Source organism: Giraffa tippelskirchi, chromosome 2 (assembly GCF_054371585.1).
Source record: "Giraffa tippelskirchi isolate mGirTip1 chromosome 2, T2T-mGirTip1v1.2.pri, whole genome shotgun sequence".
Taxonomy (NCBI): Eukaryota; Metazoa; Chordata; class Mammalia; order Artiodactyla; family Giraffidae; genus Giraffa; species Giraffa tippelskirchi.
Window position 1 is genome coordinate 90,201,709 of NC_137276.1, and position 1,153,433 is coordinate 91,355,141.

Sequence of the window (1,153,433 nt, forward strand, 5' to 3'; positions counted from 1 at the left end):
GTCACACTTTAGAAATAATGGCTATGGTGGTCATTCCACTTATAGTAAATGGAACAGAAACTGATCCCAGGAAGTCTTTTTTTAAAAAAAAAAAAAAAAAAAATTAATTCCTCTGCTCTCAATTCCTTCATTTTTAAATAGTGGGAAGTAGATCCAAATAACCCCTCTCCTTAAGTAAGCTTAAACTACAAAGAACAGTAGGATAGAAAAATTATTAGTCTGCCAGGAAGCAGTGAGTAGATGGTGAAATTCAATCAGGTATAATTGAAAGCAACTCTGCTTTAGGTTGTAATGTAATCTCTCTTCCATAGATGAGAAGTATTTTCCTGAAAAATATTATCCTAAAAAAAACAAAACCTGTTTGCATAGATACAAATAAAAACTTGCTGAATTACAAATGGTGTTCTGAATTCTTCAAGAATCTTAAGAACTGTCGTTTGAAAAGGAGCACTCCAAATACATTTACCATATAAAATGTCTATTTCTAAATGAATACAGTTAAAAAGTATAAAACATATTGATTCTAAAGTAGACTATTTGATCAAATATAACAGTTTATTTTTTAACCAGAAAGACGGGGTGACACTGAAAAATCTGTGTATGAAATTTTAAAAATACGCTAAATAATTTTAATTTGTTTACTAGAAGTGTCTAACACTCAAAATAAAAACAGCTATCTTTGGTCTAGTAAAGACCAGCAACAAGTACCAATAATTGATACCAGGACTGAGTCTGAGGCCAGTCTTTGAAAGTAAATAAAAAGAGAGGAAGGAGGTAAGAAAGGATGTCAGTTTAGAATCTGGAAATGTAAAGACTTCAGTTCTAGAAAATTGGGGAAGAGGTGACCTCATTAATTCCCTCTACTTTAATTTCATAGTTTATCTTACTTTCATTTCCAAAACACTCATTGCAAGTTTGAGGTGGTTTTGTTGGTGCTGTTGCTGCAAAACCCCTGTTAGGAAAAATATAGAAATAAGACAAAAGGATTAGTGTATGCCCTTTCATTGTCATACTGGAACATTATCTAATAAGAGGCAGTCAACTAGGGGAGTATTCTTTTGTTTGACTCACTATCTACCAATGATTAAAGTTCAGATGCTGTAAAGTTAGCAGTTAACTTGTGGAATAGAGATAAATTGCAAATGATTTTGATTTGATAGAGATGTAAATAATGTCTACCCTACAGAAAATACAACCCAAAGATTAAAGCTTTATTGTCCTGTTTTGCACCTAATTTACTGCTCTTATTTCAGTATTCTTTATTGAATATTCCTTTGGTCCAGGGTGCCACCCTGCTGGTTTCCTCTTTAATGGAGTTGAATATATCTTTGATTCATTCTATATTTATATAGCCATTATGTTTTTAACTATCAACCTACTATACTTTGACATCTTTAAATCTCAGTACAGTTGAGTTCAGTTGCTCAGTCATGTCCAATTCTTTGCGATCCCATAAACCGCAGCACACCAGGCCTCCCTGTCCATCACCAACTCCCAGAGTCCACCCAAACCCATGTCCATTGAGTCAGTGATGCCATCCAACCATCTCATCCTCTGTCGTACCCTTCTCCTCCTGCCCTCAATCTTTCCCAGCATCAGTCTTTTCCAATGAGTCAGCTCTTTGTGTCAGGTGGCCAAATATTGGAGTTTCAGCTTCAACATCAGTCCTTCCAATGAACACCCAGGACTGATCTCCTTTAGGACGGACTGGTTGGATCTCCTTTTCAATCCAAGGGACTCTCAACAGTCTTCTCCAACACCACAGTTCAAAAGCATCAATTCTTCGGTGCTCAGCTTTCTTTATAGTCCAACTCTCACATCCATACATGACTACTGGAAAAACCATAGCCTTGACTAGACGGACCTTTGTTGGCAAAGTAATGTCTCTGCTTTTTAATATACTGTCTAGGTTGGTCATAACTTTCCTTCCAAGGAGTAAGCATCTATTAATTTCATGGCTGCAGTCACCATCTGCAGTGATTTTGGAGCCCAAAAAAATAAAGTCTGACAGTGTTTCCACTGTTTCCCCATCTATCTGCCATGAAGTGTTGGGACCGGATGCCATGATCTTAGTTTTCTGAATGTTGAGCTTTAAGCCAACTTTTTCACTCTCCTCTTTCACTTTCATCAAGAGGCTCTTTAGTTCTTCTTTGCTTTCTGCCATAAGGGTGGTGTCATCTGCATATCTGAGGTTATTGATATTTCTCCTGGCAATCTTGATTCCAGCTTGTGTTTCATCCAGCCCAGTGTTTCTCATGATGTACTCTGCATATAAGTTAAATAAGTAGGGTTACAATATACAGCCTTGACATACTCCTTTTCCTATTTGGAACCAGTCTGTTGTTAAATCTAAAACCATAATTTTATTTTAAAAATTGAATAAACAAAATGAAATTTCTAGTGTACATGAATTGCAAGGAATATAATTTTATATTGCACCCCTCACTACAAGAGCAATTATTATGAGATATGAAGTGAGAAATCTTGGGCATAGCATATTTGTTTCCATTCAAGAATTTGAATTTCTGTGCTAAAACTGAAGAGCTAACATTTTATGTAAAATATGACATTTCTTTCATTTGAAATGAAGTGCAGTTGAAGTGTGTTATAATTCTAAACCTGGGTATACTTTACAAATACAATTCTAACAAGAGCCTGAGATAATGTGAAATTTATATGAATCCATGGAAAAGTTTCCACTTGAATATTTTGAGTATAAAATCTTTCACATTTTCCAGTTATTTTTTGAATCAGTTGCATTTTATTTGGATATACTGTTGATAGATTTATAACATTCTTCATTGGGTTTTTGCAGTCTGAATTCATAAATCCTAAGACATTATCCATCAGTGCTTATCCAAGGATTTCTAAAAAAACAGAATTTTTTTTAGAATTGTATTAGAATTGTTTTATTAGAATTTTATTAGAATCATTATTAAACTAAGGATATCATTAATGTATATGAAGTAAGTATTTTTGACTTTTTATTCCAGAAAAAGCCTGAAAAGTCTATTTATCCATGTTTTGCTTTTTGATAATTACATGAGTTTTAATATATGAGGTGTTGCCTTGATATCCCCGAAACAAGATGGAACACTTTGATGGTATTGGGTCAATATGATCCTAACTGGGAGATTTGGATTTGTATGTTGTAAACTTGGTATTACAATGTAAATCATGAGACGTTGATTCCTTAGGATGTTATATTGTAAAATTAAAAAAAAAAAAAGAATCTGTAGCTCAGAAAAGGAAGCAAAATAAATTTAAATGTTTAAAAATTAGGAGATGATTTAGCAGATTTTAAAATATATGTAAGAGCTTCCTAGATGGCTCAGTGGTAAAGATCTTATCTGCCAATGTGGAGATGCGGGTGATTTGGGTTGGTTCAATCCCTGGGTTGGGAAGATCCCCTGGAGAAGAAAATGGCAATCAACTCCAGTATTCTTGCCTGAAAAAATCCCATGAACAGAGGAGCCTGGTGGGCAGAGCATGCATGCAAAATATATATAACTAAATATTATACAAAAAATACATAGATTTTGATATTCTAGAAATTTAAGAATATTGAAAGAAAATGAAAGTCGCTCAGTCATGTCTGACTCTTTGGGATCCCATGGACTATACAGTCCTTGGAATTCTCCAGGCCAGAATACTGGAGTGAGTAGCCTTTCCCTTCTCCAGGGGATCTGCCTAGCCTAGGGATCAAACCCAGGTATTCCTCATTGCAGGCAGATTCTTTACCAGCTGAGCCACAAGGGAAGCCCAAGAATACAGGAGTGGGTAGCCTATCCCTTCTCCAGTGAATCTGCCTGACCCAGGAATCAACCCAGGGTCTCCTGCATTGCTGGCAGATTCTTTACAAACTGAGCTATCAGGGCAATATTTTAAATATACTTTTATGTTTTTATTAGGGATGTGATGTTATGGACAATGTACAGAATTTTGAAAACTGAGCTATTTACATTTTATTTTGTCTCAAGTGGAGCAGATCTTTCTCTCTCCTAGTTGACAATAGCCTCCAAGGAAAGACTAGCAGCTAAAATCCTCCTGTTTTAAGAATTTATATAATCAGCTAATAATATGCCAAGACCCTCAAAATGAAAGCTAATGGAAACAGTTGAACTGAATTATCCATCACATTATAATTATACAGCTACACAAAAGCTGCATAATTTCTAGAGCATAGCAATTTAACTGCAAATCCTTAGGGTAATGCAGTTTAAAAACAAAAGGAAATACATAGATATGTTTGGACTTTAGTAATTTTACTATGTGTATTAATGTTGTATATTTATCTTGAAGCTATGGTACTGTTAATATAGTAAGTAGCTATGTTGATTGTGTTAGGAATCTATTGATAGACTCCTACAAGACATGAATAACATACTATGTATTGTACAGTAGTATAAAAGAAAGAAGGAAATATTTTTAAATCAAGGGTTAAATTAGGAATACTCTGTTGATAGAATGGGATTGGAAATTTCTCATGGGAAATATGCCCATTAGGCAAGACTGCCTCATTTCTTCACAGAATTTAAAAAACAACTCCCCTCCCCTAAATAAACCTTTCCTAATTCTGCAATGTCACTTCTGAAATGTACCCTAGCACCAGGTTCTATGACCACCAATACCGCTTTTCCCAGATTTCTTAGAAATCACAAGGCAAGTGAAAATCATCTTATTGGACAAAAAGTAAGGAAGCTTATAAGGTTGTACCAAAATTACACCAATTAAAATGGGGCTCCCATTGCCCAAAGCAGTGATTATCTGAGCATCAAAAGGAGAAAACTGGCTGAAATTGACTCATACTTAAAATCTGTAAAGCCATAAATCCATAATAATACATGGGGGTGGGGGAGGCTAATGTAAAATAACCTGAGAAAAAAGAGCTGAAAAAATATTTCTATTGCTTTGTACTCAATCAAGATGGTCTTACTGAATCGTCTATTATGTCAATGAAGAATACAGATGCAAATAAATGTAAAAACATCAGTTAAAAGGTATTTTCTGATTCATGGAAAATATTAATAGAAAGACTTAATAAGGTATAACCTGGGTATAGAGAAAGCCACAGAAAAGGTACACATCCAACTAAAACCATGTTAAATATTTTTAAGACTTATATGATCTGAAGAATATAAAAGAACATGAAGTTTCACCAGATCCCAAGACTAAATTTCTCAGGATCCCCAAGTGAGGAGATTGACTTGGGTGGGAACTGCAGAGTTCTATGGTTAAACAGAAGAATCAGGCAATAGGAAGAAATGGAATTCAGGGGAACCGGCTAAAGGATCACCACACTCCTGAAGATAGAGGATAACTGACATAAAAGCCACAAGTGGGGGAATTTCATTGGTGGTCCAGTGGCTAAGACTCTGTGCTCCCAATGCAGGGGGCTGGAGCTGGATCCCTGCTTAGGGAACTAGATCCCACGTGCTGCAACTAAGACCTGGTGCAGCCAAATAAATAAATAAACAAATAAAAGTGGGACTCAGCGTATTCCTGAAAAGACCACCTGGGACTGGTCCATAGGGTACCCAGATATCTGGTTTAAACATTATTTCTGGATATGTGGGGAGAGGGGGAAGAGATATTTCTAGAAGAGATTAACATTTGAAATGGTGGACTGAGTTAAGCAGACGCTCCTCCTCAGTGCTGGTGGGCATCATGCGATTGGTGGAGAACCTGAATAGAACGGAAAGGGGAGGAAGGGGGAATTTTCTCTCTCTGTCTAATTGCTTGAGCAGACATTGGTCTTCTGCCTTCACACTGGCATTTACACCATTGGGCCCTCTGGTTTTCAAGTCTTGCACTTGGACTAGAAGCTACACTACTGATCGTGGTTGTCAGACCTTTGGAGTCAAAGTGGAACCACACCATTGACTTTCCTGGGTCCCCCACTTATTCATAGCAGACTGTGGAACTTGTCAGCCTTCATAATTGTTTGAGCCAAGTCCTTAAAATAAATCTCTTTATATTGACTCTTTCTCTGCAGCTCCTTGAACAATACCTTGGTACAAGGAAGCCTGAAAGACCTGCATGGAGACACAGAACAAGTAACCTCAGGACTGCACTATAAATTTGAAAAGCCATTCATTCCTTCTTTATCTCACTTTTGCCGCTCTATATAAGACATTTTCCTTCTAACCCATTTCTCACAGGTTCACCTTTCCCAAGCATCTCTCACAGTGAATAATGACAGTGCTTAAAAAGGCAGAGTTAACAGAGTCAATTAAAAAAAAAAGGTAGTTACAGGGACTTCCCTGGTGATCCAGTGGCTAAGACCCTGCACTCTCAATGTAGGGGACCCAGGTTCTATTCCTGGTCAAGGAACTAGATCCCACATGCTGCAACTAGAGATCCTGCATACCTCAATAAGTATTGAAGATCCAACATGCCACAACTAAGGCCTGGCACAGCCAAAGAAATAAAATAATAAATAAAATAAATAGTAATAACATGTAGGTATAAATATGTGGATTTTTATATCCAGAGAAGAGAGAAAATGATGACAAAAATCAGAACCCCTATAATCAACAGAAATTTATAACAAATGTTCTAAAATCTTAAATTTCAATTCATTTTTAAAATCCTTAATTTTTTCTCTCTGGAAGCAATTTCATGAACCCTTCAATATCACATTGCTCTTTGCTCTTCCAAAGTAATAACTTGACTCTCATTCTTTTCAGTGGATATCTGAATTTCTCTTCAGATCTATATTTACTTCATTTCCAATGTCTCCCTTGTTTCCAGGCTTCCTTGGTGGCTCAGACGGTAAAGAATCTGCCTGCATTGTGGAAGACCTGGCTTCAATCCCTGGCTTGGGAAGATCCCCTGGAGGAGGGCACGGCAACCCCCTCAGTATTCTTGCCCGGAGAATCCCCATGGACATAGGAGCTTAGTGGGCTACATACAGTCCATGGGGTTGCAAAGACTTGGATACAATTGAGTGACTAAGCACAGCATCCTTGTGTCAAATGTATATTTCATTTTTTTTAATTCACATTTTATTTAATTTACTGTTAATATTCTCATTTTCAAAATATATACTTGAGTCACTTTTAATTCCCAGGAATTGAAGTGTCTGACTTCTGACTGATAGATGCTCCCTTGTTCTTCCTGCATGCAAACTTTATACAAATAGCAAATGCCTCAGTTTCAAAAGCCTTTGATACTCTTTCCTCCCATCGGCTTAGTTGCCCCTCAGCATGAACTTTCTAGACCAGGGATCGAACCCATGTCCCCTGCATCGGCAGGCAGATTCTTAGCAAGTGGACCACCAGGGAAGTCATCCCATAGACATTTTGGACTTCCCTGATGGCTCAGATGATAAAGAGACTGCCTGCCAAGCAGGAGACCAGGGTTTGATCCCTGAGTCAGGAAGATCCCCTGGAGAAGGAAATGGCAACCCACTCCAGTATTCTTACCTAGAAAATCGCATGGATGGAGGAGCCTGGTGGGCTCCATCCCATGGGGTCGCGAAGAATCAGACACAACTGAGCAACTAACACACACTCTTTCCATCCATGGCAGAGCCTGGGGATAAAACCTAGTATCTCATTAATAAAGTGTCTGATGACTTGGAGTAGGATATTTAATTAAGATAGGTTCTATGACATCATTTGCTAATAAGTAACGGCTTGCTTCACAGAATTTGGCCAAAATCTTACTTTAATTCTAATATACCCCTCGGATAGGGTGATGGGAGACAGATGGCCTAAAAGATCTAGAATTATCAGAAGCTCCCGATATTTACCAGAAGAACTTGGCAATTACTGAACAGCTCTAGTCATGGCACAAGGCTATTTCACTATATTAAACATTAATATTCTTTTTTATTGAAATATAGTTGGTTTACAATGTGATGTTCTTTTTTTCTGTACAGCAAAGTGATTCAGTATATATATATATATGTATATATATATATATATATATATCTCTGTTAACCTCAAACTCCCAATCCATCTCTCTCCCACCCTGCTCCCATCTTGGCAACCACCAGTCTGTTCTCTATAAACATTAACATTCTTACTGACTAGGTCAAAATTAATCAATAATGACAACTCAGACTTTGTATTTTGTAGATAAAGTTGACACAATAATTTTTTTAAACTACCTTTGTAGACATTTTAAAAACAAACAGGCTAAAGCTTGTCATTTTATCAATAAAATATTTTTAAATTAAACACATATTGATTTCTAATCATGCAGTCCAAGTTTTTAAAAATGCAGATGCCCTCGGAAAGTCAAAAGACTTGAGTTGCTCCTCTCCACACTGTTAATTATCTGTGGGCAAGTCGCTCAGACGTTAATACTTTTATCTATTGTTCCTTTTCCCCCCAGTATTGTAGTTAAGATCAATCTAGAAAATATACTTGACCGTGCCTCCAAAAGTTAAAAACAAAAAAGGCTACCGTTCTCACTGTTCCTTTTTCAACTGTGAAATACAATTTTTATTTTACAGCAAGACAAAAAAATAAGCATTAAAGATTTTTCTCTGCCTTTTGGCTTCCTCTCTCTCCTCTACTGTGCCTTGTGTATCTGCATTATACATCTGCCAAACATCCCCCATCAGCAGAAATACTGGTTCAACCATACAAAGCATTCTTCTGGCATTATTCTCCTAGCATCAACAAGACAACTCCTTAAAAGATAACATTCCTTTTTGATCTTGGATCTAGATTGTGCAAGCTGTCATTTAATGTACAGCCCTCTGTCTCAAAAAAGTTAAATAACTATGCAGAACAGTCCTCAGAGCTTTCTGAGATGCTATTCCTAGATTATAATCCTCAATTTGACTCTAATAAAATTTTCTATTTCTTAGATCAACTGATTAATTTTTGTCAACACTACCAGAGAATAAATGATAGAAGGGAAGGGGTTCACATACACCATCCACTCTTATGGGAACATTTATATATTTTACGAACATTCACACAACACTTCCTGTGTTTCAGGCACCCTTCTAAACTATTTAGAAATTACAGCTCATTGAATGCACAACTCCCTATGAAGTACATGTCCTTATCATGTCTGCTTTACAGATGAGGGAAACTGAGGCACAAAGAGTTCATACAACTTTCCCAGGGTCACACAGGAAGTTGAATTGCAGAATTAAAATATAAACCTACCCCACTTCTTAACCACCACAGGAAGCTGTCACTAAGAGAAATAAAGTGAATCACATGTAGTTTCAGCTTGATGTTTGGTTTTGAATTTTCAGCAGTTATACAAAGAAACATGAAAGATAAAGTCAGCTATTTGAAGACTCTAAATTGCAATTTTACATAAAAAAATTAAAAAATAAACCTTTTTTTTTAAAAAAAATCTCAATTTTTTAAAGTCAACTTTTCTCTTCCCTCCTTGGATAATAATAATAAGACAACCACTTGAGAAGCACATGATAGAGAGGAATGTTTCTGGAGTTAGACTTCAGAACAGGTTAGTGCTCATATTCTTGAAGGGTCTTGTAATTGCTGTTCATGAGTATTTAAGGTCAAAGAACAATATTTGTGCTTTTTCTCATTCAAGATCTGCTGCTGAATCATCTCCCACAGATCAGGACCCCAGAGTCTCTCTTTTGTCTAGTCTACATGGAAGAGGAAAAAAATGGGCAGGAAGCAGAAAGATGCTACTCAGATAACACAAATTGCTGTGCTTTCTTTGCTAATCAGAAAGTGTAACTTACAAAAAAAAAAAGCTATTCATTTATTTTTGGCTGTGCAGGGTCTTTGTCGCTGCATAGGCTTTTCTCTAATTGCAGCAAGCGAGGGCAACTCTCTAGTTGTGGTGCACAGGCTTCTCCCTGCACTGGCTTTTCTTGTAGAGCATGGGCTCTAGGCATATGAGCTTCAGTAGTTGAAGCTCCCAGGCTCTAGAGCACAGGCCTAGTAGTTGTGGTGCAAAGGCTTAGTTGCTCTGTGGCATGTGGGATCTTCCCAGACAAGGGATCGAACCCATGTTTCCTGTATTGGCAGGTGGATTCTTTACCACTGAGCCACCAGGCAAGCCCCATAAAGTGCAACTTTGTGCCTGCATTGGTAGCACATCTACTAAAATTGGAATAATACAGAGATTAGCATGACCCCTGTGCAAGGATGACATGCAAATTTGTGAAGTAGTCCGTATTTTTGAAATATGGTACAGATGATCTTATTTGCAAACAGAAATAGAGACATAGACACAAGTAACAAATATATGATACAAAGAAGAAGGAGGGGAGGGTGGGATGAATGGGGAGATTAAAATTGACATATATACACTATTGATAGTATTTATAAAATAGATAACTACTGAGAACCTACGGTATAGCTCAAGGAATTCTACTCCAACCTCTGAGGTGACCTAAGTGGGAAGGAAATCCAAAATAGAGGGGATATATGTATACATAAAGCTGATTCACTTTACTGTACAGTAGAAACTAACGCCACATTGTAAAGCAACTATACTCCAATAAAAATATTTTTAAGTGTAATTTTTACTCATAAAAAATAAAAGGAGGCCCTTCTTCCCAAGCAGAAGTTCTAGTGATTGCTGCAGGTAAGGTATTTAGTGAAGCTTAGTAACAGTGGATTTCCTTTTTGGCTAGAGTTGCCATTGGCAGCAATTCTGGTTTTATACATATGTCAGCAAGGTAATATTTCAAAAATGATGCCTCAATATGTTGTATCCTTAACAGGAACAAAAAGTTTTAAACACTGTGGCAGAAAGAATAATTTCACAGTTGTTATTACTGTACAGCAAACACTCCAGGTAGAAAGTGCCTACTATGCAGCAAGTCCATCCTGTGCTCAGCAGGGGAGACCAACATAAGTCATGGAACACTTGACTGTGTCCTATAAAAAGGTCCCACAGCAGAGGCAGAAGCTGTCAGAGAGTAATAATGACAGAACAATGTGACTCGTGGTCTGACACAGGCATATAAAATATTGTGGAAGCACTGCAGGTGAACAGCTCCATCATGCTAGGCAAGCACTGATGAGGTGACCTTTAGTTTTGCCTTGAAGGGCAACAGAATTTTAACCGGTGGAGAAGGGAGGCAGAAGGTGTCCATATTTCAAGAAGGAGGAGCAGCCTGACACAGGGCATAGAGGGATGAGAGGAGATAATTTGTTTGTGGGACTGATGATAATTCTTAGTGGCTGGAGGACAGCACCCATGGGAGAAGGCTGGTGGGAACTGAGGCTGGAGAGGAGTAGGGGATGATTCGTCAAGGGCATTTTAAGGAGTTTATATTTTATCCCATAGACAAAAAACATTTTTTTTTTAGTTTAAAAGCAAGTCAGAGGCTTTCCTGGTGGTCTAGTGGCCTGGAAAATCCCATGGACAGAGGAGCCTGGTGGGCTGCGGTTCACAGGGTTGCAAAGAGTCAGACACAACTGAAGTGACTTAGCATGCATGCATTTATGTATTTTCCCTCACACGGTGGGTATATATGATGTTGTGAGAGAATTTTTCTTTCATTGTGCACAAATATCCATTATGCCTGAGATAATAGTTGAATCATGGAGCTTAAATCACATTGCTCAAATTGGTAGATTTCCCTGAACTGCACCACATACAAGTTGAGAATTAGTGGGCCAATCAGAACTTGTTAGGTACGATTATTTTCAGCCCCAGTTTCTCCCTTATTCCCTGAATCTCACATTAATATTGTTTTAAATGCTTTCAAATTTATACTTTCCTCATGATACTCTAAACTACCACATTCTCAAAAGTCCAAGTCTTTTTTTTTCCTTTTTGCCCAAATAATATACTTTCCTTCTACTTCATATTTCAGGTATCAAATTAATTCTTTTAGCAAGTAGCAATTCCAAAGATCTACAAATCTACTAATGTAAACATTTATTGTGCTTCTATTGGGCTTAAGATACTGTGCTGAGTACTACAGGAAATAAAAAGATGAACAACATGGCAATTCTGCCTCTACATATAATCTTTTGTGACATTTTATATACATATATATAACCTTTTGTGATATTATACATAATATATATTGTGTGAGATTTCATATATATATGTATACACACACACACACACACACACACACTTATATGTATCTCTTTTTTGTGAGAATTAAGATAGAGATACAAGCAACTGCAAACATAAGGCAAGGGCTTTCCTATTAGGGATTAGAATCCACCTTCCAGTGCAGGGAATGTGGGTTCAATCCCTGGTCAGGGAACTGAGATCTCACATGCTGTGGAGCAAGTAAGTCCACGTGCGGCAACTACTGAGCCCGTGAACCACAACTAGAGAGCCCAAGTACTGCAACTAAGACTCAACATAGCCAAATAAATAAATGTAGGGTTTTTTTTTTAAAAAAAAAGGCAAGTGGAGTGCAATAAAATAGAGATATTAAAATACAGTGGGGAAAATAAAGGAAGAACAGATTTCTTCTATAAGATGCTCTTGGAATCTTCATGGAGTTGGTGACATTTGACCTAGGTCTTCAAAGGTGGGTGACATATAGCAAATGAAAATGCATAGAGGGATATTTCTTCCATTGTCTAGGAAAAATACTCCTGTATTTTCCTTTATTCTCACAATACTTCTGACACAAGATGTGGGGGTTTTCCACACATCAAGCAACTCTCCACAACACCAGCTGGGTCTTCATAATTCAAATCTGAAATTCTTAGGGGAAGCACATTGACTAAAGTTGCCCACTCTGACCAGGCACTATCGCAACCATTTGTGTGAGTTCTTTTATGACAGGAGGTCCTGGTAGGGAACACAGAGCTAATAAGCCACCACCACCCAGAAGAGTTTGGGAAAGGTCTAAAGGAGACACCACGTGTCCGACCACCTCCCAGAATCCTTCTTGCTGGCACCCATCTTGGCTGAGCAATGAGTGTGCCACTAGGAAGGACTTGGAGTCAGAATGATTGGCCAAAGACAACTCAAAAACTAATCCCATCACCATAAAACTCAAGACTATGTGAGTCACGTGACTGAGCAGTTCTGGGTTCCCTTACCCTACTGCTCTCTGCCCAGGTGCCCTTTCCCAACAAAGCCTCTTGCTTTGTCAGCTCATGTGTCTCCTCAGACAATTTATTTCCGAGTGTTAGACAAGAGCCCACTCTCGGGCCCTGGAAGGGGTCTCCCTTCCTGCAACAACACTGTATACCTGAAGTGAGTATCAGATCCCACAAATTAAGGGCTCAGTCCCACCAGACTGATCCCACTTTAGACAGCAATTGCAAATCTCTGATCATCACCTGAACTTCTGACCCACTGTCTATATGGGTCAGGGTTCCCACCACCCCACTTTGGGTTCCATAATTTGTTAGAATAACTTATGGAAGTCATGGAAACACTCACTTAGCATACACTGGTTTATTGCAAGGGATACAACAAAGGATAAGAATGAAGAGCCAGAGGAAGAAACATAAATGGTGAGGTTCAGAAGGGTCCCCAGTACAGGAGCTTCTGTCCCTGTGGATGTGGGATATGCCACTCTCTTGACATGCAGATGTGTTCACAAACCCCAAAGCTCTTCAAATCCTGTAGTACTGGGATTTATATGGAGGCTTCATCATGAAGGTATGATGGAACATTAACTTAATATCTAGCCCCTGTCTCCTTCCTTAAGGAATGGTGGTGGGACTGAAAGTTCCAATCTTCTAATCACAGCTTGGTCTTTCTCATAGCCAGCCCCCATGCAGGAGTCCACCAAGAGTCATCTCATTAGAACAAAAGATACTTCTATCATCCAGGAAATTCCAAGGAATTTAGGAGTTTTGTATTAGGAACCTGGGTCAAAGATCCACTATAAGAACAAAAGATGCCCCTAGCACTTTTCTCACTTAGGAAATTACAAGTGTTTTAGGAGCTCTGTGCCAGGAACTAGGGGCAAAGTTTTCTGTTTTTGTTGTTGTTTTGTTTTTTTTAAGAGAGATTTATATTTTTATTAATTTTTTAAATTTTATTTCACACTCGCTGATGAAGGGAAAGGACAAAAAGAAGCAGTTCAGTGGCACATAGCATATAAGAACCTTAAGTGAGAGATGAATCTGGAGAAATCAATTAGGGTCAAATCATACAGGCAGCCTTAGATATCATATTGAGATTTCTATCAGTTTACAAAAATGAAGCCAAAGAACTTAATTTTACTCAGGTGTAATTTTATTGGTGTCACAATGCTCCCTAAATGTAATTGTCTAGTCAATGACTATAATCAATACTATGGAAAATTTTACTCAAACGGGCCCCCAAGAATCCTTGGGATTCTATGCCCTGGCTGAATCAACTTACTTTTCCACTGACACTGTAATTGTGGATAAAACTCTGAAGAGTGTCTACATATTTAAGAAGTGGGTAAAATGAGAGAAAATGTGGAGTAATTAAAGGAATATTCCCCAAATTTCCTTCAAGGTTGTTGCTAAAAAAAAAAAAAAAAAAAGAACAAACTTCTGGGACTTCTCTGGCAGTCCAGTGGTTAAGAATTTACCTTCCAGTGCAGGGGACTCAGGTTCGATCCTTGGTCAGGGAACTAATATCCCACATGCCACAGGGCAACTAAGCTCTTGCTCTGCAACTAGAGGGAAGCCCACAACCACAGCTAAGATCCTGCCTGCTGTAACTAAGACCTGATACAGCCAAAAGTAAATAAATAATTAATATTTTAAAAAGAGAAAGAAGTTGGCAAGCCTGGGATCTTAAAAAACAAAAAGAAAAAAATTCTGTCGCCATCACATGTGTTCTTCCTGGTCTTACACTTGGTTTTCCTTGACCTTCAGGTTCACATTCCTGTGTGTACACTGGGATCTGTACCATCACTGGGCACAGAAGGCCATGCCTGACTCTGAGCACACCATATTCTTACATGCTTCAAAATTAAGTCTTTGTCTCTAAGCTCATATGAGAAAGAAGTACTCTCCCTCTCAGGACATTATTTTTATACCATCAATGCCCCTGACAAATATTAAGTTAGTAAAATCCCGTTACCATACATCCCTATGGATAGAAGCAAAAGCATCTTCGTACGTGATCCTATCCTGGGTAGACTGAAGGAATGCTCTCGGCTCAGTCTGACTACATTCATCGCTCCCCAGCAAATAAAACTTGGGGCAGAACAGAAAAGCCCCAAGTGCTAACTTTATGATCAACAGGTTTCAAGAACAAGCAATTTTACAAAGCACCCTTAGGCAGCAGTATACACAACTGTGTATAAAAACAATGGGCAGTTTTAAAATAAAATCCAAATGCCAGGCATAAAAATGCATTTTTCTTACTTTACTCTGAAAGAATCCACCAGGGAGAAATTCAGCAAATAAAACCTGCTGAAAATATGAGCATTCCTGCAGGCTTATTTCCAGTGGGACATTAACACAGGCTTGCAGTAATACCTCTATTAATGAAGAGAATGTGTTTCAATGACACACTTTATTCATCAACTATTTCATAAGCAAGACAGAAAAAAAAGTCAAAATATCTAGGTGTTAGCTTCAGACCTTCAAGTGGGAAGGTAAAAATATGACATACAATATAGAAATATGACAAAACACTAAAGAAAATATCATCAAATCTGCTGAAAAACATAAAATAGTCCTCCTACAAGTCAGTGTTGAAGTAAATGATGAGAAATCATGTTAAAGGAGTTTAGGAAAGAAATCTAGTATTAATCTTGTAGTTAAAAGCAGACGGTTTGGGGAAAAGCTGATTGGAAAAGATTCACCAGCTGATGTGTTAAAGGGCGAGACAGCCCAGGTTTCAGTAAGACCCTGTAGCAAAGGACACAGCTTCATCCAGCTCCAGCCATCCCAGTAAGTGCCAGTGCTGACCCAGAGGAACAGAGGGAGGGGGACAGACAGGGAAGAGTAGTCTAGGGAAAACAATGAAGCATCATTCTTCCCCCTTCATTTGAATTTTTTAAATTTTTTTCTGAGTTTTATTCAGATATAATTGACATACAGCACTATATACGTTTAAGGGTGCCCCAGGTGGTGCAGTGGTAAAGAATCCACCTGCCAATGTAAGAGACGTGGGTTTGATCCCTGGGTCGGGACGATCCCCTGGAGAAGGACATGACAACCCACTCCAGTATTCTTGCCTGGAACATCCCATGGACAGAGGAGCCTGGCAGGCTACAGTCCATGAGGTCACAAAGAGTTGGACATGATTGAGCATATTACTATGACAACTATAGTTGTCATACATTTAAAGTGCCCAGTTGTACATTTAAGGTGCCCAGCATAATGATTTGAATTACACGAATCATTAAAGAACTGTCATAATAAGTTTAGTGAGGATCCATCATCTCATATAGATACAAAATTAAAGAAACAGAAAAAAAACTTTTTCTGTGATGAGATCTACTAGTATTTGTAAGAGTTAATAACTTTCATATGTAACATTTAGCAGTTTTAATTTGTCATGTTGTAGATCATATCCCTAGTTCCTATCTATCTATAACTGGAAGTTTGTACCTTTTGACTACCTTCATCCAATTCCCCTTCCTCCAACTCCTTCATTTCGGATAACAACAAATCTGATCTCTGTTTCTATGGCTTTGTTTGTTTTTGAAGTATAATTGACCTTCTAGACTATGTTAGCTCCTGTTACACAACATGAAAGTGAAAGCCAAAGTCACTCAGTCGTGTCCGACTCTTTGCAACCCCGTGGACTCGGTGGTCCATGGAATTCTCCAGGCCAGAATACTGGAATGGGTAGCCTTAAGAAGATCACCTTCTCCAGGGCATCTTCCCAACCCAGGGAAAGAACCCAGGTCTCCCACATTGCAGGTGGATTCTTTACCAGCTGAGCCACAAGGGAAGCCTGTTACACAATACAGTGATTCAATATTTCTACACAATATGTCTAGTTGACATGTGTGACATGTCACACAAAGTTATTACATACTTACCGACTACAGTCCGCACACGGTACACTTCATACCCAAAACTTGTTTATTTTGCGAATGGAAGTTTGTACCTTTTAATCTCCTTCATCTATTTCTTTCCTCCACCCACACCCACCATCCTATCTTTAATAGGAGTGACAACTTTACTTTCATGGTCTAGAGACCATATGACTTGAGTCTCTTACATACCTGCTCCCCAAGGTCAAATACTCTTTTAAGAGGAAACCAAATATTCGCCTTCATAATTTGAATGTTTAGGTATAAAACTTAAGTTTGTGAAACATAAAGTGCTATTGAGGGTAGGCATGCGTGAGTGCGTGCTCCGTCATGTCCGACTCTTTGCGACCCCATGGACTGTAGCTGGCCGGGCTCCTCTGTCCATGGCATTTCCCAGGCAAGAATACTGAAGTGGATTGCCATTTCCTACTCCAGGGTATTTTTCCCAACCCAGGGATTGAATCTGTGTTTCCTGCCTTGGCAAGTAGATTCTTCACCACTGCATCACCTGGGAATTCTGTTGAGGGTAAAATAGTCATGAAATACAAGAATCAAAACAAATGTCCAGGGACTTCTCTGGTGGTCCAGTGGTTAAGAATCTGTGTTGCAATGCAGGAGATGTGAGTTCAATCCTTGGCCAGGGAACTAAGATCCCACGTGCCACAGAGCAACCAAGGCAATGCACAGCAACTAGAGGAAGATCCTGCATTTGCAGTGAAGCTCTCGTGGGCCACAATTAAGACCTGACACAGTCAAGTAAATGAACAAAACATACACAAACATAAAACAAAAACATAAAAATCAAAATGTCCACAAGGGCAAGCAGGGGACATAAATGAGTGAAGCAACTGAGGAGGGGGAATGATGAGTTTCCCATAAAGGGCACACTCCATCTGCAGAGGCCAGACACCCCCCAGCTTCAAGTTTGGGTGGTCAGGGGAAAGTCTGCATGGTTACAAATGTTGCAAAAGCTTCTGGTATTTCAAGACAGATGCTGACCCCTACTTTAATGTAAAATGTTTGTATTTTCAGAACATTGACAACTAATTCACTCCCGCAAACAAAACAAAATACTCTGGGGCAAACAAAAGTTTCATGCCAAACTCAGGATATAGACTGCCATTTTATAATTTGCTCATCAAGAGCCATTCAGTCAACAAGGAAAGCTAGTGGAAGTGAAAGTTATGAGGCCTTCTTCTTCTGGGAAAGTTGAGAGTAAAGAGCATAGGAGGGCATTGGTTTCACAGGGTGAGGCATATTTTGACAGCCTCAACATTTTGTTCCTTGTAGCCTTAGCCTCCTGTATTTAGATGGGACAAGTGGAAGCAGTGTGGTGCCATTTGTCAAGCCGGTTAACCACATACAAACTTTTACTTCCCACAGTTTTAATACTGCCAGTTTCATCATAAAGGAGACCAGTTCCCAGAGTTTTCACTAATCAAGGTATCACATTATGTTTTTTGGCACAAAGAGTATTTATGAATCACATGAGTTCCATCTAAACGGATGATTTTTTCCAAGATGTAGCAGACTGAGTATGGTTTTGGATCCTACAGCCCAAACATCAATGAGTCTTTTTTTTTTAACGAATTAAACTGTAATCTGCAATGCAGCAATAATTCACTACAGAGCTTTGGGCAAGAAGCCTGCCACAAATCGTCAGTCTGAAATGTTATTAACACATCAGCTACTAAGGTCACTGAAAGACCCTATAGAAGTTTCTTTTACAGTTCTTAGGTGGTGAAATATATAAATCACTTAACTGGGGCACAGAACTTGCTTTAAACAAATGAATTCAACATTTGCTATTAATCAATTTCCGGGAAAGCAGCAATCTGATAAATAGTTCTTAGGATAGTAAGAATCCTAGAGCTTAAGTTATACAGCAAGAGTCATCCACAATGATACCACAAGGTACTCATGCACCGCTGAGTAAAGTGAATATATACATATATATATATATATACACACACACACACACACACACACACAGGCTTCCTTGATGGTTCAGATGGTAAAGAATCTGCCTGCAATGTGGGTGACCTGGGTTCGATCCCTGGGTTGGGAAAATCCCCTGGAGAAAGGAATGGCTACCCACTGCAATATTATACATGGGATTCTCCATGGACAGAGGAGCCTGGTGGGCTACAGTCCACGGGGTTGCAAAGAGTTGGACAGAACTGAGCAACTAACACACACACACACACACACACACACACACATGAACTCGAGGCAGCTAAATTATGTGTGTGGAGAAACGGTTCTCTTGAAAAACTTAGAAACGTTCATACGGTCTCACTATGAATTTTTTAAAGCAGGTACTGCTTGCTTACACGCTTTTTGCACTCTGTTGTAAATTTATTTTATATATAAATAAATATTTTCTCATTACCAACCATCTCCATTAGGATCTAGCAGACCATGAAATAGGCTCTGCAAGATCAAGCAATGCACTTAGGCCCAAAAAAACATTGTTTTGGCTTCTAGCTTAGAAACTCATGGAGAAATAAAACTTTACATAATAGCTTGAAGAACATATACTACATAATCCTTTCCAGTCAAAGGCATTTCTAAAATGGAAAACAGATTATTTATAACTATGAAAAAATGAATATTTCTATTTCTATCTACTTCTTCATCTACCTTTCTCGTATTTCTAACTTACATTTTTTTCCAACAATCCATATTTAAAGGAGTGTTTTTTTTCTGTAATCTAAAAATAACCCGAGGACAAAGCATCTTGAGATTTAAATCTGCTAGATTAAAGACCAAGTTAGTAATCAATTCATTCCTCCACTTGTTTTGAGCACATAACTTCCAAAGATAATGTCACTAAAAATATTATGAAATGCAAGAGCAAGTTTGTGGCCACATTCTAGACACCATTCTGAAATGTCGCTAAAATGTCAATAAATCAAGTGTATATTCCATTAATTAGGTAAATGATGCCCTATAATAACCACAGCAAATATACACAGTCGATTATGGTTATAGGCATTCATTTAAATTTTTATTTAAATTGCATAAATATTTAGCACCTTTCACACAGGGCATGTGCAGAGCGGCCAAAGTTCAAAAGGAGTGTTTAAGCACTCTCCCAAAGAAACACTGGAGAGTTATATTTTTGCCTAGAATTTAAAGTGAGAGGTAAATGAAGTAACACAAACTTTTGCAGCACAAGTTCTCATGCCAAGTTTAGAAACTGGCAAAAGCCCAGGGACCGATGTGAGAGGTTGGCACAGTGGGAACAGTCAGTTTTGATTGGCAGAAGGCGTGCCTTGGGAGGCACAGCAAAGCACACACAAGGACACTTGTGTTCTGGCTCCTGTGAGCCCCAGAAAAGAGGCAGCGTAAGGGCCCTGGGATGCCTACACAGCAGAAGCCACGAGTTCTGCAGCGTGCATGACACATATCGATATTTTCATTTAGCACAACGTGAAAGAGAGTTTTAAAAGAACTGAGCTAACTCTTGAAGAAAAATGAATTAACCCACTAAGTCATTTGGTTTAATACAGTATTTATATTTGGAAGACCATATTTCAGAGTCAAAGATATTTTTCACATACTCCAAGACATTTCTAAAATTTAAGTGTATTTAAATGTTAACTACTTAATTTAACTAGAGTATTTCATTTTCAGAAAACTAATAAATCTTAAATTGATGCTGAGGCATCACTGGAGAGACTTGGCTGGAGGAGAGGAATGTGGCTTTAGGGGTAAATATCTGGCTGGGGCCTCTTGGACTCAGGGATTAGTCTCAGCACAATGGTGGAAGAGAGATGGATGCATGAGGAACTAGGTGACATTACTAATAAAATATTTGTGTCAAAATGTACTTGAATGGAACTACTCCTAAAGATCAAACTTCTGGTTTATAGAAAAACAGGAGCTGGAAGAACAAGTTAAAGCAGCATCACCAGGAAGCAATTAAACAAATTCAAAAAGCAGGGGTTTTTACAAGGCAACTAGCTCATCCACAAGTTAACACCATGGAGAGGGAAGGAAGGAAGGGAGGGAAGGAGAAAAACATGGATGTTGTAAATAAAAACAAACAAGAAGCATCACAACCAATACACTGTGTGTCCCTGGTTAGGATCTTGGGTTCAGTAACAAGCTATAAAAGACATGTTAGAGACAAGACAGAAAATTGGAATATTGGCTCAGTACAAGGTAGCATAAGGCAATCATTATTCTATTTTTAGTTGTGATAATAGAATTGAAATTACATAGAAAACTGCCATCATTTTCTAATAAATTCATTCTGAACTATTTAGGGATAAAATGTTAGGATGCTTATAATTTATTTTATAAGATTTCATATAAAATAGAAATACAGCAAAAGTTTTAATAATTGTAAAATCCCAGTAGGAGATAAACAGGTGTTTGTATATAGAGTTCTCTATACTTTTCAGTATGTTTTAAATTTTTAATAATAAAAAATATAAATAAAACAAAAATTAGTTTTAAAGTAACTTCTTTTACTTTCTTAATTTTAGAAATTCAAAGCAAAATAGTTACTATATTGCATTTAACTATCTTTGTGTCCTGTGAGTCCTAATAAATAATTTTTGATCTTCTATTTATTCATACTCTTAATGTTTTTCAAGAAATGCAGCATGTAACTGGACTTTACCTGCTTAAACAGTATCTTTTATAGACTACTTGAACTATGTATTATTGTACTTCTCTGAAATACAAGTTTATAAAATAAAGTATTTTAAAAGATAGCAAGTCATTCAATACCATCATCCAAAATGACCACTGCTAATAATATTCCAGTTTTTTTTAGAGTACATAAATTTTGACATACTAAGATAAAAATATATCCAATTTTTTATTCTGCTTTTTTACATATATTGGTACAAGTCCAATCATTAGGGTTTTCTTCCCCTAAATATTATTTTAAATCATTTTAAAGCATTCTCCCAACACTGGGTAGATTTATAACTGCAGTGTACCTATGCATAAGGAAAGAATTTTTAAAGTCAACATTTAATTATCTTTTCCATTGGAGAAATTCCCATTAAGGAAGCCACAAAGAGGAAAACCACAGTTAGCAGACAACCACCAAGCTATATTATGACAGGAATCATGGCTCCAGGGCTTGTCATTCCCTACATCCAGCCAGAAATGGGAGCAGAGGCTTGGCTGCATGTGTGTGCATGCTGAGTTGATTCAGTCATGAATGACTCTATGTGACCATATGGACTCTAGCCTGCCAGGCTCTTTGTTCAGTGAGATTCTCCAGGCAAGAATACTGGAGTGGGCTGCCATGCCCTCCTCTTAGGGATCTTCCCAACCCAGGGATTGAATCCATGTCTCTTATGTCTTCTACATTGGCAAGTGGGGTCCTTCACCACTAGCGCCACCTGGGAGGCCTCCATTCAAAGTTGCATAGTACTGACATCCAATTTTATAACTTTAAACAACTTGAGGCAATTTAGTCTTGGGGATATGCTCCTTCAGGATGGAGTAACTGAACTGAGATAGTCACAAATATTTCTCAGGTGGCTCAACAGTAAAGAATCCACCTGCCAATGCAGGAGACACAGGTTCAAACCCTGGGTCAGGAAGATCCCCCGCCCCGGAGAAGGAAATGGCAATCCACTCCAATATTCTTGCCTGGAGAATCCTACGGACAGAGGAATGTGGTGGCCTACAGCCCCTGGGATCACAAAGGGTCAGATATGATTTAGCAACTGAGCACATCACACACACTTAATAGAAGTAAATTTAGCTCGGCTTGAAGAAAGCATGGCATGGATATTTGAATTGAGAGTCAGGTGTGAAGGCAAAAAAGCAAGGGAAGGGATTGAATTGGATAAGGATTTGAAAATGTGCATTTCTGGCAGAAACAACATAAGCAAAGTTGTGGGGTTGTGCCAAGTTTGTACCAGAAACCAAACTATAGCAGAGAGTTTAGTCTAAGGAGATTTAAAAGGCAGTTTCTATCAGTAATATTAGAATGATAATAAAAGACCTTGAACAACAGTCAAGTTCAATTGGATTTCAAACTTCAAATCACATACAGTTGCTGTGAGTTCTCAAGACAAAGAGAGCTACAATGAAAGCAATGTTTTAGTTAGATTAATCTGGCCAAAATGTGTGGTGTGGTTTGACTTGGAGGTAAATAGAGGCTAGGAAAGAGTGACATGCCTATAACGAGTCAGTGGAGGGCTGTAGCCATGGGACTCGGAAGAAAGGGACATTCCAAAGGAAGAGTAAACAAGACTCCATGGCTAATTAAATAACAGAGATAATGGAGAGAAAAAAGTGAATAGTGCCTTGTGGATGTATCCCTTAGTGACTGGGAGAGAGGCAAGTCACCAACTGAAAAGAGAGGTGGGGAGATGAGAAGAAGATCCAGATAAGATATGAAAGTTTGAGCTGATAGTGGAACATGCATATGAAAATGTTCTATAGGCATCTGGAAAGATGAACCTGGATCTAGAACAAAAAAGTAATATCTAACAATAAAGCAATGTGAAGAGTTTCATGAGTGGTTTGTAGCATCCAGCATTTAACTATATAGGATTATTCTACAAGCCATGTGCTTAAGTGGTAACTAAAACAAAAGTGAAAAAGTCTTCATTCATTGATTGATTTAACAAATACACATTTATTTTCATCATGAAGGACATACTACATTTACTCTTCATCAATGACATTCTAATTCCATTCCCATTAAGAAGATTTACAAGTGAAATGCAAAGTATATGACAGTCAATCCAAGATAAGTAGGGAAAATGTGCTGTCCTCCTATATGTTGCTAATTACTTGTATATTGAAAAATCAAGACAAGTTATTTTCATATCATAGAAAGCATCAGAGTGATTCTATCTCCACAATCTGATAACATTCATCCTTTAGACCTGTTAGCGAACCTAGTCTTAAAAGGCTATTACATCTGAAGTTACAGTTATATTAAATCCAGTTACAAAAAAATCCCCTGCCATCATCTTTGCTATAACTGTCAGTATTACTCAGCTTCCATTATCCACAATATGATTAAGTCCCATGAATCTATTCCAATTCTGTTACACAGATATTCATGGTGTTTCTGCTGTCTGTAACCCAGATAGATATGAGGTCATATAATTTACAAAATTGTCAAAAAAAGTGAATCAAAAAGACATTAGCATAAGGGCCTAATCATTCAAAAGTGAGTAGTGTGGTAGCTCCAGATAGTCAAATCAAATGCCTTTTCAGAACTCTTTTCCTGGGGTATCAAATTCCTGATTTTCTTTATTCTCTGTGTGTGTGTGTGTGTGTGTGTGTGTGTGTGTGTGTGTATGCTCTGTCATGTCAGACTCTTGCACCTCCATGGACTGTAGTCTGCCAGGCTTCTCTGTCCATGGGGATTTTCCAAACAAGAATACTGGAGTGGGTTGTCATTTCCTACTCCAGGGGATCTTCCCAACCCAGGGATGGAACCCAGGTCTCCTGACTTGCAGGTGAATTCTTACCACTGTGCCACCTGGGAAACTCTTCTTTATCCTATGCCTTGACCTAAAAGTCTTACCATATCTTTGTTAACATTTTTGTGTACAATGTTAATAAAAACCAACACTTCAGAAATAACCATTTCTAATAGTTCATTAGTCAGCAGATATTAGCTGAGATGCTTTCAGCTGCAAATTAAACTATGATTTAAGCTATCTCAGATAACGATATGTATAGGTTCATATCCAGAATTCCAGAGGAAGGCATAGTGTAGGTCTGGAACAAGCCAGTAACTCCAGTCCTATTTCTCTGTAATTCACTAAGTCCTCCACTATGAATTAATTTCATCCTTAGATTACCTTCTGCATGATGGAAAAAGAGCTGTGGCAGTTCTGAGCTTTTTATCTGCACCTCTGTGATGACCAGAGAAAGGGAGAATAACCCTTTTGAGCGGCTCTTTCTTAAGAGCAAGAAAATGTCTTTCCCTGAAGCACTTAGCAAACCTTTCTTTACATCTCATTGGCACAAACTGGGCCACATCACATGCTCATTTCTGCAGCAATCACTGACAAAGAAGAGGGATTATGAGTAGTCAGTGATCCCAATCCCTAGAACCAGGGAAAGTTTTCTTACCTGAAGCCCATGGGCTTCAGGGGGACAAAGGGGAGATACTAACAAAAAGGAGGGGCAGGGGATTGTTAGGAAGAAAAAAGGAAGGAATGGATGCTGTGGCAGACAAACAGGTCTGCCATCAGACATAATTTTGTTTTCTTAAGTGAGCATTTTTGGTGTGGGGTAAAAGAGAAAATGAAAAAGAAGCTATCTGACAGTTGTCATAGTTACCTGCTCCTCCCAATTCCCTTCATTTCTCCTTTTTGTATTTTTCAAAATATTTGCCCTTTCTTTACTCCCCATTTATCGGCCCAACTGCAAGTTTAATTTCTCAATAAGATTACTGACTAGGATATAATATACTGTTACTACTTCTTCCTAGCAATTTTTTTCAGGTATGTATTTTCCTTTCTTCTATTTTTAGAAATGGGGCTTCCCTGGTGGTTCAGTGGTAAAAAATTCGACTGCCGTTGCAGGAGAGTTGGGTTCAATACCTGGGTCTAGAAGATGCCGTGGAGAAGGAAATGGCAACCCTCTCCAGCATTACTGCCTGGGAAATCCCATGGGCAGAGGAGCCCGTTGGGTACAGTTGATGGGGTCGCAAAGAGTCAGACACGACTGAGCGACTAAACAACAATAATTTTTTAGAAATATTAGTCATTTCTAATATTTGGAGGGCAAATTCATCAAGAAATAATGACTTTCTATGCACCGTTTCCAGTACTAGATCATTTGAACACCTTTTCTAGTGGGAGTATGCATAATATTTTTTAAGATACAAACAATTTATCAAAAGAGATCTCATATTATCACTGCTAGAGTAAAAAGGGAAAAAAATTTAAACACAATACATTTGAGCCTCGTCAAATGTAATATTTTCTCTGTCTCCTATAAATTGCTTCTGAAAGGGTGTAGTTTTATCTATTGCCTTTCTTGTTCTCCCACTGGTATGAAGGATGAGTACCCCCTGGCCCCAAATCTGAAATATATTATATTACAAATGATAGCTACTATTTATTGAGCATGTAGAGAGTTGTCTAAGCTCCTCCTCATATAAATTCTACATGGTAAATATTATTCACTTAACTTATTTTCAAGAAAACTGGGTCCTAGAGAAGTTAAACTTCACCAAGTTTTCAAACTAATGATCATAAAATTTCAAATAATGCTTGTCAGATTCAAGGCCCTTCATGTTATTTTCATTGCATCAAATGGAATCTCAGTTCCAAATGCCCACCAACAATTTTTTTAATTAAAAGTTTGCTTTTTTTAAAAAAAAAAAAAGAACAATTTTAGATTCACAGTGAAACTGAATAGAAACTGAACTAAAAGTACAGAGTTCTTGTATACCCTCTGTCCCTTCATATGCATAGCCTCCCCCAGTATCAATATTCCCCATCAGAGCAGTATGTTTCTTTCTATCGATCACTCTTTTTTTTAAATTATTTATTTATTGGTTTTGGCCGCACTGAGTCTTTCCTGATGCACACAGACTTTCTCTACTTGCAGCAAGCAGGGCTACTCTTCATTGCAATACACAGGCTTCTCATTGTGGTGGCTTCTCTTGTTTCAAAGCCTGGGCTCTAGGTGTGCAGGCTCAGGATTTGTGGCACAGAGGCTTAATTGATCCCTCCCGGACCAGGGATCAAACCTTCATCCGCTGCATTGACTGGTGGCTTTTTAACCGTTGGACCACCAGGGAAGTCTTTCTTGATTCACTCTTGATGGTATATATTTCATGTGTTTTGATATACATGCAGTTCAAGCACGGGGCTCTCCAGGTGGCGCTAGTGGTAAAGAACCTGCCTGCCAATGAGGGAGACTAAGAGAGGAGGGTTCCATCGCTGGGTCCAGAAGATCCCCTGGAGGAGAGCACAGCAACCCACTCCAGTATTCTTGCCTGGAGAATCTCATGGACAGAGGAGCCTGGTGGGCTACGGTCCATAGGGTCACCAAGAGTTGGACTGACTGAAGGGACTTTGCACACATGCACACATGCAATTCAAGTACACACCACTGTAGTATACAGAATAGTTTCACTGCCCTAGAAATCCTCTGTGCTTTACCTATTATTCATTACTGCCACCCTTGTACCCATGGCAACCACTGTTATTTTTACTGTCTCCAAATAGTTTTGCCTTTTCCAAAGTGTCATATAGTTGGGATCATACAGTATGTAGCCTTTTCAGATTGTCTTCCTTCACTTAGTAATATGCATTTAAGTTTATCCCATTTTTTAATGGCTTGATAGTTCATTTCTTTTTAGCACTAAATAATATTCCATTGTCTGGTGGTACCACAGTTTATTCATTCATTCACCTACTGAAGGACATCTTAGTTGCTTCCAAGCTTTGGCAGATATGAATAAAGATGCTATAAACATCTGTATGCAGCTTTTCATGTGACATGATTTCAATCCCACTAACAATCTTCAGTCACTCCCAACCCCAACAAATCCGTTTAAATTATACCAATTGTCCCCAAAATTACCTGCAGACTTGTTCTCTGAGTGGAGTTTCTCAGGGACATAAAGAATTCTCTAAATCCAAAAGAAAATATTTCAGAAACATAGATGAGCAGTTAAGGATATTTTATGAGAGTTTATATTAAAATTATACAAATGCTTAATATGTACTTAACACAAATGACACTCCTGAAATATTGTAAAAATGCAATTTGAAGAATATTATTAATAAAGATTAGTTTTTACTGTCCTCCAGTCGGTAGAAATGAAAGTCACAATGCCAAAGGAAAAAGACAAACAGGAATTATTTTCCAGGAATTACTATTCCGTCCCTCCTTGGCACATATTTTTGAGTGAACATATAAAGAAAAAAGAGAAGGCTATGCAAGCAAACACAAGAACCTTGTCCTCAGAGGCTTTATATCTTGTGCTTCCATGGGAAAGCCAAATCATGTGATGTCTGTAGCACTAGAGGGCAATATAATTAATTCCGAATCATAAATCTCATTGAGGGTTAATGTCCAACATAGGCCAAAAAAATCATCTTAAAACAAGGACACATAAAATAAATGCCATTTTCAGGACAATTTTAGAAGTTTAATATGAATCTGACTAATCATGTTTAACACATATAAATTTTCATTGATAGCGTTCACATTACTTTAAATAATTATTTCTTTAAATTATACAGACACATCTCAAAGATATTGTGAGTTTTGTTGCAGACCACTACAATAAAGTGAATATTGTAATAACAAGTCACATGAATTTTTTGGTTTCCCAGTGCATATAAAACTATGTTTACACTATAGTTTAGTCTAGTAAGTGTCCAATAACATGTCTAAAAAAAATGTACATACCTTAATTGAGAAATAACACTGTTGGAAAAATGGCACAGAGAAACTTGCTCACAACATAGGGGTGACACAAACTTTCAAAAGTGGGAGTGGGCAGGCTAAACAAGGGAGCCAGCCTTGTGAGGCTGTAATGCGATGCCTCAAACCCTCTGTGTGACAGTGTCAAAGAAAGTGGGAAGCAAAAACCTCCATACCAATGTGTACATCCTTGTCTTGCATCATTTCTGATAAATCTGTTGTCAATATTACCTTTATTCATCTATAGTGGTTTTTTTTTTCTTTTCTCCTTTAGCTGTTTTTCAAATTTCCTTTTCATCACTCCTTCTAAATAATTCAATCTTGATATGACAGTATAGTTTCTTAATGTTTCTTGTGAATGGGATTCATTGAGCTCTAGGATCTGTGGGTTTAAAATTTCAACAACTGTGAAAACTATTCAGTCATTATTTATTTAAATATTTTTCTACGCCCCACTCCCTTTCTCCAGAAACTCCAAAGACAATCATATTAGGCTGCCTGAAGTTGTCCCAAAGCTCACTAATGCACTTTTCTTTTACGTCCTTTTGCCTCTCAATGGTTCCTTTTAGATACATTTTATTGTTATATCTCCAGTATACTAATCTTTTTCTTTCCTGTAATGTCTTATCTGTTGTTTATTCTATTCTTCATATTTAAAAATCTCAGTCTTTGTGGCTTTCATCTCCAGAAGTTTTAGTCTTTTAAAGACATTCTATTTAGCTTTTTGAATATAGTTTAATGAATATAGTTTAATGTCCTTATCTTAATCCAGTTCTGGGTCAGCTTCAACTGACGGATTTTTCACATCATAATGGGTCATGTATCTCTGCCTCATTAAGTGCCTGATAATCTTTGATTGGATGCCACAAATTGCGATTTTTATATCATTGAAGGCTGCATGTTTTTTGTATGTTCTCGAATTTTCTTCTTCAATGCAGTTATTTGGGGAAATTTTGATCTTTTTAGACTTTGCTTTTAAGATTTGTTAAATAGAACTAGAGTAACATTTAGTTTAGGGCCGATTAACTACTCTCCATTATTGAGAATTTCTGAGCACTCAGTGCCCCGAATTGTGAGGTTTTATCCAGTGTGGCTAGTAAAATCAGGCCCTCTTCTTAGTAATGTGTGAATACCAGGATCTATCACCTCTAACCTTTTTTTTAAATAGTTCTTTCCTTGAACTTCTTGGATGGCTTAGTGGTAAAAGATGTGGGTTTGATCCCTGGATTAGAAAGATACCCTTGAGCAGGAAATGGCAATCCACTTCAATATTCTTCCCTGGGAAATTCTATGGACAGTGCAGCCTGGTGGGCTACAGTTCACGAAGTTGAAAGGAGCTGGACATGACTGAACACAGCACACACATTTGCTCCTTGACCTTAATATGTGTTGATTACTGCTGTCGAATAAAAGAGAATAACTGCCGATTTCCGAGACTCTCCCTCTATGCAGTTCTCTCCTTTCAATACTGTGAACTCTTCCTGTTAACCCTACCTACCATAATCTCTCTGGACTCTGGACAGCATCTCCTTAACTCAAAGAGTCCGCTGTTCTCTGCCTCAGTTTCCTTTTTCTTCACCAAGGCCTAGAAACTCTCTCAGGGAATAAAAGTGCAGTTATGGCTAACTTCACATGCTTCACATTTTTCAAAGGTCTTTGCTTATCAGTCTTTGCTTATGTCAGTGTCTTGAAAACTATTTTTCATATACTTTTGTCTTGTTTTCTTGTTTGTTTAAAGCAGGAGATTAAATTCAATCTCTGTATTCTCTCTTGGCTAGAAGCAGAAGTCTGGTGAAAAGACCTTGAAAGAAACTAGATTTGGAAATTGTACAGACAGAAGAGAAAAGAACCTATATCTGTCTACCAAAGTCTCCCCTTAAGCAGGATTTGGCATTCTGATAGTCACCATTAACTAAATTTTCTTGTCTCCCTGGACCTCACCTTCACTAGTTAGTTCTCAGAATACCTCAGCCTAAGGGAAATGTGCTCTTAGGAAAGGTGCATATACTGAACCTAGGTCCTACTCCTCTGTATAGGAGCTGGGTTTTTCTGAAAAGCCAATGGAGATTCACTCAGCAGTTTCAACAGAACTTGGAACAGAGGATGCAGACTTAAGATTAGGACATGGCATTTAACCTATGAAGGCCTGAACTTCTTGAATGTGTTTTCACACCAACCCTGAGAAGCACAGATGATCTAAAGGTGCAAATTTCTCTAAAGGGATAATTCAGGAGAGATTAAGCTAAAATATCCTTTTTTCTAACACATTCTAGAATAAGCAACTTTTAACTGTGTTATTTAATTTCCTCCAGAAAGAATATAAATCAGAGATTCATAAATATAGGGAGAAGAGACTGTGGTAAAAGCCACGAGTTACTAAAGTTAGACTCATTTGTTTAGTCTGAGATTGCTGAAACTGACATTCAGAGAACATAGTTTCCTGGTGGTGCAAAAACAAATTTATTCTTAGAGAAAAACAAAGTGACCAGTATATAAAAAAGATTTTTTAAATAGATTTTCAGGCTATAATATAGGCAAACTTGCAACATATTTTCAATGCAATGTTACCAAAATATGCCATTTGAGTTGAAGTTCTAGTGAAAAAGTTAATCCTTGACACTGACCAACTTCCCTACCTTCCTCCAAATTTCACTCCAAAGTCCCTCTCAGAGAAACTCCTCTTCTTTAAATGGACATACATCTTATCCTTTCATGAAATGCATTCCTCAGAAAGACAATCCAAAGGAAGACTAAAGGAAGAAAACTGTACAATTATGTTACCTTGTTTGAGTCCTATGATATTAAAGACATTGATAAACTTTATGAGGAAAATCATGGTATCCTAACACCAAAATTCAAGCTTACCTGCAGATATCCTACCTTTTCATAGACTCTAATTCAAGTATTTCCAATGTATAGATATGACTTAAAATAAATTCTTGTTTCATTAACACCCTCCAAGGTCTCTATTAGAAATTCAGTGTAATAGCCCCAAGCACTTCTTTCTTTCTCCAAACCAGCATTTCTCTTTCTTTGAATCTTGGAGATAGAGCACAGAGGTGTCTGATGTGCATGAGGCCCCTTTACACTCTGAGCACATAATGTCCTCTCCTACACTATGACTGAGCCCCAACTCAGCTGATAAGTCTTGATTTCCCAACCATGCTAAAGCAGAAGTATAATAAATAAGTACTTTAAGGCCCCAATAACGTGCAAGGGCAGATCCTCCTCTGATTGGACCAGAGAAATCTTCACTCTGCTGCAGAATCAAGATACTCTACATCCCCAGCTCCTAGTACCACATACTACTCCTAGCTCCAATTCTAGAACAGCAAATATGCTCCTAGTCATTCATGCAACAGATATCTATTGTGCACCTGTTATGTGCTAGGCATCATGCTAGACGATAGAGATACAAAGGAGAGCAACTCAGAAAAGGCCTCAGACGTCACGAAGAGAGGAAGAAGGTGAGAACAGATAAAAGATGAGTAAACAAATATGACAAATTCAAAAAAAATAAAGCTTCAAAGGAGAAGAAACCCAGTAATTATGGAAGAGTATCATAAATGTGGTATAGGGGTTTCATTAAATAGAATGGACAGGGAAGGCCTCTCTGAGTAGGTGAGGTTTGTACTGAGGCAGAAGGAGGCAAGCCATGCGAGAAGTCCAGGGAAGAATCTTCTCTCAATTAAAAGGACAGGAAGGACAAGCCAAGCCCCTGGTCCTTTTCTACAGCCTCCACCTCCCAAATATAAGATCTCATGAACATTTACTTTGTAATCTTCCCTACTATGACACACTAGTTTTTTTTTTTTTCCTAGCATTTTTAACATTTATTTATTTGTAATTGAAGGATAATTGCTTTCCAATATTGTTTTGGTTTCTGCCATACATCAAAATGAATTACCATAGGTATACATATCTCCCCTACCTCTTGAACCTCCCTCCCACCTCCCACCCCATCCCACCCCTTTAGGATGTCACAGAGCACCAGTTTGAGCTCCCTGAGTAATATAGCAAATTCCCGCTGGCTATCTCTTTTACATATGGTAGTGTACATGTTTCCATAATACTCTCTCCATTTGCCCCACCCCCCCTTCCCCCAAACCCCTGTGTCCACAAGTGTGTTTTCTATGGAAGAAGACATAAAGACATTTGACGCTAAGAGGTCTATTAAGTATTGCTGCTTTACAGTAGCCAACCATTCATCTTTCTAATTAGATGTAACATCACTGCGTCACTTTCTCATTGTACACCTCCCAATGCAAAAGAAGATCTGAACGTGAAAAATTTCTCTTTTTTAAAGGATCTTGAGAAATTTTGAAATAAATAGGAACTCATACCTAAGTGTAGATAATTAATATAATTTTTTAATATATCCTTAATCTGACCTTGGGAAAAATGCATGGTTCTTGGAGCTCTACCTTAGTGAATTCTATTGTAGCAAAAGATGATGATTAAATATTTAGTGTTGCTACATTTTAAAGCAGTATTCAGTTCAGTTCAGTCATTCAGTCATGTCCAACTCTTTGTGACCCCATGGACTGCAGCACATCAGGCCTCCCTGTCCATCACCAACTCCCGGAGCTTACTCAGACTCATGTCCATTGAGTTAGTGATGCCATCCAAACATCTCATCTTCTGCTGTCCCCTTCTCCTCCTGCCTTCAATCTTTCCCAGCATCAGGGTCATTTCAAATGAGTCAGCTCTTCACATCGGGTGGCCAAAGTATTGGAGTTTCAGTTTCATATCAGTCCTTCCTTCCAATGAACATTCAGGACTGACTTCTTTTAGGATGGACTGGTTGGATCTCCTTGCAGTCCAAGGGACTCTCAAGAGTCTTCTCCAACACCACAGACACACTAGTTCTAACCCCAGGTTCCCTTCACGTTGATCATAAGCCTGAAGGATTCTCAAATTTATTGGAAGAGTCACCATCCCAGGTCCAACCTTCTGCTCGTGATCAACACTACAAGAACCACGTTAGCCTTATCCTATCAGTTTATGTATACACAGTCTTTGAATATCCTCCTAGCCAGGAGTTAGATCTGCACTCAAAGCACACTTACAGGAAGAAGGAGAGACAAGAAATGGGGAGAAACTGATGTTTCCCAGTTCCTGGAGTTACTCCCTTTCTGAAGCCTAGCCACAGTCATGCCGTCAGCAAATGAGCCACTTGTAATCAATACTTTAAACACACACACACACACACACACACACAAGCTAGCTTGAATTACTTACAATCAAAGGATATTAACCATAATATTCCCTCCACTTTTCCCTCTGGCAGGCAAGAATTTCTATTTAATGCCAGTTCTGAACTCTGCACCTAGTGATTTAACATAATGATGTGTGACCACACTTTCTCATTCATGTATTTTCTTCCTGATGGTAGAGAAGTTTCACTAGACAGTCTGTCATTTCTTAGATGCGGGTGGTTTGTACTATTTTCCAAATATAATACTGGAAGCATTTAGCCTTCAAATTGCCCAGCTGCTATTTATTTCATATCTTTCATCTGATGGCTATGCACTTTGACAATAATGTGTCGTTTTCCTGATTCTGTCATGTTTACATGTTTTTCTTAATGTTCATTTTGACATTAGAGTCATTTTTTCCTATAAATATTTTAACAAATCTTATAATGTTTGCCTTGAAGGCATTGAAAGTTTTGAAATGGGTTCTATTGGAGCAAAATACCAATGCTCTATTCTTCAATCAGTAATTACGTGTAAAAGAAATGGCACATTTTCCTTCTCACTTTTTAATTTAGTTCTGTGTATCAGGGATCTAAGGGCTTCCTTGGTGGCTTAGATGGTAAAGAATCTGCCCGCAATGCAGGAGACCTGGGTTCAATCCCTGGGTTGGAAAGATCCCCTGGAGGAGGGCATGGCAACCCACTCAGTATTCTTGCCTGGAGAATCCCCATGGACAGAGGAGCCTGACAGGCGACAGTCCATGGGGTCACAAAGAGTCGAACATGACTGAGCACAGAGATGGTATCAATTTTAATCTCACATAGACCCTGGTTCGATTCCTGGGTTGGGAAGATCCTCTGGAGAAGGAATAGGCTACCCACTTCAGTATTCTTGGGCTTCCCTGGTGGCTCAGATGATAAAGAATCCGCCTGCAGTGCAGGAGATCTGGGTTTGATACCTGAGTTCGGAAGATCCCCTGGAGGAGGGCATGGTAATCCACTCCAATATTCTTGCCTGGAGATTCCCCATGGACAGAGGAGCCTGACAGGCTACAGTCCACGGGGTCACCAAGAGCCGGACAAGACTGAGCTAATAAGCACAGCACAGCACAAATACATAATAAAAGCAAAATCAGGAATAGATGCTAAACTTTACAGGAAAAGAAGCACTAGAAGCTATTTCAAAAATAACAATAATAATAATAATAACTTGGAATTTGTTCCTAATAAGACCAAGTTTTCCTGATAATACAAATTCTGCTTTTTAGTAGCCATCACCACTTTTACTTACAAGGAATAATTTCAATAGAAGAATTGTTGGAAACAATTATTGGAAAGATTCAGACATTTAAGTCACTTTCTTAGTATAAACAAATGATCCTTAGGTACTATTTCTAAGATGATTTTAGTAATCCATCTACAGTTTATTTAATTATGCCAATAAATATTTTAATTAAAAGATAAATCACATTTAGATAAGTGATGTTTAATGGAAACTCTAAAAGGAGATATTGGAGATGTAATGTATTCATATTTTGGTATTCAAAGCCCATAGATGGTGTGTAATAGAATAGTCTAGTAAATAGGCAATTTCATCCAGATATACGTATTTTCAAAGCATCAGACCAGCCCATTTACCCCATTCTCTTTGAGATGCCCCCTGACACACTGGGCTGAGATGCTGGCAGCCAGTTTTGCAAGTGAAAATAAGAAAATAAGCAACAAAAATGTATACTACTTATATGATAAAAAGTGTCATGGAGAAAAATAAACCAAGGAAGCAGCTCAGTCATATTTAATGCATCTTTTCCACAGGGGAACATTCATGTTCTATTTTAAATATGAGTATGATTTTATTTTATAAATATTTGAGAGAAATCTGATGAGACTTTTAATATTTAGGATCTAATAGAACACATAGCTATTTAGAGACTTAAAAAATGTGTAAAGGAAACACAATGTTATAATGCTTTAGAAACAGTTCCTGTATGGGACAAATTGAGAGAGTATCACTGATATGATCACATATACTACTATGTGTAAAATAGATAGCTAGTGGGAAGTTGCTGTATAGCCCAGGGACCTCAGCTTGATGCTCTGCAATGTCCTAGAGGTGTGGGATGGGAAGTGGGTGGGAGGAAGACTCAAGAAGGGAGGGGATATATGTATATTCACAGATGATTCATGCTGTTGTACAGCAGAAACCACCACAACATTATAATGCAATTATCTTCCAATTAAAAAAAATAAAAATAAAAAAACAGTTCCTATAAATAAAAAAGCTTTACCAAATTATAGGGAATAGCATTTATTTAGCAACAAGATCATCCACATTCATCTCCATCAACACCACACCTCCTCCAACAAAGCACACATCACACACACATGAATGTCTATGAAAGCAAATATATTTCATTAAATTAGTAAAATTACTCACAGGAAAACATGGAAAATTAGATTTGAGAAGAACTTTATCCCTCTTTCTTATCTTTCTGCACCAACCTGTTTCTCACACGAAGTCTGCTATGACCCACTACAGTTTACAAACACATCTAATTCTCCAGGAAGCTTTTAATACAACCCATTTTGCCTCACACTCTAGTTATGCATGTTTACTTCCCATCATGCTGAAAGACTTCCAGTTCCTTAAAGGTGTAATGTTTATCAAAAGAGTATTTTTAAATATTTAACAATCTTTTAGTAACTTGTTCAATATGACTTATCCAATGGTATAGTAGATATTATTTCAGAACACAGAGTAGTTATTATGTTTAAAACAGGACTTTTAGAGAATTCTTAAGATATGATGCTTAAGTGTATCATAAAGACCACAGTCAACTCATAAGAACTTGAAATTATAAAAAACTGCAGCTGAAAATATCCTTAGGAATAATTTAATCCTATTTCCTTGTAAGAGGAAAAAGATGAAAATCAATGAGAAGAAGTGATTTCCTCATGATTATTCAGCTCAGTAGTGGTAAAGAGAGGCCTCACTCATAAATATTCAGGCATCTAAATCTTTCTCAAAAGCTTGGCAAATGCTCTCAATTTTAAAATTTAATATTCTGAACTATTACAATTCAGCAGACAAACTGCATTTTTTAAAGAATTGGATAAACTATCCTTAAAATGCTTAAGTATGCTCTGAGAATGTATATCCTTAAATTTACCCATAGACATCACTAGCTTTGTCATAGCTAAACAGCAGCATTCAAATCTTCTCTGCCAAATGATATTTAACAGAAATAAAAACAGCCTTCACCCTGAGGTTGCAGCCATCCTAATCTTGGTGCCCCACTGTCTAAGACAAAGACATTCAGGTAGACATTATAGTAGCTCTCAGCAAAGAACTATTCTCAAACCCAAAGAGCTAATTTATCCTTAAGGATGAGGCATTTTGTTATGTCATCCTCCAGGTCTGACCTAACCTCAGAGATGAAGAGATTATTCATGGTGACTCAGCTCTGGAGTGACAGCAAAAAAAAAACTAAAAAGTGGGTACAGATGGAATTCAAATCTGGAACATTATAAGACAGAGTTCTTTTAGGGTCACAGCTTCCCTATGGAAATTAGATCGGAGGTTTTGTCAAGGACTGCCTCCTGGCATTGTACAGAGTAAAGCACACAATTGAATTTTGTTTTTCTTCAGTAGAGATCAAAGAAAATGTCCTAAACATTCTCTTTCCTTCCACCAACATCACTGTTGGCCAGGCATGTGCCTATATATATACAAGCCAGCTGCTCAGAGGGAAAAGGGGAAACTCAGCATTTTCCAAAAATCTTAACTTACAGTAAACTAAGGTGTGTGTGTGAGCTCAATTGTGTCCGACTCTTTGTGACTCCATGGACTATAGCCCACTATGCTCCTCTGTCCATTTTATTTTCCAGGCAAGAATACTGGAGCAGGTTTCCATTTTCTGTCCTGCTCCAAGGGATCTTCCCGACCCAGAGAAGATGGAACTTGCATCTCTTGCGTCTCTGCATTAGTAGGCAGGTGCTATACCACTGTGCCACCTGGGAAACCCAGTAAACTAAGGTACTAATGGTTTACTATGATGAGACAGCCCATTCTGATGTCCCTTTAAATCACTTGAAAGTGGTAAAGATGAATTTGCTCTTCTGAAGATTTCAAATGTAAACAGACAGAAAAAAATTAATGAATGTGTCCTACTTCTTCAGATTAAGCTTTTTCTGCCTTTAAGAGTGATTTTTCAACAGCCTTCTGTTTGGAAACAGGCTGAAAACTGTTCCAGCATTTCTTCCTGGTATTGTTGAAGACAGGTGGGGGGTAGGTGAAGGATGAGTTCCTTGGTCCACAACTTTTCTTTTTCCCACTTTCTCATATATGTAACTCTCTACACATTCATCCACAAATAGAAATGCCCTCCAAAGAAAGGACAACCTCTTAAAATGTAGCAATACGTATAAGCATATATTTTGTTGAGCTCAAGGCCTGGTACAAACTAACTTTTTAGTGTCAAAATATAAAATGGTGCAAGGCAAGTATTGAAGATCACATCACAGACATGTATTTTTAAAGGCATCAAGTTGTCAAAAACTTGCCAAGAGGAAACAAATATCACACACAGAAAAAAATGTTGCCAAAAACTTGAACAAAGTTGAAAGATCTTCAGACCCATAAAATCGTTTGCCAGTAGCACTAAATATAATCTGAGGTGGCATGTAAACTCAAAAGCTAATCTCAACTGATGGGTTATTTCCTAACATGTGACTTGAGAGTATTTTAAAAGGAAACACAAAACAGATATGAACATTACTTTGTAGCAGTGGCCAAAACTCAGAATTTTTATTAAAACCAGGCAGGAAGGGGAAATGAAAAACGAATGTCTTGAATTCATAGTTCTTTTAATCACTCTTTATCCCTCTATAACACACCAAAGAGACAGTAAATAAATGCTTCTTAATTAGTAAAAACACTTATGGGGAAAGAATTGCTAGGGATTTCTAAAGGGACCCAAAATACTATACTGTATTCTTAAGGAATTTACTCATCCAAAAGTATGACATAAATACATTTTTCTGCAGGGACTGAATCACATAGATATGTTTTTGACAGTCTGGACAGCTTGTCAGATAACAAAAGTATTGCTAAAGATCTAGAGAGATTAACTATTTTCCCCATGATTGCCAAGATTCAGCTAGATTTTAGAGACGGTAACAGCATACTTAAAATTGAAAACTTAGCTTTATGAATTCAGTTAAGAGTGAACAGATCATTTTCTCAAAATCAGACTGAAATACTTGTACTTGAAAAAGTATATGTCACAAGAAAAAAATTAAAATTGAGAGAGAAATTTAACGATGCTTCTATAACTTTTTACCTTAAATTTTTACTGTGGTTACCGTTGAAAATGAGATAAATCTCTTTTAAAAAACATTACCTCATGCCTTTATTTTATTTTCTACTCCTTTTTAATATTCATCATCCTAGCACTACGTGCATCAAAAGCACATCCATTTTAAACATATCATAACAGAATAACATGAGTAAGAGACCCTCAAATATTGGTGATGTGGACTTAAGTTATGCAAGTTTATTGAGTGGGAGCAGATCAAATGAGAAGTAAGATATGAATTGCAGGGGCCAAGGTGCTTAGTCACTCAGTTGTGTCCGACTCTTTACGACCACATGGACTGTGACCCTCCAGGCTCCTCCATCCATGGAATTTCCCAGGCAAGAATACTGGAGTGGGTTGCATTTCCTCCTCTATCCTCCTCCAAAGGATCTTTCCAACCCAAGGATCAAACTGACATCTCCTGCGTCTCCTACATCAGCAGGCAGTCTTTACCACTGAGCCACTGGAAAGCCAAGGCCTATGTCATGAAAGAAGACCCAAACCAAGGCAGTGTTGCTGGGAAGAGACAATTCTGACTCCATGTTGGATCTGTGGCTTTTACTTTAACCTTTCCTTCCTGCTGCTTTTGTTCATGAAAAGCATACTGTCCATACATAATGACCTGCCTCGGGGAACCCTGCCCCTCTGTCTGAATATTAAACCAAAATGTCTTTGTTCAGGACCCTGTCCACCTGTGGATGGCAGGAAGAATGAAATTAACACATCTTCTCCCAAAGGCTGGGCTTCCCAGGTGGTGCTAGTGATAAAGAACCTGACTGCCAATGCAGGAGATGTAAGAGATGCAAGTTTGATCCCTGGGTTGGCAAGATCCCCTGGAGGAGGGCACGACAACCCACTCCAGTATTCTTGCCTGGGAAATCTCATGGACAGAGAAGCCTGGCAGGCTATAGTCCATCGGGGTCACAAAAAGATGGATATGACTTAGAAACTAAACAACAACAACACATGTATGTTAATAAACATACATACATTTCCTAGCTCTGTGCACTGAAAAGGCTTAGAAGCAATGACACTCCAGTAGCAACAGTCACACCGAGGGCCCACATGTTGCTTTCTGTATCATTCTCCAATTAAGGAACCAGTGGTCTTTGGAAAAATGGCTGATGCTAGGGCTGGGGCAGGGAATACAAGAGATGAACCTGGAGGGCTTTGTAGTGCCAGCAAGTAAGGATGTGCTGAAAAAACAAATGATCCAATCATGTCAAAAAGACACAGGAGCCTGTCTGAAGAGCTCTCAATGGCCAAAGCTAAAACAATTTAAACAATACAATGAATAATATAGTATTGGGTTGTCACTAAAATATAAAATAAATACCCAGAAGTCTGTTCAGTTCAGTTCAGTTCAGTTCAGTCGCTCAGTCATGTCTGACTCTTTGCGACCCCATGATTCACAGCACGCCAGGCCTCCCTGACTGAAATAAATAAATGATTAAATAAATAAATAAATGGGGGAGAAGAGACAAATCTCTCATATGATAGAATTCCAAATAATTTATGAAGATACTTCTCCTCTAAAAGATACAGCTTAACTCCCTACCACTCCAGCACAGTCTGTACTTAGTGACCTGCTTCTAAAGAATAGACTAGAAAAGGGAAAAAAAGTAACTTTACAGTGGAAAATCCTGGTAAAAACTACCTAAAACAGGTGATCAAGGTTGACATTCATTAGTGATAAGTCACGCTGGTAACATGAACTCTTGGTATGAACATAAACCTTAAACGCAACAAGAATGGCACTACACCTGTGTGGTCATTCTCCTCAAATTCCATAACCCTAGTCTAACCATGAGGAAAACATCAGACAGTACCCTTCAAAATTGCCAAGGACATTAAAATCAAGGGAAGTTTGAGAAATTGTCATAGACAAGAGGAAGTTGGGGAGATGAGGACTAAAAGTAACGTGACATTCTGGAACAGAAATGGGACATTAAGCAAAAACTAGTGAAATCTAAACAAAGTATGGAACCAAGTTAACAATATACCAACATTGGGTCCTTGGACTTCCCAGAGATGGCTCAGTGGTAAATAATTCGCCTGCCAATGCAGGAGACATGGTTTCGATTCCTGGGTCAGGAAGATTCCCTGAAGAAGGGATGGAAACCCACTCCAGTATTCTTGCCTAGAAAATTCCATGGACAGAGGAGCTTGGCAGGCTACGGTCCATGGGGTTGCAAAGAGCTGGACATGACTGAGTACCTAGCACCCAGTGGGCATCTATTGGGTCTTTAGTTCTGACAAAATTACCACTGAAATGAAAAATGTTGATGATAGGAGAAAGCAGATGAGAGTTATACAGGAACTGTCTTGTACTATCTTTGTAACTTTTCTATAACTCTAGAAAGCTTAATAAAGCTTACTTATGTTTTGCATAAACCATACAATTCTGTAAAGCAATTATCCTTCAATTTAAAAATAAATAAATAAAAACATACCTGGCAACCAACTCTTGGAGAATTCCTCTGGCTCCTACTTTCTGGCTTAAACCTTACTTACATCTGCTTTCCCAACATTGTATCCTACAGTCTAGGACCTGGAATCTCTTAATTTGCCTAGCCCTTTGGACTAAAGAAGTCTGGATGACTCATGGTCTTCAAATGAAAAACAATACACTATATTTGTTTTGTTTTTGTTTGTTTGTTTTGGCCACACCATACAGCAAGTGGGGTCTTTGTTCCCCAACCAGGAATCAAACCCAGGACCCTTGCAGTGGAAGCAGAGTTTTAACCACTGGACAGCCAGGGAATTCCTATATATATATATACATATATATATGCATATATATCACATATACATTTGAAATACACACATATATGTATATGCATATACAATCACATTACAAGTATGCAAAATGAAAATATACTAAAAGTAAAAATACAACAGATAATGACTGCTAGCAACCCTCTACATTGCCAATTAGGCTTTTCTGAAATAAGAATAAAGTTTCACATGCTGTTCAGAAACGTTTTTTTTAAGCCCCACAAAAGCATAGACCCCTTTTACAGGTATCTGAATCTATCCTCTTAAAGAAATTCTGTAAACTTCAGGCCCCACATATCTGGGTTCACCCACTTCCGTGTGAATAAATGTATCTCTGCATTGTCATTTTAAATGCCAGAAGGTATCAGTATTTGACTGCATAGACGGACCATCCTTTTTTCAATTAATCCCTTAAAGAGATATCTAGCTTTTCTAAATTCTTTACAATATCACCCAGTACTAGCGCTTAGGTGTTGAGTTAGGACCTCTAATCAGCTTCCTCTGTGCCCTGAAGCCCCGCACTAAATTAAGGTTCCTAGCTAGGACCCCTGCTCTTGGTGCTCCTGGCCCCTATAGGCCTTGAGGAGAGAACTTGGAGGAAATTTTGGAAAACAGAAAATAGGTGCAAATTCTTGAGGAGGAGTCCCTGGTGGCTTAGATGGTAAAGAATCTGCCTGCCAATGCAGGAGATACGGGTTTGATCCCTGAGTCGGAAAGATCCCCTGGAGAAGGAAATGGCAACCCACTCCAGTATTCTTGCCTGGAGAATCCCATGGACAGAGAGCCTGGTGGGCTACAGTCCATAGGGTGGCAAAAGCAGGACATGACTTAGTGACTAAATCACTTGAGGAGGAAGTCAGTGGGAGGAAGTTGTATTTTGGAGAATATTATAATGACAATCATTTAATCACCAAATTAGTATAGCATGTGTGTGCTTTGTAAACGTAATACTCAGAGTAACAGGGAAAAGGAACTATGACAAATCCAAGACCCCCTGAAGTGGCAGTTATAATCTCAGAGACATAGGATCCCTTAAATGGCTCTTAGGAGGGACAGTCTTTGAAATATAAATAAACATATAGGAAATAGAGGGTCTCCTGAGAGGGAAGGGATAGAATATGAGGGTAGGTACACTTTAGAAGGGTAGTGCATAAACTATCTTATTTTTTCTCCTGTGAAAATAGGTGGCCCCTATGCACAAAAGTCGACAGAGGAAGTTAAAATAAAGCAAATTCATACCAGCAGCACAGGGCATGGTTTACGAGTTTAGAAATGAAGCTTTGTATGGTCACTAACCAGACACCAGGGACTTCCCTGGTGGCTACTCAGTGGTAAAGAATCCTCCTGCCAATGCAGGAGACGTGGGTTTGATCCTTGGGTCGGAAAGATCCCCTGGAGTAGGTAATGGCAACCTACTCCAGTATTCTTGCCTGGAAAATTCCACGGACAGAGGAGCTTGGCAGGCTACAGACCATGGAGTCACAGAGAGTCGGACACAACTGAGCAAACACACAGCACACAACCAGACCCTAGATACAGTGAAGGAGTCACACAGCTCCAGGCAGGATCACAACAGAACAGCGGCGAGTCCCAGGAAGGGCAAGGCAAGGAAAAGAGGCCCTGTTCTCTCTGACAACGGTAGGCAGGAAAGAGTGGTTGTGAAAGAAAGACTCTCAAATATGGAACTTATAGGGCCAGAGTGGCAGAGTGAAAAGGGCTCAGGGAGAAGGACAAATCCCATTTTTGCAGTTTACTAGCTCTGTGGCCTTGGGCAGGCACTTAACTTCTAAGGCCATAGTTTCCAGTATGTAAAAAGGAAACAGCCTACCTGTCTTGCCTTAAAGATTTGATTTAAAGCATTAAACACAAATCCTATCACTTAGTATGTGCTCTGGGGAGCCGCATTTAACATGATGTCAACAGACTTAAATCAATTGTTTCTTCTCTCTCCGTGTTTCCTTCTGCTAGCTTCTCTCCCCAAGCTCCAGGTCATCTCTGTGGTTTCTAAATCTCTCTCTTTTCTTAGGCAGAGCCATTTAGTTCTTTTCACCTGCTGCTCCAAATTTTCAAAAGATGAATTGTTCAGTAACTCTGAGTATAGGCTTATTAGATTTATTTACAATGGCTAATCCCTTTGTTTCTAAAGATACAATTAAGGAACCTCTGGGCACTCTTGCTCTTAGTAAGACATACACCTGCGTGGACACTGTTGACGTTGCTCCGGGTTTCCTCATAGCCATTGTTGCACCGTTACCAACTCTGGGACAACGATGAACAACTTTCTACTCATCTCCTTAGTGCCAACCAGATATTAGAATTAAAAGATGTGTGACAGTTTGGAGATCTCTGAGCAAGTTAAAAATAAAAATTCCACGTTACCCAGCAATTCTACTCCTGTATATAACCTCCAAAATTAAAAACAGGGACTCAATCAGTCACCTGTAGGTCAATGTTCCATTCAGTATTATTTACAAAAGCCAAGAGATGGAAATTATCCAAGCATTCATCAAGATATATAGACGATGTTGTAGAGACACACAATAGAATGTTATTCATTCATAATAAGGAATAAAATTCTGCTATATACTACAACACAAGTGAGCCTTAAAAATATTATGCCAAGCAAAGGAAGCCAGACACAAAACGACAAATGTTGTATGACTCCACTTACATGAAATATCTAGAATAGACAAATTCAGAGAGATAGAAAGTAAATTAGAAGCCTGGGGTTGGGGAAAGGGATAATGTGCAGCTGTTGCTTAATTATGTACAGAGTTTTGCTTGAGGTGATGCAACATTTTTGAAATTTTGGTGATGGCTGCACAATATTGTGAATGTAATTAATAGCCACTGAATTGCACACTTAAAATACTTAAATGACAAATGTTTTATATATTTTACCATAGAAAGAAAAAAAAAAAAGTCATGACACATTGGAAAAAAGCACTCTAATTCACCAGTTAGAACACAAGCATGTCTTTAAATTTTAATATATCTGAATCAACATCTGTTTTACCATCTCTGTGTCTTACATTTGCTGTCTACCAGGCTGTGGTTGTGAAGTGGAGCCACTGCCTGCACATGTTCAAGCGTGGTTGATACTCTCCTCATCATTGAAAAGGCACAATCTCTTAACACTTTGGTTGACACACTATTCAAGAACCATTTAAGGAGAAAAATATGAGTGTTTTTCTTTTTTGTCTGAAATCCTGTTACTTCTATTGGTAAGCTCAAGAAAGTTCCAGTATCAAACTTAAAGAATTGGTGGCTATAACTTGGAAAAAAATTCTGGACACAGCACCAAAGCACTCTGGAGAAATGTGGCTGTACCAACATACTTGATGACACAAAGGATGACATATGGTGTGGAAAACACATACAGTGAGGGTACTGTAGAGAAAAGTAAGTCAAGACAGTAGATGAACTTTGACTATAAAATGTTTTGCAAATCCCTTAGCCAATCTATTTTGTTTATATTTTCCCTTCTAAGTACACACTCAAAACGTCTAAACAAGCTCTTTCAGTACACAGAAACCAAAAATTCTCAGTGATAATATTCACTGTGACATAGCTTCATCAGCAATCTTTTTTTTTAACCTCCCTCCCCTTAGGAATATATAAAATAAAGGTATCTTACAAGCAATGGCAGCTTAAATTTGATAAATGCAGTCATTGTGGCTAATGGCCAAAGATTAATATCCTTAATAAGATGAGGCACTCCTATAAATCAATAGAAAAATATGAACCAGCTTTTAAAAATGGTCAAAGGATAACCGCAAGCAGTTCACAAAACAATTACACGGCCATCAAAAATACTGGGAAGATGGTCGACCTCACAAGGGCTAGAGCTATAGTGTTGGAGCAAGACATTGACTGACTCATTTCCAAGTGGAAGGACTGACTGAGAGGGACACTCCTGGCCTGTCTTCTCCCCTTCCCCAGTGACTCATCTAACTGGTGAGTTAGGAAAGGGAACTGGATATGTGTGGTTCACACACTTTCTCTTTCTCCTTCCTTATGGGCTATGACTATCTTATGAATCGCAAACTTGCTGAGATGTTTTCCTAGGAGAGACTACCAATGGCAGAAGGTCTGTCATTTTCCAACTCTGCTAAAAGTGGGGAAGATTCATTATAGGATATAGCATTCAGAAAGCTATTGTTACGAGGGATATAGGTCATGCTGTCCAACAGCTTTCTCAATAGCATAGGCAATATTATCTATCTTTCTGACTGTAGCATCTGTCTCTCAATTTACTCTAAATCAGGTAGGAAGGTAAAAGGGTATTATTAGCTCTCTCAAGCTTCATCAGCTAAGTAGCTGCAGTAAGGGAAATAGTATTTTGCACATAATACTCATAAAAATAAAAATAAACCATTATCCTCCTTTGAAAAGTGAAAGTGTTATTCATTCAGTTGTGTCCCACTCTGCGATCCCATAAACTGTAGCCCATCAGGCTCTTCTGTCAATGGAATTCTCTAGGCAAGAATACTGGAGTGGGTAGCCTTTCTTTTCTCCAGGGAATCTTCCTGACCCAGTGATCAAACCCGTGTCTCCTGCCTCACAGGCAGATTCTTTGCCATCTGAGCCACAAAGTGGGGCTCTCCAACCTCGAAGGCACAGAGGTAAACTACGACGTTATTTTGGCCCATCACTCCTTACAGCATTTACAACAGTGTTTTATGAAATGGAATATAGTGACATAAACACAATTTCTTTTTTTTTTTTTCAGAGGAGAATAAAGAGTGCTGGACAATAAACTTGGTACATTATACTTACAAATTACTCCTGGGTTTTATGAGATCAGGTCCTGCTCTTGGACCCATGATACATTTTTTTTCTTCCTTAAATTCAACTTATTTTCATGGATATGTATAGTCACAAATAATTTAGAATACGTCAGATAAAAGTAATAATGTTGAGGGCTAGGATGATAATTTTAAACAGTGGACTCTAGGAATTTCCTGGCAATTCAATAGATAGGACTCAGCACTTTCACAGCTGGGGTCCGGGTCTAATCTCTGGTTGGGGAGCTAAGATACTGCAAGCTGTGTGGTACAGCCAAAAATATACATAAATATAAAAGTAAGAATCAGTGTTGGAAGGCAGTATGAAGCCCATTCTCATACAGTTTTGGGGAGTGTAAGTTGGTAAGTCTTTGGAGAGTTTGGAAGCTATGTTTTCATATTTAAATACAAATATCTTTGGGCTGGCATTCACTTTCTACAGAAGTACTTAAATATGTACAGTGTTATTTGTACAAAGATATTCAAAACAATTGTGTTTAATAGTGAAAAACTGGATATGATTTCAGAAGTAAAGAATGGTTATTTTTAGCAGAAATACTACATAACAATTTAGAACAGAGGTTGGAAAACTGCTCCCATGGGCCAAACTTGGCCTGTTTTTGCAAATAAAGCTTTATTGAACACAACCATCATGAGTTTTTGTATTGTCTACAGCTGCTTTTGTGCTATAGGACAGAGTTCAGGAATTGCAACAAAGACCACATGGCCTTCAAAGTATCAAAGAAAATGTTTGCCAACATTTAGAAAAATGAAGTAGACTAGAAAAATGATTTAGAAAAATGAAGTAGATTTAGATGGATAGGTTCTGATTCACACACACACACACACACACACACAATCCAGTTGAAGACTAGTATAATGGCTATTGCATAGTTAGTATGATCATCCGTATGTAAAAATCTGTATGTATGGTTATATCAACGCAATTCAACACAGGTAGCATAAACAGCAGTTACTTATTTGAAGGAGAGAAGAGCTGAGGTAGGGGTAGGGGGTGATTTCAATGGGCATATATTCTTGTATTACTTTTGGAAATTCTTACATAGGCATCCAAAAGGGTAAAGAAAATGTCTGGATCTATCAAGCAATTTCTCTTTGCCTTCTAGCATCCCTATCCCGTTACTAAATCCTTGCTCTAGACTCATGTTGTGCCAAGCCAAGTAGAAAAATTCCTCATCTGATTCTGTCCCATTTTTACTGGTACTATAGGGATGAAGTGTCCATTATTTATTAGTAGTAAATTTGCATATTTTTTCATATCAGCACCACTGTATTTCTTTTGAAAACTGTAAGGCTCAAGTTATATATACTATACTGGTTTCATTTAATTTTGATCGGATAAAGAAAATTCTAAGTAAAACCATGAGCTGAAAACAAGTGGCTATACCTTAAGTATCATTTTTTCCTATAACTGAGATTTATTTAAGTAACTGACATTTTTAAGTAACTGACATTTTTCTTACTTTAGATATTTCAAGGAAAGATGCAAAAAGTAAGCTTCAAAAGTGATAATTTAACAAATAGTCTCGAAACAATTCCCCTCCCCCAAGAAAGTTGCTGATTTTTCTTTCCCTTGTTGATTATAATTATCCTATGACGCACAAGACGGCTTCCCAGGTGGATCAGTAGTGAAGAATCCACTTGCCAATGCAAGAGATTCAAGTTTGATCCCTGCTTTGGGAAGATCCCCTGGAGGAGGAAATGGCAACCCACTCCAGGATCCTTCCCTAAAAAATCCCATGGACGGAGGAGCCTGACAGACTACGGTCCATAGGGTCGTGAAGAGTTGGACATGACTGAGTGACCAAGGACACACACACATGAAGCCTAAGAACCTGGAAATTTAAAATTCTCATGCTGAATCATAACTTTGGCAATTTCATCTAAAAAACCACAGGATGTTTTCTAAAAATATCTGCCTCCTCTCCTCCTGCTAAAACTAGTTTAGAGCCTTACGTTATAAAGAGGTAAAACTCATGGGTGCTTGTGCATTGCCAGCTAGCAAGAAGCCAATTATTTAATCCTTGAATGAAGCCTCTTTTTTCTCTCTGGGCAAACCATCAATGTTTGTTATTACCATGTACTTGTATAGAACTTTACAAAGTGTTTTCCCATACATTACTGCATCTAGCTAGTAAACTTGTAGAAAGAGTCGGAGAGGACAGTCTGTGTTTCTTTAATGTGAACATTATCTCGTAGATGTTAAATAATCTGTCCAGGAGATCAACTGGCAAAGTGTCAAGGAAGATATTCAAACTCTCTGAGAAACATCTAAGTATACATTTTTAGCAGTTCAAAGATGCCTATCTCTCTTTTTCATGGCCTTTTCTCAGATGACATCAGAGAAATTATTTTTCCACAGGGGACATGTGTTACATGTTTGAGATTTCTATTTGTGGCTTTAGCAACAGCAAATGACTTTTTAAATGAGAATATTAGTTTCAGAGGAAGACAAGAAAGAATTATACTCAAAACTTCATTATGTCTAAGAGTACACCCATATTGTTAACTAAAACAAAACTCTGCCTGTAACTTCTCCTAATTGCTACCTTGTTCTACTTCCCCAATATCTGAAAATAATTTGTCTGAAAAATATTATATAAAAGGAACAAATAATATATTTTCCCAGTAATAGTAGAAAAAAATCAAAGTGACTCAAAAATATTGGCATTGATTTAAAAAAATTCTAGAAGATTGACTTTTAGAATTGTTGATGAGACAATTGAAAACACACCTTTAAAAGTAAGTCTCAGAAAATAATTTGGAGTGGGTGTGTTTTTCTCACCATTCCCTCCTAATCAACACAATATTACCAAGTGATTATTTAAAAAAATGTAAATAACCTACATGGGAAGTCCTTAGAAGACCTTAGAGTATAATTAAGTCATCTGGGTAGCTAAAAAAAGGAAAAAAAAATACATTTTACAAAAAACTAAAACCAATAATCAATGTCTTTAAGTATAAAAATTAAAAAATGTAAAAACAGTGAGACCACTCAATGTCATTGGAGAGCCACCGACTTTTTTCCAGGATTAAAGTGAAATAAGCAGAATATTGCTTCTGCTTGTTCTATCTTCATCTAAAAGCCTATAGGTGACCCCTCAGGATTTTGTTACCTAAATACCTGAGATAAACATCTAAAAGGAAAGCCAAAATTAACTCCCAGGAGGCCTGACTGCATAACGTTGAGCTTACTTTAATGGTTTGTCACCTTACAAGGCAGACCTTATGTATTCTTAGAACCTGGAGTATAAGACATGATGTAGTTTCAAGTTATCTATAGGATAAATAAAAGTAAAAAAAAAAAAAAATAATAACCTTGAAAGGCTGAGGTAGGTCCCGGAGGCAGAATGTTGTCAGCTTAAAAAAAAAAAAGCACAACAAGAGAGTTGCAAGTTGTTTTATTTGGGGTAACAGAGACTATAGGCCAGGAGACTGCATTTCAGATAGCTCTGAGAAACTGCTCCAAAGAGGCAGGGGGAAGGTCAGTATATATGATGACTTGCTGAAGGGGAAATACATCAATAGAGTACATATTTTTTTGCAGGTTTCTGCTAGTCATGATGGACAACTGTCATGACAATCATGAAGGACTTCAGTGCTTTTCTAGATATGAGGTGATTTAAGAATTAGGCTCATAAAATGGGCTCCTGAAAATATCTGAAGACCTATCCTGACAGTTTTCTCCCCAGCACAGAGTGCCTCATTTCTGCTCTCCACTCTGAACTCCTTTCAGGGGTTGTTGAAAATCAGCAGTTGCAGAAGCACATGATTTAATCCTTGTAGAGGTAGATGGCAAGAACCAGTTTATAGTTGACAATATATTAGTAAACTCTTGTTGGCAAGAGTAATCTAAGTAATCTATATAGATCTATGAGAGGTCTAACATTTCAAGGTCAAAGCAAAAAAGATCTTACCCTTCTATTTCTCTTTCTACTCTTCTAAGTCTCTCTCCTAACCCTTCCTTTTTTTTTTTTAACCTTGCATCTTAACTTGGATTTCTGTACTTCTCCTTGCTCTCACAAAACTTTCCCTCCACTAATTTATTAAAAATTGAGAATGCATGTAAATATTTTATGCAATTATATTTATATAGTCATCTTCAACTATACACTTCTGGTTCTTAAAAGTTGCAACATGGTATAGAAGGGCTTCCCAGGTGGCTCAGTGGTAAAGAATCTACCTGCCAATGAAAAGAGACGCCAGAGATGCGGGTTTGATCCCTGAGTCAGGGATATCCCGTGGAGGAGAATATAGCCCACTAACAGTTTGCCTAGATTTCCCTGGTAGCTCAGCTGGTAAAAGAATCTGCCTGCAATGCAGGAGACCCCCGTTTGATTCCTGAGTTGAGAAGATCCCCTGGAGAAGGGATAGGCTACCCACTCCAGTATTCATGGGCTTCCCTGGTAGCTCATATGGTAAAGAATCCACCTGCAATGCTGGAGACCTGGGTTCAATCCCTGGGTTAGGAAGATCCCCTAGGGAAGGACATAGCAATCCACTTCAGTATTCTTGCCTGGAGAATCCCCATGGACAGAGGAGCCCAGCAGGCTACGGTCCATAGAGTCGCAAAGTCAGACATGACTGAGAAACCAAGCACAGCAACAGTTTGCCTGGAAAATTCCATAAGCAGAGGAGCCTGGTGGGCTGTGGTCCACGGGTCACAAAGAGTCAGGCACAACTAAGCAAATGAGCACACACACTGCAGAGAGAATGCTGAAGTCAACCAGAAAATCAACAGTGAGCCCTAGGTCTGCCACTATTTTTGTGACCGGGGGCAAATAACTTCAAAAGAAAGAGGACTAAAATGTCTTTATTCAAAATTTAGATATATAGCTCACTTAGCATAGTTTCATGGTTTTTCCACATAATAAAGCAAGCACAAAATTAAGTGGATGAGATTACTCAAGACATCTACCTTATTGTTCAGTTGTTCAAATTTATGTTTCCACTTGGTTTTAAAGATTTGTTCAAATCAGGATACAAAGATGCTATCTGCATTTACTTTCGTCACTTAAGTCTCTTTTAACTTAAAGGGTCCCCCTCCCTTTTCTTGCAATTTGTTAACAAGGCCAAGACATTTGTCCTGTAGAATTATCCCATTCTGGATTTTGTTGATTGTATTCCTATGGTGTTCTGTAACATGTCCCTTTGTGCTATGTATTTCCTATTAATGGACAGATCTAGAGGCTTGATCAGATTCAGGCTTTTCTTCCCCCCTGTTAAGACACTTCATAGATGGTGCTGGGCACTTTTAATTAAATTGTACTGTAAGGCACATCATGAAGATTAACCAATGAGTTCATCAGGTGCTGCCATTTCATCCAAAGTTCCTCATCAGCTTTTCAATTAATAGCCACTGATAAGCACTGCCTAGCTCTTGTCAATTTATTAGGAATTTTAAAAAGGTGATGTTCTAACACTTATTCTCCATATAACTACAATAATTCTATAAATTCTTCCCTTCCATTATTTGATTATCCTGAGATAAGGCAGGATAAATTCTTCTTTCTCTTCAGATTTCCAGTTTTCAGAATAATTCCTCAACATCTTTCCAAAGGTAACTGAGTTGGTTTGTTTTGTTTTTGCCCTCTTTTTATCATTTTGAATGCATAAGTTACATATTTAATGCATTTCATTTCATTTTTTCTTAATGAACATCAAAGTACTCCACATATATCACCAGTTGTTTGGAATCCCTCGTTGGATCTTGGGCTTCTGAGAAAACATCTTCAAGTTTCTGAAAGCTCTCTTGCTTTGGCAATACTTAAGTATTAATTTTTCAGATGTGAAATTTTTGTTGGGAGGAGAAAATGCCTAACGTGCACATATGAATCTAATGATCTCTCTCAAAATATGCTGGGGCAAGCAGGCTGGGGTATAGATAAAACAAGTTTGGCCACCCATTGCTAACTTCTGAAATTAGTAGAAGCACAGTTTATTATTGTTCCTTGTATCATTCTCTTGTATACATTTGAAAAATTCCATAATGAAGCTTTTAATTTCATTTCAGTAGTAAAATTGTAAAAAGTCACCAACTACTACAGAAAAACAGAAGACAAACATACCTTAAATCTAGCTCACACCCAGCCAGATAGTTTCTCAAAATTATATCAAAGTACATGCAGGAGAAAGAAAAAACTTATCTATATTATCTCACTTTACATTCAAGAAAAAGTTGTATATTTGAAGTTAAGAGATAGTCTGAAAAGTGATTCTTAAAGTATTCTTTATTAAGATTATTAAAAGTTGTAGAAACAACTTTATATTATAAAGGCACAGGGAGACAGTTCTGATAAAATATTCAAATTAAACAGTAACTTACAGTACAAAAGACAATTTTAATGCACATACAAACCCCAAATGTCTGATTCAAAAATATTTTACTGTGTCTATTAATGGGCAATGATTAAAAATATAAATTGCTACTGTATAATAAATATCTGATAGTGAACATCTTGATAGCAAAGTGAACAAAATATTTATTGCTTTTCACATACATATTTTTCCCTGTAATTTAAAATTCCTAATTCTTTTATTATCTTCTTCTCAACTTTTCCAAAGATAAAAGAAATTCCACATAATCTCATGGGGGAAGTGGTAGTTATCAAAAACTACCTCAAGTAGCAATCACTGCTGGCAGTGTTTTCTCACTTCCTGTTCTGCAATCACAGTCGCCCTTCCAAAAAATAAGATAAATGTTTGCTAAACAGTAAGACAACTGCTCTAATGACTGGCATTCTAAGGTTTGTAATGAATACTTATAAGGTGCTCCATTTTGAAATATGTATTTTATTCAGAGTTTTGGGCAAGAGGCGAATGTCTACAAGCAATGTTACCTACTCCCCTCAAAAGTTTTCCAAAGCTGTAAAAAGTCAGCTTAGTAAAATTTCCAGCACTTGAATATTTCAAGGAGGGTTAGTTGGCATATGTAATGTACTGATGCATAAAAATTAACATAATGCAATATATTTTATAATGAAGAGATCTTACCCTTCTTCCAGTTTTTAAACTGGGATTAACTTTATTGATTTCCTCCTGCTCTTTCTTTAGCAACCGTTATAGATAGTACAGGTAGAACTTCCATCACAACAATAAAAAAACATGAAAGCAACATCCTAATGAATGCTATTTCAACTTAAGAAATATCCACATTAAAGTCTTTGATAATCATTGTAAAGTTACTTAACCATATGTCATGTTCAGACAGTGTGTAGCAGCTAGTAATGCACCTGGCACAGAGCTGATGCTCAATAAATAGTTGCTGAATGAATGAAAAAGAAAAACTTGGCTTTGGTTGTGCATACTTTAATCACGTTCTGATTAGAATAAGATCAGTCTAGAACTAAATACTGCACACTACATCAAACTTTGCTGTAAACAAAAGTTACGATTTCAAACAGAAAAATACCACCTACGTTAGCTTTAGCCAATTTATATATACATATATTTTAACTTGAAAAAACAGCCGAGAGAAATTTCACACATTTGTTAATTTTTATCCACATACTTAAATTTGATGTTTTTGATGGTTAACAATTGGGTAATGAAGACCAAGTTGGACAGACTGGCTAAACCTGTCTGCTTTATAGTTAGAATTACTAGTCCAACAATAAATTAAAAAGTTATGATGCCAGATTAAACTCAAACAATGACTACCACGCTGATTTTTGCAAAACTACCACGCTGAAGTTACAAAAATGTAACTTAAAGGACACCTTTAAGTTACATATGTTTGGAAGCAGTAGTACAATTTTTCAACATTAAAGAATAACCAGGAAAATACGAATTTAATCATGACAGACTCAAAGTATTGGAAGTAGGATAGTAAGAATAAGTAGGTGACCAATTTTAAAATCTAGGACTAGGTCTAATATTTCTTTGGCATATGCATTACTATCCTGGACAAGTTAGCGTTTAAAAAATACTGTTTTATTTTTTTTTTTCCTCTCAATTAAATTAACATCAAGGTATAGATTGATAGTATACTCTTAAAGCATTTTAAGGGACAAAAATGACATTTTGCAACATATGCCAAAGTTCATATTTAGTGTACAGTTATAATTTATTGGCATAGAGGGATGTAACTGTTAAATAACCTTAAATGATGTCATGCAATGGTCAAACCACAGAAAATGGGAAGAAATATAAGTATTTACACAATAAAATATTCAGTTTTCTGAAAACTGAATTCTGTTTCTTCGGAAAAAACACAGTAAACCTGGGAATCCTAATGGTAAATATGTACCGCATAGCACTGAATGAAAACTAGCCCAACTGTAAGTGAACACCTATAGTAACCTGAATGTGTCAAATTTAATAAAAAACATAAAAATGGAAGAGAAAAAAAAAAACCCCTACACATCAGAAGGAAAAAGTAGCCTATAAAACAGGCCAATCTAATTTGATATTCAAAGTAAATAAAAAGAGATTCACAAAATCATGACAGTAATGCAAACTAAGTCAAGTACCAAGTACCCTTTGATACACAAGCCAATGTAACTATCAGACTCATTTCCAATAGCTTAACAATACTCATTAATCCAGTCAGGCATTCAGGGGCTGAAGCAGTCAACGAGAGCTCAAGCCTCCAAAGTTTAAGAACAAACTTATCTGCAGAAGCATCGTGTGATTTTTGAAATCATGTCTTATTTTGATGGATGTTAACATAAGATCTGTCAGTGCAAGTTTATCCTCCTCTGGATGTATGACTGCCAAATTTCATTTTTCCGGATAGTTTTTGGTAGTTTTCGTTTTAGCCAGTGCTATTTGAATGAAGAAGACGCAAAGACAAGTTCACCGTAGACTACCTCACGTTGTTACTTAATTGTGCTAGATATTCGCGCAGTTCTTTCGCAGCCTGGAATCTGCCATAGCGCTTCTTCGGGTTGGCGCACTCATCCAGCAAGGCCTCGAGGCGGCCATCTTTGGCAATTTCACTTGGTGGATCATGGAGGAGTCCTCCGGAAGTGCCACGCCACGAGGCGTGTCTGGATAAGAGGTTCTGACAAACAGCATAGTAATTGTGGTCCACAGTGGCGCGAGCACAAAGAATTTCTTTTGAAAATGATAAGCAAGCCTCCTTATCACAGTCATCAAATTTGCTTTCATACCATACATCCCAATTTTCAGGCTTATCTGTGAAAAGGGAAAGGAGGAGAAAGAGAAAAATACGTTTTAGAAGACTTTTCATTGTTTCCCAAAATGTAACATTTGACTAATGAACACAGTAATGTTTGTTCTTAAAACTATATTACATTAAACATTTAAATATATTAATTTCTACACAAACATTTATGAGGAGTCCACCAAGGCAGGGGAGAAGGATCAGACAAGGTCCTTACATACTAAAGGCCAAATGGTTCAGCTTAGAGTGAAACTCCATGACTTGCCACACGCAAGTCTGACATAGTGCTACATGAGTACAGAAGAAGCAGTACCTGTGCCTGGGACTGCAGAAAGCTGCAGAGAACAACTGATTTAGGTTTTGAAAGATAAACAAGTCTGAAAAGAGGGAAAACAGCATGCTAGGCCCAGGGTACAGTATGTACAAAGGCATGGATCTAAGGGGCTGGCCCAGCTGGTACAGGAAATAATAAATTCACTGTGGCTAGAGCATGCGACAGGTGACTGGAGATGAGGCACAGACAATGCTAGAGAAGTAGGTTGCATCTCCTGTGGTCATGACCATGATCTGTCTAGTAGAAATGTAACTCGGGGCTAAAGACTGGAGGTGCTAGGATGATGACAACTAAAGAAGGTCCAGGAAAAAAAAGTCAGATCGTAGAAACACTTCACACAAAAAATAACAGTAAAGTCTGAGGTTCTAACTGGATGACAAAGTACACACTATTAACATAATATTAATATTTTATATATACAGAGTAATATAAAGTAGCTGTGAGGTATTCAGTAGAAAGGTTCATTCAAGAAACTAAAAGACCACTGTAGCTGAAGCATTAAGGGCACTGGAGTTATGTTAAAAATGAAGCAGAACAGGGCCAAGTCATGGATTATTCTCTGGTAAAGTGTACGAATTTTACTCGACAAACCACTGGAAGTCATTACAAGCATTAAGGAAGGGAGTGCTAAGATCAGGTTTATGTTTTGAAAAAGGAACTACCTGAGTAGAAGGAAACCAAAGGAGGATATAATTTCAGAAAGCTGTTACTAATCAGTCACTTCACAAATTTGCCAATTGGGTGACTGCAAATAGTAACGTGATCTTCTAAGTCAGGTTTAATGGACTGAGAAATGAATGGAGGCTGAGGAAGTAGAGAAAGGCAGTAAGCAACTTTTAAAAATAGAGGGAAAGCAGGAAAGAATCTTATGCATACTTGTTTATGGGAAAGTAAGAAAAACTAGATTTTAAGAAGGAGGGTGGGGAAGTTGAAGAAACTGATGCAACAAGTTCTCAACGAAGGATCTATTTTGTCTGAAAAAAATACATGTGTATCGCTTTTACTAGTTTAGATGATAAAGGGAAGGACATTAAGGGAGTTGCCACAACAAAACCACAATTTCCCTGTAAAGGTCATTTACTAGAAAGAGTTCAGAAAAGAGGGTGAATAAATAAATACAACCTTTTCCAAAGTGTCTATTTAGCCAGCTCTACCATGAGACATTTGAAAAGAATTAGCCAGAGCTAAAAAAGCACTGGAGCAATGCTCACTGTATGAAGTGCAAAAATACAGAAACTGTATTTCATTCATCCAAGGTCAGGAATTAGTTGGTACAAAATTGTAACATGTATTCCAGGAATGTCCACATTAAAAAAAAAAAAAATTACAAAAAAATAATTTTTACAAATACTGGAATAATAATGTTTTAGAGTTTAGGCAAGTTGCACAACTCTGTGAATATATATATTTAAAAAAAAAAAACTGAACACTTAAAAAAAAAAAAAAAAGCACAGTTTAAACTGCTGTAACTTCCACAAATGTATCAAGAGGTGAAGCGGGGAATGATGTACTCCAGAGCAGGGCATCACTCCCTGTGGAAGGATCTGCATGGCAGATAAGAAAGAATCAGAAAGCAGTTTTGTGAGTCTAGAATAAGAACAAGGTATTGAGAAAAATCAAGTATTTAACCAGGTAAGCCGAAATAATGTAAAATGTGTCAACCTAATACATTGCTGTTACATTCACTGCATTCCACAGGTGCCACAAACTTTTGGTCTCTTCATCAACAGACCCACATGACAGGAGGGGATTAAAAATACAAGGCTTTTACCATGGAACAACAACCCTTCAGTCTCTTTTACTAAGTACATTAGTTAAAGAACCACAGGCTTTGTCGTTGAAACTAAAATTCCTATGACACTTAATTTTCAAAACACTTTAGATATTTTGCCCACCTATCCAGTGAAGAGCTCATAAATAAATGAAAGCAAAGTTTAATGTCAAACCAAAGTTAGAGATCTGCAGTGCTAGGAATCATCTACATGGTTAAATGGAAAAAAAGAATCACTGGAGGGACCTCACAGGAGAATGACACAGAATACCACTGTAAGAGAATCCATAGAAAAACAGACTCCACAAAAGCAGTATAGTCTCTCTGGTAGCCTTTAACTACATATTAAAACTTAATTCTGCATTACAGTTCTAAACCACAGCACATAGCAGACAGTATGGAAAAGACGTGTACACACACACACCCCCCACGCAGTACATCTGGGTCCATTTGAACCTGAAGTATATTTTACTATATATGCACCAACTGTGACTAAGAGTACAACTCTAATAAATCAGTATTTGTTTACTGGTCAAATAAAACAAAGAAAGATGCAAGGTTGTTTTCTAAGGAGGAAGTTTTAAAAATCTGCATCATATAAATGTAAACACTTGACATAGAAAAAAAAATCTACAAGTTATATACTTACTTTGTCTGATTAACCTTTTGTCAGCAACCAAAACATTTTCAGCGTCCACAATGATTACCTTCCCATCTCTAGGACCAACTGCAAAATTGTCAAAGCTGACGTCCAGGAGGTAGAGCGCAAATTCAAAGTCATTGTTTGTGAGCTGCTCTGCTATTTCCATTAATTGCCAAGCGAGGTCAACTCGTTTCTCCCATGGTGCATTAAAGTAACTCCACAGTTCTTCTCCAACATAATTTACAGCCACCATTCTTCCACAAGCTCCAAGATATTTTGCAAATGGCCAACCTTCATCAGACGGAAAACTCTACGAAAGAATTATCTTTATTACAAGACATTCTGATGAGGATATCCTAGGTCTATCCCCATATCCTCGCAGTAGAGATTTCTGCTAGGCATGAGCTTTGATTTTCTTGTTATATTCAATAGTTCAAAAGAGATAAACTTTTTTTTTAAATTGAGGTATAATTAATTTAAAATGTGATGTTAATTTCTGTTATACAGCAAAGTCATTCAGTTATATGTATATATACATTCTTTTTAAAAAATATTCTTTTCCATTATGGTTTATCTCAGGATATTGATATACAGTTCCCTGTGCTACACAGTAGGATCTTGTTATTTATCCAATTCTATATGTAATAGTTTGCATCTGCTAACTCCAAGTTCACCCGTCTCTCACTCCTCCCTTTCCCTTTGGCAAACACAAGTCTGTTCTCTAGGTCTGTGAGTAACTTTATTTCTTTTTTTAACTCCTACCATTACTACGGACTTGAAATTTTTTAATAGATTACCTCACATTATAAAGCTAAAATAAGTCTTGCTTATCAGAATCTCACAATCAAACTGATCAACGAAACACAAGACAACTTCTTTATTATCAGATCTAAAAGTACAGATGTTTTCCTTTATCTTTTTGACTCATGTACGTACAATCAACCAAAACTTTCTTTTGAATGAACAGGACTGCACACCTCTTAGCCAACAAGTGTTACCAGGCATCAGGCACTCTTATGCTGGCAGTAAGAGTGAACTACACAGTCTCTAAAATAAAAATTTTAGAAGACAAATACCAAACAAGTAACTATGAGTATAATTAAGTATTAGTTACTAAAAAATGGTTCCAGTCCTACGAGAGTCTTTAATAGGAACTCATCTAGTCCAGAAGCAGGCAGGAGAGGAATGCAGAGAAAGATTCTTGGGAAATGTCTTCTAATCTGTACCCACAAATTGGTAAACAGCAGTCTGATAACCTACAATGCAATCTCCACTCCAAGTATCTCTGATGCCAAGTTAGCCTTGCTTCCCTTTCCAATGTCACCACATTGTCTATTCACCTTAAATCCAACTTCAAAATTATTTATTCTCCTGATCTTGCCAAGATTTTCTAATGGATTTTTTAACTACTAGGAAGATTAACATCCTAAAACAAAAGTCTTCCAGGATTATGAACAAGTTATTCTCAACCTAAGTAAAATGGCAGGCTTATTCTAAAGTATTCTGCGGTACTGTAACAAGTTGAGCAAAGACCAAAAGGGTGGGAAGTAATGCTTTAAACAACTTTTGGAAGATCACGTGACCAGAGGTGTTTTTAAAGAGCTATTTTTCAGAATAGTGAAGTGAAAGTCACTCAGTCATGTCCAATTCTTTGTGACCCCATGGACTATACAAGTCCATGGAATTCTCCAGGCCAGAACACTGGAGTGGGCAGCCGTTTCCTTTTCCAGGGGATCTTCCCAACCCAGGGATCGAACCCAGGTCTCCCACATTGCAGGCATATTCTTTACCAGCTGAGGCACTAGGGAAGCCCTTTCAGTATAGTCCCTTTCCTTAAATTAGAGGAAGAAATCATGCAGATGATATTTACACAAACTGCAGGGAAAACAAAGCAAAACACCACAGAATATAAATATAGCCTACTTCTATTGCTAAAAATTGAACAATCTACATAAGAGCCACAGATGAGGCTCTTCTGGGAACTCAATCAAGAAAGTAGGTGGTGATATTAATTTTACTCTGAGCTTTTATAAACTTGACAAAACTCAGTAACACTCTTACTCTAAAACTTTTATCAACTTTAAAACAAAAGATTTATCGAGTCACACTTCATCCATAATTGCCTATTTTCATTTGTGCTTCCTTTTAACTCTGCCAAATGTACAATAACTGTATTTGTTCTTTGTATATATACCTTCGCCATTTAAATTTCAATATCTGCAGTTTTGTGATATAATACTAATTATGTAAATTAAAAATTTAGATATGTTAGTATGAATCTTTTTGTTCACACGTATGTAAAAATGTACAAAAGTACATTTTTAATCTTATCTGAGATCTTAAAACCTTCTTGTGGGCACTGGGGAAAGTGACAGATTGTTCATTTCCAATGTGGCATGCAAAAACTCCTAACCACACATTATTTTCAGCTTTTCCTCCCAACTTAAAATACCTCCATAATCTTGAAAATTTATAGGCGAAATGATTACACAAGATTTAACTATTTCTCAGGAGTATTCATATATAAAATCTGATATATAAAACAAAAGCACTGAAAATAACTAAGTATGTGAGATTATATAGTTTTGCAGTGCAAAAAATAAAGAACTCCTCCTCCTCCACATACACTATTGGTATATTATTCACATGCCATATTGTCAAACAGATACAAACACATCTTTGTGAAACTAAAATGGTCTTTGACAACAGGAGAAAAGGGAACCCTGCCAACATCTGCACATGTACAAATGCCTCCTTGTTTTTGGAACCTTTCCAAGTGAACGACAGTCAAATATATACCTCGTTACTCAAGTCCCTCATGGAAGAGAATAAAATATATGAACAAATGTCATATTGAGCAACTTTATATTCATACAGCAATTTCTGACAATGTTAGCTGAAATCATGCTATGCCTCATTTTAAGAAGAGCACAACAATTCTTTCATATAATTTGCTACTAAATCTCTTGGAAGAACTTTAACAAATGAATTCACATCACTTGCTCATATGAAAAGAATTTTTCATTGAATAATCAAAAGTCATACTTCATTAATAACAGAATTCTACTGAGCATTCTACTGAAAATGCTCCAAGGAAGCCAAAATACTTATAGATTGTATTTAAAACAATTCTGGCTTAGAATCAAATGTACCATGATCAAGCAGAGTTTGAGAGACAAAAATTTTAAGATGTTACCACTTGGATTTATTAAATATATCAAGCAACAAGAAACAAAACATCTTACTTCCTGATTACCAAACTCCCAACAGTGCATAAAACACAGTATCTAGGATAAGAAGTATACTGCTGAGGTCCACATTTTTTTTTTCTTTAAACAAAATCTTAAAAATCTGCCCATTGTGCTAGGCAGATTTTCAAACTGCCTAACACAACAGGCACACAATTTCAAGTAACTTGAAATAAAATGTGTGTTTCATTTTCTACTTCTATTTTTACTTTCCTTTTTATTGATGTATAGATGATTTACAGTATTATGTTAGTTGCTATTGTACAGCACAGAGATTGAATCGGTAGAGAATCTGCCTGCAATGCAGGAGACCGAGGTTCGATCCCTGGGTCAGGAAAATACCCTGGAGAAAGGAATGGCAACCCACTCTAGTGTTCTTGTCTGGAGAATTCCATAGACAGAAGAGCCTGATGGGCTAGAGCCCATGAAGTCTCAAAGAATCAGACGTTACTGAGCAACTAACAAGTTTACTTTCTATCATGGCAACTCTATTTTTAGCTTTTTAAGGAACCTCCATACTGTCCTGCATAGTGGCTGCACCAATTTATACTCCCAGCAACAGTGTAGGAGGTCTTCTCAGACTCTCCAGCATTTATTATTTGTGGACTAGTTGATGACAGTCATTCTGACCAGTGTGAGGTGGTAAGTCATTACAGTTGTGATTTGATTTTTCTAGTAGTGGTGCTGAGCATCTTTTCATGTGCCTTTTGGCCATCTGTATGTCTTTGGAGAAATGTCTGCTTAGATCTTCTGTCGATTTTTTGATGGGGTTGTTTGTTTTTTGATCTTGAGCTGTCTGAGAAAATGTGTGTATTTTACAGGATTATTTACTAGTGAAAAAATGCATACAAATACTTTTCATCTGAAAGAGAGTCTTTAAACCTGGAATGGTTTAAACTCTAACTGGATTGGATGCACTCCAATTAATTGTTCAGGGTTTTTCATCAGGTTTGAATATGTCATACAGTATGCAAAGTTATAACTAAGTATTAGTTTAAGATTACACAAAGACACAAAATGGTTAAAAAATATATTTTATTACTCTCTTACTGCTTTTTTTTAAACATTAAGTGGGTGACCACCCAAAGAAAACTGAGTATCACTACCAATGTAATAATTAAAAATGGAAATTTAAGTATCAAGCCAAAAATGCTTAACTCTAAGATTTAAAGCAACATTAAATGTTTTCACTGATAACTGACATAGTATTTTGAATATGAAACCTAAGATATATCATAATGTCTAGGTATCTTTTAGCTTAAAGTCAAGGTTTCAGAAACTACTAGGATCATCTTCATTTTATGAGAAAATAAAATATATACAATCAATATAGTAAAGAGACAATTCAGATATTTTATATTCTTTAAGACACATAATATTTTATAAAATTTCTATATTTAAAGGGTAAAACGGTGTATAAGCAGAACGATGGACTTGAAATCACTAGCCTAGCTTCTAAGTTCCAGCTTTACTTCTGCATCTCACTAGCTCTGTGATGGTGGCAAAGTCAAAACTTTTTAGCGCTTTAGTCTCTTCTCTGTAAAACTGGAATAATACTTGCCCCGTATTCATCAGGGCCATCAAAGGGAAAATAATATGAAATGCTAAACTGTAAAAAGGCTCAGTGCTATGAGAGATGTATAGTGCATCTACAAGCACTAAATACACAGAAGATTTAAAATTTGGCAATACGTATATACATAAACACAGCATTGTAATTTGATTTTCATTTATAATAGGTAAGTACCACAAAGTAAATTCTAAACGCTGACATATCTATCACATCTATTGATCAAAACCAAACATCACAACGCTTTGTGGACTGTTCATGTGACCAAATGGGATGTGCAATCTACAAATTCTAGAGTTGGAGGGTACTCAAGTTTTAAATACAGTTCAACTTTATCAGCATATACCTTAAGTGAGTTGCCTTAAGTCACAAAGGTAATAAGGCTTCCCTAGTGGCTCAGGGGTAAAGAATTCTCCTACCAATCCAGGAGCCACAAAACACATGGGGAGCCGCGAGTTTGATCCTGGGTCGGGAAGATCCCCCGGAGGAGGAAATGGTAACCCACTCCAGGATTCTTGCTGGGATAATCCCATGGACAGAGAAGCCTGGCAGGCTACAATCTATGAGGTCACAAAGAGTTGGACATGACTGAGCATGCATACATACACACACGCAAGTATTCAGAGGTGAAGTCAGGCTAATATAATCCCTCGATCCCAACATCCCTGTTTCAGAAGTTTTCACATTTTGGAAAGGTGACAGTACGTATGCTTCACACTCATATTATGCAATGCTTCAAGGACTCTGGGATAGCATCTCACAAGAAAACATTTCGCTGCAAAAATACCATAAGCTTATTCATCCCAAGTTGGATAAAGCACATAAATTACCTCATGTGTTTTCACATTTGTTTTTTAACTTGACAAGGCCTATTTTTCTTCACGTTTTAAATATGGAATTGCAGATAAGGTCAAGTCACATTTCACTGACTACTACAAGAAGCTGGAGTAAAAGGCAATGAGAGTTACTGTGGAATGAAAATCTTGAATTACAAAAATCCTATATCAAGCCTAACTCCATCAGAAATGCTAAGTAAAGAGTTGCAAACAAAACATAATCCTGTTCTTAGCAAGGCTTTTTAGCCTGAGTTGGGAAGATGATTATAAACATATATAAATGATAAAATCTGGAATTTGTTACAAATCACAGAAAAGTACAGAAGATGTTGAGAAAGAACAGGGACCTATTTTTAATTGTGTAGCAAAAGACAGCCTCTCTAAGGAAGTGCTACTTAAGGATAACTCTAAATGCTGAGCATAATATTACATAGATTGGGGATGAGGCAGTAAGAATGTTGGAAGAATATGTTAGAGCCAGAAACTGTCTTCTCAGAACTGAAAGAAAAAAAAAAAGGCCAAAGAAGCTGCAGTGAAATGAGGAGGGAATGGCTTAAGGTAATGGGATCTGGAGAGGGAGGTAGAGATCAGATCACGTTGGGAATTACAGAATAAAACACAAACTCCCCAACACAGTCTACATGCCATGAAAAAACCAAACATGTCAAATCTTTAACATTCAGAAACATTTTACTTACTGGAGTTAATCAATATCCTGTGGTATATAACGTTATTCTGAAAAACAAGTTTTTACAATATCATCCTTTAATCAACACCCACTGTCCTACCATATTAATTAGATCATTTTATTCTATTATATCCAAATACAGTCCTGAAAAAAGGAGACACGGGATGTGTAAGTAAAACTGATTAAAAAAAAAAAAGTCAACTCTAAAATATTCATGTTCTATTATCTTTTACTCTCTTTACATGACCAAAAGGAGGGTTTGCATACTAAGTTTAAAAGATCATAGTTGCTCTAATACAAAAAATATAAAATATTTTATAGTCATTTATTATCTCACAACATGCCATTAAAAAGAACATAACTTTGCAGTTTGCCTAAAAAGGAAATCTGTTACACGGCTGCAAGATTGATAATTTTTAAAGGAGAAAATTCCTAGTAAGAAGACAATGACTTGAAAAAAAGCTCACAAATAATCAAACATATAGTCTAAAAATCTAGTTACAGGTTTTCTAAAGAATTGGCATTTCTACTCATACACACAATTTAAACTTGAGATCATTTCTAGAGAGTAAATTATCAAAAGCATAGGAAATGCTTAGAGGTTCAATCTGAGCTTCAAAATTATTTTTAAAAGCCAAAATTTGAACAAAATCCCATTGTAGTAACGCATGTTATAACAGCTGTTCATAGAGATTAGTCAAATGTTCTGGTGACAGACTAATGTGTTCACAGTTTTGTGAACTGTCTAGAGGGGGAATACAGTAAAATTACTGGAATGATTTAATGGTTACCTAATTTTTGCTAAAATTTCCTTAAGACCTCAGCTTCTTAATTCATACTGCCAAATAGGAGCCAAAATCCATTGCAAAGACTGTAGAATCTTAATAATCTCAAGATTTTCAAGTCACAGGCTATGTTCCATTTATTTCACTAAATAATTTTCTGAATGCCATTTCCACCCACCTAGAATTCCAACAATATTAAGCAATGTCTTGAAAATAGCAAGGTTGTGTTATTTCACTGAATATCGTGTCCAACAGCTAGCTGTATCTAAAATCGGAAACTAATGTCAAAACATAATAACAAAAAAATCTACCAAGTTTAACAGAAACAACTCATCTTTTAGAATAAATATCTTAAGAAATGTTCTTCCATACCACAAAAAAAAAAAAGAAAGAAAGAAACCAAAATTGCTTGGCCACAAATGTTAAATATATATTTATTTACTAGTCTCAACTGACCTCATGAGAACTAGCAACTGTGATCCATGTTTTTAAGTTGAAAGATTTACCTAGAAACACTATACTCAAATATTTATTTCTAATAAACTGTCAAATGATGGGGGGGAAAAAAGGTATAAGCAGCTTCTTTTGGACCTAATAACCCAAGAATGCTACTTTATACTTTCTTTAGTCAAGATCTGACTTCTTTAAATAATGTCAATAGAATAGTACTAACTTCCCCTCTTCCCTTTAAAACACAAAACTGAATTAATACAGCCCTTCAGAAGTGTAACACAGTATCTGCTAGGAGCATAGTATCTCTCTGCATTAAATACCCGGTGCCTGGTTTTGAATGGGTATTCCTTCGTCTTAAATTTAATATGATCAAAACAAAACTCTTGGTTCTCCCCCAAAGCCATTCTCTCTGGGCGTCCTCAGCAGTAGTTGCTTAGACCAAAAACTCTGGTGATATCCTTTATGTTTCTTTATCTCATACAGTAACCCATTCCCATCATCAAGTCCTATCAGGTATTTCTCCAAAACATACTGTGTCTAACCACTTTTCATAACCTCCACTGCAACCACCTTAATACATACCAAGCTTTTTCCTGCAAACCAGGGCAAAAGCCTTTGATTCCTTAAACCATTCTCCACAAAGCACACCCTGCTAAAAACACATTTATTGTTTCCCATTGCTCTGAAAACAAAATTCTAAACTCATTAAGCATGTTTACAAGGTCACACAGAATATGAACCTTGCCTACCTCTATGAGCCTGTGTTCTACCAGGCTTTTCTACTCCCATGCTTGACCATGCTTTGGAACCTCTGAATTTGCCCTCAGAATTCTGTACCACTGGCTTTTTCTCATCATTCACACCTCAGCTAAAATGTCACTCTTAAATTCTGACCACTGAATTTAAAATTGTATCCCCAATCCAATTCTCCATTATAGGAATCTGCTTTGTTCTTTTTATAGTATGTAAAATCTAAGATTACCCTGCTCTTTGTTTGCTGCCTATATCTAATGCCCCAGAAAGCAGAGAATCCACAACTGTCCCCTGGCCTGTCATCTTTACTATACCCTAAGGGCATAGAGGTCAGTTCCTAGAACTACTTGTCAATGCCACACAATTCCTGTCAGATCCCCCTCAGATAATACATCTTTTAAGATTCCGTCTCAGAGTCTAAGAATGCCAAGAAAAACCTTGACTTAACTTCTATTTTTAAAATTATTATTTACTAATGTACTAAACAGAATTATTAACATTATGACTTACAGAGAAAAGTTAAACTATTTGGTTTATATTACTGAATCCCTATGAAAACTATGTTTATACAATAGTCATCATCATATGGGACAAATCCTTAACGCCCTTTTAATTACTATTGCAAAAAAACTACAGCCTGAAGCAGCAGCTACATAGGTATTTATGATGTATGTATGTATATGTAAAGACAGTGACATTTAAACATTTGCCATGGGACGAGTAAAATTTATATATTTCTAAGATAGATGTCACGGTGTACTAAGCAACTTTATTCTTGTCTAAAAATGAAATAAGCTGATTTGTAAAGTAATAATATACTGTAAAAAACTTTACAATTAAGGATATTTTACATATATTATCTGAATAATCCTCTCCTTTAAAACAACTCATTGGATAAGTATTAACATTCCCATTTTACCCATTTAAAAACTCAGGGTCTGAACCATCAAGTGACTTGCTCATTGCCACCCTACAACTTTGTGGTGGTCTAGAATGCTATTTCAATACTGCTGTCACCACACCTCCTGGTCCCTGTGGGCATAACCCCATTTATCCTCAGAACTCAATTCCTCTGTGAAATGCTCCCTGGTATCAACTCCGATGAAGGTACACTTAGATGTCCCTCCCTAAATGAGTCATCTGACAGGGTGCACAGTATCTTTTTTGGTAGGGCTAATCATGCTATACTGATTGTAATTAGTCATTTATATACCTGCCTCCTACACACGCAGCTAAGCTACTTGCTGCCTAGAAAGGCCTTTTCAATCCAAATGCCTTCTAACAGACTATTTACCAAACAAGCAAACAAAATTCAGTTCTTCTGACTCTAAAGTCCAGGGCTATAAGTCCAAAGAGCTTCCAGCTGCTTCACAGACAAACTCCTATAATCTATAAAAAAAGACATAAAACGTAGGTAAATTTGATTACATAATTTAAAATCTTTCAAAGTCTATGACCAGGGTGAATAACTATCCTAATTTTATGCCAAGAATTTACTGTTTTAAGACAGTTTACAATCATTTACTAAAGTTCATTATGTATAGGAAAAATGCAGGGCTTATATTCTAAGGACATATTAGTTTTAGTGTGAAAAATAAAGAAAGAAAACATGCCAGCATTCTGTGAAGAATAAGCAGCAATAACAGCAATACAGGAAGGAACCAGAGGCCAAAAAATCAGAATAAAAACCAGTCTGATGATTCCCTGAGAAACTGGTAAAATCTAAGATTACCCAGAAAGGGCAATCTTAGACTCCCTATTAACGTATGAGAGGAATGTATGCTGACCCATGCAATGAAAATACGAGAGAAAACAGTTCAAATATTAGACAAAAAAAATATTTCTGCACTTTCAGAACTAATAATGGCCAAAAGATATGAATATAAACAGAAAATAGGCCAGGGTATCAAATGATTTTGCTCCATTGATCTGGAAGTGGTGTTTTCCTATGCATGATCATCTGTTTCTACACTCTTTCCAAAATAAAAGTCTCCTTTTTGAGACATGGGTTACACACAGATGTTATTTTTTGTTTGCTCTGTCATTAAGCACAATCAAGTGTCAATAAAACCTCTGTTGAAAAGAAGAAAAACAGAAGAAAAAAAAAACCCTCTAGATATAAGCTTATTCATTTATTAGATTAAAAAGTACTCTACTCAGTACTACCTAGTCAAAAACATCTCTGAAGCCTAAATCTAAGAGGGTGGTTACCACAGCAGCAATCACTGGTAGAGAAGGAGGTGACCCCTTAAACTCCGGCTTGAAAAGAAACTCCTGAGACAAAGTCTGGAACATCCTTTCTAGGTGCCACTGCCCCACAAGACCCTTAGCTACCCTTAGCTCCAGACTATTTTCCTTTAAAGGCAGTCTCGAATTTTGATTTGTTTTAGCCTGACTTCATCTGTGTAAAAATTGGGGCTAGGAAGACAAGCTTGAAACAGGGCTAGCTAACCTGGCCTCTTGACCCATATACGCTAGCAGGAATCAAGTACTAAACCTCTGACTCCCTTCTAGAAGAGCTTAAACCCACCAGTTAAACTCAAGCTCAGAAGCAGGGTGACAACTTCAGGTTGAGAGTGTAAGAGTTACAGGGTGTTGAGGCTGAAAAGGAAAGGATCTAATCCAATAGTCTCATTTTACAGTTAAATAAAGGGAGTCCCACAAAAAGTTTACCAACAGTCCAAAGTAAAAAAATTAGCTAAATGGTCTTAACATGTTTACATCAAAAAGCACATCTTAGTACATCTTAAAGATATATTCCTCACCTACAGAAATTATTTCTAAGGGCAGACACAACATTCACTCCAAGTTTAACTGTAAAAATTCATCTTGTAATGTAGGAATGGACTAAATTACTGAAGTAAAAGTATGGTTGATATTCAAAAACATAACTATTTTTAAGGTGGCCCATATTCCAGACAAGCTTCAAAACTGTTAACCAAATGCATTAGATAATTAAGTTACTTTTACTTATTTAGTATCTAAACACTTTCTAATTATTGAGTGCTTACTATGCATCAAGCACTATATAAAATGCTTTCCATGTATTATGTCATTTACAAGAACTGAAAGTTTAAAATCTATAGCTTAAACAATGATAGGTACATACTGTAAAAATTAAAGAAATCCTATTAAAAACATGATTTAGAAAATTTAAGACAAAATTCTGCAAATAAGACAAATTCCCACATCCTTGCCCTTAAACAACAAAGAGCTTTCTTATTTCTATAAATAAGACCATCTTCACTATCTCTGAGTTATAAAGTCAGAGATAACATTTTGGGCTTCAAGAAATCCAGACAGTATTTTTCTCCCTCACACACACACACACGATTTTTATAAATTCAAGAAGAGGTTAAGTACAAATACTGGTAAAAATTTTATCAATAACAGAAAACATCTTGCTATCTTGTGAAATACTTCAACCTCTCATTTTTAACTATTCCAAGAATGCTGCTATACACTGTATTACAAAGTCCCTCTCTGCATTTTTCCCCATAAGATTATGGCATACTTGTTACAAAAATATACCTCTTGGTAAAGTAAAACTGTGAAGAGGAAAAGAAGGTATCACAGTAGAAGATAAAGGTTCTAGCATTATCCTGTTGATGCTTATAATTTTTCCTTAGAGCTAGATTAGCTGCTGTAAGCTAGTAAAACTATCCAACAATGGGAAAAGAGTTACACTTCCGTATCATTTCACATTGGGAAGTTTATACTACAAATCCGTACAGCCTTACACAGATAAGTTAGGTCCATAACATATCATGCAGACATTTAATACCATTCATGTCTCTTTTCAAGGCATAATAGAAACTTAGATTTTTTACTGTTTCTTAAAATCTGAAGAGACAAATTGAATGGGCTAAATTCACATACTTTTCAGTTCTTTAGTATCTTATCAAAAGAGATTTTTAAATGTTTATTTTTGGAAGCATGTTTATTACATGGAAACGCTTGTTAAGAACAGCGTGATGAATTCAGTTTAAAATACTTTTTCTCCCAAGTAGTTAATTTGGGGGCAATATAAAAAAAAATCTAGTTTCTCACCAACTGTCCAAAAATTCAATAAGTAGCTCCCTCTTCTGGAAAGAGAAAAAAAAAGGGAGGAGGGAGTTCCTCTTTAAGCTGTAAAACACACACTTGTACTTTTAAAAATATTTTTAAAAAACACATGAACCCCAAAATACATATAGTCAAAAAAATAAATATTCCAATGATTGGTACTAAAGACCTCAAATCTGTATTTCACACAGCATGTAACTAGCTATAAAACTAAATTAACATTTCAATTTACAAACAGCCATCAATAATGTCGATACATGTAATTTCCTCATATGCTAAAAACAAATTCTTATCCTATAATCCACCTAGCCACATGGTCAAGTGATTGTGTCAGTAAGTTTAAATTATAAAAATATAACTGATTTTTTTTTCAAGTTGTCTATCACTAAAGATGAAAAGAGAAGAAAAAGTTTAACGGAAGAGTTAATCAGAAAATATATTTGACAATCTCAACTGTCAAGTAAATTGAAAACAGCAAGACAACTTCAAGCTTCAAAACATGTGTTTCCTAAATAAAGCATTTATCTCAGTGCAAATCAAATGTCAATATTTCTCATATTAAAATGACATACGTTTATAGAACTTCATGTACAACATTCCGAAAGTGTTGGTTCTAACATTAACAGAATCATCTGATAACAACCTTTTAATATGCAGCTATTACTATAGGTGCAGAAAATGTGTATTACTAAGGTAGATCTTTACATTTTTGAATCCCAGAGAATTTGACAGACTACTCAGCAAACTATGTTGCTAGAGCTGTCTCCAGAGACCAAACTTGCTAACATAAACATCTATTTCTCAAAGAGAGAAGGCAGCTTAAATGGGGGAAAAAAAAAAGTTTTAAATCAAAATGTATGCATTAAGTATGGACTTAAGCTTTAGAGGCTGACTAATTTTGTAACTACCAAATAAAGTAATTTCTTCGAGAAGTTTAACCAGTTTTATATCCTATTCACTGATAAGAGAGCAACATTTAATATACAATCTGTACTTTAAATGACCCATTACATACATCCTATGACTCCTTAAAATTTACTACAGTTTTGTTTGAGGCAAAATACTTAGTGTTAACATTATTTGGCTACACTAATCAAACGATGCTGGTTTCTTTTGGTTAAGTTGGGCAGCGAAGAACTTAAGAAAAGCAAGCCATATAAATGAATACTGGACATTCCTATACATGTACTTTAAATTTTAAAAAAATGCAACCCTGTACAAACCTCCTAGCCATTGATGACATTCTTAGCAGCGCAGACAGGGCGTGAAGTATATCAAAACTACTTGGGATCAGTTTTCTGTCATGCCCCCCCCCCCCATTTGTATCTGAAATACAGCACAACTGGTATGGGGAAGGAGCAAGGTAACTTTCCCTGCGGTTATCAGGGGAGATCACACCCTCACAGTTGCAACCACTGTCCAAGGACACCGCACTAAAGGCGAATGGGAATGTGTATAAACTCAATAACTTTCCCCAAGGTAAACACAGTTTTGAGGAATTCTGTTTTCTTTTTTGGCTGTCACCGCCAGTAAAAAGATCACAGCCTATTCCCTAAGTCACGAGAGAGCCAATACGTCCACTAGGAGAGGGGTGACTCTTTTTCCCTGTTTCTTGCCCTGGCCTAACATTCATCTTCTCCCTGAGGCCAAATTAGCAAACGAACAGAGAAGGTCACAAGATCAGCATGAAAATCTCCGTCCTTACACCCTCGCAGCCTCAACTCCAACGTGCCTTATTTTTCCTCTTCCTAATCCCACCCAAAGAACACGACTCAAGGATGAACCCCACCCCGACCACGGTCCCCATTTTCCAACCTCATCCTCCCAGTCTGGCTGCCCTGATGATGTGCCAGGTGAATGAGCTAAGGAATAAAACAAAGACAGACTTCGGGGCCGAAGTTAGGGCAGCCAGCGCGGGGTACTAAAGAGAAGAGCAAGAACCACTTGAGAAGAGAACCAAGAAAAAGGTCCAAAGGCTCGTGAGCAGACTGCGCCGCGGAAGCGCAAGGCCGGGCGGATCAAAGCAGAAAGGCAGGGAGGGAGGAGAGTCCCAGGAAACTCGCCGAAGAGACATTTTGGGAGCGAACGAGAGACGCGCTCCCTCTGGCGTTGAAGGATCCGCAGTCGGATCGGAGATGCGCCCGCGTCCAGCTGACCAGAGCCGACTCACCCTTCTGCGGGTCGCCCTTCGCGACCCCGCACTGCGCCCGGGGTCCCCCTGCGCCCCCGCCTTCCCACGCCCGCCGCCGCGCCGCGCCGCGCCGGGTCCAGACAGGGCGACCGGCGCGGGCGGGGCCGCTTCTCTCGACTCCTGTTCCCCGGGCGGCCCTGCCGGCAGGACGCTCCCAACCGGAACCCTGCGCCTACCTGTAGCACCAGCGGCTCGGGGTTGAAGGCCAGGGTCAGCAGCAGCTGCATGCGCTCCGAGTCCTTGAGGTTGCGGAGCAGGAAGCTGCCCGAATCCTTGGTCTCGGCGTAGCGGCGCACCAGGCGGTCGAGCAGGCGCTGCGAGGGGCAGTGCACTAGGTCGGACCAGCCCTCCACCGCCTCCGGCGTGAGCAGCCGCACGTCGCCGTTGAGGCGCGCGAACTCGGTGCGGGGCATGGCCTGGAGCAGGTCGCAGCGGGGCCGGCCGGTAGCCCGCTTGCAAATGCTCTGGTCGAGCTGCGCCAGCTCGCGCTGCGAGCCGAGGCGCTTGAGCACCACTCGGCGGCGGCCGCCCTCGCGGGGCTCGCCGTACTGCGCGAAGTAGACGTTCTTCACGTTGAGGAAGTCCAGCAGGCGCAGGCGACCCCACGCCTCGAACACCACCTGCCCGTTGAGGAAGCGGCGGCACCAGCTAGTTCCGAAACACGCCGGGCACTTATTGAGCTGCAGGAAGCGCCGGTCGGCCAGCTCGTTGCGCTGCCAGGAGGCGAGCAGCGACGGCGAGTGCAGCACCATCAGCACCAACAGGCTGCCCAGCGCCGCCAGCTTCAGCGAGCGGGACAGGCGGCCCAGCTTCGGGGGCACCAGGCGCCACATCCCGCCCGCCGCCCGTCCGCCAGCACCCGGAGGGCGAGGGCACCCCCGGGGCGCCCCCGCCGCGCCGAAACCCGGAGAGCGACCGGCAGGGGCCCCCGGGCAAGAGAAGGAGCAAGGCGCGCGGGCTGGGGCGGGAAGCGGAGTAGGTGTGTAAGAGAGAGACGGAGAGCGGGAAGCAGCCGACCCGAGCAGGCAGCGACTTCTCCCAGTCACTAGTCTCCACAACTCTCGAGCTCCCTCCTCCGCGCTCCCCGCCCTGCGACTCCGGCGGCGCCTCCTCCAGGCCAGTCAAGTTATACAGCAGCGAGAGGAGGGAGGGAGCGCGGCGACTCGACGGCCGCGCGCCCGCGTCCGCCGTGCGCGCACGCGCACTGCTCGCAGGGGGGCGCGAGAGCTGCGGCGGCGGCGCCGCTGGCCGCCTGCGGAACGAGCGGGGTCTCTGAGAAGAGGAAAGGAGGGACTCACGCAAGGGGAAGAGAAGCTGGAATGACTCACACCGAAAAGTAGCAACAGTGTAGGAAGGTGGGAAGGATGAGGTGCCCGCGCGTCCCTGACGCCTCACGCCCCAGTTCGTGCGCGCTGGCTCTCTTGAGGGAGGGCGAGGGGGCGGGGGGGCGGGGCTGGCGGGGCGGGGCTAGCGCGCCGCCGAGAGAGCGTCAGCGTGGGCTCCCGGGGGCGGCTTTGGGGTGGGGGGAGGGTTGCTCCCCGGGGCGGAGCTCGAGCTTTTGGGGGCGGGGTAAACTCGCGAGCTCCTGTAGTGAAATTATTTAATACTTTTACTAACAGTTACTCTTTTCTGATTGTTGCTTTTTATTGGGACTTGTTTTTTGCCACTGTGGAAACAGCCACCTAAGGGGGAAAAAATAAAGGAGCCGCAGAAGCCTATTGCAAGCCCCTGCCCTCCGCTCGGCGCGCAGCGGGTGGAGGCCGAATAAGCGGGGCGGCCTGCTCTCCGGACCTAATACGGGTGGGGGCGCGCGCCCGGGGGCGGGGCGAGGCGAGGCCGCAGCCGGAGCTCGCCTCCCCCCGGTCCCGAGCGCCGCTCACTCCGGGGGCCGGCCTGCGAAGAAAACGTGGGAGACGGCGTGAGTTGTGGCGGGACTGTTCAGGGGCTTCACCTTCGGCATCTGTCACGTCTGTGAAGGCATCTTAAATGAAAGCTGAGTGGGCACCAGAGAAGAGAAGTCTGCGAGGCATCGTGATAAAGAAAGGCAAAGTAGGATGAAGAGAGGACAGACGCGGCCTGGCGTCGCCGGGAAATCTGCCCCAGCCACTGCGAAGGAGCAGGGACTAGCAGCTAGTTTGCTCCCCAGCAGCTTTCCCAGCCGGTTTCCTTCAACTGAAGGCGTTTTCTTCAACTCCGGGGAGTCTGTCCCAGGGCCTCCCCTGAGGGTCCTTGAGGCGCGGGCGGGCCCTCACTTCCCCTCTCGGACTCGGGCCTGCCCCAAGAGCCGCGACGCGTTGCTGTGACAGTAGCCATGGGGACCCGGGCTGCCTGGTGCTCCACACCTGCACCTTGGCTCAGCTTCACTCCACGACTGCAAAAATAACTCGGGAATCTGTAGCTCCAGCGCCTTATTTTGGTAGAAGTTTAAGGGAACCCAGACTACAGTAGCTGAAATATGCACTTATAATGCTTTTCACTTTTAGCGCTAAAGTAATTAAAATGAGTAGTTTTTCTGACGGACAAGTGATTCCTCATGTTAAAATATCTGAGTTTTAACCGAGTTAATGATGGAGATTGGACAATGATGTTTAGGAGACCCATTCACTGGCATGTAGAAATCAACTGTAGAAGGGCTTAATGAGAAAAGTCTCTACTGGTTTCTGTGTGGTGTTCTCAACATTGTTTACTTGTAAAAGGAAGAGCTAAACTCTAGAAGTACTGTTGAAGTCAGTGTTTTGACCTTCGTGATATAAGAATTCAAACTTCGAGGGAGAAAAAACATACTTGTGCAATTAATAGATACATTCAGCATAGAAGTGACTTTTAAATGATGTTACATTGGCTACAGACAAATTGGGCGATTTTAGTTCTTCCAGTTTGTACAAAGTGACTGCTGAAGAAGTTTGATAAAGCTAAGGATTTTTTGAAGCCTTTGGCAGTAACTTGATTTAACTTACTTTCAAAGTATCCCATAACTTCATAAAATGTAGAATTATGAACAATATCTCCAGTGAGGAGTTCATTGAGAGTTTGGTGTGATTGGTGTGATTTGTCTGGAGATGTCAGCTCTGCTGCTGGCTCTGCTGATTTGTAAACTAGGTAAGTTACTACTAAACTGCAAAATTCTTATCCCTAACATCCTTTCTTCCTGTCGTTTAGATACGTTCAATTAATACTAGATGATTTATATGGAATTGCTTTAAAACAATAAAAGCACTACCTACATTTTTATATTTTTATTTAGAATGAATGATTCCATTGGAATTTTTGCCAGTGATTAGGCAGAGAGAATTGAGGTATAATGCAAGACTATTCCTGGAGGAGGGCATGGAAACCCACGCCAGTATTCTTGCATGGAGAAGCCCATGGACAGAGGAGCCTAGTGCAGTACAGTCCACAGGGTCGCAGAGAGTCAGACATGACTGAAGCGACTGAGCAGGCACCCAAGACTATGTAGGGGATTACTAACAGGATTAAGGAAACACTGCTTCTATGTATAGAAAAGATCTTTGGAGTTCTTAGACCATTCTCAGCCTACATGTCTTTGGAAATTGTGTAGGCATCATTTGTAGAGTGGAAGTAAAAAATTGTTCCTAGGCTGTATATGTTGAATTTTGAAAAATACTTGCTTTGTATTAAATATTTTGCATTTGTTTAAAAACCCTGATACTCTTTTCAGTTACGTTTTCTAGAGTTTTACAAAGAAAGAAAGTCTTCTAGAACTTAATACATTTCTCAAGGGGGAAGAAAAAAGGCTTTTTTTATAGAGCTATATGAGATAAACTCCGAGTGTTCTGAAGTTCCATGTTAAGGTTTGGGAAAAAATCAGTAAATGAATGTTAATGTGATGGACAGGGAAGCCTGGCATACCACAGCCTGTGGGGTCACAGAGTCAGACACAACTGAGCGACTGAACTGAATGTACATTACCCACCTAGCCTAAACTGAATGTTTTTGGCTAATGAATTGTGAGCTAACCTCCAAAGTTCTACCCCATAAGTTTAAGTAGTAAAAAGGAATGTAATTTCCAGTACACTATAAATGTAATTTTACAATACCTCACTCTATTAAATGTATGCAGTGGGTTTAAACATCATAGTATTTTGATACCCATGTTCAGTTCAGTTCAGTTGCTCAGTCGTGTCCAACTCTTTACAGTCCCATGGACAGCAGTGCACCAGGCTTCTCTGTCTATCACCAACTCCTGAAGCTTACTCAAACTCATGTCCATCGAATTGGTGATGCCATCCAACAATCTCATCCTCTGTCGTCCTCTTCCGCTGCCTTCAATCTTTCCGAGCATCAGGGTCTTTTCAGATGAATCAGTTCTTTGCATCAGGTGTCCAGAGTGTTGGAGTTTCAGCTTCAACATCAGTCCTTCCAAAGAATATTCAGGACTGATTTCCTTGAACATTTACTGGTTTGATCTCCTTGCTGTCCAAGGGACTCTCAAGAGTCTTTTCCAACACCACAGTTCAAAAGCATCAATGCTTCGGCACTCAGCTTTCTGTACAGTACAACTCTCACATCCATACACAACTACTGGAAAAACCATAGCTTTGACTAGATGGACATTTGTTGGCAAAGTAATGTGTCTGCTTTTTAATATTACTGTCCAGTTTGATCATAGCTTTTTCAAGGAGCAAGCATCTTTTAATTTCATGGCTGCAGTCACCATCTACAGTAATTTTGGAGTCCAAAAAAATAAAAGGCTCTCACTGTTGCTAGTGTTTCCCCATCTATTTGCCATGAGATGATGAGAGCAGATGCCATAATCTTCATTATTTAAATGTTGAATTTTTAGCCTACTTTTTCACTCTCCTCTTTCACTTTCATCAAGAGGCTCTTTAGTTCTTCTTTACTTTCTGCCATAAGGGTAGTGTCATCTGCATATCTGAGGTTATTGATATTTCTCCCAGAAATCTTGATTCTAGCTTGTGCTTCATCCAGCCTGGAATCTCGCATGATGTACTCTGCATATAAATTAAATAAGCATGGTAACAATATACAGCCTTGACCTACTCTTTTCCTAATTTGGAACCAGTCTGTTGTTCCACGTCCAGTTCCAACTGTTGCTTCTTGACCTGAATACAGATTTCTCAGGAGGCGGGTAAAGTGGTCTGGTATTCCAATCTCTTAAAGAATTTTCCACAATTTGTTGTAATCTACATGGTCAAAGGCTTTGGCATAATCAATAAAGCAGAAGTAGATGTTTTTTCTGGAACTCTCTTGCTTTTTCGATGATCCAGCTGATGTTGGCAATTTGATCTCTGGTTTCTCTGCCTTTTCTAAATCCAGCTTGAACATCTGGAAGATCATAGTTCACGTACTACTGAAGCCTGGCTTGGAGAATTTTGAGCATTACTTTCCTAGCGTGTGAGATGAGTGCAATTGTGTGGTAGTTTGAACATTCTTTGGCATTGCCCTTCTTTGTGTTTGGAATGAAAACTGATCTTTTCCAGTCCTGTGGTCACTGCTGAGTTGTACAAATTTGTTGGGATATTGAGTGCAGCACTTTCACAGCATCATCTTTTAGGATTTGAAACAGCTCAACCGGATTCCCATCACTTCCACTAGCTTTGTTCGTAGTGATGCTTCCTAAGGCCCATTTGACTTCACATTCCAGGACATCTGGCTCTAGGTGAGTGATCATACCATTGTAGTTGTCTGGGTCATGAAGATCTTTTTTGTACAGTTCTTCTGTGTTCTTGCCCCCTCTTCTTAATATATTCTGCTTCTGTTAGGTCCATACCATTTCTGTCATTTATGGTTCCCATCTTTGCATGAAATGTTCCCTTGGTATCTCTCATTTTCTTGAAGAGATCTCTAGTCTTTCCCATTCTATTTTCTGTTGTTTTGAAGAGAAGCTTAAGGCAAAGGAGAAAAGGAAAGATACACCCATTTGAATGTGGAGTTCCAAAGAACAGCAGGAAGAGATAAGAAAGCCTTCCTCAGTGATCAATGTAAAGAAATAGAGGAAAACAATAGAATGGAATACCCATCATACATTTTTTAAAAATGAACTTGCTCTTAGATAATTAAAGTTTTACATTACATCATTATTATATCCCCTATGGCTTTTGTTGTAGTTTTTCAGTCATTAAGTTGTGGCTGACTCTGCGACCTCGTGGACTGCAGCACACCAGGTTCCTCTATCTTCCACTGTCTCCTGGAAGTGAAAGTCAAAAGTTTCTCTGTCGTGTCTGACTCTTTGCAACCCCATGGACTATACAGTCCATGGAGTTCTCCAGGCCAGAATACTGGAGTGGGTAGCCTTCCCTTCTTCAGGGGATCGTCCCAACCCAAGGATCGAACCCAGGTCTCCCACATTGCAGGCAGATTCTTTACCAGCTGAGCCACAAGGGAAACCCACTATCTTGCACTTTGCTCAAATTATGTCCATTGAGTACCTAACATTCCAGGTTCCTACGCAATATTGTTCTTTATAGCATCGGCCTTTAACCAGACACATCCACAACTGAGTATCATTTCTGCTTTGGCCCAACCTCTTCATGCTTTCTGGAGCTATTAGTAATTGCCCTCCACTCTTCCCCAATAGCATATTGTAAACCTTCTGACCTGGGGACTCATTTTTCAGTTTCATATCTTTTTGCCTTTTCATACTGTTCATGGGGTTCTCATGGCAAGAATACTGGAGTGGGTTGCAGTTCCCTCCCCTAGTGACCATGTTTTGTCAGAACTCTTCACTATGACCCATCTATTTTGGGTGGCCCTGCGCAATGGCTCATAGCTTCATTGAGTTACTCAAGCTCCTTCACCATGACAAGGCTGTGATCCATCAATGGGTCCCCTGCAGCAGTGGTACTCAATTAAGGAATATTGCCTCTTGATGGGGAGAGGGCACATTGGACAATCTCTGGGAATATTTTTGGTATCATAACCAAGGAGTAGGGACTGGCATCTAGTGGGAAGAGGCCAGGAATATTTCAAAACATCCTACACTGTACAAGGCAATTCCCAACAACAAAGAATTAACCAACCCAAAATGTCAATAGTGATGTGCTATTGAGAAATTCTGACCTACAAAATTCTGCTGTTAGGTAGTAAGGTTTCAGATATGAAAGTTTTATTGTCTAGCATTCTTTTCTGCAGCATAAAAAGTGTGTGTGTTTACACTTATTGCATATCTTATAATGTTATGAACATTGTCAATTCAAGGAAACTTTGTATCATTACAGCTGTTATTAGTATCAGTTCAGTTCAGTTCAGTCACTCAGTCATGTCTGACTCTGTCATGTCCAACTCTTTGCGACCCCATGAACCATAGCATGCCAGACCTCCCTGTCCATCACCAACTGCCAGAGTCTACCCAAACCCATGTCCATTGAGTTAGTGATGCCATCCAACCATCTCATCCTCTTTTGTCCCCTCTCCTCCTGCCCTCAATCTTTCCCAGCATCAGGGTCTTTTCAAATGAGTCAGCTCTTTGCATGAGGTGGCCAAAGTATTGGAGTTTCAGCTTCAACATCAGTCCTTCTGATCTCCTTTAATGTGGACTGGTTGGATCTCCTTGCAGTCCAAGGGGCTCTCAAGAGTCTTCTCCAACACCACAGTTCAAAACCATCAATTCTTCAGCGCTCAGCTTTCTTCACCATCCAACTCTCACATCCATACATGACTACTGGAAAAACCATAGCCTTGACTAGATGGACCTTTGTTGACAAAGTAATGTCTCTGCTTTTTAATATGCTGTCTAGGTTGGTCATAACTTTCCTTCCAAACAGTAAGCGTCTTTTAATTTCATGGCTGCAATCACCATCTGCAGTGAATTTGGAGCCCCCAAAATAAAGTCAGCCACTGTTTCCACTGTTTCCCCATCTATTTGCCATGAAGTGATGGGACCGAATGCCATGATCTTAGTTTTCTGAATGTTGAGCTTTAAGTTATTAGCATACATCTGCTCAAAGTATAAATGTCACAATTTTGAGTATTATAAAAATAATGCTTTATTGAAATACATTTCTTAAGAGATTGGATTTTTTAATCATCTAGGTAAAGTTTTCATGGATGAGTGTTATTTAATGCTGTAATCTCATGGGGTTCAACATAATTCTTTTTCTCTTCTTCAACTTAAGAGATGTAAAGGCCAAAATGTCTTGTTTATTTGAGAGGATTTAAAAAATGTTATGCAGTAATGTCCTTTAATAATTTTTATTCCTTCAATGTTGTATGCCAAAAATCATTACTTACAGTGGTTTATCGTAATATTTTTAATGACATCAATTAGGTTTTCCAGTTTAGAAGCAAAGCACTGGAATCTTGATTTAGAAAATGATTCCTTACTGAGTCACTGATTTTCTCATTATTGACTGTTTAGTCCCTGATTGTTATGTCCTGAAACAATGTATCATAATAAATCTAGGATGGGTAAGAGGCATTCCTTTTTGAAAGGTCAAAGAGACAATTCTGTGTACTTAAGTACCTAAAATACTGTCTGATTTAAGTGATTGTTTATTAGTAGTTGTTGTATAGGTGGATGGACGAACAATTGAAGTAATGAACACTTTAGGATTAAATACTATTGTAATAGTCCAAAGCTGGAAATGACAGCTGATAGCAAAGAAGCCAGGTTCCATGTGGCTCAGACAAGTCTGCCTGCAATGCAGGAGACCCAGGTTAAACCTGATGAGAATATTCTGGATATATTCCAAAGACAGATCTAACAGAATTTACTCAAGGTTTGGAAGAGAGTAGGAACAGCATCAGTTATCAATACATAGTTTTTGTCCTAAACTACTAGAAGAGTTACCATTTACTGAGGTGAAGAAGGTTGAGAAGAAAAGAATGAGAAAGATATTGCATTGGCCAAAAAGTTTGTTTGGGTTTTTCTGTAACATCTTGTGGAAAAACCTGGATGTCCTCCGGTTAAAAATAAATACAAAAAGAAAAACCTGAGCAAGCTTTTTGGCCAACCCAATACAAGTAAAATTTTTCATGTCCATTTACTTCAGTGCCACGTTTGTGTTTCTAAGCTTAATTTAGCTATTGAAACATGTAGTTATCTATCAATGTATGAATAATTATTACCTTTAATCTAATTGAAAGACCTGTGTCATCCCAAAATGATGGGGTCTTTTCCCTATTTTCAATTCTGATACCTAAAATTCAAATGCTTGACAATGTTAACTATAACTCTTCCACTAACTAATGTTAATTACCTTATTTATGTATATTAGATGTACCTTAAGGACAGGTTTTATAGTTAAAAGCTGTTCAGTGTTTCAATAACATTTTAATCTCATTTTACCATATTTTAAATCAATGACATTATACACAGGTATTTTTTAGGATGGGTTTAATATCAAACAGTTGGCTCTGTTGGATAAAAATAGACATCTCAAATTCGTAAACATCAAAACCATGATTTTGCCTGAGAACATTGAATCATAGTTTTTCTGACATGGTCAGAATAATTCAAATTAGCTTAAGTGCAACTGAAATGTATAATTCTTGATTTATATTAATTCTGATTAACATGCAATATTACGTAAGTTTTTTCTACCTTGACTAAACTAATCCAGAGAGGCACATTTTCTCTTAGTAAATTTTTATTACTTTTGGTTTTTTTTCCCCCAGTTTGTTTCAGCAGAGAAAGTAAGATACGCAAAGACAAAAAAAATTTACAGCATTTCAATGAGAGATCACTTACTACCCTGTATTAAGATCTATTGAAAAGCTAAACCAAAACCTATGTAAATTAATATTATTTTCTATTTTTATAAGTTGGCATGCATACTGGAAGTGCCCCTTATCTAATTTCACCAAATACAAGATTCTGAGGTTTTGGGTTCTTAGAGTCCTGTGAAGAGACAGGTACATACATATTAACTTTATTAACATGTTTGTGAGAAATGTGATGTAAGCAAATATTAAAGGATCATAAACAAGAAATTCCTATAGCTATAGCTATAGACACTATCTTTGCATTGATAGCACTCCTTTTAAGAGAGTTCACTATATAATTTTGCTTCTTTTTTCCTTCATAATCTGTTTTCCTCATAAGCCTCACATTCTGTTGTCTCCTACCTCCCTGAATCTACTGATGATGTTCCTGCTTTCTCTGCTGAATGATAACAACTGCAGCCCAATGCTTGCTCTTAAGCAAATAAGCCAAAAAGCTAGGAGAACCACAGCTGCCCTTTTCAGAGCAACAGCATCTTCTGGGTAGCTAATGCTTAGACTTCTAAGTAAAGATCCCTTCATGGAAACCACACGTATAGGTAAAATATCTGAGTAGTCTCCAGCCTAATTGCTGTGCCCGTTATATAAAGATCAGCCACAGCTGAGGAAGCCTATTTATGTCTTGTGTTTGAGTATCATAGTGTGTATTTAGTATTCAAAATTATGTGGTTGATACATGTTTTTGTTTTTTTCCTTATAAAAGGGTTTATAAACCCTTTAGACAAATAATGAAGAATTCTCATTTTGGAGACCTGAAGATTCTGTCACTAATTCCTGTGTGTGGGGTGTATGTATGTGGGAGGGTATTCCCCACATCAGCAATTCTCTGATCATTTGGGTGTCCTACAATTTGACTCGATTCTGACATTATATATCTGGAGACAGGATTAGATTCCACAGGTTAAGGACTCAATCCCACAAGACCGCCCTATAGTTCAGAAGAAAATTGTGAGCCCAGGTTGTTACCTGTGCTTCTGATGACAAATCAGAGGTTCCTAGGACCCATTCCTTGGGTTATAGGTTAAGGAGTCAGTCCTACAAGACTCCCACTCCCACTTCAGAAGCCAGTTGTAAGTCTAGGTTATCACCTATGCTTCTCACCATATGCCGTCCTTGGATTTGGTTAATTTGCTAAAGTGGCCCAAAAAACTCAAAGAGAAGCATTTTATGTACTAGATTACTGTTTTATTATAAAATAATATTACTCAGGAACTGCAAAATAAAAGAGATGCATAGGGCAAGGTATCAGAAAAGGACTCAAATTTTCCATGCCCTCTCCGAGTGTGCCACTGTCCCGAGTCTCTACCTGTTCACCGATCCAGGAGTTCTCTGACCCATCCTTTTAAACTTTTGTGGAGACTTCATCACATAGGCACAGTTGATTAAACTTTTGGTCAGCCATAGGTGATTGATTCAACCTCCAGTCCCTTTCTTCTTTCCTCTCCCCTAGGACAGAGTGGGACTGAAAGTTCGAATTCTCTGTTTGAATTGGTTCCCCTGGCAACCAGCAGCATCCTAGGTGCTCTCCAAAAGTCACCTCATTAACATAGAACCAGCTATAGGAGATTGGGGCATGTTATGAATAAGATATCTTCACCTTGATGGCTCTGGAGTGATTTAAGGAACTGAGGACAAGAGATCAAGTATTATAACAAAAGGTGCTTACATTGCTGTCTGCTCAGGAAATTCCAAGTGTTTAGAACTTTGGCCAAGGAACCAACGGCCAAATATGTATTACTTATTATGTCCTATGACATCTATTATATGTGGAATCTAAAAAGAAATGACACAAATGAACTTATTTATTTAACAGAAACAGACTCAAACTTACAGTTGCCCAGGGGAAGGATGGGGGACGGGGATAGTTACAGAGTTTGGGATGGACATGTATACACTGCTATATTTAAAATGGATAACCAACAGGACCTACTGTCCTACAGGGAACTCTGCTCAATGTTATGTGGCAGCCTGGATGGGAAGGGAGTGGGTGAGAATGAATGCATATATCTATATGGCTGAGTCCCTTTGCTGTCCACCTGAAACTATCACAACATTCTTAATTGGCTGTACTTCCATATAAAATAAAAAAAAAGAAAAACCCTCTATATCACAGAAACTAACTGAAGAGATGTCTTATCATCCGGTATAATCTAATTGTAGAGTATGGCCAGTAGAACTGTAAGTTCAGAATAGAAATATAACTGATTCACCTGTCTATCCAATTTGACAGATTGAGGGCTTTTTTCTTTTTCTTCTAGGAAATAGTAAAGCTCTAGTTATTTTTTGAGAAGTTGTTACTGAACTGAATTTGGGTCCACTTGCCTGCCTTGTAGCAAAGCCAACCTAGTGGCACTAGGTTGTGCTAAAGGAAAGTACAGTGTTTATTTGCAGGGCCCCAAGCCAGGAGAAAAGCAGAGACATTACTTTGCCAACAAAGGTCCATCTAGTCAAGGCTATGGTTTTTCCAGTGGTCATGTATGGATGTGAGAGTTGGACAGTGAAGAAAGCTGAGCGCTAAAGAATTGATGCTTTTGAACTGTGGTGTTGGAGAAGACTCTTGAGAGCCCCTTGGACTGCAAGGAGATCCAACCAGTCCATCCTAAAGGAGATCAGTCCTGGGTGTTCATTGGAAGGACTGATGTTGAAGCTGAAACTCCAATACTTTGGCCACCTCATGCGAAGAGTTGACTCACTGGAAAAGACCCTGAAGCTGGGAAGGATTGTGGGCAGGAGGAAAAGGGGACGACAGAGGATGAGATGGCTGGATGGCATCACCGACTCGATGGACATGAGTTTGGGTAAACTCTGGGAGTTGGTGATGGACAGGGAGGCCTGGCGTGCTGCGGTTCAGTTCAGTTGAGTTCAGTCGCTCAGTCATGTCTGACTCTTTGCGACCCCATGAATCATGGGACAAGGAGAAGGGCTCCCCTGATGGCTCAGCAGGTAAAGAATCCTCCTCCAATGCAGGAGACACAGGAGACATGGGTTTAATCCCTGTGTTGGGAAAGATCCCCTGGAGGAGGAATATGGCAACCCACTCCAGTACTCTTGCCTGAAAAATCCTGTGGACAGAGGAGCCTGGCAGGCTACAGTTCATGGGATCGCAAAGAGTGGAACATGACTGAGCAAGCGACTGACACAAGCAAGGAAAAAGAGCTGTTTGTGTTCAAGACCCAACCCCCCAGTGGCTTTCATGGAAGGGTTTTTAAAGGCAACATTTGGGATGAGGGTTTCAACTCGTGAACTTTCTTCTAATTGGTTAGTGGTGAGGTGACAGCATGACCTCTCAGGAATCTCACCCATCAGCTTTCTGGTTCCAACCAGTCAGGGGTCTATGTGTTTGTGGTCAGCATATAGTCACCTTCTTCCATTTGGATAGGAGGATCTTAGTTTCTAGAGAACAACAGGGAGATATGCATCAGATTTGTTAGGTGTATCCCTTGAGGAAAAACTAGGTCTCTTTTTTTCCCACTGTCATTACTTTTCTTGCTTTAGTGCTTTTCCTTTGTTTCTGTTTTCTTTCACTTCCCTAATTAGTAACTGTTTGACCCTACTCTGTGGAACTCAGGGAGGGCCTAGGAGATTAAAGCCTTTTTCTGCAAACAAGAAACAGGAGACATGGAGGGGCTTTTGTACCCTGGAGGACCCAGCAGGATCCTGTTCAATTTCAAAGTCAGGAATTAAAATTTTAAATCACATCAAAGGGATTAGAAATATTACGTATTCCTTTATTATAAATAAGCTTCCTTGAAGTTTTGCCTGCTTCTTAGAAAATAGAAGTTTAATAATTGTAGATAAGTAAAATATATTGTAAAAAAAGTGTGATCTAATTAATGATAACAGGATTGCTAGAACTTATTGACCAACTAAAAACAGCAACTTACTGGATTAAACTGAAATGTCAAAATAATGTATGTTTTTATTAGTGTCACATTATTCTAACATAAGTGAAAATGAAAGTCTCTCAATCATGTCCGACCCTTTGCAACTCCATAGACTGTAGCCTGCCGGGCTCCTCTGTCCATGGAATTTTCCAGGCAAGAATACTGGAGTGGATAGCCATTCCCTTTTCTGGGGAATCTTCCCAACCCAGGAATCAAACCCAGGACTCCCACATAGCAGGCGGATTCTTTACCATCTGAGCCACCACGGAAGCCCATTCTAACATACGGTAGCACTTAATTACAGCTATCAGTTTGCAGACCTAGTGCTAAATACAGTAATTTAAGTTCTAGAATTTATTTTAAAAAAAGCTTTAAACTCTACGTAAGGGCAGATTTGATTTGATTTGATTTTTGGTTGTGCCTCATGGCTTACAGGATCTTAGTTCCCACATCAGGGATCAAACAGACCATGGGAGTGAAAGCCTTCAATCTAACCAGTCTAATTTCCAGCCAGGAAATTGCAAAGGGCAGATTTTAAGTCTTTTTTGGTAAGATTTTGATTCCTAAGTCTTTAAGACACTAGCACTTAGTATGGAACTGTAGATAATGAAAAATAATTTAGAAAACAGTAATCTCCAATATTAGGAGAGAAAAACTAGCTCACTGTCAGTCTTAAAGCAATGACCAATAGTAAATAGTAAACATTTTCTTGTAAAAATCACTAAATCATAACATGAATAATCATTTATTAATTGTTGGGAATATTTGTTTCTTCCAAAATGACTACCAATGAGTTGCAATTGTTTTTACATTGTTTTCTCTTAAAACTTGAAGTAATTGCAAAGGAAATTTCAGAGAAAATACTAAGAAAAAAGTTATTTTAAAAATTACTTTCAAATTCCACAGATGTTTTTAAAAGTCACAGTTTAATATGCAGGTTAATCCTCAGGAAGACTGTAGGTCAGCTTTCTAGAGATCTCTGAAGTGCTTTTTATTCATTAGTATTTCTCCTCAGCATCATTATATCTTGCAGATTATAGAATATTTGACATCCTTAAATTCCAAACTCTGTTTCCTCACTTAGAGTGACTGCTAATTTCTGTTTGGGTACCCTTTCATATGATGTAGCCTGGAAACTCCAGAAATAAGCTTGGGCAAAATAGGGATTATCTTCCATATTTTCTTTTTAACAGGAACATTGGTCATTGTCCTGTGCTGACATTGTCCAGAATCTGAAACAATTGTTCATATATTTTGTCCAGTTTTCTATTCGTTATGCATGCATGTGCTCAGTTGCTCAGTCATGTCTGATTCTGTGACTCCATGGAGTGTAGCCCGCCAGGCTTCTCTGCCCATGGGATTATCTTGGCAAGAATACTGGAGTGGGTTGCCATTTTCTCCTCCAGAGGATCTTCCCAATTGGGGATCAAACCCGCATTTCCTGCATTAGCAGATGGATTCTTTATCACTGAGCCACCTGGGAAGCCCTATTTTTTACGGCAGGAGGTTAAAATCTGGTTCCTCTTATTCCACCATAGCTGGAAACTAAACTTCAGAGTGTTAAAAAAAATTGTTTTTGAAATTACATTCCTGAAGAAGGCACAAACTTTCCAGCTTTACTACTAAATTATTTACCACTAAATACAGTTTTAGAATGAACAGTTTCACACACATTTATGTCACTTGCTTGGTCCCTAAAGTTGCCTGAGTTTGCACTGATTTTTAGTGTCACCTTTCCAGTCAGCTTTCTATTCTTAGACTTTTTCCTTTTACAACACGAGAGTTCCTACAACTGTTCAAAAAAAAAAAGGGCAAAATTAATACAGAGGGCAATCCAAATCCAAACAGCAAAGGACATTTTCCCCAAAGAAGCCAAAAACCTGTAGAAACCTGATGCCTAGATACATGTGCTTCACAAAACAAAACTGAGCTGCTCTAAGATATTTACACTCAAGGTTCTTGAGGTTTTCCCAGGAACAATAGATTGATGACTTGATTTACACTTACTTTACAGGCCACTTTGTGGCTTTCTTAGAGCAAAGAAATAATCTAAAGGTAAATTTAACCTCTTAAAAGGTGAAGTGAAGTGAAGTCGCTCAGTCGTGTCCGACTCTTTGCGACCCCATGGACTGTAGCCTACAAGGCTCCTCTGTCCATGGAATTTCCCAGGCAAGAGTACTGGAGTGGGTTGCCATTTCCTTCTCTAGGGGATCTTCCCAACCCAGGGATCGAATCTAGGTCTCCCGCATTGCAGACAAACACTTTACCGTCTGAGCCACCAGGGAAGCAGACATACTATAATATTTAGATAGCATTTTCCCCAGTTTGTATTTATCAGTGATTCAGAAGCATCTTGTAGTCCAGTTTGTCACCTTTTTGCATAAATGTAGTGAAATAGACAAATATTTGGTCTTTCTCTCTAGTTCCTCACACAAAACTAAAATTTCTGGAACTTCCTTAGTGATAAGCAGGCCTTTAGATCACTTCAGTATGGGGTCTGATCACCAGAAAGCCCAGTCCGTTGTCAAGGGAGTATGTAATTTCCTTGGTTCTGTCTCACATCAGCAAAGATTTGAAATGACAGACCAGTATTACAGCTTGGTTACAGCTCAGTTTTATTTGGCAAGCAAAGGATAGTACACTCTTGAGGCATGAAAGTGGGCCGACCCAAAAGGAGAGGCTTCAATCTGTCTTGGCTTCCTCTTTTTATGTTTTGTCTCCTCCCCCCTGAGCCTGCCCTGTGCAAATTGGGCTAGCCAAGAAGGGGCATGTTTGTTTGACCTGAAGTTCTCACTCAGGTCCGTGGATTTTCTTTTGTTCCATTTTCGCGGACTTTCCCCTTTCTTTGTTTTTTAGCCCCTGCTATTTTGGATTCCTTTTTCCTATTCTAACACCATGATTAGAACCTTGGAAGTTTTGTTGCCTGGAAACTGCATAGGTTTGCCTCTTAGTGAGTGCAAAAGACATAACCAAGCCAAAGAGCAGAGGAAGGATTTATTCCTTGCAGCAAGTGAGGAGAACAACAGGGATTTCTCCCAAAGCATTCTCTCCCCAAACAGCAAAATTGAGGAAGTTTTAACCTAAGAGTACATTCATATTCATGAAAGGGCTTGAGCAATGTATGCATATTCCTGAAGGGGCTTAAGCAGAGGAGAATTTCACAGTGTACTGGAGCAGAGGTTTACCAGGTCCAGGCTTTAGATGATTAAAAGTCACAAAGATCAGAAAAGGTCAGCATCCTCTTTCCTTAGGTTCCACTACTCTGACGTCTCAGCATGTAGGTAGTTAACTGTCCTTCACCTGAATGGATAGTTACTGTGGAACTCAAAGATATGTATCAGAGTGTTATGTATAGCCCTTGAGGAGGAGCTAGGAATCTGCTTTATCACTGAACTATTGTTCCTTGATTGCTTTTTGCTTTGTTCCTACATTTCCTCACTTCTTTTAAGATTATTAATTACTGAGACCTGTTAGCAGAAACACACTGACCGAAACTGTCCACCCTGGCCAGGCACCATAGTAACCATTTGCAAGGGTTGTTTTATGACTGGAGGTCCTGGTAAGGAACAGGAACTAATAAGCCACCACCAAGTGGAAGAGTCCAGGAAAAGTCAAAAGGAGACACCATGTGTCTGACCACCTCCGAGAATCCTCCTCACTGGCATCCATCTTGGCTGAGCAATGCGTGTACCACCAGGAAGGACTCTTGAGTCAAAACTATTGGTCAGAGACAATCTGGAAGCTAATACTATTACCATAAAACCCTGGACTGGGACACATGACAGAGCAGTTCTCCTGGGTTCCCTTACCCTACTGCTCTTTGCCCAGGGTCCCCTTCCCAATAAACTCTCTTGCTTTGACAGCACATTTATCTCCTCAGATGATTCATTTCCAAGTATTAGACAAGAACCCCCTTTGGGACCTGGAAAGGGTCTCCCTTCCTGCAACAGACCTTGTCAAGGGCAAGTATTATGGCCAGGCTAGATCACAAAATGACTTAGGACAAAAATGGCTTCTCATATATTTACAAAGCCATGCCTCGTTCTCTTTCTCTGTGACCCCTTACCCTATCTGCTTACACTTTCAGTCCTACCATCCAACCTTCAGAAAGAGTGGAGGGGCTGGTGTTTGGGCATTTACAAGTTTTCAGTAACTTAATCAATCATGCCCATAGAATGATACCTCCTTAAAAACCCCTAATGTTTGGAATCTGGAGAGTTTTTCATTTGATAAACTCATTGAGGTGCTGGGGTTAATGCATCCAGAAAAGGCACTGAAGTTTCACATCACTGCTGCCATACGTTGCCCTACATACTTCTTCCATTCGACTGTTGCTGAATTATATCTTCTATAATAAACCAGTAGTCATAAGTAAATGCTTTTTTTTTTTTTTTTTTGATTCTGTGAGTTGTTCTGGTGAGCTACCAAACCTATGGAGAGGATTGAGGGAACCCTTGATATTTAGTCTGCTGAGCAGAGATATGAGTCGATTTTGCACCCCATTTTTGGCCAGAATTTCAAGAGGGGGTGTCTCTTGTGAAACTGAGACACTTGCAGAGCCTGATGCTGACTCTGGGAGTTGGTGTCAGAATTGAATTATTGGAAACCTTAGGTGATACGAGAGTTAGTTGATATGAATAAACAACAAATATCTACTTTTACAATGATAGTTGTTATGGGCTGAATTGTGTTTCCCAGAAGTTTATATGTTGAAATCCTAATCTCCAGTACCTCAAAGTATAATCATAGTTGGAAATAAGGTCTTTAAAGCAATAATTAACTTAAAATGAGGCATTAGCATGGTCCTAAGCTAATCTGACTGGTGTTCTGGGAGTGGTTCTGACAAAGTGAAGAAGAAATTCAGACACAAAAACTGACACCGGGGAGTGTGCACACAGAGACAAGACCATGGGAGGAGGCAGTGAGAGTGCTGCCGTCTGCAAACCAAGGGACAGGCCTCAGAGGAAATCAGTACTGCTGGCACCTTGATCTTAAACATCCAGCCTCCAGAACTTTCAGAAAATAAATGTCTGTTGTTTAAGCCACCCAGTCTGTGGTATTTTGTTATGGCACTCCCAGAAAACTAACACAGTTTATTATTCCTTCTGCATTTCTACTGACTTTATATGCTCAGCCAGAAAATTGTAGGAGCACATTAACTAGTATCCCTGTCTCACTGTATTGCAGTGTAAAGATTTGAATTGTGATTTTCAAACTTTAAAGCTCAGTACATAAAAAAGACAAACAACAACAACAACAAAAAACTCAACACGTAAAGCATCTATCAGAATTAGTAGTATAAAATGTCAAATGGAGGAAAATTGAGCACAGAACAAAAATACAAGTGGATAGAAAGTGTAAAAGACAAGATCAGAAAACTGAAAGACAAAGAAGACCCAACAGTGAGTCATGGGAGTTCCAAAGGGAGGAAGCAAAAAGATGGAGTAGTACTTCATATAAAAAAAAATTTTGTATAGAAAATAAAGTTTCTGAACTAGAGAAATATATGCAGAATAAAAGGTCCCACTCAGCCATGATTGATGAAGGAAGACATTGTAGAAAATAAGACTATAGACTTAAAATTTTAAATAAGACTTGGTATTTACTAAGAATGACATTGCAGAAAAGGAAAGGAGTTCCCATCAGCTATAGCAAAGCAATCATAGCTAATTTCTTAATACATAAAATTATCATGGTTTACTTTACACAGTAGCACAATGAAAACCAATTCCAAGAATTGCATTACAGGCAAAAGGGAAGAAAGGACTTCGCTGACCATGAGAAAGGAAATATTGGCAGTTACAAGTTAGCAAACAAAATGTCTCCCTGAAAAATGTGCCAATATCGTACAATTAGGAAGGATCGTAGAATCTACTCATTAGTATCTTAAGGATCTATCATTTTGTTGAAGTTTCAACTTTCTTTACATTCTGACTTTTAGTAGTATCTTGTTGTGGACATATTAGAAATAATCTAGTTAAATTTCTAAGTTCCAAGGATAAAGAAAAAAGTCTGCCTTCTTTGGAAAAAGAATAAATCTTGAAGGCAAAAGAATCAGATCACCTTTTACTTATACCATTAGAAGCAAGAGGAAAATTAAGTATCATTTATGTGGAGAAAAAGGACTATGATCAAATAACTAATGAAGATATCATTTAATTGTCAATTTCAAAGAAAGTTGTTTGGAAATACATGAAGACTGATAGAATATATCAGTAGTACAATTAAAGAAATAGTAAAGGAAAGGACTGTAATCAAGCAACAAACAAATAAATAAATATAGATCTCAGGACAGGAAGATGGACTAAATGAAAGAGTGATGAGCTCTGACATGTCTATTACCTGAAGAGAACTCTAAAAAGAAATGCAGGCTGGGTATGTATAATATGAGTCCTAATGGTCAGTTCTTGAAACAGACGTGGCATACTGCAAGACTACACTGATAATAGACTGAAAGTGAAAATTGAAAGTGTTAGTCGCTCAGTCATGTCCAACTCTTTGCAACCCCATGCACTGTAGCCTGCCAGGTTCCTCTGAGGAATTCTCCAGGCAAGAATACTGGAATAGGTAGCCATTCCCTTCTCCAGAGGATCTTCCTGACCCAAGGACTGAACCCGGGCCTCCTGCATTGCAGGCGGATTCTTTACTGTCTGAGCCAGGGAAGATAAGACTCTAACTAAAGGTTATTAAAATAGGGCAATAAATCCTATGAGTTTGGACGTGAGGAGAGGAAAAATAAAAGTGTTTTAAATGGCTCACCCAGTGAAGGAACTGAGCACCTAAAAAGGGAATTAATTGTTTTTTTTTTATTTTCATAAAGCCCTTAATTTCATATGGATTTCATTTTGAGTAAATGAAAATTGTAATCACTAGTTGAATGGAAATGTATAGTAAAATTTCCAAATTAAAAAAAGGAAAAAGATAAGTAATGGTAATGATCAGACAGGAAAACTAATGAGGGAAATAAATATTTAGAAGGAAATAAAAAGGTTAAAAATGCAAACAAGGTAAGGTGAAAGCAATAAATAACACAAATGATTAAATTCCCCAGTGTATAAAACAGAATCTCAGATTGAGTTGATAAAAACAAATCTACCCATGTATTCCTAAACACATACACACACACACTTAAGCAAAGCAATGAAGAAATGTTTGAAATAAGGAAGAGGATAAGAGAAAAGCAACTGAATACAAAAAAAAATGGAGGAAAGGCAACATTAATATCAGATAAAATAAAAATTTAAAGTATTAAGATAAAGATTACACAATGATAAAAAGCTCAGTTTACAAAGAGAATAATATAATTATGAACCAGTTTTTAAGATACTATCTCTCAGCTTCATATTTACCCCTGTATATTTTGTTTTGTGACTGTTTGTTAGAACTAGAGCTCTGGAAATTGCATTTCTGATTTGTCAGCTTGCTACCTGTTAAGCTCTGGCAATAGGGGAAATAAAGGGTGATCACAAGACAAAGGAGGAGAAAAGAAACTCTTCTTTCTCATACCATTTGCTTCTTGTTCCTATTAGCATCACCTTAATAAAGCTTCAGGGCTTCTCTGGAAGCTCAGCTGGTAAAGAATCCACCTGCAATGTAGGAAACCCCAGTTCGATTCCTGGGTTGGGAAGATCCACTGGAGAAGGGATAGGCTACTCACTCCAGTATTCATAGGCTTCCTTGGTGTCTCAGATGGTAAAGAATCCACCTGCAATACGGGAGACCTTGATTTGATGCCTGGGTTGGGAAGATCCGCTGGAGGAGGGCATGGCAACCCACTCCAGTATTCCTGCCTGGAGAATCCTCATGGACAGAGGAGCATGGTGGGCTACAGTCCATGGAGTGGTAGAGTCGGACATGACTGATCGAGTAAGCAGAAGCACAATAAAGCTTCACTTGGTAGTAACATTTCCTCATCACAGCGGCAGTTGACTGTAGTTTCGTAGTCTTTCAAATACCATGCTAAATACGCACACTCAGGGAAACCAACACCACTGTAGCTCTGGCTTCTCTCAGGGCTGGGATTCCAACTCCATGAGTCCCTTCATTTGAACTCAGAAATGCCAGCACCAGCCAAGTAGTAAACACTTTTTTAGTTTCCCAGATCTAGGTATGGTAGTCACTTCCTACAGTTTCTAACCCTATAATAGTCAAGACTTTTTCTTATGCCTTTTGGTACTTTAATATCTAATGAACTTTTTATATTAAGGAATCTCACTTAAATAACTGTGTAGGACTCTGAGAAAATGGTAGTGGAGACATAACATGTTTGAGATCTTTTGAATTCCCACATTAAAAGACACTGCAGCTAGACTAACAAAGCTAAAAACAATATTTGCAAAAAAGACAACAGACTATCCTCACAAACCTGATAATACAAGCAGGTGAGAAAAGCCATTAATACCACAAGACCTGTGTCTGATCAGTGTCTATGTAGGGGTAGGCAGTGTGAAGCCATGGGGCATCTGAAGGACATGAGGAGAAAAACTCCACATAAACTAAAACTTATTCACTGGGAATCATGGCAGTTCAATTTGAGAACAGCAGCTAAAACTGGGAGAGGTCTAGCATGTTCCAGTAATCAGAACTAAGTCTTAGAGCTGGCCCATTTTCATAAATTCTCATAATTGACACTAGGGTTCCCTTCAAGTACATGTCTCATACTGAAGAGAAACTGCTGAACTGAAAAAAAATTGTTCAGCATAGGAACAACTAGGACAAAGGAAAAAAAAAAGATCCAGATAAAATAGAGAAGGAAACAGAGCTGCTAACTACACCAGGAAAGCAATTATAGTTTTACTACTATAGAAAAGCATAGAAAAGGGAGCTTGTGAGAAGTTAGAAAAACTATCTGGACCAAATCCAAGAAGTCATGCAAATTAAATCCATGTAAAAATGAGCATTGGAAAGCTATTGATGTCAAATAACATACAAGTAGCTATAAGATGACAGTAAGAAAAAGAATAACCCTGCAGTCAAAGAAAACACTAGAAAGACATGCTCACCTTGTACGCAGATTTAAATGTTACATTTCAAAATGAGTTGAGACAATGTTGTGTAGTGAAAAGACACAAGATATGATAAAAACAGTAAAAATTAGAAAAACTCAGAAATTAGCAAATAGAACTCAAAAAAGAAAAGAAAAAATATTTCAGAACTGAAGAATAAATTAGAAGAAAAAATGCATAACACATGCACACACACAAAACCAAATACAACAAATCATGCCTTACAGGAAACAGATCCAAGGGAGGAAATCTTTAAAAACAAAATGAAGAAATAAAAAGGATTTGAGGGATAATGACAAATATTAAAGTTATAAAAAGAAGATATATCATACAGTTATAGGAATACCTTAAAAAAGAAAGAAAAAATAAGATCTAGGGAATAGAACAAAGATTAAAAGCTTGATGAAAAATATTACTGTTAAATATACATTAAAAGAACACCCTGTTACCTGAGAATATCAACCCAAAGCAACTAGACCAAGAAGTATTCTAGTAAAGGTATTGAACTTAAACAAACAAACAAACAAAAATCATTGGGAATCTAACCAAAAGAACATGTATTTCATAAGGGCATTAAAATTATCATCAGATTTTTTAACAGCAATGTTTTATGCAGGAAGACATGGAACATCATATATAAGATGTGGGATAAAATAAGTAGGATAAAACAAATGAACAATTATGATATATTCTAAATCTATCATTACTTGTGACCTTGAGAATGAAGATTCTCAGTGTGGAAAGATGTTAAATATAAAAGATTAAGTAAAAACACTGTAGTCCTGACTTTGAAAAATCCCAGGAGAAAAGAAATCACCAGTGCAAATAGCAACCCTAGCTTCCAGACTATTCTTTAGAAATACTATTTTCTTTTAAAGGAAATCATAAAACTTTTTCAAGATATGACTGATTCCAGGTCTACAGTAGAAAGTATACTAGAATATCTTGAAGTATTTATAACAGAGAAACAATAAAAAAAACTACAAGAGTCATGTCACAAGGATTCAGAAATCAAATTGAGGCTCTAATTGGCCACAGTTTGTAGAAAAATTACAATGAATTAAAGCCAATCAAGTATGTTTAAACTTACAAGTTCATAATAACATTAAATAACATTTTTTAAAGATTTCATTGTCAGTGTGGTAAACCTCCAAAGGTATACAGTTTTTAGCTGTATGTGGAAAAAGGGTCTTTGTAGATGTAACTAAGAATAGTGGCATGGTGAGATTATCCTCAGTTATCCAGGTGGGTCTTAAACTTATCATAAGTATTCTCTTGTGGAAGGCAGAGGAAGATTTGACTACAGATAGAAATAAGAAAGCCATGTGATGGAAACATTGTCAAAGAGAGAAGATGGAGATAGCACCTGGACATGGGATTCTCACCTAGAGCCTTTGAAGTGAATGTGAAACCCTACTGAAACCTTGATTTTAGTCCCCTAAGACTCATTTCAGCCTTCTGGCCTCCAGCATTGAAACGGAATAAATATGTGTCATTTTAAAGTATCAGGTTTGTGGTAATTTGTTATAGCAGCCATAGGAAATTATTATAGTCCCAAATCACTGTCTTAAAAACAGATGAAAGGAAAGCAGCATTCATGTCACCCTGTTTAAATGAACCATACCACTTGGTAAATAGTAATGAGATTGTGTCTTGTTGTAAACTTATTTCAGTTAATAAAAACATTAGGATATCACTATTTTGCAAACGCAAATGAATTAGTGAATTCAGACGTCGGATGTGAATGGCTGCCAATATCAAAATTGAATGAAAACAACTATAAGGGTCTTCAGATTAAAATTATAGTCTTACCAAAGGAATAAAAAGATAGTTTTATCAACTTCTGGATCCTGAAGAGAATTTTCAAGAGATAGAAAAAATAGAACATTTGAATTACACCATGAACACATAATCAGCAAAATTCAGTCACTGAGAAACTGGACAGGACAAACAGCTCGGTTCTCCAGCAGGTAAGTAGTAAAGAAAAGAAAGCAATGAATGAAATGCCTGTATATAAAAAGAGACTTATAAGACAATTCAAGTTAACAAAAATGGGGGAGTATTTACGGGTGCCCACTTTGGTGACTGAAAAACTATAATAACTCCAAGGATACAAATATTATAAAAGTTGGGGTACTAGATACGAGTGGGAAGGGGCTGTGAGAGGGAAAGCACACACAGAGAGACTTGAGAATGGCTAGCCGATTTCTGTTTCTTGGCCAGGGTGGTGGTTACAAAAGTATTGTCTTAGCCTGTTTGGTCTGCTGTAACATAATACCACAACTGGGTAGCTTATAAACAATAGAACTTTATTTTTCACCGTACTGGAGGCTCAAGTCCATGATCACAGTGCTGACATAGCTGGGTGAGGGCCTTCTCCCAGGTCACAAACTTTCCCTTGTATTCTCAGTAGGCAGAAAGGGCTAGGGAGCTCTCTGTTGCCTCCTTTATAAGGCACTAATCAAATCCATTTGTGAGGGTTCCACCCTGCTGACTGAAGTACCTCTCAAAGACACTACTTACTTACCATCACCTTTGGGGGTTAGAATTTCAACATATGAATTTTGGTAGGTACACAAAACTTAAAACCATAGCAGTTGTTTAACCTTATAGTATTATAATTCATAAGCTTCATTTTTTTTTTTCTGTAACTTTATTTTATTTTACAACAAAAAGACAAAAAAGAAATAAAGCAAGTTTTATTTCAGACTGGCACACCATAAACAATTAAAAAATTGGAGAATATATAGGAACAATTATTTTCAGACTTTGGCAACACGAAGCTGTGATCCTAAACAGCAGGGAAAGCACTTAAGTGAGTCTTGCAATCATTCTACCTTTCTACCTGGAGGCATTTTTCAGAATGAAAAGCAAGAAGGGAGAGCATGGATAGGCCTGGGATATATTTGAGATCAGACCAGCCAAAGGTAGAAACATTAGTAAACAGTCAAGGCATTCAGCAGAGACCCCAAAAGGATGCTACCTTAGTAACAGGCTAAATTATGTCCATATTAAGGCTACTCTGTGCTGTGCTGTGCTCAGTCACGTCTGACTCGTTGCAACCTATAGACTGTAGACTGCCAGACTCCTCTGTCCATGGGATTCTCCAGGTGAGGATAGTAGAGTGGGTTGCCATGCCCTCCTCCAGGGGATCTTCCAGACCCAGGAATTGAACCCGTATCTCTGGCATCTCCTACATTGTAAGCAGCCTGTTTACCACTGAGCCACCTGGGAAGCCCTAGGCTAGACTAGTATCTCATAAACAAAACTACTTAAACTCAAATGGATGAATAATTGTGCCACACCAAAAAGCCAGCATTCTTTAGAGGAAAACTAAAACCCCCAATAACATGAAAATAAAATAAATTACTAGGAATGCAATTAATTAATAGAAATAAACCCATGAAATAGGTAATAATACTAGCAGACACATTCTTTAAAATAGCAATTAGAAAAAGGAATTTTCATAAGAGGAAAGAAAGATACAAAAGAAGAACTAAAAGGAACATCTAGACCTGAAAAATATGTCCAAAATGAAAAAATAAAAGAACTTAATGGGAGATTGTACATTTTAAAATAAAGGATCAGTGAACTTAAAGATATAGCAACTAACAATTGTTCAAGCTAAAATATAGAAAGCAAAAGGTCTGAGTATAAATGAAAATATTCACTCTGTGAGCGATGAGACAATATCAAGTGATCCAACTTAAGTATAAATGGTGTTTCAAAGAAGGGGAGCAGAAATATTTTTGATAAAATAATGGTCAAATATTTTTCAAACTTCAAGGAAATTATAAACTTACAACCTCACGAAACTCAGTAAGTCCCAAGTAGAGCAAGCTCAAGAAAACCATACCAAGGGACATAAAATCAAACTGTTGAAAATCAGTGATAAAGAGAAAAATTTAAATTAAACAAAGGGGGAGAAAAAGGTATGTTATATGCTTTGGAATTAATGAGATGAGTTAGAATTGGTTTCTCTTTAAAAACACTGTCAGCTTGAGGGTGATGGAAACACATCTTCAAAGGACTGAAAGAAAAAAAAAAGGAAACTGTTAATCAAATTCCATATCTAGTTAAAATATCCTTCAAATATAAAGGCACAATAAATACATTTTCAGACAAAACTAAGAAAATATGTCATTAACAGTGAAGCACTACAATGATAAAGGAAATTATTTTTGGCTATATAGCAATAATGCTGCTGTTCTGTTCAGTAGCTAAGTTGTGTCTGACTCTTTGCAACCCTATGGACTGTAGCCCATCAGGCTCCTCTGTTCATTGGATTTTCCAGGCAAGAATACTAGAGTGAGTTGCCATTTCCTTCCCCGGGGAGATCTTCCTGACCAGGAATTGAACCCAAGTCTCCTGTGTATTCTGCATCAGTAGTTGGATTCTTTTCCACTGAGCCACCCAGAAAGCTCCCCCCACCAAAAATAATACCAGGTGGAAATCTGAATCTACACAAATATTCTAACAATCCATCAAAATGTAGAGATTTTCAGACTGGATAAAAAAGCAAGGCCAAACTTTATAGTTTCCTCAATAACCATTTAAATATAAAGATAATGATAGATCTTTAGTCATAAAAAAGATAAAATGGCTGTATTAATAAAGGACAAAATAAACTTCAGGTCAAACAATATTACTGAAGTAAATGATGCCATCTCAAAATAATTAAAGAATCATTTAATTAAGAGAACATAATTTTAAATATGTATGTACCTAATAACAGAGCTTCAAAAGGTAGAAAGCAGAAACTAAGAGAACTGAAAGGAAAAATAAATTAATCCATAAATGTTGCTGAAGATTTCAACAGTTTACTAATTGATAAAATAATTTGACAGAAAATTTCTCTAAGATTATAGAAGACACAAATAACAATATCACCCTGATTGTCGTAACTAAAATTATAGAAAACTATGCCCAACACAAGATAAATCGTATTTTTGAATGCACAAGAAATGTTCCTCAAGATAGGTCATATGTTGAGTCACAAAAGAAGTTCAAATAAATGTAAAATAATCAGTCATATGGTATGTAATTTATGGCCACAATTAAATTAACTTAGAAAGCAGACAAAATGTATCTGGAAATATATTCCTAAATATTTGAGAATTAAATTACATCATTCTACATAAACCATGATCTGATAAATGAATAACATGGTAAATTAGAAAAAAATGTTGAGCTGAATGAAATGAAATTATCTTTGAACTATAAAAAAAAATAACACACTGAAATTTGTAGGGTGCACCTAAAATAACATACAGGGAAATCTGTACCTTTAAGTGCTAATGTTAGAAAAGAGGAAACATTTAAAAACCAATAATCTAAGCTTCTATTTTAGAAAGTTAAAGAAATTAAACCCAACATAAGTAGGAGGAATGAAATAAGGACTAGAATAATAAATAGGAAATAAACAATAGAGAAAATCCATTGAACAAAGAACTGGTTCTTTGACAAGGTCAATAAAATTGATAAACTTCTTTCCAGACTTATCAGAAAAAATGAAGGAAAACAAAAATTGCCAAAGACAGGAATGAAAAAGGACAAAACTCTATGGGGCTTACATACATTAAAAGACATGTTTTGTTGAAAGCTATGACTATTTATATAAAATATCAATAGAAAACTCCTGAAAGGCCAAATTAACAAGATGAGCACAGGGAAAAAAATGTCAGTCTCCCATTTAAAAAACATGAATTGATTATGTTAAACTTTACACAAAGAAAATACCAGTCCCATGGACTGGTATATCCAAACGAATATTAAAAGGAGAACATCACTAATCGTATACAGACTTCTGCAGAAAATAGTGGTAATAAACACTTCCAATTCATTTTATGATGCCAACACTATCCTAATACCCAAAACCCAGATAGAAACATTATAAGTAAATAGAACTACAGACCAATATTCCTTAGAACACAGATGCAAAAATTTTCATCAAATCCAGCAATATACAAAAATAATACGTCATTACTAAGTGGAATTTATTCTAGAAATACAAAATTGATTTAATTTTCAAAAACTATAGATATTTAATTTTAAATGGGTCATTGATCTAACATAACAGTTAAAACATCACAGAACTTCTGGAAAAAAACCTAGGAGAAAATCTCCATAGAGTTGGAGTAGAAAAAAGTTTTTGAGCTAAAACAACAGAAGTTCTCACCATAGTATCAAATTAAAAAAATTGATAAATTTGGGGAATTCCCTAGTAGTCCAGTTGTTAGGACTGGGAGCTTTCACTGCTGTGGCCCTGGGTTCAATCCCTAGTCAGGGAACTAAGCTCTCTCATGCCGTGTGGCCAAAAAGGGGAAAAGAAAGATTATTTTATCAAAATTAACTTTTTTTCTTTTAAAAATGCTTTTATTATAAATTTTATAGTTTAATAAATTATTTAATAAAATATAAAAAAGTATTTGATGAGTTAAGCAATTACAGAAACTGGGGAACTGGATACAAAGGTTACTTAAAGTGGGCATGTGGGTTCTGAAGTATAATTTTTTGAAGATAAATTGCAGGCATGAATGAGGAGAACATCCTGACTCCATTAACAGCTTGAAGTAATGCTCAATGCCAGGAAATTACTGCAGCTTTTAAAACTCTACTTGGCAGGGTAAGACCACACTTCATCCCAAGGTAGAATATGAGAGGAAGTTATATGTTTCAAACTACTTTGAAATCTACTAATTTTTTTTACATTTATTTTCTGATTCTGAGTTTCCTACTCATTTTCTCTTTTCCAGTTTCTTCTTAATTACTAGCTGTTGGTTCACAATGCTCACCCAGTTTATCCTTACTTAGTTGTTTTTCCTTGCTTGATGTTTTTTTCTTGCTTGAAGCAGCTGTAGAGGTTCTCAAAAATCTTATGGTGACAACTTCCCATCTTCTTTTCTTCTGAGCTTCCCACTCAGAATTGTTTGATTATCCATTTCTAGTGTAAACCTGTATTACAATGTTTTTTATGATGACACAGTCACAGTCTTGGTTTCTTTTGGAGTGGTTTTAATAAATGAGTTATTGCTGTTTTTAAGTTTTGTAAGTGTATCTTTTTTCCAGTTTATTAATATATAATTGACATAGAGCACTGTATAAGTTTAAGTTTAATGTTTTACTTAATGTTTGTGAAATGATTATAATAATGAATTTAGTTAACATTCATCAACTTGTATAGATACAAAAAAGGAAAAAAATTGTGCGTGTTTGTGTGATGAGAATTCTTAGGATTTACTCTTCAACAACCTTCAAATGTGCCATATAGCAATGTTAACAACAGTCATCATATTGCATATTACGTCCCTTGTTTGGTCTCCCAGTCGTGTCCAACTCTTTTGCCACCCCACGGACTGAAGCACGCCAGGGCTCTCTGTCCCTCAGCATCTCCCGAAGTTTGTCCAGATTCATGTCCATTGCATCAGTGATGCCATCCAGCCATCTCATCCTCTGACGCCCTCTTCTCCTTCTGCCCTCAATCTTTTCCAGCATCAGAGACTTTTCACATCAGATGACCAAAATACTGGAGCTTCAGCTTCAGCATCAGTCCTTCCAATGAGTATTCAGGGTTGATTTCCCTTAAGATTGACTGGTTTGATCTTCTCGCTGTGCCAAGGACTTTCAGGAGTCTTCTCCAGCACAACAGTTCGAAGGCATCGATTCTTTGGCATTCTACCTTCTTTACGGTCCAGCTCTCACAATCATACGTGACCACTGGGAAGACCATAGCCTTGACTATGCAAACCTTTGTTGGCAGAGTAATGTCTCTTTCTCAACACACTGTCTACGTTTGTCATAGCTTTCCTACCGAAAAGTAATCGTCTTTTGATTTCATGGCTGCAGTCACCACCCGCAGTGATCTTAGAGCCCAAAAGAGGAAATCTGTCACTATTTCCACCTTTTCCCCCTCTATTTGCCATGAAGTAATGGGGCTGCATGCCGTGATCTTTTTTTTTTTTTTATATTGAGTTTTAAGCCGGCTCTTTCACTCTCCTCCTTCACCCTCATCAAGAGACTCTTCAGTTCTTCTTTGCTTTCTGCCCTTAGAATAGTATCATCCACGTTGTTGATGTTTCTCCCGCCTATCTTGATTCCAGCTTGTAACTCATCCTGCCTGGCATTTCTCATGATGTGCTCCACATATAGGTTAAACAAACAGGGTGTGAGCAGACAGCCCTGTTGTACTCCTCTCTCAATCTTGAGCCAGTCAGTTGTTCCATATAGGGTTCTAACTGTTGCTTCTTGACCCACATACAAGTTTTTCAGGAGACAGGTGAGATGGTCTGGTATGCCCATTTCTTTAAGAGCTTTACACAGTTTATTATGATCCACACAGTCAAAGGCTTTAGTGTAGTCAATGAAATAGAGGTAGATGTTTTTCTGAAATTTCCTTGTTTTCTCTATGATCCAGTGAATGTTGGCAATTTGATCTCTGGTTCATCTTCCTTTTCTAAACATAGCTTGCTTGGATATCTGGAAGTTCTTGGTTCATATAATGCTGAACCCAAGCACGTAAGATTTTAAGCATGACCATACTAGCGTGGAAAATGAGTGTAATTGTCCTAAGTATTACGTCCCTAGTACTTATCTATCTTATAACTGAAAGTTTGTATCTTGACCACTAACATCCAATTACCCCCACCACACACTCCTTAGGTAACCACAGATTTGATCTCTTTTACTGTGAATTTGGTTTTTGTTTTTGGTTCTACATATAAATGAGATCATACAGAATTTGTCTTTCTCTGTCTGACTTATTTTACTTAGCATAAATGCTCTCAAGGTCCATCCATATTGCTTCAAATAGCAGGATTTCCTTTTCTTATGGGTGAATAAATATTCCATCATGCACATAAATACATATGCTATAAATATATATATGTATACATATGCTGCTGCTGCTGCTGAGTCGCTTCAGTCGTGTCCGACTCTGTGCGACCCCATAGATGGTAGCCCACCACGCTCCGCCGTCCCTGGGATTCTCCAGGCAAGAATACTGGAGTGGATTGCCATTTCCTTCTCCAGTGCATGAAAGTGAAAAGTGAAAGTGAAGTCGCTCCGTCATGTCTGACTCTTAGCGACCCCATGGACTGTAGCCTACCAGGCTCCTCCATCCATGGGATTTTCCAGGCAAGAGTACTGGAGTGGGGTGCCATTGCCTTCTCCGATGTATACATATATATATATATATATATAAAACTTCCTAACTTCTTTATCCATTTATCTGTCAGTGGACACTTCAGTTGTTATCATGTCTGACTCTTTGTGACCCCATGGACTGTAGCTTGCCAGGATCCTCTGTCCCTGGAACTCTCCAAGCAAGAATATTGGTATAGGTAGCCATTCACCTCTCCAAGGGATCTTCTTGACCCAGGGATCAAAACTATGTCTTTCACATTGCAGGCAGATTTCTTAACATCTGAGCCGCCAGGGAAACCCCTATCATGTCTTAGCTATTGTAAATAATGTTTCTCTGAACATCAGAGTGCATATATGTTTTAGAATTAACATTTTCATTTCCTTTGGCTATATTTCCAAAAGTGGAATCACCAGATCATATGATAGTGCTATACTATTTTTAATTTTTGAAGGAACCTCTATACTGTTTTCCATAGTGGCTGTACCAGTTTACAGTCCATCCAGTAGTGCACATAGGTTTCTTTTTCTCTGCATCCTAACCAGCATTTGTTATCTTTTTTGATGATAGTCCTTCTAACAGGCCTGAGGTATTATCTCATTTTTGGTTTTCATTTGCATTTCCCTAATAATTAGTGATGTTGAGTACCTTTACATGTACCTGTTGACCACTTGTAAATCTTCTTTGGAAAAATGTCTATTCTGGTCTGTTGACCATTTTTTGTTGGATTATTTGCTTTTTTTTATTGAATTGTATGAGTTCTTTAAATATTTTGGATATGGGCCCCTTATCAAATATCCAGTTTGCAAATACTTTTCCCCATTCTATAGGCTGTCCTTGCACTTTGTTGATCATTTCTTTTACCACACAGAAGCTTTTTAGTGAGGTACCCTGTCATTTATCTTTGATTTTGTTGCTTGTGCTTTAGATACTTCTCAGGTAGTGCAGTGGTAAAGAATCTACCTGCTAATGCAGAAGACGCAGGAGACACAGATTCAATCCCTGGAGTGGGAAGATCCCCTAGAGTAGGAAACGGCAACCCATTCTAATATTATTGCCTGAAAAATTCCATGGACAGAGGAGCCTTGTGGGATGCGGTCCACGGGATCGCCAAGGGTCGGACATGACTGAGCACACATGAGCAGGCTTTACATGTCACATCCAAAAAATTATTGCCAAGGATCTATGTCAAGAATGTTTTTTATGTTTTTTTCTAGAAGTTATGTGGATTCTGGTCTTATATTGAAGCCTTTGGTCCATTTTGAGTTAATTTTTGTGAGCTGTAAGAGAGGGGTCTAACTTAATTCTTTCTACTTGTGAACATCCAATATTCCTCTGATTTCGGTGTCGACCATCTGGTGATGTCCATGTGTAAAGTCTTCTCTTGTGTTGTTGGAAGAGAGCGTTTGCTATGACCAGTGCGTTCTCTTGGCAAAACTCTATTAGACTTGGCCCTGCTTCATTCTCTACTCCAGGGCCAAATTTGCCAGTTACGCCAGGTGTTTCTTGACTTCCTACTTTTGCATTCCAGTCCCCTATAATGAAAAGGACATCTTTTTTTGAGTGTTAGTTCTAGAAAGTCTTGTAGGTCTTCATAGAACTGTTCAACTTCAGCTTCATCGGTGTTACTGGTCAGGGCATAGACTTGAATTACCATGATATTGAATGATTTGCCTTGGAAACGAGCAGAGATCATTCTGTCATTTTTGAGATTGCATCCAAGTACTGCATTTCAGATTCTTTTTTTTACTATGATGGCTAATCCATTTCTTCTAAGGGATTCCTGCCCACAGTAGTAGATATAATTGTCATTCGAGTTAAATTCACCCATTCCAGTCCATCTTAGTTCGCTGATTCCTAGAATGTCAATGTTCACTCTTGTCATTTCTTGTTTGACCACTTCCAACTTGCCCTGATTCATGGACCTAACATTCCAGGTTCCTATGCAATACTGCTCTTTCCAACATCGAATCTTACTTCTATCACCAGTCCCATTCACAACTGGGTGTTGTTTTTGCTTTGGCTCCATCCCTTCATTCTTTCTGGAGTTATTTCTCCACTGATCTCCAGTAGCATATTGGGCACCTACTAACCTGGAGAGTTCATCTTTCAGTGTCCTATCTTTTTGCTTTTTCATACTGTTCATGGGGTTCTCAAGGCAAGAATACTGAAGTGGTTTGCCATTCCCTCCTCCAGTGGACCACATTGTGTCAGACCTCTCCACCATGACCTGTCCGTCTTCGGTGGCCCCACACGACATGGCTTAGTTTCACTGAGTTAGAAAAGGCTGTGGTCCATGTGATCAGATTGGCTAGTTGTCCGTGGCTGTAGTTTCAGCCTGTCTGCCCCCTGATCCCCTCTCTCAGTGCCTACCATCTTACCCGAGTTTCTCTTACCTTGGATGCAGGATCTCTCTTCACAGCTGCTCCAACAAAGCTCAGCCAGCGCCCCTTACCTCAGACGCTCGGTAGCTCCTCTAGGCCGCTGCCCCTGACCTCCAGCGGGGGGGTAGCTCCTCTTGGCTGCGCTCAGTGCGCCCTTGCTGTCGCCGCCGCATGTTCAAGCTGGGTTTAGAAAAGGCAGAGGAACCAGAGATCAAATTGCCAACATCCGCTGGATCATCGAAAAAGCAAGAGAGTACCAGAAAAACATATTTCTGCTTTATTGACTATGCCAAAGACTTTGACTGTGTGGATCACAATAAACTGTGGAAAATTCTGAATGAGATGGGCATACCAGGCCATCTGACCTGTCTCTTGAGAAACCTGTATGCAGGTCAGGAAGCAACAGTTAGAACTGGACATTGAACAACACACTGTTTCCAAATAGGAAAAGGAGTACGTCAAGGCTGTATATTGTCACCCTGCTTATTTAACTTATATGCAGAGTACATCATGAGAAACACTGGGCTGGAGGAAGCAAAGCTGGAATCAAGATTGCAGGGAGAAATATCAATAACTTCAGATATGCAGATGACACCACCCTTTTGGCAGAAAGTGAAGAAGAATAAAAGATCCTCTTGATGAAAGTGAAAGTGGAGAGTGAAAAAGGTGGCTTAAAGCTCAACATTCAGAAAACTAAGATCATGGCATCCGGTCCCATCACTTCATGGCAGATAGATGGGGAAACAGTGGAAACAGAGGCTGACTTTATTTTTCTGAGCTCCAAAATCACTGCAGATGGTGATTGCAGCCATGAAATTAAAAGACGCTTACTCCTTGGAAAGAAAGTTATGACCAACCGAGATAGCATATTAAAAAGCAGAGACATTACTTTGCCAACAAAGGTCCATCTAGTCAAGGCTATGGTTTTTCCAGTAGTCATATATGGATGTGAGAATTGGATTATAAAGAAAGCTGAGCACTGAAGAATTGATGCTTTTGAACTGTGGTGTTGGAGAAGACTCTTGAGAGTCCCTTGGACTGCAAGGAGATCCAATCAATCCATCCTAAAAGAGATCAATCCTGGGTGTTCATTGGAAGGTCTGATGTTGAAGCTGAAACTCCAATACTTCGGCCATCTGATGCAAAGGGTTGACTCATTGGAAAAGACCCTAATGCTGGGTAGGATTGAGTGCGGGAAGAGAAGAGGACAATAGAGGATGAGATGGTTGGATGGCATCACTGACTCGATGGACATGGGTTTGGGTAGACTCCGGGAGTTGGTGATGGACAGAGAGGGCTGGCGTGCTGCAATTCATGGGGTCCCAAAGAGTCGGACACGACTGAGCGACTGAGCTGAACTGAACTGATTAGGAAAATGAAAAGGCAAGCCATACATTGGGAGAAAATGTTATTAAATTTCATATGTATATATGTGTGTGTGTGCATATAATTATACATGTATAAGACACATAATATATTTATATTATAAATATATTTTATATAAAACTATATGTATATACACAATATGTAAAATATGAGTAGTCATTAAACATATGAAAGAATGTTCAGTATCAAAAGTTGTCAGAAAAATACAAACTGAAATGCATGAGTTACTACTACACGTTTTCATATGTTTAAGATTAAAATAACTAGAAATTTAAAAAATTTTAAAAAATAATAAAAAATAAAATAAAATAACTAGAAATAACAAGAGTTGCTATGGATGTGAAGCAACAGAAACTCATACATTGCTATAGATTGTGACACATTACAAACTTTAGAAAAGTATTTAGCAGTTTAAACAACATCTTGTTGTAGAACACATTTTTGCAAACAAGACAATATCAATAAACAGCCTAAAAATTTATCTTATTCCAAAAATAAAGAAACGTTATATAGAAATTCATCCCGGTTACAATCAGTGCTAGAAGACAATGCAATATTATTTACCTTTTTCTCAGGAAAAGAAAGAACATCAGAAGAATTTAATACAAAATCAAATTATTATATATATTTAAAGCCAACAGATAGTTTTCAAGCCTGTAAAAATCAGAGGATAAATTATATTGACATTAGAAAGAAAGCCATGAAATCATTAGGAAGAAAATTAGCTCAAAACTAAACCAAAGACAAAACAAAACCTTAAAGTAAATAGTAAAATGTTAAAATAAGAAAACAAAACAATTTGACAAAACAAAGAACAAACATATGTATCAGATCAATAAATTTAGATCGAATAAACTCACTTATTGAAAGAGGAATCTCTTATATCAAATCATAGAGCTAAACCCACATATAAACTGTAGATTCCAGAGATTCGTCTAAAATCAGTCTAATCCAGAAAGGCTGAAAATTAATAGCTGGGCACAGACATACCTGTAGATACCAATACAACAAAAATAGGTGATATTTGTGCATGTTTGTATGTGTTAGTTTTATTTTTTGTAGAAATTGTTAGGTGCTAATTAATCCCACTTCTCTTTCCACATAGGAAGACTAAATTTCCTGGCCCAAACTACAATATGAGTATGGTCTTGTAACTGGGTTCTAGACAATGTAGTGTGATAGATGAGATACATCCTCTTCCAGGGTTGACAGTAAAATGTTTCATGTGGTCTCCTCACTTTTTCTCATGGCTGGCTAAAAGCGAAATATCCAACATAAAATTCTGAGAGATTCATAGAAGATGGCCTGAATTAATTTACTATTTTCTAAATATAAGTATTTATAGAAGATAGTTTATACTTACTCCTCTGGAAAACACGGTCTTCCACACCAGAAGATAGCATCTTTGGAGGTGATTTCCTAGTTCTGGGGCCTTGATCTGCTCAAATTCCAACTATCAGACATCCTTAAGCTTCAGGGGAAAGTAACATTGAAATATTGCTCAGTAGTGTAATATAAAAACCATTTTTTGTGTTTTTTTTTAATGGAAGTATAGTTGATTTACAATGTTTCAGGTATATGATGAAGTGAGTCAGTTATACATATATATGTATACATATTACATATACATATATAATTGGAGAAGGAAATGGCAACCCACTCCAGTATTCTTGCCTGGAGAATCCCATGGACAGAGCAGCCTGGTGGGCTACAGTCCAGGGGGTCGCAAAGAGTCAGACATGACTGAACGACTAACACACACACATACATATATAATATATATATACTTTTTTCAGATTCTTTTCCATTATATGTTACTACTAAATACTGAATATAGATCCCTGTGACACAGTAGACCATTGTTTATCTATTTTATATGTAGTCGTGTGCATCTCTTAATCCCAAATTCCCAATGCATCCCTTCCCCCTGCCCTTTCCCCATATGTATAAAAAGCATTTTACTCACCTGTTTTCCACCATGTAAAGGTTCTGAATCATCAAAGCCTTCTCCAGCTATTAATATTTTCAAGGCAGCTCAACACTATCATGAGAATGATCTAATCCCCAGCATGTCCCTTTGTCTAATTTCTTTTTTAATGTTGTGTACTTACTCTTGACATTTGGTTATGATTTTTGGTTCTTCCTGCAGCTTATTTCTGCCTAATTATGATCTTTTTCACTAAAAATTAGTTGCTAACTTCTGGTTACCACTTTTGTTACTGAATATATCTTTCTTGTTACTATCTCCTGGAACCACTTTTCAAATCTTTTAACCAGACACCATGATTTTCTTTTCACAAAATGGAATTTCCTGTTTTTTCCTCTTAAAGTTCTAAAGAATTTCTAACTATGACATTTATAGATTTTTTGGTAGATTTTCTGGTGGTTGTAACTAGTGATAAAGTATTGAATTATATCAATACATTAAATGTGTTTTGAGCAATAAAATAACACCACATTTTAGATTTCAAAGTCCTATTGAACTGTTCTAAATTCTCAGCCTTAACCAAATCACTGTTGACAAAATGATGGATGTTATACTCCTTTAAAAGTTTCCTTATGGTATTATTTAAAGTTTCCCTGTCCTCCTCCCCCCATCTCTCTGAAGTGTCTGTTCTTGGGCCCAAATCAAATATTGCTCTAGGAGTTTGGGCAGCATAAATGACCTCTCCTGTCTTTTGACCCTTGGCTCGCATAAAGTTTAAAAGTACATCATCGGATGTTAAATCATCCTCTGTTACTTATAAAGCTGGCTCATATTCTCCAAGTCTACTTGCCAGTGTTGTTACATAGCTAGAATCTCCTAATGTTGTCTTAAAGTGAAAAACACAAAGCATGCTTTATTGTGGAGAGCATAAACATCTTTTTTTTCCACTTTAAGTGTTGTACTACCTGATTCAATTTACCTTCTCGTTCCTTAACTGCTTCTGAAAGATAGGAGACACAACCCCTTAGCCAATAGTTCCTAGAAAATAGTAAATCTCTCTAAACAAGTGCTGTGCCTTGTTAAATCTAGAAGATTTATTAAAAGTGGCTGTCTCACTTTTCTAAGGCTGCCATAATAAAGAACCACAAACTAGGTGGCTTAAAAAAATTACCCAAAAATCTATCGGATCACAGTTCTAGAGGCTAGAAGCCCAAAATCAAGATGTCTGCAGGGCTGTACTCTCTCTGAAACATACAGGGGGATCCCCCCTTGCCTCCTCCTAGCTTCCGGTAGTTTGCAGCAGTTTTTGGCATTCTTTGGCTTGTGGATGTGTTACTCCTGTTCTCTGTCTTCATGTAGTGTTCTAACTGTGTCTACTTGGAAGCATTCCTCCGTTTGAAACTCAGACCTGTAGATTAGAAGATAAGGTTGTAGGTACAGGGAGCAAAAATTTTGCTGGTGGGTCACTAGGAGTAATAATAAATGGTGCCACTTCCATGTTTTTCAGGAGACTGTTTATGTCTAAATCAGCATCCAATATACGGTATTGTTTCTTCCATAGCCAGTATTCATAGGTCCAGGTATCTGGGGTATAAATGGGAATTAATCCTATTGCTATTTAATACAACTATTTCCATACTCTAAAAGCTGAACAATAATAGTTTTTTGATGATGAATTAAAATTAACTTTCTTTAAAAAGCTTTTACTAATATATTTCAGAAAAACATCTATTTCTGCTTCACTGGCTATACTAAAGCCTTTGACTGTCGTGAATCACAGCAAATTGTGGAAAACTGTTAAAGTGATGGGAGTACCAGACCACCTTACCTGTCTCCTGAGAAACCTGTATGCGAGCCAAGAAGCAACAGTTAGAACCGAACATGGAACAATGGACTGGTTCAAAATTGGGAAAGGTGTACGTCAAGGCTGTATATTTTCACCCTGCTTATTTAACTTCTGTGCAGAGTACATCATGAGAAATGCCAGGCTGGATAAATCACAAGCTGGGATCAAGATTGGTGGGAGAAATAGCGACAACTGCAAATATGCTGATGATACCACTCCAGTGGCAAAAAGTGAAGAGGAACTAAAGAGACTCTTGATGAGGTTGAAAGAGGAGAATGAAAACCTGGCTTGAAACTCAACATTCAAAAAACAAAGACCATGGTGCCCAGTCCCATCACTTCATGGCAAATAAAGTGGAAGCAGTGACAGATTTTATTTTCCTGGGCTCCAAAACCACTGCAGATGGTGACTGCAGCCATGATATTAAAAGACACTTGCTCCTTGAAAGGAAAGCTATGACAAACCTAGACAGCGTATTAAAAAGCAGAGACATCACTTTGCCAGTAAAGGTCCGTAGAGTCAAAGCTGTGGTTGTCCCAGTAGTCGTGTATGGATGTGAGATAAAGAAGGCTGAGCACCGAATAATTGATGCTTTTGAACTGCAGTGCCAGAGAAGACTCTTGAGAGTCCCTTGAACTGCAAGGAGATCAAACCAGTCACTCCTAAAGGAAATCAACCCTAGATATTCATTGGTAAGGACTGTTGCTAGAGCTGAAGCTTCAATAGTTGCCACCTAATGTGAAGAGCTGATTCATTGGAAAAGATCCTGAAGACAAGAAAGTTCAGTTCAGTTCAGTTCAGTCACTCAGTCAGGTCCGACTCTTTGCAACCCCATGAACCACAGCACGCCAGGCCTCCCTGTCCATCACCAACTCCCTGAGTCCACCCAGACCCATGTCCATCGAGTTGATGATGCCATCCAGCCATCTCAACCTCTGTCGTCCCCTTCTCCTCCTTCCCTCAATCTTTCCCAACATCAGGGTCTTTTCCACTGAGTCAGCTCTTTGCATCAAGTGGCCAAAGTATTGGAGTTTCAGCTTCAACATCAGTCCTTCCAATGAACACCCAGGACTGATCCCCTTTAGGATGGACTGGTTGGATCTCCTTGCAGTCCAAAGGACTCTCAAGAGTCTTCTCCAACACCACAGTTCAAAAGCATCAATTCTTCGGTGCTCAGCTTTCTTTATAGTCCAACTCTCACATCCATACATGACTACTGGAAAAATGGACCTTTGTTGACAAAGTAGTGTCTCTGCTTTTTAATATGCTGTCTAGGTTGGTCATAACTTTCCTTCCAAGGAGTAACCGTCTTTTAATTTCATGGCTGCAATCACCATCTCCAGTGATTTTGGAGCCCAGAAAAATAAAGTCAGCCACTGTTTCCACTGTTTCCCCATCTATTTGCCATGAAGTGATGGGACCGGATGCCACGATCTTTGTTTTCTGAATGTTGAGCTTTAAGCCAACTTTTTCACTCTCCACTTTCACTTTCATCAAGAGGATCTTTTATTTTTCTTCACTTTCTGCCATAAGGGTGGTGTCATCTGCATATCTGAAGTTACTGATATTTCTCCCAGCAATCTTGATTCCAGCTTGTGCTTCATCCAGCCCAGTGTTTCTCATGATGTACTCTGCATATAAGTTAAATAAGCAGGGTGACAATATACAGCCTTGATGTACTCGTTTTCCTATTAGGAAACAGTGTGTTGTTCCATGTCCAGTTCTGACTGTTGCTTGCTGACCTGCATACAGGTTTCTCAGGAGGCAGGTCAGGTGGTCTGGATTTCCATCACTTTCACAATTTTCCACAGTTTATTGTGATCCACACAGTCAAAGGCTTTGGCATAGTCAATAAAGCAGAAATAGATGTTTTTTCTGGTACTCTCTTGCTTTTCCGATGATCCAGCAGATGTTGGCAATTTGATCTCTGGTTCCTCTGCCTTTTCTAAAACCAGCTTGAACATCTGGAAGTTCACAGTTCAAGTATTGCTGAAGCCTGGCTTGGAGAATTTTAAGCATTACTTTACTAGCATGTGAGATGAGTGCAGTTGTATGGTAGTTTGAGCATTCTTTGGCATTGCCTTTCTTTGGGATTGGAATGAAAACTGACCTTTTCCAGTCCTGTGGCCACTGCTGAGTTTTCCAGATTTGCTAGCATATTCAGTGCAGTACTTTCAGGATTTGAAATAGCTCAACTGGAATTTCATCACCTCCACTAGCTTTGTTCATAGTGATGCTTCCTAAGGCCCACTTGACTTCACATTTCAGGATGTCTGGCTCTAGGTGAGTGATCACACCATCGTGATTATCTGGGTCGTGAAGAACTTTTTTGTACAATTCTTCTGTGTATTCTTGCCACCTCTTCTTAATATCTTCTGCTTGTGTTAGGTCCTGACCATTTCTGTCCTCTATCGAGCCCATCTTTGCATGAAATGTTCCCTTGGTATCTCTAATTTGCTTGAAAAGATCTCTAGTCTTTATCATTCTATTATTTTCCCCTATTTCTTTGCATTGATCACTGAGGAAGGCTTTCTTATCTCTTCTTGGTATTGTTTGGAACTTTGCATTCAAATGGGTATATCTTTCCTTTTCTCCTTTGCTTTTTGCTTCTCTTCTTTTCCCAGCTCTTTGTAAGGCCTCTTCAGACAGCCATTTTGCTTTTTTGCATTTCTTTTTCTTGGGGATGGTCTTGATTCTTGTCTTCTGTACGATGTCACGAACCTCCATCCATAGTTCATCAGGTATTCTGTCTATCAGATCTAGTCCTTTAAATTTATTTCTCACTTCTACTGTATAGTCATAAGGGATTTGATGTAGGTCATACCTGAATGATCTAGTGGTTTTCTCCACTTTCTTCAATTTCAGTCTGATTTTGGCAATAGGAAGTTCATGATCTGACCCACAGTCAGCTCCCGGTCTTGTTTTTGCTGACTGTATAGAGTTTCTCCATCTTTGGCTGCAAAGACTATAATCAATCTGATTTCAGTGTTCACCATCTGGTGATGTCCATGTGTAGAGTCTTCTCTTGTGTTGTTGGAAGAGGTTGTTTGCTATGACCAGTGCATTCTCTGGGCAGAACTCTATTAGCCTTTTCCCTGCTTCATTCTGGACTCCAAGGCCAAATTTGCCTGTTGCTCCAGGTGTTTCTTGACTTCCTACTTTTGCATTCCAGTCCCCTATAATGAAAAGGACATCTTTTTTGGGTGTTAGTTCTAGAAGGTCTTGTAGGTCTTCATAGAACTGTTCAACTTCAGCTTCTTTGGTGTTACTGGTTGGGGCATAGACTTGAATTACCGTGATATTGAATGGTTTGTCTTGGAAACGAGCAGAGATGATTCTGTTGTTTTTGAGACTGCATCCAAGTACTGCATTTCGGACTCTTTTGTTGACTATGATGGCTACTCCATTTCTTCTAAGGGATTCCTGCCCACAGTAGTAGATATAATGGTCATCTGAGTTAAATTCACCCATTCCAGCCCATCTTAGTTCACTGATTCCTAGAATGTCTATGTTCACTCCTCTCGACCGCACTCAGTGCGCTGCCACAGCCGCGGTGCTGGATGACAGGAAAGATTGAAGACAAAAGGAGAAAAGGGCAGCGGAGGATCAGATGAATAGATAGCATCACTGACTCAATGGACATGAGTATGAGCAAGTCCGGGAGGTAGTGGAGGACAAAGGAACCTGTCATACTACAGTCCACAGGGTCGCAAAGAGTCAGACACTATGTAGCAATTCAACAACAATAATCACTAATGTAAACACATACTTACATAGTACTTACACTGTAAATTTTGAAGGAGAGCTGAGTTGCAGTTTATTGTGTGCCTTATCTGAATTCTTTATAGTTCTTTTCTTTCCCCATCTATCAGTGGTTATGCCTTAATCTCACCATCACAAATACCTCATTTATCCTTATCAAAGACAGAGGGGGAAAAAGATAAACTCAGTCACCTTAACAACTGAAGGAAAAGAAATAAGTTAATACCATCAGAGAAGCAATTTTAAAAAAATTAAAAATTTCAGACTTTTAATTTTTGAGTTTAAAATACCTTGTGACTAACTTATCATAACAGGGTTATCATCATTGTCATCTGCCTTGACTTAAGTACTAGATATATATGATACTTACTAATAGACAAGAAAGTGGACAACAGTCCATGATTTATTTATAATGTCTTTCATGTACAATTTTATATTTATAAAATATTTTTACATACACTATTTCATTTAATCAAAAGACCTTAGAAATAGATTTAGAACTAGGCTTCTTCAAATGTGAAAACAAAGTTCCCAGGTAGCTAAACAACTTGTATTCAGTCATATAACTAGTTTATTTGGCAAATATGAAGCTCATAATCCTTTCTTTTCTAATATAACTCAGCTTTCTAATAACTTAGCTAACTGAACATTCCCTAGTAAATATTATAATAAAGATTAGTTGATCTATTACAATTCTCCTTTTAGCCTATCAAAAAATAATGCTACTTATATGAAATTCTTTCTGAAATATATAATTGCATAAAACATCTAATTTTTGTTTATAATTTACTTACTATTTAAAGATACTTCTGGATTGCTTGAATATTAAAATATGTGAAAAAACAATTTTAAGAAAAAAGGCAGTTACAGCTGAAAATTATCACTTCATAGTCATCAGAAAGTTTTTTTAGTCATACTCTAAAATGGCCTCATGCATCATCCAATATAATTTGCACAATTACCTCTTGTGTTCATCCCAGGAAAATTTAAAATGTTGCAGGGGCAACGTTTCCTTTTATACACATTTTCTGTAGTAAAAGATTACAAATCATCAGGTGCCAGTGTAGTTGAGGTCAAGGTATAACTCCTAGAGAAAGTAGGAAATGAAATGATCAAACCACTTTGTTTAAAAATAGTTAAACTTGAGGGAAAAAAAAGTACACTCCATGTACTAGTGTTGATCTCATTATTGTCTGCAGCCTTGATTGTTCTTCTAAGCTCCAGATACACATATATGCCATTATTACCTATCCTTTGGGATGACCATTAGGTACCTTAAACTTAACCTGGCCCTCACAGAACTCTTGTGTTAGTCTTTTAGCCCCATCTTAGTAGATGGCTAAAATCTCAGACATTCTTATTTCCTCTTTCCTTTACTCCTTACATCCAACCTATCTGCAAGAGCTGTTTGACTACTTTCAAAATACATACTGAATTCAACTATGTCTTGAAATCTCTACAGCTACCACCCTGGTCTAAGTCACCATCATAGTCTCCTAAATGTCTGCCTATTTCTACCAGACCATTATCCTACCATCCAGTCTCTACAGGGAAGCCGGGGTGATATTGTTTCAACGTAAATTAGACTGTGTATGTTGCCCCACAGCCCAGAATATGGCCCAATATCTTTGCTTTGGCCTAAGGACCTACATACCCTTGTCTAGTCTCATCTTACATCACTCACCCCCTACCATTGCTCCAGCCACGCTCTCCTTCCAACTCTTCCTAAAAATACACCAAACTTGCTCTGGCTTCAGGGCCTTCCTACATGCTGTTTCTTTTACCAGTCACTGGATATCTTTGGAGATTCAGTCCTTCATCTCATCAAATGTCCCCAGGGAAGGTTTTCATGATCTATAATGCTATCTTTTGCCACTACTTAATATTTTTTTGATTCTTTATCTCTTTTTCTTCATAGAAAGTATTTATTTTTTGTTTTCATATTGTCTGTCCTCCTGCAAGAAAAGCTTTGTCTTTTTCATGACTCCATCCCCAGTGCCTTGTACAATGCCCTATGCTCAGACAGAAATAAGTATTTCTGAATGAATGCATAGATGTATTTATTTAAATATCCATAGTTTTATAATTGAGGCAAATAGTCTAATAGAAAAACGCATAATGCTTTCTTTAAAAATTATCTTGCTTTGGAAAAATCTCAATTAGTTAAAATTGAATGCAGTTTGCATCTATGAAGAGAATTGATATGCTGAGTGAATCAAGCATTAATGGGCACACCTGGTGGCAGATGTAGGTGTTGCAAAAATGAAGATTAAGAAAACAATTTATCTCCATCTATGGTTGATTCTCAACCTTGGCCATACATTAGAATGACCTGGGGAGGTGACAAAAGTTTAATATCCGGGTCATACCCCAGAACAAGTAATTCAGAATCTTAGAGGGTTGTATCCAGGGCTTTATTAACATATTTGAAAAAGCTCTCCAGCTGATTACAATGACAACTATGAATGAGAACCACTGATGTATAAGTTAGGGGATGTTTGCGAAACTATTCCTTGTGTTGACAATGGTATAGGAAGTACTCAAATATTTATTAAATGAATTGATGAGTGAGTGAACGAATGAATGGGTAAACGTAAAGGGTGTTGATAGTCAACTGAATTCTTGAAAATCATTCAAAGCTAGATTTAGCGAATAAAAGTACAGGATTCCCATTTCATTATAAGATTTAAATAAACAGAAGCTTTTTTCAGTAATCCATGTCCCAAATATTGTAGGGAACATACTTATACTAAAAAATGTATTTATTATATGCCTGAAACTTATTATATGCCTGAAATTTAACTGGCATCCTGTATTTTATGTTGCAACCTATCTACTGATTAGGGAACAGTTAAGGTTCTCTTGTAAAAATCAGCATGTTATTAAAATATTTAAAACAATTCACTGTTAAAGTGGTAATTTAATCTCTTCTATCATCAGCTATAAAAAGCTACCATAAAACAGTCTATTATCCTTAAGAATAAATTTAATTTTGCATTTTAAGCTATTAGTAATCATAAAAATTAGGTGAGTTATTGTGCATTATAGATTTTCCAAATGAACTTAGAATTTAAACTCTTCAGTATCTATTTTTAAGCTATCAAATCTTGTACCAAGAGTAAGAAAAGAAAAATTCAAACTGTTTTTAAGGCCTATGAAGTACATTCTCAGCTTGACCTCTGAATAAGTGGCTACATTATGGTGCTGTGTCTTGAGTTCTAGGTCCCTAAAGTGGAGAAAGACAGAAATCCTTCAGACTCTAGACCTTTATTTCTCTCTAGCTATTTTCTGCTATGGGGCCACAGAGAATGAGATGGTTGTATGGCTGTACCAGCTTAATGGAAAGGAGTTTGAGCAAACTCCGGGAGATAGTGAAGGACAGGGAAGCCTGGCGTGTTGCAGTCCATGGGGTCTCAAAGAGTCGGACACAACTGAACAATTTTCTGCTCATTATACTGACCAGCTGAGCGACTTTACTTTCACTCTTCACTTTCATGCATTGGAGAAGGAAATGGCAACCCACTCCAGTGTTCTTGCCTGGAGAATCCCAGGGACGGAGGAGCCTGGTGGGCTGCCGTCTATGGGGTCGCACAGAGTCGGACACGACTGAAGCGACTTCGCAGCAGCAGCAGCATACTGACCAGCTAAAACTAAGATTAAATAATAGTAGGGAACAATACTTGACTTTATTTCTGATTGAAACAAATCAGTTGAATAATTGGTCATGCAAGCAGAAGTATCAAAGACACTGCCTTTTTCTTAAAGGATCCAGGAAAGTTCCAATTCTTTGTAAATGGCTGATAAACACCTTTCACCACCAGGTGGCATACTCATTTGTTCAGAAATTCTCCAATGAGTGAGTAACCCAAAGAAGGATCGATTACAAGGTTAAACATCAACGGAAAAAATGGAATGATGAAAAGACAAAACTGAAGAAGCTGTTCACATTTCTAGCGTTTTCTGTCCCCAGCTGAAGTGCAGAGTATGGAACGGTTTTTATGCAGAATTTTCAGGAAATAGCTTGTTGCGAGTTGGTAGTCAAAAATTTTGATTTTATTGAAACACTATCTTTTACTGTTTGAAGACATCTTCAAAACTTGTCCAAATGTTGTAATAAAAACCAAACTTTTGCTGCAGTTTTTCTTTTTTAGTTATATGCCATTTCTTTTCAGAAATGCAAACCATCCCTAAATCTGATGATGGATTGAAAACAAACAAACAAAAAAAGCAGGAAGGGAAAATGTTTATTCAGATAGAAGTTTTAATCCATTTATCCCTTAAGTCTGAGACTGTTTCGGCAAGGGCAAAGCCAGGCAAGCTACATATTTTCTGCACGTTGCTCTGACTGACAGTCGGAAGTGAGGATACAAAAACACAGGAACTCAAACTGATTTTTCTGGCATGGAGTGCATATGTCACTATGCTATTTCACAGCAACACACATTATTTAAGATACTAATGCAGATGTGAATGCAACTTTGGAATACAAAATATCAGATTCTGTTCTGTAGAAGGATTGCTGTGGGAAAGTAGATTCAGGTGTCGAGTGCTTGGCTCTACTTTGACTTTTAGAAGTTGTCCTCATATTTACTTTGCAATTCAGTACAAAGGTAGATGCTCTCAATTCAAAAGGTTATATGTGAAACTGTTAGATTCCCTAATTACATTTGTCAAGTTTCTAACATATGGATATTTTTAGTGCATTGATTTTATGTTTATTTTCTTAAACTAATGTCTATGGTGATGATACTAACAATAGCTACTTTTTGCTGAGGTAGTATAGTAAAGGTTAAAGTCAGTGGCCTGGGCAGTAGTGGGGGTTCTTCCTAGTCTCTGACCCCAGCTCTGCCTCTTATTAGGTGTGTAACCCTGGCAAACCATTTAACCTGGCCCGCCAGGCTTCTCTGTTCATTGGATTCTTTAGGCAAGAGTGCTGGAGTGGGTTGCCAGGCCCTCCCCCAGGGGATCTTCCCCACCCAGCAATTGAATTCAGGTCTCCTGCACTCCAGGCAGATTCTTTACCTCTGAGCCACTAGGTAAGCCCCTCTGAACCTTAAGAGAAGACAGATGTCAAGTCTCCAGGCAGTAAATGGTTGATAACTACTCTTCTAAGGGTAGAATTTGAAAATTAGAAGTCAATACTCCAGTTAACTCATCTCTGAATGACAGATAATAACAGTACTTACTTTTATGGCATTTGTGAGGATTACATGATGTAAAGTATATGACATATTGAGTTGAGTGACCTGCACATAGTAAGTCAATAAATGGGAGCCATTGTTTTATTGTTATTATTCTTTTTCAGGCACCATATATACTATTTCATCAATAAAATTTTTATCCTCATTTTTTTAAGTAGAAACTTAGGCCCAAACAGCCTAAAAGGAATTTGAGCCAGCAATAAAACCCCAGTCTGGCTCCAAAGCCCCAGACCCTTTAATGACAATCTATTTGGCTCTACCCAGTAGACACTCTGACATCAAAAGAGCTCACAGTGAGCAACCAAGGAATAAGTTTTATTTCAGTTTAATTGTTCAGAGAAGGGAAATTTCTCATATCACTTTGCTGATACTCTACTACATAGTTACTGAAAAATACATTGTTTAAGTTTTGAAGCCTTTTAAAAAACATCATGATGATATCTTCTATCATTCAGACAATGAGTTATAGAGATTCCATGATTGAATAAAAAAAGACAATATCATATTCTTTAAATACTCCAAAGTCTCTGTCAGATTTATAGACATCGTACTTCTTGGTGCATTTTAAGAAAACAAGAAAGCCGATATGAAGTATTTTGTACAAAAATGTTACATGAAATTATTATTTTTACCTCAAATGCTTAATTTTTGCTGTTAGTGTTTACAAAATGCACCTGGCTAAATATAAATGAGCCAATCAGTTGGTGTTCCAGATGTCTTGGGAAATATCCAGATGTTTTGATCTTAAAAAAGGATATTTTCAAAACAAACATTTTATTTCCCCACTTTTCAGCTTCATGTGCTAGCCTAGCTATTACACAGACTTAACCATAATTTGCTTTTTAGTATAAAATAACCTGAATCTTTTCATGGAGAAAATCTGATTTTAAGAATATAAACTTAAAGTCACTTTGGAAATGTTTTTGAAAATTTGAAAAGTAAAAGGACTGTCTATTGGCAAACTTTTTCTATCAAAGGCCAGATAGTAAATATTTTAGGCTTTCCAAGCCTGAAGTCCCTCCTGAAAATACTTAAGCTGCCTTTATAGAGTTGGTATGCATGGTTGGATTACAATAAAGTTTTATTTGCCAAAGCAGGCAACAGTGTGCCGCATTTGTTTGGCCTAGGTCTACACACTCTGAAGATACCAGATGTATTCTGTTTTGGGTAATACATAAACATCAGTCAACATAAATTAGGGAGAAGAAATTTCAAAGTGGTAGCATCTGTCACTGTTTAGTTGGCCTTGAAGTTGTGCTAATTATTCTTTGTGTGCCCTCACTTCCTTGTTCTCCATTCTCTGTCCCCTGGGAGTCTGACCTTAACAGACTACATCATCACTGGACATTTGGGTAACACCAGTAAGGAGATGAGAAGCTAGAAGGAGGAAGAAATTCTTCCAACTCTGAAGTGTCTCACACAGACACCGATAAGTCCCTGCCTACCAAACCTGGACTGCTCTGTTCTGAGGGAAACCCAAACTGTGCACAGATCTTTCCCCTCTTCTCCAAACACAAGTGTCTTGCTTCTATATATATTTTCTCAGGGCAACTTCCTGCTGATTCTCACTGAGAAAACAGCCGATACATCTGCTTTCGGTTGAGTAACCCTGGGGATGGGTGGGTGGTGGACTTCTCTTTATTAGAGGACTCCAAGTGGCTTTCCTGGTGACTTGGTCGGTAAAGAGTCCACCGGCAACGCGGGAGACCTGGGTTTGATCCCTGGGTCGGGAAGATCCCCTGGAGAAGGAAATGGCAACCCACTCCAGTATTCTTGCCTGGAGAATTCCATGAACAGAGAATCCTGGTGGGCTATAGTCCATGGGGTCACAAAGAGTTGGACACGACTAAGTGACTAACTTTCACTTTCAAGAAATGCCTTAAAAAGTAAATAAGGAAGGAATTTATAAAAATGATACCAAAAGCTGACCCATGGAAAACGAAAGTAAAAGAATCATTATGGAAATTCCTACCATAGAAAAAATTCATTATTCATAAGTTCAGCCTTGATACTGGCAATGAATCAAGATTCAGAGGCACAGGTTTGTTATATTACCTCACTAAATGCCATTAGGGCTTAACAAGTGGTGTTGCATTTATTCATGCTTGATACCACATTTACTACTATTATAGAAATATTTTAAATTACTCTCAGTTGTCAGGTGTTATACTACCCATGATATAATTGTGAGATGGTGAAGTAGAACTAAAGCAGTGATTTTTTTCATGCCATCTTAATGACAATTAGAGATATCACTAGCTTGAATAGCTGTGTGTCTACAAAGAATCTGTTGTTGAACAAAAATCCTTTTAAAACTCTTTTAATGTGTCATTTGTACTTTTATAAACCCCTAAGTCCAGTTCTTGGAACACTAATCATGTGAATCTCAGTAAAAGAGTCATATTATGTGTGTGGGGGTTCTTCCCTGGTGGTTCAGGTGATAAAGAATCTACCTGCAATGCAGGAGATCTGAATTCAACCCCTGGGTTGGGAAGATCCCCTGGAGAAAGGAGTTATATTTTAACCTGCTCCCAACATTCAGAAAACTAAGATCATGGCATCTCGTCCCATCAGCTCATGTCAAATAGATGGGGAGACAGTGGAAACAGTGGCTGACTTTATTTTTCTGGGCTCCAAAATCACTGCAGATGGTGGTTGCAGCCATGAAATTAAAAGATGCTTACTCCTTGGAAGGAAAGTTAAGACTAACCTAGAGAGCATATTAAAAAGCAGAGACATTACTTTGCCAACAAAGGTCCGTCTAGTCAAGGCTATGTTTTTTCCAGTGGTCATGTATGAATGTGAGAGTTAGACTATAAAGAAAGCTGAGTGCTGAAGAATTGATGCTTTTGAACTGTGGTGTTGGAGAAGACTCTTGAGGGTCCCTTGGACTGCAAGGAGATCCAACCAGTCCATCCTAAAGGAGATCAGTCCTGGGTGTTCATTGGAAGGACTGATGTTGAAGCTGAAACTCCAATACTTTGGCCACCTGATTCGAAGAGCTGACTCATTTGAAAAGACCCTGATGCTAGGAAAGATTGAGGGCAGGAGGAGAAGGGGATGACAGAGGATGAGATGGTTGGATGGCGTCACTGACCCAATGCTCCCTGGGTTTGGGTGCACTCAGGGAGCTGGTGATGGACAGGGAGTCCTGGCGTGCTGCAGTTCATGGGGTTACAAAGGGTTGGACATGATTGAGCCACTGAACTGAAGTGAACTGAAAGGATCACTGTGCATAGAAGCAGATTAAAGCCACTGGAAGTACTGCAGTAACTAACCAGCTTAACTTCCTGCATTAAATTTTTCCCAAGTTTACTTAATCATGAAATTTTATTTTGAACATGATTTATTAACACTCCATGGAACTTACTTTAGGAAATGCTGGTAAAAGTATTAAAATATTTGGTTTTAATCACTAGGAAAATTGCTACTATCAAGTGAACTTGATTATTTTTGGCATCTGTTGATTTGAATATTTCTTTCAAATTCTTACCTTTGGGCAGATTTATAAGGGAAAATTAAAAAGGCCTTTCCCCCAAAAATCTGGTAAATAACTTTTGCCCACCTCGAAATGTTGGACCTGCTGAAGTCAGGTCACCAGTAGTGCTTGAAAATAAGTATTTCCTGCCTAAAATCAACATTTGTGTCAAGTATTACCTCTCCTTGGAAGCATTTCTGGCCCATGATCCAACTGTTTGCTCCCTCCTTTACATTTCCCTTACCATAATATTTAATCATTGTATGTGTTTATAGTCAGTGGTTTACTTATGTAACTCCATTCCCATGGATTATAAAATCCTTGAGAGCAGAGACTATAATTAAGTCATCTTTGTTCCTAATATCTAACGCAGTACTTGATTTTTAGTAGATATTTAGTAAAGTGAATTTCTTTGACAATTCTATAAGGTCTCAAGCTTCTACAGAAATAATTTGCATTCTCACTAGATACTGAAGCAGTCATGTGCCAGAATTGGTGTATACCAATTCATGACAGCAGATGGTCAAAATTGGAGGAATTTTGCCAGCCAGTTGATTTCACATTAGTACCTTGATATCAGGCCATGGTGAGAATATTTACAGCATAGAAATTGGCAAAAGCTGCAAATGAAGGCTTTTTTTATTTTCCTGGACAGCCAGTTGTTAAACGTTTACCAGCACACCACTATATATGATATTTTTTATCATTTTTTGTTAAATGGTAATTCAATAATGAAATAAATTGTAAATGTTTTTTGATAGTAATAATTTTTAGATGAGCTGTTCTATCTCCTCATTTAGATTGCAAATTCTCTGGGGAAAGTGCCATTACTTTCTTTTCCTTTATTGCCCCGGTGCCTAGGAACTTACTAGCACTGAATAAATAACTGTATGTGGAGGGGTTGATGTCCTAAGAAGATTTTGTGTCTTGAGTAAATTTGGTGGGGGGTGGGGGGCTGGGGTGGGTATCAAGAGTGAATGAAAAAAAAAAAATGAAATAATGTTTTGAGTTGATCCTAACACTGAATGTTGTGTTTAAAATTTGGGGTGTAGCATATATTATTTTTCTCTTCTAATTTTAGATTTAGTTTCAAAATCTAAGTATATTGAAAGTGTTATATTAAAACCAGTGACATAATCATATCCAGAAGATTATAATCTTAGGGATGTAGGACTTTATGGTGGCTGGACTGCAGACAAAAACGTATTTTAACTGCCACAAAACTGCAGCAAAATTAGCTGGAGCTGCAGAATTTCCTTAGTTTCCATTAAAAAGAAAAAAACCTACCTTAAAAGACTATTACTTTTCAGGGATATTAATCAACCTCATGAATTAATTTACTGTGTAGAATGTGATGAGAATTTCAATGTAAGTTTTTGACTGTGTGTGAAGAAAATGCTGTAGTACTCATGCTTATGCTGTTACAAATAAAATAAATTTTTGAAACCAAAAGCATCTACATCTAGGATCTCACCTAAGCAAAATATGTATTTTTAAAATATTTTAAATTAAGATATTTTTACATGCAGTAAAATACACAAATCTTAAAGGGAAAGCTTGATGAACTTTAACAAACGTATAAACCTCTGTAACCACCACCAGATCAAGATATAGACATTTCTACCCTGCCAGAAATTTCTCTTCTGCTCCTTTCCTGTTGTTACGCATCCTTCTTATATTATTATTCTGATTTCTACCATCCATAGATTAATTTTGCCTGTTAAAGACATTTTTATGTCTATTTTTGTTGTTGTTAACAAATATATAAAATGGAATGATTATTGTTTGGGGACTAGTTTGAGGCAAAGGAATATAAAACAGACTAGTGATTATATATTTAATAATAATAATCGTGAATAAATATCACTTTCAGGCATCTAGCAATGATTTCTTAAAGTTATTTTAAAAATATCTTCCAACAGTTTAGGAACACCTCAGGATTTGTGAGTTAGTTATTATGATATTATTTACTCTTTGCCTAGAGTCCATGCAGAACAGCATAGCTGTTCTGCATGAAAAACTTTTCAATAAAAAGAAACTTTATATTCTCTGAGTTCATTGTTAGAGGACCAAGAGACCAAATTAGACAGATACGTTTGTCAAGATATTTAGAATCTAATGTCTGTAGAACTTACACACCATTCACCATTCACAAGTGTTTGCTTTATTAGGCTTTCTCTCCTAAGTAGCATGTTTAAGGCCAGCCTAGGACTGAATCTGGATCTCCACTATACTTCCGCTATGGTTAGCTCAGTCTAGTCAAAAGAAAATGAATGATGTTTCCTTTGACGGTGGGCCACAAGGCTGTAACCACCAAGCTACGTGCTCTTGCTCAAGTGGAACACTGAATTCCCTGAACAGATGGTTTCTGGGAAAAGCCTGAAGGGTGTGATTTTCTGTAATGTGACTGCACAGGCAAGATGGACTTCAGAGTCTGGAAAGATAATAATTATACTTTGTATGGTCTAGGGTTTTCTTGCTTTCCAAGTTGCTTTTGAGAAGGGACAGAATGTGAATGGAATAAGTTCCTCAAGACAGCATTCTGATGGAGCTGCTTTCCTGGCCTGCTCTCCAACTCTGAAAACCACAATTCTGTCTGTAATTGTCATCTGGGGTCTGGGCTAGAGGTGGACTATACCCTCTGTAACTTTAATCCCTTCATCAAATATTCCATACTGCCTATTGCTGTTGGCAATCAGCATCCCACCCAACCATTCCCCTAGTAGAGTGTAACAAAAGCCTCATGAAAGAAAGAAATGATAATAATATCTGTTTCTTCCCTCTATTTTTAATTATTAATGTATCCAAGAGACTCCTGTTTTCCTTCAAAGATATTTGATTTAGCCTAGTCCCCCAATATCCAAAACATAAAACTGAAGCTAAAAAATTTAACCTGAAATTTTGCCTAAATATGATTTCCCTTTTCTCCTAATTATTCTTTTCAAACTTAATTTAAATGAATTCAATTAAGCAAATTCTTCTTGGGTTCTACTGTGTTTCTGGCACTATCCTAAATCCTGGGGTCCTGGGGAAGTCACAACAGATAAGAAGTTCACAATCTATTAGGCAGAGGTTCTCAGAGGGGCAGGGGTTACAGAGAAGGGGCAGACCTGGGGATATTTTTCTTTTCTTTTTTTAAATTCCCAGTGAATGAGAATTTTGAGAATCACATGTAATGAATATAGTGGTGTGACTTTCTCTCCAGCTTGCATTTTTCTTTTCTTAAAAACCTACATGAATCTTTATTTTGGTAGACACAACTGCAATACCTCATACACCCCTGGCTCTAACGAGAGACATGAAGTTTGAATTCAAAGTAGATTTTATCTTCCCTTGCTTGGATTTCAGTGATTGGTTGATGATTGTATCACCATGGGAAAACCAGACTCAATATGAGGCTAGTGCATAGAAGATAGCAACCTAGAAAGGAATGACTCCTTGATCAAACCAATCTTGAAGCCCACATTAATAAATAAATCCCTTTTATTTTTAAATTTGTTCAGTCTTAGAGTAAAGCCACTATAATAAAGAGACCAAAAAAACCCACAAAAATTTGGTGCTAAAATAGGATGGTAGTTTATTTCTTTCTTGAGTTGTATTTTGATTTCACCACCTAAGGCTGACAAAGCAGTTCTGTTCCATGAGGCTATTTAAGGACCAAGAAAGAACTCCCCATTTATTCCTTTGCTATCACTAGGGTTACATTATTTTTGGGGGGATAGTTGAAGCTGGGTTACTGCCATGTCTATACCCCACCCTATATGAAGAGGTGAAAGAGAAGCTGGAGAAACATATCCCCAGCGTTTTTAAGGCCAAAGCCTAGAAATGGCAAACATTATTTCTATTTACATATCATTGGTCTAAATTTAATCACATGGCCCTACCAAACTTTAAAGCAGACTGGGCAATGTAGTCTCTAGCTGCCTGCCTAGCTAGAACTTGATAACTAACAAAGAAGAGGGAAATAGATTTAGGAGACACCTAGCAGTATGTCTGGAGAAGGCAATGGCACCCCACTCCAGTACTCTTGCCTGGAAAATCCCATGGACGGAAGAGCCTGGTAGGCTACAGTCTATGGGGTTGCTAAGAGTCAGACACGACTGAAGCAACTTAGCAGCAGCAGCAGCCGCAGTATATCACACAATTTACCTTTAATTTTCTGTCATTACATCAAAAGTTCTGAGATATCATGGACTTCCCTGGTAGTACAGTGGATAGGAATCCGCTTGCCAATGCACATGGGTTCAATCCCTGATCTGGGAAGATCCCACATGTCATGGGGTCACTAAGCCTGTGCCACAACCACTGAGCCCTCGCAGTAGAGCCCACAAGCCACAGCTACTGAAGCCTGTGTGTCTAGAGCCCGTGCTCCACGACAAGTGAGGTCACCACAGTGAGAAACCCACACGCTGCAGTGAAGAAGAGCTCCTGCTCACCACACTGAAGTCCACGTGTAACAATAAAGATTCAGTGGAGCCAAAAATACATACATTAATTTTTGAAAAGTTCTGAGACATCATTGTCATAGCATGAAAAATTCATGTTGATGTTTTTATGTAACGAGGTAAATATTATAAAAACATAAAAGGCAAAGCATTTTCCCCTCTTCGATCTTGCCTTAAGGATAAAAATTACAATTTTATGAAACTATTTTTAGGGCACACTTAAGCTATTAGAAGGTTCTTGGGGATGTCCAATAATTCTTATTTGATCCATTGTCTCACAATTTCCTCTAACCTGGTCCATTATCTGCTTTTCATTCAGTCTTTTGCTTTATTGCAAAGTACAGAATTCAAAATGGTCTTTTATTGAATATTTTGAATTGTCTTGCTGAGCACATACAACACCAAAATTTTTTTACATTAATCATTGCTTTTATTTGTTCAAATAAGGGTACAGGAAAAGTTAATGGCATTTATAGAAAGGTGCGTCAACCAACCAAAACTTGTCAATATATTTTACACTCTGGGCTATCTATGTGTAAGCGGCTTATTTTAGTCATGTAATTTAATTTTAAAATTTCAATAGCGGAATGTTTAAGTTAAAACCTGAGGGAACAATATTATAATTTTACTCGTAAAAAATTTAATTCCTTTTAAAAAATGGCAGCATCCAAGAGCTTACAAAGTTTTAAAGTGGACTTTATTTTTTAAGATCATATATATTTTTAGAGTACTTATAGATTTACAGCAAATTTGAGAGGAAAGTACAGAGTTCCCGTATACTCCTTACTCTCACATGTGCATAGCCTCCCTCTTTGTCAATATCCCCCACCAAAGTGGTATATTTGTTACAGTTGATTAATCTGCATTTGACACATCATAGGCACCCAAAGTCCATAGTTTATATTAGGATTCACTCTTGGTGTTGTACATTCTGTGGGTTTCAACATATGTGTAATGATAAGTATCTACTATTACAGTATCATACAGAATAGTTCCACTGCACTAAAAATCCTTTAAGCTCCTCCTGTTCATCTCTGCCAACCTCCTGCTACTGGCAGCCAGTGATCTTTTTACTGTCTACATAACTTTGCCTTTTCCAGAATATCCTATAACTGGCATCATACAGTATGTAACCCTTTTAGAACTTCTTTCACGTAGTAATGTGAATTTCAGTTTCCTTGAGATCAGGAGTTCTCAAATATAGCATCCTTCTTCTTCAACAGTCCAGCTAAAAGTTTTCACATTAAGTAACTTTCTTTTTCCATTTAAAATATTCTGATTCCACATTAGATCTAAAGTGAGACTGTTAAAATCTTTGGTTATTGATGACTGAGGTTTCCCAAGTAGCCTGTTTTTACCCTATTGACTTCCAATATTTTGTTTTCATAACTAATATAAAAAATTTACTTTACTACTAAGGGGATTTCTCATGTAGCATCACTTCTTTCCCTTTTCAAATCCTATGATTTGTAGATACAAACATACACATGTATTTATTTACAAATACATATATGTTTTGAAATTTTAAGATTTTAGTATATATAAAAGTGACAAGATGTTTTCCTTTACCCAACACCTCTTTAACAATTAGTTCTATGGATATTACCCTTTTTTGTCATCTTCTGAAAAGTTCTTTTTAAAAAGAATTATTAGTGTACCAATAAGATGAATTATGGCAATAAGCAATACCTACATTATTTGTTAAAGAAAAATTTAATAAAGAATCATAATCATTAATCAATCTTTTATTTGTTTAGAACATGCCATTTAATGATTGTATTGTATATTGTACTGATATATCACTAAATTTAATTCATATTGATTAATATAAAGGTAAAGAAGTAGAACTATAAAATAAAGTATTTATATTCTTTGTCTGAAAGTGAAGAAGAACTAAAGAGCCTCTTGATGAAAGTGAAAGAGGAGAGTGAAAAAGTTGGCTTAAAGCTCAACATTCAGAAAACTAAGATCATGGCATCCGGTCCCATCACTTCATGGAAGATAGATGGGGAAACAGTGGAAACAGTGGCTGACTTTATTTTTCTGGGCTTCAAAATCACTGCAGATGGTGACTGCAGCCATGAAATTAAAAGACGCCTACTCCTTGGAAGGAAAGTTATAACCAACCTAGACAGCATATTAAAAAGCAGAGACATTACTTTGCCAACAAAGGTCCTTCTAGTCAAGGCTATGGTTTTTCCAGTGGTCATGTATGGATGTGAGAGTTGGACCATAAAGAAAGCTGAGTGCTGAAAAATTGATGCTTTTGAACTGTGGTGTTGGAGAAGACTCTTGAGAGTCCCTTGGACTGCAAGGAGATCCAACCAGTCCATCCTAAAGGGGATCAGTCCTGGGTGTTCATTGGAAGGACTGAGGTTGAAGCTGAAACTCCAATACTTTGGCCACCTGATGCAAAGAGCTGACTCATTGGAAAAGACCCTGATGCTGGGAAAGATTGAGGGCAGGACGAGAAGAGGACGACAGAGGATGAGATGGCTGGATGGCATCATTGACTCGATGGACATGAGTTTGGGTGGACTCAGGGAGTTGGTGATGGACAGGGAGGCCTGGTGTGCTGTGGTTCATGGGATCACAAAGAATCGGACATGACTGAGTGACTGAAATGAACTGAACTGAACTGATTCTTTGTCTGAATTCCAAGTTGAGACACTCATTGCATGCCATATATTATTTAAGTTTCCAATCTAAAATCATAACATAATTTTATGTCTGGGAAACTGCAGAGGTTTGAAGAAAAATGTATTTCTTTTTCAGTTGTTTTCCTACATTGACATGTGATTCTTAAATTCTTATTAAATTTTGAAAGAGATTTATTCATCTGTAAAATGGTTCAAAAACTACACTTGCACTTTACAAATTCGCTACTGCAATATCAGTGACAGATACACTAAACACGGGTCAACAGGTTCAGTGGTCTTCAGAGTAGGGCACCTCCACAACTTAATCACTATGCAAATTGACTCAGTGGTGTGAAGGAAGAAAATGTTAGAACATACATTCTTGTTAACTTTTGAAAATCTGATCTGTTTAAAATGGCTATTTTTATGAATTATTATATCCAATATTTGTACAGGAACACATGTATGTCATTTATAAATAAATAATAGATGTAGCACTTCTTTTTTTCCTAATAGTATTGCCCACCTTAAAAATTTTGTAGATACTGACTCTAGATATAAACATTATTGTTCTCTTTTGTATGGCTCATACCTCATATAGTGCTTGACACAGAGTAGAGATGCTCAGTAAACATTTGTAAATGAATAATTAATCAGAATGGGTAGAGAAGAGCTCCATGCATTATTTAAATCTGGGAATACCATGGAAACAGGTTCAATATATAAATAGGCAGCGTAAATGTTTTCCAGACTTTTTTTTAGGACACACAGACTTAGTGGTTGCTGTGATACTGGATTGTTCCAGGAAGCACAGAGCCTTCTGAAATACATTTCTCCCATTTTTTTAACTTTCTGTAGAATTAGAACAAAAGCAAATAAATAAACATAGGCTAGAATTCCATTTGAACTTAATGAAGAGGGGATTAGGGAAGAATTTACTATTGACTCTAAAAATATGGAATGGGAGCAAAATGAGGTACTGACACAGACACTTACAGAGCCATAACTTCTGCTAATGTTCAAAGCCTAAACTTTAAGAAGGAATATAATTTAAATTTTTTATGTCTTTATATCTTTAAGTTTGTATAGGTTTCTTAGAGCCTTTAAAATCAAGTATTAAGGAGAAACAGAAATTGAGGAGAGGATTCTTTTTAAAAAGGAATGAGTGCTTAGCTTCTCATACAGAAATGTTAGCCCTATTGTTTAGGAGGCAATGGTAGTATTTTCTCAGGCACCTGCAGCATGGGCCTCAGCAAGGTGTAGGAAAGGAAGAAAATAAGACTGCTTTTGTACAGTTGAACTTGGCGATCAAAGCAGACTATGTATGCAAAGTAACTAGAAAGATAGGAGTCTTGGCTGCATGAATTACCATGTCCAAAGGAAGACTTGCCAATAAGATGAGGGATACTCAGTCAACGAGCACCTGCTTACCTAGCAGTTGGACTTTATAGTATTTGATCTCCAGGGAGTCTTGGTGTAGTTATGGATGCAGGGAATGATATCAGTGAAATTTGAATTTTTTTTTGCTTTTATTTTTTTAAAGCAAGACCATCTCCCTTCTTAAGTTCAATTTAGTGTTTCTGCTTGATCTGATTTCATCCCAACAAGGGGCCTTCTGAACAAGAGGCCTTTTTCTGATTTGGCTGCTTACAAGGGCTCACCTACAAGGAGAAAGATATACTGATGATATGAATTTGAGTTTTTCCTGATTCTTATGGCAGTGGTTTCTTAAAGTGAACTAATTAAGTGGTTTCTGATGATGTTTGGGGTCCAAGCTGAGAAGGTGACCATGCTGAAGAGGCTGGCACTTCAATCTATGAGAGTTCTTATTATGCATGAACTGGTGTTTTCTTCTAGTTCAAATTCACCTTAGGAACCATGAACCTTGCCCAGGTCTTATCATTCTTGAATGAGGATAAAAGTGAAGTAATTGGCATTGCAAAATGGCCTGAATCATTGGCAGTCCAATGAACTAGCCTTTGCTTAAAGAACTTAGTTTGGCTACTTCTTCTATGTTCTCTCTCCTGTACCCAAAAAGGAATTTGAACACAAAGCACAAAGTCTTTCACTTCTGTGTAAGAGAACAAAGAAACTACAAAAACAGAATTATTGAATAACTTGGATATTTTTTATGAATTTTCTTAAAAGGGCTGCACGGTAAGTTTTCACTATTCATCATACAACAAACAACCCTCCCTACCCCCCAACATCCCTCCCCCACACACAAAGACACATATATTAGCAGCTCTTCTTCTCCAGGCTTTCACTGTTGAGCAGCTATTTAAAAATGAGTCTCTTTCCCCATAACTTCTCTTTGCAAGTAGTTCTCTTTATCACCCACATACCCTGCACTTAACAGTCCTCAGTCTAGACCCCTCCAAAATCCTACTTGACATCTGGTTTGCCCTCCCCAAGAAATAAGGGATGATTTCTTATTTTAGCATAGGCACAGATTATTTAAAAATATGAAAATAGCATATTGAGAGAAAATGATTACTCAGACCTTAGGTAGTAAATGACCTTATAGCTATAAAAGAAAGGGCTTTGAAAAGAATTCCAAGGAATATTTGAAAGTATCTACTAATGAAGAAATAAAAGAAATGCATTTATTTTTAATATTACAGAGCAATTCTAGCAATTGCTAGAAAAACCTTCCTCCTAATTCCAAACTATGATCCAGGTTACTGTATTTTTTTAAAAATAAATTGGTGGTCTTTTATTTTTCTGTTATTATAACCATACTATAAATTCATTGTACACATTTCTTTTTTCCCCAGCTTTATTGAGATATGATTGACATCTATATTGATTTGATACATGTATATATTGCAAAATTATTATCCCATAGCATTAGCTAACACCATCACATTACATAATTACTACTTCCTTTTTGTGGTGAGAATATTTGAGATTTACTCCCTTGAAAGAAAAGTGAAAGCATTAATCACTCAATTGTGTCCAACCTTTAGTGAACCCACAGACTGTAGCCCGCCAGGCTTCTCTGTCCATGGAATTCTCTAGGCAAGAATATTGAGATGGGTAGCTATTCTCTTCTCCAGGGGATCTTCCCGACTCAGAAACTGAATTCAGGTCTCCCGCATTGCGGGCAGATTCTTAAAGGTCCTTGTATGTTGTTTTTATCATATTTTAAGGAAAACCACTTGGCTAGACTTGGCCCTATGTCAAGCCATGTGATGTTACTTTTCTTTGAACTTCAGTTTCTTCATCTGTAATGTAGAATTAATATTTGCCCTGCTACAAGATTAAATTATATTATAAATATCTGTGTAATAAGGAAAATTTTAACAACTGGCACCACGGTCCTTCTGAGGGAGAAAGTTAGGGGACAATTGTCTATATGCTAGAACGTAAGGTGAGAGAGTTTGGATTTTTTTGCCTTTGAGATTATTTATCCCTCCCGTAGAGATAGCAACCTTAAATTCTAATCTCATGAGACATTATTTCAGAAGTTTCATGTTGAACGACTAAGAATTGTTTGGGGAAGACCTGCCTGAAACTGCTCAATTAATGTTAATTTTAGTTGTTTATAAAGGTCACTCAAGAGACTCAGTTATAAAAAAGAAGGCAAAGAAAGTTAACCCAGCTGTAATCATTATTCCCCAGTACAATCTCTCAATTGCAAGTGTTGAATGTCATTGTGAATAAGACTTAAAGGTCACTTTAAAAAGCAATAAATTAAGTGGTTACATTATGGAGAACACAAATAACAGGTTGATTATTATGGTTTGGGATAAAATTTCAGTGCAACCAGGCTGACTGGGTTAAATATGGTGTGTGTGTGTTGGCTGCTCAATTGTGTCCGGCTCTTTGCACCCTGTGTCCTTCAAATTAGTTAGAAAGAAATGAACTTAATGAGTTTTAGAAAGCTGTGTTAGGTGACTCAACAATGGCTCTATTGGTGGCAAAGACACCATGTCAAATATGAAGAATTTGTCTCCCAGAGTCCTGTGGAGCTCCTGTACTTAAGTCCCATGGGCCTTCAAAGCCAACTGCTTTGGGGATTCCTCCTCCTGATGCTAGACCTTCAGGTTGGGGAACCTGACAGGCTCAGAACTCTCACTTTGGTGGGAGAAACTCGGCAATCTGTTCAATAAGTGGTGCCAGGAAAACTGTACAGCTACAAGTAAAAGGATGAAATTAGAACACCCCCTAACACCATACACAAAAATATACTTGAAATGGATCAAAGACCTAAATGTAAGGTTGGGTACTATAAACCTTAGCGGAAAACATAAGTAGAACAGTCTTCGACATAAATCCTAGCAACATCTTTTTGGATCTACCTCCTAGAGTAATAAAAATAAAAGCAAAAATAAATAAGTGGAACCTAATTAAACTTAAAAGCTCCTGCACAGCAAAGGAAGCCATAAACAAAATGAAAAGACAGCATACAGGATGGGAGAAAATATGTGCCAATGAAGCAAATGACACGGAATTAATCTCCAAAATATAGAAACAGCTCATGCAGATCTATGTCAAAAAAACAAGAAAGGACAATCAAAAAATGGGCAGAAGATCTAAATAGGTATTTCTCCAAAGAGGACATACAGATAGCCATAAAGCACATTAAAAGATGCCCAACATCACTAATTATCAGAGAATGCAAATCAAAGTTGCAAAGACATATCACCTTACACTGGTCAGAATGGTCATCAAAAAGTCTACAAACAACAAATGCCGGAGAAGATATGGAGAAAAAAGAGAACCCTCCTATGCGATTGGAGCAAATGTTAATTGGTTCAACCACAATGGAGAACTGTATGGAGGTTCCTAAAAAAACAAAAATAGAACTACCATATGATCTAGCTGGGCATATATCCAGAGAGAACCATGCTTTGAAAAGATACATGCATCCCGATGTTCATTGCAGCGTTACTTACAATAACCAGGACATGGAAGCAATGTAAATGTCCATTGACAGATGAATGGATGAAGAAGATGTGGAACATATATGCTATGGAATATTACTCAGCCATAAAAAGAATAAAATAATGTCATTTGCAGCAACATGGATAGACCTAAAAATTATCATACTTAGTGAAGTAAGTTAGAGAAAGACAAATATTGTGTTATTACTTATATGTAGAATCTAATTTCAGAGAAGGCAATGGCACCCCACTCCAGTACTCTTGCCTGGAAAATGCCATGGATGGAGGAGCCTGGTAGGCTGCAGTCCATGGGGTCGCTGAGAGTCAGACGCGACTGAGCGACTTCACTTTAACTTTTCCCATTCATGCACTGGAGAAGGAAATGGCAGCCCACTCCAGTGTTCTTGCCTGGAGAATCCCAGGGATGGCAGAGCCTGGTGGGCTGCCATCTGTGGGGTGGCACTGAGTCGGACACGACTGAAGCGACTTAGCAGAAGCAGCAGCAGACTCTAATTTAAAAAAACAAGCTTATTTACAAAACAGAAATAGATTTGCATATATCAAAAACAAACTTATGGTTATGAAAGGGGAAACACTGGTGGGAGGGCTAAATCAGAAGCTTGGAATGAACACATACATGCTACTGTATATAAGATAGACAACCAACAAGGACCAACTATGTAGCACAGGGGATTCTACTAAATATTATGTGATAAGCTATAGGAGAAAATAGTCTGAAAAAGAACGAATATATGTACATGTATAACTGAATCACTTTGCTATACACCTGAAACTAACACAACACTGTAAATCAACTATACTCCAATTTTAAAAAGCAATATAGGTCCTCTATAATGGATTCTTTTAAGTATGATTGTGTGATTAAATTGATAAGCTCAATACTGTAAGTAGACATTTGACTATTTATTCTATATCAATAATTTATACACATGTTTAAGTTGGCTAAAACTTCTTAAAGAGGATCTTCTCTTTTGGAAAATACATTCTTGGGTCTCCTATATTCAGGCATATTTAGTATATTGATGAGCATCTTGTTGGAGAACTTGTGACTGTGGAGATGGAGAGACAAATTTGTTTACCCCTGAGGCAGGTAGAGAGAGGGAGGCAGGAAGATAGAACCTTCTGAAAGTATGGGGCAAGAATCTCCATGGGGAGAAGGGCCAGAGTACATTCCCCATGATGGAGAGACTGAAGGATAGGGAAAAAGCAGAGAGGCATATGTTCATCTGAAATTACCTGTGTGCTGAAACAAAAGCCCTTCCAAATCTTCCATCAGACATAATCTTCAGAAAATTCTGTACACTTTCACAAGCTTTGGGAGAGCAGAATTTTCTGGGGAACTCGAGAAGGGGGATGTTTTGCATCTGAGTTAACACTGGAACTAAGTCAGAAGGAGCCTGGTGGCCATACTGACCTTAAGAATACAGAATATTCTCTGTCCTCTCATCTTGTACCTGTGTAAAACTTGAGGAAAGCTCAGATATTTCACCAAGCTGAAGTCAGGTCAGTCTCTCTCAGACTCCATGGGAAGGGGACCCAGATGATATGTGGGCCACGAGCATGAGAGTTGGCAGCACTAATTCACTTCGTAAAGTTAAGAGCATATTATTATCTAATTTAATTACTATTGCCTTCTACCTAGTAACTTGTAATTACTCAGCCATAAAAAAGGGAAAATTTGAGTCAGTTGAAATGAAGTGGGTGAACCTAGAACTTATTATACAGAATGAAGTAAGAATGAGAAAAATAAATATCGTATATTAACACTATTAACAGATTATTAATCTGTTAATATAAACAGATTCCATATATCTGGAATCTAGAGAAATGGTACTGATGAACCTATTGGTAGGGCAGAAATAAGACACAGATGTGCAAGAAACTCTTGTGAACACAGCAAGGGAAGGAGAGGGTGGGATGAATCGAGAGAGTAGCACTGACATATATATAACATCATGTGTAAAATAGATAGCTAATGGGAACTTGCTATATAACAGAAGGAGCCCTGTGCTCTGTGAAGTGCTAGAGGGGTGTAATGGGGTAGAGGAGGGAGGGAGGCTCAAGAGGGAGGAGATATATATATATGGCTTATTTGCATTGTTCTATAGCAGAAACCAACACAGCAGTGCAAAGCAATTATTCTGCAATTTAAAAAAAATTAACTATGTCTGATACAAATATAGTGCAATGTTAAATGTCCTACTCTGACTTAAAAAAAATGTTTCAGAGCTTTGTGTAATTTTATAACTCATATTAATTTTATCTTATCTCATTTGAGCCCTATTTTTAAAAAAGAATATTTGAGTAATTATTAATTTGAAAATAAGTACTTTATGAAATAAATTATGGACTTAACAGAGCAAAAGATATTAAGAAGAGGTGGCAAAATAAACAGAAGAACTATACAAAAAAGATCTTCATGACCCAGAAAACCATGATGGTGTGATCACTCATCTAAAGCCAGACATTCTGGAATGCAAAGTCAAGTGGGCCTTAGGAAGCATCACTATGAACAAAGCTAGTGGAGGTGATGGAATTCCAGTTGAGCTATTTCAAATCCTAAAAGATGATGCTGTGAAAGTGCTACACTTAATATTCAAGCAAATTTGGAAGACTCAGCAGTGGCCACAGGACTGGAAAAGGTCAGTTTTCATTCCAGTGCCAAAGAATGTTCAAACTACCACACAGTTGCACTTATCTCACATGCTAGCAAAGTAATGCTCAAAATTCTTCAAGCCAGACTTCAACAGTACATGAGCCATGAACTTCGAGATGTTCAAGCTGGATTTAAAAAAAGCAGAGGAACCAGAGATCAAATAGTCAACATCTGTTGAATCATCAAAAAAGCAAGAGAATTCCAGAAAATCATCTGTTTTATTGACTACACCAAAGCCTTTGACTGTGTGGATCACAACAAACTGTGGAAAATTCTTCAAGAGATGGGAATACCAGACCACCTTACCTGCCTCCTGAGAAATCTGTATGCAGGTTAAGGAGCAACAGTTAGAACTGGACATGGAACAACAGCCTCGTTCCAAATCAATAAAGGAGTATGTTAAGACTGTATACTGTCACCCTGCTTATTTAACTTATATGCAGAGTATACCACGTGAAAAGCCCAGCTGGATGAAACACAAGCTGGAATCAAGTTTGCCAGCAGAAATATCGATAAACTCAGATATGCAGATGATACCACCCTTATGGCAGAAAGCAAAGAAGAACTAAAAGCCTCTTGATGAAAGTGAAAGAGGAGAATGAAAAACTTGGCTTAAAACTCAACATTTGGAAAACTAAGATCATGGCAACTGTCCCACCACTTCATGGCAAATAGTTGGAGATGCAATGGAAACAGTGAGAGACTTTATTTGGGGGGCTCCAAAATCACTGCAGATGGTGACTGCAGCCATGAAATTTTCTTCTCCTTGGAAGAAAACCTATGGCCAACTTAGACAGAATATTAAAAAGCAGAGATATTACTTTGCCAACAAAGGTCGATCTAGTCAAAGCTATGGTTTTTCCAGTAGTTATGTATGGATGTGAGAGTTGGACCATAAAGAAAGCTGAGCGCCAAAGAATTGATGCTTTTGAAATGTGGTGTTTGAGAAGACTCTTATGAATCCCTTGGACTGCAAGGAGATCCAACCAGTCAATCCTGAAGGAAATCAGTCCTTAATATTCATTGGAAGGATTGATGCTGAAGCTGAAACTCCAATGCGTTGGCCACCTGATTTGAAGAACTGACTCATTTGAAAAGACCCTGATGCTGGGAAAGATTGAAGGCAGGATGAGAAGGGGATGACAGAGGATGACGAGATGTTTGGATGGCATCACCAACTCAATGGACATGAGTTTGAGTAAGCTCTGGGAGTTGGTGATGGACAGGGAGGCCTGACGTGCTACAGTCCATGGGGTCACAAAGAGTTGGAAATGACTGAGTGACTGAACTGAACTGAATGAGGCAACTTTATTCAAAACCTTGATTGATGACTGTCTGTTGGTATTTCAGACTTTTTATCTATTGCTATTAAAAAGAGTTTATTATTTGAGGCCTTGGCCCAGAGAAGGGACTCTTCCCTAATCTTTAGCCAAACATCGCCTTAAGAGATTCTAGAGGAAAGAGAAGAATTTGGGACAGAGAAGGAAAGTGGAGAAAGAGAATAGAAAGAAGAAGAGGGGACAGAGAAGAGGAAGGGTGGGGAATAAAAAAGGAGGGAAATTTTCCAGCTCTTTGGGACTAATGGACTAAACTGCTTCAGTTGCCTGTTAGAGATGTGTGGTCTGCTTGACTGCAATTGTACTTATACAATGTCCATTGTGCTTTGTTAATGGAAGCCCTACCCAACTAAGACAAAAAAGGGCAAAACATATGCCTGTTTCACAGTTTTCCAAAGAAAACATAAAAATAACATTGACTTCCATGAACATATTGTCAGACATTTTGCAAAGGTCATCACAACCAGTATTAAATTAGATCCTAACTGCAGACTTAACTGGTACATTACAATATTCATTTTTAGAAAACGGGAAAGCAGAAAGAAGAAGGAAGGTGATTTGTGCAGTGTGACACAGGGGGTGATTGTGTGTGTGTGTGTGTGTGTGGTTTAACACAACAAAAATTAATTTCTTGTTCCTGCAAAGTCCATTATAGGTTGGGGGACTCTCCAGAACAGATACCTCTCCCAAGTGTGGGGGCTTGACATTCCAGACTGTTCTGATTTGTGGCTCCTCTCTCTGTATGTGTAAGTTCAGATGTTTGAACCTGAACCCAGACCACTGTTCCTTGTACAACCCTAAACTTCTCTCATAACAGCCAGTCTTCACACCATGATGTCATCTGAAAATCTAATAAGAAGGTTTTTTAATATCTTCATGCAAAAATCAATAAAAGTGTTTAAAGGACAATTGTTGGATATATCTTCTAAACTAAAGATGACATATGGATTTCATCTTGTAAGCCAGCTATGACTATTTGGGAGGAGCTGCCAATCTTGTGTATTAACGAGGATTCTGAGGTCATATTAGGAAAGAAAACCAAAATTAACAATGCCAGCTACAGGCACAGAAAGTGGGGTGTGCAACACATGAACTCAGGATGACAAATGCTACTCCAACACTGAGAACAATATGGGGTCCTCTTGGTTGAACAAAAGAGTTTTCCAGTGGGAAGAACGAAAATATAAACAAGGTTAGCCAAAGACATTTTTAGAAATTCTCCTTTGAGTTGCTTCTCTCTGGTTTCCTCTCTCTGACCTCTTATTCTCTGTCAGTATGGAAAGTTGGAACCTCAAAACTAAATTCTAAAATACATTCCTCACATGAAGCTTTATGTATATGGAAGATAATGAGTGTCTGAAGGATAAGGTCTTCAAGATTTTATAGTAAATGCAAGAAGGATTGATAAGGAGAAGCAAAACTGGTTCTCAAGAACATTCCTAGCAACTGTTTCATGGTTGGTAGAACAACTGGATATATAATCAGGGAGTATACAACTTTGATTATAGTGGATTACACCAAGAGACATAATAATGATGCTATAATTACATATCAGCAGTTAGGCCTCAAATTCTTTTTTTAGAAAACAGCTAGGAGTTTTGTAAAGCTACAAGTTTTACAGAAATAGATCCAAGATAACAAGAAACAAAAGGATCAGAGTAAAAATCTTTTGTGGCTAAAAATGTGGCATACTGTCCCTCCCTACTCCTCCATCTTAAACCTCCTAAAAAATAAGCCCTTACTACACAGGACAGTAAACAGCAAAGCATATTTAGTTTTTAACTTAATTTTTTTTTTCAAGCATAAGATAGATGTCTGCTTTCAAAACAGATACATGCTTAAAATGATTTAAGAAGTTAAATAGCTCAAAAGAGACTGACCAGTTTAGCAATATTTACTAACAGAAGTAACTTCATATAACTGCTTTCCTTATAGAAGCTCATAAAATGCCACTTTCATTTATAAGAATGATGAAAGTTTTTCACTGCTATGGAAATAATAAACATATAAAGATCACTTTAGAATAAAATTAGAATATGTTTTATTATTGACTTTTAAAAAGCTATGATTCTTAAAGCTAAAGTTTTTTCCATTAATTTTTAAAAGTGATTTACTAAAGGTCTTATCTGAGCTATGGGCAAGATGTTAGCTTCTTCTAGTATTTATGTTTCTTAGAAAACCTCTCTGGTAACATAAATAATAAAATCAACCTCTAACATGGTTCTTTGTAAAATAAAATTAATAACTAAATTATAAAATTATATACAGAAAAATTGAGCAACAATGTGACTCTAGCAAAAGCAGTCACATTTCATGTAAAAATGAATCAAGGAGGATTCAGACTCACTCAGTGACAGGCCTGACTCACTAAAAACATGGAACTTTCCTTTTTTCACAAAGTTTGGTTCAGTTTAATCATTCAGTCATGTCCGACTCTTTGAGACCCCGTGGACTGCAGCCTGCTAGGCCTCCCTGTCCATCATCAACTCCTGGAACTTACTCAAACTCACATCCATTGAGTTGGTGATGCCATTCAAGCATCTCATCCTCTGTCGTCCCTGTCTCCTCCTGCCTTCAATCTTTCCCAGCATCAGGGTCTTTTCAAATAAGTCAGTTATTCGAATCAGGTGGCCAAAGTATTGGAGTTTCAGCTTCAGCATCAGTCCTTCCAATGAATATTCAGGACTGATTTCCTTTAGGATGGACTGGTTGGATCTCCTTGCTGTCCAAGGAACTCTCAAGAGTCTTCTCCAACACCACATTTCAAAAGCATCAATTCTTCGGCTCTCAGCTTTCTTCACCGTCCACCTCTCACATCCATACATGACTACTGGAAAAACCATAGCTTTGACTAGAGGGACCTTTGTTGGCAAAATAATGTCTCTGCTTTTTAATATGCTGTCCACGTTGATTACAACTTTTCTTCCAAGGAGCAAGCGTCTTTAAATTACATGGCTACAGTCACCATCTGCAGTGATTTTGGAGCCCAAAAGAATAAAGTCTGTCACTGTTTCCACATCTATTTGCCATGAAGTGATGGGACCAGATGCCATGATCTTAGTTTTCTGAATGTTGAGCTTTAAGCCAACTTTTTCACTCTCTTCTTTCACTTTCATCAAGAGGCTCTTTAGTGTCTCTTTCTTTGATTTCTGCCATAAGTGTGGTGTCATCTGAATATTTGAGGTTACTGATATTTATCTACTGAAAAAAAAAAGTGAGATAAAAGATGTTACTTGCGTTGGTTTAAATGCAAAGTCCCCCACTCCAAAGCTAGTGCCAGTTCTGGCCACAGAAATTTATTAGTACTAACACTCAAAAACTATCTACTGTCAGTTAAGAGTCACCTTAGCTTTCCAGCCTGTATTAGGTCAGGCTAATCTGCATATATCCACTAATACCAAGAGTGTGAAGAGCAATAATCCTGGGTGAAATAGTCATAGAACAGGAGCACTTCACTACAGAGAGCAGAACCCCAGGCTTCCACGGGTGGATGGCCTTGCTCCCACAGCAGGGAGCCATTGCTCTCTTTTCTCCACACTTAAAAGTTGAGGCTCTAGCCAGAGATTTGGATCCTACTTGACTCTCACAATGCTATTTTCTCCCTAACAGCAGCCCAGGAAGTTTCCTGGAAGAGAGGAAGCTTTCATACCTACAAGGCAACCAATGGACCAATGCTAGAGACCTCACCCATCAGGAATGTATGTGTGAGGGAGGAAGTTGCATGTATTAATGGAAATGGCTCTACAGTTGTAATTCTGTAACAACTGTGAGAGAATTATATTCCATTTAGTACATCAAGGTCATGGATGTTATACTGTCTCTCTATCTGACCCACCAGGAGCTTTTAGTCAGTAGTTTCAACTTTCCTGGTGGCTCAGACGGTGAAGTGTCTGCCTACAATGTGAGAAGCCTGGATTCAATCCCTGGGTTGGGAAGATCCCCTAGAGAAGGAAATGGCAACCCACTCCAGTACCCTTGCCTGGAAAATCTCATGGACAGAGGAGCCTGGTAGGCTACAGTCCATGGAGTCACAAAGAGTTTGGACAAGACTGAATGACTTCACTTTTCACTTTCAATCTCTCAGTGCTTTGGAGTTCTTTTCCAGAAAGTCCCCCACTCCAAGGTTAGACTCTTCTGGAAATGAGAAGATCCCCAGTGATTATATTAACCATGGCAAGTCCTGCTCACCCCAAGACCCAATCCTGTGAGGCAAACAGGCCCGCACTGATGGATCTGGGGAGACCCACTCTGGCTGATTCTGACAACTGTAAGACTGAACAGGGGCATTAGGAACTTTCATCTTGCCTGTGGTGGGTGGAGTGGGAATAGGCATAGTTTTCAGTTCAGTATTCAGCAAGCCTTGGGTCTCCATGTATTGAAAACTCTGGTCTTCCATGCTTATCAGTCCCTGCAGTGAGGGTCTGGTCAGTCAATTTTCTGTCCAGCATTCCAATTCTCTAAAGAATTATTTACTCTAGTACAGCCCTTAAACCTGAGCAGAAAGGGCCCCCGTCCTGAGCCTTGAACTTTGGATAGCCTGTGTATCAGAAATATCAAATTGCAAAGATTATGAGAATGTTATTTTGGATGCTTGGTGATGATAGAACAAATGGGAATTATAAGAGAGGAATTTATGAACTGAACTGGGCATTCATCCAGCCCAGAAGATGCAGGGCTGAGAACCCTCATTTGTGAATGTAATGGTGAGAGTGGAAAGGGGTGGGTAGAATAAGATCACAGCCTCTGCCCTGGGGAAGCAGGGAGAGGGAGTAGTTGCTTTTATTTGAAGCTGGCCACTATTTATTCAAAGTGACACCTATGCAAACTGGATTCCAAAGATAACTGTACCTCCTCCTTCTTTTTTGGGAAACGTTAAAAATTCTATGAAGGAAAAAATTCATTTGGGGAGGAGAACTTACTCCCTTCAATATTCTGGGGATCTTTTTCGTATCATTGGGCTAGGCCCAGTTTCTGCCCTGCCCTGCCTCACCCCAACTAATCTGTGCTTGACCAGGAGACAGGCTTTATCCTTTAGCCATCAAGGCTTAAGGCATTACCTGGGATACCAGTGGGAGAAGAGGTGCCTTGGAAAAGAATATGGGCCATACACTACACTTTTGCCAGGCCCTTGTGCTGGGTAACATGATGGAGATTGAATTCTGCTTCTGAGAATCAGGTCATGGTCTGGAGTCTGACTCAATAAACTGACTACCTAGAAGAACAATGCTAGTGCCTGGTCTTCTGGGTTTGAGTTGTTGCTGCCTAGGGACTTCTGTTGCTATGCCCTTCCTCCCTAGAAAACTCATCATTTCAACATCAGCAGCACAACTATCTTGGATAACTTAGCCTGAGCTAATCCCCAGTTTGCCTTGGGATGTTGGATATTAAGCAAAATCAATTCTCCCTTAATTCTATTTCCTCCTAGGCCTGATTCCCTGGTTAAAAAAAAGATTTCAGGCCATGTGAAAAAAGATTTTGAAAACTGTGGGTTAGTCACTGTGGTTCATTTTCTAGGGCTGCCATAGCAAAATACCATAGACTGGGTAGCTTAAAAAAGAGAAATTTATGTTCTCACAATTTTGGAGGCTAATAGTTCAAGTTAAAGGAATTGGCAAGGTTGATTTTTTTCCTGAGCCCTCTCTCCTTGACTTGCAGCTGACTATCTTCTCACAATGTCTTTCCTCTGTGGGCACACATACCTGGTAGCTCTCTTCTCTTACAAAGACAACAGTCATATTGGATTAGCATCCACCCTAATGATTTAATTTTCACTTAATTACTTCTTTAAATTACTCCCTTTTTTCTGCCTCACTGTTTCAGCTGGGACATCTCATTTCATCTCTTGCCCTCAGATTGAGATTTATACCATTGGCTTCCCTGCTTCTTAAACCTTCAGACTCAGACTAAACTATACTGCCAGCTTAGGTCTCTAGCTTTCAAGAAGCAGATTGTGGGATTTCTCATCCTCTATAATCACATGAGCCAATTCCTCTTAATAAATCTCTGTGTGTGTATATATATGAAATATATATTGGTATATATATTGGAAATTGATGCTGTGAAATCAGAGTGTTACAAATACCCAAAAGCGTGGAAGCAGCTTTGGAACTGCATAGTGGGTACAGGCTGAAAGAGTTTTGAAGTTCATGTTAGGTAATGGCTACATTTTGAATGGATCATTAAAGGTGATTTGGGTGAGAGCTTAAAAAGGAAAGAATAGAGCTATAAAGAAAGCTTCAGTCATCTTAGAGAAATGCTTAACAAAATATTGGAAGAGACATGGATGGTAAAGACCATTCTGATGAGATATCAGATGGACGTGAAGAACATGTTATTGGAAACTGGAGAAAAGATGATCCTTATTACATAATGGCAAAGAACTTGACTGATTTGTATTCATGTTGTAGTTTTATAGAAGATAGAACTTGTGAACAGTGAAATTTGATATTTTGCTGAGGAGATCTCTAAGGAAAATGTCGAAGGTTCTTTCTGTCTGCTTACAGTAAGATGTGACGAGATAAATCTTTTATTTAAAAAATAGAATTGTTAAGCAAAAAAGAACTGGAACTTAAAGACTTAGAAAACTCGCAACCTATCAATACTGCAAAAATGAGAACGTGCATTCTAAAGAGGACATTAAGGGCAAAGCCAAGAGATAATTTGATAAGCGGATTAATGTGGATATGAATCAGGGACCTAAAGGGCCATCTCAGCAGAACCAGACACTATTGTCCAAGACAGGGGAAAAATGGTACCCTGTCTTCCCAAAGTGATGCAGAGATCATCAGGATTGTCACTTCCACCACAGACCCAGAGTGAAAGGGGCTGTGGGACAGAATGATTTCAAAAGGTGAGGCTGACTCTCCAGTTCAGATGGTCTAGAATGTCCTTGCCCAGAGCCTCAGTGATAGGGCCCCAGCAGAGTTGCAGCAGGGGCAGGGCCACTGCAGACAGCATGGCATGAACAGCACCCCACTGAGTCATGGGGTGATATTGTTACAACAGTGGGACCAGAGGGCAGAACCTTGAGCCAAAGAGGATTATTCCTGAGCCTCCAGGCTTAATGTTATTGCCAGATTAGGTTTCAGATTTGAAATCACTAGTCCTTAAGTTCCATGTAGTCAAAGCTATGGTTTTTCCAGTAGTCATGTACAAATGTGAAAGTTGGACCATAAAGAAGACTGAGTGTCAAATAATTGATGTTTTCAAACTGTGATGCTTGAGAAGACTCTTGAGAGTCCCTTGGACAGCAGAGAGATCAAACCAGTCAATCGTATTGAGGAAGTCAATCCTGAATATTCATTGGAAGGACTGATGCTGTAGCTGAAACTTTAACACTTTGGCCACCTGCGAACAGCTGACTCATTGGAAAAGACCCTGATGCTGGGAAAGATTGAAGGCAGGAGGAGAAGGGGATGTCAGAGGATGAGATGGTTAGATGGCATAACCAACTCAATGGACATGAGTTTGAGCAAAATCTGGGAGATAGTGAAGAACAGGAAAGCCTGGCTTGCTGCAGTCCATGGGGTTACAAAGAGTCAGACACAACTTAGCAACTGAACAACAAAAAGTCCATTTTTCTTTCTTACTTCTCCCTTTTGGAATGACAATGTATAGGCCTTTGTTCACCCTACCATTGTATTTTGGAAGCACACAACTTGATTTGAGAGGTTTAAAGTTATACAGGAATTTGCTTCAGGATAAATCTTACCTGATTTAGATGATATTTAGATAAGACTTTGGATTTAGACTTCAGTGTTGATCCTGCAACAAATTAAGACATTTGGGATTTTGGGGATGAAATACATGTATTTTTCACATAAGAAGAACATGAATTTGGGGAGCTCAGGAAGGGAAAGCTACCTACTGAATATTTGTGTTTCCTCAAAACTCATATGTTAAATCTTAATTCCTAACATGATGGTATTCAAGGTGGGGGCTTTGGAAGGTTATTAGGCTCATAACATTAGTGCCTTTACAAATGAGAACTCAGAGAGCTCTGCTGACCTTTCTTACTGTGTATGGACTTAGCAAAAAGACAGTCATCTATGAACCAGGTGGCAGACTCTCACCAGACAATAAATCTACTGGTGCCGTGACCTTGGTCTTTCTCTAGAATTGTTAGAAATAAATGCTTGTTTGTTAAAGCCACACAGTTTATGATAATCTTGATATAGGAGCCAAAACTGACCTTTGTCACATTGATTTGGGGGGCAGTGTATTACCCTATGACCTCACTGCTGTGATAGATCGAGTCATTGATTTTTCAAGTTCTTAATTTCATTAGAAAAGAGTGATGACTTCTAGGATCCTTTCATACTGGGCTGGATACCAGAAGTTCCTGCTGAAATTATTTTTCAGAAACATATTTTTGATTAGGGCTGAGAAGCAAGATTCAAGATTATATTACCAGGTTAGTATCAGATTAGTAGTATCCAGAGCACTAAGTATTTATTCAACATGTATTTATTTAGTCCCCACTAAGTTGTGTATTAAGGCTCTAAAATTGTACTAGCTACTGGGAATAAAACAGGAACCAGATACAATTATCATCCTCAAAAAGTTAGAGGGAAGCAAGATAGGAAAAACATGTAATCACATTTCAAAAAAGAAAAGAATTGTTCCAAACCTGATCTAAAAAAGAACATGCTTTGAGTGATATACATCATATTGTCTTTTGGGGAGAAATTATTACTTCTGATTAACTTTTGAATAATTTCTCTACAAATTTTAATAGCTAAAATGTTACTCTGAGGAATCAAGTAACCCACCATCCAGATGACTCTCAGTTGAAAGTCTTATGAACTTCTACCAAATATTCTTTCCTTCTTGCTCTGATTCAACAATAACTGTCTAATCATTCTTTTGACTATACAATCTCTCACCAAGAAAGAATCTTTAACTAACATACTCATAGGCCTTTTCCTCACAGCAAAGTTGTAACAAAACTTTGACACACGTCCACAACTAAATTCGCTGAAAAGCAGCACCAAGTGGCCATCAACAGATAACTGGATAAAGATGTGGTGTACATGCACAATGAAATATTACCCAGACATAAAAAAGAGTGAAATATTGCCCTTTGCAGCAATGTGGATGAACCTGGAGAATACTGTGCTTGGTAAACGAGTTCGAGAAAAATAAATACTATAATACAAATGAGATAGATGTACAAAATGGAAACAGACTCACAGATATAGAAAACAAACTTGTGGACTTCCCTGGTGGGACTGTGGATAGGAATCCACCTGCCAATGCAGGGGGCAAGGGTTAGATCACTGGTTCGGAAAGATTCTACATACTGTGGAGCAACATGCACCGTAACTGCTGAGCCCACGCCCTAGAGCCTACAAGCCACAACTACTGGGCCTGTGTGCTGAAACTACGGAAGCCCGAGAACTTAGAGCCTGTGCTCCACAAGAGAAGCCACCATAATGTGAAGCCCACGCACTGCAACTAGAGAAAGCCCATGTGCCGTAACAAAGACTGACTGCAACCGAAAATGAAATTAATTAATTAATAAAAAAATCTTTAAAAGAAAAAAAACAAAACCTAGGGTTACAAAAGGAGAGAGAGACATATTAGAGGTATGGTACTAACAGATCCAAACTACTATGTATAAAATAGATAAGCAACAAGGATACACTATATAGCACAGGAAATTATAGCCATTATCTTATAATAACCTATAACAGAATATAATCTACAAAAATACTGAATCATTATGCTGTATATCTGAAACTAACACAATATTGTAAATCAGCTATACTTCAGTTAAAAAAAATAGAAAGAGAGAAAATTACTAAGCATTATAGTAAAAGCACACAGATAGGGGAAGCATTTGAATTTTGGTTGTAAGAGTGGGTGAGGTTGAGGGTGGGGAAAATTTCTCCAGAAGTGACATCTAAATTAAATACTACAGAGTGAATAGAACAAAGGGCCGTGGGGAGATAAAGAGGAGTCTAAGAGTAGTAAAGACAAGAAACCTACAAGAGGGAAAACATTATCTGTATAGTAGGCCTGTCACTGCCCTATCTATGTCCCTTGGCTTGAAAATGTCCTTGTTCCCAGGGCACTTCCACCTGTCTATACCTGCATCTCCACCTGAGACTTTTCCCCCAGGGCAGCAGAAGGCCATTCTTCCTTCTTTTGGGAAATGCTGGTAAAAAAAACTTGAGAGGACTGACATCTCCAGTAGCAGCCCTGAACCAATGACAGAGTGGTGAAGTTAATATGAAAACACACTAGTTCCTTCTCCTCCTATCTCCTTCAAGTGGGATAATTCTGAGTGTGTTTTAAGTTTCCCAGAATTTCCCCAGGGATTTAGCTCCAATCCCCCACTGTGGGCTCTGGCTTCCTTTTCCTATGCTGTTTCTTAGCTCCCTACCAATGTTTTCCCTACTTTTCAAAATGCTTTCCCTCCAGTCCTTGTCACATGGTCTGCTCTGGGGAATCCAGACTATGAAGCCTTATTGAGTGAGTTGCAAGCAGCTGGACAACAGAAAAAATTTGTAATATCCAAGGAGGTTTAAGCAAGGTTTGGCCAGAGTATACAGGGCCCTAATTTGCCAGTTTAGCATATAAAACCACAAAATGCTTGGGTAAGCTTTAATTTCAGATAAATACCAAGTAACATTATAGTATAAGTATATCCCAAGAATTGAAAAACTACTTATTGTGTATCTGAAATTTAACTAGGCATCCTGTATTTTATCTGGCATTGCTACACGATCTAGAAAGGATTTGGAGCACTATCTATAGGACACTTTGATTGCAGCTTGAAACATGGATTTGGGAAAGGCTGGGGAGACCAGTGAGGAGGCCTGGGCCTGGAACTGTCAGGGAGATGGGAAGAGTGAATAGAAAGCATAAGCGCATTTAGAAAGCTATCTGCACATCTCAGACTAGCTGCCAGGGCAACAGAACTTTCTCGCTGGATAGAATGGGAAAAGACTTCCAAAAAATGAGTTCAAGATGTCTGAAAATGCCCCCTGGCTGTTTAGACAAAAGATATCAAAGTAGCAGTAGAGGCCTCCTTCCAGGCCTCCTCCCCCTGCCTCACCTATGTGCTTATGCCCATACAGTGAAGCACTCTTCCTTGGACCCAAACACCTAGCCCTCTAAATGAGGCTGCAGGGACACTTTGGGCCTAGACCACTTCTTCTAAGCTATTCTGAAGACCTGCATTAGAATGGACTCGGCTCAGCCTTGTCCCCAGACAAGCCTCTGACCAGATCTTCTGGGAATTACCGGATGTGCATGCCAAAGGACACTAAGGAAAAGCAAATTCTCTTGTTGGTCATTTTCTCTTTGTTATTGTGGCTTTACCTTGAGATGGACCTTGCCCTATATAATTCCAGCCATGATGCCCACATGTCTCAGTGATGTCACTGAAAATTCAACCTCATTAATGGAGATGAATGGAAAGCATATTTTGCTTTATCATACGGCTTTCTCTGTATAAAGAACTCTTCAGTTTCATTTCAACTTTCATGAAGGAAATTCTACTCCTGTGGGAATCTACTTCAAAAACAATATATTAAAAAAGAAGAAAAATGAAACCCATTTTACCAATGGTAGATTCTTTCTTCTGTTTCATTCTGTTTCTTCAATTTGTAAAATGCATACCAAAGACCATTAGGGAACATAATCTGATTTTCTTTATAGCAAAGTTAAAGTGTCAAAAGATCTAAAATAGAAAAAAACTGCATCAAAATGAAAACAGGCCTTTCTTCCTTTTCTAACACCTGAATTTAATTATAACTTTCATTTCTGGAATTGCATAAGGCTATTTCTTCAAACTAAATTATGAATACTTGTGTCAGACATTAGAAAGGCATATGCATGAATGGTTATCTAGAAGTCATTGCTGCCCACATTCACATACACACAGACACCACTGTATGAGTGATTTGAGCTAGCGTGTAACTGGGAAGGGTTAATTTTGATGCCATATTGGATCTGTTTCTGTAACTTTAACCCTTGTTTTGCTGCTTTTGTAATTATAGCAAACATAATGATCTACCTCAGGGAACTCTGCCCCCCTCTGCCTGACCCTTAAACTAAAGTGCCTTTATTTAGCTCACAGGGAAATAATCTGACACTGTCCACCTGTGAAGGACTGTGACATTCAGGCGTGGCTCAGAAATTCACATTTGGGGGACCAGAATCACAGATAGCTGTGGCATCATTATTTATTACTATGGCAGGAGATATTCCATTTCACACCACCTATGAACTGGCTATCTGGAAGTGAAACTAGCACATTCCCCTACCTGAGTCTTGCCATTTTAGGAGATATTTGCAAGAATTAAATGATCTTTTTACTTTGTTTCACCTCCCCTCATCTCTGATCCATAAAAGAACCTGACATCCAGGCCCAAACAAGATGGTTATTTTGAGATGTTAGTCTGCTGTCTTCTTGGTCAGCCAGCTTTTCAAATAAAATCACATTCCTTGCCTCAACAACTCATCTCTCAGATCTATTGGCCTATCATGGGATGAGCAGCATGAGCTTGGACTCAGTAACAAGCAGAGCTGTTAATCACATTCAGCCACCGCACAGTAATCAAGCTAGTACCCTAGGGTCTCTGATCTACTCTGTGCCAAGGATCATTTTTATTATTTACATATAGTATATGTTTAATTCTCATAATAATTTCTCTCAAAAAGCTTCCTCTACTTTATAGCTGTAGAAACTGAGACTTAGAAAGATTGAATAATTGTCCCAAGGTCACACAGTCAATAAATGACAGTTGTGTGCTGAATTTTGTCCCCTCCAAAATTTATGTATATTTAGGTCCTAACCTCTAATATGTCAGAATATAACTGTACTCCTTCCTCTGCCTTTTATTCTATTCAGGCTTTCACTGGGTTGGATGATGCCCACCAACATTGGAGAAGGCAATCTACTTTACTAAACCCACTGATTCAAGTGCTAATCTCATTCAGAAACTCTGTCAAAGATACCCGGAAATAATATTTATTCATTCATCAGGTACTCTATCGCTAGACAAGTTGATACATAAATGTAACCATCTCAATTGGAGAGATAGATAGAAACAGAGAATCAAAACTAGCTAGATCAGCAACCCATGAGAGCCTGTGCCAAGGTTGGAAAATTTAAGCTATAACTGGCGAATTGTTAGAGGCTTAGTGTGAACAAATTTGAGAATTAAAAACTCCAAAGAGACCCAATCATAGAAAGGACCCACAGTATTGTGAGATTCACCTCCAGGAGTTTCTACCAGGTCCTCATAGTGAATATCAGAGACAAATCTTATACTTCCAACAGTGGGAGCAGGAAAAGGATCTTTCTGTATTTTCAAATACACAAGAGCACTCTGTTCTTTTTTTATTTTAATTTTTATTGGAGTATAGTTGATTTCCAATGTCGCATTAGTTTCTGCTGCATTAGTTTCTACAGCAAAGTGAATCAGTTATAATGAAAGTGAAAGTGAAAGTGAAGTCGCTCAGTCCTGTCCGACTCTTTGTGACCCCATGGACTGTAGTCTACCAGGCTCCTCCATCCATGGAATTTTCCAGGCAAGAATACTGGAGTGGGTTGCCATTTCCTTCTCCAGGAAATCTTCCCAACCCAGGGATTGAACCCAGGTCTCCCGCATTGTAGGCAGACGGTTTACCGTCTGAGCCACCATCAGTTATACATATATATATATCCATTCTTTTTAAGATTCTATTCCCATACAGGTCATTACAGAGTATTGGGTAGACTTCCCTGTGCTATACAGTAGGTTCTTATTAGTCATCCATTTTATATATAGTTGTGTATATCTGTTAATTCCAATCTCCCAATTTACCCCTCCCTCCCACATTTCCCCTTGGATAGCATTCTGTTCCTAATGAATTTTGCCCTCAGGAGTAATTATTTTACCAAAACCTAAGTTTCTGGGATTTTGTCAGAGCTTAACCTACTTGAAGGAAGGGAAATAACTAAATCCTACTGACTTAGCCTTCCATGTGGGGGAAACAGCAACATATGACTTCCCAGGTAAACTTCACCAAATATTTAAAGAAGAGTTGATACCTATTCTTCTCAAATATTCTGAAAAATTCAAGGTTAAAGAACACTTCCAAGCTTATTCTGTGAGGCTGGTGTTACCATGATACCAAAACCCAACAAAACACTCCAAAAAGAACAAAAACTTATAGGTCAATATCTCTGATAAACATAGATGCAAAAACTCCCAAAATATTAGCAAACCAAATTCAACAATACATTAAAAATATCATATGCCATGATCATGTGGAATATATTTCAAGGATGTAAGGATGCTTCAGTACCTCCAAATCAATCAACCGGATACACAACATTAATGAAATGAAGGATGGAACTCACATGGTAACTTCCATAGATGCTTAAAAAGCATTTGACAAAATCCAACATCCATTTACAACAAAAACTCTTAACAAAGTGTGTATAGAGGAAACATCTCAACATAGCAACAGTCACATACAACAAACCCACAGCTAACATTATACTCAATGATGAAAAGCTGAAAGCTTTTCCTCTAAGAGCAGTAATAGGACAAGAATGTGATCTCACTGAGACAGGAAGATCAATGTTGGAAGTCCTAGCTACAGCAATAAGCAAGGAAAAGAAATAAGAGCATCCAAATTGGAAGGGAAGAAGTTTCACTGTAGAAATAAAACTATTTGCAGACAACATGATATGATATATAGAATATCATAAAGATATCAAAAAACTATTAGAACTAATAAACGAATTCAGTAAATTTGCAAGATAAAATTAATATATAGAAATTGGTTAAAAAAAAGAAAAAAAAAAAGAAATTTGTGCATTCTATACACTCATAACAAGGTATCAGAAAAATAAATTAAGAAAACAATCCCATTTACAATTTTACTAAAAAGAGTGAAGTACCTAGGAACAAATTTAACTGAGAAGGTGAAAGACCTGTACCCTGAAAACTGTTAAGACATTGATGAAAGAAACTGATAATGACACAAATAAATGGAAGAATATACCATGCTCATGGATTGGGAGAACTAATATTGTTAAAAATGTCCATACTACCAAAAGCAATCTACAGATTCAATGCAATTATTAAAATAATATCTTTCACAAAACTATAACAAATAATTCAAAAATTGGTATGGAACCGCAAAAGACCCCAAATATTCAAAGCAAACTTAAGAACAAAGATGGAGGTATCACATTCCTTGATTTCAAACTATACTACAAAATTATAGTAATCAAAGCATAATCAAAGCATAATGGTACTGGCACAAAAACAGACACAAAAGTCAGTGGAACAGAATAGAGAGCCAGAAATAAACCCACACCTATATGACTAATTAATCCATGACAAAAGAGGCAAGAATATGCAATTAAGGGAAAAATTAAGCTCTTGAATAAATAGTGCTGGGAAAATTACATGTAAAAGAATCAAATCAGACTATCTTCTCACACTATACACAAAAATAAACTCAAAATCAATTAACATTTTAAATTTAAGACCCGCAACCATAAAACTTCTGTAAGAAAACATAAGCAGTATGCTCTTTGACATTAGTTTTAGCAATAGTTTTGAGGGCTTTTTCCAAAGGCAAGCGAAACAAAAGGTTGGGACTACATCAAACTAAAAAGTCTTTGCATAACAAAAGAAACTATCAAGAAAACGAGAAAGCAGCCTTCTGAATGGAAGAAGATATTTGCAAATAGCATATCTGATAAGGGATTATACAATCCCTTTGTAATATGCAAAATATACAAAGAACTCATATAATGCAATATCCAAAACAAAACCTGATTAAAAAATAGGCAAAGGATCTGAATAGATATCTTTCCAAAAAACAAACACAGATGGCCAACAGACACATGAAAAGATGCTGAACATTGCTAATCATGAGAGAAATGCAAATCAAAACCACAATGAGGTATCACCACACCTGTCAGAATAGTTATTATCAAAAATATAATCAATTACAAGTGTTGGTGAGGATATAGAGAAAAGAAAACCCACATGCACTGTAGATAGAAATGTAAATTGGTACAACCACTATGGAAAACAATACATAGATTTTTCAAAATATTAAAATTAAAAATATCATACAATCCAGCAGTTCTACTCCTGGGTATTTTTCTGAAAGAAAACAAACCACTAACTTGAAAAGATATATGCACTCTTATGTTCACTGCAGCATTCTTTACAAAAGTTAAGATATGGATATGGCCTAAGTGTCCATAAATTGTTGAATAGATACAGAAGATATGGTGTATATATCTATAATGGAATATTACTCAGCATAAAAAAAAGAATGAAATCTTACAATCAGCAACAATCTGGATGAACCTAGAGGGTATTATGCTATGTGAAATGTGACTTATATATGAAATCTAACAAAACAAATGAACAAACACACACACAAAACAAATACACACACCGATAAAGAAAATTAACTAGTTGTTGTCAGAGGGCAGGGAAGTGGGATAAATGAGCAAAACAGGTGAAAGGGATTAAGAAGTACAACTTCTAGTTATAGAATAAAAAGTCATGAGGATGTAATGTGCAGCACAAAAAATAGTATTGTGACAGCTTTTACAGTGACAGATGGGCACTATACTCATAATGGTGATTACTTCATAATATATAAAAGTGTTGAATTACTAGTACAACTGAAACTAATATTACATTGTAAGTCAACTATACTCCAATAAAAATTGAAATAATAGTTGTGAGATTTAAAAGGAAAAAGAAAAACCAGAGCTGAATAGCCAAGAACTGTGAGACAACTACAAAATGTAACATCTAGAAAGATTAGGAAGAGATAAAGAAACAGAAAAGAATATTGAAGCAGTCATGGCCGAGAATTCCCCAAATTATTGTCAGACACCAAACCAGATTCAATAAACATAAAGAATGAAATAGAATAAATATCAAAAATACCTACACTCAGACATAGCATACTCAAGTTTCAGAAAATGAAAGAGCAAGTAAAATCTTGAGAGAAGCCAGAAGGAAAAAACACCTTACCTTTAGGGGATCAAAGAAGCCATGCAAGGAAGAAGAGCATGGAACAAAACACATGAAGTCTAGAGACAAAAACAAACTGAAAGAACTACCCAGAATTCCGTACACTGAAAAACTAGCCTTCAAATAAAGGAGAAATACTTTCTCACACAAACAAAATGGAAGGAATTTGTTTCCAGTAGACCTACCTTGCATGAAATATTACAAGAAGTTCTTTAGAGAGAAGGAAAATGATATAGATCAGAAACTCAGATCTGCATAAAGGAAGACCATTAAAGAATGAATTTGTAAAGATAAAATAAAATAATTTCACTTTTATTTTTAATCTAACCATTTGTTCAAAATAATAAAAGCAACAATGTATTCAATTATAAATGCTTACATACAGATTTTATGAATTATAGCAATGACACAATGAATTGGAAGGAGAAATTAGAAATATTTTATTATTATAAGATCATACACTACCTGTGAATTGCTACAGTGTTATTTGAAAATGGATTTGGACTAATTGTTAATGTATCTTCATCAAAGAAGATATACAGATGACAATAAGCATATAGAATGATGTTCCACATCATGTCACCAGGAAATTGCAAATTAAAGCAATGTGAGATATCCCTACAGACTTATTATAAAGGCCAGAATTTAAAACACTGACACCACCAACTGCCTGTGAGAATGTGGAGTAAGAGGAACTCTCACTCATTGTTGGTGGGAATGCAAAATGGCACAACAACTTTGGAAGACAGTATGGTAGTTTCTTATAAAACTAAACATACTCTTACCATATAAGCCAGCAATCATACTCCTTGGAATTTATTGAAAACATTTTTGCTGTTTACTTGGTAAGTTGTGTCCAAGTTTTCTGCAACGCTATGGACTGTAGCTTATGTCCACACAAAAGCCTGCTTATAGATGTTTAAAACAGCTTTAGTCATAATTGCCAAGACTTGCAAGAAACTAGGATATCCTTCAATAAGTGAATGGATAAATAAACTATGGTACATCTAGACATCACAATATTATTCAGTGCTAAAAAGAAATAAGCTACTAAGCCACAGAAAGACATGGAAAAACCTTAAATACATATTAGTAAATGAAAGAAGGCAAACCGAAAGCTATATACTACGTGATTCCAACAGTATGACACTCTGAATAAGGCAAAACTATGGAAACAGGAAAAGATCAGTGATTGCCAGGGATTGGTGGTAGTGGGGTGGGATGAATAGGCAGAGCCCAGAGAATTTTTAGGATACAGCAATGATTCTGTGTGATACCACCATGGTGGATAGATGTTATACATTTGTCAAAACTCATAGACTATACACCACCACAAATGAAACAATGTAAACTATAGACTTTGAGTGACAATCCCTGGTGGCTCAACGGTAAAGAATTTCCCTGCAATGAAGGACCTGCGGGAGATGCTGGTTTGATCCGTGGGTTGGGAGGTTCCCCTGGAGAAGGAAATGGCTACCCACTCCAGTATTCTTGCCTGGAAAATCTCATGGATAGAGGAGACTGGTGGGCTACAGTTCATGGGGTTGCAAAGAGTCAGAGGTGATTGAGTATGCATGCATGCATATGTCAGTATAGGTTCATCGTTTGTAAATAATGTACCTCTCTAGTGAGAGAGGTTCATAATGGATGTGGTTGTACATGTGTTAGGACAGGAGGTATATGAGAGCTCTCTGTACTTTCCATTCAATTTTGCTATGAATCGAAAATTGCTCTAAAAAAGGAGTTTATTAATTAAAAAATTTATTTGTACAGAGATTTTCTTGTTTCCCCCCTTTGTTTGCATCAGCCTCATCAGATCCAATCATTTCCCAAGGTGAGAATAATGGAGAAGGCCTTTTAGTAAAGCTGACTACAAGAGCTGCTAAAAAGATCTTAACCAGATAGTGTTTACCTTGCAGTTACCGCCTAATACAGGATTAGAATCTCTTTCTGTCCCTAGCTCTGTCTAGCTAGGAACAATCTAACTCAAGAGGTTAAACCAAAGTAGGAGAGAGTGGACTCTGTGAAAGAAAGTGAAGAAAACATTGCATGATACCATGTGTGTGCAATGTCCAGAATAGGCAAATCTATAGAGACAAAAAATAGATTAGTGGTAGTCAGGGTCTGTGGGAAAAGGGCCATAGCTAAGGAGTGTGGGTTTTTGGAGGGAGTGATGAATATGTCCTAAAATTGATTTTTGTTATGGTTACACAAATCTGTGAATATACTAAAAACCATAGAAGTATATTATATGGTTTATAATTTATATTTCAATAAAATTGTTTTTGAAAAAGGAAGGCAAGGCAAACCAAGAGCTAAAATGACCAAGGGGTGGGAAAAAGGAGAGGGACAGGAAAGAGAAAATCTAAAGGGGGAAAGTTTCCTGGTCATTCTGCAATGTCCAGCCTCAGAGGAATGACCACATGGGTATGCCTTGGCAGTTTAAATTTTGGGCTTCAAGTTTTTAAGGAAATACAGACAAGAGTGAAGAAGTCAACTCTGAATCTCAGTCCTTCTGTGAGCCATGTAGAGATTGCAATAATCAACTTGAACCCAAGAGACAGTTTTGCACATGCTTCTGGACTCTCTCTGTGTGCCTGTCTATCTAACATACCAATACAGGAGACAGGGGTTTGATCCATGGGTTGGGAAAATCCTCTGGAGAAGGAAATGGCAACTCATTCCAGTATTCTTGCCTGGGAAATCCCATAGACAGAGGAACCTGGCGGGCTACAGTCCATGGGGTCACAAAAGAATTGGAAACGACTTAGCAACTAAACAGCAACAACAGATATACTGCAATAACTTCTAATCTATTACTCATAAAATGACAACGACAAATTGCAAATTACAAAATGCAACAACAACAAACATGATTCTTTCTTGAGTGAGACTGCTTCCATCCTGGTTCACTTATTCATTTTTTTCTCTCTACACACACACTTGCACACACAAACAGAGCGATTCAGTCACTCAAAACTGCAGCAGTTTGGAGATAAAAGTCTCTACATTTTCAGGTTTGAAGTTCTCTTGGATAATTAAAACTAGTGTGCAATCACTTAAATTTTCATAAATTTCACTTGCTTTTTTCAAGACACATTTATCTGGTTCATCAAGATGGAGTGGTAAGGAAATTGCTTGGGATTAATATTCAAATATTCAAATATTAATATTAATATTCAAATAGTCCTAAAAATAAACCAACAAATTGAATTAAAGGTGATATGCATTTGTAGCAATTGTTCAACTAATTTGATTCAGTTTTTGTGATTCCAGAATTTATGCAACTGAATATAGGGCCCACCTTACATTTGTGGTAAGCTCCTTGGATTGATAATGTTTTGGACTGTGTTGTCAGTTTAAATTCTTGAGCCTTAAAGGGAAATAATGAGAATGTGACCAAGTTAGACAAGTTACCTTACTTCTCAGAACCTGTTCCCCATCTGTTAGTTTCTCATCTTTCAAGTTTGTAGTAAGAAATAGAGATCATCAATGTGAATCACTAAGTATAGTGACTGGCATATTAGAGAAAGCTATTGTTATTGTTATTAATGATACTAACACAGAGACTTTTGCTCAACCATGACAATAAAAAAATCAACTGGTTTTATAGCACAACTAGAACAATTTTAAATAGAAATTACTTTTCATATCATTCTACAAGCCGTACCTCTATTTTCCTTGAAATCTCTAAGAATCCTCAAATAGTTCCTGAGTATTTACACTCCAAAATTTTCTGTAAAATTATGTATTGATAATATAGCATGTTGACACAGCTTTTTTCAACATAATAGTGCCTCATTTCTGCGCAAATGAAGTAATGTTATATTGACTGACACCTTTTGTAGAAGCAAATGTAGGAGCCAATGAATAAGCTGATCCATAACCTCTTTATTAGTAAAATTTCTGCTTTTATGTCCTTTACTTTAACATATTTTGCAATGTGCCAAAATTTTCTTCTTCCTTTCAGGTTGTGTATGGTCATTTTTTGATATTCTTCTGATATTTTTTGTACTAGAACACCTGTCACTAGAAAGATATTTTTTTAATAGACCTTTTTTTTTTTTTTAAAGCAGTTTTAGATCTTTTGACATCAGTCCTGAGGAAGCTTTGATGCTATAGTTGCTTCCTTACTCCACATGAATTGGCACAGATGAGAAGATCACTGTGGTTGGTTGTAAGCTGCTTAGTTTTACAGCCAATGAAGGTGACACAACCACAAAAACCAAAATAAAAGAAATATTTCTTCCAGGTTCTCATGAGTGGGTTGTAGTATGTATAAAGATAATTACACATTTTTAAATATTTTGTTGAGAATAAAAGAGCTGCAACAATAACAAAAATATCACAAAAATGGCAGTCAATGTTATTATCTTTTTCTTCTGGTTCATCTAGTATTCAAAAATAAAATACTGATAATGCATATTGTGATATTCTATAACTTCTTATTAGGATGTATTTCCAGAAATTGATATCTCTAAAATCAAAAGCTTTTAACAAGATCTAAAACATGAATATTGAAGTATTGTACTAGTTCTGACTGCTGTAACAAATACCAGAGACTGGGTGGCTTAAACAACAGAAATTAATTTTCCACATTCTGGAGGTTGGGAAGTCCAAAAACGAGGTGCAGGTAAAGTCAATCCCTGATTATGACTTCCTGGATTGCAGGCAGCTGCCTTCTTACTGTGCCCTCACATGGTAGAGAGACAGACAGAGAAGGATCTATCTTCCTCTTCTTATAGGACTACCAATCCTATTGGATTAGAAGCTCAGTCCTACAACCTCATTTAATCTTAGTTACCTCCTAAAATCTCTATCTCCAAGTACAGTCACATTGCTGATTAACGCTCAATTCTATGAATTCTGTGGGAACACAATTCAATCCATAGCAAGTATGTTCCCTGGTAGCTCAGCTGGTAAAGAATCCACCTGCAATGCAGGAGACCCCAGTTCGACTCCTGGGTCGGGAAGATCCCCTGGAGAAGGGATAGGCTACCCACTCCAGCACTCTGTCCTGGAGAATTCCATGGACTGTATAGTCCATGAGGTTGCAAAGAGTCAGACATGACTGAGCGACTTACACTTATACTTTCATAAATACAATAGGAAGGGAGGGCAAAAAAAGGGAAGGGAGAGAAATTTTTCAGGATGTGAAGATACAAACGTTGGTGTCTTGGTCTTTTTAGTTCCTGAATGAGCTGCCCTTAAGTTTATGGCCTTAAGTTTTACTGCTACAAGCAGCCATTAGCTGTAAGAAACATTTCCTGGCAGTCTGTCCCACACAAAGGTGTAAGCTAGCATCCTTCTAGCAAGGTTCCACAGAATTCTCTGTTAACTGGCATTGTTATAGCAACCGGAGTGCCAATGGAGGCAGTCATGGTCTTCATCATCAAGTATCACCATGGCAACAGGAGTCTCTGGAAAGTAAAAGTTAAAAAAAAAAAAAAAAAAAAAACCCAAAACCTTAAACTGTCAACTGGAATCAAAGAGGTTTGTGAAGGAAAAAAGGTGGAGGCTGAAATGAACATGAGGCTGGAGCAAGGGGCAGAGCAGAGAGAAATTATTGTACAGAAGCTGAACAAACAAGAGAGAAAGGGAACAATAAGCGAAACAGAGGGCAGAGACGTGGCTCACATAAGAAATAAGGCGGCAGGAAAAAACACATTAACATAAAGGGAAAAGTGTTCCCCAGTGAAGGATTTGTAATATTTATTGATTTGAACAGCTCAAAAATACGTAAGGTCTATGTTGTTGGAACTATCCAGTATGTTACTATTACTACTTTTTTTAATGCATTTATTTTTTCATTGAAGGATCATTGTTTTACAGAATTTTGTTATTTTCTGTCAAACATCAGCATGTCACTATTACTATTAAAGAAATATTTAGAATGAAGCCACAAGATAGTAAGAAAGGATAAACCAATTTATGGAGTACTTTTGGCATAGCATCCTGCTGACTAGGAATTCTTGTAATACTTGGTGTTCAGAGGCACCACACTTAAATGTGTTTCTTTCTTTATTGGACAATGTGATTGCTTCAGACAAGGGCATGTTGCCATTTGGTCCATTACAAATATATATTTCCTTCATTAGAGGATCTAAATGGATGTTGTTTTCCAAGAGAGAATTAAGTTAATTACTCTAATACTATTAAAAAGTAAGTGGTAATGTCATTGGGAATAAAACATTTTTCACTTAATATTTTCTATTTTATTAGTGCTCAGACAGCTTGAAGTTTTTCATGGACCATATTAATTTTTGTAAAGGGAAAAAGATCTACTTTATGAAAATGTGTCACTAAATGTTGATACTTTTTTTTTTTAGAATTAAGAGATGATTTTGAGAAATGAGAGATTAAAGAAAATGAAAATAGAGACAGGAAAAGATGTGAGATGGTGCAATCATAAAGAAATAAAGCAAAAGAAAAATAACAAAAGCTTGAGATTAAGACATGGAAAACAATCAGCACTCTTGGTGCTTTGCAGAACTCTGTTCTCAAGAATTTTTGTTGTTGTTGTTCAGTTGCTGAGCCATGTCTGACTCTTTGTGACCTGTGGACTGCAGCATGCCAGGCTTCTCTGTCCTTCACCATCTCCTGGAGTCTGCTCAGATTCATGTCCATTGAGTCAGTGATACTTTCTAACTAAAAACTTTAATAGGATTTTATTTTTTTTCTGATTTTTACTTTAATGACAACTATTTCTTTCACGTGACAACTGTATTTCACGTGTCATTTGCTAACTTGACAAGGGTGGTTTGTGGCCATTTCTCTTCTGCTCAGAAAAATGTCGGCTGCTTAACACCAGAGAGGAGCAAACCTCACGAGGAAGGCCCACATTTTAGCAGCCATCGGCCCCTATTGACCTGTTCCCACTGGAAGCACAGACCAAGCCCCTGAGCAGATCACAGGAGAGATACCCATTTGGTCTCTCAGATCCTTCCCCAAAGCTTGGATGACAACAATGATAATGCCTTTTTGTCAAAGTTCATGATTAGAAAACCAATGCAAAATTTTTACTGGATGATACACACTTTCAAACAAAGTTTATTTTTCTTTTGAATATTACAGCTATGTTTTAACTTTTCCTTATTTTTCTAACAACACATACACCAAGCATCATCATTTATAGAAAATGTATAAAGTTTTATGAAATGCACAAATAAAATAGCCAATTTTTAATATTCCAGATACTTAAGAAATGAAACAAAAGTGAGATAGTATGCAAACAGAAGTCAAATTATGGATTATAACTTAAAAAAAGAAACCTTTTTTGTGAAGCATAATATATAAGCACAAACTACCTAAAAATCATAAATGCATTATTTGATGAATTATCACATAGTGAACATACCTGTTTAATCACCCAAATCATGTTGTGGAACATTATGCTTTTCCAATGGTTTTCTGATTGTGTCAGAAAAGAATTTTGACATATTTTAAAACCACATCCATTTACATTATAACATGGATAAGCAAAATGAAAATATTCTATTCCATCTTCTAAGAATTTATTGTACCATGTGCAGAGAGAGACCCCTGCTGGAACAATTTTTTTAAAGACAATGTCTGAACCAACCTAAAGAAATTATGTGGGGAAAAAAAAAAAGTTCTGCCACTAGTTCTTATAGCACCCTTGTAAAAGTTAGAAGAAGGTGCCCATTTTTCAGTACCCCTTGCTTATCTGCCAGGAGATTGATTTACTATACTTATGTTAGCAAATTATCATTTGTTAAGAGCAGCCCGGAGTGCTGAACGGTGAGCCACAGTTCAAGAGAAACTGAAATAGAGAAGTTACTGTTCACAAGTCCTGGGGAAAATGCCCAGTACATCTCAACGGGCCACATACAAGGGTCAAGTCAGAGAGAGAGAGAGGCAAGATCTTGGCACATACCTTGATTAAGCACTGGTGAAGTGCTTTGGGATTTCCAAACAAGGGCTAGATTGACCAATTCAAACCAAAAGAGCTGGGTTTTGGTAGGTCCCATGGAGAAGGCAATGGCACCCCACTCCAGTACTCTTGCCTGGAAAATCCCATGAACGGAGGAGCCTGGCGGGCTGCAGTCCATGGGGTCACTGAGTCGGACACGACTGAGCGACTCCACTTTCACTTTTCACTTTCATGCCCTGGAGAAGGAAATGGCAACCCACTCCAGTACTCCTGCCTGGAGAATCCCAGGGACGGGGGAGCCTGGTGGGCTGCCGTCTATGGGGTCGTACAGAGTCGGACACGACTGACACGACTTAGCAGCAGCAGCAGCAGCATGAGGCTAACAGGCTCTGGGAGGCAGGGGAAACTTGATCACAAGGGCTGTTGGGGAAGTCACGTGAGGAACTGTCTTTTGCTTCTGATTCTATTGTCTGCTGTCTGGGGCAAATACTCGTATGGCAGATCTAGTGTCCATTTAAAGTTACTGCGGGCTTCTTGGGTGAACAAAATGGATGCGGAAGCAACAATACTATAGAGTAGCTTAGCTAAGCTCTCAATACCTTAGTTTGTTGAAACAAAACACATTTCTTCTATCTGCCAGAAAAAAGGGTTGCTATAACTCTAGGATGTCTGCAGTGGGAATGATGCCCCTTTATATGTGGTTCCCCTAAGGATTGCAGACCTGCATAATGGTATATAGGATCTATGGTCATGAGAGGAAGATGTAATATGTTAGCGTGCCTTGGAAATCCCCAGAAGTATTTGAGTGTGAAAACCTGCTAATGAAAGTAAGTTAAGACTGGCTAAAGAGAACATTACTACTTTTGTTTGCATGCATGAATGATGTTTTTAAACAGTCACACAGAGAGTACATTTTCACCACACTAGGCATTAATATAGATGACTACATAGACGCTATAGTCCAGTGCTTCTACAGTCATCAGAAAGTCCCCTGTGAAAACAGTCTAAGACTTTTCCCCAGACACTTCTCTAAAAAAGAAAGACCGAGATGTCTGGTCACCTTGTTCAAATCCAAAGAACTGGATCCTTGCTGACTCTGGCTTAATCTTCCTCTGTCCTAAAATATGTAAGATGTCTAGCATTTTCTATTTATTCCTGAAATCATCTATTCTTACTTTTTAGGCAGCAAAGAATTGGAATGCTAACTGAGACACACGACCAATGCCAGGGCTAGATGTGAGAGCTGGCTGGTTGGCCTGTGGACTCTGAAATGCAAAGAGAAATGAATTCTGCTTTGGCGAATGGGGGTAGCTAGTAAGAATGGGTTGATATGGAATATTTGGTCTCATGGGGAAAATGGGAACAACAAGCATATGAGAAGCAGAGAGTCTAGAACAGATGAAAACTGATTTGGCAGGGTCAGGAGGTGAAAGTGGAGAAGATACCTTGGGTTGATGTTGCAAGAGAAGACAACCCACATGGAGAAACCCAAGGGAGAAGAGGGAAGTACTACTAAGGTCAAGCTGGTTCAGAGAGGAAATTTGTCAGATTGTTCAGAATACAAATAGCACTTTAAAAAATTCATTTGGCTGCTCCACATCTTAACTGTGGCACATGGGATCTAGTCCCCTGATCAGGGATTGAACCCTGGCCCCCTGCACTGGAAGCAAAGAGTCTTAACCACCGGACCACCAGGGAAGTCCCCAGAATCCAAACACTTTTTCTAGCTAAGGTTAATTCCAAAGAGATGAGAGTCAGGACTCCTCCTCTCACCAGAGGATCATAAATGAGGCAGTGGCGCTCTTTTCCAGCTTACTAACGTGGGACATGAGCATTGCAGCCCAATATCAACCATCTGACTGCTCCAGCCTGGAAATGTGAAAGTTAAGGGTGTGCCACTGACATAGCACTGGTTCCCTAGACAAAAGGGCCTAGAAGAAAATCTTAGATGCCAAGTTTTTTTTCCTTTAATTTGCCAGGGAAACAAGAGTGAGGAGAAAAGAAGAAGTGGAGTAGAGCAAGAGGAAAGAAAATACAAACTAATGCATTACAGATCTGGCCACAGCTTCTCAAGGAGACACCATTGATAGCTCTGAGACACAACCTTGGTATGTGCCCAGAGGTCAGTCTCAGAACAGCCCAGAAGGGGCAGCGAAGAGGAAGAATTACCTGCCAGCCTCTTCCTATCTTCATCTCTCGTGGATCAAAGTCCTCTTCATTAGGGTATTAACTCTCCTGCACTTTAGGCTGTGTTAACCTGCTTTCGGGAGCAACTCTGGGAAAAGCTCAGTATTTGTAGACAGATTGGACCAGCCCTGGAGCTGCTTGGCCATGCAAAACCTAACCCCATCTCCGGAGAGACTGATAAAGTAGATGGTAGTAAAGAGATGTGATGACATTTGCAACAAAGTGTTTAGCACCACAGAAAGAGCATGAACCATCTTTGGAGCTGTCTAGCAAGCCAGGCAAGTGGCTCAGGCCTGAGGGCATGAGGGCTCAGCAGCCCTGGGGTGGGACCAGGAGTCAAGGAAACCAATGAAGATTATTTAAGGACACATCTAGTGTCTCAAGATGGCTATACCAATAGTGATATGGAAACAATTGTCCCCATGACTATGGAAAAATGTAAATGAGCAATCATTGTTTAGTTTTCTGTGGATGCTTTAGCTACTAGATTTCATTCCAATAAATCAGCTGTCAGCATGAATAACCAAAGTGGAGCTTTCTTGCTTACATCAGAATCCCCAGGTATCCATCATAGCCATTTATCCTTTGGTTTGCTAAATACACTACTCTCTACTTGTTCTGGATGGAGCGTGTATGTGAACATAAGCATATTTGTTGGGCTTGAGACAGGCAAACCTTTTATGGCTCTAGAAAAAAATCACCAATGAAATATTTTGGAAATTATTTCAAGTTTGTGAGATACTATATTACAGAGTATGAAGAAAGGAATTAGCATTTGCTGGGGCTCATTCAATTCACCATATACATTATGTATGTTATTTTATTTAAGTATCAGAACAACTTTTGTGATAGGCATAAACCGAGATCCCACAGAAAGTTTCAACATAGCCAGAGTGGCTCAGGCAGTCCTTAATTGCCATTTCTTAGAAATGTAAATCTCTGTTTTATATAACAATTTCCTCCTTAGATATCTTTATTAATGTTTCTGCTGATATATTTGAATTCTTTGCAATGCTTCTAACATAGTAGACCTTCAAAACGTTCAGCAAATGGAGTTGGACTTTATGCCATATACTAACAAAAACTGCCTTTACAGAGTACATAAAAAGCTACTTTGTAGTCACTCTGCATATTGTAGCAATGGATTTACATTTTCTTATGGACCATGATCAGCATAGCAATTGATGTCTCATCAAACTAGTTAAAAGAAGAATTTACCTATCTGTAGATGTCTGTGCATGTATAAATCTTTTGTTTTGGAAAATGACAGTGACTGTGATTACTACCTGCAAATCACTTAAATGACTGCTGTATAATTAGCAATCATTTCTACATTGTACACACACAGAGTCTCATTTTATTTTAACCCATTGTTGCTATTTGTGTGCTGTTTGCTCTTCTGTTTATAGATTGCAAGCCACTACTTAGATTTACTTTCAGGCAGAATATTTTATGAGACAGACAGGCATCTCTTGTCCCAACAGCTCCTGATGGCGCCACATTTGTTCATTTAGTGACTATTTATGAAGCAGCTGCTGTGAGGGCTTTGGTACTATTGGCTCAAATGGGTTCTAAACATTAACTTGATTTTTCACGGGAGTCCTTGATTTTTCTAGTATAAATTGCTATAACAAGGAGTTCAATAAGCCAGAGGATTAAGGAAGATTATTTCTCTCATCCGGTAACGGTCCAGGGTGGGTTGGTGAGTTGCTGTGCTCACACGGTTATTCAGGGACCCAGCTTCCTTCTCTCTAGCTTCCATTGGAGGTTGTCACCCTCATTCGTGTGGTCAGAGGTGGGTCACAAGCACCAACCTGTTCCATTTCACAGAAGGGAAAAGTGGGAAGGCGGCTATGTGGAAAACCTCAGGCCTGGAGTGATGCACATCACTTCTGTTCACACGGCATGGTCACATCTGGATGCAGAGAGGCCTGGCACATAGTAGTCCCTAGCTAAGTGACCACATATGTAGGTACAACTGTGCTCACGTGCAGAAAGGGAAAGTGGAAATTTGTCTGTCACAGACACAGGACATTTGGGGCTTCTTATGTTTTAAAGCTGTTTTTTTGAACAGTGTCAGTCACTCCCTTTTTATAATCACCACTACAGAGCCAATCTGAGGCCTCGCTTTTGGAAATAAAGGTTTTGATGGCCAGCTTCTCTAGAATTTTATGCTGGTACAGGAAAACGACATTTTTCTTCTGGGTTTTGAGGCAGCACCTTCCCTTCATCCATTGTCTCACTTTCCTAGATTCATTCCTGAGCCCAGATCACCCCACCTCTACCACATCTCATTGTTCATGGAACTTGCTTGCTCAGAAATCTGTTATTGTTAAAGTTAATTCTTGTGGCCAGGTAATTTATTAAAATACCTACTGAGATATTAATTGGTGTCTTTGTTTTCTGTTTTCAGAAAAATCAGAGAGATGCTTATGTTTTTTTATTTTCTAAATATTTATTGAGCCCCTATTTATTTATTTAATTGAGATATAATTGATATATATTATTATTTTAGTTTTAGATGTATGGCACCATTCAATATTTGTGGGTATTCTGAAATGATCACCATAATTAGTCTAGTTAACTTTCTTTACCATACATTGTTACAGAAGTTTTTTTACCTTGTGATGAGAACTTTTGATTTACTCTCTTAGTAACTTTCAAATATGTGAAAGTGAAGTGAAGTCGCTCAGTCGTGTCCAACTCTTTGTGACCCCATGGACTGTATCCTACCAGGCTCCTCCATCCATGGGATTTTCCAGGCAAGAGTATTGGAGTGGGTTGCCATTTCCTTCTCCAGGGGATCTTCCCGACCCAGGGATTGAACCCAGGTCTCCCACATTGCAGGCAGACGCTTTACCTTCTGAGCCACCAGGGAAGCTCGAGTTACCATATTTGATGTTACATAGCCATGACTTTTTAATTTTATAACTGGAAGCTCATACCTTTTAACTCCCTTCACCAATTTTGCCCACTTCCCTTCCCCTACCTCTGGTAACCATCAATCTGAAACCTGTAGGTATGTGCTCATTGTTTCTTTTTTTAAAGATTCCACATATAAGTGAGATCATACAGTATTTGTCTTTGTCTGACTTATTTCACTTAATATAATGCCCTCAGGGTAAGATTTTATTCTTTTCTATGCTTGAATACTATTCTCGTTTATATATACCACATTTTTTTTTATCCATTCACCCACTGATGGATGAACAGTTTACTTTTATATCTTGGCTACTATATATAATGCACAATGAATGAGGGGGGTTGCATATATTTCTCTGAGTTAATATTTTCAATTTTTTTAGATAAATAGCCAGAAGTGGAATTGCTGGATCATATGGTAGTTCTATTTTTAATTTTTTGAGAGACCTCCATACTGTTTCCCATAGTGGCTGCATTAGTTTACATTCCTACCAACAGTGCACAAAGATTCCCTGTTTTCCACATCCTTGCCAACACTTGTTACCTTTTGCCTTTTTAGTCATAGTCAATTTAATAAGAGTGAGGTGAAATCTTACTGTGGCTTTGATTTGTGTTCCCTGATGATTTGTGATGTTGAGCGTCTTTTCATGTGTCTGTTGGCCATCTGTATGCCTTCTTTGGAAAAATGTTTGTTCAGATCCTTTGCTGTGTAAGATGCTTATGTGTTGTGTTAAGCGTTTATTTTTTTTTATTACATCCAGACCTCTTCCTTCCTTGGCCTCAAGTTGGGGTGGAGTGCTATTTTTGAAGGCTAAAAACAGAAATTACCTAAGTTCTTGCTTTCAAAACTTTGAGTTAATTGAATGCATTGTGCTAGGTCAGTCATTCTTAAAATGTAGCCTAGAATCAGAGTCATGTGGAGGATTTGTTAAAACACTGCTTTCTGGGCCTCCTACATCAAGACTCTAATAATTTACATTTCTAACAATCTGCCCCTAGTACTGCTGCTGCTGATCGTAAGATCACAGAGAACCCGGCAAGAGAGGTAAGGTGGGGAGGAGAGTGTCCCAAGAGTACTTCAGAAACAGCATAAGAAAGGAAAGCAGTTCAGGCTGAGAAGGGGTCAGAGGTCCCAGGGACCTGAGGCCTATAGGTGTCCTGGGGAGATCCTTCTCCCAAAGAGAAACAATGCCCCTGACTTCAAAGGAAATGTTGGCTTTACTAATGTGCATAATGAAGAAGGACTGAACTTCTGGCTGCTTCTCATCTTTTGCAATGTTCTTTGCCGTGCAAGATCACCGGGACTTTCCCGTGCAAGATCACCGGGACTTTCCCATGACTCTGGTGAGTGGGCCTAATAATCCTGTCACTGAATTTCCCAGCAGCTCTGATCCATCAAGACTGAGATTGAATTTCAATAAATAAAATGCCATTCTTGCACATCTGGGGCTATAGGGTAAAATTCCTACGTGCTTCATTGACTAAGTTGCTATTGGCTTAAGGGACTAACCTTTCTCTTTGTCCCTGTACATCTTTTCAAGGCCACAGGGAGAATACTTCAGAAGGTCACTTATAAGCCTTGTGACTTAGCTCTGGAAGAGGAAGGGGCAAGAGAAAACTTCCCAAGCTCATGCCCATGATCATGATCCTCTGTCCAGCCAGCACAGCCAGCACAAATGTTCTAAGGTTATGAGGGAGGAGACCTGGTACCGCAGGTCAGTTGACCTTCATTTTACCTAAACTTCAGGGCTACAGTCTACTGCTACACTTCTATAAACACTTTCTCATTAAAGCAACACTGGAAACGTTTTGCAAAAATTATTATGGTTCTCCAGTTATCCCAAACAAAAGGCCATTTTTTATACACCAAGATATTTAAACATTTGTCTTAATGTTCTAAATCAGAAATGTTTACTATCCAGACATTATAAACAAAGGAACTTTTTTTTTCATACACTTACCCAAAGTGTTCACTGAGACCAAGTTTCTTCTGAGCTTCTAATCAGGGAAATCTTCAAAGTATCTGGCATATTTCTTATAATGCTTTTCTCTGTCCACTCAAAATTATCCTTCATTTTAACTTTGGCCTGTTCTTTATTGACTGAAGTTCTAAGAATAGCCAAGAATAATATTTGTTTTCTGAATTATTTTCTGGCCATTTTCACAGAAACATGGAAGGAGATTGTCATTATAGTCAAAGGACCTGACAGTAGAAAAAGAAGGTGACATAAATAAGGCTTAAATACTTATCAGGTATTGACAGTGAGATAAACCACCATGAAAGAAAGCAGAAAATGTCCCTATTATAAAAGCATGATGTTCACACTGGATCATTAATTCATATCCTGCTCTGTACAGATCACACAACTATTTGACACAGAACTTGCCAAGTTTAGTCTCAAAGACTTTTGGGACTTGAGTATGGCTCAATGGTTCATACAGTAAAGAATCTGCCTGCAATGTAGGAGACCTGGGTTTGATCTCTGGGTCAGGAAGATCCCCTAGAGGAGGGCATGGCAACCCTCTCCAGTATTCTCGCCTGGAGAACCCCATGGGCAGAGAAGCTTAGCTGGCAACAATCCATGGAGTTGCAAAGAGTCAGACACAACTGAGTGACTAACACTTTCATTTTTCACTTTCAAGCTCTATATTGTTTGTGCAGAGGCCCTAACTCCTCACTTTCTGCACAAAGATGAACTCTGTCAAGTCATATAATATATGGCTCTATTTAGTATTCTATTGGTGGAGAAGGAAATGGCAACCCACTCCAGTGTTGTTGCCTGGAGAATCCCAGGGACGGAGGAGCCTGGTGGGCTGCCGTCTGTGGGGTCGCACAAAGTCGGACACGACTGAAGTGACTTAGCAGCAGTACTCTATTGGATGTGGCATAAATGGAATACAACATGCAGCACCCCTTCAAAAAGGCAACAATGGATTATTATTTATATATTGTTATAGATTGGGCCTGATATGTTTTTGGTAGCTGCAGAAAATGGTAACTATAAAAATAAACAAATTGCACATTGGGACCTGTATTGCTTCACAGTTCTAATTTCAAAGTAGATTAGTAAAAAATATCAGCTTCTGCTACCATAAATGCATCATTGGATCCAAAACAGGAAAGAGATACTGTGTATAGAGGCAGTTCCAAGTCAACCTCTATCCACTGTCATTTCAAGTTCTCTTTTTTGGTTAAAATGTAGAGAGCTCTTATATTTGCCATTTGAATAAGATACAGAAAATTCTTAGATACCATGTTAGGAAATGTGCATATATTTCTCATTTAATCCTTACAATAACTCTGTGAGGTTGACACTTGTTTTAACTCAGACTGCCATAACAAAATACAATAAATAGACTGGGTGCCTTAAACAGCAAGAAAATATTTCTCACAATTCTAGATGCTCGAAGTGCAGACTCAAGGGGCTATCAGGGTTGCTGTCTGATGAGAGCTCTCTCGTTGGGTTGCAGGCAGCCACCTTCTCCCCCTGTCCTCACTTCACCTTTCTTTGGTACCTTTGGATAGGGAGGACAAGCAAGTTCTCTGGCATCTCTTCTTTAAGGGCACTAATCCTACCATGAGTGCCTCATCCTTATGACATCATCTAAACCTAAGTATCTCCTAAAGGCCTTATCTTTTAATACAGTCACTTTGGGCATGATGATTTCAACATATACCTTTCGGAGGACACAATTCAGCTCATAGCAGTACTATCGTTATTTCCATTTTATACATGGAGAAATCAAGCACTGAGAGGCTCGGTCAATCAGTGGAGGAGCCAGGAATTATACCCATTGTGTCTCCAAATTCTGATCCCTGGAAGACCATGCGACCTTCATAGAGCCATCCCTGGGATCTAATCTCCCAGGCCTTAGCAACTTGTTTCTATAAATGAAATTGCAGTTCCAACTGGACCTCTTCTTTCCAGCTTATTCAGGAGCTCATCCCTTTTCAGATTGCAGCCCTCCTGTCTTTTCAGGAAATGACAGTCAGATATCTCCTGCGGGCAATAATAATTAGCTTCAGTAAGACTGTCTCTCCACAGGTACCTGTACTCTTCATCCGCAAATACTATGCTCCACCTCAGGCTGAGATCCTGGAAACTTCAAACTTCAGACTTCCTACTGGAAATGTTTATTGAATGTCTTCTGTGTTCTTGGCACTGTGCTTCATTTACCACCATGGGTGAAACAGTATATAACTAGCAAAGTATTATATATATAACTACAAATTTTGATACATGTTTGAAGGTTTCAAACACGTGTTTTTCAAGGGGAAAAGTACATCTTTCGCTCTTTTTATGAATGTATTAAAAAAATCTAAAACTTAGAAATAAAGGCAAAAACATAACTGTGTGCTCTTTCAAAATCATACTAGATTAGTGATTCTTAACCATGGCAATTTTGTCCCCAAGTGTCATTTGGCAATATCTGGAAACACTTTTAATTTTAGACGAACTAAAGAGCCTCTTGATGAAAGTGAAAGAGGAGAGTGAAAAAATTGGCTTAAAACTCAGCATTCCGAAAACTAAGATCGTGGCATCTGGTCCCATCTCTTCATGGCAAATAGATGTGGAAACAGTGGAAACAGTGACAGACTTTACTTTTTTGGCCTCCAAAATTACTGAAGATGGTGACTTTAACCATGAAATTAAAAGATGCTTGCTCCTTGGAAGAAAAGCTATGACCAACCTAGACAGCATATTAAAAAGTAGAGACATTACTTTGCCAACAAAGGTCCGTCTAGTCAAAGGTATGGCTTTTCCAATAATCATGTATGGATGTGAGAGTTGGACTATAAAGACCACTGAGCACCAAAGAATTGATGCTTTTGAACTGTGGTGTTCGAGAAGACTCTTGAGAGTCCCTTGGACAGCAAGGAGATCCAACCAGTACATCCTAAAGGAAATCAGTCCTGAATATTCATTGGAAGGACTGATGCTGAAGCTGGAACTCCAATACTTTGGTCACCTGATGCGAAGAACTGACTCATTTGAAAAGACTCTGATGCTGGGAAAGATTGAAGGCAGGAGGAGAAGGGGACGACAGAGGATGAGATGGTTGGATGGCATCACCAACTCAATGGTCGTGAGCTTAAGTAAACTCCAGGAGTTGGTGATGGACAGGGAAGCATGGCATGCTGCAGTCCATGAGGTTGCAGAGTCGGGCATTACTGAGAGACTGAACTGAACTGATGATTGGGAAGGAAGGTGCTATTGGTTTCCAGAGAGTAGAGGCAAAATTTCTGCAGAACATCATACACCCCATGGAATAACCCCCCACAACAGTTATCCAAATTTTCTGGCCCAATGTGTCAACTGTGCTGAGACTAAGAAACCCTGTACTCTAGAATATTGTCTACCAAGCCAGATTAAGAGTCACCTGGTGCTCCAGGGACTACAACTTTGACTTTCTTTTTACTATTGATTAAGTCTTAGATAATATAAAGTTGGATGTTAACGTATAGAAGATTGATAAACTGCCAATGATTTCTGTCTAGTAGAAAAGTTTTATTGCCCTAGTAGTCATTGACCAGTTTTTTAAATCTAACTTTGCAGTTTATTCCAGCATTCTTTTTCTCTGAGTATATATACAGTTTATGCTCATTGTTTGTGGTAGTTATATTCTGTAAAGTCACTGTGAATTCTGAAGTAGTGAATACTGAACCATTGCTCCTAGAGGAAATATAGGGTTAGGTTCCTTCAAGCTTCTGGTCACATTTAATCAATTAATCAATATTTAATCTTGATATGTATCACAGTGTTTCTGTTTAAAGGCAATTTATTTAATGTATGCTTTTGATTCTTTAGCATTGAACTCAACTCAACAGCACGAAAACTCATGCCCTATCAAAACTTATGTAACAAACAAAATTTCTCTGTGAGGTGTATCACAGCTTTCTTGAGCTTAGAAGTAATAGATAGAATCCCAACAATATATGCAGGACTTATTCTGAACAATAAAATTACCAAGAAAAATACAAAAATGCCAAAAATGTGGCAATAAATAGACCTCAAAAAAGGCATTTTTTTACAATATGAGAACTGAAGCAAGAAGGCGGAGCATGTATTTGTTTGACCCTGACTGGGAACTTATGTGTTGGGAGACTGGAATTTTTTGCCTCTCCTAACATGACCTCTGCATGTCTTTGAACACTCTGCAAATGATGACAAAAGTGGTGCAAGGACTGATTTTGGGATTACAAATAAATTTTAATGAGCAGACAAATTTGCAACTATGGAATCTGTGAGTAGTGAAGATCTACTATATTAGTCTCTAATGTTCTATTTTGAAACAGCTTTTCAAAATGGATGCTAGTTCCTTCATAATTGAATTAAAAATTTGACACATGCTCATTATATTGGCATGAGTTATGTTTCTAGCTTTTTGAAAATTAAAGTAGAAAATCTGACCCTTTTCAAGTGTCACAGTTTATTATTTAGATACACAAATGCCCAATGTTTTATGATGATTTAGGGCAGTAGCTCTTCCAGGTGTATTTTTGGGACATAAGTCAAGTGGGGACTGGACTCAGAAACAAATGTACATGGCAGACAACTTGCTGTGTTCACAATCTTCTGTCCCTTCAGGTGTTCCTGGCTAAGCCCCCTGTGTCTGGCACCTATTTTCCTCAGTGTGAGTTCTCACTCAGGAGGCTCTTAACCCTCGGGGAAACAGATTGCTACTGAGCCCACTGGATGCTTTCCAGAAATGCCAGGCTAAATTCAATCTGGGACTTTTAGGGAGAGGTGGTAAGCTAGTCTTTGAGGTCACAGCAAGGGTAAAGTCCAGAGGCTAAAGTCATGAAAGTTTCAACAAGGTTAAACCAAAAATAATTATGAGGAAAAAAGCTCTCCAGAGTGAATTTTCACTGAAGGGACCAAGGAAATTCTCTTTCATCATAGAACTTTCTGGAACCTAAAGAAATAAGGCCCAGGGCTTATAGCAAAATAAACGTGTAGCATCTTCAGCATGCAATTGAAAGTTTATCAGACGATTAACTTGCAAATAGTCTTTTCCAGTAGGAAATGCTACATTATATGATATAATGGGGCTGCTAAAGGAAGGCTGATATCTTGGGAACCAAAAGTAGCTTTACTATCCATGCATACCTAGAATCCATATGAGTTGTATTTTTAAATACTATTATACATTTTTTTCGCTTGAGAAGTTTTAAAATTAAAAATAGTATTGAGGGCTTCCCTGGTGGCTCAGTGCTAAAGAATCTACCTGCCAATGCATGTAGATCAAAACATGGGTTTGATCCCTGGTCCAGGGAGATACCACATGCTGAGGAGCAAATAAGAGTGTGTGCCACAACTGTCAAGCCTGTGCTCTAGAGCTTGGGACCCACAGCTATTGAGCCCATGCTCCACAACTGCTGAAGCCCATGCATTGCAGAAACTGTGTTCCAAACAAGAGAAGCCTTGCAAAGAGAAGCCTGGGCACCACAACTAGAGAGTTGCCCCAACTCGATGCAACCAGAGAAAAGCCAGCACAACAACAAAGACCCAACTCAGCCAAAAATAAATAAATACATAAAATTATTTTTAAAATAGTATTTAAAAAGCTCAGCAAGGGATAAAGTAACATCTTCCTTTTTCTTCCCTTCCCTTCCTCTTTCTTGTCATTTCACAACCTTCCTTTAAGGCTAGTGATGATTACTGGGTTGGTGTTTTCATCATTTAAAGCAGTGGTTCTGTTACTGACCTGTCTGGGTCTGCACTGGTCCCCAACAAGGGTTCTTTTGCCCAGTGTCAATCGAGAAAATAGAAAGAGACCAAGCTCCCTTCAGAAGCAAAGGAAAGCTATGTCTGATTCATGTTGATATTTGGCAGAAAACAACAAAATTCTGTAAAGCAATTATCCTCCAATTAAAAAAAAAGAATGGAGAGGTACGAACTTGGCTCTGGAGTACACTCTGTCCCTTACTGGATTTTGGAGGGGCTTCTACATAGGATTCTCCACTACAAAGGGAGGTTCTCCACTATGGATGGAGTGCTTATGGGTCCTTGTAGTTGTGTTGGCCACAGTGCTTCAAACTGAAGTGCTGAGCATAGCTTCTCTGCACACAGTGTGCTATTGCCATCTTGAATTGCAGTGCTGCGGGCAACACGTCTGCACACAAGCTGTCAAGTTGGGGTGTGGTGGTTCTGTGCTGGGAGCTCTAACCCACGAGGTAGGTGCAAGACTTTATCACCTGGATTCCATCTTATTCCCTTCACCCCAGTCCCCAGTGAGATTTGCCCATGACAGTTTTCAACCAGGAAGGATTTTTGCCCCTCAGTGGACATTTGATGAGGTCTAGAGATGTTTTTTGATAAAGGATTGGAAGGGTGGTTAGGGAGTGGTTCAAATATCAATAGTGGCAAGGTTTTGAAACTAGTCTAATCAGGGGTCAGAAAACTGTTTCTGTCAAGGACCAAATAATAAGCATTTTAGACCATACTCTGTTGTAAAAACTCAACTCTGGTTGTAATTTGAAACTAGCCATGGCCAAGGTGTAAATAAATGGGCAACTGTGTTCCAATAAAATTGTATTTATGGACACTGTTAAATTAATTAAGCAAGGAGACCATTAGGCTGAGGTAGGTCTAATGCTGGGACTGCCTACATAAGCAAAGCAAAATCTAAGCCTATAAATGCCACAAACATAGGAAATTGAAACCTAAAGCCAACCAACCACAAACAGCCAACTAGCCTTCAAGCTATACCAATCAATAATTTCCTTTCTTTGCTTCCTCATTGCTCTATAAAAGTCTCTCCTGAGTTCCTGTCAGCAGAGCTGTCCTAACCACTTCTGGTTTGGCACTGCCCCATTTAAATCAATTTTCACTCCCAAATAAACTCTTAGAATTTTTAATATGAATCAGTTTATCTTTTAATAACATCAAAATTTGAATTTCATATAATTTTCACTTGTCATAAAATATGATTCCTCATTTGATTTTTTCTTTTTCAACAATTAGAAAATATAAATGGAAAACCAATTCTAGCCTGCAATCAATGCAACAAGAGGTTGTGGGCCTGATTTGGTCACAATGATCCCAATGAATAGACAGACTTTTCCTTCTGTTTTAAAGGAAGCACAGTATTTTCATTCAACAAAACCATTTATTTATTTATTTTTGCTTCCAGCATTTTAATGTATGATTTGTGTTGTGTGATTCAGTGATTCAGCTAAGAAGAGCTGTGGATGAAGAATAGCCCTTTTTATGTAAGCAGTTCTGTTGTGTTCTGGTCATTAAGAACTGAATTTTTAACAGGCTCATAGACTGAGGAAACTTATTCTTTTTCTTAAGTGTTTATGATTTGCTTATTTAATCTTTGTCCCCTTTTCAGTTTTCTTGGCTTCTTTTGGCTCAGTACTGGATATTCCGAGTGAAGCAGACTTAATTTTCTGTGGGTCTGAAATTTCACCAGGGGTAAGTTCATTCAGATTCAAGGTCATTTACATTTCAAGTCTGCAATTTGATCTGATTATCACTGGCTGAAAAGAAACACCAAGGGCCTTTTAATGTGGGCTGAACTGGATAGCCCATTCCAAGGGCTGGGTAAGACACAGAGAAACTAGGGAGTTTGGAGGGTACTTGCTTTTTATTTCTCAGCAGGGGAATATCATGAGAGAGTCTTATAAACACTAATTTCCACAGAACAACTGAGAAAAACTTGAAATTTTGGTGAAGAACCAGGGAGAGAGAAATGCTTCCTGCCAGGTTGAAAAAGAAGAATGGGAAAGGAACAAAAAGGGGTTATTGTGGAACAGGCTGAAATGTGCCTGAGGGTGAAGGGTATAGTTATCATACTACCAGTACTTTCTCTTTTCCTAAGTGATGTAAAGAGTACCTGAAAAAACTTCTAGAACTGATAAGAGTTTGTGGAAGTGCCCAGATATCGTATAAAATATACAAAATTCACTAATTTCTCTAAGTTTACCTATTAGAAGACAGGATATGGAAAACAAAGGATCCCATTCTCAGTGTCAACAAAAGACATACAATAGCTAAGAATAAGCCTACCAATAAGTGTGGAAAGCATACATAATGAAAACTATAATATTTTACTGAGAGGTATTAAAAAAAAATTGAATAAATGGAGAGAGATTTTACCAGTTGGTTTTCTGGCAATGAGGCAGAACCATTACGAGTAATGAGAGTAAGGGATTTTTTTTCAAAGACTAGACCTTACATGGCTGTGGCAACCAGTTGAGAAATCAGTGTAGAATAGTTGGCCTTCTGCATCTGGTGCTGACCTCATGTCAGCAGAGTTGTCAAATGCGAAAGAAAGATAGTCTAAGGTGGGGAGAGCAGGGAAAGCCTGGAAATTGCTTTTTTTTTGCTTTTTCTTATCACCTCCAGCCTCAGTGACATGGGTGATCTGGAGGGTAACTAGGACCCTTCACCATGGTGAACCTGGCACATGAAGCTGATTCTGAGAGCTGGAGGAGGAGATCCAGCGTTAACTGGTGGAACTTAGGTCCGGATGCTGCTTCATTTCTTCCCTTCAGGTATTTCTCTTGGTCAGTCCTAAGAGAATCAAAGTGCTGTGCTAAGTCACTTCAGTGGTGTCCGACTCTTTGCAATCCTATGGACTGTAGCCCGCCAGGCTCCTCTGTCCATGAGATTCTCCAGGCAAGAATACTAGAGTGGGTTGCCATGCCCTCCTCCAGGGGATCTTCACAACCTAGGGATCAAACCCACGTCTCTTGTGTCTCCTGCATTGCAGGCAGATTCTTTACCCACTGAGTCACTTGGGAAGCCCATATAGGGGAGGAAAATAAAGCATAGTTCCAGCTTAGCTAAGCTAACACTGCATAAAGCAACCATACATACTTTGTCTCTTTATGATGGTGATGATGATGATACAACAAATATGACATTAACTACATCTTACACACTTTTCTAAGTTTTTTACATTTATTAACTCATTTTAACTCTCACCACAACTCTCTGAGGTAGGGATGATTAGTAGCCTTATTTTGTAAATGAGGAAACTGAGCCTTGAGCAGTTAACGGCCTGCTGATGGCCACATAACTTACAAGTGGCAAAGTCATCATTCAAACCCAGACAGTCTGGAAAGACTGCACTTCTTAAAATGTCAAATCTCCTCAGGTTAATGTATTTTGATACAATCTGTTAAAATCCCAATGGGCTGGGTATTGAGAATTTGTAAGATTTTTCTAAAGCGTTTCTTAAAGCCTAAACATGTGAATACATACAATAAAACTCCAGTAACTGAAACAGCATATTTCCATAGAAATCAGCATAGAATCGAAGATAGCTCTAAACAGAGCTTAGCATGCAAACCTAGAAAAGAAGAGCTGCTGCTGCTGCTAAGTCGCTGCAGTCGTGTCTGACTCTGTGTGACCCCATAGACATCAGCCTACCAGGCTCCCTTGTCCCTGGGATTCTCCAGGCAAGAACACTGGAGTGGGTTGCCATTTCCTTCTCCAATAGAAAAGAAGAGCTAGAACGTGACAAATGCACCCTTGAACAACCGGCTCCTGGAGAAGAATGCAATGAGACCCTCCTCTCCCTGTGACTCACTGTGACTGTGACATCACAAGAGGGAAGGCAACATCACTTTCATACTTTCTCATGCCATCCTGGCAAACCTGCACATAAGCCCCATTTCTTTTTTTTCCTGTGCATCTGAGAACCATCCTGGGCAGATAGGTCTTACCATTTTTCAACCATATTTAGGTAATAAGTCTCTCTAATCACATCAGTCATAATAGTAGGAGTGAAAAGGGGCAGAAACTTTTGACAGGCAGAGGTCCTCTGCTATTCACTCCCCCTGGGCTGTTGAATATGTTTAAAGTTGGCCCCTTATTATGCAAAAGTTTTCCGGAGGTGAGAAGGGGTTTACCCTAAAATACTTCTACAGGATCGCTTTCACAGCAGATCCCAGGAGAGGCAGAGTGTCTCCTTACCTGGTTCTTGTCTTCTACCTTAGCCTCTTCTGAGGCTGTTCTGCCCCTTTTTTCATAACTTCTTGAGCAATGTGCAAGGTGATCAACCACCCTGGTTAGGCTGGGACTAAGGAGTTTCCCAGGATATGAGACTTTCAGACCAAAATGTCAACAGTCCTGAACAAACCAGGAGGACTGGTCACTGTCAAAGTTCCCTTTTGAATACCTCTGCACAGCCGTGCCTGTCTACCACTGGCTCCTGAGAAATAAAAACTTCTGTTCCACTATTACATCCTACATACAGTTTTCTGAGTCCATGGATCACTACTCGTAAGAGACTTGCGTCTTACTCTGGTCCTTGTGTCCCCAAATACCAGGCAACTATACATCAAGCTCTCAGAGTGGCTTTCTAGAAGCCTCTAACAGGGCTTGAGGTGAAAGGAAAGACAGCTACCAATTCCTGCCTTCAGAGTATGTATGGGACCTGCACAGACGACTCTCTCTAAAGAAAGCCGCCCTCCCTTGGCTTTTTTCATTGTCAGTCCTTGTAGGGGCTTTCTCTACTGTTGGCTCAGGGCCACACACTGGTGTTTGTTGTTCCTTTGCAGTTCTGTTGAGGCCGTGAAGTTTAGCCATCCCACTTTAGCATGTGGGAGCACCTGCCATGCACTTTTTGGTCACGAGATATTTAAGCCTCAGAAAAAAACTGTGACAAAATGGGTTAGAGTTTAAATATCATGTTTCATAACCCTTTTTTTTTAAAAAAAAAAAAAAAAAGAAAGAAAAGGAAGGAAAATTTCAGGGCAAGAGAGGATAATGAAGTGTGAAAATAATTGACTTGATACATAGAATTGTTAAGTATCTGTACATCAAAAATTGTATACAAATTTAAAAGCTAAATGACAACCAGGAATGTATCTCCAACAAAGTAACAAATAAGAAGCTAATATACATAATTATGTAAACAAAACACTCTTACAAGTAATAGAGTCCACATCTCACCACCTGTATCCCCACTTCCCCTTCCCAAATCACTCCTGTATCTTGCCCTAAAAGCATAGAGATTTAGGATAATGGATACCTCTCTTGTCTCCTTATGTTCTATTCAGTACCAATAGTCCGAATAATCTTTTAAAATTGTAAATAAGATCCTGTCATAGCTCTATCTAAATTTTCTTTATGGCTTTTCTTACATTTAAAAATGAAATCCAAAGTCCTTACACGCCATAGTCCAGAAGGCCTCATGCCATCTGGTGCTGGCTACATCTCTGACCTTATTCATACCCTAGCCCTCTGTGAGAGCAAGAACTTTGTTTATCAATTATCTCTTTGTCCAATATCACAAAATACTATCATTCAGAACAGCACTTAGTACAGGGCAGAGCACGACTAAATATCTTTTGAATGAATAAATTCATGGATGGATGACTGCAAGAAAAAAGATCAATGAACTATGAAGAGTTTTCTAAAAGAAAGAATACCATACATCATTGGTTAAGAGCACAAGCTGGAATCAAGATTGCCGGGAGAAATATCAACAATCTCAGATATGCAGATGACATCACCCTTATGGCAGAAAGCGAAGAACCTCTTGATGAAAATGAAAGAGGAGAGTGAATAAAGCTGGCTTAAAACTCAACATTCAAAAAATGAAGATCATGATATGTAGTCCCATCACTTCACAAATAGACGGGAAAACAATGGAAACAGTGACATACTTTATTTTCTTGGGCTCCAAAATCACTGCAGATGGTTACTGCAGCTGTGAAATTAAAAGACACTTGCTCCTTGAAAGAAAAGCTATGACTAACCTGGACAGCATATTAAAAAGCAGACATTGCTTTGCTGACAAAGGTCCATCTAGTCAAAGCTATGGTTTTTCCAGTAGTCATGTATGGATGTGAAAGTTGGACTATAAAGAAAGCTGAGTGCTGAAGAACTGATGCTTTTGAACTATGGTGTTGGAGAAGACTCTTGAGAGTCCCTTGGACTGCAAGGAGATCAAACCAGTCAGTCCTAAACGAAATCAATCCTGAATACTCATTGGAAGGACTGATGCTAAAGCTGAAGCTCCAATACTTTGGTCACCTGATGTGAAGAACTGTCTCTTTAGAAAAGACCCCAGTGTTGGAAAAGATTGAAGGCAGGCGGAGAAGGGTATATCAGAGGATGAGACGGTTGGATGGTATCACTGACTCGATGGACATGAGTTTGAGCAAGCTCCAGGAGTTGGTGATGAACAGGAAAGCTTGGCATGCTGCAGTCCTTGGGGTTGCAAAGAGTAGGACATGACTGAATGACTGAACTGACATATACTGCTTGAGGACACATATTTGTAGACAATTGGGGGGGGGGAAATTTTGGAAATAAGAATGTAAAGTATATGAAGTTCATATAATTTTAAGACTTAGAAATTTCAATCCTAGAAATTCAGAATATGCACACCTATTGATTTCGGTAAAAGAAGCTTATTATAGCATTGTTAGTCATAATAACAAATTGGGAACAATCTAAATGCCCAGCAATAGCAGAAAAGTTTAATACATGTGTGCTTATTCACATGATGGAAAGTTGTATAGGTATTACCATGATTTCCAAACAAATTTTGCTTCAGGGTAGTTGCTAAGTAAAAGAACAAAATTTAATATATCATATGATTATAATTAAAATACATATGTATAAGTTAAAAATTTGAGCAAACAATTAACATTATTCCCATTGATTAATTTAGTCGGTGGGATAAGTAGTGATTTAAATTTTCTTCATTATATTTTGTTTAAATTTCAAATTTTGTTATGGTTAGAATCAGAAAAGCCTACAAAATTTATTTTTAAAATAATTATAATTGATAGAGAAACTACTGATCAATGAATGTTTGCAGTCTTTAATATTTCCACAGACAGATGTGGGCCAGTGACTTGATTGTGAATCAAATGTGCATAAAATTAAATTAATTTCCAACAAAACAAGGCCAGAGAACCTTATAAGAAGATTTCAGTTCATGCCTATGGCTCAGATATGCATAAAAAGGAACTTCCTTAATTTTTTTAATAACTGGTTCCATTTTATTTTATGTTTTTCCATGCTTATTGTAGAAATTACTCGATTTGTCAGGTGAAGTTGTCTCCATCTCATACAATTTGAAATGGTAATTACTCCTTGCTATTCCATCTCTTCCTTCTCTGGTTGATGTAAATTTGGGGGTCATGGCTTATGGGTTTGCTCTAGAGATGTGTCATTTCATCCTTGCTGGACCTGGTTACAGTATTTCACTTCATTTGACCACTTGCCACATCTACCTCAGTGTCTCTTGACCCCTCAGTGATTGGGGTCCTATTCCATCAATTGTGAGAGGGAGGATGGTCTCATCTGGTGTTCGGGTCAGTGTTTGTAACTGATGCTTATAATAACTAAGTTTTATTGAACACATGTCATGTGCAAGATCATGTGTTCTAACAACTTGAGGGGCACTAGCTTATGCAATTCTCATAGCAGCTCTGTGAGATAGATACAGCTAAGGAAACTGGCTCAGAAAGGGTAGGTACTTTGCCCATAGTCTATCACGTGTCAAAGTCAGAATGTCCATGGACCTTGTTAAGGCCCCTAGTTGTCAGGTCTCCTCATACTGTGTCCTTCTCATTTGACCCTGGGTCTCCTTGGGACCCTTTCTTTAAAGTTCCAGGAACCCTTGACTGCTTCTCCACAGGAGAAGTTGGATGCTATGAGATTGTGCTCATACTTTGGTACAGGTGTGTACCTGTTTCCCAAGCACTGCTGCATTACCTTGCCTTGCCCAGGTTGTGTTGGAGTCTGTAATGACAGGCTGGCAATTTTCCCAGGATTCTCTCAGGGAAAGTAAGGAATTTGTCTTGCTGTCTTCAGTTTTCCAGAACTTGCCTTCCCAAGAACTTCCCAGAGACTCACTTTCTCCCCAGTCTGTTTTTCTAGTTTCTGGACAAGTTTTCTCCTTTGTGAGCTTTCTCCTTTTTCTTCCTTGTCTGATCTTCAAACTTTAGAACTTGATGAGTGAAACCCAGGTGTGGGATATGTGATAAAATCATTAAAAAGTCAGCTTATTAGTATGAAAAAAAGTCTTATAGAAAAAGAGTTCAAACAAGTCTTCCTACCTGTAGTTTGTTGCTTTTCTGGCTTTGTCGTTGTGATGAAGAGTTGAAGAGGAAAAAAAAAAAATCTGAATTACACAAGAAAGGACATGGGTGATATTTGAAAACATTATCTTCAGCCCTGAAGGTCCATGCTATCCTGTCTGCCCCTATCGGGAAGCACTTCTTCCTGTTTTGGTCAGTGGTCTTGCCTTTCCCATCCTGCCACTGCACACTCAGTAGCTATTAATATCTACATTCTGCCACTCACGATAACGTTTGGAAGGCTCTTGGGTTTCAAAGGACACTTATTTGAACTCCACACTGGTGAAAGTAAAATCTTAAGCATCAAAAGCTCACATCTTAGCTACAACTCACTTACGTGTTATGAGCGAGAGTGAGAAAAATTTCAGAGAGCGAGCCCATAGAGGGCCAGTGAGAGCATCAGCATGTTGCCCAGAAGACCCTCTTCTTTCTAGTGTGAATGCTCTCATTGCACAGAGGGAGCACTGTGCTACCTGTGCAGAAATATTTGTTGCTGTTCAGTTGCTCAGTCTTACCCGACTCTTTACCATCCCATGGACTACAGCACTAGCTCACTTTGGTGCTCAGCCTTCTTAATGGTGCAACTCTCACATCCATACATGACTACTTGAAAAAGCATAGCTTTGACTCTAAGCACCTTTGTTGGCAAAGTAATGTCTCTGCTTTTTAATACACTGTCTAGATTTGTCATAGCTTTTCTTCCAAGGAGCATGAGTCTTTTAATTTCATGGCTGCAGTCACTATCTGCAGTGATTTTGGAGCCCAAGAATATAGCTGTTACTGTTTCCATTGTTTCTCCATCTATTTGACATGAAGTGATGGGACCAGAAATGGCAACCCACTCCAGTTTTCTTGCTTGGAGAATCCCACGGGCGGAGGAGCCTGGTGGGCTGCCGTCTATAGGGTCGCACAGAGTCAGACACGACTGAAGCGACTTAGCAGCAGCAGATGGGACTGGATATCATGATCTTTGTTTTTTGAATGTTGAGTTTTAAGCTAGCTTTTTCACTCTCCTCTTTCACCTTCATCAAGAGGCTCTTTAGTTCCACTTCACCTTCTGCCATAAGGGTGGTGTCATCTGCATATCTGAGATTATTGATATTTCTCCTGGCAGCCTTGATTCCAACTTGTGCTTCATCCACCTTGGAATTTCAAATGATGTACTCTGCATGTAAATTGAATAAGCAGGTGACAATGTACAGCCTTGGCATACTCCTTTCCCAATTTTGAACCAGTCCCTTGTTCCATGTCCTGTTCTAACTGTTGCTTCTTGAACTGCACTCAGGTTTCGCAGGAGGCAGGTAACATGGTCTGGAATTGTCCACAGTTTGTCATGATCCACACAGTCAAAGGCTTTAGTGTAATCAATGAAGCAGAAATAGATGTTTTTCTGGAATTCTCTTGCTTTTTCTATGATCCAACATGTGTTGACAATTTGATCTCTGGTTTCTCTGCCTTTTCTAAATCCAGCTTGAACATCTGGGAGTTCTCAATTCACATACTGTTGAAACCTAGCTTGGAGGATTTTGAGGATTACTTTGCTAGCAGGTGGGGCTTCCCTGGTGGCTCAGCTGGTAAAGAATCCACCTGCAATGCAGGAGACCTGGGTTCAATCCCTGGGTTGGGAAGATCCCCTGGAGAAGGGAAGCTACCCACTCCAGCATTCTGGCCTAGAGAGTCCTATGGACTGTATAGCCCAGGGGGTTGCAAAGAGTTAGACACCACTGAGTGACTTTCACTTGCAAGCATGTGAAATGAGTGCAATTGTATGGTAGTCTGAACATTCTTTGGCATTGTCTTTCTTTGGGATTGAAATGAAAGCTGACATTTTCCAGTCCTATGGCCACGGCTGATTTTTCCAAATTTGCTGGCATATTGAGTTCAGAGATACAGTTGCAGTTTAATGCATCTGTTTAATACTAACAAGTCTTAGTTATCTTTCATTTTGTCCATATATCCAGGTTCCTGGTTATATTTTACTCATGCAGGAGAAATAATCAATATTCTCTTTTCATATCAAAGTGTTTAGACTCACATTATAAACTTTGTTCAAATATATTCTATATTTAGATATATATTTTCCAGCTTGGAAACTTTCTAAGGTGAATAAAAGTGAACAAACAGGTAAGTAAAACCCATAGACTATGTTTACAGTAGAAGAAAATAACCAGAAGAATCACTTTTCACAATTCTTAGATAATGTTACAAAACCGAACTTGGGTCCTGTTATCCCCCACCCAGCAAAGCCAGTCTACCGACACCTCTTTGTGGTGAGAGAAAGTACAGTGTTTATTGCAGGTGCCACTCAAGGATTACACAGGTGGCTCATGTTCAAAAGACCCAAACTTCTCAATGGTTTTCAGGGAAGCGTATTTAAAGGTAAAATTTTGGGAGAGGGATGCTGCAGGGTATGTGACTTTCTTCTCATCTGTTGGTGGAAAGGTAACAGGTGGTATTCCAGGAATCTCAATCCTCAGCCTTCTGTTTGTAACCAGTCTGGGTCCGTGCTGATACTCAGCCTGAGTAAACATTCTCCACTGGTGTGGGGACTTTAATTCCTGTGGAAGAACTCAAAGATATGCACCCGATTGTTATGTGTACCCCCTGAGGAGGACCAGGACATTGCTTTATTGCTGCACAATTGTTTATTGACTGCTTTTCCTTTGTGAATTCTCTTACTTCCCTAATCAGTGACTGTATCTGCCATTAGGAACTCAGGGAAGGTCTAGGAGGCTGAAGGCTTTTTCTTGCCAACAACAAACAGGGACACAGAAAGGCTTTTATAGGCAGAAGGAACTGACCTCAGGGCCCTGCTTGCTTTCAATACCTTTACTGTAATAATTTTAATCAAAACAGTTTTGCCTCAAAGTTGAGTCAACAGACAGTCCACACTCCTGTGAAATTTGTTCTTTCCTGCTTTGAAGGGCTCAACTAAGCAGAGGAACTACTACTCTTCAAGAAATCTCATCCCGCCCTAGAGACAAGTTCTAAGTTAGCATTTAAGTTTTCCTCTTTCTTCATTCTTTAAATATTGCCATGTACATGATTACTTAAGTTACTAAAAATAAAGAAAGCTCCCCTCTTATCATTGGTTAGCTTAGAGGCATTTTAAAGTTTGAATTATGAAATTTTTTAAAAAGCAAACACATCAAGAAGACATTTCTTCTCTGATGTTCATTATTATAAGGTTCCTGCCTTATAGGAAAGAACTGTCTCTGTCTCTGTCTGTACCTCTGACCTCCGCACTGGGAGAGGCTTTGAAAGCAGTGGTTGCCAGTGGGTGAGAGCTGGTTCATTGCAAAGAAACAAGATAATAATAATGATGATGATGATGATGAAGTTTTTGCTTCACTCTTTGGAGGACCAAGAGTCTGAGCAGACAGTTCAAAGGAAAGGAAATGTGATTGCACAGAGGCTTAGCACCATTCATAATGAGAGAAATGCTTATTACTCAGATATACCAGTTTTCACCCACTGGATTGACAAAGATCAGCAAGTCTGATAACATGCTCAGTTAGAGAACGTTTTGGAAAACAGAACCAATACTCTCAAAATTGGTGCTGAGATTTGGCAAAATCTAGCAAAATTGCCAAAACATATAGTCATTGACCCATAAGCTTCATTCCAGTAGATTTACCCTATAGATACATTCACACACATGCAAAGTGATATAAGAGTTTACTGTAGTGTTGTTTTTAAACTTCTTTATTTGAAACAATCTTAAATGTGTCAACTACAAATTGGCACTTGCCAAGAGCATTGCCAGCAATTGAACAAGAACAACAAGGGCATTTGCCATCTGCCTCTGTGGAGACCGAACCCTGTGCTGCAGCTGCTGACCTTCAACACCCTCTGAGGGGAATTCAGGGTGGAGAGGGAGGCACTTGTGCTCCAGGGAAACTGGTGGAATAGGTCTTTGCTGCTAAGTCGCTTCAGTCGTGTCCGACTCTGTGCGACCCCATAGACGGCAGCCCACCAGGCTCCCCCATCCCTGGGATTCTCCAGGCAAGAATACTGGAGTGGGTTGCCATTTCCTTCTCCGGAATAGGTCTTTAGATAGATATTTTCAAGAATCGATTTTAAGATCCCAATCCTTGCATCTCTCTTACCTAAAAAATCACTAAATCCCTATATGGTGACATCAGCTCCTCCTGACTAGTGGAAAACCTTTTGTAAAGTAAGAGTTTGATTTCATTGAACTCCTCCTTCACCAAAATTTTATATATTGACCATCCTCCACTGCCTCTTTGGAGCAGTCTCTCAGAGCTATCTGAGGTGCTGTCTCCCAGGCTGCAGTCCTCATTTTGCCTGAAATAAAACTTAGCTTGCAGCTCTCACCTTGTTCATCCTCTTAGTCAACAAATGTTTAATAGGTCACAGGTTGGATACTACATCCTTACATTGGACTAAGCAGCTTTAAAAAGACTGAGAAAAATACATAGATACATAATGATCTCTAAATATAAGTTAAAGAGCAGAGTACTGAAACAGGGGATACCATTTGTATCAAATAGTTGAAGGGGAGCTCTTTGTATATGTGCATTTTCTTATAGTGGCAAGAAATAGCTCAGGAAACTGATGTCACATGTCCCCTCAGAGCGAACCCAAAGGTCTCAGGAGTGGAAAGGGAGTGACATTTTCCACTATATTTCTACCTATCTATATAGATACAAACAAAAACACATTATTTGTGTTTGAATTTGGACCACACAAATACATTATCTATCTAAAACTTACACACACTTTTCTGTATAAGTAGCAAACACTTTTACTTTTTAAGTAACTGTGAGCTGTTTCTTGTCAAGCCTGTATATTGTCACCCTGCTTATTTAACTTATATGCAGAGTACATCATGAGAAATGCTGGGCAGAGGAAGCACAAGCTGGAATCAAGATTGCTAGGAGGAATATCAATAACCTCAGATATGCAGATGACACCACCCTCATGGCAGAAAGTGAAGAAGAACTAAAGATGAAAGTGAAAGAGGAGAGTGAAAAAGTTGGCTTAAAGTTCAACATTCAGAAAACTAAGATCATGACATCCGGTCCCATCACTTCATGGCTGATAGATGGGGAAACAGCGGAAACAGCGGCAGATTTTATTTTTTTGGCCTCCAAAATCACTGCAGATGGTGACCGCAGCCATGAAATTGAAAGATGCTTACTCCTTGGAAGGAAAGTTATGACCAACCTAGACAGTATATTAAAAAGCAGAGACATTACTTTGCCAACAAAGGTCCATCTAGTCAAGGCTATGGTTTTTCCAGTAGTCATACGTGGATGTGAGAGTTGGACTATAAAGAATGCTGAGCACTGGAGAATTGATGCTTTTGAACTGTGGTGTTGGAGAAGACTCTTGAAACTCCCTTGGACAGCAAGCAGATCCAACCAGTTGATCCTAAGGAAATCAGTCCTGAATATTCATTGGAAGGACTGATGCTGAAGCTGAAACTCGAATACTTTGCCCCCCTGATGCGAAGAACTGACTCTTTAAAAAGACCCTGATGCTGGGAAAGATTGAAAGCGGGAGGAGAATGGGTCAACAGAGGATGAGATGGTTGGATGGCATCTCCAACTCAATGGACATGAGTTTGAGTAAATTCCAGGAGTTGGTGATGGACAGGGAGGCCTGGTGTGCTGCAGTCCATGAGGTTGCAAAGAGTCGGACATGACCGAGCAACTGAACTGAACTGAACTGAGCTGTTTCTACTCATAACACTTCTGACATAAAATGCATGGTTTTTCCAGCATCAACAAATTCTCCAACTGTTCAACCATCAACTGGGTGTTCTACAATTTAATTTAATTCTAACACTAACTACCTAGAGTTAGCACAAAACCCATAGGCTAAGGGTTCATTTCCAGGTAGTACTGACCTTACCTCAAATATCGATTGCAGGTCCCAGACCACCCTACTTCTGATCAACCAGTTATAAAGTGGGTGTTCCCATGATTCCTTCCTCAGGTTGATAATCTGCTAGTATAGCTCAGAAAACTCAAGAAACACTTTACTTATGAATACTAGTTTATAAATGGGCTTCTCAGGTTGTGCTAGTGGTAAAGAACCCACCTGTCAATGCAAGAGACATTAGAGACTCAGGTTCGATCCCTTGGTCAGGAAAATCCTCTGGAGAAGAGAATGGCTATGCTCTCCAGTATTCTTGCCTGGAGAATCCCATGGAGAGGGAAGCCTGGCAGGATACATACAGTTCATAGGATCACAGAGATGGACATGATTGAAATGACTGAGTGTGCATGCACACACTGGTTTATTATAAAGGGTACAACTCAGGAATTAACTCAAGGGCTTCTGTTCCCTTCCTGTAGCTTAGGCAGTGGTGCCGAAAGTTCTAACCCTCCAGTAATGCCTTGGTCTTTTTGCAACCAGCCCCCATCCTGAAGCTACCTAAGGGCCCTCAGTCAGCAGTCATCTCATTAGCATACAAGAAACACTCTATGGCTCCAGAGTCGAAAGGTTTTAGGAGTTGTATGTGGAACCACATACAAAGACAAAACATATATTTGTTGTATCAGTTCAGTTCAGTTCAGTTCAGTCTCTCAGTCGTGTCCAACTCTTTGCGACCCCATGAACCGCAGCACACCAGGCATCCCTGTCCATCACCAACTCCCGGAGTCCACCCAAACCCATATCCATCGAGTTGGTGATGCCATCCAACCATCTCATCCTCTGTCGTCCACTTCTCCCCCTGCCTGCAATCTTTCCCAGCATCAGGGTCTTTTCCAATGAGTCAGCTCTTCGCACCAGGTGGCCAAAGTACTGGAGTTTCAGCCTCAACATCAGTCCTTCCAATGAACACCCAGGACTGATCTCCTTTAGGATGGACCGGTTGGATCTCCTTGCAGTCCAAGGGGCTCTCAAGAGTCTTCTCCAACACCACAGTTCAAAAGCATCAATTCTTCGGTGCTCAGCTTTCTTTATAGTCCAACTCTCACATCCATACATGACCCCTGGAAAAACAGATCTTTGTTGGCAAAGTAATGTCTCTGCTTTTTAATATACTGTCTAGGTTGGTCAAAACTTTCCTTCCAAGGAGTAAGCATCTTTTAATTTCATTGCTGCAATCACTATCTGCAGTGATTTTGGAGCCCAGAAAAATAAAGTCAGCCACTGTTTCCACTGTTTCCCCATCTATCTTCCATGAAGTGATGGGACCGTATGCCATGATCTTAGTTTTCTGAATGTTGAGCTTTAAGGCAACTTTTTCAGTCTCCTCTTTCACTTTCATCAAGAGGCTCTTTAGTTCTTCTTCACTTTCTGCCGTGAGGGTGGTGTCATCTGCATATCTGAGGTTATCGATATTTCTCCCGGCAATCTTGATTCCAGCTTGTGTTTCTTCCAGCCCAGCGTTTCTCATGATGTACTCTGCATAGAAGTTAAATAAGCAGGGTGACAATATACAGCCTTGACGTACTCCTTTTCCTATTTGGAACCAGTCTGTTGTTCCATGTCCAGTTCTAACTGTTGCTTCCTGACCTGCATACAGGTTTCTCAAGAGACAGGTCAGGTGGTCTGGTATGCCCATCTCTTGAAGAATTTTCTACAGTTTATTGTGATCCACACAGTCAAAGGTTTTGGCATAGTCAATAAAGCAGAAATAGATGTTTTTCTGGAACTCTCTTGCTTTTTCGATGATCCAGCAGATGTTGGCAATTTGATCTCTGGTTCCTCTGCCTTTTCTAAAACCAGCTTGAACATCTGGAAGTTCACAGTTTACGTATTGCTGAAGCCGGGCTTGGAGAATTTTGAGCATTACTCTACTAGCGTGTGAGATGAGTGCAATTGTGCGGTAGTTTCAGCATTCTTTGGCATTGCCTTTCTTTGGGATTGGAATGAAAACTGACCTTTTCCAGTCCTGTGGCCACTGCTGAATTTTCCAGATTTGCTGGCATATTGAGTGCAGCACTTTCACAGCATCATCTTTCAGGATTTGAAATGGCTCAACTGGAATTCCATCACCTCCACTAGCTTTGTTCGTAGTGATGCTTCCTAAGGCCCACTTGACTTCACATTCCAGGATGTCTGGCTCTAGGTGAGTGATCACACCATCCTGATTATCTGGGTCATGAAGATCTTTTTTGTATAGTTCTTCTGTGTATTCTTGCCACCTCTTCTTAATATTTTCTGCTTCTGTTAGGTCCCTACCATTTCTGTCCTTTATTGAGCCCATCCTTGCATGAAATGTTCCTTTGGTATCCTTAATTTTCTTGAAGAGATCTCTAGTCTTTCCCATTCTATTTTTGTCCTCTATTTCTTTTCATTGATCGCTGAGGAAGTTTTTCTTATCTCTCCTTGCTATTCTTTGGAACTCTGCATTCAAATGGGTATATCTTTCATTTTCTCCTTTGCTTTTCACCTCCCTTCTTTTCACAGTTATTTGTAAGGCCTCCTCAAACAGCCATTTTGCTTTTTTGCATTTACAATATCCCTTTACAGAGGATGTGGCAAATTATATTTTCCAAAGGTAGCTACATCAATGTATCACACCTCACAAAGTCTTCTTATAATATGATGCTGACACTCCCCTTGAATCTGGGTGGGCCTGGAACCACGTGGAAGTGACTATTTGACCTTCAAGGTGAGGTCATAAAAAATGAAATAGCCCCAGACTCTTCCTCTCTAGCAATGTTTGCTCCTGGAATCTAGCTACACTATTGTGAGGAAGTCAAGTAGCCCTTTAGAAAAATTTTGTGAAGGTGTTTCCACCCCAGCCCCAACTGAGGTCCAGATGGCAGCCATTATCAACTGCCAGACTTGGGGTTAAGAGAGCCAGCCCCCAGCCTTCAAACCATCTCAACTGGTGCTGACTAGAGCAGAGACCAACTGTCCCCTCCCAGCTCTGCCCAAACTGCAGACTTATAAGCAAAATAGATGATACATTGTTTTAGACTACTAAATTTTGGATGGTTTACTGTTACACAGCAATGAATGAATAACTAGAACAGAAGATAAGTTGCTGGAAGGCTTTGAGTAGCCCTCTGGAGCACTTTCATGAAATAAAGGAATGGTGCAGCTTGATGTTGCGCACAGCTAGAATCGGATTGGTCACTTCCATGATTTGCCCTCTCTCTATCAGTTTCTTTCCATCTGTTGGTCACTGCTGCTTCTCTTTTCCTGCATATTATTTTCTTAGGTCATTTGGTTTAATGGCACACTTTCCCAATCTCCAATTCCCAACTTGGCCCTTCAAGAAGAACTAAACCTCTTTTCCTCATTACAGGTTTCAATATGCTATAAACAACTTTGGACCAATGAAATGTGCATATAGGGAAAGTCCTATAACATTTGGCCTAGGGGTTTGCTGGAGAGTTGGTGCTATTTTCTGAGAAGAGAAAATTGCAAAATGAGTAGCCCTCACTTTTGACTTTGGGCAATTTTTTAGGGAAATAATAAATTGCTTTCTGTGTGAGTTTAAACCCCAGAGTCTCAAGCAAAATGGAACTCTAATTTTATGATAGAAATCAGTGGCACATAAGATTAGCTGAACAGGAATTCTTCTAATGGTACCATCTTGGATACTTCTATAAAATCATCAAGATCAACTAATTAGGGAGCCTTCAGGATGTTAATGATAAATGTAAAGGGAGGTTGAGAAGGGAAATTTATCCAGTATGGCTTTATGTGTTAACTAATTTTATGCAGCAGCAATACATTATAGTTGTTAGAGACCTGGGTTCTGGAGCCAGGTGGCTGCACTCAATGTGGCTCCAACACTGATTGTCTTTATGACATTTAGCAAGCAATCTGTGTGCCTCAATTTTCTCATCTGAACATTGGCTCTAATAACATTCCTGCCATACAGCATTATTATGGGCTTTAATAAATTATATGCTAAGCATTAATACTACTGTTTGGCACAAAAATGAGTCCTCAATAAATAATGACTCTTGCTTTTACATTCCAGACATCAGATATGATATCTGTATAATTTATCATTAATTGTCTTTGTCACTAGAACTTATAATCAAGTTAAATTCATAAAGTGTGAGCAAGTCCCAGCCAAAACTTAGTTGCTAATGGGAAATTGCTTTCTATTGTCCTTTGGTCCCTTTCTCTGTCCATATTTGGGAGTGGAGGGGTGTTATAGACATGGTAGATTGCCCCTCAGCATCAGTTCCAGCCTCCTCCACACATGTTTAGAGTCTTGCAGATACTGACGTTCTAAAATCTATTTTCCTAAACTTCCACATAGCTGGTGTTCTGGGTACTGATTACACTCTTTAGTCAGATGCATATATGCAAAGCCTTTAAAGTGGATATGAGATGGGTGCCATCTTCCTGTTGCTTTGAATCCTTCTACTGGCAAACATGATTGTGAGGGTCTTGAGTTTTTCTGGAGAAGTCCAAAGTCCCTCACTATCTCTGTGTGTACTGAGAGGCAGCTGTGAGGGGAGGCCAGTGGCTGCAGTTCCCTGATTCCAGGGCACAGTAGGTGGCAATGGGTTTTGAGGTCAACCAACACAAACGTACTCAGCCGGTACAGAATCAGCCAGCAATGCAGGAGACTCCAGTTGGATTCCTGGGCAGGAAGATCCCCTGGAGGAGGGCATGGCAACCCGCTGGAGTATTCTTGCCTGGAGAATCCCCATGGACAGAGGAGCCTGGCGGGCTGCAGTCCATGGGGTCACAAGGAGTCGGACATGACTGAGTGACTAAGCACAGCACAGCACAACCCAGACATAATCTCCTAAAGCCCCACATTTCTGAACATATCAGAAGTAACAGTTCTTTTGGCTAGCCTGTTATATGATGTTGTCTGGGAGTAATTTCTCCAGCCCCTACAACACTTATATAAGCACCCAATTTCTAACCCAGTTTCTCCTTTTCTTGCAGCCAAACTGACTGATTCAGACAGGGAGCCACAGAGGCTGTCTTCCCTTGGCTGTCCTCTGTCAAGTGGCTAATTTTTCTAACTTATTCCATGTGACTTTGCCAAGCTTCTCTATAAAATGGAGGTGAACAGGAAAAGGAGGGTGTGGGCTGAGGAGCTGGATTGCTGATAAAGGATGATGCCTCAAAAAATAAACAAGTTTATCACGTGCACAATGGGGAAAGCCACTTCTCTGCTGCAGCACTGTTATGGCAGCACAATGGAGTCATGCAGTGAAAGTACCTGGAGTAGTCCCCAATGTGATCACCTCCAAAAGAATTTCAGTCGATTTTACAAGTTACTGTAGGATCTTTCCACTTGAGCAGAGTGATTCGGATCTGTTTTAACCTCAACTGTGCCACCTTGAAAAACTTATTTTTTTTTTTAAAGAAAGTTATATTTATGACTATTGGGTGATACAGCCTTCTATAACAATATATAAAATGCAAAACCCAGAAAAGGAATATTATTAATAATAAATTTTACAATAAAGACATCATAAAGTAAGTATGATTGATAGGTTGAGAGAAAATATAAAAATATATGTAATATCTATAATGAGACAAAAAAATTTTAAATGTTATGTGCTACTATGAAGTTAATGCCTATCCTTTTTCATCAACACTAGTACTGGGTTCCCCAAATATATGTAATATCTACATGGAGACAAAAAAATATATGTATTATATGTAATATATGGGTTCCCCAAATGTTCCCAGCTGCTTTCTTCCTTGCCCTTACCTCCACAGAGCATAGAAAGTTGTATACTACTGCCCTCTCTTCTCTCGCCCTAGCAGGAGTCATATGATCCAATTCTAGTGGAACTGTCCCTGGAGTAGTTTCTAGAAAAGTTTTTGTTTTCCTTTTAAAAGAAAAAATGGTTGTCAAGAGTTTCCTCCTCTCTTCTCTCCTAACTTAAAAAAATAAATATAGTATCTGGAGTCATAGCAGCCATTTTGTGAACATGAGGTGACAAGCCAATTTACCAGAGATGATAGAGGGGAAAAAAACAGAAGGAATTAAGACCGTTGATGACACCACAGAGTTTCTACATTTGCCATGAATTTCTTACTCCCTAGGCTTTTCGTTAAGTAAGAATAATAAATTTCTATTTGTTTAAACAAGTATTTGTAGGGTATTCTATTCCTTGTAGTCTCATTTCTATATATTTGTTATTTATACCTCTTAGGGATTTTGTGGGATCTAGCAAGATAACTGGTATGAGAGTACTTTGAAAATCTATAAAAAGAGAACTAATTTTAAAGTCCTATTTTAAAGGGAATCAAATGTTTTCTGAGTAGCTCAAAGTAGAGGAAGTTTCAGTGAAATGATAAATGATTGAAATAAATATGGCACATATTTCTTTCAACAACTCAGATGAAGGCTTGCTTCTTTCTTAAATTATTAATAACCCCATTTAGTACTTTCAAAGTGCTTTGCTATGGTTTGATATTTAATCCTCAGAATTTCCCTAGCAGATTGCAAAATCTCATTTTACGAGGGTAAAAGTGAAAGCAAGGTTTTTCAAAGACTTTCTCAGAGGCACACATGCCTGTGGCAGACACAGAATTAAAAATCAAAGAATCTAACAGTCCGGTGTGTAATTGGCTTCCTTATATAAGTTTGATATGCAGGACATTACACAGCCTAAGGAAGCCCTAAGGCCAAAGCATTTAAAGTTTCAAAGTATATGTATATTCAAGCTAAGGTCCAGCTAACCACATACTTTATACTCTTTATCCTTGTGAATAAAATGTCTTTATGAACAACATTAGAAGAGGGCAAGGAAATAACAGCCTCCACCAGTAGTGAACTTAAGTCTGTTTACACGCTGCTCTATACATGTAATAGTTATGTGTGCCCCTCCCTGCTCCAACTCATATGTTGAACCTAACCCTTGTGTGATGTGGAGCATTTGGGAGATGATTAGGTCGTGATGGTGAAGCCTTCATGGATGGGATTAATACCCTATAAAAGAGACCCCAGGGGGCTCTTTAGTCCCTTCTATCATGTGAATACCGAAAGATGGCAGTTTTTGAAACAAAAAGTGGTCTTCTTAAATATTGAATCTGCTGGTGCCTTGACCTTAGGCTTTCTAGCCTCCAGAACTCTGAGAAATAAATTTCTATTGTTCATAAATCACCCAGTCTATAATTTGTTTTGGCTGCCCAAACTAAGGCACACACTGAAAGCATCATCCTACTGTGGCATAAGAGATTAGATCATATTACTTTAATATTTTCTGAATGTACATTGTTATAAGCAGTAAGAAGGTGATTCCTTTGACACTATTTTGCCCCTATTTAAATGGGCAAAATAAGGAGAAATATCTTACTGCCTAAATAGGAAGTGGATTCATACTTTTAAAAGCAAGTGAAGAAAAATCATCAGTGATCAAAACTTCTTTCAGGATTGTGCTGCTGAGAATGTCCTTCCACCTTCAACCCAAGAAAATGTTCTGGTAATTTTAATCATGTTTTGTTCGATGAAAGGAAACTTGGTCTTTAATTAATGGTGGTAATTTCAAGAACAAATTTATACATTTCAAATTCTTTTATCCTAATTCTGACTTAGTGAGATTTACATGATATGAGATCAAAGAGAGGAACAGGAAAAAAGAGTTCAAAAAGAAATACAAAAAGGCCTTAATTAAGTCTATATTATTACGATCTTTATTTTCACATCCAGAGATGCATGATATACGGGTTTCCTGTCCCAATTCTACTACTTCCTAGCCGTGGGACTTCAGGCAAGTGACTCCCTCCGTGTTTAATTTCCTCAAGTAGTAAATAGGCATAATGATAGTACCTACTTCACTAGGGTGGTTAAGAGGATTGTATGAAATGGTATTGTAACAGTAATGTTAGCTATTACTGTTGTCTGTAAAAACCAGGAAACAATAGGCACAACAAGTCAGGGACACCTACAACACATACTACAAAGCTGCAGGACCTATGTCAAGCAAATTTTGTAAAATACTAAAGGGTAGATTGTTGAGAGATGACAAAGAGCACTCTTAGATCCAGCTCTGCTATTTCCAAGGGCAACAATGGTCACTGGATTGAAGAGGACACAGTTGAATTTGAGGAATCAAAAAGGTGGTGCTCAGCAAGAAACAGGGATGTTCCCGAGCAAAAATCCGCTGTAAATGGAGAAAATTACCAAAAATTATAAAGGGATATTATTGGTCACAATAAAGAGCAGATGGCTTCCCAGAAATGTGCTTCCAGAAAGCCTGAATAGTAGAGCTATGATTAGCCCTCTGGATTCTTGTTGAAGCTCATGAATTTATGGGGGAATAGCACATACCCTGGGAGAGTGAGAATTTTGTTAAGATGTTTAAATCCTTGTGCCTGGTGTTTTAAAGGCTGCCGTATATGCACATTTTATATTAACTGCTTCTTGTTTTTTTTTTTTTAACAAATTAGGTTTTAAATTTTTTGTTGTTGTTTTATTTTTGTAATTATTATTATTTATTTGGCCACACTGTGAGGCATGTAAGATCGTAGTTCCCTGACTGTAGATCTTGCTGTGGAAGCGCAGAGTCCTACCGACAGGACTACCAGGGAAGTCCCTGTAAACAACCTCTTCTGCAGCAGTCTCATAATAATTAGAATAGAGGAGTGAAGTATCTTGCCTGTTTCATATAACAGATATGTTTAGGATGGAGTATAATTGCATTGGGGGAGAGAGAGGAAAATGCAGCCAGAGAAGGCAAGTGCTTGAAACTTGTAGAATGAAACTGGGTAAACTCCAGGAAAATAAATGTGCCTACCATAAATGTCAGGCCAATCTTGGCTTCTAAGTTTCGTTACTTCCAGGAGCGCCCCGCACAGGACAAGACCCTTCACCAAGTGTCTGCAAGGTCCCAAGAGCACCTCTAGTGTTTCCTGTCTGCCTCCCATGTAGCTCAGTCTCTCCCAAGTAAGTGGACTGAGAGGGGAAATAAGATGAAAGAAGGATGAGGAAGAAGAGACAAACAAGGAAAAAGAGGGAACCAATGAAGAATACAGAGGAGTGAGAGAACATTAAGAAGAAGGGAAAGAGAAAGGAAAAGAAAGGAGAAACTGAGATAAAATATGGGGAAGAAAGAGAAGAAAGCACGCGGCTGGGACAAGCACGGAATCACAAAGATGTCACCAGGAAGCTTGGACTGCAGTGTGGAGCTAGCACTGGATACAGGGCGGGAGGGAGGAGACACTGTGTCAGGAGGGGCTTCCTGAGAGCAGAAGAGGTAGGATAAAAGGAAGTCAGAGGAATAAAAAGCACACTACTTGGTATCCCAGATGTCTGCATCAATAATAATCTTTAAATCCGTTGTGTCAAAGCTCTTAGTGACATTGTGGGCAGAACCACATCCGATACTGTTTCAAAATAATGATGCCTTTTGGTGAGGCAGAGTGTACAAAAGGGAAGAGAAACTGGATCAATGATGAAGGAAGAGATAGGAAGCCAGTACTGTGAGACACCACAGGGAGATGCTGAGGTTGAACCCTTGGGAATGAAAGTGATGCAATGCCTGTGAAAATGAGCAGGATGTTTACTATCTTTCTGCACAGTGTAAGAACAGGGAAAAATCATAGCACTGGCTACACACACCTCTTTCTTAAAGAAGAACGTATTGGCATCTGTTTTATCTAAGACTGAGTTGCCACCTTGAGTATTTGGCATATGTGGTTTTATTTACATGTGATGTTGCATACTAATTATTTATTGTTTTTTAAATCAGGTTTTGGCTCCTCGGTATATTTGTTCCTTTTATTTTATGATATGAGTCATTTACTGCTCTATCCATACATTTATCAAGTTATTTATCTCTTGGACCAGTTGTTCTCAAATTTTAATGAGCATCAGAACCTTCTGGAAGGCTAGTTAAACACAGATTTCTGGGCTCTACCTCATCAGTATTTCTTGTGTATGCAGTGGTCTGGAGTGGAAGAGTTTTCATTTCTAACACGTTTCCAGGCCATGCTGATGCTGCTGGTCCAGACCTTGCTTTGAGAACCACAGTATTTAACAAATGATAGTGTTCCTACTGGAGAAGGAAATAGCAACCCACTCCAGTATTCTTACCTGGGGAATCCCAGGGACGGAGGAGCCTGGTGGGCTGCTGTCTATGGGGTTGCCCAGAGTCGGACACAACTGAAGCAACTTAGCAGCAGCAGCAGTGGCAGTGTTCCTACTGGATGCAAATTCTGTTACTGCAGAGGTATTAAAACACAAGATTGTATTTCCAAGGATGGAATTCTTAGAGTTTAGAAAACATTAGAAGCATTACTACACCAAATTATCAATTTGCTATTATATCAATAGTAAAAACCAAAGAGTTTTATGAATTTTTTCAGGAAACTTCTGAATTTGTGAGTTTCTCTGATTACATGACTCATTTGAAGTTCTGGCCTTACCACTGTAGTTTCCTCAATTTTAAAACCTCAAACTTAAGAGTTGTGAAGGAAATATACCTGAAACTAACACAACACTGTAAATAAACTATACTTCAATTAAAAAAAAGTTCCAAATAAAAATTTCCCCTCTCCTTCACATGATTGTATCTTGGCCCAGAGAGAAGACACATTCACCAATAACTCTGTCCTCAGAATAGTCCCAATGAGGAAGCTTGCTCTCTCACATCCATCTGAGCTGGACGGAGTGTGATACTCACTGGCCCATGTCTCTGTGTGAGGACTGTGCCCATAAAAAGAGGAGGGGGCCACCTTAGTCTCTGTGACTCCCTGAACTCTCAGGTGCGAACAGGCTTACCTGCACTTCTGTAGCCAAGCAGTAAGCCCACCTGGGCAGCACTCTTCCATAGGCATCAGTCTGTACAAATGCAGACTTGTGCTGCAGTTGACTGGGTAAGTGGATGAAGAGTCCTTCTGCAAACTGGCCACAGCCCCAGTGTGAATGTGCAGATCTTAGATCTGAGATAACTTCAGGTCTAAGCTGCACATTCCAACATGCTTTACCAGAAGCCCTGCTAAACCTTTAGTACAACTGACTGTCTGTTCTGTAAGTGTTTGCTTTATCAGTCAACTCTCTGAAGGGGAGCAGAATAGAAGTTTAGAACTAAAAGGCTTTTAAAATATAGGCTGGGAAACAAGGATACACATAAGATGGGCATGTGGGCAATAAAAGGCAACCTAGGGAGATCAAATATCTCAATGTAGGACTCAGTGGTGAGGTTTGGCAGGGCAGCTCACAGTGGTTTATAATACAGCCATAGCTGCTACATCAGGCATGGGATGCTCAAAAGCAGGATTCTGATTAAGTGCCTCCTCAAAATATGTGGTCTTCACTTGTGAGGCTTTTTTAGACATTTGTGGAAAGCATGAGTGTTACTTTTATAGTATATTTTTCTCCATATAGTGCTTGGGGGCACAGGACACTAATGTGTTCATTCTGACCTCCAGTTTGTTAGGATCAGGCCTGAGTAACAGCTCTAGATCAGCTCCAAATCTGACTTCTTTACCTTATTTTAAATTACATCAAAAGCCAAATGGTCTTTTGGACTCATGAGACTCCATTATAGGATTCTGGAAATACACAATATCTACCTCTGGGTTGCAAATTAGCTCTGAAATGGGTATGCTAGAAATTCTTCTCATGGGTGTGGATTTATCCCAGCTGTAGCATCAACCATAGAAGGGTAGTACAATGGGCAAAGAGGAATACGGAATTTCTCCAAGGGAGCTATGTCACATTTCTAAGCTGGAGTAGAGTTCAGAAGAAAACCATCCTCACTATGAGCCAATGGCTAGGAGGATCAATTTCAAGGTTTCCTTCCAGGACACTCTGTCATTTGGAATTTGGCTTCCCAAGTAACATACTGAAGAGAGAAAACTGGAAAGAGGTTTGATCTTGCAATCAAAACATCACTGAGAAAAAGTAAAAACAAAAATGAAGGCACATGCATTGAGAGGGTCAGTAGAATAGAGACTGAACTTTTATCTTTGACGAAAGATTGAATTCTTGAAAATAGATATTACTAGGGAAAAAGGAAATATTTTAGTTGTTCTTCAGTCAGGGAGTTTGGGCAGCTCACAAATTCAAATAAAGGAAATGAGATTGAGAGAGCTAACAGGATTAATTCTCCCAGTAAGAGTCCTGATAGAGAACACTGTTGACTTAAATATTTATTGGAGTATAGTTGATTAAAAATATTGTGTTAGTTTTATTCTGTATAGCAAAGTGAATTGGTTATACATATACATGTATGTTGTATATTGTCACCCTGCTTATGTAACTTTTATGCAAAGTACATCATGAGAAACACTGGGCTGGAGGAAGTACAAGCTGGAATCAATAACCTCAGATATGCAGAGGACACCACCCTTATGGCAGAAAGCAAAGAAGAACTAAAGAGCCTCTTGATGAAAGTGAAAGAGCAGAGTGGAAAAGTTGGCTTAAAGCTCAACATTCAGAAAACTAAGATCATGGCATACGGTCCCATCACTTCATGGCAGATAGATGGGGAAACAGTGGAAACAGTGGCTGACTTTATTTTTCTGGGCTCCCAAATCACTACAGATGGTGATTGCAGCCATGAAATTAAAAGATGCTTACTCCTTGGAAGAAAAGTTATGACCAACCTAGATAGCATATTAAAAAGCAGAGACATTACTTTGCCAACAAAGGTTCCATCTAGTCAAGGGTATGGTTTTTCCAGTAGTCATGTATGGATGTGAGAGTTGGACTATAAAGAAAGCTGAGCACCGAAGAATTGATGCTTTTGAACTGTGGTGTTGGAGAAGACTCTTGAGAGTCCGTTGGACTGCAAGGAGATCCAACCAGTCCATCCTAAAGGAGATCAGTCTTGGGTGTTCACTGGAAGGACTGATGTTAAGGCTGAAACTCCAATACTCTGGCCACCTGATGCAAAGAGCTGACTCATTTGAAAAGACCCTGATGTTGGGAAAGATTGAGGGCAGGAGGAGAAGGGGATGACAGAGGATGAGATGGTTGGATGGCATCACTGACACAATGGACATGGGTTTGGGTGGACTCCGGGAGTTGGTGATGGGCAGGGAGGACTGGTGTGCTATGGTTCATGGGGTCGCAAAGAGTTGGACATGACTGAGCGACTGAACTAAACTGAACTGATACATGTATGTGTGTGTGTGTGTGTTTTAGTGCCTCAGTCATGTCTGACTCTTTGTGACCTCATGGATTATAACCCACCAAACTCCTTTGTCCATGGAATTCTCCAGGCAAGAATACTGCAGTGGGTTGCCATTTCCTTCTTCAGGAGATTTTCCCCATCCAGTGATCGAACTTGGGTCTCCTGCATTGCAGGCAGATTCTTTGCCATCTGAGACTCCAGGGAAGTCCCATGCATATACATATATCCACTTTTTTTCAGGTTCTTTTAGGACTTTCCTCATGGCTCAGACGGTAAAGTGTCTGCCTGCAATGCGGGAGATCTGGATTCAATTCCTGGGTTGGGAAGATCCCCTGGAGAAGGAAATGGCAACCCACTCTAGTACTCTTGCCTGGAAAATGTCCATGGACTGAGGAGCCTGGTAGGCTACAGTCCACCGGGTCACAAAGAATCAGACATGACTGAGAGACTTCACTTTCACTTTTTCCCATATAGGTCATTACAGAGTATTAAGTAGGGTTCCCCATGCCATACAGGTTCTTATTGGTTATCTATTTTATATATAGTAGTGAGTACATGTCAATCCCAATCTCCCAATTAACACACTCTTCACCCCCAGGTAACTATAAATTTGTTTTCTACATCTGTGATTCTACTTCTATTTTGTAAATAAGTTCATTTGCACCCTTCTTTTTTAGATTCCACATATAAGTGATGTCGTATATCTGTGTCTCTGTCTGACTTACTTCACTCAGTATGACAATCTTTAGGTCCATTCATGTTGCTACAGATGGCATTATTTTGCTCTTTTTTATGACCGAGTAATATTCCTCTGTGTATGTACCATATCTTCTTTATCCATTCACCTGTAAATGGACATTTTTGAGAGAGAAACTTTCCCTTCCTTTTCCTCTTCTCTCTTCTCTCCTATCCTCCCTATCCCTTCCCTTCTCTTCCTTTCTTTTTCCTTCCCTTTCTTTTCTCCTCCTTTTTCTTGTTTTTAAAAATATTTTAACTACAGCAATCTTCTAGCATACACAAAAGAGTGAATGCATTCCATTCTCCTCAGTGTGTTCATCTTTTGGCTCTACCAATTATCAACATATGGTCCTTCTCATTTCATCCACACCTCTCCATTCCCCCCTCAGCCTCTCATTACCTGCTGGATTATTTTAAAGTTAATTTCAGAAACCAAATGATTTCACCTGTATTGTCTTAAAGAAATAAAGATTTTTAAAAAAATTTCAGCTGCACTGCACAGCATGTGGGACCTTAGTTCCTCAACCAGGGATCGAACCCACATCCTTATTGGAAGGCAGAGTCTTAACCACTGGACCACTGGGGAAATCCTGAAATAAGGATTTTAAAAAGCAAAATTTAGCTGCAAGGTCTTTTCACATCTAAAAATATTAATAATGACTCTAGGAATTAATAAGCTATTATACCAAAGTTCCAGTATACAATGTTAACATACGAAAGTCACTTGGTATCCTACTCACAAACAATAAGCAAGTGGAATCTGAAATAAAAAATGCAGTATCATTGGGAATTCCCTGGTAGGGTCCAGTGGTTAAGACTCCCTGCTTCCACTGCAGGGGTGCATGGTCTATCCCTAGTTGGGGAACTAACATCCTACATGCTGCATGATGTGGTGGGGGAAAAGAAAAGCAATATCATTAACATTGACAGACTCACCTCAAAGAGCTACTTAGCTATAAATCTAAAATATATATATATATATATATATATATATATATATGTACAAGATCTATGAAGAAAACCTTAAAATTCTGGCGAATGAAATCAAAGAACTAAATAAATGTATACATATATTCCATCTTCATGAATGAGAAGACTCAATATTGTCAAGATAGTTCTCCCCAACTTGATCTGTGGATTTAATCAAAATTCCAGCAAGTTATTTAAGGAATAAGTTAACATACTCTAACGTTAATGTGGAGAGGACAAAAGACGCAGAACAGCCCAAAGAGTATTGAAGGAGAGGAACAAAGTTGGAGAACTGAAACTACTCAACTTGAACACTAACTGTAAAGCTACAGAAATCAAATGTTTGGTATTGTACAACATGGGGAATAGAGCCAATATTTTATAATAACTATAAATGGAGTGTAACCTTTAATATTTGTGAATCACTATATTGTAAAATTTCCAGTGTGGTGAAACAATTTTTGTAGCCATTGTTTGGGAGATGTTCAGGAAATCATAGTGTTAGGACTCTGAGCAAAGATTTAGGGAAGATGAGGTACAGCGAAGGGGAGCCCTGGAGATTTAAAAGAGGTCAATTCCGGACCGCGGTCAGGTGCTGGGCTGATGGAAGGCACTTATGGGTAGAATTATCAAGCTTGGGACAGTGAGGGTGACTGGATATGTTTGAACAGTGAACACATTTGGCTGAGCCAGAACTCATTGATTTCATGCAAGGGATCCCAGAACAACTGTCTGTTTTGAAAAAAAAATGAGATCAGGAACTCTGATCTAACAATAAGTGTTACCCAGGAGGAAAGAAAATTCAAAGCTTTGCTGAGCCTGCAGAATTCATGGAAGAAAAGGAAATGGAACAACAAGGGATATCAAACTGCTGTTAAGAAAAGAGGTAGCTAGAGGAATAGCTCTACTACTAATGATGTGGGAAAAAAGATGTTCAGGGTCTGAAAAGTCCAAAAGCCAAGGAAAGGCAAGGTTTTGGGGGAAAGCATGTGAAAAAGAACACAGTGATCCTCACCTAGAACTATCCACAACTAGGGGTTTACTGAGGATCATTCTTTATTATTATTATTTTTTTTAGTTTGAGGATTATTCTTTAAATGAGTTCATCAGGGTGGTAAGAGGGAACTGCATCTGTAATAAATGGCTCCTTAGTTTAAGATTAGAGGAATTCCAGCACCAAGTCTTTTCCAATACAGGCTAAAACTCCCGAGTTTCTACTGTGGATGGAGAAATAGAGGAGGAAAAGGCATTATATAGAATGGAGGTCATGAGTGTACTTAGAAGGGGATGAAGGCTATATCACTAGGCAGAGTTCAAGCTCTGAGAAGAACTGGATACTCCAAAAGCAGCAATAAAGAAGGAAATAAAAACATAGTTAAAAATTTTATCATAGAAACTTTGAATTACACATAAAAATAGAATAATAAATCATTCCCATCATGCAGCCCCAACAGTCATAAAATTGTCATCATTCTTATTTTGACTATCCCTTCACGTGATTTTATGGTGGAGTATGTTAAAGGTCCAAATGTTTATCATTTAATTAATAAATAATTAGGAGGGTTTCAACATATAGGACAGATACAGAGCAGACTAATGAAGCCTTAGGTTAATGCAGAGGAGTGGACTAGAGATATCACCCTTGCACATTTCAAAGTTATAGAAGAAGATAGTATTTCATTTTTAAATGTTTTAATACAACTGTAGTTGATTTACAATACTGTATTAGTTTCAGGTGTACAGCAAAGTACTTCAGATATACCTATCTATCTATCTATCTATATATATACACATACATACATATGTGTATATATATATTTTTTCAAATACATTTCCATTATAGGTTATTCCCAGATATTAGTTCCCTATTCTATATAAGAAATCATTATTGATTATCCATTAATATTTATATATAATAGTGTATATCTGTTATTGCCAAATTCTCAATTTATCCCTAGCTACTCTTTCCCCTTTAGTAACCATAAGTTTGTTTTCTATGTCTGTGAGTCTGTTTCTGTTTTGTAAATAAGTTAATTTGTATTATTTTTTTAGATGCCACATACAAGTGATATCTGACTTACTTCACTTAGTATAATAATCTCTAGGTACATCCACGTTGCTGCAAATGACAATATGTCATTCTTTTTATGGGCAACACATATTCCATTACATATATTGTTGTTGTTGTTCAGTTGCTCAGTTGTGTCTGACTCTTTGAGACCCTATGGACTGGAGCATGCCAAGCTTTCTTGTATAAAGATATAGATAGATATAGATATATCACAGGTGACCCAGTGGTAAAGAATTCACCTGTCAATGAAGGAGATGCAGGTTTGTTCCCTGGGTTGGGAAGATTCCCTGGAGTAGAAAATGGCAACTCACTCCAGAATACCTGCCTGGAAAATCCCATGGACAGAGGAACCTGACGGGTTACAGCCCATGGGGTCACAAAGTGTTGTGTACAACTGAACACACACACACACACATTATATATATATCACATTTTCTTTATTCATTCTTCTCCTGATGGGCCCTCAGTTTGCTTCCATGTCTTGAGTGCTGTGAACAGTTCTGTTATGAACATTGGGGAGCATGTATCTTTTCGAATTAGAGTTTTCATCATTTCTGGATATATATTTAGGGCTGGTATTGCTGGATCATATGGAAACTCTAGCTTTAGTTTTTCAAAGGTTCCTCGATACTGTTTTCCATAGTAGCTGGACCATTTACATTCCCACCAACAGTCTAGGAGGGTTCCCTTTTCTGTTCATCCTCTCCAACATTTATTATTTGTAGACTTTTTTGAAGATGGCCATTCTGACTGGTAGGAGGTGATACCTCATTGTAGTTTTGATTTTCTACTTCTTTAATAATTGGTAATTTTGAGCATCTTTTCATGTGTCTGTTGGCCATCTATATGCCTTCTTTAAAGAAATGACTAGGCCTTCTGCTCAGTTTTTGATTGGATTGCTTGGTTTGTTTTTTTTTTTTTGATATTGAGTTGTGTGAACTGTATGCATGTTTTGGAAATTAAGCCAAATTAAGCCAAATTACATTGTTTGCAAGTATTTTCTCCCAGTTGTCCTCTTCTTTTGTTGGTTTATGGTTTCCTTTGCTGTGCAAAACATTGTAAGTTTGATTAGGTCCCATTTGTTTATGTTTACTTTCATTTCTTTTGCCTTGGGAGACTAATCTAAGAAAATATTGCTATGATTTATGTCAGAAAACATTTTGTCTACGTTTTCTTCTAAGAGTATTATGGTGTCATGTCTTATATAAGTTTTTAATCCATTTTGAGCTTATTTTTGTGTATGTGTGAGGGAGTGTTCTAACTACATTGATTTACATGAGGCTATCCAGCTTTCCCAGCACCACTTGCTGAAGAGACCGTGTTTCCTCCACTGTATAGTCTTGCCTCTTTTGTTGAAGATTAATTGACCATAGGTGTGAAGGTTTATTTCTGGGCTCTCTATTCTATTTCATTGATCTATATGTCTGTTTTTATACCAATGTCCATGCTGTTTTGATTACTTTAGCTTTGAAGTATTGTCTGAAGTCAGGGAAGGTTATGTCTCCAGCTTTGTTTTTTCCTCAGGATTGCTTTGGGAATTCTGGGTCTTTTGCAGATTCATATGAGTTGTAGGGTTATTTGTTCTAGTTCTAGGAAAAATGTCATTGGGTAGATTGTAGGGATTGCATTCAATCTGTAGATTGCTTTGGATAAAACTGCCATTTTAACAATATTAATATTAATCCTTCCAATCCAAGAGCATAGGGTATCTTTTCATTTGTTTGAGTCATCTTTGGTTTCTTTTATCATGTTTATAGTTCTCGTCATATAGGTCTTTCACCTCCTTGGTTAGGTTTACTCCTAGGTATTTTTTTTTACCAAATTTTAAACAGGATTGTCTTTTACTTTCTCTTTCTGATATTTCATTGTTGGTGTAAAGAAATGCAACAGATTTCTATATATTAATCTTGTATCCTGGTACCCTGCTGAATTCATTTATTAGTTCTAATGGTTTTTGTGTGAGTTCTTTAGGGTTTTCTATATAAAGTATCATGCCATCTATATATAATTTTTTTTCTTCTCTTCCAATTTGAATACTTCTTATTAATATTGTCTGATTGCTGTGGCTAGGACTTTGAATTCGAATAGTAGTGGTAAGAGTGGGTATCCTTGGCTTGTTTCAGAGTTTAGTGGGAAGGCTTTCAGTTTTCCACCGTTGGCTATTATATTGGCTGTGGATTTGTCATAAATGACTTTTATTGAGATATGTTCCCTCTATACCCACTGTGGTAAAAGTTTTTATCATAAATGGATGTTGATTTTATCAAATTCTTTTTCTATAAGGAGATAGCATTTTCAATGCTTCTCTCTAATGGTGAAGTGAATTTCCAAATGCATTTCCCCATTGTTGCAGGAAATGTGGTATAACCATTAATGGGCAATTTCTCCCATGTGGGTTTAAATTTGCTGAAAAGGACTTCTTGACCACACACCCAGATTGATGTCCATGTTGGTTAGCCTGAAAACAAAATATTTTATCTGTAATTGTGCTTTCTTCATGTGCCTGTCTTTCCCTAGGATAAAACTCAGTAATGCTCCTGCAGAAAATAAAGATATAGACCTAGACTGTACAGTTTACGAAACTGGAAACAAATAATTTTGCTTGGGAGAAGGCTCGAATGGCACAGGAATTGCTAGCTTGTATGTTGTAAAGTTTGTTATAATAAGTTTGGTGCAGTGATTCTCAGGCACTGCAGAATGCATGAGTAATTTGTAATTGGGTAAATTCAACTTTGTAGCTGCTGAAGAAGCTATAATTATTCTAGTGCTTCAAAGATGGCACAAAACACTGCAGCTGCTAAAAGAAATCTGGCCCCATCACAGTTAGATAAATCCATTAAAGCCAGAAAGAGATAGAAAAAATGTTGAATTTAGTTTACAAGGGGAAGGGGAATTTGATTTAAAATATTAGCAGTCTCTTACTTTAACAATCAATAAATATTCAAATTTGGGGTTTTGAATGTTGTTTGTACGATGTGTTTTTTGAGTAGTTTTATGCTGGCATGTGGAGCTTGTATACATTTTTGAGCTGTGATTTGCACAATGTGGATCAAAACAACTTACTAAAAAAAGAATTGAATAAGAATGAGTTTCTATCCTTTGGTGTGGGGTGGAATTAAGGCAAATTTAAAGAGTTCTGATCCTTCCTCTAGGTTTCAGGGGCAACAGTTAGACCACTCAACACAATGTCCCAGGAGGATGCAAAAGAAACATCCTCATGAACACAGGAGTAGCATTGCTCAGACAAAATGCTGATTTCCATTCTGAAGAGGGTTGATCTGCTCTGGTTGACCGCAAGCCTGGAAGCAAAGCCCAACAAACACCTGGGAAGAGTTCATGGGGGACATTCTGTTCCTATCCTCACATTCTTACACTGGTTCATACAGGAGGAAATGTCCACCTATGCTTCTGAACTTTCGCAAGTGCCATGAAGGAGCTTCTGCCTCACTCTTGATCCCTCGGGACAAGAATGTTCAGTGGATGATCCAGACATCACGTTGGTTGGGTCACATCTTAGAGGAGTTTCCTGGGCTCAGGAGCAGAGAAGTATGAACTGTTCCTTTCTTTGATTTATACTGTCAAAGTGAGGTTAAGGGGTGATTGAAGCTCCAACATTCTTTCTTTCTTTTTCCTGCTATGTTGCTGCTGGAGACCTCCCTTCTTAAAACAGGCTGAGTACATGGATGTGAATTCTGCTTTGTAGGAAAGGTCTTACATCAGCAGGTGTGTCTTTGAGTGTTCTCTCCACAGCCTCTTTGTAGATTTGGGATGAGGTGAGAGGCCTGAGGTCTAAGTCACTTGTTCAAACATAGTTCACCAAAAATCTCACGTTTTGTATGTGACTATGTTGTTCAGCTGTTTGTTTTGCCTGTATTATCTTTTGGTTAAGGTGGTGGAAAGGAGGAGCTCCAACAGAACAGTTCCGTTTTTCACATGGAGATGAATCTAGCTATTATAGTAGGTTTTGGTGGAATCCAATACTGTTTCAATCTTACAAGCAATTGACTCTGCTTTTTCCAAATTCAATATTTCTTAATTATAGTGCCTTAACAGATAAGGTTTATATAAGTTCAAAGTAGAGTTAGAAAGACTTTTTCGCTTAAAAAAAAAATTCTTCATTTAACATTTCAAAACAAATAGTTTATAGTTCCTCAGTTTTGAAGTTCATATGTGCTGAAGAAAATTTCTTCTTTTAGCAGGATACTAAGAGTGAGTAAATATTCAAAATTATCCCTTTTTTTTTTTTTTTTAGTAATTTTGTTGAGGAACCTGGCAATCTGGAAGAGCTGCTATAACACAATATTCTCTGCTAAGCTTTAATTGAGCTTTATAATCCCTGATAATGTTTTGAGGAACAGTTCTTTCCCCCACCTAAGGTCTTAGTCTATCTGGGCTGCTATCACAAAAATGCCATATACTAGGTGGCTTACACAGCATTTATTTTTCACAATTCTGGAGGTTGGGAACTGCACAATCAAGGTGCCAGCAGATGTGGTGTCTGGTGAAGACCCACTTCGGGGTTTGCAGATGGCAGCTGTCTTCTAGCTGGGTCTTCACACAGTGGAGGGGGCAAGGGAACACTCTAAGGTCTCTTTTGTAAGGGCACTAATCCTCCCATTTGTGAGAGCTCTGCTTCCATGACCCAACCATCTCCCAAGGTCCCACCTCCAAATATCATCAGAATGGGGACAGGTTTAAACAAATGAATTTGGGAGGGGGGAGAATACAAACATCCAGCTAGAGCTTAGAGATGAAAATGGATGATTTAGGTATTTGGATCTTACTGAGGAATATAATTGTTATTATTTATGTATCCATACTTCTCCCAGGTAACAAATATTCTTGCATCTACATATGATGTAACAGCAAAATTACGATTGTAAGCTCTATCATTCTTTGTGAATTTTTATTCTTTTTCCACAGCAATGCAGGTTATTTTTACAGAAATAAAATCACATGGCCCTATGACATTTCTTAAAACTGCTAGACTGGATTAAACTGAATATGTAAGCACCTATTGTTCATTTAAAATTTATTTGGAGGAAAACCATGATAGAGTTTCAGTAAAGTGCATTTTAGTATGTGCCTATGCCAAATTACATAGCCTTCAATGAGTCTCAGAGTAGTTTTAAAATTTTAGTTTAAAGTTTAAACTTTAGATATGACATATTCACCACAAAATGACATTTCAAAGCAAAATGAATTTCTTCTCCACAGGTGATATGAGACTTTAATTCTGCCAGCCATTGGGCATGATTTGCCTTCTTATCTAAGGGACCTATTTTGTTTGTCATGGAATTTATCAAGTCATTTTGTTGCTTTCAGTTCAGTTCAGTTCAGTTGCCCAGTTGCGTCAGACTCTTTGTGACTCCATGAATAGCAGCATACCAGGCCTCCCTATCCATAACCAACTCCCGGAGTTTACCCAAACTCATGTCCATCGAGTCGGTGATGCCATCCAGCCATCTCATCCTCTGTCATCCCCTTCCCCTCCTGCCCCCAATCCTTCCCAGCATTAGGGTCTTTCCCAATGAGTCAACTCTTTGCATGAGGTGACCAAAGTATTGGAGTTTCAGCTTCAACATCAGTCTTTCCAATGAACACCCAGGACAGATCTCTTTTAGGATGGACCGGTTGGATCTCCTTGCAGTCCAAGGGACTCTCAAGAGTCTTCTCCAACACCACAGTTCAAAAGCATCAATTCTTCGGCTCTCAGCTTTCTTCACCGTCCACCTCTCACATCCATACGTGACTACTGGAAAAACCATAGCCTTGACTAGACGGACCTTTGTCGGCAAAGCAATGTCTCTGCTTTTTAATATGCTGTCTAGGTTGGTCATAACTTTCCTTCCAAGGAGTAAGCGTCTTTTAATTTCATGGCTGCAATCACCATCTGCAGTGATGTTGGAGCCCAAAAAAATTAAGTCTGACACTGTTTCCACTGTTTCCCCATCTATTTGCCATGAAGTGATGGGACCAGATGCCATGAGCTTAGCTTTCTGAATGTTGAGCTTTAAGCCAATTTTTTCATTCTCCTCTTTCACTTTCATCAAGAGGCTCTTTAGTTCCTCTTCAGTTTCTGCCATAAGGATGGTATCCTTTGCATATCTGAGGTTATTGATATTTTTCCTGGCAATCTTGATTCCAGCTTGTGTTTCTTCCAGCCCAGCGTTTCTCATGATGTACTCTCTGCATATAAGTTAAATAAGCAGCGTGACAATATACAGCCTTGACATACTCCTTTTCCTATTTGGAACCAGTCTGTTGTTCCATGTATTTCTAACTGTTGTTTCCTGACCTGCATACAGGTTTCTCAAGAGACAGGTCAGGTGGTCTGGTATTCCCATCTCTTTCAGAATTTTCCACAGTTTATTGTGATCCACACAGTCAAAGGCTTTGGCACAGTCAACAAAGCAGAAATATATGTGTTTTCTGGAACTCTCTTGCTTTTTCGATGATCCAGTGGATGTTGGCAATTTGGTCTCTGGTTCCTCTGACTTTTCTAAAACTGGCTTGAACATCTGGAAGTTCACGGTTCACGTATTGCTGAAGCCTGGCTTGGAAAATTTTGAGCATTACTTTACTATCGTGTGAGATGAGTGCAATTGTGCGGTAGTTTGAGCATTCTTTGGCATTGCCTTTCTTTGGTATTGGAATGAAAACTGACCTTTTCCAGTCCTGTGGCCACTGCTGAGTGTTCCAAATTTGCTTAGGTGCTGCTTATGTGATGCTTTGACCATACTCATAAGTTGAGGTTTCCCAGGTGACTTAGTGGTAAAGAATGCACTTGCCAATGCAGGAGATGTGGTTTTGATCTCTGGGTTAGGAAGCTCCCTTGGAGAAAGAATGGTAACCTACTCCATCATTCTTGCCTGGAAAATTCCTGGGCACAGGAGTCTGGCAAGCTATACTCCATGGAGTTTCAGGAAAGTTGGACATGACTTAGCAACTAAATAGCAGCAGCAGCATAAGTTATGGTATTAAAGTTTCAAAGTGCATAGACCCTATGAAGATATGGATGAAATGGGGAAAGGATTAGGTTACAATGAGGCTTAAAATTTTATTTCTGAAAAATGGTATTTCCTAGTCTTTGTGCAATCTTCCTCAGTTGGGATTTTTTGAGACCATCTCCTGACTAAGTCATCTGCACCCGAATCCTTGTCTCAGGCTTTACTTTTTTTTAGGGAACCCATATTGAGATGTCCTCCAACAAAGGCTGTTTTAAAGACTGGTTTTTAAATTAGATTTAGGAGGGGCTAAAAGACATTTCTGTCAAAATCTGCTTGGCATTTATGTACTTCATTTCAGAAAAATATTTCCAAGCTTACACAACATCACCTTGTTGGGAACTCTGTCTTCTCTGTACCTTTCACTGGAGAAATATGTAGAGGTAGGGAAAGGTGAGGGGCATGGTGTCTTCCTTTGTTAGTTCATATAAAATTTTTGTAATTTAATAAAGAAATGATAGGGCAAACTATCTTTTAGCAAATGAGGTCAGAGTTATTAATTTGTAAGACACAGAATAGAAGTTACTTCCTAAGAAGATTGTGAATTTATCATGTGGATGCTTAGGAGATCAAAGAAATGAATTTTTCAGGTCTTTGATTGCAGGAAGTTTGCATTAAAACAAGCTGCAGCTTGGCGTGTCTGTTCTCCATCTTGCTCTCCCGTCCTTGGCTTCAGACCTCATACTTCTTCCCAACTCTGAAGCCTCCATCCTGGGTTGTAGGGGAGGTTTTAGCCCCTGTGGCTGGCCTGCATTTACCCTGCCTTGTGGAGAGCTGACATAAACTGAACAAAATAAAAAGCCAATGGATGATTGCTTTTATTTCCCACAACTGACCCATCAATATGTTCAAGAACAGAAGTGGGGACCGATGGACTGCAACATTTCTTTTTTAAAAAACATTTTAAAAACTAAGATATAATTAGCATGTAACCTTTATCATTTCTTAAAAAATGTTCTCTCTACAAAAGAAAAGGGGATGATATCTCATGGCTAGACATCCAGGGACAAAGGAAGAGGAGAGACAGAAAGAGAAATCAAGGGATATTCAGGTGGGACCCTTCCCTGAGGCTTTAGCTGTGAGGCCATGGCCCTTGGATGACACAGAGATGATGCTGCTACATCACAGGCAAAATGCAAGACTTGCCTCCCTGCAGCTCTATACAGCTTTGAGACTCTCTGATAAAACAATATCCTGGAATGTGAAGTCAAGTGGGCCTTAGAAAGCATCACTACAAACAAAGATAGTGGAGGTGATGGAATTCCAGTTGAGTCATTTCAAATCCTGAAAGATGATGCTGTGAAAGTGCTGCACTCAATATGCCAGCAAATCTGGAAAACTCAGCAGTGGCCACAGGACTGGAAAAGGTCAGTTTTCATTCCAATCCCAAAGAAAGGCAATGCCAAAGAATGCTCAAACTATCGCACAATTGCACTCATCTCACACGCTACTAAAGTAATGCTCAAAATTCTCCAAGCCAGGCTTCAGCAATACGTGAACCGTGAACTTCCAGATGTTCAAGCCAGTTTTAGAAAAGTCAGAGGAACCAGAGATCAAATTGTCAACATCTGCTGGATCATCAAAAAAGCAAGAGAGTTCCAGAAAAACATCTATTTCTGCTTTATTGACTATGCCAAAGCCTTTGACTGTGTGTTCACAATAAACTGTGGAAAATTCTGAAAGAGATGGGAATACCAGATCACCTGACCTGTCTCTTGAGAAACCTGTATGCAGGTCAGCAAGCAACAGTTAGAACTGGACATGGAACAACAGACTGGTTCCAAATAGGAAAAGGAGTATGTCAAGGCTGTATATTGTCACCCTGCTTATTTAACTTCCATGCAGAGTACATCATGAGAAACGCTGGGCTGGAAGAAACACAAGCTGGAATCAAGATTGCCGGGAGAAATATCAATAACCTCAGATATGCAGATGACACCACCCTTATGGCAGAAAGCGAAGAAGAACTAAAGAGCCTCTTGATGAAAGTGAAAGAGGAGAGTGAAAAAGTTGGCTTAAAGCTCAACATTCAGAAAGCTAAGCTCATGGCATCTGGTCCCATCACTTCATGGCAAATAGATGGGGAAACAGTGGAAGCAGTGTCAGACTTAATTTTTTTGGGCTCCAACATCACTGCAGATGGTGATTGCAGCCATGAAATTAAAAGACTCTTACTCCTTGGAAGGAAGGTTATGACCAACCTAGATAGAATATTTAAAAGCAGAGACATTACTTTGCTGACAAAGGTCCGTCTAGTCAAGGCTATGGTTTTTCCAGTAGTCATGTATGGATGTGAGAGGTGGACGGTGAAGAAAGCTGAGAGCTGAAGAATTGATGCTTTTGAACTGTGGTGTTGGAGAAGACTCTTGAGAGTCCCTTGGACTGCAAGGAGATCCAACCAGTCCATCCTAAAGGAGATCTGTCCTGGGTGTTCATTGGAAAGACTGATGTTGAAGCTGAAACTCCAATACTTTGGCCACCTGATGTGAAGAGCTGACTCATTGGAAAAGACCCTCATGCTGGGTAGGATTGGGGGCAGGAGGAGAAGGGGATGACAGAGGATGAGATGGCTGGATGGCATCACCAACTCGATGGACATGGGTTTGGGTAAACTCCAGGAGTTGGTGATGGACAGGGAGGCCTGGCATGCTGTGGTTCATGGGGTTGCAAAGAGTTGGACACGACTGCACGACTGACCTGACCTGAACTGAAACAACACGCGGGACCCAGTGTGCATTTGCTGGCCCGAAGCCAACACGTGCGTCTAGTGCCAGTGCAAGGGGACCCCCCTCTTCTCTAGTCATCACTGGTTTGGGGACCTCATTATGTACTGACACACATCTAGGATGAAAAATCCAGCAGTAAGGCCTCACCTGGGAAAGCAGTAAAGTCTGTACCCCAGAGAATAGCTGGAACCTGATAGGGTAGAAGAAGGAAGAGATCTTCATTCATACATATATTTCTATACATGAGTTGTTTCATATAATTATAGAAGTCCTCTCATTTTCACTTGTTTTCAGTGTTCTTTCTTTCATCTTGCCACCAGCATGCAGAGCAGTGGAAAGAATATGCATTTGGGAGTTATGTCCTAGGTTCATAGTTCTTAGCCCCATAGATTTGGACTCTTCAGAGTCTGAAGAGCAAAACCAGGTATTAGTGAATTTCTTTGTGGTTTACTATTGTTCAAGCATTTATCATGGAATTTAACTTTCTGTGAAATTTTTGAACCTTCATTTCTCTGCAGAAATCTGTTGATGGGAGTGGTTCATATTGTTCAAATTAGTGGCATTCTTATGCTAACATGTGACTTCTAGAGAGTAGGGAAAGCTAAGATGTGGTAAAAGATAAACTAAGGCACGTTAAAATTTTCAAGAGTGTATCTGTGCATACATCCATTTAAACTTGGGCAGCACCAAACTGACAATGATTAGGAACATTCCACCAATGGAAGCTTAGAGGGAAGTTTTTATAGAAAACACAGGGAAACAAGCAAGGACATTATTTGATTTGCTATAGATTACATGGTTGCCTTGTTTGGGAAATCTCTGTTGGCCATTTGTGATTGATTGTTTCTAAATTCTTCAGATTTGAGCTCATTGACTCTGGCTTAGGTTTGGTTTGCATGCATAGGTAACCAAGACATTAGAGTTACCCGGGTCTAATAGTGCCTCATTTAATCACTTTAAGTCTTCCCAGGTGTGCTAGTGGTAAAGAAACTGCCTGCCAATGCAGGAGACATAAGAGATGCAGGTTTGATCCCTGGGTCAGGAAGATCCATCCTCTGGAGGAGGAAATGGCAATCCACTCCTGTATTCTTCCCTGGAGAATCCCATGGACAGAAGAGCCTGGAGGGCTAAAGTCCATAGAGTCTTACAGAGGTGGACATGACTGAAGCAACTTAGCATTGCAAAATCACTTCAACAGATGGATTCGTGGCAAGTTTGAAAACAGAATGGGGGTGAATCTTTGGTTGGGTGCATTGTGTGGCTTACTAGTCAACTTAATTACAGTCCTGTCCTAGTCTATTTTATAACCTTTGGGGGCAAGATATGAAACTCCCCTCACTGGGCCCAGAGAGGGTTAAGTTTCAGGGAAAAGGACAAGAGAGTGAGGAAATGCGATTTTCCTCTAAACAGGGCCTGGGTTGACTTGAGTATTTTCTGTTAAGCCCAGTGGTTGAGAGGGCACTAAGAATGGGCAGGTAGGGCTCTAGGGAGGAGGGAAGAGGAACTCTCAGCAGCGCTTACACTAGGAAAGCTTCCCTTCTTGATCCTCTGAGCCCACAATCTCCATTGTCCTCTCCAAGCAAAGGAACCCTCAAGTGATTGGTTAGATTGTAGAACAGTCTCTGGGTTCTAACTGATCAGATTCACTAATAGGTGAGGTTACTCTGCTACACAAGGTTATTGGCTTGGAGGCCTCTTCAAGTTTCTCCTTCTGCGGGACTGGATGGACAAGCTGAGGTATGGCATATTCACTGCATAAACTGGACCATCCTGCTTTTCTCTTTACTTTCTTCCTCTTACCAGCATGTTGCATCTTGCAGCAAGAACCTCTGACTCAGTGGCCAACAGGTGTTAAGCTATGAATTAAGAGACAATCAACAATTCCTGTTGGAGCCTTATGTTTAAGTTTTGAGTTCCATCCCAACTTCATTAGAGACCTAGCACTAAGGTTTATGTCACCAGCTAATAAAATTTATGTCACCAGCTAATTAGTGCCTTAATTTTTAACTGATTTTTTTTTTTTTTTGGTGAATATCTCCCTCAGGAATCTCATAAAAAACAGTCATTTTTGATGGTACAGGATTTGTAAATTTGGGGAATCTTAGCTATAAGGGTGACCTATTGCCCTGGTTTGCCTGTGTCTGAGGAGTTTTCTGGGATGCAGCACTTCCAGTACTAAAACCAAGAAAGTTTCTGACAAGCTAAGAAGCATTGATCACTCTAGCTGAAATTCCATCTTTTTTCCCAAAACTTTATTAGAACTTTACTTCAGGAGAGCAAGATGTAAATGAAGGAAAAGTGCTTATTAAATAGTCAATTATCAACTAGGAGGCTATGCATAATAACAACACAAAATATCTTATATTATCTAATATATAATTCTTTTATATATGTTATAACAGGAAAAAATAAAAAGCACAAAAATTTGAACATAAATGTTTAGCTCTAACACATCAACATTTGTTTGTTTGTTTGTTTGTTTGTTTTGGTCTCAAGCAAGATTTCCTCGAATTTTACAGCAAGTTTTCCTCACTCTCTTGAGTCATGGCTTTGGATTACAGCTGTGAATGCCATTTTAATGCCATTAAACTCTACCTGTATATTTAATTCCTACGGGCTGTGAAAACTTGGATATATTACCAACCCTCTCTGAGCCTTAAGCACTTCACATATAGGTTTTTTATAAATATTATATTAAACTAAATTAAATTTCCCAGCATATTTCCTGATTCATGTGTGCCTGCATGCCAAGTTGTTTCAGTCATGTCCGACTCTTTGCAACCCTATGGACGGTAGCCCACCAGCCTCCTCTGTCCACGGGATTCTCCAGGCAAGAATACTGGAATACGTTGCCAGGCTCGCCTCAAGGGGATCTTCTCAACCCAGGGATTGAACCTGCATCTCTTACATCTCCTGCATTGGCAGGACGGTTCTTTACCACTAGCATCACCTGGGAAGCTCTTCCTGGTTCATGAATATGTGTGTGAAAGTCGCTTAGCCATATGGACTCTTTGCGACCCCATGGACTATAACCTGCCAAGCTCCTCTGTCCATGGAATTCTCCAGGCAAGAACTGGAGTGGGTAGCCGTTCCCTTCTCCAGGAGATCTTCCCAACCCAGGGTACAAACCCAGGTCTCCCGCATTGCAGGCGGATTCTTTTCAGTCTGAGCCACCAGGGAAGCCAGGTTCATAGTAGATACCAAATTAATATGTGCTCCTATTTCATTTTCTTACTTTCCTTGGCACAGAAGAATATTAAATGATATTCTGTGAGGAAAATACAACATAGGAGGAATTGAAATATTTTTCTGAATTGAAGAATTGGAAAAGATTCCTAAGTCCACTTTTCAGTTTAATGAAAAGAAATTTTCCTAATGTTAAATAGTATCAGGATTAGACAATGGAATAGTGAATGCATTCCATTCCTGGAATAAACCAGGGGCCACGTATTCAAGTGACTGTGGGGGCCATGCAGGGAACATAAAAAGGAGTGAAATAGGATGAATGGGACTGTGGCAAACAGGCACCCCTCGGCCCAGATTGTGGCCACATGAGGAGGGTCCAGTGTAACAGATCCTACCAGTTTTTTCTAGAGAAACTATGTGTTTGACTTTTTTTTTACGTGAAACATACCTTTTTTCATATGTTGACATCAAGTTTAGGATTTTCTAAAACAGTGCGTTAGCCAATCAAAACATTCCATAAGCCTTTCATCTTCTCACTGAGTTGCTTCCTTGAGTAAGAGAGTGAAACTAGATGTTGTAATAAGACAACCAAAGAAAGTTAATTCTGCCCAGATGGAATAATCATCATTATTAAAAGTAACCAAAGCAATTATATGATGACAGAAAAGAAAAAAAAGTTACAAAATTGTCAAGTTTTGAATTTAGGTTATCTTGTAAATCTAACAACTCCGGGTTAACTCTGTGGGTCTGCAAAATTGTAAAGGTTGAACCTGCTAGCAAAGCTTGGTAAAATGCTTGCAAGCATTATCTGACAGATTTCAAAACAGTTTGAATATTAGTCATCACGGATATGTCTGCCAAAAAGGGTAGTGTAAAACATCTGCAGCCCACATAAATACCCCCTGCTGAGTTAAACTCAGGAAATCAGCTTCAAAAGTTGCAGGAGGCAAAGAAGCTGAAACAGCAGAATTTTCTACTAAGTGGTTGATGGACTTTCTCTGTGAGTAAAACTGTTGGGGAGGAACCACTGAGCTTTCAATATATCCTGTGTTTGACCTTTGGCTTTTGGTGACAAGATATTCTTCTGAAGCTCTACTTGGACTTACCCTACTCAGTGAATGACTTACACGGTATAAACTGAATACTAATTCTGTTGAGTCAGGGGATGTTAGATGACTATTAAATCCCTGAGTTACAATAATTTTGTGAAATGAGGAAAAATGTCACTTAATCACATTTAATTGTACCGTAGAACCAATAAGGCAAACATATCATCACAATTATTAAGAAAACAGCAGAGCCTAGAGTCTTGAACTTTTTCAAAAAGCATAAAATTTCAATTCAAACAAAACTAACCTGCCAAATGCAAGATGATCTGAAGAATCATCACTGTCTGTGTCCTGGAATTCTAGAAACTTCAGTGTTAGTGGCAGACTATTCCTCAGTGGGCCACATTGTTGTGCCATAAGACAGAGGAGGTTTGTGATCTGTGGCGGATTCTGTGAGTCCTGAATGTCTGGATCAGGCATTTTATAAAGAGAAATCCACTAATGCGGCATTACTGGGAATGGCTGCATGGTTTCTTCCTTCAAAGATATGTTTCTTTTCTTTTTTTGACTGAATACATAAAAACAGCACAGCTGTAGAGAGGAGGACAAAATTCTTTTTGTTTTATGTTTTCATTTATTCTTGTTAAAAGAAAAACAACTGATTCAGAGTTTAAATACTGTTCTTGTGACTACCAATTATGTAAAACCAAACAGACAGAGAGAGAGAGAGTCATATAAAAAATTATTTTCTTCTTCTCAATTCAAAAAAAAATCCTTGTGAAATCATTTTCAATCAGTCCCCATTACGTTGCTAAGCTTTGGTTGTAAAGGAAAAATCTTGCACGTGAATGAGGTTATGATTCAGGAATTGGCTTTTTGAACTTAGAAAATGTTACTGATGTGAGATGATCTGTTTTATTATTAATCTACAATTTACCAGTTATGCAGCTTAAGAAGACTTATTCTAAATGATAAGATCATGATTCAAGATCTCAGAACGACTGCTAACAGGTTTGTCCAATATGAAAGTTAATTTCATGGAATGAATCATTTAAAGACAGTAAGAGTCGACGATGAAACCACTCTCTGGAGTTTGAAAAGAGACGGGGCTGCTTTAAGAGAGAAACAGGAAGTTGTAACTAGAAGCCATCTGAATACTAAGCCAAGGCAGAATGCTCACGAAGTAGCAACTTAAGTGGCAGTGTTTATCCTGAAATCCTCAGGCAGCCAGACCGTCTTAGGCAAATCTTGATAAAATAGTCCTTGTCCAGGTTTTTATCGAAGGAATCCTGAGAAGACTGAAGAATGGAGAGAAAGCAAAGGTTCATGTCAGGGAAGGATGAGTATCAGTTTCAACATCAGGGAGCGGTGGAGCTGCTTGTCTTTAATTTTTTGCTCATCCTTACCATTTTGACAATCTGGCTATTTAAAAATCATCGATTTCGCTTCTTGCATGAAACTGGGGGAGCAATGGTGTACGGTGAGTGCAGAAATTGTAGGATTGATGTGAAACTTGTTGCTTGGGCGTAATTAGAGACGTGCTCAGACGGCAAAGGACCAAAACTGGAGAAAATGTGCTGATTGAAATGTCATTAGCGTGATGAAAGGTGCTGCAGCATAATGAATACTCATCTCTTTCCAGATGAGCTGCTGAAATTTGCCTTGTCACAAAAGTAAATGCCACAGTCATGTTCTCACGAGGCACATAATTCGAGTCTGTTGACAGATGCGGGTCCATTGTCATGTGGGAAGTCAAACCGGGCTAGTTGTTTGTTTTTGTAATGATAGATATTGGGAAGTGATGGCTCTGCAGTCACAAAGAGCAAGCAGCCTTCTCTCTCTGGAGGGGCTGATGAGCATTATAAAGTTCTAGAAATAACATCACTTAAACATGTATCGAGAAAATCTTATAGCACCAAGTTTCAAGAAGAAAACTTGCAGAAATGTATGTATACCTGCCCTCCTATTGAAGCAATTTTGTTCAAATCTACTTAAATTATTTGAGTGTGTTTTATTTTCTTATTATACCAAGAGTTTCTTTATGCAGTGCTCTTCATTTCTTAGCCTTATTTCATACTTTCTAATTAACAATTATTAGTATTATTTGCTAAGTATCTTCTTTTTTGGAGGTACGGACAAGGTGTGGAAAAACATTTAACCTTTAAACTCCCGAGGTATTACGCTTTCTGTGCAATTTACCATATCATTCCTTTCAGAAAGTTTATTAAAACGTGACAGAGATTATCCAGTCTATATTCTCGTCTTTTAAAGTAAAGTGTAAGACACTGGTAGTTTTAAAACTGATTTGGTTTATGAAATAGTTTTCTGTACCACTCTTATCTCTGCCTGATAATGGATAGGAAATTTGAACACAATGGAAATGGCTGAGGTATTGTTATAATTCATAAAAGAATATACTTTTATACTTCACTTCCCTTATTTTGGAAGTTCTGAAGCCTTTTACACGCCTGAGTTTCAGGGAACAGGATCAGTGCACATTTTATATGCTAACCATGTGATGTCCTGATAATAACAATATACAGTCATGATTTGAGACCATGAGAAACCCTATGCCTTAACTGGATCCAACTGTGAGATATTTGAGCTAAGTAGTTTTAGGCTAAGCAGAGAAATTTCTTTCAGGAGACTGATGTGCTGGTCCATTCAGGGAACAGTTAAGTTCTTTCCATCGAGGGTCTTAAAGCACACAACAAACTCTCATTTGAGGAGCAAAAACTCACAATCAGGTTTAAGAGAAATAGTCAAAGAAAGTGATACCACCAGATGTAAAGCCCTGGGTGCCAGTCACTGCCCTCCTCCATCATCACTGGACCAGGCTTTCTCCTGACTTGTCTAATAAATAATCAATGAGGATGTGGGATGTAATCTGAGAAGTTAGAAACAATGTAATTCCTAGCATTAAATTATAGTTTAGAAAAACAGCACCGGTTTTAAAATAACAAACCTTTATTAGAGGGAAGGATTTCTTCACAGCCCTGAATTTGATTGAACATGACTCATTTACCAATTAAAGTTTATCTATGATGGAGATACTGTTTTGTAAAAGTTTTGATTAAATTTTGGTGACCTATTAAAATTTAACATACTTTGTACTCACAACACATAAATGTAACTTTTACTTTGAAACATGAAAATTCCCAGGTTAACTTTAATACTTAAACAGCTCCATGAAGTACTTTTAAGTTATGGTTAAAGTCATAAAATATTAGCACATTTACTGTGTAGCACAGGGAGCTGTGTTCAATATCTTTTAATATGCTATCCTGGAAAAGAATTGAAAAAAAGAGTATATGTACAAATCACTTTGCTGTACACCTGAAACTACCAATATTTCAAACCAGATGTAGTTTAATAAAAAGAAAAATAATTAACACATTGAACATTAGCTGAGATAGCATTTCTCTTAATTGCTATTCCTAAGGCAGTTTAAGCTTAAGGTTTGTGTGGGATTAAGTTGAGCTGTCTGATTTCTGTCCTTTCATAAAATTTTTTATACAAAAGTTATTGAAAGCAAGTTCTGAAACAGTGCAATGTATAAGGATTATAAAAATTATGGAGACATGCACATATATGTATAATTATCCCATTACTAGAAATTTTAGTATCCTTGAGTTGTCATGAACTGTATAAATCAATGAAAAGACTTATTTTAGTGTTGCTTAATTTTTTTGTTGTTGACATAGAATTATAATTGTTGGAATTTAAGGAGATCTTAGAGATTATTTTCTCTAGCCACCTCATTATACAGAGGAAGAAACTAAATCTCAAAGAAGTGAACTTCCCCCAAACTGAATAACCCCTCATAACAGCATCCTTGTACTTTTATTTACTCAAAAGAGCTTTTTTTTTTTTTTCCTTTCACTGATAATCCCTGGATATAGTCCATATGGATAGCACTGGTGATATCTCAGTGTTCTTTTTCAGGGATGATATAAATGTTATATGTAAAATAATTCATAGGCAGTTTCTCTCAATGATGTAATAAAATCATTTGAATTTACAACAGAGAAACAAGATGGGACATTCTGATAAACTTTTTTAAATGGTAAGGGGAAAGGAGATACCAGGTGAATGAATCTCCCAGTAGCTACAAATGAATTTGAGATTCATTTATTGGGAAGAAATCAGAGATTGTAAGTTCAGTATCTTTATCTCATAGATAAGGAAATGAAGACTTAGAGATGTGAAAGTCATGAAACTAGCCAATACACCTGTAGTTGTAACCAATCTATGACTTGGTTACATATTCATGTAACTGAGCTGATAGACCTCTATCTCTTTTAAGAGATGCTGAAGATGCTTTAACATAAATTCTTTCAACGATAGTCCTGGAGAGAGGATGTATCTGTGGGATCCAGATGCATCCTTATATTGTTTATGCTTTCAACATTAGTCAGAGAGATTCTATTTTCCAGGAAGTCCAAAAGAATGAAATTTCAGAATAAGACCATATAAGCCCTTCATCATCAGAGGATAGAGACCATGGTTCTTGCTAGAGTCCTGTCAGAGGCATGGTGATAATCAATGTGGGAGAAAAGAAACAAAACTATTGTTGAAATCAACTTTGAACTTTTTTTCTGTCTATTCTGGGTCTTGGGGCTCTTGTTGCATGCAGGCTTTCTCCAGTTGCAGCAAAGCAGGGGCCACTCTAGTTGCAGTACGAGGGCTTCTCATTGTGGCGGCTTCTCTTGTTGCAGAGCACAGACTCTAGAGTGTATGAGTTTCAGCAGTTGTGGCACACAGGGTTAGTTGTCCCACAGCATATGGGGATTGGCCTGGACCAGGGATCGAATCTGTGTCCTTTGCATTGGCAAGCAGACTCTTAACTACTGGACCACCAGGGAAGTCCCCACATTGAACTTTTAAAGGTTTTTTTGTTTTAGATGAATACTTGAGAGTAAACTGTACTTTAGTCATCTCCATCTTTCAGACAGATATACTTGTAATGAAACACCTAAGATTGCTTGGTCCTGTATCTGATGCTTATCAATGAATTTGACCAGTAGTTCCCCTACTGGACTGAATAGTGCTCATACTCTCATCAACTATCTGTATAATGTGCCATTTTCCTCTGTGTTAAGAATCATAAAGGCACTGGATTTCCTAAGGCACTGGATTTCCTATAATACTTTAGCCCAGCCAGCATTTTACCTTTCTGCTGGTATTCCACCAATATGTGTCTGTTATTTTTAGAAAACACAATAGATGTTGATTCATTTTATCTGTATATTGTTGTTGTTTGGTTGCTCAGTTGTGTCTGACTCTTTGTAACCCCATGGACTGCAGCACGCCAGGCTTGCTTATCCTTCACTATCTCCTGGAGTTTGCTAAAAGTCAAGTCCATTGAGTTGGTGATGCCATCCAACCATCTCATCCTCTGTCTTCCCCTTCTCCTCCTGCCCTCAGTCTTCCTGAGCATCAGGAAATAACTCAGCTCTTTGCATAAGGTGGCCAAAGTGTTGGAGTTTGAACTTCAGCATCAGTCCTCCCAGTGAATATTCAGGACTGATTTCCTTTAGGATGGACTGGTTGGATCTCCTTGCAGTCCAAGGGACTCTCAAGAGTCTTCTCCAACACCACAGTTCAAAAGCATCAATTCTTTGGTGCTCAGTTTTCTTCATAGTCCAACTCTCACATCCGTACATGACTACTGGAAAAACCATAGCCTTGACTAGACGGACCTTTGTTGGTGAAGTAATGTCCCTGCTTTTTAATATGTTAGGTAGGTCATAACTTTTCTTCCAAAGAGTAAGCATCTTTAAATTTCATGGCTGCAATCACCATCAGCAGTGATTTTGGAGCCCCCAAAAATAAAGTCAGCCACTGTTTCCCCATCTATTTGCCATGAAGTGATGGGACCAGATGCTGTGATCTTTGTTTTCTGAATGCTTAGCTTTAAGCCAACTTTTTCACTTTCCTCTTTCACTTTCATCAAGAGGGTCTTTAGTTCTTTTTTACTTTCTGCCATAAGGGTGGTGTCATCTGCAAATCTGAGGTTATTGATATGTCTCCCAGCAATCTTGATTCCAGCTTGTGTTTCCTCCAGCCCAGCGTTTCTCATGATGTACTCTGCATATAAGTTAAATAAGCAGGGTGATAATATACAACCTTGACATACTCCTTTTCCTATTTGGAACCAGTCTGTTGTTCCATGCCCAGTTCTAACTATTCAGGGGTCCTAGGATGCTTTTAAAAATTAGTGGTAACATTTTAACAATATTTTTACTTCACTGATAACAGTGGTTGGTAATTGTGTCTTATGACATTCTATAATTCTCATTATTTCAAAATTGAAGGATTAAAATCCATAACTGGTTTAAAGTATAAGCCATGATGATATTCGTTTAAATTGGACTAAAAGCTTAGAAGACTATTAATGGTCACATATTGATTGGCAGCAGATGGTGCACTTAGCGCTGCTCACTTAGGGCCCTGTATCCCCTGCTCATTGTTCATAAAAGAAAAATTGCTTCTTGTTCTCTGATAGCATTAACAATTCCATTATACATCACTGGTGGCTCCCTTAACTTTGTCGGACATTCCTAATGCCATGCATTTGAGGGGTGGGATCTGAACTTAGGAACAAAATAGTTTAAACCTCTTAGAATTCTGCCTTTGATTTCATGGCCTTACAATATAAGAAACAGTTTCTAAATGCACATGGAAATCTTGTTTAGTGGGCTGAAGGGAAAAATTAAGCTACCAAATTTAGATTTTGAATTCATTAAAGAATATTAAACTATTGGGCTTCTCAGGTGGCTCAGTGGTAAAGAACCCATCTGTGAAACAAGAGACACAGGGCCCACCCCTGAGTTGGGAAGATCTCCTGGAGAGGGAAATGGCAGCCCACTCCAGTATTCTTGCCTGGAGAGTCCCATGGACAGAGGAGCCTAGCGGGCTACAATCCATGGGGTCACAAAGAGTTGGACACGACTGAGTGACTAAACAACAGCAACACATTAAACTAGTGACCTATGTTCCTCTAAAAAGATATTTAGCAGTTTAATAGGTCCCATTGAGTTCACTCAACATCCTATTTTTCAAGATTTAAAGAAAATGTAGTTCAGTCCATCACTAAGATTTTTAAAACTATCTGTCTTCAAAAATCCTGGCACTGCTTGGAGGTTCCTCAGGATAAGACTGGGTTGTTGGACATGGTGTGGCTGTCCCCTATTGATCCATTTTACTCTGCTCCAGTCCAGCTCTGCCTCCTTGACCTCCAGGCCCATAGGAGATGTTGACAGCCACTTCATACCCTTCTCGCTGCCTGGAAGCCCTGTCTCAGGCTTTTTCTTTATTCAAATGTGACATGCTTTATGGATAAAGCATGGGATGCTCTCTTGCGGATTTGAGTTTTTAAATCCTTATGATTTTCCTTCTTTCTTTTTTTTTTTTCAGTAGCTAAATGCATTACTTTGGGCAAGTGACTTAATTTCTAGCCTTACTTTTCCCATCTATAAAATGAGGAAGAAGTGAAATAGATGATCACTAACCTTCATTCCAGCTGCAAATGTCCTTCGAGGTTCAGGTCAAGGCTGACTTTTGCCATCAGGCATCTCAGTTACTCCAACTCAAACTAACACCTTTCTTCCCAGAACCAGCCCATAGTGACATCCAGGTCCTTCTCCCAGACAGAATTTTAGTTAGTATTACATTGCCATTCTTAGTTCTTCCAATCCCACTCTGATTTTGTATTGTGTGCTCAGTAAATCCTGTTGAATTCCTGTTAGAAAGTTAAAGAGAGAAAGTTATCCTGTCAGAACAGTGAGGGCTGGTTGTGGATTTGGGGGTCTGTGGATGCATGTCCGTCCTATGAAAGTCAGAGTGGCTCTGGTTTAATCTGAAGGGTCTGCAGGAAAGGAAATTAGGGTTAAGCCTAAGGAAGTAAACTTGCTTTCCCCTTTGGTAAAAAAAAAAAAAAAAAAAGTTGGTTTTAAGGATGCCAGAGATCATTTTAAGGATGCTGTAAAGTGTTAGCCAGAGAAAGTTGGAAAAAGTGGAAAAAATCAAAGGCAAATTGCTCTATGTAGGTTTCTGAAAGTTGATTTTAAGAAAATAACCTCCTATGTATTCTGCTGTGCTCCTGAATCACCAGGGAGCTAAAGGAAGCCCTGAGAGCAAACGACTGTGTTGCCTCAAAGGATCTTGTCTCAGGTTCCAAAGGCTAATGAGCGAGCACATCAAGAAAATGAATCTATGATTTAAACTGTTTATGGAGATATTATATGTAGTCTAAATTGAATTAAAATTATATGGTTAGGCAAGTGGGGACATGAAGAGCAAACATTTGTTAGGGTTTTTTTTTTATAAAATAACATATAGTAAAAAACAATACAACAAATGACAATAATAGCTATTGCAAATGGCATTTACAGTGTGAACTATGCTCTCATAAGTACTTATACATATATTAACTCATTTAACCCTCACAATCACCATTTTTTAGATGGGGAAACTGAGGTACCCCAAATTAAGTAACTTGCCTAATGTCACACATCTGCTAGATGCCACAGATGGGACTCAAGCCTTGGTAGTTTGGCTCCATGAGGCCACAAGGTATCACAAACATGGGTCTATTTGTGTGTGTGTGTGTGTGTGTGTGTGTGTGTGTTACAGGGAGAGATATTATCATTTTTGTAAGTTACAGATGCTGAAACCAACATTCGGAGACATTCTGTGACTTGCTGGGAACCACCAGGGCTGAACTTCAAACCTAGGACCATAAAACCCATGTTCTTTTTCTTATATCATACATTTAGTCCTAGGAGGGTTGCTGTTATTCAGTTAAATGTCTATTCTGTGCCAGGTAATAGGACCTTAGAAAGTTTATAGAAGTAAGACAGAGAATGAGAGATCTAACTTTATACTAACCCTCATAGCTAGTCATCACTGTATCCATTCAGAATAGGCCTGAGGACCTTCAGTTTGTATGTTAGGAAACAGAAACTCAAAAAATTTACAACTATGGCCAAGGTTTCCCACAATAATTGGCAAGAACACCATTTTTGGAAGCTAGTGCTCTCAATTCTGGCCACTCATCGAAGTCTTCTGCTGATATTTAACTCTGCCATGAAGTCAAGAGTGGGGAGAAGTAGAGGAAGGAAGGTATTAAGTTTGCTTTTTTACCTTGAGGCCTCGGAAACAGTATACTGTCCATAGCAAAAAGCCCAGGATGGGAAACAGGTCATAAACCACTTCAGTCATGTCTGACTCTTTGTCACCCTATGGACTATAGCCCACCAGGCTCCTCTGTCTGTGGGATTCTCCAGGCAAGAGTACTGGAGTGGGTTGCCATGCCCTCCTTCAGGGGATCAGCCCAGGGATTTAACCCATGTCTCTTATTTCTCCTGCGTTGGGAGTTGAGTTCTTTACCATTAGTGTGGGAAAGACAGTGGGAGCAACATGGTGAAAGTGCATTACGCCAAGTAGCTGGGTTGCAGTGTCCCAGGGGGGGTGATAAGGCTGACCGAGAAACACCTGCCCCAGCATCAGGGTAGGTAGTGTTGCAAGTCCACAGTCATTCTGGTTTTAAATGCCTGTGGTTGTTGGAATGGGTGGGTCTGCTGCTGCTGCTGCTGCTGCTGCTAAGTTGCTTCAGTTGTGTCCGACTCTGTGTGACCCCATAGACGGCAGCCCACTAGGCTCCCCCGTCCCTGGGATTCTCCAGGCAAGAACACTGGAGTGGGTTGCCATTTCCTTCTCCAGTGCCTGAGACTGAAAAGTGAAAGTGAAGTCACTTAGTCGTGTCCGACTCTTCGCAACCCCATGGACTGCAGCCTACCAGGCTCCTCCGTCCATGGGATTTTCCAGGCAAGAGTACTGGAGTGGGGTGCCATTGCCTTCTCCGACGGGTGGGGAAGGTCCTGTAAATGCCTTATTTATGTGGAACGTGCAAACTAGGCTTTCATAATATGTTAAGTTAATTGAGTTAAATTTTTGGAAGAGACTGAGGATAAAATTGATACACCTCTGGGCTCTCCAAGCTTGATGAAACCTGTGTGTGTGAACCTGAGGTGGCATGGATATCGATAGAGTTCTATGACTGTGATATCAATCATACTGGTAGAAACTGTTGTCTTACAGGTCAGTGCTTCTCACAGTAAGGTCCCAGAACCAGCAGCATCAGCATTATCTGAAAATTCACTTGAAATGCTTATATGTGGGCCCCAGGCCAGACTTATTAGGTCAAAAATTAGGGGCAGAATACAGCAAAACAGTTTTTCAACAGACCTTCTAGAGGGTTCTGATGCACCAGAGTATAAGTACTTCACTAGGGCAATGAAATTGAACATGTAGCTCCTAGTTTTGTCTCTTTTGCTTTCTTTTCTATTTTTTCCTTTCTCACTTCATTACCCTACTGTGGCAAAAAGGGGAGTTTGGGAGACAATCTCCATGTATTGGAGAGTCCTTTCCTCTTTCACTATCTATAATACTTTGTGAAATTTCCAATTGTGGTCTGAGAAAAAAAGAGACTATTTTGTGTAAACATTATAAAGTAAGAAATTATTTTGTGTTAGTATGCATCTAGTTTGATATCTCTATTTTCATATTTCTTCTGCAAACTTGCTAAGCTGATTTCATGGAAGCATGTTAGCTCTGTATAAGCTGGTGTCTGAGATAGTTTCTAGAGAAAAGTTACCTATAGTGCTATGTTAGGAATCCAGAGTGCTGTGAAATGTGTTACGTGTTTGTGTGTTTGCATGTGTGTGCTTGTGTATGTTGTGTGCATGAGTGTGTGCGATATACACCAAGGATGGAAGGGCATGTTGGACAGCCTACCGTGGTAGAAGATCTCATGGTTGGGGCTCTGTCATTTCCCATATGACTCTCACCTGTGAGGAGATAGAACTTTGAATGGATGAGGCATCCCAAGGTGGAACAGCTTCATGGAGACCACTTTCCCACCTTGGGATGTCATGGGATACTGTTGCTGGCAGATGCCCCAGACAGACCTGTTCTGAAATCCTATGGGATGCTTTTCCTCAGAAAAACAAGTTGATAATGAGCCGGCACAAAACAATAAATTATGTTCCTTTTAGCAACACCCACACTTTATTTTAGTCCTTTGAATTTAGGAGGTTGGTGGGAGGGCATGGAGAGTACAAAAGTCCTAAATAACAGAAGGCATTGTGTATTTTTACTTTTGGTCCTATCCCTGACTAATCTTAGTGTAAAATTAAATTGCTGAAGGAAAATGTTAGGGAATGCATTTAGCATTTGAAACTCAAACCCACATCATCTCGCTAAATTAGTGTTCTGACAAAGACTTTGATAAGATGGTAGAGGTGGATAAATACTAAATAAACAGTTAAAAATTGTGGAGATGCCATGTAATGTCTAATATTTGTGAATGGTATCTTATAGTTAAATGGTATCCACTGATTTGACTGCCTAGAATGTTGATTACATCCTTTCCTTCTTCATCTCCACATTTGGATCCCTAGTTCATACATATTTGTTTTAATCTAAGTGACTGAAATAACATCTTACATTCTCTGCCTTAAAGAGTTTCCTACTGTAAAAAGTCTTAAGATTGGTAAAGAACACTCTTCTTTGGGCTTTATTTTATTCCTGTCATCTTGAAATTCCTCTACTCAAATTCCTTTGCTCAATTCTTTTTCACATAAATATACACGAACTCTGATGTTAACTTTCTCTGCAATTGCCCACTGTATCTCATTTCTCTTTTCTCTCTTCAGATAATTGTCTCCAAATGCTCTTTCCTCTGCTCCAAAACAGAGCAAATCTGCCTCCCCAAAAGGGGCTTACCCTGTCCTTCCTCAGGATCTTCTTGGCAACCATCTCTCCTTCTTGAACAACCTCTGTTTCTCAGCTGTGCTGGGGCCCTTGGTCTCAGGTGCCTTAGTGGGCCACCCCAACTGCTCCAGGGTCCTGATTAGGACCCTGCTCATTGATTTCCATGGGCTTCTCCCTTAAAAAAGTCCACACCCTCTTCTCTACCTGACAAACCCTATGCATCCTTAAGAACCTTCTCTGTAAGGCCTTCCTTAATGCTTTCGTGGGGCAGAGTTAGGGTTCCTGGGAACTTTTATATTCACTTAAAAAATTATGTCTGTTAGCATGTATTCAGCTGTATGGTCACAGAAATCCTGACACACTTAAGCAGTGTGGTCATTTATTATCCCACATAGCTATAAGTCTAGAGAAAAGTAATCTTCAGGGCTGGTTGACTCAGCAGCCTGCTGTTGTTTTCAAGGACCCGGGTTCTTTCCTTTACTCTGCTATTCCTAGTGCTGACTTTGATGTCAGACTGAGGATGAGGTGGCCATGGCAGTTTCTACTGTCCTAACCAGTCCCAATAATAGTCTGAGGAAGAAGATAACTCATCTTTCTTCTGCCTCTCTCTTAGGATAACAAAGCTTTTCTAGGAAGCCTCCTAGCAAGCTTCCCTCCACATCTTACTGACTGGAATAGAGTCACATGCCTTCTAGTACCAGTGGCTCAGATGGACAAGCATCCTGCTGCAATGCGGCGATCTCCAGGTTTAATCCCTGGGTCAGGAAGATCCCCTAGAGAAGGAAATGGCCACCCACTCCAGTATTCTTGCCTGGAGAATACCATAGACAGAGGAGCCTGGGGGGATCGTCCTTGGGATCACAAAGAGTCAGACATAACTGAGCTACTAACACAGCTTCCATGGTGGCTCAGCAGTAAAGAATCTGCCTGCAGTGCAGGAGATGTAGGTCCAATCCCTGGGTTGGAAAGATCCCCCAGAGGAGGAAATGGCAATTCACTCCAGTATTCTTGCTGGGAAAATTCCACGGCCAGAGGAATCTGGCAGGCTACAATCCATACAGTCACAAAGACTTGGACACAAGTGAGCAACTGAACACATATTGAACAGAAACACCCAAGGAACTGAGAGAGAGGTCACCTTACCCTGAGCACGTGTGGGGAGGAATGGTTAGCTGAACAAATCAGAGTTTTATTGGGATAAAGGGGAGATTGATATGAGTTGTCAGTCAACAATATCTGATACCCTTATCAAGTTGAAATATCATATTATACACCTTAAGGATTCATCTTTTTTTGTAGGGGACAATACTTCATTTATCTAGATTATTCTTAGAAGCCACTCAGTGCATAGAGTGAAAGAAATATAAAACTCGATTCTTCTTCAGCCTTCATTAGCTGCGTTTTCTTTAGGCTCCTAAATTCTCTCCAATATCTTGTGGCATTTAAATATACCTGTGTAGTCATCTGATTGTCAGATGCATGTGTATAGTTGGGCTTGTTGCTTTATGTGACTCCAGAGAAGTACCACCCCTACAGAACAAGAATCTGAAGGAAGCCTGCTGTGTGTGCCATGCGGGTGGCAGTGTGTGTGACAGTGTGTGAACACAACCGTTGGTCTGAACATAGCCAAAGAGGTTTTAACGTGGTGTTTTCAAAACCATTCTGTAATCCATTTGATTATATATAAATATAGCCATTATATGTCAAAGTAAATCCCCATCCATATTTCTCTTAGAAAACACCCTTTAGGAGGACATTTCTGCATCATGTAGAATGACTGTCAGTAAGATGCAGGGGAACTGGTTATGAAATGCAGGCTTAATATAAGAAGACACTTAGGAAACACCTGTTGTACCTTCTTCTTACAAGAAATTAGGATCACAGGACTAGGCAGAAGGTAAGATTAAAATATTTTAATGTTGTATGATCAGGGCCATATTTTGTTCAGTTTTATAACTCCTACAAGTCCTAGAGCAATGCCTGTCATGTCTATAGCATGAAAGCAGAAGAAGAAGGGAGTGGGGTTTTCTCATATTTTCACTGTGAAGAGTGGAGAGTCAGTTCAGAGAGATGAGTTTCATGTGTCTAAATGCTTCTCATTCTGAGTGCTCGTGAGGCTCTTTATTCTCCTTCCCTCCTTTCTTCTCCCACAAACATCACCATGTCCACCGTATGTCAGGCATCTGGTGTGAGAATTATACCACAAGCAAGCCCTGTAAGGATGGGAATATCACAGCATTTGGTGTGATGCTCCTCACATGTGACATTTTAAAATGCTGGTCCCTGACTGACTACATAAACTCAGAGGATCCTTTTCTTCTTGAATCCAAGGGAGTTTGTGAACTTGGAGAAGGTTGGGTTGTAACTGCCTAAATAAAGTGTTTGGCATTTTGAGAGGAAAAAAAAAGAGGTGAGAAATAGCACAGCTTCTGCCCTAAACTGTCTCCTTGTCTAGTGGTGACAAAGCCAAAGTCTGCATAGCAATGCTGAACAATATATGTCTTTATATAAAATTGGGCCCCAAAGGGTGTGGTTCAAACTGTAAGTATTCAAAGATTAAGGAACTTAGTACAGGCCGCATCAGAGCCCAGGCCTCCCCACTGGGAATTGGGATGTTCTTTGTAGGACTGTGAGTACTTTAGGGATGAGGACTGTTGTCCAGCTCTGACTTGGGGGTTTGTATGCTGCTGGAGCGAGGCCAGGGCTCACTTGAGAACAGGTTCCCACCACTGTCACTATAGTCACCCAGAAGCTCAGACTTGTAGACCCAGGGGATACATTTGGACTAGAGTTTCTGCTTGAAGAAGGTAATGCCGCCAGCCGGCCGGGTGACAGAGCTCAGCAAAGTGTCATACTTGTGAGGATAAACCTGGGACCAGGGCTGTGTGCACATGTGTTGGTGATATTGCTTTGCTGGGAGAGACTGCCTTCTTTTCTCCCTGGGCAGGTAGAGTCAGCTTCATGACTTACCAAAGAGAGTGCTGGTTTGTATCTATAAGTCATGGTAGATAGTCCCCTCTTTCCTTCTTCTGCATACAAGTGGCTGATACCTTCTTTATCCTGTATCTCTGTGAGGGTGTAAAAACGATCCCTTTTCATTAGCACTTTCTTCCTATTAGCAATCTTTCTTTATCTGTCACCTTCTCTCTTATAATACTGGGCAGGAGTGCATTCACTCAAGACTCCACATTTGTGTCAGCATACAGCTAAAGCTGTGAGTGGCTGTCAAAAACATTCTGAAGCTCTGTGAGTAGGTAGTCTGGCCTCCAACATTAAGGATTTTCTAGTTGCTGCTACTGCACACAGATGGGTGGATGTGTTTGTTAACCAAGCTCATAGTGAAGCTGCAGCTCCACCACTGATCCTTATCCTAGGCTAGGATGACTCCCCTCAACCCTTGGGGTCAGGGAGAAGGAGGGCCAGGGTCTTTTGTCTAGTGTGTTAATTTGAGTCTTCCAAGAAGATGCTGGAGAGAGATTAGCTGTGCAAAAGATTTATTAGGGGAAATTACTTTGAGGAAAAATGGGGAGGGAGACTGAGGATGCTGGGCCAGCTGTCAGGCCTTGGTGCAGCCCCAACCAACTCCTGTGGAGAGAGGGAAGGACAGGAGGCTGGGGAAGAAAGGTTTAAGCTGCAGTGCAGTTTTAAAAAAGGTTTGACAAGGCAGTTACAGAGTCTTTGAGCCATGGTGGCCCTTCAGAGGCCTGCTTAGTGCCCCTGATGTGATCAGTCATTGGCTGATTTCTTAAGTTCCTCCAGTGTGCCTCTTCTCAAAGGCTGGAACCAGTGATGGCACAGAGGGCCAGGCACGGCCATTTAAGTTTTGATTCACTGTATGAACTTAACCACAGAAACCCAGGTACTGAGCACTTGCTATTATGACAAATACTTGTTTCCCCTGCTTAGGAGAGAATGATGGACACTTCATGTTTAGTCCCTGTTATTGCACCGACAGCACATTGCAAAAATAAAACGACCCTCACCCTTTGGGAATTTCAGACCTTATCAACAATATAGTTTCTCTCTATTCAGGTGCACATAGAATGTTGTTTCCCTTCTATATATTCCACTAAGCAGAAAGCTTAAGAGGTCATAGTATCATTCATGGTACTTGCCAAGTAACATTTAGAGAATAAATTCTCCCTAAGATTTCACTAGAGTGTTGGAAAAGTGATATTCTTACGCAGGCATCCTAAACCACGTGCAGTGTATGTGGCGTCTTCCCTTCTCCTTTCTGACTAGTTCTATTACAGTCACTTGACGCTGCACGTGGAAGGCTGCCCACTGCTCTGTGATGGGTCAAGTGCTCATGGTGGTTATGAATGCATCACTTATTTTTTTTCTTTCTAACAAAACTGAGCATTAAATATTTCTCACTACTATGGGGGAGTGGACCAAATAATGAAGCAGGAATAAGTAAGATAAAAATATTCTTGACAGAAATCTGCTTTCCTTCTCACCTCTCACTCTAGTTTTCTGCATTATCGCCAGAGTGATGGCTCTTACGTGAAAATCTGACTGTTTTACTGTCCTGCCTAAAATCTTAAAACAGTTTCACATTACCATTGGGTTAGAAATAAGAACTCCTTAGCAGGACAGAGGAGCCTCTTTATCACCTGGCCCCTATAGTCTAGTTTCTCTCTCTTTTTCTCTCTTTCTCCCTCTCTTTCCACTTATTCTCTTCTTACTCCACTGCTGATTTCCTAAATCCATCAGATTTCTTAAGTTCCTTTGTATTTATTGGTATATTGTTATGTTATCCTAGTGACTGTTAACACAGAAGCACTCACATTTCAGTGAGGACACAGAGAAATTAACTTTTCACTCACATAATGGTCCAGTGCAGGTTCCCCACCTGGTGTCTCAGGGACTCAGGCTTCTTCAGTGTCGTGACTCTGTCTACCTATAGTACTGTTTTTTCCCCTCCACGTCCATCTGATAGATGGCGAAAGAGAAGGGAGAAAGCTCACCTACTTCTTCAACACTGTGGCACACATCACTTTTGCTTATAATCCATCAGTGAGAACCCATCCAAACTCAAGACAGCCAGAAACACAATCTCTGGGTGAGCAACCACTTTCTGACAACTATTCTACGCACTGGTGAATCAAAATCCTAGGGAACATTCAGTTGTCTCAGCTGTTACTCACATGCTGCTACCCACATGTGTAGCCTGGATCCCAACTCATTCCCTGATTCAGCTCATCTGGACAAATCTTATGTGACCTTTTAAGATTCATCTAAAGCTTTGCATCATTCAAAGGGCTTTGGAGTGTCTCCTCTCTATACTCATATAGCACAGAATCCTTACCAGCTGTCATAGCACATGTCATGTTGTATTATAATTGTTTGCTTATGGATCTTCATTTCACAAACTTCAGCTCCTGTAGGACTGGGAACTGTATTTTTATTTTAAATCTATAAATGTCTGACACAAAATATGCACCCAAATATTTACATTCATTTATTTAATGTGTTATTAAATAAATGTAAGGCAATTAGATGACTTGATTCACAGAAGAATGGCAAAACCTCCAGCATTTGATTTTTTTAAAGAGTAAACTGTGGATTTACCCTAAAACAGATACATCAGTTCTAATTTTAAACTGAGGAATGTGTACACCTCTAAAGTTTCTTTGCTATTTGTTAATAAATCCAAAATATTAGGAGAATTCACATTTATCAGATTACCGTGAGCATCCTAACAGTTTGTAAACTTAAAAGTCAAAGATTGTCACTTGAGTCCAACTCTTTGCTAAAGGAATATTGTGTCTTTAGAATGTGTTTGGTTGCAGGTAAGGATAAACTTGATTTTAAATTGTTTGAAAAAATTAGAAAATGTATTATGTCCCATAATAAGAAGTCTAGAATTAGGGTAGGGCTTCCCAAGTGGCACAATGATAAAGAATCCTCCAGCCAATGCAGGAGACACGGGTTCAATCCCTGGGTGGGGAAGATCCCTGGAGTAGGAAATGGCAACCCACTCTAGTATTCTTGCCTGGGAAATCCCATGAACAGAGGAGCCTGGTGAGCTACAGTCCATGGGCTCGCAAACAATTGGACATGACTGAGCACCTGAACACACACTCAGATTAGGCTCCAGGATAGGTTGATGAGGGCTCAGTGAAGTTATCCAGGACCTAGGTTCTGTCTATATCTCAGCCCTACCATCCTGAGTGTACTGACTGTGTCCTTGGACTGTATCCCTTCAAGGTGACAAGATACCTGCCAGCAAAATGTGAAGAAATGTATTGCCTTGATCATGTCCTGAGGGAGAGAGAGAATAAGAAGACTTGTCCTCTAACCATAGTACATGCTGCTGCTGCTAAGGCATTTCAGTCGTGTCCGACTCTGTGCGACCCCATAGATGGCAGCCCACCAGGCTCCCCCATACCTGGGATTCTCCAGGCAAAAACACTGGAGTGGGTTGCCATTTCCTTTGCCAATGCATGTAAGTGAAAAGTGAAAGTGAAGTCGCTCAGTCGTGTCCGACTCCTGCGACCCCATGGACTGCAGCCTACCAGGCTCCTCCATCCATGGGATTTTCTAGGCAAGAGTACTGGAGTGGGTTGCCATTGCCTTCTGCGACCATAGTACATAAGTGCTGCCTATTAGTCTGATGGGGCTCTTTCAGATATGTGCTGATCTGTGGACCAGAAAATTTCTCCAGGGGAATTCCATCTCCTGACTGATTAGATTACTCAGTATCTGTCACAGAGCCAAGGTTTTCTTGAAGCAGTTGGATGGAAAAAAGAGGTGGGTAGCCCTTCTCTCCAAAATCTGTGGGTCCATTAGGAAGGAAAAAAGGAGAGGTACTAAGTGTCCATTGCAAATATTGTAAGAATACAATCTTATCAACTCACAAAGAGTCAGACATGACTTAGTGAATGAACAACAAAAATCTATTGAATTGGTGCCAATGGAAGGGTAAACAATTTTCTAAGCCAGGCAATGATCCTTTCTCCTGCCTCATGCATGTATAAGTTCCAAATCATATATTTGAAAGCATGGAGTAATAAACATTTTAGATTACTTTCCTCCAGTACAGTTATTTATTCTTTATTTTAGGCCTCGTAATGGGATTAATTTTACGATATGCTACAGCACCAACTGATATTGAAAGTGGAACTGTGTATGATTGTGGAAAACTGGTCTTCAGCCCATCAACTCTTCTGATTAATATCACTGATCAAGTTTATGAATACAAATACAAGAGAGAAATAAGCCAACACAACATCAATCCTCACCAAGGCAATGCTATACTTGAAAAGGTAAGGACCTTTTCTATCTGGTCACATATTTTTGTTTTCCAGTGTAAATTGTGTCATATATAAGCCACCATAGAGAGTGCATTCACACACATACATATGCCCCCTTAAACACCATACTCATGGGGCAATATCATTTATTAAGTGGTTAATGTCTTGATATGCTCTTATTGTAAGCTCGGTTGTCTGTATATTTCTTCTAGAAGTTGAGAAAGAGTGCTCCTGTTTTGGAAACCACAGTTACATTATGGAAAAAGATAATAATAATAATTCAGCTGACTCTACCTTTAATGATACTTGATTCAAGTTTTCACATGTGTGTTTTAAGTGCCATTGCATATATATATTGTGGTTGTTGTATATGTTACCAGCTGGCTACTAAGTTTAAATCCCCCTTAAGCCAAAGGGAAAATGAAGGAGAATGAAGAAATCTGCACTTGCAAACCTTGATCTAAAATGGCAGACTTTTAGCTGCCAACATGAAACACTGGCCCCTTGGCTGTTTAGAAAGGCACTGACACACAGTCCCTCTCAAGAGATCTTGACTCCATCTGTTTCGTTAGAGAATCTTAGATTGGAAAAAGAAAAACTGTGAAGTTATTCACCTTCTAAAAATGGTTTTATTATTGCAAATGTGTGAACTGCTTCGGTTATTGGAAGAGAAAATGTCTTTTGCTCTCAGGACTCTGGGTTAGAAAACGGGTGAGGTTACCTTTTTGGTGCTTTGTGTGTGGATTAGTCTTTGTAATAAGTGAACTTGTGTTTAACAACATAAGTGCATGCTAAGAATCAGGATCCTGTGTGACTTATTCTAGCTCCTTTGTGTCAGAGCTGAGAACTTCCTTGAAATTATGGAAGTGCGTTTTATCACTTTAATTCCATACAGATTTAGTTTTCTTTTAAAATACACCTTTTTTTTTCCCCCCTCCATTTTGAGAGATCTGGGGCCGGAGGGGAGATACATGACCTGCCATTTTTCCTCATTCAAGAGGAGTAATTTTTAGTATTTTTTTCACATTGTCTCCCAACTAGCAAATTTCTAGATTAACTTCCTCCTAGCACTTGGTAAGGGCTCTGGAAAGTCAAACTGATTATAATACTAGCCTAAATCATGCTTAGGGAAGTAAAGCGAAGCACAAGAAAGAAAATTAAATAATATGTTTCTGAAGTAAACAGGAGCAACTTCTAGATCTTTGACTTTCTTGAGCAATCTCTTCCGTGAGATTCTTTCTATTCTCATGAATAATGGAAAATAATCTATCTTGAAATAAATAATTTTTTAAAGTGACCTTGTTAGCAGTATAGGATTTAAACACCCTTGTCTGTTTTACTTTTCTTAGTACCAGAACATAACTTATTTCCCTTCTCACTCTCTCATCTGTTTTTATCTGCATTTCTAAGCAGTACTATTTGTTCAAACAGGTTTGAGTCCCACCCCCCACAAAGGTGCTGATAATTATCTCTGTCATTATAGCAATTTGTTTTCTAACAGGACTGCCTGTGAGCATCTGATCAGAAATTCTGTTATGGTGTTACTGACATATTGATTTTTATCAACAGCCAGTTACAGTGTTTGCTTTCAAAAAATTAAGCAAGAGATGGAGAAAAATATGGAGACTTCTTGTTTTTTTCCATTGGTTGGATTTTGAGTTCTCACATGAAATTTTGAGTTGACTTTGAATGGTTCAAGTGTTTTATAGACTAACTTCTAAAGCATGTGACTTATTGAATCACAATTAGCATTTGTTCCTCTGGGCATTTCAGGCTGGCCATGGGCAGCTCAGTACCCAGGGTAAATCCCCAAGTTCCTTGCTGGTGGAACAAGGAACATCTACTGGTACACTTACCTTATTAGACAACTTTAAGTAGAAAGGATGTTTTTAATAAGTGGCCAGAGTATATTTTAGCCCACATTTGTTGCTTATATGCTAATGTTGGGGAACCCTACTTAATCTGTGAAAATGAAATGCCTGTAGTCTGTCTTCCTTACTGAGAATACCCCACTGCATGCAATTATTCAGATGAATCAAGCAATTGCTCAGTCTATGTCAGATGCAAAAGAATTCCAAAATGAGTCCAGTTTTTGAAAGGTTTAACATGCAGTTATGGAGGTAACATGGAATAATGGGAAAAAAATTCAGGACCAGAAAGACCTGTCATCTATCTTTAGTAAGTTCTTTGAACTTCCTAAGCTCCAACTTTCTTTTTTTTTTTTTATTTGTTTATTTATCTATTTTTTTTACTTTACAATATTGTGTTGGTTTTGCCATGCATTGACTTTCTTATTTGTAAGGTGGGTAGATTAGAACTGTTTTGTAGGTTGTTTCAATGTTTAAGTGAGAAGATGTATAGAAAGTGCCTGACTGCCATAGGCCTTTTATACTGCATGGCTGTCACTGCCTTGTTACTGCTTCCACTGCCACTTCTAATACCACCACCAATACCATCACCACTGCATGAACTTTAAGACCAGTGCTACCATTGCTACTACCAGATAATATTTGAATGCTTAATGTATGCCAGGGATTAATGGAATATATGGTTTTCTCCTCATTTATTTAATATCTTTGGGGGAGATAAGACCTGTTAGTATATGATTCAGTTCTAAATCATATAGACTATGAGTTTCGTAAAACTTTACAGATTAGTTGTCATAGATATTTGAGCTTGTTAGGGAGGCTTCCTGGAGGAGGTGGCACTTGAAAGGGCTTTCAAAGGTGGGTATGGCTTGGATAGGCAGCAGGATTGAGTTCAGAAAGATCTGGGCAGGATTGGAGGATGAGGTTGCAGGAAGTGGTTAACTAGGTGAGAAGGAAGAGGGCCTCGTGGATTCTTTGAGTCAATAGAACCTGCTTGATTTATAGGAACCGTGTGAAGAGAAGAATCTAAAATTCCAGGGTTTCAGGCCTGGCTGGGAGAATATGAGGGTCCCAGGTTAGTGGGAAGGGAGAGAAAGATTTGTGGGAGAGGGTGGGTGAAAATGACCTATGCATCTGCAATTAGAGATCATCTAATTCAGAGCAAGAAAAAGACCTGACTTCATTATGTTGAACTCCATCATTTTATAGATGAGTAAACGAATTTGAGCACTAAAATTGATTTAGTGCTTTATTCAGTGATTTTCAAATTTGTCTGAACTTTGGAATCACTTGAAGCTTCAAAAAATTCTGGTGCTTGTATTCTATCCCTAGAGTTGGTGGTTTACTGGTTTGGGGTGTAGCCTGAGCACTGGAAATTTTAGAAGATCACCAGATGAGTCTAATGCACAGGCAGGTTTTGGAACCACTTATTTAGGTTCTATGTTATGTTTGGTGAATATAGCGAGGAAATAAGTGCCATGTTTCTGCAGCTTCTCACTTCCGCTGCTGCGGATCTAACAGCCCCCTTTACACATAAAGCACTTTTCTCACTTCAGGACCTCTACACATGTTGTTCTTAACATAAGTTGTCTAAAATGGTCTTACTTCTGCTCTTTGGATGTCAGACTACTTCCTATTCCTGGAATCTTGAAATGCCATCTCTTCAGAGAGGGCTTGTCCTGTAATTTTCTCACATTGCATCCCCCCTCTCTCTTTTGCCCTCCCTTTTGTTTCAAAGTACTTTTAGCACCATATGAAATTTTATATGTATTTTCTTGCTTATTAATTATAATTCTTACATTATTTGATGTCCACTAGACTGTACACTTCACAAAGCAGGGTCCATGCCTTTTTTTATTGACCAATGTGTCCCCAAAGCCTGCCATAGAGCCCAGTGCATACTGCTGCTAAATAAATAGTTTGTGAATAAATGAATGAATGGAGGAATCTGAGTGCTTGGTGGAGTATATACAGCTGGAATATTTGGAAGATATCATCTTGGAGTTGGTAGGAGAATGTCCTAGATACTTAATGGTTGAAGACTAAGATATTATATAATCTTAGTTGTGTTCATATAGATATAAATTCATATACAGAGAAATTACATGGTGGGCCCAGGGTCCCAGTAATTATATTACTGGTCAGAGGCAGAAATGAGGCCCATAGCACTTTACTCCCTCTACTGAGTAGTTTATCAAATTTCACACCACTGGACAGGCTCTGGAGTGGCCTTGTGGACAGAGAAGGGCTGAGGCCTGAACAATCTGACACTGAGATGTGTGGGGAGAGATGAGGACCAGTACTGGAAAGAGAAGATTTACAGAATTGCAGAAAAAGGTCTAGCACCAGGGTGTCACAGAAGCCATTGGTGTGGCTCCACTGGGTCCTTTTTCTTTGTGGTACAGATTAAACGGAGTACTTGGCCTTTGTTTCTAAAAGTTATAGGATGAGGAAATGAGTTTTACTCTCAGAATGCAGTTTAGGGGCTTGGATGAGATTTCTGACTTCAGGATTTGAAGAGGCTGGAATAAATTCTTGTGCTATATAATCATCTCTTGGAATACCAATAAAAGCACATGTATTTCTGGGATGGTTAGGCCTTGACGTGCTTGGAAACAGCACTGGGCTTGATGGCTCCCTGGGTTTCTTCCAATAATATGGTATAAAACTGGAAAATAGGAGAGCTGTTGGCATCTATATAAGCAGCAGTGTACTGTGCTTTCATACCACATTGTAAACATATAAAATTTTTAAGAATTACCATATGCCAAGCTTCTTTTGTTCATGCTCAATACAGATAAAAGTGTAGAGAAGAAAAAATATTTTCACTCAAAGATGTGTGAGAACAGTATTTTGCTGTATATTACAAGCAGCTGATGATCTCAAAACAATCTTCTGAGAGATTAAAACTAGAATTATGTTGATTTATATCTATTCAGTTGACACTTTCAGAATTATTTGTCAAATTGTTCTGTGGATCCACTATATCCTTTAATAATTTTAACTGAGTGGGACCTATATTCTATTACATAATATCTTTACATACATTAATTTGTTATAAAATATTTAGGAATACAGAAATGTCTACTAAGCATTTTCTGAATTTAATCAATAGGAAGTTAAAACTTGTTTTTGAAAAAAGAACTTTCTCTGTCATTCATCCTTTCATTCATTCCTTCAACACAAATGAACTGATTTCCATCAGTTTTGATTCTAAATAGGAATTATCTCAAGGAGTTTATTAGTAAATCTGGGGGAAATGCAACGTATGAATAAGTGAATAAATATACCACAAGACAGCTATTAAAGGAGTGGGTCAAATACCATAGACGTTCAGAGGGGGTGATATTTCTTCTTAGGGTGATAGGCTAAGCACCGAAGAATTGATACTTTTGAACTGTGGTGTTGGAGAAGACTCTTGAGAGTCCCTTGGAGACTCAAGAGGAGATCAACCCAGTCAATCCTAAAGGAAATTAACCCTGAATATTCATTGGAAAGACTGATGCTGACACTGAAGCTCTAATACTTTGGCCACCTGATGCAAAGAGCTGACTCATTAGAAAAGACCCTGATGCTGGAAAAGATTGAAGACGGGAAGAGAAGGGGATGACAGAGGATGAGATGGTTGGATGACATCACCGACGCAATGGACATGAGTTTGAGCAAGCTCCGGGAGATGGTGGAGGACAGGGAAGCCTGGTGTGCTGCAGTCCATGGGGTCTCAAAGAGTCAGACATGGCTGAGCGACTGAACAACAACAAAGGGTGATAGGAAAGATTTTGAGGGAGGATAGCTGATTGGCTCTGGTAGTGATAGATGTAGTGTTTGGAGGTTGGAGAGTCACTCCAAGCATGGGTAGAAAAAGGGGTAGAGAATATTCCAAGAAAGAAAGTCATTTCTAAGTTGTTGAAGTATGGAAGATCAATGAAACATAGGGTGGGGATAAGGGCAGAGTCTGGCTACAGAATCACTTAAATTCTAGGCTGAGTAATGTCCACTGTATTTGCAGTCAGTGGAAGAGTGCAGTGTTGACAAAAGCAAAGAAATAGTTAGGCTGCTGTGTACAAGGTAGAGAGTGAAAGCAGAGGGACAGCTAAGTTTTAAGACTGAATGATAGCCGAGGGGCAGATAGAAGAGCAACAAGGAAGGAAGACACTGTAAAGTTGAGATCAGCTGGGCACGAGGAGGAAGGATGAAGAGCTAATTCTGCTGCTGTGTCTTGTGGGTTCATAGAAAGTAGCAGGACAGAAGTGGGCACCTTAGAAGTTAAAGGAAGGGGCCGTTGTATAGTGAAAAAAATCACAAATATAGTTTAAAACTATGATGAATGAATCAATCAATCTCATTTATTTATTTTTCATTGATTTAACATATTATGTTTTTCTACATTGAGTTGGAAAGATCAACAGACCATTTGGCTAGAAAAGTCTTGCAGACCTAGTAGTTTTTCAAAAGGTTGTCAGCTCAGTTAAATTTATACTTCCTATAATTTATAAATCAGTTGACTGTAGTGTGAAAAGTCAAAGGAAACCCCAGTGAAAAGTTTGCCAAGCCTTCACTTCCTGTATGACAAATGACACTATCATTTGGTAAAGAAAGTTATTTTAGGGCAAGTTAAACTACTAAGCAATCTGTCTTGTCTATTGTTTCAATAAAGAGAATTGTCAGGCAGATAGGTCACACTGAAGCTATTATCAATTGTGTTGATAGTACTGTGTATTTTTGAGATATTTTAAGGAAGTCCTTATAGCAACAGTAATTATATGACTTTAAAAAATAACTTTGTATGTGCAGTATTAAAACATCAATGTCTGATTTTTTCTCACTGTCCAACTTTTCCTGAAGACAATTTTGACTGTTTGTGGCTCAGAGTCTTAATTCTCACATACTTATTTGTAAACTATTTCTGTTCTTTCCAGTCTTTCTGTTTACTTAATTATTCTGGCTGCAGAGTCCAGAAGGCAAAACTCTTCTGGTAACAGGAAAAACTTGATCAGAAAGAGTCATTAGACCATGAGATAAATATGTGCACTTACTGCTGGGACACTTTGGGGGAGGATAAAGAAAAGACAGGAAAGAAATGTCTAAAACTGTTCTAGCCACAATGAGAGAAGTAAGTGTCACGGTAAATCAGCCCTTGGGGTTTGGAGAAACCCTTATAGAATTCTATCAATTATTTCTCCATTCTGTAGAGATCAGGGATTCATGATTTATGTTTCTCTATCATGACCAGTCTCGATTCTTACACGTGAAATGGTCTCAGGGAATCTCAAACTTGGCAGTGCGTGGGATGAGTTTCTTTGGATAGACTTAGATACTTTTATCATAAAACTTCCTTAAGAGATCTATTGTTAATAAAGAAACCTAATATTTTTAATTCATTTTGTCTATTTTCTTCCACCTTTGTTCAACTTTCTTTGTAGAATTTTGGCCTGATACATGATTTCAGAAATGTCTCAAGACTCAGTATTCCGTTAAACTTTTTCCAGTTCTATTGAGATAAATTAACATATAAGATTATGTTAGTTTAAGCTGTACAACATAATGATTTTATATAGCTACATAGATATCTGTAGGGCTTCCTAGGTGGCACTAGTGGTAAAGAACTCCTCTGCCAATGCAGGAGATCTAAGAGATAGGAGTTCAATCCCCTGGAGGAGGAAATGGCAACCCATTCCAATATGCTTGCCTGGGAAATCCCATGGACAGAGGAGCCTGGTGGGTTACAGTCCACAGGGTCACAAAGAGTTGGACACAACTGGAGGGACTTAGCATGCACGCACACATGCATATATATCTATGTATGTATCAAATGCAAAATGATTATCACAGTAAATTTAGTTAACCTTCATCAGTTCACATAGTTACAAGTTTTTTGTCGTGAGAACTTTTAAGTTCTTAGCAACTTTTGAATATACAATACAATGTTATCAACTATAGTCACCATGCTGTACATTATATCCTTAGGATTTATTTATTTTATAACTGGGAGTTTGTATCTTTTGACCACCTTCAACCATTTTTCCATCCCTCTTCTCTCACCTCTGGCAACAATCAATCTGTTCTCTCTTTTTATAGTTCTTTTTAGACTCCAAGTAAGTGAGATGATAGAGTTTTGCCTTTCTCTATCTTATTTCACTTAGCATAATGTTCTCAAGTTCCATCCGTGTTGTTGCACACGGCAGAGTTTCCTGCTTTTGCATGGCCGAATAATTCTATTGCATATTAATCCAATTATCCATCAATGGACGCTTAGGTTATTTCCATGTCTTTGTTATAGTAAATAATGAGACAGTGAACATAGAAGTGCAGCTATTTCTACAAGATTATAATTTCAGTTTGGTGGGAAATATTCTCAGAAGTGGGATTGCCGGATCATAATGTAGTCGTATTTTTCATTTTTTTGAGAAACCTCCATACTATTTTCCTTGCTGGCCGCACCAATTTACTTTCCCATAAACAATGTGCAACTGTTCCTTTTTCTATTCCACATCCTGTGGAATAGAAAGGTAACACTTGTTACCTTTTGTCTTTTCTATGATAGGCATTTTAACAAGTGTAAGGTGATATCTCCTATTTCTTTGTGCTTCTGACTTGTATCTCCCTGATGATTAGTTCCATTTGGTTTTAATTTAGTCATTGAACAACATAAATTGTCTGTATTCATTTAGTCATTCAACAACTATTTATTGGGCACTATTCATATGCTAAGTACTCGTTTTAAGTGATGCAGATACAGTAGTGAGCAAAACAAAACCCTCACTCTCATGGAGCTTAGATCCTAAAGGGGAGCTAGACAAGGTATAGTTCAGTATAAGTATTTATAATCTAATGTCAGGAGAAGACATGCGCTATGAAGCCAGGTTAACAAAATTAGAAGATGGCAAGAGAAGGGTATTTAGATATGCTTTGCAGGGAAGCCCTCATTGAAAAGGTGAAGTTGGAGCCTAGATCTGAATGCTGCTGCTGCTGCGAAGTCGCTTCAGTCATGTCTGACTCTGTGCGATCCCATAGACGGCAGCCCACCAGGCTCCCCCATCCCTGGGATTCTCCAGGCAAGAACACTGGAGTGGGTTGCCATTTCCTTCTCCAATGCATGAAAGTGAAAAGTGAAAGTGAAGTCGCTCAGTTGTGTCCGACTCTTCGCGACCCCATGGACTGCAGCCTACCAGGCTCCTCCATCCATGGGATTTTCTAGGCAAGAGTACTGGAGTGGGGTGCCATCACCTTCTCCGAGATCTGAATGAATTTGGGAGTAAGCTACACAGAGATCTGGAAGAAGAGAACAAAACTAAATAATAGAAGATGTCTTTACCTTCTTGAGGTCAGTTTTTCCCTTTGCCAGTTCTTTACTGTATTTTTCATGAATATCCAAGATCATTTTGTCTATAACAGAAGTTCTGGAAAAATCCTATTCATTGTGATTGAGAAGGTGGAGGAGAAGAAGAGAGATGTCAGCTTGGAATGGGCAGTGAAAATACAGAAAATGCAGAAATAACAAGAACGTCATGCCCCAAAGGCTGGCAATCTTGACCTAGCATCCAGGCCACTTTTGCGGTCTTTCCTTCAGAATGCATAGTCCAGATATGAAGGAGTTGTTTTGTGATAGTTTAGTTATAACTTGGAGCACTCCAAATGCGAGATTAGTAATTACCCTTGTTGTTGTTTAGTTGCTAAGTCGAGTCTGACTCTTTTGTGACCCCATGGACTATAGCCCACCAGGCTCCTCTGTCCATGGGATTTCCCAAGCAAGAATACCAGAGTGGGTTGCCATTTCCTTCTCCAGGGGATCTTCCTGACCCAGTAACTGAACCCATGTCTCCTGCATTAGCAGGCGAGTTCTTTACCATTGAGCCACCAGGAAAGCCCAAGAATAACCCTAGACAGCTCTATTAGACAGAGTTTGGATTAAGTCCTTGCCACCTGGAATGCAGCTTGGCTTTTTCACACAGTGGTATGGACGCAGCACTCAAAAATCCTTCTGACTTCCTTTCTTCTTCTTCACAGATCATCACACATCATCACTCAGTGTTCTAAGGAAGCTGACTACTGGGACATTTATTTGTGGCAGGATTGAATTCCAACCAGATGTCCAATTTTATTTCTTAACAAAAAACCTAGCTGTTCAAAATAATGTAAAAGCTGCTGGTGGCAATGATCTCTTGGATGTCATGTGATTAGAGCACAGATTGTACTGATGTCTCTCACACTCACTCTTGGTTGCCAAAGGAAAGGAGTCATGTGAAAGTGTATGAGTAGGATGAACACTGGCATTGGTGTACTTCCTAATGTGACAAAACTTGATAAGAGGAGAGCGGCTATGGAGTAAAGGGAAAGCGTCTCAGGTTCTGGATTTCGAGCCCGAGAAAGTATCCCTGACTACCATGGGGAGAGACAACTGATATGCCTACCCATCTCCCAATCACTCCTTCCTCCCGACTGATGACTGGTTTTGGACCATCTCAGGTCATCCATTTGCCTAGTTCCAGAAAGGACTTAGTGGCATCACAGACACAGTTTTAGGAACTACAGGAGCCAGCATGGCAGACCACAACATGGACTAGCATGTTGGGATGCTGAGTAGCCATCCACTTAGATATCAAAGTTCCCTGGTAGCTGAGATGGTAAAGAATCTGCCTGTAGTGCAGGAGACTAGATTTGATCCCTGGGTCAGGAGGATCCCCTGAAGAAGGAAATGGCTACCCTTTCAATGGATAGGTTTTCAAAGCTATTTTAGGGGGTTGTAGGTGACTGGGGACTCTAAAGCTATTCTGTCTACTTCCCTGTCCTACTCAGTTCAAGATCATGGTGAAACATGATTTGTGAGAGGCAATCTTTAAAAACTGACTTAAAACTTGTTATTGATAGTATTTTCTGTATTTACTAATGTCTTATATTTATTGTGTGTTATCTCAGAACAAAATATTCCTCGTAAGTGACCTTTCCAAAAAACCCCAAAATATTATTCTTTTCAATATCAACACACACATGATAGGAACTGGCATGTATGAGACAGCATAATATGGTAAGAGCCCCATTCTGCAATCAAAATACTTGGGATTAAACCTCTGGTCTACCTTTAACCTGCTGGGTGATCTTCAGCATCTGACTTAATCCTTAATGTTTTTGTTTTGTCAAATGAGGCGATACTAGTACCAACCTCAAAAGGTTATTATGATAACTATATGAAATAATTCATATAACCAGCTAATGTGCTTTTGCATTAATAAATCCTCAGTAAATATTACTTGTCATTATTGAGCATCAGGTGGTTGCCAAGTAATTTAAAACACTGATTTCCAAACTTTGATATGTGCATCAGTTAAACTATTGAGTATGTGTACCTTATATTTGCCCATTTATTTGTAAATGACATGCAAGTGCTATTGTACAATGTATTGTGTATATTATAAAGTGCAAGTGTTAGTCACTCAGTCATGTCTGACTCTTTACGACTCCATGGTCTGTGGCCCACTAGGCTCCTCTGTCCGTGGAATTCTCCAGGCAAGCATACTGGAGTGGGTAGCCATTTCCTTCTCCAGGCAATCTTCCCAACTCAGGGAGTGAACCCCGTCTCCTGCATTTCAGTCAGATTCTTTACCACTAGTGCCACCTAGGAAGCTCAAACTAGAATTTTTCAAAGGATGAAAAAAATATAAAAAGTTTTTTGCACACTTAAGTGGATCATCTTGTCCACTTCATAACATATGCACACCTCAACTTAAAGAGCAATAAACAGGTCATATTTTATTAAAATTTTATTTTTACTTTATTTTCGATATTTTTCTTGAAAATAATTTTCTTGAAAAGTTTTGCTCTTTTCTGAAATCTCACTGAATTCTGAGTCTCAGCAGCACCGATATGCGCATGGGCTCTAGGCCTGAGGCAGGAATGCTTTTAGGGGTTGTTAGCTTTGTGGAAACATTCAGTCCCACCCCAGGAGACCCCACATTACTATACTTTAGTATCTAGTTCTATCATCTTAAGGCTCCAGCTGATGTTCTCCCACTATATCTTAGCTCAGATGTAAATTAATATTTATGTCTATGATGCTGGGTTAATGTCTATCTTCTCACTAGACTCCAGGAGGGCAGGGACCAGCTCTGTCCATGGTCCATTGTATTCCCAGCTCACAGCAGGGTGCCTGGCACCTGGTTGATACTCTGTGGACCCTGGCAAGTGAGTGCATGATATAATGAAATATCCTTTTCTGCTTGTCAGTTGCTACTTCTCACTGCCACTCTTTCCTGTCTTCGCTGTTGGCCATTTTATTCCCAAGCATCTATCACAGTTTCTCCTCAGTGAAATACCAGGGCTCTGTGATGGTTTTTTTGCTACTCAGACGGTTGAATAGTTGGCAGTCTTTTTTTTTTTTTGGTGGTGGTTTATTTATTTATTATTGCGGTATAATTGCTTAACAATATTGTGTTGGTTTCTGCTGTACAGTGAAGTGAATCAGCTATATGTATACATATAGTCACCTCGCTCTTGAGCCTCCCTTATCTCCTCCCCCACATCACCCTTCTAGGTCACCACAGGGCACTGAGCTGAGCTCCCTGTGCTATTCAGCAGGATCCCACTAGCTATCTGTTTTACACACAATATTGTATATGTGTCAATCCCAATCTCTCAGTTTATACCCCAGTCCCAACCCTCCATGTCCACTCATCTGTTCTCTGCATCTGTGTCCCTTTTGCTGCCCTGCAAATGGGTTCCTCTGTACCATTTTTGTCTAGATTCCATATATATGTGTTAATATATGATATTTTTTTCTTTCTGACTTATATCACTCTGTATGACAGACTCTAGGTCCATCATGTCTCTACAAATGACCCAACTTCATTCCTTTTAGATGGTGGCCTTATCTCCAAATAATTGATCAAGGATAGAGGGAGAGGGAGACAAGTAGCTGGGCCCAGGAGAAACAAACAGAGAAGGAGGGACAAAGGGAAGGAGAAAAAGAGATTTCTCGTGAAGACTTATAGTATGAGTACATACAACTTAAAATGGATCTTTCAATTCCTTTCCTGTTTGCTTTATTCCTTCTAAAACATTAAACTTAGGCAAGACTGCGCATTTATCATTGCTGGTCTCCAGCGAGTAATTATATAAGTTTCCAGCCAACTGTGTTTCCTGGTTCTTCTCTAAGGTCATTAAGAAGCTCCTTGTTAGTAGCTTACAAAGCCCGAAGCCAGGGTAAACATAAGTGGCATAGAGGGGTGAGAACAATCAGAAGGAGTGAGGACCTTAAATGCCGGAGTCCAGCTCCAGCAGGTCCAGGGGTTCCCTCAGGATGGATGGCGTCGGCGATGCGAATGAGAAGACACAGCGAGTCTCGGTGTTTCCAAGTGTCTCCCAAGTGTCTTCCAACTTTATTATTTTTAAGACAGCTTTTATATTTTTTGTAGTATATAGAAACAAATGTAAAGCATAGAGTCATACCAATTCAGCTTAGTGGGCATACTAATTTAGCTTAATGGGCATATGAATTCAGCTTAATGGGCCTATCAATTCAGCTTAATAGGCCAGCAGTTTTGACCTTCATCGAAACCGTTTGCATGTTTTTAGTTATCAAAAGCCTCATTTTGTTTACATCATCTTCTGGCCTGGGGGCCTGCTAACATCTTGTGACTCTCCATTGGTAAGGGTTGACCAGTCAGAACACTTTTGTATCAGGCACAACAGGAAAGAATTCATCAACAGAAAGTTTCAAGGTAAAACCTGTTTTCGGTAATTTACTCTATGCATTGAGCTTAACAGAAAAGAATGCAGTTCCATAAAGTCAAAGAACAGTAAGCTGAAGGTCAGCTCCAAGTAAGAATCATCAGTTAAATCAACAATTGTCTTATTATTTGTATTAAAGCTAAACTTTTATTTATATAAATTTTTAACTATTATGCTTTCATTATATAGGCTAAATACGTTAAGAGTAAAAACATAGTGAGTAAATATAGACTAAGTAACAGTTTCATAAAGCAATATTTCTTATATTTCCTAACAAGCCTTTTTTCCTGTGAAGGGTTTTGTGTCCATAAGGGCTTTCTGTGTGGAGGCTCTCAATGTTATTTTATTATTAAGGAGCAGTCATGTATATTAGCTCCAAAGGCACAGGTACATTTATTAAATAAACCAATATGTTAGCAAAAGGAATTTAGATCAGCATACTCTATATCCCAGATAATTTTATTTAGGGTGCTACCGTTCAGGGGCCTTGTTGATTTGAGGTTTCAGAATGATCTATTTTAGAAGGAAATCGGGAAAGGCCTTTTGCTTAAGTCATAGAAAATAAGAAGAGGTTTTTTATAGTAAACATCAGAAAGACAGATATCTTTAAGGTGAGCGCTGAGGCAGCCTTCCGAGAATCCCTGAGGCCTGAGAAGCCGTGCTCAATCATTCCTCTTTCCCATGACTCTGTCATGGGTGGGATCTCGTGGGCTGGCTCCCGGCACTTAAAGAAGCTGTGCATTTAACTGGCTTGTCTCCTGATGCTATTTAAGCCCGTCTTGTGTTAGGGGTCTCCCAGCTGCTCCTCTCAGATCCATTTTTAGTTACACTAAGTCTCCTACATACAATCCTACAAGTTGTGAGCTTTCAAAGATGTGTATGCGCGTTTGTGTGTCCAATCATGTAAGTTAGTTCATGTGTCTGGTGTACATTGTCACGTGTGTACATCCTCTGCCAGAGATTGTGCTTTTGTATACTTTATGGTACTGTAGAGAGTATAGTAGTACAGTATCTTTATGTCAAGCCCAGGATGTCTGTAAGCAAGTGTAAAAACAGCAGTGATGTATCTGATACTACTGTGCTTTTCAGGGTACTGTACTGTAAGAGTAAAAATGTTTGATTTTTTGTGCTCGTTTGTTTATGTATTATTTGGGTTTATGTATTATTTGGACCTACATTACGTAGGTCATGTGCTCAAGAAGAGTACCCAAATGATGAGTTAACACACAGCTGAAGTAAAAGAACGCAGTGGAGTACTAGAACAGGCTTGTCTGTTCTCTGAGAGCTGATTATTTCTTTAATATCCGGAATTTTATAGGCCAGTTGATCAAACATTGGCAGCTTGAAAAGGGTCATGGTGGGAGTATTTAGAAACCGTCAACTGTTGCAAATCCAGGCTTGTAGGCTTTTTCCTACAAAAAATGTGGTATGATTTACTAGCATACCACTGAATATATGCCTACTCTTTGCATTTTTAGAAGAACTGGAAATATCCACGTGTGTACATCCTCTGCCAGAGATTGTGCTTTTGTATACTTTATGGTACTGTAGAGAGTATAGTAGTACAGTATCTTTATGTCAAGCCCAGGATGTCTGTAAGCAAGTGTAAAAACAGCAGTGATGTATCTGATACTACTGTGCTTTTCAGGGTACTGTACTGTAAGAGTAAAAATGTTTGATTTTTTGTGCTCATTTGTTTATGTATTATTTGGGTGAAAAGTATTATAAATCTATTACGGTACAGTACTATACAGCTGGCTGTGGTAGTTGGGCATGTATGTGCTGTGTGCTCAGTTATGTCTGACTCTTTGCAATCTCATGGACCATAGCCCACCAGGCTCCTCTGTCCATCGGATTCTTCAGGCAAGAATACTGGAGTGGGTTTCCATTTCCTTCTCCAGGTAGTTGGGTACCTAGACTAACTTTGTGTACTTATGAACATACTCTCAAAACAGAACTCAATTATATGTAGGTGACTTACTGTTTAAGGCTAACTGGACATGGTCTGATTTACAGAGTTCTGCCTCAGGTGGAGGTGTGTTGAGTGAGGATGTCTTACAAATTCAGTTTCTTTTACTGTTGTTGTTGTTTGTTTGTGTGACACGGCATACAGGGTCTGAGCTCCCCAGACAGGGACCAAAGCTGCACCCCCTGCAGTGGAAGTACGGTCCTAATCACTGGACCCCTAGGGAACTCCCCTCTACACCATTCATTCTGGCTATTGAGTTCCTAGAGGACTCAGAGGTAGAGTTTAGTGAGCAGGATGGCTATGTGAGCTTGAGCTCAAAATCTTATGAATGGAAGAGGAAGGAAAGCTGAGAAGGCCAAGGGAGAAGTTAAGCTATGATGCAGGCCTGACAATTTGGTCTGACTCCTTGGCAAGTTCTAAAGTCAGAATGGCTCTTCAGAGTCCTCTGCCGTCGGGCTGAGATGACCTGGACTCTAAAACACCAAATCCTTTTGTCTTTGGATGTGGGCCCCTCTGGAAAGGGCATGACTTTGTGTGAGGCAGTTCTTTTCAGTCTTACCAATCTCTGAAGGGACTGACATTCTAAGCAGCAGAGGTGACAAGGCCTTCATTGGAGGAAAAGCCCACTAGCTAACATATTGTAACCCTAATAGGGGAGGAAAATCTTTCGTTCTACCTGTCTAGGTTTTTGCCTTAGGGCCCTTGTAACAAAAGACAGATTAACAAGAGAACACACAGTTGTTTATTTCATATATGTCTGAGAGAAATCTAGAGAATGAGTAATCCAAAGAGATGGCTTAGAATTCAGGCTTCAATAGCATCCTCAGCTAAGATAAAGAAAAGTGTATAGGGGAGGCAAGTTTTAGCAAGGTGACCTGGAAATGTCTGGTAAACAAGGGTAAAACTGTTGTGCAGATTTAAGTCTAGGCCTTTTTTATTGATAAATTTCAGATGATTTAGACTTATCTTTCTCTTCCTGGTATCAAGAAGGAGACACCCTTACAAATGGAGATTCCCTTTATGTTAATTTCCCTTGCTTTTGTTGTTGTCCAGTTGCCCAGTTGTATCTGACTGTTTGCGACCCCATGGACTGCAGCATGCCAGGCCTCCCTGTCCTTCACCATCTCCCAGAGTTTGCCCAAGTTCATGTTCATTGCATCGGTGATGCTGTCCAGCCATCTCATCCTCTGACGCCCTCTTCTCCTTCTGCCCTTGATCTTCTCCAGCATCAGGGTCTCATCCAATGAGCTATCTGTTTGCATCAGATGACCAAAATCCTGGAGCTTCAGCTTCAGCATCAGTCCTTCTAGTGAATATTCAGGGTTAATTTCCTTTACAATTGACTGATTTGGTCTCCTTGCAGTCCAGGGGACTTGGGAGTCTTCCTGTGCACCACAGTTCCAAGGCATCAATTCTTGGGCGTTCTGCTTCTTTACAGTCCAGCTCTCACCAGCGTACGTGACCACTGGGAAGACCATAGCCTTGATTCTACCGACCTTTGTCAGCGGGGTAATGTCTCTGCTTTTCAACACACTGTCCGAGTTTGTCATCGCTTTCCTTGCAAGAAGCAATCATCTTCTGATTTCATGGTTGCAGTCACCGTCCACAGTGATTTTGGAGCCCAAAAAGAGGAAATCTGTCACTATTCCACCTTTTCCCCTTCTATTTGCCATGCAATAATGGGGCTAGATGCCATGATCTTAGTTTTAATATTTAGTCTTAAGCCGGCTCTTTCACTTTCCTCCTTTACCTTATAAAAGGGTAATTTCTAGTCTGTTTTCAGAGCATCTCCTTTGTCTGCTCTTTCTCAAAATAATCAGTTCAAAATAATTCTGTGTGTAAAGGGCAAGTTTTTTTTTGGGGGGGGTATGTAATAGATTCTGGTCTCCTATACCTTCCATAGTGTGAGAAGATTTAAATATTTACGTAGGTCATGTGCTCAAGAAGAGTACCCAAATGATGAGTTAACACACAGCTGAAGTAAAAGAATGCAGTGGAGTACTAGAACAGGCTTGTCTGTTCTCTGAGAGCTGATTATTTCTTTAATATCCAGAATTTTACAGGCCAGTTGATCAAACATTGGCAGCTTGAAAAGGGTCATGGTGGGAGTATTTAGAAACTGTCAACTGCTGCAAATCCAGGCTTGTAGGCTTTTTTCTACAAAAAAAAGTGGTATGATTTACTAGCATACCACTGAATATATGCCTACTCTTTGCATTTTTAGAAGAACTGGAAATATCCACACACCTCATGTTTCATCTCACAAAAAAAGTTTTTTCTCACATGAGGCTTGTCTTTAAATTCCACTGTTAGAGATACCTATCTTCAGCTTGAACTAACTGCTTCTAGGGTGATACGGAGAAAAGCATAAGGATTTTGTTTTAGTCCTTTTTGTCACCTAGAACAAAAATACCGTATCCTGGGTGACTTAAACAACAAACATTTATTTCTCACAGTTTTAGAAGCTGGACAGTTCAAGATCAAGTCATCAGCATATTCAGAGTCTGGTGGGAGCTAATTTCCTGATTCATAGATGGCTGTCTTCCTGCTGTGTCCTTATGTGGCAGAAAGAATGAGAGCCCTCTCAGTTTTCTTTTATAAGGACATTAATCCCCTGTATGAGAGTTCTATCCTTATGACCTAATCACCTCCCAAAGGCCCCACCTCCTAAGACCATCATCTTAGGGGTTAGATCTCAACATATGAATTTTGAGGAGACACAAATATTCAGTCCATTGCAGTTTTGCAATTACACCTTGGGCTGAATCCTATCTCTGCCACTTCTAGCACTGAGACCTTGGAGAAGTTAACCTCTCATATTTTTCTGTATAAAACAGGGATTGGTCATGCCTACTTTACAAAATGAATGAGAAAAAGTTGTTAGAAGTGCTGTAAACATTACTCTGCTTCCTTAACATCTGCCCTTGGCAAGCATGGATTTCCCCCTTGGGACAAAGTTGAAGTAGTTATGTTGAAGGAAGTTTGGTATTGTTTTTTAATGCATCATTTTTAAGGTGAATGCACTGTTTGAAAAACACATCATTTTAATTTTAAATCAAGTTGTTTGGCATCTATTTTCTGCTGATTTCAGCTCATCCCCTCTTCTTCCCCCAAATCCCCTCAAGCATGCCTGGTCCTTGCTGATTCAGCCCTTCCCTGTCCAGCTGCCCCAAGCCAGTTGCTCCCTGCTGAGGCCTTATGATGGGGAAGCTGCATGTACAGTTCAAAGCTAAGGACTGAAAAAGACAATGGAAACTCAGAAAATTATAAGGCAAAGAGAAACTCTGTGGGACTGTGATAGTCCTATAAATAATGAGGGTCAGAAAGCAGTTTCTTTTGCTTTATACTATTAAGATTGGCCAAGATGAAGATCAATTCCAGATGGAGAAGGAATCATGATGCACAGCCTTATCTTTCCTTTTGCAATCCTCACCCAGGTATTGAGGAAAGAATACTCTTGGTGAGATGAAGGACCAAGCCCTTCTCACATCCACCTGTTATTTTCTCTTCCCCTGCTGATATGAAGCCTGGAAGTCCCCTTGTCATGTTAATACCACTGCTAGTGGGGGTGATGGGAGCTAGGCAATTCACACAGCAAAGGGCAGGCCTATAGTAGCTATGTATAAGGAAATAAAGGCCAGGAGTCTGAGTGTCTAGAGTTAGGAATAGAAAACCATATCATTTGATTTTCAAGCTAGAACTCTTGCGTGTGAGTGAGGGGCATGAGTATTAATTAAATCAGGACAACAGCTACTACCTGGGACTGTTCTGGTTAAGCTGGAAGGTATAGTTACCTTAGTGAAGGGTCACAAAGGTAACAGAGGTAAGTTCATGTGTCAAGAATCTTGTTCCGAAACATAGGAGACTCTCTGGCCATTGGTGTCTAGATGCTGTAGCAATGATTTGGAAAATGTAGGTGGTCTTGATGTATTTGCAGCTAATGAGGGCACATCCAGTAGTGGAGTGGGTAACCTGAACACATAGGTGGATGGAAAATGGAATATTTTAGTTAAGAAGGTAGTCCCTGGAGCCATATTACTTGGTTCAGGTGCTACTTACCAGCTAAGTGATATTGGGTAAGATGATTGGCTTCTCTATACTTCAATTACTCGTTTGTAAAATGGGATATTCCTAACTACTTGGTAGGATAATTGTGAGTTGCAAATGAGAAATACTTGTAAAGCACTTAGAATAGTGCCTGGCTCATAGTAAGTGTTCAAAGTATACTAACTGTTAGTTTTGTTATCGTTATTGTTATCAACAAAACAATGGACTCACAATTAGAAGCTAAGATATGAGTACAAGTCTTGATGCTTACGAGGTTTGTAACTGTAAAAGTCATGTAACTCTGAGCCTTGATTCCACCTCTGTAAAAGTGGGATGTTCACAGTACTTAAACTGTTGCTGCTAAGAAAATATAAGAGTCTGTGTATGAAGGTGCTTTTAAAAAAAAATTATTACTTACTGTTATGATTAATTGACAGGTGGTAATAGCAGTCTATTAGTGAGGAAGACAGACCCTGAACTTCAGCCCTGCTTAAATGACAATAAATATGCATTCCCTTTTCAAAGATTGTTGTTATTTCCATTTTAGTCTCACCATTTTTCCATGAGGTGAACAGGTATCACCCCATGTTTCAGAAACTGAGGCTCTGAAAACTTATGTGACTTGGTCATGATTGATCTGTGGTAGAACTGGTCTTAGGACAAGGTCTTCTGACTCTGAGTTCAGTGTGCTTTCCACGATTCCATACTGCCAAGCCAAATATTTAGAATTATATAAATGTTTTATTCTAGATTCTCCACTTAAGTTTGCCTGGGTTTGTAGACAGTACCTGGGCTTCCCAGGTGGCGCTAGTAGTGAAGAATCCACCTGCCATGAGAGATACGGGTTCGATCCCTGGGTTGGGAAGATCCCCTGGCAGCCCGCTCCAGTATTCTTGCCTGGAAAATCCAATGAACAGAGAAACCTGGTGGGCTACAGTCCATAGGGTCACACAGAGTTGAACAGGACTGAAGCGACTTAGCATGCATGCACACACATAGACATTACCTACCTCCAATGAAACACCAATGCTTATATCTGTCATTTTTGCATGTATAAATTTCACAATAGTGTATTTCTAACTTCTGGAATTTCAACTACTTGAAAAGTCATCATGGTTTTGTGATATGATAGTCTCAAAATTTCTCAGTGATATTAATAATTCATGATTATCATTACAAGGAAAAATATTTGCATTCATTTTACGTTTTTTTTCTATGTGATTTAAATCAGGTGGTCTCTAAAACTTTGTAACTTGCTTTATTTATATTCAAACCCTAACCTTTCCTCAGGCTTTTTAAAATTTAGGGTAAACAGCCAATTATAAAACTTTAGGAGAAAATATATTTATGACATCAGGACAAGGAATAACTTTTTAAAGAAGTTGCCAAGAGCTGAATCAAAGTAAAAAATGGAATAAATTTTACTACATTAAAATGAAAAAAATTTGCATGAAAAAGACACCAGTGACAAAGTTTAAAAAAATGTTAAAAGGTTAAAGGAGGTAAGAGAATAGAAGAATATGTTTGAAATGTAAATAACCAAAACTGAATAGTAACCATATTGTGTGAAGAATTAATAAACAAGAAAAAGTCATACTGGGTAAAAGATATGATCCAAAAATTCATTAGAGAGATGTCACAAAAGACCAAAAAACACACAAAATATACTTATTTCATTAGTAATGGGAAATGCAAAGAAAACAGTAATATTATAGCAGCCCTGATTGGTAAAAATGGGAAATTTGTCAACACTAAGCTTTGGTTAGAATGTGGGAAAATGCTCCTATACTCTTCTATAGAGTGTAAATTGGTATGACCACTTTAAAGTAACTTCAGTCTAGTAAAGTTGAAGATTCAGCATCCAGCAATTCTACCTCTAGTATTTTCCACTTGTAGAGAACTTCACACATATATGCAAAAGCTTCAGTGCAAGAATATCTACTGCATTATTTCTAGTCATAGTGAAAAATAGAAAACAACCTAATTGCCCTAATTCTCTTGTTAGAGAAGGAAAAAAACAAGCATGATATATTTATCCTATAGAAGGCTATACTGCAGTTTAAGCAAATGGACAAGATCCACTTGTATTAATATAGATAAGTTGTAAAAAAAATTCTAAATGTAAAAAGCAGGATATAAAAAGTTGGTGTTGTGTGTTTAGTCACTTTAAGTCATGTCCAACTCTTTTGTGACCCCATGGAGTGTAGCCCACTAGGCTCCCCTGTCCATGGGATTTCCCAGGCAAGAATACTGGAGTGGGATGCCCATTTCCTTCTCCAGGGATCTTCCTGACCCAGGGATACAACCTGCGCTTCCTGCATTGCAGGCAGATTCTTTACCATTGAACCACCAAAGAATCCCATATAAAAGGCTATTTATAGCTAAATTTCTGTAAAACTTAAAGATGCACAAATAGTAATAATAATAGTATAATAATAGTAATAGTATAATAGTATAATAGTATAATAATAGTAATCATTGCTATGGAAACCTGTATATGAAGTATAAGAACACAGTCATGGAAGAAAAGAACACTCTCTAACTTCAGGGGAAGGGGGAAAGAAGGGTCTTTAACTCTGAAACATCATTTAAAACTTGTTTAAAGCAAAGTTAAATACTACATACTATACAAAAGCTACATACTATAGTATGAGTATAGTATAGAGCTCTGGTCTAGAATTTTTAAGTTCAGTGGTGCCTCTGAGTGACACTGTGACATTTCATGTGTTCCTTGAACTTTCTAGGGGACAGTATTAGGTTAGGGCTTCAAATGAAGCAGAGGAATGCTTCATTCAAAGAAAATCTGAAAACCCTTCTCAATGTGTAAAACAGGTGAAATCAAAACTGCTCAGACAGAACCTGGAGGGCAGAGCCAGAGTGGAGACCAGCACTCTTGTTCCCACGTCCCATCACCACCACTCCCTCCGCAGAGCCCAGGAATTGACAGAGATCAGTTTGCAGACCCCTAAGACAGGTGACCTCTCAGGCAGCTTCTCCCTTTGACTGCCTGTGGCACTATGTATTTCTTAACAAGAGCCTGCATGAGGTAAAGCCTGTTTCACTGAGGAGTCCCTGCCACATATAAAGGCCCAGTAGGAAACCATCTGGAGGAACGGAAGAATGCTTTTCACTGTGAATAACTATCTCCTAACTTGAAACTCCAATACTTTGGCCACCTCACACGAAGAGTTGACTCATTGGAAAAGACCCTAATGCTGGGTAGGATTGGGGGCAGGAGGAGAAGGGGACAACAGAGGGTGAGATGGTTGGATGGCATCACTGACTCGATGGACATGGGTTTGGGTAGACTCCGGGAGTTGGTGATGGACAGGGAGGCCTGGCATGCTGCAATTCATGGGGTCTCAAAGAGTCGAACATGACTGAGCGACTGAACTGAACTAAACTTGGCTGCTCCACAATTTGAAGTTTGAGAGAAAGATTTCTCCCCATTTTTTTTTTAATTAATTCATTATCTTTTTGCTGCTTACATTGCTTCCTTGGGGCTTCCCTGGTTGCTCAAACTCCTGCAGTGCAGGAGACTCAGTTCAATCCCTGGGTTGGGAAGATCCCCTGAAGAAGGGAATGGCTACCCACTAGTATTCTTGTCTGGAGAATTTCATGGACAGAGGAGTCTGTTCAGGCTACAATTCATAGGGTCTCAAAGAGTCAGATACAACTGAGTGACTAGCGCACACACACACACACACACACACACACACACACACCACTTCCTTACCTCCCTAAACTTAAGCCTTCACAATTCTTTGTCCTGATCTGCTCCCCTGCTTCCTTCTTTCTTAGCCTTTATCCTTTTGTTTTTACTTCATCCCATCTTAGAGCCAGTTATTGGACTCCTGAAAGTGCTTGACACTCAACCTCCCAAATGAAGATTCTAAACCTACTGCTTCTATATTCCCATCACTCACTTTTTCCTTTACTCCCTGTATCCATTTCTTGATTGGAATCAACTGAAAAGGATTGACAACTACTTCCTAATTATGAAATTCAAAGGATCCTCCTCGTTCCTTGAAGTTCTTTTCTTAGTCATTGATATTGGGCTGAAGAGTCAGCTGCTCCTTGGTTATTCATCCCCTCAGTCAACCAGATGCAAAAACACAGGTTCACTTTTGGCTTTCTATTTTTTGTGGTTGTTCAATTGATCAGTTGTGTCGGACTCTTTTGCCACCTCATGGACTGTGGCCCTTCAGGCTCCTCTGTCCATGGGATTTTCCAGGCAGGAATACTGAAGTGGGTTGCCATTTCCTTCTCCAGGGGATCTTCCTGACCTAGGGATTGAACCCACATCTCCTGCATTGTAGGCAGATTCTTTACTGCTGAACCACCAGGGAAGACCCTTTCTATTTTTGCTTCTCTATTTATTGAGTTTCAGGTAAGTAACAAATAATTGAGCAAAGCATATCCCAAATACAGTGCTAAGAAACTGTTTTGAAAAATTATTGCTTATCTGAAGTTCCCATTGAACTGGGTGTATTTTTACTTGCTAAATCCGACAGTCTTGTATAGGGAACAGCACTTCCTTCTTACACCACACTTCTCCTTGGTTTTCTGTGGCCCTGACCCTCATTCTGCTTGTCTCATGATTGCTCACTCACTGTCCTTCGCCATGATAGTACCACCTCTTCCCATCCCAGGGTCTGTTCTTGATCCTCTTCTCTTTCCTATAGTACTTACTCCTTCAAAGATCCCGCCTATACTCGACAAATCCTTTCCTCTATGCTGATGATTTTGAATCATTTCTCCTTGGCTCACCAGTCCCCAAGCATGTATTTCTAAGTGTTTCACAGACACCTCAGACTCAGGGAACCAAGACCTCAATTAGTCCTGAGCTTTTTTGACCCCTCTTACCTCTGCCAAGTCAGCTTCTCTTCAATAATTCTTTATTCAGCCATACTCCTAGGTGCAAAAATATGGGTTCCTTTTGGGTTTTTTATTTTTGCCTCTATATTTTACCTGCAAGCTCTGCTGAATCTCCTTGCCGTATGCCTGGCTTATTCTCAGTAAATATTGTTGAATGAATGGATGTTTCCTGGGTTTGTTTCTTTCTTTCCATTCTGTGATAACCACCTTCATTCACATTGTTGTTACCTTGTGCTCATTCTGCCAACTGTGGCTTAATAATGGTTTCCATTCAACCAGGCCAATACTGAGGGCCCTTCAAACTAATCTACCTGAGACATCTTTTTTGGGGGAATTACTTCAATTTATTTTTTGAGTAGGTAATGCATTCGTGTGGCTCACATTCAAAAAGTACAAAAGGGTATGCTGAAATCTTAAAGAAGTTATTCAGTATCATCTCTTTTGCCCATCTGAGTTTTTAGTTGATTGTATTTATTAAAACGTTTGTTGTTGCTGAGGTAGAGTTGCCCATCTGATTTTATAACTAGTTGAGACATAGATACAGCAATGAGAAAGATGGAGAGCAAAAGCTAGGTAAAATAGTGAGGCTCAGTTTGTAAGTTGGTTTGCTCATCTTTAGCCCCAGAATTAAAAAGACTTATCAAACCAGCCACAGATCCAGCTGGACAGGAAGCCTTCCCTATGTTTGGGAGGAGCTGGGGCATCCACTTTGAGCAAACAGGCTGATTTCAACATGGAGAGAGAGGAGGCTGAGACGCACACTCTCAATTTCTTTTCTCCAACTTAGATTGGTCACTTTCTGTTTCCTGGGGAGGGTGAGTGAAAGGTGAGATGAGGGCCAGGAGTGTTGAATCCTGTCCAGTGTTCCCCAGCTGATGTGCTAATGGATTACAGCTGCTCCACAGGTTTTAAATCCCTTCATCCTGGGCTGAGGATGGTCAGAGTCCAAGTCTCATCCTTTTAGCCCTGAATTGTCTTACCAGCACCCTAATTTCCCCACAGTTTCCTCCACTGACCAAATATAATCACTTTATGTGTATATGTCATGATGACAAAAATCCTGGATGCACTGCGCTAAGCAGCAGTCATCTCTGTATCTATAGATAAAAGCCAGGGTGAAAAGAGTCATCCTTCACTAAGTAAATACAGAAAAGCCTTCTCCAAGCCACCACCCTTCCTGCCACCAAGTTCTCCTCCCTGGTCTCCCCATAGACAACTGATTGTGTGTGTATATATATATATATATGTATATACATACATATATATGTATATATATATAAAACATGGTAACAGTGGTGGTTTAGTCACTAAGTTGTGTTCAACCCTTGTGACCCCATGCACTATAGCCCAACAGGCTCCTGTGTCTGTGGAATTCTCCAGGCAAATATACTAGAGTGGGTTGCCATTTCCTTCTCTGGGGGATCTTTCCAATCCAGGGATCAAACCCAGGTCTCCTGCGTTGCCCGTGAATTCTTTACCATCTGAGTCACCAGGGAAGCCCCATATATAACATATATGATAGTATATATACAATTTACAATAGTATGTGTATGCACACACACACATATATATATAACATGCAGGTAAATATTCTACAGTTCCTCCTTTTCCACACAAATCTTGGAACAGGCCAAATACTTTAACAGGCTACCCCCAGATCTCAATGTGAGGTGAAGTGAAAGTCACTCAATCATGTCTGACTCTATGCAACCCCATGGACTATACAGTCCATGGAATTCTCCAGGCTAGACTACTGGAGTAGGTAGCCTTTCCCTTCTCCAGGGGATCGTCTTAACCCAGGGATCAAACCCAGGTCTCCTGCATTGCAGGCAGATTCTTTACCAACTGGACTATCGGGGAAGCCCAAATCTCAACAACTTAGTACAATAAAGTTTATTTATTTCTTATGTTCCAAGCCACTGTGGCCTTTGCAGTCTTCTCCAGGGGCCAGTAATCATTCCCGGCTTCCTTTAACCTAGTGGCTCTGCCACTCCCTAGTATTTGGGACCTCTGCCAGATGTTCTATGGGAACTAACAATGGCAGAAAGACAGAGAACATAGGAGATCTAGGGGATTTTAGAGACCAGGGTTGGAAATTACTTATATTACTGTTATCCATACTCAACTGGTCAGATCTTTGTCATATGTCACATGTGATGACAAGGAAATGTAGTCTACGTATCTGACCAGGACAGAAAAGAAAGGGAGTGTGGTGATGGTGCTGCTGCTGCTGCTAAGTCGCTTAAGTGTCTGACTCTGTGCGACCCCAGAGACGGCAGCCCACCAGGCTTCCCCATCCCTGGGATTCTCCAGGCAAGAACACTGCAGTGGGTTGCCATTTCCGTCTCCAACACATGAAAGTGAAAAGTGAAAGTGAAGTTGCTCAGTTATGTACAACTCTTAGAGACCCCAAGGATTGCAGCCTACCAGGCTCCTCTGTCCATGGGATTTTCCAGGCAAGAATACTGAAGTCGGGTGCCATTGCCTTCTCCTGAGTGTGGTGAGGACATAGCAAGTTTTACACATGCCAGATGGACTGTTTTACACCTTGCTGTTTTAGCTTCACAACAAATTTTAGAAAGCAGCCATATCAGTTCCTAGACAGTTTCCTCAGCCTTTCTAACAGATGCATAGTATTCAGTTTTACAGATTGTAGTTGACCCTTGAAAACATAAGTTTGAACTGTGTGGGTCTACTTATGTGCAGATTTTTTCCAATAGCAAATACCACAGTCCTACCTGATCCACAGTTGGTGGAATCTGCAGAGGCAGAACCATAGATAAGTAGAAATTGCAGAAACAGAAGAAGCTCGTATACAGAGGGCCAACTGTGAGTTATACCCAGATTTTCGAGCATGAGGAGTCGGCACTCCCCTACCTTGATCAAGGGTCAGCTGTATACTGTGATTTATTTAACCAGTCTGTGGCTCAGTAATCCTCAATGTTTTCTTTCTTTCCCATTCATTCATCTGCAATGAATACTCTTGTCTTTATGTCATTCCACACATGTGCAAGCATATCTGCAGGATAAATTCTCAGATTAGGTGTTGCTGAATCAAATAGTATGGATATTTGACATTTTGATAGCTGTTGCTAAATTACCCTACTAAAAAGTTATACAAATTTATACTCCCAATAGCCATTTTATTGTTTAATCTTGCTGGGTAAAACATTTCTACTTTTCTCCATGTTTGAATGAATATTTCTGTGCCTAGTGCCTCCAATCCTCAATCCATTGCGTCAACAGTTTCTTTCATTTCAATTCAGGTGCAGTGACCATTTCTTGAGAAACAGTCAGTGTTGGGTACCACGTAGACCCCTTTACATCTCTTATTACATCTAATCATGAAAAGCAAGTCAAGGAAGTAGGCAAATTACAAATGAGGAGATGAGGCTCAGAGAGATTAAGTAGACTAAGCTCATCTAATTTGTAGGTGGTATATTTTCATTATATATTCAGAAATTATTCATCTTTTCCCCCCTCTGGTACTTCTCACACCAAAGCATAACCTAGGGCAGAGGAAAGGAAATGCTTATTCTTGTGTTGTCTAGAGCTGCCTTCCCTGAGCAAGCCAAAATTTCTTTGAAGTCTTCTATATATATTAAAAATGCATGCAAGTTTTGATTTTCACTTTTAAATATATCTGCATGCTTAAAATATTCAAAATATTTCAAACTTCTTGCTCTTAAGTATGACTGAAACTTCAGGAAGCTGCCAGTTTCCCCTTTGGCTTGGTGAACCCTGGCCCAATGCTCCCAGGGCAGACAAAGGAGCACGGTTTTGTATGTTGGTGCCCCATGGAGAGGCTTCTATTCATCCTTCAAAACCCAGCTCATGTGCTGCTCCAAGGTCAAGGCTCCCTGCAGGATCAGCAAGCCCAGATTGCTATCTGTCTTCTAGAGAACTCTGGATTGCAGCAGAGAAGGGGCTCACTCGATTTCTAATGAACAAATCATTGCAGATAAGTGAACACATTATTGTGTTAACTACTTTTATTTTTCCAAAGGAGTTGGGAACTGCCAAAATAATGAAGCCTATTTCTGAGTGCCAACCTCTCTTAAACACTCCTAAATTTTGGTTTAAGCAGTTATGTAGCCCGGTTCTCAACTGAAAAGCACACATTTAGTTTGCCCCTGCGTACACACCCAGTTCCCAGTGATATCCCTGTCACATTGATTGACACCGGGCATGCCTTTCATTTCTTCTCCTGTCTCTGGAAAAGGGACATAATTGTATCTGCCAGCTACCGTGCAGGAATGCTGTCAGAGTTGATGAAACAATGTTTTTAAAAGGCCTCTTTGGAAGTAATTTGCCACATAAATCACAGTCCCCCATTAAAGTGGTTATTTTAATGCTTATTTAGTTAGTAGTTGCATAGAACACATACTTTTTCCCAGATAATTCATATTGAGCCACTAGATGCCTTAATACTTAGGCCCAAACAGAATTTTGTATCTATAACCTTCTGATGAACTTGAGAGTTGAGCTTGGTACCTTTCCTTTCTACTCTTGGAAGTTTTCAAGTTGATTATCTCTATGAATGTATGTCTGGGCCATTCCTAGCCAAACACTAGTGCATATTTGGGATAATAGATAAAACTGCTGCATCCTTGTAGTAGTTGAACATATTGGTATTTTTCTGTCTCATACTATCGGGTATTTTAAGAATTGCATCCCAATATTTTAAAATCTCAGTTTTCATGAAGCATTCATAATTCTAACATTTGAGTTGCAGGTCTGTTGCTCCAAATTAATCATGCCTTATATAGGGTGATAAACCATCTAAAAACTGAATAGTCTGAAGTTTTAAATTCTAGTAACTGTCTATAAATGTACTGTCCCATAGTTACTAACCACAGAAAAATAAACAATTTCAGTCCCTCCGTTCCAGTAGTCTCCAGTTCAATTGCTCAATACATCATATGACCCATGGCTACTCTATTGGGCAGGACAGTAATAGAATACTCCACCATCACAGAAAGTTCTGTTGGATGGTGCTGGTCTCTAAAACTTGTATTTTAAGACTAGTGTATTTAGCTGAAAGATTTTTAACTTTCTGTCCTTCCATTTTACACCTGTCTTGGATTTTTTCCCCCTCATACTATAATGAAAAATTTTAATTGTTTGGGCTTTTAAACCAGTCTCACCTCCAAGGCCATGATTTGAACACAAAGTCTGAGGAAAATGACATGTGGAACCGCCATCTGGAGGCTGGTGCAGTGGCAGATCCAGCCATTTCTGAGAAATTATCTGGGTTTGGAGTTACTCCCAGAACTCTGATTTAGCAGTTCCTAAGCTTATAGCAAGTCTGAAAGGAACACAAATCTGTTTTGTATATACAAATAAATCCTCGTACTCTGCATGCCATTCTCAGCCTGCCAGTTTCATCTGGCTGCTCTAGAAAATATAATTCAATAGCATATTAGTTAACCTGCATTCAGGGAATGGGGCACTCTGATTATTGAAATGTTCTGGTTGAGTGATTATCCTGATTTTTTGCAGAAAAACTGCAGAGGCGAGGGATTTTCTGCCCAAGATGTTGTGCCACTGTAATCCTCTCGTCCAGATGATCCCAGATCACAGCTATATGGCTTCAACTCCTCCAGAACACAGAAATACATCTCTTTGCAAAAGCTTTCAAATATGCAATTGATAGACTCTTGAAGAGACCTCAGAAATAGATCAATAATGGTGTTTTAGATAATCTCAGAAAAAACAGTAAACTTAGAAGGAGAAGTAATCTCTTTGCCCAAATATTGCATAGTTGTAACACTTAAGAGTTCCTGACAATGGGGCAGTTTCTTCAAATCATATAACTTTACAATATTAATTCAGATATTTCATTTTCTTTAGTAAAGAATGCTTAAAAGTGCTTACTAGATGTTAGGCAATGCTGCAAGAGCTTTACAAGTATTAATTCACTTAATTTTTACAACCACCTTAGAAATTAGGTATAAAATTATTGTTTTCATCTTAAAGATGAAGAAACATGAGAGACACAAGAAAGCTATGGATGGGCCAACTGATCTACCTGAATGCTCACTGGGCCAAGAGGTTGTGGCATCAGTGAGAGAATAACCAGGCTTAGAAGTGGGCACCCAACTGAGTTACATGGCTCCTACCTTCCCAGCCTACCCCTTCCCAAATATTAGATGAGTAGAGTCAAGGGCCAGTGTGGGGAAGGGAGAAGAGGGACTCTGGCAATGCTCAATTAGGCCCAAAGTAAATAGTGGAGTTAAGAAAAACTTTTCTTAATTTTTACTTAAGTAATTCTTACCTGTGATATGTAGGGTTTTTAGGGATATAGACTTCCCTGGTGGCTCAGACGGTAAAGCATCTGCCTACAATGCTGGAGACCCAGGTTCAATCCCTGGGTCGGGAAGAGCTCCTGGAGAAGGCAATGGCAACCCACTCCAGTACTCTTGCCTGGAAAATCTCATGGACGGAGGAGCCTGGTGGGCTATAGTCCACGGGGTTGCAAAGAGTCGGACGTGACTGAGTGACTTCACTATCAATATGTATATATATATATATATATATATATATATACATACATATATAAAATTAATTACCTGGTGGCTCAGATGGTAAAGAATCTGCTTGCAATGTGGGAGACCCGGGTTTGATCTGTAGGTGGGGAAGATCCCCTGGAGAAGGGAATGGCAACCAGTGTTCTTGCCTGGAGAATTCCATGGGTAGAGGAGCCTGGTAGGCTACAGTCCATGGGGTCGCAAGAGTCAGACACAACTGAGCGACTAACATTTTCACTTTTTCATAATTCACTCCATTTTAATACATTTGACTTTCAAAGGCAATTATTTTTTTTTTTTCCCAATTTAGAAAAATATATCGAGCAATAAGCTAGCCCTGGGAGGGATGAAAGCAACACAGAATTGACCAAGGCATCATTGTGATCCTTGATGGGTTCCCAGTTTAATGGAGAAAACAGTCAAACAGAAACTGATAAACTATGTTATGAAACATATGCTACAAGGGAGGGAACAAAGTGCTGAAAGAGCACAGAAGAAAGAACAGTCGGTTTTGACTGGGGAAATCAGAGCGTGTTTCAGAGAGAAGTAGTTTTTGAGAATCAGCTTGAGAGATGAGTAAGAATTTGGGCAAAAAAGTATAGAAAGTGTAGTTGTGAGACCTGTACGTCTAAAAGATTTTGATGAGTGTTGTAATGGTAAGAAGGCCTTAGTAGAGAAATAATGAATAGCAGTGTATGTGTGTGCATGTGTGCACGTGTGTGTGTGTGTATGAGAGTGAGAGATGGAGTGTGAGAGAAGTAGAGAAGAAGAGGATGAATCTAAGAAAGGTTTTAAAGATTAAATTAGTTTTCATTTGTAGACTACTCAGCACAGAGCATGTATTGGATTCAAGAATTTCTACATCTCATTTCATCATACTTCACACTAAGGAATTTTTGCCAAGTTTATTTTAGCATTTAAGTAAAAGCCAATAAACAAATACTAGAAAAATCCTGTTTCTCTTTCAAATGTGTTTTTCCAGAGTCTGGAAAATATTTTGAACTTTGGAATAGGGTAAAGTAGGGAAAACTAAGACTAAATTTCTAAAAACGTTTTATTTGGGAAAACTTTAAATAAATCCTGTCAGAAGCTAAAATGTTTGGACACTAACAATCCCCTCAACCATAAAAAAAATAAAATAGAATAAAAGCATTTAAAATATGAAGAATAAATAACTAATCAAAATAAAAACAAAAAATTTTCTTTGCCTAGAAAGGTTTCATTCAGATTTTATGTTGTTCATATTAGCTACAGAATGGAACATAAGTTTTACATTTAAAATATTACTTTATAGTCAATCATAAATTTCTAAGTTTGCATTTTCTCTTATTTTCATCTCTGCTAATTTAATCACATTTTAATATGTCTCATACAATTTTAGCAAAGGCAACTATAACTTTTTTTAAAATTTATTTTTATTAGCCCAAAAGAGCATATTCCTAACTACACATTTGTCTTTTTTGGCAGATGACATTTGATCCAGAAATCTTCTTCAATGTTTTACTGCCACCAATTATATTTCATGCTGGATATAGTCTAAAGAAGGTAAATATACAGTGATTGTTTTCTTCTTTTATTGTTAAATAGAGAATCTTGCCAGCACTAATGAAAAAAAAAGCATCATTTTATTTTACGTGTTTACCTATTTGGTAAAAATATCATTATCTTAGATTATGTGATACAGATTCAAATCTGACATGCTTAGAATTCTTCTAAACTTGCTCTGTCCAGTATACTGATTGATAGTCATGTGTACCTATTAAGCCCTTGAAACTTGACTAGTCTGAATGAAGGTGTGCTTTAAGTGTACAATATGCACTGGATTTTACAGGCTCAGTATAAAAAAAGAATAAAATATTTCAACAATGTTTTATGTTTATTCCATCTAGAAATGATAATTTTTGAATACATTATAGTATCAACATTCATTTTACTTTTTAAAAACTTATTTTAGTATGACTACTACTAAAGTACATATGTCATTTTATTTTTTTTTAACATATGTCATTTTAAATGACATATATGGTTTACATTATATTTCTATAGGGCAATATTATTCTAGATGATTATAACCAAAGAGTTTGCTGTTAATTAACATTGAGTTTATAGAGAGAAAGTTCAGTCTCACATTTTTTTGCACTTGCAAAACATTACTTATGTGCAACCTGAACATGTACATTTCCTAAATTAGTAATTCACACCAAAGTCTACATGCTAGCCTCCCCAGGGCCACAGATGGAGGCTCCAGCCTGAATGAGTTTTGAGACACAGAGTTAATATGATTTTTTTCCTGCTGCCCACCCCTGACTCCAGAGATTCCTAGGGCTCTCCTCCCTTTGGCCTGTGGGCTTCAGCAGCCTTTACTTGTTCAGTACAGACTTAATTTTCTTGTGTACTTTGGGCTCCCTCTTGCTGTCAGTTCTGGATACTTAGCTACCACTTACAGAACTGGAAGAGAGTTTTTCCAAGCAAGCATTTGAAAAGATTTAGAAAGCTGGATTTATTCCACTCATCCTTATGCATCCCAGCCCCAAGACTAAGCATTGTTTTGTGTGATTCATTAAAATAAACTGTTGTAGGTGATTAAGGTTCCGTTTCATCACTTTCAGAAAAACAGTAAATCAGAGATCCAATAAAAGTCAAATGGCAACTTAAATCTTTTAGAACAGTATATTTAAAGTGCTAAAGGGGTTTCAGTGACAACAAAACTTCTTAAAAACTCTGTCTTCCTTTAATCATTCCAGAGTCCTGCATGACCATTGCCCTAACCCCTTCCTCCTCTCTCAGGGCCAGCCAGTTCTGGCCTGTCACTTTTCAGACGTATTTTTTCCCTATTTGTTGGAAACCTCTGTCCTTTGCAGTGTAAATCAGTTAAGTTTTCTTTGTACAACAAGGCCGGCAGCTGAGGCTCCAAAAACAAAATTGGCACCTTAACAGTGAGTAACGGGAGAGGCTGTGAAAACACATGCATTTGTTTTTATTTCTTGTTATGCTAAGAAGAAAAAATCTGATTACTATATGAAATCTGTCTTTATCTTCCCAGAGACACTTTTTTCAAAATTTGGGATCTATTTTAACATATGCCTTCTTGGGAACGGCCATCTCCTGCATCGTCATAGGGTAAGTGACATTTGGAGCTTAAGTTCCAGAAGGCTGTGGGGCCAATCTCATGTTTCCTGGCCTCACTCACACTATCTGGGTGAATTGTTGTGGGTTTTTTTTTTTTTTTTTTCCATATATCACATCTTGGCACGTTTTTCTGACTCAATTCCAAGGCTTGCATGTCTTCTGAGAAACATAAGGCTTCAAATCAAAGCAAACTAGAATTAGTTTGTTGGATTTTCTCTGTGAGTTTTGAACTTCTGACTTAGACGATGTGGCTAATTTGGTTTGAGTTATGTGAAGCACATTGCCTTTTTTGGCTTAAATAATGCATATAAGCACATTGTATTCTTTTTCCATCTTCTTTGCAGGATCTTACCTGTATTTGACAGGAGTGCAATAGTAATATATGTCAGGGGTTTTCTTTCTAAGGGAAAGTTAACAAGAGAGCAGTCTGAGACAGACATTTCTAAATATCAGCAGAGTTGTTTAATGCTGGGATGGCTTTTTGGTCAATACACTGTAGAATGCAGACTTGGTTTTTTCTCATTATATTTTATTGGTTATGCTGTGAGCCCCAGACTCTGGCTTGCAACTCATCATAAAGCAGAATGTGGTACAAAATGGTGAAGCCAATCCAATTCACTTATAATTCTATCCAATACATTAAATCTCCACTGTAGAAAACATATCCAGCTGCTCTGACTGTGATGCTGTGGATGTCTTAAATTGTCTAATACAGCCAGTTCTACCCGGAAATTTTACTGCATACAGCTGTTATATCCCTAAAACAAGAAACTGAGGCTAAAAACACACATTAGTCACTCACCCAGCCCTTCCCTTATGAAGTGTTTAGTGTGTGTCACTGGAAGGCTAAGGAGCTATCATTACTTGGACCTGAAAATGGAGAGTAGGGGGGATTATGTTGAATTCGCTCTTAAATTTTTATAGGTTCAAGCCTAGAACAACTCAGGCTACATTATATGAAAATGTCCAGCATGGTTAAGTTAGTGAGGAAGCTGAAGATTTTAACAACTGAAGCTGGAGGCTTTCAGAGATGTAGACTGGGGAGCCTCATAAAGTCTGCACAACTAAGAGGTCTATCAGCTGTTTGTGATTGAGAGTCACAGTGGATTGGATCCTTTCGGAAGCTTGTTCAAGGGAGGGCTTTTCTGTTCTGTGGGTATGCCATAGCTAAATATTCAAACTTCAAAGTTGGCAAGGGCCTCAGAGATCTGTGTGATTAAACTCTTCCTTCTGAAGATGAGAAATGTAACATCTTGAAAGGATAATTAATTGTTTCAGTCTCACCATCTGTAAGAAGTAGGACCTTGGTCAGGACAAAATTAAACACTGCTGCTCTTGATCCAGCAGCTCTTGCTATCACTCTCTCTTTATTTAACAATTTATCTTTAATTCCTACACATCCCTAATCATTGTTCCCATACATTGACTCAAGACTCTGAGATGTGTGAACTTTCAACAGATACTTACCAGTTTATAGCAAAGATTGATCTTTAGCAGTTCTATAATATGGAAATCTTAAATTTATAATAGATCTACATTCTAAACTTGTAGACAATATTATCAAATTATGGCATAATCAGTTTCATTATTACTCTGTTTCCTTGCATAACTGATTTCAAGTATACTTGTTTGTGCATTTACATAACATGCTTCTGCTATTATTAAAACTCTATGCATCTGTTCTTTAAAGCACAATATATAGTATGTGTGTGTGTATACTAGCATGCATGCATTGTATGTAATTGACTTGTTCTTAAAAACTTCAGTTCAAGAGATCCAGTAATATGTATTTATTGGAGCTGAGAAACTCTTCTAATTGATTTTTAAGGCTGCAGTTAAACATTTATAATGGAAAGTGATTTGAATAAGATGTGCAGCCCTGGCAAAACCTTTAGAACCATGTTCTTTGCTTGAACAACAAAAACTTATAGGGTGCCTTCCTAATGTGGATCATTAGATTAAAATGCGGAAGGGATAGGTAAGTGAAAGATTTTAGGATCTTATGCAGCAAGGTAAGGGAAACCCTTAAAAAGCTTTAGCTCTAGAGTGACAAGGTCAGATTTACACTTTAGGAAGGTCATTCTGGTGGCCATGTGAAGTGGGAAAAAGGCAGCAAGGGGACTATTTCTTGAGGCAATTTCCAAGCTAGGTTGGAAATGATGAGGGCTTAGTATCGGGCAGTGGCAGTAAAGGTGGATATCAAGTCATCAATTTGTTGAAATCCTGAGAGAATGAGGTCATGCAGAGCAAGTATGTGGAGTGAGAAAGGTAGGTATCTGGGCAACAGCACTATCTGAAGAAGGGGAGAGGTGCCCACAAAAGACTAAGAAGTACTGGGCCAAATAAACAGGAAGCAAACCAGCAGGCAGTGTGTCTAGAAAACAAAGAAAAAGGTAGATGGAGGGTGGACGATGTCTAACACAAGAGTAGTCATGTGGGACAGACGTAGATATCCACTGGATTCAATCCCTGGGAAATGATGGGCGACTCCACACTTATGCTATGGGCAGAAATAGAGGAAGAGCATTGGTAGGTTCAATTGTTTGGGGTACTGTATGATGAAAAACAATCATTGTTTTATGCTGCTCTCCAGATACAATTGCAAAAATTTTGGAGTGAAGTTAGTGGTGGTTTAGTCACTAAGTTATATCCAACTCTTGCGACCATATGGACTGTAGCCCACCAGGCTCCTCTGTCCATGGGGTTATCTAGGCAAGAATACTGGAGTGGGTTGCCATTTCCTTCTCCAGGGGAACTTCCTGACCCAGGGATCAAACTCACGTCTCCTACATTTGCAAGCACCTTCTTTAAAACTGAGCCACCTGGCAAGCCCCAGCTTAATTTATAGGTATGCTCAAAACATTCCATAAGCAGCACCTAAGATAAATTTTATTTATGCTTAAAGCAACTAAATTACATAATAAATCCCATGACAAACAATATGAGTCTCTTAGATAAGGAAATCCATTTCCTCCTTCAGGGGATCTTCTCAACCCAAGTCTACTGTATTACAGGTGGTCTCCTGCATTGCAGGCGCATTCTTTACTGACTGAGCCACCAGGGAAGTCCACTGAAAGAAAGGCACACACTTAAATTCAGACCAAAATGATACTTTCATAATTTGGTAACTCCCATTTTGTGAATCACTCAAATTTAAACTTAAATCTTAGAAAACAACCAGTTCTATTCTTCTGATAAATTAATAGTGATAAGAACAATACAACAAACATTTATTGAAAGCTTGATATGTACCGTGCCCCCTTTTAAAAAATGCTTTACATGGATTATTTCATTTAATCCTCCAAATAATCCTATTAAGTAGATACTATTATTACTCTCATTTAACAGTTGAGACAGCTGAGGTTCAGAGAGAATAACACAGTGTAAGTAGTAGGGCTAGTAGTAGTAACCAAATAGTTTGGCTCCTGAGTCATATTCTTCATGCTAAAAAATTGCTTTACTACTATTTTTATTAGCACTAGAAACATTTAAAATATTAAACTAAAAAATAAAATGGTAGAATAAATATTTACTAACATACCACATGTTTCTTTACTTATCCCCTTAAAAGTTCTCATAGACATGAGAGATTTTTATCAGGAATCCTATCTAAAAAGAAATCCACATTTTTAAGGGGAAGAAGGAATGCCTGAGTTTATGCAGATATATTTATATTTGGATAAAATAGGCAAGAGGAGGGATTGAGGACAATCAGTTAGAATGGAGTCTGAGAATAATTTTAAAAAGTGGGTAGATCCTGGGTAGTGATTTAGTGAAGAGGGATGAAGAAGTTGGATTTTACATACTATCAAGTGTGTTAGTCCTGGTGGGTATTAGGAATATTGTGCAATTTTCCATGTTGGAGTGTCAGTCTCACAGAGCGATGTAAGAGAACGTGGGAACTGGCGTCTGGAGAGTCAGCTGACAGATGCCCATGAATCTCAGGATCAGAAATGTATGAGAATGTGAAGGTCATGAAGAGTGATCGTGGAATATGCATGAAAACTCAGCTTGTGGGCCATGATCTTCTGCTGGTAAACCCTGTAATCAAATTTCAGGCTTGTGCTGGAGCTGGACTCAGATATTCTATAGGATTTCAGATTGTTGGGTCCATTTAAATGAAAGGGTTCTTAAGTTTTATTAACTTCATTTCATTTAAAAAATTAGATGTAAATCATCTTGCAATTTACATGGGAAAGTTTAACAATATCCCCCTGGAAATAAAGTCGAAGAAACCTTTAAACATTTTTTTAAGGTTAAATTGTTCTTAATTGAACCATCTTGTCTAGTTGTTCCCCCCATTTTATCACTTAAGAAATATTTAAAATACGTCTCTGCTTTTAAATAAAATCCATGTATTTGAATTATTTTGCTATTCATCTCCTCCATCTTTGAGAGCTATTCCTTTATTGTTGACTCAATGTCTCCACTCTCATGGTCACATAGGTGTATCATCACAATGCCAGCCTACCCAATGCTTACTGTCATCATGTACATTTTTGTCCTAAGAACTGATCAGTGTCTGTGAAACACTTCTTTAAGAGAATTGAAAGTGATATCCTTTTTCTCTGTTAAGGACAAATTAAATACCACAGTTTAAAAAAATATTTTGAAAAAGGGAGTATGGATCTAAATGATAAAGAATGAGGTGTTAATTTTAAGAAAAGTTCACTTTTTAAATTGTATTCCATGTGCCAGACACTGACCTATGCTTTTTACAAGTATTATCTCATCTTATTCTCATAGTGCCCATATGAGACAGGTACTATTATCATCTTTCTTTTACATGCAAGGATGCTGAAGTTGAGACTTGTTCAAGGTTACACAGTAAGTAAATGGTAATAAATGGCACAGCCTGTCTGACTTGAGAACAATACTCTTAGAGTCTTTTTGTCTTCCTTCTAAGATGATACATTATATTTCCTATAGTGTTTTGCAATTAATAATTATATATGCAAGACAAACCAAGCCCTCAGTAATTTCATATTTTCACATTTATCATTGTTGCTGTTCAGTCACTCAGTCATATCTGACTCTTTGCGACCCAATGAACTGCAGCATACCAGGCTTCTCTGTCCTTCACTATCTCCCAGAGTTACTCAACTCATGTCCATGAGGCAGTGATGCCATCCAACCATCTCATCCTAGCAATTATGAAAAATCTGAATGTTTGATAATGAGCTAAGAATATAACTGCAATGTAGAAATTGAACCTGTCCTTTCTTACTGGAGATAGTTGGAGGGATGCTATGACTTCATTTTACTTCCTTAGAATTGCTGGATTTGGTGTAACTCACTGGAAAACCTGGATTCAGGTGTGAGGTTGTTTATATTATTCATATCAACATTCTTCAGGAATGTTGTTTTACCTGCTGGACTCTCTAATACACCACAGAAGCATGCCTGACGCTACCCTCTTGTGTGATCATACCTGCTGAGCTGGGGCCTGTAGGCCTGAGCATCCATGGAGCTAGTTCTGGAATCAGTATTTCTCTTTCCTTGAAAGGGACAAGGTTTGTTGAGGTTCAGCAGTCTCAAAAGGCTGATCCTAAACCTGGAAGAAGGAACAAGGGTCTAGAATCAAAACCTGAAGACGTATAGTTCATGGATGGAGGCCAATCTGTCAGTGCCTTAAGCTCTAACACTGTAAAGAGAATGATTTAGAGTAGTTCTTAGTTCCTAATCCAGTTCTTAATCCAGGAAACACAGACCATTAGATGCGCATAGAAGGACTTCAGCAAGACAGTCAACCCCCTTAAATCATCTATGAATTTTTTATGAGAAAGAGTCTATATAGATTTCACTGTTTCATCAGCTTTGCTAGGGAGGTGCAGTTCCCAAAGAACATGTTTTTCAAGAGCCTAAGTGAAGAGAGAGCTGGGAAAGGAAGGATTTTACACATCTCCGTATTTAATTAGAACTGAAGAATTCTCTAGACTGCATTCAGGGTAGCTCTAAAGTCTGAAAATAAGCATGCTATTATTTTATCTGTTCTATAGAGTAATAGCAATAAACCAACTATTAGGTATTTGCCTGTGTTCCCAGACTGGGTGGCCATTCTGCATCCATGCCTAAGAGTGGAAGTGCCGGCGGTAAGGTCTACAAAATGATATTCGTTTTTACAAATGAAAAATCATCTCCAAAGCAATTGTTCCTTGTAATTTTTGGCAATTTAATAGGAATGATATGAAATTCTACTGTAGTCTTTATTTTTCTTTCCCTGATTGTGAATGAAATAGATTATATTTTCATATGATACCTGACCAAACTTTTTATCCATTTTTCTAATGAGTTGTTTTACCATGCTTTTATTATTGTTGTTTTATCATATTTTCATTATTTTGCCTGGTTTCTTTATATATTCCACATGGTAATCTATATTTAGTTACAGATGCCACAAATATTTTCTTCCAGTTTGTGTCTTATGCTTTTACTTTTTTCATGATTCTCTTAATGAACAAAATTTTTAAAATTTAATGTAGTTAAATTTATAATTTTTTTCTTTTATGGCTAACATTGTAAAATTTTATTTACTAAATCCTTCTTTGCCCCAAAATCAGAAAGACATTTTCTTCTAAAGTGTATTAAAGTTTTGCCTTTTGCAGTAAGTCCATTTTCTGAAATAGATTTTTGTGTATAATATGAAGTAGACATCTAATTAAATTTTTTCTTTCTCAAAGTGACAGCTAATTATTCTAACATCATTTATTGTCCTGTCTCACTTTCCCCCAAGATCTACAGTGCCTCCTGTACTGTGTGTTGTGGTTTCTGTTTTGGGCCATTAATTCTTTCTAATTGATCTCTAATCTATCCCTGCACCAGTACCACACTGTCCTAATTATGATGGCTTAATAATTAGTCTTTATATCTTAAACGGATACCCTTCTTCATGAGTACCTTGTCTATTATTATTTCTTTACTCTAGAATATAAATTTATTTCAATGTTTACATTTATAAGTAGATAATTTTAAAATTTATAAATACATTCTTACATACTTTGTACATATTTGTATATCTTATATTTCTGAGTGTTTTCCTTAGGGACTCTCTTGCACACATGCACCATGTATAAAAATGTTTGTATCAACATTATTCATATTAGCAAACACTTGTGGACAACTCATATTTCATGAAAAAAAGGCAAATAAATGTATATAATATTATACAGCACTGAAAACAATGAAATAGATAAAATTGCTGATGCCAATGTAGGTGAACCTTGGAAACAATGTAAGATCAATAAATCAGTCCCATGTAACCTTTTTATAAAGTTTATAAATGGCCAAGATTAAACAATATTGTGTAAGCATACATGCATATAGGTGAGAATGCATATATGTACATGTGTAGCAATAGGGAATTAAGATCACAAAATTCAGCAAAGTGGTGATTTCTGGGGAAGAGGGAAAAGAATGGGATGGAAAGAAACACACAGAGGAAATAAGTTATTGGCAACATTCTGTCTCATGGTTTGAAGTGGGTTTCCCGGTAGTCAGTATACTATTATAATTTATAATTTGCATATATCTTCTATATATCCTCCTGCATGTGTCAGTTGTATTAAAAAGAAAATAAAAGGAAAAATAAGTTGAAGGGGCTAATAGGTTTATGTATATAAGCAGCTTGATTACGCTGCTCACTTCATTTATGGGAAACTCTGATTCTTCTATTGTTTCTCTGTGTGTGTGTTTTAATAAGAAGAACTCTGGTTGGCAGGCAATAGCAGAGATGCAAAGGTGCCAAGAGTGTATTTGCCAGTATCCCCTGGTTAATTCTTATCAACTACAAAGCTCTCTATTCTCCCTCTCTCTTATCCATCTATCTCCACCTTCTCTCGTTTCTGCCCGTTCTCTGCCCCTCCTTCCCAACCATGTTTTTCTCACTGTCCCCTGAGACTCGGGGCTGCTGCTCTCTGAGACTCCATTTCCAGTAGGCTGCAGCCCAGCAGAGCTCAGGAGGCTGTGGTGAGTCTGACTAGAAGGCCCCATGCCTCTTCAGTGCATTCATTTACTCTCTGGATTTGGAGCTGGCACAGTAATAGCTGTCACTGCTGTCAGAGAGAAAAATAAATAACGCTGCTGCCCTGACACAGCCAAAAAAGAAAAAAATAATCTCTAATCTGTCAAATACAGCCTGAGCTGCTTAGCAGTGTGGTTTCTCATATCCGTATCACAGCAGGCACGGGCTGTTTTTCTGGAAGCAAAGAGAAGAGTGAAGTTTATTACGAAAAGAAACACAAGGCAGGATAAAGGGGACTGTGGAGAAATCAGAGATGTAGTTTGGAGGTATAGAAGGTGATGTCTTATAGCCATATGCATTAGTCCATTTAGTCCTTCTGTCACAAACCTGAAGTTGTGGGCAATAAGGATGACAGCACAGGACAGAGAAAATAAACAGATTCTGAAAGATTCAAAAAGGAAAGCAAATAAAACCTAACTCCAAATTAGGAAGAGAAATGTTGGAAGTCATGCAGAAGGAACAGAAGGATATGTGAGACTGTTGACATGAAAGAAGAGAAATGTCTTATAATAAGAAAGTATAAAAATAATTCAAACATACTCTATTCTGGAGAAGAATTTACCTGAAAAGTCTCATTATTAAATAACTCATTCTAAAGATTCTAACTATGGGATTCCTTTTAAATGAAATACTTAATTCGTTGAATTATCTAGTTTACTTTCATCTCCAGGACCCTTGGGTACAAAGTCAAACATTTATTTTTTTCAATTTGACCAAAATCTGATGGAGGAGCTACAGTAAATGTGGCGCACACATACATACCCCACATCACATGCAGAGAAAGGCTAAAAAAAAAAAAGCTAAGGGAACTGCATCAGTTATCTATTGCTTATATAACAAACCACTCTCCAAACTTAGTGGCTTAAGACAGCAACTGTCCTCTGTATGTGTGCTCAGTCACTTCAGTTGTGTCCAGCTCTTTGTGATGTCATGGACCATATCCCACCAGGCTCCTCTGTCCATGGATTTTCCAGACAAGAACGCTGGAGTGCGTTGCCATTTCCTCCTCCACAGAATCTTCCCAACCCAGGGATTGAACCTGCATCTCCTGCATTGCAGGTGGATTCTTTTACCAATGAGCCACTGGGGAAGCCCATTAGTTCACAGTTATGTGGCTCAGCCATTTAGGTTGGAATTGGTTGGGCAGTTCTCAGATTCTCATCTGAGGTCATTCATGTGACCAGTCATCTGGGATTTGACAGGGAAAGAGTGATCTAATATGTGCCTCCCAGTAGGCTACCATGGCTTTTTCCCATGGTGGTCTCAGGGCAGTATTCCAAGATGGTGGGAACTGAAGTGTAAGACTCTTAAGGCTCAAGATCAGAAGTCCTGCAGTATCATTTTCACTGCATTGTCTTGGTCAAATTATCACAAAAGCAGCCAAGATTCAAAGCAAGGGGAAGTAGGCTCTTGATGCAATATATGATAAAGTCACATTACAAAGGGATATGTACACAGGGATGGGAAAATTATTGTGGTCATTTTTGTGAATAATCTACCACAGGAAAGAGCTATAAAATATCTTCAAGATAAGAGCTTGCATTAAAAAATGGGACTCAACCCATTGCTATTCACCTGAAACTATCACTTTGTTAACTGGCTATAACCCAATAGAAAATTTAAAAAGTTAAAAAAAAATGGGACTCAAAACTTGGTATGAAACCTATGGCTATGAAATGAAAACGTGGTGAATCAAGTCGAACTTACAAGAGTTGACTCACTGGCCTCCTCTGTTAGACTTCCTGATATCCTGAAACCAGTAACAATAAATATGTACCCTGATGATTTAAGTGACTTACAAAGAAGTATCTTATAACCTTTTTTGTTTGTATGTAAAATGTCTATGGAAAAATATACATAAAGTTCAAAGAAAATAAAGCAGAGAACATGGCTCACTAAGATTTTATGCTACCAGAGAAAACGGCATTCATGGAAAATTGACCCTACTCAGCTAGAGTGGGGAAGTATGGAAAAAATTTATTTAACTTGAGAATTTCAATTTCTCCTTTTCCCACAAGTGATACAGAAAATGTGGAGACAAAGGTGTGGCCATGTTATCTGCAAAGGCAACAGTCTCTGTGAAGGAGGTTTCTCTCATGACTGCACATTCCTTGTGAAAAGCTGTCATGTCAAGCATGGTTTGTATCCTTGTTTGTCTGGCTGGTCATGGTGCTTTGGGAAAGGGTGGAGCTTTGGGGATGACTAAAGCTCAATCTTGGCAGCTTATTCATTTTTCTTGAACAGCTTAAGAGAAAATAGGTTAAGGAGTTATGCCACATGGCCTTTATTGCACTTTCTCAAGGCCTTGAAGATTACCTTAAAATGAAAACCCATGAATTCTTCACTGACTATAAGCTCCATTGCCAAAACTGTCCAACTTTCCTATGTGCTCCTCCCCATGGTCCTTTCCCCCCATCCCCACAGGTAAATCTTATGCTGAATTTTTATTTACAGTTTTTCTATATGCTTTCAAAAACTTTATGAGAACTGCATCAAACTTTATGTCATCAAACCACTTTTTCTTTTTTTTGCCCACTCATGACTTTTCTAAGATTCATCCATTTTATGATTTTCAGCTGTAGTTCATTCACTGTCTTTGGTAATTTGCAAAAGTGAGAATATTTCATGCTTTACTTATTCTCTTGTTGATGGAGTTGCTTCTATCTATGAATGTTCTTTTACAAGTCACCTGGGGCCCTTGTAAAAGATTCTTTAAACACGAACTTGGAGTGATATGTGCAATACCAAATTCCTTTTCCAAAGTAGTATTCCTACTACAGCTGGTCCCATTACTTCATGGCAAATTGTTGGGGAAACAATGGAAACAGTGAGAGACTTTATTTTCTTGTGCTCAAAAATCTCTGCAGATGGTGACTGCAGCCATGAAATTAAAAGACATTTGGAAGAAAAGCTATGAACAACCTAGACAGCATATTAAAAAGCAGAGACATTTCTTTGCCAACAAAGGTCCGTCTAGTCAAAGCTATGTTTTTTCCAGTAGTCATGTATGGCTGTGAGAGTTGGACTATAAAGAAAGCTGAGCACCAAAGAATTGATGCTTTTGAACTGTGGTGTTGGAGAAGACTGTTGAGAGTCCCTTGGACTGCAAGGAGATCCAACCAGTCCCTCCTAAAGGAAATCAGTCCTGAATATTCACTGGAAGGACTGATGCTGAAGCTGAAACTCCAATACTTTGGCCACCTGATGCGAAGAACTGACTCATTTGAAAAGACCCTGATGCTGGGAAAGATTGAAGGTGGGAGGAGAAGAGGATGACAGAGGATGAGATGGTTGGATGGCATCACCGACTCGATGGACATGAATTTGAGTAAGCTGCGGGAGTTGGTGATGGACAGGGAAACCTGGCGTGCTGCACTCCATGGGGTCGCAAATGGTCGGACATGACTGAGCGACTGAACTGAACTGAACTGATTCCTACCAGATGGTATAAATGTTTTCATTGCACAGCACCCTCACCAAAGCTTAGTACTGTCAGAGTTCATGATCAATTTGTTCATCCCTGTGACAATATCACACTATTTTAATTATCACTGCCTTCTACTAATTAACTCTTGATATTTAATAGGAATAATCTGCCCCCCTCCCCACTACACACACCCTGCAATATTCTTCCTCGGTGTTGTGATAGCTATTTGGATCTTTTTTTACTGTAAACATTTTAGAACCATCTCATCAAATTCTTTGACTCACTGTATCAATATTTTGATTAGAATTACATCAAATCTACAGGTCAGTTTAGGGAAAATTGATGTATTTATTATATTGTTTCTCTATTCTTAAAATTTGATAACTCTTTTTACTTAGGTTTTCTTTTTAACTCTTCCAGAAGAGTGTTGCATAAATTTTACAAAATTTATTCCTAGGAATAGTGTATCATATTATAAATTGTTTCATTTTCAACATTTTACTTTCTTAGTATTATAATTTAGCAGTCTTGATGAGCAAGAAAATGGCCCAGTCCCAGCTGGCCTGGAGCTAACAGTCTATAAGGGAGGCAGACATTCATGAGGGAGTCACACACATACAGAAAAGCACAACTGCCATGTGTGTGAGCAAGGAGAAGTGAATGGTGCAAAGAGGTCAGAGACTTGGAGGACCTGCTTGAGGGTTGGGTCAGGAGTGATATGACTGTGATGGGAGAGGTAGAGAGAGCTGTGGGAGCACGGTGAGGGGACCAAGAGAGGCTTTGGTAAAATGGCCTATAACCTGAAATCTTACATTTATTTCAGAGGGAACCAGGAAAAGATCTGGGAGAAGGCATGCCAGGCAAAGAGTATATTATGTGGGAGGCCAGAGTATGGACAGGAAGCAGTAGGAGATAAACAGGGAATTTGTCCCGGGGACTTGAGACCTTGTTCTGGAGGTTGGACATAATTCTGTAGGCTGTAGAGAACCACAGGAGATATGCCCTTTTAAATTTTTACTCAAATTGGAATATGAAAATGAGTGAAAGAAGGTCAAGGTGGGAAGAGGAGAACAGTTAGGAGGTGATGATACTTTAAACCTGGAAACTACTTGGTTGGATTTGAGAGCTGCTTGGGAGATGGAATTGATAGTACAGGGCTATTGCCAGATTTAGAGACATAAAGGCCATCATGGTAACTGTCAATTTTCTGGCTTCAACCATAAGCTCACTCTGAACTTGTCTGTCAAACCTAGCACAATTTGGACCTCATGTCCAAATGAGTGCTATCCCCTTCCGTCCTTATTTTATGTTCCCTAGTAGAATTAACTTCGTGGTTATTATGCCCTTACTTTTAGTAAAAGTCAATAACTATATTGCCAAGAGAATTAATGAAAATATTTGAAAAATGTATATCCTTTGGCTGACAAAGGGGTCATAGAAATGACAAAAGTTAAAACAAAAGCTAGCTTTTGGTGCATTTTTTTTGTTCCTGACCTTGAACTGACCATTCTGCATTTATTATCTCATTTAATCTTCACAGCAGAGATGGGTAATTTCTATTGTTCCCTTCCTGTAAGTGAGAAGCTTGCAGCTCACATAGCTTAAGTAACTGTTCCAAGGTATGACTGACTCCAGTGCTTGTATGCTAAACTCATCCTTGTAACTTAAGTTGCATCTTTGAACCTGCAGTAGCACCTGGAGCTTGTTAGAAATGCAGAGTCTTGGGCCTCATGCCAGACTTCCTGAATCATAATCTATAGCTTGGGCTTCCCTGGTGGCTCAGACAGTAAAGAATATGCTTGCAATGCTGGAGATACAGGTTTGATCCCTGGGTTGGGGAGATCCCCTAGAGAAGGGAATGGCAACCCACTCCAGTATTCTTGCTTGGAAAATCCTATGGATAGAGGAACCCGGCAGGCTACAGTCCATGGGCTTGCAAAGAGTCAGAGATGACTGAGCAATGAACACTTTCAATCTATATGTATATTAATGAAGTGAAGTGAAATTTGCTCAGTTGTGTCCAACTCTTTGTGACCCCATGGACTATACAGTCCATGGAATTCTCCAGGCCAGAGTACTGGAATAGCCATTCCCTTCTCCAGGGAATCTTCCCAACCCAGGGATCGAACCCAGGTCTCCTACATTGCAGGCGGATTCTTTAGCAGTTGAGCCACCAGGGAAGCCCAATATTAATGACAGCGCTGAGTAAATTTGCTATACCTCACTTCCAAACCAGTAGTGAGATTTAATATCTTACTTAGGGATTTAGTAAGAACAGGCTATAGGAATCAAGATGATTTTAACTTGTGTTTAATCCATATTACCCAGGTGTCATTGAAACTAAACCAAATCAATTTTAATTTCATAATTTATGTCCTCAAGATTTATGTAGCTACCTATGTCGGTGCACATGTTCAGGCCAAATATTGTATGTGTGGTATGTAGAGTATAATTGGTAGATTACTGTTAGTTGGGCACACCGAGCCGTCTCAGCGAGAAATGCTCAATGTTCTGGTCTAAGAGTTTCAGTGTGGGAAGTGCTCAAGCTGATTTAGCAATCACGCTCTGATGTCGTTAAAATCAAATGGCTCCAATAAAAGGAATAGAAGTCAATCTTAACTACAGTTCTGAGATGCTATATTGCTCTGTCTCATCCTTACTTACTAATTCTCACTGTATGAGAGGTAGCTATAAAGGTTTCCAATAGGCAAGCTACATTATCAACAGAATCATGAATATGAATGATGACATCATTGTTTTAGCTTCAGTGAGCTATTTTAAACTTGAAGGTCACTGCTACTGGATGATAGGTACCTATGATTTATTTTTACACAATTCTTGACTATTTGCCCTGTGGTTGCACCACCTTCTTCCATGTGATTTCAACATCTTTATGAATTTGACCTGCTTTTGACTGGATTTTTCTTGAAACCTCTGTTCTAGTGTTTGGTGAAGTGGATTACCCAATCTTTTCTTTTAATTTCTCCAGGATACCAATCATTTGGTCCCCTTCTTTGAATAAGGTTTACAAGTATGCGAACTATCAACTGTAATGATGATAACTGCTTGCATTGAAGCGAGTTCTGTCTCTGGGTTGGGAAGATCCCCTGGAGGAGTGCATTGCAACCCATTCCAGTACTTTTGCCTGGAGAATCCCCATGGACAGAAGAGGCTGGTGGGTTATAGCACATGGAGTCAAAGAGAGTCAGATACGACTGAGCATGAGCACCTCACTGAGTATTTACTTTGCGCCAGTTACTGAAATGCACTCTATACACATTAAACTTATTCATTACCCCAATCTCCCATTTAAAGATTTTTCTCACCACACGAATATGTATTTGTTTTTATATTCTTTATTAAAACAATTTTAATTTTTCCTTAGAATGTTAAGAAGTTTAGCATAATACTTTTATAAATATTCTAATTTATAGAATAGACTTTTGCTGAACTTTTCTAATAAGTAGTAGAAACTTAGGGTTCTTAAGGAAGAAAGTCCTCAAGGACGAAAAGAATGAAGCCTATTATAGACTATACACTTAAATAAGAATGCATCAATATTGACATAGTACTGGAAAGTGAAGGAGAGTTAAGAGATATATGGGCACATATTTTGAGATTTTTTAGTACTTTTTACTCAATCACTTTGTAAACCACTCAAAAAATAGAGCCTATTAATTTTTAAAACATCTACATCATTAATTTCTTATACAATCTCTTTCTTTGATAACACATACAATATACCAGATATTTCCCAAGGCCCCAGTGGTTTGATGTTGGATGAAAACTAGAGGTTCTTATCCTACTCTAAACCTAGGACTCTAACTCTTTTTGGCTCCTGGACTCTAAAGGCCCACTCAGCCTGTTTTAATGATAGCATCTTGGTTTACCAGTTTGGCAGTGGCCCTACTACGCTTCATCTCTATTACAGTATCAGGGGTCCTAAGAATAGCACTGGAAACTGAGCTCTTTATGGCTACTGGGAAACTTTCCCTCGATAAGTCTCCATTATATGGTGGCCGCCTTCCCAGCCCCTTAGAATAGTACTATGAGGATGATGCTTTCTTAATTGCCCAACTTAAATCATATTTCTTCTATTATTTTTGTTTTATTTTTTACATTTTTGAATTATTTTTTAATTGGAAGATAATTGCTTTACAATGTTGTGTTGGTTTCTGCTCTACAACAATGTAAATCAGCAATAAATATACATACATCCCCTCCCTCTTGAGCATCGCTCTCCCAACCCGCTTCTCTGGATGATCACAGAGCACTGAGCTGAGCTTCTTGTGATATACAGCAGCCTCCCACTAGCTATTTATTTTACACATGATAGTGTATATGTCGGAGAAGGCAATGGCAACCCACTCCAGTACTCTTGCCTGGAGAATCCAATGGACAGAGGAGCCTGGTAGGCTGCAGTCCATGGGGTCGCTAGGAGTCGGACACTACTGAGTGACTTCACTTTCACTTTTCACTTTCATGCTTTGGAGAAGGCAATGGCAACCCACTCCAGTGTTCTTGCCTGGAGAATCCCAGGGACGAGGGAGCCTGGTGAGCTGTCATCTGTGGGGTCACACAGAGTCGGACACAACTGAAGTGCCTTAGCAGCAGCAGCAGCAGCAGCAGCAGCAGCAGTGTATATATGTCAGTGCTACTTTCTCAGTTTGTCCACCCTCTCCTCCCCACTCTGTGTCCACAACTCCGTCTCTTCTTACTTCTTTTCTTTAAGTGTCCAAACTACACTACTGACAAAGTCATTATTGAATACAAGCTTTTCATGGGAGTGATCATAATGTATCATCAATCCCTGATTGACTGTGATTCACTAATACCATTTCTCAAGATCATTTTCTCCATGACTATGATCATAATATGTTCCTTATGTTTTTTGGTTGCATGTAATGTGCCAATGTTTTCTTCCCTTCAAAATATTAACCGTAATTTAATCATCTGTTGCTAATTGATTCTCTGTCTCTCTGCATAATGTGTGCTTTCTGTTTCAAAGTTTACTTATGTATTTAGTTTTTCCTGTTGATTTTGTACCGCTTGGCTTCTGTTATTAGGCTGTCCTCTATTCAGGTAAACTAAGACTTCTAACATATGTAGATAAATCCCTTACATGATTGTGAAGGCATTGCTTTTAATTTGCAGCAAAAATATATCTATACTAGGTTGTGAATTTAAGACTTTTATTGGAATCAATAACGTGATTATTGATAACTTATCTACTGTGCTTCACAGGGCTAAATACAATTACAGCCTTATTCCAGCAGAGAGAAATTAAGAGTGTAGGAAAAGGTGAACAGTATCCTCTAAGAGTGGAAAGTAAATGGAGACTAATTTGGAAGAATGTTAGTGGTTATTGTGGATGGCACATGCTTTAGGAAAGAATTTTACTTTAAAATGACCTGTTTTTGTAGGACTGATATGTTAAAAATATGGACAAAATTTACTATTTTCATAATTTCCTCCTCACAAAATGTATTCATTTGCATTTTATAACAACCACACCACACAGGCAGGGGCAGAAATTATCTTACTTATGGATAAGAAAATTGAATATTACTGAAAAACTACTTTCTAAAATACATTTGTCAAAACTGGTAATGATACCTATGTTTTGTAATTCCTAGATCTCTTCAAATGCTCTTCATCCTTGGTTAAGGTCTATCCCAATCTTGAAACCTACTCTCTTGTTGATCATTCAATACAACAAGGAAAGTTTGAGATTTAGAACCGACATGATAAATAATAATAGTATATTACATATACTCTATGTATATATATATATGCATATATATCAGTCCTGGGTGTTCATTGGAAGGACTGATGTTGAAGCTGAAACTCCAATACTTTGGCCACCGCATGCGAAGAGTTGACTCATTGGAAAAGACTCTAATGCTGGGAAGGATTGGGGGCAGGAGGAGAAGGGGACGACAGAGGATGAGATGGTTGGATGGCATCACCGACTCAATGCACATGGGTTTGGGTAGACTCTGGGAGTTGGTGATGGACAGGGAGGCCTGGCATGCTGCGATTCATGGGGTCGCAAAGAATTGGACATGATTGAGCGACTGAACTGAACTGATATACATATACATACTTATTCACACATACACACAGACACACACATATACACACCATGCTCAAGTTTTAATTAATTATTTTTTTAACATCCCATCAAGCCAGCTGGAATGTAAGATTTCCCCCCAAAGACATCCCTGAGCCAGATCCAGAAATGAATATAAATCCAGTGAAATTGTTTAGGACATTGGAGGTGTAATTTCATGTCATTGCAAGAGTCCTACATTAGAAATAGTGCTGTGTTCACAGAGGTTTGGAGAACTGTATTTAGTTAATCTCTGAAGGAAATTACATACACAGAGCGTGCAAGTCAACCAGCATTAACTCACCCAATTGCTGCCCAAATTATACTTTTTAGGAGCTGTGCCTCTAATCTTTACTTAGACTCAACTGTTCTATTATATCCACTGATGTGCAGTTTAGCTTGGCTACTTCTAATGAATAACTCTTTGTAAGCAAATTGATTTTCCTGTTGGAAAAAAGTACAGAAGTTTCCCCAAAGGTTTTTCTCTTTTTCCTTCTAAATTTAACTAACTTTCCATAAATCAGATTAGGAAAATACAGCTTTTTTTAAAGATATTTTCTTACATAGTTGCCAGATGATTTCCAGCCCTCCTTTTTCTCTTCCTCCCTGCCTCCCAGATGGATATGTTTACAAGGGACATACTTAGTTAGGCACTGATGCTCAGTTCCAAAAGCTGTTCTCTCGCTCCATTCCTCCCATATTGAAGAATTTCAGCCTTCAGCAAGTTATGGGGTTTTTCTTTTAAAGTTTACAAGATGAAATGGACTTTATTTAAACCTTGAGTCATCCATAGCTATTTAGATACTCTGAAAGATATTTTGAGCAGTGTTAGTACTCTTCAAACAATGTAGTTATGAGAACATATCAATTTTTTTACAACCTTGCTATAAGAAGAAAGACCATGAGCAAAATTCTACTGAAAGTGCTGTCTGCAGACCCATACTAATCTGTGGGCTGAGTGCTACTGGATTGGGAGTAATAATTGCAAAAACTGAGAATTAGCATGTAGGAACATTCACAGTCATTTGATATCTGTTGAATTTAATAATAAAATATCTGGACTTGCACTTTGTACAATGTAAAAATACAATTTATGGAGCATTTAATTTTTATTGCATCCTATAAAATCAGTGGCAATAACTTAGAAATAAGACTAATAAGCTAATTAATTAATACTCATTTACCACAGAGAGTTTAAGAAGTGGTGCTCAGGAAGGTCAATTCAAAGATGTCCTTATGTTAGGGGTATTTCATATAGGAAAAGAAAGTGGTTAGAAAATGATTTCTAGGTTATGGTTAAAAAGAAGTTTGGTTAAAGTTCACTGGGCTTCCCTGGTAGCTCAATCAGTAAAGAATCTGCCTGTAGTGCAGGAGACCTGAGTTCAATCCCTGCGTCAGGAGGATCCCTTGGAGAAGGAAATAGCAACCCACTCAGTGTTCTTACCTGGAAAATCCTATGGACAGAGGAGCCCAATAGGCTACAATCCATGGGGTGGCAATAGTTGGACATGACTTGGTGACTAAACCACCACCAAAATTCACTAGGTGGGTAACTAGTTTCTCAGAACAAATCTTAATTCTATTAAAGTTTATCAGAAGATTACTTACGCATTTTTAAGAGAGGGCATTTATCTTTTAGAGGAGATTTTTAATTATATATATATATATATATATATATATATATATATATATAATTAAGGTAAACTTTACTTCAAATTTTCTTTTATCAGAGTCAGGGAGGAAGGAGGTCAGTTTTGCTGGATACTTGAAATCTAACTTGAGCATATTTCCTCCTGACATAAGCTTTCCATATTGAGTAAGTTTCTTTGAGGCAACTGGGCTTGCTTCACGTAATTCTGGCTATCCAGTTTTTTACTGAAAATGGATGCTTTTCAGGAAAGGCCCAGTAGAACTGAGCTCTAGACACGATCTCTGATGTGTACACAAACAACAGTCTAGATTTTTAAGAAAGACAGAATGGGGCCAAGGAAGAAGTGACAAAAATGCCCTTTAGGGACTTATCTGCTGGTCCATTGGTTAAGATTCTGTGCTCCCAGTGCAGGGGGCCAGAGATGGATCCCTGGTCAGGAAACTAGGATCCCACATGCTTCAACTAAGCACATGTGCCACAGGGAAGACTCACTGCAACCTAAATAAGGAAATAAACAAAATAAAATTCTTTTTTAAAATGCTCGTTAGTAACCTCCTTGGTATCCCAAAGAACTAAACGAATACACCATTCACCAGGTAGATATTCGGTTCCTGAATGTTGTGAATTGCTTCCCCCAAAGAAAAACTTTATATTGAGAATATATCTTAGCTCTCTCTTAAGTGAATTTACAAAATTCTTATGATGAGAAGTGTTCAAAAGTTTCAATCTTTCTAAAATGACAAACATACTCAGGGATAGTTTTTACTCAGTAGAACCAACAATCTTACCAAGGTGTGAAATTCATTCATATTGAAGGGGAAATAAAATATTGCTTTAGAACATTACTTATAATTAAAAAAAAATCTGATCTAGAAAATTATTCCCCTCTCAATTTTTTATATTTCAACATCTAATGATATTTATGAGACTTTTTGTTTTACTACTATGAATTTTAGTCTTTTTTCTTCAAAGTCTCTAGAATAAGTTATAATTATGGGAAATAGCTTTTACTTTAACTGGCATATCCCTACTCTGTCCTTTTGAGAAAGAGAGGAGAAAACTATACAAATTTCACTCCTTAGAATGGAAGAGTTGATTTTATAATTCTTTATAATTTATTTTCATCACCAGCCTGACTGTTCACATTGTTTCAGATGTTCAGATGTTTTCTTACTAGTTTACAGCTTCACTGGATAAGTCCATTAAATCACTTTGAAAAACATCTCAATACTAGGGTAAACTCCAGGATTTGGTGATGGACAGGGAGGCCTGGTGCGCTGCAGTCCATGGGGTTGCAAAGAGTAGGACACGACTAAGCAACTGAACTGAACTGACTAGGGGAAAAACCTTTTAACAAAATTTGATTTGGAGAGATGGAAGAAATTATACAATTGGCATAAAGATATACATAAAAGATCTAATGATAATCTTTATACCTGTTCCTTTTGAAGGATAAAATTAATACACAGCTTATTATTATATGTGTTAAAATCCTTTCAAACTATATTAAATATACACATGTTTTGAGAAAGCATAAAATTAGTTTTTTTAAATTATGATGTTTTAGATTTAAAGAACATACATTTGAATTTTGAAGGTTAGATTTTATTTAAAACATCATAAGGATGTGTATTTTTTCAGTGTCCTAAGGATTTGCAAATAAACTAGATTCACAGCACAAAACAAATTGATAAAGCTTCATCCTTTGCTTTTTAACCAAATACCCACGCAGAGTTGAAGCCAGATTTTAGCAGTGTTTAAAGGCAACGGCACCCCACTCCAGTACTCTTGCCTGGAAAATCCCATGAACGGAGGAGCCTGGCGGGCTACAGTCCATGGGGTCACTGAGTCGGACACGACTGAGCGACTCCACTTTCACTTTTCCCTTTCATGCCCTGGAGAAGGAAATGGCAACCCACTCCAGTACTCCTGCCTGGAGAATCCCAGGGACGGGGGAGCCAGGTGGGCTGCCGTCTATGGGGTCGCACAGAGTCGGACACGACTGACGCGACTTAGCAGCAGCAAAGGCAACACAGTGTGTTATTGTAAGTTTAAATTTCAAATTCATCTCAAAGTTACAATCTTTTGCCTATTGGAAAGAAGAATTGGAACTTTAAAAAGGTCTGTTTCAATAAGCAGATGTGAAAAGTCGCTTTGGTAAATTTATTTGTGGATTTCAGACTCAGGCAAACCTTAAACATGTGAAGAATGGAGTGTGGATTATATTAGAATGGATGTTAAACAGGAGGGGGCAACTATTACCACCTAGGAAGCTGAAACTCCATTCCAAAATCAACAGAATGAAATAATTATATATGGTAAATGACACACCAGCTGGAGCTCCACAGTCATTGGCTTTTATATTGTGCCCTCTGGTGGGAAAATGTATAAATCACAATTTTAACAGTTACGAACTGAGAAAACATGTTTATTGTTTCTTATTTCTGAGCTTTATATATAATCAAACTTTAGCCTAAGGGATACTACATGATGATTTTTTTTGTTTGTTTTTTGAGGCAGAGTTGCCTTAGGTATCAACTAATTCAATCTCTCAGTTTTACCTGGAGATAATAAATAATTTAATCGGGCTTAAAAAAAAAAAAGAACTATTTATTATTTAGGTCTCCTGTGTCCCAGGAAAGTATTAATTATTGAATACCTTTTAAGTGCCAGACACTATATAAGCATCATTTTGTTTAACTTCATTAATGCTGAACTTAGCCCAATATATTTCCTTATTACCTTGAGATATTCTCTGTGCTAAAACATCACCTCCAGACTATTCATATTTGCAATACAAGTTTTAAATGTTGTTTCCTTTCGCTTTCCAGAGAGGGACCAAGGAGGGGCAAGACCAGCAGAGCAGGAATGGGTCCCAGGAGTTGTACTCTTTTCAGCTAATGAGACTAGAAGCCTGAGACCTGGGGTCCTTCACACAAATTAGCAGTGGGACTGGGAAATCCAACTCCAGTCACCTATCCTAGGCCAGGTATGGACAGAAGTCCATGGCAGTGACCCACAATGAGGCTTGTGAGCTGAAAAAGCTGAGCAGGCAGGTGAGAGGAGGCTGATAGTGTCCAGGGGTCAGGGTCGGGGTCACGGGAACACAGTGAGGCATTTTCACCCATCCCTGGGCTTGTCCACATGTGCTAGGTCAATTTGGAAGGCTCAGAATTGGCCAATGTGTATATACTTTGAACAATTTTAGAACTAGAAAATGTTGCAACAATATGTAGTTCAACTTTAAGATTTTTAAAAATTGTCTTTTTTTTTCTGTATAACATGATACATGTATGATACACATAATAATAATATAATAGCTAACCTTATAGGCCATCTTTTGTGCATGTATTTTATTCCAAGTCTTTCATATATCTTAACCCATTCAGTCCTCATATACATCTCACAGAGTGGATGGCACTGTCATCCTCAGTTTGCCAATGAATAGACCATAGCCCAGCTCATGATGGACATCACGTGGACAGTACTTGTGAAGAGCTAAGGTTCAGACTCAGGCCAGCTGGCTTCAAGCTATGCTCCTAAGCAACATGCCATGCCTACATGAAATTATGAAGCATAATAACAAGTCACCTATAACCCTTGGCTCAACTTTAAAAATAGAAGGCATCACTGGTAGCAGGGGAGGCCCCAACCAGTGAAGATGCTTTTCTCAGAATGGCTAAGTGACTGTCCCACAACTGGCTATTATATCTTACTGAGTTTAAAACTCACCTGTTGAGTTTATATGGATGCTACATAGTAGCAAAAGTAGAAGTTTACTAGTTGATTTATTATTTACAGAAGCCAAGAAAACAGAATTTTTGTCTTATATGCCTTTCTGCCTGGAGAAGGGAATGGCAAACCACTTCAGTATTCTTGCCTTGAGAACCCCATGAACAGAATGAAAAGGCAAAAAGATAGGAAATTAAAAGATGAATTCCCCAGGTCGGTAGGTGCCTAAAATGCTACTAGACATCAGTGGAGAAATAACTCGAGAAAGAATGAAGAGATGGAGCCAAAGCAAAAACAACATCCAATTGTGGATGAAACTGGTGATGGAAGCAAGGTCTGATGCTGTAAAGAGTAATATTGCATAGGAACCTGGAATGTTAGGTCCATAAATCAAGGCAAATTGGAAGTGGTCAAACAGGAGATGGCAAGAATGAACATTGACATTTTAGGAATCAGCAAACTAAAATGAACTGGAATGGGTGAATTTAACTCAGATGACCATTATATCTACTACTGTGGGCAAGAATCCCTTAGAAGAAATAGAGCAGCCATCAGAGTCAACAAAAGAGTCTGAAATGCAGTACTTGGATGCAATCTCAAAAACGACAGAATGATCTCTGTCCGTTTCAAAGGAAAACCATTCAATATCATGGTAATCCAAGTCTATGTCCTGACCAGTAATGCTGAAAAAGCTGAGGTTGAACAGTTCTATGAAGACCTACAAGACCTTCTAGAACTAACACCCAAAAAAGATGTCCTTTTCATTATAGGGGACTGGAATGCAAAAGTAGGAAGTCAAGAAACACCTGGAGTAACAGGCAAATTTGGCCTTGGAGTACAGAATGAAGCAGGGCAAAGGCTAATAGAGTTTTGCCAAGAGAACGCACTGGTCATAGCCAACACCCTCTTCCAACAACACAAGAGAAGACTTTACACATGGACATCACCAGATGGTCAACATCAAAATCATATTGGTTTTCTTCTTTGTAGCCAAAGATGGAGAAGCGCTATACAGTCAGCAAAAATAAGACTGGGAGCTGACTGTGGCTCAGATCATGAATTCCTTATTGCCAAATTCAGACTTAAATTGAAGAAAGTGGGGCAAACCACTAGACCATTCAGGTATGACCTAAATCAAATCCTTTATGATTATACAGTGGAAGTGAGAAATAGATTTAAGGGACTAGATCTGATAGATAGACAGACTGCCTGATGAACTATGGACAGAGGTTTATTACATTGTACAGGAGACAGGGAGCAAGACCATACCCAGGAAAAAGAAATGCAAAAAAGCAAAATGGCTGTCTGAGGAGGCCTTACAAATAGCTGTGAAAAGCAAAGGAGAAAAGGAACGATAGACCCATTTAAATGCAGAGTTCCAAAGAATAACAAGGAGAGAGAAGAAAGCCTTCCTCAGGGACCAGTGCAAAGAAATAGGGCAAAACAATAGAATGGGAAAGAAAATTGGAGATACCAAGGGAATATTTCATGCAAAGATGGATGGGCACAATAAAGGACAGAAATGGTATGGACCTAACAGAAGCAGAAGATATTAAGAAGAAGGGGCAAGAATACGCAGAAGAACTGTACAAAAAATATCTCCACGTCCCACATAATCACGACGATGTGATCACTCACCTAGAGCATCCTGTAATGCGAAGTCAAGTGGGCCTTAGGATGCATCACTATGAACAAAGCTAATGGAAGTGATGGAATTCCAGTTGAGCTATTTCAAATCCTAAAAGATGATGCTGTGAAAGTGCTGCACTCAATATGCCAGCAAATTTGGGCAACTCAGCAGTGGCCACAGGACTGGAAATGTCAGTTTTCGTTCCAATCCCAAAGAAAGGCAATGCCAAAGAATGCTCAAACTACCACACAATTGCACTCATCTCACATGCTAGTAAAGTATTGCTCAAAATTCTCCAAGGAAGGCTTCAACAGTATGTGAACCATGAACTTCTAGATGTTCAAGCTGGATTTAGAAAACTCAGAGGAACCAGAGATCAAATGGCCAACATCTGTTGGATCATCAAAAAAGCAAGAAAATTACAGAAAAACATCTACTTCTGCTTTATTGACTATGCCAAATCCTTTTACCGTGTAGATCACCAAAAACTGTGGAAAATTCTCCAAGAGAGGGGAATACCAGACTACCTGACCTGCCTTTTGAGAAATCTGTATGCAGGTCAGGAAGCAACAGTTAGAGCTGGACATGGAACAATAGACTGGTTCCAAATAGGAAAAGGAGTATGTCAAGACTGTATATTGTCACCCTGTTTATTTAACTTATAGGCAGAGTACATTATGAGAAACGCTGGGCTGGATGAAGCACAAGCTGGGATCAAGATTGCTGGGAGAAATATCAATAACCTCAGATATGCAGATGACACCACCCTTATGGCAGAAAGTGAAGAAGAACTAAAGGGCCTCTTGATGAAAGTGAAAGAGGAGAGTGAAAGTGAAAGATGAAAATGAAAGAGTTTAAGAGGTTTAAAGCTCAACATTCAGAATACTAAGATCATGGCATCTGGTCCCATCACTTCATGGCAAATAGATGGCAAACAGTGGAAACAGTGGCAGACATTATTTTTCTGTGCTCCAAAATCACTGCTAATGGTGATTGCAGCCATAAATTAAAAGACGTTTATTCCTTGGAAGAAAAGTTATGACCAGCCTAGACAGCATATTAAAAAGAGACATTACTTTGCCAACAAAGGTCCATCTAGTCAAGGCTATGGTTTTTCCAGTAGTCATGTATGGATGTGAAAGTTGGACTATAAAAAAGCTGAGTGCCGAAGAATTGATGCTTTTGAACTGTGGTGCTAGAGAAGACTCTTGAGAATCCCTTGGACTGCAAGGAGATGCAACCAGTCCATCCTTTAAAAAATCAGTCCTGAATATTCATTGGAAGGACTGATTTTGAAGCTGAAACTCCAATACTTTGGCCACCTGATGTGAAGGACTGACTCATTTGAAAAGATTCTGATGCTGGGAAAAACTGAAGGAGGGAGGAGAAGAGGACAATAGAGGATGCAATGGTTGGATGGCATCACCGACTCAATGGATATGAGTTTGAGTAAACTGTGGGAGTTGATGATGGACAGAGAGACCTGGCATGATGCAGTCCATAGGGTCGCAAAGAGTCAGACAGGATTGAGTGACTGAACTGAACTGAACTGAACTGAACTGCCTTATATGTGGGGGTCATCCCATCCACTCCTTACTTGATTTTAAACAGACCTGAATATGATTGCATTTGCATTTGGAAGACTTCTAGACTCAGATATTTACTCACTAACTAATGAACTAGTTAATTCACCAAGCATATGTATAACAGCTACTAGGTGGCCATCACCATGCAAAGGACAGGGCAACAATTAGGAGCACACTGAAGTGGCTTGTACTGGTTCCCAAAAGCCAACTGTTAATAATTCAATACTTTCATCAGTCAGTTGTCAAGTATATATCCATTATCAAAATTAAATTATATGAATGTACAAATATATAAATTATAATAAAACAAAGTTAATAAATGGAAAAACTTATCAGTTTCTAGTCTTTTGCTACATTTTTATTATGCATGCTCTTGAGGTTATTTAGAATTGTATGGTGGAAAGAGTGTGTAGCAATTGTGCATTTTTTCCCTACTCTACTTCAGAGACTTCACATTGGTAGCTTGAAATTCACCATTGTGTGTTTATGTCATAGAAATCATCAAATGCTGTAAACCAGGGCTTTTCTTCTCAAAGAGCTACTTTTGCCACTTTTAGCAGCAGACCATCAAGTATAGTGAAGATTAATATACGACCTCTACTAAAAAAAAGTAGAGCTCTACTATAACTAGCTATTTGAGCAATGTTAATGTTAGTCGCTCAGTCGTGTTCAACTCTTTGCCACCCCATGGACTGTAACCCACCAGGCTCCTCTGTCCATGGGGATTCTCCAGGCAAGAATAGTGGAGTGAGTAGCCATTCCATTCTCCAGGGGATCTTCCCCACCCAGGCATCAAACCCACGTCTCCTGCATTGAAGGCAGAACTTTACCACCTGAGCCACTTACACACACTCAATATTAAAAAAAAAAAAAGGAAAGTAGCTGAACAAATTTAACACCAAAATCCACCATGGTCTCCAACAATGATAATTTTACAGTGTTACATTTTAACATAGTTAAGATCAACTTCATTTCCATATTTCTCTGGAATTTAAAGTTGGAAATACAGAACTGATGCCGTACTTCCAAAATTGAAATCTGTTGGGAAGGACCTCTGAAGGGCAGTGGTGCCTCTGTAAATGTTTCTAGTCACAGCTCCAGTCACAGTTTTCCACAAACTGGACTTTGGGGCAACCAAGAGCTTACTAATTAGCACTTCACAACAGTGGTCACAACTCTTGCTTTGAAGTGAAAAGACTTTCTGAAGTATTTAACTTAAAACAATAGAGGTTAAGTGCTACAGTTCCTTCCAGAACTTGTTTTCCCTTCAGGTTACACCTGGCAGAGAGAACGATCGGAAACATCCACACAATCCGTGAGCTTACTCCGACTGTGTGTCTGAGGATAAACTGCTCGTGACCAATCTGGAATTTGAGGCCCTTCTAACTAGAACTTTCCTTCTTGAATATCTATATTCAGTTATACAGACTGTCCTTTAATCCACAAGTTTGAATGTACCAGAAAGAAACTTTTTTTTCATGGAGTTTGGTTGCTTTACTTTTGGCCCTAATTTTTCTCTGTTGTGTGTGGGGTTTGTTTTTTTTTTCTTCCATTGGAGGATAATTGCTTTACAGTCTTCTGGTGATCTCTGCCATACATCAACACAAATCAATCATAATTATAAATATATGCCCTCCCTCTTGAGTCTCCCTCTGGCTTCATTCCACACCTTTAAGGTACTCACAGAACACCCGGCTTGCCTCCCTGTGTTATACAGCAGGTTGTATGTCAATGCTACTTTCTCAATTTGTCTTACCCTCTCCTTCCCCTGCTGTGTCCACCAGACCGTTCTCTACATCTGTGTCTTCATTTCTTCTCTGTAAATATGTTCATCAGTACTATTTTTCTAGATTCCATGTATATGCATTAATATGTGATATTTGCTTTTCTCTTTCTGACTTACTTCACTCTGTATAACAGGCTCTAGGATCATACACCTCATTAGAACTGACTCAAATTCAATTTGTATGGCTGAGTAGTATTCCATTATGTATATATATATACCAAAACTTCTTTATCCATTCATCTGTTGATGAACATCTAGGTTGTTTCCATGTCCTGGCTATTATAAGCAGTGCTGTAATGAACATTGGGGTGTATGTGTCTTTCTGAAAGTAGTTATCTCAGGGTATATGCCCAGTGATGGGATAGTGGGTCATATGGTAATTTTATTCCTAGTTTGTTAAGGAACCTCCATACTATCCTCCATAGTGGCTGTACCAATTTACATTCCCACCAACGTGCAGTAGTAGTCCCTTTTCTCCACATCCTCTTAAGCATTTATTGTTTATATATTTTTTATAACGGCCATTCTTTTTTTGTAATAATTCTTTTAAATTTTTTATATTAAGTTATGAAAGTATGATAACACATTTACAGGAGACTTGGAAAAAACAGAAAAAAGTTACATTTAATTCCACTATATATTACAGTTATTTTTAAGTGGATAAATCAAGATTTTTAGTTGGAGTTTCAATATCAAGCTCTCTATTAATTCTAGAATGAATAGACAGAAAAGCAGAAGGATATAGTATACCTGAAAAGCTCTATGAACCAATTCAACACAATCTTAAGATTTATACAATTTTCACACAACAGCAGAATACAAATTCTATTCAAGTTCCCATAGACTATAAGCCAGGGGACACTGGAACATATCCAGGGGCGTAAAACAAGGGCAAAAATTCCATGATATCTAAATCATATGGAGTCTACTCTCTTATCAGTCCGGAATTATGTTAGGAATCAACAGGTGATGGCCATTCTGATTGGTGTGAGGTATTCCCTCGCTGTAGTTTTGATTTGCATTTCTCTAATAATGAGTGATGTTGAGTATTTTTTCATGTGCTTATTGGCCATCTGTTTGTCTTCTTTAGAAAAATTTCTGTTTAGATCTTCTGCCCAGTTTTTTTTTTTTTTTTGATTAGACTGTTTTTCTGATATCAAGCTGTATAATCTGCTTTTATATTTTGGAGATTAATCCTTTGTCAGTTGCTTCATTTGCAATTATTTTCTCTCATTCAGAGGGTTGTCTTTTAATCTTGTTTATTGTTCCCTTTGCTGTGTACATGTTTTTAAATTTAATTATGTCCCATTTGTTTATTTTTGTTTTTATTTCCATTACCCTAAAGATGCTACCAGAAAATTACTAGAGCTCTTCATATAGTTAAGACACAGGATATAAAATTAATACACAGAAATCACTTGCATTCCCATACACTAACAATGAAAAATTGGAAAGAGAAATTAAGGAAACAATCCCATTCACCATCACAACAAAAAGAATAAGATACCTAGGAATAAATACCTTCCCGGGTGGGTCAGACAGTAAAGAATCTGCATGCAGTGTGGGAGACTTGGGTTCAATCCCTGGGTCTGGAAGATCCCCTGGAGAAGGGAATGGCTACCCACTCAAGTATTCTTGCCTGGAGAATTCCGTGGATAGAGGAGCCTTGTGATCTAAAGTCCATGGGTTTGCAAAGAGTCAGACACAACTCAATGACTAACAGCAGCAACAAAAAGACAAAAGACCTGTATTCAGAAACTATAAGACACTAATAAAAGAAATCAAGGATGACACAAACGGATGGAGAGATATATCAACCTCTTGGATTGGAAGAATCAATATGGTGAAAATGACTATACTTCCGAAAGCAATCTACAGATTCAATGCAATCCCTATCAAACTACCAGTGGTATTTTTTACAGAACTAGAACAAAAAATTTCAGTTTGTGTGGAAACACAAAAGACCCTGAAACCCTGAATAACCAAAGCAATCTTGAGAAAGAAAAACAGAGCTGGAGGAATCAGCTCTGACTTCCTGACTTCAGACTGTACTGCAAAGCTACAGTCATCAAAAGAGCATGGTACCAGCACAAAAACAAAAATATACACCAATGGAACAAATTAGAAAGCCCAGGGATAAACCCACCTATGAGTGCCTTATCTTTGACAAAGGAGGCAAGAATAACAACAGAGAAATGCCAGCTGCTTCAATAAGTGGTGCTAGGAAAACCAGGCAGCTGCAAGTAAAAGAATGAAACTATAACACTTCCTAACACCATACACAAAAATAAACTCAAAATGGATTAAAGACTTAAGTGTAAGGCCAGAAACTATAAAGCTCTTATTGGAGAACGTAGGCAGTACACTCTTTGACATAAATCACAGCAAGATCCTCTTTGACCCATCTCCAAGAAATTTTCTTTACTTTTTCCCTATAACTAAAATTAGTTTCTATTTTGAGGTTTTACTATCCTGTCTGGATGGCTGAAACTAAATCTCTTCCCTATGATCATGTCCAATACTAGGAGACTTTGGAGCCCTAAGGTATCATGGCTGGGAGGGCATCCTCTAGGCATACTAGCTTTCACAGAGACACCATAGTCTGGACTTCAGGCATTGGTCTACACATTTCACTTGTATACTCTTCCTTGTCCTAGCAACAAAGTCTCACCAAGGCTGTCTGCAATCTGAGTCATGTGTGTGCCACCCTGGCACCCATGAAAAACATTCTGCTGCCCCCACCCCCAACACACACACACACACATTTTAGGGCTCTTCTGAGGCTGCCTTGCACCCATATGACCAGGTTGGAAGACTAGCTGTGGTTTAGCAGACCATCTGGCCATCCACTAGCACTTCCTCTTCCATTTCTGCTGCCCAGAATGGAGGGTAGTCTGAAAAGGAAGCTGCTTCTTCCTCTCTGTCGATTCAGGAAAAAATGTGGTCAATTCTCCAAGTGATGACAAGAGGCAAAAAGAGTCTGAGTAGTTTCCACTACTTTCACAGCTAAAAACATGACAAGGAATGGCAACAAGAGTAGAGAGAAAATCATAATGTCTTATTAACTGAGTCTACTCCAATGTCAGTAAAATTCCTCAATTATAACTGAGGAGTTTCCTGGGTTTTCAATGACAACGTTAGCCTGAAATGGGACAGTTCAGTGAGGAGGATAAATTTCCATTCAGTCTCGTTATTCTCGAGCTTGAGATCTCAGCCTTTCCCCCATGGCACCTACTGTCTGCAAGGTCAAGATGTCTGTCTATGTGTATGTGTGTGTGACTAATAACAGCAGTATTTGTCTTAAAAAACAACAACAACAACAAAAAACAAGCTTTATTCAGTCTAGTCACTCCATCACTTCCCTTCTTTGGTACACACCATGTACTACGTGCAGTTGAATCAGAATCCCCCCCAACATGTCATAAGAAGAAAATATATATCATAAAGAATATCTCCTCCTTAACCTGACTGACATTCAGTGAACATTGGTTCTATATAGAAAAATACTCCTTTTCCAGTTCCCTACAGATGCTCTCATCAGCCATTACAGTTCAGGCCTCTTATGAGATCTCTTTGCATTTTTGCATTGTTGTGTTGTATGAACAGAGTATTTGCGTCCCCCTCCTAAAATTGACATATTGAAACCCTAATGCCCCAAAGTGATGGAATTTGGAGGTGGGGTCTCTGGGAGGTAATTAAATTTAGATGAGGGCATAAAGGTAGGATCCAATGATGCAATTCATGGTTTTATAAGAAGAAGAAGAGAGATTAGAGCTTTCTCTGGCTCTCTGCCAATGTGAGGAGAGTGAGAAAGCAACTGTCTGCAAGCCTGGAAGAGGTCTCTCACTGGGAATGGAATCTGCCAGCACCCTGATTGTGGACTTCCAACCTCCAGAACTATGAGAAATAAATGTCTATTGCCTAAGCCACCTAGTGTATGGTATTATGTTATAGCAGCCAAGCTAGAAGATTATATAATGTGTGCTTGGAATCAGGTCTGCAAGTGAAACATAATAGGGGAAGCATTTTCCCTCTATAAACCTTTTGATCTGATCGTTGACATTTTGATAGGTGAAAAATAATAACTTGTAGTTTTCATTTATATCTCTTACTGTAAGTAAGGCTGAGTGTTTTTACATTTGTTTAAGAATCGTTTATATTTCCTTTCAGTGAACCGTCTTCATAATTTTTATCAATTTTGTCTTTTATTAAGTTGTAGGAGTTCTTTATGGGCTTCCCTGGTAGCTCAGATGGCAAAGAGTCTGCTTGCAATGCAAGAGATCCGAGTTTGATCCCTGGGTCAGGAAGATCTCCTGGAGAAGGGAATGGCTACCCACTCCAGTATTCTTGCCTGGAGAATTCCATGCACAGAGGAGCCTGAGGTGGGCTACAATCCATGCGGTCGCAAAGAGTCAGACACAACTGAGTGCCTAACATTTTCAGGAGCTCTTTATACAACAACAAGACTATCTTCAGTGATGTGAGCAGCAAATAATTTTTCCAGCTTGTCGTTTGTTTGCAATAGGGCTTTCTTTTCCAGGAAAATCTTTTTTTTTAATGTGATTAATACTTTATTTTGCAGGTTTAGGTTATTCTCACAAAGGCCTTTCCCAGTCTACATTTTATTTCATTTCTTTCTTTGTTTTCTTTAAGTGCTTTCATGTCTATTTATTTGTATTTGTAGTAATTATTTGGCCTATCTTCAATTTCTGGAATAAAATTTGTGATGTAAGGCTCCAACTTTATCCACCCTCTATCCAACTCCCCGCCAAACACACACACAATATAGTTACTCATTTATTTCTATAGCATTTGTTGAACAACTCATCTTTTGCCCATTCATTTTAAATACTATTTTTATTAGATACCAAACTTGCACATTTATTTGGGTTTAATCCTCAATAGTATACTGTTTTATTTGTTGTTTTTTCCCTAAGAACCATTACCTCACTATCTTAATTATTATGGCTGTAAAATATGTTTTAATATATGATAGGGTTAATGTCTTTTCCTATTTTTCCCCAAATTTTTCTGAATATTCTTGTTTGCTTATTTTCAATATTAACTTGTGAATCACCTGTATGATCTTGAACCAAATTCATCTAGAATTCCACCTGTTCTTAGTGGGATTGCATTAAATTGATAAATTAACTTGTGAAAAATTTACATATAAGGTCTAGTCCTCCTCTTCAAGAAATATGATATATTGCAAGTATCAATAATTTATTATGAATAGTAAAGTATCAATAAGAGGAAATAATTTACATCTTTATGTAGTTAGAATGAATTTCAGGCTACCCACAAGCACTCATGCTTACTTGCATGCCGATACATCTTTTCTTGAGTTGGGGAAAAAGAGACCACTTTGCAGCTAGTTCCCTAGGAGTTCTACACACCTCTGATATCTCTTATCTCTGTACACAAGAGTGTGTATTCTGCATGTAAGCATCATCCATCCTTGTGTCACAGTGGGGAGAAAAAGGTTCTGAATTTTAGCCAGAGCATATGCTCCGACTTATCTAACACAGATTGCTGTGCTTTCTTGACCTTTTCCTAGAGTACTACCTTTTTCAGATCAGCATTGTCCTAACTAGCCACTATATTTTTATGATTTTGCATGTTTGCACTTTTTATTTATTAGCTCACATGGAATTTCAAGTTAGCATAGCTTCTTGGAAATTTGGCAGCTACAAGGATACTTTTAGAAAATAGCAAAAGACAACATTTTTAATCATGTGGAAAAGAAATGGTTCTCATAGTTCCTAGTGTTTTTGCCCAATTTTGCTTTTGTTTTAGAGGAATACTTTAGGGAATGAAGAATAAAACATTAAATAGACTAGGCTAGTATCAGCAACTGAATTCAATATGGGCTTGTTTTCACTAACGTTAACATGGATAAGGATGGTATAAATGCACTGAAGGGAATACAGAGAAGTTTTTGTTTCTGGGCATAGGATAAGCATAATACAGAGCAGGGTCCAAAGCAAGTTCACATAACAGTAAGAGCTGAAGAAGCTATTCTCTATTTTTAAGATTATAAATACAATTTTATTTTCATTAACTTTTACAGCTCCTTGGTTCACCTTCAATTACTAGTAGTAACAATATTCCCTATCTACGATGTGTCAGTTGTAAGTAAGCATTTTACTTACATTTTCTCCTTTAATCTGATAACTCTATCATGTTGTTTCTTCCCACTCTGTAGATAAGGAAATCTAGGCTTGAAAAAGTTAAGTAATTTGGTCAAAGTCACACAGACAGTAAATGGGAAAACCTGAGTGAATACTTGAACTCTTAACCACTAATCCATGCTTAACCTTTTATAACAGAATAAAACACCTTTTTAATTTAAACTATTTATATTTTCATTTGAAATATTTACACAAAGTGACAAAAAATAAACATTTATACTAAATGTTTCATAGAGGTATATAATCTCATTTTAAATAGCATTAGTACTTTGGAATTGGAAACTTTACCAAGACATCCCATTTCCCTTTATTTCCCTTATTTTACTGAATGAAGACATTCATGGAGCATTAAAATGCAATGCCATTTATTCAGCAGTTACTTTTAAAGCATGTATATAGGTCGTCCCTGGTGTTTCAAACAGTAAACAATCTGCCTGCAGTGCAGGAGACCTGGGTTTGATCCCTGGTTGGGAAGGATCCTCTAGAGAAGGGAATGGCTACCCACTCCAATATTCTTGCCTGGAAAATTCTATGGACAGAGAAGCCTGGTGGGCTACAGTCCTTTGGGTCTCAAAGAGTCAGACACCATGGAGTGACTTACACTTTCACTTTTTTTTCATCATGTATATAGCACTGAATATCTCAGGAGCCTCACTGTAATGAATCTGTGTCTTTGCAAATGCACGTATGTGTGTGTGCTCAGTCGTGTCTGACTCTTTGCAACCCGATGGACTGTAGCCTTCCAGGTTCCTCTGGTCATGAAATTTTCCCAGCAAGAATACTGGAGTGGGTTGTCATTTCCTTCTCCACTCGTATGCATGAGTAGGAGTTATTCCCCATGAAATTGCCCTTTGGTATCTGAAATACAGTTCCTCCTGTGTTTTGTTAGATCCACTTTCAATACCTCATTAAGTAGTGTTCTGTTACTAAATTCATATGCTCAGAGGAATGTGGTGCATCTGATTCCAGGAGAGCAATGCTTCATCCTCTTAAAAAAATGGAACAAATTTTCTTCAACATCTCTAACTTGGGGACAAAATACAGGGTAGTTTGTTGTCAAGATTAAATGAACTAGTATATATGTAGTTCTTAGAACGATGTGAGACACATTTTGTCCCCTCAGAAAGTGGTGTTCTGACTGCTTATTAACATGGCCATCACTGTTATTTATAAGTAGAAATGTTTATCTGTTTTTTTTCCTCCTGACTGAGAGTCATTGAGAGAGAGCAGCCCTTCAGGTGTGTAACCTTAGTGTCTAGCAGTTAATGGGTGAATGTTGTATGAATGCAAGAAGAGAGCATGGTGTGAAGAATAAGAAGGGGAAGGAAAAGGTAAGAAATGTGGAAAAGTCCAGCTGGAGGAGGGGTAGCAAGCAGGATGGTTAGAGAGAGGATCTGTACAGCTGCTATCTATTTACCTTTAATTGCCTGCCAGAAACTTTGCAACAGAGCAAGCATGAGAATTTATACCAGCTTCTTCAAGAGAATATATATTGGTCATTAAAAAATTCTGAGGGAGTGAGAGGCTTGAAAGATATAATTACTGTCTGTGTAGTTAATTTTCAATCATTAAGCTTCCCGTTTATAATCATTTAGTTATAAGATAGAGAGGTGTCACAGAAATGCATGAAGTGATAAAGATGATTGGGAAACCAGCCATCTAAATGGCCGTTTCATTAAGGAAATAGGCTGTTATTTTTAAACAGTCAATGAAATTTTTTTTAAATCATGCTGTGAAAGGTGAAGCAAGGTTCATACTTACTGTTGAAAAAATTCTAAACCCTTCATGGCTATAAAAACAAGGCTGCACTAAAAGTCCCCTGCTATGAAAGAATAGAAACAGTGGAACATATTTGTTGAGAGTCCATGATGTTCATTCCAATGGGCTCAAATGCTACAGGTATTTAAGAGTTAAGATGAGTTCCTGGCCATAGGGAGCTTTTTTTTTAATCAATTTATTTTTTGTTGAAGGATAATTGCTTTACAGAATTTTGCTGTTTTCTGTCAAACCTCAGCATGAATCAGCCATAGATATACATATATCCCCTCCTTTTTGAAACTCCCTCCCATCTCCCTCCCCATCCTACCCCTCTAGGTTGATACAGAGCCCCTGTTTGAGTTTCCTGAGCCATACAGGAAATTCCTATTGGCTATCTATTTTACATATGGTAATGTAAGTTTCTGTGTTACTCTTTCCATACAACAAATTTAAAAAAATGAACTTCCCAGAGTTGCTTGCTGCACAATCGAGTCTGTGCTCCTGCCGCAGCCCATGAAGCTGCCACCTCCTATGAGAACTACTGCTGCCCTGCCCTGACTCCGCAGCCTGTATCATTCATCTAAGGACTGATGCTGAAGCTAAAGCTCCAATACTTTTTTCACCTGATGCAAACAGTCGACTCACTGGAAAAGACCCTGATGCTGGGAATGATGGAGGGCAGGAGGAGAAGGGGATGACAGAGGATGAGATGGTTGGATGGCATCACTGACTCAATGAACATGAGTTTGAGCAAACTTTCAATAATGGTTTTATTGATTCTCGTCTTGTGGCCTGATACTATATCCTTTTCAACTTTCTTAAGTGTCAGCTTAGCTTCAGCGTGGAGGATTTCCTCACTTTTGTTCCCTCTAGTTCTTGTTTTTCAAAATTGCCAGCTACAGTTCTTCTTTGCCCTCAGGAGACAATTTCTCAATAAGAACTTCCTCTGGTTAACCCCTAAACCATCTCAAAACTTAGTGTGCATCCTCTATCAGTTATCTATTGCCTCATTAATGCTGTGTAATGAACTACTGCAAAAACCAGTGGCTTAAGGTACTAGTAGTTCAAGAAACTGTAGGTCAGTGATTCAGGCTTTGTTCTGTGGCTGGTTCTTCTTGTATCACTTGGTCTCAAACGTATATCTGATATCCAGCTACGGTGACATGAGTGATTGGGCCACTTACCTCTCATCTTTTAGCAGGCTTGCCTGAAATATCTTTTCATGGAGATGGCCATGATGTGAGAGAGCAGAATTGTGCAAGTATCTTGTCAGGCTTCTGTTTGAGCCAAGTCTGCTAACATTCTATTGGCAAACAAGTCACAGGGCTGAGGCTATAGGCAGACTGGAGAGCCCTACAAAGTGACATGGCAAACAGACGGGAGGGTGAGGAAGTGAGGCCAGTAAAGTAACCATTACATCATAATATGACAGGAAGGTAATATTGAATTTGGCTACATAGAGCTCAGGGTGACTATGAAGCACAGATTTATGTCAATGATTTATATCAGCAATCACAGACTTATATCTTTCATAGATAGCAGTCTTTTTACCAACTGAAAACTAATGCTTTTTGGTTTTGGAGTTAAAAAACTATTATTATATGAACTGAATACCAATTAATTTAATAAGCATTTATTTACCAAATATGATGTGTTGGTCATGAATAAACAGCTAGTTTATTGAACAACAGGCTTAAAATAAGATCCCTTCTGAACCCCAAATGGATAGTGTGACAGACTCATAGGATCTAAACTCAAGGCGTTAAAAAAGAGGGAGCCCTCTTGGTTCAGTGAACTCTCAGGGATCATTGGTAATGAACACAAGTTCCAGAAATGAAATACCAGACATGAAGAAGAGAAAATGGGAAATTCAATCAAGGAAATCTTAGTCTTTCCATATCACTGGGGTGGCCACATGAGGCGGTAGACTGTACACCTAAAGATTTTCCAAAATTACTCTCAAGGCAGAATTTAGCTCTGCTTGTAGAAGTGTAATTTGCTTTGCATATGTTTTACCTTTAAAGGGAAAAAAGATCGGAAGTGGTCTATCTTTCCATTTCCATTTATCTGGAAAATAACATGCTATCATTGAAATTTCTTCAGTTGGCTGCACAGAAACAGTCTGTCTTCATCCTGAGAAGTAGATGAGAGCCCCATGATTTATTATGTCTCCTTAATCTATCTGAGAGTACTCACATCACCTCTTAGATACCATATTAGCAAATTTCTCCATCAAATTTTTGATGAGAATTAATGACTAGGAGAAAAATGACCTTTCCTGAGCAACGGTCCCCTTCTCTTTCCCTAACCATTCAAAGTGGATTTTTTTTTAAAGCAGTGTCTTCTAATATAAACTTGGCAAAAGGAAGAAAGAACCCAAGTATCTTGCTTAATCTATGACAAAGAATGGTTTTCAGAAGTTAGAGATCTTAGTAGAAAAAGATCTCTTAATAGTAACCTGGGAAATGCGAACTCTCCCAGTTAAAAAGAAGCAATATTGACTTATCATATCAGACTCTCAATAAATATATTCTGTGTAGAAAAAAAAAAATCACTCATCTGATTTGATGGCCCTATTTTCTCAAGTTTCTTCTGTTTTAGATCTTTTACAACAGAGTTATCATCTTAAAGATTCCACTAGGTGGAGATCCTGAGCCATATTCCATGCTTTATGACAAAAATGAAGAAACATGAAAAATATTTTATTTTGCTTTTTACTTCATTTTTCATGGCTTTTTTCCTTTTGAAAGATTGCAGAGTACAACTATTTATTGGTTGCTATATTAAAGAAAAGCTGGCATGTACAAACAAGCTCTCCAAAGATTTTTAGTAACACCTATCACACTAGGCTGAATTGATACCAGAAACTAGAAGTATAAAATACCATGATGGTATTTTTTTGTGAAAAAGAAGACAGGTGTTTGTTCTTTGTTTTGGAACCACAGTGACTGAATCACACACCTACTATTTGAACTTATCTGTTTATAAAGACATTTACCTTAAATCAGATTAAGGGATTTTTTTTTTTTAACCCAAAATTTCTCTGACCAGAGTCTAGTTAGATGAAGTCAAGATGAAAAAAAAGTAGATGGGTGTAAATTTCCAAAACTTGTGAACTAAAGCCTCACTTTGGTAACTGACACAGCTATCTGAATGTCATTGTGGGTTGTATCTCATCACATTATCCAGGTTCTGAAGGAAGGGGGTGGGGAACTCGCATGGCTCACAAGAAGAGAAAATGAATTTCCATTTCCTCCCACTGTATAGGAAGCCAGCAGAGAAGCTGCCACGGAGAGCCCCAGTGAAAGGCTAGCTAGGTCTTCTAGAGGCATCTGTGCTGTGTTGTTCTAAATCACTTCAGTAGTGTCCAACTCTTTGTGACTCTATGGACTGTAGCCTGCGAGGCTCCTCTTTCCATGGGATTCTCCAGGCAAGAATACTGGGCTGGATTGCCATGCCCTCCTCCAGGGGATCTTCCTGACCCAGGGATCGAACCTGCGTCTCTTACGTCTCCTGCATTGGCAGGTGGGTTCTTCACCACTAGCGCCACCTGGGAAGCCCAGAGCCATCTGAGGACTCTCCAAAATATCACAAAACCTTTAGGACTACTTTTATCTCCTTTCGTTGTTTTCAAATGGAACCCCAAAACACAGCTCTGTAAATGGCCATTCTCCTGGCTGCTTCTCATGTGAATTGATCTCAGTTTCTCAACCATAGGTTACCTCTTAATGTTATGAAACTTGTAAAAGCCACAAAGCCTCTTCAAAGAAGTGAAATGTAAAGAGCTTTAAATCAGGAATGTCAGCTAACTAAGGATCTAGTGCTAACCATGCCCCTAATTGTGTGACCTTGCTCTTTAGGCCTCAGCATCCTCATCTGCAAAATGAGGATGATGGGGAGAAAGTCTCTTTGTTCTATCTGTGTTTATCCACAGGTATATTAATTGCTCGGGCAAGTTCAGGTCAATTTGAGAAAATAACCAGTGTCAGTATCCTTGCTTCCATCTCCCTCATAACAACATAGTTCATGTGGGAAAGTTGCCTTGGAGATCATCACACTATTTAAGCAAACCATTGCAGTTTTATTTGGGGGTATAAAAGTCAAGCTTGTATCTGGCTGTTTTAATTATTTATCAAGGATTGCAGTAGAATTCCATTTTAATGAAACTGGTAGACTATCAAAATAGCCCAAATACCACTAAAATTAAAGTCCACTCTACAAATAAGAAGGGTATTTATATTAGATGTGATGGTGGTGGTGGCTATTGTTGTCATTTTAAAAGCCATTTCCATAAGCAAATGTGTACTGTACACCCTGTTCCCAGTCTTTCTAGTAGGAGGTGGAAGTCTGCTAGTGTCTGTGATATTATTGTCCTAAGACTAAATCTCAGAGGGATTTAGGAAAGTGTTCCTCATCTGAAAGAAGACAGAAAATGTTGATGAAAGGGATAAATGCTTAAGGCAGTAAAATACATAAGAGGAGATCGAAACTACAGACTGGAGGTCTCTATGTTGTTTTAGTTATATCTCTTTAGTTGTAAGTGACAGAAACCAATTCAGGGCAGGTTTAGCAAAAAGTCGGTGCTTATTATGAGAACAGAAGGTATCTCATCGAATCAATGGCAGAAAGGAGCTGGTCTGGAAAAGGGGACTGGACACATACTAAGGACTTAGGAAATGCTCCCTTTCTATCTCTTTTCTGTGTTCTTCCAGTCATTCCCTATCTTCTGCCTCTAAGTAGACCTGAAGGGAAGAAGGCAGACACCTGGTAGTCCCTGCATTGCCATTTTCTCAGCATAAAAGACTGATCCAAACTGACTGGTTATTTCTATCCGAATTCCGAATGATTGGGGTGGGGGAAGAATGAATGGATAACTTGGGGCCAGGGGCCCACCTTGATTTGAACAGTTCTGTCCTGGGGAGGGGCTAGTTGTGCACAAGGCTTCTAGGGTGTCCACTCTTGGTGGGGGATTGGGATAATTCTCAAGGAGTCTGTCATCCTGGGAGTAACAGAGAGTGTCAGATGTGAAATGAGACAGTGTCACTTGACGATTAAAAGCAGGAATTTAGAACCAGCTGCCCGCCTTCAGATTCCCATTCATACCCATGTGACTGAGTTGAACAAGCTATTTAACCTTCTCCACCTTAGTTTCTTCAGCTGTCAAATGAGGATACCTGTAGTGTTGAGATGAAGAAAACTAATTCATCTATTCATGATATAACATTGCCTACAGCATAACTAACGAATATTAGTTGTTGATATTATCATAATTATTAAAAGGTACAGATGTCTTAAAAAACATATCCAGAGTTATTTTGAATCAGTTCCGAAGCTGTTAGTGACCTCCTATTTTGCAATCCTCCCTTCTTTGTCAATAAGCAAGGACATTACATTTAAAAGCCCATCTTTATAACAAGGCTTAGAGGGTTCCTTCCTTCCCCCTCTACCACCCCTCTCTCACATCCCTTCTCTCCTTTGCAATGCATATCCGGCCTACTAGTCGTTGCTTCTCTGCTAGAACCAAGCTTAGTGTCAGTTATACCTCCTGACTTTTCATTGTCCTAGTTCTTCCATCTGGCTTTACCTATATCTGACACTCCTCTATTTTGAACTTTTGAAATTGTCTGACACCTATATTCCCACCCCTGCCTCGGTTCATTTTCTATTCTAATAATTTTATTCCAAACGTCTTCAAATCTGCATATCCCTGAGACCCCTCTTTTTTAACCTTTTTTAAAGATATGAGTTTCTCTGGTGGCTCAGATGGTAAAGAATCCACCTGCAATGAGGAAGACCTGGGTTCAGTCCCTGGGTTGGGAAGATCCCCTGGAGAAGGCAATGGCTACCCACTCCAGTATTCTGGCCTGGAGAATTCCATGGGCAGAGGAGCCTGGCAGGCTAAAGTCCATGGGCTTGCAAAGAGTCGGACATGACTGAGCAACTTTCACTTCATTCCACTTCAAAGTATGAAGGTCATTACTCCAACAGGGAGACTCTCAACAGTCATTAAGTCCCTATAGGCTACAACATTCTCCACTCAGAGAAAACAAAAAACTGTACTTTGAGAATTGATGCCAGATTCACACAGGATATTATAACATGCGATCATCCAAAAGTAATTTCTATTTCTGAATGAAACACTATATCAATAGATGTGTTAACTAGGTTGACTGGTAAATGAACAATGATTTGGGAATACAAAACTCTGTCTTACATGAGTTTTTCATTTAAGGAAGCTAATTATATCCATAACAGCAACCTTGGGTTACTGTGGGTTGTTGACCATGAGTTGGCAATGGCCTCATTATGTAGAACTGGATGTTATAAATGGTAGTCATTAAGACAGGATTCTAACTTAGTTTAGGGACCAAAGATATGAATGCATAGTTTCTCAAATTGGGCATTCTGGGAAAGTTCCAAGGTGATGGAAGAGGATGAAAGAGAGCAGCTTTGAAAAACTGTGCGGTGGTAGCAATAATAAAAATCACTAGTCCAGCCTCCCTCCCCACATACTTTCCCTGCTGTTTCCTTTGCCTAGTGACTGCATTGACTTGTCCTTTGATCAGTTTCTCCTCCTCCTCATCTCATTATCTTCATATTTCCTGCCAACCCCTTTATAGGACCCTTTCTAATCTGATGTAAGACAAAGGAAATGATCCGCTATTATTATACTTTTCTCCTTAAATCCTGAAAATCATGTTGTTAATAAGGAAAAATATGAAGTGAGATATAAAGATATAGAGAGGCAGAATAGTTTAGCCATGGAACCAGACCCTGGTGCTCACTTTTGTGGTGGGGTGGGAAATGCATGTTTGAAATTTGGAGTGTTGAGGGGAACACTTTCATTTGCCTGAATGCTGCTATAGCTTTTGATTCCTGGGAGGCCTGGATGTCCATAGACTTGCAACACACAGCAAAATCCTACACAGTGAAAACTTATTCCACTCCAAGTGCCAGCAGTTCCACTGTTGAGCAACTTTAGTAGAGTGAAATAAGTTGATTATTTAGACCAGGGGTCACAACATAGCCGTTGAGCCAACAACTGTGGTCAACAGGTATGTTTTGTCTGCCTTGAGGCTTGTTTTATAAAAAATTTAAATGTGAATGGTGGGAAGGCATATTCTTCATTTCCCCATAAGACATACCCTCTACCCCCATCCCCTGTGGTTTTTTACCACTTTGTTAGTAGCACCCACTTACAACTTGAATTTGCTTGGTGATTTTGGTTTAGGTGTCACAAATCTGTATTTTTAAAAAGAAAGGAGAACCCCAAGTTCTCCCAGTTACTGTCTTGATTTTCCTCCTCCAACATTATAAACTAACTGTTTGGCCCTGTGGACCTGACATTGTTCCTGGAGACAATTTTTGGGATATCACAGGAGCCTTTATTCTCTTGTTTGTCCTGTGCCCTGATATGGATCTCTTGGTTCATCCTGCATCTTACCTAAATCCCTGTAGAAAGCATTTGTGTTTTATTACATTTGCTTATACATTATTTATATCTTTTAAAAAAGACTTCGAGTCAGCTTACAGTAACAAGACAAAAACAGAAACAGGACTATTTAAGAGATCAATTAAAAGGAGTAGAACTACTAGGATTAATTTGTTACTTGAGTCGGACATTTAATTTAACTCTGTGCTTTGCATTAATTAAAGAATAGATTATAGCATTCTCTTGCCCAATTAAGGGAAGCACGTACCTTTGTTTGGAGAGACAGACCTCTTGAGCTGATATTGAAGTCTGCAAATATGTTATTGCACAAATTCTTATAATGTGGTAATTCCTATGAATATTTTCAGCCTGTCTCTATTTATTATTACAAAAACAGATTATCCATTCAATAAACCAACACTCTCCCCAGACTGCCTTGGTTTCTTATATTCGAAGGTGTGGAGGACCAATGAATGGTTTTGAAAGTAAGTACTTTTAAAAATCTTTGCCTGCTTAACATACATAGGGTAATGATTATAAGGTAAATGGATGTTTGTTCTAAAATTTGTTAGGCAACTGAAGCATAGATATTTTTAAGAAAGAACACTAAATACATGGTACTAGAATGAGATAGTGTATGAGAATGACAGCTGTAAATCTCTTCATCCTAAAGCCCTTGCCTGGTGAGTCAATGGCTTTAACTGGTTTATTCCAAGGATTTATAAAACCAGGATACTGCCACTGTTCTGTGAAGAAGAGCTCTCCTTTCCTGAATACTGAGATCTAATTATGGGATTGTGGCCTTCATGTTTTGTAACCATAGGTCCAGAAAGGCCTGTATATATTTTCTCTTTATGAGACAGTGTGATGGATAGAAAGTGATTTGTTTGACTTTGGGTGCAGAGATTAGGAAGAGGCCCCGATTGGTAACAAATGGTGATTTAGAGACTTGGTTCCTGGAGTCACCACTGCATCACCAAAGACGTGCCACTAAGCAGGTTTCTCAGTTTCCCCAACAGTTTCTTTTTTCTCCCCCACCCATTTTCTTTTTCTTGCAAAGAGAAATTTACAGCCAAATTACTTTAACTTACATCTTAATACCCAACACAATTCTCTCCTGCTCATTCTTTGATACATTTTAAAAATTACATACACATACATGCATTCATGCATATTTGTACATATATAATAGATATATTTGGCATAATATAGATTTGACATTATATTCTAAGTGACTTCAAACTATTTTTGGATGTCAGAAGAGTATATATTATAAATACATTAGATACATAATAAATCATGATTTTTTAGTATGTTTTAGAGATCCTGCCATATTTCTGTCTCCCGCCTGACTATTTAACAGGACTGTTTAACATGTGGCCACCTAGGAGGCTCGCAATAAATACGTCTTGAATTTCTTGAACCCTACTTCTTCTAATAGGACTCTAACACAGTTTCAAAACAGGTCTTATAAATTTTACTTTTTTTTTTTTTAGTTCTACCAGTTTATTGCTACCAACCCATCTCCCTCCACCCTCATGCATGCATGCTCAGTCATGTAACCCCGTGGACTGCAGCCCACCAGGCTCCTCTGTCCATGGACTTTTCCAGGCAAGAATCTTGGAGTGGGTTGCCATTTCCTTCTCCAAAATTTTACTATTAAATTACCATGACCTAGGTTGCATACTGATTTAGGTAGTCCCTCTTTCCCTGTGTCCTTGACCAATATGTAAAGCTCCTCCTTGCTCCGAGATGCCCGTGAATATGTTAAATGCTTGGGAACACACTTGTAGTCATTTCAAGGAGTATTCTTTTGGAAGAATCAACAAACCTCATAGATGTGTATACTAATGTGGATATAAATGTGTTCACCTTGAGAAGCCAATGCAGTGAGCCTTGGCAACCTACGGAGAGGGGAAGTGTCTTCAGTTCATTCAAGGGTGGCCTGGGGGCAGCTGGAAAAAGCCCATAGGCTCCCTGAGAAGGGTTGGAAGCTCCTAAATCACCCATTGTACAAACACCTACTCACTGGCAAGATGCAGTTATAAGATTCTATGTCCACAGCAAGGTTTTGATGGTGTTGTAAACCACTCAAGCTCAGCTCTTGTAATTTATAGAAACATCAGTTCCCCTCAAGGGAATTACAGGCTGATAATTACCATTTGTCCAGGTGCCATAAACGTCAAAAGACCCTGGTTTCTCCATGGCAGAACTAAATATCATCCTATGTTGTAATGATAGTGTGTGTGTGGGGGGGGGTGGCGGGGAGAAAGCTTTTATGAAAACTAAACAGCCTAACAGATAAGAACTGTGCTGTCCAGATGAGGTTCTTTTGCTACACATATTCCCTCACCTTTCCTCTTTCCACCCTCGTCTTAATCCCTGAAAATTCCTTTTTTTGGAGGAGCTTCTGTGATAACCAGCTCTCCTTTGAACATCTCAAGAAGCTTTTGTGTTCATCACAGGCTTTGTCTCAGGACTTCTGGCTCAGTTTCCACCCTTCTGTTTTCCCCTTGTCACTTTGCTCTCCGGCACCTGCCTCTGTCTGACTTGTCCTTTTCAGTGGCTCAGCCTTTTCAGTCACTCGACCACATGGGGAAAAATCTATTCTGCTCAGGGACCCACTGAGGCTTCCACATCAATAAGGCAAATTGATGGCAGGTTTAACACATTTCCCAATTATTGTCTGCACATGCTTTTCAGAACAAACAATCCCCAAAACCCTTTGCACACAAGAAAACACTCCCCTGGCAAAATGATCTTGTTGGAAGCTTGAAAAGGAAAATCCTGACAAAGGAAGAATAGAAAATATTCATTGGCAGGAGTTTCCTGGCCATAGACCTTACTCCTGTTCAGAGGGATAAGAGCAGGAAAACACCCCAAAGCATCACAGCCTGACACTGGGGTTGCCATATTGGAATTAGCTTTTAATGAGAGAGGGTGGCTGCAAGCACACTTTATTTCATCAGCTCAGTGGCTATGTTTTTCTGTATTTTCTATTTCCTTGGTCTCACTTTTCCACTATTGTGGATTCAGGTGACTAATCCTGACAACTGGTCATCCCTTTTCCATACTTTTGTCTTGAGTCTTGCAGACATGATTTCTGAAAGGCCTATCCAAAACTGTGGAGGATGGTTGGGCTTCAAGCCCTTCCCGTGGCTCCTAGGAAGAGAAAGAGAGATCCTGAGATATCCAGACATGTTTGATTACAGGGGAATATTCAGCACTTGTGTTGGTCTGTTCCCTGTTGGCAGGCAAGGTCTTGTGAGTTATTTGCTTTTTCTCTTTATCAAAAATCAGTAACCCTTTTTCCTTCCTCACTCTCTATAAAGAATCAGAGCATATACTTAGACAAAACTGAATTCAAAAAGATGCATGCATCCCTATGTTCATAGCAACACTATTCACAACATCTAAGACGTGGAAACAAACTAAATATCTATTGACAGAACAATGGATAAAGAAGATGTTGTACATATACATAATGGAATACTACTCAGCCATAAGAAAGAAAGAATGTCATTGGCAGCAACATCGATGGACCTAGAGATGCTCATACTAAGTGAAATAAGTCAGAAAGAGAAATACAAATACCATACGAATTTACTAATATGTGAAATCTAAAATACCAAACAAATTGACATACTTGTGAAACAAAAACAGACTCACTGATATAGAGAACAGACTTGTGGTTGCCAAGGGGGAGGTGGGTTAAGGGAGGGAAAGAGTGGGAGTTTGGGAGAGCAGAGGCAAAAGATTATATATAGGATGAATAAACAAGGTTCTACTGTATAGCACAGGGTCCTATATTCAATATCCTGTGATAAACCATAATGGAAAAGAATATGAGAAAGAATATATACATATAAGTGAGTCACTTTACAGAAGAAATTAACACAGCATTGTAAATCAACTATACTTCAATGAAATTTTAAAAAAAGATCAACTCCTAAAAGAAAAAAAAATTGTTTCATGATCTTTTCTTCTATCTTTTATTATTACACACCTTTCTGGGAAGCACTGGTATACAGGCAATCCCAGCAAGCCTGAGGATCAACAAGACTGAAGGCCTGAGAAGACTGAGTCCCCTCCCCACTCAGCGGTGCCCATGTGCAGCGAGCGGCCACCGGGGTTTGAAAAGGTCTAGGGGTAGCCGCAGTGGAGTGTCATTCCTGGAGATCCTCTAATGTTGCTGTGGGTGGTTGCTGTTCTGAAACTCAACTGTAATAACCTGTTAGGGTCCTAAAGTGAACCAGGAAAGAACAAAGACCAGTGCTGCCCCCGCCCCAGGGGATAGCCTCCATCAGCTTCCTCTCTTTTCCTCTCTTGGAGGAAAAATTCCACCTTATTTTCCCACCCACCCAAAGAAGGGACTGGAGCTCTGTATGGTTACAATTAACAGAAAACGGTATGTGTGTTGGGGGTGTGGGGAAAGTAAAATTTTCAATCAATGTTTGGTATCTCTGCAAAGTTCCACAGTCTGTTACTTCCTAACTTGCATGCATGTGGAGTCAGTAAAGTAAAAGATCCATGTTTTTTTTCCCCCCACATAGACCAAATCCTAATTTCAAGGAGACAGAAAAACCTTCCAAATATGGCAAAATACAAAGCCAAACTACAACCTAGGGGCGGATGTGAGCTTTCTAAAAGCAGAGCAAAACTTCTTGGAGCCATTCTGCTCAAGGGAGTGGGGAAAGAGAAGGAATGAAGGCCTGAACTTCAAAGAAATGTAAATAAAACATTCCTCCTGCTCTGATTTTAATCTCTTTGTTGGCTGCTTTCTGTGAGGGGGTGCCTAAGTGACTGGATTTGCCTACCCCTTCAACAAATCAAAGCTTTTCAGAACAGGATCATCAGTGGGGACTCCTTACCCCAGGCAACTGTAATAGGAGGTAAATATTAATTTCAGAGGAAGGCCTTTGAGCCTACGAAGTGCAGCAACAATGTGCCTCCAAGGAGCCACTTCTTTTCTTTTCCATATCCATTGGAAGCAAGTTGTGGGAGCAAAGCTTATCTCCCATTTTTATCCATTTTAACAATGCTCTGCCTACTGCTAGTTAAACTGAGCTGCCTAAAGCTCAATACAAAAAGCTCTTTTCAGAGCATCTAACAGATAACTTGAAAAAAAAAAAAAGGAATCTTTTCACACAGCCTTCCTGGTGCCCTTTCAAGAGATATGGCTGTGTGCAGACAGCAGGCCTGAGGTGGCTTTTGGGACAAAGGCAACACCAAGAATTAAGTCTACGCTTATTCTTCTTTAAAGTTGTCACCATCTTCTTGTCTCTACCTTCTGCTTTTCCTCCAGTGCCCACCCTCACTCCTCACAAGTGGGTAGGCCCATGCTGGCAGATTTGATGATGATTTTTCTTTGCACATTGGTCAATCAAGCCTGGTGAGGTGAGGATCTCCTGTTTTAAATCACGTCTCACCTTCAAGTTGAAGTGAAAGTGAGTCGCTCAGTCATGTCTGACTCCTTGCGACCCCATGGACTGTAACCTGCCAGGCTCCTCAGTCCATGGGATTCTTCAAGTAATGGTGTATAAAACCCGCAGAGTCATCTGGAGACCCACTAGACCACCTGTGGTGAAGGTGATAAAAAGGGGAATTCATAACAGGCAGGGTGGTGGCCGGATTCTGCTCGAGTTCTGTGATCACTTTGTTTCCGTACCAGTCTTGCTGAACATGGATTTCTGTTCTCTCTGCTAATGAGACAGACCACTGGACTGCCATTTCCCTTCTCAGGTAAGGGCAGGAGAGGCGCCCACTCTGCTGCTGCTGATGAGGAGATTTCTGAGAACTCCGGAGTTTATTTTAAAATCTCTGAACATCACTTTGAAGTAAGGCTTCTTTGAAGTCACTCTGAAGCTGTTTCTGAAGAGTTTGATGAGTGTCTGAGAGGTGATTAAAAAGACTGTGGATGGAGGACTAGCCTTTCCTCCCAACCCTAGTTGTCCTTTCCTCTCAACAGCAGGCCATGTTGGCGAGAACAGACTTTTCAATAGTCAGACTCATTGAGGATGCCCCTGGCTCTGGTCCAGAATCCACCTGACTCAACTCAGTTTGAAGGGAGAGGAAAACATCGCCTACTTCATTTTGGTCTTCAGTGTAGCCTCCTTCTCCCCCATATTTCCAACTACTTTCTCTCATATCCATTCAACATTTGCTTATTGATGCCATGCCCACCTCGTTAATCTGCCTTTGATCGGTGTCATGCCATTTACTTCTTCTGGAAAGGAACTTTTCTATCATCTCTGTCACAGGCCAGTTCCTCAGGGAGCCAGCTCTGCAGAAGAGGTTAGTGTTCTTCTGATGCAGGCCTGTGGAAGGAGATAGGATGGGGTGGAGGGAAAAGTTGAGCTATAGCACAGTTCCAAGAAAGGTCTCAGCTTACCTTAGGGGATGGGAGACCCTGGAGCCAGGATGACCCTTCAGAGTTGTCCTAAACTGACTCAAGGAGGCCAGGCCTTTATCCTCTTCATATCATTAAGTGCAAGCTGCCCCTGGAAGGAAGTATGCCCTTGCAAAAGTGGGTCTTTTCAACCAAAGCAATCCCTGTAGGGGCCTGACAGCAGCAAGAAAATAAGTCCTGCGTTCCTGAAGGGATGTGAGCCCATGCCTCATATCTACTATAGTCTCCATGTTAAACCAATAAGTGGGCCTGCCAGAAACATCCTACTAGTGATTCAAAGGTGATAGGTACTTAAAAAGGAGGATGCCCTCCAATAGCATGCATCCTCCTGTTCGTATAGTGGGAACCTGATTGAGCAGTGGCAAGAAGGGCAACCTCGATGCCTCCTGCAGTGTCACACTGGGGTCCCAGCTAGCCTGGCTTCAAACACAGAATTGTCCATAATGATGACTTCCTGTTTTATCAAAGTAGCATCTGCTGTGCATCTCCTCCAGCAGCCCTGGAAACCGGTTCTGCCAGCTGCAGAGGAGAGAGCCAACAGCTAGATTCAACAGGAAGCTTGGATTTCAACACAGAGAAAAAAATATAAATATTTATCTAATCACATAATTAAAGAAAATCCACTGTTCCTGTACAGTTGCTATCTAAACGGCCCACTTCATTAAAATGCAAAAGTTTTGTGAATTACTTTAAAATATTTCCTGAAAATGCTCTTCCCTTCATGGGTTTATTTTTTTAAAAGAGGAAACAAACCAATATATTTAAAAGAATATATTTTTCATTTAAGCATATATTTTGTGTGCCATATATATATGTATACATATATGACTACATTTTGTTTTACTCTGTACCCTCTTCCCATTTTGCTATAGAATGGTTATCAGTTATTGGCACATAACAAAGATGTTACCAAACAGTATTATCAAACATTTTCTTCTCTGCTATCATTACAGGGTAGTGGGTAGATTCGTCTACACAGGTGGGGGAAGTGGAGAGCTGAATTATTCAATGACTTTGATTAATGTTTATGTCAGAGCAGGAACTAATGTATCAGTAATGGGGAAGTTCAATTAGTGCTTTAATTAATTAGATTCCTGTTTTTAGCTCTATTGTGAAGGATAATTATTTGTTAGATTTGCTTAGGACCTGGGTGAAGGCCTTGATTACAGGTATCACAAAAAATATGGCACTGAGTTTGGGGCTCTTTGAAGAAATGTGAAGCTTGTGAAAATAGAAAATGTCAGTGAAAATTCAAACACATTGTCATTTGCTAAGCCATTAAAGGCTCAATTGAAAATTAGAACAAAGTTCAAAATAAATGGATTTAACTGAAGATAGGATTATAAGCAAGACCTCTTAGATACATTAATTGTCTTCTATTTGAATTTAGGGCCACTTTTGACTACAATATCAAGACAATACAGTATTATACGCTTAACCAAGAAGCTGACTTGAGACTCTCTCTCTCCCTCTTTCTGTTGGCTAAGAACTTTTATCCTTACAATGATAAATGTACTAACAAATATCAAGATCACAGAGGCGTAGTCTTACCAAAAAATGGAGTAACCCCTGCAGAGGAATCTGCATGATTTACATTTCTCCTGGTTCTCACTGCTAGGATTTAATCATATCTGAAGGGCAGAGTAATTTAAATGCCTAAGCATCTGCATAGATTTTCCTTTGTTCCTTATTTTAGTCTGACCAGTATTTCTGAAACTTTAATGGTATGCTTAAAGATTACAGAAGTATGTTCTTGAAACTAGGATAGTTGTACCTCATGGACCAATTAACGGGCTTTCAAGGGCAATTTTGGCTGAGAATTATAATAAGAAGCACATCAACGATTTAGCCACTTGGGCCTTAAGGTGAACTAAAGATCAAAAATGTCCCAACTAACTAGCTATTCTCCTCAACTCTAGCTTTCAGATGTAACACAAATATTAGGCTGCTGATAAAGTATTGAGCCTTATGAATGATTTGCTTTTTACTTTTGAATGAAGTAGAGAACATTAAACACTAGACCCATAAAGTAGCATGCTTAATCTCTGGCATCTAAGAATGTTTCCCTAAGTGGGAGAAAAGGAATTCCAGCTAAGTCTCCAGAAGTAGAATTCGTAGCCTAGTTGTTTAATGCTGTGGGTTGTCTTTGAAAGTACTGTAGTGTTTCTGAAATGTGATTTTGCAGTTAATTTTCTTCTTAACTCTAACTATAGATACATTTTTCTAAAAGGAAGAAACAAAGAACAGAGGAAGAAAACATCTTGATTGTGTGTGATAAAGAATGACACCATAGCTATCTGTTTTTAACATCTAAACAGTTTCAGTTCTTCTAAAACAGGGCAAAGAGATTTATGTAGCATTTATTAATATCAATTTAAAATAACAAGCAAATACATGAAACCATGTGTTTACAATATTTACAGTAATAAATGCTTTAAATTTTTAAATAGTCTATACTTGTCTATGAGAACTGCATGAAAGTCTAGAAGGAAACCAAAATTTAAAAAATTAAGTTCAGTTAGAAAATACATATGCCATATTTAACTTTTTTATAAAAATGACACTTCTGTTATTTACTTGCTTGTGTAATTCTACTAGGCACATCTTTATGTGTATGTTTATGTTTATAAACATAAACATCTTTATGTTTGGGTTTTTTTGCTCTCCAATTTTAGTTTCATTCCTGTCTTCAGTTAGTACCGTCCTTTTTTAAATATCTTCTTTTACTGCTCTTTCAACTATTTTATATAGTTGAAATAAATCTCTCAGATTTTACATTACCCCTTTAAGACTTCTGAAAACTTTTTATGAAGAAAGTGTGTATATGTTTGTGTGCATGTGGGTATGTTTGGGATGGAGGATAGTGGAACCAAGCAAGCAAGTAGATAAACAAAGACACCTTAAAATATTTTCGTTATTTTTTAGTTGCTAAGGCGTGTCTGACTCTTTGCAACACCTTGGACTTCAGCATACCAGGCTTCCTTGTCCTTCACTATCTCTCAGAGCTTGCACAAACTCATGTCCATTGAGTCAGTGATGCCATCTAACCATCTTATCCTCTTGTTGCCCACTTCTCCTCCTGCCCTCAATCTTTCCTAGCATCAGAATCTTTCCCTAAACACACACACACACATATATATGTATCTTTTCTATGTTCATATATATATATATGTATATACACATATATATATGTATGTGTACATACATATGTATATATATATGTATATATATGTATGTATATATATATGTATATATACATATATATATGTATACATGGCCTTGCATCTCTTACACAGCTATACTTTGATAAACAAACAATGCAATCAAGAAGAAAGGCTGTTCTTAGATTTTGTATGTATTCAGTTCAGTTCAGTCGCTCAGTCATGTCCAACTCTTTGCGACCCCATGAACCGAAGCACGCCAGGCCTCCCTGTCCATCACCAACTCCCAGAGTCCACCCAAACCCATGTCCATTGAGTCGGTGATGCCATCCAACCATCTCATTCGCTGTTGTCCCCTTCTCCTCCTGCCCTCAATCTTTCCCAGCATCAGGGTCTTTTCCAATGAGTCAGCTCTTCACATCAGGTGGCCAAAGTATTGGAGTTTCAGCTTCAACATCAGTCCTTCCAGTGAACACCCAGGACTGATCTCCTTTAGGATGGACTGGTTGGATCTCCTTGCAGTCCAAGGGACTCTCATGAGTCTTCTCCAACACCACAGTTCAAAAGCATCAATTTTTCAGCACTCAGCTTTCTTCATAGTCCAACTCTCACATCCATACACGACCACTGGAAAAACCATAGCATTGACTAGATGGACCTTTGTTGGCAAAGTAATGTCTCTGCTTTTTAATATGCTTTCTAGGTTGGTCATAACTTTCCTTCCAAGGAGTAAGTGTGTTTTAATTTCATGGCTGCAGTCACCATCTGCAGTGATTTTGGAGTCCAGAAAAATAAAGTCAGCCACTGTTTCCACTGTTTCCCCATCTATCTGCCATGAAGTGATGGGACCAGATGCCATGATCTTAGTTTTCTGAATGTTGAGCTTTAAGCCAGCTTTTTCACTCTCTTCTTTCACTTTCATCAAGAAGCCCTTTAGTTCTTTTTCACTTTCTGCCATAAGGGTGATATCATCTGCATATCTGAGGTTATTGATATTTCTCCCAGCAATCTTGATTCCAGCTTGTGCTTCCTCCAGCCCAGCATTTCTCATGATGTACTCTGCATATAAGTTAAATATGCACGGTGACAATATACAGCCTTGACATACCCCTTTTCCTGTTTGGAACCAGTCTGTTGTTCCATGTCCAGTTCTAACTGTTGCTTCTTGACCTGCATACGGATTTCTCAGGAGGCAGATCAGGTGGTCTGGTATTCCCATCTCTTGAAGAATTTTCCACAGTTTATTGTGTTCCACACAGTCAAAGGTTTTGGCATAGTCAATAAAGCAGAAATAGATGTTTTCCTGGAACTCTCTTGCTTTTTCGATGATCCAGTGGATGTTGGCAATTTGATCTCTGGTTCCTCTGCCTTTTCTAAAACCACGTTGGACATCTGGAAGTTCAAGGTTCACGTATTGCTAAAGCCTGGCTTGGAGAATTTTAAGCATTACTTTACTAGTGTGTGAGATGAGTACAATTGTGCGGTAGTTTGAGCATTCTTTGGCATTGCCTTTCTATGAAAAGTGACCTTTTCCAGTCCTGTGGCCACTTCTGAGTTTTCCAAATTCGCTGACATATTGAGTGCAGCACTTTCACAGCATCATCTTTCAGGATTTGAAATGGCTCTACTGGAATTCCATCACCTCCACTAGCTTTGTTCGTAGTGATGCTTCCTAAGGCCCCCTTGACTTCACGTTCCAGGATGTCTGGCTCTAGGTGAGTAATCACACCATCGTGATTATCTGGGTTGTGGAGATCTTTTTTGTACAGTTCCGTATATTTTTGCCACCTCTTCTTAATATCTTCTGCTTCTGTTAGCTCCCTACCATTTCTGCCCTTTATTGAGCCCATCTTTGCATGAAATGTTCCCTTGGTATCTCTAATTTTCTTGAAGAGATCTCTAGTCTTCTCCATTCTATTGTTTTCCTCTATTTCTTTGCATTGATCGCTGAGGAAGGCTTTCTTATTTCTCCTTGCTATTCATTGTATTCTCATATATATTACATGTATGTAATTAACATACAAATTCTTGGGGTTATTGGGTGTGCTTCTCACTAACAGGAAAATAATGATGATAAGATGTGACACTTGCCTTCAGGCAGCTCATGGAAAAGACAGAATAGTATACAGCTATCACTGTTCCATGAGATAGTGAAAGTCACTCAGTCGTGTCCGACTCTTTGTGACCCCATGAACTGTATAGTCTCTGGAATTCTCCAGGACAGAATACTGGAGTGGGTAGCCTTTCCCTTCTCCAGGGCATCTTCCCAACCCAGGGATTGAACCCAGGTCTCCCACATTGCAGGTGGATTCTTTATCAGCTGAGCCACAAGGGAAGCCCTCCAATGAGATAAGTTCTGGAAATACTCATGCTTAGGCCTGAAGGAAGAATAGGAATTCCCCATTAGAAAGATCCTCTCTGTTACCAAGGCAGCAAAATCCAAAGCAGCAAAAGTATAATAATCAAGTCTCAGAGGTCCATTGGAGGAATAGGTTCTTTATGTTTATGGTGGGAAAGAGAAGCACCAGGGTACCAGTTAAGGCATGAACATTCCTGAAGCAAGGAAGAGGTAATGAGCCCAGAGAGTCACCAGTCACATATCCTGTCAAAGGGACGAGGGTAAAGAAGACTGGCATTTATTAAAAATCTCATGTGAGATGATTGACAGGCTCATTGAGCCCTCAGAGCAAGCCCATGATAAGTGTTCATTCAGGATATAGTTGTGAGCACAACGCTATACTAGGCACTGAGAATACAGCTGGGAAACAGCAAATCCCTGCCCGCATAGGGCTTCTACTTCATTAGGAGAAACAGTCAATAAGGAAACCAACTAGTGAACATGTGATAGGATGAACCTGGGAGGGACACTCAGGAAGTGATACTTGAGCTGGGAAGTGCTTGAAAGAAGGGGTCTAGGCCTGAGGCAATGTGAAGGAAGAACATTCTATGCAAATACAAAGGCCCCCAAAATGGAAATGAACAGAGAGTCTTCAAGGAACAAAGGAAGGAAGCTGGGTCTAGAGTAGAGACTCTGAGGTCACTGCAGTGGGGAGGTGATAGACAGGTGAGGCTTCATGAACTTACAGGATGTGCCACCAGTGGTGGAGCACAGATTTGATGCCAAGTCTGACTCCAAAGCCCTGATTCTTTCTTATTGGATCCACTCCCCTGTTGGTTGTAGTAATATGCCAGAAACTTGTACAAGAACTCTGATCAAGGAGTTCAAGAACATAGAATGCTCTTTAAACTGGCTATCCAACACTAGGACTTGTGCAAGCCAGAGGAAATCCCAGACCTATTCCTGGGTCTCTAACATTTGTGGGGCCCAGGACAAGAACATAAAGAGACACTCACATATCATGTGCTTAAATATTTAAAGTTAAAAGGCAGGGAAATTCCCTGGGGTCCAGTGATTAGGACTCCATGCTTTCACTGCCAAGGGTGAGGATTCAATCCCTGGTCAAAGAACTAAGATCCTGGAAGCTGTGCAGTGTAGTAGGAAAAAAAAAAGGAATGGTTAAAAATACATGTTCACACTTAAACCTTGACAAATACACCTTTATAATGACCTGGAAGGTCTGTTCCAATTTGCAGTTCTCAAGAAGCCAAGTTCAGTGCCAGAATGTAGGGGCAGTGAGAGTGTAAGTCTCTGACCTTTGACTCCCAGCCTACTTTAGGTCCATCTCAGACTCAGGAAAAGGACCCACAGAATCCCAGGGGCTGGCTTGGCACCATTACTGGCAGGGGATCCTGGAGTCAGAACCAGTGTGTACCCTAGGGGGTTATGTGTTCAGGGTGGTCACATCTCCTTGGCCTGTGAGCCTTTCACCATGTGGAGAAGAGACGAGGTCAATAGCTGGGGCTCTAGAATACAAGACCTTCCTTGGCCAGAGGATCATTTCACCAGATCTGAGAGCAGTGCTGCCTGCCCAGAGAGCCTAGAGGTGAAGTGGGAAGCTACAGAAGACAGAAAGCAGACTAAATCCCCAAAGAGAACTCTTTAAAAATGTAACTCAAAGTATGCTGCTGCTGCTAAGTCATCTCATTCATGTCCAACTCTTTGCAACCCTGTGGACTGTAGCCCACCAGGCTCCTCTGTCCATGGGATTCCCCAGGCAAGAATACCAGAGTGGGTTGCCATGCCCTCCTCCAGCGGATCTTCCCAACCCAGGGATAGAACCCAGGTCTCTTGTGTCTCCTGCATTTGCAGGTGGGTTCTTTACCACTAGCAGCACCTGGGAAGCCCTAACTCAAAGCACAACATTTCTGTATTATTTTTCTGATGACTGCTATATGAATTTCTACAAACTTGGAAGCATAAAATAACAGAAATGTATTCTCTCACAGTTCTGGAGGCCAAATCTGGAAATCAGTTTCCCTGAGCTAAAATCAAGGACTCAGTGGGCCTGCTTTTCTGCTAAGAGTTCTAATGGGGAATCAATCCTTTCCTTCCTCCAGTTTCTGGTTGTGGTAGCTGCTGGCATTCCAGCTTCCTGTGGCTGCATCACTCTGATAGTCAAGGCTAGCATCTTCAAATCTCTCTTCTCCATTTTCACATCTCCTTCTCTTTGTGTGTTCACATCTCTCTTCCTCTGGCTTATAAGGATATATGTAATTGCATTTAAGACCCATATGAATAATGTAGAATGATCTCCCTACTTTGATATTTTTAACTTAATCATAACTGCAAAGTTCCTGTGTCCATATAAGGTAAAGTTTCCAGATTCTGGTCATTAGGACCTGATCTAGGCCCATGTTTCAGCCTACCACAGCATTGTCTTTGTCCAATGGTTCAAGTTATAATATCAGTCAAAAAGAATTAAAAAATATTACTTTTGAGGTAAAAAGCAATTATATTTGTCACATAATTTAATGTTGTGTTAGTTGCTCAACCATGTCTGATTCTTTGCGATCCTGTGGACTATAGCCCACCAGACTCCTCTGTCCATGGAATTCTCCAGGAAAGAATACTGGAGTGGATAGATATTCTCTTCTCCAGGGGATTTAATATAGAGAGATAAATATTTTCATTTTGAATATTGTCAAGATGGTCACCAGAGAAGACAAAAATTTTCTATTTGGTCATCTTTTTCCATGGTTAGGGATGATAACTGATAGCAGATGACCAAGAAAGCAGATTTCTAGCCAGTTGTTTTCCAATTTTTTTGTATTAATCAGCACGATTTTTATTTGGAATAGGCAGATGACAAACCTGCCTATTTCCACCACACTGGAAAGAAATTATTCAAACACTTTAAAAAATGGTGAATGTACTCAAATAGGTAGGGCTTGATGGCAAGCTTTTTCCCTGAGAATTTGAGATAGGAGTCTTGAATTCCATTCAACATTTTAATTAAACCAAAAACATTTGAGACACCACTAAATGCCAGGCGCTGGGCTTTGGAAAGAGGAAGATAAGTTATATCCCATACGTGTCCTCTAAGAGCTCACAATTTTAGTGTGTGTGAGAGGTACAGAAACAAACAATTAAGAAAATGAAAATACAATGTGTTATGTGCAGTGAGAGGGATGATTGAAGTGCAGAGGCTAAAGGCTCAAGAGGAGAAACAAGAGAACCCAGGAAACTATCGGATATACAAGGAGCACTCAATAAATATCTGAATGATTGGGCCACTGCTATCCCTTTCCTAACACCTCCTCCACCACCTCTGAGTTTAAGCTACCATCATCTCTTGCCTGAACCACTCTAATGCCTTCCAAACTAGTCCACCAGATCTATTCTCCATGCCAGAAATCCGTGGCTTCTCTGCCTAAAACCCTCTAATTTTTTCTCACCAATTTGAGAAGGAGATTCCATCTATTTGCCATGATCTGAGTGACATAGTTTAGCCCTGCCTACCTTCTGATTGTTGCTTCTGTTCACCTTTCTCCAGCCACACCAGCCTTCTTTCTCTTCCTGGAAACTCTTAACTTACTCCTGCCTTAGAGCCTTCACTTCTTGAGATTTTCTCTGTTCTTTCTTGGCTTCTGTTTAACCAGTTTCTGCTCAGGTATTCTCTATTCCCTGATAGAGGAATTTGTCTGATCACCCATAGTATCGATTTCCAAAGTGATTTCCTGTGTTTATTTATTTTCTTTCTTCTCTTTTCAATTGAAATGCAATTTCCATGAGGCAAGATCTTGTTAATCTTATGCAACATTTTTCCCCATTGTTTGTCACAAGATAGATGTAAACTTTGACCCCTGCCATGATATGAAAACTGTAAATCTATACTGCCCAAAATCAAGGCCTTAATGACAAGAATTTCCAGAAAAATATACAGCAAACTCCAGTGTTCTAGGTATTGGTGACATTATTATCCTGATCCTTTAAGTAGGCTTAAGAGTTAATCCCATAAAGGCTGCATTGCACAGCTGTAAAGTTTTCATGAAAGATGATTTTCGTTTTCTTCCCAGACTTCTAGGCTAGTCATTGGGCTAGAATTATGACACAAAAGTAAAAATTGACTTAAAAAAATACAGGATCACTTTAAAATGAGAATAGTCCAGGAGATAAAATTGTGACAATTTGAATTCATTATTTGAAAATCTCCTTGTTTTCTTTCTCTGGAGGCTTTTTTCTGCAACAATAAAAATATCTGTAAATGCTTTGCAATCAGAGAAGCTTATTATAAAAACATATCTTGGTTACTTGAAAATGCTCACTGGTCAGTACTTTACATTTATCAGTCTCTATGCCGTGCTTTGTCTGAAAGCTCCATCTGTCTCTCCTCTGAGTTATTGCCTGAGCATCAAACTAGTATATTTTGTATGCCAGTTACATTAAATTGAAGGTTAAACTGAAAAAGCTCCTTTGTGTAAAGGTCAAGCTCTCTTTAAAAAGCTCTGGCATTCAAAGCTAAAGCATAAACAACAAAAGAGGATGGCAAAGTTGAACAAATGGGGCTTAATTGGCTGTTAGACTTGGACTGATTTAAAAAAAAAACAAATGCCTAACTCTGCATTCTGAGTATCCAACCCTAAGGTAGTTCCCCTTAGCGGGCTCACTTCAGATAAATATCATCTAATTCCTCTCCCATTAAAAACTTCCTCTGGATATTGGCACAGTAAATACCTGGTATAAAAAGCTACCCCTGGCTCATACCCCTTTCCTCTGCTTCTCCACTTAATCAGACTTAATCATTATTCATTTGCCTAATTCAGGAAACATTTAAAACTGTTTTTCTCTTAATCATTTTGACTAAAAAAGCTACAAGACCGGTGAAGATTTTTTTTTTTTGTTTAAGCCCGTTAAAGCCTTTAGAAAATAAAGTGGTGAATTCTAATTATTATCTAATAAGACAGGGGAAAGAAAGAAACAGGAAGTTCTTTTTAATGGCAGAGAAACACATGTAGGGCCTGGGCAAGCTGGGGAGTGAGTGGGGTCCTGGGGAGAGAGGAGCCACTTTCTATTCTTGTGGCTGAGCTCTGAAGGGGTTTTGAGTTAGGGACACCTGTGTGGAAAATGACCATGTACAGGTAACTGTCATTTTTGATTAGCACAGCCTGGAGTCCTGCGATGAGGGAGACACATTCAGGGCCTGTAAGAGTCGGTCTCCCCAGGCAATAGGTGCCACGAGGGAAGTCTTTGACAGGTGTGAAGTAGCCATTGCCAACGTTCCTAAAGAGGATGGGGCAGCAGCAGGTTTCCACCAGCCGAGCGGACGTCTGGGAACACCAGAGCCTAGAGCACAACTGGGACTCTGGGATGCTCTGAAGCAAAATTGAGAACTGCATTAACTTGGAGGCATGAAAGACTCTGAACTTGTCAAAAATTACCTTGAATTCTATATTGCTGGTGCTTGGGACTTGGGTAAGTGTTTAATTGATGTTGCTGCTATTATTACTATTAATCATATTAGCTACTCACCACCTGCATCCACAGAATCAGAAAGCCTAGACGGTCAGCTGGTCCATCAAACCTCTGCCTTTAGGGGCTTAAAAGTGTCAGAATATATTACAGTTAAACTTCTCACTTGCATTCATGTCTAAAGAATTATACAGCAGAAAAAAAAATATTCTCCTCACCCTCATGCTTTCTGTCTTGAAACAGTTAGGAATGCCACAGGAAACTAACCCAGGAACTAGCACGTACGAATGCCTTTATACAAATTAAACAGAGCTGACCCCTGTGAAGGGGTGCAGCCTCTTACCTTGGCCATGGACTGTGTAGGCAGAGTGGAAGTTGGGTTTCAGCCTTGACTCACCCTCCAAAACTGGTATAAATTGGAATGAGATGAAGAAAACCTCCCGGGAACAGGCAGCAGGCTCTCTTAGAGAGCTGTGATATATTTATTTTCATTTTTTAAATAATAGGCTATATTTTAGAACAGTTGCAGAGTTAACAGAAAAATTGAGAGACAGTACAGAGTGTTCCCATTATGTCTCCTGCTATCCTCCCCACTTCGCAGTTTCCCTTATAATTAACATCCTAGCATTAGTTTTCTTAAATAACAACAATTCAACTGAGTAAATTTTAAAGATCTGATTGACTTTATTGAAGGAGTCATGAGTCAGGCAGCAACCCCTCTAGCAAATAGAAAGGACTCTGAGGAGCTGTACAAAATGGAAGGCTTTTCTAGGCAGAAGGTGAGGAGGAGGAGATTTCAGGCTTAGGTACCTACCTGTGCGGGATGGAAGGGGACATGTGGCACATCACTTCATTGGTTCTGACTAGAAAATTCCAGACTGATTGGTTGAGACTACATTTCTGGGAAAGTTTGTAGCTGCAATTAAGGTAGATATTAAGTCTTGATTCACTGGTGTGAGGCTTGCCACAAGTGACTTCATTTGGGGCCAGTTGTTTCCTTTTTAACAATTTGGTACATTTGTTACAGGCTTCCCAGGTGGCACAGTGGTAAAGGATCCACCTGTCAGTGCAGGAGACACAAGAGACATGGGTTTTATCTCTGCGTTGCGAAGATCCTCTGGAGAGGAAATGGCAACCCACTCCAGTATTCTTGCCTGGAAAATTCCATGGACAGAGGAGCTTGGTGGGCTCCAGTTCATGGGGTCGCAGAGAGTTGGACATGACTTAGCAACTGAACAACAACAAGAATGAACCAACACAACAATATTGATATATTACTATTAACTAATTTTCTCTCCAAAAGGGAGAACCATTTGCTTAATTTATTCCAAAATGTGTATAGCAGTATCAGAGTTTTTAATTCATGTGTCCACGAAAACAATTCTGTCAGCCAGAGTAAAGTATTTATGTACAGTTCCTTTTGCCTTTAATTTTAGATCAGCCTTTTCCCCCTTCTTTTTTGAGTGACTTGTTTCATATGTTTGTGATACAGCTAGATACTCTTGTCTCAGTCTGCATTTTTTTCCTGGGATTCTTTAATGAAGAGATGTGATGATTTAACAAATTAATTAATCTCATGTTTACCAAGCATATCACTAGTGGTATGCAAGATGATTTTTAAATGGACCTCTTTATTTTAACAGATATGCATTTATTTTAATTTGTACTAGAAAAAAGTATTTAGCCTACCAAAGCTATAATTTCACAACTGTTATTGATTAGAACAAAGGTAAATGTATTTAATTTTCAGACTGGGTCATATTAATGAAAAATGGCAGTGACAGGGAAAGGCCTAAGTTGGGGAAAAACTGAAGTAATTTATGCACCAGGCCCATCTCTATCATACCTATAGCTACATTTAATGCATAGCCAATTAAGAATTCTACTTCAGCTTCAGATTCTCAACCTATAACAACCTATAACATTCTCAACAGTTCGAAACAATAATCTGGTGTACAGATAATAATGATCGGTTACACATTCTATATCTTTCTCTTTTGTCTCAAGTAGTGATGTTGCTCTCTCTGATCTAGTCTCATATAATTTTATGACACATGAGGCAGCTCTCAATTCATAATTCTGGCCAACTTCTCACTAAGTTCACAACTTCTTCAAATGGTATAACCTAGAGAACTCCAGGATATTGAAGTGGAAGAAGCTGGATATCATCTGACTCTTAAAGAAGACAGTCCTGATTGACAACACTAGCTCTCTAACTCACCTTGTGGAAATCCACCTGAGAGAAATAGCACCTCATTGGAGCATCGATAGGACCAAGATACCTTGACATGAATAGGGGTAGATGTGAAAACTAGGCAAAAAAGTCTTTGAGGATTTATTAAACACAGATTTCTAGGTCCCACTCCAGAGTTTCTAATTCAGTAGGTATAAGTGGGCCCCAAGAATTTGCATTTTTAACAAATTTCCAGGAGATACTGAAGTTTGGGTTACAGGAACCACGCTGTGAGAACCATTGGTTCAGGTATTCAAGCAGTGGCTTAATGGAAGCAAAAGAACAGATTAGCCCTTTATATGTTATGTGCTAAGTTGCTTCAGTCATATCTGACTCCTTGCAACCCCATGGACTGTGTAGCCTGCCAGGTTCCTCTGTCCATGGGATTCTCCAGGCATGAATACTGGAGTGGGTTGCTATTTCCTTCTCTTCTATGTTATTGTAGAAAATATAACTGCTTGAAGGCAAATATAATTTTAAGTATATAAATGAAATTAAACTTGAATTTGGAATTTCCTTAATTTTATTGTGGCCATTGACCACAAGACCAGGTAAGGTTAGTAAGGAAATATTAACCTATAAATTTAATAAATGTGACAGTTATCAACATCATCATCTTTGCTTCCTTTCGTGCAGATTTTAAGTAAATATTGGATAGTTATTCTATTTGGGTTTGACCTTTTTAAAATTAGGGATATTTTATTGTATTTTTCAAGAGGGTTGGTTAATAAGAGCAAGTGGTTTGGGCAATAAGAAATTTTTTTCAACTTTTTTAAAATTTTGTTTAGTTTGAAAACATACTTCAAATTTGCTTCATTTTTCATTTTCTCATTTGAAGACTTTTTTTAATATAAGTTAAATGTCAAAGAAATTTATTGCCTGAGATATAGTAACCTAATTTTTAGGAATCTCTCTTTATGGTACAATACAAAATGCAGATAAAGTTTGGGAGCATTATTTAAGAGTAAAAAATGGAATTTGTCTCAATGTCCAATATTAAAGGAATGTTTAAATATGTTAAGTAAAATGAAATGTCCTGTGATTCTTATAAGTTAAGGTATAAATAAAGAAAATCATGTACTATATGAAAAATAGCAATTTGCAACATTTTGTAAATAGTATGAGTCACAAAGGGGCTATCCAGGTAGCGCTAGTGGTAAAGAACCCACCTGCCAGTGCAGGAGATGTAAGAGCTTCCGGTTCAGTCCCTGGGTGAGGAAGATCCACTGGAGAAGGAAATGGCAACCCACTCCAGTATTCCTGTCTGGAGAATCCCATAGACAGAGGAGCCTGGTGGTCTACAATACATGGGGTGACAGAATCAGACATGACTGAATCAATTTGGCACAGCATGATGACACATGGGTCACAAATGGGTTAAAATACATAAAAATTAGATTGGTATAAAATGTACTAAAGTTATATACAATTTTCTTAGGGCTTAAAGTGCTGCCTCTGGATGCAGACTGTATGAGCATAAACCTCAGCTCTAACACTTTCTAGCCATGTGGCCTTGAATGGGTTTGTTAGTCATTTTGTTCTCCACCATGAAATGGTACAATGGGAAATATATATTTGATCTTTGTCCTGGGTTTCTGGAACATGGCTTCTAAAACCTTTAGAAATTTTAGAGTGATAGGCATGCCTTTCATTATTTATAATAAGCTCATTTCAACTGTACCTGTATTTATGCTTATGAGGTAACTTGCAGTCCTCTAGATAGTTTCAGGATGAGGGTTGATTGACAGAAAGATCAAGGCATGATTAGAAGCCTGGACTTTCAGCTCTGCCTCACAACCTCCAGGGAAGCGAGAAGGGCTAGAAATAAAGTCAGCCACCAAAGGCCAAAAATTTAATCAACAAAGTCTTTGTAATAGAACCTCCTTACAACCCCTAAATGATGGGTTTCAAATATATGTTCCAGGTTGGTGAACACATCAAGGTGCTGGCAGGGTGCTGTGCCTGGAGACGGCTGGAAACTGCATGTCTTTTCACCCCAGCCCCTATCCTCTGCCACTCCATTGCCACTATACCCCACTGCCGCTATACCTTGCCTTGTACATCTCCTCCATTTGGCAGTTCCCAAGTTGTATCTTTTATAATAAATCAGTATTAGTAAGTAAAAAGTTTTTAGTGTGTTCTCTGAGCTCTTCTAGCATGTTATTAAACTGAGAGAGGGGCTGTGGAAACTCGCCAGGTATAGCTGGTGGGTCAGAACTAAAAGTGGCTCAGGACTTGTGACTGGTATTTGAATTGAGGAGTGTCTTGTGGAACTGAGCCCTTTAACTTGTGGAATTTGATGCTAACTCCAGGTTGATAGTGTTAGAATTGAATTGAGTTGTTGGCCATCCAATTGGTGGCCAGATAATTGGAGAACTGGTTATTGGCCTTGTAAAATACCCCAGGAGTCATATTATCATTTAGCTATAACACTAACAGTTCATTTAAGAAAACAGATCCACTCTAGATATTTCAAGCAGAAGAGATGTAATAATATTTGGGGTTTACGAAACTGTTGGAAAGGCCAGAGAAGGAAGTCAAGAGGGTGGCCACTAGATTTTACAACTGTGTCCCAGAGATCCCATCCAGTGGTGACGGACTGTAGGAAACCTTGCTATTATCCAGTTATGCATATGTCCTATGGCATGTGACTGAAAGGGGATTCAGAAGCCATTGAAAGATCAATTTCTTCTAAGGCTCACATATCTGCCACTGAAGGAGGAAGAAGAATGAATTCTGACTCCCTCTTATCTCCCAAATCTAGTGCTAGAGTATTTCACTAAATTGCAAAATGTGAATTACATGTAGAACCCAAGTGATAATAGAGTCTAGGACATGTAGTTCTTGGTCTTCCAACCCCTCTGATAAAGGGATAAGCACAAAGATCCACAGGAATATTATAAGCTAATCACTTAAAATAGTTTTAAAAATCCAGCATATTATCTCAAAGGGTTTTTTGGAGACTAAATTTAGAGAAATTCACGTAAAGTATTAGCATGAAGAGCATGTGAGCACATTTTAAGTATTAAGTTAGTGTAAACATTCTTGATAATGATAGTGATTAGGAGCTGAGGGAGATGATGGATAATTTCTTTCTCTATACTTTTCCCATACTTTACATTTTCTATAGTAAAAACTTACTATATATTTAGAAGAAAACTAAATAAAACCAGCATAAATGCTATGAAATTATATTTTCTGTAGGTATATATAAAATATAAGGTACCATATTAGAAGAAATTATATATAAATTCATAAGCAATGTATGTTTTCTACACAAACCAAATACATTGACCTTCACTCCTGCACGTATTTGAAACTTGAGATTGAAACATGCCATCAGCATAATCTTTACTAGCTTTGTCATTCATGGGAGTTTTAAAACTCTCTTTAGTAGGGTTCTTACTTTAGGTATTAAGTGAACTCTGAATCAGACCTTTATTTCTGTGATTCAAACTTAATTATTCTATCTGCTGTCTTCCAAAAATAAAAGTGCATCCAATTCCTGTGAGAACATCTTGGTAAAAATTGGAAAAGGCAAATGACTAACAGGAAGAACATCAAATGTACCTAGAACATAAAGAGTAATAGGAACATGAAAAAAGCTAATTTTTCAGTGAACCCAGGGAGACAATTCCAGTTAAAGGATTAAGTAAAATACTGGGGCAGAAAATGTTGTTTTCATGATGAAATGATGTAAAGACTTAGAAAGAATGGTGCTTCCAGGTCAAATCTTAAATATGACATTCTGCCTTGACATTTTTAATGTGGTGTGAAGTCTACTGAGTTATTATTACAATAAATCTTTAATAATATAAAATATTATAACCTGGCATTTTAATCAAAGAGTATTATTAGAATGACTCAATATCTGAGTTTTGCTCTACTTAGTGCATTAAAATAATTCTTTCAAACACACCAATTATGATTGTCAGAGTAAGTGGAAAATAATTTATTTAGGAAGTAACTGCATTCTAATGTTCCCTATCCACTGACTCAGAGCTGATTAATACTTTACAAACCAGATGTGATTAGCTGGCAGCCAGGCTTGGAAGAGTCATCTCATTACTGGCCCATTATCCTGTTAGCCCTTTGCTCAAAAACTGATTAGTGAGCCAATTAACTACCCTCTCCTTAGTGTACAGGAGCATACATTGTGGTGTGTTCATCTTTTACAGATGTCACCTACCATCATCATTTATTTTGCATGTCATGAGAACTAAGAACAAAGAGGAGAGAGATATCTCAATCTTAGACCTTCTTGCTATCAGTTAAAACAAAACCCTAGAAATTTAGATAAAACTTGAAACAGGGAGTAGTTACTTCCACAGAGCCCCCTGTCTAGGGTATGCTCTGTGTCTGTTCAACATCTATTGAATATCCACTTCCACTAGAACATCGCTTCTAAGAGGGTAGGGTTTTATCCTGATTACCTTGGAATCCACATGCTGAGAATTTTGCCTGCCATATACTAGATGCTCAATAAACATCTGTTGAATGAGTAAGTTAACACTTGACATGATGCTAGTGTATAATGGCAAAGAGAATTAGAAGAAAAACACATGAATTTTTTCAAATATAAGGTAGTAGATGACAAATTATAATAAGACAGGTGCAAGGAAAACTGTGAGTCAGTTCAGTTCAGTTCAGTCGCTCAGTCGTGTCCGACTCTTTGCGACCCCATGTACTGCAGTACACCAGGCTTCCCTGTCCATCACCATTTCCCAGAGATTGCTCAAATTCATGTCCATCAAGTTGGTGATGCCATCCAACCATCTTATCCTCCGTCATCCCCTTCTCCTCCCACCTTCAATCTTTCCCAGTATCAGGGTCTTTTCCAGTGAGTCAGTTCTTCCCATCAAGTGGCCAAAGTATTGGAGTTTCAGCTTCAGCATCAGTCCTTCCAATGAATATTCAAGATTGATTTCCTTTAGGATTGAGCAGTTGGATCTCCTTGCAGTCCAAGGGAGTCTCAGGAGTCTTCTCCAACACCATGGTTCAAAAGCATCAGTTCTTTGGCACTCAGCTTTCTTTATGGTCCAACTCTCACATCCATACATGGCTATTGGAAAAACCATAGCTTTGACTAGATGGAACTTTGTTGGAAAAATGATATCTCTACTTTTTAACAGGATGTCTAAGTTGGTCATAGCTTTTCTTCCAAGAAGCAAGCGTCTTTTAATTTCATGGAGGCAGTCACCATCTGCAGTGATTTTGGAGCCCCCCAAAATAAAGTCTCTCACTGTTTGCATTGTTTCCCCATCCATTTGCCAGGAAGTGATGGGACCAGATGTCATGATCTTAGTTTTCCAAATGTTAAGTTTTAAGCCAACTCTTTCACTCTCCTCTTTCACTTGCATCAAGAGGCTCTTTAGTTCTTTGCTTTCTGCCATAAAGGTGGTATCATCTGCATATATGAGGTTATTGATATTTTTCCTGGCAATCTTGATTCCAGCTTGTGCTTCATCCAGCCTGGCATTTCTCATGATGTACTCTGCATATAAGGTAAATAAGCAGGGTGCCAACATACAGCCTTGATATAGTCCTTTCCCTATTTGGAACCAGTCTGTTGTTCCATGTCCAGTTCTAACTGTTGCTCCTTGATCTGCATACAGATTTTTCAAAAGGCAGGTCAGGTGGTCTGGTATTCCCATCTCTTTCAGAATTTTCCACAGTTTATTGTGGTCCATGCAATCAAAGGCTTTGGTGTAGTTAATAAAGCAGAAGTAGATGTTTTTCTGGCTCTCTCTTGCTTTCTTGATGATCCAATGGATGTTGACAATTTGATCTCTGGTTCATCTGCCTCTTCTAAATCTAGCTTGGACATCTGGAAGTTCACGGTTCACGTACTGTTGAAGCCTGGCTTGGAAAATTTTAAGCATTACTTTGCTAGTGTATGAGATGAGTGCAGTCGTGTGATAGTTTGAATTTGCTTTGGCATTGCCTTTCAATGGGATTGGAATGAAAACTGACCTTTTCCAGTCCTGTGACCATTGCTGAGTTTTCCAGATTTGCTGCCATATTGAGTGCAGCACTTTCACAGCATCATCTTTCAGGATTTGAAATAGCTCAGCTGGAATTCCATCACCCCCACTAGCTTTGTTCGTAGTGATGCTTCCTAAGGCCCACTTGACTTCTCATTCCAGGATGTCTGCCTCAAGGTGAGTGATCACACCATCATGGTTATCTGTTTCATGAAGATCTTTTTTGTGTAGTTCTTCTGTGTATTCTTGCCATCTCTTCTTAATATTTTCTGCTTCTGTTAGATACATACCATTTCTGTCCTTTACTGTGCCTCTCTTTGCATGAAATATTCCCTTGGTATCTGATTTTCTTGATGAGATCTCTAGTCTTTCCCATCCTATTATTTTCCTCTGTTTCTTTGGATTGATCACTGAGGAAGGCTTTCTTATCTCTCCTTGCTATTCTTTGGAACTCTGCATTCAAATAGGTATATCTTTCCTTTTCTCCTTTGCCTTTCACTTGTCTTTTCTCAGCTATTTATAAGACCTCCCCAGACAACCATTTTGCCTTCTTTTCCTAGAGATGGCCTTGATCACTGCCTCCTGTACAATGTCATGAACTTCTGTCCATAGTTCTTCAGGCATTTTCTCTATCAGATCTAATGCCTTGAATCTGTTTGTCCCTTCCACTGTATAATTATAAGGAAGGTGATTTAGGTCATACCTGAATGATCTAGTGGTTTTCCCTACTGTCTTCAATTTAAGTCTGAATTTGGCAATAAGGAGTTCATGATCTGAGCTGCAGTCAGTTCCCAGCCTTGTTTTTGCTGACTGTATAGAGCTTCTTCATCTTTGGCTGCAAAGAATATGATCAATCTGATTTTGGTATTGACCATCTGGGGATGTCCATGTGTAGAGTCTTCTCTTGTGTTGTTGGAAGAGGATTTTTTCTATGACCAGTGTGTTCTCTTAGCAAAGCTCTGTTAGCCTTTGCCCTGCTTCATTTTGTACTCCAAGGCCCAACCTGCCTGTTACTCGAGGTATCTCTTGACTTCCTACTTTTGCATTCAAGGCCCTTATGATGAAAAAGACATCTTTGTTTGGTGTTCTAGAAGGTCTTGTAGGTCTTCATAGAACCATTCAACTTCAGCTTCTTCAGCCTTACTGGTTGGGGCGTAGACTTGGATTACTGTGATATTGAATGGTTTTCCTTGGAAACGAACAGAGATCATTCTGTCCTTTTTGAGATTGCATTCAAGTACTGCATTTCAGACTCTTTTGTTGACTATGAGGGCTACTCATAGTCCTGTGAGTCAGGGAGAGACTAAATTTGGTGTCAGGAGGAGGTGTTTGGGGTAGAGGAAGAGCAAACTTTCCAGAGATGAAGATGCATAGATTTTAAATAATTGTTAAAAAGTCCACAAGCCAAATGGAAGTTTCCAGGGAAAGAACACAACATATATAAAGGTATGGTTTCCTGCCAGAGAATCATCTATTAGAAATATCTCAAGGGAAAATTATCAGTATCAGTTCAGTTCAGTCGCTCAGTCGTGTCTGACTCTTTGCGACCCCATGAATCGCAGCACACCAGGCCTCCCTGTCCATCAGCAACTCCCAGAGTTTACCCAAACCCATGTCCATCGAGTCGGTGATGCCATCCAACCATCTCATCCTCTGTCGTCCCCTTCTCCTCCTGTCCCCAATCTTTCCCAGCATTAGGGTCTTTTCCAATGAGTCAACTCTTTTTTTTTTCTAAAGGAAGCCTACTGTTTGAATGTTTTCTAGAATCCTACTTTCACATTAGCTTTCCACAGGTTCATTGCTTCATTCTTTAGGTCAGCAGTCCCTAGCTCATATATGCCAGATGCTTGTTGAACACTTACTCATAACACTCCTTGTCCTGGACTTTGTGCGACAGACAATGAGAAGAGTCTTAATTTCCAACTTTACTTTATCAGGCTCACTGGAGTGTTAATGCAAATCTAATATGGCAGATAGCATATCTTTTAAATCTAAAATTCCAAGGTTGAACGAAATATAAATTGAGTAATTCTTGGAGTTCCCCAAAGGGCAGGTTCTTTTATTTGAGGCCTTTGGGGTCTAATGTCTACTTTGCTGCTTCACATTATTGATTGCAGAAGCTTTAATCATTATTAAGGTTTTCATTTAGGTAGCTGGTCCTCAAAAGTCATTCCAGTGATTGCTTTCTCACTGAGGAATGGGGAGAAAGAAGAAAGCTTATTTTCATTCTTATATTACCAGCAGGGCAAGAGACATGGCTCTCAAATGCATTAATGTTAATTTTGTCAGGAATTGCATTCTGTATCCTAGCAAATAGGCTCTTTCTTCTACACAAAACAACTGTGTGACTCTGAGTACACTAATTATTGTCATTTGTTAAATGGATCTGATTGAGCTATAGCCAGATTAAATTGATGCATCTTTACCAAAGTGCAGGTAACAATGCAATTTGCAATGATCATCTTTATTATGATTTAGCCACAGATATTTTACCTGGGATTTTCTTTAGCTATTTAGAGAGGGAAAGTAGAGCAGAGTATGGTCATGTTATTCCACCTTAGTGTATCTCCTAACTCTGTCACCTCTGTGTCCTTGAAATGTTATTGAATCTCTCCATGATCCTGTCTGCTCACTCACAAACCTCCCAGCAGAGTATTTATGAAGATTAGAGACAGTGCCTGCATGTAAAGTAACCAGAACATAATCAGTAGTTCAGTTCAGTTCAGTTCAGTTGCTCAGACGTGTCTGACTCTTTGCAACACCATGAATTGCAGCACACCAGGCCTCCCTGTCCATCACCAACTCCCAGAGTTTTCCCAAACCAGTCCATCGAGTCGGTGATGCCATCGAACCTTCTCATCCTCTGTCGTCCCCTTCTCCTCCTTCCCCCAATCCTTCCCAGCATTAGGGTCTTTTCCAATGAGTAAACTCTTAGCATGAGGTGGCCAAAGTATTGGAGTTTCAACTTCAACATCAGTCCTTCCAATGAACACCCAGGACTGATCTCCTTTAAGATGGACTGGTTGGATCTTCTTGCAGTCCAAGGGGCTCTCAAGAGTCTTCTCCAACACCACAGTTCAAAAGCATCAATTCTTCAGCACTCAGCTTTCTTCACCGTCCAACTCTCACATCCCTACGTGACCACTGGAAAAACCACAGCCTTGACTAGACGGACCTTTGTTGGCAAAGTAATGTCTCTGCTTTTAAATATGCTATCTAGGTTGGTCATAACCTTCCTTTCAAGGAGTAAGTGTCTTTTAAATTTCATGGCTGCAATCACCATCAGCAGTGATTTTGGAGCCCCCCAAAATAAAGTCTGACATTGTTTCCACTGTTTCCCCATCTATTTCCCATGAAGTGATGGGACCAGATGTCATGATCTTGGTTTTCTGAACGTTGAGCTTTAAGCCAACTTTTTCACTCTCCTCTTTCACTTTCATCAAGAGGCTCTTTAGTTCTTCTTCACTTTCTGCCATAAGGGTGGTGTCATCTGCATATCTGAGGTTATTGATATTTCTCCCGGCAATCTTGATTCCAGCTTGTGTTTCTTCCAGCCCAGCGTTTCTCATGATGTACTCTGAATGTAAGTTAAATAAGCAGGGTGACAATATACAGCCTTGACGTACTCCTTCTCCTATTTGGAACCAGTCTGTTGTTCCAAGTCCAGTTCTAACTATTGCTTCCTGACCTGCATACAGGTTTCTCAAGAGACAGGTCAGATGGTCTGGTATTCTCATCTCTTTCAGAATTTTCCATAGTTTATTGCGATCCACACAAAGGCTTTGGCATAGTCAATAAAGCAGAAATAGATGTTTTTCTGGAACTCTCTTGCTTTTTCGATGATCCAGCGGATGTTGGCAATTTGATCTCTGGCTCCTCTGCCTTTTCTAAAACCAGCTTGAACATCTGGAAGTTCACGGTTCACGTATTGCTGAAAGTGAGTGGTAAGTGCTGATCTTATTATCTGGGAACTCATTAGGGTGGTAGCACATATACATGGGAAAACATGAGAACATTGAAAAAAGGTTAGAGAAGGATCACAAGATAATTTGAAGGTTGAAGAATGAGCTTTGGAATAGAAGACTAGGGAGACTGAGGTTTGTGATGTTATAGACAAGAAGAAGAAAGATAATTCATTTTCTTTGAGGTGTTGAACCATATAAAGTGTTATTATCCTAAAGACAGCTATCAGCTGTTTGCTATTTAAATGAATACAGAGTGGGAAAATTGGAGTCTACAGTAGAGAATGGGGACTAGAGGTCAAGTGAACTGTTCCCACAATGTTTGCATACACTAGACTCTTGATACATTAATTGAATGAAAACTTACATGAACTACTGAGCAAATTTAGAATAATTTCCTAGCACTTATGTTTCTTGGACATAGATTATTACTGAAAGGGGTTAAGGAACTCTTCTATCTGGTGAAATAAAGAGATTGGAGATGTGATTAAAGAGAGGCCATCAATTGTCTTAAAACATTATTTGAGCTGTGTGCATATGTATTCACTATAATTGTATATTGATTTATTCATTATTTTTAATATGTTAAATATTGCATAATAAATTTAGAAATAAAATATTATTATAGATTCAGGTGTCTCACTCTCTAATACTTTGGCCACCTGATGTGAAGAGCTGACTTGTTGGAAAAGACCCTGATGCTGGGAAATATTGAGGGCAGGAGGAGAAGGGGACAACAGAGGGTGAGATGGTTGGTTGGCATCATTGACTCAATGGACATGAATTTGAGCAAGCTCTGGGAGATAGTGAAGGACAAAGAAGCCTGGCATGCTGTAGTTCATGTGGTCACAAAAAGTCGGACATGACTGGGTGACTGAACAACAAGAACACAGGATAGAGTCTTTTGGCAATGAGGCTTAGTAATGAGAAGGAATAACACGAGAAAAGAATACCAAAGTGCTCCTTTTGACAGCACTTGTGGAATATTCTGATCCAGCTGTCCAGGATTCAGCATGCGGGGGCTGGGCCACAGATATACATTGTTCCACTGCTCTTGTGGTCTCTGCCCCAGGATGGAGACTGCTGTAAAGCAGAAAGCAAAAGCATTCTGCTGGAGACAGCTCACAACTCCCGAAGTGTTTCCCAGGAGAAGCCAGGCTAGCTCTGAGCACATAACATGAGGGGATGTGACCTCATGCTCTCCTCTTGGCATCTCATTGGTCTGCAGTGGTGACAACTATCATCAGGATTCTATGTGTTTTTCTATCAAATTAGGGAAAATTTAAACTAGTGCTCAGAAGTAGTTAAGTGTCAAGTGAACGAAAATAGGGCATCTTACCAAATGCTAAAAATAAAATTGTAGAGAAATATGATCAATTAACAGTTGTGAGTATTATTGGCTCAAGTAAACAGACTTTCCTCCTTTTGTTTCCACTGGGCAGTTGCTTACAGCTTTGGCTCCAATTTGGTCTTTCTCCCAGAGTACCTTTTGGAATAGTCTGTTCAGTGATCAAAATGCCTGTAAGTTACAAGCAGTTATTGTGTATCCTGGACCCTTACAAATGGAGGACCAAAAGGAGATGAGTTATCCCTGTTCTTCCTTCCTCTGAATTGTGAACCCCTAACTTGTGACCATTAGTTTGCTCTTCTTTCTCCCCTGATGCCTATCAACATCCTCTTTGTGGCTATCCTGAGTATAAGACCCATGAGTGGTAGGCAGTAGGGACAATGTTCTTTCATTTTTTTCAAATTGTAAAAACATATATATGTAACATAAAACCTGTCATTTATTGCATGTCCAATGTTGTACAACCATGATCACTATTTATTTTCAAAACTTTTTCAAAATACCAAATAGAAACTTCTTAATCATGAAGTAATGACTCCATTCTCCCCATCTCAAGCATCTGATAACCTCTAATCTATTTTCTGTGTCTATGAACTTCAGTTCAGTCGCTCAGTAACATCCTCCTCTTGGCGACCCCATGGACTGCAGCACGCTAGGCTTCCCTGTCCGTTACCAACTCCTGGAGACTACTCAAACTCATGTTTATCGAGTCAGTGATGTCATCCAACCATCTCATCCTCTGTCATCCTCTTCCCCACCTGCCTTCAATCTTTCCAAGCATCAGGGTCTCTAGGAATTTACCTGTTCTATGCTAGATATTTCATGTAAGTGGAATCGCACCATATTTGTTCTTTGGTGCCTGGCTTATTTCATTTAGTGTAATGCTGTCAGGGCTTATCCATATGGTAGTGCATGTTAAATGGAGAAGAAGGTGGCAACCCACTCCAATATTCTTGTCTGGGAAACCCCATAGACAGAGGAGCCTGGTGGACTACAGTCCATAGATTTGCAAACAGTAGGACACAACTTAGTGACTAAACCACCAACTGACACATGTTAGAACTTCACTCCTTTTTGTGGCTCAATAATTTTTTTAAGCACCAACAGTTTTATAGCCCTGAATCAGCCATACAAAATTAATAAACAACACATAGTCTCTATTCTCAAGATGGTCATGATGCAGTGCATGATGAGGGAAGGACTCATGCAAAGTGGACAAGTAAAACAGTTGTTATTGATTGTACCATGTACTAAGTATGTACACCATGTAGCAGTGCTACAAGTAAAACCTAACAAGCAAGAATACAGAGCAGGAATAAAGACATAGAGGTAGAGAATAGACATGTGGACATGGAGGTGGGGAGGAAAGGGGGATAAATTGGGAGATTGAGATTGACATGCCAGGCTCCTCTGTCCATGGAATTCTCCAGGCAAGAATACTGGAGTGAGTAGCCCTTCCTTTCTCCAGGGGATCTTCCTGACCCTGGGATTGAACCCAGGTCTCCTGCATTGCAGGCAGATTCTTTACCATCTGAGTCACTAGGAAAGCCCCCCATACATACACTACCATATGTAAAATTGATAGCTAGTGGGAAGCTGCTATATAGCACAAAGAGTTCAGCTCGGTGCTCTGTGATAACTGAGAGGGATAGAATGGGGTAGTGGGAGGGAGGATCAAGAGGGAGAAGATATATGTATACATATAGCTGATTCACTTTGTTGTATAGCAGAAACTAACACAATATTATAAATCAACTATTTTGCTGTTCAATCACTAAGTCATGTCTGACTCTTTGCAACCCCATGTACTGAAGCCTGCCAGGCTCTACTCTTCTCTACTATCTCTCAGCTTTACAGCATTGGACTTTATTTTCACCATTAGGCATATCCACAACTGAGCAACATTTCCCCGTTGGCGCAGCCATTTTATTCTTTCTGGAGTTATTAGTAACTGTTCTCCACTGTTCCCCAGTAGCATTATTGGACATCTTCCAACCTGAGGGGGTCATCTTCTGGTATCATATCTTTTTGCCTTTTCATACTGTTCATGGGGTTCTCCAGGCAAGAATACTGGACTGGGTTGCCATTTCGTCCTCCATTGGACCACGTTTTATCAGAACTCTTCACTACGACCTGTCCATCTTGGGTGACCCTACACAACATGGCTCATAGCTTCATTGAATTATGCAAGCCTCTTCGCCATGACAAGGCTGTGATTTGTGAAGGGAAAATTAAGTATTCTGCAATTAAAAAAAAGTTCAAAATGCCTGAACAGTAAGTGGATTTACTCTCTCAAATAACCAGACATCTGGAGTTCTCACAGTTGATTAACTGAGCAACTTAAATCCAGGCCAGCTTCCTCCCATCTTTTTGCTCTGCCATCTCCAGTCTCTTCCCACCAAGCTAACTCCCTTTGCCTCACAATAGCTGTGAGGTTGGACAACAGCTGAAACAGTCCATGCAGTTACTCCTCACACACAGATATCCAGAAGCTGAAAGAGGGACTACCCCATCGTGAGTCTCTTTTTAGGAGCTAAGGGAAATTTTCCACAATACTCACCCACCCCCAGCAGATTTCCCCTCATGTTTCATTGGCTTAGATTGGCCGGCTTGACCCCTGGGCGTGGCATGGCGTCTCTCACCCTGAGTGTACTGAGAGAGGTGACCGGAACAAACTCAGGGTTCTGCTGGCAAGAAGATGGAAAGGAAAGAGCCTCAGGTGAGCAACCACATCCTGCTACATCCTGGGACAGAGTGCTCATGGGGTCTCTAAACAGCTTGCAGAGTGGGAAAGGCTTAGGTAGAACTTCTCTTAGTGATGTTTCATTTCTCTGAAGCTCACAAATGGGTTACTTACACCAAATTCCTCTTTCTTTTGTAATTAATGGTTTTATTTCCATACTGAAGTCCACATGCCTCTTGAAAAATGTTTAAAATAAAACATAAAGAAGAAATAAAAATAAGACATAATTCTGCTATCCCGGGGTTTATGTTGTATATTTCTTTTCTTTTTGCATCATGTATATGTATATATACATGTTGCTGTTCATGGTTCATTGGCTAAGTCGTGTCTGACTCTTTGCCACCCCATGGGCTGCAGCACCCCGGGCTTCCCTGTCATTCACTATCTCCTGGAGCTTGCTCAAACTCATGTCCATTGAGTTAGTGATGCCATCCAACCATCTCATCCTCTGTCACCCCTTTCTCTTCTTACCCTTAATCTTTCCCAGCATCAGGGTCTTTTCCAATGAGTTAGTTCTTCACAGCAGGTGGCCGAGGTGGCCAAAGTATTAGAACTTCGTCTTCAGCATCAGTCCTTACAAAGAATATTCAAGATTGATTCCCTTTAGGATTGACTAGTTTGATCTCCTTGCTGTCAAAGTTACTCTCTAGAGTCTTCTCCAGCACCACATTTTGAAAGCATCAATTCTTCAGAGCTCAGCCTTCTGTGTGGTCCAACTCTCACATCCATAGAAGACTACTGGAAAAACCATAGCTTTGACTATACAGGCCTTTGTTGGCAAAGTGATGTCTCTGCTTTTTAATACACTGTCTAGATTTGTCATAGCTTTTCTTCCAAGGAACATGTGTCTTTTAATTTCATGGCTGCAGTTACGATCCATATTGATTTTGGAGCCCAACAAAAATGAAATTTTGCACCATTTACACTTTTTCCCCTCCTATATACCATGAAATGATAGGACTGGAAGCCATGATCTTAGTTTTTTTTGAATGACCAGTTTAAAGCCAAGTTTTTCACTCTCTTCTTTCACCTTCGTCAAAAGGCTCTTTAGTTCCTCTTCATTTTCTGCTATTAAACTGGTGCACTCAGTTGCTCAGTCATGTCTAACTCTCTGTGATCCCAAGGCTGTAGCCTGCAAGGCTCCTCTGTGCATGAAATTCTCCAGGCAAGAATACTGGAGTGGATTGCCATTTCCTACTCCAGGGATTAAAGTAGTATCATCTGAATATTTGAGGTTGTTAATATTTTTTCCAGCAATCTTGATTCCAGCTTGTGAGTCCTCCATCCCAGGATTTCGTATGATGTACTTTGGATATAAGTTAAATAATTAGGGTGACAATATACAGCGTTGATGCACTTCTTTCCCAATTTTGAACCAGTCCATTGCCCATGTTAAGTTCTAACTGTTGCTTCTTGTCCTGAATACAGGTTTCTCAGAAGGCAGGTAAGGTAGTCTGGTATTCCTATACATTCACATGTATACATATATATGTATTATATATACATATAATCTGTCCAAAAACTCATGTATAAAAGCTATGTAACTTTCTTTTCCATAATTTAAATCAACACTAAACCTGGGGGCAAAAACAGAATCTTGACTAGTTACATTAATCTCAACTAATACAAGGTTTCAACTAGTCAATCCAAGTTCAGTTCAGTCAATTCAAGATGTTCTCTCTCTGTTTTCTTGATGATTCTCTAAATTCCAGGAGTCATGGTGTTGGACTCCTGGAATTTAGGAGAGAAATGGAAAGTCAAGTCATGGTTATTTCATTGTTTTCTGTCCACAGTCCATGGCTAGGTCTGAATACTGGGTAGTTTCTCATCTTTGGTTCAAATAGATGACCACTATGTCTTCATCGTTTGTACACTAAGACCTCTTGGTCTGTTGGTGATCTGCCTGTCTGTTTACCAAGAATCACACCAGGGTACGTAGCAAAAGTTGCCTTAGATAGGTACCTCATGCTCCTATTTCTACCTGACAGCTCTCAAGGCAGGTTCCACCAACGACCACAGTGAGGTGGGTGCCTTCACTAGGGCCTAGCTAGAAAACAGTCCATACAGCCTGTGCTCTCAGATTGCCCCAAGTCTATCTGAAGAGTGGCATCTCTCTTCCCATCCTTACTCCGACCCTGCAGCCAGGGACAAACCCAGGTGTAAAATCTTTTCTTCACCCTCCTCCCATTCCCATCTCTTCTCTCCTTCCCATCTCTGTCTCTGATCTGGATTTGGTGCTGGGGTAGAAGGACTAGAAAAAACCTGGCTGTGGCTGAGATGGTATCCTCCCACAACTATTCATTATGACTGAATCCTTCAAGGACTTGCTCTGGTCATTCAAAACCTCAGCTTTTGAGAAAAACTCAAAAGCCGTTTTCTCCCCAGCTTTTGTATATTTTAAAGCTCAAAATCTGAGAATTATAAAGCCAAAAACTGAGCCAACGTGAGACCAAAAACAAGTAATAATAGTTCATGGGACAGACTATTTGGGAAAAAAAAATCAAATATCCAGTTGATGTAGAAAATAAGACAAAGTGTAGTTTTTACTTACTCGTGGGTCAGCTGATGGTTGTAACAACTTTTAATCCTTGTTTCACAATTCCAGGTACTAGTTACCACTCAGTATATTCAGTCTAAGACAGCCATGTGTTCTGAGTTTGTTCTAGGGATAGTCATGCCATATTTTACCACTTTTCTTATCTCTGATCCAAATTTCATTTCTTTGAAGTTCATAAACTGGTCATTGTTATTTTCTATGAATAAGAAAAGCTCCTTTAGAAAAGATAGCTCAGCAGTGCCTTGAATTCCCAGGAGGTGTGGCCAGGGAGGAGGTTAATGAAGTATTTAGATGGATTCTATTGAAGCATGGATTTATCTATTGTAAAACTGGACATTAAACATTTAAGGAAGGCTTTGTTAATGAGAAGTTAAAGTCAAAGTTGTCAGAGGCTGTCCTCAAATCCCATTCACAATTCCCATGGGTCTCTCTGAGACATTCACATATGCAGCTGAAGGCAGTGTTGCATAAAGCTCTTTCTTTAAGGCTAACATGATAAACATATGCTTTCATTTATGAGAAAAGGATTATTAATGGTATGTGTGGGGTATCAGTCACATAAGGAGAGAAGGATGAAGAACTGCCCCACTTTTCTTTGTAAACTCTCTACATTGTCCATGATTAGACAACAGATTAGACACAAATTAAGACACTTACAGATAAAATACAAAATAGGATTTAGAAGGCCAAAGTAAGGGGCTTATGGATTTCTCACAGAGAGGCATAAACTGCCACCAAGTTTCAGACAAAGTGAAACATTTTAAATTCATAGCACAGCAGGCTTATCTTTTGAAGTGTGAGATCTGGGCCTTCTGTTGTCATCAAGTTCATCCTCTGAATCAGTGACACATGCTCCAATAAACATCAAGTGACAGCTCCTAGTCACTAACCAACACAGGGTTCCTGGAGCGAATCCAATCCTCAAGAACAGAAGCCATGTAAATAAAACTCTGTTGGGCAGGTCATGCACTGAGAGCGAACCAGACTAAGACATCAAGGAAATTCCTGGACAGATTGCGATAGCTGAACAGATGGCAGGCAAAGAGGAGTGCTTAAAAGAGCCACTGGAGCACAATTTCAAGTGATGTCTCACATCCTTTGATGGCTGTAGAGTGATAGAAGCAAGCAGATCATGGGGATATATTATCACTTGGAAAGGAATGATTTCGTTCAAAGATGACCTGGGCAAAAGACACAGTAGATCTCCTCAGAAAAGGGCAATGGGTATGGAGAGGTGACTGCAACTTGGACACCAAGGATCTATCCTGGGTCAGAAGTATAGCAAGGGTGACTTTTTCACATCTCAAGAGTCTCATGTTTATTGTGGGGCTCTGCATCCCAAATCATCTTAACTGTAAGAATATTTGATATTATTGGAGGACAAGTATATTCAAGCACTTCCTGGCTCAGAAGTATGGTTGAGAACATGTTGTGAGGTCGAGCCTGCTGGTGGGAGGATGAGTGAGGACAAATTGTGGAGCAGGAGAACCAAGACACAGAGGGAAGATAGTGAAGGCTGATGAAAGCAGGAGCACTGTCCTCATCCTTTTATAGACACTGCATAGGCCCGGGTAGGAGCAGTGGAACTGGGGGTGCATATTGTATAAGGGAGTCAGTTGGGAATTACGACTGCCCAGCATCCTCTCTTCCTCCCCCTACTACCAGAACCTCTATTCTGTTTAGGCAGCTACCCATTACCCACATGGTTCTGAGGATGGTGATCTCCTCCCAAGTTCAAGAGTAAATCTCTGTAGATGTGACTAGACCCCTTGCCAGAGACTGGTTGGGCATGTGAACTAGTTCTAGCTGGTGAGACTTATGGGGAAAATCTCTGAGGGGCTTCTTTGGAAAGGTTTCCTCTCTCCTAAGGGGAGATAGCCCTTTCATCTATATTTAAGGGTTGGAGGGGCTTTCCAAGTGGTGCTAGTGATAAAGAACCTGCCTGCTAATGCAGGAGGCATAAGAGATGTGGGTTCGATCCTTGTGTTGGGAAGATCCCCTGCATGAGAGCATAGCAACCTACTCCAGCATTATTGCCTGAAGAATCCCATGGACAGAGGAGCCTGGAAGACTATGGTCCATAGGGTCGCAAAGAGTTGGACACAACTGAAGCGACTTAGCACCTTGTTTCAAAACATCTTGTGACCACAAAGGAACCATCACATGTTGATCAAGTGAAAATGGCTGAGCTGGAAAATTACCATTATGAGTCAAGGGATTTTTGGTCGCTACACCTATAGCATCTTAATTTGTAGATTTTTTTTTAAGTCAGGTTAAGTTTTCTGAAAGTTTAGTAGAAGTCTAGGGGAGGGAAGCTGGCTTTGTTTGAAAGGCTCTATCTTCTGCTCTGCTCATCCATCCATCCATCTATCATTTATATGTGCTTGCAATATGCCAGACATTTAGATGATTATTGAAGATATGAAGATAAATTGGAAATAGCCCCGCCCTTGCAGTGTACATAGTCCTTTATTATCAGATGGTATGATGTGTCTTATAAGATAGGAATGTATAAAATGTCTTGGTAGTCCAGAGTGGGGAGTGATGAGCTCTAGTCTCCAGATTAGATGTAGAGTAGGACAGAGATTGATTAGAACTTGCCCAGCAGAAAGTATGTTTCAGGGCATAGAAACTGAAGAAGTGAATAGAGGTAGTAAGGAAAGCCCAATCACTTCACTCCTAGATGTAAATCTACGCAGAAAGGCAGGCCACATAGAAGTGGACTGTCTGCATCATAAGGGAAGCCCAGAAAATGGTAAACAAAATAGTTTACTTATTTAGATGCTGCAAGAGGAAGAAGGTAGGTTTGAGAAAGGATGAGGGATGTTTTATAAGACTAATCTTTGCTCTTTAGTTACACAGTCATACCAAAGTCCCCAAATACCCCCCTTTCAAAGGTGGTCCAATAAGTGAATATGCTTCATGAAGCCTTTGTGACCTCCTTTCTGCTTCTAATTGTCAGAATTATATAAGGCCACTCCCTTTGGCCTTAACATGTACACTTCAGTTCCAAAAGCATTTATGTAGTCAACTACTTGCTATATGTGATATAATTTGAAGATACAGAGATAAATACCAGGATTTGTATCCAAGGAACTCACAGGATTGAAAAGAAAACACACATATAACACACACCTATCATAAAATAGAAAGCAGTTATAATAAAAGTGTGTGGATAGGTGAGATCCTTGAGGGATACAATGGAGAGAGATTGACCAGGTACAGAGAATAAATTATATTTCTGTTGATCCTGAATGATAAGTAATGGTAGGAGTTTATAAGTTGGGAAGGGAGTTTCAGATAAAAAGATCAACAAAAACAAGGATACCCATAAGAAGAGGACATTTAAAGTGAGAAGATAATCTTCTAGGGGACAAGAAGTTACAGTGAGGTGAACTGGATGGAGTTAGTACAGAGGAGTGGATGAGAGAGGTGACAAGATGAGAAAGAGCTTACAGACCAGAGAAGATACTGTATATGCTTTTGAGGAGTCTTCATTTCATTGATTTTATATGTGTCAGGTGTCTCCCACATGCCCAGGAATTTTAGGATCCACAGATACAAAGACAAGTCTTTGTCCATACTCTCAAGGAGACCTGGACCAATGGAGGAGACAGACATATAGATAGCAGTAAGGGGAGTCAATGTTTGAAGAGCCTTGACCTTGTGCCACACTCTACCTCAGTTATATGATATTTACCTCACAATGTACCATGAAGTAGGTACTATTATTCTGGGTTTACGGACAAGGAACTGAGGTAAAGAGTGGTCAAATAAATTTTCCAAGACCTCACAACTGAAACAACAGGGAGTCTAGATTCAGACTCAGGTCTGCTGGATTCCAGGGTCAACACAATGATGTATAAGCCCATGGGGTCGCAAAGAGTCGGACATGATTGAGCAACTTTCACTTTCACTTTTGGAAGCTCAATAGAGTGGGACTTAACTCAGGCTGAGAATCAAAAGAAGGCTTCCTTAAGGAGAGGATGTGTAAGCTAAGTTTTAAAAATTAGAAGCAGCTGACTAGGTGATGAAGGGAGGACATTCCAGGCAGAGGGAAGAACATAGGCAAGGATGTGAAGGTGTGAAGGTAGGGAACTATCTGGTGTTAGAACGAATTAAGTGTTGGTATCACATATATTATGAAGCAAGAGGGAAAGGAGATGAGTTTAAATATGTAAGCAGCAGCCAGATTATGGATGACCTGTATATTTTAAGGAGAGGATGTTGTCTATTCTAACATGAGTGAAAAACATTTCTTTTTCAACCATTTCACCATCATTGGCTTCCTGCAAAATATCTCCACCATACTAGTTATTGAAACCATTATGTACCCGGTTGTTAAAACTACACTTTGATAGTCATCCTTGATTTTTCCATACCCCAACCCCCTTATCTAATGAATCAAGAATTAAGTGAGATCATTTCTTCCTTCTAAATATATTTCTAATCTTCTTCCCACTCCATCCTCACTGCCACTTCCCAAGTCCAAGCAAATCAGTCTTCCCCTGGATACAGTGAGAGCCTCCTTTGTGACCTTGAACTTCTGTTCAGCAACCATAGCAATTTTCTAAAAATATAACTCAGACCACCTACCTCCCCATCCCTGCTTGAAATCCTTCTGTGGCTTCTCGTATTTCACATGAAACCCAAATACCTTACTATGACTGGCAAAGCTCTGCTTTCCTTTCCAAGCTTACCTCACCCCTCTGTCTCTTTCATCCATTTTGCTCTACTTCCCTAAAGAATTTAGAATACGCTCTACCCCTTGTCTTGAGGCCTTTGTCCATGCTGGACTTCCTGCCTGCAAGGATCACCTTCCAGATCTTTACCTGACTTCCTCCTTTCCATCCTTCAGATTCCAGCTTAAACAATGCTTTAGTTGATGCATCCTTCCATTCTCCTCCATCCTATTTTGATTTCTTCTCCATTATTGAATATTGTGATTATCTTAGCATTCCCACCACAAGCAGTCACCATACATTTTTCTTATTAAATGTCTGTCTCTTCTGTTGCTCTCTAAACTTGCAAAATGACAGAAGTTTGTTATTTTGTTCATTCTACCCTGAATGCTTAGCCCAGAATAGTCACAGTCCTTAGAAGTATGGCTGTCTTCCATTGTTTAATAACAGCTTCACCAACTAACAACTGGAGACTTAAAACAACCTTAAAGAACAGTATGAGATACAGAAGAATATGGAGAAGAAATAAAATTTGTGTAGGAAATATAGGGAAGCATGATGATAAATTCAATTTAGCAGATATGGGGAGAGTGACTCCTCTGGAGAGTGCCTGGCACAAAACAGCCATCAATAAATATTTGTTAAATCAATTAATGTTAGTTAAATGATTGAATCTATTGACATAGATGAATAATCCAGTTCTAACAGACCTCATAGTGACAAGTAAAAGTAATAGCCCAAGTTGTGCATGCATGCGTGCTCAGTCACTTCAGTCATATCTGACTCTATGACCCTGTGGACTATATATAGCCCACCAGGCTCTCTGTCCATGGGATTTTCCAGGTGAGAATACTGGAGTGGGTTGCTGTGTCCTCCTCTAGCCTAAGGTGAGTCACTGTCAAAAGCATTTTCTTCATCTGTGACGGGAAAGTACTCAGTGAATTAATGTTTTATTTTCTCAGCAGTCTTTTTTTTTTTTCAATATACAAATCTGAAGCCAAGATAAAATTTGTTACGCAAGTTGAGCCCTGCTGGCCATATCATTTTGGCAGGAGAGAGACAGAAGTCTTTTCCCTTCGTAGTAAATAGAATACAGTTCACTAAGAGTAATCTAATACAGTGAGAGAAACAAGTGTCAAGCCTAAAGAGTGTCCAGAGAATCTTTGGTTCTTGTAGGCTAATGCATGGATGGGGATATATTTTAATTCGAAATTTTATAATTCAAACAGCACAACACACCAGGTCACTCGAGTTGGATTTGAAAACAGTAGCGATGGTTCCCTTGATGCCCCAAGTAGGACTTACAGAGAAAGTGTTTAATAATGCAGATTTTCTTTACTCTTCTCCTTTGATATTTGGATGTGCGGTCTCTGTTTGAGCTGCCTTGGTTAGAAACAAAGATAAGATTTTAAACAGTTGTATCCTCTTCTCACAGTGCTCAGAAAAATTTTTTTATCCCTGCTTACCAGACAATAAGTATTTATTGAATACCTGCTATGTGCCAGACAGTGTTAATTAAAATTTGTTTCTCCTTTGTCATGTTAAAAATCTAGGCCTTTGTCATTGTTTGCCCTATAATTAGAAAGGTGATTTCTTTTCTTACTATTCATGGTTTTGTTTTTGTTTTTACAATTACTCAGGGCTTTTTGTAGGGGTATGGGGCCTCATGTTTAAAATCTTCTAGGATTCATTCAAAACTCAAGTGATTACTAAAGAGTCTCACAGATGGAGGAAGTCCAGTCTTAAAGCACTGGGATGAGACCTTTATACTTTCTGCTGGAATGATGGATTCCTTGAGAATTAAGTAAAGATAAGTACTATCTTCACTATTGTATTTCCAGTCAACCACATTCTCCCAGAGAATTTCCCTCAAGCATTTCAGAAAGGAGGTATGTTTTTTTTTCTCAGTCTTTGAAGACATTATTTAATCTGGCTCGATATTTTTTTAAAACTCTGACTACAAAAATATACATTCACCTCTCCCTGCCTCCTTCTGAACATACTTGTAGCTTATTCATGGACAAGTAGCTTATCCACTGAAGAGACACATCAAAGACTATATTCAGTCAGGGGCAAACACAAATCTCATAATGATGAGACAGAAAATTAACAATATATGTGATAATCTTTTCTTTTACCTTTTAAAATGAACTTTATCAGGTATAATCTTCATACAATAAAAGGCACTCATTTTATGTGTACAGTCAAATGAGTTTTAACAAATGTATGCCCATTTAAACAACATCTCAATCAATATGAAGAAATTTCCATCATCCCAAAAGTTCCCTTGGTGTCCCTCTGTAGTCAGCCACCCTCAACCTTGCCATAGGCAACATTGATTCCAGCTGTATTTCTAACTTTATTCTAGTCACTGGGCAGAATAAAGGAGGAGACACATCTCCTCTACATTTGTGTCTCTATCTGCTCTGGAAATATGTTCATTCATACCATTTTTCCAGATTCCTATGTGTTAATATTCGATATTTGTTTTTCTTTTCCTGACTTCATTCTGTGTGACAGATTCTAGGTCCATCTACAGCTTGAAGCTCTGTGATGACCTACATGGGTGGAATGGTGTGGGAGGAGAGGTCCAAGAGGGAGGGGGTAGATGTGTACATGCAGCTGATTCACTTCATTTTATAGCAGAAACTAACACAACATTGTAAAGAAATTGTGAAAGTGAAAGTTGCTCAGTCGTGTCCGACATTTTGCAACCCCATGGACTATACAGTCCATGGAATTCTCCAGGCCAGAATACTGGAGTGGGTAGCCTTTCCCTTCTCCAGGGGATCTTCCCCACCTAGGGATCAAACCCAGGTCTCCCGCATTGCAGGCAGATTCTTTACCAGCTGAGACACAAAGGAAGCCCAAGAATACTGGAGTGGGTAGCCTATCCCTTCTCCAGCAGATCTTCCCGACTCAGGAATCGAACCAGAGTCTAGTGCATTGCAGGTGGATTCTTTACCAACTGAGCTATCAGGGAAGCCATGAAAAGCAACTATCTCCAATTAAAAAAAGAGAGAGAGAGAGAGAAAAGAAACATCTCCTGCCTTATAAGTCTTATAGAACAATGGAAATAATGGACACCAAAGAAATTCAATAGCAAGATAGTAATATACTCAAGAATCACGGGGGTCGGGAGCAGGCAGAGCTGGGCTGGGAGGAGGCCTAGACTAAGCAATATAAGGCTTCGGTTCTTTCTTGTACAAACTCTGTTTCTAACCTCCTGTCTTGGTTTTCTACTTATAACCTGAGAAACTTGAACTACCTGACCTCTAAAGGCCCTTCTAGTGTCCCACCTTCATATTTTACTTATGAGGAGTGAATGCTCGAGTCCCTGGGACTGCCACTGGTGTGGGAGTCTGTAATTACTCTGTGACAGGTAAAAAAGTCTGACTTCACTTGCCAAATACATTTTCATAAAAGTTAATTCTTTTAATGTTTAGTATATTAGGCTCTTCTCATCAGAAGCAATCAATGGAGTTTTATTTCAGTCTATTTACATAATTTGAAATAATTGAAGGAGGAACTTTTTGACTCAGTTTGAGAAATATGTTAATTGATGTTTCCTAGCCGGTATATTGACTTGCCTTATAGCTCAGTTGGTAAAGAATCCGCCTGCAATGCAGGAGATCCTGGTTTGATTCCTGGGTCGGGAAGATCCACTGGTGAAGAGATAGGCTACCCACTCTAGTATTCTCGGGCTTCCCTTATGGCTCAGCTGGCAAAGAATCCGTCTGCAATGCAGGAGACCTAGGTTCGATCCCTGGATTGGGAAGATCCCCTGGAGAAGGGAAAGGTTACCCACTCTAGTATTCTGGCCTGGAGAATTGCATGGACTGTATAGTCCATGGGGTCGCAAAAAGTCAGACATGACTGAGTGACTTTCACTTTCATTTTCAGCCAGGATATAGCTGCAAGAGACGTCCTTAATTCTCCATCATCTCCCCTGCTGGCCTGTCTCCTTTACTCAAAGGTGGCTTTCCACAAAGTTAAATCTCCACAAGTTACAACTAGATTGGAAATGAGATAGGGAGTGAAGGAAGAGGCAAAGAGATCTCCACAGTGGTCTTCAATTCTAGCAAGGGTAAAAGTTCCATCCCCAAAAGTGAATAAATAATTGGGCAATTATTTAAACATTGTTATAGCTTCTCTGACTGTTAGGGGTGTTTTATTTTTCTTCAATAGGCTTCTCAAACTTTCACGAGTTAAACTTCTCAAATTCTAATCACCTGGGAATCTTGTTAAAATGCATGTTCCAAGTCAGCAAGTCTGGGGAGGGGTCTGAGACGCTGCATCTCTAGCACACTTCTGGGTGGTGTGGATGCTCCTGGATCAAGGACTTGGACAGGTGACTGGAGTGGTGAGATGTCAGATGGATCACCTTTTCTGGATAACTGATCTACTGAGTCCAAGTTATAACTCCAAGTTACATATGTTATTCAAGGTGCATAGTTTGGAAATGTCAAATTATTCAGGAAACGTGCTTCCTAGAAGTTGAGTCTACTATAGAGTCAGCCCTCTGAAAATGTCATTGAAATATACATTTTTCCATTGGGCAGCCAACCCACTAGTCTAACCTTTTGGTCAGAAAGTGTTTCATTCTTTGGATTAACATGAAAAATAGGAAAATTCTCTCCTGCCCTAAAACTTGTATTCAGGAAATAGAGGCCTCATCCATTACCATCCTGGCTTTCTGATGGACTTAAACTTGAGGCAATGGCATGTTTGGATCCCACTACCCAGGATACTTGTTTTTAGAGTTTAGCTTCTAACTCTCTGTGTGCAGGAGTATGATCAAATTTTTGTCCTGACTGTGGTTTTCAAGAACACAAGTGTTTTTTTTCTTTTTTTTCTGTTTATTGGTTTGTTGATTTCTAAAAGCAATCTTTGTTCCATCAATCATTTACCAGGGAGACATATTATCTTTATTATCTAAAGAAGGCAGATATTGCAACTCAGAGCAGATTTATATGTTGTTGGATTTATTTATCTGTAGGGGTATCAGAACTCAATCAGCCTGTGACTAGTGAGGAGTGAAGTGGACAGTAATCATCAAACTATAGTCAGGAGGCCAGGTAAACATTTAGGAGACAGCCATGTTCTTGGTGTCCTAAGCCCTGTTTGTACTCAGCAAATATTAAAATACCAATTTTCAAAAATAATTGGTCCTTAGGTTTTTCTAAGTTATTCCTAAGGTATTCCTAAGAAAATGAGTAAATAGACAGAAAACAGTCTTGGAAAACATAATACAAATTACTGGCCACTGAAGACAAAATTGACCAAAATGAAAAGGACATTGGGAAGGAGTTGGGGAGTGAAAAGAAAATGTCCTTTTCCCAAGGAAGCCAACAAAAGGAAAACAAAATTAAGGCCAGAGAACTTTGAATCAGGCAGAGAGGGAAGCCTACATTCTGTGTGATTCTACAGTTTGTACGGGACTTCAGGAAGCCAGACCTTTGGTACATTGGCTTGGCCCTAGGGTGTGCCATCAATTTTATTGATGACTACGACTCATTTTAACCTGCAGAAAACTGATCAATTTAGGAGGAAGGAGAGTGTTACCAGATTTGCATCTGACACAACTTCACTTTATTTCCCATCTTAACCCATTAAATTCTTTAAAACTTAACACAATACTGCCTTCCTTCATTCACTTAAAAAAATTGTTTTGGCTTACAAAAATCTTTGTAAAGGCCATGTTTTCAGTAATACTTTTGTTTTAGACACTGACTAGTCAGAATGCTGAGATGAAAAGCAAATCTTCTGCTGAAAAATTGATGTCCTAGACTCTTCTTCATATGTCTTTGTCTGACGTCCATCCAACCCTTGGCGTTAAAGGTCACCTCAGAAATGGCTCGCAACTTTCTCTCCTTGAACTGGGCTGCTACTGTGTGGGGATTTCTCTCCCTCCTCCCCTCTCCTCTGTCTCCACCACTGCTGAGCCTTACAACCACAACCATCAGTGATTCAGTGCCTCACTTTTGCCCAAGGTTGGTGTGAGGGACTCTATACAGTTACTGGGGAAAAGTTAAGGGGATGGGGTTAGAGGGGAGTTACCCACCTCAGAGCCACTGTAACAGAGCCTCTCCCCAGAACCTAGGATGGATTACTGAGGCAGCTCTTCCCCTCCACTCTCTTTATTAACCACCTCCTTCTCCAGAGACTCCCTTCCTACACCTTCACAGGCATCCTCAGATTCAGAGAGTGGAAACTCACCACTTCTAAGTGTTTCTTTATACCATTACATTAAAAAGATACATCATTGGAAGTTGCTAGCGTTTCTCCTCCCTTTATCTGCCAGCACGAGGGGTTCTGACTTGGTCAACTCCTGTAGCTCCCTCCCACAAGCTCTGAGGGTGTAGCATGTGGTGGTGGCAGATGGGAGATATAAGGGAGAATTTTTAACAGGTATTGTTGGGACTTTTGAAGGTACAAAAATTATACCTGATGACTTGATTGTACTTTTTAGGTACAAAAATTATATTTTATAACAAAGATAAAGCTTAAGGAAAATACTTAAGGACTGAAATGTACATGGGTTATAGTGGTAAAATATTAAATCAGCCCTCCCTGTACCTAAACAGCTAACATGTTCATTTCCCCATTCTTCTGCCTGCCTAGACTGAACCTAGAAAAGAGACTTGAACATAAAAACCTAAGAAAGCACTTTTCAACACTCTGCCCATTTTCCTGTTGAAGGCTCAGGGACAGGTGGGTGGGGGTGGAAAGGAGGGAGGAGATGAGACTGCTGGAAGCAACAGAAGGTGGAGGTGGAACAGGGTAGTTATGAAGGGTGTGACAGGACACTCGTGGGCCCAGGAGACATTTTGAGGAGGCGTCCTGACATCTCTGTGTGTCTGGGTTGAATTAAAAAAAAAAAAAAGTAAAACTCTGCACCTGCTCATTTGTTCTTTCCTCAGAAAGTGAGGCCCGAGGCATTGGCAGCCAAATCCATCCTCCTCAGGTGGCCTCCAGTCTCATAGTAAGTCCTGACTTCAATTGCCAGGCAAAGAATAGCAAAGAAAAACTCTAGGTCTGGGTAGAAATCTCTCTTGCTTTTTTCAAACTATTTATCATGTGTATAGCTATATGGATAGAGCCTTTGGAATATCTGACTTGTACTTCCAGTAGAGCAGCCATACCCAACCTTTTTGACACAACGGAATCAACTTTATGGAAGACAGTTTTTTCAGATTGAAATGGAGGTGGTTTTGAGATGATTCAAGCTCATTACATGTATTGTTCACTTTATTTCTATTATTATGACATCAGCTTCACCTCAGATCATCAGGCATTAGATCCTGAAGGTTGTGGACCCTTGCAGTAGAGAACCCAAGTGTGGCATATTTGTGTGTGTGTATACCTGCATATCAGAATGTTTACAGTTATCAATTGAGTTTAATTTAGAACACTTATTTGGAAACCTTTTAAAAGACTGCCAGATATTTAGGGTTAGGAATTACAGGCAAGCATGAGAAAAAAATAGATTAACTGTTTAGTCATATAATTATTCGGAGAAGGCAATGGCAACCCACTCCAGTACTCCTGCCTGGAAAATCCCATGGACGGAGGAGCCTGGTAGGCTGCATGCAGTCCACGGAGTCGCTAAGAGTGGGACACGACTGGGCAACTTCACTTTCACTTTTCTCTTTCATGCATTGGAGAAGGAAATGGCAACCCACTCCAGTGTTCTTGCCTGGAGAATCCCAGGGACGGGGGAGCCTGGTGGGCTGCCATCTATGGGGTCTCACAGAGTCGGACACGACTGAAGCGACTTAGCAGCAGCAGCAGCAGCATATAATTATTGGGCATCTGCACAGTAGTAGGAACAATAGTCCAAGCAGTTTTTCAAGTTGAAACTTCGAGGAGTTTCCATGCAAGAGGATCTCTGATTCTCTGATTGAAAGTATTACCATTTTTTACCTGCATACATGTGAGTGGATGAGTGAAAAATGATATCCCAGAATGATAAGAGGGCATACACAGAACTAGGATTGGAGAGAGTTCAATACTGCTACCAGAGTATGGCTTTTTTTCATATTTTTTTTTTCAAGCAGTGCTTTATTGGGGCCCCTCTACAACAGTAGGGAGCAAAAACAAACTATTTACCTGTTCTCTAAGGGGGATGGTGAGCTGGTTCCTTCTATGGGGTGAGGGTAGGGTTGTGGCCAGGGGTCAGGCTGGAGGGGTGGCTTAGGCATTTTGCCCACCCCTTAGGTAGTGTCACTTGCAGGGGGCATGTGCAGTACCCTGCTTTTGCTCCTGACCCCCTTATCACAAATGTTTTCAACAAGCGATTATTCAGCACCTCTTAAGTGCCAGGAACTGTGCTAGGTATGAAAATAAGAGAAGAATTAAATATGGTGCCTGCCAAGGGCATCTACAGCCTAGTTACAGCAAGTAAACAAATGTTACAAAACAACGAGATAAGCTACATCTACCAGGGGTCACAAAGATTTTGACAGGACTGAGTGACTGAACACACACCAGGGAATCATGGATGGGAAAAGAAAGGAGAGAACACTACTTTAAAAGACCCAGTGTGAATGGTGGTTAAGTCCAGATGGCTTCCCAAAGATAGTGGCCCCTGAATTGAAACTTACAGAATGAGCACCAAAGAACTGATGCTTTCGAACTGTAGTGTTAGAGCAGACTCTTGAGAGTCCCTTGGACAGCAAACAGATCACACCAGTCAATGCTAAAGGAAATCAACCCTGAATATTCATTGAAAGGACTGATTGCTGAAGCTCCTATACTTTGGCCACCTGCTGCAAAGAGCCGAGTCTTTGGAAAAGACCCCAGTGCTGGGAAAGATTGAAGGCAATAGGAGAAGAGGATGGCAGAGGATGAGATAGCTTGATAGCATCACTGACTCAATGGAAATGAATTTGAGTAAACTCTTGGAAATAATGAAGGACAAGAAAGCCTGGCATGCTGCAGTCCATAGGGTTGCAAAGAGTCAGACATGCTTTACCGACTGAACAATAACAACAAAGATTATTTCAAGGGCTGTTCAAGGGTGGGAGTGGTGGAGGTGGAAGGTATTCCATGTGAAGGAAACAGCAAGTACCAAGGTGCTATTTTATCGGCCCTACATGTTGTTCATCAAGGAACATCGCATACATACTTGAAAATATTTTATTTTCAAGTAAAATATGGACCCTTGTATTTCTCTAGTACCACCACCTTCCACATTGTTAAGACTCTTACCATTTCCCTATTAGGAAAAATAAGCAAATACTCAAATAAAATATTAACCAGATTAATTAAGGCAAAGTTAATTAAAAGCTGAAGATCCAAAAACTCTGTCTTTTAAATGAATTTCTTCCATTCCTGCAAGGGCTTATTTGAAAGCTAAAGAATATATTTTGGTTGCTTGTATTTTTATTAAAGACACAAAAAGAGACTTTTTCCCAAGTAAAATCAGACTGTAAATTCACAATGGACTTTATCATCATCCAGCATCATGCCTGTGCATTTGGTGCCCCTGGGCTGCAGCAGCCCACATGTCTCCCCATAGAAATGGAGGTGCCTGAGGGAGCTGTGAGTCCTGCCCAGAGATCTTATAAAATAGAAGATGGCAAGTCACCTGTCTGCAGGAGGAAAATCTGAGCCCTTTATCTGCTCAGATTTGTATTCATGGAATACAAATTCCCACAGTTAGAACCTCTCAGTAGTGTGCATTATGTTCTATAAAGAAGCAAACATGAATTGAAAGAACACATTAAGAAATTAATGTCCAATTCAAATGTATTTTTTTTAATGGCTGAGTAATATTCCATTGTGTATATGTACCACAGCTTCCTTATCCATTCGTCTGCTGATGGACATCTAGGTTGCTTCCATGTCCTGGCTATTGTAAACAGTGCTGCGATGAACATTGGGGTACCCGCGTCTCTTTCAATTCTGGTTTCCTCGGTGTATATGCCCAGCAGTGGGATTGCTGGGTCATATGGCAGTTCTATTCCCAGTTTTTTAAGGAATCTCCACACTGTTCTCCATAGTGGCTGTACTAGTTTGCATTCCCACCAACAGTGTAAGAGGGTTCCCTTTTCTCCACACCCTCTCCAGCATTTATTGCTTGTAGACTTTTGGATAGCAGCCATTCTGACTGGTGTGAAATGATACCTCATTGTGGTTTTGATTTGCATTTCTCTAATAATGAGTGATGTTGAGCATCGGTTCTACTGAGATGGATGAAACTGGAGCCCATTATACAGAGTGAAGTAAGCCAGAAAGAAAAACAACAATACAGTATACTAATGCATATATATGGAATTTGAAAGATGGTAACGATAACCCTATATGCGAGACAGAATAAGAGACACAGATGCATGGAACAATTTTATGGACTCTGAGGGAGAAGGTGAGGGTGGGACGTTCTGGGAGAATAGCATTGAAACATGTATATTATCATATGTGAAACAGAACACCATTCCATGTTCGATGCATGAGACAAGGGCTCAGGGCCGGGGCAATGGGATGATCCAGAAGGATGGGATGGGGAGGGAGGTGGGTGGGGGGTCCAGGAGGGGGAACACATGTAAACCCATGGCTGATTCATGTCAATGTATGGCAAAAACTATTGCAATGTTGTGAAGTGATTGGCCCCCAACTAAAATAAATAAATTTATAAAAAAAAAATAAATAAAATAAAAAAAAAACAAAAAAAAACAAAAAACAATACTATAAAAAAAAAAAAAAAGAAATTAATGTCCAGAGCACATTAGCATAGATTTTTAAAAATCTGTTTAAGATTCAACAGCCGTTTGTTTGGCTACCTACTGTGTAACAACCTCCCAGGTTGGTTTTGTTATCCTCATCTTACAGAGAAGGAGACTGACTTTCTGAGAGGCCAAACTGTCCTCATTCAAGCAGCTACTAAATAGCAGTGTTTGGAGTTGAACCCAGTTTCTGACTATAGGTCAACTATTCTTCCCCTATATTCAGTTCTCTCCTTGAAACTCAGAAAGCAAGGTCCTCAGGAATGGAATTCATGATTAAATAATTTTTATAGGAGAAACGATAAGGAAATTTTCAATGCATGAGATACCACCTGGGTGGGCTGACCCAGGTGAGCTGCTGCAGGGCTGGGCCACTTGTAGGAGAGCTATGAAGGGTCAAACTGGCAGTTGCTCAGTTGTGTCCGACTCTTTGCAACCCCATGGACTGTGGCCTGCCAGGCTCCTCTGTCCATGGGATTCTCCAGGCAGGAGTACTGGAGTGGATAGCCATTCTCTTCTCCAGGAGATCTTCCCCACCCAGGGACTGAACCTGGGTCTCCTGCATTGCAGGCAGATTCTTCATTATCTGAGTCACCACGTAAGCTCATGAAGGGTCAAGGGCAATAGCAGAACCTGCCTGTCCAGGCAGTAGGTGGGAATGGGCTGAGAAGGCCTGGAGCCCAGGCATTTCACCCTGGGAGGGGTTCAGCTCCAGGTGAGATGTGCTGGTACAGCAGGGGCATGACTGAGCCTGCTCCAGTCTCACTCACACTTTGCTGCCTGAAAACTCGTAATTCCATAGCAAGGGCAGAAATGTTCATTCTGCAGGAACTCTGCTGGATACCGCTTCAACAGAAACAAGAAAGAATTAAAGGAAAACATTTTCCCCTGAGTTTCTTCTCAAAATTGTATGTGTGGGGGAGAGAAATATGTAAGACGAACAGAAAAATGTAAGTAAACAGTGCAAATCAAACCAGTAGGCGAGCTAGCACAGCTAGCACATCCCAAGATTGCAAAGAGGAAAAAGGAGTTATTTCATCCTTATGTTGTTCTCTCTGAATGTTTCTTTTTTGTTCTTGATGTTTTCAAGTCAGAGGCTTGTAAACTTGCCAATTTCTCAGAAATGGCTTCGGTGGGATACGCTATCTTTTTTCCTCTTCTTGGCTTCAGTCTCTCTTTCTCCCCTGTTAACTCCCCATAACCTATTTGATCTTCAGCTTCTGTGGCTTGAATTTCCTTTACCATCAGGATCTTTCAGTTGTCATTGAACTTGATTAGCTGCTTGATTCTTACCCCTTGAGAATGTTACATCCACATTGTGATGTGTGAACCTACTAACCCCGCCACTGTTTATTCAACTAATTATTTTTTCTCTCTTTTTCTGCAAAAGGATAAAGCCACTTTGCCAGAGAAAATGTGCTGTTTCTGGACTTGCTTGCATCCTTTATAACAGTGACATAGCTTTCTAAAATGGAAAATTGTGTTGATAACGAAAAAGACTTTCTGAAAGCAAAATTGTCTTTCAAAACGAGAATGTATCTCAGTTCCAACTAGCATATCTGAATTTAGACACAAATGCAGAGGGGGATTAGGCAGGGGATGTAACAATGGAAGCTACCTAGATGTAAAAGTAGTTCAGACTATGGCAAGATAGGGAAGCAGGAAGCCACCGTTCAGTTCCAATGGGCTGCTTCCATGAGGGAACAATGGTCCAACATTGCTGGATCTTATTTTCCAAAAGAAGCTCGTAGTCTGATTTTTTTTTTAATTTATTTATTTTTAATTGAAGGATAATTGTTTTATTGTATTGTGTTGGTTTCTACCAAACATCAACATAAATCAGTCATAGGTTCACCCATGTACCCTCCTACTTGAACATCCCTCCCACCTCCTTTCCCATCCCACCCCTCTAGGTTGTTACCGAGCTCCGGTTTGAGTCCCCTGAGTCATACAACAATTTCCCATTGGCTGTCTATTTTACATATGGTAATGTATATTTCCATGTTACTCTCCATACATCCCACCCTCTCCTCCCCTACCTCCCCCAGCCGTGTCCTTGTAGTCTGAATTTTTATGTGTGGTCTTTTACTGTTAGCCACTAATCCTAGCAATTTTCAAGGCATTCAACTGCCACTCAACAGCCAGCTTAAAGTCTCTGTGGTAGATGAGAAATGAAATAGACATGCCATGCTGGGGTGGTGCCATTCACTGAAAAATACTGACCTTGTGTATAGTTTGGGTTCTTGCTCCTTGTAGTGTGGTCCATTGACCAGCAGTATTCATATCACTTGTATTCAAATCTGAATGTATCAGAATTCAGAATTTCAGACCCCATTCCCACACCTACTGAACCAGAGTCTACATTATAACAAGGTCTCTAAGTGTTTGGTCTGCACATTAGAGTTTGAGAAGCATAGATATCTGTGTAAGATGATGATTAGTATAATGACAACTTTGATGTTGTAGAAGTGGTCTTCACCTTGTTCGCCCATCCTGGGAGGCATCAAGGAGGCTTGGTTAAGTTCTAGGAGCTACAGACTGTAAAGCAGCTAAAGGCTGTTATTCATTTGCAATTCTCTCTCCCTCACCTCTTGCCCATCCTCCTTTGCCCCACCCCCAGTCTCACCAGTTGTGGTTGGAGAAAACATTTTTGTTGCTCCTTGTAGATGTCCCACAGGGCTTCCCAGGTGGCGCTAGTGGTAAAGAACCTGACTGCCAGTGCAGGAGACATAAGAGATGCTGGTGTGATCCCTGGGTTGGTAAGATCCCTTGGAGAAGAGCATGGCAACCTACTCCAGTATTCTTGCCTGGAGAATCCCAGGGACAGAGGAGCCTGATGGGCTACAGTTGATAGGGTCACAAAGAATCAAAGAGGACTGAAGTGACTTAGCATGCATAGATGTCCCAGACATCCAAGTCAACAGGAAAAGAGCCACTCAATAGGCTTTAGCAATCTCCTCTACTTTCACTCTATAATTATCTCTCCCTTTTTCCCTTTGTCTGCTGTACATTCCCTTACTTACCACTTCCCCCTTGGCCATCCATCATCTTGCTTATTTTTTGTTTGGTTGTTTGATTTTATTTTGTTTTGTATCAACCTTTGATACATCAGCATTTGAAATGACAACCCCATGCTGCACTGATTTTCTAAACTTGACCTTGTATTCCCGTGGGGGTATTTGTGTGTCCTTCCTCCTCTCACATAGCAGGAGAGACATGCCTGAGTTCAGCATAGGGTTAATGGTGACCACTCTTCTCTATTTGTCAGGAGTCTGGAATGAAGCACTTTGATTAATTTGTTCTTTGATGTGAACTGATAATTAACTGGTAATGCTTAATAAGAAATTAAGCATGTGTTTTTTTCTGAGAAATATGAAATTTGAAGAAAAAAACTCCATTTCTCTTTTGAAAATAACTCAAAGTAACACCTATGTCAAATCCAGCCAATTTTCTTGTTGTGGCTTGGTGTGCAGTGACAGAAAATGACTTACTCTTTGGGGTATAAACCTCATATTTTTAAAATCCATGTAATTGAAGATATTCTCTTCAAATGACAAATAATCTATTTGTGAAAAGTATCTTACCAAAGATTGTTGTTGTTGTTGTTGTTGTTTTAATGTCATATCTCCCCCAACTTATCTATGACAGTGAGAGGACAATCTATGGTTTGTGATGGTTCTAATCACTCTGACTGGGGCTCTTTCACTCCTGCCTTGGCCTTTCTCTCTACCTCCCCTTCTAGCCCACTCTCACCAACCCTCTTATTTGATAAATAATTATTGAGCACCTGTGTGTAAGCCTGGTGTTACAGACAATAAAGAATCTGCCTACAATGGGGGAGACCTGGGTACAGTTCCTGGGTTGGGAAGATCCCCTGGAGAAGGAAATGACAATCCACTTCAGTCTTCTTGCCTGGAAAATCCCATGGAGGAAGGAACCTGGCAGGCTACAATCAATGGGATCACAAAGAGTTGGACACAACTGAGTGGCTAACACATATGTGTAAGTGTTCCAGGGATTGGGAAGTGGCTAATACAGGGATGGTTCCTATCCTCATCCTAGCAGGAAAGACAGATATTAGACAGTCTGTTACCCAATTAACCATTTAGTTCTATGGTGAGTGCTTTGAAGAAGTATAGCATTACAAAATCTTCTAAAGAGATGGGAATACCAGACCATCTGACCTGTCTCTTGAGAAACCTGTATGCAGGTCAGGAAGCAACAGTTAGAACTGGACATGGAACAACAGACTGGTTCCAAATAGGAAAAGGAGTACGTCAAGGCTGTATATTGTCACCCTGCTTACTTAACTTATATGCAGAGTACATCATGAGAAATGCTGGGCTGGAAGAAACATAAGCTGGAATCAAGATTGCTGGGAGAAATATCAATAACCTCAGATATGCGGATGACACCACCCTTATGGCAGAAAGTGAAGAAGAACTAACGAGCCTCTTGATGAAAGTGCAAGGGGAGAGTGAAAAAGTTGGCTTAAAGCTCAACGTTCAGAAAACTAAGATCATGGCATCTGGTCCCATCACTTCATGGCAAATAGATGGGGAAACAGTGGAAACAGTGTCAGACTTTATTTTTTTGGGCTCCAGAATCACTGCTGATGGTGATTGCAGCCATGAAATTAAAAGACGCTTACTCCTTGGAAGGAAGGTTATGGCCAACCTAGATAGCATGTTTAAAAGCAGAGGCATTACTTTGCCAACAAAAGTCCATCTAGTCAAGGCTATGGTTTTTCCAGTGGTCATGTATGGATGTGAGAATTGGATGGTGAAGAAAGCTGAGCACCGCAGAATTGATGCTTTTGAACCATGAGGTTGGAGAAGACTCTTGAGAGTCCCTTGTACTGCAAGGAGATCCAATCAATCCATCCTAAAAGAGATCAATCCTGGGTGTTCATTGGAAGGACTGATGTTGAAGCTGAAACTCCAATACTTTGGCCACCTCATGCAAAGAGTTGACTCATTGGAAAAGACCCTAATGCTGGGTAGGATTGGGGGCAGGAGGAGAAGGTGACGACAGAGGATGAGATGGTTGGATGGCATCACCAGCTCGATGGACATGGGTTTGGGTAGACTCCGGGCGTTGGTGATGGACAGAGAGGCCTGGCGTGCAGCAATTCATGGGGTCGCAAAGAGTCGGACACGACTGAGTGACTGAACTGAACTGAACTGACCTTGCAGAAGGGTCCAGAAGAGTTTCCATGAAAGAGTGATGTTTGAGGACGGTTTAAAGGATGTGTGGAGGGCAAAGAAAAACTGTAAAGTGTAAACCAGTTTCCCAGGGCTAGTAATAAGGGGGCACCATTGTCTGAGGAGGAAAGTGATAAAACCAACTGGAGCCTGACCAGATATGTGTAGACAAGACCAACTGAATGGAGATGTGACCTTTTTTGAAGGACAAAGAGTACATGCAGACCCTGAAGGGAGAGAATTGAAAGAGTAAAGAATAAATATCCCAATCTTACTCTTGTCTCCCTCTCTGGTCTCCTGCCTGTGTCCCTCTACCCCTTTGACCTGTTGGTCAAATCTAAACAAAATCCAGAGACTAAGAGGAGCCCATTGATGGAACCCATACGTATCAACCTCTTGGGATACAGAACAGGGTGGAAAGGCTGAAGAATGGACCTGGAAAGGAATAACCACCACAAGTATTTTGGCCTTTAATCTGCGAGCAATGGGAACTAATGAAAATGATTTGAACATAGACATACATGGTCAGATTTGTGTTTTACAGTGATTCTGGCTACATATTGGTGGGAAGTGAGGGGATAAAGGGAGACAATTTCAGCAGCCATAGAGATAGCTGGAGGAGATGTGGTCTAGGCTACACAATGGATGCATCAGAAACCAATTCAAGAGGTAAACAACAGTTTAGCAATGGATTTGCCTGTGGGCAGGAGCACGGAGAGGAGGGAGCTAGATATGTGTCTAAGATGACCTCCAGTCTTCTGGGTAGGAGTTGCTGCCTTTGCTGAAAAAAAAAGGAGACACTGTAATAACCCCAGTGTTCTGGATAAGATCCTAGTTCAGACTCAAAGCTAGTGAGTTTGAGGTGCCCACAGGTCCTCCTAGGATCCAGAACAGGAGCCTAGGTATTAGATAAGGTAGAGAAACTGCTAGACATCCTGTTCAGAGTCATCTAGGAAAGAAAAATGAGTGGTTCCCCAGACTTGAGGAATTAAATGACTTTTGTGGATGTCTCCTCCCATCTACTGGGAGGGCTGAGGCGTTTGACACAGACAAGGATAACTTCATCTGTTTTCATTCTAATCCCAAACTAAACATTTGTGAAAGAGCTACTGTCAGGTTAGGAAAAGAGTACTGGTTAATCAAATCAGTTTCTGGTGCCAGATTTTAGGTCCCATCAAACATGTCTTTATATGTACTTTGATAACTGACTAAATGCTAGAAAATATTGTCAACTACAAAGTTTCCCATCTTCCTCTCTTGGTCTTTGCTTTCATTTTTTTTCTTGAGATTGTTATAAAATCATTAAGTTCTCGAGTTAGAAATTATCTTAAAATTCATTTAGTTCCACCTCCTAAATTCACTCCCTTAAGTACACCTGTATCCTTTTTATATGATAGACTAATATCATTTCTGCATAGAATACTTAAGCGATGCTAAAGCTCCTCCAGGGAAGGAAACTCCTTCCCTCCCGCAGTACTGCATTCCTACCACACTTTGGACAGTTTTTCTATAGGTTGATCTGACTCTTTGTAATGTCCACCTCTCTCCCTCCCTGATTTCCCTCTAGTTTTCTGGAGGAACACAGGTTAGATTCTCTCTCTCTCTTATGACCACCCTCCCACTGCAAAGGCATTTTAGCTTAAGAGGCATTTTCTAATAGGGTATTTTGAATAATAAAATATTTTAGCTGAGATTTGACTAATATTGAATACAGTGGAATTAGTATGTATCAAGGTCTGCACAAATATACCTCCATTGATATAGATATCTTTTCCCTCAACTACTTTTGCCATAGATCTGCCTTCTCTTCTCTTATCATATCACTAGGCTTTGGGAATTTTGTGATATTTGTTTGAATATCTTCATTATGTGGGTGACTAAACCTTATTAATCTATTTGTGACCTCCTGGCAAGCTGCTCTTCACCTTTTTAAGCTTGGCGACTTGCTTATTTTCTTCAAGGGGAAACAAAATTGGATGTGATGGGGCCAGGAGAGGTGGTCTTTCTGATGCATGCTGTGACAATGAGTCTAGATCCAGTTTAAGAATCATTTAAAGAAGTAGTATCTTTGCCAGCGAGGTCTTGGCAAATTCCTATGGTGAAATGAGATGAGAACTTATGTTGCTATGTTGAAAACAATCTATTAAAGGCTTTTTTTGATAGCTCCAAATCTGAGTCTTTCTCAATTTGCTGATTCTCAGAGGGAGATGTTAATGCTAAATGGCCTTTTGTGTTTCTGGACAAAAGTAATAGCTGGCAGAACTAAATAAACCCTTGGGTCATTCAGCAGTGGTTCTCTGGTAATAGTACAAAAGGATGAATTTTTATACCTATTTTATGGATAAGGAAATTGAGGAAAAGTTGAGATAAGTAAATTGCCTAGTGTCAGAGCCTGAAAGTGGCAGAGACATTTACCTAATAGATATTAACAATCTGTTTATTTCTCTACAGACCCAAGTAGATTGCTCATTATCTTTTATTTTTCTTTCCATTTTATGCTCAGCACCTAGCAGGGTTCTGGGTATATAGTTGTTGTTTTTCAGTTGCTCTGTCATGCCCGACTCTTTGCAACCCCATGGACTGCAGCATGCCAGGCTTCCCAGTCCATCACCAACTCCCAGAGCTTGCTCAAACTCATGTCCATCAAGTTGGTGATGCCATACATACATTTCATCCTCTGTCATCCCCTTCTCCTCCTGCCTTCAATGTTTCCCAACATCGGGGTCTTTTCCAATGAGTTGGCTCTTTGCATCAGGTGGCCAAAGTACTGAAGCTTCAGCTTCAGCATCAGCCCTTGCAATGAATATTTAGAGTTAATTTCCTTTAGGATTGACTGGTTTGATCTCCTTGCAGTTCCAAAGGACTCTCAAGAGTCTTCTCCAACATCACAATTCAAATGTATGTGGGTATATAGTCGGCACTCAATTAAAAATGTATTGTATGGCTTGAAATTTAAATTTGATCCTTACCTCTCCCTCTGAGCCTCATTTTTATAAAGAAGATGCTTATTCCATCTATATTATATTTTTAAAGATTAAATTATGTTTACTAATATCAGGTGCAATTCCTCTCAAGAGGAATGGAGTTATTAAGAAATCAAATCATGAGCTTTTGGCCATTTACTTGGGTGAGTCACCTCCATATGGATCCTATCATGTCTGTCTTACAGCAGAATTAAATGCTCATTCAATTCCAGTCACATGGGAACATGCCCAACTGTCTACATCTCAGTTTAATGCCTGGGAGAGTAAAGCCAGTCCATATATCAGGTGGATGGGGGTTAGTAAACAGTGGGTAGGGGCATAGGTGAAGAGTAAGTTATATCCAAATTCGTCGTTACCAGGGAGAAGGATGGGTAGAAGGGATAGTTAGGGAGTTGGGGATGAACATGTGCACACTACTATATTTAAAATGGATAACCAACAAGGACCTCTTACATAACACAGGGAACTCTGCTCAATGTTTTGTGTCAAGCTGGATGGAAGGGGAGTTTGGAGGAGAATGAATACTTTATATGTATGCACGAGTCTCTTTTCTGTCAACTTTAAATTATCACAACATTATGTTGTTCAGTTGCTCGGTCATGTCTGACTCTTTACAACCCCATGGACTGCAGCAAGCCAGGCTTTCCTGTCCTCCATTATCTCTCAGGGTTTGCTCAAACTCATGTCCATTGAGTCACTGATGCCATCCAACCATCTCATCCTCTGTTGTCCCCTTCTCCTCTTGATCTCAGTCTTTCCCCGTATCATGGTCTTTTCCAATAAGTTGGCTCTTCGCACTGGGTGGCCAAAGTATTGAAGCTTCAGCTTCAGCATCAGTCCTTCCAATGAATATTCAGAGTTGATTTCCTTTAGGATTGACTGGTTTGAGCTCCTTGTTGCCCAACAGACTCTCGAGAGTCTTCCGTAGTACCACAGAAGCATTAATTCTTCAGCTCTCAGCCTTCTGTATAGTCCAGCTCTCACATCTGTACATGACTACTGAAGAAACCATAGCTTTGACTATATGGACCTTTGTCAGCAATATTAAATTTAAAAAAATTTGTTTTTTAAAAAAGTGAATTATATCAGTTGTCTGGTGCTCTGTAGTGGTGGATAATTGTCAGAAATGTTCCCATAGATTGGTCAGACTGGCCCTGTGTACATCTAGCCGTGGAGTCTGGTCATTTAATATTACAACAGAGAAACTTGGGAGTAACAGGATTTAGCAAACCAAATGGCCTTCTTTAGAAAATGTGTGTGTTGCTGGGGTGATGGGGAGCAGTGGCAGTGATCCAAGCTCAAGATAGATAAGGGAATACATAATTTCCTTATGGATCTAAATATTTTATCATTTTCTAAATGTTTTCTAAATCATTTTGGTGATTTCTTCTATGTTTGATTAGTTGGTAAACTCTGTTATTAGTAGAGAAGCCCATGAGGACAACCTGTCTCTAGGCTCCAAAAAATGATTTGAAATATTGCAAAAGAAATACACTTTACAACTATGAAGGGATTTCAAGTAAAAGCTCGTATTACATGCATCATAAGCAAAACAGGCTATCTGAAATTCTCCATTCTAGATAAAAAAGTTTTTAAAAATATATTGAGGTGGTTGAAAAAGAAGAATCAGGGCAAGAAACGAGTGTTTGATTTTCATCACTCACAAGATAAATTGTTCATTCTATCTTGTTACCAATAATGATAATATATTTTAAAACCATCAAACAGTAAATAGTGTAACATCTTACTTTGTGCCAAATATGTTTTAAAAATCTACATTATTTATGAACTTGCTACTTGCTATAAAATTGATCTGATTGGGGAAAATCCAGAGAGTTGCATTTTCTTGTTATTTACCTTCTGTTGCCACCAGCAGTTGGCTTTAGGGTTCCAAATGGTACATCTGAAGAACATAAATACGCTTTAGGGAATATGAGAAGGGATGGAAAGTTTTTTAGGAATAATAGATTAGGCAAGTTATATTCAGATCACAGATTCTAATCCCTTTGCTGAAATCCTAAGCAGCAGAGCATCTGTGGAAACTGCCAGTCCTGGTAAAAATCTCTTTAGGAAAAAACTGGGCATCCGGTTCTGGCTCCTCTATCAACTGAGTTCAGTGTGACTTTGACCAAGACATTAGCCTAGGTGGGTCAGGTTTTATATCTTTAAATAGAGATTCTGAATTGATTTTTTTTTTTCTGGATCTAAATAACTGTTCCAAAGTATTTCACTTTCAAACCCGAAGAAAGTGGTAGAATAAAGACTGTGAAGTGGCGAATAGGTTGCTCAGGTCCTTGTGACAGTTACTTCCTTTGTGAAAGTAAGATAATGGAGCTTGACTACACCCACCTCCCAGGGAGAGCAAGAAGGGCAAGAGCAAGTGAGGCAGCAGTTATGCATGTGTTTTTCCTTTCAATAGTTTTATTTATTTACTTAACTGTTCTGGGTCTTAGTTGTGGCATATGGGAATGGGATCTAGTTCCCCAAGCAGGGGTCAAACCTGGGTCCCCTGTACTGGGATTATGCAGGCTTAGTCACTGGACCACCAAGAAATCCCTGTGCATGTGTTTTTAATGATGAAGAGTAATGGTCAAGGGCCCAACTGTACAGGTTAGCAGGCTTCTCTTTTGCTGCTTTAGGCAGGATGAATTTCATAGTTGTAGATAGGCTGTACAAGTTTCAGTTCAGTTCAGTTGCTCAGTCATGTCTGACTCTTTGCAGCCCCATGGACTGCAGCATGCCAGGCCTCCCTATCCATCACCAGCTCCTGGAGCTTGCTCAAACTCATATCCATTGAGTTGGTGATGCTATTGAACCATCTTATCCTCTGTTGTCCCTTTCTCCTCCTGCTTTCAATCTTTCCCAGCATCAGGGTCTTTTCCAATAAGTCAGCTCTTCCCATCAGGTGGCCAAAGTACTTGAGCTTCAGCTTCAGCATCAGTCCTTCCAATGAATATTCAGGACTGATTTCCTTTAGGATGGACTGGTTGGATCTCCTTGCGGCCCAAGGGACTCTCAAGAGTCTTCTCCAACACCAGGGTTCAAAAGCATCAATTCTTTGGTGCTCAGCTTTCTTTATAATCCACCTCTCACATCTGTACATGACTACTGGACAAACCATAACTTCGACTAGATGGACCTTTGTTGGCAAAGTAATGTCTCTGCTTTTTACAAGTTTACTTGCTGTAATCAAAAATTATACATATATATGTGTATATACATACACATATTTGTACTACCATCAGAGCTTCTTAGTTGAAGCTGAAAGCAAAGAAAGAAGTTTCAAAGAAACCAGTTGCTTTTTTTTAAATAGGCATAGTATTCCTTTAATGGGCTTCCCTGGTGGCTCAGATGGTAAAGAATCTGCCTGCAATGCAGAAGATCTGGGTTTGATCCCTGGGTCAAGAAGATCCCCTAGAAGGAAATGGCTCCTCACTCCAATATTCTTGCCTGCAGAATTCCATGGACAACATGCAAATTTCTGCTAGAATTAAAAAAAAAAAAAAAGTTAAAAGAAAAATTTGAAGATTCCCTTGACCACTTTTGAAAATGGTAGAACATTGCAGTGACCAGCCTCAGATGTGATGAGACCAAAGCAGTCATCCTGTGTCAGTGAAGGGCAGGTCTTTGTACTTAGGACAGAAGTGTCCGTGGACCTATAGATCAAAGGCATAGCAGCAGTCTGTTAACTTGTACATTTTACTGGGGGAGACATTCTTTCACTCCCTCTTCCCCTCCCCTTTTCATTTTCTTCCACAAAGAGCTCCAGATTGGAACTGAGATGTAACAGTACCTTGGATCCTAATACACTATTCAATAATTCTCATCACTCATCCACAAATCAGCAGGGAGACCAAGTCACCATGCAGTGGGTGTTAGGTGCTTATCTGTATGTGATCCTGTATTAACTGCGTCTCGGGCAGGCTCCATTTGTGACTACAAAGTGCTTCCTCCTTAAAGAGTACACAGCTAGATCCAGAATGTACACAAGTGGCTGAGTGATTTTGCTTAGTTAGTGGCATCCTCATTTATAGTCTCTGACTCAAAGTGTGGCATGAGACAAACAGCATCAGCACCTGCAAGATATTAGAAAGGCAGGATTTCAGGCCCTGCTCCACCGGCTCATCCCTTAGCTCATTGGTCTGGATACTAGAGACATGATGTGTTGATTTAAAACAGTAGTTCTCAAACTTTTTGGCATCAGGGACTAATTTCACGGAAGACAATTTTTCCATGGACCCTGGGTGAGGGGATGGTTTGGGGATGATTCAAGTGCGTTACATTCATTGTGCACTTTATTTTATAATCTAATGCTGCCACTGATCTGACAGGAGGTACTGATCTGTGGCCTGGAGGTTGGAGACCACTGATTTAGAAGATTTGTTCTAGATCTGGCTGCATAGTGAAGCAATGTTAAGAACTTTAAAAAATGCTGATGACTGGGTCCCACCTACAGAGATTCTAACATGCTTGGTCTGGAATGTAGCCTGGGCATCATGATTTTTCAAAACTCCCTATATGATTCTAATATCCTATGTATGCACCAAAATTTGAGAGCCATTGAATTAGACTATATAGTAATTCACAGTGGAAGAATCTATTGGGTACTCACCTTGAATTATCCAACTTTCATTGTCCACACTTGATGTGTTGACACCCACTGCTTTGGGGGCCCATGTTAACTTTTACATAGTGACCACCCCTTTCCATGACCACAATTCATGTCTGACTCTATCAGTCCTTCAAGAAATATACATCTCCAATGCTTTCTTCCCCCAGACCATAGTTCTCCTTTCCTCCCCTGAACCCTTTATCACTTTAGCTTTCTTACCAAACTTGTTATTTTTCACTTAGTAGTCCAATTGTTTACACACGTAGTTTGTCCCTTTTCCCAAGCTGTCAGCTCCCAGAGGGCAGAAGCTGTATCAGATTCATCTTTGTAACCCTTAGTGTCTAGAAAGCTGGGTAATGTGTGAATAGAATGAAGATGGGAAGAGAGAAAGCAGAAGGCAGAATAGAACAGATGCGCTGATTCTCTTCAAATTAGTCAAGTAAGCTAGGTACACAAAGGACACAAGAGTGGAATATAGAATCTGAATGAAAGAAGAGAGATTTGTTAACCACATAAAAGGACAGATGATGCAGATACAAGTTGAAAGAAGGATGGCAGCAAGAGAGAATGATGACATCCAGTAAGCATTAGGTGTGTTTCTCTGAAAGGACAAGGCAGGAGGCCCAGGTTGTAGAGGGAGGTGAAGAGTTGAGGTTCCTCAGAGCACTTTAAGAGCCAGGCCACCCCAGGTCCTGACACAGGCTGACCAGCTCTGCAAGGGAGGTTGTAATTTAGGGTCCATGATGCCTTTAGTGTGACTGCGTCCCACTCTGCCTTCATCATTCCTCTCAGTCTTCTCAGAAGCAATCTTCTTTCAGGCCCAAATGAGCCAGCATGCTCCCAGAAAGTGGATATGTGTAGACATACAGTCAGGATGCCTGGTCAAGTTCTCACCTGTGTGTAGTTCACCTTTCAGTAGATCTCAGCTTCTTATGCATTTCAGCATTGTGGCTTACACCCAATCCATATGCATGCTTGAAATTTATATCATATTTCCTCCAAGAACTGTGAAACACTTAATAGGAAGGAAGTTTGTTTCCCTGCAGGCAACTATGTAGATTGCTGTTGGACCTCCAGGGAAGACCCAAGAAAGTGACAAGTTGACAGGCAAGTGGGCAGAAAAGTATGGAAAAATAGACTCACTTAACTCTGTTCCAAGGATCTCAAGGTCCCAAAGCCTTATACCTCAGCTATGGTTAAAGACACGTGTATTTCATCACAACTGCCTCTCTGCAGTCTTTCCATTCTTGCAAATCATAGTGACCATGTTTTTTTCTAGGCCCATAGGAAGCGTGATATAAAACTGACTTAAAGGAAAATCGTGAAAGGCCTGGTGCTTTCCATATCTTCTTACAGTCAAATTTGATGCTGAAAAGCAAGGTCTTCTAGGCCATTCCTAACTCTTAAAAAGCTGGTCCCATTGTGTATCATGTCAAAAACTTTCTACAAAAATAGTACAGTCGTACAATAGGGATTGGCAGTATCTCACATGACTGCATATGAATGTAACTTTTCACTCAATAATCCTATTTATATTAATTTACTTTGAAGATTCATCTTCAAAAATATGAAACAAAATATGCACAAGTTTATACATTGTAGTATTATTTATAATAGCAAAATATTGAGAACAATCTACATGCATATATGCAGAGCAGATTGATAGAATAAGTCACTATATGTCCATGCAATGGAATAATATGCAGCTATAAAAATGAGAAATATCTTTATAAATTGATATGAAGTGATTTTCAAAGTATTTTAAGTAGAAGACACAGGTAATATGCTATATTTTTGTAAGAAAGTATGTGAAATAAGAATACATAACCATTTTTGCAAGAGAAACATAGGAAGGATAAATCAAAAGTGAGTGAAACTGATCATCTGAAGGGGATGAGTTAAAATAAAGAAGAAATGCCAACAAAGAGACAGAGATGTCTCCAAATGTATTGTTTTTATAGTTTTGATTTTTTGACCCACGTAAATATTTTACCATACAAAAAATAAAATTAAATCATCAAATATGGGAAAAGATCCTAAAACTGAATATAAACAGAAATAAACCCATCCACATAGTAAACTGGTAAGATAACTATATACAGAAGGAAAAAAATCTAATACAAATAATTTTTGGTCATAATAATTGGGCTATACTTCTCAATGAGGCATATTCTAAAAATAACTATGAAGAAATTTGAAACTTTCTAACAATAGTTTTTTGGTATTGACATGAATATAATAATTTCAAAATCATTTGCATGTATTATAGCAATGAGCAAAGGAGTAAATACATTGGTATCATTGAGAACCAGGGAGGTTGAGAACTTGTTGGAGAAAATCATTGTGGAGGAATGCGGTACAAACAAAGAATGGGAAAAAGGGAGGAAAAATCTGTAGTATTGGATTGGAATTATAGGTGTTAATAGGCTTCCCTGGTGGCTCAGATGGTAAACAATCTGCCTACAATGTAAAAGACCTGGGCTGGATTCCTGGGTTGGGAAGATGCCTTGGAGAAGAGAACTGGCTACCCACTCCAGTATTCTTGCCTGGAGAATTCCATAGTCAGAGGAGCCTGGCGGGCTACAGTCCATGGGGCTGTAAAGAGTTGGACATGACTGAGCAACTAACACTTTCACTATTCACACAATAAAGATAACAAATATTTTCATCATTAAAAAAATTTCTACCAGAAACAAAGAATATAGTAATTGACTTTTTGAATTTGAGAAGTCAAGGCAAAGATATCTTCAATTTTCTACATAATACTAAATGCTAAATAGTAGTACTAAATACTAAAAAGTAGAAAGGGACATATGTTTAAGTCTCATTTATACCCTTTGCTGGCTTTTCTTGTCTGTAATATCTGTAATCTAAGATTCATGATGGCTGCTCATCTGGTGTGTATTTGTGTGAGAAAGAAAGGATATAAAAAATAGAAACTACACTAACATGGTAGCTCTACAGAGTAAGAACTCAACAAATGCTCATATGTTCACTCTCTTCTTCCTTCACCCATTTTTATTTCTATTATTTTCATTCCTTCTTAAAATCTCAGGGCCAGAGAGCCACCTACCCAATGACAGATAGGTGCCTTAAGAAGAACTAAAGTTTGAAACCCCATGAACTGTAGCCTTCCAGGTTCCTCTGTCCATGGAATTCTCTAGGCAGGAATACTGGAGTGGGTTGCCATTCCCTTCTCCAGGGAATCTTCCTGACCCAGGGTTCAAACCTGGGTCTCCCACATTGGCAGGCAGATTCTTTACCATCTGAGCTGCCAGGGAAGCCAAGAAGAGAGTAGGGGAGTAGAAGCCATGGACAGAAATGTGGGATTAAAGTTGTCTTGATGACAACTATTGCAAACATTTTTGTTTGGTCAAATGTCCTGGCATAGAATTTCCCAACCTCAGTACACACTTCTGCTGCTGACAATGAACCCTCCCCTCATCCCACCTCTTCCTCCTACCCCGATCCCATTCCCTTATCAGCCTCCTCTTTCCACATATGGACAGAAAAGTTGAATGCAACCTTTCCCTTCATCTCAAACCTGTCTCCCTCTATCCCTTTCCTCTGAAAGGGCAGGCAGTCTTCAGTCTTCCTAGTTCCTTGTGCAAGGTATCTAAGAACTGAACAGAGGCTCACTTGTCACCATGGCAAAGCTGAGTGGTGCTACTTGATCCCCCATTTTCTTTTAAGTTGCCCACAAGCCACCCAGTTGACTCCTTCATCCTCTTCTTCTCCCCAGTTTTCAATAAAACAGAAGGAGAAACAAAGTCTTGGGACTGGTGGGAAAAGTAGAATGGGCCAAAGAGGTCATCTAGTTTGTGAGACCTTAGTACTTGATTTAGCTACAGTAGGGCCCACATACTTCATGGGCTTCTTGGGGTAGAGCAATCCATTCTGGTTGCTGAGGTAAATGCCATAAATAGAACCACAAAGGACATAGGATAAGTCTTTCCCCATCATCTCTGCAGTGGGCGATAGATGGCAGATGGTTCTCCAGATTGCTAAAGCAGAGATTTCATTTCTTTGTCCGTTGGATTGTGTACTGATCCAAAAAGAAACTACCTTTAGTAGGAAAGGGATTCCCTGGTGGTTCTGATGGTAAAGAGTCTGCTTACAATGTGGGAGACCCAAGTTTGATCCCTGGATCAGGAAGATCCCCTGGAGAAGAAAATTGCAACCCACTCCAGTATTCTTGCTTGGAAAATCCTGTAGACAGAGGAGCCTGGCTGGCTATAGTCCATAGGGTCGCAAAGAGTCAGACATGACCAAGCGACTTCACTTTCACTTTTCTTAGTAGGAAAGGTTTTACATTCTAAGGGAAAAAAATCAGTAGTTTCGGCATCTCATATATAGGTAGGACATTGCGGGCCGTCTCCTTACTTGAACGTGTATTTCAGATTCAGCAAATATGCTACCTTCTTCTCAAAGTCTTTCCTGTGTCCCCAAGGGAGTTGCTTCTCCTCTGGGAATTGAATGCCCTTAATGTGCACCTCTCCTACAACACTTAGCACTTTCTGTCATGTACTCTGCTTTTGTAGGTGACTTGTCTCTCCCTCCTGGGGATGGAAGTCATGGCTGGCTTATTTTTGCATTTCTCATAGGCTTTAGTAAAGACTTTTATGACAGGAAATACTGTATATGTACCTATGTATGTATACACACATATGTATATAGAGAGAGCATTTGCTATCATATATATATACACATGCATACATACACAGTGAGGAACAATGACAAAAAGGAGAATCATCTCTTTGACACCTGTAGGAGTCGTCCGTGGTCCTATTAAGGTCCATATAAGTAAGTAAGTGTTAGTCGCTCAGTTGTGCCCAACTCTTTGCGACCCCATGGACTTCAGCCCTCCAGGCTCCTCTGTTCATGAGATTTTCCAGGCAAGGATACTGGAGTGGGTTGCCATTTCCTTCTCCAGGGGATCTTCCCAACCCAGGGATCGAACCCGGGTCTCCTCCACTGCAGACAGATTCTTTACCAACTAAGCTACAAGGGAAGCCCTTTTAGGGATATTAAGGTCCATATAATTTCACCCAAATTCAGACTCACCACTTTGTGCCACTGATCTTGACAATGCAGAATTCTTATTTTGTAACTCTTTTTTTGTGTAACATATGTTTGTGAGCATCTGTGAGACGTGAACCTCTTCACAACTTCTTCCTCGTATCTTTATATCAACTCAAGTCTCATCCCAATCTTCCTAGTGGAGAAAGACCTGACTCCCCTCAAAACCAAACTCCCCAAAGGATGGATGTGTTGCCTGTCTCCATTTCCTCATTTTCTAATCTCACTTTAGTTCCCACATTCCAAATGACCCTAAATAAAAGGGCCGTCTTCTCAACACTCAGCTCTATGCATCACTCCTCCTTGAAACCCTCTTCTCCTGACTCCTGTGACACTCTACCAGATTTCCACTCATGTCTCTGTTGACTGATTCTTGATATCCTTTGCTCCTCATCATCTCTACCTCATCTTCAGATGCTGGAGTTCCCAGGCCCCAGTCATGGGCCCTCATCCACTTTATGTTCTCTTCACACTTTCATCCACACCCAAGGCTGCAATAATACATACCACACAGTTCTCTCAAATTTGCTTTTAAGAAAATCTTGATTCAGTCCAACTCTGAATGCCCTACAGGCTAGAAGACCTTGGCAACCCCACCCATCCCAGTATTGATTAATTATGAATTCTCTCATAGAAAGAGAACAGATTGATAGTTGCAGGAGCAGAGGGCAAGGGGGAGGTGGGAGAAGTGAATGAAGATGGTGTGAGATGCAACCTTCCAGTTGTAAAATGAATAAGATCTGGGGATGTAATATATATATGGTAACTATAGTTAATAACACTTTCTTGTATATTTGAAAGTTGCTAAGAGAGTAAATCATAAAAATTCTTCAAAGTTCTCACCACATAAAAAAAATACTATAACTGTGAAGTGATGGATATGTTTATCAACCCTATTGTAATCATTTTGCTATATATATATATATATATATATATATCTCAAATCATCATACTATACACCTTAACCTGACATAATGTTATATGTGAATTATATCTCAATGAAGCTGTAAAGAAAAAGAATTTCTGATTTTTCCAGTGGGATATTGCACTTGAATGTGTGCCAGAAAAAAATAAACTGTGAGATTGAAACTATCTAAAATGTGAACAGAGAAAAAACTTATCCAGAGGAAATGTTTTGAGTGTAGAAATAAGAAATCTAGGTGCAGATTATAATCTTTGTATTGCTTTCAGAGCCTGTTGGTGCTGTGCTTTCCCACTGCAGAGTGAGGTCCATGTAATGGTCTGTTTCACGTACCTTCATGCGTCTCTTCTGACAGTTAACAGGCTTGGTCCACACAGCTGTCTCCAAACTAACAGCAAGTCCCCTTGCTTATCTCTAGCAATTCAAAAAACTGCCTTTTCCAGTGGTTCTATTCATAGCTTGATCAAGATTGTTTTTTAAAAAGAACATGTATTCTCAAAAAAAAAAAAAAAATTCCTGAGAGAGACTGAGATGGCACACTTAAAACTCATCCAAGAAATTGAGCCTTCTGGAACTTTTTGTTTTGAAACATTTTTGCAGCATGCCTTTAGGTGTGGAGCTTTAATAGTGTGAAACAAGCTCATGGAATTTAAAATCAGTACATGTGTCACAAACACTCAAGTATCTGGAGCTTTGTGTAGAGCATTTCCCCAAATTCTCTTTTACCCAATGCCTTCTGTTGGCATAGGTGACATGACTGCCATCCTGTGATACTCTGCTCTTTGAAGGCAGGTCATGGATTTTCACCTTTGTATCCTCCATAGCATAAGCACTGTGCTTTTTAAAGAATAACGCTAAGTGGCTATTTGTTGAAATCAGTGTTATCAGCAATTTTGCTTTGTATATGGAAGTTCTGCTTATGCCCTTCTCTGTGACCTGTGAAAGTCACTCAGTCATGTTTGACTTTTTGTGACTCCATGGACTATATAGTCCATGGAATTCTCCAGGCCTGGAATGGGTAGCCATTTCTTTCTCCAGGGGATCTTCCAAACCCAGGGGTTGAACCCAGGTCTCCCACATTGCAGGCAGATTCTTAACCAGCTGAGCCACCAGAGAAGCCCTCTCTGTGACCTGGGATGTCCCCCACAGACTGACCCCAGAAGGATATCTCACTTGGTTTCATCTACCATCTTCACAGCATTGCATACACTGGACTTCACTGGCTCCCCTCCCCCCATAAGACCACATCTTTCCTGTATCCTGAGCCATCTGAGATGCTTTCTGTGAAGTGTTGATAGAACACGCTGCTCTATGAGAATGTGGTGGTTGCTAATGGGTTCACTTTTTAATTCTCCCAGTTAATATAGTTATAACCAGTTAGTTACAACAATGTAGCAACAATACCAATAATTACCATTTATTTAAAAAGTGCCTGGCACATAACATACACACTAATTATTAACATTGTAATCACCAGTGACAATGACCATTGTTATTAATAATAACAAAATGATCATATTGAGCTCATACTGCACTGGGCTATTTTTCTCTTTCCTATCTCAAAGAAGATATTGGAATTATAGTTATTTTGTGTCCGGGAGTTGATTTGGAGTGACAAGTCACTTAGTTTCTTTTTAAAAGCAAACAAACTGTGTATACAAGTGTGTGTGTGTGTGTGTGTGTGTATGTGTGTGTGTGTGTACATGCACGTGTTTCTCTTCATTTCAAAGCTATTCCAAAGCTTTGCAGAATGGCAGTTACGTGTGCAGGTTTTGGCATCTAGCTGTGCTCGTGCTTAGTCACTCAGTCGTGTCTGACTCTTTGCGACCCCTGGACTGGAGCCTCCCCAGGCTCCTCTATCCATGGGGATTCTCCAGGCAAGAATCCTGGAGGGGTTGCCATGCCCTCCTCCAGGGCCTGGGTTCAAATCCAGCTTTGTCACAAGCCAACTTCTGGGATCTTTGGCAACTTAATTAATCTCTCTTTTTAAAGAATAGCACTTTCACCTTTGTAAAAAGGAATAATTATAGTATCTAGTTCACAGTATTGTGAAGATTCAATGACATAATGAGTGTCTATTGGGTGATACAATACCACTCACTAGTGTACATTGCTCTTCTTTTTGTTATTACTGTTATTTTAAAAGAACTGGAAAATACAAAAAAGGAAAAAAGAAAATAGCCACATATAATTCCATTTTTTTTAAAATAAATTTATTTATTTTAGTTGGGAGCTAATTACTTTACAATATTGTAGTAGTTTTTGCCATACATTGACATGAATCAGCCATGGGTTTACATGTGTTCCCCTTCCTGGACCCCCCTCCCACTTCCCTCCCCATCCCATCCCTCTGGGTCATCCCATTGCCCCGGCCCTGAGCCCTTGTCTCATGCATCGAACCTGGAATGGTGTTCTGTTTCACATATGATAATATACATGTTTCAATGCTATTGTCCCAGAACGTCCCACCCTCACCTTCTCCCTCAGAGTCCATAAGACTGTTCTATGCATCTGTGTCTCTTATTCTGTCTTGCATATAGGGTTATCGTTGCCATTTTTCAAATTCCATATTTATAACCATTAGTAACGTCCCAGATGCGTCAGATCTTTTTCTGTTTATAGATATGCCTATGTTCAATTTTTGTAAAATTATAAATTATTATATATCACCACTTTATCAGTTTACTTTTCTGTGCCTAATATACACCCTTGTATGTTGTATTGAGTTGCATATTTGTTCGTTATATGTGTGTTCTGTAATTTATTCACTGGACATTTAGATTGCTTTGAATTTGTCACTCATGAATACCAGTAATGTGAAATAATCTAATTACCTTTTGGGTTGTATTCAGATTAATTTCTTGTCAATTTATAGAAAATCATTTAATAAGCTACAGATATAAAGCATTTAATACTTTTAAATAAATTGGCAAATTGGCTTTTATAAAAACTTTAATTTTATTTTCATTGATAGTATATGAGGTTTCTAGTTTCCATGTAACCTTGCCAAGCCTGCATGATATCAGTCAGTTCACTTCAGTCGCTCAGTCATGTCCGACTCTTTGCAACCCCATGAATCGCAGCACACTGGGCCTCCGTGTCCATCACCAACTCCCGGAGTTTACTCAAGCTCATGTCCATCGAGTCGGTGATGCCATCCAGCCATCTCACCCTCTGTTGTCTCCTTCTCCTCCTGCCCCTAATCGTTGCCAGCATCAGACTCTTCTCCAGTGAGTCAACTCTTCGCACAAGGTGGCCAAAGTACTGGAGTTTCAGCTTCAACATCAGTCCTTTCCAATGAACACCCAGGATTGATCTCCTTTAGGATGGACTGGTTGGATCTTCTTGCAGTCCAAGGGACTCTCAAGAGTCTTCTCCAACACCACGATTCAAAAGCATTAATTCTTCGGCGCTCAGCTTTCTTCACAGTCCAACTCTCACATCCATACATGACCACTGGTAAAACCATATCCTTGACTAGACGAACCTTTGTTGGCAAAGTAATGTCTCTGCTTTTTAATATGCTGTCTAGGTTGGTCATAACTTTCCTTCCAAGGAGTAAGCGTCTTTTAATTTCATGGCTGCAATCACCATCTGCAGTGATCTTGGAGCCCCCCAAAATAAAATCTGACACTGTTTCCCCATCTATTTGCCATGAAGTGATGGGACCAGATGCCATGATCTTAGTTTTCTGAATGTTGAGCTTTAAGCCAACTTTTCACTCTCCTCTTTCACTTTCATCAAGAGGCTTTTTAGTTCCTCCTCACTTTCTGCCATAAGGGTGGTGTCATCTGCATATCTGAGGTTATTGACATTTCTCCCAGCAATTTGATTCCAGCTTGTGCTTCTTCCAGCCCAGCATTTCTCATGATGTACTCTGCATATAAGTTAAATAAGCAGGGTGACAATATACAGCCTTGACGTACTCCTTTTCCTATTTGGAACCAGTCTGTTGTTCCATGTCCAGTTCTAACTGTTGCTTCCTGACCTGCACACAGGTTTCTCAAGAGGCAGGTCAGGTGGTCTGTTATGCCCATCTCTTTCAGAATTTTCCAGTTTATTGTGATCCACACAGTCAAAGGCTTTGGCATAGTCAATAAGGCAGAAACAGATGTTTTTCTGGAACTCTCTTGCTTTTTCAATGATCCAGCAGAGGCTGGCAATTTGATCTCTGGTTCCTCTGCCTTTTCTAAAACCAGCTTGAACATCTGGAAGTTCACGGTTCATGTATTGCTGAAGCCTGGCTTGGAGAATTTTGAGCATAATTTTACTAGTGTGTGAGATGAGTGCAATTGTGTGGTAGTTTGAGCATTCTTTGGCATTGCCTTTCTTTGGGATTGGAGAAGGAAATGGCAACCCACTCCAGTGTTCTTGCCTGGAGAATCCCATGGATGGAGCAGCCTGGTAGGCTACAGTCCACGGGGTCGCAAAGAGTCGGACATGACTGAGCGACTTCACTTTCACTTTCACTTCTTTGGGATTGGAAGGAAAACTGACCTTTTCCAGTCCTGTGGCCACTGAAGAATTTTCCAAATTCGCTTGCATAAGGAGTACAGCACTTTCACAGCATCATCTTTCAGGATTTGAAATAGCTCAACTGGAATTCCATCACCTCCACTAGCTTTGTTTGTAGTGATGCTTTCTAAGGCCCACTTGACTTTGTATTCCAGGATGTCTGGCTCTAGGTGAGTGATCACAGCATCGTGAATATCCGGGTCATGAAGGTCGTTTTTTGTACAATTCTTCTGTGTATTCTTGCCACCTCTTCTTAATATCTTCTGCTTCTGTTAGATCCATACCATTTCTGTCCTTTATCGAAACCATCTTTGCATGAAATGTTCCCTTGGTATCTATTATTTTCTTGAAAAGATCTCTAGTCTTTCCCATTCTTTTTTCCTCTATTTCTTTGCATTGATCTCTGAGGAAGGCTTTCTTATCTCTCCTTGCTATTCTTTGGAACTCTGCATTCAAATGGGAATATCTTTCCTTTTCTCCTTTTTCTTTTGGCTTCTTTTCCTTTCACAGCTATTTGTAAGGCCTCCTCAGACAGCCATTTCGCTTTTTTGCATTTCTTTTCCATGGGGATGTTGTTAATCCCTGTCTCTTGTACAATGTCACGAACCTCCGTCCATAGTTCATCAGGCACTCTGTCTATCAGATCTAGTCCCTTAAATCTATTTGTCACTTCCACTGTATAATCATAAGGGATTTGATTTAGGTCATACCTGAATGGTCTAGTGGTTTTCCCTACTTTCTTCAATTTAAGTCTGAATTGGCAATAAGGAGTTCATGATCTGAGCCACAGTGAGCTCCTGGTCTTGTTTTTGCTGACTGTATAGAGCTTCTCCATGTGTGCATATATTTTATCTTATCCAATCTAATAACTTCTATTGGGTAATATGGGGCAAGTTGTTTTAATTCTGAGCCTCAGATTCTTAACCTATAAAATTAACTAATGAGAATAGAATTCAGAAATACAGTCACAGGTTTTAAAGTTGATATTGATTCCAGAGCATCTCCATGCTCCATATTGGAAGTGTAGTTCAAACAAGAAAAACTGTAGTGGAGTCAGGTTAGCACCAGATGAGGTTGAGGGGATTACTGTTAGTGAGCATTTCCCTGGTGCTGTCATGACTGCTCAGAATGTCTCAGTGTTTATCAATGTTCATCAGACATGCATATTCTAATTCAGAGGGTGATGTGCCTAACATATATAATTAGAATCTATTTTATTTTATTGCCATCTGCTTTGCTTTACAATGCATGCTCCATAAAGGACTGAGATCTTGGTCTTATTTATTGATGTATTTTAAACACCCCACACAGAGCCTGACACATAGTAAAGTTTCAGTAATAAATATCTATTGAATAACAAATAAACTGAGTGAAGCTACCCTATACCTTTCCAGAGGCTTCACCCCCTGGTAACCAGCAGAATGCCCTCCCCAAGATAACTGTAGATGGGGCGTCTTTCCAGAAACCATTGCTATGTCCATGACACAGTCTTTCTCAGATATGTTAATACTGGCAGACTGGTTAAGATCCAGCCTCTCTTTCTAGAATCCACATACTTCACAGAAATATTGGTTCTTTCTGCTTGAACTCATGTTGGTTGTGTTAACAGTTCAACTCAAGAGGAGTATTATTTCCAAGTTCTTAGGAAGACTTTCATTGATGCCCCTTAGTACTATGTAGAACTACCACTTCATGGACTAGTTGAGAGAATATTATATGATATAACATATAATATGAAATATATAACTGTTCATCTAGGCAATATGCTGTGGTGGTTAAAAACCCAGGACCCAGAGTCAAATTTCCTCGGTTCAAACCTGGACTCCACAATTTAATCATTGTGTCAACTTCAGCAAGTTACGTGATCACACAGTGCTCAGTTTTCTCATCTGTAAAATGCAGATAGTACCTACATTATAGAATCAATTTGTGGGTGAAATGAGTTAAAACATATGAAGAAGTAGAAATAGTAAGTGAATATTATTACTATTATCTGTAATAATTGCACTGAGAATTTACTATATGTCCAAACACAAATTTATATTACTTCAGGTAGTCTTTAAAACAACTCTGTAGACTGACCATTATTGTTATTCATAACTCAAGAATAAGGGTATTGAGGTTCAGAAGGTTTTCGTAATGCTCTAAAATCACATAGCTAGTGAGTGGTGGAAACTGAATTTAAATGCAGATGTGTATGAAATATTCTCTCACGGAGAAATTTTTCTTAAGACAATTAAAATATCTACATTCTCACTGACATTACAATTTCTAATGTCTGATTTCTAGTATTTTTAGTCATGTTCACAACCCTAGAACATTTTTCAAGAAACTAGCTTTAAATGAATGTGAATATCTGAGCAACCATCTATGGTTCTGAGGGTCTGTAGTTTCTAAAGACTCTTACAGTCACTTTTAGTGATTCAACTGTGGTCCAGTTTACCTGTCTCTGTATTTCCTTTCTAGGACTTAGAAAAACTCAGTCAATTAAATAGTTAAATACAATTTAAAAGCTACAAGGTGACAAAAGATGACCCCAAACAGATAATTTGCATTCCATGGTGCTGGTTTGGTAAACATGTTATAATCTCATGAAAAGAACAGCTTTCCTTGAAGATCAAAATATAATGATTTCAGGATTCATTTTCAGCAGTGTGTTGAAGTTACAGGCACTCTTACCCAACAGTGATTCTGTGGGTGTGGAAGTGCCTGACACCAGCAGTTGTAGAGACTCATCCATTGTAAAGTAACTGGTTGACCAAGTGCCCTGTGAGTGGCCAATATCCTTCTCATCACAGTAAAAGACTTGAAATTTGAACCCTTTTCAGATGTCCCAGCAGACAAAACAATAAAACTAAAAAGTAATCCATTTAAAATGTCTGTGTACCTCTGTATTTGTGGGCATGATTTGCTATGCCATGTTTCACGGATAATTTTTTATACCCTTGAGATACTTGTTTTTGTTGAACCATGCTATAAAACATTGTGCTATCTTTTGCCAGGGGAATGAGTTGTGATATTTGGTAGACAGTGTCCTGAGAACTAGCATGGCTACAAATAAGCAGAATAGCGGTAATTTGTGCATCGTGCTTATTCAGGAAGCCCATTAGAATGTTAAATCTAATGGCATGGGTTTACACAGGATTCAACTTGATGTTTGAAGATCCTATTTTTCTCTTCAACAGGTTAATTATGTATGGCTTTGTGAAGGCTATGGTATATGCTGACCAGCTGAAAAATGGAGACTTTCATTTCACTGACTGTTTGTTTTTTGGTTCACTGATGTCTGCTACAGATCCAGGTAATTGCCCAAATAATATATTTTCTTCTTTCTAAGGGTCAAACATTTAAATTGAATTTTTCTCTAAAGAGCATCACCCAAGTCAACATAATAATTCCTTATTCCTTTTTACTTGCAGCTGACATATCTGTTAGTGATTTTAAAAAGCAGGTGAATATTCTAACAGCTCTCAAAAAATAGTTCTCAAAGCAACTTAAAGTAATGGGAAAGACGCTTTAAAATTCTCCATTGTTTGTTTCCCTAGAACATGTAGCCATCTTGACTTATGGTTCTTAATTCTTCTCTTTTTAACTTGTCTTCTTTCAAAAATGCTCCATTGCAGTGGTCCCCAACCTTTTTGGTACCAGGGACCAGTTTTGTAGAAGACAATTTATCTGTGTACCAGCAGATTGGGAGTGGGGGTGGTGAATAGTTTGGGGTTGATTCAAGCATATTACATCTTTTAATGCCACCACTGATTGAAACAGGAAGTAGAGCTCAGGTGGTAATTCAAGCAATGGGGAGAGGCTGCAAATACAGATGAAGCGTCATTCATTCAACCACTGCTCACCTCCTCCTGTGTGGGCCAGTGCCTAATGGGCCATGGACTGGTACTGGTCATATACCAGAATTGTCATATACCCTTCATATTAGCAAATTATGATCATAATAAAATTTGGCCAAAGTGTTTTATCGATATCCTCCTACATTCCTTCTCACTATGACTGAATTATATTAAAACAAGTCTCAGACATCATATCATTTTATTTGCAAATGTTTTAAAAAATGACGGTTGTCATTATGAAACCTAAAAATATTAACAATCTTTTTTAATATTATCAAAGTGCTCTCCTCTGTTTAAAAAGGCAGAATTTTCTTTTTGTCATTATCGTTATTAGTTCATGTAATAGTTTGTACAAATTAGAACCCAAATAAGGGCCACACATTACAATTGATGGATATGGCATCTAGTATTATTTTTTAATCTATATGTTACCCTTCCATCTTCTATTTTTCTTGTCGTTTATTTATTGGAAAAGAAAGGCAAGTTGTCTTGTGGTTGAATTAAATATGATTTAATGTTCCCCTAGCCTCAGTATTTCTTGTAAACTGATGGTTAAATCTAGAAATTGAATCAGATCAGGGTTCATTTTTTTGGCAAGATTACTTGCTTGCTCTGAGTCTCTACAGAGTCACATCAGGAAGCACAGAGTGTTTGGTGACCCAGCTGTCAGTCTGATCCATCACATTGCTGCATTACTGCTCCAGCAAAGACCACCAGAACACACCTGTAGTTGAATAAGTCATGTTTATTACATGTTATAATGAAGAAACTACTCACCAGAGGAACACTGGGACCTCTCAGAAGGTGTTAGAAAGGACTTGTTATGGATGTGGGCTAATGCTTGGTGATTTTAGGAAGGGCTTAAGGAATCAAGGCTTTGCTCTGGATTAGATGCTCTCAGAAAGCATGAGTGATTGGACATTTTAGTAAATCTTCTCTAGCAGGAGGAAAGACTGAATAGAGCCTAAGCCTACAATTGGTAAAGATACAGCATCACTCATAATAGCCAGAATAGGGATGCTGTGGTTTGGATAGTGTTCATTATTTGTGTTTAAATGTGATTACCTAGTAGTCTTACTTTTGTCTTGATTCTTTATGGTCACAGAGTGAACTTGTCTGATGTTTTATGTGAAATTGTTTACACTCAACAAGAGAACAACAAGGCCCAGCTGATAGTAACAGGCCAGCTCCCATATACCAGGGGCTGCTCTTCTTTTTTTTAGAATAGCCCAGCAGCATTGGCATCATGTGGCACCTTGTTTTAAATACAGCACCAGAGCTGCTGAATCAGCTTCTAAAATTTAACAATATCCTCAAGTGGTTTATGAGTGCATGCATGCTTGCCTGCTCAGTCACTTCAGTTGTGTACAACTCTTTGCAACCCTATGAACTGCTGCCCATCAGGCTCCTCTGTCCATGGGATTCTCCAGGCAAGAATACTGGAGTGGGTTGTCATGCCTCCCTCCAGGGGATTTTGCCAACCCAGGGTTCAAACTCACATCTCTTGCATCACCTCCATTGCGAGTGGATTCTTTACACACTGAGCCACCTGGGAAGCCCCAAGTGGTTAATATGCACACTAAATTTTGAAAAGCTCTACATTTTAGACTTCCTCATTTTAGCTAGCCAAATCAAATGCCAGTCATGGGGAAGTACTGTAATCAAATCTCAATGAACTTCAGCCAGACCAATTTACCTGCCTCCTGAGAAATCTGTATGCAGGTCAAGAAGCAACAGTTAGAACTGGACATGGAACAATGGGCTGGTTCAAAATCAGGAAAGGAGTACACCAAGGTTGTATATCGTCACCCAACTTATTTAACTCATATACAGAGTACATCATGCGAGAGGCTCAAGCTGGAATCAAGATTGCCAGGAGAAATATCAATAACCTCAGATAGGTAGATGTTCAGTTCAGTCACTCAGTCGTGTCCGACTCTTTGCGACCCCATGAATTGCAGCATGCCAGGCCTCTCTGTCCATCACCAACTCCCGGAGTCTACCCAAACCCATGTCCATTGAGTCGGTGATGCCATTCAACCATCTCATCCTCTGTCGTCCCCTTCTCCTCCTGCGCCCAATCCTACCCAGCATTAGGGTCTTTTATACCACCCTTATGGCAGAAAGCAAAGAGGAACTGAAGAGCCTCTTGATGAAATGAAAGAAGAGAGTTAAAAAGTTCGCTTAAAACTCAACATTCAAAACACTGAGATCATGGCATCTGGTCCTATCAGTTCAGTTCAGTCACTTAGTCGTGTCCGACTCTGCGACCCCATGAACCGCAGCACACCAGGATTCCCTGTCCATCACCAACTCCCGGAGTCTACCCAAACCCATGTCCATCGAGTCGGTGATGCCATCCAACCATCTCATCCTCTGTCGTCCCCTTCTCCTCCTGCCCCCAATCCTTCCCAGCATCAGGGTCTTTTCAAATGAGTCAGCTCTTCTCATCAGGTGGCCAAAGTATTGGAGTTTGAGCTTCAACATCAGTCCTTCCAATGAGGTCCCATCACTTCATGGCAAATAGATAGGGAAACAATGGAAGCAGTGAGAGACTTTATTTTCTTGGTCTCCAAAATCACTTCAGATAGTGACTGCAGCCATGAAATTAAAAGACACTTGCTCCTTGGAAGAAAAGCTATGAAAAATCTAGACATCATATTAAAAAGCAGAGACATCACTTTGCCGACAAAGATCCATATAGTCAAAGCTATGGTTTTTCCAGTAGTCACGTACAGATGTGAGAATTGGACCATAAAGAAGACTCAGTGTCCAAGAATTATGCTTTTGAATTGTGATGTTGGAGAAGACTCTTGAGAGCCCCTTGGACTTCAAGGAGATCAAACCAGTCAATCCTAAAGGAAATCAACTCTGAATATTCATTGGAAGGACTGATACTGAACCTGAAGCTCCAATACTTTGGCCACTAATGCAAAGAGTTGACTCATTGAAAAAGACCCTGATGTTGGGAAAGATTGAAAGCAGGAGGAGAAGGGGATGAGAGGTTGAGATTGTTGGATGGTATCATTGACTCTATGGACATGAGTGTGAGTAAGCTCCAGGAGTTGGTGATGGACAGGGAAGCCTGGCGTGCTGCAGTCCATGGGGTCACAAAGAGTCGGACAGCACTGAGTGAGTGAACAACAACAAATTTTAGCTAATGACCTTAGTACCTATCAATGGTTATGCTTAGTCTAGTATGTATTAGGGGTTACAAACTAGTGCTGTGTTAATTCTTTTTTTTTTTTTTTTCCTGTGTTAATTCTATCCTACCTTTTTGCATGTATTAGCTGGTACTCTCCCAAAAGTAGTTTTCCAGGTCAACTATTTGAGTGCCTGTGATATTATTTAAACAAAAAAATCAGGATAAATTATTGAGCTTTGTATTTACTAGTTTTCAAAATAATGAATTGTTTCTCTAGCATCTCCCACATATGATCAAAGAGGTATATTTTTTTCTTTTCTTACTTTTTTTTTGCTTTTCTTTTTTTAAAATTAATTTATTTATTTTAATTGGAAGCTAATAACTTTACAATATTGTAATGGTTTTTGCCATACATTGACATGAATCAGCCATGGGCACACATGTGTCCCCCATCCTGAAGCCCCCTCCAACCTCCCTCCCAATCCCATCTCTCAGGGTCGTCCCAGTGCACTGGCCCTGAGTGCCCTGTCTCATTAGACTAACGATCTATTTCACATATGGTAATATACATGTTTCAATGTTAAAGTATCAAATCAATACATGGATTTAAATATAGTTGATATGTTCCCATCTACTACAGTAATTACGCTTTTTGATGATCAAAATACTCCATTTTTGACAACTAGAGGACTCTTCAGATTTCTCCTACATCCTTTTGCCATAAACCCTAGTCTTTCAGAGATTTCTTATTTTGGAACAGGACTAGACCTTTGAACCTTATCTTGTATGTTTCCTGTACCCTGACATGGAAACAAACATTTCTCTAAGAAATCTTGGTTCTTTATAAGAGGGAAATTTATTTAGAGCTTAAAATGTGGGCACTAAGTGTCTTCATTGATACTGGATTGGTCATTGTTTCTAGATATTTTTATTTGTTTTGAAAGAGAAATAATATCACAAATTCATATGAATTGTTAGTTTCAATTTATGTTTATTTAACTGCCTTGAATTTATTTTGTATTTAAATTTTTTTGTGCTACTTTTCTTCTTTCTATTACATTAATATAATTTCTTATGTCCTTTAAATATATTTTTTCAAGGTTCCAATACACATTATCACTAAAAATATGATTATTGAAAACTGCTTAGATTTCATTGCAGTTCTTTTTAAACTTTATATATATTCCTCTAGGATGAATAGCTAAAAATTACTCTGTTTTAAGAATTCTTAAAGTAATCCTCTATGTAGTTCAGCCACAAGTCAAATATACAATAATATTCATTTGTTTCACTTTGTTTTTAATTTCTGTTTTAAAATTAGATTAAATATCTACAGAATTCCAAAGTGAAAACCATAGAAAAGAAGAGAAATCTAGCTTTTATCCCTGTCCTCTCTACTCTGATTTTTTTCAACCAATTTGGCTGGTTTTTAGTTTACTCTTCTGCTTTAAATCTAAGCAAAAAAGCATGAATACACCCAACCATGCACACATGGTTCATCACCTTGCTGCTCTTTAATTAGCAGTGTTTTGAAGAGTAATCCATAGCAACATATAAAGAGCTTTTTCATTTTCTTTTATAGCTGCAGAGCACTCCGTAGTTTATTCAACCAGTTGTCTGTTGATGGAAATTTGGGGGTTTTTTTGTCTTTTGTAATTATTAATGGTGTTACAATTAATAACTTTAATAGCTTTTCACATTTTGCCACTGTTTCTTTGGGACAGATTTCTAGAAATAGGTTAAAAAGTATTTGTAATTTTCCTGGATGCCAAATTCCTCCCCATAAAGTTTGTACTATTTTGCATTCAAACCAGCAATGTATGACATGTGTTCTGCACAGCCTTGCCACAGCAGAATTCTGTTACAATTTTGAATTTTTACCCACTCAATAGGTGAGAATTTTTATTTATCTGTGGTTTGACTTATTGCTTTTCTTATTATGAGTAAGATTGAACATTTGCTCATATGTTTAGGGTACATATGCATTTTTCTTACCTCAAACCAAATGCTTTTAAGTTGCCTTTTTCCTGGTAGAGTTGTTGGTATTTTATTTTTCATGTTTCAGAAGCTCTTAATATATTAACCTCTTGTCTATAATTTAAGTTACAAATACTTTTTGCAGTTTTTTTAATGTGTTATTTTGTTTATGGGATGTAGGAATAAAAAGCACGATGTTGACCTGTTTTCTGTAAGAAGATGAAATGAAAGTATGTCTTAGGTTTGGAACCCAGGGTATTGATTAGAGGATCATAGCTGCAGAGTAGAGTATGGGGACAGATCACTTCATCTCCAGGCCTGGAGACAACTGGCCATGAAGTCATTGCTGGAACATTTCTGGCTACTGTCTCCCAGTGCCAGAGAAATGTAGAAGTCCTTTGGCATCCGTGGAAGCAAGGCTTGCAGATAAAGTATTTTGAACCCATCAGTGACTTCTAGTTCGTTAGGGTTGTTGGATACTTTGTTTTTCATGGTCAAGTCCCACTTTAGGTCACCTTTGAACAAATCTGCATGTTGAAAAGCATTGTATCCATTGTTTCTTAGTTCCAGTGCTCATGGCCAAGTTGTTGCAGTCTATGGAATAACTCAGCTAGCTCCAAGCACAAGCTTTGTTCCTCCTGTGACTAGTGATCATTCCTGAGCTTATATTTACAAGACACAGGAAAAGTGATTGAAATAGAAAAAAAAATATCTAGCTCAGTAAGATGGCTATTTATCTGCATTGTATCAAACAACTGAGCTGACTGACTTTTTTAAAATACAGAATTGACTCACAGCCATAAAGAGAATCTTGGGAACCAAGCCCACTTTTCAAGCCTGGCACAGACCAGCTGTGCAACTTTGGGCACCACTTTACCTCTCTAGATTTTATGGGTTCCTGGAAGTGGAAGATATTCAATCTCATCTTTTCCAACTGCTTCATTTTACAGATGAAGAAACTAACTTTTCATCTGTAAAATGAAAAGTTTTGACTAGAGCCCTTTGCAGCTCTAACATTTTGTGATTCTTAAGAATTTCTGTGAGATTTTTTTTTTAATTTTAAAACAAGTTTATTTTAGTAGTTCAAAGTGAAGCTAAAGCCCTTCACCCAGACATTTTGAGGTTCTAACCCCAACTCACCAAATGTCAGAGAAGATCTCACATAGTAGAGACCCACAGGTGAACAGAAATACTTAGGCTCCCTTCTATTCTGGGAATTAATTGTTATATTAAAACACACTGAATATAATCTCTGCTAAATTGGTACAATTTAAGATCTTCAACAACCTTTAAACACCTAGTTAATCTTATCCCACAATTACACATTTATTGCCTAAATTATTGTGACTCACTAATGAGAACCTATGCTTGCTCTCCAGGTCTGATTTTTCTTGGCCTTCTTTAAATTAATTCTTTCCCATTTAGCCTTAGTTAAATCTTATGTAGGTGTTATTAACTATCCATATTTTTCTTTTATAGATACATATTTAGACTTAAATCTAATTCTTCCTCCATGTTTCAGACTCTCTTCAGCAAATTTTCGGTTTACCTCCAGTTAGGATGATTTGGCTGTTATTTGATTGACTTAACTTCCGCCTTTCCTCTCTGATGAAGGCCTTGCTAATGATGTAAAGATCATCAGCATCCCTTAACAGAGAGAATGGATAAGTAAAGGCAGAGGCCCCAAAGAGACTGTGTATAAGAAGTTTCAGGGTAGAGGAAGAGAGAAATACTTAGAGGGCTTGGTCAATGAAGTAGCTCATATTCAGATGTGTTCCATATGTCTGTGCTCAGTTGCTCAGTGTCTGACTCTTTGTCACCCCATGGACTATAGTCCGCCAGGCTCCTCTGTCCATGGAATTTCCCAGGCAAGAATACTGGAGTGGGTTACCATTTCCTCCTACAGGGGATTTTCCCCATCCAGGGATCAAACTTGTATCTCCTGTGTCTCTTGCACTGGCAGGTGAATTCTTCACCACCGAGCCACCTGGGAAGCCCCAGGCTTATTTAGACAATAATAATAGGAGGATGGGGAAGGGGAGAGAAACAACTGGTAACATGGCAATACTGTAGAGTAAAATTCTCAGCAACTGGAAATAGATGCCATAGTTAATATCCGTTACTTTACAAATGGTCAAAGCCTATCAGGAAACCCTCTGGCCTAATATTATCCTCCTGTCTCTTTCATCATTGACTTGGGTTCCAGTTTGGTAAATTTAGATTATCCAAGATAATGATTTTTATTATTAAGTTTGAAAAATCCCTTTATATGGAGTGAGTGAGACAGAGAACTCATCAATGTATGTAAAGACACTTGGGAATCACAATGTACCTGTGTGCTATTCTTTGAACATGTCAATCTTATTTTTTATTAGTGAATAGTCAATTTACAATATTATCTTAGTTCCAGGTGTACAACAAAGTGATTTAATATTTTATATATTACACTCCATTTAAAGTTATTGCAAAATAGCAATTATATTTCCCTGTGCTGTACAATATATCCTTGTTGTTATTTTATACATATTAGTTTGTATCTCTTAATACCATACTTATATCTTGCCCTTCTTCCCTTTTTCCTCACTTGTAAATACTAGTTTGGTCTCTGTATCTGTGAGTTTTTTCTGTTTTGTTATATATATTCACCTGTTTTATTTTTTTAGACTCTACACATAAGTGATAACATGGGCTTCCCCGGTGGCTCAGACAGTAAAGAATCTGCCTGCAATGCAGGAGACCTGAGTTTGGTCCCTGGGTTGGGACAATCCTCTGTAGGAGGGCATGGCAACCCACTCCAGTAATATGACCTGGAGAATCCCCATGGACAGAGGAGCCTGACCAGCTATAGTCCATGGGGTCGGAAAGAGTCAGACACGACTGAGCAACTAATCACATAGGGGATAGCATAGTGTATTTGTCTTTCTCTGACTTATTTCACTAAGCAGGATACCCTGTAGCTCCATCCACATTGCTGTAAGTGGCAGAACATTTTTGATGGCCAAGTAATAATCCATTGTGTCTATAACTATTTGTCCATAGTTGGACACAGGTTGCTTCCATAACTTGGCTATTGTGAATAATTGTGTTATAGATATTGAGGTACATGTATCTTTTGGAATTAGTGTTTTCATTTTCTTTGGATATATACCCAGCAGTGGGATTGCTGGATCATATATAGTTCTACTTTTAGTTTTGGAGTAATCTTCTGCACTGTTTTCCATAGTGGCTGCAACAATTTACAATTCCACCAGCAGGATACTAGAGTTCCCTTTTCACCACATCCTTTCCAACATTTGTTATTTGCAGAATTTTTGGTGATAGCCATTTTGGTAGGTGTGAGATGATATCTCATTGTAATTTTGATTTGCATTTCTCTGGTGATTAGAATTGTTGAGCATTTTTTCATGTACCTATTGGCCATCTGTATATCTTGGAAAAAAATGTCTAATCAGGTCTTCTGCTCATTTTTTTAATCAGGTTGTTTGCTTTTTGATATTGAGTTGTATGAACTGTTTATTTATTTTAAATATTAACCCCTTATTGGTCATATTATTTGCAAATATTTTCTCCCATTCAGTAGATGTTTTTCTTTTTGTCAAAGTTTACTGTTGCTGTGCAAAAGCTGTTAAGTTTAATTAGGTCCCACTTGTTGATTTTTGCTTTTATTTGTTCTGCTTAGAATACAGATCAAAAAAATTTTGCTAAGATTTATGTCAAAGAGTGTTCTACCTATATTCTTTTCTAGAATTTTTATGGTTTACATCCTTATATTTAAATCTTTAATTCACTTCGAGTTTGTTTTTGAATGTGGTCTGAGGAAATGTTCTAATCTCATTGCCTTCCTTGTACTGTCCAGTTTTTCCAGTACCACTTACTGAAGACACTATCTTTGCCCCATTGTATACTTTTGCCTCCTTTGAATTGAAGTCACTCAGAAGTGTCTGACTCTCTTTGAACTCATAGACTGTAGCCTACAGGGCTCCTCTGTCCACTGGATTTTCCAGGCAACAGGAGTGGAGTGGGTTGCCATTTCCTTCTCCAGGGAATCTTCCCAACCCAGGGATTGAACACAGGTCTCCTGCATTGCAGGCAGACACTTTACCATCTGAGCCACCAAGGTGCCTCCTTTATCATAAATTAATTGGCTCTAAGTGTATGGGTTTATTTCTGGACTCTCTATTCTATTCCATTGATCTATGAGTTTATGTGCCAGTACTATGCTGTTTTGATTACTGTAGTTTTTATGCAGTCTGAAGTCAGAGAGTGTGATACCTCTAGCTTTGTTCTTTTTTCTCAAGATTGCTTTGACAATTCTGGATCTTTGTGGTTCCATATAAACTTTACAATTGATTGTTCTAGTAAAAATGCCATGGGTTTGTTAATAGAGATTGCATTAAATCACTGCTTCAGGTAGTATGGCTATTTTAACAATATTTAAAAGCAGAGACATTACTTTGCCAACAAAGGTCCGTCTAGTCAAGGCTATGGTTTTTCCAGTAGTCATGTATGGATGTGAGAGTTGGACGGTGAAGAAAGCTGAGAGCCACAGAATTGATGCTTTTGAACTGTGGTGTTGGAGAAGACTCTTGAGAGTCCCTTGGCCTGCAAGGAGATCCAACCAGTCCATCCTAAAGGAGATCAGTCCTGGGTGTTCATTGGAAGGATTGATGTTGAAGCTGAAACTCTAATACTTTGGCCACCTGATGCGAAGAGTTGACTCATTGGAAAAGACCCTAATGCTGGGAAGGATTGGGGGCAGGAGGAGAAGGTGACGACAGAGGATGAGATGGTTGGATGGCATCACCGACTCGATGGACATGGGTTTGGGTAGACTCCGGGAGTTGGTGATGGACAGGGAGGCCTGGCGTGCTGCGATTCACGGGATCACAAAGAGTCGGACATGACTGAGTGACTGAACTGAACTGAACAATATTAGTTCTTCTAATCCAAGAGTATGAGATATCTTTTCATTTACTTGTATTATTTTCAAATTCTTTCATCAGTGTTTTATAGTTTACAGGGTATAGATCTTTTACCACCTTGGTTTAGTTTATTCCTAGATGTTTTATTCTTTTTGAAGTGATTTTAAACAGTATTATTTTCTTGTCTTCTCTTTTTGATAATTCATTATTGATGTATAGAAAAGCAACATATTTCTGTATATTAATCTTGTAACTCTACTAAATTCATATTAGTTCTAATAGTTTGGAGGCTTTAGGATTTTCTGATAGAGTAAGATTTCTCATGATAGAATAACATATCATCTGCAAATAGTGATGATTATACTCTTTCCTTTCCAGTTTGGATAACTTTATTTATTTTTCTTGTCTGGTTACTACAGCTAGGACTTTCAATACTGTGTTAAATAAAAGTGGTGAGAATGGACATCCTTGTCTTTTTCCTGATGTTAAAGGAAAGACTTTAAGCTTTTCACCTTTGAGTACAATGTTAGCTGGGACACCCCAGAGGCAGAGTCTTGCTGCTGCCTCTGGGCATTTGCATTTGTTGTCTCTTTCTCAAGTTCTTTTGGTCTTTGGTCAAGTATCACCTCAATGACATCTTCTCTAACCATCCTATCAAAAATCACACCCTTCATCCCCCTCAACGTAGTTCACCCCAAATCATTGTGTTTCCCCACATTTTCCTTGAGTTATCTTCTTATACAGCATTAATCACTAGATCCACTATTTATTTTATTTCCTTATTTTCCCTTATTTTTTGTCCCCTTTGAAAGAGAAGCTTTTTTCTATTTTTTTCTGTTATTTTCACTCTTCTATTTCTAGTATTTAGAATAGTAGGTTTTCAATAAATGCTTATTAAATTGATGAATTAATAAATTTGTGGAAGAAACTGCTAAAGTGCGGAGCTTGAAAGGGTATCTCTTCTCAAATATGAAATGTGAAGCAGTTGAATATCCCAAGTCACTGTTGGAGATAGAGTCTCATGGCCCCAGGAGGGACAGTGACTCAAGATGAAGGTGGAACTCCTAGCACATAACTGAACTTTAGGCACAAGTTGGATGGACATATTTGTTTCTGTCCTCCAAAAAAAAAAAAAAAAGATATATTCAACTAAAACAACAATATGTGTCTTTATTCTTGTTCAACCATACAGCCAGTATTTATTTCCCCTTTTTCATTGTTGGTCAGTGGTTTAACACTTTCCAAAAAGCACCAAGCCATAGGTTGTAGACTTGCAGAAGCATTTACAATAGTGTGGATTTTTTTTTCAGTCAGAAGATGTCCAAAATAGGAGCTTCCTTTAGAAAAAGGAAGAACTCAGCACAATACCTTAAATATTAATCAGCCAGAAGATGCCAGAAACTCATCCTGGTATTTACAGGACTAACATTTCTTCCAAGGTCTCCAGGAAGCCATTCATTCAGGCACACATGTGCTGTGCATTTTTTCACTTCATCAATTTTCCTGTTCCCCATTTGGATTAAAATGTCTTCATTTTATATGATGCAGCTGCATTGAGATTCAAATACAGCTGTGCTATTCTGAACTCCAGAAGTATTAGTCCAGTATTTAAAACTAGAAAAGAATTCTTACTTTGTAGAGTAGTCCTATTTTCTCTCAATAAAATTAATCAAGGTTGTCCTGATTTAGGTAACCTCAGACAGGGCTTCCTCGAGTGTTCCTGTGTCCAACATGGTGGCCAGAAGCCACCTCTGGCTACTTGAAATGATACTGGTCAAAACTGACAGGCTGTATATATACAATACACCCTAGATTTCATAATGTGAAAAAAGTAAAATATGTCACTGATTATTTTTATAGTGATTATATTTTGAAATTATAACATTAATTGAATATTGAGTTAAATAACATATACTATTAGAATTCAGTTCAGTTCATTTGCTCAGTGGTGTCTGACTCTTTGCAACCCCATGGACTACAGCACGCCAGGCTTCCCTGTCCATCACCAACTCCCAGAGCTTGTCCAAACTCATATCCATAGAGTTGGTGATACCATCCAACATCTCATCCTCTGTTGGCCCCTTCTCCTGCCTTCTATCTTTCCCAGCATCAGGGTCTTTTCCAATGAGTCAGTTCTTCGCATCAGTGGCCAAAGTATTGGAGTTTCAGCTTCAGCATCAGTCCGTCCAATGAATATTTAGGACTGATTTCCTTTAGGATGGACTAGTTGGATCTCCTTGCTGTCCAAGGAACTCTCAAGAGTCTTCTCCAACACCATAGTTTAAAAGCATCAGTTCTTCGGTGCTCAGCTTTCTTTAGAGTCCAACTCTCACATCCATACATGGCTACTGGAAGAAGCCTAGCTTTGACTGTATGGACCTTTGTTGGCAAAGTAATGTCTGTGCTTTTTAATATGCTGTCTAGGTTGGTCATAGCTTTTCTTCCAAGGAACAAGCGTCTTTTAATTTCATGGTAGCAGACATCATCTGCAGTGATTTTGGAGCCCCCCAAAATAGTCTGTCACTGTCTCCACTCTTTCCCCATCTATTTGCCATGAAGTGATGGGACCAGATGCTATGATCTTAGTTTTCTGAGTGTTGAGCTTTAAGCCAACTTTTTCACTCTCCTCTTTCACTTTCATCAAGAGGCTCTTTAGTTCTCCTTTGCTTTCTGCCATAAGGGTGGTGTTATCTGCATATCTGAGGTTATTGATATTTCTCCTGGCAATCTGGATTCCAGGTTGTGCTATTAGAATTAATTGTGCCCATTTCTTTTTACTTTTTAAGGTGGTCACTAGATAATTTTGAATTACATATGTGGTTTACATTATATTTTTATCAAACAGCACTGCTATATAGCAATATAGATAGGGAACTGTTTTAAGACAAAAATATGTTTTTTCCAAGGTTTGTTGAGATATCATTGACATATAACTTATGTACATTTAAAGTGTACAGGATGATGATTTGATATTCATATGTGTCATAAAATTATTACCACAATATGGTTAGTTAACACCTCTATCCCCTCACATAATTACCTTAAGTGTGTGTGTGTGTGTGTGTGTGTGTGTGTGTGTGGTATCATTCAAGATCTACTTTCTTAACGATACTCAAGAGTATAATACAGTATTGTTAACTATATTCACTGTGTTGTATCTTAGATCCCCAGAACGTATTCATCTTATCATTGAATATTTATACCTCGTCTCCCCATTTCCAGACCCTGGCAACCACCATTCTACTCTCTGTTTCTATGAGTTCAACTTTTTTCCATTTCACACAAAATGTGTTCCTTAATAGAAATTCCACAATTTAAAATTGAGCAGAAAAATTAAGCACGTGTAAACAGACTGCACAAACCATGACTTTTGGTGAAATACAGGCACTTTATTTTTATAAGATTTTTACTTTTTAAAATAAATTTTATAATAATTTTATAAATTATTAATTATAAAATTAATTGTTATAATTATTAATTATTATAAAATTAATGATTTCGTAAATTATTTTTATAAATTTTATTTATATTTACTTCATTTTTCATTTTACTTTATTTTATAAGATTGAACTAATATGTCTGAAGTTTTCTTTCTAAAGTCTATTTTCTTGGTCTTATTTTTCGTCTCCAACACATAATAACCCATAAAGTAGTTCACACCCATGTTTCAGGAGCAAAGCAAAAAGAAACAAGAGCAAATATCTGTCTGATTTAAATATCATGTATATGCCATTCAAAACTATAAATACAACAACTTCTGACTTGAGAGAAGCAGATTAAATAAATTCCTGTCCAAATGCCTCAATTGTGTTCCTTTCCCTTAGTAGGACATAAATAATAAGTTCTCAAAGTCTGACAACCTGAGTTGTTTTTTTAATGCCCATTACTATTTTGCTTTATGTAGCTTGTCAGAAACTCAAGAAACTTAACATTTATTTTGTTAGCTCTGTTTCAAAGTAAGTTGATGCATTTAACATGCTTAAATTGGCTGGGCTCAATATCAGGAATAAATATTTATCCCAAAGTAATAAAGAGGCTACCTGTGTAGCCAGTTGGCAAAATACAGTCATTATTCTTTTTATTAAGTTTAAGAATCTAGTTGATGTAAATTGTTAGTTCAATACTCTAATTAAAGTCAAAGTAAACATAGTGCTTTAATAGAATCCATTTGTTTTTCTTTTTTTGCTGGTTTGTTTTGTTTTGGCCATGCCATGTGGCTTGTGGGATTGTAGTTTCCCAAACCAAGGATGAAGCCTGGGCCCCTACAGTAGAAACACGGAGTCCTAACCACTGGACTATCAGGGAGTACCTGAGAATCCATTTCTTTATCGACTTTCCTAGTGGCTCAGATGGCAAAGAGTCCACTTGCAATACAGGAGACTCGGGTTCAATCCCTGAGTTAGGAAGATTCCCTGGAGAAGGGAATGGCAACCTATTCCAGTATTCTTGCTAGAGAATTCCATGGACAGAGAGTCTGACAGGCTACCACCCATAGGGTCTCATAGAGTCAGACAATACTGAGTGACTTTCACTTTCATTTATTTTTAAATAATCTTTAATGACTAGAACTAAAAAGCATCTACAGATGTCTCAAAGTACAGAAGGTCTGCAGAGTTTTGCATGGTGTACAATAAATATTTATTGAATAAATGCAATGGTCATTGAATATTGGTTAGAAACACTGTCCATGGCATGTTTAAATCCCCATTCTGTCTGACCCATTTGAGCCCCAGTTAATGATGATAATAACTTATTTTAAAGGTTCTTTATAAGAATTAAATGAGATGACAATTTTAAAGTCGTTAAACTGTTGTTTTTATGCTATACTAAGATAAGGCTGCTTTTTTAGCATCAGCAAACAAAACATGCATATTTTTGCTTATTTTCCTGGTAATAGTAATGGATTTCCATAAATCTACATACTTAGTTACTTCCCTTGACTGACTCATTTGTTCATGAGTTGGGAGTGTAATATATATAATATGGCTATTTTGCTTTGGATAAAACACAAATATGGGCACAAAAAAGGACAAAAATGTATGGATCTAACAGAAGCAGAAGATATTAAGAAGAGGTGGCAAGAATACACAGAAGAACTGTACAAAAAAGATCTTCATGACCCAGATAACCACGATGATGTCATCACTGGAGTAGAGCCAGACATCCTGGAATACTAAGCAAGTAGGCCTTAGAAAGCACCATTACAAACAAACTAGTGGAGGTGATGGAATTCCAGTTGAGCTATTTCAAATCCTAAAAGATGATGCTGTGAAAGTGCTGCACTCAATATGCTAGCAAATTTGGAAAACTCAGCAGTGGCCATGAGACTGGAAAAGATCAGTTTTCACTCCAGTCCCAAAGAAAGGCAATGCTGAAAAATGTTCAAACTACTGCACAGCATTCATATCACATGCTAGCAAAGTAATGTTCAAAATTCTCCAAGTGAGGCTTCAACAGTATGTGAACCGTGAACTTCCAGATGTTCAAGCAGGATTAAGAAAAGGCAGAGGAACCAGAGATCAAATTGCCAACATCCGTTGGATCATCGAAAAAGCAAGAGAGTTCCAGAAAAACATCTACTCTGCTTTATTGACTACACCAAAGGCTTTGACTGTGTGGATCACAATAAACTGTGGAAAATTCTGAAAGAGATGGGAATACCAGACCACCTTACGTGCCTCCTGAGAAATCTGTATGCAGGTCAGGAAGCAACAGTTAGAACTGAACATGGAACAACAGACTGGTTCCAAATAGGGAAAGGAGTACATCAAGGCTGTATATTGACACCCTGCTTATTTAACTTTTATGCAGAGTTAAGTACATCATGAGAAATGCCAGGCTGGATGAAGCACAAGCTGGAATCAAGATTGCTAGGAGAAATATCAATAAACTCAGATATGTAGATGACACTACCCTTATGGCAGAAAGCGAAGAAGAACTAAAGAGCCTCTTTATGAAAGTGAAAGAGGAGAGCAAAAAAGCTGGCTTAAAACTCAACATTCAGAAAATAAAGATCATGGCATCTGGTCCCATCACTTCATGGCAAATAGATGGGTAACAATGGAAACAGTGACAAACTTTATTTTGGAGGGGCTCCAAAATCACTGCAGGTGGTGACTATAACCATGAAATTAAAAGACGCTTGCTCCTTGGAAGAAAAGCTATGACCAACCTAGACAGCAGATTAAAAGGCAAAGACATTACTTTGCTGACAAAGGTCCATATGGTCAAGGCTATGGTTTTTCCAGTGATCATGTATGGATCTGTGAGTTGGACTCTAAAGAAAGCTGAGTACCAAAGAATTGATGCTTTTAAACTGTGGTGTTGGAGAAGACTCTTGAGAGTCTCTTGGACAGCAGGAGATCAGGACAACAGGAGGTCCAACCAGTCCATCCTAAAGGAAATCAGTCCTGAATATTCATTGGAAGGACTGATGCTGAAGCTGAAACTCCAATAATTTGACCGCCTGATGCAAAGATCTGACTCATTGGAAAAGACCCTGATGCTGGGAAAAATAGAAGGCAGGAGAAGAAGGGGATGACAGAGGATGAGATGGTTGGATGGCATCACCAATTTTATAGACATGAGTTTGAGCAAGTTCAGGGAGTTGGTGATGGACAGGGAAGCCAGGCATGCTGCAGTGCATGGGGTCGCAAAGAGTTGGACAAGACTGAGTGACTGAACTGAACTGAAAACACAAATATATTTTTATATTTATATTTCACAGGTAGAAGATAGAAACATGTGAAAGCAAATCCCAGTGCTTGTTATTTATCCCCATGTATATTGGGAATATACATGGGGATAAATACAGAGATGGGTATGCATCTCTGTAATTATGAACATTATTTTCACATGACCATGAAGTGATTATCAAACCTGCAAAATTTCCCATAATCCATTGACATCATCTAATACCCAGTCCATATTCAATTTCTCTATTTTTTTTCCTTTTACTTTAATCAGAGCTTCACTTTTGACTTCTAGGTATTATATCTCTGCATTCTCTTTTAGTCCAGGACAGTGTTTCCCTCTTTCACACCACCACTTTTTGTACTATTGAGTTATTGAGGATATTGGTCAGCCATATAGGATGTCCCACAATCTAGATTTGTATGTTACCTTACCACAAGTGTCATTTAATTTTTCCTGTATTTCTGTTTTGAGATTTAGTTCAAAAAATCTTGATTAGATTCAGGTTCACCAGTTTTTCCAAAAATACTACATAAGGGGTTCTGTATAGCGTATGTTGCATCACATCAGAAGTTATACATCCTCTGGGTGTTGACTTTTAGTGAACAGTTGTGTTCAAGTGGTCATAACCTGTGATTAAAGACTTGCAGTGTGGATATTACCCTGAATTATCTGGGTTGCCTCAAGCTTCTTACCTGCAAGCATGCTCACGCTTGCCTGACTCTTTGCAGCTCTATGGACAGCAGGCCGCCAGGCCCCTCTGTCCATAGAATTTTCCAGGCAACAATACCAGAGTGGATTGTTATTTCCTCATCCAAGGGATCTTCCTGACCTTCCTGATTGAACCCTTGCCTTCTGCATCTCCTGCATTGGCAGGAGGATTCTTCTGCCACTGAGCCACTTGGGAAGCCCCATCACATGGGTCTCTAAAAGCTAGAGAACCTTTCCTGGTTATGATCAGGGATAGATGTGCCTATGGAAGAAAGCACATAGAGTGAATAATTTTCTGGTTTTGAAGATAAAGAAAAGGGGCTATTGACCAAGGAATATGGAGGGTGGTCTCTAGAAGCCAAAAAGGACAAGGAAACCAATTCTTCTTCAGAACCTCCAGAAAGTCCTGCTGACACCTTAACTTTATCCCATGGAGACTCATGTCAGACTTCTGACCTCCAGAACCATGAGAGAATCCATTTATGTTGTTTTAAGCCACTGAGTTTGTGACAGTTTGTTACAGCAACAATAGAAAACTAATTTTTAAGTGCTATGAAATATATATAGCTAGATTTAAATATCTTGAATTATCTCATAAAACTTTTTATAGCTTCTCTCTTAGACCAAGTATCAAGACAATATCTCCACATTCCTTTTAGATGATATAAGTAATTCCTTTTAGATGACATAATGAATAATTTGAAATAATAAAATTGTAGGATATTTTTGCAGAAAGAGGCTTTAGAAATCATTTAATGTAGCACTCTTACTTTACAAAAGACCGAACTAAGATTTAGAGGTGAATGATTTGATCCTAAGACAGTCGTGTCAAAACAACATTATAATCACTCCAAAAAATTTATGAAAGTCTGCAGTGAGTTCTGGGAAAGTGATGACCTTAACTTGACTTCTTTGCTTTAGTTACACACACCAGCCTACATGATTTTGCTAAAATCAAATAGATGCCTATGTGCAACCGAAGGTTGGTGAAGCAGTGAGCTCACCACAGGTGGGATAATAAGCCCTGAACTTTCTCTACCATGAGGAGCATGAGCATCTGGATGCCACCTTCACAGATATTTAAGATGGTGACTGGAAAGCTATGAATACTCACCAAAGTTTCGTGCTTGCAGAGATCTGTGGGTCTTGCTGATGAAAAAGGAGGAATAGGTTGAGCAGCTCGATCCTGTGTGAGTGAACTTGGTCTCCTCGATTGCTGGGCAAGGGGGGAGCCTCCTCACAAGTGCCTGAGGGTAGCCCACCTGCTTCTACACCACTGGCCTACTTTCTGCCGCTTGTGCTGTGCTTAGTTGCTCAGTCATGTCCGACTCTTTTCAATCCCATGGACTGTAGCCTGCCAGGCTCCTCTGTCCATGAGGATTCTCCAGGCAAGAATACTGGAGTGGGTTACCATGCCCTCCTCCAGAGGATCTTCCCAACTCAGGGATCGAATACAGGTCTCCCACATTGCAGGCAGATTCTTTACCATCTGAGCCGCCAGGGAAGCCCACTTTCTACCGCTTACAGGACTGCTATTTGTAGGTTAGTCCAACAGTCTTAAGCTCCAATAACCCAACAAAGAAAAATAAAAACACAACATGGCTTTTTAGTAGCCTGAGGGTGGAAGATCGGTGAAAACAACCAGAGCACACTAAATTCCTGAAGTAGTCAGAAGACAATTTGAAAAACAGTCTTATGAGAAAAGTTAAGAGGATTGAGGGGCTAGGGGGAGCAGATAAAATTCATGATTTTTCAGAGTAAACAATTGAATAGATAAATTAAAGGATGATACAGTTAAGACTTTCCCTTCACAACAGACAATTATCTGGCTCCAAATGTCAATAGTTCGAAAACTGAGAAACCCACGTTAGCTAATTTTTTGGGTCAGGGTTTAGACCCTTGGGGAGAGACAGCACTGGTAATCTGTCAGCTTCAGGATTTGTATGCAAAGAGAACACCTAAAATTCTCCTAACTCATCACTTCAGGAGATCTTTTGTACTGGTCTGATATTACTGTCATGAACACCTGTCCTAGTGTTTAGCTAATTGTGTATGCTTTGTGTGGCGAGGACCTGGGCAATAATTACTCCATGAAAAGCAAATGAGCCAAAAGGGTGGGGCTTATATATATATTTTTTTTCCTAACTTGTCTTTTCACTGCTGTGTCTACCTGACTTTTCTGGAGTCTGATGGACCCCTCCCACCTCCCTTCTACAAGCAACAGTTCAAAACCAACTTCTTTCTTCCTGAGCACTTCTCATGGTTTTTGTTGGTATTATTATTATTACTATTATTTGTTTGTTCCAATTCCATTTTCTTTGTATAATTTCTCCATCAGTGATTTAGGGGAGGAAGCCAATAGATTACACTAGCTTATCGTCCTGGTGATAGGAAGAATGTATGATAAAAAATGCCATTTTTACCTAAAATAATATCAAAATTTAATGCAATTCTCATGAAAATCTAACATTTTAAAAATTGGAACTGGATAAAATTATCTCAAAGTTTATAAATTAGAATAAAAGCACAAGGGCAACTGCCTAACCAGATGTAAGAATATACTACAAAGCTATTACAATAAAATTAATATGGTGCTGGCCTAGGAATAGGGAGACCAGTGGGAAAAAAAATAGACAATCTAGAAACAAGTCTTGGTATAAATGAGAATTTGAGGAATTGTATTTTAGTTCAGTGGGGAAAGGATTGTATATTTAACAAATGGTACTTGCACAAATGGTTGGCTACCCATTTAGAAGATGTTAAAATTGGATGCTTATCTAACCATTCGCAAAAATATACCCAGCAGAATTAAAATGTAAATGAAAAAATAAAGGAAATGAACTCCTGAAATAAAATCTGTACGTTTATATTTGCAGATTGTTGATAAGGAATTTCTACTTAACAAAGAATGAAAATCCAGAATCTATAAATAAAGAATAGACATATTTGACTTCATAAAATTGTTTTAAATGACAAAAGATACCATAAACAAAGACAGTAGACAGGCAATAGCTTGGGGAAGAAAGCATTTAAATATAGAGGACAGAGTATTCTTATGTCTATTATATTAAAGCACTTAAAAAGTGACAGTCTGGCAGTAAGTAAAAGAAAAATGGGCAAAGACAATAAAGAAGCAATTCATAGAAGTGGAAATCCACTTGGGCCACAAATGTGAAAAGTTATTCAAACTCATCAGAAATCATGGAAATGTAAAATAAAGTAACAGCATATCATTTTACCCTTAGCAGTTTGGCAACAATTATAAGGCCAAGTAACAGTCATTGCTGGCAGGGAGGCAGAAAAAAGTGCACTCTTATACATTTCCAGTGGAAATTTAAATCATGAACAGACTTCTGGAAAGCAATTTGGCAACAGCTATTAGAATTTAAAATACATAGCCTCTTCTCCCAGTGATCTGACTCCTGGGAGCCTGCCCCACACAAGTAAAAGGACTAGTTCTTAAGGATATATGGACAGGGATGTTTATTGCAACTTTTTTTTAAGTGGAGAGTGGGCTAAAAAAAGAAGTGTAATGAATCCTGTCAATAAGGTGATCTACCCAATGTTGTGTAGCCATTAAAAAGATAAGTTAGTGCTCTTCAAGCTAACTTGAGAGTTTTCCAGGAGACATTGTTGACTATGTCGAGCAAAATGTGGAAAAAGTATATATTATTTATGATTCAAAATTTTTTAAACAACAATCATCCCCATATATTTATGTATAGATAACTAACCTCTAGGACTGCAAGGAGATGCAATCAATCCATCCTAAAAGAGATCAATCCTGAGTGTTCATTGGAAGGACTGATGTTGAAGCTGAAACTTCAATACTTTGGCCACCTCATGCAAAGGGTTGACTCATTGGAAAAGACCCTAATGCTGGGTAGGATTGGGGGCGGAAGGAGAAGGGGACGACAGAGGATGAGATGGTTGGATGGCATCACCGACTCGATGGACATGGGTTTGGGTGGACTCCGGGAGTTAGTGATGGACAGAGAGGCCTGGCGTGCTGCAATTCATGGGGTCGCAGAGAGTCGGACACGACTGAGCAACCGAACTGATGCCTGTATTAGTATTTACATATATATATATTTATGTATACTTGAAAATGCATTTACATACATTTATAAATATGTAAATACATATTTACATACACACACACACACACACACATACATACAGCAGGACTCAGGAGGTATAACCATAGAAACTGCTTTTTTTTTCCCGTTGCTCCTTTAAAAGTATTCTTTTAAAGGGCTACTCCTTTCCTACCTGCTCAAACAACTTTTGGCTTTTAAGTTGCAATCAGAATGTTAATTCACCAATGAACATGTCCAATATCATGTAATGTTACAAATTTTCTATTTAATTTAAGACTTTGCCCTACCTTTCCTAGCCCATTGAAACCAGATATGGTCGGGATCTTCTTTCTCACATACCTCACCTACCCCTTGCTAGATGCTGTCCTGACTTCTACAAGATGTGAGTAGAGATGAGATAAGGAAATCTTTTATTTGATTAATGATAAGCCACCACTGGGCTTCCCAGGTGGCGCTTAGTGGCAAAGAACCTGCCTGTCACTGCAGGAGATATAAGAGGCACAGATTCGACCTCTGGGTTGGGAAGATCTTCTGAGGAGGGCACAGAGGCCCATTCCAGTATTCTTGCCTGGAGAATCTCACTGACAGAGAAGCCTGGTGGGCTAGCTTCCATGGGGTCCCAAAGAGTCAGACACGACTGAAATGACAGCACGTACACGTACAGCACATGCAAGCCTCCATTAGAGCAACTGGACAGCCACATCCCATTAGATTTCTCAGGTGAGAGTCAACCAATATTCCACTGTATTCTCCAACCCCAGGGGTCACATCTTAAGCTGTCTGATTGTCGAGACAAAGACACTTTTCATTGGATCAAGATAAGGTCAAACACCCCCAGCTCTCCTCTTAGTGGAGTGTGAGATTCACAATTCACAAGTGGCAGAACACTCTTCACAAATCTTTAGCCTGCTAGGCTAAAGTCTAGAGACTTTCACCTTCTTAAGGTAGGTGAGAAGTTTAAAGGAGTCATGTAACTGGTTTTTGGATAAGTACTTTAAAATTGTGCATCTCACTATGGAAAATGTCAAAATATGTTTTCTTTGCTTTCAGTTTAAACTTCTGATTTAATCCGTTATAAATGTGTATGTGTGTGAGTATTATAAACAGACTTCTCATATGAAGAGATATTGTTGGGACATATACTAGATTGTAGAGTTGGATTATTTGGAAAGGAAAGGAAGAGATGGGGAAAGGGAGTCATGCCAAAACAGAAAAAAAAAAGCTACTAAAGCAAACAGGGCTTCCCTGGTGGGGTGAAGAATTCCCCTGCCAATGCAGGAGACAAGGGTTTGATATCTGGTCTGGGAAAATCCCACATGCCTCAGAGCAACCAAGCCCATGTACCACAACTATTGAGTCTGTGCTCTAGACCCCGGGAGTCACAACAAGAGGAGCCACCGCAATGAGCGGCTGGAGCAACTCAAGTAGAGAGAAGCCCCTACTCAAAAAAAGTATCCACCACTGGAGAAAAAGCCTGTGCAGTGACAAAGATCCAGAGCAATCAAAAATAAAATGAGGAAATAAAAATTTTGAAACTCAAAGCAAACAAATAAAAAAGAATATTTACAACGTGACATTTACATATTTATGCACCCGTATGGAAGCACATCTATGTATGTAAACAAGAAGATTTCAAAATTTCATAGAAATGGGAAGATTAAAGGCTTTTTAATATCTTGTTAGTAAATTACTGCAATGTATACTGAGAAGATTTTAAAGGCATATCTTCAAACTCAGTATATTATGCATTCCATGAAGTAAAAAAAAGTTCAATGACTGCATACATATTATGTAAGCCACATACCTTGACTTGCTCCAGCAACTAAAGTGTGCTAAGAATCCCAGGTGCTTGATGAAGCCCTTAGCACTGGTGTTCGTTTTCACAAGGAGATTGCTGGCTCATGTTAATTGAATTTACAATATTCATTCTGGCATTATCCTGTCTGAAGCCCAAATTAAATGCATGGATGATAATTCATTTATTGAAATTAGAAGCCAGGAGGAATATAGATACCAAGTCTCTGCTTTACTAATATCAAGCCCAACTAGCTCCTACTTGATAAGTGTTGCAGCACCATGTTATTTATATTGTGGGGCACTGGGAGATCTAAGATCTAGTTCAGATCCTGCTACTAACTTACAGGGCAAATTCAGGTGGCCACTTAACCTTTCTGGGCTTAGTTTCTTCATCTATTCTGAGAGGAATTAGAAGATAGCTAGGGTCACTCACTTTCTGTTTTCCATTAGTGATCCTCCAACTTGAGCATAGATAAAACTCCTATGTAAAATGCAGGTTGCTGGGCTCTGCTTCCAGAGATTCTAATTCAGTAGGTCCAGCTGGGATCCAGAACTACAATTCTAACAAATGTCCAGTGATACTGATAATCCTAGTCCAGAAGCCTATGAATATCAGAATTGATGAATGAAATATTTGCATTTCTGAGGATACCTTGGTGAATCAGAGACAGTGAAGTAGGCTCAGTACTGATGATTTTCAATTCAGTTCAGTCACTCAGTTGTGTCTGACTCCTTGCAGCCCCATGGACTGCAGCATGCCAGGCTTCCCTGTCCTTCACCATCTCCCGGAGTTTGCTCAAACTTATGTCCATTGAGTCAGTGATGCCATCCAACCATCTTGTCTTCCTCTTCTCCTCCTGCCTTCAGTCTTTCCCAACATCAGGGTCTTTTCCAATGAGTCAGCTCTTCATATCAGGTGGCCAGAGTATTGGAGCTTCAGCTTCAGCATTAGTCCTTCTAATGAATATTCAGGATTGATTTCCTTTAGGATTGACTGGTTTGATCTTGCAATCCAAGGGACTCTTAAGAGTCTTCTCGGACACCACAGTTCAAAAGCATCAATTCTTCAGTGTTCAGCCTTCTTTATGGTCCAACTCTCCATACATGACTACTGGAAAAACCATAGCTTTGACTAGGTGGACCTTTGTTGGCAAAGTAATATCTGTTTTTTAATATGCTGTCTTGGTTTGTCATAACTTTTCTTCCAAAGAGCAAGCATCTTTTAATTTCATGGCTGCAGTCACCATCCACAGTGATTTTGGAGCCCACAAAAATAAAGTCTGTTACTGTTTCCATTGTTTCGCCATCTACTTGCTGAGAAGTGATGGGACTGGGTGCCATGATCTTAGTTTTTAAATGCTGAGGTTTAAGCAAGTTTTTTTCACTCTCTTTCACCTTTATCAAGAGACCCTTTAGTTCCTCTTTGCTTTCTGCCAGAAGGGTGGTGTCATCTGTATATCTGAGGTTATTGATATTTCTCCTGGCAATCTTGATTCCAGCTTGTGCTTCATCCAACCTGGCATTTCTCATGATATACACTGCAAAGAAGTTAAATAAGCAGGGTGACAATATACAGCCCTGGCAAACTCCTTTCCCAATTTGGAACCAGTCCATTGTTCAATGTCTGGTTCTGACTGTTGCTTCTTGACCTGCATACAGATTTCTCAGTAGGCGAGTGAGGTGGTCTGGTATTCCCATCTCTTTAAGAATTTTCCAGTTTGTTGTGATCCACACAGTCAAAGTCTTTAGCATAGTCAATGAAATAGAAGTAGGTATTTTTTTTTAAATTCTCTTGCTTTTTCTATGATCCAGTGGATGTTGGCAGTTTGATCTCTGTTTCCTCGGCCTTCTCTAAACCCAGATGGTATAGGAGAGTTATCTAAAAATGAGGTCAGTATAGGGCCTTCCAGTGGCTTGATTATCATGGATATTGCAAGCATCTGTTCACTAAGGCAGGATCAGTGTCATGGATTAATGGAGCATCACACTTTAGTGATTTACCTTCTTTGAACTTCATTTTCCATGTCCTTAAAATAGATACTGCAACAATAAAACATCAAGTACCTTCAATTTCTTCACATAATTCTTGTGAGATCAAATGAAATATTACCTGTAAATTGTTCAGTTCAGTTCAGTTCAGTCGCTCAGTCGTGTCCAACTCTCTGCGACCCCATGAATTGCAGCACGCCAGGCCTCTCTGTCCATCACCAACTCCCGGAGTCTACCCAAACCCATGTTCATCAAGTCGGTGATGCCATCCAACCATCTCATCCTCTGTCGTCCTCTTCTCCTCCTGCCCCCAATCCTACCCAGCATTAGGGTCTTTTCCAATGAGTCAACCCTTCGCATGAGGTGGCCAAAGTATTGGAGCTTCAGCTTCAACATCAGACCTTCCAATGAACACCCAGGATTGATCTCTTTTAGGATGGATTGATTGGATCTCCTTGCAGTCCAAGGGACTCTCAAGAGTCTTCTCCAACACTACAGTTCAAAAGCATCAATTCTTCGGCGCTCAGCTTTCTTCACCGTCCAACTCTCACATCCATACATGACCACTGGAAAAACCATAGCCTTGACTAGACGGACTTTTGTTGGCAAAGTAATGTCTCTGCTTTGAAACATGCTATCTAGGTTGGCCATAACCTTCCTTCCAAGGAGTAAGCGTCTTTTAATTTCATGGCTGCAGTCACCATCAGCAGTGATTCTGGAGCCCAAAAAAGTAAAGTCTGACACTGTTTCCACTGTTTCCCCATCTATTTCCCATGGAGTGATGGGACCAGATGCCATGATCTTAGTTTTCTGAACGTTGAGCTTTAAGCCAACTTTTTCACTCTCCTCTTTCACTTTCATCAAGAGGCTCTTTAGTTCTTCTTCACTTTCTGCCATAAGGGTGGTGTCATCCGCATATCTGAGGTTATTGATATTTCTCCCGGCAATCTTGATTCAGCTTGTGTTTCTTCCAGCCCAGCGTTTCTCATGATGTACTCTGCATAGAAGTTAAATAAGCAGGGTGACAATATACAGCCTAGACGTACTCCTTTTCCTATTTGGAACCAGTCTGTTGTTCCATGTCCAGTTCTAACTGTTGCTTCCTGACCTGCATACAGGTTTCTCAAGAGACAGGTCAGATGGTCTGGTATTCCCATCTCTTTCAGAATTTTCCACAGTTTATTGTGATCCACACAGTCAAAGGCTTTGGCATAGTCAATAAAGCAGAAATAGATGTTTTTCTGGAACTCTCTTGCTTTTTCGATGATCCAGCGGATATTGGCAATTTGATCTCTGGTTCCTCTGCCTTTTCTAAAACCAGCTTGAACATCTGGAAGTTCACGGTTCACGTATTGCTGAAGCCTGGCTTGGAGAATTTTGAGCATTACTTTACTAGCATGTGAGATGAGTGCAATTGTGTGGTGTAAATTGTTAGGTGTTATTAAACAAATTTTTACTAACAATGAGTTGTTCCGAGTCACTTTATTGACCATTTATTTAGATGACACTGTCATAGCATTCTTATTTGTTTACAATTGAACATGAAATCACCAGATATCCATTCTTTTCTTAAATAACCATGATGAAGCAATTGTTTTCTTGTGATATTCCATTACTCCTCCACCCACTTTCATGGTAAATGCTAAATATAAAAAGTTAAAAAGGAACAATTAAATTGTACATATCTTTGTGTGACTTCTGGAGTGGATAGCCTATCCTTTCTCCAGCGGATCTTCCCAACCCAGTAATTGAACCAGGGTCTCCTGCATTGCTGGCGGATTCTTTACCAACTGAGCTATGAGGGAAGCCCTAATAGCATCTAGTGTACCTTATTTATTTATTTTTATTGAAGAATAATAGATTTACAATGTTGTATTAATTACTGCTGTACAACAAACTGATTCAGTTTTACATATATATAAATATATATATAGCGACCCCATGGACAGTAGCCTGCTCCTCTGTCCATGGGATTTTCTAGGCATGAGTACTGGAGTGGGTTGCCATTTCCTTCTCCAGGGAATCTTCCCAACCCATGGATTGAACCCAGGTCTCCCACATTGTCAGTTCAGTTCAGTCGCTCAGTCGTGTCCGACTCTCTGCGACCCCATGTATTGCAGCACACCAGGCCTCTCTGTCCATCACCAACTCCCGGAGTCTACCCAAACCCATGTCCATTGAGTCAGTGATGCCATCCAACCATCTCATCCTCTGTCGTCCCCTTCTCCTCCTGCCCCCAATCCTACCCAGCATTAGGGACTTTTCCAATGAGTCAACTCTTCGCATGAGGTGGCCAAAGTATTGGAGTTTCAGCTTCAACATCAATCCTTCCAGTGAACACTCAGGATTGATCTCCTTTAGGATGGATTGATTGGACAGACACTTTACTGTCTGAGCCACCAGGGAAGTCATATATATATAGATATAGATATAGATATAAAATCCTTTCTAAATGTTCTTTTCCATTATGATTTATCAAAGAATATTGAAAATAGTTCTCTGTGCTATAGAGTAGGACCTTGTTGTTCATCCATTCTGTTTGTAGAATCTTACATCTGCTCACCCCAACCTCCCACTACATCCTTTCCTCAAACCCTTCCCCCTTGGCAAACATCAGTCTGTTCTCTCTGTTCATGATTCTATTTCATAATAATGTCATATGGTATTTGTCTTTCTCTTTCTGAATTACTTCACTTAGTATGATAATCTCTAGTTGCACCCATGTTGCTGCGAACGGCATGATTTCTTTCTTTTTATGGCTGAGTAGTACTGCATTGTATGTATGTACCACATCCTTTTTATCCAGTCATCTGTCAATGGATATTTAGTTTGTTTCCATATCTTGGTTATTGTAAATATTATTGATATGAACATAAAGATGCATGTATCTCTTTGAATTATAGTTTTGTCCAGATAGATGCCCAGGAGTGGAATTGCTGGATCATATAGTAATTCTATTTTTAGTTTTCTGAAACACCTCCATACAGCTTTCCATAGTGGCTGCACCAACTTATATTCCCATCAACATCTAGGAGGGTTACCTTTTCTCCACAATGGTTCCAGCACTTATTATTTGTAGATTTTTTGATGATTGCCATTTTGACTTGTGTGAGGTGATACCTCATTGTAGTTTTGGTTTGTTTGTTGTTTAGTTACTGAGTTATGTCTGACTCTTTGCAATCCTGTGGACTGTAGCCTGCCAGGCTCCTCGTTCCATAGGATTTTCCAGGCAAGAATACTGGAGTGGGTTGCCATTTCCTTCTCAGGGGATCTTCCCAACCCAGGGATCAAACCCATGTCTGCTACATTGGCAGGCAGATTCTTTACCACTGAGTCAACTGAGAAGCCCAAGGTTTGGTTTGCATTTCTCTAATAATTAGTGATGTTGAGTATCTTCTTCATGTGCCTATTGGCCATCTATATTTTGTCTTTGGAGGAATGTCTATTTAGGTCTTCTATACATTTTGGGTTAAGTTGTTTGTTTTCTTGTTGCTGAGTTGTATGAGATGTTTGTATATTTTGGAAATTAAGCCCTCGTGTTGGTCACATCATTTGCAAATATTTTCTCCTATTCTGTAGGTTGTGTTTTTATTCTGTTGTTGGTTTCCTAGTGTATATTATTTAAATATTTAAAATTCAGAGTAGTTTCCCTATGCTTCCAAATGCTGCTCCTGGAGTCATATCAAGCATTCCAAAATATAGTATAAAGGCTTGAATACTAGCCTCTGTTTTGGAGTATATAGATCATGGAATAATTGAGTACAAGTGCTCTAGCTTTTTATTACCTACTCACCCACCCCTCTTCAACACATTCTAGGCCTATCATGAATTATAAAGCCAAATTCAGATCTGTGTTTGGATTGGTGCTTCCCTGCTTTTTCAAGCCAGTTCTAATTCTCTAATTAAAGGCTTCTTTTCTTTGTAATTTGACTCAGGGCCACACCTTGAGTTACTGACTATAGCTCATCCCATGTAATGTATATCTACAATCACCATTGACCATAGCTACCCTCTGAATTCATAGGCACAAAATATTACTTCTCATCCTACAGGGTACCCAAGGGTATGGTTTTCCCTTTAACAGATTCTCCAACTTGGAAAAATGATTGTTATTGTCTCCAGCATAATCAGAAGCACTGGACAAATGAGCAGCACTGAGTTTTCACCTTTTCTATTATTAACACTTTGGCAAAATAAGAATCTTCCAATATGAAAGGCATTTTTGTACACCATACTTGCAAGTCACTATTTTCATTTAACATTTAAGTTGTAGGGGGAAAAAGGCCAACTTTATTCTTTAAAGTTTGCTACAGTGTAACTATTCCAGAGGCACGTGAACTAGCTTACCTTTGATCGTGTTGATAATCGAAAGACCCTTTCCATTTGGGGTTACTATGGTTACGGCTGCATGGGTGATGTGTGAGCTACACTGCTGTTTTGATAAAAATAGGTATTAACTACCAGTCATAGTGCTTCTCATTTCACAGTAGTTCTTGCAGAAGAACAGCATATTAATAAAAAGGGCGGGAGGAAAAGAAAGAAAAAAAGCCTGACCAGAGAAGCATGAAGGAAACTCTGCATAAATAATGGTGATTGGTCATGTGCATAAAAATATTTTTAATTAAATTCTTTTTAATTAAACAGGGCATTTTGCTGAATCCGTCTCTGTTATTTGCACCAAGCTTAGCCTTGAGGAAGATGGCTGATTAATAGACCCAAGAACCTATAATTAAAAACAGAACTGTTATTTTTAGAGAAAAGCCTCTCCAATGAGGGTGACTTAATTGGGCTGTCTCTCATATTTTTCACTTGTCATTGAACTCTTTGGTTAAAATTTTGATTTTTTTTATATATGGGAGGAACAATTATTAACATTGTTATAATCAGGAGTCTTTTCATTGTTTAGTTTTGTTTTTCTTAGATCCCTTTGACCACACACTCCCTTCACTGTTGTTTTTCAATATTTAATTGTGGTCTTCATTTATTTCTTTCGTTATGTTATATATTCTTTTTACAATCATATATTGTTCTTTTTCTTCTCTGGCCCTCTCTGTCTCTGCATTTCAGAGTTTCAGGATACACCAAGTTTGTGGTTTCTCATCATTGGCATTATCAGCATTCCGCATAGAAATTCAAGAGAAAGCTGAATAACTTTCTCTCCTCAGACAAAAAAAATAAGATGTAATTTACAAAGCAGTCCCTTCAGCACCAGGGCTGGCTTTGAGAACAAAGGCAACATTCATTTAATATCTGCTAAGCAGCATAGAAAGAGATTGAGATGGTTTCATGCCTGTATTATCAAAAAAAAAAAAAAAATACTCACATAGAGTATACGGTTCATGTCCCTAAATCATTTGCTTAGTTATTGGTAGAGAAACTTGTGTGAGTCTACTTTTATTATTTAATATTTGGTAGAGAAGTATTGTATTCATATTGCTGTGGAAGAAGGCTAGCAGTGAGATATCATTTGAGGTCTTTTCATATGCTTTCATTATATTCCAAGGGGAAAAAATTACACCTCTGAGGATATCTGAGGTTATTAGATGAGCATTCTTCCCATTGAAGGCAGCAGTCTTTCAGAGACTGCAGACAGACTAGCCATTTTTACCAGGCAATCTTTGCTTCAAACCTGCATACAGTGTAATTTAGTAGTATTTGGCTACATTTTCTGTATCTGTCCAATTCTGTGTTATGCACACTGGGAAAGCATCAGTATAAAAAGTCTCTGTATAAACCTAGGTCTATAAAATGTCATCATATAAACCTAGATTATATTCTTGAGCAAATTTACCCAGAAGTAAAAAGAGCAGCTTGAATTTATATTACACATCTCTTTCAACAAACTCAAATAGCTTTCACATGCAGTGTTTCAATTACTTTCACATAGCTTTCTCCGGTAGAGAGGATCCATTTCTTAGGTGAAATAATTGAGGCACAGAGAAATGTTGGGTTTTTCTTAAGATTTTATAGTAAGTCAATGAAAGATTGACACAAAAGCCAGGACTTCTATTTTCTTAGATGACCACTGCTGCTGCTAAGTCGCTTCAGTCGTGTCCGACTCTGTGCGACCCCGTAGACGGCAGCCCACCAGGCTCTGCCGTCCCTGGGATTCTCCAGGCAAGAATACTGGAGTGGGCTGCCATTTCCTTCTCCAGTGCATAAAAGTGAAAAGTGAAAGTGAAGTCGCTCAGTCGTGTCCAACTCCTAGTGACCCCATGGACTGCAGCCTAGCAGGCTCCTCCGTCCATGGGATTTTCCAGGCAAGAGTACTGGAGTGCCTTCTCCATCTTAGATGACTAGACTATGTTTTTTGTAAGACACTAACATCTGTTTGATCAAAATAAATTATTGACATCAGCTAACATGCGGCCAGCTCTAAAATCAGTAATGGCCTTATAACTATTAAAGCACCTGTGCACTTGAGTCAATATTTAGAATCCAAAGCTACCAAATGGTAACAAATGAAAAACTCTATCTGAATGTTTCTACCTGGAGAGTTTATCAGTTAGTGATAACCATTAAGAGTGTACACATATATCATCTAATTTGATCATCTCCACAGCCAGTCAATTATCTACATTTTAAGAAACTTCAGATTCTAAGTACTAGGCCCATAAGTGGCAGAGATGGGAGATAAAGTATATTCAATATTCTTTGTCCGTGCATGCATGCTAAGTCTCTTCAGTCATGTTCGACACTTTGCAACCCTGTGGCCTATAGTCCATCAGGCTTCTCTGTCCATGGGATTCTCCAGGCAAGAATACTGGAATGGGTTGCCATGCCCTCCTCCAGGGGATCTTCCCCACCCAGGGATCCAACCCACATCTCTTATGTCTCCAGCATTGGCAGGTATGTTCTTTACCACTAGCATCACCTGGGAAGCCCATTCTTTGTCTTATACCACTGTTATTTCTCAAAATAAAAAAGTAATGTGACAGTCAATCTTAGCACAAAATGAAACCCAGTAGTCAAGATCTCACTTCTTATTGATTTCATTTAACAAACATTTATTCAGCAGCTACTATGCACTAGATACTGTAGGAGTGACTGGGGAAGGGAGAAGCAAAACACAGATCCTGCCTTCGAGAAACTCCTGTCTAGAGGCAGATGTAGATGCAATAACTGGCAGTGAGTTTAAAAGATAAGACAGAGGTAGTCAGGCAGGTTTTTAAGCTCGGAGGAAGGACTCCATGAACTCCTGCATCACTCTGCAGGGGGCGGGGAGAGAGTTCTGGGAAGACCTTAGGGTCTCCTTCATTTCAAAATAATATTTAGCTTGATTGAAAAAGATGACATGTTAGTCAGAGGAACCACAACACGTATTTCCCTCCTATAAGAGATGGCTCTGTGAGTAGGGTTTTTTAAATTCCAATTCAGGCCACAGATGACATGATTTACTGAATATTAGCAAAATCTTCCTAAACTTAGACTCCCTTTGGGGGTGTCCTGGCTTCACAGTCCTGGAGATCAGGGTCAAATAGAGAGCTGCTGCTGCTGCTGCTGCTGTTAAGTCGCTTCAGTCGTGTCCGACTCTGTGCGACCCCATAGACGGTAGCCCACCAGGCTCCCCTGTCCCTGGGATTCTCCAGGCAAGAACACTGGAGTGGGTTGCCATTTCCTTCTCACACCATTGCTATTATAGCAGCTCTCTCCTCCCTTATGCAGAAGAGTCAAACACATGATCATCTGTCCTTGACACTATTCTGCACCTGTTGCTCTGCAGTGCTGTACCCAGTGTTGTACCCAGGTTCCAGCATAATTAGCAAAATAGACACTCTCCACCACTGGAATCTACAGTTTGGAGTTTAGGTCTGAGAGCCATAGAATTTTATCTTTGGAAGGACCTTAAAGACAACCTCTCTCATTTGGAAATCTCATTTTTGGACAGGGATCTTGAGACTCAGGGAGAAGTCAATGGCAACCCACTCCAGTACTCTTGCCTGGAAAATCCCATGGACGAAGGAGCCTGCTAGGCTGCAGTCCATGGGGTCGCGAAGAGTTGGACATGACTGAGTGACTTCACTTTCACTTTTCCCTTTCATGCATTGGAGAAGGAAATGGCAACCCACTCCAGTGTTCTTGCCTGGAGAATCCCAGGGACGGCAGAGCCTGGTGGGCTGCCGTCTATGGGGTCGCACAGAGTCGGACACGACTGAAGCGACTTGGCAGCAGCTTGAGACTCAGAAAGGTAAAATGGGGACTTCTGTGGAGGTCCAGTGGTTAAGTCTTCACCTTCCAAAGCACAGGGTGCAGAATCGATCCCTGGTCAGAGAGCTAAGGTCCCACATGCCTTATGGCCAAAATACCAAAACATAAAACAAAAGCAACATTGTAACAGCTTCAATAAAGACTTTAAAAATGGTCCGCATCAAAAAAGAAAAAAATTTTTTGAAAAGAAAGGGAGAGTAAATGTAGGAGTAGGTGTTCTTTCCAAATGCAGAGATTCAAGCAGTAATTTGGGAGAAAGGGAGGGAGGCAGAGAAGAGTGTTCATGACTTCTCTGCTTGATAGTATCTATTTATCTCTCTTAAAGGCATTTTTGAATATCAAAGGGGAAACACACAAGTAGAAGGTGTCATTCCATTTTATAATGGACAAACCTTCTTGATGGTTTTGATGACATGAGAAATAGCGTTAATAGTAACCACCATTAATTGAGCTACAATATACCAGACACTTTACATAAATTATCTCACTTAATCATTCTCCAAAAACCTATGAGGGAGAGAATATTTTTATCTCCTTTTTGCCAATGATGCTTCCTGAAAGCTTAGTGAGGTTAAGTAACTGGCTCAAGATCACCAAGTTCATTTGCATTGCAGATGGGATCTGAACACAGGTTGGTTTGACATTAGAGTCAAGTTCCCAACCATTATCTCTACTTCTACTTCAGGACAGAGTTGTGAATAGCAAGGTCTTGGCACAAAGGTCTTGCTTCAGAAATTGAAAGCCTAGTTATTTCCAGAACAGAATTAGAGAAGATAATCGGTGACAACCAACTATATACATGCCTTGGGATATTGAAAGTGGATAAAGCAAGACTCCAGGTGTTCTGAGGATGGGATTTCAAGAACACACTGAAAAACCGTTTGAAGCAATTCAGCAGCTCCGTGGACAGCTGGGAAACAGCTGTGGCTGACAGATCTCTCTGGCTCGCTGCTTTAGGGGACAGAATTGCTCTGTTTACATGAAAGCAGCTCATTCTCTGCAGTGCTCAAAGACAGACCTGTAGAACAGAAGTTTGGAAAGTCAGTGTCCACCCCAAACTTTCCATTTATGTGTTAAAGAAGACATTGCATATTGTGGTGAATAGGATTTAGAAAGTTTTAAGACTGTTTCCTTGGAGGTAGGCTGTCTGGCTCCCTTTAGGTCTCGGTTTGGCTGAATGAGGTCAGACTCATGGGGCAGTGAGGCAACTGGTGAGTCATTGAAGGCAGCACTCAGTCTCAGAGTCAGATAAGTGCAGAGTCAGAACCTCCACAAACTAAAAGTGGGCACATCCTGAGGGTAAGATGCCCAGGGAGCCAGAAGAGCACCATAAACAGGGCTGAGTTCCCTTGCTCTATAAAGCTTCTCAGGGGCCCCAGGGGTTAGGACTCCTTGAAAAGTGATTTCCCTCCTAGAACACAGCCAAGAAGTGATAGGGACTGACCTTTTACCTGGGTTTTATAAATAAGAAACATTGTAGTGTTCAATGTATTATTTTGAGCTGAAATGGACACAGCTTTTCATAACAAGCGCTATCAGGTCAGTGAGTGGTCGAAGAAGTCACTGATCACAGTGGGAGAACACGAGAGGCGGGAGCTGGTCTGATCCTCAAGGAGTCAGACACGTGGCACACGACCTTCAGTTTTCATTCATTCACTTATTCAATCAACAGAACTGCCTGCTGCTTGCCAGAAACTATTGAAGACACCAATGAATATATAGATAAACAACCAATATCAGTGATGAACAACTTTTTATCCAAGAAGACCAATTCAAAGAAAAGCTAAAGTGCTTGCAGTCTATTTTTGGGGAGTTTTTTTTTTTTTTTTAAATACTGCTTTCACATAAGGAAAAGCGTTTGTCTGCAACTGAACTTCTGCATTTTTATTATTTTCCAGTCCAGAATGGATTTCTGTAGAGGGCTAAAATTTCAGACATGACAAAGCCAGTTCATAGTGCAGTATCTAATGTAGTAGATCACCACTGGAACTGGTTTCCTTTTCTTTCCTTGACTGACTTTGTAGACTAAATTCCTAAGTGTGGCTTGTCTCTTCAAATTATACCCTGTAATGCCAGAGAGTTTTCCATTGTAAATAAGTTACATTTTTTAGGATACACTTTATTTAAACATATATATTTCTAATTTTTACAATGTTGTATTCGTTTCTACCATATAACAACACAAATCAGCCACAATCATACATACACTCTCTCTCTCCCTCCCTCCCTCCCGCCCCATCCCATCCCTCCAAGTCATCACAGAGCACCAGGCTGGGCTCCCTGTGCTACACAGCAACTTCTAAACAGCTATTCATTTTACACTTGAGAGTGTCTATAAGTTGATGCTAAGATAAGTTACATTTGTTTTTCAACACAAACATAAGTTTCTGGCTAGGTGATGATGCCATTTCTTGAATTTGGTAATTCAAGAGCAAAAGCAACAGATTGATGAAGGCTGGTTAGGCAACAGGGAATCTATAGCACCTCCATACCCAGGGCCAGGCACACAATGATGCTTAATAAATATTTGTTCCAGTAGAAGAACTCCAGGTGGAATTGTCTTGCCAGTGGCTAGATATGGGAGTCTGTAGTCGAGGAGAAGAAGGGATGGGCTGGAGACTGAGATAAGTGAATGTGGATGAGATTGCTCATAGACACTTGGTAGAATGAGGAGGGAACTGAGGAATTCTTGGGCAGCATTTGTATCAAAGGGGTGGGTTTGCCATGGAGAGAGAGGAGGGCTGGAGGGGTCAAAGAGAAACTAGAAGTTAGTCTCCCCAACACAAAAGAGAGCGCTTGGAGAGATAAGAAGGGTCCACAGCGTCATGTCACATAGAGGGCTCTACAGTCTGGAAGCCCAGGGAGGAAGGGAGGGGGAGAGGAGTGCTCACATATGGCACCCTGGGCCGTGGGAAGAGACTCTGAGTTCCATGGTTTATCTCTTTATTAAGTTTGGCCAACTTTCAAGATGGCTTTTAATCCTTTCTTATTCATGCTTATTGTAGAAAAATTATAAAATACAAAAAAAACTAAAAGTTCAGAGAAGAAGAATAAAAATGGCCACTGCTTGCTTTTCTCACAAGAGTGGCTTTATGACTTTTGGCTTGCTCTTCTCAGTCTTGGCTGACCCGACTGTTCTAACGTTCCACCCTGGTTTGGGCTTCATCATTCCCACCTCAACACCAGTTCTTCACAGTGTAGCTCAGATAAAATAAACACCGGAAAATAAAGTGATTTGATGAGCTATAAAATAATACATTCTGAGTAAATGATTGCACCAAGGGAGACACACATAGATAATTAATCAGCACAGAGGGCCTCGTGGCACAAACATTTGCAAATCCACAGCCTTCTCATCGGTTCAGGTTTTTTCCTTGCTAGAGCATGAGCTAAAAGATGGATTTGTCTATGTGACTTCTTGTCTACTGGTAGGGGGTAGGGGAAGGGAAGACTGAAGGGCCCTCTACTCAGTAACTCATATGTTGAAAAGTCAAACGCCTGGGAGTTTAGGCTGCCCACCATTTGTAGTTCCTCTGGTGAGAGGGGAGCAGAGTGCATTCGTTTGTGAGGGCTGCTGTAGCAAATTACCAGAAATGTTGCAGCTTAAAGCAACACAAATTTATTATTGTACAGTTTTATAGGTTGGCTGGTTGACCTAGGTTGGCTCAGCTAGGATCCCTACTCCACCCTCGCAAGGCCAAAATCAAGGTGCTGACTAGTGGGGCTCTCATGGTGAAGATCTGGGTTCATTCCGTTTGTTGACCGAATCCATTTCCTTGTAGTTATAAGACTAAGGTCCCTGTTTTCTTATCTTGGCTTAAAGATGTTTCTCTCTGACCCTTGCAAGTGAGCCCCTGCAGCTCAGAGTTAATAATGGCATGTGGACTACTTCTCAAACTTGGAATCGTCATGGCTGCTGCCCCCTCCCCACCCGCCACCCTTTTTTAGTCTCTCTTCTGCCTTCTCTTCAGCTGCATCTCTGACTCCAGGGGAAAAAAACGCCTCTGCTTTTAAGAGCTTGAGTAATTAGGTTGGACCCACCCAAATAATCCAGCATAATTTGCTCATTTTAAGTGGACTTTAATTACATCTGCAAAGTCCCTTTTGCCGTGTGAAGTTATACATGCACAGCCTCTGGGGATTAGTGCATGCCTTTCCGGGGGAGGTGAGGGAGGGGTTGTTGTTCAGTCGCTCAGTCCTTTCTGACTCTTTGCAACCCCATGGACTGCAGCACACCAGGCTTCCCTGTCCATCATCTCCCGGAGCTTGTTCAAACTCATATCCATCAAGTCAGTGATGCCATCAAACCATCTCGTCCTCTGTCATCCCCTTCTCCTCCTTCCTTCAATCTTTCCCTGCATCAGGGTCTTTTCTAATGAGTCGGCTCTTCTCATCAGGTGGCCAAAGTATTAGCACTTCAACTTCAGCATCAGTCCTTCCAATGAATATTCAGCATTGATTTCCTTTAGGATTGACTGGTTTGATCTCTTTGCAGTCCAAGGGATTCTAAAAAGTCTTCTCCAACAACACAGTTCAAAAGCATCAATTCTCCTTTATGATCCAACTCTTACATCCATACATGACTACTGGAAAAACCATAGCTTCGACTATATAGACCTTTGTCAACAAAGTAATGTCTCTGCAGGGGTGGGAGGGGGCATTATTCAGCCTACCTCACAGAATGATGACAGGGATGATTGGACTCATGATATGATCCCTCTCCTCCTATCTTCCCCACCCTGCTGTGTCACACAGACCCAGTGTAGCCTCTTAATATTACTCATGTTCACCCTTAGCAGCTTTCCTAATGTGCTTAGAAAGCAGAAATAGGCACCCTCTACTTTGAAATCTTTCTGTAATGTCTCTTGGGGTCATTATCCACCTGCTTGTTTCATGTCTTTTTGTAGCAAGAGAAAAATTTAGCTGTGAAACCCACTTATGTAAATGTGTACCATGATCATGACTAATATTATCACATTTTTTCCTACAATTTTTGTTGTGTGTAATGGGTCACAGTGATATTTTTACCTCCCATTGTTGACCCATTCAGGCTTTGTCTGCTTTATGGCTCCACTGAGCTTTTCTCTGAATTTACTTCATGATTTGTAGGCAAACCCTTGCTTACCACATTCATTTTTTAAATGGCAAAATGTTTAAGTCATAATCCTGACTGGAGAACGCTTGTACGACAGGGTGAGTCATCTTCACTCAGATATTGAACAGACTGCAAAGATTTCGCATTAAACTGCACCATGGCTCATTAAACCCCATTGGTGAGAAAATTGGGTCTTTGTTAAATGTTTATGTTCTGTGCTAATGTTAAATTTAGAATATTTCTGTTGTAGGTACCTTTGGGAAAAATTCTAAAGCACCAGCGAAAGTGCCAAAAGATATTAGCCCATACTTCCCAAATAGAGGATCCGGAAAATATCTCCCCACCCTTGTGTTTGTTCTCAGGTTTCTATCTTGCTAATCTGTATATTTCTTATTTGTTTTTCTTTTCTTAATACCAAACCTTGTGATATTCTGATTACTTTTTTATATTCTCAGTAACTGATAAGGACTGTACTTCAGGTTTTAAAGCAAAAGAGGGAGTAGATTATCTGGAACTATGTTCGACCATGTTTGAAATCAAGGAAAGGACATGTGATTGTCAGTGTTTTTATTATGCATCCATATGTTGAAGAAATAATCTCTGTCCACAAAGCACTTACATTCCAAAACGGACTTAAACAAATACAAATACTGTTTTAATAAATCTGAAAAGAATAGTTTCCCCTCACATAATAGCTATGAGAAATCGTCTACATATATTCCAAAGAATCAGTTGGTTATTGTGTGGCAAAAGTTATTTAGAGCTAGGGAGCCTTTCTCAACAGGAATCCAACAAGAGAGTTAAATCCCACTGAAAATGATTTGAGGAACTATTTTCTCATTTTTCTCAGAGACGATGCTTCATAAGTATCATTCTGGCTGCACAGGATGTAAATTAATTCATTACATACAATAAATGTCTTTGGACAATGGTTCTCAAGCTTTTTGGTGTCACAACCCTTTTAAAATTCTTCAGAATTAGGAAGGACTTCAAGGAATCTTTTGTTTGTGGGTGGTATATCTGTCAACACTTACCATGTTGCTGCTGCTGCTGCTGCTAAGTCGCTTCAGTTGTGTCCGACTCTGTGCGACCCTATAGACGGCAGTCCACCAGGCTCCGCCATCCCTAGGATTCTCCAGGCAAGAATACTGGAGTGGGTTGCCATTTCCTTCTCCAATGCATGAAAGGGAAAAGTGAAAGTGAAGTCGCTCAGTCGTGTCCGACTCTTAGCTACCCCATGGACTGTAGCCTACCAGGCTCCTCCGTCCATGGGATTTTCCAGGCAAGAGTACTGGAGTGGGGTGCCATTGCCTGCTCCACTTACCATGTTAGAATTTTAAAATTTTAACATAATTTCATTGATCTATTTAAAATAATAATCATGAACAATTTACATGCTAAATGACATTTTTTATAAAAATCTAAATTTATTTCCAAAACAAAACATTTGCTGGGGAGAGTGACACATCTTTGCAAGTCCCCCTTAATATGTGGTGTGGCAGAAGACACCTGGATTCTCACATTGGTTTCTGAATTCAGCTGCAGTAACACACATCATATAACCTCTAAGTGCCACTGTACACAGATGAAATAACAAGAATGAAAAATGCAAGTAACACTGTCATAGTATTCTGAGATAGTTTTGACTTTGGGAATCTTCCTGAATAAGTCCCTGGACCATACTTTGAAACTATTGCCCTGGGCCACTGGGGCTTGTTTCTCCCAAGTAGGGAAAAGGGCTATAATGATGTGCTAACATGTGGTATTTTCTCCACCACCAACCCAGTACCAAAATAACATATCACATTGATGGCCAAAATAAAATTGAAATGTTTTAGGGCTAAATCATTCATGGTGGTCAGTGTAACTTCTAATTTACAACGTTGTTATTTAGTTGCTAAGTCATGTCCAACTCTTTTGCGACACCATGGGCCTGTAGCCCACCAGGCTCCTCTGTCCATGGGATTTCCCAGGCAAGAATACTGGATTGGGTTGCCATTTCCTTCTCCAAGGGATCGTCCCGACCCAGGGATTGAACCCTCGCTCCTGCACTTCAGGCAGATTCTTTTCCCGAAGAGCCAAATGACCTCAATGACATAACATCTAGTGGTTAACTTTCTAGATGTGGCATTGTTTCTCTGATCTATTTCAGAAGGGTTAGGATTTCTAGTTGTATTTCTAGGATATGACTGGCAAAGCTTGATTGACAAAACCAGTACACTGATTCTGCTGCCAAGTCTTCACTGAGAAGATTGAGGCTCAAACTAATTTCAGTATTCCAGCCTACTAGAATACCTCTGCTATTTTAGAGCCTCTCCTTGTAATCTCACTATGTACAATATTTCAGACAAGTGGGAAGAGTTACAGGAGAATTTCTTGTATACAAATTATAGGAGGGAAAAAAACCCCACATTTTCCCAGTAATCACTTTTGGAAATAGAAATTGCTGCCTTGTTTATGAGGCTACCAGGGTTCTCCACCTGTCAGCCTGACAAGGTTCCACTGCACAAGCCAGAGACGTTTTTGATTCTCCGTGTGTCAGGGACAAGTGTCAAACATACTGATTTGCACGGAAAACCACAGAGAGCACTCTCCAGGGAGAGCCAGCATTTGACAAGGCTGAGTGATGACTTAGAGCAACAGGGGTAGGAACTATTGTGTGATGCTGTCCATAGACCCAGGCAGAGCTTGTGCAGGTTGCTGAGAGTTCCTGTATTAAAATAGCATTTGAAACTTAAATTCCTTGTAAAACACCAAGAAAATATGGGTCAGAGAGCTGTTAATGGAGATCTAGTGAAGGGACTGTCACTAAATCACCCTGAAGACTTAGGAGTGACTGAAAGAGCATTAGGAAAGAGGTTAGTTCAAAAGATAGTAATAAAAAAAAGTAAGATATCATTTAAGTCAATACATTGAGGTACCAAGTGGGGTAAGGTAGTCATTATCTGAATTTTTATCTCTAGTTATGATTATTGCATTTGAGATGAGAAAATATGAGTTCTGATGCTGTAATAGGGTTCTCTTCTTTTTCCTTTGTTTTCAACTTTTCTTTCTGCTTATTCTGTTCAATCTGTATTAAATTAGAAATTGAAGAGAAAGCCTCGATTGGCTTTCTATTCCATAAGCTACCCTTTATCACCAGCTTCTCAGAAGTGCCATCCACATGACTGCCTCATTCATTCTCCCAAGACCCATCACTGTTTGACTACTGAAACTATAACATATTCTTAGAAAATAGTTGAATCATTATTGTCATTCATTGAACCACTATCACCTCCAGTGATTCAATGGTGTGTCTCAACCATCCACTGCTCTTACATGGGAGTAGGTATGTGTGTGTGTGTGTTTGTGCATATTTGAACATAAGGTTATATATGCTTGCATTCCTTACTACCAATTTGGGAGACAAAACAGATTTTTCTCTAGCTAGAAACTCAAGTATGGGGAAAGAACCCTAAACCCCAAGCTGAGCGTTGAAACTCACCACTTAGTGATGAGAACTAAAGTATGACAAAGGCAAGCATGACACAATTCCCTGGTAAAATCAGAGGTTAAAGAAATCAGATTGTGTCTTCTCCTCTTCCTCTCCACATGGTGTCTGGAATGTTCTCCTCAGACTATCCCAAGCAGTCTGATCAAACTACGCATGGCTCTTCAGCCCAGCCTCGGACCTGGGTTGTCCTTACAAACCCACCAAGGTGTGAGCAGAGCCAGTGTGAGCATGTCCACAGCTGTTCCAAGAGGTTCTCTCTTGGGAAGAGATGCCATGAGAGTCTTGGACATTGTGTGTGAGACTGAGCCCTGCCAGCGAGCTAATTACATGCATTTTTCAAAGCTCTCGGCTCAGCAGTGAGAGTGGGTGGCTAATTCCTGACTCACCTATTCAACTCATTTGTGGTCCCAGCAAATATTCCCTCTTGTAGGACACACTGCCTTGTTTTATTTCAAAGCTGTTCCATTTCTTCACAGGGTAGATAGGAATGCCCAAAGTAATAGCTTTCTCTTTGTGTGGGACAGCATTTATGCAGTAGAGTTCAGTTCTTTGTGCAAAAGGAATTGTGGAAATGTCAGAACAGTTTTGAACAAAACTGGATATTCAATTTAAAGCCTGTCCCTCCAAAGGCCCAAAGCTCTCACTGGAAACAATCAGAGTCCATCATGGCATAGGGTAGACTTCATAAGTGGGGAAGTGGGGAAAGAAACCCAGGACTTTACCTCCCTATTTGTGAGCCTAGGAAACTCATGTGCCTGGGAGTGCAGACAAGCTGCAAGTCATCTTTAAAGCTTGGAAATACAAATAAGCAACTACAGAGACTAAATTCCATATTAGTAGAGCTTCCATGATAGAATTTTCTAACTTAAGAATAACTTTCCACCAACAGTGTAAGAAGTTTCCCTTCTCTCTGTACCTTCTCCAGCACTTACTGTTTGTAGATTTTTTGATGATTGCCATTCTGACCAGTATGAGGTGATACCTCATTGTAGTTTTGATTAGCATTTCTCTAATAATGATGTTGAGCATCTTTTCATGTATCTGTTGGCCATCTGTATGTCTTTTCTGGATAAATGTTTATTTAGGTCTTTTGCTCATTCTTTTTATTGGGTTGTTGGGTTTTTTTTTTTTATATTAAGCTCCATGTGCTGTTTGTATATTTTGGAGATTAATTGATACAGCCACTGTGGAGATCAGTGCGAAGGTTCCTTTAAAAACTAAACAGGTAACAATCCCTATCAAGCTACCAATGGTATTTTTCACAGAACTAGAACAAATCATCTCACAATTTGTATGGAAATATAAGAAACCTCGAATAGCCAAAGCAATCTTGAGGAAGAAGAATGGAACTGGAGGAATCAACCTGCCTGACTTCAGGCTCTACTACAAAGCCACAGTCATCAAGACAGTATGGTACTGGCACAAAGATAGAAATATAGATCAATGGAACAAAATAGAAAGCCCAGAGATAAACCCACGCACATATGGACACCTTATCTTCGACAAAGGAGGCAAGAATATACGATGGAGAAAAGACAATCTCTTTAACAAGTGGTGCTGGGAAAACTGGTCAACCACTTGTAAAAGAATGAAACTAGAACACTTCCTAACACCGTACACAAAAATAAACTCAAAATGGATTAAAGATCTAAACGTAAGACCAGAAACTATAAAACTCCTAGAGGAAAACATAGGCAAAACACTCTCCGACATAAATCACAGCAGGATCCTCCATGACCCACCTCCCAGAATATTGGAAATAAAAGCAAAAATAAACAAATGGGACCTAATTAAAATTAAAAGCTTTTGCACAACAAAGGAAACTATAAACAAGGTGAAAAGACAGCCTTCAGAATGGGAGAAAATAGTAGCAAATGAAGCAACAGACAAACAATTAATCTCAAAAATATACAAGCAACTTCTGCAGCTGAATTCCAGAAAAATAAACGACCCAATCAAAAAATGGGCCAAAGAACTAAACAGACATTTCTCCAAAGAAGACATACAGATGGCTAACAAACACATGAAAAGATGCTCAACATCACTCATTATTAGAGAAATGCAAATCAAAACCACAATGAGGTATCATTTCACACCAGTCAGAATGGCTGCTATCCAAAAGTCTACAAGCAATAAATGCTGGAGAGGGTGTGGAGAAAAGGGAACCCTCTTACACTGTTGGTGGGAATGCAAACTAATACAGCCACTATGGAGAACAGTGTGGAGATTCCTTAAAAAACTGGGAATAGAACTGCCATATGACCCAGCAATCCCACTGCTGGGCATATACACCGAGGAAACCAGAATTGAAAGAGACACGTGTACCCCAATGTTCATCGCAGCACTGTTTACAATAGCCAGGACATGGAAGCAACATAGATGTCCATCAGCAGACGAATGGATAAGGAAGCTGTGGTACATATACACAATGGAATATTACTCAGCCATTAAAAAAAATACATTTGAATCGGTTCTACTGAGATGGATGAAACTGGAGCCCATTATACAGAGTGAAGTAAGCCAGAAAGAAAAACAACAATACATGCATATATATGGAATTTGAAGGATGGTAACGATAACCCTATATGCGAGACAGAATAAGAGACACAGATGCATGGAACAATTTTATGGACTCTGAGGGAGAAGGTGAGGGTGGGACGTTCTGGGAGAATAGCATTGAAACATGTATATTATCATATGTGAAACAGAACACCATTCCATGTTCAATGCATGAGACAAGGGCTCAGGGCCGGGGCAATGGGATGACCCAGAGGGATGGGATGGGGAGGGAGGTGGGTGGGGGGTCCAGGAAGGGGAACACATGTAAACCCATGGCTGATTCATGTCAATGTATGGCAAAAACTATTACAGTATTGTAAAGTAATGAGCCCCCAACTAAAATAAATAAATTTATAAAAAATAAATAAATAAATAAATAAATAAATAAAAACTAAACAGGTAACAACAACAACAACAAAAAACTAAACATGGAACTACCATATGACCCAGCAATCATACTACTGGGCATATACCCTGAGAGAACCGTAACTCAAAAGACACACATACTCCAAAGTTCATTGCAGCATTATTTACAATAGTCAGGACGTGGAAGCAACTTAGATACCTGTCAACAGATGGATAAAGAAGATGTGGTAACTATATACAATGGCATATTACTCAGCCATAAAAAGGAATGAAATTGAGTCAATTGTAGTGTGTGGATGAACCTAGAGCCTGTGATACAGAGTGAAGCTAAGCTCGGAGCTGGGGCACTGGGATGACCTGGAGGGATGGGATGGGGAGGGAGGTGGAAGGAGGGTTCTGGAAGGGGAAAACATGTACACCCATAGTGGATTCATGTCAATGTATAGCAAAACAAATGCAATATTGTAAAGTTAAAAAATAGAAAATAAACTAATTAAAAAGAAACAGAAAAACAAATTTCATATGTTAACACATATATATGGAATCTAGAAAAATGGTACTGATGAATCTATTTGCAGGTCAGAAATAGAGATGCAGACGTAGAGAAGAGACTTGTGGACACAACAGGGGAAGGAGAGGGTGGGACGAATTGAGATAGTAACATTGACATATATACACTACCATGTATAAAATAGACAGTTAGTGGGAAGCTGCTCTATAGCACAGGGAGCTCAGCTCAGTGCTCTGTGATGACTTGAGGAGTAGGACCAGGGTGGGGGCCAGAGGGAAGCTCACGAGGAAGGGGATATATGTATACATATGGCTGATTTATGTTGTTGTTCAGCAGAAACTAACCCAACATTTTAAAGCAATTATATTCCAATAAAAATTATAATTTTACTTTTATTCCACACAAAATTCTAGTAAAAGGAAAATGTTGGTAATTCAAATTCCCAATTGTGGACTTCCCTGGTGGTCCAGTGTTTACGACCTTTTACTTCCAAGGCAGGGGGCACAGTTCAATCCCTTGTCAGGAAACTAAGATCCCACATGCCTATGGTACACCAAAAAAACAGAAAAATAAAACTCCCAACTGAAGCCTTTTTGTTTTGATTCTGTTCAGATCTTGACTCTATCCTAGCAGGAGAAAGAGGTTACTTAGCAGAGATAATCGTCAGCCCCCTCCCACCACCACCTGAAAAAGCTCAGAGGTGGTACAAATGTGAACAGCTACACACTAGTAGAGGGTACATCTCTGCCATGATTAAGGATCTATTCATATAGAATAATGAAATTGACCCTATGCCTAGTAAAACGGAATCTGGCTAACTGTCATGCTGATTCATGGCATTCTGTATTTGTCTCTTTACCCCAAAGCTAGTTGTTGAGTTCAATACTCCTTTCCCTAGGATAATCTTTAGTAAATAAAAATCTATTCATGATGGATATAGTTTTCAGTCAACTTGCTCATGCTTAGGATTAGGTTTTGCAAATATCTCACATGTGTATTTCATGTTTCTTTTTCTCCATGTATCCCTTATCTGTGGATATCGCCCAAGGATCTCTCATGAACTCTCTTCTCTTTTTTATATACTTTACCCAGGCAATCTCAGCCACTCCTGTGGCTTTATGTTCTACCTACATGCTTATTACCCTTAAATTCTTTCTTCTGCTTTAACTCTATATAGTTACAACCTTTTAAAATTTTTTTAAATATATTTTTTGTTGTGCTGGGTCTTCATTGCTATGCAGGTTACTCTCTCTCTTGTTGTGGTGCGAATGCTTCTCACTTTCGTGACTTCTCTTGTGGAGCACAGGCTCTAGGACACTTCGGCTTTAGGAGTTGTGACTCCCACACTCTAGAGTGCAAGCTCAGTAACTGTGGCACAGGGGCAAAGTTGCTTCGGGGCATGTGGGAGCTTCCCAGACCAGGGATGAAACCCACGTCCCCTCCACTGGCATGTGGGTTCTTTACCACTGAGCTACCAGGGAAGCCTCTAGCTATAGCCTTTTACTTCTAGCTTTCTTATTGAAATTTCCATTTGAAATTCCACCTGCCTATTTAAGTCAACATATCAAAAACCAAACTTGCAAAGTTCCCCTGTCTACAAATTTCTCTTATGCAGCCCATTTACTGCCTGCCCAGGGTTGAAACCCAAATCTTGCTGTCTCTCAAGCACTGAGACCTACCAATTCTTCATCCCAAATATATTGTGGGTATTATCACCTCTGCCCTATCCTCCCTGACATTATCTTTTCACTCATTAAAGCTTACCATAGTCTAGCAACATGCTAGAGGTTAGTGACCCAGAGGGAAGGTGAGAACCAATGAGTAAGTAAAATGCAAAGCACTGTGGTCACTGACCTATGAGAGCCCAGGGTGGTGGATGTTCAGGGAAGAACAGGATGTACAAGAGTTGAGGAGCCTGAATCTAGGACTCTTCCAGTCTTGGTACAACTCATCTCTTGCCAGAACATTCGGGAAAGCTTCCAGCCGCATGTCTCTTCTGTCCTCTACCCTGCTGCCTAAACTTTATTTCCAAGTTTTAAATCAAATTGTGTCACTGTCACTGAAACCCTCCCATTATGGCAGGACAAGTGCCAAACTTATTGACCCTACTTACAAAACAGTCCAACTGAGCTTTTTTTTCTCCCCAGCCCTTTTTTAGACAACACAGTTATTAACCTCACAGTCCATGAAATAGGAAAGGAAAGAACAGAAATGAAAATGCCCATTCTGCCTTAAAAATTTACCGTCAGTATCATTTTCAACCACCCTCTTTTCCCCTTTGGCAATCAACTCAGTGGATCATTCTCCTAATGATAGCTGTTCACACTTTGCATGACTGTTTCAAATATCAAGACACTGAATACTTTTGATGAACACAGTTAATCAGTGTGTGATTATTCACTGCCCAGGTATGTGCCCAGAGGCTCTGTACAACTATACGGTATACAGGAGCCATGAAGCAGACTGCCAAAAATGAATCCTTAGGCCCCGTTCTTAGGAACACGGGGTCCATCTGTATAGATGAGTGTGATCTTGAGAGAATGAGAGCCAGGTTCCGACCACCTCTCCCTTCACAGGAATAAGCCACTGCAACAACCTTCATTCATGCACTCACGCAGTTATTCACACATCAAACACTTATTGAGCATGTGCCAAGAGCTCACAGTCTTTTCTGTGATATGTTCTGTGATCCCAAATTCTGGGATCAAAAAGGAGTGACCCAGGTCTTTACTGAGGGATCAGAGGGCTGGGGGAAAACAAGAGGCTTTTAAAGATTGAATAAAGTTTGGGGGTTTTTTTGTGGCAAGAAGTGTGTGTGTGTGTGTGTGTGTGTGTGTGTGTGTGTGTGTGTGTGTGTGTGTGTTTATGTATTTAAGGAAGGAGGGGAATGGTAGCATCTGGATGAGAAACAGATAGCTGCCCTGCTAGAGTGAACCCAAATGCCAAGGTAATTAGAAAATGATACACTGTGTTCCGGAAATTCTGACAAGTTCAGTGTGGCTAGAGGGAGGCAAGAGAGGGCAGACAGGGAGTGCAGACAGAGATGCTGGAAGGCAAACAGTGCACAGATTATAGAACACTTGTACCAAGGAGCTCAAGCTTTCTCTGTAAGTAGTGGGAAGCCCAGAGAAATCTTTTAAACAGAGGAGTGACTGATGAGGTTGATTTTGGTTAAAGGTTCAGTGTGTGTATATCGATGGATTTGAGAAGATGAACATTTAATGAGTGCTTTATACAGGTGACCACAGCCAAGGACAAGTCTATGGCCACATCCCAGCTAACTCTGCATATTTGTGTGTGTCTCCCCTAGTGACGGTGTTGGCCATTTTCCATGAACTGCATGTCGACCCTGACCTGTACACACTCTTGTTTGGGGAGAGTGTGTTGAACGATGCAGTCGCCATAGTCCTTACATAGTAAGTACCAGAATTTGGCCTGTGCTTCTCTGACCAAGTGAAAGATGCTTCGAATATGATGATAATTCCTAGGGGCTTTAATAGTATCTTTTCTCTTATATCATAGAGATAAAGGCAATTTCTAGCTTTTAAGGAATAATTACCACTGAAGAGCTCCAATAATGTGTACATTTCATTGTGCATTTAATTTCTAACACTATTAATAAGTTTCATGTTCCCAGTCTATGATAAGAAACTACTCAGAGGGTAACACTTTTGTTTCTCAGTGTATATATTTAGCTGATTCACTTAAGGTTCCTAAAATGGGCATAAATAAGCTTTCTTCATTTTAAATCAGTATCATTTAATTTTTTCAAGTCATTTCCCAGATAATAGACTAATAGAAGCTATTGTATTTATAGGAATTTTGGCAAATCAGAGATAGAAGTTGAGAGTCATAATACTCTATTTATCAATGCAAATGTCACGTATTATAGGAATACACACATTCTAAAATCATCCATGTAACAAGTAAAACTGATGAAGCTTCTGCTAAGAGGTAATGTGATTTCCCTTTCATACTGGAGGAATTTTCATTTCACAATGAGAATTCGTGCTGTCTTCTCACCTCCCCTTCAGGCACTCACCATTTATATTTAATAAATGCCATTTTGGTGGCTTTCACTATGTCAGAGGTCTCTTCTTGGTTTTAGATTAAGGCTAACATTTTGGGCAACTGTCAAATACCCTAAAGGAAAGTAGCCATCTAATAATTGAATGTGACAACAAGATTCAATTCAGGATGCTAATTACTTCGAGTGCATTTGAAAATGTATTGCAAACTAACAAAAGATTTTTAAAAGTCAGATCTCACAGAGCAGTGTAGGAAACAACAGAACGGCACTTCTCTTTTTTTCTGCCAGCTGACATTTCTCAAGGCTGCCACCCCAAAGTTATCACTGCATTCAGCAACTTCCAAGAAAGAGTCCAAAAAAACCTTATATTTCACCTGGCTACCAAGAAGTGCCTTTCCTGCTTTTAAGGAAAATATCAGTGAGTCCAAATTAAGAGCAAAAGCCATGGCACATTCACAAATGCCAAAGGATGCTTTTAAAGAAACACCAAGAACAGTTCATTAAAACATCAGGAATCTCTGTTCAAGAAATACTAGTATTAAGGGAACATTTGGAGTAAAACTTGTTTTAAAATCTGCTGAGTCTCTCATCTTCACTTCCCAAACTGCCAAGTTGTAAAAGGCCAAGCAAAGCGAAATCACTAAAGCACAAATGAGCTTGGGAAAGAATCCTGCAGCTACAACCAAGGAAAGGTTTGGCCTTTCTGCTTTCAGCACTACCATTCACAGTAGTTTTCCATTAAAAATGCAGACTCCAAGGATGAATGTTGATGCTGCTGAGCACAAGCCTGGGGGATATTTGAAACAATCCATTTAATATCTCCTTGGGTCAATAGGTGGTTATTAACTGGCAGTGCATTTTCTATTCCCCTACCTGTGCATTGCATGTCATAATAAAATGTGTTTCTCACCATAGCAGGATCCCTTCCTTTCTAGGCACCGGACACTTGCCATTCTAACCAAAATCTTATGCTTCCTGGCTTTGACATTTCAGGTATTGTACAGAAGGACCCCAGTGAATTTTAACTTTAAAATAAAGGTAATTCTAAATGAAGAGTTCTTGACATGGACACTGCCACACATTGAAATCTGCAGGCTTTTTCTTCCATCCAGTGCATGCGGACTCCATCAGCCCCTCGCAGGAGCTCTGCTGAGCATTAATGCACAGCTGTCCCTCTCATCCACAAGGGACTGGTTCCAGGCCACCTGTGGATACCAAAATCCACGGGTGCTCAAGTCCCTTATATGAAATGGCATAATACAGCCAACCTTCTCCACCTGCCAGCTCCCTGTCTGCAGAGTCAGCTAACTAACCTCAGATTGTTCCATGAGGACCCTGCTAATTCAGCAGGCCACTTGTACGTAGGTTACGCTGGGTCTGGACTCTGTCCACCTCTGCTATCTATTAACTACTTCTTCTCTCACCTTGCACAATTCACCATGTGTTTCACTCTTCACTTTTCTCACATGCTTCTTAAACTTAGTTTACAGCCCATATGACAATCTCATTTTATATATCTACTTACACACACATTCCCTCTCCTTTTAATGCTGCACTCCCACCCTCTTGCTTCCAACTATCTTCTATTTACCTTGGAAGAGCTCTATTAAAAAGTTTTCCATGACCTTCAGACCAGAAGTTCAAACACCTGTCTCTCCATTTTTCTCTTCCTTCACTCTAAACTTCACGCAGTGCCCAGACAAGTCTCTGGCTTGTAACCTATGCTTTTCTTTACCTGCACAAAGCTCTCTCTTCACAGCTCCTGTTTTTGGCTCATCAAGTCTTTTACCACATACCTCAGACTCCTCCTGTGGGAACTACTAGCCCACATGCTAAGACCCTACTCTTCCTCTCTATGTGCCTCTAATTCTCTGCCAGCTCAGCAGTGCAGTCTTGGGTTTATACGAATATTTGCTTCTCTAGATAGTAACTTCTGAAGATGGAGTCTTTGCACTTGAAACATACATTAAAAGAGAAAATGAAAATCTCTTTTGTATTTTCCCTTTCTCAGTTTCATCTTTATGTGGTTTTGAAGTTTAAGAATAGAGATAGAGTTTTTTATTGTATCATGGAAAAGAAAAGACACATTTTGATGTGAAATCAAGTACAATAAAGGACCTAAATCATCAACCACTATGGCCTTTGCAGTGACTCTGGAGCCTCTTTGGAATGGTCATACACTTTCATTGACCTTCTCATCTTCCAACAGCAAATCTCCTTTTTTAAGTACCATCCTCTTAATATTTAAAAAAGTTTTATTGTTAGTTTTGTGACAATACTCTGTTCTAGTATTTCTCATTCAAATACAGAGTAATTTAACTATATTCGAATTTAAATTGGGCTTCCCTGGTGACTCAGTGGTAAAGAATCCACCTGCAAGGCAGGAGACACAGGAGACAGGTTCAATCCCTGGGTCGGGAAGTTCTCCTGGACAAGAAAATGGGAACCCATTCCAGTATTCTTTCCTGAAAAATCCGATGGAAAGAGGAGCCTGGTGGGCTACATAGGGTCGCAAAGAGTTGGACACAACTGAGCATGCGTGCACACCATAACACCATAGTTTAAATTAGCTTTTCTGTGCTAATCTAAGTAACCAGTTATAATACTTTTTCTTAGGCTAACTGTGCTCTGAATTTCAAACAACTACTGTAATGTATAATTGAATTTGATGACCACAATTCCTGAACATAGCAGTGCATGGTGGATGGTGTCCCTAAGGCTTAAAATGATCCAGAGGTACCCTAAGATAAAAGTAACTTTATTTAACAAAAAGTTTTGGAATTAGCTTTTCTCTGATCCATACAATTGTTCCAAGTATGTAGGGAATGTCATGCCCAAACATGTATTTGTAATGGCTCATGAATGAATTCCACATGATGGATTTACATTTTTAAGAATGCGTAATAGACTATGAAGGAAGGTAAAAGATATAATGAAGACATCTTAAAAGGTGTGTGTTTTTGAATCCTGAACAAAGAGGCAACATGGTAGGGTAGAAAGAGCCTTAGATTTAAGTCAAAAAGTTGGTGACAGGATTGTCACAAATTAACTGTGCAATTATTACAGTTGACATGGAATCAATCCCAAATTGGAGTAAACACAAGGGGAATCTGTGTGAGCTGAGTTAACTGAACACCAGGAAGTAGACATGGCTCAGGAAAGGGCCCAGTGAAACAAACACAACTGTCTCCTCACTCAGCTTCTTCAGGGTTATCTCACACACCTGGTCATGAGATGGCTGCCAGCATCTCCCAGGGCTGTATCTTTAGTCAGGAGAGTAGGGCCAGAATCTCTGTCCCATTATTTCCAGAAATAATCTTGGTGCATCTTATAGATTCTGATGCCATTTCAGACCCACTTGTGCAGGGAGATGTGCTGAATTTACTGTCTCGGGTCTAAGTCACATTGTTCATGAACTTAAGGCAGTAATTGGTTTTAACTGGAAGCACATGACCTGAGACTGGGCCAAGGTGGGATTATTGCTCAGAGTAATACTGCCACAAAAAAGGAAGAGTGAGGGCTTCCCTGGTTTTCCGGTGGTTAAGAATTCACATTGCAATGCAGAGGACATGGGTTCTATCCCTGGTCGAAGAACTGAGATCCCTCATGCCGAAGGATAACTGAGTTCATGCTGCTATAGCTAGAGGGTCTGCGCGCTACAACAAAGATACCATGCAGCCAAAAAGTTATTTTAATTAAATTAAATTTAAAAAGACAAGTGTATGTTTGTTGCTGTGTGTGGCAACTAAGACCCCGTGCAGCCAAAATTTTTCAAAAAATAAAATTAAAAAAGAAGAGTGGAGGCTGGTCAGAAACAAAATAAAACCGAAAAAACCATGATGGTGACTTTATATGACCATAAACTCTTCATGCTTGTTTCCTTACCTATATTATGTAAGAATAGTTGTTCTGTATATATTACAAAATTATTCTGGGCAACAAATAAAGCAATATAGTTGCAAAGGCTCTATAATCTATATAATCTACATAATCTGTGCTTATAAGTATATATATACTTATTATAATTTATATAGTCACTTGTATCACTATCTTTCATTCTACTTATACATGTCTCTGGTTTCAGTGAAATGACTAAAGAAAGACCTGCTTCTAGTGAAGCATTCCTTCATAAATATGACATTTTATGTACCAAGGAATAGAGAGAATAGCCATTTTTACATGTGATTTCCCCCATTGGGAATGAATGACTTAGTTAAAGCACACAGTCTAAAGTTGATAAATCAAGAACTAGAAGTTGAAGTATATTATTTAATATTATATAGGTTCTCACAACCAAAGTTGATATTACTTGTGAAAGCTGATTGGAGGAGGAGAGAGAAAAGCAGGGCTGTGTTACCTGAAATGCCATGTCTCTTACAGTAAGAAATCAATTTTTACATATGGAGTTGATAAATCAAGAAATGAAAGTGCATATATATATACACATATTATTTAAAAATCTGAGTTGCAGTGCAAGGGCCACAGATTCAATCCCTGGTTGGGGAACTAAGATCCTACATGCTATGGAGCAACTAAGACCTGACACAGCCAAATCAATAAATATTGGGCTTCCCAGGTGGCTCAGTGGTAAAGAATCCTGCCAATGCAGGAACTGTAGGAGACGCAAGTTCCCTGGGTCGGGAGGATCCCTTGGAGAAGTTAATGGCAACCTACTCCAGTATTCTTGCCTGCAGAAGCCCATGGACAGAGGAGGTTGGTAGGCTACAGTCTATGGGATCAAAAAGAGTCAGACATGCGTGCAGAGTCACAGGGCAGCCATCCAAAGAAATAAAGACATAAATGGTTAAAAAGAGATACTTTGGCTATGTACAACAATGATAAAAGTGAAAAGATAATTTAACACTATTTTGTATCCTTTCATACTATCTGAATGTTTGTATGCATTTGAATTAGTATATTTAAACTATTCTTTGGGTGATAAAATAAAAGAAAAGCCAATTTATTTGATGAGAATAGAGTCAATCAATCCTAGCAGGCAAAAGTCACTACAAACAAAATTAAATGATGAAAGATAGACCAGGGAAAGTAGTTTCAACATACATATTGATAGTCTTTCAAGTATGTATTATGATTGTCAATCTTTTTAGTATACCAAGTGTACTAGTTATGTTACCTGAGGTAAATTACTTAATCTCTTTGCACCAGATGTGTCCTTTATAAAAGATGGTGATATTAATAGCACTTACCTCACTGTAGGATTAAACAAAAAACACCTTGAATAGGGCCTGACTTATAACACTCAGTAAACACTAGATATTAGCTTCCGATACTACTCCTGTTATAAAAGACCAATAAAGAAAAGGTAAACATGATAGAAAAATGGACAAAAGATGTAAGTAGATAATGAACAAGAGAAGAAACGTAAATGGCCAATATTCTACTAAATAAGATCAGCTTCACTAGTAATGAAACAAATTAAATATCATTTTTTGCCTAGCAAATCTTCAAATTTTCAGAACTGAAGAGAAAACAGTCATACTTGGGATAAATCAGAGTTTGGGGAAATGGGAACCCTCCCACATTACAAGAGAAAAGGAATAGAACTTTTATAAAGGCAGTTTGGCAATATTTATAGTCATTAGAATTTGTGAATGCTTTCACCCATTTACTTCATTTCTAGAAATTTGTCCTAAGCAATTAAGGGTATGTGTAAAAATTTCTTCACAAAGATGAGTGCATTGCTTTGAACAAAAAGTTGTACTTAAATTACTAGTTGGTTGAGTAAATTATATTAAAATCATGAAATCCTATGCAGACATTTGAAAAATGATAGAAAAATTACTGATATTAAAAGATATCCACAATATATTTTTAGGTAAAATAGGAAAATGTCACTTTTATATATGTTTTTAGATATTTATTTTTATTCATTTGTTTGGCTGTATCAGGTTTTAGTTGCCACATATGGGTTCTTGCTTGAGGCATGTGGAATCTACTTCCCTGACGAGGGATTGAACCCAGGCTCCCTGCATTGAGAGCATGAAGTCTCAATAGCTGGACCACCAGGGAAGTCCTGAAAAAGTTTTAAATGGTGTATACTATAATATACATTGGTTAATATTTTTTGGTTAAAAAAAACCACAGCCAAATTTATGTGTGTATAATTATAATACATTATAATGTATATACAAAAATCAAAGTGTTAGGTGGGATCACAGGTGATTTTTATATTCTTCTTTTTTGCTTGGATATAAATGTATACAATGATCAGCTTTGATCCAATGAATTCCTCATTAACATATTTGATAATTGGCAATCTTCATTTAAATGTAGATTCTAGAGAGCTTTAAGTCTGACATTTTTCTACCCATGAGAGAGAAGAAAGAGGACGATGGGTGTTCTCAGTCATTTATCTGCAAAACTGAAGTACTGCCAGTATTGTACTGAAATATCTTCTTGTGAAATAATTGCACAGTGTACAAATGCTTCCAGATTTTCTCAGAGATAAAATCAGAACCTCATTAAGCAGCTGGCTGTTGGATGATAATAAATACATGCTAGGTTCCTTCATTTTCTGGTAAGCAAATGCTTACAAGGAAATTCAATGTAGATTATTAAAAGAGGGTGGGAAATGGAGCACCATTTTGTTTTTTTAAATAAGAGTGTTACGCTGCTTAGAGGTTCTTACTAGAAAATGTCATTTAAAGTGTGATTCTGGTGAATGCTTGGCACTTAGCGTGAGTGACATTTTGAAAGAGCACATTTCTTATAGCGCATGCATCTTAAGAGAAATTTAAAATGGAAATTAATGGGATGGCTGTGAGACTCCAAGTACCATGCAACTAACAGGAACCTTGAGATGTCACCCAGTCTTTCAGCAAAAATGTACTGAGGACCTATAAGCGCCAGACATTGTGCTGAGCCCTGGTGATATAGTAGGATGGGCACAGCCACCTGTCCCTGCTCTCAACTTAACTCCTCAATGAGGCGAATGATAGCCAACACAGGATTTAATATGTGTAACAAAAACTTGCTCTAAAATTTATCCCAGAAAATAGCTCTGTAGAGATGGGTTCTGAACATACAGTGCTAAGGAAATCTATTCTTCCTCTTAGTACCAGCATCTCTACGTAGATTACAAGCTCCTTGAAGGCAAACAGATGGTTCTCCATCACCCACGACATGAAGCTAATTATCTGGAAGTTTCTCAACCTTTCAAATACGGATGGGGACATTTTACTAATTATTAAAATTAGAATTCATTCCAGAGGATGGATGTTTAATATTCTTCATATTGCTTCTTCTAAATATATGAAAAACCTTATTTGTTATCCTCGTTAGCGCTACTTCTCCCATTTGACCCACAGCTGTAAACAAAGTGGTGATAAGAAGATGTCTCCTTTTGATGAGCATGAACCAAAACTGTTATTCCAGCCAGAAAGTACAATATTTCTCATAAATCTGTTTAACTTAAAAACAAATTTCTTATATCTTGACATACCTTTCTGAGGATAAGTCACTTTGATATTTGCCTTGGAAACTGATAATCAGCATGAAATGCATTTATTTTGATGCCTGTCTGGATGCTGCTGGTATACATAATTGAAAAAAAGAAAAGTTATGGTCCTCTTGGCTTAAGGCTCCTTGTCCTGGCAGTCAGTTCCATGCCAACTTCATCTTTTGGACACCAGGTGGCGGCACCTAGCAGGAATGGAAAGGCATCCTGGAATCTTTAAGAAGCAACTGGGAGGCCAAGCTCAGCTGACCTCCAGCTTCAGTCAGAAAGCCCAGTGTTTGCTGCCACACCCCTGCCTGCTGCTGCAGGCTTGTTTGTTTTTTCTCATTCCTGATCCCTGTTTCCTGACTATGACTCTGGAACCTCCCCTACCCTGCCTCTTAATGTCCCTGTCCAGATGACAGGAACTGACCTTGGCTTTATCCTGGGACTCCATCCCTTGTCTCTTAGATTAGATCTGACATTTGCTCACTATTTCTCTGAAACTCAGAACTGGCTTTGCTTCATGTCAAACCATGCACTACAAACTGACCTACCAATAATAAATAAATAAAAGAAATCCATGTTGATGGTTTCTTATTTCAATCCCACTATACGTTAATTTATTGGCATGTTAAGTCAGATGTAAGTGACAGAAACCCAATTCAAATTAGCTTAAGCAGAAGAATTTACTGGCCTATTTAACAGGAGTTGGGCTGACTCTGGACATACCAGGATTTAGGGGTTCAAATATGATTGTCTTCCTTCTTGGCTCTGATTCCCTCTGAGTGCTAGCATCATTCTTTCCTACTGCAGATAAACTGCACAGATATATATGTATATATCTATGCACAATAAAAATTTGTATATATATATATATATGTACAGACTATCTATCTGCAGAAAAGGATAACTAATGCTATCTCCAGGCTTATATTGTTCTAGCTCAAAATAACACTTAATTCTCCCAATATTTGCATATCAGCCACAGGGAAGGACTCCTATTGGCTCTGCTTGTATCAGAAGATCACCTCTAGACCAATCACATAGCACTCCATGGAAATTAAACATGGTGACTGGCCAGATATGAATGATATCCTCATCCTTGTGGCCCGTGGCATGGAATCTACTGTTAGAAGAAAGTGATTGAAAGACAAGTTTCATCCCAGAATAACAGCTACCAATTTTACAATAATGGAATGTTCAGGACATAATGAACTGAAATGAAGCAGATAGGCCCCATGCCTTTACAAACTTTAAAAAAAATGCTTTATCTAAAAGGGGAAAAAGAATCTCTTCTAAATGTAGAATTGATTTGAAGAAGAGGAAAGGAAATTCCCTAAGCGTAGGAAACAAGAGAGAAAGCAAGGCAGCACAGGGAAGCTGCCACTGTGAGTAGCCACATGATTTTGTGTGGGATATAGACCCAGAGGTTTGGGAGCTGGAGTCCTATTTCCCTGTGGAAACCAGAGCCCTGTCTTATAAGCTCATTCATGATAATATACTTGTGCAAAGCTCTTTGAATAAAGCCTGAGGTCTCAAAGTGCTCTCTCCATCACAGACTCTGTCCATCAGCCTTAAGAAATGGTGAGGACACTTGCCTTTTGGATTTTGCATCAAAATCCCTGATCCAGGAAGTTGTATACAGGAAATACAAGCCAATGAATTAAGATTAAAAGTTTTTAGGACTATTGAAACACCTGCCCCTGCCTTATTTTCCTTCCCTTATTTCTAAATAGGCTAAACTTCTCTGAAGTGATACTATCTCAACTCAGAAACATGGAAATCCCGCAGTAAAAAACAACGCTTCCTGAAAATAAATTCACAGTAAAAATTTACAAGCCATGGAAGGAAATGACTCCACTATGAAGAAAAGCCAGGAGATAACCAAAAGTAAATCAGAACAAGCACTCTAAGGAACTAAACAAAAAATATAAAATATTAAGATATATTACAAAAAATGAGCATTTTAAAGTGACTAAAGAGATAAGTGGAGGAGCAGAAAATAAGTTAGGAAAGAATAATAAAAGAAGAAGCAAAAGATTGTTCCAAAATGAAAAATGCGTATATTGACATTAAAAACTAAACAGATGAGATAAATCTCCTATTAAATGCAGATGGTTAATCAAAAGATAAAATTTGCAAAAGAACCAGGATGCAGAGCAGAGTTAATTTGTGGCACTATTTGAAGAAATAATGGATGGTAATTTTCCAGAATTGAAGAGAAAAATTAAGACATCACATTAAGTCCAGAATTGGATAAATTAAAATTATCTCACGTCCAAATATATTATAGTGAAGTGTGAGATCATCAAAGACAAAGTGGAAATCTGAAAAGCAACCAGAGAGGAAAGATGAATTGCTGACAGTGGAAAACAATTTAGAAGGCAGCAGTTTTCTTATCAGCATTAATAGTTGCCTGAGGACGGTAGAATAAAACGTACAAAGTACTGAGGGAAAATAATCTATAAGCAGGGTTCTAAATAGAATAGGTTACCATTCTAGAGAAAGAATGAAATAAAGACATTTACAGGTTAAAAAGAGTTTACTACTCATGGACAATCAGTGATAGAAATAAGAAACTGAACTAAATAGGAGTGGGAGACAGGAGTGGTGAGCAAAGAAATTGGTGAAATAATCATAAATCTAATAAGGAACTACCGTGGCAATAATAATGATGATTAGTGGAGTAAATTACGTGAGAAATAGCACTCTATTTATTCACTACAATATTCAGAGATGGTGGACATTGAATGTGATTGGACTGAGAGATGATGCTGAGTTCAGAAAGTGGAAAGACAGCAAAAGAGCTGTTTTAAAGCAGTCCAATTTTCACTCAAGTAGCCATGTTCATCAAAATATTTGTCAAAATGGCCGAAGAGTATGACAACAGATAATCCTTTTCAGTTTGGTTTAGAAATGCTGAAATCAGTTTAAATGTGCTATGAAACTTTAGATAGTCTTTAATAATTTCAAACTATATGAAATATTTCTTCAAGTTGGAAAGCTGGTAAAGTATCTTTCTGGGGAGCCTTTCATTTTTCTGTTCAAGATTATAGGCTCTCTCCTTTGTACATTAATGTATCAAGTGTGGGACTCATCAGGTTTTCTCTGGGTGCTGTCCTTCATCTTTCTCATTGTCTTCCTAGTTTTCTTCATTCTCGGTTCTGATTGCCTCACGTTCCTTATTGTCAGATTTTATGATCCACATTAGGAATTCATCTATTCAGTTCTTACCAAGTCCTGGGAAGAGGTTACCTGCATGGGTGGAGAGCAGGGATGTTTTCTGCCACGTCAGTTCTTGATACGCTGTGTGATGGAGATTCTTTAAAATATTGTCATTTATATACTCAAGTAACTTTGGGCTAATGTTCCAGGCAACAAACCAGTTTTGAGAAAACATTGGAAGGAATAGTTCTGTCTTCTGATGTACATTGTGCACTAAATCACAATGAACAATGTATGTAGCTCCTTATTTATTTTTGCCTCTGTTTGAAATGTTGGCTCTCTCTACATAAAAGAACCTGGTGATCTCTAGTCTGGGCCTGGGATGACCAGCCACGTACTTAGATAATGATTTGTGCTAAGCAAAGTATGTATGAGGCAGAGGTGGACAGCAGGGCGCTGATATAAAATAAGCACCAAGAAATTACTGATCCATGGCCCAGACTATCCATATTAGCTTGATCAGTTCATTTTCTTTCTATAGTCATGTTATGTAGGAAGCTGAATCATAATCAGCATCCAGTTTATTATTTACCACAGGAAATTACTGTCACTAGGATTTCAAGTACCCCAAAGATCTTATGACAAAAGCAGTCTTCCTGTAGGCTGACCTCCATAAAAAGATAAATAGTATCTAGAGGGTTGTATGATCAGCATGGGGACAGATGAAGAAGAGAAGATTGATGAATCATTTGTTTATCTGCATCTTTCACACAATAGGTACTTTTTTCCCCCAACCAGAAGTAGTAGTAGGCAACCACTCCCCAAATCTACTACCAACATTTAGGATAATTTAAAACCATTCAGAGTATGTTAGCATAACTAAACCTTACTCTCACCCCACTACATAAAGCTGGGACTGTCACTCACAGAGTTTACGTGATTCTTCTCGATTCTTCTGTGACTAATCAGTCCTTCTTCAGATTGATAAGTTGCATATTTGTCACTACATATGAATGCCTTATCTCTGTTTAATGTCTTTGAATACCTGATGGGGGAATTGATAGAGATTCTCTCTCCTCTATGTTGTAACTTGTGACGTACATTCACAAGACAGTGGACTAATGATGGGGGACAGTTCATCACTAGATATCTGGGACATCTATGAGAAGAACCAACCATGACTTTGGCTACACGTGAAGTAAAATTTCCAGCATTGTCAAACTGGCTTCTGTTCATAACATGGTCTAAAACACTACCAATTCAACTTTTGGGGAAGGGGTTACAAAGTCTTTTAGAATCTGAAGAAAGCTATGGTTGTCATCTCAGAGAAGGGGGCATGTATCTGAACTTCAGGACAGCATATTAAAACCTCCGTGGTTAAGATGTTTTTGTCCTAAGGCATATTTTATTTCCAGTGTGTTTTAAGCTTGAATTCTCATTCTGAACAACCAAGAAAATGCCTTTTATTTTAGGTGATCAATTCTGAATATTTTTTTCCAAGAGAAACATTTCCAGGGAACAAGGGGTCAAATCAGTATGCAGTCATAATTTTGGTCTAAATTAAAAGCTCTCTCTCAGCCCAGAGAATATAATCTGTTCATATTACTTGGGCTCCATAATGAATTTACATAGCAGGCTTATTGCAGGTTTTATGTGGGCTCTGCCTTGCTGGGGCATGTGATGCTCAGGGAATCTGATTAAAATTTGGAGAAGGAGCAGCTGTTCAACCATAGAGGGTGAACTCAGGGCCCATTTTTCAGAGCATGACTATAACGCCTGACACCCTTGCCAGCTATTGGATGATAAATGAACTGTCTTTAATGCCCAGCTCCTGTGTTAATAGCTTTAAAAGATCAGTTGTTTATGGGAAAGAAGTCTGGGAGCTCTTATCAATTTTCCTGTTCCAAGGGTCCTCAAATACATCATTTTTTTTCATTGCTAGAATGGCAGGCAGTGTTTAAGGGAAAAGGAAGACATTCTTCCAGCATTTAGTTCACTCTTCATTGGTTAATGACAAGAAGTTTCTCATTTCACAAGATAGTGGAATGAGTGCCCAGTGAATTCTTACATAAAACGAAACACATAAAACTCAGACCATGTGATTGCTGGCACTATCCTATAGTATCAGAATCATGATGCAATTTCATCTGATTTTTCTGAAGAAACTTAATTCAACTGAACATGTGAAAGTCAAATTCTGAAGGCTGTGTTGTTATTGTTCAGTTGCTCAGTTGTGTCCGACTCTTTGCGGCCCTGTGGACTGCATCACACCAGGCTTCCCTGTCCTTCACTATCTCCCTGAGTTTGTTTAAACTCATGTCCATTGAGCCTTTTAATTTTATGGCTGCAGTCATTGTCCACAGTGCTTTTGGAGCCAAGAATATAAAGTCTGTCACTGTTTTCATTGTTTCCTCATCTATTTGCCATGAAGTGATATGACCAGATGCCATATTCTTCATTTTTTGAATGTTGAGTTTTAAGCCAACTTTATCACTCTTCTCTTTCACTTTCATCAAGAGGCTCTTTAATTCCTCTTAGCTTTTTGCCATTAAGGTAGTATCATCTGCATATCTGAGGTTATTGATATTTTTCCCAGCAATCTTGATTCCAGCTTGCTGCTGCTGCTGCTGCTAAGTCGCTTCAGTCGTGTCCAACTCAGTGCGACCCCATAGACGGCAGCCCACCAGGCTCCCCTGTCCCTGGGATTCTCCAGGCAAGAACACTGGAGTGGGTTGCCATTTCCTTCTCTAGTGCGTGAAAGTGAAATCGCTCAGTCGTGTCCGATTCTTAGTGACCCCATGGACTGCAGCCCACCAGGCTCCTCCGTCCATGGGATTTTTTAGGCAAGAGTACTGGAGTGGGGTGCCATTGCCTTTTCCGGATTCCAGCTTGAGCTTCATCCAAACCGGCAGTTCGCATGACATACTCTGCATATAAGTTAAATAAGCAGATTGACAATATACAGCCTTGATGTGCTGCTTTCCCAATTTTGAACCAGTTAGTTGTTGCATGTCTGCTTCTAACTCTTGCTTTCTGACCTGCATACAGGTTTCTCAGAGGCAGGTAAGGTGGTCTGGTATTCCCATCTCTTTAAGAATTTTCCACAGTTTGTTGTGATCCACCTTGAAGCCTGTGCCATGTTGCTTATTTTCAGAATGGTCGTTAAATGGTTAAATCTGATCTAATACCATTGATGTGAGCATGCTATACCTGATCCCACTAAATTAAAGTGAACGTGAAAGTTAGTCTCTCAGTCACGTTGGACTCTTTGCTACTCCATGGACTGCAGCCCATCAGGCTCCTCTGTCCATGGAATTCTCCAGGCAAGAGTACTGAAGTGGGTAGCCATTCCCTTCTCCAGGGGATCTTCCCCACCCAGGGCTAGAACCCAGGTTTTCCTACACTGCAGGCAGACTCTTTACCATCTGAGCCACCAGGAAAGCCCCATTAAATTAAATCCTAACCCTAATACACTGGGGGTTTATCCTTTTTTTTATCTTTTACCACATGCCTACCCTCATCTGCCTACTTTGTTTTTATGGACATCAGAATATCTTCTAAGTTAAATCAATTTTTAATTATGTGACTGTTGAACATGCAGATTTTCAGACATTGCTTATTATTCTAATAGCAGAGTCTGCTTTTAGCCTTTTCATTAGCATGTTTATAAGGACAAGTTATAAAAAGTAAAAAATATATACATGTAGGCATTCAATTTTATCTGGAGTTCTGATAAAAGTTTTGGTGGAAGAATTTTAACCTTAGAACATGCTTCATATGTGGATCATGTGTTTTGCTTTCTCCATGAAAAAGTGAAGGCTGATCTGAGAGTCTGGATTATGACTCTATCATTTACTAGCCTTATTCCACTAAGCAAGACGGTCAGCCTCTTCAAGTCTGCTTATTAATGTCATCAAGGTGTACACATCAGTACACACATCCATTCCAATTTAAAATATAAAAATCTATTGGGATTTTAGAAGTAAAATTGAGGACATAGATTATAAAAGCAGATAGGATCAACACCATGGGAAAACAAAATTAGAGAAAACAAAAGCCCAAAACATAACTATTTACTAAGATAGGAGAAAAGACTATATATATCCTAAAGATAAAGGTAATTTGAGATTTTAAAGTAAAATTAAAGAAATTTGAAATGTAAATGTCAAAATAAGTTACTTAATAGATAAGCTGATAAGACTGTCTACTTAAGAATTCAAGAGACTCAAGTGGAAAAATTTAGAGAGCTCAAAAGTCTAGCTGGACAGAAAACTGACACACAAAAATCAATAGATTTTTCAGACTTCAGTAACAACTGATGATAAAATGCCATGGGAAAATTATTTTGTTCACAATAGCATTTTAAAATCTAAAATAATTAGAATAGCTCTAAATAATAAACCTGCAAGATATATAAGAAGAAAAATCTTAACTTTAGTGAAGGACAAAAGAAGACAACCTCAATAAATCAGGAACCTTACTATGAAATAGGTTGGGAAGATTCAATATTGTAAAATAGTCATCTCTCCCCGCAAGTAATCTGTGCCTTCAGAATAATCTCCCTCCTCAAATGCCAACAGACTTTTTTAAGTTAATTCTAAAGTTCATGTGGGGTTTCTGCTTAAGACAGCAGAATAAAATATTTTATTCTACTTGGCCCTCTCAAAACAAACTAACACTATGAAAAACATTGAAAAATAGAGAGGGAATTTTCATAACACATGAAACAGAGAAATAGTCACAACTCTAAACCACAAGCTATGAAATATTTACATATGAAGTATTGCTGCCAAATAATATGAAAACTTGAATAAGAGATGGAAAGTTACTGAGCCAAGTCAGTTCCTCTCAGACCTGACAGCACATCACATCACTGAAAAAACAAGTAAATATTCCATTGTTGAGAACACAGATAAGATCAGGTTGGATGGGCCAAGGGAGAAATGGCGGAGGGGGGGGGATAATCTGACCCTTCAAAATGCAACATGAGTAAAAATCATGCTGACCTACATTCTAGTTTCTCAGCCAAGGCATTGCAGGAGGCTATTTGCATAGAGGGAGGGAGGCAACAATATTCAAACCAAAACATAGTTTTTCTGCTACCCTTGAATTGGATCCTCCAACTTCTTTAGAGCTTCCCTAACTGATACCACTGAACCTGCTATGTATGCGATGCATGCTCAGTCGCTGAGTAGTGTCCAGCTCTTTGTGACCCCATGGACTGTAGTCCACAAGGCTCCTCTGTCCATGGGATTTCATAGACAAGAATACTGGAGCAGGTTGTCTTTCATTTCTCCAGGGGATTTTCCTGACCCAGGTATCCAACCCACGTCTCTTGCATCTCCTGGATTGGCAGTCAGATTCTTTACCACTAGTGCCACCTGGGAAGTCCCTGAATCTGCTGAGCTCTGCCCAGTCTGCAGATCTGTAAACCAAGCAACTGACTGTTGTTTTAAACCACTAAGTTCTAGGGTGGTTTTTTGTGCAACAATAGATAAGCAGAACAAACCCAAATTAACACTGTAATTGGCTTCTTCTTACTCAACTCTATTCTACGCAGTCCCCCATAACCCTGAACTACAATTTTCTTTAATAAATGGCCAGTCTCTTTTAAAATAAGTAATGATCAAAAAGGAGAAGTGGGACATTTTCATCAAAACTGCAAAATTTTTAAAACTTTAAGTCAGGAAAAACCCTTGCATGCGTGATAAGTCATTTCAGACTCTTTCGACTCTATGGACTGTAGCCTGCCAGGCTCCTCTGTCTATGGGATTCTCCAGGCAAGAATACTGGAGTAGGTTGCCATGCTGTCCTCCAGGGGATCTTCCTGATCCAGGGATCCAACCTGTGTTTCTCATGTCTCTTGCACTGGCAGGGAGTTTCTTCATATTATTGCCACCTGGGAAGCCCAAAAGAAGAGCCCACAACCGCCCCTCTCCCCAGTTAAATTTACCAAAATATTACAGAAAATTTTAGACAAAACTTTCTCCATTATTATGAAAGACAACATCAACTTTTCCTCTCTAGATGTAGATATACATATACAATTCAAAGTTTCATAGAAGAGACATAAAATAACCAAAGGAGATTAAAAGTGGACTGGCAGGCCTCAGGAGGAACCTAGAGTGATAAATACAATTACTTAAAAGATTAAAAAACACTTTGGAAGCAGCAAAAAGACAATGAACTTCTCTGAAAACACTGTCAGGGACATAGAAGATGGGTCTGAGGAAATAATAAAAAGCAAAGTAGAAAAGAACCTAGGTATGACAGTGACTATAGGAAATATAGTAGAAATGGATGGTAGGTAGTTGAGTGATTTTGAAGAAGAAAACATATGGAAATTAGTTAAAAACTCAATAAAACAATATTCTTCAATACTCTACAATACAATGATGTAGTAAGTGGATTGAAAGACTTGCAGGACCCACTGAATGCCAGGAAAATTTCATTTGGAATCATCATGATGATGAGATAATCTGGCAAAGTTATTGAATTTCAAGTTTAAAGAAAGAATTATGGGGACATCTAGGCAGACAATTCAAGTCACTTACAAAAGCAAAAATAATCAGGTTGGCCTTGGACTTGACTACAGTGACATTCAATTTCAGAAGATGGAAAGGCCGCACATTTTCACTTCTGAGGGACAGAATGTGAAACTCAAGCTAAATTGTTCTTCCAATATAAATGCAACAGATTAGGTTTTTTAATAAATAGTGTGGGCCAATGAGCTATTCCTTTGGGAGAAAAAGTTAAACACCTAATTCAGATCATTCCTAAAAAGTAATTCTACAATTACAGGAAAAAAACTATTAAAAATTCCAACATATGGAGGCTAAACAACACGCTTCTGAATAACCAACAAATCACAGAAGAAATCAAAAAAGAAATAAAATTATGCATAGAAACGAATGAAAATGAAAACACAACAACCCAAAACCTATGGGACACTGTAAAAGCAATACTAAGGGGAAGGTTCATAGCAATACAGGCGTACCTCAAGAAACAAGAAAAAAATCAAATAAATCAACTAACTCTACACCTAAAGCAACTAGAGAAGGAAGAAATGAAAAACCCCAGGGTCAGTAGAAGGAAAGAAATCTTAAAAATTAGGGCAGAAATAAATGCAAAAGAAACAAAAGAGACCATAGCAAAAATCAACAAAACTAAAAGCTGGTTTTTCGAGAAGATAAACAAAATTGACAAGCCATTAGCCAGACTCATCAAGAAACAAAGGGAGAAGAATCAGATCAACAAAATTAGAAATGAAAATGGAGAGATCACAACAGACTCCACAGAAATACAAAGGATCATAAGAGACTACTACCAATAGCTATATGCCAATAAAATGGACAACTTGGAAGAAATGGACAAATTCTTAGAAAAGTATAACTTTCCAAAACTGAACCAGGAAGAAATAGAAGATCTTAACAGACCCATCACAAGCACGGAAATCGAAACTGTAATCAGACATCTTCCAGTAAACAAAAGCCCAGGACCAGACGGCTTCACAGTGTAATTCTACCAAAAATTTAGAGAAGAGCTAACACCTATCCTACTCAAACTCTTCCAGAAAATTGCAGAAGATGGTAAACTTCCAAACTCATTCTATGAGGCCACCATCACCCTAATTCCAAAACCAAAGATGTCACAAAAAAGGAAAACTACAGGCCAATATCACTGATGAACATAGATGCAAAAATCCTTAATAAAATTCTAGCAAACAGAATCCAACATCACATTAAAAAGATCATACATCATGACCAAGTGGGCTTTATCCCAGGAATGCAAGGTTTTTTTAACATCCGCAAATCAATCAATGTAATACACCACATTAACAAATTGAAAGAAAAAAACCATATGGTTATCTCAATAGATGCAGAAAAAGCCTTTGACAAAATTCAGCATCCATTTATGATAAAAACCCTCCAGAAAGCAGGAATAGAAGGAACATATCTCAACATAATAAAAGCTATATATGACAAACCCACAGCAAACATTATCCTCAATGGTGAAAAATTGAAAGCATTTCCCCTAAAGTCAGGAACAAGGCAAGGAAGCCCACTCTCACCACTACTATTCAACATAGTTTTGGAAGTTTTGGCCACAGCAATCAGAGCTGAAAAAGAAATAAAAGGAATACAGATAGGAAAAGAAGAAGTAAAACTCTCACTGTTTGCAGATGACATGATCCTCTACATAGAAAACCCTAAAGACTCTACTAGAAAATTACTAGAGTTGATCAATGAATATAGTAAAGTTGCAGGATATAAAATTAACACACAGAAATCCCTTGCATTCCTATACTCCAATAATGAGAAAACAGAAAGAGAAATTAAGGAAACAATACCATTCACCATTGCAACAAAAAGAATAAAATACTTAGGAATATATCTACCTAAAGAAACAAAAGACTTATATATAGAAAACTATAAAACACTGATGAAAGAAATCAAAGAGGACACAAACAGATGGAGAAATATACCGTGTTCATGGATTGGAAGAATTAATATAGTGAAAATGAGTATACTACCCAAAGCAATCTATAGATTCAATGCAATCCCTATCAAGCTACCAATGGTATTTTTCACAGAACTAGAACAAATCATCTCACAATTTGTATGGAAATATAAGAAACCTCGAATAGCCAAAGCAATCTTGAGGAAGAAGAATGGAACTGGAGGAATCAACCTGCCTGACTTCAGGCTCTACTACAAAGCCACAGTCATCAAGACAGTATGGTACTGGCACAAAGATAGAAATATAGATCAATGGAACAAAATAGAAAGCCCAGAGATAAACCCACGCACATATGGACACCTTATCTTCGACAAAGGAGGCAAGAATATACAATGGAGAAAAGACAATCTCTTTAACAAGTGGTGCTGGGAAAACTGGTCAACCACTTGTAAAAGAATGAAACTAGAACACTTCCTAACACCGTACACAAAAATAAACTCAAAATGGATTAAAGATCTAAACGTAAGACCAGAAACTATAAAACTCCTAGAGGAAAACATAGGCAAAACACTCTCCGACATAAATCACAGCAGGATCCTCCATGACCCACCTCCCAGAATATTGGAAATAAAAGCAAAAATAAACAAATGGGACCTAATTAAAATTAAAAGGTTTTGCACAACAAAGGAAACTATAAGCAAGGTGAAAAGACAGCCTTCAGAATGGGAGAAAATAATAGCAAATGAAGCAACAGACAAACAATTAATCTCAAAAATATACAAGCAACTTCTGCAGCTGAATTCCAGAAAAATAAACGACCCAATCAAAAAATGGGCCAAAGAACTAAACAGACATTTCTCCAAAGAAGACATACAGATGGCTAACAAACACATGAAAAGATGCTCAACATCACTCATTATTAGAGAAATGCAAATCAAAACCACAATGAGGTATCATTTCACACCAGTCAGAATGGCTGCTATCCAAAAGTCTACAAGCAATAAATGCTGGAGAGGGTGTGGAGAAAAGGGAATCCTCTTACTCTGTTGGTGGGAATGCAAACTAGTACAGCCACTATGGAGAACAGTGTGGAGATTCCTTAAAAAACTGGGAATAGAACTGCCATATGACCCAGCAATCCCACTGCTGGGCATATACACTGAGGAAACCAGAATTGAAAGAGACACGTGTACCCCAATGTTCATCGCAGCACTGTTTACAATAGCCAGGACATGGAAGCAACCTAGATGTCCATCAGCAGACGAATGGATAAGGAAGCTGTGGTACATATACACAATGGAATATTACTCAGCCATTAAAAAAAATACATTTGAATCGGTTCTACTGAGATGGATGAAACTGGAGCCCATTATACAGAGTGAAGTAAGCCAGAAAGAAAAACACCAATACAGTATACTAATGCATATATATGGAATTTGAAAGATGGTAACGATAACCCTATATGCGAGTCAGAATAAGAGACACAGATGCATGGAACAATTTTATGGACTCTGAGGGAGAAGGTGAGGGTGGGACGTTCTGGGAGAATAACATTGAAACATGTATATTATCATATGTGAAACAGAACACCATTCCATGTTCGATGCATGAGACAAGGGCTCAGGGCCGGGGCAATGGGATGACCCAGAGGGATGGGATGGGGAGGGAGGTGGGTGGGGGGTCCAGGAAGGGGAACACATGTAAACCCATGGCTGATTCATGTCAATGTATGGCAAAAACTATTACAATATTGTAAAGTAATTAGCCCCCAACTAAAATAAATAAATTTATAAAAAAAATAAATAAATAAAAAATAAAGTGCATAGAAAGCCAAAAAAAAAAAAAAAAAGTAATTCTAGAGGAGTACAGAGCAGAATGTTAAGAAAAAAGTATGAAAATACTAGGAGGTTAATTCTATAATTTTGAAATGTTGATAAACATTTGAGTCTTTATAAATAAGACTCAAAACTTAAAAACAGTAAAATAAAAAATCAACTGACTTGATACACAAATTTTAAAAAGTAAATAACAGCATAGATGGAAGACAATTGACAGACTAGAAGAAAATATTTACAACATCTTGACAGTCTTAATATTTTTAATGCCCAAAGAACACCTACAAATTAATGTGGAAAAGGTAATACAATATAAAGTTGAATAAAAAATACAAACAAATAATTTGCAAATCTCTCTCTATATGTGTGTATATACATATATTAATACATATACTTATAGTCAAGTAAAATGTGTATTTATAAATGGAGAAAATACAAATTCAAATGAGATATTTTACATCCATCCAACTTGCAAGAATTAAAAAGTTTTTTTCATGTTTACTTCAGTGTTGTCAAGAATGAAGAGAATCAGGTGTTGTTATATACTTTTGCCAGTATGACCCAACATTTTAAATGCACCCAGTAAAACTACCTCCAGTAATATAACTCAAGAAATATTTTCTTATGCAGACAAAGATACCTTTATAGTCATCAGTGTAATGACAACAAAGATGTAAACAGTCAATAATGTCTTTTCATAAGGAAGAAATTAAGTATTTTGTGCTACATACAAACTAGGAAACATGTTAGAACCTCTAAAAAGTAGATGACAGAAAAATCTCTAAGACATTTTTAGTTACAAAATTACATTTGTGAAAAATACATATTTATGATAGCATTTATGCAAAAGTGACATTTGTATGTGCGTGTATGCTAAGTCGCTTAAGTCATGTCCAACTCTTGGTGACCCTATGGACTCTAGCCTGCCAGGCTCCTCTATCCATAGGATTCTCCAGGCAAGAACAGTGGAGTGGGTTGCCATGCCCTCCTCCAGGGTACCTTCCAGACCCAGGGATCAAATCCATGTCTCTTATGTCTCCTGCATTGGCAGGCGGGCTCTTTACCACTAGCACTGCCTGGGAAGCCTGACGTTTGCGTGCAAGTGCGTACGAGAGAAATGTAAGAGAAGGGCTTTCACATGTTACTCTATACACTTTTGCATTCCCTTAATCTTTAATACAGAGAGTATATGTCTGTTTCATTCTCACCTGTTGCCTAGCAGAGGTTTTAAGTTGTGTTCGCTGCTGCATTCAGAGCACCTAACAACTGGCATAATAGTTGGCCATCTGTTGTTAGTAGGCCTCTGTTTAATGAATGAGTGAACAGGGATTTGATGTCAATCCGATGGGAGGGTGGTTGTAAAAGGCTTGTATAAGCACAGGTATTTGTGTGACAGAAAAATTGATTGTACTTTAAAAAAGTGAAACCCTAGAAATGTGTGGCTCTGATTCCAGAACAGTTGATTGAAAATTGAAATCTTTGGCCAATCCATTTAGATCATTTTTGAAGTTCCAAATCCCTAACCACATAAAAATGTTTAAGGTGTATTGGATGTATCCATCATGAACTTGACCCATGAGTATATATTTACATAAAATCAATTTTTTTCCTTCATATTAGTGATAATGCATTTCTAAGTAGTTTGTGAACAAAGCAGGTAATATCAAGATGGTCTAGGGCACAAGACAACAAAAAGTGGTAGTGGGGCCAGTGATTCAGTGGAAGGTACATGCTTCCAAAATTACTTGAGATTCAATTTTAATTCTAAACTTGGTGATAACCAAGCATTACTGGAGGTGAGCAGTTTGAGATCCTGGGTTTAATTGACAAAAAGCATCTGCTTCTATTAGAATCTTCTCATTGTCACCTCCATTCAGGTCATCCTCATTTCTACCTTAATTCTTTTGCACCTGTCCTTTTATCAATTAGGAATTCCCTTCCAATGTTCTGTCTCCAAACTGTTACTGTTTTTCAAAGCTTAGGTCACATCTTCCATCTCCAACAAACATTATCAAGAACCATCAGCCCTAGATTCCTTTCTCTGAACCCCCAGGGAAAGCTTTATTTGGAAGCACAGCCTCTCAGAGTGAAACAGGTCATTAAAGGTCAATCAATCCAGTCTCAGGTAAGACTGCCTTCCAACACGACCAGCTGGAGGTCATGACACCCAGAGCTGGTGATGGAGGGAAAGCAGGGCAACTCTGAGGAACAACTCATCTCCTGCCTGATTCCCTGTACCTTCAAATTCTTTCCTGGGGTCCTGGCCTCACCCCTGGAAATCCTAGAGTAACCAGCAGCCTGGTTTTGTCGGACTTTCCCAGTGTTGACTGTCAAAGTGTGTGTGTTTGGATGTGAATTTATTGCCCAGGTTTAAAAATCAAGAGAATTAGCATAAAAACCCAGATTTCTGACTACTTTTAAAAAAGCTATTAGCTGTACCGAGACAGCATAGATAATATTTCCCCTGACAAAAATTAGCTGACATGAGGAAACTGCCACCCCTTCCCTTTAACCCAGCACAACACTTCAGTTAGTCACAGTTCCCAGCACCCCATATGGCCCCTAAATTGAGCCCAAGAATCATCTGCCATGGGCTAGTGAGTAAGCACAGTAGCTTTGTACAGGAGAGATAAGAGGAAAGACATTATTTCTTGTGTTTCTGTCTCTATCAAAGGAGGAAAAGAAAGATAAGTCTGTCCGCCCTCATTCATATTACCTGCCCAAACTGTGGAACTTTGAATTTGCCACCTTAGTACTGAACACCTTCTCTTTCATATGAAAGCTATTTATATATATATTGTGTTAGTCACTTAGTGAGTCTGACTCTTTGTGACCCCATGGACTGTAGCCACCAGGCCCCTCTTTCCATAGGATTCTCCAGGAAAGAATACTGGAGTGGATTGCCATTTCCTTCTCCAGGGGATCTTCCTGACCCAGGGATCAAACCTAGATCTCCTGCATTGCAGACAGATTCTTTACCATCTGAGCTATAAGGAAGTCCACATTTATATATTAGGAAAAGTAAAACTATCAAAAAGAATTCATTGTTTTCTCCTCTGCAAATCCCTATTTCTGTTCAACATAAAACACAGTTCTGATTTCATTCATCATCCTAGTGCTGTACTGTGAATGAGTTTGCTGCTATGTTTTCAACAGTGCATTAGAATTGTTGACCCAAATGCAAGGATTTATTTTTAATCCCTACTGAATTTTGTTTGGATTTATGCAAGGTGCTTGGCCTCTCATCAGAAACTCATGGAATAATATGGAGAAGTTAGAGTTAGTAAGAAGGAAAATTAAGTAATTGGGTATTGATTTAAGTAGCAATAAAAGTCAATATTTCTAGTAGCTTGGCAGAGAGCTCTATTTAGGGGCTTTTTCTGTTCAATAATTTTCTCAGTGACTGAGATGGAGGGACAGATTGTAGGCTTGTCACATTTGCAATTGATATTAATCTAAGAGGTATAGCAAATATACAGGGTGCTATGTTGAGATTACAGGAGATAATAACAGGCTGGAGAAACAGACTACCACGTGTACTTAAGATTATTAATAGCTTGACATAATTAGTCTCTGGATTATTAATTATCATATCATAATCATCCTATCTCATCCATCTCATCCTCTGTCATCCCCTTCTCCTCCTGCCTTTAATCTTTCCCAGCATCAGGGTCTTTTCCAATGAGTCAGTTCTTCCCATCATGTGGCCAAAGTATTGGAGTTTCAGCTTCAGCATCAGTCCTTCCAGTGAATATTTCTTTAGGAGTATTCCTTTAGGATTTCCTTTAGGATTGACTGGGTGGGTCTCCTTGGAGGATAAGATAGTTAGACGGCATCACCAACTCGACAGACATGAGTTTGAATAAACTCCAGGGTTTGGTGATAGACAGGGAAGCCATGCTGCAGTCCATGGGGTCGCAAAGAGTTGGACACAACTGAGCAACTGAACTGAACTGCATCATCCTATCAGATTGCTTTGTTTTCAGCTATTAATTGATGAAAAACCAAGGTAAGAGCATTTCTAAAGAAACATACTTTAGCAAAGTCCATAATATTCAGAAAGTACATTTGGGTATGAATTTATTTTTTATTTGTTCAAATAAGCAAATTAAAAATTGAGCTTTAAATCAGAATTCCATTTCCTCCCCTTAGATTTTCACATAATGAACTCAGCTCTTGGCCTGAAAACTAATCTCTGATCATTTTCCCCATGAACTGCATTACCATTAATACAGTAGACATTATTTAAAAAATCTCAGATAATTGTCAAAGTAGAAAGAATTTACCTTGGCTTCTATGATGAGAAGAATGATTCTGTGCTCTTATCACAAGAGTCGCTTCTTTCCTCCAAATGAACTGATCCTCAGAGCAAAAGGACAGTTCGCTTGAGTATGAGGTATTTGAGGTTATCTTGGAACTTCCCAGATGACTGCATTTCTAGAATTTACCCTTTGGGAGGGAGTCCTTCCTCTCAACTAGAGTATCTCTGCTATTCTTGAGATGCACTGGATTAAACAAGTGGTTGTTTTGTGTTTGTGTCTTTGGGCCTTTTCCCCCCACTTGTGTTAATTGGTTTAGGGAGTTATTTAAACACATCTGAATTTTCTCTAGAGAATTCATTTTACTTCCCATTGATTTTGAGGCATGTTATTGATGAGTAACACAAAGAGAGTTACTGTAAAGGATAACAAAAGGTTGTCTGTCAATTTTTTTTCTTTTTTTCCCCTGGACAAGTTGAGGATAAATGGTTGTTTATTCAACGACAATATATATTTTTGTTTTTTTGTTGAGACTTATATTACCATTAAGGGAATAAAAATGGTATACTTGAATTATCTTCCATCTCTTGCTAAGTATGATTTCACTGATGCTATGCCCTGTCGTCCTCAATTGGTTCTTTAGATTGGTTGGTCCATGAGAGTAGAGAATGCTTCGGTCCTACTCACCATTGTATCCCCAGTGCCTGACTCATAATAGACACTCAGTGAATGCTTGCTGACTGGATGAACATCTTACGGTCTTTGAACATGCTATTCTTTCTGTTTGGAATACTTTACCCCGCCCACACCTACAACAACATCCCATCATGCCACCCTCTTCCTTTCCTGGATTGCTCCTTTTTTCTGTCCATCTCAAATTAAATACAATGTCTAGAGTGAGCTTTGCTTGACTATCCAACCTAGTATATCTCTCCTCTGACTCACACACACACACACACACACACACACACACACACACACACATTTATTTCTTACACTGGTAGAATTGCCAGATTTAACAAATAAAAATGTAAGACCCCAGTGAAATTTGAACTTCAGCTAAATAATGACAGCTTTTAATATATGTAAGTTTAATACTGACAATCCTAAATATGGTGCCCTGATCATAACACTTTTCATGATTTACAATTATATATTCATTTACTCATTTATTGGCTATTATCAACTATCTCCTACTATGTTGTAAATTCCATGAGAGCAGAGACCATGTCTATTTTCCTTACCAACATGTCATTATCACTCAATACGGTTCTTTGCACTGGTAGATGTTCAAAACATATTTGTTGAGTGAGTAGATTGGAGATCAGGTGAGCGATCAAGCTTAATAAATGATTTTTCTGATTGATGTGTTGAGCGGAAAAACAATTTATTGCTCAGTGCTTCCTCCCAGCACAGGTGACTGATTGCAGTCAGTTACATTTAAAGAATATTACCTTTCTCCTTTGAGGACATCACCAAAAAGGTGACCTCTCTAAGCGCAGATGACCCAGAGGAAACAGAAATGGTCATGGATTTACCCCAAAGAAATTTTGATTAGTATACCATTGACATTGCAGCTCCACTAATGATGGTATTTATGTCTGTTTTAATCTTTTTAGCAAAAGAAAAATACTTAACTAAGCTACATTTAAATTTTCTATTTTATTTTTAATTATTTTGCACAAGAAGAAATTTCAAATGCATTGATCTTGGAGAAAATAGGATGGTTTACCAACAACATTTCAAAGATACATTTGAACATACACTTTAGGCCTGATTTACATCATCTATAAAATGAGTGTTGATTAAATGCCTCTTATTTTAAGTAGTGAAACTCTGATATCCCACAAATAGATCTCTATATTCCATCTTACTAATCAGGAATATTAAAGGGTGAGCTATTATGTTACTCTCTCTATCCATTTACCCTTCCATTCCTCCATCCTAATGATTTATCCCTCAGAGAATTAGCTTCAGCTCCCTAGGCTCTCATATTCTAAACAAAAGGATGTTCCTTCTTAAGAAGTGAGAATGTATTGTTTTCCTAAGAGTGTGTAGAAGGGATTAACATATGCTGAGGGAGAGCCCCAGGGTAGAACGTGGACTACATTAAATTAAATAAATAAAACACACTAAATACAGATACATTAAATCAGTGATGACCTGTCTTCCTGACAGCTCACAGGTTGGAGAGGGAGGCATCTCCCTCCTGCCTCAGAACCACTGAAAGAAAAAGTTCTCCCAGTCTTTCTTATGTTCCTTGGCCAAGGCACAGACGGACACCCCAAAGATTGCCTGGGTTGAATCCCCACCTCTACTACTTCCTAATGATCCTAAAAATGTTACGCAACCTATACGACCTGCATTGCTATCATCAACAAAATATAGCTGCAACTTTTACAGAAACTTAGTCAGCCTGGCTCTTTGTTAAGTCTAAACCACCATGAAAATGGTATTTATTATTTGGCTTCTTCTTTGAATGGGGTCCAGAAGTTGTTGAGATCCTGGGAAAGAAAAGGCCATTCTTAGAAGTGCTTCACCTCAGTTCTTCCCCAAATCTCTGGCCATGTGGGTGGCCCTCCAGAGTCAGCTGGGGGATAGTGGAGATTAAGGAGGACTACTTTATCCTCTTACCCAAAGCTATTGTCCTGGTAAAATGAGGATTTGTATGCCTTTCCTCAGGATTGATGCAGCATGACAGTACGAGATGAATTTTTATCTGGGGCAATGCAAAATGTTGCACACATGCATTCTACTAAATAAAAGGTTCTGTAAAGATTTGAATATTTGAATGCTATGCATGGAAAATATGGGTACATTAGGTATAAAATGCAAGTTTTTGCAAATTTGAAAATCCCATTTTTATTAGACAAGCATAATGGTTCTGGTTTGCTTCAAGTAAGCTTCCTTTCTAAATATTAGTTACTGTTTGGAAATGTTTTCTTTCTTTTTCCTCCATACACAAACAAAATTACTCTGCTTAGAGCAGTTATCACAAGTTCTGTCAAACAGCATTGTCTGAGGTTTTGCTTCAGAAACCGTAATCTTTACAGTGACAGCATTTTCTAGGTTTCCCTTTTAACCTCTTTGCTTTTCCCTGTCTTCTAGTTACTCCCTGTGGACTTTCTTCCACATATCTCTGTAATATTGATCAAGTATAGGGCTTAGAAATTTGCCTCAGTTACTCTTCTAAATGAGTTTGATACAGGTGTGTGGGTTGTTGAGGAAAAATCCTTTCTCTGTAAGATTCAGTTCACTATCATGATGAACTTGATTGGGGAAGATACCACAACTTTCAAAATTCAGGATGCTGTGGTTGATTCTTTTGATGTGATACTTCATGGAAACTGCCATTTCTTCTTTTCTCAAAGAAATGACCTAAATGCTCTGTGTCTTTCATTCTCCATTTGGTCAAAATTTTCAGAAAATACTATTGATTACTTGTTTGATTGTCGTTGTTGTTGTTGTTTTCTTCAAATGAATAACTATTTTGAGATTATCTCTCCATGCTACAAGTGAAAGTAGAATTTCAATCCTCCTTACTATTTAGGTTGGTGCAAAATAATTGTGGTTTTGCATTGTTGAACTTTGCTGTTTGATATTGGAATGCATTCTTAAATAAATATGGTTATGGTATATTTCATTTTAACGTGCATTTCTCACTTTTGCTTATGGCTTTTTGCTTGCTATTTATTTTATATTTATTTTAAACTATGGAAATTATGTTAAACAAAAAGCAAATTTGAGCAATTTTCTTATTCAAATTCAAAATGGATCATAAAGCAGTGGAGAAAACTTGCAATATCAGCAATGCCTTTGGCTCAGAAACTGCTAATGAACATACAGGACAGTGGTAGTTCAAGAAGTTTTGCAAAGGAGATGAGAGCCTTGAAGATGAGGAGTGCAATGGCCGGCCATCAAAAGTTGACAAGGATCAACTGAGAGGATCATCAAAACTGATCCTCTTACAGCTACACAAGAAGTTGTAGAAGAACTCAATGTGGACCACTCTATGGTCATTCGGCATTTAGAGCAAATCGGAAAGGTGAAAAAGCTCAACAAGTAGGAGCCTCATGAGCCAACGACAAATCAAAAAGGTCAGTGTTTTAAAGTGTCATCTTCTGTTATTCTGTGTAACAACAGTGAACCATTTTTCAATCAGATTGTGACATGCAATGAGAAGTGGATTTTATAGGACAAGCTGCAAAGACCAGCTCAGTGGTTGGATGGAGAAGAACCTCCAAAGCACTTCCCAAAGCCAAACTTGCACCAAAAAAAAAAAAAAAAGGACATGTTTGGAGATTTGCTGCTGGTCTGACCCACTACAGCTTTCTGAATTCCAGCAAAACCATTACATCTGAGAAGTCTGTTCAGCAAATCAATGAGATGCACCAAAAAGTGCAACTCTTACAGCCAGCATTGGTCAACTGAAAGGACCCAATTCTTTTCCATGACAATACCCAACTGCACATTGCACACCAACGCTTCAAAAGATGAATGAATTGGGCTATGAAGTTTTGCCTCATCTGTCATATTCACCTGACCTCTTGCCAACTGACTAGCACTTCTTCAAGCATTTTGACAACTTTTTGCAGGGAAGATACTTCCACAACTAACAGGAGACAGAAAATGCTTTCCAGGAGTTCATCAAATCCCAAAGCATGGATTTTTTTTACTCTACAGGAATAAACAAACATATTTCTCATTGGCAAAACTGTGTTGATTGTAATGGTTCCAATTTGATTAATTAAGATGCGTTTGAGTCTAGTTATAATAATTTAAGAGTAACAGTCCAAAACCACAATTACTTTTTCACCAACCTAAATATTAGGTAGGAGTAGATCCTTATTGGAAAGCTCATGAGGGTCTTTCCACCAGCAGGCAAGAAGTGACTTGTTTCTTATGCATCTAAGGAGGCTGAGAAGAATGATGTGTTAGTCGCTGAGTCATTTTCAACTCTTTGCAACCCTATGTACTGTAGCCTGCCAGGCCCTTCTGTCCATGGATTCTCCAGGCCATTATACCGGACAGGGCTGCCATTCCCTTCTCTGGGGGATCTTCCCAACCCAGGGATGGAACCCAGGTCTCCTGCATTGCAGGCAGATTCTTTACCATCTGAGCCACTATGGAAGCCCTAGTAGAGAAGAATGGTGAGCTCCGTTTATAGCCCTAGCTTGGTCCTGAGGCAGGCACTCTCCCACCATCAGAAACCACCTTTGGTTTCTGATGACAGAATTAAGAAACAGGTACATGGATTCGGTACTATCTCTGAGCCCTTGTAAGGTCTCTATATCTATCTATATCCACCAGACTTCCCAAATCTGGGATTGTACATTGGACCCCAAGACTCCAGCAACTCCATTTCTCCCTTTGACTACACTCATGTTCTACCCCTACCTGTAATGGAAGGCCACTGACCCCAGATAATTTTTATAGTCTCTTCCAAAGGGCTTCTCTGTCCCACCTCAACACCTGACATGCCCAACACTCCTGATGCATTAGCTGTCTTGACCCAAGGCTGCTCAATCAACCACACAAAGCAAGTTCTATGCTTTATTGATTTTACGAATCTTGAGAATCCCCAAGTGGGATTTCAAAAAACTGGTCAGTGTTAACACTCTTCCCTACACCATTCTAGTGGTTAACTTTTGTCAGTCCAGTACCTAATCCCTCTGAGATGTTTCCCTCATCTATGGAATGGGGCTAATTTTACATCAGTCAACTGAGTTGCTCAGTCATGTCTGGCTATTTGCGACCCTATGGACTGCAGTATGCTAGGCTTTCCTGTCCATCACCAACTCCTGGAGTTTGCTCAAACTCATGTCCATTGAGTCAGTGATGTCATCCAACCATCTCACCCTCTGTCATCTCCTTCTCCTCCTGCCTTCAACCTTTCCCAGCATCAGGGTCTTTTCCAGTGAGTCAGTTCCTCACATCAGGTAGTCAAAGTATTGGAGCTTCAGCTTCAGCATCAATTCTTCCAATAAATATTCAGGATTGATTTCCTTTAGGATTGACTGGTTGGATCTCCTTGCAGTCCAAGGGACTCTCAAGAGTCTTCTCCAATGCCATAGTTCAAAAGCATCAATTCTTCAGCGCTCAGCTTTCTTTATGGTCCAACTCTCACATGCATATGTGACTACTGGAAAAACAATAGCTTTGACTATATGGACTTTTGTCAGCAAAGTAATGTCTCTGCTTTTTAATATGCTATCTAGGTTGGTCATAGCTTTTCTTCCAAGGAGCAAGTGTCTTTTAATTCCATGGCTGCAGTCACCATCTGCAGTAATTTTGGAGCCCAAGAAAATAAAGTCTGTCACATTTTCCCATCTATTTGCCATGAAGTGATGGGACCAGATGCCATGATCTTCGTTTTTTGAATGTTGAGTTTTAAGCTAGCTTTTTCACTCTTCTCTTTCACTTTCATCAAGAGGCTCTTCAGTTCCTCTTCGCTTCCTGCCATAAGTGTGGTGTCATCTGCATATCTGAAGTTATTGATATTTCTCCAGGCAATCTTGATTCCAGCTTGTGCTTCATCCAGCCCGACATTTCACATGATGTACTCTGCATATAAGTTAAATAAGCAGGGTGACAATATATAGCCTTGACGTACTCCTTTCCCAATTTGGAACCAGTCCATCGTTCCATGTCCGGTTCTAACTGTTGCTTCTTGACCTGCATACAGATTTCTCAGGAGGCAGGCAAGGAGACCTGGTATTCCTATCTCTTTAAGAATTTTCCATAATTTGTTGTGATCCACACAGTTAAAAGCTTTAGTGTATTCTATGAAGCAGAAATAGATGTTTCTCTGGAATTCTCTTGCTTTCTCTATGTTCCAACACATGTTGGAAATTTGATCTCTGATTCCTCTGCCTTTTCTAATTCCAGCTTAAACATCTGGAGGTTCTTGGTTCATGTACTGTGGAAGCCCAGCTTGGAGAATTTTGAGCATTACTTTGCTAGCGTGTGAGATAAGTGCAGTAATGCTGTAGTTTTAACATTCTTTGGCATTGCGTTTTTTTGGGACTGGAATGATTGAATAAATGCAAGTTGGGATGTATGCAAATACAAGATTCCTTTTCCAATCTTGTGGCCACTGCTGAGTTTCTGAAATTTTCTGGCACACTGAGTGTAGCACTTTAACAGCATCATCTTTTAGGATTTGAAATAGCTCAGCTGGAATTCCATCACCTCCACTAGCTTTGTTCATAGTGATGCTTCCTAAGGCCCCCTTGACTTCAAACTCCAGGATGTCTGGCTCTAGGTGAGTGATCACACCATTGTGGTTATCTGGTTAATTAAGATCATTTTTTGTATAGTTTTACATATGTCATGCAATTGTTGTAATGACAATGATGATAAATTATTTATAGCATCCAATGTATAATAAAAACTCAACAAATACTGCCTGCTGCATTTATTTTACCACTACTATTGGCTCTGACCTACTTCCTGTGATTGTTTTAATACTGATACATGACCTTAAGCTTTCATAGCCTTTTTTTTATTATTACTTCAGATATCTATGTTCACAGATGCCTTTTGAAAACCTTAGACTGTCATAAAATTAGATAGTATCTGAGAGCACAACAAGTACCCCACCTGACATATAAAAGAATCCCATAAATGTGGAATCTGAATTGATAGTTCTACCACCTATTATGAGAGTGAAACATTTCCAATGTCCTAACTATGGTTTTTATTTTTCCTATACTAATAAAGAGACCAAAAAAGAGAAAACCACCTTAAATCATCCTGGATCTCTATTGAATGCCATGTGAGCAAAGACATGATCCAATCATCACACATTCAGAGAGCAATTTCTCCTGATTTTATTAGACAGTTAGTAAGATGTACCCTATTGTCTGTTGGAGGACTGTGAATTAAAGTGCCTGGAATCAGAAGAGAGTTCTGCATAGTCTGTTTTCTCCTAAGCTAGAGGATTTCTGAATACGCTTTGTGGTTCATTAGAAAGGAGAGTTAGAAATGATTGAGAGCCAGAAAGACTGATCAAAGAAATAAACATACAGCTTACCAAATGATGTGCAGCAAGAGTGTTGGTTGGGTGGAAGGGGATCAGAAATTGATATAAGCTTACCACAAGTAAAGACTTGTTTAGACAGAAACTGAGCCTAGGAAACACTAGGCTTAAGGCTCAGAGATGTGTACTCATCACATGGCTCATTGAAGACTCCCCCAAAGGAAACAACCCAGACTCATTCAAACTATTGGATGCTGCCCTACAGCCGATGGGCAATGGAAAACACAAGCAGAGGTAGTGCTCAGAAACTATAGAGGAGAATTATAAAATCTGAAGAGGGGAGAGATACACTATCACATAGGAAAATCCATTATTAAAAATGTTAATTCTCCCCAAATTAAATTTAAAATGTAATGCAATTCTCAAAAGTAATCTTTTTCTAAAATTGTATAAAATTTAAATTTTGTACAGGAGAATAAATGAGTTACAATAATATCTAAAGCAATCCTGAAAAATAAAGCATAATGAAATGGTACAATTATAATTATTGCAGTATGATACCAGTACAGGAATAGATAGGTCAAATAGACAAAATAGAACACCCAGAAATAAACAGGTGTATCTGTGGACATGCATGCACGTGTGTCATATGTTTAAAGTAATAATAATTCAGTGAAAAATGAAGAATATGATGAAGTTGGGACATTTTGCTGGCTAATTATAAAAAGACAGGAAGAAAATATTGTAACTCTACTATCATACCTTACACAAAAACAAATTCCAGATGACATTGTAAAAAAATGTACATAAAATCACAAGAAATACTGAGTTTACTACAACTTAATACTACCTAGCTGCTGCCGCTGCTGCTAAGTCACTTCAGTCTTGTCCGACTTTGTGCGACCCTATAGACGGCAGCCCACCAGGCTCCACCGTCCCTAGGATTCTCCAGGCAAGAACACTGGAGTGGGTTGCCATTTCCTTCTCCAGCGCATGAAAGGGAAAAGTTAAAGTGAAGTCGCTCAGTCATGTTCGACTCTTAGCGACCCCATGGACTATAGCCTACCAGGCTCCTCCGTCCATGGGATTTTCCAGGCAAGAGTACTGGAGTGGGGTGCCATTGCCTTCTCAATACTACCTAGCAGCACTTAATAAATATTTGTGGTAGATCTTGTGGTCATAAGATTTAATTGCAAAATTTGAGAGGTTTCAATATACTCTGAAGACTGGTCGCCAAGGCTTCAAACATATTAAAATTACAGTAAGTTTCATAAATTCTTTATGATTCTATATTTAATTTTCTTGTTAGTAGCTTATTATCCATAACTGCCAGAAAATTAATCATTGCTATTGATATTTGGAATTCCTTTTACACACTTTTCAGTTTGAAGGTGCATTTTGAAAAGAAGAAGAGAAAAAAGAAAGACAGGCATAACTCAGGGCCCTGGCCCCTCTGCCTTCTTAGACATTAATCCTGTGACTAACCACAGCAGAGCTTACAGAAGGAAAGGTAATTGATCACAGTAAAAGCACCTTGCCATAAGAAAATGTTTTGTATCTTTTCAGTACTTCCTGGAGTCAAGGAATCAAACTGAGAAGAAAATACAAGCAGTATATTATTGGGAGACTATTGCAATCAGCACAGCTGCTTCCAAATTGTTTGTCACATATTTCAGCCCCTGCTGAGTTATTTTCTTTTTTTTTTCTACACTAGGGAGAAAAAAGTCCATACTGGTCTGATTTAGCTTTCTTAAAGTGCTTTAGGTTTCTAAGGCAGTTCTTTAAGTAAGTTGCTATTAAGGAAACTCCTTTTGTTTACATATAATATTCAAATTGAAATCACAGTCTTCCTCTCTAAGTGGCAGGCTGGAATATTTCAGTGAGAAGTGTCATGGAGTTTGCCCTCAGGCATGTATGAAACTATAACTAGGTGCAAATTAGCTGGAGATTCTTGTGCATGTCATTTAAAATCTGCTCAGACTAGTTGCAGGGATTTTGGTCTGTTTTTCTATAAACAAAAGGATACTATGAAATGGAGGTTTGATAAACAGACAGTTCTGTTGGAGAACCTTGAAATAGCCTCAAAGAAACAATTATTTACCTCTGTTTTCAATTCTGCTTCTGTACTGGCAATCTGGCATCCTAACCCCGGGGTTCCTCTTGCACACCTGTCAGAGTACAAGGGCTCCACCCTGAAGGTCAGTGTGATTGCAAGCCAGGCCAGATCCTTGCTCATTTATATAAGATTAGCCCATGAGTGAGAGAGGCTGTCTGAGGGCAATAGGATTGCGTAGGATTTGCTTCTACTTTGCAGACAATATTCTGTCTAACTGGGCTGCACTCATGCATATTCACAAAGGTTCAGGGTTTGAGAATTTGAAATAGGCTGAAAATGCAAAGTTTAACTGCTATGCTGCTATACACAGTGCTACCCACCTCTCTTCAAGCTTGTGCTGCCAGGGGCCATCACTGTCTGTGCCTGGAGAGAGTGCCAGTGGAACTCTGCAGTGATGCACCCCACGTGGGGCAGGCTGGGATGCTGTTTGGGGTGGAGTCCAGCATTCATTACCTGTCTTTTAGATACTTCTAACATTGATGGGCTTCCCAGGTGGTGCTAGTGGTAGAGAACCCGACTGCCAATGCAGGAGACAGACTAAGGTTCAATCCCTGGGTCAAAAAGATCCCCTGGAGGAGGGCACAGCAACCACTCCAGTATTTTTGCCGGAGAATCCCATAGACAGAGGAGCCTGGCGGGCTACAGTCCATAGGATCGCAGAGAGCAGAACAGGACTAGCAACTTAGCCGGCACGCAACACTAATGATTGACCAGAAGCTTTGACTTAAAAGTATTCCCTGCTTATCTCCAATTGGTTCATGTCGACCTCTGTAATATTGTTGTCCTTAACCTCTTGCTTTTTCCAACCCAGATCCACTCGGAAACAACCCAGTCAGTATTTTTCACTCATGCTCCCAGGCCCTAGGACACTTCCTTGTCATCTTGCAAGACAGAATCCAATTTAAAACTACTTTAAAGACCAACTGGCTACAAATATGCTGATCTTTTGAATACAATAATATTTTTCCATAAATGAATATTCCAATTTTGTTTTTTTTTTTCATGTAGCAGCTTGATTTTTGAAGTGCCCTAGATCAGATTTATAGTCCTTTGTTCTCCTCTGATTATTTCTTTTTGTTTTCTGCTGTTTCTCCCACCCTTCTTCATTCCCACACCACCCCATCTCCCAGAATACAGGGGAACTAAATGTTAAAAAATATATATTACATTGAAAAAGAACCTAAAAACTAAATAGTTTGGGGTTATGCCTGCTATAATTGTTTGAAAAAGTTTTTAATGGATTGAGGGTAAAAAAAGAAAAAAGAATGTTTCCCTTTAGTCTACTATGACTTTATAGCTTTTTGTATAAAAGGCATGAGGCAGTATATAAGGAGACCACCAAACAGGCCTCACTGCTGAGTTCAGTTCAGCTCAGTCCCTCAGTCATGTCCGACTCTTTGCGACCCCATGAACCATGGCACGCCAGGCCTCCCTGTCCATCACCAACTCCCGGAGTCCACCCAAACCCATGTCCATCGAGTCGATGATGCCATCCAGCCATCTCATCCTCTGTCGTCCCCTTCTCCTCCTGCCCTCAGTCTTTCCCAGCATCAGGGTCTTTTCCAATGAGTCAGTTCTTAGCATCAGGTGGCCAAAGTATTGGAGTTCCATCTTCAACATCAGTCCTTCCAGTGAACACCCAGGACTGATTTCCTTTAGGATGGACTGGTTGGAACCCCTTGCAGTCCCAGGGACTCTCAATAGTCTTCTCCAACACCACAGTTCAAAAGCCTCAATTCTTTGGCGCTCAGCTTTCTTTATAGTCCAACTCTCACATCCACACATGACTACTGGGAAAACCATAGTCTTGACTAGACGGACCTTTGTTGACAAAGTAATGTCTCTGCTTTCCAATATGCTACCTAGGTTGGTCATAACTTTCCTTCCAAGGAGTAAGCGTCTTTTAGTAAACACACTTGATGAAGAATTAACTCCAATTTTATAAATTAAAGGGAAGTATCTATAAGGCCAAGTCTGAAAGATTTTAGTACTTTTCCTTTTTTGTGTTTTTATTTCTTTTCATCTATAAATAAAAATAATTTAAATACCTTAGACACAAATCATAAACTGCAGAGAAACAAAAAGATATACATCAGAACCCCCAGCATGATCCAACCTACTTAGAGACAACCACTACTATAAATATACCATTTCTTTGCTCATACATATGCAAAACATATACATATATAGCTTATTCAGAAATGATATTATATCATACTTAGTGTTTGAGAATGTTTAACCAGTCATCTATTGTTGGATATTAGTTTTATTTGTGAGTGTGAGTGTGTTTTGATAAATTTTTCTATTACAAATAGGTACAATAATGATAAAAATAGATATTGAAAACTTAAGGAAAAAGAAAAAAGATTCTGGAAATTGACAAAAATATTTAAAAACAAAAGATGATAAAATGAGCTGAAGGAGCACCCAAGTTACCTATTTGTGGGTAAAAACATGTTTTTGACTATTATTTTCAGCAATTTATTCTTTTGACTAAATTATCTTATTTAACAAATTTCTTGTGAACTATGTCCAGTCACCAAGCTCCTTTATTGGGTCCCATTAAAGTTTTGCTGCAAGTGTCTGTCTCTCATGAGGATTCAGAGAGTGATTCATCCCGAGACCCAAGTGTTCTGCCATTTAACATGTTGCAGATCTATTTTATGCTCCTTAAGTCTCTGATTCTTTCCCCGTCCTTCTGAATTTCTTCAGGCATTGATGTATAGTAATACCCAAGTCATTGCTTATAAATTGACTTTTACACAATCAACCAGACTTTAACATATCATCTTTCCTAACTTTATCTTCTTTTTTATTTTTTTTCTGCTTTTTGAAATTGGCGATATCTTTTCTTTTTAATTTTTTGGAGTATAGTTGCTTTACAATGTTGGGTTTGTTTCTGCTGTACAGCAAAGTGAATCAGCTATACATATACATGTGTGTGTTCTCAGTCATGTTCCACTCTTTGCAACCCCATGGACTGTAGCCTGCCAGGCTCCTCTGTCCTTGGGATTTTCCAGGCAAGGATCCTGGAGAGGGTTGCCATGTCCTCCTCTAGGGGATCTTCCCGACCCAGGGATCTAACCAGCGTCTCTTCTGTCTCCTTCATTGGCACACAGATTCTTTACCACTGCACCACCTGGGAAGCCTTATATATATATATACATTCATCCCCTCTTTTTTGGATTGTCTTCCCATTTAGGTCACCAGAGAGCACTGAGTAGAGTTCCCTGTGCTATACAGTAGGTTCCCATTAGTTATCCATTTTATACACAGTATCAATAGTGTATGTATGTCAATCCCAAAGTCTTCTTAATCTTTTCGTTAGTGTCAGATAAATGACCCTTCCTGTTAGAGTGACTGTCTTCACTTGGAGTCTCATCCCTTTGTGTCCATTTTAAGACTTTATCTCTAAGCTCATATCTTCCTCTATTTTGTTTATCACTTGTTCTGTATCATCTCCTTTATTGTTTTCTTTAAGCTATGCCCTTATTTCCCCCTCCTTAAATAGTAGTTTTGCTTGTCTCTATGTACTTTTACTATGAATCTATTTTTCTTCTTCCTTGCATCACCAACACGAGTACATGAATTGTACTACTCTACTTTCTCAAAGCCCTCCTTGACCCCTACAAACTGACTTCCATCCCATTGACTCAACAAGCCTGCCTCGCCTTTCTTTTTGGTTCTATCCAAGCTGTGCTTTACAAGAATTTGGCCTTCTTTTCTGAAGCATCAAAAACTGTTTAAGCACCTACTTTTTTAGGATTCTCCCCACTTGCATTTATTCAGGGAGATTTGCTCAACTTTATGTTCCAATTTTGAAATTTTCATTTTGGCTCTTATATTTTTCTTTCTAAAGCCCTTTCTTTTTTTTTGAGTGTTTCTTTTTCTAGGGGCCTATTCTTGTTTCATGAAGGTAATATTTTCACTTGCCTCAGAAAACTAATAATAGGTTTTGGAAGATTAAGGCCCAGGATATGGGCTAGGAGCAAGTCTGGACTGTCAACTGGTGAGTCTTATTGTAGGGTAATTGGGGAATCTGGCCTTTCTTTGGGGGCAGCTCCAAATCTAAGTACCTGTGAATTAGTGAGCATCTACAAATAGTCCCTCTAATCAGAGGTGTAAGTAGATTACTATCATGCTGGGAGTACCACATGGTAAAGGATCTAACGGCTCTCACAGTTTATCGTATGGGCTTCTATTTACCCCACCTCTATTCAGTTCTGTATCCCACTCTTCCTCCTCTGTGCCTGCTGTCCTCAGTCCAGAACCTCCCTGCCTCAGTTTCCTCAGTAAATCCTCTGCAGGTGGAGTGTGTGATAATGGCTGACTGCTCAGAGAAACAGACTGGATATTTTAAACTCAGTAAAATGATGCTAAAACTTATCTGGAAAAATAAACATTCAAGGAAAATTCTGAAAGTCCTGGGTGACACTCAGGTATAAGATCTACCAGATACTAAATGTATTCTGAGACTCTAGCTATCAACGTTTGGTGTTGTGAAGGAAAAGGATGGCAGCTTTATGGAAGACTAGAGTCAGAAAAAATCCACACAAACATTTGTGGGAATTTTGGATATGATAAAAGTGGCATTTCATATCTGTAGGGAAAAGAGGATACTTATTACAACATTATTTGTAAAAACAAATAATTAAAAAGACCTCAATGTCTACCAATATAGAATTGGTTTAATAGATGTGATAACTTCATAGCATATTTGCCACTGTCCAAAAGAATGAGATAGTTATATATGAGCTCATTTGGTAGGTATTCAATATATTTCTTTAAGTTAAAAAGCAATTTACTGAATAATACTTATGATATTATTTCATATTTATTCTAAAAAACGAGAGGTATATATTTGCTAATCCATGCATAAAAGTTCTAGAAGCAGAAGAAATATTGATAGTACTCTGGGAGTGGGAATTAGAGCCTGAATAGGGAGGAAAAGAGTCTTTCACTTTTCATTTTATACCCTCTGCACTCTGAATTTTTTTTTCATTTTTTTTCCCTATGAGAATACATATTTCATACAGCCAAAATTTTGTTAAAAATTAATAACTACAACACTGCTAACTTGCTGTCCAAATGCTAGATTGTGAAACAGTGTTTAAATGTAATTGAAAAAATATTGATTCTAAGCTGGCTTGCCCTATAGCAAATTGGCCCATGATCTGAGATTTCTTCAGGCTTGTCATTATCCTATATTTTTGCTTACACCGACTCCAGCTGCCAGTCATCATGCTTTCTTATTTCTTGGAACACTCTCCACAATTTTTATTTACTCAGTCTGTTGCAGCATAAAAGTTTCCCAGATATCTGTTCTCTTAGGTCATTTGCTACAGTTATAGCAGATCTGAACCTGAACAGACTGATTGAAAATAGGCTTATCTTCATCCCTACTTTAACTCACTGGAGTGTGGAAATAGGTTGAATAAGGAAGTTATAGAACACCACATACAACAGACATAACAAAACATGTTCCATCATAGGTTACTAGAAAATTGACATGATTTCACATTTGTTTTAGAGAAAAATATTTAAAGTGATTCAACTATGTAGATGTATATAGAAAAAAAAGTACCCATTACTCAGATTTTTTTCCAAAAGGTTGATTTTACCTTAAGACTCTTTTTAAAGGAATGAAAAATATAGCTACTATTTAGTCCTGTTCCTTCCAATTCTCTTCCTTCCCCATTTCCCTTCTCCCCGAAGGTAGCTATTACCCTAAAGTCATTGCTTGTCCTTCTCAACCATTTTTTAATTATGTCCTATGTCTGTATGTATCTGTATACATTATATAACACTTTTCTGTACATTTTATGTAAAAGTTTACAAAAATAGTATTTTACTGTACTTATTTATTTCAATTAGGTTGTGTTCAGCAGCAAGTAACAGAAAAATACGCTATAGAATACTAAATAATTGAGTGTTATTTGTCTCACAAAAGAAGAAGTCTAAGGAAAAGTGGTCCTGTTCTGATCCAGTGGCTCAGTGATGTCATCAGAGAGGATAGTGATGTTATGTGTCATACTCTGCACCGTCCCTGGGTAACTTTTCACCTGCTGGCTAGTTGTCTATGAAACGTGAGTTCATATTCCAGGGAGGACAAAGAGGAAAGGCACAATCAAAACCTTTTTCTTTCTAACTTTTGTCATTTTATTTAGGAAAGAAAAAACACCCAGAGAGAATTTCATTCATCTCATTTGCTAGAACTGATATGCCTTTTGCTGCAAGAGAGGGCAAGGTATCAAATATTTTAGCTTTTCAACTTCCTTAGAAAAAGTCACTGGGAAAAAGGGAGACTGTTAACTCTTGAGTGGCTAGTCATGATGTCTGCTATGGTATTCTTTTAAAACTTACTTTTTCCACTTGCCATCATCTTTTTTTTTATGATTTATCCATATTGGTAATTCTAGGTATAATCCACTCATGTTAACTACTGAATAATAGTTCAGGATTTAAATATATTAAAATTTGTGTATTTTCCTATCAATGAGGCTTTAAGCTGTTGCCATCTTTTCGCCACTACAAAATTAAAATCTGTGTGTGTGTGTGTGTGTGTAGATCTTTGTACTCATGTGAGAATTTTATGTATAATATTAATACAATATATAACACATATATTATACATTATATGATATACAGTTTACTATATATTATTACATATAAAATATATATATCTAAATAGTGAAATAGGCTAATAGAGCATGTCATTTTCATCTCTGCACACACACATGCATGCACACATATACCTTACTTTGTGCTTTTGATGTAAATACTTTTCGATGCTTCCTATTTTCTCCTTTTCTACTTTCATTTGGATTATTGAATGATCTATGTCTCTTTTATATTTTTGTTCTACAGTGTGGAGTGACTCATTTCAGTTTCTTTTGTTACCTTTGTCGTTATCCTTAAATTTTAAATACATAATTCACATAACATCTGTAATTAACAAAGTCCAAAATAAATAAATATCTCTAGCATCATCCTGGATAACACCAAAAAATGAAAATGCTTTAACTCTTCTTACTCCTTCCATCATTCATGTGGTTAATTATTTATTATTTTAATTCCACCTCATTTTTAACCAAATAATTATCATTGTTACAATTAATGCTTATTTTGGTTTATCTTACATTTAATAGTTTCTTTAATTAACATTGCTTCATAAACCTGCTCTTTCTTCTGTGTCCAGCTTTCTTTTTTCTAAAACTTTTCCTGTAATGATTATTTTACTAAAGGCGTGAGATTTTTGGCAAATTATCTCAGTAGTAGTAATTTACCAGTAAATTATTAGTCTTTGAATTAAAATTTTCTTTATTTTGTCCTCACTTTTGAAGTATAGTTTATCTAGTCATAAAATTTGAAGTTGACAAATATTTTCCCTCAGAACTTTGGACATATTAGAAAATTATATTTTGAACTTTGTTGCTATTGATTAAAAATATACTCTGTAACAATTATCATTTTAAAAGCTAATCTGTCTTTTCTCTCTGGTTGATCTTGGTTTTCTTTTTACATATTGTAATTGTGCAGTTTCACTACAGCATTTCTAAGTGTGCATTCAGCTCAGTTCAGTCACTCGGTCGTGTCTGACTCTTTGCGACCCCATGGACTGCAGCACGCCAAGCTTCCCTGTCCATCACCAATGCCCAGAGCTTGCTAAAACTCATGTCCACTGAGTCGGTGATGCCATCCAACCATCTCATCCTCTGTTGTCCCCTTCTCCTCCTGCCTTCAATCTTTCCCAGCATCAGGGTCTTTTCCAATGAGTCAGTTCTTCCCATCATGTGGCCAAAGTATTGGAGTTTCAGCTTCAGCATCAGTCCTTCCAATGAATATCAGGATCGATTTCCTTTAGGATTGACTGGTTGGATCTCCTTGCAGTCCAAGGGACTCTCGAGTCTTCTCCAACACCACAGTTCAAAAGCATTAGTTCTTCGGCCCTCAGCTTTCTTTATAGTCAAACTCTCACATCCATACATGACTACGGGAAAAATCATAGCTTTGACTATGAAAAATCATAGCTTCGCCACTTTGTTGGCGAAGCAATGTCTCTGCTATTTAATATGCTATCTAGGTTGGTCATAGCTTTTCTTCCAAGGAGCAAGTGTCTTTAAATTTCATGCCTGCAATCAGCATCTGCAGTGATTTTGGAGCCCGAGAAAATAAGATCTCTCACTGTGTCCATTGTTTCCCCATCTATTTGCCATGAAGTGATGGGACCAGATGCCATGATCTTAGTTTTCTGAATGTGTGCATTAATTTTAGTTTATTCCACTCAGAACTTAATATGATTATCCAATTATATAAAAATTCTCCTAGCATGTAGTCTCTCCCTTGTCTCTTTTCTTTCTTTTAAAACTGTTATTAGATATATGTTGGATCTTTTCAATTTATTCTGCATGTGTCTTATCATTTTATTTTTTTCCTCTCTTTGTATTATTTGAATGACTGACTCAGATCCTGTTCTCTAATTCTCTTTTGAACTGTGTCAGCTGAGTTTTAGGGGCTTCCCTAGTGGCTCAGACAGTATAGAATCTACCTGCAATGGGGGAGACCTGGGTTCAGTCCCTGGGTCAGGAAGATCCTCTGGAGAAGGAAATGGCAACCCACTCCAGTATTCTTGCCTGGGAAATCCCATGGACAGAGGAGTCTGGTGGGTTACAGTCAGTGGTGTCACAAAGAGTTGGAAATGACTGAGCAGTTAGCATTTACTTTGTAGATTTTGGTTTGTTTCCTTTTAAAATTGGCTATGTATTTTCATTATGATATATATATTTATGTATTATTAATTATTTTAAATGTAACTGTTTAAGAAGGTATTTCAGACTGTGCTGCTGTTTCTGTTTCTTTTGGCTCTAGTTCTCCCTTTTTAATTTTTTTTCCTGCTTCTCTTTCACAGTGGTTTCTCTTTCTAAACTACGTATTTATTTTTAAATCTTTTTATTAAACAAAGTTAGAATGAAATGTGAAGGATATTGATTTGCATTATCTCTCAGGTCAGTTAAAGAAAGCACACAGATTTGTCTTTGGTGAGGGTTTTGCTTTGTTTTTTTTGTTTGTTTTTTTAGTAGCATCATGTGGGTCTTATTCTTGCTTTCAGTTTTCCTTTTGTTTCTTACTCTTGGGAATTTCCATGTCTTTGTTTTGCATTCAGCCATGAGTTCAAGAAGCTGTTATAATTTGCATATAAACTTACATGCACTAATACAGGAAGGGACTCTATATTAGTTTCATTCTGCTGGATGCATGAACCACCTATTAACAACTTTCTGAGGACACTTAACTTCCTTAACACTGCTCTGTCCTCCTGTCAGCACTAGGCGATGTCATAAAGTCATTGAAAACAAATGCACATCTTAAAATTGGTTTCTGAACAATTTCTTAATATGTGCCAAAGATAACATCTGCGAATATGATTGCCTAAAGCTGAAGTTACAAACATACATTCTACTGGTCATAACCCATCTGCAGACACATTTTGTTCAGTCCACACAGTGTTCAAAATTTTGTTTTCATTTCTAACATTTAAAACTTAGCCAATTTTACATAATGGTTAAGATTTTCAGTGTCTCTCACAGACAAATAAAAATAACCAGAAAAGCATGCCTGTGCCACAACTGAAAACAGGGAGTTCTCATCCCTGGCCCTCATTTCCATAGACAGCTAGTTCCTTTATGTTATAGGTGTGGCCTTGCTGGCACCTGAGTTTGTAGCTTCTGGTCTAAAGAAGTACAAAAATTTGTGAAGTGCCATCAAATAACTTACCATTCAGCTCCTAATAAATATGCAAAGGGCTGATTAATCTGGTTAGTTGCTGAATGCTTTAGCGTTTCGGCACTTTAACTCACTAAGGTCAGAATGACAATCTGCTCTTTTGACACAGTCTAAGGGAAGCATATTTATTTGGGGGAGTAATCCGAGGTCTTGTAAAGAAAACATACTACTAATAGTATGTAAAGAAAACATAACTACTAGTTGTAATAAATGTAAACATGGTGGGTTCCATTGTGGTTTAGACCAACAGAAAAGAGTAGAAAAGGCTTTCCTTTTTGCTTTATATTGGTGCATTTGTATCTTTGTGAGGTTTCGTGGTTTTTCTGGAAGCAGGGCCTCCAGAATTCTCTCTAACTCTTGTTTCAACCAGTGGGGCCCTTTTTGGAAACTTGACAGAATCTGTGGATAATTAATAAGAATTGGACATGTTTCTAATTTTAAATTATTCTTTCTTTGTAGTTGTGCAAGAATTCAGCAGTATCACAGCTGAGTGGGAGTGCTGTAAACTGTTATTAAATAGCTTTATTATTCCCTTGTAGGTTAGCTATTTATTAATTCGATCAGTACTCATGTGGAAAAAATGGCCTTTATTGTATTGCCATCTCTTCCCTGTAAACTGTGTTCCCGGGTAGTCAGAAGCACATTACTTGTTTTCACTTGTACCCCATATACTTCCACCTCCATTTCACCCCCACTTGAGCCACACTAAGCTTCTCACCATAATCAAGATGACTCTTTTTTAAATAATTGTTTCATTTATTTATTTACTTTTGGCTGCACTGGGTCTTCACTGCTGTGCACAGGCTTTGTCTAGTTGTGATGAGCAGGGGTTACTCTCTAGTTGTGGTGCGTGGGCTTTTCAAAGCAGTGATTTCTCTTGTTATGGAGCTCGGGCTAAAGGGCCTGGGCTCAGTGATTGCAGCTCAGAGCTTGAGTGGCCCCCTCGGCATGTGGAATCTCCCAGACCAAGGATCAAACTCATGCCCCGTGCATTGGCCACTGGCCCACCAGGGAAATCCTAGATGATTCTTATTTTCCCTGAGTTGTAATGCCAGCCTCTCCCTCTTAATTGGGTCCAGCTTTGGTATTGTCCCAAGTCAGGAATCATTTTTCTCTCCCAACATTTTCATCCTGCTTTATTCACCCTGTGATGAACAGGACTGTCAGCTGGTTTTATGATTGGCTCTCCGTGTAATTGTTAAATACTAGATTTTTAGCTCCTTAAAAGGAAGCCTGACTTCTTGTCTTATTCATCTTTGTATTTCTAGGGCCTGCTACCCTGCTTTGCACCTAATGGTTACTCAACAAACTCATAGTATCTTGAATTAGCCTTAATTACATCCACAAAGGACTTGAGTTAGTTTATGGGACTAAGGAACATTTATTTTCAAAAAGGGTAATAAGTAAAAGATAAGACATCTCTTAAACAAGAAAATGAGTATCTGGCACCAATTAGATACTTAGTGCATGCATGCTTAGTCATGTCTGACTTTTTGAGACCCCAAGGACTGTAGCCCACCAGGCTCCTCTGTCCATGGGATTGCCCAGGCAAGAATACTGGAGTGGGTTGCCATTCCCTTCTCCTACCCAGGGATCAAACCTGCATCTCCTGCATTGGCAGGAGGATTCTTTACCACTGCACCACCTGGAGAGCCCATAATTAGATAATTTGGCACTAAACTTTGTTCAGAGCCTCCTGGCAACAAAGTGAAAATGGAAGTATGTCAATTTACATAGTTCTCCAAGCCAGCTAAAGAAAATACACAAATTATCTGCCAGTGTTGTTATTGAAATGTGAAAAGTAGAGCATAGGGTGACATAACAGACAATGTTCTTGATTGTAGTCTTATGAAAGACACAAAGTTATCCTTCAAATTGACCTTTTAAAATCTGCCAACTACAAAAGCTAAAAGTAAAGCAGTAATCCCTAACTACATAAAGCCACTGCTATTATATAATAGTTCTTTAAAGTTGTTTCCTGGTGATCTGATGTGAAATCAAGTTTCACATCAGTAACTATCAATTAAGTTACTGACCTTAAGTAACTATCAATTATCCATTGCTGGGTAGCAAATTACCACACAACTTTGTTGTTTGATTTGGCAAACATTCATCTCACTGTCCCTGAGGGTCCATTGAGACCCTCTGGTTCAGGATCTCTCGTGACTTTGCAGTTAAGCTATTGGCCAGCACTGCAGTCTCTGAGGACTCAACTAGGACTGAAGGACCCATTTAAAGCTCACTCACATAGCTATTTAACTTCCACGCCACATGTTCTCCTCCACAGGGCTGGTCATGACTGAACTTCCCCTTCAGAGAGCAATCTGAGAGAAAGACTGAAAGATTATGACATAATGCATGTGAGAGAAAGAAACAGCAACCAAAATGGAGGCCATGGTAACTGTTTAAATCTAATCTCAGACAGGATGTACTATCACTTCTGTTGATCACACAGACCAGCCTTGGTACAGCGTGAGAGGGGACTACACAAGGGTGTCGATACCAAGGGTCAAGAATCATAGTGGGCTATCTCAAAGGATGGCTGCCATGGCAACCAAGGATGCTTGGTTCTCACGTACTTTAGATGGTCCTTCTCGCATCTCAGATGTGATCACTTGTAAGTAGTATATGAAGACCATTCAAAGTTGACTTCTGTGGTTGCAAGTCGATATTTATGTGTTGATTAATGAGAGGCAAATAGACTTCTTTGGGCTTCTCAGGTGGCTCAGTGGTGAAGAATTTGCCCGCCAAAGCAGGAGACACAGGTTTTATGCCTGGGTTGGGAAGATCCCCTGGAGATGGGAATGGAAGCCCACTCCAGTATTCTTGTCTGTAAAATCCCATCGACAGAGGAGCCTGGCAGGCTACAGTCCATGGGGTCACAAAGAGTAGGACACAACTGAGCACGTGCATATGTATATACCTCCAGTCCCAGAATGCACCTTGTACGGTGTAAAAATATATAGACCCGATGTGAGTATTTCTTTCCCACCCTTGCAGTGATAAGACCAACAGTTTCCTTGAAAGATATCTGATTATGTTTAATTACTTAAAAGAGCTGCACATAGGTTTCTGCTCATAAAATATGAAAGAAAACTCTTGGCTTTAAAACCCTTAAGCTCATGTGCGGTCACAGGTATTCTCAGCCTCAAGTCTTAGAAATGCTATTTCACATGCTTGATTTTTAGTAGGACTGCATCTTAAATGGTCCTTGGGGATAAAGCTAAAGAAGGGAACCATCTTAAACTGTGGAAGGGACTTCTTTGGAGAAAGCCAGGTACTCTTATCATCCCCATTATACAGAAGGATTAAGTAATTTATGCAATATTATAGAGCCAAGCATTGGTTATATTCAGCCAGGAAAAAAGAGATTAGGCTCTCTTACTTTAGACTACATGCAGAATTGTCCCACCTGTGCCTATATTTCCTTTAGCCTTTTAAAAGGATTTATTAAGCCATTAAAATGAATGAAATATTAATTAAAAGGCACACAAATGCTAGTATTAAATAGAGTTAAAGTTAATGTACTTAAGTATTAAGAATTTCTAAAGGGTAAAAAAATTACTTAAATTCCCTTTAAAGGGAGCTAATGAATGTTTGGAACAACTGACCTGGTACAGCTGGCTTTCGTCACCAAGAAGAACTTTTCAAGGGGCAGACTGTAGCTAAGATCTCACCGTTTGTGATCTTGAGAGATGTTGACCTAGAGTCCTTGGGTCTGAGCCAGAGCCTCTAGCAGGGTCAAGAGCACACACAGGAAGGAGGCCTGTGGCTGTGGGGCCGGCTACGTGCTGCTGGTCTCATAATGAGTAAAGCAGTGAGTTTTCAAAGCAAACTGGTCCAACAGGCCTCCACAACTCTCAGCCACTTTGAAACATTAAATAATACAACAGCAAAGTTAATTTTTTATATGATAGCATTAAGGACAAATAAAACCTGCAGGAGTAATAAGTTTTTAAAAATGGAAGAAAGGCATTGTGGAAAAGTTTTAAATAAATAGGAAAGAGAACATGGGAAGACTGTTTTATATGGGTTGGAAATGGAATACAGGAGAAGTTCTCCAGAAAATTTCCCCAGCAGGGCCTCAAGTCTTAGTCAGGGCAGGGTGAGGGATCAGAGGGATGGTGATAGAGGTTCTGGGATGCTGGGAGTGGGGATGAATGTGGGAGCAGTGGGGGTGGGGGAGGAGGGTAAGAGGGTCTTGAATCCAGTGAGGATTCTGCCAGAAGAATCTGCAGATCCCCCAGAAGAGTCTGCAGGGGGAACAGTGCTTTTGTGCAAACACATGGACACTTTTCATCGAGTTCAGGCACTTCTCAAAATATGTAGAACTGGGTCTTCCTTCTGGATGACTTTAAATGACAGCTAGATAACAGGTTCAATAAAGAACCCCTAAAATGTGTGCTTCGCAGGCCTTTGGGCTTGAGAACCTGGGAATTAGAACACCTGGTCTGTTAGCTGGAGTTTTGCTCACACCATGGCACTGGCTCCAAATTTCAGCAGAACACCTAGGTCCTCTTGAGTGGAAATAATGAGAAGCCTAGTCTAGCCACATGTCATCCATCAGACAGCTGATTTAGAGGATTCTTTTTGTGATAATTACACTTCACCATTCACGAAGTCTTCCTACATCTATTGTACAATATGATTCTTATGACAACCCTGAGATCAGTAAGGTAAACTAATGTAATTATCATTCCTTTTTTTTTTACAAATGAGGCGACAGAGGCAAAGAAAAGTATCAGTGACTCCCCAGGGTGTCATATGTAATCATCGTGTTGTGTGTGCCACGCATGACCTCTTATCCCCACCCCCACCTGCCATCCCCAGCAAATTCACTGTAAGACACTAGTCCTGTAGGCTATTGTACTCAGTTAAATCACTGCCTCCAGGGTGGCAAAAGTTACTCTCAAACCCAGAGGGTCTGGCACTAACCCCGCTATCTCTTCACAGTGAAATTCGAAAGCAGTGGTTAATCCACCATGCTGTAAATTAGCAGTACAGAGTGGAAAGGTTAAATACGTGACTTTGGAGAACTGTCGATGGCTCAGTTGGTAAAGAACCCGCCTGCAATGCAGGAGACCCAGTTCAATTCCTGGGTCAGGAAAATTCCTGGAGAAAGGCTAGGCTACCCACTCCAGTATTCCTGGGCTTCCCTTGTGGTTCAGCTGGTGAAGAATCCTCCTGCAATGTGAGAGACCTGGTTCGATCCCTGTGTTGGGAAGATACCCTGGAGAAGGGAAAGGCTACCCACTCCAGTATTCTGGCCTGGAGGATTCTGGCCTGTACAGTCCATGGGGTCGCAAAGAGTCAGAAACAACTCAGTGACTTTCACTTTCACTTTGGAAACCGTATAGTTCATTTCAGTTCAGTTCAGTTCAGTTGCTCAGTCATGCCCGACTCTTTGCCAGCCCATGGACGGCAGCACGCCAGGCTGTACATAGGTACACAAAATGTTAAATTAATCCTGGAGTGGCATGATACAGCAAAAGAGCAGAAGTTTTAAAGAAAGATGTTCTGAATTTATTTTGTTTATTTATTTTTTGGTGCCTGGGTAGGGCCATGAACCCTGGGCCCTCAGATTAAAAGTCTGATGCTCTACCAGCTGAGCTACCTAGGCTGTTAAGAAGATGTTCGGAATCTAAACCCTGGCTTCCCTGATCACTCTTTTTGTTTGTTTATTTGTTGTTTGATCATTTTATTTATTTATTTAAAATTTTTATGTTATACCGGAGCATAGTTGACTAACAGCGTTGTGTTAGTTTCAGGTGTACAGCAAAGTGATTCAGCTATGCATATACATGTATCTATTCTTTGTCAATTCTTTCCCTGTTTGTTGTTGTTTAGTCACTAAGTCGTGTCTGCCTCTTTACAACCTCATGGACTGCACTACACCATCCTTCCCTCTCCTTCATCATCTCTCAAGCTTGCTCAAACTCATGTCCATCGAGTCAGTGATGTCATCCAACCATCTCATCCTTTGTCACCCCCTTATCCTTTTGCCTTCAATTTTTCCCAGGATCAGGATCTTTTCCAAAGAGTTGGCCCTTCACATCAGGTGGCCAAAGTTTTGGAGCTTCAGCTTCAGCATCAGTCCTTAATTTCCTTTAGGATTTACTGGTTTGATCTCCTTACAGTCTTAGGGACTCTCAAGAGTTTTATCCAGCAGCATGATTCAAAAGTATCAATTCTTCAGCACTCAGCCTTCTTTATGGTCCAACTCTCACATTCGTACATGACTACTGAAAAAACCATAGCTTTAACTACAGGGACCTTTGCAGGCAAAGTGATGTCTCTGCTTTTTCATATGCTGTCTAGGTTTGTCATTTTCCCATTTAGGTCACTTCAAAATACTGAGATCCTTTTTGGTAATCTCTTTTTAATATAGTGGTATGTACATGCCAATCCCAGGCTTCCAGCCTATCCTTGCCCCCACCTCCCACCCCTATCCCCATCCCCAGCAATATTCACCGTTTAAAAGAATTTGGCTGAGTCACTTAACTTGGCTTAATTTCAACCCCTGAATCTACAAAATGGAGCTTTCATGACAAAACATTTCATTGGAATACGATGAAACTCAGATAAGATATTGTCTCTGAGGTCACTTTATAATTTTAAATCCTAAATTATTTCAAATCTGTGTGGGGAGGGTCACAGATCATTTCCCATCTCAAAAGATTGATTATTGGTTTTCATATTTACTGTCTCTTTGCCTCCCCACCCCCACTTATATTCACCTACATATCACCATCATCTACAATAGTGCCAGGCACTTAGTAGGCACTCAGCAAATATTTGCTGAATGAATAAGCATGAAAACCAATAGAAATGATCATATTGGAATTTAATTAAAGAGAAGAAATTTTGAAAGATAACCTTCCTACTATAATTATTTAGACTGTCTTCCTCTAGCTTCCCAGGTCTAAGGGAAAGGAAATTTGTGGTTAAATACACTTGCCTCATTTCCACTTACATCTCCAGTCATCACTTTCTTATACCCAGTTAAAATAAATCACACAGAGCTTCCTCCCCATATTGTTTTCTGATCTTCAGCAAGCCCTGCCAAGAGCTAGAGAGACAGCCCAGTGGGTCTCTTCTCTCAGCCCTGGGAACAGTTAAAAAAGAGGATTTGAAGTAGTTGAAAGCATTTGTAAAAAATATATATATATATTTCACCCTTCTGGTCTATTTAACATTCTGTGTCACCCATATTTCATTACCTTAGATCCTCGCAATGACTATGAAATAATTTCCCAATTCTTTCCTTTTCCATGGTTGCTGGGCAACATGAGTGATTTCATACTGATCAGTTTTTCTGATTTACCGAGAACTGAGTTTCGGGGCAGTCCTCTCAAATCCACTGAGGAACAAGAATGTCACCAACCTCTGTACCTCATTAATATTAAAAAGCTAATAACATTTATTAGCATTAAGGATTGACTTACCAATGTTAATATTTAAATCTGATAAATTAATGAGTTCTACTTTTGTTTATTTTTTGCATGCTTAAAGAATTCTAATCTGTCTAGAGGAAACTTCTCTGTTTTTGTTACTTTTCAGAGCAGCAAAATATCTGCAGGCAGCACTAGGCATATAGAGAAGAAGCCAAGAAAACCATAGTTGGAACAGTTATTGATTACTTGCTTAACTCTGGATGTGTGACTTCATTCTCTGTATTTCCTTTGATTTCTGAGTTTTTTTTTTAAAAAGTAAAAATGAAGAGAGCCACTGATTTCCTACTTTGCAACATTATGAGAAGATAAATGAAATATTTTGATTTCTTACAGGTCTCAAGGAACCATAGTAGTTTGTTTTATTTCCATTTTATTATATATTTTATTATGGATGACATTGAATATTTCAGGGCACTGTGAAGTAACTTGGATTCCTTTTGCCTCCAAGCCTAGTCTGTCATTTGCATTGCAATAGCACAAAGGAAAGAAGTGGTATTTTGCTAGGTCACAGAGAGTGTCAGTGCCAAGTCAGGACCAAACATGGGCAATTGTTTAGCTCATAAAGCCCCTCAGCTTTCCGTAGATTATTTGTGGGTCACATCTCAACCTTATGTTTAATAACCACTACCACCACAAAGATCGCTGATTACTCAGCTGTTAAGCACAGCCATTATTTCTTTGCAAATAAAGGCTCTCCTCACAGAATAAAAAGACCACTTGTGCTTTCCAAGTAAAATCCTTTTATTATTAGATTCTGGGCGTTTGGTGACTTATACCGTATAATGTATACTTATAATTCAATGATCTTAATAATAACAAAATAGCTGTAACTGATTGTTTGATAAAATACAGAGAATTCCAGAAACATAACTGTTTTTATGAGATAAATCATAGTATGAGACTGGGAATATAATTTCTTTTCAAACCCTTTTCCCATGAGGCATATGGTAGACTTTCTTTTCCCACTTTGCTGCTCAATCCCACTCTTGTCTTGTGTGACAGCAAGAATTATCCCTTCAGGTTAACAAAGGGAAAACTAGTTAGAAGTTTGCTTAGAATGAGGGATTGAGGCTGCCAACATTTTTTAAATGTATTTATTTATTCGGCTGTGTTGGATCTTAGTTGCATCCTTCAGGATCTTTTGTTGCAAAGCACAGACTCTCTAGTTGTGGCTCATTGGCTCAGTAGTTGTGACACGCAGGCTTAGTTGTTCGGGGGCATGTGGGATCTTAGTTAACCTGACCAGGGATCGCACCCACATCCCTTGCATTGCAAGAAGGATTTTTACCACTGGAACCAGGGAAGTCCCAAGGCCACCAACATATTGAAGCTACTCACATCATTCCCTGGTGGCTCAGTTAGTAAAGAATCAGCCTGCAGTGTGGGAGAACTGGGTTCAATCCCTGGGTTGGAAAGATCCCATGGAGGAGGAAATGGCAACTCACTCCAGTATTCTTCCCTGGAGAATCCCCATGGACAGAGGAGTCTGATGGGCTACTGTCCATGGCATCACAAAGAATCAGACATGACTGAGCGACTAAGCACAGCCCATCATTCTCAGCATCTGGTTTGCCATGCAAATCAAGGCAGCAAAACAACAAACAAAAGTGTCCTGCTCCCTGAGAACCATAATGTCATTGTTAAAGGAAATGGCAACTCCCCAGGTATCAAATCTTTTTTATATTTGTCTTCATCGATGCCTACTGCACCCCACACTGAGAAAACCGAACTTTTTTCCCTTTTAAAAGACCAGGACAGCAACAGGCAGCACTGTCTCCCCAAATGGAAATTGGGGAATGATTTAAAACACATTGCATTGACTCCCTTGCAGCATTTTAATAACACATAGGTGTGGTCCATGGAACTTCAGATAAATAAGTCCTGAACGAGTGCTGTCAGTAGAGCTTGCTTCTGGAATGTTCTGGGAGTAGCATTGAGATTTGCGGGATGAGGATGTCTTTTTTAAGGCAGCTACTGGAGAAATTTATTTTAATAACAATGACCTGGTGCTAAGTATCTACCTGGGAAAACTGGGGGTAAGTTGAACTCTCACAGCTCTAAGTCACTCTCCAATAAACCCTTATGGGGGCACAGCCATAGCCCCATCTTTAGTTCTGCTTGGACTTATATACATGTCCCTCTCATTCTGGCAAAAGGCAGTAGCATCATTCCATCTGGGAGTGTTTTAGGATGCCTCCTGGAAACAGCTGTGTTGCCTGTCTTTGTGAGGATACAGTATTTTTAAAAATGAAAATCGCCATGGCAACAGCTGCAGTCACTTATTACAGAGCAGTGGAAGTGATGCTGGTATTTGTGAGGAAATCTATGCTCTCAGAATAATGTGCCTCTTACAATGGAGTGGATTTTTCCTGCTAACATTACCTTTTTAAAAAAAATAAAAAAGTGTAAGAGTGTGTGCAAAAGGAATTTACCAGGGAACTGGAGAGTTCAGGGAATTGGTAAGCAAGAATGGAGCCTTTTATCTGTGGCCCCTGAGTTAAAATCAAACCATTTGCTATTAGCTCTCAACACTGGGGTTCTGGGGAGAGCAGTGCTTATTATTTGTTTTTGACTCCCTGGTACCTAATATGGCACTCTAAATAGAATGGCTTAATGATGGTAATGATTAGAATTAATTGAAGCAGTTTTCTGGTGCTTTTAGCACCACACCTTCCTAAAGCATTGAGGAATCTCTAAATTGGGGACTGTAGGAACCAATGTGCTCTCATCTCAGCCAATAAGTTTAAAATAGTTTAAGTTTGGTTTTCTTTCAACTCAGTTCTGAAATTAATAACATCTTTCATAGGCTCATGCTTAATGTTCTGGCATTTTCTGTTTGCTAAGCATTAAGAGAAGGAAATGGCAACCCACTCCAGTATTCTTGCCTGGAGAATCCTAGGGACGGCGGAGTCTGGTGGACTGCCGTCTATAGGGTCGCACAGAGTCGGACACGACTGAAGCGACTTAGCAGCAAGCATTAAGAAGGAGAGTGAAGAGGAAGCTAACAAAGAAAGATATGCCTCAACATATGTTCAAGACTCTATTTATTATGGGGGAGCATCTGTGTGCTGAGTTTTGAATGAGTTTTTCATATTCCTTAAGTGTGATGTCACATCATTTAGTGATTAAGAACATAGACCGTGCTCTTGATGGAAGCAGTCAGATAATTCAACAGGAAGTATTTATCTATAAGGAAAGAGAAGAGTGATACCAACTGTGGGTAACTTATAGAAATAATAAAACCTCAAATGCTGAGGTCTCTAAGACTACAGACAAAGGAGCTTTGGGCATAGCACAAACATCCTTCAAAACCAAAATCCTTCACTCACTCCAAAAAACTCTAACATCTGATGAGATGTTTCCGGTGTGCAAGTAGGATGGGTGGGCAGGAGTGTATGGTTACTTACGTCTCTGAGTGTGCATATGTGTTGAAAAGAGAATATTACTTATATTATCTGCTTTATCTCTCATAATGTTCAAACCCCTTAAATAAAAGTTATTCCATATATTTTTTGGCTGTTGGGCCCTAAAGTTTTAGAGTGTATATTTCACGAACAAAATTATATTTCATCTAAACTTGGTTAAACTATGTTGTGCAATGGTTTGTTTTCTCCCATCACTCAGAAGAAGCAGAAGAACCCCAAAGAGAAAGTTTTTTGCCCTGGGCTATTGGAAACATATTGCAAAAAGGCTCCATCTCATCATATTCCTGGAAATGACTGCAAAACAAAAACCTTTCCCCCTTTAAGCCCAGTCACAAGGGATTGTTTCATTTTTATTAGAAGACAAGGAAGCACATTAGAATCTACTGAGCAGCAAACAGTATTTCCATCTCTCTCCTTTCTGCTGCCAACTTTGTTTCCCATTCAAGTCAACCAAGCAACTGTTACACAAAATAAGCCAGAATTTGGGATTAGAAAATGATTGGATGGAATCTCTCCAGAAAAATCTTTAGTGCTTATGATTTACACCCCCCTCTTATTTCTACATCCACAACTGGGTGTTGTTTTTGCTTTGGCTCCATCTCTTCATTCTTTCTGGAGTTATTTCTCCACTATCTCTAGTAGCATATTGGGCACCTACTGACCTGGGGAATTCATCTTTCAGTGTCCTATCTTTTGGGGGTTCTCAAGGCAAGAATACTGAAGTGGTTTGCCATTCCCTTCTCCAGTGGCCCACGTTTTGTCATAACTCTCCACCATGACCTGTCCATCTTCGGTGGCCCTACACGAAGTGGCTCATGGTTTCACTGAGTTAGACAAGGCTGTGGTCCGTGTGATCAGATTGGTTAGTTTTCTGTGATTGTGGTTTTCAGTCTGTCTGCCCTCTGATGGAGAAGGATAAGAGGCTTATGGGAGCTTCCTGATGGGAGAGACTGACCGAGGGGGAAACTGGGTCTTATTCTGATGGGCAGGGGCTTTAGTCCAATTTTCTGTCAATGGGCAGGGCTGTGTTCCCTCCCTGTTATTTGACCTGAGGCCAAACTATGGTGGGGGCAATGAAGATAATGGCAACCTCCTTCAAAAGGTCCCATGCACACACTGCTGCACTCAGTGCCCCCAACCCTGCAGCAGGCCACCACTGAGCCACACCTCCACCGGAGACTCCTGGACACTCACAGGCAAGTCTGGGTCAGTCTCTTGTGGGGGTCACTGCTCTTTTCTCTGGGGTCCTGGTGCACACAAGTTTCTGTTTGTGCCCTCCAGAGTCTGTTTCCCCTGTTCTGGCAGCTCTCTGGTCAGGTTAATGGCAACCTCCTCCAAGAGGGCTAATGCCATACCCAAGCCTACTGTACCCAGAGCCCCTGCCCCTGCAGCAGTCCACTGCTGACCCATACCTCCTTAGGAGACACTCAAACACAGTTGTCTCAGTCTCTGTGGGGTTTCTGGGTCCTGATTTCGCCCCTCCTACCATCTTGATGGGGCTTCTCTGCCCTTGGATGTGGGGTATCTCCTCACAATCGCTCCAGCACCATGCAACCGCCGCTCCAGCACCACACAGCCACAGCACCAATCTGTGAATCAAGACAAATTGGAAGTGGTCAAATAGGAGATGGCAAGAGTGAACATCGATGTTTTAGGAATCAGCAAACTAAAATGGACTGGAATTGGTGAATTTAACTCAGATGGCCGTTATATCTACTACTATGGGCAAGAATCCCTTAGAAGAAAGGGAGTAGCCATCATAGTCAACAAAAGAGTCTGAAATGCAATGCTGCTGCTGCTGCTAAGTCACTTCAGTCATGTCCAACTCTGTGTGACCCCATAGACGGCAGCCCACCAGGCTCCGCTGACCCTGGGATTCTCCAGGCAAGAATACAGGAGTGGATTGCCATTTCCTTCTCCAGTGCATGAAAGGGAAAAGTGAAAGCGAAGTCGCTCAGTCGTGTCCGACTCCTAGCGACCCCATGGACTGTAGCCTACCAGGCTCCTCTGTCCATGGGATTTTCCAGGCAAGAGTGCTGGAGTGGGGTGCCATTGCCTTCTCCGTGAAATGCAGTACTTGGATGCAATCTCAAAAACTACAGAATGATCTCTGTTCATTTCCAAGCCAAACCATTCAATATCACAGTAATGTAAGTCTATCCCCTGACCAGTAATGCTAAAGAAGCTGAAGTTGAACGGTTCTATGAAGACCTACAAGATCTTATAGAACTAATACTCAAAAAAAAGATGTCCTTTTCATTACAGAGGACTGGAATGCAAAAGTAGGAAGTCAAGAGATACCTCGAGTAACAGGCAAATTTGGCCTTGGAGTACAGAATGAAGCAGGGCAAAGGCTAATTACATTTTGGCAAGAGATCCCACTGGTCATAGCAAACACCGTCTTCCAACAATACAAGAGAAGACTCTACACATGAACATCACCAGATGGTCAATGTAAAAATCAGATTTATTATATTCTTTGCAACCAAAGATGGAGAAGCTCTATACAGTCAGCAAAAATAAGACTGGAAGCTGACTGTGGCTCAGATCATGAACCTCTTATTGCCAAATTCAGACTTAAATTGAAGAAAGTAAGGAAAACCACTAAACCATTCAGGTATGACCTAAATCAAATCCCTTACAGTTATACAGTGGAAGTAACAAGTAGATTCAAGGGATTGTATCTGATAGACAGAGTGCCTGAAGAACTATGGACAGAGGTTATGATCATTGTACAGGAGACAATGATCAAGACTATCCTCAAAAAAAGGAATGGAAAAAGGCAAAATGGTTGTCTGAGGAGGCCTTACAAATAGCTGTGAAAAGAAGAGAAGCAGAGAGCAAAGGAGAAAAGGAAGGATATACCCATTTGAATGCAGAGTTCCAAAGAATAGCAAAAACAGATAGGGAAGCCTTCTTCAGTGATCAGTGCAAAGAAATAGAGGAAAACAACAGAATGGGAAAGATTAGAGATCTCTTCGAGAATATTAGAGATACCAAGGGAACATTTCATGCAAAGATGGGCACACAATAAAGGACAAAAATGGTATGGACCTAACAGAAGCAGAAGATATTAAGAAGAGGGGGCAAGAATACACAGAAGAATTGTACCAAAAAGATCTTCACGACCCAGATAATCATGATAGTGTGATCACCAACTAGAGCCAGACATCCTGGAATGTGAAGTCAAGTGGGCCTTAGGAAACATCATTACAAACAAAGCTAGTGGAAGTGATGGAATTCCAGTTGGGCTATTTCAAATCCTAAATGATAATGCCGTGAAAGTGCTGCACTCAATATGCCAGCAAAATGAAAACTCAGCAGTGGCCACAGGACTCATTTTTCATTCCAATTCCAAAGAAAGGCAATGCCAAAGCATGTTCAAACTACCATACAATTGCACTCATCTCACATGCTAGCAAAGTAGTGCTCAAAATTCTTCAAGCCAGGCTTCAATAGTACATGAACCATGAACTTCTATTTGTTCAAGCTGGATTTAGGAAAGGCAGAGGAACCAGAGATCAAATTGCCAACATCCACTGGATCATCAAAAAAGCAAGAGAGTTCCAGAAAAACATCTACTTCTGCTTTATTGACTATGCCAAAGCCTTTCACTGTGTAGATCACAACAAACTGTGGAAAATTCTTCAAGAGATGGGAATACCAGACCACCTGACCTGCCTCCTGAGAAATCCGTATGCAGGTCAAGAAGCAACAGTTAGAACTAGACATGGAACAACAGACTGGTTCCAAATTGGGAAAGGAGTATGTTAACACTATATATTGTCACCCTGCTTATTTAACTTATATGCAAAGTACATCATGTAAAATGCTGGGCTGGATGAAGCACAAGCTGGAATCAAGGTTGCTGGGAGAAATATCAATAACCTCAGATATGCAGATGACACCACACTTATGGCAGAAAGCAAAAAAGAACTAAAGAGCCTCTTGATGAACGTGAAAGAGGAGAGTGAAAAAGTTGGCTTAAAGCTCAACATTCAGAAAACTAAGATCATGGCATCAAGTCCCATCACTTCATGGCAAATAAGATGGGGAAACAATGGAGAGAGTGACAGACTTTATTTTCTTGGGCTCCAAAATCACTGCAGGTGGTGATTGCAGCCATGAAATTAAAAGACACTTGCTCCTTGGAAGAAAACCTATGACCAACCTAGACAGCACATTAAAAAGCAAAGACGTTACTTTGCCAACAAACGTCAGTCTAGTCAAAGCTATAGTTTTTCCAGTAGATACGTATGGATGTGAGAGTTGGACTCTAAAGAAAGCTGAGCACCGAAGAATTGATGCTTTTGAACTGTGGTGTTGGAGAAGACTCTTGAGAGTCCCTTGGACTGCAAGGAGATCAAACCAGTAAATCCTAAAGGAAATCAAGGACTGAAGCTAAAGCTCCAAAACTTTGGCCACTTGATGCAAAGAACTGATTCATTTGAAAAGACCCTGATGCTGGGAAAGATTGAAGGCAGGAGGAGAAGGGGATGACAGAGGATGAGATGGTTGGATGGCATCACCGACTCGATGGGCATGAGTTTGAGCAAGCTCTGGGAGTTGGTGATGGACAGGGATGCCTGGCATGCTGCAGTCCATGGGGTCGCAAAGAGTTGGACACGACTGAGCAACTGAACTGACTGACATCTCTACACTTCATCTAAACCAACCTAATCAGTTTATTCATGGCATTGCATCATATCTTACTTGAGAGTCTCAAGAGAAAAGTAACTCTAACAACTTAATTTTCATTAAACTAGGCAAAAAGGAAGGATGTGCTGATTTAAATCCTGATGCAGGAATGGAAACTTATAAAGAATGCAGCAATAAAGAAGGGAGATAACCATTTTCTTCACAAGAAGTCAGTACTTCTTCCTGGATTTGGTAGCCTCAGGCAGATAATTTGATAACAGTTGTCAGTGGAGAAGGAATCACCGTTTGGCATGAAATGTATCTGAGTATAATTAATTTCTCATTAATAAATGTATTGAATTTTGTTGAACCACCTCTGAAGCCAAAGATGTGATTCTATTGGGAGACTCTTGGGTCTGCAAATGGATCAGGTCTACCTTTTTCTGTGTGCTTAGGTTACAAGAAACCACTGCCCCCAATTCTTGTGTGTTTTAAAGCACAAGTCATGTTTTCAAAGAGAACTCATCAAGGCTCACATTTCTGAGTGACATCTGTTTTCAAGTTTGCTTGGGTAGGTAGACTTCCTTCATTTTGCACCCAGAAGAGTCTCCATTTGGTATGACATTCCATTCCGATAGAAAAATAATGTTTTGATTATCCACAAAATTTAGTAGCAGCCAAGGACAGATATGCTACTTCCTGCCAGATAACAGGCAAAACATTCTACCTTTCAAACACAAACATTTTCTTAAACCTTTGGAAAGGACTGGAGGACAGTTGACTGTGTTCAATGTAAGTTCTTCAGTTTCAATATCACTTTGGGCTTTTTTTTTTTTTTTTTGCTGGTTTGCTATTAAATAGACGTACAAAGAAAGAATTAAAGAAATATACAGAAAGATGCTTTAAAGATCTCACTTCACCTGTAAAGATTACTTAAGGGAAGAACTTACCTATTGGGATCACCACATAAAACTAACCTTTTAGTGATGCACAAATTTGCCTACACTTTACCGGGAGGGGTCAGGGAGAGAGGGGGCAACCCAGGAGGTTTAGAAACAGGTTCTAATGCAGGTCCTACCACTTACTAGCCATGTGTAAGGCCATGTAGCTTAACCTTCCTTAATGTCCTCAATTTCTCCTTGTAATATGTAGATAACATTATCTCTCCTGTGGGGCCATTGTTGTTGTCGGTCCTAAGTCATGTCAGACTCTTTGCAACCTCATGGACTGCAGCACGCCAGGCTTCCCTGTCCTTCACTATCTCCCCAAGTTTGCTCAAACTCGTGGGGCTATTGTAATGATTACAAATAACATATACAAAATGCTGATCACAGTTCTGGCTTGCAAGAGGCCTTCAATAAATGGCAGCTATTAGCCTTGCAATGTGGAAAGCACAAAGTCCAAGAGAATTTTAACACGGAACATTTTGCAAGAGCAGACCATCTATGCTTTCTAAACTCAGTATTTAAGACTCTAAAATTATGTTGGCTTTGCACGGGCTGATCACTCAACTGACCAACAAACTGTCTTTGTGTATCTTGCTGGTTTCTTTTATTATGGTTGGAAAAGAAAGAAATTATTATTTTTTCCTCTGCCATCATTTTGGTAATTTATTGAGTTCTTTTTTTAAATCCAGAAGTTTGAAGGAAGGATGTTTTAAAAGTAAATAATTTAATAGAAGCACTGTTCTCTTTCCTGTCCACTGTCACCTACACAGACTGGTTGGTGCCAGGGCCTAAACTGTCAGGCAATTCTAGAGCAGAAGGTGGCAGAGGCACTTATCCAGTTCCCTGAGACTTTCAATTTCATTACAGTCCCCAAATTCTGGCATTAGGCCTGTGGGGATTATCATACTTTTCCTGTGATGAAGCTACCTGGGGCCTCACTATCACATCCCGTATGCATGATGGTGCTATAATCTCTAATTATGCAATGACCTCCTCCCGATAATGTTTCATTAGCATTAAGTGATAAAGCAGGTTTTTCACATACAAAAGCATGGATTTTGCTATTTCTCAGAATAAGATTTTTAAAAGTCTCTCTCTCTGTAACACACACGCACACACACACACAATGGATATGACAGCAGCACAGTCCTCTATTGTTTTCATCTCAATGGCATTCTCCTCTCCTATCACTCGCTCATTTCTGTTTCCATTTGGATGCTTTCTAATAATGGCCCTGAAACATTTTTTTTTAATTGGATTTTCCAAGAAGGTCAGGATAGGTTTGAATAAAAATCTAATGAATAGATTTAATCCAGAGGAGACAGTGAGGTATAATTCTGCCCTTTTCCCAAAGACTTTGTGATTTCGATATCCCCTTAGTTCCACTTAAGTAAAGTTCAACATTAGCTGGTAGCATACTCAGTCAGTGGTGGGTAGAATGATAATGCAAGAGACCTGACCAAAGAAACAGACCACCATCACCATCAACAACAACAACAAAAAAAGCTGCAGAGAGAGACAGACAGAGAAAGAAAGAGCTCCCTACCATAAAAGGAGCAAGTGGGAATTATCCAAAAGCAGCCTTCACCATCTGCCACTTGCCCTTCAAATTAAGAGGAGCCCTACCTCCTGCATCTTGTACCAGCTCCTCCTGGCTACCAGTTTCTCCCCTTACAAACAGCACGAACAATTCACTAGTTTTTAACCCATCTCAGAAACAGACATCTGCAACCCAAATACATTTGGTTACCAACATGTTACTTATTTCACAACTAAGCCATCAAGGAACATTTCTCTCTCAATTCCCCATTTCTGCTGTGTGTTCTCATGACATGTCTCATTGAGACATCAGGCCTTTTGGAGATCTTGCCACGGGTGCGGTAAACAAATCCTGGGAGCTGTTGTGTCTCACACATTCTGATAGACCTGTGGAGAGTCAAGCCCTGGTGGTGGTGGTGATAGTAAGCTCAGGCAAGTGACTTTGGATGTTTTGAATCAATGAAGTTGACATAAGCTAAACTATGAACAGAGAGGATGGATTCAAGCCACGGTTAATTTATGCTTTACAGTGTTGTCTGCTATACTTCTCTGTCATTTATTCCCTTGTAAATAGAACTCTCAAAACCTCACCTCTCTCTGCAGAGATACTTAGATGTCATTATTTACTCATGTTCTCCCATTGCCTGCTAGCCCACAGCAGCCATGTAAGATCCCTACCAGGGCAGAGAGTGTGCAAAAGACCATGGCTTAAACACAGAGTTTCCCCCATGATCCCACTTCTATTCCCTGTACCTTGCTCTGGTTAGCTGATTCTCTTATCTTACTGGGTCACGTGTCTGGGCCACGTGACCCGGAACATGAGTCTGGGTCACGTGTCTGGACCACGTGACCCAGAATATGAGTCTGGGTCACGTGTCTAGGCCAGTTTTTTGGGTCACGTGTCTGGGCCATGGTGACCCGGAATATGAGTCAGGGTCACGTGTCTGGGCTACCTGACCCGGAATATGAGTCTGCGTCACATGTCTAGGCCAGTTTTTTGGGTCACGTGTCTGGGTCACGTGTCTGGGCCACGTGTCTGGTCACGTGTCTGGGCCCCGTGACCCGGAATATGAGTCACGTTCACGTGGCCTACTTACCTTCTGCAGTTACTGTTGGCCTCAGTTTCTGACCACTCCTTCCTTGTTCTGCCATCAGTATTTGTGTATCCCTACTGCAGTGATGTTTAACCTTTTTGAGGTCATGGACTAAATGGAGAAGATGTATGAAAGTTAAGAACTCTCCTTCCAGAAAAGTACAAGCGTGCATTTATGTGGCTTCACAACCATCCCTGGACTCCTTCAAGCATTAATTCCCTGGCTGCCTTGATTGTTGTTTATATATTCACTGTGGCTTGCTCACCTGGTTCTAACTTGAAGCATTGCACTGACCTGTCTCCACCCAAATCCTCAACTGAGTCTTCCAGCCTACATTTCCCTCAGCTTCTGAGCTTTTGTCTGCTTGAAGTGAAAGTAAAAGTGTAAGTTGCTCAGTCATGTCTGACTCTTTGTGACCCCATGGACTGTAACCTGCCATGTTCCTCTGTCCATGGAATTCTCCAGATAAGAATACTGGTGTGGGTTGCCATTTCCTTGTCCAGGGGATCTTCCCAACCCAGCAATCAAACCCAAGTCTCCCGCACTGCAGGCTTATTCTTCACTGTCCGAGCCACCAGGGAAGCCCCAATTGTCTTCCGACATGTGCAAAACCATCTTCTTGAATCTTCAGACTGTTTCAGGGCCCAAGGTCCTAGCCCTAGGAGCTTCACAGCTGATCAATGACCTTGGTAAATGAAGTGTTCAACCTGGTGCTTAGCTCTGACTCCAAGTCTTAGTAACTACCTTTATTACATGGGTGGGATAGACCTATTAATTACTTGAGTTAGAAATCTCTCAATTTGTACAAGTTGTATTGGCTTAGAGATTCAAACATACTGTAAAGTCTACATTCTTCTCCCAGACAAAGCTGTGTCCTGAAGATGCAGTATCAGAGATGACTCTACTGTGGAACATTGCATTCTGCAATATATACTTTACAGCAACTGCTACACACATAAAATGTAATTTAAAGGCATTATGTGAAAGGAAAACCCTCTTTGGTAAGATTTGTTGGTCCACAGCTCCCATGCCTCAAACACAAAATCAAAATCTGTAGAGGAGAGGCAACCGCTTTGGTAAAATGCATTAGTTTAAGAAGATAACTGTGTGCTTTGCCCCCAAAGATGAACTTGTGCTGAAGTGAAATTATCTGCAACTCTAAAAAGATGGATGCAGATTCTCAATTAAGTTGTGATTTGGGATGCAGATGCTCACTTAATTGCTAATAAATAGAAGAATAGGAGAAGGATCTGGGGATATGAGTTGATCAGTGCAAATATTTTTTAGGAGCTGGCTTGTCACTGGGAGAAACTCCATCAGACTCTCTCAGAAAGCTCTTTATAATCTAAGTGAATTTTGTTTAACACAGGAATGAAAGGTGCCCAGATTAGGAAAGCTTTTCATAGGCCCTTATCTATGAAAAGCCCTTTGATCCAACCAGAGGCAGCTAGCATTTCATTCAGCCCCTCATCTCTGTCCTCAGCACATAACATTTATGAAGCACTGCAGGCTCTGATGCAAGCAAGTGCCTGTTTTCGAATTCTTTTCATCTCTATGTGGCTTGCAGTGAGCTGTGGATTGGTGATTGCCATGAAAGCAAATGCCATAGGTTTCATGACTTTTCCTTGATTGTTGCTGATCAGCAATTCTACACAACTTTATTAGATACTTTCTATTCGTGGTTTGTTTGTTTGTTTGGTTATTTTTTTGCTTTAGATATAGCAATGAGGTAAAGAATCTGCCTTCAATACAGGAAACACAGGTTCAATCCCTGGGTTAGGAAGATCCCCTGGAGAAGGAAATGGCAATCCACTCAGGTTTTCTTGCCTGGAAAATTCCATGGACAGAGGAGCCTGGTGGGCTACAGTCCATGGATCACAAAGAGTCGGACACGACTGAGTAACTATCAGACTTAGCAATGAGATTTCTGTGGTATGTCTACCTTGGTGTCCCCTACTCCAGCAAGGTTACTAGAAGCTCGGCTCTGTTGAATTTGCAAGGCAACCATGGATCTTTTGGTCTTAACTATTGTTAGCAATTTACATGCATCTCCTTCTTTGATACTATCCCAGAAATCTTCTGCTTTACAAGCCTCATTAAGAAAAAGATGAATTCAGCATTTGATCTAACTCTAAATGTATTACTCATTCCACCTCAAAAGATTCTTGAAATGTTCTGACACATTAATTGGAATTCTAAATGCCCTATATTTTTAGAAATAAAGTTCAGTTTTTATTGACTTCTTTTGAGAAAATGGTGAAAAACAGAGTAATCACTCTAACAATAATATTAATACAAATAACAGTAACAATGGTTAATAACGCTATCATTTATGGAGTGCTTGCTATGTTCCAAGTAGAAGGACTGTACGTATATTAACCCAATGAATCTCCACGCTATGAAGGAGGCACAATTGTTATCACCACTTTTTAGATGAAGACACTGTAACACAGATAATTACTATAAAGAGATAGTAGTCACACATTTCCTACAGAACAACTGTAGGAGATGATGAGAAACTTGAGCTCGTGCTGGCATGGACACCAAAAGACACAAAGTGTATGTAGTTTCATAACAAGCTCATTTCCATATGCAGAAGAGGCCTCTATGAAGAAGTCCTGGCCTATAAGCAGCATTGGCAGTCAGCAAAACCTCTCATATCAAAATAATTATGTTCACTAATGCAATTTTTTTTATTACAAATTAGCACCATGCCGTGTGTGCATGCATGCTCAGTTGTGTCCTACTCTTTGTGACCCCATGGACTGTAGCAGGCAAGAATACTGGAGTGGGTTGCCATATCCTCCTCCAAGGGATTTTGCCGACCCCGGGATCAAACCCGTGTGTCTTGCATCTTCTGCATTGGCAGGTGGGTTCTTTACCAGCTGAGCCACCAGGGAAGCACTAGAAGTCCTAAAATCTTCAAAGAGTAGTCCTTGCCTCCATCCTATGAAGGTGAAATGTTTGTTGAGTTATTTATCTGTGCACACACTCAGGCAATGAATCCAAGCGCTCCCACTTTCTATTGTATTGTAAATGGGCTTTTACTAGTGAGACCTGAGTTGAGTGCCTACCATTCCAGTAAGAGTTACTTGGGGCAGATAATTTACCATCCCTGCGTCTGTTTATGTCCAAAATGCAAATACATGCTTCATTAGATTGTTAGAAGGATTCAATGAGGTGAAATATACAGTTACTTAATTTCTTTAAGGGGCTTCCCTTGTAACTCAATTGGTAAAGTATCTGCCTACAGTGCAGGAGACCCGGATTCAATCCCTGGGTCAGGAAGATCCCCTGGAGAAGGTCATGGCAACCCACTCCAGTATTCTTGCCTGGAGAATCCCATGGACAGAGGAGCCTGGCAGGCTACAGTCCATGGGGTTGCAAGAGTCAGACATGACTTAGTGACTAAACCACCACCATAATTTCTCTAAGCCATAGTTTCCTCATCTATAAAATGCAAATCACAATAGCACCAACTTCAGGGGGTCACAGTGAGTGTTAAATGAGATAATGTTTACTAAAATGTTTAACCTAGCACTTGACATGTAGTGAGTGCTCCATAGTGGGAAAAAAAAATACAGGGAATAATAAACATTTTGAGTGCTCAGTCAATGTTGGAACACCTGACCCCCTTCTCCATTTCAGTGTTGGGGATTAATATTTAGTCTTTCCTGTGCATATTAATGATTATATTTTAATTTTAGCTAGCTTTCCAACTTTAGTGACTATTAACCTACTTTTCCATCTTTTCTATATATTATGACTAAAAGTTTCACACATCACAGTACTCTTTGGAGCTAAGATTTCATTAGCGAGGATTAAAGGAACTAAAAGTTGGAGAACAGGTTGAAGTTCACACCAGATCATGAGAATTAGTCCCTCTCTCTCTCTCTTTTAAACAGGCTCACAGTAGTGGGATTCAAATTCTTGTTTCTGCTTTAGTAAAGGAAGAAAGAAAATGAAATAAGGAGAGTATTTGCAAGTGACTTTTATCTTTAAGACTATCTCAAATTCACTTTCCTCCCAATATTAGGTATAAGAAAAAATTTCTCAAAGCCTGCAGACTAATTCAATTCTGACAAGACTTTTCAGGCTAAATTGCAAAGTAATTTAAGATCTCCTTTCAAAGAAAATGCACATATAATTCATAACAAACCTCCTTTAACTCTTCTTCCCTTTTAACCAATTTTAAGCTCAGAGCTCTCTTTGTCACTTTAGAGTTGGAACTTAATGGACCAGAGCCACTTAGGAATCTGTCGAAGACTTTATTCCCTGCTGAAATCTGTAACTGTTCTTGATGTCATGATCAACCTGGCTCCAACCTAAATCATTGGCGCCTTCATTGCATCTCCACTGAAGTACTGCCCCTTGCTTGCTGAATGCTCAGCCATTTCCAGTGGCAGGATCTGGCTAGCACAGAAAACCAAGTCTCCTATCCCTCACCTGAGAGTTCTGGAAAATGCTGAAAATAGAGAGTCGGTGATTCTGGGGTCGGGAGGTTCCTCAAGGCCATGTTACCCAACTGCCAAGTGCATGAATAGTCTCCATAGCCCCCTGACAGGTAATGCTTTCATTCTGTGTTTAAGCATCTCCAGTGACAGAGAACTTCCCTTTTAAAGATCCCATTTCAGTTTCCATCAGATCTAAGAGTTAGGAAATTTCTGAAATAGAATATAAAGTTGAAATCCTTCTCCCTCTGATGTTTTACTTGTGGACTTTATCTTTCCTTCTGGAAACATAAAGAATGAGGCCAGCTCACTGTACCTGTTTCTGCTAAATTCATCCATCATTTAAACTCTCCTCCTTCCTTGCATCTTCTTCCCCACCATCCTCCTCTTTCTCCTGTGATCTGCTGTGGTTTTTCAGGTTTCATTCAGATGGTGGTATCCAGTCCCATGAAGATAGGCGTGGTCTACTGCAGCCGTGGGAGAGTGCAACGAGATCATGCCGACTCCTGTCCAGCTTCCTCTACTCTTACTAACGCAGCCTTCAGCTGGAATGTTCTATATCATGTTCCCCTACCCCGAACCCTCCATTAGATGCCCTTCCACCCTTAGAGGAAAATCTAAGTCCTAACAATGTCATGGAAGCTTCCACAAGACCTGGCCCCAGCCCCATCTCCAGCCTGTCTGCTACCATTCTTCTCTTGCCCACTAGCCACACTGCCTCTGCTTCAGAGACTAGAAAACCCTCCCCATTGTTTTCATATAGGGCTCAATTCAATCACGTTTTTCAGAGAAGACTTTCCTGACCAACCTAACTAAAACAGCACCCTCATCACTGTCTCTTCTATGCCCTCACGCTGCTTCTTTCTCTTTTCTGTCTCTGTCCTTAAATCAAATATCTATTTGCTTAGCTATTTATTACGTTGTTTTCTTCCCTTGAATGTCAGGAACATGAGGTCAGAAGTTTTGCTGTGTTTCCTGCTGTATCTTCAGTGTCTAGAACAAAATCTGCACGTTGTAGGTGCTCAAGAATTATTTGTTGGTGGGAGGAACCTGCTAATTCAGTCTGAGATTGTATTATTCTGAGGGCAGCCATGATATACTAACTCATACTTCCCACAGAATTCTCTTTGTCTTTTTTTTCTGTTGTGCCAGATATCAAAATGGTATTTGTCAAGGATTTGGAAAATCCCTCTTTGGAGTGAATTTGGATTCTTAGGCAGCAGTCATTAACCAAACAATCCCTTAGGAGCTGAAAGAGTTAATTAATGTGCCTCCCAAACACAGCTCTTTGCCCTACAGGGTCTTTAGCCCTGGGGAAGGTAAAACCCTAGTTCTAACTCAAGCTCCGCACACTTCTGGCCAGAACCTCTTATTATTAAGAGGCAGCTCTTCTAACCTCCCAGGGTGCCTGGAATGCCCCCAATTCCTGAAGTCATTATGTTTTACAGCAGGTTTTCTTGACAGAGCTTCAGTGGCCTTTGGCAGAACATAAGCCAGAATAATGGGCGAGCAGATGCCAGGATGAATTCCGATGTGTACACACAATTCTTGGCCCCATAAAAATCAATTCCTTATTCATAATTAAGCAACTTCTTGAGAAAGGGCAGGTTGGTACAGTTATTAAAAGATAAATAATAGATAAGGATCCACTTGTTTCTTTTTAGGGGGGAGATAAAAATTTTAAACACAAAATAGCTCTGTAATTAGTTTTTCTTCTACTTTGTTTCTTACCTGTGACACTCAGGGCCACCAAACAGAGCCGTTTTTACAAATTTCCTTCACCCCTCTGTGTTGTATCTCTCCTTAAAATGTACCCTTCAGAGCATAATAACAAGGCAACTCTAGATAGCTGGGGAGAAAAGAAACTAGAAGCGTCTGGAATAAAGGTCACAAAATGTGTCAGCCTATGGGCTTTCTCCTGTTTTCCAAATTGGATGTAGGGAGCAGAACTGAAAACAAAAGTAGCTAAATGCATCCATAGTAAAAGGAGCAGCAGAGCTCCCCAGCAGGAAGAAACACATACCTCTCAACAGGCTTCACTGGCAAAAGAATTGGCCTTGTTTCCTCCAATTCCTACTGCATCTTCTTGGTCTCAAATAACTGTATGAAAGGGGGCCTCCTTGGAGAGAGGGCAGTGTTTGAGGTGTGAAGCTGTTAGCCCTCCCCATGAGGGAGCCTCCTCTCCCCTAAGTCAAGTGGAAGGAACCCCATTAGAATCACCCAAACAGACAAGGGCTGCCTGCAAGAAGAAGGCTTCCAGCTTATCCCCCGCGGAGGAAGCTGCAGAGGGCCTGAGGCCCCCTCAAAACAGAGCAGGGAAGGGAGTTCCTGGGTGTGGCTTCTTGGAGTGGGGATGCGGAACACAGGGACTGGCCTACAGATTGCTGAAGGAATCAGCTGGAACTCCCTGTGTCAGCACGGCTCCCTGGTTTGGTGTGTCTGGGGAGTGGGCAAGGTGAGCCCACCCAGAGCAGTGGTCCATGGTCCATGGAGGGAGTTCAGTGCTGCCCCAAATAAGAGGACTAGGGATCAAGAGAAAGGTGAGAGCCACTGATCTGCCCAAGTGGCCCCTAGTCCAAGCCATAGAAAAGGGCTGGGAATGTGTATAGCTGGCAGGGCAGAAGAAAAATTGAGGGGACCCTGGTGGGGGAAGGATTCTTAATAAAATGGAAGTGTCACCATGAGAGCAGGGACCTCCAAGAAAGGGACCAAGCAGGAACAAGACTGAGATCAGGGACCCTGTCCATGGTGGCCAAGCAAAAGGTGGACAGCTTGGCTCCGCGTCCTTCCTCCATGTCTCTGACACCAGGGGGCGCTGGTGCCCAAGAGGGAGTAAAGGGACACCTCCGTCTCTCTTCCCTTTCAAATCATCCTGCTCTCTGCTTTAGAATATTCTGCAGGGAGAAGAATCGTGCTTTGAAGATTTAGGTTTTAAGCTAGACAGCACTAAGTTTTGATAACTGAAAGGAATTGAATAATGGAATTTGACCAAGACATCATTAATAGAACTATATATCCAGCACAAAGAAGGATTCGATATAGTACAATTTGAAGCAGTGATTAGAAGAAAAAAAAATTTCCTATATATGTCCCAACTAATCAAGAACTCTGTAATAAACTTGGGCCAGTGGTTTAAACATTTTCTGTTAGGGATTAAAGATTTGGCAGAGAAAATGGAAGTGCCTTTGGTACATCTTTGGTTATGGTAATCATCTTCCCATTTTTTTCTTGATGACATTCATAGAAATTCTAAAAAGAATGCAATCTATTTGCTTAAAACTTTCTTTTTAAAATTTTAAAGTGGCATTGATTCATGTTAATAGGAAAAGTGAGACTGAACTGGGAGACACAGAAGTAGATTGTTCCAATCAGGCACTCAGGACAGTGAGTGGACTGTGGGAGCTGGGAGGACCAATCAGAGGGAGAGCGTCTTTATAAAAGAACGGCTGCGCGGGAGCTTGAGGTTATTGAGTAGTGTCTGTGAGTAATTATGGGGAAAATGATTTAGGAGTAGCAGTAAAGAGTAAGAGGAGGGAGTGGTGATGGAGACTGGGTGGTCTTGAAAAGATTGTAAGAATCGGAAGACATGACTCAGTAGGGTCTAGAGTGGGGAGATGCACAGCATTTTGGAAGGGGTCATTAGCAGCAGGGATGGTGGTTCCATTTACAGACTGCTTTCCATACATGATCTCATCGTCACTCTCAGCATGATTGCAACACTTTTCCCCCTGCTTCCTCTTCTTTCTTCTCCTCCTCACCTCTTTCTCCTTCTTCCTCATCATTGGCATTTATTGAGAACATGCACCACACTCCATTATATACAATACAATTGGTAAGATCAAATGATACCTGATACACAGGGACTAGTCAGTGTGAGACAGTTAATGACATCTCAGTTCTACTTTGCTTGAGGTAATACTGATTGGACATCTATTTTGGGATACTTCTTTTAGAACTAAACCAATCTCTCAGTTCAATAGGAAGAGACAGAGGGAAAGAACAGACAATGAAGAAGGACAAGAAGCAGCAGAAGGAGGAAGAGGGTGCAGAGCAAGAAGAGGGTGAAGTAGAGGGAGGAGGAGGAGCGGTTATTTGAAGAAGGATGATTTACTGAAGAAATGGTTATCTAGTTTTGCCTTTGTGCCAAGTACCATTTCAAATGCTTTATAAACATTAATTCATTGAATTATCATAGCAACCTTATGTGATAGGTATATTTATTATTACCATCATTTTATTATCATTTTTAATCATCATCATAGGGAACTAAAGGGCGTATAGTCTAAGTAATTTGGTCAAGGTCACACAGCCAGTAAGTGGCAGGGTTGAGATTCGCACCCAGATCTCAGATTCAGGTATTATGCTCTTAACGCTACCTAAGCTGCCAGGGGTTTCCCTGTAGGAACTTCGGAAAGATGAAAAGATGGGTTGTTGAGAACACTGGAGTTTCTGTCATGTCTGTGAACCTTAAATGATACAGTGAGCACTGTGATCCTTATTCATGTTGCTCTCTTCAAAGGAATGTAGGCTATTTCATCCATTTCAAAACTTTTGAATAAAAGATACGCACATTTATTTCTGAGACTGGATGCAATACACGATCATCAAACTAGTTTTTGCTGAATAATCTGTTCCTGAACAGAATGAATCAATAACCTGGCCTTATTTCCAATTTATAAGATGAATTTTTAAACACCACTGTGTAGTTCTGGTCATGTTATTTTCAAGGATATTTGTTCTATCCAACTCAAATATCCTTTTCCAAAATCTGCAGATCACAGATCTACCTTCACCAGATTATGCTATAAACAGTGCATCTTCAGAGTGGTGTCCCATAGAGCAAGCACCACAAAGTCCAGTTCTTCTTCCTCACCTCTTGCCAGTCTGGTATTTGCATCCACTAATGGTTTAAACGGCTCCCTTGGTGCATGAGAGGAGGGATTTACTTTTTAAGCCCCAAGTGCTGAAACCAGCAGTAGGGCTGGCTGGAACGTCATCGTCCTTCCTTTGTCAGGTTGAAGTTGGAAAACTACACATGCTACCCAAACCCTTGGTTGTTTCTGAAAACACTCTCTGTAGCTGCTGCTCCATAATCTAGAGGCTTCATGTTGCAGCTGAAAACTGGAGCCCAGAAAGATGCCTCCTTTGCCAGGGCGTCGAGTCTGGAGGAATAATTTCCTAAAACCCTGGCAGTCAGAAGAAATTCAACATCCCTGGGCTATAAGGCCCCTTCTTTCTTGGCCTCACCCCTCACCAGAAGCCAGAGGGCTTTGCCTGCAGAATGTCCCCTGTGAAACCTGGGGAGATGTGACTCAAGCTCGGTGTCCTGGCCTGTCCTTGACCTGGAGCACATCGTTGTCCAGGCTGCTGAGGATGCTCCTTTTCTCCTTCATCCATGGAGCCAAGAGCTCCACACAAAACCAACTAGCATCACTTCTATGGCCATTTCCTCCCTCGAGACCCTTCTGCTCCCATCCGGAAAAGACTAGTTCCTCTGCAGCACAGTGTGCTGGGAGGGGAGCCACACTCCATCAGCCCATACCTGGAACCGAGGCCTGGTTCAGCCTCCGCACTCTGCTGTCTGTCATTGTGAGCCTGTGGACAGTCTTAGCACAATGATGATGCAGTTATGGCGCTGGTGATGATGATAGGCAATGTTCTTTGAGAGTCTTATTTTTTGTGCACATTATCAGCACTCAATGAATAGCCCTACAACCTACAAGATAAATATATAGGAGTTTTTGGGGGGGTTTTTTTTCATCTTCTTTTTTTTTTGGTCTGGTATCATGTGGGATCTTAGTTGCCTGACCAGAGATCGAACCTGTGCCCCCTGCAGTGGAAATGCAGAGTCCTACCCACTGGACACCCTAGTAAAGTCCATATATGTGTGTGTGTGTGTGTGTTTGTGTGTTTAAATATACCTCATATCCTTGCACATTTCTGGGGCATAAGTACTACTATGTCCATTTTATAGACTTTGACACAGAACCTAAGTGATGAAGTAACTCACCCAAGGACATATAGCCAAGAAGGATCAGATCTTTGAAGCTCAAGTAAAGAATCTCAAGTGTCCCCTTCAGGCTTGAATTGATGACGTTAAAAGTAACCACACAGGACAATATATTGTTGCTGTTCAGTCACTCGGTCATGTCCGACTCTTTGCAACCCCATGGACTGCAGCATGCCAGGCTTCCCTGTCCTTCATTATTTTCATTATATCTATATATCGTCAATGCCTAATAAAAATCTATAGATGATGGTTTATTTTAAAGATGACTTGTTTTGGCAAGACTCCTCCCTTCCTGCATTTCTTCCTTTTTCCCCTCTGACTTCCAGTCAGCCTGCCTTCATTTCCTCAGACTTTATATAGTCTGCCATAGGCCAGGCACCAGGCTGTGTCCTGGGCATACAAAGAAGAACAAGACCCAGGCCAGACCCCACAAAGCTTAAGTGCTGGAGCAGAAGCCAGACATGAAAGCAAGTTGCCAGGAGAAGCCCTGTCTCTTGCTTGCTCGTAGGATGGGACAGAGGGTGCTGTTGCCCCACACAACACACAACATGTTCTGCACTCTGTCTGCATTTGTGAGGGCGCTTCTCGTGTTCCATCCAGGCATGAAATGTAAAGTTCTGGTACCTGAACTCCAATTGCCCTTACATCACAGCCACACTCACTCAACTATGCTGATGCGGGTTTAGGTTTTCCTCCTAACAAATCACTTTTTCAAGGGAGAAATAAATCTACATTTGGAACTTAGTGACTATAGATCTTTATTTCCCTGACTCTTAGTTTCTGTATTTTATTTTTAAAAAGGCAAGGGGAGGAAAGATAAACATACGCGCCCTAATTACCTGGCAGAGATGTTACCGGATCAAGCCCAGTTATAAGGCAGGCATAAGAGGACTAAGCATTATGTAGATGTGAGGGCTTTTTGTATATTCTTAACGTGGGGTTTAAAGTTTTGAGTGATGCCATCTACCTGCCTTTACCCTCCACCAGTGCTCATACACGTGCTCCCAGGCTCCTGCCATAACTCTATGCTTCTACCTTTCTTGTTGTTTAGCCACTTTTTGTTTCTTTTGCAACCGCATGTACTGTGGAGCCCACAAGGCTCCTCTGTCCATGTGATTTCCCAGGCAAGAATCCTGGAGTGGGCTGCGATTTCCTCCTCCAGGGGATCTTCCAGACCCAGGGATCGACCCTGCATTTTCTGTATTGATGGGCAGATTCTGTACCATCTGAGCCACCTCAATTCTCTGCCTCCTTGTCTTTGCTACCACTCCAGTGGAAATGGCACTGGGAATGGCAACCCACTCCAGTATTCTTGCCTGGGAAACCCCACGGGCAGAGCAGCGTGACAGGCTATAATCCGTGGGGCTGCAAAAGTCAGACACGACTGAGCAACTAACACTTCAGTCTTGTATTTGAATAAAAATGAGTTAGTTTAAAAACAAACATTACATAAATAATCATCCAGAATATGGCCAAAAGATGTGATGGTGCTACTTCAAGCTGGGGAAGCATCAGGACAGACAAAACACTTCTGGGGAGTGTGAAGGTGAAGATGGGGGTGAAGAGATGCTTGTTCTAAGGATCAGATCTGCTGGGAGCAACCTTAGGAATTAACAGAATTATTTACAAAAGAGTGTGACTGTGCAAAAACCCGTGTTTCAAAGGCAGACTGCAACTGAAATGTTTTCTCGTCACTATTATTTCTTCAAATGAAGAAATATGTTCATATCAACTCACACACACACAGCTGTAGACACTGAATTTCAGAATGGCCATGGGTTTTACACCCTTTCCCAGGACTGTCAGCCACAAAGGACCCAAATGTGGGTTTGCATTTCCTTTTTTCCTGCAAAGCACAACACTTTACAAAACGAAAAACACTTCAAAGGCAATCCCTTTCTTGCATACATTTCAGGGCTCCATTTGAGATCCACATTTATCTTCCTTATCCAATTACGTGATCAAAGCAGAAGTGTTTGGCCTACTTTGGGGGTTTAAAGACATCCAGGGAAAAACTAGAAACATTTAAAACTACCTTTTTTTATGCCACACATTTTCCTGGAGGAGAATTGGAATCCACTCTCCCTGCTTTCTCTTAACTCTTAGTCTCCAGACACAAAAAGTCAGGTCAGAGAGTTAAGGTACTTTAATCGTCCAAGCCATAAAAGATTCAGTTACATCTCGTAAACACCTATCTAATCTCAAGTCAGTGTGTCTAGTATCCTCTTTGCTCTCTACAGGGCTACAAAGTTCCTTCCAGAAGCCACTGAGAAACTCTTGATTTTGTCTGATTAGTTTTAAAGACTTTGCATTAAAATAAAAACTGTAAAAAACAAACAAACAAAGAAAACCTGAAAAGGGACTTTATTAGTCTCCCCAACACTACTGGTGCTAGCACATCTGTCATGTTAATGCTACAAGATGGAGCTCATGTTTCCTAAAATAGGTCACACCTTGTCCTTTACATCAACACTGTAGGATTTGAGGCCCTGGCTGAAAAAAACAGCAAGTACGACATCTTCAAAAATATTTCAGTGAACAAACCACCTATTGGTGGATTGATTTTTCTCTGTGGATATAAATCTGTTGGCAGCCCCCAGAATCGGGGCATAAAAGATGACCTCAGGCAGCTGCTGCCATTTGTTTCGGTCGGAAAATGAGGGTTTTGTCTCTCCCCAGAGGTTAATCCTGTGATGCTCTGAATGTCGTCTGGGCTCTGTTTCTGAAGGGTTACACTGGAGAGCAGCAATGCTTTGTGGTTTATGACAAGATCACGGCAGAATATTTTGTGCACGCTGTGATTTGTATCGCCCATTTGTGCACAGGCCATAAAAGTGCACTTTTTATCAGGAACATTTGTGAATATATAACAGCACCAAAGACATATGGCCACTAAATAATTCACAGTTATCTATCTCCTTAGCAGATTCCATATATACCTACCATGTTTTAATGCCTAGTTTGCTCAGAAACAATATTCTTTATGACCCTTCCAATATAAAAATGTTTACTGACTGGCAACAATATATGGATACCAGGAGATTGGGCTGTAAGGAAGGGGAAAGCTTTCTGCCTTCTCTGCCTCTCCTTGTCCTCATCCATTTCCACTGAATGCTTCCAACCAGCACCTAACCTCCTGGAGAAGGTGTCTTTCCCAAAATTGGGTGCTAAATTCTGACTTCTGGTGTTTGGACCATGAGATAGGAGTCCCTGACTAACCTTCACCCTCTTCTCTTTTCAGCTCTATATCCATTTACAGTCCCAAGGAGAATCCAAACACATTTGATGCCGCAGCATTTTTCCAGTCCGTGGGGAATTTCCTGGGGATCTTCGCCGGCTCATTTGCCATGGGGTCTGCATATGCTGTTGTCACGGCACTGATATCCTTTGTCTGTGTGTGGGAAGCTGGGGACTGTTAAGAGCAGGCAACATCCTTGGGATGTTTCTGAGGACTAACAAACTCCAGACCAGGAAACGGCTAGATAGTCTTGTTCAAGTGTAGTACAGCACCACTGGGGCCATCTTGATTCTGAAGCATAGGCTGGTACCAGTGGAAGAGGGGCCCAGGCTCTTTTCCTGCCAAAGGCCAATTCTAGCACTGCTCATACTGTCTGATCCCAGGATATCAACAGTCTTTAAAAATTCCCACCTAAGAATATAGGTGGCCAGGGGGATATCAGGCTTGGCTATATTAAGATCAAGAGGAAGAAGTGAATATCCAATGTCAAGAATAAAACAGGATTGACTCAAGAGTGACATACTAAGTATTCTCTGAATCCTTTTTAAACTCATATCAATCACTCGCTCAGAGAGTTGGCTAAGTCAAGAATCATGGTGGGTTTAAACGAGCATCCATAGCTGTTTTATGGAAGAAGAATGGCAAGCAACTTAGAAATGATGCTTGCCAGATCCAGGCAATTGTGTCATCCTACTCCCTCTTTTTCAGTAGAGAGGTGGGAGGATGGGTAGAGTTCCTAGAGAACTTGAGTCAGGGAAAGAAGCTCATCTGGTGGTCTCCTCACTCACAGCAGTTATATAGGGCAAAAATGTCAGATTCTAGGAGGAACCAGATGGCTAATGTCAAGTATGCGGGCTTAACAGAGTCCAGAGAGAGGGGTCACGACAAAGGATTAGAGATCTTGGGGGCAAAGGGAAGGACTAAAGGAGAATGGTGGAAGAGGGGTCAGGGATCAAGGCAAAAAAGCAAAATGTTGGACTCTTCTTCCATGAGGACTGACCCAACAGTTCACTGAGCAACTGCTAAAAGGCTAGGTTCTACTAAAGCTTTCTCAGATAAATCAGAAGATGAATAAAACATGGACCCTGCCTCCAACTAATGACAGGCTTGGAAAGACAAGCTCTACAGAAAGAGTTGGATAGAAAGAGAGTGCTAAAGCTGCAGCCACCTTATTAAGGTTACAAAAATATAAGGATGAGGCCACCATGTCTGGAAAAGTCCAACAGACTCTTGGCCAATCTGATGATTCTGGAAAATAACCTGAAAAGCAGTATTTACACACAGGGTGGGACTTAGGCTTGACCTGAAAGATAGGTAAGATGCAGGCAAAGACCACATAGGTGATTCACGAGAAGATCAGCATTCATGAAGGTCAGGAGTGGGGGGTGGGGGGCACTGACATGGCCTATAGCAGTTGTCCCAGAGAGGACCTTAGAGCCCAGGCTGGTGAGCAGTGCAAAATGAGCAGACACAAGTGTGAAGGAGGCAGCTTGTGGAGTACCTTGGAGTGCCACTCAAAGGAGCCCGAGCATCTCTCTATAGTCCACAATATGCGACTGAAGATTTCTCCAAGGATCATGACACACTGAAGGTCTTGTGTTTAAAACATAAATGAGGAACTGGTACGAAGGATGAATGAGAAGAGGCAGATTGAAATCAAAGAAAACTGTGATAATGACCTGTAGGAGAAAGTCAGAAAGGAGGTCAATGTAGAAGACCCTCTAGGACTCAGTGATTGGCTGGTTCTATGAGCTAAACGAGAGGAGAAAGTCAAAAGACCACCCCAAAGTTGTGTCCTGGAAACCCTGGAGAATGTCAACTCCATTGACAAAACTAAGTCAGAATAGGTAGGGTTGACTTCCAACCAAAAATTAATGATTAACAATCTACCCAGTACTGGTGATAGGTCAGGCCCCTCCTACTTGTTTTACCTGTAAAAGCCCAAGGTCATGCAACTAGGAAGTGGAGCCAAGGTCAAACCCAGGAAATGAACCCAAGAGACGGACCATGCCCAGACCACACTCTTAATCACTACTCCCCTTCTTTTTTTTTTTTTTTGCCTCTGAATTATTACGGGGAATTACAATGGAGGTCACATGTCATTTGGAGTAGAGAAATAGTAATGATGATAGTAATAATAATGAGGAACTAAAGAGCCTCTTGATGAAAGTGAAAGAGGAGAGTGAAAAAGCTGGCTTAAAACTCAATATTCAAAAAACGAAGATCGTGGCATCCAGTCCCATCACTTCATGGCAAATAGATGGGAAAACAATGGAAAGAGTGACAGACTTTATTTTCGGGGGCTCCAAAATCACTGCAGATGGTGACTGCAGCCATGAAATTAAAAGATGCTTGCTCTTTGGAAGAAAAGCTATGACCAACATAAACAACAAAAAAGCAGACATTACTTCGCCAACAAAGATCCGTCTAGTCAAAGCTATGGTTTTTCCAGTAGTCATGTATCGATGTGAGAGCTGGACCATAAAGTAGGCTGAGTGCCAAAGAACTTATGCTTTTGAACTGTGGTGTTGGAGAAGACTGTTAAGAGTCCCTTGGACTGCAAGGAGATCAAACCAGTCAATCCTAAAGGAAATCAGTCCTGAATATTCATTGGAAGAACTGATGCTGAAGTTGAAGCTCCAGTACTTTGGCCACCTGATGAAAAGAACCGACTCCTTGGAAAAGACCCTGATGCTGGGAAAGATTGAAGGCAGGAGAAGAAAGGGATGAAAGGATGAGATGGTTGGATGGCATCACTGACTTGATGCACATGAGTTTGAGCAAGCTTTGGGTGTTGGTGATGGACAGGGAAGCCTGGTGTGCTGCAGTCCATGAGGTTGAAAAGGGTCGGACATGACTGAGCGGCTGAATTGAACTGAATGATAGTGAGATAGTCAGGTAGCATCACCAGCTCAATGGATATGAGTCTGAGCAAACTTCAGGAGATAGTAAAGGACAGGGAAGCTTGGCATGCTGCAGTCCATGGACTTGCAGGGAGTGAGACAAAACTTAGCGACTGAACAATAGTAATGATCACAACATTTTGTGAATGTCTAGCATGTGTCTTTATATATATATCTGCTCATTTGAATTAACCCTATAAGACAGATTATTATCATTCCTGCTTTATACATGAGGAGATTAAGTATTCATAGCTCATTCTGAGTCACATGTCAGTCATAATGGGCATGATATTAATATCATCTTATATATGTTGAGAACCTTACCAAGTGCCACCCATTATCTTTTACATTTTGCATAGATTATCTCAGAGAGTTTTTATAAGAATCCTGGCAAGGAGATACTATTATTCTCTCAATTTTCAGCTGAAGAAACTGACACATAATTTTAGACAACTTGTCCAAGGCTAGGACATTTTAGGGCCAGGACTTAAACCCAGGCTTTCATCCCCGGGGATGGCACAAAGTAGAAGAGCTGAGATTGGAACTCTTCTCTGCCTGATGTGCAGGAAATGCATGAACACATAAGTGAACAGATTTTGATAAGAGAAGGGCAAAAATTCCTGGAGACTGGAAGTCTGCCCTGACATTGGATCAGATCTGGGGAAAGGGGTGCTCCTCCTGATAAAGAATTGCTTCCACATCCTTACTGAATCTCTTTACAGAAAAGAGGTTTCACAAAACAGATTCACTTAAATTACACTAAATGACAAACTTACACATCCCTTGTCACATGCCAGGCACTCTTCTATATACCTAGAAGGTAGGTTGCACTGTTTATGCCCATTTTCAGACATGGGAACCAAAGCACAGCGTGGCCAAGGTACACATCTAAGCTGATACAGTGAATACGAGCCCAGGTAGAGTTGCCTTCTAGAGGTCACACTCCCAACCATGATATAATCCTTGGTATTGTGTGCTTTCTAAGACTTTACAAAACATTTTTAATATTGTCATCTCATGTTACTCTTCACACTGTGGGGATAGGTATTATTCTTATGCCAGTTCACCTTGGATACAAATAAGGCTCAGAGAGGTTAACATACTGCTCAGAAATCACACAGTCAATGACTGGCAAAGCCAAGCCTCAAACCCAGATCTTGCACTCCAGAGGTCATGCTTTTGCTTCCCTGTCTGGCTGCTAAACATCTCTAAAGGTGGAATCTCCCTTAGATTTTTTTTCCAGAAACATGAAATTGCAATGTAACATTTCCTTGCCTGTCAGGGCATTTTCTGCCTAATAGGGAATACAACTGCAGTTGTAGCCCTTTCCCATCCATCACATACTCCTAATCATCTCCCCATAGCCCATTCTCTGCAAGGCTCAAATCACTGTGCCTCTGTTCTATTTGCAATTTATAGACGATTGGCCAAGTGTTATCTTGGACAAAATGAAAAATTGCCCGCCAAAGGGCATCTTGCTTGACTTAGAAATAATACACATTTTCCTCTATCCTACTTATGCAAAGAGAGCCTGGGCAGCTTCCCCATCACTGAACAAAAATGCTCCTCCTTATCCAGTTTCCATCCCTAAGAGAAAATTCCCTGGGGAGCAGTGGCCTGGGAGGCCACTCCTGGGAGTGTGGATCGATTGGCAGCATCTCCACCAGACACACTCTCCTTGACTTTATTTTCCCAGATCTGCCTGTCTCCTGAAGGGCACACCCAAAGAGTTGAGGCCAAACTTAAGGGGTTTTGTGTCTCCACTTAGCTGACTCCATCCTCTTAGTAAGACATCTTTGTTAATCTCAAGACCACTTTGCGTTTTTACAGCCGGGTTCAGCCCCCAATGAAGCATGACTCATGCCGTCTTTCAAAGGGAGTCTCAGTGAGTGAAACAGTCAGGTTTGAGAATCGGTTCTCTCCTCTAAAACTATCACCACCAGAGGAGTTTTTCTCAGCCAAGAGGGAGATTTATTCATAAAAGCAGTTGTTGTTTCCCTTAACGCCTCTTTGTCACTTGACCAAATTTACCAAACTGTGCGAGTTCCCTATGCTGGAAACGGGCCTGTTTTTCCTCCTGTCTTGGAGCGCCTTTCTGTCTGCCGAGGCCGCTGGCCTAACAGGTCAGTGCTTCCTCCTGCGTAGCCACCGGATGTGTGAATACCTGTGTTTCCCGCCCCTCACCAAGTCCCCCTCCCTAACCCTGCAGGAGGTTAAATGGATTGTGTCAGAATCAGCCTCTCCTGGGTACCCTGGAGAAAAAAAAAATGCATCCATTATATGACAGCTCAATCGGAAGTCTCCAAAGTGCCGATTCCTCTTCTCTCCTTGCTGGTCAGGAAGGGGACGTTGAAATCTACGAATGACTGATGTACGGATGGATGGCTTTACACCTAGGAGTCTCCGCTCAGAGTGTGAAGGGATGCAAGGCTGCTTTGCGGGAATGAGTGCTGGCTTTCCATTGGCTGTTAACAGCGACGCCCACGAAGGCGGTCTGTCCGGGTGTGCGCCTCACCACACCCAACGGTGTTAAAAATCTTTGCCTACGTTCCGTGGCACACCAGAAAACAAGGAGCTAACGCGGTGGTTTCGGTTCAGTGTCTCTTACCGTAGAAGGTCTATATGTAGAGTCCTCTGAGATGGAACGGTTGATGGAGAAAGAGGCAGTCCCTAAGGTCCCCCGGAGGGAGGGGAGGCCTGTGGGCGGGGGCCCGTAGCTTGCATGCTGTATCTGAGTTCTGCAATTAGATTGCCTTTCTGAAATAGCGGGGGTTTATGCTTGGCTAGCTGCAACGATTGGGTGCTTTTCCATGTAGAAGAATCACCGTGGCTCTGAGCAAAATGTCAGAGCTATTTCTTTCCTTTGGCCTAGTTCCCTCCTTCTCCCCGGTTTGAGTCCTGGATCCCTTGCTGTTCGCTACATCTTAGTTGAATTTCAGGTGGTGAGACCCCACCCCCCCGAAAATGCTAACTGGGAATAAGGTATGCCTCCAGAGATACTCGCATTTTAATAGGTGGTACTTTAAGTGTAAATAATAATAAAGGTTGATATAGAGAAAGCTTACAATGAGCCAAGTGCTGGCTAACTGCTTTTCCTGCATGTTGGCATTAATTTACAGAAAGACCCAACATTAGGGACTATAACCAGTTTACTTGGCCAACAGCCAGTGGAGGAGCTGGGATTTCAGACTAAAAGATCTAATTCCAGAGCCGGGGCTCATGGGCACCAAGCACTGCTACCTTGAATGAAATTCTATCTTTGGAATATGAGGCAGGCCTCCAAGAGTAGGAAGATATTTGGGGTCCCAGGGGCCTGTCTGGTCCCCTGGCATCTAGGCTGGTTTGGGCTGTGCTGTGAAAGCCACGGCAGATCTTTTTTTTGTAATGATAATCTGTTGCTCCAGGCATCTGACCCATCTTACTTCATAGCCACAGGAACCAGGCTGTTTCCACAGGCTTGAGAGTGTCTGTTGCTGATACAAACAGCCACCTGCGAGCTTTTATGACACTATAATCAAGACTACATTACCAGAGTCCACCCAACCAGGTCCTGTATCATTCCAAACCATTCTAACACAACATCCATTGTATTGGAGCCTTGCCTTGTTATTAGAAAGGTTGCTACAGAGCTTATGCATTGCAAAGAAAATGGATACTTAGTGTCTCTTAAATGAAATAATGGAGGAAAAAGTTTACATAGGTCATTGGAAAAGTTGTTGTTCCCTTTCCTCCACATTCTCTGCCCTTTTCAGCACCTAACATGGTGTAAAATAACTTAAACAATGTTAACAATAAGAATACATATTTGACTTTCTGAAAAGGTAAAGTATCTTAACTCACCTGATATGTCACATTCTCTGCCCTTTTCAGCACCTAACATGGTGTAAAATAACTTAAACAATGTTAACAATAAGAATACATATTTGACTTTCTGAAAAGGTAAAGTATCTTAACTCACCTGATATGTTTTAGTCTACAGTTTAACATTGTAACAGAACACACAAACATATACACACATATCCCAATGCCTAAGATCCTTTCTGTGTGTGAAAATTATCTTACTATTTGCTGATCCAATTCAGCAAGATCATGTTTTCTTAACTCATTTTAAGGTTATGGTCCATGTATAAATTATTGGTTTATCTGCGCCTTGCTCTTTTGCTACACTTTGGACCTGATATCCTTATTGGATACCATGCAGACCTCATCTAAAGAGCCAGTGTCATGGGTTGAGTGGATGCATGTGTGGGCTTTAGTAGCAGAAAGACCCAAATGCCCACAGCTATACCCAGGGGAGCACTTAACCAGAACAGAACTTCAGGTTAAGCAACAAGTTGGACAGATGTTTGATAGAAATCAAACTTTAAGTGTGAGCATTTTGTACTGCTAAAGACCAAGCCTGCTTAGTCTATATTACTTATGTGTTTGTTTATTATTTGATCCCTGCCTATTTCTAAATTGGCTTTGAGGCAACTCATAACACGAGCCATGCATATCATGGGACCATTTAGTTGAGGCTGGGCACTCAAGTGCTTTGGGATAGAGTCGTTCTGCAAAATGAGACAGCTGTTCATTGCTGTGGTTTGGCAATAAATATGGCTCTGAGCTTTCTGGCAGCCAAAGCCAAAAGAGAAACATGAGTTGTGCAGGAATAACACAGTATTATAAAAGGAAGTCACAATTATTTATAAAAATGGGTACGCCTTTTTTTTCTAAAATTGTAGGTGAATTTATCACATACATCTTTATATAAAGGCCTTTGAGCACCATAACGGACAATGTATTGTTTTAGGAAAGATGGAGATCCGTTCTTTATGTAGTCATTTCTCATATCAGCCTTCAATAAAATCTGACAGTGTGGTATTAAATTACAATTTCCTGGGGATATTTCATGTAATAAGAAAACCCTTTCAGTTCTAATCCACAAGTAAACTAATATAATACAAAGCTAAAAATATAGAAAATTTTTCAAAAAGTGCTTAATGAATAAACATATGATGATGAATATAGTGGATGAAATGAAATAAGGTATAAAGAGTTTATGAGTAACTGCAGTATTAACCAACCATCCTGGGGCTGTGTACGGGTTCCCTAAGAATACCTCATGTATGTCCTTGAAATGGTGCTTACACACAATACTTTCTCAGCAGAATTCCCCCAGCCCTGACATTGCTAGGTGGGGGCTAGAGGATGCCTCCCAAGAGAGCACCCCCACTTCACCCCTTTTATTGGTTCCACAGATTGAGTTTTCATCTAAGATTTCATTTGGGGAGAAAAAGGATTTCTGTTGCTTTAAACAGAATAATATTTTTTAAAATTTTTTCTTACTGCCAAGGTAAGGCATTTTCCTTGTAGAAAATTTAGAAAATGTGGATTTACTGAAGGAAATAAAATAAGAGTTACCTGTATTCTCACTGCCTATTAATAACTATTGTCAGTATCTGTCTGAATTCATCTAATTATATGCAAATATTAGTATATATACATAATTAAATATATGCAAGGGCTTCCCTGGTGGCTCAGTGGTAAAGAATCCACCTGCCAATGCAGGAGACATGGGTTCCATCCCTGGGTCAGGAAGAGCGCTTGGAGAAGGAAATAGCAATCCACTCCAGTATTCTTACCTGGGAAATCCCATGGACAGAGGAGCCTAGTGGGCTACAGTTGCTGGAGTCACAAAGACTTGGACACAAATGAGCATGCACACAATATGTGTTTGTAACTATATTTTTATTTTTAAATAATGATTTTTTTCACTTGACAATTTATAGTGAATATTTTCATGATATTAAATATTCTTCTATATTATTTTTTATGGCTCCCTAGTATTATACTGAAAGTGTTAGTCACTCAGTTGTGTCTGACTCTTTACGACCCCATGCACTGTACCCCGTCAGGCTCCTCAGTCCATGGAATTCTCCAGACAAAAATACTGGAGTGGGTAGCCATTCTTTTTTCCAGGGGATCTTCCCAAACTTAAACCTGGGTCTCCTGCATTGCAGGCAGGTTTTTTACCTTCTGACCCACCATGGAAGCCCCACTATAACATATTAACTTGCTATAATTTATTATATCAACCTTTTGATCATTTATAGTTTTCAACATTATTGATATGATTGCTGTGATAATCCTTTTAGCTTGATATATAAACTTCTATTTATATAACTACCTAAAAATAAAATTCCTGGGTTAATGAAAATGCTAAAATTTTAATGTCTTGGAAAAATACATCCAAGTTATCCTCCAGAAAATTTGTATTCCTTTATACTTCCACCAACAGTGTAAGAGAGAGATCATTCACTCACAGCTTCACCCCCTGAACTCATATTCCCTCCTGCTAGTTTGATAATCAACCTCCATTTCATTCTGATTTAAATTTATATATTTTTACTAAGGAAAGGATTTTAATTATATGTCATCATTGGCAATTTATATTCCTCTCTTGGTGAACTACCTGTTTATGCCCTTTGTCCTTTTTTTCCTACTGAAGTGTTTCTCTTTGTCACATTAAATTTTAGAAGCTCTTTATTGATTCAAAAATATTAACTGTTGACTATCTTGTAGACTACAGATGCTCTCCATTCATGATTTTGTCTTCTAAATATATTGTATTTTGTTTGTTTACATAAGGGAAAAGTTTGGTTTAGACATTTTCAAGGTTCATTTGGTTAATTTTTTCTTTCCTTAGAAAGTTCCAAGTTTTATTAATTTCTGTTCTTTGTTGTTGTTTAGTTGCTAAGCTGTGTCCAACTCTTTTGCAACCCCATAGGCTGTAGCCCTCCAGGCTCCTCTGTCCATGAAATTCTCCAGGCAAGAATACTGGAGTGGGTTGGCATTTACTTCTCCAGGGGATCTTCCTGACCCAAGGATTGAACCTGCATCTCCTACACTGGCAGGCAAATTCTGTACCACTGAGCCACCAGGGAAGTAATTTCTGCTTAATAAGCCCAATATCATTAATAATAATTTTTACTTTATTTTAATATGTGACTGTTTTTTGTTCACATTAGAATCCAAACTGGAATTTGTTTTGATGTGAGGGATATGAGGTGTGAGATATAGGAAGGATTTGATTTTCTTCCTAGATTGTTATTCACTCGTCCTAATATGGCACCCCACTCCAGTACTCTTGCCTAGAAGATCCCATGGATGGAGGAGCCTGGTAGGCTGCAGTCCATGGGGTCGCTAAGAGTCGGATACGACTGAACGACTTCACTTTCACTTTTCACTTTCATGCATTGGAGAAGGAAATGGCAACCCACTCCAGTGTCCTTGCCTGGAGAATCCCAGGGATAGGGGAGCCTGGTAGGCTGCCATCTATGGGGTCACACAGAGTTGGACACAACTGAAGCGACTTAGTAGTAGCAGCAGCAGCAGCATCCTAATACCTTTCAACCTTAACCTATGAATTTTTAACATAATGTCCATGTATGTAGGTACACATATGTGTATATATGTTCTGGCTTTCTGTTGTTCCACTGAGCTCTTAGTCTTCACTGCTTTCATCATCTCAGCTCCATCGTTCATTTTAATGGCTAATAGATCCATTTCTCATTCCCCTCCCCCATTTTTAAGAGCTTCTTTGCTACACTCACATGTTTATATTCCAGAATCACTTGAAAATAACATTATGTTTCAAGCAGGAAATAACTGTAGGACTATGGTTAGGGTTGTATTAAATTTTTAGTTTAATTTGAGGAGGAGTGATGTTTTTACAATGTTGAGTCTTCCCACAGAGGAATACATTATGTCTCTCCATTTATTCAAGTCATCTTTTATGGCCCTTAGTAAATTTTTATAGTTGTCTTTGCATTAGACCTACAAATTTCTTGTTAAGTACTTTTTAAGCTATTTTATATTTTGTCATACTATGATGAATGGAAACTTTTTCCATGATAGTTTCTTCATGGCTATCATTTGTTTATGTGCATCTAGATCTTACTATGCTATTTGATTTACTATCTGCAGTTCTGAAATATAGAACCAGAGCTGATGTGTAGAATTAGGATTGATGGGCCAAAGTTGTATTAGACTATCAGGTTCATGAGAGCTATATCAGCACCAGCAGTGTGGCTGAAGCATTCTAGGTAGTCAATATCTTTTGAGCAATGGAATGAATGATTTTAGCTCAACAAAAGGAAAAATTTCTAAAATATGAATAACAAACTGTGTCTAAGTTAGTGACTGCCTTATCCCTGATAATAGTCTTTTCTTTTTATATATTATAATTGCACTGGGTGTTCATTGCTGCACACAGCTTTCTCTAGTTGTGGTGAGCAAGGGTTTCTCTTTGTTGCAGTGCACAGGTTTTTCATTTCTCTAGGTGCATGAGCTTCAATAGTTTTGGCCCATGGGATCTAGAGCACAGCTCAGTAGTTGTAGCACATGGGCCTAGCTGCTTCATAACATCTGGAATCTTCCCCGACCAGGGATCGAACTCATGTTCACTACATTGGCAGGCGGATTCTTATCCACTCTACAACCAGGGAAGTCCCTGATAACATTCTCATAGATTCTTTATGGACCACTGGTCAAAGTATTTCAGAGCAGTTTCATACATCAACTAAAATGTGTATCATAAATTACATTAAGCTGCAATTTCATTTCTCTAACTCTTAACTGAAAATGGAGACGTGTAGACCCAGGGAAACAAGAGCCTAGTCTACAAGAATATGGTGGGCATATGTTGGCTTTGGCTGCCCAGCACCCATTCTTACTTTCACTGGTAGTAGCATCCTGATGTTACTGAGGGAACTACCCTTCTTCCATCAGATACCATCTTGTTAACCAAGGTACCCCATCCTCACCTGCCAAAGAGAAAAGGGGCATCCGAAGCTAGGTCAACCAAACACTCCTTCCTGGGGGCATGGACCTTTAGGAGGAAGTTAGAAGGATGTGTAACTGTTGGCACCCAGACTTTCCAACAGCAAAACCCTGTTGGGAACCTCTATTCCTGCCACAGATCCCTGGAGCTGCCTTTATGCCTCTCCCCTCCAGTAAATTCCCTGCTGATCACAGTTGCCAGAATTAGTTTTCACTGCTTGCAAACAGAGAAATCTAAATAGTACAAGGGAAGGAATAATCCATGAGGGTATTTCAACAAAAGAAGCTGTGTAACCTGGTGACAGTTCAGAAGGGAAAAGAGGTTCAAGGACAGCACAGCCTCTAGGCTTAGATGCTTGGACTGTCTTATGCCAGGTGCATGCTAATACACAAACAAAAGGAATCAAGCTCACAAAAAAGACAGTTTTCACAGTGTTCATTATTCTTTTTGAATTCATCTCCTTGTAAGATTCATTATGAACACTTCAGTGTGTGTATGTGTGTGGGGGGGCTCACTCATTACTACAATTTTCTGCTTTCACTTTCAGTTGTTACTAATTTGATGATGATCATTTGATTTATTTTGATCATCTTTTGCTTCAAGGGCCACATTTGAAGCCACCTCATCTCAGTCTCTTGGAAATTGCACTGCATATGTTCAGTCGTCACATAGAAGAACTTAGTTTTACGGAAACAAGTGGCTTTTAGATACGCAAATGAAAGTTGGCATTTCTATTACCCAGAGGTCTGATACTCTGCTATTGGAAATATACAAGCACAATCTGAGAAAAGTTCTATGTAGGAAGACTGGGCAGAATGTCAAATGCTAGTGAGAAGTCTTTCTGGAAGATGAGGGTGTGTAGATAGAAATGGAATTTAAGGAGTTCTCACAAGCCACAAGCCAGGACAGCAGAGAAGGAAGAGAACGTATGTACAAGTGTCTGCTCTGATTACAAAATCAGCCACTGAGGGGTCTCAGATTTCTAACTCTTCTGTTAATTTGCTAAGGGATTAGAATAAGTTACCCTATTAATTGGTATCTCAGTTTTCTTTGTTGCTGAGGTAAAAGGATTTTATCATTTTGTAGTGGAAGGACATTGCACACATACACACAGAATGTGGCTTTTGAGTAAATACAGGACCCAAGGTACCCTGTCTATGAGGTACCTGGTACATATGCATACCTAAATTCTGATCAAGTAGAATTTTTCTTGGCTAAGTTTTTAAAAGTCGTTAGGTTACTGAGTCATTATTTTAAATTGAATATTGGAAATAATTCAGCAGTATTATTTATAGCATAATCTCCGGTGGAATTGAATCCTGTCACAGAAGCCACTTTTCAGTTTATAAAGATAACCAAAAAGCACAGCTGGACAGGTTGTTTGAAAATTCATTTTTATAGTCTGTTTCCCAGCTGACACTTTTGGGGGTCAGGTTTTTGCCAGAAGCAAACTTTCAGGGACTGTCATTAAACACTCGAAGAGTAAGATTTCTAATGGCAACATTGACACTGCGTCTAATGATTTCTCTGCTTCCAGGCACTGCTGTAATAAAGGCAGCTTCCATTTTTAGGTTCCTGGGGCATATTTTATGTCCGCTGGAAGTGAAGAGGGAGGAGGGAGGCCGTTGGCATTCCTCACTTTCTCATATAGAAAGTTAAACAGTGTAACCCATTATTTACTCAGTTTAGGATGGTTTCCATCTAAGAAAATAAACATATAAAAATCTGAAAGAAAGAAAATACAGCCTTGATTATTAACCAATGCTACTGGGCTTTACAGTCTTGTTCTAGAGAGTAAAAGACTCTGAAAAAAATTTTTGAACGTAGAAGGGTAAAAACAAGTGACACCCTGGCCCATTCACTGAGGAGCTGACCAAGATGTCCGAAAGAGAGAACGCAGCACACACAAGCATCAGGGACAACAGAAAAAGTTAATTCGTTTCAATCCCATCACCGAGGTTTGTTCTCCCATTGGTTTCAAATGACAAGGGCCTAATTACATTGTCGTGATAAGGAAAAGCTGACACTTGAAAGCTCAGGTTCTGCTTATCTGTCAGGTCAGCTCTTGAAAGGCTTTTGTATAGTAAGTAGTCAGGAAAAGCCAGAGAAGGCAATGGCACCCCACTCCAGTACTCTTGCCTGGAAAATCCCATGGATAGAGGAGCCTGGTGGACTGCAGTCCATGGGGTCACGAGAGTCGGACACGACTGAGCGACTTCACTTTCACTTTTCACTTTCATGCGTTGGAGAAGGAAATGGAAACCCACTCCAGTGTTCTTGCCTGGAGAATCCCAGGGACGGCGGAGCCTGGTGGGCTGCTGTCTATGGGGTCGCACAGAGTCGGACACGACTGAAGCGACTTAGCAGCAGCAGCAGCAGTCAGGAAAAGCGGAACCTGGGAAAGTCTTTTTTTTTTTTTTCGTAATAGACAAGGAAGGAAGATTTCCAAATGAAATGACTATTATGGGCATGTTGCAACTTTACTTGATCTGAGTAAGTAAGCTGGCTCATTACTTCTCATCTCCATCATCTCTCAGCTTGGCAAAAACTTGTCTGAAACTCTTAAGAAGGCTTCTAGTTCAGAGGTGAATGTGTTCCATTTGTCCTGCCACTGAACATATTGCATGACTGGATGGGAAATACATTTCTAGATCTCAGTAAATAAATCACTGGGAGATGACTTGGTTTGCCTTGTTTCTCAAATCAAGTCTGGCCAGTTTTAGCTTCTAAATACATGTCATTGGCTGACACTTCAGCTTCAAACTGTTCTTGCTTTCGTATTGACAGGACCATGTGAGTCCAACTTATTAGCCAGCAATTTAACAATAAATGAGGTGCATTGAGCGTTTCCCAAGCCAAAAAATAAAGCCAGAGGCTCAAACTATTAGGCATTCAAGTTGCAGCAGTAGACACCCAAAATTCTCAAGGGGGTTTGTTAACCAGCTGGCTGAACACTCAATGACACCATCTCAATAAACACAGGTGTGAAGTATATCTCCTCGCAAAATAACTCATTAACTCACACCTGCACTTTCTTGAACCAAATAGCTTCTGGTTTCAATATGCAAACGACCTTGCACATGTACCTTGAATAGTGAACAAATTTACTTCTGTTTTCTTCACTGTAAATATTTTCTGTCATTATTTAACATCTCCTCATGGTGCCAGCAAGCATAGGGAAAAGAGAAAGCTCTTTCTCTGTTGCCCATGTTCTGCCCAAGCATGTAGAAATTTGTCAGAAGATAGATGGCACGAACAATCAACATACAGGTGAAGGAGAAAGAGGAGTTGAGGATATTGGGAATTATATCAAATGGATCAATGGCTCATTTCAGCAAAATGGGGTATATAAGTGAATGAATACATGTCGTAGAGCGAGACACAAAAATTAGTTCATTCAAAAATCTGGACTCTATGCAAGTGTGGAACCTCCACATGTAAAGGCCATTGAGTGTAGACACCTGGAACAAGGCTGCTGACTAGACACTTAGGTGACACTGGTATGTACATGTATTAGCTGCCTCCAAGGAAATGAAAACCGAAAAGGAGTAAGCCTGACAACACCAACATTTAAGATGGAAAGTCGGGGCTCTGCATAAAAGGGTGTTTTTCTTCACTCTGGACCTCAAATTAATTTGCCTAAGTACTCACTACTACACTGTTGAAGGAATTTTTGTTTGTTTTAAATGGAAATTTATAAACCTTGCAACATGGACAGAAAGTAATCTTGAATGCATTGGAGGATCTACAAATAAGAACATAGATTTGTGCTGTTTTCTATATTGATATTCTCATATCCCACAGACTCATATTTCATCTGCCAACTGTAGCATTGCCCAATATGGTGAATTAAACCATAATTGTACTCTTGGCAAACTTGGAATCCTTCATATTCCCTAAAGGAGATTTCCATTTTGTTAAATCTTTGACTTTTCAGTTCCAAGTTTATGTTCAGCAGTGGTGTAAGAAAACTGTCAGAAATGTCTCTTTTTACTAGATCAAAAATAAATAAAAATGTGGCATGGAAAAATAGCCCATCAACCTTAAAACCCCTCAGAGTGCTGTCTGAGAGCAAGTCAGAGTTTTTTCTTTCTCACTTGTTCTCTTTCTGTGTTCTGATGATATAATCAATATTTCCTTCCAAAAGCACAATATTCTCCAGCCTTAGAAACCCCTCAAGTCTTCATTTAACGTCAAAGAAAATCATACTCCATGTGACAGATGTTTATTTTTCAGCTTCTGTATCTGAAGGCTTCATCAACTTTTAATGAGAAAAGAACTACTGAATAATATTATCAGTAGCAGAGACTATATAGAGGTGACAATAGTCTTGAATAAGAAGATTTAAATCTTAGAAGAAAATAGACTCTGCCACTAATAAATCCAGATAAATGTCTATTTGTATGTGAGGATCAAAAATAATTTCTCCTGCTTTCTCTTTTTAGAGCAGATAAATATTTCTTGAAATAGAGATTTATTCCTTTGACAGACCTGCCTTTGAGTGTCTGATGTCTGCTGGGTACTGTTATGGGGTTGGGGGCAATACAAAGAGGGACATGATAGACCCAGCCTTTGAGAAGGTCTAGGTCAAGAAGGGACACTGGTAATTTAGTTGTCAGGAAGTCCATCGGAAGCTGTGGTGGCCCCAGGAATTCTTCAATTCCATATACAGTAAGTCCCCTACATACAGACCTTCATGTTTCAAGCTTTCAAAGATGCAAATGTGTTCATATGTCCAATCATGTAAGTTAGTTCAGGTATCTGGCATGCATGGTCACATGTATGCATCCTTTGTGCTTTTATGTACTTTACTGTCTAGTACTATACAGGGTACAATAGTACCATATCTTTATTTCAAGCCCACGATGTCCAGAAGCAAGTATAAAAGCAGCAATGATGTAGCTGCTACTACTGTGCTTTTCAGGGTACTGTACTGTAAGATTAAAAATGTTTGTTTTAGTTTTTGTGTTTGCTTATGTATTATTTGTGTGGAAAGTATTAGAAACTTATTACAGTACAGTATTATATACTCAGTTGTATTAGTTGGGTACTTAGGCTAACTTCGTTGGACTTATGAACAAATTGGACTTATGAATGCACTCTTGCAAGGGAACTGATTTGTGTTTAGGGGAATTTCAGTATGTAGTCCTTGAAGCAAATGTAAAAACATTAATTCAGGTCATAGACATTTAAGATGGGAAAGTGCTTAGAGATCATCTAGAACAGTATTTGCCAGAATTTCTTGATCCTACCCACTCCAGTATTCTGGCCTGGAGAATTCCATGGTCACAAAGAGTCGGACACAAATGAGTGACTTTCACTTTCATTTACTTTCTTGATCCTTATTGAAGAAAAAAAAATAGTTTTATCACATACTTACCTGCACACAAGTGTATTTTTGCCCACAAGGGTACTTATATACTTTTAAATACACAGACATGGGAGGAGGGTTCAGGATGGGGAACACATGTACACCCATGGCTGATTCATGTCAATGTATGGCAAAAACCACCACAATATTGTAAAGTAATTAGCCTCCAATTAAAATTAATAAATTAATTTAAAAAAATAAAATAAAATACACAGACGTTCTAATTAGTAATTATGAAGTTATATTTTCTTCTACCCTTCTGTGGGTTTCTTGTATACCCAAATTTAAAGAACACTAATGCAGACCATCTTCTTTTAATTCACTGAAGAGAAAACAATGGACTCAGTAATGAATTTGAATTGCCCTAGTCATTCAGCTAGTTAAGTATCTGGACTATGCCAAGTAGATCCCAGGTCTCCTGGCACTGATTGTAGTACATTTTCTCTTACATAATTTACAATGACACAATGAACCTTCATATCATGTAAACATATGTTTGTACATACATGTGTGTGTGTGTATGTATATAATACTAACGCTCCCTGAGAGGGTCCAAAAGAGGGAATCACAGAGAACAGTGTAAATGGTGGTCTGTTAACCAAAAGGAGTTAATTGTCCTCTCAAAACTGATCTCTCTAGAAATAACTTACTTGCCAGCAGAATCATTATTCTTCCCAAAGAATTATGGACCTCCTCCTGCTGTTTCCTAAACTTCTTTGCTTGCCAGTAACTTGAATTTAACTGTGAGCCTCTTTGTGGTTTCTCAAAGAGCTCTTTTAGTTAGTGTCATAAAGTATTGGTTCTAGTTCTTGTTCAAAATTGCAGAAATGAGTCCTTGCAGACAGCTCTTCAGGGACCTTGCCCACCACTGAAAGCTCACTATGCAAACTGAAAGGCAATTTTGAGCACACGCATGAGTCAGAAACTCTTATCATTGTTTTCTCTAAGTCACTTCTTGATTTCTTTCAGAGCTCCTTATTTATTTTAGTTCTCAGATATTTTTGAGCATGCTCCACTCCTCATGGACCTGGATATATGTACTTAGTTATATTTGTCATTGCCACAGGACCCCATACATACAAGTTGAAACCAAGACTTTAGACGTGCAACCCAGTAGTTGCATTAAGGACCACTTGTTTTTCAGAAAAGATAGAAACAGAATGATCAGATTTTACGTCTGCTGGGAAAGAAAATGAAGTAATGTTTTGCCAACAGAAGATTGTCATACTTGATGCTTCATAATTCTCTTTTGTGGATACTAGCTCTAATAAAACATATAAGAGAAATGCTTTCATACTTATGATAATTAGCCTGACCATTTTTAAAAAGTATTTATTTATTTGGCTGTGTCAGGTCTTAGTTTTAGCATGGGGATCTTTTGTTGTGGTGCATGGACTCTAATTGTGGTGCACAGGCCTAGCTTTTCCTCAGCATGTGGGATCCTAGTTTGTTGACTAGGGATTGTGCTCATGTTCCCTGTACTGCAAGGCAAATTCTCTCTCTTTTTTTTTTTTATTGGTGGTCCTTGGCCTTTGGCTTCATCACCAAATCCCTGCTTCTGTTGTCACATTACCTCTTCCCTCCATGTCTGTCTCTTTATATCCAGATTTCTCTCTTCTCATAAGAAAGCCAGTCATTGGATTAAACTCCAAGCTATTTCAGTATAACTTCAACTGAACTTGAATATGCCTACAAAGATTTTATTTCTAAATGAGTTCATATTGTACAGGTACTAGAATTCAGGACATTAATTGAGGACAGACCCAATTTAACCTGCAACACTTGGTAATCTGGTCTGAATCCCAAATTTCAGGGTCATGATTTATTCTGAGAAAATTGATGAAATCTAATATATTAATAATATATTTAAACCAGTCACTAATTTTATTTTGTGGAAACTCTGCATTTCCATTTGCCAGATGATTGCCTGTTAATTTAGTTCTATTTTGCATATGGCTTCAAGTGCTTCTTTATCTTGAATACCCCTTGCCTCTTGACAAAGCAATGTGCAAAGCAAATTCTTAACCACTGGACCGATCACCAGGGAAGTCCCTACCTTGACCATTTTAAACATAGAGCATATTAATTGTTTCTTCTAAATTTTGTAGTTAGAAAAACTATGATGAATTAATTCAATGTGTATTTATTGCCTAACCTATAACAGATTCAAACCCAAAGTGTGCAAGTAAGCTTCCTGTTCATGTATAGGCCACACAGTCTCCTATCTCTCTCCCCTCACTCATGTTGAATTTCCTACCACTGATTCTACACTCTCCCAAGTTTTCTTATTCAAGACCTAAATGCCTCTCCATCCTTTAGGAAAACTTTCTTCCATTTCTCCTCTGCTTTCCCCAGCCCAAAAGAAGTCACTGTCTCTCAGAATTCCTATTTTATTATCACCTATTGCAGTCTACCTGCTATTAGATGTTTCTGTGTACATGTTGTCTCTACTAAGAGACATAAAGCTACTTGAGGTCTAGGATTGGGTTAATTCATCCTGGCATTTCCCAAAAGATGGATAGCATTTGAATGGATGGATGGCAAGTACCCAAGCTAACTTGTGGGCTTCCTTGGTATCTCAGTGGTAAAGAATCTACCCTCCAGTGTACATGATGCAGGTTCCATCTCTGGGTCAGGAAGATCCCTGGAGAAGGAAATGGCTGCCTACTCCAGTATTCTTGCCTGGGAAATGCCATGGACATGGGATTGCAAATGAGTCAGATACAACTTAGCAAGTAAACAATGACAAGTTAACTTGCAAAAATCCAGTAGCTTAACTGTAGTGCTATTGCAAATTGTCTAAGTTTGGGTTACTAGACTAGAGATCTCTTCAAGAAAATTAGAGATACCAAAGGAACATTTCATGCGAAGATGGGCTCAATAAAGGACAGAAATGGTATGGACATAACAGAAGCAGAAGATATTAAGAAGAGGTGGCAAGAATACACAGAAGAACTATACAAAAAGATATTCACAACCAAGATAATCACGATGGTATGATCACTCACCTAGAGCCAGACATTCTGGAATGCGAAGTCAAGTGGGCCTTAGGAAGCATCATTATGAACAAAGCTAGTGGAGGTGATGGAATTCCAGTTGAGCTATTTCAGATCCTAAAAGATGATGTTATGAAAGTGCTGCACTCAATATGCAAGCAAATTTGGAAAACTCAGCAGTGGCCACAGAATTGGAAAAGGTCAGTTTTCATTCCAATCCCAAAGAAAGGCAATGCCAAAGAATGCTCAAAACTACTGAACAATTGCACTTATCTCACACAGTAGTAAAGTAATGCTCAAAATTCTGCAAGCCAGGCTTCAACAGTATGTGAACTGGTTCCAGAAAAACATCTATTTCTGCTTTATTGACTATGCCAAAGTCTCTGACTGTGTGGATCACCACAAACTGGAAAATTCTTCACGAGATGGGAATACCATACCACCTCACTTGTCTCGTGAGAAACCTGTATGCAGGTCAAGAAGCAACAGTTAGTACTGGACATGGAACAATAGACTGGTTCCAAATAGGAAAAGGAGTACATCAAGGCTGTATATTGTCGCCCTGCTTATTTAACTTATATGCAGAACACATCATGAGAAACGCTGGGCTGGATGAAGCACAAGCTGGAATCAAGATTGCCGGGAGAAATATCAATAACCTCAGATATGCAGATGATACCACCCTTATGGCAGAAAGTGAGGAAGAACTAAAGAGCCTTTTGATGAAAGTGAAAGAAGAGAGTGAAAAAGTTAAAGCTCTACATTCAGAAAACTAAGATCGTGGCATCTGGTTCCATCACTTCATGGCAAATAGATGGGGAAACAGTGGAAGCAGTGACAGACTTTATTCTTTTGGGCTCCAGAATCACTGCAGATGGTGACAGCAGCCATGAAATTAAACGACACTTACTCCTTGGAAGAAAAGTTATGACCAACCTAGACAGCATATTAAAAAGCAGAGCCATTACTTTGCCAACAAAGGTCTGTCTAGTCAAAGGTGTTGTTTTTCCAGTAGTCATGTATGGATGTGAGAGTTGTAGTATAAAGAAAGCTGAGTGCCTAAGAATTGATGCTCTTCTCCAACTGTGGTGTTGGAGAAGACTCTTGAGAGTCCCTTGGACTGCAAGGAAATCCAACCAGTCCAACCTTAAGGAAATCATTCCTGAATATTCATGGGAAGGACTGATGCTGAAGCTGAAACTCCAATACTTTGGCCACCTGATGCGAAGAACCGACTCATTGGAAAAGACCCTGATACTGGGAAAGATTGAAGGCAGGAGGAGAAGGGGATGACAGAGAATGAGATGGTTGGATGGCATCACCAACTCAATGGACATGAGTTTGAGTAAACTCTGGGAGTTGGTGATGGACAGGGAGGCCTGGCATGCTGCAGTCCATGGGGTCGCAAAGAGCTGGACATGAGTGAGCAACTGAACTGAACTGACTGGGTTACTAAGAGTGAAGAGTACATTTCCACCTGCTTCTTGATGCAGGAGCAGGAGATAATGTGGAAGAGAAGGCAACAGACAATGATTAAGGACATAAAATGTGTGAGATGTATTAGATGCTTTCTCTTTCTTCCCCTAGCAACTGGCTGAATAGGAAATATTGTGGTTATACCTGGAATGTGTTTTTCTGAGTTATTTCTCCTTTTCATGTCATCTTCCTTTCACCTACTTCTAGTAAGCAGAGCAAAACCTTATGATTATGTATTGGTGTTTAGGTTACAAATCATTTTAAAATCCATCATATCACTTTATACTCAGAAGAGACCTGTGAGACAGGTGGGCAGGTACTATCCAAATGTGAAAATTGTCTTGGATGGCTGAACCTCTTGGCCAACATCACCCACTGTATATGGCACTGATCAGAGAACAGCAGCCTGGAGCAGATGGACACATGAGGGGCCCCAGGGCCTGAGAGGCATGGGCCACACTGTCACTTTATAACTCTTCATTTTACTAACCAAATCTAGTATTTTTAGAATGTTCTCTTTGGCTATATTTTTTCATTTTTCTTTATTAAGTTTTTAATTCTACTGTCTTTGGGTCCATTTTTATGTCTTTTGTCTAGATTCTTGAAGTAAATAGTCCATTTGTTTTCAAATTTTTCTCTAAATAGAATGCATGTAAGACTATAATTTTTCCTCTGAATAACCCTTTGGTTTTATCTCATTGATTCTGGGAAAAAAAAAAAAATGTACCTTACACTTATTTCTACATAAGCTAAAAATTCAACTTTAACTTCATCCTCAAATCCAATTTTGTTTAAGAATACAATTAAAAATCCCTAATGGATACATTTATGCAACTATGCTTTTTGTTAATTTCCAGTTTTATAACATTGTGATCATGGATGTGCTTTGTCTGTTTGTTTGTTTTTTTGGAGTGGTAAAGAATTTATTGAGCTATTTGATAGCAAAATATATCATCAGTTTTACTCCATGTAAGTAATTTATTTTACATCCCAGTGTTGCTGAGAAATTATGATTTCTTAAATGTTCTTAATGGACAGTTGTTCCATGAAGCTAAAATTACTTCATAGAATCCTGTTAATACTATTAATATAAAGTCACAGAAAGAAAAATGGGGAATAAGATGCAAAAATATAATTTAAAAACATGTTTTTATAGCTAGCAAAAGTCATTTACAAACTTCGTAAATGAAAAATGAAAAAAAAAAAGGCAATTAAAAAACGTATTTCTTCTTTGGAGCAACCTTCTAATTGTTCCAAGGTGCTGCTGCTGCTGCTGCTGCTAAGTCGCTTCAGTCATGTCCGACTCTGTGCGACCCCATAGATGGCAGCCCATCAGGCTCCGCCATCCCTGGGATTCTCCAGGCAAGAATACTGGAGTGGGTTGCCATTTCCTTCTCCAGTGCATGAAAGGGAAAAGTGAAAGTGAAGTTGCTCAGTCATGTCCGACTCCTAGCGACCCCATGGGTCTGCAGCCTACCAGGCTCCTCCACCCATGGGATTTTCCAGGCAAGAGTACTGGAGTGGGGTGCCATTGCCTTCTCCGTCCAAGGTGCTAAAAGGGCAATATTAGGCACAACTCTCTCTTTTAAGGACCATACACGTTCAAGGCCAAACCACAGCAAAGGAGAGCTGATACTAACACCAAAGTGTTGGTCAGCAGAGATTTGTCTCAAAGTGCGATGATAAAAGACCAGTAGCATGGACATCCCATTTATACAATGAATGGTCGTATAAATGCAGAATCTTGGGCTTCAAGATTCTGAATCTTCACTCCAAACCTAGGGAAGTAGAATCTGTATTTAACAAGATTCCCAGATAATCTGAATGTTCATTAATAGTCCAGTGGCATTAGGATAAAGTTCTGAAACTTCTCTTGCTTAATGCGGATTCTTGGACCACAGTTGACCCCACAGCCAGATGAGGTCAAGTGGCTTCTGATGTGCCGGGTGGTGAGCAGGTTAAGCTGTGAATTAAGCTTATCTGGGAGTGACAAGCAACACAGAGGGGTGAGGAGCAGAGGTAAGAGGAAAGAAAGGAAGTGGGTTCCTCTGAAGTGAGCTGTGTATGTCATTTAAACACAGCCACTGGAATTCACCCTTTTCGGTGCTCTGTCTGACCTGAAAGTTTGTGTTCTAGAGATCTAGAAACATTTTATACACAGAGGAGACATCCTGAGTTCATCTTTAAACTTCATAGCTTACTTGAAAAAATTAAGTTTTTATGATTTGAATGTGCTAGTGATAGGTTTTAAAATTTTATTTTAGAGTAGCTGTCTGTCTAAATTTGAAAGAATATTTGAAAGTCTCTAAGTTTATCTTGTCTTTACTTTTTGAGAAAGTCAGGCTACCTGTATTCAAAGTATCTAAATATTTCCTTTGGAACCTGTATTATTGTCTTGTCCTGATCTTAAAAACAAACAAAAAAATTAATTGAAGTATTAATCCTACTGAATTAATAAAACAGTATATAGGAAAATGACAGATCCACAGGACTGTAGGATATCCAAATTTCTACAACACTTTATGTAAAAAATTCTTTCTATAACAGCTCTGGCAGATGATCATTCAGCTCACACATTTCAAACGATAGGAAACTTATCATACTTCAAGGCAGTCACTCCATTGTAGGACAGTTCTCATATTTTGAAAAATCGTGTGATGGAGAGTCAGAAAACATATGTCCAAGTTAACTTACTCCTGTCCTCAAGCCACTTGCTCCAATCTAGTGACTCAAACTAGAAAAAAAATTCCAATCACAGATCGGATTGAAATAAGCCTGAGCCCAGTCCCCAGGGACTTGGCACAGGATCTCATGTGCTGCTGGCATCTCCCATTGTCCCAGTTATAATAAGAGAACAGAGGCTGAATCTTATTTCCAGATGACACACCTTCAATAGTTTCAGAGAACCATCAAAGTTTAGAATGAGAAAGAACCCACAAGAGAGTACTGGTCGGGGTTCAGTCAGGAAAAGAGGAATCAGCTGGCTATTGACAGACTTTAATGCAGGAAATTGGATACACAGAAGAGAGAGAGCTGCAAAAGTGAAAAGGGGGTCACTGAGGCAACACACAGGTAGTCACTTCAGGAAGCAAGCATGATGCCTCAGACTGGAGGAGCAAAGGGAAGAGAATCTAGAAACTCCTAAGAAAGCATCATGGAGCTGGGACCCAGCCCTCGGAGGACATTGCCTGGCTGTTGCTCCTTCCTCTAGGTTAGGGGTGGGTTCCAGGAGGCTGGTCTGGAAGTGAAGGGAACAAAAAAATGAGAATATCCAGCCAACTCAGATATATAATCTTCATCATCAAATCTCTATTTCCCTGGGGCATCAGAAATTATATTTTTAGATTGCTTACAATTACCTTAAAATATTCACAGATGGTCTAAATACAGGCAGAAAAGTACAGGGGCTCTGTGAAGTTTTGAATCTCAGCTCTGCCATTTTCAAAGTGATCTTGAGTAAATTACTTTGGTTTCTTGTTACCTGGTGATAAGAATGTTCATTTAGTTATTCAACAAATACATGGAGCGCCTACCATGTGCCTGCCGTTGCTCTAATGGTTGGGGACCAGTGAATCACTCTGCACTCAGTGAGCTTTCCATTGCAGTACAAGAAGGCAGGAAATAAACCAATAAATATATAAAATGTTGCTGCTGCTGCTGCTAAGTCGCTTCAGTCGCGTCCGACTCTGTGCGACCCCATAGACGGCAGCCCACCAGGCTCCCCTGTCCCTGGGATTCTCCAGGCAAGAACACTGGAGTGGGTTGCCATTTCCTTCTTCAATGCATGAAAGGGAAAAGTGAAAGTGAAGTCGCTCAGTCGTCTCTGACTCCCAGCGACGACCCCATGGACTGCAGCCCACCAGGCTCCTCCATCCATGGGATTTTCCAGGCAAGAGTACTGGAATGGGGTGCCATTGCCTTCTCCTATATAAAATGTTAGGTGGCAGTAAATAATATAAAAAAATAGATCAAAGTAGGTAAGTAGAGAATGACAAGAGGGATATTTTTACAGAGTACACAGCAAAGGCCTGTCAAGTGATGTAACATCTTAAGGAAAGGAGGGAGGCATGTCAAGGTCTGGAGAAGAACTTTTCAAAGAGTGGGAACCATATGTGCCAGGATCCTGCAATGGAGCCGGCTTAGTGAACTCAGTGAGTGACAGGAGGGGGAGCGAGTAAGAGAGGAGATCAGGAGCTGTGGGGAGGGAGTTGGGAAGTAGGACTAGATCCTACAGAGCCTGTTCATCATGGGGTTCCATTGCAGAGCTGAGAGCAGAGGACCAACATGATCTGAATTGTCTTAAAAGTGCTGGGTTGAAGACAGACTGTGGCAGAGGCAGCAAGGGAGACAGGGGGGCCAATTAGGAAGCTGTTGCTCTCATCTAGGCAGAAAATGATGGTGGCTTGGAAGCGGGCACTGGGTGGAGATGTTGAGAAGTGATTGCATTACGGGTAACTTTGGAAGGACAAGTCAACAACATTGCTGATATACAGAGAGAGGAGAAATAAAGGGTGTTCCCAGAGTCTGGGCAGCAGGAAGAATGGAGATGTTACTGAGAAGGGAAAGAGAGATGGAAGGGGTGGTAAATCATGAGAAGTCTGTTATGAGATAATAAATCAATGAAATAAATAAGACGATGTAAATAAAACTAGTGTGTTCCTTGCTCACAATAAGCTTTGGCCAGTCTTAGCCCCCTTATCTTTTATTCTTTGTTACCTATTTATGTTCTCAGAATGCATTTGTGAGCTAGCCACACACCCCTCCCTTTTTACTCACTAGTTCTCTGCAGATCAATATACAGTCAAAACATTTCCATGACAGGGAGAGGTCAGCTAAACCTCACCCAGAAAAACCTCCAACAGACTGCAGAATCAGCAGAGATAGATACATTTCATTTTTAAATAAAGAAAGAAAAATATCTGATGCCAAAACAACATGCATGGCAATCCTCCTAGTTCCTCAAAGTCCTTGAAGTATTTCAGTACCTAAAAGTTTCTCTGGCACTGCTTGTTTTTTAATAGAAATTCTGTGAAGAGTGAAATGTAATATTTCATAGGCATTTTTCTTTGAATTTCTGAAGAGAGACTAGAAAAACTGAAGTTACCAAAAAAATCTATATAAATGCTTACTGCATATAAATCTCTTGGCAAAATTTCCTAGTTGTTTTTATTCTTTTTGTCTAAAATTTTGAAGCATAATATTAAAAGGAAATAAATGATGCAAATGTATTAGACAAATATGTCTTAGCAGTATTTTATCAAAAGCCAACCCCCAAAATAACAAACATATAAATAGAAGCATACAGTCAACATACAAAAAATATGCTTGGTTCTTTAAAATTCTTTACTGCAGATTCATTTGAAATGTCAGTATTCAGTTCACATATCTCTCTACTCTTAAGAATCATCAGCATTAATTTATGAGTGTTTTTAGTGGGAAAGATTCTGCTGTTTAAAATTCAGTTCAATCCCCTTGGTTTGAGTTGAGGAATACTTACATCTTGTGTTTTTCCCAAAGCCCTCCTATAGAGCCCTCCCAATTTCCCATAATTAATCACATCTTTAATCCAAGGTAGGATGCAGCCCCCACCCACCTTCTCCACCCCAGCTTAGGGGCAATAACAGAGAATAAGAGAGCCCAGGGACAAAAAACACATTTGTCCCATGGTTGCTGCTCCTCTGTTCCCAGGACCAGTGTATGTATGGCTTCTAGTCTATGTGTGGCTTCATGTAGAATTCGAAGCTGGGTATAATGATGGCTTATGAAATAAATCCTGCAACCAGCCAAAAAGCAGCTGAGGGCCCACTGTGGACAGGAAGCACACAAGAACAGACCAGCTTGCCTCAAGGACTGTGTGCCTTGAATGTGTTCATGAAATTACCCAGCAGCGGAAGGACAAAGCCCCCAGCTTTGCCAAGGAGACATAGAGGCAAACAAGGACCTCTTTCTGTGCTTGGCAAGGAGGAGCATTGGCAGAGGCAACTGAACCCTTGTAGACATCTTAGGTTTATGACTCATGGTTGTTAATACTAAATTGTGGTATGATAGGAACTTCTCAGGCTCCTCAAGGTACACAGTGGAAAGCAAAGTTCTCAGCAAATATGCCAGCATTTAAAATGCAGCAAAGTAGTTGGCACTGGCTGTGAGAGGCCTGGGACTGACTACACAGTCTTTTGTTCATGGGTTTCCAAGTATAACTTTCCTAACTCATGACCAGAAAATAATTTGTCCCCAGGAAGAATCTACTTATTAATATTTTTTTTTTAAAGCTTTTATCCTGTAAGTCCCATGGTTAAAGTACGAGCAAGGTTTACCCAGGTTTCATCATTCTAATTATTAGCAATTTTAACTCTCCTGACACCAAGTCCGTTTTCTAACTGGGATAGCCCTGCCCTTTGACGTAGATGGGAAAGAAAATTGGTTTTGACTGGTATGTTTTTAAATTTCAGGGATAGTTGCTGTTCTCTTCTGTGGAGTCACGCAGGCACATTATACCTACAACAACCTGTCGTCGGATTCCAAAATGAGGACTAAACAGGTAAAAGAAGAAACTCACTACAGGCTTTGTCTCTTTTCTCAGTGTAGTGATTATGGAGCAATTCTGGCAGTGCACTCAGAATTTCATTAGCAAAGGAAGAAAGTAAGCTTAAGGCTTCATTATAGGTTGGATATTTATAGATATTTTTTTCTTCCTTCAGGATAACTATTAACAATTCTCTTGGTAAGCAAAAATATAGTTATCATACTCTTTCCCTCCTGAGAAATGTGGAACATAGACTGTCAGTCTTGAAGATGAAAGGCCCACAGTCAGTAATAATTCACAGTCACTTACATCTAAAAGCATTGTAAAGCATGTGAGATTGGGTAGTTATAGAGAGAAAAGGAAACAAAGAAGAAAGACAGGAATGTTTGGTCTTTAACTGGGTGTTTTTGCTTCCAAGTGAACTCAACTGCCAGTTGTCACACAAGCAGAATGTATCTCCCATATGCCAGGAACACATCTGTTTCAATATTTGCACATAAACACTCCAAGATTCCTTCCACCAACATTTGCTGCATAACCACTCTGTGTCGAGCACAGTGCTAAGTACTAGGAATAAAAGGGCACATAATACATGACCCTGCCTAAAGTGGTTCATTTTCAAGTCTGTTGAGGAGGATCAAGATGTGCAACCAGCAATTAATTATCCACAGTGTGGTAAGTACTGTGATAGAAATATCTGTATAGGTTGTTTGAGGAAAATTCAATAGGGCCTCCTCCCATGGTTAGGATTGGGACAGTGAAGAGAGTTTCCAGAGATGATAAGCCCAATCTGGAGCTTGCAATAGTGAGGAATGAGAGAGTAGTAGGAAGGACATTTGAGGCCAAGGTTTTATTAATAGCATGGACAAAAGTTCTGAGGCAGTTGATTGAGCACTTTAGTTCTAAGTGCCTAGTGAATGGGGAAAGGCTGAAGTTATAGTGGAATATAGTGTGGGATGAGACCGCACACACAGCCAGAGACTAGCTTATGGAAGGACTTTCATACCTTATGAAGAAGTTTAGACTTTATCCCAAACTGTGGCTTAAACAACGGAAATTTATTCTTACATCCCAGGTGGCACTAGTGGTAAAGAACCCACCTGCCAATACAGGAGACATAAGAGACGCGGGTTCCATCCTTGGGTTGGGAAGCTCCCTTGGAGGAGGGCATGGCAACCCACTCCAGTATTCTTGCCTGGAGAATCCCAGGGACAGAGGAGCCGGACGATCTATGGTCCATAGGGTTGCAAAGAATCAGACACGACTGAAGTGACTTAGCACACAGCACATGGTTCTGAAGGCTAGAAGTCTGAGATGAAAGTAGGCAGGATTAGTTCCTTCTAAAGTTTGTGAGGAAGAATCTGTTCTATTTCTCAGTTTTGACCTTCTGGTGATTTTATGACAAACTTTAGTGTTCTTTGGCTTGTAGATACATCATCCTAATCTCTGCTTTCATGTTCACATGACATTCTCCCTATGAACATGTCTGTCTCTAAATTTCCCCTTTTTATAAGAATACCAGTCATATTAGAATAGGAACCCACCCTACTCCAGTATTACCTCATCTTGGCTTAACTAATTACATTTTTTAATGACCCTATTTCCAAAATCGCCAGATTTGGAGGTACTGGGGGTTAGGAATTCAACATGTGAATTTGGGAAAATATTACTAACAGAAGTCATTGATGTATTTTAGGCAGAGTGGTTTTAGGATAATTGAAGTTCCATTTTTATCACTGTGACAGGCAAGAAGAGTGTGGATCAAGTGAGACTTGTATCAGCTAACTTTTGCTGTGTAACAAGCATCCCAGTGACATTCAACAGTAGACATTTATTTATCTTGCATTTACAGGGTTCAGCTCTTTTCACGTGGGTTGATCTGAGTGGCTCTACTTGTCTGAACTGGGCTGATTCATTGTAAGTTTGGTGGGGCTCTATTCTAGAGAAGGCTTGGCTGGTGCACCATAGCCAGTCCTACATGTCTGTCATTCTTCTCCTGGCAGAAGAACAAACCCCAGTGTACAAGACCATTTCAAGCCTTTACTTTACATCTCCTAAACATCCTATAGACAAAGGAGATCATATAGCTGAGCCCAGGGTCAAAAGGCTGAGCAAGTCATTAGCCCACAGTGGAGAGCACTGTAAAGTTACATGACAAGGATCATAGGTATAGAAAATGTATAGAATTGGACCAAATGATTGCAATCTGTCCCCAAATGCAAATGGAGGTAGAGAGGTTCCCATAATAAGTCTAATGATGCTGAGAACATCTGATGTGATATTGGGCCAGTGGGATTGTGGAAAAGCCAAAAAGACATCTAAGCAAATGTATAATTGGCTGGGAATTCCCAAACGGTTTTCAAAGACTTACCTTCAAGTTCTGTAAAATGGCTATTGTTTTCATTCTCTTTGTCATGTCCCAAGCTCAGCTGGACCTGAACCCAGCTCCCACCCACCTAGGGACTCTACAAGGTCACCCTTACCTCTGCTCATCAGAAGATTCAGAAGATACAATTGCAGACATTTTAAGGACCCCCAATTTTTAAAATTGAACACAAAAAATTATACCAATACCTAGAAATGTCCAATATATAGCCTTCCATCTAGGATCCTTTTAAGTATGGAGACAACTAGCATTCTCTAGAGTTTAAAGGGCAATCTCTTGAGCTGGTTTTTCCTGACCTCATATGGTTCTCTGAACATTTGTATTCTGGGAAACTGAACTCTGTTTAGGGACTTGCACTTTTAAGTCACACTATCTAGACTGCTCAGCAGAACTTCAAAGATAACTCATCTCATGGCGAGTCAGCAGCCCAGCACCTAGGGGAGACAAAGCCAAAATCAGTGCCCCACAGCCTTCTGTTCTCCTCTGAGTGGCTTGACAAGCACTCCCTGATGGGCTGCCAGCATCCATTTTTAAAGCAGTTTCCTTTAGGGAAGGAGATTTTTACAAGTTCGTTCTTTAACATCCGGATAGTTGCATCGCTCCATCTTTGTTCCCCCCATCACCTTCTTTCCTAGGTGCCTGATTCATTGTAGGAGCTTAATGAATGATAATTCCCTTCCCCTCCCTTCTCATGCCTTTCTCACTTCTTTTATTTCAGGAACTCTCACTTTCTATTTATTTTTTCTCTCAGTATATGCATATTAGCATGTGCATATATTCATACATGAATATATATGCATGCATCTACACACATATTCCCCAATCAAGTATATAGAGTCTGGGGTCACCATTTTTTAAAAAATGAGATTGAGCCTTTTAATTAACTTCATAGATCAGAAGTTCTTGGCCATATCTGCACCAACGTAGCAAGCAAAGTTTAAACTCCATGTGGGAAACCAATTACAAATAGTAAAGAAAAGCTGAAGCAGATATTATAGAGATAGCCACTGTTTCCTTTCTGAAAGGGGCAAAGGTTTAGAAGGTATTAAGTGACATGGTTACAGAATACATTATCTTCCTCTGCATCTCCCTGAGTTGTGTTTATTATCGGTGGGAAAAGTGGCCCCTTTGCCTCCATCCCCAGGACTGTTTAATGGGAGTGAAGGAAGTCAATTAATGAGTCTCGGGGACACCTCTGAAAATCAACTTTGTGTTATAAAATCCTTGGGTAATAAAATTTACAAAGGAATTTTATTCATGGACTGTGCCTATACCAGCTAATCAAACAGCTACAACTGGAGACAAAGACTTTTGAGAATTAATATATCCTTTATAGCTTCAAGCGGAGAAGGCAATGGCACCCCACTCCAGTACTCTTGCCTGGAAAATCCCATGGATGGAGGAGCCTGGTAGGCTACAGTCCATGGGGTCACTAAGAGTCGGACACGACTGAGCGACTTCACTTTCACTTTTCACTCTCATGCATTGGAGAAGGAAATGGCAACCCACTCCAGTGTTCTTGCCTGGAGAATCCTAGGGATGGCGGAGCCTGGTGAGCTGCCGTCTATGGGGTCGCACGGAGTCGGACACGACTGAAGCGACTTAGCATAGCATAGCATAGCTTCAAGAATTAGAGTGCCTTTTTAAAAATGAGGTTTACATTTAAATATGTTTTGTACTTGATAATGACCATCTAGATTCCAGTGAGTTGCTTTTCACTCCAGTCCATGAACATGTAACATCCCTGTGTGTTTAGGCATAAAGCAGCTTAATAGAGATACTCTGGTGCTGCTGCTCACCATGAGGATTTTTCATAGCAAAGCACTTTAGGAAAGAGTATATGAACACTGGTGGCAATCAGTTTTCCTGGACTCAGATTGGTTTGCTTATTTTAGGGTGTGCACATCTAGCCCTAAAGACAGACACATACTGACTCTTGACTTAGAAACTGAGAACCTTCAGAGATATTTGATACAGACATCAGCACGTGGCACTCTGTAAGCTGAGATTTCACCCTGAACCATCCAGAAAACTGCATACAAATCCCCTGACCCCACTCACACAAGTCTCAGCCTGCCTCTCAACTTCTTCCTCCCTCATACCCTCACCCACTAGGCAGGCCTGGGGGCTGGTAATCTGGGCCAGACCCCAGGGTGTTTCCATCAGCTGTCTCTTCCTTACCTGAGGCTTACTTGCAAAACCAGGTACTTTTTTTTTTTTTTTTCAGATTAAAGGGTGTCCTTTAATTTTCCCTCCAACTTTCTATAAGGTTTTGGATTTTTTCAAAATTTGTTTTTCAAGTATAGTTGATTTACAGTGTTGTGTTAATTTCTGTTATACAGCAAAGTAATTCAGCTATACATACATATACATTCGTTTTCATATTCTTTTCCACTCTGGTTTATCACAAGTCTACCGTCCATTTTAACTAGAAATTCTCCTTCCCTTCCTGCAGTTTTCACCTAAAAATTACTCCCAACAGATATTCATGAGCATATAATATTAATTTAAATAATTAACATCTATGATGCATCAATGGGATTCCCAGATGGCACAGTGGTAAAGAATTTGTCTGCCAATGCAGCAGACACAGGAGACTCAGGTTCGATCCATGGGTCAAGAGGAAATGGCAACCCACTCTAGTATATTCTTGCCTGGAAAATCCCATGGACAGAGGAGCCTGGCAGGCTACAGTCCATGGGGTCTCAAAGAGTCAGACACAACTGAGCACACATGATGCATTAACAGATACAAAGTGAAAGTGTTAGTCACTCAGTCATGTCAGACACTTTGCAACCCCTTAAACTGAAGCCTGCCAGGCTCCTCTGTCCATGGAATTCTCCAGGCAAGAATACTGGAGTGGATAGCCATTCCCTTCTCCAGGGGATCTTCCTGACCCAAGGATCAAAAGTAAGTCTCCTGCATTGCAGGCAGATTCTTTACCATCTGAGCCATCAGGGAAGCCCAACAAATTTAAAAAAAAGTACTTGTTTAATTTTTATCTTTACCTAAAAGGTGGCTCTTCTTATTATCACTGAATACCTTCATTCATTCATCTAATATTTTTTAAGAGCCTATTTTGTGCCAGCCACTCTTCAAGGTGCTGAGATACTGCTGCTGCTGCTGCTGCTAAGTCGCTTCAGTCGTGTCCGACTCTCAGCGATCCCCTGGACTGTAGCCTACCAGGCTCCTCCATCCATGGGATTTTCCAGGCAAGAGTACTGGAGTGTGGTGCCATTGCCTTCTCCATGCTGAGATACAAGAGTGGCTAAAAAAGACCTGCTAGTAGAGGAGCTTTGGAGTAATCAAAATAAATAAGCAAAGTTTACAGTGCATTCACGGTCAGTTACGAGGCCAATAATAAAGCAAGAAAGGGAGGAAGGACTGTGTGTCTGGGAAGGCAGGGTTGCTATTTTAAACGCTTAGGCCAAGGAAGCCCTCAAAAAGATGATCCTTGAAAGAAAAAAAAGAGGGAATTATGTGGCTATTTGGAGCAGAGCTATCCAGAAACTGGGAACCACATACATAATGGCACCCTGGGACAGAGTGACCAATGTGGCTGAGGTGGAGTGTACCGGGTATGTAAGACAATATCAGAGCAGGTCTTAGAGAGCATGAACAAGATGAGAAAACATCAGAGGTTTTTAAGTTCAGGCATGGCATGCTGCTGCTGCTGCTAAGTCACTTCAGTCATGACTCTTAGTGACCCCATGGACTGTAGCCTACCAGGCTCCTCCATCCATGGGAGTTTCCAGGCAAGAGTACTGGAGTGGGTTGCCATTGTCTTCTCCCAGGCATGGCATATGACTTAAATTTTTAAAAAAGGAAGGTCCCATGTGTTAGCTAGGAAGGCTGCAAAGTGGCAACATTTGAGGGCAACTGACAACCAAGGATAGGTTTGTTACATTTGAGATGTATATTAGACCACAAAGCAAAGATGTTGATAGTTGGAAATAGAATTCTGGAGTTCAGGAGAGAAGTCTAGGCTAGAAATGTAGAAATCACCAGGATACAGATGATATTGAAAACATGAGGTTGGATGATATCTCTAAGCGAGTGACAGAGGAGAAATCCAAGAACCAAGCCTTGAGGCGCTCCAGTGGTGGTAAGAAGTCAGAAATCAGCAAAAGGAGACTGCGAGGGAGTAGCCAGTGGGGAGAAAGGATGGTGTCCTGGGAGTCAAATGAAAAGAGTGCCTCAAGAAGGAGCCTAATGAATGATGCCAGATACTGCTGAAGGGGCAAGTAAGATGAAGAGCATGAACATCACTGATATTATTGATAAGAACCATACTGATGGAGTGTCAGGGTAAAAGCCTGAACATAATGGGTTCAAGAGAGAAAGGAAAGAAAGAAATTGGAAACTGTGTGTATAGACAAGTCTTTCAAAAAATGGGGAACAGAGAAGTGATAGCTGAAGGGAGAAGTGAGGCCAAAGATATATCTTTTTATTTTTAGATGGGAGAAATAACAGTATTTTTGTATGCTGATGGGAATAACACAGAGTGGAAGACCCTGTGTTAGAGGGTTCACCAAGACTTATGAGTGGCAGAGGCAAATTTTAAGCTTGGATTTTTTTTTTTTTTAAGATTTATTTATTTGGCTGTGCTGGGTCTTTATTGCTGCATACAGGCTCTCTCTAGTTGCAGAGGCTGGGAGATACTCTTCACTGAGGTGTGCTGGTTTCTCCTTGAGGTGGCTTCTGTTGTTGTGGAGCATGGGCTCGAGAGTGCGTTGGGTCAGTAGTTGGGGCTCGTGGGCTTATTTGCTCTGTAGCATGTGGGATCTTCCCAGATCAAGGTTCGAACCTGTGTCCCCTGCATTGGCAGGCAATTCTTAACCACTGGGCCACCAGGGAAGCCCAAACTTAGATTTTGTGATTTTGTAATTCAAACTATTTTTGCCTTTTACTAAATATTCTTTGATTAGTAGATAGGTTTAGTAGCAACTGTGGGGCTTAACATCATTTATCTAGTAACCCTTGAGTGGATGGATAGGTAAATGAATGACTGTTTAGCTTTTTTATTATATTTTCAGCTAATTAGTCATTTATCTTATATTTAATTCTATCATCTTTGAAAGTCTACCAATTTCAGTGCATTTTAATTTTTTTTTATTGAAATATAGATTGGGATGGACATAGATGTTTTCATTCGTTTTTGAAAAGCCAGATTCTTTGCCTAGCATTTATGGACAAACAATGACATCTTCATTACAGCACATTCTTTCTAGATGCTTATTCATTTCCACTCCCTCCAGATGATATTTCAATCGCCAATTGAATGGAAAAGTAGCAATGCAAATCCACATTTAAATTTCCAATCAAAAGAAAAATGACAATGGAAGCCAAATTAGATGTGCTATGCATGACTTTGTAAGAAAATTCAAGGAAAATAGCAGGAATGTGGGGAAAACAAGATGATATGGTGAAAAGAACACTTAACCAAGAGGCCAGAAAGCTAGAGTTTGTCTAGACAAGACAAACAAGACAACTTTTACCCTTGTCTCTACAACTAATGGCGGGGTCTTGGATAATTAATTTAACGCCTGTAAGCTTCAGTTTTCTCATTTGTAAAGTGAATGATTGAACTCTATGACTGAGTTTTAAGGATGATGCTCTAAACCTAATAACCCTCTGATGTGACATAGAGCATAAAATATGAACCTGATTCCCACTTCTAGACTAGGACTGGGCAGTGATCACTTGATTACAGGGTACTGCATAGAGATGAGAGAATCCATCAGTTTGTCATTGCTCTGGCCAACAAGTCACTGGGTAACCATTTTAATAAGTTGTCAAATCAAACCCAAGGGTGAAGCAATTAAACACCAAAGTCTCTGATTTATCCTGGGGTGAAAAGTTTTACTGAAGCCTAGATACTTCTTCCTGGAAAAATTCTCTGTTCCTACATGAATGATTGTAATGGGTTCTTCAAAGAATGCCTGCTTGCCTGGGGTGGAGAGGACAGAGCTTACATTGCTACCACTCAGTCTCGGAGTCTGACTGAAGGGCTTCTCGGCTTTTAATTTCAAGCATGGATTGAATGTGGACTAAGCACCACATGTTTCAGTGACAGGCACAGTGCTAGAACCCAGGGGGACAAGGGCAATAAGACATGGTTCTCACCCTTAGTAGCAGTAGTAGTAGTGTAGTCACTCAGTCGTGTCCGACTCTTTGCGACCCCGTGGACTGTAGCCCACCAGGCTCCTCTGTCCATGGGGTTCTCCAGGCAAGAATAGTGGAATGGGTTGCCATCTCCTTCTCCAGGGGATCTTCCTGACCCAGGGATCAAACCCGGGTCTCCTGCATTGCAGGCAGAATCTTTATAATCTGAGCTATAGGGAAGTCCTGGTTCTCACCCTTAGGAGTTCCTGATATAGCAGGAAGCACATGCATGCACACAAATGCACAAACAAGAATCACAGATTTTAACATAGAGGGATGACCAATGTGTCATGAGAACCAGAGGACTGAATTGCTTTCTGGTGGCAAGGTGTTCATGGAAAGCTGATTGTGGGCTAGGTGTTTTAGAGATGGGTATAAGGATAATTAGGAGATTATCATTCAGATTTCATGGGAAATGAAAGCAAAAAGAGTGTGCAAAATCATAAAACTAAGAATGAGCTTGATAAGTCTCAGAGGCAAAGAGCCCCGGCACACTCTGCCCCGGCTCAGTTTGCCTTGGGTTTGGCCTGCAGGTATACATTGTGGAACAGGAAAGGAAAAGGTGTGGGAGAGAGTTCAGGATTAAAATGGAAAAGTGAGTTCAAGTGGACATTTCAGTGTCTCACTCTGCTACATTTAGGAAAACTGTCTTCATACTTGCTTAGACTTTTTGACATAGAGATGATGATAATAATCAGATTTGTGCCTTACAAAGATAATGAAGGTATCATCGTGGAGGAAATGACATTAACCTATGACATCAATCTCCCTGTTCACCACATTTCCTTTTGATAAATACTTACATATGTGACATGTAAATTTATCTTAACCTTCTCTGGTTCTAGATATATTTTTGTCTTGCTAATCTCTTAGGATGTTGTGGTCTATGTGAAAAGTTTGTGGAAATTTACCATTTGGTTTTGTCTTGAACTTACAAGTTGCAGATTAAATAAATAGAGGAATGAATGATGACCATTCATATTCTAAGATTAAAAATAGGGAAAATAATATCTGTTAATTAATGGTTCATTAAATCCTGATATGATGCATTAGTTTAAATGTCATGAGTTGGATGTACAAAGCAAATGTCTAAGGTAATCTTGAGATATTGAAAGAAAGATCAAGTATAATTCCATTGCTTGTGTGAGTTTCCTACAGTGTGCTTCTGCCTTATTGATTTGAATTACAGTGGTTTTTGATTATGGTTTTGTGTAATTTTTCTCCATCATTTCTAACAAAAGCAGGCACGTCCCATCCCAGTTACCTGTTTGAGGCACAGTGCAGAGAAAAAGTCATGGGCAACAATGCCTACGTTTCCCTGGCTTCTGAGAAGTAAGATTAAAGATATCTTCATAAAGCATAGAATTGCCATTTTTAAAAAACTCTAATTACATTTCTTTTGTCAAGATTTCTACCACTTTTCTTCTCCCCTTCATTCAAAGTACATTTAAAAATACCATCCTAGAAGGGTTGAATTCATAAATGATGGCAAAGTGTTTAAATTTCTCCTTAGCTAAGCTGGTGATTCTTTTCAATGAAACTCATTATACTGAATAAAGGACATTTAGTAGTTCAGCTAATAAGTGCTCTTTTAAATGCTAATGAGAGTAGAGCTCCCACATCATGGCAAGAACACACTGTACTTTCAGTGCCCAGAAAGAATTAATGTCTGTGAACCCCTAGTTAAGAAACCTTATGCCACAAATAATAGTAGGGGCCCAAAATGACCATTAGGCACCCACAGTACTAGGTGTCTCCTATATGCCAGGTACTGGGGCCCAAGGAGAAATAAAGCCAAGTAAGACATGAGATGCACTTTCCCTTGAAAATTTTTCATGTAAATTTTTTCTCTGATAAAGATATAATGGTACCATGTCTTCGTGATTAAATTTTAGTTCTTTTTACTTTTTTAACTACACATCTGTGTTTGTTTATCATAGTATATAATTGCAGTAGAAATTTTTAAGTCATAAAATCCAACAAGTTCACAGCAAGGTGGGACAATAAAGATAAACATTTAAACCCAGAATTATATTGGAAGAAACTGAAGCCCAAAGAAGTTCAGTGACCTGAGGGGTAGAGTCAGTTCTTCAACCCAGGGGCCAACCTGAACATAGATCAGTGCTCAAGGGATATGCTAAAAATACACAAGTACCCACCTCCAAAAAGCAACTTTTGGTGTATTACTTATCTATTGCCGTGTAACAAATTATCCCAAAATTTATCAATTAAAACAACAAGCTTGTATTATTTAGTATTGTTTTTGAAGGATTGGGGGCAGGAGGAGAAGGGGATGACAAAGGATGAGATGGTTGGATGGCATCACCAACTCGATGGACATGAGTTTGGGTAAACTCCGGGAGTTGGTGATGGACAGGGAGGCCTGGCGTGCTGCAATTCATGGTGTCGCAAAGAGTCGGACACGACTGAGCGACTGAACTGAACTGAAGGAACAGAGTCTAGGAGCATTAGCTCAGGGTCTCACATGAGGTTGCAGACAAGCCCTTGGCCATGGCTACACTGTATGAAGACTCAGCTGGGTGTGAGTCAACATGGCTCACTCAGACAGCTGTTGGCAGAAAATGTCAGTTCTTCACCATGTGACTTCCCTTGTGGCTCAGCTGGTAAAGAATTTGCCTGCAATGCGGGAGACCTGGGTTTGATCCCTGGGTTGGGAAGATCCCCTGGAGAAGGGAAAGGCTACCCACTCCAGTATTCTGGCCTGGAGAATTCCTTGGACTGTATAGTCCCTGGAGTCGCAAAGAGTCAGACCTGACTGAGAGACTTTGACGTCACCTTGTGTCTTCAATAGGGCTGCTAGAGAGTCCTCATTGTATGAAAGTAAGTTTCCCCCATAGCAAGTGAAACCAGTGAGAGAGAGCAAGAAGAAAGGAGCAATGCCTTTTATTAACTAGTCTCTGAAGTCACTCACTGTCACTTCCACCATATTGTTTTTAAAAGCAAGTCACTAAGACCAGTCCACAGCTAATGGGAGGGAAATTAACCCCCATCTCTTGAAAGGAGGAGTATCAAAAATTGTGAACAGTTACTTTGAACCTACCATGGAATCTGATGCCATTTTGGGAAGTAATTTTTTGATAATGGTTTCAATTTCTAAAATGATTGAATATTTAGGTTTTCTACTTCTTCAGTCAACTTTACTTTCTTAGTAAACCATCTATTCTCTCCAGATTTTCAAAAATTTTAATAACAACAATTATTGAGCACACATTATTACCAGGCATTATAAGTATATATTTCATATAAATTATTTCAATTAATATTCACCAAAATTCCGTGAAGAAAATACTACTAGTTAGATTTTGCCAGCCTTAGAGAAGGTAAGAAGGTCAGCCAAAAGCTAGAGTTGTGCATCATAACCCATTATTATTTTTAAAGTCTTTTTCATATATTTGATTATAGACATTTCCTGTAGAAAATGATGTGTATGTATTTCTCCCTTTAATTTAGAAACTGCATATTATACTGATCATTTTAGAAACAGCACTTGGATTTATTTATCTCTTTGACTACCATGTTCTCTAATTCGTTCTTTTATCACTATCATTTTCTTCCTTTCCTTGGGCTTCTTTTCTTCCTCCCTGTCCCCTTTAATAGATGACAATGAACCCAAGTCACCTTGTCCCTGCCAGCCAACACTCCTCCCTTTACTCTTCATTTCCTTTCTCAGCCTTAACACTGACCCAAGATGGCCTTAATATGTAGAACCAAGAATGACTTTTTTTCCCACCAAGTATTGATGCTATCACATCTTCTATCCTAATCACTTCTTTATCTTATGACATATATTTTATTCCATTTTACCACTGTTGGTTTCCTCTTTCTTCAGGATTCATCAGTGTTCCATGTAGCTAAGAGTAACTGAATATTGTTGTTGTTTTCTTCCAGTTCTTCATCTTGATCATAAAGGACTCTATACCTGAGTCACCTGCCAGGACTGTCTATCTCTACCCCAATAAGCAACATTTTGGGGATCCATATTAATTCACCATGACATTTCTTGCCAACACTGTTCCGAGTCTTCTCTGCATTTTTGTCTTACTTATCTTCCAAAACTCTAAGAAAGTTTTGTTGTTGTTGTTCAGTTGCCCAGTCGTATCTGACTCTTTGCAACCCCATGGACTGCAGCACGCTAGGCCTCCCTATCCCTCACCATCTCCCAAAGTTTGCCCAAGTTCAAGGCCATTGCATCTGTGATGCCATCCAGGCACCTCATCCTCTGATGCCCTCTTCTCCTTCTGCCCTCAGTCTTTCCCAGCATCAGGGACTTTTCCAGTGAGTCAGCTGTTTGCATCGGTGACAGAAAGAAAGTGTATTTACCTCATTTATCATTTTCTAAAAATTTTACTACATTTGCTGCATTAAATTTTACTACATTTCCCTCAAATAATGGACTCATATTCTTTACCACTTAGAGCTTTAGCTCTTACCACAGTAGAGCTTTAGCGTCTCAGAGAGGGATGATCCTCTCCCTTTCTCTTACTCTCTCTGTTGCCTTTTGTCTCACTCCCTTTTTTCTCTCATTTCTTTTACCTTTAGAAAACAAAACAAAAAAATTAATGCTTGAGTATCAACATATAAAAATATATGTGATTCATGTCCTTCTATGTATAAGTCTGATTCACTGCTTAATAGAAAAAGTTTATCTGAATAGGATTTAAGAGATCAGCTAGCCACTTTGATGACATTCAAGACAGATGGTTGCTCATTATTACCTCAAAATTTCTAAGAATGGCAATGGCATAACCCCCTTGAATAGTCCATTATAGTTTTATCACCCTGCTTAATAGGCACAGGTATGAAGGGCTTTGGTCTCATAATGGCATTTGGGGATGATAAATGGAAATTACTGTAATTTTTCTACTCATTTTAATTAAATTTTATTGATGCAGCACAGAAAACATCAAGGCTGAATATATGCATCAGAGTGTGTGTTTGTTAAAGAATACTGCCAAATTTAAGGCTGCCATTTTCTTGATGGTCTTGAAAGATGAAGCAAATGGATTTAGTAAAATGTTAAGTCTTTGTGCAGTTCCTTCAGAAGAGAAATTGAATTGCTTCTGGAGGCATAGCGCAAAAATCCAAAGAATCTCATCAGTGGAGAAAAGGTATAGAACTCCAGAGTACCTGAAAGGAAAATCTAATAGATGAGAATAAGAGTTTGGCTTTCAGAAAGTCACTTAATGCAGTTGTTCTGGGTTACATTGAGAAAGAACTTGATTGGCATCAGCAGTGACAGATCTGTTCCTGAGAACAGACTGTCCCTTATAATGGACCCAATGAACATGCAAATAACAAACTATTCCTGATGTATTTTTACAAAGGTTCCAATAAAAATTATCCTTGAAATAATAATACTTTTTTCCCTGATAGAAAAATAAGGGAATTCTTCAGTTGGGAAAGAATGTCTAACCTTTTCTGTTCTTGTAGATAAGTCAATTTATACAATTCTTTTCTTCCCCGGAGAGCTGTGAAAATGTGGTCCTTGGGACTCAGATTAGGGAAAAAGTGTTATTTTGGGTTTCTAGGCCAATGACTTCAGACCTCAGCACCAGTCATCCTCTGACTTGCTTTTCTTTTCTAAAGATGCTGTTCTAATGATACCTTTGGAACCTACAACAGAAGACAGGTGTAAGATCCCTCAACCAACTAGAAACAGACAGACAGGGGCTCTGGGTTAGGGCTAGAGTTTCAGTATTCTGAGTTCTGACACAGCAAGTTTCTGGATTGTTACCATGAAGTTCTATGAGCAGCCCCTGGGTCTTTCCTAGGGTCACAAGGAGAACTATATCTTAATGGTTTATGTCCTTCCGTAGGTGCTCCCAAAGGTGCTGTGTAGGCTGATGTCATAATGATTCAATTTTACGACACCATCTGTACCCAGTTCTGGCATAAGGAAATGATTTACACCACCCTCTGAGGGAAAGCGCCACCATTCTTCCCCTTTGTGCTGATTTATTATTTGGTTTTTGGTTTGCTTTTATGGTACCAAGTTGAGGCAAGTGGTCTACAGCGGTCCTTTGCTTCATCCAGGTTTATTAGAGACAGAAGAGTTTGAGACCATCTAACCTTCCAGGGAAAAGTAGACTGATTTTAAAGGAACATTTCTGGCTTGTTTGGCCCTACTGAATGTTGATAGCTGGCCTCTTGCCAGGACTCAGATACACACCCTATGGAATAAAGCAAATTTCTTTGACGGTCTTCCTTGGGGAAAAATATACCTATTTAAAAGCTCCAGAATGTTCCCAGGCATGAATACAGGCATCTAGCCTAATACCTGATTTGTCCAAGGTCCAAGCAACCCAAGGGAAGGAACCTGAATTTTATTACTAAAGGCTTCAGGCATGTAGTGATATGGGCTTCCCAGGTGGCTCAGCAGTAAAAAATTCACCTGCCAATGCAGGAAACATGGCTTTGGTCCCTGGTTTGGGAAGATATCCTGGAGAAGGAAATGGCAACTCACTCCATTCTTGCCTGGAGAATCCCATGGACAGAGGAAATTTATGGATTAATTTCCATGGGGCTGCAAAGACACAACTTAGTGACTGAGCATGCATGCATATGCAGTGATATATGTATGAGGAGGGGTTTAATGACAGACACAGAGGGAAATAGCCAAACTGTTAAGAAGGAAATTCCTATAAGTGGGAAGGCATCTATTACAGCCTGACAATCAGCATCTTTTCTGGGACAGTGTGAGAATGGAGGTGGTCCTCCCAACACACCACCTACTGGCCTGCCTACATGCTCTGAGGACAAGAGCACTGATTGGGAAAATGAGGAGTGGAGGACACAACTTCGTGACACAACTTAGCATTGTGTCCCTGCTGGGACCCTCCTCTATTCCCAGAATATCGGGTGGTAAACTGGAAAGAATTTAAGCAGATATCCAGATAACTCCAGATATTAAAAAGCAGAGACATCACTTTGCTGTCAAAGGTCTTTATAGTTAAAGCTCATGTTTTTCCAGTAGTCATGTACAGATGTGAGAGTTGGACCATAAAGAAGGCTGAACGCAGAAGAACTGATGCTTTCAAATTGTGGCCCTGGCGAAGACCCTTGATAGTCCCTTGGACAGCAAGGAGATCAAACCAGTCAACCTTAAAGGAAATCAACCCTGAATGTTCATTGGAAGGACTGATGCTGAAGCTGAAGTTTCAATACTTTGCCACCTGATGTGAAAAGCCAACTCATTGGAAAAGACTCTGATGCTGGGAAAGATTGAAGGCCAAAGGAGAAGGAGGCAGCAGAGGATGAGATGGTTAGATCACATCACTGACTCAATGGGCATGAGTGTGAGCAAACTCTGGGAAATAGTGATGGACAGGGAAGCCTGGAGTGCTGCAATCCACGGGGTCACAAAGAGTCAGACCCAAGTTAGCGACTGAACAACAACAACAACCAGATAACTCTACTAAGGGACCATCTCTAACAGAACTGGATACAAGCAAATGAAGTCCTCCCCTACTGATTGAAGCAAGAGATAAATGAAAAGACCAGGAGGCAGCAGAAATGGAGTTTAAAGTGCCAGTGACAAAAATAGTCAGTGCCCCCAGGAGTGAAGCCTTCCTAGAATTGCAGGAGGCAGGCAGCTGCAATGCAGACCGATGGAGAGCATGCTCAGCAGCTGGGAGTAAAGTGAGAGGTTTAGCATGGCTGTGACTGAGCAGAGTGAGCACATGGGCCACTGGAACTGAGGCACGGCAAGTTCTAGAGTCTGATCATAGTTGCCACCCCTGCTCCTTCTTCCTGGAAGCTCTTAGAGCATCATTCCCAACGCTGAGACTCGGTTAGAATCACTGAGATTTTACAAGTCCCAGATGCCTGAACCCTATGTCCAGGAACTCTGATTTATTTACTCTGCGGTGGGGCCTGGGCTACAGGATTTTTTAACTCTGAGTGATTCTAGGGCTTCCCCGGTGGCTCAGCAGTAAAAGAATCCACCTTGCAATGCAGGAGACAGAGGAGACATGGGTTCTTTCCTGTGTGGGGAAGATCCCCTGGAGGAGGGCATGACAACCCACTCCAGTATTCTTTCCTGGAGAATCCCTGGTGGGCTACAATCCATAGGGTCACAAAGAGTAGGACACAACTGAAGTTACTGAGCACCCATGCACTCACGCAAGTGATCCTAATGATTGACCAAAGCTGAGACCCTAGAAAGACACTGGATGGGAAGGACTGAGGTCCTGTCATTTGGCAGGTGGGTTTTGATCCAGCACACAGAAAGCAGCCAGTCCCTGTGACTTCACGTGGGGTGAAAACTGCACATCCTGGACTTGAGGCCCTGGCTCTCCAACCAGGCTGCATAGTGGAATCACCCAGGAGTTGTGTCAGGTGCTGTCCCCAGGGATTCTGATTTAATTGGCATGGGGTAGGGTGGCCCGGGTGGCACAGCTGTCTAAAGCTCCTTGGGTGGCTTTAATGTACAGCAATGCTTGAGAACCAATGACTTGCGGGACATTAAAGTCACTCATGAAACTGCCCTTTGAGATGCCTACAAATACTCAAGAGAAAAGGAAACTCTGCAAGGAATTTTACATTCCGTGTAAGTAGGCAGAGGCTCAGAGCTATCAAGATTTAGATGTTCATACAAATGCCTTTATATCAATATTTGCAGTCAGGATGTTTCAGGGACATTACCCAGATAAGTATTTCCACAGTTCTTAGATCTGAGAAGGCAGTCAAACTGACAAGCCGGAAAGAACAATTGACAGACCCCCTCGTAGGGTGACTTACTCACCTGTCTTAAGCAGACAAATGGAGGTTTCACTTTAAGATTCACAGATTCACTGTAGTAAACACAATGTGCAAAGGTGTTATACTGCATAAAAAATGAGACTTCAACTAGAATGAGCTATTTAAGGGTATCTATTTTCACTACTTTCATCTTTAACTTGGGCGAGTGCAGACTTGATTAATATTTACTGAATATCTAATAGTCACAGTCTAAGGTGGTTCAGTGAAAATTAGTATATTTAATCTTCCTGAAAACAAATGGTGAGTGAGGTCTCAGTAGCAGCTATTTTACTGACGAGGAAACGCACACAGAGAGGTCACTCATTTACCTGGGATCACACAACAAATAGACATGGATGGGATTAGAACAGATTCCAAGTTTTTTTGGTTTTTTTTCCCACCTCACCAAGCTGCCTTTCTCCATCTCTACTAATTGACTTAAAAGTATCTCACAGTTTAACTCTCATTTTCCAATTTTAGTTCCATATGATCATTTACTTGTGATGGATTTCATGAAATACATTTGGAAAGTTGCTAAGTGTAGGATCCATATGAATCTAGTCTTACCTACAGAATCTAGACTGACCTACAGTATTTAGACTTACCTATGGAAAGTGTTAGTTGCTCAGTCATGTCTGATTCTTTGTTACCCCATGGACTGTAGCCTACCAGGCTCCTCTGTCCAATAGTATCTGTAATTCTGGGATACAGAATTTTTTCCACCCAAAATTATTTGAAGCCTCCGTAAGTAATATCTTCTTAGAGTCAGTAATCTTGAGAGTGTTGAAATCAAACCTCTGATTTCATCAGTTGAGGAGGTTGCATTCTTAAATGACAGTGATTCTAATTATTGTATTCTACCATGTATGAATTGGGAGATATTGCCACATCTGTTTCTCAAAAGCTGTGGCTCAGGTACACTCTGATAATTTTCAGAACTGTGCAAAAGAAAGTGAGATGTCTTCTGTGTGATGGGTAGACACATGTAAAGAAGAAACAAATGTGTGTTTGAAGTTATAATCTATGTGCAATTATAGTACATATTTAATAATTTTAGATCCTTTAACATTCTAAGAGCTTTCATCTTAAACCACCTTATTCTACTCACTGAATCCCTACCCCACAAAGAACACATTTGTGTCATAAGTTACAAGTACTCTTCCATATCACCATAAGGAAGATAATCTTGTCTATAGCCTGCTTGGTCACTTCAGTCATGTCTGACTCTTTGTGACTCTGTGGACTGTAGCCCACCAGGCTCCTCTGTCCATGGGGTTCTCCAGGCAGAAATACTTGAGTGGATTGCCATTTCCTCCTCCAGGGAATCTTCCCAACCCAGGGATGGAACCTAGGTTTCTTATGTCTCCTGCATTGGCAGGCAGGTCCTTACCAATAGCCTCAATAGTTGAGCCTGGGAAGCCTTAATAGTTCCCACCTGGAAACATACTCAACTACTTAGAAAAAAATGCTGTTTCCAAAGCATATATTAGTACCTAATTTCAAGCAATTCACACAATGTTTTTCAGAGTTCAGTTCAGTTCAGTTGCTCAGTCGTGTCTGACTCTTTGCAACCCCATGGACTGCAGCATGCCAGGCCTCCCTGTCCATTACCAACTCCCGGAGTTTACTCAAACTCATGTCCATTGAGTCGGTGATGCCATCCAATCATCTCATCTTCTGTCGTCCCCTTCTCCTCCCACCTTCAATCTTTCCCAGCATCAGGGTCTTTTCAAATGAGTCACCTCATTCACATCAGGTGGCCAAAGTGGAGTCTCAGCTTCAACGTCAGTCCTTCCAATGAATATTCAGGACTGATTTCCTTTAGGATGGACTGATTGGATCTCCTTGCAGTCCAAGGGACTCTCAAGTCTTATCCAACACCACAAAAGCATCAGTTCTTCGGAGCTCAGCTTTCTTTATAGTCCAACTCTCACATCCATACATGACTATTGGAAAAACCATAGCCTTGACTAGACAGACCTTTGTTGGCAAAGTAATATCTCTGCTTTTTAATATGCTGTCTAGGTTGGTCATGACTTTCCTTCCAAGGAGTAAGCATCTTTTAATTTCATGGCTGCAGTCACCATCTGCAGTGATTTTGGAGCCCCCCAAAATAGTCTGCCACTATTTCCACTGTTTCCCCATCTATTTGCCATGAAGTGATGGGACCAGATGCCATGATCTTAGTTTTCTGAATGTTGAGCTTTAAGCCAACTTTTTCACTCTCCTCTTTCACTTTCATCAAGAGGCTCTTTAGTTCTTCACTTTCTGCCATAAGGGTGGTGTCATCTGCATATCTGAGGTTATTGATATTTCTCCTGGCAATCTTGATTCCAGCTTGTGCTTCCTCCAGCCCAGTGTTTCTCATGATGTGCTCTGCATATAAGTTAAATAAGCAGGGTGACAATGTACAGCCTTGATGTACTCCTTTTCCTATTTGGAACCAGAGTTTCAGAGTTAAGCAAAACAAAATATTTGTTGACAATGTTCAACTGGACATGAAAATAAAAACCCCTGGTATCGTTGGCAGATGCTGATAGCATTGAACCTGACCTCCGGTTTCTGTTTCCAACATGAACTTTTGTTCAGAAACAATATGTAGTAGTGGATTCTGTGATATAGAAACTTCTTTGGCAGAACACTACGGTGTTCTAAGCTGCCTTAAGATTTGCTGCAATCTCCATGTTCATCAATAGCTTAATTTTACTTTGACTTGAATGTATATACTTTATGCCTTCTTGGGCCTTTTAAGGGCTCTTAAATAATTGATTCTTTTTAAAATGCTTTCCTTGGTTGTGACTTATGATGATTTAAGTGGTAATCTATAGAAGTTAGACTTTAAATCTGCTTTTAAAAGAGAAATGATTTCATTTCTGTTGTTCATCTGAATATCCTAATGATGTATGCAATCAAAGTTACTTTTTGTATCATTTTTTAGAGGCCTCCCTCAACCTAGAAATTCCATTTGAAAAAAAAAAATGCTTTTTGATTTTAAATTGCAATAGACACTTTGATTTATGCCACAGAACACAAAAGTGACTTTTTTAAGGTTCTTTTTTAGTAAAATGTTAGTTGTACCATTAGTTTCTAAATAACTTAAGGTTGCAGTTCAAAGAAAATCTCATGCCAAACTTGCCTACTCAAAATGCGCTTTTCTGATTCCACTGTCCAGTATCCCAATTCTTCCACCAGTTTCCAAGTGTCAAGTCAGGTAACCACCAGGGTTGAGAAACACATCTACCTTGCTCGTCTTCACACAAGACTTATGTGGATGCCAGGATGCTTACCTCTGTCCTGGGAATAAACCCAAGCTCTCTGGACCCAAAGAGTGTGGAGGCTTTAAATTAACCCATGATCTTTTTTTTTTTTAAATAAATTTATTTATTTTAGTTGGGGGCTAATTACTTTACAATATTGTAATAGTTTCTGCCATACATCGACATGAATCAGCCATGAGTTTACATGTGTTCCCCTTCCTGGACCCCCCACCCACCTCCCTCCCCCTCCCATCCCTCTGGGTCATCCCATTGCCCCGGCCCTGAGCCTTTGTCTCATGCATCGAACATGGAATGGTGTTCTGTTTCACATATGATAATATACATGTTTCAATGCTATTCTCCCAGAGCGTCCCACCCTCACCTTCTCCCTCAGAGTCCATAAAATTGTTCTATGCATCTGTGTCTCTTATTCTGTCTCGCATATAGGGTTATCGTTACCATCTTTCAAATTCCATATATATGCATTAGTATACTGTATTGTTGTTTTTCTTTCTGGCTTACTTCACTCTGTATAATGGGCTCCAGTTTCATCCATCTCAGTAATAACCCATGATCTTTAACATCAGCGATCCTTCTGCTAAAATATGCCCACTACCTGCATCAAAAAGCATTATTGCCTGCCCCTGGGGGAATGGTTTCAGGGCCCTGGAAGAGATGCCCAAATGCAGTGGCTCCAGGAGAAAGCCATGACCACGGGAACATCAGACTTCACAGTGGCCATGTTGAGAAACCCAGTAAAAAAAAAAAAAAATTCACATTTTGTGGTCAGTCAACTTCATAAAGTCACACTTTACCTTTCAAACTTTGAACTAGGTGAATAGAGACATGATTTAATTTGTGGTTCTGCTGCATAGAAGCTACACATCATTTAAGTTTAGAATTTATTTTCAAATGTTTAAAAGCACCAGTAAATCATTTTTTTGTATTACTGACATTCAGATTTACCTGATCCTTGAAACATTGTTATATTTTAATTATTATGAGCTGGTCTTGAGTTTCAAAGTATCATTTGATAACTGATTTAATTTTCAAGATGTAAAATATGGGCTCTCTTCCTACAAACAGAACTGCTTTTTTTTTTAAAGAGAAATATGGTCAAGATAAATATTACACTCAGTTATTATCATATGAAATCTTTAATAAGTAAAGCTTTTTTGCTGTAGCTTTGTGAATTGTTCCAACTTGCAGTATATGACTCCATTTATTCATAGATGCTTATGTTAAAAATTGCATTATATTTTAGACAGTAGGTTAGGTGGACTAAACCTAGGCATTTATTGCATTATAGGGGAGATCTATGCTATTATTTTTTGAAAAATATGCATAATATCTCTTCACCAATGTTCACCTCATTAAAAAAGAAATACCATTTCACTTTAGCTACAAAGACCTTTCATTGACAGAGGCATATTGGCTACAATGATCTGTTGGAATTCTTTTTTTTTTCTTTCTCTCAGATACATTTTTAAAATACCTCTACCTCAAAATGATTCAAAGATATATGATACTTAAAGATGCAGGTTGTTTTTTTCACGGTTACGCATCAGTAACACAACAAAGGTCAGCTTTGCTCTGTTTTGCATGTGATATGCTCGTATGTCTGACTGTTTCTATCTATCTAGCCTCACTTACTGCACTTTTCCAGATTTCATTGTGTTTGTCCTTTTCAAAGCATCTTGTGCTGCGTTAGAGCCATGACTTTTTGAATTATTAACACCAGTACAATGCCTCTCAGAAATGAGACAATACGAGTACTGAATTATCCTGTGTGTCTCCAAGTCGATTTCCACACAACCTTGGCGTCTGAGAAGCAGGGAAGGTGGGGTAACTAACACTGGATATAGGAGACCTAGACTCTTGGTCTGGGTCTGCTCATGCACTAGTGGTGTGCCCCTACACAAAAGATTCTTTTCTTTTGTACTGTTTTTTAAGCTTTTTAAAACTTACTATGCCATAGGTGATGTTCCAGGCCACAGTATAGACATCCTTCATTAAAATGAGGCTTGTGGAATTACCCTGAGTACCAATTAGGATACCAAAACAAAATCATTTGATCTTGTCTTTCTTACCACTTATCATCTACACCCACATTTTGTATTTTATAGTGAGTTAAGCTATTAAGAGAAGATGAGAAGGAACTCAGTGAAGGGAGGTTTGCATAGACTGGCTCTTTTCAGACAAGCTTCCTACACATCATGTCTTCCCTGGTTTAGTGCCTCTTCCAGCAGGAAGATGGACTGTGGACCATTTGAGGTTTAGGTTCTTTCCTTCCCTCATCTGAATCCCAGTTTCCAAGGACAAGAAAAGTTGCCCTCACTACTCTTTTTAAGAGCATCAAATAAGGAAAACTCAGCTGAATGCACTGGGGTTCTGGAGAGTCCAGAGCAGAACTCTCAGGAGAGAGGAAGTTCAGGGATTGCAGTTTGCTTTGGTGGCTCAGATGATAAAAAACTCACCTATCAATGCAGGAGACCCAGGTTCAATCCCTGGGTTAGGAAGATCCCTTGGAGGAGGAAACGGCAGTCCACTCCAGTATTCTTGCCTGGGAAATCCCACAGACAGAGGAGTCTGGCCGGCTACAGTCCATAGGGTGACAAAGAGTGAGACAGGACTGAACAACTAACACTTTTCCTTGCCAAGAGAGCATTCAAACTCTCAAGAACTCAATGAGGCCAGGATACCCAAGAGCAGGCCTGAGGGGGTGAATCCAGTCATTCATGAATGCGGATAATGATAGCTTCTATTTTAATACTTGATGGCATCGGAATCTGTAACAGTGCTCAGCAAATAGCTGTTGACAAGTGAATGGAATTGTTGTGAGGATTAAATTAGCTTTCACACATTTTGTTTTCACAGTGTTTGTGGCACTTACATGCATGTTAGGTTCTGTTTTGTTTTATTTTGTTTGCTTTCTAAGTGCTAGAATTAGGACTCATAATACATCTCACAGTTCAAGCTTCTGATCTGTAATGGAATTATCTTATTCCATGAAGTCAAATTTAAAATCCTAAAAGAAGATAGGTTGACAAAGACAAATCCTGAATCACGTTAGACAATTTTTCAATTAATTTAGATAGAGTAGCTACCAATCTGAAGCTGGTTAGATCGGAAAACAGGTAGTGAAGAATGTACATCCTGACAAAGCAGCAAGAGTCTAGGTGTACCCTTTAGGCAGCTGCCTGAATCTTGTCTCTGTTTTCTACCTGTGGCAACTATTTGAATAGTGTTTTGAAGACTTCTGACAGACTGGAGAAAATGTGTGGGCAGCCTTCCACCTGGTCAGTAAGGAAAAACCTTGACCAGATGAAATAATTTGAATAGTCTTCCAACCATGATAATTCACTTACTTATTAGCCACTTCTTGTTTCTTAGCCACAAACCTCTCCCTTCCTCCAAGGCAGGTTTTCCTTCCCTTCTGCTTGCTCAGTGAATGTCACAGACTCAGTAAATGTAGGCTGAAATAAACCACAAGGCTGAAATGAGGCTGTAGCTGTCTTCCAGCCTCTAAGAACATGTAATACTCAGGCTAGCCTCTGGGCAAGCACAACCTCAGGTTTCTCATTCTTACTTCTTCATCCTGGACTCATGGTGGGTAGCACCCCTTCCTGTCATCATAAACTCAAACCAAAGTAAGACAGACTTTTCTTTTGTGAAATAAACTAGAAATACAGCATCAGTATAGTGTCCAACTCTTTTTAGTCCTTCATTTGTTGAGTTCTTAACTTTTTAATATATGATCAACAACTTTATAAACACTATATGTGCATGTGTGCATGCTAAGTTGCATCAGTTGTGTCTGATTCTTTGAGAGCCTTTGGACTGGAACCCACTAGGCTCTTCTGTCCATGGGATTTTCCAGGCAAGAATACTGGAGTGGGTTGCCATGCCCTCCTCCAGGAGTTCTTCCCAACCCAGGTATTAAACCTGCATCTCCTGCGGCTCCTGCATTGCAGGCGGAATCTTTATCACTGAGCCACCAGGGAAGCCCATAAACACTATATAACTTTATATAAATATCAAGTACTTTATACAATTCTATGGCTTTCCAGTCTCTCTCTTGAAGCCTTGTAACATTCATAGGTCACAGAGTCCTTGAACTTGAAATCTATGACTTCTATTTTCATCTTTGTTAAAATGTACTTCAAGTTTTCTTAAGAGTTAAAAATTGCTTCTCTAGTGCGTTCAGTTCATCCAGTATATAAAATTATCCAACAAAACAAAATCCTTCCAAAATTCACTCACAGATCCTTTTACGAGATGACACTCCCCAAACAAAACTTCATAATGCCCTTGTTTTATCCAAATCTCTTGAGAAGATTACATATCAAAAACAATTAAAACTTCAGTAGAAATGGGGTCAAAATGCTTCAGATGAATAAGAAATCCTCTAGGTCTTTTCTAAAAGCCAATGAACTTGGATTTTTTTCTCCCTCCTGTATTTTTATAAAAAAAAATTTTTTTAAGTTTAACTTGTTTTTCTTAACTATCTCAGTGTTGTGGTTTAGGTCACGAAATGTGGACTTCCTTCCAGAAAGGCATTTCCCACCATAAGTGAGACACTGTGATTGTTGCTCCCAGGCTTGACAGAGTCTCTGAATCTCAAGAGTTAGATTCCCTCAGGGTCCCTGCACCCTGTTCAGAGTCTCTGTCTCCTCCCTCCACAGCCCTGACTCTCTCCTCCTCCTCCTCCACTTTAAGATGCATATGTTCTCCTTCAGACTTTTTTCTTTTCCTTCAGAGTTAATGCTCTTGCTGGCTTTACATTTCCATCCTTTCATGCTGTTGATTTCCCCCATGATCATGAAGATTAAGCAAAGTAAAGATAAATTTCTGGTTTGTCAAATTGTGTAAACTCTGGCACAGAGTGCATGCTCAAGAAATATCTGTGGCATTTTATTTCTTTTGAGTTAAAGGGACAAGTTAAAGTTTGAAAGTTCCCTTCATCCCCTCCTAGCCATGTTAGGACTTTTTACTAGTTTGGACCATATGAAGTTATGGCTATTTGATGATTCTGACCTACAGAAATGACAGCTTCATATGATTCAACTAATACGATGCTGCTAAGCAGCTGGGTATTCGGTATATAAAGAGCTCCCACATGCATGACTAGGTAACCAACCAATGGTCTTGGTTAACCCAGCACTGAGGGGCTCCCGGGATATGAGATTTCAACTCTAAACAGGAAAGGAAGGAGTTAGTCACTCAGTCACGTCCAACCGTAGTCCCCATAGACTGTAACTCACCAGGCTCCTCTGTCCGTGGCATTCTCCAGGCAAGAATACTGGAGCGGGTTGCCTTTCCCTTCTCCAGGGGATCTTCCTGACCCAGCGATCAAACCTGGGTCTACCATATTGCAGGCAGATTCTTTACCGTCCGAGCCACCAGGGAAACCTCAGCAAACTGGGACTAGCTAGTCACCTTACTCATTACACTGCAGTCAAAATTCTGTTTTCTGTGATTTCTTGTTTCCAAAATGTGTACATAAAAAAAAAAGATGTCCAAATTTGTCATAATAATATTGGGTTGGCCGCAAAGTTCATTTGGGTTTTTCCATAAGATGGAAAACGAACAAACTGGGGCCAACCCAGTATAATTATTAATAAGATTACCAAAGGCCCATGTGCAGACACCTCAGTCAATCTGTGTAATCTTTCCAATAATTCTATGAGGAAGGAAGTCTTCTAATCTCCATTTTACTAGTTGGTAAAAGAAGGTACAGAAAAGGAATAACCTGATGGGGGTTATGGAGCCTGAAGTCGTAGAGCAGGGAGCTGAGCACAAGAAATCTAAACCCAAAGTTAGTGCTCTTTTGTACCATACTATAGGTTCTCGTTAGTTATCTATTTTAGATATAGTATCAATAATGTATGTATGTCAGTCCCAATCTCCCAGTTCTTCCCACCTCCCCTTCCCCCCTTGATATCCATATAATTGTTTTCTAGGTCCATGTCTCTGTTTCATCTATACATGCCCAGCTCTTAACATGAGAAGCCACTCTCTGTCCACTAGGACCACCATTCCCTACAAACAGTTTCATCTATGGCCCATACCCGCCTCCCCTTGGCTCTGCTCCCACTACTAAGGAGCAAAGGGGAGGAGGGCTAAGCATCACCAGGTGGGCAGGTTGCTAGGTCGTGGAGAGTATTGAATCTTGAAAGTCATGCTAAACAGTTTGGCTTTTACTTGATCGACAGTAAGGAGCCAGCTAAGGCTGATAAGCAATGGCATGAGCACACTGTTTTAGAAAGGTAAGTCAGAAGATCAGCTGGGGCAGGGAGTCTCTAAGATTGCTTTCATTATATGAGCACTGACAAACTCGGATGCAATGGCGCTCAGCGTATACTTTGTTGAACCAAGACAATTAGTCAATTAAATGAGAAACATCAACCTAATCCAGTTACATCAGCCTGTGATAATGTTCCCTATTTTCACTCTCCAATAGAAAATGCTCACAATAAAAAGACACAAGTTGTCAAGTTTTGTTGTGTCGATTAAACACTTCAGCTGTATTAGATCCTACTGTGTTCTAATATCACTAATATATTTAATTAAAATGTAGTTTATTGATCTTATGTTAAGCCCTAAAAGGGCTTGCTTCCCTGGTGGCTCAATGGTGAAGAATCTGCCTGCCAATGCAGGAGACAATCTACAATACAGATTACAGCCTGGCGGTCTACAATCCATACAGTCACAAAAGTCAGACACAGACGCAACTTAGCGACTAAACTACCACCACAAGGCTGAAAAAAGAGTGACTGAATACATTTCATGCTATCTATGAAAAATGGTGAAAAACAAAAACAAAAATGAAAATGTTAACATTGTGAAGGGAAAACAAGTGCTGAAATATGTTACCAAACCATGTTATCACTGTTCTGTGTTTATTTGTGGATTCTAAGTAATTTGCCTAGAACTGCATGGAAGGAGTTTCAGAAAAAGAAATGTAAAAACCTGCTGTAAGTTAAGGAAATAGCTCCCCAATGGATACATGTATATGTATGGCCGAGTCCCTTCGCTGTTCACCTGAAACTATCACAACATTGTTAGCTATACTGCAATACAAAATAAAAAGTTTAAAAAATAAAAAGACGATATCTCCCCCCAACACCCTGGTCCCTATAAAGGGGCTGTTGTTATTGTTGTTCAGTCACTAAGTTGACTGTGTCCGACTCTTTGCAACCCCCATGGACACAGAGAGTCAGACACAGTCCGACTGCCAAGCTCCTCTGTCCATGGGATTCTCCAGGCAAGAATACTGGAGTGGGTTGCCATTTCCTTCTACAGGGGATCTTCCTGCCCCAGGGATCAAACCCATGTCTCCTGCATTGCAGGTGAATTCTTTACCACTAAGCTATGAGGGAAGCCCCTATTATGGGGGTAGATCTGCTTTAAGATGAATGAAACAGTTTTCTACATCCATATCCATAGTTCCGCATGGATGTCCAAGCCCCTCACACCACAGGAAGCTTGATATATATTTCAACATGTGAGATAACATATACTTTGCACTGAGACTTCCTTGCTAAACTCAAGATCCTTACAACGGCTGCCAACTCCTAATATTTCAAAGACTGTCCACATTAATATATTTCAAAGCCCCAAACCTTGGCAAGGAACAAAAATTGTTTTTGAATCTGCTTCAAGAATTAATATTAGAGAATAGGAGGTTCTCCTCTCAGCAAATTGAAGCTGAATAAATTGTTCTCTGTCTCCTTAGAAATGGAATTGATTGCTGGAGGTGAACGCTGCTGTGAGCAGCCAGGGTGCAGTGCTGGGGAGGGGCTTGTGTGGGCTCGAGGGGCCTTTGTTCTCTTAAATTATTGGCAGATCTGTTTCTTCAAACCCCCCAGTGTAGATGCTAAAATACAGGAAGTAAGTATATTAGCTTGGAGTTACATTAAAGACAGCTGGAATGGCTGGATGATCACTATTTTCTTTGATGACCGTGTGCCCACAGAGTAGCCTGCTCCCAAGCATTTCTGGGTGGCCACTCACATCCTCACCCCTGTGACAGATGAATTGAAGCAATCCTGTGCAGACCTACATTCGGTCTTTTCCTTGGAAAAAGACAAAAAATCCAAGAGACTTTTCCTTGTGTTGTTTCTGGCATCTGCTTTGTCACTCCCTGCCCCATACAAGCAGCGATTCTGAGGTTTGAGGATTTGGTGTAGTTCTCCTTGTGGATTTAAAAGACCCAGACTTCAAAGCCACCTGCCCAAAGGTTCTGGCAATGGCTTTGGCTTTATTTTTTTCTATTTATAAAAATGACGTAATTCTTGTAATCTACCAGTAAATATCAAACAGAATAATGAGACTGAAAGAAAATCTTACTTCCTAAAAGCAGCCACTGTAACTGCTAATATTTTGGCAGTTTTTTCTCCCAGTCTTTCTTAGCTGTTTTAGTTTAGCCAAGAACAAACTGTGTGTGTACAATTTTGTATCCTGCTCTATCTACCTGACTGTTATAACCTAAGCATCTCCCATTAATTCTAAATCTTCTTCTCAGCTTTGTCATTACTGGCCAAATAGGTGTATCTAGATTCATCTGTTGGATTAAATAGAAAAAAATAGAATAGAAAAATAGAAGAAAATTTTGGATTTTCTTCTCTTACAACCTGTGGATTTTTATCATTTCATGCTTTCTTATTTATGTATCAAATTAAATCATTGACACCATCTAAGTGAAAGGTGTCTTTCAAAGGGATAAAGTGTTCTTCATTCTAAGCCCAGAAATATGCTCTAAGGTTGTACTGACATTTGAATGCTAATTTCTAAAATAAGAGAAGAAATGGTTCCCCCAAGACACTCACAGAGCAACAAGATTAGAGGGAGAATTGAAGGATGAGATTCATATGCTACTTCAGCATTCCAGAAAAACCATCCATCACTAAGCTGACAGAGTCAGGGTCCTCACTTGTCACTTACCTGCTATATGATCTTAAATATGTCACTGAACTTCCCCACAGATGCTTTATCTGGGAAATGGGAGAAATAATACTTACTTAATGTAGGGACTGTTTTTTTTGTTTCATCGCTAAGTCATGTTTGACACTTTGCGACCCAGTGGACTGCAGCATGCCAGACTTCCCTATCCTTCACTATCTCCTGGAGTTTGCTCAGGGAGATTTAGCATAATCTAGTATATAATCACTTTTTAGCATATAATCAATATTTGTTGGAGCTTTGTCCTTACTATTCAAAGTGAAATCTTGTCATAGTAGATTTGAGTTAATGTAAACAATATAAAAATAGAGAAGTGACATTTTCAAAAGCCTTAAAAATATAAGAACCAGTTCCTTAACTTCATCCTCCTATAGCTAGCATTTTTTAAAACAGATAGCTCATATTTTGCCCAGGCTGACAATTTATTTTTTGACATCTGTATAACAGTCAGTATACTTTGTTCATCTTGGTTGACTATGGATGTAGATTCTCAAGAAATCTAATTTCGTTAGTTGATCATAATGATGCACACTCTGGAAACCCAAATGATTAGTGTGGATAAAATTCTAGGGCCTTGTTTCAAAAAGTATGTGCATAAACTGCTTTTAGTACAGTCGAGCATTTTCAAAACCACTATATACATATAAAGAAACAACACAGCTACCGCACATTCTTCCATGATTATTCAAGTTGATCCACTTTCTCCTCTTTCTGCATGTTCTTCAATCTCATGCCTCCCTTGCCTTCAGCTTGACTGAGACAACAGACTATCAGTTGTATGGGGAATCTTTTAACCTCCATCCCTCATCTGGTTCAGCCTCTATTTTTCTCTTCTGTGAGGGCAGGGACTTGGTCATCTTCTTCTACCCTTGTATCTTCAACCTCTCTATCCCTTCTAGCTGTTTCTCCTCCTCACAGTGTTTTTCATCACAGACAACAGATACATTCTTCAATCCACCTCTTTACGTGGTTTCTCTGAGACAGTCAGTCCTCTCCTGATCTTCCTCCTCTTTTCTGGTCTTCTCTTTTCACGCTTCCATCTGCTAAGGCATCAAAGTGTGCATTCAGAAAGGACCCCAGGGAATTCTGTGGCTGTCCAATGATTAAGACCCAGTTTTTTCACTGCCATGAGCCCAGGGTTCAATGCCTAGTCAGGAACTAAAATCCTGCAAGATGTGAGGAAAAGCCAAAAAAAAAAAAAAGAAAAAGAAAAAGGACCCCAAAACCATGTCCTTTGAGCATGTCAAAGAAATGTAACATTACTTTTGGATTTCATTGTTTGACTCGAGTAAAGGAGACATCCATATTCAACTCTTTCTTCTTTTTGTATAGCTTATGTGGCAGAAATGAAAATAAATGTATGTACCATCAATCTTTGTTTCTCATTATCTTCTTACCTAAGATACACATAATACACACCATCTTGACATGATTTGTTGTCTTTCAATGATTAATAATTAAGAATCTCTATGTGATAGACATTGAGGGATTACAGAAAAATATAATGATAACAGTTACACCCATTGAGCTCCTCATGTTTGCCAGGAGGTTTATGTAACAAAAACTTTGCACAGTAGGATTAAATTCTCCAGTTCTACGTGGAATAATGTTGAGGCTTCAAGTTTTCAAGTTCACACAGCTTGTAACCAAAGGGCTAAAATTCAAGCTGTTTCTTTATAACTCAATACTTTCTCTTTATGACTCAACATTAAATATATATAACAGCTCCTAAGAGGTACAAATTATGAGGAGGGGTGATCACTGTGGTTAGCTTTGAGTTTTGATCAAATTAATTATGTGGGTTTTTTTTTTAATTTATTCATTTGTTTTTCTAAAAACTAAGAAAAATACACAGTTCTACAAAATTTGAGTTTTGAAAAAACTAAAAATAAGTCACTCCTATCCTCATTTTTCATTTCAATTTACATATCAACTTTGGTCTCTCCTCATTAAAATCGTGCACTTTGGAAGCAAAGATAAGCATTATTTTATGAAAATACATTCAAAAAAGTTAAATGCTGGCCTTTTGCTGGTTACTCCGAAGACCTGTAGAATAGGAATGTTTACGTGATTCAGGAGGTGTTGAAGCTGCGTCTCCCTGAAAGTTCATTAATTATGGACATTTTCTCTTTTTCTCTCCATGGAATTCTAGGACTGGAAAAGACCTTGTTATGTAGCTCCAATAGAAAAATAAAACAATGACCTGAGAATAAAATGTAATTGGGACAGGCCTAGTGAGAGTCAGGAGTATGTGTAATGAGAGGCAGACAGTGGGCCTAATGAGAAACTGTACAGACTCTGTTACTTTCTATTACCCCTTTTCTAGTTTTCAGGGTAATCTTTTAGACTCTGTTTTACTGAAATTTTCAGCATATTTTCCCTTATGCTTTCTCAATAAGTTTCTAATGTAGTGAAGATAATGGCATGATGTGGTAAGGTTGTACTGTAGTGTAGGTAGATACCCAGGGCAGTGTTAAAGTAGCAGAGAAAAATCCTTGTTAGATCTGGTTGTTCTGTGCCACTCTGGTGCCCAATCTTTTTTCATCTTGGAAGCTAGTTATAATTGGAGGGAATACCAGATGCTTCAGGTCTTTCTCCTAGATCGGGAAAGACAAAAAGAGATGATATATGACGTTGAACTGACAACATGAGATAAAGGTGGAGTTTATGGCTGTTCCCAAAATCAATGGAAAAGAAAGCTGTGATTAATATTAAATACTTGTCACATTATGCCAGTCCATGGGGTCACAAAGAGTCGGACATGACTGAGAGACTAAGCATAGTACAGCACGTGTGATGCTTATCCTAGGTTTTGACTATTCCTTTATAACAAGACTGTAAATCCCTCTATTCAACTATTAACCCCTTGCAAATATGAACTGTTTTATTCCTTGTTGTATCTGCACTGGCTAGTACAGCTTTAGCATAAATAATTAGTCAACCAATATTTGGAAATAAATGGAAAATAAATTAAGAGGATACAAATAATGATTTTAAGCTATTTTGAAGTCTAATTTATGGGCTAGACTTGTCTCATAAATAATTCTTAAATGTGAGCTACTGTACCGACAATAACTCAGAAAACATTGGTAGGGTTCTAGGTGGGAAAGATGTATCCCCTGAGAAATTTGACCTCATATTGACCTTATGAGAGTCTATGATTTAAATTTATATTGCTTATGATATCCACAATACTCAAATTTAGAAATAAATTTAAAATGTGGTCCAGTTGGAAACAGCCCTGGAACAACTACAAAAACAAACCAAAGCATCTTTGGCAGGCTACATTCCAGACGAGGGCCATAAAGATGTCACTTCTGCTAAAACCCCACCAACACTAGCTCATAGTCCAAAATCAAAAATACATAAGGAAACAAATCACCATGAGGAACAGTAGAAATAGCAAATAACAAAATTAGATTCTAAGATTTTCATGTAATAAATAATTGGATAATAACTACAAAATATTATTTTAAATGATTTAAAGAAATAAAAGACAGAAGCAAAAATGAGAAAAGAAAATATGTTATTAAAATAAGAAGCAAACAGATCAAAGAATTTTAAGTTTTTAAAAGGGAATATTAACAGAAATTCACTTTACATAAAATATGTATCTTATAATCAAATGCATCACTTCCAATCCAGCGAACAAATAAAGAAGAAAAAAGTCAGCCAATAAAAAAGCAGGCAGGAAATGAGAAAAACGATAGCAACAAAAACCCAAAGCATAGAAAAGGCAGGGTAATTTGAAAACAGACAGTAGAAATAAAGTAAAAATGCATTAATAGTAAACAAAAGGTAAATGGACTAAACTCATAAGTTAAAAGGAAGGGATTGTCATATTTAACTTTGAGGGATGGGATGGGGAGGGAGGTGGGTGGGGGGTCCAGGAAGGGGAACACATGTAAACCCATGGCTGATTCATGTCAATGTATGGCAAAAACTATTACAATATTGTAAAGTAATTAGCCCCCAACTAAAATTAAAAAAAAGAGAAATTTCAACCAGATTTGAATGATTAATAATATAATAATAAATTTAAAGTATAGTATTTCAAAAAAAAAAATTTTATTGAGGTGCAGTATACACAAGGGGAAATGTGTGTAAGTGCATAGCTTGCTGAATTTTTGTGAACTGAACTCACCTGTAAAAATAGCACCTGGGTCAACAAATATTGCCAGCACCTCAGAAGTCTCTCTCTTGCCTCTTTCAGTCACTTCCCTACTCTTCCCCAAAAGAGCAACCACTGTCTTGACTCTAACAGCATAGATTAATTTTCTTTTTATTCCAGTTTAAAGATACATATATGTAAAGCAAAATACAAAACTTTCAGAAGACAGGCTTTCTGATCTCAGAGTTTGGAAAGACTTCTAAAGCACAAAAATATATATAAAGGAAAGAATTGATCAGTTTGACTTCACTAAAAGAAAGAACTTTTGTTCATCATAAGACATTATAAAAATGATACATAATCTAGTAACAAACGAGAAAACATTTGCAATTTGAAATGTAACCACCAAAGGATCAGTATCCAGAATATATAATTCCTATAAATCAATAAGAAAAAGATAAACTACCTATTGACTAGAAAACTAGATAAAGATTTAGATATTTCGTATGAGAGGAAACCTTAATAGCCATTAATATAGCACCAAATGTTCAACATCAGTGGTCATACAGGGAATTCAAATTAAACTGTAACTACCAGGTTGAAAAAAATAAAATATATATAGTGATTAAGGGTACAGACTCTGGAGTAGTCCTGGCTGGGTTCAAACCCCAGATCCACATACCTAGTTATGTGCTCTTGGGCAAATTATCACACTTCTTTGGGCTTTGGTTTCCTTATTTATAAAGTGAGGCTATTAATTCTTCCTACATTATAGAGGCATTAACCTCATTAATATTATTTTGTTTAGGCCAAAATCTTTCTTATCTTTGACTTCATCTTTGGCCTTCAGAAAGTCCTCTCACTTCTATTTTTAAAATATATACAGAATTTTCTCTCTTTTCACCACTCCTATCACTACCACTGTGGTCCAGATTCACTGATACATCTCACCTGGACAATCATGATAACCATTTGAATGGCCTTTCTACTTCAGCACTGACCTCTGCAGGCTATTTGCAACACAGTAGCAAGAATGGTGGTGTTGAGGCATATTCAGAACCATATCACTCTATCACTCAAAACCCTCCAGTGCACTCCCTGTAAAAGCCAAAATCCTGACTACGTTCTTCAAGTCCTTCAGGTTCCTAGATCACCTTGTTTCTGGTTCTCACTCTGATCTCCGCTTCTTCCATTCTGCTCCTCTGTTCCAGACACACTGGGTGCCTTGCTACTTGCTCTAATCGGAGTGCTCCTCTTCCATATGTCCACCTGGCTTGTTTATTTACTTCTTTTTTAAGTCTTCATTTTGTCTTTAAGTCAGTGATAGCTTCATTGGGCACTATCTAAAATTTCAACATCACTTGTTTGGGGTTTTTTTTTCCAACCTCCAATGAGGGGAAACCAAAGACCGAAAATAATCTGTAACTATTGAAATTTCTGGGACAAAGTTAGTAGCCGAAGGAAGTTGTTCAGCCAACATATTGAATAACCCTACTTTTTCCTACTTAGCTTGGCTACATGGCATATCAGATCATTTCTGACCTCTGCGCTTTCCCTCTCTGATTTTCTCCGTCAGGCTTGCCCTCTCCTGGGGTGGGAGGGTCTAACTCAAGTGTTCATTCCTTCAGGCCTGAGTATCAGCGACTGCTGTCTAACAGTTGTGGTTCTCATCTCCCTGGCAGCAAAGTGAGCTCCTTGGGGGGGAGGAAAAAAAAACTTGATATCTCCTTTTTTGCCCTTTTTTTTTTTAACCTTAGCTCATATCACTAATTTACTATATTTTAGCTGTGAAACTAAAACATAACAACAATCTTGTTTAGTGTTTCCTCTACAGAATTTAAGTTCCAAAAGACAAGGATTTTTTGTTAAGTTTTGTTCACTAGTGCATTTTCAACACCTAGAATAGTGGCTGGCACATCGTAAGGCCTCAATAACTTTTTGTTGAGTGAATACATAAATGAATGAATGAACGAATGCTTAGTTTGGGCAAGAGTGTGAAGCAACTGGAAGATTTACACATTGCTGGCAGGAGTGTAAATTTGAATGACTTTGAGGAGTAACTTGACAGTACTGGTAAAGCCAAAGATGGATATCCCTTCTGACTCAGATGTTCCAGTCCTGGTAGATACTCTTTAGTTAAATGCTTCATATGGGCATCAGGAGACAGGTATGAGAATAGTCAAAGTTCCACCATTTGTAATAGCATAGAATTGGAAACAACCCAAATGTTCATCAACAGTAGAATGGATAACTGCATTTCCATTGTTTATACCATATAGCTAGAAAAATAAGTGAATTAGGACTACAGCAAAGCAACACAGATGAATCTCAAAAACAAAATATTGAGCAATATACTCAAAGTGATTTCATTTATATAAATTTGAAAAACTTAACAACCAAATAATATGTTGTTTATAAATAGTAGGATTTGCAGGCAAAACCAAAACCAAGGCCATAAGGTACATAAAATCTATGTTCTTTTTTTTAGTTGTATGGGGAATGTATAGACCTATGTTATATTATCTATTTTTATGTTTCATAGTTATATATATTCCATGTTATCTACTTTATATATGATAAAAGTAATTTAAGACAAAAATCTAATGAAAATTATTAAAGAAAAAGATAGACTATTCATTGAACAGGAATTCCCATTGGTCAAGAAACAGGAGAAGCTGCCCAAACTCACCATAAATCAGGGCTAGAAATAAAACAATATTAAGGTAATATTTATGAAACTGGCAAGCTTTTCAAAAGTTATCAAACTTGATGTTTTTCAAGTTTTAGGGAAACAGATATTCTAATAAACTGCTCATAAAAAGGTAAAAGTATATACTCACTTAGAGGGCAATTTTGTTTTATCTATTAAATTAGTGATGTGTAAACCTACGGCCAGCAAATTTTCAAAATGGTACCATTTTTCCATCAGAATATCTTCAAAATAATACCATTTTTGGAAAACATACAAAAATAATATTTTAATGAGCATATCTTTCTAGGAAGAATAGACTACATGGGATGGGGCCAGGAGGAACAGTCAAAGGGGACTCTATCTGTAATGTTCTAATTATTTTTAAGCATATTTATGTATTGCTTGTTTAATTATATTATCTTTTGCAAAAGAAATACAATTAAAGCTGCATACCAAAATTTGCAGCTAATTAAATGTAGTACTTAAATGAAATTAGAGCATTTATAGCCTTTAGTGTTTATATTAAAAACTACAAAGAACTTGAATTTAATGAGTCAGAATATCAACTTAAGAGGTGAGAAAAGGAACAAAGAGAACAAGTCCAAAGAAGAAAATTAAGTAAAAAATAAAGATAAAAGTATTAAAAAATAGAAAACAAAACTGCAATAGAGAAGATCAACAAAAACCAAAAGTTGCCTCCTTAAAAAGACCAATAAGGAGACTTCTTTGGAGGTTCCATAGACTCTGCACTCCCAATAAAGGGGGCACAGATTCAACCTCTGATGGGGAACCAAGATGACACATGCTCTGCAGCCTAAAAACCAGAACAATAGCAAAAACAAAACAAAAAAACTGAAAAGACCAACAAAATAAACAATCTTAATAGGACAAAAAAAAAAGAGAACAAACATTAACAATGTTAGAAAAGAAAAGGAGCACATAATCACAGGTGCTGTGGAGATTACAAAGATGAGAACGTGGCATTCACAACTAATGCAAATAAATCTAAAAACTTAGATGAAATGGCCAATTTCTTAGAAACATGCAACTTATCAAAACTGTCTGAAGGAGGACAAAGCTACACAGACCTTAAAGAAATTGAATCTGTTTCCAAAAATCTATTCATCAAAAAATACACAAAGCCCAAGTTATTTTATAGGTGAGTTCTATTTAACTTTCAAAGAACAGATCATTTAATTTTTATGTAACCTGTTTAAGAAAAAAGATAAAGGAGGAAAGCTCCCCAAATCATTTAATGAAGTTATTACAATACTCCTGAAATAAAAGTCAATGGCTGTAATAAAAATGAAAAATGCATGTTGATCTCACTTATGAACATAGATGCAAATGTTGTGAACACAGTATCAGCAAGAAAAATTAATCAATGTAAAAACAAGCACATTATGACTGAACTGGGTTTATCCCAGGAATGTTAAGTATGCTCTAATATTAGCATATTGTAAGTATAATTTGGGCTTCCTCCAAATTATAGTGATAAAGGACCCACCTGCCAATGCAGAAGGCAATGGCACCCCACTCCAGTACTGTTGCCTGGAAAATCCCGTGGACGGAGGATTTTCCGTCCATGGGGTCGCTAAGAGTCGGACACGACTGAGCGACTTCACTTTCACGTTTCACTTTCCTGCATTGGAGAAGGAAATGGCAACCCACTCCAGTGTTCTTGCCTGGAGAATCCCAGGGACGGGGGAGCCTGGTGGGCTTCCATCTATGGGGTCGCACAGAGTCGGACACGACTGAAGTGACTTAGCAGCCAATGCAGAAGCTGCAAGAGATACAATTTCGACCCCTAGGTTGGAAAGACCTCCTGGAGGAGGGCATGGCAACCCACTCCAGTATTCTTGCCTGGAGAATCCCAAGGACAGAGGAGCCTGGTGGGCTACACAGTCCATAGGGTTACAAAGAATCGAACAAAACTGAAGCAACTTAGCTTGCCCATGAGTATAATTTAACAAATGAAAAGAAAATATCTCTGTAGATGTAGAAAAAACATTGAATATGAAAGATTCAACATTTATTTTTTAAATTCTTGGCAAAGTATAGAAGGGAATAATTTTATTTATGGATAAAATGTATCTGATAAAAACCCATAGGAAACATCATACATGGTGGTGAACCTTTAGAAGTTTAATCTCTTTAAAAAATTTTAAGTATTCTTATTTTGATGTATGTTTTGGCTGTTCTCTGTATCCTTTTATCTTAAGCAGTGAACATCTTGATGTAATCTATGTATGCTTATCACATTGTTTGCTTAGGAAAAAATCCAAGAAGTAGAATTGTTTAGATCAAGGTTTAACATCTTATAAATTGTATTATATTTTCCTAAATATCCATGAAGGAAGATTGTGCAAACTTACAGTGACACAAGGAAATTCCCAAATGAATTTGGAATAATATAAATTTGGAAAATAAAAAGAAAGTTCCCTTTTTATTCATTTCATTTATTCTATAGATATCACTATTGAGCATTATGATATGCTAAACTCTCTGCTTGGAGTTGGTATTCAATGGCAAACACAACAAATATGCTTGGCGACCTTCTGAAGCTTGCAGATTAGTTTTGGAGTCATCTGCCCATCTTCTTTAAGAAATTACTTGTGTGTGACTTATCCATTTTTCTGAGTTTTCAGTTTGATTTTACACAAGCCAAAATTCTAGGGTCTTCAGTATCTGGGATATAGAGTCCAAGAAATGAGATCTCTTCAGGTAGAGTAACTTTGTTTTCCAAACCAAAAATTGAACAGATGGTAGAAAAGCACAATAGTACTTAGATGGGGACAAGGGAACAAAGTATCTGAAAACAGGTCGGTCCCCGCAAGTATGAAACATTATTTCCTCACCCATGGAAAGGGAGGAAGTGCTTACACACAGAGAGGTTGGGGATACAGACCACAGGCTACATCATATCCCCAGTTTTGCCTTGAGTAGGCTCTACAGTAATTTGGCTGAAGTTAAACTCAGAAACCGCTATGGAGGAGAGCCCTTCAATACCATTTATCATTCTCAATCAGCAACTTTAATTTTATTAATAAAAAATAATTTTAAGAAAATCCTCACCAATGACAAGAGAGCAAACTAACTTTAGCTACTCCTTCCTCCTAAATCAGACATGAATAAACTATGTAATTGAGAGAAAGCATGGAACCAAGCAAGTCATAAAAACTATAAGAACACCTGGAGAGGTAAGAGGTGGTCTTGATGTGGTGTGGAGAGGGGCCACATCTGCACAGCCAAAGCAGGAGCCCGAGGAGAGGATCAGTTAGAGATGTTAACGTCTGTGTTCACTGTTGCTCTCATTATTTTGGACTGACCTTCATCCGCCTCATTGCAATAGCCTCAGGCATCCATTGTCATATCAGGAGTAGCATCTGGATCGTGAACAAGTTGATGAAGGTGGAAGATGACCAGCTGCCCTGCCCTTGAGCATCCTCTCCTCCATCTCCTGTGCCTCTAAATTCCCAGGCTGATGGAAAATAACCTAGAGAGACTGCCTCTTCCCAGTGTTGCTATGTTCGAAGTATTTAAGGGTCAGTCCCTGACAGAGGAATTGCCAGAGGAGTCAACTCAGTTCAATTCGAGGGTGATCTAAAATCTGATGGTGCTGGAGGCTTTCTCCACCGTGGAGCACATCCCTTCCCATCTCCTAACAATCTCTGAAGGAGCACTCTAGTGTGTGTTCCTTGTGACATTTCTTTGTAACATTGGCAGACAGGGTTGACCCCAGGATTATATGAGCTCACAGACCAAAATAACCAGATGCCCAAGGAGCACCACCACTGAAAAACAGAGACCAAAATCTGGACATAGACCACAAGAAGCAAAATTATTGAAACAGGCAAGCTGACAATTTAAAATAGGCATATTGAAGAGATAAAGAATATTGAAGATAAATATTAGATAAAGATATCTAAAGTTAGGTAAAGATATTAGATAAAGATAAAATATTAGATAAAGAATATTAGTAATTTGGAACAGGAACAAGATGTTGTAAAAGTAATCAAATGGAAATATTAAACACAAAAAAAGTTAAAATAGAGAAAAACAGACACCGCTTTATCTACAACAAAATTGAAGTGAAGTAAAAGTTGCTCAGCCCTGTCTGACTCTTTGCGACCCCATGGATTGTAGACCTCCAGGCTCCTCTGTCCATGGAATTCTCCAGGCAAGAATACTGGAGTGGATTGCCATTCCCTTCTCCAGAAGATCTTCCCAGACCAGGGATCAAACCCAGGGCTCCTGTAGTACAGGCAGATTCTTTACCATCTGAACCACCAGGGAAGCCCAAAACAAAATTGGAATCAGTCAATTAATGGAAAAGTCACTTGAAGCAAGGAATTATTATTTTTTTTAATAAATTTATTTATTTTAGTTGGGGGCTAATTACTTTACAATATTGTAGTGGTTTTTGCCATACATTGACATGAATCAGCCATGGGTCCATGTGTGTTCCCCATCCTGAACCCCCCTCCCACCTCCCTCCCCATCCCATCCCTCTGGGTCATCCCATTGCCCCAGCCCTGGGCATTTGTCTCATGCATCGAACCTGGAATGGTGTTCTGTTTCACATATGATAATATACATGTTTCAATGCTATTCTCTTAGAACGTCTCACCCTCACCTTCTCCCTCAGAGTCCATAAGACTGTTCTATGCATCTGTGTCTCTTATTCTGTCTCGCATATAGGGTTATCGTTACCATCTTTCAAATTCCATATATATGCATTAGTATACTGTATTGGTGTTTTTCTTTCTGGCTTACTTCACTCTGTATAATGGGCTCCAGTTTCATCCATCTCAGTAGAACTGATTCAAATGTATTCTTTTTAATGGCTGAATAATATTCCATTGTGTATATGTACCACAGCTTCCTTATCCATTCGTCTGTTGATGGACATCTAGGTTTAAAGCAAGGAATTATTTTTAAATGACACAAATACCTTCAACATTTTTCACTTACATAAATGCATCTTAATTTGCCAATCTTTTGATAGTCAATGCTTTTTCTTTGAATCTTAGAGTTCTAGGATGTCTTTCATGCACAAAGCACACTCACAATATATCTACCAGAACTTCCAGTTTCTATTTCTGTGTCTTTAACTCAGAGCCAAGAATTAAAAGACATGGGCAAAGTATATAAGTTGAGTCCTTCTGTATTTCAGTGTATTTTTGTAACATTTTACAGTTGTCCTGCTCACAACAAATTTAGTAGCATTTTCTATGCAACTAATTTTTACCACATTTTTTCTACACGTTTAACTTAGTGTTTTGAAAAACAATTCTTTTTGATAGTCACACTTAATCTACATAGATAAATTAACAGTTACGAATATCAGTTTAAAGCAAATGTATACAGACTTTGGGAGCTGACTCTTGTTAAGCCTAAAAATTTATGTAGTCGGTGTAGGAGTGACGTGGGCAACTGGAGAGTAATCTGGGGCCATCAGCATTTGCTGTGCAGAAGGCATTGGTCACTGTGCTTGCTGGCAGAATCTTTCCCTCCATATATGTTCATGATTTATTTTGTGTACAAACTCATTCTGAACATCATCAAAAATATACATGTAGCCCAAAAGAACTTTCTGCAGGATCTTTGTGGGGTAACTTTGTAGTGCCTGAACAGTTTGGAATCAAAATAAAATTAGCTGTAAAGCACCAAAGTAAGTCAAAGCTAAAACTTTCATCCAGATTAGATTTCTGCATGCATGGTTCTTACGTGAAAATAGAACTGCCTTCCTTGGAAACAAAGAGAAATACATTCTTGTACTGTAATAATTCATAATTTTTGACATTTTACCTATATTGTCAAGGATGTGCAGTAGCTTCAATACAAAGAGGGGGCTTAATGAATCATGCTGAAAAAGAAAGCTCAACAAAGTTAATCAGTGTGAAATAAGAGTTTTCTGGAGTTCAATACAAGCAGTGACAATCTACCCTCACCACACTTTAACTCTCAGAAAGAAACAAGTCAAGCAAGCTTAATTTTCTTCAGCTATTGATTTATGGATATTCGTGTCTTCATAAAAATCATTTGGTAGCTGTTTTTTAATTAAGTGGCATTATTCAAATGTCATATATTTTTTGTCTTCATTTTCATTGATTTCTCTGATTTATAAACTCTTTCACATGTTCCAATTTCTTTTCATGTTTAACACTATCAATGTTCTACTCTAAGCTTCAAGCCTTCTATTGAATGCCTTTACATAATCTAGTTCAGAAATTGAATTAAACTCTTCTTCATAATAAAAACGATTTTAACCTTTGCTGTAATTTTTTTCTTTCCTTTGTCAGTCAAATTAATGAACTCTTTAACCATCTGGAAAACAAAAAAATTAAGAGCTTGAATATTGAATATTACTATTTACATATAGTGTTATATACTTGTATCTGACTTAAATTATTTTGAAATGCACAAGAAAACAATCTGCACCTCTTTACATTCTAAACTGTAAAATATCTACCTCCATGTATTGTACAAAAGATGACCTCAAAGCAAAAAGAAAAGTTGAACAAAGAGTTTGGCTAAATAGCCAACCTCAGGCTAAATAGAAAATCAGTTGAATTAGTCTTCAAATTATTTTCCCTCAAAAATAGAAGATGGGCTAAGAATGGTAAAATAGTTTTTTTTTTTTTTCTGAGATGTTCTGGTTACTGTTGTACCATTGTAGTAAAGTACTCAAAATTAGCTAATTCAGAAAGTTTATCAAAGGGATTGAAATATGATAGATACACTAGCAAAAATGACAGTTTTTATTGGGAGTAACATAAAGTGAAGCAAAGAAACTGGAAATTTTCAAGTTAGTGATACAACTCACTGTGATCCCAAACACATGCTTCGACTTCTCAAAATTGAGTCAAAGCCTTTCTCAACTGGTTTGGCTCTAGTGTTTTCATTTGTCCCAATACCCTGTGCATTACATTGTGAAATAGCTGATCGTAAAACAACACTGAATAATGTCCTCAGTCCTAGGCATTTTAGTTTGCAACACTTTCATCAAGGAAATGGGACGGCATAAAGCTCACATTGTTGTGGCTCAATATTCAATTTGTTGCCAGTGACAAACTTTCATGTAGGAAGACCACATGGTCCTCACGGTGGATGGAATGGTGTCGTTTCAGTCATGTTGCAGGTGGTTTTCCCTCATGTCTGTGGCAAGGGCTGGGGTATTGGTATTCAACTCAGAGACCTACCTAAAGAAATGAAATCAATAGAAATCTCCCTTTTTGTGTACATTCTTCATACTCCCATCCAAGAAAGAATTCAGCATAGGCTAATTATAAAGATAAAAAGATGCACAAGATGAATAAGAAAAGAAATTAAGAATAGCTGAATGTAGAAAGTAGAAGAAATGGATATTAACCTTTAAAATTTTTGATAATATGTGTATTTTATCAATGCCTAACAATATCAATGTTTCTCTTGGTTTATTCACTAAGAGTTTTTTTTTTAAGCATAGTTTTAATTTCTTCAGAGAAAATATATTGTTTCAACTAGTTAATTTTCTTTATTTATTGGCAAGGCCACTAAGAAATTAATTATGCTGTTCCACGTCTCCATTTCTTTTCCCCTGAAAGCCAATACTATTAGATTTGCTGAGAAGATCCTTCTGGAGGACATTTATTTGAACATAATTCTGGTCACTGTAGGCCCCCAGCCCTTGCAGATATTCTAGACTAGAGGCCCCAGGTGCCAACCACAAGCTTCCAGCAAAATGTTTACTTTCAAGACAAATAAGACAATAGGATGAAAAATGGCAGTTGCTGTCTAAACTGTGAGGTTACCTACACTGCAGCTCTTCTGGTAGAAATCCCCTTTCTGCTGTTAGAGCAAGCAGGGTGAAATAAAATGATACCCTACTTGACTCTAATTTTTTATGAGCTGAAGAAGTAGAAGTAGGAGAAGCAGTTGAAAGTGATAAGAGAACCAAATTTCAACTCAACGAAAGGAAAGATCTTCCAACAGTTGTGCTCTTTGCAACCCTATGGACTGTAGCCCATTAGGCTCCTCATCCATGGGATTCTCCAGGCAAGAATACTGAAGTGGGTCACCATGCCCTCCTCCAGGGGATCTTCCCAACCCAAGGATTGAATCTGCATCTCTTATGTCTCCTGCATTGGCAGGCAGGTTCTTTACCACTAGTGCTACCTGAGAAGGCCCTCTAACTGTTACAGATATCCAAAAATGCCATTTGCTTCCTTGGATAAGAGGTGAGGTCTCTGCCTTTGGCCGTGTTCAGTTATCAGCCAAAGAGCCCTAACCAAGAGTGTTGGAGCAATCAAGCATTGGCTAGATGTCTGGACTACATACATCACAAAGTAACTCTGGCTTTGAAATTGATGTTCCTATATTTTAGGCTGTGTGTGTGTGTGTGTGTGTGTGTGTGTGTGTGTGTGTGTGTTTCCACTCATCAAAATAGATCTAAGGCCAGTCTTACGTGGGGAACTGATATTCCTGATCAATATCATGATAATAAGCACTTTGAAGTTGCAGACTTGAGAAGATATTCTTAACCTAATGGTGCATTAACTTAAGTGCAACCTTACAAAACTCTGTACTTTTCCCTTAATAGCCTCCCAAAACAGGGAGAATCAAAAGTAGAAAACCTCCAGAAATAAGAACACTATTATCAGTGTTTACTGGCTAAAGTAATTTAGCAGACTCATAGAAAATAACCTTCCCTTTAAGTTATAAGCTCAAGGATTTCAAGAAAATCTGACTACAGTATTTATTCAGCTTAATGAAGCTCAATTCCTTGTAGCTGTAACTACATTTCTTTCCTATATTAGCTTTACTTACTTAATGATGCCTATTCATCTTCCTAAAATGTGTTTTGCTGTGTTTTTATAGGCTGTGCTTTTGGAAGTCTCATGTTTTAAAAAAGTCAAATTAAGTTTAAAGGAAGACAATGAAAAATACAGGGGATGGAAGAGGGCTGGGTAGCAGCCAGGAGTGCATAGGGAACCCCAAAATTCTCAAAGAAATGACAAAGATGCAGCTCTCTGAACACTCAAGCCCTGTGAATGGCCTTTACTACAGGACCAGTAGAGCCCTGACCATGAAGCATCTGATCCTGGATTTGAAGCCCACCTCCTGCAAATGGGGCAGAGACACTGCATGAAGTTTGTCTTATTTTAGGCCATCGATACATAAAGATATAAAAATACACAAATATATGTATAGCAATATTATAAAACTGTACAATCATTATATAAGACACAGTCCAGAAATTTCTTTAAGGGGAAAAGAGGTGATAGAAAAGGGGATTTGTCTTGATGTTACAAGGGCGTGGCAAGACGTTTGGTTTTACTTTTCGTTTTTTTGAGAGGAGGAAAGGGTTAGAAGGATTGGATTGGAAGGGATGGTAAATAGACATTGTGGGAAGAAAAGTATCCCCCATCTCAAGTCACCCCCTGCTTCCACTAGTTAGGTACAAAGAAATTTACCTTTTGGGTTTCTTTACGTAAAAACAAAAACAAAAAAACATGTTATCAGAATTACAGATATCTTCCCTACCAACAAAGAACTGCCCTAATGATCAAACAATATGTATGAAACTCTGCTTTGTAGACTCGAATGTGTTACAAGTATTTACCAATACTATTATTAACTGTTATTAACAAACATCTTGCTGTCCCTGAACCTGGATCTTGTCTAGTGGAGAGGCAGCATAGTCTGGCAGAGGAGGTGTGGACTTTAGACAAAACTCAGGACAGCTCAGTTCTCCCCTTTATTATGTTTTATGTAGACAAATGCATTAATATGGTCAAGTGCAGTTGTCCCAACTCTAAAATAGAAATAATAGTATCCATTTATGAGTTTTCTTGTTATAATAACATGAATTGTTAAATTTTTTGAAAGCCTTTAACATATTCCCTAGCACAAATCCTAAAAAGTGAGTCCCATTGGCATTATTACTATTTTAGAAGTATAATAGTAATACTGATATTATTTTGTTGTTGTTATTTAGCTGTTATGTCATGTCCGACTCTTCTGCAACCCCATGGACTATAACCTGCCAGCTCTTCTGGGATTTCCCAGGCAAGAATACTGGAGGGGTTGCCTTTTCCTTCTCCAAAGCATCTTCCTGACCCAGGGATCAAACCCATGTCTTCTGCATTGGCAATTCTTTACCACTGAGCCACCAGGGAAGCCCCCTGATACTATTACGATGTCCTAAATCGAGAAAAGGACCTCAAAGGATTGCACTTGTATTTATTTCTAAATTTTGTACTTATAAATCTTTGGCTTCGTAAGGAGAGGCTTCACTCTGGGTACCATGATCTTGACTGGCAAGAAAGCTTCTGTCCTGGTGGTAAAGATCACAGGTCTTCAGCACAATTCATCTCCTATGCTTACCTATAGAGCCCATAGGAATTACTGGGTTCATCTTGAACAGATTCCCTCAGGATTTAGGACCAAGCAAGTATTATAATACCAGGAGCAAAAGTTTATAATTCTAATAGAATATATTACAATGTTTGTTTGCAAATCCCCCAATATAGTAATAAAAATTGTTTATTGGTACTCAAGTTGGCTTCTTGCGTGTCTCAGTGGGTACAGAATCTGCCTACAATTCAGGAGACACAGGCAGATGTGAGTTCAATCCCCAGGTCGGGAAGATACCCTGGAGGAGGCTATGGCAACCCACTGCAGTATTCTTGCCTGGAGAATCCCACGGACAGAGGAGCCTGGTGGGCTATAGTCCATAGGGTCACAAAGAGTTGGACACAACTGAAGCAACTGAACACACACACAGTCCAGTTTGTTCAGAATAGTTGTAGATATACCCAATAACATATAAAAAATGAAATCTGAGGTATTCTCTAAAGAAGGCTCCCAGTTAAAAATAAAGGCAAATTTTATTAACAAACAAAAAAATTAATCCCAGGACAAAATTATGGAAAAAATAAAAGAATGCATTTAGTTCTTTCTTTATTTTCAGATTTATTACAGTTTTGTAGGTTCTTTAACATCCAAATTAAAATGAATTTCAGTGCACTACTTGGACAAGTAGATGAAAGTCAGTATGTTGGGCTAAACTTTACTAAGTCAAATAGAGGCCATGTTGAGGAATCCATGTGAATTTAATTAGTGTTAGTTAATCTGGGTGTAGTGAACTGCTGTAATATTTCTGCACATGAACCAGAGTAATATGGTAGTTTCATTCTTTCACTGTTAGAAGAAAGAATCAATCAGAATTGTTAATAAGTATATTTTATAAAACAGATACATAATAAAAAAGAAATGCTTCACCATGGCCCCAGGTTTTCCTTCCCTTGCTTTCATGTTTAGAGTTGGTATGATTTTTTTGATCCAAAAGAATTCAAGTTCTGGAAGAGTCTTTGTGTAAAAGGTTGTAGTAATACTTGAAAAAAGATCATATGTAAAATCTTCAATACAGTCACTATCAATTCAAAATAAATAAATAAATAAAACAGATATGATTTTTTCTTACTTTCTAGTAATTACACTAAGTAACACCAAATGAAAAACATAGTATCAAAGAAGTCTGTAAAAAACATCATTTGTTGACCATATTAAGTTGTTTAATTAACATAGGAGTGGTTACCATGAACTGTTAGAACTTTTAAAGATAGATTGTCCTCTTATGCAGTTTAAATATTCCCCTAGTCTTGTTTGCACTATTAACTTGCTTCTTTGTTCTGAAGAAAAGCTTTCTTAAGCAAATATTATTTTAAATCTGAGTCCCCGCCACAGGCTCACAAACTGTGAATTAATGGAAATAAAACAAATGTTGTTTACTGTACTAGATAAATAAAATGTTGATTCAAGTTATTTTTCATTCACCCTGAGTGGGAAGGAAGTAGATTCGAGGTTATTCGTATTGAATTCTGTATCAACTATTTTGACATTTGTTGTTATTATTGTTACTACTCTTATTGGTTTTGGGGTAGAGTTCATTCTTTATTTTTTCAAAATTGACCTATAAATCTATTCCCTCTGTTATTGACTACTTTGGTCCAGACTAGGGCAATGAAGTTTTAACGACCAAATTGGTTGCTCTGTCAGCTTGGCCAGTAGTCTTTTTGGCACAGGGGACCAGTTTTGTAGAAGACGAGTTTTCCATGGACCAGAGGGTGGGAGATAGTTTTGGGATGATTCAAGCACATTACATCTATTGTGCACTTTCTCTCTGTTTTTATTACCTCAGCTCCACCTTAGATCATCATGCTTTAGATCCCAAAGGTTGGGGACCCCTACAGTAGAACTTAATGTAGATTCTCCTTCTGAAACATGTCTTCTGGAAATTTTTGCATGTGAAACACAAAGTTGAATTTGCCCACACAGTTTCATTAAGTGCCCCAAGAAGGAAGTAATTATGAAGCCTATTCATTCAGAGGAATTTTGTTACATGATATAAATAGACAAAGGAGTGCTAATCAGTGCTGCCGCCTTGCTTTGAAGGGAATCTTTTTTAAAATTCTAACAACCAGCTACAATTTAAAATGAGTCTATCAGATTGTCAAAGGTTTTCTTTTAAAATTGATAAAAATTAATTTTGGCAAGAATATGAGGAAAATACAGCCTCCACACCATTGTTAGAGATGAAAATTGGTATAAGCTTTCTGACAGACAGATTGGTAGTATGTTGAAAAAGAAAAATTAACCTATGTCCTTTGACAGAAGTAGCCCATATCTGGATATTTCACCTAAGGAATAGTCACTCAGCTGGGGAGAAAGGTTTGTATAAAGATGCTCAGTGCAGTTTTGTTTATAAGGGGAAGATCTGAAACAACCAAATGTCTAATAATGGGTAATAATGGACACAGTGAAATAAAATTTGATATGAAGATACAAAGAGATTGTGTTGCATTAAAAATTGTTTAGTAGATTCAAATTTATTGCCATAGAAAGAGGCTTATAAATATTATTGAGCTAATGAAAGTAAATTATATAAAAATACAGTCAGATTTATGTAGCATTATGCATGATGACTGCTCTGATGGCTCAGTGTAAAGAAGCCTCCTGCCAATGCAGGAGACACGGGCTCAATTCCTGGGCCAGGAAGATCCCCTGGAGAAGGGAAAGATTACCCACTCCAGTATTCTTGCCTGAAGAATCCCACGGACAGAGGAGTCTGGCGGGCTACAGTCAATACGGTCGCAAAAGAATCAGACACAACTGAGTGACTGAGCACACACACAGATAAGGATGCTTGATAATTTCCTAAAACTAAAAAGATGAAGAGTGGCTGTGAAAGCAAAGCTAAAGGAGAAAGTATTTGGGAAATATCATATTCTACTCTATTTTTAAAATTTTCATTTTTAATTGAAGCACGATAGGTTTATAGTGTTGTGTGAGTTTCTTCCATACAAGAGTGTGAATCAGCTGTGAGTATATATATATATATCCCCTCCCCCTGAAGCCTCCCTCCCACCCCTTCCAACTACTCATCTAGGTCATCACAGAGCACTGTACTGAGCGCCCTGTGTTATACAGCAGCTTCCCACTAGCTATCTCTTTTACACATGGTAGTGTATATATGTCAATACTTCTCTTTCAATTTGTCCCACCCTCTCCTTCTGCCACTGTGTCCACAAGTCTCTTCTCTATGTCTATTCCGGTCCTGCAAATAAGTTCATCAATACCATTTTTTCTAGATTCCATATACATGCACTAATATATTACTTCAATATTTGTTTTTCTTTCTTATAGTTTTATTCAGTTTTTTTTTAATTTTGAAAGTAACGTGTTTGTGGTAAAAAATTAATACAAATGTCAAATGTCTGTAAAGTGAAGTGAACAAGCTATGTGTACATGTATATGTTAATACACTTGATGGATTCATACATATACAAACATATCTTTTGTTTCTTTAACTTACTTTTTTTTTTATGTCTCACATTCAGAAGTCTAGAAGTGGACCCCAGAGACAAAATGGGGTATGACCACTAAGAAGAGGCTAAATGGATCCTAGTCAGCAAAATGTCCTCTCTAGAGTAAAATACATTTGGGATGGGGACCCAAGAAGGGAAGGACCTATGTATTTAACCTTGATATGTGGTTATTAAAGCTATGACAAACCTAGACAGTGCATTAAAAAGTAGAGACATCACTTTGCCAACAAAGGTCCGTATAGTCAAAGCTATGGTTTTGCCAGTAATGTTTGGATGTGAAAGTTGGACCACAAAGAAGGCTGAGCATCAAAGAACTGATGCTTTTGAATTGTGGTGCTAGAGAAGACTCTTGAGAGTCCCTTGGACAGAAAGATATCAAACCAGTCAATCCTAAAGGAAAACAACCCTGAATATTCATTGGAAGGACAGTTGCTGAAGCTGAAGCTGCAATACTTTGGTCACCTGATGCAAAGAGCCTACTCATTGGAAAACACTGATGCTGGGAAAGATTGATGGCAGGAGGAGAAGTTGGTGACTGAGGATGAGACGGTTGGATGGCATCACCAACTCAGTGGACATGAGTTTGAGCAAACTCTGGGAGATAGTGAAGGACAGGGAAGCCTGGCGTGCTGCAGTTCATGGGATCACAAAGAGTTGTACACAACTTAACAACTGAATAACAACAGCAATGTGATTATTAATGTCAAAAACTGGGTAGTCTCTCTGGACTGAATATCTTCCCCCACCTTCCTCCCAACAAATTTGTTTGTTTAAGCCCCAATCCTCAATGTGATGGCACTTGGAGGTGGGCCTTTGGGAGGTAATTAGGTCATGAGGGTGGAGTGCTCATAAATGGGATTAGCACCTTCAGAAGGAGAAACAGTAGAAGGAAGTTTTCCCTTTCTCTCTGCCATGTGAGGATACAGCAAGTAGGTTGCTGTTTGCGAGCCAGGAAGAGGGCCTTCATCAGAACCAAATTAGCCGGCACTTGGATCTTAGAATTTCCAGCCTCCAGAACTATAAGAAATGAATTTCTGTTGTTCAAGTCACCCAGTCCATAGTATTTTGTTATAGCAGCCTGACGTGTTATGGCACATAGGCAGCAGCCAAATCTCACTTTTTGAAAAAGTAAAGGTATAATGAAGTAGAAGAGTGTCCCCCATCTCCTGTATTTTCCCTCATGTTTTCACATTGTCTGTGGCTATTTGGGTTACAATGTTTGTTTAGAGGGGCTGGCCTAGAATGTAAAGTCAGTGCTCAGGATAATTGATGATCACTACTGCTGCAGAAAGACCATCCTGTACTGAAAGAGCTGTGTCTTTTTAATCCATTCTTTCTATTACTGGTTTTAAATAATGTGTCTGACAAGATTCTGCTTTCTTTCTGTCAACTGTCAGTGAACAGGTATTGGGCATTATTTGTGGGGCTGTAAATACATTACATGAAAAAATAATGAGTCCTTAAAAAGTCAAGAGAAATGCCTCCAGAGACGTTTACCTCACATGGTGATTTATGTAGGTCTGGGAAGGAAGTTTCCGAAACTTCCAAATGAAAAGTCTGGAACATAAACTAATGTCTCTTCCAAATCTGGCTTTGCTGTAGCCCCTGGACACATTTCCCTTTCACTTCTAATCTGGAAGTTGGAGAATGTTTTTCATGTTCAACTTAAATTGTTTAGTTAATGGTCTAAGAATAACTCTTGGGAGCATCCCTCAGCATAACATGTTATTACTCTATCCCTCTGACTGAATTTGATGTATCTATTGTGTTCTTGCTGAATAAACTGATCCCTGGGATTAATCATTTTCTTTTTACCAGGTAGAAATTGTAGACATTTAATGGATATACCTACATCAGTCAATTTAATGAGTCTCATTGTCTGAAGTTTGAAATATACTGATCATTCTAATGTTGAAATATAGTTGACATTCATCCTTACCACAAGTTTCTAAGTTTTCCAAGTTTGTCTCTCCTGCCTGCCTGAGGAAGATAATTTAGCTAAAGCTTTTTTTTTTTTAATTTAGTTCTTCCAGGGTCTGAGAACTCAAGGGCACCTTCTGGGTGATGTACAGAAGGGGCTAAAACATTCTTGCATGGTTCACTACAGTGCACATTAACCAAATCAACATAGTTTCAGTTTCTGTAAGAGGGACTGTTCTGTCATCCTAGTAGGAATTGTGCCATTGAGGATCATGCTGGTAAATCTCACCCTGGGATATCACTGGCAGCCTTGCAGTTGGAAAGGAGGCTGAGATGTTGACATGGATGCAGCATCTGTCCCTGGGCAGAGAGCCAGGGTGGAGTCAGCTGGCCTGGCCAGTATAGGCAGGTCCCCTGTGCCTCTCCAGAGGCTGAGCCTAAGGATGGCCTTCCCAGATACAGGAGGACCATCTAGTCACCAAACACAGCCACAGAAAATTAAATGAACTCAAAGCCGAGTCATAATTCATGCCTTTTGTTCTCTGTTTTGTTTCCAGTTGTTTGAATTTATGAACTTCTTGGCCGAGAACGTCATCTTCTGTTACATGGGCCTGGCACTGTTCACATTCCAGAATCATATCTTCAATGCTCTTTTCATACTTGGAGCCTTTGTATCCTTTGAAATACAGAACACAAGGTGATGAGAGAAGAAAACAAACTACCTAACTGTAGGGATTATTCTTTTAAATTGTTCATTTTCCTCAGATTTACTGAAAAGTTCAAATTCAAAGCATGTGAGTAATTTGAGTTAGGGGAGAAAAGCATCCAAAGAAATATTGTGGCCTTTATTAAATGTCTATGGTTCAAGATATAAAGTTTGGAAATTGCTGAGGGAAATAAAGGGAAAAAAAAACTGAAAGAGGAAGACATTTTTTGAATATTCAAAATATGTTTAACTAAAATTTTGAATCATTTACATAAAAATTATGTCAATCCATTTTTTATGTTTAATGTGTATCAGAACATATCAGAAGACAGCCAGGCCTTAGAACTTTAGAAATACTTTCACTGCAAGATGGTAAAATCTTTTTTCCAGTGAGGACTTTGTAAAAAGGAGTAAAGATCAAGTCAAATTACCATGGTGGATGTGCTTTCACTATCTTAAGCATTGTGCACATGTAAGTTTAATAAGACAGCCTCTTTCCTGTAAATAAAAGAACAGGTAAAGTCTAGACCTCACTTTTAATGCAGGGGGCTTTTCTTGCTCTAGGTCTGGGGTCTAAGCATTCCCAGAGGGAATGGATGTCTATCAGAAAAGATACTGAGCCACTGTGGATGTTCCCAGAGATAGTCAGCAGCTGTTATCCTTGTTCCTGGTTGGAAAATAGACAGATGCCCTCTGGGATCACAGGTAGATGATCCTAACAGCCAAGAGAGCCAGCTCCTCTCTGGAAGCCCTGGTCCAACTAGGCACCAGCCCTGGCCTCTTGTTCTCTTTTCACTGAGCGGAGAAGTGAATTTTCCAATTCCATCCAAATCTTAGAAGGACGCGCCCTCTTTCCCAAATAACTCTTCCCATTTGAGGACAAACTAGCATACACAATCAAGGAAGATGTCCAAGATGTCAAAAGGGAAGAGATGACTACCACAGTATTTTCATAGATTTTTTAACCTGTATAACTTGGATTTTAGTGAAATGCCTCTTAAAGCAGTTGTTTTATACATTTAGACAGGCAATTCCTCTAGAAATTAAATTCACTAAAAGAAAAAAGAATAACTGAAGCTTGCTAGATTTAGAGAGTATAAACTGATGGAAAGTAAGATGATAATTGTGAGCCAAAGCACATTTATCCTTTCTCAAGTGCTGCTTGAGAGGATAATGGCACAGCCTTGGAACGGTCTCTGCCTCACATTTTGCAGCAGAATTGAGCGTAGAGCCAGTTATCAGCCACATAAATGTGATGAGAAAATTTACGGTGATTGAAATGGTATTGGGTTAACAATTTTAAACCAAGTATATGTTCAAAGAAGATAGAGTCCTCTATTATTTCTGGAAAGGAACTGACATTGAAAGATGAATTTGGAAGCAGTTTGGACATACATGTATCGACATGTTTATTCCTGTTTTCTGGGTCATAATATAGAGAAGCTTAAGGACATAATATTTAAAGCCCAAGGACTATCACACTTTTTGCAGCAACATTTTCCTCAATGTTTCCCTGCATTTATCCACAGGTAGCAATTTTTGTAGCCAGAGCCTGCAACATATATCCCCTCTCCTTCCTCCTGAATCTAGGCCGGAAACACAAGATCCCCTGGAACTTTCAGCACATGATGATGTTTTCAGGTATGTGAATTTTGTTATGTGTTCGTCAACTCTTCTCTCATATTTTTCTCTTGTACTTGGAAAACCATGTACACGTATTATACTTAGAGACTTCTTGGGGAAGCATAACTTCTCTTGACCCCATTGTACCTACTTTCATGCTGCTATCCATACATTCTGTGCAACAGTGGCATTTCTTTCCAGAAAGAAAATGAAATTAAAGAGAATCCGGTTAAGATGGCCACGAGTTTCAATATCTGCCAGAAACTGGCCAGAATCTGGCTTAGAATAGCCATTGAACTGTTCCCTGACCTGTGCTTAGTCGCTCAGTTGTGTCCGACTCTTTGGGACCACATGGACTGCAGCCCACCAGGCTCCTCTGTCCATGGGGATTCTCCAGGCAAGAATACTGGAGTGGGTTGCCATGCCCTCCTTCAGGGAATCTTCCCAACCCAGGGATCGAACCCAGCTCCCCCTCATTGCAGGCGGATTCCTTAACTGAGCCACTAGGGAAGCCCTTTCCTGGCCTATTTCAGATCAATTTTCAGCTGGATAAATTTGCATAATTGTTTCACAAAATGCAGACTTACAGATAAATAGTGTGTAAGGGGTGCTGTTTCTGTCTGATGTTATGGCTCCTTCTCCTTAGAAGCCTTGCTGCTTCCCTATGCAAAGCTCCAGGAAGTTTTCATGGTTAATAGAAGCAAATCATATCTAAGTATGATCAGTTATTAGTTGAGAAAAGCATTAGTTGCATTTCCACCAAATACCAAGAGCTGTCCTACACACAGGTGGATGAAACCAACAAAGTCTCTACTCTCAAACCATACCTGAAGGCCACTTTTTCCAAAGAAAACAAACAAAATGAATTTGCTGACCCTGAACTGCTCTGGGGACTGTGTTTCTTTATGTTCAATTAATTTTCCTACCATCAGCCTTTTCTTATTTGGAGACTTTTCCCGTTACAAGCCTTCTATGTACTTGTACACTTATATTACAGTCAGAGGCAATTCACTGGAAGATACATGAGAGTGAAACAAAGCTTCACAATAGAGCAAACAAAATTTGGGGTATACAGGAGGATATGGAAAAAGTGAGAAAAACTATCATTTACTGAATATTTGCTATTTCCCTTTCATTAGAAATCAATCCTAGTGAAGTGAAAGTTAAAGTCGCTCAGTCGTGTCCAACTCTTTGCAACCTCATGGACTATACAGTCTACGGAATTCTCCAGGCCAGAATACTGGAGTGGGTAGCCTTTACCTTCTCCAGGGCATTTTCCCAACCCAGGGATCAAACCCAGGTCTTCCGCATTGCAGGCAGATTCTTTACCAGCTGAACCACAAGGGAAGCCCAAATTGATCCTATGAAGCAGATATTAATCCATTTTCTAGGTGGAAAAAATGAGGTTAAGAATCTCAAAAAGGTTAAGTAACTTGGCTGAGGATGAAATCATTCCTAAACCAAGGTCTGTGAAACTTCACCTCAAACCCCAACAAATCCACATTTTTAGAAGTAGGAATAAGAGCTTCCCCGATGGCTCAGCAGTAAAGAATCTGCTTGCAATTCAGGAGACACAGGTTCAATCCGTGGATCAGGAAGACCTCCTAGAAAAATAAGTGGCAACTCGCTCCAGTATTCTTGCCTGGAAAATCCCATGGACAGAGGAGCTTGGTGGGCTACGGTCCGTGGGGTTACAAAGAGTCGGACAGAACTTAGTGACTGAACAACAACAAAAACTAGAAATAAAAGGCTTGTTTCACCTTCGCTTCCCTCCTAGCCTGTTCCACACAGTAAAGGGTGGCAGCTCCCAGGGTGACAATGAGTCATTTAATCAAGTGCAGGCAGATGGAGATCCAGAGTTTAAAAATGTCCTCCTGTAGGCCTCTGACAGTGCTTCCCTACATTTCCAGATATGTCGGTATGGCATGCGCGCGCGAGAGAGTCATACAGAGTATAAGTTGTACCAATAGATGATCTTTAATTTAAAGCAGTGATGAACTTTGGTAATGATTAACTCTTGTTATGGGACAGCAAAACCTAGATTGGATCACATAAAGAAGTTGGCACTGGGGTGCATTTTTGTAAAGCATTTCTAGGAGTTGGGAAGCACTGTTCCTTCTTTTCCATCAAAATATCAGTAGCTTCCCTCTGGAGAATTGTGGTTTATTTTTAAAACTGGGATATTATATTTTAAACAATGCTTTATTTTGCAAAGAAGATTTTTGAGAAAAGTGCAAGGTTTAAATAGCTATCTTGGGATGTGAAATGCCTGCCCGAATAACCTCGTGGCTTACTGGTTTTCTGGATTTGGCGTCTTCTGTGTTTGCTTAGCTGTCAAATTGGAGCTGCATTAAAATCTGAGGACAGCAGTATTGTGTGTACGGCCAGGGGATGTGAGGAAGCCCAGAACTTGGAGATACCTTTATGATATTCTAAAGTGGGGAGTCAGCGAAGTAGGGCCTTTGAACCCAATCTAGCCCACATGAATTTTGTAAATAAAGTTGGAACATAGCTCCACCTCTCTTTTTAATACTGCCTGTGCTGCCTTTATGCTGTGCATACTGTGCTAAGTCGCTTCAGTCGTGTTGGACTCTGCGACCCCATGGGCTGTAGCCCATGGGACTCCTCTGTCCATGGGACTCTCCAGGCAAGAATAACTGGAGTGGGTTGCTATGCCCTCCTCCAGGGAATCTTCCTGACCCAGGGATCCAACCCACATCTTTTATGTCTCCTGCATTGGCAGACAGGTCCTTTACCACTAGCACCACCAGGAAAGCCCCATCTTTACGCTCTAAGGGCAGAACCGAATGTTGCAGTAGAAACTATATAATCTACAAAACCTAAAACATTTACTACCTGACCTTGTTCTAAAACACCTTCATCCTCAAGAAGGAAAACTATAACTCTATCACATTAATAGGATTGGTATTAATAGTTTAATTAGGGGAATACCCATCTGCCAGTTCCTATTATTAAGAACATTGACTTTTCCACTAAAAAGCTGTCTTCTTAGCTTTAAAATGAGGAAATTGCTAGGTTACATGGTTATGTAATTGAATCATAGATGGTCAACTCTAAAGTCACCCTGTACCTTTCTAAGACCTTTTATGGGTAATGTTTTGAGACTTATCTCCAGGGAAAGATAGGCTAGGCATTACTGGTCTCTTTCTGTGGATTAAAAAAGAGAAGGAAAGAAAGACATGGAGAACTTTGGAGTATCTTGCTCACAACCTGACAACTAGTTAAGAAATGAAATTGAGACTTAAACCTGGGCCTCTGGACTTTGAATTAGATCCTTCTCATCTGCCTTGACAGGACTTCAGATTTACCCTCAAGGTCATGAGAGCAGAAGTTAAATCAAAGCCATGCCCTTCCTAGCCCAGGCAAACTTCAGCATCCAGTTCACAATAAGCCACACATGTGGGCGACACCCTTTCCCCAGCCATAGGCTCAGTTCTGCTTTGCACCCACTGATCCCCATCAGAATGTAGGAAGGATCAAGGGAGTTCACCATGTGGAGGGCAATGAAGTGAAGTGAAGTTGCTCAGTTGTGTCTGACTCTTTGCGACCCCATGGACTATAGCCTACTAGGCTTCTCCATCCATGAGATTTTCCAGGCAAGAATACTGGAGTGGGTTGCCGTTTCCTTCTCCAGGAGATCTTCCCGACCTAGGGATTGCACCTGGATCTCCCGCATTGTAGGCAGACGCTTTACCGTCTGAGCCACCAGGCAAGTCCCAGTGGAGGGCAATAGTTTTCTTCAAAAGAGAATGCTCCAGACTAGACATTGATTTTCTGCATGAATCCTGATATTCCATACCTTATATTCCACACCTCATTCAGGACCTAAAATTTTCAATGTATTTGCTGGGAAATAAAGAATTTAAAAGGTAAACTTAAGGTAATGTAAGCCAGAGGAAGAGGTGAAAAAGCAGATCAAATAACACACTGTCTAGCTTTTTCTGGGTATGTGGACAACACAGCTGCTGAAATCAGAAAAAACAACCAACCCCCTTAAAGAATATTTGCATTAAAATGTAGTTGAATGTTCTTAATTATGTCCAGAGGGGTTTTGATCATCCAGTGAGAAGGAAACTTGGAAGCTCACTGGTGGGACCTAGTTGCCCTTGCCTCACTGAGAAATGAAGATGGAGCCTCTCTTTACACAGCTGAAAACACTTTTCAAAGTCCTTAGAAGAAAGTAAATGACAATGACCCTCTATCTAAAATGGGTGAAAGTGAAAGTGAAGTCGCTCAGTTGTGTTCGACTGTTTTTGACCCAGTGGACTACCAGGCTCCTCCATCCATGGGATTTTCCAGGCAAGAATACTGGAATGGGTTGCCATCTCCTTCTCCAGGGGATCTTCCCGACCCAGGGAGTGTGAATTTATTTACACAGCCCCTCTGTCATCACCCAGCTACTCATTCCACAGACATTTCCTTACAGGCTCCCTTAGGTAAGTGTTTGGGTGAACGAAGACCAAGCTGAGAACCCTGCCCTTAAGGCGGCTTGCAGTTTCAGAGAGAGAACTTGGCTTTGGACCAAGGTTCACTAAGCCCTTGCAGCACAGATGGTTCAAAGGCCAATCAAATAAGAGCCAGAATTTCTGTCTTAGTCAATTACACCTACTATGTGACAAAGCCTTTTCCTCCATCATCTTTCCTCTCCCCTTGTACATGACTTTTTGGCACTGGGCAGGAAGAGGGCTGGTGATGCTTTAGAAGCAGAAGTGGATTCACTTGTAAAGTTAAAGAAGCTTCAGTTTGAAGCTCTGCAGGTCCCTGTTCCAAGACCCTGGGATGAGCCCTAACAGTGTGTTCTGATGGTATATAAAATCTGTTAAAGATATTTTTGTCTCATTGTTCTTAAAGAGGGTCCCAAATGTATAAGTTTCAGGCCCCATAAACCTGAATCAGCTCCTATCTCCATTCTGGAGGCACCTGAAGATGAGAGTTTGCAGAGGGATCCCAGGCTCATTACTTACCTCCTGGCGGGGAAGGCCTGCACACAGGGCCTGCAGTGAGCACTGAAGTAAGGCGTGGAGCTTCGTAGATGGTGGGGGTTCAGCAATGTTTTGGGGGAAACCTCACATTGTTCCTGGATGATGACCATACTGCCACTCTACCACCCTCTGCCCTCTCCCCTCAACCCTCCACCTTTGGCTTCTAGAGCCAGTTAAAGTGAGCAAAGCCACTGCCAGGACCCAGGCTGAATTTCTCACCTAGCACAAGCCCTGTGCTAAGTCACTTCAGTCGTGTCCAACTCTTTGTGACCCCATGGGCTGTAGCCCACCAAGCTCCTCTGTCCATGGGGTTCTCCAGGCAAGAATACTTAAGTGGTTTGCCATTTCCTCCTCCAGGGGATCTTCCCCACCCAGGGATTGAACTCGTGTCTCTCAGGTCTCCTGCACTGGCAGGCAGGTTCTTTACCACTGAGCCACCTGGGAAGCCCAGCTCCTACCCAGTTTGTTTTGTATAGACTTGGAGTCCACACACATGCAGCCTTGTAACCTGAAAATGAGGAATGGTCTCAAGGTCAGGAGGAGTGTGGTCTCTTTGCTTCCTTAGTCTTGAGAAGCTTTTAATAATGCAAATTCTGGGTTTTTTTGGTAACTAGGTTGCAGCTCAGAGTCAACTGGGGAAGTTTACCCTGAGACATTTTAAGACCTTCTTTAAATTCAAGGCCAGGAGTCCAGTCACTGCTCTGTTGTATCATGTGACACCCAGCACAAAGGGCTTAAGAGGACTGCTCAGCATCCTGCCCTCCCCTCTCCCTGAAACTGTTCCTGTCACACTCAGCACAGCTCCAGTTAATGCTTGGAGTGGGCGGCCCCACCCAGCACTCAGTTCCCTTGAAACCGAAGAGGCAGACCTCTGTGGTTTAAATTAAAGGAGGAGATGTTCTTTGCACAAATTAGCTTTCCTATTGATATGGTGCATATTACAAAGATCAGGCCTCTTGTTTTAATTCAAATCCGTGTGCTGCAATTTTTATTTAATTTAAAACTAAATAAGAGCCAAGAATTGCTAGAAGGTGGGGAAATACCAAGCCCAATTGAGCCCTGGCAGCCTTCCTGAAACCACTGTAACAACCAGGGACTGTAGGCTACTGGGTTGTGGAGGTTCATGCAGAGTTGCTGTGCCGAGCTTGACAGAAGGGAGGCCTGGAGTCACGCTGGCAGGTTGAAGGAGCCCAGCAGTGAATTAGAGGACACGATTCACCAATTTATCCATTTCTATTGCACTTGGAAGAGACTCTGTAACCCTGATGTGTCCTATCCCATAAACTCGGAAGGGTTTTAACCAGGAAAATGTTATCACACTATATGGATATAACATAAAACCTCATCCATGAGTTTACATAACCATAAAGACAACAGCCCCAAGTGTGGCCCAGCTTTGCTGCTAATGTTGTTTGTTGCTCATCTGGTTGCCCACCAGCACTCGTTAGCATCCAAATAGCTGCTGGCACTAAAGAACTAAGGGGAAGGCATGGAAGAAAAACTTTAAATTAAGAAAAATTTCCCATTAGCATTTATCTTCCTCCCTTACTAGAAAAGACTGCCATTACTATTCAAGTTTTGGGAAACACTGTGCTCTGTGTAGAACCCCAGTGTTCTATAGAACAGCTTAAGAACCTCTGCCCACGTGTAGGTGAGCACTTTTCTCGATGTCTTTTTGGTGAGCTATCAATCAGGCTGTGGTCAAAGCCAGTCTGAGACTTTGACCACAAATGGCCTTCCCTTGTTGACACTCAGTTACAGGAAGGAAAAATACGTAAGTGGAATTCATGAAAGTGAAGAGTCTAGGTTATTGTTTCAGCAGTGCCTAGTAACAGGACTCTCTATGACCACCTAAATAAATGGAACTATATTAAGCCACCAGACTGTCCCACACAATTACCAGCCACCATGTAAAAGGAACACTTCCAGGCTTTCTTGATCCTTTGAACCCAAAGCTGTGGTCCTGGGACCAGCAGCTATGACATCACTGGGGATCTCTTTAGAAATGCTGATTCCAAGTCTGCCTTCTGACGAGCTCCCCAGGCAATTTCTGTACATGTGAAAGTCTAACAAGCGCATCCCAGAACATAATCACAGTGCATGGGTTCTGTTCTGAACCTCTCTCTTCAATCCATTCCCCCTACCTTATTCACTTTTGCTTTAGACTTTTCTGTGATGCCAGTCTTGCTTCTTTTTTTCCATTTGCCAATCTTATCAGCAGAGCAATGTTCACCCAGTTACCGAATTTCCTCCAGTTCCTCAAGAATGCAGAGATCTTTCCCACCTCCACCCCCTGAACCCCACCCCCCGCCGTTTACTCAGGTTCTTGGTCTGCCCTGACCCCTTCCCACACCCACCACCTTCACTCTTTTACTCAGTAATTGGTTTTATCCTTCACATCTTGGCTTAGACATCACTTCCTGTAGGAGAACTCTTGTTTTTGTTCAGTCACTCAGTCGTGTCTGACTCTTTGCAACCCCATGGACTACAGCAAGCTGGGCTTCACTGTATTTCACCACCATCTCCCAGAGCTTGCTCAAACTCATGTCCATTGAGTCGCTGATGCCATCCAACCATCTCGTTCTCTGTTGTTCCCTTCTCCTCCTGCCTTCAGTCTTTCCTAGCATCAGGGTCTTTTCCAAAGAGTCAGTTCTTTGCTTCAGGTGGCCAAAGTATTGGAGTTTCAGCTTCAGCATCAGTCCTTCCAATGATTATTCAGGATTGATTTCTTTTAGGATTGACAGGTTTGATCTCCTTGCAGTCCAGCAGTCCAAGGGACACTTGAGTCTTTTCCAATTCCACAATTCAAAAGCATCAATTCTTCGACACTCAGGCTCTTTTATGATTCAACTCTACATCCGTACATGACTACTGGAAAAACCATAGCTCTGACTAGAAGGACCTTTGTTGGCAAAGTGATGTCTCTGCTTTTTAATATGCTGTCTAGGTTTGTCACAGCTTTTCTTCCAAGGAGCAAGTGTCTTTTAATTTCATGGCTGCAGTCACCATCTGCAGTGATTTTGGAGCCCAAGAAAATGAAGCCTCTCACTGTTTCCATTGTTTCCCCATCTATTTGCCATGAAGTGATGGGACCAGATGCCATGATCTTGGTTTTTTGAGTGTTGAATTTTTTAAGCCAGCTCTTTCACTGTCCTCTTTCACCTTTATCAAGAGGCTGTTTAGATCCTCTTCACTTTCTGCCATAAGGGTGGTGTCATCTGCATATCTGAAATTGTTGATATTTCTCCTGGAAATCTTGATTCTAGCTTGTGCTTCATCCAGCCTGGCATTTTGCATGATGTACTCTGCATATAAGTTAAATAAGCACGGTGAAAATATACAGCCTTGACATATTCCTTTCCTGGGTTGATGTCCCTCACGTCTGTTTCCGTAACACCCAACACTTCTCCTCTCCTAGTACCCATCTCATTCTACCATGATTTTTGGTTCACCTGACTCTATGCCCCTCTAGACAGGGAGCTTTGTGAGGCTAAATGCTTATCTATTGGGTTCACTCTGTACACTCAGCACCCAGCCCACTTCTTGAACCTGAGTAGCCTTCTACAAATAAGTGACAGATAAATAGGCAAATGAATGAACAATTTAAAACAGTGTCTCAGTCAGTCAGTTCAGTCAGTCAGTCATGTCTGACTCATTGAGAGCCCCTGGACTACAGCACGCCAAGCTTCCCTGTCCATCACCAAATCCCAGAGTTTACTCAAACTCATGTCCAAAGAGTCAGTGATACCATTCATCCATCTCATCCTCTGTCGTCCCCTTCTCCTCCCACCTTCAATCTTTCCCAGCATCAGGGTCTTTTCCAATGAGTCAGTTCTTCGCATCAGGTGGCCAAAGTTTTGGAGTTTCAGCTTCAGCATCAGTCCTTCCAATGAATATTCAGGACTGATTTCCTATAGGATGGATCGGTTGGATCTCCTTGCAGTGTCTACACAACAGTGTCTACACAACTTAAACCGTATACTTCATTAAAATGCTACTTAAGAACTCTCCATTCCTGTTCTATCAGCCTGGGAACTTTGGAATCCAAAATTGCCCCATAGGCAGCTCTCAGACTAGGCTTGCCCAATTCTACAGGTGCAAGCCAAGCAACAATACACTTAAGGAAAGAGATCCACAAATACAACCTTTTGTTTTTTTAAATAAAAGTATTTTTCACCTAGAAAAATACTGAGTCTTCATAACAGTAGACATTGTTAATACTTCCTTGTAAGTAGTACTCTGATATGAGACTGTTTTTCAAATCTTCACTTGCTTTGTGTTGGGGGGATGTTTTTGGTTTCCAATTAAAAACTTTAGATCTCATTTAAAACTCTAAGATTTTTATATGAGCCAAGTGATTTGAATCAAGAATCAGGCTTAGCTTCAGCTTAGGGGAAAAAAAAAAGAGATTTCTGTAAACGTATATGCAAGGGTTGTCTAAGAATCTGAGTCTTCTCTAAGCAACAGGGCTCTGTTTTTGTTGTTGTTTTTTGAAGGGTAGGGGAGGTGCACTGCAAAGCACACAGGATCTTAGTTCCCCAACCAGGGATCAAACCAGACCCGGACAGTAAAAGCATGGAATGCTAAGCACCGGACTGCCTGGGAATTTCCAGCAGGACTTTTTTCTTCTTATCTCTTCCATTTTCATTCTTCCAGAGAGAGACAACCTGGATGACATCATCACGGCGTCAAACATTCCTTGCCAAGGCTTCCTCTTCAAAGCCCCCTTCCCCAGAGTCCAGTGTCCTCTCCCATTGCAGAGCTACGTCTCCTTCCAGCTCTCGGTGTACCTTGTGCAATTAATTAGGCCACTATCTCTTCCTTACCACTACAAGGCCACTAACCAGCTCACAGGGCACAAGCTCAGGATGTTTGTTTTCTCCACTAGAGAAGATGAACCGCACCAAGTCCCCAGCTCTCTCACTGAGGCCTGGGGCAGGCATGAGTGGGCAAGTGGAAAAGGTCTTCTGAGGTTTTCAAATAGGAAGGAATGAGGAATGAGTCATGAAAATGTTCTGACCAGTGTATCATGCAGTCACAGAAAAAATCATCTTAAATAATGAATAGCCACGTGCCACATTGCTATGACAAAGTAGACAAACGCAGTAGGCCCATATGAATTGAATATTCCATTAAGTCCGCCTGTGTGCTCAATCACTAAGTCACACCCGGCTCTTTGCAACCCCATAGATTGTAGCCCTCCAGGCTCCTCTGTCCATGGAATTCTCCAGGCCAGACTACAGGAGTGGGTTGCCATTTCCTTCTCCAGGGGATCTTCCCAACCCAGGAATCAAACCCAACTCTCTTGTATCTCCTACATTGGCAAGTGAGTCCTTTACCACTTAATGGAGATCCACCAGGGAAGCTCTCCATTAAGTCCTCATATAGTTTCAAATGCTGAAAAAAAATGTGACTATGGCGAATTGAGAACATCTGAGAACTAGCTTCAAACTACAGCTAGTCCCATAGTTTTCTCCTATTATTAGGTCAAAATAGCATATTCTTCACTTAGTTCCCAAATAAATTTAGAATAAAAGTTATGAGCCACTGCATTTTTAAGTAGAAGGTTAGATTCCTCTCTTTGGCAGACCATAATATTTTCTAAGGGAGAAGGGAATGGCAACCCACTCCAGTATTCTTGCCTAGAGAATCCCAAGGACATAACTAGGAACTACTGTTTTGGTAAAATGCAGAGGGCTCATGCTTTGAAACAGTCTTAGCCATGGAGAGCCGTGTGGTTAACCTTCTCCAAACCTCAGCTCTCTTGGCTGTAAAATGGTGTTTACCATAGTTGGTCAGTGTTGAAAACCAAACTAGAAAATGTATATAAAATGCCTGGCACAGGGACGGCTACTTAGGAAACATTCAACAATTGGGAATTTCCATCACTTTCTTTAACCACCATAGAAAAAGATAGCCGTTAGTGCTTCATAGAGACATGATTCATATAAACCACAACTGTTCTCAGAAAAACCTTCTATCAGAGATGAAGGTTCTTATTCCTAAGAAGGTATGACTGTCAGATCACTACTGAGGACCTACCATGGGTGGCAAGAACCCTCGACCCCTTCATTTAAGGACAATTGCTGATCTTCTGCTTTTAGTTCTAGCAGCAACTTACTCCTGGCACTAAGACATGAAATGTTATAAACTCAAAGTGAAACTCAAAGTATCAGTTTTTGTGAGGAAAATATATTGTAACCCTCTCTGGGACACCACCCTTATGGCAGAATCTGTCACCTTTATGGCAGATGACACTACCTTTATGGCAGAAAGTGAAGAAGAACTAAAGAGCCTCTTGATGAAAGTGAAAGAAGAAAGTGAAAAAGTTGGCTTAAAACTCAACATTCAGAAAGCTAAGATCATGGCATCCAGTCCCATTACTTCATGTCAAATAGATGGGGAAATGATGGAAACAGTGAGAGATTTTACTTTCTTGGGATCCAAAATTACTGCAGATGGTGACTGCAGCCATGAAATTAAAAGACACTTGCTCCTTGGAAAAAAAGCTATGACCAACCTAGATAGCATATTAAAAAGCAGAGACATTACTTTGCCAACAAAGATCCATCTAGTCCAGGCTATGGTTTTTCCGGTAGTCAGGTATGGATGTGAGAGTTGGACTATAAAGAAAGCTGAGCACCAAAGAATTGATGCTTTTGAACTGTGGTGTTGGAGAAGACTCCTGAGAGTCCCTTGGACTGCAAGGAGATCCAACCAATCCATCCTAAAGGAAATCAATCCTGAATATTCATTGGAAGGACTGATGCTGAAGCTGGAACACCAATACTTTGGCCACCTAATGCTAAGAACTGACTCATTTGAAAAGACCCTGATGCTGGGAAAGATTGAAGGCAGGAGGAGAAGGGGATGACAGAGGATGAGATAGTTGGATGGCATCACCGATTCAATGGATATGAGTTTGAGTAAACTCCAGGAGTTGGTGATGGACAGGAAAGCCTGGTGTGTTGCAGTCCATGGGGTCGCAAAGAGTCGGACATGACTGAGCAACTGAACTGAACTGAACTGGAACAAGCTGACACAGGCAAAATGTCACTATCTACTGAAACATTTACTGAGTGTGAAAAAGTGGCAAGACCTTGTAGATTACCCAACCACGCTATGTATAGAGTAAGCCAAGAAGAGCATGCCAGCCCCTGAGAGACACTGAGTAATGAAAGGGGACAACCCAGAATGCTTGTCACCTCTCCCTATATCTCAAGACAAGGTTTTAGAAAGATACAGAAAAGTAAATAATCTAATTTGGGAAACTTCTGTGTGCATTTCAGTTTTTTAGGCATGTCACAGGTATCACAAATATCTGACTGATAGTTTTAATCAAGTGAAACTGTCTACTGAGGCAAAAAAAAAAAATAGACTACATTATTTTTCCCTGTTTTCTGCCTGAATTTGCTTCCTAATTGCTTGCTCGTTTCTGGCATCAGGTTGACATAACCTTAGAAAACTATCGATACACACAAAGCAAGCTCAAAAAATAAGTCTGTCTGTGCCATGCATAAATCCCTCTAATTCTGCCCTCAGGTTCTGTGGATAGAGTTCAGAAGAAGTCAATAAGATTGACTCAAGTAAGTTATATGTGCAAATGAGCAAGAAGCAGTTACATTTGAAAATGCCTTGTGCTAAATTTACAATAGAGCCATTATGTCAATTAGGAATTTTCAGCATTTGCTCTGATATACTGGGGACATTCAAATGCCGTTTGGGCGACCAAGTTCTTCACAGACAGACCAAACCTCTGTGAATAGGGATGGGTTCCAGACCCACTGCCAGGCCTCCCACTGACCCCCTTCAAAAACACTAGGAACTTTTAAAGCCCTGTGGTCACCTGAGAGGGCAGAGGGAGACACCGGGGCAGGTGCCCTGCCTGTGAATAACGCCTTGCCCACCCTTTACAAGACCCTCAGTCCCACTCACCAACTGTTCCCTCAGTGCTTGAAAACTGTCACTGGACCTTCAGGGAGCTGTTTTCAATTCCACAGGTAAACATGAAAGTGCACATGTTAACAACTATCTCAAAAAGCAAGCCCTTCAGAACTGTGTACTTTCCTTCCTCAGCAGATTTCTTCCTTCCAGTTGTTTTGTTCCTGGCAGGAAGCTCATTTTGGCTGCATGGGGAAATGAGAGTTTTGACTGGAGAGTCAGAAACCTATCATGTTAGAATGAGGCGGCTTGGGCTCAGGTGGGGGTGAGGAGGCAGCACAATGGCAGTGATGTGGGGAAAGGGAGACAGAGACTGAGACAGAAGGCACAGAAAGAATTGGGGAGGGAGAGCAAAAGGCAAAATATCTTTTTCAAAATGTTGCCTCAGGTTGATCTTCTGCCTAGGAAAGGGGAAGACAATTTTCTTCTTCACATCTTTCCTAAAACTTCAAATTCTTAAGATAATCATGATTTTTCATCATTGTTATGGGTTACATACTCAGTCGGGAGAATGAAACACAAATTGAATAACTAGTCATACCATTTACTATGTAACCTTGGCCTCTCCATCTCTCCTAACCTGTATTCCCTCATCTGTTAAGAAAATACCTCTGATTCTGCAGGGACATATAAGGGGGAGAGACATGGGGTAAGCAGATATAGAGAATCCTCTGGTAGGCTAAGCTGTGGGAGCACACAGACTCCCCAAATTCAGTTCTTGAACCATTGCAGTAAATCCTCTCTCATTCAAGTCACAGATCAGGGTTGATTTTGTTGGGGGAGTATGTAATTTCCTAGGTTCTGTCTCATCACAACAAAAATTTGAAGCGACGGGCCAGTGTTACAGCTCTCAGTTAGACAAGTGTTATAGCTCTGTGTTACAGCTCAGTTTTATTTAGAAAGTAGAAGAAAATACATCCTCGAGGCGTGAGGGCATGCCAACCCAAAAGACACGAAGAGAAGAGAGGCCCCCAGCCCAATTTGGGCTCCTCTTTTAACATGTTTTTTCTCCTCCCCCTGGGCCTGCCCTATGTAAATTGGGCTAGCCAGGACTGCTGTTTGTTTTACCTGAGGTCCTCACTCCAGTCCTTGTACCTTCCTTTGTTCTATTTTTGCGGGCCTTTCCCTTCCTTGTCTTTTAGCCACCGCCATTCTGGACTCCTTTTTTCTATTCTAACTACCTAACATTCCCCCTCAAGAGATGGGAGGCCCAATTCTTTGAGAATAGGGGCATCAAGGTCTTTCTGGCTGAATAGGGTCATCTGGTCTTTATGCTGAACTGGGACAGTGAGGGGCATTGGGCTTCCCCCTCTTGCTAGTCTCAGGCCTCAGGGTCCTTATAGCATTGTCCATCTAAGGGTGAGTGATATTTTCTGTGGTTGGCTGTCGTTTTATATATCCTTGTTGAACTGGCACTGCATGTTGTAGCTTGTTGACCTGGGCAGAGACAAAATGGATTAGACAATTGATAATACATGGAGCAATCACAAGCAGCATCAATATGTTGATGACAGGGACTAGTAGGGGCATTGAAAGTGAAGTCACTCAGTCGTGTTCGACTCTTTGCGACCCCATGGACTGTAGCCTACCATGCTCCTCCGTCCATGGGATTTCCCAGGCAAGAATACTGGAGTGGGTTGCCATTTCCTTCTCCAGAGGATCTTCCTGACCCAGGGATCGAACCCAGGTCTCCCGCATTGTTAGCAAGACGCTTTACCATCTGAGCCACCAGGGAAGTCCCAAGTAGGGGCATTAGCCAACTCCAAATTTCCCATTTCCAGGAGGATCCCCAAAGAGAGATTGTAGCCACCTTGAGAACTCTCCAGCTCATTCTTTGAGATCCTGTGGGGTCTGAATGTTTTTCTTGAGGACCGGGAGTCTTTCTTTAACTTAGCTGGAGGTATTTACCCAGAAACAACACGTCTCATTCAAAATGGCTCAAGTCCCTCCTTGTTCAGGGATCAGAAGATCTATCTCCTGTCTGCTTTGGAGTACAACACCTGCCAAGCTGTGTTGGCTCTTCAGAGCTGTCCTGAGAAATGATCTTCTTGAAAGCCCTCACTCTTAACTTTAAGAGTCTCACCTTCAGTATATGAAGGAGTTTCTGGCAAATTAGTCTGTGGAACTAATGACCTAATAGGCAACCCCTATTAGGTCATTGTTCTGTAATGCTGCTCTCTTAGCTGCCTGATCAGCTGCTTGGTTCCCTCGTGCCACTTGCCTGCTCCCTTTTTGGTGTCCTTTACAATGGGAGACTGAAACCTCAGGGGGCAGATGGACTGCCTCCAAGAGTCTAAGGATTTGATCACCATATTTGATTGGGGAACTTCAGGTGATCAAATGGCCTCTTTCTTTCCAAATAGCAGCGTATGCATGTAGCACCAGAAAGGCATACTTGGAGTCAGTGCAAATAACTACTCTTTTTCCTTTTCCCAACTCTAAAGCTGGAGTCAGGGCTATGAGCTCAGCTAATTGGGCTGAAGTACCCGGTGACAAAGGTTTAACTTCTATGGTCTCAAAATTGGAGACTACTTCATATCCAGCTCTTCTTTTTCCATCCAAGACAAAGCTGCTTCCATCAGTGTACCAGATTTCGTCAGGATTGGTCAGAGGATCTTCCGACCATCTCTCTCGGGGTTTTGTCCGATGGTTCAAGGTTTCTAGGCAAGAGTGAAAGGGGAGAGAGCCCTCAGGGGTAGGCAGGAGGGTGGCTGGGTTAAGAACTTCACAGGGGGATATAGTGAGGCCTAGATTTTCCATCAGCACTACTTGATATCTGAGGATTCTTTGATTGGACATCCATAAATGGCCTCTCCCATTTAGGAGTTCTTTCACTTGGTGGCTGATAAAAATAGTTTGCCCCCCAAAGAGAGTTTTAAAGCATCTTCTACCAGGATTGCAATAGCTGCAAGATTTCAAAGGCAGGGAGGCCAGCCTCGGGCAATTGGGTCAAGCCTCTTGGATACGTAAGCTACAGGCTGGGGCTCAGGTCCCAACATTTGAGTTAACACTCCCAGCGCTATTCCTTCTTTTTCATGGACATAAAGTTGGAATGCTTTTTCTGTGTATGGCAACCTCAAGGCAGGTGCTTGAGTTAAGCCTTGTTTTAGTGTAGCCTTGGCCTTCTTTTGAGAAGTTCCCCACAATATTAACATAGGGGTGGGGGATAGATGCCTCTCCTTCAGGTGGTGATTCCAATGTTACCAAGCTCCTTCCATCTTGTGGCATCATAATCCCCTAAGACATGGTTTCTAAAAATGTAGTACCTGGGCCAGCAATATCAGCAACACCCAGAAACTTGTTAGACTTGCAGATCCTCGGGCCCCACAACAAACCCCCTGAATGAAACACTCTAGGTGTTGAGCCCAGCAATCTCAGATTGAACAGGTCCTCTAGGTAATTCTGGTGTACTTAAAGTTTGGGAACCACTGCTATAGGGACTTATCATAACTTATAACTAGGTGGTGGCAAGGGAAAGAGAAACCAGGGTAGGAATAGCTGTTTCTTAAAAGCCTTGGCCCAGAAATGACATGCCTCACCTCTGGTCTCATTTGCCTCGTGAGAACCAGTTTTATAGCTATTTCTAGCTGCAAGAGATGCTAGCAAATATAGTTTATGCAATTAGAACAACATACAATGGATACCAGTGGACATACATGGATACATACATACCTACCTGGATACTATAAGTACCAGTGGACAGATAGTTATCTTTGCCAAAATAGGCCTTTGCAGTAGGAATAAGATCAACATTTTTAGCTTTGATCCTATGAGAAAATATCCAGTGTCTAAACTAGGGCTTCTTAAACCTAGCAACTATTGACATCTTGTTGTTCAGTTGCTCAGTCATGTCTGACTCTTTGCAACCCCATGGACTGCAAAACACCAGGCTTCCCTGTCCATCACCATCTCCCAGACCTAGCTCAAACTCATGTCCATTAAGTCAGTGATGCCATCTAACCATCTCATCTTCTGTCATCCCCTTCTCCTTCTGCCTTCAATCTTTCCCATGTCTTTTCCAATGAGTCAGCTCTTTGCATCAGGTAGCCAGAGTATTGGAGATTCAGCTTCAGCATCAGTCCTTCTAATGAATATTCAGAGTTGAATTCCTTTAGGATTGACTGGCTTAATCTCCTTGTAATCCGAGAGACTCTCAAGAGTCTTCTCCAACACCACAGTACAAAAGCATCAATTCTTCAGTGCTCATCCTTCTTTATGGTCCAACTCTCACATCCATACATGAATATTGGAAACATCATAGCTTTGAGTAGATGTATCTTTGTTGGCAAAGTAATGTCTCTGCTTTTTAATATGCTGTCTAGATTGGTCATAGCTTTTCTTCCAAGGAGCAAGCATCTTTTAATTTCATGGCTGCAATCACCATCTGCAATGATTTCTGAGCCCAAGAAAATAAAATCTGTCACTTTTTCCATTGCTTCCCCATCTATTTGCCATGAAGTGATGGGATTGGCTGACATGATCCTCATTTTTTGTATGTTGAGTTTGGGGACAGATCATTTCTTTTTCTGGGGCCTGTCTTATACGTGGTAGGAGATTTAGCAGCACCTTTGGGCTCTCTCTGTGCAGGGATTCCATGATGGCTCAGATGGTAAAGAATCCAGCTGCAATGCAGGAGACACAGGTTCAATTCCTGGATCAAGAAGATCCCCTGGAAAAAGAAATGACAACACGCTCCAGTATTCTTGCCTGGGAAATCCTTTGGACAAAGGAGGCTGGCAAGTCCATGGGGTCACAAAGGGTCAGACATGACTGACTAACACTTACACTTTTCACCTGGGCTCTACTCACTGAATTAACAGTAGTGCCTCCCACCTTCCAGTTGTGGACAAACCATAAATGTCCCTAGATATTGCCAGATATTCTCTGAGGGACAAAATCACCCAAGATGAGAACCACTGGTCAAACAGAAGACTTATGAGTTGATCCTTGGAACACAACCTGGCCATAAGTTGGGTGCTACTCCTCACAGAATGTGGACTTTCTTCTGATCTCTGTCAGCCTTTCTCTTGAAACCCTCCATTGAAGTTTTCAGCTAGTGGCAAGGATTATTCCACAGTTTCCTACATCCACCTTTCTTACATAAAAATAAGCTTCCAAAGCCAGAGGCATCTATGCATGTAGACTCAGAGCTGTGACAGAGCTAATCCTTCTGACAGTTACCCTTCCTGGCTGCCTAAGGTGTCCAAAAACAAACTTCATTTTATGCAAAAATATACTAAAGTTACATTGCATTCCTCAGTGGCCTTAGGTTTAAATGCTTCAAGTTCAGGAAGAGAGATGAAGGAAAGAAGGTTCTGCTTGTCTGACACAGGCTTAGTTTCCAGAAAAACTCAATTTATTTTTGAATGCAGAAGGCTTTTTCACTGAAACAATCTGTTGGTTTCGCTTCCATGTGATAAAACGATGTTGAACTGAAAATGGGACTGTGTAACAAGGTGGTACTATCTTGGAAAAATGTATTTTGAAACCAGACTGACATTTTTGCTGAAAGTAGTTACCCTTTGCAAGGTCATGGGACTTCAGCAACGGTAAAAGCAATGCATAATTCAATTTTAGATCCAAACTATGGTTTGATTTATCAGATTAATGATAAGAAAGTGTTAAATCTTTGAAATCAATCCCTTCACAGTACTTGAAGTGAAGGGGAAAAGGGGATGGCAAAGAATTTCCCAAATGGAAAGAAAGGCAGCAAAATAACTCATTTCAGGGATATTTGTTTTAAAGAACGGGTCAGTTTCTCACGGACATTTCTGCATCCCTGCCCAACTACTATTTTCCTCTGGGTTCCACTTGTGCTTCAGATGCCAAGTATGACCTTTCCCTCGTCCATTCTCTCATGCATTTATCCAATGCTTGCTTGCATGATAAGTCACTTCAGTCATATCTGACTCTTTGTGGCCCTATGGACTGTAGCCTGCCAAGATCTTCTGTCCATGGGATGCTCCAGGCAAGAATACTGGAGTGGGCATAAAAATTCAGATGGTGTAATTATAATAAATGGCAGGCAAAAAAAAAAGACCTGGATTAAAGTGGAGGGCACTTAGATGGCAGGATCATGACAGCCTTTCTGAGGCCTGAGATGATGAGCAGCCAGGGCATAGGGGAGACTGAGGAGAATGTAGGAGGGGAAGATGAGGAAAGCCTAGGAGCACCCCTCAAGGTGGGGGGAGCAGCACAGAGGCCTTGAAACAAGATAAAACATGCCTTAAAGTAAACTTTAACTTCCCACATTTTTCGAACTCCAAACTTTCCTCCTGTTTTCTTACTCTTTCCAGTAAAAAGACCTTTCTCCTGAACTCCAGACTCTTAGATCCAACCACCCACTCAACCTCTGCACTTACATGACTACTAGGCGTCTTGGATCTTGCAGGGCTGGAATATACCCCTTGATCTCCCTTAGATACCCAAATCTGCTCTTCTCACAGAATTTTCCTCAGTTCTTCCCATTGCTCAGGCCATAAGTTCTTGGAGTTCTCTCATCTTCTCATACTCCTTGTCCAGCTCATCAGCAAATATCGTCAGCCTTTGACATTATTCCAGCACTTATGATGCTACCATCCTGTTCTGATCCACTTTTACTTCTCATATGGATTATGCAGCAGCCTTCTCACTAACCTCCTGCCTCCAATCTGAAGATCTTTTTTTCATAGCAGAGCCAGAGGGATCATTTTGAGCATAGAATAGATCATATCACTACCCTGCCAAAAACCTTCCTGAAGTTCTCCACCTCAAAATAAAATTCAAAAGCCATGCTGTTCAAGAGCCAAGCATGAACTGACTCAGTTACCTCTTTGATGTTATCTCCTTCCACTCTCCCCCTAAACTTGCCCCCCATTCATCTTGTTCCAGCCACATCAGCCCTTTTGTTGCTATGTGAATGTATCAGGCACATCCTTGCCTCAGGGCCTTTGCACCTACTGTTCTGGGAGCCTGAAGTGTTTTCTTCCAGATGCACACATGGCCTCTCCCTCATTGGGGTCTATGCTCAAATGTCACCTAACCAAAGTGGCTTTCCTAATCACCTTAAAAACTCCCCCACTTCACATAAATACATCCTCTATCTTCTTACCCTACTTTTGTTTTCTTCACATACTACTCTTTGCTTCTTTTTTAAACTAATCTGGAAGCCCCTTTAAGGCAGAAACTATCTCTTGCTTTCTGCTATCCCCTGGAGCCCAAATGAATGAATGTCACCACTTCATACCTCTAGGGTTTAAAGCCGCTACAAACATTTAATTCAAAAGCATTCACTGAGTTTCATGTTTTGAATACTATGAGAAGTTTCATGTTTTGAATACTATGAGAGATATAAAGCTGTGTAAAGAAGTTGTAATCCCAACCTTTTAAAAGATTAATAATTGAGAATAAAGAATAGATCACATTAAACTACTGATTCATCTCAGACTATCATTTAATAATATGAGTGGCATGAACAATATGTTTTATAGGATTTCCAAGAAAGAGAGAGCAATATGGCCTGGAGTATTCCAGAAAAACTTCATGATGTTGGTATAGAAGCAGAAAGAAGTTAAATATGGGCTTGACAGTGGGATCATTGCATAGTGCATGCTCAGTTGCCCTGTCATGCTCAACTCTTTGCGGCCACATGGACTGCAGCCCGCCAGGCTCCTCTGACCATGGGATTTCCCAGGCAAGAATACTGGAGTGGGTTGTCATTTTCTTTTCCAGTGGATCTTCCTGACCCAGGAATGAACCTGTATCCCCTGCGTCTCTTGCATTGGCAGGTGTATTCTTTACCACTAAGCCACCTGGAAAGCCCCATGGCATAGAGGCAAGAATAACAATTATTTCTAGGGAGAAAGAAGACCACCTTGTTGGTATGCAAAGCTCTCAGTGAGTGAGAGAAGGCAGACAAGGAAAGAGGGGTTGAAATTCTGATTGAGGGGTTTCTGTGGGCTGTGGGAAGCTACTTACGGTTGCTGGATCAGATCACCACCTCATAAAGTTAGATTTTGAGGAAACTGTTTAGAGGGACATTGATAGTTTAGCAGGAGGGAAGAGTGAAGGCTGTGAGGCTAAGAGACCAGAGTGTCAGTCAGGGCCACAGTCAGAATGTGAGGCGATGGGCCTTGGACCAAGGTGATACAGAGGGAAGGAAGAGGAGTCTTTGCTGTCAGGTGATTCATTCTCTGCTGGATACAAATCTCTAGAGTTAGGACAGTAGCATGAACGACTCATACATGTTTAAGTTTCACAGCTGATTGTGATGTGTGCTTCTGACTAAAGACTAAAGCTAGTCTTAAAATCTCCATTTAGTGATGAGACAACACAGATTCAGATAAAAACAATCTGCTTATGATCATGCAACCTGTCAGGCCAAGTCTGAGAACAAATTCCAGGTCTCTTGACTCTCAGTACCAGGCTTTAAGAGTCAATAAATAGTAAAATAGCAGAAGCCAAACTTGCAGAAACTCAACCACTCCACTAAACTAAGAGATATCAATCACTTTTCCACATGTAATCTGAAACCATGAAGAATCAGAACATTCATCCATTCACTGATCTTTTATGTGCTTGGCATTGCTGTAAGTGTCTGGATAAACACAAAGCCAGCCAATTACAGTGTAATGTCATAAATCCCCTAGACCAATCTCAGCTAGTACTAGGAATGTCAGTTAGCCTAATCCAGGCCTGGACCTCAGAGGAGGCTTCATAGAGAAATCAGAGGCTCCGCTGAGCTCTGAAGATGAGTGGGAATTAAGTGAAATTTGGGTGAGAGTTATAGAAGAAAGAACTAGAGAAAATTTGAATGGGAAAAAAATGATTCAAGTATGGAAAATCAGGTATGCAAAGACCTCTTTTACCCTACCATTGACTTTAGTGTCTTGAACATTGCACATTTGTTGACAATGCCATAATTTGGGCCCTCATGCAGTTTAGCAGTCTTACCTTTTTCTTCATCAGGGTATACATGCAAAGCATACTTTTCATACATTTGATGGGCTTTCCAGGTGGTGTAGTTGGTAAAGTATCTGCCTACCAATGCAGGAGATGCAAGAGATGAGGGGTTCAATTCCTGGGTCAGGGAGATCCCCTGAAGGAGGAAATGACAACCCACTCCAGTATTCTTGCCTGGAAAATTCCATGGACAGAGGAGCCTGGTGGGCTACAGTCCCTAGGGTCACAAAGAGTCGGACACGACTGAGCACACATGCATGCATCTGATACACTTTGTCATAGTTACCCTGTTAAAAGAGAGTCATTTTTGTAGGACCATGAGCCCCGGAATACAGGGGCCCAAGCTTCCACATCATTGCATACCCCCACTGTATCTTGGATAACATGTAGCACAGAGTGAGTGCTTAATAAACATTTAGGTTTAGACTGTTGCTTTGCACTTTCAGTACAAATGCCTTCGGGAGACTTGTATTCTTGTGTAGCTGTATATGACCTTCACCCTGTTCAGAACACATCTGCAAATTTATAATAGATTAAGTTTCACTTTTGCTGTTTAAAGATAAACAGGAAGCTGCACATTTTCTGCAGCAGGGGTCCTTGCCTGAAAGCATTCCTTGGTTCAGTAGTCTTCTATTGTTATGAATAGAACATCAACATAATTAACATAAGAATCCCTTAGAGGCCAATTTTAAATGAAACCACATTTAATTGCAGGTAATTCTTTTATTTCCCAAGATGATGCTAACTTTCCAACTGAGTATGTGAAATATGTCAAGTCTCTGAACAGTAAATCCATCTAAAACAAAATGATAGAGTCTGTCAACCCCCCAAATTATAGAATTCTGTCAATTAGTTGGCCAAAACAAAGAGAAAAAGAAAAGTTAATCCGAAGAGTCAAAGTACCCATAAAACAAAACAAAACAGGTTTTGACAATGAGTTCAGAATTTCCTGGTTTCTAAGCAAAATGACATGTGTTCTTTGCAAAGAGTGTTTTGCTAAAAGAAACGCCTAAGTGAATACTAAACTTTAACTCCTAGTATTTTGCTAGTAGCCTAAGTAATTTATTTCAATCCTAAAGTCCTCTGTTTCCCAAATCCATGGTGTGAAGAAGTTAAGTGTACCCAGAACCTCCACATACCAGATAATCAATATATATTGCTATGGACTGAATTGTGTCTCCTTCCCAAATGGCCCTAGTGGTAAAGAGCCTGCCTGCCAATGCAGAAGATGCAGGAGACGCAGGTTCATCCCTGGGTCCGGAAGATCCCTTGGAGGAGGGCATGGCAGTCCACTCCAGTATTCTTGCCTGGAGAATCCCATGGTCAGAGGAGCCTGGTGGGCTACAGTCCATAGAGTTGCAAAGAGTTTGACATGACTGAAGCAACTGAGCACACACGCACATACAAATTCATAAATTGAAGCCCTAACTTCCAATATGATGTTAATTGGAGACAGAGGCTTTGGGAGACAATTAGCTGAGGTTATGAGGGTAGATGGAGAAGGCAATGGCACCCCACTCCAGTACTCTTGCCTGGAAAATCCCATGGATGGAGGAGCCTGGTAGGCCACAGTCCATGGGGTCGCTAAGAGTCGGACACGACTGAGCGACTTCACTTTCACTTTTCCCTTTCATGCACTGGAGAAGGAAATGGCAACCCACTCCAGTATTCTTGCCTGGAGAATCCCAGGGACGTCGGAGCCCGGTGGCTGCCGTCTATGGGGTCGCACAGAGTCGGACACGACTGAAGCGACTGAGCAGCAGCAGCAGCATGAGGGTAGAGCCCTTATGATGGAAGTAAGACCCTTCTAAGAAAAGACACTGCCACCACTGAGCTTGCTCTTGCATGGCACGCAAGTGGCCTCCTGCAAGCCAGAGAGAAAACTCTCACCAGAACCAGGCCCTGCTGGCAGCCTGATTGTAGACATCCTGGTTTGCACAACTGTGACAAATATTTTCTATTGTTGAAGCTACCCAAACCATGATATTTTATTATGTCAGACTAAGACACTAAGACATGTATGTATTGAATAAAGCGATGAGTGATTCGACAATTGTCTAGGTTCTAAATGTGTGATCAGTAACTTTGGCAATCACAAAGGATGAGTAAGATGTAGATAGCCATTCCCATCTAATGTTCTAAATGAGCTTCACTTTGTCCACTTAGTGACCTCACCTTTCTCAGTTCCGTGTTTCCCATGCTACCAAGTCATCTCACGTGTTGGTATTGTTTAGTCTCTCAGTTGTGTCTGACTCTTTTGTGACCCCATGGATTGTAGCCCCCCAGGCTCCTCTGTCCATGGGATTTCCCAGGCAAGAATACTGGAGTGGGTTGTCATTTCCTTCTCCAGGGAATCTTCCCAAACCAGTGATCCAACCAGCATCTCCTACATTGGAGGTGGATTCTTGACCACTGAGCCACGGCGGAAGCCCCCATCTCAAATGCGGTATGGGCCGTATTTGCAACGTGCGCAACAAAGTGTGACACACCTTTTAGGTGGTCATTATATGGAGAAGACCTCCTCTTAGAGAGCCATCTTGGAGTTGTTTCTTAGTATGTCACAAGTATAAATACAGGACAGTGGCTGCATGTTTTTTTCTTTATGAGATCTCTACAGTGCATCCCCTGTAAATATAGTTTTATGTATAGAGTACAGATATTTTAGAAGTCAGAGTAACATATATTTTTGAGTATATTTTTAGATCAAGAACTGCTCAGGTGTAGATAATTTAGATTTAAGAGCCTAGTTATGCTAGTTTAACATAATAGCAATTTTAGGAAGATAAATGACTACGTTCTTCCTTGCCCTTGATAACTAACGTGAAACATTTACAGTAAGTGTGATACAGCAAGTTTTAACTTTTATTCCAGTCTCTATTCTTTCCTTTATCACAAAATTCAAAGTAAAAACAAAACAAAATAGAACAAAAACCAAACAAATACACACATACGTATACACAAATATTCAGTAAAATGAAAACAAATACTTAGATTCTCATCACTTAATATTTCTAACACACACCACTTCATTTAGGGTAATGCCTTTTTGTGGACATTTCTGGCAATAGGAGCTTGAGAGAAAGAGAAAATGAAAAGACCACCTTTTGTCTCCAATCTTGTCCTGATTAAACACTGTTAGGAGCTTTACCTTAACCTATAAATTTTCTCCTCAGATAGAGAAGGCCGTTGCAAAACTGTTTCCTTCTGTCCTCATTCCCTAATGACACCATTTATGTTTTCTGGAGAGAACATTATTGAAATATTCTCCAGTAATAAGGGTTATTGATATCCTCACTCTCTTCTTCCCAGCTGGGTCTAAATGCATGAACATTTCTGGTGGGGAACTTTTCTTCTTGAATATAGCCATATAAGTGTTCAGAATTTCTGATGTATAAGAACTTTTTTTATTAATATCTGCTCCAAATGTTATCTTCCTTATCTTCAGGCCATTTCCTTGTCTACATGGAGATTTAGAGTAATTTTCTTCTTCCATTACATTTTGTTCCTTGAAGGTAACTTTATAATCAGAGTTCATGTTCCTCTCTCTTTCTGAGGCTTCCTTGTTTCAGACAAAGTATATTAAGTCCCTCTAGCCTAATTCCCTGAGTCTTGTGTTATGCCACTTGTCTCTTGTATATACTCAGCGTGGAGATAAGAAAGGAGTATTATGTCTAGTTGGGATCCCAAGGATAAAAACCAAAGTAGTTACAGTTTTCCTCATCCTATCCTGTTTCCAATTTCTAAAAGTATTTTAATGTATGAATACAGATTTAGAAATTTAGAAACCTAGATGATACAATAAATACTTTAAAAAATAGACTATTAAAATTTTATCTATGTGACTTCAATCTTCCTATAAAAGTTACAAAATCACTACATTTGACTTATACTTGCTGTCATTATAAATGTTTATTTTCCCTATTACATAGTATTATAGAGCCTGTAAATCTCTTATAATTCTTGTGTTACCCAAGACAGATTTTTCATTTTAACATTTTTTTACTTACTACTTGTACTTTTATTTACTCTTCTTCAAAGTCTACATCTGTTTTTATAATATCATCCCATTTTGATTTGAAATTTTCACATTTAATCTTCTTTAACCTCCTCTTGCAAATTTATTTAATCTGGATTCATAAAAATTCCAGAGAAGGCAATGGCACCCCACTCCAGTACTCTTGCCTAGAAAATCCCATGGATGGAGGAGCCTGGTAGGCTACAGCCCATGGGGTCACTAAGAGTCGGACATGACTGAGAGACTTCACTTTCACTTTTCCCTTTCATGAACTGGAGAAGGAAATGGCAACCCACTCCAGTATTCTTGCCTGGAGAATCCCAGGGATGGCGGAGCCTGGTGGGGTCGCACAGAGTCAGACACGACTGAAGCGACTTGGCAGCAGCAGCAGTAGCAGCATAAAAATTCAATTAGCATATTATTATTAAAGCGGAAAAATGAAGCAAAAAATCAGATTTTAATACATCAGTTCAGATTACAGACTTTGTAAAAGTACATTCTCAGGCTGGAGGAATTCTTAAAAGTTATTTAATTATTTACTCATTTTCAGTGATCCATAAGCTTGGTTTTCCTTATTGTCTAACACATTTGATTTTTCCAAAAAGTATATGTACCTAGAAAGACATTTTTTGGTAAATACAGACAATATTTTTTTTAATTGCATGGTAGAGTATTTAAAATAATTTTGAAAATGAAAAATAAGAATTACTCTACCTGATATCAAGTCCTACCATACATCTACAATAATCATGACAGTATACCATTAGAATAGGAATAGACACACAGATCAATGTAACACAATAAAGAACCTAGGAATCGAGCCAACAAACACACCAAACTGATTTTTGAAAAAGGTACAAAAGCAATTCAATAGAGCAATTAAACATCCATGGGCAAGAAAAGAAAAAAAAAGAAGACTTTCAACCTAAAACTCACCACTTATGCCAAAACAAATTTAAAATGAGCATAGACCTAAATGTAAAATGTAAAGCTATATAACTTTAGAAAAAATTTTAAAACATAAGGGAAAATCTTTGAGACCTAGAGCTAATACAGAGTTCTCGGTGCTGTGCTTACTTGCTCAATTGTGTCCGAGTCTTTGCAACCCCATGGGCTGTAGCCTGCCAGGCTCCTCTGTCGATGGGATTCTCCAGGCAAGAATACTAGAGTGGATTGCCATGCTCTCTCCTCCAGGGGATCTTCCCAACCCAGGGATGGAACCCAGGTCTCCTACATTACAAGTGGATTCTTTACTGTCTGAGCCACCAGGGAAGACCAAGAATACTGGAGTGGGTTCAGTTCAGTTCATTCGCTCAGTCATGTCCGACTCTTTGTGACTCCTGCAGCATGCCAGGCCTCCCTGTCCATCACCAACTCCCGGAGTTTACTCAAATTAATATCCATTGAGTCAGTGATGCCATCCAACCATCTCATCCTCTGTTGTCCCCTTCCCCTCCTGCACTCAATCTTTCCCAGAATCAGAGTCTTTTCAAATGAATCAGCTCTTCTCATGAGGTGGCCAAAGTATTGGAGTTTCAGCTTCAACATCAGTCCTTCCAATGAACAGCCAGGACTGATCTCCTTTAGGATGGACTGGTTGGATCTCCTTGCTGTCCAAGGGACTCTCAAGAGTCTTCTCCAACACCACAGTTCAAAAGCATCAATTCTTTGGTGCTCAGCTTTCTTTATAGTCCAACTCTCCCATCCATACATGACTACTGGAAAAACCATAGCCTTGACTAGACGGAACTTTGTTGGCAAAGTAATGTCTCTGCTTTTTAATATGCTATCTAGGTTGGTCATAACTTTCCTTCCAAGGAGTAAGCGTCTTTTAATAGCCTATTCCTTCTCCAGGGGACCTTCCCCAACCCAGGAATCAAACCGGGGGCTCCTGCATTGCAGGCGGATTCTTTACATGCTGAGCTACTAGTTCATAGACTTGACTGCAAATAGATGATTCATAAAAAGAAACATCAACAGATTAAAGGTCATCAATAGAAAGCTACAAAGTGGGAGGAAATATTTGCAAACTATATAGCCAACAGAGCACTATTATTTAGAATACATAAAGAACTGTCAAAATTTCACAATCAAAAAATCCAACAATTCAATGAGAAATGAGATAAAGACCAAGAGCCATTTCACCTGAGCAGGTATACAGATAACAAATGAGCACATTAAAAAATATTCAAGACCCAAGGTGGGGTGGGGAACATGTATATACCTATAGCTGATTCATGTTGATGTATGGCAGAAACCAACACAACAATGTAAAGCAATCATCCTCCAATTAAAAATAAATTTAAAACAAGAATAAAATATTAAATTCCTGTAGGAAAATGGAAATTACAATCCTAATAAGCTATCAGAATGACTAAAATTTAAAACAGAGACAACATTAAAGGCCAATAAGGATGCAGAGAAACTGGATGACATATATTGCTGATGGGAATGTAAAATGGTAGTGTCCTTCTGGAAAAGTTTGGCAATTTCTTTTAAAAACATGCAAATACCATATAACTCAGTGATTGCTCCTGGGAATTTATCTCAGAGAGTTGAAAACTTATGTTCACATACACAGCAGCCTTTTTTGTAACAGCCAAGACCAGGAACTACCCAGACTGTCTTTAACAGTTAACAAACTGTGGAACATGCATACCATGGAAATACTTACCACTCAACAGTGAAAAGAAACGAACTATTGATACATTTGACAACCTGGATGAGTATCCAGGGAATTACGCTGGGTGAAAAAAAGCCAATTCCAAAAGGCTACCTACTTTACAATTCCATTTCGATGACATTCTTGAAATGGCAAAATTATAGAAAGGGAGAATGGATTACTGGTTGCCAGATGTTAAGGAGGAAGTTTGTGGGAGAAAAGCAGGTGTGTTTATAAAGGGTAACATGAGGGATCTTTACAGTGATGGGAATGTACTGAATCTTGCCTATATCAGTGTCAAAATCCTGGTTGTGATGCTGTTACTTGAGTTTTGCAAGACGTTGTCTTCGGGGAGGAAATGGAGAACAGGCACGCAGTAAGTCCCTATTATTTCTTACAACTACAGGTGAGTCTACAATTATCTCAAAATTAAAAGTTTAATTTTAAAAAGAAGTTGTGTGTGTCAGTAAATGGTAAAGATAAATTCAATGAAATGAGAATGACATTTGTATAGATGTTTACTTTCCTTCCTTTGGTATTTCCCTGTAAGGTTTGCGAGGAGCGATAGCCTTTGCCTTAGCTATTCGGAACACAGAATCTCAGCCGAAGCAAATGATGTTTACCACCACGCTGCTCCTCGTGTTCTTCACAGTCTGGATATTTGGAGGAGGAACAACTCCCATGCTGACTTGGCTTCAGATCAGGTGGGTGACACTGCTTAATAAAGGAAATCATTATGAGGTATGATTGTGCTGTTCCATTTCAGATGTTGCTGACTGGCCAAGAGTATAGTGGCATGTGTGCGCGTTAACCTTCCCTGAGGTCAAGTCGACCTTCAGTGACAAGGTGAAACCATATGACTGATCACCAATAGAACTGACTTTACCAAGCGTTCTAGAAATCTCAGGATGATGTCTGTTCACCATCTACAGTCCCTAGAAGTGACTGTCTTTATCTATGAGTTCTTCCATTTAATCAGATTTATTGAGTACAATGTGATATGCTATGGCATTGACAAAAATGAGTAAGACACCAGTCTTGTCTTCAAGATACTTATGCTAAAATGCAACTTATACAGAAAAGGCTGTGATACGAAGTTTTGTTTTTAATTCCTATAGCACTTAGGATAGAATTGAGGACACAGGAAATGCTTAAGTGTATTTGATTATTCAGCCATATGTTTAGCCAGAGGGATGCTATAAACACAGATTAGACAACTTCTCAAAGGAAAATGGGGTCAAGGCTTCAGTCAGGGGCCATTCAACATGCAGTGCTTGGAAGATGATTGCTATGAACCCAAAAGATGCAGGTACTAGACAATATGATGAAAAATGAATAGCTTGTGGCAACTGCGTAAAGGGACAAATCTGTTGTAAAATACTCTTGTCTTTATTTAAGTGTTTCTTTGACCTGGGTCCTCATTGTCACATTCCAGAATGTAACAGTGCTTTACGTAAATCACATGTTATTTCCCAAACTCATACATCTTGATGATCCTGCAGCCCCTCCCCGGTCCCCTCCTATTCTCTCTGAGGCAAATCCATACCCACCACATCTGACAGGAAAAGATGCACCTGATTGGGAAGGGACTTCCAAGAAGATTTTTTTTCAGACAAGGACTCTGTTATTCCAGCACCAAGGTAGTGCCTGGCACATAAAAGAATTGAATAAATAATTGGTACATGAAAAATTAGATGGATGTAATAACCATACACATATATTTCTTTTGTTACGCCTTTACTGACAGATTTCTACCCACTTGAGAAATAGAAGCAGGAGCAGGACTAACGAGTTTAGGATAAAAAAGCTTATGTCTAAACTGGGCCAAGTGGCTATGTGTCAAGCCAAATTCAAGGGGAAAGGGGCCTTTTAAAGTACTGTGAGTATTGCTAAACACTTAAAAGCACTTTGACCACAGGTTGAAATGGAGAGTGTTTTGAAATGCTTGTTGAACTATTTTCTAAGTATGTAAATGTGACCTGCAATTTCTTTCACGGTGGTAGCTACTTGTAGGCTCCTCTGGATGAGCACAAATACTGCATTAAACACTATAGTGTCGGCTCCTCTGTAAACTGATAGTAAGATAATGGTGTGTTCAGGTTTCTGGAATATAAATTCAGTAGGTGGATCCATGCATGGAAAAATTAGGACTTGGAAAGCAGAAGTTAGAGGATACCAATCCCCACAAGAGAAATATATTGAATGCTCTATCAGGTAAATTAGAATATTCAGAACATAAAGTGGTGCTGGCAACATTTTCTTTAAAGTAATTAAAATATAACTTATTTTCTACTATTGTGTTTCTTTACCCTGAAGGATTTGTCCCCAAAACAATAACATGTTTTACCCTAAAATATTTACCAAATTCTCCTGTGCATGCGTGTGTGCCAAGTTCCTTCTGTCGTGTCCCACTCTTTGCAATGCTGTGGACCGTACCCCACCAGACTCCTCTGTCTGTGGGATTCTCCAGGCAAGAATACTGGGGAGGGTTGCCCTGCCCTCCTCCAGGGGATCTTCTAGACCCAGGGATTGAACCCACATCTCTTACATCTCCGGCATTGACAGGCAGGTTCTTGCCCACTTTTTCGAAAGGCATCCATTGGCTTCAGATGGATGTCATAGCTTATGCACTCTTGACAACTGGATCAGCAGGGAGAGGGTAATATAAAATGGGGCCTTAGGTGAGTTAGAAGGTTTATCAGGTTATAGTACAGTGCCTAATAGAGAAAGATAGTAACATCAACTGTAGCATCCACAGTAAGAGTCCTGGAGGTCATCTTAGCCCAGTGTGTTATGGCCTGCTGAGAGGCATAGTACGGAGTTGCCAGATCATGGAGATGCCCCATTGAGAACTAGCTCCAAACGGCCCACCAATTCAATCCAGACTTATCCACCAGCCAGAAGGGAAGAAGAGTAAAAGTTAAAACCATAAGCTTTCAAACTCAAATGAACATCAGAACCACCTCGAGGGCTCATTAAACTCCAGATTGCTGGCCCCTGCCTCAGAGTTTCTGATCCAGTAAGTCTGGTTCAGGGCCTAAGAATTTGCATTTTAACCACACTCCAGGCAATGCTGATATGGCTGGTTCTGCGACTACATTTTGAGAACCACTGGTTTAGACTTTTAACCCTATGTTGAAATGGGGCTACCTTGAGGAAAAAAATTCATTGTGCATTGATCAAGAAGGAAATAGAACATACTAGAATAAACATAAAAGAATAGGACCATAAGTTAGTGTGTGTTCAGGCACAACCACAACACACATTTGGTTTGACCGTGTAATAGTGGCACCATCGTCTGCTCTACTTCCATCACGGTTTACAATGCTGTCAAAGAAATACTCAATTTCATTATAGCTTTTAAATGATAGTTGTCCATCATTTACACTATATTTAGGGAGACTTTGCTTGTTTACATAGAAACATCTCATTAACCATCTTTCACGTCAGATGCTTTCCATGAAATGCCAGAATGTTAGTAAACTGGGGCTTTAATAAAATGATACATAAAGTCGGAACCCAAGGGGCAGGTATGCAAACATGATATAGAATGAACTCAAACATCCTCACATGGTTATGATTTATTTATACACTTTGCCCTCCCTCTTATATATTTTTTACATTCAACTGTTTTTTTCTTTTTAATTATTAGGTATGTACTTGAGGATTTTTTTTTTGTCCCTATAAATTTGTCATTCAGCTGCAAACTATCACAGTAAGATGCAGTTTTATGTAAGGTAAAAATTGATAACATTAATATGAATTGCACATTGATAGAAATAACTTGAAATGGCAATGACTTAAGCTTAGAGAAACTCTATGTAAAGAATGATCTTTACATATGAAACAAATTCTCCATTGGCTAAGTCTTATCTCAGGACTTCCCCTGTGGCTCAGATGGTAAAGAATCTGCCTGCAATACAGGAGACCCAGGTTTGATTTCTGGGACAGGAAGATCCCCTGAAGAAGGAAATGGCTACCCACTCCAGTATTCTTGCCTGGAGAATTCCATGGACAGAGTTTTATTAATAATAACAAAATATTTTTAATGCAGCATTTTAACGCAGCATTTAACACAGAGACCTTTGTTTCTTAAAATTCTAGAGAAAAAGATTCCTCCAGTATTATTTTGGAAGTTTTCATGTAAAAGAAAGCAGAATGGTCTCTTGATTAGAATCCAGGTCTCCTCCCTTCTGTTAAATACACTAATCCTGGTGGTTAGGAAAACTCAACTCTCAGTAGCCAAGGACTAGCTCTGCTGTTAGCCAGGAAACAATAGATCAAAGGTGTCAGGCTTTGCCCTACAGGGGCCAGTAAACAGTATTATCCACCAAATAATCACACATGTTTACAAACAAAGCTCAGAGACCAACAGAGTAAAACTTTCTGGCTGCTGCTGCTATGTCACTTCAGTCATGTCCGACTCTGTGCGACCCCATAGACGGCAGCCCTGGTAAGTAATTTGGGGTGGTAACCCTATCCTTAGTTAAGGGTAGGGTGTCACATGCAGTTAATGGAATGAGAGTAGAGCCCATTTGTTGTTCAGTCACTCAGTCACGAGCGACCCATGGACTACAGCATGCCAGGCTTTCCTGTCCTTCACCATCTCCTGGAGTTTGCTCAATCTCACATCCATTGAGTCGATAATGTAATCCAACCATCTCACCCTCAGTCATCCCCTTCTCCTCTTGCCCTCGGTCTTTCTCAGCATCAGGATCTTTTGCAGTGAGTCGGCTCTTGGCATCAGGTGGCCAAAGCATTGGAGCTTCAGCTTCAGCATCAGTCCTTCTAATGAATATTCAGGGTTAATTTCCTTTAGGATTGACAGGTTTGATCTCCTTACAGTCCAAGGGACTCTCAAGAGTCTTCTCCAACACCACAGTTCAAAAGCATCAGTTCTTTGGTGCTCATCCTTCTTCATGGTCCAACTCTCACATCCATACATGACTACTGGAAAAACCATAGCTTTGACTATACAGACATTTGCTGGCAAAGTAATGTTTCTGCTTTTTAATATACTGTCTAGGTTTGTCACAGCTTTTCTTCCAAGGAGGAAGCATTTTTAATTTCATGACTGCAATCACCATGTGCAGTGATTTTGGAGCCCAAGAAAATAAAGTCTGTTACTGTTTCCATTGTTTCCCCATCTACTTGCCATGAGGTGATGGGACCATAACCACAGCACAAACCTTGCCTAGCTTCTCCCAGATAGGAATGCCAGACCCATCTCTTCAACACATCTCAGCCACAGTGCAGAAAGCCTAGCTTACCAGAGCAATTCAGAATTGTATTCCAGACAGTATGAGAAAGTGCCCCCAGCAAGATGACTTTTACAACTTCCAGATTTTTGCTTCCAATATCGCAAAGAATAATAGCTAGCTTTTATTGACAACTTATTTTGTGCCAGATATTAGAAGATAAAATGCAAGGTACAAAACCTCCCTGCGACTCTGCCTCTAATCTATAAAATGGGGATGATGGTAATAGCTTCCTCCTATAGTTGGTGAGGCCTAAGTGGTTGCAGAGTCAGACTCCAAAGCCAGGCAGCCCGAGCCCAGGGCCTGCACTCCCAACTGGTTCCTTCTTCTGCCACTGCAAATAAATGAGCTTATTCCTAATGCCAGCAATCTACCTTGATTAACAAATCCTCTAGGGAAAAAGAGATGTACTTTTATAACTAAGACAGGCCAGTTAAAAACAAACACAGGAAATCTTCATCCATCATGAGTGATTGGATTGACTTGTTCACGCAGCACAGAAATTCTTTGCTACAAATTTTCTCCTTGACCTAGAAAAGTTAAAGGTAAACAAGGCCAGCCCTGGTCTCGGGTAGCTAAGCAGGGAAGTTTGTCTACCTCAGTTATAGAAATTTGAAATTAGAGGAATTTGTTACCGTCAGGCTCATTTCCCAACCCCATTTGGGATCCCATCAGCCCTCCAACAGCCTCTTCCACAAATTAGACAAAAAAATTGCACATCCTGCTCTGTGTCCATTGCAGAATGAAAAACTTTTAAGTAATGCAGTGTCTCTGCTAGCATTATTTTAGTTAAGTCTTTAAATTTTATTTGAGGTTTATGTCCTCTCCTATTTTATGTCATCCTAGAATGATTTTTCCATCATATGTCCCCACTGACTACAAAGTTTTTAATAACAGCCACCATGGGAATGCATACAGAGGTAAAGAGAGAACTGTCTTTAGTAATATTTTTTAATCTTAAACAATAATGAAGTTAAAATATACCTGCTTACATACCGATTTCCCTTATTGCTGAGGTGAGGAAATGTCAATCTAATGTAATAGAAGAATACATATAATCAAGTTCCCTTCATATCCAGCTGGGTTCTGCTTGGTTTTCTTTTTGGCATCCAAAGTCTTATGCATGTTTAACAACTTACTTCACTGGTGAGTTAACACAGTAATTCAGCTCACACACTCTGAGGCAGACAATGTGGGGTCCAATCTTGCCTCCCTCTCCTACTAGCTGTGGGATCTTGAGCAACAATTTAACCTCTCTATGCTTCAGTTTTCTTATTTGTAAACTTGGAACAATAATAACTACGTACCTCTTTAGATTTTTATATGGATTAAGTATTGAATGTATAAATTTAAGGCACACAGTAAGTGCTCAATAAATGTTCTACTGTAGTTGTTTAGTCTCTAGGTCATGTCCGACTCTCTTGTGACACCATGGACGATAGCCCACCAGGCTCCTCTGTCCATGGGATTTCCCAGGCAAGAATATTGGAGTGGGTTGCCATTTCTTTCTCCAGGGTTTCTTCCCAGTCCAGGGATCAAACCAGAGTCTCCTGCATTGGCAGGTGGATTCTTCATCACTGAGCCACCAGGAAAGACCAAATGTTGCTGCAACACTATCCAAATCACCACCTATGAACCTTTCTTATCTAAACATCCTTTTTCTGCCTATGGCATATGTATATATATACACACACACACACATGCATACATACACATAAAGAGTTATTAACTAATTTTATTTATGAAAGCATGGCTTATATGGGAAATAGAAATGGTCTCTAGGGAGTTTATTTCATTTTATGTAGTGACTAGATTCATCAGTTTTACAGGCAGCTCCTATTTCTGCATTCAAAATAATGAACCTCTTAAAGAAAAATGCTCACAAAAAGCGTAATATTTATCCAACAGCTCAGAAAGACTCTTTCTGGAGCATGCTTCTGTTTGCTTCTGAACAAAATAATCTTTGTCTCGGATCTCTTCAGAGATTTAATTTGCACCATTTCATTGATATGTATTAATTTATTATTTTGCATTGATTTTGTACCAATTTGTACATTTTGTATTAATTTGTAGTAATTGACAAGTCTGAGAAATACCCTCTGTCTTGTAATGTGGAAAATGAGTTTACTCCTCTGAATGTAAACTTATACTCAATATTCCCCACCTCTAACTCCCATTTAAAATTATGTTCTGTTTTCTGTAGGCTCTTCTAAAAATTGTTTCAGAACTCCAAATATTTATTGCTTAAATTAATTTAGTTTGACATATTTTATTAAAATTATTGGATGACTCTAGTAACCTGTTGTTAACCTAAGTATATCCTGGGTTTTTAACAAGTGTGGATAGCAGCTACCAGATTTACCTTCAGTGCCATCTGGGTTTTTTAATATGCTTTCTTTCTGTGTACTGAATCTTCCCAGTTCCAGAGATAATAGACTTGATCTTCACATCTGCCAGCTATCCTCCACTAGGCATCCTCTTATCTTCTTCAACATGCTCTTGAGAATTTCAGTATCAATAAGCTTCACCCATTTGTGAAGTTTACCAAACAATGAACATTCTGCTCTATTGAAGGGCATTTATTATCCTGCTATCATAAAATGTGATCAAATATAGGTGCCTTACTTTAAGTAATAAATGTATCGTTGTTACTGTTGTTCAGTCGCTGAGTTGTGTCCATCTCTTTGCAACCCCATGGACTGCAGCATGCTAGGCTTCCCTGTCCTTCACTATCTCCCAGATCTTGCTCAAACTCATGTCTATTGAGTGATGCCATCCAAACACCTCATCCTCTGTCATCCCCTTCCCCTCCTGCCTTCAATCTTTCCTGGCATCAGAGTCTTTTCCAATGAGTCAGCTCTTCGCATCAGGTGGCAAAGTATTGGCACTTCAGCTTCAGCACCAGCCCTTCTATTGAATATTCAGGATTGATTTCCTTTAGGATTGACTGGTTTGATCTCTTTGCAGTCAAAGGGACTCTTAAGAGTCTTCTCCAGCACCACAGTCTGAAAGTATCAATTCTTCAGTGCTCAACCTTCTTTATGGTCCAACTCTCACATCCATACATGACTACCAGAAAAACCATAGCTTTGACTATATGGATCATTATTGGCAATGTGATGTATCTTTACTTTAGGTAATATGTGTAGTCTCAAAAGAATATTTTAAATACAATAGATGGAACTTGTGATCCAAAAGGCTATAGAGGGGATTCCTGTTTTGGTCAAGATGGAATAAGCATACTTACTCCCCTCTGTCTTCCTCTGAATGCAACTAAAATCTCTAGACAGAATGCCTATAGCTGTTATCTAAGGACTCTTAAGAGTAAATGATGGATTGGGGAAGGAAAAAATTCAGAGTACTATTAAACCAGTGGTGAATTTCCCTTTTTTTTTTTTCCTCTCTGGCTTCTCAACCTGAACTCAAAGCAGTTTAAAGGCCAGAATTACACAACAAGGAAGAGAGAAAGAACTGCAACAGAAACGATCTGCTTGGGCATAAGGAACAGGACTGAGGACCCTCATGGGTTAGAAGAGTGGGGAAAATTCCCTGGGTTTGTTGTTATTGGTTACTTCATTGTCATTTCAATACCAGGCAAAGCTGAGGCAGCAGCGGTAATGATGGCAGCAGCACCAGTTGGATGGACCCCAAATTCCCAGTCAGGGGAACTAAGACCCTGAGGCCTCAGGAAGAATTTCCATGGCATTATTTTCTCTCTTAATCTTATCACTGTTTGACTTTGAAAACAGGCCCAATACTGCAGAAAAGTCATGGGAAAACACGTAGCAGCATGGGGAAACAAAAGCCCTGGGCTTTAGGAAGTCAGAAAATGTGGAGGAAATTGTGGTGTGGAAGGAGCACAAGAAAGCGATCTAATAAAGTTGTGTATAAACTTTTGGGCTCACCTCCAAGCTGCATAAACATATATCTGACCCTAAACAGTACACCAAAGTGTTTGAGAAATGCACTGCAAGAGAGAGCATCACTCAGGTCCCATATATACACTGTACGGCTCACATGCAGGGTATGTGTGGATCTTAGAGCAAAATGTAAACTATAAAACTTCTAGAAGAAAACAGAAGAGACAAATCTTCACGGCCTTAAATTAGGCAAAGGAGTCTTAAATGTTATACCAAAAGCATCACATACAAAAGAAAAAAAATGATAAATAGGGCTTCATCAAAATGAATCTGTTTTGCTTTGCAAAAGACACTGTTAAGAGCATGAAAATGCAAACTACACACTCAGACTCGGAGAGAATGCATTGCTGATGGGAATACAAAACTGTGGCCAATCTGTAGATCACTTTAGCAGTTTCTTATAAAGTTAAACATACAGTGATTGTAGGAGTCAGCATTCCCTCTCCTAGACATTTAGCCTAGAGAGTAAAGTGGGGATAACAGAATCTGTCTCTGAAGATTAAACGTGTGAATGTTAAATAAAAAAATACATGTTAAAGTCCTTTGAGCAGAACTGAGGACTCATTAGTAACTATTTTATTCACAGCTTTTATTAGAAATGTCAGACAAAGTTTAATAGTGTTTTCAGCATATATTGAGATAATCACATCATTTTTTTCATCTGGTTTATTGATGTATGAAGTATATTGATTGCTATCTTGATATTGAATTATCTTTACAGTCTCAGGATAGTTATTTTTTTCCCTACAGTTCTGCTATCTATAATAATAGCCAAGGTTAGTCTATAATTTTCTTTTTTTTTGGAAGGAGAGGGGGCTCTTTTAATTTAAAGTTTAAATAGTGTTAAGGATGTGCTATATTCATAGCATGAGCTAAAAACTTCTATTTTTTCATGATCTGAAATAGCATAGCATATAAATGATCAGATTTTTAAAGAGAAGTTAGGAGTCAGCTGTAAAACCATCTGGCTCCTGGAGTCCTTTTAATTGTAGGTCTTTAATCACCTTTCCAGTGTCTCCTACGGTAATTGCTGTATTCAAATGTAAAATTGTGATTTTTTTTTTTTTAGCTCATAAGTGGTCAAGAATTGGCAATTTCATATGGTTCAATGTAGTAGTAAAATGGATATCCATATGCCCTTTACCTAGTTTTATCCACTGTTAATAATATCCCCATTTTGCTTTCTTGCCTTTATAAATGCATATATATCACATATATTAAATGTGTTTTTATTTGTTCTTTTATTTTTCACTGAATCATTTAAATGTAAAAACAGAAATCATACACTTCTAATCTAAGTACTGAAGAATGAGTCTTTGAAAAACAAGGACATTCTATTAGATAACTAAAATGCCATTACTGTGTCTAAAAATATTAAAAACAATAATTTTATCAGTATACACTCAAATTTTCCCAGTTATTGCAAAAAAAATATCATGTGTAGATTTTTTAAATTACGTGATCTGATAGAGGTTATGTATTGTATTTGGTCAGTTTTCTTTTAGTCTCTTTAAATTTCTCTGCTTGTTTTTTTTCCCATGACATTGATTATTAGGAAAAAAAAACAAAACAGGTCAGTTGTTTTGCACACTATTCCACATTCTGGACTTGTTTGTTTCCTCCTAGCATCAATTAATATGTTCTTTTCTCTGCTATATTTCCTGTAAATTAGAAATTAGGTCAAGGCTTGAAATTCAGGTTGAACCTTTTTGGCAAGAATTTCCACTGGCAAATGAACAAGTCTTTCACTCATTAGGGGTATGCTTCAAGTACAGCTGTTGGACTGTATTATTTAACATGGTATCTGGCAACCCCATGTGGATGTGGTTAGTCCCAAACTGAGATATACTGTCCTGGGTAGTAAACTGTGTCCTCTCAAAATCCATATATTGAAGCTCTAACACCAAATATAACTATACTTGGAGACAGGGTTTTTAGAAGGTAATGAAAGTTAAGTGGGATCATGAGAGTAGGGTTCTAGCTGATAGGAGTGGTGAACTTATAAAAAGAGAAATGGATTGCTGTCTCTCTGCACAGATGCTCCAAGGAACACAATGAGGACACAGGGAGAAAGTGGCTGCCTGCAAACCAGCATGCAAGTCCTCACCAGAACCTAACCATTCTGGCAACCTGATCATAGGCTTCCAGAACTGTGAGAAAATAAATGTCTGTTGTTTAAGCCAAAAAGAATATTCATTGGTAATGCTATATACTTAATAATGTGTATTTCCCCCCAAATTAATAATGCACATTTCATATCAATAGGCACATAAAGTCGAGTTGTCCCACTACTGGTGATGCTAAGTTTGTTCATATGGTTATAACAGTAACTTCCATTGTAAAAGTATAGTTTTAACTCTGTAATTAGTTTTTAACCTATGGGGCAACACTTGAGAACTGTGTGAATCTCCTGTTTCCAACATTCTTTTAGCCACTGTTTTTGCATCCATCAGTGATCTCTGACTGATTCAGTGATTCATTTGAGATGACTGTTTTGATTTCCTTTACTAGGTAATTTTTTGTGAGTTTCTTAGTTTACCAAATGATCACAATTTTGATTACCTTTTTTATTAATAATATTTATTTCTAATTCATTGAATTATAAGAATGTTTTACCAGTAACGATTCTACTTTTAAAATATAAGATTTTTTATAATCAAGTATGTGACTGATTTGTGTGTATATTCCATGGACAAACACCAAAAAAAGTAATTTTGCTTTTTTTGGGGAAAAAGTTTTGTACATATGTATTGAATTTTTTGATTATGTTACTCAGATTCCCTACATCCTTATCTATATTTTCACTAGATATAGGATTCTGAAAGAGATACATTAAATTCCCCACTAGAATTTTTTGTAATCAAGGTCTTACATTCTAATTTTATATAGTCTTTCATGAATCACTATTTCTTCTGTGTTGTGTGTAGTATACCACTTTATGATAGGGACTCTTCAAATTGTCTGATATGTCTTTCTCATCCCAGGAATGAAGCTTATATGTTCATTCCTCTCTTCTATTCTCTAGTTATCATAATGTGATGTCCTAAAATAAACAGTGAAAGCAACATAGAAAACTCATTTTCATTAGTGCTAGACAGTGGGAACTCCTTCCTTCCTCCATTTCATTTTGGTTATAAACAAGCAGTGAGCTAGTAGATTTCCATGTCTTGATCAACATCATTTCATTCCCTGAAGTCCTTAACTTCTCTTCAGAAAATAAAGTCTAATTTTTTAATCTATTATCATCTTTTACTTGCTAGTAAGCATTTTAAACCTTAATGAAATGGTTTAAGAAAAATTAATGCATAAAATCCAAAGAGTTGCAACAGAACTCCCATTTTGCATCTACCCTAAAGATCAATTGCAGAGCCCAAATATGGGATTTTAACTGGAGTTTTTAAAAATAAGTGCTGAGTTCTATCACACAGAATCACTTTGAAGAAATTGCTTAAGACAGGAAATTGCCCATTAGAGGCAAAATATGCTTTAATGCAGAGTTCATTGTACTCAGTAGATGGAATGTTTGGAAGAGTATTAGTACTTCTTTTCGTTTCTTTTTTTTTTTTTTTTTAATGGGAAGCGTGTTCCCCACGTCCCAGTGCTAGATTTACAGTGCAGAGTATAACTGACCAGTAATGAAGCAGTCCCCATGTTTGGAGATGAGGGTTGAAAGAATGTAACAATTGTCTTCTCCAGGGCATTGGCTGCTTGTTTCTTATTTTCTGCAGGATTCAATGTGGATATCAAAGGTCACCACGTGTCTCCTTGAGCCTTTTTGTCTCTCATTCTCCCTGGGCACAGCACCCACATATGAGTCCCCACCAAGTAAACGATCATCTTTGTTTGGAAAGTTCCAGCTAAAATGCTGGTTCAGTTCTGGGGCCACCACAACCTGGATTTCCTCACCTGCCCCTCTGCTGGCCCTTGCGGGGCTCTGCCAGGAGAGTGCAGCTGCCTGCCTGCAGCCTTTGTCCATGTAGGTTGTGATTTATTCTGGTCTAGCCAGCAAAATAATCCCACTCTTTTCTTTTTATTATTTTACTGTCACCATGGATCTATTCATTATTATACAGCACTCTTATCATGTCAAAGGGATCCTCAAAGAAAGGGAGAAAATATGAATGTTTGAAACAGTAATCTTAATTGTATTTTTCATGAACCATTACCAGACATTTAAGCAGGTGTTTAATTTTATGAGTATAAACTAATACATGCTTATTATATAAAATTTTAAAAGCTAAAAAATTGTTTTAAAAAATAAAATTCACCTGAAGTCCTTTTATGCCAAGATAATTACTAACAATAGCACATTTCTCTATTAATCTACAGATGTATAGATTTATAGATCTATAGGTTTCTTGGTAATCAGATTTTTTTTACAAAACTCAGATCCGTTATTTTTTTACTTAAAAATATAGCATGATAGCTTTCCAATTTTATTAGCTATCCTTTGAAATTATGTTTTCAAGGACTGAATAACAAAATTATATGAATATGCCAAAATTATTTATTTCCATTGGTATTAGAACATATTAACCTAGAATTACTTTAAACAATTATAAATGATGCTGTGATTATTTCATATGTACATACACATAAAACTTTTTATATCTCTGATTTTGGGGGGAATAAAAATGAAATTAAGGAGTCAATGGTGGAATATTTTCTAGAACTCAAAATATATTTTGCCAAATTGCTTTCTAGTAAGGTCAGATTAATTTAATCAACAGCAATGTAATCTATTCTTTCACTGGTGACTTTCCAACCTGTTTCTTATAGTCCAGGATTATTGCATGTTTTGAGGATGCCTAATCATTTTCTAAAATTTTGTCCTGATTTCAGAAGTTCATTTCTTCTAGGTCTTCAAGAAGATGTTCCTTTTTCTTCACTCCGTAGAACATCTTGATAAGCTCTGTGTGATTTTTCTTGTCTCTGCTAATTTTTGAATATGGAGAAAGCTTTCCAAACAGACTCGGTATTTGCCAGCAGACAGGTGTGTGGATTGCCCTGGCTCCCCTCAACACCCATCTGGCTGTTTGTCGCTTTAGTTTCTGGGAGTCATAGCAAGCAAGTCAATCTGCAACAATTTTAACCAAACTCTAGGATCAACCAAATACTCATCTTGAAGCTATGCCCTGTGTGTGTAGAATTTGCTCTCATCCTCACTGCTCAGTCTCCAGGCCCTCTGAACCAATGCTGCACACTCTACTCCTAGCATCTCCCCATCCCCATCCTTGGCTACCACTTTACATATGGGATATTTATACTCCCAAAATGCAACGTGCCATTGCAAATGCTGACCTTTGTCCCTCATCCTTTCATTCATTCATTCACATTCATTCAGAGAATATTTATTGAGCTTCTACTCTGTGCCAGCCACCAGATAAAGCACAGAAGAGACAAAAGTCCCTGCCTTTGTGCAGCTGACACACAACACCCCTAACTCCCACCTTCCACCCACCCTGTGACATTTTGCTCTAGGTTTTCTGGTTGATACAAGATCTCTACATTGGTGCAGGTAGTGGGGCTGAGGACAAAGTGTGTTTCAGCTGTCTTGCACACAGGACAGGATGCTCTTCATAAAATAGCTTATGATTATTGAAAGCTCCTGGGAGATTCTAATGCTAACCTGTCCATTATTTGAGGTTTTCAATGGTATTGGAGCTGTCTCCTCCTCTGGATCTTCAAAAGCATTTAAGTAGGAAGTTAGGAGGGATACTGTTAGGTACTGATAACCTGAAACCATTTTAAACAGTCACACAAGGCATTTACAATTTTCCAGTTGTGCTGTTTCCTTTTATCAAGGTAAATTTTGAGGCAATCATTTTCGGAGATTTTGTTGTTGTTGTTCTAGTGGTAAAGAACCCACCTGCCAATGCAGGAGACTTAATAATCCGATTCAATCCCTGGGTCAGGATGGTCCCTTGGAGAAGGAAATGGCAACCCATTCCAGTATTCTTGCCTGGAGAATCCCATGGACAGAGGAGCCTGGTGGGCACCAGTCCATGGGGTCACACAGAGTCAGACACAACTAAAGCAGCTTAGCACGGCACAGCAACAGAACAAAAGAAACACAAAACTACAGGAGCAAATGTGTTTTGTATGATGAATATAAATAGTATAGTTTTGATACTTAATATTTCTGCCTTCAGTCCTTCAACAGAAACATTTGGCTGTGATTTTTTTTTTCCATCACTGAGCCAAATCCTGTCTTTGTAACTCTGTAGGGCACCAAAGTGAAATGAAAATCTGGCCTGTGTTTATATCTTATAATTACCTTCTTGTTGGATTGTTTGGTGTGTCCCATAACTTCTAATACATGCTATAAAAATAAATATCCACATCTTAATTTTGTCTTCTGCCCAGTGTATTTGCAATGGTGGTGGGTGAAGGGGCTTAGCAGGGAATATGGAAGTAGTTTCAAGTATGTTGTTGTTGTCGTTCACTTGAAAAGTCATGTCTGACTCTTTGTGACCCCATAGACTGTAGCACCACAGGCTTCCCTGTCCTTCACCATCTCCCAGAATTTGCTCAAACTCATGTCAATCGAGTCAGTGATAGCATCCGAACATCTCCTCTTCTGTCATCCCCTTCTCCTCCTGCCTTCAATCTTCCCCAGCAAAAGGTTTTTTCCCAATGAGTTGGCTCTTCACAACAGGATTGAAGGTTCAGCATTGAAGCTTCAGCATCAGTTCTTCCAGTGAATATTAAGGATTGATTTCCTTTAGGATTGACTGGTTTGATCTCCTTGCAGTCCAAGGGACTCTCAAGAGTCTTCTCCAACACCATACTTCAAAAGCATCAATTCTTCAGTGCTCAGCCTTCTTTATGGTCCAACTCTCACATCCATACATAACTACTGGAAAAACCATAGCTTTCACTAGATGGATCTTTGTTGCAATATCTCTGATTTTTAATATGCTGTCTAGATTTTAATACATTGTGTAGATTTGTCATAGCTTTTCTTCCAAGGAGCAGGTGTCTTTTAATTTCATGGCTGCAGTCACCATTTTCAGTGATTTTGGAGCCCAAGAAAATTAAGTCTGTCACTGTTTCCATTATTTCCCCATCTATTTGCCATGAAGTAATGGGACCAGATGCCATGATCTTCATTTTCTGAATGTTGAGTTTTAAGCCAACTTTTTCACTCTCCTCTTTCACCTTCATCAAGAGGCTCTTTAGTTCCTCTTTGCTTTCTGCCATAAGGGTGGTGTCTTCTGCATATCTGAGGTTATTGTTATTTCTCCTGGCAATCTTGAGTCCAGCTTGTGCTTCATCCAGCCCAGCATTTGCAGTGGCCCCCATTATTTCATCAAACTGTTCTTACCTGTCTTTTTTTTTTTTTTGGCCACACACATGGGGGCTTGTGGGAATTCCCCAGCCAAGGATCAAACCCAAGCCCCTTTTGTGGGAACATAGTGTCCTAACCACTGGACCACCAGGGAATTCCCTGTGCTTACCAGTTTTGATGCTCTCCTCCATATTGCTAAATCCAGTGGTCAAGCCTCACTTTTCACTTTATTGGAACATAAACATTTAACTCCATTGATCCTCCTTCTTACTTGAAACCTCCTTCTTCACTTGGATTCTAGGACACATTCGTTCTACTTTTCCTAATACCTCCTGGACCACTACTGAGCTAGTCAGTTTTTGCTGCAGAGACAATAGACCAAACCCTACTCCAGTACTCTTGCCTGGAAAATCCCATGGACAGAGGAGCCTGGTAGGCTGCAGTCCATGGGGTCACTAAGAGTAAGACACGACTGAGCGACTTCACTTTCACTTTTCACTTTCATGCATTGGAGAAGGAAATGGCAACCCACTCCAGTGTTCTTGCCTCGAGAATCCCAGGGACAGCGGAGCCTGATGGGCTGCCATCTGTGGGGTCGCACAGAGTCGGACACGACTAAAGTGACTTAACAGCAGCAGCAGCAATAGACCAAATATATCAATGACCTGAAACCACAAAGATGCTTCTTGTTCAAGTTACACAACAGCTAGAGTCACCTACAGGTCTGCCTGACACTACTGGGTTCTACTTAGTTGCAGCTCAGCTCTGCTCAACTCCTCTTGGCTACAGGTTGGCTGGAGTTCTGCCATCTGCTTTCTCATCCTTAGACCCAAGCTGATGGGGCAGCCTTATCTGGAACATGCTGTTCTCTCATGGCAGATGACAAGAGAAAGTCTCTAAAAGCTTCTGCTTGGACATGGTGTGTATCATGTCTACTCACATTCCATTGGGCAAAGTAAATCTGCAAGTCTCATTGACAACAGGAAAGGAATAACACAGATGAGGCTTGTCCCTCACCTTAAGCCCCTGAGATGAGCTTTAGGAAGACCATTGACAAGCTTGATAAACGTCCCCAGACGACTGAGAGTTTCAACGTCAGACCTGCAGCCTGAGTCATCTGAGAAATCTGAAGGGCCAGGAGCTGGCTGAAGCAGCCTGCAACAGAGTGAGATCCACGGTCTGGGAAGCTGATACATTTCCACCAAGAATCCATCTAAGCAGTGTGTTTCCTATTGGTTGATTGTGTGGTGGAATAGACTTCTATTCAATAGACTCCATTCCATTGCATGGAGCTGTCACAGACTTGGCCCTAGAATGTCAACTGGAGAGACCAGAGATTACAGCAGAAGAAAGTCAGGGCTATATAGTTGGATGTTCAGGGGCCAGGGGTGAGGTGGATAGAATGTGCAATTCATGTAGGAAACTGCAGAAAGCAGAGAGCTTTCTGGGTTTCCTGGAGAGCCCTCACAAATGCCCACAAAGGTCAGCTTCCAACATCCATCACAGCCAAAGGGAAGTGGTGCTTTAGTTGTACAAGCAAATGAAACCTTTCTTACCTAGTTACTTCTCTTCCTTCTCCTGTCCCCTAACCTTGGAGAAGCTAGAATAGCAAGGGAGTAGATTAGGAAACAGCAGGGGAATCAAAAGAAAGATGGACGCTTGCAGCAAGCCCAAGCTGGTGAAGGGAACTCACTTGGAATGAAATTCAGATTCTGATATTATTACATGTGACTGAACGTAGTTAACACCTGAGACTATTTCTGTGATTACAAGTGACCAAAGGACTATTTTTTAAAATTATTTTATTTTGAATAGGAAATATATATATAAGATACAAAATTTGAAAGGTACAAAAGGGTAAATAATGAAGTAAGTCTGCTCCGCTCTATTATAGCATACTGCACACACATGTATTTTATTCAACTAGAATTGATTTACAATGTTGTGTTAATTTCTCATGTACAGCAAAGTGGTTCATATATTTTTCATATTCTTTTCCATATGGTTTATCCCAGGATATTGAATATAGTTCCCTGTGCATTAACAGTAGCACCTTGTTGTTTATTCAGCCTATATATAGTAGTTGGCATCTGCTAATCCCAAAGTCCTAATTCATCATGCACCCATCCTTCCCACTTGGCAACCACAAGTCTGTTCTCTATGTCTGTGAGTCTATTTCACAGATAAGTTCATTTGTGTCATATCTGAGATTCCAGATATTAGTGATATACATGATATTTGACTTTTTCTTTCTGATTTCACTTAATATAGTCATCTCTAGGTCCATTCATGTTGCTGTTAATGGCTCTTTCCATTCTTTTCATGGCTGAGTAATATTCCATTGTGTATATGTACCACCTCTTCTTTATCCATTCATCTGTCAATGGACATTTAGGTTGATTCCATGTCTCGGCTATTGTCAGTAGTGCTGCTATGAACATAGACATGCATGTATGTTTTTGAATTACAGTTTTGTCAGGATATATGCCCAGGGGTGAGATTGCTGGATCATATGGCAACTCTATTTTTAGTGTTTGAGGCACTTCATACTATTTTCCATAGTGGCTGCACCAATTTACATTCCCACCATCAGTGTAGGAGGGCTCCTTTTCCTCTACACCCTCGCCAGCATTTGTTATTTGTAGACTTTTTAATGGTGGCCATTTTGACCAGAGTAAATTGGTTCCTTATTGTCATTTAGATCAGAGGACTATTTTTTAAGCTATCTGGGAGTAATAAAAAGTTATAGAACCAATTCCACAGAGGAAAGTGTTGAAGCAGAGGTGTGTATATGCATAGTGTGTGTGTGTGTGTGTGTGTGTGTGTGTACGCATGCACATGAACACATATACATGTGTGTGTTGGGTGGAAGGGAGGGAGACCTGATGGAAGTGTTTTCTTTCTTGCTCCATAAGCCACATTCACTGCAAGGGCTCTTGGTCCCTGACTGGTTGCTTCCATCTGCCTGGGTTTTCTCTGTACTAAGAAGTTGCATCATGACTTTGTGGCGACTTCACAGACATCTTTGATTGTGAGGCTCCAGGAGGCCAGAACCTTAGTTTACAATTGGCTGCCCTTGCATTTGACCCTGTTTACGTAAAGGAAATCTAGGCATCTGGCCAATTTGGGACCAAAGAATTTTGCAGTGAGGGTGTTGATCTTCACTTCCTTTTTTCATTTATAAATGCAGTTGGGAGCTGATTTCAATGTGTTTTTAGGAAGTCAGTAAAAACATTTAGGCATAACTACCACTGTTTTATTAAATTTCATCTATTGTTTTGACCTTGCCTGGGCTTAAATATGGAAATAAAAAGCCTGGTGTGGCTGTGGGGGAGGGGAGGGGCATTATATCATTACAGCACCTACTTCAGGTCAGGAAACTCCGAACTGACCATCCATTTCCTACTTTACTAAGCCAAGGAATGCAATCGAGTGTGTGACCAAGGGTAACATGATTCAGGTTAAGAACTGGGTCTGTGGAATTTGTTTCCTGGCTGAGAGAACTCCAATTCAATTGCTGCTCGAGTTAAGTGGAAAATAAATACTTTTGCCTTCACTAGAACTATTGTTACTTTTAAAGACTTGTTGAGAACATAAGATCAAACTTAAACATGATATCATGGATTCTCCTTATGGGAAACTAAGAGAGCCCTGAGACTATAGCCTTCCACCCCTAGTTCTGCTTGTGCTCCATGTCTGACCTTGCATATCACACCTCAGTCCTTACACTTGAGAGAGAGACTATTTCTCATTAACACTCAGCATTGGACAAATTAAAAATGCCCACTTAGACACAGGTTTGACTAATGTAGTCTTATCCTTATGTGGATTTATTTATCTAGTTCTTCATTTCTTAAAATGGCACCCTTCACAGAAGCACCTGGGGCTGCAAGCAGCATATTAAAACAGTAATTAAAAAAGGTAAAACATTACAAAGCAGCAACTGAGAGAGCAGCAAAAGAGGTTACATCGTAAAACACTATTATGCTTAAAACCTGAAAGCAATATTCACCTCATCAGTATAGTAGGCACCCAGGCAAGCAGTTCTGGAGCCCAACAGCGGCTTCGAGAAATCATACATGGGAAGCACATGATGAAATTACTCTAAATTTTACCTCAAAATGTAATTATCCAACCCTCCCCACTTCTGCCCTACTCTGTTCACCTGTAGGGTCGTCTGCTACACACTGGGCTTCACATGTCCATTCAGCCAGAAAGAGTTACAGAGAATTCAAAAACTCCTTTCTTTCCCAGAGGCTGTAACTGGAGTCCTTAGTCATACTTTACACAGCTTAAATGGTAGTTGATGATGCTTAAGTACTGGAAACAATCAAAGGATCATAACCTCAGAGAACATTCTACCAACCGAAGTAGGAAAAACCTTGTCCTTCATCACCCAGCTCCTGCCCTACCAGGCCCCACAAACCCACCCAGTTTCCTTATGCGACCCCGTGGGCCCTCTCAACCTGTCACACACCTAATCTAGCCTAAGATTAATAACTGGCCTCACCAATCCTGTTTATCTTTGCCCTGTTAACAAAGTGTACTTGAAAGATGTGGCTTTTACAAGGTAGGATTTGCGTGGGTAGCAAGCTGCTTACAAAGGCTGATCACTCTGTGACTGGTTGTTGAGTGAGAGCTTGGTGAGCATGCTGAACAGGGGAGCTGAGAGTGGATCCCTCCATTATGTTGATCCAGGGGCGTCAAGACGCTGTTCAACAACACACTGAGTCCTTTCAGAACTCCCTCTGTAGGCGGTTCAACTTGTTGTTTGTGTAAATTGCTCCTGTATGTCCATTTTGGTTCATATGGTACTTAAAAGGCAGCATCCGCCGTGCGAGTGTCTGCCTCTACAGCCTGGCTCCCCTCCACCCTCCCACCCCCTCTCACTCCAGCAAGGCCAAACCCCTCAGGGTGCTCAATTCAGCAAATAGAATTCCCAAGAACAGCATCTTTAAATCTATAGTTCTGGGCTGAGCTCTGTAGAGTAACCACCCACAGAAGTTATGCCAGGCTTATTTTAAAGCCTCTTCTATAGGAACATATTTAAACAGTTTCAATTTTGCCAGCAAAGCTCCTCTGGAGGATGTACTATTCAAACGGTTTTCTACCACAAAGTCCTCTGAAATCATTCTGGAATTCCATATTAAAGAGAGACAGAGCATCTCAATGTACAGTAAAGACCATGCCTTGGGAAGCAAAGGCTTGCTGAGGCCCTTGGCGAGCCCCTCCAGGTTCCTATGGCTTAGTTCATGAAGAACTGCATGTACCCAATGGGGCGTGCCACCGCTCTGCCAACAGTAAACAATAGGGCCGTCTCCCAGAATTCAAACCACATTAGCATAGTGGCGATTAAACAAATCATTAGACTGCCTTAAAGGACCTTTTGATTTCCTACAGGAAACATTATGAAGTCACTGTGTTTTCAGAGCTCATAAAATCCTTAGGTGGGTCTCACCTGCAGAGAAAAGCGGCAAACCAGGGTCAAACACACCCTCCACCAGCATCAGCCTGTGTCTCCCTTGTTTCCTGCACCATTCACTCCATCTTAACTGTCCCTTTCCTGCTGTAAAACACAGTTTGAAGGTGGCTTAAGTGAGCATGAAGACAAAACAGCTTGCACTGGCTAATCCTGCTGCACCGGGCAGCCCACAAAGTTAGGGGCAAACTGAATTTGGCACCGGCATAACCTCTGAACTTCTGACCCCATAAAGCCATTGTGGGTTTATCTTTAAAACCTCGATGCAGGTGCCGGAGCTTTAGAAGACCCACCTCTGCCCCTAGCATGACTGCTTCTGCTTTGTCCTCGTGGCCACACCTGCCCCAAACTTCTCTTCGCCTCAGAGCCAGGACCCTGTGTTCTCTGCCCACCCTCTCCTTTCATTACCTGGTACTTTGGGTGCTCTGGGTGGAGGGCAGAGAGGTAAGACATGGTCCCAAAAGTTAGCCCCTAACTAGAGGTACAGTTTACACATGAAAGCCACATGACTCCACAAACTAGAGTGGTGGTTGTTGTTCAGTTGCTAAGTCGTGTCCACTGCGAGGTCCCTCCTCCAGCCTTTGCTCTAGAAACCCCTAGAGTTCAGGCTGGCTTTTGTGCCCTAATTCTTCTTCCTACCCCGGGCTTCCCAGGTGGCACTAGTGGTAAAGAACCCAGCTGCCAATGCAAGAGACATAAAAGACACGGGTTTGATCCATGGGTCAGAAAGATCCCCTGGAGAAGGGCATGGCAACCCACTCTAGTATTCTTTCATGGACAGAGGAGCCTGGCAGGCTGGAGTTGCAGAGTCAGACATGACTGAGAGACTAACACTTTCACTTTCTTCCTACTCCACCTTCCACCTGATGCTGGTTGTGGCAACTGCTCATCCACGAACCTTCCCTGGTCCCAAGGAGAACTGACCCCTTCACTCACCGTATCTCCACTGGACTCTGAAGGTACAGCGAGCTTAGCCAGAGGCAGTGCAAGGCTGTAGCTAGGAAGACAGGAGGCTGACAACCAAGATGCTAAACCCTAGGTCTCTTTAGCTGTGCGACTTAAAGCAAGCCTTTCTGTGCCTCTGTTTTGTCAACTGCAAGAATGGGAACAATAGCATCTACTGTGCAGAATTGTTGTGGAAAATTAACAAAATTAGCAGAAGAGACTCCGAATGGTGTCTGGCATGTGATAAGTTCCTGTAATTGTTGTATATGATTACTGCTGCCACTCCTGTTAGGCTGTATGATTCACCAGAGTAAAGGCACTACACATTTATCTTTATGTCCCCACCTCCTTGCAGCTATGGGTAGCACCGAGTGGACAACCATAGAAGTTTATGCCATACAAATTGAACAGCTGCATAAAGGACTGACCAACAAGTGAAAGGACCCAGTAAGAACAGATGGAGCAGCATCTTATTGCAGCAATAGCCCTGGGCCCAGAACCAGTGAGGCCTGAGTTCAGCTAATATGGCTTGACCTTGCTCAATCAAATGAGCCCCTGAGTCCTCCAGCAGTGGCACTCCTGGAAAGAAATGATGGGGTGTGGCTCTGAAGACTGGGATCCACTCCCCACTCAGGGGTTCAAGATCCATTTGACTCCAACAATCCCTGCCTTGGTTTCCTCAACTGCCAAAGACAGGCATTGGACAGACCAAAGGGTCCCAAACCCTGTGGGCCATTCTGGGCTAAGGACTTATACACTGGAGTTTTTACAGTTTCCTGGGAGACCAGTTCCACTCTCTGGGGTGAGGCTGAGGATAGGAGTCTTTAAAAAACTCCCCAGGCATTTGCAAATCTCAGATATAGGTTTCTGAACAGCTAGACTAGATGACTTCTCAGGCCGGAAGGCAGAGGTGGCTGTGGGCCATACCCTGGAGTGTACTGTAGCACACGCTCCTCCCTGGGCTTCCCTGGTGGCTCAGATGGCAAATAATCTGCCTGTGATGCAGGAGACCCAGATTCAATCCCTGCGTCGGGAAGATCCCCTGGAGAAGGAAATGGCAACCCTCTCCAGTATTTGTGCCTGGAGAATCCCAAGGGGGCCTGGCAGGCTACAGTTCATGGGGTCACGAAGAGTTGGATACGACTGAGTGACCAAAAAATCGTAACAACCATACTCCTCCCCAGCCTCTACCTCACATGTGCATGCACACACACACAAACACGCACCGTGGGGATGCTAGGTAGAGCCCATCTCTGCCCTGCTCCTGGAACACAGAGCCTTGCACGCTGCCCAATCCTACATCAACTTCTGCTCCGGGAAGGCAGTGCAGTGTTGTTATGCTGAAGCCACTTTTCTGTGAAGACTGGTATCCCACCCCCAGCCCCTCCCCAGCACACACCTGACAAGTGATGGGATGAATGACCACCTGCGACAGATCCATGCAAGTCCTAAACTGTTATGAACCTGGTTAATTGTTTTGCTTGTATAAGCACATTTTGCTTCATCCATTTGTCAAGCTGAAGGAAGGTTGTTTTATAAAAGGAGATTTAATTAAATGTTTCATCCCAGCCCAGGCTTTCTCTCCACATCTGCATTATGCTTGTGTCATATTTTCCCTGGAGGGCAGGAAAACAATTTAGTGAAAATGAAGGATCCATTGATTTACTATTGAAACAGGAAATGCCAAGCTAACAGCTCCCCTCTATAATTTTCTAGTGACCATAAGCGAGAATCCAGCCATTTAACTTCCAGATGTGTGTTTCCTGATGCACCTGGCTCTTTACATCCTTCTATACCATTCATGCGATTCTGTTTATGGCCTTGCTCGTGACTGAAATTATTTCTTGAACACACTTAACAGCTGTTTTTCTTCCCTGAACAGAAAAGATGTTTCTAGTAAGTAATATCCTTTCATTGTTTCCACCTCCAGGTTGGTGACTGGGGGGTGGGGAATCTTTCTTTCCCCAAGACCCTCTCAGTGGGATCATAACAGCCTTCCACCGTTTAGCCATAGATCTCCCTGTGAACAGAATTTAACTTGACCTACTTTTCTGCCTGTTGAGCTGCCTCAGGCCTCAAATGTTCTCCTAGCAGAGATCAACGGTTTTCTGGGTTAAAGTCTTAGATCTTTAGCTCAATACACTATCCCAGCGCCTCAAAGGAAACAGGTAGAGGAGCTGAACGTGACAGGACCCGCTCTGGGTGGCCTGTTCCTCCAGCCACCCTGTGTCTGCTGATGCTCATCCTGGAAACTGAACCTGCGGCCAAGGACCAGGCCAGCTCTAGAAATTTCATTCTGAAGGGAGGGAGTTCATGAGTTAATGTAGGAAGTAATGTGGGACTAGAAATCAGGAAAATATGATTGCCATAAGGGGCACTGTGTCTTTGGGCACAATATGTCAGCTCTGAGGGTTTCAGTGTCCCTGGCAGTGCTAAGAGTCTGTGATTCCTTCACTCAGTTGAGCATCCTCTGAGGCTCAGAGGAACATCAGATCATCAGAGCATCCTCCGATCCTCATTGAGCATCTGCTAAGCAGCAGCCTCTGTGGCTGGAGCAGTTGTGGGAACCAGACCCAGTCCTGCTGTTATGTAGTTCCGAGTCTAGTGGGAGGAATGGGCTGAAACAAATTTGAGCTAATACTCTGATTAGAGCTATACATATAGGCCACACAAGACTATGAGACATCGCCAGGCGATCTAGCTCGGTGCCTGGCTAAACAAAATCCAGGGAGTGGAAGAAGGCCTTTAGAAAGGAGTGACTTTGGGGTGAACTCACAAAAGATGACTTAGGGACTTCCCTGGTGGTCCAGTGGTTAAACTTCACCTTCCAATGCAGGGGGTGCAGGCTCGATCACTGGTCAGGGAGGTAAGATCCCACAGGCCTTGTGGCCAAAACACCGAAGCATGAAACAGAAGCAATATTGTAACAGATTTCATAAAGACTTAAAAAATAGATGCATTAACCAGGAGGAATATGACTCAGGCAGACCCATGCAGACAAAGGAGCAATGCTACCACAGACTTGGTCAAGCACCCTGGCTGAGGATGCTCATTTTCCTGTGCCAACCATCTGCCTTCTCTCTAGTTGCTATCAAAATGTTTTGTGAGCGTGACAAGCAACAGGGTCTCATGCTAATACTAAGTGCTCTCATAATCAATGTTCACAGGCCAGAATCTGGCTCATTAGCCAGTTGGGGTGGGGGCGGGGCATGCCTGGAACAGGGACCTGAGCTGAACCTGCCAACCGAGACCAGACCTTGTGCCCACCAGCCAGGGCTTTCTCCATGGGCTCCAGAGTGAGCCTCATGCAGACTCGAACCTGCTTCTCCCTATGCCAGGGGAAGCCCCCACGGCCCTTGCGTCCGGAGAGACAATGTGAGGGCTGATTGCCGGGAACCCGGAGCAAGAGAAAGGCAGAGAGAGACTAGAGGCAAAGTGGGAAAGGCCCAGCCTGAGGCTGAGGGAGGCTGAGGAGGAACGTGGGCTGCAACCAGGGGGTGATTAGTTTAGAGTGACGTGAAAACTGGCACAATCATCTTGAAGGACTGTTGTCAAGATCTGTGACTTGTCTTTCTACAGCATTCCTCCTGGTCCTACCTCTGTCCCTACTATGTCCCTCTAAGGGAGGAAAGGATATTGAAAGTGTGCTACAGTCCTGTTTGTATATAGTTGTGTTTGTCCTCCAGGGGTGTTAGTGGTCTCACTAAGCCGGGTAGAGAGATGGGTCCTCATGTGCCATTTTGGGCTGAGTGGCACTCAAGCAGCAGCCCCACAGAAGAGATCTAAGTGGGGCTTCCAGTCACCTCTCAAATCCTGCTGCTCCAGGGGCTGCTCTGGAAATCTGCCCTAGGCTTCCATGCCCCTGGTCCTTTCATCCCAGAGCTCTTGTCTCCTGGAAAGCTTGATTTCATCGATTCATTCCTTGAAGATAATTCAGTAAAAATCTCATGTGTCAGGCAATATGTTATACTCAAAGTGAAGACACTTTTCCTTGTTCTGACTTCTGAATTTCCCAGATTTTCTGTAGTGAATCCAATTTTTTTTTTTTTTGGACAAAAAGATTTGCTATAGAATTAAAATTGAAAATGGAAATATGTAAGCTAAGCAGTTATTGTAGTTGTTGTTTAGTTGCTAAATCATGTCTAACTCTTTTGCAACCCCATGGACTATAATAGCCTGCCAGACTCCTCTGTTCTTGGGATTTTCCAGGCAAGAATACTAGAGTGGGTTGTTATTTCCTCTTGCAGGGGATCTTCCTGACCCAGGGATTGAACCCAAGTCTCTTACCTCTCTTGCCTTGAGAGGCAGATTCTTTACCACTGAGCCACCTGGGAAGCCCAAGCATTTATTAGAGAAAAGCAGACTATTATTACTTTTTACAAAAAACTACTTGAAACTCTTACTTCAAAACCTTGACTTTGCTATCTTCTTTACCAAGAAAATACAAGGCTATTGGACTCCAACTTTCTCACTATCTACAGATGCCTTTCTTCCAACTCAGAGAATCAGGTTCATTGAGTTTATAATGGGGAAAACCTCCTTAAGAAGCAAAGATATAGTCATGCAGTCTGTCATCAAAACATTTACGAGATCAATGGTTAGAAGAGAAAAGACATCCAAAAATAGAATTTTTAAATATAATATAAAATGTTATATTAAATATGACAAGATTGACAGGGATAATATTTTAAAAGATGTCTTAATAAGGTCTAAGAGATACCAGTAGAAGGTGTTTACTCCAGCTGAAGGGTGGGAAAGCTTGATGGCAAACACAGGAGCCATGCCTGAAAGAAAACAGGATCCAGAGCTGCAGTCAAGGTCAATATTGGGTGATCAAGGAGGGGGTTAACATGGGCTGTAGAGAGGTCAGAGGAGGAGGCTCATGGGATGGACCACATGAGCTTGGTTAGCTAGTATAAAGCCCAGGAGACATAAAAGATGAATGTAAGGTTCATGAATCCAACTCTCTCAAGCTGGACTGAGGGTGCTGGGAACCAGGCTGAAGGATTTGATTCTATCATCAGATGCACTGGGGGCTTCCCAGGTGGCACTAGTGGTAAAGAGCCCATCTGCTGATGAAGAAGACGTTAACAGACGGTTTCAGTCCCTGGGTCAGGAAGATCCCCTGGAGGAGGAAATGGCAACCCATTCCACTATTCTTGCATGGAGTAATCCCATGGACAGAGGAGCCTGGTGGGCTATAGTCCATGGGGTCACAAAGAGTCAGACATGACTGAAGCGACTTAGCATTCACCATTTCCAAGGCATTGAGATGATGGGAGCTCTTCCCAAGTCAAATTGGTCCAGAAGCAGAGGTTATGGATCAGAGTGAGGAGAGATGGAAATTTATGGAGCTGAATCCAAAGAAATAAGGTGAATACCTGACCTAGGGGAATAGCCATGTGAATGGGGAGAGGGAAGAGGCATCTCAGAGAGAGAACTGGTAGATTCTGGACAAACAAGGATTTTTCTTCAACCTGTGCCCTTATATTGGATGGGGCCAGCAAGTGGAGGTTAGTAGTTGCAGTAGAACTCTGGAAAGGAAAATTACAGCACAATACAGAGGCTGGAAAGGAAAATTACAGGATGTTCTTCCATGAGGACTTCTTCAGTTCAGAGGCACAAAAGGAGATGCCAGCAAAATGAAAGCTAAACATAGGATTTCCAAGTAAGCAAGAAAGATAACTTATAAAACTTCTCTTTCTGTTTCCTTTCTGCCTCTCTTTTTTTTTTAAAGTCATATGTGCTTGCTCAGTCACTCAGTCGTGTCTGACTCTTTGCGACCCCATGGACCGTAGCCCACCAGGCTCCTCTGTCCATGGATTTCCCAGGTAAGAATACTGGAATGGGTAGTGCCATTTCCTTCTCCAGGGGATCTTCCCAACCTAAGAATCAAACCCAGGTCTCCTGCATTGGCAGGCAGATTCTTTACCACTGAACCACCTGGGAAATCCTTTTTTAAGTCATCAGTCACTAAATATCTATAAAGCAGTTACACTATGTAAAAAACCAAAGAAACAAAATTTAACACCTCATTTCTAATCTCAAATGACTCAATGTATTTGCAGAGATAGAACCTCATCCCCATGTCAACATAACATCATATACTGTAGTTCATGATAAAGGCCACCTTGAAAAAGATGCTGAAATGTGAATCAAACTTGACATGTTACATAAATTAGGAGAAACTACTTGTGCGTGTTGGGGAGGGGAAGGCAGGTATCATAGTATAGTGCTACTATGTGCATTTATTTGACTTTTTATCTTATTCTCCTGCCCATATTTTCAGGGAAGGAATAGAGACACAGACATAGAGAATAGACTTGTGGACTCGGTGGGGGAAGGCGAGGATGGGACAAATTGAGAGAGTAACATTGACATATATACAGTACAGTGTGTTAGATAGCTAGTGGCAACCTGCTGTTTTGCTTAGGGAGCTCAGCTCCGTGATGTGGGATAACCTTGTAGGGTAGGATGGGAGCGATGGGAGGAAGGCTCGAGAGGGAGGGGATATGTTACTTATGGCTGATTCACGGTGTTGTACGGCAGAAACCAAGACAACATTGTAAAACAATTATCCTCCAATTAAAATTAAAACCAAGAGAGGTTAAGCCACTTGTTCAAAGTCACACAGCCGGTAAGCTGCAGAGTCAGGAGAGCCTGATCCAAAGGGCCGGTGCAGCACATCACCCTCCAGTGAGGCAGACGCCAGGTGCGGAGGCAGCTAGAGGCAAACGACGTGCAAAGATAAGGAAAATGGAGTCTAGCTAAATTTCAAAACCATTGAAACACTGAAGATTTGGTAGGCATCTCCCCCACTTACTTTACTTTCCAGATGGTTTTAATAAATGTTTCTGAAAGACTCCTACTGCTGCCAAGAATCTGCACATTTCCTCAAGATTTGGGGCAAAGTAGGACAAGATATTAATAGAAACACATGAGTAAATAGAAGATAAACGAGTTACTTACTGAAGTGAGTGTGAGAGTCAAACAAGTTTAATCCTTGCACTGTTCTGTCTGCCTCCTGGGGTTCATAGGGTTAAGAGACACCAACCTTTTATAATATCAGCACATCTTGATTAATCTGGCAAATGCTATAAATCAAGGGACAGTGTGAAATTGGACACTAAATGTATTGGACGTTATTATAAAAAGAGAAATTGGATAATTTCTACTCATTTCTATCCGAAAATGAAAAACCGCCAGGGTAATGAATCTCCTTGATCTGCTGAAATGCCTATCAGTTATAAAGTACCTTTCCATCAAAGAGATATGCAAAGTCAAAACATGTAATAAAAATTATTCACCACAGAATTTTGAATAAAAGTAAATAAATCTCCATGATACTTGTGCTATAAATCCCCCCAACCCCCGCTCCCCAAAAGACTAAATGACCATCTCTGTTTTAAAAAGCCATAAAGTCAAAATCAAGACACATCTGAGTAAAGGGAGGACTTCACTGCCATTTCAGAAACTGTCCACCTTTCCATGAAATCAAGTGCCAACTTATCAGGACTGAATCTTATGACCAAGTCCAAATAGATTTGATTGAAAAGAAATGCTAGCCCAAGAGTTTTATTTAAATTCTCACTTTCATTGTTAAGTTCAAAGAAAGTTACCAGGGCTGCAACATCATCCCCAAGGGAGTTGGCTGATGCTGTTGGTCCAATCGTATCATACCTTGGATTCTGATTTACCATAGGCAAAAAGGTGAGAGTGTCTTCAGTTGGGGCAAGATCAGTGAGCCAGCCTCCATTCTCAGGGAAAGAATACTGATTCCTGGATAGCCTACTCGTTGTAATAACATCTTTCTTTGTGAAGTTCCTCAAACCCTCAACCCAATCTGATTCCCTTTTCTGTATGAATTACTGATGTGATTGTAATGGATTAACCCTCCGGAAATTAATGTTTGAATTCTTAATTCTTCCTTTATAGGATAAATATACCCTCTACCTACTAGTTAGACTAGTTTCAGTGGGGTAACTGGGATGGTAAACAGTCATCTAACTGCAGACTCTTCACGGGCCAGGATCATATCTTTTTTCCCACCACATCCCCAGGACCTGAAAGTGTATGGCATGTGGTAGGTCCTCAGTGCCATATTGATCTAAATCAATTTATTCATATACTCAAAAATATTTACGTGCAAAGCACTTTTCTGGGCACTTGAAAAAAGCCAGCTATCAAAAAAAAAAAAAGGCAAAATGCTTTCCCTCAGGGAGCTTTTCTTCTGGCAAGAGGAAATAAACCATAAGCAATTAGCACAATAGGTAAACTATATAGTATATTAGATGGTGATGAAGGCTATAAAAAAAATAGAGTAAGGAAGAGTAGAAGGCTGGTTATAGGGAATGGAGATGGGTTGCAGTTTGAATTAGGTGGTTCGGATAAATCTAAAGAGAAGGTCTCTTGAGCAAAGACTTGAAGAAGGGGAGGATGAAGAGCTTTCCGGCAGAGGGAGCCACTTATGTAGATTGTAGATGAAATGTACCTGACACGTTGAAGGACCACCAGTGAGCCAGTGTGGATGAAGAGTTAGAGTTAGGTGGTGACACTGGAGAAAAGATGGGTGACACTGGAGAAAAGAGATCATAAGACCGTTATGTGCCATTGTAAGGACTTTGTCTTTTACTTTGAAAAAAATGAGGAGTCACTGGCAGATTCTGCAACGAAGAGGGATGTAACTGACTAGTGTTTTAAAGGGACCTGTTGTCTATAGTGAGAATACACTGTAGGGAGGCAGCAGTGGTGGCTGGGAGTCAAGTAAGAATCTGAGCAAATCAACAAATAACATGTGGTTTTATGTGTTGTGGTGACGGTACGAACAAGGCTAGACTTTAGAGCAGGGTGTGTGATCAGTTCCCAGGAGGACTTCTCAGGGCTGTGATATTTGAACTGGAAGAAAGGGGTTTTGAGAAGGGAGGGAGGTGGCAACAGGTGAGATGGGAAGGGTTTTGTGTCATCAGATTGCAAAAGGCCTTGAATCCCAGGGTTTTTACTTGTTATGATACCATAAATATACCCAACTATATAACTTACATGAACAGGGTTTTATTTGTCTCATATACAAAGAAATCTGAGGATCAGTCCAGAACTAGTGCAGAAAATCCATGATGACAGTGGTGACCAGGCTCTTTCCATCATCCTTCTTGGGTTAGTTTGTCATGATTATAAGATGCTGCCACAGATCCATGTTCTCAGAAGGAAGTAGGGGGAGAGCGTGTATAACACATGAATCTGGCACCTCCTCTATTTAACCAGGAGAGCAAATCCCCCAGAAGCCCCATCCAATAGCTTCTGCTTATGTATCTTTGGCCCGGCTGTGTCACGTGACCATCCCTACCTGGAAGGTGGCTGGACAGAGGGCTGGTGGACCAGGTGTGTCCATGACTAACAGTGCTGCCACAAGCTCTTAAGGCAGCAGATGCAAGTGAAGAGGATGCTTTCCCAGAATCCAGGAGCAGCTGCACCACCTCCCACGTGTTGGAGGCAGGTTCAGTGGAAGGGGAGTGGCCTAGGTGTGCCCACTCCCCACCTCAGCTGTCATTGCTCCGCCCCCTCCACAGGGGCCCAGGAGGGCCAGTTGGGGCTTCCAAGTCCTCCTTTCCTGCATGTCTATGAGCATTGCCAACTCAGCAGTGGGCTGGACATCCATGCTGCCTTTGGGATCTGTCTCTCTGTGGAGAAGAGGGATATATGTGTGTACTTAACACTCAGAATTTCCCTAAGACTCCAGGGCTCGCTTTTGTTTTGGCAGAAGGGGCTTCTGTCCTGTCAGCCTAAGTGATGTAGCAAGGAGGCACCCATGTGAGGGGACCTGGGGCTGTGCCTGACTGAGCCACATTGTGAGTCTGCAAAACTCGACCTCAGTGGCCGGAACCAGCTCTCCCCGACCCCAGGTGCCTGCCACCCACCTCTCTTCACCTTCTTTCCAAATCTGTTCTTCCTAGAGGCTCTGACGAGGTCATTAACCCTGAAGTGTAAATGACTCATAAGACAGAAAATATCCCCTCCCCTAGGCGTGTTCTTATTTTAATAGCTGCCAAGTCCCTGTGACTCAGGCCTAAGTGAGGCGTGAACAGGGCATCAGAGCACTGGTTTCTATTTCTAGCTCTGCTGCTCACTGTCCAGTGAATCAGTATATCTTGTGGGCTTCAGTTGCCTCATCTGTAAAGGAACAGGTTTGGAGGAAATGACCTCTAAGGCCAATGCATGCGTGTGTGCTAAGTTGCTTCAGTCATGTCTGACTCTTTGCAACCTTGTGAACTGTAGCCCAGCAGGCTCCTCTGTCCGTGGGATTCTCCAGGCAAGAATACTGGAGTGGATTGACATGTCCTCCTCCAGGAGATCTTCCCAACCCAGGGATCAGACCCCCATCTCCTGCATTGGCAGCAAGTTCTTTACCACTAGTGCCACCTGAGAAGTCCCTAAAGCCCATACTGCCAAGTAATAAACACTGGACACCGTGACTCTGGCCTTGACTGTGACTTAGCTGTCATCATGGAGGCAAGCTTCATCCTACATACTCTGTCGATCAGGACCCCACACACTCTCTCTTCCTCTGTAGGGCTGATCTTCAGCCAGGTTACACCCCCTTCCTCTAAGACCTCTGTCTGACTTCCTCTAAAAGTAGGTATCTGGGTGTGGACAGCCATGGAGAGGAGCTGCCTCTTGGTGACATCCACTAGACCATCAACCTGTTGAGGGCAGGGACATGCCTGAGTCACCATGGTAGTTGTGGCATCCACCACAGGTCTGGCACACAGCAGGCACTCAACACGTTTGTAAAGCTGAAGTGTCCTAACTGTGGTTAGAAAGGCAGCAAGAATAAACCTCTTCCTCCATTTCTCTCCTTCCACATAGACCCAGCAGGCTTTGCAATCTACCCTTACTTGCCTTCTCCTCTGCTCTCTTCCTAATGCAAGGCAACAACTGCTTTACCTACAGTCTTATTAGGGAGTCCCAAGTTGACCTCTCACCCCAAACATCCTCCAAACCTCCTCACAGCCTACAGGGCTGCCCAAGTCACCACCCGAGTCAGTTCCCTAATTTAAAGGTATTATTGCTTTGATTGTTCCATTAATAATAAATACCTGTAGACACCTTTTCAAGTTTTCCCAGTGTTCTCATTTATTCTACCCCCCTCTCTTGGGAGAGGTAGTTTCTCAAGCTAATATCAAGCTGTGACTTCTAAGAGATGAGCTGACAGCCAGCTAGGAGACCCTGGGGGGTAAGGAGCCACAGGAGACATGCCTGAGAGAAATATCAGCATTAAGTGCTAGTAGCTGGGCATGGAATGAGGATGAAAGATGAAATACCAGGAGGCAAGACACATTTCAGCAATATCACACCATTACTTTGTGCCAGTTAAAGGTGAAATGCCAGGCTTGGTTGTAGTAACTATGTCCAGCCCTAAGTTTTCTGAAACCATCATTTTCTACCCACCCCTCATCCCACCCTACCCACTTCATCATAACAGAACATTTGTGCTTGTTGAACTACTTGACCTTCTGTTGTAAACTGCCTCAACTCCTATTTTGTAAAAGAATAGCATATGGGTAAGAAGTACCTTCTTTAATAATTATTAGAGACTGTTTACACAAGATGCCTTGATGCACTAGGAAGAAGATCCAAGAATAGTTTTAAATACCTAAAAAGTACCCTAAATTTCTAAGTAATAATAATAGTTTTAAATATGTACCCAAATATGATGGCTTCTTTTCTTAGAGCATGAGACCACACAAGGAGGTATGGATAACTCCAATAATCTTGTGTGCATAAGCGTGTTACACAAGCGTAATTTTTGCCACTATTACTAGGGGTACACTTTCTAGGCATTTAACCCACTTTGTGCTTCAGCCTGGTTCGCAGTAAGCAAATGGAACATTTCCCAGGACTCTTATCAGTGTGGATTGTCAATCACGACATGAAGAAGTTGCTTCTTAAATCTCTTTTGCTTCATTTTTATGGGTTTAAAAACAAACAAATGTAAAAACATTGGTTCAACCTTGCTTCAGTAGTCATCATGTTTTGTGGATAGGAGTAGACTGTGGTGGCTGAAAACCTGGGCTCTCGGGTCAGTTGCCTGGGTTTGATTCCAGCCCTGTCACTCGCAAGTCTCACAGCCATGGCCTAATTACTCAGCCTCTTGGCACCTCCCTCTTCTCTTTCATAAACTGGGGACTCTAATAGAAACTATCTCAGAGGGTCATTGTGAGGTCATTAACTGAGTTAAATTATGGACAGCATACACAGTACTTAAAACAGTGCCTGGCACATAATAAGTGCCCTGTAAGTGTTAGCTCTTATAATTATGAACAGTCATCTATTGTTACACTTAACAATTTCCATTTCTAGTGCCATTTTCCAACGTGGCATTGCTTATTATCTAAATTATTAGCTGCTTTCAAATAGGTTGTCCATGTAAGGGTAATCATAAAATTTCTATTTGACCTTGAGCAAAAATAGCTCATTGTGTGTTTTGCATGTGTGTGTGTGTGCACGCGCTTGAAAAATATTAAGACTATAAGCCTATATTGAGATAAAAGAATTTATTTAAGGATGAACAAGAGCAAAAGGTTGGGGAAGGGGCAAGAAAATTGCTGCTACATTTCCCAGAAATGAAGACTCAGTGAACTCAGAGCTGGGTATTTTAAGAAAGGAAACCGATAGGTTTCTACAAGATACTTCTTATAAACCCAGATCAACTTGGAAATTTCCAGTGGCTTGGTTGTGAGGGACCAAAATGGTTCCGCACTAGTGACTAAATCTAAAAGGGTTGATTAAAACACTTTTTTAGGAGTTCACAGCCTTGGAAGTAAAGTCCCGGCTATGACCTGAGCCAGTAACAGCCAGTAAACAGCTAATTACATTATAACGTGTGTTTTTTAATTGTTAATTATAATAAAAGAAGAAACAACCCAACAATAATTTGCCAGTTCGTACATCTGTGAAGTTTAAATGGGAAAATTGCCTCTTGTCTCAGCAAGGATGTAATTGATTCTTGGGCACTTAACAATATAATACCAGTTGCTGCCTGCTCTTTCTTCCTTCAAAGAGCTGACACCATTATGTCACTGATATAAATGAAATCTTGAAGGTGCATCAAAAATTCTCTGCCTTTTGAGAAAAAAAAAAAGCCAGTGTGACTCTTTAGTTCAGAACAGGGGCATATTCAAGTAGGCATCCCAGGGTCAAGGTTAAAGTTCAGCCCAGCTGGAGATTTTCACTCTTTTCTATGGGGTGAGGTGGAGCCCATTTTGTCATGTTAGCAATGGTCATTGTGAACCTCTAAAATGTTTGAAAGTAACATTTTAAAAGACTGCCAAATGAGAGAGCAAAGAGGCTTTGTCAGAGCCCATCTGCTCTCATGTCAACCAAAGCTAACTGAAAAAGAACTCAGGGTTCTTAAAACCGAATTTAATTAGTGGAGATGGACCAAAAAAATATGCATTGGAGGTAACTAGCAAAATATTAGCCTTACTCCCCACCCCCAATCTCAGCCCCTCATATTGCATTATTTCTGCTTGATATTAATTATCCAAAGGGCAGAAAAGGAATAATTTCCAAGAATCAACATCAAAGTGCTATCTGTGTTTTCTTCTCAACCAGAACATTGTTTTAATTTCAATTTTTTAATTTCCATTTTTAATTGAATTAGCAACTCTTGGTAGTGGATACACTTTATTCCTTTATAATAGGCCATGTGTATATATTTTTAAACTGCTTAAGAAACATCTTGTCAATGTATAATCACTTTTTCTTCATATTAATGCCTAGATTATTCCTAACACAATATTTTGGCCTGATATGATAATTATGTACATATATATTACGAAAAACTAATCCCCATTGGACCCTACATCAAAAAGTGTATATCCAAAGATTACAAACATATCAGTGTTATTTTAAACTCTCTCAGTCTGTGAAGTCTACAGCCGTCTGCCTGAATAATAGGATTGACCACAGAGCAAATGTTTTCTAGCTGAGTTCTATTTCTAGCTGAACAAGTCAGGAAGAATACACCAGATCTCTCTCCCTGGCATATGCCCTGAGGGGAAGAGATCACAGAGAATCATGTCATTGCCTACCAAGTAAGAAAAACAACCAGTAGTATTAAGAACTGATTGTATTAAGTACTTCATTGTTGCTAACTCACAGGAAATCTATGTAGGTGCTTTTATTATCCCCATTTTACAGACCGAGAAAGTAAGTCACAGATGATTTAGGCCACAAGTCATGTGGCACTAATGGTAAAGAACCCTCCTACCAGTGCAGGAGACATAAGAGACATGGGTTCGATCTCTGGGTCTGGAAGATCCCCTGGAGGAAGAAATGGCAACCCACTCCAGTATTCTTGCCTGGAAAATCCCATGGACAGAGGAGCCTGGTAGGCTATAGTCTAATGGGGTCACAAAGAGTCAGACATGACTGAGGGACTAAGCATGCACATGCATCACATAGTAGTAAGTGACAAAGCTGGAATTCAAATCCAGAGCCTAAATAGTATTTTTAACCACTTTACTATAACCCCTGCATGCACTACCTATGTTCCTTTTTTTTTTTTAATAAATTTATTTATTTTAGTTGGGGGCCAATCACTTCACAACATTGCAATAGTTTTTGCCATACATTGACATGAATCTGCCATGGGTTTACATGTGTTCCCCCTCCTGGACCCCCCACCCACCTCCCTCCCCATCCCATCCTTCTGGATCATCCCATTGCCCCGGCCCTGAGCCCTTGTCTCATGCATCGAACATGGAATGGTGTTCTGTTTCACATATGATAATATACATGTTTCAATGCTATTCTCCCAGAACGTCCCACCCTCACCTTCTCCCTCAGAGTCCATAAAATTGTTCCATGCATCTGTGTCTCTTATTCTGTCTCGCATATAGGGTTATCGTTACCATCTTTCAAATTCCATATATATGCATTAGTATACTGTATTGTTGTTTTTCTTTCTGGCTTACTTCACTCTGTATAATGGGCTCCAGTTTCATCCATCTCAGTAGAACCGATTCAAATGTTTTTTTTTTAATGGCTGAGTAATATTCCATTGTGTATATGTACCACAGCTTCCTTATCCATTCGTCTGCTGATGGACATCTAGGTTGCTTCCATGTCCTGGCTATTGTAAACAGTGCTGCGATGAACATTGGGGTACACGCGTCTCTTTCAATTCTGGTTTCCTCGGTGTATATGCCCAGCAGTGGGATTGCTGGGTCATATGGCAGTTCTATTCCCAGTTTTTTAAGGAATCTCCACACTGTTCTCCATAGTGGCTGTACTAGTTTGCATTCCCACCAACAGTGTAAGAGGGTTCCCTTTTCTCCACACCCTCTCCAGCATTTATTGCTTGTAGACTTTTGGATAGCAGCCATTCTGACTGGTGTGAAATGATACCTCATTGTGGTTTTGATTTGCATTTCTCTAATAATGAGTGATGTTGAGCATCTTTTCATGTGTTTGTTAGCCATCTGTATGTCTTCTTTGGAGAAATGTCTGTTTAGTTCCTTTTAACTGTTACTTTTGTTTTGAGATTTTTATTGTGAGGAAGATAATTTTTTATCTTGAAAACTATCAAGCAAATTTTTTTTTTTTCTCAAAAGTCAAGCAAAAAAATAGTTGCAAATACAATACAAAGAACTTTTATTTCCTGGACCATTTGAAAGTCATTCACCTGATACATCTTCACCTTTAAATACATTAATTCCAGTTAACCAGATACTCTTCTGCAAAACCACAGCAAAACCACCAAGATTAGGAATTTAACATTCAAAATATTTCTTTGGTCTAATCCTTACAACCCATTCACATTTCACCAGTTTACCACTAATGTCCTGTAAAGCGAAAGGCTGCAGTTCAAAATCATGTCTGTTGCATTTTTTTGTCACGTCTCATTGGTCACCTTTAATCTGGAACAGCTCCTCAATCTTTTAAGTTTCATGACCTTGATACCTTTGAAAATTACAGGCCAGGTCTTCCATAGAGACCCTTCCTTTGGTGGACATCTGCTATTTCCTTGTGATTACATTCAGATTTTACACCTTTAATGGAAATATCACAGAAATGACGCTGAGTTCTTCTCATTCATGATCTCAGGGGACACAAGTCTTGGACTTGTCACATTGCTGGTAATCTTCACTTTGATCACTAAATTAAGGTGATGTCAACCAGGTTTCTCCACTGTAAAGTTACTCCATAATTAGTAAATATTCTGTGAGGAGATATTTTGAAGTTTTATAAATAGTCTGGTTCTTATCAACTTTCAAGCCATTCATTTATTTATGAATATCAGCAAAGGTGTGTGCTTTTATTTATTCAGTTGTTATAATGTATTACTATTGTTATTTATTTTGATGTTCCAATTTTCTTCTGTTGGCAGTTTCTTCAACCTGTCTACTTTGTCTTTTTTTAATTTTTCCACCATTTTTAAAGCACTTCCTTGCTAATTGACACAATAAGATGTTCCAGGCTCATCTTGTACCTTCCCCACTGCAGCCTTGGAATCAACCATTTCTCTAAAGATCCTTGGTTTCTTTTAATGAAGAACGGTGTTTAGAAAGGAAGATGTGGTGTTGGTGTGCTCATACTGGTGCTTCAAAGCTGGCCTTCTAGGTAGATTTAAGAATCTGTATGTGGCTATATATGCCTTTATATATGAGTTCACACCAATGCCTTTAGTGCTAGCAATGAGTTTGCAGTGTTCCTAATACAAGATGCATTCAATCAACCAAAGCCATCACTATTTATTATTACTCAGAGTTAAAACACGATGGTAAAATTTTCTTAAATGCACCTTTTATTGTTGGCACAGTCATCTCTTCCTTCTAGTTTTATCATGTCTTGGAAATATTCAGAGAAGGTGAAAATGCCATAAAAATGCAATTTTTTATACTCAGTTGCTATTTTAGAAGCTTATCTCACTGGACAGTATGTAAGAAATTACATGATCATTTTAACTTGTGTTGGACATTTTATGCTCTGTAAAGGTGTAATTATAGTTGTGTTATTATTATTATTACTTAATGTTATGATGAGGAGAAAGGTGAAGGAAATAATTATTTATTAATTGTTTCTATCTACCAGGCACTCTTCCAAGCAATTTTGTATACAATAAATACCACAACCACTTGGGAGTTTGGTGGTAGCATTTTTTACATTTTTAAAATGAAGTAATAAGGCTCAGAGTAGTTTGGTCATTTTCCCAAGGCCGTACAGCCAGTGAGTGTCACAGCCAGTCTGGCTCCAGGCCCTTTGCGCTGATCTCCATCCTCTGTGTCCTCCTGAAATAGGTATTATGGTCACAGCTATTTTCCAGATGAAGAATGACAAACCATCTCTAAGTGACTTGTTCAAGATCATACAGCTATTGAAAAGGAAGCCCAGGACTCAATCCTAGGTTTTAGTCCAGTTTTCTTCCTTTTTCTTGAGTCCCCGGGAGGCAAACAATAGAGTAGGATGGTTAAGCTCATTGCTAATCCTTACAACAACCCAGCAGGGAAGGGCATTTCATAGATTAGAGAACTGCAGTTTGGAAAACTTAAATGTCTTCCTAAGGCTACACAGCCAGTAAATGAGTGGGTCCAGATTGGATCCAATGTGTGAGGGTCTTCAGACCATCCAGGCACTATCACATTACTCCTAGTGAAAAACATGCCCAGGACATGACCTTGCCCAGCCGATCTGTGGAACTCTGACCATGCCCCATTTAGTCAGAGACAAAATAGCTCACTAACAATGAGTTCAGAACATCACCTCCAGTTCCCAGCATTCCACATTCCCCATGCTCCAGAAATTCAAGAGCACAGTGATTAGAGTTTTTTGGCATCTTGTTGCCAGAGTATTTCTGTCACACAACTAGAAGAGTTGGCATCTGCTCAGGGACCAAAAAGGCTCCCACCGAGAATGAAATAAATTCAGCATCATCGACCTGTTCTTTTTCCTTACATAGCTTGTTTTTCACAAGCTCTTGTGTCCGTGGGGGTTTACCTGTATCCTTTTTGTACTTTCCCTGTCCATTTGTCTGATCCCCAGCTAGACTGAGTTCTGAGGATACAAGGAGAGTGTTTTGGTCATCTTTATCTCATTTGTGCTAAAACAGGGCAGGCCTTTCATAGATATATGTTGGCTGTCAGGATAGATGGTGCTTGTGATCATTATCCTTAACAGTGTGAGGAATGAGAGGGTTACATGCAATGATAGGGAAGTAAGGAAATAGCCTAGTTAGAGGTAAATAGATCTATTCTAAATTTTCTCAGAAAGTAAATATTTTAAAGACACAAACTTTTAAACTTCTTTCCAAGGGTGCACTGGAGAAGCATAGAGGTTCAGAGCATGGAGTCCAGGGCTAAGCAGCCTGGCTGAATTTTAGGTCAGATATTTCTTCACTGTGTGGCCTCATGCAGGTTACTTAAGCTCCCTGTGCCCTACCTGTAAAATGGGGTTGTTGTGCAAAATGGATGTGTTCATATATGTAAAGTGCCTGGTACTGGCAAGTTCTATGTCAGTATGAGCCTTCGTTGTCACCTTCTGCCTTTGTTGCTTTGGTACAAAGGGATTAAGACCCTAATAGGGTAATAAAAAGAAAACATAGGACCCAAAGCCACATAAACTAAGGAAATACTTTTTATCCAAAGCATTCTTCAAATTAAATCACCATAAACTGGTCATTTACACATGTGGTCTCAGGGGAAAGGGACAGGGAAACGAGAATGAAGCTGCAACAAGGTGAGAAGATGCTAATATAGTTCACTTCATCGTTAAGATAATATATTATGGAAAAACCAACGCAATTGTTGTGTATGAATGCATACATTAGTGCAGCGTGAATGCACACCCCTGCAAGGAAGGACAATCGATCCGAAAGCAGCTCCGTGCCTTCTCCCTGCAGCACCCTGGGCTGCTGGAGTTTGCAAGAAATTCACACAATCAAGCCTTTGTTTTCACTTTAAATTCATGATCTCGAAACTCAAATTGGTACTTAGTATTGCTCAACAAGCTTGCTAGGTTTCTCTAGAAGGTTCATTTATCCCCCTCTCTTAGACATCTAATTCATTCCTTCTCCAGCCCTCACCAGCTTCCCACACCCCCTCCTCCATACACCCCATCAGCCGATGACCTTGTTTCAGGCTTCACGGAGAAAACAGAAGCCAGCAGGCACACACCCCTCACCCTCCACTACCAGACCTACCACCCCAACTTTGCTTGATCCCATCTTCTTTTCCCAATGCAGTCAAGAGCATTTTCCTTAAGAAGCACATGCCTAGGACTAACTGAACTGCTCATGCTTCAGTTCAAGGAACTGCCCTGGGTCCCCTGCTACTAAACTCAAGCAAGAAGAACAGAAAAAAGACAATAAGAGTCAATGCTGAGTGTTTACCAGATGCTAAGATTTTTTCATATATTAAATTTCTTGATTCACCACAACAAGCCTACAAGATGAATGGTATTATGGTCTCCACATTACAAATAAGAAATCAAAGGCACAGAGAGGCTAAGTAATCTGCCCTAGGTCACGATACCACTAAGTGGTAAACCCAGACATCTGGCTCCAGAGATTGAATTCTTACACTGGTACAGCCTCACCATGAAGCATGGGTGGCTGAGATGGGAAGAAGAGGTAATAAATTATTAATTGGTGGCACTAATGGTAAACAACCTGCCTGCCAATGCAAGAGACATAAGAGACGCATGTTCAATCCCTGGGTTGGGAAGATCCCCTGGAGGAGGGCATGGCAACCCACTCCAGTATTCTTGCCTGGAGAATCCCACAGACAGAGGAGCCTGGCAGGCTACAGTCCATGGAGTCACAGGGTCAGACACTACTGAAGCGACTTAGCACGTGCATATCAATCTTTCTGTGCTCAGAACAGACCCTCCTGCTGAGTCTCCTTCCTTCCTAGGGGTTGAGGAAGGAATAACCAAGTGGAACGCCATGGTAGAGGAACACAGGAAATGCACGTAACAAATTCTCCTTGCTCTGGAGAATAAGACTGCAGAATCCTCGTGCTCCTTCCTCTGAGAGTCTCCCATCATCTCAGCCTCTGTGACCATCACACAGGCCAAAGTTGTGATCTTCCCAAAGTTAGAGTTCCTCTGGGCCCTGGAAACTACTCTTCCACAGGTGTGGGGAGAGTCCTTGAGGGGTGTCAGTCTGCTCAAGCTGCCAGAACAAAATAGCAGAGATTGTAGCTTAAACAATTTATTTCTCACAGTTCTGGAGGCTGAGAAGTCCAAGATCAAGGTCCCAGCATATTCAGTGCCTAGTAAGGAGCCTCTTCCTGCCTTGCAGATAATCGTCTTCTGACTATGTCCTCACATGGCCTTTCTTCAGTGTGTGCTGGTGGAGAGATCTTTCTCCCTCTTCCTCTTCTTTGTCATTGTTGTTGTTCAGTCACTCAGTCATGTCTGGCTCTCTGTGACCCCATGGACTGCAGCACGCCAGGCTTCCCTGTCCTTTACTATCTCCTAGTGTTTGCTCAAATTCATGTGCATTGAGTCAGTGATGCTGTTTAACCACCTCAACCTCTGCTTCCCTCTTCTCCTTTTGCCATCAATCTTTCCCAGCATCAGGGTCTTTTCCAATGAGTCTGTTTCCTCTTCTTATAAGGCTACTAATCCTATGGGATTAGGACCTCACCCTTATTTAACCTAAATTACCTCCTAAAAGCTTTATTTCCAAACACAATCACATTGAGGGTCAGAGCTTCAACATATAATTTTAGGGGATTCAACTCAGTCCATAGCAAGGAGTGTTTCAGAGCCTTCTGCTATAGTTGCCACCGCCTTGAGACCAGTAGAGCAGGGTCATCCAGCTTGGAAAGAGCCTCCTAACCAAGTAGAAGACCTGCCCCTTCCCTTCTTTAAGGCAACCTCTTCCCTGAACTCGGAATTCTACCCTTTCTCACTTCTTAGATCTTCCCTCCCTCAACCCTCCTTTCCCTGTTTTCTGTACCATCAATATCTCCCTTTCGACCAGAGGGCTAATATCAGCATCTCAAATGTTGTCCTATACCCTGTCCTCCTGCAGCAGTGCTACAAGAATCAGGGAAGAAATCTGAGCAAGATGTCATTTAGACTCTTTTCAGTCGAGCTTTTATGAAGAAATGGCTTGATTGTCAAGCTATAGTAGATATCTGATATATACATATATTTATTTATAAAATATGTATCTATATTATCTATACTAAATGTGAGCATGTGCACATATATACACATACCAACATACACAAATACACACATGTAGATATATGCAAATATATACACATGCACATATATGTACAGATTTACACATGCATACTCCTGCACATGAAAATATACTCACATATGCACAGACATGTATACAGACATATGCACATATATAAAGGCATATACAACTTTGCCCACACAGGCACATATACACAACACATACAATCACATATACACATACAGACACACATGTATGCACACGTAGTCCTGAAGAGGTTGCAAAGAGGAAAGGACAAATTGGAATGCAATTATAAAAACAAATGGTGTGAAAGCCAAAAAGAAAGAAAAGATCAGACTGAATCTCTACCTTTCCACTGAGTACTGACTGTTCCATTTTCAGCACATTATTCCAGAACCTGCTATGTATCTGGCCCTGAGTGAGGCACTCGCCCTTGCCTTCAAATGGCCCATTTAAAGCAACAGCATGCTTAATGAGATTTTTCAAGGGGGCAATAGGCTCCTTTCCAGGAAGAGCTGGAGTATATTCTCACCCAGAGAAGGCTGCTGCTAATGCATCTTCACAATAAACACATACGCATACACACACTCACTCAGTTAAAGCTTCTGGTTTCTATAACTTAGTACCTTCAATATGGCTTCCTGAGCAAGAACAAGAAAATGGCACTGTAAGACCAGCTACTTCAAGGGACCTCAGGCAGAAAAATTATTAAAGCAGTCAAGATTAGGCTGTTGCTTATCCGATAGCATTATTTTTGCTCATTCCCAGTCACACAGAGGTCTGGTGACAGGTGAAGGGTTCTTCAGAAAGTTCTGGTTGGTCTTTCCCTCCACAGGACACTCTTCTTTCCACACAATAACTTAGCACAGTAGCTCCTGGTCCCCTGCACCATGTCCAGCTTCCCTAAAACATGGGAGTCTGTGGGCAGGTGGGAGGAGGGTGAGTCCTGCTTCATTATAGTCAGCCGCCTTGGGAAAGGCATCTCCCAACTCTTCTTGTGCATTCTGTAGGACTGAACCTTGCTTGATTAATCATTCTACTTCTTAACATGATGCATCTTTCAAGCTTCCTGAAGTGTCAGAGGCATTTCCCCCTCCAGCTTATCTTTGTAATGGTTCATGTATGATGACCCTATGTACCACAAGTTGCCAGGCTCCTCTGTCATGGGGATTCTCCAGGCAAGAACACTGGAGTGGGTTGCCAAGCCCTCCTCCAGGGGATCTTCCCAACCCAGAGATTGAACCTGCATCTCTTGTGTCTCCTGCATTGGCTGATGGGTTCTTTACCATTAGTGCTGGCTGGGAAGCCCTCATGTATGACAGGTCTTATGAAAAGTGAACCTCTGGCCTTCAGCCAGCCATCTTCTACCTGATGAAGCTGCAGACTCCCAGGCAACTGAGGAGAAGGCTCTGTGTGACATTCAGTGGTTATGACTGAGCACGAACCCAGTTACTCCACATCCCATCCCTTTCCTTATAATAGCACCTCTGTGGGGTTGTAGAAAATAATTGGAACTCCTTCCCATGGATTCAGAGGCCTTTTATAAAGGTGCAAGTCTGTAAACTGATACAGAGGACATCAGTTCTCCTGTTAAACTCCAGCATTCTACCTGTAATTTAAAAAAGAAAGAAGAGCTCAAGATTGGTCCACCAATGTCCAGTTCAATCATTTTCCATTGTCAGTTCAACACTACAGAGATTAAGCATTCATGTCATGAAAGACACTGTGAGAAGAGAGAAAATAGACCCAGAGCCTGTCCTCATGTTATTTAGGATCTGGGGTGGGAGAGGCAGAGGCCTACACAGGTAATTTGAGAAAAGTCTGGTAGTATTAAGTGCTGCCACTGGGGAACAACCAGGAGCAATAGGAATGCTCAGGAGGGAGAAATAAATTCCAGTTGAGACTTCCTGTCAAAGGTGGTATCTGAATCAGAGAACTAGGAGGATGCCAGAAGTCAGAGACAGGGCAAGGGGTGGGACTTCCATATGAAGGGAACTGTACAATGATCCAGAAGGGGACCTAATGGCATGGGGCTGGAGAAAGTGAGGAGTCAGGTATGACATAAAGTTCAGTGCATCCTATTTAAGGAGAGTACAGCTCCAAGGTCTAGGGTTTGGATGTCGTGCTTAGGAAATGGGGAGCCACTTAATGGTATTAGTATAGTCATGCCTACATTTTAGAAAAATAACTTGGAATCTGAGACGGTGACTGCCAGAAAGAAAGCATGGGCTTGGCCCCAGTCCTTCTCAATCCCTTCTCTAGAGTCAATAGAAATGAAATTAGAGTCAGAGTTCAGATAATGCATCAAGGGAGAGCATATTGGGGACTTCAGACTCCATGGTGGTGTCGACTGAAAAAAAATACTGCTGTGTGAGAGTTGTGAGTTAAGTTTTATTAGGGGCAAAATGAAGACTATAGCACAAGAGACAGCACCTCAGAGAGCTCCAAGGAACTGCTCTGAAGAGGTGGGGGGGTGGGGGGAGGTCAGTACATATGTGATTTTGGTGAAGGGAGAGTACATTCAGTCAAACACACATTTTTGGCAGAAAGTTACTGCTAGTCACGAGAAGCAGATGTCTCCATTAATGATTTTGGTGCTTTTCTAGATATGAGAAGGTGCAAGAATTTGAGCTCATAATTTTTCTCCTGAAAATCACTATCTGAAGGCTTGTTTTGCCTGTTTTTCCCGGAGCACAGAGTGTCTTGTTCCAGATCCGCATGCTGTACTCCTTTCAAGGGTTGTTGAAGGTCAGCAGCTGCAGTGGCTCATAATTTAATCTTTGTAGAGGTAGATGGTGAGTTCCAATTTGTAGTTGGCAGCAGCCAGCAAGACCTGATGACCAACAGCAGAGGAGGAGCTATAAAGTGAGGACCTTGGACTTTGTGACTCCCAAAAGAACCCCATCTGGCCGATGTCTTTCTGACGTGCTTGAAAGGGGGCTATGTCTCTCCTGACTACAGATGTTGAATTCAAAGAGGTCACCAACTTAAACTCACCCTCTTCAACCTACATGGGGCCTCCCTTGTGGCCTGGATTCTGTTCTATTGAGAGAAAATTTGACCGGCATCTCAGCAGACAGGTGGGCTTCCCTAGCGGCTCAGACAGTAGAGAATCTGCCTGCAATGTAGGAGACCTGAGTTTGATCCCTGAGTTGGGAAGATCCCCTGGGAAAGGAAACGGCAACCCACTCCAGTAGTCTTTCCTGGGAAATCCCATGGACAAAGGAGCCTGGTGGACTACAGTCCATGGGGTTGCAAAAGAGCCGATCATGACTGAGCAATTAACAAAGCTTCCCCCAACCAATCTCAGCAGAAGCTAACAATTTGCCTACTTGCTGGCCATCAACGCACAAAAATGGACACTGGCATGCCTCCTGCCCCCTGCTCTGCCATTGCTGATAGAATTCCCCAACTGGCTGACCAGCACAGGCATTTAAGGGAGCCCACAAGATCAGGAAGCAATGAAAAATTACAACCCACTTCAGGGGACTCTGCAGCCAGAGGGAGAAAGACAAGGCTGAGCAAGTAGAGCTGGCAACTTCATTTACAGTAGAACTAATGAAAGAGAGACAGGGAATATTAATAAAAGTAATTAGAACAAGATATAATTAGAGCACAGAAAGGCTTGCTGGAAACAAGAAGGATATTTCTGAATTTTCAAAGTTCAGTAGACAAATTGAAAAAATGAATGTTCGCTGCTGAGAATAGAATTCATGTTCTGAGAGATCAAGTGAAAGAAATAACTCAGACACAGAAAACTCGTCTCCAAAGTAGAACTCATCTGGAACAAGAAAAGAGCCCTAGAAGGCACATCCAGAGGATCTACCATGTTAACATAAGAAGCAACAAGTGCGCAAGCAATAAGCTAGTAGTCAGAGAAAATGCTCCCTAAACTTGGACCTTCAGATCGAGAAGATGAGTTCTAGAGAAGATGAGTTAAGAGGGGAAAACAGCAACAATAAACCTGAGACATACGCTAGTGAAATTTCTACATGCCACCGCTCACCCATATGCCTGTGTCACCAGTCTAGGGCTACAGTTGGCATATCAAAGTGATATATAAGCAAAAATATGCATCTTCCCTGGTGGCTCAGATGGTAAAGAATCTGCCTGCAATGCAGGAGACCAGGATTCAGTCCCTGGGTGGGGAAGACCCCCTGGAGAAGAGAATGGCTCCCCAATCCAATTATTCTTGCCTGCAGAATTACATGGACAGAGGAGCCTGGCAGGCTACAGTCCATGGGGTTCCAAAGAGACACGACTGAGCAACTTTCACTCACATAATATATATATTATATATATTCCTAATATATATTCACTCACTCAGTCTAATATGATAGGCTGATCCCAGAAATGTACAGCCAAACTCTAGAATGAAAGAGAAGAAAGCTCCATTCTTTCCACCCATCTCCTCTGCCACTCTGTTCACAGGGACTGTCCTGGGAGATTGGGGCTGGAAGGTGGGGGCAGAAAGAAACAGGCAGGGTCAGCATTTCCTCAATCGGCCTCATTATTCAACTCTAACGTCCTACTTAGGGAACAAGGGAGCTTCTCAAGAGACTTGTTCTGAAAGTAATTAAACACAACTTCACAGTTGTAGCTCAATGACTATTAAATACAGCTTTAGCACTTCAGCTCAGTTTATGTTTGTCCTTCAGTCCTGCCCCCACATCCCAGAACCCTAGCAACACATCACTGAGAAATCTCGACCTTGGGAATCAAATAAAAGAATCATTGGTCGAGATCTCATAAAATTCAGATAACTTTTTCAAACAAAATCTTGTAACAAACATTCTGGATTCCATCCAAGTCAGTCTTCCTTCATAACTTCTATAAAGGCAGCAGGTCAATCATCATATTTGTTTGGGAGGCAGGGAAAAAACCAGACAGTGAAGCATCCAGGAAAGATTTTTCTGTCCTGTGCCTCTACTTACGCTAGCTTTGTTTTCTCTTTAATGTAGAAGGATAGCTTCAGGCAAAGTAGGTGGTGTAGTCGCTAAGTTGTGTCCAGCTCTTTGTGACCCCTTGGACTGTAGCCCACCAGGCTCCTCTGTCCATGGAATTTCCCAGGCAAGAATACTGGAGTGGATTGACCATTTCCTTCTCCAGGGAATCTTCCTGACCCAGTGATCTTGAACCTGGATCTCCTGTATTGTAGGCAGTTTCTTTATCAACTGAGCCACCAAAGAAGCCCTCAGGCAAAGTATATTTGCTTAACTCTCTACCACAAATTTGTGCCATGTTAATTTAGTCTTTTGGTGAAGAGGTTTAAATGGTGAATGAAATGGAAAGGTTAAATATTGGCAACTGATTTTAATTACACTTTTCTAGCACTTTGGTTGAGTCTATGCTTTGTTCCTGAGAGGCTAAGTCACTACTCTGGACTCCCAGAGATGCTTACAATACGGAGAGCTCAGATTGCTGTTCCAGCTATGAACCTGTGTCTGAGAATGTCTGACCAGTATCCCAAAATATTTTCTCCCAAGTTCAGGCCATAGAAGATCAGATCATTATGTTTAGCCACCACTCTTCAGTCAAAAGAAATAGCAGGACATCACATATTTATAATTGAAGCCTATTTTTTCTTTGAATTAATACTGTTCACAGGCGCAGCAAACTGACCTCACTCCAAATGAGCCCAAATCATGCTCAAGGAAAATAAAGCTACAGATACCCAAAGTAGTTCTGAGAACCACTGACATATCACTAGAGAAAAATAGTATTCCTGAGCTCAGAATTAACTTCCCTCATTCTTAGAAAATTGTCAAAATACATCTGGGCTGGCATTCTCTTTTCTTCTTTGCCTTTTCTTTGTGTGCAGCTCTTTTGTAAAGTTGGTCCTCATTTCTCCAGGCTGGTGATGCTTATCAGCAGCCCAAATAAAATGATGGCAAAATGGCCTTATTCTTCATCTTTTTTAAGTTGCACCTGTTTCTGTAGAGTGAATAATAGTACAAATTTGGAAATTTAGCCAGGATTTTTCTTCTCCTTTATGTGCTAAGATTATTTTTCTCATGTGGTACCAATGTTTTTGTCTCTTTGCATCAACTGAAAATGAACTTTTAATAATGCTCCAGAGTAAAGGGTCTTTGGTAATAGGCTTTCAGATTTTGAGGCATGAAGCATTTCATCTGAAGAATTTCACATATCTTAGAAAAAGTCCAGAAATCTGAAAGGTGCTGATCAAGGTAGTTTCACTCAAGGTCATTTGTTGAAGAATTGGTTGCTATTGAGATACTCTTTTCATGTCTTTGTGCTTTCTTTGAGGACATCTTACATATAAATTGAATGCAGTGCTATTATTCTCATCAGCATCATTTCTTAGCAAGTCTTAATAACATGATTAGCTGCATGTCAGCCTATTAATCATTGAGTACCCTCTCTGTGTCCTAAAGCAGGACCTGAAACCTTTGACTTTAGTTCCCTGATACCCAAAATGTGATCCAAAGGCCAGCAGTAATCATAAACTCAGAATCCCAGGCCCCACACACACCTACTGTTGTGGACTGAATTGTGTAACCACCCCAAATTCATATGTTGATGCTAACTCCCCCTCCCCCTCAACGTGACTGTTTTGGAGATAGGGCCTATTAGGAGATGAACTGTGAAAGTGTTAGTCATCAGTTGTATCTGACTCATTGCAACTCCATGCTCTTCTGTCCATGGGATTCTCTAGGCAAGAACACTAGAGTGAGTAACCATTTTCTTCTGCAGGGGATCTTCCCAACCCAGGGACTGAACCTGGGTCTCCTGGATTGCAGGCAGATTCTTTACCATCTGATTAAGATTAAATGAGGTTATAAGGGTGGGGCCCTGACCCTTTAGAATTAGTCTGCTTATAAGAAGAGACATTGGAGAGCTTGTGTTCTTTCTCAACACACACACACACACACACACACGCACACACAAAAGAGGTCACATGAGCACACAGTGAGAAGGCAACAATGGGCAATGCAGGAAGAGATCTTACTAGTAACCAAATCAGCCATTACTTTGATCTAGGACATCCCAGCCTCCAAAACTGTAAGAAAGAAATGTCTGTGGTGGAAGCCACCCGATCTATGGTATTTTGTCATTGCAGCCCAAGATGACTAACACTCTTCTGACTAAGATTCTTCATTCTAATAAGATCCTCATTAAATTATGAGGATTACATTATTACAAGATACATATTAAATTATGAGAAAGACACTACTTAGTTACCTTGAAACAAACATGATTTAAACCTATCCCCTATTGTTTTATTTTTCCATAAGTTCAATTCAGTCACTCAGTCATATCCAACTCTTTGCAACCTCATCGACTGCAGCACACCAGGCCTCCTTGTCCATCATCAATACCTGGAGTTTACTTAAACTCATGTCCATTGAGTCGGTGATGCCATCCAACCATTTCATCCTCTATCATCCCCTTCTCCTCCTGCCCTCAATCTTCCCCAGCATCAGGGTCTTTTCAAATGAGTCAGCTCTTCGCATCAGGTGGCCAAAGTATTGGAGTTTCAGCTTCAACGTCAGTCCTTCCAAAGAATATTCAGGACTGATTTCCTTTAGGATGGATTGGTTGGATCTCCTTGCAGTCCAAGGGACTCTCAGGAGTCTTCTCCAACACCACAATTCAAAAGCATCAATTCTTAGGCACTCCGCTTTCTTTATAGTCCAACTCTCACATCCATACATGACTACTGGAAAAACCATAACTTTGACTAGACAGACTTTTGTTGGCAAAGTAATGTCTCTGCTTTTCAATATGCTGTCTAGGTTGGTCATAACTTTTCTTCAAAGGAGCAAGCGTCTTTTAATTGCATGGCTGCAATCACCATCTGCAGTGATTTTGGAGCCCAAAAAAATAAATTCTGTCACTGTTTCCGTTGTTTCCCCATCTATTTGCCATGAAGTGATGGGACTGGATGCCATGATCTTAGTTTTCTGAACGTTGAGTTTTAAGTCAACTTTTCCACTCTCCTCTATTACTTTTAACAAGAGGCTCTTTAGTTCTTCTTCACTTTCTTCCATAATGGTAGTGTAATCTGCATATCTGAGGTTATTGATATTTCTCCTAGCAATCTTGATTCCAGCTTGTGTTTCATCCAGCCTGGCATTTAGCATGATGTACTCTGCATATAAGTTAAATAAGCAGGTGACAATATACAGCCTTGACATACTCATTTCCTGATTTGGAACCAGTCTGTTGTTCCATGTTCAGTTCTAATTATGGTTTCTTGTCTTGCATACAGATATCTCCGGAGGCAGGTAAGGTGGTCTAGTATTCCCATCTCTTGAAGAATTTTCCAGTTTGTTGTGATCCACACAGTCAAAAGCTTTGGCATAGTCAATAAAGCAGAAGTAGATGTTTTTCTGGAACTCTCTTGCTTTTTTGATGATCCAACAGATGTTGGCAATTTCATCTCTTGTTCTTCTGCCTTTTCTAAATCCAGAGTGAACATCTGGAAGTTCACAGTTCATGTACTGTTGAAGCTGGCTTGGAGAATTTTGAGCATTACTTTACTAGTGTGTGAGATGAGTGCAATTGTACAGTAGTTTGAGCATTCTTTGGCATTGCCTTTCTTTGGGATTGGAATGAAAACTGACCTTTTCCAGTCCTGTGGCCACTGCTGAGTTTTCCAGATTTGCTGGCATATCGAGTGCAGCACTTTCACAGCATCACCTTTGAGGATTTGAAATAGCTCAACTGGAATTCCATCACCTCCACTAAATTTGTTCATAGTGATGCTTCCAAAGGCCCACTTGACTTTGCATTCCAGGATATCTGGCTATAGGTTGGTGATCACACCATTGTAATTATCTGGTTCATGAAGATCTTTTTTGCATAGTTCTTCTGTGTATTCTTGCTACCTTTTCTGAATATCTTCTGCTTCTGTAAGGTCCATACCATTTCTGTCCTTTATTGTGCCCATCTTTGCATGAAATGTTCCCTTGGTATCTCTAATTTTCTTGAAGAAATCTCTAGACTTTCCCATTCTATTGTTTTCCTCTATTTCTTTGCATTGATCACTGAGGAAGGCTTTCTTATCTCTCCTTGCTATTCTTTGGAACTCTGCATTCAAATGGGTATATCTTTCCCTTTCTCCTTTGCCCTTCGCTTCTCTTCTATTCACAGCTGTTTGTAAGGCCTCCTCAGACAACCATTTTGCCTTTTTGCATTTCTTTTCCTTGGGGATGGTCTTGATCCATGCCTCCTGTACAATGTCAGGAACCTCCGTCCACAGTTCTTCGGGCACTCTACCGGATCTAACCCTTTGAATCTATTTGCCACTTCCACAGTATAATCATAACAGGACTGGGAAACTCTTGGAGAGAACAAACAGAACTTTGTGCACACCAGGACCCAGGAGAAAGAAGCAGTGACCCCACAAGAGACTGACCCAGACTTGCCTGTAAGTGTCCAGGAATCTCTGGCAGTGGCGTGGGTCAGCGGTGGCCTACTGCAGGGCTGGGGACACTGAGTCTAGCAGTGCATGCATGGGACCTTTTGAAGGAGGTCACCATTATCTTCATTACCTTCAGCATAGTTTGGCTCCAGGTAAATAACAGGGAGGGAACACAGTTCCACTCATCAATAGAAAATTGGATTAAAGATTTACTGAACATGGCCCCACCCATCAGAACTAGACCCAATTTCCCCCTCAGTCAGTCTTTCCCATTAGGATGCTTCCACAAGCCTCTTACCCTTCTCCATCAGAGGGCAGACAGACTGAAAACCACAATCACAGGAAACTAACCAATCTGATCACATGGACCATATCCTGTCTAACTCAGTGAAACCATGAGCCATGCCGTGTAGTGTCACCCAAGACAGACGGGTCATGGTGGAGAGTTCTGACAAAATGTGGTCCACTGGAGAAGGGAATGGCAAACCACTTCAGTATTCTTGCCTTGAGAACCCCATGAACAGTATGAAAAGGCAAAAAGATAGGACACTGAAAGATGAACTCCCCAGGTCGGTAGGTGCCCAATATGCTACTGGAGATCAGCGGAGAAATAACTCCAGAAAGAATGAAGAGATGGAGCCAAAGCAAAAACAACACCTAGTTGTGGATGTGACTGGTGATGAAAGTAAAGTCCAATCTGTAAAGAGCAATATTGCATAGGAACCTGGAATGGTAGGTCCATGAATCAAGGCAAATTGGAAATGGTCAAACAGGAGATGGCAAGAGTGAACATCGACATTTTAGGAATCAGCGAACTAAAATGGACTGGAATGGGTGAATTTAACTCAGATGACTATTATATCTACTACTGTGGGCAAGAATCCCTTCAAAGAAATGGAGTAGCCATAACAGTCAACAAAAAAGTCCAAAATGCAGTACTTGGATGCATCTCAAAAATGACAGAATGATCTCTGTCCGTTTCCAAGGCAAACCATTCAATATCACGGTAATCCAAGTCTATGTCCTGACCAGCAATGCTGAAGAAGTTGAAGTTGAATGGTTCTATGCAGACCTACAAGACCTTCTAGAACTAACACCCAAAAAAAGATGTCCTTTTCATTATAGGGGACTGGAATGCAAAAGTAGGAAGTCAAGAAATACCTGGAGTAATGGACAAATTTGGCCTTGCAGTACAGAATGAAGCAAGGCAAAGGCTAATAGAGTTTTGCCAAGAGAACACACTGATCATAGCAAACACCCTCTTCCAACAATAAAGAGAAGACTCTACACATGGACATCACCAGATGGTCAATACCGAAATCAGATTGATTATATTCTTTGCAGCCAAAGATGGAGAAGCTCTATACAGTCAGCAAAAACAAGACCGGGAGCTGACTGTGGCTCAGACCATGAACTCCTTATTGCCAAATTCAGACTTAAATTGAAGAAAGTAGGGAAAACCACTAGGCCATTTTCCCATGGAAAGATCTTAAGCCATGGACTAGGATAAACTTTGAAATGAACCTTAGAATTGGTTAGGCTCTGACTTTCTGGTTCAGAAGACCCTTGCCAGCCTCAGTTTGCTAACCAATCTCTGAAGTGAAGAGAATCCTGGTTCTATGGTTAAGAGGAAAAGGTACTCCTTAAAAAAACAAAACAAAACAAACAAAAAAAAAAACGCTGGGCATCTGTGAGCCCAGAAAACTACATGCCCTTTTCAGGAGATGTCCATAAGAGGTTCAGCAGGAATTGTTTGGTGCAAAACTGAACAAATAGCAGTTTTTCGGATTATAACAGAAGCTTCCCATCCCACAGGTACCTTCATTTTTATGTGGTGTCCGCTTGCTCTTCAGGGGGGTGATTTCATCAAGTTTTCAGAGTTATGTTGTTTGGAACCATGTTTACTCCATTTCAGAAAACCTAGATGATTTTCCATTGGAGATCAAGAAATACTTGTTCCTTCCTTCCTTCCTCCTTGGTGTTAGTAATATTTTGTGAGATAGGATGCGAAACCAAACATTATTAATGGACAAATGTGTCTTTCTCAAAAAAGAACACTACAAATAGGAATTAACATCTAAGGTGACAAATGAGCAAGAAATACATCTTTACTATAGGGTGGTACCAGGAAAATCCAGACCCATTTCTGGAGAAGGGGAAAGAAGGTCTCTACTCTCTCTAAGTCTCCCTTCTACCACAGTAGTGGGAATATCCTAGGGCAGGCTTGCCACCTTTTCTTGTATGGTTTATGAGCTAATAATGATTTTTACATGGTTAAGTGGTTGAAGAAACATTTCTTAAAGATTATTTCTTGACGTATGAAAATTATAGGGAACAAAAGTTTCAGAGTTAAAAATAAAGTATTAGAACATAGCCATTTATTCTTTATATATTGTGTGTGAGTGGGTTCATGCTACAACCACAGAGCTGAGTAGTTGCAACAGAGTATGGCCTAAATTAGTATGCAGGTCAGGAAGCAACATTTAGAATTGGACATGGAACAACAGACTGGTTCCAAATAGGAAAAGGAGTACGTCAAGACTGTATATTGTCACCCTGCTTATTTAACTTATATGCAGAGCACATCATGAGAAACGCTGGGCTGGATGAAGCACAAGCTGGAATCAAGATTGCCGGGAGAAATATCAATAACCTCAGATATGCAGATGACACCACCCTATGGCAGAAAGTGAAGAAGAACTAAAGAGCCTCTTGATGAAAGTGAAAGAGGAGAGTGAAAAATTTGGCTTAAAGCTCAACATTCAGAAAACTAAGATCATGGCATCCGGTCTCATTGCTTCATGGCAAATAGATGGGGAAACAGTCGAAACAGTGGCTGACTTTATTTTTCTGGGCTCCAAAATCACTGCAGATGGTGATTGCAGCCATGTAATTAAAAGACTCTTACTCCTTGGAAGCAAAGTTATGACCAACCTAGAGAGCATATTGAAAAGCAGAGACATTACTTTGTCAACAAAGGTCTGTCTAATCAAGGCTATGGTTTTTCCAGTGGTCATGTATGGATGTGAGAGTTGGACTATAAAGAAAGCTGAGCGCCGAAGAGTTGATGCTTTTGAACTGTGGTGTTGGAGAAGACTCTTGAGAGTCCCTTGGACTGCAAGGAGATCCAACCAGTCCATCCTGGGTGTTCATTGGTAGGACTGATGTTGAAGCTGAAAATCCAATACTTTGGCCACCTGATGCAAAGAGCTGACTCATTTGAAAAGACCTTGATGCTGGGAAAGATTGAGGGAAGGAGGAGAAGGGGACGACAGAGGATGAGATGGTTGGATGGCATCACCGACTCAAGGAACATGGGTTTGGGTGGACTCTGGGAGTTGGTGATGGACAGGGAGGCCTGGTGTGCTGCAGTTCATGGGGTCGCAAAGAGTCAGACACAACTGAGCGACTGAACTAAACTGAAGGTGGTACAGCGGTAAAGAATCCACCTGCCAATGCTGGAGATGCTGGAGTCGAGGGTTCGAGTCCTGTGTCGGGAAGATTCCCTGGCATAGGGAATGGTAACCCACTCCAGTTTTCTTGCTGGGAAAATCAATGGACAAAGGAGCTTGGTGGGCTATAGTCCATGGGGTTCACAAAGGTTCAGACATGACTGAGCACATGGCCTAAATCACTACTGGCCTCTTACAGAATACATTTGCTGACTACAGTTCTAGGGGAATTGGACTGGGGGTCAAGTAGCAAAACCTAAATTGTTTCTAGATAAGTTTTTGGACCATTGGTGATAATCTGTGGTGAAAATGATGATGCTTTTAATTTAGATTTTATTTTAAACACCAGTTAGATAGCTTAATCTCAGAATCAATTCCCCATGATAGGCTTTTGGGGCCAAACAGTATGTGACTTTCAATATTGCCCATTTGTTCTGTTCAATGCAAAAGAGTTGCAGTGATTTCTAACACCACTGACAGTTTAACCATATCTTTCCTGAATGCTATGAACTCAGTTCAGTTCAGTTCAGTTCAGTTGCTCAGTCTTGTTCGACTCTTTGTAACCCCATGAATCACAGCACGCCAGTCCTCCTTGTCCATCACCAACTCCCGGAGTTTACACAAACCCATGTCCATCGAGCTGGTGATGCCATCCAACCATCTCATCCTCTGTTGTCCCCTTCTCCTCCTGCCCCCAATCCTTCCCAGCATCAGGGTCTTTTCCAGTGAGTCAACTCCTTGCATGAGGTGGCCAAAGTATTGGAGTTTCAGCTTCCACATCAGTCCTTCCAATGAATACCCAGCACTGATCTCCTTTAGGATGGACTGATTGGATCTCCTTGCAGTCCAAGGAATGCTATGAACTAATGCCTTCCTAATGCCAGAGGATGTACCTGATTTAGTCCCTCATGTTTTTTCCTCACATTAATAAAGTCCAGGATAATGTGGCAAGCCTCCCCTAAATTTTCTATTCTTTCTTTGTCATCACCATTCTTACTTCTTGGTCAGTAGTGACAGCCAAATAGAAATCCCTCTTGTTGCTTTCATTTTCTTCTGAGTATAGTAATGAAATTGTCAGCAGGGAAAACCAAAAAATAATCAGATGCCCTATGTTTAAAAAACAAAAACAAAACCTTATACTTCCAACACGGCAGACCCAGCTGTAGGAGCTCTTCATTCCTCTGTTTGTGTCTGTACACAATACTAAGAGACTATGTCAAGGTCTCTATCTGGCCTCTAAGTTTGTATAATACTCCCAGAATATAATCCTTCCACTTATCTTTCATCTATGCAGAAACACTCTTCATCTCACTTCTCTACTAGAATTTATTTATTTTTCACTTAATTGTATGTCTTTAAACATACACACGGGCTTCCCAGGGGGCACTAGTGGAAAAGAACCTGCCTGCCAGTGCAGAAGACATAAGAGACGCAGGTTCAATCCCTGGGTCGGGAAGATCCCTGGAGGAGGGAATGGCTACCCACTCCAGTATTCTTGCCTGGAGAATCCCATGGACAGAGGAGCCTGGTGGGCTACAGTCCATAGGGTCGCAGAGTCGGACATGACTAAAGGGACTTAGCACGCATGCACAAACACACACACACTTACACACACAGTGCCATTCCTCTAGTCTTAATGTTTCTTTTGAACCAGTCCTGTTCTTCCATTAGTCTTAATCAAGTCATGTACTGTTCTCAACAAAAATGCTTAATACCAAGAAGAAAGAAGAGAGTGTTTCTTGAACACCTAATGTTTTCTAGTAAATACATTGGGTACCTTGTTGTCATTTCTGAATGTGATGTTAACTCTGCAGAGCAGGTCCTATTATCCTCTTTTTATAGATGAATAAACTAGTATTCATAGAAGGGATGTTTCTTGTCCATGGTCACACAGCTAAAAGGAGTGGGGCCAAAATTAAAACATAAGTCATCCTGGTTCCAAAACCATCAGGCAGGGTAGCACAATCTGTACCTAAAGTGTGATACATGTGCATGCAGGAGTATTTTAAGAGGCACAAGGATGAACTTTACTTTTTTAAGTTACACATTTGTGTTTAAATCCTAATATAATAGAAAAAGTGGCTTCCCTGGTGGCTCAGTGGTAAAGAACCTGCCTGTAATGCAAGAGACCACCTGCAAATCAGGAGATGCGTGTTCAATCAGGAGATGCGTGTTCAGGGGTCAGGAAGATTCTCTGGAGATGGATACTACAGTATTCTTGCCTGGGAAATCCCATGAACAGAGGAGATGGGCAGGCTAGTCTATGGAGTCGCAAAACAGTTGGACACAACTGAGCAACGAAGCACATAATAGAAAAAAATCATCGTTCACCATCTAGGTCCAATGTGCTTTTGTTTTTTATATTTAAAACATTTACAGATAATACTCAGGAGAATAAAAGGATAGTGAAAAACAACTTTATTCAAAATTTTCATAAGAATATAAACACATAAAACAATTTTTGTTATATATTTTTCCTCTCTCTAGATATGTAAGAGAGAGAAATCTCAACTTGGCAACATTATCTGAGTTCAATTAATTTCTTGTCAACTGTCATGCATGCACCTGGAACATACTCCAGATTTCAAACATATCACTAAGAGGTTCTAGCTTATCATTATCTATAGGCCTTCTTTTTGCATTTGCATCACAAAAGTGGAAAATTTTAATATTTTTTAAAATTTTTGATTAATCATAATTTTGTTGAAGAGGTCATATTTTAATTCCACATTATAAAACATTTCAATCTTAGATTTACAACAGCAGTTAAAATAATAATATCTATTGAATTGTTTTAATTTTCTTTATATATATATCTGATCCAGCCTTTGTCTGAATCATATCAAATAATTTCGGCTCTGCTGATGCTGCTGAGTCGCTTCAGTCGTGTCCGACTCTGTGCGACCCCATAGACGGCAGCCCACCAGGCTCCGCCGTCCCTGGGATTCTCCAGGCAAGAACACTGGAGTGGGTTGCCATTTCCTTCTCCAGTGCATGAAAGGGAGAAGTGAAAGTGAAATCGCTCAGTCATGTCTGACTCTTAGCGACCCCATGGACTGTAGCCTACCAGGCTCCTCCATCCATGGGATTTTCCAGGCAAGAGTACTGGAGTGGGGTGCCATTGCCTTCTCCGAAAGAATAAGGAATATATTCCTTTAGAAACATGGGATAATCCAAGTTCTTGTTGTAAAATATTACATGATAAAATTCTTCCTTTTCAATGACTAAATTGATGAGAATGCCATATTTCCTTTGTTCTCTTAGAATTATATTCATCACTCATGGATTCTGGAGTTTAAAACAATTCATCTAGGATATTGTTATCGGAAGAATTATGGTCTAAGATTTAGCTAATACAATCAATTTGACCATCATCCTTAGAGAATAGAGTTTTGCTGTCTCTTTGCATTTGTCTTCTCATTTGTCTAATAATTGTGGAATGTCTTCTAATGTAAAATCTATTGTTTTTATCATTATGGATGAGAAATGAAAAAATTCTGAGTTGTGTCCAGTGAAAGCAGACTATGACTATAAACTGTTCTATCTTCTGTAAGATACCTTTTATAGAAGATGATGCAATACTTTTCAACTGATGATGCAATACTTGAGGCAGCATAATAAGAAAGTTAAAGATAATAAAGTAATGACTCATATCCCTGTTGTACCTAGGCAATCCCATCAGTTTTCTCGTTTTCCCATTAATTTAGTATTTTTAGCATCTTTTGGAATAATGAGTGATGAGGATATAATTTCTAGTTTGATAAAATAGCAAAACTTTCAAGACAGAAAAAAATAAGATCACTAAGACTTTACAACATATTTTAGCTTTTTAAAAGGTTCAGTGGACCTATGTTGGGATAATATTTTAAAGTGGTATTGTTTTATTTTTTTAATATGTGAGATTTCTCTCTGAGCTCTAGAAGACTTATGAGAAGAAAAATGCTGTGAAATAGCAATACTTACAAATAAAGCTACTCAAAACATAAGTTAAAATTAGATCCAATGAATGCTGATGGTGTACGGAGGATAAAGGGATATATAAAATAGCTAGCATGTCAAACCATGATTTCACAGATATTATTGCTTAAGATAAACTAAGCTTGTAAGACATCAGTTGAGCAGGACTTCCAAAACAGAAATAAACTACATAATTTGTCCAGGCAATCCACTAAACAAACTAAAAAAAAATAGCAACATCATCATTCCCTAGGGATGGGAGAGGGGGCTAATCAGAATCCTGAATTGGTACAGTATATATCTATAATGTCTATTTTTGACAAAATATTATAAAATATGGAAAGAAACAAGATAATGTGTCCCTTGAATAGGAAAACAACAACAGATAAGCAATTAAAAACTGCATTTGAGGGAGCCTGGGTGAAGGAGACAAATACTTCAAAGCAGCTATTATAAATATGTTCAAACAACTAAAACCATGAAACCATGTTTAAAAAAAATTAAAGGAAAAGTAGGATGACCCTGACTCACTGATAGGGAATATCAATAAGGACATAGAAATCATATTGAAATATAGAAATTTGGACGTTGAAAAGTACAACACTTGTTGAAATGGAAAATTCACTACAGGGGTTCAATTGCAAGTTTGAACTAGAAAAAGAATCAGCAAACTTGAAGGTAGATAATTAGAAATTATACAATCTTAAAAACTAACGAAAAGAGTGAGGAAAAGTGAATAAATCCTCTGAGACACCATCAGGCGCACAAACAAGCTTGTAATGAGAGTACCAGAAGGAGAGGAAAGAAAGGGGCAGAAAAATTATTCAAAGATATAACAGTGAAAACTTTCCAGGTATGATGAAAAACATCGATCTACACATTCACGTTCAATGAACTCCAAATAGAAAAAATGAAAAAAGAACCATATCTAGACATATAGTACTCAACATGTTGAAAGTAAAAGACAAAAAAAATCTTGAAAGCAACAGAGAAATAACGATTTACCACATAGAAGAAAATTCCAATGACATTACAGCTTACTTCTTATCAGAAACAAGTAGTCCAAAAAGCACTTGATAACATATTTTAAATGCTTCAAGAAAAAGAAACCGTTAGCCAAGAACACTACATCAAGCAAAATTATCTTGCAAAAGTGGGGAAAGCATAAAGACATTCCAGGATAAACAAAGACTAAGAGAATTTGTAGCTAGCAAACCTGCCTTACAAATAATATTAAAGGAATTCTCCAAGCTCAAAAGAAATAACACTAGACTGTAATTTAATCCATATGAAAAACCAAAAGTACTGGCAGAGGAAATCCCCTATTAAGTATAAAAGACAACATAATTATGTATTTGTTTTCCTTTCTTCTCTTCATTAATTAAAAGTAAGGTAAACAATATCTATAAAATTTAATTCTCGGGGCCTCTAGCATATAAAGATATATGTTTGACAACAATAATACAAAGGAGAAAGAAAGAAAGGACACTATATATATATATATATATATATATATATATATATATATACTGAGCAAAGTAGTGAAATGAGATAAGAACTCAAGTACACAGGAAGAAATAAAGAATACCAGAAACAATGAATAAGATTAATATAAAAAGTTTGTAAATACATTTTTTGCTTTCTTCTTAATTTCTTAAAATGACATGATATTACATAAAGCACATTATACTGTTGTGTTTGTAAGATATATAAATGTGATATATATATATATACACACATTGTATTAACAACATAAAAGACGTGAGAAGGAATAGAGTGGAACAAATTTTCTATATCTCACTGGAATTAATTTAGTATAAACATGAAATAGAATCTGATATGATGTATATTGTAATTCCCAGAGCAACCACTAAGAAAATTACTCAAAAAATATTTTAAAAATTATTAGAGAAGTTAAAATGGTACACAGAAAGCATCCGTTTAATACAAAAGAAAGGAGTGGGTTGCCACTTCCTTCTCCAGGGGCCTTCCCCACCCAAGGATCAAACCCACATTTCAGAAGTCTCCTGCATTGGCAGGCGTGTTCTTTACCACTAGTGCCACCTGGGAAGCTCATGAATCATGTAGAAAAAAATAGCAAAATGCAGAGGTAAATATGACTATCGCAATAATTAAAGATGGATGAACTAAATTGAATCAAAAGGCAGAGATTATTGGACTAGATTTTAGAAAGATAAGATCCTCCTAGATTCAAAGATAAAAGTAGACTAAAAAACAAAAGATGGAAAAAGATATACCATGGACATAGTAACTGTAAGAGAGCTGGAGCTGTATGCTAGTAGAGGATAAAATGGACGGTCTCACACACACACACACACACGTTGCTAGAGATTCCTTTATAATGACTAAAAAAAAGGGTCAATTATTAGGAAAATATAACAATTTTAAAGACATGTTCTTAACAACAAGGCCCCAAAATACATGAAGCAAAACTGACAGAATGGAAGAAAGAAAGACTAAAGAAAAATATTAAAGAAGTAATGGTAGAAGTTTCTTTCAGTAATTTAAAAAATCAGAAAGGGATTTTTTGAATTACTGCAGCTTGAGAAATACCACCCCATGCCACACTGCAGCCATATTGTTTTCAAATTTTAAATTCACTCTGTATTGTTATATCCTGACACCTCAGGAAATAGGTATCTTCAACTAATCTCTTCATTTTAATCTTTCCTTCTCCTAAAAGTCCATTCTCACCAAAGGACAAAAATGGTTTTAGAATCTCCCCGATCACTGTTCATCTGCTTATTCAAGGTAGGCAACATACAAAGTTGAAAGGAAACAACCTAAATTTTAAAACTGTTTTACATCTGGGCTCTATTACTTACAACCTAATTACCTCTTCAAAGTAATCTCTGTGTCTCTTGGCATTCTCATTTTTCAAATGTGATGTAGGATGAGACCTTGGAAGAAAAGCTATGACAAAACCTGACAGCATATTAAAAAGTAGAGACATCACTTTGCCAACAAAGGTCCATATACTCAAAGCTATGGTTTTTCAAGTACGGATGTGAGAGTTGGACCATAAAGAAGGCTGAACACCAAAGAACTGATGCTTTCGAACTGTGGTGCTGGAGAAAACTCTTGAGAGTCCCTTGAACAACAAAGAGATCAAACCAGTCAATCCTAAAGAAAATAAACCCTGAATATCCACTGGAAGGACTGAAGCTGAAGCTCCACTACTTCAGCCACTTGATGAGAAGAGCTGACTCACTAGAAAAGACCCTGATGCTGGGAAAGATTGAGGGCAGGAGGAGAGAGGGTGACAGGATGAGATAGTTGGATGGCATCATTGACTCAATGGCCATGCTGCTGCTGCTGCTGCTGCTAAGTCGCTTAAGTCGTGTCCGACTCTGTGCGACCCCATAGATGGCAGCCCACCAGGCTCCACCGTCCCTGGAATTCTCCAGGCAAGAATACTGGAGTGGGTTGCCTTTTCCTTCTCCAGTGCATGAAAGGGAAAAGTGATAGTGAAGTCACTCAGTCGTGTCCAACTCTTAGCGACCCCATGGACTGTAACCCACCAGGCTCCTGCGTCCATGGGATTTTCCAGGCAAGAGTACTGGAATGGGGTGCCATTGCCTTCTCTGCAACAGTCATGAGTTTGAGCAAACTCCAAGAGATAGTGAAGGACAGGGAAGCCAGGGGTTCTTCAGTCCATGGGGTTGCAAAGAGTCAGACACAACTGAGGGACTGAACAACAACAAAGGATGAAACCACCTGAAGTCCCTTCTGAGCCTTACATGAACTGTTTTCACCAAGCTCACCATCAGGAAGTCAGAAGGACCCAGACTGCTGAGGTGGTGAGGTCCACCTCACTGCTTCTCTAGATTACAGCCTCCAGAAAGCCTCTGTGAACTTTTAACATTTTCTATAGAGTTCAGTAGTTTAAGATGGAGCATTTAACAAAGCACATTTTGCCTTTGGATGTAATAAGAGGATTTGATTCTAGAACAGTTTTGTGCCTCCTGTTTAGGTCCTAATAGGTCTATGAAATGATCTACACTCCTAATATCTGCAGTCAGCAGATTTTCCAAGTGAAAATCTAAGCTGGTCTAGGGCTGGGAGCCTTTATGTCAAGTTGGGCATGAATAAGCAGATGCCCTAGAGAAACAGTTAAAAATGCAGTTCCAATTTTTATGGCTGGAAACAGAACTCTGTGTAAGATTTGTTTATTATTTTCAGGAGTTCCTCAAGAAATTTCATGTCTCTACAAAGTTCCAAGTTCAAAGTGAGAACTTTCTGCATCTGCATGCTTACACATGTGAAATATTCTATACTAGCCTGAGTTTTGACAGGAAACAAGCGATACATTCAAATTGATTCATTTAAAGAAAGTTAATAAAGGAAATATTTACAAAGATATGGGCTGGCCTAAGAAAACCAGCAGGGAATAGTGCAGCAGCCCAGGACTAGAATCAGTGGAGAGCAGTTACAACCTGTACCTGAAAGGGCAGGGAGAGGGAGTATTGACCAGAACCCAGAGAGAGTAGCTGCATGGAGAAGACTGACAGCAAGGAGCTGAGGCTGTGGGACAGAGACACAGTCAACCACGGTGACCTAGTAAGGAGGGAGCCTGGGATAAATACCCTGTCTTCATTCACTTCTCTCCTTCCAGTATCTTGGAAGGAGTGCTTCCCTTCAGCCGAAACCAATCCAGAGTCAGAGGGCAAGAGAACACACTCGTGGCTGTTCACACTGGGGAGCATCCCGGATCACAGGACAATGTGGAGGAGGAGGGAGAGAGGACATAGTGGGGCAAATGGAAAAAGCCCCACAGTTCCCAAATCCAGGGATGGGAGCCGCAAAAACAATTGTGATGTTCTCTTATCCAAGATCAGGACTAGAGTGAGGCAATCAAGGTATCTAAGATTTACAATTTAAGAAGATGCGCACTCTCAGGATCAGGCTAAGGTTGAGCACTTGCCTGATGGGTCACCTAGTCCCAGCAAGCAGAGACTTGATTACCAAAATAAGAGCAGAGTTAGCCAGAGAAATGGAGTTGTTTACAATAGAATTAACAGAGAGGATATATTACCTTTTGATATGTAAGTATTAAAAAATTGTTAAAAGATTTAAAAATATCTCTTCAGAGACTTTAAAAATATCTCCTCAGAGACTTTAAAAACTTCTCTTTAGACTTTTTCCCCGAGATCCAGGCAGATAATACACTAGTTATAAATGAAATGTCCAGAGTCTAGTGTGTTTAATGGCCTGATGTTGGCATGAAGCACTGCTGCTAAGTCACAGTCGTGTCCAACTCTGTGCGACCCCATAGACAGCAGCCCACCAGGCTCCTTCATCCCTGGGATTCTCCAGGCAAGAACACTGGAGTGGGTTGCCATTTCCTTCTCCAGCATGAAGCACTGGACTTGGACTATTTTGTGTGGGTGTGTTATTGATTCCAACTGCACATTTTTTTACATTCTATCATTACCGAAGTCAATCTTGTCTTATAATCAATGGAGTCAGAAGTGCAGTTAGTAGCATTTTTCTTCTCATTGTTGTTTAGTTGCTAAGGCATTTCCAACTCTTTTGCAACCACATGGACTGTAGCCCACGAGGCTCCCCAAGGATACAAAGTAATAGTGTGCCATGTAATTGATGGCATTTTTGATTTGGTGAAATTTAGTGTCAATACTTTGAGCATCTATATGGATTTAATATCTAGCATATAATGGTCATGATGTATTCTCAACAGGATTTCATGAATGAATGAACAATTGAGAAAAGGAGGGAATGAATGAAAGAGTCCTCCTGTCCTAGCCGATATTTCTTTTTAGGGCTTGGATAGTGTGGTGTCAGGAAAAATATTAGCTCATATACAATAGTTTAAGCTATTATCAGGCTTCTCAGGTGGCTATGGAGGCAAAGAACCCTCACGCCAGTGCAAGAGACATAAGAGACATGGGTTCAATCCCTAGGTAGGGAAGATCCCCTGGAGGAGGGCATGGCGACCCACTCCAGTATTGTTGGCCTGGAGAATCCCATGGACAGAGGAGACTGGCAGGCTACAGTCCATAGGGTCACAAAGAGTCAGACACAACGGAAGCGACTTAGTACTCATGCATACATGCAAGCTATCATCATGATCTTCTGGAATGATAGGCTAAAAAAGCCTGAATGTTGCATTAGCCATGAGCATTCACTTAATGTTCATTATTTTATTTTCTGCCAAATTGATGTGAATTCTGTGTACATGCTATACACTTCCTGTAGTCTTCATGATAACTTGAAACTCTGTTTTACAGCAGATTTTCACTCACTCTTCTCATCTTCCTGTTTATCATCTGCTCTAAGATAACCCTTCCCAATGCCTTTTCATTAGTTTTCAGCTCACATTGCTGATTTTACCCTGTGATTCTAAAATCAAGGTGCAGTTTCCAATGTCATTCTATTAATAGCATTAACCATGAATTCTTTACTTAAAGTTTTAAAATTTCATTTCATTTTAACAAAGTCCTGCATGCAGGCATGCACTTTAGTCTCATGGTTAATAGCAGCTGGTTTGGCTAGAGAAAATGTAATTCTTCTAGTGATTTACTTTAATCCATTGCAGCAGGAAACTAATATTATTTTCTTCTTTTTGATGAGTCATGTGGTAACAGCTTCCTATGTTAACCAATATCTCTTCCTGTCAATTAAATTAAGAGAGTTATTTATTTTTAGCAAAAAAACAATATTGAGACTGGTATTTCTGACTAAACTCTCTTCTGGAGATAAGCTTTTCATTAATACGTTATGTCACGAAGCTGAATATTAATTACTAATAGGATCATATGGCCTTAAAAAGTGTTAACCACCCCAAAAGAGAGTAAGATTTCAGTTGTTTTTAGAGGTTATGGATCACCATCTACTTCCAATTTGGGGTTTAAGTAATGGTTTTGGTAGCCATTATTTACCCCAAAGCTGTTTCCATTTCAATTTTAGTGATGTATTAGTGTTGGTGAAACAATCTCCTTTGGCTATTTTTTTCATGTTTACATCCATGTGGTTAATAATTCTGTACTATTTGCAGAAAGTTGGTGATGGATAGCCAGAAGCAACAGATTTACAGAACCCAGCTGCAAGTGCTTTTTAATGGCTAACTTAAAGAAACATGATATAGATCTTTTTTAAATTTTTAATTATTAAGATACATGGTATTACAATAACTTCAGATCATCTTCTCAACCTCCATATGCTTTAGATAAAACATGCATTTTTATCTAACAAAGCACTCCATTAGCACTCAATGTGTGCATGCATGCTCAGTTGCTTCAGTCGTGTCTGACTCTTTGTGACCCCATGGACTGTAGCCCACCAGACTCCTCTGTCCATGGGATTCTCCAGGCAAAAATAGTGGAGTGGGTTGCCATGCCCTCTTCCAGGGAATCTTCCTGATCCAGGGATCAGATCCACATTTCCTGGGTCTCCTGCATTGCAGGTGTACTCTTTACCACTGAGCCACTGGGAAAGCCCATAAGCACTCAATATATATTGGCTATTAAGCTTATAGCTGCCTTTTCTCACTCTGTCTTCCTTACTCCCATGCTTCATGGTGCCCTCTGTCAATACCTTGGTGACCTTTAGGCTTTTGTTCTTACCTCTTTCTGTTCTCAGGAATAAGCCGGGTCCAGTCACTTGTACATTGTATGAATACAAGTGCAAATATTGACTCTACCAAGTCCTTGCCTTTAGGTCTAGTCTTCAGCTGGGAATGAAGCACTTTATCTCATCCTAAGGAAGTTCAGGCATTAGTAGTTAGAGATGGTCATGATTTGGGGTGGTAGCCTTCTCGAAACATCTTGTAGATTACCTGCAAGAGTTAAAGCCAAGAGTTAAAGCCGTGGGAGCCAAGAGTTAAAGCCAATTTGGGAAGAAGAATTCACTTTATCTCATCCTAAGGAAGTTCAGGCATCAGTAGTTAGAGATGGTCATGATTTGGGGTGGTAGCCTTCTCAAAACATCTTGTAGATTACCTGCAAGAGTTAAAGCCAAGAGTTAAAGCCATGGGAGCCAAGAGTTAAAGCCAATTTGGGAAGAAGAATTCAGGACAAGCGACTGGAATTATACCTTTTGCATCAGTTGTCTTGTAGATAAATATCCATCAACTTTGCAAAGCTTTATTGTTGTCTTAGAATTATTTCCAGGACATCATCCCACATAAATGTCTCTTGGTCATCATTTACTCCGGCTGGGTCAACTTCTCTCCAGGATTAGTGTTTAGAGAAATTTAATGGTTCGCTAAATGTATGCTCTGTATATCTCCCCCTCACTGTCAAAGTCCATTCTTGATTCTTGTGATGATTTCTCATGGGTGGAATATATTCCTTGCATCAAGAGAATATTCCCATCCAGGGTCCTTCCCACTGAAGTCTGAGTACATCAGAGAACAGTGTGAAGCCTTGCTCTGAGGGGACATCCAGACCCACATCATACACCACGTGTGGTCTTTCCTGGAGAGCAGGGTTCAGGCCACAGTTCCACCTGGAGTTCCTTACAGCGTGGGCTGGTTTGGAGTGAGGGAAGGAGATGTACTTCCGATATTGTCATGGGAGCCTATTTGTTTGACTGTGAAGTAACCTCGATAGTTTCCAGGTTTTAAGTTTTCCACTTCTCACTCAGACAGCTGACAGTCTGGGATTTATTTTCAACCACTTTGGGTTTCACACCCACATTGAAAGCAGGCTGCTACAACCACTTTATATTCAGTAATAAAGTGTCTCTCTTTTTTCTCATCCAACATCTTCAGTCTGACATTGAGAAGACACCCCACCTGATAACACACTAGAATTTAAACAAGGTAATCCACTTGAAAGAATGGTTTTTCTTGAAAGGGGATGAGCACTTGGCTCTGATAAATCCCTAATTGCCCAGACAGGGCACCCAGAGTGAAGCCCTTAGGGAAGAAAGGGCAGATGCCTTGATAAGTTATTACATCTGTCTTCCCACCGAAGTGTGTCAGTGTGCTTGCAGCTTAGGTCAAAAGAAATTAGTCTGTATGTTCAGTCTCAATCCACTTTCTAATTGACTCTTATCTGTAGCCTGAAATTAGCTTACATCTTGGCAGAACTAAACACTCCACACTCAAGGGAAGTTTTGCCAAATTTACAGAACAGGATGTAGAGCTGTCTTTGTGTCTGTGACATGTACTTGTTTATTGGTGTTTATTTTTCAAATAACATAACGTTTTCAGCATACTTATATGTTCCCAAATGTACTTCTAAATTTTCAGAGATTATAAACACTAGTCCCATGACTCATCTATGCATCCAGAGCATGCCTCTGCTTCTCAGAGTTTACACTGTAAATAAGCCTCCACAGGAACCAGAAGTCACATGGAAATGGACTTTAAAGGTCAGGTGATAAAGGGTGAAACATAGCTCCATTGTGGAGATACTCACAGTTCAATCTTTATCCAGGAGTCCTAAGCAGCAAAGACAACAACATCAACAACCACCACAACAGAACAGCAGCTAGCACTTTTGAGCACTGTCTCAGCGAAGTCCCGTGCTGACCCCTTACATGCATCAACTCACAACACCCCCACGGAATAGTTACTATTTACATTTCATTTCATGGAAAGAGAGGCACAGCTTCTTGCCTATAATCACACAGGTAAATGGTGGGACCAGCTTGTCAGAGTGTCTAACTCCTAATGATCACGCTATATGCCTCTTGTTAGCTGTTACCTAGTACTTTTAGTACACTGTGTCAACACACAATTAAAGAGAGAACAGATCCTTCTCTAGTCTGATCAGCCTGACAGTGACCCAAGAAGTCTGTTCTGCCTCCACAATCTCATATAAAACAAATATCACACGGGCAGTCACGGGACATCAAGACAGGAATGTGACATGAAACCTTGATCTAGCCATTTTCAATTTGGGGATCAGACAAGTCCCAGGGATGGAAAAGTGTACCCCAGCAGAGCATACTGGAGACCAACAGATGACAGTGTGTCCGTGTGCTGGTGGAGACCCAGAGTGACAGCTCTGCTCTCAGCAGCAGCCCCAGGCTTCCCAGTATCTTACTTGTCTGTGAGTTCACAGTCACATCAAATACTTCATGTCCCCAAATTATGGAACCTCCCTTTCTCTCTTCACTTCAGCGACAGATACATTATCTTATCACTCCCCAAATTTAACATCAGAGTTGCTTCTGAGTACACATTACCCTGTGAGCTCTAAATCCAGTCTTCTGATAGAAATGTCAACCATCTACCCAGTTACTGATCAAGGGGACTCGCTATCACACCTCTGTAATATCCATCATTCTTTGCTTGAAAGCAAACAAGAAATGGTGGAGCAAGTAACTTTTCTTGATACTGGGCTCACATGGACTACATTTGAGTAACTTCCATGTGCTACTGTCCCGTGTAATTGATATTAATCCAAACTGCGATTTTTCTACATCTATTGCCACAGCCTTCATCCAGAAAATGTTTGCCTCTTTTTAAGACTATGATAAATTACCCTCCAGAGCCTCTTTCCTAAGCCTCTCTGTAGCCTTTCTTAAATAAGATGTCCAAACTGTCTTCAAATACTGAATGCGGTACACCCTCTCCAGCTTCCATGAACATTCCCAGTCCGCTGATCTTGGCCTTGAAATGCCCATTTTCTCTTATGGTTCAGCCTCCACTTCAGACAAGCAAATAGTTTAAACTGTTAAGAGGGAGGGGCGCTCTTCTCGAGTTTATAAGAATGTAGAGAGCTGACCTTGCTTCACTCACAATAGAAGTGCTCAGAACTTACTGATGCTGAGGTTCAGTTCCAACTTCCTAATAGGATATGCCTCAGGGCACATTATCAAAGGGGAGACATGGGGGAAGTGATAAATTAGGAGACTGGGGTTAACATATACAAAGTGCTGTATGTAAAATAGATAACTGTATAGCACAAGGAACTATACTCAATTTTCTGCAGTAACCTATATGTGAAAAAGAATGGATATATTCATATATGCATGCTCATTATCAGTTGTGTCTGACTGTTTGGGACCCCATGGACTATAGCCTGCCAGGCTCCTCTGTCCATGGAATTTTCGAGGTAAGAATACTGGAGTGGGTTGCCATTTCCTACTCCAGGGGACCTTTCCAACCCAGGGATAGAACTTGTATCTCCTGCATTGGAAGGCAGATCCTTTACCAACTGCGGCGCCATGTAAAAGACATACATATATATGTCTTCCCATATATATAGGCTTCCCATATACATATATGTATGTATACATAACTGATTAACTTTTCTGTACAACTGAAACTAACCCAACACTGTAAGTCAACTAAACTGCAATAAAATTTGTTTTTAAATGAAAGAAAATCCACATATATTCCTCCCATATATGGTTAATGGCAGGGGTGAACCATTCAGATATCCTGAGTAGAAACTCAGAATCATCTCAGTAGATTCCTCTCCTTCCCTCCAGGTCAGTCTACCACATATCATAACCCCCACTCCTCCATATACAAATCTCTCAAATCCATCTCTTCTCCACCACCACTATCTTAACTTAGATTCTTGCATGGACCATTGCGGTAGTCTACTAAATGACCTCTATACCTCTAGTTTATTAATATCTCAATTTTGTGAGCAGTTTTCTAGAACATGAATGTGATTATTTAAACACCTACTGCCTACAGGAAAACAAAACAAAAAACACCCTCCTAAGCATAACATTCAGCTTGAACATACAACATTCCAGATGTTCCACATTCCAGATGTTCAAGCTGGTTTTAGAAAAGGCAGAGGAACCAGAGATCAAATTGCCAACATCTTCTGGATCACTGAAAAAGCAAGAGAGTTCCAGAAAAACATCTACTTCTTCTTTATTGACTATGCCAAAGCCTTTAACTGTGTGGATCATAACAAACTGCGGAAAATTCTTCAAAAGATGGTAATACCAGACCACCTTACCTGCCTCCCAAGAAACCTGTATGCAGGTCAAGAAGCAACAGTTAAAACTGGACATGGAACAACAGGCTGGTTCCAGATCAGGAAAGGCTGTATATTGTCATCCTGCTTATTTAACTTATATGCAGAGTATATCATGTGGAATGCCAGGCTGGATGAAGCACAAGCTGGAATCAAGATTGCCGGGAGAAATATCAATAACCTCAGATATGCAGATGACACTACTCTTATGGCAGAAAGCGAAGAACTAAAGAGCCTCTTGATGAAAGTGAAAGAGGAGAGTGAAAAAGTTGGCTTAAAACTCAACATTCAGAAAACTAAGATCATGGCATCCGGTCCCATCACTTCATGGCAAATAGATTGGGAAACAATGGAAACAGTGAGACACTTTATATTTGGGGTTCCAAAATCACTGCAGATGGTAAATGCAGCCATGAAATTAAAAGACATTTGCCCCTTGGAAGAAAAGCTATGACCAACCTAGCTGCTGCTAAGCTGCTAAGTCGCTTCAGTCGTGTCCGACTCTGTGCGACCCCATAGACGGCAGTCCACCAGGCTCCGCCATCCCTGGGATTCTCCAGGCAAGAACACTGGAGTGGGTTGCCATTTCCTTCTCCAGTGCATGAAAGGGAAAAGTGAAAGTGAAGTCGCTCAGTCGTGTCCGACTCTCAGCGACCCCATGGACTGTAGCCTACCAGGCTCCTCCGTCCATGGGATTTTCCAGGCAAGAGTACTGGAGTGGGGTGCCATTGCCTTCTCCAGACCAACCTAGACAGCATATTAAAAAGCAGAGACATTACTTTGCCAACAAAGGTCCATCTAGTCAAAGCTATGGTTTTTCTGGTAGTCATGTATGGGTGTGAGAGTTGGACTATAAAGAAAGCGGAGTGCCTAAGAATTGATGCTTTTGAACTGTGGTGTTGGAGAAGACCCTTGAGAGTCCCTCGGACTGAAAGGAGATCCAACCAGTCCATCCTAAAGGAAATCAGTCCTGAATATTCATTGGAAGGACTGATGTTGAAGCTGAAACTCCAATATTTTGGCCACCTGATGCAAAGAACTGACTCATTTGAAAAGACCCTGATGCTGGGAAAGATTGAAGGTGGGAGGAGAAGGGGACGATAGAGGATGAGATGGTTGGATGGCATCACTGACTCAATGGACATGTGTTTGAGTAAACTCCGGGAGTTGGTGATGGACAGGGAAACCTGGAGTGCTGCAGTCCATGGGGTTGCAAAGAGTCAGACACAACTGAGTGACTGAACTAAACTGAAGCATAGCGTTCAATATCCTTTACAATTTGGCCTCAAATTACTTCCTGATTTCACCCAGAGTGACTCTTCCCTCCTCAACATACATAATAACTCTCACAGTCTACTCGTACAGTTATTTGCTATGTCCTAAATATACTTTGGTCTTTTAAATTTTCTTTGCCCATGCTGTGCCCTCAATCTGGAGTGCCCTCCCTCAACCTCTCTTTCACTAAATGCTCATGTGGTATGGGTCCCAATCTATTAATAGTGACGCTCTGAGCTCAGGATGCCTAAGGCATTAACTCACCATATCCCTCGTAGAGACCCCACAGACATTTCCCCCACTTGGGTCAATATGGTGGCTGGACCAGCCCTTGTGGTCTCAGTTATGATTGCAGGACACACACTTCCAGAGACTATCAGGGAACTTTAGGGAACAAGACTCATTGTTCGGAGGGTATATGTGGCACTCCTGAGGCCACACAGCAAAGTCATGGGGAGAGACAGAGAGAATAGGGATCTGGAGCTGTGCCTTTATTAGATCTGAGGGTAGAGTATCTAGGTTTTTGGGTGCTCCCTCTTTATTGGCTAATTAAGCAGGAATGCCGGGAAAGAGAATCTGAGTCACTCAAGCACTCAGTCCAATCCTCTGGGTTATCCTAGACTTTCTGAAAGAGGGAAATTTATGGGTGGATCTAGCCTAATTCCTCACTGGTTGTTTTGCTAGGAACTGTATCATTTAGCTAGCAATATGTTTATTGAAGATAGATGTCTTTAGAAATGGATGCCTCAACAACCAAAAGCTTAATGTCAGGCACTCACACTACACTCCCTTTCCAATATCCAACTCCTCTTTGAAATGTGCCCAAGCCCTTCACAACCCATCTTGGCTGGACTCTTTGTTGATGAATTCCAATAATTCTGTGTACAGTGCCTACTCACTGTACTCTAGTTCTTTACTTCCAATGTCTGTCTTTCTGATTAGATCTGGGGTCATTGATGGCAGGAATCCTGTCATTGACTTATATATCTTAGCATCTATCATTTATGGGCTTCCCTTGTGGCTCAGCTGGTAAAGAATCACCTGCAATGCGGGAGACCTGGGTTTGATCCCTGGGTAGGGAAGATCCTCTAGAGAAGGGAAAGTCGGCCCACTCCAGTATTCTGGCCTGGAGAATTCCATGGACTGTATAGTCCATGGGGTTGCAAAGAATCAGACACGACTGAGTGACATTCACTTCACTTCACTTCATCTACGATTTATAGACAATCTACTCTTGGCTTTAAGCTATATTGTATTTGCCATTCAATTTGTTGCTGTGGTTGTGGTTAAGTTGCTAAGTCGTGCCTGACTCTGTAGCACTGTAGCCCACCAGACTCTTCTGTCCATGGGATTTCCCAGGTAAAACTACTGGAGTGGCTTGCCATTTCCTTCTCCAGGGGATCTCCTCGACTCAGGGATCAAACCAGCATCTCCTGCATTAGAAGGCAGATTCTTTACCACCAAGCCACCAGGGAAGCCCCACCATAGGGCATATCAATTTCTCCCTAATAACATCAAGAACATAAGTTAATGTTTCATAAGTGCTTCTTAAGTGCTTCTTAAGGCAGCCAACATTTTACACACTTTATATGTATTAACTCATTTTATCCATATAATAATCCATACATTAATATATATTTATCTCCATTTACAACTGAGAAAGCTGGGATTTAGAGAGATAAGTAATTTTTCCCAAAATTACAAATGCAATAAATCCTGAAAGTGAGATTTGAACCTATACAGCCTGGCTGCAGACTCCAACTCATCTAATTACTGTGCTGCACAAAATAAAATGAACTGAGATTTTTTCCAGTTATATTAGACTATTTTTGTATTTCCTCAAAACAAATGTTAAATATTTGAGTGTTTAATTATATTAATTTTGGTCACACACAAGCCCGACTAATATGTATTCAAATAACATGGGGTGGGGATGGGGTGAAGTAGCAGATTGTGGCCCCGTGTGACGTTCCCATGGCTACGCAAGAGTCTCCAAGCCTCAGCGGGTGTCTTTCAAACTCCTCCATTGTCCTGCCGTGTTTGTTGTGCTCAATATCCAGTCGCTCTTCCCTTACTGAAAATGTCATTTTTTTACATTCAGCCTTCAAATACAGTTCTTAGAGGAAATGGTTTCTCCTCCCCCACCACCCAGCCCCTTGTCAGCAGGGGGGTGCTCAAAAGAACCAAACTGAACAGTAAGACTATTGGAATTCACACAATGAGAGTAAACCCTGGTAATATTTCACTGCCTTTCCGGAGGTGCTAAGTGATAAGGATCAGAATGGATTTTGTTGGCTTTAATGGGAAAAGTGAGCCTTTTGTTAGTTACTTACCTTGCTTCCCCTCTAAGGAAAAACCCAACTTTGGAGCATTCGTTTTGCTGTGATTGGATATGGAAGCATCCCGAGACTTCAATATGTCTAATAAAACTCTCCAAAGAATGGAGGTGCCCCGGGAGGGGAGGGATGCCCAGAGATGTGTTTGGCTCTGAAAACAGCACTGGCTGCTTGCTGTAAATGAGGAACCTGGAGTGAGATGTTCCAGGGCGCAGCTGGGAATATGTGCAAAGCTCATTTTCATTTTCATTTAAATACCATAGAGGCAGCACTCAACTTGCTTAAAATTAAAAGGTACATCAAAAATGCAAAACATGGTATAAAATTTTAACCAGTCTTTTTAGTTTCTTTTTAATCCTTCACTGGCTCTTCATATTCTCTATATTCAATTCTCTATATTTTTAGACGTCTTTTTGGGATGTGTGGTAGTTCCCCCATCCACCCTCGGCTTTCCTTTCTAAAGTTGCGTGCACCTTTGTGGTTATTTATCCACCAGCTTACCTATTCTTGGGCTTCTCAGGCAGTGCTAGTGGTAAAGAATTAGCCTACCAATACCAAAGAGGGAAGAGATGTGGGTTCAACGGCTGGGTCAGGAAGATCCCCTGGAAGAGGGCACAGCAACCTACTCCTGTATTCTTGCCTCGAGAATCCCATGGACAAAGGAGCCTGGCGAGCTACAGTTCATGGGGTCGCCAACAGTCAGACACAACTGAAGTGACTTAGCACATATCGCATTACCTATTCTTTATAATAATGTACTGTTTCCTTTTTACCTGCCTTCTCTTTGCTCTCTTTCTGTTCATTTTTCCCTTCCTTCCCTTTGCTCTCTAAACACCTTCCTTTCCTTCTTTGTTGCCCTCTCACCTCCCTAGTCTACCAGTAAATTGTGAATGAATTCCAATGTGGGAAGCTCCATAAATAGAAATGATATTTTACTGTGAAACCGGAAATCCCTGCTGTACCCTGGCCACTACCTATGGCTCCACTGTAGCTGTTAGTTTGCACCAGAGGGTTGCCCAGTGCAGAATCGAGAACTATAAGAGCTTAGCAGTGAGCATGGCAGTACTGAGCTCTGGCCCCGCTGATTTTAAAAAGTACCGATAATAATAAAAATAACCTAGGGATTTCCCTGGCAGTCCAGTGGTTAAGACTCTACCCTGCCAGTGTAGGGGACACAGGTTCAGTCCCTAGTCAGGGAACTAAGATCCCACATGCCAGCAGTGCAGCCAAAAGATAAAAATGAGCAGACAATAAAGAGGTTCTGGAAAGAACGATTATTTGTAAATAATAATAACATGGACCATAGCTGCTAACATGTCTTGAGAGCTCAGTAGGTACTGGGCCCTAAACTAACACTTTACAAGTATTTTCATTTAATCTTCACCACAACCCTAGGAGAAGGAAATGGCAACCCACTCTAGTGTTCTTGTCTGGGAAATCCTGTGGGCAGAGGAGTCTGGTGGGCTACAGTCCATGGGGTCGCAGAGTCAGACATGACTAAGCACACACACAACAACAACCCTAGGAAGCAAGTTCCATCATTATCCTCGTTGTACTAACCAGAAAACCTAGGAGGTGAGCAATGCAGGTCACACAGCAAAGAAACTCTTAACTACTGGGTCCGCTCACCCCTCAGTGGCCACAGGGTGACCTTGAGTCTGGGATTCCAGCCAAGCCTGCTGTCTCCTGAAGAGCTCTGGCTCTAACCTCAGGTGAAAAGAGGGTGGACCAGTAGGACAATCACAGGTGTCCCAGGAGGGGTTCTGTCAGGAAGTAGAGGACAGAATAGAAGACGTACGGCTACGTGCCATCCAAGTCAGTGAAAACTTTAAGTGATGGCGCATCTGAACAAAGTTAGTGCAACAAATGGATAGTCCACGATGGTGATCAGAAGAGGAAGGGCAGGAGGGGGAAGTTCAGAAAAAGAGGCAAGGCATCACAGATGGCCAGTGATGGCCAGCATGGCCCAACCACCAACTGGAGTTTACAGAGAGTGTTCAGTCAATGGAAAAAGCACTGATCCAGGCAGGGCCAGAGCACAGGGGTCCTCCTGGGCACTGAGGCTCAGAAACAAGGACACGTCCAGTTTACCAGCCCTGAGGCACTGCCTCCAGTTCAGATGAGCAGAAAGGGTAGTTCAAGGCTGTGGGAAAGGTTCTGAAGAAACTAGGATATCCCCTCAGGGGTTGTCCTTTATCCCACACACCCATGATCTCACCTGGGGAGCTGCTGTATACACATGTGGCGCCACATGCCAGGGTGACGTGGTGTCTACTTTCTAATTATCTCTCAAGATCCCATAGTATGTAGGTGATCTTATGCATAAAAGTGAGGGGACTCAAGGTTAACCCTTTAGGAGGCTACTTTCACACTCTGATTTGCTTTCTCAAAGAAGAGAGTAAGAGATACAGATGCAACTGGCATGTTGGCTCAACCCTGGGGATGCCGTGTGAATATGCCATGCCCGCTGATGCCAGTATACACATCACAATCGAGAAAATGCAGCAAATTGCCCTCGGAGGGAATGTGGGGGTGGAGGGAGTGTGGGGTGGATGGTTGGTCTGTGGGTGTGCAGGGTGTAGCAGAAGACAAGCTGTTTCTCAGAAGCCCGTTTAGAATGCTTCAATTATATTATATTGTCACATATGTGTATGTATTATAAATTTAGAAAGAAAAAATGTGCTAAACCTGACCCTCAGGTTGTCATACTAAATATATACACCTATGGCTGATACAGTTGATGTATGGCAGAAACCAAATAAATTTTTAAAAATATCCTATAATAAGCCATAATGAGAAAAATATAAAAAATAAAAAGGCTAGCACAGAGTTAATATGCTGACATATTGTTGCAGGCAGGAAATTTAATTGGCAGGTACAAGAATTTCAAAAAGAAAAAGAATAGTAGCCAGGGACCATTTAATATGGGCATAAAGAGGTTCACATGCCTCTTAGAAATCATTATAACACAGTGAGTGTTAGATTTTATGGGGCCAGTGGCAATCCTGAGACCTCCGGTAAAGCTCCGAGTACCCCCATCACACTGTGTTTAAGGAGGCAAGGAGCCAGGTAATATATTTTAGCAAGATTCCTATCAAAAGGAGCCAAAATCACCAGTGAGAGAAGGCTTCACTCTTAGGTGCCTTTCCTTCATAGCCCTTAAATTATAATAAACTTTTTAGATTTTTAAAAAATTAGATCTACCCAACTGTATGCCCTGTGAGGACAGGGACCATGACTTCTCTGTTCTCCTAGTTGCCCCAGAAGGGAAATAACTCAGACTCGCATAGGGTTCTCTTTCCTCAAGCCTCATGAGACATTTTTTTAATATTTATTTATTTGGCTGTGTAGGGTCTTAGTTGCAGCACACAAGATCTTTGGTTGCTGCTCGGGAGCTCCAGAGGATGTGGGCTCAGTTGCCCTGCAACATGTGGGATCTTAACTCCCCATCCAGGAATCAAACCTTCGTCCCCTGCATTGGAAGATGGATTCTTAACCACTGAACCACCAGGGAAGATCCAAGCTCCTTGAGATGTTTAGTCTGCTCTAGGCAAGAAAGACTGCAGGCCTGGCCCCAGGAGCGGATGCTGAGCTTCCATGAAATGGGAGGTGGGGAGGCGATGTATTCTTGTTCTGAGGAGAACAGCAAATCCTTTGGACCCCTGAGATGCTCTTCACGGAGTCCCACATAAAACTGAAAGACATAATCTGCCCCCTCTCCTTCCTCTGTTCCATCTGGCTTCTGGAATAACTGAAACTAGCCTGGTCTACTGTGATGGCTGCTAGGGAGGAAAGCCTAAATGTCAGTGGAAAATCTCAGTGCTGCCTCAGACTTTAAACGTTGGGTTTCTTGTGAAATTTGACTTTTGTTCCCTCCAGTTTTCTAGACAAAGAACTGAAAAAAGGGGCCCTAAACAGATGCAGCCATGGAAAATTCAGGGCCCTCAGTCCAGCTCACAGCCTGCATGAGTGCTGGTTAGCTCTTGGTGCTGCGGAGGGGTCCAGGCTTACTCAGTAATAAGGGATCCTGCAGAGAGCTCAGGTCCATGAGAGACATGAGAAGGGGGGCCTGGGGCCCCACTGTTCACAGAGGCTGGGGTCAGGTCAGCCACACCGCAGGCTCATTGCCTAGACTCACCCCAGAAGACTAGGCCTCAACTCCCCTGCATTCTGTCTCCCCTACTCCTTCCTCCTTTCCTTCCGGGATCCCACCCCCTCTATCCTCTTCCAGCCCCCTCCTTCCTGTCCCCCCTCCTCCCCGCCCCCTCCCTCTCTCCTCTCCCCCCACCCCTCCCCCTCCCTCTCCCCCTCCCCCGTCCCCCTCCCTTCTTCTCCTCCCTATAGGCCCCTCCTTTCTCCTTCCTGTCCCCCTTTCCCTGCCTCCTCCCTCCTCTCATCCTTCTCTCCCCCCAACTTCAATAAAACAGGTCAAATGGCTCTTTCTACTATAAGAAAATCAAAGGTTAGTCTCCACCAGAGGCTCTTTCCAGTTACCTGAAGGCCAAAAGTTTCCACGCACAGTAAATAGCTACCCACTTCACCCCCTGGGTTAGCAAGAAGGGTCCCTTCAGGCCGAGAGGTCACTAATCTTTGAAGAATCAGAGGTATTTTAAACCGGCTCCCTCTGCACTGTGGCTTTCCTTTCACAGGCTAGCACATCTGCCGGACTGGTGGCTTCCACCTGCCTCCCCTCCCCCACCCAGAGAACAGAACTAGGGCACTAGGAAGAGTTTACAGGGGCAGGAGGCCAAGGAAAGACTCCAAGCTCTAGAGGTTGTGGCGTTCTCAGGAAAGGCTCTGGCAGAGCTTGAGCAGGTGGCTGAGGCCCTGAGCCACCACCCCCCACCCCATCCTGCCTGCCACAGGCAGAGGCCCACTGCCCAGAGCAGAGGAAGTTCAAGCTCCAGGCCCTCACGTGCTCCGGCCTTTCCAAGGCCCTGGGAAGAGCCCCAGCATTGTGTTCCCAGGGTCCTATGTTTTTGTAAGATTTGCAAAAGGAATAGATTTTAACCACTGTTGGGTTGGATCGCTGTTTCTTTCTACTACCGTTTCCTCTCGGTCTTACCTCGCTCTGGATCAGATGGCTCTAGTGTGGCCCTGGACATCTGGGGGGTCTGACCAAGGGGAAACTGAATTGGGAGTGCATTTAGCTTATATTCAGTGGGGTTTTGTGGTCTGCCGTCACTCTGTGAAGGGCAAGTCACTGCCGGTCCTTCTGCAGGGACCGCTCACAGAAACAGTGCCACGAGGCTGAATCCAAGTTGAATGTGTTCCATGGTACCTGGCTTCACAAGTCTATGGTTAGTGGAGGAAAAACAAGGCTTGAAATGCCCTGAGCCAGAAGCTAGTCTGTGGAAAACTCTTCCGGTTGTGAGATGTGTAAAATTCGAAGTGGAGGATTCCGTTCTCATCAATGCGCCGTCAAAACAGAAATTCAAGAATACTTATATTCAGTGATGCAGCACTTACACTGATAAATGTACTGGGTAGTAGTGTTGATGAGAATCGTTTGAAGGGAAATTTATCAGAAATCTTGTCTTTTCAGGGTATTAATCTTCAGCGGTATTGCACACAGCAAGTGTGTCTGTGTAAGGAAGCATGCTATAATGACTCCCAATTATTAATAATTTCCATCAGTCTTGCTAGAGAAAAGACTACCTTATCTTCCCAGTCTCTCTTATACAAGTCATTATATCATGTAAACAGAGTAAGAAAGTATGCAGGCAAAACTCGGGAGGAAAAGTTATTTTCGAGGTGTATCAGACAGTAAATTAATTAGAACATTATACATCTTATAGATTTTGAGATGTCTGTTGCACAGATTTTAAAATTATGAATTGTGTTATAATTTATTTTCTCGTTGTGAAGAATCACTTTCATACCTCATTTTGTATTTGTATTTTTGATTAATTTGCTTAAAGAGAGCCCCCTAAATAGTATAAGTCCCACAAACCTGGATCCTCCCTATTGCCAGCCTCCATGAGCATCTGAATGAAAGATCAGATTTTTCCCTAAATACAATATTGTAAAGCAACTAAAAAGACCTTTTTGTTTGTTTGTTTCTGTCCTGGGAAGCCTGCTGCAGCCTGGGCCCCCACATCCCCAGAGCAGTGTGGTCGGCAAGGCCTGCCAGAGAATCAGGTGGCCCTCCCTCCAGGAGCCCTGTTTGGGGGCCCTGGAGGTCTTTCCCTGAGGGCTTCGCTCCCAGGTTCTCTTGCTTGGAAAGACAGCAGTGAGGAACAGCTGTTGGTGCTCCGTTTCACCAGCTGTACAGAGGCCCAGCTGTGCAAGTTCTCCTTTTCCCATAAATCTATTTGATGTTCCCTGGATTCAGGGAGAGGTACGAGGGTTTTCTGCCAAACCAGTCCTCTGATTCGTACTCTCTTTGGTTCAGGTGGTCTGACCCAAGAAACTGTCCTGTCTCAACTACACAAGACCTTTACCAATTCTCTGTTCTCTTTAACAGGGTTGATGTGGACCTGGATGAAGATCAGAAGGAGGAACCCTCCTCACACCAGGCAAGTCAAAGAACCGGAGGCATAGAGAACAACAACCTGAGCTATTCTATTTCATAGCCAGGAACCCCCATTCTAAAGGGGGCTATTTCCTCAGATAAGACAAATCAGATGACTATAAAATACGTGGGAATTCAGGGTGTCTCTAACATTTGTATAACCTCTAGAGTACTTAGGACCAGCGGACACTTGTGCCCTCCTTGCAGCCTCAGGAAACCTGGAAACTGCAGTGTAGGAGCAAAAGCATGGCTCTTGGAATCAGGCAGCCTGGAGTTCAAATCCCTGCCCAGCAACTTGCTTGCTGTGGTCAATTTCAGTGAAATTGCTTTGATGCACGTTCAACACATGTGGGGCACAAAACAGATGGGCCTGCTTCTCCTGCGTGACTTCTCATTTATCAGGTTGAGGTATACAGAAATACAGAAACGTTAAAAATCTGCAAAAGCACAGCCTGAAAATCCTAAGGGAAAATAGTTCAGGACAACATGCTGTCACCTCAAGTAAGAGAAGTGTAGTCTCCAAACTCTGGACTTGAATCTAACATCAGAGTAAAATCTGTCATTGGCAATTTCGCTTCAGTTGTTTTTCACTTGGTACCCAAAGTTAACAACTGTGTAGCCATGTTGCACCTTTTGCTGAAATTGCAGGTAGTCAGACATGAAATCACAGGTAGAATAACATCATAAATAAGTGATGCTGCTTAATGAATCGTGTCCTGATCCCATCTGAATTTGAAGAGAATCCATCTCTTTTATCTCGTGGTTTCTTCCTACCATCACATCAATGAGGCACAGCTGGTTAGTGCTGCCAGGCAAGATGCTGCTGCTTTCCTGGTTCACACAAAGAAGGAAGGATGCTATGCTCTACAATAGGGGCTGGAAAATTAAGTTGGCAATGATCCAGCTCATATGCACTTTGAATTTCTTTTGCCACATGTGTTCCAAGGTCAGGCTGGTGCTGTTTTCACTTACTTTATTGCCCAGGAAAGACACCTAACTGCAGGACTGAGCCCAGCAGGGGTGTTAGCACACTGGGATTAGGGCCAGAGTGTTGACCTTCAAAAGGTGATCAAAACCATCTCCTTACACTGGTGGGCTGTAATGAGTCATCAGGAAGGACTGGTGGTTAGGATTTTCACAAAGCATTTTATCTCATGCAGGTCAACTAATCCCTTCTCCTATTTTCAAACAAAGCTTTTTTCTAAGTTTTGTCCTTCTCCTATAGTTTTTCTTTAAAAGAAAAGTGATAGAATAAGAAAATTCATCAAAGAAAGTTCTTCATCTTCCTCTAACTGTCTAATACTTTACAGTTACATGTAATTATTGGTAAGATTATCTGCTAGCTTAAATTTTTTCTTTTATAATTTAAATGTGTTTTATTTTTGCTGATTCACACCATCGTCAATTTAGTAATAATTCTTACCTGAAAATACTTTTAATCAGTTGAAAGTGCTTTTTTGTTGTTCTTAGAGAAATGAGATATACCACATAGTACAGTGAAAACTGTACCCCAGTGGCTGAGTGACAAAGAATCCAACTGCCAATGCAGAAAATGTGGGTTCAATCCCTGCATCAGGAAGATCCCCTGGAGAAGGAAATGGCAATCCACTCCAGTATTCTTGCCTAGGAAATTGCATGGACAGAGGAGCCTGACAGGCAACATGGGGTTGCAAAAGAGACAAACGTGACTTGGCGACTAAACAACAACAGTGAAAACTACATGGTATTTGGATCTTCAGCAAGTTTTTTACATCTTTGAATCTTAATTTTCCTATCTATATAATGCAAATGATAATAATGTCTACTTCTCCAGGTTGTTAAAACAATCAAGTGAGATTATATTTATGAAAGCTACCTAACTTAATCTCATTGAAACCATCTTATAAACAATTTGATGAAGCAACTTATACCACCACATATGATAAAATAATAGTGAAATATTTTTAAGAATTTTAAAATTCAGTTTACAAAATTTGTAAGACCAGGAAGACAAAAACCAGAGAAGTAAAAAAAAAAAAAAAATCATAAATAAAAGATCATAAGGTCCTATATACTTGCTAAAGTTGAGCCACAAGTAAGCTTGTTGGTAGCCAAAGAGGAGGGAAAGGAAATAATAATCAGCAATATACTTAGAAAAATTACACTCACTCCCCAAGCTGTACAAAGCTTCACAGACCACAATACTTTAAAAGAATTTTCTTACTTGAGGCTTCCTGTAGAGGATATGTAAGGAGCTTTCTAACCCCCATGAATTTGCATGGTTTCTACTGCTTTTCTGCTGCTTAAAAATAGTTTTAATTTTAAGAAGTGTCCTGGAAGTGTTCTTATTCTTGCTTTCTGACTACTAAGATAACTACATTTCAGATAAAGGTTTTCATCACACTTTGCAATAATTTTTATTTTCAATGTCAAGTACAGGAAACAGTGGGCTCAGGCCACAAGTAACAAACCACAGTGCCCATGCAGCTGTCATTTAGCCTGGACAAAGGGAGTTTTGGGGGACTTTTCAAACCATGTGTCAAAAACCTCTTTGCCCTCATTTTGCCTGACAGCTATTTGCTTATTATCAGCACTTGTTGCTCTGACTATAGAGCATAAACTTAATTCTTAGGAGGACTGTATTTTTCCACTCAGTTTGCATTTTATTAAATTGGCCTTGCGTTAACAAACAGGTATCTTTGCACTGGTCAACTTCCGAAAAAAAGACTTTATTCTTAGTTGTTGTTCAGTTGCTCAGTCATGTCCAGCTCTTTTGCAATGCCATGGACTGTAGCTCGCCAGGCTTCTCTGTCCATGGGATTTCCCATGGCAGAATACTGGAGTGGGGTGCTATTTCCTTCTCCAAGGGATCTTCTCAACCCAGGGAACAAACCCACATCTCCTGCATTGGCAGGTGGATTCTTTACCGCTGAGCCACCAGGGAAGCTCGCCTTATTCTTAACTTACCAAAAGCTAAAATTTTCAGATAGTTGTGGCAATTACTGATCATGATTTTGATCACTCTCAAAATCAATAATAAGCATATGTAATGACATGTACATATCCTTGAAGGAATTGCCTCTTTCTCTGTTTCTGGAGAGTAAAATAGCCTTTGGAAAGTATGAACTTGCAGCTGTGACTATCCAGCCGTGTCACGATTTTCCTTTTTGCCTTGTAACACCTTGAAAGTATGAATGGTATTATGTTCTTACCCATTCCAGACCCAGAAGCTTTAAAAAGCATGTTCCAGAAGCAGATATTAAACTTTAAATATATACTGTATGCAAATGTGCCACTTCAAGAAATGAAAAGTATTGCAGCTGTAAAATTTATTTCTCTTAAATGTAAAAAAATAAAAATAAAAACACCCTCAGCCAAACTTCCCCCTTGTACTTGATGCTGTGTCCTTAGCAGTACAGCATTACAGAGAAGGTGAGACTCGTTGGAGCACCGTACCTGCCTTCTTAGTTCAATAGAAAATTCCTGCTACCCGAAAAGGGCCACCACTATTGCTTCTCTTTTTCCTGCTTGCCATCTTTCATGATCATCCTAATATTTGTAGAGTGCTAACTGTTGCTGTTAACACTTCTGAATGTTAATACTTCAGCTGTGTTAACTCATTTACCTTCCAAGTTAAACCTATGGGTAGGTGCTATTATTATGTTTATATTTTAAATAAGGAAACTGTACACAGAGAATTTAAATAACTTGCTGAAGGACATGTGGTGAGAAGAGGTGAAATTTGAACCCAGATAATCTGGTTCTAGAGCTTCCACTCTTAATGGGTTCGCATGCATCTGTTCATTCATTCATTCGTACAAGCCACCCATGTCAGGCAGGAATTTAAGTGTGAGGAGGATGCGTCAGTTACCAATTCAAAGCCTTCACCCTCACAGAGCTTACACTCTAGTGGGGGACACAGAGAAGAAAGTGGTAAACCTCTATACACTGTCAGTTCAGAGAATAATAAGAACAGAGCAGGGAAGAGGATGGAGAACAACAGAGGAGAGGCCATGGCTGGCTTCCTTTCTGAGGAAGTGGCCTTTGATTAGACCCCTGAACAAAGTGCAGAAGTGAGATGTGCACGTAGGCTCTGGGATAAATGGGTCAGGCAGAGGGAACGGCAAGGATGATGTCACAGTGGGTTATGGTGTGCTCCATACACAGCAGGCGTACAGTGTGGCTGGAGCTGAGGGAGCAAGGTGGAAGCAAAGGGAGCTGGAGTGGGAGAGACCAAGAGGGGCCAGATCATTGGCCATGGTGGTGTATTAATTTCATTCTATGTACGATGGAACCAAAAACTTGCAGGTTTGGAACTTAAAGCAACTGTTTTAAAAACTGATTTTTCTTCCACTTCCAACTCTGCCCACTGTTGTTGTTGTTATTTAGTTGCTAAATTATGTCTGACTTTTTTGCAATCCCATGGACAGTAGCCCTCCAGGCCCCTCTGTCCATGGGATTCTCCAGGCAAGAATACTGGAGTGGGTAGTCATTCCCTTCTTCAGGGGATCATCCCTTCCTAGGGATTGATCCCCCAACTCCTGCTTTGGCAGGTGGATACTTTATCACTGAGGAAGCCCTGCCAACTGATTAACAATTAACTGTCAAGGAGGTTAATTTTCATCTTTTCAAATATAACTTTATTTTTAACACTCTGCTTGTGTCTCTATGTGCTCTCTTAAGGCTAACTTCCAATTTTATTTTTTGCTTCTGAAAATCCCTTCATTGAAATTCTGATTTTGGTTGTCATTTATGCTTGTGTGTACCCTGGGTAGATCAGTTCTGGTCACCGTAGCTTAAGGAAGTCAAAGCAGAGCTGTGAAAGGTCCAGAGAAGGGCAGCTTCAATGAGCAGAGGGAGTTTAAAGAATCAGGATTTTTCCAGCAGAAAAACTAGCACCAAGAAGGACTACAATGAAGTATCTTTAAAAATATGGAGCATGTGAATCAGGTGAACAAAGACTTGTGTGCCAAATCCCAGAAAACCATAACCTAGAACACCCTTAAATCTGAAAAAGCTCATTTGGAGAAGAATGAAAGTACATGTTCTTCTGCACAATTGCCACTTAATGCTCAGAGTCATCTGGAGTTACAAGACTGGAAATACAAGTAGGTTCAGGAGGGAAAGAGATTAACAGATGGTAGGGTCATCTAGTCATTAAGTAATATTTAATTTTGCCTTGTAAATATTTTCTAATATTTCTAACAAACTTATAGGAAACAGAATAAAGATTCCCACAAATATGTCCCTCAGATTTAGCAATTATCAATATTTTTTTCATACTTGCTATTGGAGTTGGCCTCATAGAATGGGAATCCCATGGTACATATCAACAAATATTTCAGAAACAAAATACTAGCCTCTAAAGGGCTTCCCTGATAACTCAGTTGATAAAGAATCCATCTGCAATGCAGTAGACCCCAGTTCGATTCCTGGGTCAGGAAGATCCCCTGGAGAAGGGATAGGGCTACCCACTCCAGTAATCTTTTGGCTTTCCTTGTGGCTCAGCTGATAAAGAATCCACAATGCGAGAGACCTGGGTTTGATCCCTGGTTTGGGAAGCCTCTAAAATTGATCTGATCCATATGAGAGGTTTTTTTTTTTTTAATGTTATTGCAACTAATAGTTCTGTGAGAAAAAGTAAATGACTATTTCAGAGCAAGTATCTTGGGTTTTTCTGTGGCCAACACTGAATTTATTTTGGTTTTACTTACTCATGCTTATACACTGAAAAGAATACAACCTACCCACTACTATTTTTACTGAGTAGGACTAATTTCCATATATATACATATATGTCTTACCTGCAGATTCTAGAATTTCACGCTCCAGAAAGCAAAAATAATAGCAAGGAAGAGGAAGCAGAAGAAGATGATAGCTACTATTTAGTGATTAGGCACCATATATAAAATCACATTTAATCTCTAACTTGACCAATCAATATACATATTATAAAACTCACTTTGTTAACAATAAAGCTTTTATTTAGTTAGTTATGGCTGCACTGGGTCTTTGTTGCTGAGTGGGCTTTCACTAGTTGTGGCAAGCAGGGACTACTCTCTAGTTGCAGTGTGCGGGCTTCTATTGCAGTGGCTTCTTTTATTAGAGAGCATGAGCTCTAGGGCCTGTGGGCTTTGACAGTTGCTGCAGAGAAGCTCAGTAGTTGTGGCACATGTGCTTAGCTGCCCAGTGGCATGTGGGATCTTTCTGGACCAGGGATCAAACCCATGTCCCCTGTATTGGCAGATGGATTCTTCATCACTTGACCACCAGGGAAGTCCCAAACCTTATTTTATAAGGGATGAAATTGGAGTTCCAAGAATTAAACTAACTTTCCCAGAACAACATAAAAATTCCAGCCACTGCAACAACACCCAAACTCAATTTCTAGTTCCACAGCTCATGAAACTGTTGTTCTCAGCTTGAATTGTTCTCTGCTTGGACTCTATCTCTTCACACTACCACTGGGAAAGGGCCTCCTGGCAGAACAAAAGGAGAATATAGGGCTCATTTCATTTTTTCTTCTTCTTTCAAGTATCACAGTCCTTTGCTGCCTGAACTCTATCACATATTTATGGTACCAGTTATTCTGTCAGCCATTATGTATTGAAAGTAGTTTTGTAGGGGGAAACATTGTTCTGTTTCACTTTGTTTTCAGGCAAAAATATAACACTCTGTTCAGTTCAGTTCAGTTGCTCAGTCGTGTCCAACTCTGTGACCCCATGGACTGCAGCACACCAGGCTTCCCTGTCCATCACCAATTCCCAGAGCTTACTCAAACTCATGTCCATAGAGTTGGTGATGCCATCCAACCATCTCATCCTCTGTCATCCCCTTATCCTTCTGCCTTCAATCTTTCCCAGCACTTAAATCACAAGTCTGAATGTAAGACCCTTATCTTTGCTATGGTGTTCATGATTTGGAGTACTATCATTGGGGGATAGCATGAGCTAGGATCTTCTTGTTCCAAGGTACCTTTTCAACTCCAGTGCCTTTTACATGTAGAACTTATAATTCTATTAGTAGTGTGTAGTGTATCAGGCTTCTACTGCTGCGCAATAAATTGTCCCAAAAATTAGTGGCTTGAAATAACAAACATTTATTACCTCATAGTTTCTATGGGTCAGGAATTTAAAAGCAAATTAGCTGAGTGTTTCTGGTGCAGGGTCTCTCCTGAGGTTGCAGTCAGGATGTCAGTCAGAGTTAGTCACCTGAAGGCTCGCCTGGGGCTGAAGGATCCACTTCCGTGTTGGCAGGAGGCCTCAGTTCCTTGCTAACTCTTCAAGGAGACTCAGACCCTTACCTTGTAGATCTCTCCACAGAGCTGCTTGAGTGTCCTTATGATATGGTAGCTGACTTCCCTCCAGAGCTTCAAGACAGACAGCAAGGAGGAAACCACAATGCCTTTTTATGACCTACTCTTGGATATCACCATCCCTTCTGCTGCATTCTATTGATTAAAAATGAGTCACTAAGTATGGTCCGCACTCAACAGGAAGAGAAATTAGTCTCCATTTTTTTAAACTCGTATCTACTATTTATTGGACAATTTGTGAAGCACTATGCTACCCGTCGGAGAAGGCAATGGCACCCCACTCCAGTACTCTTGCCTAGAAAACCCCATGGACAGAGGAATCTGGTAGGCTGCAGCCCATGGGGTCGCGAAGAGTCGGACGTGACTGAGCGACTTCACTTTCACTTTTCACTTTCATGCACTGGAGGAGGAAATGGCAACCCACTCCAGTATTCTTGCCTGGAGAATCCCAGGGACGGAGGAACCTGGTGGGCTGCCGTCTATGGGGTCGCACAGAGTCGGACACGACTGACGCAACTTAGCAGCAGCAGCAGCAGCATGCTACCCGTCACATACATTATTTCAGGTGTTTCTCACGGAAGCCCTATGAGGTAGGTATTGCATCCACGTCTCACAGAGACTACAACAGTTTCAGAAAAATAAGCCACTTGCCACTGATCGCACTGCAAGGGAGAAAGTCTCCATCTTTTAAAGGAATAGGTACCAAAGAGTTTGTGAATATATCTTTTTAAATCACCAAAATATTATATTTACCCAAGCCAAACAATTTATTTTCACTGAATTAACTTGAATCCTTTGTACAGACAAAATTATTTTTGAAGCAGTCCCCATCCTTTTTTGGTGGTAGTGAAGCCATGAGTTTAGCCCATCTGGTCATATATCTGTGATGTCTAAGTTTCCTCTTTGCAGTTTTATTCATCCTTGTCTGGTTGTTTCCTTCATTTTTTTTTTTCTCCTTAAGCATGTACTTTCTGACTATACCTTCTTGGGAACATTTATGAATTTATTATGGTGTGGGGAAGGTAGAAATGTTTGCATAAAATGCTTTCTATGTGGAGGCTAAGAATTAATTTTAGTTTTTAAAACATAAATTTGAAAAAAATTTCCTTTTGCCCCTCAATTGTATATGCCTCCCCTTCAGAACCCAGAAATCTTTCCCTTTAGGGACAGAGACGCTAGTCCTCTCCTTGGTCATCATAAAATCAAGGCAATAAATTTGAAATTATCACATGAATACATTCCAAACTGGGGGAGATAGCAGGGCAAAAGTACTGCTATCAAATTCCATTCACACTTACTACTGGAAAAAGTGCTCTGGAACCGTAAGGAAACCTACAGACTTATTATGATAATTACCTGTCATTGCCATCATTCTGTACAACCTCCATTGACTTTAGTATTGAATACGAAATCTTGAGAAATAGAAAGGAAATTCTTCTCTCTCTTAATCCACTGAATCCCCATGAAGTGAGGAGCAATCCCATATGATTAGCCCAGAGCAGAGGTTCATCTGGTTCACTTAGCAAAGGTCCCTCGTTTGAATATTGATAGAGGAATGTATTTACATTGGCTTAGTTCTTTCTCACTAAGGTTAATACAACAAACAATCCCCTCTTGCTTCAGTGTCTGGTTTTCAAAGATTTCTTGCCAGAGCCTTTTGTTTTCTCTCAGGGGTCCAAATAAGCATAAAACAAAGAGTACCTTCATAATTTTCCTCCAGCTCCCTCTCTAGGGTGTTGCTAGAGGGGTCACTTAAAAGACAACTACTCACTCCCTACTGTGCTGCACCACTTCCCAACCTCTGATCTATTCCCTTGTTTAAGGAGAAAAAGGAAAGACATCAAATGCCCCCGTCATTTGTACATTTTCCCAGAAATAGAGGATAATAAAGGAGCCTGAAATTGCACATATATCAAACGCTCTGCCTCTTAGAAGTATCAAGGGCAAATAAAAGCTAAGATTCAATGCCCTTGAATCTCCATTTCCCATTTACAGCTGTGAAACATGAGGCTCAGATTTGGAAAGTGTATCATTATTATTGAATGGGAGACAGTCGAGAGAACTCAAATCTTGGTCTGCAGTTTCTGGATCCTCCGCTTGTTCCAACATGTGTGCCACTTCCTCTCTGGCATCTAAGAATTCAGAAGAGAAGATGTATTGCTAGCAATAAAGAAAATATCACCATGTTCCAGATTTTTCTGATGACTACTCACATTCATTGTCCTGGGTGTGATCTGATCCCAGCTTCAGAATGATCTAGGTAAACTGATGTTACCTGCTGTCCTCTCCCCATCTAGGCCCTCCCAGGGGCTTGCCCTCTGTGCTGCCTCATCAGATACTTCCCACGTTCCTGGGTGGCTGCAAAGGCTGGCCTTCCCTTGGAACATTTATCTTCAACCCCCAGTGCACAAGCAGAACACATAGTGGACTAACTCATTTATTTCTCCTCATTTACTGATGGCCTTTCATAACCAAGTTATTAAGTCATCAATAACTTCAGAGAAATAAATGAATGGATCCAGAACTGGGCCAACAGATATTTAAGACATACACTGAACATTTTATCTCAGATCAGCAGAAAAAGTCAATGCTGGGTCCTCAGTGGTATTTTCCTTACCTGGAAACACATGTTCTATATTTTATTCTAATGGAAGCTCAGTTTATTTCTCTATAAAGTAGTGAAATGACTAACATCTCCAGTATCCCAAGTAAATTAAAGTTTGAAAAATGGATTACAAGTGTTAACAGTTTTTCCCAAAATACCATCTAGTATGTGTTGCTCTCATCAGCTGGCAAAAAAAAAAAAAAAAAAAAAAAGTTCTGGAAGACTTGCCAGAAATAGATTATAAACTCTTTCAGGGGCGTTTGTAAGTTCTGATATATTCCCCTCAGGAGATAAAATAAAATGAAAAGGAGATGGAAAAGGAAGTGAAAGGCAGGGAGGGTTTCTAAGACCCTGAGAAACCCCTGAAACCAGTATTTAGGAGTCTAGACAAATTTATAACACTAAAGTTAAGTTTCTATACAGATACTTTCTGACCTGTCAGTGGTTCAGCCACCTGAGGGCGGCCGTGCATTTTCATTATGTCTGGGGGTATATACAGCTCCTCTGTCTCAACCTTGGGTTGAGACATTTGCTCTAGTTTTCTCTTCACTAACCAGGGGGCCCCATGATAGGAATCTTGGCTGCTGCTGAGAAGCCACAAGTGTGGTTGGAAACCTCTCTGTGCCACAGTTGCCTGAGTTTCCTCATATGTAAAGTGGGAATAATAATATACAAGCAGAACTTTGAACAGTGTCTGGCACATGGTATCTGTTCAAGAAGTGTCAGCTGTTATTGTTCTTGTCATTAATGATAATACAGTATTTTCTATAGGGTTAGGACCTCGGAAACCAGTCAATCTAATTTCCTCAATTCATTTTACAGACAAGGAGACTGCAACCCAAATAGCTTATCAAGCAATGTACATTCTTTTCAACATTTAAAGGCTGAGTGAGAGACCAGCAGAAAGAATATCATCTTTGTTTTTCATTAACTTTTTATTTTGTATTGGAGTATAGCCTATTAACAATGTTGTGATAGCAAAGGGACTCGGCCATATACCTACATGTATCCATTCTCCCCTAAACTCCCGTCCCATCCAGGCTGCCACATAAAATTGAGCAGAATTCCCTGCGCTATACAGTAGGTCCTTATTGGTTATCCATTTTATATATAGCAATGTGTACATGTTGATCCCAAACTTCCTAACTACCCCTTCCCCACTCCTTCCCCCTGACAACCAAAAATTTGTTCTCTAAGTTTGTGAGTCTGTTTCTGTTAAAACATCATCTCTGGAATCCATTAGTCGTATGTTCAAATTCCAGCTCTGTAGCTTGCTCGCTGTGTGACTTTGGACTCACCTCTTCTCTTTGAGTCTCGCTAGATCCTCACTTGTAAAATAGGTATAACACAACTTAAACTAATGGACTGTTGTGAAACCTGAAAAATAATGACTGAAAAAGTTAATGACTGGATAATGTGACCAACACACTGCTTAGGAATTAATGAGCATTCCATAGCTGAGGACTATTACTGCAAATGTCATTCAACTGGGCTCCTGCAGAGTGGGGGCTAGAAGCCTGGGCCCCTGACTGCCAGCTAAGCTCACCACTACACAGCCCACCTTAACTTAGAAACAAGCAACCAAACAAAAAAACAGGAATTTGCTTAACTCCTTTCTATCAGTTTTATTCAATGACTATCTTGTCATCAGTAGATGTTACTAGCTATCAAAATTAACTATGCCTCTTGATGGATTAAATTTGTAACTCCTTGTTGTTCTTAAAAAAAGGAAGAAAGAAAAGAAAGCAAGAACTCCCCAGTGTTGGCCCAGAGCTTTTCTACCTAGTTTAGTTTAGGGAGAACGGTTTTACTCTCCCAGCTGTGCCCCAGCTGCTGACCTGTTTGAGAGATGGTGACTCAGAAACAACTTGCAAATGTTGCAAGATAATGAAGAAAGCACTAAGTATAGCAGCAACTTTGCAAACCTGACACCTTTTGCAGGGTAGAAATAGCTAGAGAAAGGTTCAGGGAAGAATGGAAATTGAACTGGACACCCTGGTTTCCTTTTAGTGGAAATGTAATGAATAAATTCTAACTCGAGATAACAGGGCATGGCATTCCAGGTGTATCAGAAAACAGATCTATGGAACTCAAACATCCATGGAAAGATCATGGATGTCCCACTGAGGAGCTTGGGGATGGGGCATGTGGTAAGTTTGAGAAAAGCCTTCCTTTCAAAAGTTTACAAGGCTCACTTATAAATGAAAGATTCTAAAAATTTCTGTAAATAGCAATCCTGTTTAACATGCTCAAACCCACCTTTTCCTGAACAATTAGCACAGAATTTCCATCAACATCACATAGAACAGTGGCGTGCTAAGGAACGTTATTTAGGAAACAGTTCAGTGTTGGAAATCAGAGATCTTCAAATAACCAATGAGAAAGCCTGCCAGTTTGGGTTTTCATTTTATTGTTGAGTTTCTGCTTCAGTCATTTGAGACAGAGTTTAAATGGCTACCTAGAAAGGGATCACACTTAAGCTTTCTTACATCCCTATTCTGTTTGTGAGGCATGGAACTGAAGCACCTGCTGGGACATGTGTTTCAGAGCAGAATACAGCCTTTTGTGTTCAGTTATTTATCATTAACCATCAGTGGTACTGTCTGGAGAGGGGAATAAAAAGTAAATACATTAAATGAAGCAAATTAACTTAGATTCATCTAAAGGCTGACTTTGGAACAGCCAGTGGTTAGTCACTGTCTTCCACGCATCCTGATTTCTTGAGAATGTTCACTTACTAGTGGACTGTAAACTCCTGATACCATTTGGGGCTGGAAACCAAGGGCCCAAACAAAGCAATGAAATACTTTTTAATATATAGATGCTTTTAATGGTGGAGATAATTGCAACCGATTGAAGTCCAGAATTTTCTTTTCTTAATATGCGAAATGGGATCCAAAGAAAAAGATAAAATGTCACTGAATCTCCTTCATACCACACTGCAATGTTCATTATAATCTACCTCTATAAAGTTCACAAAAAATTTTTCACCTTTTCCCTTTCTCTCACATTTTCATCCTCTACTGTTACACAAACACCCACCAAATGCTTTCTTTTTGTCCTTCTTAATTCCTTTTTTTCGTGCCTCCCACTGTGGTCCTTTTGGAAAAAAGAGGGGAGGCAAGGGGACTGGGAGATAAACACGTTCAGTTGTTAAGGCTTCTTAACAAGAATGTCTATTTCAAAACTTCAGAATTGAAGGGGAAAGATATCAAAAAATTAACCAGAGCCTTTGGTAGTGATCTATTGAAAAGAAAATGAGTGAAAACTAGTTTAACAATGATTAGACTGTTAGCCCTTTAGTCTTGACCTTTTGGTAAATCATAAATAAATACCATCCAAATTTGACAGAAGTAACTGCAAAATTCCCACAACAGAAATCTGACAGAAATATCATTTTTATTGGTGTCAAAAAAGTGGCATTTCTAAGCTGTTTAATAAAACAGGGATTATTAAGAAAAGTAAATATTGAATTATGCCACAAGATCTCATCCATATGGCAAGATCTATGAGCTAATTGCTTGGCAGCTGCTTCACCATTTACATAAAAATGCCTCTACCTGGACAGTTTTTTTTTTAAGTGGTTTAATTTGATATACAGTTAAAATATACTAAATACATACTGTATATTAATGTTGATATTATATGTCCGTATTTTATATTGATCATTTCTCTAATGACTTCTTCTACTGTCCCTTCTCCAGGAAGCAAATAATTTGGGTAAAAGCACGACAAAATCAGAGAGTGCCTGGCTCTTCAGAATGTGGTACGGCTTTGACCACAAGTATCCTTTGATAATGATCATCTTCCAGATCCTTCTACATGGCAGAGATGAACTTTGAGCACTTCCTCACTGAGGTATGTGCCTCTGCTCTGCAAGAAACACCAAAAGGTAAAGTGAATTTGTGACCAAATTTAACCAAAAGGATGATTTCAAATAATCAAAACCTATGTCATTTATACTTATGTGTTAAGAAGATCCAAAGTGAAATCTCTCGGAAGCAACTGAATTTGGTGTGTGTGTGACAATCTATTATTTCCTAATGCCAGATGATAAAACTGTGGAGTCTTGAAAAAGACCTATCTTACAAATTTTACTGTTCATTCCTTTGTAAAAATATCTTGTTTCTGGTGGAGTCAGTCAGGATGACAAAGCTCCTTCACCCTTCTGCTAGTAGCCCATTTATCTGTTTTTTTTTCATGCTGTAAGAAATGAAAGGGGAGGTGGAGAAGGGAAAACAAATGGTCCAAGGAGAAGAGTGAGTCCGGTCATCACACTGTGAAATAATACTACTTTGTTTTCCAGGAAACACTTGACTAAGTTTTTTTCTAGTGAAGGGCAACTTTAAAATTCTTGCAATCAGTGTAAATATAGTGGCTCAGATACACATTGCCATGTGACTCACAGGGCTGAGAAGTCAGGCCTGGAGGGCTTTGCCATTGTGAGTTGCAGTAAGCGGTCCATCTCTAATCCCAGGCAAAAGCGCCACAGAAGAAAGGAAAGAATTGTGCTGAAAATTGAATGTGTTGGGTCTTTGTAGTTAGTTTTCCACAGTCACAAATCCCTCTCCTTTCAGGGAGAAAATGTCAGTCACTGGGTGATTTTAAAGCAGCTTGGCAGTGATTAAAGCCACAGCAGATCAGTGGGAGAGGAAGAAGAATTAAGAACGGGTAAAAGAAAGTCAAAGAATAAGATGAAGAAGAGGTAAAAGTGGAAAGGGAAGAGAAGGCAAGAGAAATACAGGAAATTCACAGCAGAAAAGAAAGGAAAACAAATCAGAGGAATGACTGTAGAAAAATACAAGTAAGAATGACTCAAATAAGCAAAAGTAAATCAAGGTTAAAATTAGAAAGCAATTCTGGGAAAGTAGAGCATTCCAAGAATTATGAAATAGAGATGTGGAAGGTAGAGGCTTTCTGAGGCTATGGTTTTGTTTTTCCATATTCTTGTTATCCATGGACAAATACCTTGTCTTGCTCAATCTTGAGCTGTAGGCTACCTCCACCCTAAAAGTGGTCCATCTTGGCCATTAACTACCTCCGGGAGGTTCTGGTACCTCATTAACCACTCACTGGTCCCTGGTTTTTAGCAGGTTATATGGGTTTATATTCCAGGTTGTGTCTCATCTAGAAATATATTTCCCCTACCATTGCTTAGGTATCAATAACCAAATTTGTAAGAAGTTATAAAAATCTGGCTAAAGAGTACATATAAAGGCTACTTGGTTATGACAAAATGTACAGGAAGATAATGTTTTGGGGTTCCTGGACCCGATATCTGACTTGTGTGAACAGAGGCTTCCCCATCCATCCAAGCAATGTGCTGGATACCAGCTCAGTGTCCTACAACTCGACTCAATCCTGACATTGTCTACCTGGATACAGTGTCAGATCCTCACAGGTAAGGGCTTGGTCCCACAGGACTGCTGCCCTCACCACCACTTCAGATGCCAGCCACAAGCCCAAGTTGCTACTTATGCTTCCAATCTATCGGCTACAGGTCGGAGGTTCCATGACCTCCTCCTTGGATTCGATTAATTTGCTAGAAAACGTCACAGAATTCAGAAAAACGTTTTACTTACTAGATCACTGGTTTATTATAAAAGGATATAACTCAGGAAAAGCCAGATGCTTTTCCAGGTGCACAACAAGAGAAAGAACATGGAAATCCCATGGACTCTATGGATACACAACTCTCCCCAAATCTCCACCTGTTCACCAACCTCTAAATTATCCTCAACTCCATCCTTTTGAGGTTTTATGGAGGCTTCATTGCATAGGCACAATGGATGAATCATTGGCCACTGGTGACTGAAATCCATTATCAGCCCTTCCCTCTTTCCCAGCTGTGGGAAAGGCAGGGTTTGAAAGTTCCAACCCTCTAATCACATGGTTGGTTCTCCTGGTATCCAGCTCCTGACCTTAGATGGGGTCCAAACGTCACCCATTAACATAACAAAGGATGCCTTTTTGCTTTCATCATTTAGGAAATTTAAGGGTTTTAGGAGCTCCGAGACAAAACTAGGGATGAAGACCAAATTGATATTTCTTATCATAAACCACCATATCACAAAACGGCAAATCAGAAATTAGATAAAAGATGGTTCTGTTTAAATTCTGACAGTGTTGTAAGGAATGCTTTACAATGAAGAAAAGAAACAAAATGGAAAAAAGTAACTGGGAGACAAGAAAATGAAAGTGGCAACCCTCCCCAAGTTTTATCTTAGAGCAGTGACACTAAATTCAGATGATGTCATAGATTTTGTCTCACATTTCAGCAGGGGTTTATTTCCATGTGATTATGGACAGACTAGCAAAAAATGAAAGCAGACTTAACACTCTTAGTAATATCTCTTCTCATGGTAATTTGTCCTCCTGTACATTCATTCTAGAAATTGCAGGACCACCATCACTGCATAAATATATTTTCTCTTAGACAACAGAGCTTTTATATCCCAGTTATGCTCTGAATTCATACCCAGAGAGTAGCAAAACTAACCAATTTCCACTCTGTACACTCTTGATTTATCTGTAATTTTAGAGATAAATTATCCTCTTGGCATTTATGTTCATTCTATTGTCTACCCAGAACCCAGGTGCTGTGCCCCATGGACATCATGGGTAGGCTATGCCAGGTGCCATCAGTGTACAGGTGATCTCCCTATTCCAGGGTCAGGTTGCCTGGCTTAGGCCAAGACAGAAATTGTGAGGCCAAAAGAAATGGACTATGCAGTTTGGAGCCGCTCAAGTTTCATTTTAGTAAAACTGCATCCTGCAAATGAAGCATCATAAAGAATTACTGACAAAAGAAAAAGAAGAATAAATGAGGCTTTGTATGTAGCTTTATCAGTCAGCATTCTCCAGAAAAACAGAATCAGTAAGGAGTACACACACACACACGTATACATACATATACCTAAACACATACACATACACATACACATACACATACACATACATACACATACACATACACATGCATTTACTTCAGGGAATTGGCTTATGAGCTTGTGAGGGTGGCAAGTCCAGAATTTGTAGGGTAGGCTCTTAATCTAGAAATTCTCAAGCAGGAGCTAAGATTCAGTAATCTTGAGATAAAATTTCTTCTTCCTCAGGGAAACCTCAGTTTTGCTCTAGAGTCCACTCAACTGATCAGATGAGACCCATTTATGTTACTGAGGATCATCTCTTTAAAGTGAACTGACTGTAGATGCTAGCCACACCTACAGAATACCTTCAATAGCAACACCTAGATTAGGGTGTTTTTTTTTTTAATTGGAGTATAATTGCTTCACAATGTTGTATTAGTTTCTGCTGTACATTAACATGAATCAGCTGCTGCTGCTGCTGCTAAGTCGCTTCAGTCGTGTCTGACTCTGTGCGACCCCATAGACGGCAGCCCACCAGGCTCCGCCGTCCCCAGGATGAATCAGCTATAAGTATACATATATCCCCTCTCTCTTGAGCCTCCTTCCCACCCATCTAGGTCATCACAGAGCACCAAGTTGAGCTCCCTGTGTTATAAGTGGCTTTCCGCTAGCCATCTATTTTCATGTGATAGTTTTAGAGTTTGACTGAATAACAAGGTAGCCTAGTCAAAAAAAGACATAAATCTGAAGTGTCACAGTACTCAGTTCACATTCAATTATTGTCCAATATTCAGACTCAAGGAAGAAAGATCCTCAACTCACCATTGGTGTCAATAAAAAACAAGTCACTATTGCTCATATAGTTTTGTTTTCTTTTTTTACTTTATCATAGCATAATTAATATATACTGTTGTTTTTGTTCAGTCACTGAGTCCTGTCTGACTCTTTTGCAACCCCATGGATTGTAGCCTGCCAGGCTCCTCTGTCTGTGGGATTTCCCAGACGAGAATTCTGGAGTGAGTTCCATTTCCTTCTCCAGGGGATCTTCCTGACCCAAGGATTGAAACTGTGTCTCCTATGCAAGAGGTATCTCCTGCCCTGCATCTGGATTCTTTACCTCTGAGCAACCAGGGAAGCCCAGTTAATACACAAGCCCAGTTAATACACATACACAATAATTCCTATAAAAATTTTCCAAAAGCTACAGAAGAATAAAAATTAGCATTCCATAAGGATGAACAAAGAAATAGAGGAAAACAACAGATTGGGAAAGACTAGAGATCTCTTCAAGAAAATTAGAGATACCAAAGGAACATTTCATGCAAAGATAGGCTCGATAAAGGACAGAAATGGTATGGACCTAACAGAAGCAGAAGATATTAAGAAGAGGTGGCAAGAATACACGGAAGAACTGTACAAAAAAGATCTTCACGACCCAGATAATCACTATGGTGTGATCACTCACCTAGAGCCAGACATCCTGGAATGTGAAGTCAAGTGGGCCTTAGAAAGCATCACTACGAACAAAGCTAGTGGAGGTGATGGAATTCCAGTTGAGCTATTTCAAATCCTCAAAGATGATGCTGTGAAAGTGCTGCACTTGATATGCCAGCAAATCTGGAAAACTCAGCAGTGGCCACAGGACTGGAAAAGGTCAGTTTTCATTCCAATCCCAAAGAAAGGCAATGCCAAAGAATGCTCAAACTACTGCACAATTGCACTCATCTCACATGCTAGTAAAGTAATGCTCAAAATTCTCCAAGCCAGGCTTCAGCAATACGTGAACCGTGAACTTCCAGATGTTCAAGCTGGTTTTAGAAAAGGCAGAGGAACCAGAGATCAAATTCCCAATATCCGCTGGATCATCGAAAAAGCAAGAGAGTTCCAGAAAAACATCTATTTCTGCTTTATTGACTATGCCAAAGCCTTTGACTGTGTGGATCACAATAAACTGTGGAAAATTCTGAAAGAGATGGGAATACCAGACCATCTGACCTGTCTCTTGAGAAACCTGTATGCAGGTCAGGAAGCAACAGTTAGAACTGGACATGGAACAACAGACTGGTTCCAAATAGGAAAAGGAGTATGTCAAGGCTGTATATTGTCACCCTGCTTATTTAACTTCTATGCAGAGTACATCATGAGAAAACTTGGGCTGGAAGAAACACAAGCTGGAGTCAAGATTGCCGGGAGAAATATCAATAACCTCAGATATGCGGATGACACCACCCTTATGGCAGAAAGTGAAGAAGAACTGAAGAGCCTCTTGATGAAGGTGAAGGAGGAGAGTGAAAAAGTTGGCTTAAAGCTCAACATTCAGAAAACTAAGATCATGGCATCTGGTCCCATCACTCCATGGGAAATAGATGGGGAAACAGTGGAAACAGTGTCAGACTTTACTTTTTTGGGCTCCAGAATCACTGCTGATGGTGACTGCAGCCATGAAATTAAAAGACGCTTACTCCTTGGAAGGAAGGTTATGGCCAACCTAGATAGCATATTTAAAAGCAGAGACATTACTTTGCCAACAAAAGTCCATCTAGTCAAGGCTATGGTTTTTCCAGTGGTCATGTATGGATGTGAGATTTGGACGGTGAAGAAAGCTGAGCATCGCAGAATTGATGCTTTTGAACTGTGGTGTTGGAGAAGACTCTTGAGAGTCCCTTGGACTGCAAGGAGATCCAATCAATCCATCCTAAAAGAGATCAATCCTGGGTGTTCATTGGAAGGTCTGATGTTGAAGCTGAAACTCCAGTACTTTGGCCACCTCATGCGAAGGGTTGACTCATTGGAAAAGACCCTGATGCTGGGTAGGATTGGGGGCGGGAGGAGAAGGGGATGACAGAGGATGAGATGGTTGAATGGCATCACCGACTCGATGAACATGGGTTTGGATAGACTCCGGGAGTTGGTGATGGACAGAGAGGCCTGGCGTGCTGCAATTCATGGGGTCGCAGAGAGTCGGACACGACTGAGCGACTGAACTGAACTGAATTGAACTGAAGGATGAACAATGGCAAAGTACTATGTTGAGTGCTTTACATTATAATTTCATGTCACCTCCACAACTCTGTAGGAGGGTGGGAGGGTCTAAGGGTATAATACCACACAAATGGACTGCTGATTGTGTCCACCTCTGATGAAAGAGCCAGAGCTCTCATTTAAGAACATTGCTGGAAGCCTATGATGCCAAAATTGATGATTAATTAAGATTTCATTATGATTCCCTGTGGGCAGCAATTCTGAGTCATGCGATGCAAATCAGAAATTGAGAAGGGGAAGATAGTACTGCACAACAATGCTTTGCCATTGAGAACATTTATTTTGTTTAATCCTAATAACCACCCTTTTGGTTTCATTCTCACAAAGCCTCTCTTTGAGGTGGAAGAAACAAAATCTCAAAGGACTTAAATAGCTTTCTTAAGGTTCCATACCTTGTGTCAGTTCCATGATTCAAGCCTAGATCTATCACAATCTAAAACCCATAAATACACTTAAATGAACTCTATCATTAATAACTCTGTGTCTCTGATAGCCCTTATTTACATGTAAACCCCATCTTCATATGTTCAGAATGTCACTATTAAAGCAGTGACTATTATGACTGCTCACACTGTGTCACAAAGAGCCCACATCTCATACAATTATTGAATATATATGGGGTGATGCTTTTGAACTGTGGTACTGGAGAAGACTGTTGAGAGTCCCTTGGACAGCAAGGGAATCAAACCAGTCAGTCCTAAAGGAAATCAACCCTGAATAGTCATTGGAAGGACTGATGCTGAAGCTGAAGCTCCAGTACTTTGGCCACCTGATGCAAACAGCTGGACTCACTGGAAAAGACCCTGATGTTGGGAAAGATTGAAAGCAGGAGGAGAAGAGGGGGACAAAGGATTAGATGGTTGGATGGCATCACCAATTCAATGGACATGAACTTGGGCAAACTTCAGAAGATGGGAGAGACAGGGAGGCCTGACTTGCCATAGTCCATGTGGTCACAAAGAATCAGACACGACTTGGTGACTGAACACACACAGGTTAGGGATCCTGGTAGGTCACCCTAAGAACACTACCACTGAGGAGTCTCCAAGTTTCTGAATCAGGTTCTCAGCTTTTCAGAGGCAGAAAGTTCAATATGCCAAAGACTCCAAGAATGGCTTAGTTTCATAGAGATGGATGCACTCTAGCCAAGTTCCAGGAGGGACAAGTAGAAAGCAAATGTCAAATTCCTAAATCATCATAGGTATCCTCATGGTGGGGGAGGGAAATTCTTTTTTCTTCATTTCTTTACTTTTAAATATGTTTTTGGCTATGCTGGGTCTTTGATGCTGCACATAGGCTTTCTCTAGTTGCAGTGAGTGGGGGCTACCCTTCACTGCAGTGTGCAGGCTTCTCTCGTTGTGGTGCACAGGCTCTAGGGCATGCAGGCTTCAATAGTTGTGCTCCCAGGCTCTAGAGCACAGACTTGGTAGTTGCGGTGCAGCTGCTTAATTGTCCAGTGACATATAGGATCTCCCCCATAGGTGATCGATCAACATGTGAGATCAAACCCACGTCCCCTGCATTGGCAGGCAGATTCTTAACCATTGGACCACCAGGGAAGTCTGGAGAGGGATAGTCCTTCCCAGCCTTTGGAAGGGTCAAGTCACAATCTGGTCCCTGGTGTCCCTCTGGCCCCCTCTCTTCGTCTTGCTCACTGGCTCCCTCTGCTCCAGCCCCCATGGCCTTCCTGAGATGCACCAAGCACCTCACTGCTTCAGGGCATTTGCACTGGTCCTCTTCCTGGCCTTTCACTTGGGATACTCTTCTTCAGACATTCACATGCCTTCCTCCTTCAACTCTTTTATCCAGCTTGGCAGTGAGACCTTCCAGGCTCCATATTTAAAGTAGCTGTCCCAAGAGAAGCACTCCCTCACCCCCCATCCCTGCTTCGTTTTTCACCATTATGCTTATTACCATCTGACGCTGTGTGTACTTTTTGTATTGGTTATAATATTCTCCACCAACCAGGATATATGCTTTCTGGGGACAGGGATCTGAGTCTATACTCAAGGCATAAAATAGTATTTGGCACACAGTGAACACTCAATATATATTCGCTGAATGAATGATTCAAGCAAGCAAGCAAGCAACATTTTCTATCCAGGGCACCTTCATTCTACACATTGATGTAACAGAAAAATCCAATTAATTATCTGAAGGTTGCTAAGTGAGTGTGAAAGCAGAGCAAGGCAGAGCAGGTAATCTTAGTTGTTTTCACCCAAGCTGCCTTTTAGCACCAAAGAGCACACCCCTGTGGACATCCACCTCTCCCCTCAGCCTCAGTGTCCCTGGCAAGGACAGCCACCACAGTCCACTTGGATCCCTGTTGCCTCACTGATCTCCTTCCTATGGTTAGTCCATTTTCTCTTAAGTTTAATTAGTACACCTGATCTCGTCTATACAAGCCTGGCTCTGGCTTAGAAGCCATTGTCTGTCTGAGTGACTGTATCTTATCTCATCAATTGCGTGTTGATTTTATTTGTGTACGGAAGTCAGAACTTTAGAGCCACCTATCATCCTCACTAACAATCTCTTATAATGAGAAGAAATTGATGCCCCCTTATTCAGATTTTAAGACATCAGATAAAACGGCTTGCTTAGATTTACAGTGTTACAGCTGGTGTGGGAGTCGTAGGTTGCCCCATTCATTGGTGACTAATAATGCTGCTGGACTGTCTGCTTCCTACTGTCTCTCTGTTTTATTATTTATCATCTCTCTCCTTAAGCATGTGTATATATTTGTTCTACAAATGTGAATGACAGAGGACAAGAATGACCTTTTCCAAAATAAAAAGGGCAGCCTAAAATCATTTTTAGCACTTCCTGTATGCCTACAACCACCAAAAATAAGGAGTTATCTTGTGGTTGCCAACATTTTACATAATGTAAAGAAAGCACAAAGATAACAATGGATTGGCGAGTTGACACAGTAACAGAATTACATAAAGTCACATGAGTGAAGACTTCCTTCCTATCACTGGTTTGAAACGAACTGTGCACTGAGATATTACTAACAAAATGTAAGATCCATGACAGATGTGTGAATGCTGTGGCTCTTGAGTTTTCCATTAAAAAGTCTGGCAAGGAAAGTGGCAGATGCCAGACCCTTCCTGGACCAAAGAGTGACAGATTGCCTTCTAGGAAAAGTCTAACCTAAACATCAGGATAATCCAAAATGATACTTGGAACCAGGTATTTAATGGACTTAAATGGAATGGCATTGTAGTTTAAAAAGAAAAAAAAGAAGGAAAAAGAACACGTTTCCTCTTAAAACTTGACAGAATTCATTATATCCCACACAGACATGCTTAATTTAAATCATAGGTATGACTATTGTGAGCAGCAATTTCCATTTTAAATGATGATCACTGCATTGCAGTTTTTTCTTACTCTGACTAGCTGAAGCATCTATGAATTATTTATTGGATTGGTGCTGTGGCCTTGTGAATGACTTGAGTTTACTTCGCAAAAATCTCTCAGAGGAACAAGGAATAGTAGCTCAGTAATTCCCATTTTATAAATGAGGCAACTGAGCCCAAATGAGGGAAAAGGCACCTCCAAGGTCACTGAAGGACTTGGAGGCAGCATTCATAATCAACAAAGAGTGGGCTGTGTCCACCTGAAGAATCCACGGGTCCCTGTTCCAGGAGTCCCTCCACTGAGCATTAATATGTATGTGATGCTGTTGTTGTAAGTGTGCCTGGAATACAGTTGGTAATTTGACATGATAGCTTCTTGAGTAGCTCATCAAAAACTTGACCAGTCTGTAAGTAGGATGTGTTTTACTTTAAGCAGAAATCCAAAGGGATAGCAGAGGATATAAGTAAGATGCTTTTTGTTGAACTTATTGAGTGCCTACTATGTGCCAGACAACATACTAGGGAGGTAGGTATGAGGCCAATAGCAAACAAGGTGGGCAAGATTGATTCTCATGAGGTTTTGCTTATTTGACTCATTAAAATCAGTCATGACCCCAAAGCTCCTTGAAATGCCAGGTGATCCTTAGTGTAAGAAAGAGAGACATTGGCACCACCAGAGTTTAATGGGGGGAATTTTTTAGGGAGCCATAAATTAAAATCACTTGTCACCCTTACTTGCAAAATGTAACCATATACCTCCATAAGTGGTTTCAGAAAGCACCAAAATTTCAAACTATTTGAAACAAATGTAAGCAGTCAGCTTTCTGAAGACTCCCTCTAAATACATCCCTGATGGTATCCCACGTGAGGATGTACATGGCATTATAACTGCTGCCCTCCCAGGATGCTGGCTGTAGGAAAGAGCTGAGCTTCAGCAGTAGTGCAGCCAGTCCTCTCACCCAGGTGGTTAATCTGTTGGGTATGCAGCTTGGTTTTTGGTCATCCTTGTCCTCACAAATGCTAATGTAGAAAGATGTTGTAGATAACCTTTGATTTAGCACTTAAGTGTAATGAAATTAAAATTCACTAAAAGAAAACACTAGCTTCCTGGATCCTTGTGTTCCTTGACTGCTTGGTGAGAACCAAAGTAGGGGGATGTTATCAGTACCTGGCAACAGCTGTCTTTTTTCAGGTCATAACTTCCCTCTTAATTTCTTCTTCCATATCATGGGAATAATAAACACTATCCTCTGTTTGGTTAAGTCGATTGGAAAAGTTGGCTAGTTATTTACTCAGCTTTGTACTGATGAGAATTTGTTCAATCATCTCTCAGAGCCAAAACATGATTAAAACAGTTAAATAGTGCAATTTTCTTAAGACCCTGTGGCCTAAATACATTGAAGTATTCCATAACTGGAGTAAAACTTTTCTGGAGTCTTGACAAGTGACTACAAGCATGACATTGTGAATTGTTGCCTGAACATGTTGCATAACCTACTGTGACTGTGGAAAGTTGTGGATCCCAAGATGATAATTGAGTTTTTTACAATAATCTCAGGATTCTGTACGAGTTTTGGCATCCTTGATTTGTTTTGCTTTATCCCCTGTAAAAGTATTAATAATAATTCTGTTAAATGAGAATGCTTTCTCATTTCATCTTCACTGCAAGCAAAATGAAAATCTGAATTTATGCAAACAGGAAATCAGATGACTCCTTCTCTTCTAAAATAGATTCATAAAACAAATTTATTTAAATCCATTTTTTTAAAAAAACTTTTTTTTTCAAAACAACTAGTTTTATTGGTTTCTGTGAAGTTTAAGATGGATCTGTCTCATTGTGGCTTCTTCTTTGTCTTTGGATGTGGGATATCTTTTTTTTGGTGGGTTCCAGCATCCTCTGTCAATGGTTGTTCAACAGCTAGTTGCAATTTTGGTGCTCTCTCAGGAGGGGATGAGCGCAGGTACTTCTACTCTGCCATCTTGAACCAGAGGTCCATTTATTTTTTAATCTTTTGAGCACTTTCTCATTGCAAAGCACAATGTTAGGCTCTCCTCTTTTCTGTTTATTCATGTATTCATTACATGTTTATCAAGAGGCTACCGTAAGTCATGTACTATATTGGGCATGAGGAATACAGCTGCTGACAAGTTCTCACAGAGCTCACATTCCAATCCGGTTCTGTTTTTAAGTTTCTGATTTACAGATGTCTTTCCAGGAAATGATAATGGTGTAAAGAAAGATAAACGTCGACATTCTGCTCTTGGTTTTTATCAACTAGAGGAAGGTCTGGCTCAGGGTCAGGGTTTGTGGATTTATTGTAGCCTACTCATTTACTAGTTGTTCCCTTTTAGGAATGTTATTTACCCTCTCTGGGCATCAGTCTCTCAGCTGAAAAATGGGGATAACACAAGTCCCTACCTTACAAGTTTGTTTTGAGCATTAAATGAGTTATCCCAAAGCACTCAGCAAAGTATGCAATAATGTGAGCTTTATTATTGTCATCACTACCTGTTGATGTCTGTTTCTCTTAAAAGAAGGCATCATATAATGTAATTAGTATTCATTGTCATTTATTATTTCTGGGTGACCAGAATATCTATGATCTTGTAGGCCTGTAATAATTTTTAGTTGCAACAGCCATATTTTAAAACAATAAGAAAGTCTCAGTATCCATAAACAAAAGGTTCCACTCAGGTTGTAAATCAAATGCAACTCTTCTGACTCAATTTGAGTGAATGGACATAGCTGGGTGTTCGACACCTCCTTGTGTCCCCTGTGATGCACATGTGATTGTTTCATTTACAATTTTTATAAGTTATAATACTTCATCCCATAGTTATTTTTCTGGGAATGATACCATAGAGAGCAGTTTTGACTTGATAGAGAAGTGCAGCAATTTTTCTGCCCACAACGGAAGCTCTACAAGCCTTCAATGATAATTATTCCTCTTGTACCTTCTTGTGATAAAGGAAATCTTTTAATTGCACCTGTTAGGTGAAGCCATCATGTTTTGTCATTAGCATTGTAATGTTACATTTGAAGATTTCTAGGTCAGTACATACTGAATCATTTTATTAGAAATAAAGAAGAAGAAAAAAATGTTAAGGCTGACAAAAATATGTATATATTATCTTAATGTGGTCAGTTTTGAACTTATTTTCAGGATTTTATCCCCATAGGGGCAAAAAGAGTATTTTGTTTAAATTGTCTTTCATTGCTACTTGGTCACTCCTTCTCAACCATAGGAACCAAGCCATTTACAGGCTGACAACAAATCCATGTGTTATCTGAGACATGTTAGCAGCATGAGCCTTGGTTGCTGTGGTTCATATATTCTCACCTGACAGGGAGACAGAGGCCAAGTCTAATTTGTGGGTGGCAGGTACTCAGCCCTGTTCTGCATAAGAAGTTGCCATAGACATAGCACAAGGCATGTGAGCAGACATGACCCTGCTCTGATGAAAGTTCACTCCACAAGGCGGATGGTGATGACATATTCTCAGCCTATGCCACACCAACTCATAAATAAGAGTGGGTAAAGAGGTGTATGTGCTGGTGGTGAATGGAGGAAGAAACTGCAAGAGAAATCACTACTGTTCTTCTAGTCCTGTGGGAAAGAGTCCATGGAGGAACTGGGATTTCCTAACATGAAATTAAACAATGGGAAGGGAAGAAGAGTATTCTGAGCAGAGGGAATACCGTGGAGGGAGGTCCCATGACAAGTGTGGTATGAACAGGTCAAAGAAGCCTGAGTAAAGCTGCCTGAAAGACACAGTTGGGAGAAGAAATAGGATGTAGTCTCCAGAGAACTATAGTGTCAGCCCATGGAGCAAAGGAGGAAACTCTTATTCCCTACACCTAGTGCAATTAAAATTCTCTGTCCTTGGAACTTCCCTGGTAGTCCAGTGGTCAAGACTTCACTTCCAATGCAAGGGGTGTCGGTTCAACCTCTGGTCAGGGAACTAAGACCCCACATGGCTTGCCACCAAACAAACAGAAAATAACTCCATAAAACAGAAGTGATATTGTAACAAATTCAATAAAGACTTTCAAAAATGGTTCACATTTTTTAAAAATCTTAAAAAAGTTCACTCTCATTGGTATTAATTTTTTTTCTTTGATTACTCAGATGGCTAGCAGTAGGGTAATGTGTCACAGGCTAGAGATCCTTGAGAGTTCCTTTTCTGGCACAAATCTGATTCATCTGCTGATAGTCATTTATCAGGTACCTACACATTTGATGCTTCCAGAATTAAACTGAATTTTAATATTTCCCCTGGAAAAAATAAATATGTTGTTTAAATTACCTTTCATAATTTTAACTAAATTTAGTTTTAATACTTCTTTCCCAGAAAAGAAAAATATGTGAGTATGCTTTCTGGCTTCTTCTGTAGCCACAGAGATAAATAAGAAATGGTGGTTGCCCTCAAGATGCCATAACAAGGTAGAGATAGCAGCCACCACTCCTAGAACGATATTCAAGTTATGAGCAAAAAGTATTATGGAAACCAGAGATGGGTATAACCAATTCACCAGTTTTGGAGAATCAGAGAATCTGCACGGAAGTCACTTTGAAACCAGAGGGAGAGAAAAAAGGGGGAAGAAAGAAAGAATCTGTAAGGAGCTTGACTGAGGATGTGGAGGGCATTCTGGCAATAAAACAGCTCAGGCAGAAGCACAAACAGGTTGTGAGATGTTTGGAAAATGGTAAGAGTTTCAGTGCAGCTAGATCAGTGAGAAGTGAAACGAGAGTTCTCATGTGGACAGATTGGGCTGGACCACACGTGTTGTAGTCAAGAAGATGGATTTTATCTTATCGACAGCAGGAGACCAAGGCCTCGCTTTAAGCACAGAGTCACACAGTCCATTTTGCTATAATGAGAGCTCACAGCTGTGTGGAGGGGGTGACAGGGAAAACAATAAACTTAGGACAATTCTGGTCAGTTGCTCTTAAGAACACCCAGCTGTTTTCTGTGTGGATGAAAATGAGGACAGGAATGCTCTTATTCTTCTTTGAAAAACATTTGGGAACACTCACTATTTGTTTCAGGGACTTCCCTGCCAGTCCAGTGGTTAAGATTCCGCACTTGCAATGCAGGGGGCGCTGGTATGATCTGGTTGGGGAACTAAGATCCCACATTCCTACCCAGTGTGGCCAGAAAAACAAATAAATAATCACTACAGCCCTATAAACTAGGTCATTTAAATACATATGTGTGTGTGTGTGTGTGTTTCAAAACCAGGGTTCTGTAACAACCTAGAGGGCTGGGAAGGGTTGGGAGTTGGGAAGGAGGTTCAAGAGGGAGAAAACATATATAGGTTCCTGCGTGCTAAGCTGCTCAGTCCTGTCCAACTCTTTGGGACCCCATGGACAATAGCCCTCCAGGCTCTGCTGTCCATGAGACCCTCCAGGCAAGAATACTGGAGCCAGTTGCCATAGATCTTCCCGACCCAGGGATGGAAACTGCATCTCTTGCGTCTCCTGCATTGGCAGGTGGGTTCTTGACCATTAGCGCCACCTGGGAAGCCTCAACATACGTACACCTATGGCTAATTCATGTTGATGTATGGCAGAAATTTAACCAATATTGTAAAACAATTATCCTTCAATTAAAAATAAATTTAAATATATTTATGTTTCAAAACACAAATGTGCTCAAATAGAAAGGTGTCATTTCGTTAAGAGATTGATTTTTTTTCTTTAGCTTCCATTAAGGAAAATGGTCTGGTGGTGAAATTGTTAGGGTGTACCAGGAGGTTTTCTGGTTCAAAAGCCAACTGATTCAGCTTAGCTTCTGCTCTTGCAGTTGCTTTCCCATGGTCAGAATCGGGAGCACCTCTGACAGAAAATGTCAGATTAAAAATCACTTCCAAAGAAAAGGCTGTTTGCTGTTCCCAAACTGATAAACTAGAATGCCACCAGCCCTCAGGCCACACTCAGCCCTTGCCAGTGGTAACTGATGCTTTTGAATATAGGGGAAGAAGCACAAGAGAGCTAACCTTTTTCCAGAGGAAACAGACACATCCTCAAAGCATTGCCTTTAACATTCTTTAAAGCCATTTCCTTGGAATTCCTTGAAGTCCACCAGTGTGCTGAGTTTCACTGACCTGCTGCCTGTAAACATAGCCGGAGCTGCTTTCCAACTTACAAATACAGCATTTAATAGCTGGAACAGGAAAGACCACACATAACTGCTGTGTCCCTTTCCTGAAGCCACAAACACCTCTTCCCACATCCCTCAGCGCCAGCAGCACTTGGTTGCAGGTGCCAAGCTCTTTGCCTTTCCTTCCCCTGCTTCATGTAAACAAAGGTCATACTTGCAGCTCCCAAGAGAAGGCCAGGCTGCCTGCATGCCCTGCGGGAAGAGGGGACCCCACTCAGAAGCAGGGACCCCACATCTTAAACAGCTCTGGCAGCATAAGCCCAGAAGCCTGGTCTTTAGTTTGACCAATTTTTTTCCTTCATTATCATTATTTTTTAAAATTTTTACTCTCAGTCTCAAGTCCTTGGGCCTTCTCTGAACTGCAGTGTTCAGAAGATGAACATTATGGTAATTGGTAATTGTACAAGCACTTTGCAAACATCAAGTGCTTCATAAAGTTGGAATGATACTAAATCCAGTGACAATTTTATAGGCCTGAAGGCCCTCAGACTCACTATGCAGATATAAACAAAGAACTTTATTACATTTTTATTATTTTTAAATTCTAGCTGATTTCCTGCTCTATTCAGGATTATTATGAGCACACAAGTCTCTTCTCAGTCTACAGATGGGCCCTATTGAGAAATCTTTCTCCCCAGATCTCTGGCACTCACAGTTCTACTCTTCTGAAGATGATCCACTGTGAAATGGATGCATCCCATTCCTCTATCAATTAGCTTGTTAAGAATGCCTGTCCTTGCATAATCTCACATACATGTGGAAGCCACAAAAGTCAAACTCATAAAAGCAGAGAGTAGGGTGGCGGCTACCAGGGGCGGAACTAGGGGAAATGAAGAGATGTGGGTCACAGGGGGCAAAGCCCCAGTCATGCAGGATGAGTCATTCTAAGCATCTAATGTACAGTATGGGGATTACAGTTTGTAATTCTGCACTATGTAATTAAAATGTGCTGAAAGTGTACATCTTAAGTGTTCTCACCACCAAACAAAACAGATCACTATGTGGAGTGATGGATTTGTTAATTACCTTGTGATAATCATTTCACAGTGTATTATTGTTGTTATTCAGTCGCTCAGTCATGTCTGACTCTTTGAAACCCCATGGACTGCAGCATGCCAGGCTTCCCTGTCCTTCATCATCTCCTGGAGCTTGCTCAAACTCATGTCCATTGAGTCAATGATGCCATCCAACCATCTCATCCTCTGTCACCCCCTTCTCCTCCTGCCTTCAATCTTTCCCAGCATCAGGGTCTTTTCTAATGAGTTGGCACTTCGCATCAGGTGGCCAAAGTATTAGAGCTTCAGCATCAGTCCTTCCAGTGAATATTCAGGGTTGATTTCCTTTAGGATTGACTGGTTTGATCTACTTGAAGTCCAAGGGACTCTCAAAAGTCTTCTCCAGTACCACAGTTCAAAAGTATCAATTCTTCACAATGTAAATGTATATCAAAATACCACTATGTACACCTTAAAATATATAGTATCTTTATTTGTCAACTATTCTGAATAAAGCTGGGGAGAAAAATCTCTGTTCTTGACCTCCCAGCAAGTAAAGCTGGTGCTCTCCTGCTGAGGCCTTCCTTCCTGGCCTCATCTTTGTATGACGCATTTGTGTTCCTAATAGGAACTGCAGCTTAAATCCCCAGTGAACACAGTTCTCTTACTAGTTCAGTCTTTTTACAAATCTTTAAAAATGTCATCTAGGCCATTTAAAAGGACAGATTAGATTTAAATCAGAGTTTTCCAAACTGCTGACCAGGACTCATTTGTGGTTCTCATAATCAATTTAGTGGGTTCCTAACTAGCACTTTTTAATAAAAAGAATAATAATAGACTAGAGAAAGATCAGTGGAGAAATAACTCCAGAAAGAATGGTGGGATGGAGCCAAAGCAAAAATGATACCCAGCTGTGGATGTGACTGGTGACAGAAGCAAAGTCCAATGCTGTAAAGAGCGATATTGCACAGGAACCTGGAATGTTAGGTCCATGAATCAAGGCAAATTGGAAGTGGTCAAACAGAAGATGGCAAGAGTGAACATTGACATTCTAGGAATCAGCGAACTAAGATGGACTGGAATGGGTGAATTTAACTCAGATGACCATTATATCTACTACTGTGGGCAAGAATCCCTTAGAAGAAATGGAGTAGCCATCATGGTCAACAAAAGGGTCTGAAAGGCAGTACTTGGATGCAATCTCAAAAATGATAGAATGATCTCTGTTCATTTCCAAGGCAAACCATTCAGTATCACAGTAATCCAAGTCTATGCCCTGACCAGTAACGCCGAAGAAGCTAAAGTTGAACGATTCTATGAAGACGTACAAGACCTTCGAGAACTAACACCCAAAAAAGATGTCCTTTTCATTATAGGGGACTGGAATGCAAAAGTAGGAAGTCAAGAAACACCTGATGTAACAGGCAAGTTTGGCCTTGGAGTACAGAATGAAGCAGGGCAAAGGCTAATAGAGTTTTGCCAAGAGAACGCACTGGTAATAGCAAACACCCTCTTGCAACAACACAAGAGAAGACTCTATACGTAGACATCACCAGATGAAATCAGATTGATTGATTGATTATATTCTTGATTATATTCTTTGCAGCCAAAGATGGAGAAGCTCTATACAGTCAGCAAAAAAAAGACCAGGAGCAGACTGTGGCTCAGATCATGAACCCCTTATTGCCAAATTCAGACTTAAATTGAAGAAAGTAGGGAAAACCACTAGTCCATTCAGGTATGACCTAGATCAAATCCCTTATGAGTATACAGTAGAAGCGACAAATAGATTTAAGGGACTAGATCTGATAGAGTGCCTGATGAACTATGGACAGAGGTTCATGACATTGTACAGGAGACAGGGATCAAGACAATCCTCACGGAAAAGAAATGCAAAAAAGCAAAATGGCTGTCTGAGGAGGCCTTACAGATAGCTGGGAAGAGAAGAGGAGAGAAAAGCAAAGGAGAAAAGGAAAGATATTCCCATCTGAATGCAGAGTTCCAAAGAATAGCAAGGAGAGATAAGAAAGCCTTACTCAGCGATCAATGCAAAGAAATAGAGGAAAACAACAGATTGGGAAAGACTAGAGATCTCTTCAAGAAAATTAGAGACACCAAAGGAACATTTCATGCAAAGATAGGCTCGATAAAGGACAGAAATGGTATGGACCTAAAAGAAGCAGAAGATATTAAGAAGAGGTGGCAAGAATACACAGAAGAACTGTACAAAAAAGATCTACATGACCCAGATAATCACGATGGTGTGATCACTCACCTAGAGCCAGACATTCTGGAATATGAAGTCAAGTGGGCCTTAGAAAGCATCACTACGAACAAAGCTAGTGGAGGTGATGGAATTCCAGTTGAGCTATTTCAAATCCTCAAAGGTGATGCTGTGAAAGTGCTGCACTCGATAAGCCAGCAAATCTGGAAAACTCAGCAGTGGCCACAGGACTGGAAAAGGTCAGTTTTCATTCCAATCCCAAAGAAAGGCAATGCCAAAGAATGCTCAAACTACTGCACAATTGCACTCATCTCACATGCTAGTAAAGTAATGCTCAAAATTCTCCAAGCCAGGCTTCAGCAATACGTGAACCGTGAACTTCCAGATGTTCAAGCTGGTTTTAGAAAAGGCAGAGGAACCAGAGATCAAATTGCCAATATCTGCTGGATCATTGAAAAAGCAAGAGAGTTCCAGAAAAACATCTATCTCTGCTTTATTGACTATGCCAAAGCCTTTGATTGTGTGGATCACAATAAACTGTGGAAAATTCTGAAAGAGATGGGAATACCAGACCATCTGACCTGTCTCTTGAGAAACCTATATGCAGGTCAGGAAGCAACAGTTAGAACTGGACATGGAACAACAGACTGGTTCCAAATAGGAAAAGGAGTCCGTCAAGGCTGTATATTGTCACCCTGCTTATTTAACTTCTATGCAGAGTACATCATGAGAAACGCTGGGCTGGAAGAAACACAAGCTGGAATCAAGATTGCCAGGAGAAATATCAATAACCTCAGATATGCAGATGACACCACTCTTATGGCAGAAAGTGAAGAAGAACCATAGAGCCTCTTGATGAAAGTGAAAGAGGAGAGTGAAAACGTTGGCTTGAAGCTCAATATTCAGAAAACTAAGATCATGGCATCTGGCCCCATCACTTCATGGGAAATAGATGGGGAAACAGTGGAAACAGTGTCAGACTTTATTTTTTTGGGCTCCAAAATCACTGCAGATGGTGATTGCAGCCGTGAAATTAAAAAACGCTTACTCCTTGGAAGGAAGGTTATGGCCAACCTAGATAGCATATTGAAAAGCAGAGACATTACTTTGCCAACAAAAGTCCATCTAGTCAAGGCTATGTTTTTTCCAGTGGTCATGTATGGATGTGACAGTTGGACGGTGAAGAAAGTTGAGCGCCGCAGAATTGATGCTTTTGAACTGTGGTGTTAGAGAAGACTCTTGAGAGTCCCTTGGACTGCAAGGAGATCCAATCAATCCATCCTAAAGGAGATCAGTCCTGGGTGTTCATTGGAAGGACTGATGTTGAAGCTGAAACTCCAATACTTTGGCCACTTCATGCGAAGAGTTGACTCATTGGAAAAGACCCTGATGCTGGGAAGGATTGGGGGCAGGAGGAGAAGGGGACGACAAAGGATGAGATGGTTGGATGGCATCACTGACTCGATGGACATGTGTTTGGGTGGGCTCCAGGAGTTGATGGTGGACAGAGAGGCCTGGCGTGCTACAATTCATGTGGTCGCAAAGAGTTGGACACGACTGAGCGACTGAACTGAACTCAACTGAGAGAAAATATGATAGTACATTGCAGAATAAATATGCTGTATCTTGAAACTTGTTTCAGGTATGAGTGTGTGTGTGTATACTAGAGTGTGATATAAAATGTGTTTCTTAATGGAGATCCTAATCAGAAAGACTTGAAACCTTGATCTTCACTGACTCAAACCCTTATTTAGGAACTCTCAGGCCTTCTCACCTAATTGCTTTATGTGCCAGGGAAATTGGATTAGGAGCTATAAGAGTTACAGAAGAGAGAACCATGGACTCTTATAGGTTATTTTGGAAGAGTTCATGGAGTTAGTGAACTTGAGCAGGATTTTGAGAAAAGAGCAGAACCTGCCAAGTAGAAACCAGAGGGAGCCAGAGAAAAGGCAGATGAAAGAGAGAGAAAAGCATCCCAGAGCTGTGGATAGAGGGAATTTGAAGATCTGGCTCGTAGGCCTGCCTCTCAGCTGTAGAACCTCAGGCTCTAGGCCTGTTCAGAGCCAACATTTTCTGATCTTCAAAATGAGTATAATCATATCTGCCCCACTTAGTAACTACAATTTTCCAATGGAATAAGGTAAGTGAAACCACTTTGAAAACTCAGAGATATCTAACAAGCACAAGATATGCTTAGTAAGTTTTTCCACATGAAGCAAAGGTCACACGTAAAGGTAAGACTGGGTGCCTGGAAGAGACTGAAGACAGCAGCTTGGCCCATGTAGGGCTGGCCATGAGAGAGGAAGGGATTAAAAGGCTTTTCTTGGGGAAATCTGTGAAGATTTTGAGTATCACATCAGGTGAAAATGTGTGGATTTGATTCAGCAGCTAATGGAGTATCAGATGATCTGTAGACAGGAGTGACAGAGTCTTGTTTTAGAAAGATTGATCTAACAGCATTGGTTAGGGGGAAAGAAACAAGGCCCTAAATGGAACTAGTTGCAATGGGACTAGGAAAAAAAGAGGTAGATGCTAGAAAACCCTGGCCCCCAATCCATAGAATTTGATGCTGCATCACTGAGGGCATCAGTGCTGCAGAGAAGAAGGGCCAGGGAGATACAGTTTTTAGGAGGTGAGGGGCTGCAGGTTGCTGGGGGGGTGTGGGGAGTCCAACCCTCTGCTTCTGCCCATCACAGAAACGGGAGGCAGGAAGACTACAGTAAGTCCCCTACATACAAATGAGTTCCATTCCAGGAGTGTGTGCCTAAGTCCAATTCGTTCAAGTTAGCCTACATATTCAACCAACACAACCGGCTATATAGTACTGTCCTGTAATAGGTTTACAATACTTTTCACACAAGTAATACATAAAAAAACAAACATAAACAATAAAGAAAAATTATTAATCTTACAGTATCTTCAAAAGCACACTAGTACAGTACAATAGGGGGCTTCCCATGTGGTTCAGTGGTAAAGAAACCACCTACCATTGAAGGAAGTGCAAGAGATGCAGGTTCAATCCCTGGATTGGGAAGATGCTCTGGAGAAGGGAATGGCAACCCACTCCAGGATTCTTGCCTGGGAAATCCCATGAACAGAGTAGCCTGGCAACTACAGTCCATGGGATCGCAAAAGAGTTGGACACAACTTAGCGACTAAACAACAACAGTACAACAGCTGGCCTACAGGGGCTGGCACACACTTTCCCTTTGCATCTTTGAAAGTTCGAAACAAAGTTTCATAGATAAGGAACTTACTGGATCCTCTTGGGGAGAGGAGGAGTGGTTGGTCCCAGCTGCCCCAGGTAGAAACCTATTTATAAGAACCTGTACCATGTTCTTGTTGAACCTGTTCTTTGGGACAAATGAGCCACTGGGCCAGTCTTGCCTGGCAAATATAGTTCTCTTGACCTCTGAGTGAACTTGGTTTGTTCTCCTGAGCTGCTCTCTTACAGGGAGATGCTCTGCAATTAAAATTCTACTCAAAAAGAGGCAGAAACACTTATTTTTAGTATTTTATGAAAATGCAGTCCCATCAATTTGTCTTCTATTTGCAGACTTTGCTTATATTAAACCTCAGGTTACCTTATGTTATGAATACAGCCGTGATACCATATCCTACTAAGTCAAGTTCAAACTCATTAGCCTGGAGCAGCATGGGGGTGAGTCTAATAGCTAGATTTGGATCTCTGCTACTTACTAGCTGGGTGACACTGCAGAATTTACTCAAACTCTCTGAACCTTAATTCCCTAATCTGTAAAATGATGAAGATGATCATGATAATAATACCTGTCCCTCCGGATTGTTGTTAAGTTTTGCAATGTTAAACATATCCAGCACAGAGCTTAGAAAAAAAATAGACCCTCAATAAAAGGCTGCTATTGTTACTCTTATTCAGGGATATGAATTGATGTGTTCCACCTTCCTTCCTAACCACACACTACAGCTTTCCCTAATTCTGTGGGCTGAGACTTAGCCAGCCCAAGGAGAGGGGTTGCCAGGACTTACCTGGCAGCACCTATTTCTGCAAGAGCAAAACGGCAATTTTTACTGCCCCTGTCAAGCTCAACGTTCAGAAAACTAAGATCATGGCATCTGGTCCTATCACTTCATGGGAAATAGATAGGGAAACAGTGGAAACAGTGTCAGACTTTATTTTTTTGGGCTCCAAAATCACTGCTGATGGTGATTGCAGCCATGAAATTAAAATATGCTTACTCCTTGGAAGGAAGGTTATGACCAACCTAGATAGCATATTGAAAAGCAGAGACATTACTTTACCAACAAAGGTCCGTCTAGTCAAGGCTATGGTTTTTCCAGTGGTCATGTATGGATGTGAGAGTTGGACGGTGAAGAAAGCTGAGCGCCGAAGAATTGATGCTTTTGAACTGTGGTGTTGGAGAAGACTCTTGAGAGTCCCTTGGACTGCAAGGAGATCCAACCAGTCCATCCTAAAGGAGATCAGTCCTGGGTGTTCATTGGAAGGACTGATGTTGAAGGTAAACTCCAATACTTTGGCCACCTCATGAGAAGAGTTGACTCATTGGAAAAGACCCTAATGCTGGGAAGGATTGGGGGCGGGAGGAGAAGGGGATGACAGAGGATGAGATGGCTGGATGGCATCACCGACTTGATGGACATGGGTTTGGGTAGACTCCGGGAGTTGGTGATGGACAGGGAGGCCTGGCGTGCTGCGATTTATGGGATCGCAAAGAGTCGGACACGACTGAGCAACTGAACTGAACTGAACTGTTAAGCCCACCCACAGGCTCTTTGGGCAAAATAACTTTGTTCCTGCCCAACAGTGGTCCAAAAATGCCACGTGTCCCTCACTGGGAGTACGCTCACAGAGGTAGGACCACTGCATGTGTGTGTACCACTTTGGTCACCCTGTATCCAGGGGTGAGGGAAAGACAGGGTTCCCATGGCTGCAGTCAGCTGAGACCTGGGGCAGCTGACCTCCTCCTGCCCCATGATCAGAAGACTCCTTGGGGATCCCATCTGGCCATGAAAATAAAATGCTTATGTTTCTATCATAAAATATGATTGCAAGCATTACATTCAAGCAATTAAGTGAATAGAGTATTTCTTGTGAGAAAGTCAACTATTCACCAGCTAAACCAGAAATCATATTCAAAGAGTATGCAGCTGGGCCCCAGAGATCACAAAGCAGCAATATTATGAATCATGTGTCCTGGTTTGGGGTCCTGACTTTGCAGGCTATGTGAGCTTGAGGCAACCCCTTCCAGCCCCAGTCTCCTCATCTGTGAGGACCTGGAATGCCCCTTCCTGTTCTTTATTTTATTTTGGTTTTTGGGGTTTTTTTTGGCTGTGCCATGAGGCGTGTGGAAGCATGCCTACCATGAGTTCCCTGATCCAGGATGACCCGAGCTCCCTGCAATAGAAGCATGGAATCCTAACCCCTGGACACAGAAAAGTCCTCCTTCCTGTTCTCTAACCAGGAAGACCACTCCTCCGACACAGAGCACTGTTCCTGCAAGTTCAGAAATCCAATGCTTTGACAACAATGATACCCACACAGTATCCCCCACCTTTTTTTAATAGGCTTGGAAACTAGAATTCATTTTTCAGTCTTGCATGTCTATTTATGCTTCCAACCAACACCACATTGCCCAATAAGAGTGCTTAAAACAAATTCTTCTGTGAGAAATGGGTCCCCCCAAAAGTCACTTTTATGAAAAGGAGTATATATTCTCCCATGGTTGTGTGTGAGGAAAGGAAAGACACCTCTGGCTCCCTGTTGTATGTTTGGAATCTTCTCTCCATGAATAGGGTGCACTTGTCATGTTTTTATCCTTACAAACTTAACAAGATATAATATCCCCTTTGGATGGCATGTAGTAAATAAAGGTGTTTTGTTACACTCCCAGGAAGTAAATAATTGACATGATAACTTCCTATGAATCAACCCAAGAAACATACATGAAAATGAAGGAAAGAAATGGAATCAAGTCCAATAAGCTGTTGTCAATAGCGCTTACCTTTTCATCAGCTTTTAGCAAGACCTGATTTCACCCTATTTGTGATAGAAACAAAGAAAGAAATCTTATATCACTTCTGACAACCCATGAACTCATCTTTTTTATGATGCTCCTTAAATTGTCACCTTTCAAATATTTTTTTTCTAACTGGATCTTCATCAACTTGATTCTGAAATAATTCTTTCAAGAGAGAGTTAGAAATAGCTTCTCTGCTAAGGCTGGCTGTGGATGAGAGAGGGCAAGTGACCACAGGGGTGGATTTTCTGTTCTAGCACAGAGCAGGAGATATTCTTCCCTTCTTACAGAAGGAGAAACTGAGGTTCAGCAGAGGTAGAACTAAAACCCATGACATGGGACAGCCCCATCCAGAGGCCCTTTCCTCATCTAGTGTTTTATCTCTGTAGACTTCCACTATTTGATTTCTCATTTAGCCGAAAACATTTACATTTTCTTATAACAAATTCTTTTTGGAGGAATTTTGAATATGACTTTTATTCTTTCACCAATCTGTTTCCTCAAGTGATTTTCTTGATTTCCTCTTTTGTCTGGCTCATCATTCCATTTGTTAACACAAACAACCAAAACTATTTCTGTTCTTTTCCCAAGCTACCATCTGATTAAACCATACATAAAGCTGCATCTCTATTAAAGCCCTCAATGATTAGTTGCCATGCTTGTGAACATTCTTGAACCAGTACTTGGCCAAATTCGAAGATGAAATATATCTTGGATGTTCCTCGCTGAGAAAAATGCTATCCATTATCTCACAGGCTCACAGATGGGCACATTCTGAGAGTCTAGCAATTGCTTCAGTATGTTCCCCTGCCAGGTTCAAGTTCATGTCCTTGAATTGTTAGATGCTTTTTGTTTATTTGAGGTTTAGCTGGTGAGAAGAAATTCCATTTCCTTTCATTTGCTTTTCCAAAATAACTAGGCATTTTCCTTTCTGGAAAAAAAAACAAGTTAGATTTGCCCTTGGCTGTGATATTACTTATTATTTGGTGAAGGAAATTGACAACAGTCATCTGAAAAGTTTTGTGGAGATTGTGTGTAATGGCCTTTCTCACGATTTTTCTCTTGTTTTCTAATAGCTAGTGTTTTCCTTTTCATTTTATCCAAAGGTTTTAATAAAAATAATATAATACAAAAAGGCCACAGAGTACCGAGAAAGAAATGAGACTTTAACATGATTATTTTAAGTGTATTTTTTACAACATCAAGTATCAGTTTTCTTTCTCAATTAGCTCAGCATTCATTTTGCTGAGAATAATGGAAAAACTAAATGAGGTTCCCCTTTGAGTAAAGTTATGCTTTTCATTCTCTCTCTCCATTTTTCTCCTCATCTGGTCTCCAGTTCTTTGTATACATCCTTTACCCTTGGACTTCCCTGGTGGCTCAGATGGCAAAGAATCTGCCTGCAGTGCAATCTGTAATGCAAGAGACTCAGGTTCAATTCCTGGGTGAGGAAGATCCCCTGGAGAAGGAAACACAACCCACTCCAGTATTCTTGCCTGGGAAAGAGCAAGGCTCCTAACAGCGGAGCCTGGCAGGCTACAGTCCATGGAGGTCACAAAAGAATCAGACAGGACTGATCAACTAACACTTTCACTTTACCCTTAGCCAAATAAAAAGATGAGAACATTTTTCGCACAAATTTATTATGCTGAGAGAGTTTTAACTGGAATATAGGGAGAAATCTACATTCAGATAAGGATTTATACAAATCTGAACTGGTCTTTGAAATCTGTTTAGTCTATGCTTGGACCTGCTTACAAATTTGAGGGGAGAGAGAATAGTTAAAATTGGACTTAGTTCTCTTTTGCCCTTTAGTTTAATTAAAAAGAAATTCTTTATTCAGATATTTATAACATTAAATAAGACATTATTTTTCCTCCTTCTGAAGACAAGCTGTATTGAGTGGCATATGCATAGATGAGACCCTTCTTTGAGGTGATAGGGATTCCAGTTCACTAAGGGCTATCCTTTCCCCAGTTTGCTATTTACCCAGATTGGAATCCATGCCCCATCATTTCAATAACACCCTTACAAGCCCTCTATATTCCTCTACATCTGTTGTCCTTTTGGTGCACCCATCTGGCAAAACCCCAAGCATTGATGAACCCAATCCTCTGCTTTTGGGGGAAACTGCACCTGAGTTGCTGAGACTGGTTAGAGTTACATACCTGGGAAGACTGGTTCCCTTATAAACTATTAATCACCAACCTCACATGAATCCATACCACTCAACTCTCCTACTTCACACGTTGCATAATTTTTATCTTTACTTTTTCGAGCCCACATCTGCACTCCTCAAACTTCAACTCTCCAACTTCCCATTTCACTGTCATCTCTCCCCTCCTCCTTCACAGAGAATAGAAGCCATTTGATGGGAACTTCTCTCAGCTCTCTGTCAAGCATTAAAACCAACCTACTTCTATACTTTCACTTTGCTTATATGGTCAACCACTCCTTCTCAACTAAATACTTTGAAATACTTTTTTTTAATTTTTATTTTATTTTGGAGTTTAGTTGATTCAAAATGTTGTATTAGTTTTGGGTGTACAACAAAGTGATTCAGTTATACATATACAAGTATCTATTCTTTTTCTAATTATTTTCCCATTTGGATTATTACAGAATATTGAGCAGAGTAAACTAAGATCATGGCATCTGGTCCCATCACTTCATGGCAAATAGATGGGGAAACAATGGAAACAGTGACAGACTTTATTTTGGGGGGGGGGTCCAAAATTACTGCAGATGGTGACAGCAGCCATGAAATTAAAAGACGCTTACTCCTTGGAAGAAAAGTTATGACCAACCTAGACAGCATATTAAAAAGCAGAGACATTACTTTGTCAACAAAGGTCAATCTAGTCAAGGCTACGGTTTTTCCAGTAGTCATGTATGGATGTGAGAGTTGGACTATAAAAAAAGCTGAATGCCGAAGAATTGATGCTTTTGAACTGTGGTGTTGGAGAAGACTCTTGAGAGTCCCTTAGTCTGCAAGGAGACCCAACCAGTCCATCCTAAAGGAAATCAATCCTGAATATTCATTGGAAGGACTGATGTTGAAGCTGAAACTCTAATACTTTGGTCACCTGATGCGAAGAACTGACTCATTTGAAAAGACCCTGATGCTGGGAAAGATTGAAGGTGGGAGGAGAAGGGGACGACAGAGGATGAAATGGTTGGATAGCATCACCGACTCAACGGACATGAGTTTGAGTAAACTCCAGGAGTTGGTGATGGACAGGGAGGCCTGGTATGCTGCAGTCCATGGGGTCACAGAGAGTCAGTGACTGACTCTGAAATTGAACTGAACTGAGCAGAGTAAACTGCAGTACACATTAGGTCCTTGCTAATATCTATTTTAAATATAGTAATGTGTATATGCTAATCTTAAACTCCCAATTTATCCCTCCCCCCAAGCTTAAGTCTTAACTATTTTACACCAACTACAATTGGTAAAGAACCTACCTGCAATGCAGGAGACCCTGGTTCAAGTCCTGGGCTGGGAAGATTTCCTGGAGAAGGGGATTCTCCTTCTGTGAGTGAAGAATACTTCACTCCAGGATTCTTGGGCTTCCCTTGTGGCTTGGCTGGTAAAGAATCCACCTGCAATGTGGGAGACCTGGGTTCAATCCCTGGGTTGGGAAGATCCCCTGGGGAAGGGAAAGGCTACCCACTCCCTCCCGTATCCTGGCCTAGAGAAATCTATGGACTGTATAGTCCACAGGGTCACAAAGAGTCAGACACTACTGAGCGACCTTCACCTTCATATAAATACAACCTCAAGTAACCTCACAACACCTTCATCAATCATCTTCTTTTACCTTCACTTTTAAAGTCAAAATTCTCAGAGAAATTGACAATAGTCATTGTCTCCATTTGTTCTCCTATTTAATCCTTGCCCCACTCAGTTCTGGCTTCCATATCAACCATGTTACTAAAGCGGTTTTGTTAGGCCCACAATGACCCTCATGTTTCTAAACCATTCAGGTATTTTTTAGTTCTCTTCTGACATGTCTTTTTAGTAGCACATGATACTGTTGATAGCTCCCTTCTTGCCATGCATTTTCTCTTGTCTTTCCTGACTCAACACTCTCTTTGAGTTTCCTCCTGTGTCTCTTGCTAGTCATTTTCAGGCTCAACTTCCTATTCCATTAAGTGATGGGATTCATCAAGTTTCTATCCAAGGCCCTCTTTGCTTCTCACCCTATTCTCTATCCCTAAGTGTCCGTCTATGTTTTTGTTATTCCATCGCTAAATCGTGTCTGACTCTTTGCCACCGCATGGACTGCAGCACACCTGGCTCCTCTGCCCTCCACTGTCTCCCAGAGTTTGCTCAAATTCATGTCCATTGAGATAGTGATGCCATCCAACCATCTCATCCTCTGCTGCCCCCTTCTCCTCCTGCCTTCAATCTTTCCCAGCATCAGGGTCTTTTCCAATGGGTTGGTGCTTCGCATCAAGTGGCCAAAGTACTGGAGCTTAGGATCAGTCCTTCCAATGAATATTCAGGGCTGATTTCCTTTAGCATGTACTGGTTGAATCTCCTTGCAGTCCAAGGAATTCTCAAGAGTCGTCTCCAACACTGCAGTTCAAAAGCATCAATTCTTCAGTGCTCAGAATTCTTTATGGTCCAGTCTCACATCCATACATGACTACTGGAAAAACCATAGCTTTGACTATATGGACCTTTGTCAATAAAGTGATATCTCTGTTTTTTAATATGCTGTCTAGGTTTGACATAGCTTTCCTTCCAAGGGGGAAGAATCTTTTAATTTCATGGCTGCAGTCATCATCTGCAGTGATTTTTGAGCCCAAGAAAATAAAATCTGTCACTACTTCTACTTTTTCCCCTTTTATTTGCCATGAAGTGTTGCTCTTGGATTGAAATAACAGGGAAACATAGATAAGTCACAAATTTAAACCTCTGTCAAACTCCAGGTATGTAGATGTAACTTGCTAACCCCATGCATATGCTTTAAACTCAGAAATTTCCCCTCCAAACTTAATCCATGTCCAGCATCCCCTCTATTCTGTTATGCAGCAAAAAGTTCAAGCATTTTTCTGGAGACTCTCTCCTTGATCCAGCTCTTATGTAAATCACCTCTCACCAGTTTTATTACTTTCAAAATTTACATTCAGGATAGCTTAGAACATTCTGATTGTTATTGTTCGCTTGAATTTTTAAAAAGAACTACCTAGCACCTTTTATTTTCCTCTAACCTCCTCTAACACAGTGAAACAAGAAAGACTTATAAGTAGGAAATGATTTAAGTGTAAAATACTGCACAGGATCAAATATTTTTTGAAAACTAATTAAATGGCAGGAAATACTTTGTTTTTTTAAAGAGAAGCAACATTAATAGTGGGCATCATGCTTGTCACCTTCTCAAAGTCACAGTTACTAAATTACACAGAAATGAGAGCACATAAAGGACTGTAGCTACACCAAGAATTTCAGAAGGTCTAAATGGATTAATGTCATATCTTCTTAGATACATACATTTCTTCCATTTGGTGGAGTTGTAAAATGGAGTTTTAAAGTTAATTTTCTGATCATAAAATCAAAAATGGGCCTCCTCATCATATCATATTTCTCAAGAGATCTGGAACGTGGCCTGTAAAAGAGATGTCTCAATATATTTTCAAAGATTATCTTTAATTCTAAGCAGAAAGCACTAGAAAGTTAGAGTGAACATTTACCCTGTTTTCTTTTGTTCTTGACTGTTTATACACTAGTAAAGAATGATAGATTCTTCTGCAAAGCCTCCTGAGAATATGGAACTAAATGCATCCAAATACTGAATTGTTTGGAAAAATAGGAGTTACATTTTTTGCAGATAAATCCTCTACCTCTGTTGAAAGCTAAGTATTCATAGGAATATTGATAGGAGCTTTCCCAAATAATATGCCTCCCTCTGCCAAAATACAAAACAACCTCCATCAGTTAATAATGAGCATGACTAATTATTAACCTGAATAACAGATGACATCAGAGAAAACTGGCATAAATTATCCCAAAATGAACTGTGAGTGAATCTGTCCACTTAATGAATCTAATTTACATGATTCTTCTCCCTGCTGTTCCCTTTGTAAATAATCTTTCATTTAAATCATTTCCAGCCCAAAAGCTGAAATCATTATTCTAAGAGTTATGTGGGTTTGATGGGTAAGCCATTTTTTCAGCCATAACTTGCAAGCTGTTCAGATCATTGATCACTACACCTGGCTCTTGGTTTGGATACAATTTTGCTTGGGTAGTCAGCTCAGGACCTTGTTCGGAGCTCAGATCATAAAGAGAGACTCGTTAAAGGGAACTCACAGGACCTAGAACCAGGCTTCAGAGGCAGCAATGTGGGGTACCCAAATGTGTATCCTCTGTCATTTTTAACTTACAAATAGCAAAAAGTGCCTCCTTTTATACGTAACCATGAATCATCTTTGACATCATCAAAAGAATCAATGACAGTCACACCACTTTCACAGCCCTCCAAGGTCCAGCAGACCCTTTATTCATTTGAGGGGAACTCAGTGGGGACTCCTACCATTTTCTCTTTATAGCATTTCCTTGCTGAATCCCAGACCACATTATGTAGCCATGTTATTGATTTGATCACCGCTTGTGGCAGTTCTCTCTTAGCAGTTAAAAATTACTTTTTTTTTTCTCTTAACATCTTGCTAGAACACCTCATTCTGAAAACTGGCTTACTCTCACCCTTCATTCCCACACTTTGCCTGTAAAAAGAGAAGGATTTTAAAAGACTGCCCTCCCGTTCTTGTCACTACAAAGTGAAAAATCAAAAGGAATTTAATATTTCCTGTCACACGTGTGCTCGTGTGTGCATGATCACACAAAATTAGTCCCTCCAATATAAAGAGGAAGAGAACCAAGGAGAAAAGCATCCATAACCTCTTTGGGTATTAAGTCTATGGAATGTGCTGTACAGTCAAACCATCTATTAAGGTCAAAACCATTATCTCCTCCTCTGGGTATCTAAACTGCCCATAGCAGTCATTTCAGAGGATAAAGGATGAAAAACTAGGAAATAGGATAGTTGCAGATTTGAGAAATAGTCAAAGTGTCAGTGCCATGAATGGCAACACTACCACTTGTATTATTACAGTCATTTTTATATTACCAGCTTTTGAGGATTATATCATCTAGTATTTGAGGATTGTTTTGGCAATTTGTTCAAAGAGAGATAAGATAGAAGGAAGAGTCTTTTCACAAAGAGAGGCATGTTTGTGTGTGTGTGCATGCACATGTGTGTGTGTGCCTGTATGTGCCTTAATGACGTATAAGGTACACCATACCTGACCTGAGTGATAAAACAGATTGCCCAATAGGAATTTTTGCAGCTAATTTTTAGTCCACTTGGTCTTTTGAAATAAGGTATGTTATAGTATTCATAGGGGTATGTGTCTATAAGCATTGTCCAACTTTAACAACTTGCTCAAGTTAATCTTGCAACATTCAGTATAAGCTGGATGGCCTTGACAGCTGTTTGGCCTTGAAGGTTATTTTATTTGTGACTATTGCTCTAGTGAAATGACTGATGCTTAAGTTGAAGCTCCAATACTTTGGCCACGATGTGAAGAACTGACTCATTGGAAAAGACCCTGATAATGGGAAAGAGTGAAGGCAGGAGGAGAAGGGGACAACAGAGGATGAGATGGTTGGATAGCATCATCGATTCTATGGACATGAGTTTGAGCAAGCTCTGGGAGTTGGTGATGGACAGGAAAGTCTGGCATGCTGCAGTCCATGGAGTCGCAAAGGGTCAGACACAACTGAGCAACTGAACTGAACAGATTGCCCTGGTGGCTACTAAATAATAGCATTGGGTGGGGTGTTTTAAATCTAAGGTAGTTCAATGATAAACAGGAATATGTCCCCAAGAGATTTATGAAGCGTTTCATGAGGAATCTTTCAGCTCAATAAATTCTGGATCAGGGCCTGCTGGTCAGAAAGAAGCATAAGTTCTGGTGTTGGTCTCACTGAGAGTTCCCTTCCTAAGGGCTCCACAAGCACCTTCTAACATGGTTAGCAAAGCTCCTGTATGTGCTAAGTGAAATGGGAAACCTAGAACCATAGTTTCCACATCCACCTTTGCCTGCCTCCTACTGACGTGGCTGGAGAGCTGGGCCCTGCCCATGACATGGCTTAGAACTCAGCTGCACATGCGGAGGTGTGTTTACCAAGAATCAGTGACATTTAACTCTAAGGGCCCTTCACTTGAGGGAGCCCCTTGTAAAGAATCTGCCTTTATTTTATACCCAAAGTTTATATTCTTTCTGTTAGGGAGGGTCCACCTGAGTGGGTAACCTTTGGGCTCCACAAAATCTGGATCCACTCCCATTCATTTGAGGAAGCAAGATAGAGAAAATACAACAAAGTATTAGTCTTTTTAACAACTTTTTCAAGGATTTTACAAGGCAGATGACAATTTAAGTATTTATTTATTTTATTTTTGGCCACACCACACAGCACTGGGGTCTTAGTTCCCCAACCAGGGACAGAAACTTGGGCCCCCTGAAGTGGAAGTGCAGAGTCAGAACCACTGGACCCACTAGGGAAATCCCAAATTTTCAGTCTTACTGTAATAATATTTGTCACATCACTGTGAAAGATTTCAATCTCTAGCACCCATTCAGCACTATTTTCTGCATTTGTTTATTGGAGTAGTTTTGGTAAAAGAATATGTTTTCAATTTACTTGAGCTGGGTTCAAAAATTCCTTGAAAAGTGTAACCCTTAATTTGGTGCCCGAAACTAATGTTATTCCTCTCCACACCTCTCCCCAACCATCTTGCACAGCTCCTCCTACTCCTCATGCTATAGAAAGTACCACCTTGTTAACTCTTGAAAAGTGTGCCTAAATCCACGGTACTCAATCGTGTTTATTACAAGATCTCTTCCAATACCTTTCAATCTTCAGTCTAACTTTGCATCGTACAGCTAATGACCTAGAATGACTCACTTGCCCTCCTTTGCTACTCACTCCAGTTATGAAGAGATGATTATTTTTACATCTCACTCTGGATCCCCCAAACTGCCCCAGACCACAAATTCTTAACTTGCTTTGGAGGCCCCCAACTGGTGCTGTCTCAGTTGTAGGTCCTCATGACCAAAGCTTCGTGGGAGCTAGGCATCTGTAAGCTCTCCTCTCCAAAGGGCCTGCACAATAGAAACACTAAAGAACAGTGAAAAAGAGCCTAATTAAAGAAAATTACCTCCCAATCAGACCAAATTAATGCTATCCTGAGGAAAGCTCAGAGAAAAGAACTGATTATACTCAATGTAAGTGCCAGAAGGCACTTGGGCAGTGTTTTCAGCTTATAACATAGTGGGCAGTCTTAAGAATTTTGTTAAGGATTTCTTAAAGAATTTTTTTGGAATTCAGTACCCTTTTCAGGTTTAATTATGATTCTGCTACCAGCAAGAGTGATAAAGTTCAGATGATCCTAACTGCACAAAATATGTAAGAAATGAATAAAACCTTTGGTCCTGATAACTGACAAATTTCAATAAATTCCTATCTCTCTTCTTTACGTTCCTCATACCAAGTCATGCATACTGCCATCTTAGAAAGAGAGAAACAAAGGGTACCCACAGACAGCTGTTTGGACCTCGAGAGAATCTTTGCTAAACAGAGATTAGATCTGAGAGGAATACCTTTCCTGAGTATATTCTGAAATATAGACAGACAAGTATAGTGAGGGAAAATAACTATCATGAACTGCATCTGGAAAAGGATTGGTGCCTCCTTTCCAGAAGAAATCTTTTTTAAAAATATCGATTTATTTATTTGGCTGCATCAGGTCTTAGCTGTGGCACACAGGATCTTCCCTGCATCATGCAGGATATTTCCTTGCAGAGCACGTGGTCTCAGTAGCTCCATGGCATATGGGATCTTAGTTCCCCAACCGACCAGAGATCATACCTGTGTCCTCTGCATTGCAAGGCAGATTCTTAACCACTGGACCACCCGGGAAGTCCCTCCAGAAGAAATCTTCAAGAGTGTATAAACAGAGAGCGCTGGGAAAGCCCAAACCAAAATCTCTTTGACAAAGTCTCTTCAAAGACTCTACTATAGAGTGGTTGTGATGGGAAGCCAGCTTGGTTTTCTGCTGAGAAATTCCAACTGCTCATCAGCACCTGTTTTCTCATCATGATAGCCTCTAGGCCTACCACCATACCTGGCACAGAGCAAGTGTTCTAGTAAATGTCTAATCAACAGATAATAAAAAAGGTCCTTCAATTAAATAGTAGTAAAAACACTAATGTATTTCATCAACAGGTTTGCTCTATTTCAGGCTGGTGTTGGGCATTGACTTTTGACCTCTGTCCATTGCTTTATTTATTTATTTACTTTGCACTTAATTTTTGCAGCTCGGCACGGCTGTGCACAGAATCTGGAAACTAAGTCTATGTTATACCAGTCAAGCATGAAATTATAGCTTGTTGGCTGAAGGTGCACAAGGGTGCCTAGGAGACTAAGCGTGAGATAACAGTACTGAGGGCTTCTAACAGGAATTTAATCAACCATTATTCCAAGACACTTATTATTTTGTTTACAATGTCATGATGCACAAGTTCTCATTTTGTGTCTTTAATGCTTTTCAGAGTTCTCCGATGCATTAGTCTTTGACCTGATTGTTTTTTTCCATGTCAGTTAACACCTTTTCGGGAAGCTGTAATTTTATGTAGCACACCCCATAAGTCAGGCAGCACCCATTCTTTTACAGAAGCAGTTGTCACTCCCAAAGTCATATTAATAATTTTAAGAAAACAGTGAATTGAGCAACAGCTATTAACATTAACCTAATGATCAGAACTGAACACAGTCAAGCTTGGCTTTGGAACGGAAGAGGAAATTACCAGTGTAGATGTGATTGTTAAGAATTTCAGAGAACACCTCAACAATCTGCTCTTTTAGTGACAACTATTGTTCACTGGGTGTAACAAGGGTTTTCAATGATGGGGCAATGCAATGTGATAGAGAGTCTTAGGAATAGAAGTGAAAAGGATCCGAAGAGTCATTTATTCGTGTTAGAAACAAAGCAGTGTGTCATTGCAGAAGGAAGGAATGTGACATAAAGGAAGCCGGGGGGTGGGGGTGGGGGAGGAAATCTGCATTGAGCGAGAATCAAGCAGCCTGGAACCCAACCAGATCTTCATCCAAGGCTTAAGCGCAGTAGGTGAGCAAGAGAGCTGGGAACTGCATTTCTTCTCCCTCAGTTGCTCAGCTCCAGGGGCGGGGGGGGAACAAATTATAATTAATTACAAAAGCAAAAGATGACAGCCAAGACACACTAGCAGTGAAGGAAGCTGAGGACACCTATCCAAGGAGTGGTGTGATGAGCCTCCACACCAGGAGGGGGCACTAGTGAGCATATTGTGAGACGGAGCGAGGTGGGGTTCCAGGGACACACAAATAATCACTGATGATGATTGAGAGAGAAGCCATCGCCAGAAGATAGGGGTATAGGGAAGCCAAAATTCTGTCCCTTGGGCCGTCAGTTGACACAGAGCTTTGTGTAGGAGGCATCAGGAAGCTTTGAATTATGGAGTCTGAAGTTTTCCAGCATTCTCAACCAACCCATGGCTGTAATTCCAGCAAGGCCTAATAGAGAAGAGGCATGGCATTCTTTCATGTTATAAGCTAAGGTGATATGACTTGTGGAACTTCAAAGGTCTTGGGATTCAAAACACATGTGTTCAGACCTCTGTCTCTTTTGATTAATATTAAATAACTGAGTGACCTGGACAAGTCACTTTTCAAATCTCTGTTTTCTAATCTTCCAAAGGGGAAGAAGCTATTGTCATAATGGTAAAGTAGCAAGTAGTATGCCCACATTCATGATTATTTAAGTAACTTGACAGCCTATACATATAATCATCAGGCTGCTGCAAGTCATTTTTTTTTTTAACATAAAGGTGATTGATTGCTCTCGATCATTCTGATTTTTTTCCTCCAGCAAGTGGCTGCTCTGAGTAGAAGCAAACACCAGTAAGGCCATCACCTGGTTTGGGTGCAGTCAGGTGTGTCATTATTTTTAAAGAATCTTTCAAAAATATGTGTATGCATGTTCCAAGTTCTGTACACACACTGTGGGCTGGGAATGAGTTAAATCAAAAATAAATGACTAGGCAAAGCTGATTGGCTGCTGCTTGCTCCCTCTCCCTCCCTCCCTATGGGTTTCATAGAGGTGTTTGTTAATATAACACTGCTCTGTCTGCCTGACAGGAGTTTGAGTCTGACACAGAAAACCACAGGTCAAATAGGGCCAAAAATGTTTACAGTGCCCTTTCCTTTGCCGCATTTTTGGTGAAAGCTAAAATACACAAGACAGGATTCAGTCTTATTTACAATGAAATCTCTTAAAATGGATTTAGGCACAACTGAGTTGACAACTATAATACTTTGACATTGCAGTCAAAAATGAGAGCTCTTTTCTTCCTTAAAACTTTCCAAGACCACTAAGATGATATAGCCAGTTTGCAGCCTGGCACAAAAAAAATATGCATCCTTACCTTCCCCAAACACATGAGTATATGTTTAATAAACCTTTTATTTAAAGAGACATCCATTGTTATTGTTGTTATTGTTATTCAGTAGCTGAGTCATGTCCAACTCTTTGTGACCCCTTTGACTGCAGCATGCCCTGCTCTTCTGTCCTCTACTATCTCCCAGAATTTGCTCAGATTCATGTCTACTGAGTTGGTGATGCCATCTAACCATCTCATCCTCTGCTACCCCTTTTCCCTTTGCCTTCAGTCTTTCCCAGCATCAGGGTCTTTTCCAATGAGTCAGCTCCTCTCATCAAATGGCCAAATTTTAGAGCTTTAGCTTCAGCATCAGTCCTTCCCATGAATATTCAGGGTTGATTTCCTTTAGGATTGACTGGTTTGATCTCCTTGTTATCCAAGGGCCTCTCGAGAGTCTCCTCCAGCACATCCATATTAGACTCTTATATACAAAAGTCACTTAACTGGCATTTAAGAATCCCTCCTTGTTTCCTTTACCCTTTTCTTAAGGACAAAAAAGCAAAAAAGCATGTGATTCTCCTTCACGGGGTCATGATCGGCTCCACTCTGGCCCTGACAGAAGCAGCAGTGAGTTCTGACCTTCAGAGTAGCCAGACAGATACTCCTCTGCCAACAGAGAGGATGAAGGTCTAGGAAGGAAGGGATGTGGGTACAAGGCCAGGGTTTCCAAAGACTGGAGATTCCCCTTCCCACTACTTAGTTCCCTAAGAACCTTATCAGAGTTTGCCAAGCTTGCTCTAAAGCAAACAGTAGTTTCTAAACATGGAGGCAGCTCAGAATCCCCTAAGGCTTTGGTTAAAAGTTCAGATCACTGGTCCTCTCTCTGAATATTCTGATTTAACCAATATTCCATGCGATTCTGCTACAGTAGGTCAACAGCAAAGTTTTGGGAAAGTCCAGAAGTCATCTGAAGGAGCTGCCCTATCAGATTCCAGTAGGGTCTGACTGCTGTGCCCATTTTACAGAAGAGAACACTGAGGCTCAAAGTCACAAAACAAGGAAGGGGCCAAACTGACTCATGAACCAAAATCTGTTAGAATTCCAGAGTCCACACTTTGACTTATTGTGGGACAGTCCCTCTAAGTGCAGTGGGTGACTGAGTCTCAACTTACTTCCTCTGCTGTGGCTTCTAATAGTTTTCCACATGTCAGCTTCTAACAGCTCTCTGCTAATATATGCTGTTGAAATGGAATAACCAGGATTGTCAATCAGAAACCTTGTTTTTAAACCCATTTTAAGTCCATGGTCATGGTGTAAGGGCATGTAGGCAGATGCAGATCTCTCCCAGGAGTCAAGCTCATGGGCTTTGTGATACCTCTTTTCTGCTTGTGCTCAGGCCACTTTTTCAGACGTGCAGAGGGTGAAAATTGGATTTCCAGACAATTAAAATTAAAAGAAGTCCAATTGATTGACACATGTAAATGCTTACCCAGGGATTTCTTATATCTAGTGCAGTGCTCTTCACACCAATTATAGCCTTTTTTTTTTTTTCAAATACATAGTTAGTAAAAGCAAAACTGCTTGGGTTGAAGGTGGGATGAATATCTTAGAGCCTAGAGTCCAGCCCTTTCTCCACTGACCTTCTTCTCCTCCCCATGCGATCCACTCCACGCACCAAGGAATCTTAGGGCCCCACAGAACATAGCTGGAAAGCCAAGGTCCTAGTGTCTCCTTCCAATGATTTAAAAAAAAAAAAAAAAGATGCTAATGAAACGCACAAGATTTTTCCAAGAGAGTAAATCATAACAAATGAATAAAACCCTCTTACCTGGCTCCATTGTTAGGAATTAATAAAAACTGATAATTCTAGAATTTAGACTTGGAGTCAGGGACTTTTGCAGTCTGTTGTATATTCCTGTGCTGGTGGCTTTTATTACCAGGGCAAGTCATGGGGCTTGCCTGGCTGCAGTAAGTTGTTTCTCTTCAAGGCCTATTTTCATGGTCTATCACCGGACCAGGAAGCAGCCCACTGGACTTAGATAAACGTTGTCAAATTAAATGTGTTCAGGGTTGCTTGTTACTATAGCTGCCTTGGTTGTGTAGGGAGATAAGAGAACTGAAGTTTCAGACCAAGTAAGAATTTAGTGTTTCCTGTGAATAACTAGTTTCTTGCTTATGAGTTCTGAGATGATCCTGATAGTTAGAGCATTAATTGGATTAATTGGCTGCAAAATAAAAACTTGCTTACTTGAAATGAACTTGTGAAACAGACAAATCCAAGTTGTATATATATTTGCAAAAGGACATTTAAAATTAGCTAATGTGTCTGTTAATTTTAGAGGTTTCGTTGTACTGTTGGTTCACAGGAATTACAATCAAGCAAACACGCCTTGTCAGGGCAATGACATGACATGCTTACAATGAGGATTTAGGCCAACCAGAACACAAAGTGAAAGCACCATTCCTGGTAGGTGGTAACTACCTTGTCCAGACCAGAGAGAAACAATCATGTTCCCATTAGTCCTCCATAAACAGACCACAGTAGATGTAAAAATCACCCATTTCCTTAATGTCATTTGCAGATCTAAAGGTTGGACAGGTTTAGAGGTTAACATACTAAGTGAAGAAGTCAGAGAAAGACAAAAACCATATCATATCACTTATATGTGGAATCTAAAATATGACACAAATGAGCTTATCTATGAAACAGACTCACAGCCGTAGAGAACAGACTGTGGTTGCCAAGAGGGAGGTGGGTGCGGGAAGGATGAATTGGGAGTTTGTGATTAGCAAACTGTGGGTAAACAATGAGGTCCTACTGGATAGCATAGGAAACTATATTCAGTATCCTGTGATAAACCATAACAGAAAAGAATGTAGAAAGAGTATGTATGTACACACACACATATATAACTGAATTACTTTGCAGTGCAGCATAAATCAGCTATACTTCGATACATTTTTATAAAAATATCACCCATTTTCTGGGCCACAGGGTGAGACCAGACTACTTGCCAGAGCAAGAGGCTCAGGTTTTAGTTCTTAAAAGTGAACTTGATCATACCTAAGAGTAGCAACACACTCCCCAACTGCTCTTATTTCTTCTAATAAATTTCCTGTGTTTTACATGTGATTTACATTAAAGTCCTGAAAGTAAAATGAAAGAGTAAAAAGACTATAACTCTTGTCATCAGATTACCCTGTGATCGTAAGCAAGTTACTTAAGGTCTCTAAGATGTGGCTACTTCAGCTGTAAATTGGGGATAATAAATACATATTTAAAGGATTAATGTGGGGATCAAATGAAATTATATATTTGCATATAAGTCAGCAAACACGTAAACACACAGAAGGCTGTCAAGAAAGCAGAGCCATTATTATTAATAGTTATACTATTTGAATAAAGGCCAAACAATGGCAAATCCTTTCCCATCTTCCCCAAGCCATCTTCTCCCCTCTCCGCAATTGTCATGAAGGAAGATGAAACCTCTTATGTTTAATAACATTCTCAACTAATACCCAGACAAGTGGATCTCAACCCCTAGGTACACATGAAATCATTTGGGTTCATTGGTTTAGAGTGCATCTTAGGTATAAGATATTTTTAACAAGCACTCAAGTATTTCAGTGTGCAACTAGGGTTGAGAACTAACGGCTTAAACTATTAAACACTCCAATCCATTCTCTAGTGTCCTAGTGAAATAGGCTTTCCAACAGTCAAGCCTGACGCTGTTATTTCTATATTCAAAAAGCTTAGATAGCTTCCTTTGCCTACAGCAAAGATAGTGAATATACTTTTCCTGTGTTCCAATCCAGTAAGGTAGAGGCGGCTTCCTAAAGCCCTGCGTAGAGAAGGATTCCGTGGGTTGGCCCGGGCTCAGCAGGAAAGAGCGCCATTCATGAGGGACTGGGGATATCTGCCATGAGAGTAGAAACGAGGAGCACTGGGCTTTGCCCTTCCCAGTATAAGGAATAAAGTGAAAGCGCCAACATGACATTGGAGATCCTGCAGAGGTTATTTCTCTAGTTCCATTTCCTCCCTATGAAGCCACAAGCTTTATCCACAATCAATTTCTTATTTTCTTAATTTTCCTTCCAAGCATGAGTCCTTAACTCCATGACTTGACTCGTACTATTCCTTTGCTAGGAAAGGAAAGGGCCTTGCCCTCCTCCCACCCCACCATCACCACTCCTCAATCTCCCCTAATCCAGCTTCAAAATTCAGGCTGAATTTCACCTTTTCAGGGAAAATTCCTATGACTACACCAGATATAGTCTCTCTCTCTCTACCTCTATCCTTGTGAAGCATTTTCCCCTATTTTTATAACTGACTTTGTCATAACACCATATGGTAATTTACTCTATGTTTACATATTCAAGTCCCCCAGTGTTTGAAGCATATCATTAATGCTCAGTAAATGTTGATGGATGAGTGATGGACTCCTTGGTGGCAGATACTATCACTGCTTACTCATCTTGTTTCCCAACGCCCAGCTAATAACTGACACGTAGTAGGAATTCAGAAGTCTGCTGAGCAACTGAGCCAGTGTCTAAAGGCTCTGCTGCCATCCATATGGCACCATGATCTGGGCTCATTCTGAGTCACAAATCACAATCTGCCAGAAAACTTCCATCTGGAGTGATCACTCCCCTCAGCAGCTTTTCCTTTCAGTCTATAGGCCTGTTTTGTTCTCTATTCAACAGGAAATAATTGAATGCTAGCACTGACTCAAAAATAACTCGAAAAGCTGTAAAAATTGTAAAAAGTCTATTAGCAATATTGTGCAGGATGCTTTATGACAGTCCTGCCAAGGGCCATCCATCTAGTTCTCAGGGTTTCTTTATGCATTTCTGTTGCACATGTTCTTCTTATCCATGTAGTCAGGGCAGCCCACCAGCCCCTCACACCCCCTCTTGTGTGCAGCTCGGCCTTGCTGACTGCTCAGTGCAGACAAACTGATCAGATGTCTATGGTGGGGAAAGGGAAAGTGCTCAGGGTTTGCTCAGGATTATCCCTAATCGTTAACGTTGTGCAGAAGAAGTGTTTAGAGCAGGAAATGGCAACCCACTCCAGTATTCTTGCCTGGGAAATCCCATGGACAGAGGAGCCTGGCAGGCTACAACCTACGGAGTCGCAGAGAGTCGGACACGACTGAACAACTGAGCACACACACAGCATAGCACAGAAGAAATTATTGCATCTGTACTTTCTAACGCCCTCCTCCTGAAACATAAATGCTGTCCTCTCTCTATTAACTAAAGGTGAAATTCTGCCCACAGAGAATTCTTTTGCAAGCACAACCATGCTGAGATGTACAAAGAGTTAAGCTTTCTTGATTCCTTGTGGTTTACTCATTTAAATCAGCATCATCCCTACAGAGCAAAAACCATTCTGGCTCCATGCTTAAGTGGAATATCTAATATAAAATTACATTATAGTGAAATATGTGTTAATGCAAGCCTCATAAAGTGCTTTTCATGTTCTGTGGGCATCCAGAAGTTGAAAATGACTATAATCTTATTTTAGTTGCTGCTCAAATGATGATTCATCAGGTTAATACGCTTAATTAAAAGTCACATTTGAAACATTCAAAGGGATAGTTAGTTCGCTATTGACATTTGCTATAACATATTTAAGCTTTGTGGAAACAAGACAATGGAATGTGTCACTCCTGCTAGGAATAGAAGGAAGATCTTTTATGATCTTCAGGAAAGAGCATGTGCTTGACATCCAAGAAAATGTAACTAACCATATCCTAAAGTATTAGCCATTAATAATACATTTGTGCTTCAAGAGACACTCTCAAAATAATATCCAAACCACTTAACCATCTACTTTTAAATGAAAATGAATGAAAAAGAGATATGTCCAGACACCGTTTATTCTGCAGTTCAGGTCTGATTAGTTGACTGTTTGGTACAGTCCTCAGAAATGGACAAAGACTGTCCAGAGACTGTCCTTTTCCATTTCTAATGATGCACCTATCTGCAGTGTTGAACGTGAGACTTAAAGCTAATAAATCCACTCCCCCCCACTTGACACTGAATTTAAAATAAAACGACTGAGATTAATTCATTCACAAACGTCTTGACAATAGTCAAAACATCCCAACAATAGTGCTTTATCTTTTTCTTCTCCTGCCCTAAAGTCCATGATGGTTTACAATGCAGCTGGGCCGCCCTCTGCTTGCCTTGGTCTCACTGACGGCTCTGGCCAGTTCATCAGGTTGCACACGGGTCCTCACATCATCATCTGTTTCCTCCACTCCTGGGACTCAAAGCCTGGTGCAATGGGTCATAGCCCAGGCAAATTCCACTTTTCCACAAACTGCGCCTCCAGCATTTTTTAAAAAGTATTTTGAAACCTCTTTCTCAGGATTTCCTCCTAATTACCCTCTCTCCTGCATTAAGTCCATTCACGGATGACCTAAATCAAATCCCTTATGACTATATAGTAGAAGTGAGAAATAGATTTAAAGGACTAGATCTGATAGACAGAATACCTGATGAACTATAGATAGAGGTTCGTGACATTGTACAGGAGACAGGAATCAAGACCATCCCGAAGAAAAAGAAATGCAAAAAAAAGCAAAATGGCTGTCTGAGGAGGCCTTACAAATCGTTGTGAAAAGACTGGAAGCGAAAAGCAAAGGAGAAAAGGAAAGATATACCCATTTGAATGCAGAGCTCCAAAGAACAGCAAGGAGAGATGAAAAAGCCTTCCTCAGCGATCAGTGCAAAGAAATAGAGGAAAACAATAGAATGGGAAAGACTAGAGATCTTTTCAAGCAAATTAAGAGATACCAAGGGAACATTTGATGCAAAGATGGGCTCAATAAAGGACAGAAATGGTAGGGACCTAACAGAAGCAGAAGATATTAAGAAGAGGTGGCAAGAATACACAGAAGAATTGTACAAAAAAGATCTTCACAACCCAGACAATCACGATGGTGTGATCACTCACCTAGAGCCAGACATCCTGGAATGTGAAGTCAAGTGGGCCTTAGGAAGCATCACTACGAACAAAGCTAGTGGAGGTGATGCAATTCCAGTTGAGCTATTTCAAATCCTGAAAGATGACACTGTGAAAGTGCTGCACTCAATATGCCAGCAAATTTGGAAAACTCAGCAGTGGTCACAGGACTGGAAAAGGTCAGTTTTCATTCCAATCCCAAAGAAAGGCAATGCCAAAGAATGCTCAAACTACCACACAATTGCACTCATCTCACACGCTAGTAAAGCAATGCTCAAAATTCTCCAAGCCAGACTTCAGCAATACGTGAACCGTGAACTTCCAGATGTTCAAGCTGATTTTAGAAAAGGCAGAGGAACCAGAGATCAAATTGCCAACATCCACTGGATCATCGAAAAAGCTAGAGAGTTCCAGAAAAACATCTATTTCTGTTTTATTGACTATGCCAAAGCCTTTGACTGTGTGGATCACAATAAACTGTGGAAAATCCTGAAAGAGATGGGAATACCAGACTACCTGACCTGCCTCTTGAGAAACCTATATGCAGATCAGGAAGCAACAGTTAGAACTGGACATGGAAGAACAGACTGGTTCCAAATAGGAAAAGGAGTACGTCAAGGCTGTATATTGTCACCCTCACCCTGTTTATTTAACTTATATGCAGAGTATATCATGAGAAACACTGGGCTGGAGAAAGCACAAGCTGTAATCAAGATTGCTGGGAGAAATATCAATAACCTCAGATATGCAGATGACACCACCCTTATGACAGAAAGTGAAGAAGAACTAAAGAGCCTCTTTATGACAGTGAAAGAGGAGAGTGAAAACGTTGGCTTAAAGCTCAACATTCAGAAAACTAAGATCATGGCATCTGGTCCCATCACTTTATGGCAGATAGATGGGGAAACAGTGGAAACAGTGTCAGATTTTATTTTTCTGGGCTCCAAAATCACTGCAGATGGTGACTGCAGCCATGAAATTAAAAGACATTTACTCCTTGGAAGGAAAGTTATGACCAACCTGGACAGCATATTAAAAAGCAGAGACATTACTTTGCCAACAAAGGTCCGTCTAGTCAAGGCTATGTTTTTTCCAGTGGTCATGTATGGATGTGAGAGTTGGACTATAAAGAAAGCTGAGCGCCGAAGAATTGATGCTTTTGAACTGTGGTGTTGGAGAAGACTCTTGAGAGTCCCTTGGACTGCAAGGAGATCCAACCAGTCCATCCTAAAGGAGATGGGTCCTGGGTATTCATTGGAAGGACTGATGTTGAGGCTGAAATTCCAATACTTTGGCCACCTGATGCTAAGAGCTGACTCATTGGAAAAGATCCTGATGCTGGGAAAGATTGAAGGTGGGAGGAGAAGGGGACAACAGAGGATGAGATGGCTGGATGGCATCATCGACTCAATGGACATGGGTTTGGGTGGACTCAGGGAGCTGGTGATGGACAGGGAGGCCTGGCCTGCTGTGGTTCATGGCGTCACAAAGAGTCAGACATGACTGAGCGACTGAACTGAACTGAACTGTATTAGGAAGAAAAAACAGAGCCAAGCCTGGGGGTGTACAGGTGCTGAAAAAAGCTAGGGGAAAGGAAACCCTACCCAGGGGACCAGGGTGCAGGCACCACCAGCGAGGCCCCCACAGTCCCCGGGGAGAAGGGACCTGAGCATCCTGGCGGGGAGCTGCCGGAGGCTGGGAGATGAACAGAAGGGTACTCCCTGGGCCAGGAGGCAAGTGAGCATGTCTCCATCAGCCCGAGACCCTTCCAGGCAAGAGGATCAGCCCCCTGGGCACCGGGAGGCAGAGGGTGGTGCACACAGGTGTGCCCTGCTTCTCCGGTGTTAACCACCCTCCTCCCAAGAACTGGATGGGAAATCAAAATTGTTTTGCTAATCAATGATTTTAAATCTCATGTCAGTAGAGACTCCGTGCTACCAACACGAGGGAGAGTTTCCTTTACAGGGTCTAAAAGTGACTCAGTTTTCATTTTGGCCATCTTGTTCCTCATGGCTCTACTGAGTACCTTGCTCTGCCCCTCATCTCAGCTTCTCTCATTTTTTTCTCTACTCGCCCATCAACTCCCATACTGCGACTTGCACTGCAAGCACACATGCATATACACACACAACCTTCAAGGCACAATAAATTACCCGATCTGTCAAAGGTTGTCATAAATAGGAAACATCTCTTGTACATTAGGGTTTATATGGAGCAATGTGTTGTTTGGGTAACGGCTATACTGAGGCTTAGAACAGCTCCCTGTTCTTAAATGGTCGGTCTCTTGAAAGTTAGTTATTAACACGCATGGACCTAGAGCTTGTCATACTGAGTGAAGTAAGTCAGACAGAGAAGGAGAAATATCGTATGCCATCCGTTCTATGTGGAGTCTAAAAAGAAATGATACAAATGAACTTAACAAAACAGAAAGAGACTCACAGACTTAGAGAATGAACTTATGGTTGTGCAGGCAGGGGGAGGATAGGGGGAAGGAATAGTTAGGGAGTTTGGGATCGACATGTACACACTGCTATATTTAAAATGGATAACCAACAAGGACCTACTGTATATCACAGGGAACTCTGCTCAATGTTATGTGGTAGCCTGGATGGGAGGGCATTTGGGAGCAGAATGGATACATGTACCTGTATGGCTGAGTCCCTTTACTATCCACCTGAAACTGTCACAGCATTGTTAATCAGTTATACCCCAATACAAAATAAAAATTTTTTAAATAAATAAATAATATAAATGCTTTGCTGAAATGACTGCCCCCCAAAAAAGTCAACTGTGCAGAATACTAAACAGCACAAAGCATGCATACTTGCAGACAGGCAAGAACAGCAATTCCAAAGAGAGAAAACCCAGGTACCTTTCTAACAATCCTTCAGGTCCATGACAAGTAGGGTGATGGGAGGTGAAGCAAGCTCATCAGAGGGAACAACCAGGATTCCTCCAACAGCTCAAACTAACTGGTGACAGAAACAGGAAGAGCCCTGTGTACAAGTTACAGAAGCTGGGAAAATTCCAGCAATGGTGACAAAATTACTTCCAGGTGGAGAACAAGAAGTTCTGGTAAAGAAGATCACAGGGAGCTGGGCTGTGAGCATGGTGTAAGATTTTGAATTAGGGAGATGGAGGAAGAGGACTTCGTGGGACATGATCAGGACATCTAGACTCCAGTGTTATGTCAGCACCCCATTCAAGATGTCAGAGTTCACCTGCTTCTTTGTGGTTCACTGTTACTGTGTTTTCAGGCTGTTCAGAACAGTTCTGTGAAATAATCTTTAAAACCATCAAAGATCTGGAAACCAGAGGAACTGCAACTACTTTTATATATTTTTAATTACTAGACTTTACTTTTTGGAGCAGTTTTAGGTCTGCGCAGAGAGTATAGAGCCCCCATATACACCATCTCTCTCTGCATGAGTTTCCCCTGTTATTATTAATATTTTGCATTCATGTGGTATGTTTGTTCCAACTGATGAGCCAATATTGATACATTATTATTAACCAAAGTCCATAGTTTACATTGGGGTCCACTCTTTGTGTTGTACATTTTATGGGTTTTTACAAGTATAAAAGGACGTATATCCGCGATTACAATAACACATGTAATAGTTTACTTTTTTAAAGACAGCTCAGACTCTGATTTATAGATTTCTATCTGCATGCGTGCTCAGTTGCTTCAGTCGTGTCCGACTCTTTGCAACTCTATGGACTGTAGGCTGCCAGGCTCCTCTGTCCATGGGATTCTCCAGGCAAGAACACTGCAGTGGATTGCTATGCCCTCCTCCAGGGGATCTTCCTGACCCAGGGAACGAACCCACGTCTCCTGCATTGCAGACAGATTCTTCACCGCTGAGCCACTGAGGAAACCCAGATATCTATCTAATACTGATTAAAACCCACATAGACAGGGAAAATGGATGGTACTTGTACACAGAGCAGAAATGTCTGTGTAGAAAAACTCCCTCTGCTGACACACATTGCAATCAGGAAGAGAGGGGCCTTGCAGAACCTTTCTTTTCTTAGTAAAAATAGCTCATTTAGGTTTTCAACTTTTAGTGGAACCTGAACTTTGGGGATTGGACTAGTTAGTGCTCAAGGAGTTTAGAACGAATTTGGAAGAAATGGCACTACTTCTCATAAAAGTTACTACATGTCCTTGATTTTTCCCCTAGATAGCTTGGAAAATCTAGTTACTACCACATTCTGGAACAGTGCGCCAGCCCACCAAAATTTTGAGGTCAGAATGTCCTAATAATCCTGTGTTACATTCAGAGTATTACTCTCAAGTACACTGAACAGAAAAATGTTAGAGGCTATTTTTCTATCTCCAGTAGGTGACCGTAGATGGAGGATGTTTGTGGAAGAACTAAGAATCCTGAAGGTGGGGGAGAGGGGCGACAAAGGAAAATACTTCTAAGTTCAAATGATAGGAAACAAGAAAAGCCTCAGGGCTCAAGAAATGGAAATCAATGTACTAGTAATAATAAGAGGATCTGGAACAAGTTAAACAGACAAAAGCTATGTCTCCTCTTGAATTAAAATTCATAGCTGTTCCATATGGCGTTGTACTCAGGGACTTTTCGAACTGTCTAATCCAGTGTCTAAGTTGGTTTTCTTCTTTATTCCCCATATTTAATAGGCAAGTTCCTTTAGTGTTCATTCACCCCACTCTACCCTCACCCCTACAAATCTACTTTTATAGATTTTTTGTTTCTCTCATTGTGGGAGGTGGTGATTTTTTAAGAGGGGAAGTTTCGCTCTCACTTGGATTTATCATTTGCAATTTTTGGAGACTTTAGACTTCCTTCCTCTTTCTTTCCTGTCTGAAGGAGCCTCTGCGAGTGAGAGTTCTAGTTGAAATTATGGAGAAATATGTTTCCAGCTCTCCACTGTACTCTCAGAATACACACAAGGGCCCTTTCTGAGCTTTTTCAACTAAAATTATCCTTAAAAGACTTATTTCTGAATGTGTGTCTGCTGACAGATTCAAGGGGATCATTACTGCTGATGAAAAAAATTACTTTATTTCACCGCCAGACAGATGAGTGGCCCCTATCACCATTGGTAAGAACTATGAGCACAAGGCAAGAGAAAATGGACCACTGAGAGAGGGACATGTGTGACTGTTGATTTAAGTGCACAAACAAATAACACCTTACTGATTCTACAAATATTTACTGAGTGCCTACTAGGCACCAGGCCAGCTTCCCAGGTGGCTCAGTGATGAAGAATCCACCTGCCAATGCAGGAGATGCAGGAGACACAGGTTTGTATCCTGGGTTGGAAAGATCCCCTGGAGAAAGAAATGGCAACCCACTCCTGTGTTCTTGCCTAGAGAATCCCGTGGACAGAGGAGCCTGGTCGGCTCCAGTCCATGGGGTGGCAAAGAGTCAGAAACTAACCAACATTAACCTCTAGACAGTATTTAAGACTGTAGATGAGATCACCTAGATAGATGGTGTTTAGGGGAATATAGGAGGGCCCAGGACAGATGGTCCTCTGAGAATACCAGGTTTTAAACTTAAGTAGAAGATGGGAGTCTGCAGAGAAGGCTACAAAGGAGAGACCCATGAATAGAAGAGGAGACAAGAGGGTACAGCGTCCTGAGAGCTCAGGCAGCAGAGTGTGAAGAAGGGTGGTCACTGTGCTGGGGGCTGAGGGACACAGAGAAGGGTACTCTGGAGTTGGCGCCACAGAGGTCACTGGTTGACCTTGACTACAGCAAATTCAATAGAGTGACAGGAGCAAAAACTAGGTGGAGGTAGATGAGGAGTGAATAAAGATAAGAAAGTGATACAGTGAGCAGAAACAAACTCTCCCAGGTGTGTGGGCTCTAAAAGGAAGCAAAGAAATGGGGCAAAATGTGGAGGAGAGTTAAATATGGAAGGCACCAGATCACGTTTGTCTGTAGCTGATGGAAATGATCCAGGAGGGAGGGAGACAGCAATGCCAAAGAGTGAATAAAATGTCCATTCCCTGAAAAGCTATCAGAGGATGGAATCCTGACCCCAGGAGGAGGGACTGGCCTCTGAGGAAACAGGACAAACACTCAGAAGAAAGGAGCAGAGGAAGAGAGGGCAGGCCAGGTGGTGGGAGTTTGTTGATGGGAAGGGGAGGTGGTTCCATCTGTTATAGCGGATGGCTCCTCTTATTTTCAATACAATATGTGGTGAGGCCGTCAGCTGACAATGAGGGTAGGGCAGAAAGCTAGAGGAGAGAAATGCAAGTCATTTCAGGGAAGAAAGGCATATCTTTTTGTATATTTTTTGCCCAACTGCACAGCATGCAGGATCTTAGTTCCCCGACCAGGGATAGAACATGCGTCCTATACAATGGAAGCACAGAGTCTTAACCACTGGACTACCAGGGAACTGGCAAGTTCCCTGAAAAGCAAATCTTATTTAAAAAAAAAACACAGTAGGGTCATCTAGCTCAGTTAAGTACCCACGGGCTTCCCAGGTGACACAATGGTAAAGAATCCACCTGCCAATGCAGGAGACGCAAGAGACTCGCGTTTGATCCCTGGGTCAGGAACATTCCCTGAAGGAGGGCATGGCAATCCACTCTAGTATTCTTGTCTGGAAAATTCCATGGACAGAGAAGCCTGGTGGGCCACAGTCCATGGGGGTCCCAAAAGAGTTGAGCACAACTTAGCAACTAAACAACAACAAACAATCTCCTAAAGAGTCGGACGAGACTGAGCACACATATACTGTATTCATGCCACAACTCAGTTGAATGATTTTCTCCAAAACTGTCTAGAGAGAAGATCTTTTTTTTTCCCTTCCTCCAGAAGAAGCCTATTTACCTGCCACACAACATGCCCCCCTGTTCAGGTGTTAACACTAAGTCGCTTCAGAAGCACCTATAGAACTAGAAACTCTCTGTGAAGTGAAACCCTAACACTGTACAGGTTCCTGGGAACAAGAGATATCCAGGGTGGCTGACAGAGAGAGCTGGACACACAGAGAAATTTCTTCTAATCCTTCTCCTCTCCTTCAAAGTATTCGTTTCTCCAATAATTGGGTCCAAACACAGTCAAAATCTCCTCTCACTGCACATCCGAGATTTGTATGTTTTTTTCCTTTTCATTATCACGAACAACTTTGTATGGAATTTCCTATGAATAGTCACATGCAAGCAAACACATGAAGTGCTTGCAGAACAGTCGTGTGCCAGAAGAGCAAACCAATACCAAGAGCCTCAGCCATAAGAGAGCAGATTCCTCCTTTCAGAAGCAGGACATTAAGCCAGGACACTGTGACGTCTCAGGACTGACGGAGCGTACATCTCTGCATTCCGCAAGCTGCGTGAGCTGCAGCTGACACACCCTCTGTGCCTGCCCTACGCTCATCCTGAAGACAGATACCAGGTCTGCAGGATTCACTGTCAACAATTACTGACAAGGAACCATAAACAGCTTATTATTGTCCACTTTTGATGCTGCTGCTGATAGTCCTGATTGGCACAAGCCATGGGCTTTCAGAGATTGAAATACAGCGCAAAGCCCAAGGTGGGAGGTCTCGTCCTATGGAACTGGCCGAGGCCTTCCAGGTGTGCCTGTGTTGCTCAGTTACTCCTGCCCACAGCCCCCTTGCTCTTAGCACAGGAAGGCAAGCTTTTGATTCTGATTTGCATGTGTGGCATATAAGGCAGGGCCCTGGTCTTGGTAGCCTGCAGTCAGAGACACAGGAGTGCCAGAGGGACTGCCTGGCTGACCTGGCAAGAGCAGAACCCAGCCTGACACTAAGCTGAATCAAGGCCAAAGATGAGATTTGGGGTTGTGGAGGGAGAGGAATGAGAGACATGATTGACTATGTTCTGCAGATCTGTTAACAAACTCAAGCACGGGCAGTATTTCAGGCACTTCCTGAGGTTCAAAGCATTCAGTGCTTAAGCCCTGTGCTGGTTATCTGACATGCATTTTCCCATTCAATCTTTGCTCTCTAGTTTATAGCTGAGAAGAAGCTGGGGTAGGAGGTTAAGTAACATGGTGACATGGCCAATGAGGACAAATTCAACCAGGGCCAATGAACAGCAGGCTCAGAACTGCTCTCACCACTGTGGAAGAATAGCTTTTTTTTTTTTTTTTTTCCTGGTCAGTGAGAAGAGACAGAAACAAATAAAAAGGAAAAGAGCAGGTTGTCCATAATCTGACCAATCAGGGCAAAGGCTTTGGGGAATTTTTGCATATTTTCCATAGAAGATTTTTGATGACATTAAAAAGATTAAGCTGACAGCCTTGTGCAAGGTGGGAGAAGCAGCATTTAAGAGGCTGCCGTGAGACCATTAATGCAGATTAACAGAGAAGCAGGTACAATTTACTAAGCATCCACACTGTGTCAGCAGTGCTTGAGGGTCTTTCTTTACATGTACGCTGTCCTCACTCAGCCCCTAGACACAGGTATTGCTTCCAGAAATGGGGGAACTCACCCAGCAGGGTCACACACTAGTACAAAGAAGGGCCCTGACTGCAGTTAGAGCCCAGGTTGGTCTGACTGTAGAGCACTTTCCCACCCACCTGTGTGGTTGGAGCTTTCAGGACCCAGAGAGGTTGTGGGAATGGAGAGGATGACCTAGACCAGGCTCACCTGGACCATTATTACAATGACCCCACGGTGCTCCCACTCTTTCAGTAGGTCTCGTTCAAGGAAGGCTGTTATTGTTCCCCTGGCCCCATCTCTGCCCTTTCCCAGGGGAGCAGAAGTTTTAATCCTAGTAAAGGAGCTGCTGCTGCTGCTGCTAAGTCGCTTCAGTTGTGTCCAACTCTGTGCGACCCCATAGACGGCAACCCACCAGGCTCCTCCGTCCCTGGGATTCTCCAGGCAAGAATACTGGAGTGGGTTTCCATTTCCTTCTCCAATGCATGAAAGTGAAAAGTGAATGCATGAAATGCATGAAAGTGAAAAGTGAAAAGTGAAGTCGCTCAGTCGTGTCTGACTCATAGTGACCCCATGGACTATAGCCTACCAGGCTCCTCCGTCCATGGGATTCTCCAGGCAAGAGTACTGGAGTGGGGCGCCATTGCCTTCTCTGTAGTAAAGGAGAGTGATGGTGATAACAGCAAAGGAAGTGACTTCCAACCTAACCAGTTACCTCCACCACCAAGAACGGATCGTTTTCACACAAGCATAAGGCAAAGAAAAATGAATACATTGGGATCAAGTATAAAGGGCCAATTAAATAACTGGAAGATTAGCTAACCATTCTCTTAGGCTGCCAAACTGAAGACTAACATAAGCCAGGTTCAAGAATCCTTTTTAAAAATATTAGTTTCCTCAGGCGCATATGTATGATAAGTGGAGCCATATGCTAACAATGAAGCAAACATAAGCATCTTTTATGATTACAACTGTGTGAAGCCCATGCCAGGCCAGGCACTCTGGTTTGGAAACCTTCTTTCTCTTCATCTGTAGGCATCCTAGTTCGCACTAATTAATACCCTAAAAGTAAGCCTTGGAATTTCTAGTTTGTATACGCACACGCACAAGGCCTAGATCCACTGAGGGAGAAGAGCTCCCGGGCGAAATGAGGCGCAGAGCCCGAGTCCTCTTTCCCTGGGTGTATTAGTCAGGATTCTCCGGAGAAAGAGGATCAGCAGGAGATACAGACACATACTTACACATGGGGAGAGCAATCTGCTTTGCTCAGTTTGCTGATTCCCATGTTAATCTCACCCAGAAACACTCTTACAGATACACCCAGCATCATGTTTGACCAAATCTCTGGGCTACCCGTAGCCCGGTCAAGTTGACACATCATAGTAACTATCATGCTGGTGAATTATGGAAATAAAGGAAAAAGTCAGACTAGACCAACCAAGAGGTCGGGGCTCCTCCACTGTCTTCCAGAAAGCAAGAGGCCAGGACTCCTCTTCTGAAAAGTCAGTGGAGCCAAGCAGCTTCCCCTTGTGACAAGCCGGGATGAAGAAGAAGATGGTCCACCTAGAACAGAGGAGGGATTCCTAACTCAGGGTCCAGACCCTAAAGCATCATCCAGATGTTGTGTACATGTCCATCTGGAGAGATTCTATAACATACTCAGATGCTCAAAGGGTCTGTCACCGAAACAAGTCTAGGAATCACTGCTCCAGAGTCTTCCTAAGGAGCTAAAAATCAGAATCAAGGACCTTGGCATTCCAAAATTACTGGACATTTTAAACATTCCTTAGTTACAAGAAGGAATGTACTTCTGAGCAATGGATATACTATTTCAGCTGACTCTCTGGGCCTCGGTGATTATGATTAGTGTGAGGGGAAATGTCCTAGAGCATAACTGTGTGTCAACACAGGTGCGAGGGAGGCTCCAGAGGGAGAGGATATATGTATGCATATAGCTGACTCACATTGTTGTATAGCAGAAACTAACACATTTTAAAGTAATTATACTCCAATTAAAAATGTTTTTAATTTTTTACTAACTGATAGACAGCAGAAACTAACACAAAATTTTAAAGTAATTATACTCCAATTAAAAATGTTTTTAATTTTGTTTTACTAACTGATACACCAATGGCAGTGTCCATAGCAGATCCCTTAGTCTCATTGGAAACAGAGAATATAGACCCCACAAAGTGAGAACTTGAAGCTCCAAAATGGAGGTCAGCCAGTCAATAGGTAGCTAGTGGTATCCATGACAATGAACTTGCCAAGTGAAGCTAACCCCAGGAGAAATGCCTCCCAAAACATGAAGGATTTCAGGGGGCCATATCAGAAGAGCAGACAGACCCACCCAGGCCAGAGGGCTCCTTGGCACAAAGCGAAAGCCTCAGTAAATTCCACACCCTTCCCTTTCTTCCCATCCATGTCTCTTACCGCTCTGACAAAGCTGCTTTGAAGACTACCTTGCTCCACAGTGGAGGCCATAAGTAAACTGAGCTTCCCAGCAAGCGTGAGGAGCGCTTCCTGTCTCATTGCCGGAGGGGTCTCTTGCTGATATGTAATAACCTTCATGTATTGGTTTCCCAGGGTTGTAACAAAGCACCGCAAACTGGGTGGCTTAAAACAACAGAAATGTATTCCCTCACAGTTCTGAAGGCCAGATGTTTGAAATCAGTGCTTCATCAAGGCAATGCTCCCTCCAAAAGTTCCTGGAAGGAATCCTTCCTTGCCTCTCCTAGCTTCTAGTGGTTGCTGTCAGGCAATCTTTGGCATTCTTCAGTTTGTAGATGCCTAACTCCAATCTCTGCCTCCACCTTCACATCATCTTCTCATCATCTTCTCCTCTGTGCATTTGTGTCTCTGGGTACAAATCCCCTTCTTCTTATAGAGACATCAGTCATTGGATTTATGGCTCACCTTGATCATTTTAACTTGATCATATCTGCAAAGACCCTATTTCCAAATAAGGCCATGTCCACTGGTACTAGGGACTATTGTAGAACATGTATGTGTATTTTGGAGAGGCTACAATTCTTCAGTACTTCAAATACAGACACATCCTCTTCTTCTAAACAGTAGCTTGTCGTCACTGAACTGGTAGCTTATAGAGAATAAGCAGTGAATTCATCCAAGCAATGTTTATTTAACAACTACTACACACCAGGCCAGTCCCAGGCACTGAGGATACCATGGTGAATAAGATGGACAAGGAGCCTTCCCTCTGGGAACTCACAGTGCTGTAAAGAGAGACAGAATATGAACAAGTAAACAAGTCAAAAAACTTCAGAGAGTGGTGAGAACTGTCACCCCAGCTGCTCCAAAGTGGCCGTTCAGGGGGCAGGGAACTGAGGGGGCCTCCAGTGATAGAGAACTCGTGTTTGTAGGGCATGCCACAGCAAAGACCTTGAAGCAGTGGTGCTGATGAACGATACCTACCCTCAGGGTGTAGGTAGATTAATTAATGTTTGTCAAGTGGTTTGAAGATCAGAGTTTTTTATTGCTGTTCCCAAGATGTCAATTCCCTTAGAAAAAGAAGCCATCTCCCAAGGCAGTGGCTGCTCTCCATCTGACGGGATAAGATCTTCCCCATGTTTTCATCTGTCAGAAGGAAAAAAAAAAAAAAGTTTGTTTAATTAGCAGGCAATGTTTTTCTGGAAACAGCTTCTGTGAATTAGCAAAGAGGCTGCAACTCCCAGCATATTATTATCATTTGTCTTTTCCCACATCTGACATTTGCACTCTGTCGCAAGTCACAAATTCCTGAAGGATAGATGTACAAGTGGTGAGCTAAGTGGTGAGCATGACACACCACTAAGGATTTCTGTTGCAACTGAAATTTAAAATCTTCAGGAAACATCTGCAAGATTATCAGGGCAAAGGGGTAGCAGAGGGAGTGGAAACCTGGAGGAACGATGGGTGAATGCCTTGCTATATTTTCCGTTTCTATTTTCTCAGTCTGAAACAGGCTGATAATCTTTCCCTGTCCCTTTGCTCCCCTATCATATTTATCACTGGGGTCAGTCCTGTTACCTGTGTCTACTGCTTATGCCTGATTCTCAAGCAGGCAACAGAAATGGGCATCACAGTCTAAATGAAGATCAGGAACGACAAGAGACTCCATCCCACATTAGGAAGGAGTGGTGGGAACTCCGGCAAGTCCAAGGTTCATGCCCCACAAAGGGCAACCATTTGTGACTGATAGGTTGTTTTGGTTTCTTTGGTCCAATGCACATGTCTGGTGGTTAACTATTACATTTACTGACTAATTGTGAGGTCTATATGTAGTTTCAAGTTCTACTTGGCTGCACTGTGCATTCTGAACAAGCGTATCACTTTTCCTGTGTCGTTTCTTCAGGAGAAAAATGCACCCAGTAACATTTGTCTCATATTTACTTCACAGGCCTAATTGAATATTACTTTGAGTTCCTCAAAGAAATAATATAAAAATGCTGCTTATCTCTCTTAAAGACTGCAGTAATGACAGCTTCTTCTCAATACAATTTTATGTCTCATCTTCCCTTTGAAATAATCCCAGTCTTGACTTGTTGAAAGAAGGGTGAAATACGTTTAGCAGCATTTTCTAGTTGGTAAAACAACCTTAGAGATAGTTTCTGAAAGTAGATTATCTAATAAAAAGTAAAAATAAAAAGATGACCGCATATCAATATCCAGCCCCACCAGCGGTTGTAACAGTCTTCTAGAAATCCCACTGGGTGGCAAAAGCCTATAAAGAGATTGGGATGGAGAGAGAAGGAAGAAATGAAACACAGGACATATCAAATCTCTAGAAATAATGAATTTTGTAGACACTGCTTTCTTTAAAATAAAGAAAATATGTGTCTGCTTTCTCCAGTGCCCAGAGGACCTGTCTTGGAAAACACTGCTGGGAAGTGTGGTTCATTAAATCTCATCTTTTTTCCTCTGCCGTCCCTCTCACCCTCCCCCTTACCTCTTCCTGCACAACCAAACACCTCACACTCTCCTGTTGGTGTGGGAGTCACGAGGATTTTTTTTTATGTTTGTTTTAATTGTGGTAAAAGTCACATAATACAAAGCATACTATTTTAACCAATATTTAACTATATGGTTCAGTGGCAGTAAGTACATTCACATTGTTGTGCAACTCTCACTATCATCAATCTCCTGAATTTTTCACCTTTCCAAACTGAACTCTGTCCCCATTAAACACCAAGTACCCTCTTCTCCCTCCCTCACCACTGGCCCTTGGCATCTACCAATGTCCTTTCTGACTGTATAAATTCGACTGTTCTAGGTACCTCATATAACAGAATGGGGGGGGGGAAGGTACAATCTGTTTGTGGGACATATGGTAACTTTAAAAATGCATTCCAATATACATTAGAAATTGGGAGGATTTTGACTGAAGAAAGCCGTCGTATCTCAGTAACACCAAGACATCCAGCCTGAGAGTAAAGGGAGGGACAAATGAGGTGGAAGTTTCCCCTCCTTGGCCCTGGCTGGACAGAGTGGGTGGGTAAACTCCTGCCTCCTTTCTCCTTTAGGGGCAGGAAACAGTGCTTTTAATCACTGAGGAGTCTGCATGAGGTTGGTTATTTGAGAGGAGTTCATTTGTTTTTCTCTTGGAAGAGATCTGCAAGAGAGATTTATCCATGTTGGTAACAGTGGTTAACCTCACTGGAGTGCTGGCCACGTTTAGGGCCTCATTCCTAGCACTTTGCCCATATTTAGTCCACATAACAACCTGAGGATAGAACTAAGATTGACTCACCCACCACTTAGTATCTATGTGATACTGTGCCCGCACAAGCTACTTGCCCTCTCTGAGCCTGGGTTTGCTCATCTCTGAAATGGAAATAAAAATCACTTCTTTCATAGGAGGGTCATTGGGAGAACTAGGTGCAGTAACACTTGTCAATTGCTTTAAGAGCTCAATATGAATTTTGTTGTTAATATTGTCAGATTTCTCTGGTGGTCCAGTGGTTAGGACTCTGCACTCCCAGTGTGGGGGCCAGTGGTTCAATCCCTGGTTGGAGAACTGAGGTCTCGCATGCCGCATAATGCAACCTAAAATATTGATGTTAATATTGTCAATACATTATTCTCTACTCATGCCTTGGTGTGTCATTACATCCAGCTGATGCCCCACAGGGCTGATTTTCCCCCTGTCCATCCATGTCAGGTGGTCAGGGTTCTATCAAATGTCAAGAGTGTAGTATTTTGTACTTACATACCTGATAGGGAGTCTACTAGATGTTTCATTAATTAGTATTACGGTGTCAACATCAGTGCCATGTTAAATGCCCAAAGCATTTCACTGCATGGAGTATTGTCTGCCTGGCACTCTGTTGCATGCCAGCTCTCCTGGGAATGGAGGAGAGGTCCTCTAGCCTGGACAGGAGTTTGGTAATAACTTCCCATCCTGTGTGCTCCCAAAGATCCCCATCTAGCCCCTCTCAGAGCACTGAGCACAAAAAGTTGCCTGTTTCCTTTCTGTCTCCCTCAAGTAGGAGTGAGTCTGAGGGAAAGAACTATGTCATAATTATGGTTATATCACCACTGACCAGCAGGCTCCTTGACATGTAGTCATAGCACATCACAAACGTTGGGTGGCTCGATGGAGAAAATGAAATAAAGCTGGCAACTTGCCCCATGTAGCTGAATTTGTGGTCTTGTGAGTGGCAAGTGGTTTTCAATATTTAAAGATGAAGGAATGTTTTTGCCTGTGCAGTTTCAACAACGGGTCATTTCCTCCTCATCTCTAGTGTCAAACTCTCTGGCTCCCCAGCCCCAGTGTCCGTCAGTGCTGGGTGCCTCAGCAAAGTGTCTACTCAGACACTCAGATACCTAGCACCGAACCTTCTGGCTGCAGCTTTGGGCAAGGGAACTTAGGTGTCACCATCTTCCCTCGCTGCCTCCTGGCTTGTTTGTATATATCATTTATTATTTATTTATTTATTTTTGGCTGTTCTGGGTCTTCATTGCTGCTCATAGGCTCTCTCTGGTTGCCACCAGTGGGGGCTACACTTTCTTGTGGTGAGGAAGCTTCTCATTGCAGTGGCTTCTCTTGTTCACCTCAGGAGTTGCAGCTCGTGAGCATAGTTGCACCTCGACACATGGAATCTTCCCATACCAGCGATCAGACCCGTGCCCTCTGCATTGGCAGGCAAATTCTTATCCACTGGACTACCAGGGAAGTCCTCTCCTGGCTTCTTTCATCAGCCAAAGGTCCTTCCTGGCTGCCATTGGAGTCCTGTTCTCTCCACTGCGTTCCCAGGCTCTGTATCTTCTCTGGGATCTTCTGCAGCACACAGCCATGGCACCACATTCACTCTACAGGCATGCAGTTAATAGGCACTTTAGCATTACCCCCAGGGAAGCTTTAAACATTGGCTTTATTTTAGCTCTGCCCAAGTGGGAATTCTTCCAATTAAAGAAGATAATATAAAAGCCTAAAACTGGTACAGACAATAAGTGTTACTAAGTCTCCTTGACCAAAGGACAAACACCACCCTAGGTCTTTATTAGCTTATGGTTCCTGAGTCATGATCCTCACACGTGGTTTTAAACAAAACCAGGTAGGAAAGGGAGTAAGTGGCATCTTTCAGTTCTCCCTGGGGCTACATGGATGTCGCTCAGGGCCGATCATGTACTTACTCTGCGCGCTAAGCAGTGGAGGACAGAGCAGACCGCTAGGTCTTGTTTTCTCATGCCGCACAGCAGTACATCAGCTCTTGAAATGCCAAGAATGCTTTATAGAGCTGAGCGGAACGGAATCTCCCCAGATGGAGTGTGTTGCTGCTAGAGGCTCTCACCACCCATCAGCCCTGTCAAGATGAGCCAACTATCTCTTTGCAAAGATATAATTTTAGAGAGATCAGAGCTCAGTAATATGTGCCCAGTATACTGGGAATAAAATGTGACTTTCATTAGTCAGATGACCAGAAGATGTACTATAACTTGTCTTTGCTGAGACCCTACAGCTGATGGTGTTTTTAAATTTAATTTATTCTCAAAAATTGATTTTCTTTATTTGATTTGCCTCCTCTATTGGGCTTTCTATGAAGACTGCTCATGGTATGGCCATTAATAACCACAGGACCCTCTGAAATTTCCTTGAGTATCACCCCTTGAGGTTATTTGTTTCTGTGAATTCTACTCTTTAGTTCTCTAATAAGAGCATTTCAAAAACCAAACAGTATTTTATGTTTAACTTCCCAGGTGCTGAGGGCTTCCCTTGTGTCTTGGCTGGTAAAGAATCTGCCGGCAATGCGGGAGACCTGGGTTTGATCCCTGGGTTGGGAAGATCCCCTGGAGAAGGGACAGACTACCCACTCCAGTATTCTGGGCTGGAGAATTCCATGGATTGTATAGTCCATGGAGTCCCAAAGAGTCGGACATGACTGAGAGACTTTCACTTTCATGTTCTTTCCCAGGTGCTGAAGGGCTATTGGAAATGGCGCTTCCCACCAGCCTATCAGTTACTCACTGTCGAGTCACTGTCGAGTGTTGTGATAGAATCCTTAGGGCTGCTCTGGGGTTCATCTCCAAGAGGGTGACTCTTGCCCCAAAGTGAAGCAAGCTAGCCTGGCTGCATCTGTCTTGGGCAACCTTTTGCGTGCAGCTTCGCAAACAGTGCCAGGGAACTTGCTTAAGACCAGTTAAAATTCGTGACAAGCAGCCAGACAGAAAGAATTGAGATTCGCTTTATCTCTGTGATGTGGGGGACCAAAGCCTCTAGAAGGGCTGGCCGGGGCTGGCCGGTAGAGGGAAGGCAGGGTTAAAAGAAATCTTCCTGGCTGGTCTTCAGCTGGAGAAACTTCTTTGCTTCAATCCATTTAGAACTATTCATTTCCATGGAGTTTTGTTTTAGATTCTGAGTTCATTTGTAGTGATACTTGCTAATCAATTTTAAGTGGAAACAGCTGCTGTGTGTCACACAGAGTCCCCCTTCAAACCCTGGAAAAATGTAATTCAAACCATCCTCTCCCCACCCCCAAGCTGACTCACAATGTGCACCCCTATGGTTCTGTCTGTCAGGTTCCTCCCCTTCGCTCCATGGGGCCAGCCCTCTGGGGGGCAGGTCAGAGGGAGAAGAGGGGAGAGGTGTGTGAGCAGGAGGAGTGGGGATCCTGACAACCTGTGGGATAGAGCAGTTTGTGACCTCAGCAGTCAGGAAGGTGATGTGCAGAAGGCAGCCATGTTTCTCCTTTCGCTCGTCCATGACATGTTTATTGAACAGCTACTACGCGCTAACAAACTATGCTGCCTGCTTGGGACAGAAATGAGAAGATGCAAACCCTGTTCTGGAGGAGCTCATAGTCCAGTGGGGAGACGGGGGCTTAGAAAGTCCTAACACAGAGAGTTAAGTCCCATGATGGAGGTGGTGCAAGGGCAGCAGGAGCTCCAGGTTGGTCCTTGAACTCACCCTCCAACTCTCCCATGCACACCCACATCCTCAGTCTTATGAAGAGCCAGGTCTGGCAGCGTGGTCAGCTTCAGGCCTGGGACTGGCATGGTCACTCCCGTGTGGGATCAAGGTAAAGTGTACTCTTCCCTGCCTCCCTGCCCTGTGTTCCAGCACTTCCCCTGAGTGGCAAGCACACTGTAAAGGCCAGCATCCCTACCAGGGCCATTCTCCAGGACCATCCAGGAAAAGAGAGATGAGCTACTTCGCCTCTACCCTAAAGGAGAGAAAGGGGAGACCCAAGTGCGCCCCAAAATCCAGGAGGTCAAAGACTGTGACTTTGCACTCCTTCATTGCTCTCAGGACATCAGTTCAAATTCAGTTTAGACACTTAGTCGAGTCTGACTCTTTGTGACCTCATGGACTATAGCACACCAGGCTTCCCTGTCCTTCACCATCTCCCAGAGATTGCTCAAACTCATGCCCATTGAGTCAAACGATGCCATCCAATGATCTCATCCTCTGTCCTTCCCTTTTCCTTCTGCTTTCAATCTGTTCCTGTACCAGGGTCTTTTCCAATGAGTCGGCTCTTCACATCAGGTGGCCAAGGTATTGGAGCTTCAGCTTTAGTATCAGTCCTTCCAATGAATATTCAGAGTTGATTTCCTTTAGGATTGACTGGTTTGATCTCCTTGCAGTCCAAGGGACTCTCCAGAGTCTTCTTCAACACCACAGATTGAAAGCATCATACTTCAACACTCAACCTTCTTTATGGTCCAATTCTCACATCTGTACATGACTACTGGAAAAGCCATAGCTTTGACTAGATGGACTTCTGTCAGCAAAGTAACATCTCTGCTTTTTAATACACTATTAAGGTTTATCATAGCTTTTCTCCCGAGGAGCAAGCATCTTTTACTTTCATGGCAGTAGTCACCATCCACAGTGATTTTGAAGATCAAGAAAATGGGTTTCTCTATCTGTAGACTGGGAGTAACACTGGAAACATTTGGAGAAGATCAGGGAGAAAATAGAAGTATGGATGTTCTGGTGAGAGAGCTTGAGGACATCTCACTACAGTCAATAAGCCATGTTCCTGGCTGTTGTAGCTCCCGGACAGAGCAAGACTATAGCCTAGATCACTCTACCCATCCCCAACTAACTGGACCCTGGCTGTGTTTTGTGAATTACACATGGAGCTAGATTCCCATGGCTTCCAGGGGACCAACAAATGTAAAATGTAAAACAACAAATGTAAAAAGAGGCAGAGACAGAGGATTTAACCTGGGGGGGTGGGGGCTGTTCCCTATCACTGGGCCCCTGTCCTCTTTGAGTATTCAGCCTTAGAATCAGTAAGACACTGAACTGCAGCTTTTCTATTCACAGTGGAACTGAGGCTCCATTTCCTCAAATACAAAACCAGAAACAGCCAAAGAACCATCCTGAAGTTTAACTCTGAGAGTCCATGTGATCCACACTAGAAAATCTATTAATTCTAAAGTTTTTTCTTTTAACCTCCTTACTCTTCATGCTGTTTCTTGTTTAATATTATTAGCTTCCTGAAAGTCTCACAAGATGAATTAGTTAGTTCTCTTGCCCAGGGAATGACCTGAGGAAGATACTTGAAAAAAAGAGGCAGTATCATCTTAACATGGAGAAAGGAATGGCAACCCACTCCAGTATTCTTGCCTATACAATTCCATGTACAAAGGAGCCTGGCGAGTTACAGTCCATGGGGTCACAAAGAGTCAGACATGACCGAGCTACTAACATATACACACATCATCTTAACAAGAGCTTGCAAATATCATATATTAAGGGCTTCCCAGGTGGCACAAGTGATTAAGAAACTGCCTGCAATGCAGGAGCCACAGGAGATGTGGGTTCGATCCCTAAGTCAGGAAGATCCCCTGGAGAAGGAAATGACAACCCACTCCAGTATTCTTGCATGGAAAATCCCAAGGACAGAAGAGTCTGGCAGGCTGCTAATCTTTAGATTAGCACACAAAGAGTCAGCCATGACTGAGTGAGAAAAATTTAATTAATTAATTAAAAATATATGGAATCTAGAAAAATGGTACAGATGAATGTATTTGCCAGGCAAGAAAAGAGACACATACGTAGAGAACAGACCTACAGACACAGTGAGGAAAGGAGAGGGTGGGACAAACTGGGAGAGGAGAATTAACATATACACACTATCATTTGTAAAATAGATGGCTAGTGGGAATCTTGCTGTATAGCACAGGGAGCTCAGTTCTGTTCTGTGTGGTGACCTAGGGGGTGGGGGAAGGGAGGGAAGCTCAAGAGGGAGGGGATATATGTATACTTATAGCTGGTTCACGTTGTTATACAGCAGAAACCAACACAATGTTTTAAAGCAATTATTCTTCAATTTAAAATAATGTAAGAGCTTGTTCTTTGAGATGGAGATTGACAGGAGAATTCTTTGAGTCAGGAATGTAAGGCAGGGGTTATGTGGCGTGAGAGGCCATCTTGCCCTTGCTCTAGGCAATGGTCAGAGGTGAGGGGGGACAACATCAGTCCCAGATGTCTCATATTGTTAGAAAACAGTAGCCAGCTGCACTGAAGGAAGACACAACATGAGGGACTCAGTTTCAAAAGTGAGAGGACCTCCCAGGAAGCTGGGGGTGCTACCCCAAGGAATGAGTTGCCCGCAGGCAGGTGTGGAATATCACTTCTCGGCCAGCTGTATAAAGCAGGAGAGGTTTTCATCCACTCGACAGAAAGGCAGGATGATGGAACAGATGACTGCACTTGGCCCTGCTTCATCCTCAGGCCTGGTGAGCCAGGGTCTAGTTTGGAAAGGCCATGCTTACCCCTGGTGGACACCAAATGGCTCACCTGCTTCTCTTCTTTGGGACAGATTCAGAAACAGTCAGACGAAGGTTGGAGCAAAGAGGTGAGAGCAGACTTTTTCCAGAGAAATGCTCATGCTTCCAAAAACAGCAAGGCCAGACCTTTTGTAGTGGTGCTTTGGTGACATTACAATTGAAGATTAGCAACCATTTCTGGGTTTCCACCAAAGTTCATTATGGCTCCTTTGCCTCGATATTGGGTTGAGTCTTGTTGCAATATATTTCCAGCTTTTCACCACCGCCCCTCACCCACACATCCATCTTTGTTCAGCAGATGACAGAAGTAGGTTACACCACATCCTCTTTCATAGAGAAAGGGCAAGTATTTTCCTGGGCTATTTTGCTTCTCTGTAACTTAAAAAAGATTTAACAAGTCAAATGGTCAGCATACAGATTTTGTTTCTCCATGAAGATTGGAGCTAAATGCTTTTTTCACCTTCTGGTAGACAAATATTATAGAATGTCTCTCATCTCTCAAAAGGACTAACTCATTTAATTTTTCCCCAAGGTTAGGGAAGTGTCATGTATGTTAAAAACATTTACTAAGGCTAAACTTAGGGGAATCTCAGAGAAGCTGAAACGTGGCATGGTTAGCTTCACTCTTCAGTCTCCTCATGTTTAGGGTTGGTATTCAGTACACAAGGGCACAGCCAGAGCAACAGCTAGAGACAAAAGAATATTCTCTCCCCACCACTGTCAACATAATTAGAAGAGACGTTTTCCCCAAATATTTTTATTTTATGTAATAAGATCTGATATATCATCTGCTTCTAATCCAACTTTACTTGTCCTAATTCCACCTCACCCCCGCCTCCCACCACCATTATTGTTGTTTAGTTCTGCAAGGTATTGGGTTGGCCAAAGCATTCATTCATGTTTTTCCATAAGGCATTACAGAAAAGCCCAAACAATCATTTTTGTCAGTCCAATAAAAGGTGTAGCTATTGTTAATAGAAGCATCTAACCTGCCTGGGAATGAAGTCTGTTTTTGCCAGGGTCCTAGAGAAGAATTTCTCATCACCTGGAATAAATTGTTTTAAGATGGAATTGAATTGGAATAAGAAGTCCTTGGGTCAAGCCCCACATCTGCCACTTAATCGTCGGCCCTTGAGCAAGTCATTCTTTCCTATGGTTTTAACTTCCTTATCTGTGAAAATGGGAACACATACGTCACAAAACTGATATTTAGAGCAGATGGAATACTGTGTTCTCATTAACTGTTAAGTGTTGTACCAATATATAATAATGCATGATATTTCACTGGTTTGTTCCATTACACTTCCCAACTAACTATAAGAGAAGGTCATAAGCAATAGGGGAAGCAGGTACATTTCTTTATTAATGTAGAATATTTCTGAACCCATACCAAAATAAGATGTGATTCACTTCACCAGCCATGTAAGGTTTTTCCTAGATATACCCAAATTATCAAAACCTGGACTACCAATCTTGATTTTGATTTTTGGCTCTCAGTAGTATTTCACTGTCTTTTGGGTTCACTGAACCATCCTTCCCTTTTTTGCTAAGAATGAACCTTCCTAAGAGAGAAGACTTCCCAGGTAATCTGTCTGCCTGCCAATGCCAGGGACAATGGATTCGTTCCCGGTAACACCCTAGAGCCTGTGCTCTGCAACAAGAAAAGCCACCAAAATGGCCCATGCACTGCAACAAAGACCCAGCACAGCCAAAAATAAATAAATAAAATTATCTGCCAAAAGAGAGAGAGGCCAGAGCAGGTAAGAGTCCTGGCCACTCTAGACAAGGCAGCTGACCAAGGGCCAATTAAGTCACAATAGACTTGCTTTTAAAGAAAAGACCACCATCTCCCCCGACTGTGTTGGGTAGGTAAGGAGCCAGTTTTTATCCTGGCTGAACTGGACAGGAAAAATTCTCTGGAAACCAAGTTGTTCACAGAGAGATTTTACAACCTAGGGCAACTCTACCTTTCTGGTTGCCCATTTCCTGATCACTAAAATAAGACGCCTACAGACAGCTGAAATCCTCCCAAAATAAAAATCCAGTTTGACTGTAGGACATTCTTAGTCTTGAAGGATTTTAGGCCTAGAATATTTTTTCTAGAACTTAAATTTTCTTCTGATTATCTATTCATGAAAATTATGACCACCTGTACTTATTAGTGTTTATAGAATCATGTGAGCCTGTAAGACAAATTCTTATGGATACACCAATTCTCATCACTGCCCTCTCCTGCACACACAGGAGTTGCCCCCTAGTTTTCCTTCTCCCTCTAGCGGTCCCCAACATTTTTTGGCATCATAGACCAGTTTTGCAGAAGGTAATTTTTCCATGGATTGGCGGGGAGGGATGGTTTCCAGATGATTCAAACATTTTTCATTTATTGTGCACTTTATTCCTATTAGCACTTCCCAGGTGGTGCTAGTGGTAAAGTATGTGCCTACCAATGCAGGAGATGTAAGAGATGTGGGTTCAATCCCTGGGTGGGGAAGATCCTCTGGAGAAGCAAATGGCAACCCACTCTGGGATTCTTGCCTGGCCGGCTAGAGTCCATGGGATCACAAAGAGTAGGACATAATTGAAGCAACTTAGCACACTTCACTTTATTTCTATTACTATAACATCACCTCCACCTCAGATCATCAGGCATTAGATCCTGGAGGTTGGGGATCCCAGCAAATACTCCCTCGACCTAAACAACTATACCTACCCCTGCAACCCTATAATTTCTACAACTAGGAAGAATCACTGTGTTAGGATGGGGGCAGGAAGCAGAAAGTATCCATTTCTGAAATTGGTGCCAGCCTAGATTCTAAATTGGGATTTGTTTTAAGTGCAAGACATTCTGGGTTTGTTTTGTAAAGGCCACCCCACCCCCACACTTCACTACAAGATTCTCAGCCCTCATGTTGGCCTGATACCAGCCGAAAATTTCATAGCAGCCCCAGATTTCTGTGACTTTCCTCTAGAAAGGAGATCACTACACAGCCTGTGGAAAAGGAAGACAGTGTTCCCCGGAAAGTGCTCTTAGTTTACAAACCTCATTCACAGGCTGAGTCAAACTGGTTGGCAAATCACAGTTGCTAAGAATGTGAGCCTCTAGGCTTCCTTTCTAAGCTGCTTGAAAGTGGAGAGAAGGGGATATTGCTCTAAATCTCAGTGAATGTTGAGGGCAGTGCGAAAAACCCTTTCCCGTTGACTCAGAAGCATCTGTCAGTTCGGGACCACTGCAGCAACAGAGGGGCAGATTAATCTAAAAGGGAAAAATTAGTCTTTAATCCCCCTGAAACAATACATGTTTGATCTGGCCAGTTTGATGTTTGATCACATGAACCAGTTCATGTGAAAAGTATAACCTTAAATTTAAAAAGATATCACTCAAAAAGTAAGCTGAATCCTTTGTCCAGCCAGAGATATCTCCATGAAAGGACCAGCATGAATAAGCGCGGATATGATATTCGGGAGTAACAGGATTTCCAGAGACACAGAGAGGTTTTTTTTGGTCTCCAACTCTCACCCCTGGGAAAAGCTCAAAAATTTCCAACCACCAGGCACATGACCAGATGCCCCATGGTGAGGTCTGGTGGGAATTCACATGGACCAGACTCAGGGAATGGCTGAGAACATTCCTTCCTTCTTTCAACCTTTTCTTTTAAGGGGATGATTAAATATCCCCCAAAGACCAGTTGAGATAGAGGCAAACAAAAGGTTAAGAAGATGTGCTTTTAAAGGAACATCTGTTTATTCACCCTGGAGTACAGAAACATGAGAAGGAAGGGTCTGGGAATCCTGTGCTCAAATGGGGAGGGAGGAAACCGTCTTCCTTACGAAATAGAAATGACTGGAGAAATCGTGAAACCAAGCCTGCATCAGGTGTCCTGGGTTGGAGAAATGGGAACATACTTGAAAAAAATCATACAGTGAAGCCTAGAGGAAAATTTACCGTTTTGTTTTTTTTTTTTTTTTGCTTTTCTACTTTTTTGTTTTTATAAGAAATTTTTCAGAAAAGAATTATTGCAGGAATTTCCCTGGCAATGCAGTGGTTGAGACTTTACCTTCCAATGCAGGGGATACAGGTCCAACCCCTGGTCAGGGAGCTGGGATCCCATATGCCCCACGGCCAATAAATCAGAACATAAACAACATGGACCTAGAGTGAAGTAAGTCAGAAAGAGAAAAACAGGTACCATACTATTAATGCATACATATGGAATCTAGAAAAATGGTACAGATGAACCTATTTACAATGCAGGAACATAGGTGTAGAAAATGGACATGTGGACATGGGGGTGGAGGGTATGATGAATTGAGAGAGTAGCATTGGCATATATACACTACCCTGTGTAAAATAGATATCTAGTGGGAAGTTGCTGTAAAACCCAGGGAGCTCAGCTTGGTGCTCTGTAGTGACCTAGAGGGGTGGGATGTGAGGGAAGCTCAAGAGGGTGGGGATATATGTATACAGATGGCTGAATTCATTCTTGTACAGTAGAAACTAACACTAACATTGTAAAGCAAGTATACTCCAATTAAAAATAATAATAAATGAAAAGAAGTTAAAAAAACAATACTGTAACAAGTTCAATATTGTTGTTACAACATGTTAGAACAATATTATAACAAGAAGCAATATTGTAACAAGTTCAATGAAGACTTTAAAAATGGTCCACATCAAAAATAACTTTTGAAAACAAGAATCATTGCAAAGTATGATTATAAATATGTCTTCTGCTGTGTCCTTAGTCAGGAGAGAAACGGTCTCATTGTCTGGAGGAGCAGGGCCTGGTTCCTAACCTCCTCCCTCTCGTTCTACGGCTCCTGGCAAGGCAGCCAGCCAGCCCAAGCCTGAGACTGCTCACATGGAAAATGGGTTGACCTTTGAATTAGAGAAACTTTAGAAATCAGCTCAGGACCCTTGATTTATGTATTCAGGTTTGGGAAGAGAGATTCATTAATATGAAAGGAACTTGAAGGCCAAATTGAATCTCAGCAAACCCAGGGAGGGAGAAAGTACTTTCAAGAGAACATTAAGACCTTGTATATATAAATGTCATGGAGTTGGTCAAAACAGATTTAGAGCTGGTAAGCCCTTTAGAGATTTCCTGCAATCCCCATGTTTTATAGAGGGAAAAATCTGAGCCTAGAAAAGCTGAAGTGACTTACAAAAAAATCACCCAATTTACATTATGTCAAAGTAAGAAATCAGGACTCTGTTCTGAAAAGGACTGAGCAAGCCACGGGGAGCCCAGGCCAGACATCAGAAATAATCACCCACACCTTCTGGACATTTTCCCTGGGCCAGGCACCATGCTCAGTGCTGTTGATGCTTTGGGTCATTAAGTCCCCTCAACTCTGGATGGTGTTATCTATAACCAGCACCAGCTTCATGGGCTTCAGATCAGGGGTGTTGCAAAAAGAGCCCCCTCTCCCGCCGATTCAGAAGGGCCCTGTGCTCTGCAGTAGCATCTTGAAGTTCTTAATAAGTTTTGAATAAGGGACCCCACATTTTCATTTCACGCTGAGCCCCACAAATTATGTATCTGGCCCTCATTATCTCCATGTTACAGATGTACCAACAGAGACATAGAGAAATTAAATGGCTTGCTTTTGGTCCTGGTCATTCATGAAGATGGGGGCACAGACAGAGTCAGCAGGCAGTGTGAAAGCGACCAAACGGACTGGCTACATGGATGCTGTGCTTTCAAAGCCCCTTTGGGATTTCCCTTCCTCTGCTGGCTCAGAGCTCTCAGTGCTCTGAGAAGGGTGACCAACAATTCCAGATTGCCTGGGACTGCAGGGGGTTCCCAAGACATGGGACTTTCAGCACTAAAATCAGGAAAGTCCAGGGCAAACCAGGATGACTTGGTTACCCTACTGTCCAGTTGCTGACTTGAGGTTCTGGAGGCTTCCCAGACCTTGTCCGTTGTGCCATGTCCTGTGTCCACTGGCCCACACATAGGTCCTCTAAAGTAGGCTCATCCAGAGGATAGGCTGAAGACCATAATCCGAGCAGAGATAGGCAGCCAACCAGCTGCCATTATGAGACTGGGGACCAGGCAAGCGAATCCAGAGAGACCAGTCTGTTTGGGAACAGACAGGCCTCAATCCAAATTCAGAAACCCAAGCCAAGCTAAAGCCAGTGTGGGTGCAGACAGTCAAGAGAAGAAGGCAACAGGCTGGAGCCAAGCCCCAAGGCGCAGTCTCAGGGGGTCTTCAGCTTACTCACTCTGTGACATTGGGGAAATTACTTACTTTGCTGAGCCTAACTCTCCTTATTTGAAAAACAGGAGACACATTACTAACTTCAGAGGTCGTTGTCAAGATGATTAATCTATAGATGTCCATACAGATATAGATAGATAGATGAATGGATGGATAGATAGGTAAATAGATAGATTGATTTATACAGTACGCATTTCAATATGGTCACCCTGAAAGTCTCAGCTTAGACATATTTAATTTCATAAATGGGCTTCCCAGGTGGCTCTGAGGTAAAGACTCCACCTGCCAATGCAAGAGATATCGGATGATCCCTGGGTCAGGAAGATCCCCTAAAGAAGGAAATGGCAACCCACACCAGTGTTCTTGCCTGGGAAATCCCATGGACAGAGGAGCCTTGCGGTCTACAGTCCATAGAGTTGCAGAAGAGTTGGACACGACTTAGTGACTAAACAACAACAACAAACAAAATATTCCCACCAAGGCTGATGTCGATCTACTAATGTGAGATCACTGAACGCAGAGTTGGCTTGTGCCAAATCTGCTCTAGGGAGCCTCCATCAGCACTTTACTGAGCTCGCCTCTGATGAAAGAACAAACCTTAACACTGAAAGTGTTATAGAAGAGAAAGGAGACGGGGAAACGGATCAATGTGACTTTGGACAGAGAGCAGGGAAGACCTCCTTGAAGAATGTTTCTACTGAGACCTGGAGGATGCATAGACATGACCTGGAGAAGGAAACAGCATGTTGGCAGGCCAGGAGGAAAGAAAGGGAGGAAGAGAGGAAAGCATGTCTGGGAAAAGCTTAAGGCAGGAAAAGACAAGGCTGTGGAGGAACAGAAACCAGACAGGGCAGGGGCCAAGTTCACCAGGCTCCCAGGCAGGGTTCTATGCTAAAGCAACCAAGGGCATAGACAAGAGGGAAGGAGGGAGACCAGACAGGCCAGGGCAGTATCCCAGATGGAAGATGCTGGCATCCTGGGCCAGGTTTCTGTATCTGTTTTAACTGGTATTTATTGAGTTTGTCCATGTACCTATACCTGTGTGAGGTCCTGGTGATTCACCAGTGAAAACACTGCCCCAGCCTTCATGCAAGTGAGAACCTGTTTTAAAAGATACAATAATAATTAACTCTGGAGTGTTTACTGCAAGCCAGGCATGGTACTTTATATTCTACATACATTGTTTCATTTAATTCTCAATTAATTCTAGGGAGTAGGTCTAAATACCCTCAATGCCTAATACCGTTGCTTGACCTATTAGGTCATAAACTAGAAGCAGGTGATTCATGGTACAGGTACCTGGGTTTCTCTGGAAGGCAGGTGGATGCTGACATGATGGTAGAATGGGGTCAGGTTGTACAGGGAGCCAGCAAACCCCTGTTATCCTGTCCAGCACCCTGTTTCTGCTCTTCTCCACAGCCACCCTGATGGTGCAGTAGAACCTTCCAGGAAGAAGTATGGCTAGTGTGGGACACTAAGGAAAACAATGCCCATGTTTCTCAGTGTCTCATACTGGAATGTTATGAAATTCCACTTCTATTTTTCAGGTCACTCACACCAAAGAGGATAAAACAAATGTTCATAATCTGATGAAACTACCAAATATACTACAAAGGAGGTTTTGTTAGACTATTTTGCTCATTTGTAAGTAAATATGAGAAAAGGAAAGATATACCCATTTGAATGCAGAGCTCCAAAGAATAGCAAGGAGAGATAAGAAAGCCTTCCTCAGTGATCAGTGCAAAGAAATAGAGGAAAACAATAGAATGGGAAAGACTAGAGATCTCTTCAAGAAAATTAGAGATACCAAGGGAACATATGATGCAAAGATGGGTTCAATAAAGGACAGAAATGGTAGGGACCAAACAGAAGCAGAAGATATTAAGAAGAGGTGGCAAGAATACACAGAAGAACTATACAAAAAAGATCTTCACAACCCAGATAATCACGATGGTGTGATCACTCACCTAGAGCCAGACATCCTGGAATGTGAAGTCAAGTGGGCCTTAGGAAGCATCACTACGAACAAAGCTAGTGCAGGTGATGGAATTCCAATTGAGCTATTTCAAATCCTAAAAGATGATGCTGTGAAAGTGCTATACTCAATATGTCAGCAAATCTGGAAAACTCAGCAGTGGCCACAGGACTGGAAAATGTCAGTTTTCATTCCAATCTCAAAGAAAGGCAATGCCAAAAAATGCTCAAACTCCGCACAACTGTACTCATCTAACATGCTAGTAAAGTAATGCTCAAAATTCTCCAAGCCAGGCTTCAGCAATACGTGAACCATGAACTTCCAGATGTTTAAGCTGATTTTAGAAAAGGCAAAGGAACCAGAGATCAAATTGCCAACATCCACTGGATCATTGAAAAAGCTAGAGAGTTCCAGAAAAAACATCTATTTCCGCTTTATTGACTATGCCAAAGCCTTTGACTGTGTGGATCACAATCAACTGTGGAAAATTCTGAAAGAGGTGGGAATACCAGACCACCTGACCTGCCTCTTGAGAAATCTGTATGCAGATCAGGAAGCAACAGTTAGAACTGGACATGGAACAACAGACTGGTTCCAAATAGGAAAAGGAGTACGTCAAGTCTGTATATTGTCACCCTGCTTATTTAACTTATATGCAGAGTACATCATGAGAAACGCTGGGCTGGAGAATGCACAAGCTGGAATCAAGATTGCCGGGAGAAATATCAATAACCTCAAATATGCAGATGGCATCACCCTTATGGCAGAAAGTGAAGAAGAACTAAAGAGCCTCTTGATGAAAATGAAAGAGGAGAGTGAAGAAGTTGGCTTAAATCTCAACATTCAGAAAACTAAGATCATGGCATCTGGTCCCATCACTTCATAGGAAATAGATGGGGAGACAGTGGAAACAGTGACAGACTTTATTTTTCTGGGCTCCAAAATCACTGCGGATGGTGATTGCAGCCATGAAATTAAAAGACGTTTACTCCTTGGAAGGAAAGTTATGACCAACCTAGCTGCTGCTGCTAAGTTGCTTCAGTCGTGTCCGACTCTGTGCAACCCCTTAGACGGCAGCCCACCAGGCTCCCCCATTCCTGGGATTCTCCAGGCAAGAACACTGGAGTGGATTGCCATTTCCTTCTCCAATGAATGAAAGGGAAAAATGGAAGTGAAGTCGCTCAGTCGTGTCCGACTCTTAGTGACTCCATGGACTGTAGCCTACCAGGCTCCTCCGTCCATGGGATTTTCCAGGCAAGAGTACTGGAGTGGGGTGCCATTGCCTTCTCCATGACCAACCTAGACAGCATATTAAAAAGCAGAGACATTACTTTGTCAACAAAGGTCCATCTAGTCAAAGCTATGGTTTTTCCAGCCGTCATGTATGGATGTGAGAGTTGGACTATAAAGAAAGCTGAGCGCTGAAGAATTGATGCTTTTGAACTGTGGTGTTGGAGAAGACTCTTGAGAGTCCCTGGGACTGCACGGAGATCCAATCAGTCCAACCTAAAGGAAATCAATCCTGAATATGCATTGGAAGGACTGATGTTGAAGCTGAAACTCCAATACTTTGGCCACCTGATGCAAAGAGCTGACTCATTTGAAAAGACTCTGATTCTCGGAAAGATTGAGGGCAGGAGGAGAAGGGGATAACAGAGGATGAGATGGTTGGATGACATCACTGACTCAATGGACATGGGTTTAGGTGGACTCCGGGAGTTGGTGATGGACAGGGAGGCCTGGCGTGCTGCAGTTCATGGGATCACAAAGAGTCGGACATGACTGAGTGACTGAACTGAACTGAACTGAAGTAAATATGACTCTGACAAATAGCAAACATTCTTGTCCACCACTTGACAGCTGAGAAATTGAGACAAGCCAGGAGAGAAGCTGAAGAGATGATTCTATGACTTGAGCTGTGTTTTTTTTGCCAAGCCACTTCTGGTCAAAAATATATTTCTTTTATCTTCAGTCATTTCTTTTTCATGGGGTGATGGGCAGTTAGTTTGAATCAGGGGGCTTAAATAGAATTGACCTTCATTGAACAGACCGATCAAATCCGCTAAAAGATTTCCTTGAGACCACTCTAGTCTGTAGTAGTTGTATTTTCATTGGCAGCCTCTTCCTTAGACATTCTCTTTCTATCAGTTCACTCTCCCCTGCATCCCTGTCATAACAAGAGTGGAATCCAAATAATCATGAACTTTTATGAGAACAACAAAACTGCTTTCAGGACTTTGAGGTCAGGTAGACCTGGTGTTATTTCTTTTTTCCAATACTTATGAGCTGTGTGAGTTTGGGAAATATACTTAACTTCTCTGAACCTGTTTCCCAACTGTAAAATGGCATTACCTCATTTGTATGATTGTCAAGAAGAATAAATGAGGTAAAGAATATAAAGTTCTTAGCACTCAGTATATCTATTGCTATCACCATCACCATCAGGAGCCGCTGCTGTGTAACAAAAGAATTGTGATTCAGTGAGAGGTTTACAAGAGGAGACAGGGGTCACCTGCTAGAACAGGGTGAGAAGCAATAGAGGAAATGCCTGATGGAGTGTCTCAAAAAATTGGCATCAACCCTCCCTTTCCCAATCTATCCAAATGACCCATATCAGTTGGCATTAGGATTCTTGAGCAGATGTTGATATAAAAACCGTGACTGCATTTTCACTTCCTGAGCAAAGGAAAAGAAAATTTTTTTCTCAATCCCAAAAATCTAATTTTGACGTATGTTCCAAGATCAAATATCAAAATATAAAATATTCTTCAAAGTTGTGATCCATAGACCCAAATCAACTAGTCAACCCTGACTTAGAGCTGAGTGGCCACCAGCAGGAGGAGCTAGAATGCCAGTGTGTGTGTTTCTGTGTGTGTGTGTGTGTGTGTGTGTGTGTAGGAGAGTTGTGACCTAAGGATGGCAATGCTCTTCACTGGGCTTGCAAATAGTCAACCCTTAGAAAAAAGTCTGTGTGTAAAAAAAAAAAGGAATTTATGTCACTGGACTTAAATTTTAATAGGAATACTTGAGAAGAAAGGGAAAGATGTTAAACCAAACTTAAAAAAAAAAAATACTGATAGGAGATGGATCTTGGATGTCTGAGGAAACCTTCTCAGAAGTCATTATTGTTCACATTATCTTTATTGAGAGAAATCTCAGAAAGACTCCATCTTATCAGCAGTGATAATGCTAATTTACTGGCTTCTCTGAAGATAGACCTTGGATGTCTCATCCATGAGTCAGCCTTGGCTGGACTCTTATCAAGTCTGTCAACTTGAAACCAAGTTTTTGACTGAGGCCTGAATGCCACCAACATGAAGCATAAACATCCCCTCTAATCCCAAAATGCCTCTGTTGTAGAACTCCAGATGACTAAGAGACTTTGGGTTCCTCTCTTGGTTTCATATCTTAGACACAGGATGCAGTTTTTCACTGCTGGAGAGAAACAAAGGCATTTCCCAGGCACAGCCATTAAGGTGGGTGTTTCCTGGATGGCTCAGCCACCAGTTATTCAGAAGATTAACCCCAGAAATTGGATTTTCAAGGCTCTTTCTCATCTCTCTCCTCCCTGAGGCCTTCTCCCTGTTCGGTAGAAATCTCACCTGTGTATAGAAGACAGGAAAAGGAGAAAAATGTTGAAGAAATTCCATTTTCTTCTCATAAGCAGAACTGGAATGAAGTTATATTGAAGCCCCAGACCAAATCCAGTGGCTACACCATCCAATGGCCACTAAGAACTGACTGTAGTTGCTGCCTTCCCATGGAGATCTAAGATATTACTGAGTCCTCTTCCCCTTCCCCTAGTTTCCCTCTTGCCCTCTTTTCAGCTGACAATATAAATATTTTCTGGAAATCAGTGCCAATAAATGCCCAGTGGAAGATTTTTTGGTTTAGCTTCCTAAAGACTAACCTGGTATAAATAAAGTCCTTCTGTTAAGACATGAAGCAACTGGATTTTTTAAAGCACCAATTTAGGGGCCCAAGGGGCATTCTCTGAACTGACCTGAGCCCAGTCCTTTGCAGTTTTAGAGGGAAGTGAAGAGGCCTAGCCAGTCCTGCAAGGAAAACACAGGTCACTGAGGCCTGAGGTCTAGGTGAAAAGACCCAGGTGTAAGCACAACAAAATGGAATCAAGTTACGGTTCTGTCATTAACTATGTGACATGGAGCAGGTCATTTATAAATACCCCTCTGAGGCTGAGTTTGTTCATATATATTTAAAAAAAACAAACAATTCCACATGTCATTCCTGCTTCACACCAGACATTATTTCCTGTAAGGTGACATCTGCCTCTGAGCCTGGCATTCAGTTTCCTTCATGACCTGGTTCTTCCCACTTGTTCTAACCTCATCTCCACGGCTTGGCCCCCTGTTCACCACCTTCACACAAAGGCTCTAGCAATACTGAAAATCAGTTTCCTACCTCTGCTCCTCTGCACATGCTATGCCTGCCCCTAAGCAGTTCTCTCCCTTCCTTCCACCCACCTTCCCCCACTAAAACCATCTGGAAGAGGGAAAATTGTTCGTCTTTGAAAACTCAGCCCAAATATCACTTCTTATGAGCAGGTCTCCCCAAACACCTCTGTACACACACCCCTCTCTTCACCACACACACACACACACACACACACACGCACACACACACACACACACACAGCCTCCTCCTAGAGTCTCTGACTCCGTGACACACATCTTGTTTTATCCCACCAACACTTTTCTTCAGCTCATCTGCCCGAGAGACCTCAAGGGCCCCTTTTTCCAATGTGCACAGTGGCTGCCGATAGGCTGGCAGTGGCCCTGGAGGCTCCCTGGGGACAGGAAGGCGGCTTAAGAGTCTGTGTGTCACACCGACCGGAAGTGTCTGGAAGTCGGAGAGGAAATGCCTGGAGATGCAGCAGAGGCTCCGCGGGGAGGGGCAGGATGCTGTGGCTGGAAAGGGAGGGCCGGGGGAGGCTGCCAAGGAGTGGCCCGGGTGTTAGTAGGGGCTGTCAGGGGCTTAACGGAGGTGGATTTGTAAGGTGGGAGGGGCTGGACTCTCTTGAGAAGGATAATTGAAAACAAAGAGGATTATGTAATTTGAAAATATCCGATTCCAGAAAATGTTCTGAACGCTGACAGTGGCCCACTTTACTCACACTGGTGTGAATTTTCCCTCCAGTCCTGCCCCAGTCAGACCTTCGCCACTTGTGTCTGTCCTCAGTGAGGGGACCAACTGTCCTAGCTCGTGGGAGGGTCTGTCCTCCCCACAGCTCTCCCCTTCCCTCACCTCCTTCTTCCTACATCTACTCCCTTCCTCTGTCTTCAACTTCCTTCAGTCTCTAGTCAGTCACTACCTTTATTTCTTTCTCTCTGGTCATTTCCTCCCTTTTCTCTGTTTCAGCCACCCACCCACCCACCCCCTCACCTCATCCCCTTGTCCCACATAAACCTCACGCAGGCTTCCTGGCCTGTTCTGCATCTCCTGATTCCCTCCAATATTTATTAGCATGAATACCTTATTTTTACCTACTTTTCCCCTTCAATATAATTTCCGTTCTGTTTCCTGGAATCCTTTGGCTCCGAGTTTACTTGTTTCTGCCACTTCATTCGTTAGACAGTCACTTCTTAAGCACCTACTATGCTCCCTGCAGTGTGCAGAGTGCTAGGGAAACAAAGATGTATGAGCCCGTGTCATAAAGCTGAAGTACAGACAATCACCCAGAAGTGTGGGCTAGGGGACCAAGTGGGCCATTGGAAAGTTGTGGGACGTTTCCACTGGGGAGGTGGAGAAAAAGCCTGACCCTGCCAAGTCTGCAAAACCACAGCTTTTGAAAAACCGTTTCCACCCTCTTGCTGACTTCTCCGAGCCTCTGGGGTGTATTAAGCCTAAATTTTGTGTGAATATAACAGGAAGCAATTGGTACCCTTATGAGACAGAGATAGAAAATTATTGTTTAAATGTGACAGATTTTCACAACTCACTATGTGTGCATTTTGCACAAAGGTCCAAATGGAGTCAGCAAATCAGAACAATTTGGGAGAAGTGTGCGGGAGTGTTTGTGAAGGCTCAGCAGACCGTATACCAGTCCTGTGGTCACTTTGTAGGATTAACCAGGTTTCAAAAATGAGAAAATATGAAAACATAAACATAAAAAGATTTTCCAAGGTCGCGCTGAAGGTGGTGATGGAGGGAGTTAGGAACTGAACACTCTCTCCTGAGTCTATTTCTGAGCTACTGTACAAATGCAGCTTCTTGAATACAGATGTTGAACAGGTTTTTGCCTTTAAAATAAGAGTAAAAAAGACTCTTATTTTGGCCATGTTTCAGTGCAGATCTCCTAGGGAAAAGGGGGTCCATTTGAAGGGAAATTAATTGCTTTAAGCTCCTGGAATACGAATCAAATGCAACTTCTCCCTTTGCCTTACTAAAGAGTGCTGTGAACCTTAGAGAGTAGTTCTCAAACATGACTGCTCATTAAAATACCTGGGAGTTTTGAAAACCTTAAGCTCAGGGCTCACCCTGGACCAAGTCAGAATCTCTGGGAGTGAGACCCAAGCATCATTATTTTTTAAAGACTCTCCACAATGGAGCCAAATTTAAGCACCAGTGCTGTTGACACTGTACACATTGGGATGAGCCAAAGCTTCAACCAGGACCGATATTTGCATCCCACTTCTAGAGAGCAGGATTTAATTGGTTTGGAGTATGGTCTGGGCTTAGAGGTTGCCAAATGATTCCAATGTGCAACCGAGTTCAAAAGCAACTACTGAGGAGACTTGCCACGCAAAGTGTAAGTCCGTGGACCAGGAGTGTGGTCCACTTGTGCTGCTTAGAAATGCAGGTTCTCAGGCTCTACCCCAGACCTATTGAGTCTGAATCTGCATTTTAATAACATTCCACACTGATATGGATGCATGCACATTTGAGTTTGAGAAGTATTGTTTTACAGCAATGTCCCTGACAAAATTTTTTTTTAAAAATTACAAGGTAAAAATGTTTTTACATTTCTGAACAGTGAAGGTTTGCCTCCTTATTCTTCTAATAAGGTCCAGAATAGGCACAAGAATGAACTGCAAAATTTGAGAAATGGAAATAATAATAGATAGTGATAAGAATGATACCTAATGTTCATTAGCATTTGCTCTATGTAACGTATTTGCATGCCAGGCACTCTACATGTACTACTGTGTTTGATATTTACCACAAACCTATGATATAGATGGACTTCCCAGGTGGCACTAGTGGTAACAAACCCACCTGCCAATGCAGGAGACATAAGAGACAAGGGTTCAATCCCTGGGTTGGGAAGATCTCTGGAGAAGGGCGTGGCAACCCACTCCAGTATTCTTGACTAGAGAATCCCATGGACAGAGGAGCCTAGCAGGCTACAGTCTATAGGGTCGCCAAGAGTCAGTCTATAGGGTCACATAAGAGTCTCTTATGACTGAAGAGACTTAGCACACACGCATGATATAGATACAAGCATTGTGCCCATTTCACAGCTAACCAAACTGAGGCTCAGACCCAGGTGAATAGCTGCAAGACTGCATAGATCAGCAGATAGAGGACTTACCCTAAGATTTCCATAACTTGAAAGCACTTGCTCTTAATTTCTTAGTCTGACTTTCCCAACCAAACACTCAGGGTGGATTACACATGTGCCGAGATAGAGATCCCTTGAGCCCTCCATTAGTCTAGCAGGGCTTGGGATGGCCACTCACTACAGAAAAAACAATTAGGAAGCTCTGTTCTAAATTATGCTTTTTCAAATTATACTTTTTGCTCTGTTGTTATACAGAGAGGAAGCCCTGTCTCCTAAGGTTTAGGTGACTTGTCTAAAGCCAGGATGGGTCCAGAGCCGTGGGGTCCCAACTGCCTGCATGTCTCCTCCCACTAAGCAGCATTTCTCCAAGTATGGTCTCCAGACCAGGAGGATCGGCATCACTTGGGAACTGTGAGAAATGTAAATCTGCAGGACCCACCTAGCAAGTTGTTCTAACGAGCCCTCCAGGCTGTCCTGATGTTTGGCCTTTTGAGCACCAGCAGGCGAGCAGCCCCAGTGGCCCTGCCAGTGTGCTTGCTCACAACTCCTGTGCTTGAGCCCCTGCTATAGGCCGAAGCTTCTCTGCAAAATACAGATGTCTCAAGAGGCTTAGCTTGGAACTAAGCTGAAATTTACATGCTGATTTAATCTTCTTAGGGCCTCCTTTACCTCTCAGGAAAGAATCATAATGCTCTAGAAAAGAGAAAGAAAAGAATGGATAACAGATAAAATATTAAGCACTCTTTCCATGCCTTCAGCTCACTTTCTGCTAGGGCAGCAGACAGGTGGGTATCAGAAAAGGAAAAAAGAACTGACATTTCCTGAGCACCTAGTATATGCCAGGCATCAGGCACCCAATGATACAGCATATATACCCTGCTCACCTCTCATGTCATTAATAGAGTGATCGCTGTCTGAGAAATAGGGAAACTGAGGTTCAGAGACTTGAAGTGACTTGCCTAAAACCAAAGTGGTGATGGTAGCCCCAGGGTTTTTCTGGCAGCCTGTGCTTTATGTTCCTTACTCTCCAGCAGGAGAGGTAAAAAGCTTAAGGCACACTCACTATCTGGAATGACTGGATTTCAGAATTCTCAGAACAAACTCCCAAAACAGATCCGCCTACTCAGAGCCCCGGGATACCTCGCTCAACAACCCTCTTCTGTGTTCTGTGTTCTCGCTGCACTGTGGAAGCTGCTCGCAAAGCATAAGAATAGATCAGCCACAAACAGTGAAATAATTCAGCTGTGCCTGAGCACCCTAAAACTTAGAAAGCTATTCTTAACTGGCAGTGTCTGTTTCAAGACAGCGGGCCCTGAGTTGCCAATGCCCTGCTAAGCAGCCTGTGCTTCAGAAGACCAAGGAACTTCTTTGCCACACCTAGAACTTGGGAAATGAACTCCCAAGAGAAAGGAACACGTGAAGATATTGCTAGCGAGCAGGTCTTCCCCACATCCCAGTAGGAGTTGGTGTTCATGCTGTTAAGTGCAACGGAGCTATGACCCAACACTGTTAGTTGCTCACTCATGTCCGATTCTTTGCAACCCCATGGACTGTAGTCTGTTAGGCTCTTCTCTCCATGTGGATTCTCCAGGCAAAAATACTGGAGTAGGTTACCATTCCCTTCTCCAAGGGATCTTCCTAATCCAGGGATTGAAGCCAGGACTCCTTCATTGTTGGCAGATTCTTTACTATCTGAGCCACCAGGAAAGCCCAATGATCCAAAAAGTGAAACAAAAAGGAAATTGGCTGATTCAATCACAGAATGAGATGGACACCTGGTTAAAAGTTAAATTGGTTTGTGGATCCATACAGACTTCCTTTGGGCTTCCCTGATGGCCCTAGTAGAAAGGAACCCGCCTGCCAATGCAGGTAGACATAGAGACTTGGGTTCAATCCTCGGGTTGGGAAGATCCCCTGGAGAAGGGCATGGCAACCCCCTCCAGTATTCTTGCCTGGAGAATCCCATGGACAGAGGAGCCTGGCAGGCTGCAGTCCATAGGGTGGCACAGAGTCAGGCATGACTGCAGTAAGTGAGCATGCATGCACGCACAAACTTCCTTCAGTGTCTGTTTGCCCCAGCACCTACCCAGCACAACCTCAAAACACTCTCTCCCCAAGCACCATCCACAGGTTAGACAAACAATGGGTAATCTGAACGGGGAAGCCCTTCCAGCACTTGGTCCAAATAGATCAATTCTATGGAGAATTCAGCAGGCAAAACAAAAATTTCAACTCAACCTTTCACATTCATGCAAGGAGAAAGCCATTTTCCACTCTGAGTAATTTTATTTTGAATTATACGCTTTTGCCAAAATACAGGTCAGTTTTTTCTGTAAGGGCCTCCATGGGGCATTTTCCCTCTTGCTGGAGGTTAAGTCAGGGACTCTTTGAAAACCTGCATCCAGCCCAAGGGTTACCACTTACTTGTCACTACTGGGACTCCAAGTTCCACTTCGTATTGTCCTTTCCAGGTACTTACACCATCACCATGGCTGACTCTCAGGTTGAAGTCAAGAAAAGGTTATTCAGACATGATGGGCAATGCCATATTATTAACAACTGTAGGTCCTTGAAACAGGAGTGATGATAGAAAGATTCACAATGATAGCCACATGCCAGAAAGTGTGGGGGCTTCATTTCTCAATGGGCAAAAAAGGGGTGCCATGAGCAAGTGTGGGGGGGGCAGGAGGTTTTGCATGTTTTGCTCAATTGTTCCATTTCATATTATGAAAAGATGTTGCTGTGTAATTACAGTAATGCTGGAAATGATCTGAAGCACAATTAAAAATCTACTTGAATAAAAGAGAACAAAAATGGTCTAGAAAAGTGTGATTTGAAAGGTTAGCTAAACAATGGATATGAGAGGCTGTTGGTACATTGTCAGTTTTAGCATCATCTACAGATTGGTGGTGGGGGCAAAATTTTTTTAAGGATGCCTTAGAGTCAGTTACATTTACTGAGCATAATCTCATGAACTATTTAATCATCCCCCAAATCATTTATCATTCCCATGTAACAGATGAGGAAGCTGAGACTCAGAGTGGTTAATGGATTAGCCTGAGGTAATAGAACTGAATAGTGGCATGGTAGATTTTTTTTAAATACTTATTTATTTATTTGGCTGCACCAGATCTTAATTGCAGCATGTGGGATCTTCAGTCTTCATTGCAGTAGACAGGATTTTTCAGTTGCAGCATGTGCGATCTATTTCTCTGACCAGGGCTTGAACCAGGGTCCCCTGCATTGTAAGTGCAGAGTCTTAGCCACTGGACCACCAGGGAAGTCCCAGCCTTGAATGCAAGTCTCTCTTCTTTTCACTTCTACTGCTTTCTGTATCAGGAAACCCACCTTAAAGTGCCTGCAGGGACAAAGCAGGCCGGACAAATAAAGGGAGCTACCAGATTGGAGGGGAATAAAAGAAATAAAAACAACCGATATAGGGTCAGGGAGACATTAGGAAATGGTGAGGAATACAGCAAAGTAGAAAATGACAGACAACATCTAAAATGAACAGTTGGTACTCAGAACCATCTGTCAGCTTTCAGGAGAGCAGATCCAATTGCCAGATCTGCTGATTGTTCAGATTTCTATATAAGGCTTCCTGTTAGTTTGTTTTAATGTTAGTGAAAAAAAAAAACCCTTAAATGTCAGATATTTACCTATTCCATCAACAGGCAAAACAAAACCTGGCTGCAAACTAATTTTGGTTCATGGACTTCCAGAGGTAACCAGCTTTTTCTTGACCAATAACAAATTATTAAATTTTATCACAGATAGGACTTCAATCAATGATCTTCTGACCAGCTTCTTCATCTTGTACATGAAAAATTTTCCAATAAGTGATAAAGACTTATTGAAATTATAGATATTAATCCCCATGATAATGTTACTTTTGACATAGTTCTATTTCCTACATGGGGCGTGCATAGAAAAAACATGTTGTCCAATCAAAGTTAGCATCCCAGCAGGAACTGTGTGACCTTTAAGCAAGTAACTCAGTCTTTCTGAGTATTCAGTTTCTTCATCTGCAAAATAGAGACACTGGCATGTGAATTACAAAATCAAAATGAGATTTAAACATGGCAGCTATTAGAAGTTATAGTACTCAAAGCCTATCTATCAGAAAGAGCTTGGGCAAGGTCCTCGGAAGGATATAACCATTTGAATGCGGAGTTCCAAAGAATAGCAAGGAGAGATAAGAAAGCCTTCTTCAGCAATCAATGCAAAGAAATAGAGGAAAACAATAGAATGGGAAAGACTAGAGATCTCATCAAGAAAATTAGTGATACCAGGGAACATTTCATGCAAAGATGGGCACAATAAAGGACAGAAATGGTATGGACCTAACAGAAGCAGAAGATATTAAGAAGAAATGGCAAGAACACACAGAAGAACTACACAAAAAAGATCTTCATGATCCAGATAACCACAAAGGTATGATCACTCACCTAGAGCCAGACATCCTGGAATATGAAGTCAAGGGGGCCTTAGGAAGCATCACTATGAGCAAAGCAAGTGGAGGTGGCGGAATTCCAGTTGAGTTATTACAAATCCTAAAAGATGATGCTGTGAAAGTGCTGCACTCAATATGCCAGCAAATTTGGAAAATTCAGCAGTGGCCACAGGACTGGAAAAAGTCAATTTTCATTCCAATCCCAAAGAAGGGCAATGCCAAAGAATGTTCAAACTACCACACAATTTCACTCATCTCACATGCTAGCAAAGTAATGCTCAAAATCCTCCAAGCCAGGCTTCAACAGTACATGAAACATGAACTTCCAGATGTTCACTCTGGATTTAGAAAAGGCAGAGCAACCAGAAGTCAAATTGCCAACATCTGCTGGATCATAAAAAAAGCAAGAGAGTTTCCAGAAAAACATCTACTTCTGATTTATTGACTACATCAAAGCCTTTGTGTGGATCACAACAAACTCTGGAAAATTCTTCAAGGGATGGGAATACCAGACCACCTTACCGGCCTCCCAAGAAACCTGTATGCAGGTCAAGAAGCAACAGTTAGAACTGGACATGGAACAACAGACTGGTTCCAAATAGGGAAGGAGTACATCAAGATTGTATTTTGTCACCCTGCTTATTTAACTTATATACAGAGTGTATCATGCAAAATGCTGGGCTGGATGAAGCACAAGCTGGAATCAAGATTGCTGGGAGAAATATCAATAACCTCAGATATGCAGATGACACCACCCTTATGGCAGAAAGTGAAGAAGAACTAAAGAACCTCTTGATGAAAGTGAAAGATGAGAGTGAAAAAGTTGGCTTAAAACTCAACATTCAGAAAATGAAGATCATGGCATCAAGTCCCATCACTTCATGGCAAATAGATGAGGAAACAATGGAAACAGTGGCAGATTTTGTTTTGGGGGGCTCCAAAATCACTGCCGATGGTGACTGCAGCCACGAAATTAAAAGACACTTCCTCCTTGGAAGAAAAGCTATGACCAACCTAGACAGAATTTTAAGAAGCAGAGACATTACTTTGCCGACAAAGGTCCATCTAGTCAAAGCTATGGTTTTTCCAGTAGTCATGTGTGGATGTGAGAGTTGGACTATACAAAAGCTGAGTGCCTAAGAATTGATGCTTTTGAACTGTGGTGTTGGAGAAGACTCTTGAGAGTCCCTTGGCCTGCAAGGAGATCCAACCAGTCCATCCTAAAGGAGATCAGTCCTGGGTATTCATTGGAAGGACTGATGCTGAAGCTGAAACTCCAATTCTTTGGCCACCTGATGCAAAGAACTGACTCATTGGAAAAGACTCTGATGCTGGGAAAGATTGAAGGCAGGAGGAGAACGGGACGACAGAGGATGAGATGGTTGGATGGCATCACTGACTCAATGGGCATGAGTTTGAGCAAGCTCTGCGAGTTGGTGATGGACAGGGAAGCCTGGTGTGCTGCAGTCCATGGGATCACAAAAAGTCAGACATGACTGAGCAACTGAACTGAACTGACTGAAGGCCCTAGGGGTTGCCACTCCCACCCTCATCCGTCTACTCTCCGTCATCTGTAAATTTTCTTTTCTTTCAGCATTTGGACAACCCAGTTGGAATACAACTTATATTCTTTAAAAATTAATGTAAAATAGAAACTGGAATTTCTGCTTTTGTCTGAAGCAGGCTCCACCACTAGATTTCTGTGCTTCCTTGTCACACACTTACTGGGTACCTTGTTTGGCAAGAGTCTTGCCTTCTTATTTGATATATGAAATACTGGAAAATGCACAGTAAGGATTTGAGCCTTACTTATTTGTTGTTTAGTCCAGTCGCTAAGTCACGTCCGACTCTTTGCAATCCCATGGACTGTAGCTCACCAGGCTTTTCTGTCCACAGAGTTTCTCAGCCATTAATACTGGAGTGGGTTACCATTTCCTTCTCCAGGGAATCTTATGGTTCCTGCCACAATCCAACCCATCTCCTGCAATGCAAGCATATTCTTTACCACTGAACCTTACCTTACTCTAGAGGAAAAACCCAGATTTTTCCTTCCACAGGAGGGGAGACCCAGTTCGTTTCTGCTGCGTTTCTTTGCTGAAAAGTGAAAGTGAAAGTCGCTCAGTCATGTCCAACTCTACGACCCCACAGACTATACAGTCCATGGAATTCTCCAGGCCAGAATACTAGAATGGGTAGCCGTTCCCTTTTCTAGGGGATCTTCCCAACCCAGGGATTAAACCCAGGTCTCCCGTTTTGCCAGTGGATTCCTTACCAGCTGAGCCACCAGGGAAGCCCTTCTTTCCTGGGAGTCTCCTTTATTACTCACACAGAGCACTTCACTTCTGATACTTCCTGTCACCAGATGTGGAGGGAGTGTTCTCTGCAACAACGAGCAGGTCTTGGACATCAGCTGGGTGTCCTACAATTTAGCTCTGTCCTGACACTGTCTACCAGGAGATAGCCTCAGATCTCACAAGTAAGGGCTCGGTCCCACCAAATGGCTTCCCTCACCCCTCACTTCAGATGCCAGCCACAAGTCCAGCTTATCACCTGTGCTGTGGATTGGTGGTTCCAACAGGTCTCTCCTCAGATTTTATTAACTCCCTAGAGAGGCTCCCAGAACTCAGGGAAATCTAATAAATCCCTTACGTACAAACCTTCAAGTTGTGAACTGTCAAAGATGCAAACACGTGTTCCATTACCATCAGGTGGGAGTGAAATTGCGGGTTGCTCTCCCTCTCCCATTGCTGACGACCCTTCAGCTCTACCATCTCCCACCTCTTCTCCCCCTTCCAGTCGGCATTTCTTCTTGCCTCTTCACTTGATGCCAGCCCCTGTATGCCAGCTGTTGTATGGTACTACCATACTTTTCAAGGTACTGTACTGTAAGATTAAAATGTTTTCTTTATTTTTTGTTTTTTGTATGTATTATTTGTTCAAAATACATTAAAAATCTATTACAGTAGAGTACTATATAGCCAACTGCATTAGTTGAGTACCTTGGCTTACTTTGTAGGACTTAACAAACAAAATGAACTTTATGAACTCACTCTTGGAATGGAACTCATTTGTATTTAGGGCGCTTACTGTACTTACTTACATACCAGTTTATTAAAGGAGATTATAAAAGATGGGGCTTCCCTGGTTTCTCAGTGGTAAGGAATCTGCCTGCTAATGCAGGAGATGTGGGTTCAATCCCTGAGTTAGGAAGATTCCCTGAAGAAGGAAATGGCAACCCACTCCAGTATTCTTGCCTGAGAAATCCCATGGACAGAGGAGCCTGGCAGTCCATGGGGTCTCAAAGAGTCAGACACGACTTAGGTACCAAACCACCACCAGTGCTCTCATCACTTAGGAATTTACAAGGGACTCAGGAGCCCTATGTCAGAACCCAGGGTCAAAGACCAATATATATATTTTTTTTTTTTTTCTATTATCTCACACTTAGTATAGGTATTTGTTAGTTGAAAACAGACAGAAAATCAAAGCTCCTAACTCTTTTCCCTTTCCCACATCAGTTGCCTAAATTCAACACTCTCTTTTCCACTGTAAACACCAACAATTACAGGAGAGGGTAGGCAACAGGGGTTTAGTTTTCTTTAGTTTTATTTAAGGTTAAGTGAATCCCACAGCAATGAAAAATCAATGTTGTATTTGGTCAGATAGACATTATTAAAGCACCTAGATTAAATGGAACATAAATAATAGTCGATTGATTTTTTTTTAATCCAACTTTTTGTAATTTGGTTTACAAGAAACAGTTATTCACAATGCACCAAGTGCTTGACTTGGCTGAGTATATTCTACAACGTTTTATATGAATTTACATTTCATCATCTCATCTTATTTGTTCTTTTTGTTTTTACAGAGGTATGTAAGAAAAGAGGTTTATAATTTTTTTTTTAATCTCTGGTCCCTAATTAAATACTTGATTTTAACAAGAAATACCTCCTACAAGAATTCAGACACATTTAAAATATGGACTTGTACTCAAAGATAGGATTCCTCAGTATTAGTAAATTTTGAAGGAATCATATTTTAAAACCTGATCGTGGAGATTAAACCACCTTCTGATCTTGAGACTACCCACTTCTCGAGTATCACATTATTCAGGAATTTCCAATTCCAGACCAAAGAAGATATCAGATAAGCTCCTGTGATTGACAGTAACATACTAAAATTCACAGCCATCAACCTCAGTCTCAGATCACATTCAACAACAGAAAGTGAACTTGGACAATGACAGGCAGTCCTCAGGTGGGTTCTGCTCTCAAGGTCTTCTCTCCCATAAACCCTGGAGATCTTGAAGCAATTATCAGGAAAATGCCAATTATGCCAATAACAGAACAGCCATAGAATGATAAACAGCATGAATTAGTCTCCCCTCTTGAGCCATTCCCCAAAGTATCTGTTCATGACAGTTTTCCTATCTAAAGGTGTGATCACCAACCTAACTTTATTCACATACTATTGATTTTTGGCAGAGTGAAGCCAAATAATACAAAAATAGTATAAAAATTGAAGAATACGTTCAGATGCACATATCTGCCAGACCACTTGTTAAACTCTGCCTGAACCAGTGCACATAAGTAGGTCATTGAAAGTCAATGCAAACCAGGGCAGCTCCCTTGGCAGGAGACATTAACCTGCAGGAGGAATCTTGCAGACAAGTGATACATTTTAGCTGAGCAGCTGTATATTTTATTTATGAATTGATATAAGCATACAGATATATGAGGAGAGGGATACATATTGTATGTATCCTTAAACACATTTCAAAACAAAGATAGATGGGAAGAGAGATTTATACCCACACATTCTTCAGTTTAAAGGGTTTCTTTTCCCACCTCTAGCCCCATCCCGTCCAGAATAATAATAATCAGAGCTCTAATTATAGCTCTGGGGCCTCAGTGCACTTGAGTAGCTTCCATTTTGTGCCTCCGCAAGGGTAGCACTGACCAGCCCCAGGCTCCTGGCTCAGAGAAGACCACCCATGCTACAGCCAGAGCAGTGCCTTCTAGGCACAGAGGGATCAAGGAATTCACATAAATCACTTGGTCTAAAAGGCACCAGCTTCCCAGGTGGCACAGTGTTTTAAAAAAAAAAAACCAAATCTGCCTGCCAGCACCAGAGATGCGGGAGACAGAGGTTCAATCCCTGGGTCAGGAAGATCCCCTGGAGGAGGAAATGGCCACCCACTCCAGTATTCTTGCCTGGAAAATCCCATGACAGAGGAACCTGGAGGGCTACAGTCCATGGGGTCACAAAGAGTCAGACAGGACTGAGCACATACACACCAAAAGGCACCAGGTTCTTTCATTTTGGGAAAAGAGGTCCTAAAGGGGGCCGATTTCCCTTCCTAGGCATCCGCTTGGATGTGAACCCCATTTTAGACAGTGGAACATGTGTTTGCTTCAAGTTATGGAATGAGAGGTCAGGAAGGAATCTTCTAGATCATCCAATCCACAGCTTTGGTTTTACAACTCTGGGCCACATAGATGCAGGGAAGCACAAACAGAGGACCTCCATGTGGCCTGAAGGAGGCAGGATGTACCAGAAAGAACATGGGTCCTGAAGCTAGGTCAACTCGTGTTCAAATCATAAGTGCAGAAACTGCATCAAATCTCTAACATTTCTGATCCTCAGGTTGCTCCCCTGTACCATGGAAATAATAGCATCAACCCACAAACTGTCATCAGTAGTGCAGAAATCTAAACCGCCCTGGAAAAAAAAAAAAAATCCTAATTCATTTGGTAGTGGAATCAGCCCAGACTGAACTTACTTGGAGGTATAAGCTGCCTGAAGGAACGAGGCTACATATGGTCATTCTTTATCCCATGGCAACCATACACCATGCCAGGGGTCAGTCAGTCCAGGGGCTTCTGAGCCAAACAGAAGGCCTCTGGCTCTGTGTCTTCATCCTATGTGCCCAATGAAGAGGCTGCGGATGCTTCTAGTCCCCCCAGCTCCTGACTGCTGTTCTGGTTAGTAGCAGGTTAGGGCCAAGAGAATGGCTCTTATTCCTAGGAGCAAAATCTAAACATCTAAAGCAGTCTTTAGTAAGGCACAGGGAGAAGTCAGATTGATTCATGTTCTAGAAGCTTAAAGTAATTCATTTCCCAGAGGATGGACCCCCCTCTTCCCTAGAAGAATCAGTCCCCCAGCCCCACCCTCACTGGCTTTGAGCCACAGTACAGAGGACCAGCCCCGCTCCGGACTCCCTGGCAGCACCTATTAGCTCAACTACAAAGCTTCACAATGGCATTTTCTGACTTTTTTCCCCCTTTTAGATTGGAAAAGGGGCTGTGAAAAAGGAGGAGTTTCAGCTTGTAGTTTCATGAAATTTTTTCATTCTGTAATAAATAATTAATTTGAAAGAAGGAATAGTGTCTCAGAAGGAAAAAATATGTATATACTGCAAAAAAATTCTTCAAGACAGATATATAAAACCTGCTCCAAGGGAACAGGGTTTAACTTTTGGGTGCCATCTTTTTTTTTCTCCTCCATCTCCTGCTGCTGCTCCTGCTAAGTCACTTCAGTCATGTCCATAGACAGCAGCCCACCAGGCTCCCCGGTCCTTGGGATTCTCCAGGCAAGAACACTGGAGTGGGTGGTCATTTCCTTCTCCAATGCATGAAAGTGAAGTCTCTCAGTTATGTCCGACTCTTCACGACCCCATGGACTGCAGCCTACCAGGCTCCTCCGTCCATGGGATATTTCAGGCGAGAGTACTGGAGTGGGGTGCCACTGCCTTCTCCATCTCCTCCATCAGTGGGTGGTTTTAAGTTGGGTGTGTGCTTTTCTTTCCTGATGTCTCAGGAACAGCCTCGTTTTCTTCCTTTTTGAACGCTGACCCATGAGGCCCCCTTTGGGTGATGGACAGAACGTTTGACTTTGGTACACGGCCAGGCCAGTCTCACAAGTGAGTGCAGACAGAGAGATGATGTACCATAGAGAGGCAGTAAGATCCTGCTCGAAATAAGCCCTGCTGCCCAGCCTTCTGCCACTCGAGCTGCCCTCCCTGGAAGGCACCCAGAGGGTGTTAGTCAGCAAGAACCATCTAAGCAAACACCACTGGGTGAGACTAAGCCTCATCAATTAGAGCTTTGGTGAACAGACCGTGACAGCCAAACCCTATGGGTGTGGATGCTGAGGAGTTGGGATGGGAACAGGGTGTGAGGTCATGGCGGGCACAGCTCAAAGGGAGCGTGGCCAGGTGTGACAGACAAACTTCACCAGCCTCATGGTTTCCTATGTCATTTTCAGGCAAGTCGGCCTCCTCCTAGGCCGCCTGCAGGGCCAGTGTGGCAGGGTAACATGGTTCCCCCAACTCCAAGCTCTTTTGTCCTCCGTGTGAGTTCATGGCATTCCAGTCCACATGCAACAGACATTTTTTTGAGTGTCAACTGTGTGCCAACTGGTCTGGGCAATGGGGAAAGATGAGTAAAGTACTGGTCTGGCCTTGAGGGACACAAAGCTTTCATCTACCTAGAGATGCCAGGAAACGCAACTTTATTGGTTCTCAAAGAAGGTTTCATGGAACATGAAAGTTGGGAAATAAGAGCGGTTAAGGGGGGTAGATTGTGTGTCTATCTAAATTTCAGACACACTGCTTATTTCTCAGTGTTTAAAACAGTTTAAGTGATAAAGAGATCTGCAAAATTTCCAGTTGGACCCAGTAGCCATTTATCAATTAACAAGTCCTCACATCCTAAGGTGCTTATCCATCAGGAAACACACTTCGGGACCTTACCCATCTATTTCATCTCAGCCAGATGTGTTTTGGAATTCAGTATTTTGGAAGTGTTAGCAAGGCAACATGGTACTTTTCTGTGCTATTTGTGATGTCTGGGGGCGTCTTCAGAGGAGAAACAGAAAACCTAGGTCCAATAGACATCAAGACCTACCAGCAGGGTTTGGGGACAAATGACTTTACATCAGACCCTGGAGTCTGAGACCATGTCACCAGACTCCTGTTTCTTTATCATATTCATCCCTTCTTTTATTTATTTCTAATATGCATTGAGCACCTACTATAGAAGCAACTACATTGAAAATTGGGTATTCTCTGTCATCAGGGACCTTGCAGTCTACCAGCTAGGGCTGGGCTAAGGGAGACCCAGGCAGTTAACAAATAATTTGAAGGTGTGATAAATGCCATGATTAGGGTCATTGGAAAAGACCCTTATGCTGGGAAAGATTGAAGGCAGGAGGAGAAGGGGACAACAGAGGGTGAGATGGTTGGATGGCATCACTGACTCAATGGATATGAGTTTGAGCAAGTTCCAGGAATTGGTGATGGACAGGGAAGCCTGGCGTGCCATAGTCCATGGGGTCACAAAGAGTTGGACATGACTGAGTAACTGAACTGAACTGAACTGAGGGTGACTTTACACCCTAGGTTTGCCTGGGTCAGTCCCAGTTTACACCTGTTGTCCATGCATAATATGTCCAAGTACTCTTTTCACTCCCTTAGTTGTCCTAGTCCTGACATTAGATCACAAGATCCCTGTAGTTACAGTGGATGCAGTTTGTGGAAGTCCAGAGTGGGGAGGGTCAGAGGAAGCTTCTGGGAGGACCTGACACTTGAGTCCTGAAGACTGAGAATGAGGAGCCATGAACAGTGGTGGATTCAGCACTCAGGTAGAAGGAATAGCAAGTGTGAAGGTTGAGAAAAGATAGGATTCAGCACATGTGGTTACACTGAAGGAGGCAGGAGCCAGATCTCAGAACCTCAGTTGTATCATGCTGAGAAGGTGAGACTTTTCAGAGCCATGGGAAGCACTTGATGGGGTTGTAGGCAGAGAAGTATCATGATCAAGTCATTGTGGCAGAAGCACCACTCTGGCTGTGACTGGGAATGGAAGTGATGCAGTGATCTGGGGGCAGTCAGCAGAGCTCCTAGGGCAGTGAGGTGGCTGTTGAAGCCACCCAGGAGAAAAGTGCTGGCAGCCTGGGTGAGGACCACAGCTGTGAGCTGGAGAGAAATGAGAGGATAAACGGATGGACGGGTGGATAGGTGGATGAATAAATGGATAGATAGATGGATGGAAGGATGGATGGATAGATAAATGGATGAATGGATGGATGGAAAGAAGGATAGGTGGATAGGGAGATCTTTGGTAGGCAGAATAGACAGAACCTGGTGATTGATTGATTAATTGACTCTGGTGAGGATGGAAGAAGAGAGAGTTGAAGGTCAACCCCATGCTTGAGCATGAAACTGGTTGATGGAGGCTTCTTCAGTGAGACAGAGAGCATACGAGGAGAAACAGGTTTGGGGCAGATGAAGCCAAGGAGGTCCATTTTGACCAGGACAAATGTGAAGTGTCCTTGCTGTGTCTTGGCCTTTTCCAGAACTTCGGAGCTGAAAGGGTAAAGACAAAGGGGCATTTTAAAAAGTGACTCACAAACATTCTTGAAACTGAATGAAACAAAAAGCCAAGTCAAAGTGCACAGGAGCAGCCTTGTTACTGGCACAACATGTCACTGGCTGCTGTTGTTCGGGAGGCAGTGAATTGAGCCTCTAATGCCAAGCTCCTCTGTTTAGCCCTGCAACAGAGCAGGTATAGACAAGGGCCCCCTGTGAGCATCCCAACCACCCACCCGGAGTGCAGAACCTTCTGCTTCCAGCCTGTGCTACCACTGTCAGCCCCACTGAACAGACCAGCAGTTATCATGTGGATTCAGTCCTCCTCAGGCTGAGACAGGTTTACAACTGACAGCAAAGTGCAGTTGAAGCCATTAGCCAGCCCCCTGAGCCACCCACCAACGCTGTCAGTTCTCTTGCCACTGCTTCCTCATCACCCCTGGGGCTATTGTACAGGTTGGATGAGGGCAGAAGCAAGGGGATTGAGTTTCCTTTTGCTCAGAGAAGATCAAAACTTAAAACTGCCTTGGCAGCTCTAGGATCTTCCAAGGTCATTCGAAGTTCTCTACTTGACTGTCCAAGCGATTTTGTCTTTAGGTTCTTGGTGCAAGGTTTATTCATATTATTGATAATGGGGATGGTCTGATGAGTTACAGTGACTGCATAGCTGTAATGGTCCTACTCTTTCCAGGGAAAGAACAGGAACATGGCTGCCTATAGAGCTGTGCTTGAGAGTGATGCTGTAGCAGTGATAAAATTATCTCACCAAAAACTCTCCGGTCCTGGGACTGGAAGATCCTGTTGTCTGAAACCCTGAGCCCTCAGCAGATGTGTTAGTCACCCCCAAAGTCTCCTGTTGTAATTCAGAGGGCCAACCTTCGCATGCAAAGCAAGAAAACTCCAAGTTCAAGTTTCACTTCATAAGCTGTTATAGTGACCCAGGGCCAAGCTAAACCTTTTTAAGAAAGCCTAAAAAGAATTCTTGGCCCTGAAAATGCAAACAAGTAGAACCTGAACAGTGTATTTACATTTTACTTAGCAGTCCCAAGAAACCTACCAGCATTTGGGTTTTATGAAGTGTGATGTGTTCCTTAGTTTTTGTTATAACAGGAGTCTAGGCTTAGCTTTTTTTCCCCATGCTCTCTCTGTGTATAGTTGGAATTACAATCATCATAATCAAGCATTTAAGCAAACAAAAATAATCATTTGAAAGCTATTTTCCATAAGTGCTTTAGTTCTCAGTTCACTACAATTCTGTTCAGAGGGAAATGTTCCATTTTTTTTTCTATTGTAGTACTTACTGTCAGCAGTAGAAGCAGTGACCAGTTCTCCACATATAAAATTAATTCCATTTCAGCTTTTCTGAATAAAAACAAATCAATCAAAAGCCTAAATGTGTTTTTCTTTGAGGTAGACATTTTTGGGGGTGACAAGCCAGAATCTAGTGGAGAATAGCATCTTAGTGATACTTAAGTGTAAGCACTTGGCATCATTTTGTGTCCTTCTGGAAAAACCAAATCGTTTACCTCTGAACATTTTTTAATCTCCAAAATCCCCCTTGGCATCCACTTCATGAGAATTCTCCTCACAGCCTACCATTCCTAATTAAAGTGCAAAGGTCCATAGATACAATGATTCTATAAACTAACTCACTATTATTCCATCACCACTGAAGGACAAGGTGCTGAGCAGAAAATGGGAAAATGATTGTCCTGGCCTCCTTGAATAGCAGCTACGGGAATTATTCCAAACCCGGGGGGAATAGCTGCACGTTCAGCTCCTTCATTGTGCCAGCAAAGAGAGTGAGTTTGCAAGGATAACTCAAAACAATTCGTGATCTGCTCCCGGTTCTTCTTTCCACTTCAGTCACCTGTGAATCACAGAAATGAGACACGAAATCACAAGAGGAGCTAGCAATGGCAAGCACAAGAGGAGAAGCTCCTGGAGGATAAAGAAAAGAGGAAAGAATTTTTCCCTCTGGTCCATAGCACCCTTTGATGTCTGTGCCTTAACAGGCTATTTTTTGAGTCATCAAATTATTCACAGTTTGCCTTATTAGCACTTTTCTAAATTGGCAGTGGAAGATTTCTGCCCAAGGTGTGAGCTGGCCAAGCCCAGGGTCAAACAGAATATGGCAAATAGTATCTGTTTTGCCTCCTCCTCCAGGTCACTCCAGTGGCCTCTCTACAACTGCCTTGCTTGGGCCTCCTCCGCTTGCCAGGATTACCTCCCATCCCACACCAGCTCAGCTACCAAAACAGAGAAGGCACTGAGAGATGGAGAATTTTGCTGACACATATTTTGCAAGGTCCAAAAATACAGGGTGGGACTTTCCTGGTGGTCCAGTGGATAAGAATCTGTCTGCCAGTGCAGGGGACATGGGTTCGCTCTCTGGTCTGGGAAGATCCCACATGCCTTGGAACAACTAAGCCAGTGGACCACAACTACTGAGCCTGAGTACCTAGAGCCCGTGCTCCGCAACAAGAGAAGCCACTGCAATGAGAAGCCCGTGCACCACAACTAGAGTAAGCTCATGCACAGCAACAAAGACCCAGCATAGCCATAAATAAATAAATAAAAATAAATAGGGGAGCCACATTTTGCTTTAAGACTTCTAATGACTCTGTGGGTCAGGAAGATCCCCTGCAGGAGGGCATGGCAACCCACTCCAATATTCTTGCCTGGAGAATCCCATGGACAGAGGAGCCTGGTGGGCTATGGTCCATAGGGTCACAAAGAGTAGGACATGACTGAAGCGACCTAGCATGCATGATGACTGACGTGGGCTATAAGGACTCAAGTGTGACCTGCCTTGGCACCAGTTTTCACAATCTATCAGACACTATGAAGTTTGATTCTAAAGAATTTGGACTTTTAATCTGATTTATCTGCCTCCTGGGGGAAACCCTGGGAGATGCCGATGTGCTGGTTATCTGAAGTCACTGAAATCTGCTGTGAATGTTTCCAGTTCCTCTTATATCCAGAGTGCATCCCTAAACTGGGAAGAATCAGTGAGAGAAAAAGAATGTGAGTCCACTGCATGAAACAATACAGCCTCAGCCTGAGCAGGAACATCCTGTGAGGGCCCAGCCGAAGGCAAGTTTGGGGGCTGCAGGGGATGTCACCAGGCTGTAAACCTCGGTAATCTGCTTGACCCCAGGAACCACCTGTACTGAGAATGCCTTGGCCTCCTTTGAAAGTGTCAGATTTACTCCAAGGGCTCTGAGCGGCGTCAGGAACACAGTGGTTCTGCTGACTCCAACAGAAAGAGCTATAGAATGCTTGGCTTGGCCTCCTCCAAATCCTCAATAAGGCCGCAGAACCTCTATGTCCGGCGACACTGTGCTCACAGCCCCAGGACCTGGCTGTAGCCCTCAGCAGGTTCTGGGAAGGTTTATCAAAACCCCATCCCTTCACTACCACTACCACCTCGAGAGCACATGTTCACCTCCCTTTGAAAACACTTAAAATCAGCCCCAAAGAACAAGCTCAGTTAAGAGAAAATAATGACTCCTGTTCAATCAGTGGATGGCTCATGGAAGATGAAAACACCCCAACGTTTAGAGTGACTAACTCTTGAAGGTCCTTGACTTCCCTTTTGTTGGTTGAAAGAGAAGGAAATTTTTCAGTTCTGAGTACAATGTTGTTGTTTAGTCACTAAGTCGTGTCCAACTCTTTTGCAATCCCATGGACTGTAGCCCATCAGGCCCCTCTGTCCGTGGGATTTCCCAGGCAAGAATACTGGAGTGGGTTGCCATTTCCTCCTTCAGGGGATCTTCCCCACCCAGGGATCAGACCCCTGTTTCCTGCATTGGCAGGTGGACTCTTTCCCACTGAGCCACCTGGGAAGCCCATTAATAACCTCTATACTCCAACCTCCCCCAGGTTCTGGTTATAAGTCACATCTTATACTCCCTCAACTCTGTATTCAATTCCTCCAAGGCTCAAAACTCTACAGCTCATGAATAGAATCTCAAGCAGTATGTAATTGAGAGAAAAGGGGAGGGGGAGACAGCCCAGCTCCCCTTCCAGGGTGTCTCTGCTTTCCTTTTCTCTTCTTTTCCCTCAAGAAACCAGGGATATGTGGGAAAAATTATTAAAACTCCAACCATTGCAAATGGAAGTCTCTAGTAAACTCCTCCATGGCAAATCCTTTCACACTGATAATTCTGCCAAACCCATGAATCATACCACAAAGTTCCTGGGCTGCAGTCACTGCTAGGTTGAAGGCCTCAGCTACGAATGGTGCAGAAGCAGCCTCAGAGAATACAGAAAAGTAAAGGTCTTTTCTAAGACATACCTCTATCAACTCTTTTGTGCTGCTTTGAGTTCCAGAGCCAAGACAAGAGACAGGCTGGATGGATAGCAGCCCTAGTGTGCATTCTGGCTTCACTATCTCCTAGCTATGTGGTTTCATCTCCCTGGGCCTCAGTTTCCTCATCCATAAAATGGGGATAGTGATAAAACTACTTCCTCAGATGAAAGGAGATCATTCATGTGGAGCACTTAACACAGAACTTCCAACATACCTAATGTTTCATAAATGCTGAGCACCATTAATATTGCAGTTCTGAGCCTGAGGGCCAAAGAAGCATGAGCTTGCTTCTTTTGATTCTAACGCAGGTCAGAAACTCCACAGTGTTGCACAGAGTGTGAAATTGGAGGGCAGGAGTAGCAGGAAATCACCCATACTGTAGGAAGACCCTTTGATCTTTACCTTCTCTATCCTATTTGTAATCAGTTGATAGGGATCTCAAGTCAACAGGGATTGACAACTCACACAGAGCCGAAGGATGAAGCTGATCTTTATCACTCAGTTTGTTGGTGTCACTCATTAAGAAGGGTTTACTAGGCTTGGCAGATTCTCCATAAATGATCACTTCCCCGTGGGAGTGGGGCAACCCCTCAGAGCACAGTCACAGAGCAAGGACCCTCCATCTTTGCAGAGTGGTTCCCATGGACTTAAAGTTTTTGTCGAAATACCACGGTCCTCTTAAATAGGAGAAAATCCCATAAAATCTAATTTCCTTACCAAATTCCAGTTCCTAAGATTCAAGTTGAGCTGGAAATGCCCTCGAAGTAATCATATTTCTGAGACGCTGCCAATATTTCTCACCCATGCCCCTACTGAGCAGGGAAAGTTCTCCATTCTGCTAAAATATTTAGAGAGGAATTCTGACTGAAGGTCACAACCAATTCAGCCTTACCAATTCCTGAGGGTGATTTCAGATTGGGTTTCAAAAAGAGGCCAAGAGCCAAGCCCCACAGAAATTTCTGGAGCTGGCAGTAAATGAATCTTTCACAGAACTCTGAGCCACGGTTGAGTATTAACAAGGAGAAAAGAACAATTATCATTTGGGACTCCAAGTGCCACTTTATGTCACTTTAAAGAATGAATAGACTTCCAGTCCTACTCAGCTGTCTGCTCACAATTACAAAGCAATGGTAAATAATCGTGGCAAATGGAAGGTTTGATTTAGGAGGGTGAAATTGTATAATGACTTGGTGTTTTTTCTTCTTTTTCTGTGGCAAGTGGGACAGCTCCTGCCACTAGTTTGGCTAATATCCAGATCTTTGACTCACACACACACACAACAAAAAGACCTTGGAACCTTTTATTAAAACAGACATACAAACACAGAGCAAAGCTACCAAAAATATATTTTATTATTTTTACAAGGAGGGAATAATCATATAAGGTGGCATGGCTTAATTTGCTCTCTAGTGGTTTTATTTAGCCAAAGGATCATATTTGTCTACAGCAATAAAATTTTTGAACGGTTTTAATAGAAAGTGCATCTTTCCATTTTCTGTGTGCTGGTTTTCGAGGAGGTCACCTGAGCTCTGCTCCTGAGAAGATGTGTAGATACAGTGAATATACAAGATTTCTCTCCTTCTGCACCCCGTAATTCACTGGAAGAGCGGCACAGGTTTTATACTCACTCTGAAAGGGGTCCAGAGCCCCAGCAGGCAAGACTTTGATCTAGCGCCCAAAAGCATCTTATCCAAAGATTCATTCATTTAATCTTGCAACTCAAGAGTGACAGACCCTTCCAAAGTGGTTTGGGAGGACCAAGGGGACAGGGCTGGGGCACATGAGAGGCACTCACAGCTGTGCCCAAGGAGCCAGTTATCTGTGATACCCAGTCTCGGGAGAGGAGCTTTGCCTCTCAGAAGGCAGGAGGGTCGAGGTAAAGCATTCCAATGCAGGCAGACTCCTCTAGGGATTTCCAGGTAGCAGCGAGGTTCTGTGTACGGAAAAGCATAACGGCAAACAAGAGCTGCCCTGGGGAGATCCAAATTGGCTGAAACCCATGGCTGTGGTTTTTCCCACCTTTCCTTCTGTGGCCAGTCCGGCCCTACTCATCCCTCACACCCTCCTCTCAAAGGCCCCTGTCTGGTGTCATTTCCCGTGATGTTATTTCTTTTTTTTTTTTTTTTTTTATAAATTTATTTATTTTAGTTGGGGACTAATTACTTTACAATATTGTAATAGTTTTTGCCATACATTGACCGTGATGTTATTTCTTGCCAGCTAAATCCTGAATAAGGTTCAAGTTTCAGATAATACCCTTTCCAAAAGAATTTGCATGTTAACAGAAAATCCAAAATATGTTTCAAATCTTAATTCAATTCAACAAACATCAATTGAGAGGATTCATTCTGTCTACTGAGCATTAAACACTGCAGATACAGAAAGGAATGAGACAACTTTCCTCCCTCAAGGAGCTCACAGTCTAACAAGGGAGGAGATAAATAGTCAAATAGTTCTTATATATTACAATAAATATAATCAGAAAGTTGAGTGAAGGCCTATGGGAACCACGGTTTTAAAAAAAAATCCCTAGTTAGGGTACAGGAATAGTGATAAAGAAGAACTGAGCTGTACATCCATTAGGATTATGATTTGCTGCATGTAACAAAAATCCAAATAACAAGAGCCTAATCAAAATAGAGGTTTTCATCTCATGTAAAAGAAGTCCAGTATTAATCAACCTACAGCTGGTAACAGACTTCTAGAATGTCATCAATATTACTGTGGTCCTCCTATCTTTCTATTCTACCATCCTTAGTATACAGCTTCTATCATCAAACTTATCTCATGGCCCCAAAATGGCTGCTGGAGCTTCAGACTGCACATACAAGTCCCAGGCAAGAAGGGAGAAAGGACAAACTTGATGCTTTTTGCAGAGCTTGTCTAGAAATTCTACCCAGCAAACTTCTTCCTTTTCATTGGCCACCTAATCTACTGAGGAAATAGAACCTCTTGCTACTGTAAGGGAAAAAGGGAGACTGGATATTGGATAGGCAAAAAGCAATCTATCACTTGGACTTTAAAGAATAAATGGACCTCCTCCAAAGACAAAGTGAGGAAGGACATTCCCAGTAAAGGAAACAGAACAGCAAAGAAAAAATCTATATAGTATTTGGTAAATATGGAAACTGTGAGTAGCCTACAAAGGCCTTGCAAGTCTTTGTAAACCAACTTGGCTTTTTTCAGTTAATGAATCTTCTAACTTTGGGGTATGTATTATGGTTATTGTTATTCATAGGAAGCTCTTTATTTAGAAGGAATTTCATAGAGGACCCCAAGATGAAAAAGCTAAAAGAGAGCATCTCCGGCCCAAGGTGGGATTGGAGGAGAAGAATTGAACTTTAATAATTAAAAGGTAGAGAACAGAAAGTCCTAGGAGATGAGTAAATAAAAGATCAACAGAATTTCAGAGGGGCTTCCCTGGTAGCTCAGCTGGTAAATAATCCGCCTGCAATGAAGGAGATCCTGGTTCACAGTGACAGTTGAGTTGTATCTGAAGGAATGTAGGATTTCCAAGTGCCAAGGCGAAAAGAAAAGCTGTTCAAATGGAAGGAACATCATATGCAAAGGCCCAGAGGTTCAGTGACACATAAACAGGAATCAGTGCCTCACAAGTATGGGGAACAGAGTTGAGAAGGTATGTGGTATCAGCAGAGGATAATGAAGTTCAAGTATCTAACCCAGGACATAGCCATGGTGGAGGCCTCTGATCTCACCACTTGACAGTACTGTGGTAGCAGTCATGTGTTTGTACTCCAACTTCTTTTAATAATAAGCAGGATACATTTGTAATTTGGGTTCTCAATACACATAAGCTATTGATACTAATAAAATGTAGCATATATGAGGCCTGAATCTGGATCCACGTACATCCAAAAAGCAAAAAAATCCCACAGAATACCACTCAGTCACCTTTGGAACTAGTCTGTGGCGCCTCCCCATCAAAATTATTGCATCCTATCTCTCTAAGTCTCAAATCACACAACCACTCTGTCCTTAAGTCATCCAACCCTGGCACTTGAAACCCTGAGGAGAGACTGCACTAGTGTATGCTCACCCTCCTCTATGGGATTCACTCTTTCCAAACTTTGGGGCTGTTAATGTGGCAGATGCTTTGGGAAAATGATTTGCAAACTGTACAAGGCTATCCATAGAAGGTCATGGAATCATTTCAATAACTCAAGATCAACATTTCTTCAAAAAGAAAGAAAGAAAAGAAATATGCAGGAATACCACATTAGAGTAGGACAGACTATCCTGTAGTAACAAACACCTCCCAAATCTCAGTTGCCCATCAAACACTTTTATTTCTCTCTTACTTAAAGACTGCTAAGGATGCAGATGACCCTCTAGAGTGGCAGTCCTCCATGTGGCCACTCAGTGATGCAAGCACCATCTCAACCTGAGGCCTCCTTGGGTCACCATAGCAGGAAGAGTCAGCTGGAGGGATGCTGGCTTCCTGTGTTTCAATGCTGAAATGATACTAGTCACCATGACCAGGGACTTCCCAGGTGGCGCCAGCGGTAAAGAACCCGCCTGCTAATGCAGGAGACAAGAGATGCTGGTTCATTCCTTGGGTTGGGAAGATCCCCAGGGGGAGGGCATGGCAACCCACTCCAGTATTCTTGCCTAGAGAATCCCATAGACAGAGGAGCCTGGTGGGCTATGGTCCATGGGGTCACACAAAGTTGAACACGACTGAAGCGACTTAGCACGCATGCATGCACCATGACCAGAGAACATTGGTCAGAGTTAGTGATGTGGCTTTAGTTACTTCAAAGAAGCCTGTGTACCTTCTTCAAAGATGCTGATGTACCAGAAAGACAGGAGACCTGAGTATTGGTGCATCCTAGTAATGCCCAAGATAAGCAAATAGAGGACAGAGAGAATGGGATAGGATAGGATGGGAGAATAGGACTAGAAATAAAAATAGGAATAGGAATAGATCTAACTGGACCACACAAGTATCTTCAGTTTTATCACTCTGTAGATGTTAGGACATGTACTGAGAAGTAATTGTAAAATGCATTTCCAGGTAGGGGTTAGAGGTGGGGAAAAAAGTTTGCAAGTGACTGCATCTGAGAGAAAAATGTGCCTGGAGAGGAAAGTGAGATTATTTATGACAAGTGACCCTGTAATAACACAGGGCTCTCCTCTTGTGAGCTCTCAAAGGAAAAAGATTTTCTAATGTCTCATGAACAGGCTTCATTCCACAGCTCAAAATAACCCAGCGTTGTATATCCTGATTCCCGTACATGAAAAAACTCAGTGGATTACAGCAGTGAGCATTGCTGGGGAGTGTGTATGTGTGTAAGAGAGAGAGAGAGAGAGATTTGTTTTCCTCAAAGAGCCAAGGGATGTGCATTCTACTAGAAGTTCACTAAATGGCCAGGAAGAGGCAGTGTCTTCAGAGTATAGGAAAGCAGGATTGGCCTCAAGGACAACCAGGGCTCAGAAGAACACATTGATGAGAAAAGGCTGCTCTAAGGTGACCTTAAAAACCCGATGCCCAACATGAAAACACCTCCCTTCCAAGCAAACGTCTTACCCCGTGGAGACAGGTCCTTCCCATGTCAGGTGCCTCGGAATGTAAGTGCTCCATCTGAAGCCCTGCTGACATGAAACAGTGAGCTGAGCCTCCCTGGGCACTTCTGTGCAGGACACAGCACCAAGAACACAAGGGAATCTTCTGATAGTCAGTGTAGTAGCCAGCAGAAGAAACAGTAGGAATGCAGGCCACGTCAGCGGTGAGTGAATTGGGGGACATTTTAAATATATCTCTAATACTTACAATTCCTCAAAGGACACACCGAAAACTAGTAATAATAATGTTAACTAATGTTTGTTGAGCACTTTTTATGTGCCCAGACCTGTGCTTTTTTATCTCATTTAATCCTCTCCCCTATGAGATCACTATTATAAGCTATTTCCATTTTATGGATGGCAAAAATGAGGCTGAAAGAGCTTAGGAAATTGGCTTACTCACAGATAATAAGAGTTGTGATTCAAACCCAGCCTGTCTAACTACTCCCCACAAATAAATAAAAAATACACTGAAGACATGGGATTATTCAGAAGAAGCAGGAAGTTATGAGCTGAATTATATCCCCCTCCTCAAAAGGTATTTGTTGTTGTTCAGTCACTAAGTCATGTCCAACTTTTTGCAGCCCCATGGACTGTAGCACACCAGGCTTCCCCGTCCTCCACTATCTCCCAGAGTTTGCTCAAATTCATGTCCATTGAGTCATTGATGCTATCTAACCATCTCATCCTCTGCTGCCCCTTCTTCTCCTGCCCTCAATCTTTCCCAACATCAGAGTCTTTTCCAATGAGTCAGCTCTTCATACCAGGTGGCCAAAGTGCTGAAGCTTCAACTTCAGCATCAGTCCTTCCAATGAGTATTCAGGGTTGATTGGTTGACTGGTTTGATCTCCTTGCAGTCCAAGGGACTCTCATGAGCATTCTCTAGCACCACAGTTCAAAAGCATCAATTCTTAGGTGCTCAGCCTTTGTGGTCCAACTCTCACATTCTTACATGACTACTGGAAAAACCATGACTTTGACTATATGCACCTTTGTCTGCAAAGTGATGTCTCTGATTTTTAATATGCTGTCTAGGTTTTTCATAGCTTTTCTTCCAAGGAGCAAGCATCTTTGAAAGATATATTGAAGTCCTAACCCCGCATACCCCACAATGTAAGCTTCTTTGGAAATAGGTGCTTTGCAAATGTAATTATTTAAATTAAGACAAAGTCATACTGGAATGGGATGGGTCCCTAATCCAATAACACTGGTTTGCTTGTAAAGACAATCCTGTGAAGACTCAGGGGGACAGCATGGGAAGGTGAAGATAGTGATGCAGGGATGTACCTACAAGGCAAGGAACACTCAGGAGTTCAGGCCGTGACTAGGAGCCAGGAGAAAGGCAGGGGGCAGCTTGGCTCTCAGAGCCCTCAGAAGGAACCAGCCCTGCCATACCTTGATCTCAGACTCCTAGCTTCAAGAACTGTGAGACAATACATTTCTGTTATTTTTAAGCCACCCAGTGTGTAGTACTTTGTGATGCAGCCCTGGTAATCAAAGATACAAGGTAATTGCAATCTCTAAATAATTACCTAACCAGACCTACCGGAGCATCATGAGTCTCCTTAGTAATGAGAAAATAGAGGCACCAAGAGTTGAAGACATTTGCTCAAATTGAGAGGCAGTCACAAGCCAGAACCTCAGCCATCTGTGTTTGGTGTCTGCTGCCTTCCTCCCCGTGAAAGCACTGAAGGTAGTTTCCTCTTTAGCTCTGTGCTCTGGGCATCCTGACCCATGGTCCACGTTGAAGCTGCCAGTAGGGAAGTAACTATTCCCCTTCCCCCAAGGCAGAAGATGAGTACATGGGGGATCCTGCCCATGTCCACAGGAGGACCAGTCCCCCTTAGGCATACATTCTATTCTTATGTCCAGCAGAAGGGTCCAGCCTCATGGATGAGCCAGAGAGGGTTTGGGCAGGCTTAGCCACCTCCATATTAAATATGAACTCTGGGGTAGCTAGCTGAGACTCCAGCACTCACAAGACCACATTCAATCAGTGTTGGGGGGTGGGGGCAGAAATCAAATAAAAATTTCACTCCAAACCAGAGTGGAGACTTGGAATGCTGGTGCAGAGTCACTTCTCACAGCCCAGTTCTTCAAAACACTGCAAGGCAAGTGACCCATAAAAGCCTCTGGTTGAAATCACCATGAGCTAAAGGAGGGGGTCTGGGTCTTTGGCAGCACTTCCCCTAACAACCAGAAGGCTAGGAAAAGCCAAGCTTCGCTCTGTGTGAGTAACTGCAGCATTCTTCTCCAGAAATGTTTTCTCTCAAAACAATGAGCCGTGTGTAACCTTCTCTATGGTGCAAATGGACTTAACTGCATCTGATAGACAGCAAAGATTCCTGGAAATCTGTGATCCCATCCTGTGCCCAAAGGGAAAAATCTTCAGGACACAATAGTAGGAGGAGAAGCAATGGTAGTAAAAGTAACATTATTGTCATGGTTGTTATTATTGCACAGTGTAGCTCATAGATGTGGCACGTCCACAACCAGAGTCCTTCAAGAGACAAGATGTCATTTCATTCTGCTCCGCATCACTTAGACCACTTAGTGGTTTTCAAGGGGTTGTTATTATGCAGATTGCTAGGACCCTACCCAGGGTGTCAGGGTCAAGGGGCCGAAAATCTGCATTTTAAGAAGCAAAAAGCCATTCTAATACAGATATCAGGTGACCACACTTGGAGAAACTCCAGACTTAGACTTTCTTTTGTATTTAGATCCAAGGCTGTGGATCAGATGAACTCTCAGGTTTCTTTTCCTCCAGCCTCATGATTCCAATATTTCCCTCTGTTTATCTTGCGTCCACTTGCCCTACTTACATTGGCTGCTTTGGTATCCTACAACTGTCTTCTTTCCTTTAACCTTTCCAACAAATTCCACTGCCCTTTCTCTGCCCCTGGATTATCTATCTGGAGCTAATAGAATTAATATTTAATAGGTAGGCCTTATAGATACCAGTGATAAAAACCAACTCCCTATACAAATAGGATAGCAACCACATCATTTTATCAGCCTTTAGTCTGCCTTGGTCCTTAATACTTAATTGCCAGTTTCCTAGCTCAGGACCTCTAGGGGAGCATGGATACATTTTAAGGTATCTCTAAAATGTCCTGTGAAATTGTATGCAAATGATGAGCACACAGGCGTGTTTTCAGAGATGCTAGTCCAAGACCAGGGGAGGTTAAGAACCATGATTCCAGGTGCCATTGGACTCACCTGGTGTGACATGGGAAGTTCATTCTGGTAAATCAGAGCTACAGTGGTTGAATTATGGGCAATTCCCAGTTAGCTTAGGCATGTCAGACAGAGTACAATTTACAAATCTAGCTAGACCACATCCCCATTCATTAATAATGTGCTAGATACTATTAATAATTACCAAGGATATAAGATCAAATAAAATACAGTCTTGGAGGGTTCTGGGAGGAAGACAGTGGCAACAGCAGTCTTTCAATCTCTGGAGCAGTCAAAACCCCTGAGAGTTCTTAAAATTATTTACAAATGATGAGCACATAGGTATTTTTTCAGAGGGCTCCCTGAAAGCATTCAGGGAGTCAGTGTGCAGCATTCAGGAGAAAGGACCTTGGAGTGGCATCAAAATTGAGCTGCATAGAGATGATAGTGACGATTGGAAAGGCAAGGTCCAAATCAGCTGATGGGGGTGTGGGGGGAGCCAGTGGGCATAAGAAACAGGGCAGGAAAGCTCAGAATGCAGGATGCCATGTTTACCATTATATAAACACAGCAGAAGAGGGAGCCCTGTGAAGTCAGGACAGCTTTCCTGAGCCCTGCCTCATTCTTTAAGTTCAGGAAAACTAATTTTGCATAAAACTGAACAATAGAAAAGAAGTCAAATCCCATAGAGACTTATTATAAGGGAAAAAAAAAGAGGATAAGGAACAGATTAACATCTCTACAAATAATGAAAAAATGCCAGAAAGATGTACCCATAAATAGATCAAAACTATAACATACTATATTAAAACAGGTTAAAGGACACTAAGAAAATGATACAAGATATGAAAGAAGAAAATAAATCAAAATAAGAAAAAACTCTGGAGACAATTTAAAAGCTTACAAAAAATTATTTCAGAAATGAATAGCAAATCAGAAGGGCTACACAAGCAAATAAACACAATGGATAATACCTTAGGAGAAATTTCAGGTAAAAGGAAAGTGTTTTACATTAAAAAGAAATGAAGAAAAAAGATTTAAAAAGTTCAAGAGAAAGTGAAAAAAAAAATGAAGACAGGTAAAGAAGACTGAACATTCAGGAACAAAAAAAGAATTCTTGAAAAAGAAAAGCAAAGGAGGAAACAAGAGAAGTCCTAATTCAAAAGAGCTTTCCTGAAACACAACACACTTTACACGCTGGGAACTACACTCTGAAAGAGCACACCATGTACATGAGACTATCTATCAGGAACAACAAATATCAGAAAAAAAATTAGTGAAATTAATGAACTTTAAAAAAAAAAAAGTCCTTTGGGCATCTGCAGAAAAAATACATGGTTTATAAGGGAAAGACAATTATATTTTCATTAGACTGTTCAGGAGCAACTCCTTATGTCAAAAGAAAATAAAAACATGTTTAAGTAATCAACTAAACAAAGCATAGGTCAACAATTTTGCTTCCAGAAAACAGACTTTCAGTATATAAAGGGCACTGTTATCAATATGCACGAACTCAGAGAACGTTCCCATGAATTCTTCCTGAGGAATCTACTAAAGAACAAGCTTCAGACAATCCAAGTGACTAGGAAGACGTTGACATAAGGCCTGAAGGTGAGCATTAAATATATAGTTACCTGTAGAGCTAAGATTTAATGAGGTCTGAGAGAGAATATAGAATGTTGTGGTTATATGTTCTGACTGTGTAAATATAGCACAACTATGTATAGTTCTGTAGATTTTCTTTATTTAATAAGCTAGAATGGCAGAAGGATAAGCAAAAATGTTTAAATATTATAAAATATCCATATTCTGTAATTATTATGGTGGTAGTACTATTATTATGAGATTACTATAATACTATGGATAAAACAAATGAGTCATTACAGAATATTCTAATTTTATCCATTTCTTATGTACTTGAGAATCATAAATTCTTGAACTGAATTGGAAGCATCAATAGGAACTCATGAGATATATAACCAGTGGTGTGGTGAAGCTGGTTTACAAGAGCTGGTAAGAACAGGTTGTACACATCTTGCCCAGATCAACATTTAATGACTTCATGTTGATATAGTAGAATAAGCCATAATGGGAGTGTTCACGCTGTGGAAATTGGGAAATGCTACAAATCTGCCCTTTTTTTCAAGTGAGTCAGTTGTTTAACATTTACCAGCACCCCGTGGTATACTGCAACACTTGATGCCCAGATTGTGATATTAAAATACCATTTCTCACTGAAAAAAACACCAAGGAATGTTGTACAAATAGCTGGTTTGAGGTCCAAAACAGGAAATGTACAAGATGAACCTACAACTTGTCATACAGATGACAAGGAAGCTATCAAATATACTAGCATTATGTCAATAGGACTCAGAAGCCAATCTGAAGATTCCCATTGACCAAAAAGCTTCAGTTTGACCTTCAATGATGGGAATAATTACAATCAAATTCATTTAAATTCATTATTTCATGGTGATATTTAAGCAAAGAAAAAGTCATTTTTAGGGAGTCATAGCCAATCGCTATCTGGTAAACTAGTAAACAGATGGAATAAATCAAACATTTATTTTGCCTTTCCTATATTGACTATTCCACTGAACATTCCAATAGGACAAATGAAAACTGTCTCTTTATAAAAGTATTCTACCTAATAAAAGAATAAAAAGATAAAATTAGAATTTCACTGTTTGCATATCCCAGTCAGCAAATAGATATAGGTATTACACATCAGTGGCTGCTGAGATCACACAGAGAGAGACAGCCAGATATGCTGTGCCTTCTTAAGTCTTCCTGATGGGAGAAAATAGAACCTGAGTCTGATCCCAACTCTGGATCCAGCTGGCAATTTGCAGGAAATACAAAGGGCAGAGGAACATGATGGGTTGCACGTGAGTTTGCAACCAGCAATTCAGACTATGGGAAACTCCATAGGTCAAATGGCCCAAGTTCTTTAGCAGATAAATTATAAAGAAAAGGGTAGAAGAGTAATCTATAGATTAAAAGATATAATCAATTCAGTTCAGTTCAGTCGCTCAGTCGTGTCCGACTCTTTGCGACCCCATGAATCTCAGCACGCCAGGCCTCCCTGTCCATCACCAACTCCCGGAGTCCACCCAAACCCATGTCCATTGTGTTGGTGATGCCATGCAACCATCTAATCCTCTGTCGTCCCCTTCTCTTCCTGCCCTCAATCTTTCTCAGCATCAGGGTCTTTTCCAATGAGTCAGCTCTTTGCATCAGGTGGCCAAAGTATTGGAGTTTCAGCTTCAACATTAGTCCCTCCAATGAACACCCAGGACTGACCTCCTTTAGGATGGACTGGTTGGATCTCCTTGCAGTCCAAGGGACTTCAAGAGTCTTCTCCAGCACCACAATTCAAAAGCATCAATTCTTTGGTGCTCTGCTTTCTTAATAGTCCAACTCTCACATCCATACATGATTGCTGGAAAAATCATAGCCTGGACAAGATGGACCTTTGTTGGCAAAGTAATATCTCTGCTTTTTAATATGCTGTCTAGGTTGGTCATAACCTTCCTTCCAAGGAGTAAGCGTTTTTTAATTTCATGGCTACAATCACCATCCGTAGTGATTTTGGAGCCCAGAAAAATAAAGTCTGTCACTGTTTCCCCATCTATTTGCCATGAAGTGATGGAACCAGATGCCATGATCTTAGTTTTCTGAATGTTGAGCTTTAAGCCAACTTTTTCACTCTCCTCTTTCACTTTCATCAAGAGGCTCTTTAGTTCTTCTTCACTTTCTGCCATAAGGGTGGTGCCATCTGCATATCTGAGGTTACTGATATTTCTCCCAGCAATCTTGATTCCAGCTTGTGCTTCTTCCAGCCCAGCGTTTCTCATGATGTACTCTGCATATAAGTTAAATAAGCAGGGTGACAATATACAGCCTTGACGTACTCCTTCTCCTATTTGGAACCAGTCTGTTGTTCCATGTCCGGTTCTAGTTGTTGCTTCCTGACCTGCATACAGGTTTCTCAAGAGACAGGTCAGGTGGTCTGGTATTCCCACCTCTTTCAGAATTTTCCACAGTTTATTGTGATCCACACAGTCAAAGGCTTTGGCATAGTCAATAAAGCAGAAATAGATGTTTTTCTGGAACTCTCTTGCTTTTTTGATGATCCAGTAGATGTTGGCAATTTGATCTTTGGTTCCTCTGCCTTTTCTAAAATCAGCTTGAACATCTGGAAGGTCACGGTTCACGTATTGCTGAAGCCTGGCTTGGAGAATTTTGAGCTTTACTTTACTAGCGTGTGAGATGAATGCAATTGTGCGGTAATTTGAGCATTCTTTGGCATTACCTTTCTTTGGGATTGGAATGAAAACGGACCTTTTGCAGTCCTGTGGCCCCTGCCGAGTTTTCCAAATTTGCTGACATATTGAGTGTAGCACTTTCACAGCATCATCTTTTAGGATTTGAAATAGCTCAACTGGAATTCCATCACCTCCACTAGGTTCGTAGTGACGCTTTCTAAGGCCCACCTGACTTCACATTCCAAGATGTCCGGCTCTAGGTGAGTGTGAGTGATCACACGTTCGTGATTATCTGGGTCTTGAAGATCTTTTTTGTACAGTTCTTCTGTGTATTCTTGCCACCTCTTCTTAATTTCTTCTGCTTCTGTTAGGTCCATACCATTTCTGCCCTTTATCGAGCCCATCTTTGCATGAAATATTCCCTTGGTATCTCTAATTTTCTTGAAGAGATCTCTAGTCTTTCCCATTCTATTATTTTCCACTATGTCTTTGCATTGATCACTGAGGAAGTCTTTCGTATCTCTCCTTGCTATTCTTTGGAACTCTGCGTTCAAATGGATATATCTTTCCTTTTCTCCTTTGCCTTTCGCCTCTCTTCTTTTCACAGCTATTTGTAAGGCCTCCTCAAACAGCCATTTTGCTTTTCTGCATTTTTACATTTTTAAACCAGGCAAGACCAAACTGTAGTGTGTCAGAATGCACATTTAAGTGACAAAACTATAAAAAGAAAAAACCTCAAAGAAGTGATTAGTGTAACAGTCAGGATACAGTTACTTTTGGGGAAAGGAAGAAGTTTTGATTAGGATGAGACACCTGGAAAGGGCTTCAAGGGTTAGGCCACATAGTTCTGTTTCCTGAAATCTGGAAGCTTCCATTTAGATATAATACATTAGGCTTGTGAGGTTTGATGTATCCCTTTTTCATTTTACAATAAAAGATTTTACTTAATAATAAATTTCTTTCCCTCTGGCTTTCCAAGTGATTCAGTGGATAAGCAATGCAGGAAATGTGGGTTTGATCCCTGGATCAGAAAGATCGCCTGGAGAAGGAAATGGCAAGCCACTCCAGTATTTTTGTCTGGAGAATCCCATGGATAGAGTCTGGCAGGCTACAAAGCGTTGGACACAACTGAAAAGATTGAGCACGCACACAGGTACATCCTTGCCCTCAGGGAGCTTAGAATCTAAAGAGGGAGAAAGAGATGTAAACAATTAACTTCAAGACAATGTGATAAATGCTATCAGGAAGGTATGTACATATTGACCTTGAAGGGAGACCAAGACACATGAGTGGCAGAGCTCAGAGATCAAGCTGAAGGAGGTTACAGTCACTCCTTGCTAGCTTATTCTAGACAGTTCTGCTTACTCATCAGAGTGTTTATCCAGACTTCCGTTCTGCCCCAGCAGTTATCTAGGGCAATTTCCTCTAGAATGGTAAAGGTTGGATTGTCAACCAAAGGAATACATGTTCGCCCATGTGTGTGAATAGCAGGTTTCTACCTTTCCTTGATTTTAAACCAGAATTTCATGGATAGCCTAGGAGGAGAAGGTGCCATCTTGATAGGTTGTTCTGGAAATAGAGTAGTTGCTGGGATAGGATCCCACCCCTATGTTCCCTGTGAGCGCCCAGTGCAGAACTGAAGTCAAGCGAGAGAGAACAGAGTGATGAAACAGCTTAAAGAGGAGGGCTTTCGTTGGGCTCTTAAAGCCTTTCTCCAACCTGAACCTCAAAGACAACTTAGCAGAATGGTTGATCACATCCTTAGACAAGATGGCAAGACAGTGAGTGTCTAATTACAGAATCCAATAAATCCAAAGGAAAGAGGGGGAACACACTCAACTTGTTAGCCCCCATTTCCTGTGAAACAAAGCATAAAGGGTGTGATTTGTACATTGAAATCAAAGAGTGAAAGGGTGTGTACAATTTGGGGATGTCCTCTGCTAGATCTGTTCATAGATGCTGAGTAAAGAACCGTGTGGGGACTCAGCAAGTCCATAGCAAATGGGACGTAGTTTTATGAAGGTGAAAAGAGAAAGTCACTCAGTCGTGTCTGACTCTTTGAGACCCCAAAGACAATGGACAAAAAATGATGATTTAAAATAATCAAAACATTTTACAGATGAGCCTGTTTACAGGGCAGGAATAGAGACACAGACATAGAGAATGGATGTGTAAACACAGTGAGGAAGGGGAGGATGGGAAGAATTGGGAGATTGGGATTGACAAATATACGCTACCATGTGTAAAATAGCTAGCTAGTGGGAAGCTGCTGTATAACTCAGGGAGCTCAGCTTGGTGCTCTCTGATGACCTAGAGAGATGGGATGTGAGGGGGAGGGGAGAGAGCTTCAAGGAGGAGATATGTGTATACATATGGCTGATTCATCACTTTGTTGTACACCAGAAACCAACAGAGCATTGTAAAACAATAATACTCCAATAAAAATTTTAAATAAATAAAATAAAGCAAAAACTAATAGAAGAGAGAAATCAATGTCACCATGTACTTTGGAAGTTAGTTCAGTTAAGCACTAAATTTAGGTCTGGACCTGCTGATAGCAGATGCATTTTCTCTTTTGGCCTGAGTTAATTGTCTTTCCTATTTCACGCATGTTAAATTCCGGGTAGAGCTTCAGCTTTTACTTACATCTCCTGAACCAAACTGCTATTTCCAAACTCATGCCCTTTAAAAATGAGAAAAGTCATTGTTTTTTTTTCCCTCCAGAGCCTAACATTTCATCTCGATGTATTTCTAACTTATTAGAAAGGCAAAACTAGCTGTACCAAAAATACCCAGTGGGGAATCTCTCTCTCTCCAGACATATACTAGAACCTGATAAGAAAAATAACCCATTTTGCAAAATCAGCAGTAGGGGTTTTCTGGAGATCAAAAGAGTTTTCTTACTATTTTAATAATTCCAGTAACCCTGGAGATCTAACCACTTTCCAGACCCTTCTCAGCAATGAAGAACTCAGAAGGTCACTGATTTCCCCATTCCAAATCAGTTATCCAATCAGATGAGATCTGTTACTCAGTGTCTCTGTAACAGAAGGAAGATGCTCAATGTGATGGAAATGTCTGGGATCTCAAGGCTAGTTCTTCCAATAACTAACTGGCTAAATTCCACTGAGCAATTCTTTTATTCTCTTCGAGCTTACTGTCTTCACTAATTCAACAACTATTACTTGAACATCTGAAATGTATCAACCACTGTACCAGGTGAAGGGGACAGCCCTACCCTCAAGGTGACCACCACCTAGAGACAAGAATATATGGCAAAAACACTTTCCTTTCTATACAGTGACAGTTGCTCAGTCGTGTCCGACTCTTTGCAACCCCATGGACTGTAGCCCATCAGGCTCCTCTGTCCATGGGATTCTCCAGGCAGGAATACTAGTGTCGGTTGCTATTCCCTTCTCCAGGGGATCTTCCCAACTCAGGGACTGAACCTGGGTCTCCCGCATTGTAGGCAGATTCTTTACCATGTGAGCCACCAGAATGTAACTGTTAATTTTCTTATGTGGGTACCTCACTAGTTTTGCACATAAAATAAAAACATGTGAGTCTATGAAGGAACAAATGAATGATCGAGCAAGTGAGATACAATGGCTGTTTTCTAGCCACTTTATCTTGTGTCATTACCACATGGTCCCTTTTGTCTAAAAACTTAGTCCCAAGAAGTCGGTTTTGACTTGAACTTCCTCAGCCTTTTATCCTCAGGAAATCCTCATCTGTTGGCTGTCATCTGCCCCCTTCATTCTTCCCTTGGCACAGTCACCCAGAATCTACCTCCATCACTCATAGCACCCCTGAATATTTTCCTAGATCATAAATTCAATAAACATCCATTGAGCACATAACATTATATACGGCAAGCTCTGGGCAAACTAAGATGTTGGCGAACATAGACCCTGCTGCACGTGGTGTGTGTGGACGGTGCTTACACATTCCATTCACTGCCACAGGATGTATGTGTTATTTCCTTGACCTGAAGCTACTGAGACACAGCCAGAATGGCATCATGAGTTTCCTAGAAGAAGAGTTTTATGACAACAAATTCTCCTACCTCTCACCTACCGCCTGACACCAGCCCCCCATACAATAATGTTTAACCCAAATAGCTATTCTTGCTGCAGGAGCAGCTTAAATTTTCCAACTACTAACTACTAGCTTGTGACTCCTGATACCACACCAAGTGCTGAGTGCCTTTCTCTCATCTCTACCCTAGCATCATTTCTCCTCTGTTATGTGAACAATCGACGCACCACTTTCTCCAAAAAGTATTACTTAAGAAATAATTTTTTTTATAAAATCGCATTTGAATGGCATGTGAGAGAGTGCAACACCATTTTCCCACATTATGTCAGTTAATATTCACAGCAACACTTGAGACTCCCAGGGGTCAGTTGCTAGACCATAGGTCATAGAGTCAGTGAAGGGGCAGAGATGCCAGTTGTACACAAGTCTTCTGAGTTGGGAATCCCAGAGCCTGTCCAGAGGGACCAAATGGTAGCCCATTTTGTCCAGGCCTCACATTCACAGAAAGCCACAAAGTAAGTGATTAAGTGTTAGCTCCAATAATAAGACATAGAGAGTTAAAGAGATACCTCATGGAGGGCAAGAGGAGAAGGGGGCAACAGAGGATCCAGAGATGGTGGGATGGCATCACTGACTCAATGGACATGAGTTTGAGCAAATGGGAGATAGTGAAGAATAGGGAAGCCTGGCATGCCACAGTCCATGGGGTCGCAAAGAGTCGGACACGATTGAGCCACTAAGCAACAACACTGGGATGAAAAGAAGAAAATGTTCATTGTGCAATTTTAAACTTGTGTTTTCCTTTTGTGACATGGTCTTGGCATTTTGATTTTTATATTGAGAATCTCAAACAATGGAAGTTGCCCATGCCTCTCCTAAACTTAGAACCTTGACAAACCCCATTTTTACTTATACAACATCGCTAAAAATGTTGCTTATTTGCTGTCACTTTTCCATCTGGAAATAAAATTGGCTGGATTTTCTTTGATTTATGTGCTGTGCTTGCTAAGTCACTTCAGTTGTGTCCAACTCTTGCGGCCCCATGGACTATAGCTCCTCTGTAGAACTCCAGGCCCCTCTGCCCACGGGATTCTCCAAGCAAGAATCATTTCCTTCTCCAGGGGATTGTCATTTCCTTCTCCAGGGGATCTTCCTGACCCAGAGATCAAACCTGCATCTCTTGTGTCTCCTGCATTGGCAGGTGGGTTATTTACTACTAGTGCCACCTGGGAATCTGTCACTTTTCCATCTGGAAATAAAATTGGCTGAATTTTCTTTTACACTCCAGTTATGTGTGTGTGTGTGTGTGTGTGTGTGTGTGTGTGTGTGTGTGTGTATCCTCCATCTCAGCTCCCTATTAAAAAAAAATCTTTTCCCCTGACCTATGCACACCATAAAGCCTATTAGACCATATGCTCCTGCCTGAGCAGGTCACAGCTCACCAGCAGGGGTGTGGTCTGCAAGCTTTTCTCCCTGAAGAACCAACTGGTCACATGCTCAATTCCACCCTGAGAAATTCCCTTCTGCTAGCATATGATGGTTGTGGATGCAGATAGCAAAGGGAGCCTCTGGATTACTTAAAATCATCGTATCTTTAGGCCTCAATGCCTTCATCCATAAAATGAAGGAAATAACACTCCGTAATAAAAATTAATGGAAGATCATCAAGAGCTTTCCAGAGTTGTAGACAGACTTGCAAGATGTCGCAGGCAATGCCAGGCTCTGAACTTTAATATCTTCCCCATCAACTGAGCACAACAGCTGCGTATCTGAAAGGAGTCGTCAAGTTTTCCACTTGCAGTTGCAATCACAGACCCTCTTAAGTATCTCTTCAGTAGCTCTCCTCACATCATAACTAGGCTGTGTTCATGAGCCTCTCCTGCTTTGTCCCCACTGTGGGGGTGAATGATTCAAAGCCAGAGGCCAGCAGATTCCTGGCCCCTGCCGGCTGCATGCTCCTCTGTCCCACACACTCAGGGTATCCCGGAATAATGGAGTGGTGTTGTCCACCCATGGATGGGCTCCAGTAGAGCCTCCACTAAAATCTTCTCTTGTCTTGAGTGCCTGGGGGTGAGTGTGCATCTTCATGAGCCAACATTAACTGCTTTCCATTTTTTCCCCCTCTCCCTATTTATTATAGCATTTCAGAAAGTTGACGAGGTGAACTATTCTCCAGCAGAGGAAATAATACAAAGCTTGAAAGTTGTTTCTGATGGAATGGTGAAATAATTTCGCTACCTTTCTGGGAGGAAAAAAGAAAAAAGGCAACCTGAGGCGGCAGCCTCTAGGGATTTCATTATTGCTAGATTGGAGGGAAACCTAAAGGCTTTAGATGAGCAGGTTTTTCTTTTAACTCATTAGAGCACTTTGGGAAGAAGAGAGGAGAAAGACAGGTGCTAGACAGTAGAATAAACCTAGCTCCAGCTTATTTACATAATTTTGTATGGCAACGCATTGATGTATGAAGTATAAAGTGACTGTGTTGAATAGTGAAAATAAACTACTTTGGCAAACAATCTGTGTTCACTACCCAGTTCTCGAATGAGGGGACGTTTTATGAAATACCTCTTGCTTTTTTGTGTGTGAAAATTACCAGTGGTTTAAGCTGTGTGTGCAGTTTTAGGAAAACACAATCTTTTATGCTGTTATTTCAAATAATTCTTAAGAATACATTCTCTAAGCAGAGGAGACGTTGAGTGGGAGAGGAGAGGAGAAGAGGACCATTTACACCTCTCTGACGTCGGCTGGTCCAGGTGCCATTTCCCCATGATTAAAGACTACCAGGAGCGCTGGGAAAGTGTGCGGATCAAAGAATATAAATGCCAAATTTGTGCAGGCCACATTACTTCCTCAGTGAGGGAGTAGGGGATTTTAAGGTAAAAAATAACTATCTTTCACTGCATGCAAAGGTTTGTGCTATGTGAGAAACTCAATCCTGACTTCCTTGTGGCAAGTATTCCTTAACAGGCCTCACAGATACCTGAAACCAATTCTAACCCACTCTGGTCCTCCACTGACCACGACATTACCTGAATGGTGTGGCCCAATTTCCCGACTGCTCACCAGTCCTCAGGCCTATGGGGTGAGTAAATATCTCTTGAGGGACAGGGTTGGTGAATACTGATAAAACCCAGAACCTTGGGGCTATTTCTTCCTGCCTTGAGGAGGAAGCAAACAGTTCTTAAAATTCACTGCACCAAGAAGCTTCTCTCTTTTCTTTTCCATTGTTGCTGATGTGGGCTCATTCTTCTTTTTAAAAATGAAATTTTTTACTGTCACCAATATTTTTAACCATAAAATGAATTTAGAAAAATATAAAAGAAGTAATGTGTCCTCACAAACTGCTATGTTTTGAGGTTTTGAATATTAGGCCGGGTGCCTTATAGCTGAAGGGAGTGGAATAAAAAAACTGCTGAGAAGCAATTAGACTCCCTCACAGCAAATCAGAGTGTCAGAGATGGGAGAGGAGCAGAACCTTGGAGTTTGTGGCACCCTTGGAGGTGGCCGACCCCATGTCTAAACAAAGAAAAAGTCATCTCAGATCTCAGATGTGCTCAGAACACAGCAGTCTGAGCAAGCGATTCTAAGTGTGTCCTCAGACCAGCAGTTCCAGCCTCACTTGGAAACTTGTTTTAAACATAGATGCTCAGGCCCCACCTCAGAATTCTGGTCTCAGGAACCCAGTATCTGTGCTTTAAAGAGTGATTCCAGAACAGGCTGAAGTTTGAAACCACTGACCGAAGGTCACCTAACCAGGGCTCATTCTACAGGGAATTCTGTAAGGTCTTCCCAAAGCCAGTGAAAGAAAACTTGAGATTTTAATTCCTTTTCTTCAAGGGGAGAACAACTTCATTGGACAGATCTAGTTGGTTTCCACCATTACCCACCATGGAAACTTCCAACCACTTTTAGTCTTGGGACAATCATCCCATTTGAAACTTTTCAAAGAAAATATAGCAGACATTGAGTTAAAATATTAAAACCAATACTGGTGCATTCCAAAACCAATATTGGGACTCATTCTGTACTCGGAGGTCAAACAATTCTAAAAACTCCTCTCATCCAGGTTAGATACCCATTCAAAACATCCATAGCATTTTATTTTAACTCCCCTAACCCACAGACATGCTCAATTGGCACACGTTCTCTTACTGATGAGACTTAGAGACTTCTTATGATTGTGTGATGATGTCCATCTTCAAGGTCATCTTAGAAATGTTTCACAACTCCTGCAGACATGGAAAAGGTTACATGTGGCATACCAAAAACTTCACCCAAGTCAAGACAGGGCAGTGTAAAAAGGAAAATGAACATCCTGTTCTCCTATACTGCAGGACTGCTATTGTCTTCTGCTTTTATCAAATGACCTCTCTCTCTTTCTTTCCAAAATCTAGGAACATCTCAAAGAGGATGATGTTGAATGCATTGTAAACCAGGACGAGCTTGCCATGAATTACCAGGAGCAAGGCACCTCACCCTGCAGCCCTCCTGGGGAGGACCAGAAAGCTTCACCCCAGACTCCAAGCAAGGAAAACATTTACGAGGGGGACCTTGGCCTGGGAAGCTATGAACTCAAGCTTGAGAAAACTCCTAGTCAATCCCAGCTGAATTGATGGGTGTGAACAGTGCAGACATGATCACAGGTCATGCAGGGCTTACTGAGGAATACAAGCCAAGCTGATGAGGCCCAGTGCATGGAAAGAGGCTGGAAAGTGTATAAAGAGCAGAAAGGAGAGATTCAAAACATGCATCCTCTGGTGCCCACAGAAATGAGAATTTATTATCATCTCTCTATATTAGGCAACTGATTTAAGTTTTGGACAGTGCTATTTTTATTAATGAATTGGGTAGGGTGGGGAGGGTGTGGGGATAGGAGACAGGCGTCTAGTTGCTGGAAGGATGAAACAGTTGTTCTCGTGTCTGCAAGGTGTTTCTTTTCTGTGTACAGCTCTCCTGACCCTTCCCTCAGATTTGAGATTCTATTCCCTCATTAGGGAGAGTTTTAAAACTCTGTTTAAAAAGAGTTTCTGAGCTTAAATGCGTGGCTCCTAAGCTGAAGGGAATACCCATTTATTCAGAAAGTGACGCGTTTTACATGTTTAGAACCTAGGGTCCCCCACGCTCCTAGTGATCCAGGGCTATTTGTCCAGATAAATGCTCCATACCACTGCTGATGGCCTTGGTGCGTGGGAACCCCGTCCTCCTGGACAGCCTCTTCAAGCGGCTCCTCCCACTGCTTGAAGGGGTTCCTGACAGCTGGGAAGCACTCCGCACTAAACGCAGTGCCGCTTTCCACCTTGGCGGGACCCCGTCCCCGCACCGGGTTTCAGCTTTCCTATCCTTGCTTGCATTCGAGTCACTTCTTGTGTCTGTGGCAGGTCCTTCTGTCTGTGGGGCGATGAGATTCCATAGCCCACGCTCCTCTCCAGGCATAGCTCTCACCTGCGAACAGCAGCGCCGTGCGGGTGCTAGAAGAGCAGGACTGCGCATGCGCAGAGACCCCACGCAGCGCCAAGGACGCAGCATCAGCACCCTCCTCACAAGACGTGGCTCGTGACCTGCGGCGGAAAGACCAACACAACAGCTTTTAATTCAGCTGCACGACCTGTGCCTTTAAGCCATTAAGATACCTCAAACTCAGCTTCTCTTGAAATAACAGATGTTCATATCTGACTCCAAAAAGGTCAGCCCGAAAAGGGCAGCCTGAGTCATAGGTGCCCAGGTTCTGAGGAGTCTGCATCTGAGGATGAGCGTCTTCCTGGGGCCCAAAACTTGAAAGTAACATATGCTTTGCTGACAAGTCTTCAGGCTTTCGCCATGAACCATGGAGGTGCCGGGCACGCCGCTATGCACAGCAATCCTCTTGCTTTCCAAACAGTAGAATCCAGGGGCACAAATTATTTTCTACTCAGCTAAGTATATCCTGGTCATTCCAGATAAATATGGCAAGCGGCAGAGCATGAAGTTTTCTAATTTGACTTAATCCTAATAAAACTTTGTTATAAAGTACAATTGTGTTCGCTAGTACATTATTTAAAAACGTCTTTTACTGTCCTAGGGCTTCCCTTTTAGCTCAGTCGGTTTACCGACTGCAATGCAGGAGACCCAGGTTCGATTCCTGGATCTCCAGGGAAGATCACCTGGAGAAAGAAATGGCAATCCACTCTAGTTTTGCCTGGAGAATTGCCTGGAGAATCCCCATGGACAGAGGAGCCTGTCAGGTTATAGTCCATGAGGGTCGCAAGAGCCGGACACGACTTAGTGACTAAACCACCATCCACTGTCCTTGCTAATTGGCAGTGCTAAGCCCTTACTCTTGAAGTGCCAGGTGAAGTGGGCACTGAAAGGTGATGTAAGGGAGATGCAGGCATCCTCTGGCCAGGAAAAGTCATGGGAGTTTCTGGCCGAGTCAATGATGCATGCAGAGAGCATGGAGCTGGGAGGACATGAGAAGGGAAGGTGGAGTCAAGCAGAGGGGAGCACCTCCTCCTTTCACATGGCAGGGGACCAGAAACCAAAAAGAGCTTCAAAAATAGGGGAGGAGGGACTAGAGGAGAAAGGACCAAAGGAAGGGTGAAAGAGAAAGGTTCATCTTAACTTCTGCCTTTATCATGTGAAAGGAAGGGACGAGAACTCATGTTTTGTTTCTTTCCCTTTGCATGGAAAAAGACACACCAAGGAAAGAGAAGGTCCCTCCAAAACAGACAAATGTGAGTGGGGACAGAAGTGGAGAGAAGGGAGAGAAATATGACATGCTGGATGGAAATGAGGTGGGGTGAAGAAGGAAAGATACACGGTCTAACCCAGCACCAACTTGCTAAGATGGCAGAGAAAAAATAGCCTCCTGGCCACAGGCAAAGCTCACTTCTGCTTGGAAAAAGAATCTTTTTTTCAGCTGAACATCTTCAACCATTACCACAAGGAGATTGTGCATGTGTGTTCAGGCGTGTCTGACTCTTTGCAACCCCATGGACTGTAGCCCCACCAGGCTGCTCTGACCATGGAATTTTCCACGCAAGAATACTGGAGTGGGTTGCCATTTCCTTCTCCAGGGGATCTTCCCAACCCAGGGATCGAACCTGTGTCTCCTGCGTTGGCAGGAGGATTCTTTACCACTGTGCCACCTGGGAAGCCCAACAAGAAGACTGAGGGCTTCTTAATCTAGGCTGGACCACTTATCCCAATGACTCCAGGTAGGTATGATATTGGGAGTTTGAGGAAATTGTGTCCCACCCAATAAGACAGAGTTCCAGTTTCAAGATGTAACATCCAGCCTCTTTCCCTCTGAGTTAGCCCAAGACCAGAACAGAGGCTAACTGGTGAACCAGTTAACAATTCATAAACCCCAAATTCTCTTTTTGCTCCTGTTGTGAAGAGTAACAATTCATGATCTTAAGAAATGCTCTGTGCTTTGATTAGCAGCATCAGGGCTATGCAATTCAAGCCTATTATTTACTGCCAGTTTCTAATGAATAATAAAAGCAAAGGAGCTTTATTCAAACCACTAATGCTTGCATTCATTATTAGAGCTTTAAACAGCATCCTAATTAATTGGCTTATGGTTCTCCTTTGAACTTCTTACCATATACACGTCACACATATATACACATGCAGGTGTGCACACGCGCGCGCGCACACACACACACACACACACAGAGTAGCTCTCACTGTCAGGGTCCCAGCTAACACCTCTTTAGTTTTCTGCCTGTTACTCAGCACATGTCTGAACAAGTCTGAAGCCCGGTGGTAAATGCTGTCATGGTCTTCATTCGTAAAGTTTCTAGAAACTTCTTGGAGGACAACTTTATGGTAAAAATCAAAGCTGAAAATTCAAATACCCTTTGACCCACCAGTTTTATGGGCAAAATTTTGATTCCAGATATTTGAGGATTTTATACATATGAAGGATATTTATTGAAACAAATGAATTGATACCCTGGTTAAATAAAACATGCCACAGGCATCTCATGAAACAGCATCATATGTACTGATATGGAATGATCTCCAAGATATATTGCTAAACAAAAAGACCAAGGTGCAGGGCAGATGGTGTGCTGCCATTCTGGAAGGTTAAAGAAGAAACTGGTAGTATGACTGGCTCTTAAGAATTGAAGAGAAACCTAACACTTTTGTATCTTTTGGGTTTTGTACACTGTAGATGCATTAGTTATTCAAAATAATAATGAGAAGAAGAAAATTCCTATGAAATAACACATTGAGGTGCTGAGCTAAAATAGGAAGTAAGGACTGGAAAAGCTATTTTACAACACAGTCTTTGAGACCTTGAGAATACCAAGTATAGCATCAATAGTACCAAGAGCTTCTGGTTTATTCATTTGCATCATTCAACACATATGGATGCAAACTATATAAAAGGTCTTTAAAATTCAAAGATATGTGGCTCAGTCTCATCAAATATCTAGAAGAAGACAGACACTATAAGGTATCTAGACATATGATAAAGGTATAGTAACAAAAACACTGTAGTATTGGCTCAGAAATAAGCAAAGAGAACAAGAAAATCTACTACAAAGGACAGAAACAAATTCATGACGTATATTTAGAAACTTAGTTCATAAAAAAATGTCATTTCAACTTGGGAGAGTGGATGAATAGACTATTATCCAATAAACAGTATGGACCAATTTGACATTCAATATGGAAAAAGAAAGAAAATTAGACAATACTCTCAACAGACACAAAATTAAATTCCAAGTAACTTTAAGAGTTAAATGGAAAAAGTAAACCTGCAGGATAACAAAAATATAAAATAAAATATGGATATGCGTATGGATGGTCTTCCTGAGAAAGATACAAACCGAAAACAGAGAATGACACATTTGACTCCACAAAAATATAAAATTTCTTATAATCAAAAACACAACAAGCAACATTTTTAAATGAAGCAGAGAAAAATACACATATACGTTTTGTTTGTGTGACTAAGGGTTATTCTTCAAATTATACAAAGAACTCTTACTGATGCATGAGAAAAAAAAAACTGCTGAATACAAAAATATGTCAAGTATGTAGACTCAGATATGATTCCTTCTATCCAGACTTCCACTTTTATGCTTCTCTGTAGAAAAGAAATACTTGGCATTTATGCATGAGGAGGTGTAAAAATGATATTCATTGTGACATGGTTATTACAAAATACTGGCGGAGAGGGAGAATATCCATCAATAGCAGGGGTTAACTAAACTGTATTATACCCATATTCTGCAGCAGTTATACTCTCTGTTGAGATGGACCCATACACATAAACTCACATGGAAATATTTTCAAGATAAATTGTTAGTGAAAAAGTCTGAACTGACTCCCAGCAGACTGATAACAAGATGAGGAATGAGAATAGGAGAGCTGAATCAAGAGAGCCTTTTGGTTTATCTGCATTACTTCACAATGATATTATTTTCATATATAATCAGTTCTTGAAGCTTTGGCTTCAAGGTGGGGGAAGGCAGTGAAGGTGTGGTCAAGAAAGTTGTCATGGAGGAACTTACATCTGAGCGATGTCTTGAAAGATGAGAGTGTTTGACCAAGCAGACATAGTAGATGCTGAACTGTGGGGCAGGAGGTGGGGTGGATCAGTATTAATAGAATATGGAAAAGGCATTCCAATCAAAGGAGAGAACCTGGGCAGGAGACAGAGGGATGTGAAGCAGCCTGGTGCATTAGAGGAACTATACATTATTCCACATGGTGCTATTCATGTGTTTGAACACAGGAAAACGGAAGAATAAAAAATAATTGTGGAAATGTAAATCAGACAAAGTAGTCTGAGCCATGATCCTTTGAGAATGGGGAGCTATTGAAATATTTTAAACAGGGAAGAAAATTACATGTATTGTGAGGAGATGGAATACCAGGAAGACTGGGTATTGGTGCAATAGACCAGTCAGGACACTATTATTTCACTGGCCCAGGAGAGAGACGATAAGAGGCTTAACTAAGGCAGAATCCAGAAGGATGGAGAGGAGGCAGCTTCTAGACAGGTTTCAGAACTAGACTCAACAAAGCTGGTAACTGGATATGGAAGGTGAGGAAGCTGGGGGAGCCCAGAAGGACCCCATATTTAAGGTTTAGGTGACAGTAGGTTGATGGCTCCACTCACCGAGGGTTTTAGAAGGAGGAACAAAGAAAAGCTGATAAATTCAGCTCTGGATATGCTAGGTCTGAGGTTCTCAGGCAGAGCTTCGTGGACCTGTCCAGAGGTTTATAAGAATCTGAAGTTTAAGGAAAAGGTCCAGGCTGGAGGTGTGTATTTGGAAGGAGAAGATGTACATCGCAGCTTCACTGAAAAGTTTCTCAACTGCCACACGACCTTCCTCACCTCTCTCTAAGAAAGAGATTCTGATATGCCCTCCTCACCAAAGGACCATGTCAGAGTCTCCAAGAGGACAAGCAGATCTTTCCTCAAAAGGCCCCTCAGATGATCCTCGCTCAATCCTTGGGGAGAACCACTGACAGTAAGAAGAAAGGGAGTCAGACAGAGGCTGAAAGGCGCTCCATTCAGTGGATGGACAGAGTATGCACCCGTGGAAAGAGCCCTGGACAAGCCCTCACTGAGAATTCAGGAAGCTCTGCATGCCCACGGGACAGGGAACTAGCTCAGACAAACATTCACTTCTACTGCCACTGTCTTCGTGGCCTTGTACCATGGCCCCACCTCTCCTCAGCTATGATAGTTTCACTTGTCAACATGGCTAGGATATAATCCCCATTCAATCAAATATTAATCTAGATCTTGCTATGGATGCATATTTTCAGATGTGATTAACATCTGCCCTCAGTTGACTAGGTGAGCTAATCTGGGTGGGCCTGTTTCACTCAGTCAAAGGCCTCACGAGTGGCACGGAGGTTTCTGAGGAGGAGACGTTCTGCCTATGACCCCAGTGTCAGCTCATACCAGAGACTCCCAGACTGGGTGCCCTGATAGCCTACCTGCCAAGCCATGTCCCCCTCACCTGGTCTCTCCACCCCCGCTTTCCCCTCTCCCCTCCTTCCACATTGGAACAGAAAGCCAAAGAAGGCTAGAAGAGGAATTTATTTCACAAAGTAAATGAAACAGGCCGATTACCTGATCAATTCAAATGTTTTTGAAAGGAGCACTTTAGAGATTTGTTTCTTATAAGAAACCATACAATATTCTGATTTACCCATGATGTTGCCCCGATTTCTTACCCCTTCTCCATACAGAGCGCAGTTCAAGGATAGCTGATGTTTATAGCATGGTCCTGAAGTACAATCTCAAAGTACTTGTGTGGTTAGCCAAGAAGCCTTCAAGTGTGTTTGCCCTTCAGAGCAGGCAGCAGGCTTGGTGTGGAGGAAGTTGCCAGGAGTAAGACGCCTACCTATGCAAGCTTCCATATGCTTCCCAAATATTGGCCATCAACCTGTCATTCATTCAGTTTAACAAACATTTATCAGATACTTACAATAAAATGCTGATAATCAAAGTTAGGAATTGCCAGTGTCAGCATCATTAATGGAATCAGTAAAGATGGGACAGATGAGCAATGGTGAGTTCCAGAAAGCACATTAATTCAAAGACATCTTGGCCCATTGCATCACCCCACCATGCAGATTGATTCATTTTAGCAGAGTGAGGAGGAAAGAGAAGTTCCAACAAGTCAGGCTGGAGGTAAAGGAGGGAACTGGGCCATACAGAGGTCAGTGTCCCTGCATGTCAGCATCCTCCTCTCTGCCCTCTCTCCCCTGGGAACTGGTCAGTGGGAAGCAAACAGCTCAGCAAAGACTAAGTGCAAGAGACCAATTCAAATGCCCCCAACCTCAAGATGTGGCCTAAGCAATGCAGTCATACTGTGAAACTCACCCTGCAGCAACTGAAGGTCTCCAGGGAACGCTCGGTTAACCAAAGTCACCAGGCCACCCTCCCTGAAACCCCACTGTCCACTCACCATCTTGCAGATGGCCAGCATTCAGGAGTGCTGATTTATCAGAACTGAGCTGAATTCAGTCCTGGGTTGGTTGTACCTGGCATCATGCCTAGAGGGAAAAAGGAAAAATGTCAAAAGGAAGAAAAGGAAACAAATATTAGTTGATCTTTTGCTATAGGCCTCACTTTTCCATATACAATATCTCATCTCAATCTACACCCATTCTGGGAGCATCACATTTAAACCCCACTTTATGTGCATGGACCTGGGAGACAGGAATGTTAAGTCCTGGCCTTAGATCATGTAGTTGACTCATGACAGAGGGGAGTTTTGGACCCAGGACCCTACAGTTTCAAAGATCCTGATTTCTTCCTCAATTATACTAGGCTGCAGGCAGACTTAGCACAAGACTGTCAATAGACACTAAGAACCCCTGATGTCCCAGCATCGGGGGTAGAAAACCAAACAGATGTATCTCAGCTTCGTGGAGTTTACAGTGATCAGACAAGTATATATTTTTAGTGTTTTTTTTTTAATTTGTTTATTTATTTATTTATTTTTGGCTGCAGTGGGTCTTCATTGCTATGCATGGGCTTTTTCTAGTTGTGTTGAGTGAGGGCTTCTCTTGTTGCAGAACACAGGTTCTAGGCAGCACGTGGGCTCAGTAGTTGAAGCCTGAGGACTCTAGAGTGCAGACTCAGTAGTTGTGGAGCAGGGGTTTAGCTGCTCCTTGGCATGTGGGATCTTCCCAGACCAGGGATGGAACCCATGTCCTCTGCATGGGCAGGCAGATTTTTAATCACTGGACCACGAGGGAAGTCCCAGACAAGAATTATGGTACTGGTTGGACACCAGATGGACCAGGAGAGCTTTACAAACTCCTGATGCGTGGATCCACCCACTGGATCCTGACTTGACTGGTCTGGACTGCAGCCTGAACATCAGAATGTCTTAAAGCTTCCCAGATGATTCTGATGTGCAGCCAAGGTTGCAAACCACTAGATGAAAGGGACTTTGGAAGTGGTTAGAGATGTTATCCAGTTGCAGAAAATCATCAAAGAGGAAGTGGTGGTTGAGATGGGCAGTAAAAGCTGGCAATGTGGGGGAGACAGTCTAGGGAAAGGGAGGACCAGGGCGAGATGTGACAGCAGGGGAAATAGGACCCATCCATGGCATCCCACTTACTGGGGTAACAAGGAAGCACACACTGGCTGAGAGGCAATTGAGAGGTGGTGGGGATACCGCTCTCATTTTGTGTCTAATTCTGAACTCGGGCTATAACGATGTGCATGGCCAAGACCACTGTCCAGTTAGAAAAGCACCAACTCACAAAACCTGTGAATCATCAAGTTCTAAATCCCTAGCAGGCAACACATTTGGGAGCCACAGCTGCTGCCTGAACAAAAGAAAGAAAAAATAACTGCTCCCTTCAAGCCTCCGTGACCGTGCAACGTCATCCACCAAATCATTTCAAATTGTCTCCTTTTCATAATACTGGGTCCAAAGATATGAGCTGCATCCAAGCTGGCCTTGGTCCCCAAACGCATCCTTTTGCTAGTAAAACCTTGACCAAGAGCCAGCCCGGCCCTCAGTGTCCCCCACAATCTGTGCCAGCTGGAAGTGAAGAGATGACTCGATTCAGTCAGCATAGCAAACTCTTCCTTCCTTCCCTTCCAGGTTCTCTGGCTGATAATAATTAAAGTGACATAAGACAGATACACAGGAGAAAAACAAATTTTGTACGGTGGGAGCCTTGTAAAAATATGAGATTCCCAGCAGTCAGGTAGTAGGTTTAAACACCTTCCTGAGCTAAAGAGAAGGGAGGAGGGACCTGGACTTCAAAGGGGAGGAAGATAATTCTCAGGAAGATGGGAAGAACAAAGGCTTGGGAACAAATGTTTTGCCACACCACACAGATGAGTCTTTTGGATATAAAATTCCTCTCGGCTAATAGCTCTCTTCCTGGTACAGGCCTCTATCTAAATTCTTTTAGGCAGTTAAAGGGGAGGTAAAAAGCTCTTCTTGAGTCTGTGTGCATGCATGGTAAGTTGCTTCAGTCATGTCCAAATTGGTGGGACCCCATGGACTGTAGCCTACTAGGCTCCTCTGTCCATGGGATTCTCCAGTCAAGAATATTGGAGTGGGTTGGAGTGGGTTGCCATTTCCTCTTCCAAGGGATCTTTCTAACCCAGGCATTGAACCTGCATCTCTTATGTCTCCTGCATTGGCAGGCGGGTTCTTTACCACTACTGCCACCTGGGAAGCCCCTTCCTGAGTCTGCTGGGGCCCCATTGTCTTCAGCTGGAAATAACCCACATGGCAAAGTGGCACCTTCTAGGGTGGCTCATTCTGTCCTCCCATTTCCTGTTCAGCTGGTGTGGCTGCCACCCTTAAAGGCCTGCAAGGCTGCTGTTCTTTATTAGGAGAGGAAGTACACCCTCTTGACATCCATCTTAGGAAGGGGTGTCCAGAGCATCACCTCTCAAACTTTCAGGTGCATTTGAATGCCCTAATGGTGGTGGTCTAGTCATTAAGTTCTGTCTGACTCTTGCGACCCCATGGGCTGTAGCCCTCCAGGCTCTTACGGGATTCTCCAGGCAAGAATACTGGAGTGGATAGCCATTTCCTTCTCCAGGGGGATCTTTCTGACCCAGGAATCAAACCCAGGTCTCCTGCATTGCAGGCAGATTCTTTACCAACTGAGCTACAAGGGAATGCCCTGAGGACTTGGTTAAATACAAATTCAGATTCCAAAGTTCTCAGATGGGTCCTGAGTTTCTACATCTCCAGCCAACTCCTGGTTGATACTGATCTGCCAGTCCCTGGACCACACTTTGAGTAGCTGGGGGCCAGAGCAGTATTTCTCAGGCTTGGGACTCAGTTAACAGGCAGTCTTTATCTGTCAAAGGATCTGCAAGCAGTCTGGCAATTTTCAGAAGTAAAGTGACAGAACAATTTGATTCATATGAACTGTGATATTAACTCTGATTTTCACAAAAATCCTTCTATTTTTCAAGTTTGTCCATGTCTGGTAACGGTGGTATTGCTTTTTTTCCCCTAGTTACTCCTCACTTCACTTTTCAATTATCTAACCCTCAGTTTAGAGGGCACAGCTCAACTTGACTAACATCTTTTCTCGTGTGGAAAAAATGGCTATGTTTGTCATATACGCATTTTTGTCATCAGTACTGTGTCACCATATTCCCAAAAATGGATCGAGGACTCCAAAGTAGTTCACTGGAGCATAAAAGTAGGGATAGAAATAGTTATGTAAATACTGTGATTCAAAATGTTATATATGTAGGTAGCAAACAAGACTCAAATGAGAACTTGGTTCTGTGGTTCCAGCAGCTAACCAGGCAGGTGAACCCATCAGATGACAACTGTAGGTAAGCAGCACAAAGGGAAAGCATCTGAAATTTAGTTATCAAGTCACCCTTCTCTCAGAAGACATCATCTTTTACAAAATTTATCAGAGGAGAGCATAAAGCTTTACCTTTACTTCAGAGCACAGAGGGAAACTCCTTTTGCCTTCTATGGTAAAACAACCCTTCTAGTTTTTTAAAAAAACAAATACAAAATAATACATTTCAATACAAAATGTGTACTGGAATGCACAATTTTTTGTACACAATGTACAAAATGTGTACTGGAATCTACAATTGACAAATGTGGCCCAAAGCTGAAGAAGAGTTATAAGCCACAGAATCACCATTCAAAGTTGTATGCCTTACAGCAAAAAATGGGTCAAACTATACTTTCACCAAAATGTGTATTAAACCAGTTTAATTATAAATACTCTGCTTAGAGGGAAAACAAGAGTAAACATTAGGATGTGATTCTCAAGGTGAAAAGCCTTCATGGTCTTGTGAGTTTATAAGTGGGCATCTTCAGTTGGGCAATACCGCCGATGAAAAGAATATGAATCAGCTCTACGCTTATGTGAAATAAAGTTTAAAAAAAAATGCGCTATACGTTTTTATTCTCTTTGTTACTAAAAATCTTTGCTACAGAAAAGACTCTCAATTTTGAAATGATTATTTTGTACCTGGTGAGGTAGACCAGGAAAGGTATGCTGCAGTCATGCTGACAAAACAGCTACGTGGCCAGGGAGGCCTTTGCCAGGCAAATAGAAATGTCTATATACACACTGTATCATTCAGAGAGAAACTTGATGGTCACCAATATTTATTCTACAAATATTTAATGAGTATCTACACTATGTCAGGCACTGTCACAGGTGATAGAATCCTGAGCGAACAAAGCAAAGTTTCCTATCCTACTAAAGCTTACCTTCTACAGAAAAAGACAAATTTTAACAGTGACTGTCTGGAAGATAACCAAGCGATAGCATCATTATGGGGAGGAAATAGAGCAGTGCAAGGGCGGTCAAGAACACAAGGGGGCTTCCCTGATGGTCCAGTGGCTAAAACTCCATGCTTCCAATGCAGGGGGCCCAGGTTCGATCCCTGGTCAGGAAACTGGATCCCACATGCCGCAACTAAGGATCCTGTGTGCCACAATAAAGATCGAAGATCCTGAGTCCTGCAGCTAGGACCCGGCAGAGCCAAATAAATAAATAAAATTTTTAAGAAAAGTATGAGCAGGAGCATGGAAGTTGGGGTTTTAAATAGGATGATCAGAGTAAGCCTCTCTGAGAAGATGGCATTTGAGCAAAGACCATGGAGAGATACCTGAAGGAAGAGAGTTCTAGACTTGTTTAGAATGTTCAAGGAGAGCAGTGAAGTATGTGTAGCTAGAGGAGAGCTAGTGAGGAGGCTTATGGAAGTCAAAGTCAGGGAGGAGATGAGTAGGGAGAGGAAATGGTTCTTATGTGTTCTTATAAAAATTTCTTGTTGACCCTTAGTGAAATGAGAACCAATGGCAGGGGCAACACATAACTGGCAAAATCTGGCTGCTAAAATGATCATTCCACCTGCTGTGTTGAAAACAGACTTTAGGGATGTAATGACAGAAATATGGTATTTTGGTCAGCTGTTGCTGCATAACTAACAAGTTCAAAAATCTCAGCTATACAAACAGTATGCATTTATTTAGCTCATGTGTCATGAGTCATTGCTGGAGAGATCTGTTAATCCAGATTGGATCCAGCTGGGGTGGGTGGCCCCACTGGTCTAGCCCTGCTGTGCCTCCCATCCTTCTCTGGGACCAGCAGGCTAGACCTGGAGTTTTATTTTCATGAGAATCATTGGCATGTAGATGGTATTGTAAGCCATAATCTTGATTTAACGAAAAAGTTACATATCAAATAAAATTGTGGCCACCAAGTGTAGAGTTTCTTGGCATGACACGTTAAGCATGAGCAGTAAATCCTCTATACTTTGATTCATCAAAACACTCTGACCGTCAAGGAGAAAGGAGCTCACATAGTTTTGCTTTTTTTTTTTTAATGGATGATATGATTTTTTTCACTTTGTGACTCTGGATTCCAGTAGAAACGCTTTCTATAAGTAATCATTTCAACTGTGTTGCTCAAGGTATTATCACAGTTGTACCTTCCATGTCTTGAACATCCTGAAGCTATCACTTCAGAACTGAAATGCCATAATTCTTAATATTGGAAATGAAACAAATTTTTAAGAAACAAACAGTTGTGAGGACAACTCCATCCCTGGAAGTAACTATTTGTTGAAACAATTTCTTTTGTCTTCTGATAGAAACATATGGCTTATTAATAGACATATTAAAAACCCATATCTGAATATTACAAAAGAATGTGAAGAAAACTGACAAAACCAAAGAATAAATGAAGAATCCATTCCCCATCATCCTCCTTGTTGAAACATCCCTGTTTTCACAGTAGGACTAATTGACAAGGGGGCTGATGGGCACTAAGATGATAATGAGAAAAAGCCCTGTAACTTGGGGTTCTTGTCCTTCCTTTTCAGATATTCAGAACTATCTGACAGAGTCACCCTATACGTCCCTCCATTACCAAACACATAATTACGAGTAAGGGTTTTCAAATTTAGGAGAAATACAAACCCAAAAGCCGTAGATTACAGGGGATTTCATTTGTGGCCCAAACTCTCCCCCACTGAATAGATACATTATACGGGTCTGTATATGGATATGGACATATTAGTGAAGGATGGTAGACTATATCATGTCTCTTGCCAAGACAAAACTATTATTTTGCATTTCAAATGCATTTTCACGTTCCTTTTTTAAAAAAAATTGTGTAGCCTCTTCTTTCTATGAAAATGGTGGTCCATAAACATATCAAATGGCTCCTAGGTTTTTGAAAACTAAAAAATACATGCCAAGAAGCTGAAAATAAACCCAATTCAGTCACTCACCTACCACCTACCTACCACTCACCTACCAGTCAGGTTATACTAAGTACTTTTGACAGATAAGCTCAGAAGAAGTAGGAGAGGCTTTCCATTTGAAGGGAAAAAAGTTATTTCCAATAATTTTCAGTCCACAATAGCTGGTGGTGCCAATAAGCCAAGCTAGTTATAAGAAAGATGAAATAAGTACAGCCATAAAAACAGTGACCCATCCACATTAAAAAGAAAGCACACACACACAATTCCATTTAACAGCTCAATTGAGATGACCTCTAGCCATCACACTTGTTCCAATGACAGCTCCTCCCTCCAACACCCACTAGACTTGGCCTTCTCCCGTGGCCTGGAAATGACAAGGGAATGGTGAGCTTTCTCTCTCCAGGTGTTAGCATTTCATAAGCACTTATGGTGGCTCTCACCTCAAAAGAGCTCCTGCTCTGAGGGGTGAACTTTTCTCCAGCATATGTAATTAGCCCATTGATGCATCTCCCACACTGTTCTGACCCTCTGGAGGGAAGCATTAGGAGGTCAAGTTCAAGCAAGGAAGGCAGTTAGCACAACTGCTGAAGAGGAGAACAAGCCCTCTGTGGGGAGGGGGCTGAACCCCTGAGGGTCTCTGAACAAACACTGATGCCCTGGGAGACAGGACCATAGTTCGACCTGATGGACTGTGACTAAAGCGTTGACAGGGGTGGGGGTGGAGGACAGGGAGAGCGTGATTGGCAGATTCCCGTGTAGTTATTCCTCCCCTTCTGCCTTTCACAGGAATTCTGAGCCAGATGAGGGCAGAGCCGGTGGTGGTAGGAGAAAAGAAACAGCGGAGAGGGAGACCCAAAGCTCTGATAGGAACCACCCCTCAAGGATGTCAGAATCATTGAGGGTATGGGGGGGTGCTGTTGTTTCAACATAGTAAATGTTAATTAAATACAATTACAAGAAGCCATACCCAACCGCACCTGAAATCTCAGTTGATTGAAGGTGAGTAAGAACTCTGCCTGCTCAGCTAAGCAAGGGCTTCCCAGGTGGTGCTAGTCGTAAAGAACCCGCCTGCCAATACAGGAGACATAAGAGAACCTGGGTCCATTCACAGAGGGCATGGCAACCCACTCCAGTATTCTTGCCTGGAGAATCCCATGGACAGAGGAACCTGGAGAGCTACAGACCATGGGGTCGCAAAGAGTCGGACACGACTGAAGCGACTTAGCAGCAGCAGCAGCAGCACGCAAAGTTGAGTTAACACAGCCACACAAGAGGAGAGGGATGCTGGGACTGAAGTGTCTTCACCAGTAGAGTTGTTCCCGAGTGTTCCATGTGTTTCTCTGTTTTTCTGTTCTAGATGGGCCAGAAACAGGAGGATTTAGCACTGCTGCAGAACACAGAGAACCACAACTCGAGTTTCTCAAGTTTTGAAGCTGAATTTTTACGCTTTTGAGAGTTCTGATCCAATTTCAACACTTCAGTCCCTTCCCTGTTCAGGAATTTGGGGGAGAAGATGAATACACATCCTGACTCCCTCACAGACACCCTGACTGTGCTCACGGGTCAGTTTCCTGTGAGGAGAGTAAACAGCTCCACTCCAAGGAGAGACAGAACCACGCATGTGTATAAAACATGGGAGTGACCGTAGGACCCAGCAAACATTCAAGAATAGACTTGCCCTCTGAGACACCACCTGTGAAACCCATACATAATGCATGAGTTCAGCCATCTGTGGAAAGAAACCCAGAGACTGTAAATGTGTGACTGAAAAGATTGGGAGTATTCAAAACTCCAATCAAGGGGACCAGAGTGTAATTTTCAAGAAAAAAAACCAAACTGTAATTGTAATTTAGAAAAATCCATCCTAATCAGTGGTATTGTACCCAGTTTAAGCACAGTCTCTGGAACATGTGGGGAGTGCTTGGTCTGGAGGGGAAGCCCGGAGACCCCCATCACTGACTGTTTATTCAGCCCCATCGGGCTTGATGAGAAAGATCCCAAAGCCGGTATCAGCAAGGAGACATATCCTGCTATGGTACAGGGTTGACACACCAGGCCTGTCCCTAGAGGAGCCATGGTGGGTTTCTGAGGGCCTTTGGGGGCCACCACGGGTGGGGAGGAGCCCCATCCCTGATCCACCCAAAATGGCTCTCCCTTGATAACGCCCATAAACTAGACTTCCCCAAACATTTTTAAAATTTTGTTTTGTTTTTAAAATATTTATCTATTGATTTTTGGCTGTGCTGGGTCTTCGTTGCCCTGTACAGGTTCTCTCTAGTTGCAGCAAGGGGGCGCTCCTCTCTAGTTGCAGTGTGTGGGCTTCTCTTGTAGTGGAGCACAGGCTCTAGGGCACCCACTCTTCAGTAGTTGCAGCTCAAGGGCTCCAGCACATGGGCTCAGTAGCTGTGGTACACAGGCTCAGTTGCCCCGTGGCATGTGGTATCTTCCCGGACCAGGGATCAAACCAGGTCCCCTGCATTGCAAGGTGGATTCTTAATCACTGGACCACCAGGGAAGCCCATGTTTTAAAAAATTTTTATTGGAGTGTTGATTTACAATATTGTGTTAGTTTCTACTGTACAGCAAAGTGACTCAGTTATACATGTACATATACCCACTCTTTTTTATATTCTTTTCCCATATAGATCACAACAGAGTATTGAGTAGATATCCCTGTTTTATACAACAGGTTCTTGTTAGTTATCTATTTTATATACAGTAGTATGGAGCATTGCTGCTGTAACAAATTACCACCAATTTAGTTGCTTAAGTGAACACAAATTTGTTATCTTATAGTGTTGCACGTATGCATGCTAAGTCACTTCAGTCACGCCCAACTCTTTGCGACCCCATGGACTATAGCCCACCAGGCTCTTCTGTCCATGGGATTTTTCAGGCAAGAATACTGGAGAGGGTCTTCCTTCCTAACCCAGGGATCGAACCCGCATCTCTTATATTTCCTGCATTGGCAGGCAGGCTCTTTACCACTAGCACCACCTGGGAAGCCCCATCTTATAGTGCTAAATAAGTCCAAAATCACTCTCACTGGCCTAAAGCCAAGGTGCTGGCAGAGTTGATTGCTTCTAGAGGATCAGGAGGAGAGTCTCTGTCATTTTCTGCTTCTTGAAGCTGCCACACTCCTTGGTTCATCACCCCCTTCCTGCATCACTCCAACCTCTTGCTTCTATGATCATATTTTCTTCTGCTGACTCTGAGCCTCCTGATCCTTCCTCTTAGAAGGACCTTGTAATTACATTGGGCCCACTGGATAATCCAGGATCATCTCTCATCTTGAAATCCTTAATCATACCTGCAGAGTCGAAAGGTAACATCCACGGGTTTCAGGGATGAGGGCCTGGGTGTCTGTGGGAGCCATTTTCAACCAAAACAGCATCATAGCCATGGGTGATGTGAAAGATAAACTGAGGCATATTTGAATTTTTAAGAGTATTTGAGCGTGCATGCGTGCTAAGTTGCTTCAGTCGTATCTGACTCTTTGCAACCCTATGGGCTGTAGCCCGCCAGGTTCCTCTGTCCATGGGATTCTCCAGGCAAGAATACTGGAATGGGTTGCCATACCCTCCTCCAGGGGATCTTCTTGACCCAGGGATCGAACTTGCCTCTCTTATGTCTCCTGCATTGGCAGGCCAGGTTCTTTACCATTAGTGCCACTGAGGAAGCCCCTTATGTGAGCAAAAATCTCTTTTATTTGGGTGGCACCAAACCAAAAGTGGTTAGGAGTGCTTGGCAGACAGGTGCCTAAGGAAAGACTTACACCAAGAAGGTGCAAAATCAAAGAAAGGAGATTATTTGATTGGCTATAGCATAAAGCCTGGTTGGTTCTTTGTGACTGAATGTCCCTAGTGTTTCAGGCTCAGGTCTTGGTTGGTTTACACAGGCTGTCAAGATGTTGGAGCCAGTCTGAAGGTCTCCTTATTTGATTAATGTAATAGCTGGAACAGGAGTAAATGGCACAACTGAAATGTAATTGATCAACCTTAAAGACTGAGCTCCAAAAGTCTGCATTCTAAAAGACAGAGAACTCTTTGTACCTTAAACATCGACTCTGATTCAGAAAGAAGGTGCATGTCTGAGAGGGGCTGGCATGAATCCATGTGAGACACAAGTCACCACAGGACATTAGCACAGACCACCAGAACTCCCAGGACTGGCACAACCTAGGAGAAAATATGAACAGCACCAACAGGCACTCCAAGACCCAGCCAGCTCCACATTTATTAACTAGTCATTACTCCAGTACTCTTGCCTGGAAAATCCCATGGACGGAGGAGTGTGGTAGGCTACAGTCCATGGGGTCGCAAAGAGTCGAACACGACTGAGCCACTTCAATTTCACTTTCATTTTCACTTTCATACACTAGATGCTCAAATCAAGGAGCATCCAGTATGTTTAGGGTCTGTGTGGGTTTATTTTACAATATATAGGCTGGATGAAGAGCTGTGCTCTACACTGTGTTCTTAATTATTCCTTCTTATAACTTTTACAAAGTTACAAGTAAAGATGCCCTTAGATCTTTTTTTAAATTAATTTTTATTAGAATATAGTTTCTTTACAATGCTGTGTTAGTTTCTGCTATACAGCAAAATGAATCAGCTATATGTATATAGCTGGGATATATATAAATATCCCTTTGCTTTTGGACTTCCTTCCCATTCAGGTCACCATAGTGTGAAAACTCCTTCCAATCTTGTCAAGCAAGTAACCTGACCAGAGGTTCCAACTAAAGCTGCTGGCCACTATGCCAGGGCTTGAGCTCAGGTCCACACCACATTTGATCTATTCTTGTTGACTGTGACTTACCTTTTGATGTCAGCCTTGCTGAGAGGACCTCCATAGCCCAAAATATCTCCCCAATATCTTCACAAGCCTATGATGAAGACCTGCTTCTATCGAGCTTGGCTTCCAAACTGGGTCTGTCTAGATACAGACTTTTCCCTTAGCTGCATGAAGGTGAAATTAACCTTTCTGAATGTTGGCTTCATCATGTATAATATATAGGCTCTAATCTCAACCTTGCAGGTTATTGTGATTGTAATGAATAAAGTAGAAGTATAGCTAACATGGGAATATACCACTCTATACATAGCAGCTATTTGTTACTGATATTATTTTCTGATTTGTGAAACAAGGATAATAATATGCATACAATTTGTATAAGAATGAGGTAGCATGTGTTAAGACCTGACACAGCACCTGTAGCATAGAAGATGTTCAGTGATAATTCATTCCCGATGTCCTCCTTCCCCATGTTCTTCACAATCACTTTGTTGTGTTTACTGAAAAGAACAGCTGCTGGCTCCAGAAATATTATACCAAATGGAAACATTGTGGTGGGAATGTAAATTGGTGCAGCCACTATGGAACACAGTATGGCAGTCCCTCAAAAAGCTAAAAATAGAACTATCATATAATCCAGTAATCCCACTCCTAGGCAGATATCCAGACAAAACTGTAATTCAAAAAGATACACACACCCCAATGCTCATTGCAGCACTGTTTACAGTAGCCAAGACATAGAAACAACCTAAACATCCATCAACAGATTAATGGATAAAGAAGATGTGGTATACATGTATATATCAATATATATAATGAATTTTAGTCAGCCATAAAAAAGAATGAAATAATGCCATTTGCAGCAACATGTATGGACCTAGAGATTATCATACTAAATGAAGTAAGACAGAAAGAGAAAGATAAATACCATATGATATCACTTACATGTGGAATCTAAACTGTGACACTAACTTATCTACAAGACCAGACTCACAGACATAAAGTACAGACTCATGGTTGCCAGGTGGGAGAGTGGTGGGGGAAGGGATGAATTGGGACTTTGAGATTAGCAGATGCAAACTATTATATATAGGATGGATAAACAACAAGGTCTCACTGGATAGCACAGGGAACTATATTCAATATCCTATGGTAAACCATAATGTAAAAGAATTCGAAAAGAGTGTATATATACATACAACTGAAGCACTTTGCTGTACAGAAGAAATGAACATAACATTGTAAATCAACTACACTTCAGTAAAATAAAATGTTTAAACTCTGTAAATCTTTTACCTGATATAACCCTCTGGTTGGCTTATCAACAGATTCACTTCTCAGATGAGCTCGTCATCAGCACTCCCTGGAGAGCCTGTCCCTAAGGACACAGGAAAGACTAGGTTTAATGGGCTAGGCCAGGAAGGTATGCAAGAAAGTATTCACTAAAGGACCTCTTATTAAAGGATCCTGTGAGTGGCAGAAACACAGCGTTAAGAAGCTTAAGGAAAGACATGTAGAATGAAAAATCTGTTGACTCATATAACAGAAAAGGTGTATTTGGTAAATATGCCTCAACTCAGATTCTCCAAAGATGTTGTCGAGAAGTCATGCTCCACCTCTTGGCTTTGCTTTCTTCCAATTTGTTTCCTTGTCTGAAGAAGGTACCCTCTTCTGCTTCTACCCTGGTCCCCAGCTCAGCAAAATGGACAGAGGGAGCCCCTTTCTCAAGAGTTCCAACAAAATGCCTAATATGGGATTCTCTAGACACTGCTGGTTCAGCAGTAAAGAATCTGCCTGTAATGCAAGAGCCACAGGAGATGCAGGTTCAATCCCCGGGTCAGGAAGGTCCCCCAGAGAAAGGCAGGGCAACCCACTCCAGTATTCTTGCCTGAAGAATCCCATGGACAGAGAAACCTGATGGGCTATGGCCCATAGGGCCGCAAAGAGTCAGACATTACTGAAGCGACTTAGCACACACCAACTTGGCTAGGGTGACCAGCCCTATACAAGACACTGAGATTGAAGTGATAGAAAATGCTGTTGGCCAGGCTGAGGGGACATGCCCACCTTGGTGCTAAGATGCATGGATGCTGAGAAGGCGATTGAGTTCACACTTCCCATCTGAGCTCCATGGATTGAGTGGATAATGAGTAGTTTACCAAAGAGAGAGAACAGTGCTAAGATTACAAGAAGCAGAAGTAGATGCTGAAGAAGCAAAACTTTCCAGAGGACCTGAGACATCAGCAGCCTGGGTTAACTGAGCAACACAAGGTCTCTGGCTTATACAGCAGACCCTAGATATGGGAGGAGAAACACATGACTTCCAAGCAGCTCTTCTGCTTACAGGTCTTGCCCTGTCTGCCTTTGATTAAGTGGATTACCACATCCCATCAGTCTTTCCAAACAGTCTCTGGACTAGCCGTGACTCATTTTCTTTACAACACTCAAGAAGATCTTACACTTTCAGAGTGTGAATCAAGACCTGGGGTCAAATTCAGATGAACAGCCACTCAACCTTGCCACCCTGTCCTGGACAAGCTGTCATGGGCAAGGAGGAGGGCAGAGAGCTGGTCGTTAACCCCTTTGCTTGAGGAGCCTTGTCTCTCAAGGCTTTAAAATTGGGTAATAAAAATAAAATAATCTTAAAAATCAGTTTTTTGATCAGATCCTTGTGCGGGTCCCCACTAACGCCGGCTGCAGTGAAAAATGCCTATTTGTTCCTGACTCCAGGCATCCCAGCTCCTAATCAGCCCTAATCCCCAACGATTCTGCAGTTTTCTTCCCCCGCTACTGAATTCCCTTCTCGCGAAGAACTTTGTCAAACACTTCTGGAAAGACTAAATAAATTAAAGCTACCAGTCCCTTTTATCCATGGCTTTATTTCAAGGACTTCTGACAGGTTCAAGAGGCGTAATTCCACTCACTCCAAAGGCATGCCAGCTTGTTCCATTCATCAGGTACTTCAGAAGACTTTTGAGTGATTCAGTTTGCCTTATCCATCTCAGCCTCACTACAGAGAAGTTATATCATCCATCTCTAATTCCCAAGGATGAGATTCTTTCTTAAGCATCTTCAGAATACAATCAGTGCATTCTCAGTCGCTTCAGTCATGTCCGACTCTTTGTGACCCTATGGACTGTAGCATGCCAAGCTCCTCTGTGACCCTATGGACTATAGCCTGTCAAGCTCCTCTGTCCGTGGGATTATCCTGGCAAGAATACTGGAGTGGGTTGCCATTCTCTTCTCCAGAGGATCTTCCCGACCCAGAGATCGAACCCATGTCTCCTGTGTCTCCTGCATTGGCAGGCAGATTCTTTACTACTGAGCCACCTGGGAAGCCCACAAAATACAATAAATGTGGCTTAAATTAAAAATAGAGCAAGGTTCTGACCTGCTTGGCCATGACTCTACAGAGCCTGCATTTAAGGATAAAGTAGGTCCACACCAAATTGGCAAGATAGCCAAGAATATTGGTTCTTCGCCCTAGTTTTACAATAAAATCATTTAAGGAGAATTTTTTAAAATAACCACTCCAAGCCTCACCCCAAATCATTTAAACACAAATCTCTGAGGTTGGAGCCTAAATTCTGGAATTTTCTTTTTTTTTTCTTTTTGAGGAAACCTAGGTCTCTAAATCAAGGCCTTAACTTTATATAGACAAGGATGGCTCTGCAGATCTGACAAAAGCTGTGAATTTTCCCAGCAGGAAAGTGCAAGATGAATATACAACATGCTGCCTACAGTTTCAACGTATATACAAGCCCTGCTCAAACCACTTAAGAACGCTTGATTTAAAATGGCATGTAGCACACCCAAACCTCCACATTGCCTTCTGCACTTAGTCAAAATTATCCTTGAAAACTCTTAAGTTGCTGTGAAAAAATAATATGCCTGGTTTATGTATCTAAAATCTCGGTATATTCTTTTTTTTTTTACATGTCAATAATTACTTTATTTATTTATTTATTTTTATTATTATTATTTTTTTATAAATTTATTTATTTTAGTTGGGGGCTAATTACTTTACAATATTGTAATAGTTTTTGCCATACATTGACATGAATCAGCCATGGGTTTACATGTGTTCCCCTTCCTGGACCCCCCACCCACCTCCCTCCCCATCCCATCCCTCTGGGTCATCCCATTGCCCCGGTCCTGAGCCCTTGTCTCATGCATCGAACATGGAATGGTGTTCTGTTTCACATATGATAATATACATGTTTCAATGCTATTCCCCCAGAACGTCCCACCCTCACCTTCTCCCTCAGAGTCCATAAAATTGTTCTATGCATCTGTGTCTCTTATTCTGTCTCGCATATAGGGTTATCGTTACCATCTTTCAAATTCCATATATATGCATTAGTATACTGTATTGTTGTTTTTCTTTCTGGCTTACTTCACTCTGTATAATGGGCTCCAGTTTCATCCATCTCAGTAGAACCGATTCAAATGTATTTTTTTTTAATGGCTGAGTAATATTCCATTGTGTATATGTACCACAGCTTCCTTATCCATTCGTCTGCTGATGGACATCTAGGTTGCTTCCATGTCCTGGCTATTGTAAACAGTGCTGCGATGAACATTGGGGTACACGCGTCTCTTTCAATTCTGGTTTCCTCGGTGTATATGCCCAGCAGTGGGATTTTCTTTCAAATGTGCAACTAAGCTAAGAACTACTACTCAGAAGACTTTGGGATTCTCAAGATGTGGGTACAGGTCATCACTTCTGTTTCATCCCCAGGCTGGTGTCACCTGGAAAGAGTCTGAAAATGTCCTAGGAGCTTTGAGCCCCATTCTTTGGGACTTGAGCACCTGAGGGTGATGAGCCTATGAACTAAAGGATCCCAAGGTCAGCTTTAAAGGAGGATGTATATATGGGATCTAGAAAAATGGTACTGATGAACCTATCTGCAGGACAGGAAGGCAGACGTAGAGAATGGACATGTGGATGCAGAGGGGGATGGAGAAAGTGAGATGAATTTAAAGAGTAGTATTGACATATATACACTACCATGTGTAGACTAGATGGCTAGTGGGAAGCCGCTGTATAGCACAGGGAGCTCAGCTCCTCTTGGTACTCTGTGATGACCTAGAGGGGTGGGAGGAAGGTCCAAAAGGAAGGAGGTATAGTTATACATATGGCTGATTCACTTTGTTGTACAGCAGAAACCAGCACAACATTGTAAAGCAATTATAGACCAATAATAAAATAAAATAAAAATTTTATTAAATTTTTGTTGCTGTTTTTCAGTCATTAAATCGTGTCTGACTCTTTGCAACCCCATGGACTACAGCACACCAGACTCCCCTGTCCTTCACTACTATCTCCCAGAGTTCACTCAAATTCAGGTCCATTGAGTCAGTGATGCTATCTAAACATCTCATCCTCTGCTGCCCACTTCTCCTTTTGCCTTCAGTCTTTGCCAGCATCAGGATCTTTTCCAGTGAGTCAGCTCTTCACATCAGGTGGCCAAAATATTGGAGCTTCAGAATCAGTCCTTCCAACAAATATTCAGGACTGATTTCCTTGAAGATTGACTGGTTTGATCTCCTTGCAGTCAAAGGACATCTCAAGAGTCTTCTCCAGCACCACAGTTTGAACACATCAGTTCTTCGGTGCTCAGCCTTCTTTATGGTCCAGCTCTCACATCTGCACAGGACTACAGGAAAAACCATAGCTTTGATTATTCAGACGTTTGTCAGAAAAATGATGTCTCTACTTTTAATATGCTGTATAGGTTTGTCATAACTTTCCTTCCAAGGAGCAAGCGTCTTTTATTTTCACAGCTTCAGTTACCGTCTGCAGTGATTTTGCAGCCCAAGAAAATAAAATCTGTCACTGCTTCCACCTTTTCCCTCCTATTTGGCATGAAGTGATGCAACCCAATGCCATGATCTTAGTTTTACTGAATGTTGAGTTATAAGCCAGCTTTTTCAGTTTACTCTTTCACCTTGATCAAGAGGTTCTTTAGTTCCTCTTCACTTTTTGCCATTAGAGTGGTATCATCTGTGTATCTGAAGCTGTTAATATTTCTCCCAGCAATCTTGATTCCAGTTCGTGATTCATCCAGCCCAGCATTTCGCATGATGTACTCTGCATAGAAGTTAAATAAGCAGGGTGACAACATACAGCCTCATCATACTCCTTTCCTAATTTTTAACCAGTCAGTTGTTCCATGTCTAGTTCTAACTGTTGCTTCTTGACCAGTATACAGGTTTCTCAGGAGACAGGTAAGGTGGACTGGTATTCCCATATATTTGAGAATTTTCCACATTTTGTTGTGGTCCACACAGTCAAAAGATTTAGCATAGTCAGTGAAACAGAAGTAGATACTTCTGAAATTCCCTTGCTTTCTCTAGAATTCAGCGAATTTTGGCAATTTGATCTCTTATTTCTCTGCTTTTTCTAAACCCAACTTGTACATCTGGAAGTTCTTGGTTCACATACTACTGGAGCCTAGCTTGAAGGATTTTAAGCTTATTTTGATAACATTACTAGCATGTGAAATGAGTGTAATTATATGGTAGTTTGAATATTCTTAGGCATTGCCGTTCTTTGGGATTGGAATTAAAATTGACATTTTCCAGTCCTGTGGCCACTGCTGAGTTTTCCAAATTTACTGACATATTTAGTGCAGCACTTTAACAATGTCATCTTAAAGGATTTGAAATAACTCAGCTGGAATTCCATCACCTCCATTAACTTTGTTTGTATTGATGTTTCCTAAGGCCCACTTGACTTCACACTCGAGGATGTATGGCTCTAGGAATGGCTATATCATTGTGGTTATCTGGGTCATTAAGACCTTCTTAAAGGAGGGCAAATCTCCTGTGCATATGAGAAAAAATCTATTCACAAAGAAAGACAATGACCGGTAAAGGAAGTCTGTCCACGAAGCTACAAAGGACACAGGAAAGCCTCAGAGTGACACCATGTCTAGGCCTGGATGCTTGTTCTTCCCAGGCTCTGATACTTATTTGCTATATGACCTTGGATAAATCTATTAACCTGCCTCGTCATGTTCACCCACTTGAGGAATGGGCATGGCCTTCTTGGCCCTTTAAAGATCCTTTAAAGATGGACTTCCCTGGTGGTCCAGTGGTTAAGAACCCACCTGCTAATGCAGGGGACATGGCTTCCATCCCTGGTCAGGGAACTAATATTTCACATGACACAACTACTGAAGCCCTCGTACCCTAGAGCCTGTGCTCCCCAACAAGAGAAGCCACCACAATGAGAAGCCCCTGAACCACAACTAGAGAGTAGCCCCGACTCACTGCAACTAGAGAAAAGCCCACACAAAGCAACAAAGACCCAGCACAGATAAAAATTAATTAATTAAAAATTCTTTTTAAAAATCCTTTAAAGAAACAAGAGGCATTAGCTCTCATCTAAAAGTAACTTTTGACCTATAGTAACTATTTTCTTGGGCTCCAAAAGCACTGCAGATGTTGACTGCAGCCATGAAATTAAAAGACACTTGCTCCTTGGAAGAAAAGCTATGACCAAACTGCTGCTGCTGCTGCTGCTAAGTCCCCTCAGTCGTGTCCAACTCTGTGCAACCCCATAGACGGCAGCCCACCAGGCTCCGCCGTCCCTGGGATTCTCCAGGCAAGAACACTGGAGCGGGTTGCCATTTCCTTCTTCAATGCTTGAGAGTGAAAAGTGAGAGTGAAGTCACTCAGTCGTGTCCGACTCTTAGCGACCCTGTGGACTGCAGCCTACCAGGCTCCTCTGTCCATGGGATTTTCCAGGCAAGAGTACTGGAGTGGGGTGCCATTGCCTTCTCCGATGACCAAACTAGACAGCATTTTAAAAAGCAGAGACATTACTTTGCCGACAAAGGTCCATCTAGTTAAAGCTGTGGTTTTCCCAGTGGTCCTGTATGGATGTGAGAGTTGGACCATAAAAAAAAAAGCTGAGCACCAGAGGATTGATGCTTTTGAACTGTGGTGTTGGAGAAGACTCTTGTGAGTCGCTTGGACTGCAAGGAGATCCAAACAGTCCATCCTAAAGGAAATCAGTCCTGAATATTCATTGGAAGGACTGATGCTGAAGATGAAACTCCAATACTTTGGCCACCTGTTGCAAAGAACTGACTCATTGGAAAAGACCTTGATGCTGGGAAAAATTGAAGGCAGGAGGATAAGGGGACGACAGAGGATGAGATGGTTGGATGGCGTCACTGACACAATGGACATGAGTTTGAGCAAGCTCCAGGAGTTGGTGAAGGACAGGGAAGCCTGGCATGCTGCAGTCCATGGGGTTGCAAAGAGTTGGACACAACTGAGCAACTGAACTGAACTGAATGAGAAAACAGGCATGGACATTGTTAATGGGAGTGTGGGGCAAGTCCTCCTGGTAAATGCTACCTTTGTCCTCTCCCCATTACTCTACTTTCCTATCTACAGAAACAGAGACAAAACTGCTGGAAATGTATCAAAATAGGTTATGGAAAAATTAAAGCTCCCTAAGTGTGCTGAAGATAAATGCTTTGAAAGTTAAGTTGATCACAGCTATTCAGAGTTGAAATATGTTCAGGGTAAATCAGAGAATCAGAAGTCTCCACAATCTGTTTAAAAAGCACAAAACCCCACAAGCTTTCAAAGAGCACCCCACATCTACAGATGAATTCATGCCTTGTCAAAATTCCCTTTTTGTTACAAAGAAGCAGGCAATAATATTATAAAGTTATTAACCATGATAAGGCCTCTTGACAATACAAACTGGTACAGAAACGAAATGCTATCCAGTGAGAATGACCAGAGTCAAAACTGACTTATACATGCATCTTGGGCTTCATGCTTTCAGAGTCTTCAGTCCTCAGAGGTCAAGTAGCTGAGAAAGTAGACTTCTTTCTACGATTGGCTGTTTTCAGGACAGAACTTGGGAAGCAGGCTGGTTAATTCCTCCCAGGCCCAGGGACCTGGCCCTAGTGGGCAATGTTATTTGATTCTGCAGAACACAGGAAGTAAATGGGTTTCTCTTCATGTGCAGATAACCAACCAGCCAAGATGGAACACCAGCAGTTTGTCTCCCGATGTCATCCCCTGCGGCAAGCACTGAGATGCAGACATCATATCTTGGAGAACCATCTACCTTCTTGATTTATTCCCATCAAAATGATTCATTTCTTCCTTCCTTCTTCTAGTGACTCTTTCAGGAAACATATTGTATTTGTATGGTATGCCAGACTTAATGCTCTGTATGGTGAGTAAGAGCTTTTAAAAAAAAAAAATCCCTTCATTCAAGGAGTGGGGTAATCTAACTGAAAGTGGGGTCTGGCTGCCCGCTGCTCAAAAGCCATTAAAGAAGTAAGGTTAGTGAAAAGGAAAGTTTGCTTTATTTTGGATACCAGCAACTAGGTGGCAGGGGTAGGGGAGAGTGGAGTCCTGTTTAAAGGTCGATCCCCCGGCCCCCACCCCACTGACAATCAAAGAGTAAGAGCTTTTATAGATGGAGAAAGGGCCTATATGCAGAAACAGCACAGTCAGCTTTGACAGTCGTCTTGGAATTGGTCGTGCAGTGGTTTGGTCGGCATCATCTTGATTTTTTTGTTGCTGTTGTTGTTCAGTCGCTAAGTCATATCCAACTCTTTGCAACCCCCTGGACTACAGCATGCCAGACTCCTTTGTCCTGCACTATCTCCCAGAGTTTGCTCAAATTCATGTCAAAAAAAAAAAAAAAGATGTCCTTTTCATCAGAGAGGATTGGAATGCGAAAGTAAGAAGTCAAGAGATACCTGGAATAACAGGCAAGTTTGGCCTTGGAGTAAAAAATGAAGCAGGGAAAAAAAAAAAAATGAAGCAGGGCAAAGGCTGACAGAGCTTTGTCAAGAGAACACCCTGGTCATAGCAAATACCCTTTTCCAACAACACAAGAGATGACTCTACACATGGATATCACCAAATAATCAATACTGAAATCAGATTGATTTTATACTTTGCTGTTGAAGACGGAGAAGTTCTATACAGTCAGCAAAAATAAGACTGGGAGCTGACTATGGTTCAGACCATGAGCTCCTTATTGCAAAATTCAGGCTTAAATTTAAGAAAGTCGGGAAAACCAATAGACCATTCTGGTATGACCTAAATCGAATCGATCGTTTTAAGTACAATTAGTCTTCAGTTCTATGATTGACTTGTTTCCATTTCTTTGAGGCTAACTCTCAGAATTGTGGCGGCTTATGTCATGGCAGCCATGAAATTAAAAGACGCTTACTCCTTGGAAGGAAGGTTATGGCCAACTTAGATAGCATATTTAAAAGCAGAGACATTACTTTGCCAACAAAGGTCTGTCTAGTCAAGGCTATGGTTTTTCCAGTGGTCATGTATGGATAAGAGAGTTGGATGGTGAAGAAAGCTGAGCACCGAAGAGGTGATGCTTTTGAACTGTGGTGTTGGAGAAGACTCTTGAGAGTCCCTTGGACTGCAAGGAGATCCAACCAGTCCATCCTAAAGGAGATCAGTCCTGGATGTTCATTGGAAGGACTGATGTTGAAGCTGAAACTCCAATACTTTGGCCACCTCATGCAAAGAGTTGACTCATTGGAAAACACCCTAATGCTGGGAAGGATTGGGGGCAGGAGGAGAAGGGGACAACAGAGGATGAGATGGTTGGATGACATCACTGACTCGATGGACATGGGTTTGGGTAGACTCCGGGAGTTGGTAATGGACAGGGAGGCCTGGCGTGCTGTGATTCATGGGGTCACAAAGAGTTGGACACGACTGAGCGACTGAGCTGAACTGATGTCATGGCAACAATCTGGTCATCATATAGTTAACTTCTTCCAGCTGATGAGAGTTTCAGTATCTATAAGCCAGCTCACAGGATATGGCTCTGAATATTATCTATAGTCCTTGAAGAGGAACTAAAGGTCTTTGTGCTTATTGACTAAACTATTATTATTTAGTCCTGTTTGACACTTTTCCTCTATTTCTCCATTTTTTTTCACTTCTGTGGTTAAACTTATTCTTTGGCTAAAGCTTCTCCACAAACAAAAGGTAGGTTGAGGACATGGGGACAAGGACCATAGGATCCTGCTCTGTTTCAGTAAGAGTTGTGATAAAGGAATCCCTAAGATGCAATGTGCGATGAGGGGGAACCAAAGCCAGATTTGAGACATGTAGTTGGAAAAGGCTTATGGGAGTATCAACTGAGATGAAAAGAATAGCCCAAAGGAAAACAGTGAAAATGGCATTCCAGGTAGAGGGAAGAGGTTATGCAAAGTCCAAGAGACGTCCATGGATCAAGAAGTGTGTTTCAAGCAATCCAATATAGGTGGAGCGTGAGGAATTTAAAGAGAAGGGAAAGAGATGGAACAAGCAGGAGTGTTGGACCAAACCAAAAAGGGTTTTGAGGATCTCATTAAGGGGGCTGGATTTTAAAGAAGGTAACGTGGCTGCAGCCCATGGGGTCGCAAAGAGTCGGACACGACTGAGCGACTTCACTTTCATTTTTCACTTTCATGCACTGGAGGAGGAAATGGCAACCCACTCCAGTATTCTTGCCTGGAGAATCCCAGGGATGGAGAAGCCTGGTGGGCTGCTGTGTAAGGGGTCGCACAGAGTCAGACATAACTGACACGACTTAGCAGCAGCAGCAGCAACGTGGATCCACAAAAGATTTTAAACAGGAAGGCATGGCAACCTACTCCAGTTTTCTTGCCTGGAGAATCCCATGGACAGAGGAGCCTGGCGGGCTACAGTCCACGGGGTCCCAAAGAGTCAGACATGACTGAAGTGACTTAGCACACATGCATGAATGGGTAAGAGCAACACGGTGAAGGATGGATTAGAAGATGGAGAAAATGGAAATGAGGAAACCATTTGGAAATGCTCATTGCATAAAACAGTAGAAATCAAGAGGCACCAGGACAGGAGTGAGGAGGAGAGAGTCAGAGAGAAAGTGGGGATGGGGATGAGTCTGCAACAGTACTGGGTGACTGGGGGGTGGTGGTGAGAAAGAAACAGAAGAAAGCGCCTTTGGGGAAAGGACAGAGAGTTTGGTTTCAGTCTTAGTTATAAGCTGGGCTCTGTCAACAGTATGCATGCTTGTTTAGTTGCTTAGTCGTGTCCAACTCTTTGCGACCCCACAGACTATAGCCCGCCAGGCTCCTCTGTCCATCGAATTTCCCAGGCAAGAATACTAGAGTAGGTTGCCATTTCCTACTCTGGGGGATCTTCTCCACCCAGGGATTGGACCCATATCTCCTGCGTCTCCTGCATTGGCAGGCAGATTCTTTACCACTGAGCCACCTGGCAGGTGAATGTGTCAATGTGGGATTGGAAAGAGAGGCTTGACCACTGTAGAAATACAAAACTAGGGGTACAGGATAGAGGGAGATGTGATTCCCCACAGAAAATGCTTATGAAATGAGAATATGGTCCAGCAAGAATCCTGTCTCCCAGAAACTAAGGGTTGACAGTGATGGACCCTGTAATTATTAATAAGGAACTTAAAACCCCTTAAATGCATAAAAATAACACACCAGTGTTGGCTACTATTCATTGGACATGTAGCAGTTTCCAGGCAGTGCATGAGTGATCTCATGTCATCCCCAAACAATCAGAGACATGTCTCCCATTTTTATGCTCATTTTTCAATAAGCAAACCTAGAACTGTAGAAGTTAAGGGACTTGCCCCAGATTATACAGTCTAAGGGTAGGAGGACAAGGGGGCAACAGAGGATAAGATGGTTGGATGGCATCAGCGACTCAATGGACAGAGTTTGAGCAAGCTCTGGGAGATGGTGAAGGACAGGGAAACTTGGCGTGCTGCAGTCCATGGGTCACAAAGAGTTGGACAAAACTGAGCAACTGAACAACATACGTTCTAAGCGAAGCAGCCAGGTTTTGCCCTTAGTTCTATCAGAGAAAACCCACATAGTTAAGTCACGTCCAACTCTTTTGCGACCCTATGGACTGTAGCTCACCACGCTCCTCTGTCCATAGGAGTATAGAGCACAAACCTTTCACATGCAAAGCAAATGCCACATACTATTGGCAAAGAGAAAAGAACTTTTTTTCCCTCTGCTTCTTACCAAGACAAGAGGTAAAATGTTACAAATGAAAATATTAGAAGAAAAAAACAATGATTTGGGGGCCAGAAGAACCAAGAAAAAAGGCGTGGTTTACTCAAACAGAAACTGCCTCTGCACCAGCCTGCTGGCGCTGGGGGCAAAAAGAGCGCAGTGTGGAACAGACCTCCATCCGGTCCTCCCTTTCTGAATCTGACAAGCGCATGCTGACACGTTAGGATGCTTCGCACCACATAACAAAGAACAGGATACAGGGCGGGTGGGCCAGGGACTGAGATGATGAAAAACACACACTTCAAGCAGAGTGGAGCTTGGCTGAAAGGGCACCTTTTTTTCAGCGAAGCATCTGAACTGAGAGCATCTTTTCACTTACTTGACATCAGACAAGATGGTTCTCACACATTTTTTTCCTTTTATTTCCTCCCCCTGGAAAAAAATGTATCTCCACAGGGCAGTCTCATCTTGAGCCTGGTTTTGCTTTCCACGATGTGTAGCATCCAGACGGAGTTGCAGCAGGAGCCTGATCTCATCTCAGAGAGGGGGTCCTGGAGGACCACTGTGCCCATCACCCTTTCAGCAGAATTCTGCCCAGGGTTTTCCTCTTTGATTTCACAAGGGGTCCCCTCATTTCAGGATCCGATTTTTTTAAAGGTGAGTGTTTTCCTCACTAACTCAAGACTGGCAAACCTGCTTCCACTCTCTATCTCCCCTACATCTCTCTCTCCCTCTCTCTCTCTCTCACATACACACACACACAGACACACACTCATCTTCCTTTCTAGCCACATCTTATTGCCTTGGCGAAGAGCGCAGTGAAGCAGAAAACAAATGCAGGAAGTGACAGACGACACAAGCATTTGTCCAATTAGCAATAAGAAAATCACAAGCACCAGTGGTGACCATTCATGTCAAACAGCCAACTCAGCAAAGAGCCCCGCTCCATGTCTCTCTGATCTAATTAGAACCACTGGAGCTGCGACTGCCCAGCCTGTCCCTGTATTTTTAGCCCACGCAGGGCAGGTGCCCGAGTTGGCCGATAATGACAGATGTGAAACCATCAATAGTTTTGATTAAGCCACAGACTGCCAGTTTAGATGTACCATACTTTACAGAGTCTAAAACAGGCTTCCCCACCCCCTACATCAAAACATCTTTAAGATCAAAATGTGCCTTAGAATGAAGGCCATCATGGGATAGTCCTCATGGTTTCTGTGTGATGAACTTGGTCCCAGCTGTTCATATTGTCATCATTTCAGCTGAGTTCAAAACATGGTTGTAAGGACAGGTATGGAGGTTCAGTGCTGTTTAAAATGCCCTCCAAAGAGTACCCTATATTTTGGCATTTTCACAATGAGCTATTGTGGATGCAAAAAGAAACAGACGAGGGGGCTGTAAATTTGACATTTTTGAAGCAAATATTTGTTGCTACAGGAACAACTGCCATTTTATGCTTTCTCACAAAGCAACAATCAACTGCTTTGAAGACCTCAAAAAAGATGAAATTTACAAGAAATGAAGCAATTCTACTTGCCCCATATCCCACAAAGCAACAGAAAGCAGGAGAAATTGACAAATCCCTCGGAAGAGATAAAAGAGATTTCAAAGTGGCCAGGCTAGTATGACTAACTCAAGAGCCATGCAATACTGTTAAGACATTATGTGAGAGTTTAAAATAAATTTTTATCTTAGAAGTTCACAAGGTAATGGTAAATCTGGTACTCTATGGTTTCTTAGGTACGATGAAATATAGTCTGCTCAGGATGACTTTGACCCCCAAGAAAACACATAACTATCCTCTAAAGTGCTTGACAATTTGAAAAGGGTAAGTTCACAGTTCAGGAGTGGCCACTGCAGACTGATGAGAGACACAGACAGGGCTGAGTACCCAAAAGCATCACCCTCGCTACAAAGGATACTGTTGGTTGTCATCCCCTACCCTATCTTCCTTGCTACCAGAATCCAGGGTTGATTCAAGGCTGAAGGGGCCTTGTGCTTCAGAAAAGATTTGGCCCTTCTCTACTCAAAGAAGCTTCATAAACCAATTTCAACATAATGTTTCCTTCTCTTTCTCATTGATTGTTTTAAGGGTGACTTGTGACCCACTTCTGATCAATAAGATGTGAAAAGATGGGAGTAGACGTGTAGGGAAAACTTGTAGGATTAAAAAAAAAGATACATGAGAAGAAAAGAAAGGTATCTTTTCTACCTCTGGGCTTAGTGATGCCTAGAGCTACTGCAGCCATTTTGCAAGCACGAGGAAAGCTAACTGAAGGACAAAGACACACACTGAAGACCTAAGTCCTTAATGACATCACTGAACCACTTTCTTAACCAAGACTAAACACTGGTTTCTGGTTATGTGAGATATTAAACATCTGTATTGTTCAATCCATTGTTAGTAATTGAGTTTTCTGTTACTTTCACCCAAAGTCATATAATTGATACACTCCTGCCTCCCCACTACTGTGGTGATGCCACCTTCCCTTCTAGACTTCTTGAAACTCCCACTTGGGATGAACCAATAGAAGCATGGACTCTGCAATGAGCAAGGTGACAGTCCTGCTCAACTCTAAGCTGGGTTAGTCAGTCAACATAGGATATAATCAAATATTTATTGGTGGAAGTGTGTGTGCATGCATATTAAATTGCTTCAGTCCTGTCTGACCCTTTGCAACCCCCTGGACTGTAGCCTGCCAGGCTTCTCTGTCCATAGGATTCTCCAGGCAAGAATACTGGAGTGGGTTGCCATGCCCTCCTCCAAGGGATATTCTGGACCCAGGAATCGAACCCAAGTCTCCTGCAGCTCCTGCATTGCAGGCGGATTCCTTACCACTGAACCACCAGGGAAGCCCACTGGCAGAAGGAGAACACATTTTAAGAAGAACTTGACAAAACAGAGCTGAGGCCTGCCCAAAGGAAAGCAACTAATACTTGTTATTTTATTGAGTAGATTTGTCAAATGAATAACAAAGATTATGAAGTAACATCAAAATCATGTGAGAAAGGGAAAGCTGGAGAATATTTTATCCTGGGGAAAAGAAGCCTTGTTTGGGGTGAGGAAGAAGGAAGCAGTCGTCAAGGAACTGAAGGGATAAAGTATATGAGAGAGATGATGTTGTTTAAGAATAGAATACACTATTGTCATTCATTCATTCATTCATTTGTTCAATAAAGATGCCCCAAGTTGCTGCCCAACAGCCAGAACTCACCTTCATGAAACTTATGGTCTATGGGGTGGATGGATGATAAGCAAACTAATCATTACAAAATACAAAATGTGCAAAGAAGGAAATGAAGTAAGGTACTGAATTAGAAAAGAAGAGCAGAATTCTAAAGTAAATAGAACAGTAAGAAATGATGTTGCTAAGGCCATGATGTTTAAAGTGAAGCCAAAACACTGAAAGAAGACCATTCAGAGAGCAGAGGGAAGGATATTTAAGGAGAGATAACAAAGGGAAGGAAAGAACAGGAAAATGATGGGAGAACCCATAGCATTTAGGGCTTTAGGCCACTTAAAGGTCTGAATTTTATGTTAATTACAAAGAAAAGCTATTTAAAGATTTTTGAAAGAAGAGAGGCCTAAGTCAAGTTAAATTTTCAAAAGATCATTGGCTGGGGCCTGAAGAATTATTTGAAGAGCAGAGAGCAGTTGGAGAATATTGTCCCTGTTCAAGGGGTTGCTCCTGGGAGCTTGTACAGAGTGCCAGCAGTACACTGTCGGCGACAGAGGGGAGACACATTCAAGACAAACTGGTTTAGTTCTAATAAATAGGATTTGTTGATGGGAGAGAGGGTAGGAAGAATGAGTCAAAGCAAGAAATCAAGGGTCATTCTAGCTGAAACAAATTGGTGGATGGTGATACCATTTATCAGGATAAGGAAGAAGGCAGGTGAGTGGGGAGGGTGGGGAATGGAACATTCAAGTTTGGTTTGGGGAATTTTTTTCTTTTTTTAAATTAAAGTATAATTGATTTACAATGTTGTGTTAGTTTCGATGTATAGCAAAGTGATTCAGTTATACATAAATTTTTTTTTCAGATTCTTTTCCCTTATAGGTTATTACAGAATATTGAATATAGTTCCTTGTGCTATACAGTAGGTCCTTGTTTTTTATGTATAGTAGTGTATATATCTTAATCCCAACCTGCTAATTTATCCCTCCCCAAATCTTTCCACTTTGCTTTCTATGTCCACGGGTCTATTTATGCTATGTATACAAGTTCATTGTATCATTTTTTTTTAGATTTCACATATAAGTGGTATTATATGATATTTGTCTTTCTTTGTCTGACTTACTTCACTTAGTATGATAATCTCTGGATCCACGCATGTTGCTACAAATGGCATTATTTCATTCTTTTTACAACTGAGTAATAATCCATTGTATAAATATACCACATGGTCTTTATTAGATGGTCAAGTGGCACATGAAAAGATGCTCAACGTTGCTAATTATTGGAGAAATGCAAATCAAAACTACAACAAAGTATCACTTACACCAGCAGAATGGCCATCATCAGAAAGTCTACAAATAACAAATGCTAGGGAGGGTTTGGAGAAAAAAGAACCTTCCCACAGTGTTGGTGAGAACGTAAATTGGTACAGCCATGATGAAGAACAGTATGGAGGTTCCTTAAAAAACTAGAAGTAGAGCTGCCATATGATCCTGCAATACCACTCCTGGGCATATATACAGAGAAAAACATGGCTCAAAAGGACACATGTGCCCAAATGTTCACTGCATCACTGTTTACAAAAGCCAAGACATGGAAGCAACGTAAATGTCCATCAACAGATAATTGGATAAAGAAGATGAAACATTCAGCTTGGGACATGTTAATTTGAGATGCCTGTGAGGTAGCCAAACGGAGGAGTCAAGATGGCAGTTGGATGTATGAGTCTAGAGCTCAGAGAATTATAGGGAGAAGGAACTACAAATTTGAGAGCCTGCAGATGCTATTGGAAACCATGGGAGAAAGATAGATGAACTCATATAAGGCAGCAGGATATAAGGAAAAGGAGGGCTTAACCTGTGCTGTATGAAACTTAGAGATGGCATAGAGGTGGGGTAGAGGTGACAAACTAGACAGCGTGTTGAAAAGCAGAGACCTTACTCTGCCAACAAAGGTCCATCTAGGCTATGGTCTTCCCAGTGGTCATGTACTGTTGTGAGAGCTGGACCATAAAGAAGGGAAAACACCAAAGAATTGATGCCTTTGAACTGGGTGCTGGAGAAGACATCTGAGAATCCCTTGGACTGAAAGGAGTTCAAAGCAGTCAACCTTAAGGGAAATCAACCCTGAATATTCTTTGGAAGGACTGATAGGCTGCAACCAGTATTTTGGTGATCTGATGCAAACAGCCGACTCACTGGGAAAGTCCCTGATGCTGGGAAAGATTGAGGGCAGAAGGAGAAGTGGGCATCAGAAGATGAGATGGCAGGATGGCATCACTGATGCAATGGACATGAACTTGGGCAAACTTCAGGAGATGGTGAGGGACAGAGAGGTCTGGCATGCTGCAGTCCATCAGGTCTCAAAGAGTTGTACACTATTGGGCAACTGAACAACAACAAGAGGTGGGTTATCCAATAAGTAGGGGAAAAAAGCATCTAAGAGAAGAGCCAGAAGAGTATTCTATCATGGATGTCAACAGGGTATCTCAACAAGGAGTGAGCAGTCAGTTATTAAGAAAATCATCTGAGGGGTCAGTAAATCTATGACAGAATAAAGGAGACATTGAATTTATAAACTAGAGGTTGCTGGTAATTTTGACAATGGAGTGATGCAGACAAAAACTAGATGGGGGAAGGCTGACCAGTGAATGAGAGGAAAGGAAGTGGAGATGACTTTCAAGGACAACTCTCATAAAGCTGGCTATGAAAAGCCTCAAGAGATACAAGCCAAAAATAACAATGAGAAAAGCTCCCATTGATGGAGCACCCACTATCAGCAAGCAAATTGTCCCTAGTCCCTACAAGGACCCTATTAGATACTATTATGTTTTACAGAAAATAGTAATACTATTATGAAACCTAGATAGTAGATACTATTATGTTTTACATAGTAGATGTAGATACTATTATCTACTATGATACTATTATGTTTTACAGAAAATCAATGAAGTTAAGAACCGAGCCCAAGATTATATAATACGTTATTCATTTTCTTTGCTGTGTAAAAAATTATACAACTAGCAGCTTAAAGTAACACATTGATTACTGTACAGTTTCTGAGAGTCAGGAGGTCAGGAATGGCTTAGCTGGGTCCCCTACAGAGCTGATATCAAAATGCTGGTCCAAGATGAGTTCTCATCTGGAGGCTTGACTGGAGAAGGTTCCACTTCTAAGCTTTCTCAGGCTGATGGCAGAATCTATTTCTTTGTAGCTGTACAATTCATTACAGCCTAATTTTTCAAAGCCAGCACTGCAGATAGAGAGATGATCTGCTACAAACATGGAGTCTAATATATCATAGACATTACATAATTATGGGAGTGACATCATCTTGGTTACATAACATAATGTAATTACTCATGTAACGGGAGTGACAATCCATTACTTTTACCATATTCTGTTGGTTAGAAGTAAGTCACAGGACTCACCTATACTCAAGGAAAGAGACTTATACAAAGCCATGAGCAGCAGGAGACAGGGCTCAAGGACTCATCTTGGAATCACTTCAACTCACACAATTAGTAACTGTCATGGAACTGGAGACCAGCTCTATCTTGTTCCAATATCCATTCTCTTTTACTTTAGCTATGGAGCCTCAAAAATATAACATAAGTTTATAAAAAGGTAGAGCCTTCTGCAAATGGAATAGACTGACTGCAGAGGACCTAGCTTCTCTATCACTAGAGAGGTCCATGTTTAGGACTGATACTAGATGTAAATGTGGCTGAAGTGGCTTTTGCTTTAGCAAGGGTATCATGGGGCAAGACAGGGAGGAAGCTATAGAGTCAGGTGACTTCCAAGGTGTTTCTCAACCTTGCAATTCTGATTCTTTCAGGCACATCATAGACTCACAGAATGTTATGGCTGAACAGAGTCTTTGAAATGAAGCTTCTGCATTTTACAAATCAGGAAACTGAGGTTAGAAAAACCCAAACTTGTTTCAGGCTCAGCGAACACTGTTGGTGATAGAAAATAAATGGACTTAATAGTTGTTTTCAAGAAGCCTCTGGGCTTCTTCCTAATTGGAAGAAAACAGTTTTATATATATATATATATATATATATATACACACACACACACACACACACATATATATACACGCGCATATATATATATATATATATAAAATATATATAACATGATAGACAATAAACAAGTCCTGTGATGAAATATAATTTCAGGTACTCCAAAAACCCAGAGGAAGAGAGGAAGCTCAGGAGGAGGCAACTTTATGTGGGCAGATGATAAGTTTAGATTCACACCTGTGGACACTGCATACTTAAAGGACATCTAGATGGTGATGTCTGGTACTGGGCTTCTCAAACCTTAATGTTCACACAAATTCACCCAGAGACTTTGTTAAAAAAGCAACTTTTGACTCTGCAGGTCTGGGGTGGAACCTGAGATTCTGCATTTCCAACCAGCTCCCGGGGGGTACAGATGCTACTTGTCCTCAGACCATAGTCTGCGTAGCAGTCTAAGAAGGTGGTTAGTAAACGTTCTTGAATATTCATTCTCCATTCCTTGCCCCCCTCATCCCATTCTCCTCTCTCTGAAAAAGGGACAAGACCAGAGGCTTCTGCCAAAATGAGGAAGAGAGACACAGAATGAGGGAATGCCCAGGTAGGAGCACCTCCACCAGCAGCCACTGCAGGTAGCCGCATTACCTGGGAATGCCTTTTGGTTGATGCCAAGACTTCATCTACTATTCTTACCTTACAGTACATTTACCAACTTTCCTCTCTAAAGAAATACAAAAATGAATGACTAAGCCCACTGATGCAAGAACTTAGTAATGCAGATCAGCAAGCCTGATTAACCAGGAACTATGGGCTTGGTGGTATAATAGGTTTCAGTGTAGAGGGAGAAAACCGAAAGTAGGTAGGAAGGGGTGACACAATAAAAGGAGAATCAGGGCTGAATGGAGAAGAGGCTAAAGCTAAATGACAGTCTCCTAATATGTCCTTTTCCATTTTCAAGGTAGCCCATGACCCGATTGAAATGTACGCCCTGCGATATTTAAAATGGATAACCAACAAGGACCTACTATACAGCACAGGGAACTCTGCTCAATGTTAGGTGGCAGCCTGGATGGGAAGGAAGTTTGGGAGAGAATGGATCGATGTATATGTATGTCTGAGTCCCTTTGCTGTCCACCTGAAACTATCACAACATTCTTAACCAGCTATACATCAATAAAAAATCACAAGTTTAAAAAAAAGAGCCCATGACCCACTCCGCATAAGAATAAGTTACAAATGTGCTGAGTCTACCATCCTATGAAACTATTTTCTCCGTCAGGCACTCTCAGCCCAGTGCTCATGTCATATGAGCTCTTCAGGGACCTACAAAAATGTTTGAGGCCGGGATATAAAATCATTGACTCCCAGATGTGAAAAGAAAGGAACAAAATACAAATTAATAGATGTTTATTGCTAAAATTATACATTATCTTAACCTCATTAATTGTCCAGTTTAGTATTCATAAAAGTCCCATTTCAGCTGAAAAACATTTGTAACTCAGCTTTGCTCACTTTGTAAAAACTCCGGAGTGGGCATGAGGATTGCCAAAAAATCCTAGCAAACTGTCAATTAAGTAAGTTTCCAGGAGCCAATAACTTCTAAAGAAATCTTTGGCCTATTTTACAGCAAAAAAATTACTTTTAATGCAAGGTTTGGGTATGTATTGATACCATTATGTCTGAATGCAGTCTGAAACCTAGGAGTGTGACAGTTCTTTGTGAAAAACTATAAACCAAAAAAGAGAGATGAATCTCCACCTGACAATAATTGTCCAAGTGAAAATTATAGAATTTTTACGGTCTCATTCAAAGCCATCTAAGGATAAAAGAGACAAATTCATTCAGTCAGTGAGCACCTACTATGTGTCAGTCACAGTCCTAAGACAAAGCAATACAACAGTAAAGAAGTTAGATAAAGCACCAGGTAACAATGTAAGGCGAGCTTCCCTGGTGGCTCAGGGGTGAAGAATCAGCCTGCCAATACAGAAGGCGCCAAGTCGGGAAGATCTCCTGGAGAAGGAAATGGCAACCCACTCCAGCATTCTTGCCTGGGAACTCCCATGGATGGAGGAGCCTGTTGGGCTACAGTCCATAGGGTCTCAAAAATGTCGGCCAGGTCTGAGCAACTAAACAACAACAGGCAATGAAATGCAAGGGTACCTGGAGATAGATCTCACTGAACCACGCCCAGCCCATCCACCTGAGGCAGGGCCAGGTAAGATGCCTGCAGTGGAAGGCCACCTTGTTTCCTCAGAGAAGAAAGAAAATCTGCATTAAGTGCCTACTTTGTGCCATGACTCTAAGCTCTGTGTCATTCTTTCCGGTTGACCCCCCTGCCCACGGCTCAGTGTGGTCTCTTAATTCGCATACAAACAGCAAGGGAAGTGAGCCCTGCTCCAGATCAGACAGCTAGTTCCCAAGTGGATCACTCAGGACTCAAGCCCAGGTCTGTCTAACCCCGAAACCACACTTCTTCCCTCAGACACCCTTGCTGAGAGGCAGCCAACGCTGACCACCGCCTGCTCCGGAAATTCCCAGAGCTGGTGTACGGTCGGTGAAAGCCAGAGACAGGGAGGAGGTGAGGTCTTTGTCACTTCCGGGGGACACAGGACCCATCCAGGCCCCCGGCTCTGTCAGAGAACCCCTGAAGGAAGCCTTGAAGGTTCCGGATGTGCTCGGTCTCTTCACTTAAATAAACACCTCTCTGGCCCCGGGCAGGTAATCTGGCATCCTGGGAGGCTGTTGCCCCTGCCCTCGACAGCACCTCTAGTCCGGTGGATGGTTACCTGTAGCGCCAGTGATGCTTTGCCTTGGGATCCGAGCTGTGTTCTCCGCATCCACGAGCAGCTTCTTCCCTCTCTCGGAGTCCTCGGCTCCCCTAGCCACCCCCATGCTTGAGGGGACAGTGGACAGGCCTCTCCCAGGCTCTGTGCCCAGCTGGCCTTTCATCTCTCCTCCCCACTCCCATGGCTCACCAGGTGATGCAGGACCGCTATCTCCCAGGAGCAGACGCCAGAAGCACCAGGAATAAGACTTCTCTCCAGAGCAGCTGGCCCTTCACAGCTTTCACTTCCAGACACCCGCACTCAAGGGTCCTCCTGTGCAGGCTGCTGGGAAATGGTTAATGACCCCACACCTGTCTTGGGTAGTCCTTAAAAGTGGGTAGAAAAAAAGCAGTCAGGCTTCTGCTTAGTTTCCTGGTTTTTCTTCCAAGTACTTCAGTATGAAGGAAGTGTTAGTCGTTCAGTCATGCCCTACTCTTTTGCGACCCCATGGACTGCAGCCCACCAGGCTCCTCTGTCCATGGGATTTTCCAGGCAAGGATACTGCATTGGTTCGCCATTTCCTTCTCCAGGGTGAAGGAAGAGGCAGCAGTATTTACTCTCCGCCCCCCACCACCCCGTCCTGTTAAAGAGCAGTTCTAGAGAGCTGGGGGTAGGGGGTGTCCTAGACTTGATATTTAGTCTCTTTCCCACTCCCTACCTGATCGATGTCAGTCTTCCTGTCCTTCTAGGGGCTGCAGGGGCTACAGTAAAGACCTGGCCAGAAGCTAAAGCTAATCAAAGCAAGGCAAAAGCCATCCTGTCTTATAGCCACAGCAATGGAGCCCAGCTGATGTCAAAATACCCCCACAGAAACTCTCTCTCCCTCTCTCTGTCTCCAACCAGCTTTCTTTAGCAGACACCACCTCAGCATGTCACCTACTCAGCATGCCTTCTCCGTCTCTTCCTTCATTGTGTTAAAAGCCTTCTCTCTCTTGCAGCTAGGCAGATGGGAAGACAACAGCTCCCCTTCACTCTGTGAGGACTTTGGACAGGGTGACTCCAGATATGGCGGCCAAAGTAGAGTTTCCAAATATTAGGTTCATCCATTGAAAGAGACCCTACAAGTCTCATTTCTTTAATCTATTTGGGATTTATTTTTATAAATGATAGTAGATATGAATCCTTTTTAATTTTCTTCCAGATGGATAGCCTGTTGCACTTGCATCATTTATTAAATAATTCATTCTTCTACTGACTCAAAATACCACATGTTCATATGTAAAATCCTCCTAACAGAGGCAAACTATTATATACAGGATGAATAAGCACAGTCCTATAGCACAGCAAACTATATTCAATATTCTGTGATATACCATAATGTAAAAGAATATAAAAAAGAATATAAATGTATGTATGTATAACTGAGTTGGGCTTCCCACATGGCGCTAATGGTAAACAACCCGCCTGCCAATGCAGGAGACAGAAGAGATTTGGGTTCAGTCCCTGGGTCGGGAAAATCCCCTGGAGGAGGGCCTGGTAACCCACTCTAGGATTCTTGTCTGGAGAATCTCATGGACAGAGGAGCCTGGCAGGCTACAGTCCATAAGGTCGCACAGAGTCAGATACAACTAAAACGACTCAGCACACATGCACACATGTATAACTGAGTCGCTTTGCTTTACAGAAAAAATTAACTATAGTTGTAAATCAACTATACTTCAATATTTTTTTTAAATCCTCCTATAAAATGGGATCTATTTCTGAATCGTCCATCTGTATTCTGATCTAGATGGCTATCCCTCTGCCTGTATCATACTGATTTATTACAGTGGCTTTTTAGTTAAACAGATGCCTCCTTATTCTTCTTTCTACAGTTTCGTTGGCTGTTCATAGGCATTTTTTTCCTCTGTATGAAATTTAATATCACGATCTGTTATCCCCCCAAAAGCCCTCATTGGAATTCTAATTGAAATTGCATTGACATATTAATTGTGACATAATTGATTTTGTTTGATATTAATGCTTCCATCCAAGAACATGGTAAGTTTTTCCATTTATTCAGATGTTGATCCTTCCATCTCATATTATTTATTTTACAGGTTCTGTACCATTCTTATCTATATTTTAAAATTTTTGTTGATGTTATCAATGAAATGTTTTCCCATTTCTATGTCTTACTTCTAGAATAAAGAAAAGCTTGTGTCCCATATCACCAAATTCTCTTATTTCCTCTTAATTCTCTAGGGAAAATTCTTATTTTACAAAATTTTAAAACTAGAATTTCTGGGTTTTTCTAGATGTAGAATCATATGATCAATTTACCTCTTTTTTCTCCAATGTTTATACATACTATTTTATAATTTTGTCTTTGTATATACAATAGAATCTCTAAAATAATATAGAATGGTAAAGGTAATCATTGGCACCTCTTTTTTATTTCATTGACTTTCTTTCATCATTTCAGTACATAGAGTGATGATTCCCATTTTGTTTTCAAAGATAGTCTTTTGTTTTAATTGAGGTTCAGTTGACATATCACTATGTTAATTTCAGGTACACAACATAATGATTCAATATTTGTATTTATTGCAAAATGATCCCCACAGAAAGTTTAATTAACATCTGTCCCCACACATAGCTACAACTTTTTTTTCTTTTGATGAAAACTCAAGATCTACTCTCTTAGCAGCTTTCAAATAGGCAATACAGTATTATTAACTATAGTCACCATGCTGTACATTACATCCCCAGGACTTATGCATTTTATAACTGGAAGTTTGTACCTTTTGACCTTCATTCATTAATCATATTTAAATAGCTTTTCTTAATTGCTATTTACTTAGAGGGATTTTTTTTTTTTTTAGGAATAACTTCTGGGGTTATTTTCAATCAAGTTTTTCTCAACATCTATTGCTCTGATCATATGGGTTTTCTCTAATTTGCTGATATGATTAATTATTGATAAATGGGCTTCCCTGGTGGCTCAGATGGTAAAGAATTCGCCTGCTAATGCAGGAGAGCTGGGTTCAATCCCTGGGTCGGGAAGATCGCCTGGAGAAGGAAATGGCAACTCACTCCAGTATTCTTGCCTGGAGAATTCCATGGACAGAGGAGCCTGACAGGCTACAGCCCATAGGGTTGCAAAGAGTCAGACACAACTGAGCAACTAACATACACACACACACACCCCCTTGCCTTTCCTCCTTGGTTATAATATACCATTCACTTGATACTTTGCTGTATTTATTTGTATATATTAGGTAGGTCAGTTATATCTCTCAGTCTTTGAGAAGTGGCCTTATATAGGAGACACCCTGTGGGGCCCAGCAGCACACTCCCCTCTGGTTGCCAGAGCTTTACGTTCTAGAGGTGCCCCTTATCTGGGTTGCATGGCCTTTTCTGTTGTGATGAGGTTGACTCCTGTGGGCCCACAGGTCACTGAAGCTGGCACCAGCCCAGCTGGCTCCCAGGTCCTGCCGCATGTGGTGGTTGTCAGCCAGGTCAGGTCCCAGTGCAACTGGCTGCACAGCCCAGAGTGTCTGGAGCTGGGGATGGCCCATGGGTGGGTGGACTGGTGATGGCTCATGGGTGTATGGGGCTGAGTCTCAATGCTGGCGCCAACCTCCTGGTGGGCAGGTAAAACCCCTGGCATTAATAAGCCAAAGAGAAGACTCCAAAATGGCACTTGTCAGCACCAGTGTCCCAGGATAGAATGAGCTCTCAAAAACAACTTCTGCTAGCATCTTTAACCCAAATTGTATCCTGTCTCTCTAGGAGGCTTTCCAACATTGGCAAGTGGGTCTGACCCAGGCTTCAAAGTAGCACCTCTGCATGGGGACGTGGAGCATGGGAGATCCCTGTGTGCGTCCTTTAAAAACAGAGTCTCAGTTTCCTACAGCCCTTTCCCCACTTTAGGCCCCAGTGGCCTTCGAAGCTAGACATTTGGGGGGTTCATCTTCCCGGTGCAGGGCTCCCAGGCTGGGGAGCCTAATGCGGGGCTCAAACCCCTCATTCCCTGGGGAGAACCTCCGATTGTGATAGTTCTCCTGTTTGCCTGCCCAGGGTGTGGATCTTGACTATATTGTCTCCACTCTGCCTACCCGTCTCTCTGTGGTTCCTTCTTTATATCTTTAGCTGTGGAAAATCTTTTCTGCTAGCTTTCAGGTCATTTTTATCAATGGTTGCCCTGTAAACAATTGTAATTTTGGTATGCCCGTGCAAGGAGGTGAGCTTAAGGTCTTCCTGCTCTACCATCTTGGCCACATCTTTCTCTATAAATACTAAAATGGTTGTTTAAATATCTACATAAGAGCCTCAATTTACCTCTCACAGATCCTAAAATATTTACTACCCAGCCTTCTACAAAAACAGTTTGCCCTGTTTTGGGTTTTCAAATAGGTTACTGAATAGCTGCACGTGCAACATAATGATATTCTCTTACTAGATTTTTTTGGTGTGAACCATTTTTAACTCTCTGTTGAATTTGTTACAATATTGCTTCTGTTTTATGTTTTGGTTTTTTATCCATGAGGCATGTGGGATCTAGTTCCCCGGCAAGGGATCAAACCTGCACCCCCCACATTAGTAGGCAAAGTCCTAATCACTGAATCACCAGATAAGTCCCTCTCTTGCTGTTTTAATCCACATTCTCTGTTAGTCCTATTCTTTTCTTACTCCTGTGAAGTGAAAGTCGCTCAGTCATGTCCGACTCTTTGCGACCCCATGGACTATACAGTCTATGAAATTCTCCAGGCCAGAATACTGGAGTGGGTAGCCTTTCCTTTCTCCAGGGGATCTTCCCAACCCAGGTCTCCCACATTGCAAGTGGATTCTGTACCAGCTGAGCCACAAGGGAAGCCCTTTTTTACTCCTAATCTTGTATATTTTGCTCTCCTACTTTTGTTCTTAATCAAGCTCATGAAGGGATTATGTATACATTACCAATCTTTGCAAAAATCTAGTTTTGCATTTATTTATACATTCTACTCTTTCAGTTTTCTATTTCATAACTTTCAATTTTGGCTGTGTTATCACATTTCATCATTTTTTGGGACACCACTAAGAAAAATAAAACACTTCTACACTATCTAGAACATAAGGCTTTCTTATCACTTAGAATGTTTATTTTGTTCTTATGGGAAGAGCTCTTTTAGAGTCATTAGGCATAAATTTTAATCATATTTCTCTTATGCATCCATAAAAGAAAATATAAAATCACTGAAGATACTTCTAAGATGTCTTCTGATTGAGAGTCCAGTTCTTTTAAATCACCATCCACTCAATCATCAATGTTCCAAATTTTCTGCACAATTTTGTCCTCCGTGCTGGTGACACAGCATTTCCTAAAAGAATGTTCCACTACTGTTTCCAAGATTTTCTTCCAAATTGCCGATACTAGCTCTCTCTTACTGGAAGTGTCATTCAAAGTATTTCAGGTATCAACCAGTATTCACAACCCTTCTTCAAGTAGCCCTTAAATGGTTTTTTGACTGACATCCCAAAGGATTACAATCATGCCACCAGAAAGAACAGCCAAGTTCTTACAGGCACAGGTAATAAGAGGTCACATGCTACATGGTCAACAGAAATTGAGGACACATTCTGATTTAAGAGATGTCAAAATTAAAAGGGAAGCAGGCTTTAGAATTGATGAAATATGGTAATCCTCACTTTCTGGCTTATTTTAAGTTATTGTATCTTTTTCTAAGACAGGTAATGTTATTTTCAGCTCTTCTACCTCCAGGAAAGACTAATGAAGTGGGTAGCCATTCCCTTCTCCAGGCTATAATAATCAATATATTTAAGGCTATGAATTTTTCTATGAGAATAGTTTTTGCAGTGACTACTAGGTTTTAAGGTAAAGCATTATATTCATGGTTTTAAATAGATTGTAACTTCAGTTTTGATTTTGGATGGTACCAGGTGTCTTCTGTTTATTTTTATTCTCCATATAGTGATATTTTGATTATTTTCCAATCTTTGCTTTTAACTGTTTTGAATTAGGACCATACAATTTGCCTGTAAAATCTCTACCTCTTAAAATGTATTAAGATGAGCTTTTTTGGTAACATATAACTAGTTTTAGGCTTCCCCAGTGGCTCAATGATAAAGAATCCTACAGTGCAGGAGCCGCAGAAGATTTGGGTTCAATCCCTGGGTCGGGAAGATCTCCTGGAGAAGGGCACGGCAACCCATTCCAATATTTTTGACTGGGGAATCCCATGGACAGAGGAGCCTGGCAGACTACAGTCCATGGGATCACAAAGAGACAGACACAACTGGAGAGACTTAGCATGCATGCAACTACTTTTATAAATTTTTATGGGCATATACACTTATGATTTTACCCCAAGGAAATAAAATTAAAGTTAGTTAAACTAAAATCCACTAAGAATTAAAATCAGTTAGATAATTTTCACTCAATTCCTCATTGTCTTAACTTTTTTTCCTACTAGTCATGAAAACAAATAATTAAGAAATTTGGAGAAGTTTGGAACTTCTAGGGAATAGGAAACTTAACTGTGTCTGGGGAGTGAGGTTCTTTTTTAACCACACAGGTGCAGCCACCATATTAGAAGTCAGAACAGAGCTATTTCTGTGGGCTCCTGACTGACAGGTTCCTGAAAAGAGCTTCTAGGATTCTGGTAATACTCTGAATTAATTTTTATTATTATTATTTATGTGCCAGTTGCATGGATATATTCAATCTATAAAACTTCTATGATTTTTGTAAATTTCTTTTTATATGTTATCATTTTTTAGAAGTTTTTTTTAATATAGCACCACAAGGGAAAATTATTTAAAGCCGTTTCTTCTTTCTTTCCCTATTCCCCATTCTCTTCAACAAATATTGATGTAAGAGAAATATTAATTTCACCTTTAGACCTGTTTTGGGAAAGCTGCTTTGTGTTTTTGCTTCTTCCTTTTTTCCTACGTCTTTTCCCATATATCAGTGAAGACAGTGTAATCTGCAGTTAATGCACTATTTCTCTGACAGAACTTGCTCACACGAAGCCTTATACAGATCAGGAGAACTTTCCCCATCTTGTCTTCACGTAAACTTCAGGGTAGCAGAGAAAGAGTAACGCCGAGAGTCCACCTGACTTTTAAGCCACTTCCACCCTCATTGGATGTCCTGAACCTAAAACCATAAGGGGGCCCAGAGGAAAGGAGCTATCATTCCATGCCTGGTGACATGCCTTAATGAACTGGAAGAGCATGTTTCATGTGTCAATCCTGCAGTCTTCCCAGCTGTTCAAAAATCTTTCTTAATCCTGCAAACCAGCTCTTAAACACATGGAACTGGTATCTTAATCCTTTTTCCTTCATCATAAAACCAAACGATGTAAGTAAACATTTTGCTTTGTTAAGAAAAGACTTGTGGTTACCAAAGGAGAAAAGAAGGGGAGGGATAAATATGGGATTTATGATTAACAGATACATACTAATATGTATAAAATAGATAAACAACAAGGATCTGCTGCATAGCACAGGGAACTATACTCAATATCCTGTAATAATTTATAATGGAAAAGAATGTGAAAAAGAATAGCTAAATATACATAAGGGCTTCCCTGGTGGCTCAGCGGTAAAGAATTCACCTGCCAATGCAGGATATGTGGGTTTGATTCTTGAGTCGGGAAGGTCCCCTGGAGAAGGAAATGGCCTGTATTCTTGCCCAGAGAATCCCATGGACAGAGGAGACTGGTGGACTATATAGTCCATAGGGTCACAAAGAGTTGGACATGACTACAGCAGTTTATCATACATGCACACACAGCATATAGCTGAGTCACTCTGCTGTACACCTGAGATGTTGTAAATCAACTACACTTCAATAAACATTTTAAATTTAAAATTAAAAAGAAGGCAAAAGATTCCGGTGCTTGTTTCTAGTTAGGTTTGAAGTGGGAAAAAGAGAGTTTCAATCACCTATGCTTACTTATTTAACATCTCTGATTTTTCTTTGACATTCTTTAACACTTGTCCAATTGTACCTCTGATATTCTCATGGAATTCATTAAAGAAAAGAATCAAATTAATGTGTGGCTTGATAATTTTCTGTTCAAACCCATCCTGTGGGGCCTAATTTTTCCCCATTCACTAGATGAAATTTAAGACAAGTCTCATGGTTTTATGTTCAATCATCACCAATTTTTTTTAAAAAAGTTTTCCAGCTACATATAGTTCATAAAAATAGTCTTAGTTCAATAGTTAAAATATCTAGTCTTACAGAATAGTCACAAGATTCAGTTCTATTTATACTGACATCTTTTTCCTGATAGACTTGCTTTAAAAAGGAAATAGGTGTGGTCAATTCTTTTCTGTTTCTTCATCTTGACTTTCTGTTCCCCACCACTCTCTAGGCTGTGTTCACCTCTTCTAGGTTTAGAGAGCAGGGAGAAGCCAGGGCAGAAATGTTATTAGACAGATACTGTCATGAGCTGCTGCATGGGGAAGGTTAATGCCAGCAAGCCTGGAATAAACCTGAGCTATTTTACTCAAAAACAGCATGCATCAGCATGGCGCTGACATGCCATGGCATGATTAATAGTGTCACTTCACAACCATGTGTCCAAGGAGTTCGGGGTGTTTTGTACCAGCTTGTCAGCATTGTTTATTGATAACAGTGAGGTTGGTAAGTTGCACCTGGTCTTGGTGAAAGCCCTCCAAAGTCTCAGCCATCAGGGCTGACTGCATGGCAAAAATACACCCAGTCTAGTCACAACAAGCAGAGTATGAGAAACCCTGGTTCAGACTCTCCTCTGGGCTCCATGGTTCCTTAGTATTCTGCACACACATCAGTGGTTCCTGAGCTGAGAGAGGGGGGCATCCACCTTGGCCCTTAGACAGGAAGACATCTGGAACTTGGGCTCTCCTGACCCCTTGCTGTGAGGTCACCCTTGGCTGAGACGTATGTCCTGACTTTAGTGCTGATGTTCTATGTCATCCTTTTCCTGAGTGAGCTGTAGATTGGTACATGCTGACTATGTGAGTCCTGCTCAGTCCTGCGAGTCTTTAGCAATCCCAAGGAAATCAACCCTAAATATTTATTAGAAGGACTGATGCTGAAGCTGAAGCTCCAGTACTTTGGCCACCTAACGCAAAGAGCCAACTCATTGGAAAAGACCTTGATGCTGGCAAAATATGAAGGCAAGAGAAGAAGGGGACAACAGAGGATGAGATGAATAGATAGCATCACCAACTCAGTGGGCATAAATTTGAGCAAACTCCAGGAGATAGTGAGGGACAGGGAAGCCTGGCATGCTACAATCCATGGGGTCACAAAGAGTAGGACACAACTTATCAACTGAAAAACAACAACCCCTACTGCCACCATTAATGCAGTTGACACCAGTGCTCCCTAGGATGTGCAGCTCAATGCAACTGACTCTTTGTTTTGAGGGGTGCTTTTGTGGGTATTTCACAGAGTCCTCCCAATATTGGGTTTCTCCCACAAGCCTCACCCAGCAGGACCCAACAGTATCCTCTCCAGACTTCACCTTGCCCTTGCAGGCAACCTTCCTGGTTGGCATCTAGGTCAGCCCTCCTGGGCAACATCTGGTCAGAAGGAAACATACTTTCTTTGCTCCAATCAGCTTGGGGAGTGGAAATCATCCTGTCTGCAGCAACTTCCTTTCACTCCTCTCTCAATGAAGCAAAGCAACAATGGTCTCTTACCTTTTGATGACTCACAAATCAATCCATCAGGACACATTGTCAAATTCACTGGTGGTCCTTTTGAAGACCTTCTCTCTGAGCTTGAGGTCAAAGAAAAATGTCCCACCTTTCCAAATAAAAATTTTCATCTAATCTCTATTCAATCCTTCTATATTCTTGATGCTGAGAGGATATGAGTTTCTAAATAGTACTGGACACTTCTTGCAAATCCTGCATGGTGGTGTCATACCCCATTTTGTAATGTATATTAATTTCAGGTCCTGAAGTCCTGGCCAAAACTGATAGCCATAAAAAAATGTTTTGTTTCAACATCCTATGACACTGCTGTAAATGGAATATCAAGATTTGAACCCGCACCTAGTTGGTTCCAAGTGTCTTATTCTTTCTACTGGGCCAGACATTTAAATCAATTTAAGGATGCTGTTTAGAATTTATTTAGAACCCTTTGGATTGTCTTCATTTTGGTCCTGGAAAAGATGTCCTTTCAAATGTGTCTGTTTCACATCCTTTCCTTCTCAGTGAATTTTGTCCACTTTATTCAGAGATGGAAAACCAAAGGAAGTTTTTAGGTTCCCTTTCTTTGGTCAAGTGGAAAAATTTAATTAGCACCTCTGTTCAGTGAATAGCGTGTTTAACTGTTGTCAAACATAGTTTTGTGGTATGATTCCTTCCTTAGAGATGGTGAGGTAGCTGCTAATGCTGCTAAATCGCTTCAGTCGTGACCGACTCTGTACGACCCCACAGACGGCAGCCCACCAGGCTCTGCCTTCCCTGGGATTCTCCAAGCAAGGACACTGGAGTGGGTTGCCATTTCGTTCTCCAGTGCATGAAAGGGAAAAGTGAAAGTGAAGTCGCTCAGTCGTGTCCGACTCTTAGCGACCCCATGGACTGCAGCCAACCAGGCTCCTCTGTCCATGGGATTTTCCAGGCAAGAGTACTGGAGTGGGGTGAGGTAGAGTGGAGCACAAAAAAAAAAAGAAAAAACTTTCTCAACGAATGCTTAGAAAAAGCATTTGAAAGTTTTGCCACTGGTTACTGACTCTAAAGTCTAAGATTCCCAAATTTTCATTTCCATTTGGGGTCATAGCAATAAATGTGCTAATCTCCCTGTGTCCTATGGTTGATATTGCTGTATTCATTGTGGACAGTAAACTCAAGGCTCTCTGGCACCTCTCCTCACTCTGAGTTTTTTTGGCCATGTGGTCAGCTGGTCAGAAGTCACTAGGGAGGTGTCTTCCCATGTTTAATTATTTCCCCAACCCATTCTGCCCAGCTCATCCTACAGTTGCTTCATAATAGAAGTCAATAGAGAGATGCATGCATGTTCCTACTTAGTCATATACGACTCTTTGCAACCCTATGGAATGTAGCCCACCAGGCTCCTCTGTCCGTGGGATTCTCCAGGCAAGAATACCAGAGTGAGTTGACATTTCTTCCTCCAGGGGATCTTCCTGACCCAAGGATGGAACCCGAGTCTCCTTCATCTCCTGCATTAGCAGACAGATTCTTTACCACTAGCCACCTGGGAAGCCTCAAATAGAGAGATAATGTTGTGCAAAACACAACACTTCCTCTTTGTTCAATACAAAATAATCAGTCTTCCCAGTAGTCTTTATCCAATGACATAAAAGAAATATCAGGAGCTCTATCTAGAAACAAGTTTGTAAGGATAGCCCCACAAGGTCTTTTGTGGTGGTCAGTGGTTGAGACTCATGTTTCCATTGCAGGGGGCATGAGTTCGATCCCTGGTTGGGGAACTAAGATTCTGCATGCTGCATAGTACAACGAGAAAATAAAATAAAAGTGTATTTTTTTAAAAAAGAAAAAACTCTGTGGTAAACAGATCTCTTTGGGCCTAAAGAAGGCAGTTAGGGCTTCCTTGGGGGCCCAGTGGTTGAGTCTGCCTTGCAGTGCAGGAGACATGGGTTCCATCCCTGGTCCAGGAAGATCCGACAGGCCTCAGAGCACCTAAGCCCATGAGCCACAACTACTGAGCCCACGTGCTGCAACTTCTGAGACCCATGTGCCTAGAGCCTGTGCTCTGCAACAAGAGAAGCCATGGCAATAAGAAACCCGCGCACTGCAACCAGAGAGTAGCCCCTGCTCACCTCAGCTAGAGAAAGCCCATGTGCAGTAACAAAGACCCAGTACAGCCAAAAATAAATAAATAAATAATTTTTTTAAAAGGAAGGTAGTTTAAAAAAAAAAGAATAGCCCCAAAACTTAAATCTCTCAGGCAGATATAGCGTCCTGTCATGGTAAAATAACAGGCTGGGTTTCTGCTCCTGAACTTTTACCCTAAAAGCCTTCAACTGCATTGTTTGAGTAAAACCTTCATGTTAGCTACTCCTATTTCAGAAAGGCTTGAAATAATTTTTTCTATAAATAAAAAAAAAATTGATTGTTATAATAAGGTAAAAAAAATTATGTTGAAAGTGTGAACACTTCCTCTCCATCCCACCTCTTAAGAAATCAAAGTTAGAAGTTTGGCCATATACTTTCGCACCTTTCTCCATGATCATTTAAACATTGTCAAGGCAGATCAGATTCCTTCACAGTCAGTTCAGTCACTCAGTCGTGTCCGTTTTTGACCCCATGGACTGCAGCACTCCAGGCTTAGGTCCATCACCAACTCCCAGAGCTTGCTCAAACTCATGTCCATTAAGTCAATGATGCCATCCAACCGTCTCATCCTCTGTCATCCCCTCCTCCTCCTGCCTTCAATCTTTCCCAGCATCAGGGTCTTTTCCAGTGAGTCAGTTCTTCACATCAGGTGGCCAAAGTATTGAAGCTACAGCTCCAATAGTATTCTCTTGTCGATGGCTGTTCAGGAGTTAGTTGCAGTTTTGGAGTTCTCACAAGAGAAGATGAGCACACATCCTTCTACTCCGCCATCTTGTAAGAACAGATATTCTTTCACATATACTTTAAAATCATATCATCCTATATGCATTACAACCGAAATTTTTTTTCTACTTATATAAGGTATTAATTAGCCTGGCTGCAGATAACAGAGATCCATATTAAGAAGACAGAAGTTTCTGTTTGATTTAACAATTCCTAGGTAGAGGGTCAAGGGGCCTTGTGGAACTCTGCTCCAAACTATGGGCCAGGCATCCAAGGTTTTCTATCTTGTTACCCATCCTGCCCAAGCAGTATCGCTATTCCACATGGCCTCAGTTTGCCATCACGGCCATGTTCAGGAAAGAAGATGGAGAAAAAAGGCAGAAAGTATATGCCCCCATCCCTCTAATTTCAGAACACAGCACAGAAGTTGCCCATCTCACTTCCTTGTATTTCATTAGCTAGGATCTGGTCACGTTGACTACACTTTGCTGCAAGGAAAGCTGGGAAATGTAGTCTTTCCCCCTGGGAGCAATGTGGCCAGCTAAAAATCATGGAAAAGATTAGACTTACCAGAGGAGTGGGGGTGGGGTAATGAGTTGCCTTTGCTCTTACTGTAATACATATCACTAACCATATCAAAAGTCAATGTTTTTACTAACTTTTTTTTTTCTTTTCGCTATGCTGTGACTTAGTTGCCACATATGGGATCTAGTTCCCTGACCAGAGATTGAACCTGCATTAGGAGCTCAGAGTCTTAGCCACTGAACCACCAGGAAAGTCCCTAACCATTCTTTTAATAACTATTCTTTTCAATAATCATTCAATTCTGTAAAGTGTGGGTGATCATACTTTATCCAATGATCTTCCTATTTCTGAGAATGTGCCCTATTTCCAGGCTTTTGTTTTCTCTTGGCCATAACAGGCAAGACTATTGAATCTGAGTGGAGATTTATCAAGTATATTTAAACAAATGTGTCTCATTTTTACCTCTCCTGGACTGACAGGTGGAGGGACTGTCAAGTCTCTCTTCTTCTCTATTAAAGAACCTTGAGAAAAGATAAAGAAACTCATGTGAAAGACCCTCTTGCTATCCCTTGTCTCTGGGTGTTTGTTATTCCCTTCTTAGTGAAAAGAGCTGTTGAAGATTACGCAAATGGAACTAGACATACGTCCTTAACTAAGAGGAGAGTGCCTTTAGGGAAGAACAATGATTTTGCTTAGTTTCTTCAGATAATATGTTGTGTGCTATACTCTGGGAGGTATACCTTTCAACTTAATTTAGCCTTCAAAGCTGAGAGTTTGTAGCTTTGGGATTCCTGGCAAGAAAACAGCTTTAGGTTAGAACAGGGATTCTCTGTAACCTGAGTACACGATCATAAAGCAGTCCTGGGGGATAAATTAAAAACGAAAAAGGAAAAGGATGAGAGGGAGGAAGGGAAAAAATCAAGGAGCAACATCCAGGCACCAGAAGTTCATTTGGGAAAATGGGTCTCTGCTAGTTAAATCTCTTTGGTTTTAAGTCACAGACAATAACTCAAGTCAATGTAAAGATATAAGATATAGGAGACTTCCCCAGTGGACCATTGGTTGGGAGTCCACCTGCCAATACAGGGAGCAAGAGTTCAATCCCTGGTACAGGACGATCCCACATACCTTGGAGCAGCTGAGCCCATGCACCACAACCCCTGAGCCCACATAGCTAAAGCTCATGCTCTGCAACAAGAGAAGCCACCACAGTGAGAAGCCAGTCCACCTCAACTAGAGTAGTCCCCGCTCGCAGCAACTAGAGAAAGCCCTCGCACAGCAATGAAGACCCAAAGCAGTTAATTAAATTAACCAATAAATTAATTAACTCATTTTTTTTTTATTTATAAATTTATTTATTTTAGTTGGGGGCCAATCACTTCACAACATTGCAATAGTTTTTGCCATACATTGACATGAATCAGCCATGGGTTTACATGTGTTCACTCATTTTTTAAGACATGGGAATAAGGATATAAGATATAAGAATTCTTACAAAGATATAAGAATATTCAGGAAGCAAAAAGAAGATGGATCTGGAAGCCACAAAGAGGACAGCTCTATGGAATCTGCTTCTCTTTTCCCACTGAAGACCAGTCTTGGATGCTTCTCTGTGATTAAGTGAGCAGAGGGGGAATGTGTCCCAGCTTCTGAGACTCTGTCCTCTCACTTCAAAAGACCAGCGAAGACTGATGAGGTCATAGTGTCAATTCAAATTTCCCAGGAGAAAGAATATGGTTGATACGGCATGGGTCAGGTGCCCACCCTAGCTCCAATCAACCATGGCCAGAAACACAGCATTGGGAGAATAAACCTGGCAGGCAGGACGAGACCCCTGTGAGGACAGCATGAGCTGGGAAGGTGACCAGGTATCTACTCAAATTAAAGGTCAAGCCAACTACCTACTCAACTCTTTCAATAAGGAAAAGATAAAATATTCTGTGTGCATGCATGCTAAGTCGCTTCAGTTGTGTTCAACTCTTTGCAACCCTATGGACTATAGCCCACCAGGCTCCTCTGTCCATGGGATTTCCCAGGCAAGAATACTGGAGTGGTTTCCCATTTCCTTCCCAAGGGGATCTTCCCAACCCAGGAATCAAACCCACATCTCTTATGTCTCCTGCAATGGCAGGCAGGTTCTTTACCACTAGCGCCACCTGGAAAGCCCAAGATATTCTACCTCAAATAATTATAAATTGCAGTGTGATCCAGGCCATCTCTGGACATGTTTCTTGGATTCAAGGTTCAGATGACATAGTTAAGGATGAAATAAAACTGGTGCATCAGTTCTTATCCACAATCTGTGCAAACCTTAGCATTCAAACTAGTAGATCAGAAAAAGGTCATTAGTGATGGCACAATCACCTGAACACTAGTCCATCCTCCAGGAAAGGAGGCTTGCTGTTTTCTCACCACACTCAGACCCAACCATCAGGAAAGTCATTTCAACCTTAGACATATAATGACCTACTTCTCCTAGGGAGGTATAAGCCAGTACAAAAAGGACAGAGACATCCAATTTAGGAATGATCCTTCCCACACAGAGCATGGAGGGGAGCTGTCTAGACCAGGGAAATGAACTGTTTTCCAGGACCCATAAGCTATCCCTTGTGGCCGTACCTATAGGTCCATCCATATGCCTCTGACAGCTGGGAAAAAAATCACAATGTGAGAGTTGTGAGTTAAGTTTTATCGGGGGCAAAATGAGGACTATAGCCCAGGAGACAGCCTTTGAGAAACTGCTCCCAAGAGGTAGGGGGAAAGGTCAATATATATGTGATTTTGGTGAAGTGGGGTACATGCAGTCAAGCACATATTTTTGCAGGTTCCCCTATCACAAGGACCAGGTGTCACTATGAATGATTTTACAGCTTTTCTAGATATAAGGAGATGCAAAAATTGGGCTCATAAAATCTGCTCCTGAAAATATCTAACTCTCTGTTGGCTTGTTCTCCCAGTTTTTCCAGAGCACACAGAGTGCTTCATTCCTGATCTCCACCCTAAACTCTTTTCAGTGGGTGTTGAAGGTCTGTGGTTGCACTGGCTTAATCCTTAGAGAGGCAGATGGCAGCTGCCAATTTTTAGTTGGCACCTCTTTCTTAGACTTCTTTGTCCCAAGTCTGCTAATCTTTCTCCTGCTGGTCCTCTGACCAATCAGTCAGGTCATTTGCCACTGCCCAGGAGTCCATTCATATTCTGACCTTGAACCGTTTCTCCTTCCATAAAAGTACAGACCAGATGCATCACTCAAAATTCTGCCCTTTGAGGGGGTTTAGGTCTTTATCAGTTATGCTGATTTCTGCCATTCCTCCCAAGATGTTATAGTTTTCATTTACAGTTGTTTAAGGTATTTTGGCTAGCCTTGGGGCTCAGATGGTAAAGAATCTGCCTGCAGTGCAGGAGATGTAAGAGATGTGGGTTTGATCCTTGGGTTGGGAAGATCCCCTGGAGGAGGGCATGGCAACCCACTCCATTATTCTTGCCTGGAGAATTCCATGGACAGAGAGGCCTGGCAGGCTACAGTCCACAGGGTCGCAAAGAGTTGGACATGACTAAAGTGACTAATACTTTCACTTTCAGGTGGCTCAGTGGATAAAGAATTCATCTGCAGTGCAGGAGATGCAGGAGATATGGGAATGATCCTTGGGTAGGGATGATCCTCTGGAGGAGGACACGGCAACCCGCTCCAATATTCTTGCCTGGAGAATCCCATGGACAAGAGGACCCTGGCAGACTACAGTCCATGGGGTTGCAAAGAGTTGGACATGACTGAAGCGACTGGCACGCATGCATGTTTAAGTTAAGACAGAGGATGAGATGGTTGGATGGCAATCACTGACTCAATGGACATGAGTTTGAGTAAGGTCCAGGAGTTGGTGAAGGACAGGGAGGCCTGGAGTGCTGCAGTCCACGGGGTCACAAAGAGTCGGACATGACTGAGCGACTGAACTGATGTTTAAGTTGTCTGTTGTTGAATAATGTTACCACAAAATATGGGATTTAAAACAGCTACTAGTTTATTATTTAGTACAACTCTGTGAGCTAACATGGGCCTAACTGTATCATTCCTCTGTTGATCTTGCTTGGAGTCTCTCATGCAGATGCAGCCAGATGGCAGCTGGGGTTGGAATGTCCAGGATGGCTTCATTCATGTGGTTGACATCTTAGCAGAGAGGGTTGCCAGGCTGGGACCCCCTCATTCCAGGTTTCCTCTTCATGTAGCTTCTTTATATGGCAACTGATACCAAGAGCAAGCATTCCAAGAAGACAAGTCCCTATGTGTAAACTCATATCAAGCCTTTGCATGCATCATGCCTACTCATCACCATTTTCCCAAGTTCAGATTCAGTGTTGGAAGAGACAACTCAAAGCTGTGAATACTGGGAGGAGTGGTGCATTCAGGGCCACCAAAGTTACTGATCAATTGACCATTAGGAGTGGAGCAGCTGCCCCAAAGTCTTCCACTTTGTCTTTTCCACTACAAGAGCTCTAAACTTAGAGCCAAGAAGTAAATATGGTGGTTCTGCAAACTATCAAGTATGTTTGTTTCAGGGAAATGACTTCTGGATGAGTCCATGAACTCAATGTACTCTATGAGTTAGACCTACACTATCAAAGAGGAAGGGACCCCAGGTATTAATATCAACTCTGGTGCCAATAGTCTTAGAAATGTTTGGGTATTCCCCTTTATCCTGTGTAGAGTTAACTGAGTAAACAATTAGAAGCTCTCTGGGGAATCATCACCCAGAGGAATTATATCATATTCCCCTGCTGTGGTGTTGCAAGGTCATTCCTCCTAGAGACTTGGCCTATCCTGCATTTGACAAATTCCAAGTCCAAAAACTGGCTCAAGAGCTTCCCTGGAAGTCCAGTGGCTAAGACACCACACTCCCAATGCAGGGACCCTGGTTCAATCCCTGGTCAGAGAACCAGATCCCACATGACAAAACCAAAAGATCTTGCTTGCCATGACTAACACCCAGAGCAGCAGAATAAACAAATGTCTTTTTAAAAAAAAAATTGACTCAGGCCTGGAAACTAGACAAGGGATATCGTGAATTTTTATTAAATTAGTTGCCTCAATCTCCTGATAATCTAGCCTTGATGTCTTTTTATCCTATGGATTGAGCAATCCTTTGTGGCTGCCCATCTTTTTCACCTGCAAGGTTGCTACAAGTTACTATCTCCGTAGCTCTCAGTAGGTCAGGGCTTCTGACTGCCATTTTGATCTCACCATTAATTACGATTTTTGTGCCCTCCTCACAGCTTCCCCCAGTGGCTCAGAGGTAAAGAATCTGCCTGCAATGCAGGAGCTGCAGGAGATGCAGGTTTGATCCCTGGGTCAGGAAGATCCCATGGACGAGGGCATACTAACCCACTCCAGTATTCTTGCCTGGAGAATCCCATGGACAGAGGATCCTGGTGGGCTACAGTCCAGTCCACAGGATCACAAAGAGTCGGACACAACTGAAGCGACTTAGCATGCACGCATTTCTAATGGTGAAGTACTGTGGATCCTATCAGCCCCATTGTTAGCGCTGAACTAGGTGCTCCAACAGCATCATCTTCTATTAACATCAACACTGGCCTTCAGAATACAGCCACCACTGAACTTCTCAGTGATGTTCATATCCTTCTGACCAGCTCAACCTTTATTCTTCTGGCTTTCTCATGGAATGTAGTCCATTAGTACTTTTTTAAATCCTTACTTAGTGTATTCTCTCTAGCGTGCTCAATTCTATGAGCCTTTGATCCCTTCCACCATCTGCCACAGAGTTCTGGAATTTCTACTCCATGTAGTTAGATCATCACTTTCTCCAAGCTTCTAAGAGCATTCTAAGAGCTTATCAGCCTCACTCCCCAGGGTCATTGCCAAGGTGTTAAATCATGTATCCTGTGAGATGTTTCCCTACCTATAAACTCCCCTTTAACCAACCTTGTACTTCCTCCTCACCTTCATCCCCACTTGATCCAGCCTCCCATGTATACTTTTCCATCTCTGGGTACCACGTGCTGACCTTTACAGCTGCTCCCTCTCCTCCCCCAGCAAGCATATCTCTTCTCTGGTCAGGTGATATTGTGACCTAACTCTAGCTATTAGTCTAAAGAACAGGTAGAAATAGATCCTGGGAGTGGCTGGGGTATGTTGCTTTTCAAGGGAGAGACTTCCTCCTTGTCTTCAAGAAAGGGGGTACACTAGCCTTTAATAGTGAGGACTTTGACCATGTCTACAGGCTCAGAGACTCGGGGGATTCTGGAGATTAAGAGTTTAACTACATCAACCCAGGTGACCCCATTCCAAGTCTCAGAGTCCCACCTTTCTCATCAGGACCCCAGGGTAGCTGTCTTGCCGTGTTTAAGAATTCAACCTCTTCTGGATCACCATCACTCTTACAATTAGGTCTTAGATTTGATGACGCTGAGTATTTTCTGTCCTTTGGCTGTAGGAAGTGAGAATCTTTCCACATGCTGCCAAGGAGGCCCTTTGCTTTTCACCCTTCATCTGAAATGGGTGATGAATCACCTTAAGCCTTTACTGTTCTCAGTGCTTTGATATCTCCAACCACCCACCATTCAATTCCTAAAAGAATATTTGCTTTCCCTGAACCTCTCGACTGTTGAGCTATTTGCAACTACTAGTGAATTCCCTTCCACTGGCATCCCATCCCAGTTCCCCACCAGCACCTGCACCACATATTACGGGTCTACTACCAGTGATGGGGTCCTCCTTGCCACCTAGCAGGTGATCCAGCTCCAAAATCTTGCTTTTCTTTTTTGGGAGTTCTTTTTTAAAATATTTATTTAGTCACATCTGATCTTAGTTGTGCCATCTGGGATCTTTTCTTGAGGAACTCAGGCTTCTCTCTAGTGGCAGTGCATGGGCTCCAGAGAGCATGGGGGCTCCAGCACGCAGGCTCAGAAATTGCAAGGCACAGGCTTTGTTGCCCCAGGACATGTAGGATCTTAGTTCCCCAACCAGGGATTGAACCCGTGACCCCTGCATCGGAAGGTGGATTCTTAACCACTAGACCACAGGGAAGTCCCCAGAATCCTCCCTTTTGGATTCCACCTGCTAGGACTATGCCTGATACCAACCTTTGTAGGTGAGCTTCCTGGAAAAAGACTCTGAAATTGAGGTTGGTTGGGGTGTCTTGTTGGAAACAACTCCTATAAGAAAGTAGGGAAATCAGAATGGTGCAGGGTGAGGGAGGGGGTGGGGTGGGTATTTGAATTGTGATGCAAGGCAGCAAGACCTAAACCAATCCATGGGGAACTGTGGAACTAGAATAGCTCCTATATCAAAGATTTTCAATATTGAAGCAAGGGGATCAACATTTGTACCTCTGCACTGACCTGTCATTGGGGCAGGACAGCTCCCTTTGTCCAAGGACAGTTTCTGCTGAGCCATCAACAGGCAACACACCTACCCGCTGGGGAAAGTGTTTCCCAGTTTCTAAGGGGAAGGAGCTGGAAAGCGTATCACAGCATCCACCATGCAGCCTAAAGAGAACTTACTACACAAACCTGATCTTGTAAATGCATTTATCAATAAAAATGAGATTCTAGGAAAGCATAACTATGTTTTAATAAGACTTAAAGATCTGGTCAATATACAATGATGGCAGGAAAGTGAGAAAGACAACAAATATCAGAAGCCTAAAAGCATCATAAATCTAAAATCTCACGACTAGCAAGATAAACAGTTAAAAAGTGGGCCAGCCAGAGCCATTGACCAGGGTTCTGGTTTAAATCATCTTGAACTTAAAAAACAGGTCCTGTATCCAGACCAAGAACCAATGGTGCATCCCAGAGCCTGCCCTCTAAGTTGGTCTGATGAAGTTATTGTTACCTTGGGAAGGTATAAGAACACAAGTGAGAATGAGGATACAGATTTGGGTAGAAAACACTGAAATCAATAAAACACTGAAATCAATACTGTACGTAGAAAAATAGGACTGCAATCATTGTGATATTCTGTGTGTTTTATCTCCCTCTTGGGATATTTAGAGCATTAGGAGAATCCTAATCCAAGGACTTGTGAAGATGTACTGTGTGAAAGCATTTAATCAAATAAGTTTATAAGTTTCAGGGGGGATATCTTCTCAAATTCATCAATTTTGATGTATTAGTTATGTTAAATAGCATGCAACTGTTTAGAATCAGGTGGAAATGGCAAACTACTCCAGTATTCTTGCCTGGAAAATTCCATGGAAAGAGCAGCGTGGTGGGGTCACAAAAGAGTCAAACATGACTGGAGCATGCACACACACACATATTTAGAATATTAATTATTTAATCACTTGTAATGCTTATTGTTTTATAAAATCCAATAAGTTAATAAATTGAGCATGAAAGGAAAGATAGGTAGTAGCAAGTATTCCTCTCAAAACATAAAAAGCCCTTCAGATAGTAAATAATAAAATCAATAGAGACAATATAACAGATCGTGTCCCCAGGGTTGGCATAGAATGTATAATTTGATATTTATTGGTTTTGCCAGAACCACAAAATTCATTCTCTATATTCAAAATACACCACTCAAGGGACATCCCTGGTGAACCAGTGGTTGAGTCCATCTTGCAGTGCAGGGAACACAAGATTGATCCCTGTTCGGGGACTAAGATCCCACTTGCCATGGAGCAGCTAAGGCCACTCGCCACAATGGAGATCCCGCTTGCTGCAACTAAGACCTGCCACAGCCAAATAAATAAATAAAATAAAAAATTTTAAAAAGCACAACCCAACAAAAGACAGTTCAAAGCCAAATATAAGTAATTGGGTATCATCCACGACTTGTACCTCTTTCTGTCTGTCATTCCCATTTGCCAGACAATTGTGTGCTGACTCTACACGCCAACACTGATGGAATTCTTCTGATTGGCTGTGATACAGGAGAAGCTCTTTATCCGCTTCTCAATCAACCCCTTCCACCCTTTGCTCTTCCTGGAAGGCAGCAGAGAGTGTCCCAGCATCCCAGCAAATGTCAGCTGGAATTGGTTATTGTTGGAGACTCTATCCAAAGTCATTTCCACTGATAAGCTTGCTTGACTCCCCAGGGTGGAAGAAAACCAGAAAAATCAACACAAATTCAGAATGATTTTTGTATGATACAATAAATAGAAAATGCAAAACTACTGACACTTCAGAGAAGCCAAGATCCAGGCAAAGATTCAGATTTTAAAACCGTTTACCTGTTTTTAAGTACTCAGGCTTAAAAGTACTAAGTCTTCTAAGTACTCGGGCTTCCAAAATGCACGCTGTGCACTTAAAATGAGTCTCCTGGATGTATTCAAACAAACCCCAATGAGCTTATTCCCTTTCCTCTGTAAAGCATTTTAGCTCTGCACCTGCAATGGGAACTCCCTGTCCTTGGACTCATAACCTCTCACAGAAGTTTTTAATCCTCGTGTAGAATGTAGGTGTGAGAGCTTCCTGACCTGACTCAAAGCCACTTTGGCATCCAAAAAAGTAGCACACAGTGCCCACTCTGTTCTCACGGATTTGTTTGTGTTTTGGGGTTTTCTGTTCTGTTTTGTTCCCGACTCTTGATTTCCTTTTGATTTTATGTTGAGTTTTATTTACGTTTCAAGTCACTTTCCTGAACCAGCTCGTCATCAAATATCAGCCAAGTTGGCCTGGAATTGCCCTAGTGGGGGGGACTGGGTGGGGGGGCTGGTGTCCAGGGTGTGTGGTTGATGCTAAGCCTGACTACCATCCTTCAGCACTTCCTTCTTCCCAACAGATCCACAAACCATGGAAACTATTGTCCCCTGGAGAAAGAATTTCCTTGTCCTCCAAGGAAACTTTCCACAAAGTGCTGTGAAGGAGAGGGAAAATCTCTGATCTCCAGGGGCCTGGATCCCAGCCCCAGCACTGCCGCTAGCTGGCTGAAGCCCTTAGGCAAGTCACCTCCCCTTTCTGTGTCTGGGTGCTCATTGGTAAAATGAAGGCACAAGATTAGATCATGTAATAAGAAGTCTTCACTCTTTTATGATCAGCAGTTGGAATTGACAGTTTGTTTTTTTAGTGTTATATCTTTTTAAAAAATTTTTACTTATTTATTTTTAGCTGTGCTGGGTTTCTCTCGTTGGGGTGAGTGGGGTCTACTTTTCCTAGTGGTGCATGGGCTTCTCACTGCAGTGGCTTCTCTTATTGTGGAGCACAGGCTCTAGGCCCATAGGCTTCAGTAGTTGCAGCTCCTGGGCTCTAGAGCACAGGCTTCAGTACCTGTGGCACGTGGGGTTAGTTGCTCCTCAGCATGTGGGATCTTCCCGGATCAGGGATTGAACTCACGTCCCCTACATTGGCAAGCGGATTCTTATCCATGGCACCACCAGGGAAGTGCTGGAATTGACAGCTTTTAACTTTCCCTTTCCCTCTTCCCCTTCTGCCCCACATCTGGAAAAGCTGAAAAGAAATCCCAGATGTTCCCTCCAGGAACTTTCAAGTCACTCAAGCCTCTGCCAGCACATGGGAACCCAGTTCTATCCCCAAATGGCTATAAAAACCACAACCAGTCTCCCATCCCTCAGCTCTCAGGCTATTTTTGGAACCGCCCAGGACCTACGCTGCTCTCCCCAGAGTGCCTCACTATGTGAGTAGCAAAGCTTTTCGCCCCCTTGTGAGCTGTGGCTTAATCAGTCTCAACATTTGAACTGAATTTGGGGTTGAAGTGTATCCAGCTTCTACAGGGTGATCACAGCAGATGGTCTCCAAGACCTTTGTTCCAAAGCAACACTTCCAGGAGAAAAGAAAAGTGAGCTGCATGTGGAAATTTACAGTTTCTAGTGACCTTAAAAAAATAAAAAGATGAAATAAACTTTAACAATACAGTCTGTTTAATCCAATATAACCAAAGTATCAGCATTTCAACACATAATCAACAAAAAAGTATTAAGGAGATATTTTAGCATTATTTATTTTCATATAGAAGTTTCCAGCCTCTGGTGAGTACTTCATGCTACAGCACATAATCATTTGTACCAGCCACACTTTGAGTGCTCAAAACTCAACAGTTTTGGCTACAGTTTTGGATGGTACAGTTCTAAGAGATCCTAATGAACCATTGTTGTTAATAAAAGTATTACCATATTCATCAAAACTGCTGCTGCTGCTAAGTCGCTTCAGTCGTGTCCGACTCTGTGCGACCCCATAGACGGCAGCCCACCAGGCTCCGCCGTCCCTAGGATTCTCCAGGCAAGAATACTGGAGTGGGTTGCCATTTCCTTCTCCAGTGCATGAAAGGGAAAAGTTAAAGTGAAGTCGCTCAGTCGTGTCCGACTCTTAGCGACCCCATGGACTGTAGCCTACCAGGCTCCTCCGTCCATGGGATTTTCCAGGCAAGAGTACTGGAGTGGGGTGCCATTGCCTTCTCCAATTCATCAAAACTAAGATGCCACAATTATGAAATATGCTTGTATTCAGATGTCATATAAAATTGTAATTATAAGGCCATAAATTGTCAAATGAATTCAAAATTCAGAGATACTAAATTTAAAGTGTGCCTTAGAATTGATTTTTAAAATATGTATAAAATATATACATAATATGTATAGTAGATAAGTATATATGTATAATATATACTTGTACTATATGTATATAAGTATATATGTACATACTTATATACTATACATATTATGTATATATACTTTAGAAGTGATTAAAATATATGTTTAACATATATACATAATATATATTACATGTATATAGTGTGTGTGTATATATATATATATACACATATATGGTTTGTCAAAAAGCTCGTTAGGATTTTTCCTTAAGATCTTATAGAAAAAGCCAAAAAAACTTTTTGGCCAACTCTATATATACTAGTTTTCCATAAAAGGCCTGACATGTGGGTAAGCTGTGAGGTGAGAAAATCAGTGTCTTTGGTGTTAACCATTTTCTACCAGATTCTTTCTCCCCTTTGACCCTCTCCACTTAGTTCCTGCCAATCCTTGCTTTAATTATCATTTAGTGATGAGTGAGCACTCATTGATAAGCACTCATTGTATTGCAGAAATCCTTGATGTGGCACTTGTATTTTCAAAGAGGACATCTAACGTGAGACATTTTACTGAGCCCCGTGCCATGCAATGAGCTCATTTAATCCTTCCAGCAACCCTGATGTAAGCATTATTTTCATTTCCATGGCGGGGAGAGTGAAGAGCAGACTCAGGGACCCAAGATTAAACAGTATCTAGATGGCAAGTTTGGCTTTCAAACCTAGGTGTATCTAAGAGCCCAGGTATTTTCCCTGTAACAAGAAAGGTGACTTAGACAGTAAAGAATCCATCTTCAATGCAGGAGACTCGGGTTCGATCCTTGGGTCAGGAAGATCCTCTGAAGGAGGAAATGGCAACCCACTCCAGTATTCTTGCCTGGGATATTGCATGGACAGAGGAACTTAGAGGGCTACAGTCCATGGGGTCACAAAAGAGTCAGACACAACTTAGTGACTAAACAACCACCACCAGGATGACAAGCAGGGTTCCAGAAGGCAACACTCCTTCCTAATAAGACCTCCTCACCCCTTCACAGATGCCTGAGGCTGGCACTGTCGATGGCCCCTCCATCAGAAACCCCATCAGACATCAGTTCTGGCCACAGCATTTGGCCACCTGTGGTGATTCAGCAGGTTTCCTCTGCAAGTCTGCAAGAAGCATTTGAAATCAAAAATCCCCCTTTAAAAAAAATGCACTATCCTGAGAACCACGGAAATGCCTCAGTGAGCAGATGCAAATGCACACACACAAAGAAAGGACTGAACTGTGCATTTTTGGAGGTGAGACTACACAGTTGAGTGGCCATGGCCCATCACTCAGGACACAGGGTCTACACAACTGCCGTTCTCAGGAGTCTGTCAGTCACGGTGGGTAGACGTGACTTGTTTTTCTTCTCTAACCTGACAGCAGCATCCCAAAGACCTCAGTCAGGACTGAAAGGCTACCTGGCAAGCCAGCCAGATTGAATTCCAACCCAGCTCAGCCAGCTGAAATGTGAGAAGTGGGTATTTTTCAGGATAACCAGGATCAAGGCAGCACATGGCATAAACAATGCTTTGAAACACACAGGCAAAGAACCCTTCAACCAAGGCTCTCAGCTGGAGGTGTGGGTAGGTATCAAAATTGCTCATCATTCTTATGGGTAATTTAGAAGGGTACAGAAAGGATGACTATTATGTTTCACAATGTCTGGGGTTTCTGATGGGACCATGGGAATGAGTGGAGCAGTGGGGTGGGGGGGAAGCAGCATACTTATCTGGAGTTTTCTTCACTCAAATAATCTGGTTCCTGGGTGGGAATGACTCAAAGGCTGAGCTCAGCTGGGATGGTTAACCAAAATGCCTATGCATAGCCCCACAGAGTGACTTGGCTTTCCACACAGCATGGTGGGCTCATGGTAGCTGGACTTCTTTCATTGGGCTCCCAATGTGAATGTTTCAATGAACAGGGGGGAAGCTGTATCACCTTTTATGAATCAGCCTAGGAAGCCATCTAGCATAATTTCCATGATAGTCTATTAGTTGAATCAGTCATAAGCCCACCCAGACTCAAGGAGAGATTAAAAAAACTCTATCTCTCAATGGAAAAAGTATCAAAAAAAAAAAAATGGACCAATTTTTTAAAGCCAGCGCTGTTAGCAAAAAAAAAAAAAAAGGCATAGACAAGTAACAGTAACTACCTTTGGATCAGAAATGGATTTCATTTTCAGAAAACAATCCCAGAATAACTGCAATTTTAGAAAACTAACAACATCTTGCAAACCCTTCCTAGAGTGGATTTTCTTTTCAGCCTTGAGGTTGCAAGACAGACCATCTACCCAATGACTTCATCTATAATTTAGCAATCAGTCAGGCAAGTACTTTTCAAAATATATGAAGAACACTTTCTCTGCTCCCTAGGAGTTGAAAAGTTTAATGAGAAAAAATGAGCTGGTTTACAGATTCTTTTCTTTAGCCTTTTCCATTGGTTGGAAGTTCTGCATGCTTCCTAGCTAGTTCTGCCACTCATGTGAAATGAGCCCAAGTTCATTTTACTGTATTTGCTCTAGCTTAGCCACCTGTAAAATGGAGCTAGCCATCCCTGGAAAGCAGGTTCTTGTGGCTCCTTTTCTGTATTTACAACAGACTGTCAGGTCCGTGGAGACTGTGCTGTTTAAATGCAAAATGTTGCAACTATCATTTCATTACTTGAAAAACTAAACAGCACAAGGATGCTTCTGTTGCCACGTTGCTAGGTAACCAACAGATCTCCCTGTCTGCACTTAAATGTCGAGACTCACTGCAGTTTTGCACCAGGGCAGCCCTTCTTAAGCTGAGATGAAGGCGAGAGAGAGAGGTGGCTGACATAGGGTCAAATTGCTATGGACATCACTGGGTAGAGAGGGGATTTAGCTCCCAAGTACCATGGCAGGGTCCACTTGATCTTTGAATCTAACAACTCAGCTCATAGTATCAATGCTAGAGATGACTCAACAACGAGATGGGCTTAATGCTGACAAAGTTGAGATTGCTTCTCTGAAGGAGCAATGTCCACTTCATTTTCTGAAGAGTAAGGGTTGTGATAATCAAATGTAAGAAGCAGACAATAATACCTGGAATGTCTTTCATATACTCAAGGCATGGCATTACCTTTCTGACACATTTCACCACGTTTTTTAAAGGGAGGAAAAAACAATCATGTGCTATTAATTGTTGTTTAGTCACTACATCATGTCTGATTCTTTTCCAACCCCATGGACTGTAGCCCACCAGGCTCCCCTGTGCATGGGATTTCTCAAGCAAGAATACTGGAATGGGTTACCCTTTCCTTCTCCAGGGGATCTTCCTGACCTAAGGATCGAACCCATATCTCCTGCATTGGCAGGTGAGTTCTTTAACACTGAGCCATCAAGAAAGCCCATTAATTCTATTTATATGCGCCATTAAAATATTCTTTCTTGGGCTGAGTAATCTTCTATTGGCAGTCCCAAGGTGGATGCTATTGGAAATGCCTAAAGGAAGATAATTTCTCCCAGATATGACATTTAGATACAGTGACAAGTAATTACACACACACACACACACACACACACACACACACACAGAAGGAGTTCTCGCCCAGCATACCTCCAGGTAAATGCTATTTACTGAATATACTCTATCTCTAAAGAAAACTTTCCAGAAGCTTTACCCTGGTGAGTCTTTGTCTCTTTAATAACAATTTAAATATGGCAGCAGCACCCCCCACTCTCAAAAACCCAGGGATATTTTCTCCCTGGCCATGTAACCGTGAAGAGTAATTTTAGAAAAGTCTGAAATGATCTCATCAATGGGGATGTGATATTCAGTATTCATCTGAAATCCTCTCCCATCTGTTTCCTTCTAGAGCAACATGGGAGAAAAAAACAAGGAAACCAATGAAGTTGTTACAAATGAATAGGGGAAGGAGGGAAGGACAGAGGAAGGGAGTGAGAAAGTAAAAAGGAGACAGATGGAAATCAAGCTGTTGGAGAATTCTGCCGGGACAAGCCAGAGATGGGAGTGGCGAGGATTCTTCCTGAGAAAACCAAGAAGTTCACTAATCTGTCACCAAGGATGTCCTGGGCACTTGTTCCAGGTGCTGGGGAGCCACAACAGAGCCCTGGCAAGGGGGTACAGTCAGGACAGGAAAACCAGTAAGCAGGCAAGTCAATGCATATTTACAGACGGCATGGGAGCCAGGAAGGAAACCCCCAGGATGCCCTGAGCAAATACAGCTGGGAGAACTGATTTAGACCGGCAAGAAGTGGAAGACCAACCTCCGTTGGTGACATTTGCTCTTGAGAAACACTGGGAGCCTGTGGAGGGCAGCCAGGAAAGAGGCCAGAGCTCTCAGGCTGCTCAGCCTCAGGACCAGACCTCAAAGGCAAGCGGAAGTGAAAGTGGAGCTGGTCCACAGCTCTCACTCTATCTGGGCCAAGAAATTCATAGGAGCTGCAAACTGTGCGCTGGCTCTGCCCTCCCCCTTCCTTTCCCAGGGCGCCCAGAGAAAAGAAACCTTCTGTTTGCAGGGTGGTTTGTAAATACACCCTCTTTCTTCCATCTAGAATGAAGTCAAAGAAATGTGTCTGTTTGCTTTTCTAATTTAACATATTATCCTCTCTTTTACTCCTTGTCACTTTTCACAGCATTTTCATCATTCTTTCATCCACATGAACCCCCCTTCCCCCTAGTGTGTAATTAAAAGCTTCCCTAGAATCCAGTTGTAAAGAAGGCTTCACAGTAAGCTGTTTTGCACAATGAAATGGGACAGGATCTTGGTGTGTATAGACAGGGTGAATTTATTCTTTAAAAAACAGAAAAAAAGCAAAAGAAAAGGAAGGTGGTGTATTTCTCTTGACATTGAAAGAGTCCCTTAAGAGGACTCAGAGAAACCTCAAACAGGACTACATCAATTAGCTGCAAATTAAGTCAAAATGATATATACTTTGTGGGAAAGATTTAACAGTGTATCTTAATCCCTTGAATCATTTTTCTTAATGCAGCATGGCCACAACTTCCAGATGCTGGTAGCCTGGACAAAGATGGGAGGCAACATTCACAAGGACTGGCAGCGTTTATTCAGTCACAGCTGCCATCCTGCAATAAACATTCTATATGCAAATTGCCTCAAGTGACTCTCCAGAAATTGACTAGTTTCTTACGATGTAGCTTAGCACCAAAAGAAATTGAAAACATTCTTATGGCTTATGTCCATAATACATTCCTTCAGTATGTGCTGTGTTTTCATCTGCCAATATACTAAACTCTTCTCCTGCTTGCTTAGGCATCACCAGTTCATTTTTTTTTTTGCGTGACAATGAGAAAAAAAAAAACAGCTTGCCAAAATATCCATCTAAATGAGAGCTATTAATGGCCATCACCAAACTGCCTTCAAGCTTCCTTTGTTCTTGAAACTGAATTGCTTTCAAAAGCAATAAGAAAAGTTGTGCCGATTCAAACCATTTATGATGTAGAAATTAAGCCCAATTTTTCTAGGGATGAAAGGTCTTGGGTGGACCCGATGCTTTGCTCTGAGTTATTCTGTCCTGACCATAAAGCTTTGGTCACTTCTTTGCCACAGAATTTCCATCGAAGCTTTATAATCCAATTAATGAGATCAAGCAAAGCCACTGTCCTTCGTGTTTTCTTTTTAATGGTGAGGTAAAGATGATTGTGTTTTTGTTTTGTGAGTTCCAAGGGGGTATTAAATGCTTGGTCATGCTCTTAGAAGCCTCATTTTCCTTCTAATCCTGTTGCTCTTAAGAAAAGTTTGGCAGGGACCTTCAAAGCAGCTCCGTTTCTTTTGTTTCGCTTCCCTGGAGCTTTGCAAAATGGTAACAGTGCCCACGGCTCCATGCCTCCAACATGAGGCCCACCTCCTCCCACTGAGAGCTCACATCTCACCCCTGCTTCAGAACGGCAACAATGGCATGATGGGGTGGTTTTAAATTTGTCTTTATCACAGCACTGAGAGCTAGAAAAGGTAGGAAATGAAACTAATTCCATAGTGTACACAGTTCTGTTTCTTACTGACTTTCATCTAAGGAGCAGTAGGTGGATGCGTTCAATCAAAGTTCTGTGCATGCCCGTGGACGCCGGTGCTGGGAGCTAGAGTTAACATTCTCTTACTGGAAGGGACCACTTGCTATACAAATTTTGCAACATGATTCATGCAGTTATAGACTGCTGTTGCTGGAGAGATCTTTGAGAATTCTTCATCAAATTTTCCTCACTTTACAGGTGAAAACACTGAGACCTAAAGATGCTCATCATTCAAGTTCATATAGTCAGTTGGTAACAGGGTTGGAGCAGGGATCCATTTCCTGATTGCTGGTTCAGGACTACTTGGGTCGAATCACACTTCTGGATGATTTTATAGGTTTATCAAAGATATTATGTTGTAGATATTTTTCTGAATATACAGCAAGTTAGCTGTTTGAGTAAACGGGAAAATAGATCATGTTGGAAAAAGAAGCCTGGATAGTGAAAAGATAGCTGTGAAAAGAAGAGAAGCGAAAAGCAAAGGAGAAAAGGAAAGATATTCCCATTTGAATGCAGAGTTCCAAAGAATAGCAAGGAGAGATAAGAAAGCCTTCCTCAGTAATGAATACAAAGAAATAGAGGAAAACAACAAAATGGGAAAGACTAGAGATCTCTTCAACAAAATTAGAGATAAAAAGGGAACATTTCATGCAAAGATGGGCTCCATAAAGGACAGAAATGGTATGGACCTAACAGAAGCAGAAGATATTAAGAAGAGGTGGCAAGAATACACAGAAGAACTGTACAAAAAAGATCTTCACGACCCAGATAATCACGATGGTGTGATCACTCACCTAGAGCCAGACATCCTGGAATGTGAAGTCAAGTGGGCCTTAGAAAGCATCACTACGAACAAAGCTAGTGGAGGTGATGGAATTCCAGTTGAGCTATTTCAAATCCTAGAAGATGATGCTGTGAAAGTGCTGCACTCAATATGCCAGCAAATCTGGAAAACTCAGCAGTGGCCACAGGATTGGAAAAGGTCATTTTTCATTTCAATCCCAAAGAAAGGCGATGCCAAAGAATGCTCAAACTACCGCACAATTGCACTCATCTCATATGCTAGTAAAGTAATGCTCAAAATTCTCCAAGCCAGGCTTCAGCAATACGTGAACCGTGAACTTCCAGATGTTCAAGCTGGTTTTAGAAAAGGCAGAGGAACCAGAGATCAAATTGCCAACATCCGCTGGATCATCGAAAAAGCAAGAGAGTTCCAGAAAAAACATCTATTTCTGCTTTATTGACTATGCCAAAGCCATTGACTGAGTGGATCACATAAACTGTGGAAAATTCTTCAAGAGATGGGAATACCAGACCACCTGACCTGCCTCTTGAGAAACCTGTATGCAGATGAGGAAGCAACAGTTAGAACTGGACATGGAACAACAGACTGGTTCCAAATAGGAAAAGGAGTACGTCAAGGCTCTATATTGTCACCCTGCTTATTTAACTTATATGCAGAGTACATCATGAGAAACACTGGGCTGGAAGAAACACAAGCTGGAATCAAGATTGCCGGGAGAAATATCAATAACCTCAGATATGCAGATGGCACCACCCTTATGGCAGAAAGTGAAGAGGAACTAAAAAGCCTCTTCATGAAAGTGAAAGAGGAGAGTGAAAAAGTTGGCTTAAAGCTCAACATTCAGAAAACGAAGATCATGGCATCTGGTCCCATCACTTCATGGCAAATAGATGGGGAAACAGTGGAAACAGTGTCAGACTTTATTTTTTTGGGCTCCAAAATCACTGCTGATGGTGATTGCAGCATGAAATTAAAAGACGCTTACTCCTTGGAAGGAAGGTTATGACCAACCTAGATAGCATATTTAAAAGCAGAGACATTACTTTGCCAACAAAGGTCTGTCTAGTCAAGGCTATGGTTTTTCCAGTAGTCATGTATGGATGTGAGAGTTGGACTATAAAGAAAGCTGAGCACCAAAGAATTGAGGCTTTTGAACTGTGGTGTTGGAGAAGACTCTTGAGAGTCCCTTGGACTGCAAGGAGATCCAACCAGTCCATCCTAAAGGAGATCAGTCCTGGGTGTTCATTGGAAGGACTGATGTTGAAGCTGAAACTCCAATACTTTGGCCACTTCATGTGAAGAGTTGACTCATTGGAAAAGACCCTGATGCTGGGAAGGATTAGGGGCAGGAGGAGAAGGGGACGACAGAAGATGAGATGGCTGGATGGCATCACCGACTCGATGGACATGGGTTTGGGTAGACTCCAGGAGTTGGTGATGGACAGGGAGGCCTGGCGTGCTGCAATTCATGGGGTCGAAAAGAGTCAGACACGACTGAGCGACTGAACTGAACTGAACTGAACTGATGTGTGCTCAATCGCTTTCAGTCATGTCTGACTCTTTGTGACCCTATGGACTGTAACTTGCCAGGCTCCTCTGTCCCTGGAATTCTCCAGGCAAGAATACTGGAGTGGGTTGCCACGCCTTTCTGCAGGGGATCTTCCTAACCCAAGGATCCAATCGGTGCCTCCTGCGTTGCAGGCAGATTCTTTAACCACTGAACCACTTGGGAAGCTAATTTCAAGATGCTACTTGTCTTGAAATTAATTTGCAGGCTTAATATATTAGGGGCTTAGAAGTGTGCAGGCTTCAGCAGTTGTAGTACGTGGGTTCAACAGTTGTGCTTTCCGGGCTCTAGAGCACAGGCTCAGTACTTGCGGCACATGGGCTTAGCTGCTCCATGATCAGGGATCAAACTCGTATCTCCTGTGTTAGCAGGCACATTCTTAACCACTGAGCTACCAGGGAAGCCATGGAAGAGAATTCTTAATCCATAAAAGTCACATATAATAAAAGAGAGACATACCAACAGAAAAATAGGCAAAAAGACCTGAGCAGGAAAAATTACAAAAGAAGACATGCAAATAGGATAGATAGACAAATATTTAGTCTCAATATCAATAACCTCAGATAATATCCATATCTCCATATCAATAACCTCAGATATGCAGATGACACCACCCTTATGGTAGAAAGTGAAGAGGAATTGAAGAGCCTCTTGATGAAAGTGAAAAAGGAGAGTGTAAAAGATGGCTTAAAACTCAGCATTCAAAAAATTAAGATCATAGCATCCAGTCCCATCACTTCATGGCAAATGGATGGGGAAACAGTGACAGACTATTTTCTTAGGCTCCAAAATCACTGCAGATGGTGACTGCAGCCATGAAATTAAAAGACACTTACGCCTTGGAAGAAAAGTTATAACCAACCTAGACAGCATATTAAAAAGCAGAGACATTAGTTTGCTGACAAAGGTCCATCTAGTCAAAGCTAGAGGTTTTCCAGTAGTTGTGTATGGATATGAGAGTTGGACCATAAAGAAAGCTGAGCATGGAAGAATTGATGCTTTTGAACTGTGGTGTTGGAGAAGACTGTTGAGAGTCCCTTGGACTGCAAGGAGATCAAACCATTCAATCCTAGAGAAAATCAACCCTGAATGTTCATTGGAAGGACTGATGCTGAAGCTGAAGCTCCAACCAATACTTTGGCCACCTGATGCGAAGAACTAACTCACTGGAAAGGATCCTGATGCTGGGAAAGATTGAAGGCAGGAGGCGAAGGGAATGAAAGAGGATGAGATGGTTGGATGGCATCAATGGACATGAGTTTGTGCAGACTCCGGGAGTTGGTGGTGGACAGGGAAGCTTTGCATGCTGCAGTCCAGGGGGTCAAAAAGAGTAAGACACGACTGAGCATGCACACACATTACCAGAGGTTGAGAAGAGGGAGGGAGTAATGAATATGTGGAGCAGAGAAGACTTTTAGGGCAGAGAAAATACTCTATGTGATATTAGAATAATCCAGACATTTGTCCAGACCAGTAGACTGTACACCACAAAGAGCAAACCATAATGTAAACTATAGACTTCGGGTGATAATGATGTGTCAGTGTAAGTTCATCAGTTGTAAAAAATGTACCAGTCTGGTAGGAGATGTGGATAGTGGGGGGCGGAGGGTGGCTACATATATAAGGAGAGAGAGGATATATGGGAAGCCTCTGTAACTTACCTTCGATTTTGCTATGAACCTTGAACTGCTCTAAAAATTTTTCTTTAGGAACAACAACAAAAAAAGCCTTTAGAGTGGCCTTGTACACAATCAACCTCATTAAATACTAACCCATGCCAGAACCACCACTCAAAGACAGACTTCCCTTCTTCATATCTATCTTGCAAGCCACACGATGACTTTTTATAATGTCTTTTTCCCTTAAGCCTTCCCACAAGACTCACTTTATTCTGACTTCACTTGGATAAAAATACAAGGGGTTATATAAGAAGAGCAAGCAGTGTGATCTGCCCCCGGAGTATGAGTAGCTCAGACATCTTTTTGAAAGGGAAGGGTGGTGGGATCTGCTGTAGGAACAGATTTACTCAGCTCCAGAAGAAACTTATTCTAGTGTCCTATAGTAGAAAATCTAGTCCTTTTATTACAAATAAGGACAAGCAGTCAAAGCTCAACAACAGGTGAGGAAATAAACAACATGAGAGAAATTCTAAGGCAAACAGAGCAACTGATTATCAAGGATGCATGGACAGATTAAAAAAGACACCACATCCATCAAAATCAAAAAGGGCACTTAAACATGTGCAGAGACAACTACAACCTTTTGGAAATTACATAATTGTCAAAAGAAAAATCATAGAAAGACTATAAGACAAAGTCAAGCTAGATTGTAGATTAGAAAGAAAGAAGGAGAGGTTTATAAAGGAAAGAAAGAGAAAAACTAAAGCAATATGGTAGAACTAAATCCACTCTGAGAATTACAACACCAGTCCAGCAGGAGCTCCAGAAGGAAAGGGGAGAACAAAAACAGGAAGGAAGTCATCAAATAAATCATAGAAGAAAATTTTCTGGTGCACAAACACAGGTCTGGGATATACCAGTTACTGAGCAAAATACCCACACTTAAACATATGCTTAGGAAATTTTGAAACATCAAAGATAAAAACTTCCAGAGGGGGGAAAATATCTATAAAAGAATTGGCATCACCAACTCTACTAGATGCTGGAAGATAGCACAGCAACACTGGCAGAGTTCTCATAGGTTATTTCCAACCTAAATTTACAGCCACTCAAAATCAAGTGTGAGGGCAATATAATGCAAGAACTTAAATATACAAAGACTCAGAAATTTTACTTTCCAGTTACCCATTCTGAAAAACTTACTTGTGGTTGAATACCAGCAAAAACTTAAATGAAATAAAAGAGGAAGACATGGACCAAACTGGAATCTCAATACAATGTCAAGATGACAGCTATGCAGCAGTACTAAACTTGAAAGTTTAAACTGAAGCAGGAAGTCAGAAACCCTCACACAAAACATCCTCAATTTAGAGAAAAATAGATTTACTTCAATAACAGTGCAATTAAGAAATTTCATATGCTTACTAATCAGGCAAAGACATCACAAAGTGATTAAAGTCTCAGTTTCCAAAATTAGACTGCTTGGTTCAAATTACAAACCATGTGCGTGACCTTGAGAAGTTACTTAAATTCTCTTTGATTCAGTTTTCTTGCTTCAAAAATGGGTATAAAAATAATTTCTACTTCATAGGATTATTGGGGGTATTTAATGAAATAATACATGCAAAATATTTAGTGCATGAGCCCTCAGTAATTTCACTAAAAAGATTTTATTTTATTGTTATAATTTGCATATCAATAAGAAAAAAAGAGAGGCAATTAGAGATTTGGGGAAAGAAAAAACAAATGGGTCAAAAAAAATCATATGTCACAGCAAATTAAACCACAGGGTGACTTTAGCAAGTAAAGGAATATGGAGTGGAAAACAGAATTAATTTGACCTTGAAGACTGGATTTTTCTCCTTTGAGTGCCGTGGGTTTGGTGATTTGGGATTATTTTTCCTTCTCTACAAGTCTAATCAAACTACTTGATTCTACACTGAATAATATTTACATAATCATCATTTGCAATTGCCATTTAATAGTATTCGATTTTAAGAAACTAACCTATCTTCAAAGCACAGAAGACTTGATTATAGTTGCAGATCAGAATATAAATGTAATAAACCTTGATCATGTAAAAGTAATGACTGAAGCTGACAGGGGAGGGGCCAGATAAAAGAGGAAGGAAGTGTTGGTGTATATTTCCTCTTCTTCCATAATGGGGAGTCAAGAAGTAGCAGTCTACATGTACTATTTATGGTTAAAAAGGTAACCAAAGGAAGATATTTTAAACAATAATGTAACTTTTAAAAATGGACAAAGAGGAGAGAAGTGATGGTAATATGATAAACTCTACAAACACCTGATGCAACTGCTGCTGCTGCTGCTGAGTCGCTTCAGTCGTGTCCGACTCTGTGCGACCCCTTAGACGGCAGCTCACCAGGCTCCACCATCCCTGGGATTCTCCAGGCAAGAATACTGGAGTGGGTTGCCATTTCCTTCTCCAGTGCATGAAAGGGAAAAGTGAAAGTGAAGTCGCTCAGTCGTGTCCGACTCTTCGCGACCCCATGGGCTGCAGCCTACCAGGCTCCTCTGTCCATGGGGTTTCCCAGGCAAGAGTACTGGAGTGGGTTGCCATTGCCTTCTCCGACCTGATGCAAAGAGCCAACTTATTGGAAAGACCCTGATGTTAGGAAAGATTTGAAGGCAGGAGAAGGGGATGACAGAAGATGAGACGGTTGGATGGCATCCCCGATTCAATGGACTTGAGTTTAAGCCAACTCCGGAAGATAGTGAAGGACAGGGAAGCCTGGCATGCTGCAGTCTATGGGGTCGCAAAGAGTTGAACATGACTGAGCTACTGAACAATAACAACAAACTTCAAAACCAACTTACTTCTTGGGAGTGAGACCCAGATGGGGAGCCGGCAGAGGTGGGGAGAAACAGGGAATGGGAACAGGGAGGGAGGTCCTGAGCACAGGCAGGATGGTTTTACTTGTTTATGCCTTGATACTATTTAAAATTTTTCTCACATGCTTGAATTACTCATATGATTCAATAAATGAAAAAGAACTAGTCCATTGCTCTGGTGGCTGGCTCAGACCATGAAGAGTCTGCCTGCAATGTGGAAGACCTTGGTTCAATCCTTGGGTCAGGAAGACCCCCCTGGAGAAGGGAATGGCAACCCACTCCAGTATTCTTGCTTGAAGAATTCCATGGACAGAGGAGCCTAGCAGGCTGCATCCATGGGGTCGCAAAGAGTCAGAGACGACTTAGGGACTAACACTTCACTTTTCACTTTTTTCCAATTAGTTAATAAATATTTACAGATATATCCTCTGTGTCAGGCCTTGTCTATAATCCAAGAGAAAGTCCTTGCTCTCAGAAAGCTAACACTCTGATAAGGAAGAGTAACAGTAAACATGGAATTTGATGAATAAGCACATTTTAGACAGTGACGCTAAGAAGAAAATGGAGTAATGTGATACAGAGTCTATAAGGGGCCACGTGAAATCTCCTTTATTTACTGTAAACAAAGAAGATCTCTGGGAAGAGGAAGAACTGAGTTGTGAATGATGCTCTCAGAGCAGCCACGCAGATGTCTGAGAAAGTATCACATTCAATGGGCTGGGACTGGAAAGAGTATGTTCTCAGGCTAGAAAGGCCAGTTGGAATGAATGGGTAAAGGGGAGGCTGAGTATAGGAGGTGAGTTTAGAAAGTTGGCAGGAGACTTTTCAGCCATGATCAACTATTTGATTTTGCTCCATCACAATGCAAAATCATTAAAGGGATTTAAGAAAAAGAATGAAATGGCCTGATATTCACCTTAATAAGTTGTTATGCCATGCCATGCATGCATGCTCAGTCGTTCGTGTCTGACTCTTTGTGACGCCCATGCACTGTAGCCCGCCAGGCTCCTCTGTCCATGGGATTCTCCAAGCAAGAATACTCGAGCTGGTCTCCATTTCCTTCTATAGGGCATCTTCCCCACCCAGGGATCGAATCCGTGTCTCTTGCGTTTCCTGCATTGGCAGGCAGATTCTTTACCGCTGAGCCACCCAGGAAACTCCTTAATAAGTTGCCTGTCATTTTAATTAAGTTGTCATTTGAACCAGGCAGTCTGATGCCATAAATTTTGATTTTAACCACAGAGTGATGCCTTTTCTCAACTAGTAATAAAGTAAGTTGCAACCAGTGAAAATGAAGGCAGGGTGGGCAACTACAAGATGTTATTGTGGCTTCAGCTGGGGTGATAGCAGTGGAAATGGTAAACCAGTCAAATTCAGAATATTTGAAAGTACAGTGGAAGGACTTGTGGATGGATTGATAGATGGATGAATGGATGGAGAAAATCAAGGAATCTATTAGAACTGTGGGATGTTTATCATGAGAAATAGAATGAATGGTGATGGCCTTTGCTCCAGTGGGAAGCTGAGGAGCAGCAGTTGAGACTGGGAGGAGGGGGTTAAACCCATTGCTCTGTACAGCTAATTTTGAAACGCCTATTAGACATTCAAGTAAGCAGCAGGATATTCAAGTCCTAGCTAGAGATATAATTTAGGAGTCATCAGAGGATGGATTGTATTAAGACCAAGAGATTATTTGTGACCACCAAGAAGAGAGTACAAATAGAGACAAGAAGGCATCCCCAGAGATCAAGAAGTTGATGATGTTAGAGAGGAAGGAGAGATGCAGGAAAGAAGTATTTAACGAGGTGAAAAAGGATGGAAGAGGCACAAGTGGAAGGGTTTGCCTTGGATGGGATCAGGGATTCTGTCTCCACTTCAACAGAATGGAAAGCAAGGAGTATGAGTGCCAATTCTTATAAACTGATGGATGTGGTGGTAGGAAAATGAGGTACTTGTCATCTGCACATAAAAATTGTAAGGTGATGTTAGCCCCAGGGTGGGCTAGAGGAATAGAATGATGTTGGAGATTTAAGGAAAGAGAAGAGGTGTGAAATGGTCTTGCTGGAGGGTGGGAGGGTGAATATCAGAAAACTGTGTTGAGATTGTCTAGAAGTCTTCAGAGATGATTTGAGACTCATGGTAATAATAAAAAAGTGAGAATAGTTAGAAGGTTGTGTGATCTTTCTTCAGAAACATTCAGATATTCAAGTACAGACATGGAGCCGCTTGATGGGTGGGCTTGACCAGCTCAGGAATATTACCATGCAAGAAGAAAGGGAAAGAGGATACAGGAGGTATCAATACAAGCCCATTCAAAGGAGAAATTGTAATGCTGTGTCATAATTAAATTGTTTCCAAAGATGGCATCAACAATCCTCCCCCACCCATTTCCACATGCTCTTTTACAGTGTAACCTTCCCCCTCAGAGATCCAGTCTATTTCCCCTCCCTTTGGATCTAGGTTCACCATATGTTTTGTTTCAAGTAATGGAAAGCAGCAGAAGTGATGCTGTGTAACTTCTGACACTGTGTGATTCTGCAGCTTCTAGCTTTGCTAATTAGGATATTCACTCTTGAGATTCCAACTGCTGTGTAAGGAAGTCCAAGGTGGACACCTGCAGCACAGCATGAATTGAGAGAGACAGAGAGAATGATCTTACCATCACCACCGAGATTCCAGATTTGAGATGGAAGCCATCAGAGACACTCCAATCTCAATTACCATCTGACTACAACCTCATGAGAGATTCCAGCTGATGCCACCATGAGCAGAAGAACCATCCAGTCAAGCCCTGCTCAAATTTCTCACCCTTAGGATTGTGAGCAAATAAAATGCTTGTTGTTTTGAACCACTAAGCTCTGGGGTGATTTGTTACATGGCATTACCTAACAGAATCAGAACATGTTCCCCCAGTTTGCTGCCAACTCCACCGAAAGGAAAGGAGGGTTTCCAGGAATGTTACTGTAAGTGGAATAATACAGGGTCAATAAAGTTGTTGGATTTGAGGCTTCCACGAGTCAGAGGAATTTCTGAAGAGGGATTACTACATTAGAGAGTTGGAGGGACTTCCCTAGTGGCCCAGTAGCTAAGACTCCAAGCTCCCAGTGCAGGGGGCCCAGATTCTATCCCTGGTTGGGGAGCTAGATCCCACATGCCACAACTGAGTTCACATGATGCAACTAAAGATTCCAAGTGCTGTGACTAAGGCCTGGTGCAACCAAATAAAGAAAGAAATTTTTTTAAATGCAATAGAGGATTGGAAAGACAGGAGGTGACACCAGAGAGGGAAGAACTTGAAATCCACATTTGGAGATAATGCTGTTGTAGCCACAGCAAAGACCTCAGGAGTGAGTATCTGTGGTAGGACAGGGGAACCAAGGAGATAAAGGATCAGAATGGCCAGAGTGTTGAGTGTCTGCAAGACATTAAGGTTGCCAAGAATGTTAACAGGGAAACAGCTTACTATAGTGTTTAAGGGTATTTGCTCTAGAGCCCAACTGTACTTCCAGCCCTGACTCTGTCACTAACTGCGTGTGACAAAATAGATTTCTTAGGCAAAATAGATTTCTCTCTGTGTTCCATCTTACTCATCTATAGAATGAAGATGACGATAGTATTCCTGTCATAGTTTTACAGGATTTAAATAAAAGAATACTTTTAGAGAACTTAAAAGTGTTCCAAGAGAAAAAAGAGCGCTGGATAAATACTGTCACTGTCGTTATAATCAGCAGGAGAGATAAAGACAGCAAAGCAGGTGCTGGAGGCACCGAGGACTGAGGTCAGTGAATGACAGCAGCAAGGTGGGGTAGCAGGTGGTAACATCTGACGCTGCGCTTCAAAGAGGCTCGGGTCTTTGAAGTTGGAAGCAAGAGCCATGATTAATTAGAAGCAGTAAAGAGGGGTAAGGAAGAGACTTACCCTTTTTCCAGGCTTTCAGATCCATGGGGTATGAAATCAAAGTGTCTCCTTGAGAGGACTGCAAAGGAGGCAGAGTCCCCAGGGGGAGCCAGGTTCTAGTTGGAGTGAGAAGGTAAAGGGAACATTCAGGGAAAAAGATGAGAATTTATGTCTGATAAAAACAGAGCTCCAAAGGGCATGGTGGAAGGGTTGGGACAGACACCAAGGCATGGAAGAAGGGTCAGATCTTAGGGTGTGTGGAATCATGTGCAGGTAAGGGAACATGCCAGCAAATGAGGGGTTATCATATGGGAAGTAAGGAGTAAGGCAAAAAGATTTGTAACCCACAGGGGACTGATCCAAGAAGTCTCTCAAAAAGAAGTTGGAAAGATCCAGAACCAGCTGGCCATCCTTGTGGCTCAAAGTGGTATGTGGGTCTAGGGATGGGAGGGCTCCTCAGAGCTGCTCTGCTGGGCAATTCAATTTCTATGCAAGATTTTAAAGGTATGGGGTTGGGGGACGGGCGGTGAAGAGAGTGTTCTTCCCATCTCTCCCTGGTGGGAAGGGCAAAGAATCAGAGCATCCATCTGTGATCCATTCTTGGAAGCCCAAAGGGTTATTATTCTCTACCTGGCCATAGAGGCAAGGCCACCTGACCCTGGATGATTGAACGGTATCAGGTGCTTAACATGTCCTGTGGCAAAAGAGGGACTATTATTGCCCTTTACTGTATGTCTCAGTCTGTCTGGGCTGCTAAAACAAAACACTATAAATTGGGTGGCTTATACACAACAGAAATTTATTTCTTGCAGTTCTAGAGGCTGGGAAGTCCAAGGTCAAGGCACCAGTAGTATCAGAGTCTGATGAGGGCTCACTTCCAGCTGTCTTTTCACTGTGTCCTCACATAGCAAAAAAAAAAAAAACAAACACAGGAAGCTCTCAGAGGTCTCTTCCATAAGGCCACCAATTCCACTCATGAGAGCTCCCCCTCATGATCTATTCACCTCCCAAAGTGCCACCTCCTAAAACCAGACATTAGGAGATTAGGTTTCAACATAAGAATGTTAGGGGCACACAGACATTGTCCAAGGTTCAGGATCTTTTTTTTCTTTTTTTAAATATATTTATTTTTACTTGGAGGATAATTGTTTTACAATAATGTGTTAGTTTCTGCCATACATCAACATGAATCAGCTGTAGGTATACTTATGTGTCCTCCCTCTAGAACCCCCCTCCCTCCTCCCACCCATCCCATCCCTCTAGGTTGTCAAAGAGCACTTCTTTGAGTTCCCTGAGTCATACAGCAAATTCCCACTGACTATATTTTACATACAGTAATGTGTATGTTTCCACGCTACTCTCAATTCATCCCACCCTGTCCTTCCCCCACAGTGCCCACAAGTCTATTCTCTATGTCTGTTTCTCCGCTGCTGCCTTGCAGATAGGTTCATCAGTATATGGTTCAGTGAAAGGGAAAGTGTTAATCACTTAGTCATGTCCGACTCTTTGCAACCCTATGGACTATAGCCTGCCAGGCTCCTCTGTCCATGGAATTCTCCAGGCAAGAATACTGGAGTGGGTTGCCATTTACTTCTCCAGGGGAATCTTCCTGACCCAGGGATCGAATCCGAGTCTCCACATTGCAGGCAGATTCTTTACCGTCTGAGCTACAGGGTAGTCCCATGTACCACACTAATATATGATTCAGTATCTTAATGCAAATCAGGAAAAGATACTCTCCCCTGGTAGATGCAGCCTCCAAGGTACATGGCTTGACCAGCACACAGTGCTTCTTAGGAAGAAAAAGCCTCTGCTTCCTGCAGGTAGTCACAGCCTATAGCAAGGACATCAAACCTAATACAGGCTTTGCCAGGTGTCCCCTTTATAATGTACAACCTGCATATAACATTTTGTGGCACTGGTTGGAATCTGACTAAATGTCGACTGCACAGGGTTCTTGTGTTGTTTCTAATTATGCAAACTTGAGTCAATCACTGTCCTTCTCCAAGCACAGTTAGGGATCTTATTTGGCTCATATGACACATGAACAGGCTGGACTAATTCAATTCACACATTTTTAAATGCTATAATGCGTTTGGCTTGTGCCGGGCACCAAAGACGCCAAGATGAATTAGATGCCCATGGTCTTTGGGGGAGAACAGAAACATAAACGTCTAGTTTCACACTGCAATTCAGGTGCTATGACAAAAGTGTGCACGGGTATCTGTGGAAGCAAAGAGGAGTCCCTGTGTCTTCTGTCAGACATGTGACAAGTCATGGCCAATGAAATATGAGTAGAAATGAAATCACTTCAAGCAAAGGTGGTAAAAATCTGCCCCCAACCCCACTCCCACCAATTCTCCAGTCTCCTTCCACCTTGGTACAATGCTCTTGGAGAGGCCTCTTGTTGAGATGGTAGAACCACATAAGACCAAAACACCCTGGATCCCTGAGAAACCACACGACAGATGGCTGCCTGGGACACACAATGGACTCTGTACAAGCAATCATTAAGCTTAATCCATTAAGATTTGGGTGGTTATTTGTAACAGTGACAAAATCTAGACTATCCTGACTGATGTTGGAAAGAAGTAATTAACAATGGATGATGCCTAAATTGCTTTCCAGGATGGATGGGTCTGATGAACTGCTGGGCTTTTGTTCAGCTGAACATCTATGCAAAACTATTCAACCAATGTTGAATTATTCAGGAAAATAGAGGACGCCTGAACACACGGTCCCCATACCCCTCAATCTCATCACTCAGATCTCCTCCAAATAAATGTAGTATAAAATATTTAATTTTTTTCCTCTGTGGACCTGTCCTCCCATACTCCCTGTTCTTGTGAACTAGCTCCAGGAAGGGGGGTGTAGCTGGCCAGTTGTGGTCCCACATCTTCTTGGCCACAATGGGAATATGAACCAAGCCAGGCCATAGAGAGGAACCCAAGGTATCTGTCTGGAGAACCACCAGGGGAAAAGGTTTCTTTCCTAAGGGGTGGTTACATGAATGGATGTAAGGCTGGAACTGTTAGACTGACTTTATCATGGCATGGGGAGAACCTTCCTCAAAATGAAGACAACTCAGAGGAGAGCAGAGTCAGAAATGAAGAGAGACAGTGGCTAACTGATACTGTTTCTCGTGTCAGGACACCCACATATGATAGTCCAGTCTCAGCACAGGAGCCACCAACCCCAGCTTGTGGTCCTTGATGCTAAGCACAAACTCTAGGACGGACTTCCTCACCTCCATCGTCAAGAATAGAAATGAGGCCAGAAGCTCCTGTGCTCTGGATATGACCACCCACTCCTAGTCTCCACACTCTTATTTGGCGGGAGGCAAGAGGGAGCTCCAAAGCTCTGCGTGCTCCTGGGAAGACCCCATAGATCTTCCCTGCCCACTCCCCACCACCAACACTCACAGCTTCAACATCACTGTCTACTGTAGAGATGATCTGGTTTAATCCCATCATACCTCTCATCCCTGTCTAACAGCCTCTACAGATGCATGACTCCAGACCACCCCTTATACGCCAGCCCTCATCCCAGGAATCCTGTACTCAAATTCTCCCTCTCGCCCCTGCCTAACTCCTGCAACTTCCCCACTGTGTCCTCTGAAACTCACTAAGCATCAACAAAATCCCACATTGCAACATCTTTTCTGAACATTTCTATCACCTCCCTGCTCCAATTGAAACCACCTGTCATCCGAAGACACTGCCCCCCTTCAACTCTCATGCACTGTGGGCTGTTTTCTCCCTCACAGTCCTGGGGCTGTCACGGTCACGGGGCCTGGAGGTGGACTGGGTGACCTGCTTGCTCCTCACTGACATCTCACTTCTTCTAAAAATCTTCCATCTTTGCATGACCAGCCTTCAGCCTAGATGTCCACTACTTCTCCTGTTGAAGTATTCTCCAGACCCTCATCACACTCCCTCATTCTTTAGTACTCTTAGCTGCAAGTTCACAAAAAACCTGGCCATCTTAATACTTGTTGATTTCAAGATCCACATAAATAAACATTTCAATATTCTGGCTTCCCAATTCCTAGACCAGCCCTTCTTCCCATGATCTTTTCCTTCTCTTCCACTGCTGACCTACTTCAACTGCCAGTCACGTGGTCACCCCCTAAATCTTGTCAGTATCAATAACTACATGCTCTTTGTAATCTTAGTTTAAATCTCCTGCTGCCCATCCACCAATTACACCAGTCCCTCTGGTACCCCAACTGCCACAACTCCTTGACCCACCAGGATAAAATCTATCGATCCTACTATTTTCATTGCTTATTTTCTTGCTTCCCTCTGTACAAAGCTTAGAAGCTGTGAGTCACCACTGTAAACATTTCCTTACCTTTTCTTCGTTTCTTCTCATTCATCTGGGAAAACCACAGCCCCAGTTAAACCCCACACCCTCATGGATCCAGACTGGATGTGATTGGACAAAAGCACACAACCAGGCTTTCAGGTCCCATCTTAAGTTCAAGATCATTATCTACAGCCCTTCATGCTCCTAGATTTCTCCTGTCTCTTCTCTTACAACTTCAAACATCTCCTTCCCATTCTCTCTCTTGGTTAATGACTTGACTTCCAATTTCTCTGAGACTATAGAATCAATTGGAGAAAAATTTTCACATGCTCCTATCATACCCTGCATGATCCAATATTTCGTGCCTCTTTTCTCCCACAATGCATAAACCAACCTTGCTTCTACAACCAATTTCTTCCCCCTCCCTTCTTGCCCACCCAAAGATATTGCTCCAAGATTTACCCCATCTTTTCTGCATCATTTTTTTTTCCTTTCTGTGTTAGAGTGTTCATATCTGCATATACACTTGCCCTAATGCATGCTAAGCATCTTTTAAAGACAAATCCTTAATAGGACTCTGTGTTCCCACTGCTAAGGACCAGGGTTGAATCCCCCATCAGGGATCTAAGACCCTGCAAGCTGCATGGTGCAGCCAAAAAAATAAACACATAAAGATAAATCCAACACATATGCATGGAATCTAGAAAGATGGCACTGATGAACACATTTTCAGGGCAGCAATGGAGACGCAGACGTAGAGAATAGACTTGTGGACACAGCTTAGGAAGGAGACAGTGGGACGAACTGAGAGAGTAGTAGCATGGGAACACATACATTACCAGATGTAAAATAGCCAGTGGGAATATGCTGTATGACTCAGGGAACTCAAACCAGTGCTCTGTGACAACTGAGAGGGGTAGGAGGGGGTGGGAGATGGGAGGGAGGTTCAAGACGGAGGGGATATATGTTTAGCTATGGCTGATTCATGGTGATGTGTGGCAGAAACTAACACAATATTGTAAAGCAATTACCCTCCAATTAAAAATAAATAAATAAATCCTTTAACTCAACTCCCCATGCCATCCCAATACTCTGCTTCACAGCAGAATTTCTCAAAGGAGTTTTAGGGGGCCTGGGGGTGAGGCATTGTTTGTTTTTATACCCACTGCCTCCAGTTCCTCCAGTTGCCACCTCTCTCATGCATGCTGAGTCACTGCAGTCGTGTCCAACTCTTTGCAACCCCATAGACTATGGCCTTCAGCCTCTTTCAAACTTTCAGCCTCTCTACTTCACCAAAACAGGTCCTCTTTTCTGAAGTTATACATCTACTGTTGTTGAATAAATGAGTGCAGTGGCCAATTCCTAGTTCTCATCTTAACAAAAGTGTCAACAGCATTTTTTCAAAGACGGTCACAGTCTCTTTCTTGATACGTGTTTGCACTTGGTTTCCAGCACACCACCCTCCCTTGTTTCTTCTCTCTCTCTTGTATTCATGACCATCCCATGTCCCTAGCTTGGGGCTCAGACCTGAGACCTCTTCTCTCCTCTCTTTACACTCAGCCCCTTGTGATCTCAACTGATTCATGGTTTAAAATACAGTAAGAATCTCAGATTTGTGATCTCCAACTCATATCTCTGCCCTGAACTCCAGATTTACATGCACACTAACCTACTCAGTCTCACCACTTGAGTGTCTGCTAGGCGTCTCCAACTTAACTTGTCCAAAACCAAGTTCTTGATCTGCTCTCCCCAACCTTCTCCTCCTACCGTCTTCCTATCCCAGTATATGACAATGGCACCCTCTTGGTTTCCCAGTACAAACACCTCAGCATCATCCTTGACTCCAAGATTTTCCCACATCCTGTATCCAAGTCATCACCAAATCCTGTAACCTTCAAACACTTCTCCTTACCTCCATGGCCACAACCCAGCCTCATCCACCATCATCTAATGCTTGGATTATTACAATAGCTCATAGTGGTATTTTTACCTTCTGCCCCAATAGCTCATAGTAGTACTTTTACCTTCTGCCCTTGTCTCCTTACAGTCTATACTCAACACACCAGCTCTTTAAAAGGTAAGGCCTCTGACCCCAGAGACAATACTATACTGCATTTGTAAAGAAATATAACAGTCCCTTTGTCACTTTGATTTCTTTCCTGAAGGACTTTTATGATATTTTATAAGAACTATCAACTATCGTGAAAAAGAAAAGATATTAAGAATTAGGCAAAATATGTTTCTTATGTTTTAATAATTTTTCATAGTTTTGAAACAGAAATTTATGAATTATCTTCCTCTATTACATTATTGGGAATCTCTGATGGCTAATTGATAAATTACATTTACAAAACTAAAGAAATGTTCAAGGTATGTAATGTAGAAATAAATTACTGTTGGACTAAACTGACTTTTATTATATCATGAAAATAAATAAAATGTGAGGCCTCAATACTATGTCTCTGCTAGACCTCCCCAGTGGCTTTCAGAGTGGTACCAAAGCCCTAACAGTGTCCTACAAGCCCTTGCATGACCTGGCAACTTGTCTGACCCATACCCCCCTCACTCTTTCTGCTCCCATCACACTACTCTTCTCTGTCCTTGACCAGGCCAAGCACACGTCCACCACAGGCCTCTTGCACCTACTGTCCCTTTGTCTCTGAAATATGTACCTGACTTGCTTCCACATTTCCTTTATTTGTCCTTAAATGTCTCCTTGTTAGAAAGAATGTCCCTGATGCCTTGTCACATGAAATAGAACAGTCATCCACTCAAATGCTTTCTACATGCTCATCCTGCTGTTTTTCTCCATTCCTCTTCTTATCACCTAATAGATATATTCACTTTTTGGATTTTGTTCCCTGCTATATTCCTGGCATTTAGACCAATTCCTAGAACATCAATATTTGTTAAATAAATGAATAAATTTGAACCCTCACTCCATTGTATTTCTATGTGCATGAACTTAAGTATGTGGCTTAACCCCCTAAAGTTTAATCTCTTCATCCATAAAATGATATCAAAACCTATCTCACACTGGTGTTGCTAAAGTGACTGACATAATGCATGTGAAATATCCTCTGTTGAGCCAGAATTTGATAGGAGTCACATGAGGAGTTTTTACCATCATTGTGGTCATCATAAGTGATGTTGCTACAGCAATCTGTGGTCAAGAATTCCATTTTAAATATCATATATAAATGCATATGTATGGAATCTAGAAAGATGGTACTGATGAACCTATTTGCAGGGCAGCAGTAGAGACGTAGACATTGAGAACAGACTTGTGGACCTGGTGGTGGGGCAGAGGGTGGGACAAATAGAGAGAGTAGTCTTGAAACATATACATTACGGTATATAAAATGGATAGCCAGTGGGAATTTGCTCTATGATGCAAGGAGTTCAAACCCGGTGCTCTGTGACTACCTAGAGGTAGGGGGTGGGTTGTGAGGTAGGAGGGAGGTTCAAGAGGAGGGGACATATCTGTACCTTTGACTGATTCATGTTGATGCATGGCAGATGCCAACACAATATTGTAAAGCAATTATCCTCCAATTAAAAATAATTCTTTTTTTTTAAAAGAATTTCACTTTTAGAGTCTCCAGAAAACCCTCCTGACCAGTTCCAGAAACTTCGGGGGCCAAACACAATCCCCATGCTTGCCCTTTCCCAGCCAACCCTCAGACGAATGTCCTTCAGTCCACCTACAAGACATAGGCTTGAGACTTCCCTGGCAGTCCAGTGGTTAGGACTCTGCGCTTCCACTGCAGGGGCTGAGGTTCCACTGGTCAGCGAACTAAGATCTCACATACCAGGGGAAAAAAAAAGGCTCAGGCTCATGAGTTCCCTAGAGCTCACTGTGTAAAAATACTTTAGCTCAGAGAGAAAATAACTCACCTCTATGACACCAGTTCCATCTTCCAGGACACAGGGTGGTATTCTGTGCAATGAAAGCCATTTACTAAATAGTCCTCTGGTGCCATGGAAAAGCGAATTCATTTTGCTTGAGTCACAAGTTCACTTCCAGAGAGCAGTTTCCTCCCTGCCTGAGCAGAGCCAAGTCTAATGAAAAATTGAAAGGCAGCACTGAGGGTCCCTGCAGACAGCAGTCCCCCACCATCCTGGGCTTTGGGAGCCCAGTTGAGGGAGAGAAGCAGGAGAAATAATGACCATGAGAAAGCGGAGGTGTTCTCTGTGTTGCTCTTGAGACTGTTGGGACCAAAAGATTGGGGGTGGCGTGACTACCACCAGGACGGGGTAGGAAGAGAGGACATAGCCAGGGTAGCAATACCACAGTCAGAACCAGGTGTCCAAAATGCAGTGAACTTAAACCTGACTGTATTGAGAGAGAGAGAGAGAGAGAGAGAGAGAGAGAGAGAGTGTGTGTGTGTATGAAAGAGAGAGCGAATACAGTGTTCTTAACTGCATTCTTAGAACAGGGTTGGGAATTCCAGCCCCCAGATGTAGACAAACTAGAGGATGAAGCGGTACGATGACTACAGAGCCTTCAATAAATAACAAATCTCTATATCAAGTCCCCTCCCCCCACCTCTCTCATATTTCTGTGTTTTAAAAAGATCTCCTTTTCACATATGGGTGCACACTTCATAGCTGTTTTTCTCAGATAAGTAACAGAGTTTCTCACCAGATCTGGATTTAGAATCTGCCCTTTTTGAGCATTTAGAAATCACTCTAAAATGTCAAACAAAGGAGGCATTTGAGGAGACATTGCAGCACACTCAGGGAGGGCGAGTGAGCTTCACCACACACTTCCCAGGTTCACATCTAGAGCTGACTAAGATCGGGAAGAAATCCAACAGTGTTATTCCACAAAGGGAGATGTCAGTTTAGGAGATTATTAGACGCCTTGGAAGGTGACTTTAGACAGTGCAGACTAAAAGACTATCCTCATATCATTGTTTCACTTCTCATTCATTTTTTTCAGCCCCTATTTGCTTGCCTTCTAGAAATCTCAGCTTTGATTTTAAGGAACCTGATTAAAATTGTACGATGCTGCTTCTACAGGATATTACTAAGTATTTCGTGGAAAAAAAATAATCCTCTGGTCAATTCTAGGTTGAAAAAAGTTAAGAATATGTCTTTCCTGCATATTTTTTGATATGCATACTTTTAATATGTGTACTGTGAATCTCAAATAATGGATATAGCAGGTGAAGTTCTCCAAACTTACTTGATGATGGAAGCCTCTTTACAGGGAACATCATCCTATAAGGACATACACGCAAGGAACACATTTTAAGAAATGCTAGTTAGATCCTTCCCTTTTATTGGCTCAAAGAAGCATTAATGGATTCTCTTGTGGCAAAATTCTAATCAACAATCTTTTGAGAGTTGAGCACTTAACTACCGGGCACATTTGAAAATCTTACTTTAATTGTTTGGTAAACGTTTCAATTCATGAATATGGAAATATGAACCCCACAGTAGTGAAATTATTGTAAACTCAAGCCTCCATTGAATGAATGCACACAGCCTGGCCTAGTGGTTCAGGCCACAGACTCTGCAGGCAGACTTCCTGAGTTAGAATTCCAGTTTTAATCTCATTTATTAACTGCGCAGCCTCATGTTAGGTACTCAACCCCTCTGTGCCACAGTTCACAGCTGCCCCATGTGTATAATGAAGACAATACTAATAATAGTATCTACCGACAGCGTTGCTTGAAATTTAATGAGTTAAAAATTTTATAGAGTACTTAGAATGGTAAACACCAAGTTTTTGAAAAGTCATATGTGATATAAATCATTTTAAACTCTCAGGAACAAAATGGTACACGTACCCTTTGAAACAGTAAGACTTATCCATTTCCCCTCTCCACCTAAGAACTGTCCCACTTTCTTGTCTTGTATATGTTTATTTTTAGTTACTTATTTGCCTGTGCTGGATCTTAGCTGTGAAATGTGGGATCTTAGTTCCATGAAGAAGGATCGAACCAGGTCCCCCTGCACTGGAAGCTCAGAGTCTTAAGTCCCAGAACTATTCTATTTTCAATGTGAAAAAGAAACCATGGAAATTTAAGTTAGACATTTAAAAGCTGTTGACTGGAAACTTATACAGTATTCAGTTGTAGAATGAGAGACTGTTCAGTTTGAGATATTTTAGAGAAAAATACTGAATTTTGATTAAACACAACTTAGCCTAAATCTACCCCATCTTTGGGCCTGGAACCATTGAAATTTAGTGGAAGAGGGTGTGCAGACAAGTTTGTATGGGTGCTTTTGTATACACTGGTCAATAACATTTTTAAGATTCTGGTATCTGAAACTGCTGAATTGCTGAATTGCAGAAATAACTACTGTGCCATGAAACCATAGTCATAACAACGTCATGAACCCTTCATGACTAAGCAGATTTTCAGGACATGACTAGACTCAGTTTTTTTGGCATGTTGATGATTATACATTGAGAAATCCATGTCCCACCACCGGCCCCTTCTTCCCTCACTTAGGTCTGAACCTTTGTGCCCCCTCTACCCTGGTCTATCTTGTCCCTCATCAGCACAAATGTGAGACTCAGCATTAAAATAATCCTTCAAAATGCCACAGAGCACTCCAATCTCATAGACTCATATTCTCTCAAGCTGATTTCAACTTTCTTCAAAATAATTTTCAGTTTTTAAAGACATGACTGAAAGTTTTTTGGGCTCTCTACCCTTGATTTGGGAAAGGCATTTTTATTGAAGTAGAGTTGTTTTACAATGTTGCGCCAATCTCTGCCGTATAGCAAAGTGACTCAGTTATGCACATATAGACGTTCTTTTCTTACATTCTTTTCCATTGTGGTTTATCACAGGATATTGGATATAGTTCCCTATGCTGTACAGTAGGACCTTGTTTTTTATCCATTCTATATATAAAAGCTTACATCAGCTAACCCCAGCCTCTCACTCCGTCCCTTCCCCAGCCCCCTCCCCCTTGGCAACCACCAGTCTGCTCTCCGTGTCTGTGAGTCTGTTTCTGTTTTGTAGATAGGCTCATTTATGTCATATTTTAGATACCACATAAAAGTGATATCCTATGATATTTGTCTTTCTCTTTCCGACTTACTTCACTTGGAACAATAATCGGTAGTTGCACCTATTTTGCTGCACATTACATTATTTAGTTCTTTTTTACAGCTGAGTAGTATTCCATTGTACAAATATAACCACTTTATATTATGCAAATCTAGTAGGCTGGAGCTCCAAATGAAGCCTATAAACTTCCTTTAAATTCATTAGTGCTTCCAGAAGCAAGCGTGTGTGTGTTGTGTGTGTTGTGGTTGGTTGCCTGCCTTCCCCCAGGTCCATCCTGACCCTTCTGTCTACAGTGGTTACAGCTCTGAGACCTGGGGACTGACACCCAGGGCTGCATCAACCAGACTTCACTGCCAGCTGGCTCCTGGGTGGGTTTGGCCAAGAGAGACAACTTAAAAGAAGGCTACATCCCTCCCTGACTCCAACGTGCACTGGAATGACACAATGCACTCCATGATGCTCTGTGTCCCTGGGGCAGCAATGGCTCTGCTGTTTGCCTCTGGGAGGGTCTCACCATCCGTGCTTGTTCCCTTACCCCCCGTTCACGACCTTGTAGGCAGCATCTTTTTTTTCTTTGTCTGTTTATCGAAGTTTTAAAATTTTTATGTTGAGGTATATTTGATTTACCAAGGCTTTCCAGGTGGCACAGTGGTAAAGAATCTGCCTGCCAGTTCAGGAGACAGGGGTTCAATTCCTGGGTTGGGAAGATCCCCCAGAGAAGGAAATGGCAACCCACTCCAGTATTCTTGCCTGGAGAATTCCACGGACAGAGGAGCTTGGCAGGCTACAGTCCGTGGGGTCACAAAGAGTCAGACGTGACTGAGTGACTGCACGGGTGGTAGTTGATTTACAATGTTGTGTTAGTTTCAGGTGTACACCAAAGTGACTCAATTTTATGTATATATATATATTCTTTTTCAGATTCTTTTCCCATTTAGGTTGTTACAGAATATTGAGTAGAGTTCCCTGTGGTATACAGTAAGTCCTTGTTGGTTATCTGTTTTGAAAATAGTAGTGTGTGTACAATAATCCCAACTTCCTAATTTACTCCCCGCTTTCCCTTTTGGTAACTTTGTTTTCTAAGACTGTGAGTCTGTTCCTGTTTTATAAATATGTTCATCTGTATTATTTTTTAGGTTCCACAAATAAGTGATATTATATGATATTTGTCTTTCTCTAACTTATTTCACTTAGTATGATAATCTCTAGGCCTATCCATGTTGCTGCAAACGGCATCATTTCATTCCTTTTCATTATAAGCAGCCTCTTCTTTGCAGTCTCTTGAACTAAATGAATGGAATTCTGTATATTGCTAGGATCCTGACTGATATAGAGTCTTACTAAAAATATAATGTTTTTTGCAAATTATAATTTTTAATGTGATTATTAAACAAAAATAGTATCTTTGCATATACATATAGCCTCAAAGGTAAGAAAAAATAATTACTGTTTCTATTAAGCTCTACCACCCTGGTGAGCAAGAGACCTTCCTAAGGGGAGTTATACTTATTTACAGATGTCTTAACTTTTAAAAACTCAAGTAACATTCCTGACTCCTAAATGAATTACAGTACCTCATAAATAGCACATACTTACAACTCAGAGACAGTTTTTTAGCAAAAGTTAAAAATGTTTCAAAATGTATAAATTAATGTTCTCCAAAAATAAATAAATAAAAAGCTCAGGTTGAAACTTTTAGCTTAAAATCACACAAAATTAATCAACTTTAGCAAACAATGTGGGTCCCTCCCTCACCCCTGTTTTCTCTCTCTACCTGCAGTTCTCCAGATCTCTTTATGGCTGACTTCTACTTATCATTTAGATCTCAACTTGATAGTGACCCATCTTCTGCCTCAGTAGCTCACTTGGTAAAGAATCCACCTGCAATGCAGGAGGCCTGGGTTTGATCCCTGGGTCAGGAAGAGTGGCGTGTAACCCACTCCGGTCAATATTCTTTTTTTTTTTTTAATTAATTAATTTTCAGTTCAGCTCAGTCGCTCAGTCGTGTCCAACTCTTTGCGACCCCATGAATTGCTTCCTGTCTTCCTGTCCATCACCAACTCCCGGAGTTTACCCAAACTCATGTCCATTGAGTCGGTGATGCCATCTAACCATCTCATCCTCTGTTGCCCCCTTCTCCTGCCTTCAATCTTCCCCAACATCAGGGTCTTTTCAAATGAGTCAATTAATTTTAATTGGAGGCTAATTACAATATTGTGGTGGCTTAGCCATACATTGACATGAATCAGCCCTGGGTGCACATGTGTCCTCCCGTCCCAACCCCCCTTCCCACCTCCCTTCCCCATTCCATCCCTCTGGGTTGTCCCAGTGCACCAGCTTTGAATGCCCTGTTTCATGCATCGAACCTGGACCGGTCATCTATTTCACATATGGTAATATATATGTTTCAATGCTATTCTCTCAAATCATCCCACCCTTGCCTTCTCCCGCAGAATCCAAAAGTCTGTTCTCTATATCTGTGTCTCTTTTGCTGTCTCGCATATAGGGTCGTCGTTACCATCTTTCTAAATTCCATATATATGCGTTAATATACTGTGTTGGTGTTTTTCTTTCTTTTTTTAAAAAATTAATTTATTTATCTATTTTTTAACTTTACAATATTGTATTTGTTTTGCCATACATTGACATGAATCCACCAAGGGTGTACATGTTTTCCCCTTCCAGAACCCCCCTCCCACCTCCCTCCCCATCCCATCGCTCCAGGTCATCCCGGTGCACCAGCCCCGAGCGCCCTGTATCATGCATCAAACCTGGACTGGTGATTCGTTTCACATATGAAATATACATGCTTCCATGCCATTCTCCCATATTATCCCGCCCTTGCCTTCTCCCATAGAGTCCATAATACTGTTCTATTTATCTGTGTCTCTTTTGATGTCTCACATACAGGGTTATCTATACCGATTGACTAAATACCATATATATGTGTTAGTATACTGTATTGATGTTTTTCCTTCTGGTTTACTTCACTCTGTATAATAGGCTCCAGTTTCATCCACCTCATTAGAACTGATTCAAATGTATTCTTTTTAATGGCTGAGTAATATTCCATCATGTATATGTACTATAGCTTCCTTATCCATTCGTCTGCTGATGGGCATCTAGGCTGCTTCCATGTCCTGGCTATTATAAACAGTGCTGCAATGAACATTGGGGTACACGTGTCTCTTTCAATTCTGGTTTCCTCAGTGTGTATGCCCAGCAGTGGGATTGCTGGGTCATATGGCAGTTCTATTTCCAGTTTTTTGAGGAATCTCCACACTGTTCTCCATAGTGGCTGTACTAGTTTGCATTCCCACCAACAGTGTAAGAGTGTTGCCTTTTCTCCACACCCTCTCCAGCATTTATTGCTTGTAGTCTTTTGGATAGCAGCCATTCTGACGGGAGTGAAATGGTACCTCACTGTGGTTTTGATTTGCATTTCTCTGATAATGAGTGATGTTGAGCAACTTTTCATGTGTTTCTTAGCCATCTGTATGTCTTCTTTGGAGAAGTGTCTGTTTAGTTCTTTGGCCCATTTTTTGATTGGGTCATTTATTTTTCTGGAATTAAGCTGCAGGAGTTGCTTGTATATTTTTGAGATTAATTGTTTGTCTGTTGCTTTGTTTGCTATTATTTTCTCCCATTCTGAAGGCTGTCTTTTCACCTTGCTTGTAGTTTCCTTTGTTGTGCAAAAGCGTTTAAGTTTAATTAGGTCCCATTTGTTTATTTTTGCTTTTATTTCCAATATTCTGGGAGGTGGGTCATAGAGGATCCTGCTGTGGTTTATGTCAGAGAGTGTTTTGCCTATGTTTTCTTCTAGGAGTTTTATAGTTTCTGGTCTTACGTTTAGATCTTTAATCCATTTTGAGTTTATTTTTGTGTATGGTGTTAGAAAGTGTTCTAGTTTCATTCTTTTACAAGTGGTTGACCAGTTTTCCCAGCACCACTTGTTAAAGAGATTGTCTTTTCTCCATTGTATATTTTTGCTTCCTTTGTCGAAGATAAGGTGTCCATAGGTGCGTGGGTTTATCTCTGGGCTTTCTATTTTGTTCCATTGATCTATATTTCTATCTTTGTGCCAGTACCATACTGTCTTGATGACTGTGGCTTTGTAGTAGAGCCTGAAGTCAGGCAGGTTGATTCCTCCAGTTCCATTCTTCTTTCTCAAGATTGCTTTGGCTATTCGAGGTTTTTTTGTATTTCCATACAAATTGTGAAATTATTTGTTCTAGTTGTCTGAAGAATACCGTTGGTAGCTTGATAGGGATTGCATTGAATCTATAGATTGCTTTGGGTAGTATACTCATTTTCACTATATTGATTCTTCGATCCATGAACACGGTGTATTTCTCCATCTATTTGTGCCCTCTTTGATTTCTTTCACCAGTGTTTTATAGTTTTCTATATATAGGTCTTTTGTTTCTGTAGGTAGATATATTCCTAAGTATGTTATTCTTTTCGTTGCAATGGTGAATGGAATTGTTTCCTTAATTTCTCTTTCTGTTTTCTTGTTGTTAGTGTATAGGAATGCAAGCGATTTCTGTGTGTTAATTTTATATCCTGCAACTTTACAATATTTATTGATTAGCTCTAGTAATTTTCTGGTGGAGTCTTTAGGGTTTTCTATGTAGAGGATCACGTCATCTGCAAACAGTGAGAGTTTTACGTCTTCTTTTCCAATCTGGATTCCTTTTATTTCTTTTTCTGCTCTGATTGCTGTGGCCAAAACTTCCAAAACTATGTTGAACAGTAGTGGTGAGAGTGGGCACCCTTGTCTTGTTCCTGACTTTAGGGAAAATGCTTTCAATTTTTCACCATTGAGGATAATGTTTGCTGTGGGTTTTTCATATATAGCTTTTATTACGTTGCAATATGTTCCTTCTATTCCTGCTTTTTGGAGGGTTTTTATCATAAATGGATGTTGAATTTTGTCAAAGGCTTTCTCTGCATCTATTGAAATAATCATATGGTTTTTATTTTTTAATTTGTTTATGTGGTGTATTACATTGATTGATTTGTGGATATTGAAGAATCCTTGCATCCCTAGGATAAAGCCCACTTGGTCATGATGTATGATCTTTTTAATATGTTGTTGGATTCTGTTTGCTAGGATTTTGTTAAGGATTTTTGCATCTATGTTCATCAGTGATATTGGCCTGTAGTTTTCTTTTTCTGTGGCATCTTTGTCTGGTTTTGGTATTAGGGTGATGGTGGCCTCATAGAATGAGTTTGGAAGTTTACCTTCCTCTACAATTTTCTGGAAGAATTTGAGTAGGATAGGTGTTAGCTCTTCTCTAAATTTTCTGTAGAATTCAGCTGTGAAGCCATCTGGTCCTGGGCTTTTGTTTGCTGGAAGATTTCTGATTACAGTTTCAATTTCCATGCTTGTGATGGGTCTGTTGAGATTTTCTATTTCTTCCTGGTTTAGTTTTGGGGAGTCGTACTTTTCTAAGAATTTATCCATTTCTTCCAAGTTGTCCATTTTATTTGCATATAGCTGCTGATAATAGTCTCTTATGATCCTTTGTATTTCTGTGTTGTCTGTTGTGATCTCTCCATTTTCACTTCTAATTTTGTTGATTTGATTCTTCTCCCTTTGTTTCTTGATGAGTCTGGCTAATGGCTTGTCAATTTTATTTATCTTCTCAAAGAACCAGCTTTTGGCTTTGTTGATTTTTGCTGTGGTCTCTTTTGTTTCTTTTGCATTTATTTCTGCCCTAATTTTTATGATTTCTTTCCTTCTACTAGCCCTGGGGTTCTTCATTTCTTCCTTTTCTAGTTGCTTTAGGTGTAGAGTTGGGTTATTTATCTGGCTTTTTTCTTGTTTCTTGAGGTGAGCCTGTATTGTTATGAATCTTCCCCTTAGCACTGCTTTTACAGTGTCCCATAGGTTTTGGGTTGTTGTGTTTTCATTTTCATTCGTTTCTATGCATATTTTGCTTTCTTCTGTGATTTGTTGGTTATTCAGCAGTGTGTTGTTCAGCCTCCATATGTTGGAGTTTTTAATAGCTTTTCTCCTGTAATTGAGGTCTAATCTTACTGCATTGTGGTCAGAGAAGATGGCTGGGATGATTTCAATTTTTTGGAATTTACCAAGGCTAGATTTATGGCCCAGGATGTGATCTATTCTGGAGAAGGTTCCGTGTGCGCTTGAGAAAAAGGTGAAATTCATTGTTTTGGGGTGAAATGACCTATAGATATCAATTAGGTCTAATGGTCTATTGTATCATTTAAAGTTTGTGTTTCCTTGTTAATTTTCTGTTTAGTTGATCTGTCCATAGGTGTGAGTGGGGTATTAAAGTCTCCCACTATTATTGGGTTATTGTTAATTTCCCATTTCATACTTGTTAGCATTTGCCTTACTTATTACAGTGCTCCTATGTTGGGTACCTATATATTTATAATTGTTATATCTTCTTCTTGGCTTGATCCTTTGATTATTATGTAGTGTCCATCTTTGTCTCTTTTCACTGCCTTTGTTTTAAGTCTATTTTATCTGATATGAGTATTGCTACTCCTGCTTTCTTTTGGTCTCTGTTTGCATGAAATATCTTTTTCCAGCCCTTCACTTTCAGTCTGTATGTGTCCCTTGTTTAGAGGTGGGTGTCTTGTAGACATATATAGGGGTCTTGTTTTTGTGTCCATTCAGCCACTCTTTGTCTTTTGGTTGGGGCATTCAACCCATTTACATTTAAGGTAATTATTTATAAGTATGATCCCGTTGCCATTTACTTTATTGTTATGGGTTAGAGATTATACACCCTTTCTGTGTTTCTTGTCTAGAGAAGATCCTTTAGCATTTGTTGGAGAGCTAGTTTGGTGGTGCTAAATTCTCTGAGCTTTTGCTTGTCTGTAAAGCTTTTGATCTCTCCTTCGTATTTGAATGAGATTCTTGCAGGATACAGTAATCTGGGCTGTAGATTATTTCCTTTCATCACTTTAAGTACGTTTTGCCATTCTCTTCTGGCCTGAAGAGTTTCTATTGAAAGATCAGCTGTTATCCTTATGGGAATCCCCTTGTGTGTTATTTGTTGTTTTTCCCTTGCTGCTTTTAATATTTGTTCTTTGTGTTTGATCTTTGTTAATTTGATTATTATGTGTCTTGTAGTGTTTCGCCTTGGGTTTATCCTGTTTGGGACTCTCTGGGTTTCTTGGACTTGGGTGATTATTTCCTTCCCCACTTTAGGGAAGGAAGGAAAGTCGCTCAGTCGTGTCCGACTCTTTGCGACCCCGTGGACTGTAGCCTGCCAGGCTCCTCCACTTTAGGGAAGTTTTCAACTATTATCTCCTCGAGTATTTTCTCATGGTCTTTCTTTTTGTCTTCTTCTTCTGGGACTCCTATGATTCGTATGTTGGTGCGTTTAACATTGTCCCAGAGATCTCTGAGGTTGTCCTCATTTCTTTTAATTCTTTTTTCTTTTTTCCTCTATGTTTCATTTATTTCTATCATTCTATCTTCTACCTCACTTATCCTATCTTCTGCCTCCATTATTCCACTGTTGGTTCTCTCCAGAGTGTTTTTGATCTCATTTAGTGCATTATTCATTATATATTGACTCTTTTTTATTTCTTCTAAGTCCTTGTTAAACCTTTCTTGCATCTTCTCGATCCTTGTCTCCAGATTATTTATCTGTAACTCCAATTTGTTTTCTAGATTTTGGATCATTTTCACTATCATTATTTGGAATTCTTTACCAGGTAGATTCCCTATCTCTTCCCTTTTGTTTGGTTTGGAGAGCCTTTATCCTGTTCCTTTACCTGCTGGGTATTTCTCTGCCTTTTCATCTTGTTTATATTGCTGTGTTTGGGGTGGCCTTTCTGTTTTCTGGCAATTTATGGTTTCTCTTTATTGTGGAGGTTCCTCACTGTGGGTGGGGTTAGACGTGTGGCTTGTCAAGGTTTCCTGGTTGGGGAAGCTTGTGTCGGTGTTCTGGTGGGTGGAGCTTGATTTCTTCTCTCTGGAGTGCAGTGAAGTGTCCAGTAATGAGTTTTGAGATGTCAGTGGGTTTGGTGTGACTTTGGGCAGCCTGTATATTGAAGCTCAGGGCTATGTTCCTGTGTTGCTGGAGAATTTGCATGGTATATCTTACTCTGGAACTTGTTGGCCCTTGGGTGGTGCTTGGTTTCAGTGTAGGTATGGAGGCATTTGATGAGCTCCTATCGTTTAATGCTCCCTGGATTCAGGAGTTCTCTGGTGTTCTCAAGATTTGGTCTTAAGTCTCCTGTCTCTGGTCTTCAGTCTTATTCTTACAGTAGCCTCAAGACTTTTCCCTCTATACAGCACCAATGATAAAACATCTAGGTTAATGATGAAAAGTTTCTCCACAGTGAGGGATACCCGGAGAGGTTCACAGAGTTACATAGAGAAGAGAGGAGGGAGGAGGAAGATAGAGGTGGCCAGAAGGAGAAGAGGAGAATCCAAAGGGGAGAGAGCAAGCTAGCCAGTAATCACTTCCCTATGTGCTCTCCACCGTCTGGATCTCTCAGAGATGTTCGCGGAGTTACACAAGGAAGAGAAGAGGGAGGAAGGATACAGAGGAGGTCAGGAGGGAAAAAGTGGGAATCAGAAGGGAAGAGACAGATCCAGCCAGTAATCAGTTCTCTAAGTGTTCTCCACAGCCCGGAACACACAAAGAGATTCACAGAGTTGGGTTGAGAAGAAAAGGGGGAGTGGGGATATGGAGGCGACCTGGTGGAGAAAAAGGAGAGTTAAAAGGGGGAGAGAGCAATCAAGCCAGTGATCTCGCTTCCAAGTAAAAATGGGTGCTGAAGATTGGGTTCTTGAAGATACAAAGTTGATAACAAATACTACAAAGCAAAGATTACAAATCTAGAGTAGAGGTTAGGTTCTCAAAAATACCATATTAAAAAAAGAAAAAAAAAGAAAAGAAAGAAAAAAAAAACCCAGAGTCACAAAAATTATACTATATATATATATATATATATGAAGTTTGCTTTAAAAATAAGGTCTTTAAAAAAGAGAAATAAAAATAGGGTCTTTTTTTTTTGCAAGGTAATAGTAGGTTATAAAAATGAAAATTGAAGGAGTAATAGGGGACTTAAAATAAAAATAAAATAAGAAAATAAATAAAATTTTAAGAATAATAAAAAAGTGTTAAAATTTTTTTAAAAAAGATAATAGTAAAAATATATCTAGGATTTTCTCTGGAGCTCTTATGGACAGTGTGGGGTCAGTTTATTTTCAGATAGTTCCTTGGTCCAGCTTGTACTTCTCAGGGTCTCTAGGCCCCTTCCTATGTAATTGGTGCTAACTACAGGGTTTTAATCTGTTGCATCTGTCACTTCCAAAGCGATTTCTTCTGTTTCTTTTAGCTTCTTCTGTTTGCTGGTCTCTTCAGTGTCAAATTTCCACTCTGACACAAGGAGGGCGGTGATGGTCACTGTTTTTTAGTCTCACTTGTTCAGTCGTGCTGTGGGGAGGGAGGAACACTGCAAACAAATCTCACTGGCATGTGCTCAATGTTTCAGCCACACTGGGTTTATCCTGCTCACAGCGTGTGTGCTTTCGCAGTCTACACTGCTCAGGCTCTAGGTTGCACTGTCGGGAACTGTCTGAAGCGGCCCCTGGGGTTGCCTGTACTTCCCAGGTCTGAGCCACTCAGGTTCTGGTTCCTGGGTACGTCACAAGGGCGCAGACTTGGTTGAGCCTGGGGTTTGTGCCCTTCCCAGGTCCTAGCAGCTCAGGTGACCAGGTTTTTGGCTAGCACAATTGGGGACTGTGCCTTTTTCCCTTCCCCCATCCCAGCCACTCGGTTTCCTGGGTGTACAACGGGCTCAGCTTCCCAGGTGTGCCGTGCTCTCCCCTGGGGAGCTGATCTCTGGCTGCGACCCTCTCGGCAGGTGTCGACCCTCCAGAGTCCCAAGAAGTCCTGGTTAGCAGCGAGGTCTGTTTGCAGATTGGTATAGGATGCCTCTCTGGGGCTGCGATTCCGCCCTTCCAGCTCTGGCTGCCCTCGCTTGCCTGTCTCAGGTGGAGGAGGGGCTGGTCCACAGCTGGCTTGCTCTGCTCAGTCCTTTGTTCTATGAGCTGGCCTGGCGGTGTCTTAGGTTAAGGCTTTTCGCTATCCCACGGTCTAGGTTGCTGTCTCAATCTAGTTCCCTCAGATTGTCCTCGGGGCATTCAGGCCCAGTCCTTACTGAAAGCAATGCAGCCCGCCTCTCCCTGCCCAGCCCCCGCTTTCTAGTTGGGGATGTGCGCGTCTGGGCTGCGCACGTCTGGGCCGCGCGCCTGCTAGAATTTGCTGTTAGATACGTAAACTGCAGGTTTTAATTATTTATTTATTTTTCCTTCCGGTTATTTTGCTTTCTGTGATTCCAAGGCTCGCCAGAGACCCACCGGAGAGAGTGTTTCCTGGTGTTTGGAAACTTCTCTCTTTTTTTAAGACTCCCTTCCTGGGACGGATCTCCGTCCCTACCTCCTTTGTCTCTCTTTTTATCTTTTATATTTTGTCCTACCTCCTTTCGAAGACTATGAGCTGCCTTTCTGTGTGTCTGATGTCCTCTGCCAGCATTCAGAAGTTGTTTTGTGGAATTTGCTCGGCGTCTGAATGTCCTTTCGGCGAATTTCTGGAAGAGAAAGTCGTCTCCCTATCCTATTCCTCCACCATCTTAGGACCGCCCCCGGTGTTTTTCTTTCTGATTTACTTTACTCTGTATAATAGGCTGCAGTTTCATCCACTTCATTAGAACTGACTCAAATGTGTTATTTTTAATAGCTGAGTAATATTCCATTGTGTATATGTACCACAACTTTCTTATCCATTCATCTGCCAATGGACATCTAGGTTGCTTCCATGGTCTAGCTATTGTAACCAGTGGTGCGATGAACATTGGGATACACGTATCTCTTTCAGTTCTGGTTTCCTCAGTGTGTATGCGCAGCAGTGGGATTGCTGGGTCATATGGCAGTTCTATTTTCAGGTTTTTAAGGAATCTCCACACTGTTCTCCATAGTGGCTGTCCTAGTTTGCATTCCCACCAACACCCACTCCAGTATTCTTGCCTGGAGAATTCCATGGACAGAGGAGCCTGGCAGGCTATACAGTCCATGGGGTCGCAAGAGTCAGACATGACTTAACGGACTAAACCACCACCACCACCTTCCACCTCAGCATTCTAATTTAATCCTGTACATCATTCACTGTTTGGTTTTTGGAGAAGCAAGTAATTTTTTTGTTATTTATTTGTTTGTTTGTGTACCTTCTCCCCACTAGAACATGAGCTCCCTAACAGCTGAGACCTTATCTATTCTATTCACTAATATATCCTCAGCACTTGTTCTATAGTAGATGCTCAAAAACAAAATTGTTAAATGAATTAATGAATGAATTGGCATTTTATGAAAGATAAATGAAAGAAAATACTGTTCCTGCTCTCAAGGAAGTCATAAATGGGACAAAGAAACACACCTGGAGATTTATAGCAGAAGAGCAGGCTGCAATAAAAAACTACACAGAGTCCCACAGCCAGCTACAGCAGAGTATCTCATAGCAGAGCAATCAGCCCACTGAAAAAACTACAAAAGTGTGATAAAATGAGAAGAAGGAAAAAAAAAAAAACCTGTTTAAAACATCGGAAGGTCTTAAGCCAGAATTTGAAGGAGCCCAGAAACGAGAAACTCACTGAGATGGGCCCAACATTCCATACCACTTTTCTCCTTAGGGTAGTTTCTGGTACATACACATTGTGTGTAAGGGCTAAGAAGCCAAGCAGAAAACAACTGCTGAGAGACAAAAAAGCTAAGTAGCACTTTCATCATCTCTCAGAATTGGGAAGACAAAAATTGGAATTCAGAGCCAGCAAGACAGCCAGGACTTAAGGGGCCAAGATTCAGGAGAGAAGGGAAGCCAAAAGGTGAACCCAACAATCTGAGCCACATTTCCCCTGGAGGCATTTACTGATTCCTAAAAAGCATCTAAGGAGTGGCAGGTAGTGGTTTCTAAGACTATAAGAAGCTGGACCGAGTTCTCAGTGGTCCCACAGTGCTGGAAGATTTTTTTTAATTCTCTCTTGAGGAAGAAAGTATTATTTAGCAGAAACAGTACTTCCTTTCACTTATCTTTTATAAAATGCCAATTCATTTATAATCTCTGCATTATTTATGCACATATCTAGCATTCAATAAAATGTTACCAGACATCCAAGAGAGATAGCCAAGAGGGAAAAAAAACAACGGAAACAGACACCCTCTCCCCAACAATCCAAGGAGTTATTTGAATACTTTAAAAACTCCTGTGATTTATAGGTTAATAAAAATAGATGGCAAGATTGAGAAATTCACCAGAGAATTAGAACCTACAAAAAATAATCAAATGGAAGTTCTGAAACTGACATCATAAATTGAGAACTCAGTAAATAGATTTAGCAGATTAGACACAGATGGAAAAAGGACTAATAATTGGAAGACAGGACAATGGAAATTATCCAAAATGAAGCACAGAGGGAAAAAAAAAGATGCAAAATATTGAAAGAGATATAGGGGGCCCAGTAGAAAAATCTAACATAAGGAATCAGAGTCTCAGTGAGAAAAAGGAAAGAAAGGGGCAGAGCAATATTTGAACAAAAAATAATCAAGAATTTTCCAAAGCTGACAAAAGACATCAAGCCACAGATTCAAGTAGCCCCTCAAACTCCAAGCAGGATAAATACAAGAAAAATACACTGCTAAAAACCAAATGCAAAGAGAAAAAACTTGGAGGAATATGCAAAATATTATATTATATAAAAGGAAAAAATGATTTTGCTTCAGAGGATCAGATATTCACAAATGAGGTAACAATTGATGTATTAATTAATCCAAAAAAAGAATTCATTGAGTCATTAGTATTTACCTATCACTAAGTTGAATCTTGAAAAAAATGAAAAATAAAAATGACACAGTCCTTGGTCTCTTGGAGATCAGGTCTAGCATACAAAAGAGACAGAAATGGAAAACAAAATCTCCAGAAAGCCTACCAAGAAGGGCTGTTTTTAAAACAGAAGACAAATACTGTTTGGGGCAGGCAGGACTGCGGGGCTAGGGGAAGATACAGGACATTTGCATGTTCCTTTCATGGAGACTCTAAGGGTGAAAACAATGGAAGCAAAGGCACAGTGAGCGTCTCATTGAGCAAAGTGGGTGGTCTCTGGGCGTTCAGTGTGGGGAGATGGTGGGGAGTTGCAGAAAATGAGGCTGAAAATTTAGGTTGGAAACAGATTCAATAGGAAGTGGGGGGGGGGCGCCACAAGTTTTCAGCAGGAGAAGGGCATCATCTGAGTCATTGTTTAGGAAAAGAGCCCTGGGAACGTTATGAGGGTGCTTTTGAGAGGAAATCAATGACAGCCTATGGGACCCGTTAGGACAATTCTTTGTTGTCATGACCCAGGCAAGCGAGAACAATGTCAGTGGAAGCAGAAATGGAAACCTAAGAGCATCTTCTGTAGACATTTCAAAGTCAGAGTCAGCAAGACTCAGCCACCATGGATGGTAGGAGACAGAAAAATAAGTCAAAACTGACTCATGCATTCCACGTCCTCCAGGACGTCACGCAAGGGTCTCTTGGGGATAATACCATGAACTCACTACTAGCATGCTGAGTTAGAAATTTCAACAAGACTTTTCTGAAATATTTATTAGGAAGGTAAAAAGTTCAGTCCGGAGTCCAGAAGCAAGATCAGGAGCTGGCACCAAGCTCTGAGAGCCGAGAATGGGAAGATGGCAGAGCAAGAGCTGTGTAAAAACCAGTAACTCCAAACCAAACTCTGAAATACAGATGATCCTAACAATATATTCTTGGGTTTCTCATTCTGAGATATGTGAAACTATGTTAATTGAAAGAAAATCATTAATATGCTCATTACATAGGAAAACACTTTGAGAAGCAAATCTATTACCCTTCCGATTTTGTTTTCCGCAGCCTTTTGCTATGCCGCATCCCAGTTTTTTCTGCTTACACAGCAGAAACACACTAATGATGTGAACTGTAGTTAAAAGTGCTTTCCAAGTCGCTGGTTGAAAGCTTCGGTATGAATAATGCCAGAGGCACCAGGGATTTAAAGACTACGTTTCTGCCACGTTTTTAAAATAATGCACATCAAATTAAGAAAAACACAACTTAAAACCGAGATGAAGTTTTCATAATATTAACCAACTACTTTGATTTAAATATATACACACATATACCTACACTGTTTACAGTCACTGGGGAAATTTTTTTCTCTGCTATCAGTCATTTGGTTTCTCTCATTTCAGATATGATTTGTGGATAAGAATATAACTTTATCAGTGAGATTAGAAAGATTTTTGCAGCCACCACATTATCGCAGAAGACTGAAGTTCAGGTCAAGAATAACAGACTTCCTCTGCTGTAGAAATTCTCTCACAGGGTTACACCGGATGCAACTTGAACTTTTGCGTTTTTCAGCTACTTGTGGTTTATTTCTTAAAAAGTCTGTTGATCTGCTTTAAGTCCCCTGAGGACTACAGAGAAGCAAACTCAGTTAATATTCACACATTTGGTCTTTGGAGATGATTCCCCCAGATTACTTGCCTACACCCCTAAAACCCAGCACTCTCTGGTAACTGTCCCATAGCGAGTCTAATTAGAGAGTAAAAACAATTAGTAGTTACCGACATGCTCAACACTGCTTCATGTGACAGGAAGTGGAGGAGCAGTGGAAGAAATGAGCTTTGAAGCAAATGAAAGACAGAGGTTATTAAAGAAACACACTAAAAATAGCTATAATCAAGGGCTGGAGAAGCATCAAGTATTAAATGCTGTAGGATCTTCTGTAAAGATAATGTGTGTGGACTGCAAAAACCTGAAGGCTTCATGGAGAAGAGAGAATTTAACCCTGGAAACACTCACGTGTCTCTCACATACTCTTTGGTCTGGGTGTAATAGGTGTGCTGCATCTTTGCCCACCAGCCAGGGGAGAATGAAGTATCACATACCTGGTGTTTAGAGCAGGCTGAAAATTCAAACCCTCTGCCTCACAGATTGAAGTAATTGGTTGAAACTCTTACTTCCCTCATTCCCTAGCCCACATGTATGCTGCCCACCCCACCCCCTTCACACACACACACACACACACACGTACCCCAACATGAGTGCCTGAGCAGGCATAAAGAGGTGAAGCCAGGAGAAAGGTGTAAAGTTCCTTGTAGGCTGGTTATCTTCAGCCTTTTACATTAACAGGGAAGTTGCAGTCTGATTCCAGACAATCTCAGACAAGATGGTGGCATGATGGAGCTGGTCCAATACCTCGTTCTACATCTCCTCCAGCAGCTCTCCTCTCATTCTCTTTTAGCTTCTCTCCAGAATTTTTCCCCTGCAGATTCGATCTCATGAGTTGTCATTCACCAAATATTTACTAAGCACCTATAAAGTCTTCCACATGAAGTGGATGGAATGTGTATACCCCATGAAGGATGAAGGGACTGCCAAGAAGTATATGAACTGTAAGGGGAGCAGACAAAAAATTCTAAGGCTGGCAGGGAGTACTGGGTAATAGAATTGTGTGCAGAACCAGTTATAGGGTGATGTAGACATGAGGACTACAGGTGCAGGAATTTTTCAAAGCCTTGAGGTACTCAGATCTGCAAGGAAGGGAGGAGGGGAGTGCTCCTCAGCCAGTTAACACAGAATTTGCAAGAGAGCCACTTTGAGAACTGCCTTGTGGTCAGCAGGTGGAGGGCACCCAGGTGACATTCAGGGGAGAGGAGATCTCATTAGACTGCATATGAGAGAGAAAGATAAACCTTAGAACTGTAAAAAAAAAAAAAAAAAAAAAGGTGGGGACGGTGGGGAAGGAGGAAGGGGAGCCACTTATGATACACTTGAAAAAAATTCAGTGTTTGTCCAATACAATGTTCAGGAGCTTTCATTCTACTGAAAGTTTACCTCTCTTCCTCTAACTCCTGATGTGTGATATTGTCAAAGTAGGGACTGGTTTCTATGTGAACAATCCCTAAGGGAGACAGGAATGAATTGGGAGGCTCAAGGAAGACTTTATGTAGGAGGCAGCATCCCGACCCGGCCCAATGGGTCGACTTTTAAAAGATAGTGATGGGAGGACAGCCAGAGAGGAATCCATGGAAAAGGTGAGTAGCACATTCAAGAAGATGCATGGACTCCAGAAGAGCTATAATATCCACATGAGGGGTAGGATGGAAAAATTCAGGAGTCCATTCTGGAAGACTAGCCTGGCACTAGTTCCTGGGGCCTCTGTGTACCAGGCTAGACTGATCACATGGGCACTGGGGAGTCGCTGAAGGTATCTGAGCAGGAATGGGGACTTGATGCCACCAAAAATTCCCCAAAGCTGCTAATAAATACTGCCTTAGGTCCTGCCTTCCTGGAAATATTTATATTTCAATTTAAAACTTCCTGGACCTCTTATATAGCACAGAAAGCTCTGTTTAATATACTATAATAACCTAAATAAGAAAAGAATTTTTAAAAGAATATGTACACGTACATGTGAAACTGAATCACTTTGCTACACACCTGAAATTAAAACAACATTGTTAACCAGCTAAACTTCATATAAAATAAAATTAAAAATTTTTAAATAAACATTCTAAAGGCAAAAAAAAAATGTGTTCACTTATCCAAAAATATAGATGTCAAGTAAGAGAATATCTCCAAAGTATGTATCTTGGGACAGGGTCCCCAAGTGGTCCTCAAGTCACTGCTTCCACACCAGGACAGTCTTCCTTGAGCCTGTGAGATAAAGACGGTCTAGCTCTAAGTCTCCCTACCCTTTTTTCCCCTGAGACACCCAGGTCAGGTGACAGTCATAGACAGCCTACTCCCATGGGTGCATCTAGGCTCACATGAGAAACCAGCTCCTCAAACAGCCTGAAGCAAGCAGGGTTCAAACAGAAAGCAGCTTTGTTTTTCCTCCAGCCGCTGCACTCAGATCTGCCTGATCAGACCGCCCTCCTCTACCCACTGACATACTTGAATGATGCTATATCTTTCCCGTTGCTGCCAGTTCTAAGAACAAGCCTCATTTGGTCATCAAAACTCACTCTCAAGCCTGCTCCAGTCAAAATTGAAATATTAGCCCCATGCCATTCAAGGCTCAGCCTCCTCTCCCTCAACCACTGATCCCCCTCCCCTCCAGCTTAGCGCTGACCTGTGGGCTGGAGAGTGGTGTATATTTCCACCGCCCTTTCACACCTCCTCCACCTCCACCCAGTCCTCTTCTGGGGTGGGAGCAGGGAAAGGGGGATGGTGCAAAGTGGACAAAGGTGCTACCAGATTGGTGCTTTTGTGATGCAGTGTTGATGCCTCCAGGGAGCCTCCATCCCAGGCTTGGAAGGAAAAGCCAAAGCCACATGGTTCATTTCATTGATGATCCCTTTGAAATTCTCTTCTTATCCTCATAGAGATTGGAGGTGGTTGTTGGTTGAAGCTCACAAGGCTGGTTTGGCCCCTCTTAGTAGGTGCTGCAGGGACCTTGCTAGCAGCAACTCCCTAGGAATTTATCATCCATTCATTATTGGCTCTGGGCCTTTAGCTGAATTTTTCAAGACAGCAGAAATGTCATTTAGCATCTGATGGGTACTCAAGTTACCACTCACTAATTGTTAAAAAAATTTTCCCTCCCACTCATTCATGAGACCATACCAAATGTAAGTCAGTGAGAACGAAATGATTAGACAGAAACTCCTGAATCTACTCTAATTTATTTTTTAAATATATTGCTAGCAAACTTGTATGCTGTAAGCATGACTAATAAGTTTGTTTTGACACACCTCGTGACTGATGGTTTGTAACATAAATGGAAACTTTCCTTGCTGGGGACAACTATAATTTTATTTCAAGTGAGGGACTCAGTAGAGACAGGCTCATTTATACAGATATGTAAGTTCTAAGATGCCAGTGTTAAATATTGCTTGGTATTGCTAACTCACATGTCATGTGGGCGGGTAAAGGAATCCTGGATGATTGTACCTTGCATTTATTTATTTATTTATTTTTGCCAAACTGAGGCATGTGGGATCTTAGTTCCCTGAGTAGGGATCAAACCTATATCCCCTGTGCTGGAAGCAGAGTCTTAACCACTGGACCACCAGGGCAGTTCTGTACCTTGCATTTCTGATTCACCTCTCTGACTGCGGTGGAGAGGAAAGTGATAGAGAATCACAAGAGTGGAAAAGGACCATGGCAGAGAGCACTGGAAAAGACCCTGAAGCTGGGAAAGATTGAGAGCAGGAGGAGAAGGGGGCAACAGAGAATGAGACGGTTAGATGACATCACCAACTCAATGGACATGATTTGAGCAAACTCTGAGAGATAGTGAAGGACAGGGAAGCCTGGTGTACTGCAGTCCATGGTGTAACAGAGTCGGACACAACTTAGCAACTGAAGAGCAACAACAGAAAGCATGTGGCATAGAACCAGTATTGATGGTTTCAAATATGCAGCCTTCACAGTCCACTTTGTAGCATTTTCCAGCCACTAATTTATGAATTCCTTTGGTCTCTGTGGTCTAATGTGTGGTGAGCCAGCATTATAGGAACTGCCCGAAAGACCCAAATGCACCAGTGTTTAGACCCCGGTACCCATTCTCACACTTTGGTCCTTTTCCTGATGAGGGCCTTAATCGTCACAGAGATTTATTGGATCACTACTGCCTCTATTAACCTCTGCTTCTGTGAGCAGGAAGAGGTTGGTAAAGGATAGCCAATTTTTCTTAATTTCTCAGCTTCTTCTCTGTTATCAAAAATATTTACAGTCACTGGCAAATCAATCAAGCAACAAATATCTAAGAAGTACCCACTAGGCACAAAGCCCTGTAGGGCCATCCTGCCCCTACCCCCATTCTCCCAGTCCTAAGGAAAAGTACAAGCTAGTCTACCTCTAAGACTAGGGAAAGAGGATTCATCCAGTGATACTACAGCTAACAGTATATTCCCTTTAGGAATGAACTTCAGGATTTGATGTGGGTCAGGAGGGAAGGAAAGAAAAGAGAAAGCTCAAGAGGTAGCAGAGATCATAAATTTCTAGTGGAAAATGCTCAATTGATAGTTAGAAAGAGGGATGATGAAGGATTAGGGTTCTTAAGAAAAGACAGGTCAAGTGATAAAGTCAGTTCTAAAATCAGAAAGTATGACTCATGCACAAATCAGATTTGCCCGTTCAGTAGATTGGGTTGAATGACTTCTAAGTCCTCATTATTGAAAGCATGGTCCTAGACCGGCAGCAGTAGCATCACCTAGGAACTTGTTAGAAATGCAGGCTCTCAGCTCCCATCCCACAAACAGTGAATCCAAACCCACATTTTAGTAAGATCCACAGGTGACTCACAGGCTTGTTACAGTTTGAGGAATTCTAGTCTGAGTGCCAAGCATTGGCTACACATGTATCTACAAATGGAGGCCAGGAAATCTGTTTCAACAGATCATTCTAAGCTACTGAGAAAGATCAAGTCCTAAGCTTGTCCTCCTCTACAAATCTAGAGAATTCTCAAGTGGCTGGTGCCTCCCATCTGGTACCTAATTCCTTCAGTGGGAGACTGCTATGGCTGCTTTAGAATTCAAAAGAGCCCCATTTTCAACCACTGAGACAGCAGAAGAAATGCTGAAAGAGAATTCAGAATGCATTTTTCCTATTGGACAGTGCTTGTTACTTGATGTTATATGTTGACATGATTTATACTTGTCAATTAATTTATATAAAGTATACTTTCAAAAATTATCTGTAACAACTTGTGACAACTTATATATTCAATAAGGCTATTCAAATGCAAAGAAAAATCAGACATTAGACAAGAAGAAGAACCAAAAGGAAATGCTTCAAGCACCTTGAATATCATGATTATTTAAACTAAGCAGTAGTTATAGTTTGAGGTTGCTTGTAGCCAAAGCAAAAAGAGAAACATGATGAGTTCTAAAACTATCATTATCTGAAAATTACTACCCAAAGGAGGTAAGAGATATTTTTGAGAGATCAGTGTTAGGAGGAAGAAGTTAAATATATAAAAAAAAGAAAGATTAAAGACACAAGTCTGACTCCAAATCTTTAGACAAAAAGACTTCAGATGGGTGTCAAGAGTAAATGTTTTATATTTTATGTACGTCCTTCAAACTCTGCCTAAAACTCTTCAGGATAAGAAATATGTTTCCTAACACTTTTGTCCCTCTACTGAGGTACTGAATACAACCTGCAAATTCAATACTAGTGAAAATATATTTCCTTCATTTCCTCTCCGTTACAGACTGAGAATTTAAATCACTGAGACTTTCAAAACTCTTTCAAGTGTTACATCTTGTTTGACCTTCACAACAACCTTCTGAGATTACTTCCTCTGTTGAAGAAAGCAGACCCAGGAACTTCACAGCACTTGCCTAACATGACATACTGGGTCAGCCCTGGAAGTTAATCTGAAATCTACATCTGCCAATACCCAGTCTGTTGTACTTGACTCTACAAGTTGCCCATTCTTGGAAGTCAAGATTTAACTCCAGTGAGGAGCCCCCAAAATCATTTCCAACTACCAAACAGCATATTCTTCAGGGAAGGAACTCTTCAAGACAAGAGGAAGGTAAGGTCTGTAATGTATTGCAAGGCCAGTGACTTCCTGCACTTAGGAAGCTCATTCTTAAAAGGGTCAACGGGAGAGGGCTCTCCAGCTAAAACATTCCTGCATTCATGCACTTGATAGCTCAGCTGAAACCCTAAGAGGAGGTTTTCAAGTCTAAAAATAACTGCTAGGGGAAGGGAAAAGTAAGTCCACCATAATTAAAGAAACATAGCCAATGAAAGAAATGTCTGCTGGGGTGGGCCATTCAGCAACAAGCCGGTTCTGCCAGAATATAACTCAAGAAAAGGTGTCCACATCAAAACTGAAACTGCAGAAAAACAGCGTGAGGATGAACTGTGCAGTAGGTCAGGCTGGTCACAGAGAGGATGACCACAGAGATTCAGAATACAAATAATGGTATCTCCACTGCAGGGAAAGCCCGGCGCCACACCAGGAGGAAGCCTTCAGTGTCTCCTTGCCAGGAAAACCAAGCCAAGAGCAAAAACATCTCTAGTTCCTTCTCTCCTCACCACTAATCCACCACTCAGGCAAACAAATTGGACACCTGGGGCTCTGAATAACAGATACCAGCTCCTGATGCTGCTTGAGTGCACCTGTGAATTTACCCTGGGGGCTGTTTAGTGACTAATCATGTTTCCCTCTCTGTTGCTGTGGCTAGGAAGCTCAGAGCCTGCCTGAGATTCAGGACCAAATGGTGTCTATTTCTTTGTGGCTTTGAATTTACACTTATTTCCTACACCATTTTATTTGGTTCAGTTCAGTCGGTCAGTCGTGTCTGACTCTTTGGGACCCCATGGACTGCAGCACGCCAGGCCTCCCTGTCCATCACCAACTCCCAGAGTTTACTCAAACTCATGTCCATTGAGTCGGTGATGCCATCCAACCATCTCAACCTCTGTCGTCCCCTTCTTCTCTCCTTTATCTGGTAGGTGACCATTTTTATAACTGTGTTAAATTTAATTTGGAATGAGGTGGGATAAAGATGAGAAATGAATAGGAAGGAAGGAAGAAAAAAGAAAGGATCCATGATTGTGTTTGTGTAAGAGGGAGAGAGTGGGGGTATGGGGGAGAGAGAGAGAGAAGAGGAGAAAGAGAGGATATGTGTGAGTTAAGAATTCAGGTGCAAATAAACAAATGGGACCTAATTAAACTTAAAAGCTTTTGCACAGCAAAGGAAACCGTAAGCAAAATGACAAGACAACCTATGGACTGGGAGAAAATATTTGCAAACCATGCTGCTGACAAGGGATTAATTTCCAAAATATACAAACAGTTCATACAGCTTAATATTAAAAAAACAAACAACTCAGTGAAAAAATGGGCTGCTGCTGCTAAGTCACTTCAGTCATGTCCGACTCTGTGCGACCCCATAGATGGCAGCCCACCAGGCTCCCCCATCCCTGGGATTCTCCAGGCAAGAATACTGGAGTGGGTTGCCATTTCCTTCTACAATGCATGACAGTGATAAGTGAAAGTGAAGTTGCTCAGTCCTGTCGACTCTTAGTGACCCCATGGACTGCAGCCCACCAGGCTCCTCCATCCATGGGATTCTCCAGGCAAGAGTACTGGAGTGGGGTGCCATTGCCTTCTCCAGAAAAAAGGGGCAGAAGACCTAAATAGACATTTCTGCAAAGAAGATTCACAGGCGGTGAACAAGCACATGAAAAGATGCTCAATATCATTAATTATTAGAGAAATGCAAATCCAAATTACAATGAGGTATCGCCTCACACTAGTCAGAATGGCTATCATTTAAAAGTCTACAAATAAGAAATGCCAGAGAGAGTGTGGAGACAAGGGAACCCTCCTGCACAGTTGGTGGGAATTAAATTGGTGCAGCCACTGTGGAGAACAGAATGGGGATTCCTTAAAAAACTAAAAATATAATCTTGCAATCCCACTGCTGGGCATATATCCAGAGAAAACTTGAATTCAAAAAGATACATGCACCCCAATGTTCATAGCAGCACTATTCACAATAACGAAGACATGGAAGCAACAGATGAATGGCTAAAGAAGATGTGACATATATATATATTATATGTATGTATGTAATAATATATATATATATATATATATACACACACAGTGGAATATTAGCCACAAAAAAAATAATGAAATAATGTCATTTGCAGCAACATTGATTAACCTAGAGGTTATCGTATTAAGTGAAGTAAGTCAAAAAAGACCAATATCATATCATATCACATATTATGTGGAATCTAAAAAAAATACACAAATGAACTTGCAAAACAGAGACTCACAGACATAGAAAACAAACTGATGGCTACCAAAGGGGATAGCAGGGTGGGAGGGAGATAAAAGTAAGAGTCTGGGATTAACATGTACGCATGCTGGGGACAGCACAAAGCTGGGCACCCAGAGCTCAATGCCCCTGCCCTGGCTTATGAACTCAAAACCCAGACATTTCCCCAGCCAACAAAGTTTATTGCCTGCCTCCTTCTACTCACCCCAGGCTTGGCTAGGATACTCTGGGCCTTTCTTTCCTCTACCTAAAAAGGTAATTCATTATTCCTTAGGAGTAATATATCATAGTGTTTGGTTTGAGAGGTTTATTTATTTATTTGGATTTAAGACAAATGAAAAGGAGTCTGCTTCAACTTGGCTGAATGGACCAAAACGGAAACAAAGACATCAGAATTCTCTTTCCCTCCACAGTCCTGATCTGCTGATTTACCAGTTCACAAGCCTTCTTGCAGGGGCAATGTACCTTAAAAAATGATACAAATGAATTTATATACAAAACAGAAATAGACTCATAGACATAGAAAACAAATTTATGGTTACCAAGCGGGAAGGGGGAATAAATTAGGAGTTTAGGATTAAAATATACACACTACTATATATAAAATAGATAACCAACAAAGACCTACTGTATAGCATAGGCAACTAGACTCAATATCTTATAATAATCTATAATGAAAGAGAATATAAAAAAGAATATATATATATATGTATAATTGAATCACTTTGTTGCACATCTAAGACTAACACAGCATTGTAAATCAACCATTTTTCAATTAAAAAAAAAACCAGATACTGAAAAAATTTTTTAAAAACATATACACACTGCTATGTATAAAACAGGTAGACAGTAAGGGCTTACTGTATAGCACAGGGAATTATACTCGATACCTTGTAACAACTTACAATGGAAAAGAACCTGAAAATAGGCAGATTTTGTATACATCTGAATCACTTTGCCATACACTTGAAACTAACACAACATTGTAATTAACTATTGCTGTTGTTCAGTCGCTAAGTCGTATCTGACTCTTTGTGACTCCGTGGACCACAGCACGCCAGGCTCCTCTGTCCTCTACTATCTCCCAGAGTTTCTCCTGGAACTATACCTTAATAAACAAACGTGCCTTAATAAATATATGTATACATATATATATCTTAAAAAAAAAGAGTTCAAGTGCATCATTGTGAGTAACGATAATAAAATCAAAACATCTCCTGAAAGTCCCCCATGAGCCCATAGGAGCCTCTAGGTACAGATGGCTAACAGAGCCACCAACTTATTGAGGAAGCAGATAAAGACTACAACTACTGATATTGTTGTCCATGCCTGTAATACCCACAGCCACCATGCCTGAGAAGTTACCCTGTACTGTGCCCTTTGCCACACTGTCCTCTTTTATTTAGGAATAATTTACATACAGTAAAGTGCACATGTCTTAAGTGTTCAACTCAAGTTCTGATAATTCTATACACTCTTGTAACCGCCAGTCCTGTAAAGATAGAAATGAGCTCCCTCCCCAGTGTTGCTTGTTGCTTTGTGTCACTTTTAAGTCAGTTCCCTCCCAGGAAGACAACCAATATTTGGTTTCTATCACTATAGATTTCATTTGATTCTGTCCTAGAATTTAGCATAAATGGAATCATGCTGTTTGTTCCTCTTTGTGTTGCTTTCTTTCACTCAATATAATGAGGTTCACCCATGTTATGTATCAGTAATTTGTTCTTTTTTATTGTTCTACAGTATTCAATTACATGGATATACCAACCTACTCCAATATTCTTGCCTGGAAAATTCCACGGACAGAGGAGCCTGGCGGGCTACAGTCCATGGCGTCAAAAAGAGTCGGACACAACTGAGTGACTGAACACATTGCTGCATTGTATTCAATTACATGGATATACCATAATTCACTTATCTTTTCACCTGTTGATGGACATGCAGATTGTTTCTGGTTTCTAGCTATTAAGAATGAAACTGCCATGAACATTGTTGCACAAATCTTTCAGGAACGTATCTCTTGGATAGGTTTTCATTTATCTTGGATAAATATCTAAAAGTTTAATTATAGAGTTATAGGGTAGATTGAATGCTTAATTTCTTAAGAAATTGCAAAACAATTCTCCATAGTGTTTGCGCCATTTAAACGTTGACCAGCAGCATATGAATGTTTCAGGTGTTCTACAACTTGGTGTTATCTTTTGTTTTAATTTTAGTCATTATGATGTATATCTAGTGGTATTTCATTATTATTTTAGCTTGCCTTTCCCTGATGAATAAAGATATTGAATATCTTTTCATCTATTTATTCTTCATTCATATATCTTCCTTTGTGAGTTTCTCTGCTCAGATCTTTTGTCCATGTTTTTATGGGGCTGTTTGTCTTCTTATTGGTGAGTTTTGAAAGTTGTGAGATCTTCTTTGTGAGCTTCCCTGGTTGCTCAAATGGTAAAGAATCTGCCTGTACTCCAGGATCCCTGGGTTCCCAGAGGAGGAGATGGCAACCCACTCCAGTATTCTTGCTTGGAGAATTCCATGGACAGGGAAGCCTGGCGGACTACATGGGGTCTCAAAGAGTAGGACACAACTGAGCAACTAACACACACACACCATGCAGATATATGTCGTACAAATATTTTCTTATTTTCTCCTAGTCTACGCCCCACCTTCTTATTTTCTTAACAGTATCTTTCGATGAGCAGAAAATTTTAATTTTATGGTTAGTGCTTTCCACGTCCTGAAAAACAAGTCTTTGCCTATCCCAACATAACTAAGATATTCTCCTATGCTTTCTTTTAGAAGATTTATGGCTCTGATTTTATATTATGTCTATAATCCATCTCAAATTAATTTTGAATGTGAACTTGTAGGAGTCGAGGCTCATTTCCCCTTGTAGGGTTATCCAATTGTTCCAGAATACTTTGTTGAAAAGGTTTTCTTGTCTTTCATTGAAATAACTTGGCACCTCTGTCAATTACCATGTTACATATTTAATCTTCACAAGCCTGTGGTATATTTTCCCCACTTTACAGGTTAGGAAAATGGAATACTATTCAGACATTAAAAAAGAATGAAATTCTGCCATTTGCAACAACATGGATGGACCTACAGAGTATTACGGTTAGCGAAACATCAGATCAAGAAAGACAAATACTCTGTTATGACTTATATGTGGAGTCTACAAATAAAACAAACTAGTGAATACAATGAAACAGAAACAGACCCACAGATATAGATAACAAACTAGTAATCACCACTGGGGAGAGGAAGGGGACGGGGTAATATAAGAATTAAGAGATACAGACTCAGTTCGGTTCAGTTCAGTCCCTCAGTCGTGTCTGACTCTTTGCGACCCCATGAATCGCAGCACGCCAGGCCTCCCTGTCCATCACAACTCCTGGAGTTTACTCAAACCCATGTCTATCAAGTTGGTGATACCATCCAGCCATCTCATCCTCTGTCATCCCCTTCTCCTTCTGCCCCCAATCCTTCCCAGCATTAGGGTCTTTTCCAATGAGTCAATTCTTCACATCAGGTGGCCAAAGTATTGGAGTTTCAGCTTCAACATCAGTCCTTCCAATGAACAACCAGGACTGATCTCCTTTAGAATGGACTGGTTGGATCTCCTTGCAGTCCAAGGGACTCTCAAGAGTCTTCTCCAACACCACAGTTCAAAAGCATCAGTTCTTCGGTGCTCAGCTTTCTTCACCGTCCAACTCTCATATCCATACATGACCACTGGAAAAACCATAGCCTTGACTAGACGGACTTTTGTTGGCAAAGTAATGTCTCTGCTTTTAAATATGCTATCTAGGTTGGTCATAACCTTCCTTCCAAGGAGTAAGCGTCTTTTAATTTCATGGCTGCAATCACCATCAGCAGTGATTTTGGAGCCCCAAAAAATAAAGTCTGACACTGTTTCCACTGTTTCCCCATCTATTTGCCATGAAGTGATGGGACCAGATGCCATGATCTTAGTTTTCTGAATGTTGAGCTTTAAGCCAACTTTTTCACTCTCCTCTTTCACTTTCATCAAGAGGCTCTTTAGTTCTTCTTCACTTTCTGCCATAAGAGTGGTGTCATCCGCATATCTGAGGTTATTGATATTTCTCCCGGCAATCTTGATTCCAGCTTGTGTTTCTTCCAGCCCAGCGTTTCTCATGATGTACTCTGCATATAAGTTAAATAAGCAGGGTGACAATATACAGCCTTGATGTACTCCTTTTCCTATTTGGAACCAGTCTGTTGTTCCATGTCCAGTTCTAACTGTTGCTTCCTGACCCGCATACAAGAGACAGGTCAGATGGTCAGACAGGTCTCTTTCTCAAGAAACAGGTCAGATGGTCTGGTATTCCCATCTCTTTCAGAATTTTCCACAGTTTATTGTGATCCACACAGTCAAAAGCTTTGGCATAGGCAATAAAGCAGAAATAGATGTTTTTCTGGAACTCTCTTGCTTTTTTGATGATCCAGCAGATGTTGGCAATTTGATCTCTGGTTCCTCTGCCTTTTCTAAAACCAGCTTGAATATCTGGAAGTTCACGGTTCACGTATTGCTGAAGCCTGGCTTGGAGAATTTTGAGCATTACTTTACTAGCGTGTGAGATGAGTGCAATTGTGTGGTAGTTTGAGCATTCTTTGGCATTGCCTTTCTTTGGGATTGGAATGAATACTGACTATGTATAAAATAGATAAGCAACAAGGGTATATTGCATTGCACAGGAAAAGATAGATTTTATAATAACTTTGACTGGAATGTAATCTGTAAAGTATTGAATCACTATGTTATACATCTAAAGCTAATATACCATTGTAAATCAATTATGCTTCAATAAGAAAAAGAAAGTAATAAACTCCCTTCAAACATAGTTGTCTCCAGAAAACTGTAGTTTTGTCATAAATATGAAATATGTATGTTCTGCTAGGACATAGAGAGATTACAAAAGAGACTGAAGCCTGAATTATGGAGCACTGTCAGAAAAGGAGACTTCCAAGGTTATTGAGCAGCTGTGAGATGTAAGATTATTGAGCCGAGCTGCTGGCCACAGATGCCCACACTGGAAGTTCAAAGGGCACCAAGAAATGCAGCTAAGAATCAGCACCCTTGTAGGGCAGGTTGTCTGGAGGTCAGAGAAGCCACAGCCCACACAAAGGGTGATGTGGTTACTAAGTTAATTCTTCAAAAGAGCCTGCCCCTCAGAAGAGATGATGGAGCAATGCAATTTCCATCTCAAAGACACTGTCAGCAGGAAATCATGGGGTGACCCGAGCTATAGACTAAGGTCTCCAGGGAAGAGGGCAGGCAGTCTCTAGAGAAACACAGAGGTGATCCATCATAAGGACAGAAGGTCAGTGTCCACAAATTCAGAAGGGATTAAAAACAAAAGGGCAGAGCTCATGACGAAAAGTGAAATCTAAGCAGTAGGAGGAGAAACTCCAGATATAGAAGCCAATGAGGAGTTTCACTTTAAAATCACTTTGGCGGGGTCTGAGGAACCACCCTTCCTATCAGGACACGGTCAAACATTCCTATCTCCACAATCAAACTGGAGAATTCAGCACATTTCTGGGAAACAAAGAACAAAGGATTTGGGCTTTTTAAGAAAGGACTGTCTGTTGCTCTAGTCCTCTAAGTTATTAGAATATATCTTCAGTCCTACCTTTAGAGTTCTACAAATAGAACCTTGCAATTAACGACAAGGCTCACCATTTCAGTAGCTCATGAGAAAGTTAGATTGGTGAATCAAACCAGTGTATTAAGCATTTTTTTCTAAATGTCTCTTCAGGTCTTTGTAATCTTTTATTATTCTCTGAATAAAATAGAAACAACATGCAGTTTCTCACCAGATACAAGGCATTTTGGTTAAAATATATGTGCAAACACAGGAACTCAGTCACCCACACAAATGAAAGGAAGGACAGGTAATTCACAAACAGCCATTAAGCCACGTAGTATCAACAGCCACCCTTTATTAAAGGTTTAATGTGGTAGGGCAGGCCCTATGCTCAGCACCTCACATAGGGGAATTTAATCTTCAGGAAATTCTGTGATTGGGACTTCCCTGGCAGTCCAGTGACTAGGAGTCCACGCTTTCACTGCAGGGGGCCCAGGTTCAATTCTTGGTCAGGAAACTAAGATCCCACATGCCACAGAGCAAGGACAAAAAAAGAAAAATCCTGTGATAATAATAACAATGGCAACTGATATAAATATTATTTCATTTGTTTCTCAGACCAAGCATTGGAGGGAGGCACTATCATTATCTCATTTTATAGATAAGGAAAGAATTTAAATACACAAAATAAATGTAAAGACACTAAATATAGTTCCTGTGGTCATGTAGCTAGGGAGTGTGGACCATGAAATCAATCCAAGTGTCTGATCCTGTTATCTGTGCCTTTAACTACAAGACACTCCCCACATTTAACAAATGAGGTGACCGAGCCCTAGAGAAGATAAAGCTCTGGTCCTCCTAATTTCAAGTCTCCATGCTCAAATGGATTTTCACACCCAACCTAACTTCTATTTGCACTTTTTTGAGGATTTCATAAAACAGGAAATCCCAGGGCTTCCAACCAACACCAAAGCTCCATGGTCAAGGACCATCTCAAGAGAAGCCAGATGGGTATCTGAGTGATGCATCCCGACCTACATACCACCCTGAAGATGGCCCTGAGCACCTTTTGGACAACAATGTCAATCATGTATCATCATTTGACTCCCACTTACCCCGGCAGGGAGAGGAGAACTATTTAGGACTTACAGTGAGTACATGTAGGGAACATAGGGAAAGATAGTCTACTGCTCCATATTTTTTTTACCAATAAATTAACTTAAAACTCACAGCAGATGCAAGAAAGCTGAGTAATGAAAAAGAGTAGTGGACACCTGCTGTTGGCAGTTTACCCCCTTCTCCCTGTTTGTGGGTTTTTATTCAAAGTGTTCTGCCTTTCCACCACCCGGTGATGGCATGTGACTCAAGTTAGACCAATAGATCACTCCCAGAAACTCAGTTTTAACTGGAGAGATGCAAAGAGAGGTTTCCTTTTTGAATTGATTGACACTGGATAGAGTGACCATTGGTTCCTACTATGAGGTCTCCCAGAGCTTCTAAGTCCCTATTCCTCTGAAACAGGGTCCAGCAGCTTTCTCTTTCATTCTGTGAGCAGCCTCCAACACATTGCTTTTCAGCTAAGGTAGCTACGGTTCTTTTCGGTTGCCTGCAATCAAAAAACCTTAACTGAATCTCAAGTTGGCCAAGAGGAGGCATCCCTTGACATGGTGAATCTCAGCATCAGAATGTACTGCAGAGATCAGAAAGTGACTGACTGACTGATATAAGAGAAATGAATGGAGAAATGGGGCTGTTTCCAGAGACAAGAAGATGAAAGAATAGGCTCTAATTTTGTTGGTTTCTAATTACAGAGTTTTTCACCCCCTGGAATTCTCTGTCCCTTGCATGATTCACACCTTCTATGGCTACTCATCACTTAAGCCCATATATTGTTCATCCTATGAGAAGTAACTCAGCTGTCTAGAGCATGATGCTAATGAGGACAGCACTTCTGACTTGACTTTTGTGGGCTGGTTACCTTAGTTCTGAGTCACAGACAAGAATGGCACTTGAAACCCAATCAAAGTTCTTTTGACATTTCATGGGGCTGGAGTAATGAAGTTGATGGACAACACTAATCACTGCCACAAATTCAGGTTCAGCTCATATTTCTTAAAACCCTGAGCCATGCCAGGTAGTGCATTAGGCACTTCACAGGCATTATCTCATTGACCGTCAAGCAGGCACTCATAACAAATGAATCCAAGTGGATTACAAATGAATGACATAACCATGTTGAAGACCAGTGAGGAAGGAAGGAACTGAGCTAAGCAACTTTGGAAAACAGTGTCTTAACTGGATACTACAAGGCTAAAGACATAAAGAAGTTTCTCTTGTTGGTAACTCTCTTTCTCACAGGAGTGCTGGGTTAGCAATTCCAAAACCACTTTGTGTGTATGCTAGTGAACACATAAGAAATTATATTGCTGATGATAAGAACCAAATTTCCTACTGCTATAGGAAGAAGTTACAAATAAGGAAAGAAGGAGGTAAGAATAATCTGTCATGCTAGATGACCGTGGGAGGTAGCAACATGAATTTATTGCTACATTTTTGTGGTTAAAATATACACAACAGACAATTCAGTGGCATTAACTACATTCACATTGTTTTGCAACCATCAACATTATCCATCTCCAGAGCTTTACTTAATATCATCCCAAACTGAAACTCTGTAACTTCTCAGAGTCTCCTTGTTCGTTTCTTGTAGTGTCTTTGGTTTTGCTACCATGGCTCATGGTTATTTGGAATACATATACAGCTACAAAAATACAGAAAGAAATATAGATACATGTGTGTGCATAGGTTAGAACATACACACGTGTGTCCTAGCTCAGCGTTATCTTCTGAGAGATCCTAGAAATAGTAATAACTAGTAGCAAGGAGCACACCTGCTACCCGGTTCTTGGTCTCTAATACCATGCTACCATAAAAGGAACTCTCACCCCTTGGAGAAGCGATTGATTCCAGGACTAGAGCAGGAAAAGTATAAAATGAACTTGGAGCATTTCACAATGGCAGAAAGTTAAAAAGTGAGTTTTTTACCAAAAAATAAGAAGACTGTAAGGGCATATTAAAAAGCACAGGTGCCAACCTGGAAGAGCAAAAGCTGGAACAATTTGTGCAACAAGATAAATAACAATAGTATTGGATCATAACTGAAAGATTAAAATAAATATTCTCTGAGTCCATAGTGTAATAAATAAATGGTTGAATGAATAAGTAATAAATATATAGGAAAGGACAATACTTCCTTACAGAAGAATTCCAATAAGTAAGTGTAAGGGGAATTAGAGAAATAATAAATCACTATCAGAACACCACTGTAGTACCCATTGGAGGCACAACCCGCTGATGGTTATTAAACTTAGTGAGTTAAAATTTAAGGAGAAACAGGATATTTTGATAATCTCAAACTATCTCCCCCCAAATAAATATTTCTTCATTTCAAAGTTAAATGCAATCACTTTAAAGCAGAGAAACCACCTTAGCCAAATGATAAAGGCTAACATCAATAATGATGTCATTATGACATCATGCACCCTCCAATATGACCCACTGACAAGGGCACATCACCTCAGTGGTATTCATCCCGATAATCCATAACTCCAGTCTAATCAGAAGAAAATATCAGACAAACCCAAACACAGATATCTTCTACAAAATCTCTGATCTGTATTTTTCAAAAATATCAAAGTCATGAAAAACAAGGAGAGATTGAAAGATTGTCACAGATCCAAGGAGACTAAAGAGGCATTATACCTAAGTGCATCCTGGACTGAATTCTGAAACAGAAAAATGATGTTAGAAAAACAGGAAATTCTACAATCGTCTGTAGTTTAGTTAGTAATATTATGCCAATGTTAACGTCTGCGTTTTCATAATTATACTGCATTTCTGTAAGATTTTAACATTTGAGATAGCCTGATAAAGGATATATAGAAGCTCTCTGTACTACATTTGCAACTTCCCTGAAAGTCTAAAATTATCTCAAAATTAAATATTTAATATCTCAAAATTAAAGATATTAAAAATATCTTTAGATACTTTTAAATATCTAAAGAAAAAAACAGACACACAGAATGAAAATTATGAGAGTCCTGAGACGTGATCTTTCTAGGCAACAACGGAACACTCATTTTTCATGAATTAGGAACTCACAGTAGGAGTTCACCCTTTCTCCCCACTAGAAGTATAAAGCCCTCAGGGTCCGTTGATGAGGCAACGGATTTAGGAAGCTCTGTGACGTTGGCCTGAGGCAGATCTGAGTTTGAATTTGGGGAATCTGTCAGGGAACAGTTGTTTCACATCTCTGAAATGTAACATTTCCATATTTGTTGTGAATATTAAATGAGGTCATACTTAAGAAAGCACTTTTCCACAGTAGGTATTCACTGAATATCATTTTAGGGACTTCCCTGGTGGCCCAGTGGTTAAGAGTCTGCCTTGCAGTGCAGGGGAAGTAGGTTCGATCCCTGGTGGGGAAACCAGGATCTCACATGCCTGGGAGAAACTAGGCCAGTGCGCCACAGCTAGAGAGTCAGTGTACCAGAGCAAAGACCCTGAATGATGCAACTAAGCACAGGCAAATGGATAGTGAAAATCCTTTCTTTCCTTTGCTTCTGCTTTAAGCGTGTTAGAATATGAAAGGAAAACAAGATGTGTTCCTTGTTATGTCAGGGCCTTATAATCTAGATTGGGACAAAATGTACACAGGCTTAAAATAATGACCAAAGAACGGCTTCACACTCTGATATCATCAAATGCTGCGTTCACCTGAGAGTGGGACCATGTGTACCAGAGCACAATCCACACGAAAGGAGAGAAGAGAGAAATATGAGCCAGCATCCCCCAGGCAGCTTTCGAGAGCAGCGGGACTGCCCTGAGCCTAGTGTCGGAGGACAAGGACTGGGTGGGGCTGGGGTGAAACTGAGCCCCCTTCTGGAGAGGGGAAGAAGCAAAGGCGAGAAGACTGGAGTACGTGTGGGTGGATGCAGCTATTTCCACTTATTTTTCCATTATTTTGCAGATAAAACAGGCCTGCGGGAGATATGCTCATTTGGAGCACAGGATGAATGTGAGGAAACAACAAATCCTCTTGATTAATTTGCGATGAAGCAGGATTCTGGAGAGCTGAAAAGCAGCCCGAGTTGTTCTGGATGCTGAAGGCAGGAGAGACTGTGGCCGGTTAGTGAGGAAAAATAGGGCTCAAGGGAAGCATGATTTAGTTTGAACTGTATTTGATACACGGAAGTGAGTTTCTTTTGTTTTATTGTGTTTGTTTGTTTTAATCGGAATATAATTGATTTACAATGCCGTGGTAGTTTTAAGTGTACAGCCAAGTGATTCGTGTGTGTGTGTATTCTTAGTGAATATATGTCTATCTAAGAACTGATACTGTGTATAAAGTAGATAATTAATGAGAACCTACTGTATAGCACAGTGAACTCTACGCAATGCTCTGTGGTGACCTAAATGGGAAGAAAATTCAAAACAGAAGAGATAAATTTACACGCATAGCTGATTCACTTTGCTATACAGTAAAAACTAACACGACATTCTAAAGCAAGTATATTCCAATAAAAATTAATTTTTTAAATATATATATATTCTTTTTTTCAGATTCTTTTCCCATATGGGTTATTACAAGATATTGAATATAGTTCCCTGTGTTATGCAGTTGTTGTTGGTATTGTTTAGTTGCTAAGTCATGTCCAACTCTTTTGCAGCCCAAGGACTATAGCCTGCTATGCTCCTCTGTCCATGGGATTTTCCAGGCAAGAATATCGGAACGGGTTGCCATTTCCTTCCCCAGGGGATCTTCCAGATCCAGGGATCGTACCCAGGTCTCCCGCATTGCGGGTGAATTCTTTACCAGCTGAGCCACAAGGGAAGGCCAAGAGTACTGGTGTGGATAGCCTATCCCTTCTCCAGTGGATCTTCCTGACCCAGGAATCAAACTGGGGTCTCTTGCACAGCAGGCGGATTCTTTACCAACTGAGCTATACAGTAGGTTCTTGTTATTTATTTATTTTAAACATAGTAGTGTGCATATGTTAATCCCAAACTCCTAATTTATCCCTCCCCTCTCCTTCTCCCTATGGTAACCACAGTTTGTTTTCTATGTCTGTGAGTCTCTTTCTGTTTTGTAAATAAGTTTACTTGTATCCTTTTTTTTTAGATTTCAGGTATAGGTGACATCATATGAGATTTGTCTTTGTCTGGCTTATCTCACTTAGTGCAATAATCTCTAGGTCGATCTATGTTGCTGCAAATGGCATTATTTCATTATTTTTTATGGCCGAGTAATATTGCATTGTATCCAAGTACCACATCTTCTTTATCCATTCATCTGTCAATGGAAATTTAAGTTGTTTCCATGTCTTGGCTATTGGAAGTATTGTTGCAATGAACATTGGAATGCCTGTATTTTTTAAATTAGTTTTCTCCAGATATATGCCCAGGAGTGGGATTACTGCATCATATGCTGTTGTTGTTGTTGTTCAGTCTCTCAGTCATGTCTGACTCTTTGTGACTCCATGGACTGAAGCACGCCAGGCTTCCCTGTCCTTCACCATATCCTGGAGCTTGCTCAAACTCATGTCCATTGAGACAATGATGCCATCCAATCATCTTATCCTCTGTCATCCCCTTCTCCTGCCTTCAATCTTCCCAGCATCGGAGTCTTTTGTAATGAGTCAGCTCTTCGCATCAGATGGCCAAAGTATTGGAGCTTCAGCTTCAACATCAGTTCTTCCAATCAATATTCAGGAATGATTTCCTTTAGGATTGACTGGTTTGATCTTCTTTCAGTCCAAGGGAATCACAAGAGTCTTCTCCATCATACAGTAGCTCTATTTTCAGTTTTGTAATGAATCCATACTGTTTTCCATAGTGGCTGTACCAATTTACATATCAACAGTATAGGAAGGTTTCCTTTTCTCCACACCACAGCATTTATTATATGCAAACTTTTTGATGATGGCCATTCTGACCAGATTGAGGTGATACCTCATTGTAGTTTTGATTTGCATTTCTCTGATAATCATTCCCAAGAGCATTTTTTCATGTGCCTGTTGGCCATCTGTACATTTTCTTTGGAGAAATGTCTATTTAGATCTTCTCCCCATTTTTTTGGTGGGTTTGTTTCCTTTTTTTTCACAGAAGTGTGTTTAAGCAAAGGAGTCCTATGATCATAGCATGGAATATTAGTCAGGATTCTGTTGCTGGGAAATAAAAACCACTTCAGCAATTTTTAAGTGGAAAGAAAATTAAGTGTCTATAAAATCATTGAAAAGGCTGGAGACTTGGTCTCTAGGCTGTCCTATTAGAGGGAATGTAAATTGGTAAAATCTTTTTCAAAAGCTGTTGAATGGCACCTATTAAATTTTACATATATGTTTTTTAAATTTTCATTTTGTATTAGCATATCATTGATCTACAGTGTTGTGTTAGTTTCAGGTGTACAGCAAAGTGATTCAGTTATACATAAACATACATTATTTTTCAGATTCTTTTCCCATAGAGGTTATTTCAGAATATTGAATAGAGTTTCCTGTCCTGTACATTAGGTCCTTGTTGAAAATATATATACATATATTGTATATATAATATTTTATTTAGGAAATATAGTATAGAAAAACTCAGTTCTAGAAAAATCTATTCTAGAAAAGAAAATTATGTATAAACACAAAAAGATTTACAAGATTGTTCATGGGAGCATTTTTTCTACCAGTGAAAAAATTTTTTCTACTTCCTAAGTAGAAGAGGTTAAATAAAGCATGATACGGAATACTGTGCAATCATTAAAAGACTACATCGAGCCTCCATGGAAAAATCTCCCAGACATACTGTAAATTGAAAACCAAGTCACAAAACAAAACCCACAGTATGTCCCAGTATTGTACTTTAATGTCCCATTAAAAGTACTTGGACTGAACGAATTCAGGGCAGTGTTCACAGTGCATGTCTCTCAGGAAGAAAGATAGTTGGGAGTATGCTGTGGGGAGGCTGTCATGTTTCCCTCTGAATATTCCTGCATTGTTTAATACATGAATATTCATGCATTCATATATTACTAGTGTGGTAAAAACATGAGGAATCAGTCCGCTCCTCCAAACTTCTCGTTAAAATACAATAAGGAAAACAATGCTGATCCTAAGTTAGATCATGATAGAAACAGATGAGAAGTACCCTTCTTCTGATATAAGAAATGGACTGTTCTCCATCTCAAGTAGACATGATTACTGAAAGTCAGCAGCGAGTCTGTTTCTCCTTTTGTCCTGGTGAGTTGGGTAGTGGAGGGAGGAATGGAGATTTCATTTTTCCTTTACGTGCCAAATACATATGATTTTAGCATAAGGGATGCTTTGAAAGGCTGGCAGCAGAGCTCTGAATCCATTGGAAGATTGAAGATTGTAAGTTTAGAAAACAAAAGAGGGCAAACCAAGCAGCCCAAGAACATACGCAAGTTCCCATCAGGGCAGAATGTGGTCAGGTCACTTCCACCAGGACCAACACCACCCACCTCTGCCTGCCACAACATATCTCCAATGGACCCTGCATCCTTGCATCACTCCCTGAAAATTCCAAGCCCTGATGGAAACATCTTATTGACCAAGCAAACAAAGAGTCAGGAAGGGTATCTATTCCTCTCCTTGATTTAGTCATGGGCCTTGCCCATCCCCAAGATGCCAACAAGCAGAGACATGTCTCAAATAAGGAGGGTGCTTTGATGCTGAGAAAACAAACAATGACAAATGTCAACCACACTTGGGGAGTTCAACTCAGATTTTGCTTGATTATTGAAGAGATGCCCCATGGCCTGTCCATTTGCCTTGGTCTAACGATTTCATTTGCTTCGAATTTTCATTTATTTCAAGTCAGCTTAGCACTTCACAAACTGCTTGAGGGAAGGAGGCTCCTAGAGAGGAGGTGGCCTCACTTCTGAAGAAGGCATCGGTGGCAGCATCCATAAGACAGGAGCTGAGAGCCAGAGGTGGTGACTGATGCCCTGTCCCACAGCATTCAGTTGAAACAATGTGCCCCATGTCAAGATGCCCATTGCATCAGGAAATGGAGCAAATGATTGGGAAGTGTATAGGCTGGCTGGCTCTGGGGGCCGGCGGGTTGTAGCCACGCCTTCAGCAGACTGATGGGTTATACTCCAGAAAAGAGTTATTCAGCCTAGACTAGGGAGACAAAAAAGCAAATTCAATTGAGGTTCATAAAACTTATGAAGCATATGCTGAGAAGTGCCTCAGCAACTCACTCTCAGCCTTGTCCCATAAATAACACAAGGACAAAGGGAGAAGGAAAATGAAATTGGAGACTAGAAAAAAAATCTCTTTCACACACCCAGGAGTTTAGATGAGGCATGCTCCTCCAGCAGGCAGTGGTTGCCAGATCACACAAGATGGCAAAATGTCTTTGGAGAGGCCCGTTTCATTTGAATTTTTTTTAACCACTTTTGGCCTTTGCAGGTATAGGGTATTGGCACTTCTTGATTTAGAACGCAATTATATATTTATTGGAAAAGGTGGGGCCAGGAGGATGATTATTTCCCATGTGTAAGAGCAATTTGTAAATAACCATATTCATTTCTGCATTTCACCCCAAGTTCTCCATATGATCCTCATCAATTCAGGAAAGGAAATATGTGAATTTCTTTAATCCAGGGCATTTCTGGGCAGATGTGGACACAAGCGAAGAGGAATCTGAAGGTCTGGTCGCATCTTGGCAGACATCAGAGTCCTTGCTTGCTGACAGCTGAAGGAGCAGGCATAAGCTGTTTCCAGCACTCTCTCACTTTTATCAAGCCACAAGGAAGAGTGGGTGCAGCTCCTGGTAGCTGCACCCCAGGAGCCTTTTGCCTGAAACCACTTTTCTCTTTCTCATCCAATAAACCAGCAGCTAAGGCAAGGGGGTTAATTGAGATAATACAATTACCTCGGAATGTATTGGTTACTGAATTTCTTTTTTAAGGGGCCAAGAAAAGCAAACAGGACTATGCTGCTCTCTCTTAGGCCATTCTCATGGCTTTAGGCCATCACTCCCTGTCAAAATGAAGGGACAAGAACTGCCTCTGAAATCATTAAATGCAGAGAGAGCAATATTTGTGTGGCAGACAGAGCCAAGAAGATGCTGGGGGATGTGACCAAAGAGGAAAAGAGCCAAGGCAAGAAAGCAGGCTAAGCAGAAGCAGAAAGAACCCTGCCAGTCCTGGAGACATAAGTGGCCTGTCGGCGTCCTCACAAAGGATTGCTTCAATTTACGTTTTTTAAGGAACGAAAGACATAGGAGGCCAGATGCCATAATTTCAGACAAAGCAGTCGCTAGAAAGGCCAATTCTCCTACAGAGAACTAGACTGTATATTGTTTTCATTATCCACTCATATGCCCTCTGCTTTCACATAAAACCTAGTGCCCATTTCCAAAAGGGGAAATTTACTGCTGTCTACTAGCCCATTGTTATGGAAGCTATTTGTATCAGTTAGAAATATGTGCAGATGCAAATAAAACTTGACTATCAGGGACTTAAATAGGTAGAGATTTATTGGTTTTATGCGAGAAGCAGTCTGGGGGTTTGCAGTCTCACAATAGCTCAGAAACTCAACACTGGCATCCAGATTCCAGGTTCTTCTCTTCTTCCTGTTCCACAAGCCTTGTATGTTAAGCTTCTGTTCTCATGCTTGTTGCCACATGGCTCCAAAATAGCTGCTGCATCTTAAATCATCACATATAATTTCAGGCAGGAAGCAAAGAAAGAAACATAAAGAGGAAGCATTGTATCCAGATGGGGAATGCTTTTCCAAAACTCCTTTAGCAGCATTCTGCTCACAACTTGGTGACCAGAATGGTGTCCCATGGCCACTCTTAGCTGCAAGGGAGTCTGAGAAGTGGGCATTTTTAGTGAAAGGAGTGACTATGGAACACCATACTATCTCAGTGGGTCCTGACCACAGGTCTACATCACAGATGAAATCCCCATGAAAATCAGTCTGTCTCAGAGGAAAAACAAATATTGTATATTAATGCACAAGCATGGAATCTAGAAAGGTGGTACAGATGAGTCTGTTTATAGGGCAGTGATAGAGATGCAGATGTTGAGAACAAATGTAGACATGGGGCAGAGGAAGAGGAGGTTGAGACAAATTGGAAGAGTAGCATTAACACATATACACTACCATGTGTAACATGGATAGTTAGTAGGAAACTGCTGTGTAGCATAGGGGCTCAGCTCAAGTGCTCTGTGCTGACCTAGAGGGGTAGGGTTGGGGGATGTGAGGGAGGGGATATATGCAGAATTACAGCTGATTTACTTTGTCCTACAGCAGAAACTAACACAACATTGTAAAACAACTATACTTCCCCCCGCAAAAAAAGTTAATCTTTTGTCTACCTCCAATCCTTGATCTAGACCCTACCCTGCATCCCTCATACGTGCATACGTGCTAAGTCGCTTCAGTCATGTCCAACTCTTTGAGACCCTATGGACTGTAGCCTGCCAGGCTCCTCTGTTCATGGGATTCTCCAGGCAAGAATACTGGATTGGGTTGCCATGCCCTCCTCCAGGGGATCTTTCCGACCCAGGGATGGAACCCGTGTCTCTTATGTTTCCTGCATTGGCAGGCAGGTTCTTTACCACTAGCGCCATCTGGGATTCACATGTCACATCAGATGTCTCTTGCTCAGAGAGGCCTTCCTGGCCACCTTCCCTAACATGTTTAGTTTTTCCTTGTTCTCTATTTTTCTGCCTGGTGCTTCTGTTGCATGTCTAATAGCTGCTTGAGAGCAAGTATTCTGCCAATACTATCTCCTGTGCCTGGACCAGTGCTTGGCATAGAGAAGATATTCAATAAATGTCAGTCCCTATAACTTTTAAGCAAACATTTATCAAATATCACCAGGTATGATTCTCAATGCTTTACTTGTATTAATTCACTTAAACTTTACAGCAACCCTATAGGCAAATGCTGTCATTCCATTTTTCAGATGAGAAAACCGAGGCTCAGAGAGGTTAAAGCTGAACAGTAAACACAGAGCTGGGACTCAAAGGCAGACACTGGCTCTGGAGCAAAGATGTTAGCCACTGTTTTATTCTGCCTCCACCTTGCAGAAGTTTCCACAACACAGTCAGGTGGGTTATAGCAGTACCCGTCTACTCTTCCTGTCACATTATCATAGGATTTCATTCAGCTCAGTAGTTATCCCAACTTCTTTTTTTTTTTAAGTCTTTTTTTTATGTGAACCATTTTTAAGGTCTTTATTGAATTTGTTACAGTATTACTTCTGCATTGGAAGGCAAAGTCTTAACCACTGGACTACCAGAGAAGTCCCTGCCCTTAGTTCTTAATCTTTTTCTCCCTTCTCCCCATGGCTAGATGTGATCCCAGGCCTCCTTTAACACTTCATGAATTGGGCACAAAATAGGCGCTGCCTCTGCTGCTGCTAAGTCGCATCAGTCATGTCTGACTCTGTGCGACCCCATAGACGGCAGCCCACCAGGCTCCGCCACCCCTGGGATTCTCCAGGCAAGAACACTGGAGTGAGTTGCCATTTCCTTCTCCAATGCATGAAAGTGAAAAGTGAAAGTGAAAGTGAAGTCGTGTCTGACTCTTTGCAACCCCATGGACTGCAGCCTACCAGGCCCCTCCATCCCTGGGATTTTCCAGGCAAGAGTACTGAAGTGGGGTGCCAGTGCTTTCTCCAAAAATAGGCACTAGTAAACATTTATTAAAAACTTGTTACTGTCCTTAAATGCTTGGGAGAATCATCATTTGTTGGAAATAACCTACATTTTTAAAGCCAACTGTAAAAATAGTTATACTTTTCTGTTCAGGGAAATTTCAAGAAGGGCAGATGTAATCCATTGAATACCTACTTCATACTAATATTGTGTTGGATGCTGTCTGTACGTTCTCATCCTTTCAACAATCCTGGAAAGAAAGCAACATTTTTCCATTTTTGAGTTGAGAAACAGAGCCTTCAGGGGTTTCAGTGAATTGTCTAAAGTTGTGTCATAAGGAGTAGGTGGAGGAGCAGTATTCCGATTCACCAGGTTTCACCATCTTGTGAAAGAATTAAGTGCCTTCCCAAGCCTGAGCTCCTCACTAGGCAATGGGAGAGGTGGTAAACTTTCAACCATGGACTCGAAGGAAATCAAGATCCATAAGAGAGTTTAACAGACAGAACTCTTTCCTCCTAATGAAAAGGTATTATTCTCCTTCCAACAGTTGTGCCGAGAGGTCGACATTTCTGAAACAACCATAGAGCCAGTTCACAAATCATGCAAGGAAAGGAGCACTGTGACTCAACTGTCTCATCATATATGCCCAGCTTCCCCCCGGGGAGAAAGCTCACCTTATTCACAGACCCTTTCTGCAAAGGACTTTCAGCTCTAATCCAAAAATCAAACCCACCTTCAAAGGATAAAGACTGGCCCATCAGGACTTCCCTGGTGGCCCAGTGGTTAGGACTCTGTGGGTTCCATCCCTGGTCAAAGAACTAAGATCCCACAAGCCAAGGATGACACAGCCAGAAAAAAGAGAGAGGCTGGCCCGTCACTGGAGATGATGACGAGGTTGTAATTATCTCCAATTTACAAGGGAAGAAGTGCAAACTCAGAGCTTGACTCCATTGCCTGAGGCCATTCATTTCGTCATCACGGGAGCCCAGGCTTGACCCCTCATCTTAGGCCACTGAACCCATGCTCTTTCTCCATTTCTAAGAGGAGCTCCATTGTCTAGGACAGGATATAGAGTCGAGAAGACAGAAGAAGAGGGAATACGTGACAGGCATTGGTGGTGTCACTGGAATCAGCCCACCTCAGCTCAGGCTTTGACTGTGGGAGATGTCACATGGATGTGTGTTAAAAAGCTGTTGATTTACTTCACAACTCCTGAGATGTCATCACGAGAAGGCTTGGTGGTTCCTGTCACAGGGAAAAAATAGTAGGCCCTCTCTGGTAGAATGCATTCCCCCTGGACACTGGGGCTTAGAGATTTCTATTAATAGGATTTCTGCTCATCTCCTCAGTCTAGCAAGTGGTGGGATTGAAGAATCTCCTGAATCCCGTGGATGACAGGCCACCTGTCACAATGGCTTGGAGCCTTCCATGGACTCTGGAGTCAGACGGACCTGCGTTCAGTTCCCATCTCTGCTCCCCAACAGGTGGATGACTTCAGTTTGTCCCACCAGTACAGTGGGGAACTGGTGCACACTTTGAGAGCGAATGTGAGGGTTGGATGTGCTCATGATGCAGAGCCTTGAGCGCCCCATAGGCACTGAGCAAGCTCGCCAATATTTCAGCTGGAAACAGAGGATCCCAGGGGAGCCACTTCCACCCAGCTGCAGGGCCTTAATAGGGCAGAGGAGGCAAAAATTGCTCTTCCTTCAAAGATCAGGAAGACATTGCCTAGAGGGACCCTGACTTCAAATCAAACCACGTGAGCCCCCTGAACGAATCACTTGGGGTGTGTGAGCACCCCTGCCTCCAGCCATAGCCGGCGTGGGCAGTGTTTGCCAAGGGACACTCTCCCTCCCAGGAAGACAAGGGAGGCAAAGAAAACACCCAAAAGTAGCTTGTTTGCAAAGCAGCCATCCAGAATCTAAGTACACATTTTCAATAAAAATGCACCAAAAACACCGTTTTTCTTTGTTGATACCGTTTCTAGCATCAAAACGTTGTCTAAGAGACACATTACCATAACTGCAGTTACCCTCTGTGCACAGAACCTGCTTCTTTCACAAAATATAATTATTCCTGCTCTCCAGGCTTTTAGCCAAAGATTAACTTGTAGCAACTTAAAAGGTCAAAGCTGAGATCAAACTGCCTGCGTTTTAATCTCCAAAAAATGTAAAGTGGGCCAAAATTTCAAAAACAACAAGCACGGCGGGTAGACTATATATTCATGAAGAGTTTCCCGTGACATCTGAACTGATCCTTGGAAAACAGGCTTTGCGTCAGAGAAGCAGATGTCATCTCTGATGAGGTATTTGCCATGGTGCGGTAAAGGCTGATGCTTTATTGAAAAGAAACAAGCAAGCAGAATAGAAATATCACAGGCTCCAAAACACACCAGAGTTGAAATGAAGGCTGTCTCCAGCATGATGGCTGCGATGATTTATCCAGACAAATGTTTAAAATAAATGCCTCGATATGTTTGTATTGATTGTCCTTAGTTTTCACTGACAGAAATTGTGTCTACTAACTCCATCTCTGGGTAGAGGAGTCTAGATTTGGGGATATAAATTCCAGCAATGGCCACCATAAACCATCCTAAAAAAGAAAAAAAAAAACAACAACCGAGCTCCACTTTGCAGAGAACAAAATGCATTCCTTTCCACATGGCTGTTTTTCAACAAGAAATAATGAGGGAAAACAGTGCTGAAATGTGCTGTGCCATTCTTAATGGCATTTTAATAGTTTAAATTAGGAGCGAAAGGCCACTCGGCATGCGGTTTTGCATAAACATTGCCCTTTCGTGATATTAATTGGGGTGAGGAGAGACGAGCTAGGAGAGAGACATCAGATGGTAGAACTCAGAGCGGGCTCCACTGGGAGGTGGCCGGTGGCACAGACCCTCTTCGGCTCCTGAGAAGCTACAGCCTGACCTGGATATCAGAGTAAAGCGAATCCTATCAGCACCCCCGAATTATGAACTGACTTACAGCATGAAATACACTCCACAAGCAGTTGAGAGCTTGCTGGCCTGGACACTGCAACTGCTTAATTTATGTAATATTCAGCTAGGGAAGAAAACTTGAAAGTAAGAGGAAAATGAGTTCTCTTGCCACCAAAATCTATCTTTTCTAATTTCTACAAAGAGGATGATCATAATCATAAAATTTCAAAAGATAGACAGCTCCAGGGACGTTTGTTGCTATTGACATTCAGTCACTAAGTTGTGTCCAATTCTTTGCAACCCCATGGACTGCAGCACGCCAAGCCTCCCTGTCCCTCACTGTTTCCCGGAGTTTGCCCAAGTTCATGTCTATTGACTCAGTGATGCCATCCAATCATCTCATCCTCTGCTGCCCTCTTCTCCTTCTGCCTTCAATCTTTCCAGCATCAGGGTCTTTTCCAATGAGTTCCAGGGTGATATGGGGATCCCAGATACATGTGGGTTTACAATTTGGGAGGTACCTAAGACCATAGCATACGAATGGAGGAGGCACAGATCTGTTTCTTCCAGGTAAAGTTGATGGTTCCATCTACAAATTGACACAAGCATCATGAATCCATAGTAAGATTTCAGCATTCTTATTCTAAACCCTGGGGATGTGCTCATGACCAAAACAGACAAGATCCCTGCTCCCACTCCCAAAGGCTTCCTATTCTAGCCCCCCAAGTGTCAAGAGTACCACCCTTAAGTATACCACCCTTAACAAAGGTCTGTCTAGTCAAGGCTATGATTTTTCCAGTAGTCATGTGTGGATGCGAGAGTAGCACTATAAAGAAAGCTGAGCGCCAAAGAATTAATGCTTTTGAACTGTGGTGTTGGAGAAGACTCTTGAGAGTCCCTTGGACTGCAAGGAGACCCAACCAGTCCATCCTAAAAGAAATCAGTCCTGAATATTGGAAGGAATGATGTTGAAGCTGAAACTCCAATACTTTGGCCACCTGATGTGAAGAACTGACTCATTGGAAAAGACCCTGATGCTGGGAAAGATTGAAGGCAGGAGGAGAAGTGGACGACAGAGGAAGATATGGTTGGATGGCATCACCAACTCAATGGACATGAGTTTGAGTAAACTCTGGGAGTTGGTGATGGACAGGGAGGCCTTGCATGCTGCAGTCCACAGGATTGCAAAGGGTCAGACATGACTGAGCGACTGAACTGAACCGAACTGAAGTGTCAAGTAGACAAATCAACCAGTAAAATAATATCATGTCATGATGAATGCTACAAAGAAAATAAAAGTGGGGCAGAAAAGAGTGCCTATGCAGTCAGGGAAGCCTCTCTAGGGAGGGCACATTTAAGCTGAGACCTGAGTGGCCAGAAGGGAACAGCCATATGGAGAACTCAGGGAACAGCATTCAGGAAGAAGTTACAGTAAGTGCAAAGGCCCTGGGGTGAGTATGTGTCCTGTTCCCTTCCTTTCACCATCAAAGCAGGTCCATGTCATATCAGATCTTCTCATTGCAGCATTTCTTGAGCAGATGGTCTAGCTCTGTGGGGTGGAACATGAGCATGTTTCTAATACAGAAAATGAGCATCTTTTTGAAGAAGTAAATGGAGTGCTAAAGAAGCATAAGGGCACAGGATCCCAGGAGAGTAGGAAAACGTAAGTGCTGTTTTCAAGATGCAAGAATTGGTTTGCAGAACCCTCTCTGAACCCTCTAGGGCAATGACCAATAGAAACAACACATGAACTCAAATGTAGGTGGGGTTGGGGGTGGTCCTGAGAAGATGTTTGACAAACACCAGATTGTGAAGTTTTTAACAGACTATCAAAGGACAGCATATTCTGCTGATATGGCTGATATCAGCAAATTGGCTGATCTGGGTCATTCACAAGTTTTCCTGTACCCCACAATTCTCATGATGGCAACAATGTCACCCTTGGGTGTAATCTACAAGGTAGAATTGGTGTTGAGGATTATCCACTGGAGAAGTAGGAGCCAACAGGGAAAGGAGTCTCTGTGTGCTGGTGTGAGAAATGACTTCCTTCATCAGGAGCTCTGGATGAAGAAATGAAGCGCCCAAGTGGCTTCAAAAACGTATCATAGTGACTTCCCTGGTAATCCAGTGGTTAAGACTCTATACTTCCATTTCAGGGGACACAGGTTCGATCCCTGGTTGGGGAACTAAGATCCCCAATGCTGCACAGTGTGGCCACAAAAAAGAAAAAAAGAAAGGTCTGAGAAAAAAAAAAAAGTATTTTACTGTGTCTCAAAAGGCTAAAATGGAATACTTGAATGGACCTTATTTTTTCAAAGTATAATTTTAAAGGAAGAATTACTCATAATAAGCACTCTTCCATTGAAAAGTTCCCGTGAGGCACACAGGAGGTAATGGAGATACCTGGATGTCCTTTCCAAGCCTGTTAGGGATGTCCTTCTCTTTGAAGCTGGGTGACATGGTCGAGTCTGGTACACATCCTGTTCAGATACCTCTCTTGAACAGCAACGACTTTTATAATCACAGCCCAGGTTTGATCATATCAGGAACTGCTCATCTTTGGGGAACTGTCTCTAGACAATAGCAACAGAAAAACTTCCTTTTTTTAAGAATATAATTCCTCCTAATTTCTCTTTTGAAATCTTTCATTTTTCCTTCTTAACTTATTTTTTGCCACCAAATGCATCAAGTACAATGTAGAAAAGTCTTTGACTTTCTAGATAAGAAGAATTAGGTGTTTTCATCTATATGATTGCTCTAACTGCATTACCCATGTGGAAAATTGTTGGCTAAATCAGTATGATTGAATCGTGTTCCAGGGGTTTCCTCACTGCACTCTTGTTTGATCTATAGAGTAAAATTGATGAGGAACCCATAGAAAATGAAATAGAGACATCCTTCACCAAAACAGAAGAGATTAGCTTTTGCACTGGGAGATTTTGCCTTTAAGCTCATAAATTACCTGTTGACTATGCCTATAACTATGATATACTTTGGAGGAAGGAGTATTAGCTATGCTGATTTGATTTGACTCACCATCTTGGCAAATGTATTACAAACTGGGAAATTGAATTTCTGATAAAGCTGCATCTACACAACAGCAAAATTGTTTTAAAAAAATGAAAAATGTAGTTAGTTGATCAGGATCTAACTATCCCAAACAACTAGCCAAGCTGATTTTTGCCTTACTAAACTGACCAGTAGCTTGAGCAAATGGGCTGAGTCAACCAGGTGATAAGGCATTAAGTAGATCTAGTCTATTCACACCAACATGTACCTGTATCTCATCAGAGTTAGATTTTCTATAATCTATTTTCTTTTCAGCTCTAGTAGCGATAAATTTTGATGCTCACAGGTAAAAAGATGAATTATTAGAACAGCAAATGTTCACTAAATATTTGTTGAAATGTAGTAAATGAGCATAAATATGCACACTGGTATTTCTGTAACTGTTAGAAGAGTGACTTATATCTCAACATCACACAGGCCATAAAACTAAATTGATAATAAAGAAGTAACTGAGCAGGAAAGAATGAAAAGTGGTAATGTGCAACCCAGTCCTCTTTTAGAGAGGCTTACATTTCGTTCTGGGTGATTACCAGATCTAGCCCTCAGATCTTAATTTTTAAATACCATTCTCTAATAGAAGGAATCATGGCTTCTTGGAGAAAGGGCTGATTCCAGGACAGGGAAAGAAAAGCCAAAGATGAACCTGGACCATCTTGTGGCGTCAAAAAAGAGTAAGAAATGCTCAAAAAATGATATAAATATATTGAAATGACACAGGGAGCAAGTGGCCTAATCTGGGATAATTTCAGCAATAAAATAAATAATGATAGTAACAGAATAGAATAAAATAAAAGCTACTAATCTGTGCTGATATAAGTAATTGAATAACCAAATAAATGAGAATGAAGGAAGAGCTCTTTCTTCCAGTATAATTCTAATTAATACATGTAGAAGGAATGATGGAACTAAAGAATTTGGCAAATCAGTTCAGTTCAGTTCAGTCCCTCGGTCATGTCCGACTATTTGCAACCCCATGGATTGCAGCACATCAGGCCTCCCTGTCCATCACCAACTCCCGGAGCTTACTCAAACTCATGGCCATTGAGTCAGTGATGCCATCCAACCATCTCATCCTCTGTCATCCTCTACCCTTCCTGCCTTCAATCTTTTGCAGCGTCAAGGTCTTTTCAAATGAGTCAGCTCTTCACATCAGGTGGCCAAAGTATTGGAGTTTCAGCTTCAACATCGGTCCTTCCAATGAACACCCAGGACTGATCTCCTTTGGGATGGACTGGTTGGATCTCCTTGCAGTCCAAGGGACTCTCAAGAGTCTTCTCCAACACCACAGTTCAAAAGCATCAATTCTTCGGCAGTCAGCTTTCTTTATAGTCCAATTTTCACATCCATACATGACTACTGGAAAAACTATAGCCTTAACTAGATGGACCTTTGTTGGCAAAGTAATGTCTCTGCTTTTTAATATGCTGTCTAGGTTGGTCATAACTTTCCTTCCAAGGAGTAAGCATCTTTTAATTTCATGGCTGCAGTCACCATCTGCAGTGATTTTGGAGTCCAAAAAAATAAAGTCAGCCGCTGTTTCCACTGTTTCCCCATCTATTTCCCATGAAGTGATGGGACCAGATGCCATGATCTTAGTTTTCTGAATGTTGAGCTTTAAGCCAACCTTTTCACTCTTCTCTTTCACTTTCATCAAATGGCTCTTTAGTTCTTCTTCACTTTCTGCCATAAGGGTGGTGTCAAATAAGGGTGGTGTGGTATTTGGCAAATCCCACAGTAATAATTGTTCCCAGCAAGGGTTATCAAAGGGATAACCTGTAGGTTATTGATGCCTAAAATTAATAGGCACAAGTATGAGAAACAAGATGTTTACATGATCTCAGCATATCCCCTTAAAAACCTATTAGTTACAGAGAAGAAAATAGTAATTTCACAATGGAGAAACTTCTCAGACACAACCTGAACCATGTTTTCAAAGCTAATGTCCCCAGATATGGTGGTAGTTTAGTCGCTAGGTCCTATCTGACTCTTGAGACTGCATGGACTGCAGCCCACCAGGCTCCTCTGTCCATGAGGATTCTCTAGACAAGAATACTGGAGTGGATTACCATGCCCTCTTTCAGGGGACCTTCCCAACCTGAGGAAGGAACCCAGGTCTCCCACACTGCAGGGGGATTCTTTACTGTCTGAGCCACCAGGGAAGCCCAAGAATACTGGAGTGGGTAGCCTATCCCTTCTCCAGGGGATCTGACCAAGCCAGGAATCAAAACGGGGTCTAATGCATTGCAGGAAGATTCTTTACCAGCTGAGCTACAAGGAAGCCCCATATTTTCACTACCATATGTAAAATAGATAGCTAGTGGGAAGCTGCTATATAGCAGAGGGAGCTCAATTTGGTGCTCTGTGATGACCTAGAGGGATAGGATGAGGGGCAGGAGGCTCAAGAAGGGGGGAATATATGTATACATATAGCTGATTAGTTGGATCATGGAGAAAGCAATGGAGTTTCAAAAAAACATCTTCTTCTGCTTCATTGACTATGTTAAAGCACTTGACGGTGTGGATCACAACAAACTGTGGAAATTCTTAAAGAGATGAGAGTACCAGACCACCTTACCTGTCTCCTGAGAAACCTGTATGTGGGTCAAGAAGCAACAGTTAGAACTGGACATGGAACAACTGACTGGTTCAAAATTGGGAAAGGAGGATGACAAGGCTGTATTCTGTCACCCTGCTTATTTAACTTATATGCAGAGTCCATCATGAGAAACACCAGACTGGATGAATCACAAGCTGGAATTAAGATTGCTGGGGGAAATAGCAACAACCTCAGATATGCAGATAATACCACTCTAGTGACGGAAATTGAACAGGAACTAAAAAGCCTCTTGATGATAGTGAAAGGGGAGAGTGAAAAAGTTGGCTTGAAACTCAACATTCAAAAAACTAAGATCATGGCATCCAGTCCTGTCACTTCATGGCAAATAGAAGGGGGAAATGTGGAAGCAGTAACAGATTTTATTTTCTTGTGCTCCAAAATCACTGTGGATGCCACAGAATTAAAAGATGCTTGCTCTTTGGAAGAAAAGCTATGACAAACCTAGGCAGCATATTTAAAAGCAGAGACATTACTTTGCCAACAAAGGTCCATATACTCAGACTATGGTTTTCCAGTAGTCATGTAGGGACGTGAGAGATAGACCATAAGAAGGCTGAGTGCTGAAGAACTGATGCTTTCGAATTGTGGGGCTGGAGAAGACTCTCAAGAGTTTCTTGGACGGCAAGGAGATCACACCAGTCAATCCTAAATGAAATCAACCCTGAATATTCTTTGAAAGGACTGATGCTGAAGCTGAAGCTCTAATACTTTGGCCACCTGATTCAAACAGCTGACTGGAGAAAGATGCTGATGCTGGAAAAGACCGAAGGCAAAAGGAAAAGGAGGCAGCAGAGGATGAGATGGTTTGATGGCATCACTGACTCAATGGACATGAATTTAAGCAAACTCCAGGAAATCATGGAGGACAGAGAAGCCTAGCATGCATGGGGTCACAAAGAGTTGGACATGGCTTGGCGACTGAACAACAACAACAAAGCTGATTCACTTCATTGTATAGCAGAAACAAACAGCATTGTAAAGCAATTACACTTGAATAAAATAAATGTATAACCTGAATTCAATCATCATGAAACCTGGACAAATCCATTTAAGGAATATTGCACAGAATAGCTGGCCAGTACTCTTCGCAAAGCATCAAGGTCATAAATAACAAAGACTAAGGAGCAAGTTGTCACAGATTAAAGGTAACCAGGAGGCATAAAAACTAAGTACAACAAGCTATCCCAGATTGGAGCCTGGACCAGAAAAAAGACATGTGATGGACAACTGGAGAAATATGATAATGGTCTCTAAATTATATAACAATATGACATCAATGTAGATTTCCTGGGTTTTATCATTTTACTGTGGCTATATGAAATGTTAACATTTGGTAAATCTGGGTGGAGGAGATAAGGAAAGTCTTTGCAGTATTCTCACAATGTTTTGTAAGTCTGAAATTATTTTGAAATTAATCATTAAAAAATAAAGAAAATGTTTAGAATTGCTACCATTGCAGCTGTGGTTGCAGTTGGCAAGCTGGGGACAGCCAGCTTTGTAGAGACGAAACTGTGTAGTCTGTCAGAGAGCCAAGGAACCAGCCACCACCAAGAGGCAGCAGTGAGCTGAGAGTGCAGGGTCTGGATTAAGCTTAAACTTTGCACTAACCTATTAACCCAACCGACACCTCTGACCACACATATACATACCCATGGATGCTTCAGACCTCACCTCGCTTCCTACTGCTCTCCAAATGGAGAACAAACTCCTTAATGGTGCTTTGAACAAGGTACTCAACCTCTACATTCTCCATCTATAAAATGCGGCCATAATATTAAGTCAGTCATAGGGCCATTGTGAGGATAACATAAAACAACGTGAAAAGTACTTAGCATGGTGTCTGACACTGAGAAAGTTCTTGATGTATGCTGGCTGCTCTACCATATTTTTTTCCATCATCATCATCATTATTATTATTCTGCTTGCAGAGACTTACAAACAGCCTCTCTGGAGTCTAGTTCCGTGGGAGCAGGCACTCTGTCCACCATGGTGATCTCAATAACCCCAGTTTCACACAATCCCTTCATAGAGGGGATAGTCAATTAGCATGCTACTCAAAAGGAAGAAAAAAACATCTGGCCCAGCTTCCCTCTTGAATTATTTTGAACAGAAACATAGCTACTATCAAAGACACTCAGATTATCAGTAACTTAAATAAGAGAGAAGTTTATTTTTCTTCCACAGATCCATCTGAGCATAAGCAGCCCATGGCTATAAGATGTTTCCAGGAACAGGACTTAGTCTTCTGTTGGGGCAGGGCCATTCCCAGAAAGCTCATGACCTCATCCACATTCCTGCCCACAGGAAGCAGGCAGGAAAGAGCAGGAGGAAGGACACACTCTTTAAGGGCACAGCCAACAGGATATACACTCACATCTGTTTCCTTCTCACTGGCCCCAACTTAGGCATGGGCAATATCCAGTTGCAAGGGAAGCTGGGACATGTAGTTTTCATTCTGGGCAGCCATGTGCCTGGCTAGCATCTGGTGGTTCCATTGCTATAGATGATCAAACCAGTCAATCTTAAAGGAAATCAACCCTGAATATTCACTGGAAGGACTGATGCTGAAGCTGAAGCTCCAATACATTGGCCACCTGATACAAAGAGCCATCTCACTAGAAAAGACCCTGATGCTGAGAAAGGTTGAGGGAAGGAGGAGAAGGGGGTGACAGAGGATGAGTGGGATGGTATCACCAACTCAATGGACATGAGTTTAAGCAAACTCTGGGAGATGGTGAAGCACAGGAAAGCCTGGTACAGGGTAGTCCATGGGGTCACAAAGAGTCAGACATGACTTAGTGACTGACAACAACAACAATTACTATAGGTGAAGAGGATGATGCTATTGGGAAGCCACCAGCAATCCTGCTGATCTCTCCCACTCTAGACACCAGCCCCACTTCTCTTCTCCTTGGCCTTTGCCCCCACTGTTTTCCCTTCTTGGTGCCCTAGCCTGATCTCAATTCCACTCCTTTTAGAAAATCCTATTTCACTTTTCAGACCCTTAAAGAGACATCACTTCCTCTTGGAAGCCTGCTAGCACCCCACCACCATCCAGTAGGGATTAGGTCCTCCTCCCTCCATGCAAGTCTGTCTCTATCCCCAAATTTGTCCTACCACGGCACTTGGTGTTACCCCTAAAGCATTAATCTGTCTCTCCTACTACAATGTACAGTCCAAGAGTGCAGAGAACATGTCTGTCTGTGTCCCTTGCACATTAGAGTACTTTAAATTTCTGCTGAATTATTTGTATATACTTTTGAGAATCTGCGTTTGAATTTCCAAGCTACTGTTGCTTTGCCCCCAATGGAAGAATATTCTTGGCATAAACACAACCACGCTGGACCCAGGCAGCTAGGAGAGAAAAGACCAGTGAAATCAGACCTGCCACTTAAGAGAGGAAGGAATCCAGATGCCGTGAGCCCCCACAGGATCCTGGGAATGTTTGTCTGCTCCCAACTCCTGTTTACATCCGGCTGAGCTAGAGCACAACAGAGCCCCATCATCAACACCTCCCTCCATGAAATCATTAAGACTGGGGGTCACGTCTTACTCAGGACAGCGTAGGCTTGTTTCCTGGTCAAGGAGCGATCAGGTGGCGACACCAGGACTCTGCTGGTTGAAGTCACAGCAAAGATGGCTTATGAACATGAAAAGGCTGTTTAATGTTAAAAAGCCTTTGATTTTTTTTTCCAGATTAATTCCTTCAGTGCCCTGCAAGCTGTACCCAAAACTATGAGCCAAGGAGAAAGGGCATTTCAACCAAAACTCTAAACATCCTTGCTTGGTATCATTTCTGTGAGTCCCAAATCAGGGTCTTAAATACATGTTTGTGGATTCAATGTTTGTTTTGGTTTGTTTGAGGTAAGGGAGTGAAGGATACAGCTTTAGGCTGCTTTGCTTGCCCAAGTGTCAACAAAGGGAATGAGAAAATATTAAGCTCAGATGGAAGAATAAGAAGTTAACATTTGCAAATGTCTTAAAAGTTTCACTGGAGGGTTCTTCAGTCACTCCTCCCAGCCTTTAATCACTGCTTTGAAAGCACGATGGAGAAGGAAATTGGAAGCCTGGTCATTCCTCAGTCTGGAGCATCTCTCTGAACAGAATAGGGACTATGAGTTTCTGGGCAAGCAAAGGAAAGTCCTAGAAGAACACAGCTAGTGACATTCTCCAGTCAAAATTTTGAATTGTGGGTTCAACACTTTTTCTGTTCATAGCTTTTGCTTTGGGCAAGAAACAATGTGCCTCTGCTCTATCTCCTCCACAGTGCAATTCCGTATTCAAAAAAAAAAAAAGGTTGTCATTTGCAGAGGATGTTTTATGGAAGGAAACCTGACCTTAAACCTAATACTAGCACTTCCCTGGTGGACCAGTGGTTAATAATCTGCCTTCTATGTGGCAGACACAGGTTTGATCCCTGGTAGCAGAAGGAAGCCTGGTAGCCCCCTACAGGCTGCAGGGCAACTGAGCCTGCAATTCACAACTAAGACCCAACACAGTCAAAAAAAAAAACCTAATCCTCTTTCTGTACTACCAGGCTTACAACCCCTGTTCACTGTCCTTTCCTCACTGAGCACCGTTTCCCTTATTTCCAAATCAGAGGTTTAAACGAGACTTTGTTGATGGAGGACTTGCTTTTGTTCGTTTGAAGAATAGTTCTTTCAGTATTAGACCATCGAGCACTCTAACTGTTGAGCTGTACCAAGAATTTCATCTCATTTAATTTCCTTGCCAATGTTATGAAGTCAATAACAACACAGGGTTCAGAACAGTCCCCAGTTGGTAAATGACAATGTCATCTCATCTGACACCTCCACCTAGAAAAGGAAACCAAGGATACAATGTTTTCTTTCAATACTCAGGGAAAGTTAAGGGAAACCCAGGAATTCTTTCTTGAGGAAGTTAATAAGCCCATGGATCATTCTGCGTCCTTGACCGCTACTAGTCTATGATGTCACCAGCCTACAACACCACTCTTAATCAAAATCTACCTAACTTCTTGCCTCTTACTAGTCATTCAATGTGCTCAGTTGCCTCAGTCATGTCTGACTCTTTTCGACCCCATGGAATGCAGCCTGCCAGGCTCCTCTGTCCATGAGATTCTCCAGGCAAGAATACTGGAATGGGTTGTCATTCCCTTCTCCAGGGGATCTTCCCGACCCAGGGATCAAACCCTCATCTCCTGCGTCTCCTGCATTGCAGGTGGATTCTTTACCCACTGAGCTACCTGGAAAGTCATTCAATAGACCAGAGCGATTTCTGTGTACGCCCTGGCTAACCAAACCTGTGCTCTGCAGCCATCTCCTCTCAGTGAACACAGAGCTATGACATGAAACAGAAACACTGGTCATGCACAGGCAATGTCTTTATCCTTATTTTTAAGTACATAATACTGTGGAAGATGACAGGTTTGGTGATTTTTTTTTAAACCTGCTATGAATATCACAGGATATTTTTGTAATGTCCTGAGGACTCAATCTCTAAAACCAACATCCACATGTGACTAAGTTTTCAACATGCGTCTTTATTAATAACGGGGTCACTGAGGTCCCCTGCTCACATGTCTGATTAAGAAAACACTTAAATAAGTCCTTCAAAATCATTCCACATCAGCTGATTCTAAACAGTACCAAAACAGAAATAATTGCTTTCTTCTTGCACCCAAATAGGGCATTTCCATGAAACTGTTCATTTGATTCAAAAGAGGGATGATACATGATAATGATTCAGTTCAGAAATTAGACCTTAATTGGGTCTGTGGATTAAACAACTTGAAGTTTTCTTTTATTAAAAAAAAAAAAACAAAAACAAAGATCCCTCTATAATTACCCACAGGTAAGGAAGGAGTTGTATGATGTTTTCCTTTTCTTAGCAAATCATTTATTCTATTCCAGGTTTTCAACTTAGAAGGTCATTAAATCGATCTGAAATAAGAACTACAAACTCTTTAACTGGGAAAAAGAGTTGCATGGGAACACCCTGGGCTCTGGGCTGAGAGACTGCTGTTTCTCCTGGCTGCTGGCTGTATGACCATGTGCAGGTTACTCCACTTCTCTGAGCCTCATCTGTGAATGGGGCTGAGAAAAGTGGCTGTCTTAGAGGCTCACTGGATGGATGACATATATACACAGCACAGTTACCAGAAGAGTACACTCAGTCAAGGTCGGCAAATTATTATCATCCTCTGAAGGTCAAAGGGAGGAGGATATTTTCTACCCATTCACTGCCAATACAAAGTTGCTTTTGACAAGTGAACCAGGGACTTTCCTGGCGGTCTAGCAGCTGGGACTCCACACTCGCAGTGCCAGGGCAGGGGGGTGGGGGAAGAAGGGGTTGGTTTCTCTCCCTGGTCAGGATCCCACCATATGCTCCAACTAAGACCCAGTGCCTCCAAATACACACAGAAATAAACATTGTTTAAAATAAATAAAAGACACAAGATTTTCTTTAAAAAAAAAAAAAAACTGAACCCACCAACGGTTTGACAGATCTAAAAGAGCTGGTACCTCTCCTGGACCAAAGAATGTGAAAGTGAAGTCGCTTAGTCATGTCTGACTTTGGCGACCCTATGGACTGTAGCCTGCCAGGTTCCTCCATCCATGGGATTTTCCAGACAAGAATACTGAAGTGGGTCACCATTTCCTTCTCCAGGAAGGCACTGTCTATGCCAGCCAGCTGATAGGTGTACTCAAGCCCTAACCTCTTAGGTTAGGTACTGTAACCACATACATGTGTACGTAGTAAATCACTTTAGTCATGTCCAGTGATTTGTGACCCCATGGAATGTAGCCTGCCAGTCTCCTCTGTTCATGGGATTCTCCAGGCAAGAATACTGGAGTAGGTTGCCATGCCCTCCTCTGGGGTATCTTCTCAACCCAGGGATTGAACCTGTGTCTCTTATATCTCCTGCATTCCCAGGCTGATTCTTTACTACTAGCACCACCTGAGAAGCCCAGGTACCACCAGGTAGGTGCACTCAAGCCTAATGTGGGTGTTTAGTCCCACTTTGCTCAGTTCTAGTATGTTAGTAGCTTCCTTAAAAATACATCTACATGCTCAAGGACATATATGTGTATATCCAGATAGATGAATGGATATGAGATATAGATAACCATCTATTGTCATGCTCTTGATTTCCCCCACATTCTGAGAACTGGCCTCAGCCTTCAGCAGTGAGAGTCCATGTTACCAACTGTGCCAAGTTCTTGCCCCATACGTGTTCTTCCAGGCTACAGCCAGTTGAGCATGTTCCACCATATGTTGTGTTTAGGCTGTGATGCCTTTTCTCTCTGCCATTTATTGGAGCTGTAAGCCATGTTGGCTGGCAAACATTATGGAAATGAAGGCATTTAATCTGCCACAAAGAAACAAAGGATAAGTAACATGTTGGATATTAAAATGCAAGTTACCGCTTGGGTGTCCACTGGGACACTTTCATCAGAGTAGTTAGGTAATCATCTCAAAGCCAGGAGGAACTCCTGGAAGTCCTTAGATATTATCATTAGTCATCATCACATCACTGCAACCCAGAGGACTGATCCACAACTGACTCTCAACTCTACCCTGGAGGCTGGAAGAAATAAAGGCCAAAGGTCTGAAGTTATCCCACGTGGTTCAGAAAGCCTAGAAGAGCAACTGCCAATGGCAATGCCAGGACCATGTCCCCCTGGGGACAATGCTGACTCAGTCATCACTCCCTCGTCCTGGAGAGCAAACCGCAGCTATGAAGAACATGACTGTGTTCCTTGCCTGCCCCCAGCTTGAAGTCTCCAACCAGCTGCTTTTAAACAAATTCTTAAGTTACCGAGAAGAAATGACTCATTCTTTCTACGCTGTCTTATACAGAAGTTATGTTAATAATTTGTCCATATATTTACATATAGAACATGCATATGTGACCTTTAGATGAGATGCTATAGATTTACTCAAAATTCATGTTATGATTATGTGAAAAACTCTTATGGTAGAACTATATTCTTATTAAAAGAGGTGAACAGAAGCCAGAAAAAAAGAAAAGATGAGCATTGCCATGTTTAACTAACATCTAATCTTTAGAGGGTTTGGTGAGACAAGTTTTCTTATCACCTGAAAGCAAGCTAAGAAATGAGAGTGTTTGTCATTTTTTTCTGTCATTTATACAATGCTTGTTTGCTTTTGGTCCTCCAAAAAATGCACACTCAGAAAGACTGAACATCAAACTCTGGACCCAGCCATGTGGCTAGGATGCTGTAGGATGGAAGCCCAGAGTTCGTTTTGGCATGTAGTATTCCCTTGACTGTGACAGATTTCAGGTTTCAATTAGCTTTCTTCAGGCTCCCTAAATCAAGAAGAATCTGGTGGGCTGTTAACATATTCATAAGCAAACAAATGTTTGGTCCTTTGGCAGGTGGCCAGGATGTGGTGCCAGGAAGGGGTCCAGGCATCCATGGGGCAAACAGGGGGAGCTTTCACATCCCTCACTCCATGGGCCTTGACCAGCTGTGGATGCTGCTCCTGTCTTTCTGAGCACCTTTATCTATACATTTATAGAAGTGAGCAAGACGCCCATGGAAAGAAGCCTGACATACACCCAAAATCACTTAACTGATGGTGTACTGCTTGTGCAGAACCACTCCAGGCTAAATGTTGGTGCAATGAAATTGCCTGTAGGTCTGCCTCAAACTTGAATGTGAACATCAATCACCTGGGATCCTGTTAAAATGCAGATTCCAATCTGGCAGGATAGGGAGGGGATGATGCTGCGGACCTGAGGACCCCACTTCCATTTTCCCATTAAATAAGCGTGGTTTGGAGGCATCTCAGGTGCCAGGCATGGTGCCTTCTGCTGGAAACACAAAGATAAGACAGGGGGTCCTGCCTTAGAGACGCTTGTGTCATAGGAGAGACTGCTTACAATGGTCTGGGAAAATTAAGCATTTGTTTATATTCTTTGCATTACAAAAAAAAAGAAAACCCATCCAAAGCAGTTCAAGTGAAAAGGGAATGCAACTGGCTCCTGTAATTGCAGAGCCCAGGGAAGGTGACTTCAGGTCCGATTTGAAACAGGGCTAAAATGACGTCATGAATACCTAGTTTATCTATCTCCACCAGTACTCGGTTTCTCTCTCTGTCTTTCAGCTCTGCTTCCTGTGGTTTGGCTCCTTTCTCTTGAAGGTAACATGGATACCCTTCCATATTTCTTCTCCTCTTAATGAGAGTGCCTGCTTATCCCAGAAATCTCAGCAAAAATCTCAAGGTATCTCATTGGCTCTAATTGGGTCATGTGTTCAGCTCTTACCCAATCACTGTGTCTGGGGAAGTCAGACTTCCACCATGCAAACCCTAGCATTTAGGGTGGAGTTAGCTCCAGCAGAACCACATGTACCAAGAGAGCAAGAGGCGTGGATTCCCAAAAGAAAATCAGGGGATGGGATGCTGAGCAGCCAAAAGCCCACAATCACCACAACAGAGGTGTGATAAAAGAAAGCGCATAGAGAAAAACACTGGTACCTAATAAGTACTATCGACAACGTGCAAGCGTGTGTGTATGTCACCAGCCATAGGCAAAGTGCACAGTGCCCAGGCTGGAAAGGACTGCTGATTGGTTTCTTGGAGGCCTTTAACATGACATTCCCCTACTTCCACTCCAGCCATGGTGTGGTTCAAGCACTCGAGAAGTATTTCATTCACTGCTTCAGTGCAGGAGATGAGACATGAAAAGTATGGTTTGTTTCCAAGATTAAAGTTGGAATTTAGTGAAGCTGGAATATAGACCAGATTGACACATATCAAATATTTTAAAACCAGTACAAAATGCTGTGTATCTGAGTACCAATTTGTCCTCAAAGAAAGGAGGCATTGGTATAAGCTGGGATAGAAGCTTCCACAGACATGAACATACAGATGGAAATAATGAGCTAGCTTGTGCACTGGGACATGAAAAGTCCAAACTAGTTGTAGAAGAAAACAGGGTCAACTTCAAACACCAGGGATAAATGCAAGATTTGAGCTCTCAGGTCAATGGTCTTCTCTCCACCATGGCCCAGACCACCATGGCATGTTGAAAACCCATCTGACATCCTGGCCTATTTCAGCTTCTTAGCATTTTCACCTTCAATCCAACCCTTGACTGAGATCTGCACCATCTCAGAAATGTAGGTCTCAGGAATTCCTGACCACTTATTATACATTCTATCCCTCCAGAACTGTGTATATATATATATATACACACATACATATATATACATATATATATATATATACACACTGTATATATAGAGTGTATATATAGAAATGTATATAGAACTGTATGTGTATATATATATATATATAGTGTATATATATTATATAATATATATGATCTAAAATCTTTGTCATCATTGAGAGCTTCAGCCCAGTACCTTTCCTACTTGTTCCCTATCCATTACCCATCATCCAATCCGGCATCTTCTCTACATCTAAGCTTAACAGTTTAGGTGTAGAGCAGCAGAATGTAGCTATAGAAACAGGAAACCTTTAAATTCATTGTAGTCTCAAATGCCCAGAATAGTCATGATGATGATGATGATGTTGATGATGGTAGTGATATCATTAGCACCTAACATTTATGAAGTATCATTATGAGGCACCCTTATTGTCAGTTCTGAGTCAGTAAACACATAATTTTCTTTGGCTTAATTTAGCTCAGTATTTCTCAATGGAACCACTATTGGCATTTGGAGCAGGACAGTTCTTCATTACCAGAGACAGTCTTATGCACAACAGAACATTCAGTAACACTGCTCCCCACTAATGCCAATGTCATAGCAAAACACACACATATATACACACACAGTTTTCCAAAGGCTGAGCCTCAATTTTGCCCTCAAGTAGATTTCAGGAACAGTTGAAAACCAATAGCTAAATGGAAAGAGTATCAATTTGGACATCAAACTGCCATTTACTGTACTTTGATCTTGAATGAGCCACTGAGCCTCTCTGAGAATCAGTTTCTTCTTTTATAAAAGATGGATCATAATTCTACTGCTGCCCAGTGGTAGCAAATTTCCAATGATTTAATAAAATATTAATGAGAATATTTAGTGTATTCATTAGAACTGTATGTGACTGTAACAAAAAAAATTTGACAACAACAGTTAAAACAATTAGGTGTTTATTTTTCCACACCACAGGTATTCTGAAGGCTAGTGATCCATGACTCGTTTGGTGGCTTCATGATCTCATCAACATACCTGTCTTCTGTCTTTCTGCAAGTGGCTTTTACGTTCATGACCGCTTCTCAGTTACAACATAGAGACCCCCCCCCTTCCAGACTCCAGACAGACAAACAGAAAGGAGGGAGGAAGGAAACAAGGAAGGTATGAATACAAAACAGGCAAGAAAAAGCTCTATCTCAAGAAAAACATGACACCTAAAATTCCCCAGCAAATTTTCATCTACATCTCATTGGCTGTCATGGGATCATTCCTACCTACAAGGGAGACTGGGAAGTATTTTTAGCTGAGCATTTTGCCTCCTTGAACTAAATTAAGATTCTGTGAGTAAGAAAGAAGGGGAGAATGGATAGTGGGTAGGAAACCAGTAATACCTGCCATTCTTAGTAAACTATAAAGTATTATATTAATAGAAGTGTAAGGTGGCATTATTATTAAAGCCTGAATGAAAGTACATCACAAAACATGCTATCTCTATGAATTTCATTACTTGAATTAATTCCCATCACTTAAATAAATGAGTATTCTTATTTACATCCAAAAAGCATGGCAGCCCAATTTACTAATAAGGTCCATGGCTGCCCATATTTTAACACAGTAATGCAAAGCAAAACAGCTTTAGTGTGCTCTAAAGAAAATTGGGCCCTGATTATTCAAGGTAACAGGAAAATGTGAAAGTGTTAGCTGCTCAGTCATGTCTTATTCTTTCCTACTCCATGGACTGTAGTCCTCCAGGCTCCTCTGTCCGTGGGGTTTTCCAGGCAAGAATACTGGAGTGGGTAGACATTCCCTTATCCAGGCGATCTTCCAGACCCAGGGATCAAACCCAGGTGTCCTGCATTGCAGGAAGATTCTTTACCATCTGAGCCACCAGGGAAGCCCAAGGTAACAGGAGATAATAATAAAGTATATAAATGAGTATAGAAGACATTTATTGGTTTAAGGCCACCTGGCATTTATCCCCCTACCTGTGATCATTGCACCCTCATTTTCTTGTGAAAAACTACTTTCCCACAATGTGTGCAGGTTGGTGGCCTGCAGTGGCTTGAAGCAGGATCTCAGTTCCCCAACCAGAGACTGAATCCAGGCTGCAGCAGAGAGAGCACTGAATCCTAACCACTAGACCACAAGAGCCAGTGGCCAGTGACAAGGCCCTGACTTGTCTGCTTTGGAAAAATGAATTTCAACAAAGAGACAGGGGATTTCCTGGTGGTCCAGTGGTTAAGAATCCACCTTCCAACGAAGGGGACTTGACTTCGATCCCTGGCCAGGGAATTAAGATCCCACATGCCATGGAGCAACTGAGCCAGAGAGCTGCAACTAGAGAGCCCAAGTGCTCCAATGAAGACTCAGTACAGCCAAAATTTTTAAATAAAAAAGATAGATTAGTAAAATAAGTACAGTGTTTATTAGGAGGAAAAAAGTGTGTGTGAATAGACATACACAAGTTGACAGAGAAAGAGTCGCACATTTGTGGTAGTTTAGATCCCTTACATGGGGCAGTTCTTCCAGGTTTTCGGTGGCCAGTCATCTTGTTTGCCTGGTTCTGAGTCCCTGTTTGGTATAACATAGCATCCTCCCTGAGTGTGTGCATCTCTTAGCCAAGATGGATTCCAGCACAGAGGCCTGTGGGAAAGTTGACACCACCTATTATGGAGTGGTGCCCCTCCCTTTTGGACCCCCAAAGAGCCTTTCTGTAGTCAGGGGGTATCCTTGACCTCAAGAATGAGAAATATGTGGTCTCTTTATCTTTTATCTGGGCAGGACTCAGCTCCTCTCTGCCCCTGACAGAATCTTGGAGGTACTGTCCACAGGGAACAGACTTCAGCTGCTCAGCCTGGGGTCCATACAGCTCCTGCCTCAGTGGGACTGTCAGTCAAGGTGCCCTGATCAGGTGCCAAGGAACAGACACCTGCCCCAAAGTCAGCCAATGCAACTCTCTCTTCCAAGACATTGAATTCTGAATGCATGAACCAAAGCAAACAAAAGCAAGAGAAAGGGAAAAGGAGAGAGTAAGGGAGAGAGAGGGAAGGAGGGAGGAAGGGAGAAAGGAAGGTTAGGGGAAAAGAGAAAACCAGGGTATCCAGCCTTGCTTTTTAGCTGTTCTTCAGGTCTGTGGCCTCCCCATATCTTTTCCAGTTAATGTCCTGCTTGGCTTAATGTAATAGAGTCAGGTTTTCAACCAAAGAACCTGAACTGGGACCTATGAGAATGACACTGGCAGACCACCCGAAAACTCAGCTGTCTGCTTTGGTTTCAACCTCATCTCTTACTAAAGCTTGACCAGAATCCCAAAGGACACTTCTCTGATTCCCAGACATTCTATAGCATTATTGTGAAATACTGGAGTGGCCAAAAGATGGTGGGAGCCAAGGAAATTAAAAATTCTTAGGGTGAGGATGTGTCAGAGAGCCCTCGACTGGGAATCAGGAGCTGTGATTTCTAGTTTGTGTAATTTCTCTGACTGTGGACACAGAGACTGCCTTTCAGCCTCTGTGCATCTCAGTTTGCACACTTGTAGATGCCGGACCTGTCTCTATCACATCACAGCTTTTATACCATGCCAGTATTTTCTAACTTTGCTAGGTCTCCACCTGCCCATCGAGTTCCTACCTGCAAAGCCCATAGAGTACAAGCCATATATCCACCTCCCAGACACCCCTACTCCTTGAGCAGTGCTCATGCCACCTCATCCTTGAAATTTTAAATAAGATAGCCTAGAAGCCCTGTGTCACAGCTGGAGAGAAATTTCCCTCCCCGCCCAGTGCCTCCAGGGCCAGCTGTGGTAAGCCCGAACTTCTGCAGGTCAATTCTAGCTCAAGTTCTTCTTCCTCTGAATTTGCAATCGCCTCCCTGCCTTTCACCTCCTGGGGTTTTTCACCCCATGTCATCCTTGGTACTGCTCTGATCTCTTTAAATCACCACGCACTCATGAAGAGCCTGTAACAGCCTTTGCTAGAGGTTTAGGAGTATTTGGGGCTTCCCTGGTGGCTCAGACGGTAAAGAACCTGCGTGCAATGTGGGAGACCTGGGTTTGATCCCTGGGAAGATCCCCTGGAGAAGGAAATGGCAAGCCACTCCAGTATTCTTGCCTGGAGAATTCCATGAAGAGAAGCCTGGCTGCAGTCCATGGGGTCGCAAAGAGTCGGACATGACTGAGCTACTGACACTTTTAACTTTAGGGTAACAGAGGCAACCATTCTGCAGCTGAGGAGGGCAAACACCTCCACGCTGAACAAGACTCTTCCTGTCACTAGCCATTCCCTTCTCTTCCGGGAGCATCACTACAGGGTCCCCTCCTTGGTCTCCAGCATCCCTTCACGTTGCTTGTCCCCTACTATTCCTCCCTCAAACTCTTCACCTCTCCTTTCAAACTCTTTCTCTCAATCCCCAAATTTCCTATTCAGATTTTATATAGCTTCTTCCCACCATCAAAATGGCCTTTTACATGTTTTGCTAAACAAAGGTCATTCCAAGAGGAATTTTGACCAACAGCATTTAAGCCAAAAATTCTTTCTGCTGAAAAAAAAAAGCATCTCTAATGATACTGATAACACCTGTTCCCTGACTGAAGGCATAATGCTTCAAGCATTTAGGAAGCATTTCTCAGAAAACATTTGACTGGAACAAAAAGCTTTGCTATTTTGCTAGTATCCTTTTTATGGAAACCATGTGAACTCTCATGCACCAAGCAAAAAGAAAGAGGCTTTGTCACTTACTAGCTGTGTGACCTTAGGAAAATTATCCATCTAAACCTCTATTTCCCTTCTGTAAAGAGACACTCTATCATCTCATCACAAGCAAAAGAATATTTTCCATTTCTCTAATTTTGTGTCTTTATGAGATGATGGGTGTTCACTAAGCTTAATGTGACAATCCTTTAGTGATGTATGTAAGTCAAATCATTATGCTGTGCGCCTGAAACTTATACAGTGAAGTATGTCAATTATTAAGTGAAGTGAAGTGAAGTGAACTGAAAGTCGCTCATGTCTATAATGACTCCTAAATGAACAAACATTTTTAGGTGCTCCAGACATAAAGTCACTTTTTTTTCTTCTGAAGTCACTCAGTCATACCCGACTCTTTGTGACCCTATGGACTACACAGTCCATGGAATTCTCCAGGCCAGAATACTGGAGTGGGTGGCTGTTCCCTTCTCCAGGGGATCTTCCCAGCCCAGGGATCAAAACTGGGTCTCCCACATTGCAGGTGGATTCTTTACCAGCTGAGCTACCAGGGAAGTCCAAGAATACTAGAGTGGGTAGCCTATCCCTTCTCCAGTGGATCTTCCTGACCCAGGAATCAAACTGGGGTCTCCTGCATTGCAGGCAGATTCTTTACCAACTGCAATTATACCTCAATAAAATTGGAAGAAAAAATGGGCACAATAATAATAGTTACTCCATAGAATCGTTATAAGAGTCAGACAGAATCATACTTACAAAGAATTTTACATAGTGGCCAGCCGATAACAAATGCTCTACAAAGGGTAAATGATACTATTGTTTTCACCATCACCATTAGGACATTTGAAAGTGAAATTAAAATGGTGATGGAAAGTTATAAAGAGTACAGCACATGGAGAAGTCACTGGGGAATTGTAAAACTATAAATGAAGACTTAACCTAAAAAAGTGCACTCAGAGCTCACATTCTGGAAGGATACTCATCTCACCAGCAAGGTTATTTTAGCTCAAAAACAGAGCTAAAAACTATAAATGTGAATGCCCATTCTTTCAAAGAGAAAATGTGTTTCACTTCTATTTTGCTTTTAGAAAGAAATAACATAAACCCTCCTTCATCTAAAGATGCTGAGCACCAATACAAGAACATCAAATATCTTAATTCCTCCCAGGAGGTAGTTCAATCCTAGAGAGAATAAGGCTTTGCCAGAGTAACTGGGACACCTGAAAATGGAAATGTAATATTCAGACCTCCACATCGTACCTTGAAAATTTTCCAGTCCCTGAAAAAGTGAAAAGACAATCATACCAGCAGTGAGAAATGCATGTCAAAATAAATACACAGGCTCAGCCTACATTATAGCAACACATTTTCCTAGTGGGCCCTTAAAACTGTATCATTTCTACATGTACCCCAGGTTCATAGAAGCACAGTTTACAATAGTTGAGATATGGATGAAACCTAAGTGACCATCAATAGATGAATGGATAGCAAAGATGTGGATACATACAAGGGAAACCTACTCAGCCATAAAAAAAAAAATGCAATTTTGCCATTTGCAGCAACCTGCAAATGGACTTGGAGAGCATTATGCAGAGTGAAGTAAGTCAGACAGAGAAAGACAAATAGTATATGAGCTCACTTCTATGTGGAATAAAAAAATACAACAAACTAGTGGATATAACAAAAAAGAAGTGGACTTACAGATATAGAGAATGAAATAGTGGTAACCAGTGGGAACGGGGGAGGGGAATATAGAGGTGGGGAAGCAGAAAACAAAGTATCAGATGTCAGATAGCCTCGAGGATGCACTGTCCAACACAGGGAACACAGCCAATATTTTATAATAACTGTAAATGGAAAGCAACCTTTAAAAATTGTATAAAATTTTTTAAATATGTAAAAAATATGCATATATATTATACTCATAATAAAATTGTATCATTTTGTTTGGCTGTAATTTAGCTGTTACTTTTCTTCTGGGGGGCTCCAAATTATTGTTGTTTCTCTGTTTCAAACATTTAATATGGAAGGACACTATTTGAGGCTTTCCACAGATCTTGTGTGGAATTCCTTTTTGTCCATATTAATTTGTCTTGCTTTTTCTGTTTCTGTCTAACACACATATGAAGCTCAGCCCATGGAGAAATGTCACGTCTTAACTCAAAAGCCTCTTGGTCACTGTCTGTCTGGCTTCTTGGGTGACCACTTCTATATAGCACACACTTTTTTAAATTAATGTTTTTAATTCACTTTATTATTTAATTTTTTGGCTGTGCCAGGTCTTCATTGCTGTATGAAGGCTTTTCTCTAGTTGTGGCGAGCAGGGGCTACTCTCTAGTCACAATGCCTGGGTTTCTCCTTGCAGTGGCTTCTCTTGTTGTGGAGCTCAGGCTTAGTCGCCCTGCTGCATATGTAATCTTCCCAGACCAGGGATCAAACCCAAGTCCCCTGCATTGGCAGGTGGATTCTTTACCACTGGATTACCAGGGAAATCCAGCACTCACTTTTTAAAGACCTCCAAGCAAGATGTTGCTTCGATGTTAGGAAGACACACACACAAATAGGATCCAGTTTCTTTTCTCTTAAAGGACCATAACTAGGAGAGGAAGTAGATTGTTAACAATAACAACAAAAATACCAACCTGTAAGGACACATACCAATAGATCTATGCACAGATCTATCCAGACAGAGTGAATAGAGGATAGAAAGACCCTTCTGTATCTGCTGATAAATAAAAACTTCAAAGAGACTCAGGCTCTTTAATAATAGGCAGGAATTCACAAAATAGAGAAGACATAGGAGGCAGGAGGGGGACAGAGTATGGAGAACTTTCCCCAGAGGACAGCAGCACATACTACACCTACAAGGAAATAAACTTAGCCACCGCACTCGGCGCATTGAGGAAGCCGAGCAGTTGGCTCTGTACACCCTGCACCTTCCTCCTTGAGTTGACTGTAACTTGACCTCTAACTTTTCTATACATAGACTCTCCCTATTATACACGAAGCAAATGCAGAGAGTCCCATGGTAGTTTCAGAAGGACGGGAACATTGTCATCAGCAGAATTTGCCAGCATCCTTCTGCTGAGGACAGGGAGGTCAAGCTCTCCATCCTCATGCAAGACTGTCTGACCTGTTCTTATGGAAAGGGTTCCTCCAACAGCACAGGCTAAGTATATATAAAGTTACAGAAAATAACTTCCTGAACTTAAGAAAGAAGTAAATATTCAGATCAAATGGGCTTGATGAATACTAGACAAAACTAATAGAAAGGGACCAGTTCCTATGGAAGCTTGACATTTTAGTTTTCATAAAAAGAATTCTGGAAGATGGGGGTAGTGGGGAGAGAGAGTAAAACAAACAAAAAGAATGAACAAATTAGCTACAAGGGAAGAAAAATCCAGACCAGAAGTTAATAAAGCAACATCCATCCTGAGCAGGATTGGTCCCAAGAGGTCTCAAGTCCAGCTGATGACTTGGAGGACCTTGTCAATCACTGGCAGCAATCATGGCGGATTGTTTTTCATGTGTGCACTCGCCTCCTTTAAATTCATCATACAGAGTACACTTGTCTCCCCAGGATGTCTGTGCTTTACACATGATACCCTGCACCCACTTTCCAGGACCTTGTAGGCCACCAATATTAATCCCCTCCTATAATTAAACATTTCATCTCTGTCTCTGGATGCAGGATTCACTTCATGGCAAACAACCTGTGTAGTTTGTGGGCCCCATGCTCAGAACTGCCCAGGCTTGGCTTAATTCTCTACTGCTGCAGAGTTGAAATGCTTCATAATTTTTTAACAAGAGACCCCACATTTTCATTTTGCATGGAGCCTCACAAATTATGTGGCTGGCCCTGTCTGGAGGGCTCGTTGCCTCAAGGTGCATTTCTACCAAGACTTGTCTACACACCCAGGATGGGAGCCCTTACCAAATGCCTCTGAGTATAGCTTTGGGTTACAATGATCGTTTTCACCCTCATTTATTTGGCAGGGTGACTGTCATCAACCTTAAAGTTCAAACAGCCCCCAAACACTTCTGATGTCCGATTACAAATAACTGGTTCGGTCAAAAGTTAAGCTTTGACCTTGGCCATCCTCTATCATCCTGCCAGGTACACAGACAGGCCCTGTTTCTTCAAGGCTTCTTTCAAGTTTATAAACAATCCCACCCCCTCAACACTGGTTCATAAAGTTTCCCATTCTACAAACTTAATGTGTTACTCAGAACCAAATGATTTCCTTAGCATAATTTGACGAAGGGTGTGCAGAACTGCATCAGATGTAATAAAAGTCAAGCCCTGTAATTTCAATTATTAAACACTTGTACTAGAGCCTGTACCCGAGCAGCTCAGTGGCTCATACTTGAACTGCCAAAGTAGCAGCTGGGTTGCCAGAAAGAAGGGAAGATACAGAAAATTGGCCTGTGTTCTCAGCCATGACAGATTTGTAAGGGTCCTTCTCCAGATGAGTGACCAAAGGGGTCTACAGACTGTACATTTACCTCAGGACACCTCATCACACAGCTCAAGTCATTCCTCAGATTGCAACTGTTGTTTTCTACATGTCCACCTTGGATCCTGACACAGAACTGTCACCAGCTCTGATAGATTCATCGCCCACACGCTCTCAGAGGCCTGAGAAAAGTGTCCCTCCCCACACGCCCATTTGCTGGGATGTTAATAAAAGCATGCTCTCTCCCAGACCTCGAGACAGTGCAGAAACACACTTGTATGTGCAGGAGGGTATGTGTGCTATGTGTTGGGAGGGAGATGAAGGAGGTCAGGGGAGGCTGGAAAGTGACACCTTGTCCTTATTCACAGCGACAGATAAGACACGCCTTCTTACTTCCCTCTTAGTCTTTCTGAAGTCATCTCTAGAGACTGGGTTTCAAACACAATTTTTATTTCATTGCTCAGACCCAGGGAATATTCACTTAATGGCCTCACTTAGATTTACATTCATTTCAAACAGACAGGGAAATTCAGCTACAACTCTCCTGTGTGCAACAGAAATCCTGGACAGAACTGGCCACTGCCTGCATGGGGACAGGCATCCTTTGTCTCATCCAGCATCTACAATAGGACTCAATTCCTGCAAGTAACTATTCCCTGCCTGGGTGAAATTCACAGCACTCAAGGCCGGAAATAAATGTCACAGGCTTCTTGCTGGTGTATAGCACAGGGAGCTCAGCTCAGCGCTCTGTGATGACCTAGAGAGGTGCGATGGCAGGTGGTGGGAGGGAACCTCAAGAAGGAAAGGATATATGTATACGAATAGCTGATTCACATTGTTGTACAGCATAAACTAACACAACATTGTCAAGCAATTATACTCCAATTAAAAAAAAAAAAAAAGAAATACCACAGGCTTCCACAATCATGAACAACATCCCAGCCCTCCCCCTTAAGGTATCAGGGCAGCATTTATTCTGCAGGTATGTTCTGATCCTTGCCTTTTATCTTGTTTATTGGAAAAACAAAAGAATAAAAGTTGAATTCCTCATTTGCAAACTTTTATCTCTCTCCATTCAGAAATTCTAATTCATCAGTGGGAAACGTTGGTCTATACAGAGCACCACCCCCCTACCACCCCCTCAACAACCAGGAAATCTTGGAAATGTTCCTAGCGCCTATGCCTCACATTTAAATAGAACCTTAGATCTACTCTCTTCAGCAAACTTTGGTGAACAGCCTGGCACTTTCTCCAGGTAACTCATTTTCCCACTCTTCCCCTTCTGAGCACTTTCAAAATTGGATAGTTACATATTTCACTCAGTAAGTACTTATCAAGTACCCACTGTGTAGTAGACATTGAAAGGAACAGGATTTGCCCCAGTCCCCGCCCACAAGGTACCCACAGGTCAGTCTGAATGAGGCCTTTGAGTGCCTCTGAGCTCAAAGCTGAAACTCAAGCACCCAACCTGGGCTGCTGCCTTTTTCCAAACTCATATTTGTTGGCTAAATGCACTAAGGAGACTTCGTTTTACAAATAGAGCTTTCTAATTAGCAAAGGCATTCCAAAGTCAAAGGGGTAAGTCAGGCGTGCTATGGGTTGAACAGAATTTGAAAATAAAAATCACTCTGATAACCTGCTCTGAAGAACACCTTCTCCTGCTGATGGACTTATTGCCAAGCCGAGAACAGTGAAAGGAACCTCTTTCACGTTTGCGGCTTCAGAAATGGTCCCAGGATTAGTTGCAATCTGTTCTGACATGAGTCTGCATGCACCAGGGACTGACCAAGGCTGATTAACGCCCAAAACTGCTTCCCTCCTTCTCACACCTGTGGAAAGTGAATGTCACTAATATGATAATCTCGGCTGTTAGTGGGAACAACACCTGTCTCACTTTCCTAGAATGCAGCGAGGTATAAATCTCCAGGAGCAACAATTCACCCTGTCAAATTACAGAGACCAAGAGTGGCAGAGTGGAGCGAAGGCAGCTGCTACAAAACAAGAAAATTACAGGCAGAAGCTCCGTTCAAGCACAGCAAGGGGAGAACTGTTGGTGTTCAGCTCAAAATTTCATCTGAGCAGAGACCACGAATGTGCTGCAGGCTGCCAAGCCTCTACGTGACATCTCATATTTTTTAAACACAAGATCCAAAAACATCGCAATTCCACTTAAATGCAATCGAAGTCCAGAGAGAAGAATGAATTCCACTGCTTAAAAATGCTTCACTCGAAAACTAAGCATGAATTTTACTGTGATTAAGTGAAAAGAGTTGATTCTAATGCCACATGAAATTTGTTTTTAAATGGTTCTTTTATTCAGAGCAGTTGCTTTTTAATGATGTCTTAATTTTCTGCTAAACCTGTTTCATCTCTAGTCATCCAACATTAATATTTATTTTGTTCATTTACTTTTAAAATATTCTTAAATTAAAGCTGTTACAAATATTCTACTGCTGCTGAAGATAATTCAGCATAGGCGCTACCATGAAAATATCATAGAAACCATGATCAATGTGTTATAGCTGTAATCTGGCTTAATAAACACAACACTATAAACAATTTTAGTAAATTAAGAAATATCCATTTTAGAACGTGTTATAAAATCAACTGCTAAATACATCCTTTTTTTAACCTCTGTGCTTCATCCCGGAATTAACAGTGTAGTTAGATTTCACTTTGTAATGAAAATTATACTTAAGAATCATCCTGGGTTAAAGTATTTCCCATGTATGTATTCCTTTTCATTCTATTTTCCTTAAAATAAAACCCTCAGCATTTAACCTATACAGATTGGCTTGCACAAATCTCACAATAAATTACAGTAAAATAGCTACGATGAACTTGAACTTGTACCGTATTTAATGTAATACATAACTACACTCATTCCTATTTAGGCTTCATAACTTTATATCATAATACAACATTCTGCAGAATGCTTCAGTACAAATGGGCTCAGCACGGCAGCAACACCAGCACCATTCCAGGAAACCTGCAATGGTTTTTTCCCCTAGAAAATACCAAATCCCCAAATCCAACTTACTAACTCATAATTCACTTACATTTCCTCTTCCCCATAATTTATTTTCATATCTAAAAGAAGCTCTTGGTTGAAGCCTTATAATGTCAGAACATGTAGCTACTTCACAATTTTACTTTTAACATGATAAAGAAAAGCAATGTACCCCACAGGCATCCTAAGTAAACCATTATTAATTCACATTCTCTTTTCATTAATTTGGCTAGGAAGCCAGGAATAAGGGGGATAGCCTGTGCGCGCCCTTACAGTTCTCAGATCAGAAACTTCCCTTTTCATACGCCTCCGTGGACTGTGTCAGAGGCAGAAACATTCCCAACTCAGATACTTGTGTCACTTTTCTAACCAAAGAACTTGTTGACTACCATTGCCAACAAAACATTCACATTAATTTTTGAGGTTTGTGTTCGCACCATCAGATGGGTTTTGAACTACATACTTATCTTTTAAGAAAAAATCCTGTTTCTGAACTAAACTCAGGACCAAAACATCGGTCTCTGGTTCAAGGTTTCTCAGTGTAACTCCAGGGTAATCAAAACCGAATGCCTTCAAACCCTCAGGGGGTTACTTCTTCCTTTCTGTGCCCCAAGTGGAAAGTAGTGCCACGCTTTTTCCTCCACTGGCCTGCTTGCTTTTTGCCTTTAGAATTTGAAGATGTGTTCCTATTCCTGGGCACCGGACAGGCTATGATTTACCTGGGAGAAAACAACTCCAAGGTAGGGATCAAGGAGTCAGAGACTGCTCCCACCCATCTTACCTGTTTTCTAGGAAACAGATGGGGGAAAAGAGGGTGGGAAAAAGGGAAGCAGATTCTGTCTGAAGCTGCACAGGACAAGGAACACAGGTAAATCCAGAGTAATGGAGGCAAATATTAAAAAAAAAAAAAAAAGAATATTATTTATTCTCTTCTTTATTAATACTCATGTATGACCTTTGCTTTTTACAGTCTACTTTATAAGAATGCCTCCTTGGTTTAGCATGCCCAATGGGGCTTTCGCTCCAGAACCACTTCCCCTTTCTCTACCCACCCCTCCCGCCACATCCAAAGACTCTTCTACATGTTCACAGATACCACGAAAATTTTGTAAACAAGATTTGCAGTTACCCGGTCTTGATTTAATCAACATCCCACTTCAAAATGGAAGGGGGGTAGGGAAGAGGGTAAGAAAAGGGAGAAAAGGTAGAGGAGAGAGAGAAGGGCAGCTGTGGTCAGAACTTTCAAGTCTCGCCTTTTCTGAGACGTGTGTGCATTGTGGCTGTTTCTTGAAATTCCATTTCTCAAAACATTGACGGCAAGTGCCTGTGTATTTATATTATGTATCTATAACAGAATATGTGGGCTTCCTCAGTTTGGATCTGGGCTGTTTTTGTTGAAACACACCACAATCCTCCTGTGGGTGTCTCCACAGGGAGTCAGGTCTCCCCGGAACCCCTCTCAGAGCCGGGGTTTCCGGAGCAGGGTCCTGCTGAGGTCTTTGACCTCCTCGGGGCTATTGACCCGCTCGTAGCCCAGCACGGCCATGGGCTGGTAGCAAAACTCCTCCACCTGTTTGATCTGCTGGAAGGTGAGGGCGGTCCGCCAGGCGTTGGCGGCCTGTGTGGCGTTGCGGGCTGACACCACAAAAGGCTTGGAGGAAGAGCCTGAGCCACTAGTCATGTTGAGGGCAAACTGCTCCATTTCGGGGCTCACCAACAGCCCCACAAAGTCGTACACCCTCCGTAGGGTTTTGACGGGGTCTCCCACCAAGTCCTCGTACCGCACCACCAGGTAGTGGCCCTGCAGCCAGTCAGGGGGCTGCAGGGCCGTCTGCAGCGTCTTGGCCATGCTGTTGCAGATGACCTCCATGGCGCCAAGTGCGTGGTAGTCTGCCGGTCCTCCCATGCTCTCCTTCTTGACGCCCAGTTTGTGGCCGGGGGCCTCCAGGAAGGGCATGCGGTGGGCTCGGGGGTCCCGGCTGCGCACCACCTGCAGGCTTTCACGGATGAGACCGTGGCGCGAGCGGATGCGTGAGCTGGCCACAGCGCGGGGGTCCCGCACCAGATGGATGACCTTGAGGTCCAGGGCCGGGTCTCGCAACAGTGGCGCCAATACTGCCACATCGAAGACCCGAACGCCCTTGATGACCAGCGTGCGGTACTTTCTGCACTCTTCCTCGAAGCGCGCCAGGCGCTGCGGCGGGCACTTCTTGCACACGCGGTCGTCCACCAGTCCCACGACCTCCTTGCGGTAGGCGGGGCACAGCGGCGAGGAGCACACCACCTTGTTGGTGGCCGCACCAAAGATGCCCAGCGTGGTAAGGTTGCGCCCCCCGCTGCCGGCGGGGCTGTACAGCTGGAAGACCGAGAGGTCGCAGCGGTAGAGAGCGCTCAGCATGTCCCGCGCCGCCCCTTGCAGGGAAACGGCGTCCCCTGGGTACAGTTTCTGCCACACGTGCCACACCGGCTCGTAGAGGAAGAACACTTCGGGGTTCTGGTTGAAAAGCTCGCCGAAGAAGGACGAGCCTGAGCGCCACGTGGTGAACACGTACACCAACTGCCTCTTGTCCCCGCCGCCCCGAGTGCCATTACCTGGAGGGGCTGCGGCCCTCGCCGCCCCGGCCGCGACTGCCGGAGCTGCCGGGACTGCGGCGACGGGCGGGCGGTATGGGGTCCGGGTATCCAAGCGGGTGTGTGCGCGAGGCGGCACGGCCGGAGGAGGCCCTGGACGCCCCCAGCCGCCCGAAGCCGCCCCCGCCCCGGCACCCAGCGACCCGTCGGGGCTGCACTGCTGCAACGGCTCCTTGTGCCACTTGTAGTCCAGGAGGTTGAGCATGGTGAGCACCAGCAGCAGCGCGTAGCCCGCGCAGAGCACCAGCGCCTTCCTGCGGAACACCTTCATCCCGAGCGGGGACGCAGGCCAGCGGCGACCCAGGCGCCGGGGCCACGGCGGGAGAAGGGCGCGCGGCCCGGAGGCGGGCGCGGCTGGGAGCAACCCGAGGGGCGCGCCCGCGGGTAGGGCTCGCGGCGGGCTGCGGCTCATCACAGGCACAACCCGGGCCGGCAGCGCGACGGAGGCGGCCCTGCAACCCGGGAGGGGGACTCAGCGGCCCCGCTTCGGGCGCTGGGACTTGGGCCGCGGCTCCGAGGCGGGCGCGGCAGCAGCGGCGGCTGGTCCCCGGCGCCCAAGACTGGCTCTCCCATGGCAGCGGCTTCGAGAAGGACCTGCGAGGGGAAGCGGAGTAAGCCGGTGTGCCCCAATTCTCCCCCAGCCGCCTCCTCCCGCTAAGTAACGCCCACCCTCTGGTCTGCCTGGCTCCCCAGCTCACCTGGAGCCGCGGGCGCGCCCCGGGGCGGCCCAGGAGCACGGCCCGGCGTTCAGTACTGCTGTCACTCGTTCCTCGATTTCTCGAGAGCTGTTTTCCGCCTGGGGTCTCCGCGCCTCCGAATGGGCCGCGCGAATTGGCAGCCCAAGCCCTGGGCAGAGTTTCTGGGCAGCGGACGCTCTGCGGCTGGGGAAGGGAAACTTTCACCGGGCCCGGAGCCCTGCTCTATGCTCTGCCGAGTTCAGTGCGCCCGGCTCCAGCGGCGTCTCCGCCGCCCTCTCGGGACTGTAGCTTCCTTCCTCGCTCTGGGGGGTGAAGCTAGCCGAGGGAGATGAGGGGGGAGGGGGCTTATACTGGACCCGGCTCCCGGCAAAGCAGCTCCGCCTCTCTTGCTCTCATTCTCTGCGCCCCGAATCTTCCCATCTCTTTGGCGGTGGTAGATGGAGCGCAGCGCGACCCTGCAGCCGCGGCGGCAGGAGCCGCTTCTTCCATCACCAGGAGGATGCCCTCTGGGAGGGCATTGCCGGCAGCCCCCGCCGCCTCTCAGCCTCCGACTGGCCCGGAAACCCCCTACATACACACAGCTATAGGCAAAGGAACTGGGGTCTGCAGCGCTCTCTTGCCCGTCCCGCCCCCGGTACCAGGCTCTTCTGGCCAACGAGGAATCCGGGCAGAGAAAACCCCCGCCGCCGCAGCAGCCGCCGCGCGAAAGCGGCGCCCAGGAGGATGCAGCTACGCGCCTCTCCCTACGCCGAGCGGCTGCAACGCGCTCGGGCCAGCCTCTGCGCGGCTCCTGCCAGCCCGCGCCGGGTTGGTGCGCGCCGCCGTCTGTCGCTGCGGCTCCTCCCCTTCGCCGCGCCGCCCGCCCCCTCGCAGCGCCCAGCTCCCGCCGCCGCCTTGGGGGTTGAAGATGCGGGGTCCGATTTACAGCGGCGTCGCTTGGGCCTCCATCGGCTCGGCTGAGGCCGTAGCCATCCCAGCTCCAAGCGCCAGGGTACGGATGCGGGTGTCGGAGCGCTTGGGTGCCCCGACCTCTGGGAAACTTGGATTCTTGTGTGTGCTGCTGCCGGGCTCAACCGCCCATTTTTGCTCTCGGAAAGAGTTGGTGACAAAGTTTGGGCAGAAATCCCCCAGTGGCTTCCCACTCCGCTCTGCCCCGCCCGGGTCGGCGCCGCCGGCTGCCCGTAGGAACCCAGGACGCACCCGCTCCTCGGAGCGCACCGAGGACGCCGAGCACCGCTCTCGGGCTTCCCACTCCCGGCGCGCCCATTCCATCTGGCCTGAGGCTTCTCCCTCACCAAGGAAGTAATAAATCTTTCTGGCCCCGGGGTCAAAGAAGAAGCTTCAGTTTTCCAGAGGAGTGTGCCGGCGGGGCGTCTTCTCCCCGCTTTCCTCCAACTATGGAGAGGGCCTCTCTGGTTTCATTACGCCCCCAGCAGACGCCCTCTGCATCTCCGCTCCTAATGATGCGCCCGCTGTGATTGATGTCCTGGGGAATTGGGGTGATAGGGGGTCGGGGGTGGCTCTTTGTTCCAATTTACAAAAATACTTGTTTTGCTTCTTGGTTTTAGAGACGCGATCAAAAGATTTGACCCTAAAGGAAACGCAGTTGTTGAAAGTAGATCATTTTAGGTTTAAGTACTTTTCTTTTTTTTTTTAAGATAATGAGGAACAGCCCCCTTCCCCCTCTCTTTCTCTTACGAACAGAGACTAAGCCATAGCTGACTTTCGGCCACAAAATGGGGACAGTTATAATAGCCTCCTGTATTTGAATGGTGATGAGGAGTTAGATGCCCAAATGATTAATCCCCACTTGAGAGCCCTGGGCTGAATCGCTCCGAATCTCGAAGGTTCTTGAGGCTCAAAGTCCGCTGTTAACTGATCTCCTGGAGGCATTTTGCTGCTTCCTGTCCTGATGGAGTTTTTAGAAGTTTGACAGAATTGCTTCACGTTTATATTTATACTATGTGGGGCAGCCTTTCTCGGCCAGAAGATACTCCTAAATGTAAAATATTGTTTGCGCCATTATTCTTCAGTGAGTCTTACTGAAGTACGAATCAGTGCTTTAATACTTACTGAAGTGCAAGGAGTCTTAGAAAGTGACTTAATTCATAGGAATTTTCAGGGTAGAAAAATGTTCCAAGAACTTGATTTAACCTCGTTTACAGAAATATCCAGAAAGCCACGGGTAGAGTTCAGAATTTTTTCCCCGTTGTTCTGATAAAGTGTAAGGATGAGACATTTCTAGGACAGATTTTTTAGAAATGAAGGGAGGGAGCATGGAGGTGGAATTTTATACGTAGCCTTCTCAAGCAGAGTGGCATTTCCCCTGGGAGCATGTCAGGATAGACAGACGTTTTTAAGCCCTGTTTACAGACGGTGAGAGTTTCATGGAGTGACTTCCCATCTCTCCATTTCTGGGCCCACCCACTTCCCTTCCCCTGCTGTCTTCCCTTTGCTTCTTCCCTTTGCTCTTTCCCCACAAAACTGACATGATACTGACACATGAAAGAGTGGAAGAGAGGGAGTTGGAAGGCAAGGAAATCTCGAGGTTAGTATTTAACTTGGTTCTGAGAAAAATAATTTCTAATATTTAAAATTTTTTCCCTGGCTTTGTGGTTACTCAGAAAGCGCAGTGAATTGCAGTTATTTGATGTAAGGACCCTTTTTAAAACCATTGTTTGCATAGAAGCGATTTTGTCTGCAATTCTGTAACACTCTCCCAAAGTTGGCAAAATAGTAAATCCATTTGCCAGACATCCCCACAGGTAATGCTCAGCTGACATCAATTTACAGGTTCCAGCATCTCCACCCTCTCCTTGCTTGCAAATAATTTACCGTTTTGCACCATGTCATGATTAATGCCAAACTTCATCACGACTAATGACATCCAAAAACATGATAATGCCTTCCCTTCCCACATTGGTTCGGAAGTCCTTTCATTTTTTTTTTAATCCGCTTATCCCTTTAGCATAGTAATGACCAAGACGTATTAGAAGTCATATAAGTCCATTGCTAGAGGAGCCAGTCAGGGCTATCCTTAATTTCAGCTCACTGTTGAATTTACTGCAATTGAGTCTTTTCCATGAAGCTCCTCAGTCTACTCTCTGCTGTCTGGGATGTGGAAAGGAAACTGCTGTTGGAAACTTGCTGCGGCATTTACCTAATCCTGGACAGAGAGGAGGTCTAACATTCCGGGGTGCTGTAGGCCCAGTGCCCAGTCTGTGGAATGTGGCAGAGAGGTCTTCCCAGACCTTCCTCTGTAGTCTGAATTGGGAGACAGCCTAAGGCCGGGTTCCCTGGCCAGTATCTGGCCAGGCCTGTCTGTGGCCCTGTGGACCCACAGCTTCACCTCTGGGGAAAGCCTAACACTGGGCACCAAGATCCACTCAATCACTCATCGTTTCAGCAAGTACATATTTCCAGTGGAACTTGAGTGCACAGAGTTGGATTCATCATAATCCTTGATTTAAAACACGTTGACATCATTAGTTCAAGGGCCGTCCTTTTCTTTTTTATATGGTTTTAAATAGTATGACTATTTTTTTAAATAGTATGACTATTAAATGAATGACTCCCCTGGTGACTCAGACGGTAAAACGTCTGCCTACAATGCAGGAAACCCAGGTTCAATCCCTGAGTCAGGAAGATCTCCTGGAGAAGGAAATGGCAACCCACTCCAGTATTCTTGCCTAGAAAATCGGGGTCGCAAAGAGTCGGACACGACTGAGCGACTTCACTTTCACTTTCAAATAGTATAATGAATACTCATGAACCCATTATAGAGCCCAAGAACCTCCAGAGGTAAACGACTCTGCTTAATTTAGTTTAAAAATTGAAACAAAATGGTCAAGTTCAAGGTGTGGGGGGACCAGAGTGGAGGTGAGGGGGGCAGGGCCTTATCTGTCAAAAAAGAAAATAGCCTAAATAGTGTTATGATTATGAAGGAATTCTTTTGAGTTTCCACCTTTAAATTCTAGTATGTAGCCCCCAGTCATCCTGAGGAACTCTAGCTCTTCATCAACACCTGTGACCTCACCACTCACACACCTCCACTCCCTCCCCCTATGCCCCCCCATCCCCACCAAGCCTTATTTATCACCAGCTGGATGAGAACAGCCCATAGTTCCCCCACCCCCGCCCCGGGTCTTTCTTCTCTGCAAAACACTTTACTACTCACTTCCTTCTGACACTGCAGCTCACCAAATGTGTGGATTCTGTGACACCAACTGGGTGTCCAGCAAATTAGCTCAATGCCAACTGTTTAGCTGGAGAGAGTGTCACATCCCAGAGATTTCAAGCTCAGGGCCACTAGACTGCCCCCCATGTGCAATGTCAATCACAATCCATATTATCACCTGGAGTCTGACCAGTCGGTCACAAGTAAGAGGTTCCCACGACATTCTTGGGTTCAATTAATGTGCTAGAATGGATCACAGGACTCTGGAAAAGTTTGCTTACTTTTATTGACTTATTATAAAAGGATATGATAAAGAATACTGATAAACAGCCAGATGGAAGAGATGCACAAGGCAAGGTATGTGGGAAGGGGCATGGAGCTCACACGCCCCCTCTAGGCTCACCACCACTCTCCCAGCACAAACACATGTTCACCAGCGTGAGGTTCTTTGAAACCCTTACTGTTGGAAAGTATGGAGGCCTCTCAGGTAGTCATGACCGATAATTAACTCCATTTCCAGCCCTTCTTCCCTCACCCAAAGATGGAAGCTAGTGGGGAAATTCATTGTTTCTAATATGACTTGGTTTTTCTGGTGACCAGCCCCCATCCAGGAGCCCACCCAGAGTCACTTCAACAGAACAAAAGATGCTCCTAGTACTCTCCTTTTTTTTTGACTTGGACCATTTTTAAAGTCTGTATTAAATTTGTTACAATATTGCTTCTCTTTTATGTTTTGGTTTTTTGGCCCAGAGGCATGTGGGATCTTAGGTCCCCCACCAGGGATGGAACCCTCACTCCCTGCATTGGAAGGTGAAGTGTGAATCCCGGGCCACCAGAGAAGTCCGTAGTACTCTTATCACTTAGGAAATTGCAAGGTTTTTAGGAGTCTTGTGCCTGGAATCAGAGACATAGACCAATATATGTATATTTCTTATTATCTCATGCTAACACTGATTCGGCTGCTCACTCATAACCGCTGATCTCTTTTATGATTAATTAATTATAACCCCCCCGTTCAAAAAATAGCAGGAATGTGAGGTAGCCCACAAAGATAAACACAAGAAAATTGATCAAAGGGGAAAATAACATGAAGCCAGGCATATGGTCTGCACGACAGTTCATTTCATGAGGTCCTATGTAGTTGCCTGGTGGCTCAGACAGTAAAAGCATCTGCCTACAATGTAGGAGACCCGGGTTCAATCCCTGGGTCAGGAAGATCCCCTGGAGAAGGAAATGGTAACCCACTCCAGTATTCTTGCCTGGAAAATCCCATGGACAGAGGAGCCTGGTAGGCTACAGTGCATGGGGTCGTGAAGAGTTGGACATGACTGAGCGACTTCACTTTTCTTTCAGTTTATGTAGTTGTGGGCAGTAAATCCAAAAATTGACTCTGAGCTTCCTAGTAGGCATTGTAAAGAAGGAAAGTTGCTCAAGAGATTGACAACTTTGCCTGACATAGAGAACTAAGGTAATAGTTTCTCTTCTTTGTATCGTAAGCTTGATTCATGTGATTTCCTTGTTCACTGCTTTATTCCTAATACTAGTACCATATCTGGCATGTGTGTTCAATAAATATCTGTTGGCTGATTACTATGGGTCCTTAAAAAGGAATTATGCAGTATGAAAAGTGTACTGTGTCCTTAAATATGTCTCTACGATCTACAGTAATAACAAGTAAAGAGTTGGGGAAGAAAGTACCAGTTCTTATTAGCCCAGTCAATGCAATCTAATGTCATAACATCAGTACTCAGTTCAGGAAAGGTGGTTTAGTGTGGACTACATCTAACACTCTCATGGTCTGTCTGGCCTCCTGGTTCATCTCAGCAGACTGCATGGAGCTATGTATCATGCCCATGTGTATAGGCGTGAATCCCTTCTAGAAAGAGGCTTCTTGGAGAAATGACTGCCTGGAAACAAGGGACTCGGCTTCTGTCAACTCTTTCCACATCTCTATGCCAAACATCTCCCAACAGCAGTAAAAGCTATGTCTTGTGCCATTAGCTAGAAAGTAGTCTTGAAGCATTTGGAAAATCATTTAATTTCCCCTTGCTGTCCCCCTCAAGTTCCCAGGACTTGCAGTTTATGAACACACTAAATGGAGTAAAACTGGGAGCTTGCAACGTGCCTTGCTCTGACCACTGGCTTTTGTCTCCAGGCTGGAGCTCCAGCTTACAGGAATTGCTCCTTGGAGCAAACTTGTTCTATCCATGGAAAGCCTACCCATCCCTCCGACAACTGGATGCCTGGAGATTAGTCCTCCCTGTATCCCCTGAGAGATGGCCAATCTGCTCACTATGGACCTTCTAGACCCATCTCTCACCTGGTCTCAACCAGTCAGGAGCAATGACTTTCACTGTTTTCATAAAAAACACAACATTTGAAGAAGCTTTGCCATTGACATTTTAGTGTATGATCAGAAGTACTTTAAAAATCATCAACCAGTCACCAAAATCAACTGTCACAAGGAAGCAGAGATAACGTCACACAGGTAGAAACTCCATGGGACATCCACAGGGCTGTGCAATTATAGAATTCTGCTTAAAACAAATAAAGGGCTGTCTAGTATAATACCCCCATGCCTTCAATGTGACTTCTACCTTGGGTACCACAGTCTCTGATAAAAGACTGTCAATTGGAAAACCTTCTCTTTATTGACAGAAGAAATTAAGTTCCTTGAGATGTAGAAACAAGATATACAGCTCATGTACAGAATTTGAAATCAGCCCTAGATTCAGTTCCCTTCAAGTTTACTTACTATTTCCATGTTCTCAGACAAGGTATGTCATCTCTCTGGGCCTCAGTTTCCCATCTGTAATACTGGGATCATAATAGCCATCTCCTTGAATGACTAGAAAAAGCCAGAGTGAATGCAGAAGAAAGGCACACTACATGGCTCAGAGTGGTTAAGAAATAAAAGCTCCTGCCCATACCCCAGGTAGAAGGCATCTTCTTCTTAGGATGGAATTAACCCCAGAAGTCTGCAAGAAAGAAGCATGCCATATCACTTTTTTGAAAAATATTTATTTTATTTATTTATCTGGTTGCACCAGATCTTAGTTGCAGCATATGGGATCTTAGTTGTGGCATTCTGGATCTAGTTCCCTGACCAGGGATCAAACCCAGCCCTCCTGCATTGGGAGTGCAGGTCTTAGCCACTGGACCACCAGGGAAGTCCCCATATAACTTTCCTACCCCCTTTTTGGTAAAGACATTTGGGGAACTGGTTTGGTGAGGGCTTTTTTTTCAGGGTGGGAAGTGTTCTGGTTGAGGTTTGTAGGGGCAGAAAAATGGAAAATGATTCAGTGATTAACAGAGAGGATGAGGCCATCACAACTTGGAGTTGACCTTGGGGTTCATTGGTCTTGACATCCCCTAGGCTTTGCTGCTTAAAATAAGATCAGTGGATGGGCTGAATCAGGGTCACCTGAGAGCTTCTTAGAAATGCAGAATCTCAGGCCCCAGATAGCTCCCATCAGAATTTGAATTTTAACAAGATCAAAGTTTGGGACGCCCAGCAGCCATTCTAGTGTTAATGGGCATAAACACCTAAATAAGGAACTTAGGGTTGTGAAGGTGGATGGACTGGTTTCACTTCCTTTTCCATTACATGAGATTATCAGGTGGCTAGGATAAGCTCCTTCTGGATCAGTTGCTAGCAACATATTAATAAGAAATGACTTCCTCCCCACAGTCCAGGTACAGCCCCAGGCCAGGGTGTTCAGGCAGCGAGCAGAGTCTTTGTGAAGAATACAACCATTCACAACCACATGAAGGCCTGTTCTTGGCACAAAAATAAGAAAAATAATACAAATTTCCAGAACTTGTCCATCACTCTCAATTTCTGTATTGACCAAAGCCATGGATAGCTGCTTTGCTGGCATTACCTAGGAAGAAAAAGATATTATAGCTGCACTTAGGGCTTCCTTGGTGGCTCAGATGGTAAAGAACCTGCCGGCAATGTGGGAGACCCAGGTTCGATCCCTCGAAGGGAAGATTCCCCTGGAGAAGGGAATGGCTACCAACTCCAGTATTCTTGCCTGGAGAATTCCATGGACAGAGGAGCCTGGCAGGCTATAGTCCGTGGGGTCACAAAGAGTCAGACACAACTGAGTGAATAATACCCTTAGTAGCAGCACATCGTGACCTCAGTTTTTTCTGAAGACAGATAAGTGTTCTGGACACGTCCTGAGTCTCATAGTACTTACCACCATGCACAAAAGCAAATTCCATTCTGAGCAATGTTATCTTTTGTAACTTACAGACAAACTATTATGCAGAAACAGCGATTTTCCACAGGTGACCTCTGTGCTTAAGTGTGTAATTTCTGTGGTGTGTCGGGTGAATGAAGAGGAATGTAGAATTTCATGCATATATTGTTTGGGCAGTCACAAGATAGAAAATCCAACTGGGGAAATAAATTGGAAAAAGAAAGTAGGTCTCAATCTAGATAGTTTCAGTTTGCATCTCCTCAGTCTACAGTTGGTCTTCCACCCCCCCTCAAACTTCTATGGCAGCATTTGAGTTCTGAATTCCCAAAGTTTTATGTCAACTCTTTATACTCTGGCTCAGATCTTGCCTAGTTACATGCTGAAAAATTGGATGCAATTTTGTCTTAGAATGTAACATCTCATTAGTTTTCAGATGATATATCCTTGTCCTCCGACAGATTTCTTTCTCGGTCACGACATAACATGTGGTTTTATTTACTTCAAAGGAGCAAACTTTCAGCTAAAAACTCGGTTTCTGCCACATCCATTTCAAGAGCACAAATTGTTTTGTTGATTTGTTGAGCTGTTTCATTCCCTTCACCTTGTTAGCTGTCTATTTTTATGCCAGATTTCATTGTTAGGACACAACTTATTATGCAGAAAAGTTTCTTCTGCAAATCCACGCTCCACTTACAGTTTGGGGAGACAATCTACATTTAATGCCACAGGTCAAATTCCAATCCAATAAATGTCTAAACTCCTAGTCTTCAAACAAAAATATATCATTCTCTTCATCTCCAGCCAATGCTCCATTTGTCATTTATTTCAGGATCTAATTGACTCGATGAAATTTCAGTACAACATAAGAAATTAGGAATTTATTGTACTACGAGTTTTGATTTTTATGACTAACATCTGGGTTCATCCAGATTTATTTTTCCATTATCATTTTAATGATGAATGTTTTGTTTCTTTCTCCCGCTAAATCTCCTCTGCTCAGAACATAGGAGACTAGTGGTCACTGCTTTATATTCATTACAGAGAAGCAGCGTTCAGCCATTGCCACCACCTGGATTCTATACTCAGAGAATGAAGATTTGACAGACAGCTAAGAGTCGGACACGACTGAGCGACTTCACTTTCACTTTTCCCTTTCATGCACTGGAGAAGGAAATGGCAACCCACTCCAGTATTCTTGTCTGGAGAATCCCAGGGACGGCGGAGCCTGGTGGGCTGCCATTTATGGGGTCACACAGAGTCGGACACGACTGAAGCGACTTAGCAATAGCAATAGCAATAGCAATCACAGCACACGACGTCGCACTAGACAGAATGCAGTGCCAACAAAGTGGGAATAATGGTCACTAATGGCAGAAGGAAGCCCTCTCCCTCTGTTGAAAGTTAATTCTTCTCAATTAACATGCATGGTGCTGCTCTGGCAGCTTGTGGATCCCTGGCCTGTTGAATGTGGTCCATAATGAGTGAAAGCCTCAGCACATCATTAACTAGCCCAATTTGCAGCATTTTTGCCAGAGTTACCACATCAGAGCAGTTGGGTACCCATCTTTCAAATTTCACCCTTCTGTATGCTGTGCTGTGTTGAAGAAGAACCCAAGAGAGATGGTGCCATTTGGTATGTTTTGGCTGAAAGGCACTGTTTCTGCACACAGCCGGATTTGGCCAACTCTGTTGGCCATCAGCTTGGGTGTTTATGGCTCTTATGAAACTCCCATCTCACTCAGGCAGGCAGTTGTTTACTTATGTTCTGCTGGAAACCCCTAGAAATATGTGCTCAATAGCTGCAGATGTGCCCATAGCTTGCCCACAGTCCCAGCCTGGGTCAGCAATCTTTTACATCCTTTTAAATAACCCACTCAGACTATCCCCTAACAGATTATTATCCATCTGGTAGTTCAAGTCAAAGTGCTGAATATGCACTGTGTGCTTTGGGGGCTCACATTTAGTCTAATCCCATGGTTCCTCCCTATTCAAAAAGTCTTTATTTACCTACCAGACTCCCCACATCGCTGATTCTTGCTGTCAGTAGAAGGTAGATAATGCCATTTGTCTGCATAATCATGGTTCACTTTCAAAGCAATTTACAGGTGCTTGTCCTTAAAACCTCCCACCAGATAAGGATAGAAATTTCAAGAAAACTAGAGATGAGGCACTAATTTCGCCCATGAATAGCTAGGTCCAGTAGAATTTTAGCAGCCTTATTTCATGGTGTCCTCCAAGGATGCCTAGCCCTGCATGAGGTTATATAGAAAGCATGAACAGAGAACTGAGAAAGCTCTCTCTCCATCTTCTCACATCCAAGCAGTCTCCTCTCAATCTCTCCCACAAAAACACCACTGAACTGGTAGCAAATATGTAAGCCTCATGGGCCACGTGAGAGAGACATACATGTGCTGAACCTGACCTTAGCTGAGACTGCAGTGGAGACAAGGAAAGGGGAAGCAGCCCAGTAGTGTGGTAAGTCTATGACCGCAAGAGGGATGCTGATTCCGTGCTCACAGGGTTCTGACCTCCAGCTCTGTGTTTAGTCTCTAGATTACAGGCTCTCTCAAATGGTCCAGGTCCCTGTGCAGAGTGAGGTTTAAACACTCCTCTCCCCCAACTCACACAGTCATTATCTCTAAGGGCGGGGTCCTGGAAAACCCTCCAGTTGATTCTGATGCACTTAAATGGGGGGGGGGGGTGGGGAAGGGGGACCCACTGTCAACTGCAGCACACACCTTGACTCTCAGGCTTTCATAGTCATTTCCCCATTTTTCGAGGCCCTTGGCTCCAATGCTAGTCTCCATCCACAAATAGACAGGCAGAAAAAGCTCTTCCAGGGAGACTTCTATGATTACTACAGGAAGAAGCACAACCATAGCCCAGAGCCCTTTCTGTCTGTGACTCATCTTTGAACCACTGAGTTAGCTGATCAAAGATATATGTGCAAGTCTTACTTCTCTTTGGGCAATTTCCCAAACCTCATTCATTCCCCTTCTACTTTCATTCCTTCTTGTCATGTCAGATACCACCTGCTTTATTGTTTACTGAATATTTTTTTTATCTGAATCACTGTTCAGAGCTAATCTATATTTATTTAAGTAGAAATTTTATTATCACTGCCACAATGGAAAACCATTATCATTTTTTACAAATGAAAAGTAACCAAATATAAATGTAACCAAAAAAGGCAGTTATTACATTCTAGTTGGATTATAGCCTGTAAAAGGTTTAGACATGCTCTCCCTTTGTTTATTTTACTTTTTTGTTTTGTTTTTAAGAGGAGGGGAATATTAGCAGATATTAAAGACAGACCAGCTGTAAACTAAAATTGAAAATTATTCCTCATTTTCCTGCAAACAATATGACATGCCATGAATGCTAGGGTTCCTAGTCTTTAAGAAACACTGCACCAGAAATGGAAAGTTTCTCAAAGACAAGAACTATATTTCATGGGAAATGTAACAGTTCAAAACTAGACAGATTGCCACTTAAGAAATCAGTCTGAACATTTTATAATACCATCATGCATGTCTTTAAAACTGCGTTAGGACTTAGCACAAGTGTTTTGCATATGGAGGTACGGAATAGATATTTGTTGAGTGAATGAATGAGGAAATGTACAAATATCTTGGCTGTAAAATTGATTTTGTAACTTTCCTCCATTTAACTGCTCCATTAACCTTTAGCGGTTCAGTTCAGAATCTTCCTGGTACAATACAAATTCTACCCCATGACTTACTTCCCCTGTGTGGGAATTACACAATTCAAATAGACAGCACTTGATTTGCATGTGATTCAGTTGGGGCCAGAATGTTCATTAACGGAGGCCGAAGTGGGGTTTTTTGTTTGTTTATTTATTACACCTTCCATCTTGCATGCCAGATCACCCCATTCATTTATGTTAGGTCATGAACCACACAGATTATTGGAGCCACTGGTTGGTTTTTTGGTTCAGGTTTTGGTTTAGGATCGCATGTGTCAGATTAAGCCTCCAGTCTCTAGCTTCTCTGTTGCTGAAGGTTTGTGTTTATGCCTGTGCAGGTCAAAGCAGTTTCACTCAACCTGCAGCCCTGGCTCCAGCTCACTGAACAGCTTCTTCATGCTATTTCCTTATTAACGTAACAGTAAATATTTCATTCCAGGCTCATGAGCATTACAAAAGATGCTAGCAAATTCCATGCACCCAAAATCTGATAATTCCTTTGAAATGCTTCTGTGAACTGTATATACAATTTGCTTTCGTTGTTAAGATTTAGAGTTTTAAAAGTGCTTTTAAAACACTCAAGTTTGTTTTTAAGCATATCTAGGCCTCTTTTCAGAATAGTATATAATCAATTATGTTCAAACATCAGAGCCACATGGGTACCACGCATGCAGTTACAGGGAGAAGAGAAAACACATTCTGTTTGCCATTACATTTGGCATTTTTATTCATGCAAAAGACTCATATATTCAGCACATATTTTTGAGCAGCTACTAGAAGCATGAAGTCAACATGATATCACCATCTAAATTAAATAACAAACAATATAAATAGCCCTTTTCCATGCTAAATCTTGTTCTGACCCACTTTGGGGTTGCACATTGATATCACGTTTTCCAGAGTGCCATGTGGGGTGACATATCCAAATCCTTAAAAAATGTTCTACTCAGAAGGTACTGCTTCCACTAATGACAAACTCAGTTATTCAGATCAGCATAGTGACTTAGTGTAAAATTTGATGGTGTCAACTGAAAAAAGCACAACCTAAAAGCTGAGAATTAGTGTTTTATTTGGCAGACAAAAACTGAGAACTTAAGGACAGGACACAGTTTCTCAGGTCTGAGAGACTGCCTGGGAGAGGTAAGGGAGGAGCCAGGATATATAGGGTGTTTTGCAATGAAAGACCAGATAGCCTGAACATCAAAAAATTACTGTTGTTTAGATAAAATCAGATATCTCAAGTTAACGAATTTAGCACTAGCCTGCATATGGGAAGATACAAGAGTCTGGGATCATTGAAATCATTTCTTTAATATACACCTTAGCTGTCTGGGGCTGGTATCCTGTGCTCTCTCATCCTGAATCGCCTAGGGGGATGAACCGTAGGGGGTGGTTTTGGTGGCTGAGGGCTTGGCAGTGGTCAGCCTGTTTGTCACCATCCTGAGGTCCCTCAAGGTTCACCATCAGGGAGGCTGTAGTGGCTTGATGGCTGCAGCATCCTTTGTTTACTGATTTGTTTCATTCACAGTGGATATATAATGAAGAGAGCCAAGAAAAGCCAAGCAAACCTCAAAGAAGAACAAGTAGGAAGATTTGCATGCATGCTCAGTTGTGTCCGACTCTTCGACCCTATGGGCTGCAGCCCACTGGGCTTCACTGTCCATGGAATTCTCCAGGCAAGAATACTGGAGTGGGTTGCCATGCCCTCTTCCAGAGGATCTTCCCAACCCAGGGATCAAACCTGGATCCCTTATGTCTCTCCAGCATTGGCAGGTGGGTTCTTTACCACTAGTGCCACCTGGGAAGCCCCAGGAAGACTTGCTACTGTAGTTATCAAGACTTAGTACAAATCTCTTATTATGAAGACAGTGTGATATTGATGCAGGGTAAAATAGGCCATGGTCTGGAATATAGACCAGGTAGTTCCATCACAGATCCATGCATGTATGGATCTGAGCTGTGACAAAGCTGCTAACAGAAAAGGGTGGAACAGAGACAACCTCTGAATAAATGATGCTTGAACAATTAAATGCCCATACGGAAAAGATGACATTGGACACCTATCTCATACTATATATAAGGCTCAATCCCAACTAAATTACAAACCTCAATGTGAAAGGTAAAACACTAACGCTTTTAGAAGACAATGGAGAAGAATAGCTTAATGATCTCAATAGAGAAAAACATTTTAAACTTACAAAAGCACTAACCAGAAAAAAAAACATGCATTTAACTACACTAAAAATAAGAGCTTCTGTTCATCAGAAAAATAGCATAAAGGAAATGGAAACACAAATCATGGAATGAGAGAAGGTACTGCAATACATGTAAGTTTCAAAGGACTTCATTCCATGTTACACAAAGAACTCCCACAGCTTGGTAAGAAAAAGGCAGGTAACCTAATAGAAAAAAACTGCAAAAGATTTGAATAGGCTCTTCACAAAGTAATAAACTGAAATTGCCTATGTACACAAAAACTTGTTCAGTCTTATTAGTAATCAAGGAGATGTGATTAAAGACCACAATGTGATATTACTACATACCACCAAATTGTTAAAAACATAAAAAATCTGGCAGTGCCAACTGTTGGTGAGGATGGGAACTCTCATTCACTGCTGATGGGAATCATAAACTATTGCTATTTTGGAAAAAAGAGTTTGACATTATCTAGTCAACTTAAAAAATTTCATCCCTAAGACCCAGCAGTTCTACTCAAAGGGCATATTTGCAAGAGAATCTGTGGACCTGGGCATTTTTTCAGGAGATAGACCAGAAGTTTCAAAACAGTGTTGTTTATAAAATCCAAATCATCGAATAGATCAACAAATTATACAGTCAAACAATAGAATATAAAATGAAAAGAAATGAACTAGAGTATAAGCAAAAATATGAATCTTACATTGTTCAGTGAAAAACAAGCAAGATACACTGTATTATCTCATTCTTATGAAATTCATGAACAGGCAAAATTATACACTATGTTCAATATATATGTATATATGACATATATATGACCAAATTATATCATTTTAATCAAGAATATGCTTTCCACAAAAGTCAGCAGTGGTTACCTCTGTGGAGGAAAAAGCAAATGTTGATTGAGGAAGCATGTGACGGTGCTTTCAGGGAACTCATGGTATTACATCTCTCAACTTAGGGACTTTCCTGGCTGTCCAGTGGTTAAGACTCCACACTTCCACTGCAGGGGGCTCAGGTTCGATCCTTGGTTGGGCAATTGACATCCCACGTGCCACATGGCTAAACAAAAGACCAAATACATTTCTTAACTTAGACGGTGGTGCGGAAGTGTTTACCTGTATCAGTATTCATTATAATGTATATTTTATGTGTCTCTCTTACATGTGGCGTATTTTGTAAGATAACAGGAAATAAAAGGAGAAGAAGAGAAAGTAGACAAGAAAAACAAGGAAAGAAGGAAGGAAGAAAAGATGGGAGGGAGGGAAAGAGAAGAAAATGAGAGTGATCAGAGGCAGAAACACCGCAGCTGCAGAGCTGCCTGACCACAGACTCAGCTTTGATCGTGCAATTGAAGACGATCCCCTAGGGCATGGCAGAACAAGAGGGAGGGAGCCTTGGTCCCTAAATGACCACACGGAGCTCAGTTGGCCCCCAACCTCCCAGTTCCCCAGCCTGGGCCCTCACCTCGGAGAAATAAATGTCCATCTTCTTAAATCCACTTTGTTGCGAAATGTGTTTGTTACATCAGCATTACCTCCCTACCATAACTAATATAGCTATCTATCTGCAAATCAGGAGATTTCACATAAAAATTCAGATTTCCATTGAAAAATCGGAAGCTCTAGAGACCCTGGACTGTATTCTCCTAAGATAATCTTCCAGAGCCGGCCGAGTGGTGGCTGTCCCCTCAGAGGGGCCATGTGGTGATGGACAGCTCACCAGAGCCCCCACCTGGTGCACTTTATTCATTTATGGTACCTGCCTAGCTTCCGAGAAATTTGCAGTCTCAGCATTAAATGCATTTTTTTTTTTTTCCCCTTCTATATTTTGGCGGTGTGGCATGCCGGATCTTACCTCCACAACCAGGGGTCAAACCCAGGTCTCCTGCAGTGGAAGTACAGTGTCTTAACCACTAGACGATCAGGAAAGTCCTATTAAATGCACTTTGATCAATCTGTTCTGTTCCACAGATTTCATTCGCTCCCCGCCCCCAAGATTTTTCTCAACCTCCTCATTCCAGCACTGCATTCTCACCCCTTCACTCATGTACTCCTGGAGCCCACTTCCAGGCCCTGGCTCCACTGGTCCCCTTGCCCAGGAAAGCCAGCCTCCTCCTCCTCTCTGCTCAGGCGATCAGACACACACACACAGCTCCTCAGGGCCCAGTGACCTGCCATGCTCTAAACTGCTAGGACACAAGTTAATTGTCTGTGCTTCTCAAAAGATCATAGAATGTCAGAGCCAGAAAGAACCATAAGAAAAGGAGAGAAAGAGTTGTAATGAGAGTGTTTGAAATGACAAAACTAATTAATGGTCAATTTCTGGATGGAAAAACCTAGACTCCCAATACTTAGCCCTTTACACTCCATCTCATTCATTAACTTCTCTAAGCCAGAGCTTCACAAGCATTTTTTTTTTTAAATCATAAGGCACTGTAGGAAACCAATTTTACCTTACAACCCTGTACACACACACCCCGCCATACCCACTCATGCACACAAGTACACCACTCATAAAACATAAGCGGTACTCTGATATTTTCTAGTCTATTCTACTTTTTAATACTGTCCTTAACCTCCGAATACTTCTCATGACCCATAAATTGTTTACAACCCACAGTGTGAAAACCAGTCTGCTCCATGATTCCTCCTTGGAGGGGTGGCAAGCTCTGCTTGTCTCCAATCCTTGATCAGTCACTTAGGGTACTCTGAGGCCTTGGGAAAATTGCCTGACTTCTTTGAGACTCTGTGTTCTCACCTGTAAGATGGGATAATAATGTTCACTGAGTTGTAAGGAGTCAAGACAATGTATACAATTATTTTATCACAGCGCCCTGTACATAACAAGTGGTCTATAAACAGTGGCTTTGTCGTCAGCTTTTCTTTATTATTTTTGTATCATAGTCCTCAACTTCATGGAAGCTTTCATCAAAACATCATGGCACCCTGATTACTGCTGTGTACCTACTAGGATCTCAGCAAGTACATCAAGGATAGTGTCCTGTAACCTCTTTAGTCTTTGCCTTTAAGTCCCAACTTTAGGAATCAGCTGGGAGAGTCCAAATGGAAATGAGGAGGAGGAAATGTAGGAAGAAGGGAGGGGAGGGACAGAGCTTTCCCTCTTCCGATACTGTGATCAGGAGCTACCCGTCTTCCCAAACATTGATTTAGAGGCTGGCAGTACTGCAAAGAGTCTTCAAGGTGACCAGAAAAATATTCCTCATGTAGGGCCCAAAGGGGACATTGCCTAGCAGCCGCCGGAAGGATGGGTTGCAACAGTTCCTCAATTTGAGGAAGGGCAATTTTGGGGAAAGCAGATTTTTATTTATTTATTTTTTGGGGCCATCCTATGGCATGTGGGATCTTAGTTCCCCAGCCAGGGATCGAACCCATGCACCCTGCACTGGAAGTGTGGAATCCTAGCCACTGGACCACCGGGGAAGTCCAAGGGCAGCTTTTAAAAATTACATGCACAAAGACACATGGATATGTGCACATTCTTACATATGCACACTGAGTCATCTAGCGAGAGTAATAGTATAATATGGTGCAACAGCCCCATTTTACAGATGAGGAAGCTAAAGTCCACAGAGTAACTGACTGAAGGTCAAAGGCTCACATGAATTTGAGCCACGGGCAGGGTTCTTTTCTCAGCCAACACCTTTTCCCCTGTGCAACCACCAGCTAGCTGCATGCTTTCAAGCCTTGTTCAGATGCCCACACTACCTCTCTCCCCCGATACAGTCAGGTTACACATTGGGAAGTTGCGGCCGTTTAACCTTCCATTCCAATTTTTTTGTAAGAACCCAAGCTGGTTTTGATTAATTTTTGTTTTTTAAATTTCTGGAGAAAGTAACATTGATGACATGATGTAGAAGTAAAACCAATCTACCAGCCTCTCCATGCCTGCGACTCTTTGTGACCCCATGGATTGTACCTGCCAGGCTCCTCTGTCCATGGGATTTCTCAAGCAAGAATACTGGAGTGAGTTGCCATTTCCTTCTCCAGGGGATCTTCCCGACCCAGGAATCGAACCTGTGTCTCTTGCGTCTCCTATGTTGGCAGGCGGATTCCTTACCACTGAGCCACCTAAGAGGCCCGAAAGCATCAACAGTGGAAATATCTCTACTGGTAATCTTTTCTGAAGGCACCGTGTTGGCCATGTAAAAATTGTCTCTCTTCCCATCCTCACATTTGCCTCATTTGACTCAGGAAACCAGGAAATAACCACCAAATGATTAAAATATGGTTGAAGCACTGATTGATGAGAAACCAAGTCATTTCATTGGCAGCTCACACTGCTGGCTCCACACCCAGCCTGGGGAAACACCGACTATTCAGGCCATAAAGTACAAGCCAGGCCCAATCCACTCAGTCTGCAAAATGCAGGAATTTTTCATCTACAGGAAGCTGAACAACAGCCCGGGCTCTAAGTTTCTAGGCTTTCGTCAGTTTAAGTTAGGGCTCTAATGCAATTTTAATAGGTAGTGATTTTATTTTGTATCTAATGAAATCAACGGAGCATGAAAACAGAATCAGAATTTGGAAGATAATGAGTCTGTTAGCCTGGCTGCAAGCGTCTCTGAGCGAAGGTACAGCATTTAAGGTACGAAGAATAGCCTGCTTCCGAGGAGGCTTTTATTAGCTTCATTAGGTGGACATCAAATGAATGATTTCATAGCAGATCTAATTAACCAAAGAATGTGCAGAGGCTGCATCTTCTTCCTGATAATTGGGCATTTAGACGCAAGGCATATTAGCTACCTTAGAAATTCAGCATACAGATAAACTTGATAGATTCTTTCTGGGAAAAGTTTCAGTGCAGGGGGCATTTAATAGCAGAATTTGAACAACTCGAGATAAAAACTTTCTAACCTTTTGTCTCCTAATGTTGGACTAAGGACAATGGTCCCACCCATCCCTTCCTCAGCTACCAGGAAAGGCAGCATCGATAGACAGAAATTTTGCAGAAACCCTGGGAAATGGTTTGACTGCAGGAAAAAAGAGCAGGGGAGAAGGCAGTGCCAGAGAATAGGCAGAAGTGTAGGATGCAGTTCTGTCTAAGGGAGCCCTGGAGAAGTTGTGCCAAAGACAAAGGGCTGTCCGGAGGTGAATCACTGGATGGCAGAGACAGCGTCGAGAACAGTCAGGGCTATGGGCAGTGCCCATTGAAACAGAGCCAAGGCCAGCCGGCTAGAGTGAAGCACTCACCCAGAGTGCATATCTCCTACTGATGCCAGGCTTCCCTGGTGGCTCAGTTGGTAAAGAGCCCCACCCACTTGTTATGAAAGCACCAGCCTCTTGTTTCTGGAAAACAAAGCCACACATCAGCAAAGCCAACTCATATCTCTCATATCCACTATTGAGAGCTGTGGGAAATCAATCAGAACAAAAGAAGAGAGATTAATTAAATCTATGATCATCAGTATTAAAAAACAGAAAACAGAAGGGATGGTGGGAAAGACTGAAGAACAAGTTGGTGATTTTAGAGGTAGAGTCAAAATCTCCCAGAGTATACAGAATAAAAAGAAAAAAAATTAAAAAATAGGACAGGAAAGTAGAGAAGGACAATATTCATGCAGTTTGACGTGTATCTGATAGTAATTCCTGTAGGAGTTTACGGTCATTACTGAAGAGAAGAAATAATCAGAAACAATAATAAAAGATCCACTGAACTGAAAGATGTGACTTTTCATATCGAAAGCTCTCACCAAACAAGATTAAGGAAAAAGACCCTAATCTGGAGACACTTTACCAACATTTCTCACTCCAAAGATAAAGAGAGAAAATTCTAAAAGCTTTCAGAAAAAAAAAAATCAGACTACAAAAAAGGAAAATAATCAGGCTTCTTTAAGCAACACTGGATACTAAAAGACAATCATGAAGTATATTTCATAGTCTAAAGAAAAATAAAATTTTTGGAGAATTTTATGCCATTGCAAATTGAGTTAAATCTTAGAGCAAAATAAAATATTTCTAGTCTAACAAGTACCAACAGATTTACCATGCACACACTTTATATGAAAGAACGAAAGAAGCAAAATTAAATGAAATAAAACAAACCTACATCATGTAATGGGCAACCATTGAATATGATTTCATAAAAGTTGATGTCATTATTAATGTCCCCATCTTTTAGATGAGAAAACTGAAAAGCAGAGAGATCAAGTAGGTTACTTGAAGTTACACAGCTAAGAAAGAAATGGAGTTGAGATCTGAACCAGGCAATTGCCTTCCCGAGTAAGCTATGCTTCCTGCAAAAGCAATGCTTTTATTCCTCCAATATTTTTAAGTGCAATTGGTTTTGAGAATCATAACTTGTGCCAAAAGGGATTTTAAAGACTTAGGTAGACTGTCACAATAATGCCCGCCCTGTCCCGGATTCACATCCCCTGGGTCCACATCTTTTTGCAGTGTCACTTTGACACCCCCATCTAGGCCTCCATCTCCCCACTCTGTGTCTGGGCTGATCTTCTCTGTTGCTTTGACCAAGAGAATGCAGCTTGTGTCACTTTGAGCCTAGGCCTTAAGAGGTCATGCGGTTTCCAGCCTCCTCCTCTCTGAATTCCTGTGACCCGCATGGCAAGAACTCCAGGATGAAAGCTCACGTGGAGAGACGGGCCAGCGTCATAGCTGTCCCGGCTGAGCCCAGCCCCTGGCTGATGCCCCGGTTGAGTGGACTCACCAGTGCGCATGCGCCAGACCAGCAACCCAGGCCAGGTCAGCCCACAGCACTGGAAATGGTCCTTGGAGGCCACTAAGGTGCGGGGTAGTTTGTCAGCAGCCGTAAATAACCGGGACAGAGCTCAGATAGCACAGCCCACTAATTTTACAGCTAAGGAACTAGAGGTAAAGTGATTCACCATGTCCTTAAAGATGAAATTAAGATAGAGCCACTGTGACTTGCCGGCTCACCCAGACAGAGAACAATGCCGGTGCTAGCAGTGCAGGGTTTTCATCCACGCTGCCCTGGAAGGCGAGTGGCCAGCTGGGTGCAGGTGGAGGTGCGGGTGGAGCAGAGTTCCAGCTGCAGACTGCAGCAAACTCACCATCCCCTCCCCGCCCCTCCCCTTTCCTCCCGTTCCCTGACTTGGCAAAGCCCCCGGAATCCTCAAGCTTAGTATGGAAGGGTGGGCGGTGAGGGGCGAAAAGGCCGAATCCCCGCTGTATCCGTGGAGCCTGAGCTCAGAGGTTGGCAAATGGGAGTAACGCCAGCAATCGTGAAAGGGATCTCCTCTCGATGACCTGAGGCTGAGCTGAGAGGCTGCAGAATTGGAGTGATCCTCCATATCTATCCTCTTCTTGGAGGCAAGGCGGCCTGAGGAGCCCCAGACCTGCCACAGCCGCTGCCCTGAGCTGTTTGACCAGCAAAGCAGACAGGCCTGAGCTGGGGGTGGGGGTCAGGGGACACTGAATGAGACCAGAAGGGAAGGGGGGCGGGGAGAAGGAGAGAAAGACAAGAAGCCCAGGGAGGGCTCCAGAAGCCTCTTTCTCCCATCCGCGTCAGCTGACCTCTCCACCTGCCCACCAAGAAGGGGAAGATGGCCAATCATGTGGGGGGTCTCAGAAGGTTCAGCCCCACCTCTCCTGCAGGGTCCTGGCGTTGTCTCCCTGAAAGCTTCTTTCCAGTGTTGACCACATCCAGCCTCTCCTCTCTCCAGCCTGCCTCCTGGATGGCACAGAGGGAACTCTCCTATCAGCAAAAACAGGACAAACCGCTCCCCCACCCATGAGATTTCTTTTCCCAAAGCCACAGACACCTGTACTATCCCCCCGTGCTTTCTTTTAAAAAATGACTCACTTTCTGACTTAAATAAATGTATCCTCATTCTAAACAATAATATCCATGACACTGTGGGCTTGATTGTGCTGTTTATAGTTTTCCCCAATATACATTAAAATAATTACATAACTGAAAAATGTAAATGTTGTTTGTGTGCCACCTCAGATCGTCCCACTGACTCAATCACACTCTGAAGCCACATTGAGAACCCTGTCACAATACTTGGGATGCAAGAAAGAGGGATGGAGTCTGCTATCAGCAGTGAAAGGAGATTTTATCAGAAAGCTATCGGGGTGGTTGAGGGGGAGGCAGTGTCACAGGAGAGAGGAAGGCAGAAGGAAGTCCCAGACCCCCAAAGGACAGAGCCAGTCTAGCCAGGGACAGGGTGCCCAGGAAACTGTGTTCCAGCCCCACTCAAGCACATCCCCACTGGAGTGAATGGCCCCAAGCGTTTTCTGTCTCTAGGTCAAATCAACAAGTGATTCAAATTCCAGGGAGGGAATTCCATTAGTCCTACTTGGGGCCTTCACTCACCTCTTAGCTGTTGGTTCAGGTGCAATTATAAAACGGATGTTGCACCATCCAAAAAAAACCACCATCCACTCTTGTTTCCCTCTTAAAATTGCCTCTGCAGAAATATTCATGGGTAGAATATTTCACCAACTTTACACTGAAGATGGAAATAGTTATGTGTCTTTTCCTCAGACTTGGTTCTTTGGGGGAATTTTTATATTAATTAGTTTGATGTTGGAGTCTTTTAGGAGGAAGATTGGGTCAGAGAGGACGTTAACAACACTACAATTGTCCAGTTTTTTAAAATAAATCCAATTTAAATAGATTAAAAGTACTTACTTCATCACAATCTACTGATCACCTGGACCCAAAAGAAATTCCTTCTGTTTCACATTTGAAGACCAGCTGCTCCTCCTCATTTAACTAGAAAGCTCAGAGCCAAATTTTGGTCCACTGATGGGAACTGTGTTGGTTTTTAGCCTCACTCCTTTTTTATATATTCATATTTGTTTTTCTTCTTTCCATCACTCCCTCCTAAATTCTACCTACTTCTTTTTATGCCATATTGCTTGTTTTTTGTATCCTTCAAAGATAAAGATACATACATAGGATATATAACAAGCTGGGAGGTGATGATGAAGATGCAAAACCAGTACACTCACATGACAAAATGTTAAGATGGGCTTCTCTTGGTCTCAGTTTTGCCCAAAGTTCCATATGATCAAGAACAAATTAATAGGTTGAAGAACACAGTACACATTAAGATACCAAAGGCTTATTTGTTGTTGTTCAGTCACTAAGTTGTGTCCTACTCTTTGCAACCCCATGAACTGCAGCACACCAGGCTTTCCTGCCCACTCTCTCCCTGAGTTTGCTCAAACTCTTATCCATTGAGTCGGTGATGCTACCTAAACATCGCATCTTCTGCCACCTCCTCCTCCTTTTGCCTTCAATCTTTCCCAATCTTTTTCCAATGAGTCAGCTCTTCCCATCAGGTGGCCAAAATATTGGAGCTTCAGCTTCAGCATCTGTCCTTCCAATGAATATTCAGGGTTGATTTTCTTTAGGATTGACTGGTTTGATCTCCTTGCTGTCCAAGGGACTCTCAAGAGTCTTCTCCAACTACAGTCTGAAAGCATCGATTCTTCAGCACCCAGCCTTCCTAATGGTCCACCTCTCACATCCATACATGAATGCTGGAAAAACCATAGCTTTGACTAGACAGACCTTTGTCAGCAAAGTGAAATCTCTGCTTTTTAATATGCTGTTTAGGTTTGTCATTAGCTTTTCTTCCAAGGAGCAATTATATTTTAATTTCATGGCTGCAGTCACCATCTGAAATGATTTTGGAACCCAAGAAAATAAAATCTGTCACTGTTGCCATTTCTCCCCATCATCCTAAAGGAGATCAATCCTGGGTGTTCATTGGAAGGACTGATGTTGAAGCTGAAACTCCAATACTTTTGCCACCTCATGCGAAGAGTTGACTCATTGGAAAAGATTCTAATGTTGGGTAGGATTGGGGGCAGGAGGAGAAGGGGACGACAGAGGATGAGATGGTTGGATGGCATCACTGACTCGATGGACATGGGTTTGGGTAGACTCCGGGAGTTGGTGATGGACAGAGAGGCCTGGAGTGCTGCAATTCATGGGATTGCAAAGAGTCAGACACGACTGAGCGACTGAACTGAACTGAACTGATTTGCCATGAAGTGACCAGATGCCATGATCTTAGTTTTTTGAATGTTGAGTTTTAAGCCAACTTTTTCACTCTCCTCTTCCACCTTCATCAAGAGGCTCTTTAGTTCCTCTTCACTTTCTGCCATTAGGGTGGTATCATCTGCATATCTGAGGTATATAATCTTTCTCCTGGCAATCTTGATTCCAGCTTATGATTCATCCAGCCTGGCATTTCACATGATGCACTCTGCATATAAGTTAAATAAGCAGGGTGAGTGACAATATACAGCCTTGACATATCCCTTTCCCCATTTTGAACCAGTCCATTGTTCCATGTCTGGTTCTAACTATTGCTTCTTGACCTGCATACAGGTTTCTCATGAGACAGGTAAGGTGGTCTGGTATTCCCATCTCTTGAAGAATTTTCCACAGTTTGGTGTGATCCACACAATCAAAGGCTTTAGCATAGTCAATGAAGCAGAAGTAGATGTTTTTCTGAAATTCTCTAGCTTTTTCTATGATCCAACAGATGGCAATTTGGCCTCTAATTACTCTGCCTTTTCTAAATCCAGCTGTACACCTGGAAGTTCTCAGTTCACATACTATTAAAGCCTAGCTTGAAGAATTTTGAGCTAGCTAGCATGTGAAATGAGTGCAATTATGCGGTAGTTTGAACATTTTTTGGCATTGCCTTTTTTGGGGATTGGAATGAAAATTGACCTCTTCCAGTCCTATGGCCACTTAATTTTCCAAATTTGCTGGCGTATTGAGTGCACCACTTTCACAGCATCACCTTTGAGGATTCGAAATAGCTCAGCAAGAATTCCATCACCTCCACTAGTGTTGTTCGCAGTAATGCTTCCTAAGGCCCACTTGACTTTACACTCCAGGATGTCTGGCTCTAGGTAAGTGACCAACCACTGTGGTTATCTGGGTCATTAAGAGATTTTTTATACAGTTCTTCTGTGTATTCTTGCCACCTCTTCTTAATATCTTCTGCTTCTGTTAGGTCCACACCATTTCTGTCCTTTATTGTGCCCATCTTTGCATGAAATGTTCCCTTGGTATCTCTGATTTTCTTGAAGAGATCTCTAGTCTTTCCCATTCTATTGTTTTCCTCTAATTCTTTACATTATTCACTTAGGAAGGCTTTCTTATCTCTCTTTGCTATTCTTTGGAACTCTGCATTCAGATGGGTTATCTTTCCTTTTCTCCTTTGCCTTTCATTTCTCGTCTTTTCTCAGCTATTTGTAAGGCCTCCTCAGACAACCATTTTGCCTTTTTGCATTTCTTTTTCTTGGGGATGGTCTTGATTACTGCCTCCTGTACAATGTTATAAACCTCCATCCATAGTTCATCAGGCACTCTGTCTATCAGATCTAATCCCTTGACTCTATTTGTCACTTCCACTGTATAATTGTTAGGGATTTGATTTAGGTCATACCTGAATGGTCTAGTAGTTTTCCCTACTTTCTTCAATTTAAGCCTGAATTTGGCAATAAGGAGTTCATGATTTGAGCCACAGTCAGCTTTCAGTCTTGTTTTTGCTGACTGTATAGAGTTTCTCCATCTTTGGCTGCAAAGAATATAATCAATCTGATTTCGGTATCGACCATTGGTGATGTCCATGTACAGAGTCGTCTTTTATGTTGTTGGAAAATGGTATTTGCTATGACCAGTGCATTCTCTTGGCAAAACTCTGTCAACCTTTGCCCTGCTTCACTTTGTACTCCAAGGCCAAACTTGCCTGTTACTCCAGGTATCTCTTGACTTCTTATTTTTGCATTCCTAAGTCCCCTATGATGAAAAGAACATCTTTTTTCAGTGTTAGTTCTAGAAGCTCTTGTAGGTCTTCATAGAACAATTCAACTTCAGCTTCTTCAGCATTAGTGGTTGGGGCATAGGCTTGGATTACTGTGATGTTGAATGATTTGCCTTGGAAGTGAATCACAATCATTCTGTTGTTTTTGAGATTACACTCAAGTACTGCATTTTGGAGACTCAGTCAGTAAAGAGTCTGCCTGCAATGCAGGAGCCCTGGATTCAGTCCCTGGGTTGGGAAGATCCCCTGGAGAAGGAAATGGCAACCTACTCCAGTATTCTTGCCTGGAGAATTCCTTAGATAGAGGAGCCTGGTGGGCTACAGTCCTTGCAATCGCAAAGTCTGACACGACTGAGCGACTAACCCGATACTGATATGGTCCATCATATAAACATATCTGAGGACAGCATTTTGGACTCTTTTGTTGACTATGTGGGCTACATCATTTCTTCTAAGGTATTCTTGCCCACAGTAGTAGATATAATGGTCATCTGAATTCAATTCGCCCATTCTGGTCCATTTTAGTTCACTGATTCCTAAAATGTCAGTGTTCATGCTTGCCATCTCCTGTTTCACCACATCCAATTCACCTTGATTCATGGACCTAACATTCCATGTTCGTATGCAATACTGTTCTTTACAGCATCAGACTTTACTGGCACCATCAGACACATCTGCAACTGGAAGGCTTATTTATTACTGTAATATTTGTAAATATAGCTCTTTTATTTATTTAAAAAAATTTTGGCTGCACACTGTATGGGATCCTAGTTCCCTGACCAGAGTTCAAACCCTGAACCCCTGCAGTGAAAGCACAGAGTCTAACCACTGAACCACCAGGGACATCCCAACATAGCTCTTTTAAATGTCAAATAAAACTGAAATTTATAAAATTTTTAAAAAGAATAAATCAATAGGTGTCAAATACTGCCTGAATTTCACAAGCTGGTACTCGGTGACCCCTTTCCCCTGTATAAGTCTTGCCAAAGAGGGGCTCAAAACTTGCAATCCTTAGCTCAATGCCACCTGGAGGGTACTAAAGGGGTGAAGTTGAGAGATGAAAAAATTTATGAGAGAGATGAGAAAATATTTCTCTCTCTCCTCCTATGGGGAAAAGTGAGAGGCTTGTAGGGGACAAAATGAGAGAACAAGTGGTTTTTCATGAGTCCTCATGATTCCTACACTTTCAACACACCAGTTTCGCAAACTCACAGTCTTTTTTCCCCCCATATTTTGGCCACGCTACACAGCATGCAAGATCTTAGTTCCCCAACCAGGGATTGAACTTGTATCCTCTGCAGTTGAAGTAGAGAGTCCTAACCACTGGACCACCAGGGAAGTTCCTGAAAACTCAAAGATTTTGAGAGCACAAATATCAATTCTTCACCCAGCATTGGTCCCAGGGTCCCTGGATACAAGTGTACATGATATCCATGAGAAAGTCTATCATGGAAATAAATGAAAATTCTTACTTCAGATTGGACCCTAGAATTGGTCTAAATCTAGTAAAACGCCACTCCATCAAGATGCCTAAAGTCCCCCAATGGGACCTTTGGATTTTTTTCTTGATCTGGGAACTTTTTGAGCTTTCCTTTGTTTGCATTGGGCCGGGGCTGGACAGCTCTTTTGAGGTTAAGGACTGGACAGCTCCTTTCCTTTTCTCACAAGACACTGACAGAGGTCACTGCCCTGTGTGTTCAAAGTCTGAGGAGGGAATGCGGGAGGGAGAAAGTGGGACCAGGAAGCAGGGAAATCTCAAGTTGTAACCCTTAGAAAAGCCTGAGGTATCTTGATCAGATTCTCAAGCCATAAGTCACATGGTGAGGTCCTTGCCTGACTTCTCCGTAGGCTGACAGGTTCAGCAGCCTTGCTCCTTCAAGAACTATAGTAGCAAAACACAGGGCTCACTCGGGGAATGGACCCACTTCACCTAATTGGTAAATGCTTCGAAATTCAGTGTCTCTACATCTCCTTAATGATAGGTTGTACTGAATGTTCAATACATATGGTAGGAAGAATGGACTGTGCGGTTGAAAACAAGTGGTATGAAATTTCAGCAGATCAATTCACTCCAGGTTAAGTGTTTTATTACAATTACAGAAAAACTAAGAGATTCAAAGAAGAGGCTCCAAATAAACTCATAGTTTTCTGAGTTTATGGCTTGAGAACATTATCTTTTCTAAAAATCGAAAACACAGCAAATGAGATTATTTTTTGTCCTCTAATTGTTTAATTATTCTTTTGTTCTTCTCTGAGACTTTGCCCAATAGCTAGAAAAAAAGGACATCCCAGGGCTTCTTATCAATGCTACACACCAAACATTCCCAAATAACTGTCTATAATAAACTGCTAACCATAAATAATTTAGTCTGAGAAATAAATATATTTAATTATAAATGTGTGGTTTAAAGATAAGCTCGCTCTCAGCTTCTTAAACTTTTTACTCTTTCCCAGAAATTTCCCAAAGACAGATGTTGAAGAAGGACTTTTCAATAAGATTTTTTTTTAGTGAATTATCAACTCAGTAAACAAATGGACAAAAGATATGAAGAGGCACTTTGCCAACAACCAGATCCCTTTCCCATATTTGGAAACTTCCCCAACATGAGTCCATTCCATCGAGAAGCCAGAAGGGGGCTGAAGTTCTTGCTCCCTAGCTCTGCATAGAGGGCCCAGCACTGTGACCTCAGCTCCACTAAGTAGCCTTGCAGACACAGAACAGAGGACAATCCAACCTGACAAGAGGACTGTGCCCTTAGTACCTCTTTGCCCACCCATTCTCTGAGTCTGGCTCACTGCCTTCCTGGTGATTCTAGGTGCTGCCCAGTAACTCTTTTTCTCCCCAGTCAGCACTAGTTGGTTTCTGTTGCCTTCAGCTAAAAACCTTGGCTTATTTGACAAAGTTGTAGAGAAAAGGGAACCCTCCTACACTGTTGGTAGGAATGCAAATTGGTGCACACACTACAGAGAACAGTATAGCGGTTCCTCAAACACTTAAAAATAGAATTACCATATGATCCAGCTATTCCACTTTGGGTATTTATCCAAAGAACACAAAAACACTAATCCAAAATGATAGGACTTCCTTGGTGGTCCAGTGGTTAAGAATCTGCTTGCCAATTCAGGAGACATGAGTTCAACACCTGATCCAGGAAGATTCCACATGCCTTGGTGCAACTGGGCCTGTGTGCCCCAACTACTGAGCCTGTGTTGTAGAGCTCTCAAGCTGCAACTACTGAAACCTGCTCACCTAGAGCCCATGCTCTGCAATGAGAGAAGCCACCACAAAGAGAAGCCTGAGCACCACAATGAAGAGTAGTCCCCAAAGGCCACAATTAGAGAAAGCCATCACACATCAATAAAGACCCAATGCAGCCGAAAATTTTTCCAAAAATATTATATAGGCACTCCAACATTCATCACAGCATTATTAACAATAGCCAATATGTGTAAACAACCTAAGTGCCCATTAACAGATGAATGGATAAAGAAGATGCGGTACATATATACAATGGAATACTACTTGGCCATAAAAAACATGAAACCTTACCATTTGCAACAATATGGATGGACTTTGAGAGTGCTCTGCTAAGTGAAATAAGTTAGAAGGAGAAAGACAAATATGGTACGATTTCACTCATATGTGGGATCTTAAAAACAAACAAAATAAGTGAACAAATCAAACCAAACAAAAAGAAATGTGTTGATACAGAGAACAGAGCAGTGGTTTCCAGAGAGGAGGGGACAGTGGGAGGAGAGTGAAATGGATAAAGGGGATTGACTGTATAATCATGTATGGAAACTAAATTTATGGCAGTGAGTATGCTGTAGGGTATACTGAAATAGAATTATAAAGTTATACACATGAAACTTACATAACATTATGAACAAATATTATTTCAATAAAAATAAAAATTAAAAAAAAAAAAAACTGAGCTGTTCATTTTGAATCAGGAATGTGAGAATACTATGTTCGTACAAGATGCCAGACTTCAAATGTGCCTCTGCTTCCCACCTAAAACTTGGAGCTACTCACACCAGCTTGTTTCACTGAATTTGTGAAAAGAATAACTTTAAAAATGCAAACATTTTTGGAATTAAGTAACACGGACAAAACACACATGTGTTTTTTGAACCAGCACATCATATTAAAAGAAATGAAGGAATTCCCTGGTGGGACAGTGGATAAGAATCTGCCTGCCAATTCAGGGGAGGGAGACAGGTTCAATCCTTGGTCCAGGAAGATCTCACATGCCGAGGAGCAACTTAAGCCTGTAGTCCACAACTACTGAAGCTGACACACCTAGAGTCTGTGCTCCGCAATAAAAGAAGCTACCACAGTGAGAAGCCTGTGCGCACAGCTAGAGAAAGACCATGCAGCAATGATGACCCAGTGCAACCAAAAATAAATATATTAATTTTTAAAATACTAAAATAATAGGAATGCAAATTTCAAAGCCAGAGGAAAGCAAAAGACTCAGTGCAGAAATGCTACATAGAATATTTGTGTTCTAGTTTCTTCAGGCCATAAGTGGAAATCCAGCCTGTGCTGCCACCTCAGAATTTATGGAGCCACCTAGGAGAAAAAAAGGAGTTTTATCATAGACCCAGTGATGCCATCTAAGACTTTGAAAAGCATCCCACATAGCCATAATTCTACCTGTGTGTCACAGTATCTCTGTGTTTCCCTTCTCTGTATCTTTTTTAAGCTGCTGAGATAAATACAGAACCTCAGTCTCTTAAGAATTCATCTTTTGGAGCCTTTTTTCCTCTCACCAGCTGTAACCTCCAATTGTTGCATCCATGGCAGAGGCTAGGGACATGGTAATCAAGTCACAAAGAATGAGCCCAGAAGGAAACCCTGCACATCAGAAGCCCATTCTTAAAAGAAAAGGTCACTTACCAGGAAAATTAAAAAGGAAATGATCTTCTGGAGACTATTCCTTCATTAACAGTTTCTTTTAAAGCCCATAAGGTCGAGGTGCCCATAACCTTTAGAGAATATCACACGCTTTCATTTGCAAATCCATCCAAGGGCATCGTGTCCCCTCTCACTGCAAACGTGTTGTTGACGAGGAACAAGAGATGGCCCTCAGTGACACCACGGGGAAAAGGGAGCCCCAGGGAGTATGAGGCATCAGACCAGAACAAGCTGTTGGGAAATAGAGGTAACATTGTCTGCCGGCGTCAGTGACTTGGAAAGTCAACGCCATTCCACTGAGCCTTTTCCCTGAGTTAGATGCTCTGACCTCATCTTCTTTTCATACCTGCAGCCTGAGGACAATTCTGTGCATCAGTCTGTCACCAGATTGCCCTGTGTACATCATCAAGAGGCACACGTGTGGCTGCGGCACTTGGTGGGAGGCAAACCCAGAGATTTCTTTTAGGAGAAGGTGCTACCAGAAGATTGTCAAGGTCTGGGCCCCCAGAAGGGAGACCTGCAGAACTCCTGCTGTCTGCAAAGAACAGGGCCCTAGGTGGGGCAGAGAGAGGACCCCTGGGTTCCCCCTTAGAGGCTGAATTTGTTCATCCCTCCACACTTTATTTAAGCATAGTTTGTTGATTTTTTAATAATGTTATTTATTTATTTATTTTTGGCTGTGCTGGGTCTTCATTGCTTCGAGAGGGCTTTTCTTTAGTTGCAAAGAGCAGAGGTTACTTACTCTTTGTTGCAGTGCGTGGGCTTCTCGTTGAGGCGGCTTCTCTTGTTGCAGGGCACAGGCTCTAGGGCGCATAGGCTTCAGTAGGTGCAGCACGTGGGTTCCGTAGTTGTGGCTTCCAGGCTGTAGAGCACAGGCTCAATAGCTGTGGCACACCGGCTTAGTTGCCCACGGCATGTGGGATCTTCCTGGACCAGGGATCTAACCCGTGTCCCCTGCATTGGTAGGTGGATTCTTTGCCACTAGCTCACACTCTTGGAAGGAATGCCCAGCAGACAGACAGACTCACAGGCATGTGTAGGATTAGGTGAAAGGAAGACAGATGGTGAGGAAGTCCAGTTCCGATCTCTCCCTTCAGTTCTGAAGTCACCAGCCAAACGTGGTGCCCTCAGGTCAGCCTCAGGCCTGTGCAAGGGGCCTGGGGTGCTCTGGCTTCCAGAGGAGGGGATACTGGGCACCCCAGGTTGCCTTCAGCTAGTAGTGCCCCTCACTCAGGCACACTGAAAGATGGGTACTTCCCTTGCGTACATTCAAACTGTGTGCAGCCTTAGCTTCAGCCACTACAAGTTCAAAGGCCTTCAGCTCTCCCTAGCCCATGGGGGTGTGGAGGGGGCCCTGCAGACCACTTGGATTCAACACCAGGCCCAACACATCCCTGTAATTTCCATTCTATATGGTCTGTCCTGACTCTTAAGAGAGTTTAAGCCATTTGTGTTAGCATTTTTCAACATTATTCCTAGATGAGACACAACTTTATTACCACCTCTAGCTGCCCTTTCCAGTTCTAATATTCTCGTATTCTGTGCATCCCAAGAGGCCCTTTTCCTGACAAAGATATTTACCTTCGATATGTGTAACTTCCAGGAGTCTAAAATATGATCATAAAGCTATTAGCTAACACAGTGGTTTTTAGCTTCTCCAAAGCAGAACTCCCATCATTAATAAGTCTTTTAGTATATTCACCTCTGCGTAGCTTTCCTCTATTCCCCTATGCGAGGAGGACTTATTATATTTTGGATCCACCAGGGGACCACAGAAATGAAGTCTGCCTAGCATTTTATTAGCCCAGTAGATTATGTTCATGATGGAGAGGGAGAAAAAAATATGTTAATACCCCCAGGAGACTTGTAATGGTGCAAAGCTTTTCCTTTAGGCTGAAGTAAGAGGGAGAAGCCTCAACCTGGGCGAGAAAAAGAGTCAGGCTGCTGCGTTTTCTCTCCTTGGGGGTCACTTCAACACTTCAGAGGCCCAAAGATTTATGCTGTTCTGGAAACCGGCTCTGAGAGGCATCCTGAGGATCAGAATTGGTCTAGATGGGGGTTTTCATACTTGAGCGCCCATCAGAACCCCCGGGATGGCTGGTGGGAGCACAGATTGCTGGGCCCCAGCAGAGTTTCTGGTTCTGTTAGTCTGGGGTAGAGCCTGAGAGTTTGTATTTTTAACCAGTCGCCAAGGATGCTGCCTCTGCTGGTCTGGGAACCACACTTTAGAACCAATGGGGTTCCAAGATGGCTCACTGTTTTAGGACACTCTAAGGGGGCCAATGAATACACACTCTGAGAGGTGCTCCAGTCCAGCTGCTCCTAGGGTCCCCACTGCCCACTGCGAGCCCCCACTTCAGGAGTCCAGTCAGTCCCAGACAGGCCCGAGTCTTATTCACTTTGACCTCAGGGCCAGGGCTGTCTGTGCGGCAACCCCAACCCCAAGAGAACAAGCGCTTACTGGCTCTGCCCCTGTTTTCCCCTCTGCCAAGACCAGCTACATAATGTATGGGGCCCAATGTGTGTGTTAGTCACTCAGTTTTGTCCAACTCTTTGAGACTCCATGGACTAGAGGCTGCCAGGCTCCTCTGTCCATGGGATTTCCCAGGCAAGCATACTGGAACAGATAGCCACTCCCTTCTCCAGGGGATCTTCCCAACCCAGGGATCAAACCCCAGTCTCCTGCCCTGCAGGCAGATTCTTTACCATCTGAGCCACCAGAGAAGCCCCAGTGGGGCCCAATGCAAAATAAAAATGGGGGCCCCTTATTCAGGGGGTTTCTGTTTCAGTGACTATAAAGCATTAAACCAAGCACGTGCACTTCTTCCCAGGGCTTGGTCTCCAGGCCTCCACACAGCCAGCCGGTCAGCGAGTCCTAATTGTTTCTCTGCCCATCCCTCCATCTCCAGTCTCTACACAAGAACCCACCCTCCTTCCACACGACATCCCACCTCTTTGACTCCACAACTCTGCCCTCAAAAAAGGGGTATTGATATATTTCCAAAGGAAAACTTAAATACCTGTGCAAATTATAAAGTGTCTCTCCAAAATCACTGCAGATGGTGACTCCAGCCATGAAATTAAAAGACGCTTTCTCCTTGGAAGAAAAGTTATGACCAACCTAGACAGCATATTATAAGACAGAGATTTTACTTTGCCAACAAAGGTTAGCCTAGCCAAAACTATGTTTTTCCCAGTAGTCATGTATGGATGTGAGAGTTGGACTATAAAGAAGCTGAGTGCCAAAGAATTGATGCTTTTGAACTGTGGTGTTGAAGAAGACTCTTGTGAGTCCCTTGGACTGCAAGGAGATCCAACCAGTCCATCCTAAAGGAAATCAGTCCTGAATATTCATTGGAAGGACTGATGCTGAAGCTGAAACTCCAATACTTTGGCTGCCTGATGTGAAGAACTGACTCATTGGAAAAGACCCTGATGCTGGGAAAGATTGAAGGCAGGAGGAGAAGAAGGTGGCAGAGGCTGAGATGGTTGGATGGCATCACCAACTCAAAATACATGAGTTTGAGTAAACTCCAGGAGTTGGTGATGGACAGGGAGGCCTGGTGTGCTGCAGTCCATGGGTTCGCAAAGACACGACTGAACGACTGAACTGAACTGACATTTCAACACAGCAGTTCCACTCCAGGGGACTCATTTGTCCTCCAGTGGACAGCTCGCTTGAAGTGCTCTCCCAGGGCTCACAGGATGTTCATTGAAATGGTGTGTGTGACTTTGTGTGTGTGTGCTCAGTAGCTCAATCGTGTCCAACTCTTTGTGACCCCATGGGCTGTAGCCCTCGGGGCTCCTCTGTCTATGGGGCTTTCCAGGCAGGAATACTGGAGTGGGTAACCATTTCCTCCTCCAGGGGATCTTCTTGACCCAGGGATCGAACCCTGCACTGGCAGCCAGATTCCATACCAACTGCACCACTTGGAAAGCCCATGCAGTAAGGAAGTTGCCTTTGTGTGTGTGTGTATGTGTTAGCACATGAGTAGGAAAAAAGTCAGAAAATCTAAACAGTAAGTTGTTAGCCATTACCATCAGGAATTTTCACTTTTACACTCTAAATTTTGAATTTTAAAATTACTTCTTTTATTATTAATATTTTTGAGTTTATAGGGAACTAAAAACTACTTAAGACCTTCACCAAAACTGTTTTCATCCAGAAACTATTCTTTTCCAGGCAAGGTTTTACTGGGGCCCCTGCTCCAGCAAGGTGGAGCAAGAACAAATACCAGGTTCGCTTGCTGGCTGGCTCATTGAGAGGGGCGAGCTTATTCCGTATATGGGGTGAGGGTGAGCATTTGTGATCAGGGGCCAGGCTGGAGGGGTTTGCCCACCTCTTTGGTGGTGTTGAGTGCAGGGGCGGGGCATGTTCAGCACCCTGTTTTTGCTCCCAACACCCTTTTTTTGCTTCTGGCTTTTCATAAATGGCAGTTGTGGATTTTTTTGGTCTCTTTGTATCCTTTGTCCAGAATTTGAACTAACTGCATATGCACACAGTTATTTTCGGTCCCATACAGTTTCTTTGTATTTTGTTGCTGGAGGAGAGGTTTGTCCAGGTACAAACAATGCAGCACTGCAGCAAAGGGTCTCAGGTCCCAACCTGTCTCATTTCCCCCCCGAGAGACTCTTCACCCTTATTCTTAAGGGATAAGGGGCCAAAGGTCTCTTCTGAAACTTCTTCCTGCTGGACAGGGGCTGTAGAGCCTAGCCTACCCTCGAGGTGTAGACGTCCCTTGATGACTATTCCAAGGACCTGCAGGGACCTCGGCCACTCTCTACTGGAATGGGTTGAACTCCTCGAGCCATCATGAGCCTTCCTTTATGCTGTAGGAGCCTAAAAGACAAAAACTTAACCAAAAGCTTAAACAAACAGGGCCAAAAATAGACATTATAAGGCCTAGAAAAGGAAGGAACTGGGTTATCCAGAAACCCAGGCAACCAGCCAGTCTGCTCCCTCCCTGAGTCCCCCATTCCTTCCAGCCTGGTCCCTTTCTGCTATTATGACATACATCCCATCCCTATAACTCTCCACCCACGCCATGAAGCCTCTCAGGTGTCCAATCTAAGCAAGACTACAGCTGAATCTGCTGTATCTAAATATGCTCAGTTCTCCCAGAAATGGGTTCCTGTAAAAACCCAACATGAATATTGAAAGGAGAAGGAGCATTTATGGAATGTCTTTCAGATCTTTTGCCCTAGTTTTCACTCTGGGTATGAATGTATTCTGTCTTTAAAATATTTTAATTTTATTGGAGTATAGTTGATTTACAATGCTGTGTTAATTTCAGGTGTACAGCAAAGTGATTCAGTTATATATGTACATATATTTATTCTTTTTTAGACTCTTTTCTCATATGGGTTATCACAGGATATTGAATAGAGTTCCCTGTGCTATCCAGTAGGTCCTTGTTGATTATCTATCTTATATACAATAGTGTATGTGTGTTTATAGATGTATTCTTATTTTCACATTAAGACTTTAGAATAGAACAGGATGCCCACCCTCAATCAAAGTTGTCTCAAGCTCCATCCCAAGTTGAATTTTTTAAATTTTGACTTGTTATTCATCATGGATTTTTTTTGCATCAATTTTTATTTATTATTTGGCCATACCCCATGGCATTTGGGATCTTAGTTTGCCAGCCAGGGTTTGAACCCATGCCCTCTGCAGTGAAGTTCTAACCACTGGATCGCCAGGGAAGTCCTTGAGTTTTATCTTGACCAAGGGTCTCCAGCCTCCTCGCCTCCTAAGACTCGAAACCATTCATCTTTCTCATTCTCAAGTCAGTTGAGGTATTACAGTTTAGTTCAGTTCAGTCTCTCAGTCGTGTCTGACTATCTGTGACCCCATAGACTGCAGCACGCCAGGTTTCCCTGTCCATCACCAACTCCCAGAGCTTACTCAAACTCATGTCCATCGAGTCGGTGATGCCATCCAACCATCTCAGCCTCTGTCGTCCACTTCTCCTCCTGCCTTCAATCTTTCCCAGTATCAGGGTCTTTTCCAATGAGTCAGTTCTTCACATCAGGCAGCCAAAGTATTGGAGTTTCAGCTTCAGCATCAGTCCTTCCAATGAATATTCAGGACTGATTTCCTTTAGGATGGACTGGTTGGATCTCCTTGCAGTCCAAGGGACTCACAAGAGTCTTCTTCAACACCACAGTTCAAAGGCATCAATTCTTTGGCACTCAGCTTTCTTTATAGTCCAACTCACACATCCATACATGACTACTGGAAAAACCATAGCTTTGATTAGATGGACCTTTGTTGGCAAAGTAATGTCTCTGTTTTTTAATATGCTGTCTAGTCTGACCCAGACTTGCCCGTGAGTGTCCAGGAGTCTCCGGCGGTGGGTCAGTGGTGGCCTGCTGCAAGGCTGGGGGCACTGAGTGCAGCAGTGTGTGCATGGGACCTTTTAAAGGAAGTTGCCATTATCTTCATTACCACCACCATAGTTTGGCCTCAGGTCAAACAACAGGGAGGGAACACAGCCCCACCCATCCACAGAAAATTGGATTAAAAATTTACTGAGCATGGCCCCTCCCATCAGAACAAGACCCAGTTTGCCCCACAGTCAGTCTCTGCCATCAGGAAGCTTCCACGAGCCTCTTATCCTTCTCCTTCAGAGGACAGACAGAATGAAAACCACAATCACAGAAAACTAACCAATTTGATCACAAGGATCCACAGCCTTGTCTAACTCAATGAAACTATGAGCCATGCCACGTAGGGCCACCGAAGATGGACGGATCATGGTGGAGAGTTCTGACAAAAGGTGGTCCACTGGAGAAGGGAATGGCAAACCACTTCAGTACTCTTGCCTTGAGAACCCCATGAACAGTATGCAAAGGTATTAGGGTAAGTAATGCTAACAACAAGCCCCCACATCTCAGTGGCTTAACACAGAGGTTTATCTTTCACTCAACTAGGTCCAATGTGGATGTTCCTCAGTGGTGGATGGCTTTCTGCTTGGCCATCCTGGGCCCCAGGTCCCTCCATCTTCTAGCCCTTCCTTCCTTTGTGCTCTCAGCACAGAGATAGGGAGAGAGTGTAGAGGGCTACAAGGGAGATTTTATGGGCCAGGCCTGGAAGGGAAGAGTAGAAATCACGTTCCTCTGGTCACATCCCAGTAGCCACAATTTGACCTCATAATCCCACCTAACTATGTGGGAGCCTGGGATGAGTGGTGTGGTAGACACAATATGGGCCCAAAGATGTCCCCAGAACCTGTGTTCTATGTGAAGGTGTGTGTGTGTGTGTGTGTGTGTGTGCTCAGTCGTGTCTGACCTTGCAATTACATGGACTGAAGCTTGCCAGGCTCCTCTGTCCATGGAATTTTCCAGGCAAGAATACTAGAATGAGTTGACATTTCCTACTCCAGGGGATCTTCCTGACCCAGAAGTTGAACTTGTGTCTCTTTCATCTCCTGCATTGGCAGGCAGATTCTTTACCACTAGAACTACCTGGGATGTGACACGCCAAAAGGACTTTGCAGGTGTAGTTAAGTTTAAAATCTTGCGATGGAGAGACTGTCTCGGATTATATGGGTGGGCCCAATGGATTACAGTGTCCTAAGAAGAGGCAGGCAAGAGAGTCAAAGTCAGGAAAAGGAGATCTGAGGGACTCACCTTGTAGTTGAGTGGTTAAGACCTCACCTTCCTAGGCAGAGGGTGGGGGTTCAATCCCTGGCTGGGGAGTTGGGAGCCCACATGCCTCTCAGAGAAAGAACCAAAACATAGAACAGTGGCAATATTGTAACAAATCCAATAAAAACTTTAAAATGGTCCACATAAAAAAAAAGAAATCAACTTAAAAAAAAAAGAAAAGAAAAAAAAAGGAGATATGAAGATGAAAGCAGAGGTTGGAGTCACATACTTGAAGATGCAGGAAGTAGCCCAAACCAAGATGGCTCCTCCAGAAGCTAGAAAAGGCAAAAACAAGCTTCCAGAAGGAATGAAACTCTGCCAACACCAGGATTTTAGACTTCTGAATTCCAGAACCATAAGCGAACAACTTTGCATTGATTTAAGCCACCAAGTTTGTGGTCATTTGTTATAGCAGCAGTGGGACTAATACACATGGTCCAAAGGAAGAAAAGGCAATAGAATTTGGAAAATAACAACAGCTTTTTCTCCAGCAGGAGATCCAGACTACCCCTTCTACTGCTTCCTCACTTAGCCTCCAGCTCTGGCCGGCCTCCATCTGACTCTACTTTACGCCAACATCTTTCCTCCTCAGCTACCCGGAAGGTTTTCCTAAATTATAGGTCAGATTGAATCCCTTTTGCTCAAAAATCCCTGTATTTCCTATAGAAGAAAGTCCAAAATTCTCAGCCTCTCATTCCAAGTCTTATAATGTGGCTCCTAACTGCTTTTCTAACCAGTCCCACAATTGAGGGGGAAAATCTGGGGTCGTGAGAGCCCATGACTAGAGGTCAAGGGATAGGGTCAACGGGCCCAGTCAGGTGCTGGCAGTTGGCCTGGGCTTACCCACTTCCTCCCCTTCAGATTCCATCACCTAACGAAAGAGAGAGAGAAAGCCAGGGGTGTGCCTTCCAGATGTGAGGAGCAGTTAGAGAAAAGATGCTTCACATACCGATAAATAATACAACCCAAAGGCACTTGTTCTGAGTCTGAATAATTGAAAGGGCAAACTTCTGACAAATTTTCATTTTCCTCCATGGTTCCTGGGAAGCCAGTTCTTTAGCCTGCAAGGCTGGACAGTCACTCCTGCCATCAAGCCCCATTCAGCGAAGTCCTTCATGTGAAAGCTGAACTGCAGTCCTCCCAGTGATGAAATGTCTGAGGGTCGGTCCACCAAGGAGACTAGAAGTTTTGAAAGATCCCAAACCCAAACATGTAGCTGGACTGTTTGTGAGCACGATGGAGACAAAGCTCAGGTAAGATGAAGGGGAGGCACCATCATGTCCACTGTCGCCCCACTGACCCTTCTCAGCCTGGAGTTTGTGTCCCCTCCCCTATCACTTCCTGGGTAAAGTCCCTGCCCCAACTCTAGGCTGTGCCTTATGCTCTGTGCCCCCTTTCCCCAGGCCCTGTTGTTTCCATTGTTTTATTTCCTTAAACCAGATTTATAAAAGCAGGATTTCTGGGTCAAAGAGTATGAAAATATTCAGGGTGTGATCAAAGTGCATTTGTAAAAGTCGCACCAATTTCAAGTGCAGTGAGCAAAGAAAGAGAATATCAGATATGGAGATATTTGTATTTCTTATAAACATTTTAAAATAATTTCAAATACATTTTTGCTATTTTAATCGGCAAGAGGAAAAAACTAGCATTTTGGAGTTGGAATGAACCTCATTTCCAACCCAGTGGTTTCCAAACTTGGCTTCATAACAGAATTACTTGAGGAGTCTTTTAATAATATGAGTTCCATATTGTTGAGAAAGCTTGAGAAATGGATATTTTAGGTCTGAAGGTAAAAAAATGTACAAGATGAGTCTGGAGAATTTGTCATTTCAGAAAATAAGGAAGCTATGAAAAAACCAATGTCTTGTGTCAAAAAGTCTCAGGCTTAAAGCACATCAAATACCTTAAATCTATGAGGTTATAATGTTAATAATAATCATAATAAAACTTTAATGGTCACTTTGAAGGATTAATGCATCAAAAAAGATTTCAAGGAACTTTCCTGGAGGTTCAGTGGTTAAGACTCCATGCGCCCAATGGAGGGGGCATGGGTTTGATCCCTGGTCAGGGAACTAAGATCCTGCATGCCATGTGGCATCACCAGGAAAAAAAAAAAGATTTTGAAAACTGGAAAATAAAGGGAAAGAATCCAGCATTTAGGCTGCCTTTCCTATCTGAACTGTAGACTAAGCAAATAATAGATGAGGGAAAGTTTTTCTGCATCATCCCAGCTAACAAATGAAAACGGAATGATAAACTTAGGACATCACCATATACTACTATAATGAATTAATGGACACAGGCAATGACCATCAACGGCTGCTAATGCCACAAAAATAGACACAAGCAGACCCTAATGAAAGTACACACCACCTCTTATGAAGTTTCCTTGCCAAAACTTTTTTTTCTAATTTAAACTTTTTATTTTCTATTGAGGTATAGCTGATTAACAATGATGTGATAGTTTCAGGTGAACAGTGAAGAGACTCAGCCACATGTTTACATGTATCCATTCTCCCCCAACTCCCCTCCCATCAATTGCCAAAACTTTTGAACTTACATTAAATCAAACCTCTAGATCAAATTATTGCTTCACAGAAAATAAACATGGTGGAAGGAAGAGGTGACATCAGTAAAATCCAAACTATGGGAAATTCTTCAGGACATATACCTAGCTTCTTCAACAAAAGCTTTAAAGTGGAAAAAAAATTAAAAAGAAGGACTCCAATGGATGAAAAGTTACTTAAGAGGTACATTGACTTCCCAGGTAGCTCAGTGGTAAAGAATTCGCCTGCCAATGCAGGAAATGTGGGTTCGATCCCTGGGTTGAGAAGATCTCCTGGAGAAGGAAATGGCAACCCACTCCAGTATTCTTGCCTGGGAAATCCCATGGACAGAGGAGCCAGACAGGCTACACTCCATGGGGTCGCCAAGAGTCAGACACTTAATGACTAAACAACAACAACAAGAGATGCATTACCCAGTCATAACACAGGACGTTTTCTTGGATTTCAATTCAAACAAACAGGGGAAAAAGAATTTTTTTTAATAAGACAATTACGGATATGTGAACACTGACAGGATTTTTTATGATATTAAGGGATTACTGTTTATTTTTTTCTGGTGTATAATGGCACTGTGGGTATTTTTAAAGTCTGTATCTTTTAGGAAAACATACTAAAATATGTGTGATTGAAATAACATCTGGAATTTATACAGATTAAAGAGGCTGTAAAATGATAATTGTTGACACCAAGTGACGTAGTCGAGGGGATTCATTATACTATTTTCTCGACTTTGCGTATGTTTGAATTTTCCAAGTTAAAAGTAAAGACATGTATGTCAGGTCCTAGGCCTCACCTCAGACCTGCCGAACCAGTGTCTCAGTGGTGGGACCTGGAATCTGAATTCTGAGAGCTCCCCAGTGATTCCTTTTCAGAATAATAGGCAGCCTCTTGAATGCAAATGCCCTCGCTCTTCAATGTCTTCCACTCTTAGGCAACAGGATGCTCTGACCCAGTTTAAATGCATGTGGTCAGAAGGCACCCCAGGAGTTGTCTAAGACTTTTCAGCACTTTGTAATCATCTCAAGGAGCTACCTGATCCACAAGGACCTCTGTGTCTTTATGAAAAAGGAGAGGGACTTTTGAGCCACATTTTGCACAGGAACTCACATTTCAGAACTTCCCCAGTTGTCTTCCTGCATTCACAGTCTAACAGTAGCAACATTTCCTGTGTCTGCAACATCTTCTCTGAATGAAAACCAAAAGGCAACAGGACATAGGGGATTTTGTTTCTGTTGGCCTGAGAATCCTGAACAGAACAGGGAATATTCATCATGAGATGAGTTGGAATGTTGGAGGTAAAGGGCAACACAGGAGTCTGGGGGACTTCATGGTAACCGAACATAACCTGAGCTGAAGAATTGAGTAAATTCAGTCTTGGTAGATGAAAAGAATAATAATAATAATGGTCAAGGACTTCCCTGGTGGTATAGTGGGTAAGAAACCAATGCAGGGGACACAGATTCTATCCCTGGTCCAGGAAGATCCCACATGCCTTGGGGCAACTAAGCCCCTGCACCACAACTACTGAGCCTGCACTCTAGAGCCTGGGAGCCACAGCTACTGAGCCCACAGGCTGTAGCTACTGAAGCCCGAGCGCCTAGAGCCTATGCTCTGCAATAAGAGAAAAGCCAACACAATAAGAAGCCCATGCACTGCAATGTAGAGTAGCCCTCGTTTGCGCAACCAGAGGAAGAATGCATGCAGCTATGAAGACTCAGCGCAACCAACAATAACAAATGTTAATCAAAATAATAATGATAATAATGGTCAAATTAGTTGTAAGAAGCTGTGAAGAAAGAGAGAGGGGCCTGTGTGGTTTTCTCCTGATTACAGGAGATGTGAGGACTTCTTCTGGACCTTTGGTAATGAGGGTAGAGGCTAAAAGCAGGGTTCACTGTTATCTGACCCCTGTTGTTAAAGAGACAAACCCACACCACAAGCACTGGCTCCTCCCTGGCCCAGAAGCTGGGGATGTATTATCACTAATGGCAACCAGGGTAGGAAGCTTCAGAGGTATGGTTCACCCTTCCACCTTGCTACCTACCATGCTTGATGTTCAATATTGCTTTTCTTTAGATTAATCAACGGAGAAGGCAATGGCAACCCACTACAGTACTCTTGCCTGGAAAATCCCATGGACGGAGGAGCCTGGTAGGCTGCAGTCCATGCGGTCGCGAAGAGTCGGACACGACTAAGAGACTTCACTTTCACTTTTCCCTTTCATGCACTGGAGAAGGAAATGGCAACCCACTCCAGTGTTCTTGCCTGGAGAATCCCAGGGATGGTGGAGCCTGGTGGGCTGCCGTCTATGGGGTCGTACAGAGTCGTACACGACTATAGCGACTTAGCAGCAGCAGCAGATTAATCAAACACAAGATTAGGAAGATAGGAACCTTAAAGTTCAATGTTTTATTCTAGTAGTCATGTACGAGTGTGGCTCAGATGGTAAAGAGTCTGCCTGTAAAGCAGGAGACCTGGGTTAGATCCCTGTGTCGGGAAGATCCCCTGGAGAAGGAAATGGCAACCCACTCCAGTACTCTTGCCTGGAAAATCCCATGGATGGAGGAGCCTGGCAGGCTCCAATACTTGGGGTTGCAAAGAGTCGGACACGACTGAGTGACTTCACTTTCATTTTCAGTTAGGTATGAGAGTGGGAGTTGGACCATAAGGAAGGTTGAGCACCAGAAAATTGATGCTTTTGAACTGTGGTGCTGTAGAAGACTCTTGAGAGTCCCTTGGACTGCAAGGAGATCAAACCAGTCAATCCTAAAGGAAATCAGTCCTGAATATTCATTGGAAGGACTGATGCTGAAGATGAAGCTCCAATACTTTGGCCACCGGATTTGAAGAGCTGACTCGTTGGAAAGACCCTGATGCTGGGAAAGATTGAGGGCAAGAGGAGAAGGGGGTGGCAGAGGATGAGATGGTTGGATGGCATCACTGACTCAATGGACCTGAGTTTGAGCAAACTCCGGGAGACAGTGAAGGACAGGGAAGCCTGATGTGCTGCAGTCTATGGGGTCAAAAATAGACAGACACAACTTAGATACTGAACAACAACAAAGTGCAGGAGGATTGCAGTATTTCACAATAAGTCATCTGGGAGAAGGGGAAATTTCCTCCTAACACACTCCAGGATATAGTAGAAAAATGGAAACCTGCCTAAGTGGCCCCTGGTCTGGAAAACAGGACACACAGCATTGCTTGGCTTGATTTTTCTCATGTACCTACCAAAGATTTCTTCCTATCTCCCCTGATCCCTCTTCTGTAACAACTCTATTCAGACACGTACACACGTGGAAAACTCACTTGCCAAAACAATTAAACAAAAAATTGAAAGCAGCTGAAGCCAAAGACTTACATTCAAGTTATTATATAATTTCTCTCTTCTAAAAATAATGTAAAATAGTGATTTTTTAAAAAATTGAGTTACAAGAGATTCATATCGGGCATCTTTGGCCTTTTGCCTCAGATGTCAGAGAAAATTAGTGCAGCTCTAGTAATATGGCTGCCACTCAGTATGGCTCCTGCAAGCGGAATTGCTTTAGACCTACACACTTTTTCAGATGACTGGACCAGTTACCTCACTCATCTATGCAGCTTGCCAAAATCACCCTCTGTTTTATAGATTCCAGAAATCTCCCAGCTGGGAGCAAGTAATTTCTTCCAATTTGAATTATTTTTTTAATAGTATATCACAAATTCCCAGTGCTGGCAAAGATGTGGTGAAATATCCATTGCCAACATTATAGAAAGTCTAAAATGGTACATTTTTGGAAAGAAAGTTGACAACAGACATCACACGAGCTTTAAAATATTTACATTTTTTGACCCAATTATTTCATATCTGGGAAGAATCCAAAAGTTCTTTTTAAAGAATGAAAAAAAGAATGTGGTGATGTTCATCACAGCATTATTTAGAAAAAAGTGGAAATAACCCAAGTTTCCAATAATAGAGTCTTGGTAAACTACACTAAATAATTGTTTGTAGCCATTCAAGTTATATGTTTTTTAAACACTGATGACTGGAAAGCTAGGTCCACCAAGTGCCCCCTTCCTGGAATCCAAACTTCAGGTAGAAGAACACAGAGGCTGAGCAAGGCTAGAGCTGTGATCCTTCCTGGGGGGGCCTGGCCAGACTGCCCACCACTGGGATTCCAGCTCTCGCCTGCTGCCCTCCTCAGCCTCCTGACTCCTACATCCAGCTTTCCATCTGGCCCTGTCATCTCTCTGAGTCTACACAGCCTTCCACTGAATCCCTTTTGGCTTAATTTAGCAAGAGATGATCGCTCTGATTTGTGCCCAAGGACTCTGACTCAACCCATCAATCAGATCATCAGATCCCAAAACATTTAGTTGCCCAATCAGTTTGAAAGTGTTTTCCAAAGTCTGTTCAATAGAATTTTAGCCCTTGGAGATCAGGTAAGTTTGGGAAATAGGAAATCAAGTCTCCTGTCTGGGGATACGTAGTCCATAGTAAAGGTTCTGAGAAGGACTGCTGTAAAGAAGCCTATGTAGCCTGATGTTTCTCAACTGCTTTGACCACAGAACTCCTTTCTCCAAGTAGCATCCATGAACACCCAAAAGTGCAGCAGGCAGTAGTAGCAGTGGGTGGTAATGAACTGTAGATATGAAGGAATGCTTATGTAGTCTACTCAATTTATAATTTCCTCAAATACCAGACAGACAAGTTTTATTTTTTTAGCCTCCAAAATCACTGCAGTGACTGCAGCCATGAAATTAAAAGACCCTTGCTCCTTGGAAGGAAAGCTATGACAAACCTAGAAAGTGTATCAAAAAGCAGAGATATCACTTTGCCAGCAAGGTCTGTATAGTCAAAGCTGTGGTTTTTCTAATAGTCATGTACATTTGTGAGAGCTGGGTCACAAAAAAGGCTGAGCACCAAAGAACTGATGCTTTTGAGTTGTGGTGCTGAAGAAGACTTTTGAGTTCCTTGAACCGCAAAGAGATCAAACCAGTCAATTCTTAAGGAAATCAACCCTGAATATTCAGCAGAAGGACTGATGCTGAAGCTCCATTACTTTGGCCACTTGATTTGAAGAGCCAACTCATTGGAAAAGACCCCGATGCTGGGAAAGATCAAAGACAAAAGGAGAAGGGGTTGGCAGAGGATGAGATGGTTAGATAGTATCACCAGTACTCAAATACATGAATTTGAGCAAACTCCAGGAGATAGTGGAAGACATAGGAGCCTGGCGTGCTGCAGCCCACAGGGTTGCAAAGAATCAGACACAACCTAGCGACTGAACAACAACATATACCAGCCTGAAAGCAACAGGGGTGCTACATCCTGATCTGGCTCAATTTGTCTAAGAGAGGTCAAGTGAAGTTAACCTTAAAGTGAATGCTTAGCCTCTGTGGGGGAAGAAAGGAATCACAAGATCCGAGAAAATGATAAGAGGAGAGGTTAAATTATTTATCAGAGAGCTGCTTTTGCTCAGGGCAATGCTAGACACTTCACCTACACGATATCATTTAATCTTCACAGCCAAGAGTTTCCTAACTAGGTTACCTGTTCCTCCTCTTGCTGCTGTGCAGTGGCCAGTGATCTTCTGAAGCTACACCACTCCCTTGCTTAAAACTGTCAAGTTCTTCCTAACCTCACCTCATGCCATGCCTTCCTTTCCTCACTGCACTGGAGCCACGTTGACAGCTTTCCCTCGCTCACCAGATCAACACTGCTTCCTCCTTAACACAGCCATTCCTGCAGCTTCCTCAACCTGGAGCACCTGGTGCCCGATCTTCACTTAGCCAGCGCCATCTTCTTACTCAGGTCTCAGCTCACAATTTACCAGCTCTGCAAAGCCCTCTTTGACTGCTGCTGTTGCTGTTTAGTCACTAAGGCATGTCTGCCTCTTTGCAACCCCATGGACTGTAGCCCACCAGGCTCCTCTGTTCATGAAATTTGATAGGCAAGAATACCAGAGTGGGTAGCCATTTCCTCCTCCGGGGAATCTCCCTGACCCAGGGATGGAATCCATGTCTCCTGCTTGGCAGGCAGATTCTTTACCTCTGAGCTACTTTTGGCTACCTACCATGCATCTAAAAGAAGCACCCCTCACCCACTTTCTGTCTTGCTTCCCTTTTTGTTTTTCAGTAACTTTTACCATTGGAAACGATCTTATTTGGTTTACTCTCTGGCTCCTCCCATTAGGATATAAATCCCATAAAAAAAAAGACCTTATTCTAACATCACCCTACACTCCCTGTGCCTAGAACAGTGCCAAGTGCAGAGTAAATACTCAATTTGTTGATGAACCCAGTAAAGTGGATGGTGTGCTCATGCTGATAAGGAAATCGTGACCATGACCACACAGCTGGGAAGTGACTGGAAGCCACTGTTCGCTACAGAACAAAGCTTAAAGAAGTCTTTGCAGTCCGGGGATTATGTTGTATGGTTTGGCCAAATCCTGCTGGGCTACAAAATACAAAGAGCTGGGTTCTCAAGGAGGTACTCAGCTTTTGTGAACTTTCTGACTATCAAGCCCTTGAGAAGCTAATCTACATTTGTTGAAGATGCTCAAGGTCAGAAATTCATCTTTAGAAACCACATTCCACCCAAAATAACCAAAGAGCTCTAAGGTCTTGAGGTGTCTGACAACTAGACTCATTCAGACATGAGATGATGGAAGTGATTATATCTAACACTTTGTGCCTTTGCCCCACCCAGTCTTGCTTATTGCTCTGGGCAGTGTTTGGGTCAGAGGTAAGTATCTGTACAAATTAGTCAGAGAGAAATATCATTTTAGGCAAGAGGAGATATTTTAACATATTTACCTTGTTGTCTTCAACACATTCTGCAAGGAAAGAACTGAAAGCTTCAGAGAAAGTAGGGAGAAATAAAAGTCCTAGAAGGCAATTAGAAGAGGGAAGGTGGGCAGGCAAGTCCTCTGTTTTCTCCGAAAGCACATTATATCCTCCTCTATATTCAACAGAAGGGTCTGTTGCAAGAGGCACACCGTCTCCCACACAGATATAAGATTTGCAAGGTCTTCAAGGGTTTTTGGATTCTCAGTGGGTGCATGTAAGGACATCAAGATAAACTGACAAAAGGCTGAAATCTAGGACAGACAGGTGGGTAGGTATTAGTATACTCAGGCACTAAAAATAACTTGAAGGCTTTTTCCATATAATCCAAGTTTTATAAGAATATATGAAGTACAAGGAAAGCCACACTTGTGGTGATCTGAGTAGCTGAGACTTTGAACTTTGTGATAAGCTATGGTACATAAGAGAATCATCTTAACTCTTCACACTTGTGGCTCAGTTGCCAAGTCATGTCCGACTCTTTGTGACTCCCATGGACGGCAGCCCCCCAGGCTTCCCTGTCCTTCACTGTCTCCCGGGGCTCAAACTCATGTCCATTGAGTCAGTGATGCCATCCAACCATCTCATCCTCTGTCGTCCCCTTCTCCTCTTGCCCTCAGTCTTTCCCAGCATCAGGGTCTTTTCCAATGAATCAGCTCTTTGCATCAGGTGGCCAAAGTATTGGAGCTTCATCTTCAGCATGAAGTCCTTCCAATGAATATTCAGGACTGATTTCCTGTAGGATTGACTGGCTTGATCTCCTTGCAGTCCAAGGGACTCTTAAGAGTCTTTTCCAGCACCACAGTTCGAGGGCATCAATTTTTTGGCACTCAGCCTTCTTTATGGTCCAACTCTCATATCCATACATGATTACTAGAAAAACCATAGCTTTGACTATTCAGACCTTTGTCAGCAAAGGTCCTACTCTTCACTCTAAATTCCAAGATCACATATGTACCGTATGTATTTCATAGGGTGCTATTTAGGACACTATCAATGTATGTTCTGTGATTGTTAATCATGTTAATCATGAAGACTACAAGAGAAGCTGTTCTAGAAATACTCAGAAACAGATCTAGAATTCTGCAACTTGTGAATGGTATTATAAGTTCTAAAATATAGAGCAGGCAGAGTAATGCTTTATCTTAGCACCAAAACTTTCTCTCATTCTTCATACATTGTTAGTCATGGTTCTATTATGTAATAGAAAAAGAATACATTAGACCTCATAATACACGCAAGTAAAGAATATCCTGAGAGGTTTCGACAAGTTCCAATCAAGAGAACAAACAGGTAAAAAGATCATTCCGGCTTAAAGACTTTTTCTAACAAATGCCTAGTATTTGGGCTTCCCAGGTGGCGCTAGTGGTAAAGAATCTGCCTGCCAATGCAGGAGATATGAGACATGGGTTCGATCCCTGGGTCAGGAAGATCCCCTGGAGGAGGGCACAGCAACTCACTCTGGTATTCTTGCCTGGGAATTCACATGGACAGAGGAACCTGGCAGGCCACAGTCCATGGGGTCTCAAAGTATCAGACACTGAGGTAAAGTGGCTTCAGTCAGACTGACTGAAGCCACTTAGCATGTTAGCAAGCATGCTTCTAGGGCAATCAATTCAGAATTCAACCAGTATTTTTACATGTTGAAGCCTCTTGGGAAGTACTCGAGTGGTATTTCTGCTTTGTGGCACACGTAAATAGTATTTGGCACAGACCTGGACAGGCTGTAGATTTTTCTGGAGAGCATACGTTCTTAAAATAAGATGGATATATCAGGAGAAGTTGAGGATAAGCACCCTATGAAATACATAAGGTACATATATGATCTTGGAATTTAGAGTTGAAAGTCACATTAGCAAAATGTTATAGTGATTGGAGACTATAAAGATTTAAAAAAACCTACTTAGAACATCTCTTGTTTTTTCACACAGCACTGCACCCTGTGAGGGAGGCCTGTAATAGGCCCACATACCTAAGTTTCCCAGGAGTGAGTGAAGAGTTTGACAGAGCCTATATTAAAACGTTTTGTTGTTGTTCAGTTGCTAAGTCCTGTCTGACTCTTTTGCGACCTCATGGGCTGTAGCCCAACAGGCTCCTCTGTCTGTAGGATTTCCCAGGCAAGAATACTGGAGCAGGTTGCCATTTCCTTCTCCAGGGCATCTTCCTAGCCCAGGGATCAAATCCTTGTCACCTGCATTGGCAGCCAGATTCTTTACCAATGAGCCATTAAAACCTCAGCATGGCTAACCATCTGAAAAGCATCTTTAATGTTCTTAACAATCTGCTCACTCCCAATAGCTATTGCAGCAATAAAACAAAATATACCGCAAGAAGAAAAACTATCTAAAAGCCCTTCATGCAATAGAACTATTTAGCTGCCAAGGTAGCCAATGGATAGTGACGTACTTATTCTTTTCGATTTCAATGTTTCAGTGATATGGAGGACCAAATAGTGTTTTTAACCAAAGTTTTGCTTTTCTAGACTCATGATAGAACTCCAAAGATCGTTACAAATGTCCTGAAGACGTATCACTGTGTAGTTGCTAAGTTGTGTCCAACTCTTTGCCATCCCATGGACTGTAACATGCCAGGCTTCCCTGTCCGTGAGATTCTCCAGGCAAGAATATTAGAGTGGATTGCCATTTCCTCCTCCAGATCATCATCCTGACACAGGGATTGAACCCACATCTCCTGTATTGGCAGGCAGGTTCTTCATCAGTGAGCCACCAGTGAAGCCCCTAAATCTATGGGTTTGTTTCTATTTTGCATGTGCATTCATTTGTATTGTTTTTAAATTGCACATAAGTGATATCACACAGTATCATACAAGTCTCCTCCACTCTTGGCTGCCCTAAATCCAGTGCGATGCTGTGGCAAAGAGGCGGTGGGAACAGTGGTAGATGATGGGATCATTCACAGGAAAGCTATCAATATTTCTTCCCAGTGGACAGTCATGATCATTGAGCATGGAATCCAGTGTATAAGCAGGGCTCTTGAGGAGTGGGGGCAGGGACAGAGGGTGGACTAGGTGTTCTCGGAGTTCCCAAAGATGGGCTGGAAGAGAAAGAGGATTACAGTGACCAGACTCCCCCATCCTGAAATAGGCAACCTGACACTGAATCCCAAATACCTGTCCATTGCTGAGAGATATTAGTTAGAAGACACACCCTCTCTGTGCCTCAGATTCCTCCTAGAAATGGTCTATTTGCTGCCTGATGACCGCACTTGTGTCCTCCCACACTGTTACCACCCCAAACTCCACCAAACTCATTCACTGCACTCATTAGGCCCTTTCTCTCGTGTGAACTGATGATCAAAGAGACTGGATTTATCAATAAAAGATTTCCTACATTCACTCTACTCATAAGGCCTTTCTCCACTGTGAATCTCTGAGGATACTGAAGGCCAGAGCTGGCAGTGAAAGATTTCCCACATTCACTGCACTCATTTTTTCCTCCGGTGTGCACCAGAACTGAGGTGGTGCATTTAATCAAAGGATGTACCATTCTGAGTAGAATTTAAAGTGTAATTTCCTTTTCAAATTCTGTATAGTTTCAGCTCACCATTCTAAAAGGAGTTTTAGGGTACATTTCTTGTTTTGGCATAATCTGAAAATACAAACTGTAACTTGCAAACATACACAAAATACAGGCGTCCAATTACCCTCACATTACTAACCTTTTCAGTTTTCCCTTGTCCTATTCTCCGGCCACTCCTTCTATGAATACTGCACACTGCTGCTCAGCTCTGGTAATTTGTATAACTTTTTTTTTTTTTTTTACTTTGTATTTGGACAAAGAATCCAGTGCCTCATCCTATTTTATACTATTTTCCAGGCTCTCTTCACATATACCCTATTTAAATTGTTTACATTTGGATTTTGCATTATGAGCTTCCTTTCAGAAATCTTGGTTAATGGAATTCTATAATAAATGACAGTTTAAAAGTATTTTTTTAAATCTACTTAATGAAAATGTCTTTCTCAAAGGAGATTAAGAATTAAATCTCATCTGTAAGTAATAAAGAACCCGCCTGCCAATGTAGGATACGGGTTCAATCCCTGGGTGGGAAAGATTCCCCTGAAGAAGGAAATAGCAACCCACTCCAGTATTCTCGCCTGGGAAATTACATGGACAGAGGAGCCTGGCGGGCTACAGTCCATGGAGTCGCAAAGAGTCAGACAGGACTGAGCGAATAAGCACAGCACAAATGCAAATCAAGTACAAGAATGTATCTTATAAAGGTACCAGTACTATAGAATTGTAGTTTTACCGTCTATTTTTAGTTAAAAGATGTTCCTATCATTAGTTTTCAGGAACACTAAAAGTTTAACCACTACTGCATGATAACTACACACCAGTGACTTCCATGTGATTTCACCCTTACAATAAACAGGCAAGGTTACTGCCATTTTATAGGTGAAAATAGATTCCAAAGGATCACACAGCTAGTAACAGGAAAGAGCTGGTATTCAAGAATGCAGCCACAGCCCAACCTCTCCCTCCTCCTCCAGCATTATGCGATGCCACATCTCATTCAAAAGTCAGAAAATAAATCTTTATTCTAAAGTTTCATGCTCTGTGTTTTCTAAGGATAGGGAAAAAACTAAAAAAATAAAGGTTTTTTTCCCCTTTGTGGCAAAATTAACATCTAATCTAAACACTAAGTATACTGAATGGCAAAATTTTAAGTCACCAGGCAATGAAACTAAAAAAGCATTCAAATGTAGTCATTTATATCAACAGCTTCAAAATCACATATTTTAAGATGCTTAAATTTGTTTTTACTTATGTTTTGGCCACACCGCACAGCACACAGAACTTAAGTTCTCGGACCAGGGAGTGAACCTGTGCCCCCTCCAATGGAAGTGTGGATTCTTAACCAATGGACCCCAGGAAGTCCCTCAAAACTCACATATGCTTTCAAAGTGTATTTTGTACCCCTATTATGAAGTGAAATCATATCACACATAATCAATCATGTAAAGAGAACATAGCACAAAAATGTCTAAAAAAGTGGTAGTTGGCATTATCTACTTGGTATTACTTTGTTTTCTTTTTTACAGTTTTTACTCGAAATAGAAAATGCTAATGTGCCATTTGGGAAAAAACTTTTCAAATTTTAAAAGGAAATACAGAAACTTTCAAGAAAAAGTAGGCTTGAAAAAAAGAACCAACGCACATGCTACCACATGGATGAACCTGAAGGAACATTATGCTAAGTGAAATACACCAGTCACAAAATGACAAGCTCTGTATGATTCTACTTATTTGCAGTATCTGGAGTAGTCAAACTCACAGAAACAGAAAGCAAAATGGTGGTTGCCAAGTGTGGGGAAAAGGGAGTAATGTTGTTTAATACATACAGAGTTTTAAGTTTGTAAGATGAAAAGTTCTGAAGACAGGTTATACAACAATGTGAATATACGAACACTACTAAACTACACAAAAACGGTTAGGATTTTTTTTTTGTTTGTGATTTTTGTTATGAGTATTTTATCACAATTTAAAAAATTTAAAGGAACCAGTGAATTATTTTTAATGTGATGATACTATGTCTTATGTCATTTAGAGACTAGTAAGTGGATTATCTGTAGACTGATGGGTACCAGGGAGGCTCCTATTATTCTACTTTCATGTATGTTTGAAAATGTCCTCAATGAAACAGAACAAACTTTTAAAAACTGGAACCAAAAAGAAAATGAAATTTCCTAATCAGAAAAATTATCTATCATGAAAATATTTTATTATGGTTTAAACATGTAAAAACGTAGAACATTTTAGCTACAACTGATAAATAAGACACATCATTTTATTTCACTTGGGAGAAAGCTGCTGAAAACTAGATATGGTTTGCTGGGCTTACATTAGAAAAGCTGTATGGAGAAAATTACATGAACAGTCTAAAGTTTGCTATGAAAACAATGTATTTTATTAAAGTAATTAAAAGTCAAAAAACAACAACAAAAGGGAAATTCCACAACCTTTGTTTGCAACTATATAATCTTTATGTAGAAAAACTATAAAGTGACAGTCTGGAAAGCAGCTCCACAATAAACTGAATCCTTACATCAAGAGTAACTAAAAGGATGGAATCAGTTCACCCAAAAGAAATTGTCTTGCTGTAGAGTATTTCAGCTGAGCTGATTTCAACTATATTATTCTCATTTCTGAAAAGTTGTCTTTCCTGATATTTCAAATCACCAAAGATACAACGTACAAGAGCCTGCTGAAGTCAAAAGAATAAAACACATACTCCAAGCACAATTTCATATAAAAATGAATGAGGGCTTTTTATCTACAGATCTACAAAACTATATAAATAACCAATTACACATATAATCCGTGTACACTGAAGCTCCATGAGGTGGTACTGAATAAACACTTGAGGCATAGAATTTTCAACACTGGAACATGGCTCACTCTGGTCAGCAGCGCATTCCCACCTTTTAGTCCAGCATCACAACATTTCCCCTGGGATCCCCCCGGGATTTGTATTTGTGTCTTATCTAAGTCCTGGGAAGTTGATAACAAATAAAGAAAAATGCCAAAAGCAAAATGAAATATCATCTAAAATCTACTCTAAAACATGCTTGTGAAATATGAACAAACCAAGCACTTCGTGAGTTTTTAGTCATGTTCCTTTAAACTTATATTAGTGTATTCATTAGTACCTGCACTGAATTTTCTGTAGCTTTTCCATTAATACATAAAAGAAGAAAACAACAAAGAAAAAAAGCTCTTATTTTCTTAGAAAAAAAGTGGTACTATTTATTTAAAAAAACAACTTTCTCTGCTAAAGAAATCACACTGTTGTGATCATCAAAATGGGCTAAGTCACTTTGACAATACAGACTTATTTTATTTTTAATAATCATAAACTATTACCATGGCCATATAATTTTTCAGAACTTATGAACACAATGAAGACAAATATGTACAGAATATTTCTAATAACCTATATTAGATCATGATTATAATTGTTAAAAATATATTCAAGTACTCAAGAATATTAAAGTTCGGGGAAAAATGCAAAAGTCATAAGCATTTCCTCCCTCTTAGATTCTTTAACTGGGATGAGAGTCTCAGGGTAAGCCCATAGGAATGGTCTGTAATAAAGAAAAATTAGGTCAGTGCACTGTAATTTCTGCACACTTTAGCAGAAATAGCAAGAACACTTTGAGCCAAATGGAAGCATTCCTTTGGGTCAGGGCTTTTTGTTTTAGTTCTTTAATCTCTAACTTCTCAACATGTCACAGTTCAGAAGTGCCTATACACCTACTAACAGTAAGAAGAAAATACAAAATCAAAGAAAAGATTCACAGACATGATTCTTTTCAACCTTAGGCCTCTCTTTGATAAGAAATAAATGACCATTTTTTTTACTTTCTCTCACCTGTTAAAGAGAGAGATTAAATGGTACTAACCTAGTAAGGAATCCCTGTGTTGGAGGGGAAGGGTTTAAGCCACACCCTGATAATCAAGGATTTCCTCCTACATGTAGCTGTTGGGGAGGACAGACATGTCATAGAACTGGAACAGGACATTTCCTATAACCGGACAGCCATGCCTACAAACACTTTAACGAACCTGCAGAAATTTTGCTATCTAATTAAGTGTTCTTTAGACAAGAAACAATGAATACTATGCTCTTATAAAAATATGGTAGAATATCTCCCCCTCCCCCCTCAATTCACCAATTTCTGACCATTAAGCTTTCACTGAATCCATAGAGAATTAAACACACTCTGGATATTTTCTCATTAAGTAAGGCTGGAAATTATCTAACAATACCACTTGCAATTCCAGGAAAAAAAAAAATCCAGTACAATCTAATATGAACACGAGCAAGCTTCACAGAATACATATTCTATCAAGCCTACAGAATCCCCATCCATCACCCAAAAGGAAGTCAGTCTTACCCACTCCATAAGATAAATCATGTTCATTACACATCTAGATGCAGATTAAAAGAATTGCTAAATTCTACTGCAGTAGAAAAAAATACTACAAATAAGCACTCAAAACTGACCTAACAATATCTACTCACTCCTGCTTCTCCAGGCTTTTTTAAGAGAGAGAAAAATAAGCATAACTTGCAACTTGACTGGCAAAATCACTTCCTGACTAATCATTTCTAAGCCTATACTAGATACCAATGAATGATGGAATGCCCACAATCACCTGTAACTCAACCTTATCCTTATTTCTGCAAAGGTAATTATATAAAATTCCATTCTCCTAGGCAGTGAACAAGGGAGAAAAACACGTTCTTTAAAAATGGCTATATTTGTAGGTTTTTAGAAACCAGCACCAAATGTTCATGTTTAATTATTCTAAGCAACATTTAGTAATTAACTAAATGCCTACCAATATGGACAAACAAGAGAGTGAATGATAAGGAAATAACTTTCAAGGAATAGTGCATGTTGTTAAGAACCACTAAGTAAAATAATTTGGCACATTTCTACAGCTTCTGTAGGTTTGCCCAGTTTGGAAATAACATGCCTCACTGCTCAGATAATATTCCTACTCTTCAAATCATGAGTACAGGTTTTTAATTTTGTGACTAGGCAAGCCCAAGTACAACAACTTGAAAAGATACTTTTAAAAAACAAGCTAACTCACAACAATCTGTTATTAGAACTGGTACTCTATGAAGAAGGGAAAAAACCATCAAATCACTGTAAAAAGTGCCTAAATGAAAAACTGAAAGCAAGGTTCACAAACAGTAGTGTCAGTTCAAGTCTATGTGACCCTTTATTACATTATAGCAATATTATGTTCAACATTACATAAGTTTTCTTATGTCTTCCTCACACTGTAATTTATCCCCACGGTACAACAGATTTCAACTCTGAAAATGGTTTAAATCAACTTTTTGCATCTTTAATTTACAAACCATTGAATGTTATATTTTGTAAAAATTTATATCATTTTAAAATTCTACTTGAAAGCTAAAACTAAAACTAAATCCTTTAAAAACAAAAAAACCAATGAAGGTGCTTTAAACAGAACCTTGTAGAAATATTCTGATACCAGTGTTTGAAACAGAACCTACAGAGGGCTATAAAAGGGCAACCTTCATAAAAAAAAAATTCTATGGCCAATTACTGTTAAATTCTTTTAAATAAATTTTTCTAATGATAGAAAATTAAATCAAAAGATGGAAATTTAATTTTTCCCTGAAAATAAGTAGTTGCTCAGGACATGGGTTAAGTGGATTGAAATCATATTGCTTCTTTGAAAAAAAGAGATTTTAGCCAGGCATACCATTAACAAAAGACCACGATTATCTGCCTAGTCTTTTGAACTCTGGGTACTAGTATTACCCAAGGGAACATTACCCAAGAAATTGGTTGGCAAGCCTACCAAATATGAGTCTTGGGTCCCTAAATTTCGACAGTCATCTTAGTAAATACAAAACTTGAGCTACTTGAAAAGTGAAAATTGTAAAGTGCATTACGTGTAAGAAACACAACGGAAGTGCTAAACTCACTTAGGAAGATTTTAAGGGACTTGATGTCATCAATAGGGCAAAAAAACAACATTAAAGTTTTCTGTTCAGATTTTATTTGAAATCTAATTCAAATTGTCAAAGCTACAAAAGGGGAGAAGACATCTGTATTACTTTTTCTAAGTCACAACATCCTAAAACAAAATACTACTACTGCCAGCAGATCCATTATACACATTTCTGATAAATTCATTAGCACAACAAAAATTTCATCTTGAGAAACAGCCACAACAAAAGTAATTTATACAATATAAAACAACAACAGGTCTACAGATGCAGTTACTTATGAGTTTACACATGCATTCACAAACAAATAAAAACCCCAGGAATGCTCTTTCATTAGATTTTTTGTTTTTTGTTTTTTTAAAAAAACAGACCGTTCAGGCACAAAACAAAATCGCATTTCCAATAAGTGACAGCGTCTTAAAAATTTATGTCAGTGTTTGTTTTTCTTTGACTTTTTATGAGACCTGTGTGGAGATCGGGACTGGGATCTGGATTTCTTCCCTGATTTTTTAGGGGATCTAGACCGTGATCGCCTAGATCTTTTAGGTGTCCTTGAACCAGATGGAGATCTGAGGAAACAAACAAAAACAATTTAACCAAAGTACTCACATGATCAAAACAAACCATCCTTAAATTATCTAAAATGATCTTTAACAGGGCACAATGAAAGTCACTGAAATAAAAAAGGCTGTAAACTTTCCAAATTTATACTGTGCCTACTGTATGCACACACTCACACACACACACACAAATTCTGTACTTCCCCTGCATCACATCAGTGATCATCGGTAGCATGCATGCCAAGACGGACTCCAGAGCCCTACCACTGCTCTACTGAATCAAACTCTCGAAATCTGCATTTTAACAAGCTCCCCAGATTATATAAGCTGAAGTTCAAAATGGCATCCAACATCATTCACAAAACTTTTGAACGCAGAGGCTTTGCAGCCTATCTTCTTGAGAGGAAAAGCACCAACCATTGCAATTTCAAGGGAATCTTTTAAGACAGCACTCTGTAAGTGCTATGCATTAAAATTACCAAAACAAATAATTATAATTTTCATGAATGTATATATACAATATATGCACAAGTACCATTCAGAAAAAAGAGTTATCTGTTACAGAAAAATTTTACTAAAAAATGGTTACAATAAAAACATTTTAGGATAAAAAGCAGTTTCAGCTCTCAGGAAAACTCTATAAAACACCCAGATAAACAAAACACTTCTGAACCACCTTTCTGGAACTTGGAGGGAAAAAGGTATAGAACACACTAAATTAAACGCTGAAGAAATACAATCTATGGTATTTATGTCCACAAGTCTACCCAAGAACTTGCTAATAAGATTACTGCTGGGTGGGGAGGGAACATTTATTTTTCTTTCAGCCTTGACAAAAACCAAAGAATATTCTATAGAAACTAAAGAACAGAAAGGAAAGAAAAGCAGCTACTCCTACTCCACAGACAACTGATGTTTAAAATTCCTGGCTGGTCTTTACGTGTTGGAAGCTTTCTTGTGCTTTAGTCATGAGAAGACTGGGGTGGGGAGATGGGAAGGAAGAATCTAAAATGAAAGTGTATCTATTTGGTTTTCTAAAATACTTTCAAAAATGGCTGCCAAACAAATTATTTTCAAAAGCTGGTGGAATGACAAGGAAACTGGCATTTGAAATATTACAAAAAATGACTTGCGTTTACCTTTTGGCCTTTTTGCTAACATCTCTAGGAGAATCTTTGTGAGATGACCTGGACCGTGAGCTCTCTTTATGAGATCTTTCTGAACGCTCTGATCGCTCCGATTTTGGTGATGGGGATTTCACTCGTCTACCACTGCTACTGCGAGATGGGCTAGGGGATGTACTGTGTCGCCTTTTCCTATGGAACAAAGCCCCCAAAACATCCCATAAGTGAGCAAAGGATCAGGTATATCATTTTCCTTTTACTAAATTAGCTTTTAACTCCTATCAGTTTACACTATCTTTATTTTCACTAACCTTATTAATGTTATTTTCCAACAACATTCAAAGCCTTTTATACTAAGAACAAAAAAATCTTAAAGACAGGCTGATCTACAACAAAAACTGAATTCAACTAAACTGGATTTTTCTCTGCTCTAAGAGAGATTATTGGAACAATGGACAAAATTCCATCAAGGTCTCTGATTAGATAATAGTGTTTTTTTTAAATGTTATTTCCTGCTCTTGAAATTTTTCTTTGTTCCATCTGGAAACTTCTACTGTGGTTAAGTATGAAAATGGGGCATCATGTAAGCAAGTTATTCTTAAATGATTGGGGGTGAGGGGAGAAAGGAAGAGGAAGAAGAAAATAAAGCAAAAGGAGAAATACTTTAACACTGGGGGAATGACGGTGAAATATCTGGGAATTCTTCATAGCATTCCTGTAACTTTTCTATAAATCTGAAATTATATCAAAATAATAATGACAAAAAAGTGATGGATTTACTACTTTACCAATTAGTATAACCATGTTATCTTGTACTATATGAAGAGTGACTAAGCCAAAATTTTTAAATTTGCATTTGCTTGGTTTTTATTAGGAAAATCTCAATTCTAAAGTAACTTTCTCTACTAATCAGAGATTTAGGAACTGTGAAAGTAAGAAATAAAAACTACAAGAGAAATGATTTTGATTAGAATGAAGACTTAAAGTGAGGACCAAGTCCCTACAGCCTAAGTACACAATCTCCCTTAACAAACAGGACTGGGAGACTCAAGTTTACAGGTAGCAGCCTCAGCACAGAAGAAAAGCTTATATTGGAGGCAAAAGGTAAGATCTAGCAAGCTGCTTAGTTATTTAAGCCTTAGGTTCGATACCTAATACTGTAACTGAATTCTTGCCCTGAACTAAGGCTAAGGTACCTTATGAACCATGTAAAGGGATGATGTCCCACGTAACTAAGCCAAGTGCCAAATGCCCCTTTGCTCAGCTAATTCTGCCTTCTGCAGGCAGAAGCCAAACACGTTTATCACACACAAAAAAAATACTTTTCCAATCTATTGGTATCAGTGATGAAAATATTACAAAATGAAACACGATTCCAAATCCTAAAGCCAGCATAAGCATTAAATGAGAAATGTTATACCTTTCTTTCCTTGTTGGAGTACATTCATCTTTCTCCTTCTTGTCTTTGGATCGAGATTCCAATTTTTCTTTATCCTTCTTATCTCTTTCTCGTTCTCTTTCTAATTCCTTCTCTTTCTCCTGTTTTTTTTTTTTTAAATAAGTATTTAGTCATTAAAAAACACCAATCTGGTTAATCTCATTTACATAATAATATTTTCCCTTCTAGTTAACTATTTATTAAACTACTACTGAAGGTATACCTACTCTTCTGGAAAGCCAGTCATTTCTTCTACTCCTCTACTTACACTGGATGATAATAATGATACCAGCAACAGTGGCTAAGTATTTTCTGAATGCCTACCATAGGCCAAGCAATTAATGAACAACTTTCCATATACCACTGCATGTAATTCTTTAAAACATGCCTATGAATAGTATTATCCTCATTCAAAACATGAAAAATGAGCCTTAGAAAGGCTCAGTGCCATGCCTAAGGTCATACAGGAATGAAGTCAGGATCTGAGCCAAAGCTCTAGAGTCAGGGCTCTTAAGAGTGCTGTCCCTTCACTTAAAATAAACAAATTGGAAAAACAATATGATGACCTTTCCATCTCAGATTACAATAAAATTGTCAATAGTGATTCTAATGGCACAGCAAGTTGATTTAATCAAAGGAAAGCACTTATTAAAGTAATATACTAAAAAGGAGAAAGACCTATTCACAATAAATGTCTAGCAAAAAGTCTTATTATTAACAGTGGGAAACAAGTATCAATCATATTGGAAATTTATAAAAGTACAAATTAATAAATTATAAACCCTAATTTATAAAAGTACAAATTGACATGACTATATAATTACATAAACCAGAAAAATTACTTATTTGCTTATCCCCAACTGCTACAACTGCCACTTCTCACTTGAAATTATGACTGCTATTGATAATTAAGGGAGTGGCTACCGACAATGAACCCACAAAACCAACTGAGCTCTTCAAAAACAAGAATTAAAAAACAAAACAAAACAATTACATTTCTCTATGATTTGTATGCATCAAGAAAGCTAACTGATATCTGATAAAAAGCCCATACCAGATGCTGGCAAATGTTTTCTGTAAAGGGCCAGGTAGTAAATATTTTCTGCTTTGTGGGCTACAGTCTGTCAACTCTATAACCGTAGTCCAAAAGCTACTATAGATAATACATAGATAATAACTGAAGAGGCATGGCTGTGTTCTAGTAAGTTTACTTACAAATCTGAAGTGATGGTCATAGTCTGCTGACCCCTGGCCTATGCCTTCAAAAAAACACATTCTTTCTTCCAATTATAAACATGGAGTGCAAGGAGACTAAAATGGTAATAATCATGTTACTACATCAGGGCCAGTGGGCACCTCAAGGTGCAGCCTTCCATGCAAATCAAACACCTGCCACCATCCCCAAAGGGACTCACAGGGTTCAGATATATAACATCTTTTCTTTTTTTAATCTCATGTATCTTTTTTCCAAATACAACTTCTGAGGACAAATTTACAAAGTGATGTTGAAGGAATCAACTTCCTCTGGTGATCTGCAGGTTACATTTTCCTGATTGATACTTCACAGGAATCAGACTACAGTTCACTTATGATATTTTAAACATTTCAATAATAAAAATTAATGCTAACTATTATTTAATTCTTTGCATGTGTAGTGCTAGTGGTAAAAAATCTGCCTACCAATGCAGGAGACACAAAAGATGCAGGTTCAAACCCTGGGTCAAGACGATCCCCCATAGGAGGGCATGGCAACCCACTCCAGTATTTTTGCCTAGAGAATCCCTATGGACAGAGGAGCCTGGTGGGCTACATTCCATGGGATCACAAAGAGTTGGACACAGCTGAAGTGACTCAACACACACATCCACAATCATCTAATTCACAACCCTGCAAAAACTGGATCATTAACCCAGTTTCACTGAGTAAAAGCAGGTTTCAGTGATGTGCCCAGGCATGCACAGCAGAGTAGCACCAGGAGTCCACATGCTGTGCAGCACCACAGCTGCTTTACCACACCACTGCTCACATCAACATGAATAGCTTCGGATGACTTTAAGTTCCCTTCTAGTTGTTGCTATTTCTCTCCATCATCTTTTTTTGTAATGACAGTCAAGATGTAGGTAAAAATTAATAACAGTACCAATCAGTAAAATTCCTGGGTTCTTTCACAACCATTCTGTGAGCTTCCTTGTGTTAAAATTCCCTGTATATCCCTACACATCTTTTGTGATGACCCTACACTACTTAGGGTTGTTGGTCACAAATGTGACTCTTTCTAAAGGACCATCCAGTTCTGAAAGTGCGTCCTTAACAGGATGTCATGCTCCACAAGGATCCAGAATAAAAGAGCATAGTATTGTTCTGAAACTGTTTTCCAAGGTGAACTAACTATAAAACATCAAATTCCAAATGTTCCTAATTATCTATCAGTATTCAGCATTTATATAAATGATATAATCTGAAATATTCTCTTCCTTAAATACACCAATATCTCAGTATTATAGGCAGTCAAACAAATAACTGAAAAATGCGTAATTGCGTATACTTATTCCTTACTCGCTGAAGAAGTTTATCTCTGTAGTGTTCTACTTGTTCCTGAAAGCTCTGGCCTGCTTTTTTAGGTCTTTTTCCAGATTCCAGTTCATCTTGAAACTTCATAACTTTGAGCTGTGAAATAAGACATTTTTAAAATAAATCTTTTTATCATTATAGCTTCTCAAGCAGTGCTTTGCTCCTTTAAAAAAAATATTTTCTTCTTTGAAACATGTGTAAGAAGGAAAAACATAAAAATAGCAACATAAAACATAAAACCATACAGCAACTGACTAGGATTCAGTCAAAACATAACATCAGTGTATATAACTCCCTAATCTGAAGGCCACTTGTCAGACAAGCCCAACTATGCAGAATTCAAGTGATCAGGCATGGGCCCACATGCTCTCTGCACAGCCACACAAGATGACTTGAAAACCAAGACCTGTGCTTCATGCCCTTGAGAACGTACCTATTCTTTGATATGATGAGAATAAATTTGGTATCTGGTACCCCAAATTAGAAAGGTAATGTTGTTAAAGGTAAGCATAACTTCCAGCAAGATAAGACAGTCAGCAGAACATAGGGGATAAACAACTATTAAAGCAATCAAAGAGAGCAGCATTCTGGTTATAGCTCATAAAGCTGTAGCTTAAAGTGAAGTTTCACTCTGTTTACAGGAGAGTCTAATCACTCGGCATCAAGACACCCAGAAAAGGTTAAACCATATTCAAAACGTACTTTTAAAGACACTAAGTATATAGTGATTTAAAAGAAAACAGAAAAATTTCCAATTCCATTTCTTATAATTTATTCATATATGAGCAAAGTTTTTTGTACAAAAGTATTCACTACAGCATTATTTGCAAAGGAATGTAGACCACCTATAGTTTATCAATAGTTTGCTAGCTGATTTTACCTATGTGTGTGTGCACTGTGATTGTGAGTGAACTAAGGGAAGTCAAATATACAGTGAATAGCACGAAGACTTAGATGATCCTGGATGGTACCACAGGACTGCAGTCCCAAACCTGTAAAATCTTGTTTCACTTCAGGCGGTGAGAGGGAACACACTTATCTGATGCAATTATTACAGATGCAAACTTCTTAACCTATTTTATTTCATACAGTTATGCCCTTTAAATGCTACTATTTTACTTGTATTTAAAAAAACAAGACCTCTTTTAGGTTTTTTCCTTCACTACCAATGCGGCTTTCCAGTAGACTGGAAACAAGCCATAACTTTCATTCAAAGTAGTATTGTCACTATGTTTTACTTCATGAACATTAAGTTTCCTGATTTTTGTCCCTTTTCTACCTAATTCTACTTCTATTATCAGGATCATTTATAATCAGAGCTTTGAGGTTCTCTTCTCTTTGCTTAAAACTATCAAAAAGTCCTTGCATTTTGTGTGTGTGTGTGTGTGTGTGTGTGTGTGTGTTAACAACTACATTTAAAAAGATAGTAAGATGTAAAGTAAAAGAAGGTGGGGGGGTTGGGGGGGGGAACGCAAGTGTTCGAGTTCATCGCTGTGTGAAGCCTCCCATGCCTAAAACAGCTGTTTCAGAGAACGTATTTGTGGCAAATCAGTTTAAAAGTTAAGCAAGCTAAGAGTCAAACAACCTGAATGTTACTCAGGTGAAAGGCATCCCTAGAGTGCCTTTTGAAAAATCATTATACAATCCCTAGTTACAGTTCCTGCTGATGTGGCCTAACTCAGGCACAAACATAAGTCCAGGGTGCCCAGAGAAGAGGCCACAAAGGGTCCCAACTCAAAAGAGAATAGCCCGTGCAATGGTTTGTTGGCCATTTCAAGTATATCACCTTTCCCTTCAACTATTCACTCTTTCCTCAGGGGTTAGGGCAGAAAAGGGATCTTTCTACTTCAGCAACAAAGACGATGCTTCACCTGGCTCCCCACCTAGTGTTCCTCTCCTCCAACTCTTACTGGTAGAAATGGAAACAACCGCAGAGTAAGAAAAGATAACTCCGGCCCAGGCACTGTTTGAAGCAGAATCTGAAAGATTACAAACTTGCTTCCAGTAAACACTGTAAGATCACATGGCTGCGTATTTTCTAAGTGCTTTGCAGAAAATGTTAATATTTTATAACATAAATCTTTAGTTTTTATTAATTCCATGATAAAAAAGGTTCAGCCATAGACATCTTTGTTACAATACATTTGGGGACAAGAAGAGCTTTTAAAAAGAAAAACTGCTCAGATGGTCGAGTCTGCCTGCCAAGCAGGAGATATGGGTTCAATCCTTGGTTAGGGAAGATATCCTGAAGGAGGGAATGTCTACCCACTTTAGTATTCCTGCCTGGAGAATTCCATGGACAGAGGGAGCCTGGCAGGCTACAGTCCATGGGGTCGCAAAGAGTTGGACACGACTGAGCAACTAACACTTCCATTTTTTCACTTTCTTATACACATACTATATATATTGTAGTATATAATAAAACTAATTAGAATTTTATTCTTCATTTAAGGGATCATCAATAAAAAGGTATTCAATGAATTCTAAATTCAGAAACTGACATTCAAATTTAGGGGCAGAGAAGGGACAGTACATGAATAAAGCTCATGAGCCCTCATGGCCACCAGTTGTGGACCCTTACTCCACTTGACTAAATCTCAGAGTAAATAAGGGAAAAGAATAGATAATTTTAAAACAAAGCCAAGATCTACATTTTAAAACTAGATTCGGCTCACCATCCAAATCCCAAAAGAGTTAAGTAAATTGTGAGAAGGTAGCCACTATGAGAGCAAGAAAGACAATCACCGAGTATCTAGCAAAGAGAGGCCACATTATCAAAGAGCATATAAAATAGGGGGAGAAAAAAGATACATATATACATATATAAGGTGTGTTGGTGTATGTACATGCATGTACAGCACATATACATACATATACAGTGTAGAATCATCCAAATTAACCAAAAAGTTAAATCACATGGTTTTCTTTCAAGTTAAGAGGAAAACAGAACATTGAGAAACAGTCTATTTTGGTATTTGTAAGACAGTTCAATTATCAAGAAAATACATTTTTTAAAAAATTGAACTCAGTCTTTGTTTCTACTCCAGTGCTTCTATCAGGTCAGTGAGGCAGAGTTCAGTAAGACTGGGAGGAGTTCTGAGTTAAGAAGGGTCATGAGCAGCTTGAAAAAGGTCCACAGGTGAGTGCATTCACTGAGATAACACAACATCTTATTTTCCTGAAAATTTTATAAAGAATGTATATGAATATATCTCAGGAAAAATAAATCAACTTACTAATTCTGAAAATCCTCTCTACTTACAACTGTGGTAAAGAATCCACCCACCAATGCAAGAGACACAGGTTCAATGCGGGAGCAACTAAGCCTATGCACCACAACCACTGAGCCTGTGCTCTGAACCCATGTGCTGCAACTACTGAAGCCTGCACACCGACAGCCTGTGCTTCTTCTCAAAAAGAGAAGCAACGGCAATAAGAAGCCCGTGCACCACCGCTAGACAAAGTCCATGCAGCAACAAAGACCCAGCGCAACGAAAAATACATATAAATAAAAATAAAATTACAACACCCATAGGTATTATAAGTTAATAAAAGGAAAAGCACCGACACACAGTAAGCATATAAAATACTGTTAAATAGTATTACAATAGTTAAATAGTATTACAATTCACTCTCATGTACACTTTTGAGATTCTGGACTGACTGCTACACTACTGCTAACATTTACTGGGAATGTTTCATCATCTGGGGGCAAGAAATAAGAAAGGCTCCATTACAAAACCCTCCCCTCACTGACAAGTCTGAATACCTTTGGAAATTTAAAAAAAGACATTACAAAATGAAAGGGCATGGAGACAGAGAAGTCTTGAGAGTTTGGACTTTCCCTTCTTATTGTTAAGCCCCAATGTCTACTCTCTCCCCATCACTTGTGCAGACACTTAAAAATTTTCAGCCTATTAAATACAATGCATACATAATTTGAATGTGCCAGGAAAGATTTCACTTTTATTACATACTATGTATGCTCAAAATATGATGGATCTCATAAGGTGAGATATAATCTATTATATCAATATCTGCAGATGGTCTCCTATGTGCCAGGCACTGAAGATACAATCACGAACAGACAACAGACATGTGAAGGGTCCCTCATCCTCACAGAAATCACAGCCTAGAGGGGGATACAGACATTAAACAAGCAAGCAAGGGAAAAAAAACAAATATACACAACATAATATATGTAAACTCATAATAGATACAGAGAAGTAAGCAAATCCAGAAGGTTAAGAAAAGGGTACTAAGACAGAAGAGGTGCTTGAATTAAGAGGCCTGAAGGAAGATAGCAGATATGAAGGTTCCAAACAGAGAGGGAACAATATGGACCAAGGTGTGATGCCAAGAGAAGCACAGTTTGGTGGAGAAGGTGGAAGAAGGTACAGTGTAGTTTAACCTTCAATGCAATACCAACCTCGATTTCACGGAGTTTAGCTCGTTTTTCCTCACTCATTTCAGAGTACTTAGAGAACTTGGACTCAGTCATTTCTTCTTTGATTGGATTAGAGTACAAATGATGTTCTTCAGATTTAGAACTTTGAGTATCTTCTTCATCTTCACTTTCTTCTTCTTGACTTTGGAAATAAACAGAATATATTGTATGTCAAGGCAACAAGGAAAAAAAGTTACATTTTAGAGTATTGGCCTTTTTGATTTTTCATTGCCTTAGAGCTTAAGTAATGTTAACAAAACATAAGAGGACAATTCATCATTAAAACATTCTTTACAAAATAATAGACAATTTTATAAAACTCTTATGTTTCTTCCACAGAAAAAATTTGTGCTTCAACATAATCACACTTCTACAAATTCTGCTTATGTTAATGTTATTTTTATGCTTTTTTCTGCCAGAAACCTTCGATGCAGCAGTTAAATGAAATGAATAATCAATGATTTCTGTACTCTTTGTAGTTCAGTAATTTTATTATGGTTAACGTTTAAAAAGCCAAATGTTTACCCTCCTTCAGTAGAGTCTATAAACTAGAAAATAAATGAGTTTGAGTCAGTTTCTATGAAGCAGTCAACACAGCAGCAAAGGCCTTATCTATTAATGATTAACATATAACCCTAAGAATAAAATATATTAATTTAAAATATTAGCACATATTACTTCATGTCATAGTTGATTATGAAAGTTGGATTGGTATGTCAGATAAAAAGAAAATGAAAAACTAACTACCACAGCTAAGGATACAAATAAGAAAAATTCTCCTGTTCTTCCAGAAGCAATCTAGTGAAAACAGACAAGCAACTATGACAAGCTGCTCATCATGGCCAGAATAGGATTAACAAGTGTTCTTCAATGTTCTTCAAATACAAAGAATGAAGTGACTTAAAAAAAAGAAAAAGGTTGTATGCTCCAAGACTGGGCTTTGTGAGTGTTAAATTTTAAATTTGAGCAAAACAAGTGTTCTATGTACAAACTAACTCAGAAATGTTTATGTATATTGAAACAAAAATCCTCATAAACAATATGATGATAAGAACATGATTACTGGCATACCCTAGAAAATATGTCATTTTCTCTTTAGTATTTGAACCAATAAGCCCTTATATGTTGGTATTTGGATACTAACACTCTACCATGAATAAGGAGTCTTTCAGTATATATTTACAACTATTTGTAACAATATAAAAACAATTATAACCATATTCCTTCCAAATAAAATTTTAATTATTTTAGAACCTAATAAGAAACACACTGAGGAAATTTTAAGCAAAGTAGATAACAATAAAGAGAGGATATACTGTTTGCCTTTTCATTTCTCATCTGCAGAATACTAATAAAATACTTTTCAAACTTTATACTCTCAGAGCCCCCCAAATCATTAGTAGCACATACAGGCATAACTCAATACAATACTTACATGAGGAAGAAAAACAAAAAAGTCAAAACCCAAGATTAAAAAAAAAAACAAAACTCTTTTCTGAACTAAAATTTACATAATATTTCTTAATTTGTCAGAAACTTTCTAAACACAGTTCTTAGCTAATTTTTTAGAACACAAGAATTTCTTGTCTTATGGTACAAAATAGTTCTACAAGTGCCTCACATGCTTTTAAGTGGTTAAACTGTGTGTGTGTGTGTGTGTGTAAAAACAGATGTTTACTGAAGGATTATTCTGGAAAGAGCCAGTCAATAAAGATGTAAAACGGTTAATGAAATTGTGTGACATATGAAGAGTGCTTAACCAATTGTGTTATTGACAAATTCAAAATAATTTTTTTTGCCATTCTAAATGTTCCTTGATAAACTTCCTTATACACTTATCTCAACACTTGCTTTCAACCAAGATGAATACAGAGCAGATAAACATAGGGACTGACATGAAACAACAACACCCACGATACTTCAATAAAAAAAAAAAAACAATGTGGGTCACAGAATAGTATGCAAAACATTATATAATTTATGCTTTAAATTTATACATATTTTTATACAGAGGAAGAATCTAGGAAACTAGAAACTAAATACTAATCATATTTTTAAATGATTTTTTAAATGAACTTTTAAAATGAACTACATACACTACAGATGAAGATTTTAAAACTATATATACTTTACATTTAAAGTACTATATATACTTTACATTTAAAGTACTTTACATTTAAAGTACTTTTAAAATGAACTACATACACTACAGATGAAGATTTTAAAACTATATATACTTTACATTTAAATTTTCTAAGGCTTGAGCAATCTGTTCTAAATGGCTTTGACTTAGCTCTTAGTTACCAGTTCTAGGTTCAGATCTCAGCCCCAACTTGTTCTTTTACTTTTAAAGAGATGGAAATTCAAGACTCTAAACCCATAAAGAATTCATTACAAATGAAATTAAATTACTATTTCGAACTTTTCTGCAAAATACTAGTGATATATACATATATATTTAAACCAGTCTTCTGCCACAAATAGAATAATTACTTGTGTCAAAGAGCAGCTTCTTGGTAAAAAGGTATTTTTGGACTCAGCCACTAGAGAGCAGTAGTGAGGTGCAAGAAAATTTCAAAAAACAGAAAACAGAATGTATCAAGTATTTTTTCCCTATTTTGTACCTTCATAAAGTTATTTTTATTATTATGACTTATTCGGAACTCCTAGGAAAAGCAAAAAAATATATATTATACTCATAGTGATCTGTGCTTCCCTGTATGAATGTATGATTACCATCAACACAAATGCATTCGCATTTCAAACATTAACATAAATAACAAATAATGCAAAAAATTAGTATGCTTAGAAACAACACCACTTGAACAATACCTGAGTTCTGCAATGGCTTTTTTACCCTTTATTTCCCTTAAATTAATTATTTTATATGAACAGGTATTCATTTTAAAAAGCAGTGATCCTACCATAGTGAGATGCTAACTAATGATGGGATTGCAGACATAAAGATGAAAACAAGTTGTACTGTTTCCAATTCCTGTACTTCTCAACAGCCTCAGTCAGGTATTTCTGACAGCCAACAACATCTATATTTTACAAATATGTTGTTATAATGATTGCTGACATGTTCTGATAACACTGTTTCTGGAAAGACACCACTGTAGACAAGTTTTCTTCATCATATCAAACTGTGTTTCCACAAATGCTTATCAATCATATTTCCTTAAACTTTAAATACTAGTAATACCTATTTATTAGATCCATACAAATGCTTAAATTGTGCTGGGACACAAAGGGACTTTTCCTTTTGTTTACTCTTCCATTTGAAAACAAAACAAACAAAAAAACCCCCAGAAACCTCTGCTTTGTGTTCTTGATGTCTTCTCTTTCCCTATTAAAAAAATAATTAACTTCCTTTGCATTGATTTTAAAAGGTGTCCAGTGTTACCAAAAAAAACTACCAACATAAACTTGCAGAATTTGGGAGCAGGAATTCCTATTGCATTCAGTGCCAACCAATGAAACTGAAAATTATAATAAATTTTCTATATGACAAAGGTAAGTGATTTTTTCTTTTTTCTTAGTTCTGAAATGTGTACATTTAAATAACAGAAAGAATGGTCGCAAAGCATTATTTTTCTTAGCAATGTACATTTCAAAAGAGCATAACCTTCCCATTCACATTTTAAAAATCACCCTTTTGTGGAGCCCAAAGAATAAAGATTTAAAACAAATGCAGTTGACCATTTAGTAACTACAACGTGAGAATGTATAACCTAGCACAGAAAAATAAACTCAAAAGCAAAGTGAAACCAGATGCATCAAAACCAGAAAGCAAAAGCTTTTTACTCACTAGCAAAACAATGAAGAACTAAAAATGATCCTCTTAAAACAAACTTTTTTAAGAGTTAAGTTTTCCTCTTCCCTATTATTCAAGTACACCTCTTAATGAAAAAGAGAGTGTATATGCAATAAGAAACTGAATATATTTGAAACCTAGATTCTTACTTTTGATTTTCTTCTTCTTCTGATTCTTCATGCTGGTCAAATAACTCCCATTTAGAAGTTGTTACAGCTGAATGGAAGGAAAAACAGGATGTAATTCCATAAGGTAAATTAGCATTTTTGCAGCAGCACAGTAGAAGCCTAGCTTTAGAACTGAAAGCTTATATTACAGAAGTTATCTACATTTATCTTTTCTTTGAATAGCCATTTCCATGTATTAAATCTATTTCTTTCCTCACACCTACACTATAATTTTATTCAAATTCAGGAAGTAACAAATAACACTGTCCTCGTTTCTGTGCTAGATGCTAAGATTTGTTTCATTAGAACCTACAAAATACTAAATTAACAATTACACTAGGATACATGTCCAAGCAAGTATGAAAGGCATGTCTAAACTGCATCTAATAAATCAAGCACTATAGGAGACACACTGATTTGGTTTTTCTGAAACTGACCTCTATATTTCCAAATAGGCATCCCACCTATATTTTCTACTGATTGGCTCAAACTGAAAGGTTTTCAGTGATTTCTGATTACTCCAAGCATCCAAACTGAAGGATCTAAGAAAACTGTAACAGCAACTACACTGAAAACTTAGCCACTAGAAATATAAAAAATGGTAATACTGGGTCTTAAGGTTGAAACATGTTATAAAACACAAAAGGAAAACTACACACACACACACACACACACACACCAATGTTGAGTAAAATTTTAAGTACTCACTTTTCTAAAGATTTGCATTTACTGTACTTTAACTTACCCTGTGCTTCCAATTCAGATTCATCTACAGCTTCCCATTTTGATGGGGCAACTTTAAATATAGGCTCATTCTTCTTTGAATCTTCAGTTGCATCCACTAAGGAAGAAAAATGAGCCATTAACTCTGACTACTAGAGGATGACTTAAAGAGCTCATGAGTATTCACTGTATTATTAAAAAGCAAAACTAAATAAGGTCACACACAGACTAATAATGCTAGTGTCAAGAATAACGATTACGACTAATCCAACTCTCTGCATCTGAAGGCTAATTTTTAAATATCAATGTTAAGTAAAAATAATATATATGTGTATATATAAAACACACACCCAGAACATAGAGATGGTTACTTCAAGCAAATGGAGAAGTTGAGGAAGTAAAAAAAACCCTTTAGTACCTTCATCTAATTATTTTTTAAAGCATAAAATTCATATTATTCAGTATTTTAACATACAGTTCAAATGTACTGAAGAGGTACATTAGGTATACTTAACTCAAAAAATGATTTCAGGCAGCTAGGAAAACAAAGTGTAAGTTAGGAAAACTAACAGTAAAAACAGAATTGATAAAACAAAGTACTTGGGATTATGCATACAACTGAACATAAGGTTTTGCCTCTAGTTTCCCGACAATTAAGACAGGAAAAACTTGCTAGTATTTTAAGAGGCTGACTATCTCACCAAAAAAAAAATGACCAGAAAGAATACACTTTTCTTGGCACACTTAAGTGTATTGCTGGGTATGTGAATTCTGAAAAATCAAAAATAAAAGACAGAAAAAAGTTAATAACTGACATCTTACTCAGAAATTATAACCTTTTTAAACATCAGCATGTGCAGAAATGAAGAGATTTGGAAACAAACTTATTAGCTAGATTTAACGAGTTTGAAGTCTGAACTTACAAGGCACTCCATCAAGATCATCATCAAGGCTCTTTATAGGGACTCCATCAAGGTCATCAATAGGAGTAGCATCAATAGGAATTCCATCCACATCTTCTAGAGGGGCACCATCCAGCTCTTCCTCAATAGGGGCACCATCGAGGTCATCTGGTACATCCTTTAAAAACACATACTATTGTAATATGTTCTTTTGCGTGCTCAAGTCCTATCACTAAAACATAACTGCTGCTACTGCTGCTGCTGCTAAGTCGCTTCAGTCGTGTCCGACTCTGTGCGACCCCATAGACGGCAGCCCACCAGGCTCTGCCATCCCTGGGATTCTCCAGGCAAGAATACTGGAGTGGGTTGCCATTTCCTTCTCCAGTGCATGAAAGGGAAAAGCGAAAGTGAAGTAGCTCAGTTGTGTCCGACTCTTAGCGACCCCATGGACTGAAGCCTTCCAGGCTCCTCCATCCACGGGATTTTCCAGGCAAAAGAGTACTGGAGTGGGGTGCCATTGCCTTCTCCGAAACATAACTGCAATGCAGTATAAACCAAGTGGGCTTCCCTAGTGGCTCAATGGTAAAGAACCTGCCTGCTAATGCAGGCAATTCAGATTTGATCCCTTGGTCAGGAAGATTCCCTGGAGGAGGAAATGGCAACCCACTCTAGTGGGTTCCAGCCTGGGAAATCCCATGGACAGAGGAGCCTGATGGGCTACAGTCCATGGGGTCGAAAAAACAGTTGGATAGGACTTGGCAAAGCAACTGAACTTGAGGGGCGGATGGGGCAGGGGAGTGGAGAAGGAGCCAGGCAATCAGATAATCACAACAGGGTAGGATGACTTATACAACAAAGAGATGCATTGTATTATTAGAATGTATAATAAGTAGGTTCTACCTAAAGAGGTCAGAGAAGGCTCAATGAACTTATGCTCAAACTGAGATCTAAAGAGTCTGAGACAAGAGATGTTCCAAAAAGAGGAAAGAATATGTATAAAGGTCTACAGTACGAGGAAACATTGATATTTAACAAACTGAAACAAGGACCATGTGGTTCAAGTAGGGAAGCAAATCAGGAATATCTTATAGAAGTGAAAGCGAAAATACAATAGATGGATTAGGATGGTGAAAATGAAGATGAAGGATTCAAGAACTACTGAGGAGGCTTAAAAAAAACAAACAAACCAGAACGGTGATGAACAGTATCTGCTACCACTGTGGTATACATCTTTTCAGGTACATTATTTACTTACATAGGTATCTTCAGTTTAACAAAATGAAATTGTGCTGCATATATTGCTCTATTATTTGCTTTTTTTTCCTTCTACTAATATACAATAAATCTTTTCATGTCATCAAATGAAACACCAGTCATCAATTTTTACATAGGGATATAAAACAGAGAATTCCTGTTATACATAATTTCAACTCCTGGGCTCCAACAATTCCAACAACAAAAATCCACTATTTTGTGGTAAACAGTACCTACTTTCCACAAAGAAATGTTACTCATATCTCTTTCTCCACAGCATACCCAGAAATAAATTTTAAGATAATCAGACAAATACAGTGAATACCTACCTCTGCTTCCTTTTCTTCAATAATATTTACAAGTCCTAAGAAAATATTTTGTAGTTTGATCAAAAATGGTTCTGGATAAATTGCCCAATCTTCCCATGCTCTAAAGCAGGTCATTACCCGTTGCTAACAGGAAAAAGACAATGAATTATTATTCAGGACAATATGTATCAAACGTCATCTCATGATAATGACCATCACAATTTGCTGAATTTCCATCACAATTTTCCTTTAAAGCAATATTCTTTTTAAAATTTAAGGAAAATAACTATTTATCATTACAATTTTTTTTATCATTACAATTGTCTTTTAAAATCAATGTTACCTCTCAATTAAAAGAGGAAAGACACTAAGAATAAATATAATAAAAAAAAACAGTAACTGTTTGCTCTTGGTCACCTACGGTCAAGTTCCCTCCCAGAATGGTACACATTCTGGGAAACACTAGCCTAGAAACTAATGAAAGCTGGATACAAGTGTAGCCAAGTTCTGATCCGAATTCCTTTATGGTCTGATGAAATACTTCCTGAGTCAGATTAATACCTCTCTCTGTCCCATCCTTAAACTTTTTTATAATCTGTCTTACAGTCAAAATTTAAGATAAAAAAATTTTAATAGAAGTTGTTTGTTTGAATCCCCTAAATGGTGGGGTCACTGGGAATCTTCCCAAGCTAAAACTTTCCTTAATGAGTGTTCTGCCCATGGAAGTATATCTTTTTTTTTAACTATAAGTAAGGTATTTTGTTTGGCTTTTCTTAACATTGGTCTACACCTTCAGAGTGTATAAAATAAATAACTGAGTATACTTTCTAGACATGAATAACTAAAATGTATATTGCTAATCCAGCCAAATTATATATACTACTACAAAACAAGTGATCTTCTGAATGTTTTTTGTGAAAAGACTAATATTTTACTAAAATGTTTAAAAATAAACCAGACACCCAAAACGCTACACATTATTTTAAAATTTCAGAATTTTTCTGATACTGAAGGTAAAATGGTAAATTTTAAACCAATAATTTCTGAAACATCCAAGTTATGTCTTACAGTTGTCTTACATCCTCTTAGCTCTCCAATGTGCTTCCCAGCCCCCATGTCCCATTTAAAACACTAGGGCAACAATACCAAACAATAAACGTACCTTAAAGTTTTCAGACTGTAAATGGCCTTGAATTGTACGATAGGTAGCATTGAGGTCTGAAAATATCTGACACAACTTTGTTTCAAAACTGAAATTCAAATAATATGTTACTTTAACTCCTATTATTCTGAATTTTTCTTCTGCAAAAGCCCCCAAAGAGTCTTAAGAACTAGTTCCCTTGATTAACAAGGAATTTTACATCTAGGTTACTTTGGGCCATCTAGTCCAACCTCTTTGTTCCATAAACTAGGAACAGAAAAGTTAAGCGACTTGTCCAAGGCAGAAAAAGGAATAGCAGAGCTAAGATTAGGGCTGCTATCTCCAAATTTCCCTTCAAAGCCAGGTCTTAAAGAAAAGCTTCCCTAATTCATAAAATAAACACCAAAAAGGAAATGTCGGGAACTGAGCAAGAGTTATATTATACTCTTTTCTGAGCTCCTTACCCTTAAATATTTTATTTTGGGCATATCACCTTACATCACTATACTTACAATTTTCTATAATAGGAAGCATTGGCAACTTTGGCTGAAGAGTTGTATAAAACATCAGAAACCAAATATAATCTGGCAATCTAGAATATCAAAAGATAGCATAAAATGGATTAAAACTGAAAACCAACAGCAAATAATGTAGCTAACAAAAACTCCACATTGAATTTTTTGAATCAACAGCATACGGCCAATGTTTAGCTATAATTTAATTACAACTAATTAGAAGAGTTTTAAGAAATTCAGTATCACCACAACCATGACTTTGGCAGGAATAAAAGTTGTAATTCATTTACATTTCAACCTGTTGATAATTTGTGTCAACTAACCTACATTTCCCAGGCAGAAGGAAAACAAAACTACATGGGAAAGATTTCTTCAGTCAAGTTCTTGATTCAAAAATGAAATCAATTTCAATCAAAGCAGAAGTCAACTATTACCTCTCTTTCTCTTAATTAAATGTTCCATAAAGAAAAATCATTCCCATACCTTTTTGGGAAGGGGTGTCTTTAAGATGGACAAAGATTCAGTAATGCAATCCACTATTTCTTCAGCAGCTTCAGCATTATTAAGACAGAAAACCATTGCATCTCCAATATCATTTTTCCTGGGAGTTAGCCCCCGCAGAATTTCTTCTAATTTGTCTCTCTGTCTGAATACAATTTTTTTTAAACTTGTAAGTATTTACAGACAAATTTTAAATGCCATTACAGTTTCTGGTCACAAACTAATTTCTTTACAACCCACTCAGATAAAATTCTGAAGGCTAAATTGTGTTAAGTCTGATTTGCGTTACATACTCCAAATATGTTAATATGTTAATTTTTTTAAGAACTTATATGGGGAAGAACACTTCTCTAGGAACAAATAAATTACTTCAGTGACTTACAGTTTACAAATTAAGTAAATTAAAATTAGTCATTTTTTTCAAGAGTCCTTGAGAACAGCACAGTTCTATTACCCTATTACATTGAAAAAGAATCTTCATGTTCTTCACTTTCCTTTGAAGTCTGTTACTTTAGCACATCTGCGTAGGATTAGGACAGGCTAAAGCAAGGGTTAACAAACTTTTCCTGTAAAGGATCAGAGCACTGAGGCTTTGAAGGCCATACAGTCACCCAACTCTGCTGCTCTAACACCAAAGGAACCACAGACGACAAGCACAAGAACGGATATGGTTGTGTTCAAATAAAACCTCATTTACAAAATAGGAGGCATCCAGATGTAGCCTATCTATGGGCTTAAGTATATGCAGATCCCCAGGCAAAAGTAATGATGAACATACACCTTTAGAACCAAATATACTCTCAAATACTATAGTTATCTATTATCAATGCTCTTACAAACAATGCACCAGTGTAACTATTAGTAGCTTTAAGATTTATAGGCTAATACAATGAAGCATACAAGCTAAATATCATTTTGGCCTTTTTCCCCCAAATCAGGGATACAGAATTTCCTCTGAACATTTCAATAGTTAAATTTGTTTCTGCTTCTTAAACCAAGCTAACTGCACTGTAACAGTGCTAAACACTAATAATAACATGTTTCCACGGTGGCCTCACACTGCACTTCTTAGAGCAGCTTTTTGCGTAGTCATCCATCTCACTTCACTAAGTCATACAATAATTTTTCCTCTTTATGCTGCACTCAGAGAAGCAAGAATTCTAAGGGCCCTGAGGTAACTTCTGTATGAATATAAAGTATTCCACTGCTAAAGTGCCATCACTTAAGAGATCATCATTAATTTTTATCAGTAAGAAGAGGTCAAGTTCAGTAGGACACACATTTATACTTGCCAAGATGTTTAAAATGAAAATGCATATGTTAAGACATGTAACTATTTAAAACAGTCACAAATTTAAAGACCATTTTATTTTAAGGTTAACACATCCTACTCCATTAATTAAAGTGACCATTAAATCATCTTTTCTGAAAATAAAACAAGGAAAAAAAAATCTTACTCTTCCTTAAGTGCTCCCTTTTTACTTGGCTCCTCTACAAAAGCTTCTGTTTCCTGTTCTTCTGACATCCCATGAAGATATGGATTTAATGGTGGTGGCCTCCAAAAAGATCCATTTTTGAACATACGAAAATCTTCCGTCCGCCACTTAGTTGGAGAATCTCCCTAATAAGTGTCAAGAATGCTATTAGAAAGGTCCAACACCTCAGACTCAAAAATTAACAAAGTAACTGATTATATACATGCCTGGAGAATAGAATAAAGCTTCCACCTATAGTAAACATGGGCTGGCGTCTGGTTTTCAAATAAGAATCTAAAACAAAAACAAACAAAAAATTAAACATCACTTTTTTTAAATGCAGAACTGTCTTCAACTAAATAAAAACAAATGAGAAATTTTATTCGCCTATTTAGTTCTAAATAAAATCAAAAGCAAAGATTCCTGAAAAGAAATCCTCACCCTCACTCCAAACTGTCTTTTGACTGACATTAACACTTCAGAAGGAATATATGCATCATGCTGACTCTTACAATCAGTTTTATTGAACACTCATATGTCAGAGACTGTGTCTGGCAATGGAGAAGTCTTCCCAAGATGTAATTTCAAAAGAAGCAGTTTTTAAATGATTTAACTCTGAATGAATGTGTTAGATACCATAATTATCCAGAAGATAAGTAGTTTTCTATAAACCTCATTTATTCTACCGTATCTTGCTTATGACTCTTTCAGTGAAAAACAAAATGAAAAGTATTTTCCTCTGAGAGAATGCTAAAAACAATGCTAACTAACACCTGTGGCCATAATACAACCCTGGTCAATAATGTGTTAAAACTACCCTCTCACCCCATTACAAAAATAACCTCATACTTTCAGGACTTTATTCTTGGAATATTTTTGAAGTATTTTAAAATGCACATCTGAGGATAAACAGAATGTGGTGGGTGTGTGTGTGTATGTTATCCAAAGATGAACCCTGAAGACATATGCTGAGTGAAATTAAGTCAGTTTCAAAAGTACAAACAAGGTATGACCCCACTCAGATGAAGTACCTATAGTATTCAAAGAGATACAAAGTAGAAACATGGTTGCCAGAGGCTGAGGGACCAAAGGAATGGAGAGTTACTGTTTAAGGGGTAGAGTTTCAGGTATCAAAGCCTGCCACTGAACTATACGTGTAAAAAGAGTAAATTATATGGGTATATTACATGCAAATTTTACCACAATTAAATAAAAATGCACACCTGAACATAGGATTGTTGATCTCTCTGTTCATAATCATAGCTTCAAACATTGGCCCTTCACGTACAACAAACTCTATCATTCGATGTATCAGGGCGAGCAAATTCCTACAACAACAACACAGTTAAAGAAAATGGATTCAGACCTACCACTATATAAAACTACACTTGACCTAAATTACTATAATTGTGCAGAAAAAGATTGTCCTGCTGACTAATACAGAATTTATACCAAGAAAGTAACCTGGAGCATATGTTAATATACCTTGTCCATTAAGAGGGAGTGGGGTAATGGGGATAAGGGAGTGGGAGGGAAGGGAAGGCGGGGGTGGGAGACCACAACACAGCTTCATAGCAATAAAAATTTCAATTTCTAAATGCCACTTAACTTTATTTTTCAAATGTAAAACATTAAATTATAAATCACAACTAACTGGAAAGCTGCAAATATATAAAAACAGTAACTCAGAGCTTATATGTTATCATAACCATCTAAAAACTTACACACTATCTCAGTTTTAAAAGAAAACATTTCTAAGCCAAGCACTTTTCTGGTGATATGGAAATGTTATAGACATCACTATAGTTTGTAAAAATGCAAAACTATTTAACAAGTTTAAGGCCTGATTTAAAGGAAAAAAATCCATCCAAATCCTGTGCTTTTCTGGTACACATATAGCAGATGGAGTTTTTATTGAATCTGACCTTTAATGAGGCAACATCCCTTTGTATCACACACTTCAAACTAGTTCACATAGTTTATAACATGCATAATTCTGTGTGTTATGAATCAATAAAGCAATTATATTGCCAAAGCCTTAAACAAATGGAGTCCTCTTTCCAAAATATTTCAGAATACGGGACATGATGATATTCCCTTCCCATTTTTCATAACAATTACTTCCCCATATTTAAGCAAAAATAAATATACGTAATTTTTTAGTTGTCGTTTTGTTGACCGGGTTTATAGAAAGTCTTTATTTTAAAAATCTGATACTTTATGAGACTCCAAACACAATTTTAGACATTGATTACAATGCCAGGCAAAAATAATTCAGTTTATTATAGCTACTTCTGATTTCTCATTTTATTAGTTGCCACCATATAAAGGTGGCAAATAACAATTGGGAAAAGCAAAAGGATATTGGCTCTTGGTACAAGGCACATACTAAATTACACCTTTAGCATTCCCAGCTCAAATTAAAAGTTCATATAACTGCCAGAATATAAATTAAATATATAGCTATAGAATAAGACATTTTTTGCTGTGTAAAGCCCTGCTTCAGAGTACATGAACAATAAAATAATTTATCTCATAGTAATTATAATTATTTTCTCAGACAAACCTACTTAAGTGGACATTAAAATCTCTATATAATGAAAAAAATGAATTTTTTTGACCTCTTAAAAGAGGTCAAAAAAATCACATGGAGGTTTAATAAGTGTTTAACACAGGGGGGACTATATATTAAAACTATTAATTCAACCTCATATTGTTAAAACCCCCAAAGCATCACTTAATTTTAAATCTAAAATTTATTTCTTTCACAAATGCTATTAACTGCTCTGCAAATATGCAGTTCTTGATATCCAAATGAGAATGTATTCTCAGCATCCATACGGCTAATGAGTGTTTTAAAGGAATGGAGATAACGCAATGTAAAGTACTGATTCAGTCCCAAAGCTCCCACTGGTATGCGTCAAATTAAACTGAAGGGAAATTTTGTGTATCATAAATATATAGAAACTAATGACTAGATGGGCAAATACTACACATCCAGAAACTTCTATAAATTAAGTCAAAAGCAACTTGCATATTAAAGATAGATGAAAAATGGTTTAGCAAGTTTAAAACAAAGGATTCATTGTAATGGTGAGTCAAGACTTTACAGCAAAATGTATACTCAAAATCTTATTTAGAAATAAGCTGAGCCACATGTAAAACTAATACTGGATATATACTTTTTGAGTGCTGCAAATACACTTCCCTGTGAGTTCTTTACCAGTGGGGGAAAAAAACCCACTATAGTTTTAAACAGGCTTGTAACTGGTAAATCTATTCTTAGAAAACATAAAGTTTAAAAGAAGTTCTAAAATGCTTTATGATTATTTAAAATCAAAATCTGACAATTAGTTGTTGCTAACTTAAATTCAAGATTCTTAAAGAATTGTAATCACTTATTCTTAAGGATTATGTGCTTATTTTTAAAAGGGTGACTTTTCTATCAGAATGAAACAGTGTAGTACAAAAAGATGATATAAGTGCATTATTTTATTTTAAAATGGTAATTATCTTATTCTGGGCAACAACAACAAAAAAACAAAAATTGTCTCTCAGTTATAATAAAACCACATTTACTGGAGTTGATCGTACCAATGTCTGGTCAAAAACTGTATACTTTCCCAATCCATCCCATGATGTTTTCCTGGTCCCCCGCTGCCGCAGACAGTTCAGCTGGTGTTGCTCACCAAGGCCAATGTCAAAGAGAATTTGGTATTCTTTTGTGTTCATTTATTATTCAACCAGTGTTGTGTTCCTGTGTTTGGGAAAAGGCTTAGCTTGACTGAGCAAGAGCATACCTAGAGCATGAATTCTTCGGCTTTAACATTATGTTGAAAAATAAAAAAAGGAAGAAAGGAAAATAAAAGAATTCCAGAAACTTTTATTATTAAAAAAAAATTCTAGTTATGTCCAGTGTTCATAAAAATAACAAAAATTCCTTTTTAAAATCATTTAGGAAAAAAATAACGCTACGCTTTCAGTAAAGAAAACTCAAACTAAGGTTGTACATTAAACACAGACAATTCAGTACCAAGAAAAAATAACAGATCAGGTCAAAATGTAACATTATCTAAAATTTAAGATATATTTAAAACACCTATCTTCCCATCACAGTAGTCTAGTATTATTAGACTAGCAACTCCAGATTACATCTATTAAACACATTCTAACCGCTAAAGCTATAAAATTTCCTACACTGGTAACAATAAAAACAAAAAAAGATAATGACATAAAATTGCAAAGTATACTAAAGTTGATTAAGCTTCACATATCCCCCCAAAAATTACTGGGAAGGAACCATTGCTCAGTCAAGATACTACCTTTTCCTCAACACTATTTTTTTTTAAATTCAGAAGGGGATATTGTCTATATTTAGATCAGTAATAATAAAGAAAAACATGTACCTTTCTGTTGGGATAACCACTTTGACTATGGCTTGCGACAGAGTCTGTATATGAAGTCACATCAGATAATAAACATAGAATATGTGAGTATTGTTAACAAGTAACAAGCAAAAATATACATATGCATTGAAAATACTACACAACTAATCACAAGTTTTGCAGGCAATCACTGCATCTGAAGTAATTATACACTAAGCAATTACATAAATGCAAATGGATGTGTTCAGTGAACAATAAACGTTCACCAAATGCAAAGAATCAGAACATTCCTGCCAGAATGCACATCAATGCACTGAAATAGGTACTACACTGAGAATTATCAGATAAAGATTTTAATTTGTGAAATAATTAACTGTTTGCCTCTAGCCATACAGTTTGCTACTTTGTTCCCAAGCCTTTAAAACCAGCCCTGTCATTTTTAAGTGTAATTAATTCATAATAGAACCAACAAATTCTTATAATTTGAAATTAAGTTGGTTTTATGTTTAATAAAAAGAAAATACTCACCCTTTGTTTTTAATAGAGTAAACTTTTTAAAAACCACATATGCTCTCAAATATTCTAATACCTCAGATCTTGAGAAGTTATTAGCTAGTTGCCATCCAAACAGTTTAACTATTTAACTCCTAGAGTCTTTCTAATTGAAAAGTCACTTAACCAATACAAAGTATCACTTTCTCAAAATAAATTTAGATACTACACTTAAGCAAACCTGGATACAACAGAGGACAAAGGAAACAAAACAACAAAAAAAACTTAATAAGAGGTCAAAAAAGGAATGGTGGCCACAAATAAAAATATGATCTATTATCCCAGTACAGGGTTTCCATGGGCTAAGGCAGGGAACACATCTAAGTTATTTCTTTTTCCTTAACAGTTGCCAAACAGAATTACACACACATTTTCTATAAAATTGTTGAAAAGAAATACTACCACAGATTTAGTATTTACAAATTAGATGCGGCCCTATGTACATTTTTAAAATTACCTTCTCAAAATCCTCCTTGTTTTTAGGTGGTGGTAACATGGGAGCATTGGGGTTTTTTAACCGCTCTCTAGGCTGTGCATTAAAAGGCAGTCCTGATGGAGGTGGGGGAAGCGTATGTTCCATCATGGAAGGCGGAATGTATATTGGATGTGGAGGAATAGGCACAGCTTTACCCCAACCTAACTTCATTTCAAAAGACATAATCATCTTTCCTAAAAGAAAGAAAAGAAAAGTCACACTGGTAACTCTCGGAAGATCTCTAGTGATATGAATTAATTTCCATGTTTAACCTTTACACTTCTGGTTCATTTTCCCCCTAGAGTTTTGATACTTTTCAAATCCAAAACAATGTCTGAATTCTAGAGATGGACTTCCTTACCATTTAAATTCTTTAAAGCTCTTTCAGCATCTCTTCTGTTCATAAAGGCCACAAAGCCACAATTTCTCTCTCTTGCCCTTTCTTCATCAGTTCTGGGCCACATAATTTTCACACTGGCTAGTGGTCCAAATCTTCCAAATTCTTGGCACAACATTTCTTCATTCATCTATTAAAAGGCGTAAGATATTTTTAGTATGCAAAGAGGAAAGAAAAAAGAATTCTATACAATGGAAAGCAAAGTAATTTTGCAAGATAAGAAGAGACCTATCAATGCTACAACTTTCCATCCAAGTACTAGGACCTCTGCAAGGGAAAAATTCTGCCTTCATTGGCATTCACAAATCTTTTCATACCAGACACATTCTGTTTTAACATAGGTGGCCAGGTAAAGACACTGGGAGGCTGGAGAAATCAAAAACACACCTTTACCTTTACTCTTCCTCCTTTTGAGAGCCTGCATCTAAAATAAGCTACAGCAATGATTTGTTTTACAACAATGATTTGTTTCGCATTTACCAACATTTTTCAGGCAGCAATGATAATCATACTTAAATCAAGGAGGAAATATTTGTTGGCAATGAAAGAAATAAAAGACCTGGTTACTTTTTCCTTTTCCAGCACCCAGCTACCAGTGTAATCAAGAAAAGACAAAACGGGAAAATGGTAAATATGCAATGAGGTCCAAAACATGTATTATTTTTTAAGATATTATGCACAACCAACCACTCCATTCAGTTAAGAATATAGCAGGGGAAAGAATTAAAATATAAAAGGCAGCAGAAATTATTTTGCTATTATGGAGACAAAAAATGAAAAAAGGAAATCCATAAGAAGGCAGGCTATATATCAGAAGGAGACAGTCTAAAAAGAATACTGTCCACCACTGGTCATATCCTGATTTGATAAATAAAATCAGCACCCAGGAAAACATTTCAAAATCAGAGTACAGTCCAGCTATAAAAAAGAGGAGACAAGTCCTCAAGAATTACAGCACGAAAATTTGGCCCACATCAGTAAGGCTCAATTTCACAAGATAATTTTAGTTCCTATCTAGTTCCACCAAATCTGCTTATTTCACATTCTTGACTTCATTTTTTTTAACACTGATTGACAAAGAGTTTTCCAACAAAAGCATACAATATATGAGCCAATAATCATCTTACTTTTCTAGTATTACCTGTGGATTAATGTTTCCAAGGTATAAATTAGTAGTGCTTGGATCGCCTACATCATGTGAGCCAGGTGCATAATCATCAAGAACTATGACAAAGAACAAAAAAATTATAATCTGCAAAATACAAAGTTTGGACAATTTCTATAAACTAAAAAAGCAAAAAACTGTATTACCACCAGATGATCGATTTCTTCTTGAAGGCGCGTCCACTTTAAAAGAAGAAAAAGAAAACAATTCTTAGTTTTTAGAATAGTTCACCGCAAATATAAACATTAAAATAAATGTCACTTACTAGAACGACGCTGACCATCAGAATCTGACTGTGGAGGTTCAAATCGACTTAGTCTGCCTTTTGTTTTATGTCTCTCGTCGCGCTCTTCTTGAATTCTGTTGAAAATATATATAATCACTAATAATGAGCCAAAATTTGGTTGTTCACATTTGATAACAGAACTCATCCAGATGTCACCTTCAAATAACTTCAAAAAATATTTGTGTGACACACTGACAACCAAGACTAAAAGTGTCCCTCAGCTACAAATCATGAGCAAATTTCTGATATATCATATAAGCAAAAAAATACAAAGCCCACTTTTAAGATGAAAAGGAAATTCAACATGAAAAACACTTAAATTTGTTCTTTCTTGGCTAAGATAGACAACTCCTCACCCCTATCTCATTGACTATACTGTTTCCACTGCAAACAGGACTCCGGGCATTAGTTAAATTCAACTTAATTGAATCCATATAATGCAAGTAACCTAGATGCTCCACAAAATGCTAATTTACTGTCAAGTATAACCCACAAAGTATCTAAAACAGCTTTATGTAAGCCAGTTAGTAAAAACAAACTGGTAGACTACATTCTTCACACCTGCATCTATAAGAATCAGCTCAAAATACCTATGAGAGCCATTCTCAACACTATAAAACTTACTGTTTCAATTCTTCTTTGAAGAGTTCCAAATTGCTTTTTTTCTTTTCTTTCTCCCCTTTCTTCAGTGGCTATGAAGGATATGATAAGTTATACTTCAAACAAAACAAGGTTAAACAAAACTAATGGTTTGACAATCAGATCACTTTAAATATACTTTTATTTTGGTGCCAATTATGATCTAATTATTTAAATTAAAAAGAAAGAATGCTTCTGTTACCATTCAACTGTTTGTCCTTCCTGTTCTCTAAAACTAAGAATTTAACAATTAAATTATTAAAACAACAAGCAGCAGTCTTAAAGTAAAGGAGACACCAACTCCATCCTCCCCTTAAATAAAGTGTACAATCATTAGGCCAGAATACTGCTGGAGGAGCACTGGAGGAAAAATTAATAAACATAAAGTTACTGAACTGTCAGGTAAATAACTGCTATGAACAACTACCAGAAACATGAACTCTTCAAAACAATCAACTTGGAGGAAATGAACTAATGAAACAAACAGCAACACTGCTGGAATTTCTCTCTTAAAACTGCTTCCAAAAAAAAAAAAAAAAAAAAACTGCTTCCAAAAATGCTTTTGGGATCCTTATTTTAAAAGTGCCAAAATAATTCAATGAGGAAGAATAGTCTTTTTAACAAAGGGAGGTAGGTAAACTGAATATCCCAACACAAAAAAGAATGAAATTGGATTTCTACCTCATTCCACACACAAAAATTAATTCAAATGGTTCACAGACCTGAATATAAGAACCAAAACTATAAAACTCTTAGGAAAACATAGTGAATCATCATGAGCCTGAATTAGGCAACAGTTTCTTAGATATGACACCAAGAGAAACAAAAGAAAACAACTGGTATATTGAACATCATCAAAATTATAAGCTTTTGTTCTTCAAAGAACACTATCAAAAAAGGACAAAGAAAACCCAAAGGAAGAAAACATAGTTGGTTAAGAAACCTGATTCCAGAAGCTGTAAAAATCTCTTATAACTCAACAATAAAAAGACAAATAACTCAATTAAAAATGGGCCAAGGATCTGAAAAGACATTTCTCTAAAGAAGACTACAAATGGATAAGAAATAAAAAGATACTCAACATCACTAGGCAAGTGCAAATCAAAACCATAATTAGGTACAACTTCACATCCACTAAAATGACTTAAAATAAATTTTAGCAAGTGGTGATACCATTTCACTAAGAATATATATTAAGAGAAAAAACATATATGTCCACAGAAGACTATACATGAATGTTTTCAGAAGTATACTCATAATAGCCAAAAAGTGGAAACAACCCAAATGTCCATCGAGATAGATAAACAATACGTAGCATTATCCATAAAATGGAATACTATTCAACCATAAAAAGGAATAATGTACTGATGGTGGTTGCCAAAGGCTGGGGATCACTAAATGAAAGTATAAAGTTTCCTTCAGGGATAATAAAAATGTTTTGAAATTAGAGATTAGTGATTGTTGTACAACTGTCAGTATACTTTAAAAAACACTTTATACTTCTAAAGGGTCAATTTTATGGTATGTGAATTAAATAAAACTGTTTAATTGCTTTCGAAGTCACATAGGAAAAACCAGTTTTACTATTCAGTATAACCACATTTTCTCAACAAATCTGGCTCCAAATGATAAGACCCACATCTACCTACCACCCTCCAAGAAAAATTTCACTCTCAAAAAATAAAAGATTTTCTAACACTGAGAATATATAAACTAAAATGTCACTAGTTCTGACAGTAATTATCAGATTACTTGGAACATTACCAAACATGTTCCAAGCAACAGACACATTGTTGGAGTACAGAGTCTTCCAAAATAATTGATAACCACGCATGCTAATATATTTAAATACCCAAGTTCAGGATTGCTTAAAAAGACAATCCCATTATTTCACATTTATACCTAAAATTTAGTTAACTTTTAACTTGCAATATACTATGAGTAACAGCAAAGGTTCACTGCTCAATGAACTTACAGAGTGTCATTTGTGTGTCCCAATTTGTTCTCTCTCATCTAGGAAGATTAAAGCATCAAAACTCAGTATCTACTCCCAAAAGAATTAAAAACAAGAAACCAAAGTCCTGCTTACAGTGGAAGTACAGAAAATATTATAGGCAGTGTCATCCCTGAACCTAAATGGTCACTTACTTAAGTATGACTTACAGGTTTTTTGGTTTCAATCACAAGAAGAGATGGTGGTCTTTCGTTGGATGACTGATTTGGGGGATTTTTTTGATCTGCAAATCTTGAAGATGGCTTATAGATTTTACCTCTTTTTTCATCTGTTTCATGTTCTTCTGAAATTTAAAATACTAAGTTTCAAAACTAATTTCACATTACATGGATTTTCTTCACCCACTATTTTTATTGAAAATAAACAAAAATTAGTAAATGCTTTTTAGTACTAAGACAGATGACCAGTGATTAAATATGATAATTCAAATATTATCACCTTATTCTCAAAAATACTAGCTTAACCATTTTACAGTAAAACTATAAAATCTGTAAAATGGTACAGCTACTTTGGAAAATAGTATGGTAGTTTCTCAAAAGGTTAAACAAATAGTTACCATATGACCAGAAATTCCACTCCAGGACTATAAAGTACAACTATAAAATACATTTTTTCATATGTTTACAAAGTTTTCTTCCCTCCTGAAACTTGAAAGGTACTATATATTTAAAACGCTTCCGTGGCTCCAGTTTCTCATTAATCTTCATTTGGCCATTTATTTTACTAATAAGCAGCACCACTAGAGGGTGCTGATAGAAAGGAAAATGAAACTGAAAAGCAACCAAACTTTTTTCATCATTACCTAGGCATTCAACCAAGACATTTTAGGTTTGCTCAAGGACTGTAACATTCACACTAACCTTTTGCTGCATTAACAACACCTCCGCGGACAAACGTTTTCACTTTATTACCATCACTTCCTTCAAAAGCAGCAAGAAATTCCTCATAAATTTCAGCAGCTGCCTTTTCATCCTCCTAAATACACATGAAAATATTAACATCACTTGATATAAAAATTATTGTACACAGGGTGAAACTCATCAAGGAATAATGTAAATAGAATCTCTCCCTCCAATGGGGAAAGCAGTTATTAAGCACTCCTATTAGGCAATAATCCTTAGTAGATACTAATTAACATTGAAATTAAGAAGGACTTTGCTCCTCTACCAATAATCTGTGGAACAAAAAAAGGATCCACTAAATAAATTTGTTTAGAGACAACTCAAGGGTGCAACTGTATGACAACTGACTACACAAAATATATTATTCTATTAATGTTTATGACAACTCTAAGGCACAACAATTTAATTCAGTGAATATAAACATCTCCTTCACAAACCACCAAAGACATAAGTAATTAGAAGTCTGAAGATGTTTCAAATAGTTTGCATTACATATCTCCAGATAGTTTGCATTAAAGAAAAAAAACTTCAGTAGAACCCTGACAATTTAACTATTCTAAACGTCCCTAAAACATGTATGACTTGAAGGTCAAATAGAGCAGAACAGAAAATATAGAAATAAATCCACCAGCATGTGAAAATTTTGTGTTGTTGTTTTTAGTCACTAAGTCGTGTCCAACTCCTGAGACCACATAGACTGTAGCCCACCAGAGACCTCCTCTGTCCATGGAATTTCCCAGGCTAAGAATACTGAAGTGGGTTGCCATTTCCTTCTCTAGGGGATCTTCCCGACCCAGGGGCTGAACCCGCGTCTCAGGCATTGCAGGCGGATTCTACTGAGGAACTAGGGAAGCCCACGTGGAAATTCAGATTCAACAGTTCAGTTCAGTTCAGTCGCGTCCAACTCTTTGTGACCCCATGAATTGCCGCACACCAGGCCTCCCTGTCCATCACCAACTCCCAGAGTTTACCCAAACCCATGTCCATCGAATTGGTGAAGCCATCCAACCATCTCATTCTCTGTCGTCCCCTTCTCCTCCTGCCCCAATCCTTCCCAGCATTAGTCTTTTCCAATGAGTCAACTCTTCGCATCAGGTGGCGAAAATATTGGAGTTTCAGCTTCAACATCAGTCCTTCCAATGAACACCCAGGACTGATCTCCTTTAGGATGGACTGGTTGGATCTCCTTGCAGTCCAAGGGACTCTCAAGAGTCTTCTCCAACACCACAGTTCAAAAGCATCAATTCTTCAGTGCTCAGCTTTCTTCACCGTCCAACTCTCACATCCATACATGACCACTGGAAAAACCAGCCTTGACTAGACAGACCCTTGTTGGCAAAGTTAATGTCTCTGCTTTTCAATATGCTATCTAGGTTGGTCATAACCTTCCTTCCAAGGAGTAACCGTCTTTTAATTTCATGGCTGCAATCACCATCAGCAGTGATTTTGGAGCCCCCAAAAATAAAGTCAGACACTGTTTCCCCTGTTTCCCCATTTATTTCCCATGAAGTGATGGGACCAGTTGCCATGATCTTAGTTTTCTGAACGTTGAGCTTTAAGCCAACTTTTTCACTCTCCTCTTTCACTTTCATCAAGAGGCTCTTTAGTTCTTCTTCACTTTCTGCCATAAGGGTGGTGTCATCTGCATATTTGAGGTTATTGATATTTCTCCCGGCAATCTTGATTCCAGCTGGTGTTTCTTCCAGCCCAGCATTTCTCATGATGTGCTCTGTGTACAAGTTAAATAAGCAAGGTGACAATATACAGCCTTGACATACTCCTTTTCCTATTTGGAACCAGTCTGTTGTTCCATGTCCAGTTCTAACTGTTGCTTCCTGACCTGCATACAGGTTTCTCAAGAGACAGGTCAGATGGTCTGGTATTCCCATCTCTTTCAGAATTTTCCACAGTTTATTGTGATCCACACAGTCAAAGGCTTTGGCATAGTCAATAAAGCAGAAATAGATGTTTTTCTGGAACTCTCTTGCTTTTTTGATGATCCAGTGGATGTTGGCAATTTGATCTCTGGTTCCTCTGCCTTTTCTAAAACCAGTTTGAACATCTGGAAGTTCACGGTTCACGTATTGCTGAAGCCTGGCTTGGAGAATTTTGAGCATTACTTTACTAGCGTGTGAGATTAGTGCAATTGATAGCTATTCAAAAGAAATAATAAAAATGAACCAATTCTTCACATCATACACTAGGAGAAATTGCAAATGAATAAGATTTAATTTTTAAAAATGTAGGTATGAGAAAAAAAACATGAGGAAATTCCTTTATAAGCTTGGAATAAACAAACAAAACTGAAAAACCAGAAATCAGAAGACTGATAGTAAATCTGCCCATGACAAAAAACAGTTCCTGCATGGAAAAAAACACCAGAAGCAAAATACAAAGGCAATCCACAAACTGAGGAAAAAACACTGTACCTTGTGTCACACCCCAAGTGTTACAATATACTTAAACAGGAATTTCTAAAAACAGATATCCTTCTAAGAGAGATACTGCTTTAGATATAAGCAGACAGTTCACAAAAATAAACCCAAGAAAAGTTGTTCAACCTTACTTATAAGAGAAATGCAAATTTAAAACTACCTTGAGATTCCATTTTTCACCTACCGGATTGGCAAAACTCCTTCAAAAATATCCTGTTGGCAAAGCTATGGGGAAATAACCTCTCAAACATTGCTTATAGGGATGCAAAATGGACTTGCTCATATAGAGAGCAATTTAACACCATCTAGCATAACTATAATTATACATTTACCATTCAATGTAGTAATCTCACTTACAGGAATATATCCTAAAAGTATACTAGGAGTAAACCCAAATGCAAAACACTATCCCTGACTGCACTATTGGAACCAACAAAAGACCAAAACATTAATTCCCTCAAAAGAAATTACAGCGAATGTAGGATTTTAGTAGGTAACTATCACGTATCTATATAGCTTCAAAAAAGAACAAGTAACGCTTCAATATACTTGCAGTAATCTCTGAGATGCAATGTTTAGTGAAAAAAGCAAAGTGAAGGAAAGGGTACTGTATAAAGCAAAATACTGTTCATCTAAAAAAAAGCAGGCACAACATACATTTATACACACTTGCTTACACAAGAAGAATAGACCAGAAAATAATCAAAACTGTTACACAGAAGAGACAAAATGATGGAGGGGAAAGGCATAAAGCTGGACTTCACTGACTATATCTTGTGTTATAGACTTAACTTGGGGTAGGAGCTGAGAATACCCTGGAAATCAAGAATCTTTGAAAAATATTTCTCTACTGTCCATACACTTAAAGCCTCCTTAGATACATTTAACTGACAAAGATAACTAAAAATACATTCTAAGGATTACCTTCTTCTTTAATTCTTCTTGCTCCTTCTTACTCAAAGTTCGCTTAGCTGTACTCATTTTTCCAATACTGAATGCTTTAAGTTTGTTTTCTAGAAGAGGCTGTGAAAAGGTAAAAAGCGTATATCTTTACATACACATTCTCAATGTTACCTACAACCTTGAGGTTGTTAATAAGTTAACTGAGTTAATAACATACAAGTCATTTTTAAATAAAAATAAAACACAAAGAGACACTAAGGCTTACAATACATTCAACCTACTTGTTGGCACGAAGAATAAAAGTACTTGAGGAGGGAAAGTATAGATGTTTCTGGGCAAAAGAAGCAGTGATAGAAAACAGACATTCAAATAGGGAAAAGGAGCATATATTTCCATGGTTGAATAGAAGGAATCATTTCGATCTAGAACTCCCAATTCAGGTGCAAAAATCACACCACTTCCTCTTATAATTCAGCAAATTACTTCATTCTTCATCAACAAAACTGATATTTATGAACACAATTTCATTTTCATTGCTGGGAAAATAATCACATACTATGTTCTAGGTTTCAGGCAAGTATACAGTTACCAATTAATTTTGAATGAGAAACAGTATTTTAATGAAGTCTTCATTTATGTAAGTTAGAAGCAATTTCCTTCTGAAATATGGTATGAATAAATTGTAGACTCTTATTTATTCTGTCATTCATTTGGATGTTAATTTTGACTCATAAAGTTTTCTTTTGATTCATAAAATTTTAAAAGAGAGGAATGTTTATTAAATACAGCCTAAATATAAACCTGCAATTGAAATCTGAATATTCCTCTCTCACCTACCAAAATGAAACTGACTTATAAGACTATCAGTCCCCTGGTTATTAAACAGGCTTGCTCTTGGTGAGAGACAGAATAGAAAGGTAATACTGCATTAAATAAACTTTAAATTAAATAAAAATTAAATAATACTTTAAAGTTACATTAAAATCCCTCTGAAAAGATAAAAGCAGTTTGTAACTTAAAAGTCACTACTGGTTTCATGAACAGATTTCAAAGTGAATTTTTTTCCAAAAATAGAAAGGAAAATGTTTGGCCATCATTCAGCACCTTTGGTTTCAACTTCTTTGGTTTAAACAAATGGCAAAATTACACATAAATTCAATGAAAAACAAATGTTTACAAAACAAAATTTTTGTCCTCAATTTTTTTATTTATATCTTAGGAGCTAAATTTAGACACCTGAGAGAGAACTGCTTAATGAAATCATGGAATATTTACTCAACAAATATAAAGATTCATTAAAAAGTTTGCTTATAGAATTCTTCCTAGAATTAGAAAAAATTAGACCTGAGAGTCTTTTAAAATGTGTTCCTATAAAACAGACCTCAAAGAAGTAAATATATATTTATGCTTACAAATACTAAATAAGAAAAATAAAGTGTTATGAATGTCAACACTGGCTGGTAATAACTGTTTTATCATATTTTCCAAATTTAACCATGACAAGAAAACATTGCTTGAAATTTAAAAATGACTAAAAGTACAAGAGTATTTTGCAGATAAATGCAGTAGAGACACTCCTCTGGGTGCCTGGGTGGCTCTGGGCCCTGCACTGACCAGAATGAATAGCACCTGCTCCTGTTTGCTTCCCAGGGTGAGATTACATATAAGTTCCCTGAGAACAAGTGTGTTTTTGAGAATTCCCTGGAGATCTAGTGGTTAGGATACTATGCTTCCACTGCAGGGGGTGGAGGTTTGATCCCTGATCAGGGAACTAAGATCTTACATGCCACATGACATAGCCAAAAAAGGAAAAGTGTTTTAAACATTTGTGTATTTCTAGTGACAGGCCTCTGGCACTTGGTTCAGTAAAGGTTTGGCCTAAGGGGAGAACAATAAACCGATTAGCCTTTTTATATCCAAACACTTCTTGATTTTTTTAAATAAAATTTTTAAATGAAACATTATCTTACATATGACTTAAAAACATTCCCTTAGATGAGTTTATTTACTGTTAACCCAAACAGAATAATGAATGTTATTTTCAAATAGTACAAAATGAAACAAATACAAAACCAAGACATTTTAACTACCAAATTCAATTAAGGACACATCCAAATCATTAATTATCCTTTCCAATCTTTATCAATACTTACCCTTGAGAGATTCTGATGAGGAGAATCAGAAACATTTTCACGGGCACTCTCATTCCTATAATTATGTTTTCTTGGGCTCTTAGGTCGAGTCCGACTTGGCATATCACTATCTGAGGGTCCAGATGCATCCATCTTCAAGAAAAGGAAAATAAGTTCTTAAGAATCATACAAGTCGTACTGAAACTAGAACAACCCAAACATTCCAATACTGACAAACTTCATTATATACTATCAAAATATATCACTACTGACCCCTTAATCTCATCCCTTAATACTACCACTGATTTCATCAGAGAAGTTCTTAAATACAGAAAGTTTTCAATAATTCTAATTTGGACTTGAAAGTTCAAATTTTATTATCACTAAACAGACTGCTGTCTTCTTTGAAGAAACAGGTACCTTTCTTTCACTTTAAAGAAAATGTCTGCCAAACACCCAAGTCTGATTAACCAGCTTGTCAATCAGTTGTACCTTCAGGTAAAAACAGCACTCAATGAGAAAAGGAACCAGTTTTATTTCACAACTTAATCCCACAAGCACTTTTCCTTAAGACAAATACCACATTTTGGCAGCCAGAAGTGCCTCCCATTTCATCACTCAGAACCCATACATAAGGACAAGATTTAATATTAATCATTTTCACTGTCTAATCAAGAAAGTTCTTAAGTAAAACTAGCTTATTTTTACTGTGCCTAGTGGAGAAGAATATGACAACTATTAGCACATTTTGGTGACATTGCCTTGATTTGTGCTGAGGTGCCAACAGTTTACCCATCAACTGCTTTTATACCATTAGTGCAAATGTCAACACAGTGAAAGCAAATCATGTCTTAGTATTATTACAAAAGAGTTCTGAATTCAGACTCCCTGAAAAATTCTCAGTGACCACACTTTTATAGCATTGGAGACCACATTTCTATAGCACTGCTATAATAACACATGTAAAGTAATGTTTATTGCATTATTCAAAATGTCAAAAGTTTTAAACAAAACATCCAGGCCCACCAACACAGAAATCAGCTTAATAAATAATTATACTTCCCGCATGGAACGTTAAGACATCATTAGAAAGACTAGATTAGAGTTACAGCCGTTGACATGCAGGATTTCCAAAAGGTGTACTGTGCAGTGTGTAAAGAATTGTGTATAAACACAAAACTTGTATAAACACACACGTATATATGCACAAAATTTTACAAGCACAATAAAAAAGGAAATATACATATTTCGTTTCTAACATGGTTTAAGGGGCCAACTTATGTGAATAATAGAACAGAAAAGAGAACACAAAATATCTAGCAAAAAAGGTTAAAGAAAATAGGCACATACAATGCAATCATATTTATTTATCAAGTAAAATCATAAGGGATATATCAACTAGGGATCTACACAATAAGAAATTAAATTTTAAGGAAAAAAGACAAAGACTGCCTCTTATACTCACATGGGCATCTGAAGATCCAGATGAATGAGCATCTGATGATCTGGTCTGCAAGTATTAAAAATAAAAATAAACATTTAAATAATGAGAAAAAGTATCATGCTAACAAAACAAGTATTTTTCATGTTATACAGACTTAATCTTTCCAAATTAATAGCAATTTCTTTTCAGCTCATAAAATCAAACAAAGGCAATCTTACAGAAAAAAAAAAATTGTGATCCAAAATAAATGGGCCAGTCAAGTTCAGTCTTCAAATAATGGTGCTTTTTATTAAGGCCAACTGTTAAAATTTCATCTTTTAAGTTGATCTACATTTCAGATTACATATAGTGTATAACAAATTCGATTTTTCACTATGCATCTAAGGATGAAAAAGCCAAACTATATAACTAAATAATATGAGATATCTTTCTGAAATTTTTACTTGGAGGCCCAGAATTTAACTGTCACTGAGTCATTTTTATTTTTCAAGGTATTGCGTAGTGAGATTTTACTTACTTTACATATATTTAAGTATTAAAAGTGAAATCAAGAAACTTGAGATCACAATTATCTCACCTGAGTACTAGATTTCAAAAATAAGGCACAACACATTCATTTTTAAGAGAGAACTGAAGATTTATATGATGCAGAAAAGAGCAAACAAGATTCCTATGGGTCCACACAGTACTTTTTTACATACATACCTTGTAGAAACATAAGGCTCCGAACAGCTGATCAGATTTTCATACTGAATCAATTTATTCCTCCACTGTACTGGACTGAGGCATAACCAGCCCCAGACAACCAAGCACTGAGCCACTTCCCATCTCCATTCTTTCTACACATCTTTTTTCTGTCCCCAACTTTTATTGAGTCTCTCCTATTTCACTTTCTTCTCCCTGCTAACCTTTCCTAAAAGGCAATATACTATGGGAGGAATTTTTTTTATATTTAAATTTAACCCTGTGAAACATACTTTAAATCCCAGTTTGAAATGTGTCTATTTGCAGACACTTAAAAATCCAAGAATAAATAACTCCTCTTAAAAAAGAAAAAAGTTCAGTCAAGAGACTGAATTTAACAGAAAAAAAATCCAGTTGCTCTTTGTTAACCTGCTAGGTAACAAAAATAACACCCTAATCATAACAGCAAGAAAAAACAGAAAACACCTAGAAACCAACTAAAGAAATAACTCACTATTAAGACAAAGTCAACTATATCTAAATTTATTTTTGCATTTAATGCAATTTCATTCCATAGCTCAAAATCCTAAAGAGAAGTCCCTCCAAGGGGACAAGGGGAAATGCCAAAAATAACTCTGAAGTTTGCCCAGAAGAATAAACATGGAAGAGCAACTAAGAAAGTGCTAACCTTTTTTCTTTATGCCACCACATCCAAATCGTCATTTCTAGGATTTAAAAATAACAGCATAGCGCAGGACGATGCATCAGCTGATTAACCCAAGATGGCACTGAACAATATTTACTGCAAACCAAACATTTTCCACTGATAAGCAGCTACAGCTACACAGCATTCAGAATAAAACTTTTTTAGGCTTGAGAAGAGTTAAAGAGATGCAAAGAGTAGTGAATAAAAAATTTAAAGGAATAACTGTCTTCTTGAGCTAATGGTGCAAGTAAACAGTAAATGTAACACTACTTTTGAAGCCATGTCTCTGCCTCTACTTAACCTGGAATGGTACTATATTTTTTGTCTTGGGTCTGGGTTTTATGTCTTTGCTGAAGAACACCAAATTAGTGATGTTTAACGAGCTTCCGAAGTGCACAGCACAATTCCTCATCCAAGTGAAAAGACCCAAAAGCAAGAAACAACAGTGGAAAATAAGGGAGGTTTGAGGCAATGAAGCAGACACAAGAAAAATTTATCTCAAGATAGAGAAAGCAGATATGTAATACAAATGTGGGGAAGGACAGCAAAAAAAATAAATAAATAAATCGTTCTGATGGCTGCTGAGGAGAGAGATGAAGCCAACTAAACTTCAAAATAAAACTTTTTTCTGACTGCTCCTACCTTTACTTCAATTGAAAAAACCCCATACCTGAGTTTTTCAAATTACCAAGCTACCCACAGCAACACTGCTCCAATATTTCCACTCTGCCTGATCAGTTCTCCTATCCCATTTGTATCCTTCCTCCTCATACCCTCTAAAGCATCAACTCACATCTCTGCAAGCTGAACAATCACTCCCAAAGGAAGTACATCAACACTTCTATTGTAACGAAATGACCCCCAATTTCTTATTTCCATCCTTGGTGCTTCTTCTGGGTTCCAATCTGTTCTTAAACAACTTCCTGGACATCTTCACCTGAATGTCTCCAGGTTCCTCAAATCCAGTATGTATAAAATTCCTCCCAAATTAGCTTCTCCTGTTGACCTTATTTCTGTCACTGAATGCTAATTCTCAGTCATAATCTGGAAGTAGTAACATGTTAAGAGCAGATTTTGGAATCAGACTTCCTGTTTTTAGCACTTACCAGCAGCTTTGTAACCTCAGCTCTTTCATCTATAAGGCTGACTGTGGTGTTGTGAAGGACAAAGACAGGTGAAGCATTAAGAACAGCACTGGGCCCGTAAAAGTGCTCAATGAGTGTTAGCCAGCAGCATTATACCAGGTTCATCCTCGACTCCTTCCTCATCCCCCATAATCAACTAAGTCAAATTCTCTTTATCCCACCTCTACTAAAACTCTTCTCTGGGACCCTTTTTTCTAAAGATACTACTATGGTTCAGATCTTCCCTTTATTCAACCCATTTACTGGCAACCACTTACTGTACTGTGTCATGCATTAGAGATATAAAGTAAAGTAAGACATAGCTCTTGCCCTTAGGAGCTAATAAAACAGACAAATAAAACAGTGTGGCTACACTGCAAGAGCACAGAAGACAAGCAAATCTCAGTGGGAGTGGAGACAATGTTAGAAAAGCTTCCCAGAGAGTATCTGAGGTGAGATTTTTGAAGCAAACTTTAATATTTATCAACAGCACTGCAAAAATCTTCAAACTATTCTCCTCACCCCCAAATTCTTCTTAAATTGTCTCCAGTATAGTTTTCCTAAAGGTCTTTCTTGTCTTGAATTTTCCACGACTCTCTTAGGTTTCAAAGCCTCCACAATTTAGCTCAAACTAACCTTTCCATCTCAGAAACTTTTATCTCCTATGCAAGAGCCTTATAAATTGGCTAAATCAGACCATTTAGCAATCCATTTCCAAGTGATTTTTATTTTCTTTACTTTACCCGTAATCTTTTGATACCTGTGTTTACCCTTCAAAACTCTGCTCATTGTTCACTGTTCTCAAGACTCAATCAAATGCCTCCATTCCTGAAGCCTCCCTCAACCCCACCCTCCATTCGGCTGTCATTTCTTTCTATAAACTTTTAGATGCTTCAGATAGCTCTGCTTTGAACTATTATACGTTGACTCTCTTCTTCCACTTGTCAGCATGCTTCCCAAAATTGAACTGTCATCTTATTTAACGTTTTATTCCTCAGAGTTAAACACAAGATCCGGCAAGTGACACAGTCTCAATACACTTGCTGATTCAACTGGTTGGTTGAACAAGTACCTACCCAACAAAATTACATTCCATACTATCAATATATACTAAGCTGCCCACTCACCAACAAGGAGCAGCTAGCTAGCTGAATACCACTCTCCAGGACAAACCAAAGTCCACCTCTCAAAAAAACTTCATAAATTCACTGAGACAAGCACTATTTAATAATGTTAAATAACAAGCCTGAAACTATCCTTAAAATTACATCCAAAATACATGAAAAGTTTTAAGTACATTTTGAATGATCTTCATTTAATCTAAAATGAGGAAAAACCGAGTGAAAAAACCTTGACTGCTCAAGGAAGAGACGTCTAACAGTACCAAACAGCCTCAAGTGCTATTGGCAAATGCATCTTCCTTTAAAAAAAATTATTTCCGCAAAATATCCAGCAAGTGGTTGATATGCAATAAGCTGTTAAAGCTACTTAGTATAAGAGGCAAATTATTTGCAATTAGTATTTTTGAGTTTAATATCCTGTAGGAAGTTTTTTGCTTGTTTCTCCAAAAATGATGCTCTTTGTAAAAAGGAATAGAGAGGCAAAAGTCTTCAACTTGCATGGCAAATGAATGTTTTTGTCGATTTATTTTCCAGGAAAAACAAAGCTTCAGGAATAAAAAAATCAATTCAATCCAATTAGACATTTTCAAAACACGTTATCAGTAGTCATATTCAAGAACCAACGCTACAAATACTCCAATTTCTAAAAGGCACCAATCAAGAAAACAAAAGCTCCTAATTCCTCTCTCCACCCAAAAAGGCTTCCACATAGAAAAACTGATCACCTTATATTTTAAGATAAGGTGTTTATCTTAGTTTCAATCATATCATAATGAAGACTCAGTTTAAAACTGGCAAACAACAGAGGCTAATTTCTCAAGGTTTGTGTTTTGTTTGAAGTTTTTGGTCATATTCAATTCTTACATATCTTTAGGTACCACCAGAAAAACGTACACAGGCAATAATATATACCTCAAGGCTGTATATTGTCACCCTGCTTATTTAACTTATATGCACAGTACATCATGAGAAACGCTGGGCTGGAGGAAGCACAAGCTGGAATCAAGACTGCAGGGAGAAATATCAATAACTTCAGATATGCAGATGACACCACCCTTAGGGCAGAAAGTGAAGAACTAAAGAGCCTCTTGATGAAAGTGAAAGAGGAGAGTGAAAAAGTTGGCTCAAAGCTCAACATTCAGAAAACTAAGATCATGGCATCTGGTCCCATCACTTCATGGCAGATAGATGGGGAAACAGTGGCTGACTTTATTTTTCTGGGCTCCAAAATCACTGCAGATGGTGACTGCAACAATACAATTAAAAGACGCTTACTCCTTGGAAGGAAAGTTATGACCAACCTAGACAGCATATTAAAAAGCAGAGACATTACTTTGTCAACAAAGGTTCGTCTAGTCAAGGCTATGGTTTTTCCAGTGGTCATCTATGGATGTGAGAGCTGGACTATAAAGGAAGCTGAGTGCCAAAGAATTTATGCTTTTGAACTGTGGTGTTGGAGAAGACTCTTGAGAGTCCCTTGGACTGCAAGGAGATCCAACCAGTCCATCCTAACCTTAGACTGCAAGGAGATCCAACCAGTCCATCCTAAAGGAGATCAGTCCTGGGTGTTCATTGGAAGGACTGATGTTGAAGCTGAAACTCCAATACTTTGGCCACCTGATGCGAAGAGCTGACTCATTGGAAAAGACCCTGATGCTGGGAAAGATTGCAGGCAGGAGGAGAAGGGAATGACAGAGGATGAGATGGCCGGATGGCATCATCGACTCAATGGACATGGGTTTGGGTAGACTCCGGGAGTTGGTGATGGACAGAGAGGCCTGGCGTGCTGTGGTTCATGGGGTCGCAAAGAGTCGGACATGACTGAGCGATTGAACTGAATTGAACTGAAGGATCACAAGCTATGAATGGATCCTCATCATACATTATTTCATGCAAGTGAAATATTTTCGCTAATCAGCAGTCAATCAAAATACTGATAGTTTCCACACCAATTTAGAACTGAGCATCCAGGGAAGCCAACGGCATTTTATACTTTGCTCATTTACTTCTAACCCAAGTTTTAACAATATGGGAAAAAAATAAAGCACTGTCAGAGTAAAGTAATAGGGCACACAATTCCACTATATTTGCAGTATTACCAGCACAGCAGATGCAGAAGGAACAAGGATACCACATTCTCTTCATATCCTCATTGTGCTGAGCAAACAACTCTTAAAATCAAAATTTTTATGAACTAATTTTGATAAACTAAATTCTAAGGAAATATGCTTAATATTTTTCTAAGCAAACAATTACAGACGCTTTGCCTCTCCTCCCAAAATCAGAGCTACAACATGGCACCAAGACCCCTCTCTCCCAAAGCATTATTTTAGTCTGATGATACAGGAACAAATGCACAGGAAATTCTTAACTAATTCCTAAAACCTTTGCCAGGCTTTAAAATGTAAGTACAGCAAAATTCCACAAAAAATAAAGACGTGGGGTTTCTTCATTAGGACAACTACACACAAAGGTTAAATCATTTGACTATACACCCTTAATGTAACTTTTAAAGCTAAAAGAAACTGCTGCTGCTGCTCAGTTGCTCAATTGCATCCAACTGTGCGACCTTAAGGACTGTAGCCCGCCAGGCTCCTTGGTTCATGGGATTCTCCAGGCAAGAATACTGGAGTGGGCTGCCATTTCCTCTTCCAGGGATCAAACCTGCATCTCTTGTGTCTCCTGCATTGGCAGGAGGATTCTTTACCACCAGCGCCACCTGGCAAGTCCAAAAGAAACTGTTGAGGATATCTAATTTAATCTCTTCATTTTGTAATTAAGACAGGTCAAATAATTTTGCCATTGTCAATAGCAAAAATTCCTGTCAAACATTATACTTTTTAAATTTCTTTTACTGAGGTATAACTGACATACAACACTGCATCAGTTTCAGGTATACAACATGATTCATTATTTGTATGTTGTTGTTTAGTTGCTATAAGTCATGTCCGACTCTTTTTGACCTCCTTGTCCATGAGATTTTCCAGGCAAAATACTGGAGTAGGTTGCCATTTCCTCCTCCAGGGGAATCTTCCCGACCCAGGGATTGAACCCAAGTCTCCTGCATGGGCAGGTGGATTCTTTACCACTAAGCCACCAGGGAAGCCCCAGTATTTGTATACACTGCAAAAAGATCACCACAGTAAGTCTAGTTAATAACCATCATCAAACACAGTTAAAAGAGTTTTTTTTTCCTTCCTTTGATGAGAACTTTTAAGATCTACTCTCTCAGCAGCTTTTAACTATGCAATACTTAAAACTGTTAACTGTGGGCTTCCCCGGTAGTTCAGCGGTAAAGAACCTGCCTGCCAATGCAGGAGATGCAAAAGATCAGGGTTCCTTCAATCCCTGGATGGGGAAGATCCCCCGGAGGAGGGCATGGCAACCCCCTTCAGTATTCTTGCCTGGAGAATCCCACAGACAGAGGAGCCTGGTGGGCTACAGTCCACGGAGTCGCAAAGAGACAGAACTGAGAGAGCACGCACACGATGTTAACTACAGTCGCCATGCTGTACATTACATCCTCTTGTATATTTTTAAATTAGCATTTTTCTCAGAGTCTAGAAATATGATTAACAAGCATCCCTATCCATATCAATGCGAATTTATGACCAAAGAATGAACATGAAACAGAAAAATCTGTTCACTCCATCTGTATGGTAAAATAGGTCACTCATCTGCACTCCCCAAAGGGTAATCAAACCAGAGATCAAAGGCTAGAAATCCCAAATACTGCAGTATTAAACCAAATGATCTTATATTCTCTCCAATAAATTCTGGACTTGGGTTAGAAATAAAAAGCAGCAATCTGAGCAGTCATTATGATAACTGATGGCAGATTCTAAATCTCAGGTTTAGAATTTATCCTGACATTTTGAAAAGTACTTTTTATTTCCTCTAAGAACAAAAGGGGGGAGGAAAGGAACTAAGTTTTTTAATATACATTATAGATATTCACATTTAATTCTTACATCCATCCTGTAGAAATGAGATTGCATCCATATTACAAACAAGGAAATTTAAGGCTGAAAAGTTTAAGCAATTTGCCTTGATAGCACAAACGATTTATTATCAAGTCAGGATTTGAATCCAATTATCTTGTTAGCAAAATTCATTATCTCTCTACTACAACATGCACCCTCCATATTAATGGAACAAATCACGTCAAGTCCTGAAATATTTTAATGACATCGGTAGAAAATCTCTTAACAGCATCAACTGATGATAATCTAAAGCAATACACGGGACTTCCCTGGCAGTCCAGTGATTAAGACTTCACTTTCCAATAATGCAGGGGGTGAGGGTTCCATCCCTGGTCAGGGAGTTAAGATCCCACATACCTCACAGTCAAAAAACCAAAACATAAAACAAACACAATATTGTAAACAATTCAATAAAGACTCCGAACATGGTCTACATTAAAAAAAAAAAAGAAAGAAAGAAAAAAACTTTAAAAAGCAATATAAACTGAAAAGGTTTATTACTGGAAGATCTAACTATTTACTTATAGGGATATTCCCTATCCACACATAACCATGAGAAGTACTATTAGTGAAGGAAGACTGAACATACACATTAAAATGTTTTCAATGTATCCAAAACCTCAAATAGAAAATACTTAAAATATTACTTTGAAAAGAAACAAAAATAATGAAGCTTATGCTGTGAATTTTATGGATGCACTAGCTTTCCTAACAGGGCTTTCCAGGTGACGCGATGTAGGAGACAGAAGGGAGGCGGGTTCGACCCCTGTGTCGGTAAGATCCCTGGAGGAGAAAATGGCAACCCGCTCCAGTATTCTTTCCTGGAGAATCCCACGGACAGAACAGCCTGGCGGGCTACGGTCCATAGGATCGCAGAGTCTGAAGCGACTCAGCACGCATGCAGCTTTCCCAACAGTTCCCTAACAGTAAGCAGGCCTGGGCTGGTTTTGTCAGAGTCGGCTGAGGAAGTGGGAAATCATGCACTCAACTATTCCCCTCCTCATCAAGGGAAAAGGTACTGGCGAGGGAAGAAACAAACAAGAAATAAACGCAGCATGTGAAGTAGCCAAAACTAGCCCTCTACCATAGTTTCTACAGAACTGAAGGATTTCTGGAAAATCCATTACCGATAACGAACTAATTATAAACACCATTCACCAACCAGCATAAAGATTACAATTTAACAGAAACTTTGGAAGCAAGTATATAACAGGTTGCGTCTCCTAGAACAAACTGTACACACCAGACGAGCTCCGTCTACCGTAAACATAACTTCCTAACAACCTACTTACAATCATACACACTCTAAGATGTAACAGTCCTTAGAACCTTTAAGTATTACACAACTTCTCGGATCAGCATCAAAAAGCCTAACAACTACTTTGGGCAAGACATATTACCTTTAACACCGTGTTGGAGATGAGAAATTCAAAGCAAAAAGTCGATTAAAGGACACGTCCAAGATGGCAACTTAGATCCTGAAGCTAGTCACAACCTTAACTAACGCTGAACTACTTCCACAGCTCATTGGTTTCCACAATACATGCACACGGTTCCCTGTAAACTCAAAAGCAATTTACTAATCTTAGGTGGCTTCCGAGTCTATGGAAGTTCTTTCCAGAAGATGCGGAAGATTCGGAGTCCTGGGAAATTGAGCCCTCCAAATACACTTCCTCTTACGTGAGGTAAAACCACGTGTAGAGCGTAGCGTTAACCTTGGCGATGCATCACCGCAAAGGGGAACTGCACTTCTCACCCCGCGTCCCTTCACTATTGGTCCTCCCCTCACAACTGACGGCCTTAAGATTATATATTCCCCGGAGGACGTGAAGGAAACGGGGGGAGGCCGGAAGCGTGTGAGATCCAAAACCAAACAGCCGAGGAAAGGGAGACAGACACTTAAGCTCGGGGAAGCGATTCCCGCCTCTCCCAGGCTCTGCCCGGCGGCCTGAAGAGCGCAACAAGCTGAAATACCCGGGCGCGTTTTCCGGATTTAAGACCTCAATCTAAATCCCTGATTTCACTCCAGGGCTAAGCTCGGGCCAAAATACTCACGCCACCCGCCCTGGGCCCCCCAGTCTCGAGCCGAATCCAGGCTGGGACTAAGGGCAGACACCAGGCCTCTCAACCTGCGCACCACGGTCCGTCTGCGCCTCGGCCTACCGTCGCGACCAGAACGCGGACCCCGACCCCAGTGTCCTCCCGCTGGCCAGAAGCGTCTGTAGTCCCCAGACGACAGTGATAGACCCACTGACTTAAGAAGTCCTCTAAGAAATTACCTTTGAACTGGCCTTCTGAGAGCCGCCTGGCGTTTTGTCCGCCATCTTGAGCTTTGCCCCTCCTTCGGCGGCGGCAGCAGCACGGGCGAGTCGAGCACCGAAACGCTGGATCACAGCGGAGCCCGCCAGAGGCGCTCGCAAGGCTGAATAGTCGACTGCCGACTCGAGGAATTCAAGGAGAGCGGCGCCACGTGACTTCCGGTGTTGAGCATTTCCTGGGCCCACCCACTGAATATTTGGGGGTGTCTCCTTGGCGGGTTTTGTTATTGGGCCGGAGAATTTAGTGAATCTTTTTGTAGTGGCTTTCGGGGCTGGTTGTTACTTCACTGTTTTTCCAGCTTCAAGCCTAGATATGTGCTGGGCGGGGAGGGAAAGACTTCTTAAAGAAGAAATGAATGGTCAGGTGGGGAGGAGCTTTTACTTCAACTCCGAAAATAAATCGGGAGCCGACTGGGAGGTGGAGGGGGCGGGGCAGGGGTTTGTCTGGCTCTCCTGGGTTGAAGATGGTATCCGTGCTACCTCTGGCGCTCACGCCCTGCTGGGGGAAGGCCAATTTGCAGTCTGTTCAAGTTACTTTCACTTTTCCCGTTCATGCACTGGAGAAGGAAATGGCAACCCACTCCAGTATTCTTGTCTGGAGAATCCCAAGGACGGCGGAGCCTGGTGGGCTGCCGTCTATGGGGTCGCACAGAGTCGGACACGACTGAAGCAACTTAGTAGCAGTAGCAAGTTACTTTTAAAGCGAGTGGTGTCCGGAAGCAGGGGAGGGGAGCCTTTGACTCAACCTGAGACTCCGGCAGTGGAGTTATCGGATAGACTACTCGGGTCAAAACCGGGACTTGGCAGAGAGAGCGTGAATGAAAGGAAAATTATAAGTAGACGGTGTTCTAAATCTAGCATCCATGTAAATTGTCATTTTAAAAGTTACGTTTTACGGTTTAATCTTGTTTTCGTTTCTAATCACAAATGGAGGGGAGCATCTAAGTTCTTAATAGGATTTATAGTCAAAGAAGGAAAGCTTGCTTGAGAAGGTAATTCCTGAGCCAAATCAGGCAAGGAAAACCGAAGGGACAGTCCAGGCAGAGGGAGTCGTGGAAATAAAAGTCTGGTGGCATGAATCAGGACAGCCCTGTTGTGCAGTCGCCTTTTACGAGACCTGGTTTGGGGAATGGACGCGGTTGGAGAAGTGGATGAGAGCAAGTGAACCCTGAGGTAACCAGTGTGCTTAGGGAATTAGAATTCTATTCCAAGGACGAAGAGCACCCTTCAACAGAGTTAAGTAGGGCTGTGGTGTGGTCAGATTTTTTTTTAAGTTATAAAATATTGTTCTGAGCACTTGGGGAAGGGAGGAAGAAGGGTTCATGACTTCCTGAATTCATGTATTCAAAATATTTTTGAGCCCCATATTGTGTGTAAAGGGCTTCACTGGTGGCTCAGACGGTAAAGAATCTGCCTGCAATGCAGGCGACCCAGGTTGGATTCCTGGGTCAGGAAGACCCCCTGGAGAAGGGAATGGCAACCCACTCCAGTATTCTTGCCTGGAGAATTCCATGGACAGAGGATCCCGGCAGGCTACAGTCCATGGGGTCGCAAAGAGTTGGACACGACTGAGCGACTCACACACACTTACCTACTTATTGTGTGTAAAAGCCTGCACGAAGTGTTCAGAGGCTTACACAGCTAAAATATTATCTTCATATGATTTAAGATTTAATGAGGAATAGAGGGGAGAAGGGAAGAGCAAACTGACACTGTAGAATTCAACCGATGCTGCAAGGAAGGATCACTAGCTGTGGGAACTCTGAAAAAATTAATTCTGAAGATGGGGATTGGGTAAAGAGATGGGGGAGGTTTCAAAGAGAAGGAAGCATTTAAGCCAACTCTTTTAAGAAGAAGGAGAATTTTGTTTGTTGGATGGTGTTGGGGGAGAGGGAGGGGAGATTGGTGAGGTGGTGACCTGACACATGGAAAGACTAACAGTCCTGTGTGCCAGGCACTGAGGAATCAGCAAACTAGGTAGGGCTCCTGTTCTGTGTGAGTGGGTGGGGGTAGAACAAATAGTAAACAAATAAGCAAAAAAAAAAAAGAAATGGTCAGAAAGCAACAAGTGCGAAATACCTTTTTTGTAAGTTTGGCCATCATGGACTTATATATATATAATTTTTATTTCTTTATCTTTTTTTTTGGGTGTGCTGAGTCTTCCTTGCTGCAGGGGCTTTTCTCTAGTTCTGGTGCTCAGGTTTCTCATTGCAGTGGCTTCTGTTGCAGAACACAGGCTCTAGGGCAGTCAGGCTTCAGTAGCCGTGGCACCTGGGCTGAGTAGTTGAGGTTCCTGCGCTCTCAAGCACAGGCTGAGTAGTTGTGGTACATGTGCTCAGCTGCTCCGTGGCACATGGGATCTTCCCGGATCAGGGAGCCAAACAGTGTCTCGTGCACTGGCAAGCACACTTCACCACTGAGCCACCAGGGAAGCCCCATTGCAAAATACTGAAGTAGAATAGCAGTTTGCAACCTCCAGTCCCACGGAATTTAATTTCAAGCCCAGATATTTTTAATTCTAGACTTCTCACCCTCATTGCACCCTCATCCTGGCCTCTAATTGAAGGTTAATCAGTTTTTTTAATACTCTTACGGGAGATACACTTTCTTCAGGAAGACTTAACAGACTTCCCTCCCCCACCAAGCCTAAGTAAAAGACTCTGCTTCTGTTTCCATAGGAACCTGTTTCCCACTCAGGATACTCATCCCTTTAAATCTTAATTGTCTGTTTACAATCTAGGATTAGAAAGTGAAATCATCAGCTGAGATGAAGGGCGAAGTGTGGGCTTGTCCCTGCCTAGTCGTGTTCTGGCAATACTTAATGCCGACTTTGTCACTATGAAGTAAATATATACATGCTTTTCATTTAAATCCCTGTAGTCCTATTTCACATTAAAATCACCTTTATTAAATGTTGGGGCTTCCCTGGTGGCTCAGCTGGTAAAGAATCCGCCTGCAATGTGAGAGACCTGGGTTCGATCCCTGGGTTGGGAAGATCTTCTGGAGAAGGGAACAGCTACCCCCTCCAATATTCTGCCTTGGAAAATTCCATGGACTGTATAGTCCATGGGGTCACAAAGAGTCAGAAACGACTGAGCAACTTTCACTTCACCTACTTTATTAAATGTTTACTCCTAAAGACTTAAAAATAAAGGAACATAGTCTTCTGTCTCTTTCTCATACAGTAAAGCCCCAAAGGAAGTCAAACATGTAACCTGACTAGAAATTAAACATAAGCCTTCATTAAGACCTAATTAAATACACTCTTAAAAACTCAAAAGCATGATTAACAGCAGAGTTTTCCTTCATACATATAAGTCTTGAGATTATGGCCCGTTTACTCAAACCGCAAATGAAGGAGGATGAGATAGCATGCATATAAATACAAACAGATGTTGATAGAACCTGAAATTGTTAATTAGATTCACAGTTATTACCAAGTGACTACACATAAATAGTAAGAAAATTATACAATTTACTGCAATTAGTATTTCCACAGTCACACTAAAACCATGCTATTCTCGCTGACGTGTCGGTTCTCTACTCTTGCACCTGTTTTTAAGGGTTCTCCCTGCAGCTACATTTGACAGAGATTATAAAGTAGTGCCAGATGCAGTTCACAGAGGTGTTTTGTTTGGCTCAAGCAGGAAGGGTTTTTTCCTTGAATTTTGAGCATGTTTTAATTAGGAGACTTGATTTTTTTCTACTCAAGATTTCCAGTTTTTCTTGAAAAATAGGCAAGACTGGGAACAGTCCAGTGGGAGGGAGCCACATGGGACTCTGGGGTCACCAGGCCTTCGCCACACTTGGTGGACAAGTGCCCCACACAGGCCTGCTTGTAGGCCTATGCGTTTTCTAACTTCTCATATATAGTGGTAAGTCTCAGCAGAGGTGATAATCAAAACATTTAGCAGAGCTTTCCCAGGTTCAGTGGTAAAGAATCTGCCTGCCAATACAGGAGACATGGGTTCCATCTATGGTCCAGAAAGATCTTGCATGCCGTGTGAGCCACGACTAAACCTGTGAGCCACAACTACATAGCCTGTGCTCTGGAACCCAGGAGCTGCAACTACTGAAGCCTTCATGCCCTGGAACCTGTACTCTGCAACAAGAGAAGCCCCTGAAATGAGAAGCCCGCATGTGACAACTAGAGAAAAGCCCAAACATCAATGAAGACCCAGCACAGTCAAAAAAATATTTTTAAAAATTAAACAAAATAAATCAGCTAAAACACACAAAACAACTCAAAGAAAATAGACATACAGAAAAGAGGAGGAAAAAAAGATAATATTCTGTGGTTAACCCTCAGGAAGAGGGAAAAAAAAAATGAAACAGCCAGTCCCCCAGCACCAAGGTGAACTGACTTACCCATTAGACATAGAAGGCTCAGTGCCTAGGGCCAGTATATTTTTAAGGGCCTCCCCAAATGTGTTGGGCTTCCCTGGTGGCTCAGTTGGTAAAGAATCTGCTTGCAATGCGGGAGACCTGGGTTTGATCCCTGAGTTGGGAAGATCCCATGGAGAAGGGAACGGCTCCTCACTCCAGTCAGTGGCCTGGAGAATTCCATGGACTGTGTAGCCCATGGGGTCGCAGGGAGTCAGACACAACTGAGCGACTTTGGTACACACAGAAGTTTTAATTTCTTTTAAACCAAGGAAGAGAGAAAGGTGGAGTGGAGAGGCTGAAACAAAAGCATTTCCCAATATACACAGTGAAAGATAGAGACCTTACCAGGGCTTCCCTGGTGGCTCAGTGGTAAAGAATATGCCTACCTATACAGGAGACTTGGGTTCAATCCTTAGTCCAGGAAAATTCCACATGCAGCTAAGCCCGAGGGACAGAACTATTCAGCCGGTGCTCTAGAGTCCAAGTGAGGCAACTACTGAAGCCCATGTGCTCTAGAGCCCATGCTCCACAACAAGAAAAGCCACCACAGTGAGAAGCCTGCTCACCAACTAGAGAAAAGCACACTCAGCAACGAAGACCCAGCACAGCCCTAAATAAATTAATTTAATTTAATAAAAATTATTTTTTTTAAATGACTGCCCCAAAGCTAACATCTTCTCTATTGTGCCAATGGACTTCTCCTATTTGGTGGCACTTTTTCTAGAGAATTTTTAAGCAGCTTCTTTCTGCTCTTTAGGCTTCAGGATATAGGCTGGTGGAAGGACAATCCTATCCTTGTGTTCATTTGGCAGTTGTTGAATTTCTAGCATCTGCCAGGCTCTGCAGAAAGAAGATAAGGAGGGAGGAAGGGAGAGCTAAAAATCCGACTTAGCTTTTCTTCTGAGAGAGCCTAGCCACTTCTAGGAGTAGTCAGATAACAGCCTCCAAAGAGGATGTGGTCTGTGTGAAATGGAAGATTCTTTGTGATTAATCTGATTACCTGTCCCCACCTCCGCCCCCCCATCCCATCCCATCCCACAAGGCTAGCCTGACAAGTAAGATTTCAGTGACAATAACAGCTTCTCCCTTTTCTCCACTCCTCTACCAAAAGAAATGTACTTACTGATGCTATCTAAAATTCCTTTGACAATAGTGATTAGCAGTGGAATTTTTTTTAAAAACAAACATATCTTTTTAGCATTTTATTTTATTTTTTTAACTTTCTTGGCCGTGCTGTGCAGCATGCAGCATGTAGGATCTTAGTTCCCCAAAGTGTGAAAGTGAAAGTCGTGCAGTCGTGTCCAACTCAGTCCATGAAATTCTCCAGGCCAGAATACTGGAGTGGGTAGCCTTTCCCTTCTCCAGGGGATCTTCCCGAACCCAGGTCTCACGCGTTGCGGGAGGATTCTTTACCAGCTGAGCCACAAGGGAAGCCCTTAGTTCCTCAGTTCAGTTCAGTTGCTCAGTCATGTCCAACTCTGCGACCCCATGAACCACAGCACGCCAGGCTTCCCTGTCCATCACCAACTCCCGGAGTTTACCCAAACTCATGTCCATTGGGTCAGTGATGCCATCCAACCATCTCATCCTCTGTCGTCCCCTTCTCCTCCTGCCTTCAATCTTTCCCAGCATCAGGGTCTTTTCAAATGAGTCATCTCTTGGCATCATGTGGCCAAAGTATTGGAGTTTCAGCTTCAACATCAGTCCTTCCAATGAACACCCAGGACTGATCTCCTTTAGGATGGACTGGTTGGATCTCCTTGCAGTCCACGGGACTCTCAAGACTCTTCTCCAACACCACAGTTCAAAAGCCTCAATTCTTTGGTGCTCAGCTTTCTTTATAGTCCAACTCTCACATCCATACATGACTACTGGAAAAACCATAGCCTTGACTAGACGGACCTTTGTTGACAAAGTAATGTCTCTGCTTTTTAATATGCTGTCTAGGTTGGTCATAACTTTCCTTCCAAGGAGTAAGCGTCTTTTAATTTCATGGCTGCAATCACCATCTGCAGTGACTTTGGAGCCCAAAAAAATAAAGTCAGCCACTGTTTCCACCGTTTCCCCATCTATTTGCCATGAAGTGGTGGCAGGGATCAAATCCACACCCCTTGCATTGGAAGCTCGAAGATTCAACCACTGGACCACCAGGGAAGTCCCTAGAAGTGGAATTTTTTAAACTACAATGCCCAAGATGTAGAGAGATAATAGGTATATAAAAATGATGTCCAAATAACATATAACCCAAGAATAGGCTGGTGACATGTTGAAGATCATAAAATGATTATTTTAGTTATGATCCTGAGAAGATTACCCGTACTATGTAGCAATTATTGTTTCAACGAGACAGTAAAACCTAGAATAGTCCATAGGAGTATTATGGAAATGGATGTTCTTGAGTCTGTGTGTGTGTGTGTGTGTGTGTGTGTGTGTGTGTGTATGAGACAAAAGAGGACTGAAGGTGCTTAGGGGCAAGTCAGACAAGGAGCAGAAGGCAACATCTCCTATGGAGAACTCACTTCCCATATCCTGGCAGTCCAAAGGTGAGTTTGGCTTGGCCCACCAGGTAATATAAAGGCTAGGTGGAGAATGGAGTTATGGAGACAAAAATAAAACAAGACTATTTCTCTGATCAATTTCATTTAGTTGCCAATAACAGGAACCCAGCTGCTGTGATCTCAAGCACATAAGACTAGTTTCACAGTGCTATCATGGTAGTCTTTCTCCTAAGGAACATGGCATACCTTTCTTCTTTTTCAAGTTTTGTTCTGTTTCCTTCATATTGACTTTTCACATTTCTTGTTACCTTAATTCTTAGTTTTTAAAAATTTTTTTCTGTTGTTACTGCAAATAGGATGTTTTTCCATTATTTATTCATGTCCTAGGTAATTTTATATATTGAATTACTATACATGAATGTTGTACCCACCACTTTTCTGGATTCCTTTATTATTTGTATAGTTTTTCACTTTTTCTTTGGGGCTTTCATCTCATTTGCAAATAACTGTAAGTTTATCTCCTCTTGTCCTACTTTTCCCCCTCTTTTGTTTTTCTCTTGTGTAATGACATTAGCCAGTGAATCTAGAATAACATTAATTAAGAGTGGTACTAGTGGATATCCCTGAATTGTTCCTGACTTTAATGAGAATGCTTTTAGCGTTCTTCTGAAGATGAGGCTGACTTTGGGGTTGTAAGTTGAATTATTAATTAATATGTATTATATATTAAATTTTTAGTCAACCATGGAACTGAAAATGCAGAATATTAAATTCTCATAGAAGACTTGGGGACCCTGAGGATATGCCAAATGTCAGACAACCTTATTACAGAAACACTGTTACAGTCTTGTGTTAAAAACACCAGGACACCTCCATGACTTGGGAAAATAAGTGAACAGAGTAGAAATGTCCTGCTCTGTGCACCAGGGAGAATGGGCAATAGGGTGGGCAGATTAAAGGGAAGACAAAAATCTATATCAACTTCCTGATACTGCTGGAAGTTACCTCAAAGTTAGCACTTATAGCAACACGAATGTATTATTATCTACTTCTGAGGTCAGAAGTCTAAAATGTGGCAGCAAGCCTGTGTTCATTTTTGAGATGCTGGAGGAGAATCCATTTCCTTGCATTTTCCAGTCTCTAGACTTCACCTACATTCCCTGGCTTGTGGCCTTCTCTTCATCTTCAAAGCCAAACGCATAGCAACCTCTCCCCTGTCTGACGTCTGTTTCCATCTTTACAGTCTTCTCTCCACCTCTGCTACCTTCCTCTTACAAGGATCCTCATGATTACATTGGGCCCACCCCAACACTCTCCCATCTCAAAAGCCTTAAATTAATCACATCTACAAAAGATCCACAGTTTCTGGGAATTAAGATGTGGACATCTTCAGAAGGCTATCATTCAGTCTACCATAGACTCTAAAATGAACTTTCTGTGTTTATATTTTGTCCCTGGCTGGCAGGCACAGCTTTGATCCCACCAGAAAACTGACATGGTCCCAATAAACGCATTCTTGAAGCAGTTGAGTTCTGAAATTGTTACTGTGGAATTAAATGGGCTGAAGGTTGGTTCCAATGAAATAGGATGAGACAGATCTCTGTTGTCAAAGAACTTACGGGGCATAAAGGAGACAGATGTGTCACAACAAGTATAATAAGCGAAGAGTGTGCGGACTTCCCTGGTGGTTCAGATGGTAAGGTATCTGCCTACAATGTGGGAGACCCGGGTTCGATCCCTGGGTCGCGAAGATCCCCTGGAGAAGGAAATGGCAACCCACTCTAGTACTCTTGCCTGGAAAATCCCATGGACAAAGGATCCTGGTAGGCTACAGTTCATGGGGCCACAAAGAGTCGGACACGACTGAGTGACTTCACTGAAGTTTTAGTCTGATTTGTTCACTGCTGCATCTGTCGTGCCTAGAACAGAGTAAGTACATGCAGGCATTCAATGACTATTTGCTGATGAAAAAATCCACAGCAGAGGTGGTTTTTTAGGAACATATAAGCTTGGTACTGCATAAAAAGAGTCAGGGAAGACCTCATCAAAGAATCTACAGAACTTTCAGGGTATCTGTCCTAGTCTTAAAATGTCATCTCTGGGGCTAACTCCTGGGAGTTATTAGAGGCTCTCAGAGAGGAGGATGGAGACCTTAGCACAGTGTTGTCTCATTTTAAGAAAATGCAAATTTTGCTAATTTTAAGCAGACTGAAAATTCTCCCATCCTGTGCAGATTTTGAAATAATATGAATCTTCTCTTTCTCAATCTAAAAAATTCTTTTTGAGAATTGTGTAATTTCTGGAGTTTCCTGGTGGTCTAGTGGTTAGGATTCAGCACTTTCACTGCAGAGGCCAGAGTTCAATCCCTAGTCGGGGAACTGAGATTCCTGCAAGCCACACAGAATACTCTCCTCTCCAACTCCCCAGAAAAGAATTGTGTAATTTCTACAGATAGGCTCAATGGACTGCAAGCATCAGTTACTACTGTGCCACGTGGTGGCGCTGCTGCAGCTAATAAATAAAAACACCCACTATCCGTTAGGAAGATCACCTGGAGGAGGAAATGGCAACCCACTCCAGTATTCTTGCCTGGAGAATACCATGGAGAGAGGAGCCTGGTGGGCTACAGTGTACAGTGTGGCAAAGAGTCAGTCACGACTGAGCAAACACAGACACACACACACACACACACACACACACACACACACTATCCTTCGTAGGTGTTCTCTGAACATACATGGAACTTCTCTGAGTACTCTTGGTGCTCAATTAAAAATCCTCCTAATATCCTGTCACTGTCAACCAAGCTTTCATTGAACAATTGTACTAGCTTCGGTGCTGAAAAAAAAATATGTGCTAACAAAATGTAGAGGGGAAGTTAAACGTGACAAAACCATGATATTCTGTGGTGTTCATTGAGGAGGGAGGAGCTCACAAAATCTAAGAGAGAACAAAATATATTAGAGATGACATTAGAGGTAATATCTTTTCAGTCCAACTTGTCCTGCTTCTCAAGGATGGCAGGAATGGGGCTGAATCCTAGCCCCTATTACTGTGCCTGGCACCTATAGGCAAACAGTGAACAATTATTGAATGAGTGAACATGGAAGATGGTACCTCATGCTCCCAAACATATATCTCCTTGCCCTACACAGAGACTAACAATAAGTTTCTGACACCAAATTCCAAAATCTCAGCTGAGAGTTTCTTAGTATTCCAGCTCAAGTTAGCTGCTCAGTCTTGGTCTAAGCAGCTGCATCCAGGGAAATAGGGCCACATGATACACATGGCTCCCAGAGGCTTACGGTGGGATGAATGAAGTCTTCAGGTTGAGGGTGGGGGCAGAGAGCCAAAACTAACTGCAGAGTGTATGAATAATTGATCTTAGACATATTCGCAATTATTTTTTTCAGATATTTGGAGATGCAACAGTGATTGATAGGATACAGTTTGATTTATTGTGGAAAAATACGCATAATATGCAAGTTGCCATTTTAACCATTTTCAGTGTACAGTTTAGTGGCACTAAATACAATCACATTGTTGTGCAAACTCACACCACCATCCATCTCCAGAATTTCTTCATCTTCCCAAACAGAAACTATGCCCATTCAACACTAACTTCCCACCTCCCCTCCCCCCAGCCCCAGAAAGCTACCATTCTATTTTCTGTGTCTATAAATTTTTTAAATTAGTTATTTATTTATTTTTGGTTGCACTGGGTCTTCATTGCCTTGCACAGGCTTTCTTTAGTTGTGAAGAGCCGAGGCTACTCTCTAGCTTCAGTGTGTGGGCTTCTCATTGCCGTGGCTTCTCTTGTTGCAGAGCCCAGCTCGACGCTCTAGGGTGTGTAAACTCAGTAGTTAGGGTGCACTGGCTTAGTTGCTCACAGCATGTGGAATCTTCCCAGACCAGAGACCGAACCTTTGTCACCTGCATTGGCAGGCAGATTCTTATCCACTGCAGCACCAGGGAAGTCTTGTCTCTCTAAATTTGACTACTCTAAATATCTCATAAAAGTGAAATCATACGGTAGGTATTGGTCCCTTCACGACTGGCTTATTTCACTTAACATATCTTCTGTGCTATAGCTATGATGTAGCATGTGTCAGAATTTCCTTCCTTTTTAAGGCTGAATAATAGTCCATTGTGTGCCTATAGCACAATTTATCTGTTCATCCATCAATAAACATATGGGTTACTTCCAGCTTTTGGCTATTGTGAATCACGCTGCTACAAACACTGTCAGAGCACTCTTGAGTTCACAACAGCTCTTTGTCAGTATCCATACTCTCAATCAGTCATCTTCAAAGTGCACCTGCTATCAAGTGGGGATCAGCAGAAAGACTGGCAATGTGGGCGCCCTCATGTTTGACATCTTTTTGAATCTTAGGAGTGTGTTCAGAGGAAAGGAATCAGTGTGGCGGCACATCTGGAAATCAACTCCTGGGAAGAAGGAATGAATAAAGTCATTGGCCTGGAGCAGAGCAGACTGAAGGAAGCTATGGGAGCCATCTACAAGGAGCAAAGACTTTTTCCCTATTGCTCCCTAAGACAGATTAAGAGGTACCAGAGCATCAGATTTCTGATTTTAACTCAATATATGAAATACTTTTTAACCTCTAGAGCTGTTTACTAATGGAATAATCTACCTTAATAGAATAGTATTCCCCTATGAAAACACACAAAGAGAAGTTGATTGCAGAAGTGATTCCAGAACTTGGAAGGGAATTGGAGGAGAGCTGTATCTGGGTTCTAAGACTTCTTGACCCCAGCATTCCCTGTCTTTCTAATGCTTGAAACATTCATAGAAAAAGGCCAAAATGGCCCAAAAGTGTAACGTTTCCAAAGTAAATAATTATTCAGTATAAACTTGACTTGATATTCATGAGTGCCATGTCCTCGAATGAGGCTGAAATCTAAGAAGTTAACTGCTGAGTGACCCACACAAATATCAGAGAGGGAAGCGTTATCTAAGATTGTAGTGACAAAAGCCAGAAATGATCAGCAGGTACACTGGGGCCTAAACTCAAGAGTCCTTAATCTTGTTTGCATATTATATTAGGAAAATACCCCGGTAAATCCAAATCAAATTATACAGTGTTCCACTATAAGTTACTAAAAATTAATGACTCCAATTTGTTTCTCTTATTAGACTTTGGTTTTTAGTTTTCCTCCTATGATTTTCCTTTTGTTCATTAAAACTTGTGAACAATGCCTTAAGAAGCTGTGGCTGCTGCTGCTGCTAAGTCGCTTCAGTCATGTCCGACTCTGTGCGACCCTATAGACGGCAGCCCACCAGGCTCTGCCGTCCCTGGGATTCTCCAGGCAAGAATACTGGAGTGGGTTGCCATTTCCTTCTCCAGTGCATGAAAGGGAAAAGTGAGAGTGAAGTCGCTCAGTCGTCCAACTCTTAGCGACCCCATGGACTGTAGCCTACCAGGCTCCTCCGGCCATGGGATTTTCCAGGCACGAGTACTGGAGTGGGGTGCCATTGCCTTCTCCGAAGAAGCTGTGGAGAAGTAGACAATTCTTCTGCTTTGGGTTTGGGATGGCCATTTGGCCATAGTTATCAAAATGTGAAGGGAACATACCCTTTGACCCAGCAATTCCACTTGTAGGAATGAATTTCCCTCCATATGAGAAATAACTGCAGTAAAGAGTATGTGCAGGGCTTCCCTGGTGGTCAGGTAGTTAAGAATCTGCTTTGCAGTGCACAGGAAATGCTGGTTTGATCTTTGGTCCCTTTGATCCTTGGTGTGGAAAGATCCCATATGCCTTGGAGCAGCTAAGCCCATGCTCCACAATAAGAGAACCCACCGCAATGAGGAGCCCACGCACCCCAGTTAGAAAGTGGCTGCTAGTCACCACAGCTGGAGCAAGCCAGCACTCAACAATGAAGACCCAGTGCAGCGAAAAATAAATAAATAATTTTTTAAAATTTTTAAAAAGAATATGTGCAGCAAAACATTAAAAAAATGCCCTGACTGTCCATCAGTAAGGGACTGTTGCATGAGGGACGACACATGCTATATCAAGGGTAGAAGATCTTTATGTACTGACCTGGAAATTGCTCCAAGATACACTGTTATATGACAAAAGCAAGGTAATAAACTTTGTGCTTTAAAAAAAAAAAAAGCATCTAGGGACTTCCTTGGTGGTTCAGTGATTAAGACTCAGTGCTTCGACTGCAGTGGGTGCGGGTTTGATCACTGGCTGGGGAACTGAGGATCTCACATGCTGCAGGCCATGGCCAAAAAAAAGCTCAAAAAAAGGACATCTATAGACAGAAATACACACATGTGCCAGGTAGCTTCTAAGATGATCCTCAATGCTCTCCAGCCATTGGTGACCATGCCCTGTGTAATCCCCATCCCTTGAGTGTGGGTTCAACCTAGGGTCTTTTTTCCAATGAACAGAATACAGCAAGGGTGAGAGAATGTCAATTCTGAGATTTGGTTACTAAAAGAAAACTTTGGTGTCCTTCTTGTCCTTCTTGAGTTTTCTAGCTCTTGTCACCTATTTGCTAAGATGAAGTCAGCTGCCATGCTCTGAGGAGCCCAGTGGAGAGGCCCATGGGGTAAGAAGCTGAGGGAGGCCTCAAGCCAAAAACCAGTGAAGAAATGAGGCCATCAGCCTAACAGCCTGTGAGGAACTAAATCCTGCCAGCAAGGCCTTGAGGGAACTTGACAGCAGATAGTCCGGAGTGAAGCTATGCTGCTGCTGCTGCTGCTGCTGCTGCTGCTGCTAAGTCGCTTCAGTCGTGTCCAACTCTGTGAGACCCCATAGACGGCAGCCCACCAGGTTCTGCCATCCCTGGGATTTTCCAGACAAGAGTACTGGAGTAGGTTGCCATTGCCTTCTCCGAGTGGAGCTATGAGGTGACTGCATTCTCAGCTGACAGCTTGATGACATCTTTGTAACAGACCCTGAGCCTGGAGGGCCTCGCTAGGCCACTGGGACTCCTGATCACAGGAAATATGTGATAATACATGTTTGTTGTTTAAAGCCACTAAGTTTTGGGGTAACTTGTTACACAGCAGTAGATAGCTAATACCAAATGCATGTTTGTTTATGCATGTATTTCTTTTTAAAAAACTAAATAAAAGTATCTACTTTATTTTTGTTTGATTTTTTTAATTTATTTTTAATTGGAAGATAATTGTTTTATATTGTGTTGGCTTCTGCCATACATCAACACGAGTCAGTCATAGGCATAGATATATTCCCTCCCTCCTGAACCTCCCTCCCACCTCCCACCCTATCCCAACCTTCTAGGTTTTCACAGAGCACTGGATTTGAGCTCCCTGCAACATACAGAAAATTTCCATTGGCTATCTAATTCTACATATGGTAATGTATATTTTTTAAACCCTGACCACTGTGCTTGCCACCAGGGAAAGAAATTTAAGATTCTAGGGTGGAGGAAACTTACTTTTTAATATAGACTCTTTTGTTTTATCTCAGTCTATTGTTTATTCAACAAACAAAGAGGCAAATAATAACATGTTTAATATTCTCCAATGAACAATCATTCCAAAGGCCCATTGCTAAAATTCTCAAATGAAGTTTTATTTTCTGTATCTACATAAGTTAGCTAACTCACTCACAAAGAAGCTTTTTCATACTTCAACTGGAGCACATATTATATCACTTCACATACACAGAAAAGGAGACTCTTCCCTTCACCTCTTTGGGGGAAAAGGAAAATGCCTTCTTCTCAGCCCCATTCTCTGTGGCTGATAACTCTGTGCTCTGGCCACACCAAGGGGTCCATCGCCCCCAGGGGCCCTGTTTACATCTCTGTCTCTTAACTCACACCTCCTCTCAATTTGGAATTCTGCTCCTCCAACCCACTCTCCCCACTCCCAGCTAATTCTGTTTTTTGCTGGGTCGTCGGTATCATTTTATTTTATATTTTTTAAATTAATTTAATTATCTATTTTTTAACTTTACAATATTGTATTTGTTTTTCCCAGCTAATTCTTATACCCAACTCTAGGCTCTTCTGACACCTCGGCCCACTCCTGCCCCAACTCCCCTTAGCAATTCTGTTCCTGGATATGCATCCCAGATAAGTGGGTCTCTCCCTCCTTTGAGCTAGCCCTGTGCTTTAAACTTAGTCCCAGACAGGTCTGCACCCACTGTCACGTCATTTTTCTGTGTTCCCTATTAGACAGTAAGGTCCTTGCAGATAAGAGAGGATGGGATAGAAGGCAGACATAGGGGACTATGGTATGACACACCCTGTTCACTCCCCCTAGTCCCTACCCGGAGCAGAGGCAGCAGATGTGGGAGCCCATAAAAGGGTCACGTTCTTAACCTAAAGTCACAAGAGATAATCGAGGATTTATACTTACATTACCTTAGGAAGCATGTGTAAGACACGTTTATGGTCCAAAAATATATACACCATAAAGATTTATAACAGTCAGACCGTAAAGAAGGCTGAGCACTGAAAAATTGATGCTTTTGAATTGTGGTGCTGGAGAAGACTCTTGAGAGTCCCTTGGACTGCAGTGAGATCAAACCAGTCAATCCTAAAGAAAAATCAGACCTGAATATTCTTTGGAAGGACTAATGCTGAAGCTGAAACTCCAATACTTTGGCCACCTGATGCGAAGGGCTGACTCACTGTAAAAGATCCTGATGCTGGGAAAGATTGAAGGCAAAAGGAGAAGGGGAGTGGCAGAGGATGAGATGGTTAGACAGCATCATCAACTCAGTGGACACAAATCTGAGGAAACTCCTGGAGATAGTGAAGGACAGGGAAACCTGGTGTGCTGCAGTCCTTGGGGTCTCAAAGAGTTGGACACGACTTAGCAACTGAACAACAACACAGGATACCTTTAGTCACAACTGACAGGAATCTCATCACTTGTGTGGCTTACACTATAAAGAAATTTATTTCATTCATCAAGAAGCTCAGAGGCAAGACTCTCCCAGAATTTGCTAACTTAGCAGCCCAGTTTCATCAAGGGCCCACATTCTTTCCATCTCTCTGCTCTGCCATCTTCAGGGGGGTCAGCCTGTTCCTCAGGCTAATTTCCCTCATGGTCACAAAATGGCTACCACAGCTCCCAACATCACACCAGAGGAAGAAGTGTTCCCTTCTTCCTGAAAACTTATATATCATTTTTTTAAGACTACGAAAAAGGCTTCCTAGACATCATCCTGTCAGACTTTGTCTTCATGTATTATTTGTCAGAAATGAGTTGATGCCTAAACCAACTGATGGCAAGGAGAGTAGAATGACCATGATGGGTTTACATGGAGCACCTGGCTGACTAGGGTGTATATTATCTGAGTAAAATCTGGGTTCTGCTAAAAAGAAGGAAGAGAGTGAGTAAAAACAACACTGTCTCCTACATTGTGAGGTCCTAGGCTTTTGACTTTTTAAACTATTGAGCTAAATTGCATACATTATAATTAGAAAACACTACCTCATTCCCAGCACCTGGAGATTTATTTTTAAAATTATCATATATGTGACCTAAATCTAGCTTAGAACATGAATTTTTAAAACTTTGAGCTTTAATAATACTGTGTGAAAAAAAATGAGCCAATTAAACCCAGAACCATGCTAGTGTTTGCCAAGAGGCTGAGTTGATGAATTTTTTTCCCTTTTCCCAATTGGTCAGGACTCTTCATCAGGCTTAAAGAACAATCAGACCAGGAGCTGATATACTGGGCATGTAGTGGAAAGGAAAACACATGCTCTCAAGCTAGACTGACTTAGTTTAAAATCCTAGTTTCTGAAAGATGGTAATGATAACCCTATATGTGAGACAGAATAAGAGACACAGATGCATAGAACAGTCTTATGGACTCTGAGAGAGAAGGTGAGGATGGGACGTTCTGGGACAATAGCATTGAAACATGTATATTATCATATGTGAAACAGAACACCATTCCATGTTCGATGCATGAGACAAATGCTCAGGGCTGGGGCAATGGGATAACCCAGAGGGATGGGATGGGGAGGGAGGTGGGAGGGGGGTCCAGGAAGGGGAACACATGTAAACCCATGGCTGATTCATGTCAATGTATGGCAAAAACCACTACAATATTGTAAAGTAATTAGCTCCCAACTAAAATAAATAAATTTATTTAAAAAAAAAAAATAAAAAAAAATAAAAAAAATAAAATCCTAGTTTCACCATTTAACAGTACATGAACTTTGGGCATTGAAATTAGATTTTCTGGGCCTCTGTTTCCTTATGTGTAAAATATAGATAATAATACTGACCTAGATCATCACAATCATGGTATTAAATGTCACTTCCAAAAGTTAGAAAAATAAAAAAAGAATGATACTGGCCTCGAAGCATTCTGAAAGAATTAAGTGAAGATCTGGACTGGAATCACATGACAGTGCATAAAGAATAAGAATAAAATATCAAACCTCTTGCCATTGTAAAAGCAAAACAAACAAACAAAAACAGTGTGCTCATAGCACAAGAGCTGAAAGTTTGGCCAATGGACTAGAAGAGCTAATGCAGGGCCAGTTGCACAGGAACTTAATACACAGCAAAGGTGTCAGCACTGCTCAATGGGGGAAAGAGTGATTGCTCAACAGATGGTGTTAGAAAAACTGACTCATTATGAAGAACAAGAAAATCCAATTTGGCGCATGGGACTGGTATGGAAAATGCCCATCTCACCTCTCAAACTGGCAGAGTGGTTTCAAGATGAATGGAGGTTCTAATTGTCCGAGAGAGAGCTCTAAAATTAACGGAGGAAATTGCAGTAGGGAATCTTTGTGAACTTAGGAGTTACTAATAGAAAGCATCTCTTAAAACTTAACAAAGACAAATATTCTATGATATCACCTATATGTGGAATCTAAAATACACAACAAACTAGTCAATATAACAAAACAGAAACAGACTCTGATATGGAGAATATACTAGTGGTTACCACTGGGCAGGGAGGGGCAACTGGGGGTTAAAAGGGACAAACTATTATGTATAAAATAAGCTACAAGGATATAATGTATAGCACAGAGCAGATAGCCAATATATATATTATATGTATGTAATATATATATTATATATATGTAATATATATATTCACGACTGAAGTGACTTGGCTATATATATATATATATATATATATATATACACACACACACACACATACATACTCAGGAGTGGAACTGTCAGACATGACTGAGCACACACTCATGAAAAGTGAGTGTTAAATTGCTCAGTCGTGTCTGACTCATTGCAATACCATGGACTGTAGCCCGCCAGTCTCCTCTGTCCATGGGATTTTCCAGGCAAGAACACTGGAGTGGGTAGCCATTCCCTTCTCCAGCCGATCTTCCTGAATCTGGGATCAAACCCAGCTGCATTGCAGGCAGATTCTTTACTGTCTGAGCCACAAGGGAATGCATATATATATGCATATATATATATATATAGTAACTCTATTTTTAGTAAAACACAGAAGTTCTTGATTCTTGAGAAAAGGCTGCTGCTGCTGGTGCTAAGTCGCTTCAGTCGTGTCCGACTCTGTGCAACACCATAGACGGCAGCCCACAAGGCTCCCCCGTCCCTGGGATTCTCCAGGCAAGAAAAGGAGGGGCTCTTGAATTCCAGAGTGTTTTCTTTAACCACTAGAGGGCACCCTGCATCGAGTATTTTGTTTTACTCCTATTCTGTATGATCTTTAAATGTTTATTTCAAGAGAATGTCAAAGAGTAAAAGAACAGCAAACTCTGATTTTTCAAAATAAATATTTTTTAAAACTTTCATTAACTTCACAAGAAATGATTAAGCATGAAGAAAGTAACAAAATAAGAAGGAAAGAAGTCAAAGTCCTGGAAACCTAAAAATGGATCAATCCAGATACTGTACTTGCCAAAAAATCAGTAAATACATAAGTTTTTCTCTTCAGTTACTAAGTAGTTAGAGAGTAAATCTAACTCCCCAGAAAGCAAAAAGAGAGAGCTGCAGTGCCAGGCAAGTGTTATACTGTGAAGTGTTGGCAAAAGATGCTTTATGATGTTGTGATAAGAGGTAATTCCCTACTTAAAAAGTCATTAGATGTTTTATTTAGTTTTATTGGATTTCCAATATATGTGTGTCATGAAAATTTTAAAGTTACAAAATAGTCTCTTCTCCCCATAATATAGTTCCCCTCCTTAGAAGCCATAACTGTTACTGGTTTCTTATACATCTTTCAAACAAATCTATACATGTATAAGCATAGAACTAAACAAATGCATTGAGTTCTACTCACCGCAGGAATGACAATGTGCTATCTACACTGTTCGCACTTTGCTTTTTTCTCTTTTCTTTTTTTCTTTCCTTTTTTTTAACTTAATAATGTATCTTGGAGATCCCTCTCTGTATGTTTGGATCTGCTTTATTTCTGCCTCACTATTTTTAGCAGCTGTTATTTAGTGAGGTTACATTATTATCTCGTAATCCTATTGAAATTATACTTATGTATTTCATCACTATCCAGTAATGAACATTTAAGCTATTCCCAGTTATTTCTTTTATAAATACTACTGCAATGAATACCATTTGCAGAGGTTATTTTCACTGTGTATATCTGTACAATTTTCTGTGTATATCTGAGTCAAACCTAATACACAATTAAAGTTTTGATAGACACTATCAATTTGTCTTCTGCAAAGATTGTATTAACTGAACTCCCATAACCCTGTTATCCTGTACCTTGCCCACACAGTTTTTACTTAATTTTTTTTAATCTTGGCCAATCTGCTATGGGAAAAATATCACCTTGTATTTTGTTTTGTGTTTCTCTTAATATAAGTGAGTTGAACATCTTTTTTACATATTTAAGGAAAGGCTGATATTAATCAGGATGAACTCTACCATATAAAGGCATAGAATGTCAAGATATTATCACCCAAGTTAAGACTAGATGGAAGTACATTTTCATGGGCAAAGAGAATCTAGGTAAGTCCTGAGCTGACCCCACAAAGAAGGCCCTCGATAACACCCCAAGCAATACTATGACTTTCTATGCTGGGACCCCAGGTCCTCAGCAGATCTCTAGGGGCCCTCCCTGTCAAATTGAGAGAAGACCAGACACCACCTGGGGCCAAATGTACTAAAGCACCTCTTATCCCCATTATCCTCAGCCCCACTCTGACCTGATCCCCCTCTCAATCTTTCTCACTGCACTTTTATATCAACTCTGTCCAACAGAAATGTAATGCAAGCCACACGTGTAATTTAAAATTTTCTAGGAGCTGCATTAAAAAAGAAGCGGCTGGGAAACTAGAGAAAGCCCACATGTGCCAATGAAGACCCAGCACAGCCCAAAATAATAAATAAGTAAATCCTAAAAAAGAAGCAGCTGTAATCACTTTTTTAAAGTTTTATTGAAGTATAGTTGACTTAAAATATTGTGTTAATTTGTGCTGTATAGCAAAATGATTCAGTTATGCAAATATATACATTCTTCCCATTATGGCTCATCACAAGCTATTGAATATAGCTCCCTGTGCTAAACACTAAGACCTTGTTGTTTATCCATCCTATGTATAATTGTTTGAATCTGCTAATCCCAAACTCCTAATCCTTCCTCCCCCATCCTCCCTCCCCCTTTGTAATTACTTTCAATATTTTTTATATAACAAAATATATGCAAATTATTATTTCAACATGTGATCAATATTAAAAGTTACTACTATTCTGTATTCTTCTTTTGGGACAAAGTCTTTGTGTATTTATGCTCGCAGCCCATCTCAAGGGCTCAGTAGCAGAACGTGGCTAGATCAGCATTGTCCAATGAAACTTTCTGCAATGATGGAAATGTTAGATCCTTGTTCCCATAAATACCATCTAACCTCCTATATATTCAGTTTTTCCCCAGAGCATTTTTTCTTCTTCTTGCATCAGTAGGATCCAGGTCCTCTCCTAAGGCCACTACACCACCCCTGGGCATCTCTAGTGGAGGCCACTTATTCTTTTATGCCCCAAATTACCAGAACCAACTCCTCACGAAACTTCAGTCTAGCTCTGTGTTGTCCAATGTGATAAACGCAAATAAGCATATGGCTTCCTAGGTGGAGCAGTGGTAAAGAATCTGCTTGCCGATGCAGAAAACTCAGGTTAGATCCCTGGGTCAGGAAGATCACCTGGAGTAGGAAATGGCAACCCACTCCAGTATTCTTGCCTGGGAAATCCCATTAACAGAGGAGCCTAGCGGGCAACAGTCTATGGGGCCACACAGAGCTGGACATCACTGAGCCACTGAGCATGCACACAGCTACATTTAAGTTAATCAAAATAAAATACAAAATTTCATGTCCTCAGTTGCACAAACCACAGTTGTGGGGCTCAAGAACCACATGTGGTTGGTGGCCACCATATTGGACAGTATTTCTCCTCCATTTCTCTTCTACCACCAGAAAAAGCCATCTCTCTCTGGAGACCACGCAGCTCTAGAATCTTCAACCATGCCCTCATGGAAGTCATGGAGCTACCTCCTCTGAGTAAGACTTTTAGAGGGTTCTCCTCATCCTTCATCACCTACAGAGCTACCCCATGCTGTCCAGCCCAGCTCAAAACACCACATTGGGGCTTTGTATCATGTGTGTTCCTCTACGTAACAACCTAGCTGAACATGTCTGGTACTTTCTTAGTTCCAACCTTGACTTCACTCATTTCAATCCCTTACTCCCAGTACCCAACCCTTGATCTGGTCATCACCCGGCAGTATTCCACCCAAGATATCTTTTTTTATTCCCTTACTTATAATTAATTCACAAATAATGCATACTAAAAAAAAGAATTGACCCACACAGCTAAAAGGAAAGTCCCCTTTGGCCAGCCACCCCTAAAAACCAAGCCCCCCATCTTGTGCCCATCTCCCAATCCCCTGTCCTTGTATTTCTAAACTTTGATAAGCACATGTTGTTTTGCAACATGCTTGTTTTTCTTAACAATTTGTCTTGCAGACCTTTTCACGTCGGTAGATGTAGACCCACCTCTTCCTTGTTTTGTGTATGTAGGGGCAGGGGAGGTAGTATATTCATATAGTTAAAGCCCCAAAGGTATGTAAAAAGGTACAATGAAGTTTTCCTCCCCATTTTTGCTCCTCATCTACACCATTCCCACACCAGTTTCATAGGTAACCACTGTTGTTAGTTTTCTTACTACAATTAGTTTTTCCTCATGCATTTCAACCAAATATGAATATAGATTCCTATTTTTTCCCATGTTATGCATATTTTATACACTAGTTTTCACCTTGAAGTGAGTTTCCATATCTTGATTACACATCAAAGTATTGAGAACATCTTTTTCCTTTTTTCAGCACCATGTTTTCCATTGTATGACTGCCCCATAATTTATTTACCCAATCGGGATGGATGTTGATGGAGTCCTGCGTTGTTTTCAATGTTCACTATTACAATGAGTGCTACAATAAAGAACTTTGTACCTATGTTACTTTCTGTACGGAAGTATACTTGTAAGATGAATTCCCCAAAGGGAAACTGCACAGTCAAAGGGTTTTTGATTGCTAATTTTGATAGATATTGCCACATTGCCTTCTGCAGGTACTGTAGCAATGTATACCCCCATCAGCATGTATCTCAGTGCTTCCAACCACTGCATAATACTCTGAAGACTACCACCCTTTGTCTTCCGTGGGTATGGAGGACTGATTGTATTGAGGATATAGCCTGCATTGGGTAGGCTCCTCTTACTGATGCAGGACGTTAGGTTGTTTTCAACTGTCTTGTTACAACGAGGCTGTAATAAACATGCTTGTCTGTGCTTCCTTGTACATGTATTTTTCCAGAATAATTAAAGTAAACAAAGACCAAAGGAAGCAGCTGTGCAAAGGCTCCAGGGTGGAAGAGAGCTCAGAGTAATGAGAAATGGAGAGAGAGCCAGTGTGGCGGCTGGAGCTCAGGCATGAGGCTGGAGACCTGAGGACAAATGTGCACAGGGTCCACAGCTGGGCCAGAAAGCCATGGGTAAGGTTTTGGATTTTATTCTAAGATCAAAATTACCTGATTTACATTTCAAAGACCACTCTGGCTGCTGCACTGAAAAATGGTTTCAAGGGAAAGAATGGAAGCAGAGGGACTTCCCCAGCAGTCCAGTAGTTAAGAATCCATCTTCCAATGCAGGGAATGGGGAGTGGTTCGATCCCTGGTGGGGAAACTGAGATCCCACACGTCCTGGCGAGGTAGCTACTAAGCCCTCCCACTCTAGATCCCAGGCTCCACAGCTAGAGAAGGCCAGAGAACTACAAGGAAGACCAGCGCAGCCAGCAAAAAAAAAAATAGTGGAAGCAGACCAGGTAAGGATGAATGTCAGAAGAGGCACCAGAGAACTGGCTAAAGTGAAAGACTAGATTCCTAGCTGCTGCTGCTGCTGCGAAGTCGCTTCAGTCGTATCCAACTCTGTGTGACCCCACAGACGGCAGCCCACTAGGCTCCCCCGTCCCTGGGATTCTCCAGGTAAGAACACTG

General features: G+C 40.3%; 4 protein-coding genes, 6 long non-coding RNA genes and 3 other non-coding genes across 43 annotated transcripts; 5 read left to right on the forward strand and 8 right to left on the reverse strand.

Moving 5' to 3' along the window:
• Positions 1-10,028: 10,028 nt before the first annotated feature.
• LOC145539987 (U6 spliceosomal RNA) lies at positions 10,029-10,132 on the forward strand. The gene has a single exon (XR_014078124.1). It is a non-coding gene; the product is annotated as a U6 spliceosomal RNA (small nuclear RNA).
• Positions 10,133-52,607: 42,475 nt separating this feature from the next.
• DIPK2A (divergent protein kinase domain 2A) lies at positions 52,608-73,958 on the reverse strand. 4 transcript variants are annotated; one of them, XM_081569485.1, is made up of 5 exons: positions 72,484-72,759; positions 64,623-64,659; positions 63,919-64,030; positions 58,277-58,580; positions 52,608-55,533 (listed from the first exon to the last, which is right to left on the reverse strand). In XM_081569485.1, exons 4-5 carry the CDS (start codon positions 58,521-58,523, stop codon positions 55,202-55,204), a joined length of 579 nt encoding a protein of 192 aa, XP_081425611.1. In that variant the 5' UTR covers positions 58,524-58,580; positions 63,919-64,030; positions 64,623-64,659; positions 72,484-72,759; the 3' UTR covers positions 52,608-55,201. The 4 variants fall into 4 exon arrangements, with proteins under 4 accessions (XP_081425611.1, XP_081425613.1, XP_081425609.1 ...); XM_081569487.1 differs by lacking the exon at positions 64,623-64,659 and having other exon boundaries at positions 63,919-64,070; positions 72,484-72,762; XM_081569483.1 differs by lacking the exons at positions 63,919-64,030; positions 64,623-64,659; positions 72,484-72,759 and adding an exon at positions 73,036-73,958.
• A 38,048-nt stretch (positions 73,959-112,006) lies between these two features.
• Positions 112,007-132,154, forward strand: LOC145538096 (uncharacterized). The gene is made up of 2 exons (XR_014076639.1): positions 112,007-112,824; positions 130,902-132,154. It is a non-coding gene; the product is annotated as an uncharacterized LOC145538096 (long non-coding RNA).
• Positions 113,615-182,076, reverse strand: LOC145538093 (uncharacterized). The gene is made up of 6 exons (XR_014076636.1): positions 181,889-182,076; positions 172,543-172,784; positions 142,943-143,761; positions 116,857-116,981; positions 115,917-116,046; positions 113,615-115,688 (listed from the first exon to the last, which is right to left on the reverse strand). It is a non-coding gene; the product is annotated as an uncharacterized LOC145538093 (long non-coding RNA).
• On the forward strand, positions 163,071-168,175 carry LOC145538094 (uncharacterized). Its single transcript, XR_014076637.1, has 3 exons — positions 163,071-165,339; positions 166,184-166,299; positions 166,655-168,175. It is a non-coding gene; the product is annotated as an uncharacterized LOC145538094 (long non-coding RNA).
• Positions 182,077-220,804: 38,728 nt separating the features above from the next.
• On the forward strand, positions 220,805-855,799 carry SLC9A9 (solute carrier family 9 member A9). Of its 6 annotated transcripts, none has more exons than XM_081569480.1 (17): positions 220,805-220,896; positions 242,241-242,443; positions 274,915-274,992; positions 276,491-276,567; positions 398,019-398,134; positions 447,555-447,660; positions 526,132-526,270; positions 531,049-531,154; positions 554,148-554,236; positions 606,908-607,021; positions 608,586-608,697; positions 637,791-637,944; positions 720,155-720,206; positions 733,806-733,885; positions 852,767-852,872; positions 854,185-854,314; positions 855,169-855,799. In XM_081569480.1, exons 2-17 carry the CDS (start codon positions 242,249-242,251, stop codon positions 855,345-855,347), a joined length of 1,833 nt encoding a protein of 610 aa, XP_081425606.1. In that variant the 5' UTR covers positions 220,805-220,896; positions 242,241-242,248; the 3' UTR covers positions 855,348-855,799. The 6 variants fall into 6 exon arrangements, with proteins under 6 accessions (XP_081425606.1, XP_081425607.1, XP_081425603.1 ...); XM_081569477.1 differs by lacking the exon at positions 220,805-220,896 and adding an exon at positions 224,536-224,874; XM_081569481.1 differs by lacking the exon at positions 855,169-855,799 and having other exon boundaries at positions 854,185-854,828.
• Positions 498,880-498,952, reverse strand: TRNAK-UUU (transfer RNA lysine (anticodon UUU)). The gene has a single exon. It is a non-coding gene; the product is annotated as a tRNA-Lys (tRNA).
• On the reverse strand, positions 789,750-795,717 carry LOC145538092 (uncharacterized). Its single transcript, XR_014076635.1, has 3 exons — positions 795,616-795,717; positions 790,063-790,224; positions 789,750-789,863 (listed from the first exon to the last, which is right to left on the reverse strand). It is a non-coding gene; the product is annotated as an uncharacterized LOC145538092 (long non-coding RNA).
• On the forward strand, positions 798,634-811,009 carry LOC145538095 (uncharacterized). The gene is made up of 2 exons (XR_014076638.1): positions 798,634-798,935; positions 806,637-811,009. It is a non-coding gene; the product is annotated as an uncharacterized LOC145538095 (long non-coding RNA).
• On the reverse strand, positions 810,187-812,691 carry LOC145538091 (uncharacterized). Its single transcript, XR_014076634.1, has 3 exons — positions 812,558-812,691; positions 811,068-811,119; positions 810,187-810,666 (listed from the first exon to the last, which is right to left on the reverse strand). It is a non-coding gene; the product is annotated as an uncharacterized LOC145538091 (long non-coding RNA).
• TRNAV-UAC (transfer RNA valine (anticodon UAC)) lies at positions 817,795-817,867 on the reverse strand. Its single transcript has one exon. It is a non-coding gene; the product is annotated as a tRNA-Val (tRNA).
• A 164,046-nt stretch (positions 855,800-1,019,845) lies between the features above and the next one.
• Positions 1,019,846-1,024,652, reverse strand: CHST2 (carbohydrate sulfotransferase 2). Its single transcript, XM_081569488.1, has 2 exons — positions 1,023,893-1,024,652; positions 1,019,846-1,023,788 (listed from the first exon to the last, which is right to left on the reverse strand). Exon 2 carries the CDS (start codon positions 1,023,604-1,023,606, stop codon positions 1,022,023-1,022,025), a length of 1,584 nt encoding a protein of 527 aa, XP_081425614.1. The 5' UTR covers positions 1,023,607-1,023,788; positions 1,023,893-1,024,652; the 3' UTR covers positions 1,019,846-1,022,022.
• Positions 1,024,653-1,081,503: 56,851 nt separating this feature from the next.
• On the reverse strand, positions 1,081,504-1,130,111 carry U2SURP (U2 snRNP associated SURP domain containing). Of its 23 annotated transcripts, none has more exons than XM_081569496.1 (28): positions 1,130,040-1,130,111; positions 1,120,164-1,120,208; positions 1,118,720-1,118,851; positions 1,116,588-1,116,686; positions 1,113,187-1,113,301; positions 1,112,476-1,112,606; positions 1,110,298-1,110,365; positions 1,109,653-1,109,747; positions 1,109,537-1,109,569; positions 1,109,364-1,109,446; positions 1,108,187-1,108,352; positions 1,107,808-1,108,019; positions 1,106,820-1,106,863; positions 1,103,637-1,103,741; positions 1,102,641-1,102,707; positions 1,102,396-1,102,559; positions 1,100,921-1,101,083; positions 1,100,435-1,100,514; positions 1,099,944-1,100,031; positions 1,098,803-1,098,925; positions 1,097,241-1,097,397; positions 1,096,340-1,096,435; positions 1,095,577-1,095,643; positions 1,091,593-1,091,752; positions 1,087,149-1,087,259; positions 1,084,575-1,084,693; positions 1,083,170-1,083,346; positions 1,081,504-1,082,039 (listed from the first exon to the last, which is right to left on the reverse strand). In XM_081569496.1, exons 1-28 carry the CDS (start codon positions 1,130,082-1,130,084, stop codon positions 1,081,901-1,081,903), a joined length of 3,084 nt encoding a protein of 1,027 aa, XP_081425622.1. In that variant the 5' UTR covers positions 1,130,085-1,130,111; the 3' UTR covers positions 1,081,504-1,081,900. The 23 variants fall into 23 exon arrangements, with proteins under 23 accessions (XP_081425622.1, XP_081425623.1, XP_081425620.1 ...); XM_081569497.1 differs by having other exon boundaries at positions 1,102,396-1,102,555; positions 1,102,637-1,102,707; XM_081569494.1 differs by having other exon boundaries at positions 1,109,534-1,109,569.
• Positions 1,130,112-1,153,433: the final 23,322 nt, after the last annotated feature.

Bases quoted from the DNA above. Each gene is read 5' to 3' on its own strand.
- SLC9A9 (XM_081569477.1), top strand. From the start codon at position 224,700: ATGGAGAGAAAGCAAAGGTTCATGTCAGGGAAGGATGAGTATCAGTTT. The intron at 531,155-554,147 runs GTCAGTGCTTCC...TTTAAATTTCAG, and splicing joins CGAGGCCGCTGGCCTAACAG to GGATAGTTGCTGTTCTCTTC. The intron at 607,022-608,585 runs GTATCCTTTGAA...ATTTATCCACAG, and splicing joins TTTTCATACTTGGAGCCTTT to GTAGCAATTTTTGTAGCCAG.
- DIPK2A (XM_081569483.1), bottom strand. From the start codon at position 73,692: ATGTGGCGCCTGGTGCCCCCGAAGCTGGGCCGCCTGTCCCGCTCGCTG. The intron at 58,581-73,035 runs GTAGGCGCAGGG...ATTCTTTCGTAG, and splicing joins CCGAGCCGCTGGTGCTACAG to AGTTTTCCGTCTGATGAAGG. The intron at 55,534-58,276 runs GTAAGTATATAA...CCCTTTTCACAG, and splicing joins CAAAAGGTTAATCAGACAAA to ATAAGCCTGAAAATTGGGAT.
- CHST2 (XM_081569488.1), bottom strand. From the start codon at position 1,023,606: ATGAGCCGCAGCCCGCCGCGAGCCCTACCCGCGGGCGCGCCCCTCGGG.
- U2SURP (XM_081569489.1), bottom strand. From the start codon at position 1,130,084: ATGGCGGACAAAACGCCAGGCGGCTCTCAGAAGGCCAGTTCAAAG. The intron at 1,113,302-1,116,587 runs GTAATCCTTAGA...ATGTGTATTTAG, and splicing joins AAGAAGAATTAAAGAAGAAG to GAGGATGAAAAGGCAGCTGC. The intron at 1,095,644-1,096,339 runs GTAAGTTAAAGT...CCTTCCATTCAG, and splicing joins ATCTGAATTGGAAGCACAGG to CTGTAACAACTTCTAAATGG.